A 1109056-nucleotide genomic window follows, 5' to 3' on the forward strand; every position below is an offset into this window, starting at 1 on the left:
AAAGTCTGCTTTTCTGAAGTCCAGGGTCCGTATTCTGCTGCTCTCCTTTCTTCCTTGTGTCAGGATCTTGAACTCAACCAGCTCATGGTCACTGCCTCCCAGGTTCTGCATGAGCGTTATGGCAGTTTCACTATATTGGTTTAACTTCACACCCTAGCTAATAGTGGTATAACTTTTCTGTGTAGAAAAGCCCTCTGAAGGAGAGGGAGGATCACTGACCTGCATAATTTACTGAGTGATGTTTCACTATGGTGCCCAATCCAAATAAACCAAGCACAAGGTGCCTAATGGAGCTCAAAGAACATGCACAATCATAATTTGAACACCTGCACAATCTACTGGGAGCAGCAACTCACAGAAGCAGAGCTTATTTTGCGGGTAAAGGTGGAAGAGTACCACCCCAATCTGATCCCTGCTGAGCTTTCATTCCTAGGTCCTCTTGGATAGGATTCAGGAACATTATCAGAGCAGTGTCAGGGAATCCTGTACTGGTGCTGCCTGGGCTATACCTGCTCTGGGAATAAACAGATTTCAGTCTCTGAGGATGTCAGCCTTTCTTGAGCACATTAGAAAAAGAGCAGCCCAATGCAAACACATCTCCATTGGAATAGAGGGAACTAAAACAAGCAGTGCATGGCGCCAGTGACTGAAATACAATGGCATTGGGAGAGATCCCCCCACCCTACATACTTGGAATATTTGTCCACTTAATTTATTCCTGACCCCCAAACCCCAGACAGTCTGACCTCCTCTTCTTTGTTATCCTTTCTTGTACAACTCTCTTTATGGAGAGTGCAATACTTCAAGAGCAGTGAGAGTTAACCTATTCTGACTGTTGGGGGGGGGGGGACGATGGATGGGAGGGGTTGGCTGAAATTAATGTTGTTTGGTTAGTGCTATTTTTACTTTTGGTTGCAGTCTTGCTTTATGTCCGGAGAAGAAAAGTTCTTATCTCGCTTCTCCCCTTCAGTCCCATATTCTGATTAGAAACATGAAAAAACCACAAACACAAGAGTTATTTGTTAGAAGAGGAGTTGCTATCAAGGAACAAGGGCTGCTTCTTTGTGTGGTTGGCTGGTGCAAGGCTTGCCTTCCAGCTTTTGGAAAATATCTTTAACTTAATCACATTCACATGACAAACCCTAAATTAAAAAAAAAAGAAACCCATGAGTAATGCAGAAAGGAGAGAAGCGAAAGAGAGGAGAAGTCTGAGAGCAGCGGATCGCTTCACAGGCAGCGCGGAGCTGTCAGAGAGCGAGAGGGGAGGGTACAGCCTTTGCAGAGACGAGATCGGGGGCAGTTTAACCCCATCCGATCTCCGGGCTGGCGAGAAGAGACAGAGAGAGAGGAAGGTCCAGTAACCAGGCAAGGGCTGCGGATCGCAACGAAAGCTCAGGACTTCCCTCCTGGCGTCACTCAGTGCTGAGGCGTGTTGGCTTCGCAGGAAGCAGGTTTTCCTCCCCTGGCTTTGCAAAGCCCCCTTTTCCGTGGAGCCTCATGCACTCTGCAGAGCAGCAGCCCAGGCGGCAGGATGGCTCCCCGGGAGAGAGGCGCTAAGGTGCTGGCCCCCCTCCTGCTGCTGCTCGCCCTCCTCGGCAGCCCCGGCGCCGGCCTGGAGGTGCAGCACAAGTTCCTCTCGCCCACCTTGACCAACAACTTCGCCCTGGATGGGCTGGGCAGCAAGATCTACCTGGCGGCTGTCAACAGGCTCTACCAGCTCTCCGGCCCCAACCTGACGCAGGAGGTGGAGGAGCAGGTGGGCCCGGTGCTGGATAACCCCCTGTGCCACGCGCCCCAGCTGCCCCAGGCCTCCTGCGAGCACCCCAAGGTGCTGACCGACAACTACAACAAGATCCTGCAGCCGGACCCGGAGCAGGGCATCGTGGTGGTGTGCGGCTCCATCTACCAGGGCTTCTGCCAGCTGCGCAGCATGGCCAACATCTCCGCCGTGGCCGTGAGCTTCCCGCCGGGCGGGGCCGGGGCCGGGGCCGGCGGCGGGGGGGACCCGGTGACCGTCTTCCCCAGCATGCTCAACATCGCGGCCAACCACCCCAACGCCTCCACCGTGGGGCTGGTGCTGCGGCCCGGCGGGCCGGCGGGTGGCGGGCGGCCGGACACGCGGCTGCTGGTGGGGGCGACCTACACGGGCTTCGGCAGCCCCTTTTTCCCGCGCAACCAGAGCCTGGAGGACCATCGCTTCGAGAACACGCCCGAGATCGCCATCCGCGCCCTCAACGCCCGCGGCGACCTGGCCAAGCTCTTCACCTTCGACCTCAACCCCTCGGACGACAACATCTTCAAGATCAAGCAGGGGGCCAAGGCCCGCCACAAGCTCAGCTTCGTGCGGGCCTTCCTGCACCCCGCCCCCCCGCCGCGGGGCGCCGCCGCCGCCGCCTACGCCTACCTGGCCCTCAACAGCGAGGCCAACGCCGGCGACAAGGAGAGCCACTCGCACAGCCTGCTGGCCCGCATCTGCCTGGCCGAGCCCGGCCGCAACGCCAGCGCCGGCGAGACCAAGAAGCTGACCGAGTCCTACATCCAGGTGGGGCTGCAGTGCGGGGCCGGGGGCGGCGACGGCTTCACCCGCCTGGTCTCCGTCTTCCCGGCCACCGCCGCCCTGCAGCTGGGACCCCCGGCGGCGCCGCCGCCGCCGCCCCAGGAGCTGCTCTTCGGGGTCTTCGAGAGAGCCGCCCCGCCGGGGGCCCGCCAGCACTCGGCGCTCTGCGCCTTCCGCTTCGCCGACATCGAGCAGAGGATCCGGCAGGCCAGGCACTCGTGCTTCGTGGAGCCGGACGCCGGGCTGGTGACCGTGCTGGACAGCGTGGTGCAGGGCACCGGGCCGGCCTGCGAGAAGAGGAACATCCAGGTAAGGCTGCGGCTCGGGAGGGGGGACTCCCCTCAGTGGGGAACCCCCCACCCCCAGTGATGCTGCAGGGAGCTTTCAGGGTGGGGGGGGATCTCTGGTGGGATGGAGATGCCCCTCTAATGTTGTGGCTGGTCGGGTGGGACTAGAGGGAGTCCAGGAGAGCAGAGTTCCAGCCGTAGGGGAACCACTGAGAAAAGTTCCTAAGGTGCCCCAGATGCTGCTGCTGCAGCTCAGTTTCCTTGGACCTGGGACACAACCTCCTGGAGCGAGAGAAACTGGAAGGTTCCCTGGCAGGGCTGCTGTGCAGGGAGCAGGTTTGCCCCCATGGAGGACCAGAGTGCAGAGTTGGGAACCCCGCACTGGGGAGAACCCTAACCCTGATAAAGTGCAGCTCAGGGGAGCAGATTTTGAAGTGGAGAGCACAGTAACCACCTGTTGGGGGAGAAATGTCAGGTAATCTCTGTGATACTGCACTTCGGTGGAACCAAAGAAGTAGATTTTACATTAGAGAAACCACCTGCTGGGAGAAACCTGGCTGTTTAGTAGGTGAGAGACTGTAAGGCAACTTAGAGCTCTGCAGGACAGGGCTCAGCACACCCCAGAAAGACTGTGTGGTGAGTCCCTTCTGGTATCAAGCACTACATGGAGTGGAATGCTTGGCTGGGGCTGGAGTGTCCATGGTCCCAAAGTTCTTACTCAGGCAAAACTCCATTAAAGTTAATGTAAGGACTTTAGGATTGGGTCTCAAGTTTGGATTAATAATAACCATGGACCTTCATGACTAGCTGGGTAAGCGATAACAATCCCCTAGGCTGAAGGGGTTGAGAATCTAAGGATCATGGAAGTTAGAGTTGGAAAAGATGTATTAGTTTGTCTCTCAGGATTGTTCTTGTCAGTCTATTCTCCAGTGCTTTGTCTGGTCCAGTTTTAAACATCTCAAGTGATACGGTTTTCACACCACTGTGTATCTGACAGAAGCCTCCTTGGCATAAATGCCAATTAGAGATGGGATTCAGTCAGAAGCTTGGATTTGAGAAGCACTGGACTTTGGGATGGTGGTGGTTGGAATCAGAACCAAGAGCCAGATCTGAATGAAGATCAAAATCAGTTGCAAAGCTCCACTGATTTCAGTGGTGCAGATCAGGCTCTGTTTCTTTAATGGTCTATCCCAAACCCCAGCACCCGAAACCCCATCAGACCTTGGGTTTGTGTGGTGGGTGAGGAGAGGGTGTCAGCAGCCAAACCCAGATCTCTCTCCAAGGCTTGCAGTTGAATAAGCCAAAAATCTGCCTGGGACTGACGTGGGTGTCGGAATTTGTATGTGTATTCTGCACTCCCAGGACCATCTCTGCACAAATCCATCTCATAGCCTTCTCTGATGAGTGATTCTGGTTTACTTATACTAGACAGTATTTAGGAGGTTGGGGAAAACATGCTGAGCACAGTAAGCTCCTTTTTTTCACAAGGATTAATATTCATGCAGTACCCATGTATAAATTTAGGTTCATTGTGAAAGTCAATTGGATTCCTACTTGGTTTACTATGAAGTCAAACATGCAGTGGTTTTCACACACATATATAACCGCCCCCTCTTTTATCAAGGAGTGTCTTTATTCCCACGTCCCCTGTTCCCAGTGAACCAGTGGTGACTCACAGACTTTATTTTTCTCTTTCCTTTCGGTTGTTGCTCTCTGTACAGACGCGGAGGGAAGGCAGTGTGTTTGGTTGTAACTGTTCTCTTCCCACGTCCCTCTGTGTATTCCTGCAGCAGGACAGTGCAGTATGTGTACAGTGCATGGAGAGGGGACACAGGCTGCATTGTTTCATTGCATTTAGGGTGCAAGTTTGCCATTGTCACAATTTGTTACCAAGTGGACATAAATGTTAATAGAGACAAGGTGGGAGGGTATCTTTTATTGGACCAACTTCTGATGAAAGAAGAGACAAGCTTTTCAGCTTCACAGAGCTCTTCTTCGGGGTTGGAAATTAACACCCCTGTCCACTTTATTTTAAGTGGTTTCTCGCAACATGTGTTTACCCCGTATGCTTAACAATCTGTCCCACCTTGTAGTTAGCTTTTTACCTCTTCGAGTTCTGAAGGTGAGCTCTGTGAAGCGTGAAAGTGTGTCTCTCCCATCAACAAAAGTTGTTCCATTAAAAGATGTTACCTCACCTGCCGTGTCTCTCTCATATCCTGGGACCAACATAACAACAACAACACTGAAATATAAATTTTAATGCCAGATAAAGATGCCTATATCCCCCTTTAGTAAAAGTCACAAACTATTAAACAATGGTGCTGCTTTAGCACTATATCTTTTTTTCTTCCTCTGGAAAAGAGGCACAACTCGGCTCCATCAAAGATTATAAAAATGTCTGTTTGATTTCACTGGCAAGACAGAGCACTTGGGTTTGGGCTTCCGTGCTTTACAGTGGCAATGATAGAAAGTATCAGAGGGGTAGCCGTGTTAGTCTGGATCTGTAAAAGCAGCAAAGAGTCTTGTGGCACCTTATAGACTCATGCATCCGACGAAGTGGGCATTCACCCACGGAAGCTCATGCTCCCAAACATCTGTTAGTCTATAAGGTGCCACAAGACTCTTTGCTGCTTTTAACGATAGAAAGGTTTCCTATGGTAACCAGTGTGTCTGGCAACGGCAGCCCCACACTATGTTAAAATAGCTAGCCTTAATGGAATAGTTCACAGATCGGCTTTAGGGAAATTGAATTGTTTTCCTCTGTGGCAAAGTACTAGCTGCCAGACGTCAGGAAATCTGGTAACCATTGTGGCTTTTAAGTTAATGCCACAAAAAGACTCAGTGCATTAAATCGTGTGGGTCCAGTCCTGAGGCAGTCTCAGCTCCCAGTGAAGTCAGTGGGAGTTGAGGGCCCAACTTTCAGAGTTGCTGAACACACCTCCACTTTTGATGATTTCAGCTGATGTGCTGGGTGCTCAGCATCCCTTACAATCAGGCCCTCAGCACTTTGCAGGGGCACGCCCAGAGTAATCGCTGCAGGATTAGGCACTGTGGCTGAGATTCTCCAAGTGTACTAGGGAGTTAGGTGCCCAGCTTCCATTGAAACTCAGTGACAACAAGGCACCTAACTTCCTCAGCCTCCTTTGAAAATACCAGCCTGTGTGAATAGTGTAGGTTTTTCTAACTTACAGTCACTTGGGGGCAACAATTAACAACAATGAATAAGCCATCATCAGCACTTAAAATATCTAGTCTTTTTCTTCTGTAAAGCACTTTATAGATATTAATACCTCCTCTCGATGCTCTGTAAGGCAATTGTTTAAGTATATTTATTGCTATTCATAGCGTGGGGGAACTGAAGCAGAGATGATGAGACCTGCCCTAGTCTGCAGATGGAGTCAGTGTCAGAGCAAGGATGAAAACTAGGGTTTATAGTGTAAAGCAAGTGACTTCTCTGTAGGGACTGACAAGATCAATCCTTTTTTTTTATAATTAATTTTTGTATGGATTCAATGATTGCAGAAATGAATGCTGTATTCAGGATCTTATCTATACACAGCGAAAATAGGAAGATTGTCATTTCTATAATGAAAGCATATGAAGAATGGGTGTGTCATTAGAAGTGTGGTTAAACAATGATGTATGTGGCATTGAGGGGTGGGTGCCACAAGGTTCTGAGTCCCCTCTGCTTCCATTGAAGTCAGTGGGAGTTGAATGCACTCAGCACCTTACAGGATCAAGCTCTTAGAAAATGTATATTTACACAAGGGGAGCAGTGTAAATTAGTGATTATTATAGCATAGGGATGGGAGTCAGGAGAACCAGCTTCTAATCCTGACTCTGACTTTCTATATATCCTTGAGCAAGTCGCTTCCCTGTGCCTCAGTAAATTGATCTATAAAATGATCTTCCTGTAGTTACTGAGCCTACCTCATTGGGTGTTAAGGATTATGGTTGTGAAGGTGCTTTGTGTTCCATGCATGGAAGGTTCAGCAATACATAAATGCAACATACTATTAACATTTCTTCCTGCTTAATATTTGTTCATTTCCCATTCACTTGAAGTGCGAATCTCTAGAAACGTTGACCTAGTCAGCTGGAAGCCTTCTTACCTGCCATTTAGTTGGAAGACGAGCTTTTCAATTTCCCCCCCTTTTTCTTAATCATTAGAATTGCCAACAAGTTAACAAGCTGCTTTTATTTCCAACTCCCAGAGCAACTGTATCAAGATGAGGATTGTAATATAATGTTTCTTTGCACTGAAAAAAAATCTAACACCAATTTCCACCTTCGAGACAATGAAATATTCTAATACATTTTACGTCCCAGCCCTGGGAACACAGCAGGAAAATATATTACAGCAGCAGCTGGCATGGTGTTTTAGCTAAGGGTCTATCCATGTTTCTATTATAAGCTCCACTTTTCAGCAGTTAGTGGGTTCCCAGGTTTTGTTGGTGTTTTTCTCCCCCCCACATATAACTCAAATGAGTTAAAGTATTTTTTTTTTAAAAGTGGTTCTGTAGATTAGGGTGGTTTTTTAAAAAAAAATCAGTCTGAAAAAATATGAAATGACTGGCTGATTCATTCCAAACACAGGTTAGGCTAAAGAGATTCTATATTATAGAACATGTAATGAGTAGCGTTATGGGGGCTGTTGTTTGGAAAGAAATCAAGGGACCCATCCTGCAACCCTTACTCATATGACTAATCCTTTTGAAGTCAGTGGGACTCATGCAGGTAAAGACTGCTTGTGTGAGAAGTGGATTGCATGATCAGGACCTTAGTCTGTACATTCTTTTGGGGCAGGGACTGTGCTTGTCTGTAAAGCACCATGCACACCTGTAGTGCTGTAAAAATAATAATGAATAAATAATATACGTTTGGGGGACAGATGTATTGCCCAGAGAGAAAAATAGACAGGTCTAGTGTGGGTAGGTGTTGCTTATGCTTCCTCCACAGAGTACCTCAAACCTTACTAGCAGATTTTTGGTTATTTGTTATTAATATGTTATTTATGTTTTGACTGTGTGCTCCCTGCTGTACAATGCATTGAGGCCTTTATTCAGCAGAGTGCTTTTCTTTAAGCCCCTGAATAGTTCCATTGACTTATTAAGCACAAGTTTAAGTGCTCTGCTGAATTGGGGTCTAAATGGCCAGACAAAATGCCTATGCAGATTCTCTAGATAAGCAGAGGAAGATTATCAGAGTGTTGCTATTATGTGTTTTGTTAATGAAAGGTTCTGTAAAAGCACTTATGAAACAGGTGGGTTAAGACTGGTAGGTTTAGTGGAAAGCATGTGTGTTAAGGTGGGATTTTGGAACAGAGAGAAAGTGGTTGTTTTTTGCACCAAAGGCTAGTGGGAAGTTCCAGGTTTGCCTCTTCTGAGTAGAGACTATAACAAGGGGGGAAGGATAGCTCAGTGGTTTGAACATTGGCCTGCTAAACCCAGGGTTGTGAGCTCAATCCTTGAGGGAGCCAACTGGGGTAAAAATCTGTCTGGGGATTGGCCCTGCTTTGAGCAGGGGGTTGGACTAGATGACCTCCTGAGGTCCCTTCCAACCCTGATATTCTATAACTTGTCTCAGACTGTGTGCTGTTTTTGTGTCAGGGACAATAACTGTCCCCTATGAAGTGTATTTTCATCACATGTAACCTCAACAGGATTTGAATCCATGTCTCCAAAGATGATTATGATGATGAATATATGTGCTCTCTTGAGTGGATACCTTCCAGGGTGGAGTGCTGTCAGAGCTTAGTACACACAGTTAAGTGTAAATGGGTCTATTGCTATATGGGATCAGATTCTGATCTCAGATACACTGGTGTTAAACCCAAGAAACCCCAGTGGATTTACTCCATATTTACACCATTGTAACAGGTCAAATTCTGGACTCTTAAGTTTGATGCACCCTTAAGCCTCATGCCATGTGCCTGGTATGCCTTTTAATTTCCTTTTTGAAAGATAATTAATTAAGGACCCAATCCTCCACTGTGCTGAGTACTTGTAATTCCACATGGATTTGAGTTGAGGGCACTCAGTAATTCCCAGGAGATGCTCTGCACCTTAGATGATCAAACCCAAAAAAGGAAATTAATGCCATGATATTCTGTTGTGGTGTGGCCACTTGACACCACACAAGGGTCAGGTTGGCCTTAAAGCTGGTTTAATTGGCCTGCTGAGAATTGCCCTAGTACAATAGTTCTCAAACTTTTGTACTGGTTACCCATTTCACATAGCAGGCCTTTGAGTGTGACCCCTCCTTATAAATTAAAAACACATTTTTATATATTTAACACCATTATAAATGCTGGAGACAAAGCAGGGTTTGGGGTGGAGGCTGACAGCTTGCAACCCCCCCATGTAATAGCCTCATAACCTCCTGAGGGGTCCCAACCCCCAGTTTGAGAACTGCTGCCCTAGTATAAGGGGAATCATCCAGAAGTGTACAGCCAATGTATGGGCTCTTATGTCACTCTCTATCTGTGATCCTGTCATAGCAGGGGGCAGGAGGTATGGCTGGGATACCTGGGTCCCACATTCATTCCTGGTTTTGTTTCAAGCCCAAAGGGCTGGAAGGAGGAGTAGTGGGAGGTCTGGCAGCACCCCCTGAATTGAAGTGGTTTCCATCATATACAGGGTTTACAGTTTGGTTCAATGGCTCTCAGCACCCCCAATATAAAAAGTGTTGTAATGCCACCGTTCAAGCCCCTGGGGGCTGTTTGCAGCAAGAGGAAATAGAGCAGCCTGGAGGCTGCTCTAATTCAGTCCTCCTCACAGCAGTAGCAGGATCAGGGGAGTGCAAATGTGAACATTAAGCCATCTTTGTGCACCCATTTGTATTCTGCATGCTGCAGTCATCACTAAGGATCTGTCCCTAAACCATGAGGAGAAATAACTGTTAAAATAAAATTTAATATCTAATGCACATACAGAACAAGGGAATGGAGATTGAAACACCAATCTAAACCCAGTTCTGTTGTGGGGACCTCCAGGGATTTCTGATTTACTGTATTTTACATCCTGAAATACTTAGGCATAGTGGCATGTGATAATAATGGAGTTTCAGCATTAACTCTGAATTTTCTGGCTCTTGTGGCTTTATGTCAGACTCTGCATGTTAGCTGAACAGTATATTTTGTGGTTTAATGATCAGATAGCCATCAATGAGTTTTATGATAATGAGTTGTTAAATAAAATGTACTGCTTGGGTGAATTGTATAAACCATTTCACTATGTGTATATGTGGGTTTGGAAATGGTGTCTAAAACCAGTAAGAAAATGTTCCAAAACTAAAACTTGTATCCACATGGGAGTATGACAAAGCATCTACTTACTGACCAAACATACTGTAGCGTCTCAGTAGGACTGGGTTTTAAAGGAGGTTTGTTACTTTAAAGTACTAGTTTATACTAATTCAGAAACTCCAAACATGAAAATAAATCTCCTCTAACCTTACATCTATTCAAACAAATCCAGAGGACTAGCCACAAAAAGGAAACTGCAAATTTACACTTAATTTATACATTAAAAATAAAGCAAAAGTTCCTGTAATACATTTTAGTTTTATATAATCTGATGCTTTTGGAGGTTGCTAGCACTATCTGAAGCTGCAAAATATGGCAGTGTTCCAAAACTGCAGGATGTCATATCACATTAATCTTTTTTTCTTACTTTGATTATGAATATTGTTTTACAGAGAAAATAAAAGTCAGTGGAGCTCTGTGCTTGTGTAGATCTGATTGTAAGATCAGGACTTAGCTGTCCAGATCAAAGCCCTGGCTCCAATCTGCATTGTTCTTTGGAGAAGTTCAGACTTGAATCCAGATCTGAATGCAATGTCCTGGACCCATCTCTACTAAACAATAGGCAGTTAGAGTGAAACACATCTATGCAATTTCAAGACATATGCAATGATGAAAAACCTGTAAAAAAGCTATGTGAAATTCACTGATCATATCTAAAAGGGGTTCATGTTGCTTGGGTTCTTACCAGCTGGTCTCAAACCGCCCAAGAATGCCTCTTGTGCCCACACCTGCTTTAAGTTTCAAGTCCAAATGAACCCCAGATTGCAATGGGAAATTCAGTCTAAGTCAGTGAGGTTCACCTGGCTTCACACCAAAACCAGAAATTTTGCCTGATTAAGAGCTTGTCAACATGGTGGATTCACAGGGTAGTTAGCACAAAATAGCTAGGGTTTAAATTTAAAGCTATTCTGCACTAACTCCCCATGCGGACACTCTTATTCTGCATTAAGAGTGCCTTTTTGTGGATTAGGTTAATCCACTTCCAGCTCTCTTAGGGACTTTTTAAAATCCTACTAGGCATCAGTCCAGGTCTTTAGGTGCCTAAATACCTATGCTGTTCTGGCCCAATAGCTTGTTGGAAAGGGTTATCAGAGACTTTAAAGCATAAAGCCTTGGCTGAGCTAATTTAATGCCAACATTGAACAAGCAAGCACAAGAGAGGCATGAAAACAGTTAATTAAAAATACCTGGGACCCATCACACTTACCTACTGCTACATGCTCCCAGGTAATAGTATAGTCAATATTATTGATAGCATGTGGTTACAAGTAATGGCTCAGACCTTTAGAATGGCACACATGGATAATTTGCTCACACATTGTGTGAACAAATGAGCAGTCTGACATGTCATTTGTGCATGCAGTTACTGCATTAAGGATAGTATCAAACAATAGTAAAAGTTCTTGACAATGAGAAAAGAAAATGTTCAGCAGAAAAGAGCACATGGCTAATGCCTGTATACTTTATTCCCTATGGGTCTTTGAAATGGTTTTTGTAGAAGGGAGTGGAAGAACAGTAATTAACATTGCATTTCTGTAGCTCTGTCTACCCATAAGTCAAGGTGCAGTTAACAAACATTCACAAATTAAGTCTCACAGCACCCACCTGAGTGGGTAAGAATTAATACCCTCATTTTACAGGTGGGGAATCTGAGGCTCTGAAAGGTAAAGTGACCAGCCCATTGTCACAAAGTGAGTGAGTGGCAGAGTCAGGAATAGAACCCAAGAGTCCTTACTGCTCAGTCATTTGTTCTACCACTAGACAACGCCTGTATAGCAAGCAAATCCAGGATGCACGAGCAAAGTGTCAGGAGGGGAAGTTAGCCATGAAGTTAGCAGTAGAGTTGCTAATTTGCAAGTGTCATCTGCTTTGCTGTCCCCCCCCCCCTGTTTCTAGGTTGGTAGAGTAATGATTGCAGCTCCCTGTTTTCATTACAAGTTGGGAAGTAACAGCTTAGAGCAAGTGGAGGAGGCAGCAGACTGGCTGAAATCCCTCACTAAGGGAGGCCCTAGAATTTATTGACATTTTTCAGCAGAAAGAACAGTATTAATATCCAGCAGCTGTATAACAGTTCTGCTGGCAGCCCCCATTCTGACAGGGTGAGGTTGAGCAGAATCTCTGGAGTGCCTGCTTTAGAAGAGGCTGATCTCAGGCTGAATCTAGATGAGGCTGTTTTAGATGTGACAAGCCGATCAGAAAGGCTGATAGTGCTGTTCCTGATAATCGTGCCTCATTACTCTTGTTCTGTCCTTAATAATGCTCAGTTGGGGGAATATGCGATCATTTCTCACGCAAATCTCTGTCTACAATGGAGCCCAGAGGCACAGAGCACTGTAGGAGCTGTGAATAATCAGGCCACCTTTTCTTGAAACACAGTGGGCCAGCAATGGCCAGAAGTTCAATGACAGTCGTGAGTGGTTTGAACAGGAATGAAGCTGCCATTTCCAGCTTTCTTTCCTGCCTCCCAACATTTTTATAATGTACTGTTTGTCAGGAGAAGGGGAAATAGAGTAATTACACACAGACATAGTCCCCTAAGCTTTACAGATGTAGTGTGGCAAATTCACACCTGCTGGATCTCCATTGAACTTAATGGAGATGCACGAGGCATGAGGCTGGCCCAGGATGTCTATCATGGCACCTGTGCTCCTCTCACATGTTAAAAAAAAATCAAAACAACCTCCCCATGGCTGCTGCAGATCTGGTGTTTGAGAATAACCCACTCTGGATCATGGAGTTTTCAGCAGTGCAACAGGGACTGGGGCTGTGGCAAGGGATAAAGATGGAAAACAGGGATACCCATGAAAACCTGTGCCAAATGCCACTGATACCTGGTGAGCTGCACAGAGGGCCTCTCCCCCATTCTCCTCTTACCCCACTCTGAGCAATGGTATTAGTGGCAGTGCTGTCACTGGGCCCTGTGCTTTGGTTGTGCTCTTTGGCCCATCTGATCAGGGTTACAGAGTGTGGAAGGGCTGTTAACCTTCCTCTCTCTTACATGGATATTGGGTCACAGAGAGGGGGGAACATGCTCCATAAAACAGCCTTTCCCTGAGTCCTCCCCGGGTCTCTGCCTCCTTGTTTTTCAGTGGGGTGCGTTAGGCGTACAGAGCTTCTCTAGGGAACAAGGACAGAGTTATGGAGCAAATGGGGAATAGTCTGCACATTCTTACATCTTTTCCATATCCAGGCCTTTTTTCCAGTATTGTTGCTCTGTGCACTACACAGGGAAGGGGATTATAGGGTCCATGTGATTTATTATTAATCACACATGTTATTCCAATAGCTACTTAATATACTTCCAGAAACTTAGCCCGTGCACTGATAAACACATCAAGACTCTCCATGAGTTGAAAGGGTACTGTATTTTAGAGGTGGGCCAAAGAAGCATGATCAGCTCAGATTTAGGCTACAAATCCAGGTTCAGATTTAAGCCCTAGCAAGTCTTGAATTATATGCCACCAAAATCTCACCAGCTATTGTTATGGCAGCGTGGGCCAAAGTGCAGAACAGTTATTCTTGAATGGTGGAAATCACGCACTATGAGTCCAGTTGTTCGATCGAAAGTGCCAACATCTTGGGCCAGAATTGCTCAAGAATAGCTATTCTTACAAGATTTCAGAGGCATATGAATTGGAACTAGAACTGGAGAATAAGCCTGTTTTGGTTCTATTGGGTAGGAGGGATAGCTCAGTGGTTTGAGCATTAAACTGCTAAGCCTAGGGTTGTGAGCTCAATCCTTGAGGGAGTCATTTAGGGATCTGGGGCAAAAACCTGTCTGGGGATGGTCTTACTTTGAGCAGGGGTTAGACTAGATGACCTTCTGAGATCCCTTCTAGCCTTGATATTCTATGATTCCCTTGAATAACAAGAAGGTGTGTGTTTGGGTGTGTCCAATCCCAGCATTAGGCAGTTTTGTTTCTGGGTTGGAACCAAAACAGGTGGCTTCTCCAATTCTAATTCCAATTCATATGAAGCAGCTCCTGGAAACAGCGGCCTGTCCCCCCACCAGAGGTGGGGCTGCGCTGCCCCATCCACAGGCACTGCCCCCACAGCTCCCATTGGCCACAGTTCCTGGCCAATGGGAGATGCAGAGCTGGCGCTTGGGGCGGGGGCAGTGTGAGGAGCCCCCTGGCTACTCCTGCTTCCAGGAGTTGTGCAGAGCTGCTGCATGCGTGGAGCGAAGCAAGGCATGCCCCTGACCCCGCTCCCCAGTTGGAGCACCGGAGCGGGGAAAGCTCCCAACCCTGCTCCTCGGTGGGAGCTCGAGGGCCAGATTAAAAGTCCAACAGGCTGGATGCGGCCCGTGGGCCGTAGTTTGCCTGCCCCTAATCTAGATAATGTTTTCGCAAACAGATGTCAGAGGTTAAATGGCGGTAGCTTTTGGTTAGATCCCAGCTAACTGGGAGAAGCATCCCCATTTAAAGAACAACTGATGTAGACAACTTTTTTTTAATAATTATTTTTTTCCTGTGGTTTGAATCAAGTTCTTCCCACTGGGTTGCAACAAATGAAAGGGAGGGAAAGTTGGGCCATGTTTGCTACTAGATATAGTCCCTTCTCGAGTTTCTGAACTGCAGCAAGTCACTCTTATGCAGTATGTTAACAAGATCTGCACTGAAATAATTGCTCTCTGTTAAAACTCTCATTGCTGTTAAGTTTGAAAGTTTTGGGGAGAATCTGAAAGTTAACATTACCTCCTATGCATCTCATGATGCTAATTTGTTTTTATTTTAATTGTGGTTTGGTACCACTACAACACCCAGTGGATTTTAATATATTTACTAGATCTTTCCAGACACTCTTGGAAACATCTGTTTCCACAAAACTTAGAGACGGCAGGGCAAAATGTGTACTGAGAAAGTAGAGAAAAAAAGCACTTTACATCATCATGACTTGGTAAAATAGATCGCCAACTGCTGAATCCAGTGAGGTCAGTGATTTTTCCTTGATTTGGATTTATATAACTACAGAGCTAATCAGCCTTGTTACGCCTGACAGTCTGGAGAATGTCATTTGTCTTGTACAGATGTCTTCTGTAAGAGGAAAAGGAAGAGTAATGTAGTGGATTGAGGGCAGGCCTAGGAGCTATGTATTCTTGAGTTCTAATCCTGGTGACTTTTCTTATTCACTGTGGCCCTAGTTAAGCCATTTAATCTCTCTGTCTGAGTTTTCTCAATATTTAACATGGGGCTAATATCACCTACCTTAGAGGTGTGTTAAGATAGAGGTGTTAGGACCGAGTCAATGGGAGTTTCCCCAAAGTAAGTTAAGTAGGGTTTGGCCTTTAAAGTGCAGGGTTTGACCTTTTGAGCGCTTTCAGTTAGACTCTACCAAGTGACTTTATAGAAGAGGCATAATCGGATTTCATGTTTCTTGTCTCAGTGATTTACATACCAAGTGTGTGCGCAACTGTATGATGGGGTAACTTGTGATGATATGGGACAGGGCTCAACAGGGCTCACTTCCAGTTTGTGTCTTATGTTCTTAAAAGCGCATGCTTCAAAGTTTCAGCCAGCCACCTGCAGAGATCAGGAAGAGAGTGGCCCTCCCCCAGTGTATTCTGTTTTTTGTTGTTGTGGGATGGCCATGGCTGAAGATGGGATGTTGGAGAGGGAGGACTAGAGCTCTGAGGTGGCACTGAGTAGTTTCTGTCTCAGATGCTTGGCTGGTTCTTGCTCACATAGTCAGGGTCTAACTGATTGTCATATGTTGAGTTGGGAAGGAATTTCCCCCCAGGTTGGATTAGTAATGACCTTGGTATGGGAGTTGCCTTTCTCTGTAGCATGTGAGTGTGGTTCGCTTGCCAGGATTATCTGGGTATATCACACTTAATCATTTCCCTGCCATTGTGGGGGCCTCAGTTGGGCACTAGTACACCTTGGTCCCTCCTATTCTCTGCCAGTAGCAGTCTAGTCTCCTGTTGGCTGTAATACTTTGGTTGAATTTCGGCTGTTGGGTTTAGTGTGTGGGTGTGGGGTGCTGTTTGTGACCTATATACAGGAGGTCAGGCTAGATGTTCTGGTGGTCTCTTCTGACCTTAAACTCTGTGACTCAGTTAGCAAGTAAAAGAATTGTAGGGATAAAGTGAGAAAGACCAAAAGCCATGTAGAGTTGGACCTTGCAAAGGGAATTAAAACTAATAGTAAAAGGTTCTATAGCCATATAAATAAGAAGAAAACAAAGAAAGAAGAAGTGGGACCACTAAACACTGAGGATGGAGTGGAGGTTAAGGATAATTTAGGCATGGCCCAATATCTAAACAAATACTTTGCCTCAGTCTTTAATGAGGCTAATGAGGATCTTAGGGATAATGGTAGGATGACAAATGGGAATGAGGATATGGAGGTAGATATTACCACATCCGAGGTAGAAGCTAAACTCGAACAGATTAATGGGACGAAATCGGAGGGCCCAGATAATCTTCATCCAAGAATATTAAAGGAACTGGCACGTGAAATTGCAAGCCCATTAGCAAGAATTTTTAATGAATCAGTAAACTCAGGGGTTGTACCATACGACTGGAGAATTGCTAACATAGTTCCAGTTTTTAAAAAAGGGGAAAAAAGTGATCTGCATAACTATAGGCCTGTTAGTTTAACATCTGTAGTATGCAAGGTCTTGGAAAAAATTTTGAAGGAGAAAGTAGTTAAGGACATTGAGGTCAATGGTAATGGGACAAAATACAACGTGGTTTTACAAAAGGTAGATTGTGCCAAACCAACCTGATCTCCTTCTTTGAGAAGGTAACAGATTTTTTAGACAAAGGAAATGCAGTGGATCTAATTTACCTCGATTTTAGTAAGGCATTTGATACGGTTCCACATGGGGAATTATTAGTTAAATTGGAAAAGATGGGGATCGATATGAAAATTGAGAAGTCGATAAGGAACTGGTTAAAGGGGAGACTACAACGGGTCATACTGAAAGGTGAACTGTCAGGCTGGAAGGAGGTTACTGGTGGAGTTCCTCAGGGATCGGTTTTGGGTTCTGGGAAAAGTGCAAGGTCATGCATTTAGGGATTAATAACAAGAATTTTGGTTATAAATTGGGGACACATCAGTTGTAAGTAACAGAGGAGGAGAAGGACCTTGGAGTATTGGTTGATCACAGGATGACTATGAGCTGCCAATGTGATATGGCCATTAAAAAAGCTAATGCGATTTTAGGATGCATTAGGCAAGGTATTTCCAGTAAAGATAAGGAGGTGTTAGTGCTGTTATACAAGGCACTGGTGAGACCTCATCTGGAATACTGTGTGCAGTTCTGGTCTCCCATGTTTAAGAAGGATCAATTCAAACTGAGAAGGGCTACTAGGATGATCCGAGGAATGCAAAACCTGTCTTATGAAAGGAGACTGAAAGAGCTTGGCTTGTTTAGCCTAACCAAAAGAAGGCTGAGGGGAGGTATGGTTGCTCGTTATAAATATATCAGAGGGATAAATATCAGGGAGGGAGAGGAATTATTTAAGCTTAGTACCAATGTGGACACAAGAACAAATGGATATAAACTGGACACTAGGAAGTTTAGACTTGAAATTAGACGAAGGTTTCTAACCATTAGAGGAGTGAAGTTCTGGAACAGCCTTCCGAGTGGAGTAGTGGGGGCAAAAGACATATCTGGCTTCAAGATTAAGCTTGATAAATTTATGGAGGGGATGGTATGATGGGATAGCCTAATTTTGGCAATTAATTGATCTTTGATTATTAGCAGGTAAATAGACCCAATGGTCTGTGATGGGATGTTAGATGGGGTGGGATCTGAGTTGCTACAGAGAATTCTTTCCTGGATGCTGGCTAGTGAGTCTTGCCCACATGCTCAGGGTTTAACTGATCGCCATATTTGGGGTCGGGAAGGAATTTTCCTCCAGGGAAGATTGGCAGAGGCCCTGGAGGTTTTTCACCTTCCTCTGCAGCATGGGGCATGGGTCACTTGCTGGAGAATTCTTTGCCCCTTGAGGTCTTTAAACCACTATTTGAGGACTTCAGTAACTCAGACATAGGTTAGGAGTTTGTTACAGGAGTGGGTGGGTGAGATTCTGTGGCCTGCGTTGTGCAGGAGGTCAGACTAGATGACCATAATGGTCCCTTCTGACCTTAAGTCTATGAATCTATGAATTTTTTCCCCTATCAGACCTGAAAACTCCCCTGGGATCTGAAAGTAAAGCTGAGTGGTTTCCTTCTTGGACATCAACACCCGTAGTAAAAGTTCTGCACAGCTAACTATGTCCTCAGTGACACCTGTGCAGTACAGTTGTCTTCAGTTGGTTTGCACCGGGGGAACTATTGGAATTCAATAAAGAAAAAGGACTAGAATGCTGCTCGTTCTCCATAACTTTGTTGTTCTACAGGGCTGATAAGTAAAATGCCTCTTTGTTACTAGACTAAGCAGATTTGACTAAGCATGTGCAAAGAATGGCTCTGTTAAGTAAGAAGGTGCTATTTGTTAATGGCCATTTTTCAGAGCAGACCCACACTGAAATGCTTCCAAAGCACTTTGAAGATGTGAAGTGCTAAGTATTAGTAATAGTGTATTAAGAAAATAACCTCTGAAGATTGAGGAGCCAAATTTATTGTCACTCCACAATTCCTGCCTCTGGGAAGGAGTTAGAATATTTTGAAATCTGTTGCCAAAGCCAAAGCTAAACATAAATGAGAAACACAGCTTGAGTGGTGCAAGGGGGACTCTCCTGAGGAAACAGCAGCTAACAAAATATAGTCTGAACAGATCAGACGTCTTATTCCAAACAATTTCAAGAAGGACATTTTAGTATAGCTTTCAAAACTAGTGTGAATACCCTTGGAATGAGGCACTCTTGGACTGATATATTCTCTGCTCCCAGGAGAACACAGGCAGAAGAACAGCATTTCCAAGAGGGGTGATTTTTAAAGGACATACAGGATCTCATTGCTTAAATATACACTATTTTGGCTAGGATGGTCCCTTTGGAGCCTGTTATTCTTTAGTCCTTCATCTTGCCCATTCTTCAGGGATTTGATTGTATAATCTAGACGTATTAAATTTAACACAGGATGAAGACTAACATAATAAGCTTGACCACTCTTCCTAGCAGCATGAAGGATGTGGAGTTTCTGTAAAGGGCAGGCATTTTAAAATTTTTTCCAGCATTAATAACTTCACTACTTCATTACATATAGATGACGTCCATTCCCCCAGCTCCTTTGCAACATAAAACACCTGCCCTGACAACACCCTTGGACCTTAGCAGTATTCAGAGAGGGGGGAACTCGTGTAATGTTGCAGTTGCAGTCCAGGTTTGAGTGGGGGAGTAGGGGGGCATATGAGTTTCATGGTAACGCGGGGAGAGAGCTGTGCAGAACAGGTCCCATAAGACTCTCAAATTAACATTCACCTCTCTTTACGTTTAGTCTTTGGATCATGTTTTTCTCCTTCAAGGGAAATAATGAAAGACCTTTCTTTTAAAGAAACAGAAATTCAGATAAATGGTGGTCATGTGCTAACACAGAGCTTCTGTGCTAGCGCCATACTCAGGCCTACTTTGAACACTGTCTTTAGAAATTCAGGCACCTACACGGTCAGAGCTTGTCGCTGGGTTTTAACCACATGACTCCCCTTGACTTTAAGAGCAGCTGCTTTGCTAAAATCCTCCAGAACTGGTGGAAGTATCTGGGTTAGCGTGCATCCCTGTTAAGATAACTCTAGAGTCACCTATAAAGTGTTTGAGACTTGTGCGATTGATGGGTAGTTGGGATTCTAACCAATTCCCATGAGAAAAGATGGTGGAGGAGACTGTTTTGCATTAGAGAAATAATGTAAGGTTGGTGGTGTGAAAGGCTTTGTTCTTTCTTCCTTCTCAGGCATCAATAGGCCTCCACATGCCTTTATGTTTTAAATACAAATCGCCTTTAATAGAAAGGCCTCCTGGTTGGTGGATTTCTGCAACCTTGGTACTTTATTCATTTAAGCTATTGCAGTTTGGGTGATTCCTGTGCCCTAACCCTACTGTGCCAGCTATTGGACATTTTGGGTGGTTTTCATATAATCGTTGCACTTGTTTCCATTGTCTCACTGCACTCTCCAGTTCAACTCATGTACTATAACATCTTGAATAAGACTTGATGGGATCTGCCATTTTCCACTGTGCCACCGAAGAGATTACGGACATTTTCTGTCCCAGCTTTGGGTTCCCTCCTAGATGAAATCAGTATTTTGGAAAGTAGGAGATAAAATCATTCCCTGTTTTAGAACAGTCAATAGACAGTATCTAGAGGTCTCTACTCACTGAAAACTTTTGGCCTCATGGGATCGAGCATTCTCCTGGTTCTCCAGAGTTAGTCTGAGTGCCAAATTCAGACACTTAGGGTATGTCTGTCTACACAGCAAAGAAAAACTCCCAACTCAGGCTTGCAGAGCTGGGGTGGTGGGGCTGTTTCATTGCTGGGTACACTTCTGGGCTTGGGTTGGAGCCCGTGCTGGGACCCTCCCGCCCCGCAGGGTCTCAGAGCCCAGGCTCCAGCCCAAGCCCAGAAATTTACACAGCAGTGAAACAGCCCTGCAGCCCAAGTCTGCTGGCATGGGCCAGCCAGGCATTTTTCTTTGCTGTGTAGACATACCCTAAGGGTGGATGCAGCTGTTACTGAAGTCAACAAAGTTGCAGCTGCTTAATCTGGTGTGAAATTGGCTATGAGAGATATTTAGAGATTGCCCTTGATTTTTCTCTACTTAGAAATCTTGCTTCCAGGATATCTTGTTGGTTTAGGGGAGTGAATGGGCTCTGGTCATGAGTGCAGGTTCTGGCCCTGAATCCTAGTTCAATGCATGGCAATTTGTCTAAGGTATGTATCTGGCCTCCATTGCCATAGTGTCCGAGCACCTCCCAGTCTTTATCGTTATAACACCCTAGTGAGGTAAGGGAGTGCCATTATCCCCATTTTATGAATGGTAAATAGAGGCACAGAGAGGCTGAGTGACTTGCCCAGAGTCACAAAGGAAGTGTGTGGTAGAATAGGGAATTGAACCCAGGTCTCCTGAATCCCAGCCTAACCAGTGGACCACCTTTCCTCACCTGGTGAGGCAATTTAGATGTCATTTTCACCCAGTGCATTCCCTGATTACTTTTGAGGCACCCTCATAGTTTGCTATGAGTGCTGAGCAATAAAGACAGCCTATTAGTTTTGGCAACTTTATTAATTATTCTTCAAACAAACAGTTCTTAAGCATTGTTTCTTTTGTCAGCAAATACCGAAAGTCTATAAATGGCAAAACTACCGACTAGATGTGGGTATCCCAGAGCTGATCACAAAAGGCCTTCTGCAATCTTGCCTCTTTTATTGTCCAAAGAGTCATCATTCACTACTAAAATACTTTGATTGGAAAAAATGATTGCTGGTGACTTATTCAACTCTAGAATGTTTTGCATCTCTCTACAAAATACCTAACTGCGATTGCTGCTGCTCACTCTAAGCTTTGCTCTCTGTTTGCTCGGCTTACTTAAATCTAAGGTCCATATCCTGAAATCCTCCCTCAGTTTTAGTCAGGCAACCTCCCATCAAAACCATTAAGAAAGAACTTCAGGGTTTGACCTAAAATGAATGTGAGTCAAAAGAGGGAAAGAAGGGTTTATCAGTGGAGAAGAAGCTCTCAAGAAAAAGAAAACTGAAGAGAAGAGAAAGAAAGAAATCCTAAGCTTGAGAAGCTCTATGGAAACTGAAGGGTCCGTTTTCAGCATCAGGATTACATGAGTCCGTTACGGCAGATGGAAAGAGTTGGTGAACTGATGTAGTGGTTATTCTTCCCTTTCAACTGATGCTTCTATTCTGCTTGATGTCACTGGCGTTGGTACAGTGAATGCTCATTTGTAAACAAAATGATGAGTCATCAGGGTCTGACAGAGGAAATCTGTTAATGATTTTTCATGAGCAATTACATCCATTCAGTGAGCCATTAGCTCTCCTGACTTGGGTCTGGAAACTCCCAATTTAAATGAGTGACTGTGGCACTCTTGCTTCTCAGTAGGGAGTCCTGCTGAGTCCAGGTTTTATTCGAAGTGTGTGTGTGTGTGGGGGGGGGGGGGAACCCTGTTTGTTTTACATACAGAGGTGGCCAGCTGAGGACACTGGTGTTTTCTGTATTAAAAATGTCTAGAATTTCACTGAAAAAACTCACAGACCCAGTGATGTTCCTGGCAAAGCTGGTCATTGTTCCATTCCTTGGTCCTGTTCTGTCCTCTTTGCACTGCTCCAGTTGTGCAGAAATGGCCAAAACTCTGGCTTACGCGGCCAAGCAGGGGTTGATTCTCTTTCCATAGTGGAATCCCAGGGGTTAAAGCGGGCACAGCTGGCTTTATGCTACCAACCCCCCAACATTCAGGGTCATTACCAGCCAGCATGAGTTTATTGGTTTAGCCCCCAGCTGCCTCTGGGACTGGTGGGGCAGAAAAAAAGTAGTCTAATTTCACCTCTGCTCCCTTCTCAAGTCTTAGCCAAGCTGTGTGCCGGACACTCCGAAGGCGGTGGGCCATTCATTTTAGCACAAGCACAGCTGGCACAAAAAGATAAATCCCATCAGTCTAAAAAAGATGTGGCAGTATTTGATGCTTTGGATTTATGTGTTCAAAACGCCACATCATAAGCCATTGTGAAACAAAATGCTGGAGGCTATGGGCCCAATTCTGACTTCACCGTCATCTGTATTAAACAGGAGTCACTCTGCTGAAGACAGTAGAGTTACACACTAGTGTAAAACCTGTGTATAGGAGATTAGAATCAGACCTAAAAAGTCCATTAAGATTCCTGAGATCAGAGTCAGACCTAAATCTATTAAGATGTAAGTGCTGGAGACAAAACTGTTTAAAACAAGCCAATTACGGATATGAAGCATGGAGTGACTACTCCCAAAATCTCTCTCTGGATCCAACTGTGGGTATTTTTTTTTTTTAGGTTTTAAACCACCTGTCTTTCAATCTGCCAACTTTCCAGCAGTCGGCTTTGCAGCAATTTAGCAAATGTGGCTTTAGACCATTCATTAATTGGATGTTATGGCATTTTTTTGGATCAATGTTTAACTAGAATTAACCCCTTGTTCTCCATCTGGAACAACTATGAGATGATAAAAATTGAGGACAGTTCCCTTTATTGGGAAGAATGAGTATTGGCAAGGGTCTTTTCCTTGGGGATTTATAGCAGAAGGATCTACAGTACTTAGCAGAATGGTTTTAACCAGGGTAGAAATCAGCAATTGAGATTTCATGTGGTTTCATTTACATTCCCTCCTGCTTCCCTAGAGCTACTGACCTATCCCCTACAGCTCTTTCAGTATTAAAACTTGCATCCTAGAAGCATTGTTTCATGTTTCTCTGAACAGTAACTGCATAGACTTGAGCCGAGATCAGTTGTTTTAAAAGGCATGAAATAAACACAAATGTTTATTAAAATGATCCTAACAGCTTCTCATAGGCAGTCTCATTTATTATTTGGACACTGAGTTGCAACGTTGGATCAGATCTCAGTTGGTGTAAATTGGCATAACTCCATTGACATCAATGGAATTATGCTGATTTTTTTTACACCAGCCAAGGATCTGGCTCACTGGTAGGCGTGCAGACACCCCCTCACACACACACAAAAAAGACTATGATGATTGAAAAGTGACCCATGGGGAGGAAGTGATCCAGCTGGAATTGACAGTGGACAGTTATTTATTATTGATTGATTATTTGTATTATGGGAGTACCCTAGGGACCCCAATCATAGTCCAGCACCAAACTGTGCTAGGTGCTGTATGAACATACACACAGAAAGACAGTCCCAGGCCCAAGGAGCTTACAATTCAAGCATTTGTCTACACTTTCAGCTGGGGTGTAATTCCCAGCTCGAGGAGACGTACTCATGCGAGCTCTCATTGAACTAGCGCACTAAAAATAGAGCATAGCTGCAGCGGCAAGAAGAGCTAGCTGCCCACAATACATACCTGTTTGAGATGCTAGGTGAGTTCTAAGGCAGCTAGCCCCTCCCGCTGCTAGCATTGCTGGGCTATTTTAATCATGTTAGCTTGATAAGAGGTAGTACAGTCTGTCTCTTGGAGCTGGGAATCACAGCCCCAGCTCAAAGTGTAGACATATTCTTAGTAAATAGTGTGAACTGGGCATAAGTTCCATTTAACATCCTTTTAGAGGAAATTTGTTGTTCTTGTGAAAGAGTGGGGGTTGGTTATTTTCTGTTCACCGATTCTTGGAGAAATTCAGTTTTTTTATCAGCGGTTTTCAGCCTGAGCTGGAATCAACGTCATAAATGCATCAAATGGTTGAGAGGGCATGATGACTTGTCCCCAGATTTTTCAGACCAAAACTGGTGGGATGTTACACCAGCTTTCTGATAATGCTTCCTTGTGCTGCAGCGCTACAATCAGAGTGGCTGGTTAGGTTGCCATAGCCTACACATAAAACTTAGGTCGACCCTTCACTAAGGCTGTGAAAAATTCGTCCCACTGAAAGATGTAGTTAAGATGATCTAATCCCCTGTGTAGTCACCGCTAGGTTGACGGAAGAATTTTCCATTGACCTAGCTACAGCCTCTCCAGGGGGTGGGTTTACTACAGCAACGGAAAACCTTCTTCCATCAAGGTCGCAAGTGTCTGCACTACAGCGCTACAGCTGTGCCATCGTAGCGCTTGTAGTGTAGACGCACCCTGAGCAGTAGAGTCCTCTTCTGAGGATTACATTTTCATCCAGGCGTCCTAAAAGCCTGATTTCTGACAGCTCAGGTTGCAACACTCCAGCAGATAAACGCTTGATTGTGTGTAAAAAATGCTAGCCTTACTGAGAGCCCTCCATAATGAATAGACTGCTCCTGGGAAGAACTCTGTGGCTGGGTCTGGGTTTGCTGTAAACAGAGGAGAGCTTGTGTTTTTTGTTTTTGTAATGTGGCTGACTCTGCCCGCAAGTATCTCTCATTTTGCCCATTTTGCTGTAGTATCTACAACTCCTAGAAGAAGAGTATTTCCCTGGAGTGTATTTTTTAGCTTGAATTCATAGTCCTCTGTTCTCCCTAGACGAGTCCCAAATTATTTGGAATGTTCTGTCTGCATATCATAGCTCTTCCTGAGTTATACCTAAACGTTAATAAAAGCTAATGGTTTACATTAAGAAAGGCCAGAGATAAAGCGAGGGCCCTTTTATCACACAATTAATGGCCTGAAAATGTCGGTTGTGTAGGGACAACTGCCAAATATTGAGCCTCTGAAGATGATTGTAAGTCCCACAAATCAACAAGTTGGAGCGGATTATCTGATGTTAGCTGTGTCATTTTCCCAGGACTCCAGGCATGTTAGAAGCCAGCAGTTTAATCCACTCTGATAAGATGCATGAGGGAGTTAGACACTGTGTCCACTTACTGTTCCACTATAATGCTTTCAGAGGCAAAGGAAGAAGAAGCTTTGCTAAAGCAGAAGCATGCAGCCTGGTTTTGATTCATAAACCCTGGCATTTCAAGTTGCACAAGAACTATTTTTAAGGTCACAAACACAGGAAACAAAAATTAGTACATTTCATGGGTTTCCTGAGTGTTGCCTCACCAATCCTCTTCCTCCCTCTGTTTCCAGCAGACTTCCTTCCGAAGCTGACATCCTGCAATCTAGCTTCTCATTCAGAGCTCTTGGGGATGAAATAGTTGTGATGGAAACTTTGGTAAATCATTTTTCAGTTCATGGCCGATTTTAAGGCTGAGATAAAGAAGAACTGAATTTATGACATATAATAGCTTGTAGTTTTAGATGAGTTAGGATTTTAAATCTTTTATCTTTCTTTTTGAGATCATACTCAAGAGCTAATCTAACTAAACCTCCTCTTAAACTTTATTAAGGACTTAAGTCAATTTGTACCATTTGTGAATAATAGTGAAAATACCTATTGTAAAAGTCCTGCTGGAGAGAATGTATGTGTGTTGTACCTCTGTCCTCAACTGGATGGAAACAGAGCTGCTTAGCTGGGCATGTATCATAGGTCCCATACTGTTAACTGATAGTGGAGATTTTCCTTTAGTTCAAGTAGCAGAGTGCTGTATTTTGGAGCTGAAGGATCCAAGTTCTATCCATACTACTTCTGTGAATTTCTGAGTGGCCCTGGTGTGTAGCAGAGACAGTGATGAAATACAAATGGTCACAGATTTTGTTATGATAGGTAAAAAATAAAATATTGAAGATATTTTGAAACAAATTCTGTGTTCAGGGCCCCTACCCTCTAGTCACTCTTGTATAACTGAGAGTAGAATTTGGCCCATGCTGTACCTAAAATCACTTTTATCCCTGTATTCATGACTTAAGTTGTTTGCATGAGTGTGATTCAAGTAACTAAAGTGATATTTCAGTGCATGCTGAGAAGGATGTAACTTGAACACTTCCAGTTTACCATAAAATAACAAAGCTAAAATACATCTTGGTTCTGCACTTTACAGACTGAAAAACAGAAGGGATGACCCCACCCTAGAATCCAAGTGAGGGGAACACTTCCTGTCCTTGATGGCTTCCCTTTGGAGGAGATGATGTAATCTGAAGAAAGGTGTTTTAGGGAGGAAGGATGTGTGCAAATCCAAATAAACTTCTGTCCATATTAGAATGGCCACATCCTGTTTACCATTAACCATTTGGCAACTATCTTAGCTCAGCAACTTACGATTTACAAAGATGTAGACACAGAAGAGAAAGGACCTTCCACTCTGCTCTGCAATGTGCAAGAGGAAAGACTGAAATCCTTCTAATTGGGAGTGGGTGATCTTTGCAAGAATAGAGATACCTATGATATTAGTGGACTGCTTGTCTGAAGAGGTGTGTGTCCGACTCCTTCTGGGACCTTGGTCAAATCACTTAATTGCTCGGTGCCTCAGTTTCCTCATCTGTAAAATGAGGATTACCACACTTCTGTGTAATGAGCTCTGGGTAGTTAATATTTGTAAAGAGCTTTGAGGATGAAAAATCTAAGGATAATTACTATCACTATGACAAATACATGTATGTGATCAGATATATTTTGGTAAAAGTTTGACTGAACATAGAAGGGACTGTTAAATAGGAAAAATGAATGGCTTGTCATATTCTCTGCATATTAAAGGGAATTGTGTTGTCTAGTTTCAGGGAGAAATATAAACACTTTTTAGGAGATTGGGCTGAGATTGTTTTTAACAGAACCTAATGGTGTAGAAATGCAAAATACATTCAGCAAAATCATTCATATTTGCAGCACTTCATCCCTTCGGCTTGGTTGCTCACAAACTGCACCATAACTCTGAGTATATGTTGCCCCCTTTTTGGCACATGCTCCAGCAGAAAAGTTTTTCAGATCAGGCTTTGTTACTTCCTGTCTGATGTGACCAACAAAGCTAGTGAACCCGTGGTGTCTGCCAGTGGGGGAGGGAGAACCAAGTATCATGTTGGTTTTCTTGGACAAAATTTAGTCTGTAGCCTGTGGCCATAAACTTGTGTTTGAACAGCAATGTGGAGATGAATGCTAGAAAATGTTTGCAAGCCTTTTACTCTGGACAGCGAATTAAGATTTCCCTGGATTATTCAAGAAGGGAATATTCTCCTGTGAGTGACATGTGCATAGACAAGACTGTAGGTCTTTGCCATAGAATTGCTAAAAGTATCTCTAAGCAAGAGTCTGCTCTGCAATCATGAGGTGCAACTGCAGAAGCTGGAGCTGACATACCTGAGCTAGCTGTAATCTAGCTAGCTGGGGTCTTGAAGCAGTGAAGCAACAGCGGGCTGTACAGACTTGACTCGAACCGTGGATAATTACTCACAGCCTAGCCCACACGGGAGCTAATACTGCTGCAGCTTCACTGCTCTGGTACCCGAGCCAACAAGATTATGTCTACACGAGCTGCAATCACAGTGTAGACATACCCTAAGATTATGGCAGCGATGACAACAACTGTGCAGGTGACACGTCTGCTTGGGATTCCTGACCTGGCACTGGGAATGACCAAAGAACAGGCTGCTACCGAGTCCCTAGAGAATCCATTCCAGCCTAGTGGGTGCTGTGCTACCTATACCCTACTGCACAGCTATACATGGGAAGCACTAGATCTGTGACTGTAGATTCCAGCTGTGTAGCAGTGGGTGTAGGAGCTGTAGCGGTTACTGCAGGTCTGAAGCAGCTGCCACAGAGGGCACTTTTGCCTCTCCCTTCCCTAGAGAGAGTATTCCTTCCCTCCCTAGCGCCACATAGGTTGTCAACCCTCCAGGATTGTCCTGGAGTCTCCAGGACTTAAAGATTAATCTTTAATTAAAGGTTATGTCATGTGATGAAACCTCCAGGAATACATCCAACCAAAATTGGCAACCCTAGCTCCACAGAGACCCCAGCCCACACAGCCTAGTTACTCAGCATGATAGGCTCAGGATTTGGCCGCTAGCATCTAGAGATGGGCCCAGAAGCAAAGCAGGATTGGGAATTTGAATAACTCCAAAGTTGGGGAGTGACCAGACCCAGGGATCTGGTTTGGACCCATTTCTGTTAATAAAGCCAAAGGAACTAATCTACAGTAAAGATACACTCTTCAGGCAGGAATGTTCCTAAGCAGGCTGATTGTCAACATTTGCTATGTGGCACAAGCAGCTCCTTACACTGGCAATAAGGATTTCGTAATAAAATAATGGTAATAACCTGTCAAAGCAGCAAAGTGTAATGCACTTGTAAAGTTGCTTTTTTCTTTCACCCAGCATATTGCGCCTATTGAGGTTCATGTGTGTATAGAGTTCCATTCAGATCTGAGACCCCGATAGACAGCACTGAATGAGAGGCAGTTTGTTAGGCCCAAAACAGTATGCTAATAAGAGAGAGGCATCTTCAGACTCCTGCATTTGGTCTGTTTAAATCAATACCACCCGGTGTTATTCTGAAGGAGTTGTTTGCATTTAGGCCTCAGTTCAGTAAGGTAGTTAAACACATGTCCAGCTTTAAATGTGTAAGTAACCCTATTGAAGTCAATGGGACTGTTCCCAAGCTTAAAGTTAGCCACGTGCTTAAGTACCTTGCAGAATTGGGACCTTGATTTCTTCTTCTTTTAGGCTACTGTAACAGCTGGAGGTCACCCCCATACATATCTGCACTCTCCTGCTGTTGTTAGGGTGTCATATGTAGCCACATACCAGTGAGCGGCAGAGGTGGCATTTCAATAGCTTCTTGCGTCAAGATGAGCAATGGAAATAACACCACAGATGACATTATAATGGCTGTAGAAACATACCATTCATTCAAAAGGCTTTAGGTGCAGCCAGGGCATTGCATAAAAGCCTCTGTGCGGGAGTCTTCAGGTAAATTTTTAACAGCGTTGCTGTTGTGACATTTGAATACTGTCAAATCCATCCACATTGTCAGGGAAGAAATGGTAAGGAGAATCACTCAGGAGTCAGAGGGAAAAAGGCCATAAATCTTGGACATGTGTTGGAGGAACCAGGCAATCTGTACAAGCCCTGCCAGGTCTCCAAATACTGGTACTGTGTGGCAGAGAAGGAGCCTCTGAGGGCAACGTTAGTGAAGCTGGGGGAATTTGGCTGTGTTGGCTTGCTCTACAGATGGGTCCAGGTGGCCAAATTCCAATTAGGCAAAAACAAAACCATATATGGAGCCAATTGTTCCCTGCCTTTGCTCATCTTATTGTTATTTGAGTGTAAAGCACTAACAACTCAGAATGGGAGCATTCCACACTCACTTTGCACAGCTGTAATCAGTGACACAAGGTGCAAAACAAGGAAAAATCAGGCCCAGTTTTAGTTTCCAATTAATCTGAACCACCAAATTTTTGTCTTGTGGAGAAGGGCAACTTAAAGTCCCTGGTTTTGGTCCATCTCTGGTTTGCACAGATCTGGTCTTAACCTATTGCAGATTCAGCCCCTTGACCTTTACTCCACTCGAGTGTTGCTTTTAGTGTAAGCTTCAACCAGACCTGAAAGGTCAAAGTGAAACTCCATTGAAAATGCCACCCTTGTCAGTTGAAACCACAGTTCAGTGTGGTTTCTGCATGGAGCTATAATGAGGGGATTCCCAGACTCCGAACTCGAGGGAGCTGGCCTGATGCTAGACTTGGGTGTTGGGCCCTTGCTTGCCAAAAGTTTTGTAATCCTGGCAGCTGAGGTTTTGTAGCAAAAGCTGTAACATGGGCAAGTCTCTCCTGCTTTAGGGATGTCCAACTCAAAGCTTTAGGCAAGGGTGGGGAAGTGTGGGCTGTGTAGGTGACCAGACAGCAAGAGTGAAAAATCGGGATGGGGTTGGGGAGTAATAGGAGCCTATATAAGAAAAAGACGCAAAAATTGGGACTGTCCCTATAAAATTGGGACATCTGGTCACCCTAGGGCTGTGTTTCACAAAGTGTCATGAAGAGGTGGAATTCCCTCCTGCCTTAGGCTAGTTGTGGTGGGCCGTGCACCCAAGTCACTGACTCACCGCTCTCCAATTATCAAACCCTGTGTATGGTGCTGGCCACCTCACCCCAGCATGGTTTTGGGCATCAGGAAGGACTACATTGTGGCTGCTCATGTCCACGTGCACAATGGCAGAGGGAAAGTGCAGGGGAGTCATTTCCCAATCCTTTGCAAACCCATGAGGTGTAGCCAACTCTTGTGTTATTTCTGGTTTTACTGAAAGCCCCAGCTCCTGGTGTCATGCTATGTTGGGTGAATCATAGCTACTTTTTTAAAAAAATTGAAAGTTTCTACCCATTGTGGTTGTGGAGAAAAAGTTAAAAACATTAATCCACAAAGGCTTTTGAACCAGGAGGTAAATATAATGACCCAAATTTATTATTTTTAAGTCAGTCTCATGATTTTTTTAGAGATTGACTCAGGGGCGGCTCTAGACATTTCGCTGCCCCAAGCAGGGCGGCATGCCGCGGGAGGCCCTCTGCTGGTCGCCGGTCCCGCGGCTCCAGTGGACCTCCCGCGGGCATGCCTGCAGATGCTCCACCAAAGCCGCGCGGGACCAGCAGACCCTCTGCAGGCACGCCTGCGGGAGGTCCACCAGAGCCGCCCGCCGCCCTCCCAGCGACCGTCAGAGCGCCCCCTGCAGCATGCCGCCCCAAGCATGCGCTTGGCGTACTGGGGTCTGGAGCCGCCCCTGGATTGACTCATGGTTTTGGAATGCTTGGGTCTGGCAATATTCCGCTTGCAAGGGGCAGCTAGTTCTTGGATTACCTGAGCTTGGGGATGGCAGGCAAGGCAGCGTGAGGCAATCCGTGCCCCAGAGGGGACATGGCCGAGGGGCAAGAAGCATGGCTAGTGGCCTGGCCATCCCTTTCTGCAACTGTACACACCTGTGCTGTCAGCGCAGGAGGCAGGGGCATGCTTTGTGCCCTTTGAGAGGATTTAGCAGCTCCTGTGTGTTCTCCCCAGGGTCCCTGGTGCAGTTCCACCTGCCTCACCACATAGGTGCTGACTCCATGGGTGCACCAGGGCTGGAGCACCCATGGGGAAAAATTAGTGGGTGCTCTGCACCCACCGGCAGCCAAGCTCCCCTCCCCCATCCTGCCCCACCTCCTCTGCCTACCTCCCAGTGTTTCCCACCTGGCTGCCACCAAACAGCTGTTTGGCACGGTTAGCACGCTCTGAGGGGTGGGAGGAGCGGGAACATGGCGTGCTCAGGGGAAGAGACGGGGTGGAGATTTGGGGAGGAATTGAAATATTGGCAGGGAGGGGGCGGAGTTGGGCTGGGGATTTTGGGGAAGGAGTTGGAATGGGGGCGGGGAAGAGGTGTGACGGGGCAGGGCCTCATGGAAGGAGTGGAGTGAGGGTGGGACCAGGGACAGAGTAGGGGTCGAGCACCCATGTGAAAGAGGGGAAGTCGGCGCCTATGCAGTCCCTCCCTCTGCCACTAACCAGGCCATGCACCCTGTCCCCAAACCTCATTCTAGCCATAAAGTCATATTGCCTGGAGCCATTCAGAGGGATAGAGAGCAATGGGGATCCATCAGTGACAAGGAACCCAGTCTCTGACCTGGATTGTCTCAGATCCCTCTGTGACCCAGCCTGTCCTCCAGTTCATTGCGTGCTCCTTCAGCACTGCTTCACTGCCAGCCGCCCCCGCCGCCCCACTCAGTATCCCTGAGCCAAGAAGTTCCAGCGCTGATTCCTCTCCTTGCAGGGCTTTTTGCCACGTTGTGGTTAGGCAGCGTGTGGGGGTTGATGAGAAGTAGCTGAGTTGTATAAGACTCTTAAACTACGTGGATGGATTTCCCACACACACAGTTTAAAGCAGCAAGTCTCTCTGGCCTATGGGACAGCAAAACAAAGAGGATCTATAAAGATCATAGAGGATAACAAGCTTTGCAGACAGAGTGCAAGGGAAGTGAATTTTTTGTAAAAGTATTTTTCAATCTAACTATTGTCAGCTGCTTGTCCTCTCTGCACTCAGACGAAGGAGGATGCTAGAAAATTCCTTGCCCAGGGCTCTAGTATCCCCTTGGGCTGCTGTAGGGCCACCAGGAACCCTTAAGAATTAAAATCTTCACTCCCTCTGCTCTGATCTAATTCTGTCATTCCAGTGTCCTGCGGCCTATCTGTGCCACTGTAGCCTTGGTCCTGATTCAGCTTCTGACACCCGTACTGACAATGAGCAGCACCTTACTCCACAGATAGTCCCATAGAAGTCAGTGGGCCATTCATGGAATGATGTACTATTAAACATGATTAGGGGTATCAGAATCCAGCCCATTAAAATCAGTGTAAACTTTGCCCTTGACTTCAGTAGGAGCAGGATTGGGCCCTGAGTTTACAGCCCTCAGTCTCAGCAAAGTTTGCTCATATGAAAATGCTATTCAGGGTCACTCTGTTTAAAAACAATCATGGCTACCCTTTCATTTTAAAGAAAAAGAGAAAGAATTGCAATTGCTTGCCAGCTCTCTTCAGGTCTGAATGATTCAATACATTCCACAGTGGCAAACCCCAGGGTTCAACAATGCCTAACCTGGAGTTACAAATGAGTATAGATGCTCAAGCCCTAAATTAACAAACTTTGGGTCTGGTAACTTGAGTTCTGCTAACCCCGGGCTTACATTGTAGTGTAAACATACCCTCAGGAACAAATCCTGTGAGCTGCAGGAGGGATGTGAGAGGTCTCAAAGGCCATGGAACTAGGGTGACCAGAAAGCAAGTGTGAAAAATCGGGACGGGGTGGGGGGTAATAGGATCCTATACAAGAAAAATACCCAAAAATCGGGACTGTCCCTATAAAATCGGGACATCTGGTCACCCTACATGGAACTGACATCCCAATCATGCAGAGGCTGGACAGGGAACTCTGCTCTCCTGAGTACCATGGGGCTCTCTCCACATTATTACCACAGGGGATTGCATAGTAGGTTCAGGAATAGGGCTCTGGCAAGTGGATGTAGGGAATGCAGAGGCCTTAGACACTTGTGGAGACCTGAAGCTGTAGTGGTGATCTCCAAGCGACTCTGTTGGGGCCCTGCAGTATGGGCAGAAGGATTCTCTTCCCTCAGCTCCTATGAAGCCCTGTAGCACAAAGCTCTCTTTCTTGAGCCTGTGCAGTGGTCGCGATTTGGCCCCCAGCGAGCAGATCTAATGAGTAAGAAGGTGCCACTATTACAGCCATTTTCTCAATTGTGACTACTCACTAATATTTCCTATTTATTACCCAATGGTAAGGCAGAGAAGCCTCAATGGGTTGTTTTGTTCAAAGGGTATATTCTCAGTGAGAAGTATTTTATTTTGTTGCCGCGCTTTGACATTAATGTTTCTTTTCAGCTTCAGCCAGAGCAATTAGACTGCGGAGCAGCCCATCTCCAACACCCTTTGGCCATCCTGCAACCCATAAAGGCAACACCAGTGTTCAGATACCAGGGCCTCACTTCAGTGGCCGTTTCCAGTGTCAATAATTACACCGTTGTGTTTCTGGGCACAGCGAATGGAAGACTCATGAAGGTAAAATTAGCATGTTACTAGAGAGATAAGAATGAAGCACTGAAGGGAGTTGATGGTTCAGGGATGGGTGGTGGGGTTTGGAGCCTTTCACCTCTCGCACCATTGGTTTGTATAGTACTCAGGATGGCAGTAACTGAAAGCTTTTTCTGTACCACCTCACAGTATATAGTTCTCCAGGCCTCCCAAAATAAGCAGGGGTGGGTTGGCTCATTTCTTGGATGGGTGACTAGCAGGTTGCTCCTAGATGCAACAGGAAGTGGTTTTAATGATTCACCCCACATAACAGTATGGGGCAGTGTGCTACTGGAAGTGTCTTCTTTCAGATGAGGCATAAAACAGAGTTTTTGACCTCTTGTGGTCATTAAATATCTCATGACATTTTTCATAAGAATAGGGTTGTTACTACTTGTGTCCTGGTTAAATGCCAACTTGAACTTGCACGCTGCCTACCTAAATTCCCCTGTCAATTTCAGCTGGATACATTTGCTTCCCATCCTGCAAATGTTATGTCACATCACTGTGCGCGGTTAACTAGCTGATATATTCCACCCTAGAGCTGGCTGCAGGGAAATTGGAAGATTCAGGTAATGTGGGCAAATGGTGATCCCTGGGTGAAAGGCACTAGAAAAGTGTTGTTATTGTTGATCATCTCAGAACTGTTTGGTGGCCTGTGTGAAATAAGTTGTCAGTCCCAGTCCAGTTTGCAGTAGAGAGGTGTCCATCTCGCCATCACATGGCACCTTTGTTGGCAGCCTCAGCAGAGAGAGAGGACTACTGGACCCTGAGAAGTGGCCCTTCCCATGCAGGGCTGAGGCACGTTAACATGGCAATGTGAAGGAAGTGTGCACTGGTGCTGCCCACGCTATAACTGCACTGAGAATAAAGAGTTCAGTCATACGGACTTTCAGTACAGCCCACTTATCCATTACTTATTCACAGTAATAGAAAAAAAATATCATTTGACAAGCTCTCTCTGAGCACATTTCATTCTGCAATAAAGAAGTAACTGGATGTTACTTTAATCTATACAATGATATACCTTGCCTGGTAATTGGTATCTGTTAATCAGTATTTAAGGCTACAATGTGATTGTGTTGTATCTACCGTAATATACTGTTGAAACAAAAGACTGCAGTTGAAATGTTATTTTACAGCATTTTTTATTAGCAGTGTCCTAACAAATTCTTCCCTTGATTTCATGGTTTTTAAAAGCTCCTTATAGACTGAAGAATCACTGAGTGATCATTCCCCAATGCTAAACTCTGAAGCAGGTGTGAATCCATGCATATAATATTGTGTCTCTGTTGAAACAATGCACTAAAGGCAATGTAGGGCAATGTACTCGCCTCAGTCAAGAGCCAAGGTGCAGGGCCAAGGTTTCAATAACCTCAGTGCTTAGAGTTTGCCAAGGGAAGGTTTAGCTTCCAGCCAATCGCAGCAGTTCACTGAAGTCCCTGCCTCAGTAAGCCCATAGAGTAGAAAAAGACCATCTAGGAGAGACATGGCTGGAATCTGCTTTATCTCAGCCTGGAGCTAATAGTATATAATTTGGAATATTGGATCAAAATACTTGGAGAAGAGAAAATGAATCCAATTTCTCTCATTGCTTCCAAGTGCTCCTGGCAGAAAAGTGGGAAGGATCTCAGAGAAGCTCTCTGGTTTCATTTTTGCCTAGAGGGGGAGGTAATCCAACAGGGTGGTAGGCAATTGACATCATAGCCAGGTGCATAGGGCCAAGGGTGAAAACACATCCCACATGCAGCTCCCGTTCACACAGTATTAACAGTTCTGCTTCCATTATCGTTTCAGAGAAAGCAGCCTTATCTGTTGAATGTCCATTAGAGAGAGGCTCCTGACTACCCTTGACTGGGATAATTTGCTCAGATAGCTATAATTTAATTCTGCAACACAGCTGCGTAACCAGAAGCCTTTTTACCTTCAGGGCTCTTTGTTACTTGGCATGGTGTACAGAATACTTTGTGTGGGTTATAATTCAGATCTTTGCTGTCCAAGAAAAGATGGCAGGGGGGCAGATGTAGTGTTGGACCAGCTCCCCCAGCAACGATGATGGCTGCCAGTCACATGGGGAATCAAACACACTGCAGGATGGCATATCATAGGGACCATTATCTGTGCCACAATCAAGAGAGTTGTTACTGGAAAAATAATGCTTTCAAAGCTGCTAAGCTTACAGTGTAGTGTAAAAGCATGGTGGAGCCTAGCACCCTCCCTGGGGATACAGGGATTTTCTGCTGAGTCATCCTGATGTCAGGTGCTGGAACCCAGTACACAGATGCAGAGGTATTTTTGCTGAATTACTCAGAAGTTAGACCAGGTTAGGTCTAGTCAGCTCCAGTCCAAAAGCATAAGAGCTCCCCATGGCTGTATCTACACTATACTTTTCCCTAAAAATTTCCCTCTATTGCCAACACCGGCATAGCTGCAATAGGGGAAGCTCTAGACTAGGTAGCTAGTCTGCTGTCCATCAGCATTATTCTCACCATGTCACCCAGCCCTGCTCTGAGGGTTACACGATGGTAACACTGTTTGCAGCCTTGTCTGTACTGGGTCTCCTGCCAATGCTTCCATTGGTGGAGCTACACCAGTGCGTAGCATTGGTGGGAATTTTTTAAGGGCAAAAAGGCTAATGTAGCGAGGCCTGTGAGGCATCACAGAAAGAGATATCTTGTGAAGAAAAAGCCAAGCTTGTAGGTAGGGGCAGGGGGGAAATTAGCTGGAAGAGAGGAAGGATGGTGTTGTGGTTAAGGCACCACAACTGGGAGTCAGGAGATCTGGGTTAAGTTCCTATCTGTAGACTTCTAGTGTGACTTCAGGAAGTCATTGATCTTTCTCGACCCCATGTGTAAAATGGAGATGAGAATATTTCTTCTCTTCCATGTTTCTTATCTATTTAGTTAGTAGCTTGCAATGTATATGTACAATGTCTAGCAGAATGGGGCTTCAACCGGAGTTGGGCCTCTGAATGCTGCTGTCATACAAATAACACTTTTCTGAGCATAACTGATTCGATAAAGATTTGGAAATAAAATAATTTTCCAATAGGATGATGATGATAATGATAACAATGAATTTGCCTGTATATGTCTGAAGACCTAATTTTGATTTTATTTATGCTGGTTTAAATCAGGAGTGACTCCATTGAGATGATCTGAATTAGACTGACATAACACCAGTGTGAGATTGGAATTAGGTCCTGTAAGTCATTGCGGTGGCAGGATCTTCACCCTTTCATGGCAGAAAAAGGGAGTTCCATGCAGCTTGCTAAGTAGGAGTCTTTGGCCTGAGACATTAAAAATGGAGATCATGTCACCAACCAATATTTCACTTCCCCTCACAAGTGTTCTGTGTTCCAGGCAGATTTGCTTCCCTCCACCCCATTGGTGGCTGCATTTCAGTGGTGCTGTGTTTATGCAGCTTATGAAGCACTTTGAGATTAAAGCTGATGTGACAATATAAGGCATTATTAGTTACCATTTTACTTCTGAGTTTATAAAAAGAGTGAGAAAAACATCTCCCCCATAACAATGTTTGATCTCAACAAAAGGTTCTTTCTCATTATAGATTAATCTGAACAGTGCCACGAAGATTATTAGCAGGAAGTCAGTTTCAGTGGCTTATGGGGAATCTGTTCATCCCATCATGCAGTTTGATCCTTCTGATTCCAGCTACCTCTACCTCATGACTTCCTATCAGGTAGGACTTGTGTTCTCCATACATTTGGCAAAGTGCATTCATATGATATTTACAATCAGCATTGGCTTAAGGAACAGAGAGGAGCAGAAATATTCTTTTAATACCAGTAATGAACAGACTTGTAAAGGTTAGGAATCACTCCAAAATTTAGATCAAACCTTTTCAGAACCATCCATACCTTTTGGGTCTATAGCTGGGCTGGAAGTCACATAGGAACAAACTTCTTTGCAAGATTTCTGGTACCATTTCCTTCTGGCCAGGCTAGAATTATTGTGAGAATAGCCTTTTGTCTAAAGTTTTGGTACGGGCACTTCTGAACAGAACTTGGAAATGCAGAGGGACATGAAAACTAGAGGTAGGTCCTAGCCTCAAAGTTCAGATCCAAATGTCACCAAATTTGGGGGTATTTGGATCTGGAGGTTTGCATTGACCCATTACTGAGACCAGATCCAGCTGCAAAGTTTAGTTCTGGATCTGAACTTCCCCAAGTTTCAGGGGGTTGGATGCATGATTCATGTCAGCTTCACTCTTAGTGAAAATGAATAAAAAGTTACCCAAACTTTTTCAAACCTCATAATGATTATTTGGAGTTTGGGGCCAGGGTTCAGGTTGATTCCTGTTATCTGAACTGGTTCACCCATCTCTATGCAACTAAAGGTGAAAGCTACAGTGAAACATGCCTTAAGCAATTACCTACAGGGCTGGCAAAAATAAGTAGACGTTGGTCTTTATCTGAAAGCTGGATAACTTTGTACTAGAAATTTTGGGGATACTTTTAAAGGGTCACTCAAGAAAATGGTTTGCCTGTTGGAGCTGGTCGTCAGGGTAGGTTTCACTGTACCTAAAAATTCACACACCTCATCTCATAGGAGGGCACTATCCAGCATGGAAGGCTCTCTCTTTGGAGAGGCCTGAAAATTCCATAGCAGGAAGAAACAAATGGTGTCTCCTTGCCTTCTATTAAGTGAACAACTGAGGAGGAATAGAGTTCAGTTCTTGCTCCAAGCTGTAGTGGTCTGTCCTGAATTACCTTTTAATTTGTTGAAACAGACACACAATCACTAATTTTATATGTTGTATTTATACTTTCCAGCTGTAATTCCCTGCAGACTGGCCATTATCATTTCACATAACTCTCCCAGGATGCCTGTCTAGCTAATATCTCAGACCTTTTAAACACCTCACAAACACTTTGGAGCACAAAAAGATACCTGCTGTGAACTTTATCCTGGGCTGTCTAAAACCCCGTGTGCAGTACTTCAGATCAGATAGCTTGGCCCTTTCCGTTAAATTAGGCCAGATCAGTTCCTTTTGCCAATGGAATTTACATCTTGGGAATCTTGACAAGCATGTGTGGAAGCTGTGCACAGCATGTGTTTGAGGATGAGGATAAGGAGAGGAGAAACTGGCCCAGATGACTGGTTGTTTGAGATGCTGAGTACCTTTTGGGAAGTAAGGGCTCTCAGCACCTTGCATTGTCAGACTCTAAATTATCAAGTTCCACGCAGTCTTATTTTCCAAGTGTTTAAAAATCTAGGAAAGAAAGCATACAAATGACTGCATTCTCCCCTTCCAAGTGGTTCTTACAGAGCAAGTCACCAGAGGTACTGCTGACCTACTTGCTCTTCCAGGAATCATATTTCCCTACACGTGAATGATTTTGTACTGCTAGGTAACTTCTGGTCCCTTCATAAGTAGACAAACGTTGTTCACCCCCTTGTAGAAGGGCTCTGGCAAGTATGAAATCTTGAGATACTCACACTTATCATGACCCAAGTAATGTGTGGTGAAATGGTGACAAAAACTGGTCCCATCTAAACCATCAAAGGGGTTTTATATTTTAGTAATGTTGCTGTCCCCCATCTTGCAGTTATGCCGAAGATGCTGGCTAACAAGAAACAGAGACATATAGTTTTCTGTTTGCACCTAGTGCTCCCATTACGCACAGAACCATAAATTGGAGTAATGGAAAAGTCTAGCCCTGCCAAGGCAGGATTGTTCCCTCTTAGTACATATCCTAATACATTATCTAGTCTATTATTCAAAGTGTTTCACCATGTGTGGGTCTCATCAGTACCTCATTAGTGTCAGCTAGAGGTTTCCTTTCCGTTGTCAAGAAGTGCACACACACCAGAGAGTTTGGGTTTTTTTGTGGCATCTGAAAATGTTTGGATACCTTGGGAATGATAGTGACTTTGGGTTTTGCTTGTTGCACAGATGACCCGTGTGAAGGTGGCTGCCTGTGACCAGTATACAACATGTACAGAGTGCCTGGCTGCAGCTGATGCTTACTGTGGATGGTGTACAATGGAGACCAGGTAGAACTTCTTGTATCTTCTCCTGGGTGATTGTCTTTAGTCTTCTTCCTCAGAGTTTCAGCAGATTGATGGTTTGCTGCACAGCCTTGCTATCTGACAACCTTTGCCTGATCTTTCCCAGTTTTTACCAAATACAGGGCAATCCTTTTAAAGATGTTTCAACCAAGTCTCCAGCTGTGAGAGTGTACTTTTTTGCTTACACTTAATTGCATCTGCATTTTTATGACTACAGCTAATTGTGAATGCAAAGAAGAGGTGTTAGTCATCTAATCAATGAATAAATAAATTTGTTAGTCTCTAAGGTGCCACAAGGACTCCTCGTTGTTTTTGCTGATACAGACTAACACGGTTACCATTCTGAAACCAATCACTTGACTGTGAGTGCAAATGGCTAGTAAGAAAGCTTAGTCCCATCATTGGCAGCTGCAGTTACCTGTGAACACAATTCAACGCATACCCAGAAATCAGGCCGCAAAATTAGACTCTGTCTTCCCAAATTAGGTCCAGGATTTTTGACCAAACACACATGTACAGCTATTTCTCTCTTGTTCTGCACTCAGTCATTGTGGTCTAATCTCTCTCCATCACATACACATATATCCCATTGATGCTAACAGGAGTGGTGTGCTGATATCGTGATAACTGTACCCATTAACTATAGTAGTAGCACAATAGGCTGATACACAGAAGTTGGAGAGATGGGAGGAAGTCTCCAGATTTCTACAGGACCTTCTTCGTAATTGTCACAACAGTTTTATCAATATTTTGATAGGCATCCCACCATAAGTTGTGCCTCTGTTTGTTTCAGGTGTTCTCTGCAGCACGAGTGTGTTAATTCCACTGAGCCAAATTTCTGGACAAGTGCGAGTGAGGGAGTGCAGCAGTGTCCTTCAATGACAATCATGCCATCGGAAATTAATATTGACAATGACAGCAAGGTACACCTAATGTGGATCCAGGTTAATAAAGTGCTGTAGGCCACAGGTCACCATCTGTTCTTGGTGTCCACAGATGTCATTGCTCTAGCTAGAATAATGGTTCCAAACATTTTGGGGGCAGTAATACCAGTTTGCCAGACTCCCACCTCATATGTTCCAGCTGGTACCAGCTGATGTCCACTGCTTCCCATTCAGTGGTGAGACTGGTCATTGGAGCAGCCCAAGCCCCATTGTGTATTACAGAGCTGTGGCAAAATTTTCAAAAGCACAGAAGTCCCATTTTCAAAAGGAGTCTAAGTCTCATTGAAAATCAATAGGGCTTGGGCTCCGAAATGCCTTTATGTCACTTTTGAAAATGGGACTTAGTCTCCTAAGTCACTTGAATGCTTTTGAAAATTTTACCCATTAAAAAAATAGGAAAAACAATTTTGAAAAAATAAAATAAAATTTTGAAGTTGTTCCCTTTCCTGGGGTTCTAAATTAACTCATCTGTTTTTCGTGACATTTTTTATAATTTTTTTAACCAACATTTATATCAAAATCAACTATTTTTTAAATTTGTATCAAAATGGTTTCTTTACCAAAAACCAAGTTTCTGGTAAATGAAAAAATTTGCTAAACTTTTTGATAATGTAATCGGTTTTATGGGAAAAGTTTTGGTTTGGGGGAAAAGGGAATTTTTCAACCAAAAAAAATCTTTTTCATCTAAAAGACTTTGATCAGCTCCAATGTGTTGGAATGAGCTACTGAATGGGAAGCAGGCAGCAAAATGGACCAGTGCCCAGCACAGGTGGGAGAGGGAACCCAGCGTACCAATCCCTAAAACCTCAAACACCACATCTGGTACTGCTTCTCAGTGGCTGGAAACAGCTGGGTTACAGGGTCACTGACTATGTACTTAGTTTTCATCACAGTGTTGAATCAGCAGCAAACCTGTATTTTAATTAAGTTTAGAGATCGGTGTGAGGCTCAGAGTTTGGCTGCATCTCCAAACTTCCCCAGAGCTCAGGGGAGATGTTCAGTTCAGGGTCTGGGTCTGGCAGAACTGGGACCCACAGTCCTAGCCACAAAGCCACAGAAAACTCTCATTTGGCTTTTTTGAAGCAGAGGCTTGGGGTCAAATGATCTGCTGGCAAAACCCTATTGACTGTGCCGTGGAGTCACAACTGCAGAGAACTTAGCCATTGGGGTTTTATTTTAAGATCATGTACAAAAGAAAAGCCAGTACCTCAAAACCTTCAATTCCTGCAGCTGCTTAGGCAAAAAGTTTCACAACAAAAAATAAACCACCAAAAATGCATTTGGAGGAGTGCAGAGCTATATTTTCTCCATCAATCACCACTAGCCCTTCAACCGAAATGGCCCTTTTAATATACACTTCAGTAAGTTAGAGCAGCTACCCTGCCCACTTTCCTAGAGTTCCTGAGGGGCTCCTCTCTCCCAGGCGGGGTGGAGGGCATCAGGAACACATGGACTCCTTATTGGGGCAGAAGGGTCTTCTCACTATGGGCCTATAACACAGCTAGTCATCGGCCTGAAGGTTTGGCTATAGACTAGAATTTCCCCAAAGTTCAAGAATTTCAGATCCAGAGTTGGTTTGCCCCACTCTCCTCTTGTTGTTTCATGGGCATAATCCCACCCTGGTGGTATTTGAAGTTCCACAAGGAGCTGCTGCTGCAAAGGGAAGTGGTGTGCTCCAAAACAAGGCGGGGATAGAACCAGTAAGGTGCTTAGGTAGGAGTGGGCTAGGTGGCACATTCCAGATGGAAAGGAGCAGGTCAGATTTGTGTAGTGGGGCTCTTATGTTGGCTTTGTCTTTGGACGACCATCTGAATAAAGCACATGGCTAGGTCTGAGTGTCAAACTATAAACATACCCTATATATTTACTTATGGAAACAATGGAACTCTGCAGTGACAAAGGTGTATTACTGTAGCAATTTCTTGTACACCATGTGACGCATATGACAAAATAAATACACTTCTACCCCTATATAGCGCTGTCCTCGGTAGCCAAAAAATCTTACTGCATTATAGGTGAAACCGTGTTATATCGAACTTGCTTTGATCCTCCGGAGTGTGCAGCCCCTCCCCCCGAGCACTGCTTTACCGTGTTATATCCGAATTCATGTTATAGCGGGTCGCGTTATATCGGGGTAGAGGTGTATTGAAAAAATCAGCTGTCAGTGGACATTTTTGCTGAACTGATTAGTCTATATGCTTCACTCACCTTGTCCAACTCTGTAAATCACTTTCTATGGCAATAATTGAACTTTTTGTCCAAATTTAAGGCCATGATAATCCAAATAAATGGGAACATCCCGAGCCTCAGTGGAATGGAGATGTCTTGTGATTATGGAAATAATATCTACACTGTCGCCAAAGTCCCTGGAAATGATGTAAACTATTTTATTTATTGTAATTTTCTTCCAAGAGAGAAATATCCCATGTTCCCACCCAATCAAGGTATGTAATGGAAAATGGGCTCAACTTACATTCCAAAACTTCTTTTATGGAATTAATTTTCTTAATTGTTGTATTGATTTTGGGGTTAAAGGTCATTTTTTGCAAATAATACTATTTATAGAAAGCATTGGAAAAAAGGAAAGCTGAGCAGCTTCTCTAGTATATGAAATGTCACATTATAATCACTGCTGGAAGTTCCTGAAATCTTTTTACCATCCTAACATGAGTTGTCAATCAGTATTTTCAAATCCATCTATTGTTACTGGTGGAATTGAAAAACCAGTTCAGGTATGTAACTTACTGGGTTTTGCTCATGTTGCCTAGTTAAAATTTGTTTTTTAATTTTCTTTTAATGAGTACAGAAATCTACAAGTTTAAGCTCTTTATAAATAATAGCATTATTGGTATTTCTAAACATTACTATTTTACTTTCCTTTCAAAAATACATTTCAGAAAAAAAATCCAAAAGAAAAAGTGAAGTGTGGTCTGAGACAGCTCAGGAATGCTAATACCATCTGCATGCTGCTCTTTCCAAAATACTGAGACTGAAATCTTCAAACCTGCCCACTAACTTTGGATGCCTCCAAAATTGGATGCTCAGCATGAGATACTTGGGACCTGACATTCATAGACACTGCACGTTTGCAGTCCCACTTGAAGTCAGAGGAGATGGGCGCTCAATGCCTTTGGAAATCAGGCCCAGATTGTTTCATGCTGGTTACCCAAACAGTGAGGCATCCAGAATCTGTAGCCAATTTTGAAAATTTCAACCTAAACATTCTAGACTTCAGGGTGGAATTTTCACAGGTCTTCACCATTGGTCTAACTGCTCCACTGAAGTTGATGGAGGTTTATTCATTGACTTCAGTGGGAGCAGAGTTAGGCCAACATTCTGAGCACTTTTGAAATTCCCACTCATATTAGGCAGTTTTAAAAGATGTCATTGATGTTCTCCCCAGTTGTAGGAAGAATGGTAGCGATTGAACGGCTTTGTATTGTTGTTTATGGTAATGTCCAAGCCAATTTCTGGAAGCCTATCTTGATTTTTATGCACTTCTTGGAAGAGGCTTTGACTCTCATCCCAGGGGTGTTTATCATAAGATTTCAAAAAATTAAGCAATTAAGCAAACAGTAGGAGAAATGTAGTTTACAAATGTTGGTAGCCAAAAATGGGACTTTTCACCATTCTCTGTTGGTTTGTCCACACTGAGAAAATTAATGAGGTTTTAAAACATATTGACTAATCGGATTTAATTAACATATTTAAAAATACCACTTAGGACCTAGTGTAGATAAAGATACTAATTTAACTTTGGGGGCAAGGGGTTTAAAGTTAGGGGGACTAAATAAGGAGAAACATATGAACTCTGTGAGGCAACCCAGAGGAAACCCCAGAGAAAAAATTTCAGCAGCTGGGATATTGTTTACTCAGAAGTTTGTCTTGCCCTCTAAGATTGAGCAAAAAATAGAAACTCTCTTGTGATCCAATCTTCTTTGGCTTGCTTGTTTCAGACCATGTGATTGTTCAAACTGCAATACGGGTCAACGGGAAAAATATTGTCTGGGCCAATTTCACCATCTATGATTGCAAAAGAACTGGAAATATTTACCCCAAAACAGCGTAAGTGATCTCACCTTCCATAAATTACAGCAGCCAAAGCAGTTTGGGGGGAGGTCAGAGTTGGGGGAGAAGGCAGGGTGTTGAGACACTGCAGAGCAAGCTACTATTTGTCACTTCAGAACCTGGTGCTTGAAACTCCCAAATCTTTGTGCCAGGGGAACAGATGTAAATTGAGCAATTCAAAATGGTGTATATGCATCATCTGAGGGTGCTTTCTTGTGGGGTTAACTGAGCCGGAAAAGCCCTCCCTGCCAGCGGGACGTTTGAGTCCTGGGCAGGATTTGGCAGGACTGAGGATGATGATTGCCAGGGATTTATACAGGAAGGTCCTAGCAGCCTCTCAAGCCATCTGGACATTTTGATGGAGCCTGGCTTATCTTTTTCTTTAAAAAAAAAAAAACATGAACAATATTTTTATTTGAAAGTTTTTTGTGTTAACCCTTGGGGTGCTGGCTAATCTCCAACTCTTTAGCACTCGCATGCTAATCTGTGTGTGCATCGAATGTATCTAGTCAGTCTACTGCATTTAATCTAATCTATAGTATTGATAGAGAATCCATCACCATAGTATCAGGGGACCTTGGAAGCATCATACCTTGGGGACTGGACAGTTTCCAAGGTTTTAGTGGAGGTATCTAAAGGCTGCTGTGCCAAGGAGAGGGAGGGTTTCTGGCTGCAGGGAAGTGAGGACAGATCTGTACGCATGCCTTCAGATTCCCAAATGCCCTGTCATCATCCCACCCCCACATCCCCCAGAAACAAGCCCATCATCTCGTGGCTGACCTCATGATATATTCCACCACCAGTTTCTGACTACTTCCTCAAGCTAGAAACCAGCAGGGTATGAGGGGGAATCACAGCAGGAGGTGAGACCTGGGGTGCAGACAAACTGGCCTGGAGCCCAGAGCAGCCCTGTGCAGTGATATGGACCAGCAGCATGTGGCTGTGGGCTGCTGGATGGGGCAGGGCTACAGTGGTTCTGGGAGAGTCCAAAAGAGGACTAAGAAAGCCAGAGGAACCTCATTGGAGAGAGAGGAGGGAGTTAGGAGCAGGGAGCCAGACAGCTGTCAGGCTAGAGGGAGATGAAAGGATTGAAGAGAAGCCAGGTATACTTGGCTCCCAACTCTCTGCTGAAAGCCTTCAGGCTGGGTACATTTGTCTTCTGATTCTAAGGGTTAAACAACAGAAACAGTCAGACAAATAATCCATGCATTTGACACGCTGAGTCCCATCCCGTATATTTCCAGAACTGCTTGGGAATAGCTATGTATCTCTCATTGGATATAATGAGATTGTGATGCTGGTTTCAACCCATGGAACTCTATGCACATTTACAGGATATAATGATGTGACCCAATGACCCAGTCAGTGCAGGATTCCACAGCCTCTACACAAAGCCGTTGAAAAAGCCACCAGAAAAGTTAGCGTCACCTGATTTAATGGGAAAATTTACAGGGTCTAAAAGACATATTTTAAAAAATGGGAGAGGAGCTCAAATACTCACTGGCTGCCTCACGTCATTCTGTGGTCTGGAAGCTTTGACTGTGTGAGCCAGGGTGAACTGACACCTTTATCTGCTTGTGGAGAGGTCATTCCCCACAAAGGGCCAGCCTGATGCAGAATCAGGGCGACAGCCTCAAGAGCTTTTGGGACTCAGCCTAGCCCTGACAATAATAGGAGGGATAGAATGACCAGAGCCTTCTCTGAATGGATTTGTCCTAGGGACCATAAAATAGAGAACACAGAGTCTACAGGTATGTGAAGAACTATAACCTGACCCTGACGTTGGGCTCTGAGGAGGGGGCTGAAATCGGCATGACCTTTAAAAATTAAGTGCACCTGCTTTTTATGCATTTCAGATGTACCAGCTGCCTCTCGACCAAATGGAAGTGTTATTGGTGCACTAAGAAATACATGTGTGTCTCCAATTACTCTGATTGTGAGGACTCACTAAAGATGAATGTAAGGCACATGGGGCTTTGTTATTTTGTAGATTTTGTAAGTTGGCTGCATTATTGTTATTATATTCTGTCTTTTCCTGGAGGAATTTCCTGTGTTGACCAGATGCCATTGGGTTTAGAATACTTTACTGAATATATATGGGGTCACCTATGGGGCTGGGACTCAGGAGACAGAGGCTCTGTTCCTGGCTCTGTCACTGACTTGCTGTGTGGCCTTCAGAAAGTCTCTTCTTCACTCTGTGCATCAGTTTCCCCAATGAAGATAATGTTCCTGCACTTTTTAAAGAGCGTTGAGATTTTGAAATAAAAAGCTGTGTGTTAGTGCACAGGAGTAATGGCTTTCTAGACACTAGAAAGCTCACAGGTTCTGAAAATGCTTCTGTCTGGATTGGTGATGGGATACAGAGCCTGTCACCATTTGAATCTCTCTCCAATTAGTAGCAAGAATACTTAGCATTTATGCAGCACTGATTAACACCCCTGTGAGGTAGGTAAGTAAGTATTCTTGCCCTCTCTTCACAGATGTGGAAACTGATGCTAAGATTGGTGAAGTGACTTACCCAAGAGCATGCAGAGAGCTGGTAGCAGAGCCAGCGTTAGAACCAAGCAGTTGCTAGTTCCCATATGTGTGCTTGATCACATGGCGTCTCCAGGTAGTGACTGAAAGTGGTTACAGTGAAAGGCTATTCAGTGAGCTGTGCAAAGTGGTTCTGTCGTCTCAATCAGTAGACAAGTGTCAACGTTACATAACCTGTTGGCCCCAACTAGCACTTATGTTAGCAACTTCAGCAGAAGGCATAAAAAATTGTGTTGAGATGGAGTCTAGTCTGCCCTCTCCATTCTTAAAGTGGTCCCTCTATTGAGGAGGAAGCATTGTGGGGGAAACTGACACTGAGCTGTACCTGTTCTACAGCTAAAAAGAGGACTTCAGTTTCCTGGGTTGTCAGTCCAACACCTTTCGTCAGTTTATCTCTGGTTTTCTTGTCGTTGACACAGCTGTGTGTGTCTGTGTATCTTGTAACAGAGTAAAGAATTGTTCCTGTGTGGGATTCTTCCAATGTACATGTTCAGCTTTCCTGGTTATTTCAGCAGGCTTTGTCCCTGGGTTCTTTATTACCATTCAAACTGGAGCAATGCCTTGATTTCCACGCACCTTGGGATGCCTGGATTTAAGCAATAAAATAAATCTAGCAATACCTTACAATTCATTTAGCTTTTACTAGGCTGTTGTGGTACATTAATGAAATGGCAGCTAACTTACTAGAGCGCCACTGGTGAGTGCAGAAAATCGCCTTTATCCAAATTACAGCTCCTAATAACACAGAAACTTGGCATAGTCAAGCTTTTGAAATTTAAACTAAAGCTAATTTAAATAAAATTGGCCTTTAGCAATCAATTTATTGGACCTCGAAGCCAAGCTTTTACATTTTAAATTGAATATTTCTTTGGTGCTAGCACTCGGAGCCTCTTTCGGGCTCATTCAGACAGAGATTCCCCTTGCTTGTTACCTTTATACAAGGACCTTGGCCATATATTAGACTTTCCATTCTCTCTTCCAGACTTGACCTCAGAGATCTAATTGCTTTCCATTCATGCCCCTTCATACCCTGCCTCCTTTTGTGGAAATCTCTGGAACTCATGTAATTCATTAAAGAAGGAAGGCAGATATGACCGATACATTGCAACTTTTTATCCTATACAGTTCTTTCCATATGAAAACAGTATGAAAGGCTTCATGCATCTGTTGAGTCACAGACAGTCAAATCGTTCTTTGAGAATAATATTCATTGCAGATTTAACCTTCTTCTCTGCTTGTGACTCATCTGTGAACATTTTCCAAATCTCTTAGCATTTTGTAATTGTTAAATGAACAGTATAAATCTGTAGCCCCTGCTTTGTTCATGAATCATTCACTTTGGGCCAGATTTTTAAAAGTTCTCAGCACCTAACATGCTGAGCTCTTTTGAAAATCTGACCCTTTGACTCTTTGCTATTCTGTGTGTGGGACTAGTCACTAAATCACATGATGTTGTTACTGCTGTTTGAATGAGTAGAGTCCTGAAAATCTGCAGATATTCAGTTTATATCCCCAGACCATTTTTGCAGATTGTGGATTGGATGCAGATACAAATTTTGTATCCATGCAGGGCTCTACGGATGAGAGAAGCTTTCTAAAAAGGAAAATAAATAAATGTAAACAGTGACTTAGGCCATGTCTACACTATCACTTATGTTGGCAAAATTTATGTCGCTCAGGGATGTGAAAAAAACATACCCCTGACAGACATAAGTTTCTCTGGTATAAGTGGTAGTATGCACAGCGCTAAGTTGGCGGGAGAGCTTCTCTCACTGACATAGCTACTGCCGCTTATTGGGGGTGGTTTAATTATGTCAACGGGAGAGTACTCTCCCATCAGCATAGAGCGGCTACATGCAGTGGCGTAGCCAGGTTTTAAGTGTAGGGGGAGCAAACATAAAAAAGGCGCCCCTTGGCCATGCCCCCTTGGCTCCTCCTCTGGCCACGCCCCCCTTGGCTCCTCCCATTTCCCCCCCAGATTAACCCCAGGGCCGGCTCAGGACTCTTGCGGGCTTCCCGGGGGTGCAGATACCCCCCTCCGTCCCCGGGAGAGTCTCTCCTGCCCAGTGCACTCTGCAGGTGTCCCCTGCCAGGCTGTGCTGCCCGGCCCCACCCGCAGGGTCCCGTCCCCCCCACCCGAGGCTCCAGGCTCCTGCACCGTGCCAGGGCCCCCCATCCAGACAGCACAGCTTGCGCCTCTGCCCTGCGGGCCCGGCCCCGGGGAGCCCCTTGCCCAGACCCCCCAGTGCAAGGCACCAGACCCCCCGCTCACCTTCCGCCTTGTGCCGCCGCCTGTCCCCGGCCTGCTCCCGGCGCTCGGTGCACTCCACGCGGGGCATAATGGCCGAGGAGCCAGCCCCCTTGCTCTTCCAGCCACGCCTGCCCCCCCTCCCCCATGGCTCCTCCGGCCGTGCTGCCACTTTTTGAAAACGTGCTGAGGGGAAGTGGCTGCTTCCCCTGAACCCCACTAGCTACGCTAGTGGCTACATGAGAGATCTTACAGCGGCACAGCTGCATCAGTACAGCTGTGCCACTGGAAGGTCTCTAGTGTAGACCCAAGTTCCCTGTAAGCTGCGCAGCAGCCTATTTAGCACCACGCAGGTTCTCAGGGAATCCTCCTGGGGACCTCCTGCGGCCAGGGGAGGGGCGCCCCTTGCCTAGCCCCAACCTAGCCTGGCCCCCTACCTGCCGCTGCTGGGGAGCTCCTCCTGCAGTCCAGACCTGCCACGGCCCAGATGCCCCAGCCACAGCCGGGGCACCGCAACTGGGGCACCGCAGCCCGGCCCCAGCGAGGTCAGCGCAACCCAGCGCAGCCCCATCCGCAGCCAGGTGGCCAGCCTGGACCCAGTCGTGGCCGGGACAGCCCGGCCTCATGCCGCCCCTCCTCCAGCCCAAACCCAGCCCTGGCCTGGACCTACCGGGACCAGGGGAGGGGTGCCTACCTTGTGGCACCAGCCCTGGAGCTGCTGCAGCAGGGAGAGGCGCATCTCCCCACCAGTCAAGGTGCTGCTGCAGGGAGAGAGATCTGGGAGGAGTCCCTGAGCCCCTCATCCCTGGTCCCACCCCAGAGCCTGGACCCCCAGCCGGAGCCCTCACACCCCCGCATCCCAACCCTCAGCCCCAGCCCTGGGCCCCCTCCCACACTCCGAGCCCCTCAGCCCCACCCCTACCACATGAATTTTGTTATGTGCACCAATATGAAAGTCATGTGTCACACATCACCTCTATATTGGTGCACATAACAAAATTCATTCCACACATAGGTGGGAAAAATTAGAGGGAACACTGGTGTAGACATAGCCTTATTCTTGCTCCTGTGCCACTAGGTAAGTGTATCATGTCCCCCTTTAGTGGCTGGTCTACAAAGATGATAAGAGTCTTCTACTGCTACCAGTAGGGCCAGTGCTGAAGGCACTGTGTTCTTTTCCTACTGGTGATCAATGGTGAAATTCATTGCACTATGCATATGAACAAAAACCTCTCAGTCAAGGGCATTCAAGCAGCTGGCACAATTGGGCTCTTGATATATGCATCAAATGAATTCAGCTCCCCAAGCCAGCTGATACTCCACTTTTCTTTAAAAAAATATATATTAAGCACCTTTTTTCAACAATAACTAGGTTGAATTTAAAAATAAACAGGCCAAAACACTCCAGGGAACAATCCTGCACTGACAGGGAGGGGTTGACAGCATTTATCCCAACAAAGTCTTTTCCATGGCTAATGTCTGTGAGTCGGATCTTGATGCTCTTGTTCGGTTTTTAACCCCTGAGAGTTTTGCCTGTGTAAGGACTGTAAATTAGTCTCAGTCACTGCTGTGATGGATACCTTAGAAATAACAGAGCCAGGCAGCCTGTGATTCTAAAATTAACCCTCAGTGAGGGATCCATGGCACATCTCTCCACCCAATAAGAGATGCAAGTCACTTCCAAAATAACGAACCATTACATTGTGTTCATAATCTTGCCTGCATTAGCGCTAGGGTGACCAGACAGCAAGTGTGAAAAATCGGGACAGGGGGTGTGGGGTAATAGGTCCCTATATAAGAAAAAGACTCAAAAATCAGGAGTGTCCCTATAAAATCGGGACATCTGGTCACCCTAGTTAGCACACAGTCATATACACTGTCCCACAGAATATATCCTGGGCGTACAGTGAATGACAATCTTCTATGGTCACAAAAGGAATCCAGAGATAAGCTAAATTGGGTTAGTATTCATCCTGAGCCGATCCCTCATTCACAGGCAAATTCTCTTCTGTGGGCCACATTCCACTCCAGTGTAAATCCAGAATCATTCTGTTGGCTTCAGTGGACTTACTTCTCCAGATTCACACTGCCTTGCTGGGAATGAGAGAAGAATCCAGCCCTGTATCTCCACAAAGCCTGAATTGTACATCCCTGAATGCACAGGGGAGGGAAACTCAAAGCCCCAGCCTCATGCTCCCCCCTCCCATTTCCTCCAGGGGAAAAAATCATTCACAGAGCATGTTACACCTACTGCCTGATCGTTTTGATTTTGCTTCTCTAGGGAAAGTATAGCAGTCTCAGTGACCCCTTGCCCACAGCCTCACCTCACAGCTTTTCAGCCTCTAGAATCCTTGGACTATCAAAGGAACAAACTGCCTGAACCACTGAGGATTAAAGTAATCAGATGAGCTCAATGAGACAGATCCTGAGGTCCTTACACAGGCAAAACTCCCTCTGGAGTCAATGGGAGATTTGCCTCAGTAGGGACAGAATAAAAGCTGGGTAAGAACCCTGAGGATTTGTCTCCAGATTTGGATGCATCTGAGAATCACTGAGTCTCTTGAGTTCACAGCTGTTACTTACTGAAAAATTTAGAGCAAGTCTTTGAATGATGCTTCAGGGATATGAATTTACTTTTAATTAAGGGACAAATCATCAAAAAAAAAAGTGTGTGCCAGTGTGTACCCACATTTGAGTGCACAATTACACATGAATATCAGGCTATTGCATGCACATAAATGCCATTTTGCACACACAGTTGCCTGATTTGTGTGCCTAGTTGCAGTAATTGTGTGTGCAAATGAAGACATACACTGTGCTTGCAAGCTATGCCCTCTTTTTTTCAATTATATGGGCCCTTTTCATTGGCTCACAAGGCTGATTAATCATGGAGAATGTAAGAAGCTTTGCCCAGTGGTGAGAGCGAGGGATTAGAATTTAAACCTCCTGGGAGCTGTACCTTCCTCTGACACTGGTTTGCTGTGTGACCTTGGGCAAGTCACTTACTTTTTTCCTTTGTGATTCAGTTTCCCCACCTGGAAAATGAAAATAATAATAGTACCTACCAATGAGACTTATTTCCTTTTTGTAAAACTCCTTGACATCCTCAGATGGTAGGTGCTGTATAAATGCGTAACAATAATTTAAAAGATTTATGAAAGGTAAAATTTTCAGAAGCACCTAAATCTGATTTTCAAAAATGACTTAGGCACTTAGAGCCAGATATTTAAAGGTATTTGGGCACCTAACATTCTAGATAGGTGTCTAGTAGGATTTTCAAAAGCACCTACCTCCAATTTTAATACCTTTTAAAATCTGCCCTGAGGAGCCTACATTTCACTGAAAGTCAGTCAGACATAGGCTCCTAAGTCTCTTAGGTGCTATTGAAAATGTTATCCCAAGTGGAAAAGATACATCCATCTCTGATCTCCTTATTGGTGCTGAATATTCCAGGTACGTTCAGGTAAAATGCATCTGCTGTGCTGCTGAATGTACCAGGTACCCGGACATACTCCTGAATGTACCAGTGTAGACCCTAATATCCCATTGATTTCACTGGCCTGGCAGTGGATGACAGTAGTAGTGCAGAGAAGATGATTGAAAATCAGCAACCAACAGATTAGTCCTTAATGTTTTTAATAATCATCATGTATTTGTACACAGGATATTTCTACTTAAATCCAAAGGAAATTCCTGGGAAAGAAGGATTTAAAAAAAAAAAACCCATAGCATTAGTGGATTGACTTTTTTCTAAGAAATCACTGCACGGAACCTGCAGCTTTGCTGACAAATGTAGAATTGCACTGAAACTAGGGTACCATATTTGAACTTTCAAAAAAGAGGACACTCCATGGGTGGGAGCGTAGCCCCGCCCCATCCACTCCCTCCCACTTCCTGCCCTCTGACTGCCCCCCACAGAACCCCCAACCCATCCAACCCCTCCTGCTCCTTTTCCCCTGATCATCCCCTCCGGGACCCCTGTCCCTAACTGCCCCCCGGGACCCCACCCCATCTAAGCCTCCCTTTTCCTTGTCTCTGACTGCCCCCTCCTGAGGACCCCACCCTAACTGCCCCCTTAGAACCCCACCCCTACCTGTCCCCTGACTGTCCCGACTCCAATCCACACCCCTGTCCCCTGACAGCCCCCCCCCCAGGAGCCCCTGACCCATCCAACCCCCCTGCTCCCTGTCCCCTGACTGCCCCAACCCCTCCACACCCCTGCCCCCTGACAGGCCTCCTCCAGAACTCCCGACCCATCCAACCCCCCTTGCTCCCTGTCCCCTGACTGCCACTCGGGACCCCCTGCCCCTTCTCCAACCTCCCAGCCCCCTTACCATGCTGCTTAGCCCAACGTGTCTGGCTCCACGCGGAGCCAGACACGCTGCTGCAGACATGCTCCAGCGCTCCTCCGCGGAGCGCACAGCCCCGCCCCCCGAGCGCTGCTGGCGCGGTGCCCTGAGGTTGCAGGGTAGGGGGGGAGCAGGGGAGGGGCTCTGGCTGCTGGAGGCCCCGATGCAAGTGGCTCAATCCGGCCTGGCCGCTCTGTCAGCCGCGCTGCACTCTGCACTGGGAGGGAAATCCCGGACCTTTTTAGATTTTTACGAAGTCCTCCCGGACGGCTATTTAAAACCCCCAAATCTGGACATGTCCGGGATAATCCAGACGTATGATAACCCTAACTGAAACTTGTTCATTGACATGACAGTAGTTGCTTCTTGACGCAAGGAGAGCAGGCATTAGTTTGCAGAGAAGTGATAATTTTGTTTTCTGTGGCTTGGGATGAATTTGAAGCTGAATAGCAGTGGTGGCTCTGCCAAACCACATCCAGAAAGAAATTGGTCATCTTTTTTATTTTTTCCTTTTGATTGATATTTTGGGAACAGACTCCCTTTGAGTCCTTATGTCTATTCGTCTCCTGCCTCCACAAGGCCTCACGTTTGTTCCCATCCAGTACTTCACTTGCTCAGAAAGGGAGAGCAGGAAATCACTCTTATGTGTTGCTTTTCAACAGCCTTGCAGGCTCATGAGCCACTGATTGGAAAGTATTGTTAAGAGATGCCAATGCCAGAACCTCTGACATTTTGGTGCATCAGATAAAATGGGACCCAGATCCAAACCATATCTGGGTTTGCTTTTGCTTTTTTCAAAACCAAACCCCTTTTTCACAAGCTGATGTCTAGTTGGCCATGATGAGTGAGCAGGGGATGAAGGCAGAGAATTCCTGAGGTGACATTATACAGGACGAGAAGATCAGGACGAGAAGCTTGAATTTGATGAAGTGGAGGAGAGGAAGCCAGTGGAGGAATCTAAAGAGAGTGGAACAACATGGTCAGAAGGGTACGCAGGGTAAATCGTTGTCCTAAACGGTAGGGAACAAAACAAAGACACTTGTCTGACTATCATTATAGTTATTAATTATTTATTTATTAATCACTAATTTCTAGATTAAGGTACAAAATTATCGTGATGGACCTGGAACTCACTGAGGTTTGTTAAGACACTTGAAGATTTCACCAAGTCTTTCCCACACTCTGGCTTCCGCCACGCTTTTATTGTATCAAAACCAAAGGAGCTGAGGAAGTGTTATCCTATCTGACATGGGTAACTGCATGGAGACTAGAACTAGGCCTGCAGCAAGCTCACATCTGAATCCTTAGTTCCCCAGAGTTCAAGTAGATTTAGATCTTCTGCCCAGTTCAGGCACATCTCTAATTCTGCCCCCCTGGAATTGCTGTTAACTAGGGGACTCACGTTCCCATTGATTTTAATAGAATTTCTTGCAGAGCAAGGCACTGTTCAGGCCTGAGAATGACGCCCTCAGAACTGCAACCTGTGCAGAAATAATTAAAATCAGCGGTTCTCAAACTGTGGGTTGAGACCCCAGAGTGGGTCGCAGCCCCATTTTAATGGGGCCGCCAGGACTGGTGTTAGGCTTGCTTCAGCTTGGGGCTGAAGCCAAAGTCCAAGCCCCACTGCGTAGGGCTGAAGCCGAAGCCAGGGCTTCTGTCCTGGGCGGCGGCGCTCAGGCTTTGGCTTCAGTCCTGGTTGGCAGGGCTCAGGTTACAAACCATCCTCCCCGGCCCAGGGCTGAAGCCCTCAAGCTCTGGCTTTGGCCCCACTGCCCCTGGGTTGTATAGTAATTTTTGTTGTCAGAAGGGTGTCATGGTACAATGAAGTTTGAAAAACCCTGAATTAAACATTTACAAATCTTTCCACATTATGTAAAAACCAAGCACCTGTGGCATCGCTGCTGAGAAGAAAATGTCACATCAGCTCCACACAGGAGCATTTTAAAAATTCAGGCCCTTCTCCCTGATCCAGCCACGAATGAGCTAATCAGCTGGAAAGTTCCCTTTCCAGTCATTGTTGAACAGCAGGAGAAGGGACTGCGGGACAACGAGTTAATCAGCCCTGTGAGAGTATTTATCTGGCAAGCCAAGCTGGTTGCTGTGACATGCAAGGACACACAAGACCATAGGAGCTTTCACATAAATTTTCAGTCCCCGGCTGCATTTGCTTTAACTCTTTTCACTCAAGGAGTCTATGGACTGAAATCTCCCTCAAACTCCTTTCTTTGTTGTTTTTACTTCTCTCCCCCTCCCATGCGTCTCTCTCTGTTATTTAATCTTCATGATGAGGCAGCACTGACTGTGCTTGGTTAAGATCAGTGTCCTGATAAGAACTGAAACAGGGTTTTCACAGTCAAACAAACACTTTAAGATAATTCATTGACCCTGAAGCCATTCTTAAAAGAGCCAGGAGAGGCACTTTAAGTGCTAAGAGTTCCCAGTGCACAGAGAGCTTCCAGAAATATGAAAATGTTCAGCTGTGTGTCTTAGTGTTATACAGCCTGATTCTCATTTCACAGTGGTGTAAATCAGGAATATCTCCACTGAAGTCTGTGGAGTTACACTGGAGTAAAACTACGGTAAGTGAGAAGAGAATCATGCCCTTTGTTATAATTTATTCTGCATATCAGATCAAATATTCTGCTGTCATTTACCCCAATGACTCCACTGTCAAAGGCATTACTCTGGATGTCCCCTGGGGTAACGGAGAGAAGAATCTGGCCTAGTTTGTTGCTGCTGTTTGCAGTGCAGTTTACATCTGAAAGAACAGGATGGGTTTGTCATAAAGATCTGGGCTTAGAATCAGACCAATTTCTGAGCCATCACACCCAAGTGAGAAGAAAAGTGGGGGATGACACAGAATGGGTGTCTTTTAAAAATCATTTTTCAGTTTCACTTGGATCTTTAAATTCAGCGATTCTGCTTTGGCTGCTCCTTCTCTAATGCCTCTTACAACCTTCTATAGCCCCCCACCCTCATTCACACACGCACACACACACTCTCACACTGTCTCTCTCACGTGCACACACACCTCTGAAATGCCTGTGTGCAGAAGAGACCACTGTAAAGTGAAATCTCTGCAGGGGCTTAAAGAAATGTGCACCGCAATTTACAAGACACTTTGCTTTCTGCTGACAAGAGGGGGTCTTGCAGGAAGCTTTGCCATTGTTCATTGCAGTGTGTCTTTTGAGTGTCCCTCTGGCACTTTCCTCTAGCACTTAAGTGACTATAATAATGGGACTGTAGTTAGAGCCCCAGAGTGGCCCCTGTGAGAGCATATGGTTTTGCTTTTGATTTACAAACAATTTTTTTACTGTGCAAAGTGAAGAGTCCCAGATTGACAGCTGTGTCACGGGGAGACTGAAGTCCTCTATATAACCGCTGAACAGGTACTGAAGGTGAAGCAGCCCTGCAAGATGAGGCGAGAAAGTTGTTCAGTTTTCATTCCCATTTGGTCTTAGACTGAGACCGCCAGCAAGGGTGCCAGTTAGTGCTGACAGTGGTGGGGACAGCTGTCTGATGGGAACTGGACTGAGGCGACCATCTTGTTGCTATCACACAGCCATCAGATGGTATTGATTTTTGGTCACCACCTTCTTAGGGTGGACTTAAACTGGTGACCCAGAGGTAAAAGGTTAGGGTCACATTCCCAGTTCTAGGAGCCATGCAGTCTCCCTGACATCATGGGGTCAGCTTGTGTTTTCACTTCGTTTAGTAGGCTTCAGGCTGACTTTAAGGTATGACTGAAGGGGACTTTTTCATGACTTTTCAGTGTTTCCTTCTGTCTCTGTGTGATAAGAAGGCTCAACATGTTCTCAGCAAAGTTTCCCATTAACCTTTCTTTGTTTTCTTGTCTTCTAAATTGCAGAGCACCACTGATTGTCCACGGATTGTACCTGCCTCGCTAGAACCGATGCCCACAGGGGCTTCTCAGGACATCATGATCTCACTGGCTAATGCTGCTTTCTCCAAGGTAATTGAATTTGTAGGCAAAGCAAAAAGGTTCAAATGAGCTAACCAAGTGATCCTATTGTGGCACATAACAAGTCCAAGAGCCAGACTACTGGATTCTGCTGAGGGAGTGCCACCCTCTGCCCATACAGGAGTGAAGTCCCAGATCCTCAAAGGTATTTAGGCACCTAACGCCCATTAACATCTAATCTTAAGCAGTTTACCCATTTCCACCTTCATTAAATGCAGAGATAGCTGTACTAGCAGAGGACATTCATGAAAAGTAGCCACCTGGGTGGGTGGGTTGAAATAGAAAAAGCAAAGGGAAAATTCAGCTTGCATATGGACGTTCTCTAGGGACCTATTATAGTTAATGCCAGACCTTTCATGGCATGCGTGCAGTATGTGGATTTATGCACATTGTAAAATATCCTCTAGAACAAAATGTTTGGGGGAAATAAAATTCACACTTTTGGTGGATATGTTTTCCATGTTCCATCCTGTGAGCATGCAGGTGCCTGGCTCTCACAAGGGAATGCTCCCCAAGCAGTGTGCTGGGCAATCCTCGGGGCCTTGCTTCTGGAAAAGAAAGAAACACTGTTAAAAGGGAAAGCTAGCATGAAGACCAAGTTAAGTCCAGAAATATAAGCAGAAAGCCCCGCACTAACCAGACCGACACAGAAATGTATTTTAACTTTACTTTAAAAGAATGATGTCCCTTTCTGTGAAATGCTTTGGCGTGTAGGTGGTTGCATGGGGCAAATGCAAATCATAGCAGTGGCCACAGAGTGATGCATTCTAGGATGTGTTTTAGAAGCCAGGAAGGGACAGAGGAAATAACGGAGGGGTGGGGAAATATAATAAATGCTGGTATTTATGGAATACTGTCTTGTGTTGTTTTGGGTCAGGTTCTCAAACCTTCATGTGCAATTGTGGGCCTAATTCATCTACACAGTTACCACAAAAGCAGATGCCAAATGGGGAAATGTGCACACCAATGACCACTTATCTTGTCTTTTATTCAGCGTGATGAGCAGATCTTGGGCATGTCTTCAGGCGTAAAGGGCTTGGGCAGAAGGCAAGCAGGATCAGGCTGTAGGGCTGTGATGTTAACAAAGCTTTGGGAAAACCTTGTTCTGTACATTACACCAGCAAAGAAAACTGTTCTCTGCTGTAACTTGGTTGCAGTTTCCTGTCTAAGGTCTTGCATTTGTAAATAAGGATGTGCCCCTGTATTGTCAGCAAAATGGGAGAAAATCCGGCTTCCTCTGTGGAGCCACAAGGTGGCTAAAGAGGAAGACATAGCACATGTAACCTGATCAGCAGTGGAGTAAACAGGAAGGTTACTGAGGCACCTCAATTCCCAGAGGGCAGCCCAGACGACTACCTTGCAGTTTGATTTCCTCACTCCTCCAGTCTGCAAAATCCTCCTGGAGCAGCAGAGCAAGATTAGTTCTGCTGCATTTCTCAGGAGAAACTCAGTAACTCATGATCATTCCCAGCACAGAGGGGATCCAGGAAGCGAGATCCATTGCTGCTGCTATTGAGACTGCTAATGTGTTAACGAAAGAGGGAGAGGGCATGGATCGGTTTAAAGAGCATATGTTACAGCAGGGGTTGGCAACCTTTCAGAAGTGGTGTTCCGAGTCTTTATTTATTCACTCTAATTTAAGGTTTCGCATGCCAGTAATACATTTTAACGTTTTTAGAAGGTCTCTTTCTATAAGTCTATAATATATAACTAAACTGTTGTATGTAAAGTAAATAAGGTTTTTAAAATGTTTAAGAAGCTTCATTTAAAATTAAATTAAAATGCAGAGCCCCCTGGACTGGTGGCCAGGACCCAGGCAGTGTGAGTGCCACTGAAAATCAACTTGTGTGCTGCCTTTGGCACACGTGCCATAGGTTGCCTATCCCTGCATTACAGATTGGTGTAATGATTAACAGTGAAAGGATTTCAGCCTCGCTCTTGCTGCCGCACGTGTGATGTGTGAGTCAGTTGGCTCCTGCCATGAATCAGGAGCTTCTTTCACGTTTCAGGCTGTTATATCAAATCTGTGCGGTGATTTTTAGGGTATATTTAGTGCTCATTAAAAGTGCTGCACTGAGCCTCGGAGACAGGATTTATTCACACAGGATGTGTACACTAGGAAGACCGGGAGCAGAATTTGGTCTCTGCTGTTATTAGTAACATAGTGTAGGGAAATTTATTTTTGAAAAATACTGTGTGCCAGATCCTTAACTATACCATAGCTCTGCTCAGCACAGTTGACACTAGGGCAGGGATTCTCAAACAGGGGTCGCAGGAGCTGCTGGAAGCGGTGGAGACCGAGGGACGTACTGGCCGCCGCTTCCAGCAACTCCCATTGGCCCGGAGCAGCGATCTGCGGCCAGTGGGAGCCGCGATCGGCTGGACCTGCGAACGGGGCAGGTAAACACACCGGCCCGGCCCGCCAGGGGCTTTCCCTACAGAAGCAGCGACCCCTGTTTGAGAAACCCTGCACTAGGGGGACAAAAGTGGCTTTAAGCCCAGATGACTGGCCACATTACAGTTCATCTTAACCAAGACAGCTAGAGACCAGTTTGGCTCTTGCTGTTACTTAGAGCAGCCTCAGAGCAACTCTAAATTCCACCCTTATAAAAGCCCCCTACAAGTCACTGTGCTGGCTGAGGATCTCCAGGGTACTATACACTTTGGATATGCCACCTCCCACCCCTACTCAAGCCGTGGATTCCCTCACTCCAAGGGAAATCTTCAGTTGTCCTGCCAGAGCAGCTTTCCTGTAGCAGACAGGGGCCAGGATCTGTCCCTTGTGTGATTTTTAACATGGTGGCGATTAAGCGGTTACTCCCTTTGCTATTTATGACTAACCAGGGTTAATCAGGATCTGTAATCCCCAAATTCAAACCCTTGGGTCCTATTCCAATCTCTGACTAAGTTATCCCATTGGTAACTCCACTGATCTATAGAGTTACTTCTGATGTTCACAGAAGAAAGAGGTCAGAATCAAGCCCTGCAGCTCCATTCATCTCTGATTCTGGTGGAAAAAATAGAAAAGTATATTGCTGCAAAAGCTCTCTCCTCTCTTCTCTTGCTTTTAGGATACTGTTTTGGAATGTCATTTTGGAACTGACAGGACGTTTGAAGCCAGATGGGTGAATACCTCCACCATTCAGTGCAGCAGTGTCCTGGTAAGTATCTGGGCAGAGGGTCTGCAAGGCAGTCTGGGTTTTGTTCCAAACAGGGGCATTTGGATAGGGCCCATCTCATCCCTCCAGCTCCCTAACATACAACAAATAAAACACTCCCACCCTCTCCCTCCCGCCTGCAAACAATGCGGAACTGGAAAGGAAACAAAGCGGCTTTTAGCATTGCCAGAAAGATGCCCAGAGTGCTCTTTGCATATGCTGATAGCTGGGGAGAGCATTCCAGAGTCACAGGCACTCTGCTTCCTGTCTTCTCTGCCTTATCCCATGGGACTGTCTAGCAGCTCTCACCCCACCCAGTCTCAGCATTAGTACATTAGTTCCCAGCATGTCCCAATACACTTCACTGGCCTCGTTTAGAGAGTTCCTATTACAGGGTTCATCTAATCCTGTTGCTTCTAATCTGCCCATAGGCAATGCTCAGTATTGCAGGAAAGAGCATTCTGTCACTTGGAGCTCAATCTTGCAAGGTGCTGAATCCCCTCAACTCCTGTTGGTGTCAGTGTGAGATGAGGACCCTCAACATCTTGCAGAATTGAGCCTTTACAAGGCCTAATCATGCCGCCACTGCAGTCCATGGCAAAAATCCCCTTAGCATCAGTGGGAGCAGGCTTCTGCCCTGTATCCGCTGAACATATGTCAGAGATTTGTGGAGAGACTGTATCAGCTATGGGGATGGTGGGGAATTTATAATAACCGTGAAGAAAAAGATGCTGTAGCTGTCGCCTGAAGAATAATCCCTTATTTACATACATTGATCTCAGTATCCGTTAGTAATGTCTCCAAAATATTCAAGTTCCCGTAGTGTCGCTGTAGAGTTAGGTGCTACCCCTGCAGAACAGGGTTCTGACAGAAACATTTAAAAAAAAAGGTTGAGGGAAAACTTTTCCCTTAGTCATATATTTTGGTGGAACATTTTAAAATATGTAGACAGGGCAGACTGCTACATTTTCTTGCTCATTTCCACATAGAGATCAGCAGATACAGGCCCCTGGGTTAAATAATACCTCCATAATGGATGGTTCTGCTTTTGCTGAGGTCTCCGTGAAAATAATTAAGGAGGACAGAAAAAATACCCCTCCTTTCCTTTTTCCCTGCTTCTTTCATTCTGAGAAACAATGCTATAAAGTATATGAGCACTGTTATAATGAAGGATGTTAGTTATCGTGTGTGTGTGTGTGCGTGTGTGTGCGTGTGTGTGCGTGTGTGTGCGTAGGGGGTAATCTGCTATTTTAGTAAATTTCATTAGAACATGTTCATTTCTTTCTTCATGCAGCTCCACACATCAGAAAAAAGCCATATCTTCCCGGTAAACCTTCAGCTGAAGGATAAGCCAGACAGATTCATTGACAGTCCACAGATGATGACAGGTTTGGGCTGAAGATATTTTTCACTCTGCTTTAATTTGGTTAGGTTAAAGGCTCCTAGAAAACTAACAAAACACTAGAGTCATGAGAGAGAGAGTGTTCTAAGTATCAGATGCATGCACACAACTCACACAAACCTTATACACACAGCTTAACATACACGAGCATGTGTGCACACAGACCACATGTCAGATACATTTACACCCCCCAGACAAACATGCATACAAAGCCGTAGACATAAATCTTGCACACAGACACAAGATCACCCTCAGGCTAACACCCCAGTTTAGACTGCTTGCTTGTCAGCAGTGTATAGAACAGAACATTCTGAAATAATAGATCTCAACAGAAAATGTGAAGTGTCTCCCAGGGTCAGTGAAGGAATTTAGCTCAAAGGAGATAAGCATAGATAGGGGAGGGCCCTTGCAGAAGCTTTTATGGGAACTGGGATCAACATTTAATGCATTTTAAAAATTCACTTTTAAAAAAATCTTGAGAAGGAATAGAATGTATAAACATAATTCCCCCAGGCCCACGCTGCATCTCTGGGAAAAATACAAGGGTTCTTTGAAAAGCTCCTTGCTGCATCAGCAAACTAAACAAGGAGCAAAGAAGTAAGATTAAAAGCGCACCCAAAGCAGTGGGGGAGTAGTGGAGCCCTACTGTAGCAGCTTGTCTACTTGGTGGTGTAATGTGCGCCACAGGGGTCTGGTTTCTAAAGTGCACTAACATGTTGCACATTAATTGGTCCATGTAGACCCTGCTGGTGTGCACTAAAAGTTCCCTAGAGAGCTTTAGTGTAGCACTGAAACAGGATTATGTTAAACACACTAAGGAGCTTTTAGCATGTACCTGCAGGGTCTACATGGGCCAATTAATGCACAGCCTGGTTAGTGCGTTTTAGAAATCACACGTCCCCCAGCAGTGTGCATTACCCCATATGTAGACAGGCCCCTAGATTAGTGCAGAACAAGCTCAGTAGACTGGCCTACCAAGCCTTAATGTTCACATGCTGACCGCCTCTTCTGTCCTGCGTCTCTGCCTTTGCCATGCTTTGAACTCTCCAGCTAAACCTGCATGTAGCATCTATGAGGCAAGTTCTTCTCTCACTTACACCAGCTTTACATCATTGTGACTCCAATGACTTCATTAGAGTTACTTCTAATTTACATTGGTGTGAGAGGAGAATCAGGCCATTAGCATGAGCTATAGTGAGAAGATCCAGACTAGGCTGAGAAACACTGAAGCACATCTATTATAAGCCCAGACAGACAGGTTTCCTGGTAGGGTATGGCAGGGTGGAAGGAGGCATCTTGCAAGGGAATCAGGCAGTGGGGAAAACATTGAGTGAGAGGTTCCCAGGGGCAGAGAAGTACTGCTGGAGGGGATCAGGATGAAGGCACTTTGATTTCTTGATCTAATCTAGGTGGTGAGTAGCAGAGGGAAAGGGGCACTGGGATGGGGTCACTTCTCTTCATAATAGAGGATACTTGAGTCTCAAGATAAGTTGGGATCAGAAAAGACAGAGAGGGGAACACCTGTAGCCTCTTAAATCACAGAGTCCATCAAAGAGCAATGTGACCGCAGTAGGAAGCAGGGCGGACTGACCTGGGAACGTGGTCTAGTTTTACTGGGGCTGTCTGCATGGGGGATGGGAGAGCAGGGGATGACTTTAGGCGAGGGACAGGACCTGAGCCTGTAACCTGAGCCAGGAATGGGGGTGGGGAGAGTCAACACCTTTGCCCAGGAAGCTGGATAAAGGAAGAGAGACTGCAGGAGAGGTTTTTAGTTTCAGTTTTGGGCTGTCTGGGAAGAGGCAGGGAACCCCAAGTCTGGGGTCTAAGATCCTTGCCCCCCAGAGGAACCTGACTGAGGGGTCCTGGTTGTACCTACAAGCCCTGCTTGGGATGTGTCACTGTTGTCTAATAAACCTTCTGTTTTACTGGCTGGCTGAGAGTCACGGTGAATAGCAGGAAGTGGGGGTTGCAGGGCCTGGACTCCTCCACACTCCGTGACAAGCATTGAATCCACACCCATAGTTGCATGGAGGAGTGGTTAGTTTATGTGGCCGAAGTTTGGATTCAAGATTGCATAACTTGAATCAACCTCTCTACCAACTTCTCTGGTTCCACTCTACCTTGGTCAGATTGTACATTTGAAAATGTATGGGCCAGTTATACAACAGTATAACTCCTCTATTGGCCTAAGTCAAGCTACTTTTGATTTTCCCCACTCTCGCTGGTTTTCCCTACCTTGCTTTATCGGTCTTTATTCTAAACCATGTTTCAGTCTCCAAAAATATCAAAGCACATGTAAGCCCATTACCTTAGTATTAATAGTACCCAGTGTAACACACTAAGTCAGGGAGCAATTCTTGCATGGAAAATAGGAGATTTTCATGCATAATTGTGAAGACTCAATACCCTAAGCTTAGGTGGATTATTGCATTAGGTGGGGAGCTGGGAAAGGGCATTGGACCCCAGACAAAAAATTGACAACAATTTGATTAAGTGGTTAGAACAGGGAGATAAGATTCTTAGATTCTCTTCTTGTCTCACCTCTGACTTGCTCTGTGATTTTAGGCAGGTTACAGGGGCCAATGTTTTAAAAAAAGTTCATACATTTTAGAGATCTCCATTTCAGGGTGTTCAGTATGAGACAGCCAAGGTCTGATTTGGCGACATGCTGAGCATACACAATTCCAGCTGAAGTCAGAAGAGCTATGCATGCCCCTGGAACCAGGCCCTACCTCTTTCAAGTAGGGTGCTGCAAAGCAGAGGAACTCAAAATCAGTGGGCACTTTTGAAAATGTAGCCTTTTGGTGCCTCAGTTTCCCCTTCTGTAAAGGGGTGATGGATCTGCATATGAAGGCTTGGGGGGATTTGTTAATTGTGTGAAAAAGTTCTTTGAGACTCCCCCGGTGAACAGTGCAAGAGAAATGCCATTCCTGAGTATGATTATTTCTGTGTTTTACACATTCCTGCAAACATGTGTGGGTTTGAGGGAATGGGGAAGTGAAAATAATGTTTCCTGAACATGTCTAACTGTTGATTCACATTTCAACAACTAAGGGCCTGAGGGTTGAGAAGGTTATGTAACCCAGGCATCAGGTAATAAAGAGGTGAAAGCACTGTAGGAAAATCATTAGGAAGCAGAGACAAGCAGACCTAATGGGAGCAGAGAGTCAAGAGAGCTCATAGTTGCTAAAGGGAAGGAAGGGGAGTGTAAACATTGTACAGAGCATTGTAACTATTAGATTTTTGTCACAGAAAATGGAAGCAATATGATTGCTTTGCAGCAGGATGGAGTCAGCTGTGCCGAGCTGCTTCCCATGTGGATACTGAGAATTAGAAAAATGTAATAGAAACTGACAAAAGGGTTGTTTTTTTAATGCTAAATCATATTGTAGTGGGAATGAGTGCCCAGTACTTCTGGGAAATCCTTAGGATCGCAGCCAAGACCCCTTCAGCTTGCTCTATGTGCAAACCGTCCTCCTTGCCTGTTGGATTTCATATGCTCTATGGCTTAATATAGATATTTGGTTTGGTGTTTGATTGTATAAAGCTAAGCACAGTCATGAAAGACCCAGGCTTGGGAACTCACACTCTCTTTTGTCTCCTGTGGTTTAGTGGAGGTCTATAACTGTGCCACTGGAAGCACAGACTGTTCTCAGTGCCTGGGGAGAGAGGACATGGGGCACCGATGCATCTGGAGTGAGAGCAGCTCCATTTGCAGACTAAACACTGAATCCCCACAGATCCCAGTCATTTGTGCTGCTCCGGAGATTAGGAAGGTAAGACTTGAATGCAGCAGAGAGCGCATTCTGTTGGTCAGCATCACTCCATATAATATAACAAACAACACAGTCCTGAGTTTCAAAACCAAGGAGAGGGTCACAGGTGTAGCATCTACTACCAGTCATTCAGTCAGGACAACTGAGAAATCCTCTTTTATCCTTGGTGCAAGACTGGCACCATTCTGTTCACCAATTTGTTATGCTGCCCATTCACCTGAAAACTCCAGACTCGCTGCAGATGATATCTAGGTACGATAGGATCCAATCGGGTTCACTCTAGTGGGAAAAACAGAGCTTGTCAGCTCTCCAAGGCCATGTGTTGTTTTGGGGAGATGGGAAAATCAAATGGATTCATGCTGAGTGATTTTTCAGAATCAATCAGAAGATTCATTAGCTAGGAATAGACATTAGAATGGGTACAGATAAAATAATAACCTGCACCCAAAACTCCATCCAGACATGCCCGGAAGCTATAGTGAGGTTCACAGTGTCTCAGTGAACTTTATGTCAGTGTGTTTTAGAGATGGTCCAAAGTCTAGATCTGGATCCCAACTTTCCCACTGTCCTGGGATGTTCTGGAATCCTGGGTTTTGATTAGAGATAGGGGACTAGCCACCAGCTTCCACTCCAGATGCAGAGTCCCAGAGAAGAGTGTGTATTCGGGAAATACCAGGATCAACTTCATGGGAATGGGCAAAAATCTGGAGAGCAAAGATCCTATGAAAAACAGCTAATGAATCCACCAAAGCAGGGATGAGCATACAGCTATCCACTCAGAGGCTGAGTGCTGTAACATTGTGTGTATGTATTTTGTGTTTCCCGTAGCCAATTCCATCTTGTCACTCTCACATGCCCAACAGTGGGAAGGGAATGTTCTCTGATGAGCCTCCCCCCGCCTGCATATAAAATATTATCAGCTCCTTGCCAAAAAAATAATGGAAGCAAACCACAAGAATTCAGGTTTCAGGATGTCACAGGATTGTGATGCTATTTCCTTAGCAGACACTGGGCATTGAATCTAAATCCTCCATCAGAGAAACATGCCAGCTTTGCGGTAGTGTTTACAGAGTCATCCTCAGGAGAAGGAGAACAACTGTATAGGGAAGGGGCACCGAGCATAGTAGTGGAACATTATCAGCTGTAACCAGCTTGGCGGAAGAAGGAGCCTCCGTTCTTGACCTTCCACCCCCTGGCTTACGTCATGTTGTGTTGGCAGCAGCTACAGTGAATGGCAAGCTGCAACCTCTCCAGATACACTCTGAGAAAGGCTGATGTTACTAGGCAGCTTTTGCTGGCTTTATTTGTTGATAAGTTTGCTAAATGTAAAGGGCCTTTTCTAAGGGCAGCATATTTAACTAGACCAGATAAATAACGAAATCAAACAGCCAAGTGGCCCACTGCAAAACAGTAACATAGCAAATCTCCCATGGATATGCAGTAAAATGGCATGATAGCCTGGAGCATTTGCGCTGTTTGCAATGGTCCCATCCCAACTAAGCAGGGTGTAATATTCAGATGCGACAAAGTAACAAAGTAATTCAGTAGGAGGCAGCCTGCTCTCTGACTCATTCAAGGGATCAGTGCCCCAGCACGATATTAGGGGAGGAGTACTTGTGCCCTGGCAAATGTTCAACTCGTTATTTATTTGTTTGTTTATTTATTGAGCTTAGAGGCCTCCATTCAAAGGTCAGAACCCCATTGTGCTAGGCACTGTCCACACACATAATGAAGAGATGGTCCTTGCCCCAAAGAACTAACAGTCTCAGAAGATTCTGCTGCTCCACTCTGTCTTCTAAATCGTTGTGCAGAGTTGCTGTGTTTCTCTCCAGAGGTGGCTGTATGTTCAATGGCAGATGCAGCAATCTCTGTGCCCACAGAGGGCACCAGAGTCACCCAAGAATTGTAAGGCCTTTTTGTTGACAAAGCTCCTGCAGGAAGAGCAAGCCAAGAGGTGCCTCTCATGCTCCTATGCATGTGAAGCTGGAGCATGAGAGGCAGGACAGAATCAGATTAAACGGAGTGTATGCACACGCATATATACACACACAGAGGAACTAGACATTACTTGGGAATCAAATCAAAAAGGTTTTTCTGCAGTTCTGTTTTAATCCATTCCCCTTTTCCTTTGTCTCCTTGGCAGATTGAGCCCCTGAGCGGGCCCCTGGAAGGAGGAACTCTGCTCACAATAAGAGGAAGGAACCTGGGCCGTAGGTTCAGTGATGTTGTTAATGCTGTCAAGATAGGGAGCGTGAGATGTGCACCACTCTGGGACAGATACATGGTCTCTGAGGCGTGAGTAACTCAGGCTGAGCCACTGAAAAGCAGGAGACTGTGCTTAAGGATTGTTTATTTTTTCCCTTTTTCGGTTAGCCAATCCCCCCCCCCGGCCCTTGTGATGGGGAAATGGCTGGCCGGGTGACATTGATAGTAACCCATTCAGTTATGCATGCATGCACCCACTGGGGACTGATAGTTACCAGCATTGAGCTGCTTTTCAACCTAATGAGACAAATTTGGTGGGGGTCTCAGTTTTGCTTCTCGGTGTCTACATGACACACAACCCCACCCGTACAATAGGCACTAACTGGCCACTCCTTAGTAGTCTCCATCAAAGACTGAATGGGCCAAGGAGACTCCCAGAGAAGGGCTGAGTCCCCTTGGTGGGACAATGTGGGGGACGTGTGCATAGCTGCTGCCTGTGGAGAACCTGTTCAGAGACTGAATGTAGAACTTTGCTCCTCCGAGCTGTCAAACCTTTCACCTTCATTACGCGTCACATCAGTACTGTCTCACTTCATTATTTTCTAGCCTTCCCCATTATCACTTCCAGACAGGCTTGAGAGGAAAGCTGAGGTGATTGTCTCCAGCCTCCTTGGGAGTGAGAACCTCCACAAAAGCCTCAAAACCCCCCTTCCCCCAGCCAGTTTCCCACAGAGATGGTTATATTAGACTATGAACCAAGGTCAGACAGTCCAGAATGCCCATGCTCTGAGGCAGAGTCTCCTGGCACCAACAACTCCATGCCTGCTTGACAAAGAATTAGATTTTGCCCCTCATGCTGGAATAGCTAGACCCTGCTAGTAAGAAGCTCAGCCCATGCTCTGCTATGCAGCTGAAAGCGAGAGCAGGTACTGGCTAAATAACAGTGTCTTCTAGGGATCCCTGTACAAGGCCACATATATCTGTGAGACCAGTATTGTTTGTTGAGCCTTTGGCTGTGTCTCCACTGAGCTTTTCCTTGAAATATCCCTCTGCAGAACTATTGTGGGGGCAGCGCAGTGGCAGCTGCAGTGTAAACAGCATGCAGATATTCTTTGCCAGTGTTGCTTTACCCTCCTCAAAGCACCTGTAGACAATGTGGTGGTAAAAATGCAGGTGGCTGGTCTGTGCTAGCACTGCCACCATTACTAGGCCCACTGGAGCTGCATATAATGCAATGATGGCGGATTGCAAGGGAAAGCTCAGTCTTACTTAGCTCTGCTCTTGCTCTGTTCTGACTTTGTGCCTCCTCTCTTTTTCCATCTCTCTCTCTTCTGCAGGATTGTATGCCAGACTGGAGAAGCTCCCTTTATATTTTCCGATGTAGTGACAGTTAACGTGAGCAGGGAAGGGAAATCAAAGGAGCGATACTCCTATGTGGTAAGTTGCCACCATTCATTGAGCCCAAATTCATCTCTGGTGAAACTCTGATGCTCCACTGGCTTACATGAAGGAAGAACCTAGCTCCTGGAGTCAGGAGCCATCAGCGATGCTTTCAGCTATTCACTTTATGAGCTTCAGTCTGGCTGACTTTAGCTCCCTGTGTCAAAACAAAATGCCAAGAAATGGCTTCTGCTTCTTTCCACTCTGAATGTTAGCCCTCACATCACCATTTCCAGCCAAGAGAGGGGCACATGTCTAGAGAAGTTTGCCAACATTCCCGTCATTCTCTGTCCATATTCTTTCCTCCTTGCTTTTAACAGCAGCCCCACAGTATCTGTACAGTACAAAGTAGATAGTTTTGGGAAACATAGGATCTCCCAGTTCTCTTCCTCAGCTTCTTCCTGGTTTCCATTTTGTTACTGTCACCATAGCCCCTGCTGTACTTCCTGCTGTGAATTTCAGATCTACACACATAGGTCAGATTGCACAGCACTTTATGCACAGGACTCATTATGTATTCCCTTCTGGAAAAAACAATGTGCCCCACAAAGGGTTTAGAAAACAAGATCCATGCCAAAAAGCATCAGATAACCCCTACAGCACAATTTAAATGGGTTCTCCCAGTTATTTAAATGAACACATGTCAAATAAATCCAAGACCGAAAGTAAGAACTGCAGCAGTTTTGCATCAGGGGCTCTTGTTGAGGCAGTGTGGATGTGTGTTTTGAATTAGGAGACTGTTGATAATTGTATATTCAATTATTTGACCACCCTTTGGTTCATTTATGAAATATATTCAAGAGACCAAATAACCAATGTCAGTATCGTTTATTGCTAAAAGCCAATAATAATGTAGTACAGGAAAAAGGTTCAGTACGATACCAGTCTCTGGGAAGCTGACTTTCGTAGCTTTGTTACTTTCACCTTACACAGATAATGTGCTCCCAAAGTTGTATCCCTAAGGCAGTCTTTTTTTTTTACTCAAAAGGTACTGTGTGCGTCATCTGAAATTAGATTTAACCAGCTTTCTATCTTGTTTTGCTGGGACCATAGTGTTTCCCTTATCTCTGTTCTGAACACATGCATTCCAGGTACCAAGGAGCATGAAGACACCTAGGTTTTTACCAGGATAGAACAACATATCTAGTCCTTTTCCTTTGGGACATTCCAGAACTGGCCTAGGAGAGTAACTTTACCTGTTGCTATGGCAAAACACCCATATGTCCTGATCCTGACATTTTCCCCATCTACTTAAGCCTAAGCCTTCTTCCACTAATGCGAGGAGTTATGGGATATTTGACACTGGTGAACAGAATTGTTTGAGAGTATAATACATTCAGTTAAGATAACTTCCCAACCCTTACATTAATACTAAGCCTAACATATGTGTTGGGTAACAAGCCCTGGGTTCTAATCTCAGATTAGTGATTTGCTATGTGTAGGGCCCTACCAAATTCACAGCCATGAAAAATGCGTCATGGACTGTGAAATCTGGTCTTTTGTGTGCTTTTAACCTATACTATACAGATTTCACGGGGAGACCAGCGTTTCTCAGATTGGCGGTCCTGACCCAAAAGGGAGTTACAGGAGGGTCACAAGGTTATTTTAGGGGGTCACAGTATTGCCACTCTTACCACTGCTCTGCCTTCAGAGCTGGGCGACCGACTGGAGAGCAGTGGCTATTGGCCAGGTGCCCAGCTCTGAAAGGCAGCGCCCTGCCAGCAGCAGTACAGAAGTAAGGGTAGCAAAACCATACCATGGCATCTTTACTTCTGTGGTGCTGCCTGCAGAGCTGGGCAGCCGGAGAGTAGCACCTGCTGACTGAGGGCCCAGCTCTGCAGGCAGAAGCACAGAAGTAAAGATGGTAATATCATATCATGCTATCCAGGGCCATCCCTAGCCATTTTGGTGCCCTACGCAGCCCCCCTGCCAGTTGCGGGGGGGCCCTCCATGGGAGGGCAGAAGCAGGCTTGGTGTTTCTCAAGACCTCTTTTGGTTAACATTGTACAGTAGCCCATGGAGATGCTCATCCTTCTCTAGTGGTCTGAAAGAGACCAGTGCTTCTGTTACCTTTCCAACCAAGGCCTGGTCTACACTAGGACTTTAATTCGAATTTAGCAGCGTTAATTCGAATTAACCGCGCACCCGTCCACACCAGGAAGCCATTTAATTCGACCTAGAGGGCTCTTTAGTTCGAATTCGGTACTCCACCCCGACAAGGGGAGTAGCGCTAAATTCGACATGGCTATGTCGAATTAGGCTAGGTGTGGATGCAAATCGAACTTAGTAGCTCCGGGAGCTATCCCACACTGCACCACTGTGTTGACGCTCTGGACAGCAGTCCAAGCTCAGATGTTCTGATCAGCCATACAGGAAAAGCCCTGGGAAAATTTGAATTCCTTTTCCTGTCTGGCCAGTTCGAATCTCATTTCCTGTGTGGACGTCGTGGCGAGCTCAGCAGCACTGGCAACGATGCAGAGCTCTCCAGCAGAGGAGTCCAGGGAATCTCAGAGTAGAAAGAGGGCCCCAGCATGGACTGACCGGGAAGTCTTGGATCTGATCGCTGTGTGGGGCGATGAGTCTGTGCTTTCGGAGCTGCGCTCCAAAAAACGGAATGCAAAGACCTACGAGAAGGTCTCCAAAGCCATGGCACTCAGAGGATACAGCCGGGATGCAATGCAGTGCCGCGTGAAAATCAAGGACCAAAAAAGGCTACCAAAAAATCAAAGCGGCAAACGGACGCTCCGGAGCCCAGCCCCAGACATGCCGCTTCTACGAGGCACTGCATGCCATTCTCGGTGGGTCTGCCACCACTGCCCCACCAGTGACCGTGGACTCTGAGGATGGGATAGTGTCGACGGGCAGTTTCTCAGCGATGTTCGCCGATGGGGAAGATGAGGAAGGGTTTGTGGAGGACGAGGCAGGCGACAGCGCTTACAATACTGCTTTCCCCGACTGCCCGGATCTCTTCATCACCCTCACAGAGATCCCCTACCAACCCTCCCCGGCCGTTAACCCGGACTCCGAATCAGGGGAAGGATCAGTCGGTAAGTTCTATAAACATGTAAACATTTATTTTTTAAAAAACAGGAATAAAAACTATATGAAAAGAAGGTCAATGCATATAGGGATCGAACAGAAATCCTCTTGGGACAGTTCCACGAAGCTCTCGTAGAGGTACTCGAAAAGCCTCCACAGGAGGTTCCTGGGGAGAGGTGCCTTATTGGGTGCTCCGTGGAAGCACACTCTTCCGCGCCAGGCCATCCTGAGGTACAGTGGGAGCATTGCCTCGACCAGCATGGCAGCATAGGGCCCTGGTCTGTGCAGGGATTCACGCAGCATGCGCTCTCTGTCTCTCCTAGTGACCCGCCTCAGGGTGATCTCGCTCCGCGACTGCTGCATCTAATTAGGGGAATTACTGTAATGTTACTATTGTGAATGCTTGACTTTTCCTTTGCATAAAAATGACCGTCGTTTAACAGCCACGTGTTGGAGGCTGCAGAGGAAAAGCATACAGGGATCTTTCCCGGGGACGGCCGCGAGGGGCTGGAACAGGGTCAGACTTTATGCTTTCCAGATTGCCTGCAGCAGGAGGGCACTGCTATCCATTAACTGTTAAGCAGCCTAAAGTTTACGGCTTACCAGGCCTGGCTGCTACACAGATTCTGCTGTCCTGCCCCGCTTGTCCGATCTCCAGTGCAAGACCCCAGGCAATGAAAGCGAATGCCGAAAATTTGAACTTGTCCTGAGAGCACATGAGATAGGTGCCCTGTATGGTCTTGTTCACAGAAACTGAGTAGACTGTGTTCACTGTTCGCAAACATGTATCTTTGCAAGGAAATCACTTCCTTTTTCCCATCACATAGCTGCTGCTCTTTCCCGAACTGCCCCGGCATCCCCCTCACAGAGGCTGGCGCACATTAGGTGGCGAAAGAAAAAGACTCGGGACGAGATGTTCGCTGAACTGATGGCCTGCTCCAGAGCCGAGGCGGCCCAGCAGAACCAGTGGAGGGAGACCCTCTCTCAGCAGCAGCGCTCACACAGCGAACGGGAGGACAGGTGGTGCCAGGAAGACCAGCAGGTGACTCAAACGCTGCTTGGACTAATGAGGGAGCAAACGGACACGCTCCGGCGCCTTGTGGATGTTCTGCAGGACCGCAGGCAGGAGCAGAGAGCCCCCCTGAACTGTATCTGCAACCGCCCTCCCCCGCCACAAAGTCCTGTCCCCCCCTCACCCAAAATCACAAGAAGGAGGGGCGCTAGGGGCCGTGAAAACTGTCACTCCACCCCAGCAGAGCGCTCATGTACCAAACAGCTCTCATTCCCTAAAGTATGAGAATTGCTTCCCTTCCTGGCTCACCCGATCCAAAATCCCAGTTTCATCCCCCAACTGTGTAGTTGAGTATTAAAAATAGTTTGCTGTTCATTGCTGTTTCCGTCATGTTTCTTTGCAGAAGACTTTGTGTGAAGGGGAGATAGGGGTTTGTTAATTGCATAGGACAGCCACCATTACCAGGGTACAGACATGGGGGCAGGATCAACAGCAGGTCACACACAGAGTGCAGTCACTAGGCACCCGGGTCACTGTGGGAGGTGTCTGCTGCCCCAGGTCAGTCTGGGAGGTGTCTGCTGCCCCAGGGTCCGAGCGCCTGGCATCCACAAATGGCAAGGCAGGCTGCCCGTACCATGCCCTTCCACCCTAGCCATGAACCTCTCCGACGCCCTGAGCCCCAGCCAGAGCCATCATCCCCCTACACCTACTCACCCTTCCCACACACCCCTCACCCCTTCCTGCAAACCCACCCCTTCCTGCACACCCTCCTGTAACCGTCCTCCCCCCAGAGACCGCTGTAGGAGCAGGAGCCTGTCAGTCCTCGAGTGTAGAAGCGGTCCCAGGGTCACTACCTTTGAGAGCAGTAGCTCAACGATTGCGTGGGCTACTTGCATCACAGCAACCCCCACGGTAGATTTGCCCACGCCAAAGTGGTTCGCTACTGACCGGTAGCTGTCTGGCGTGGCAAGTTTCCAGAGGGCTATGGCCACTCGCTTCTGCACAGTTAGGGCTGCTCGCATCCGGGTGTCCTGGCGCTTCAGGGCAGGGGCCAGCAAGTCACACAGTTCAAGGAAAGTGCCCTTACGCATCCTGAAGTTTCGCAGCCACTGTGATTCATCCCAGACCTGCAGCACTATGCGGTCCCACCAGTCCGTGCTTGTTTCCCGGGCCCAGACTCGCTGTCCCATAGCATGAACGTGACCCATTGCCACCATGATCTCCGCGGCGCGGGATCCCGTGCTTTGTGAGAGGTCTGTGCCACTCTGACACTTCATCTCCTCACCGTGCTGCCGGAGCCTCCTCGCCCGATTTCTCAGCAGCTGACTGTGGAAGAGGTGGACGATAAGGTGCGAGGAGTTGACAACGGCCATAAGTGCAGCGATGATCACAGCGGGCTCCATGCTCGCAGTGCTGTGGCGTCCGCGCTGTCACTGACCAGAAAAGTGCGGTAACAGATTTCCCGCCGGCGCTTTCAGGGAGAGAGGGCGGGAGTGACGGTTGAATGACGACAGTTACCCAAAACCACCCTCGACACATTTTTCCCCCAGCAGGCATTGGGGGCTCTACCCAGCATTCCAATGGGAAGCGGGGACTGCGGGAACTGTGGGATAGCTGCCCAGAATGCACCGCTTCCAATGTCGCCGCTTGCCCCGTTAGTGTGGACTCACAAAGTCGAATTAGTGTCCTTAGTGTGGATACACAAATTCAAATTCATAAGGTCGAATCCACAAATTCGACCTAAGTTAAATCGAACTACTCTTGTAGTGTAGACATACCCTAAGTCTCAGGTCAAACCCATTAGTGAGTAGCCCAATGCAGTTTAGGACAAGCCCACTGGACTGATTCAAGTACCAAGTACATGCTACTTTACTATAATTCTTTGGGTTTGTGCTGTGGGTTTGATTGTCTTGAAAAACACCTGCTATACATCACACAGGTTAGCTGACAACTACACCTGCACGCAACTAACCTTTAAAAATCTGGGCCTAAGTGCTTGCCTGTGAGGGCACATAACTAAGGACTCACCAAATTCATGGTCCGTTTTGGTCAATTTCACAGTCATGGGATTTTTAAAATAGTAAATTTCAAGATGTCATCTATTTAAATCTGAAATTTTATATAATTGTCCCAGCTTCTAGAGGCCTGAAATAAGATGTCACCTGTCATTACTTCCATCAAGTTGATTTTGGTTCCCCTCCAGCTCAGTGGAAGTTCACTGGGATCCTAGTGTCAGTAGATTCAGGTTCTGGTAGGTGTTAGATTTTTCACATCCAAAATGTCCCACAAGGGCAAAGCTAGCTGGGTTAGAGACATATTCATGTGATATCATAAGGGTAGTGCAGGCTTCAAATGCTGGTAAGATCCAGTTGCTTTTCCTGCAGAGTTTGAGATTTCTAGAGAATCATGAGTCTCCAGGATGTGTCTGTTGTAATCCAGAAAATTAGACCTCACAGCACATCGGCTGTGTTGGTGACACAGAGGTGAAAGAGAGTAAGGATTGGAGGCAGATGTGCTCTTTTTTTTTTTAAATTGTTTTTGGTGTATGTGGGGAAGACATCTTGGGAAACATCTGCAAAAGCGACACCAACGAAAGAAAGAAAATCAACTGCCAGCCCCTTGAGCTGGAACCCTGCATTCATGAGAGCCCTACATTCCTAGCCACTGACCAGCCTTGTGTCTACGGGCCACACCGCTAGGCAGAGAAAACAGGAGGAGCCATTTTTCTGTTCCTCTCACAGGAAGGAGGCTGTCTCATCATCAGTTGCTTCCCTCAGCCTGGGCTAGGAAATGGAACAAAACATGTGGAGACTGAAATCCCGGGGTCAGTACCGGAATGTATGTAAATAAAAGATTGGGTTAAATAATGTCCTACAAGGTGTAGGGTATTATAGCTGAAACAGCAACCATGTTCCACCCCAGAGGTAGCTGCATTGCAGAGCTGAGTGATTTAATTCCTCTTTGTCAGTTCTGCTCTCACATATGCTAGGGTGAATATGGAGTGTAAAACAGATCTCACCATGTAAAACTGGCCTAGGTGAGATCTGAATGCCAGAACTGCTAGTGATCTACCTGACAATGTCTGACTCTCAGAAAATCCTTTGTAAGAAGCTAAAATGGCTTCCAGAGGGATTGTTCTGTTCTGGGGGTTTCAAAGTCATACTCAGGAATGCATAAAAGAGGGGGAATTCATCTCTACTGTAACTCCATTGCACCAGAGATAAATTTGGCCCTTCAATTGTGCCAGGGCATTCCAGCCAGATCTCTGTGAGTAGAGTTGAACTTTCAAGAGTTACTGTGGAAAGTAACAATGCTACCAGCTGGTGATCAAGCTGCAAGTGACAGACCCCAGCTAATGGGGTGAGATTGGGCTGAGAGCTTGAGGGTCTTGGTGGGCACAAATAATCCTTTATATTTTGTATTATATATTTTAATATATGAGGGAGGGGCCCCATGCATGGGTCGGCTGCCTAAAGGCTTTGATCCATTTAAATTAACAAAATAAATACTGTAGAAATGGAAGACAATCAGAAACCCCAGGGGAAATGGCTATAGAGGAATACAATCCATCCCAGTGTGTGACAAGGTCAAGAAGAACTTGTAATATAGCAGGACGGTATGGCTGGAATTGACAGGAAAAGACATTAGTACCATGGGACAGTAAGCGGTTTAACAATATTTGCTGCTGTCAGCTTGCATGTATTTTTCTCAGCAATATACAACGACTGTAGTAGGGCTGAGGTCTCCACAGTATCGTATGTGCTCTGCAACCCTGCACATCTGGTTCCTCAAGGATGTTGTAGCTCTTTTACAGGGAGCCACAGAATGCTCTGTAAAAGGATTTAAAACTTATTTTTCATGCCATGTGTACTGTTCATACCAGGGCAGGGAAGCTACCCAGTGAACTTGCCTTTGGAACTTTATTTGGGAGCCACATGGCATCCATTGGGTTCTCAGAATTTTATTGGGCACCAAAGCCTTGAACCTTGAATCTCAGTAAAATTTCCAAGGGGCTGCAAATATGAATAATGCACTTGTTAATTTCAGTAGCTTCCAATGGGGAGAGAGGAAGGCAGAGGGAAACACTGAGGGGCAAACCAACTCAGTAGCGTCCCTGCTAGGAGCTGTCACCCCTGGAGATCTGGCTTTCAATCCTGCCTCAGGGAAATGAATTTGATGTTTGATTATCCAGACCCGAATGGATGCATGCCCAGATCACAAAACCGCCATACAACACGGCTTTATAGGTAGCCTCCCACTCAGGTGGGAGTTGGACCGAGGGAGATGTTTTCCTTATTGATTGGACACACGCCATTACATTCAGATCTGGATCCACATAGTCCCAAGGTTCAAGGGGATTTGAATTCAGGGTTCTGGTTTGGGCCCATGTGTGGTTTTTAGATTAGGACTTAGGTATATCTGTAGATTGGAGGCCTTGGAGGGTGGCTCCGCTCTTCAATTCAGATAGGTGTAAGTAGCCTGTGTTATTTGGTCTCTCCCTTTGTTTGGAAAATGAGCCAGATAGATCTCTCGCTCTCTGGTGGTGTTACAGCACTGGCACCATCTGACACTAAAATGGAACTTGTGTCCAGATTACCACATTAGGGGGTTATTGGGGTTAGGAAACTGCTGAAAAATCTCACCTTTCTTTCCCCTTTCTTTTTCTAGCTCCCTGCGGTGCAGTCCGTTGAGCCAGGGGCTGGCCCTAAAGCCGGAGGCACCAAAGTAACCATCAGAGGGAGTAATCTCAGCGTAGGATCTGATCTCCGCGTCCTGGTCAATAGCACTAAACAGTGCACAGACCTCACGTAAGTGCTGTCTGGAGATGACCTGTGTTACTGTGTTATTGGACTGGCACTCAGGACTTGCTGTAGATGCACCAGTGAGCAGGAGTCTAAGAGCCTCAGCTAGTAGGAAGGATCATATTGTTATAGCAATTGATAAGAGAGTTGGCGTTTAGAGGGAGTCCATTGAGCACTGCTGCCAGCTGGCATGATGGCTTACAGCCAAGGAGCCAATGACACCTTCCTAAAAGTAGCATCCAGATTTATCCACTGAGCTGCCCCCTCCTCCATCCCAATTGTCATGAGCAGCCTTGTGCTTTGCCAGTGTGGTAACATTGAGTAGTCATGTGGCCACTTGACTTAAGGATGTAGTGAGTTTCTCCTTTAGGACAAATGCAGGAAGCTAAGAGTCATAGTTATTACTGAGGTGCAGTGGCTGCATTCCAGCAGTGGCAGAGGTGATATGTACAGTTGGTAAAGTACTCTGGGTCCTATGTAGTCTTGTGGTTATACACACAGCCCTAGGAGTTAGGTGGTCCTGCTTCTAGTTCCAGCTCTGTCAGATACTTGCAATGGGGTGTTGGTCAAGCTGCCTAGGCTAAAAATTTTTTTAAAGTGGCCAATAATTTTAAATGTACTTATTTAAAACACATTCTGTATATAGTTTAACCCCAGATGAAATAAATTTAGCCATTCTTTTCACGCACCCTTGTTGAGTAATCATGTGTCTTGTTACAGTGTCCACTGCCTGTCCTTTGCCATCCCCACCCCACCGTTTTCTTGTCTCTGTGTTGCATCTTGTCATTTCAATTGTAAGCTTCTCAGGGCAAGGACCTTATGCTATTTATTGTTCTGCAAGGCACACTATTTGATGCTGTAAAAAATAACAATGTCGGGTACCTCTGTTTTGGGGTACCCACTTGGGAGCACCAAGGTGTCTCATGTCAGGTTGCCAAAAGAGGAGACACCCCAAATCAACTGCCAGTTTTTAGATCTTTGGCCTTAATCTGTCTGTGCCGCAGTTTCCTCACCTGCGAAATGCTGATGATAGTACCTCTCCCATGGGAATGGGAATTATGAGACAAGATCCATTGTTGTTGGTTGGTGCTTTGAGATCCTCCAGTGGAAAGCATCTAGAGTGCAAAGTATTTCCACTGTTAAAGGCACTCTCAAAAAACAAAGCCATTGTTGGAGGTGTGGCGAAGCTACATGGCTTTGTGCTGCTTGCTGCACCCGAATGCCAAACCTGAGGCTGTTCACCTCACTGCCAACATTGGGGCTGTGGGAATATGTCTCTGCTGCCTCATGTCATGCACTCTTTGTTCAGCAGTTGTGCTCTGCAGCTGGCTATGTCTTTCTCTTTCCAGTCGAACTGCTACCACCATCACATGCACCATGCCGGCCGTGGAGCTCACTATGGCTGTGCGACTCTGCGTCCAGTTTGAGAACAAGTCTTGCATCAATGATAACATCACATTCAAGTATGAGAGAAACCCGACTATAACAGATATCAACCCAACAAGGAGTCAGATCAGGTGAGATCCCTGCACTGGTGGAGAAGGCAGAGTCTCTAGGGACCCTACCCTTCCTGTGTGGTCATTGAAATGTGTTGTTTATTTTGCTGAATGCAAATGTGAATGTAGTACTCATCAAAGTGAAGAGCTAGCAGGACTGGAACAACAGAGGTGCTGCAGATCTGAGTGAGGGTGCATAGACACAGCTGTTTGACCCTGAGATTGAAGTGGGGGTGCTGCTGGTCACAACTGAGGTGCACAGCTGAACAGTGACCTCAGGGGAAGAATGTCTGAGGATGTTACAGGTCAGGACTGAGGTGCTTTGGCAGAGCAGTGTGGTGTCCCCAGGGTTGGAATACCAGGAGCTATCACAGCTCAGGACTGCAGTGCATTGGCAGAGCTACGTTGAGGAGTTGTGCAGACACCTGCTGTCTGTGGGCCTAGTTCTAGCGAGTGTCTCTGAAATTCACACAGAAAATGGAAGAAAAGCATTGACTGTCATCCTTAGTAACTTTACTACCTGTCTTCCTCTACATTGTGTAGGTGCCCTATGGAAGTTCAAGTGGGGGCCGACATCTATACGGCAATAAAACACCCATGGCTGGCTCAGGCTGCGGGGCTATAAATGGGAGTGTAGATGTTTGGGCTCAGGCTGGAGCCTGGGCTCTGGTACCCCGCGGAGAGTGGGGAGGGTCCCAGCCCCCTGGGCTGCAGCCCAAACATCTACACTCCAATTTTATAGCCAACAGCCTGAGCCCTGCAAGCCCAAATCAGCTGACATGGGCCAGCCACGGGTGTTTTATTGCAATGCAGACATACCCTCTGAGTCTTAGGATTCTGACTGGCAATAACACTGCAGGCCATCAGCTGAGATTTGTAATTTTGTGTTTAAATGGTTCCTAATGCCACCACTTTACACTTTAAAGCATGTTACTTTGGTTTTATTTGTCTCCCCGGAGCCTCTAGACTTCCTGTTGCTTTTGGATTTCTCTGTGAAATCCCAACTCACTTAGCAGTAGAATCTGAAAATGCAGAGCCTGAGTCTGACCACAGAAATCTGAGAATCCAGCACCTGAGCCTCCTCTCCAAAATGCCATGAAAGCAACACCCTCAGAAAATAAATGCAAGCTACTAAGACTACAACAGTCCGATGCTATCTACAGCCTGCCTAGCAGAGACATGACTCAGATCACAAGTTCAATACCAAGGGTACAGGATGTGTGAGAATGCGCATCAGTGACACACCCAATCCTCAGCTTCTCACGTGGAGTTTTATCAGTCTCAAGACTGGTGAATGGCAATAGCTGTATCCAGTGATGAGCTGCCAAAATATTAACAACAGGTTCCCTCCTCCTCACCTCAGGAGGGGGTCATGCCCCCCCCTCGGGGGGTCATGCCCCATCCAACCCCCCATGTTCCTTGACACCCCCCCCGGGTTCCCCTGACCCATCCCCCACCCTTCCCTGTCCCCTGACTGCCCCCTGCCACCCCATCCAACCCCTCCTCTCATTCTTGATGGCCCCCCGGGACTCCTGCCCCATCCAACCACCCCTTCTCTCTGTCCCTGACTGCCCCCCATCACCTTATCCAACCCCTGCTCCTTCCTGACTGCCCCCCGGGACCCTTGCCCCCATTCAATCCCCCTGTTCCCTGCCCTCTGACCGCCCCGACCCCTATCCATCCCCCCACAACCCACCGAACACTCCCTCCCTGCTCCCTGCTCCCTTACCACACTGCCTGTCCCCTGACTCCCCCCTCCCCCCGCGCTTACCTGCCTGCTCCTTGTTTCAGGCTTCCCGCGAACGTCTGATTCGCAGGAAGCAGGGGAGGGGGAGGAGAAGGAGGACGGAGCGTTCAGGGGAGAGGGGGAGGTGAGCTGGGGCCTGGGGCCGGGTGGACAGTTGCCCGAGCCTTTGTTAAATTTAGAAGCTTCTTTAGAATCGGTTGTCCTGGAACAGCCGGTTCTAAAAAGGCTTCTAAATTTAACAACCGGTTCCTGTGAACCGGTGCGAACCGGCTGGAGCTCACCACTGGCTGTATCTAAACACAGAGTGACAGCTACAAAATGTAGAGGCTCACATCCAAAAAGGAGCCCACCAGGGCATTTCTCATTCAATTGGAAACTGTTTTTTAAACTTCCTTTGGTTTCCAAATAATAGAATGTTGGAAACTTGATGGAAGTTGTTTTCTCCTGGTGCGTACACACCACTCTGTTAATGCAGAGCTACTCACAAGGGTTGGGCTGTGCATAGTGGTTTGTTTTGTGGGGTTACTTGTGAATATTGTTCACACTGATTCGTTATTGTAGGGTTACTTGTGAATTCTCTCAATACTAATATGTTGCTGTAGATGTGATCATGAAGTACCAGTAACTCAGCAAATAGTTAGATCTAATTTGGTTTATGGCGTATGATGAGGAGTAAAGTTGTTTTAAAAGGCCGTAGATCCCAAACAATTACACAGACCTGGCAAGAGCTTAACAGGGACAATAAACATGTGTAACAACAATATACTACGATCTATAGCAGTTTTAAGGGCTTAAGAAGGCCCTGACTATAAGGGCACTAGACCCAAGGCACTGAATATATTGAGCCTGTTGGAGATTAGGGGATAAATCACTACCCTCCCCTGACTTCCCAGACTAGTTACTTGATATCACCATGTTATTAAAGCAAATAGAACATGAAATGGGGGAAATGAAAAGCCACATGCAGGGCAAAGCCTGGGTGCAATTGCTGTTCAACTGAAGTCACGAGCCACTCCTCCCTCGCTCCCAGTGAGGCGTGTGCCTCAGCAATCTCATTATTCTCTTTAATTGCTTGCACATTGACAGCGCCTCATGCCACAGGCAGCAGGTCCAAAACACAAACGAATTGTCACAGGTTTTTTTCCCTAAATTAAAAAAAACCGGTTTGAAAAATGCAGAATGGGCATTAATGGGCTGCTTGGCCCACCCAGGACTTAGCCTTTCTTTGCTGAGCTAAAAAAAAGAAGAGTAAATCCTAATTCATCTAAGTATTGAGCTAGTTATGTGTTAACCCTTACATTACTGATCCCTGGGTAACCTGCTCTGCTGTAATCAATACATGTCCATTACTGAAACAAAATGCAATTCCCTGAATATTCAGCAGCAGCACAGGTGCATTTTTCCTGCCTATATCTGGTTAGTCCGGCAGCATATATGTTGTCAGTGATACGTGCACTCCCTTTCTCACCTCTTTCTTATTTTCCCAGTGGAGGCAGGATCATCACTCTGGAAGGACACGGATTTTTGATGGTTCAGAATGTGTCGATGGTGGTTCACAGCATCGGGAAAGAACAAACAGTAAGCGTCCTGTGTTAATGTAGCACAAAGACACTGAACCAGGTTGTCTGCCTGGTGACTGGGGACGTTCTGAATAATAATCTACCATCTATAAAAGCCAGGGACCTGGTCTGTAACCCTCGCTGATGGGGCTGTAATTGGGATGAATGTTATGTTCCTTAGCTCAGAAGAACGACAGACCTAAGTTATGCCCATGCACTGTAATTATTCTTATTAATGTTTACAGTGCCATCAAGGTGCCTGGTGCTAAATAGTGTCCGGCTGTTGGCGCACACGGTTGCCTGTCAATCAATGACTAAATGAAGCTATCCTATCCGAGGTAGCTGCAGCGGCTTGAGGGCTCTGGGCCTCTCAAGACATTTGCTGACACATGACTGAGACTTAGGTTTATCCATTTTTGATGCGCATGCTCTTTCCTGCTTTCAGAACTGTAAGGTTCACACCGACACTATGATTACCTGCCCCTCTCCAGCTGCCTCCAACCTCACTGTGGGGAGCAAGCCAGCGCCGGTGGACTTCTACATCAATGGACACCTCTACATGGACGACAGGCTGGCTCCCGATGAGTACATGTACCCTGAGGAGGCCCAGCACACCAGCAAGTTCGGCCTGGAGTACTATGCCGACCCCCAGTTCTTCACAGCCAAGAAGGAGAAATGGATCAAGCACCATCCTGGGGAACCCCTGACTCTGGTTATACATGTAAGAGACTAACACAGGGCATCCTGGATTCTTGGCAATAAGACTTTACACTAGGATGTCACCATTTTCTCACTGTGAGGTTCTTCAGTGGGTAGGGTGCCTAGATACCATAGCGGGTGATAAGTGCCTTATAAATGCAATAGAGGGAAGGTATGAGGGGTGAAAGGAGGGATGGGTGTAGGTAGGGGCTAAGGGGAAAGAACTCACAGAGGAGTGGACAGCTCATTCCCAAAGGTAATGCTAAGTTCTGATGAGCCTGCAGTCTCCTGCTGAACAGATTAGGGTGTTGGAGTATGTAGTTTGACCAAGTGATGCTGTAGGGGGATGAATTATGATACCTTAGTACTGTATTTGAAGGATGTAGCAGCAAGGAGGGAGATAAAGCACTGGATATGGTTGGAACAGACCAAGTGATCAGAGTCTTTTCCATATCTAATGTCAATGATTGTGGAGTTTGGTTCTTGTAGAAATGGGCTCTGAATTCGTCTTTGATGGCTACTGTGTTAAATTAACAAGGAAGGCCGGGCAAACGAAGACTGAGTGGTTTGGACAATGTACAAGTTTAAAAGCCCTTGTTTGTTGTAGAATGTCCTCACTGAGTGAAACATACTTCAGAAATACTCTCTGCCTCTCGCTAATCTAATGCAGCCATCCACAAGCTATCTAGGACCACCCACTCCATTTCTCTCCCTCCCCATATAGTCTCTCTGATATGTATTTGCCATGCACAACCAGGGCAGATCAACTACAGTATTTTCCAGGCTTTGTCAGGGCGTTTGTCCATTCCATGTGCACTGAGAGACAACGAGGGACTGGAAACAGGAAAATGAGGACTGGGCGGAGGTTGGATTTCCCATGGAATGTTGGAAAAATGGAAGATGTCAGTGGGAGGGCTTTCCCAGGGCTGACTGGTGGCAGGAGGTACAGGAAGTTTACTAGGGCTTCCACAAAGAAGCCATTGCAAATGGGCCTGGCGCTCTGGGGACTGACTAATTCACTTTGTTGTCCTGGTTTTGTTTTTGTAATTAGAAAGAGCCTGACAACCTAAGTCTGGAAAACGATGAGTACCAAGTTAAAATTGGCCTAATTTCCTGTGAGATACAGATTGTTTCAGACAAAGTCATTCACTGCTCAGTCAACGAGTCACTGAGCACATCGGAAAGACAGCTGCCCGTGACGGTGAGTGCCACAAGCCAGGATGGTCTGAGCTTGCAGGACGAGAGCGCTCAGTGTGTTGAACTTAATATACCAGGGAACCCTCATGTTAGCCTCAGGATTCCCTTAGCACTCACTGAAGCACTAAGTGAACACAACGCTGGGAACAATTCTGCAATAGCTGAAGAGGGGTGCACTAGATGAATGGAGAGGTCTTTTCCACCTCTCCTCTCTGTGGGTGAAATACTGACCAGTGCTGAGCACCAGCACCTTCCATGGGAGTTACTGGGGCTGAGCACCTCTCAGGATTTGGCCTAATGATTCTGTGACATCTAAAGCCTGGAGAAGGCAGCCATTTCCCTGCAGGTTCTGGGGTGCTGACAGCCAAATGATGGCACTTGGTCCCGGTGGGTTCATTTGAGAACTGGCTGTTTTCACTATAAGCTGTAGAGGGAAGTCCCACAATTCCAGCAATGAGTGTAAAATCCCACTGTCACCTGAGCCTTCTCCACTAAAAGGTTTTTCTTTGAATGGCTCATGTGAAATGAGTTTAATGGTTCCCAGCCCAGTTACTAGTCATCAGGCCCCCTTGTTATCAGTGTCAGCAGACGAGCAAGGATTGAATGGGAATACAGACCTGAATGCCCCTCGCAGTCCTGTAGTGGCAGAGGAGTGCAGTGGAGGGGTCAGCGCTGGGAAACTCACATTGCCATTGCCCATCTGCAGCTGCTCTGCAGATAAAAAGAGGAATTCAGTCGTCCCCAGGGCCATCGATCTGGCATCTTTCCCCAGCACTAGATCGTCTCACTGGCCCGTCTCGGTCTGATGGAACTCTAGGGACAGGATCCAAGGCCGTTCTGATGTCAAAGCAGCTCTCGACTGTTCTTGGGAGGGTTTGCATTTGTGGCTTTACTATTGTTCCTTACTCCTTTTTTCCAGAGGGCATCCCTAATTGTCTGCCTCTGCCTTCAGCTTTCACTTCATTTATAGCCCTTGGCTCCTCAGGGGTGAGATTAAAGCTGTTCACAGTTGGAAACAATGTCTCCACCTGTCTCAACCGCCTGAGAACTTGTAGCCTCCATCCCAGCTGATTCTTTTTCCAGTAAATGTGTTCATAATAAATTTGCAGGGACTTGTGGCTTAGGGGGTAGGAAGAGCACAGAGGGTTTTGAAGAATGTGTGGCCTGATGTTCCCCAGAAACAGAGTACTTCAGAAGAAACCCCACTGCTTCTGTGGGGGGAGGCTCCTTATTCATTGCTTATGGCCTTTTTGCTTGACGTTCTACGCAAAATCAAAACAAACAAATGCAGAAGTAGCAGAACCCAGGATTTCCTAAGCCATTGTCAATGAAAACAGGGAAATTCTTTTATTTTTAGTGGGAACTGAAAAACAGAAAATTCTTATTTTAGAAAAAACCTGGTCTTGTGATACACATCTTGCTAGCTTTGGTTTCAACAGCAAGCTTTCTGTTTAATGCCTTGGAGGTGCCCAGAATGTAGCTCGGGGTAGGCAACCTATGGCACACGTGCCGAAGGCGGCACGCGAGCTGATTTTCAGTGGCACTCACACTGCCCGGGTCCTGGCCACCAGTCCAGGGGACTCTGCATTTTAATTTAATTTTAAATGAAGCTTCTTAAACATTTTAAAAACCTTATTTACTTTGCATACAACACTAGTTTAGTTATATATTATAGACTTATAGAAAGAGACCTTCTAAAAATGTTAAAATGTATTACTGGCACACGAAACCTTAAATTAGAGTGAATAAATGAAGACTCGGCACACCACTTCCAAAAGGTTGCCGACCCCTGATGTAGATAAACAAGGGGATGATACATGTTACTAAAGTCACAGCTGGTTATTAGCGGTGTACCTGCAGTAGAGGTGCAACTAGATACTGGGGCAAATCCTTCCATGTGGATGGCTAAATATGAGTTTCATACCAGCTGTCTAAACGGTAAGACTTGCATTCATAATTAGTTGTGAGTGCAGCTGTTTCTGCACAAAGGAAGGCTGCCCTTTAAAATTGTGGCTCAGTATGGGTGAAATTCTCCTGATCCTGATGATGACCCTTCACTGCAAGTCTCCCATAAAGTCAATGGACGTTCTGCCCACGTAGGGAGAGCAGCATGTCAGAGATGTTGCTCTGACAGCAGAATTGTACTCTACACCCCCGCTCTGTGGTAAAGTAAGGAAACCACAATTTAACCCTGATTCAAATGCACTCTGGCCAATCTATAAAATGGATTTTTAATAGATCTGTACAAAAAATCCAAAAGGCCTTAAGGGGCCTTCAAACACATTTTAGTTCACTGCAGAATCATTTAAACCCTGAAACTGGTATTTCTGCTCCTGGCAATAATGCAAATTTGGGCCAGGTTGGCTAGAATAAAAAATCCAGAATGTAAAATGCAGATTTATCTTTCCTCATTAGAACTTTTTTAGACAAAACCTCAATACAGTGTGTATTGCTTTATAGTGGCTGTCTGATGAACACCCTCAATAGATGCATAAAGCCTGTAAAGAGGGGTGTGCGTATGTGTGTGTTTGGACATACCTATGTGCTCAGGGAATCTCTGCCTTCTGTAAAACAAAATTTCTAATATAAGCAATAAAGCCAGCTCTAGAGTCCCTTCCTTGCCAGCTACAACAGGGCTATCATGTTACTCAAGAACATTTTACACCACCAGGGTACTAGTAAAATTCCTGCCATCGAAAACTACTGATTTTTGACATTGAAATAAATCTCATCTAAAAACCTACCTGGTGGCACATTGGATTAAACAGGTGTATAGATAAGAGGGTTAAATTCACTCAAGACAGGACTAAGTCATAACTTGACCATCAGTGACAAGTGTTTGTCTGACCTGTTCTTAAAAACCTCCAATGATGGAGATTCCACAACCTCCCTAGGTAATTTGTTCCAGTGCTTACTACCCTGACAGTAAGATTTTTGTAATGTCCAACCTAACCCTCCCTTACTGCAATTTAAGCCCATTGCTTCTTGTCCTAGTCTCAGAGATTAAGAAGAACAATTTTTCACCCTCCTCCTTGTTAACAACCTTTTATTTACTTGAAAACTGTTATCACGTCCCTCCTCAGTTTTCTCCAGACTAAACAAACCCAGTTTTTTCAATCTTCCTCGCAGATTATGTTTTCTAGACTTTTAATCATTTTTGTTTCTCTCTTCTATACTTTCTCCAGTTTATCCACATCTTTCCTGAAGTGTGGCTCCCAGAACTGGACACAGTACTCCAGTTGAGGCCTTAGCAGCAGGGCCGGCTTTAGGAAGTGTGGGGCCCAATTCGAACATTTTCGGCAGAGCCCCGGCAGGGATGACTAAAATTAAAAAACATGTAAAAAAAAGCCTTTCATTTCTTAGCAACCGGTTCTCTATAAAAAGTTCTGATTTAAGGGATGTGCCAGAGTATGTATTCTTTGTACCACTAGGGTTACCATACATTGGTATTTTCCCAGGAGGAATTTTTAAAATTTAAATTTTAAAAATTCCCCCTGGACAGAACCAAAATGCCTGACATGTCTGAGAAAATACAGATGTATGTTAACCCTACCTAAAGTTCTTCTTTAAAAAGATGGGTCTGAACTAGAAATGAGCTCCATTTCACATGTGTGGATCCTGCCACTCCCTGGGGGTGTGCTAGGGTAACCAGATGTCCCGATTTTATAAGGACAGTCCCGATTTTTGGGTCTTTTTCTTATATAGGATCCTATTACCCCCCACCCCCTGTCCCAATTTTTCACACTTGCTGTCTGGTCACTCTAAGGTGTGCACATGTGTGGGTCCCAGCTGCTCCCTGCCCCCCTCATTGAAGCAGGTGTGCAGGGTTACTGCCCTGGGAACTGCAGGGCACCAGTGGACATGGGGCTGGCTGGAGGTAGGGTCTGGCTGCAGACAGGGTAAGCGGGGCAGGGCTGGCTGGAGACGGGGGTGTGGGGTGGACTGGCTGGCTTCAGGCCAGGCCGCAGTGATGTGTGGCATGGGTTGGCAGGGCTGGAGACAGAGGAGTGTGGGACTGGCTGGTTTCAGGCAGGGGGGGTGCGGCAGGGGTTGGCTGGAGACAGGGCAGGGGGTGTGGCAGGGGCTGGCTGAGGGCAGGGGGTACAGGGCTGGCTGCAGGCAGCAGCAGGACAGTGGGAGCGGGGCTGGTGCAGGCAGGGCAGGGGGTGCAGGGTTGGTGCGGGCAGGGCACAGGGTGCAGGGCTGGTGCAGGCAGGGGGAGCGGCAGGGGCTGGCTGCGGGCAGGGCAGGGGGTGCAGGGCCAGTTGCAGGCAGGGCAGAGGGTGCGGGGCTGGTGCGGGCAGGGGTGCAGCAGGGGCTGGCTGTGGGCAGGGGGTGCGGGTACAGAAGGGGCACAGCCCACCCTGTATGGTAAGTGCCCCCTCCTCCACCCTCCCCCACTGGGGTAGCAGAAGCAGCCCGGGGCTCGGGGGCTATTTAAAGGGCCCGGGGCTCCCCTGCTTCTACTGCGCCGGCCCTTTAAATAGCTGAGGGAGCCCTGGGGAAGCAGCGGGGTTCCGGCGGCTATTTAAAGGACCGGGATGGCAGAGGCAGGTGGAGTCCTGGCTCTTTAAATAGCCCCCAGAGCCCCCCGCTATCCCAGAGCTCTGGGAGCTATTTAAACAGCCCGGAACTCCCCTGCTTCTACCGCCCCAGCCCTTTAAATAGCCATGGGAACCCTGGACAAGCGGCGGGGTTCCTGGGGCTATTTAAAGGGCCAGGGCGGTAGAAGCAAGGGGAGCCCAGGACTTTTTAAATAGCCCCCAGATCCCTGCAGCCCTACCCCAGGGCTCCCGCAGTGGGGCTCTGGTGGCAATCTGCTGGGAGCCCCAGGCCCTTTAAATTGCCCCTGGGGAAGCCGGGCCACCCCAGTACGGCGCACCGGCTCTTGCCAGTACGCCATACCGGGGCTTGGGCGCGGGACCCGATTCAGGGGAATCAGTGCAATCACCCTAAAGCCGGCCCTGCTTATCAGTGCGGAGTAAAGGGGAAGAATTACTTCTCATGTCTTTACATCACTCCTGCTGATAGATCACAGAATTATGCTTGTTTTTTTGCAACAGTGTTACACTGTTGACTCATACATTTAGGTTGCGATCCACTGTGACCCCCAGATCCCTTTCTGCAGTACTCCTTTGTAGGCACTCATTTCCAATTTTGTATGTGTGCAATTGATTGTTCCTTGTGGAGTACTTTACATTTGTGCTTATTGAATTTCATCCGATTTATTTCAGACCATTTCTCCATATGGGTTTGTTCAGTGGATCTTCTTAAGATCACTGCACCCCGCCCTCTTCAAGCTCACTTTGTTTTTTGCTGGAGTTTCCTTCTTCTCCTTCATTTGGAGAAGTGAAACTCAGTTTCCAGAAGTGAAACCATGGTATGAGCCTAAGTTTCCTTTCTTGTAAAGATGCTAATTTTCCCTTTTACCCCATAAACATTAATGAGTTAAACCCCACAATCCCTCATGAGGTCAGTGTTTGGCCTCCCCATTATACAAGTGGGGAAACTGAGGCACATGGGGATTGCCCATGGTGTCACGGGAAGTGTGACATATGACCCAGCAGTAGAACCAGTGTCTCCTGACTCCCTGTCCTGTGCCACAACCACAAGACAATCAGCCCCCTCTTAGTACTATGATTAGTTATTTTAATTTTATTTTTGTCTCAGTATCTTTCAATTCTCCTTACTCTTCTCTCACTAACTGGCAGCAGTTCTGCATTCACAGCAGGTCTGGGTGGAAAGTACAGTGGAACTGGGTTAAGAATTGTACCTATTTGACTGGAAGTTCTTCAGGGCAGGACTGCCTTTTATTTTGCACTTAGCACAATGCAGCTTTGACTCTGATTCAAGCCTGTAGGGCGGCACTATTACAATATAAATGATAACTGATGAGGATGTTGGGTGTTGGCCTCATGAGCAGAAGGCTCTTTAATAAGGCTGGTCTGTTGTGTAGGTTTCACTGTATAAAGTGAATGGATTTGTGCGTCTTAGCCCCCTGGACCTCTGCTGGACAGAACCTATCAAATTTGTATAAAACCTAATGGAGCTTCTCCCTGACTACACTGCATGGTGGTCACTGTCTCTGGAATCCACATGAGTTTTACACCTGATATTGCCTGGTAACCAACAGCCTCAGCATAACATGTCTGTGTCATTGCGAGTTGGCCAAACAGAGGCAGGGGGGCCGAGTCTGCTGTACGTCATGCCCATTTACACCAGTGTAACTCCAGTGACACCACTGACGTTACTCCTGTTTTACACTGATGTATGTGGGAGAAGAATCAGGCCTGTTAGGTCACACCCTTTCCACACACAGAGCACCTGCAGGCCTGGCCATGAAGAGCAGCTCCTGGGCCCTGACATTGGACCCACACATGAGGACAAAAGACGTCTGAGCCAGCAAATTGCCGGTTCTGTTCTTTTGCTGTGATTTTTTGCCCTCTGTAGCAAGTTCCTGTTGATCTCCTAGTTGCTTGTTAACTTACTGGGTGACTTTTTTTCCTTTGTATTCTTCTCTAGATCCAGGTTGGAAAATTCAACCAGACGATTGCTATGCTGCACCTTGGGGGAGGCGAGACAGCGATCATAGTCTCTATAGTCATCTGCAGTGTCCTGCTGCTTCTGTCTGTCGTAGGTAAGGGAATGGAACATCCCTGAGCCACATTGATCCCTTCAGCTCTGTGGCATTGCCTGTACTCATGGAAGTTCAGATGATTTACACTCCCAACTTTATTTTATATGAGGATGGGTCCCACCCCAAGCCCCACATCCAAAAACTCTGAGCTTTGGGGCTGTTTAAAGTCTGAACCCAGATCCAAATTTAGTAAATTTACAACCGGCCAGGACTGAGCCTTGAATCCAAACTCCCCTGAATTGTGAAGTGTCCACAAGCTGGATCTAGAGTTCAGTTTTGTAGTCTGAGCCCTTCTTTAATTTTAAAGCCCCTTTCTCTGTTACACAAATTCTTCACAAAGTTAAATAAAATATAATAACCGAGGGAAGGAAAAAATCAAGAGAGGTAGAACTCAGTCAAGGAGACCCTACTAACCATAGTAAAGGATGCATATCCGGAGCAGACACAACAAAGTCTACCAGCCTGGACATCATTCTTGTTGCAAGTTTTTAAAACAGATCTGTGTCATCTGGCTAGTTCATCTTTACATCACATGCCAAGAATGACTGCAGCAAGAAAAACATTGGGTCACTGAAAATGAAGTGTTTCCAATAAGGATTTCATTTATATTTAATAGCCGTTATTATATACTTTATTTATTAAATAATCTACTAATCATTGGAAACATATTTCTGGAGGCATAAGAGCGCTGAAGGACACACACGTTACAAAACAGGTGTTAAACCTCTTCACACATTTTCATTAATCAGATGGAATTTATTAACATACAGTAAGTCTGGTAATGTATGTAATGTGCAGGCCTAAATTTAATATGATAGTCGTTGAGTGATCATTTAATTCCAGCTGGTTTGACTTATTTATAGATAATCAGCAGCTGCCTGATCAGATGTGTATTTATTTCATAGTTGTTAAACCAAAAAATGAATATTGTTTTTTCTCTGTGTAGATGTACTTTCACAGTGTGTGTTCTGCTGACCTAAACTCCTCTGTCTTCCCAGTTTCAATTTCCTACAGTATTCTTCTTCACTTCTGGGCCTAACCTTCTAAGCTTTTCTTCCCCAGGCTTGTTTGTGTTCTGCACTAAGAGCCGCAGGGCGGAGCGCTACTGGCAGAAAACCTTGCTCCAAATGGAGGAGATGGAGTCCCAGATCCGAGAGGAAATCCGCAAAGGTCGGTAACTGCCTCTGGGGAAGGAGGAGGAGATGGGGGCGGGAGTCAGGAGGCAAAAGAGCTCTGCTCCTGGAATTTCCACATTTATTTGTCTTTTGCTACAAAACTGAAATTGGATTTGTAGGAACCCAGCAGGAGTGTGTACAAGGAAAGGAGCTCCCTTCACCTTATACTCACATGCACAAAGATAGGGATGCCCATCCCATTGAGTGATCTGATTGAAACAGCCTCTCTTAGTGCTTTATAATAGTGTTAAAAGCACAGGAGCTACAATCTGAATTCTGTAGCTTCCTTTCTATCGCCTGAGCTGTGTGGGACTTGTGAGCAAGGTGTACATCTCAATGGGAGGAAGCATGGCCTAGTAGTTGAAGCACAGACCTGGGAGTCAGGAGATGTAGATCTAGAGTTCTCAGCTCTGCCACAGTCTTGCTGTGTGGCCTTTGGCAAGTCACTTAATCTCTGTGCCATCCGTTTCTCTAGCTGTAAAGTGGGGATAATGATATGTATGAGATCACATTAATGTTTATAAAATGCTTTATGAGCCTCCAGTGCATGGAGCTACAGAAATGCCGCATGCTGCTGCTTGGAGAAACAGTGGACAAGAGCTTCAGGTGCCTTCACTTACAGTCTTCTCAGTCTGTGACTCTCCATAGAATACGTTGGAACCCTTGTGCTATAGACCAAACCCTGCAGAGCCTGTGTTTTGGAGGTAGTGGGAGTCTTGCCTGAGTAAGAACTGCAGGGTTTGGTGCATAATGCAGACAGCTAAGCCCCATATACAGTTCATTGGCTCCTAGGGAAAGGGGTATGAGGAGGCAGAGTTGATGAGTATATTGGATGCAAATACCAGGCTTGTCACTCAGCTGCCCTGGCTGTTAGATTATTTCAGCCCTTTCAGTTTGTGGGTCTCTTTGGATCAGGTTTTGCTGAGCTTCAGACTGACATGACAGACCTGACCAAGGAGTTAAACCGCAGCCAGGGGATCCCGTTCCTGGAGTACAAGCACTTTGTGACACGGACATTCTTCCCCAAAGTAAGACAATCCCACATTTCATACACACCTAATCGCTCAAATTCCTTCTCAACTAAATCATGGCTCTGCCTTCTCCCAGTAAAGGCTTACAGTACAACACAGTTATTCAGCTGCTATCATTTATTTCAGCCTTAATTATCATAAAAACCATAGCCACAGCACCTCGGGCTATGAAATAGGGTCAGGCCTTGTCAGTACTTGGATGGGAGCCTCCGACGAAGTGGGTATTCACCCACGAAAGCTCATGCTCCAATACGTCTGTTAGTCTATAAGGTGCCACAGGACTCTTTGCCGCTTTTACAGATCCAGACTAACACGGTTACCCCTCTGATACTCGCTTTGGTGAGACACTCCCCTCTGAGCCAATACTGAACCAGTGCACCAGCATGGTGTAACTGGGTGCCACCGTGCTGCTGCAGGTGCTGTCTCTCAGATGAGAAGCAAAACCAGAGTCTTCCTTAGCTGTGCGGTTTGAGACACCCCTACTGGTTCCAGTTGCACCCAGTGATGAGCTGCCAAAATCATAACAACCAGTTCCCTCCTCACCCCAGGAGGGATCATGACCCCCCCCCCTGGACTCCTGCCCCATCCAACCCCCCCGTTCCTTGACACCTCCCCCCCACCCAGGGACCCCTGCCCCATCCAACCACCCCTTCTCTCTGTCCCCTGACAGCCCCTGGAACCCTTGCCCCTGACTGCCTCCCACTGCCCCATCCAACCCCTGATTCTTTCTAACTGCCCCACCAGGACCCTTGCCCCTATTCAATCCCCCTGTTCCCTGCCCTCTGACCCCCCAAACCCCTATCCAACCCCCCACCCCCGAACTCCCCTGCCCTCTCTCCAACACCCCCTCCCTGCCCCCTTACTGCGCTGCCTGGCACTACAGTCCGGCCGCAGCTGGAGCAGGGAGCCCGGGGATGCGGGGCCGGGGCAGGAGTCACGCGGCTGGAGCCCGGAGCCGATGGATGTGGCGGGAGCTGGACGGCCGGAGCCAGGTAGCTGGCCGGCCGGAGTAGGGCAGCCGGGAAGTGACGCGGGGCCGGGCGGCGGGGGACGCGGGGCTGGGGGATGCAGGGACGCGGGGCCGGGGGACGTGGGGATGCGGGGCCGGCGGCGGGGGATGCGGGGCGGGCAGGCGGCGGCGGGGACACGGGATGCGGGCCAGAGCCGGGTGGCCGGGGAGGAACGGGGGGCCGGGGCCGGAGCCGGGCGGCCAGGGACGCGGGGCCGGAGCCGGGCGGCCAGGGACGCGGGGCCGGGGAGGGACGCGGCCAGAGCAGGGCGGTCGGAGACGCAGGGCCGGGGAGGGAAGCGGCTGGGGACGGGGCGGGCCGGGTGGTCGGAGAGGGACGCGGGGCCGGGGAGGGATGCGGCCGGGGACGCGGTGGCGGGGAGGGACGCCGCCGGGCCGGGCGGTGGGAGATGCGGGGCGGGGAGGGACAAGGCCGGGCGCACGGCCCTCCGGCTCCTCCTACCTCAGCTCTGTCTTCCTGTTCCTGAGCGGGAAGCCTGCATGCTTCTCAGCCCTCCCAGGCTTCCCCCGCGAACAGCTGATTCGCGGGAAGCAGGGGGGGAGGAGAAGAAGGGAGGAGCATTCATGGGAGGAGGTGGAGGCAGAGCTGAGGTAAGGTGGGGCCGCAGCAGAGAGCGCTTGTTAAATTTAAATGCCCTTTTAGAACCGGTTGTCCCACGCGGGACAACCGGTTCTAAAAGGGCTTCTAAATTTAACAACCGGTTCGCGCGAACCGGCTGCAGCTCACCACTGGTTGCACCCCACTGTGCCAGGTGGGACTAATGGAGCCCAGGCGTGATTCCACTCCCAGGGGAAGAGACTCAGGTGGTGTCCCACTATCATTCCGCCTGGGCAGGGTCCTCCAGAGGATGTGGACAACTTGTTTCACTGAGATGCCCCTCTGGGCACAAGCAGATAGTGCTCACTGGCCATAAAATTCCCTTGGCACTTTTTCACAGGTACAAAAACAATATCCTCACTGGCCCAGTGCCAGTCTGCGTATCTAAATTCCCCCCCTCCAGTTTCACACCAGACGCGATGCAATCCTTCCAGTCATCAGCTGCTGTGGAGTGTTGCTGTGCACTGTTAAGTAGCTGCCATATTTCACCCCAGAAATAATTACATTTCAGTGACAGAGAGTGAAATGATGACTTTTGTTTGCAAAGGGTTTTGTAGCCAATTACTGTTCATGTTTCTAAGATGTCCACTCCTGGGTGTATCTGGGCACTACACTCTTTAGGATGTAGGCTGCTATGTAAGATAAGAATGTAAGATATTTCAGTATATTTCCATTCTGCTTCAAAAGTTACATATGTTTAAACACTCCATAGTGCTCTATCTGGACTTATTCCCACGTAATTCTTTCTCTACCAAGATTCTGTATATGTCATATTAGTCTGTTCATATTCTCCTTATTGTAACAATCTTGTTCTGCTAAGACATCTGCCTACCCATGACTTTTGTGATGTCTGTTTAAAGGCTCTATTAAAACATACCAAAGTGTTCCTTCCTTATGGGTGGCCTCACATCCTGATGACATTACTGTTCATGTCTCAAACACTGGTGCCCTTTCTGAGTGTGGTGAAGAATCCGATCTTGCTTAAGCGTTTCTCTGCATGGCTCTGTTTTATTGCAGTGTTCCTCGCTCTATGAGGAGCGTTACGTTCTGCCTTCCCAGCAGCTCAACTCACAGGTCGGGTGTCAGGTCCAAGAAACTCATCCCTTGCTGTCAGGAGAATGGAAAGTGAGTAACAACTGCTATTAACTGTCACTAACAATAGTCTTAATCAAAGCTAGTGAATAACAAATTTTTCGGTCTGCTGGTGATTCCAGAAAAGGGGGGGGAGAGGGCGAGAATTTCTTTTTTTTTTTAATTTTCAGCTAATAGAAAAGTCAAGAAAAAATTCATTTTGGGTCAAACAAAAAGTTTTTCTCAACTCAAAATGAAACATTTTGTTTTGATTTTGAGCTTTTGCTTTTTATAATTTAAAAAAAATAAAGTTAAAGGAAATTTTTAAACAAACTGTCATTTTGAATACAAAATCTAAATATTTTGTTTTGTAAATGTCAAACCAAAATGTTTAAAATTTTCCAGAATTTGATTTTCATTGTTTTTCCGACCTAAACAATTCTGCGAAATCCACTCAAATTCATCAAATGTTTTGGTGTCACCAAATTTGCATTTTTTGCCTCCCAAAAAGTTTCAGTTGAAAAATTTCACTCAGTTCGGGCTAATGTCCTTTTTTGTGATACTTAAAAAGATGTTTGTGTACACCAAACAGCCAGAAAAACAAGGCGTGTCAGATGATCAACTTTTGCTGATGATAGGAGACAAGAGCTGTTGAACTTCTGCTCCATGGCTGCAGAATCACAGCTGACAAGATCATCCCTAGGCTTTCCTAGTTGGAGGTTTGCCATATTTTCCCAACGTCAATCTACAATCTCTTTGCAAATGAGTTTGAGAGCGACTCCTGCAGGCCCAGATTGTAAGTGCAGTTGCTGCACGTTTCTCCACAGTCAATTCTTATCTGGATAAGAAACATACATCAGATGGGGCTCAGGGAGAGGGAACTCCAGCCTAGTGTTTTTACACTTGCCAGGCACATCAAAGTGTGTCAGATAAGATGAAGGTTGATAAAGCAATGAACTGTGGCTTTCTCACCCAAATCCCCACTTTTTCTTTAGATTCCTGAAAATTGCAGGCCCAACATGGAAGAAGGAATTGCGTTATTCTCCACCCTGCTCAACAACAAGCACTTCCTCATCATATTCGTCCATGCGCTCGAGCAGCAGAAGGACTTTGCTGTTAGAGACAGGTAAGAACTTCCTGGGGCAAGGGCAGCATTGAAAGCGTCATTGACAGCCAGCCCTGGAGACTGAAGTCCTGTGTGTACCCACAGAGCTACAGCAGCACCTGCCTAACCCTAACCCAGAAGAAACACTTCCAGGCTCAAAGGGAAGTTCAGGCTCCACGGTGTCCCTGGCTTATCTGCTGCAACTACCAGAGAGGGTGCCAGTTAGTGGCAGTTTTGGGATATGGACACCTGTCCTACTAGGAACTTAACAGAGATCTATGAACACATTTCACATAGGCCACTGCGCACAGTTTTTTGCCGCTGCTGACCTAGGTTATACAGCCTGGGAGATGAAAGGTTCTGTAGCCTGTTGCCAAACCCAAAACCATCTGGTCTCTGTAGTACACCAAAGTTACAAACTGACCAGTCAGCCATATACCTCATTTGGAACCAGAAGTACACAATCAGGCAACAGCAGAGTCTAAAAAAAGAAAAGCAAATACAGTACAGTCCTGTATTAAACATAAACAACTAAAAACATAAAGGGAAAGCACCATTTTTCTTCTGCATAGTAAAGTTTCAAAGCTGTATTAAGTCAATGTTCAGCTGTAAACTTTTGAAAGAACAACTATTACATTTTGGGCAGAGTTATGAAATTTCAGAGTTACAAACAACCTCCATTCCCGAGGAGTTCGTAACTCTGAAGTTCTACTGTAAAACTGCACCGTTATACAGGGGAGCGCCAAAAAGTACAGTGGTTAGTTTAGTCTTGTATGATTTGCTTCTCATACCACTAAAGAGTGGCATGATCCAACATGAGAACCAGTAGCACTGAAAGAGTTTGAAACTTCAATGCACTTGAGAGGTGTCATGAACAAGATCTGGTATATTGCCATGGCCTTGAATTCTTTTGATGCCAATTGACTGTATTGTCTTGTAAAATCAAACCTAGGATCATTTATAACTCTTCTTTCAGGTGTAACTTGGCCTCCTTGCTCACTATTGCGTTACATGGAAAACTGGAGTACTACACCAGCATCATGAAGGACCTGTTGGTGGATCTCATAGATGCTTCAGCTTCCAAAAACCCTAAGCTTATGCTGAGGAGGACTGAATCTGTGGTGGAAAAGATGCTCACCAACTGGATGTCCATCTGCATGTACAGCTTTCTCAGAGTAAGAGAAATAAGTATGGATGCTGTTCTGGCTATGAATAGCCCACCTGAGTGTAATATGGGAGACATAGGTCAGCTGGTGATCAAAGTGTCTACAAGTTTGGTTAAACCAAGTCATTGAGATGACTTCTTATAGCCTAGTCACTTGCAGTGGGTGAACCTCAATAGACTCCAAGGTTCAGTTTGAACAGGCAGCCAAAAGTTCCACTGTTTTTCTACTTTTATCTGTGTCTCTGGGCTGGGAATCTCATGAGATCAAATTTTACCTTGAGCTTTCTGGTATGGCTTAGTTTTTCAGGGCCACAATCACCAGTGGAACAGTTTTTTTCACCATACATTGGGAAGGTGTGGAGCAGAGTCATGAGGGAATAATTTTTTTTTAAAAAGCTAGTTTGCCAAAATGGTTTGAGTTTTTGACAGAAGTTCTAGTCAATTCTTATTTTCTTTGAGCCAGTTTGCATGGCCCCATCAATCACTCTTTGATGGTTCAGTGCCGCTCCGTTTTGAATGCAAGGGCACAGAGTACTGAGGAGAAGTCTGTAACACATGAGGAGAAATATTGTTGAGTTGCTTGTTGATATTCTTAAGCCCAAAGTGTATTTGCCATTCTGAATCTGTCAATCAGAGCCTGTCCTGAGAGGCAGGAGAGGCTGGAGACTTGGATTTCCATCCCTGAAAGCGTTCTTCTCTTCCTGTTGTTAAGGATCTACCCATTGTAATATAAAAAGAACATAACTTCAATATCAGAACACACCAATGGTCCCTGTGCTCCATGTTCTGTCTTCAACACTTGCCAATTCCTGATGCTTCAGCAGTAGGATTTTCAGAAGAACTGAGCAATAACCTAACTCTGATCACATGGAAGTAAATGGGACTTTGACTTCAGTGGGAGTAGAGTTAGGCCAATAACTAAGGGTTTTTGAAAAGCACCTCCCAGATTTCCTCCAGTTGTATAGTAATTATAATTACTGTGTTCACCATGGGATCAGTACTATAATATGCCCATGTGTACCATAATTTCTTTCAGTCCTAGCTGATGATCATGTTATGTCCTGAAGCTAGGGTTGCCAACCCTCCAGGATTGTCCTGGAGTCTCCAGGAATTAAAGATTAATCTTTAATTAAAGATTATGTCATGTCATGAAACCTCCAGGAATACATCCAACCTAAATTGGCACCCTACCTGAAGCCTGAGGATTGATAATCTGCATAATTGCAATCAGAAAAAGTACTGGAATGAATAGGGATGGCAGTGCATCAAGATGAGATTATTCCCCTGAAAATCTCTTCTGGTAGCCCAAGAAGTGCTCTTTAGCCAAGACCATGGGAACATTAGTGACTCCCAACTAGAGAGGCACCAAAGATGAGAAGGTTAGATTCAGCTCCAGATCTGAACTTCACCAAAATTCCAGGTGTTTGGCTCTGAGATTTCAGTCGAGAGTTATTCAGATTTCATAATATTGATAATTGAGGCCATTGTCATTCCTTGTTCATTTCCAAGAGGCTTCAACCCAAACTGCAAATTTGCTGGACTAATTTTTCAACAGTCCAATTTTTGCATCCACAGAAGAAACATAGCCTTCTGCATACACACTGCATCTGTCCATGCAAATTGGCTCGATGGCTAAATACTGGATTTCCATATACAAATGCTGCCTGCATGAACAAGTCAGGGATTTTGACCACACAAACTTTAGCCATGAAAATTTGTACCTGCAATTTTGTAGTTTGCTTTTGAAAACTTGTCCTAGATAGTTTTCTAACATAGTTCAGTATATGTAAAATATATTGTTGATGATCTCACGTACTTGAATGTAAATCAGAAGTTACTCTACTGAAGTCAATGAAGTTACACTGGTGTCATACTGGTGATTCAGACCCATAGTGTAGTTACCTATATTTTGAGTATCATCATCAATTGTGTATTATTTTAAATTAGAGAGGCTCAAGGCACAGAATCCAAAGCTGTATCTGGACCAGATTTCAGGGGTTGTTGAGATATAGGTCCCGTATATATATTACCTACTAGCCACTAGGAAATAATTTAGAACAGCTCTTTCATTTGCTGAATTTTGGCCTCTTTTTCCATTCACAAAATCCCTGTGAACAGATTGCTCATTTCTCAGATTTATTTGCCATTCAATGTTATTTAATGACTTTTTCCCCATATTTCTTTACGCTATAGCTTGCTATTCATAATTCAAGCTCATGCTTAGTTGGGGTTGGTCAAATAAATCAGATGGTATTGTTTCTGATCGCTGATGGATAAGCTGTTAGCTGATCCATTGGGTTATTGTTGTGAATATCCACAGGAAGCAAATCCAACCTGTGCTCAGGCTATTAAAACTCAATGGTACAAATGTTTTCAAAAAGTGAACACTAAAGGAGCAGAAAAAAGACCAATATGAATTTGTTTAAAATGCCAAACGAGTTTGAAAGACATACCCAGGATGTGAAATACACCTCTGCCCCGATATAATGCAACCCAATATAACACAAATTTGGATATAACATGGTAAAGCAGTGCTCCGGGCAGATGGGGCTGCACACTCCGGTGGATCAAAGCAAGTTCGATATAATGTGGTTTCACCTATAACACGATAAGATTTTTGGCTCCCAAGGACAGCGTTATATCGAGGTAGAGGTGTATATCACAAATTTAAGGAAATTCGGACTATACCTGTGGTTGATGATGGAAGTCCAAGAATTGTAAAGTACAAACATTTAGGTTTTTGGTTTTGTGCATATAGTTAAACTATATGCAAAAAATTACTGATCTCTCCTTTTGGAGAGTGAAGGCCACATGTGAGACTAAGAAAATGTGCCGGTGTCTGATACAACCCAGAGCAACTGCCCAATTTCTTCTGGAAATGGACATTGTGCAAGACAGTTTTCTCAGAAAAAAGCTGAGTTTTATCATATGGGACTTGGGTCTTGGATGGCTTACAAAGGAAATTAAAAGTGCTTGCAGTTCTTAAGTGGCTTGTAAGTTCCTGTGTGTCCGGTACAAATGGTGAGAGAGCTACCAATCGACACCCGTACGAATTGAGACTACTGATCACACCTTCTGCTCATCAAATTGGACTGGAAGCTTATCTCGAAGATAGGGCTTGGTCCACGGATCCAGCTCTTTGTAATAGGAGAGAGAGCCACAGATTGTGATTCATAGATGTTAATATAAAACATGAAGCTGGCTTGTAAATGATTTGTTCCTTCCATCTGCACCCTGGCTTTATCCCAATACAGAGGAAGATAAAAGACAGATGTTATCAGTAGACACTTATACTGAATGAGGACTTTGATAATGCTATAATTGTGTGGCGCTCTGGGGAGAAGACCTGACCTGGTGGAGTTTGGGGAAAACCTGCAGATAGCAAGAAACTGAAGAGTGAGCTGCTTTGGCTGAAATGGGATGGTACCACCTCATCTGCCCAATAGCAGGGCTGCCTGGGCGGGGCGGGGAGGGAAGTGGGGCAATTCTGTAGTATTGCAACTTTTTTTTATGGAAGGAGCCCCCGAAATTGCTTTGCCCCAGGCCCTCTGAATCCTCTGGGCGGCCCTGCCGAATAGCCATCCTTTAGCTGCAATATAGCTCTTGGCTATTGGGCAGATGAAGAGGAAGAAAGGCTAGCAAGCCACTGATGCTGTCCAGTCCCTTTACATGTACTATTTAACAATATAAATGTGAAGGATAGCTTCCATTGTCTTCAGCTGAATTTGTGGATGCTCAGCACATCTGAAAAACGGGCAAACCATCTAAGTAGTTATCACAGTTGCTGTACATTTTGTCTGTCTGGTGATTAACACCTAAGTGTGACATCTCATTAAATATGTGGCCCCTCCAGCCACACAGTACCCTTACCCCACACTGTGGCAGCAACTCTGAAGAGCACCTAGTGACCCACCAGCACAACTTTCTGCAACATCTCGGTGTCTTAGCCAAGTACTAATCTAGCTTGAACCTACGAAATCTGACAGGGTCACCACCTTACTAGGCTGAATACTGCAGGCCATGTTTTAAGAATACTGTACTAGAGGTTTGGTCTAGTCTCAGCTATAACAACAATCAATACCTTGGCCAAGAAGATTTTCAAAGTGCTGAGTGATTGTAGGTGCCTCCATTTTTGAATGCCCGACTTGAGATACCTTAAAGGGAGGGCACTCAGCACTTACTGAAAATCAGGCAGCTTTAAGGTGTCTCAAGTTGGGTGTCCAGAATCACTAGTCACTTTTGGGGAGCTTGGCCCTTAAAGTACTCACAAATACAGTACTTTCAAATGCTGCTTATTTAACTTTTCTTTTGAAGCCTCAGATATAACAGCCCACTTGACCACTGAAAAACAGATATCCATGCCCTAGGACACTTACAAAAAATAAACCTGTTTTGTGCCCTTCTCTCAATCACGGGGACTTTGGCATTTAAGAAAGAGAAGGTGGTGCTGTGCTAGACGCTTTTTTCCATCTGCATCATGCAGTCTTGAGGCTGGCTTGCGGTGTCTGTATGTTGGCGGTTCGGACGTTCCGTGCACTAGCAGAAGCTATTCTTTCTTTAAAGGGTTTAATTCCTTGGTACCAGTTTGTTCAGTACCAAAGTTTGGGCCTACTTGAGAGAACTGACTTCCAGCATGAAAAGATGAAAAGTGTTGCGTGTGCTTCATGACGCAAAAGGCTCTGTGATGAGAAGTAGACTGACCCTTTTGGTTTTCACTCCTTTGGGACAGGCTAACATAATTCACTTGTGGCTTTGTTCCACCACTTGATCTATGTGGTGTGCCTGAAGCTATGAAAATAAAAGCTATTGTTCTACTTTTCACCACAGATTGTTTTCCTCTTTCTGAAAAATAAACATTTGTGGTTACAGTGCAACACAGCTTTGTTCTACAGTGTCTTTCTAATCATCTCCCTCCCAGAATGCTTTGCAGTGGGAGACAGAAGTTAGGAGACAGTCAAAGGAAAACAGTGTGTTTCCTGCAGAGATGTGAAAAGAGAGAAGAGATGGGGAGATCTAGGGAGTCCATTCTAGGTGGCAGGAGTTCCAGAGGAGAATGCTCCCACCAGAGCTGGCTCCAGCTTTTTTGCCACTCCGAGCAGCAAAGAGGAAAAAAAAAAAAGCTGCGATCAGCGGCACTTCGGTGGCTGCTCTACAGCACAGCTTCATTCTTCGGCGGCCAGTCCTTCCCTCCGAGAGGGACTGAGGGACCCGCCGCCGAAATGCCACTGAAGAGCTGGACGTGCCGCCCCTTCTCCTTGGCCGCCTCAAGCAACGGTTTGCTGCACTGGTGCCTGGAGCTGGCCTGGCTCCCATACCAGCCTTGGCCTGATTGTGGCAAAGGACAGAGAGGAACCCAGAGCCACACAAGTAGACTGTGTAGGGCAGGAATAAAGGAGAGTCTCAGGATCAAATCCTGGCATAACTGAATGCAGATCTTCTGAAGTCAGGTGAATTTACACCAATGCTGTTTTGGCCCAAAGTCTGAGATTTAAATTACCAGTGATAGACAGACACCTCCACTGTGCACCTAATGTCTGTGAAACAAATGTGCTTCCCTTTACACAGCTGGTCTTTGGTAAAGAAATTTACCAGCCCCCTTGTAGCACTGGGCCATGAGACTTATGTGACGATGGGTCTGTTTTTAGTTCCTGAATTATCCCCATTAATCACAATGTCTATTTGAAACAGCTGCTATAAAAGGCCCCTTACACTGTACAGCGGAAAAATTCCAACTGCTTGTATTTTCCCTCGTAAGTTAACATTACACGGTTTAAACATTTGTTTTATATTAATGTTCTGCCGAACAGCCCATCCATTTGAGTTGCAGCAAAGAAAGGTTTGAGAAGTTGTCTGCAAATGGAGAAGAGATCCTTACAAAATTAAGAATGACCATAATCACCAGTAGCCTAAATTTAAGGCAGCACCTCTGTAGTGAGTGGAGTTGTTATTATGATAAGGGGGAATTCGCCTTGGTAGATTCGGGACATATGATGGCAAAATCACAGGAGGTTTGGAGTTTGGATGAAGGTCAGAGAAGTATCTAGAAGTTTGGATGTGTATGGAAAGCTTATCCAAATGATCTGAACTGACTGCAGAACTGAGCTGGAGATCTAGGTGAAATTATCCATGTCAGTACTGCATACTTATGACTATACAGGAAATATGAAAGAAGATCCTTTCCCGGGTGTTATTTCAGCACTTTGCTGTCTAGTCCCTGACAGACCCAGGAAGTGTGGAGAGGATGTGAAAATGAAAGTTAATGGCACAGTAATTAGCTAGAGATGGACCTGGAATAAAATGTTCAGATCTGGGTCCCAATCCCAATTTCCCCAAAACCTGTGGGGATGGATGGATCTGGGTTTTGGTTCTTTCCATGAGGCAGATAGGGAGTCAGTACAAAAGTGGAAATCCAAAACAGTATGGGGTGTCTTTGGATCTGGGGTGGGGTTTGGGGTCCATCTCTAACATCCAGTATCCGCTGTCCTCATATGGCAAGCACTCGTTTAGCCTGAAACTTTGGTGGGAACTTCCTAGTACTAGGCACTTGGAATAAACAGGAGTTTTCCATTGTTCTGCTCAAGCATTTTGGAAATGTCTGTAATATGTTCCCAGGAGGACATCTGTAATGACACATCAGCTCATTAATGCGGGAGTAACATCTGAATCCCGTCTGTGCTCTGAATCTTATTTTTTTTCCAAGTCACTTTTGCAATCCAGGCATATAAAAACTAAGCCCCATGCATCATGCATGGAACAGTTCAAATGATGCCAGCCTTTACTATGCTTTCTATTACTGTAAAGTTATTTTGGTGCCCAAGGTAATTTTAAGAGCCCATAACACTGCAGTCAGAAATTTTTTTAAAAAGTCTAATTAAAATACATTCCTAACTGGGGGAGGAGGGGAGAATGTGCTTTTTGAAAACAAATCTATTTTTTCTCCTGAATCAACACTGATCTTTGCTAGTTCAATTTCTTCCCCCAAAAGTAGCTGAGTCCAACGGCGGTTTTTGACTCATTTCCAAACTGGTTTCCCAGCAATAGTCCAGATTTCCAAGTTAGCCATTTTATCTTGAGTGCCTGCCTGCCAGCCTCCTTTTCCCATCTTTGAAATTTTCTGTCTGATTAATGTTTTTGCAGATTTCCACAACAGCCCATGGTTTCTGGATTTTAAAGCTTAAGAGCCAATCACAGTAATAGAATCTAACAGGCTGAGCATTGTGGTTTATTTTCTGTGTTATTACTCTTGGGTGTTAGACCATGATCCTTTATGCTACAGCAGAATCTGATATACCCATTTCAATTTCTTGGACCATTCTCCCTCCATGGTATGTTCATGTACACAAAAATTTGCCACATGATCAGCTTCACTCAACACGCTATAGTAGGTTGGAACCAAGTAGTAAATAGCTAATCTACCAGCAGAACTCTCACACAATAAGCTTTTGCTGGCTTTGGAGGCAGCTTTATGACTAAGGTGTAATTTAACTCTAGCTGAGATTTTTGAAGAGTCTGAGAAGTGGAAGCAAGATATGCAGTCATGATATGTGGACAGAGATGAGCCTTGAACCAGATCGAACCACCTGTCCTAAACTTTGGCCGGAGAGGAGGGTTTGAATCTGAATCAGGATCTAGATGCAGCTTTCATGACTGGCCCTTCTTTCTGTAACAGGATGAATCTAAATCCAGGATTCAAGCACCTTCCAAACTTTCAGGGGATGGAGTTCAAATCCCAGATCTGAACTGAGCACCTGTGACCCTTCCCCATAAATACATGATCACATGCTGTGTAAAACAGCGAAAGTCCTGATTCATAATAGCAATGCCGGCTTTCGGAGCACTGAATGCAATGAGGTTAATTTATAGGCCCCCCCCAACTCTAAATCACATAATGATGCAGGCAGATGACATTTGCATGTTCCTGTCAAAACACTCTCTCAGCGTTAATGTCATCCTCTTGCATGACGGCTATGAATTCTCCTTTCACCAAAGTCATCTCCATGCCTTCTCATTTTCACATCTCTAGTCAAGCCCTGCAACTTTTCCCAATCCTTAAAATCACAACCAGTTCCTCCTAAACACCTTTCCCAGTGCACAGCCGTGCATTCCTGCATGTGCCTTTGGGATGACTAGCATGTTACCCCATTCAAAAGGAATGTTACAGAAAGTTGTTAAACTTCCACAGCAGCCCCAAGTAAACTTTCCAGCTTCATTAGAAATGTCACCCTTGGAAAATTAAAGATATGCACCATGGCACAGATGGTGTGTGCCCACCTACACCCATATTGTAGTGTCGTATCATCAACTGCACTGAACGCAGCAGAATCAGAACTGACATCAAACTAATTGCTTTAGCAATTATAAGGCATTTGGAATAGAAGACTCACCAAGTTTTAATTAAGAAGCAGATTGAACAGGCTCTAGCATCTCATGGTTCAGAAATGTCAGAATAATCAGATATCAGTTGTCTTGGGTAGAGTTTCAGATGGCAGGGTTGTGCATATATGTATGTCTGTGCCTGCATGTGTATATGTGATGCTCAGAAAAATATAAGTGCAATAATTTACACTTGCTTCATTTGGAAGAACACACACATGAACATTAGGGTGGATGGGATGTACTCCAGCACTGAAAATTTTTTAAAGGAAATAGATAATAATTCTCTAGGGCATCTGTGTAGCTGGAGTGACTGGATCAGAAATGTTGCTGTAAATAGGTTTAGATGAACTGGATTGAGACTAGCAGGAAGCTATTGCTATTTGTTGTTAGGATAGTACTATAATGAACAGGGCTCCATTGTGGTAGGGACTGTACGAATGCATAGTGAAAGTGAGTCCCTGCCCCACAGAGCTTATATTTGTGCTCAATGTGCTATATTATACACTATCTATTTTGTCAATATATTTTAAACCATATAAACACTGCATTCTAGTTATGAGACATAAAGCCATGTCCCATTTGTGGTAATTCATGATCCTGCAACACTTTTTGTAGGAGTTAGTCAGCCTGATTTGGGGTATCACATCCTGCCTCTCTAAAATTCCCTCCATGTGACCTCAGCTGGGTGTGACATCCTTCTTCACTTCCTGTCCTAAACTGATGCATTGTGTATTGTTGCCAGGTACTGTTACTGTGAAGTGCTGAATGCCTTCAGCTCCCAAGAATTCAGTGGGAGTTGAGGGCACTGAGCTCTTTCCAGGGATTTCTCAGCACGTGGCATGGATCAGTCCCTTAAACAGCAGGCACTTCCAACTCCAGAGGTGTCTGGGACCTTGCAGGATGAAATCACTATATTACCTGGTGCATCTGTGCAGACCTTGTCTTAAAGGACCATGTAGTTTGAAGGATTTAATTTAATTGATTCCTGGTTACCCACTTCCTTTCCTTTTCTTTCCCCAGGAGACAGTCGGAGAGCCCTTCTTCCTGTTGCTCTGTGCTATCAAACAGCAGATCAACAAGGGTTCCATTGATGCCATCACGGGAAAAGCCAGGTATACTCTCAATGAAGAATGGCTGCTGAGAGAGAACATTGAGGCAAAGCCAAGGGTAAGTGAGTCTTGAACCCCTCACGTAATGCCATGTCAGGATTCTGCAAAAGCCTAAAAGGCAATTTAAAAATGTTTGCCCAAGAAAACTGTAGAGGCTGATGTTTAAAAAGAGATAGCTGTGCAACTGTACTCGCAAAGTATGTGTGTAATGTTGCACCTTCGCTTGCATGTGTCATTCCTTTGATCGCACAGTCAGATCAGATTATTGGGCATGTAAATGATTCACCCTCCTCTGCAAATGCTGTTACCCAGTTTGCACATGTAATTGTGATAATCGTGCATGTTAGACATGCAGTGGTGTAGGCACTTTTCATGTGCAGTGGTGACAAAGCAGGCATGCAACAACCTAGAAAAGGAACATATTGAACCTGGCTCTTGCAGAGTCCATCTGATTGGCCCAGATCGGGGGTGATGCTAAATAGATAGATATTGTTCTCTGGCAGTCAGAGGGTTAAAGAACAAAGAGTGTCTCCTCTTTACAGTTTCTGGCAGGTCAGTGACTTCAGTGCCAATGAGAAGTTGCTAGCTATAAAGTTGCAGGTCTGGTGTGAAGGCTTTTGTACAGGATGTTATAGGAATCCTGCTGAAAAGTAATCCTGTAAAATGCCTCTCAGGAATAAGTCAGACAAAAATGTATATTCAAAGAGACTTTGTTACCACCAGTCTGACAGAGAATGCAATAGACAGGCCTATCCAGAGCCTGGCCCAAATTCTGCGTTTGATATCAGTGGGGGAAACCTAGAGCAGCTCCACTAAAATCAGTGAGGCCACTCCAGATGTACACCAGTGTGACTGAGAGCAGGTTTTGACCCTATATCCTTAGCTGCATCTCTGCAGATTACTTTTTCAATTGACCTGTAATTCCCTGCGCAGACTCAGGAGGATTAGCAGCAGGACTCTAGCTATTAACTTTCTCAGCAGAGATGGTAACTTCATGAGTTTGAGTGGGGGAGTGTTGCTGACCCTTTGCTTGCAAGTAACAGAAATAAGCCAGAGCAAGGTAGGCAGCTGGAAGCAGAGTGAGTCCTGGATTAGTTCAGACTCACGGCCAAGCCCCCAAAAGCTGGTTTGAAATCTGGCTGCACATTTCACCTTGGAAAAAACCGACCTGTCGTTAGATGCTAGGGGCAAATTTTTCCCTTTGACTCTGCCTGTGTATGCACGTATACCATGCTCTTTGCCACGCATTCTCGGTGTGTGTGCTTCCATTGACACATTAGGCGGGGACTTGCAAAGGAGCCAAAAGAAGTTGGGCACCTAACTCCATTGGGTTCCTGTGAAAATTCCAGCTGTAATTCTCAGGCGTGATTTTAAGTGGCCTGCCATTAACAGAGACACAAAAACAACACCCATAACAGTGCAGGTGCAAAATGGGGGGCGATGCCGAAGCTCGTTTGGAATCAAGCTGGTGGTGTTAGGGGGTGAGAGAGAGGCTGGAGCAATTTTGAATTGGAATACTGGATCAGCCCAGCTTGTGTTGGGAGGAGCGATGTGATTGGACACCCAGAATGTGAGCCTCCTTTGCTCTTCCTTTGACTTCATTGGCAGCTTCACCACGGGGGAGAACAGGATACGCTCCACACTGTCCTGTTCTCCCCGAAGATAGCCGTCACTTTGCTGTCCTGTGACTGGCTGGTTTTCACGATGTCCTGCACAATGGGCCAATTTACCCCTTCCATAAGGTAGCACAGCTTCATCGACTCCCATGTCACTGCCCCCACTTACCCCAGTACTAAACTTGGCCCAACGGCTGATACAACAAAACCTTTATGCAACTGAGGGAGTCCATTCATAGCATTGCAGGAAGTCACAACAATGGGCACTGACTGTCTCCCTTGTCACCAGTCTCAGCAGGACGTGAATGGCCATGGAGACTGAACAGCCCTCTCACCCTTAGAGGTGGTCCCTGTGGGGCAGGGCTAAGGCCCTTTAGCAGGGCAGAGTGGGGGAAGCTTGCACTGTTGCTCCTCATGCACCCCTGGCTCTGTGAATAAACAGGGGCCCTCAGTCTCCAGGGCTGTAAATCAGCATCTTTCACCAGCACTGAGCCTCAGACAGAGATTCCGTTCAGTGGGATTTGTAGCAGCACGATGTATGGAATGTACCAATAAAAACCGTACGTGCCCTGCAACCTCTCGGTGCCCTTGGGAATCAACAGCCCATTATGGATCATCCCCATCCATTACAGATCACCCCAACCCTAACTCTGCCTCTCCCCACAGAACCTCAACGTGTCCTTCCAAGGCTGCGGCATGGACTCCCTGAGTGTTCGGGTCATGGACACAGATACTCTAAGTCAAGTGAAAGAGAAGATCCTTGAAGCTTTTTGCAAGAATGTCCCGTACTCCCAGTGGCCAAGAGTAGAAGATGTTGACCTTGGTAAAGACTCTTTTCCCTTGAGAAATGCCAGTCCTTATTTTAAGGGTGAAGGAGCTCACTGTGTACAGGGTGGTGCCCACTGTCAGGGAGAGCAGCTGTCAGCTCTTGGCATCGGCATTGGCCGGTTGGGTGGATAGAGAGGGGTCATACCCAGAGGAAGTAGAGTCTGTTCCGGGGGAACAGTGATCCCTGGGAATGAGTCATAGGGCCAAATTCCAGTTGGTTTGACTGTTGTGTGAAGTGCTGTACATTAGGACAGGAGAAGCTGGTGTTATGTACACAGCAAGTGGACAGGAGAAAAGCCTAGGACATTGGAGAGGTACTTTAACTTGCACCTTCTTAAACCCTGCCCTCCTCTCTTCTGGCCCCTGTGTGTATTGCTCAGCCCAGCATGGGCTGTCTTACTCTCAGTTGCGGACACTTGTAGCTGCATACTAATGGGTAACATTCATCACCTTGCCAGCACTAGTCTGGGCATAGACTCAGACATTTCCTTTATCTACCTAGGGCAGGGTTTCTCAAACAGGAGTCACCGCTTCTGTAGGGAAAGCCCCTGGCAGGCAGGTTTGTTTACCTGCCCAGTCCGCAGGTCCAGCCAATTGTGGCTCCCACTGGCTGCAGATCGCTGCTCCAGGCCAATGGGGCCATTCCAGCAGCTCCCATTGGCCCGGAGCAGTGATCCGCGGCCAGTGGGAGCCGCAATCGGCCAGACCTGCGGACGGGGCAGGTAAACACACCGGCCCAGCCCGCCAGGGGCTTTCCCTACAGAAGCGGCAACCCCTGTTTGAGAAACCCTGACCTATGGGCCATCTCTTTTTCCAGGGAGCCAGGTGTGATCCAGCCCCTAACAATGAAAGGGAAAGTTAGGAAACAGCTGTGTCCTGTTCAGCTCTTTGTCAGTAGTTGGCCAAGGTGTTGCCTGGCCCTGCTCCCCATCCCAATTGTCTTGGATTGGTGAGTGTGGCCATGGGTGACGTACTAGGCAAGTGCACTCAGGGAAAAATGGAGACAATTACGTGGCCATTGGAATTCAATGTCACAGGTAGCCACGAAGGGGTGACATTCACCATGGCCAAAGCCTCGCTAAGCAATGCCCATGCAGAAGGCAAGATGTGCACCAAGTAGCACTCCTGCCCCTCACTCTGCTCAGCACTAGCTGGTGCCCCGGTACATGTCTCCTGGTAATCCTGCAGAAGAGCAGGAACACTTTGCTTTTTCTCCGCTGGCTGATGCACACTGGCATTTGGGGCCCGGTATCTGGTCAAATGAAGCCCAGGCACAGCAATCCCCGCTCTCTGCCCACACCACACAGCCCTCCCTCTTGTGCGCTGTGCGGAGTGGGTCAGATTACTGTGTGGAGTGGAGAATTTATGCCGGATGGGGACTGACAGGGCTGCACACTTGCAGTGTCTCTGAGCACCTGGTGAGATGGTCAGAACCCTCTGCACCTCCCTCAGTCCAGTTGGGCTCAGCCCCAGTTCACCTTCCTGCCCTAAGCCAGGAAATTGCACTTCCCGCTTCTTGAGTTAATCCTGAAATCTTTCCTCTCGCAGGCCTGTGAGAAGCAGCTGTGTTCCAGTCACATGGCACAGCAGAGCCCCCAGCACCTCCAAGCACCTGTTCTCTACATTGAATGTGGCATCTAAGCACACATTGCTCCAAGCCAAGGTACACGTGCCCTGCTCAGGCTGACTTTGCATTAACTCCCTTGTCTCTATTTAGAATGGTTTGCCACAAGCACTGACAGCTACGTCCTGCGGGACCTCGATGACACTTCAGTGATGGAGGATGGCAGAAAGAAGCTCAACACTTTAGCCCACTACAAGGTAAAACTGCAAGTGCTCACAGAGGGACTTCCCTTCCAGCCAGCCAGTCTGTCCTCAGGGACATTCCCTTTCCAAGGAGGATTAACAGAGACAAGCAGGAAGGTTGCCATAGCTCCATGAGAGCTTCCGGGGAACAGACATCTGCCCTGGCAAGAAACTCATTAATATTGCAACACATTGAGATTAATTAAATGCTCTTCATGCAAAACAAGTTATTACTGACAACATAAAAGGCTCCTATTCCCAATGGCCACCATCCATGCTGATTAACATCATAGCACTCCCGTTCCCTGCTCCCACTGAAATCTATGATAGAGTTGCCATTGACTGTCCTGAGAGCAGGCTCTGGCCCACAAATGGGAGCTCTTTGTTTTTGTAACAGGGCGTTCCACTTAAAGTGACACTGTCAAGGAGCTGAAGCCTAAAATGTAGGTTACATGTGATTTCACCAAAAATTGATCTGAACGGAGGTGTTTTCTTGGCTCTTTTTACTTTTAAAACTAAATGAAAACTGGAGGTTTTTATTGGATTCTTGATGTCCACATACCCCTGGAATGCTGGAAGCACAGTCCACTCTGCACTGCAGCACAGTGCATGGAAAACCAAAAGTGAAACATTATGATCACTGTTACTGAGCTAGTACCTCCAAGCACCATTCAGGGACCACGGCCCCGTTGTGCTAGGTGCTGCACAAAAACAGAAAAAAAAGACCGTCCCTGCCCTGAAAAGCTGACCATCTAAATTTGGTGGCATTCTTCCTTGGGAGCGAAAGCATCTAAATGTGAAAAGCCATTTTCTTTTCTTTTGAATAATCTGATGTGTTGTTACTTTAATACATAAATGTGAGGTGTCCATCACCATGGTGTCTAGAACCATTTATCTATCTTAGATACTTATATGGCCTCCAGTACCTTAGTATTGGAGCACATCACTGTCTTTAAGGTGTTTATTCAGTGAAGAAGGGACACACTGTTGTACCCATTTTACAGATAGGACATTGAGGCACAGAGAGGCCAAGTGATTTGCCCACAGTCACAGGAAGTCTGTGGCAGAGCAGAGAATGGGACCCAAGTCCCAGATTACCACACTAACCATTGGACCATCCTTTCTCTCTTTATTTAGAAATAACAATAGTTCCCCCACCAGAGGAGCTTGCACTAAGCACACACACACACAAACGCACACACACACACAGAGCATTTCATTTCTTGCTTGGCATCAGTCAAATCCAGATAGTGTATTTCTTCACGCTCCTAGCGAAGGCCAGTCTCCCATCCGTCTTCTTAGCCTGGAGAAAGAGATGAAGTGTGGGCCTTGCCCTGAAAGTGGCAAGGCACCTGTGTCATTAGTCACTAGGGCCCAGATGCTCAAAGGTATTTAGGTGCCTAACTCCCGTTGATGTCACTGAAATATTGGGAGTTAGGCACCTAAATCTGGGGCTAACGTCAGAGCATTTTATTCCATGAGGTGTGGTTGTCATCTTGAGCGTGGCAGTTTATGTTTGCTGCTCAAACACAGCTGCATCACCAGTACAAGGCTGCCCCAGCTACAGAGCTACCTCGCTCAATTGTAATCCCAAGTATTCCTTGACATCCCTTACCTTTGTTCTTCTCGTCCTCCTCAGATTCCTGAAGGTGCCTCTCTGGCAATGAGTTTATCAGATAAGAAGGACACCACGCTAAGTCGAGGTAATTTGCTTTTCTCTCTCTTTCACGGTGATGGCGCAGGTGACCTTTGTTTTTAGAGATGGGAAGCGGAATCAGGGTTAGCTCTGAGGAGGTGCAAAGAGCCTGCAGACTGCACATTTCAGACCTCTCGCTGAACAGATGAGTGTGGGGTTAACCTTTTCATGGCTAGCTAGAATGTTGTGATTCCCATCATTCCTGGAGCACCATCCACGGAAATGCATCAAGCATTCACCCAGTGATGATAATCAGCTTCAGCCTATGACACACCTCCTCTCTGCCTGGGAATGCTGTAGACACATGGGCAGCCCCCATCAGTACACAGGGCAGATCTTTCTGAGATGCCTGCAGCCCCAGTGCTGGATGCCCTCAGTTTCAGCTTCATCTGTCTCTTTTCTGTGGTGCTGCACAGCATGGCAGGCTATCGAGCTGTGAGCCTCTCTGGGACCCAGAGCCAGAAGTAAAACTCGATGGGAGTAAAAACTGAGGATTTGGCCCCACAGTCATAGTGTGATGTCAGCTTTGCAGGGCAGGGTGGCCTGGCTACTTCTAAGTGAGCCTGTGACAATGGAATAGATCATTGTATCCTTTGGAAGCTATCAGAGCTCCAACAGGATCTCCAATTGTTCTTCTTCGAGTGCTTTCTTATGTCGATTCCATTGTGGGTGTGCACGCACCCACGTGCTCAGCTGTCGAAGACTTTTGCCTCAGCGCTACCTGTAGGGCCGGCTGTGGCGCCCTCTGGAGTGCCGAGCTCATGGCACAGTATATCAGGATCTCCAGTTGTTTTTCCAGCTGGTGCTCTTTACCCAATGGGGCTTATGATTAAACTGTGTCCTACATTCAGTGAAGAGGCATTCATGGCACTGTGGCAAATATATATAGAATGAGCAATCAGCTCTTGCCCCCTCCTTTCCATTGGATTCTTTACTACTGAGATACAACAAGCCCCAAATGTCTTCGACTGGTCACAGAACGCTTATGCTACAGGAACTTGTGTGGCTGAATCCTGCCATTTATATATGAACGGTGCAGCACCCGCAGCCAGAATTGATGGCTAGACAAAGAGACAGCAAGACAGAGCAGAGACACTTAGTGCTCTATTGACTGCAGTGCATGACATTCTCTGTGTGGCGGCCAACAGTCTGAAAAAGAAAAAAAAAAAAGGAATCCAAAGAGCTGGGAGCAGTGTTGCTGCAGTATTTTGGCAGAGCTGGGGGGCGGGGGGAGCCAGGACCGGAGACTGCCGGGAATATAATACGTTGGTCATCAGGCTCGACAGCATGAGGTCATCTCCATCAGTGTTGCTGAATAGGCCCATTTGTCACGCTTTGTACTTGAATGGCTGCTGTTTAGTGTTGTGACAGCGCAGCTCCCAGTTTCTGCTGAATGCTTCACATCAGGCACAGGGGTGAAGAGCTTTTACTTGGATGAGTGGTGTACAAGTAGTAGATCAAGGTTTTGTGGTCAATCCTCATGTGTCACTCTGACATTCTGAGATGAAGCTTCCAAACTTTTCATTCCTACACTAAGGATTTTAGAGGTCACTTGTAAAAAGGAAAATCAATTGATTTTGTGTCCTTTTGTGTTAAGCCCCTTTTTAATCTGTTTATACAGCACCTAGCACAATGGAGTCCTGGTCCATGACTGGAGCTCCTGGGCACTATGTTAATACAAATAATAATAATAATAATTATTATTATTATTATTATTATTATTGAAATTTGTGGGTGGAGGAGAGGGGAGGGTTCTGATTTCTTTCTTTTTTAACCTTAATCAACTGGATTATCAAGTCTCCTCCTGTGTTTGCTCAAGTACTGTGTAGAAAATGGGGCCGGGATCTATCTATCCCTCAGTTTGAAGGTGTTTGAATCTTTCACAAAGAAACTTTTTCTTCCAGATGTTTGTTGGAGGTTTGCATTGAATAGGTGTTTACAAAAACAAAACAGACAAGGAGGAGTTTTAAACTCTCTAATCAAAGATCCCTTCCCCTTTCAATTACGCAGGGTCAGTCTCTTTTAATGTCAGCATTCATCTACTTCTCAAGTGCTGCATAGAGTCATCCGGCAAAGGCAGGGTAGAAAAGAATTTCATATGAAGAAAAAATCAAACATAAAGTTTAAAGGCTGCCAATTTTTTTAGGCCTTCACACGTGCTAAAGAAGAAAAAATGGCACAGCTCCAATGTCATTTGCCTTTGAGATCACTTTTAAGCCACAAGAATGTTGAAGATCATTGCACTGCTTTGATGGAGGAGGAGGGTTGCGTTGGATGGAGCGGAGGGTGGAGGGAAAGTGTTGCACTGCCATGCAAAAGCAAGTTTAAAGAGCAGCTGAAGCAGCTGAAACACCTACCCTCCCTCTCCCTCACAGAGATGCTACCACTAAGAGTGACACACTCACAGAATAAATGGAGTAGATTCAGGCTGGTTCCCCAATCAAATGTGCCTTTGCAGAAATGTATGTCTTGCTGGGTCTTTCCCTGTAGCTATTGATCATCAGAGTCTGAAAGCAGAAATCTTTGCCTGCAAACAAACAGTTACAGCAGCTTTTGGCCGCCAGTTTTAGTCAGCATATAGAAATCAGTTTCCTTTCTGAGATTGGGTGATAAGAGACTTCCGGAAATCTGAGTCAAACAGTATGTTGTCCAGGAATGATAAATGCTGAAGTACAGCCCAGACAAGGCCAAACATAACTAGTGATCAGAGTGCAGGACTGGAACTTGGCAACTCACGAGTTCTAATCCTGGCTCTGACATGGTCTTCAGGCAAGTCACTGTGCCTCTCTGCCTCAGTTTCCCCATCTGTCAAATGGGTTAAATACCAACTTCACAGAAGGGCTGTCAGGATTAGCTAAAGTGCCTTGTACAGGAATCACTAAGTGTTGTCCTTGCTGCGCCTTCCCCCAAACACAGCACCCATACCCAAACTTTTCCATTATCTGATTCTGTATGAAGTTGTCTGCGTCACAACATAGCAAACTAAGCTGTTCTGTTTTTCTTTATTTTTTTCCAGTGAAGGATTTGGATACCGAAAAATACTTTCATTTAGTAAGTATCCCGTTCCAAAAGCAATCAAGGCTAATGACTCTCCCACTGTGTGTGGCCAAGGCTGTTTTCCTTGGGGGGTTACTTCACCCATCTCCCACCTCCTCCCCCTTTCCTTTGTAGGAAATGTCTATTTGGGAACTGGACCCTCTCACCAGGAAATTGCCTGAGAAAGGAGGTACTGATAACTTAAGGAAAAGGCAATCAGTGCACACAAATCCCAACAACAACTTCCCTGGAGCCCTGTCTTGTGGCTGGGAAAAGAATTACTTAGCTAGAGGAGTGTAGTGGGTGGGAAGGAGGCCTGGCCAGATGGAATTTGCAATGTACAATTGTTACGGAATGAACCTGCCTTGCAGCAATGTATTAATGTGCACTCAAAGGGCAGTAATGCTGTGCGGAGTTTTTTTGTCAAAGGCAAAGCTAGGAATGCTTTCCATATGTACAGTAAATGCAGGCGGATGCATTTGTCACCCAGCTAGCTTGTTGGCTGGTGATCAGACCTGCCCAGGGGGTTGGCTGACCCCCTGTGGTTACTGTGTTGTTTGTGTAAGAAGGTAATACTTGAACATATGGTATGTTTGGCAGAGAGCATTCAGTTTTTATCTTAATCTTGATCATAGTCTCAAACATATTTCACCTTTTTGATGGCTGCCAACTAACAGATACAGGAAGAGCAAAACCCTGCTAGTCGGGGATGTTTCAAAAAATGGAGTGCACTGCAAGCCTATCAACTTAATCTTTACAAGGAAGTCGTTTCTGCCATACAGAAGGATTCCAACCTTTTTATTCTGTTGCTCAGTCATGAATTGTTATAGCAAGAGATCTTCATCTGGCCTAAATCAGCATAGCTCCACTGATGTCGATGGAGCTGTTCCGATTGACACCAGCTAAAGATCTGGCCCAAAGAGTTAAATTCCAAAGTAGGGGTAGGTAAGTTCCAATGGTATGAAACTCGATGGGAGAGGAGAATCATACTCAATGTGACTATATTATTATGATATTCCTGGTAACCTCTCCCCCCCGCACGGTATTTCTGCTTTTGGACCCATGTCATTTCCATGTACGTGATGGAAGAGGAGAGAATCCTCTTTCAGCATTGATTATGTTAATGTAACCTAGCTCCGTGGGGCTGAAACACTATGGCTTTGGCTACACTTGCATTTCAAAGCGCTGCCGCGGCAGCGCTTTGAAGCGCTAAGTGTAGTCAAAGCGCCAGCGCTGGGAGAAAACTCTCCCAGTGCTGTCCATACTCCACCTCCCTGTGGGGAATAACGGACAGCGCTGGGAGCGCGGCTCCCAGCGCTGGGGCTTTGACTACACTGGCGCTTTGTAGCGCCGCAATTTGCAGCGCTGCAGAGGGTGTGTTTTCACACCCTGCTGCAGCGCTGCAAATTTGTAAGTGTAGCCAAGCCCTAAGTGTGATAGTGGCAGAGGAACCCCTTTACACTGCACTCAGTGAGATGCTGGCTCCCCATGGTACCTCCCCTTCAGAGAGACCAACAGCGGGGGCGAGAGGCTACATATAGGACAGTCTTACCAGCATGGAACATAAAACCGGTGCTGCAATGGAAACAGAGCAGAGATCTGTGGCCTGCTCTAGCTGCCCGTTACCATTAGCGAGTTCAGAACAACAGCATGGACTGAGCAAGAAACTAGGAAAGAGATGCCTTTTTCCTAATCCTAGCTTTGCCACTGAAGCCTTGGGCAAGTCACTTAATAAATAAATAGTATTACTCACCCATCTCAGTGGGGTAGTGAGGATTTACGAGTTCATGTTTGGACAGCACTCTGAAAGTCTGAAGTGATGTATTGTTAAAAGTTATAAAGGGGAAAGGGGCATTTCGAGCATCAGGAAATATTTTAGGAACTTCACATCTTTCCAAATAAAAAATATGTGCTCAAATAAAAAATATTAGAGCACTGCAGGAGAAGAGAGAGAGGGTGGAAGTGCACATAGAAAATAATAAGAAGAGGTTCATCAGTGACATGCTAGGGCACTGCCGGGGCATTAATTCAATGATCTGAACAATGGAACATTTAGATTTTGGGGTTTTTTTTAAAGGTAGCAAGGGTTTGTTAACAAATCAAACAATGTTTTTGTGCTTTTTCCACATTTCAAGGCAAGCTGCATTTTCTGTGTAAGCCTGGCCTTGTGTTGCTGATATCCCAAATTACAGCAGCACTGGGAGAATTCAAGAAGTGACACAGAGCAAAAACTTAAATGAAATTGATCGGTTCATTTTTGTTGGCCAAGTTAAGAGAAATAGAACAAAAGGCACAAATAGCAAAAAGTCAGTTTGAGCTTTAAGTTTCTTTCAGTTTTAACTAATCTAATTGTGTGTTTAGCAGCATAGATAATGTTTTATTTAATATATAAATGGTGTATTGGTAACATCCCTTTTTACTCAGTAAAAAGATGTCCCGAAGGCAGGAATCATGAGCATATATTTTTTATATTGACTCAGGTTCTTCCAACTGATGAACTGATTGAACATAAGAAGTCCCATAGACAGAGCCATAGGAAAAAAGTCCTACCTGAGATCTACTTGACCAGGTTACTGTCTACAAAGGTAAGAGAAGCTGGGGCAGTGTGAGAATTTTGTTTATGGGAAATAGGATTTCTGTTGGTAGCTCTGTCATAAAATGTGACTTGTTATTTTTAAGCAAGGTTACATTATGCCCTGAGTAGAGATGGGTGCTGTAGCATCCCTCACTGTAGAGAAGAGATGGGACTCTGCCATACTGAATATAAGGAGGCTGAGGCTGCTGGACATAAGCAGACCCTATAGTTTTCTCTGACTTTCTAGCTGGTAATTTGCCTAATGAAGCCACATGTTACCTTCCTGTGGCCTGGCCTATACACTTAGGAAAGGGATTCAGACTACAACAGAGGCTCAAGACCCAAAATTAAGATTTGGGCACAGACTTTCTCAAAGTTTGGGGATGTTCAGATCAGAGGAGGGGGAAGAGCATTGGATCAATCTGCATTCGGTTTGGAACTTCCCTACACTCCAAGGGTGTTTGGATCCAGGGCTTGGGCTCAAGCCCATCTTTAATCCCAGTGTGATGTATAGCTGGACCAGAGATCATAAGAATGGCCAACAGTCTCTAGTTTTCTATTTACTGTGCAGAACAATCACAGATGTGCTCTGAGATCCCAGCAGTAAGAAAAAGCAACCTCTATGCCAAAAGAAATTAAATCCAAACTGGAGCTAATTATATCACCAGGCACAAAACTAACCTTTCTCTCTCCCGTTTTGCATCCCCCTCCTCCCCCGATTTACTAAACTGGCAGCAAAGTCTCTTCCACTTGTGAAGAGCAAATCCAATCCCCTTAGAATAGTACCTTAGTTTTAGTTGTTGCTGCTTCACCTTGGCCAATGCTATGTGCGCTTGTCCCGTAGGGAACACTGCAGAAGTTCCTGGATGACCTGTTCAAAGCCATTCTCTGTATGCGAGAGGACAAGCCGCCTGTGGCTATCAAGTATTTCTTTGACTTTCTGGAGGAGCAAGCGGAGAAAAGAGGGATCTCTGACCCTGACACTTTGCACATTTGGAAAACCAACAGGTTTGGAAGATGCAACCCATTATTTCTATCCTTTCCAGCTCACAGGACAAGTAGATGCAAAGCCAAAGTGCCTTGAAATAATCATTAGAGTGATAATGCAGAGAGCTAGTAATGAATACAGGATTTAGAGTGCTTGGTGGGGCAGAGAAGTGGGGCAGGGGCAGAAACGGAGAGCTGAGGGGTACAACGAAGGGACAGAGGGAAAAGGGGCAGAAAGGGGGACAGGAAAGCAGAGGGGCAAGTGAGGACAGAGCGCTAGCAATATTGTCAACCTCAGGTATTCAGAAATCCTGAGTCTGGCTCACAAAAAGTCATGAGATTGTCTTAAAAATCACAAGATTTTTGAAGAAATATATTTGGGTTCTGTTCGTTTGCCTTCTGTCTTTTGAACCTTTCGGGGGTCACATTTTCCAGCTTCTCTCTGCAGCCACGAAGGCTGGAAAGTTTCTGGTTTTTTAATGACTGCTGAGATTTTGGCATTTTTACATGACTCCAGGAGCTGGCATTTCAAGAACACCATATAGTGGGAGACAGATGATAAAAGTGGCAAGAGTTGGCAGCACGGAGCAAGAAGAAAAGCAGAGAGCTGGAGCCAGAGTACTAGGGAAGACCATAGAACACAGAAATGAGGAATGAGCCAGAGGGCCGAGGCAGAGATAGGGAAGAAACTTGAAGGAGGTTCAGCCATCTTAACAGAAAAGGAGCAGAGAGAACTAGGGGGAAAGGGGAGGGAGCGCTTGAAGGAGCGGCTCAGCACCTCTCAGATGAGAGGGGCAGCTGGCCCTGAAGTTGCCGCAATGGGACCAGCTGTTCCAACCCCAACCCATGGAAATTAAGAACATACTTTGGGAGGGAAGATCAGTGGGTATGCAAATTAGCATAATTGTTTGGTTTAGGATATGGAACTTTTATCTCCAGGTTTTTGATGTGCCAATAGATAGGGCTGCTAATGGGCTGCAGAGCTTCTCCCTCCTTGGCCTCTGGTTCTAATCCAGTCCAAGTTGGTTGTGAGCCAGAGTTGTTACCATCAGACGCTCGGAGTTCTGGTTGGTGGTCTCAGTACAATGCCTCGTGGGCAGGCCTCTCCATCCCCATTGGCACTTGAGCTGGCAGCCTCAGGAGCAAAGCCAAGGAACACGTGAGCCACAGAACTGGTCCATCTAGGCCGGGGAGGAGCAGGTGAAGAGAAGTTTGCACTGCTTCTGTCTGTGCTGTAGCCATTTTGTGGCAAGTTGTGTTTGCAAGGCAATCTCACCAGTACAGAAATAGCTGCCACAAAAGTGTTCCAAACATCTGTGCTAGGAAAACAGGGTGAAAGCGACAAAAAAGAGCAAGACAGCAATGGCCGTCTGGGCTCATGCCCTTAGAGAGAGAGAAAACGTATTGGAGGTCAGACACAAGGGATGTTTCCCAGGACTATGCCCACCCATCAAGCCCTAGTTACATTCTGACACTGGGATGGATGGACAGGGCTCAGCACCACTTGTAGGAAGTTAGTTCTAAATTTACAGGCAAAAACACAGAGATCTTTCATGGACGATGCAAGGCTCAATGAATTACTCAAAGTGTAATGCAGCAATCATACCTAGGTAGGGATACTCATGCATACCCCATGCCTGATCCTCACACTGCATCCTAGGGGAAACACCCCATCGTCTGTGAAACAAATGCCTGTCCCTTCTAGCCAGGGTGAGGCAGGGCAAGGGATGGTAACAACAATTAAATAATAACCTTATCTCCATATTTTTCCCTTTTCTTTTTTTCTTGTGTTTTTTCTCCTCCGTCATCCCTTCTGCTTTTTTCTTTCTTATTCTCAAATCACTCCGGAGTGATCTGGGAATGACGAAGTTCATCCAGTCTGTTTCTGATGCTTTCCCGTGCAGCCTACCTCTGAGGTTTTGGGTCAACATTCTGAAGAATCCTCAGTTTGTCTTTGACATCGACAAGACTGACCATATAGACGCCTGTCTCTCTGTCATAGCCCAGGCCTTCATCGATGCCTGTTCCATCTCCGACCTACAGCTGGGCAAGGTAGAGATCTGCAGCTCCCACTAAGATGGACCTTTCCCTTCACCCCACTCTCTGCTCAGGGTTGGCCTTACAAGAATTGAGATTGGGTGATGGGAGTGCATGGTTGTAGGCATGCTGGAATGATAGGCAACATGGGAGCCAGAGTCTGGGAAGTTAAGGAAATTGAGGCCTAAATGGTGAATGGATTATTCTGGGACCTTCATCAGTAGACCAGGTGGTGGGCTGCCCTGTGTATTGTCCCTGTCGCAGCCCCTCCCACCCCCCCACCTCCCAAGAGACACAGCTATGTTGGCAAAAGCCCTGGTGGACACGGAATTATACAGACCAACACAAAAGTCCTTTTGGCAATATTGCCTATTCCAAACTGGTAGAAGCTATACTGACAAAATCAGTATAAACTGGTCTCCACTAGCAGAGTTTGCTGGTATAGTCCTTTTTCTAGTGTAGACAAGGCTTTAGTGAACTAAGCACAAGACTGGGAGCCAGAAACTACTGCAAACTCATCTAAGCACCTCCTCCACAAGTATTTAGACACCTAACTCCCACTGAAATCAATAGATGTTAAGCACCTAAATAACTTGAGATTTTGGCCCTTGGTCCTAAATTTTCGAGGTGTGTGTGCATGGGCAGTGGGTGAAGGGGGCTGGGGGAGGCTAAGCCTTCCCAAACCTCCATTAATACTCCCTGCTGCAGCCCCGGGGCTGGGCCATGGCAGGACTCTGAGCTCTTCTGGGTGGCGCAGGCTCAGGGGCTCAGTCCTGGCCAGCCGGGGCTCCTCCGGACTGCTCCGGGTGCTGGCAGGCCAGCCCAGGCTCGAGGCTGCTCCTGTGCTCCAGGGGCCGGCCGGGGTTTGGGACAGCACTGGTGGGCCAGCCAGCAAGAGCCTGGGGGCAGAGCATCAGGCAGAAGAGGCAGAGCAGGGGGCTCACCTCCCCAAACTGAGGGTGCATATGCCACATGTGTGTGGTCCTTTTTGCACACACCTCTGACCATGCAATATCAGGGTTGGGTACAAACAGAGCTGTGCACACAGAATGAACCCTGACTTGCATGCGTGCATCGGGCATAGCTCACAGGCAAGTGGCAGTTCACTTGCATTTTTGAGAGTTTAGGTTTTAACCACTCAGGTTTCCTATCTGTGAAATAGGGCTAATAATATTAACCTACCTCAGGAATTAAAGGGTTACCAAATCCACTGATATAAAGCTCTTTGGAAATATCAAGTGCTAGATAAGTACTGTTAGTAGGAGGCTCTCATCCTGCCCCTAGCACATATTCCAATATTTATAAAGCAAGATCTCTGTGTTGCTCAGCCCAACAGCATGAGGTATCGTTTGGCCTGTATAGAAAAGTCCTGTGGAATCAAACAGTTATGAAACCTTACAGGGGCCTATCGAAAATACTCTGAAAACATGACAGAGAGAGAGAGATTATTTATTTATGCCCCAAGCCTGAAAAACAGTTACACATGTGCTTTATTGTACACACGAGCGGGGCATTGACTTCTGTTTTAAGCACATATGTAATTGTTTGCAGGATCAGGGTCTTATTTATTTTTATGATGATAGGAGCCAGAAATCAGGATCAGCTCCCATTGTGCTAAGAGCATTACAAACATATACAAAGACACAGTCCCTGCCCTAAAGAGCATCCAGTCCTTTTAATAGGTCATTTGATTTCTAGCAGGGCTATCATAGGGTATTCTGGTCTCTAGGCAGGTCAACCACACCTACAGAAAAGCGATCATTCTTTATTAAGTTCTGGTGGTGTTTCCAGAAGGGATCATTTTCAGTGTTGTAATACTAAAAGCTACATGTCCCGGTTTGTTCAGGTGAGCAGTGCTCTGATTATGTAACTCTACAACTGCATGTGGCTAAGCAAGCGTGAGTGTTTTTGCCTTCAGAGACTTTGCCAAGATCAGGTGGCGGATCTAGGCGCCATCAGTTCACATAGGATTAATCAGTGTAGTTCTACCCTAACTATTTTGAATATGCCCATCACCCTATTATTTAGGCATCTGATTCTACTCAGTCAATGATTTTACTTTGCTGTAACACCATTGACTTCAGTGAAGTTACTCTTGATTTGAGGGAGGTCAGAATCAGGCCCAAGCATCTAGCTCCCTCTTGGGATTTTATGTTGCTGAGGCTACCCTTGGCACTTTACCACAGATAAATGTTAGTATTTCAGAACAGTTATTGGTCTTTATGGGCCTAATCCTGCAGCTCTTTATCCGACAAACAGTCTAATTGAAATCATGGAAGTAAGGACTCAAGGAACAGACTGTAAATACACAGCAGTCTAGAAAGTATGGGCCTGGGTCTCCTCTCACTGCTATCTGTTTTACCCCCATGTAACTCACATCATCCTCAAACGCCGTAGCTCAAGCAGCTAGAAGGAAGAGAGGTTGTGTGTGTTTTATTGTCCTCCCTTTGGCTCCACTGAGTTTGGTGTTGACATCTGAAACTTCCTGACATAAATACGTTTTATGCATGAGTGCTGTAAATCATGTCCTCATGGTGCAGTATGTGACGCAGAGCACACCCTGTGGGGGGCTGGGTGTCGGAGCAGAGCATTCCACCTAAATTAAAAGCATCAGGAAGTCTTTACTGGGAGAGATTTAATACTGGAGGAAGATCTAATGAGTGCTTGATTTTTGTTTGTTTGGGTTTTGAACATTTTTAAGTCTGTTACGAAACACCTATAATTTATCCTTGTCAAACTGTCGATTAGAGAAGAGGGGGTCAGCTGGGGTCAGACAGCAGATGGAAATGTTTTCAGAAACACAATAGCATAAGAAAGGAATCGTTGAGTAATGTGGGAAGAATAAATCTCCCGCATAAAAGTAAAGTGGCCTGTATATACAGTATGTCACCAGCCTTACACTGATGTAATTGCACTGCCTTCAGTGGCGTTACTCCCAGTTTAAATTGGTATGAGATTAGAATCAGATCACATATATCTGTATTCCTTGTATGTAATAAACTGTAACATGCAGTCCCTGTGCCAACACACAATTTATAATACATATGCATACAGAAACTGAGAAATAACTAAGAGGAAGTTTGGTTCCCTGCGCTTTGTAAAGGAAATGTTATAAACAGGCTATATAAATATGCAGGGCATTGCACAAACGCAGTCTGTGGGGTTGAAACCACTCAGACCCTACAGCTGATGCTGAATGCTGCTGCCCATTTAGTAAGGATATGTCTCCACTTTGTTGGCAGTATAAGTTCCACCTCAAGGGAACATGCCTGCACTAGCTAGTACCCTAAAAACAGAAGTGCTGCCACAGCAGCATAAGAGTTGGAAAGGACCAGCGGCCCTAAGCGTTATCCCATGGGAGATGCTAGGGATGTATGTGGGATGGGTAGCCTCTCCCACCACAGCAGCTACACTGCCATTATGCACCACCAGAGCTAGCAGAGTTATGTCTCCTCAAGCTGGAAATTACACCTCCAGAAAAAGTGTAGACATACCCTTACTAGTGCTAGCCACACCCCGTATTGCAACGGTGCCCTAAAGGCTTCCCTGACTTCCTGGTTATGGCCCGGTGCATTTCAAGGTGCTGATATCAACCTTGAAGGCCTTACCTGGTTTTCTAGCTGAAGGACCCATCCCCTCCCTGTGTAGCTGCAACATTTGGGGTCAGCTGGTGTGCTCTTGCTAGCAGTCCCTGGACTTGTGTGTCTGGGGGCTGGGACAGGCTAGTCTCAGTACAGCGTCATTCAGTCTAGAACTTGCTCCCTTCCTTGTCCCAACAGACAGTCTGTTGACCTGCAGGGCACAGTGTAAAGGTAATAAGCCCAGGGCATTCCCAGGGTAACGTTATTGAAAGGAATGGCACTACCTGGAGGATCAATTTGATCCCACCAGTTTGCTCGGACTTTTGCCTGAGTGGGTGCTGGTGGGGCTATACCATCCCTGATAGCTGGGCAGGGAGAATGAGATGATTAATGTCCCACTTGGACAAAACAAAGTGAATTTGGTATTTTCCCTTTATTAATTTACATGCACTCGATCAGACACAATGTGAGCTGGACACATTGTTTTAGACAACTAAAAATAAATCAAACCTCTATTGAAAAAGAATCTAAGGCCAATATGTCAACATGCAAAGCCCAGTCCCTCCCACCAACATGACATAAAGAACTTGATTTTTAAACAGTCTGCGTGCCCAAAATGAATGTGTAAACTTGAGCAACACCTCATCATGTATGTACCCAGTACCCTGATTTACATGCAGTCTTAGCAGTTGTATGTGCACATTAGTCATGCAATAGTGCACACATTTTGTGCATCTTACTGGTTAAACCCAGAACCCAAAAGTTTAGCTTTTTCCTTAGCACAGTTGAAGTTCTTGTTTTAAAAACTTTGTATTAGCCTTCCAATGTGAAGCCCGGATGATCAGGGAATAAGCCATGAGCCTTGGAGCCAATGAGGTATCCATCTCTCTCTCTCTCTCTAGGACTCACCTACCAATAAACTACTGTATGCCAAGGAGATTCCAGAGTATAGGAAAATAGTGCAGCGCTATTACAAACAGATCCACGACATGCCGCCTCTCAGTGAGCAGGAAATGAATGCACATCTCGCAGAGGAGTCACGGGTAAGAAATCCGCAAAGCCACAGTAGCTTTAAAGGGAGTCCACTCATACACCCACTGGTGTCTGCTGGAGTCGGAGCAGCCCCACAGAATCTGTTGTGGGACTGTGGTGTTCTCCACGCTGCTGAGCATGCCTTTTCTGGCTGCCGTAATGGTTACAAGATTGGTGGGTAACCTATGGGAACAGCAGGCAGGGATCAGCTGTCTGCAGTACAGGACATTGGGTAGCGCAGCACAGGGCACTGACGTTGAGCATCATACATGCTAATGCTGAAGGAGGAACAGAAAAGTACAAATCATTTCTCCTCGCTCTATATAAACTTACAGCGACATCCACTAACTCCACTTTCTCTGGCTCCAACCTTCAAATTGTCAGGCATTGGCCCTGTTTATTTGCCCTAAAGAGGAGCCTGGTAGGAATGAGCGATGTGCTGCTGTGAAGACAGAAGAATTCTGATGAACCAACAGGCAGTTGACTCTGAAGCTAAGGTCCTCTCTAGCACATCAGGGTGAACCAGCGCTTTCCTGCACTGAGAGTGAACAGACTTGGGTTCTGCGCCCAGGTCTACCAGTGTCTTTGTTTGTGATTTCACTGCTAAGAGCTTCAGTTTCCCCCTCTATAAAATGAGGATAATAGAGCTGGTCTGCGAACAGTAATTCCAGTTTGCAGAGGATTTGGAATGAAAACAAAATTTTGATGTTCTCCATGAAACAAAAAAAAATTGATTTGGAAAACTGAAACATTCCATTTAGATTTGTTTTTAACAAAACTCTGCCTGGCAGGCTGCCAAGGCGCTGGGAGCCAGGTCTCCCATGGCTCTGAGGCCAGCTGGCTACCCAAGCACCCTGCTCTTTGGAGTTAGAAGCCAAGGGAGCCAGCTTCCCAAAGAGTCTAGAAGCCCCGAGATCCCCAATTCTGAGGCAATCTGCCTGATGAGCTACTGGGAAGCTGAGCTAGGAAACTAGGCATGTTTCAAAACCTGCCTGACAGTCAGGTTTTCTGCCTGGGTTCCATCGGCGCTTCATCAAAATAGAACCATCTCCACAAAAGCATTTCAGTTAACGAATCTGCAAATTCCAATGAAAGATATTTTGTCAGAAGTTTCCCAACCAGCTCTTTCTGACCCACCTCTGTGATGTGCTTGGAGATTGTGGATGGGTTGACACGCGGCTGGCATGCCCTCTCGTGGCTGGACAGGCATAGCGTCTTTTTCCTCCCTAGCGCTTCTGCCAACAGATACTCAGCTCTCACTGTGAGCTGTCTCGTCTCACAATTCAGCCCTCTGGCCAGGTCACCATTAAGTTCCACCCTTTCCAGGATAACAAGAAGTCCAACCAGGGTCTAAACCTTTCATCTGGTCTTTGGCCCTTGAATGTGCGTCGCACCATCTCTACAGCCCTTCACTCAGGGTTTTCAGTCATCCTTCGCCCCTTCTCAGGGGCCTCATACCAAGTGCCTGTGACTGGTGGGGAAACCCAGTCCAGGGACCCTATAGCCCTATAAGCCAAAGTCTGCTCCACCAGCCTCCTTGCTGCTGTCTCCCTGGACCTCTTCCTACTATAGCCTTTTTTTCCCCCAAGCTTTCTCCCCAGCCCCTTTGCAGGCTCTAATAGTGCCAGTGTCTCTCAGGGCTCGCTCCCTGGGGATCAGGTTCCTGCGCTTGGCTGTGTTCCCAATCCACTGCAGCCCTCGCATCAGAGCTTTCTGTAGCATTAAACTCCCCAGGCCTCCATGGCCACAAGTTTTATCCCTGCTAAGCTGCTTCAGGATCACCGCCTGCTCTTGGGTTTGGCCTCTCCCTGGTGGAGCCAGTTCTTCCCCTTTACCTCCGGGCCCAGCTATCCAGGAGGGGCACCCAACACCATCAGAACTGCTACAGCCAATTGCTGCATTCTGCTCTCTGCCACCAAAAGAGTGACTGCAGTGTTCTTCCTTCACTCCCTGCAGACCCCTTCTGCCCTCGACTTGCTGCCTTTATAGAGCCACCCAGCTCCTCCCCAGCTGGCTTCAGCTTTAATGAGTCCTGGCCCACCCTTCACATGCAACCAGGTGGATTAATTGGGATATACACCTCAGGCTGGGTTATACACCCCATCACAGAGATCTACAGGTGAATGGTGCCGTATAGGATTATTAAAATGGTACAAAATTCATCCCTAACATAAACAAATGCCACTCCCACTGTAATCTATGGAGGTGGGCCCTGTTTGTGCCAGGAATAAATTTTGTCCTTTGCCTCTGAAGTCACTAAACAAGTATAACATATATCTTGAATAACGTAGATGGGAACAAGAGTCCAAGCATTTCGATCCAGTGTTAACTTACAGCAAATCAGATCTAAGCCTTTTATTACTCCAGTTGCTTTCTGTTGAATGGACTGGATTCCTGCATTTGGATTAATATTCCTCCCCTGTTTGTTTTATCTTTTATGAAGAAATATCGGAATGAGTTTAACACCAATGTGGCCATGGCTGAAATATACAAATATGCCAAAAGATACCGCACTCAGGTAAGCAGCTTCATTTGTCTGGAGGTGAAGTCAGTACTCAGCATTCCAGGTACCTGTGGGGAAATATCTGATGTCCTTTTATATGCAGCATTGGTGTAGCCATGTCAGTCTCAGGATATTAGAGTGACAGGGTGAGTGAGGTAATGGCTTTTATTGGACCAACTTCTGTTGGTGAGAGAGACAAGCTTCCAAGCTTCACAGAGCTTTTCTTCAGGTCTGGGAAAGGTACTCAGAGTGTCACAGCTAAATGTAAGGTGGAACAGATTGCTCAGCATAAGTAAACACATATTTCAAGGGACTATTCAAGGTGAAGTGGCACATTAATACCCCTCCAGATGTAGGGGGGGACAGAAACGGGAGGGGTGGGCGAGATAGTGGCGGGGGAGGTGTTAATGGGTTATAAATTGTTTTGATAAGCCATAAATCCAATGTCTCTATTCAGTCCATGATTTTTCGTGTCTAACAGAGTTATGCTTTAAACTTAAATTCATAACTTTGCTAGATTCTAAAAATCATGGACCGAATAGAGCCACTGGAATACAACAATCCCAGACCTGAAGAAGAGCTCTGTGTAAGCTCAAATGCTTGTCTCTTTCACCGACAGACGTTAGTTCAATAAAAGATATGACCTTCCTTACCTTGTCTCTCTGATGTCCTTTTGTGATGTCAGTCCTCAGTCCCACTGAAAAGAGTCCGAACAAGGAAGAGACTGTTCTTCGTTACTGATGGAATGGCCTTAGCTGAGGAGCTAGGATGTCCATATCTGTCTGGTGTCTCTCTCTCTCTGTCTCCACTCAATCCTCTCTCTCTCCTTCCTGTAAAGTCAGTCACAGATTTTTTAAAATCTAGGTGCATTTTCAACCCTTTTGTTAGATCACCAGAGAATTCAGAACAGATCTCAATTTACAAGTCATTCTCCCTTCTTCTGGCCTGACGTTTGCTCTTGCAAGTGTTTGTGGATACAAATGAGAGCATGTAGGTGAGTCCTTGTTGCACCCGCAAATCAGATAGCCGGATGTCTATGTGCCTTCACTTGCACCCACAGTTAATTGTCCCCACAAATCTGTGGGTGTGGAAAAGGAGGCCTTTAACGAGCAGTCCTAATGCAGTCCTATTTGTTTTATAGTGAGCTGGCCGAGCTCTGAGGTGGCAGCCTGCACACGTGCACACACTCTCTCTCTCTCTCTCTCTCTCTCTCCAATCCCTTGGCTGCTTGGAAAACCAGTAATCTATTCTCATCTGTTTGGCAAGGATGGAAAGTGAAATGTAGCCTGGATTAGTCAGCAATCTGTGGCTCCAAAAATGCTTAACAAAAGGCCAGGGGGAGGGATGCTGAAAAAATCCAGTAACAGGGCAAATAACCCCCTCCTCCACACCTCGTCAGGACACTAGACCCAGATGGGTCATCCTGTCCCCACACGACTTGTTTGGAACACAGAAAGGGCAAGGCTGGCACATGTTGCATTAATCGCTTCACTGCTCTTGCTCCTACAGATAGTGAATGCCCTGGACTCCAACCCCACCACGAGACGCACGCAGCTGCAACACAAGTTTGAGCAAGTGATCGCGCTCATGGAGGACAATATTTATGAGTGCTGCAGTGAGGCCTAGGGGGTGCTCTGGACCGAACCAGCTCCTGGAAGTGACCTTCTCTGTAGTGCACTGTCCACTAGGGAACATGCCTTTAAACAAAATATATACATGTAGATCTATATTTGATTGTGGCTCTTACGGTTACTGTGTCACCACATTGTTGGTGGGCACGGCTATTGATGAGATGAGCCAGCAAGGGATGAGAAGCCACCAAACAACGTTTCAAATCACTTCAAATCCCTTTTGTTGATCTGCACTGCGTGGTGTCCATAATTTATTTGCTCTTTCAAGCCAGAACTAGAGACGTGCCACTTTCTATTTTCCTTTAACCTGCGTGTGAGCAGCCATCATCTCCCTACATTCCTGCTTCCAGAGAGACGCCTTGCGGACTAGAGCCCACGCTAGGCAAGCGATAATGATGGATGCAAAGCAGCGGGGAAGCCTCAGGGAGTGATGACTGGAGAGTTCAAAGGCTATTGGAGCAGCAGCAGAACTTCCTTAACTATACCCCTCTTCTGTATGTTTTAAATACCAGGGAATCTGTTTACTGTACACTATCTGCTGCATTAGATGTTTTTTGTGCCTTTTATTTTTGTACTGTATGTGTAAACATAACCACTCCTTCTGCAACTTGTGCCAGGTGGGGAACTCATGGACTAGACAGTGAGATTGCTTCCGAAGTAGTCAAGACATGCGAAAGCACTTTACCCCTAATGGAAATGGTAATTATCTAGCTGGAAGGAGTGTATTGTCCATTTGACAATGTCAGAGAGGAACAAATCAGGGCAGCTGTTCCCACTTCCCCAAGTTTCCCAGATGTTTGTGCACACACTGAACTGGAGCTGACAAATATCCCCTAAATAGCCACGTTTCATCCAGCTGGTCACAGGAATAATTTTACCTAAAAGTAAAAGGAAAAGACATGTTAGGAGTCCAAGGGCAACGTTTCCTTCCCTTTATACCACCTTCCCTGTCTTCCAGCATGCACAACCCACAGTTGAATTCTTCTCAGTGTAAATCTGGAGTAATGCCAGTGCATTTAACTTGTTATTTAGTATCTACACTGGTGGAACAGTACAGAATTGACCAAAGCTGTGCTCCCAATGGCAGGTAGTCCCTCTGAACATCTTTTGGAGCTCACACGGTACTCTGCAGCTGCGAGTTATACTCATGGGACTGGTGAAAATGTAGGATGTTGTGATGGAAATAAACTAAATCAAGGCCAGTATTATGGGTCTGTTCCTAAAACAGCTTCTGGGCTTGCTGTGTCTGGCATGCTGATGGCCACAGCTATTGACTTAAAATGAATAGAAGGTTATTGCTGTATCAGCCCAAACAGCATCAAAGAAAATGTAGTGTGACTCCAAATGCTTTTTACAGAATTAGCCTATCTAGCAATCCCTGCAAGCTGGAATGACTCCAACTATTTTAGGCTATTGCGGGACACAGTCTGCCCTCAGTTAAGCCAGTGTAAATGGAGAGTAACTCCATTTAAGTCACTCCAAGTCAATGGAGTTACATGCCTGTAAAGCTGGAGTAACTGCTGTGACTTGGAGCAACTTTGCTACGTTGCCTCTGGATTTACACTGGTATAACAGAGAAAAACGTCACCCAAACGGCACTCTCGCCAGTTCCTTTATGCTGCTTGCAGAAGGGCAGCGCCTTAGAATACAAGCGCTCTTGCTTCCTTGTTGCCCACCGGTGAAGGACCACAATACAATTCCATGGCTCCCTTTTAGAGATGGAGCCTTCGCTTGCTGCACATACCAGAAGCCGCACATGAATGCAAAAAAAAGCCAAACTGCCCATGAACTCCAAATCCAGTTTGGCCCCGAACTTTCATACTACCAAAAATACAAAAAAAGCTACTACCTCACCCAAGGCAGGGTTTAAAGGGGACTCTCTCTAATGCACAGGGCTGCCATCTGAGCACTTGGCTAAGAATCAACCTGGCAGTGAGCAACTTTGGTTCAACCAAAAAAAAAAAAATTCCCCTGGATAGCTCATTGCCAGGGCCTCTGTCACAAATGTTTTAGAAATGCCTTGAGCATAGACTAGTTCTATGGGGATTTGGAGCAGCACAGCTGATTTTATATTCTATAGATTTTAAAAATTACACACTTTATTGGGGGAGGGGAGAGGGGAAAGAAAAGCTTAACCAGAACTGCAGAAACGTACATACACTGTGGAAGTCTAACTGTAGTTGCTGAATAAGTGGCTTCAGCCTAGCAATGTTACAAATGTAGCTGGGCTACATTTTATTTTGAAAGAGATTTTTAAAAAAATTTAATTTTTCTTCTTTAAAAACTGTGAACAGCTGCCAGATACACACAGGGCCAATGCGGGGAAGCTGAAGGTGAGACGTGTCAGAGCATAGGGCAGGGGGTGTGACGAAGGGGTGCAAGGGGATGGTCCCATGAGATGGTGATCCCTGTGTTGAAACACTGGGAAGGTAACAGGCTAATTAGTGTGAGGCTATGGATCTGCTCCAGGTGCTGTGGTTGGCAAGCATGCCTTATGGCCTACGCTTATTTAATCTTTTTTTCCAAAGCAAAAAAAAAAAAAAAGAAAAGAAACATGCTCTTTGCTTCAGCCCTTTGGAAGCAACAGAGCTTGAGGGTTGGCTGTATTGTCTTGAACCCTGATCCTTTGTAATATATTTTTAACTTTGTCATGTATTTGTCAGTGTGGTTCTCTTACCTGCTATTTGGTGGAATCTTTGAAAACTTATCTTTGTAATAAAACATGGTGATCAACCGTGTGGGAAAGTTTTTGGCCAACAGCATTTGGGGAAAAAATCTGCACAGCAGATATACCGTAGCCGTTGCCTTGCTGCATGGCTGATTTCAGCCCCAGGTTTCTCCTACACTTTCATGGAGGAATTTATTTGCACACTGGTTGAGTGAAGAGTGGTGTCACATACAGTACTACAACATCAAGCCGTGGCTCAGAGGTAGAATCTCTCACTGTAGTTTTTTTAAGCTAAGGTGCTCAGACATCCCACTATTATCAGGACTGGTCCACTATTAGTGGCTATATTTTATATATGCAACTGTATATATATGCCAGGATGGGGGGAAAGTTGTCCTGATTTTTCACATTTCCCGTCTGGTCACCTTATTTTAAGCTTCCAACAGTGAGAAAGATGGCTGCATTCTACTGCACAGGGCTGACTACTTTCATCATATCTGCAGATTTATATGATGGCTAAGTTTAGCTACATCCATTTATAAACACTACTGGGTGCTCAGCTCCCATGCTACTATGAAATCTCATGCAAACATAAAAAGGTGATGAGCCCCTCCATCATGCATTTCCTGTCCGCTAGGGCCAGCCCCCACACCAGCGGGGATCTCTACCCAAGAGTCTGCCACCTGAGTTAGGCACCCCCACAGTCCCCACATACAGCATGGAGGAGAGCTAGGTGCCTAAGGCAGGACACCTCAAGCACCCAGGCTGGGTGGGGAGATGATTAAGGTAGCCCAGAGTGAAATGCAGAAGAACAAAGAGGAGCTTAGACCTAGATCCTTAAAAGGTAATCACCACCTAGAGCCTGCACCTTTGAACCCCTTCTGTGCCCCAACCCCCTGCCCCAGCATGAGCCCCCTCCCACCCTCCAAATCCCTCAGTCCCAGCCCAGAGCATCCTCCTGCACCCCAAATCCCTGGCCTCACTCCACAGCCCCTCACCCCTCCCACATCCCAACCCCCAGGCCAACTGGTGAAAATGAGCATGCGCATGAGGGTGAGGACAGCAAGTGACAAAAGGAGAGGGGGGAAATGGAGTGAGTGAGGGCAGGGCACGTTCTGTTTTGTGTAAGTAGAAAATTGGCAACCCTAGCGGCAGCTGCCCGATGAAAGTAAAGTAGGATGTGCCCCGGCTGGGTAAGGGCTGTAGCAGGTGATGACCCAGCACCTCCCTGCCTCTCCCACTCACAGTAACTAGACTTTGGGTGTCCAGGCAGTAGATCCAACCAAACACCGTAAGGTCCCCTTGTCAACTAGACTTCCCAGTCAAAAACCAGGCATCTGGCCACCCTAGAAATGCCTTTGGCCACTAGTGACTAGCTAGGTTTACAGCGACAAAGAGTCCTGCGGCACCTTGTATCATTATCTCTAGACTGATTCTTGCCTGCATATTTATACCTGCCTCTGGAAACTTCCACCACATGCGTCTGACGAAGTGGGTATTCGCCCATGAAAGCTTATGCTCCAATACTTCTGTTAGTCTATAAGGTGCCACAGGACTCTGTCGCTTTTTACAAATCCAGACTAACATGGCTACCCCTCTGATACTTAGCTAGGTTTAGTGCCTTCAGCAGGGGTCAGGCCCCAGGACAAGGGGCTGAGGTGGAGAAATCAAGGCACAGTGAGTGAGTGGCCAGGGTGGGTAAATCAGGGCAGTCCCTGGAGCGAAGGCCTGGGGAGGGGAAATTGAGGTACAGCGGGGTCAAGGGGCATAGCAAGGGGCTGGGGAAATCAAGGCACAGTAGGGGAGGTCAGTCCCTGGAGAGAGGGGCCAGTGGGGGAGGGAAATCAGGTCTCTCTCTCTCTCTCCAGTTACTGCAGGTAACTGGACTTTTAGCATCTGGTCAGCTGCACATTCCAGTCAGAAACCAGACACCTGGAAACCCTGCTTCCTCTGGGTCCTTTCTGCTCTAGTCATTGATAAGCAACCCGACACTAGAACCTGCTCCACTTGCACTGGGAGCAACAGCGAAGGAGTTAAGGGTACCACAGGCAGGTGGCAGAAGCAGAGCCCATTTGGCTTCTGTTGTTTTGGTGGCTGGCCTGCTCCACTAGGAAAGGCTGGAGTGTCTCATTCACTAGGCTCAGGCCCCACACCCCCAGGCACGAGGAAGGAGATTGGGGGCTGTTCTACCTCTGTGGTGTGACACTGAGAAGCACTAACTACAGGTTTAAGCACAGCAGAGGGTAAGGAAGAGCAGTGGCTGTCATTACTACTATGGAGTTTCCCCACAGAGAATACAATCCAATTAAGGATTTGTCCACACACCATTGCATCAATTGGAAGGGGTGGGAGAAATAAGTTCTCAACTCCCTTGAGCCCTGTAGCAGGACAAACAGGAGTTATTCTGCCTGAAGGTGGGAGCCATATGGGGCACTGACCAGGGCCACCCAGAGGATTCTGGGGGCCTGGGGTCTTCAGCGGCGGGGGGCCTTTCCGTTCCCGGACCACCGCCGAAGTGCCCCAAAGACCCGTGGCGGGCCCCCCGCCGCCGAATTACTGCCGAAACGGGACCTGCCACCAAAGTGCAGCCCAGTCTTCGGCAGTAATTCAGGGGCGGGGGGCCCCCACCGCGGGTCTTCGGGGCACTTCGGCGGTGGGTCCCTGAACGGAAGGGCCCCCCGCCACCGAATTACCGCCGAAGACCGAGCTGAACTTCGGCGGCGGGTCCCGCTTCGGCGGTAATTCGCCAGTAGGGGGTCCTTCCGCCCCAGAGCGGAAGGACCCCCCGCCGGCGAAGACTGGGAGCGTAAGAAGCGCCTGGGCCCAGCCCCGCAAGAGTTTTCTGGGCCCCCCAGAGCTAGTGAAGGACCCCGCTCCAGGGGCCCCAAAAAACTCTCATCGGGGCCCCTGTGGGGCCCGGGGCAAATTGCCCCCTTGCCCCCCCCCTCCCTCTGGGCAGCCCTGGCACTGACTAGGTCAATGAGTCTATCCAAAGCCCCTGTGTGTGGGGGGCGGGGGAGGGAAATGCCAGGTGCACAGCTAGATCCACCCCACCACTGTGACCCATCTAACCATCACCAGCTTCGACACTCTTCATCTGTGCCTGTTGCACCAGTGTGCGTAGAGGGCCTAGGACATCTGTAGCTACCTGGTGCTATTCCTATTAGAAATTACAAGCCACACAGTGCCAGCATCCAGTGGTGGCCTTGCTAAGAAGGGCACCACACACACAGCAGTGCCAGAGTTCAGACCTTCTAGCAAGTGGGATTTTTAGCAAGTGCTAGCTTGCAAGTCCTTAGCCGCCAATTAAATCCTAGTTTTTCTGCCCTAATCATAGCACTAGACCACAGAAGTTTGGAGGCTGAATGTCACTACAGTTGTGATTGATGGCTTGGGCCCTTTCCTCAAGTTCATATAACTAATGCAGCCCAGCAACCTATGCGTTCATGAGGGCTGGACACCCAACACCAGCTGGAGCCAAAGGGCATGTTTGCAGGACCTGGCTGCAGTTTCCATTATGGAAATCCAGCCCTGAATGTATTTTGTTCATTAGCTCTATGCTATTCTCCCCACCCCACCCCCAGCCTGGACTGCTGCCACACTAGCAGTTTGCTCCCTTTCACCCAACTGGCATTTATCACTGTCCTGATTATGAGGCTGGAATCCACCACAGCTGGGCTCAAGCTCAGGTTTCAACCTAGCTGGGTTTGCAGGGGGTGGGAGGGAAGAGGCAGAAGGAATTGATGCTTCGCAGTTTCCAGGGTTATGACAGGATGGGTCAAGATGACCTGCCAGGTCCTTAACCCAGGCAGGAGGAACATGACTCCAGTAACAGGGTTTAGTTATTAGGATGCAGTAACTTTATTGAAAAAAAAAAGACACAAAAGATTAAAATCAGTTAGCTTAGTTCACCAGAGATTAAAAGAGATGTTAACAGCAGTGACTGGAGCACACTTCAGAATATAGTTTAAAAACATTGTTGGGGCCCCATCTGGAACTGGGAGACAGAGCTGCCATGTTCCTCAGGCTGGGGACGGCCATTTTGCACACATGCCCCATCCCCCACCCAAGCAGTTGTCCCTTCAGGACAGGGAAGCCCTAGTTTGCTTTCTTGCCAAGCTTGCTGCCGGTTTTAGAGGCTTTACCTTCTCCTGCATCCTTCTCTTTGCCAAGCAGAGAGCCTGTGGCTGCCTCGGGCTTCTTCCCCTTGCCTTTCACAGGGCCCTTTGCCTCAGGCTTCCCTTTGGCAGTGGTTTTCTTTGTCCCACCAGCGGCCTTTGCTTTGGCCGGCTCATTTTCACCTTTAGCCACCTTTGCTTTTGCAGCCCCCATGGCTCCAGGAGCTGCCCCCTTGGCTTTGGAAGTGCTGATCTTGTCTTCATGCTCTGCCTCTGCTTTGGAAGCACCATCTGCTTCGGAGGCCGGCTTCCCTTTGGAGGCGGCTTTCTTGGTCCCAACCGCCCTGGCTTGAGGTGCCTGTTTCGTACTTGGTTTCTTGTCACCTTTCACAACGTTTCGAGCATCACTGGGTGTCTTCAGCTTAGCAGGAGCTTTGGGCTGGGCCTATGAGAGAGGAGGATGAATGTCACCGTAATAGCATGTACTAGGTCACCCACAAGCCTGTGGCTAAGTTAGTTTATTATTCTTATAGACAGCAGCTTTGAATTCAGAAGCGTGGCCTGTATTCTGCATGGCAAGACGTGTTTTAGAAACAGCCGATCAAGCAGGGCCGATTTCCTTCTCAGCCTGAACAGAGTTAACGCTTCAGGACTCTGGAACGGGAAGCGGTTTCCTTTCCAACATTCCCCACAGAGTCAGGCAAGTTCCTTAAAACAGCAGCATACAAGAGTGGCAGCGCCTAAAGCCAGTCACAAGCAAAGCGCTCACAGAGCTGAGCAAGGTAGACAGATGGAATCCTTCGTTTGGCAACCAATACTTACATTATTGGATTTTGCCTTGGGTTTCTTGCTCACAGGTTTTGGTTTCTCCTCCTTCGCATCTGTTGAGAAGACGGGAAAGAAACGACATGGGTGAGTCAGTTACTTATGTTTACAAGATTGTAAATTCCGTAGGAGGACGATATTTAAGGGTTTCTGGATCTGCCTGGCCTAAGCTTCCAAGCAAAGCTCAGGTATTATTAGTGCAGACCTAGAAGTGCCCCTGCTAATTTAATAGGAAAAATGCCTCGTATGGGATCAACGCAGTTATGATATATACCAGGTAGCAAATAGCACCTACAAAAGCAACCGCCCTGACTCCACCTTGATGATAGCTAGAGCAAGCTGCACCATTGATTTAGGGTCAGATTTTTAAGGAGGAGTTTAGGTACCTAACAAGCACCATTGATTTTTCAAAGCTCAGGCACTGCTGCCCAACCCCCACCCCAGTGGGTAAATGCCCCAGGCACTTAAGTTTCTGCTGATCTGAATTTCCAAAGCAGCCTAGTTGCAGCACAGCCAATGAGATGCTTGGAGCCCTTGCTTAAACCAAAGCACTAGAGTCCCTGAAGAGTGAGCTCAACCTGGGCACAGGAATGCCTATATCGCCAGCCGGTCCCAATCCTGTGGCTGTGCTCTGAGCATGCCTAAGAGCAGTCAGACCCCACAGCAGCAGGGCTGCAGGCAGGCCAATAGGATGGGGGCAGCACAGCACCTACACAGAGACAGCTGGGGGCACAGGGAAAGAGAGGAAGAGTGAGCAGTACGGAGCGTTTCAGCGGCTAGGGCATGGGCAACTTAAGCAGCTGACCAGGTGTCGGTGTCTCACCCAGGAGAGGAAAGCACCACTCTCTGGGCCATCAGGCCAGCGCACCGTGTCAGCCACTTGGGCACCCAAGCCCCTCTCCTCAGCATTTCATTCCTGGCTAATTTAGGCAGCTCCGCCAGCTCTGAGAAATCCATTTCTCGGGCACTTAAGGCCCAGATCCATAAAAGGCACTTTGAAGTCAATGGGCTTTAACTATCACCACATGTTCTTTAGGAAGACTAGGGTGACAGACTCTCCTAACTCAAACCAACTAGGCAGCAGGCTTCTGGGCGTAACGTGTTGCTCAGCTGAGCGACGCATAAATCCAGCCATGTTCTCAGAATTGGCCACTGATTCTAGGTGCCAACTTGGATCCCAATATTTCCAAAATAACAAGCCCCCTTTGAAGTCAGTGGCTGCTACAGATGTTCTGCCCTTCTATAAGATCAGGTCCATCACAGACACACAGAATACATGGCTAATTTTCAAAGTAAGGCCGTCTTTCCACCACTGCTTCCTGCAATCAGCCGTTTGGATTCTAGCTTATATACTTCAAGTTGGTCAGTCAAGTTCACGGCTGTAGAGGGACTCCTGAACCCCTCTCCCTGAGCATGGACATTTGTCTTCTTGGGTGGCATTAAAATTCACAGATCTGACATCCTTGCACACAGCTGACATCTCAGCAGGCAATGTTAGTTTAGGGGAAGAAGAAGCTGCTGCCCTTACCTTTACTTTCTGCTTTTTTGTCAGCGGTCACTTTGGCTTTGGGTTTCCGTGCCACCTTCTTTTCTGATTTAGGAGCCTTTTCTCCAGCTGGATCCATCTTCCTAGAGTTTTTTTTAAGCTTGGGCTTTTCTGATGCTAGCTAGGAGTACAAGAACAGATCAGTGAAACTGCTCTGCTCCAGCACATGCATTGAGGCTTGCTACCGAGCAACTTAGTACACTCAGTAGTGCTATACCCAGGGCCAAACAAGAACAGAAGCTTGTCTGCAGACATTAGAAGTGTTGATTGAATTAGAGGCAGGTGGCTTACACGAGCCTTTCCCTTTGGCTGTAAGGATTTGTGTAGCATCCTCTCATGATGTCGTGTTACGGAGGACTTGCAGCCAAGGCTGGAGAGTGGTTGGGGATGGAAGTCACTTCCTATTGTCCCATTCACCCAGCTGCATTGTAACACCTAGTTGTCCCAGGCCATCCCAGAATCCAAGTCAGGGAAGGAATCAATATTTTCAGGGTAGAGATACCACATCCACCTTTAGCCAACAAGCAGCTCCTTTACTGAAGAGTGAGTGCTCTGTAATTAGTACTGTGTTCTCCCACTCAGAGATGACGGCACCTGGTCACAACCCTGCCTGTCCATTTAAACAAACAAAAACAACATTCCCTAGCCCAGAGTTGTCACCCATCCAGCCGCCTCTTTGAAATACTGCTGTAGAGGGCATTTGGGGCACATCCCACAATGCAAAGTGTGCTGCCACCCAGTTATCTGTAGGACAGCCCTGGCCCATACAATTGCTATCCCGTTGCCTAAAGCTACAGGTTCTTTAGCAGAAAATTTCCACTGAAGGTTGTCTTTGTAGAAAGCCAATTCACTCACCTTGAATCTTCCAGTTGCCCCTAATGCCAAAGAGTTCTGGGGTCTAATCAGGTAGCCATGGTCAAGACCTTTAGTCAGGGCCTTCTTCAGCAGGTATTTTAGCCTTATTGGGTCAACAGCTGGGTACTTGGCAAGGATGTAGCGCTTGATGGCTATTACAGAAGTGCCCTTTTTCTCATTTTGGGCCTTCAGAGCTTCAATCACCATGCTTAGGGTTGGCGGGTGGTTAGCTCTAGTCTTATGGTCAAAGATCCCGGATATTCTGGCCATTCTTGTTACTTCAGCTGAAAAGTAAATTGAAGAGGTTGTTTACTTGTAACCAAAGCACCAACATGAATCTCCCTTTTAACTCACCGTAGTTATCAGGAAAGCTAAAGTGAATTCGCAGGTGGCGAACGGACAAACCAGTTTTTAATATTAGCATCTACAAAGTCCAGCATCCCATTGTGCTAGGCGCTGTGCAAACACACAGAGTATGTCTACACTGTAGTTGGAGGTGGGATTTGCAGTTTGGCAAGACATACTTGTGTTAGCTTTAAGCTAGCAAAATGTGGCTAAAAATAGCTGCAAGGACATGGTGGCGCAGGTGTCAGCATGAGCTAGTAGTGCAGGTAACTTCCAGAGTTCCAGGCAGCTGTATGCATGACGCTGCCATGTCATCACTAGTATTTCCAGCAAGCTTGTTAGATGAAAACTTGCACCCGTATGCCTACAGGAGCTGCAGATCACACCTCCTACTGTAGTGTAGGCAGACACCTCGTGAGACACGCCCCAGAAGCTGACAGGCTAAATAGACAAAGGAAGTTACATTTTACAGGTGGTTACAGAGTGATCTAGGGTCACACAAAAAAAAACTAGGGGCAAGCTAGGAAGAGAACACAAGAGTCCCCAGTCCAAGGTCTAACCACACAGGTATTCTGCTGCCTATCAGAAGGCACCATTAGTCAGTGGCGCTGCTATGGGTACCCCCATGGCCCCACAGTATGCCAACATTTTTATGTTGGACTTAGAACAATGCTTCTTCAGCTCTTGTCCCCTAGCGACCCTCCTCTACTTGTGCTACATTAAGGACATCATCATATGGACCCACAGGAAGGAGGCCCTTGAAGAATTCCACCTGGATTTCAACATTTTACACCCCACCATCATCCTCAGCCTGGACCAGTCCACACAAGAGATCCACTTCCTGGACACTACAGTGCAAATAAGTGAGGCCACATAACCACCACCCTAAACCAGAAACCTACTGACCACTATACTTACCTACACGCCTCCAGTTTCCATCCAGGAGGCATCACACGCTCCATTATCTACAGCCAAGCCCTAAGATACAACCGAATTTGCTCCAATCCCTCAGACAGAGACAAACACCTACAAGATCTTTATCAAGCATTCTTAAAACTACAATACCCACCTGGGGAAGTGAGGAAACAGACTGATAGAGCAAGACAGGTACCCAGAAGTCACCTACTACAGGACAGGCCCAACAAGGAAAACAACAGAACACCACTGGCCATCACAGACAGCCCCCAGCTAAAACTTCTCCAGTGCATTATCAACAATCTACAACCTATTCTGGAAAACAATCCCTCACTCTCAGACCTTGGGAGACAGGCCAGTCCTCACTTACAGACAACCCCCCACTCCACCCACCCTGAAACAAATACTCATCAGCAACTACATACCACACCACAGAAACACCAACCCAGGAAACAATCCCTGTAGCAAACCTTACTTTGCTTACTTGGTACCCAGATCTACTCTAGCAACACCATCAGAGGACCCAACCACATCATCAAGGGCTCATTCACCTGCATGTCTACTAATGTTATATATGCCATCATGTGCCAGCAATGCCCCTCTGCCATGTATATTGGTCAAACCGGACAATCCCTACATAAAAGAATAAATGGACACAAATCGGACATCAGGAATGTTCACCTACAAAAGCCAGTAAGTGAACACTTCAATCTCCCTGGACATTCTATAACAGATTTAAAAGTAACTATTCTTGAACAAAAAAACCTTCAGAAACAGACTTCAAAGAGAAACAGCAGAATTAAGCTTCATTTGCAAATTTAACATCATTAATTTGGGCTTGAATAGGGACTGGGAGTGGCTGGCTCATTACAAAAGCAGCTTTGCCTCTCCTGGAATTGACACCTCTTCATCTATTATTGGGAGTGGACCACATCCACCCTGACTGAATTGGCCCTGTCAACACTGGTTCTCCACTTGTGAGGTAACTCCCTTCTCTCATTATATATTGCCTGCATCTGTAATTTTAACTCCATGCATTTGAAGAAGTGGGTTTTTTACCCACAAAAGCTTATGCCCAAATAAATCTGCTAGTCTTTAAGGTGCCACCGGCCTCCTCGTTGTTTTTGTGGATACAGACTAACACGGCTACCTCCTGCTGCCTTAGTAATGTTATTTATTAGAGCAGCATGAAGATGCTAAAGAGCCTCTTGCACGCTAGCCAGACTCCAGGAAGTTTAGACCTTTTCTCTCTTAAGCCCTCTAAGCTCCATACACACCAGCTTCTCCACAGACTGCCCTAAGCAGAGCCCAGAGCTTTTCATCAAGCCAAAAGAGTTCAGGGGGTTAAGTAAGTTCCTTTAAATAAACCAAGAGAAGCCAAGTTCAGCCCCTTCCCAGACAGGCTACAGTTTAGTAAGAAAATAAGAGTGACACAGATTGATACCCAAGAGGATTCACTTGTACCGAAGGGGATCAGAACTTTGACGTCACATTCAGTGGAGACAAAAAAAAAAATAAAGAAGGAAGAGGCATACAAATTCAGTGTTTGGTTAAGTGTCTTTCTTTACCTGGCTTGAGGTCCATTGCAAGAAGCTCAAATACTGACACTAAACTTTAAAACAAACAAACCCCACCAACAAAACTTTATCTTAAAAGAGGCCTAGCAAGGCTGGCTGCAAAGCAGGCTTTATTGACAGGTTCATCTCACTTTCCTGCTAATTCCTCTGATTAGCATCTTAATTGAGAGGGCTGCAGTTGGCAGCTGCTAATTATTCTTGTTCAAATCCCAATGCCAATGAGATTAGGAACAGGTGGCAGAGTGCTGAGTTTAGTTTGCCAACTCTTTGCAACAGGCTGGTGGGTGCTGGGGAGAATATTCAGGGGGAGGATTCCACAAATGAGAGAGGTTCTTGTGAGTTAGTCTAACAATTGCTTTCAATTTACAGATTAAAGTAGCAGCCCCTCATTTGGGAAATGTAATTTACGAGTGAAACCATGCACTGTGTCAGCTCATGTGCTGAAGTGGCAGTAGACGGTGGGATGTGGGTGGTGCATCACTGATTTTAACGGAATGGACCATCCCAGTTGTTCAGAGCATACGGGTGATGGGAATACATACATGGCTGGACATACTGAGCCCATGTTCTTTGTGCACTTACACCTTACAGGGACAGGTGAGGGTTGCCAACTTTCTAATCGCACAAACCCGAACACCCTTGCCCCACTCCTTCTCCGAGGCCCCAGCCCACTCACTCCATCCCCCCTCCCTCCGTCACTCACCCTCCCCCACCCTCACTCACTTGCTCATTTGCACTGCCTGGTGGGGGTCTCTTTTCACCCGGGTGTTCCGATTGAAAACTAGACACTTGGCAACCCACCTGGCATTGCGTGACCGAGTCAGCCAGCAAAATCAAGGAAATGGAGCATGAGCAACGGATTGTTTGTGAAAAGGCTTCCCTAGGCTGGATGAAGCCACAGAGTCGAGCACCAAGATTCATTGCACGTTCCCGGTGGTCTGTGTTCTCATCCTGCTTTAGGGCACAAGGGACCTGAGCCTGCTGAGTAACATTTCCTACCACTAACTTCAGCAGTCTGCTGGGCACCTCACAGGAGACACTCAGCCCCACACAGGATTAGTCCCCATATGAGCTTGCTAGCCTCATTGTAATGCATTTTGGCAAGCTATGTGCTCCAGGACCTTGGATTGGAACAGCAAGGGATGCTGGAGGTCAGGGCAGAGGTACACTGGCAGGATTATGAGAGAAACCCTTCACTGGGCTGGCCTAGTCTTTAACTGGCTCAAGCTAGCGCTCTTCAGCCCCTCATTTTCATAAGCACTAACTTCACTCATCAGTTTATAAAGGAAAAACAAAGAGGTTCCATAAGTCAAAGAGGGAAAAAGAAAAGAGTCTTTGTTCACTAATGATGGATGGAGCAAATGATTCTTCCAAGCTAGCATTTGCAGGTGTTTGAAAAGGAGCCAGGGTCTGCTCCCTAGAGGACTCACCTGCTGCACAGTGAGCAGAATAATGGCTTCATCCCTCACTTGGGTCTTTCTGCCAAAATGAAAGAATAAGCTCTGCTCGTCCACAATAACAAAGTCAGATGTTAATATCTGAGCTGTTCTGATGCCTACAACAATTTGCTCTAATTCTCTTCCACTGGGTGTTTCTAGCTCTCTTCCCTCTGCCTGAGCTAATTCTGCAGCCGAATGATGGGGGAACTGTGCTGTAGGAGGTACTTACTGTCTTGTCAATGAGATATAAAACTGATCATTTGTGGTCACTAAAGAACCCTTGGTGGTTTTTGGGGTTTTTTTTGGTAAGGGTTCTGGGCTTTAATTCCAGTGTCCTGGCCAAATTCAAATTGGGTCATTACATTCTCCCTACACATATTCCCCTCCCCTCCACCCCAGTTTCTGTGCTTCTTCACTTTCTGGTTTAAATTGTTATGCAGTGTTGCTGTTAGCTGTTAAATAGACTCGGTGTTTCACACTAGAGATGGCTGCATTTCTGGGATTGATAAAAATATTCTTACATAATCCTTTGGGAGTTTTTACAGGAATGGTTGTAAGGCTTTAGCAAAGTGCTTTTACAAGCAGTAACTAGCTAAGTTTTATTTGACAGAACTGTTGATACATGATGTAATTAGATACCCTTGCTATAGCGCCTAAGAACTTGCAAAAATCTGTCTGGAAATATCTTATTTTTAAAGTCTGCAAAGAATTAGTAAAAGCAGAAAACAGTTGAGCTGATGTAATCAAAAGTAATTGAGTTAGATCCCGGCCTTCGCTCCAGCAGCCAGAAACCAGCAGATGCGGCCCCTTCAATTAATCATAGTTCAGAATCTTTTGTTCAGAACACAGGTATAATTCTGAAGAAATGTAGGCTGGAGAGAATCAGGGTGACCATCTTCAACCACCATCGGGAGCAGGTGTCCTGGGTTCTGCTTCAGACCAGCTTGGAATGAGGATGGCGGAACTACTCTCTCCATGGCAGTGAAGGAGACTGACAAGAGGGCCATTCAGCTAGTATTACAGTAGTATATGAGCTCACATATCAAAACTGGAATTGAACATTGCTGGGCAGCAGCCGTTTGCATTTCATTACTCACCGGGATAAAGCCTGAAGCCCCACTCTCTGGAAGGAAGGTGTAAGAACTGCAGGATTAATGCCAGGGCCTACTCACTACTGCCTGCTATGCAAGCGTGCTCATTTTACTGTTACCCCCTGGCGCCTGCCTGCCTCACCCAGTCACAAGCCTAGGTTATCACCTAGCACTGGGAATGTGTGACCTTTCCATGAGTGCATGACAGCCACCATGGTGGCTGGGCTGAGCGTGAACCGGGGAATCTCCAGAACCAAAGCAATGAGCTACAGCTTGAGCTTAAAGAGCCAAGATGCTCTCTTGGTGGAGCTGCAGCAGAGTTGTATCCTCTGCAGATTGGGCACAGAGGAGGCCCTGGCAGACTCACTAACCAGTGGGTTGCATGTGTACAGCCCCTAGTGCAATGGGGTAGCACTAGAAAAACAACAAATAATAAACTCTCATGCTCACCCATCACCATAGTCAGGGGCGGCTCTAGCGTTTTGGCCGCCCCAAGCAGTCATGCGCGGGAGGCGCCCCGGAGCCGCGGGAGCAGCGGACCTCCCGCGGGCATGACTGCGGAGGGTCCGCTGGTCCCGCGTGGCTCGGCTGTACCCCCCGCGGCTGCGGACGGTTCGCGGACGCGGCGGCTCCACTTGAGCTGCCACAGTCATGCCTGCGGGAGGTCCAGCCGAGCCGCGGGACGAGCGCCCCCTCCGCAGTCATGCCTGCGGCAGGTCCGGTCGTCTCGGGGCTCCGCTGGACCTCCCGCAGGCATGACTGCGGCAGGTCCGCCAGCCCAGCCTGCCGCCCCCCCTCGGCGGCAGGGGACGCCCCCTAGATTTGGCCGCCCTAGGCACCAGCTTGTTTTGCTGGTGCCTAGAGCCGCCCATGACCATAGTGTCAGTGTCTTACAAGGCCTGGCGTAACAAAAGAGCAATGTCTCTCTCTTCCTCCCCCCTTCATTTGGATGAGTTAATTCTTTTGTTTTGAATGGATTAGAGTCATTATTTTAGATTCCAGGACAGCAGCATTCAATCAAGTCCAACAGGAGTTTTTGTCAGGGCAGGAATTATGTGACTATATCAGGATTTGATGGAGGACCTTTCACTGCGCAGCCTCTCTCGCGCGCGCTCTCCACCGTCATTGGAGAGCTGTGTGACCATGCTCAGGACGTTCGGTGGCGGGAAAGTGTGCAGAGAGTTAGTGCCTCTCGTACAGGTCACAGTGTTTGAAAAGGGAAAACATTTCAACCAGGGGCGGCTCTAGGCATTTTGCACGGCAGGCAGGCTGCCTTCGGCGGCTTGCCTGCGGAGGGTCCGCTGGTCCCGCGGCTTCGACGTGCCTGCGGGAGGTCCTCCGAAGCCACGGGACCAGCGGACCCTCCGCAGGCAAGCCGCCGAAGGCAGCCTTCCCTCCCGCAGCTTGCTGCCCCAAGCATGCGCTTGGCGTGCTGGGGCCTGGAGCCACCCCTGATTTCAACAGAATGCTCAACCGCTTCTCCCAGCTGGGATTTCAGCATGAATAGTGCTTTGTTCTCAAAACCCTGGGTTCACCACAGCTCCCAGTATAGGCAGAGGCATTTCAATAAATCAAAGATGCACCTAAAGGAGGCATTAGATAACTTAGTTGCTGATACCATCTCCCCTTCAGATCACTGAGCACTTTAAACCTTTCACATCTGGTCACTGATTTAAACCTGTGCTAGAGCAGGAATTTCCAGCTGATGTCTCGTGGAGGCCTATATAACAAAGAAGTGATGGTCTCAGTCAAATTCCTGTTGTCCACATCACAAAATCACCACCCTCACAACTGGAAGTGTCATCAACAGAGAGGCCTGTAATTGCATGAACTATGGTGATTGAATTGCTCTGTTACCCCTGCCAGCCGTCCTTCCAGATCAGTGCCAGGGCTCATATAGAGAGAAGGCTGCACTGCTGTGCCCAGGTGGTTCCATGGATAAACAAGGTGGTGAGCTGGCTACCTGATGCTGTTGCTAACTTCACTCTGATTGGAGGAATAAACTATTAACCTGAGAATTAGGGCAATATCATCTCTGTATTTGCTAGTGTGTCAAAATATTTCTCTCACTATGAGCAAAAGAAACGAAACTCTCCAGTTAACATTGGAGCAGAACCACTTTATGAAATCAGAAAAGCAGAGTCCCAGAAGAAAAAGGTGTGCTTAGAGCTGGTTGGGAAATTATTTAAAAAAAAATTATCAAAAATTTTTATCAAAAAATCCTGATTCATGGAAGCCAAAACTTCCCTCAGGAAAGGGTCAGCTTAGATTAAAAAATGTTTGTTGGAAACTCCTGGTTCAACATTTTTTAAACAAAAATGTCCAATTTCCTGGTTTGAAATCGCTTACTAGTAACAAATTTTAAATGGTCAAAATGGAAACAAAATGCTTTGAAATTATCAAATGAAATATTTCAATTGTCCCAAAACTGCATTTTTCTTCAATTTTCAGTTCAGAAAATGTTTGAGAGTTTGACTTTTTTGGGATAGGAAAATTGTTCGAAATCTCAAAAAGGTTCTAGGTGTGATGTGTTTAATCAGACACTAAAACAACTCAGAGTAACAAACCCCTCCCCCACCCCACACACTTGGATATATCAGCAGCCACATCACTATGTCAAAACTGCAATGGTTTATTGTCAGCCATCCTAAGCTCTTCCATTATTCCTGTAGAGGAAAGTATAACTGGACAACTGAAAAAAAAACAAACCCTTCCTTTTCTTTCCTATCAAAAAAATATTTCAGATTCTGAGCATATGAATGAGCCTTCAACCTAACCACTGAATGATTCATGAACCTTTGATCTTCAGATTTCACTGAATATGTAGAAGTATCAATTAAAAATAAATAATGAGAGACTTGTACTTGCAAATTGCTCTTTATTAAAGGTTTAACTTGCATAGTTTCTATAGACCTTCTCTATCAGATCTTGCAAAGCTGCACAGAATTAGAAATCGGAGAGGATAATACTGTACAAGAATAGTTTCAAATGTTGATAACAGAAGGGCGAGAAAAACATCTTATTTGTATAACTGAGCTAAAAATAAAAATAAAGAACATTGGTACAATTGCATTATGCCATCTTTTAGCGCTTTAAACATATGTTGAAGTCTCTGGGCCATATGCTCCCATGGCTTGCTTGCTGTGAACTGAAGAAAAGCGGAGCAATTTGCCACCAATCAATCCTCAAAAAGCACAAGCGTTGGCCAAAACCTATTACTTGGTGTGTGCCAAATCAAATTACAGCTGAAAATTGGTAGGTGAACCACAGGAGAACCATAAAGAGCTCAAACTATAGGGGTGTGGTCTATGGACATGTAGGAGGAGTCAGGAGGAAGCCAAATGACTATATATATTACCATGGAAATATAACGTCACATGCTACGGAAAAGACACTGCAAATCAGCTGTTGCCTACGATTCAAATCCTATCCCTTGTGCACAGCATAGCTAACTGGTTGTGTGCAGGGGAGTTTGGTGGGGGCAAGGGAAAGACCAGAATCCTCCCCAAGATTACTCTAGAGATGCTACTAATGGTCAACTCTTACCACACTGTAAACCCTTAAATGTCACTGGCACTAGGGTTGCTACCTTTCTAACTGCTGGTAACCAGACCCCTGAGGCCCTGTCCCCTTCTCCACTTCTTCCCCCAGCCCCCAACCCCATCTCCGCCTCTTCCCCCCAAGACCCCCACTCCTGCTCTGCCTGTTCCCCCCAAAGCCCTGGCCCTGTCGTTCGCTCCTCCCACCCCCTCACTGGATCATCTCCACCTCCCTCTTCTTCCCTCCCCTCATCTCCCCCAGCTGGGCTCCGTCAGCTCTAAGGCTGGGATGGGAGCTGCTGCAGCCTGAAAAGGAGCCTCCTGGAGGTAGGAGATGGCCCCAGCTGAGCAGGGGCTGGTGTGGGTTAATGACCTGGTGCCTCCCCATGCCTTGCAGTAACCAGATTTGTGGTGTCTGGCCAGACACTGCCTGGTCTCCTTTTTGACTGGACTTTCCAGTCAAAAACTGGGCACCTGGCAAGTCTAAATGGCACCCGGACACAGAAGCCAAAAATCAGATTGTCCAGGTAAAACCCGGAGAGGTGGCAACCCTAGCTACTGCTCACTAGGTTTCATGCACCCCCACTGATCCCAGCTTTGTAACACGGATGTACCTCATCCCTCGCTAGATTGCTGTGTCTTGGCTCTTTACGGTGGACTTCCTAACCATGGCCCCTGTGGTTCACATCCAGAACAGATGCCATGGTAGGGATGAATCCACAAGGCTGCGGCCTCACTAATCTTTTCCATTCGTCCCTCTGTATGAAGCTAAGGATCATGACCCAGATACTTGGTCGGTGTAAATTGGGATAATGCTATACAAGTCAATGGATATACGCACATGTACACCGGCTGACTGAGAAACTAGCCCTTTGTACTTAATTACAAAAAATATGTACAACCTTGTCAAATGATTTCTATTGTCAGAACTGAAAAGTCCATTCTGCTGGGTTAACTGTGAATCACATGCAGGCGGTGGTGATGGTGGACATGACTACATGCATGCAAATGGGACTTGCGCATCCTTGCTGACAAGGCATGCCAGCTCTGAGATCAACGGCTTCCATGAGGAATCTATGCAGGAGAAACCTGGCTGGTGGAGACTGAAGAAGTCTCTGTCTTGGTGCCAGCAGAAGCGTCGTCATCAGCCAGCAGGTTCTTTCCACAGCAAATGGTGGTGATCATGCAGTTACGGAACTAGAGAAGAAAACAAGGTCGGCAGAGGTAACCAGCCGATGCAGGCAGAGTGACAACTGCCAGCCAACCCTACACATTGTGAATACCCTTACATTAAATAGGTCAGTAATGCACCTGGAGGGATTTCTGACTAACACAATGAAGGAGGAAATTCAGGGAACTATGGCTAATGAAGATGCTCCCTTGTAAAAGTCTGCACACCTTGGGAACAATCTAACTCCCACTGAAGTCAATGGAAAGACTCTCACTATCTTCAGTGGGACTTGCATTGGATCCCTTAGCTGAGCAATCCTATTGAAGTGAATGGGGCTTCTCATCTGAGTGAGGCAAGCATGGGTTGACCCTTGAGAGATCACAATTTAGTCAATTCACATATTTAGTCAATATCTGACTAAAATAATAAAAAATGCTAAAAAAAGAGGGGGGGGGGGTTACCAAAGCTCATGTTTTGCAGTATAAGATGATCACACCAGGGATCTGGAAGGAATTTCTGCTTCTGATGTAGCATTGTACAGAGGGCCAAGTGCATTTTGGGGAGGTTTTTGTGGACTAAGTTGCCCTAAAGAACCAGGTGCTGCTCGTTGTTGGAGGTAGAATACTAGACTTGCTACATTAATGGTTTATTCGCTCTGTCAAATCTTATGTTCCTAACCCTTTCCCACTTCCTAAAACTAGCTACAACTTCTATTCAGGATTACCTTAACCTTACTGAGTATTCTTATTATTGGCTCTGTTAGACTAGTGCATCTCTACTGAATCAAAATGTTTGCACCATTGTAACTGAGATCAGAATACAGTCCTAGATATTTAACAAAATCAATGCATTGATCATTTCAAAGAGACGGTCCTGATGACTTCCAGTAGCGTTCAGTGGATTTAGGTAATACTAAAGGACAGCAAGACAATTATTCAATGTCCCTTTTTATTACAGAAACAAACTTGCCTTGAAAAAGCCCAATTCGTGCCACAGTGAGCAAAAAAGAGCTTTAAAAATATGATCTAGGTGCTATAACTCTGTAAACTATTAAGAAATTAAATAAAACAAAGAACAAGATGAGGGATTTGCCACTTACCTGTCTGTTCATTACAATGTAAATCACTGGGTTGTAGATAGCAGAGCTCTTGGCGAAGAAAGCTGGGATAGTCATGAAGACAGGGCCAAAGTCAGATCCCTGGTGGGTGAAAATGTAGAAAGCCACGCTGGCATAGGGGACCCAGCAAATGAGGAATGAAATAACCATGATGATGACCATGCGAGTAACTTCTCTCTCGGCTTTCTGGGTGGTGGCAGATTCCTGTTGCTGAGCTGCAGCCTAAAGAGATAAGACCATTGAAATGACGATGGTGCGGCGGGGGATATATTGGGCACTCCTGAGGGAATTCTGCACCAAAAAAATAAAAATTCTACACACAATATTTTAAAATTCTGCATATTTTGTCAATACATAAATATGGAGGCTTCAGCATGGCAGTAGGGAGCACAGGCCACTGGCTGCCTGGAGGTAGAAGATCACTCTGCAGCCCTCATTGGGGCACAGACTTGGTGGTGAGGCTGCACCTGACCCTCACACAGCACAAGGGCTGGGCCTGCCCCTCCACGCCGGGTGCACCACAATAGTAAGGGAGAGGGATAGAGTCTCACATGCATGCCCAGCCTTGGCCCCTGATCCCAGTGTGAGTCGGCAGACTCAGCCCGGCAGGATCCAAGTGTGGAGGGGCTTAGTGTGGGGGGATCCAGGTGTGGGGTGAGAGGGTTCTGTGTGGGGCAATCTGAGTGTAGGCAGCTCAGTGAGGGGTCTGGATGCACAGGGTCTCACTAGGGGTTCTGGGTGCAAGGGCAATGGGACTCTGCAGAGGAGTCCAGGTGAAGGTGGCTGGGGCTCAGCGGGGTGGGGGTCTGGGTGTTGGGGGATGGGGCTTGGGAGGGGGGGTCTAGGTGTGGGAGTTCAGCAGGTGGGTCTGGATGCTGGAGGAGTGGGGCTTGGTGGGGTGGAAGTCTGGGTTCCCCGTGGCTTGGGCTCAGTGGAGTGGGGGGGCTGGGTGCAGATGCAGGGGTCCAGATGCAGGGAAGAGGGGGGGGATGGGAGTTTGGGGGGGTCCAGATGCACAGGGAGCTGGGCAGACAGGTGAGCAGCTCCCCATACAGTGATCCCCCCCTGCTTCTGAGGACCGATGGGGGCAGGAAGCAGGGGGAGGGTCCAGAGCTCCGACAGCCTGTTGAGGTTTCTGGGAGTGGGTCTGACCCAGCCCCAGCCCTAGCCCTGGCTGCTTCTTGCAGGGGGAGAAGTAGGAAGTTCTGTCCTTCCTCACCCCCAGCCCATGCAGAACTAGCAGCTGAGCCCGGTGCAGGGTAAGAGCACCCTCACCCCCCTACAGTGATTTCTCTCTCCACTGGCTGCTCCAGGAGCCCAAAATGATGCATCCATGCTGCTGGGGAGGGGCGTGTGACTGCTCTTGAGGCTTCTGTTTGCTTCCCCATCGTTTTCTATGGGGAAACAAAGAAATCTGCGGGGGACATGAATTCTGCACGCGTAGTGCAGAATTCCCCCAGAAGTAACTGGGGGACATGCTGAAACTGACTGTCCAGAGAGTTTGTGAAGGCTTTAGGGGTGGGATGAGCTAGAAACATCAAATTCACATCACCCTAGCTCCCCAAATGTCAGGGCTGATTGGCTCTGGGGTTATGGTTCATTCCACCACAGGAATCGAGCCAGCTGTGGAGTTCAGATCTGGATCTGAAGTCTCCCAGCATCTGGGGTAGGGGAGAATAGGCTTCAGATGCAGGTTTTTGGTCATCTCTAACAGGTCTACCTACCTCTTTAACAGTGCAGACCAGGCGCCCGTAACAGAAGGAAATGATGATCAGTGGAATGAGGAAGTGAACCACAAACATGTAGATGACAAAAGATTCATTGTGGACCTCAGGTTTCAGAGTGTAATAATCAATTCCACATGAGCACTGCAAACCCTCTGGGATGTACCTGCAGTTAAACCAATGAGATTAGTGTCTGCTCTTGAGCTGGTGAATGAGGTTGCTTTACTTGGAATGCTGCTAGAGAAATATGTAAAACACCTCATTAACTGCTGCTAACACCATGCTAGCTGGGGTATCATTTCAGAAAATGTTCAATCCATACCTAGACCATCCAAACAGTGGAGGAGCAGCACAGGCCAGGGCCATGACCCAGGTGAAAATGATACCCATGAAGGCATGGGTCTCACTAAATCGGAAGTTGCTCATGGGCTTGCAGACAACCACATATCTTTCAATGGCCAAGACTACTAGGGACCACAGAGCTATTTCACCTGTAAAAGAGAGAGAAAGAGAGAGACACACACACATAGACCGTTACCAACAACAGAAGAAAAAGAAAACACGTAGCCATGTAAATGAGTCCTTTTAATAGATTCTAAGACTAGAAGGGACCATTGTGATCATCTAATCTGACCTCCTGCCTAGCATAGGCCATAGAATGTCTCCAAAATAATTCCTAAAGCTGGTGACTGAGGTTGGATTAATTTTTACGTTATGATTTCCACTGCAGTCTCTAAATGGCAAAGAAATCTAGGTAAGGTTTCAAGGAATGTTAATGTCACACATCTGAATTAAAATATAGTAAGGAATGCACAAGTATCTTATTCTACAACTGATCATTGTACCCATCATTTTGCTAGTGTTTTGTGCCCTACTGCATCATCCTATCACATGGATGAGTTCAATCTCTCCTCTCCATATTTGTATCTCTACTTAAAAATCCATGAGCCAGATTCCAAGAGGTAATGAGCACTGATTTCCCACTGATTTCCACCCACTGCTCAGTACTTCTCAAGATCAGAAGCTCGGTTAGTAAGGGCATTTTAAAGGTGACCTATACAGGAAGGGAAATTGGGCATGTGCCCTTTTTGCCTTCTTTATATGGATAAAGAAGGCTAGAAAGGTTGTTGTCACAACAGCAGTATTTCTTTTTCCTGCTTGTTTATTTTGTCATAAATTTAGGTCTACACATTAAGACTGTATGGTGGCTGGGGAACTAATGAAATGACCTCACAAGACAGATATCTGAAAACTGAATTGAACTGAGAGGGGAAGGGTTTTTTAGTCCCGCAGTTTAGCCTAAAGCCTGATTGATATTGGAAGAAAGGATGACTTTGTTAAAGGCTAAATAACCCGGCCTCTTCAATGAGAGTGTAAGAGTTCACAACAGACATGAGCTGAGAGTCTCAGAAAGTCCTCAGGCAACACCAGGGAAAAGCAGATTTGTTATTTCTAAGGTTAAAAGAACAAGGCAAAAAGGATACAAACCGAACATTTTAAAATCTGTTGCAGGTCACTTGTCAATCCTACACTCTACATTTTTCAGGATACTCAATAGCTGGGCTTCCCCCAAAGTGCTAAAAGAAGGCAGAAAATAATGATGCTTTATTTCTTCTCCCCCATTTATTTCCTGCCTTGAAATATCACAACTTTAACTTAGCCCAAATTGCAACGTAATTTCTCTATTCCAGTTGCCTTTTAGGGTGCACATCGAGACAATCTGATCTCTCTCTTTCCTAAAATCTTGGGGGAAACCCAAAAGAAGGAGATTTTAAAAATGCCTCTTGGTTATTTACACCAAATACCACCCTTGAATGGAAGCCAGAAAGAGAGGAAGACCGCGAATAACGTGGAAACGAATAGGTCTGAATGACATCAAGCACCTCATCATGAAATGGGAAGATGTGGAGAGAAAGGCAGTTGAAAGGCAGGGATGGCAAATGTGGGTAGGCCAATGTGCAGCAAAGCACAGAATGGACTATGGTCTAAAGTAAAGATTGGTTATTTATACATGTAGAAAACTTACCACCCAGTGTAGCAAAGAAACCTTCAATGTAGCAGCCTGTTGTCCCAAATATAAAATAACCATTCATTGAGGTGTACATGGTGGTGGTGAATCCTCCAAAGACCATGAAGAGGTTAGCAAAGGCCAGGTTCAAAAGGATGTAGTTGAGGGGTGTCCGGAGTTTCTTGTGTTGGATGGTGACATACAGAGTCAGGAAGTTGACAGGGAAGCCAAGGAGAATCAGCAGAAACATGTAAGCAGACAGTGCAGAGAACTTCCATGGGTCAGCGAGGTAGTACTGAGGATACTCAAATGGATTCCGTACTATCCCTGTCTTGTTGGACATGGGCACATAGAAATTTGGACCCTCTGTTCCATTCATGGTTGCAGTTCCAGAGGTATTTTTGGACTTACAAGTATGTTTTGCTTCCTTTGTGGCTCCCCTTTTGAAATTCACCTCCTTCTTAACATTTGAGCAGAAGCTGGCTATGCTATTCTCAGTTCTGTAGCTTTTATAAAGTGCCACCTTGGGTAAGCTTTTAATATCAGTGTCAGCATGATTAAGGCTTATGGCATTATTGATCATAATAATCCAAGCTAGGATTTCAACTGTTAATTGGCTTTCCCAGGAAGGTGTTATGGTGACACCTGTTTCTGGGCTGCAAAATGGTTACCAGAGAACATTGAACTCATATGGCTGGATTCACAAAAGGACTTAGGCACCTATCACTTCCATTGCCTAAATTTTAGAATGAGGCCCCACTGGGATTTCCCAAATCCCCAATCAGCTGCCACCAAACCCTAAACTCACTTGGCGCCTAAGTTTTTGCAATAAAAGTTCCCTAGGCATCAATGTTTCCACCTCTGGGCATAGGCACTGCAGATCCATGCCAAGTGTCCCGACACCTAAGCCCCAGAGCCATGCATGAATGAGGGGGGAATAGGCATTTCTCCATCTAACTCACCTGCAGGACTGGATCGAGTAAGCATGCACTGAGCTCTTCTATGGCTCAGTCCCTCGATAGGTGAGCTTACACAAGAGGGCAGAGGAAGAGCCCCTTCATGACTTTTAGTCCACTGGAGGGTACTCACCTGGTTGTGGGAGACCCCCGGTTTAAGTCCCTCCACTTGAGGGGGAAAGAAGTAATCTGCCATCTCGCAGGTGAGTGCATTCGCCACTGGGCTATGGGCTATTCTGAGGTGGAGATCTCTCAGTCTCCTGTCAAAGCTGTTCCACTGTGGATAAATAATTTTAAGAAGTCATTGGAAGAGGGGGATTGGATCCTCAATCTCCTTTGTGCTAGGCTACAGAGTCTTTCTCATGCTTGCGTGCTGTCTCTCTGGCCCAATGGGCCATTCATTATTTATCAGAAGTGGAATCTCAGTTCCCTCCCGCCGCCATCTGACTATCCCATTACCCAGTGGTTCAAGCACTCACCTAAGAAATGGTGGATCAAAGGTAATCCCTTCCCCCACTCAGGTGGGGAAGGGGGACAAACCAGGGGTGTCCCACGTCCCAGTAAGGTTGCCACGTTTTTTAAGGTAGCCGTCCTGGGAAAGCCGTAAAGAGTGCTCAGTACGCACTGCCAGATGTCCAGTTTTATAGGCTCAGGATCATCCTGGAGGTCTCAATCTCTTGTACCTCACAGGTGGCAACCCTAGAGGTGAGTAACCTAACCACTGGGCTTATAGTTATAACCCCAAGAAAGGGTTGGCAGCTGAGAATCCCAACCAGAGGGAGCCCGGATTTACGTGCCTAGCATATACCTCCAGGCTCGGTGTCTCCCATTGGCTAGCTTAAACAGAGGCCCCTAGTGTGCTGGCTTTTGTGGTCCCATTCTGAGGTGCTGTCTCTCCCCATTCCTAGTAAAGGGAGCCTAGGTGCCACACTCAGGCTTTGTGAAGCCCAGCGATTTCGTAGGTGCCTAAGAGTGTGGTGTGGCAATGCTCAGCATCACCACACCTAAGTCCCTTTGTTAATCTATCACACACACAGATATCATGTACAGACTAGAGGGAAAACCAGACAGCAAGTATAACCTCTGCTTCTGGTCCCAGCTCTGCCGCATGCTTGCTGTGTGCCCTTAACGCAATTCACTGAGGTGTACATTTTCAGAACTGATCGCTAAGATTGGGTCTCTCCATTTTTGGGTGCCCCATTTAGAGCTGTAGAGCTGATCACCAGTAGCTTGCATTGATTTCTTCTGAAAGCTGGATCCCACATGGCTAAAGCTGGGCAGCCAGAAAACAGAGGCACCCAAATAATAGGCCACTTTCATGGGCAGTAGCTGCTCTCTCCCCCTTTGCCCCATCTGTGCAATGGGGATCATTATATTTCTCTACTTCCCAGGGGCGTTGTGACGTTTAATTTGTTAATGGCTGTAGAGCACCTTTACATAGTGGTGGAATGCACTAGAGAAGGAAGAAATATAATTATCAGCAGGGGTAGGTATGTAGTAATTATTTTTGATTGTAGGCACGTCCAGTACCCGTATTGTACTTTCTTGAAGTGCTAGCACGGTGGAGGCAGGTTGCATGGATGAGCTTTGAGCCCTTTTTCCTCCTCCTCCTCCAAGGAATGTATAACTATGATGTAAAAACCACATTACGTAGGGTGGGATAGAGGCTGGGTGACTCAGGGAACTGATAATGGGATATGCAGCCTTTGAACTCTAGATCATCATCAATTGGAGCTTGGCCCAAGCCCTGTTATCATCTGAAAGCTGGTCTGTGGCCCACATGAAATGAATTGGTGGTCTCAGTACAGTTCCCAGCAGCCAGATATCTGCTCCATAACTGGCATCCCAGCTGGAGACTTGACAGCAGAGGTGTCAAGGACTGAATGAGCTAGTTGTTCTATGATGCCTACAAGCTTTAGCCTACATCAGCCACATGCCTTGTCTGCCCTAATATTGTGCCATAATGGGAGAAATGAAAAAGTGAAACATTAACACCTGTCTCTGGATCTCCTGGTGTGTCATCTTCTCAACTTCTTCTGGCAAACCTTGTCTTTATTTGCTATTTCTCCAGCACCAGTGGCAGTGCTTAGCAAATAATAATTCCCATCTCCCTCTTGCTCAGTGGGGAGGGGCACATTTGGCAGGGCCACGTAGCAACTCTCACCGAACTAATGCTAATGTTCTGTTTGCTCTGTGGAAGTCAGGGGACTTCAATCTCTCAAGCTGTCACTCAAACTTTTCTGAAGCATCAACTTACTAAATTGATAAGGCAGCAATAGATACAGGAGAATCTGCTGTTTGAAACTCCCAGATATTCCATGCTTCTCTGTTTTCCCTCTCAGTACAATGAGAATCATTTTAAAGTAATTATTTAGACTGAAAAAATCTAATTGGACATTGGTTGTTTTAAAGTCTATAGAGTCCATGGGACAGTACGTACGGGGGATGAAAATACTGAAGTTAACAGTAGAGAGAGAATCTCTTATGGAGAACGCGATTCTCTCAAGAATCACACCACCATTATTACTACTACTTAAACCCAAAAATCTATTTTTTCCTCTGCCTTTTTATTACATTTTGTTAGTGATAAACAATATAAACTTAGCACGTAACACACTCAGAGTGCTACATAAACATTCACTAACTCTCACCACTCCAGTCAGCTGGGAAAGGATCATCTCCCCAGTTTTACAGATAGGGAAGTAGAGGCTCAGAGGCCAGCTCAAGTCCCTATGGCAATTTTGGCTAGAGCGAGAATGCTGGGCAATGCTTGTGTCCCATCTAGTCTTATTGCTCCAGACCAGGCTGCTCCCACGCCTTGTTAACCTAGTATATACAGCAGGGGTAGGCAACCTATGGCATGGGTGCCAAAGGCGGCATGCAAGCTGATTTTCAGTGGCACTCACACTGCCTGGGTCCTGGCCACCAGTCCGGGGGGGCTGTGCATTTTAATTTAATTTTAAATTAAGCTTCTTAAACATTTTAAAAGCCTTATTTACTTTACATACAACAATAGTTTAGTTATATATTATAGACTTATAGAAAGAGGCCTTCTAAAAATGTTAAAATGTATTACTGGCACGCGAAACCTTAAATCAGAGTGAATAAATGAATATTCGGCACACCACTTCTGAAAGGTTGCCAATCCCTGATATACAGTTTAGTTACAGGAAAATGGAGTAAACTGACTTCCTCCTGCATCAGCCTCAAAATCTAGCCCTTACGTTAAAGAGTCAGTGGAGGGATTTTGCTCAAGTTTTATATCCAGGGGTGCGCTAACATTTGCTCTCAGGAGACCATGCATGGAAAACTTCAGTCCCAGAGGGGAATGTCCCGTGGTCATAAATCTTTGGAAACAGATGTGTTAACTATTTACGCTAAATAATCTGTTCCACCTTGTATTTAGCTGACACTTTCCCCAGACCTGAATCATAGAATATCACGGTTGGAAGGGACCTCCGGAGGTCATCTAGTCCAACCCCCTGCTCAAAGCAGGACCAATTCCCAACTAAATCATCCCAGCCAGGACTTTGTCAAGCCTGACCTTAAAAAGTTTTTCCTAATATCCAACCTAAACCTCCCCCACTGCGACTTGAGACCATTACTCCTTGTTCTGTCATCTGGTACCACTGAGAACAGTCTAGATCCATCCTCCTTGGAACCCCCTTTCAGGTAGTTGAAAGCAGCTATCAAATCCCCTCCCATTCTTCTCTTCTGCAGACTAAACAATCCCAGTTCCCTCAGCCTCGCCTCAGAAGTCACATGCTCCAGCCCCCAATCATTTTTGTTGCCCTCCACTGGACTCTTTCCCATTTTTCCACATCCTTCTTGTAGTGTGGGGCCCAAAACTGGACACAGTGCTCCAGATGAGGCCTCACCAATGTCAAATAGAGGGGAAATGATCACGTCCCTCGATCTGCTGGCAATGCTTCTACTTATACAGCCCAAAATGCCATTAGCCTTCTTAGCAACAAGGGCACACTGTTGACTCATATCCAGCTTCTCGCCCACTGTAACCCCTAGGTCTGCTTCCTAGCCATTCAGTCCCTAGTCTATAACAGTGAATGGGATTCTTCCGTCCTAAGTGCAGGATTCTGCACTTGTCCTTGCTGAACCTCATCAGGTTTCTTTTGGCCCAATCCTTAATTTGTCTAGGTCCCTCTGTATCCTATCCCTACCCTCCAGTGTATCTACCACTCCTCCCAGTTTAGTGTCATCTGCGAACTTGCTGAGAGTGCATTCCACGCCATCCTCCTGAAGAAGAGCTCTGTGTAGCTTGAAAGCTTGTCTCTTTCACCAACAGAAGTTTGTCCAAGAAAAGATATTACCCCACCCAGCTTGTCACTGAAAACAGTGTCATGCCGTCATGGGAACTGGAATGCCTCACAATATCAGAGGAAGACTAGGCTGTATAGAATATAGTATTTACACTAGGGAAATGGGCACTTGTGACATTTGTATAGAAGAGGAGACAGTCTTTCTGCACACTTATATGCAAATACCATACTCTGAACTAAAGTACCATGTCCTCTCTAATAGATTACCCATTCCAAAACTCCACCTCTATTAACTTTTTTTGTTACCAAAGCTACTTTCAAGTTGTATTGCAGTTATCTAAGCACCAACGTAGTTGTTAGCACATATGCCTGGGCATAGAGTAGGATTAAAGGTTTATCCTTCCAGATATTCAAATTTGTCACATTAAGCTTTGATGCAGTAAGCCATTGCTGATATTGCAACTGCTGTCCACAGCTTAGAGCCTGAAGCGCGTCACAGATAGAGAAGGCAAGTAGGAGTAGGGTAAAAGAACAAGCCTAGGACAAGTTTCAGAAAGTGGTCTATGCTGCTATCCCCACCAGGTCTAGTGAAGGGTAAGTGGCTGAGGGGACGCAGAGCTGGAAAGGTCATTTTTGGTGCCATCTTGTAAGCTGATGATTCTATTTTAAGAGTTTTATTCTACCATGATGTTATTGTCAGAAGATGCTGAAGTTACATAAGAACAGCTTCAATGTCACAGGGCAAATTGGGACTACTACAGGACTTTAAAAATTCAGAATACATTGGGCCTAACATTTATTTACACATCATGACTTACTTTTATACAGCATCTTTTCTCGGGAAAGCACCAAAAGCGCTTTTCAAATGTAAAATGCATCTATGGTCAGAGAAGTGGGTCTGTAAAAAACGGAAACCTCTGTACTCAATATATTTTGCCTGTCTGTCATTACAAATCATAGCTATTTATTTTTACTGCTTTTCACTCCTGCTGGCTTTGCAAAGCCAACACAATTATGGGAGAACTAGCTAGATTCTAATTCTGGCTCCTGTATCAAACAGAACTGTTTATTAGTTCCAACTGCAGTCTTCATTGCATACAGTAATTTATGAGTAAGAAAGCAAGAGTGGAACTTTTAGATCAGTATGTTTACAAAGCTGGTAGACAGAACAGCATATTTTTTGAAGTGTCAAACAAAATTAGATCCAGAATCACTGAGAGATATGGAAGGCCACTGAAGCTATTATTTTTTTTTACAGTCACTTTTTAGAGCAATTTAAAGTACACATAGGAATCATTTCAATCACCACTGAAATTCAGCTGGTAGCTGTTTAACAGCATGCAGAAACACTGTCCAATAGTTTAGGAGAGTAAGCAAAGATGAATATCATATTCCTTTGAAAACACACGGAAACTTGTGGTAGGCATGATTTTAATAAACATGCATGCTGTGTGCATACTCTTACTTGTTATCTACATTTGACTAAAAATAATGAAGAAACCTGTCACTTCTAGGTCACTAGCTCAAATTCAGCCCAAGTGGTTACCTACCCATAGTTGTTAACAGCTAACTGCTTGTTCAGTGGCCTATTCCAAAGTCCAACTATTAGTTTAGTGCAGTATTCACATAATGAAAAATCATCACTTCAGTTAGCATCCTATAGGTCAGTATTAGCAGGCAAGCAAAGGACTGAATAGCAATGCAAGATGAACTATTTTCTCTCCTGCTAGAATTGCTCCCCACAGGTGAGGGTTGAAACATAGTTGTGGAGAAAGATTGCACAGCAACTACTCTTAGGGCACATCTTCACTGCAGAGTTAACTCAGGTGATCAGCACCTGGGTTAGCTTAGCCCAGATGTGAGCAAGCACACTGCGAAGCCATGTCTGAGTTATTGGTCCACCCTGGTGCACACACCTGTATGAGGCTCTAGGACTTCTGGGGTCATATCATATAGTTCTTAGTGCTACAATAAATTGTGCTGCTCTATGATTCTTTCCCGGTGGATTGTGGGAGAACTTGTCTGTCCCTCTGGGCACAAAAGGGAAACTATAGAACGGCACTGGAGACCTATCAGTACCTGATTGGTTTAGCCTATGCACTCCCTGAAAAGTGGGGTGATTACCAGCCTGAGTGTAAAATGCGCTCGGGCTATATCCTAGGATAGGCCAGCTTGCCTGAATTACAAACAGCACCATACTCGGGCCCAAGGTTGTGTGTTCAAATGGGAGCCGGGTTAGGAGCAACACCTAAGCAAGAGCCAGAGTTAATTTTGCAGCGAAGACAAGCCTATAATGTACCAGTTCTGTGGATAAATAGAGGCCAGCCTTTACCTTCCATGCCTGCCAAGTTGGCACGTTTCATGAACCCTCCAATATATTAATTACACCTGATAAATTGGTGGCTTATTTTTTCACTAGGAAAAAAGCTGTTTTTAATACACGTGGCTAACACAAACTAAAATCCTAGTAGACACGGTGACTTGTTTTGACATGTGTTAGCTAGTCTGTGTCAAACCTGGTGGGGAAGTTAGGGTTTACCTTGATCTGTTAACACACATTAAAACTACAACTTGCTTTGTCCACACTAAGGTTTTAATCATGTATTCATTAACGTGTGAGCGCTCCTAACTATAATGCTATTCCCTGCCAAAATGATATAAAAGGTATATTCCCACTGGGAAATTCCATTTCAGAGAAAGGCTACAGCAAACACTCTAAAGAAAATAGAACACTGATGCAAAAACTTCCCCTTTTTATTTCGAGTTCTGTCAACAACCAAGTACATATTAATGACCAAATTCAGTCCTGGCACAAAGAGGGGCAAAATCAATGAGGTCAACTGAATTATCTCAAGGCTGAATCTCATCCTAAAATGTTCCTATCGAATCTGTGGCACACTGGTAGGTTGCCATGATAAACATAGGACACTTGAAAGTAAAAGCGGAATGTTCCTTAAAAATATATATGTACATTTTTTTCCCATTTGGCTCTGTGGTTATATACAAAACAAAGAGCAATAAATAGAAATTCTGTAATTACATTGCTCATAAAAATAAAATTTTGTTTGGATAGGACACATGTGACATTTAACGGTTTCTCTTTTTCCACTGCTTATGAAACATACAGAGAGTGAGAAAATATATGTAACAACATAACCAAGCTGTTAAGAAAGCTTCATTAGTCTACAATGCATTTCACTGTGATAGCAGAAAGATCTCTTGGATAGATCTTTTTCACTGGTTTGACTCATCAATTCTTCTCCGACAGTATGGACAACAGTTATGCTGGAGCACTAGGAGCTCATAGTCCTCCGAATGAAACATCTGTGAATTAGGAACAGATTTAGGCATGTCTATTACACTGTTACTGGCTCACATCTAGGAAAAGGAAACTGAAATGGAATGGTTTTGCTAGGGCTCAGAATATCTGATGCTACTGTTACAACAGAGTTAATGTTTCCACAATAACAAGTTATTTAAAGCTGTTTGTAACAGCTCTAATTTGGAATATAAGAGCAAATATTTCATTAAATAAGCATAGAGGCTATGGAAGTCAGTTCACCCAACCAGTGAAACCCAACTGCTCTGTGAGAAAGGAGGGTGGACTTTAGGATGCTTTCTCTGCTACCACATAACCAAAAATAACCAAACTATTGAATATTTTGAAAAAATATACCTGTGGTGAGGGAAACGACAATGAAAAAAAATTTTTTTTACTTGCTGCATGCCCCCACTAAACCAGGCTATAAGGTTAGAAAGGCAGAGGAAAAAATCTGTGTTTCCCTTCTTTTAGTTCACTTTAGGACTTCTTGAGTGGCTACAATTCTTGTCATCCCTGCAAAGTCCCCAAATACTTCATTCTACAATCTCAGCTTGCACTAGCTATTCTGAAGCCAGCCCTTCTGGCAAGGCCTATCATCTCTGTATGTAACACAGGGTATTTTGATCTCTTTATTTACTATTCAGGACTTCAGAGCGTACATATCGAGGATTAGAAATTAACGTATCAGGGCCATTACAATTAGTTTCTCACTAGGAACAAGTTTTTAAAGACCCCAATGAAAACGTTTTACTTATACCTGAAAGCATGTTGGACACATGGTAATGGAAGCATCTGGTAGCAAGGACCGGAAGTACTGCCACTGTAATGGCTTTGGCCAGCGTTTAATCAGGACATCCCTCCGGCTCATTGACCGGAGAACTGCACGATTCACTATCACAGGAACAAATTCTGAGCCTCCTTGCTGCAGCGTTTAAAAAAGAATGAAGCGTAACAATTTCAAAGCATTTTAAAGATGACATAAATATAAAGAGTGGAGTGTTATTACTCAGTAGAAAGCGCTAACACAGAATAGACATGGATTCTGCTCCCACTGAAGTCAATGGCAGTTTTGTCACTGTCCTCAGTGGGAGTAAGCCAGGTGTGAGCAAGGTATTTTCAATGCGCTTTACTCATTCCCATTAACACAATTCTTTATTTAAAACAAAAAAAGCCATTTACAAAAACTTCCCTGAAAATGTCTATTTTTAACTGCACCCACCCAGACCCTGAGCTGTCTAGGGGACAGTCCCCCTGCTGCTTGCTGGGAACACCAGTCTCCAGTTGGACTCACCCGTGCCCCAGCCATCTGAAACTGGGGTATAAAGAAACTCCTGGAAGGAGTCAACCAGAAACTCAAGCTGGGAGAAACAGAGCTAAAGAAGCTGAACACAGACATTATGTGCACAGATAACATCAAGGGCCCACTGCTGTCTACAGCTTTTTCTCCAGACATTCTCTCCCATGCTGACTGGCTGTTTGCTCCAGCTCTATCGAGTTTTTTTGCCGCACTCCACCTACTCTTAATACTGCTCCCTCTTCTCCTTCCCCCATTCCTCTTATCCCTCCCCTGCCCCTTTACCTCCCGTCTCTGCAATGTCTCTTCTCCCTTTCTTTGCCTCATCTCAATCTCTTCCCAATAAACGCCAATCCAAATAAATACACCTCTACCCCCGATATAACGCGACCCAATATAACACAAATTCAGATATAACGCAGTAAAGCAGTGCTCCGGGGGGAGGGAGGGTGCGCACTCCAGCGGATCAAAGCAAGTTCGATATAACATGGTTTTACCTATAACGCGGTAAGACTTTTTGGCTCCCGAGGACAGCGTTATATCAGGGTAGAGGTGTAATAAGGAAATAAAAATATTGTAGAACTAAAATGGTATTTACGGACTATCACAGTGACCATCTGCTCACATGTTATATTCTTTCCCCTGCATCTTCATCTGTCTGGTCTGTTTAGATTGCAAGCTCTTCAAGGCAGTATCTATTACTTACATTTGTAAAAACATGTAACACAATGGAGCCCTGATGTTGTTTAGGGCTCCCTAGGCACTAATATAATACAAATAATAATAGTAATACCACCACCTGGCCTTATTTAACAATCTTGGCCAGCTGATGTTCTCTGTTACATCAGTGTAAATTCAGAGTAACTATTTTTTTCAGATTTACAATATGGTAAAAGGGAACATGGACTACCTATATATGAATATCCTGCTCATTTTATATCCTGGATGTCTTGCTTTGAGGCTCTCTCTTGGGCATGTTTATATCTGTGTGTTATGTAAACCCTCTACTATGAAAAAAGTAAAGGGCTGTTCAAACTAACTTCAGAGTTTGATTTTTTAAATCATGCCACATAACTGCAGCATGCAGAAAACATAGTAATTTTTAAATCTGTTTCTGCAGTAGGTGGGTAGGCATGTCAGGAGACTATTCTTCCATTGATGATGATGAAGCCAGAGAGAAACAGTTTTCTTGAAAAAGACATTCAGATAGAATAAGTGGTTCTCCAGGTTTTTCTTTCCTGTGGACTCATCACTTTGTATGAGAAAGATGCCATTCTCCCTCAACTGCTGCTCCTAGCCTCCCAGTCACCCACTTTCCTCCATTTCTTGTGGGGGGTCTACAGAACATATTAACACTTCGTAAAGGAATCGGAGAGGCTGTGGTCTGTCAAGACCTGCTTCTGATCAGTAAACGGTGACAAAGAAGGAACTGTGGGATGCCAGCTCAAAAGGAGATGTGATAGCATGGAAAGAACAGTTGCAGGTCGAGTCACCCTGGGTTTGCTTTTTCTTCAACAATCTTCAGCCTCAAGGGCAGCAACATTTGAAAACTCAAATGATGTATCCTCACCTCAAAGCTCAATTTTGCTGTAAAGGGATCATCCTCTTCAATAATGTCTGTGTTGTCATCAAATCTCAGCGTCTGCGCTCCTAGAGAGGTTTGTTATGGAAGAAACAAGAACTCCTACAAAATCAAATCCTTTTACCCTAGCACTTGTCTTATGGCTTAGTCGTAGGGCTCTCACTCCTTGCTTCACCCAACGCCCATCATGTCAGGCAAATAGGAGTACTCAGATAAAACTGGAGTAATCCCTAGATTATATTAGTGCTGCAGAAGCAGCTTACTCTGGCCCAGGAAGACTGGAGTACCACACCTCACTAAGCAGCAATTGCTGTGGAACAGCAGAGCTTAAAACCACCAAGTTACTAGCAGTAACTAATCTACATAAACGCATGTGACCTTAGTAGTACCCTCATCCTCCATTCCCCCACCCTCCTGTAAACATCGAACACCTCACTTTGGGCAACCTATTTTAAAGCTCTCTGAGGCAAAGACCATGTTGTCTTGTGTAACTGTATTTCATCTGCTACTATCAGGCCCCAACAACAATTGGCACCATTGTGTGCCACAGCAATATAAAATTCTAGGATTCTATAAAATAAACAACAACAACGACAGGCTTCAAAGGGGGCCCAATCCAGTTCTTCCTTAGCAAGAAAGATAGAAAGCTGTGATACAAGAGGAGAATAATGGATAGCCAAATACCTCCCATCCTTTATAGAAAGTAAGAGAGAATTACAGGAAAATAAGTGAACTGTATTATTTTTAACCTAAAAATTCTTGACAAGATTATGAAACTGACTTTTCTAAAGAAATCCTTTTAAAATTACTAGGATTGGTTAATATACCTGTACTTTTTTAGTTGCTACAGCAATTGAAAAAGAAACACACAATGGAATTGTACCCACTTACGTCAGCAATGAATCTGTCCCCTAGTCATAAAAGAAGCAGATTAAAATGCAACAAAAGCATAACAGATCCAAAAAAACCCAGCAACCCACAACCAAAAACTCTGTCTTCCAAACTGCCACTCTTTCCCTAAGAAAACCAGAGAGTGTTCTGGATTGAAAGGATACCATCACTTGCCATCTCTTGCCATTTATCTTCTCTCTTCTTTAATCTTGGTGCTTCCAGATCAATAAGAGCTACAGCTTCTTCATCAGTGATCCCTTCTTCCAAATAAAACTCCACCAGATGCAATACTTCTAAAGGACACACGTGAAAAAGGAGAGAGCAGTTACCCACAAGAACTCAGAATATCTATAGCAGGCCTTGCCTAAGTCTTTTAAAGATTTACGTGTCCTCAGATCTCTACAGTGGCATTCTTCCACCTCCACACTCTCATTATTCAACTTAGTATATCATATCCAGAAAATAAAGCTTTTTAAAGGATGGATTTTGGGTTAATAAAGTGCCTCATATCTTCTTGGTGCCTCACCACAAAGTAATACATTCAATACTGCCAGAGCTGTGACATCAGAAGCAAAACAGTGGCCATTTTGCAGCAAAAAATCTCACACAGTCTTGGACACCAGAATGTGTTCTATTCAGAAAGCGACTAATTGCCTACAAAACTGGTGTTCTCATTCACCAACAAAACGCATCATCTCTGGGGTGGGATGTGGCACTAATTCAGTGCCAGCAACACTAAAGAAAAAAAATATTTCTCCAAGTGACACTACACAGGACACTCCATGCATCTGAAGAAGTGGGTTTTTTACCCACGAAAGTTTATGCCCAAACAAATCTGTTAGTCTTTAACGTGACACTGGACTCCTTGTTGTTTTTACACAGGAAATGTTAGGGTTAGCTGCATTTACTGGGCACCAACCTACTGATTAAATATTGATAATGTACAATTAACACCAACTAACTGAGCCTTTGGAGAAAGCACAGATTTATCTGCATAGAAAGTACAACCAATTTTTATTTTCCAACGCACCGTAAGATGAAGCAGAGAAGACGAAGGGCTGTCTGCAGTTAATGCACACATTCCCCAGATTATTTAGCAAGGGGTTGTTGGTGGAGCACCTATAACACAAGGGCACAAGCTCCTGAAAGACACACACACAAAGCAGCGTAATTGCAAACAGACCATTCTGAACACACAGGGTCTGATTACACACTGCACTGCTCCAGTTTTACACCAACAGAGTTCACATAGCAGCAAAAAACTGGAGTAATACAATGGTGAAATCAAGCCTTTTAACTTTTGCAAATATTTTTCCTTCTCTCAATAAAACTACAAGTTTTCCCATTAAAAATAGCAGTTTTACCATTCTTCTGTTGCAATTTTGTTTGCTTCTGCTGCAGCAGAGTCCTGGGCCACATACACATTGCCAAAAGGATGAATAAAGGTTACTGAAGCAATTCCTTTTGCTCAGTAGTTCGATCAAATTTAGGTCCTTTGATTCATGCATTTCTGTTTTTTCTAAACTGCACAATTATCGTAGGCAGCTCTATCGATTTCAATGGTCTTTCTGTGTTTATATTATTGCAGATGGCAAGATGCGTGTTCATTTGCAGTTAAGCATTTTCACAGTACAATTTGTTTTAGTGAGCACCCCATCAAAAACAGTTTTATAGAACACTGAAGTCACACTTCACCTAAGAAAAAAAGAATGTTTTAAAGCAAGATTTGAGGAAGGAAAGCCATTCAAAGGGTTGGAGAAAGGGAGCTCTAGCAGTTGGGGCAAGCACAAGTGACCTCCAACTGTAGACGGACACAGAGAAAGACCCAAGGAAACACTCTGTGGAGTAAGTGCATATGGAATTGAGGGATGGTGCAGCTTGAAGGAACAGAGTGAGCAGACAGGGAAATAGAGGGATATGAGATCAGAGAGTGAAGAAGGAACTTGTCCATACAGAGGGGTCTCATTTTCATTGGGAATGAAGAGGGAGAGAAAGTCTTGACATGGCGAATAATGGTGAGAGGATTTTGTTTCCTGCAGAAATGTAATTACCGCAAATCTGTGCAAAATCCATTTTAAGCATTTTTGTGCATATGACAAAGAAGCCTCTTGTATCAGGTCAAATACTAATAATTAAAATAATATATATCAGAACTTACTTCACTGTCATGGAATGGCTTGGATCGGATTGTCAGGCTGCCCAGCTCAATTGATTTTTGAAATCTAGCTGGGATCTGCAGTCCCTGCAACTTGTCATAGGCATGACGGGCCAATTTATATGCACCCAAAGCTTTACTCTGCTTTGCTAGTGCAAATAATGTATTGCTATAATCAAATTAAGGAACAAACATATATGTAGCATTCAGGAAAAACCACAGTTACTTTTAATCAGAGAAGTTATGCAGTCAAGCACAACAAATGTCAATACTTTAAAAGGCCTTAACTAAAGAAATCTGTTCACATAAATGTGTTTACATAAACAAAATGTGAGAGGACTGTTCAAATACCAAAGTGGATGATTTTTAGAGAGATAAGGAACTGGCCCATGGATAATGCAGTTTCAGGTAATATTCTGACCTCACCAACATTAATGCTTGTAAGAACCATCCCCCATGCCGATAATCTGAAACATCAGAATCCTGTTGGCACCATGTGGATATTTCAGATCCCATGGCACTTTTCCAGGAACTTTCTCCCATGTCTTATACCAAAATGTCTCCTCCCCTTTATTAGTGTGCACCCAGGGGGGAACAAATAAGCAGAGATGTATGGATAAAACACTGTAAATTCTAAGCACTTTGCGAGTAATAATACTATTCTACATAGTTTATAGATGAGAAAAGAGAGACACAGGGAAAGAAAAAAAAAGACTTATCCAAGGTAACAAAGCAAGCAAATGGAAGAGACAGAAGTGGAACCCAGGTGTCCTGAGTCCCACTTAACTGCCCTATCCACTGAACTGCCCTGACTCCTTTTAACTGCTATTGTCCAGTGCAGTGGGACTCCTGTGGAGTTTGTGAAGGACTTTGAAGAGATGCAGCATATCAATTTGTTAATGAACCCATGAAAAAATTGGTCTTGTACCTGGCACACAGCTACATCAGACCTGAAAATGAGAATCAGAATCTACCATTTAGAAACACACAGCTACATTAGCCTGAGGAGAATCAGAATCTATCAGTTAGAAGCAACAACATTCAGAGTTTCTCTCCCAATGCCTTTCAACCTGTGGCTACTGCACTGTCAATATTTACAGCCACACATCTTGTTTGGAGACTGGCATCGTGGAAGGCACTCCTCTTACAAAGGTGAGCAACATGTTTGATAGTTTATGATAGCCTCTTCTAATGTATGCACGTATGGCTAGATGTGCCTAAGTCTGTGATAGTTTTGAGGTGTTTATCATCATCTCAGGGATTAAAGACAGCCCCACATTTATTTTCTCTAATAGATGAATAGCATGGGAACCCCTAAAACCAGGAACTAGAGTACCCTAATAGCAAGACTATACACCACTGACTGGTGCCAGGATTCCCTTCAATTCATATAATTTTTGAATTTTGCTTTGCATTACAAGGATACACTTTAGAGATGCCCAACGGAGTCTCCTTGGTTAGACTGTGAAGTAGAAACCTGGAAATATTGAAGAGTGTTTCAGGCAAATGGAAACTGAAGGGCTCTTCCTGTGGTAAAAAGAACATTAAAAAATTTCTAAGCTAGAAAAGCAACACTTCATATCACTAAGGTTACTTCCATCATCTCTGACACTACACTGTGCTTTTCAAACAGTCACAACAATGGGAGAGATGGAGAAAAGAGAGCACTTGGATTTTGCATGCCTCTCTTGCCAAAGCTCATCTTTGCCACTGAAGAAAAAAGGAAAGGGCTTCACCCAGTAAAGGGAAAGCACTTAAAGGATAATCCAGTTCCAACCTCCTCCATAGGAGTAGTGGGCCCAGAACACAGTGGAACCAGTATGCAGATGGGGTGGTGAAGGAAAGCCTTGAAGTCCACATCCACTGTGTGCTGCAAAGCATAGTTCTGCAGAGGCTCTTTCTGAGTCACAGAAAGGTGGTTTTAGGTGTGCAATGGTGGTAGGTCCAGTACAGTGCAACACAGGGCAAAAAAAAAACCCAAACAAAACCAAAATTAGATCATTGCAGTGACACCAGCTTCCATTCAATATTTAGTTTAAAAGTAATTAATTGTTTATAATTATTCCTGAATTATTTGCAGAAAATGTGCCAACTAAACGAACAATACAACTGCTAGTGAAAATATCTTACAGTGTATCTGTGAATAGAGTGATAAACGTGATAAAGTTCTGCCAAGTGCTGGAAGTGGTGAAACTTCTGTAACATTTCAGTCTTCTGCTGTTCGTTCTCTGTGGGAGGGAAAGTCATTACACCTCTGGTCATTCTATACTAAAACATAAGAGTATTACTCAGCTAGAAAGATCACAATACAACATGGTTGCAGCGTTACCACTTCCAATAGATTAATATTCCTGACTAAGTGTGCTACAAAATATGGGTTATGTAATTTTGCCATTTTATGTGCAATTTTCTGCTTTAACATAAAGCATATTAAGATGCAGGATAGTATGGCAAGTGGTTTTAACACAGCCAGAGGTTAATGGCTTAGCTAGAGGTGGAACATATTAGCCTTCTACCACTAGAAACCTGATCCACACCTTTTGAGGTTAAAGTAAAATGAGTTTAATGTCATTCCTTTTATCCACATTAACACATTACTAAGCAATTGAACCATTTGCAGTGTTTGCACAGTGTATGAAGGGCTATAGATCAGCACTATCATGCATTAGCAAAACTGAAGTGATGCTTACACAGTGCAAGGCACTAGGCCATCAATCTCTTTTTTCCATTATCACTCATCTGCGTCTCATCTCCACTGGCTCCACCTCTCCTCCAGTGCAATTGATTTAGAAGCCAGTGCAATTGATTTAGAAGCAGAGAACTAATGAACACTAACTTTCTTCTTTAGCTGGCTAAAATAATTCATGAAGTGTCTCCCCAGTTAATCTCAGCCACATTTAAATATTAGGATAGACTACACTATAAGATCATGTTTTATTATTATTTAGCCCTCCGGTCATCATTTTATCCAAGGTGTGAGGCGCAGGAAAGGGGCTAGGGGATATATTGTGGAATTAGGAGACATGGTTGTGACTCCATTTTGATTTAAAAATGAGATTTATGTTGATTTTTTATAAGCACACAGACTAGAGAGATAGAATTACAACACGATATAATGTTGGCTTACAATACAGTGCAGTATATAAATATTAGTATCTCAGATTAGTATATAGCACAATTAATGAGCGAGCAAGAGGTTTTAATTAAGCCATCACAGTTCATTCAATGTTTATCTGCATGCATGAGCAGATAACAAATTTGAACTTGCTTGTGTTTACTTACCTTGGGCTATATCTAAACACTGCATGGAGAGCATCCAGTAATAATACGCTGCATCATTAAATCGGCTTTCTACCACAGCATTATGAGTTAGCTGTTCCAGCACTTTTACGGCCTCACTCTGTCTGCCAGCTTTGTGGAATGCTACAAAGGAGACCAAAACAAAGAAGATTTTACGGTATGATTATATCAATTAACTGAAATTATTTTCTTAAATTAATAACAGGATATTCATCAAAGCTGGAACAGGATGAAAAGGACTACACTCCTATTTTTCTATTTTTGAAAGTGGTGACACTAATGGAAAATAGAAGTATCGGCAGGTACTTTGTGGCTTTTGTATTGTGTCAGGACACAATGTAGGAAATACAACTACCACGTACATAAGTAGTGCCAGGCTAGTTGCTTTTTAAAAAAAATTTGCACAGAGGAAAATCATCACCCTGATGATCAGACATTTGTGAACAGGGGAAACTACTGAACACTGTGGGATCAAGTCAAAATTCAAGGCCTGGTCTACACCTAAAAATTAGATCGACCTAGCTGTTTAGGACTGTGAAAAATTTTACACCCTCTTTGATGTAGTTAGGTTGAAGAATTCTTCCATCAAACTAGCTACCACCTTTGTGCTGTAGCCACTAAAGTACACACATAACTTAAGGTAATATTTCAAGGCAGCACTTTTACAATGCTCAACACTGTAGTATCAAAGAATCTTGAGAGGCAGAAAAACCACAGTATATATTATTTATTAACAGGATTTCTTTACATTGGCTCCTGTGCAGAAACTGAAGTTCAGTCCTGAATTCCCACTTGGTAAATGTATATTTTACAAATACTACATGCAGATAATATTTTATGATAGAAATCCATACGAAGCAAGGGATTTCATAAGCAAGGCCGATGCTTCATCTTGTATGAACTACATACTGCCTAAATATAAAGGCCAGCCTCACCCCTTCTTTTGGTGTTTGTTCAGTGTCCAGTACATTTTGGATGCCACTTTAAAGGAAAACACTGATAATAATACAGTGTATATAGTGTATCAGATCACTTTTCAAAACACTTGCTATACTCAAGCACAGAGTGGGAAAGAAAATCCAGAATTATAACCTTTTTTATAGATGCTATTGCTTTTGTTAAGTTTGTTATACTTCCTTACCAAATAAGACCTCTCTGATAACCAGAATATAACCTCCTGTGATCAGCAAGAACACATGTATTCTCCAGTTATCTCACCCTTTAAATGGTTTGTGTTGTACAGATTGACAGTTCTCCAGGGCAGAGATTGCATCTTCAGCATTTGGAAAATGCTTAGCACATTTTGCATGCTACCAGCATATAAATCATGCTACCAGCATGTAAATCATGTACAGTCCTACCTTTTTGGGCCTCTTCAAATCTATCATTCTCTGCCAGCCACTGAGCATAAGGGACATAGACATCATCTTTAAATTCAGGATGCTTTTCACTCAAAGAAAAGGCCTAAGATACAGAATGAATTCATTAATAAAATATTGCATGGTTTAAGGTAGTTCAGAACACTGCATGAGATAAATCCTTTAGTTAAAATAAAATTTACAATACAAATATTATTTATACAGAAGTATGAAAATTCCAACCAGTGTTTTCTCCAGGAAACTCAAAACTATGCCTTTTTTTAAAAATACATATCAACATCTGTAAAGAAGCAGTTATATTTAGTAACAGTCCAGTTTCTGAACTGCAGAAACCTGTGGAAAACCTGAAAACAATCAATTATTTAGGGGATGGAGTAGGTTTCACAGCACAATACAATGTATTTATTTTTATTGAATATATTTTCTAAAAAAGCAGTATTGACATGTGCACTGAACAATCACAGACTAAGCATAAATTTTTCAAAAGCACCTATGTGACTTAAGGGTCTAAGTCCCACTGAGTGTTTCAATGGGATTTACATGCTTACATTTCTTACGGTAAAATTTTCAAAAGCACCTAACAGCCTAAATCCAGCATATACTTCATGTTAAAAATAAGCAAACCCATAACCAAAAACAAGATTGCCAGTACAAACCACGGCCCCCAATCCTGCAATGCATGTGTGTAGGCAGACCCCTATAACCAAGTGTTGTCCTAATGAAGTCAGCTGGGTTTTGCCTAAATATAAATCTGATTATAGGATCAAAAGTCCCCACCAGGAAAGTGTGAATTCACCAGACCCAGAGTATACATAGGAAATTTCACTGAAATGGCACCTTCAAATTACTAAAACAACACAGCCCAAAATAAAAATCCACATTGTGAAAGTTCAAAAGGACATCCTTTAAAAACTGGAAGTCAAATCATACTGAGGAAAACAGACAGGAGCATACACTCTGCCAAGTCAAGTGTGAAAGTTTAATTAGGCAGACCAAAAAAGAATCCGAAGAGCAACTAGCAAAAGACACAAAACTAATTGCAAACAATTTTTGTAAGTATGTCAGAACCAGGAACTCTGCCAAAAAATCAGTGGGGCCAAATTTAAGTGTTAAAGGAGCACTCAAGGAAGACAAGGCCATTTTGGAGAAGCTAAATGAATTCTTTGCATTGGTCTTCACCGCAGAGGATGAGAGATTCCCATACCTGAGCCACTCTTCTTAGCTGACAAATCTGAGGAAATGACCCAGATTGAGGTGTCAATAAAGATGGTTTTGAAACAACTGATAAAGTCAAGTCATCAGGACAAAAAAGTCATCACCCAAGATTTCTGAAGGAACTCAAATATGAAATTGCAGAATTACTACAGTAGCACCTCAGAGTTATAGACACCTCAGGGCAGCGAGGCAGCTTCCTTCCCTGGCCTGGGCAAGTTTGTGTCCCCCTCTGGCTAGGATAAAGGGGCTGGGGTGAAATAGCAGGTTCCCCTCCCAGCAGGGAGATGTGTGTTGAAAATAGTGCCCCTCCTCCTCCCAGCACTCCGGCTTACAGGAAAGCAGCACAGACCCCAGTGCTGCTCCTGCTCTGGCTGCCTTGGACTGACAGCGGGGGCACACAACTTTGCCTACTAATCTCAGTATCTTCACTTCCTAGCTGTATGTGGGTCCCTCTCACGTGGTGGAGTAGGGGTGGGACAGGCAGCCCAGATGTGCCTACCTTTAAGATGCAATACAGGCACATTACTTGCTTTCCCCTCCCCACCCCCGTTTTGGTCTCTGCTGCTGCCTGATTCGTTACTTCCAGTTTCACATGGTGTCCGGTTGATCCCTCAGTCCGTAACTCTGGTGTTTGTATCTTTGAGGTTCTACTGTAACTGTGGTACATAACCTATTGCTTAAAACAGCCTCTGTACCAAATGACTGGAGGATAGCTAATGTAACGATTTTAAAAAAACATGCCAGAGGCAATCCGGGCAATTACAGGCCAGTAAGCCTAACTTCAGTACCAGGCAAACTGGTTGAAACTACAGTAAAGAACAGAATTATCAGACACTGATGAACACAATATGTTGGGAAATTGTCAACACAGCTTTTGTAAAAGGAAATCATGCCTCACCAATCTTTTAGAATTCTTTGAGGGCCTTAACAAACATGTGGACAAGGGTAATCCAGTGAATATCGTTTACTTCAACTTTCTGAAAGCTTTTGACAATGTCCTTCACCAAAGGCTCTCAAGCAAAGTAAGCAGTCATGAGATAAAAGGGAAGGTCTTGTAGTAACTGGTCAAAAGATAGAACTAAATGGTCAGTTTTTACAATGAAGAGAGGTAAATAGCAGGGTCACGTAGGGATCTGTACTGGGACCAGTGCCGTTCAGCATACTCATAAATGATCTGGGAAAAGGGGATAAATAGTGATTTGGTAAAGCTTGCAGATTATACAAAATTACTCAAGATAGTTAAGTCCAAAGCTGACTGAGAAGAGTTACAAAGGGATCTCACAAAATTGCGTAACTGGGCACCAAAATGGCAGATGAAATTCAGTGTTGATAAGTGCAAAGCAATGCACACTGGAAAACATAATCCCAATTATACGTACAAATGATAGGGTCTGAATTAGCTGTTACCACTCAAGAAACATCATGGAGTCATTGTGGATGGTTCTCTGAAAACATCTGCTCAATGTGCAGCAGCAGTCAAACAAAACTAACCATGTGAGGAACCAATAGGAAAGGGATTGATAATAAGACAGAAAATATCATAATGCCATTATATAAATCCATAGCATGCCAAACCTTGAATATTTCATGCAGGTTGGGTCACCCCATCTCATAAAAGATATTAGAATTGGAAAAAGTACAGATAAGGGCAACAAAAACGAGTAAGGGTATGGAACAGCTTCCACATGAGGAGAGATTAAACAGACTGGGACTGTTCCTCTTAGAAAAGAGATGACTAAGGGGGGATATGACAGAGGTCTACACAATCATGAATGATGTGAAGAAAGTGAATAATAGGCAAAGAAATTAATAGGCAAGTTAAAAAACAAAACACGAGGAAGTACTTCTTTACGCAATGCACAGTCAACCTGTGGAACTCATTGCCAGGGGATGCTGGGAAGGTCAAAAGTACAACTGGGTTCAAAAAAGAATTAGATACATTTATGGAAGATAGATCCATCAATGGCTAGTAGCCGAGATGGACAGGGATACAACCCCATGCTCTAGGTGCCCCTAAGCCTCTGACTGCCAGAAGCATGGACTGGATGACAGAGGTGGATAACTCGATAATTGCCCTGTTCTGTTCATTCCCTCTGAAGCATCTGGTACTGGCCACTGTCAGAATACAGGATACTGGGTTAGCTGGACCACTGGTCTGTCCCAGTATGGCCATTCTGATGTTCTCATGTTAAAGATTTCATTATTCTCCTTGAACTGTCACGCATTTGTCTCACAATTTTGTGTCATGTAGCGCGTATCACATTTACAAAACAGACATCTATGCTTAAATATTAGTCAAATACCCACAGAGACCCTTATCAGTAGGGAAGTATTAGTCTCATCCTGATTTTACAGATGAAAAAAGAGTGAAGCACAAAGGATTTAAGCCCTACATTTTCAAGAGTGGTGAATAATTTTTGGTGCCGATCTTGATATTTATAGCCTGATTTTCAAAGGCACTGAGCACCCACAACTCCAGCTGAAGCCAATGGTGGGTACTCGACAGCTCTGAAAATCAGGCCAAAAGAATCTCAGACAGGACACCCAGAAGTAGGGACCACTTTTGATAATCCAAGTCCAAGTGATTTGCTCAAGATCAGGTTGAAAGTCTGTGGAAGAGCATGGAAGAGAACCCAGTGTCCCGACTCATAGACATTAAGGTCAGAAGGGACCATTACGATCATCTAGTCTGACCTCCTGCACAATGCAGGCCACAGAAGCTCACCCACCCACTCCTGTAACAAACCCCTAACCTAAGTCTGAGTTACTGAATTCCTCAAATCGTGGTTTAAAGACCTCGAGGTGCAGATAATCCTCCAGCAAGTGACCCTTGCCCCACACTGCTTGTCTAGTGTCCCAATTCCTTGTCCTGTGCTTTAACCACACCACAATTTTCATTACTGAAACACTAGTGAAGAATTATTTTAAAGTAAGATTTTTAACTGTGCTTATTTAGATTATGAAAGAGTTAAAAAGAGTGGAAGGAAACCCTGTGGCTGATGATGTATGAAACTAATGTTTTCATAGCTCACTCTCCTAAAAATACCACATTAGTGTATTTTACAATGTAGCTTACCAAAATACTGAGTAAGCTGTATATAAACCTTTAAGACCAGATGCATTCAGAGGCAATATGAAATAGCAATTCTAAACATCTAAGTTTAGATATCAGAGTATTCTTACTTCTTCCCAACGCTGAGTTTCCACATGGAGATGTACCAGGGCCTTTAGGTCACCTATCTTCATGTAGGTTTCTGCTGCATAACCATGGTTGTCAAGTCTCTTAAAATAGTAGGCACATTTTGACAAAGGTTCACGCTCAGCTTTATCCAGTTTCCGAGCTATATCAATTAACCTAGAGACAGCAAAAGAAATGCAGTTGCTGTAGTAGCAGCAGCATTTTTCAATCTGCATACTTATTACATTGAAAAAAATTGAAATATTTCAATAGGTTATCATTTAAAAGTTACTATATTGATGACATTATACTATGAACTTATTGGGAAGTATTCAATGGGTGTTCAAAAGGCTTTGCAAACACAAGACCAATTCCTTACTCCTGTGAATAATGACTTCAATTGGACTAGACTACTCCATCACGCAGTCATATGAATAGGGGTTGTGGAACCAGGTCCTATACAAACCTCACTCAACATCCAAATCAGTATCCAATCAATATTACCCCCATTTTACAGATGGATAAACAGAGAAACAGGAAGGTTAAGTGCCTTGTCCAAGATCACAAAGCAAGTCAGCAGCAGAGCTAGGACTAGAACCCAGAGGTGAAATCCTGGCCCCATTGAAGTCAACGGGATTTTTGCCACTGACTTCGAAAGGAGGCAAGATTTTACCCCAGGAGTTGTGAGTCCTAGATTATTATCCCTTCATAGTTTAAAATAAAAGAAAGAGGCAAGTTCACATGAGTAGTTGTGCGCTACTGTGAAGGTTATTCTGAAGAGACCCAGGATGTGCACGTTTGGGAACAGTCTCATCTCACAGATAAATCCTTGCATATCCCTGCACTGTTTTATCCACTCTTTTTGTAATGTATCCATGTACTTACCCTCTATACCCAAATAACTTTTCTAACATAATGGAAGTTCATCTACTATAACTATAGGATAGGTAAAAAGAACAGGAATACTTGTGGCACCTTAGAGACTAACAAATTTATGTGAGCATAAGCTTTCGTGGGCTATAGCCCACTTCATCGATGGGGGAGCCGCGGCCATCGATCCCGCGCCATGAGGACGGGAGGTAAGTCGAAATAAGATACGCAACTTCAGCTACAAAAATAGCGTAACTGAAGTTGACATATCTTACATTAAGCCCCTCCCCAGTGTAGACCAGCCCTAAGATTCTGCAGAATGCACTAAGCTTCACATTAGACACTGTGATCTGTATCTCTGAGACAGAGCCAAAACATACATATCAACCCAGCCATGGTCTCCACTGATTTCTATGGCCTTCATATGTTCGCCTGCAGAAATGTACATCTCCACTGCTGCTTTTGGTTCATTGATATTCTTGGCCCAGTCTGCTTGTTTTGTGATTAGCATCTTAGTGTCTTTGGGATCTCCAGACCCAAGGAAATCCTAAGGAAGTGCAACAGATAACATTCTGGATTAAGCTTTCTGTAGCAAACATTGTGTTATGGTCCTAATTCTAAAGCATGTTAAGCAAAAATAACTTGGTATGGAAAAAACAAAGTTTAACACAACTTTGCCTCCTCAGCTAAAAATCACAGTACACAGAGCGCTAGGCACATATGTGAAGGCAGGAATGATTAATCATTAATTAATGCACTTGAGATTGTATAAAACAAGTGAAGATACATCTCTAGTCCCAATCTGATTCAAATCAGAGAAGATGGGACACCCTGGGAAGACCAAAGGAAGGATTATATAGAACAGTAACTCTGTTCAGAGGTACTATATATACACCCATTTGCTTTCATGGAAAGTTCTCTCACTCTGCTGACCAACCTTCCTCACTGAAGGAGACGTAAAATTTGATTTTTGCCTGTTCTTCAGGAACCTGCCAGAGAGACTCAAAAAGTAGTAGTATTGCTCTCAAAACAGTTCAGTCAGATCAAATCCAAGAGTTCACAAAGTCTCCTTTGCTGGCCATGAAGGCATACTTTAATTCTGTTGGATTAGTAATGGCATATCTTCTTAATCACAGGTGCTTAGCCTCGGGATGACCAGTCACAAAGCCATCAGAGGTTGGAATCTTCTCTTCAACAAATATAATTGATAATCTTGCAATGACATATAATATTTTAATGATGACCTTTTACAAGGACAGCATTTCAACTGCTCATAAATTAGTTGGGACTCTGAAATACTGGTCTAGTTGAATCTCTTACATAATAATGCAAATGCCATCTCTAGATACTACAAATAGATACTATGATGATGACCACTCTAGAAATACTTATGATTGATTGACAAATCTCCTCTGCTAGGAATAAAGTCCAGGCACCAGGACCCTTTACAACAACATTTGTTGAAATTAATGTGCCACATAAAGCATACCTGAACATTGCAAGACAGATTAAGGCAACTTCTGGTTGTTAACAAAACAGGCTACTGTATATTACAACAGCCCTCTAGTAATCATAAATATCACTTGAGATGTAAAAAAATTAAGAGAATGTAGGTGGGCAAGGAAGGGGGAGAAAAGACAAAAAACAATCCTCTGGCAGATCCTGAGGCAATGGAAAATCTGAACCACCAAAGGAGAACTTTACCAGAGTCAGAAGACCAACTAAGTTTCTTTCCTGAGCAAGCCATCCAAAAGGGGCAGAATTATGATTTTTATATAATATTTTTGCATGTGGAACATAGGCCAGTAAGATTTTGCACAAATTGATTCTGCTGAAGATAAAGAGCAACAAAGATCACTTGATCTCGTTTGAACATTAAAAAGCCAAAGCACAGAAAAGAGTGAAACAATATTTTGTCCTGTGTATTTTGAGTTCTAGCTCAGATCACTGAACTATATTAGAAACATAAAGTTCAGTTTCCTGAGCTGAAGTTAATTATTTGTGAATTTTCAGTAATTTGTAATCTGACATTCTGATGAAATGCTTATAGCCACATTTTCAAAAGTTTTCCTGAATTCCACCCATAGTACTGGTTTTCTAGCTGTAGCCAATCAGTGTCATTTCCAGTCATAAGGAGCCAGACCCTACAAATGCTTAATAATGGCAGGCATAAAAATCACATTTCCATGGATGGCAAGCAAGGAAGTTCTCCATTCAGAGCCCTCGTCTTTGTACCATCATCTATGGGTTTTCTTCATATGCTGTTAAGTACATTTATTTTCCTCAACGTGGAATTACTCCTGATAGGAGGGACAAGACTTTTTATTCTATACTAGTTAAGTGGCCAAGAATCAAAAAGATTCATAGGAGCAGTGATGGGAAACTTTTAGTCTATGAATTAGATTTATGTTTCTGAAGAGCCAAAACTCTGCAGCCAAAAATAGTGACAGTCAGACTTCCATGAGCAAAGCCCTACACAGTTTTTTAGTGCAGACTCCACAACCTGTTACAAAGAAAAAAATTTTCCATGAGCTTCATATAGTTTGTGTGTGTCATAGTAAAGTCTTTGTCCTGTGGTGTATAGAATGAGGCTGTGATGAGTGACGAATGAGACTAAACAGTGTACTCATTCTCAGGGATTTGATAAGAAAATACTATATAAAACTTGAAAGCCTAATAATGCTTTCTTATCACCACATAAAAATGCCACTTTTTTCAAACTGTGTACAATTTATTTCTGTATGGGAATGCAATTTAAAAAACATGCAAAAACCAGATTTAATCTCAGAAAGCAAATCTTCGGGTAAACAAAGATGAACTAGATTAGTACACTGCGCCCTTTGCAAAACATGTTAGAGAAAAACAACCATAAAGAGCTACACATTAACTCAAGATCAAACTGGAAGGAAAAAAAGATTTAAAAGAATTTTCTTAAAGTACAAAGATGTATTAGTGACAGGTAGATTCATTAATTTTTGCATGTAACAAGTTTTCTTAAAAGGAGAAAACTAAGGATAAAGGGCTCTTTCCAGTAAAGTAACATGAAAGAAGGCAAGAGATATAAAAATTAACTCTAGGCCTTAACTATATAATTTTCTATTTATCATTCCATCCAATCATATGGGGAAAAACCCACTCATGGTAACATCCAGGGGATGACACAAAATCACCCACTGAAAAACTAAAACAGCTTCATGGCAGCATATTGGAGAAAATACAGAACACAACACTGCTGCATCTGCAGATTCCATTTTAGAAAGGGGTCATGATGTACAGAGTTTTTATAAAGGAGAGGCCCATCTTTTTCACTTGTAAACCAAACAAATTTGATCTGTGGCAATAAACATGGACCCCCACACTTAAGTTTTTACACAATGCTTTTCAGAGTAGAACCATACTTTGTAAATGTTTATAGTTGCATTAGCATTACGTTAATATTTCTGTATTTAAATACTCAGTTGAAAACATTCATTACCTTTGCATAATCAAACATGCGTAAATCAGTGTACATATCAAGAGCGAGGCTCTCATGTCCACTCTTTCTGTATAGTTTAGCTGCCTCATGGAATTTTCCCTGGTAGGCATAAACATCTGCTAGAAATAGCTCATTGTTACTCTCTCCACGCTTCTTCCTCTCCTGGAAAAAATTAGGACAGGAAATATTCTAGATAGCTACAGGCAGGACACAGGTTGGAAATAGCCACTGAAAAGTTAAACTATTAGGCTGACTATTTTAACTATTAATAAAGATACAGTAATTAGGTCTCACCTAGATTTCTGGTTAATTCTTTACAATTAACAGATTAAATCCCAACGTAGTTAAAATTAAGGACAAACAAAATAAAATGGAAGGAAAAAACATGATGGAAACTAATTTTTACAGATTTCATATAGAAGTTCAAAATACTGCTATTCTTTTTTTTTTTAAATGAGTATTTGATAGAATCCACCATTTTCTCTAGTGGAAATTTACTAAATCAACTCAAAACAAAATCTAGCCAAACTAGCAATATATGCTCAGAAAAGGCACAACAATGAACAAACAATGGTACTGTAGGTCATAAACTGCCTCACAAAGTATGACAACCTGCCAGTGAATCAGAAATGCCCAGTAATACAGTGTGCCCATCATACATAAAAGCCCATTACCAGACACAGATATGTTCAATAACTTTGGAAACAGCTGCATATATTGTCCTGCCAATTAAAATGTTAATTCAGCAAAGCATTTAAGCCTATGTTTAAATCCATACAAAACCATGAAGAAATTTCTGGAGGTCAATAACTGTCTGCTTACATTTTAGAATATATTCAATATTTGTTCATCAAGTATTATAATTGGAAACAATAAAAAGTAGTATTTTCTATTCCTTAAAATGAAGGCTCACTTTCTGTATTGCTAGTGGATTATCACAGCAAGTACCATAAAAATGCCAATTTAAAAAAAAATTTAATACTTCATGCTTTGCATCAGGCCTACCCAAGCACATTTAATTGATACGTGACATTGGGCATAACATACAAGCTGGCTGAAATCCTATTACCTAAGAGACAAAGACAAGAAAATTTCAACTAAGAATTTCAAAGTCAACGCACAGTATAATCTAAAAAAAAAAAAACCCAACCCTCCAACAGTTTGAAAAAAATATAAATTTAACCACAAATGTATCCAATGAAACAGATTCAAGCTGAGAGATGAGAGTTGTTATAATTGATTGCCTCCTATCACAAAACATGTGTCCAGCTACCAGACAAAAATAACTGGCTTGTATACTATGGATCATAAGCGTTGGGGGTTAGGTAGTTAGGTGGGTGGGTGAATGGCTGGGTGTACACTACTAGAATACAAATAACATCTACATTTTATTATACCTACTCTAGGTATCTCAACTGCCTTTAAATACAATGACCATAGCAACACTGCACACAAGTTTCACCATTCAAAAGTTATTTTGATTCAGAAGAAAGGTTGGCTAGAACACCTTGGTTATCTTTAACTCTTCAATGTCTTATTTTATCTCTCATTTCTGCAGAAACAGATGGGGGATTTATGTGTATTTAGGTCATTTAAAACAAATGCTCCACTTATAAACCTTTTATCCTTCGGCAAATTGCCTCTCCCTATGCTCATGGAGTCACATGTAAGGTACACAGCATTCAGTGGGGGCAATTTTCAGTGCAGTGCACAAGACTTTATTCACACAATTTCCTTTATGCATATTATATGGATAAATCCCATTACAGTGATGAAACTGTACCTCAGTACAGTATATCCAAAAACAGGCTGTATGGATACACTAGATAGTGAATCAAATTGTGATCCTTTAATTGGAAGTCATAACATAGTTAATGCAATTCCCTTAAATGGCTTTCAGAATTTTTTATGGGTCCAAGGAAAGGTATGTAGTTTTCTATTTTGTCCATTTCTCTTTATCCATTCACCTGAACCCATTTTTTTTAAATCATGCCAATTCAAGTTAAAGCATGCCTACTTTTTACATAAAACTAGTTAATACCTATGTCCCCAAATTTTGAACAAAATTAAGCTGCATTCTGTAATATACGTTTCACATAACACAAGTTGTGGGGCAAATTTATACCACTCTGAAAATTTAGGGTGTGGGCATCTAGATTTATAAAATTATAATCCAGACACTCAGCTGGGGATCTGGCCTCCATTGACTTCAACGGAGATAAGCCAATTTACTTCTGCTGAGGATTTAGCCCTTGGAAATGTACATTAGTCTGTTTTGTATAACATATAAGAACATGACTTCCGTAATAAGATACATTATAGGGGGCAAAATCCTTCATCCTGTTGTATAAATTCAATCCAGCACTGCCAAAGCAGATACAACCAACATCTTTAAAGATCACAGTTATTAACTATGCTGATATTTATTTGACTGGTGTTGAAAGTTTCGTTTATACAATTTGGGTTAAAGGAATAATCCATCAAAGGAGTTTTTACACATTAAGTCTTTCGGAATTCAGATCCTTCAGAATTCTTCAGCGAGCTTGCCAGGTTTGGAGTTTGGCACTTGCATTACCTAATGTCCCCAGTCAGACAGAGGAATGTGTCACTGGTGTGAGGAATGCTTCATATTAATGCGCTCAGTTAGCCCCTTACTAACCTGTAATGGAGTCCCCATAAACTACAAGCAAGAGTAAGCAGTGATGCAGCATACAGAACTATTTCTATGAAGCAGGGCTGCCCCGTGAGCCCTGGCCCGGCAGTGGTCCATGTCTTCAGCCAGCATTTTGGCAGCAGGGAGGCCCTTCAGTGCTGCCAAAGACGCAGAGCAACTGAAGGGCCCCCTGCTGCTGAAGACCTGGTCCGCCGCTGGGTGAGTACAAGCACCGCAGCTCCCCCGCTTTGCCCTAGGCCCCCTGAATCCTCTGGGCAGCCCTGCTATGAAGGAACCATGTCAAGCAGACTAAAAGGTAAGCCTATGTTTATTTAAAAGGGAAGGATTGCTAATCAAATAAATACAAAACTGCAATGCTGCAATACTTTGGATAGGATCAGGAACAGCATCTATAGAAAGGAAAGAGGATGGAGGTGGCCAGAAAGTGTTTCCACTTCTCCCATGGATTCAGAAAAAATTAGGGTTCCTAGTGCGGCACTTCATCCTGTATGCCAATCATGGGGATTACGATAAACGTTTAACTGGCACTCTGATGGAAAAAGGACAGCTCTGCAATGCTGGAAGAGGGGATTATATTCTTCTACAAGGGGCATGCACCTCAATTAATATTTGCATGAGAAATTCCCTTTATGTCATTTCAGTGTAGACCTGTACACTTTGTATCATCATAATATCCAAGAGGAAAGTCAGAATATTGCAGAGATTCTTTTATGTATGTCTATATACATAGTTATCGTACAACTGAATTATATCAAGTAGTAGGGGGATGAAGGTGGCCTAGTGGTTGATCACAGCATGGAAGTCAGGAATCCTAAATTCTATTTCCAGTCGTCACTGACATGTCATGTGACCCTGAGCAAGTCATTTTACCCCTCTCTGTCAGTTTTCCCATCTGCAAAAGAGAGAGAATAATAATTACCTGCCTCCAGCAGGTGGTGTATGGTTTAATTAACTCATGCTTCTAAAGTGCCTTGAACAGTGCTGCAGCAGTCTACAGTAGTACACCAGTTATTAATTGGATATAGAAGTTTTCTCTGATTTTTCTTAAGAAGTTTTCAATATTCTCATATAGTTCACTTTCCTTGTCATATTTTTTCAACAAGTTTCAGTCATATGATTGGGAATTTGACTTAACACCTTAAGTCAGCATTTTTCATACATCCATCATTCCTTTAATAATCAGGAATACTGATTGTACAGAAAATCTTTCCAAAAGTAGCTTACTTAAGCTTAATTTATGTTTTTACATTTTATATTATATTTAACATTCTTTGTTTTACCTCAATGCTGCTGATCAGTTCTAGATACCGAAGATCTCGTACTCTGGTAAATGCCTGTTAAAGGAAAAAGAAAAGAAAAAAGTAGCCACTTTATTGGCCAGTAAGTTAACCGATTTTGTGTTTTATATAAATCAAGTTGTGGAAATAACATCAGAATAGACAACCAAACAATATATTTATCTTTGTGTATATTGGGCAGACTGAAAACATGTCTTACTTTCTGTTTGTTTTAGTGCCTACCTAATGGAGCTCTGACCATGATTGGGGACCCTGGGCACAACAATAAACAACAACAGGGTACTATCCAACCGTTTATTATTTAAAAGAAAGAGCACAGAAGGAGGCCAGCGGGCATATGCAGGTCAGTCCCCTCAAAGGACACAAACCACCAACTAAAATGTTGAACAGTTATATTCTATTTTAGGACTTTTCACTTTAATAGTTAGCATGCCACACTTTTAAGGAAAATAAGGAAAACTGTTCTGCTCATATGCTACAAGGCAGAACACAAGTAAGTGACAATGCTGATCAAGTATTCTACATATGCTTAAAGTTTTTATATCAACGACCATTTATTGGATCATTCTCAAAATTCAGTATGAAAGTAGAACAAACATATTACAATGCAGAGAGAGAAAAGAAAGTTAGGACAGGATAAGATAAAAGTACTGTGACACAGTGTAATATCCTTTGCCAATTAAGATAAATGTGCAAACCAAAGTCGCCGAGTGCCAAAGTCACCTATGGTTACAGCAGTTTAGCACTTACTTTTGACATACAATAAAACCCAGAAATTAAACTCTTTGGATGTTGGGATGTTCCAGACCTCTAACCAATTAAATGCTTAGGAGGAATACATATTCTGCTTACTCAAGATCAGATGAGGAAGAACAAGTCTTTAATGTCAAATTTTCTATAAACTGCCTTTGTTCAGGTTAATCAGCTCTAATTAAAAAGCGTGGTCTACACTGGGGGGAGAGGGGAAGGAGGGAGGAATCAATCTAAGTTATGCAACATCAGCTACGTGAATAATGTAGCTGAAGTCGATGTACTTGGATCTACTTATTGCGGTGTCTTCACTGCAGTAAGTTGATTGCTGACGCTCCCTCATTGACTCTGCCTGCGCCTCTCGCTCCAGTGGAGTACCGGAATCGATGAGGAGCGCTCAGCGGTCGATTTATCGCGTCTTCACTAGACGCGATAATTGACCCCTGCCGGATCGATCAGTCCGGAGGTAAGTGTAGGCATGCCCTAAGAAGATGACAGTCCTCACCTTCCACGGAGGCACTGAAAACATCTTCATTTTAAGAACTATTTGCATAAAATCATCTATAAAGTTGCACAGAAAAAGTATAGTCCAATGCCTCCATTTATCAGAAAATGAAAAATAAAAACGTTTAGCTTCCTATGAAATCTTGTGTCATTATGTAAAGGATGCCTATGTATTTTTTAAATAATTTTGTGTTTCATATTATATTGATGACACTATATTTCTTTTGACCCTTTTGTTTCACAGATGGTGGTACAAAGACTTTACTCCAAGGAAAACATGTACTCCAGCATCTCCCATTCCAGAGGCCGTTCCCAAACAGGGCTAGTCTAGCAGGAAGAAAGAAAATATGTGACAATGTCACACTATCTGCAAAGAACTGAGTGATAAAGAAAGTACAGTCTCCACTTTCAAAGTGACATGCTCTAAACAGGAGGGAGACAAAAGAATAGGAATATTAGCAGCAGAGCATTACAGGACAAAAACTAGGAGACAACAGATACATTTCAGCTAAGTGATTCTTTGCTGCCACCTAGTGAAAAATATAATACAACACTAAATCCTGATTCCTTTTTCTTGTTGAAATATTTATCCTAATTTATTGGAGTCATTGCGGATAGCTCTCTGAAGATGTCCACACAGTGTGCAGAGGCGGGCAAAAAAGCAAACAGGATGTTAGGAATCATTAAAAAGGGGATAGAGAATAAGGCTGAGAATATATTATTGCCCTTATATAAATCCATGGTACGCCCACATCTTGAATACTGCATATAGTGTGGTCTCCTCATCTCAAAAAAGATATACTGGCACTAGAAAAGGTTCAGAAAAGGGCAACTAAAATGATTAGGGGGTTGGAATGGGTCCCATATGAGGAGAGATTAAAGAGGCTAGGACTCTTCAGCTTGGAAAAGAGGAGACTAAGGGGGGATATGATAGAGGTATATAAAATCATGAGTGATGTGGAGAAAGTGGATAAGGAAAAGTTATTTTCTTATTCCCATAATACAAGAACTAGGGGTCACCAAATGAAATTAATAGGCAGCAGGATTAAAAACAAATACAAGGAAGTTCTTCTTCACGCAGCGCACAGTCAACTTGTGGAACTCCTTACCTGAGGAGGTTGTGAAGGCTAGGACTATAACAGTGTTTAAAAGAGAACTGGATAAATTCATGGTGGTTAAGTCCATAAATGGCTATTAGCCAGGATGGGTAAGGAATGGTGTGCCTAGCCTCTGTTTGCCAGAGGATGGAGATGGATGGCAAACAGGAGAGAGATCACTTTAATCGTTGCCTGTTAGGTTCACTCCCTCTGGGGCATCTGGCATTGGCCACTGTTGGTAGATAGGATACTGGGCTAGATGGACCTTTGGTCTGACCCGGTACGGCTGTTCTTATGTTCTTATTAAACTAATTTCTAGAGTTGAAATGGAATTTTTTTTTAAAGTTTTTCTTTATGAGTTTAAATAGCCAAAAATATAAAATCAATTTCTCTTTAGTGTAGGCATTATCTATTCTGCATGTTTTTGACAAGAAAAATTAAGCATCATAGTTTGGCTTTCATGATGTGCATAAGATCTTGAGTTGATACTTCATATTTAAAAAAATAGAAAAAGTATGTTAGATACATGAACTAGAGCTCCTGGTGATATAATAGAAAGGTTAAATATGAAGAGGTTACAATGTATGTATACTACTTTTCACTTCAATCATGTGTTAATACGAAATTTCAAAATTCCTGTTGCATAAAGAAATAAATGCTTTACCTTTTTAGCAGTTTCAAACTCTAGACCTTCTAAGGCCTCCATAGCCAGCTCTTTCCAGTCAGTGTCAGTTACTCCTAAACAAGCAATCTGATAGGCTTCTTTGAACATTTTCCGTTCCAGGTATTGATACATAGGAGCAGACTGAGGATTTCCATTAAGAAACATTTATCAAAAGCAAAATATTGAGATATATTAGTGAATGTATTTAGTGCATAAATCTGCTCTTTCCAACCCCAGCAGTTACAAACCCACTATGTAACCAATCTACTTTCTGAATAATAAACAAGAGTGTACAAGGTATGATAGGTTTGACAATACAGTAATTTATTCTGTGAATTCAGTCATCCCGCTCCAACATAAGTACAATACAGAATAGGATAATTGAATTCCAAACCCTTTTGTCCTGAAGGCACTGTTTGCTAGGGTCTGAGATTCTACCAATTCAGTACAAGTATTGATGTAGTGCATTCCTTACTCATCCACAACTCCAAATGATGCTGATGATAGTTTTGGGTACATAAGAAATGCAGAATAATGTCCAGTACTTACACTGATTCTCACATTTTTTGGTTTTGTGTTAATTTTTAAACCATTGTTAAGTAGATGAAAACATGAAAAAAGCAGACTGAATTTCTAGTGTCCACGGGCAAATCAGTTATACCTCACTAACTATATTAATACTTCCATTGTTTGTGGTCCTTCTCATAATGCAGGGAGGATCGCTCATCTGATTGACATAGAATCTACAAATATATTACAAACTGGATACACCTATAGCTTAGAACATTTTATACCACTTAAATATTGCCTAAACATATCCAAAAGAAGCAACAGCAGGTAATTAATAAGAGGGTACATGGCATGGGTAGAACATGGACATTTGAAAAATAACATGAAAAAATGTGGGGGGGGGGGGCGGGGAAGATGTGCAGAAACTGTAGGCAAAATAAGTTTGTACAGAACCACATTGTCATTGTGGTTCAGTGCTTTTAAATTTAATGGATTTGTAAACAAAATGGGGGGACGACTATGATAATACGAGAGCGCACTTCAGCAAAAGAGAAGGAAAAACTCAGACACTTAAAGCTAATGAGTCCAACAGTTTTAAACTTTGCACAGCTCACACAAAAGGAACTAGACAGTGTTGACAGATCTCAATATACTATGAGTTTAGATTACATTGATTTTGGTAATATGAAGCAGACAAGTTTCAGAAACATTCTTTCATTTTTTTATACCATATTGTTCAGAAAACACAAAACATGGGTTAGTTAGATTAAAAATTACCTGAGGAACTTCAACAGCTGACATAGAAAAAACATGAAGACAGAAAATCTTGGAGCCATTGTATCCCACAACAAAGCCTTGAAGTTTTTGCTGATGGACAGGAAAGTTACTAGCTTTGATGTTGAGGTAACCCCCTCCGGAAAAGCAAAGCATATCCTCACACTGTGTATTCCAAGCCACGCTATTAGCATTGGGTTCCTAATGAGCATATTTATGGGTGATTAAATTACTGAGCAACAAAATTAGATCTTTTCCCCTAAGCAATACATGGCCCTCAGCTAGGACAACTGATTATGTTATAAACTGTATAAATGTATGTATTTTTTTACACTAATTCTTTATGTTTAGGAATATACTGGTACTTAAACGTTACAAATATTGCCACATTTTCACAGCACTTGCTTTATGCTTATTAAATTACAATAATTTTGTCTAATATGTTTTTTATTTATCTTGCTCATCACCTTTACTAATACATTAAATTAAAATCCTTCCACAAATGGACACTGGTTCCCAGCTATCAGAATAATTTAATCTTTAGTTCTGCTTTCTGACACAAAAAGAATCTTATAGGTCCTGTCTTAATAATACTTCATGCTTTCTATCCAAGGATCTACCTGAAAATACTTTACTAACATTAATGAATTAAGCCTCATAGAGGGACTATGTTAAATTCCCTATGAGGGAAGTATTATCCCTTTATATTGGGCAAAACTGAGGCACAAAGTGATTTAGGATCTAATTCTACTCCCACTGAAATCAACAGCAAGACCCCCTCTGACTTCAATAATTCAAAGGGAACATTATCTAGACCCAAGTGACTTGCTAAAGATCACATAGCAAATGCATGGACGAGGTGGGTAAAAAACACAAATCTCCTGGCTCCCATCCCCTTCCCTACCCATCAGACAACACTCTCTGTAGGGGGCATAATGTATTAATATCTACAACATTCCACGGTTGATCTATTTATATTTGTATAAATTATTATGAATGTTATCTATATGTAAGAAACAAAAATCATATTCTGAGTCCCTAGCAAGTTTCTCTCTTTTTTACAAACATTTAAAGGTTTTGATTTCTTACCTGGAACAGCAGCTCTTTGGTGTGAATATCATATACTAGGCAGGTGTCATTTTCATCTACCACTGCCAATTTGTTTCGGGATGCGCTCATATCCAGACAGCGCACAGCTGTGGATTGCTTCAATAGGACAATTGCGAAAAGATTGTCTACAAATATCTTCAGAATCTGGACACATTTGAAGTCAAAGTTAGTCAGTCAAAGTTGCAGTTACCAAAATTAGCAATAGAATAGTGGATATTAACTCTGCTGTTGAAAACAGAACTGTGATTACATATTATGAAGAAGAAATATTAATTTAATATATGTAAGAACTAAAGCAGCTTGAAAATGCTTTCAAAGGCTTATACCCTTGCTTCTTTACATTAGCTTGCAAGCTAGCATACTGTAAAAAAATATATGAGACAACCTAGATTCTGTGTCTTTCTACTTGTAAAACAGTTACATTAATGCACTTATACTATGGTGATGAGCATAAATATAAATAGAACAAAGACTACATAGGGCAACAACCTAAATATTTAAATACTTGCTGTGCTGCACCCTCTTTGTAACCTCTGCTGTATGTAACTCCAGAACTACAAAGAAACTGTCACTTGTGTTGTATGACAGTCTACAGTCTAGATACCAGTTTCCCCATTAACTAACTCAGATATGATATTATTCCATTTTTTAATAACTGTAATTTACTAACATTAGAACACATACAGTACTATATAAACATTCATTAATGATAATTAAGGCTAAGATTTTGTCTCAGATATTTTTAGTAAAAGTCACAGACAGGTCATGGGCAATAAAGAAAAATTAATGGAAGCTCGTGACCTGTCAAAGACTTTTACTAAAAATATCCATGATAAAATGGGGAGCTCAGCTGCGGGGTCCCCCCACTGCCCACAATTTCCAGGGTTCCCTCTCGAGCTCTGGGGTCTCCCTGCTGCCCACAGCATCCAGGAGCTGCGGGGGGGGAGGGGGGCACTGCTCAGGGTGGCTGGGAGCTCCAGGGTACCCCACTGCCCATGGTGGCAGTGATCTAAGGGGTATCCCCACTGGGTGGTGGGAGTACCCTGCAGCTCCTGGACGCTGTGGGCAGCAGAGGGACCCTGCAGCTCCCGGCCGCCAGGGGTGAATTCACAGAGGTTGCGGAAGTCACAGAATCCATGACTTCCGCAACCTCTGTGAAAAAAGCATAGCCTCAGTGATAATACAATTGTGTATTTTAGGCAATTAAACTACTGAACAGCCTTCAATAGATGATGTTAACATTTTTACTGTATCAATTTCTGCCAGATTCTTTCTCCTTCCCTAAATCTGGTATTCAGAAGGTGGGATGTAAAGTTTTGGTAATATAAGGGTTTGGATAGCATAAAACTTTATGTGTGGTTTGTACGCAAACTAAAGCCAAATATTCTACTTACACTGCTCCATTTCTTTTAAATATAATCATTATTTTAAAACAAATATTAAGACTGATGGAAGTTCATTGACTTTCAAAAGTGTGACAGGGGATCCCATTAAACAGATAAATAGTGGGACACCAATATTTACCACTCTCATATTCTTCTGCTTGTCCTGAGGCCCAACAGCAGCTACTAACTACTTTTCAGGAAAGCTCTTAAGTCACAATGCCATCTGCCAGGCAATTTTACTATTGCATGGTCACATGGCTATCCCATTAATTTTCTACTGTATTAAGTGGAAACCCATCAAATGGGTACTCTGCAAGGAAGTATTAAATGTATGCTTAATTTACAAAGAAACTAAGCACCTTTAAATACAAATATCTTCTGTATTGTTCTCTGCATTGGATATGGTTTCAGTGTAGAAAATTATGCACAAACTTGTCTGACAGTGATCGTCATAAAATAGCTATATGACAAATGACAAAGGTCCATTTCTTATTGTGGGAGTCAGCTGTAGCGGGGTTGTCAGCGAACTGTAGAGAGCCATTTTCTGTATATACACTTCTCTTGAGGTCCACCTATGAAGCACAGGCAATGGGGAGCAATGTTTTTGTCTTCCAGGATAACCTACAAGTGAGCAGCTAAAGAGAAAGAATGTGAGCCCACAGGCAAGAGATACAAATAGATGAGTTTTTTTGATTCAGGATTAGGCTCAGCCCATGGAATTCAGGTTATAAAAGTCTTTGCTGCTTCTGTGGTCAGCCCTATGTATTTCTGTTCTCCTCAAAACAGTAAAACAGATTTTGCTCTGTACTTAAAAAGAGGTAAATCAGTCATAAAGCATCACCTGGCCGTTCTTCAGACCTACTAAGAGGCCTTCTCTTCCTGAAGGGCCTCCAATTACTTTAATGTAACGAATGAGAGACTCCATCAGCCACTCCCGCTCTTTAACACCATTAAATGAGAGGCACTGTAGTCTTTTCTCCTAAAAAATAAACAATTCTGTGATGTACAATAAACTACATATTGGTAAACAGAAAATCATGCCACTTTAGTGAAATGTGTTCATATCTATCCAGATATGCCCATCTACATATATGTACATAGAAAACAAAAGACTGCGAGATACATGTCACATCAATCTAGCAGATAATATATACTTTTAAAGATTTCTGATGGTATCAAGCAGAATATCAAAAACCCCTTTTCTAGCACCTTTCAACCCAAAAGATCCCACAGCACTTTATAAACAGATACGCAAACTACATACAGAGATCATTTCACTAAAACACAGCCATCAGTGAAATGAGACAAAGCAGCTGTTTAACTGGTTTGAGATTACATTACAGTACACATTCAATTGTATAACTGTATTACAGCTTTTTCAGTATGCTAATCTTATTCTGCAATTCCTTTCACACGTGTACCCTTCTCTTACTTATCAAGACTATGTTTAACTTTCAAGTACGTACCTGGCATAAGATAATGTGATCTGAACATACAACCAGCAAGTTGCATTCAAATTTCTTTGCTATCTTTTCCTTCACACGGTAGTGCATGTCTGAGGAGTCATCTGAATATAATTCATAAATCAGGATTTTCTCTGGCAGCTGGATTGCTAATCTGTTTTTGTAGATGGCAATTTTCTTTACAAGCTCTCTGCATTTTATTCTAACTGAAAAGAAAGAAAATAAGAAAACATAGTAAGGTGCAGGGTGAAACTGAAATAATGTTAAACCATTATTACAATTACAAAACATTTCTACATCGAACAATCAACTCTACTGGAATAGAGTCTGTGGCTCCACGTCAAGTATAGGCTACCCATACATGCTACTGGTTAGCAGTAGGTCACAAGTTACTACCATTCATTACTTATGAATGATGTACTATGATGCATGTTTCAATGTCTCTTCCCTCTTAGAAAACTGGGTGATAATATTTAAAGAAAAATGTGCTTAGAAAATGTTAGCACAAGTCTTCGATGCTGTTAATAAGAACCACCTTTACAAATATAATGGACTATACAGAATCTCACAATTTCAGATAGAGATAGAGAGACTTTATTTTAATAGCTCTTCCCTCTCCTAATGACCTTTCAAATCCCCACTTCTTCCATTAAGTTCTTCCGTTCTGATCCTCAAGAGATATTTTCTCTACTTCATGTTTGCATTTTCACCCCATGAATTGTATGCCTCAACCTTACCATCAGTGTTTATCAAAGACAGGAAATTCCACGAGACAGGGAGCATACATTTGAACATGCTAACAGCTATGAATAAAAATAATAATGAAAATGAAGCTAAGATTTCAATGTAAGAGTGACACTACCTTTTTGCTCAGTAATTAGGTGCTGGACAATAACATCAGTCATGCTGTCTCTGTAAGCATAACGATCTTTATAGAGTCCATGGACTGTACTGAAAATCAGCTGATAAAAGGAAATTGTTCCATCCTGGCATCCTATTGCCTGAACATAAGGAGAAAGATCTCAAAAACTCATACAATCACCTTCATGTGTCAACCAATGATAACCTATAAGCAACTACCAAAAACACGCATAAAAATTAGGGCTGTAGATTAATCACAGTTAACTCATGCGATTAACTCAAAAAATTAATCGTGATTAATCGCAGTTTTAATCACACTGTTAAATAACAGAATACTAATTGAAATTTATTAAATATTTTTCGATGTTTTGCTACATTTTCAAATATATTGATTTCAATTACAACACAGAATACAAGGTGTACAGTGGTCACTTTATATTATTTTTATTACAAATATTTGTACTGTAAAAATGATAAACAAAAGAAAAAAATTTCAATTCACCTCATACAAGTACTGTAATGCAATCGTGAAAGTGCAACTTACAAATGTAGATTTTTTTTTGTTACATAGCTGCGCTCAAAAAAACAAAACAATGTAAATCTTTAGAGCGTACAAGTCGACTCAGTCCTATTTCTTGCTAAGCCAATTGCTAAAAAAACAAGTTTGTTTACATTTACGGGCAATAATGCTGTCCTCTTCTTATTTACAATGTCACCTGAAAGTGAGAACGGGCATTCACATGGCACTTTTGTAGCTGGCACTGCAAGGTATTTATGTGACAGATATGCTAAACATTCATATGCCCCTTCATGCTTCAGCCACCACTCCAGAGGACATGCTTCCATGCTGATAACACTCGTTAAAAAAATAACACATTAATTAAATTTGTGACTGAACTCCTTGGGGGAGAATTGTATGTCTCCTGCTGTGTTTTACCCGCATTATCCCATATATTTCATGTTATAGCAGTCTCGGATGATGATCCGGCACATGTTGTTCATTTTAAGAACACTTTCACTGAAGATTTGACAAAATGCAAAGATGAAGGTACTAATGTGAGATTTCTAAAGATAGCTACAGCACTCGATCCAAGGTTTAAGAATCTGAAGTGTAATGGGACAATTGAAAAATACTATTTCTTTTGTTTTTTACAGTGCAAATATTTGTAATAAAAAATAAAGTGAGCACTGTACACTTTGTATTCTGCGTTGTAATTGAAATCAATATATTTGAAAATGTAGAAAACATCCAAAAATATTTAAATAAATGGTACTCAATTATTAACACTGTGATTAATTGTGATTAAATCACGATTAATTTTTTTAATTGCTTGACAGACCTAATAAAAATGCATGACATTTAAATGAACACTAAATCCCTTACGTTACATTCTCCAAAATAGCATACCAACTTTAGCCCTGATCCTGCTCACACTGTATTCAATGGCAAAACTCCCATCAACTTTAATGATCCAGGATGAGGCCATATAAGATCATGGATAAGGCTAAGTTTTTATTATGGATGTTTTTACTAAAATTCACAGCACAGGTCACAGGCAATAATGAAAAATTCACAGAAACCCGTGACCTGTCCTTGACTTTTACTAAAAATACCCAATGACAAAATGGGTAATCTGGGGAGAGACTAGGAGCTCCAGCGGTCTCCTCCACTGGCAGCTTCAAGCTGTGGGAGTCCCCCCGCCTCCTGTGGGGGCCAGGAACTCCAGGGATCCCTCCTGCCACCACTGGTGGATGGGAGCAGTGGGGATCCCCCCTACCAAGGGGTCCCCCCTGCTGCCCATGCCAGCCGGAAGCGGCGGATCCCCTTGCTGCCCGCAGTGGCCAGGAGTGGGTGGAGATCCCCTCTATCGCTGGGTCCCCCACTGCCTCCCGCAGCCGTAGCGGGGATTCCCCCATGCCCCTAGGTCCTCCCTGATGCCTGCAGTGGCTGGGAGCAGCAGGGATCCCCCCTGCCGCCAGCGGGGAGCAGTGGATCCTCACTGCTGCACGCAGGGGTGGGAAGCACCGTGGTCCCTCTTGATGCCCTCGGCAGCCGGGAGCAGCGGGGATTCCCCCTACCCCTGGTCCTCCCTGCTGCCTGCAGGGGCGGGGAGTGTGTGGGGGGGTGCCCCTTGCCACCCGCAAAGGCTGGGAGCAGCAGGGGTCCCCTGTCGCTTATGGCAGCCCAGAGTGGCCGTGGGGAGCTGTGGGGCTCCCCTGCCTCCACCTACAGCTCCCAGACGGCACTGGCTGGAGTCACAGAGGTCTTTGGAAGTCACAGATTCCGGGACTCCCATGATCTCCATGACTAAATCAAAGCCTTAATCATGGACACTTACTTTTTTTTTTTTAAATCACCACTCTTGGCCTACTGATTTCAAAAGGAGTTCTGCCACTGACAGATTATAGTATATATTGCCCAAAATGGTAACACGCACATTCTCCACAAGGCTCTTTAGTAGAAATTCTGAACCAGACAGCCTACTTGCACATCTACTTTCACTCATCCTATTGCATAGCCTCTACAGTCACCCTATGTCATATATATCATCAAAATTATTTTTAAATAAATCAACTACCATTTAAAAAATAAAATGTAGTAAATGCCTTACGTAGGCCAGTAAGCTTTATCCCCATTTATCACCTTCTTGTAGCTCAGGATACATTTCTCTATGACTATTTTTAACTTCAATGGGAGTTGAATGTGCTTACTCAGCAACATCTAAAAATTAGGCCACTTGTATTTAGCTGCCTGATTTGGGTGCCTACATTTAAATATCCAAGTTTGAAAATTGTGGCCCTACCAAAGGTATCTAAGATCTAAGAGAAAAGCAATAAAATGTTCCCTCTTACCACATAATTGGAGTCTGGTTTAACTTTACATGTCCACACCCAGCTACTCTGATCCCCTATAGTACCGAGACGTACTCCATCCTTCGTGTAGAGAGAGACTTGCTTATCTGAGCCTCCCATTAATATATATTCTCCTTTGGAAAAATAGCTAACGCAGCAGGGGTCAAAATTCAGCACTCTGTCCTTCCCAATCTACAAGACAAAATACAGAGGTCAAAGAAAAGGGTCATTTCATGTTTTCTGAGTCATGAAAAGTAGTTGAAAACGAGCAAGAGGATCTCCCCAGTGTACAAGGATCCTCAGGTGCCAAGTTCTATCATACAGGCTCCTATGATACCACTATCCCTTCAGCTAACGGCAAAGACCTTCCTACACCCAGCAACAGCTGACAGTTGTAACAGCCCTCAGAAGCTACTCTAAGTTGCATCTGAGAACCAGCCTAGCCCAACACAGGTCTGCTCAGAATCAGGGTGATTTAAAAAACATGAATGAGTCTCCTTCTCATGAACTGTGCCAAGGACTCCACAGCTGCAGCTCAGGATCTGGGCCAGTAAACTGTCACAAACAGGGCTGTCCTTACCCATACGCAAAGTACGCAGCTGCATAGGGCACCAAGAAATTTCCAAATTTCCTGGTGCCCTGCGCAGCTGCGTGCTGCTCCAGCCCCTGCTTCAGCTCTTCCCCAGGGCCCCCACCCTGCCCCTTCCCTGCCCCAGCCTTGCCTGTTCCCGCTCCTGCTCCACCCCAGTCCTGCCTCCACGCCCCTGAGGACTGCAGCATGGACTGGCCTGCACTCACTGGCGGCAGGAAGTGCAGACCTGGCCCCAGCCCCGCCGCCGGTGAGTGGTTCCCCACTCCCCCCCAAGCCAGCCCCGCTCCTCCTTCCCCACGGAGGGCCTGGGGACAGCCCCTGCGCTCCCTCCCCGCAGAGGCCTGGGCCCCCGCCCACACACACTGTGTGGGGGGGAGTTTGGGGGCTGCATAGGGCCCCAGAATAGCTAGGGACGGCTCTGGTCACAAAAGTCTGCAAAACTAAAAGAAGTAACAGGAAGTGTCTCTGTTGGGTTGGAAGACACTGGAGCAGGAAAAGAGGATGGTCAAAAGCAGCCAAACAAAAAGCTTTGAGCAGTATACAAGACACAATGTATATACAGAATATGATCAAAAATATTCAGCTACTCCTGAGGGTAAATACGAATGCACTTTCCAAAGCATTAAACTTCAACTTACCTGTTTGCCACTGAGCTGAAAAAAGGAAAGCCTTTGACCCCAGTCTGCTACAGCCAAAATGTCATTGTGTTCATCTCTAACATGTAGAAGAAACAGGCAATTAAGACATGTGGTGCACTGCAGTGATTTCTGTACAAAACTAATAAAAGCTACTGACAAAAAATAAGTACGATGTCAGACTACATTTAGCAAGTAATGATTTTTTTTAAAAGGGCACAAAAATTGAAAGAAAAGCAAACATATGCATCCTAACTAGAATATTAATGAACTTTTGCAGCCAGAGAACAGAAAGCTGGGGAGGGGCAGGGGAAGGGAGTCCACTATTTCCTCCCCACACATCACTATGCCATGGACTGTTTGCCTCCAAAGACTTAATACATCACTTCATATACTTCCACTGCAGTTACGATCAGCCAAGGCTGATTAGCTAAGAGTCCCTGGACTTAAAGATCTGCGGCCATATTCTGATCTCAGCTTCAGTGGTGTAAATTCAAAGTCAATGTGCCTGAGTGGAGATGCACCTGATCTACATAAATATAATCAAGAATAAAATGTTGTCCTTGGAAGCTGGTAGCAGAGCATTCTCTGAGAAGGGCCTCAACTCTGGAATTTGGTAGTATACTCTAATACATAGAGCCCTAGACTCAAACTCAGGAAACCTGGGCTCTATTCCCATCTCTGCAGCAGGCCTGCTGGGTGTCCTTGGGCAAATCACTTCTCTGTGCCCTAGTTTCCCCATCTGTAAAATGAGGGTGATACTCCTTTGTAAAGTCCTTTGAGATCTACTTATGAACAGTACTATATAAAACAGCTAGCTATTATTACTACTGCTGGTCCAGGGGTACGTCCAGACCACCCACCGTATCGGCAGGTAGCGATCGATTTTTCGGGGATCGATATATCGCGTCTCATACACTATGAGTTTTTATAATCTGTAAAATGTGTTCAACAATCTGAAGATATTGCTGCACAAGCCTGACACTCGGGGGAAAAAAAAAGAAATCAGTCTCATAAAAGCTCCTGGTCAGTATTACTACTGTTGCAATTGGCAATCTCATCAGAATCTCTGGGCTCTAGAGACTGAGATATCTTCTCATTCCTAGAGGTGTTTCCTTCAGGTAAGGGCTGAAGTTCATTGGTAGAAGACAGAGAGGAGAAATAAATAATTACATATATAAATTGGGACATAAATGTAGATGTCTATTTTGTCTGTAGAACAGTACATTTTATTCCCTTGAAGTTACACTCACGAGCTGGTGTCCCTAGGGCTCTCCTCTTCCTCACGTTCTTCTTCTTCTGTCTCACTACCCTGACTACTGCACGTGCTGGACTTCAAAACTGGTATTTCCTCTAAATAGTTGTGGACTGACTCCTCCTCTTCCTCACTTGCTCTATGATTCCAGAAATTCTCCCACCTACTGTAATATTAATTGTTCATTCACATTCCCTATAACTACAGTGAAACTATCATTTCAAAATTTATTATTCTAAGATAAACTTCACTGCACAAAAATACACAAACGAAAAACCACACCATCTTTCCTGGCATCCAAGCTGATTTTGCATCCAGTTTTTCCATTTATCAAAAGAGACAAAGTACAATTGCTACATATAGCCACCAAAGAGATGCACCCACCATTAGTGTGTTCCAGCATCTCAAAACAGTGCAACTCTATAATTAAAAAAACCAGCCTGGTAGGAGGCAGCTGATGTCTAGAAAGAGGTGTAGCTTACCCCACAGGAATCTCCGTTTATCCCAGATACAAATCTCAGGGAGATGGGGCACTTGATCTTAAAAAACTCAAGTTGCCAATTATCCATCTCTTAGTCAAATGCATTCCATTTTGGACTGTAGATAGCAGTGAGAAAACCAAAGGTGGAAAGAGAAAAATCTAAACCAACAAAGTCTGTGAAAGCCCTCTTGGGTCAGTCACAGAGCAATAGAAGCCTCAAGAGATGGGGCAAAGCTTTCTTTAAGCCAAAGTAACATATGTGGATTTTGATGTGTCGTTGAGGGACTACTATAACAAAGGCAAAGTGAAGGAAGAGGAGGATTGGGAGAAAAAATGGACCTAACCCTCATCTCATTTACACCAGTCTAAATCCAGAGTAACTCCATTTTCTTCTATGGGGTAATTCCAGATTTTTACAGATGTGAAAAGCTGGTCACTAGTGAAGAGCCTGAGGACTCTGAGGGCTTGTCTACACTACCGGCCGGATCGACGGCCAGCAATCGATCCAGTGGGGGTCGACTTACGTCTAGTATAGATGCAATAAATCGACTGCCGATCGCTTTAGCATCGACTCTGGTACTCCACCTCAACGAGAAGCGCAAGGGGAATCGACGGGAGAGCATCTCCCGTTGACACACAGTTCTAATGACCGCAGTGTCTTCACTGTGGTAATTAGATCTAAGTACATCGACTTCAGCTATGTTAATCACGTAGCTGAAGTTGCGTAACTTAGATCGAGCCCACCCCATAGTGTAGACCAGCTGTAAGTAAAGTGGAGAAGAAACCCACTTAAGGAAGAAGGATAATGGCCTGGCCATGCTATGATGTCAGGAATCAATAAACAAGGATTATCTGTTCAGCACAAAAGGGATGGACGTAAGAGGTTTACCTTGATGGATTCCAGCAAATTGACCATACTGGAGATAAAGAGCTGCCTGGACGTTCTATTTTGACTTTCTCTTCACCATTTTTATTCCTTATGCTGACAATGCCATTGAACATCCCCAAAGCAAGGTATTGGCCATCATTTGTCCAGCTGATGATAAAATAAACAAAATGAAAAAGCAGCACGACATAGAGACACATTCTAAACTATCATCCGCTGGTTCAGTATACTGTACTTTTAGTAGTTTCCTCTAAGTAAGGAGAAAGAATACTGGAAATTAGCCATTTACCCTGCAGCACTGTACAGTCACATTCATATTTATAGCAGGAACATGCAACCTAGGGAGAAACTCTTTGTTATACCTAAGTGAAAAATAAGTGCAAGAATAAAGAGAACAAAATAGATACAATCTGCAAACACATGATGGAAAAATCACATCTACACTATGTGTGAAGATTGTGTGTCCACATACCACACCACTGTATAATCTTCATTCAGAATAGTGATCACATAGAAGAGACAAGAGTGATGTTTAGCATACACAGCACTGGACTGGAACTCAGGAGACCTGTGTCCTACTCCCAGCTCCACTACTGGCCTGCTACATGACCTTAAGCAAGTCACTTCACCGCTCTGTGTCTCAGTTTCCCCACCAATAAAATTGAAATAATGATACCTCCTTTGTAAAGTGCTTTGAGAGCTACTGATGAAAAGCACTACACAAGCACTAGGTGTTAGTTTATTATTTCCCCTGACTTTACCAGTTGAGTATATCTTCCCCACCCCCAATCAAATACATCACTTCCTTAAAACTGACAGTGCAGCTGCCCCTGCATGTAGAACAGTTTACCTGTTTGCCAATTGCCCTCCTTCTACTCTTTCAAATGTTTCCTTAAAACACATTATCATCAATCCTTCCTATCTCTTTCTCCTCACCTTCCCTTACTTGAATTGTAGTGCAGCATTTCTCAAACTGAGGTCCATGGACCCCGCAGATAAACTCCTCCCCTTCCCTCCCAACGCCTCCTGCATGCTAAAACTCCGGCAGTGCAGCAGGGCTAAGGCAGGCTCCCTGCCGCTCCCGGAAGCGGCCAGCACATTCCTGCAGCCCCTACGAGTGGGAGCAGGGAGTCTCCACCTGCTGCCCCTGGCCCGAGCGCCGACTCCACAGCTCCCATTGGTCGGGAACTATGGCCAATGGGAGCTGCAGGGGCAGTGCCTGCAGGCAGGGGCTGTGCGTGGAGACCCTTTGCCCGCCCCCGCCTAGGAGCCGCTGCCAGAGGGATGTGCCAGTCACTTTTGGGAGCCGCCAGAGTTAACCACCACCTGGACAAAGCCCATACAACTCACCCGCTCCTGCATTCCAACCCCCTGCCCAAACCCAGAGCCTGCACCCAAACGCCCTCCAAGAGCCTGCACCCCAACCCCCTGCCTGGTGAAAGTGAGTGAGGGTGGGGGAGAGCAAGCGATGGAGGGAGTGGGGATGGAATGAGCAGGAGGCGGGGCCTCAGACAAGGGGCAGGGCCTCAGAAAAGTGGGCGGGACAAGGGCTGAACAGGGGGTCCGAGGGTCCCCAGAAAATTTTAAATCAAAATGGAGGTCCTCAGGTTGCTAAAGTTTGAGAACTGCTGCTGTAGTGCATGGTCTTGTCTGAGACGGCAAGCTTTTGGAGGAGATATATCTTAAACCATGTGTATATTTATAAATTTTCATGCTTTACAGTGCTCTATAATATTACTCCTGAGGGAATTATGTGCCAAAAATTAATAAAAGTCTGTGCCAAAAAATATTAATTCTGCCCACAATATTTTAAAATTCTGCAAAATTTTGTCAATAAATAATTGTGAAGGCTCCAGCATGGAAGTGGGGAGCACAGGAAACTGGCTGCATGGAGCTGAGAGATCACCCTGCCACACCTCCAATCCCCAGGACACGAACTCGGCGGTGAGGCTACGCCCAACCCTGACACAGCGCAAGGAATGGGCCTGCCCCAGAAACACCCCCGGGGCCCTGCCCCACCATGCCAGGCACACCAGGTGTGGATAGGCAGGCTCAGCTCGGCAGGTCCAAGTCCAGACAGTTTTAGCATGGGGGGGATCCAGGCATGGGGTGAGAGGGCCCTGTGTGGGGCAATATGGGTGCAGGTGGCTCAGTGGGGGATCCAGATGCATGGGGATTTGGATAAACAGTGGCTTGTTGGGGAGTTCCATGTGCAGGGACAATGGGATTCTGCAGGGGGGTCCAGGTGAAGGTGGGCTGGGGTTCAGCAGGGCGGATACCAGTGCAGCTGGTTGGAGCTCAGTGGGGTGGGGGTCCGAGTGCAGGGGGCTCATCACGGTTGGGGTTACAGTGCAGAGAGATCAGCAGGGGCTGGTCTGGGTGCAGAATGGGGGTCTGGATTCGGGGGGATTCTGGAGGCAGGGGATGAGGCTCGCAGGGTGGGCTCAGTGGGAGGGTACTCCATGTGAGGGTCTGGGTATGCGGGAGCATTTCCTGTACACTGATCCCTCCCGCCAGCGGCTGAGGAGCAATGGGGGCAGGAAGCGGGGGGAAAGGAGGTGGTGCAGAGCTTCCTGCAGCCAGGGGAGATTTCTGGGGGTGGGTCTGACCCAGCCCGGCCTGGCCCTGGCTGCTCCTTGAAGATGAAGTACCGTCCTTCCCCACCCCCAGCCAAGCCCAGCCAGCACTAGCAGCTGAGCCCGGCACAGGGTAGGAGCCACTAGCTGGGGCTCCTACTCCTTCCCACCCACAGCGATTTGCCTCTTTGCTGGTTGCTCTGGGTGCCCAAAATGATATGACCGCGCTGCTGGGGAGGGACGCATGGCTGCTCTCGCGGCTTCCCTTTGCTTCCCCGTCAGAAAGTCATTTTTCTGTGGGGAAGCAAAGAAATCTGCAGGGGACATGAATTCTGTGTGCATGCAGTGGCACAGAATTCCCTTAGGAGTATGTATAAGTGTTTTTGTATTATTACTATTACCGTATTAATAGAAAGTTAGCTTATAAGCATCAAATATCATGACTGGGCTTTATTATCTGATTGCCCTACACACCACAAAAAAGTCTAATTTTTATATATACCTTTTACCTGAGGATCACAAAGTACTTTACAAATATTAGTAAGTCTCAGCAACACCTCCAGGAGGTTATTACTGTATCAATGGATAAAGAAAGGAACAGAAAGGTTAACTGACTTGCTCAAGATCACACTGCTTATCATTGCAAGTCAGAAACAATACAATTAAAAAAAAAAGAATACTGCACTCACATACGGGGAAGAGGATGAGAGAAAGAAAAAAACAGTATGTAACAGATGCTGCTTATTGCACCAGTGGAAGGTGCTCAGATACTATAGTGATGAGGATGGCGTGATATAGGAACCTTTGGTTCTGTTGTAATCTGTTCTATAAGTCCCAGTTCATGCCCCGTCATGGCTTCTGCATACATTTAATTACATATACTTTTCTCTTTACTGTCATATTTTTATTCATAAAGGAAAAATGCCAATCTGAATGACACGTCTAGTGCTTAAAACTTACCTACAGCAGGTGATTTTACTGCTTGATTTATGTTTGGAGACTGACTTCTGCTCAGGAGACCACAAGCCTTAAAAAACAAAAACCCAAGAAACTGACTAAGTTCTTCATCATTACAAGCAGCATTTAGATTAGAAAGAAAAAGGTGGTTGATTTTAAAGGGGCCAGGCTTTTACTCAGTGTTGGGAAGGGTCAGTGTTTTGAATAGGTGCTGTTTATTCATATATAGAAGGAGTGGGGTGTACACATCTAAATATAACAACTATAATGAAATATTTCTTAAAGTGGGGCAAAAAAAATAGTACTATTGAAAAATCATATCACCATAAGATAACACATTTTAAGGCACTGGAGTACATAACCCTTTTCCAACTGAGGGGGAGTGATTTTAAAAGTAAAATATTAAATTATGCTAAACAAGGTATTTTCTAAATTTTCATCTGTATACTCCATAGTGGAGGAGTATCATTTTATATCTCCATTTTTTCATCACAGAAAAGAAAAAACTGTACCTATACATTACTGGCTTAATAATGTTTAATTCTCTCATTTTAATAATGTTTACTGGCTCAATGAAAAACATCAGAGGAAGAAGACATACCAAAATCACTGGAGGAGCAGGATGCCAGTTGGTGAGTAACAGGATTGTATGAAACACACTGTATAGAATCATTATGCCTAGAACAAAATAATCATCACATTTCAAACAAATCTTTTGTTTTAAATGACACATTTTCTATCTTTTATAAGAAGATATCTTAAAGCCAAGCTTAGAGGACAAATACTGCATAAAAACAGATCAAGTTAACATGTAATTAAACTAAGTTAAAAATAAACTTTTTTTAAATTAAGCAGTCTCTAAATGGAGGCTTCATCAGATTTCATCAAGAACTGGCTGCATTGGTATGAGGGCATAGGTGGATATTGGTTTGGGAAGCACTGTGAAAGAAATAAATGTTATTAACTAAATTTTTTCCATAATATGTATGCATGCATCTCTCTCAATAACTTCAACAAGAATCATGTAAACTTATCAAAAAGCAGAATTAGGATTTGAAGATGTAAGATACTAGCAATTACATATCTATATTTCTTAATGATTTGTGGAAGACTGGTATTAATCCAATGAAAAACACCAAGAGAATGCCGTATGCACACAAATAAAGCAGGTCAGAAAAAGATGAAACTTTTTGGTGGAGGCAAGTACTAGCAACCACCTTTGGATTGGGCTTCAAACTAGAACTATTCTAATTTGGCTTATTTTACAAGACCAGGCTCAAGTCTTGGACATACAGTACACATAACTCCTGTTGAGACAAAGACAGAATATAGCTCCCAAAACTCTCCTGACACTCCTCTGCTCTTCTTGAACTCCTGCACCCTCTTAACACAGTGAGAGAGGCTCTCTGGTGCTCCTTCAGCCCTGCAATGTCTTCTCAAGAGTAACACCAATGCTTTATCTAGCCCTCCCACTACTCCCTTATTCTCTTAACTCCTTTCCTAACCTTTCTATATCTTGACTGCTCTCCTCCATTATTTCTCCTCTCTCTACTAACTTCTTCGCTGACCCTAGTTCACATTCCTTCAACTCTCCTAGCATCTCTCACTTATATTAACAGCAGAAGTCCATAACCAAAATAATGTATTTAAAGGAAGCAGTGAAGTGAATGGGTTCACTTACGTGTATTTCAGAATGCCTTCTAACTTTGAAGTCCAAATTATTACACTTTTGTCAGCAGAGCCAGATGCAAAACGCTTGCCTAGGAATTAATAACAACATTTTAAAACAAAACACCTGTTTACAAAACACCCAAAATTATCATGTTTACTCCAAAAACACTCATTTTAGCAAAATAGAAAACAGGAAGTACTTTGTAGATGTCTGAGCTCTACAGGATCAAGTAAGTATGGGTCCAGCCCTGCTACTGACTCCATATGGTTGCACTTCTGCACCCACATGAAGTACCACTGACTTCAATGGAATGCTGTACAGGTAGACCTCTGCTTTCACACAGAGCCCCACTAAAGTTCATGGGGTGCATGGGTATCTATTTGTAGTATCAACTGCAGGATTGGGGCTTATGTTTGTAATATCCAGAGAACAGTACTTTCTTCTGCAGCTAATATTTGTAAAGTGCTTTGAGACCCTGAGACAAAAGGCAGTATTTAAATGCAAAGTATTATTATTAAAACTACCTTAACATTCCTAATTTTAAATTTACAACAAGAAAGGAATGAGGCCAATTACCATGCTTTCTACTACAAACTAACACAAACAAGGACGCTAAGAAACCCAGAGGTGTCACCTACCATCTTTAGCATAAGCCACACAGTACACTGTGTCCTTGTGCCCTTTCAAGGGCTGAATTAAGGTTCCATCAGATGTATCATACACCTGTATCAATAAAAGGAAAACGTAAAGACCACAATCCTTCAACAAGCGCTACAGGAACTAGAATAATTAGAACTAAACAAGATTTGAGGCAAAATAATTGTTTGTATACTTTGCTTTTTGACAATACTTTGTACATAGTCAATGTCACTATTTCTCATGGATGGATAGTTAGTTAGTTTCCCCTGTTTAAGTCCACACAGCAAAAGGAGACTTTTTTTTTTTTTTTAAAAGGAAAATGTAATTATATGAAAAAATTTGGCAGGGAGATTTTTGAAACAGGTGTAGTACCTGAAACTACTTTTAACTTGTCTTTTAAAAATGACTACAGTTTAAAAGGATACCATCAATTTAAAATACTAGAACATACTTGCTTCTTTCTGTGCACGGAGAAGCAGGCATTACATTTAAGGACAATAGAGGTTACTCAATCATTTATACGAAAATCATTCAATTCATATGCTGTTTTCAGACACCCACTTGGCCTGCTTGTTTCAAAACAATCCCATTCCCTCCCTATATCAAAAACTATCTTTTTAAACCGAAGAAAAGGTCACATGAAAGAGCCCCCATTAAAGAGAGTAGTAAGAAATTTTAAAAGACTCCAAAAATATTGCTATAGTTTATATAATGTTCCATAGCTATATTTTGGGGTCTTTTAAAATATATATTATTATTCTCAGATTCAGGTGGTATGGTGTGGAAAGGAGTAAACAATCTCCTACCAGCAATCGGTTTCCTGCTGCAATTATCAGCTGAGTTCCATCAGGTTTAAAGGCAAGATCATATATACTGGACAATGAGACAAAAAGGGAAAATTAAGGACAGAACACTAAATATTACAATACCCAGAAAACATATTTTCTATTTCCAACATTGTTTAAATGCCATAAAAAAGGAGTCAAGATTTAATTTAATAGAATTTATTACACACCTCAGAACATATCTAACTTTGGGGAAAATTCCAGAAGCCAAACAGCTTTACGATGCTTTCCCCACGTGCAATAAGATGTTCTCCAAACCAGACCACCATCCTGCATTTGGCTTTGTCCAGGCACAGAAGTATGCTTACACAGATCCAACTGCAGGACCAGGCCACTAACTTGCAACTGCACCCTTGCAGACAGACCCTTGTGACCATGCATATGCAGTTGCAAGAGCAGGGCCATGGGTGGATGAAAATTTAAAAAAATAGGAAAAACCTTGCATTATTCAGACATTATTATTGACATTATATTACCTATAGTTTATGAGAACCAACTATATACAAGCTATAGTATGCATTTTGACGGTTATATGGATAATAAAAACAGATTCTTGTTCAATGACATGAAGAAACAATCAAAATAGAAAGGTGGCACCATATTTAATCTTGCTGTCACTTAGTGTTGGGAGGGGTAGGGACTGGAGAGGTGGAATAAATGGTCTGTATTCATTCCTCAGTAAAGTTTTCCTGAGATATACAGTTGGTTTCCAGGAGGACAATCCTATCATAGCACAGTTCAGTAGAACACAATGATACAGAACACCAAAAGTTGCCAATATACAATAAAATAGTATTGGCTGGGGGTGGGAGGGCATTTTCTCCCAAAGCACTTCCTATCACTTGTATATACAGCACTGGAGAAATTAACCACTTATTTGTTTAGCAAAGCCTCCACAGGGAGGGTAAAGGGTTAAGTCTGGTCAAGCACATCAGAAGTACTCTTAGAAAAAAAGTGTAGAGTGATCTTTAACATGCACACAGAGCAAAGAGAACCATAGTTTGGAAAATCACCCACAGAGTAAACTACCTGGAATTCTATGCATCTATTTTCTTTAAATGAAGGACTAAAGTTGCATCCTCCCACCCTTCACATCCCTACCACTCAGGAACCCCCAACTCAGGATTCTGGGAACTCTGTATATTCCATATTTAATGCTTAATTTACTAAACCATCCCCATTGGACTCATATTTGATGCTTCTCCCATTGACATTAGTAGCCATGGTTATAAACCACAGGCTTCTGCTCTCCTGGCCCCAATAAGAACCCATGAGACCTTACCAGTTCATACAGACAGTGAGGTTTTAAATTGGTAAGAAAATTACTATTAAATAAAAACGGACTGACAAAGATGCAACATTCCTGATCAGATTATCAGCATGCCCATACTGCAGTGACCCTCACCCCAAACTCTCCCCTGGGGCAAATCAAAAGATGAGTCCCTGCCATCCCCCCTCACTAGACCATGAGCTCCCCAAGGCAGGGACCACATCTTTCCATTTGCCCCATAAAGTGCCCAATGTGCTTTGGGATGCTGTGAAAATAACAAACATAAGCCATACTCAGCCTCTTACCATTGCTCGGCCTTATCCCTCCAGGTCAGTGCGGCCCTCATCCCTCCCTCTCCTACTAACACTCCCTCCCTCACTGCCTGCCCTGCCCAGCACCCTCACCCTCACCGCCTGCCCTTCCCCCACTGCCTGCCCTGCCCAGCACCCCCACCACCTGCCCTCCCCCTTCTCCCCAGCACCCCTCCCTCACCACCTGCCCTGCCCCCAGCACCCCTTCCCCCACCGCCTGCCTCCCTCCCTCACCGCCTGCCCTGCCCCAGCACCCCTCCCCACCGCCTGCCCTACCCCCAGCACCCCTTCCCCACCGCCTGCCTCCTCCCTCCCCGCCTGCCCTGCCCCAGCACCCCTTCCCCACCGCCTGCCCTACCCCCAGCACCCCTTCCCCACCGCCTGCCCTACCCCCAGCACCCCTTCCCCACCGCCTGCCCTACCCCAGCACCCCTTCCCCACCGGCTGCCTCCTCCCTCCTCCCCGCCTGCCCTACCCCAGCACCCCTTCCCCCACCGCCTGCCCTGCCCTCAGCACCTTCCCTCACCGCCTGCCCTGCCTCCCTCACCGCCTGCCCTGTCCCTTCGTCCCAGCGCCCCTCCCCGCAGCGCCGCCTGCCCTGCCCCCGGCACCAGTCCCTCACCGCCTGCCCTGTCCCCGATACCGCTTCTTCCCCTCACCCTGCCCTGCCCGCGTGTGCCCGTGTCACTGCCTCCCTCTCTCAGCCCCCTCTGCTGTCTCGCGGCACCGCTGGCGCTGCCCTGGCTGCTGTTTGTTTATTTACACAAGATTAACGCACCTCCAACCTCCCCAGGCAACGCGCATGCGCACTAACCCCAAAGCCCTTTGCTTGGAATCAACCGGCAGGACGCGAGGAGATGGGAAAGGAAAGGATAGAAACGCAAACGTTGAATCACGAATGCGCATGCGCCACGAACGCCGCGTCCCATGGGCACTGCGCTTGCGCGAGGGGGAAAGTACTGCGCAAGCGCGAAGCTCCCTACGGGACTGTGCTTGGAATACGCATACGCAAGAGGCGGGACTGTTCTCGCGGGAGAACCTCTGCGCGCGCTTGAGGGGATTGTATACTGGCGAGAAACTGAGGGTGTGTGCTAGGTATGCGCATGCGCCTGCGCAGTGTGGGAAGGAACGGCGTACACCCTCACGTGATATGGGAGGTGCTTCAGAATGGCGGCTCCGGAAGTACGGGGGCAAGAGGAGGGCAGGTAAAGTTAAGTTACTATAGCAACAAGAGGCCCGGAGGCCTTTCAGAAGGGCTAGGCCGCGGTCTGTTCCCTCAGATTGGTCCTTCTCCGTTACGTGGGGTCCTGCAGCATGGGGCGGGAATGCCACACGGTGGTGACGTCACTGGGCATGGTGCGGTCTGTCGGTCGCACTGGGCGCTGTTTAGTTCCTTGCCAGCTTGGCTCTTGGGATGTTGTGTGCTGGCCGCAAAGCCTCTACCCAGCGAGTGGCACTGACAGCTGGAACTAGAACTGCTCCGCTGTGTGTCGTACGCTCTAGGGTGCTGCACTCTGGGAGATTCTCATTTAGCTTGAATGGCGGGACCTGGAACAGGAGGTTCTGAGTTATATCCCTGCTACCACTGATGAGCACTGGGCTGGAGTTCAGCTGGCTGAGGGCCCTGGGCGAGGACTGGAACAGGTATAAGGTTCTGAGACGTACTGCTGTGGAGTCATTTTCTGATATGTTGCACTGATTTAGCAATCATAACACTTAAGTGGCCTCAGACATATAAACAACTTTATGATTAAACTGAGATACAGATTCACAAAAGCAGCTTCATTATTCCCCCTCTGGGGTGGGTGAACCTCCTCAGTCTTTTCAAAGCTCAGTCACTGTCCTTGCACAAGGCTCCACTTGGGCACTCCCCAGTTAAGTGGTTTGAGGAGTTAGTGTTGAGCATGTCAGGCACTCCTTCCCCCTCAGCCCATATGAGAAGAACACATGTTTGCTATCTGACTATATTAATGTATAGGGTTGTCAACTCTTAGATATAGAAAACTGGTCATTGGCCACCCCTGCCCCCTCAGCAAAAAGCTGCTAGACTCTAGCAGCTAATTATTACTAATATGTTTTAGAGAACAATTTTACACAAATTGTGGTTTTTATCATTTTCCTTACCTTATCCTAACATGGTGCCACATTCCAGAAAATTGGGGTTGTGAATTGTAGAGCACTCTAACATGTCCCTCCCCCCTTCCCCACACATTAAACTGGCAAGGCAGTACAGTAAAAAATCAGCCAGGGCAGTTCAAAACCTGCCAAGTGGCAGCCCTAGTAATGTATATGTTATGATATGTTACTTATGTATGTGGGCTCTAATTAAAGAATATGAAAAATGCACTTGGAAGCTTACTTTTAAAGGCTAACATCCTACTGTGGTTTGTTTATGGCACAAAATTATATACCAGGGATTGGCAACCTTTGGCACTCAGCCCGTCAGGAAAAGCCACTGGCAGGCTGAGACGGGTTGTTTACCTGGAGCGTCCGCAGGTTCAGCCGATCGCAGCTCCCACCGGCCGCGGTTCGCCGTCCCCAGCCAATGGGGGCTGCGGGAAGCAGCGGGGCAGAGGGATGTGCTGGCCGCCACTTCCAGCAGCCCCCATTGGCCGGGGACGGCAAACTGTGGCCAGCAGGAGCCGCAATCGGCCGAACCTGCGGACACTTCAGGTAAACAACCAGGCCCGGCCTGCCACCAGCTTTCCCTGACAGGCCACGTGCCAAAGGCTGCCGATCCCTGTTATATACAATGCAAAGTCACACATTTATATGCCAGACTATGATCCTCTGTATGGTTATTGCTGAAATACAAGACAAAGCACTCCTCATGTTAACTTGAAGTCCAATATGTAAAACATAGTATAGATGGCAAATATTTTTGTTCCACATGGGAGAGAGGCTGATCATGCTGTTTCCATAGCTCTCCCAGCATCTACTGTCCCAGTGAACAAGAGGCAAGGTCTCACACATAACGGTGCACAAATATTTGCAACAGGCCAGCTAATACCTTCATATTTTCAGTTAATATTTTTTCTCAAAATCTCTGCAGGTCTTGAAATATTGTAGTTATGAATAGTTCCAGACAGATCTATTTCTATCATTTTATTTTACATTTACTTTCAGTGACAAAAGTGACATGCAAATTGGAAAGAAAACAAAAGAAGAGGGGAAAGAATTAGTGACGGAGACAAGAGAATATTTTGGTCTACAGATTGAAGGTACTGAGACCATAGCAGAAAACACACTCCAGTGCAAAGAAGATGCAGCTGCTGTGTCAGAAGTGGTTTCTAGATGTCTCAAAAACATTCCAGAAGGATGGGAGAAGATCACAAAGCAACGACAATCAGGCAAAACTGCAGGGAAATATGATGTTTATTTCATCAGGTAATATTTGATGCAACTCTTGAAATTAAATCTGTATAGTAAGTAAAAGCAGTGTATGTCACAGACTTATTCTACTGGTTGCTTAGTGGAGAGTAAGTGTTACAGAGCCTAAGATTCAAGTGTCCTTGTTCTCTTCCAGTCCTCACACAGATTTAGTCTGGGACTGATCCAAAACCCACTGAAGTCCATAGACTCCTGTTGATTTCAGGAGCCTTTGAATCTGACTTAGGGCAAGTCATTTAATTTCTTGGTACTTCATACTAATAATATGGAAATCTGTAAATAAAAAATATTTACATGCCTCATAAGGGTAGCATGAGGCTGTAAAATACTTTAATATACTTAAATGAAAGTATAAAGTATTATTACTTGCAAATTAGTTCTTTGTATGAAGATTTTTGATCAAATATTAATAGAAGGCTTGTCTAAAAGATACTTATTCAGCCTTTTTTTTAAAAATCGAGCTAGATTATTTTTTGGAAAATGCAAGTAACATTTTTGGCTGATTTTTTTTTTTTCAGAAATATAAGTTTTGTTCGTTTTGTTTTAAGAGCAAGGAATGAAAACTATAACCACTGATCATTTAACTTTCTTTCATTTCATAGTCCTCAAGGAGCAAAGTTAAGATCCAGACGTGCACTTGTGGCGTATTTTAGTAAAAATGGAGAGACTGTTCTTAAACCAGAAGATTTTGACTTTACTGCTCCTGTTCAGAACAAAACTCGATCAAGAGCCAAAGGATTTGGTGCAGAAGCTGTGGGACCAAGATTACAGAATAAAGAATGTAACAGTAAAGTGCTGGATCTTAGTGTGCAAAGTAATAAAGAAGAACTTAAAGTTTTGGAATTGCAGACCAGTAATGAACAGCTAGAAAACATTTCCATCCATCTGCAGGGCAGGGAGGACTTGGTCATTAAAGACATTAAGCCAAAGGACTGTTGCATAAAGCCCAAAGAAAAAAGAGCAGTTGGAAGAAGGGCTCAAGTTAAGAAAGCTAGAAAGGGCTCAGAAAAGAGGAATCCAGATCACAGCCAAAATAAAAGGCAGAGAAAAGCATCATGTAATAATCAAGAGGCTGAGGGCAGCCAAATCAAAAAATTCCGGCAAAAGAAAGATGTTTGTGTTTCTGATAGAGGCAGAATAGACAATCAGAACCCCACAGATATTGGAAAAGCAAACCCACTTTCAAAGGATGACATGATGACTTCAGGATCACAATCTGAGATGCTTCTTGAACCAGTAACTGCTCTCTCAGAAACAGAGTCAAGAACCATGGGACAGTTAGGATATGCAGAGAAGAGTTCTGATGATGCAGCTGCTACGAAATCTGACAAGAACATTGCAGAAAGAGAAGGATCGAGTGTGTTTGTGAATGAGAAGGATAGGGTGCATTCGGGTAACCAGGATTTCAAACCTGGCACTGAAACAGACATTAGCATTTCACAGCCTTGTGACAAGAAAAGCTTTACATCAGTGAAAATTCTGCAAGGTATATACATTTCAGAGCAGAGCACTGTTCTAAAATTACAAAAAAAGAATGTTTGTTTCAGGCCTGCCTACTTCAAGACAGGGTATGGTTAGAACTTTCTAAATCTCCTTGCCTTGAGTCTGTCAAATCTGTTTATCATATTTACCATACAGAGCATCAGATATTATAGTAGCTAAGTGCTATGAACCAACCAGCTCAAGCCAAGGAAGTGGATTTATTCACAATTAGAAATCACACCATCACTTTCTCTGATTTAATGTAGCAATGATCACTACTCTCCATATGTCAATTAACTTCTTAAGTTACTGCAAAAGTGACCAGGTTTTGATTCAAGAAATACAACTAACCTTGTTTAACTTCATTCTGAGGTTAGTATAATAGTTCATTGATTCTGCCCTCAGTTATACCTGTGCAGCATCCATTGACTCACTGAGATATGATTACTTTTGTTAAGGGTTTGTCATTTGAAGATTTTTTTTTTTTAGCAGATGCTGAAATATTGATAGATATCAGAGTGGAACTAATTCTTATTTACATACAGGTATTTTTTTTCTTTTTAGAAGACTATGTCCCAAGAACACAAGTAGAGAGAAGGAAAACCAGTCCATATTTTTCTAGTAAATACAGTAAAGAAGGTATAGTATTCTCTATGGGAAAGAAAACTGTGTTTTGGGGGGATTGAAAGACTTAAGAGATTAGTAATGGGGTGTGGAGCCTTTCACTTTTTATGAGGGTGAGTATGGCTTGGGCAGACCTTTGTCCTGGCAATTCTGCACCCACAGAAATACAGGAGCAAATTACGGCAGCCCACGGGGCTAGTCTAATCTGTGCCGGGGCCCCACTGGCCCCTGCAGTGTCATAACACAGGAGTAATAAACTCTCTACCCTCCCTCTGTGCGCTAGTAGGAGCATGGAGATGAGTCTGCTCCAATGTCTCTTAAAAGAATGGGAGAGGGAGAAATCAACCTTTTACTGCTCAGTAAAGTTTTGCATATTATCTTTGTGTGTGTAGCTCCAAGCCCACCAAGAAGGAAGGCCTTCAGGAAATGGACTCCTCCTCGGTCTCCATTTAATTTGGTCCAAGAAACGCTCTTCCATGATCCGTGGAAGCTCCTCATCGCAACCATATTTCTCAATAAGACCTCAGGTAAATAGGTATACGATATGATATGAAGCTTAACCTCTACATACCAGTTTCATGGTCTGTGAGTTGCATCAGCTTATGTAAATGCTGAATTTGGATCTGATGTGGCTGTTAGGGATTGTTGTTGTTAAAAGATCAGGGCCTTAGCTACTAAGTTTTTCATTACAATATTGAAAGGATTAAATAAACTATAACTATCTAAGATATATTAGTATAAACAACTTTAAATAATTTGCATCTTCCTCATCAACAACATTCAGAATGTACACTTCGGATAGTCACACAGAGGAAGTTACTGTACAGCCTTTCTGTTCACAACGTATTATCTCTGCCTAGGTAAGATGGCAATACCTGTGCTCTGGGAGTTTCTGGAGAAATATCCTTCCCCTGAGGTAGCAAGAACTGCAGACTGGAAAGAAATGTCAGAGTTGCTTAAACCTCTTGGCCTCTATGAACTCAGAGCGAAGACCATTATCAAATTTTCAGGTAGTTTCTTGAATGTCTAGAATGATCTAAACTGATGTCAGTTAAGAAAGTGGCATTATAAACCCCAGCTCTGTGATTTTCCTTCAGTGTTCCAAAGATAGAACAATGGAGGAGCAGGCCCTGGTTTGAGATGACTATCAGAGTTAAAAACCTCATTAGTATCAACAAGGTTGATTGTTTTGCAATGAGAGACTACAGTATTTTCTGTATTTTAATGTTTAAAATAAAAACATTACTGTGTAGATTTTGCTCTGTAGTCATTTAAAGCTGCCTTGCCCAGTGAGATTTGTTTAGAAATAATTCCCTTTTCAGCTGTTACTAATGTAATACATTTAGTTAAAATTGTAGAGTTTAAAAGACTAAACTGGGGATTTGGATGTTTTAATGTAAAAATCAGGATTTTTCCAGTTCTGCAGTGAGTACCAGTGTTTTCTTGTAATATTTTCTGTGGCGCATTTCTCTACATGTTAGTTTGGGGTTATATTCTCTAGATGAGTATCTGACCAAGCAATGGAGGTATCCTATTGAGCTGCATGGGATTGGAAAGTATGGCAATGATTCATACAGAATCTTCTGTGTCAATGAATGGAAGGAGGTAAGTGATGATGTCATTCTCTAAGGGCCAGATCCAACACTCATGGAACGCATTGGGGTCCACTGACTTTGTTAGACCTTGGATCAAGCCCTATATAATCATGTGGATTAAAAATAAAATGGAGTAGAAATAATCTGTCAACTTTAATTAAGAAGCGTTCATGGACTGTAGTGTTTATGGGCCTGATCCTGCAAGTCCATATTGATGTGAATAGCCCCAAGAGCTAGTCCTACAATTGTGCCTGGGTGTGCAAGGAGGCACCTAAAGGCTAGCGACAGTTGTCTCAGTTCAGGGCAACTGCACCTGTATTACCCCTCAGTGGTCCAGCAAGAGCACCCACTACTCAGGCTTCCAGCTTCCCAGCCATTGCCTGTCTTGGATGGAGACCTGCGTGTCTCTCTCTTCTGACCAGAGTATTTCCAGGCTGCACAGTTCCCTGCCTTTCACTGTGTTATTGCCAGCAGAGGCAGGCTGCCCAAGCACGCCTGCTTGCTTCTTCTTCAGAGACTGATAACAGAGAGTTTGTCAGTAGTTGTAAGTTACCACACGGTTCTATGCAAGCTTATTTTTTTTCTTAAACTAAAAGTACTATAGAGAAAACATTAAAGACCATACAAGAACCTACATGCACGTTAATAGGCTTATCACAGATCATGCCAACACTAACATGGGTTCTGGCTAGAGCAGACCTTCCAAACCCCGTCAAAAGGATTTCTTTGTGATCAGGTTCGTCACAGCTTCAGCTCAAAGAGCACACGATCATGTAGGGCCTTAATAGGCCAAGTCCTTCCACTCCTCTGAGGATTGGGGCCCTTCACAGACTAGAGAGCCTGTCCTTCTGCTGAATCAGAAAGACGGCTGTGAGCCAGTTTATAAACAGGATATTTATCTAGAAACACTTTGTCTGTTTCATCCATGGAAAATCAAGTTTGATTAGTATATGCATACTTCTCCCAGGGGAGTCAGGACTGGATTTATACCTTACGCACCCCTAGGCACAGCATCTTCAGCGCCCCCCTGCCTACAGCTGACCTTTCTGTTGCACACAGTTTTAGAGAGGTACGGCTCCCCTAGAACGCCAGTGCCCCTAGCTACATGCCTACTGTGCCTAACTGGAAGTTCAGCCCTGTGGGGAGTAGCTTCCAAGGGCTGATAATGAAGGAAATACATTAGCATCTTCCTCCTACTACAGAAGGTACATACATTTTAATTTGTAATGGAGTCCAAAAGGTATTAAGTCTTATTCAGTAAAGTTTAGCTTAATTCCGTAAGGTTTATCCAGGATATTACAGGATGTTGTCAGTCTGACACAACAATCATCCCCTTTAATTTCCTTTAACGTTTCTTGGATCAGCTGTGAGATTTCTCTTCCCCATCTTCGTAATGGTAGTGGTCTTTGTGATGTGTCAGGGTACCCCGTTTTATTTGTCTGCAAGAGCATAGCATCTGCTCTGACTTGCCTCTCCTCCCTCTACTGCAACCCAAAATCCTCACTAGGCTCTTCTCTTGTTTACAGATTGTTGAAACAGCAGCTGTACTTCACTTGCCTTCTCAGTTGATGCAAGTGATGTTTCATGCCTGATCAGTACTTCTTCCCGCATTTCAGGAGCATGCACGTTTAGGTCTTTTTTTTGTATCAGCATGCTGTAATAACCCTAAACTATAAAGTAGGCTCCAAGCTGGGGGTGGAGATATTCCAGCCAGTTATTTCAGTACTGCAAGAGTTTTTTTTTTATAGAAGACATTTTTATTAAAAATATTAGTTCTAATGCCTTCCTTCTCTTTCAGGTACATCCACAAGATCACAAGTTAAATACATACCAAGCATGGCTCTGGGAAAACCATGAAAAAATGAGTCTTAATTGAAAAATGCAGATGTTTTTATATAGCTTCACTTTTTGGTACTTACCACCTCGTTCTTGTCTATATGTACACATGAAATGGAAACATCCTATATTCTCTTTACACATTTGTAGTTCTGATCATTGAGTGCTTAATTCCAATACTTGATCGTGTTTAACATGTTTTCGAACCCACATAATCATTGTAATTAAAAGCTGATAAACACTGATATTTTAAAATAAATTTTAAATAAGTTATTTTAATAGTTGGCCATTCCTCAGTGCTGCAAACACTAAAGTGATATCATCATACTTTCACCTAACTAATACCATGCTACCTTACCATAGAAATCCAAGTGTTATCAATTGTTTCTTTTGCCACTTAAGTATTGCTTCTGACCTTCTATCTAGTGATGGGATAGAAACATCCAACTCCCTTTGTTTGACTCCTTGTGAGTAATCAAGTCAAATGATCCCAGAAGAGAAGAGGGCAGGTCCTTGGAACTCAAACTCCCATTGCTAACTTTGCAAGCTAAGGGCCTGATCCTGTTGAAGCTACTAGTTTAGGATCTAATCCAGAGGTGGGCAAACTTTTTGGCCCAAGGACCACATCTGGGAATAGAAATTGTATGGTGGGCCATGAATGCTCACAAAATTGGGGTTGGGGGAAGGAGGGGTGAGGGCTCGGGGTGAGGGCTCAGGGTGGGGCCAGAATAAGGAGTTTAGGGTGCAGGAGGGAGTTCTGGGCTGGTGCAGGAAGGGGTGCAGGCTCTGGGGTGGGGCTGAGGATGAGGGGTTTGAGGTGCAGGAGGGTGCTCCAGGCTGGGATCGAGGGGTTTGGAGGGCAGGAGGGGGATCAGGGCTGGGGCAGGGGGTTGGGATGCGGGGAGAGGCTTGGGGTGCAAACTCCAGGCAGCACTTACCCTAAGTGGCTCCCAGAAGCAGCGGCCATGTCCCCACTCCGGCTTTTAGGTGGAGCTGCGGCCAGGCGGCTCTGTGCGCTGCCCCATCCACAGGCACCACCCTTGCAGTTATATTCCCAAGAAAATGTCCCACATGGCAGAAATGATGTACACTTGACTACAAGGAATCCATGGAGAATCATGGGCTGGAAATTCAGTAGTAATGAGTGGATGAAGTGCTCCCTCAGACCCAGGGATGGGAATTTGGCCATTCTCATTGCTGTGTATTTGATCAAATGTTTCTTTGCACCATACAGTGTAGTTTTTTAATAAAGTGAAAAACAGAAAAAGTTCCTGGCCAATTGGAGCTGCGGGGGTGGTGCTTGGGGCGGAGGCAGCATGCAGAGCGGAGCCCCCTGGCTGCCCCTACACCAGTGGCTCTCAAACTTTTGTACTGATGACCCCTCTCACATAGCAAGCCTCTGAGTGCGACCCCCCCTTATAAATTAAAAACACTTGTTTATCTATTTAACACCGTTATAAATGCTGGAGGCAAAGCAGGGTTTGGGGTGGAGGTTGACAGCTCGTGACCCCCCATGTAATAACCTCACAACCCCCTGAGGGGTCCTGACCCCCAGTTTGAGAACCTCCGCCCTACACAGAGGAGCAGGGCCATGCTGCTTCTTCCAGGAGCAGAGTGGAGTGGCCCCTGATCCTGCTCCCTGGCTGGAGCACCGGAGCAGGGCAAGTGCCAGATCCCGCTCCCCAGCAGGAGCTTGAGGGCCAGCTTAAAATGGTTGGTGGGCTGGATCTGGCCCACAGGCCATAGTTTGCCCACCCCTCATCTAATACAATGTTCACTGGAGTTAAAGGAAAGACTTCAATGGATTTTGGATCAGTTCACTTCTGCTTTACTACTGAATAACCTCATTGACTGTAACAGGACTATTCATGGAAGTATGCACTAGGCTTGGTGTTATGTTTGCCAGATCAGACCCTAACTTGCTAACTTTTAAAGAGCTTCCTGCAGCTGACTTGTGACTATTACAAGTTTGTATTCATGCTGAGCAGGACTTTGACACCTGTGCATTCTTACAGCCCTGCTAACTACTCTTCCTTTGATAATTTTTTTGTTTTTACTGCTCACTAGTGATTAACTCTCTAGACTAGTTTTCAGCATTTCTTGCTACCATCCAGGTAGTGCCTTTCTTTTAGCATACTGTGGGCCTGATCCTGCAGAAATCTGAGCACTATCTAACTCCCGCTGAAGTCAAACTTCACAAAATCAGGTCCAGAACAAGACTTCGGTGAGGCCCAACCTAGTGGGGTATTGGTTAATGAGCCTTATTTTTCAATAAGATTTTTTTAACACCTGAGCTGCTGTAAAATCCTTATTTCTGAATTCATATTTGCCATATTTAAAGGAGTCAAACAGGTCCTAAAGAAGCATCTATAATTACAAAAGCATGTAAACAACATGTAAAGGTTGGTGCAAGGACCGGGTTCAAGCTCTGCATTTGAATCTAATGCATAATGCCTTTACCCTGTGAAGCACCTAATGAACTATACATACAGTGCAGCTTTAATCTATGCATCTCAAACTGGGTGTGTATTTTGACCCATTTTACAGATGGAAAGAATGAGATGGAGATTGGTTAATGTTCTGACTTTCAAAGGTGCTGGACACATGCAGCTCCCACTGACTTCAGTGGGAGTTGAGATGCTCAGCACATCAGAAAATCAAACCCTTAATGATTTACCCAAGGCCATAGCATGATTCCTTAATGTACAACAGAATGGAATCCTCTTTCTCCTGGCTCCTGGTCCCCTGCTTTAACCACCTCTCTAGACTTCCACATCTGTTGCATACTTGGTAATTGTTTTATTTAGTAGTTTTTGCAATATCTGAGTGTTTGTACCTTCCTATAATATGACGGTACAATGTCAAGAAAAGCAGGATTAATATTTAAGTAGGGGATATTTTAAGAATATAATATGAAAAATGTGGGGCTCTTTTAAAGGTTACAACTAACTTTTTAAAACAACATAGCAATAAAATATACTTTTCTATTCAAAGGGATTCTGGTGCCCAAATGTTCTGGAGATGGGGACCTTAAAAATCTGACTAACAGAGCCCAGCAATACATACAATAAAATTATAGTAGTTATTTGGTCCATAAAGTTAGCAGATTTTAGCATCAGTTGAGAGGCCTTACCCAGGCAAGAATGAATCACCCATTCAGACTTGGTCATTAAATTAACATGTGCTGAAGATTTGGTTTTCCCCTTCACTAAAAGAGCACAGTATGAAGTGAAAACAACGGTTTGCAAGGGCAGGGACTGCCCCCTCCTCTTTGGCTGCCGTGGGGGCTTGGTGGAGAAGCGATGCATTATAGATATGAATAAAATGCCAGATCCCTCTGCTGGGAAAAGCCTTTGACTTTGTGCTCCTCGGTCATTATAAACAAGGCCCACAAACATCTACATGCAGACAGCCGGACTGCTCGGCCGCGAGACCTGGAGTCTGATGGCCGGGCTGGGGCTGGGGCGATCCTCAGGGGGGGCTCTAAAGGGGCCCCTCTGTGCCATGCCCCGGGCAGGGAGCGTAGCAGCCGGGATGCCCCAGGCAGGGGTCCCCTCTCCATGGCCACGGCTGAGCGGAGGGTTCCCAGCCAGCGGAGTCCCTCCGCCCTGCCCCGGGCACCGGCTGCTCCCGGCCAGCTCAGGGGCCGGGGAGATGGGCGCGTGGCCGACCAGCCAGTGTGTGACTCGCCGCCCACACAACAGCCAGGCCGACTCCGCCTCAGCCAATCAGGAGCCAGGACGCGGGGCCGTTGCTATGGTCTCCAAACAGCAACACTTCCCAGGCTCTGCACCTGCGAAAATGCAAGTGGGAGAAGCCGGGGCGGGTGCCTGCCCCCGCCTCGCGTCCCGTGCCCCCGCGAGGGGCAGCCGCAGCGCCTCGAGCTCCGGGGCAGCCTCGCGGGGGCCCCTGAGCTCCCCGCCCCCGGGCCGGCGCGGCGGAGCTGGGTGCAGACTTGGCCAGCCTGGGCCGGGAGCAGCCAGGTAGGACAGGGCTCTGGAAGTCTCCGCTGCTTTGCAGCTGCATGGGGAGGCGAAGGTGCCAGCCCCACGCCTATTAGCTGCCCCTTCTCGCTAAGAACGGGTCTGCTTTGGCTTGACTCTGCTGAGATTGTTTAGCTTGAGACGCTGGGTCTGCTGGCTACAGCAGGGACCTTAGCAGCTGTCACTCACTCCAGCCTCAGCATAGTAATGCCTGCTCTCCACTCAAGCGTTTTAAAAAATTCCGGCATCATCTTGAGGTTGTCAGCTTGGCATTAGGAACACCAAACTGGCCGGTCTGGTTCTTGACGGAGCGGCTAAATATTTTATAAAATGGAGCAAATTTCATTTTGCAGGAAACGCAAGACGGATGCTACCACTTACACTTGTTCTAAAGCAATATGAAGCACTAGAAAATTAGCATGATAACCTGAGCCTCTTCCAGGGTTGTGATGGCATGCCCTATACTTTGTGAATACTAACAGACACAAATGAGGACTAGAGAGATCCCAGAGTTCTGGAGCCTGTTGTGTGATGAATTATTGTGTTTTTTACTGTCTTTTACTGGACCAAAACTAAAGAATAATACAAGACCAGCCCATTTATAACTTCATATGGACACTCCTCCCCAACCACTCTTGTGATGAAATACTTATAATACCAAGCTTTCACACTGCATTTTTCATTCATAGATCTCAAAGTGCTTTACAAGTAGTTCAGTATCATTATCCCCATTTTACAGGTATCACCCAGCAGGTCAGTGGCAGAGCCAAGAATTGAACCCAAGTCTCCTGAGTCCCTGTCCAGTACTCTGAAAGGGGACATGTCACAATTAATTTATTATATTTTATTATAAAGGAGGCCTGCACTGTCTGCACAGTAGTGCCCATCTAGCTTCGTTTTTATTGTATCATGCATTATTTCATTTTAGCTTTGGAAGGTCATATCTGATTTCAGCTCATTGTCATTTTTTTAAGGACCCCACAAATATTTTGAAGCAAAATTTCGAAGCAAAATTAACACAATTGAGTTTGACACACTGAATTTTGAAACAATTTATCTGGTTTTAGTTAAGGGGACACCATGACTGGGGAAGATTTGCTCAAAGACACTACCAGCGTCAAGCCGGAACTGGTTTTACAGCACTGTTTTAAACAATACAAACTCAGAGATTTGTATCCAAAGTTTTTCTTTAAAGTGAAACCAAGTAAATTTGGACCACCCAAATCCAGACGTCGCATTATTATCGCACCTCCAATGGTAAGACCGGCTTCTGATGGTTCAAAACCCATTCAGACCACTGCCATCAATGAAAAGGAGGAAGCTACGGCCTGGCAAGTGACCCCTGAGGTAGAAAGCTGTCCCCACACTCCGGAAGAACCTTCAGAAGCAAGAGATGATCTACTAAAGCTGGAAGCTTGGATAACGGAAAGGAGAAAGCTCTGCTCTCAATTGGATAGCCTTGTGGATGTTGAAAAATGGCTACGTCAAAAACTTTGCACCACTGAGCAAGAAGATAGAGTCCTGGAAAACTTACAAAAATGCAGAGCAGTGAGGAAGGCTGAAAGGAAGTTAGCTGCGACCAGAAATCTTGAAGTAAGTGTATGCCTCATTCCTCTGCCATTTGAATTACTGCACTGCAGCACTTGGAAGTCACACCTCACTATTACACTGATCATTTGAATTTCACAACTGTAGCTAAACAGAGGGAGAGTCAGGTAAGTTTTCTTTCTATGGGTGCTAGTATCAGTCATGTATCCTTGCAGATACTCATCAGTAAAATTACAGAAAGTGAGATAATTATACAACCAACCTATTCAGATTGTTCCCCTGAAGATAGTTACTCTACTTCTGCATATGAAGAGGTAACTCAGCCAGGCTGCACTGGAGGAGTTTCTCTGAAATTCTACCTTTTGGGGCAGCAGCTGCACTCTCCCGGAATTAGCTGAATATTCCATCCCTTAAAGCTGCAGATTGACAGGGCACAGAGCAGTCCATCTGAAAGTTCCTCTGTGTACTAACTCCCTGCTCCCTTGATGCTGGGCCCTGGCAATGCAGCTTTTGCAGTAACTATAGGGAAAACCCTGTGGTGAAAGACCCTGCAGGCTGGTGCTGCTGAATTCCTCCCCAATACAACCTCTGGGCATCCAGGAAGTTCAGAGCTGTCTATTGCTGGCCCTCCCATCCAGTCCCTACCTCTCCCATCAGCACTGCCTGCACTATGCATAGTCCTCATGGAGTGATTGGGCGGTGTAAATGTGGAACAGTGCTGCAGAAGCAGCACTTCCGTCTTATGGGTCTCCAGGAAAAGCCTCCTGGATTCCAGTTCCCGCTGACCATGGAGGCAGAGGGGATTATATGGCCTCTGGTCAGGGTGAGGAAAGACTGAATCCAAACTAAGGTCATCTTGAGGGGTATGGAACATGCCAGGGCCAGGTCTTTTACTGGTGTAAATCAATATAACTCCATTAATGTCAATGGAGCTGTACCCATTTATACCAGCTGATGCTCCATCACTTTACAGTCTTCACACTTCTATGTCCTGAGTCAGGAAACCTGATTGAATTTCTCATTAGGATGAAACTGATCTCATGATTATTCTTCAATCTCTTCCAGAACCTGCTGCCAAAGCACGACCTGCCTCCTCAAAGAAGAGTCATCCCCCTTATCAACGCTCCCTATCCCCAGTCCCTCATCACACTGCATAACCTTCTGCACAAACAAAAGCTCAAGATGGTGGACTTATTCAGGAAGGCGGATAAGGACAAGAAGCAATTCATGAGATCAGACTTCATTAAAGTTATCAAGGGGGTATGCAGAAAACAGGTTAAGAATATAAGGCTGAAATTCTCCCCTACTTCTGGCGGTGTAACTCCCCTGAAGCCAATGATAAGGGCTGATCTCACAACAACAGGTCCTCCTTTCACCGTGGTTACACTGATTTTAGAAATGATCTATGGGGAATTAATCTTCAGAGATTTTACTCCACAACTTGTGAAAATCTGTAGGGAGAAGGGAAAGAGAATTTAGCTGCATATTTAGAAGACCCAAGAGATAGAGTGAATCCCAGCTGAGGACGAAACCCACAGTCACATTGTCCAAAAGAAACTCATAGGCCAATTCGGATTCTGCCCCGTGTGCAGATCTGCTGTTGGTTTCCATAACAGTGATGATATAGCTTCCTTCAGTCTGAGGGAGCTCAAGATGCTTTACAGACCATTAATTAGCCTCAAAACCCAAGCTGTAGGTAGCGGTGTGTGAATGGAGAAGCAATGTGGTCCTGTGGGGAGGGCACTGGACTGGACTCCAGACACCTAACTTCTATTCCTGGCTGTCTTGCGGGCCTTCTGTGTGACTTGAGTAAGTCACTTCACCTCTTTGTACCTCAATTTCTTCTACCCTTGTCTGTGGACTGTCGTTTACAATTTATGTGTACGGTGCCTATCACAACACAACCTTGATCTCAGTTGGTGCCATTAGCTGTTACTCTAATATGTCTAGTAACAACAACAGATGGGGAAACTGAAGGCCAAGGATGCAAAGTGATTTACCCAAGGCCACCCAGCCTTTCAGTGGCAAAGCTGAGAATAGTATCCATGGATCTTAATTCCCAGAGGTAATGGGCTTAATCTGCAGCAAGGGAGATTCAGGTTTGATATTAGAGGAAAAAAATCTAACTTTAAGGATAGTTAATGTCTGGAATAGAGTTCAAGAGAGGTTGCAGAACTCCATCATTGGAAAGTCAGGGATGGTCTAGGTTTATATGGTCCTGCCACAGCACAGGGAGTGGGACTTCATAACTTCTCGAGATCCCTTCAGCCCTACATTTCTATGATTCTGTGATTCTCCAGCCACCAGGCGACACCATCTTTCAATACCATGGTAGTAGTGCACATGGAGCAACTTCAGAACTGGTCCCTAAGGCTTTATGGCAGCCTTCAATCTTCTTATGATCACATTTGAAATTTTTTCTTTTTACAGGCCAAAGTCCCTATCAGTGACAATGACCTGGAAGATGTGATCATCTTCCTTACTTCTTCAAAACGTGGGAATTTTATAACCAGTGACGATCTGGTTGAATGTCAAAATATATGGCTGGATACAATGAGAGATCAGACAAAACAACCTGGGGAGGCAAAAAGAGGTAAGAAAAAGGAACCTGCGGTAGGAAAATGATCTTCATTCTTAGGAGCATGGGAATCGCCACGCTAGGTCCAACCCCAGGTCCATTTAGTACAACATCCTGTCTCCGACAATGAGCAGCACCAGATGCTTCACATGAAGTGTAAGATGCCCGCAGTAGCAGATGTGGGATAACCTGCCCCCCACATTAGGTCTCATCCTGCTCATTAATAGAGAATTGTTTAAACCCTAAGTTTAATAATATCCCTTCCAGAATTTGGTTGACATTCTTGGCCCCCTCCAGCCAGATGGCTGAAAACTAGAACCTTTGACACAAATGCCCTTCCACTCAAACTCTGGAGATTTGGATAAAATGGACCCAAGATTCAAGCCACCCCTGATTTTGCAAAACCAAAACCCAACCTCCTTGGCTCATCTCTACGTGAAACCTTGTCCGTGTACACGTGTTACCTTATGCTACAGTCTCACCAGTCAAGAGGTGAAAGGAGACCTGCCTAGAAGTGCTGAGAAATACGTAGCACTTTACAGCTTCAAAATGCCCTGCAAACATTAACTTCTTCCTCAGAGCAATTAATTGATATTTCTAAAATGCTTATAGAGCCTCAGAGGAAAGACACTAGAGAAAGCCACAGTATTATTAAAGTATTAGGATTAAAAACAAATATCCCACTGGGGTAAGCATCATTATTTGTATTGTACAGCTGAGTAAACTGAGGCACAGAGAGGTTAAGTGACTTGCTCAAGGCCCAATTGTAAGTCAGTGTTGGAGCTGGGAACAGAACTCAGGGTGCCTCACACCAAGTCCTGTGCTCAGATGTTTCCTACGGACACTTATTTGGAGGGTTACAATTTAGTTCTCCCCCAATTCAGGCCTCTCTCTATCACTGTTGTTGGGAAACAAAGACCTGATTCTGAAGGAATGTGAGAGAAGGCAGCATTTGCCAAGTACTTCCAAGTTGAGCTTCCATTTAGGAAAATGAAATCAGACACCCGACCACACCACTCTCCAGCTCTGCCGGGTGTCATTAAAGGGCTCCCCTTATTTTAAGTCCTCATAATATGATCCTCCCTCCCTTTTCTTACACGCTTTGAAATGGTTAATGCTGTTGACATTTAAAGCATCATCCTTGGCTTCTGAGCGAGCAGCTATTGAACCAAACAAGGCAGCACATGCAGCAGAGCTATTGTTTCAAGCTCCCTGTTACTTCAGGCAGACACCACTGCCTTGGTTATGTTCGGGTCACATTTTGATGGTGAAACCGTAACAGCGAGAGACTTTCTTTTTTTCAACAGAAAGTTGCAAGTCAGAGTCTGGAGAATAATGGAGAGTCCTTGCCACCCTCTGCCCCCCCCCCCAAAAAGTTGGTTCTGGTCTCTCCACTCCCTCTGCCCCCATCTAGTCCTCCTTGCAGTGGGCACTTTGGGAAACACTGCTGTATGATCAACGTTACCTAATATCAAACAAATTCTCTCTCAAATAAAGGTGGGAGGTAAAATAGTCCAGCGGCAAGATAGGGAATCAGAGGGTCTGGATTTTGGCCCTGGCAGAGATTTACTTGTAAAAGTCAGTCTGCCGCTCTGTATCTCAGTTTCCCCATGTATAAAATGTGGATAATGACACATCCTCTTTTGTAAAGCTCTGTGAATCAAGTGTGATCATTAGTAAAGGGGGTGGAGGGAGGAGGGTCAACATAAACCCAGGAACTCTTTAGTTACTTTCAAGACTTTTCAATAAAGCGCTTTAAGGAATCATTTCAAACTGGAGGTGGGTTAAGCTGTAAAATGCGGGTCTGGCTACAAATCTGGATCCAAAGCTCGAGGCTGTTGGTATCCAGAGTTCTGGTCTACGCCTGTTGCTAACTCAAATTTGCACAGAAAACAAAGCCCCTTGTTCATTCTTTCATGAGTTCTGATCAGTTCAGAAGTTGATTTTCTGCTACATGCTAAGATAATGTCTTTGTTTCTTGTGATTCTACAGCATGTCCCCGATTTCACACCCGAAAAGCTGTTTCTAAAACTGTTAGTCGTCCAGCATCTGCTGCTGGCAAAACCAAAGAGACACAGCCACTTGCTCCTAGTGAACCTGGAGCAAAGTTAACACTGTTAGAAGTTCCCCCTTTCAACACCGAACCGGATCACAGACCTCTAAGCTATGAGGAAATGGAGGAAATTGGGAAGAGATGCAGAGAGAGGAAACGATGGGAGAAGGTATTGCATATCTGCAGAGAAATTATTCATTTACTTATGCTTTGCATTTCAGGCCTTCCCATGTGTGTGACAGATTGAGGATGAAATAGCAGTTTAGAAAAACCAAACCAAAACAAGGGCTTTTAATGAGAATATTATTGATTAGTAATCTTTTGCCTTTCTGTATATAGCACTTTCTATCTGACACTCTCTCTTTATAAGCAATTAATTTTGCCTCCAGCACTCTGAGTTATAGGTATTTTATTCCCTTCCTTACAGAGGGGTGAAGAGAGGCACAGCTAAATGTAAGTGGTTTACATACCCCAGAATGAAAAGTCCATCAGGGTCATCTTTTCTACTCCATCTGCTCACAAAAACAGGATTAATCCCTATGGGATATCTTCAAGCACTTTGTCCTGTCTTGTTTTCTATATATCACAATGAGTCAGCAGCAGAGTTGGGAATAGAACTCAGGAGTTCTGTCTCCCACCACTCTGTGCTCTAACCACTAGGTAGCACTGCTGCTGGGAGAGGTTCTTTTAAAAAAAAAAATCAGGATGCATTGGTCCAGCTATTTGCATCTTCTGAAACTAACAATCTCACCTCCCAGGGTTTGATGAATCTCCATTGCACACATTGTAATGGAAATTAACGCTAAAGACATTCCAAGAGCAAAGGGAACAAAACTATAAGGCTCAGTTTTTTCAAAAGATCTCTGAAAAAAACAACTACTGTGTTTTCTAGTGCAAACTCTTGTGCAATTCACTGCTGTGTAGACAACTAAGGCACCACTCAAAATGGGGCTTATGCGGGATATGAGTGTGCACGGGCCTTGTACTGGCCCTCCACACAAGATGGATTTCATCCACAAACCGGTGCGTGTGCTCATGAAAACACAGTTACCCATTTTGCATGCACAGAATTCCATTTGTACACACAAACAGTGCCTTCTGAGCCACATTCATCCCTGGCGTAACGTCACTGAGGTGAGTGGAATTACACCAGGGATTCATTTAGCCCTTTGGCCATGAAAATGTTCTATCCAGCTACACTAATGGGGGCCTGCCCTTTACTTGCAGGCCAAGGTCAATCCAATACAATGGCTGGAACGCTGTCGACTGGTGAGATCTGGAAACAAGGCCATTGATGAACACTGCTTGCCATCTACAATGGAGAGTGAAATGGGGGAAATAATTGATCAGCATCGAAGGACCTGCTACATGGTCTATCTGCAGTGTCTCAAATTATGCAAAGAATATAACATTCCACTTACCGAAAAGGTCCTGGAAAAAGGTAAAGCAAAACCTTGGGCTTGGTGTAAATGTGCTACCTCAGAACAATTCAGGCTAAGCTTTGCCCCCTGGCCCAAATGCATGGCTCTTATTTTAGCATTTCCTATGGGTGGGAAACAGATGCTAAGTAGATGGGTGAAGAATGAGGTGTATTTGTAGTTCCGTGTATAGCAACAGGATTGGTCTAGCAGTGGATGCTGCTGGTTAGGATTAAAATACATTGAGAGTGCTAGGGAAGGATTGGAATAGCAAGCGGTGCTCCAAATCAGGATTGAGGCTCCTGGGGTAGAGCAGTGTTAGGTGATTTCAGCTCAGCATAGCAAGAGATACTGCAGGTGAAGACAAGAGATGGACTGGCACATGTGGGATGGAGCAGGACTGGAATAGCAGGAGTGCTGCGGGTCAGGATTGAAGAGCATTGGGAGAGCTCTGTAGATTAAGCTTGCACAGAGTTTGCCTGCACTACGCCAGACTCAAACCATTTCTGTTAGTCCCTCACTTCCCTGAGCTCATAATCCATTCAAAACGTTTAGCAGGTCATGTGCCAATTAGTTATTACTGCTTTGTTTTTATTGCGTTCTTTGCTGACAGCCCTGCTGTACCCAGGAGACAAAATAATCAAAGAAGGAGCATATGTGCGGAAGATCAGACAGCCGGGGGGTCCCTATACAACAACGGATGGGAGTCACCATCAAAGACGACTGCTTTTAAGCAGACAAGGATTAAGAAATGCATTAAAAAGGGACGCCAAAAATGGGTTTGTTCAAAGAGTTTCTACTGTAGTGGACCACTTAGTGGGCTATAAACCTATAGTGACTTATCTCCAAGCAGCAGCATGGCCTAATGGCTGAAACACTAGGCTGGAAGTCAGGAGACCAGGGTTCTTTTCCAATTTCTGCCACTGATCTGCTGTGTGACCTTGAGCAAATCACTTCACTTTTCTGTTCCTTTGTTTCTCCTCTTGCCCTTCGTCTATTTAGAGTGCAAGGTCTTTGCGGCAGAGACATTGTTAAATGCTAACACAATGGTGCCCCAGTCTTAGTTTAATAATAATTAAAATGGTATAACATCAGTAGGCAGGCTTCAGGCTTTTTTTTTTTTTTAAGGCAAGCAGGCAAAAGTGTTTTGGTGGGGGGTGGGAATTTTCCTCCACTAGCTCAAGTGTCTCTTCCAGGGCATGTGTACACTATAGCAGACGACCATGTTTGCTTTAGGTGTGGAGCATACAGTTTCCAGTGCTGGTCCTATATTCCAGTGTCCATGAGACACAAGGGAAAGTCACAGTATGCCCAATTCTCCTGTTACTGTCACTGGTTTGACAACAGTGTAACTCAGAGTAACTCCACTGAGGTCAACTATTTACGTGGATGTAAGTAAGAGAAGAATCAGTTCCAATGAGTGGAAATGTTCCTGCTGCCATCTTGTGATTCATTCCTCTTTGCCCAAACCCCATTTTGCTGGCCCTTTTGACGAGACATGATACAGCATCCAATATGGTGTGTATCTGTATTGGGATGAAATACATTCGGGGGCAGCCTCTGATAAGATCATGACAGTGAATGACCCAGATTCTCCTCTCAGTTACACTGACACTGTTGCAGTGGTGTCAATGTGTGTTGTCATCTGTACAAAGGGGCTAGTGCTACTTACCCACCTACCTCATGGGGCATTGGGAGGATTGCTTCATTGATGTCGTACAGTACCTTGAACTTACCAAGTGCTATACAGCTATTAAGTATTCTTATGTACCATGATGATGGTGAAAACCTGAATGGAACATCTAGTACATGTACAATTACTTATTCAGCATCTTTCCTCACTGCATTATTATTTATGTAGCTCCACGGATACACCTGATAATTTACAGACATGTAGAAAGACAAGGGAATTTTCCCCAATGAGCTTCCAGTCTGTTGGTTGAGATCTCTACCAAAAAGTGTATTCATAGTTTGAAATGATTCCTGTTTGATCTTCCTTGCTAGAACGCATGGTACAGGGATTAAGGGGCGACTACATGGAAAGCAGAAGGAATACAGAGGCAGCTGGATGTCATTTGAGGATTATGAACGGTTAACAAGGTCTGTGCAGAGAACGGTTTACTCTATATACAGTAGCGAAGCAGAGGCAACCAATGGCTAAGGTGGCTTCAAGAACACTCTTCCCCAACAACCAGTCAGACACAGCTTTATTCAGAAGCTACTGGAGTTCTGAAGCCTTGTCAGTATGGGGGAGTTTTACTAGTTAGACTGATACAGTTTTACAGAGTAGGTATACTGGTATAACCTCATATGTAGATACACTTGTACCAGAATATGGGTGGCCATACGGTGGGTTATAAATACATATAATTTAATATAATTTTGCCAGCATTTGTACTGTGGTCATGGGTGGCCAGTGACTCAGACAGTGGGGGGAGGCTAGTCCCCTCTCCCTCCTCTTCTTCCCCCCTTCCCCACAGGAACCCAGAGCACCCCCAGCGCTGGGTCACTGGAGTGCTGGGCGGCACGGCCGCAGCGCCCCCAGCCTCTGGGGTGGCACGGTCCGAGCGCTAGGTGGTCAGCGTGGCCCCAGCGCCAGCTGCCCCAAGTCCCCACGGCAGGCCGTTCAGAGCCAGGGCAGAGCGCCAGGAACTGCAGGAGGGGGGGCTGAGGATGGAGCGCGGCCATGGCCACGCCAGGATGTTTGGGGAGGCACAGCCTCCCCCAGCCTATGATACCTGCCGCCTATGACTGTGGTTTCATTTCAGTATGTGGCTCTCTGCCACTTTCTATCCTGAGCTGTTCTGCCATGTTCCTGTTAAACAGCTGCCACATTCCACCCCACAATTGGCTGCATTTCAGTGATGGCTAAAGAAATCCTTGGACAATGAATATAATTAATTGAGCATTTTGGTTTCTTTAAGTGAAAGGCATTATATAAATGTGTTACTGATTATTTAGCTCATATTTTTCAGACGTCTGCACACGAAGTGGTCCAATCTGGACTACAAGTCTCACGACAATAACTTCTGGCCAGGTCACCTTCTGGACAAGCTGCGTATTTACCTCCCACAGATAGCGCCTAATCAGGAGCATGCCCTGTTCAGCTATGTTCAGCCAACACCACCTGTCTATCCTGGCGTCTACAACCCACACCGCAGCTGGCCAATCAGTGACCAGGGATACGTGACCTATGGAAATACTGAGACTCAAAAGTATTGATGTTGTCTGGGACAGTAATGCTATGCATAATGAAAGCTTTGTGATCCCTCAGTCACCTCCGTGGACTTAGGCCACCATCATAAGCAAAATAAAGCTATCAAAGTACGCATTCCCAAAGTTATGGGGGACTTGACAGAGCAGTTGACTTCTAGATTGGCAAGTTTCTGTTCCTTGTGACTCATAACACAAGTCCTGGGGACATTCAATGAAACTGAAAGGTGGCAAATTCAAAACTGATAATATTAGACTGTGGAACTCGTCACCATAAGACATTGTTGAGGCTGAGAATTTAGAAAGATTCAAAAAGGGATGGAGCATTCATAAAATAACAAGAATATCTAGACTTATAATAGTTAATGCTAATAAAAATTCTGGGAGAGATATTAACCTCATATTTCAGGACAAAAAAAAACTAACTATTAAGGATCAGGATAAAACCTAATTTGGGGGTCAGATTATTCCACATCCATCTATTGTAGAGTTTCTTGCACTTTCCACTGAAGCGTCTGGTGGTAGCCACTGTCCAAGACAGGATTTAAAAGTTTATTAGAAAATGTTTAAGAATAGATGATACAGAGAGTTTGAAACGTCAGTTATTGGTCATTGGGGGTGACATGCAGAGTATAGGGGGATGCTAGTATTTTGGTATTGGATAGCACATAACATATACAGTCTGCAATGTCCCCAATGCTGGGGGGAGGGATAGCTCAGTGGTTTGAGCATTAGCCTGCTAAATCCAGGGTTGTGAGTTCAATCCTTGAGGAGACCACTTAGGGATCTGGGGCAAAAATTGGTCCTGCCTAATGAAGGCAGGGGGCTGGACTTGATGACCTTTCAAGGTCCCTTCCAGTTCTAGGAGATTGGTATATCTCCAATTTAAAAAAAAAAATAAAAAATCCAGGGTATACGGTGGGTGAGTTCAAGATACAGTCAGCAAGCCGTGAGGATACATCACTCATACAACAGTTAAAGACAGTCATGGGTATAAATAAGCAGGCCGGGTAATGGGGATAGGATGACCCTCACATGGCAGAGTTCAGTTCAGTTGGTTCAGGACTCAGGGGATAAAGTCCAACAGGGGAGGTTTACAGGTCTGTTCTCCCTTGTGGGTGCATGAAGTCACGCCGGCTCACTCTTGGTATTGACGGTGGCCTACTACACTCAGATCTGACTGAAGCTGGCAATTCCTCTGTTCCTGTGATTCAAATCCAGCTCTTTGGTGACCTGTGTAAAATGCACTTGGCAAGTCTCAGTCTAGTTTCTACCAGCAGATAGAGCCAAGTCACAAAAACCGCCATCACAACTAGCCGCACTTACTGGCAGCCTTGGGATGGAAGAGTGAGTGGGCCATGATGGTGACTAAACTAACTTGTCACACTCGTAGAAATCAGAGTCAAGGCACATGGGTGTGGGAGGGCAGGGGAAACTTGCTCTCCTGCTGCCCACGCTGTACCTGTTCAGAAGGATTTTGATTTCCATGATAAAAATGTCTTGATGGACCAACACTTGAAACCTGCCAATTCTCACACAGCCTGGGGACACTAGACTATGAGAGAAGGAACACTGGTTGTTGGGACACTGGTCTGATCCCTGCCCCTTTGACCAGCATGATGGGATCTTTGACTGCCACCTGCTCAGCCAGAGACGGGGGTAGTGACCCCAATTTAACAGGCTGATGAAAGATTTAAATATAGATATAAATAAATAAATGTACCTTTATCCTCCCCTGCCAAAAAAAAAAAAGGCAAATCTCATAGAGAAGGGAGGTTCTGACACAGAGTTTTCATACTATACGGAATGCAGGTTTTAGCTATTCATTTTGAATTGTATTCTCTTTCTTCAAAACACAGTACCGTACATGTAGCAGTCAAATGGAATTTATGGAGATCTCTCAGTAACATGGAACTGTCTGGTTAAATTGTATACAGCATAGCTAAATAACCATAATCCAGGCATAAAGATCTTTCCTTGAAAATATTTATGAACAGGCTAGTTAGTAAATAGAAAAACTGAATGTTATGCACCTCACAGTACTGTGAATAGCTGGTGCCAATCAGAAAAGTGTAGTTACAAAAATGCCTCAAAAAAATAAAAATCAAGTTTGGTTTTTACATTAAGTTGTGGCTTTATTCATAAAATACAATGTACATGATGGATTTTAAAAAAAAAAATCTGCTCTAGGAATTACCTTGGGGAAGCTCACTGGCCTATGCTGTGTAAGAGGTCAGAGTAGATGATCACAATGGCCCCTTCTGGCCTTTGAACATATGAAACAATAAATGGCTTTATTCAAATTGTTAAATCACTAGTCACATTGGAAACTTTCAGAGTTTACAATTCTAACGGTGACGTCTGCTGAGCAGGCTGAACGAACCTACTTCATTGCTTAGCGACCCAAGTGAAATTCAAGAGAATGCGCCAGCATGTGTTAATACTGATCAGGCTTGAGTGGAACGTTAACTGATGATTAACAGCACGGCTGGGGAGATGTGCGACCAGGAGCAAATGACCAGCGGTGTGCTGCTATTTTAACAGAAAATTACAAAGTATAACATCCCAAGAGATCCCAGAGTACTTTGCAGGCATCATCTGCTACTATTGAAATACACCAGGAAGCAGGTTGGTGTGGTAGTCTTTACAATTTCTCAGTCTGTGCTTCTCTAATAACCCCTGCTCCACACAGAGCTTAAAGCCATAATTAAGGCCCCCCCTTATGCAGATACTTAACTTTAAGTGCATGAGTAGTCCCATTCACTTCCAGGAGTCTACTCAGGAGTTTAAAGTTAAAACAGTTACATAGGTGCTTGCAAGACTGGAATCTAGAACTAGAATATCCCTACGGGAATGGCTAGAGATAGGATCTCACAAAAATATGATAGAAGCCTCAAACAAGCTTAGCAAAGGTATAAATGGGATTCTGAAAGAAAAGGTATAAACAGATAAAATATGTTCCTAAAGACTTGATATACCATTGAAAGCTTTAAGAACATTCTAGTCCCAGGGTTCTCTAAAAGTACATCCACTCAATAGAGCCCCACTTGAGTCCCTGCTTAGAATCCATTGACTCATTTCATTTTATGGTTCAGCCCTATGGGGGTAGATACCTAGACCTCCCAGGTGCATCCTATAAGAAAAGAGGCAGCAAACAACCTCCCTGTGGACTTAATCCCAGCCATATAGGCTAATCTCACACTAAAGTAAAATTATTAGAAAAATACCAATTTATTCCTTTACTGGTAACCTATAGTGACTGTCAAATTCTCCCAAAGCCTAGAATGCAGTTACTGTACCTAGATTTGGTTAAATCCATAGGGCAAAGAACTAGTCTTGTGATAAGTGCCAGGTGGTTTCTAATTACCAGGGCAGCCAAAACTTCCCAGATTAGTTTTACATCCTAGCAAAAAATATCACTAATTGCATGATCCAACTGGATCCAGTTGCAGGAGGACTGAAACCAAAGTGAAACGCAGAAAATTAAACATTGCGTAAAGGATGAGCTTTGAGAAAAACACTAACAGTTTGCTTCCTGTGATAAAAAAAGCAAAAAGTTGACAACACTAGCAAGAAACAGACATTTAAGAAATATTTGATCTGGAAACGTCCCTAAAAAATTAAGAAAAATCCTTAATATTATTAGAAAATACATTGTAAAGAGTTTATATAGGTATATTTATCAATATTACATTATTATAAAAATATTGATTTTTGTAAAGCAACATTTTATGCAACCAACAATTAATATTTGAAGCTTTGTTACCTGACAATTTCCCATGAAGACGCAGGAAAAAAAAGTGTTAATAAAATGAAAAAAGTAAATAAATTAATACAGCCAAAACCTCAGTAATCTGTCCTTGGGTGCCATGTGGCATCAACGCTGCAGTATCCGAAACCTGCCACTAGATGGCCCTCAGGCAGTGGTATCAGTGCTGGCGGAAGTAGCTTCATTCTCGCTCCTCTGGCTGTTGCCTATGCCGTTGACGGAAGTTGCTTGGGATAGGTCCTGGCAGATTATAGTTGCTATTATGGTAGAAAAACTACGAGTCATCTTAAAATCTGTTATTCTCTTAAATAAATACTCTCCGGTCTTCATCTAACCATCGTAGTTACTAGGGTTAGGAGGCTGGTTCAGAGTCCCCCTTTCTGGGTCCTGATCAGGGATCTGGCCTGCCAGGACCTGCAGGAGTTACCTCATCAGCCCGCGCGCTCGCCCGCTCTCTCTCTCTCTCTCAGCGGCGCTGCCTCTCAGGGTGGCCGCCATTAGGAAGTGGTAAGTGCCGCGCCGGTCCGGATCTGTCGCCATCGGTGCCCGGGCACCCGCCAGCCTGGCCCTGCAGTCTCCGAAGGCCCGTTGGCGGCTCCCTCCGTTAGCGCTCCGGGGTATTTCCCGGCGGGGGCGAGGGATGGTGGCCGCGGCGCCGGGGGGTCGCCTGGCGGCCGAGCCGGATTCGGGAGCGGGCTCCGGGGCAGGGGCGTGAGGCGAGCTTGGGGATGTGGTGGGCCGCCCCGGGAGGGGCGAGTTCTGGGCTCCCCGACTGAAGGGGGAGTCGTTCCCCGGCCCTGGGGGAGCAGGAGACGCCCGGGGCCCCAGCGCTGGGTGACCGGAGCTTTCTTCCTCCTCCCTCCCCGCTCTGGGCTCCCCGCGGGGCCGGCGGCGGGGGCGTCTCCGAATGGTGGGGGCGCTGCGGCTGCGGCTTGGGGAAACGGGGCCTTGTCCCCCATCCCTGCAGGGGCCGTGCGCCTGGACACCCAGCAGCAGAGAACTGCTTGGGGGGGGGGAGAGGAGCGTGATCGCAGGGAGCCTACTAGGGTCCCCCAAATGCCCTTCTCCCACTGAGCGGTAATTGACTCACACGAGTGATCGCGCGGACGTCGCTATCTAATCTCTTTATGCTACTGTGCTGGACATCCTAGTATATGAGCGTCGTTCACCTCTAGTCAACCAAGATCGCACTGGAAATCCCAGTTTAAAGCGGTTGCATAAGCCACTGTGTTGGCCAGTGGAAGTGGGAGCCTTGCTGTAGGTAAGGGAAAGGCCTTGAGGGTTAATGCTAGAGGGAGTTATTGCATTGCACAGGGGAAACCAAAAAGTTCTTTAATGGAGACACAACTCAAATTGAAATAGCATCTGCTGAGGCTTTACTGGAGAGATTTAGCCGGGAAGAGGGGCAAGATTATAGTTAATTTTCTAGTTTCTATGGACTGGAAACTAGTACATGTTGCAAGGGTGGCTTTTTAGACTCAGCAGTTTAGGCACAAACTGGAAGGAGTCCAGCAACAACCACAGAACTGGGAGGATGGGTGGGATCATTTGGGAATTAAGCTCCTAAAAACATCTTGTGCAAGTTCTTTGATACAACTTGCAAAGACATTTTATTCCCAAATAATTTTGACTCGTGTGGGCAAAATGGGACCTCCCCGGGACCGCCTCTGGAGAGCTTTCAGTACTCTTCCAGCTTCGGAAGCAGGAGGGAGAACTACTGCAGAGGAATACCCATTCCATTACTAGCTTTGGAAGTGGCTAGTTAATGGAAGGCAATCTGCTACAGGTTTGAGAGAGAGAACTTATTGCCATCTTGTTCTGTGTCCTTTCTTATCCGTGTTTTATCTATCTTAGACACCATGCCTGCCCTCAGACCCCTGGTGAAACCTAAGATCGTCAAGAAGAGAACCAAGAAGTTCATCCGCCATCAGTCAGATCGCTATGTCAAGATCAAGGTATGCGTCCCTCTGAACCCCCAAAAAAAAAACTTTTTGGAAAGGTGTCTAAATCTTAAAGCCTGAGAAGTGACTATATATTTAGGAGCTATTATGAGGTACAACATAAAAAGTCCCTTTAATTATCAAGAATCAGAAATGTGGATTTTCTGTAATAACACTATGGTAGAGGTTCCTTGCAGATGTGCTTGTAATGTTGGAGGGTGTGAGAAATGTTTGATTGAAAAAGACCATGTTCACCCTGAATCTTTGGATTTATTTTTCATGATTGTGCAATTGTATTCTTAAAACTTGCTTGCATTTCCCTAGCGCAACTGGCGTAAACCAAGAGGTATTGATAACAGAGCTCGCAGGAGGTTCAAGGGCCAAATCTTGATGCCCAACATTGGTTATGGTAGCAATAGAAAGACGAAACACATGCTGCCCACAGGATTCAAAAAGTTTCTGGTCCACAATGTCAAAGAACTTGAGGTGCTGATGATGAGTAACAAGTAAGTTGGGAAAGATCTCTTTAAAACTCACTCAAAATGTTTGTCTTACCCCAACCCTGGTATTCTGTGATGCAGGTTTATACTTCGGTTCTGTTGTAATCTTGTGATCAAAATCAAGGTTTTCAAGGGGCGGGGAGAGATCGAGTGAAATGGTTAGAAGCTGCTAGATTTTAAGCCTGAGTGAGATGCTCTGTTCTCTTTCTCCTGCCTTTGCCTCTTGCTGGAGCTGCTCCCTCTTGTTGCCCATCTATACCATGCTTTGTGCCCAGGAAGTACCATCCCATACATAGCTCAGTGGTTTGAGCATTGGCCTGCTAAACCCAGGATTGAGAGTTCAATCCTTGAGGAGGCCACTTAGGGATCTGGGGCAAAAATTGGTCCTGCTAGTGAAAGCAGGGGGCTGGACTCGACCTTTCGAGGTCCCTTCCAGTTCTAGGAGATTGGTATAGCTCCAATTATTACCTTTTATCATTCAGTGCCTTAGCTCATTGGGGCCTCAATCATGTTTGGAGGCCGTTGGGCACTACTGACATGTGCATAAGAGGATGAACATGCAGTCCTGCTTGTCGAAGTATTCAGCTCCTTGACATCTCTAAGTGGAACCTTCCTGGAGCAGAATGGGGGAGGGGATGAACTGAAACTAGCCCTAGCCCGCAACTGCTCTAACCACTCTTGTACAGCATTCCTAGCCCTCGGCAATATCAGCTTGCTGACCAGCCTGTACCCACTAGCTCCAAACCAAGCCATGGTTTCTTGCTGTTCCTGTAATACCGTGGTTTTTTTGGGAACAACAAAGGACTGTAAGATGTGACCATAAAGGATTTTGGGAATTGGGGTCAAGAAACAAGGTTGTATTTGAGTTTTGGGGTCCGAGGTGGAGAGAGCTTGAGAACACCTGGCTTAAAAGAACAGTATCTTGGCTGTGCCTGCCTTCCTGTTTCCCCTTCAGTTCTGTCCTCTTCCTGGGACGGTAAATGTTCTATTTAAGTACAGTGCATCATCATCTTCAGCCTTTAGGAGAAATCACTTTATGATCAAACATTCAAAGGGTAGAAGTAATTTTGAACTTTGATTAAACAAACCCTAAACTTTGCTTTGTATAGGCTTTTGTAGATTGATCTTATTCTTGTGATACAGGCTTCCTGAGTAACTACATTATCGAACCATAAAAATGTAGGGCGGAAGGGTCCTGGAGAAGTCCTGTAGTCCTCATTAACTCTAATGCTGAGCAGGACCAAGTATAACTAGGCCTTTCCTGACTGGTTTGTCTAATCTGTTCTTTAAAACCTCCAGTGATGGGGATTCCACAACCTCCCTTAACTTAAGTATCATGATTGGTCTTAATATCACACTAAATTCAGGGTCTGATTTGGCAGTGTGCTGAATACCTCCATGTCTACAAACTGCTGCTGCAGCAGCATCCTAGAAAATAGTACTAGGTAGATGGATTTGCTTTCATCAACTTGACATTTCGGTGCTATAAGGACAAGGTGGAAACACAGTAATGATTTAGGAATAATGTGTTGATTGCATTTTTCTTAATACAGTATTTGCTAAAAAATGCACATGCAGAAGATCATAGGCATATGTAGTAAATAGAGGCTTTATAAAATGTCAGACCATTCTTTAAACGGTAACCTTTTATCCTTGTAAATGCATCTGACTTGTGTATTGCAGGAAACATATTTGGTCCCTGGTATACTTTGAATTGCATTTTCTAACTATGTATTACATTTTGCTGTAACTAAACTGAGCCCCACAAGGAAACTGAGTTGGAACTATCAGTGGTAGGGCTTGAGTCACTACTGACATGAGTAGATGCAACCTGGCTGTTTTCATTGGATCTGCGCTGCCTTATTCCAGCAGTAACTCGATCTGAGGATGTTACAGAGATAATGCAGAGAAGTGGGATCAGGAGGGGAAAATGCAGTTGGCATTTCAAGAAGAGAATAGCAGACAGTTCAGTAGCAGGGTAGGGGAGTGTGTTGCTACTTGGGAGCAGGAAGCTGGTACTAATATTTTGTGATCTGACACACTGTCCTACTACAAGAGTTAATCTTCTACAGCAGTGGGCAGATGAGAAATGGAGAAAGGAAATGAAGTGCAAGTGGAATATTTGTGAGATGTAGATTTTGCTAAAATACCAGATTAAAACTTAAACTGATCTTTCAACTAACATGGTGTGGTCAAAATTTAGATTTAATGTTTACATTCAAACTTAAGCCTATTTAGTCCCAGTTATAAATAGTCTAGAAGAAAGTTGCAGAGGAGTTTTTTTGCACTAGGCACTATGTGTACACTTTAATAACCTGTTTATTTCTAACTGCTTAAATCATGAATTCTCAGCGGACAACAGCTAATACTATATTTGGTTCAAGTATTTATTTTAACTTTCTTGCAAGAATACTTTTAACTGCTTGCTTGTTCTTTTCCTACACAATGCATGCACACTTAGCTCAATATTTCCATTCCTGTGCTGCTTAAAAGGGGGGAGATTCCCCCCCCCAGGCTGTGAATTGAATATTGGCCTGCTTTATGCTGCTGAAATGCTGATTATGTATCCATATTCATATTTTAATAGGTCTTATTGTGCAGAGATTGCTCACAATGTTTCCTCCAAGAACCGCAAGGTAATTGTGGAACGAGCAGCTCAGCTTGCTATCAAGATCACCAATCCAAATGCCAGACTGCGCAGTGAGGAAAACGAATAAATGGGCTCCTCCTTTGTGTAACTGTATTTAATAAAATACAAAAAAGCCACAATGTGATGGTGTGTGTGGAATGGTTATATTAAGTCTTCATCAGACCAGACCTCAATGAAGATTTCATCTCCCTATGAAATACTAGTGGAAAAAGTGAGACTAAAGGCAGACTGAACACTTCAGTTTTCCTTCTGTGCTGTTCTTAAAGGTGGAGGGAAGGAACTGCAGTATTGCTTTGGTGTGAAGTTATACTAGGAAAACGAAGGCTAGTTGAGTACCAGTGCAAGTCTTCAGGTCCTTATTTCATGCATAAGTGTAGAAAGCTTATTGAATTCAAAATGAGGCCTCTAAGGGGCTACTATAGTAAATACTGTTACACTTTGTCTAGAACATTTCTAAACTGCCTGTTCACTTCCTGTTCCATGGGGCGGGGGGAGAGAAACTATAGCATGTTTGAATGTAAAGACTTAGGATAGGAAGCTGAAAGGGGAATGGGAGTACAGCACCCCTTGAATTGCCCCACTGCTACTTCTGTTAAGGAGCACTAATTCCAGGAAGTAGAGTAGTACACCATGCTGCATGGTTAAGATTAGTATAAATCTTCCTGACTGGGACACTTGCCCATTATCTTAGCAAGTTCTTGTAGTTAAGTGTAGGGTGTTTTTTTGTTTTTAAAGTCCATGATGCTGCAACTCAATACTGTATATAGATGACTTGCATGAATTAGCAGGTACTGTTCTGCTAGTAGTTAATACCTAATGCTTTAGAGCAAAGGAAAGATTCTGTGCTATAACTGGGGGAGGGGATACCTGGACCTGAAGCTTGCAGTGTTGGAGCATAGCATAGGGAATGCAATCTCGGGAGAATTAGTAGAAAAGGAATAAATTTAAGTCTTCTGAAATATCACATGAGTACATCTCCCTACAGTAGTTTAAGGGGCAGGGACTAGGAGCAGCATAGTTGAAATGCTGTGTTTAACCAAATGTTTTACTTCTATTAAATATTGGAGCAGATACAGCTTCAAAAATACATCTTTATTTTCCTAGGATGCCACTCATACCAAGTGGAAAGGTCTCTCACTCTGCACTATAAACAGGACAGTTAAAATGTTTCACACTAACTGCTCAGTCAAAAACAGGAAGCAACCTGCAGTGAAAGATTACAAATCCATGTCTGCAAGAAGGGTTATGGCTTCATTCTCTGGTTTGCCATTACTCCATCTGTCATTCCTGTTACAGAATTTTCCCTGTGCAGGGCAGGATTTGAGCAAGACAACTAATGACACTATGTTCTTGTATGGTGTGCAAAAGAGCTCATTTACATTCATGCAACTTAGTAGTTGCCTTATACTATTTTACTAGATATGTGATACCAGAATACTGAAGGCAGGTCTCTTCTGCAGCCATATGCTGTATTTCTTTAGTTCTAATGACTACAGTTTGGAATACATCAATGCTTTGGTATCTGACAGTCACAACCAAGAGTCTAGTTACCCAGTGGAACACTGCTGGCAACTTAATACAGGAAAAGACTGCTGTATATATAAAAAGATTAAAGAAATACTTTTTGTGGAAAATTAAAATTACAATTAAACAGATGCCATTCTATTGTGGAAGACACTTGGTTACTTTGTACGGTCAAACTTCTTCAGAATGAAAAATCAAGAGTGAGCTTTATTTGCCTTTTGCTGCCATAAAAATTACCAGAATAGCAATCAAATTGTGAATTTAGCTACACTGAAAAGCAGTAAAGCTTGAAAGATAAATTCTGCTCAAATGCAGTTTATAGTAAACATTAGCTAATATCTTACTGTGGGGTGTCAATTTTGAAAACAGCTGTGGTACTGCCACTTAACTGGTTCTGAGTTTCAGGACATTTGCTCTTAATTTTTAAACCAGTGTAGTCTAGTGAAAAGGATAAAGACCTTCTGCAGACAAGTTATTTTGGATAGAAATACATGTGTAATGGCAAAAATGAAAACTAAGTTGCCTTTAAACTACTGTCCTTATTCAAAATGGTAGTGCTAGAAATGCTACAAAGGTGGGAAACTTCCAAGAGACAGTTTCTATTTTTCAGTAATGAATTGTAATAGTAAATTCAGATGGCCTCACTTAAGCCCTTTAATAACATGCTGAATAATTTAATATACTTGTTTTTCACTCCCTCTGCAGCACACAGCCTTTTTAACCTTAGTCTCATTGCCAACTTATTTAATCAGAAGTCTGACTCGTGTAGCTGAACTAGCTGTCATTTTCTTAAACAGCATAAACTTTTTTTGAAGCTGAGGCTAGCTTTGAGACATTCTTCTGCCTGCCTATGCAGCATCTGTTTCACTTATACATGTTGTGGGAGGAGGAGGGGGATAGGAGAAGGATACAGAGGACTTTAATTCATGTCCATTGATTCTGTGGTAGGTAACGAAGCTGAATCCTTCTGAATGCTTTCATAGAGTGAAGCCATTTCAGGATTGGCTCTGATTTGAGAAGAAAATTCAGCCATCACTGGACTTTTCTCTACTTCAGGGATGGTTAGTAGAGCAGCTACCGCCCTCATCGCTGACCGTTTCAGTTCATCCTGCTTTTCAAATTCCTGTTTCACTGAACCAGCTTTTACCTAAAAAAACAAAACACGGTCCTTAAATGGGATCTGGAAAACGATGAACATACACACAGTTGAAGTGGGAGGGAGTCAGAGAGGTGGGATATTTTCTAACTGGAGAGGAATTTATGGTGACTTTTCAAAAGCAATCCACGTGGACCTAACTGATTCAGAGAGAGCAGAATTAAACACACTGAGCATTGTTGAAAATGCCCACAGTAGTTGTACTTTATCATTATGATTATGAACAAGCTAAATTATGTACATGTATTCACAAAAGGCTATTTCTGCCTTGATACCTACACACATCTCCATTAGCAAGTGCTACATAGATACATCCGTTTAAGTTACACATCTAAAATAATAAATTCAATACAATACACCTGACCAAACTAATCAACAAAACTAAATTTCCTATTGGCAGCCAAGGTATTCATGACCTCAATTATAATTGCTCCACCTATATGTGAAGTTAATACTATTACATGAAATCTAGCAGCTGTGGTTACTTTTTCATGGCTTGGTTTTAATGTCTCTTCACCATAAAAGTCTAGAATTAGGTAAAAATGGCAACTAAACATCACCCTGCTATATGCATGCTGAATACTTTCCTGAAAATAAATTTGCTTTGTATTAAGTGTTTTTTTACACCTGCAAAGCCAACACAGCTATGGGAGAGGGAGCTGGATTCTATTGTGGCTTGCACATCAGCAGAGCTGTTTTAGTTCCTATTATAGAATGTGTGTTACTGGTTGCAACGTGCAAGCTGACTTTGCAGGGATGGCAGTTTGAAAACCCATCCTTTTATTTAGTAATTGAGCAAGTCTGATACAGAAATATTTCAAAGCCATAAACATGGAACATCACATTTTTATAGTCATTTTTTCAGAGCAGAACAACAACTGAAGTCTCAAAACTCAAGTGATCTTGAGTGCTATTTACTGCAAGTATGGAAATAAGCCAACTATGATTTAAGTAGGTTGAGTTTAACCTCTAGACCACAGCACCATTTATTACTTTAAATATTTTCTGCAAAGGTCTAGTTTTTAAGAACTTGTGACAAAAATTCCATTCCATAACAAATATTTTAGCTATTGTAGGCCCCAAATTGGCTCATTTTCAGCAAGTTCTGACAAATTGTCTAAGGCACCAGACCTTTCAGAAACATTTAATTTTTGTTTTATTACAAATGTGAAATTCTTGCTTTCACCAGGGATTAAGACCCAGCCTGCAGTCCCAAAGCAGTGGTGCTTGTAGGCTTTCCGGATCTTGGAAAGTCTCTATTGCACAGAGAAGCATAGTACTGACTTTTTTCCAAAATCGCAGACACTCAACTGAAGCTTTCCTTTAATCTTACCTTAGTAGAACAGGTTGCCCGCAGGGGTTCAATCAGTCGCTCTAGCCTTTGTAGAACAGCATTAGGACACAGCGTGGAGAGTCGAGCCAGCATGATGAAAGTCAACATCTAAAAATTTTTTTTTTTTTAAAAAGGCTGATTTAAAATACTCTCAGATCCCCCTCGAACCCAAAACCCTTCTATCAAGTCCCCATGCACTCTACTGCAACAATTTCAGACAAATCACCGCATCACATTGCATTGTTCTCTGTTGGATGGTTTTCTCTGCACTCATAAAAGGGTATGTCTTTTAGACAGGGGCGGCTCCAGGCACCAGCGCACCAAGTGCGTACCTGGGGCGGCAAGCCATGGGGGGTGACAGTCAGGCTGCCTTTGGCGGCATGCCTGCAAGAGGTCCACCGGTCCCGCAGTTTTGGCGGCAGGTATATCGAAGGCGTGTTGCCAGCGGACCTCCTGCAGGCATGCCACCAAATCCGCGTTACCAGCGGACCCCCTGCCAAAAGCCGCCTAACTGCTGTGCTTGGGGCGGCAAAATACATAGAGCCGTCCCTACTTTTAGACAAAAGAAAGGCTTAGATTCTAGAAAATAAGTATGCATCAAATTCCAAAGCATTACAGAATACACATGGCCCTTCTGAGTATTTAAAAACAGAAGCCAAATCCTGCAGCCCTTAAGACTTCTCTCATGCAAAATCTTGACGTCAGTGGGTATTTTGCCCCACTGAGTACTACAGGATCTGGCCCTCAGCGGAAGTCAGATTTGAAGGGGGCCAGAGGGACAAGATGATAGTACTTTTACAAGATGCCAGTGATAGTAAATTGAGCGTAGACCAGCCCTAAAAGGATTGAAAACTGTTTAGTTTTACCATATGAACATCTGATGTGGACAGAGCTGAACCAATACACAAGCATTTACATAAGCAGAGATTATTTCTAAAAAGCTGTACTAGTATGAACACTTTATTCTAGTGCAATTGCATCCACACAAAAGTCATAGATTTCAAAGCTAGACGGGACCACTGCGATCATCTAACTCCGACCTCCTGTATAGCCTAGGCCATGGAACTTCCCCAGAATAATTCCTAAAATGTATCTTTTAGAAAAAAAACAAACATACAATTTTGATTTAAAATGGTCAGTGATAGAGAATCCACTACAACCCTTCGTAAATTGTTCCAGTAGTTACTCTCATAGTTAAAAATTTATGCCTTATTTCCAATCTGAATTTGTCTAGCTTCAAATTTCAGCCACTGGATCGCATTGTACCTTTCTCTTCTAGATTGAAGAGCCCATTATCAAATATTTTTTCCTTATGTAGGTACTTATAGGCTGTAATCAAGTCACCCATTAACACTCTCTTTGTTAAACTAAATAGATTGAACTCCTTGTGTCTGTATCACTATAGGCAGGTTTTCTAATCTTTTAATCATGCTCATGGCTCTTCTCTGAACCCTGTCCAATTTTTCAGCATCCTTCTTGAATCGTGGGCACCAGAACAGAACACGGTATTTCAGCAGCAGGTCACACCGGTGACAAATACAGAGATAAAACAACCTCTCTACTCCTACTCAAGATTCCTGTTTATGTGTCCAAGGATCACATTAGCTTTTTTAGCAACAGCTTCACACTGGCAGCTCATGTTCAGCTGATTATCCACCATGATCCCCAAATCTTTTACAGAGTCGCTGCTTCCCAGGATAGGGTCTCCCACCCTATAAGTAAGGCCCATATTCTTTGTTGTTTACTTGTGTCTAGTTTACCAAGGAACCAAGATCACTCTGAATCAGTGAGCTATCCTCTTCATTATTTACTGCTCCCCCGAATGTCATCTGCAAACTTCATCAGTGATGATTTTATGTTTTCTCTCAGGTCACTGATAAAAGTGTTACATAGAGTAGGGCCAAGAACAGACCCCTCTGGAACCTCCTACTGGAACCACACCCACTCGCCAATTCCCTGTTTACAGTAATATTTTGAGACCTAGCAGTTAGCCAGCTTTTAGTCCATTTAACATGAGCCATGTTAATTTTATATTGGTACAGTTTTTTAATCAAAATGTAATGCAGTACCAAGTCAAATGCCTTACAGATGCTAATTACCTTTATCAACTAAACTTGTAATCTCACTTAAAAAAAAAAGGTATCAAGTTAGTTCTGTTTTCCAGTAATTCATGTTGATTGACATTACATTTTATTACTTTCCTTTAATTCTTTATTGAGTTCTGTATCAGCTGCTCCATTTTCTTGCCTAGGATTGATGTCCAAGGCTTATTGAAAATCAACATTACCATCCCGTGAGCTCCACAGCCAGCTCTTTAAAACTCTTGGATACAAGTTATCTGGGCCTGCTGATTTCAAAATGTCTGACTTAAGAAGCTGCTGTTTAACATCCTCCAGAGATACTAGAGGAAGGGAAAGAGTGTCACCATCATCATATGATGAGACAATCTGGTTTTTTCCTCAGATACAGAACAGAAATATTTATTAAACACTTCTGCCTTTTCTGCATTATTACTGATAACTATCATTTCCATCCAGTAATGGATCAGTACTATTGTCAGAATTATTTTTGTTCCTCATATACTTAAAATACTCTCTCTTATTGTCCTTAACTCTGCTGGCAATAGATTTCTCCTGCCCCTTTGCTTCCCTTATACATTTTCTACAATTCCTAGCTTCTGATTTATATGCATTACTATCAAATTCCTCTTTCTTCCATTTGTTATATAATATATTTCACAGCTGCTTTTACTTCTCCTCTAAATCAGATCAAGTTTTTAAACCAATATGGCCTTCTTCCTTGACTGTGGCATATCACACCTTTCAGAGCCATTGTTTCAGGTTTTGCAAACTGATGCAGACATCAGTACATCAGTTGCACGTGGGTTATGTTTTCAAGGCCAGCACAGCAACTGTAACAGCTAGTAACTTTTTTTTTTTTAAATAAGAGGAAGCCTAAATACTAGAGAACAAGAAGACAGCATGAAAAGGGTGCCGGGCGCTGCACTGCCACACATCGGCGCAATCTGAGCCCTGGCCTTCACTGTAGTAAATAAGATCAAAACCAGTTACTTCCACTACTCTTGAACAGATAAGGAGAGGAAGTTACCCTAATGTCATAATGATCCTTAAGTCCATCCTCCACATGGTTCAAGTATTCATAGATGTCCAGTCGGTCAAGGCAGCTTTCCAACAGTGAATACATGCACTCAAAGGCAGCTTTCCTCACATCAAGGCCATCATCCACTGTGTGCTTGAACGGTCCCATTTCTACCTTAAAAGGAAAGAATGATACACCTGGTCACTATCGGTGAGGAAGGCTCCCTACTGCCACATTTGGGCTACCAAGTTAATGCCTACTAGGTGTTCTTCTCCCACCCACCTGAGCCCCAAGGGTTCCACCCAACTATTTGCTCATGAGAGCATCACAGGATATGCCTGTCAATTCCATGTTGACCAAGACATTGACATACAGAACTCATGAAGCAGCGGCACTAGTCTACGTACCTCCCGTATCAGTTCCCTTCTGATCTTAGTTTCATTGTATAAGTGGGGTAGGACAGTGTTTAGCATGTCTCGGATTAAAGAAGGCTTATTGTGAGCAGCAGAATTAAACATGGCTAAAGCAACACGTCGAACATTCAAGTCAGGATCCTGAAGAGTCTTTAAGAAGTCACCTGCAGGACAATTGCATAACATTTGTTTGACAGCATTAAATGCAATGTTTTAGTAGTTCTTCAAGATCTATCTACTGCTGATCCTCAGAGTAACACATGATATTTGAAGGAGCCAGGATATGAAGAAATCTTATACACAATTATTAAAAATAATTCTAGAGGCAAAGCTTATACATCGTCATGCATTTAGATCTATTTTCCCTTCCTTTTTCTGGGATAGGATTTAAACTATTTGAGGCAACAGGCTACATCAGGGGTATAGAAATACCAATGTGATGCTAGCCACCAGTGACTTCATCTGAGAGTCCAAGTAGAAGCCTTAGGTTTTTGTAGAGGAAGTTTCTTTTCAATGCTCAGCCTAGATGTCTCTGAAGCAGAGTTTTTGCAGTTTCTCTTTGATAGCTCTGAGATTCAGAGACATGGGTGTCCAACCTAAGAAATATTTTACAAGACACTTGTCTGTGAAGCCAGAATCACAGGGGTTTCATTTTCCACTAAATTCATAGTTTCCATTCACGAGTGACACGCATACCTGAAGGAGGAAGGCCAGAACATATACTAACACTCACTCTGCAACCGCAGCATGGAACTCTAGATCTTTTTCGTCTACATTTCTCAGGGGTTAAATTAGTCTCAAATCAATTTGAAAAATATCTTACTCGCAATACAAAATAGGGCAGTGGTAGGGCCATTGATAGTGTACCAGACCTCATGTGCAGAGCTCACAAGATTTCTGTAGGAATTGAAACTCACCTATGCAACCTTTAAGAAGTAAGTCAATAGGCTGTGGCTGATCTGAAATTGTGAATTTGATTGCAGTTACTACAGTACTTCGTGCATGCGGGGAACCTGCAACAAAGAGGGAACATAACAAAAAAATGTGTGTACATATTTTTCGATGTTTTTCTACATTTTCAAATATATTGATTTCAATAGTACAGCGTAGACAGTGCTCACTTTATATTGTTATTTTTTATTACAAATATTCACACTGTAAAAATGGCAAACAAGAAATAGTATTTTTTCAATTCACCTCAAACAAGTACTGTAGTGCAATTTACAGGTGTAGATTTTTTTGTTATATAACTGCACTCAAAAACAAAACAATGTAAAGCTTTAGAGCCTACAAGTCCACTCAGTCCTACTTCTTGTTCAGCCAATTGCTAAGACAAACAAGTTTGTTTACATTTACGGGCGATAATGCTGCTCTCCTCTTATTTACAATGTCACCTGAAAGTGAGAACAGGAGTTTGAATGGCACTTTTGTAACTGACATTGCAAGGTATTTACGTGCCAGATATGCTAAACTTTCATATCCCCCTTCATGCTTCAGCCACCATTCCAGAGGACATTTCCATACTGATGATGCTTGTTAAAAAAAATGATGCATTAATTACATTTGTGGCTGAGCTCCTTGGGGGAGAATTGTATGTCTCTTACTCTGTTTTACCCGCATTCTCCCATATATTTCATGTTATAGCAGTCTCTGATGATGACTCAGCATGTTGTTTGTTTTAAGAACACTTTCACTGCAGATTTGACAAAACGCAAAGAAGGTACCAATGTGAGATTTCTAAAGATAGCTACAGCACTTGATCCAAGGTTTAAGAATCTGAAGTGCCTTCCAAAATCTGAGAGGGAAAAGGTATGGAGCGTGCTTTCAGAAGTCTTAAGAGAGCAAAACTCTGATGCGGAAACTACAGAACTTGAACCACCAAAAAAGAAAATCAACCTTCTGCTGGTTGCATCTGACTCAGATGATGAGAATGAACATGCGTCGGTCTGCGCTGCTTTGGATGGTTATCGAGCAGAACCCATTATCAGCATGGAGGCATGTCCTCTGGAATGGTGATTGAAGCATGAAGGGACATATGAATCTTTAGTGCATCTGGCACATAAATATCTTGCAATGCCGGATACAACAATGCCATGCGAATGCATGTTCTCATTTCAGGTGATATTGTAAACAAGAAGCAGGAAGCATTCTCTCCTTCCCATTACCTGATGACAGCTGCTTTTTCAGCCTGGGCAGCAGCTGGGACGGATTCACTAGGGCCAGTTTCCCCAAGCATTCGGCAACTACATTTCGTGTCCCCTCCTCTGTGCACTCGCAATGGTTGAAAAGCAGAGCCCAAATATCTTCCACATAAGGTTTGAGGCCATCTGCTGGGGAGGAGCTGATGACTTCTTTTAGAGAATGGAGTAGCAAGTATTGTCTCTTGGGCTGGCTTCCAATTTCCTTCAGCATAAAGGGAAGATATTCCTTAAGATTTCCAGCACTGATGTTCCCCAGAGCATAGGAAGCTGCTGATTTCACCTCTTCGCTGGGAGAAGCAAATGCTTCCAGTATTACTGTTTTGAGCTCCTTCTGAGCACTTAGGTTCATGGTGCGACCCATCTCTGCCAGCGAAAGGAAGGCTAGCATTTTAACAGCAGCACTGGACTTGGGGTTCTTCACATCTTGAATAAACTGGCTCGCTACCCTGGTGGCTTCTTTTGGACATGCTGATGAAAGGGCTGCCACACACTTTGCTACAGAGTAATAGGCTTGTTTATGTAAAGTCACAGATGCCCCACCAGGACTTGAGTATATGGGGCTCGTTAGCTGTTTCATCAGCTCTGTATAACCCATGTTGGCTGTCTTTGTTATAACCAAAGCTTGAAAGAAGTCTATTATGGCATTCAGTGCTCCTCCTTGTAGCAAAGGGGAGTGGACAAGCTGAAAGAGTTCACAAAGAACTGAACCACTTATCTTGGATAAGGAAGATGGATAAACCTTAGCTAAGGTAGTAAGGAACACGATAGCCACCTGAGAAACATGCAAATCATTCTCACTAATTAAAGCAGGAAGCTCTGTCAGCACAGACTCAACCATAGCAGGCTTGAGGCTATCACTGTAGTTCTTAATTAATATGTCCAGAGCTGTCAGAGTGCTCAGTTTCAAGGCACGTTGATTCTTTCTCAAGAAGGAAGCTAGAATGGGGAATCCTTCCCCTAGAATAGGCCTTAAGTCTATCTTCAGTGGAGAACTAGCAATTAAGGTTAATGCTTTGACGGTTGTTAGTCTGGTTATTTCATTTTTCAGCCTTTCTAGAAAAATCTTCAAGGTTGGTGGGAGATCACCACTTAAATGGTCTCCAAGATTGCAGACGATCTGTCCCATGCAAGAGATAGCCCGTTCTTTCACCTCCTGATCAATATCAGCAGCTTTCAGTCTCTTTAGAGTACCAGAAAAAAGGTCTTTCACATAGGGCTTGGCATCAAATGCACAAGATTTGTCCAAGGGCCGAATAACTTTCACAAGTTGCTGAGTGACCAGCAAAGCTTCTGATGTGATCTTATAAAAGGGGTCTCCAATACAGGTCACAACTGGAGGTAGCAGTGCCTTAATATGGGGATGAAACACTTCTGGTTGGTGCTTGCAGAGAAGAACATGAAGGAAAGACAATGTATCAATCCTCATGTTAGAGGAGCTGGATTTATCAGCCAAGGAGAAAATAATACCTGTTCAGGGGAGACATTAACATATATTATCTTATTTCTTCAAATGATTTCACAAAGATTAAAAAACAAATTCTAAAACAGTTGGATACAAATCCAAATAGTTTCCTTTGCTCCACCCCACTGAGACCATGTCTACACTAGGAGTGCTTCCCCAATACATGAATCCCAATATACTATATTGACAAAGCACTACTATTGTGGACACAGTTATACCAACAAAGCTATACTTTGTATCAGTATAGTAAAGCCACCCCTAACAAGAAAAAACAATCTATACAGGTAGAAACATAGCTATGTCAGTAAGGGATTATACCTCATCACACCCCTGACCAACAGAGCTCTGCTGGGAAAAGCTCCTAGTGTAGACATAACTTGATACACATGCATTCTCACAGTAGCTGTTTATGTTTTCAGCTAAGTGACAAGTCAGAATATAGCCAGTCCACATGGCTGCACTGGAGAGCTACAAAAGTATTTTACAAGCACTTTAACTGGATAGCTATAAAACCACCTGTCAGTATTTGTAGGGTGATCTGGGGAGGAATTATTTAGTGTAGTACACAGGGTTATAACTAGAAGTAATAAGATTAAATTAAGAAAAAGGAAAAATCTAGGCTGAACACCAGGAACTCCTGCCATTGAGACATATCGAGCTGTGGAAAATCTCAAAGAAAGGAGTGGAAACAACTGCTTGGTTTTTGCAAAATTAGACTGGACAAAAACGTTAGAAAAAATGTACTTTAGAGAATAATCCTGCATTGGCGCAGAGAGAGAGAGAGACTGACTGGATGCACTAATGGGTCTTTTCCATATCTAACTTCTGTGATATAGTCTGAAAATTGTTTTTCAGATGAGCGATCAGTAAGGTATTTCCAAGAGTCCCATTTACCACCCCCAACGCAATTTATTGTTCATATTTTCTGTTGTCTCGTGTAAACATACAGGAATTGAAGGTCATGGGATGATCAGGGCCAGGGGGTATTGAAAAGGCAGTTTCCCTAAACATTTACAGTAAGGACAAGCCCAAGGTCTTGGTAGGACCTCAATGTTATGAGTATTTCAACATTCTTGGATGTTCACCCTTCACTAATTTACAAGGAGGGAAAGTTGGGTGAAAAAACTTGGGGGGTTTAATTTGCAGGCCCACAATAAACATTTTAAAAACGTTTCATGAGATTAAAAGAAATAGAAAATGTCACCGCTATGGCCCCAATCCTGAGCTCAAAGTCAACTGACTCCAGTTTCAGCAGGAGCAGACCCTGTACCTTTTTAGTGTTTATAAATATCCAGAAATTAAAAAAAAAATAAAAAAAGGCAGGAAAGAGAAACATGTCATTTAGAAACCTTATAGCACTGAAAGTGGAACCTTTAAACGGAGACAACCGCTCCCTACCATCTCCCAGCCAACAAACCGGTTTTACCAGGCATTAACGCCGGGATGTGATCTGCCAGGCAGCCAGGAAGAACATTGGCCAGTTCTGTAAGGAGACTGAAGCACCCTTGCCTCGATTTGATGCTTTTCTCTTTGAGCTGCTTGTGCAAGGCCTTGATTATGTTTGGAACCTGCAGTTTTAGAAAGCAAGAAGAAAAACAAAAAAAGCCTCATAGGTAACCAGGGCCTTTTTGACACAGAGCTATGCTAGCAAAGCAGTTTATCCAGCTTAGCTACACACATTAATAATTCAGTGTGAGAAGAGAGAGTGATCAAAAATGAATATGTTCAATGGTTTAGTAAAGGGAGACTCTGGAGAGTAAATTAGACACTGACTGACTAAGTGAATGAGAAAGAGAGAGTGGAATGAAGGGGTGGCTATTTAAACTCTTCTATTCATATATTTTAATTTTTTTCTTTTTAATTCTATGAAAATATTTTAAGGCAAAGCTTCTCCTCTAGTGCCACAACCTCAAAACACAGCAGAATTGCTCAGTGATCAGCTTGGATGCTTCTTTAACAAGGAGATGGAAGTGAAACTGACCAGTCAAGTTTCAACAGTCTGAGTTGAACAAAGGGCAAAATTAAACAAACTGGTGAAAAGTAGGCTAGAAGTTAGATATTAATCCTGAAAGAAATGTAAGGACCTGATCCTGCAATTAGATCTGAACAAGTGGATCTCTGCAGAGCTCCAGCAAAGCCCACCCCCACAGAACCAATTACAGGACGAGGTATATTAGCCACACAGATATTTTCTTTTTTAAATATTGAATTTATTTACATCAGTTACATTAAATGGGCAGAAAACTACATTTTGGAAAGGATATAAATCCCTCTGCTTCAGGGTAAAAGACAACCGCTAACTGATGTGGGCTAGCAAGAGGTTTTTTCATGAGCACCTTATTCCCTAATAACTGACAACAGTATTTCTTTCATCTTCCTCTGAAGCACCTGGGACTGGTCACTATAGGAGACAGGATACTGGCTAGATGGAGCCCTGGTCTGGTCTGGGGATTCCTACATTACTAAAATATGTTGACAGTACCCCCATTAGCGTATTTCAGAATTTAAAAAATTGGTTAAAAAAAAATACACCATGGCTTCTAACTTTTTAGTTCAATTAACTGTGAAGTATGTACCCTGCATAGTTACAAGAACACAAGCATACAAAGATATTATGAAACACTAGCTAATGGCTCCTGTAATGATCAGAGCCCAATACAGTGTTAATGCTCTGCCACACCTATACATTGTATCCGAAATTTATCTGACTTCTAATGGCCTAAATCTGATATGTTTGTGCAGTAATTTATTCAATGAGTTCCTGAACAATGACACGTCTGCTTAACTGGAGCAATTGCCACAACAGCCGATGGATTTTACACAATGACTGAGGTGGTACACTAGTGTCTGCAAACCCCTTCGCAGCACTGTGCAGATATGACTGATTATCCCACTCAGTGGCCCTGGGTTCACTTCAGGACACTCTTTTGGTTTATTGTCGCTGCTACAGGAGTCAAACAATTATAAACATGCCACCATGCTACAGCTATGGCTAATTTTAAAAGTACACATTTCAAGAGTTAACAACATTCTTCCAGCGCATTTTCTTCCTGTGAGCTACCAACAGTCAGGGTGATCACTAAGGGAGTGGCCACACGATGATTAGCTTAGTGTTAACCATCCTGCTGAAACACAGGTGAAATGGCTGTTGGTACAATAGTTCGAGCATGGCTTCCTTGTCCGGCATGGATTGATATTTTTCTGAGAATCATAGGGTGGGAGTGGTGGAGGTGGGTCAATCAGATAGCTCTCCTAGCACGGATCACACGAGGGAAAGGTCCCTGTCTACAATGGTCAAGGAAACTGTCGCCGAGCTTGCTAGCATCAGCCATTTAAACATTGTGGGCCTATCTACACTATGAAATTAACCAAGTTTAGCAACTGTTAAGAAGCTGACATCATGGGGTTCGAAGGTGCTATAATTCTGGGCTGGGTGGCCAGAGCCAAACTGTAGAACCATGCGGACAGTTAAAAATGGTTTCAGCACATTGAGTTTTTTGTTTGGTGTTTGGTCTAAAAATCTGGTTACACCAAGATTTGCCCCCTCCTCCAAGATCTCGTCTACTCCAGTTTTTTTTTTTAACTGAGAAACTACTCTTGATGAGGCTTTAGCATTTTGATCACAATGTTTTCTAGACCTGCTCTGAATCATTACACCAACTCCACTTGCACACCCACTCTTACTGTCACCTGGGGAGCTGCACTAGAGGGAGATTTCTCAAAAATAGTTAATGAAGACACAGGGGTGGCTCTAGACATTTCGCCACCCCAAGCACAGTGGCATGCCGCAGGGGGCGCTATGCCGGTCGCCAGTCCCGCGGCTCCGGTGGACCTCCAGCAGGCGTGCTGGTCCCACGGCGGGTCCGCTGGTCCCGCGGCTCCACCGAAGCCATGGGACCAGCAGACCCTCCGCAGGCATGCCTGCGGGAGGTCCACCGGAGCTGTGGGACCAGCGGACCCTCCGCAGGCATGCCGCCGAAAGCAGCCTGCCTGCCGCCCTCCCGGCGACCGGCAGAGCACCCCCCCGCGGCATGCCGCCCCAAGCACACGCTTGGCGTGCTGGGGCCTGGAGCCGCCCCAGTGAAGACACAGCCCTGTTGTAAAATGGATCTTTCATTCATGCTTAAGTATAATTCCAGATAACTCAATTGTTTTAAAAAGTCTCACCCTGTTGGCACTGGCCAGATAGTGTCTGAAACCAGTTTAGCTGGAACTGTGCTTGAACCGAATTCAACACCCAGCTACTAGCATGATTTCAACTGCATCCTACAGCAGATGCTACAGACAGAACTGGGTTACATTAGGTATAACCAGGATGTGAAATGTTCATGGTTACAGCTTGTGTGCGTGATTCCACACACTAAACACAGATGTATTTTTCCTGGTGCAACCCTATGAGCCTGTCCCCTCCTACCATCCTGCACAATATGAGCCCATTCTGGGTAAACCTAGGCAGATATCCCATTCTGCCCCTGTTTCTGGCACAACGAACAGAGGATTGTCAATATTTTTACATGGCATAATGCACTTTGGGATGTTCTCCCACACAATGACCTGAGAGATAAGAGGATTGGCTAACCCTTTTATGCAGACACAGTTAGGCCATCCGATCTACACAACAAGACCATCACACCAGAACTCAGTTACAGTTTGAAAATTGTGTTACAGTTCTGTCTGTGGTAGAGTTCCTCCACATGGCTGGAAAACACATTAACCGTTCCATGTGTAGACACAGATTATGTGACGTCAACAATTTTACAACCTTACTGAAAATCTGGAGTGGACACAGGACCTGAAAACAACAGATCTTCTGAAATATGTCTATAAATCCAAGAATCAAACAAGCAGGGGGGAAAGCTTTCCATCTTCCTTATACTACTCTTACTAAGAGACAAGATCCTTCTGGTAGCCATGTTCCCTGGCTGAGCTATTGCACACATTTGTTGATGACAAGTCTTCCAGTTCTTTTCACTACTATTCAACTTAATCTGGCCTACCTCTTTCTCACTCACCTGGTTCTGAAGCATGGTGAGGGGTATCTCTTCCTTGCCTCCTGCATCTGAAGCATGTAGCCAGCTCTGTATGGGCTGTGTTTGCTTCAGCAAAGAGATATAAGCACAGAAGATGTCGGCTTTGACATTCTCCTCTCTTTCCTTGAATCTGCCAATCAAAACCGGGGATAGAGTCTTGTAGAAATCCTGAAGGAGGTCGTGCCGGGTACTGACAATGGCTTCCAGGCACTTAGCTGCAGACCTGCGAACTTTCCAGCTAATGTCATCGTCATCGCTGTACTCGTCGTCACTCTCTGGAAACAGTGAGTGGGGAAAAACACACCACATTACAAGAGAAACACAAGTAGAGAATCACCACATGCCCCCGACTTTCCCCTCTCACAGGTCGTTTCTCCTCCTATTGAACTCAAAAGTGAACACGAGATAAACAGATGCCAATAATTAACATGTTTCTAGGAAAAATCAGATTTGGGTTATTCTGGACAATTTCCAGTGTCAGTCATCAGAACCCAGTGCATTATAATGGCTCATATGTGTCACCACTGCCCTGTGGTGAATAAAATGTTTGACTGATTCCCTATGTATCGGATCCCATGGACCTCTAGTGCCTGAAGGTCACCCTGTTAACTACAGCTACTGGAGAGTCCACTTTAGCTCATGTTGTAAGGGCTTGTGTTTTGAAGGGGGGATAAGATCTCAAGTTCCATTTATTTTAAGGCCAGAAGTAACCATTAGGGCAATCCATTATGAGGCATAATACAGGTCACAGAACTTCACAATTTCTGCATTTTACCCCATGACTTGTGGATGAGCAGGAGAATCTCTTTTAGAAAGGCATCCAATCTCGAAAAGGTATCACATCCCGGCGGATGCTGTTCCAATGGTTAACTCCCCTCACCGTTAAACATTTGTGCCTTACTTTCCATTTGAATTATTCTAGCTCTACTCTGAGTCATGATCAGGGGCGGCTCCAGGCACCAGCACACCAAGCGCGTGCTTGGGGCGGCAAGCCACGGGGGGCGCTCTGCCAGTCGCTGCGAGGGCAGCAGGCAGGTTGCCTTCAGCGGCATGCCTGCGGAGGGTCTGCTGGTCCTGCGGCTTCAGCGGACCTCCTGCAGGCTGCCGCCGAAGCCGCGGGACCGGGGACTTCCCGCAGGCAAGCCGCCAAAGGCAGCCTGCCTGCTGTGTTTGGGGCGGCAAAATACCTAGAGCCGCCCCTGGTCATGACACCCTGTGCAGCGACAGAACTGGCACATTGTGGAACTCATTCAATATCTGAAACGTATTAAGTGCACAACTGATGCGACCTGGGCCTAGAGCATGAAACTTGTTCTCTCCACATGCCCACCTCAATCTATCCCTAACCCCACTCCTTTAAAAAGAAGCTACTGAGAAAGACCTGGATCAGAGGTGGTGGCAGTTGTAACCAATGTCAGCCTGAAGGTAGCAAGGCCTTTTTTATTTTTTGGATTATATTTAGTTTCACTATTTTACACTGCTCTGTTTGGGTACGAGTTTGGTACGCAGTGCCTCAGCAGGATGTATTCAAAATCTGTATATTGGCTACTAGGAGTTCCCCTCTTCACACATGACAGAGCTGCTAGCACTAAACAATCCCTACAGGCAGGAATACAGACACGCAGCTGCATTAAAGTCACCAGTTCCAGCAGATAAATAAAAGACCATCAGGGGAGGGTCCAAGAGCCCCAGGAAATGTCTACAAAGCAACTGGGAGGATGCTTCCCAGCTCAGGTAGGAAGATGTGCACTATTCTGCTTGAGCTAGCACCGAAAAATTGCAGTGTGGCTGCAGCAACGTAAGTGGTACCTGAGGCTGGTCACCTGAATACAATCCCACCTGACCTGCCTGAGCTGCTGCCTATGCCACCTCTGTCACACTGCTATTTTTAGCACACAAGCAGAGGTAGCACTGTCTGTCTATCCATGCTGGGAAGTACCCTCTCAGCTGCTGTGTAGACACAGAGTTGATGCCTGCCAGCTTGCAGTATGCATATAAAATAGCCTTACTCAAATGCAGGAAATGGAAGTCTGAGCATCATTTAGCAGACTGCAACCAACACTGGCATTTTGGGGGGATTGTTTTGAATTTGGGCAATGACAGCAGCAGAGCAGCAGCTAATCAAGATACACCAGTGCTAGGGCTGGTGAACTGTGGGCATTCTGTGCCAGACACCTGCATTCACTGACAACAGCAGAGGCAGTATCTCTTCAGTCTTGCTCTCTGCCAGGCTAGTTTATGGTGTCAATTCTAGCAAATGCCATCCTTCCATGAAAAGAGATGCCAGTGACACGTGGATCAGGAAAGACACAACAATAAAGTCCCAGGTTTGGAAATCATTATAATTACAGCACTGAGAGAACTGTACACTAGTTTGGGTCAATGCAGACATTGTGAGGAAGAAGGTAATGCCATATAGTGTGAGTGGGGAGGGGAGAACTGGACCCCTTGGATACTATGTCAGCAGTTCTACTAAGCATAGTCATCCTCACAAGCAGGCACCTTGCTCTTCATCCTCCCCATTTTCAGTTTCCATCATTTCCTCCTCTTCCTCCTCCTCCTCCTCATTGTCATAGTTGTAATTTGGGTCATAAGTAATGTACTTCAGGCACAATCCCATCACACTAGGGATGTGAGGGCCTATTTCCTTTGGACACCTAGCAAGACAAAAACAAAGCCTAAGATTAACTGGAAATAAATAATTTTTATATCAATCAGCATAATTCATCCCACAAGATCCCAAAGTGTTTGACACAACTATACACACGTATTACTGAAATGCATTCAACAGTAAAATTTCCCTTTCGCCATAGTGCAAGAAGCAGGGTCATGTACCCACGTGAGACTCCAAGAAGTGAACTTCAGACTCTCATTCTCCACTACCTGGGATTCTCCCTTTAAAACAAAAAACAACAACAAAAATGCCCCCCACAAGTTCAGTCCCCCCTCTCCTCCTTAGGCAGCTCTCTAACTCTTCTCCTCAAGGCCAACCATCTCATCAGAATTAGTGTATGAAGACTGCTGCACAGCAGTCCCTTCTCAAGAGCACCATTCCCACTTCCCACCCCTTCTACAGACATCAAAAGTCTGAGCCAACTCCTTCCCAGTCACCTGAAGGACTCAAATGTCCTCCAAGAACCGGCAGTAAGTGAAGTTCAGTCAGAGTGGGTATTAAACAGCCACTTACGATACCTGTATCATTTACAAATATCATTGTAGACTCCTGGGTAAGAACCTATTCTCTCACATATTTGGTAAATACCTCATACATTCAACAAGCTAGATGAATAGCCCAACTTTGTAGGGATGGATTTTGTTCCTGGACTGATATTGTATCTCTGTCTTTCCCACAATAATGCATTTAGGAAAATATTCCACTCAGCTTAGTTTTTCCTCAGACCCCTTTGCACCTGCACTTCCCAGAGAAGGACAATGAAACAGAAATAAAGCACAGATTACTCGAGGGCACACACCTTCTCACAAAAGACTCGAAGGCCTGAAAGCAGTATTCCCTCAGCTCATCATCCTCCACGTTACAGTACCGAACAACTAATGGGATGATCTTCTCCAGATATTCTCCTGCAAGAGACAAAGTAAACAGCAAGGGAAATTGCTCCCCCCTTGTGCGGACTGGTAAAGTGAGAGCCTAGTTACCAGCCAATCAGTTCCAGTGCCTGGCAGAGGATTCTTTACCTGGATCTCACTGGTTATGCATCGTGAACGGCCTGCCAAACAATTTCAACAGAAGAACCACCCTGTTTTCATACAAAAGGTTTTATGGAGAGACAGAGATGATCTAATGGTCTGAGGAACTCCGGGAGTGTAATCCCAGATCAGATAATGCCTCTGGCAAGTCACTCAAATACTCTGTGCCTCCATTTCGTCATGTGTAAAATGAGGTTAATAATGCTGAGCTTCCAAAAAGGGGCGTTGTGAGGATTAATTAATTAGTGTTTTGAAGTACTGCAAGATCTTGAAATGAAAGATCCTATAGAAGCACAGCCAAGCACTGAGATCCAGTGTGCCTTCCCCTTAGGTCTGGGTGGAGATCTGAGAACCAGAAGCGGGAACCCTGCAAAGAATTGCAGAGTGCTAACTACTAGCACACCAGAAAACCAAATAGGTATATTTCTTTTTATATCTAAAAAAGGAGCAGCTTTAAAATGTAACATGCGTGCGTGTGTCTTTGTAGATATCATTCCAAGCTACTGGACCTACCTGTGCGGTGCCCAGCCTGCCTGCTGATACCCGCGATACACTGAATGTACGTTCTTGTGGTAGAAGTAGACTCATTCCTCTTCAGTTCAGCTAGCAAGTGCTCCATGAGTTCTGAGAAGATATTCCCATTGCAAGTCAAAACCAGATAGCCTAGAGCAATGATGGCTCTCTTACGCACAGCCAATCTGGGGCTTGTGAGCTGAGGAAGGAGGCAGTTCAGGATGGAGGAATGAAAAGTGTAAAGCATCCCCCCTAACCTGCAATGACAGAGGCAACACACACACACAAGGAATTAGATCTTCAGCATGAAGGCTCTCTTAGCTGGTATAACTGAAATGCAAAAAAAGAAAGCTACATAAATGAGGACAAGCACATTTCTAGCAAAAACAGTGTGTGTTCTAGATTAAATCTAAAGTTGCTCTGGCTAAGACAGGGAGTGACCATTTTTCCCCTGTCCCTGAAACAAGAGTTTGATTTTGACAACATGCCTTTGCATGGCCTAGTTTTTTTGGTGATAAAATTCTGACTGCAGCTGATAAGTTTACCCACTGTGCTGTCATTCTGAGTTATGCTTGCGTTATGTAATAAGAGAAACCGCTAGCCAAAAAAAGTGTGTGTGACCAAGTCATACATGCCAAAATACATTTTTCCTTCTTTCTGCCCTTCCCTTCCCACCTCACCAGGAGTTCCTTATGTTCCTGCAATGCTACCAGTATCCTTCCAAGTTTGGAAAGATACGTACGTACATTCTCTTAGCTCAGCTGGGTAATCAGACCTGCCCAGACACTTCCCAACTGGCACCAATCCCAATCCTTTAATGTTTTAGTCCTCAAAGTAGCACAAAAATCACAAACAAACACACTATGCAGCCCCCTGCCACACATAGCTGCTTGGAGGAAATCCTTTCATACCTGCTCAACATATCTGACAGGATGTCAAGAGCCTCTAACTGCACAGATACATCCTCTTGTTTCCCAATGGCTCCAGTTAGCTGGGCCGTGATCTTTTTGCACACATTGGCTGTCATGGTGGAACCTAAGAACAGAGATGACCTTTGGTCAACTTTTTGTTTTCAAATCCACTTTTTCCTCCCTGATATTCAGAGGTTATAATGCACAGCAGCATACATGTGGACTTGTCCACAGCAGGTGGCTAAGTTACTATGGGCCATAATGGTCTCTCCCAGTCAAAAATCACCAAAGGAAAGCAAAGGGAGTGGAATTGTCAACTAATGCTACCCTTGTGGGGAAGAGAGGAAAGAGACTGGGATGTTGGAAAAGGCTGCTTCTCCCTGGTGATGCCTGGGCTCCTCCATTTCCTAGTAACATGGCTGCCTGAAAAGCAATGCTCCCATTGGTTCCTCTGCCCAGGCAATACCAGGACCTCCCTGAGGTGGGTGCAGGCCCAGAACAGAAGTAAATGCTGCTAGGAACATCATTAACTTCTGCATCAAGAGGAACGTGCTACAGGCAGACCTACTTCCTGGCTCCAATTTTTCCAACCCCAATCACCTCCCCACCTCAATCCAACACCGGAGCACCAAGGTCCACATGGAGTGGGGTCAGAAGTGAAAGAAGCAAGCAATGAAGTCTCCCCTCCTCCCTCTTCTGCCCCCACACATGGAGTACTAGGCCCAACTCTTGGGAAGAAGGCTCAGGTGATCTATTCCCAGTTACATCTCTACCCCGATAGAGCACGACCTGATATAACACGAATTCAGATATAACGCAGTCAAGCAACGGGGAGCCCCAGGCCCTTTAAAGCGCCACCTGAGCCCCGCTGCTTTACTGCGTTATACCCAAATTCACGTGGCGCCCCAGGCCCTTTAAATCACCGCCCGAGCCCCGCTGCCAGAGCTCTGGTGGTGATTTAAAGGACCTGGGGTTCTGGCCACTGCAGAGAGCCCCACGCCCTTTAAATCCCCACCCAAGCCCCGCTGCCAGAGATCCAACAGTGATTTAAAGGGACCAGGGCTCCCCACAGCAGCTGGAGCACTGGGCCCTTCAAATCCCTGCCGGGGCTCTGGCATTGATTTAAAGGGCCAGAGGCTCCAGCTGCTGCGCAGTGCCCCGGGCCCTTTAAATCCCTGCCCGAGCCCCGCTGCCAGAGATCTGGCCATGATTTAAAGGGTCCAGGGCTCCCCGCAGCAGTTGGCGCACCGGGCCCTTTAAATCAATGCCGGGGAAACCGGTCCAGTCCGGCACAGCATACCAGACCAAACCCAATATAACGCAGTCTCACCTATAAGGCGGTGAGATTTTTTGGCTCCCGAGGACTGCGCTATATCGGGGTAGAGGTGTACTACAACAGGACTATTTCAGTTCATGTGACATACACCAATGAAAGGTCTCTAAAACGATGGCTCTCAAGTATTTAAAATGTAGCAGAGTTTGTAAACAGAGCTTGAAAGCTATCTGCATGAAAAATAATTCCAGCGAGTACAACTGCCAGCTCAAAGTCAAAGATAGTAATGCTGCCTTGGGGAAGGAGGGGAAGTTGTCAGATGCATGAGAGATGGCATCAAAGCACAGAAATGGCTGAAGAGACAGCGCAAATCTCCGTGCACTTAAGAGATATATTATTGAAGAACTACTATTGTGTTTACTGGAAACCCAGCTCAATACATTGTTTTGTCCCATGGCTGTAGAAACTGGGCAAAAGAGGCAGCCTGGAGAGGCTGTCAATAGTAAAAAGACACAGGCAGCGAAACACTGTACATGGAGGTAGTGAATGTATCTGTGCTGCTAAAATCCAGAAGACATTAGATTCACCATTTGTGGAAACCAGACAGGGAGCAGCCCTGCTAGATTTCAGTATAGTCTCTCTCAATGATGGCCCCAAGCAACAACATTTGAATCCAGGGTTTATGATTTCAGGCTATTATGCAGATAGGGGTCATTTGCAAACGTTAGAAGATGAAGGTTCAGATTTCAAGCACCCCCATTTTGCGGGTGATCAGATCTAGGGTTTTGTTTCAAGTCCTATCTTTAATCATCAATTTTATTACCATCTTCAACTCTTTATTCATTACATAGTAATGGTGGGCACAGGGCTAAGGAATTACAAAAACAGCACTGGGCAGGGGGAGAGGGAATCCCATCAAACTCCAGGTTCTGAATTCTGCTTCCTAAAGGCTGTAGTAGATTTTACTGTATTTCAGGGAGGAATTTTACCTGTAGATGCTGGAGGCAGCTCTGAGATGACCGTTTTCAGACCAATGCTGGAGATATCCCGAAGTTGTTCCTTGTCTGATAACATGTTTGTACACAGAGAGTCCACAATAGTTTCTACCTGATATTCTTTCACTTTGCTGACCAAAGGGCCCAAACTACAGAAGGAAAAAAGAAGACAGACCAAATGTGAAGAATGCCATTCTCTAGAAACTACACTTCATGTCAAAAGGAAGGATGATCTGGTTGGTCTTGGATTTCAGATGTAGTCCTTCAGAATTCTTTAAGATAAAGGGGGCATCAGATCTATTGTTGCAAACACTGCCATCATTACTGAAACATGTTTAAAATCCAAAACTGATGTCAGATGGTCTGTCAGAAATCTATACTCATCATACTTTGTATTCCTAGCTAGTTAGCACATCAGATAGCGTCTGATCCTAAGCCCACTGAAGTCAATGGAATCATAAAAGATTAGGACTGGAAGAGATCTCAGGAGGTCAGCCAGTCCAACCCCCTGATCAAAGCAGTACCAACACCAACTAAATCACTAGAGACTCACTGAAGTCATTATCAGATCCATAGTGGAGAACATCAGTTAGTCTATTGGAAATATGGAGGGGGACGCCAAGTTATTTATACCAAATAAGATTTTCTTAATTGAATGTGCAGTTTACTAGCTAATAGACTGAATTATGACCAGGCAGCCATGTTAGTTCTTTTAACACCAAAATCTATAGTCATGTTTTAAAAGGTGCCAAAACTGACCAGTCTAAAAATAACATTAACATTTCCATGTGTAATTTACCTCCTGTTGCCCACTGCTATGCAGGCTGAGAACTCTGCCTCTGTACAGTGTAAGAACGAGAGTTGATTAACCAAATCCAGTATTAAATTTCCTCTCTTATGTCGGTAACATGAGATTTTCTCTAATGAATCCACTATTCAAAATTACATGTGCAATAACTGTCAGTAGGGTGTTTATAAGCAGTTAGTTGCAAATATTTTATATTCAAAGTTTGAGCTGTGTTAGTTAGTTTTGATTAGACAAGTAACGTCTCAGTTCTCTAGTCAGATGAATGTAACTCTTCAAATCAGGTTTCAAGTTTCTGAATTCAAAATTCATTCATCTTCCATGAATATTTTATACAATGTCATGGCAATTAGTTGTTTCCACAAACATTCCACTTACAAATTTGGTTGCTAGAACATTCAGGAAATACAAACACAAAGGAATGCAAACACAGGCAAAGAAAATTCAATTTTTTATTGAAATGAACATATTTTCTGTGAATGTTTAGCCCAACTCTAACAGTAATAATACATTGTACTTTTATAGCTTAAGTGATTTGCTCAAGCTCACACAAATCAGCAGCAGCATCAACAACAGAAACCCTGAACCCTGTGCCTTAACTGCATTCTTCCACCTTCCACAGGTCTCACTGGGAAAGTAACTCTCAGAGCATCTTGCTTACAGAGAAACACCGTGAGCCAGATTCTGCAGGCGTTATTTGGGGAATGGCTTCAATCGGAGTTTGGCCTGAATACTGGCTAAACTATCAAGTTCTCCAACTATTTTCTACTATTTCCTGTGGGCTGACCCTGCCACATCACACAGTATGGGGACTTAATCCATAACATGCCCCTTTGTGTAACCTGTTTATCAATTAAGAAATCTGTGGTATATGAAAGATGATGTCATACTGTTTTCTGTGTATGCATCTTTAAATGTGAAGGAGTCTCCCAGTCTGATGCAGGAACAGCAACTGCCATTTTGAATTCCATTTTAGATGCAGAATGTTAGAGGGAGTCACTGTGTTTGTTTGTGCTCACCATCTTCCATGTAGAGACTAGACTTGGTCTCTTTCCTCTGTTATAAAGTAAGGCATCCAATCTAATACGTATGATACGCAACGTATCTTGTGCTTTCCATATAGAAAACTTAATAGAATTTAGCAGCTGGCGGGTGGAGGGAGCCATCTTGCTCAGCAGGGTTCTAAAGAAATGCTGCCAAGCTGTTATTCCAAGGTAAAAATACATAGATGACCAGCCCAAAGATTTAACACTCAGCAATAGTATTTTCTCAATTGGCTACAAACATAACTATGTGCACATGGTGACAGAAAGAGGATTCCTTTGCCACAATTTTTGCTACTGTCGATAATACCTGTAAGACAAACTCAGTTTTCAAGAATGCTAATGCTTCATATAAACTGGGACTGGAATTTTAGGCTTAGTATCCTGTATTGTATTATGGTAAAACCGTATGATTGCTGTTTCCTTGGGACTCTTATCAAAGCCAGTCGTCTATCTAACTCATGAAGAAAGAATGCCAATTGTTCCGGACAGTCCAAAACCCTGTGCAGCACCATGTGGCCTCCATCAACATATCCCAACTTACTAAAGTTTGAGATACACAATCTGAGCCAGATCTGGTTCCCACTGAAGCAAAAGCAACATTCCCTTTGATTTTAAAGGCAACTGAATGGGACCCTTAGATTAAGAATTCTTCATGTAAACAATTTGACTATTAAGAATTTTTATATTAGAAAGTGTCACTGTTATGTATTTTGTTACAATATTTATGACTGTCCATAGCTGATAAAATCCCCTGAAAGCCTAAAAACAAAAAGTATCTTTACCTACAGTGTTTTATCCTTGTTTATTTGGCAAACCTTGTATTTTTCCTTGTTGTGATGCTAACTGTGCAGAATCTATATGAACCTACATTTATTTCCTTTTTGGTGTATCAGAACCATGACAGAGTGGGGCATAGACCTGCTGACAGAATTTAGCATTTATTAAAGTTAACACTGTCAGCTCACATGTAACCTGGTTTTTGGTAGGAACTTTTTTTTTTTTTTTAATTCTGTGATCAAGGCAAAAATAGATATTTAAAATCTAAATGATTCTTCTGAAGTACAAAAGTTTGAAAACTAATATAAGCATTAAGCACTAATGTAAGCCTTTTTTCTCCATGAATCTCAAAGTACCTGTTATCCCTATTTTACATATAGCGAAACCAAGTCACAGAAGTTAAGTGATTTGCCTGGATCAAAGAAAGAGTTATGGACGATCCAGGAATAGACGAGAGGTCTCCTGAATCCCAGTCCTGTGCCCAATATAGACCACACAGATCAGATGTTGGGCCTAACCAGACTGTCAGCATCCTAAGGAATCTCTTGTTAAAGATACTGACCATGTGATCATAGAATCCTAGAATCGTAGGACTGGAAGTGACTTTGAGCGGTCTTCTAGTCCAGTCCCCTGTCCTCCAGGCAGGACTAAGTATTATCTAGACCAGTGGCTCTCAACTTTTCCAGATGACTGTACCCCTTTCAGGAGTCTGATCTGTCTTGTGTACCCCAAGTTTCACCTCACTTAAAAACTTGGGCTTCAGCCCCACGTGGCAGGCTCAGGCTTTGCCTTTCTGCCCTGGGCACCAGCGAGTCTAACACTGGCGACCCCATTAAAATGAACTTGCCCACAAGTTTGAGGGAACTGATGATATAGTATATAGAAAAGTATGAACAAGTCATTGTCTGTATGAAAATTTAGTTTGAACTGACTTTGCTAGTGATTTTTATGTAATCTAGGCAAATATCTAGATGAGCTGATGTACTCCATGGAAGACCTCTGCCTACCCCTGGTTGAGAATCACTGTTCTAGACCATCCCTGACAGGTGTTTGTCTAACCTACTCTTTAAAATCTCCAGTGACAGATTCCACAACTTCCTTAAGCAATTTATTCCAGGGCTTAACTACCCTGACAGGAAGTTTTTCCTAATGTCCAACCTAAACTGCCCTTGCTGCAATTTAAGCCCATTGTGTCTTGTCCTATTTTCAGAGATTAATGAGAACGATTTTTCTCCCTCCTCCAGGTTAGCAAACTTTTATGTACTTGAAAACTGTTATGTTCCCCATCAGTCTTCTCTTCCCCAGACTAAACAAACCCAGTTTTTTCAATTGTCCTTTATAGGTCATGTTTTCTACAGCTTTAATCATTTTTGTTGCTCTTCTCTAGACTTTCTCCAATTTGTCTACATCTTTCCTGAAATGTGTCACCCAGTACTGGACACAATACTCCAGGTGAGGCCTAATCAGTGCAGAGTAGAGTGGAAGAATTACTTCTTGTGTCTTGTTTACAACACTCCTGCTAATTACTGGTTCTCAAACTTTTGTACTGGTGACCCCTTTCACATAGCAAGCCTCTGAGTGTGACCCCCCTTATAAATTAAAAACACTTTAAAAATATATTTAACACCATTATAAATGCTCGAGGCAAAGCGGGGTTTGGGGGGAGGCTGACAGCTCGCGACCCCCCATGTAATAACCTCACGACCCCCTAAGGGGTCCCAAACCCCAGTTTGAGAAGCCCTGTGCTAATACATCCCAGAATGTTTTCTTTTTTTGCAACAGTGTTACATTGTTGACTCATATTTAACTTGTGATCCACTGTGACCCCCAGACCCTTTTCTGCAGTACTCCGACCTAGGAAGTCATTTAATCCTATCCTCCAAAGCACTTGCAACCCCTCCAAGCTTGGTATCGTTCACAAACTATTTTTTGATCTGGACCCCTCTCTGAAGAAATAAAATTTTAAGGATGCAAGTTTAGATATGGCAAAATCTACAATATAAGCCTTTCAATAGTTTCACCTACTGTTCCTACAAAACTATTATATATGCATCCCTACAATTCACCCCTTTCCACACATCTCTCACCATAACTAGAGACTGTCTCTGCCTTGTATCGGACAGCAAGTATTCATAAGAAAGATTCAAGGAAGCCAGGGCCAGATTAACCTTTTGTGGGCCTGGCATCAAACATATTTGTGGGCCCCCATGGAGGAAATGGAGCATGGCGCAGGGAGGTCAGTCCCCAGACCAAGGGGCCAGCCAGGGGCACGGTAGGGGCAGCCCCGCTCTGCTCCGCCCAGCCCAGTGAGAGGGCACTATTCACAAACAGGCAGTTGCCAGACCCACAGTGGCCCTGTGATGCCAGCATGTCCCTTCCCCTCAGGGAGTGGGCCCATGCCACGCCACAGAGCTCCCTGCCCAACACCTCCACCCCTCAACTCCCTATGACCAGGCCCCCCCCAGACCCGCTATGCCCAGTGCCCCTCCAGACCTTCCCCAGAAATGCACAGCGCCCTGCACGACACCACCCCTGCCCAGGACTCCCCTGCCCACAGCCCCACCACAACTGCCCAATACCCCACACTCCCTATTGCCCCCAATACACACATCTTCCCTGCCCCCTCACAGCCCAGCACACGCACCCACCCAAACTCCCCAGAGACCCACTCCCCCATGCCCTACCTCCCGGCTGCACTCACCAGCTCTGCTGGGAGGTGACTGTGTCTGGTGGGCTGAGCCGGCAGCGCAGCCAGGGCTAGTCCGGGGGCCGGGAATCGCTCTGTCCCTTCAGGAGTGGTGCGATCAGCCAGGCCAAGGCCTGCCCCGGCTGGGCTCCCTCAAGACGCACTTGCCTGGAGGGGCCCAGACAAGCTCCCCACATCCCCCAGGCTGAGACTGGCCAGGCTTCTGCACCAGTCCCAGGCGGCTCAGCTCTGGGGAGACAGGCAGGGCCCCTCAGGCCTGGAGCCAGAGGTGCACTGGGGTCCTGCCAGGGGGCAGAGAGGATCAGGGGGGTGGGGCCAGGGGGCATAGAGGAGCCCTCGGCCAGCCAGCGGGCAGGCCACGAGGAGCAAGTGGTGGGCGGGGGGAGGAGCGGGGTCTCGGGACGCAGTGCAACCGGAGCAGGCCGGGGCCCCTTCTGAGCATGGGCCTGGCTCCATGCAGCCACCGGCGCCATTGTAAACCTGGCACTGTGGAAGCTATAAGACACCGTATACCTAGGGCTCTATTCTAAAGAATTTTCTGGATTATTTGACAGTTTCATTGCTGCTAACATGCATGTTACCCCATACAGAGGCTCTTACCACTTGACAGCCAAGTTCTGCACCTCCCCGTTTTTATCCTCAAGCAATTTTAAAAGCATTTTCACAACTTTCTTCTCACTGTCTTCATCCAGCTTTATGGAATCCTTCTGCAGTTCCATCATCAGGTCATTGGTGGCCATAAATCTGAAACAAGGAACATCAACAATAGGTTGACTGGTATGTAAACACAGATACATTTCACAGCACAGAGATCAGTGTGGAGGATAAAATTTAGTATTCACATGGCACAAATATGGAAAGCACTTAAACACTAACTAATTAATCCTCACAACCCTCCTGTGAGTTAGTTAAGAAAGTAGTCCCCTCCTCCCCCACCCCGGTTTGGACAAGTGGGGGAACTCAGGCAGAAGGAATTGGTGGCAAAGAATTCAGCTAGTTCAGAACTAAGTGAGCCAAGACACAGGAGAATTTTAAGTTATTCTCTCCCCTCAAACCTACTCTGAAACATGACTCTATAAAAATGGTATCGTGGCATTTCACATGTACTTTGTTTCAATGATTTCAGATCGAATGGTCTCAGGTTACTAGAACAAAATGTGTTTTCTAATTGCCAGTCCTGCAAAAATCAGCTTGGGGTCTGAAAATCCAGATAGGTTTTTTCTAGCTTACTCATCATTACTAGTCAGGGTCGGCTTTAGGAACTGTAGGGCCCGATTTGAATACCCGGCAGCAGTCCGGGTCTTTGGCAGCACTTTGGCAGTGGGGGGAGTGTCCTTCCCTCGCTCGCTTCAGGTCTTCCGTGGACCCCCCGCCACCAAAACGCCGCCAAAGACCCAGAGCGAGGGAAGGACCTCCCCGCCACCGAAGTGCCACTGAAGACCCAGAACGCCACCAGGTGAGCAAGAAAAATTAAAAAGGGGCCTAAGGTGCGGGGCCTCTTAGATGTGGGTGCAGGGTCCGATTCCGGGGAATCGGTCTAAAGCCGGCCCTGTAACTAGTAATAAAACTTCTGACAGGCAGATTCTGCCTTCAGTTACTCTGAGGCACAATTATAAAACTGAGGTCAGAACGTGGTTCAACAACTATACCTTTGCTAACAATTCTGTTGATAATGCACAAGAGAAAATAAAATCTAGCTCACTCTCTTGCAAAGTTGACGGAGTAAAAACTTATTTTAATCACTCAAACAAGCAGATAGTATGTGGATTACACAGAGAGAAAATCTGTTGAGAAAGGAAGTGCCACTTTTACATAATCACTCCTCAGACTAGAAGTGCACTTTAAAGTTATCTAGGTTAGTGTTTCTCAACCTTTTTGATACCAGGGACCAGCTCGCTGCCTTCCTAAACTATGTCAGGGAGATCTCAGGAACTGGCGCCGCATGGACCGGTCATTGAGAAATACTGATCTAGGCTATATTTAAACTTCTATTGTTCAGTCTAGTCACTCTGTTTGTTTATATCCTTCTGGAGTTTCTTGTATTCTTCAAAAATCTGAATGGTTGTATCATCAGCAAATTTAACCTCCTATCTTGTTTACTTCCTCCTTAGAGGCCTTTTCTCTACTGGGAAAATGTGTTTTTCTGCACCAGTGTAGCCCCACAATGCTACTAATATTAAAAGCTATACTGTAGTCAGGATGTAGGCACTTTTACCATCCCGGGTTATGAGATACAAGGCACAAGGCACACTACCTATGCTACAGCTTCTACTGTTGCTTGCACTAGTGCAAGAGAGACATTTTTCCAGGATACCTGTAGCCCAAATCATCAATATCTACATCACAGTTCCCAATATTGATCCTTCTCATATCCCACTTGTGAGAAGCAGCCATTCATGATGACTCTATTCCTTATTGCCACCAGCCATTTAGATTTGTTTAACAAAACTAACATTCAGCTAGATGAATGACTTTCAAATGCACATCTTTTCACAAACGATACCAAATATTTGGCCTCCAGTTTCAGAAAATCCTTAGAATTGCAGCTCTCTATTAGTGAGTGTAATTTTATAATACAGATAAATATCCAAAAGGGAGTAAATGGAAATAACTCTCTCTCATTTCACAAGCTGCTTAAGCTACATTTTAAAATCAATCTTCTGATCAGCACGTTCAGCATTTAAAAATCCTACCGCAATAGTTTTGCTATGTCTGTGTGTGAGACTGTGCTTGAGTAGCAAAATAACTACATCTGGGATAAGAGATGGCTGGACTCATATCACCAGCCAGAAATTGAACATGAGAGAATTAGAGGAATTACTGATCTACAATTTAAACAATATTTGACTTAATTTTTGAATAAGCAAGGACTATTTAGCTCCATTTTAAATTGGAAGTCTGCACAAAGCTGGAAAACACATGTAAAGATCCCGAATAAGAGCTAATGAAGCTGCTCTATCATCAGCTTCATTAGGAAAAAAAAAATCTATTTTGTCATCAAAAACAGATATCTTCTAGAAGTTATACTGCTGTAAACAAAAACAGCAATATACTATTTTATAGGTACTCTTTTATAAACTACCTCAAACCTTCCTATCTGGCATAAACATTACCCATCCTGGCTTTGGGCAGGGGTACAGTTTGCAAAACTGCAATAGAGTAAAATCTTTCATAGTGAATCAGCAAATTTTTTAAACACGCCTATTACGTTTTATTTATAGAGCACCTTTAATAGCACTGACTCCAAAGTCTAACAAGGTTTATTTGCCTTTCCAGAAACATATATACCCAAAAGAATAAAAGCAGTAGAGCATCTTGGTTCATTTAGAGAAGTATTTTAGCAGAAACAAAATATTTCCTCAACATGCCAATATAGTTTAAAAATAAAGGATTTGAGCACAGCAAATACCTGTAATATTGTATTCATACCCTTGGGTACATGTGCTAAACTTTACTAAAACTTCATAAAACATTTTTCAAAGGCAAAATACTGCACACAAAACATGACAAAAACATGACCAATAAAATTAAAGTACTCCTTAAAGAGGTATTTCAAAATCCAACTGCATGCATGGATGGTAAGATGATACATACACAGGACAATTATCACTTAATTTATAGGACCTCTAATTAAAATAAAATCATTTAAAAAATCTGAATAAGCTACTAGTAATATTTTAGGATCAAATTCTATTTTAAGATCTGCTCTCTGATACTTTAGAACAAATCCCACTGATGTCAACAGAAGTCACTTAGGGCATAGTTTTGGCCCTGAGATTATTAAAATAGAAGTTGTTTTAATTTGCTTATCTCATTATTAAACTATTTGTTCAGTTTGGGCATTTCTCTCTTTTTGGACAATTAAAAGAGACAACTGCATGTTTCCTTCTAGTCAGTTTCACTTAGGGTTCTCTAGCACAATGCTGCAATGTTTAAGTTGCAGATGCATATTTACAAAAATATTAAATTCTGTTTTTTCTATGAACATTAAAAAAAAATCTCTATTTTGGGCCGCTAACTACCTGATAATAGTATCAGAGGGATAGCTGTGTCAGTTTGGATCTGTAAAAAGATCACCCATGAAAGCTTATGCTCCTCACGAAAGCTCATGCTAAAATAAATTTGTTAGTCTTTAAGGTGCCACAAGTACTCCTATTCTTTTTCCAATACATCTGTTAGTCTATAACAGGGGTAGGCAACCTATGGCACGCATGCCGAAGGCAGCACGCGAGCTGACTTCGAGTGGCACTCACACTGGCCCGGGTCCTGGCCACTGGTCCAGGGGGCTCTGCATTTTAATTTAATTTTAAATGACGCTTCTTAAACATTTTATAAACCTTATTTACTTTACATACAACAATAGTTTAGTTATATATTTTAGACTTATAGAAAGAGATCTTCTAAAAATGTTAAAATGTATTACTGGCACATGAAACCTTAAATTAGAGTGACTAAATGGACACTCAGCACACCACTTCTGAAAGGTTGCCGACCTCTGGTCTATAAGGTGCCACAGAACTCTTTGTTGCTTTTTACCTGATAATAGTGACCCTTAGTTCCTCTTTAACAAGTTAGTATCTCTTACCCTTTTACTTAATCATTTATTCAGGCCAATAGAAACTACATGTATTACTCCATATCAACTTTCCCCTTCACTTTCGGGGCTTATGACTGATGCTTCACCTACACTATTACTTTATTTGAACTCCAAGTGGGTTTGTTCACCCCCCTCCAAACACATACAAATAAACCAGCCATGAGGGACCACCACCATCCAACTTCTTTTAAAAGACCTCATATGCCTTTTTATTTTTCTTGAACAGCACAGAAAACACAGCAGATATTTTCCCAGATAATAGCAGCTGATTAGGATTTTTCTCCCCTAGCTGCTGCTGTCCAGTGCCTCTCAGACCTCGTTTCTGGCGGGGGGGGGGGGGAGGAGGGGAGAAGAAAGTACTATAAAATAAGAGCAAAACCTCTAACCACTTGTAAGATAAACTAAAAAAAAAAAAAAACGTAGCTTGCTTCCCTATCACCAACCATGGAGCCCTTAGTTTGGGCATTCATGTGTTTACTAATCAATACCGGAACATGCAGCAGATTCCTCACCCTTTGGGGGGCGGCGGGTTGCACTGATTGCAGCTGACCCTTAAGGAATTTTGCAATTGGCATCTCCTCTTTTTTAGGGTTTTGTACTAGCTGCAATTAATAAAACAACCCCTCTCTACTCTAGGAGGGTTGAGCTAGTTGCAGTCAACAAGATCTCTCCCTTGTATGGTTTTGCATATAAACACCTTTCTACCCCTAACTAGTGTGTTGCGAGTAACAAGATCTCCCCCTCTTAAAGGTTTGCAATTAACATGTCCCCCAAACTAATCTCAAACAGCAGCTGGGATCCTACCTAAAATCTTTGTCAGTGGATGTCATCTTCTCCAGGAGGTTAGAGATGTGATAGGACACGTTAGTCATCTTGCCCTGCAGCTCCTGGAAGGGGCTCCCCTTACTATAGCCTGGATTGTTTTAGGGGGTGTTGAAGTTTCGTGCTGCCCTGAGTCGGGGTGCTGCTTGCTGGAGATCTGCATGGAGAATATGGCGACAGAAGGGACACAGTGAGGCGGGGGGGAGTTTCCTCTCTACCCCCCCTCCTTAGAAGTCGCTGGAAAAGCTGAGCCCCTGCACTGTAATCATGGGATATAAATAGTCTGGAGCCCAGGCTGCTGAGTTAAGGGCGCCACCTGCTGACAGTTATTTGTAGCCTCTCAAATTACAGCAGGGAGCGGAAAAGGGAGAAGGTGCAGAAGCAGCTGCTCTCTCTCTCTCTCTCTCTCTCTCTCATATCCCCCCCCCTCTTTTTCTGCATTCCCTCTCCCAACGCTACCGATTTCCAAGCTAGCTATTGATAGGTGAACAGAAGCATTCTCCTTTATGGTTCACATTCTCCTGCTGGCATTCCTGTTTCATTCATGGCATCCATAATCTTGAGTTTGGTGAAATGATGGTTGCTCTACTGTGCTGAAGTGTGACACTCTACATGCGGTTTTATGTGCTATTATCACTAAATGAACAGGGCTGCCTCAGAAAACAGAAGGATTCTGTCTACCCCACCACCTTGGTCTACAGCAAAGAAGAGGCAAGAAAAACTGAAAAATGTACATGATGGTTTAATATGTCCCTTTGTAATCTACTGGTCCATGTGTATTACACAGCCCCCTCGGTGCCCAATTTGCAGAGGATATGAGTCTGCTACAATCCACAGAACCTGGCTCTTTAGCTCAAGCAGTGGCAGCTTTTGCATTTAGCTCTGGAGGTCCTAGTGGTTGGCCATGCTGGTGGCTGTCACACTAGCAAAATATTATAATCTATTAAAGTTTTCATAAGGAGATTGGTATCAGAGGGGTAGCCGTGTTAGTCTGGATCTGTAAAAGCAGCAAAGAGTCCTGTGGCACCTTATAGACTAACAGACGTATTGTAGCATGAGCTTTCGTGGGTGAATACCCACTTCGTCGGATGCTGCTTTTACATAAGGAGATTGTTTCTTTATTATATTCTATAATCACTTAGCGGTCCCAGCATGCTACTCACTTTACTTACACTAAGACCGATCTGGCCCCAAAGAATTCTATAAAGACAACACAGTCAAGGATGGAAAGAAATATTAGTATTTCCATTTTACAGATGTGGAATTGAAGCACAAAATTACTTAGCCAAAGTTACAAGGGAAGTCTATGGCAAACATGGGAATTAAACCCATCAGGTCCCAGGCCTTATCCACAAACCGTCTATGATGAAGTAGGATTGTTCTTAATGTTTCCTCTGCATACTGTGTGGGTGCCTCAGTTTCCCCTAGGCATTTCTTAAGTGGGGGTGAGAGTGTTGCAGCACAAAGGGCCAGTGTGCATAAATGACCAGCACTCTGTTTCCTGGCAACTAATGGCTGGGGCCCTTCCCCCAGCAAGGAGACAGCTAAAGGTGTCGGAGAACAAAGGAATCAGGTGACCTCCTGGCCCGGGAAAGGAACAAAGCCCAGAGAGGAGGGGCTGGAGGGTGAGTCAGTTTGGGGCTGGCTGGGGATGGGAAGTGAGCGCAGACGGGGTTGTCTGGCTTGCAGGGGCAGCTCTAGCCATTTCGTCGCCCCAAGCAGGGCGGCACGCCGCGGGGGGTGCTCTGCCGGTTGCCGGTCCTGCAGCTCCGGTGGACCTCCCACAGACGTGCCTGCGGATGCTCTACCGAAGCCGCGGGACCAGCGGACCCTCCGCAGGCACGTCTGCGGGAGGTCCACCGGAGCCGCCTGCCGCCCTCCCGGCGACCGGCAGAGCGCCCCTCGCGGCATGCCGCCCCAAGCACGTGCTTGGCGTGCTGGGGCCTGGGAGCCGCCCCTGCTGGCTTGCTGCTCCCCCTCCTCCCGAATGGACCTGGCTGAGGGGTCCCATTCTCTGTACCTACAAGCTCTGCTTTAGACTGTATTCCTGTTATCTAATAAACCTCTGTTTTACTGGCTGGCTGAGAGTCACATCTGACTGCGAAGTGAGAGTGCATGCAGGAACCTCCGGCTTCCCCAGGACCCCACCTGGGCAGACTCGCTGTGGGAAGCACACGGAGGGGCAAAGGATGCTGAATGCTCCAAGGTCAGACCCAGGAAGGTGAAGCCGTGTGAGCTTATTGCCCTGAGGACAGTCTGCTCCAAGGGAGAGGAGGCTCCCCAAAGTCCTGACTGGCTTTGTGGGGAGCAGTTCCAGAGCATCGCCCGGGGACTCTGTGACACCATCCTTCCTTCTTTCAGGCCCAGCAACAAATAAATAATTTTAAAACAGCATTAACAACCTCAGACAAGCTTTAGAGCTTTATAAATGCTAATGCTATAAATGTTAAAGCCTCGTGTCGGGTCATTTTAGGCCCAAATGTAGGTTTTCTTTACAAACAAAAATTCCAATAAAAACTTTTGTCTTCATTTCATGAAAATGTTAAAAGCTTTTAGTTTGGATTTAAACCTTGGACAAGCCCAAACACTGTGTTATTGCATGAGAACCAGAAAGAGAAACCTACAAGTAGTATTCATTGTCCAAACTGAGTGAAATGCAAAAAGTAAATAAAATTAATGTTGGAAAAAAAGTTAGTTTAAAATGCTTGTCTTAGAATCTCAGGTGTTGTTAGTAGCTTCGACAAAGCTATCTGTGTTTTTTTTAAGTCTACATGCTAATTAAATTATTGTTTATTTGTATTGTGATAATGCCTAGGGATTCTAGTTATGGACCAGGGCCTCACCTGTGCTAGGCATTGTACAAACACACAAAAAACACAACAGACTCAGGTTCACTTTTCCAATCTGTTGTTTTGCTGGTCTCAGAGCACTGCAGAGACAGTGACCTTAGCTCTGGGGATGCATGGGTGGGAGTACATGATGAAAAGATTGCCTTTGCAAAGCACAGTCAGGTGGCCTTGATGCACTGTACAAGGAGCAAGAGGCTCAGTTCCTCTAATTCCCTCCTAACAGATCTTCACTAGTAAGCTGTCCAGAATGCAGAAGCACTGCTTTCAGCAATCTACAATCATGTTACACTTGCCCTGCAGTCTTCAGGTTGGGTGTCTGTACAGTTGAAGGTTAATGTAAATAGGTCTTTGGGGCTTTTAAAGCTCATGGGGTACAATATTAGCTCTTAGATAGCATTTTTCATCTGAAGATCCACAAGCACTTTACAAAGGAAAACAAGTATAATTCTCAACACTTTACAGATGGAGAAATTGAGACAGAGAAACATTAAATTACTTACCCAGATTCTCCAAATTGATTAGTGTGAATGCCTGGATTAGAAATGCCTAACTCCCAGTCCATGGACCTCTCCATGGGGAGAACAAGTGACAGAGGGAGGGGGGAATGGCGTGAGTGGAGGGTGGGGCCTTGGAGAAGGAGCAGAGCAGGGCAGGGGCAGGGGCAGGGGCAGGGCCTTGGGGGAGGGGCAGGGCAAAGGTGTTCACTTCTGTGCGAGTAGAAAGTTGGTAACCCTATTGGAGAGGCTAGTGGATGCTGGCCAAAGTTTAGAAATATTTAGAGCTGGGGTTTTGGTTCAGCTAATTATAAAGATATTTTTGGAGTTAGATGTGAACTTCCAATAAGTTTTGATTTCAGTTGAGAAGTTTTGGCCTATTATATATTATTTCTCCCTTCTTATTATTGCAGTGCTCTGAGCCCTTTGGGAGTAAGGATCAGGATTAAAAATTTGGTTATTATTGCATGACAAATCTGTGACCATCTAAGGTTTCACATTTTCAATTATTCTGCACAAATGGTCACAGAAATCCCAATTATTGATTGGTTTGAGATACAAAAGGGTAAAAGTCTGTCTTAGGGACCAGCAGACTTTAGGTTTATTTAGAATCCAGGAGACTTTTCCTCCCATAAGCTCTGAGCTCTGTGTGGCTGCATGGAAGCTCATTGCAGGATTGGGGCCTTACAGGTAGCAATTTTGAGAAGCTAACCTTTTAGATGCTAACTGTGGTGTCCTAACAACTGGAAGAAACTTTCAACAGTTATTTTAAAAATTGGGAGTTAAGGGTCTGGTTATAGTCATGGCTCTCAACCAGTAGTATTAGAGAATAGGGTGACCAGGTGTCCAGTTTTCGATCAGAACACCCGGTTCAAAAAGGATCCTGATGGCTCCGGTCAGCACCGCTGACCAGGCTGAGGACTGTTTGTTGGCAGCTCCACACAGGGGGCTGGCAGGCTCCCTGCTAGCCTCCATGCCACGTGGCTCCTGGGAAACAGCCAGCATGTTCCCCTTCCAGCTGCTATATGTAGAGGGAGACAGGAAGCACTGCATGCTGCCTCCGCCTCAAGCACCACCCCTACAGTTCCAATTGGTCAGGAACCACAGCCAGTGGGAGTTGTGGGGGTGGCACCTGCAGACAGGGCAGCACACAGAACTGTCTGGCTGTGCCTCTGTGTAGGAGCTGGAGGGGGGACATGCCAACTTCTTTTGAGAGCTGCTTGAGATATAGGTTGCCTAGAGCCTGCACCCCAACCTCCTGCCCCAGCCCTGATCCCCCCTTCTGCCCTCCAACCCCCTCAATCCCAGTCTGGAGCACCCTCCTGCACCCCAACCCCCTCATCCCCAGAGCCCACCCCATACCCCAACCCTGACCCTCTCCCCCCCTCCAAACCCCTCCGGCCCACCCTGGAGCACCCTCCTGCACCCCAAACCCTCATCCCCAGCCCCACCCCAAAGCTCACCCCCCCAGCTGGAGCCCTCACCCCCCCACCCCAACCCTCTGTCCTATCCCAGAACCCTCTCTCACATCCTGAACCCCTAATTTCTGGCCCCACCTCAGAACTCTCACCCCCAGCCTATACCTCCTCCCACGCCCCAATCCCCTGCCTCAGCCCAGAGACCCCTCCCATACCCCAAACCCCTCAACTCCATCCCCCAGCCCAGAGCCCCCTCCATCACCCCAAACCCATCATCCCTGGCCCCACTCCAAAGCCCTCACCCCCTCTTTCATTCCAGTCCCCCAGAGCCAGCCCAGTGAAAATAAATAAGTGACTGAGGGTGGGGAGAACAAGTGACAGAGGGTGGGGGGAATGGTGTGAGTGGAGGGTGGGGCCTTGGAGAAGGAGCAGGGCAGGGGCAGGGCCTTGGGGGAGGGGCAGGGCAAAGGTGTTCACTTCTGTGGGAGTAGAAAGTTGGTAACCCTATTGGAGAGGCTAGTGGATGTTGGCCAAAGTTTAGAAATATTTAGAGCTGGGGTTTTGGTTCAGCTAATTATAAAGATGTTTTTAGCCAGATGTGAACTTCCAATAAGTTTTGAGGCTGTTTCAGTTGAGATTTTGGCCTATCTCAAAGAGTATGGCTGGGCCCTGTTAATTCCTGCCAACTCTAACCCACTGGTGCTGCTCTCTCAAAGACATCGAGTTAATGGGAACAGGGCGGCAAAACAAGCAGTTTAGAGTTTGCCCACACGTGAAGTTGTTCCTGATTAACTGTTCTATGGTTCAGCTAAACAGGAACGAGGCATTTTTATTGCAGACTCAGTGTCCACACCTGGAGTTAATCAGGAACAATTCCCTGACAGGGGCGGCTCTAGACATTTCGCTGCCCCCAAGCAGGGCGGCATGCCGCGGGGGGCGCTCTGCCAGTCGCCGGTCCCATGGCTCCGGTGGACCTCCCGCAGCTCCACTGAAGCCACGCGGGACCAGCGGGCCCTCTGCAGGCACGCCTGCGGGAGGTCCACCGGAGCCGCCTGCCGCCCTCCCGGCGACCAGCAGAGTGCCCCCTGTGGCATGCCGCCCCAAGCACGCACTTGGCGTGCTGGGGTCTGGAGCCGCCCCTGGTACCTGTCCTAGGATTGTCTGGTTTTTGGCTCCTGTGTCTGGGTAACATAGTAGGCAAGCCCTTAATCTGGGTAAAGGGACAGCTGCCTGGTCCGTTTGAAAGGAGAAATGGGAACTCTAGCAGGACATGCTATTTGGCCCCCTGGGAAGTTTTGGGTCACTGCGAGGGATGTTTTAGGAATTAGATCCCCCCTCCCTTTGTCTCATTAACTTCATACTGGAGAGTGAATACTCCCCCCAGGCTAGAGAACTGGCGCTAGAGGAGCTAAGCCTGCCTGGGGGCGGCACTGGGCTGGGCAGCAGCACAGGTTTGAGCGAAGCAGGGCCTGAGGGGCGGCAGTGGGTGAGGAAGCCGAGCCCGCAGGGGTGAGTGACCGCACTGAGCGGGACGTGGGCGGGGAGCTGGGCCTGAGCGGCAGGCGGAACCTTTGCGTGACGGGAAGAAGAGCCTGGGGCTCGTGTTCCCGACCGGGACGGCTTCATCGCCGGACCGGGAGCTGCCACGTCTGAGACCCGCCGGCAGCAGCCGCAGGAACCCGGCCCGGCCCGGCGCCAGAGCAGCGTTAGTGCCGCTGCCGCCATGGTAAGGTTCCGGCGAGCGGCTGATTTCCACCGGGAGGGAGACAGGGCCCCAGGGGGTTGGGACTCTCCCCGCATCCGCGCGCGGCGGCAGATCCATCCCGGGCCCCCCGGGCTTCCCACGGGCCCTTCTCGCCGCATCCCAGGAGGGGGTTTGTCCCCCGCACCCCCAGGCCAGTGGCGGCGGGGGGGGTCTCGCCGCTTTCACCTTGGCCCGAAGTGAGGGCGGGCCCCTCATCTCCTCGTCTGTCGTAGGCTCGCGAGCTCCCACCTGCAGGCCCCTGGCCGGGTGATGTGTCCATGCCCCAGCAGCCCCTTGCTCCAGTTCAGTAGTTCCCCGGCCCCCTTACGCCCCTGTTTACCCTGTTGTGTGATTGGTAGCAAATAAAAAGAAAATCGAGGGAGTAGCCTGTAGGATCGAGAAGATAAAATAAATCCTTTATTTGAAGAGGAAGCAGAAGCGTAGCCCCAGCGGCTGCTGCTCTTGGCTGTTCCACAATCTGCAGGGCCTCTCTAGAAGATACATAAGCTTTAACAGCCATATTGAGCCTTGTCTTTGACATGTGGTAGATGCCTGTTATATACCTAAGGCTTGATCTGCATTATCAAGTTGTGTTGATATAACCATGTCACTCAGGGGTGTGGAAAATCCACATCTCTGAGGGATTGTCTACACTGCACAGTTGTCGCCAAAACTTGTCTTTCGTGGGTACTTAAAAAAGCTCCCCCCGGGAAAGACAAAAGTTTTGCCGACGCAAGTGGCAATGTGAATGCAGCTTTGTTGGCAGGAGCGCTCTCCTGCCGACAAAGCTTATGCTGCTCGTGGGGCTGGAAATATTTTGTTGGCAAAAGTGCGTTCACACATGCTGACTTTTAGCTATAAGGCTGTGTTGACATACCCTTGTCGCTAAAAGCTGCACAGTGTAGACAAGCCCTGAGTGACGTAGTCATACCGACCTAACCCCCAGTGTAGACAGCCCTGTGCCGACAGGAGAGCTTCTCCCATTGACATAGCTACTGCCTTTCACTTAGGTGGATTAACTACGCCAACAGTAACAGCTTGCCTGTTGGCATAGTCATGTCTTCACTGAAACGCTACAGCTGCACTGATGCAGCACTGTAAGTGTAGACATGCCCTTATATAGCATTTTACACTCCAGGGACGTTTGGTATCATTAACCCTGTTTCACAGACTGGAGAACTGTATTTTACAGGTGAGGTACAGAGAGGTGAAGTGACTTATTTGTGGCCTGTTTGTCTGAACTGGAGTAAAAACTCTGGATCTTCTGCCCCTTATTTTAGCTGATACCTAGTGGTCTTGTTGCCTTCTTACAAAGGGACTGTTAGCAAGATGCAGAATAGATGCAAAAAGGCTGACCCTGCCAACCAAACAGGACTCCCTGGTATTCTGAAGTGAGCAGTGCCAGGTGAATGAAGTCAGAATGTGGGGAAGTCCTGCATTCTGAATGTCTGGTGAGGGTATCCTCTTGTCCTTCATCCCCAAAAAGTTACTAGGGGGACTGAACAGTTCAAGGGATTGATGGGTAGAATCCTTTACTTCCGCATTGCTACAGCATGTCCAGTCTGGCTAAGGAGCTGAAATCGCTAGGAGCTGATGGCTGTACAGGCCATGGCTGTGAAATGAGTTTGGTTTCAGTTTGGTTTCCAAACTCTTGCCATTGTGATACACTTGTTGACAGCCTCAGCAAAGACTAGTCAGGGAGATCAAGCTGTCCCTCCTCTAGACGTGGTTCTTCCAGGACAGAGGCAAAAATATTGGTAGGGTAATGTGGGGAAGCTTGACTTGCCAGAGCCTGGGCTTTATCGCTTTCATAAATAAAAGAGAGGACTTCATTCTCGAGGGCCGAGTCAGTGCTAAATTCACACTTACAAAAAACCAGAGCAGAGCATGCCTATTTGTACTTTCTGCGCTTTAACTACAACATTTGCAAAGATAAACTAAGATTGACTTGAGGCAAAGTTCTTACTGAATGGAAATGGGTTGTATCCTTAGTGAAGTATAGGTGAAAACATCTTACCTAGGTATTTTAATATAAAAGCACCCTGGTTCAACTAGGTTAGTTTCTGTATCCAAGTTGGCAGTTGCACTAAATATAAATTATTTTTCCCCCCCAGGTGTCAGTAATTAACACTGTGGATACCTCTCATGAGGACATGATTGTAAGTATTTTATTTTTTTTTAAATAAAAGCTGAGGATTTTTCTTCAGTAAAGCAAAACTGTTTTGATTTTTTCTAAGTGTAGTAGTGGGGAAAATGCTGCTCCCAGTTACCTGTGCCATCCCAGTGACTTCAATGAGGTTATCTTTATGGCACTTCTTAGTGACAGCTTGAGTGAGTGAGTAGTACACACAGGGAGGTAAGGGGATGTGTTACAGCTTTGGCTGGAAGAAAGCAAAAGACAGTCTGGAAAACGGTTAAGCCTGTTTCATATGTTGATAACTAGGGAAGTTGAGGAAGGAGAAACAATTTACAGCTCTCATTGTGTGTAGGCCAGGGTTTCTCAAACAGGGGTCGCCGCTTCTGAAGGGAAAGCCCCTGGCAGGCTGGGCTGGTTTACCTGCCCGTTCCGCAGGTCCGGCCGATCGTAGCTCTGGGCCAATGGGAGTTGCTGGAAGTGGCGGCCAGTATGTCCCTTGGCCTGCACCGCTTCCAGCAGCTCCCATTGGCCCGGAGCAGCGATCCGTGGCCAGTGGGAGCTGCAATTGGCGGACCTGCGGATGGGGCAGGTAAACACACCAGCCCAGCCCGCCAGGGGCTTTCCCTACAGAAGCGGCGACCCCTGTTTGAGAAACCCTGATGTAAGCCGTTGCTTAGAGAACTCAGAAGAATGAAATTGAGGAAGATTAATGTGTGCATGCATACTTGGATAAGGAATATAATAGCACTTTAGAATATGAGTCTTCTACCCAAAAGATTAGGGCCTTCCCTCAATAACTCTGCACTTCTTTGGTGTCATTCGGATCTCAAAATGACTTACATTGATTAATGCAGCCTCTGAGTACACAGGTGAGGTAGGTCAGGTTTTTTTTTATTTTACAAAGGGAAGTTGAAATAAAGAAAATTAAATAACTTGCCCAGGGCTACAGAGACAGTGGCAGAGATTGGAACCCCAGAATACCAACTTCCTGTCTCTTGCTCTAACTACTAGACACTACTACTTTTTCCTGTAGTGGAGTGATATACCCACGTCAGAGAGAAGAGTAAAATACTTTTAATATCTATATTTTTAGCTAACTTTTTTTGTGTTTAGTGCAAGAAAATATCTCTGGGGAATGAAATGATTTATGTGAACAAGATAATTTATAAGCTGTCTAACCTTTTTATCCTACTGCTCTAATTTGGTAAACAGTTCACAATTGTTACAGCTACTTTTAAACATAAAATCCATAATATTTATTAATGCAGCAGGAATATGCAGATATTAATGGGAATCTCCATTATCTTCCAGCATGATGCTCAGATGGATTATTATGGTACTCGATTAGCAACCTGCTCCTCTGACAGATCTGTAAAAATCTTTGATGTAAGGAATGGAGGGCAGATCCTCATAGCTGACCTGAGAGGGTGAGTAAGTGAAATGAAAAAGAATCTCATGTAACTTATCAATGGATTATTGGCATGGCATTGTTTGGTGGGATGATATTGGAATTATTATTATTTATGCAGAATATTATCAGGACACTAATGAACCATAAATTCCTTTATTAAATCAAAAGACTATTCCTACAGTTGCTCCAAACATGCCTAAAAAGTGTAAATAATAAGCAATTTACCACATCCAAACAGTAACAAAACATTTATAAGTGTTTGATCAAAATTCTTACAAATGGGCTAAACCTGGTGGGACTTAGACACATATTGGTTGGCTCTAGCATGGTCAGGCAGGTATTAGTAATGAACCGTTTGAGTTTACTTTTTATACCCTTTAACAAACAAGAGGTGTCATTGCCAATTACTGACTTCAGCTAAAAACCAGTTTAAGACAGTTCACCCTTATTTCCAGTCTAAATCCAGCTACGATTTACAGCCTTTCCTGTCTACCTCTTCCCCCTCCTTTTTGCAGTTTTTTGTTTTGTTTTTCTTCTTTGCACCTGGGTTCACACAGGCCCTAATTTTTGAAATAACATGGCATGTGGGGTGAGAAGATCTGTGTTGGCTTTTTTAAAGACAGATTCTATTTGTCTTATTGCAGAAAACCCTCTCAGACATCCTCTGCACTTCATTGCTTCTGGCCTTTCTTTCAAGCTCTTTCTTTTACTTGCTAGTTAGGCCTTTCTTTACAACACATTTCTTTAACCAAGCTTAAGCTTGGTTAAATTTTCTAATTTTATATTTATTCTACAGGTGAGGTTTTTAAAAAAAAATGATGTGCATAATAATTCATACCTGCACTATGAACTGTGCACTATAAATTCCTCCTGGGAAGTAGTTACTCTGGCTGGCTGTCTTTAAACTTTCCTTGTATTACTGTGAGTGGAGAAATAACTTGAAACCTTGACATCTCTGGTATTCTAGAAATAAATATGCGCTCTTAGTAGCTAGTGTGTGAATGAATATTTGGGTTTTTATCTTAACCAGCGCATCCAAGTTGCACCCTTCATTGCTCTCCTACTTTTATGTTGACACTACAGAGGTGTCTGGTGGTCATTACTTATGAAAAAAATTTGCTTTGCAATTTGTCTTCTGTGAAACAGGCAAGATTGAAAGGGGTTTCTCCCCTTCAAATGCCATGCTTTCCTTATCTCTCCCAACTAATGTTGTTTGTTATAGCCACGAAGGTCCTGTGTGGCAAGTTGCCTGGGCTCACCCCATGTATGGAAATATTCTGGCCTCGTGTTCCTATGACAGGAAAGTTATTGTCTGGAAGGAAGAAAATGGCACTTGGGAAAAGACATATGAATACACTGGGCATGACTCCTCGGGTACGTGGAGTGTTCTAACCGTGTAAATGGGCAGAGGGGATCAAGTGGTATCTTAATTAATCTTTTTGTTCACCTGTCATATAACAATGTGTATGTTCTTTGACAGTCTTGGGTGTTGGAAGGTGACTGGGGTTTAAAATTTTAACATTTTTATTAAATAAGGGGGGTGGGGGGGGAAGGACCATTTCATAAAATACCATCTTAAACTGGCAGAGAGAAGAGTTGTACAATATAGTACTTCCTTCCCTATGTGGCCAATCTCTGGCTTGATAGTTCATTATATATAACATGAACATCATACGAATGGCATTGTGTGCTGTGTGAGATGTCAGGCAACAATGGATCCCTAACTGAACAAGCTTACAGGCAGCTCATGCTAGATGGGTATAATACAGCACATGCTCGATGGGTATAATACAGCACACTACAAACAGAATGGTATATGGTCACTATAGCAGGAATGCTTTCAGAGGAGGTGGGGTTGGTTTACAGTGCAGTTTTTTATAGAGGCTGTTCTGTGAGAGTGGCAGGCCTTTCTCGATCATCGGTCTCCCTTTTTTAAAAAAAACCCCAGACCCTGGGGGTTGCTGTGCTCAGCTTCCTGAGGAAGAGTGGAAAAGATATAGGTGCCCCATCTTGCTGCTTCATGCGTTGTCAGTTTAGTTAGAGTAAGGACTGCAGTATCGGGTCTTTGTTGTGTACCTCTCTGGGCCAACTGAGCTGCTGTTGGATAACACGAGGTACTTGCTTCTTAAGCTGAGCCTGACTTGAAGCCTACACTAAAGGTTTAAGATTCCAGCTCATTAACAGAATATGACTGTAGACTTACAAAAACTACAAATAATGCATTTTGTGGTGTTGGGGGCGGTTTGGGCTGAAGAGGTCTCTATGCACACATCCATCACCTCCCTCAAGGGATCCTCACAAGAAGTTTGTGGCCAGGGGTCACACTAGTTGTTGTGTGCTGTTCAGAATCTCTCAAGTACTCTTGTCTGCCAATGCTGAACACGCAGTCTCTGCCTCACTCCCATTCCTGGTAGGAAGGAACAGGGTTTTGGAACCTGAAGACCATAATTATGCACAGTAGTATGCTCCCATTAAGTACTCACCTGGCACAAACAAATATGGTTTAAAGCAAAATAGCTGTTCTGTTTTCCTCTGAATCTGATGTTGATGCCTAAAACGCAGCTCCTGGCTCTGTTCTGGGGTCTCAGCTGTCATAGAAGAAACTCAGGATTTTAAACTATTCTTAAAAAATCCCTGCAGCATTTTTATCTTCAATAAGGACCCTTAAGCTGATTAAAAAAGGAACTTACTTCTTCTTAGTGCCTTACCCTTGGCTTCCAAAGTGTCATACCAGTCAGTCACCTGATAGTAAACCAATTTTCAATGTTTCTGACAGTGAATTCCGTCTGCTGGGCACCACATGACTATGGCTTGATCCTGGCCTGCGGGAGCTCTGATGGGGCCATTTCATTGTTGAGCTACACAGGCGATGGGCAGTGGGAAATCAAAAAGATCAGCAATGCGCATACTGTAAGTGGTATTTCTATAGCTCCATGAACATGCATGTTGCTCTATAGGCACACTATTGCTGCCCCAAAGGGCTTACAGTCTAAGTCAAGACCGAGAACAGCGAAGTGACACCCACTTGGTGAGGGGAGGAGGTTTCCCAAGATGAAACATGGCAGAGTCTTTGTTAAAAGTAAAATATATGCAGGAAGCTATCGTACATTGTGGACAGTAAAATAAAGTAGAAATGAGATATGATTGCAGTGCCAGCTCTGCCCAGTGACTTCAAATGTTGCCTTTAACAATAGTAATTCAAAGCTGCAGCACTGTTTTACCTTAGTAAAAACAGACGGTGGTTTATCTAGCCACTTGCATGTGAAAGGTGTAGTTTTGTCCAATAAACCTCCCCCGTGTGCCGCCCCCCCGGCCATTCCTGGCCTTCTCAGTAACTGTTGTGTTGAGATTAGACCGTAGCTGGTCTGCTTGCTCATCAGATTTTAATACAGCATTGTGTAGGAAACTTAGATTCAGAAGTCATCCCTGGATGTCTGCTCCCCTGGAGCAGTATGGAAGGTAGAGATGATATCTCTTGTAACTCCAGCATTTTTAATTTTAAAGGGTAAGAAATCTAACAGTAAATTCTCTTCTTGCACAGATCGGCTGTAATGCTGTTAGCTGGGCCCCTGCAGTTGTACCAGGAAGCCTTATTGACCAGCCATCTGGCCAAAAACCAAATTACATCAAAAGATTTGCATCGGGTGGCTGTGACAACCTCATCAAGATTTGGAAGTAAGTATCCCCACTGTCTGAATTAGAGACTTTGTTTCTTTCCTCTTCCTGTAAAAGGGAACAGTTTCTTTGCTGATCCCCCAAATATGCCATTGTTGGTATCTCAATATTTTAAGCAATTCCATGTTGTCTTCCATGCTTTAAAAGCTTTCATCTTAACAGTTCCATAACTTTTTTGCATCCTATTGCATTATTATGGTGGTCAATACTCAACACAATCCTGCTTCACTTTATATAGTGAGAAGCAGATGTACTTTGGACTTATTTTTCACTGGCTGTGACCGAAGTTGTTGGAATATAATTCCAACTCTGTTGAGCCAAGAGGTGAACAGACCATGGAAACTGAATGCTCTTTTTGTCCCTAGAGCAACTGTCCCTTCAAGTCAGGCCTGTGTTACACTGAGGGGGGAGAAGAAAGGGATGTTTATGTTGCCAGCATTATGGATAAATCAGACACCCTCTCAGGAGTACTGAATGCATTATAAAATTCCACCTTCCAAAATGGGAGATGGAAGGCAGAAACAGAGAAGTTGGGGATGTTGCTGCTGCTCCTTTCTTTGCATGAATATGTCTTACAATCCCTTCAGAGAGGAAGATGCCCAGTGGAAGGAAGAACAGAAGCTGGAGGCTCACAGTGACTGGGTCCGAGATGTAGCCTGGGCTCCCTCCATAGGTTTGCCAACAAGTACCATTGCCAGCTGTTCACAGGTAAGACTCTCATCTGTGAGAAACATGCTGGCTCTGACAATGCCACCCACTTCAGGATTGCTGTGCTGTATGAAAGGTAATCAAGTAGGAGAGAGAATATAGCTTTTTCATCTCTAACCAGTCGTCATGCCAATCCATTGTTCTAGAATGTTGTGCCCCATCTGTACTTAGCTGTCCTAGGTTTCCACTACTTCCCTTAAGAAATTTTTACGGAGTTTGAGCTCAGATGCTTAACGGACATATTTGACAAGAGTGAAGGAGTAGATCAGTGCAGCAAAGACAGCCATTTGATAGAGTAAGGAAAAAGGGGGTACAGGAGTTCCATCAGGAAGTGTGGTTCTAAGCTGAAAAGCTCTTAATGACTTGGGATCAAACTTGCCCATTTCACAAATAAAAATATTTTCCCCCAAATTGTTAGCCCTGCAAACAACCTGAGATTTGAGAGTCCAGTCCTCCTTTCAGGTTCCTATATCCTCAGCAATAATAAAGATTTTCCAAATGGTATTTATTGAACAGTTCCATTGCTGCATGTGCCAGAGAAGAACGAGCTTGCTTTGTAAGACTGGCAGAATGAAAAGTAACAAGAATGTATTTATGGCAGAAAATTCAGCTGATGTGACCCAGAATGCTCAGAGAGCAGATCTCTTGAGGAGGAATATGTCAATAGCTCCTCTTTAATGTTTCTGCATTTTTCATTTACACCTCTTAAAAAAACCAAACCTGTCCAGAACTGTTGTCGTCATGGTGTTTTTAAACAAATGCACATAAAGTGACTTTTTTTTCCTCCAGATTATGTTATAGCTGCTTTTTGAAGTGAGCAGAGTGCAGCTATAAAGCCCAGATAATCTTGTTTCAGTATTGTGATGTGCCACCATTGGTTCTACAGACTTGTTTTGCTTTTTCCCAGGATGGCAGAGTGTTCATCTGGACATGCGACGATGCGTCTGGAAATTCATGGTCACCAAAATTGCTGCACAAGTTCAATGATGTAGTCTGGCATGTTAGCTGGTCTATTACTGCAAACATTCTTGCTGTGTCAGGAGGAGACAATAAAGTGAGTGCTGTGGCTTGAGCTTTGCGTGTGGCTCTTAGTAGAGCTAACTGATGGAGCACAATGCTAACTTAAGCTCTGAACTGTTAGGTGCTTTATCCAAATTTTCAGTTGAGCCATATCAAGAAAGAGACTTCTGGTGTAGTCTCCAGTCCAGCATTAAGGGCTTTTTTCATTCTTGTCTCTGGTGGATGTACAAGCCAGTGCTCTTAACAAAATACTTTAAAGCCAGTTGAAAATAAGATTCTCTTTTGTTCAGTGAAAGAGTTAAACACCTGATTTTTAAAACACTAGAAAGCTAAATTTTTTTGGAGTACACCTCTACCCTGATATAACACGAATTCGGATATAACGCGGTAAAGCAGTGCTTGTGGGGGCAGGGCTGCGCACTCCAGCGGATCAAAGCAAGTTCGATGTAACATGGTTTCACCTATAATGCAGTCCAGATTCTGCTGGTCAGTTTACCAGCTACCCTCACCTAACTGAGATGATCAGCAGTAGCATCACAGAGAGGACCATCTTGATCTGGGAATTCAGTCTCTTGTATTAGGTTTCATTTTTCACATTACCAGTCACATGTGAATCTAAGTGAGGTGTTTTAAGTCTTTCTTCTGATCTTGGAACCTTCTTATCCTAAGTATTCTAGTACTACCTATTTATTGTACATTACCTTTCCTGTTCTCTTCATCAGAAAGGCCAAACTCCTGTTCAACTACTTAGCACTGCAGTTTGTCAATCCTTTCTGGGGTATGGAAATGCAGCATACCATGGGATGCAGTATAATTAGAATTGGGGTCCAGTATTGTTTGATGGCAGGTGGAATAAGACTTGTATGTATAACTTCAGTTAGTGTCTTATATAGGATATTAACATACCATCCCTTCCTTGTGCAGTTATAACTGTCAGAACTTATGAATTAGGATGTCAGTTACTGTCTGGGTTGAGAGCATTATGAAGAACCTTTTATCGTTAGGCACAATCAAGTGGCTAATTATGGAGCCATATCAAGAGGTGCCCAGAATCAGCAATATGCAGAGGCGTTTTTAAAAAGTGTACAAAAGGAACAGTGGTGGGGAAAGACCATGTGGTGTATAGTGAACTCCAAAAGACGGGAGTGGAAGAGTACTGGTATTTTACTAAGGCTAATACTTCTCCTTCTTGATCTGTTTTCAGGTCACTTTGTGGAAGGAATCAGTAGACGGACTATGGGTGTGCATCAGCGATGTCAATAAGGGCCAAGGAGCAGTGTCTGCTATTACAGAGGGTCAGCAGAATGAACAGTGACAGATGGATTTAATAACACACTAGTTGCAACGCAAGGAGATTAATCACTTAAAATGATTTATATGACCCTTCTAGATATAAGAAAATTTGATGAACACCCTGTAACCATTTATGGTAAAAGCTACAAACACAGTATTGATCATCAGCCTTAATGTCAGTTTTCTGAAATTGAAGATGAACTATACAGGAAAATACTGTGTCCTGTGCTGTTCCTTTCTGATGCGTATTCAGAACCTCCCTTCCCCTGCTTGAGCAGGGTCTGACTTGCTCTTTTGGCTGTAGGACTTTGGCTGACTAAACTGAGGACATGACAGATAAGTCCTGAAACTTGAGCTGTGGCTCTCCTGGTGGAAAGGAGCCTCTGACCAAGGCCCAATATCTCCTTCTTCAGAGGAGGCTAGGAAAGCTTTCAGCTTGAGCTGTGCTCTCACCACTCAAGTACTGTAAAGACTTGCCAGAGTCCTTCACGAAAAGAGAATCAGATCCTGATCTCTAGTGAAAACAACTTGGGGGTAAGATGAAGGACAGCACAGAGACTACCTTCATATGCAAAGGAGCAGTGAAGTGTACAAAGGTGTTGCTTTATAATTTGCCTTTAAATTAGGCTGAAAGCTCTTATTTAAAAATTTCCCAAATCTTCAAAGCTATTAATTTTAAACTATTTCTCTTTTAGACACTTTTGTGTATTGTACCTCAGGTGTTTTTTTGGTTTAAATAAAAATGGAATAAAGTCCTATTGGTTACAACCCTGGTGTTCTGTGTGAACTCCTGAGAAATAATATGTAGCTCTCATATTCGGCAAATCTCCAAGCTCTTTACAAAGGTCAGTAGTATTATCACCATTTTATAAATAGGGAAATAGAGGCACAAGGAGGGGAAGTGACCTGCCCAAGGTCACCCAGCAGGCCAGTGGCAGAACAAGAAATAGAACCCAGCTTGCCTGAGTCAGTGCTCTTTTGACTAGGCCACACAGCCTTTCTTTTGCAGTGTTTTTACCATGAGTGTCTATCCAGTGTCCAGTTAGCCATTCCCCACTACTATCCCTCCCTTTTACTGCCAAAAAAACTCAGATTTGTGACCAGCAGTAACATCAGATGGCTGCTGGAGACCCTTCCTGATGTGCCTGAGGGCATCTGCTGTACTATTAATAACTGGGGGACTGAGGCAGTTCTAATAAAACCCTGAGCAAGGAAATAGAATAAAACTTGTTCTCTTGGCACACTCTAGTGCAGCTATCAGCAGTGGGTGTCTCGCCCTGCTAGTATTACCTTCTCTGGTCTTCACTTGATGTAATGTGGGTTGTCGGGGGAGAAAGCAGTAAGAAGAAAACTAAAGTTTGCTCACCTAGCTTTGGTTAAAGCCCTAACCACTAGCTGACTTTCCTGGAGTGAAATATATTTTAGCACCACACAAGTTTCGTTTATGAATATTTTCAGATGAAAGTTGAGAGCAGTTTTCATACCCTTTCTCCATCAGCAAGAGGTGCTGCACTGGGTCTTTGAGCTGTATTTCTGCTTACAGCAGTTATCGCCCTCCTTTCTTTGCTACTCCTTCCCAATTGCACTGAAAAGACATGGCAGAGAGGGACTTCACACAGTACATAGCTGCACTGGGCTGTGTAACATTCCTTTTTATGTTTAGCTGCACTGTTGGCATATGCAAAGAGGAGAAACTGAGTTATCTAAGATCAATATTTGCTGGGACATTACAGATAAAGTCTTTTTAGAAACACTATAGCAAAGGAGTATTTCCATTTTTAAACCAACACTGACTTAATACCCAAAGCTGATTGGAATGATATTTTTCCCGTACATGATTTTAAAATACCTTCTTCCTTTTTATGGTTGTCTGGTTCTCGGCAAAAACACATGCACTCAGTGTCTGTGCCTCACTCCTCAGGTGTTCAAATGGATGGGTGTTTTTAGAAAGCAAACCTTTTTATTCCATAGCCATCACTTTAGATCCTCTACCATCAATCTTTCCCCACCAGGCTTCTCACCTGCCTATTGCAAAAGCATTTTAACCTCTCTTTACCCAAGCCCCTTACCTAATTAGTAAGTTATTCAGGACCCTTGCCATGGAAGCTGGCTTCTTACCCAATTAGAAGTGAAAATGTACTCAACTATAAAGCTACCACTTGCAAAGTCTCAAACTATTATTTGTGCTGTGCCTACCACACAAAACCTTCATGGTCCTGAATCATCCAAAGCAGAGAGTTAGGAACCTCTTCTCCCAAAGAGCTCACAGGTACAAGCACAGAATGAAAGACCATGCCAGGGCAGCTCTGATTTTCAAAACCAGGTTTAGAAATGAAAACAAGTTTGTCTTAGTTAATCTTACCCTAATGGGACTTAACAGGCAAGGTGCTTTCTGAGGGAGCTGGGGCCCAGACTGTTTATAGTTTTAAAGGTTACTAGTTCTTGAATTGCAAGCACAGGCATTATGTCCCCAAATCCAAGTGTTAAGATTGTGGTTAAACTTACGAATTGTAGATAAAATTAAGCACATGTGTAAGTACTTTGCTTGAATTGGAATTTATGGACCAGATCCTCAAAGATATTTAGGCACCTAACTCCTATTCTTAAATATCGGAAGATCTGTGACTGTATGCCAGGGTGATCAAACTTACTGACCATCTGAGCTGCACATCATAATCTTCAGAAGTTCAAAAGCCGCAAGACAGGCACAACCTGCCGACTGGGGCACAGGACTTCACTCTGACACCCCCCCCCCATGGGGCTAAAACTGAGACCCCCCCTCTCTGCAAGGCAGAAGCCCCTAGTCTCAGCACTTTGTTGCAGGGCAGAAGCCCCAAGCTCCCCTGCCAGTCTGGTAGATGGAGAATTGGGGGCATGGGGGGTGTGTGCCTCAGGAAGCACATTAACTGTAAAAGAGCTGCACATGGCTCATGAGCTGTGGTTTGGCCACACTGGCTATATGCTTACAGCTTCTTATCACATTATCTTTAACAATACAGTTACATATAGGTGGTTCCAGTTAGAAATGATCAAAAAATGAGGTTGTCAATTTTTTTTCCCCTAAGACAAATGTCATGATAAAGTTTATCTATGGAAGACTTCACAACAAAATTAAAAAATCCAAAATATGAAAATCAAAATGTTTGAAAACAAATAAATGAAATTAAGAACATCAATTACTTTATTTTTTACCCTTACCCCTCACTTTCTCACCTGCAGCAGAATGTGAAAAGGACATATTACAATGAGTTTTGTGCCCTTTATTTATGATGGCCTGAAAGTTTGTTTTTGTTTTATATTAAAACCATTACTCATTTTACATGTTATTTGCTGGTGAATTAATGTGGTGACTATTACAAGCAAAACCTAAGCATCTGAGATAAGAGGTTTTTAACCAGTCTGTTTAAACTTTTAAAGTTTTAGCACCCTATTTATCTCCAGCTACTGCCAAAACACTTGAGAGAAAAGGTCTCTCTTTGAACATAGGAATTAAGAACATTAAAACTGCCATAGCGGGTCAGACCAATCGCCACCTAACTCAGTAATGTTTCTGACAGTGGCCAATACCAGAACTTCGGGGAGTGTATAGAACAGGGAAACTGGAGCGATCCACCCATCTTCCCCTCCTAGCTTCTGGCAGTCAGAGGTTTAGAGACACCCTATGCATGGGGTTGCATCCCTGACCATCTGGGATAATAGCCCCTGATGGACTATCCTCTATGAACTTTTCTAGTTCTTTTTGGAACCCTGTTATACTTTTAGCCATCACAACATCCCATGACAATGAGTTTCACAGATGGAAGATTGTGTGAAAAAGTATTTCCTCATTTGTATTAAACCTGGTGCCTATTAATTTCATCGAAAACCCTAGTTATTGTATTATGGGAAGGATAAACAGTTCTCTTTCTACACCATTCATGATTTTACCTACCTCTACAATATCTCCCTATCTCATCTCTTTTCTAAGCAGAGCAGCCCTAATCTTTTTACTCTCTCTTCCTAGGGAAGCCATTCCATACCCTGATCACCTTTGTTCTCGTTCTCTGAACCTTTTCCAGTTCCACTATATCTTTTGTGAAAGGGGGGGACTAGAACTGGACACAGTATTGAAGGTATGGGGACACCATGGATTTATACAGTGGCATGATGATATTTTCTGCCTTATTTTCTATCCCTTTCCTCATAGTTCCTAACACTGTTAGTGTTTTTGTCCAGGGCTGTGCATTTAGTTCGTTTTCATAGAATGATCCACTGACACTCCAAGATTTCTTTCTTGAGTACTAACAGCTAAATTAGAACCTGTAATTGGGGAAAAATAATCCCTACTTTATACAATGTGCATTACTTTGCATTTATCAATTTTGAATTTCATAATTCATGTAAAAAGAATAGGAGTACTTCTTTTTGCTGATACAGACTAACACGGCTGCTACTCTGAAACCAATAATCCATGTAGTTGCCCAGTCACCCAGTTTTGTGATATTGCTGTGTAACTCTTAGTTAAGTTGAAAGCTGATGACAATTTTGAATAATTTTGTATCATCTGCAATTTTGTCACTTCATTGTTCATTCCCTGTCTGAGCTGTTTCCATTGGGAAAACTATTTATTCCTACCCTTTCTTTCCTGTTTTTAACCAGTTACCGAGCTATAAGAGGACCTCCTCTCTTATCCCATGACTACCTGGTTTCCTTAAGAGCCTTTAGTAAGGGACCTTGGCAAAGGCTTTCTGAAAACCCACCAGGGATCAGAATAGCAGTCTACCTAGTCCAGTATCCTATCTCTGACAGGCACCAGAACCCTCCAGAAGGCATCTGGGGAATAATCTACCCCCTAAACAGGAGTCACCTTGATTGCTAGAGGTTAGATATTGGCTGAAGCATGAGGTTTAATATCACTTTAAAATTTTTTTGTCACTAATTATGACAACTCTGCCAATTCTTTATCCATATAAATATCCAATCCCTTTATTGAATCTAATTAAATTCTTTACTGTAATGTCAGAGTTCCAGATTAATTACATATGTAAAAAAGTATTTCCTTTTAGTGGTTTTGAATATCCCACTTTAAATTTAATTGAATGTCCTCTAGTTCTTGTGTTAGGAGATAGAACTACAGCTCCAGCTCTGTAGTCTCTAAACCATATGCTTTTATCATGTCTCATTCATCTCCTTTCTCCAGGAGAAACAATCCCAGTCTTTCCAATTTCTCTTCATGTGAGAGGTTTTTCCCAGCCTTGGATTACTATTCCTCCTCTCTAAATCCCCCTCCAGTTTTGCAAAAGTGATAGAGAAACACACTTGCACCCCAGCTACTGAGGGCTGAAAGCCCCTCCCAAGTTTGAGCCCTCCAACAAAACAAAGCAAGGCAACATCTGATAAGGTAGAACATAGGCAAAGAACTCTAAGGGGGAAATTTAAAAAAAGGAAACAAAAAACATACGCCTCCCAATTTCATTTTCCATTATAGGTCACAAACATAGCTTCTCTATATCTTAGATACACTCCTTTGAACTATACCAGTCCAACTATGCATAAAAGTATTCTTAGGAGAATAAAAAACAACTATTTAATCTTTAAGTAAATGGAAAAGTCTCTAAATTAGGCTCTTATCTTCTTTAAAGAGTCACTACAATACCCTGCAGAAAATCTAACACAGCAACAGATCTATGCATTATTTTCACTGGATGTTGATTTTGTCACAATGACATGAGCAGAGCAAGTTTCCAAGGAATTCCAAATACATGTTGGATTGCATTTGAAAAGGTGTTTTAGCACAAAACAAATACTCCAGGCACTATATAAATGCTTAACACCAGCCATATGATAAACAAGAAATCTCAGGTAGGTAACCTTTGAGACTGCCTTTTTTGTTTTCCTACACACATCCTCTCTCCTGTCCCCTCTCCTTCAGGTTTATATTTTTTTACTTGTGGAGGGAAATAAGGTAAGTTTCATACAATTGTATTTCTTATTAAAGTAATAAACTCACCTATAAAAGCTGGATCTCCATAAGGCGACCAACTACCTCATATACATCTACCTTTACTAAACATTACAAATTTATCTGAAAGTTCATGAAAAATTGGGGGTTGAATCTGGACTCAAGGAAATAAAAAGTGTCACTAAAAAGCATATTATGTTTTCCTATCTTTATTAAGTTTTCAGGTTTGATATAGTCTATGCTCAAGACACTCATGTTTCTCAGAAGCACTATGCTGGGAATTCTCCTTATCTGCATTCTCTGGACAGAGACTACTATGGCTGGATCCAGTTTTTTAAGCCCTGAATATCAAAACACACAGGTAAAATTAGGTATATTTTACTCTGCTTCCCTAACTACTTCTTGAGACAAAATATTTTTTTATATTCAGAAAAACTTAACAGACTGCCTCAACTTAAGAAGGTACAAGTTCTGCCAGAGAAGAGGTTTATCCCAATTCCTAGATGAATAACGTAAACCAAAAGGGCTGCATCCACAGTAGGAAAATTAGGACCCACAATTCTGTAGTGGTGGCAACAAAGGGGGATGATGTACAGGACTTTGAGGACTTTACCACTGCTTACAGCGAGGTCAGAAAACAGCGTAGACAAAAAAAACCCTGTCTACACTACCGCTCCCACCTAATGAAGCTGCCCATATGGTGAATTATGGGCTCTAATTTTCTTATTGTAGACAAGACCTAATTGTTTGTCTATGGATAGAGTATTTACACTTTGTTTTGGTTACTTTCCAGCAACGAAAGGATCCAAAAAAGCATACAAAGTTAAACCGCCGGGCTGCAGACGGATTTTTGGATGCAGATGCAAGGCAGGCAGAAGGAGACAACAATGAAATAGAGATTAAGGTTTGTATTTTACAGTCAATCTAATATGAGTTTTTAAGAGGGTTTGTTTTGTATATGCCCACATAATACAAAATGTAATAGATTGTGATACACAGAGGTGGTACAAATCAAAACTATATGGATATCTGATTTGAGAAGCAGTTAGAAAATTCACTTGAAAATGGTAACCATAGTTAATCTTTAAAAAAAATCTAAAGCAGTTTAAAATTTATTGCAATTGGTAAAACTGCAACCTCCTACTGAAGATTTACACCCATTTCAAATTACATGTGCAATAACATTTCACTTTGTAGATTTCCTTCAGTAATCTCATACTTTGCTGTACTGTTTTATTTACAATAGCTATACACAGGGTAATTCCTGTTCCTCCTGTATATAGTTATTTCAACCACAAGTCAAGTGGGTGCTTAGCGGGAAAAAGTTTTCCTCATTTTCAAGAGAGCTCAGCTAACACTGTTCCCATCAATGTAATCAGTCTGCAAAGCCTGTTCACCCAATAGCAGAAAAGAACTAAACTCTCTTTAAGGAAACTGTCAACTGAGGTCTTCTGGTTTGGTGTTTTCATTAGCTTAATGTTCCCTTTGAAATTGGTGTCAAGATAACAGAAGAGCAGTACCAGGAGTATGGACAAGTTCTGGAGAAGATCCTAGAGGACATTCTTGCAGAAGACACTAAAGGTACTTCTCCCTCCCACATCCCAACTCCTCTGTGCGGGACAGGCGGGTGGAGAAGAGTGTTCCAGCAAAAGTTCTGAAAAAAAAAAAGGTTATATCTATAATATATATATAAAACAGGCCAAGAAAGAAGAGAGCCACTTTGGGTGTTCAACATGACACTCTGTAAAGGGACCTGATTTTCAGGTTAGGCAAATAGGATCCCTCAGTGTTTTATTTGAGAATCCAAAAATAGAAGCACCTAACATCATGGATTACTTTTGAAAATCTCAGCATTTTTTCTGCCTCCCACAAGCCAACACCTTCATCTCTCTGGCAGTGAAAGACCAAAACAAAAATGGATAAAAATCAATGATTAAAAAAAATCAGATTTTATTTAAATCATTTTTTTTATAAAATGCTTTTTGTGGAAAAACCTATCTAAAGATAGTTTTAACATATATCTTTGAGCTATAATGTCTCATGATGGAATAGGGATTATAAATTCTAATTCTATAGTATGAGACAATATATTAATGTAATGTTTAAGAACAGTTTTGTAAATGAGTTCCAATAGTTCATGGATTAGGGACCCACAGGCTTCTGTATAGATTATTTAGGTTAATCTTTCTAGCTACCCAATGGGACTCAGTGCTCAGTCTAGAAGATATTATCAGAGATGCTTAGTTTTGCCGTTCTCAAACTGTGGATTTGTCGCTCCAGAGATAACATGCTTGTTAATAGCAAAAATGTTTTTAAATAAATAATATATAGAGGTGAGAAATAACAGACCTCAACTCTGTCCCTCTGCAAATTTGTGTACACAGAGTCAATCCCTTACCTCTCTCTAAGTGCAAAGTTTCAAAAAGTTTGACAAATAGAAGATTGTTGGGGGTGGAATTGATCTGGACAAGAAGTAGTTTGGAGATAAATCTGAGAAGCGAGGGACATACACATATTTTGTTAATATTATGTTTGCTATTGAAGAAAAAAATCCTGGATATTTAACATTGTTGTTTTAGTTAAATAAAACAATTTAAATGTCTGTCTAGTGATGTTCTCCTCCTAATACAGCGTAGCAAGAAAATCCTCCAAATACTAATAATTTACCTGTTGAAATGGAGATAGTTCACCTCCCAATGAGTTCATAAATATCTGCCTCAAATTACCTTTGGTAAAAGAAATAACCAGGCAACCATTCATTTTCTGATATAGCTATAAAACTAAATCTGAAAAGTTTTCAAAATAAATCATTATTTAAAAATGTATAGTGTGTAACCTTCTAAAAATGAAACCTATATCTCTCTCTGAGTTGTGAAGAATATGTATTAAGGTTATAACAACCAACAAGAATGCACTTGTATGTAGTAAACCATGATTAAATCTAGTCTTCCTGACTAGTGATTTAAATCAAATCCACCCTGACCAAAACTATGCATTAGCAGTGAAAAGCAAACAAAACTCATTTTAGATGCCACAGATACTATTTTGCGGTCTCTCCATTCCACTGTACCAAGACCAAGTGTCTTATCCTCACCTTCAACGCCCTGGTGCTTCTCTCTGCTCTTCTATTGTGTTGGCCCTTCACCCTCTCCCAGCAATGCCAGTTTTGATCGTCTGATTGTCCATTTCCTCTACAAATTTCTTTGTGCTTTTTTCTGCATGGCTCCTTAAGCTTGAACGGATGGATCTGCATGGCCACTTGAGGTATGTCCAGACTACCCGCCGAATCGGCGGGTAGCGATCGATTTTGCGGGGATCGATATATCGCGTCTCATCTAGACGCGATATACCGATCCCTGAACGCGCTCCCGTCGACTCCGGAACTCCACCGGAGCGAGTGGCGGTAGCGGAGTCGACGGGGGAGCCGCGGACGTCGATCCCGAGCGGTGAGGACAGGAGGTAAGTCGGGATAAGATACTTCGACTTCAGCTACGGTATTCCCGTAGCTGAAGTTGCATATCTTACCTCGACACTGCCCCCCAGTGTGGACCAGGCCTTATTCTGTCCTCCTTCTAGTATCTTCTCAAGCCTCACTTCTTCCAAGTCTCTTAAAAGAAGTCAGTCACTATAATTATCTAATAGCAGCAAGTATGCATAGAACTGTGTGTATGTCTCCCTCTCCCCCACTTTTCACATGCTGCTTAGTAACACATACAATAAACTTTTTTTTGACAGGGACTACATCAACAGGACTTTGATCTTGGTTGGGCCTCTGGGAACTACTCTAATGTAAATATTAAAAACTAATGGAAAAATTAACACATGAATTACACACCCAGCAAAACAGACCGAGGACAAATAGATACTTAAATTTCTGGTGACCTTTTATTCAATACTCAGTACATTCACCTGCAAAAATCCAGCACACCTAATTTTTTCTTGGAATATTAACATTTTTAGATGACTGGTCTGTTAAATGAGTAATCAGAGATTTCACCAAATAAAATCTCTAGAAACTACAATGCAAGATGTTATGAATCTCACTCTGTAATATGGTAATATGTTAGAGAGATCTGATCACTGTATTCTTGAATGTCAATAACATCAACTGTTCTGAAATTTACATGGCAAGGTTTGTAAACCTGTTAATAATACTTAAATAATTAAAAAGTAAAACAAAAAAAGGAAAAATTAAAATCTCTACCCTCTTCCCTTTCAGAAACCCAAAATTGGCACGAGTTGAAACATGAAGATGTTACAAACTGATTAGAGTACAACAAAGTTCCACTCATGGGCTTGGATTGCTTTAAATCTTACTTTACATTGTGCAACAGATGATAATAGCATGCGTTAAAAGACAATGTATGAAGTTGAACAGTTCAGTTTTTAAAAATGACATTTTGTTGTGTAACATATCTTTTGATGAAGTTGCAAGTAGTATATGTATGGTAGACAGATAGCAGCAAGCAAGGTCAAACACACTGACATCTAAATTGTTTTCTTACCTTTCGAAACTATGTGACTGAAGCTACCTGTTCTAAAAAAGGTGAGGGAAAAACTGTGTTAATTTACCATATGCTTCTTGCAGCAGAAAATAAAGCTAGTGTTGAAACCGCAGTCATTTGTTAACTGATTCTATATACATGTGGCACTAGATGCAAATTTCAGTCTCCATTATACACCTATGTATATGATAAAGGGATGTGTATATGAAGTCATCTTTTAATAGCTGAGTTCATTACATAAGGCATAAGTTGACAATTACAAAGGGCCCTAACCGGCTCCCACTGAAGTTATTGAAATTAACTGCAAAATTCTCATTTAACACAATATTGTCTCCTTAGTAGTCCTAAAGAGGAAGGGGAGCAGCAAATTATACCCTTTAGAACATGAAAGCTCTTAAACTGTTGCTTTGTCAAAAAGATTAGTAAATTCACATGAGGAGGCAGTGATCCATAAGGGGGGCTGTGGTATAGCCAAACCTACTGAGATATACACTTATGTAATGGAAATACTGGACAGCTTCACATTCAAATCTTTAACTCTGATTTAAGACAGGCTATGTGCACTTGCAATAATATTTGGAGTAATAATTTTAGAAAATTATGCATTTCAAAACCTTTGTGCAGAACATGAGGCCACAACACCTGCTTGATACTAGCACACAGATGTGGACAATGTACGAAGTGGAAAGGTGTAACTGAACACTTTCACAGTGTCATTTATTAGTTTGGAGGGGTTGCCCGATTGATAAATAGAAGAGTCCCAATCTAATAATCTAGGTTTTACAGATAACTAAAATCAATCTACAAAATATTAGCACAGTTCTGTATAAACCAAACAAGAATTTAACAGTACCTCTTTCTCAGAGATGTTTATTTACAAATAAGCTTTAAAAAAGTTTCAACTGTAGTTTCAAGGTACATTAAAAGTAACCTATATTACAGAAAAATTAAGTCATTGTCTTTTGTCAAATTCCCCTCTGAACACTTAAAACTGGCCAGAAGTAGTTTAAAATTAGACTTACTTTTACTTCTTTTATTTTGAGATGTATATTCACCAAAGCGCTTTGCATTTCTGTTACACAGGTATTTTTCTTCATGATAACACAGTTGGGCCACAACCCCATATAAAAACATTCAGGATGGATTTCCACATTCAATTGCATACTACAGGATCCATCAAAAGTGGGATCAGTGGGCTTCTATGTTCATACTCCATTTCAGTTCTCTTAAAACCTCACTGTAGCCAAAAAAACTGATGTCTTTTTGAGGCTATTCAACACTGGTAATTTTAACATTTTGCTGAAAAAATTTAAAAGCTTATTTAGCACCTACATGCACTTGTCCAAAGAAAGGCACTTGTACACAAACAACACTCAACAATTTTGGGTATGTTTTCATTCTGTGGCATGAGGAACTCTGTGCATATTTATGCATCAAATTCTCTGCTCTGATATATACTCTTTTCCGTACAGCCTCAGCAATTAGGTGCTTTAAGAAGCCAAGATCATTATCCACCTTTTGGGCTCTAACTACACCTAAGTAATCCATATCTGCTCAATAATTATAGGCTGTTCACTCTTGAACAGGCTCATACAAATAAAGCTGAATAAAATCCCATAATATTTCCCACAGCAGATCTTCGTCTCCACAAGAAAAACCATTTACCCAACAAAGACCTCAACACCCTTTCTTGTGGCACGCCAGAGGGAGACAATGGGCCAGTAGAGAATTAAAAGGAGATGCAAGGGATATAGATTAAAAGGAATGTGTAACTCTTTTGGGAGGAGTGGGGATGGCAAGTCATGAGTACTTAACACTAACCATCATCTCCAAGTTGGATTGCAGCATAACATTTTGGGGCCACAGAAGACATAATATAGATGTCACTTGAAAGGTTTTTCACCATTTCACAGTAGCTTTCCTGACCTTGTTTTTCTTCACATTTGCTAGCACCATCCTATAGATCGTACACGTGATTGGTGTTCTGCCTTAGAACAGCCAAGGTACGGGAGAGTGGCAGGTCCTTCAGACGGGCAATCTCTCTCACTGTGTGCAGGGCTAATCCTGGGTGAGAGTACTGGCATATGCTTTTGGGAACCTGCACAAACATTAATGAAAGGGAAGAGTTAAGAATGGTGCAGGTCATTTCCTCCTATTCTGTAGTGTACAGAACTAGTCAGGAGTTAATCACTTCAAGCCTCTAAATATGGTCACTGATATTTTTCAGAAAGTGTCTTTCAACAATGCTATTTGATGTTCCCAGTGTTTCCTCCATCCCAGAGCTCTTTTTAAGGGCAGCAGCCAGCAAACAAACTACACAACGGAGGAGGGAAACTATTGGCCAGAGACACTGGAGTAAACATCTCTCCATTCACACAAAGCAGAAAGAAACTCAGTTTTTAAAGTCCTGTATGTAGAGAATTAAGTATGTTGACTGCAGATGAACAAAGGGATGAGTTGGCCATGCTAAGATCTGAACCTGTGGTTCTAAACAATTTATAATTTCAAATCTGAGGCTTAGATCACTGCTACTTTATAAAGGGAACACCTTACCAGACATACCATATTAGAACTTGCTTCCAGAGCCACGTGCTTTCTGAATATTTGAAGCAAAACACAGGCCTATGAATGCAATATTCTATTCCAGGGGTCAGCAACCTTCGGCACGTGGCCCATCAGGGTAATCCGCTGGCAGACCGCGACACGTTTACATTGACCATCCGCAGGCACCGTCCCCCGCACTCCCAGTGGCCGCAGTTTGTCATTCCCAGCCAATGGGAGCTTCAGGAAGCAGCGGCCAGCATGTCCCTGCAGCCCTCGCCGTTTCCTGCAGCTCCCATTGGCCGGGAACAACAAACCGCGGCCAGTTGGAGCTGCGGGGAGCCGTGCTTGCGGACAGTCAATGTAAACAAAATGTCTCGCGGCCTGCCAGCGAATTACCCTGATGGGCCGCATGCCGAAGGTTCCCAACCCCTGTTCTAATCCATTCCTTCTTGCAGATATCCTATCACACTTCTGATAGAGCAACATTAATAGCATGGGCAGAAAAGAATGTTTTGAGTATTTTTATAAGCATACTTACCTGCCTAGGGAGGAAATAGGGAGCATCCGTTTCTACAATTATTCTGTTCAAAGGAATTTTTCTTATCGTCTCTCTGGCTTCAAAGGCAGATGAGTAAGTCAGCAGTGCAGTGAATCCCACAGAAAGGTTTGGGAAATGCTCTAGCAATGGCTCTATGACATCGTAACTACCAGTAAAGCAATGCCTAAAGGTAAACAGAAAACTTTGGTCATTCTCCAAGGTAACAGTTTTGCAAATTTTTAATAGGAGACAGACTAAGGGGATAAGAATTCAAGGAATCCAGTTTTCTTGGATTAGCCCAATCCTGTCTAAAGTTTCAGTATTTAATGGAGACTGACTCAAAACCAAAGGGGTCAGAAAGGGTGGGATTATTGTAAAAAAGACAGGGGAAAGACTGCAAGGATTGGGGTAGGCAGCACAGCAGTCAAAGCAACAAACAGGAGGTAGATGATACTTAACATGGTTGCTGCCACAAGGTAGAATTCTTCCCAACAATTTAGAATAAAAACATCTGTTTAGATTGTTCATTTAGTTCTGTGTAGTGCGCAATGTGTGCCTACAGATCAAGCATCATCTGGGGACTTTGAATCACATTAAAACGCAATTTAGATATTCCCAGCATTACAATTCTGGTTTCATTCATGATTTTGTGAGGTCTGACCTCATCAAAAAAGCCAGAAAAGTTTTAACAGAAGAGAAGTCTGATCTGTTTCAAATGGATGCCATCTATTTAAATAAATTACTTGTTTCTGAAGACGTTTTATTTAACTGTAACAATAGTAACACCTAAAATTACTAGAACCAAAGATGGTTAGAGAAAATGGTTTCCTTCCGCCTGGATTTATCTGTGTTTAACCAGTTCAATGGTTTCCCCTTTATAGTCAGTTTCCTCTTTTTGGGTAGATCTCATACACAGTGGTAAGGAGAGGAAACAGATTTTAAAATTATAATTTAAAAAAAAAAGGATAAGAAAGTGTGATTGTAAGAGTCACAAGTTTGCAAGTAGAATCAGGGATAGGTGCAATAGCCAACAGTACTTTTACCTCTATTTTCAAATTGACAATGCCCATTCCAGACACTAAATGTCCCTTTCCGAATAAGTCAAATTCACAGCTTCAGAACAAGACACAGTTATATCAGAACAACTTCTGCTGTATCATTTCCTGTCCATCCCTAAGGCATCCTAATAATTCTTTTAAGAAGCCACAAAACATTACTTCTGCAATAAAGCTTCCATAATTTTAAGCATTGATGATCCAGCTACCTCCCTATTTCTTTTTCAATTAAAGCATCACCTGGTCTGAACAGTTTCATATATTTCCTGGTTTGTTATTTTACTAATGTAGGTATAATTTCTGATTTAATTATATGATCTCCAGCAATGAATGACAGAATTTAATTTAGCAAATACAGCTACCTGTGTATCTTGTAGTCTTTAGGCACAAACTTTTTCATGATCCCCAGCAGATCATCATCAGCCTCTCTGCAGTGTATTACCAAGGGTTTCCTTAAGGACACAGCTAGTTGCAGTTGCTTTTCAAATACCTGAATAAAGGTAAAATAAGAAATGAACACTGCCTTAATTTCCACTAGAATTGTTCTAGAAACAAAGGGAATATAATGGGGTGATAGTGAGTGGGGGGTGGAAAACTCCATCCCCTAATTTATGCCAATTTCCTGTAAATCCATTCACTTTTTCAGATGAATTGTTACAGATGACAACCAGGCACTATGGTGATTGGTGCATTAGCTTTCTACACCAATAAATGTATTCATTTCAGTTTTAGTTACTTGGATCAAACTATCACACACCCATACGTTTATAAAGTCATATTTTGAAGCACTTTCCAAAATGTGAATAGATTTTTTTATTTAACAAATGGTGCAGATTTTTCCTAAGTTAAAAAGGAAGTATGGGACAAAGCTGGAAGTAGAGCTAGTTCTCCTTCCTTTCAGTGTTGTCCATGATGCTTCCCTACAATACTGTACAGTGCTTTTGGCCAGCTATCCAGGTATTTGTATTATGCTCATCACTGCCATATCAGAACTCCTGCATTCTAAATATACATTTCAGAGGCTGCAAGAAAAAATAACTAGAATACACATTTAATAAGCTTTGTAACTGGCCAACATCTCATTTATTTATCCAATGTCTCCAATTCAAATTTGGAAAACTGTTAGCAGGGAAGACACAGTACAAGTATTTGATGAATGATTTACATCTTTATCTGAAATGGTCTAATTCACACATCACCCTCAGGGTCCTCTCCTATCCCAAAATGAATATAAAGGTTGTAGAATGCTGAAGTATGTTGTATACAGAGAAAAGGAAAAGTTTAGAATCCATAAGTAGACCTGAAATAAAAGTTCCAACTAGTACCATAAAAGTAGAAGCTCAGCTCCTTACCTTGTGTTGCTTGGAGATATCAGTAGAGCATTTATAAGAGTAGTCTAGACCCATCTCTCCAAATGCAATAGCTTTCGGGTGCCTCAGTGCCTGTAAGAGATCTCTTTCATGGAGGTCTGTGTAGTAACGTGCAAAATGTGGATGACAGCCAAATGCTCCCCAAACCATTTCTTCTTTTAACAAATCCTCCCACAAGAAGTCCTTTAAGGTCCGAGGATCACAGAAGTCAGCTATACAACCTTGAAATTCTTTCGGAAAGGAGCTATTGTAAACTTTTCTAAACTTTGCAAATGTACCCCTGAAAGACATCTTGGAATATAGCATGTCCAGGTGGCAATGGGTATCAATGAAACCCTCCTGTAAATGTTTAGGGAGTTTAATAGTTGCTTCCTGGTTTACATATTCAGAAGTAAAAGAATCAGACATCCGTGCTCTAGAGATAATGGGAGCATACGATTCTGCTTCCTTGCTAGATATTTTGCATTTCTCCTCAGAGACCAGGGAAGACTCAAAGGAATGTGATCTCCAATGTCCACCTTCAACTGCAGACTCTAGATCTTTCGATGTATTGGAAGGAGTGCATGCTGCAAATTCTACAGAAATATCACAAAGATGACTGCTACTTGAGCCACCTAAATAAGTAGTATCCTCACTGGGGTTTGAAAATGAACGATTAGGTGGTTTTGGACTACTTGTACAGCACTTTGCAAAGTCACCCCATGGGCGATTGTAGAGATGAGCAGGGTACATTACATAATCAGTTATAACTGGTGAAGTCTCCAAAATAACTGACCTATTGTGATGTGGAACTGAATCCTCCTGGGAGAACCTAGCTAAAGATTCTACATCATCCACATCAGACCAATCACTTCCCACGGAGGGATCCTTTTCCAGCGCATCTCGCTCTTGGAACTGCAAGTCAAATGGAAAACAAAATATACAACCGAAACAATCTTAACTTTGTGAACAGTAAACTGTAGGTGTGTCAGAGTAAGATGTTCCACTATGTATCCTGTTTATTATTTACCAAAACCAGAGCTGTTCCAGTAAGCACATGAAAACCTCAGACTGAACTAATATACAGGGTTGCTGTCTGAACAAATGAATTACTGACATGAGACTAAGGCCTTGTCTACACTTAAAAGCTTTGCTGCTTTAACTACGCTCATATAGTTAAGTGGTAAAACCCCCTTAGCGTGGACCCAATTATACTGGTATTGCTTATTTTTGTTTAGCAAAATGAAATAAACTTTACTAATATCACTGTGTCTACACTGAAGGCTTTACCAGCATAATGTTAAGTATATTAAAAAATAGCAGTCACACCCCCAACTGACAGTTATCTTGGTAAAACTAACTATAGAGTAGGCCTAAAAGGAATCCTTCAGATGTCAAGCTCAGAATATGTGGTAAGGCAAGGAAAACTGCTAAGAGAGGGGCTAGGTAAGTATAAGGACAGAGATCTGTACTAACTGTAGCTCACAGACATCAGAGCTGTAAAAGATTACGTCATCTGGACAGGATGAACAGGCTATTGTAGGATTTTCCCCTACAGAAATTTATACCTGAAATTTGACCTACATGAAATTGTCGTTCTTTTCTCAGGCAATCCAGGATGACCTAACAGATCACCTCCATCTCTAACATCTATGATTTGGTTTCTTTTATAAAGAAGGAAAGACTGGAAGGAGAATCCGATTGGACTACAGAATTGTATGGTAATCACAAAGAAAAATGTATTTATTTAGATGTATACAACAAGTGCCTATCTTATTCTCTAGATCGGGGTAGTCAAATATTTTTTGTCAAGGTCCAAATTTCCTGGTCAAGGTACACTGAAGGTCTGGATTCCAGAGAAACATTTTTCACACTGCAAGTGCCCCTGTTCAAAGAACACAAACAGTGCTGTGTAATATACACAGGGCTTATTGCAGGGGCAGTCAATAGGCAGACCGACCACATGTCAAATACAGACCGCCAGAGGTTTTTGACCAGATCATGAAATTCTGTGGGATCCATGGGCAGTTAGTGCGGGGGAGAGGAGGCCTAGCGTGGGTAGAGTGACTGGCCACGTGCTGGCAGGCTTGGGGGAGCTGGTGCCCCGTGCTGACAGGTAACTCAGGTTTGCAGGTGTTCCCCTGCCCTCCCTAAATGGAGCCCTGGCAGGTGCCTGGGGCTGGTAGTAGGAGCCCTGAGTCCCAGTGCACCTGGCAGGGCTCCATTTAGGGAGGGGTGCCCCCCCAGTTATGAGTCAGCCCCAAACAACAGCTCCCCCAAGCCTGCCAGCATTCAGCCAGTCCATAGACACCCCCTTGCACTAACCCTCAGAGTTTTGTGGTCTGGTCAAAAGCCTCTGGTGGTCTGGATTTGGCCCACAGTCTGCCTATTGACTACCTGGTCTCTAGATACACACATTTTACTTTTCAATGTAAAATTGAGCAGTAGATTTTTCATCCCACTCCAATAATGAATGTACAGATTGTCACTAGCACATATAAACCTAACCCACCTCCACAGAAATCTCACTAATAAAAACCCTCGGACCCTCAGCCTACTACCTGGGACAGAAAGTGAGCCTCAAAGTTCCTTAAAAGGTTAATAACCCAGGTTCAAAAGTGGATTCCCAAAGTCTCTCCCATCACAGAAAGCTGTACGTTAAGATTTCAGAAGTGACTACAAGAAACAATATTTCATTCTAATTTACTATAGTCAAAATATACACAAATAACAATAGTTAGCTCTTCTATAGTGCTTTTCATCCGTAGATCTCAAAATGTTTTACAAAAGGAGACAAGTATCATTATCCCAATTTTATAGATGAGGAAATGGAGGCTCAGAGAGGTAAAGCAATTTGCTAGAAATCACCCAAATCTGGCACTAGCCAGCTGGGAATAGAAAGCAAGTCTTCTGAGTCCCAGTCCATCCACTAGGGAATACTGATTCCCCGTCAGAAAAAGAATTTAACAAATCCCATTCTTCTCTGATTTCTACAGAGATCCGTCTCATATAGCACCCAACTGGCACATATCAGTAGTAGTATCCCTTATGCACCCTACAGAACAAAAAGGATGCTAATCTGATTTATATTAATCATTCAAAAGAACGCATTTTTATTGTATCCTTAAATATTTTTTGAAGGGAAGGGGTACAGCAGTGCCTAAATAATGTAGGGAAGATTTTCAACCACAGCCTCTGAAGAATCCACAAATTAAGTTAATAAGTTATGATTATTAAGAATGTTGCAGCTAATATATTACTTCTCTATTTAAGTTAATTAGCTCTTCTTATTCTAAGGGACTGAACACAAAGATAAAGGGCAACAATATTAATCTGCAGCTACAACAGGACTTGCATCTTCAGAGGTAATATCATATAAGTTATGTAAGATATAATGCTGTAAAACTAACACTGCATAGACAGGGATGTGTTGCTTTCTATAGTCATTTTGGGATTATTATCCAGGTGTGAAACAAGAGACACATTGCTATCACCATTCTGTGTTCAAAGCTACTATATTTCAGTGTTTAGCTATACTGAATCCCATTTTCCTTAAAAAAATAGTGATATTAAAATGCTTCACATTAAGACTTTGTTTGTAAAATTGAAAGTGATATATTCTACACATTAAAAAAATAGATCCTTCAAAATTAGCAGCTAGTATTTAGTGTTCCTAAATACATATTCTTTATATGTAGGGAAAAATAGAGGGCTGCCATTGAATTTTACTCAAATGACATCAAGATCTAGTAGAGAAATCTATGAGATTTTTCCCCAATATTGGGCCCTTGCTTTGTATTGTGAGAGTTTCAAATTTGGTCAGAAATACAAAGAACTTTGGTTTGTTCATTTAAAGTTTTAACTAGTAAAATTCCAAATACCGTATATTCATAAGCCAAATTTTTTTTAGTAAAAAAGGAAAGCTCGAGAGAAGGGGGTCAGCTTATGAACGGATATAGAGAGGGAGAAGTGGGACACAGCCCCTCCCCCCAAAAGAGGCAGCACAGCCAGAAGGGTGTGTCTGCTTCTGGCCACAGTGCTCTCTCTCCAGCCTCTGAAGCAACTGCAGCCCCCCCAGAGCAGGCTGCGGCCCTTTCGCCCGGCCCAGCCCGCTGGAACATGCTGTGGCCACGCTGCCTAGTCTGGCCCACCAGAGCAAGCTGCGGCTGCACTGTCCAGCCTGCTGGAGCAGCTCCAGCCAGGCCAAAGACATTCTCCCCTGGCCCTCCCCAGACACGGTGGGAAGGGTTGGGATGGGGAGAGTGTGGGGTAATGTGGGGGCTGGTCACAGGGGTTACTCCCCGGACTCCCAGCTTCTCCCCCCCAAAAAATTTCTCCACCAATTGCTGTCCCAGCCCGTCAGGGTAAGCAGCTGGCTTGCCGGGACACTGTTTACTTAGGTTTACCTCCATGCCTGCGGACAAGAGGTAAACAAACCATCTCGGCCTGCCAGCAGCTTATCCTGATGGCCCGAGAGCCAAAGTCTGCTGACCCCTGAATTATAGGGTCGGCTTATGAACAGGTCATAAACATTTTCCATTTTTACTTATCTTGGGGGGAGGGAGAGCGGAGGTTGGCTTATAAACGAACCGGCTTATGATCGAGTATATATAGTATGTTTTGATATGTCCTATTCAAGGAACACTACTTCATGGCCTCTCACACACACTTACCTCATAATCTTCTTCTGAACTCGAATTGTGTTCGTCCACAAATACAAGCTTTGGAGAGGGTCCTGAAATATCTAGCCTTTGGTAATCCACATACTGTTCTTTGGGATTACTCTGTCCAGTGCTAACTGAACTAGCACAAGCATTGTTTTCATCTACTGAAGTTTTCTTTCTGTCTGAATCTAGCTGAGGTCGCTGATCATCTTCACGCCCTGAAACTGCACAGATACTTCTTGAGTTGCCATCTGATTTGCAAGGCTCTTTACTATGACAGGGGCTTTGATCTTGATCTCCATTTGATGTAGATGCCTCCTTTCTGACCTTTTTCCCTAATGATTTCCCAAATGCATCCTGGAGAGCTTTAAGGTATATTACTGTGGATCCCTGATCCTTCATTCTCTTCTTCCTATGATCCCCAGTCTGTTCTTCTGAGACACCTTTACCTTCAGTCCTTGGTGTGAGGTTACAGCCTGCACCACCCTTGGATTTATAAAGCTATATTAAAAAGGAAACAGCATTACATAGGTGCTCATAAGTACTAAACATTTTACTAATCAGAAAGCATGTATGCTTTGTTGGGGGCGGGGAGAATAGAGGGGTAAGAATCCCTCTCAAGCAGAGAGGGCAGAGATGGGCAGCCTAAAGAATTTTACAGCACCACCCACAAAGACAAAGTCTCAGCATGTGCTGGAGTATGGTCACACCTCTTATGAAAAGGGTGGCCAGAATCTGCTTCGTTTTCTGCAAAGTAAATGCCACCCTTGGGCTTCTGGCAAGTTGCCAATCCAGCTACAATTCGAGAAAAAGTGGAAACCCTGCAAATAGGGGATCATTTCTCACCACTGGGGGCTGCTGTATTGTCTGCATTGTTCCAGAGGACTTCACTCTTATCCCTTGTGGTAAAATAACTGTCTTCAGTGCCTTACAGTAGTGCCACAGGAGGTGTCTTTAGACTAGTCAGCACAAGAGAGGCCATATTAGGATACTGTTTGGAACAGCTTGGTCCCATTCCAAGCAGGAACTATATTCTCCCCACTCAAAACAAGCCACAGGAGTTTTTGCCTATTAAAAGAATAAACTTTTCAAATAATATTAAGAGAATCAGGCATGCTGCAACCTAAATTATATTGTGATTTGCACAGCTAGATCAACTCTCTTTGGCCTAGACTTTGCTAATATAAAAACAAATCCAGTATGTTAAGCTTCAAAAGCCAGTCTCTGTAAACATGGATCAAAGCATATTAATGAAAATAAATTATAGGATTTTGCTTCTTGAGGTCAAATGAAGGTCTAAAGGATTTTTCACCAAAGGCGTTTTACTACTTTAGAAATTCCGATTGTGTCTCTCTCATTTTTCCTGAAATTCTCTACAGATAACTAAATAATTAATTGGGTTATAATATTAAAAATATAAAAAGTGAAACCCGATAGAGAACCAAAATGATTTTTATTCAGGCCATTTAAAACTCTAGGATTTTGTTTGGCTTTGTTAACTCCTATATTGAATACAAAAGCTTAAAAAACAGCTGGAAAAGAGAGCTGTTAAAGATTTGACATTCTAACCCTTTGGCTAAAGGTCAAGAAAGCTCCTAATGTACTTTTCTGAAGCATCGACCTTCACTGTGAGAGACAGGAAGACAAGATTTGAAAGAACTTCCAGGGGAGATATTGAAAAGTTTACACAGTTCTAAATTAAACTAACAGGAAACATGTGACAGTTGTACAAAATGAATTAATAGTGAAAGGCAAAGAGAAAATAAATCGGGCACTCTGATTAATCCATTTTACAATACAAGGGAACAAGGACAGTGGAAGTGAGTTTACCTTAAAAATAAAACTTTATGCCGTGCGTACATGCGCTTTAAACAATGTAACTCACTGCCACAAGTTATCACTGAGGCCAAAAATTTAGTAGGATCAAGGATTAGACATCAATATGGGCAATCAAAACATGTAGCTACATTAAAATAAAAAACATGGATAGAAAATCTTCATGCTTCAAGGCACAAATAACCACTAACTAGGGTTAAACTAGAAACTTCATTGATGGACAAGTTACTAGATTTTTTGCACCTTTCTTCGTGCATCTAGTACTGGCCACAGTTGGAGACAGGCTACCAAATAAAATTAGCCACTTGTCTGATTTTGTATGGCAATTACTACGGTCCTGATATTTCCAAGGTAAAACAGGCTAAAATTCTTTCTCCCTCACCCCATCCTGCCAAAACAAACCAACTTTTCAGACCTTTTTTATACATCAAGAAACAACAAAGATAGCACAAACCTATTTTCTCCCTTTGCAGGTTACACACACATTCACACTCTCTTTTATCAGGGCTCTGTACAAGAGGCCAGAAAAATTAAGCCAGTTGTCTAAAACTTGCCTGTGCAACAGGATGAACCGTTAACTTTCACTCTTCACTGACCTTTGCTTCAGAGCAAAAACAAGGAGGAGTACTTGTGGCACCTGAGAGACTAACAAATGTATTTGGGCATAAGCTTTTGTGGGTTAAAACCCAGTACTCCTCATTGTTTTTGCTGATACAGACTAACACGGCTACCACTCTGAAACCTGCTTCAGAGCACTACATTAAATGACGCACACTTTTGCAAGGACAGTGAGCACTATTATAGGACAAGTGAAGATTCTTGGAGTGTGATGCCAGCCCTCAGCAAAACAAGAGTAATGTTTTTAAAAAGTGCCTGGCAGGCCAAGTTAAAACACTGCCACTGCACTGTTACTTTCTTCAACTCCTTCTAAAATGTAGCCCCAAAAAACCCATCTTCCTCTCAATCTGGAATCTGTACCTGTACATTTTTAAAAAAGTTTGCAATAGAAAAAGGCCCCCTCGGGTAGTTAGCTGCACAAAGGGGGCAAACACATACTTCCTTCATAGAGCACCAAAACATTCAAGGCTTTGTCAAGCTCCTCCTGTTTTCGGTCAACTCTTGCCTCTAGTTTGCAGCCTTTTCTGTTTATCACATACCTCCCGGTTCAAGGATTTCCGGGGCATGGAGACCATGTCTGCCTTGGAAATGTCCCAGCCAGGATGTTTCCTGAGCAGGGTTCTCCTGGGAAGGGAAGAGCCGCTACCCCTCTCGTCCAGGCTGCTGCTGCTCCCATCTGCTGCATCTGGGGAGGAGCCTCGTGCCGAGAGCGCGGCCCTGGGTGTCTCGCCGGCAGAAAGCCCTTGGCAAACGGGCTGTGGGGAAAGCCAGCTCCGCGCCCGCCCGCCCGCCGCGGGCTGCCCAGCGCTCCCGGCCTCTGCCGAGTGCGCGGGGCAGCCGGTGGCGGAGCCGGGGCGGGAGGACGGACATGGCGGCCCTTCCAGGGCGCATTTGCGGTACTTGGCTGGGGAGCCGCCTGACCAGCTGTCCCAGGCGCGCTTCGCCCTGCGGCGCCTGGCGGGCTCCATCGGGGCTCGGCACCTGGGCGGCAGAGAGAGCAGCCGTTAGCCCAGCTCCGCGAGGGCGGCCGAGGGGAGGGGGAGGGGCGGGGGGCGAGCCCGCAGCAGGGGCAGCACAGACCGAGCGACCACCCCCACAAGCGCCGCAGCGCTCCCCGGGCAGCCCGCTCCAGAGGCCACAGCGGCTGAGGGAGCCACGCTGGCCGGGCCGGGGTCAGGCCGCTCGGGATATGCGCCCGGCGGGGGTCTAGGCTGTGGGCCGTGCCTGGAAGGGACCAGCAGGGGCGCCCCCCTCCTCTCCACCCGCCCCCCTGCCATCTCCGCGAGCCCAGCCCCGCCCCTACCGCCCGCTGGAGCCCTAGCGCGCGCGCCCGCCCTGACGTTATTATCACCTAGGGAGGGGCGGGTCTGTTATCGGCTGGCCCCGCCCCTCCGCTCGGGGACGGTCAGGCTGGGTCAGCGCGGGAGAGCTAGTGGCGGGAACGAGGCTCTCGCGGGGTGGTGCGTTGGTGGCCCCTCCGGGCGGGGGGAAGAGCCTCGGGCTTCAACCTGCACCGTGCGCACAGAGTCGGCGGGGAGCTCCCCTCTGTGCTGTGCGGCAGGGCAGTGGGGGTTGAGCGTGCCCGGCCGAGTGGGCTCGAGCTGTGCGTGTCTCAAAAAGAGGTGGTCCCTCCCCAGCCCTGCCCCGGACACCTGGTGCTAACAGTCCCAGAGAGCGAGCGTGGCTCAGAATGTTCCCAGTAGGGTGACCAGATGTCCCAATTTTATAGGGACAGTCCCAATTTTGGGGTCTTTTTTCTTATATAGGCTCCTATTACCCCGTCCTGATTTTTCACACTTGCTGTCTGGTCACCCTAGTTTCCCGGGTGGGTTTTGCAAGATCCTCTGAGGCCTTTTGTGCACTTTCCTGTTGAATAATAAATAAACATGTGGCTTTTAAAAACCGTTCAGTGGGAAAGGAGCTACTGGATTACCTATGCCAAGGCTCAGTGACAAAAGCTATGGGAAAAGCACTGCACAGCAGGCGCCAGGGCACAGCCCGCCTTTCAGAATTCCTCCCTGGATTGGATGTCCCAAATGCGCTTTTTTGGTTTGGAGCAAAAATTTCCATTGCCAGTTACATCTGACAAGATTTTCCAACCAGCTGTGTGTAGGAGTGAATGGGCAGGGAGCAGTATATGAAAAACCCTGAATTCCATAAAGATTATCAAAGAATGGCAAAATTTAGAAGCAATATATCATTTACGGGCAATTTTTTTCCCCTTAAAGGAACTATAGTTATTTTCTCTCCTTAAAAATGCACTATTTAAGGATAGATCCTGAAATCCTTAAGCAGGCAAAATTCCTTTTTACTTTAATGGGAATTTTACATGTGTACTCTCTGCAGTACTGTGTCCTAAATGTTTAGTTTGCTAATAGGCACCAGTAGACTATTTTGCTTAATAATGGTTGACATATTTCAGCTTCATGTTTGTTTTGGTTTTCTGTGTATTCTCACTTTAGTGTAAGGCCCTATAATGTGTTTCAATTTCTTACTTTAGGGAATTTGTTACTAGTTACTAAAATAAATGATGGTGTTTGTATAATGCAAAGTGGGGCCAGGAAAGGATAAATTTGACTCTTAGAAAATGTCAGCTTGTATAATATACACTCCCTTTCACCACTGCCGAATAAAAAAAGAGCTAATTTTATAAGATGCATGTTTTGTGACACTAAAGTTTCACTTTAAGATGCAAAATGTTTGTATACAGAGGGCAGATAAAATAGCCTACGAGACCAAAAAAAATGCATGAGTCTAGAACAATCATTAGTAGCTTTGGAAAGCTGGACAGTAATAAGATTATATACACCTCTACCCTGCTATAACGTGACCCGCTATCACACGGATTTGCATATAGTGCGGTAGCATCAGGGCTCTGGTGGCACTTTAAAGGGTCCAGGGCTCCAGCTGCTGCGGGGAGCCCATGGCCCTTTAAATCACCACTGGAGCCCTGCCGTTGCTACCCCAGGGCTGCGGCAGCGGGGCTCACCAGCAATTTAAAGGCCCCGGGCTCCCCGCAGCGGCTGGAGCCCTGCTGTTGCTATCCTGGGGCTGCGGCAGCGGGGCTCACCAGTGATTTAAAGGGCCTGGGGCTTCCTGTGGCCGGAGCCCCGGGCTCTTTAAATCACCGCTGCAGCCCTGCCACCGCTATCCTGATATAACAGCGTTTCACCTATAACACGGTAGGGATTTAAAGTAATGCTACTTCAACTGGACATCTACATTTACTTTCAGCTTTATATTATACTGACAAGTGACTGAAATTAGCCTAATATGTCCATGAATTTTTAACCTCATCACCAGTCATTAGCGTAGAACAGTGGTTCTCAACCAGGGGTATGTGTTCCCCTGGGGTACGCAGAGGTCTTTCAGGGGGCACATCAACACAGCTCTAGACAGTTGCCTAGTTTTACAACAGGCTACATAAAAAGCACTAGCAAAGTCAGTACAAACTAAAATGTCATACAGACAAAAGGAGAAAGTAAGCAATTTTTCAGTATTAGTGTGCTGTGACACTGTATTTTCATGTCTGATTTTGTAAAGCAAGTAATTTTTAAGTGAGGTGAAACTTGGAGGGATGCCAGACTCCTGAAAGGGGTACAGTAGTCTGGAAAGGTTGAGAACCACTGGCATAGAATAATGCTCAATCCCCAGTGTTCCATTCAGTTGCAGCCTTGTAATGTCCTTAGCTACATGACATTAATTCCGAAATCATCACTTATTTTCCATTTCTACTCTGTGTCCTGCCTGTGACATTCACCATGAAGGAGCAATTGTGTCAAAAATTAGTACATTTCATAGTCTCTCTTTCCTTTCAATTTGGACTACAACTCTATATGCATACAGCACACTGAGGGACACATAGCTAAGCTGTGAGAAGTAAATATAATTTATAAACTAAATAAAGTAATTATGGTATGTCCTAAGACAGAGCCAAGATTGATACAGAGTGAAACATTGATATAGAGTGAAATCTCTCTTAAGTGACTGCTCAAAGGACCAACAGAAATCAATTGCTTAGCAGAGGGGGCCTTCTAAGGAGGATGGCTTAAGTATTGTTTGCCTACCACCTAGCAAAATGAAACCCTGATCTACGACTGGGGCCCCACCAAACAAATAATAATAATTGCACTCTGTACAGGTAGGGATACTTTGAGCTGCTCTCTGAAGACAGGAAGTTACCAAAATAGGTAGTTTGGAACAATTTTTGCTGTCCTATAGATCTTGTAAAGGCAAGACTTACAGAAAGGGCATTTTCCCCCAAGTTTATTCAAAAATATATTCAAAATATATTAATTTTATTAAAATTCCAGTGTACATTACACTAAGCAAGTTACATAAAGAGGCAATCAATGTATACCCCAATGTATAAAACAATAGGTTTATACATCCAGGTTACATTACTTCAGAGCAGTTAGTGAATATCTTAAAATAAAACAGACAATTATTTATAAAAACTAATGCCCACATCATTTAGTTTTTTCTTTGTATTTTTAAACCAGTAATATAAATTCAATACCAGAAAAATCTAGACAATATATTTATGGGTACTAGTAATTTGATTATCTAGGCACTTATAGCCAGGAACTTCTATCAGTTACTAGTGTAGGTCTCTACCTGAGGAACTGGTTTAAGATTGTGACTTTCAAATGATAAGTTAAATTTATTATACTTATTTGCTTCTGGTAGTGCCCACAGTGTGCTAGGCACTGTACAAATAGAAAGCACGGTCCTTGCTCCGCAAAACGTAAGCCCTGATACTCCATTGGGTAATGGGTCTAAATTAGATGTCACCACTCAAGAAAGCGGTCTTGGAGTCACTCAGAATGTTGGGAATCACTAAGAAAGGGATAATAAGACACAAAATAGATTGCCTCTGTATAAATCCATGGTACACCCACATCTTGAATACTGCTTGCAGATGTGGTCGCTCCATCTCAAAAAAGATATATTGGAAAAAGTTTGAAAAGAGCAACAAAAATTATTAGCAGTATGGAATGGCTTCTATATGAGGAGAGATTAATAAAACTGGGACTTTTCAGCTTGGAAAAGAGATGACGAAGGAGGGATATATGATTTAAGTCTATAAAATCATGACTGGCATGGAGAAAGTAAATAAGGAAGTGTTATTTACTCAAGAACTAGGGGTCACCAACTGAAATTAAGAGGCAGCAGGTTTAAAACAAACTGAAGTATTTTTTCACACAACGCAAAGTCAGTCTATGGAACTCTTTGCCAGAGGATGTTGTGAAGGCCAAGACTATAACAGGGTTCAAAAAAGGAACTAGATAAGTTCACGGAGGATAGATCCATCAATGGCAATTAGCCGGATGGGCAGGGATGGTGTCCCTGGCCTCTGCCAGAAACTGAGAATGGGCAACAGTGGATGGATCACTTGATGATCAGATTACCTATTCTGTTCGTGCCCTCAGGGGCACCAGGCATTGGCCACTGTCAGAAGACAGGATACTGGGCTAGATGGACCTTTGGTCTCACCCAGTATGGCCACTCTGATGTTCTTAATGTGTGGATGGACTGCTGTGCCTGAATGGACACTCACTTAAATCTGCTACCAATGCAAGAATGAGGCCTTGCACAATAAAAAGACCAAAGAAAACATACACACCACCTTAGGCAGCTGAAAAGTAGTGGACTGGGGCAGATCATGCAAGTTGACGGTTGGCCTTGCCACACTTTGGTAAGGCAGTATTTGGACAAGGGCAATTAAAAAAAAAAAAAAAAGATATACAGTCTACCACAGTTCCTCCTACCATTGTCAGTTGGCTAGTTTCTTGTAGAAGTCTTCATAGAACTAGGTCCTCAGGAGGGACTTGAATGTGGAGACCTTATCGTACATCTAAGAAAATTACACCTTTCCATAATTCCAAAGGGAAGAATCACATACCAGGCCCAATCCTGCATTCCTTGCTTGCTCAAATTGTAATGGGAGTTTTCCCCAAGTATATATTAGAAGCATCAGGCCCAGAAATAGCAGTTACGCACAGCAGAAAGCTGAGCTATACAGTTCTGAAGGTCCTTTTTCCCCCTATTATAAAGTTTTATCTCCTTATGCTGGATTAAAGGACTCTGTTACAAGGTAAAGAAAAAAGGAATAAAAATGTAAATCATGTTCTTGAGGTTTCCTCTTGAAAATAAATAGGCGTAGCATCCATGCCTTCTATTATAATTTCTAGCTTTTTTCCTCTTCAAAGTGATCACAAACACTGGGCCTAATTCTGAAGCTCTTGATCAAGTGAGCAGGCACACTGAAATCAGCTACTTCACTAGGACTACTCACGTGAGTAAAGGCTTCAAGATCCTGCCCTTTAACTAATTAATCTTTAGCTGATTGTTTTAATCATTGCCTCAGGCCCTTTACAAATCCAAACTCAGTAGTTGCATAAAAAATTAAATAGGTTTTAAATTAAAATATTGAATTATATCAAAATCCAAAATATACATTTACAACAAAAGTTACAGTATGAAACAAGTAACCACATTAATAGCACTTATATAGCATTTTACAAACGTTAGTTAATTCTCAAAACTGCTTAGTGAGGTATTAACCCTATTTTTCAAATGAGAAAATTGAGGCACAGAGAGATTAAATGACGTTCTCAAGGCTACAGAGGGAGTCAGTGTACACCATCTCTCAGTGTACCTGTTTGATACTACATATTCATATATGTACAGTTCCAGAGTGTTCCATCATTGAGATGTAAAATTGTCCAAACATCTGTTTTCAGTGCAATGCAGCTGGAGATGGAATCATACAGAATTCAGAAGAGAACTTTCCTTAAGAAACAAAAACCCACCACATCATCTAGGATATGGAGTGCAATGGAGAATGTGGAATACGATTATATGAAACTAGGTACATTTTTATTTACTTTGTTTTGAAAAAATGAAAATAGTTCCCACTGATCACCCTGTGTATGCTAGATGCAATGGATATTACAGAGTACTGCCAACTAGTATGTAATGAATGCCTGCTGTACATTGTGCAGGATCCTAATTTTTCGTAAAAGAAATATACTGTACACAAATGCTTTATGAAGTGCAGTGCAAAACAGAGCTTGCCCTAAGCCAATTCAGGCAATTGTCTCGGTTTGCCAATTTTTAATTTTTTTCAGCACAGTAAGGCAAGGAGAAAGATGACGATGCTAATTTTTCTGATAATAAAAGTTGCATTCTGCTTTAATCCACACTGTAACAGACATTCTCTTGGAATCACCTGAGATGTGGCTATTCTTTTTCTCCAAAGAGAGTTAACATGTCTGTTGAAAACATACTACTTAACCTTACATGAAGTGTGTGGTTTAGCTTTTACCATTTTGCCACCAGAAAAAGATTCCCAATTTCTTCTTCCAAGATGCCACTGCTGATAATTCAGTCATATCTGAGATTCAAAGAGTTCAGAGCTGTTTAACTTTTGTTCCTCATATAGTAAAATATTTTCCATAAGCTTCTTTTTTTTATCATTGATCTTTATTTCCCAAGAGGTTTCTTTGGCTAATCCTGCAGGGGGGAAAAAAGACCCAAATATTTAGCAAAAATCCATCTCTGGCTAACACACTGATATTACATATAATTTGGGAGAGGAGAAACAATTCTAAATCATTTAAATTTGACTTCTAACAAGAAATTACATTGAAAAACTAGATAATTTTAATTGCCTCTATAAATTAATTGGTAACATCATAACCAAGGAGACAAAATATGCTGAAATGTATAAAAGGAAGGTTTTTCAAAGACTGTAGGTGTGATCTATCAGTCTGTCTAGGCATTTATATTTTGCCTATCACTATGATAGCTGAGCACCTTATATAAATACTGTGGTCGTGGTAACAGGATTGGAGACATTGTGTCATGATAATTTAATGGTCACATATTGAATTATCAGCCTCTCACTCCCAAAAAATACCTAGATTTACCTTGTGAAGAACATGAAGGGTCAAAGTTTGCATTGGTTGAAGAAACCATTCTTTCTGCAGGAGATAACATTTCCAAAGTCTTTTTATTTTCACTGGATGCCACATTTTTTTCTTGGAAGCCACCAGTACATATTTCAGCATTTCTCCCGGAATGAGAGGATGTGGCATTTTCTGGATCAGTACAGCTACTGCTAGGTGGGCCATATGCAGAACCCTCCTCAGGATCCCATACAAAACTACTCGATTCATCCGATTCACAAGGGACCCGTGACATCTGTCCATTGTACATTTCAGGTGGCATGACTCTTAGTAAAGGTGGGGATGAATTTACACACTTCAGAGGCCTTGCTGTTGCACTGTCCTCATTGCTATCACCTGAAGAACCATAATTGTGACTAGCTGTCTCGTCATCTGTTTCTTCTGGGGTATTAATGGAGAATCCAGAAAAAGTGCTGCCTTCAAGAAGGCTGTGATCTCTTATTTTATGTTCAGCCATTTCCATCATTTCATGCACCTGTTCAGAACAACAACATTTGGTAAGCAGTTAGTCAGTGCCCATGTCGTCCTTCTTGGTGGACATTAAAAAAAATAACAAAATCACATTTGGGTGCTGTGGCTTAGACCTTGGTTCTAAGACTAGTAGGGCATACAACACTTACCTCTGCTATGTCAGGATTCTTTTTCCGCAGACAAAGGCAGATGGCAGTGGCAAAGTGAACAGCAATTTCTGATGGCAAGTGTCCCACCTTCCTGTCTAGATATTTACAGCATATTTCCTTGGCAGCAAGATTTTCAAAGGTTTTGTGCTTGGAGCATGAACTTGCTTTTGCTGTTTGAATTTCATCAGCAATTACATCTTTCTGTTCAAGAGGAAGAGATACACTGGTGAAGATGAAAATGATTTGTCAAAGGAAAGTATTCATTCCTATCCAACCCTTTAAGAACTTAAGAGACTCCCTGAGTACTTGCCATACCCTGTGTAATGTGCTGGCTAGTGTATGCATACTAGTGCTCCCTAGTGACTGGCTTACAAAAGATAAAAGCCAGAGGAAATTCTCCTTTAGCTCGAATGGTAGAAATCTGTGTTTTAACAGCAGAGAGTCTGATATTCTGTGCTTCATGAGGTCTGTATGCATGCAGGCAATGCTTCATTATACCAGGCTCCAGCAGTTCCAGGCAGGCCTCTCAATATTATCAGGCCAGTGACAAAAAAAATCAGTGCAATGTACAATATCCTAAGTGTGTTAATTAGCTTTTCTAAACATCTATCAGCAAATCAGAAACCTCTTGTCCCTGCTAATGAACTTATCACTGAGACTTGTCATCTCCTTCACTTTTGGAATCTATTAGAAAGCTGCTGAAGCATTTAGCAAGGATTGAATGAAAAGGCGAGGGTTCACTTCCTTCCCCTCTTACTCTATGTTTCAGGGGCATGACAGCACAAAAGGAAAGTACCACATGTGCAAGGGAATACACAAGGTCTGTTTTTATTCACACAAAAAGCATTCATTTTGTCACAACTGGATGAACCTGGCCCAAATTTATTTTGAGTTTGTTAAAGTAATTTCCACAACTCCAAGTACATATTCAGTGATGTGTCTGTGTACAAAATACTGGTGAATACACCTAGCCATAAATACAGTACATTAGCCCATTATGATTCACCTTCTACTTACGTTTCACTATTCAGTGCACATCTTCCTGGTTCAAGAATATGAATAGTCACAATTTCAAAACAGCTGCTGCCTCTAAATATGTGGGTATCTAAACACTAGTGATGTTGCAGCAGCTCATACACAATCAGGAGCAATATTAAAACTGGAGCATTCATTCTGCTCTTATTGAGGTCAGCTGGAGTTTTGCCACTGACTTCTATGGAACCAAGGTTTGGCCTCTACACAACTCTTTAGGAGTTATAAATTTGACAGTATTACTCCTGCAGGAATTCTGTGCTAAAAAAAATTAAAAATTCTGCCCACAATATTTTAAAATTCTGCATATTTTGTCAAAACAACACAATATAACCACTCCAGTCTCAATTATTTTGGTAATTTATTTCAAAATACCTGTCAACAAGTATGTCAACAACACACACAATAACAAAAAAGATTCCCCTGGAGTACAGAGTTAAAGAAACCCCTATGACAAACCAGTTCCAGTTGTGCGGTGCTGGAGAGGGCTGCGTGGGGCCCCCAGAGCCCAGACATCCACATTCCCCCCTCCCCGAGCCCAGCTGTGGGGCACCCCCAGCTCAGACACCCACACCCCCTTCCCCAGTGCCCAGCCATGGGGATACCCCGGAGCACAGACACTCGCACTCCCCTCCTCCCAGAGCCCAGCCATGGGGCACCCTCCAGCCCAGACACCAGCACACCCCTCCCCATAGAGCCCAGCTGCGGGGCACCTACAGAGCCCAGATACCCACACACAAAGAACTCTCTCTGTCTGCAGAATCATCCTGTTGCTCCCAGGATTCCCAGCTGGGGAGGCTGAGGCTCCCCGGACCCTCCCCCACTCCCTCCCCCCTTAAATCAGAACTTTTTAGGGAACTGGTTGTTAAGATTTTGGCAGCTCATCACTGCCCACACACCCTTCCCCCAGACCCTAACTATGGGGCACCCCAAGAGCCCAGACACCTGCACCCCCTGAGCCTTTAGAGATACCCCCACACACAGCTTCTTTACTGTCCTGCCAGGGGACATAGTGTGGTGCGGCCCTGCCCTTCCTCACCCTTTGCCAGAGCTGGGTCTCCTGGGATCTCTCCCATCCCCAGGATAATGAGATTAAGCTGGGTACCCAGAGCATGCAGAGCCTCCATCCCCGCCAGGCTGAGTGTTTTGCTCACTGCGAATTGGGCTCTGCAGAGTCCATCAGCCCCTAGTGGCGGTCAGAAGCTCTGCAGCCCCAATTCTGTGGGAGAAACATGGAATTCTGCGCAAATTCTGCGTTGTGCAGTGGTGCAGAATTCCCCCAGGAGTACAGCATGCAACAACTCTGTATTTGGTTTTGCATTCAAACTAATTTCATTATAGTAGCACTGTTTGCAAGGGTTACACTAGGCCAGTGTTGTTTATTTTGCTTCTCCCTTACCAGATAAATAGGGGTTCTTCCTTCATCCATTGCCTTAGTGCCCGTCAGCATCTCTGCTAAAACCTAGAGAACATTTTTATAGGTAAGACAATTTATCTAGATGGCTTCTTCTAAAAAAATTGGACATTGTAACAAAAGGAATATTTACCCCTTAGAGCATTTTAAGCTATTTTTCCTACATTCTTAGACAAGATAGGCACAAACCAACACTCTAGATCTGAATAACCTTTGAGAGACTTTGGAACCAGGTACAGATCCAAATCCAAATTTTGTGGCTTGGCCCTATCTTTATATATTACACTGTAGGGGCTGTAGAAGGTCATTCTGTTCTATAGGGTTCACTGAATAGATGTAACAATAACCTATATAAAAATGAAAATTTAAAGTATAACTTGAATTTTAAAAAATGATGTTGTAGGCCATCATATTTATTCTCTCTCAGTGACTTTTATACCATGCTTGCTGAGTTTTCAAATCAAAAGATGATTTTTCCAAAGTCCAATATTGCAAATTGAACAAGGGAACTGAGAACTAAATTATGGTTTTTCTGCTTCTTCCACCATAAGCAGTAATAAAGATTTTGCAGCTACAATGTAGTGATAATTTTGTAGATGTTGCATAAAGCAGAGTATAATCCAGATCACTCTAACCCACATTGTATTGGATTTGGAGGATGAACAGGATTAAAAACGTGTTTGCAACATTCAGTGAAGTCAGCACATATGACTTGTACACACAGACAAAACTGGAATCTTTACTGAATACGGGGGTAACATGTTCACATATCCGTTTTTCTGACTATAAGCACCTGACAATACTATATGGTACTTAATTGATCATAACCAAACTTTTGAGATTATATGTCATACTCTGACCTTGAATGTGTGTGGATGGCTCTCTAACAAGATACAATGCACTACCTAAACCTATATTCATCATGGATTACTTCAACAGGGTTTCCCCCTCTCCTTTCACATGTGTTGATATGAAGGAGTATCAACTGGTTTCTTGGGAGACAAAGTAGGAGGAATACCCTTGGGAAGATCAGGGATCCAGACCAAGGATCACAGGACTTGGGTACACCACAAGCTGGGAAGCTTTTTCTGATGATGTTAAACTTTTTTTTGTTCCTATTTATAAACACTAAACTCTGCAGAAAAGATCTTGTAGACTGCAACTGGGTTTTTCCCAATAGCCATTCCATCGAATTATGTGATCCAAATGGGAGTCGCATGTATACGTTTCAGGGCAGAATTTGGCTTTCTTGCATTGGTTATTATTGAATGGATATTAAATGTCCAGCTGATCTGAGTGTCTTATGTTTGAAAAACTTGATCAGATATATGAGAAATAACTATGTGCACAGAATATAACCCAATATCTACAAACTGTAATAGCAAAGGTTTAAAAAGAAAGAAAGAAAGAAAGAAAGACCACTTACTATTCCACAACCAAAGATGTCAATTTTTTGTGTTAGCTGTCCATGCCTGACAAAATCTTCTGGCAGATAAGTGAGGGAAGCTTGTAAAACTTTGGTTTTCATCATAGCATAGTCTGATTTTTTTTCTACAGAATATAGTCGGAGACCTGAATGTCCAAGTTTTGGTGTGAAATTTTCATCCAGCAAAACATTGGAGCTGCATGAAGTAAGGCAAATACCAATAGTGATCAATCTATTCACACCTGAATGCAGAGTCTTATGGTAATATGTGATTTTAGAAAGTACATTTAAGAGCTTCTTTATGCAAATTCTCTTTTAGATTCTTGTATGTTGAAAGGGATAGTGAATAGAGGTATAAATCAAGCTTTAGTAAAGCTATCATAGACCAGAATTTTTTTTTTTTTAAATAAAGTTAGACAATAGCAGTGTTTTCCTCCCATCTAATCTAATTCTACATTTTTTTGTTGTATACATTTTATTGTTTGTTAGCAAATATATAGGGTCATATTCATTCCTGGTCTAAGTTCCTCAAAAACCATGGGTCATCAGGGATTAATTTGGTCCATTTGATTTTTAGTTAAACAATTTTACGGACTATAGGGAACTCCTCTGTTGAAGAAACCTGAAATTGTTGTTTTTTTTTCCTCATTCTCTGGAAAGATCACAGTGTGTCAGGCAAATCCTGAGTTATTTTCTCAGCATTTACTCAGTCCAAATTCTGCGACCACAGTGGACTCCAAATGACCTCAAAATGAGTTTTGCCTCACCAGAACTGAGTAAGGAACTCAGGACATGACTCCATGATATAAAACAAAGCAAAAAGACCAGCATTTCTGTAATTTAAAACCTTTCTGCCATCACAAAGAACAGGAGCACTCTGCTTTCCAGCTGCATGTGAATACAAAAAGCATTGCCTGACAAAATTGGAAATGCATTTTTTCTGATTATTACAGGAAAAGCATATATTAGTCACAGGTTATACCATGAAAGGCCACATGCTGTAGGGCACAAACAAATGCACATTTTGACCTAATAGATTAATAGATTCTTAAGCCAGAAGGAACCATTGCGATCAAGCCTGACCTCCTGGATAACACAGGCTGATGGACTTCCCTGAATTAATTCCTGTTTGTACTAAAGCATATCTTAGAAAAACATCCAATCTTAATTTAAATATTGCCTGTGATGAGACTCAACACAACCCTTGGTAAGCGTTTCCAGTTAATTACCCTCACTGTTAAAAAAGTGCACTCTATTTTCCGTGTGAAAGTTTCTAGCTTCAACTTCCAGCCATTGAATCTCACTATATCGTTGTCTGCTAGACTGAAGAGCCCATTATCAAATTTCTGTCCCCTAAGTAGGTACTTACAGACTGATCTAGTCACCCCTTAGATCTTTTTCATCTGGAATTCTAGGATTCTATGAACACCAGTGGGAGAAGAACATTGGAGAGTGGAGTTAAATAGATGGTTGAGCACAATGAGGAGCTTATGGTAGTCTGAGGAAAAATCAGCTGTCTTTGAACTTGTATTCCTAAACCCTGATCAAACTTGGAAACACAAAGGTTAAAAAGAACTAACAGAATGTGTATTTTAAGGCAAAGCTGTAAACATTATTTTGTATAAGAGTAAAGCCGGGTCTATGCACAAATTTAATATTAATTTAAGTATGTCAGATAGGGATAAGGGCTTTTGTTTTGTTCTGTTTTAAATCAAAATAGCCAAATCAGTATAACCCTTGTGGGGTTACAGTTACAGCAGTAACAAAGTGCCTTATACTGATACAACTTATTCCCGTTCCCATATAGGAGTAGTTGTACCAGTATAAACACCTTTATAGTGATATAACTGCATGCACACTAGAGGGGTGGACGGTGGTACCACTTTAACTCTATAGTTAAGGTGGTACAACTTTCATGTACAGAACAGCCCTAAGACTTTTTCAGGGAACAAACAACTTTCAGCAAGATAGATGTGGATGAGAGCATGAGGCAGCAGTTACACAGTACCCTTCTTCGGATGCAAAAGAAGAAAGAAGAAAAAGTGAAGAAGGATAAAAGCTGCTGCTGCAAAACTACTGTTAGTCTATAATATATGCCACACATTTGCTGCTTCTACAGAACCAGACTAACACGGCTACCCCTCTGATACTTTCCAATACTGGAATGTTATGGGGAATATTTGAAATTTGACATATGGGGGGAAATGGAAGGGAATGTGCTCAAAAAACCACTTCAGAAGAATATACTTTTACCACATTAAAAAAAAAAAAAAGAAAAAGATGTAAATGAAATGTGGAGGGGAGACATCTAAAAGAGCAAGAGATAACAGGAGCAGATGTGTATGGGGAATGATTCCTAGCTCATATGCAGACTGGAAGACTTTCAGACATTTCTGTTTTTTGAAATTCTGGAAAACACAGTTGAATGACAGAGAGTTGCAGATATGTCGATAAGCCAGCAACCCTACCTCTTGACATTCCCATGCAGAATCCCAAAGTTATGGAGATACTGTATGGCTCGGATAAGTCCTATAGAAATTGTGATGCGTTTCTCCCATGTTAATGGCATGGAACCAACCTGGAAGAAAAGGAGGAAGAGGGTTGGTATGTTTTTCTTTTTATGGAAAGAAGCATAAAACAGTGTTAGTTTTACAAGCAAGAGCTTCTCCTTCCCTCACTGTAGGCATTGGCAAAACACTCACTAACCTAACTGGAAGCAAGATGGGGTAAACAAATCTCATGCTTCAGGGCAGAAACCACTTATTTGGGGGTCAGAAAGGAATCCTTCCACCCTCCGCATATAGCACTGCATACTCGGCGTGGTGCATTACATGATGACGGTACAGGTGAGGCAGAGATCACTTTCCACTGGAACACATGGTACTGGCCACTGCTGGAGGCAGGACACTCATCGAATCTGGTTCAGTAAATCCTATGTTCCTATTGAAGAATTCACAAGGGTCCTTTCCATTGCCCTGCTAGTTCCCCTGCACAGTGCTCGAACAATGAATTTGAGCATCTCATAAGCTGTTCCCCCTAAAGCAGCTGACTTCATACTGTATTTGAACACTGGACTCTGACACAACCAAACACTGTACAGTAACTCCTCACTTAATGTCCTCCCACTTAACGTTTTGAAGTTACGTTGCTGCTCCATTAGGGAACATACTCATTTAAAGTTGTGCAATGCTCCCTTATAACGTCGTTTGGCTGACTTTACATGGGAGCATTGCACAAGTTACTCTTCTCCACCTCCTCCCCCTCCTTTCCTCCCTCCCAGCACTTCCCCCGCTGCCAAACAGCTGTTTGGCAGCGCTTAGGACTTTCTGGGAGGGAGGGAGGGAGGGAGGGAGTGGGGAAGCTTCCCTCCCCCCAGCAGGCAGGTCCACCCGGAATGCAAGGACTTTAGGGGCTGCAGGGCCCTGGGTTAAGGTGGCTCCGGGGCCCTGGCCTGCATCTCTAAAGCCCCCTTCGGAATGCGGCCCTGTGAGCACGGGCCGGAGGACTCAGGAGGAGCAGGGGCAGCCGCGCAGCCAGCGGCTGGAGAGAAGCAGTGCTTTCCCCTTCAAAGCCAGCTGGAGAGAAGCGGCGCTTTGAAGGGAAAAGTGCCACTTCTCTCCGGCTGCTGGCTGCCCCTGCTCCTCCTGAGTCCTCTGGCCCGTGCTCGCAGGGCCGCATTCCAAAAGGGGCTTTAGAGATGCAGGCCAGGGCCCTGGGGCCCCCTTAGCCCAGGGCCTTGCAGCCCCTAAAGCCCCTGCGTTCCGGGTGGCCCTGCCTGCCCCCGGGGGAGGAGGGAGAAGGAAGGGCAGCTTCCAGAATCGCGGCTCCCAGAATCGTGGCCATGGGGGCAGTGCCGCACTGTGCAGAGCCACCTATACCCCCCCTGCACCAAACAGGAGCTGCCCCAGGTAAGTGCTCTGCACCTTCTGCCTGACCCAGCCCTGAGCGCCTTCCCGCACCCCCACCCTGAGTGCCCTCCCACACCCTAACTCCCTCCCAGTCCCTGCACCCCCAGCTCTGAGCCCCAGGGATAAGCCAGGGGCACCTCCCCACCACAGTACAGTACTGTACAGTATATAATGCCTTTTGTCTGCCCCCCCCCCCCGCCCCAAATTTCCTTGGAACCTAACCCCCCGCATTTACATTAAATCTTATGGGAAAATTGGATTTGTTTAACATCGTTTCACTTAAAGTTGCATTTTCAGGAACATACAATGTTAAGTGAGGAGTTACTGTAGTTGATTTTACAATGACATATTGCCAAATCTAATGCATAAAGTGCTGTATAGCTGCACATTTTTACAGCTTTCTTTTTCTTAAGACAGAAGCTGCATGGCAGAAACTCTCAGTAAAGATGGCCTGCCTCGTGGCAGAAAACAGATTTATTTGTATGTAAAAAGACTTGCAGCCTTTCCAATACTTGTGAGTGATGTATGTTCATGCTCCTTTTTTCTTCTGCTAATGATTCACATGGTGGGGGAGGAAAGGAAAAAAGAGAAGCTACCCTTCCTGTGGGAAAGGTAAAGAAGAGATACTCTCCGCCTTAGTATTGGCAAGGATGTGTTGAATTCTCCTAGAAAATGTGAATATAGATCTTTCCCAAATTGCAGGAATATTACATAAGACCCAAAGAACATAGCAAAATTTTTCAAAGAGATACAAATGATTTTCATACAGTACTTTGATAGGACCCAAAACCTCTGCTTACTTGACACTGTAGTCTGTTTTCAAGTGATCCATTATCCATGTAGGGGTATATCAGACAGTGATATCCACTTTCTAGCGAGAAACCCACTAGTTGTAAAATGTTAATGTGACAACACCTGAAGCCAAATATCAACAAATATTAGCAAGTAAAATAAAAATAAACAGAAACAATTTAAAATTCCAGTGCTGGATCAAACTGACAACATATAGACTAGACTGTGTACTGACTCCTCTCCTTGGGAGCACAGCGGCACAGCAGAATTACAATTGTTGCACATCAAGGCTAACAATGCAGCAGAGAGGAAGTGGGGCTATAGTGCCATCCCCTTCCACACTAAGTAGAGGGGATGCTCAGCTGCAGAAAGGAGCTGCCCTGGACCTGCTTAAGGAATGGCACTGTGGCTCCACTCCCCCAGCAAATAGGTGAACTTTGGAGGCAATGGAGGCATGCTGCTTCCCAGAGCTCCTGCTGGGTCAGTACAGATCCACACCATCCTCAATACAGTGCAGTGTCTACAGGGCAAAATTTAGCCCTTAACACAGATCAAATTATTTCTTGTTATTTTGTAAAACATCTATTAATCCCCAAACAGACTGTGACCAGAACCAATTTCCAAACAGCTACTTACCGAAAGCAAATCTGTACTTCTGTATGAAAGAATCTTCGTGTTGAATTCTGGCTTGTACATTCCATCTGTGAAAAACACCACAAAAATGCACTAAAATCAACTGTCACAGGCACTGACTTCATTAAAACTAGAACCAAAACATTTTTTATATGTAGAATAGCAAATAAATAACTAAAGGCTTTATCCTGCTAACAATTATGCATGCAGGTAACTACTCACATTAGTAGTCCCATTGAAGTCAATAGGACTACTCATGTGGATAAAAGTTCTCATGCATAAATGTTTGTGGGATCTTGCTTTAAACTAGACATCATTTACCCTCCTAAAAATACCAGAGTGCAGAATTTCTGATTACTAGTCTGTGGTGTATTAAATTATAACTGTTAATGTTTAGGGGGAGGTTAAATGATTCCCTTTCAAACATAAATGAAGAAAAGGAGGAAGGGTAGGTACTTGCCTCTTTGAGCCTTTTAATGACGTATACTGCATTGTGTCTCTGACCTTTGTAGACCTCAGCAAAAATACCTTCATTAATTCGGTTCTCCTCACTGAAACCATTGGTAGCATTTATCACTTCCCCCTGGGTCCACAAAAGGCTCCCACTAGGGAGATCAGCAATCGATTCCTGCTGAGGAGTGGAAGAACCACAGGGCTAGAAATAAATTAAAAAAAAAGTTTATCTCCCTGGAACAACGGATTTCTCTCTTTGCTAGGGACTTTAAGGGCCTTTTAAACACAGCCAAGTCATAGGACCCAGTTACCACACAGGTCCAAGGCCAATTACTAGTGAGGATAGGCTCTGAGAAAACTAGTCCTGTATTTCTAACATAGGCAAAACTCCCTTTGTCTTCTAGGACTCCAGGATGTGAGTCCTATATGGATATCCCCTGAATTAGAAAATTCACATGCAAGATTCCTTTCAGCCCTGTCGGTGATGTGTTGACATCCCTACTGAGTTCATTTTCTACTCCACAATTTATTTTCCACAATAGCAAAATAAACCAGGGTTGTGTGAAATTGTGACTGCTCTTCTACACGATCAGTACCTACGTTTTTCACAATTCAGTTTTGGTAGTTTTGCTGTTGTGAGAAATTTTGCACAATGGGAGATTTTGCATTGAACACAGTTGAAAATGTGAATTTTGTTGTAGGCACAGACTTTGCTTGTAAAAGAGGTTTAGTTTGGATTGAAATGTTGCCCATTTTGGGGACAAATTTCACTCCTTTGCCTCAAAAATGGGTCCTTCTTCACTGAAAAATATCCTATTTCCAAGTGAAACATTCTTAAACTTTTTGTGAATTTTTTTGTGAAAGGGCAGTTTTAGAGTTTACAAAGATATGTAAATAAGCTCAGCTATGGAGTGTTTTCAGTTACATTGCTAAAGTTTCACCCAGCTATAAAATAAACATTTTAACCATCTACTTTGGCTTGTTCTCAATAAATAGCTTAGCAAGTTGGATTTTTTAAAATGATCAGATGTTTATTTAAAGAATTAATAGCATCAGGAGTGACACTAAAGGTATGTCTACACTGCGATAAAAGATCTGTGGCACAGCTGTGCCTGGCCTGTGTCAGCTGACTCGGGCTCGTGGGGCTATAAAATTGCAGCATAGACGTTGGGGCTCGGGCTGGAACCTGGGCTCTGGGACCCTCAGCACACATAGGATCTCCGAGCCTGAGTGTTTACACTGCAGTTTTATAGCTCCACAGCTCAAGCCCAGTCAACTGACCCCACCCAGCCGCAGGTCTTCTATTGCAGTATAGACATACCAAAAGTCAAGTTACAAGAACCATCAATCCTCATGCTTCAGGGCATAAATTGATCATCAGCTGGATCAAGAAGAAATATTCTCCATGTTATACATTAAATATTGTAGTTAGGTGCTTGATAGGAGCTTTACACCTACTTCTGAAGCATCTGGCATTGACTGCAAAATTATTTTGTTCTTCCAGTCCAGTATCGGTTCCAGTTTGGCAATTCCTGTGTCTGTTTTTTACTGAATGAATGGCTCCATTTGATATTATAAGTCCCAATATGTACGAAGGAAGAAATAGCTTAAATATTAGTGTGCAGCTCCCACACCCCATGCCTGATAAATCTGTTCAACATACAAAGATGCAAAACACTAACTCCCCAGCAAGGAGCTTTGGAACCATTGTATTTATGTACAGCAGTCTCCTCCTCTGGTTGGAACACTTGTATCATGTTATATTGGACATTACCAGTGAGGTTTAAAGGTTTAAAATGGAACGTGCTTCAAAATTTTTAGAATCTAGTGGGAAATATTGATTAAAGTGTAAACTCTAAATAAAAAAAAAAAAGAGTCCCCAAATTAACCACACTTAGGAACTTTTCTTAAACTTCTAAAAATAAATATCCCACCCTTACTTCCATGTCTGGTGTGATCACAGCACAATACAATGTGAAAAGCACACTTTACTGAGCTGCATCAGAATTCTCTCATAATCAGTTGCCATCCAGATTCGTTTCCCATACCTGACTTTGTAATATGCAATAGAATTAATAAGCATAGTTCTTCTCAGAGGTTGAAGTCAGCAGAGTCAGCACAAGTTCTTCAAACAATACTTGTGTAAGTGAGATCCAAATTAGGCACCATGTTTTCAAGAGATATACAGTTTATGCAGGTAGAAGGATGCACACAAATTCCTTTTAATTAAAGGAACACAGAATGGCATGAAAGGCAATTTTCACGGTCATCAGAAAATTGGGGTTTAAACTATGAGGTTTACCTTCACACTCGATGAACAAGGAGGATTTGATTGTAGGGAGTGCATAAGGTCCTCTGGGGGAGGTAGTGGATAGGGGAGTGAGTCTGAGATTCCTCCAGAAACTGGATCTGAAAATGACATTAACAGCGATGGGGAAATGAATTATTTTTGTGATACTAAAAGTATGACTAGTTCAGTTTCTGTGATTGTTTTCTCAAGTCCCCTAAACCAGTTGACAGCCTGTCAGGACTAGGCACATTGTTCTTCTAGCTCACCCTAACAGGGTGGGACTCTTTAGTTCTAGCTCAGGGATATAAAATGTTCAGTCTTTTGAAGACAAGAGAGAGAGGGAGAAAGTGGACGTCTTGCCAGGAAAACATCAGGAACAGACAGCTCAGGAGGAAGTTCAGAGCATTGTTACATAAGCAGGAATAAAGGCAAACCACAGGAAAGGGTGAGTTTGCATCATAATACAGTGTGTCTATGCTGTGTTGGGAGTGCGAATCGTCCCAATCTACACATTCATTCTACCATTAAAACAAATATATCTCATGTTATTTTACTTACTAGGTGCTGCTAACACATGCAAATGTGGTAAGTCTGGTGATGGTCCAATCTCATTTTCTTTGGCTTTATTTTTGTTTTCTGTGGGATAACAGGGTATGTTCTCCTGTTTAGGTGACTCTAATGGCACTCTGGCAGGATTAGTAATATTAGAGACTGATACCCCTGCAAAACAAACAAGAAAAAAAAAACCAAACCATACAGCCACACTGAGAAAATGAGCTCTTAATCTGAGACAAAATGTCCTAAAAATGACTTAGTACATTATCATTAAAAATGCTTAGTCAGAGTGTAACATGTTTTTATTTAGTTAATTTAATTTAAATATAAGAACAGTCATAGTGGGTCACACCAATGGTCCATCTAGCCCAGTAGCCTGTCTTTCAACACTTGCCAATTCCGACACTTGCTTTGGAGGGAATGAACAAAACAGGCAATCATCAAGTGATCAGTGCCCTGTCATCCACTTTTGGCCATCAGAGGCTATGAAAATCCAGACCATAGGGTTGCATCCCTGACCATCTTGGCTAATAGATGTTGATAGACCTATTCGTCATGAACTTATCTAATTCTTTTTTGAACCCTGTCATAGTTCTGGCCTTCACAACATCCCCTGGCAATGAGTTCCACAAGTTGATTGTACATTGTGAGAAGAAGTATTTCCTTTTGTTTTTTTTAAACCTGCTGCCTATTAATTTCATTGGGTGACCCCTGGTCCTTGTGTTATGTGAAGGAGTAAATAACACTACCTTACTCACTTTCTTCACACCGTTCACTATTTTATAACCCTCTATCATATCCCCCCTTAGTCATTTCTTTTCCAAACTGAAAGGTTCCAGTCTATTTAATCTCTCCTCCTATGGAAGCTGTTCCACACCCTTAATCATTTTTGTTGCCCTTCTTTGTACCTTTTCGAGTTCTAATATATCTTTTTTTGAGACAGTGACAAGAACTGCACGCAGTATTCAAGGTGTGAGCGTACCATGGATTTATATTGTGTCATTCTGATATTATCTGTCTTATCTATCACTTTTCTAATGGTTCCTAACATTCTGTGAGCCTTTTTGACTGCCTCTGCACATTGAATAGATGTTTTCAAAGAACTGTTCACAAAGACTTCAAGATCTCTGTCTTGAGTGGTAACAGCTAATTTAGAACCCATCATTTTGTGTGTATAGTTGGAATTATGTTTTCCAGTGTGCATTACTTTGCATTTGTCCACATGATTTAGACTTAATAAGTATTACTGAGGATGAATAAAAAGTGATTTTTGAAACAACAGTATTTCATAGTCATCACCATGCATAACTTGGTCCTTAAAAAGATAAGTTAGCAATAATAATATATTGCTCTTATCATTCATCCAAGGATCTCAAAACACATTAGGTACATTAGTTAAACCTCACAGCACCCCTGTGAGATAGTAGTGTATTGTTATAGCTATTTTATGGATGGGTAAACTGAGGCACAGAATTTCAGTGACATGCCCAAAAAATCACACAGCCAGTCAGTAGCAAAGGTAGGAACAAAACCAAGGAATCCACGCACTAACTTTTGCATCTCTTTATATGTCCCTTGTGGAATAAGTCCTATAGAACATACTAGAAAATGATTACTTTTTTGTAGTCTTTTCAAATCATTGTATAGATTTGAATAGAGAATTATGCTCCAGTTTTAGAATTCCATAAGATAGTTCATAACCTGAAGAGAAAGAGTCTAATTCTTTATTAAATTTCATAGGATCTGAGAATAATTTCTACAGACCACTGTTGGTTTCCTCCTATTAAATATTGTGAGACTTTTCTGGTAAGATGCAGGGGTAAATCATCATCTTGATCAGGGCCGGCTCCAGACCCCAGTGCGCCAAGCGCGCACTTGGGGCGGCGTGCCGCAGGAGGGCGGCAGGCAGCTCCGGTGGACCTCCTGCAGACATGCCTGCAGACGGTCCGCTTGTCCCGCGGCTCCGGTGGAGCATCCGCAGGCATCCCTGCGGGAGGTCCACCGGAGCCGCGGGACCAGCGGACCCTCCGCAGGCACGTCTGCAGGAGGTCCACCGGAGCCGCGGGACCGGTGACCGCCAGAGCGCCCCCCCCCCCGCGGCGTGCCGCCCTGCGTGGAGCTGCGCAATTCCTAGAGCCGCCCCTGATCTTGAGGTACAGAGAGAGACTATGCCATACCCATAGTAATTATTATTTGGGGTGGATCACCCCCTCACATCACAAAAAATGTATGTGCAAAGAAACCCTCTCAGGGTTTTTATGAACAATGTGTAAAACAATAGTAATGCTTTGCTCTTATACAGCTTTCTTCCCAACATGTTTTACAAAAGAAGATCAGTGTCATTTTCCCCACTTTATGACTGGGGAAAACTGAGGCAGAGAAAGGTGAAGTGGTGTGCCCAAGGTCACACAGCAAGTCAGCGGCAATGCCAGGAAGAGGGTCCTCGTCTTCTCCCCCCAACTCCAAGACATTACTCTACTGGATTACACCTACCTCTTCATTGATATTCTTTTTTAAATGAGAAACTAAGATTAAACAAGTGTCTTCACAAACCACATTGAAGGGGAAACAACCCCATTAGATGATATTGGGGTAACAGACTGAACATGAAATGATTTAATATTTACTCTGGCAAAAGATCCAGGGTAAAAATTTCAAGGGCACCTAAGCAATCTAGGTGCTGAAGTCCCATTGGTTGTCAATGAGCGATCAGCTCTTAAATGCCCAAGAGGCTGATCCAAAGCCCAGTGAAGTCACTGGAAATACTCCCATTAACTTCAGTGGGGTTTGGATCAGGTTCTAAGTCACTTTTGAAAATAAGACAGTCTCTTAAGTCATTTAGGGCTCTTGAAAATTTTACCTCTGAGGGCCAAATTCTGCTCTTACATTGTCATATATCGAGAGTCACTGGATTTATTCTAGATTAACCTGTGAAACTGAAAGAACTTGGCCCCAAATTTCAAAAGGTACGAAAATCCTGCTCTCATTAAAGTCACTTGTTTTTGGTGAAAGCAATAGTAGGACCACAATCCTTTATTGCCAATTATTTATTTCACTTTGTCCTGTGAATGTATCACAAAGGCTTAGAGAATTATTGTGTATCTCAGCAGTTCCTTATTGTTGTGAAGTGATCGCATGGAACATCAAACTCATATATCACCAATGAAACACGTACCACGGCATGGTATATCTGACTTGCCTTGAGAGGGTGTTATGTGTTAGGTTATTCCTAGTTTAGGTCACACTTTTTAAAAAAAACAACAGTGCTCTAGACCAGGGTGTCATCTTGTGATATTTTTCATCTCATTCCATTTCCAAAATACGCACTTCAGGTGAAAACAGGAAATCACAGCTGGCTAACACATAGCAGAAGTAGACAAGTTGGTCAGCAAGAAAAAAAAAAAAAGAAACCCAAACTCAACCGGAAAGTGTGTGGTTTCGAAGCCAGTATGAACGTAAAGGCTGAGCTAATTTATACAGAACTCAGGATGCAAGAAAGGATTGTCTATATGTTTGTGGTTCTTAGGTGACTTGTTGATCCTGTGGTATAATTCTCACTGTGTGCCCAAGAAGACTAAGGGCATACCTACACTGCCCTGCAGCTTGGAATAAGGGGTTGTAAACAGCAGCATGCACTCATGTGTTGCAATATAACTCTCCTGGGGGGACACTGCTGGTGTGAACTTAAAGATCCCAAGTTTTCATCGTGCAGGGTAGCCATGCCCTGAGGTTTAAATCCCACAGCAGACATCCATGAACACTTATTTCTTTTACCTTTACGTTTATAGCAACAGGTTAGAGTGGGTATATTATCCTTTTCAGAGTAGCAGCCGTGTTAGTCTGTATCCGCAAAAAGAACAGGAGTACTTGTGGCACCTTAGAGACTAACAAATTTATCTGGGCATAAGCTTTCGTGGGCTACAGCCCACTTCATCAGATGCATAGAATGGAACATATATAGTAAGAAGCCCTCAGATTCTTCTAACTTACAAAAAAAAACCACCTGAATTGGGGAACACCTTTGCTCACTGCACCAACAGATCCTGCACTAAGTACAGGTTGGATGAAACTGGGAATCAGGCCTCAAAGAGCAAAACATGGAGTACTGTTAAGAGTACATTAGATGCAGACAAGTTATCAGCGTACAGAAATTTGAAGGACAAAAGCATCCTCAAGGGAAAGAAGGCATTACTTTATACAATTAAATAAGGCATATGTAGGAGCAATGGGATGGAATTAAGGTAAGAAAAGAAGGGGAAAATTTAGGCTAGCAGGAAAAGCTTTCTGACAATGGGGTGTATTAGAGTGTGAAAGGTTTTCCCAGGGAAGTAGCTGGAAACTCATTGCATGGGAGATTTAAAACTACAATGGACAATGCACCTGGAAATGCCCTGCCTGGACTAATGATTTTTGGGTCAATATGGCATCTTGCACCGATTTTACTAAATATGAAAATTATTTTCTTTTTTATAAAAAACCTGGAAGCACCAATATGAGATTTATTTTACCACACTATTATAATAGGTTATTTTATCTTAAAGATGGTTTATATCAGCAGTACAAACCAGCCTTCTTTTTAATTTTGAAGTCAGATAATATATTTGCGTTTTACTTAGTAGTGGCTGTATCTGAAACAACTAGGAAACAGGATGTTTCATTTATAATTTCATACTTCTTCATAAGTATGAAAACCAAAGGCCCAGCACATCAGTGGAAGTAGGATGTGGCCCTAGAGTTCTGCAGAACTAGGCAGATTCACTTTAGAGGCACATCTTTGGTTTTAATCTGCCTGGCTCTTGCCCTAAGTTTTTCTTCACTTCCAGATTTGAATGAAACCAAGCACTCAGTCTGAATGTCAGACTAATCTATTGTTTCCTCTGGCACTGTCAGAACCACATGAAACCGTAAGTTTTATGGGGTTTCAATGTGACACCAGGAATTAGGAACCAGAAAAAAAAATTCTGTATTTCTCTAGTTAAAATTGACAATCCCTGCTCACCAACAGAAGTTGGTCCAATAAAAGATTACCTCACCTTGTCTGTAATATCCTGGAACTGACACGGCTACTACACTGCATAATCCCTGCATCATGAGGTTAGGGTGGGGTTTTTTTTCTTTACTGCTCTTTCAACTAACTGAAAAGCTCTAAAATTAGAACTGCTTTCCCCATTGACACTGGTTTTCTGAGGGCCTTTTTTGAATGTTGTAACTTCCTCTATACCCAGCAAACACGCTACCACTGAAGCTACAGAAATGACGTAACCATAAGAGTCCAGGGGAGTCATTGTTCCTGACATTCAGAAATGGCATTTCAGTAGAGCAGAAAACAGGCCTGACGGAGTTCTAATCCTTTTGGTAACAATCTGCCACTAACTTCTGATATCAGTTTTTGGGGCCCAATTCTGATCTCTCCAAGGCAAGTCACGAATAACTCCATGAAGTAACTGGTTATACAGTGGTGTTAGTTAGATCAGAATCAGACCCTTTGAGTTTTATAAACTGTTTGCCCACTAAAATAGTAGCACATTATCCTCTGTCATGTCTGCTTGAGGAGTCTCCGCTGAATAAAGTACTCAGGCACAAAACATAGATATTGAGGGCAAGAGCTTCAAAGCTTTTCTTTTCTTTGGCATGCAGCTGAAAAGCAAAGCCATCCATGTTTCTGCTCACAGCTGAACACATTTTGGAAATCCCAATATGAGGTAATAACATGAACCAATCTTACTACTGCACACTGGGGAGGGTGGGGGAGGAGAAAGAGATTAGGGCCCAATCCTGCAGTCCCTCAAAGCAAGGGGGAGTTTTGCCATTAACTGCAGTGTAGGAGTAGGCGATAAGATATCCAAGTAAAATTAACTGTATGACCAATTGGGCACCATAATGTAGTTCTGCAATTCTATACATTTGAATTATAATGGACATTGGTCAAAACTGAATATTGATCAAGCCACAATATCATTTAAAAACTGACCGCTAAATATTGACGAAGCCACAGATTACCCTGGGGATTTGTCCTCTCACCCCTCTTCTGAATCCTCCCTTTCCCATCATATTTTTTTCAGCATTAACCCTCTTCTTCTCTCAGACCCCTCCTTCTCTCCTTCTTCCCCCATCATTTATTACACCAGGGGTCAGCAACCTTTCAGAAGTGGTGTGCCGAGTCTTCATTTATTCACTCTAATTTAAGGTTTCGCGTGCCAGTAATACATTTTAATGTTTTAGAAGGTCTCTTTCTATAAGTCTATAATATATAACTAAACTATTGTTGTATGTAAAGTAAATAAGGCTTTTAAAATGTTTAAAAAGCTTCATTTAAAATTAAATTAAAATGCAGAGCCCCCCAGACCAGTGGCCAGGACCCAGGCAGTGTGAGTGCCACTGAAAATCAGCTCGCGTGCTGCCTTTGGCACCCATGCCATAGGTTGCCTACCCCTGCATTACACCATTTTCTTTGGTGATTATGGCAGAACAGCGATGATCCTGAACCACAAGGTTCAATTCTGGATTCCAAGCTTGCCGCCTCCCCCCAAAAATGTATGTCTCCTCACATCTTGGATTTTGGGCTGACCTATTATCATTTGTGAAATTTGGCTCTCAAGCTAGGCATGAATTCCATCCACCTGAATTCAGATTGGGGTATTAGCCCCAACCCAACTCTAGGGCAGGACGGCAATGTATTTAATTACTTCTTTAGCAACTGTTCTTTTTAAGGGCTTGGATACACTTGCAAGTTACAGAGCAATAAAGGAGCCCCGGGCGCATTAGCTCACTCCCCGTCCACACTGGCAAGGCAGGTAGAGCACTCTGACTCCATGGCGACAGCGCTGCTGGTTCTCCACCTTGGCAAGAGGAATAACGTTTGCTGTGACTTGGCTACAACACCCGGGTGTCCGTGTGAACGAGGTGTTGCATTACTGTGCTCTGATCAGCCTCCGGAAACGTCCCATAATCCCCTTAAGTCAAGTGGCCACTCTTGTCATTGTTTTGAACTCCTGCAGGAATGCGGAAATGCCCTTTCAAAGCTCCGTTTCTGACAGCCGGCATGCAAGCCGTTACTGGGAATGCTGTGTGTGAGAGAGAGAGGTGGGAGGAGGGAGAGGTCTGCTGCTGTCTGAACTTACAAGACAGCATGCTGACATGCTCTCAACCCCCCAAAAACCCACTCTCTCTTCCCGCACATACACAACACACTCCCTGTCACATTCCACCCCACCCCTCCCATTTTAAAAGCATGTTGCAGTCACTTGTATGCTGGGATAGCTGCAGTGGTGAGCTGGAGCCGGTCTGCGGGAACTGGTTGTTAAATTTAGACGCCCTTTTAGAACCGGTTGTCCTGCGCGGGACAACTGGTTCTAAAAGGGCTTCTAAATTTAACAACCAGTAAGTTGAAGTGACCCAGGAGCGTAGCTAGCGGCCGCTCCCCCTGAGCACATTATCCAGAAGTGGCGCTGTGGGTGCTCCAGCTCCCTGCCCCGGCTCCAGCTCACCTCCACTCCTCCTCCTCCCCTGAAGGCTCCTCCCTGGGCCTGAGCACAAAGCCACCACTTGCTTCTCAGGTTTCCCGCGCGAACAGCCGTCATTGTCAAGTTGCAAGGCAGCAGACAGTACAGTATGGCTGGTAACCGTCTTTGCTAACTTGCAAAGGCAAGGGGATGCTGCTGTGTTAGCAACATCCAGTAGACATACAGTGACAGTGAAAAAAGGCTGAATGGGCTCCATGGTTGCCGTGCTATGGCATCTGCCCGGGCAATCCAGGGAAAAGGGCACAAAATGATTGTCTGCCGTTGCTTTCACGGAGGGAGGACTGAGTGATGACATTTACCCAGAATCACCCGCGACACTGTTTTTGCCCCATCATGCACTGGGATCTCAACCCAGAATTCCAATGGGCAGGGGAGACTGCAGGAACTATGGGATAGCTATGGGATAGCTCCCCACACTGCAACGCTCCGGAAATAGGATGCTAGCCTCGGTACATGGACGCACACTGCCGAATTAATGTGCTTAGTGTGGCCATGTGCACTCGACTTTATACAATCTGTTTCCAAAAACCGGTTTCTGTAAAATCGGAATAATCCCGTAGTGTAGACATACCCAAAGACAGAGGCAGAAGCAGGGTATGATGAGGAAAGCTACTCACATCAGAAGAGATTGAAGTCAGATAGGATGGAGCTGTACCTAATAAGAGAGCTGGATCCTTAGGATTTTGCTGCATGTTACAGAAAATGCTGTAACATGCATACATACAAGAAGAACGATCATTATCCAGAAAGAATGTGGTTGGTGTCACTATGTAGCTGAGATTATTATGTTTTCTGCGTACTTCAGGAATCAGCTGTTGCTGGAGACAATTGCCATATGGAAGGCTGTTTCTCCATTACCTTATATCTTGTGTAGTCATCGATTGGAATTTCATTTGGTCCTTGCTGAGACAAAGCTTTCCTCGACTAGTGGAAGTTTTGCCTGAGTAAGGGCTGAGTTGTTTTTGAGTAAAAACAGAATCTCAAGATTCCACCCAGGATCCCTTTCCATTTTCAAATACTAGAGCAGTTTTAACTAACAAGAGAAATCTACCATGCAGCATCTGGGTTTGCTGTGTAGTTGCTCTGAAGATTCCTGTAGCTGGGTTTCAGTCTTTGAGCCTTGTAGTCTGTAAACTACAGTGCAATGATATTACATAAAGGAGTTCCTCCTGCGCTGAGTGAGTAGGAGTCACACTGAGGTCATCCAGCTGTTTACTGAAGGCTTTGCTGGAGGTTGCCAGATATCTCTACCCTGGGGCAAAAGTGATGTCATCATCTCAGGTGTTAATAAAATCCATTTCCTTAAAATCTCTGAATGCCACTTTTGAAAGCCTGGTAAAGATTAAATTCCCCTGCCACAGAAAAGACATAACACCTAGCTGAGTAATAGACTTTTCCTGGAAAAGATAAAAATCAGGTTGCAAATTGCTGTTCCTTGAATGTAATTAAAGAAAGTACGAAGAGGTTTGTGTGTCCAGTTCCAAACTGCTTTCTCCAAAGGAAAGAATGCAGCTGATTTTCTCTATGAAATCATTACAGAATGGTATACATAACAGGATAACTCAGAAATGCCATGAGCACTCTGCACTGAGCAAGCACAAGAACAAAGGTGGATCCAGGATTCCTTTGTAGGGAGGAGGTGGAGTACAGTGTTTTAATGGCTGCTTCTAATTAGAGTTCAAAGTGTGACTGTGTGAAAAGTGACTTTAAAAACACTATTGTGGGATTCCACATTTATTGTCCCAGTGACTTCCAAATCAAATTTGCTTCATTTAGAAAAAATTCTTCTTTACTTATATATCAGCTAGAACTGCCAACTTAGGCTGTGGCTACACTTAGCACTTCAAAGCGCTGCCGCGGCAGCGCTTTGAAGCGCTAAGTGTAGTCAAAGCACCAGCGCTGGGAGAAAGCTCTCCCAGCGCTGTCCGTACTCCACCTCCCTGTACAATTTGGGGCAAGTCACTTAACTTCCCTGTGCCTCGGTTTCCCCATCTCTAAAACAGGGATAGTTCCTTACATGGACGCTATGGGTATGAGCTGGTTAATATCTATCTGTAAAGGTCTCCTCAATGTGTAGTCAAAAGAAAAAAAACAAAAAACCATAACTTGGGTACATAAGGTATTGAAAGGAATTGGATTATTTTATAATGCCTTTTTATAAGTCAATGCTTTGTTCAAATGCTAGGCACCCTGTATCTAAAGTGATATAGCAGAAACAGAGGCTGTTCACAGAGGGTGATAACAATTATTAGAGACCTGGGAAAACCTTCATACGGAGACACAGAAAAGACTAGGACTATTTAGTTGAGAGAAGGTGCTAAAAGGAGACATACTGTAATAGAGGTAGACAAAATACTGAGTGGAATAGGAAAGATAAACCAGAAATTCCTATTAGCCCTTACTCACAAAGGCACCAGCTTCTAATTTCCCCCGGGGGTGCTCAGCCTCAGGCCCCACCCCCAAGCCACCCCTTTCCCCAAGCCTCCACCCCACCTCTTCCCGTACCCACTCCACCCATTTCCCAAGGCCCACTCCCATCCCTTTTCCGCCTCTTTCCACCCCCTCCCCCAAATGCATCACGTCCACACTCCTCCCCTGCCCTCCCAGTGCCTCCTGCACATGGTAGGACAACTGATCTGCAGGAGGTGCTGGGAGGAGTTGATTGGCAGGGCCGCCAACAGAAGGGAGTGGGGGTGTGTGGGAGGGGAGTTTTGCTGCCAGTGGGTGCTAAGCACCTGCTAATTTTTTTCTGTGGATGTTCCAGCCCTGGAGCACACACTGAGTCAGCACCTATGCTTACTCAAAATACAAAAGCAAGGGTATGCAATGAAAATTAAAGGCAGCGGATTTAAAACTGACCAATGGCAACATTCTTCTACACTACATATCATTAGCCAGTAGAACTGAATGATACATGATTTCACCAAGGCCCACAGCTTACTAGAATTAGAACAGACACCATTACATTTATTTTTAATTCTCTCAGATGTGCTAGAGCAGGGGTGGGCAAGCTTTTTGGGCCGAGGGCTACACTGGGGTTGCAAAACTGTATGGAGGGTCAGGTAGGGAAGTCTGTGCCTCCCCAAACAGCCTGTCCCCTATCTGCCCCCTCCCACATCCCGCCCCCTGGTTGCCCCCCTCAGAATCCCCGACCCATCCAACCCCCCCTGCCACTCCTTGTCCCCTGACTGCCCCTAAACGCCCCCCAGGGACCTCTAACTGCCCCTAACCACCCCCCAGGAACCCCACCCCTAGCCAACCCCTGCTCCCAGTCCCCTGACTGCCCCAACCCCTATCCACATACACCCCGATAGGCCCCCGGTACTCCCATGCCTATCTAACCCCTGCCCTCCATTCCCTATCCCCTGATTGCTGCCCCACCCCCCCGAACCGTCACCCCATCCAACCGCCCCCTGCTCCCTGTCCCCTGACTGCCCCCTGGGATCCCATGCCCCCTTACCATGCCGGAGCCAGCCATGCTGCCTGGCAGGGATGGTGGGCCAGAGTGCTGGTGGCGTGGCGCACTGAGGCTGCCGTGGAGGGGGGACAGCAAGGGAAGGGCCAGGGCTAGCCTCCCCAGCCGGGAGCTCAGAGGCCGGGCCGGATGGTCCCACAGACCGTTGTTTGCCCACCTCTGTGCTAGAGACATAAATTCTTGTGCTTCAGAGTATTAGCCAACCGATCTGGGCAGATTGCTTTCTACATCGAGGTTCTTGCATCTTCCTATGAGTCATCTCATACTGATCACTGTTAGAAATAGGATATTGAACTAGAGGGACCAATGAGCTGCTCTGGTATGGCACTTCCTATGTTATTGCTTAATATTATTTGTGAGGGTGGAAAATTAATGAAGTTGGAATTTTAGAATGAGGTTTCCAGTGAGAGGTTTTCTTAACTAAAAAGAGGGTTTATTTTGCTAGGGTTTACGTTGCCTAATATAAATACAATAAGTTCCTCTCAGGGAGAGGGATCATCTACTCACAGTCCAGAATCACTTGTGCTGCTCGGTAGAGCTGCAGTGCTTGGAGAAGTTCCAGTAACTGTTGGACTGTTGCTAGCCTCACTCCCCACCACCACATGAGCTCTCTCGTTATGCTGATTCCCGTCTTCTCCATGCACTTGATTTTCCGCAGCTCTGTCTGATCAGTTATCACATAGGAGGCTAAAGGTAAAGAAGGGATATTTCTCTTATAAAAAGTGGAACAAACAAACACAAGCAGGGGAAGTCCACGCCTATTGCATATGGTTATTTAGTTTACATTTGCACAATTGAAAAAATAGGTACACAATAAATTAGGAATAAAGGAGATCATAATGCGAGTCTCAAGAAAAATTGGTTCCCTGGAGTAAGAGGTGTCAAATGTTTTGTAAAAATAGAAACATTTCTTTAAATTTTTAGAGACTCGCAAAACCAAATTAGCAAAATTCCTTGCACTTTTCTCCACATTTTCCATGTGACTTCCAGTGCCCCTGATATTTTACACCAAAGTGAGACCAAATTAAATTCCTGGTGTGGTGCCACTGAAATTGATGGGCTAAATTCAGCAGTGAGTCTGTGGCCCTACGCACACTAGGAAACATCACTGTTTCAATATTCAGTTTAGTTGAACCAAAGCTATATTACAGTTTAGTGGCAAGTGTAGACAAGGACAAACCATAGTTAGTGAAGGGTCAGCTAAACCTACTGGAAAAATGGTGCAGTTTTCTAGTGTACAGAAGGCCTAAGTGAGGCTAGAAGGAATCTAAAGGTCTGTCTACACTACAGCTGGCACACCTACGGCACTACAGCTGTGTCACTGTAAGTGCCATAGTAGACACTTTGTACATTGATGGAAGGGGTTTGTCTGTTGATGTAGTTAATCCACATCTCCGAGAGGTGGTAGGTAGATTGATAGAAGATATTCTTCCCAGCCCTGAGCAACATAACTAGGTAGATCTAATTTTTAGTATAGACCAGGCCTAACATTACTATAATTTAGGCCATCTCTATATCCTGGTCTACAATTAAACTTTAGATCAACCTAGCTATCTCTCTCAGGGGTATGAAAAATTCACACCTAACCGTTGGTGTAGATGCAGCTAGGTTGATGGAAAAATTCTTCCATCAGCTTCACTACAACTGCTTGGGGAGGTGGTTGGAAAAACCTGTTCTGTTGCTGTAGGAAGCATCTACACTATAGGCATGGCAGCTGTATCGCTATGGTTCCCATAGTGTAGACATGCCCTACACTACAAATGTGTTGCTGATATAACTAGAATGGCAGAGCCTCGTAGTGCAAACAGTTTATGTCAACAGAAGGTGTTTGTCAGCACAGTAACACTGTCTCCCCAAGTGACATTAGCTATGCCCACAGAAGCACTTTTCTGTTGGTGTAGCTGCATCTATACTGGGGGAGCGTTTCTGGCATAGTTATGGGTATGTCTACACTACAAAATTATGTCGACCTAAGTTACTCTGGCATATACCCGCTGCAGTAATTAAATCATTTTCGCATGTCCACACTATGATCCTTGTGTCAGCGATGCGCCTCCTCACCAGGAGCGCTTGTACTGATTGTAGTGTCAGTGTGGGGCATTGTGAGACAGCTTCTGAAAGCCAGTAACAGTCAATGTAAACAACACAGTGTCTACATGACACTGCAGTGACCTACCTACATCAAACACTGACTCTACGCCTCTCCTGGAGGTGGAGTTATTAAGTTGGCATAGTGAAGCAGTTACATCAGTGGGAGCAAAATTTTAGTGTAGACACTTACATAGTTAGGTTGACATAAGCTGTCACCAGTGCAGCTATGCTGTTTTGTGGTCATCAGTGGCTGCAGCTGGGGCAAATCCCCAGTGTACATAATGCTTTAGACTCCCTTACACTTGGTAAATTAGTGTCAGGGAGTTTAAATTTCTCTGCTTACACATTTCCTATTAATTTGGCCCAATGGAGTTACAGCTGGGATGGAATTTAGTTCATGATCTTCTATTACTACACTATTTGTCCTTTCTCCACAGTCTGCTATTGTTCACTGTGTTTCTCTAATTTAGACTCCAAGCTGCAGGGACCTGTTCTTCTTTAACCTTCAGACTCTTGGGGTCTGGGATAAACGATTTTCTCTTTCAATACAAAATGTGGATTTGGGGGACAGAAACAAATGTTGGATCATTTGAAATGTGAATATCCAGGAACTGGATAATCCGGGCATGCCCATCTCTCCAAGGGTCCATGCACTGAATAAAAAAAATTAAGTAGAGAAAATGTCATAAGAATAGTAAGGAAAGTGCTTATTTTATATCTTTTGATTTCACTTAGGAGTGAAAAGCCAAGTAGCAAAGGAATCAGGTCAGGGTTATTCGAATCTGGAGTTTTGATTCAGGTCCATCTCTACCGTTGGAAAATCAATGTATTCAGAGATAAGTTTAGCATACAAACAAGGTGGATAAACAAAAAAGAAGAAACAGGGCAAAGAAACGGGAATCATAAAATCTCCAAACCAAGGTGGGACTGATGGGATTAGAGCAGGCGTTCTCAAACTGGGGGTGGTGAGGTTATTACCTGGGGGTTATGAGGTTATTACAAGGGGGTTGTGAGCTGTCAGCCCTGCGCATGGTGGGGCTCTGGTTAACATTAAATATAAAAAAAAGTGGTTTTAATTTATAAGGGGGGGTTGCCCTCAGGGGTTTGCTGTGTGAAAGGGGTCCCAATACAAAAAGTTTGAGAACCACTGGATTAGAGAACGGAATCAATAGTGTAGAAAACAATGGTAGTGGTGTGGCAAGCGAGGCGAAGGGTGGGAAGCCTGTCAGGGAATGTGGGAGCTGGGAGCCTGGTTGGGGTGGAGGAGCAAGGAGGGACTGCCAAAAAAAAAAATCACACTATATATCCAAAGTATTTCTGTGCTTATCTGAATATAATGGAGGTTTAGTCACCACTAAGTTATTTACAGCTTGATCCCGCTAATGGCTCCACGCAGGTGAAGCCCGGAGCCCCACACGCACCCATACAGCATCTGGTCTTTAGAGAGCACCAAAAAGTGCCTGTGTGTCAGGAATCCCCCTGTGTGACTGGAGCCTGAGCCCATCTTAGAAAGTAGAGAGTTCACTGCCGGGGCTTGTCTCCATCCACCTGCCCTTGCTCCTGTCACCTGCCCGGCTACACAGCCCCCTGCCTGAGCCGCTCCTTGTCAGCAAACCCTCCAGCCCTTCCCCTCTCAGCGCGGCCGTGAATCAGGGCTCGCCGGCGCTGTCCTCCCCGCAGCGCAGCGCAGCGCCCCGCTCTCACCGAAGCGCATCCAGTCGTAGTCGTTCAGACAGTCCATCTTGTGGCAGAAATCCTCCAGCACGCAGGCGGGCAGGGCGTGGATGTACGCGGGCGGCGCGGAGCTCCGCGGGGCAGGCTGGGGCTGGGGCTGGGCCATTCCTTCGCAGTCACTCGCTGCGCCCCCCGGCTTCGCTCCCTGGCCCGTCCGCGGCACGCGGCGTGTGCACGACTCGCTCTCTGGCACCTCGCCGCGCGCAGGTACCGCCTCTCATCCCACACGCCTCAGAGGCGTCCTCTTCTCCGGGGGCGGCCATTGGCGGCCTGTCCCCCTATCAGCAGCGACCTCTGGCCCCCAGGCGGATGTGTACCGCGACTGGCCTCTCTCAGTCTCACAGCCCCTTCCTGCTCGGGTGACATCGCCCGCACTGCCCTCAAGCGTGAAGCCGGTTTTTCCTCCCTAGGGTGGGTGGCAGCTGCTCCAGCCGCCTTGCTAAGTTATGAGTGTGAGCAAAGGCAGCTTCCGGGAAAGTTACACAGCCCAGGGATTTCCCTAGACCACTCCTGAATTTCCCCAACACCCCCTCCCAGTTACCTGCAGTGTTGCCAATTTAGTTGGTGGTTGAAATTTGAAACATTAATACACACTTCAGAAGCATATACAGTATATGAGAAAATACTTGTACCTGAAAGAAAGCAGAATGGGTTTGAAAAGTATGAACAAAGACTAGCTTCCTCATATAGCTGTTATTTATGACAACGTCAGCACATTTGTTTTGGTTATATTGGCCTACCTAATAATTTCTAATTATTGATAAGCAAGGTCTGAATGAGCTTTCCCCTGACAGCTAGTGATGAGCCAGGGGTGGGTGGAAAGGCTTCAGGACCAGACTGTTTACAGGAACACATCTACTCTGCCTACTATCCAGCAGACAGAGCTGTGCTACCCAAGTGATCAGTTTTGGCTGGTGTTGGGTACAAATCACTTAAGTAGTAAATGTGGGGGTTATGAAATGTTGTTATCCTTGTATGAGTAAAGGGCCTCAGAACTGTACTTAGTCTGAATGAGGGGGTCTCCCTCAGTGCTTAATTTATGCTAGGACTTGCCAGGGCTGAGCTCCCGCACCTTCAGACTCGGAAGTTCATAGCTCTGGGACCTCTGGGCTTGTCACATCAGTTATGAAAGTAACAGACTTGCTTGAACCCTGGCACCTCTTTTGTTACAAATTAAGCACTGGTCATCCTCAACTGAACTGCACTCCCTAAGCGGGAGGTTTGGATGCCACATATCCTAGTGAAAAGAGAGAGGGTGGGACACAGGTGTTTTGCCTGGTGGTTTGGGATCTGCCTAAGAGTCACAGGCACTATTTGACCTGCCCCTCTCTCCTGTTTAGAGAGAGCTGATTAGGCTTCATAAGTGACCAGTAGAGCTGAAATCACTGATAATCAGGTCTAACCTGCTGTGGGACAGTGTTTCTGTAGAAGAGACAGACCAGCCTGGTCTAGCAACGAGGTTCACCCACTGACAGCAGGGTGGAACCGCGTGAGACCAACTCGCAGAGGTCACAGTGGCAGGTGGCAGCAGAAGGTGACAGTGCAGGGCCATTGGGGACGGAGCTGTAGAGTGAACGGTGGCATGACAAACAACAGCGGCCAGAGCATTGGACTATGTTTTAGTGATTTTACTACAGAATGTTAGATTTGTGACTGGGAAACTTATATAAATACGTTTCCTAGTAGGCCAAGATTTTAAAAATGCATTATTTGCCAAGGTCTTTATCTCACATCATCGCTATCTCAAGAGGTCATTATCTTGAGGAGTTTCTGTACTAAACTTTTTTATTATAATTATTTTTATGTAAGAACAGCCATATTTGGTCAGACCAAAGGTCCATCTATCCCAGGATCCTGTCTTCCAATAGTGGTTATTCCAGGTGCTTCAGAGGGAATGAACAGTACAGGGAATCATCGAGTGATCCATCCCCTGTCGTTCACTCCCAGCTTCTGGCGAACAGAGGCTAGGGACACTCAGAGCATGGTGTTGCATCCCTGCCCATCCTGGCTAATAACCATTGATGGACCTAACCTCTATGACCTTGTCTAGTTCTTTCTGAACCCTGTTATAATTTCGTCCTTCACAACATCTCTGGCAAAAAGTTCTGCTGGTGACTGTGCATTGTGTGAAGAAATATTTCCTTTTCTTTGTTTTAAACTTACTGCCTATTAATTTAATTGATTGGTTCTTGTGTTAAGTTAAGGGGTAAATTACACTTCCTTATTCATGTTCTCCACACCAGTCAAGATTTTATAAGCCTCCATCATATCCCCTCTTAGTCGTCTCTTTTCCAAGCTGAAAAGTCCCAGTCTTTTTAATCTCTCCTCATAGGGAAACTGTTCCATACCCCTAATGATTTTCGTTGCCCTTTTCTGTACCTTTTCCAATTCCAATATACACCTCTACCCCACTATAACGCGACCCGATATAACACAGGTTCACATATAGTGCAGTAGCAGCAGGGCTCTGGCAGCTGCGGCAGCAGGGCTCAGGCAGTGCTTTAAAGGGTCCGGGGCTCCAGCTGCTGCGGGGAGCCCCGGGCCCTTTAATTCCCGCTGGAGCCCTGCTGCTGCTACCCTGGGGCTGTGGCAGCGGGGCTTGCCAGCAATTTAAATGCTTGTAAATTGAACCCCAAACAGATGGCTGCTTGTGAATTTGATTGAGCTACAAAACTTCTCTGGAAGACATAGTGGAGTACAAGCTTTGCTCAGCAAAAAGTGTAACCCTAATCTCTCCTATACACACTGCAGAGGCCATCTACTCCAGCTAGCGCTAATACAAGCTGCAGAATCTTAAAAAGATATTAAAAAGCCACAAATTTAATGGCTTTTTTATACTCTTTTTTTTCAGCAAGAGTCCAAAAGGACTGAACGTCTTGAAAACAAATAGAAGAAACACTGGGACTGAAGTTCAAATTAGTCCAACCTGGGAAAACTTGCTGGCTTTCTCATGAGCGATTCTTGGCTGTTGTCTTAAAATTACTGCAACTATTATTACTGGCTTTGGAAAATATCCACCAAGATAGGACAGATCTAAGTAGTGAGGCTGGTGGATTACTTTTGTTACCAAGTTCAGAGAAGACTATCGTCATTCTCTCTCTTGTAAGTCTACTATTTAAACAATGTCATCCAAGCATCTGCTACAACAGTAGTAGATCTTTATCCAGCAATAGAAGCTACCCTTGGATCAGTCAGAGATTTCCATTGAAAATGTACTGGAAGAAGCAAAGACTTCAGTCCAGAAGTTGACTAATGAAGGTACTTATATTGACTCCTTAGTGAAGAGGACAAGAAGTGCTTGTTAAGCCAGCTGAAAAAGTACACAGACTTGATTCTTACAAATCTACAATAGCGATTTCTGGATTCTATTCCATGTAGCTATCTCCACGTAGCTTTTACAGATGCCTGTCTTATAAAACACCTGCAGTTGAGTGGAGTGAGACACTACCAGCAGGGGCGGCTCTAGCTTTTTTGCTGCCCCAGACACGGCAGGCAGGCTGCCTTCGGCCACCAAATTGCCATTGAATCCGCGGGACCGGCAGACCTCCCGCAGGCAAGCCGCAGAAGGCTGCCTGACTGCCGCCCTCGCAGGGACCAGCAGGGCACCCGCTGCGGCTTGCCACCCCAGGCACACACTTGGAGCGCTGGTACCTGGAGCTGCCGCTGACTACGAGCAATAGCGCTGCTATGTGACCAGGACAGAATAGATAATTTTGAACACAGAGTGGAATATCATAGAACGAACGAATGAAGATTTTACTTCAACTTCTTTCTCATCACTAGTGGTTCAACCCAATCTTTGTGCTATGTATCTTGGGATGAAAGAAGTGGGAATTCATCTCTTGCTACTCCCAGTCACAACAGGTACAGTTGAGCATACTTTTTCCTCATTGAATAGAATTGTGTGTTCTGAAAGAAGTTGCCTTCTGCCTGATCATGAGCATATCATGAAGGGCTGGAAGTAATGGACACACAAGAAGACACCAAAGAGTGCAAAATTACAACAAGAAACCAAGACGGATGTAGATATAGTGCTTTGTAGTAAGCTTGAGTAGCCAACTTTAATTTTTGTGATGATTTTAAAACATGAATTAAATCTAATAAAATGGTCATAAAACATTTGTCAGTTTTTACTATGGTGCCATACTGCCAACCTTTGCATTCAAGGTCTCAACTCTCATCGGCCCTCACCCTCTCTGAATATTCTAACACACACACCCCAATTTAAATTCCTGGCAAAAACACTGATTCAGCCCCCTTCTGGTCAAAGGACAGAGACAGTGACCTATAACTTAGGTTGACCTAAGTACCTCACCCAGAGACGTGGTTAAGCCAACCTAAGCCCCTGTATAGACACTGCTAGGTTGATGGAAGAATTATGTCAGCCTAGCTACCATCTCTCCTTTTTACTACTGCCACAGAAAAGCCTCTTCTGTCGCTTTAGTGAAAGTGTCAACAGCCCCCTCAGCGTGGCCTTGTAGTGGAATTGCACCTGCTTACGCCAACTCAGAATCTGGCCAGTGTGTACCGGGATTGGTATAGATGACCCATTTGTTCATTAGTATAATTGGTACTAGGACCGATTTGGGATCTAGTCTCCACTGCACTGTTCAAACACTTAGTAGGAGACAGTCCCATAATGACACTCAACAAGTCAGAAACAAAAAAAGGAACAGGTTTATAACATACAGTTAAAGTGATAGTACCTAATTCTGATGTAGTATTTTTTCATCTGTAGCTCTCAAAGTCTTCCCTATCCCTCTAAAATAGGGAAGTGTTACTAACCCCTTTCTGAGCGGGGATTTGAGACACAGAAAGACTAAGGGCAGATCTACACTTAAACCAGCTGCATCAGCGCTGCAGCATCTTGCGCTTCAGTGAAGACACTACTACGCTGACAGGAGAGCTTCTCCTGTTGGCATAGTTCATCCTCCTCTGCAAGAGGCAGTAGCTATGTTGATGGGAAAAGCCCTCCCATCCACATAGTGCTGTCTATACTGGGGGTTAGGTCAGTATAACTGCGTCACTCAAGATTGTGTGGATTTTTCACAGCCCTGAGCAATGTAGTTTTACCAATGTAAGTTTATAGTTCAGGGCCGCCCGGGGGGGCAAGTGGGGCAATTTGCCCCAGGCCCCGCAGGGCCCCCATGAGAGTTTTTTGGGGCCCCTGAAGTGGGGTCCTTCACTCACTCCGGGGGCCCTGGAAAGCTCTCGCGGGGCCCGGGCCCCCGGAGCTTCTTCCGCTCCAGGTCTTCGATGGCAATTCGGTGGTGGGGGGTCCTTCCACCCCGGGACCCGCCGCCGAAGACCCCTGAATCCTCTGGGCGACCCTGTTATAGTTTCGATGTGGTCTGAGTGTTTGCTTGAGACCATACAGCAAGTCTGTGGCAGTACAGGAAATTTAACTGCATCTTATGGGTGCTAGGCAAGGACCCTAACATTGGACCATCATTCCTCTCAAATTCATAGCTTTATTTTAAAAATTACATTTAACCCACACCTGTGAGATATACTTTTTCTAGACATTTTAATTCTTCTCTTCTATATGTTTTATATTTAACCTGCCTTTTGCATTGTGTTATCACTAATTAGGTTTTTAATAATTATTTTTAATGTTAACCTTATTAAACAATTTTATATTTTAAAATACTTTTTCACTGAACCCTTTGCCTTATTCCAATTATTTAAAAAGATACATAGCCCTTGACTTTTGTTGTACTTTTTCAATTATTTTAACACTTTCATTTTTGTATTTAGCTTGTACAATCCTGCAAAATGATCCACATGGGCAGATCCTTACACCTGCATAGACTCATTCCATCCACTTGAAACAGCTTGAAATGTATGTAAATTATTCTTAACTTTTTCCTTTTTCTGTTATTTTATTTATATCTAACCCTATGATTTTTCTATTTAATTTAAAATATTATTATAAGTCTTGGCATATTTTAAGTTTACCTGTCTCTTATCATATACATATACTTTAAGTTATGTTACAGTGTTGCCAGCTCTCACAATTTTACATGTCTTGCCATTTTTGATGGTTTTCTTACAGCTTCAGCCATTGGAGTAATGAGAATCTGAGTTTCCTTAAAACAAATTAAAATTACTAGCCCTCATGGATTCAGAGAAAAGCTGGAAAATGTGACCTGAGTGTCACCTGAAGGTTAAAAAACCAGAAGACAGGACAAAGAATCCCAAATGTATCATAATTTAAAGTATCATGATTTTTAAGGTAATCTTGTGATTTATGGGGGCCTGACGCTTGATTTTTTAACAGTTGGAGGTTTAGTAATACCGATGTTATGACAATAATTCAGTAAGTTCCCCTAGCCATTCAACCATTTACCCATACTTCCCCATCACCCCTCCTGCCTGCTCCCCTCTGCCCTGCATGGGAGAAAAGGGGGCCTTTTAAAGATCATTGCCTGGGAGGTGGGAGAGAGAAGCTACTATCCCAAGTGGTTGACTGGAGGCAGGGAAGTAGAAACCCTTGTTTTCCGTATCGTCTCTGTCATGACACTTTCCCTGGCAGGCACTGGGCAATAGAAGCCAGGAATGAGAGATCTGTGGGCTCATTGCCTCATTGGGCAACTGAGGGGAAAAAATGGAAGAAACTTTTGCCCACCAATGAAATGCAGCCACCTTTATGATGGAATTTGGCATCCAGGGGTTTTGACAGGGTAACTGAAGAATCACTTTTCAAACTGAAACTATATACTTTCCTATATATTTTGTGGCCATATTTGATAACTCTTCCTGTTAAATAATGGCGTATTATCTAGGATTCCATATTTCTGTGTGCTCCTCTCAATCCCTTGGACAGTTACTGCAGGTGATTTAGTAGGAATAATTGTCATTTCTATAATAATAGGAGATATACCTATCTCCTAGAACTGGAAGGGACCTCAAAAGGTCATTGAGTCCAGCCCCCTGCCTTCACTAGCAGGACCAAGTACTGATTTTTGCCCCAGCTCCCTAAGTGGCCCTCTCAAAGATTGAATTCACAACCCTGGCTTTAGCAGGCCAATGCACAAACCACTGAGCTATCCTGCATCAAAATCTCCTGGGTCAAAATCCCTTAACTGATACAGGCATCATTTTACCCAACACTGCCACCTCTTGAGAAGGGGAGATGTGACAGCTGTGTACCAGCACACACCAAACACTGAACACGACAGATTAGGTAAGGTTATCAAATTGGGACTACCAAATTAGGAAATTAAAAATACACAAATGAATAAATAAAAGAATGTAAACGTTTCCTTGAAACATATTGTAAAATCCATCACTAGAATAAGATCGATCATCATAACTATCATTAAAGTATCATTGTTATAATAATTTAAACCATAGCAAGGAGGTTTATCTCCAAGTGGGTGGGAACTTGGCAGGTCAGCTCTAGGGCAGAAAATGTGGGAGAATAGTACAATTGAAAAAGCAGGGGACTTTCAGGAGGCAGAATGTAATTTTCTGAGTTGGAATTTGGCAGGGACAACAGGACTAACATCCGGTTCAAGGGATGTTCTTTGCTGTTGAGTCTTAGGGGGCCATTTGTTTGCATGACACTTTTTTCAAACCCAATCACCCCTGCCGGTAAAGAAAAGCCTAGTAACAGAACTCCTTGTCTTTCAATCTCTCAACCTTTCAAATTACAATGTATTCCCCTTGATTCCATACCAAATCGAACCAAACTGATATACAGTGTATGACAGACTGCTGGGCTATTTTATCACCAGGATAAAACTACTGCATATTATTTCTTTATCCTCTGTTAAAAATAAATTTGGTGCTCATGAAAATTGCCCACTGACAGGCCCACAGGCTAGTCTGCGGTTCCACAAGAAGAGGGCAGCATGGTGAGCAGGGGACAGGGAACTGCAGCCAGTTGGAGCTGCCGATCGGTCAAACCTGCGGACGCTACAGATAAACAAACCTTCCCGGCCCACCAGCGGCTTTCCCTGACAGGCCACATGCCAAAGGTTGCCGATCCCTGATATAAACCATGAGTTTAGCTGAAAAATTAAATCATACTGATGTGAGGAATTGTTATGAAATACTGCTCTTGCAATTCCAGTGGCAGATAAATATGAAGTCCTTTCTGATGTCAGGATGTTTCTGGGCCACGAAAAATTAGATACACTCAAAAAATACACTCTCTGAATTGCTGCGCTGAAGATATGGTGAGCATGTGATAAGCTTCAATGACAATATTAGCATTCAATTTTTATGACTAGATCAGGCAATGGATAGTATTAAATATACTGAAAGACATTTTTCATGTATATTATAGTGATAGTATCACACAGACCTGCCCTTACATTCATACTGTGAATAGCTCCAAAATGACATTGCCACATGACTCAAGAATCAGTAAATATAGATTTATAAATTAATATCTGATACATTTATATCTGCTTCTCATTTTGAAGAGGAACTGGTCAACATTTTTTAAAAACTGATGTAACAGAAAAAATATTACCAATGCTTTGGCAACAGGAAAATGAGGTTACATCAGCTGAATAGACGGGAGCTGAAAGTAGGTCAGGGCTTAACAAATCCACATGACGAGAAGAAAGAACAAACAATTGTGGAGAACAAGGGACAGAATATAGTGTGTGGTTAAGACACCAGCCTGGGACTCAGGTGCTCTGGGTTCAGTTCCTGCCATAACCTCCTTGAGAGTTTAGGCAAATAATTTAATCTCTTCTGTGAAATGAGAGTAAGAATGACTTTCTTTGTCTATATATGTAATAAGCTCTTCAGGGCAGAAAGTGTTTTTTACTCTATGTACGTACAGTTGTTGAGCCAAAGGGGAGGGCTCAGATACATTCAATGAAGCCACACCAGGTGCATAAGTATAACCGGTTTTATTGCCAAGCTATAATAAGCTTCCCAGCCTTCACGCGTTACTAAATACGTGCTTTCCAGCAACTACGCAAGCAAGCATCAATGCTTATGCTCCTTCTGCTACGGACAGTCCCGGACCCTCCAGCCTTGTCCTTGAGGGCTCGTAGCAGGCGCTGCTCCAGTGTGGGCAATTCCTGGGCACCCACAAGACCTAGGTCCACAGGTGAGACTGTTCCTCTAATGCAATCCTCATAGCTGTTTTTATCACCATCTCCTTCAAAGGAGGGGCATATTCACCCACTAGCAGGCTTTGGCAGAAGACACTGCTGCTCTATTCCCACACAACACTCTCCGGCCTTCCTTATCTCTTTACTTGTTTATTCAGCTGAGTGGCTGAAAGCCAGTTCAGTACTAGCTGCTCTGGAACTATGCTTGTAACAACAGCCCAAGGTAACTTGTGGTCAGCCCCAACAACAGTGTCTAAAACAGTCAGACCCTAATCTTGGTTGTGTTTTCTCGATGCTACTATAATACAAATAATAAAATAACCCTCAGAGACCCACTGATGTGTTGAATAAACCACTTTTCCCAAAAAACATGGGAAGAATAAGGGCAACTCTACAGTACAGCACTACATCAGTGCAGCCTGCGCTGCTGAAGTGTGTCTGGTGAAGACATGCTATACCAACGGGAGAGCGCTCTTCTGTTGGAACGATTACTCCACATTATCAAGAAGCAGAAGCTATGTCGGCAGGAGAGCCTCTCCCACCGACATAGCGCTAGTGTGGACAGCGTAAAACTTGCATCTCTTGGAGGGTGTGTTTTTTTCACACCCGAGTGATGTAAGTTATATCAAGTTAGGCAGTAGTGTAAACTTGCCCTCAGTGCATTAGGAATGAAAGAAATGGCAGATAGTGGATTCATTTAGGTGTGGACAGGATACATAAGCCCTTCAACTTGGATGTGGAAGAGCCTTAGGAGTATTTATGGACTTTGCAAGGTATTAAGTACACTCAACGCCCACTGGCTTCGCTGACAGTGCTTGGCAGTTTGCACAATCAGATGCAAAATGGGGTGCAAGCACGGTATAAAATTCAATTCTAATCTGTATTTGGGCAAAACTCCCACTGATTTAAAGTACATTTTATGTGTGGTTCCATGGTTTGTTTGCTTGTCACTATGCTTCCCTCCAGATTTTTGTTTTTTAAAGCTAAAGCAAAAATTCTCCTTGCAGGTACAGTGTGGATCAGGGCCAGCTGGAATTTTCCCTGAACAGCCAAGAACAGAGTATCAAACTTTACATATTCTGTTCTGGTATTTTTCCTAAACAGCTAAGCTGGCCCTGATCCACGGTGAAACATGTCTTAAAATTAAGACAAGAAACCTGCAAAAATCAATTGCCTAGCGGAATCAACACTAATTAAAAGTTTAATTAAGTTGCCTTGGTATCTTATCGATACACCTCTACCCTGTTATAACGCTGTCCTCAGGAGCCAAAAAATCTTACCGCGTTATAGGTGAAACCGCATTATATCAAACTTGCTTTGATCTGCTGGAATGCTGCTTTACCGCGTTATATCCGAATTCATGTTATATCAGGTCGCATTATATCGGGGTAGAGGTGTACTTCTAAAAGGTCACCCAAGACAGAGCATTGGGCTCCTAAGTGTGTATTTTCTGGTAAGTTGCTGCTTCTGGGGCAGATGCACCACTCTGCTCTGCTGCTTTACACCACTCCAGCAGACCAGTGAATCTGGCCCTTTAATTATGATCAGTCCTCTGCAAAGTATTACTGAATGTTTATAACTTGAAAATATAAACTTTTCATAAATTTAAAAGCAGCTAGTCACAGACTGATTGAGTAATTTTAACACAAACTTTAATAATCCTGATAATCACAAGAGTATATAAAATCTATGTAATTTAGAACCATATTATACAGAATGCTTAGTAGTAACCCAAAAAAGCATGTTCAAACCTAAGATCTAGTAGTTATTAGAAAAACAGTCAGTTCAAAATAGGCTGGTTTTTTAAGTGGATTATAATACATTTATTGGACAAATATAGAATAACAAAAGAACAACACTGATAAAAGGAGTCTGTCCCAGTGTTTGTAGAACTGAGCCTTAAAAGTACGTAATTTGCCATACTTTAAACAAAAAAAAAAGGAAGTTTTAGGGCCTGGACAAATTACTAAGTGTCCGAATCTGAATCCAATCTACATAGCCTTGTCTACATCAGACTTTTTTTTTTAGTATTTCCCATTGTTACTACTACTAGTGGAGCAGCAATGAAAGGTAGCAAGAGTGGAGTACTAGTGTAGGCAAGGCACTGGCGTTTTACCACAACTATGTTAGAGGGTGGTTTTAAATGGTGGAAACTGCTGGCACCTTGTCTACACTAGAGCTCCCAACATTGGAGCTTCATCATTAGTAGCAACAGAGGGAAATTTTAGGGGGAAAAGTTTAGCATAGACACAGCCTATGGAAGGGGTTAGTTACATTTTGTAAATTGGTGACTTTGTTTCAGTAGTTTTGCAAAGTGTACATTTGTGGTTGGTTAAAAATACCTCCAGGGGTTCCTTCTAGTATGCAAGAATATATGGCTAAAAAGGTAGTTGATAAACATACACAAGAAAACTATGTAAAAAATAAAACCCAATATCAAGTTAATATGTATTTACATTTTCTGGCACAGAACAAAACTCAGTTAATTCACAATGTTTTAAGAAAAAATAAACTAATATTTACAAAAATGGAAAAGACACTTAAATATTTACACTATGGCTTCTTACTCATTTAGTTTCACAGCAGTTTTCCTAGAATGTATATATTTTGTTTCATTAGAAATAAATGTGCAAGATTAAACAATGGCAAAATATTATGCGAAGATCTGCTTCTCATCTTGCATAGTACTTACACCTTTGATGGATTCCTGCATATATGTTATTTGCATTGTTGTTGTAGCCATGTTGGTCCCAGGTTTTGAGAGTGACAAAGTAGGTGAGGTAATATTTTTTATTGGATCAAATTCTGTTGGTGGAACGTGGAAGCGATGAGCTTTTGAGCTGCACAGAACTTTTCCTCAGGTCTCAAGGAGGTAACCAGAGTGCCTGAGCTAAATACAAGGTGGGACAGATTGTTTAGCATAAGGGGTTCATACATACTATAGCAGACCACTTAAAATGAAGTGGGCAATTAGCAAGCAGTAAGGTGCATTACAAATTGTTGTAATGAGCCATAAAACCAGTCTCTGTTAAGTCCAGGGTTTTTAGTATCCAATGGAATTATGAATTGAAGTTCCAAGGCTCATCTTTTGAAGGTGTTGTGCAGGTTTCCTTTGAGGATGAGGTTTGAGAGGTCAGATATGGAGTGATTGCTTTGGGAAAAAGTGTTGGTTCATGGGTGATATGGTGTTGTTGTCTTTTATCATTTTCTCTGTGAGAGTTAATTCAGAGCACAGTGATTGTCTGGTTTCACCCACCTAGTTATTGCTGGGGTACTTGATATACTAGATGAGGAACACCACATGTTGTGATAAGCATGTCTATGACTTTTGGATCTTAAAAGGTGTGTTACAGGGAGATACTGATTATTGTAGCAGTGGCGTTAGGTCTGCAGGTTTTGCATCTGTTGTTGGGACAGGGCCTTGTGCTGCTTTGAGTTGGCATGTCCTGGTCTGTTTCCTCTTCTGGCCTTCAAACAACCCTCCAACCTTGCCAACTCATCAGAAGCAATCTCCCCACACACCAGGATACATTAACTCAAAGTGATGCACAGAGGTCCTACACATAAGTTAATAAAAAGGTCCAGCAACAAGAAAGGGAAAAACATCCAGCCAGTGACCTTTTAAAGTGTTTTAACCTAGAAATATTGTTAAACCCTACGTGCTAGATTCTGATAACCCTGATGCAGATACACAAATGCAGGGAGAAGGGGCAGAAAACTCCTTATGCCCATACACACAGACTTTCCATTGATTTTAGTGGGCTTTGGATCAGGTTCTCTAAGAGCAAGATGGGGCAGGCTATCCCATCCACAAGATTCCACACCCATACAGGTGCAATATTGGAATTTGACCCAGGGAGCAAATTTAGTCCTTGTGTAAGGAGGTCAAAATCCCCTGAAGCCAATGGAGTTATACACACTTATACAAGTGCTGTGTTTGGCTCCTGATCATTCAGCTAATTCAAATTCATCCTTGGTGTGGCATCCTTTCTAATGATAAGGAAATTGTCTGTATTTATACCCTCCAAAAGAGAATGATCATGGGCAAGCCAGTGTTCTCTCTCTATATCAGAAACACCTTTTGTTACATGTGTTCTGAAACAGACAAAGAGCAAGATTCTGTTCTTAGTTCCACCATACCAGGCCACTGATGTCAATAGCATTGCATAGATTTAATTGCATGCAGAATTGAGTCTACTATGTTTAAACTGAAACATCATAAACTTGGTATATGTTACATACTATTTGATCTCTTGAATCTGGCTCTTGCCATCCTAAAACATTTTATATATTGAAACCAAATGAGAGCAGGCACCTTTCAGAGCATGAAATCCTGACACCTACTCAGCTCTTGAAATGTGTTTCAATGTGGTTAACATCACTTACACACAGTAGTTTCCCAGTGGAGTTTTCTTCCCCACTTAAGAGTCTGGAATGAATGATGTTCATTTTAAATCAGGGACACCATTCCTTATCATTTAACTTCTTTCAACAGACAGCCGTTGAAGATCCTTCCTAATGTCAGGATGATCTTCCAGATCTTCATATAATGACCGAACAATATCCAATCTCCTGTAGTCCACTGGTTTTACCAGACTGCGAATAACCTGAAGACACCTCTCTTTCAGACTGAACACTGCAAAGAGAGAGAGAAGATTAATATTTATGTAATATGACACTTGGAGCTTCTCCAGTACTCTCCAGCCAAATATGTCAAAAGTATCTCACAGATATTCATGAATTTAGCCTGCAATACTTCTGTGAGATAGGTATTACTTTTCCCAAAATGGAGAGAAATGAGGCCCAGTGAGGTTAGGTATATCACAGAGTCACTGGCAGAGAGAAGCAGAACTCAGATCTTCTGACTAGCAGTTATGTACCCTACCCAGTGGATCATGAAATATATCACAAGATACATTAGAAATGCAGAGAGCAGGGAGGCTTAAATAATGTCAAAACCCTGTAAATAACTGCACTCAAGAGAAATCAATGATGTTGCTTTAGAAATCCCTTGTTTTCAATTTTTGATATAAAGTTTTTATTAATTGCTTGAATATCTGATTCATTCACACCCTCCCTTGTACTAAAGTAGATAAGGTCTCTGATCTTAGCTCATCAATTTCCCCTTAAATTCTAGCAGATTGAACTCTCTTTATAATTGTACCTGGAAGTGTGATATTTGCAAATATGGGCTGGCCATTCACATTGCGAGTAGGCACAAACAGCTCTGTCTGATTGACAAGAAGTCCATCATCTGTTTCTGCATCTCTGAACAGCCAAAGATGTTCTATAACAAAACAGAGATTAAATATAACAAAGGAGCTATATTTTAATTGTTTTTAATGTTATCTTTCAATTGTATATAAATATGAGGAAGGTAATTTATTTTAAAATGAAATTGAGCTCTGGAATTAGTAACTGTTTCAAATTCTTCTTGTGGCTGGTGTGCTTGCCAGAGGATTTCAAATAGATGTCTGAACTGATGTCCACTGGGGATTTCCCAGGAGTGAATACTGTTGCCAGTTCCTTTTATACATACTTAGCCATGGACCCTTTGGACATCAAAACAGTGGCCACGAGACAGGCAGGGTGGGCAATACCTGCTGTTTTGAATCTGATACTTTATTGGCATCCATTGCTATAAATCCATCCAAGGTTCACCTTTGCACATCAGTTTCATCCCCCTGCTTCAATAAACCCCCGCGTCTGTCCCCACCCTGAGGGGGCATGCGCCCCCTGTTCGTCCCCACCATGGCGGGCATGCATCCCCCCACCCATGGTAGTTGCACCCCCCCCCGCCCATCCCCACCCTGGTGGGCACGCACCCCCTGTCCATCCCCACACTGGTAGGTCCAACCCATGCCCATCCCCACCCTGGCAAGTGTGCATCCCCCACCCAAGTAGGTGCACCCCGTGCCCATCCCCACTGTGGTAACCGTGCACCCCGTCGCCCATCCCCACCCTGGCAGCCGTGCACCCCCACCTGTCCCCATCTAGGTAGCTGTGCACCTCCCCACCCATCCCCACGCTGGCAGGTGTGAGTGCACCCCTCCCCTGGCAGATGTGCACCGCCCGCCCCCACCGAGGTAGCTGTACATCCTCCGGCCGGTGCCCGGCTGCAGGACCGGGTAGGGCTGTGGCTGGCCCTCGAAGTCCAGCCAGATGGGGATGACCACCCGGGGGCTCCGATTACAAAAGATCACGTGAACGAGCTCCCGGGTGTTCAGAGAGCGCAGGACCCGACCCCTCTGTTCCGCCGCCAGCTCCTGCGGCATCTCCGAGCCGACGCGCCAACCCGCACTGACCCGGGGATGCGACGAGGCCTACGGGGGCCTTTCTGCCCATGCGCGGCAGGACACTGACGCCATTACTCTGTGGGGAAGTGTTTGGGAGGAAAACCGCCTCCAACCCGCATGCGCGGCCTATCGGCCATTGCTCTGTGGCGATTGCGGGCACTTGTGCTCTCGCTTTACTGCGCCTGCGCCGCCTGGGGAGGGTGGGGGGTGTGTGTGTGTGGGGAAGTGTAGTCAGCTGCTCCGCGGCCTGTCTAGCTACGGGGCGGGGGGGCGCTGCCATTTGTGAGGCGTAGTTTGAGAGTGTCATGTGGGCGGGGAGGGTGTTACTGTGTCCCTCAGGGATGGGGCGGCGGGCTCCGGGGGAAACGAGCAGGGGCCAGGGGCTGAGGCGGATCAGACAGTAGCACATTATCTGATCCTCCCCAGCTCGAGGATGGGAGGCTCAGGGAGGGGGTGGCTGTGTCAGCCTCAGCTAGGGTGACCAGGTGTCCTGATTTTATAGGGACAGTCCTGATATTTGGGGCTTTTTCTTATATAGGCTCCTATTACTCCCCCACCCCGTCCGGATTTTTCACACTTGCTGTCTGGTCACCCTATTCTCAGCATTTCTATCTTCCCCTTGGCTGCTAATGTGTTAGGCTGAGGGGTGGGTGATGGGTGTGCTCCACCTAGCGTTGCACTGGCCCCAAGCTGGTTCCAGATTCCATTTGGGGGGGAGGGCTGGTTGTGAGCCAAAAAGCCCTGTGCAATTTGGGTTTTGCGTACTATAGAGTTGCCCCTTTCTCTGTGGTCTCCCTAAGCCACCAAAAGTTAGGGTGCTTTTGCAAAGCTGGGTGACCCTAGGTGTAATTTAAATGTTCATTTTGTGGGTGTTCAGCTACTGAGTGTTTGTGGATGTAGTAGCTGGATGTGTCTTTTGCAAGGTTTTAAAAAACTAGGGCTTAATTTCATTGTGAGACTCCTGTTATGATTCTATACTTGTTTCTTTGGATCATTAGGTTTGACTAGTGCTATGAAACTGACCACTTACAATAGAATTGTAACAGTAGCATGTCCCCTATAGTCTGCTAAAAAGCAACACTGTTGTATGCAGTGTTCTTGTAGCCCTGTTGGTCTCAGGATATTAGAGAAACTAGGTGGGTTAGGTAATATCTCTTATTGGCCCAACTTCTGTTGGTAAGAGAGACAAGCTTTCCCCCTACACAGAGCTCTTCAGGTCCGGGAACATGTTCCACCTTATATTTAGCTGTGGACAGTAAGAGTACCTTTCCCAGACCTGATGAAGAGCTCTGTATAAATCAAAAGCTTCTCTCTCTCACCAACTGATGTTGGTTCATTAAAAGACCCTACCATCTTGTCTTGCTAAAAAGTAACATGAACATTCAAATTGTACAGTGGAAATTTTCTTTAGCACTGTGGTGTCAACTGCAGTTTGGAAAAGCCTTGTTGAAATGATTACTAAGTATTGGAAAGGATGTATGAAATGACATTACAAATCTATGTTCGAAGAATATTATTTACATTGCAAAGTGAAACCCTTGAAAGTTAGGAAATTTAGGTTTCCGTGCAATTTTAATTGCCCCTTGTGCATCTGCATTATGGTAGCTTTTAATTACATAGTCACATAGTATTTTTTTTCCCTCAGGATCCCTGGAGTTTAGGGAGCTATTCCTTGTAGTATCAAGAAATGTCTGTGTGAGAGAGAAAACGGGGGGAGCATCATACATGCTTTTTGAATGGAAACGATAAAAATAATTGGTCTCTATAGCAGTGGTTCTCAGCCAGGGGTATGCAGAGGTCTGCCAGGGGTACATCAACTCATCTAGATATTTGCCTAGTTTTACAACAGGCTACATAAAAAGCACTAGCAAAGTCAGGACAAACTACAATTTCATACAGACAGTGAGTTATTTATACTGCTCTATATGCAGTGAAATGTAAGTACAATATTTATATTCCAATTGATTTGGAAATGAGAAAGTAAGTAATTTTTCAATACTAGTGTGATGTGACAGTTTTGTATTTTTGTGTGTGATTTTGTAAGCAAGTAGTTTTTAAGTGAAGTGAATTTGGGGTATGCAAGACAAATCAGCCTCCTGAATGGTGTACAGTAGTCTGGAAAAGTTGAGAGCCACTGCTCTAGAGAACAATCAGGCCCTCTACTTAAAGTAATATTTTAATAGTTTTACAAATAAAAATTCACTATCAAAATTATAGGACACCACCTGTTTTGATTACAGCAGAGCTCCATAAGGGAAGCACTTCTGAGAAATTCTGAATGTATATTTGTGCTTTATCGGATGAATAAGTTTTAGTAAATGTGAGGTGTCTGGGAGTGCACATGTGTGGTGTTTACTTCGGATGGGTCTATGTGTCTGATAGGTGTACATATGGTGTATGAAACAAATGGATGAAAGGATGTATATATAGGAGTGGATAGATTTGTGTAGGTGGTTATGTATAAAAATTCTATTGTGTAAGGAAGTATGTGTGGGCATGAATGAGTCAAAATACGTGTGTGTTGTAATTGATGCATGTGGTGGAAAGAAGTCTTCCAAAGTTCTATTTCCAAATGCACTGTGCTGTACTCTCCCGTGAGGGAGAGGGTCCTTCTCGGAAGGTCCATATATCACGTCCCTGTCAGCTGCATTTCCCTGGATACTAAGCTGTAACTTTCAAAGCAACAGAAACAAAACTTCTGAAGATCCTCCTTTCTCCCCTCCTTATTGGACAATGTAAATCAGAGCTTTTTAAGACCAGCTATGTCTGTTGTCTGTATGAGTTAACTGGGCAATGGAGCACGGATTAGTAACGGAAAGAGGCATGCTTTATTTCTAGCTCTCCTTCCAATCTCTCCCAGTAGATCAGTGAGGCAGGGTCTTATTAGCTACATTTGACAGTTCCCTTTGCAACGGTTATTAACTAACTTATTTCAATTTGGACCTCCCACATTTAGGATTTAGCATTTGGAAATTTGATCGCAGTTTTTATTTATTTATGAGCCTCATTCTCTCTTTTGCTATTACCTTTATTTACCGTTGGGGGAGAAGGAATATTTATTGTATTAATTTCCTTGGTGGAGGAGGCTTTGCATATTTTTGGCCTATATTTGTGTTCCCCTTCAAACCCCCCCCCCCAAATGCAGTGGCTTTTGTAGCAACTAAACTCTTAAAACTAGGTAATTTTTCAATAGGCTATTGGTGTGCATTTGTGTCTTTTATTTCCAGCAGCAAGATGTTACTAGACACAGAGACAAGGAAAGCCAGCATCCTAGCCTCACTCCAGGCTCTGGGGGAGGATTCTGCAAATGGGAGAAACAGGAGGAATCACAGAAGAAAGCTCATCTCTGGTCCAAGTCCTACTATGTGTGGCTGCCTTCCCCCAGGAAAACTTCTGCATGGATCCAGATTCACTGATAGAATCCTCCAAAGGGGAAATCTCACAGGATCACTGGCTCTGGAAAGGGTGAAACTGACAAAAGCAAAGCTGGGGAAAAAGTTCCGAATTCCTAAAGGCAAAGGAGACAGCAGATGGGCACTTTCCCAATCTCTGCAGGAGGTCATGTCCTCTGCCCAGGAAGACCAGGCATGCTTTCAGGTGAGGACGAGCAGGATATAGTCTTATATGGGACTGATTGATAGGACCAAATATAACCTTGATATAACTCTATTAACATCAATGGGCTTCCACTAGGAATAAATTTGTCCCTTTGTACTAAGGAAGCAATTTCGTATGTATGTAAGCAAAAATAGATTTTTTTGCACAAAAACTGACAGAAGATTATATTAATACAGTGGTGAAAATTGTGTGATATAAATTAAAGAGGCTTTCATGTCAGGGCATCTAATGTTGCACCTATGTAAAACTGCCAGAAGTTGATAAAAATCTGACCTTTTAACTATAGACTTAAACCATGTGGAAAACTCAGAACTAACTTCTTGTTAGAGAAATATATCCAGTATTTCACTTTTCTCTGTCTTCTGTTAAAAGGAATGGCTGCATGAAGGAGGGCTTTTTGCTTCTATCCAGTCGTCTGCTGCTGCTGTCATCACTCATTCCTCACTCAATGTAAAACTGATTCTGATCTCTCACTAATGTGACTATTGACTTTAATGGAGCTATTCCTGATTTACACTGGTGTGTATGAAAGGAGAATCTGGCCCATAATCTTCTGCTTATGACATTTCAGTTGGGAGCTGTGGGTCCGGTTATAATGTCACAGGGTGAGGAATACGCAGCAGGGGCAGGACTCAAGAAACAAATATCCTATTTCCACATAAAGTAGTAAAGAATGAGGGGAGTATGAAAAGAAAATCTAGTCCCTAGTCAAATGATTTTTGGTGTTCTTAATGAAGTATTTCAAAGTTTTATTTAACAGAGGCTGTGGTAGCAGCTGCTGTGGCTCCTCTGTAACCTTGCTGAAGTGTTTGACCAGTGGATCTATGTAGTTATGCACCTACTGGTCACTCAAAGTGCCCCTGCTGCACTGCTTTGCAGAAATCTGACACATAATAGAGCTGAACCTCCCTGCACAGTTTCTCTGTGTCCCTGCCAATTCCCCACTTCCTTGTGCAGTAGAACCATGATTGTGTTTATGACCTTTCATGCCTTTAGGAATGCAGATTTCTCCCAAAAGAAGTAGGGGATTTACAAACTAGGATAATATTTCAAGGGCAATCAGTCCTCATACATCAGGGCATAAACTGATTACAGGACTGGGGTAAAGAGGAATTTTCCTCATGGACAACATTGCTTGGTTACATGCATTATCAAGGTTTTCTCTGAAGCATCTGATATTGGTCAGAAACAGGTTGTCAGGCTATATGGGATCTTGGGCCTCTTCTGACATTGTAATTTCTAGGTTCCTATAAAAGACTTGAGAAAAGACAATGAGTCGTAGTACAGTTTTGTAGACCTGCAGTTCTGACACTTCAACTTACAGTATAACAGGAAAAATAAATGCATTTTTGCATGGAAATGTGAGTCCTTTATCTGAATGGCTTTAATAAGGAGCTTCAAGTATGAAAAGCATTCTTCAACTCTAAAATTTTTGTAATGATACTTATTGTGTAACTAACAATCACTGGAACTGGTAACAAGAGTAACTGGCTATTGGTTACTTTTTTCTTTCAGCCAAATCTTCTGTTCAGATTTCAGAAAGCTGCTAAAAGCATTGTTATGCTTTGCTTACTTTACAGAGAGCACCACCTACTGTGAGTAATGAATATTTGTTTGTAATGCATTTTATTCTATTCTACTTAGGCTTTTATATCACATCCATTACCATGGTATCCGAGCACCTTGTACTTAGTACATAAACACTTCTGTTTCAATTATACATCATGTACAATTATAGACTGAAATTTTGGATTAACTGTGGAGCAGGTAAATGAAAGTTATGTGACACCATAGAATATGGATGTGTTGCTATTTAGTTACTGTCTATGGATCTTCCAGAGCTTATTGGGTATTACCTTCATGAGTCGTCATAAACTTTTTGCATATTTGTCTGAATTTATTTTACTACATTTATATGTAAATGACCAGAATATTTACAGCTCCAAAAATTACAGCCAAGTTAGAAAAGGAGAAGTTTTTGTTTTGTATAGTGATGAGATGTCAGTTACAAAAATAACCCAGCGCCCAGTCTTTCAAACACTCACTTATGCAGGTTGGCCCATAGACAGTAACAAAACTATTGGAGGCTATGTGTATGGGTTTGCAGGCTGGGTCTAGTGTTAGAAAAGTGTTAGCCATTTGAATTGGTCATTTAAGACACAGTTAATAAGATTAATCTCCATACTTTCATACACTTGGTAATTCGTAGACCCATGCTTAGGTGTTTGGATGTGGACAAGAATTATAAGCCTTAAAATTGTCTTTAGTTAGCTGAAAGATTTTGCACTAACAAGTGTGTGTCTTTTTGGTTAGAGCCAACCTCAACTATGGGATTGAGAGAGTCAAGAGATGGAAATCCCAATTAAACCACATGGAACAGTCTAAGGAAGAGATCCTCTTTGATGTGACATTGTTCAGGGCTAAAAAACAGGTAGGGAGAGAGCAGAGTTACCACCTCTAGGTCCAAGTTATCCAGACTAAATAATTATCAATGAAGCCAACCTAATCAGTTGCATATGTACTGACACAAGGGTGATCTCAGGGTCTGTTAATTTGAATGCAATGCCTTGACAAAAACATATGGTCCTAGGGCTATTAAGAAGCTGGTTTTAGGCTAGATCACACTAGAAATGTTTGCTTTTTTTGTTAGTTGGTGAGGGGTTCGATTTCTTTACAACATTTCTATACTGGTAAAAATGTATACGTAGATGCAGTTATACTGACATAAAAGTGCTTTTGCCGGTATAGCTTATTTGGTCATGGAACTAGTATAAGCTATACGGGAAAAGCAGTTTGGGTTTTTGTTGCCAGTATAAGATGTCTGCACTAGAAGGGGTTGCCGGGTAGCTATACCAGCAAACTGTTTCTAGTGCTGAGCTGGTGCTAGTGGAGATGCAGTTATTCCAGTATAAAAGTGCTTTTGCTGGAATAGCATATTTTGCTTATACAGGCAAAACTTTCCAGTGTAGACTAGATCTTATACTTCTAATGAAAAAGGTTCAATTGCAAATTTGTTGTGAATTGTTAATCTTGCATTTGAGCTTCAGTAGTCCGTTTTACTGAGACCATAAGCAGTGTTAGGAACAGTATGGTAGAAACTAGTGTTTATGTGTAAAATCCAATGTGGCTGAATCCTCATCGGTGTTTTAATCAAATAGTTGCAATTTAATTACATTTCAGTCAATCTCTCTATTCTGGCTGGGAGCCTTGATGCAGGCACTTTATATCAACAAGTATAAAGCTGTTGTTTCATCAGTTTTATTGTACCTGCTCATTTTTTTGCCATTTACATTTTCATTCTTTTTGCATGAAACTTGGGAAATAAGTTTTCTGGCATTCCTGCTTCCATACCAGTGCTCTTTCCTACCTGCAATGTGCAGTGGCATATGAATAGCATATACAACACATGTAGATAGCACATTTGACAATTTCCTTTACTTTATGCTGAAAATCTGTTGTATGTTATAGTGAACTGTGAACCATTTGAGCTTTTCTGAGGAGGATAAAAAGATTGCTAAAAAGTGCATTTTTATGTTCGGTGTGAGGCAGATGAACAATTTTTCTTTTGGAAATTCACTTTTAAATGGCTAAAATACCATCTGAACAAATCCATAAAGGCCAGTGTCAGTTTAATTGTGTCAAATGTGCCTCATTTTTTCATGCATTTACTCCAGCCAGGTATGAAGTTATCATGATTGCACATGTAAACATGCCTTTGAGGATCTGTGCTTATGTGCCAAAACTGCCTGAAAAATCTGGTCTTGAATGTGAAGCATGGCATAGATTATTTGCAAGGTTTGTTATTTAGAATTGTGCTTCAGATTTCACAGCTGTATGGGTGAACCTAAGTATGTATGTAGTTAGTTAGTAAACCCAAGTCACATAGTATTTGTGTTTGTTTTTAATAAGCTTTTTTTCCTCCCCTTAGGGAACCATTTATGTGTCCATAATAATGCAAGCTGTAGTGTTCTCAGAGTATCTTTACTATCCAGGAAATGAATTACTCCAAGGAGATGAGATTATGTATTATTGCTGCTCTGTAAATGGCTTTTTGAAGCATTACCAAATCCCAGGGGAGGGGAAATAAAAGCTATTACAAATCCCAGAACCTGTGCTCATACCCCTGATGATGAGTCTAAAATAATTACTTGGCTTTGTAGTCACCTGCTAATTAACAGGCTATACATTTCACCTGGTTCTTCATGATTGATTCCTAGGATCATGCAGTTCCAACCATTTGCAGCCCTTGATCCAGGATTGCAACTCCTACTGTTGTCACAATTCTGAGTCCTTTTCTTCCCTCTGTGTATGCAATTCACATTGACATGAATGGGAGTTGCATACACTGATGCAATGTCTATATGCCCTTAAGCACTCCCTTTAACTTAATTGGTTGAGGCCTATAGAATGAATTAATTTGTTGAAACTGGTTGATTAAAATGAGATATTCTGCAGATAGCAGAAGAGAAGTGTGATTGACAGTGAAGTTAATGACTATCACAGTCAAGCATTAATTAAGTTTAATCAGTCTTGCGAATCTTCATTGCTCACAAACTGGTCTTGAAAATAATACTATCAAATAATGGTCCGCTGATGGATATAAAATATCCTTAATCTATCAATTTACCATTGGAGCACAACTCAGGAGACCTAGAGTCTATTCTTGGCCCTGCCACTGGCCTGCTGGGTGAAAATGGGCAAGTCACTTCACCACCTCATGCCTCAGTTGCCCAGTCTGTAAATTGGGGATACAACTACTGATCTTCTTTGTAAAGCACTTAGACACCTACTGATGAAAAGTACTATATAAGAACTGGGTATTCTTCTTCTTATTATTACCACAATACTCTAGACCTGACTGCAGTATAGCAATGTATTGATACCAAACAGCATCTATGTAGAGAGGAACCATACTGGTTGCTTTATAATATTTGACTTTCCCTTCTTGAAGTCAAGGATCTCTGAGCGTGCCATACATATTCTTCGTCAGTGTCCTCAGGAGCGAAGTGAGAAGGACATCAGCTACATATTAATCACCCTGCAGCCCGTGAAGGCCTTTGGAAATTACTCCACAATGATTCAGAAGAAGGTGGCAAAGGCTGGATGGTATTCAAGGTAATAAGGAGGATAAATCCTATGGGGGGAGAGATTGAATTGGTAAAGTCATAGTCAGCTCTGCTATACAGGCAAAACAGGTCAGTGTTTCGGGCAGCAGATCAGAGGCAGCAATAGTATGAGTTACTGTATGGGCTGACATCTAACCAGTTTGTGTAGGACAATAAACACTATAGTGCTGATGTTGAATAAAGGCAAGAAAATTCTAAACTGGTTTTATTTTTATGATAACTTGTGGTCTTGTATAGGGTCTTTACCGAGACTAATGTTCCATTGACAAGCAGCATGATTTACACTACCACAAAGATACAGAAAAGGAGGAAAAACAGCTAAAGCATTTGAAATGTAAAATTTTAAGTAAGGCTTTAATTTTAACATTTTTGTTCCCTTTCGCTATAGGTGGAGAGGGTTTTTAAAAGACCCTTCCCCATTTGATAGTCTTTTAGATGGTATCAAAGGTGGTAATAACTGTTCTTTTTGGGAGAAAAGAGACATTAGTTGAGAAGGGTTGGAGTGTTGTTATTGCTGTTATTGTTAAAGTCCAATCCGGTTTCCTAAGAAGACAAAGCAAGACACACACACAAAAGGGAAAAGAAAGGAACAACAAAAATAGGAAATGCAGCTTGTGTCTCTGGTGTTGACTTACACTTCTCACTGCTGAAACACAGCATGGTCTGATCTGCCACTCTGAGCCCTGATCTACACTGGGGGGGATCAATCTGAGTTATGCAAATTCAGCTACGTGAATAATGTAGCTGAAGTCGACATATTTAGATCGACTTACCATGGTGTCTTCACAGCGGTGAGTCGACTGCTGCCGCTCCCCCGTCGACTCTGCCTGCGCCTCTCATGGTGCTGGAGTACAGGAGTCGACAGGAGAGCGCTCGGGGGTTGATTTATCATGTCATCGGTTGCTGGCCACCCATCCGGCGGGTAGGGTAGGCATACCCTGAGACCTGGCAAACTTGTACCAGCATTGAGCTGCTTAGGGTGTTGCTTTTAGTTGCCTTTCTGGTCACAGGCTCACAACAATGTTGCAAAATATACAGTCTTCAATGGTTAAGCTAGACTCTTGTTAGACAGAAGGGGAAAAAAAAAGAGGGATAGGAAAGAGAAGAAATAAGAAATAAGAAGGAAAACACACAAGGAGTAGGGGGGCATTTTTTTTGTCTGACCCCCCAGGTAGTGCTTGGGATTCAGCCAGAGAGGTGGCAGTGTCAGATGGGTCCCTCTCTCTGGCCTGGTCTGGAAATCTCTCAGGATCAGGATGACGAAGGCCTGGGGTGTCAGAAGACAGTGGGAATGGCAGCCATGATGGTAAAGCTTGCTCCAGTATCCATTTTTTCTCCCTGCAGTCTTTCTTTAAGGACTCCAAAAGGTAATGATGGGTGGAATAGCCACCAATTTTGTCCACCAATTAGGCGTAATTTCCAACACACCAATTTTGAGTCATTGATTTTTGTTCTCAGACTTTTCTTGTTTACCAAGCATGATCTTAACACAGTCCTTTTTGTTTGAACTAATTCAAAGTCTTTCTGTCTTGCCTTTGCACCTTTTCCATTCCACATTTGTTCTTATAGGTTACTGGGCCATTTTATGAACTTTTACTCTCTTTTCACTGTTGAGCTCACAATTAGGGTAAATATGTAGGCCCAATTATTACAACAGCCCTGAATTTTTGGTATGTTCAAATCAGGATCCAAAACTGCATTCACTTTTCAAACTTGAGCTTTGATATACAAGCATTTATACTATCCAGTGTGTTTGTGTGACAGTATAGATGAAAATCTGCCCTTTTGGGGGCAGGAATTTTGAAATAAAACGTATGTTACAACTCCCAACCAGGCCTTACTTATATTAGCACTTTTCCTGCCATGGCTGCAGCTCCATCAGTGTTAGCAAAAGTGGGAATCCTAGTAATAATAATTATAGTATCTAGCTCTTATATCCATAGATCCCAAAGGAGGTTATAATCAATTTAGTGATGGGAAACTGAGTCACAGAGAAGTGAAGTGACTTATCCAAGGTCACCTAGCAGGCCAGTAGCAGAGCTGGGAATAGAATCCAGGTCTTCTGAGTCACCAGCCAGTGCTCTTTCCAGTAGACCACAGTATGTAAAACAAAATGATACGATGTGGGTCTGTGATTTAGCAATGAACTTAAGACTTTGAAGATTCAAGATGTTCAGAACAGCTTGGAACTATAGCAACACTGTTAAACTCTTTATTGTTCAGGGAATCTGTCCTTTCTAGGTATGAATCCTGCCAAGTGATGATCCAACAGGGCTACACACCACACTCCTTCTATATCTGTCTCTCAGGATCTGGTAGGTAGTAGTTTATTAAAAAAATAAGAAGTGGTATTTATTGCTGTGCCTCAGGGAGCCCAATTAAATTAAGGTTCAGTTTATTTATGTGAAGGGTGTACAGTGTTTCTTCTACTTAAGACTCTTTACAAGAGGCCTTTTGAATGTTTTACAGCATTTTAAAATGAACTTCAGTGGAGTTGGCAGATAGCGCAATAACCTTATGTAGGGGAAGCCTTGTTTTCTGACTTCAGACAGGAATTGCTGCACTGGTGGATAGAGACCTTTGATCAGCAGTGATACTAAGCTTCCTTGCCTCTTTCAAACATAGATAAGCCATCAGTATTTTGTTGTTAAAGAAAACCAAAAATCAAAGAGCTGCTGATATCAAGGGTAGCGAGTCTGGGAAATGTGTAAGTCATAGTGGATGGCTTTGCTGCAATGGGATTCCCTGACTGTGGTGGGGTGATAGATGGAACCCATATCTCTATCTTGGCACCGGAGCACCAAGGCAGTGAGTACATAAACCGAAAGGGATACTTTTAAATGGTGCTGTAAGCACTGGTGGATCACAAGGGATGTTTCACCAACATCAACATGGGATGGCTGGGAAAGGTACATGATGCTCACATCTTCAGAAACTCTGGTCTATTTCAAAAGCTGCAGCAAGGGACTTTCTTCCCAGACCAGAAAATAACCGTTGGGGATGTTGAAATGCCTATAGTTATCCTTGGGGACCCAGCCTACCCCTTAATGCCATGGCTCATGAAGCCATACACAGGCAGCCTGGACAGTAGTCAGGAGCTGTTCAACTATAGGCTGAGCAAGTGCAGAATGGTGGTAGAATGTGCATTTGGACGTTTAAAAGCGCTCTGGCGCAGTTTACTGACTCGGATAGACCTCAACAAAACCAATATTCCCAATTTTTATTACTGCTTGCTGTGCACTCCACAATATCTGTGAGAGTAAGGGGGAGACGTTTATGGCGGGGTGGGAGATTGAGGCAAATTGCCTGGCCGCTGATTACGCCCAGCTAGACACCAGGGCAGTTAGCAGAGTACAGGAGGGTGTGGTGCACATCAGAGAAGCTTTGAAAACCAGTTTGAGTGGCCAGGCTACGGTGTGAAAGTTATGTTTGTTTCTCCTTGATGAACACGCCCCGCCCCTCCACCCCGCAGTTAACTCTACTTCCCTGTAAGCTAACCACCCTCCCCTCCCCTCTTCGATCACTGCTGCAGAGGCAATAAAGTCATTGTTGCTTCACATGCATGCATTCTTTATTAATTCATCACACAAATAGGGGGATAACTGCCAAGGTGGCCCAGGAGGGGTGGAGGAGGAGGGACGTACCGGGTGAGGTGGGGGAGGAGGGAAGAACAAAGCCACACTGCACTTTAAAACTTATTGAATGCCAGCTTTCTGTTGCTTGGGCAATCCTCTGGGGTGGAGTGGTTGGGTGCCCAGAGGCCCCCCCACTGCGTTCTTGGGTGTCTGGGTGAGGAAGCTATGGAACTTGGGGAGGAGGGTGGTTGGTTACACAGGGGCTGTAGCGGCGGTCTGTGCTCCTGCGACCTTTCCTGCAACTCAACCATACACTGAAGCATATGAGTTTGTTCCTCCAGTAGCCTCAGCATTGCCTCTTGCCTTCTGTCACCAAGCTGACGTCACCTATCATCTTCAGACCGCCACTTATTATCTTCAAGCCGCCACCTGTCCTCGCGTTCATATTGTGCTTTCCTGGACTCTGACATTGATAGATAAAGAACAGATATTGTTTGAATGCCAGCAAACACCGGGACCATATGCTGTGTTATGCAATGATTCCAGACTACGTGCTACTGGCCTGGCGTGGTAAAGTGTCCTACCATGGAGGATGGAATAAGGCTGCCCTCCCCAGAAACCTTTTGCAAAGCTTTGGGAGTACATCCAGGAAAACTTTATGGAGATGTCCCTGGAGGATTTCCGCTCCATTCCCAGACACGTTAACAGACTTTTCCAGTAGCTGTACTGGCCGCGAATGCCAGTACAGCTACTGGACTGCCAGGACAGATTAATCCTTAAACACGCTTGCTTTTAAACCATATATGACATTTACAACAGTACACTCACCAGAGGTCCCTTCTCTGAAGAAGTGGGACCGCTTAAAACTTTAAACGGAGTGGAGATTAGGGATAATCTTGGAATGGCACAATATCTGAACGAATATTTTGCCTCGGTCTTTAATGAGGCTAATGAAGGGCTAAGGAATAGTGATAGAGGGACCGATGGGAATGAAGATATGGGGGTAGACATTACGGTATCTGAGGTAGAAGCCAAACTTGAACAACTTAACGGAAGTAAATCGGGGGGCCCGGATAATCTTCATCCTAGAATATTAAGGGAACTGGCGAGTGATATTGCTAGCCCGTTAGCGATAATTTTTAATAAGTCTCTAAATTCGGGGGTTGTACCGTTTGACTGGAGATTAGCTAATGTAGTTCCTATATTCAAGAAGGGGAAAAAAAGTGACCCGGGTAACTACAGGCCTGTTAGTTTAACATCTGTAGTATGCAAAGTCATGGAAAAAATCTTAAAAGAGAGAGTGGTTCCGGAGCATGAGGCCGATGGCAACTGGGATAGATTACAGCATGGATTTACGAAAGGTAGATCATGCCAAACCAACCTGATCTCCTTCTTTGAGAAAGTAACAGATTTTTTAGACAAGGGAAATGCGGTGGATCTAATATATCTGGATTTCAGTAAGGCGTTTGATACGGTACCGCATGAAGAATTACTGGTTAAATTGGAAAAGATGGGGATCGAAATGAAAATCCAGAGGTGGATAAGGAGCTGGTTAAAGGGGAGACTTCAGAGGGTAGTATTGAAGGGGGAACTGTCAGGTTGGAGGGGGGTTACCAGTGGAGTTCCTCAAGGTTCGGTTTTGGGTCCGATTTTATTTAATCTATTTATTGCTGACCTGGGAACCAAGAGTAGGAGTGGGCTGATAAAGTTTGCGGATGACACCAAGTTGGGAGGTATTGCCAATTCGGAAAAGGATCGGGATATCCTCCAGGGAGATTTGGATGACCTTGTAAACTGGAGTATTAGTAACAGGATGAAATTCAATAGTGAGAAGTGTAAGGTGATGCATTTAGGGATGACTAACAAGAATTTTAGTTATAAGCTGGGGACGCACCAGTTGGAAGTAACGGAGGAGGAGAAGGACCTAGGAGTCCTGGTTGATCGTAGGATGACTATGAGTAGGCAATGTGATGTGGCCGTTAAAAAAGCTAATGCGGTCTTGGGATGCATTAGGCGAGGTATTTCTAGTAGGGATAAGGAGGTGCTAGTCCCGTTATATAAGGCGTTGGTGAGACCTCATTTGGAGTATTGTGTGCAGTTTTGGTCTCCCATGTTTAAGAAGGATGAATTCAAACTGGAACGGGTACAAAGAAGGGCCACTAGAATGATCCGAGGAATGGAAGGCCTGTCGTATGAAAGGAGACTTGAGGAGCTCGGTTTGTTTTCCTTAACCAAAAGAAGGATAAGAGGAGATATGATTGCACTCTTTAAATATATCAGAGGGATAAAATCCAGGGAAGGAGAGGAATTATTTCAGCTCAGTGCTAATGTGGACACGAGGACAAACGGATATAAATTGTCAGTCAGGAAATTCAGGCTTGAAATTAGACGAAGGTTTCTAACCATCAGGGGAGTGCAATACTGGAACAGCCTACCGAGGGAAACAGTGGGGGCGAAGGACCTCCATGACTTTAAGATTAAGCTAGATAAGTTTATGGAGGAGATGGTATGATAGGATAACGGGCTTAGTCAATAGGTCAATTAAGTGCCACACTGGTAAATAGTACAATGGGTCAATGATATGATATAACCTTTTTCCAGAGGGTATGGCTGGAGAGTCTTGCCCGCATGCTCGGGGTTCAGCTGACTGCCATATTTGGGGTTGGGAAGGAATTTTCCTCCAGGGAAGATTGGCAGTGGCCCTGGAGGTTTTTCGCCTTCCTCCGAAGCATGGGGCAGGGGTCGCTTGCTAAAGGAGTGGGTGGATCGGCTTATGTGGCCTGCATCTAGCAGGAGGTCAGACTAGATGATCATAATGGTCCCTTCTGATCTTGAATTCTATGATTCTATGATTCTATGATTCTCCACCTCGTGGGTCCGGGAGGCAGCCTTGGGTGGGTTTGGGGGGTACTGACTCCAGGTCCAGGGTGAGAAACAGTTTCTGGCTGTCGGGGAAACCGGTTTCTCCGCTTGCTTGCTATGACCTATCTTCAACCTCCTCCTCCTCAAAACCCACATTCCTGTTGTGTGCTACTCCATTGATGGAGTCAAAGCACAGGGTGGGGTAGTTGTAGGAACACCCCCTAGAATGGCATGCGGCTCATCATAGAAGCGGCATGTCTGGGGCTCTGACCCACAGCAGTCGTTTGCCTCTCTGGTTTTTTGGTAGGATTGCCTCAGCTCCTTAAGTTTCACACAGCACTGCTGCGGGTCCCTGTTATAGCCTCTGTCCTTCATGCCCTTGGAGATTTTTTCAAATGTTTGGGCATTTTGTCTTTTGGAATGGAATTCTGATAGCACGGATGTGTCTCCCCATACAGCTATCAGTTTCCGTACCTCCCATTCGGTCCATGCTGGGGCTCTTTTGCAATTCTGGGACTCCATTATGGTCACCTTTGCTGATGAGATCTGCACTCACCTGCAGATCGCCACGCTGGCCAAACAGGAAATGAGATTCAAAAGTTCGCAGGCCTTTTCCTGTCTACCTGGCCAGTGCATCTGAGTTGAGAGCGCTGTCCAGAGCGGTCAAAATGGCGCACTCTGGAATAGCTCCCGGAGGCCAATACCGTCGAATTGCGATCACACTATCCCACAGTACCCCAAATTCGACCCGGCAAGGTCGATTTCAGCGCTAATCCCCTCGTTGGGGGAGGAGTACAGAAATCAATTTTAAGAGCCCTTTAAGTCGAAAAAAACGGCTTCGTTGTGTGGACAGGTGCAGGATTAAATCGATGTAATGCTGCTAAATTTGACCTAAACTCGTAGTGTAGACCAGGGCAGAGAGAAGGATTTAAGCTTAATCTTCAAATAGGTTTCTTTGTTTACATTTATTTTATTCTCAGTCTCTTGAAAACTTATGGCTCTGTTCCTTTGAATTCCAAACTGCAGCACAGTGAACCTGATCTTGTGAAGTGCTGAGCACCCAGGGGCTCTGTTTCTCACAAGATTTGGCCTCCTGGCAGGAAAGTTTTGCCACATTAGCTGGAATTAGGGATCCAGTAATTTGTCCTGCAGGTCTGTTCTCCTCTATTTACACATACGTTAACATTCACTAAACCTGACAGAAATTGTGGGTTTGAGTGCAGGTGCATGTGTTAATGGAAGGAGTAGAGCACTACTCATGTTTTAAACACATCTGTTTCCTCACACTGTAATGTGAGTAGTTATGCAGCATATCTTCTGCATCTAATCATAATTTGCTCACACCTAGTAGAAACAATGAAACAGACGTGTGCCTTGTGTATTTGAGAGTATTTTTTATTTATAAAAACTGTAGCTCCAAGAGGAATTTTGTATCAGATCAGTACACATCTCAGAGGATCTGAGTTTAGGCACCTGTCTCCTGGGCAACATGTTGTGCCATCTGAAACATGTTGCTACGCACTTTAGACTCTTCTCAGCTGCATATTTGGTAGTGTTCAGGAAATGCCTGTGTTACGTAAATAATTCTCTAAGCTCTTAATACCAGTCTGCACAACAGGAAATATTCCAGACCTTTTGTACCCTTCAAAAGAGTCAGAGTCTGTGTGATTATGTAAAGTTTACAAGCAAGCAGTAATACTATGTCCCTATCATATGTCATGTTTTGTAAACCTACCTTCCACTCCCTATTTTTGTTTTCTTGCAAAACATACATTTTGGATTCAAACTGCTTGAAAATATCCTGTTGAAGCTCACAACAAGCAGGATAATGATGCATATATTTTTCATACTTAAAGAGCCTCACATCACATTCACAAGAGGTCTACAAAAAATGCTTACTTGTTTGCACAATAAGCCCCTATTTGATTTACAAGTTAACAGCTAATTCCTGGTGATGTTTACCTTGTAGCGACAGTTATCAAGAGGAACAATGACAGTGGCCAAGTAAAGCCTGCCTGGTTCTTTAGCCGAGGGGATGCATTTGGGGTGAGTTACAAAACAGTGCACTAGGTGTTGAAATACATCAACAGCAAGATAGGTTTGAGTCACCCTGTTATTTTTGCAAGGTAGATAAATTGAGTTTCATGCAATTTACTGTTTGTGTCACACAGAAGAGACACAAATTGAAATCTCAAACACTTGTGGTAATTAAAAATTCCACACACTTCCCCTGAGAGCTGAGGTTTGTCCAAGTGTCCTTGGGTAACATTTCTACTTGCTAGCACTGTAGTGCTTGCATTCTGTGCACCAGTTGGCTATTATTCTGCACTCCAGCTGTGTTTCAGTGGAGGAGAGATATCTGTCTTGTGGGATATAGAGTCCTGTATAAATAAGATGACTTTTTATAATGTGTGACTTTTTATTATCTGCTGATTTATTTTCAATCCCACAAAACGTATTCTCTGTTGCCTAGTTAAATATAGACGTGGGGGAGAGAGAAGATTTGAAATTAAAGAATGATTAAAAATTGAATTGATATTTTAAAATTATACACTTTTCCTCTCCTCACTCCACCTTTTTAATTATTATTGTTCAGGATAGAGAGATTATAAATGGTGACTACTGGCAGACAACTGTTATTATTCAGGAACCAGCTGAGTTTCTCTGTATTGACCGAGAGGTAAATATTTCTTACATTTATGACAAATAAAAATGGTTAATAGTCAAACATATGTAAGAGCACTGGGCCAAATTCTGCCTGCAGTTACAGCCAGGCTACCCGTACCGAGTTGCAGCAGTGTTGTGTGGGCATAATCAAGGGTCAGAATTTGGCCGCCTTTGTTCAGAGACACTGCGGTATAAATATAATTTGATGGGCAGCCAAAAGTTCCACCACTGATGGCTGTTCTTACATATCATCCTTCAGAAATTTGTTCCATCTGCATTTGATGGATGATCAAGTTGCTACACCCCTACTATAAAACTGCCTGAGGTAAAAGTGGAGAATGCTCACCTTATGTTATATAATCAGATGCTTTACATTGGTGTTGTGTGTGTCAGATTCACGGGATCACAAAGTTGATCATGTGAATGCAAACACAATGTGAGGTCAACAAACCATGTTTATGCAGCGATGACAGAACCAATTTGGATAAAGTAAGAATTCCCTAGGTTCTTGGTTCAGAATTTAGACCCATCTTTTTTGGAGGATTGGAACAGTTTGAATGACATTTTTTTGCCATTCTTGTGCACTATTTCACTTCTGGGTTTTGGCTGGGGATGGAAGAGGCTCATGGCAAAGCCAAAACACCACCAGGGGAGTTGTTCTTAGGGTATTCCTAGCTTGACTGGAAACCAGAAGTGCTAGAAATTCCATGAGAGTCACCAGATTCTGATAGTTCAACAACTGGGAGATTCTCCCCTCCAAACCTTTTAAGATGTATAGCAGAACTACAGGTGGATATATCAATATGATGCAGAGACTTTAAACACAGTGGGCCAAATTAATCTCTGGTGTAACTGCAGTGACTTCAATGGAGTTACATCAAGGGTGACTCTGAACCAAGCACTTGCTACTTATCCACATCTGAAAATGGAGCATGAGGTAGATTAAAATAAAGTTATCTTGACTGTACATCCAATTAACTGGTCACATATGTACTTGGTTGTTTGTGTGTGTGCTGTTCTTGAGTGCAGTGGCGGTGACTGTGTGCACGTATTGGGTATGCATATACACAAGTATTTTTTTTTCTAAAAATGTAGGCCTTGATATCCATAAGCAAGCATGTAACAGGAGGCTTGAAGGGCTAGTCAGCCTAGTGCAGTGGTCCCCAAACTGTGGGATGCATCCCCCTAAGAGGTGCGGAGGAATGGGAGAGTGCGGCAGACGCTGGGCAGGCTCCCATTGGGAGGAGGGAGAAGAGAGCGCCATCCAGCCCCACTCTGCCCCCAGCCACAGCTCCACTACTGCGCCCCCTCCAGCCCCCACAGCCTTGGCACCTGACCACGGCCTGGCCATGTCGTCTTCTCCAGGCCCCAGCCCAGCCTCTCCCCCAGTCTCAGGCTCTGGCCAAAGCTCCTTTTCCAGCCCTAGTCTTGCCCTCAATCCTGGCTGCAGCTCCAGTACCAGCCCCAGCCTTGGCCCCTGGCAGCGGACCCCTTACCTCTGTCCACACTTCCCCTCCCTGGAAGCTACATCTCTGCATCTGGCTCTGGCTTGGGGGGGTGTGGACAGGGGAAAGAGAGGCACAACTGTGTAAAGTTTGGGGACCACTGGCTTAGTGGTTAGAGTGCTTAACTTCCTGCCCCCTGCTTCTGTGGTCGATGTGCCTCAGTCTTTAAGGCAAGGGTGTAGGAGAACCCAGGCCCTCCCACTCCACCAGGTCCCAGCCCAGGACCCTGTGTAAGTCAACCCCTGTGTAGGGGAGCTCCCAGAGGGGAGTCTACATCCACTGCCCTGGGCTACTTTCTACTGTTGTTCCTTCAGTTTGCGACATGGCCCTACAATCCAAGTTCCTGTGATGGCTTGTCTGTAGAATTGCCCCCTGCTGGACCTTGGGCAGCATCCTGCTGCAGTCCAAGGTTCCTCCGGGTGGGGCAGCTGTAAGTTTGGTGGGGTTGGAACCCCCACAAGGTCTCCGTGCTTCAGTCACCTGGGTTCCTTTTAGGCCGGGTGCTCGTAGGCTGCCTCCTACATCCCTTTTGGCCAGGAAGACAGTTCCTGGTGACTGCCTTGGCTGGCAGGCTAGTGATCCTTCCTTCAGGTATGGAGGCAACTAGTTCCTTCCTCTTTGCCAGTCAGCCCTGAATGGAGCCACACTCCCTCCTTCTCTCCCCACCAGCCTGGCATTGGCTGCCAGTATAACGGGCCAGGGCTAGCTGGGCCCTAAGGCTCTCTCTAACCCCTTCCATGTTGGTGGACCGTTTCTCTGCTTCAGCACAAAGCAGATAGTCATTTATTGCATATGCAGAGAATATTGGCACTGTGGTACTGGGAAAAACAGGTCCCTGCCCTGAAGAGTTTCTAATCTAAATCATAGATTTGACTGTCTAGTCTAGGTAGATGAAGGGGTCATTTTTGGATTAGAATGGTAGATAACTTCACTTTTAAAAAGTGTTTTGTTCTTCTGTCCTTGGTTGATTATTGTTGGAAAAACCTCATGGAAGACAAGAGCATTCAAGAGGGATTTGAATCCAGAGAGCAAGGCATCCGGAGTGGCATCAAAAGTGGGAAGACGGGTGGGAGGAGTGTAGGTAGTGGAAAACGCAATGTTGGACTTTGCTATAAGATGTCTCTGACTGTTGTGTTATGGTCAGTCAAGTTCAAAGTACTCATGAACTGTACTGGGAAACAGCTATAGATAATGCTGCCCATTGGATCAGTCACTGTATTGTAAATCAGAGCAGGATAGAAGGATAGTCTTGTAGTTATTGTGGTTAAGGTACTAGAGTGAGAATCAGGACATTTGGTTCTCTTCCTAGGTTTGCCACAGACTCACTCTGATGTCTTGGACAAGTCACATAAACTGGGAGATTTTCAAAGGAGCCTAAGGGAATGAAGCACCCAAATCCCAATGAACTCCAGTAGGAATTGGGTGCCAATCCCAGCCTTAATCTGCATGCTTCAGTTTCAGGATAATAACACTTCCTTACTTTGCAGGGAGGCTATGAGGATAAGTCATTAATATTTGTGAGATGCTCAGATACTGCCAGGACAAGTGCCATAGAAAATCCTACACATAAAATAAGCAGTGAATGATAATGTCACGTATAATACAGCCAAGGTACCAGGTCGTATTTCCTCGGGAGCTACAGAAATGTGTGCTTCTCAAAGGAGGGATGGGTGAGGGGAGGAAAAGCCCATAAAGGAAGAGGGGGAGCCTTCTGCAAAGGAAATGTTGGTTAAACTGTCTTCCTTCTGGGGCCCTAGTTCTGTTCCTTGTAACACTGCTGTCTACCATTCTCATCCTTTAAGTGCTTAGGGAACCACTTTAAGATAAGAGAAGAAAGAGTTTGATTAGGAATAGGCGAATGGGAGGGTTTTCTGTTTTTAAAATATTTTTTTAACTGGTTCTTTTCTTAAAGGATTTCATCAAGATTTTCCTGTCTGGTGGGAAAAAAGTGTTTGGAGATCCTGAGCAGATGCGGTTTCTGAGGTAGGATGGAAGAACTTCAGACTTTTCAATTACCACATCTGTGAATCAGCTGTGTTGTTAACTGGGGGAGGGTTCATCACCAGAAAAGTATTGTATTCCTTTTGACTGTGTTTCTCCTCTTTCACATAAGCAAGTCAATTAACTACTCTGGGTACGTCTACACTACGGGATTATTCCGAATTTACATAAACCGGTTTAGCAAAACAGATTGTATAAAATCGAGTGCGCGCGGCCACACTAAACACATTAAATCGGTGGTGTGCGTCCACGGTCCGAGGCTAGCGTCGATTTCTGGAGCGTTGCACTGTGGGTAGCTATTCCGTAGCTATCCCATAGTTCCCGCAGCCTCCCCCGTCCCTTGGAATTTCCGGGTTGAGATCCCAGTGCCTGATGGGGCAAAAATCATTGTCGCGGGTGGTTCTGGGTAAATGTCGTCAGTCACTCCTTCCTCTGGGAAAGCAACGGCAGACAAGCATTTTGCGCCTTTTTTCCCTGGATTGCCCTGGCAGACGCCATAGCATGGCAATCATGGAGCCTGTTTTGCCTTTTGTGACTGTCACCGTATGTGTACTAGCTGCCGCTGACAGAGGTGATTCAGCAGCGCTACACAGCAGCATGCATTTGCTTTTGCATGACAGCAGAGATGGTTATCAGCCATACTGTTCCATCTACCATGCCATAAATTGGCAATAAGATGATCATGGTTACCAGTCCTTTTGCACTGCACTATCTGCTGCTGTCATAAGTGCCCCTGGCTGAGATCAGCCGGGGGCGCAAAAGCCAAAATTGGGAATGACTCCCTGAGTCAATCCCTCCTTTTTGGTATCTAAAAATAGAATCAGTCCTGCCTAGAATATGGGGCAAGTGTATTAGAGCACCAGTGTATCATAGAACCAGAGAGCACAGCTGCTCTGTGTCAGATCCAGCAGAAATGATGAGCTGCTATTCACAGGGGGTGCTCCTGCAACAACCCCACCTGTTGATTCCGTTCTCAGGGGGTGCTCCTGCAACAACCCCACCTGTTGATTCCGTTCTCCCCCAGCCTTCCTGGGCTACCGTAGCAGTGTCCCCCCACTTGTGTGATGAAGTAATAAAGAATGCAGGAATAAGACACAGTGACTTGTTAGTGAGAAATGAGTGGAAGGCAGCCTCCAGCTGCTATGATAGTCCAGACAGGATATTAAGCAGTGTTGGGGAGAGGAGCCCAGCATCCCGCTGCTAGTCCAGGGACAATTTGAATCTTTTCTTTACACATGAAGGGTGGGGGCTGATGGAGCTCAGCCCCCTGTTGCTATGATGAAGACAGTTGCCAGCCATACTGCACCATCTACCAGGAAAAATCAGGAGTGTTTTACACAGGCGCCCATGGTCGACCTCACTGGATGCTAGTCAGCATGGTTACCAGTCCTTTTGCACTGCACCATGTGCCAAAAGGCTGATGATAACAGTGGATATCAGCCATATTGCACCATCAGCCACCCATGGCGGGGGGAGGGGGAGGAGCAAGGATGTTGGTGTTGACTGCTGCAGCATCACGTCTATCTGCAGCATTCAGTAAAGATAGGGTGACATGTAAAAGAGTCAAGAGAGGATTGTTTTCCCTTTCACTTCTGGGGGTGGGTGGGTGGGGGGGCGTAAATTGCCGAGCTATGCCCTGAACCACCGTGGACATTGTATTTGACCCTAGAAGCATTTGGAGCTCAGCCAAGAATGCAAATGCTTTTCGGAGACTGCAGGAACTGTGGGATTGCTTGAGTCCTCCAGTCCCCGCTCCCTCCCTCCATGAGCGTCCATTTGATTCTTTGGCTTTCCGTTACGCTTGTCACGCAGCACTGCGCTGAGTCCCTGCTATGGCGTCTGTCTGGAGAATTTTTAAAAATGATTTTGAATTTTGTCTTATGTAATGGAGCGCTGATAGAACAGATTTGCTTGCCCTTACAGCGATCGCATCCGCATGGTCCATGCTGGAGCTCTTTTTTTATTTTGATTTTTAACTGCATCGCCACCCGTGCTGATCGGAGCTCCACGCTGGGCAAACAGGAAATATTCAAAAGTTCGCGGGGCTTTTCCTGTCTACCTGGCCACTGCATCCGAGTTCAGATTGCTGTCCAGAGTGGTCAGTGGTGCACTGTGGGATACCACCCGGAGGCCAATACCATCGATCTGCGGCCACACTAACCCTAATCCGATATGGTAATTCCGATACTAGCGCTACTCCTCTCGTTAGGGAGGAGTACAGAAATCGATTTAAAGAGCCCTTTATATCGATATAAAGGGCCTCTTCGTGTGGACGGGTGTGGCGTTAAATCGGTTTTACGCTCCTTAAACCGGTTTAAACGCGTAGTGTAGACCAGGCCTCTGTCTCAGATTATCCATGTGCAGATAGGCAAAATAACTCCTCTCAAGATTGTTGTGAATCTTGCTGATTTGCCACGTTGGAGATCTTCATGTTGAAGGCATTATTAGAAGTACTATTATCTTTAGGAATAATGAATCATTTACTGTCCACTAAATGTCCTGTCTCTTTTGTTACAATGGCAAACTAACTTTCTGGCATAGTTTGAGAGTTTTTAATTTAACAATATACTGGTCTTGCTGATCCCTCCATACAGGAGTACAGTGAACTTTTAACATTACAGATGCTATTTGACTTCAATAGATGGTATGGGCCTCACAATTTCTTTCTCTGATTTGCTTAGAAGTCTGCACTATTTTAAAGGTTGGCCCATCAATCTGCTGGAAGACAATCCTGGAAAATGCATTATCTGTCACTATAGGTAAGAAAAGTTTATTCAGTGTAGAAAACCAGCATTATCCAGTGGAATTAACATTATTATAAAACATTTAGATTGTGCTGTAAGTTTCCATTGTGCTTTACAAGTGAGTACTCTGGCAGTGGGGTTATTCATAGTAGTAAGCACTATGCCCAGTAGCACATGTTTTCAGGACTGGGACCACCAAAGACATATTCCTAGACCCTAGCAACTTAGTTTGGGGCCCTGATCCTGCAGTTGGATCTGCTTTGGCCGATCTCTTTGCACCAGCAGAACTGAGATCTGCATGATGCAGGGTCAGCTGAGACAGATGTGGTTGCAGAATCGGTATCTAAATAAGGATGAACATAGAGTGCTCACTAAAAATCTCTGGCAAAACTAGAATTTATTATAATGTTAGTATTAGTCTCTCCACAGATGACTAAGACTCTCACATTTCCCAGGGTGCAATCTGGACTGTTGAACAGTTCTGTCCCCTCAGTTATCCAACCTGGGGTGCCTTTTACACTGTCGTTGTGAGAGTAAGCACTCCTGCTCTGCTCTCACACAGCTTCTAGCATGTAAATCACTCCCAGCCATACTGTATGAGTGCTATGGCCAGCCACTCTTGTATTACACTGCAGAGCAACACCAGCAAATTCCCAGTCCCAGACTTTCCCCCAGAAATGTGCGTCTTGTATTACCCAGCCTTCTCCTGGACAACACAGGCTTATATAAAGTCTGTCATTTTAATAGAAAATGATATGCACAAATCCTGTTATCTCAAATGGAGTTTCCCAAACACTTCAATCCAAGCACACTGGTCTTGATAAAACAGTGAAACAGGTTTATTAACAACAAAAAGATTGGTTTTTAAGTGATCACAAGTAATAACATAAGACCATAAGGACGGCCATACTGGGTCAGACCAAATGTCCATCAAGCCCAGTATCCTGTCCTCTGACACTGGTCAATGGCAGGTGCCCCAAAGGGAATGAACAGACAGATTATCATCAAGTGGCCCATGCCCTGTCACCCAATCCCAGCTTCTGGCAAACAGAAGCTAGGGACACCATTCCTGCCCATCCTGGCTAATAGATCCATTAATGGCTATCTTCCATAACCCTATCTAGCTCCCTTTTGAACCTCGTTATAGTACTGGCCTTCACAACACCCTCTGGCAAGGAGTTCCAGAGGTTGACAGTGCGTTGCATGAAAAAATACTTTCTTGTGTTTGTTTTAAACCTGCTACTTATTAATTTCATTTGGTGACCCCTAGTTCTTGTATTATGAGAAGGAGTGAATAACACTTCCTTATTTACTTTCTCTATACCACTCTGATTTTATAGACCTCTATCATATCCCTCCTTAGTCGCCTCTTTTCCAAGCTGAAATAATGAGAAATAAAAGTTAGAAGTGGTTACAAAGAAATAAAAGGTAAAACACAACTAGTACCTAACTTAACAAGCTAAATTATTTCAAAGCAAAAGTATGTCTCACCATGTTTTAGAAGTCTTACTGACTAAATTCTTTTCTGCCAGGATCCCTCCTCAGTCCAATAATGCTTCCTTTTTCCTTCACACATTGTCAATGCTCTGAGTAGCAATGAAGGGAGTGAGGATTTGGGGCTTCTGTTCTCCATTCTTTATACTTTTTCCTCTCCTTTGAGAATTGTCTCCAGCTGGGGTTCAGGAGACACAAAGTCTGTGAGGATGGGAACCTCCAGCTGTTTGCAAAGATATAAATTACTCGCTACACTTTTTTTCCTGCTAAAGAATGGCCGCTTAAACAGGTGATAGTCCATTTGATTTTGTTGACACCTGACTGAAGCATTGGTTAGCCTTTTGTCTCTGAGGAACTGTTTTATGACTGTTTCCCCAGATTTGGAATATGTCTTAGTAACATCATACAGCAGAATCTTATAACTTTACATACAATATTGCCCCACACATTTTACCAGGACAATAAAGGTCAGTAAATCATGAGTTTTCAGAGGATAACTTACAAGGCATAGTTTGTACAAACCATGCTGAGTACTTTGTGAAAGAGTTCAAAAGTGTTATTTTAATAAAATAGCTCATTCCTCCAAATACCTGACCCTGAAATCTCAGCCATCCTCACAGGAATGTTTGATGATGGTATCAGGCAAATTTAACAGATGGACATGGCAAAAGCAGTAGCACAAGTGATATAAAGTGAGTCATGTATTTATTCTCCAGTATGTGTGTTCACTGGACTTCTCCAGATCAGGGAAGGACTCTCCCCACTTTCAGAACAACCTAGGTTGCGGGGAGACTTTCTGGCCTACAAGAAGTAACTCAGTTCATCATCTTTTGACTTCTTTTGTGGAGCGCTCTTAAGTCGCCATGAAGGCTAAATGACAGCTGAGCATGACAAAGCTGTAGCACTTCAGGAACAGCATCAGAGTCTGCTGACTACATTGTAGATTTGGAGTAATAAGGAAATATTTTAACATTTGCAGCTTTTGGGTAGTTCAGGATGAACATTAACAATAAACAATTAACAATAAAAAAGCTTTTCAATATCTAACGGGTCAACTGAAATAACTCCTGAAGTGTTCTCTGAGAGCCTGATCCTAAAGCAGGGATTCTCAAACTGGGGGTCAGGAGGTTATTACATGGGGGAGTCACGAGCTGTCAGCCTCCACCCCAAACCCAACTTTGCCTCCTGGATTTATAATGGTGTTAAATATATAAAAAAGTGGTTTTAATTCATAAGGGTGGGGAGGGGGTCGCACTCATAGGCTTGCTAAGTGAAAGGGGTCAGCAGTACAAAAGTTTGAGAATCAGAGTCCTAAAGCCTGTTGGAGTCAATGGAAAGACTCTCGTTGACATCAGTGAGCTCTGGATGAAATCCTGTGTTTTTACTCAGGCTGTCTCCCATTGAAGTCCACAATTGTTTTGACTGAGTATGGCCTCTAGGATTTAGACCAGTATTAACACAAATGTTTTCATGAAACAAAGCAACACAAAAATCAAACAAAACAGCTTACAATAAAATTTAACTATACTGCAGTACTGGACATCCAAACATAGCCGTGTCATGCTAGTGCGTGCTAGAGACCTGAAAAATGAAATGCATGATAATCAGATCAAACTAGCTCCCTGGATTATGATGAGTGAAATACAGAAAGTAAACAAAAGACACAAAAACAAGAAGATTTAAAAAAAATTATTTCAGCCTTACTGAAACAGGTAAGGAACTCTTTTAAAACATGACATTAAACTCAATGGACTTTTTAATGGGAATGTATGTAGTGCTCATGGAAAATAGCCTTAATTTGGACTCTTACAAGAAATCTTAGGAATCTCATGCCTTTTCTATATCTGTTGATTTCCTTCTGGTTTTTATTGTAGAAGAGGAACCGTCATTCTGAGAAACAGTAGTGTGACTGAATGGATTTACATTGTGAAAGAAGTGAGTATTTACAAAGCCAGCATGGAGCTTGGAGATTTGGGGAGGTGCTGTTGGGTGATGGTTATTTTTAAATTACCTTTCATGTACTTAAAGGGAAGTTGTTCTGTATTGAAGATTTTTAAAGATGACTCTTGCCTAAGCAACAGAGCTCCCACGAACAGAATAATGCAAGCTGAAGTTGGCAGTGAGTATGACAAAACACCCTAATGATATTCAGCAAGATTGTTAGATAAGCCATTGAATTCTCCTCTAGGCATGCTTTTAAACATTAGCAATCTGAGTTCCCATAGTAAGGATGATCTGCGTGCCATTTTTGTACCAGTATAACTATTTTTCTTAGGGGGTGCATGTGACTTTTTTTTTTTAATGAAATAGTTTTACTGGTGCAACCCCTAGTGTGGATGCAGTTGTACCAGGATAAAGCTTATTTTCTTTCCTGTCTGAGAATAAGCCATACTGGTATAACTGCATCCACATTATACCGATGTAGTTAAAGTGGTACAACTTTTGTGTGTAGACATAGCCTGCATTACCTTTGCGCTCATGCAGACTTCAGAGAAGAGGGTATATACACAATGCAGTGGTACCTGCATATAGGAGACCTGGTTCTAGCGAGTCTCGTCCTAGAGTGAAAGTTCTGAAGTGCTTCACTGCTACCCAGTGGACTTTCACTTTTCCAGTCCCGCTTGGCTAAAACTCTTGGACCTTATCTATGTTAGACTCTTTTTTCTTAGCAGAAAGCACTCTAGTGTAGGGAGGCTGCTGACATTTTAGTCAGTGTTGTCTTGACTTGCTCTGAGAGGCAGGTTTTGCTCCATTTTAGAATCCTGGCCTAAACCCCGACACAGCACCACCTAAAACCCTAGGTGACATTTTCCTGGGGATTAGCCATTGTCCTAACAGCTAATAAGCTCCACAGCCATTGCAAGTTAAAGCAGCATTATGGTGACTCTGATTTACACTGGGGGCCAATTCAGCCCCAGCATTGCAGGAGGTGGAAAGCTGCTGATTGTGAGCTTGGGACAGCTAGAATCATCTATATATATTTACATTAACTGTAAATAAATAGTTTAAAAACCAAAGAAGATTAAAATGCAGATTTTGTACATATATATTCTAATGAAATAAGTAAATTTTTTCTTGCTGTGTTTTTAATCAGTTCACAAATCTTTGTTGACAAGCAGGACAGAGACTCCTGTGATCATTGCCATAGACACCCTGCTGCAGGGATCTGTGTTTGTGAGTATTCCATACTGAAAGAAAAATGCCTGCCTTCTTGGCTGCCATTAAAAAATGCATGTGACTCAGCTTACACTCACTCGTGTCCTTTTGTCCATTCATGGTTTACAGCATTCACAATGTGCTGCCACAGATTCACTGCTCCGGTACTCAAGATAACAAAATTAAAGCTAGCTTAGGTATGTCTAGTGAGCTGCAATCACAGAGATATATCCTCTGAATCATCCTTATCAGTCTTTCAAAATGTTAGGAAATCTTGTTGTTACTTTATTTTATCTCTGCTCCTTCTGAGCTGGGACATTTGCAAATAGGATTTAAGTTTATAGAATATGGTTCTAGTCAAGGCGCATTTTCTTTTAAGTAATTTTTAACAAAGGCCTGTCTACTCTAAATATATCTGACTCAGGGGTTGTGGTTACAACATATTTGTTCCCTGACCATGTTACAACATGGTTAAAATTTATTTTGTGGATGGTACTGTGCCTCTGTAATTGAACTAGAACTTTGGACAGTCCAAGATTATAGTTGTGTAGATGGTGTCAAAGTAATGGCAAAAAAAATTTCCCTTGAATTATTTCTCCAACTATATACGTGTGACATAATTGCAATTCAATTCTTATTCAAGACAGTACTGTTAAAACATTTAAAACTGAGCTTGACAAAACACTACCAATTGTAGGGAACAATCTTTCACTGGTTAGGAGCAGATTCGGTAACATACTAGATATCTGATTTCTGTGTTTCTAAGATTTATTATGTTAAGCTGGTGGCAGCTTCCCCTGTTCATTCAGACATGTGTGTTCTAGTGAAATGCACTTCTATATGACATTTCTGTATGCACCATACTGCAGAGGTGACACAAGCTCCCACCAGGTTAGACAACTGTATCATGTCTTGGAGGATAGATGATCCTAAGGGATAAAATCCTGGCCCCACTGAAGTCAATGACAAAACTCCCATTGACTTGATTGGGACCTGAATTTCACCCGATGCATTTATTAATATATTGGCACCCTCTGGCCAAAGCCCCCTGGACTCCTAATACAATATAATAAATAAAATACTGTTACAAACAAAAAGACAACATGGCCCACCAGTAATCAGGATGAACTGCAGCAATGGTAGGAGAATTTGAGTGGACAGATTGTAATGAGCATGGCTTGTGCTGAAAGTGGCAAGGGACAAGAGGCCGGGATTGTGGGTTTTATCAAGTCTGGCTCATTTCAATTTCCTTACCTTTAAGGGACTGTTAGACTTTTTTTTTGAGGATCAGCCAAATTTGTGTGTAGTTAGCAATGGAGCTGAGTGTCTTAAGATCTCAAAGAAGTTTTACCTGCATCATGCCTCCAAAGATCTTCTGCAGAGGCTACGAAAAAAAGTAAGTACACATTTATTTGTTTTTATGACTACCCATCTTTGCTAAATTAGATTAGTTCTCCATACCTTGTACTGTTTTCACAACTGCACGTGTTGTGGGATAATGTTAGGCATTAAAACCATGAATGTGCTTTCAAAAAATCTGAGAGGGTAGAAAGAAGTAATTCAGAACATAGCAGTAGTTACTTGATTTAACAGTCTTCGAATGAGCATCGCAGCAAAGAAACAGCCAATCAACATTATCATAAACCACAAGTTAAATTTACTCCTCAGGAGGTATCCTCATCACCCCGCCCCCATCCTTTGACCCCTTTATGCTGCGTAAGAGGAACCCTAAAAGCTCTGCTTCAAGCTGGGGAAGGATTGCCCTCCACAGGCACTGTGGTAGTCAGCATAAGGCTGCCTCCTGAGGACCCCCTCACTATTCCTGCTGGCTTAGAGGCCCACAGCACTAACCACTACAGAGATTCTGGGCAGCACTGGGGAATGCCAGAACCTAGACAGGCCTCATGTTGCAGCCTAGGATCCAGAGGGTCCACCTACCATAACCTCCTCTCCCATGAGCAGCGGATCCGTGAGTTCTGGGAGTCTTAGCGACACAGCACAGAGTGTCACTTCCAAAGCCTTGATTTAGAAGCACACAGTGTTTAGTAGCATTTTCAACAGTAGGGTGAAGATGGCGTTCTGGGCGCCGCATTTCAAGAAGGATGTGGAGAAATTGGAGAGGGTCCAGAGAAGAGCAACAAGAATGATTAAAGGGCTAGAGAACATGACCTATGAAGGAAGGCTGAAAGAATTGGGTTTGTTTAGTTTGGAAAAGGGAAGACTGAGAGGGGACATGATAGCAGTTTTCAGGTATTTAAAAGATGTCATAAGGAGGAGGGAGAAAACTTGTTCACCTTAGCCTCTAAGGATAGAACAAGAAGCAATGGGCTTAAACTGCAGCAAGGGAGGTTTAGGTTGGACATTAGGAAAAAGATCCTGGCAGGGTGGTTAAACACTGGAATAAATTGCCTAGGGAGGTTGTGGAAGCTCCATCTCTGGAGATATTTAAGAGTAGGTTAGATAAATGTCTATCGGGGATGGTCTACAGTATTTGGTCCTGCCATGAGGGCAGGGGACTGGACTCGATGACCTCTCAAGGTCCCTTCCAGTCCTAGAGTCTATGAATCTATGGCCTTGTCGAATGAGTAAGCAAAATCATGAGCTCTGGATTTTTTTTTTTGTCCCATAAAAATAAATCCAAAGGATGGGGCACTATAGAGTGTAAGGTTTCAGAGGGGTAGCCGTGTTAGTCTGTATCAGCAAAAACAACAAGGAGTCCTTGTGGCATCTTAGAGACTAACACCTTTATTTGGGCATAAGCTTTCGTGGGCTAAAACACACTTCATCAGATGCATGGAGTGAAAAATACAGTAAGCAGTGTGTGTGTGTGTGTATATATATATACATATACACTGCTTACTGTATTTTCACAGCACATGGAAAGATGGGAGTTGCCTTACCAAGTGGGGGGTCAGTGCTAATGAGTCCAATGCAATCAAGGTGGATGTTGCCCATTTCTAACAGTTGACAAGAAGGCGTGAGTATCATTAGAGGGAGAATTAGTTTTTGTAGTGACCCATCCACTCCCAGTCATTATTCAGGCCTAATTTGATGGTGTCCAGTTTGCAAATTAATTCCAGTTCTGCAGTTTCTCGTTGAAGTCTGTTTTTGAAGTTTTTTTTATTGAAGAATTGCCAAAATTGCCAAAAAGAGTGTAAGCATCTTCCATTATGTAACATGCAGTCAGGTCTGGTTTGAGTTTTCCCTTTTTAAATGAGTCTTCCACAAAGGCTGTTTTCATTTAGGAGGAAATGGAAAAGGTACCATAAACCTACCTAGTTTTTGTTATGAAAAGTGGATGGTTATTGTGACATGCCAGTATCTGGTGTTAGCCTCCTATTATTAACTTCAACAATGTTGTAACAAAAACCCATGGTTTTACCTTCTGCATGCAAGGAGCCCCATTCTGGATTTAGATTTGGGGAGAACACTGGGTGTTTGAGCTGATGGCAGTTTCCTGGTAAACATGAGCTTGTGAGAAAAGATAGCTACGTTGGACTAATTTAGAACCTGGGAATTTCCTCCCATCTTCAAGGCGTTTTGGTAGCATACAGGCTCTAATGTTACATGGACAGCAGCCCACAATTGTTTCATTTGCTCCAGGAAGCTTCTGGTAAATGACACAAGTTCTGGCAGCATTCATTCACACAGTGTTGTAACTGGCAGTTGTACCTACTTTTATGAAACCAAACTGTTGCTTGGGCAGCAGTTTGTAGCAAACCTTTAAGTTAAGAACAGGGTTTTGGCCTTATCTTTTTCTCAGTTACAGAACTCAAAATCTTAGTTATTCTTAACTACAGGAAGTTTAATTTATTCCATTTTTTTTCTGTACTAACCTGAAAAGGAAAAACTCAAAGGCTAGGCCGATTGCTATGATACAATCTTTATGCATATGATAGTTTTATCTGCTTGTGTAGCAGAACTGGGTGCAATTGACAATTTCTTTTTAAGGTGTTTTTCTTAGTATAAAATGTTGTTTTCATATAATCTATCTGCTCTATCTTAGGTATTTATATGGCGTCCCAATAGCATAGTATCAGGAAACCTCCCAATCTTTAGTATATATTACCTTTGTAATAGCCCTCTAAGGAAGGGAAGTGCTATTATGCCCCTTTTACTGATGGGGAACTGAGGCACAGAGAGGCTAAGTGACTGACCTCAGTCACACAGTAAGTCTGTGTGGTGAAGCAGGGACTGGAACCCAGGTCTCCTAACTGCAAGACTATTGCCCTAACCACTAGGTCATTCTTCCTTTCTGTAGCTACCAGGGAGGATGCTCATTATTTTTTAACTCTGTAGCCTTTAAAAAAACAAATGTGCACCTTCACTGGGAGGTGCAGCATACACAGCACCTCTGAAAATCATCCCACTTAGGCACCTGAATATGGATTCAGGAGACTCTCTGGGCACCTGATTTTGAAAATGTTCCAGCAGATGTGGTGCTCATTTAGCACTCACTGTAGCTGTTCCTTGTGTAAGTTGCATAGTCATCTGTTTTAGAAAATCAGCTAATACTTCATTATGGACTGGAAATAAGATCTAGTCAAACTGGTGTTAAACACTGACCAACTGCTCTGAGGGACTGTAAATGCATTTTTAGGTTTTTTTTTTGTTTTTGTTTAAAGGTAGATTTCTGTCCCAGTCTTTAACAGCACTTCAGTCACTCGCTCTTTTAAATCTAAGTAAGTGGCATTATAGTCTAAAGCTCAGGTTTTAAAATGCCAAGAGAAAGCATAGTCAACACACCTTTTCATTTTTCTGTGGTGGATAAACTGATTCCATGTAGTATCTTGTTTAAAACAGATCACTATCAGCTGTCTGTTAACATTAGAGATCCCATGGTACAACCTACCCCCCCCCCAATCAACCAAACCAAGACACTCCACGTACATGTGGTTCTCCACCTGGGAGGATGAGCAGACATGACAGATGTTAGTCACGTTGCTTAATGCACTACTGGAAGGTGCTCAGATATTATGGTGATGAGCACAGTATAATAATCTATATAGAATGACACCATGAGTTTGCTTCTTTGTCCTTGACCATATATCCCCTCCTGCTAGTGTAGTACAATATGATCTGCAGCATTGATTATGGGAGCAGTCAGCTGTAATCTATGATTTGTAAAAGCTTTCAGATGAAAGATGCTCTATATAAAGAGAGTATTTAAGCATCTTGAGTATGCACGGGGTTAAAATGTGCATTTTCCAAATGTAATAGCTGATATCAAAACGGCCAAAACTAGAGGTCAGTGATAGTAAAATACAAAATCTATATAGGGCTATATATATTAAAGAACTTGTAATATTTCACTGAGGAAAACTATTTCAGAGCAAAACTTTACCTTATTTATAGATCCTTCAGCATATAAATTTATAATGGAAAAATTAGGTGACAGACTATTCAATTTACATATTTGGTGAATTTTGCCTATTTGAAGTTCAAATTTCTACATCATTTTTGCTGTCGGACTAGTTCATGGCAAACATTCAAACTTGCTGGTGGTTAGCTCATTATATAACAAGTCTTGTGGGCTTGTTTTTGGTACCCTGATTGGATAACTTATGTAACTAACACCACAAATAACTGTTACAATTGAACATGCAGATTGAAATACGCATTAGTGGAATATTTAATGTTTTTCATAAGTGTTTCGACTTCTAAAGTTTGGCTTCTGACAAACAACTACAAGTCAAAGTCTCATCTGAATCTTTTGTTGAATTTAGTGAATTCATATTAATTTTTTCACTATATGCTCAATGGAAATGAATCCTTTTCATAAAGGAAGATGGGGAGGAGGTTTTCACCATGCATTGTGCCTGAGAGATTTTGATCAGGGCCTAATGTCTTTGCACAGGAACGTTCCTATCCCAGTGATGCAGAGCTAAAGGAACAGCTGCAGCAGGAGATACAATGGCAGATTTTTCGCAAAGCAGCTTTAAAGAGCACAGTTCAACAGATTGAATTGAAACGCAAACTGCTTCAACATTGCTATATGAGTAAAGGGCTTTACCCATGGTGTAAGAACTGACGTGTACACAAATTTCTGTCAACAGTGGAGCTATAAGATACCAGTGAGTACCCACTAAAGCGGCAAAAAGGTCCATCTCGATGCCAAAATCTTGTGAAAGAAGGTGGTATTAAATCAGGCCTGTAGTTTCTTCAATTTTAGGGTAGGCTACAATGGTGAAAACTCTCAGGGAACTGTCTTTCCCTGTATTTCTTAAATAGTTAAAACGCTCTTTCCTTCATGTTAACTCCATGACAGACATCATCTGTTTTTGAATGATTGGTACATGTGCTCATTGGTATCTGTACCATTCTTCTACCCAACTCCTATCAACAGGTGAAGGAGCATGAAGTAAGTTTCTTCTAGATAATTAATACACCCTGACTGGGAGTGTCATAGCAGCTGTTATCTACTGATGGTATGCACTTAAGTATGATTGATTGGATTATAAATGACACTGCTTATTTGCTGATGCTAACAATAGCATAGTTAGCCTTTTTGTACAAGGGACACCACACAAGTCTATTATTCCACCAGGGAGAGAAATCAGGAAAAAACCCTACAGGGAAGAGTCAGAATATTTGCTGCTGGAGAAAATAGTGCATGAAAAATGCAGAATTTGCTGTAGTGAAAAGCAGTAGAATACTATTTTAGACACTTAGAAGTTGAATGAAGTTGTGGAATTCTATAGTCTATGTGAACGAACAGGATGACAGCCTTGAAAAAACAGCAAAGAAGCTGATATCGTGTTGTCACCACCCTGGGTTTTATCTTTAAAATAAACCGCCTTAATTAACCTTTTCAATTGTAGGTTATTTCTTTTACTGCTAGCTGATTGTTTTATATTTTCAAACATGTCAAAATCATGCTTTAGTGTATGCAGCTTAATTGAATCAGAAGTATATTCCCACCTCCAGTTACTTGTTTACTTAAAACAAATTGATTCACTTTCATTGGCAACTGTTTTTATAATTATGTATTTAAAATATTGGAAAATGCCTGTTTTCTGTCCTTGGACTGCTTTCCTCCTCTGGTGTTAGTGTGTATATTTTCAAGAAAATATCCTCACTTGATGGTTCAGTCTAGGAGAGAAGGGATGAGTGGCACGTTACTGATTTTATTTGAATCTTCTGTTAAGAAAACTGATAAAATGCATCTTCTGCATTTGAAATATTTAAAGTTACTTTAAGCTTGTTCTTTGTTATAGCTAATGATAGCAAATAAAACCACAACAAATGCAAGCTAATCTATGTTAAGCCTTTATTATATTCAGGTAAAATCATAAAGTAAAAGCTCAGTGCAACAAGGAACTTTTGAGGAACAACAAAACATCCATGCACTGTGGCTGAACGTTACCTTGCCATGGTCACATGGGGGACACACGTGCTTCCTTGAGCAAAAGAATTATAGAGGGATAGAATACCCTTTTTATTAAAACTGTATGTTGGTGGTGCTTTATTTCCTATATGAAGAGTCTTGTCAGTAAGTATTAAGGGCTGCATGAAAGTCTACTACAGAACAAGAAATAGTGAATGAATGTAACTAAGACAGGAAAATCCTAAAGAACCCAACTCTTATCCAAAACATCTAGAACTTGAATATTTACTCTTCCACCCTTAAACATTTTCTACAGTGAAGGATGGCATGAACTCTCTGAGGAAGATGATTGACAAACTGGTAACTATCATTTTTACCCCAGTACAAGAGGGATGGCAGACTTGAGAAACCACTTACTGTACGTTTACAGTAGGGACAAAAAAATCACTTTTAAAGCTTCCATTCATCCATCTGTTACCACACTCCTCTTGAGGTGGTAGCACAGCTAAAGCATCTTCTAGTCAGCCTGTTGAATTTAAATGTATCTTTGCCATCATGTTCTAGTCTAAATCTCTCCACCCAAACACAAGAAATATGCAGTAGTATATGAAGAGTGCTACAGTATTTCACATTTTTTTTAAATTAAACAAACACTTTGCTAAGGCCCCTTTTTACATTTCTCCACCCCACCTACAGTAGGGATACATAATACGTAAACATTTACTAAATTAGCACTTAGTTGAGGTAGCAGGTGAGAACAGAGGCAGCAGTATCAAGGTACTGTAGTGCAAAGCAGAGGCCATTTCTAGCAAAACATAAATGGAGGCACTACTTTGTGTTAGTCTTCTTACATTTTGGCAATGCTATTAACTAATGAAACAGAAAGGAGACATCTCTCCATTGGAAAAAAATCCTTCCATAAAGCAACACTATTACCAAAAAACCCCTCAAACTAAAGACAACCAAGAAGACAGTCTTCAGTAGTCCTGTACATCAGCAGTTTAAGATCTTCACACACATTCTACCATTTTGCAAAGTTACCCTGCTAGTTCCCTTGTGAACATGAAAACGTACATTTAAGTGAAAAAATGCCATAAACATGGTAAAGCAGATTCATTTGCACAGGAAAGAATTGGTAATTCTTTTGGTGGATTTGCTTTTTTTCTACTTGGTTTCAAATAATAAGGTTCCAGAGTACACAGTGGAAATGATGCTTTTCAGGCTGATCCCTGGCCCAGTATTCTCTTAACAGAAATCTAAGGCATACACTCTAGCAAACAGCTTTCCAAGAAATTCAGGCAAGTGGATGCTGCTTCGTATGTTTGCTGACAGGTGGGTTACCAGTATGATCTTTTCTCTCCTGCTCTTTCCAAGGTACGTTTCAGAAGATAAACTGCGGCATGAAGTCCCCCTACGTTCACCCAGACTGTATGACCCTTTTGCCACAAGTGTCCCATTTTTGACAAGGCCTACAATGCAAAAAGGAAAAAAAAGTGAAAATTAATATAGGTGGAACTGAAGCCTATGAATAAGATTGTCTAACAGTTTCCATTATGAGCCTCTCTTCAGAGACTAATTTTTGCCAAACTTTAATCATTGGAAGCTGAAATTTTCCAGGCAATTTTCACTCTTCCTTAAATGATTTTAAAAAAACAAAGCTTCAGTGAAAATTGTTCTGTTATTTCTAAGAATGAGGTTAGGGGAAGTGGTAGCTGCACCAATGTTAAAAAAATCTGCCAAACATTTTTTAGTGCTTCCCTGCATTAGAGCAACGAGCAATTTTAGTTCTCATATTCCTAACTTAAGTGCTTGACTCTGCTACCTTAATGTTCTTATTATCATTTTGTGTGTAAGTTTATTATACTGAGAATACATACACTGATCCTTTACCTTTGGGATGTACAGGTGAAACACTTGGGATCCTGAATATATAAGTAGTTGCACTTAAATTGCTTTTCTGACCTTTTCACAGTTGAACAGTGTGCCATATGTTATGTTTTAGTAATTCATTCCCATTAGGTTTCAGTGACCCGCAAGACAGTTTTTTGAGTGGAAGGAGCAAAGGACAAATATATGAAGAGAATCAGTTAGTTTTGAAATTGGGCTGATTTTTTGAAGGGAGCTGGGAGATGTTGGGGTGTATTTTTTTTCCCCCCCAAGAGTGTCTGAAGATATTTCAGTTAGCATATGAGTGCTTTTTGTAGTAATGATTCAGATTTGACCTGAATGACATGGTGTATCAGTTTCTATACAGACAATATACTGTCAGAAGCATGACTTCTACATGTTTTTTATTAAGTTCATCCTTGTAATTTAGGTCTAATCACTTCTAAAACTTAAACAGAAGAAATCTATTCCTTAGAAAGGGAGGTGAATCTGTAAGGTAACTACTGCAGAAGAGAGTCTACCATCTAGTTTAGAAAGAACATTTTAAATTTGAGTATCAGTTCATTTTTAACACACTTTTAGGCCTGATGCATAAGTTTACTTTTCTCTGTCTGAGGGTGTTTGTAAGAATATTAAAAAAAAAAAAAATTCTAAAAGAAATGCTTAAGAACAACCTGTTTTCCTATACCTTGGCAAAACATTTCCTGTCTTGGGTAAGTAGTACAGCTCTCCCTGTCCCAGGCCTGCAGATGCGACTCATCTCCATAAGGCAAGCTGGGTAGAGATCCCAGTTCTTCTTTTTAGATCCTATCCTAGAATGAAAATTTAGACTTGGACAACTAGCAGGCTGCTGCAGAGCAGTTGAAAACAATTCATTTTCAATTAGTCTTTCTTGCATGGGTTAGTCTGATAGTTTTTCCTTTCCACCTTTACTTCCAATAAGAGAACATATTACTAATGCTCCACTGCATCAGTCAGTTTATCAAGTAATTAAGTTACCTCATAGAAAAAGCATTCAGGTGCCTTTTCCCGTAGTAAGTGGTCTAAGAGCTATAGCAACAGCAACATGGTTAAATTACAAACATCTAGCAACTACAAATGACTTGCAATCCTCTCTCCACCCCAACCACTCCTCCCAAATCTAGGTCCTTGAATTAATAAGCAGGTCTGGCTCTCAGACAAATCACTGCAATACATTAGTTGCTGCTATTTCATGGAAGTTTCCAGTACATTATTTGAATTAAAATGTGATTCTGAATGTCTTGTAACTGTACGCACTTTAATGAAATAAGGGCTTTTATCAATATTTACTGAATATATTTATTATGAGTCAAGGTATTCTATGAAACCCTCCAAAAACACAATGATATAAAAGCATTTAGAAGAGCCACCATGAAACTGGCAGAAGCTTTTATAATCTAAACCTTTAAAACTGCTACACTGATTAGTTTGAAAATTAGAAATGCTTGGATACCATGTTTCAAACTAGAGTGAATTTTCAGAATTTGTAAAGTGTTTTGACGTTGTGGAAGGCTATAAAAGTACTGACAAGAATTATGGCAGAGTCCGAGCCCCTGGAAATTCTAGCAGACCTTTAGTGGTAGTAGCAATAGGAAATGCTGCTGCATGGTTCAGTCAAATATAGTAACCTTAAAAACTATTTCAAAATGATGATTTGCACCTCTTTCCAAATGGCATGTCTGTTACAATAACATCCACAGAGCTGGTCCTCAAGGGGAGATTGCAGATATCCCACTGAATGGTATCTATGGGTATGCCCCAGGAAGTACCACTGCAAATAAAGGCATTCAATATCAGGCATGATTTATTACTTCAAAAAGGTTTTTCAAATAAAAAATACCCATGGTATTATGTCAAACAGGAATATATTAAAAACAAAATGAAATAAATCCATGAGAAAGGGATTTCTGTATGCAAACAGCTGTGCCACAAATCCACATACACTTCTTACCTTTCTTTATTCTGATTTTTCTTCAACAAAGAGCAGATATTATTTGCTGCTCTTTTCACAGCCTGTGGATTGTTATCACCTGCAATATGATAACAGCTAGGCCACTCAGTAGCCCCCTGAAAATGGAAAAAAAATTGATAAAATCTGTTATGCTGGAATTGGTGAATTAAAAAGAGCCAAAGAAACAGTAACCTACCTGTAAATGGCAGAATAAAGCAGTAACAGTCAACTTTCAGCTTCAATATTCCTTACAATATATCCATTTCATATATCATGCATTTTCAATGACTTGACAATACTCTGGGATTTAGTTGCTTCCCTCTGCAGCTTGCATGAGGAAGGTGAAGCCACTAAGGGTAAGTACATTTGTAGTTGTTTGAAAGTTGAGATCTTTGATGTTTGGCTGCTTCACTTGCTGAGTAACAGTAAGCCACCCAGCATGTAGTTGATTCATTTAAAATATACAGGATTCAGTTACGTCACTGTTTAGGCCCCTTTCCTAATTTAAATAAAGAACAAAAGAAGGATTACCTCTATTGGTATAGCCCCTGTTCCACTCATTGGATCAATTATAATGTCAGTTGGCTGAGGATCACAGAGCCTGAAGAACAGAAGAAACAATATTAAAGGAAAGTTTTAACAGATGCAAAAGTTTCTACAGACAAGGTAAACTGGAGAACTACTTAAATTCTCCAAATTATACTATTCCCACAAAGTAAGGAAATGTTAGTAACCACTTGGAAACAATGTTTAGTTAACTTTATATACAGAGACACATTAAAATATTTTGAAGGATGCCGTTAACGAAGTGTTATGAACACAGGCTATGGTCAATGCACACTTTTTTTCCCCTGGGCTGCAAAATGATAGTGATTATAAATCATTGCAAAATGTTCATGATGTTTGTTTGAACTCTGTTTGTTTATAATTAAAAAGGACTTTTCAAAAAAGAATCAAGTAGCTTAGTTTCTAGAACAACATTACATGGCAATTAAAAATAATACACTGCACTGACCTGAGCATACCATAAGCAAGGGTGGATCGAAGAGTTGTGGGTCCAAAATGTGTAATATTTCTTCTGTGAAGACTCTCTTCAGTTAATGCAATGCCCACCACTACTTCATTATTGTGAATGTTCAAGAGAACCTAGGATAAAGTTAACAACTACTATGTAGGAGTAACAGAAATTTTAAATAGTGTACTTAAATATTTACACTGTGCTTTAGTCTTACAGGATTCTTTACAAGTAGTAATGTTTATGAAGAGTTTTGAGATCTTGGAAGAAAAGTGCTATGTGAGTGTTAAAGTTCAATAATATTTTTGGGTCTGTCTAAATCTCTTTATTGTTGCACATACATAGGTTGTTTTTTTAATCCAAGATTTCAAAGCACTCAACATTAAGCTAAATGCTCCTCTGAAGTAAGTAAATAATAAAATGAGAATATGAAGCAGATATTGGGTAAGTGACTTGCCCAAGATTACCATGTATCAATGGCAAATCAACAATAAAAAACAGTTCTCCTGGTTCCCAGTATCGTATCCTAACCAGTAGGGAACACTGAGAATTGTATTCAAGGATACTGAGCCAACATAAATGCTTCATTTCAAGTCTCTCCCTCCCTCTGCCACATACAGACAAAAAATGTTCATTTAAGACTGACCCTAATTTCCAAGTCTCCAGCTTCCCATAATGAGAAACCACAAGTTGACATTAACTACGCAGTACCTGATATATTTTTTCCTGTTCAGCTGGTTCATGCACATATGATTAATAGATTCTAAGGCCTGAAAGGACTAGTGTGATCACTGCTCTCCTGCTAACACAGGCCATAGGACTTCCCTGAATTAATTCCTGTTTGAACTAGAGTAGCTCTTTTAGAAAAACATCCAATTTTGATTTTAAAATTGCCAGTGATAGAGAATACACCACAATCCTTATAAATTGGTACAATGGTTAATTACACTATTAAAAATGTACACCTTATTTCCAGTCTGAATTTATCTAGCTTCATCTTCCAGCTATTGGATCTTGTTATACCTTTGCCTGGTAGATTGAAGAGCCCGCTATCAAATTTATGTTACCTATGTGGGTGTTTATAAACTGTGATCAAGTATGATGTATCATGGTGCTAATTACAAGAGATTAAAAAATACACACAAGCCCCTTAATCTTAAAAGTTACAGAAATTAAGTTCATTTTATTCTAAGAAATCAAATTTATGTCATTGCTTCTACTATGAAAACTTTGTCCCCTGGAGCAGTAGTGTCATATAAACATATTGGCTTAAGCAAAGATACATGAAGGCTCTGAAGTAAAGCAGCAACTCATTTATAGATGTAAACATATGTGAATATTATTGAAAAATACTGGTGCATTGTACCTCAACATCAAAGTTGGTCATGTCAGCCTTCCACTGGAAGTAATCTTGCACAGCTCCACCAAAATCTCTTGCTGCATCATTTGATGTAAAACAATGTTTGTCACCTGCTCTATTGCATGTAACACGGAATTTCAGCACCTGAGCTTCTGCTTCACCTTTCTTGCAGTCGCCAGCTTGGTTTTCATTTCCAGTTATATTCAGGAATTCATCTTTGTCATCTGATTGGTCATCTGCTAGGATCATTTCCTGTGTCTTTTCTGTGTTCTGTTCAGCAGATTTCAAGCTCGGGGTATTTTGTGCAAGGTCAAGCAACTCTTTATCAGCATCTTTTTGATTTGCGCTGTCCTTTCCTCCATCATCATTCAGCTTTTCTTTGCTTGCACTACTCTGTTGATTTTGTTTTTTATGTTTTGTCTTTCTCTTCTTTAGGTTGGTATTTAACTTCCATACTTTCAAAGGGTCAGTCCAGGGCAGTTTTTTAGCCAGGTCCTCCAAATCCTTTAGAGCATCTTCCTATACAAGATCACAGGATCACCAGAATATTCAATAATGTGTTTTGGCAAATTTTATAGGCAATTTTCAAATACTCCTGGGTGACCTGGGGTAAGTCACATCCCACCCCCCGTATCTGTTTCCTCATCGGAAAAGAGAGGATAATGAGACTTACCTCCCCCTGTAAAGCACTTTGAGATTTAGTGATGAAAAGTGCTATACAAGGAATGCATATTATTATTTAAAGGACTAAGAAGTCATTATTTAAAGGACTGTCTATAGTCATTTTTGATAATGCACCTCAATCTGACTTGCAACACCCCATCTACTCCAATCCTGGACTCTGCCTGAGCAAAATATGCAATTAATATGGAATAGTGCTAGACTACGGTGTGGTTCTTTCATTTGAAAAAACATTTAAGAGGAACCTAGAAAGTATATGGCATACAAAGGAAAAACAATCCCAGCCCCCAAGACTAAACAATTTAAAATCTATTCTTATATGAAAAAAAAATCCTCATCCAGGAATTTCCTTATGAGGAATTAAATGTTTATTTTTTATTTTCATTTATTTAAAAAATAATCACACCTGTCTGAAGATCTGGGAACAGAGATAGCTTACCTTAGTTTCTTTAAACTGATAATCTGTAAACTCCTGAACAACAACAAATAAATTATCCACTGATCTTAAACGATGAACCTAAAATAAATTACAAACAATGGTAATGTTAGTAGCCATATGTAAATGCCTGTAATTAAAACTTGGTCTGGTTACATCTAGACCTAAGGTACAACAGTGCAACTATTTTGAGGCTGAATATTTGATGCTTTAATATTGTAAAAACAACATATTTCTTGTTTCTGTAATTCTTTTTCTACTACTATTGTTTGTGTGCACATAGCTCCTTTTCAGCATCACATGTGATCACCACAAAAACATAAGTTAGAACAGGGAGAAAAACTCCTTGCACTATTTCAGGTTACTTGCTTCTGACTTCATTTACTGTTGCAGAAGAAAAAAAAAATCTGAACTTAGTTCTTGAACTGTAAGTAAAGGAGGGAAGGGTTTTTAAATAATTTGTATTCAAATATATATTGGTAAATTTTAATACTAGAATGTTTTGATGATGGGAAGACAATTATTTATATTTTTAAAAAATATTTTCATGTTTAGTCACAATGGTCAAGGGAATAGAAGTAATAGGATATCTATGATATTTTAAAAAAAATCTACAAGTTGTGTAGTTCGCAGTTTAATAGAAGTCATGTTTGAGTCCAGAGGTGGCTGCATTTCAGCTGCAGATGAAATATTTGCTGACTATACAGAATTAGTAAGGGTGAAAAAGGATGTAAAGCATTATATATCATTAATTGAAGAGGATCATAACCTTAGAAATTACTCCAGCACTACTTCTGAAGAATGAACAGTCAATGGTTAGCATACATAATATTCAATCCATATACAGAAAATCACTAATTGATCATTTAGAACATGCCTGTACATCAAAGGAGAAATGTATATTTTAGGGGGGGACAGAAGGCCAGCCCAAGGATGAAGAGAAAGGAATACTAATAAACTCCTAAACTAGAAAAATTACCCAAGGAACAAAACATGCAAACCTGTGAAAGTTTCTCTACTGAAATTTCAAAATAGATTTTCCCTCGGTCCTTGCTTATTCTAGACTGTGATCCTAATTTCTCTTTCACTTCATCTGCTGCTGTCAACTCAAAGCCAGTTGGTACAGTAGCTCCAATAGTGACCACGATATCTTTCAGGTTTGAGTTGGGATCACTTTCTAAGTTTTCAGTTAAAGGATTATGGGTATCATCGAGGTTCACTTCAGCTAAGGTGTCAGAAGCCTCTTCAATATCTGACATTTTGACAGCACTTCAGACCCCGGTGCGGGTCTATTATGTACTGGACGACTGCAATGTAGTGGCAGAACTTCTGCAAAGAAAAATATAGCCTAAGCATGACATACAGGAGTCAACTTTTAATGCTACTCATCTGAGCGAGGAGGGGCTGAATAAATACCAGTGTGGATTAACCAGATGTCAAACCATATGTATTTTGAGCCTGGACTGAGCTAAGGCCTTCACCATGCCAGGGGAACGCTCCTACCAACGGCCAGCACTCTTTGAAGCCGCTTGTTGAGGGTAATGCGGCCCGAGCAGCTGGGGGATCTCCCCGCCACCTCGCTCCCGCTTTGCCACACCCCCACCCACCCAGCGGGCTATCTGGGGAGAGGGCGGGACGCACCCCCTCCTTTCCGCCCCCGGGGCTGAGAGCAGCGCGCGGCCTGGCGGGAAGCCCCTCACAGAAACTTCACCTCAGAGACCGGGGTGGACACGGCTTCACCGAGTCCCCCGTGCCGCCCGGGCCCCTCTGCCGCCCGGCCTGTCCCGGGGGGGGGCTCCCCACTCTCCCTAGGGCCGCTCACCCCCACCCCGCTGCCAGGGGACGCTGCTCTCCTGGACCCCCCCCCCCCGGCCGAGCTGCCTGCCAAGGACGCCGCTCCGGCCGCCCCAGCGCTGGAGGGGGATACACAGACACCGGTATCCAGGCACCGCACGTCCTAGTTACCGGCGGCAACGCGCACTACCACGCACGCGGCGCGTGAGGAGCCTGCGACGCTACTTCCGGTTCCGGCCAGTCAAGCGCCCGCCAAGCACTTCCGGCTCGGTCTCCCTCTGCTTCCCCGAGGTCTCAACGTGAGTGCGTGCGACGCAGGCGCCTAGCGGCACGCTCACGCGCTGTGCTCGGTGGCGGCTTGTTGTTATGGGAACTAGGCGGCCCGCCAGGCCTGAGGGGTGTTTGCTGCTGAGCCTGCCCGGCCGGTCGGGTCAGCTCGTCTTGGAATTGCAGGGCCGCGGCAGACGTGGCCTTGGGGGCTAATGGAGTCGATTGACAGGCGCTAGAGCGGGTTCCCGAGGGAGACTTCGCCGCGCTCCGGGCCGGGCCCCTCCTAGCTCGGACCTGAGCTGGGACCCAGAAGACCCCAGGGGTTGTTGTCCTAGCTCTGCGACAGACTTGTCCGAGGGGAGACAGGACGTTGAACTCAATGGCCGTCTTTCCGGGGGAGCCAGATTTTCAGAAGTGTTGGGCACCCACAGCTTTTGTGCAAATCTTCAGTGACCCAGTGTCCCTATCAGCAAAGCATGGATAGGGGAACCCACTTGTATGTAGTGTTTGTAGATCTAGGGGTAGGGTGGCCAGATCACCACACTAAAATATCGGGACATATTGGGGTGCCATCAGCCCCACTCACAGTCCACCCCCGCTCCTCCCAGGCTCTGCCCTCCTGCTCAGCCCCCCACCCCCACTGTGCCTTTCCTCACCTGCTGGCTTGCTGCATCCCTCCTCAGTCCCCCACCCACTGCCTGCCGCTTGCCTCTTCACCCCCCTGCCCACCACTCACCCCTATGGCGCTGACTTTCCCTCTGCCGGGTGGGTGCTCATCCCTCCACCTCTTTCTGCCCCTGCACCACCCTTGCTCTGCCCCTATTCCACCCCCTTCCCCCAAGTCCTCGCCCCTGCCCTGCGTCTTTGCCTCCTCCCCTGAGCGCGCCGTGTCCCTGCTGCGCCCCCTCCCTCCTGAAAAACGCTAAGTGCCACCAAACAGCTGTTATCTGGCAGGAAGTGCGGGGGGGGGGGGGGGAGGAGCGGGGAAGCGGCGAAGCGGCACACTGTGGGGAGGGAGGGAGAAGGCGGCAAGGAGGAGGGAGATTGGCTGCAATTTTTCCCTGTGGGTGCTCCTTGGAGCACCCACAGAGTCAGTTCCTCCCTCCCTCCCGCTCGACTCCTTACCTGAATATTGGGACAAATGGCATCCCGATCATACGTTAATCAGGACACAGGACAAAGGGTTAAATATTGGGATAGTCCTGATATCTTGTCACCCTATCTAGGGATAACAGTGCTGTGCTAGTGCTAAGTAGGGTGACCAGATGTCCCGATTTTATAGGGACAGTCCCAATTTTTGGGTCTTTTTCTTATACAGGCGCCTATTACCTCCCACCCCGTCCCGATTTTTCACACTTGCTGTCTGGTCACCCTAGTGCTAAGCATTAGAAAAAGATAGGCTTTGAAGACATGTTAATAGTCAAGTCTGAGAAGGAGCTGCCAATCTGAGTGGCAACAGTTTAAGATTACCCATATCATTAAAAAAAATCTTAAATGAATATCCTGCCCCCATCAGACAAACAGGTAGGCTAAATTCCTTCCTAGTGATAGTGTCAGCCACAATAGTAGTTAGAGATAGGGAGATGGTAAACCTCCATCAGAGCCATGTGGGAATCCTGCTACTGTCAGTCACCTCAGTTATTAAATCAGTTCAGAGATGGATGAGAGGCAAGTTTCTTTCAAGATTTAGCATTATAGCAGGTTTTTACATTTTTATGAAGACAGCACATTGCTTTATTGAATATTTGTCAGATTTATAGGACTAGGTTTTAAACGATTTTTCCCCAGCACAATAGTCCTGCATGCTAATCTCTCTAGTCAATTCATTGGTCATTTATGGGGGATGGGATCCTGGCCCCAGTCTTCCAACTCAATATAAGTTAAACACACACAGCATTTTTTTAAAATAAAAAACGTACAAGTTTTTCTTATTTTTTAAAGTAAATCCAAGTGACTGCTGATCCTATTACTGAGAGTGTGTTTGGAGTAATAGTAAACTCCTTGGGGCAGAGTCCATCTCATGCTTTTGTACAATGCCTGATTCATGACTGAATCGCCTAGGTGCTACCACAATACAAATAAAGTGTGTATGTGAGCGTGTCTATCTATCTGTCTCTATAGTGTGCTGCATAATGACAATAGTCAGGTCCTAGGTGGCCTCCAATTTATTATAAGTGTAGAGGCAAGGTAGAAAGAGAACAAATAAGTAAGTTTGAGAGAATTTAACTGCATGACCAGGAGAGCGGGATCTTTTCCCATTCCAATCATTTATTGTAGAAGTCCACCTACTGCTAGCCCTCTTTTCAGTTTAATCTTATTCCTGCCTTCCTGTTTTTTGCACATCACAACTTGATATCATATGGACAAACCAGTGCTACACTATTATGTAGTACTGTGGATGCATTTCTGCCAATTATATTGCTCAATCTGCCAGGGCAGTTTGATTTATTCTGCAGAGAAACCTTGTCAAGATTTAGCCATCTGACGTTTATCTTGTTCCCCCAAACCAGTCTCTAATTAATTTAGTTGATATATTTGGCCACTTAACATTGAAATGGTTTAAGGAGATAATTTCATTTCCACTTTGTTATGATTGCAGCAAATAAATGAAACGTCACTTTTATTTTTTTAGCCCCTGCATTTGGTGACTCATATGCAAATAAACCCTTTTCAAAGCTTCGTTCATCCCCCCTTCTGCAAGGGAATGTCTCTGCAGTGCTGAATTTTGGAGAGTCATGAAGAGGGGTGAGTTCTCTTGAAAGAACTATTGGAAAGTACAGTGTTTTTTAATTTCTCATTTCCCTGGCAATCTTTATCCAACGTTTGTGGACCACTGGTGTAATATTTGACTCGAAAGTGCATGGGGTGTGTGTGTCCTTCAGTATTCACCCAGTGGCAGAGGTGCTGGCAGCCTGCAGGACAGCTGTTGTTGCTGGCTTCTTCACTATCCACCCTCTTCTTCCCATCTCCTGGGAGTAGATAGGGAAACCTTTTCCATTTGTCCTTGTTCCCATTTGGATAGAGATTTGATTCGTCTCCCTGTAATGCATTTTCTCCTCATCCCCCTCTGGCCATGTATCACTGCATGCTCAAGTGACTGATCAGCTGTTCCTATTACAGCTGTTACTGCATTGCCTGCTGTCTACAACTCTTTAGCTCAATCCATTAAAGGATGCCCCAAACCCTTGAGACTCTCAGTCTCAAGCTATATATAGAGAGAGTAGGAGACCTGGCTTCAAGAGAGCAGCTGGATCAGGACAAGGGAAGTGTGGCTCGATGGAGGACTCAGTGAAGAATTGTTGCCAGAGAATACTTGAGAAGGTCAGAATTCGGCTGACCAATAGAGGCCCCAGTATGCAACAGCTAGCACTATCCCTGCCTGCTCTGCCTCCCTCTGTGCTGCTTTGCTCCCGGAAGCAGCCGGCATGTCCCTGTGACCCCTGGGGGGGGGAGGAATTGTGTGTCTCTCTGTGGTGCCCCCACCCCGAGCGTCAACTCCACAGCTCCCGTTGTCCTGGAACTGCGGCCAATGGGAGCTCCGGGGTAGCACCTGTGGGCAGCGCTGCACGGAGACTCCCTGGTCCCCCTGCCTAGGAGCCGCTGCCAGAGGGGGGTGTGCTGGTTGCTTTGGGAGCCGCACCACCCGAGGTAAGCACTGCTCCCCTCCCTCAAACCATATCCCCAACCCCCTTGTCCCAGCCCAGAGCCCGCACCCAAACTTCCTCCCAGAGCCAGCACCCCTCCCCCCTCCCGAAATTGAAATGATAAATTATGCAGAATATTTTATGCTGCTAGAGTGCTTTCCATTCAGTATTTGAAAATGGTTTACAAATTACGCTGCCAAATTTTCAAAAGTGGCCACTGATTTTGGGTGCCCCAGCCTGAGACACTTAGAACTCGATGTTCAGAATTGCTGAATACAGGCAACACCACTTGACTTCAGGATATAATTTAAGCCAAGAGTAGTATTTGAAAACTGATTAGATGTTTATTTGGTTAATGAGAACATGCACAGTTACATTAGATAAAATCATTTTATTTTTAGAAGGGAAACCCTCATACTTTAGGGCATAAATCAGTCACTAATGGTGATTAGGAAGAAACTTTCTCTGTGGTCAGGTTATTTCATAATTGTCCACTGTGAGGTTTCTTGCACTATCCTCGGAAACATTTTGACTGGATGGACCACTGATCTGGTCTGCTATGACAATTCTTATATTCCGGTTATGCAACTGGATGAAAATAAGAGAACTGGTGAAGTAGTTGGGTTTATTCCATTTTGACTGAGGAGGATACCAAATGCAACCAAAATCTTCAATTGCAAGAAGTTCCCTCTTCTCTCCAAACCTCCAGTGTAATATAAGCATGTTAATATTTCACAGAACCCACTCAGTAAATTAGGCAATTTAGCTTTGCAGTTTGTCTTTTTGAAGCTGGCCTGGATCTTTCTTGCTTGTAAACCCCAAGTAACACATTTAATTAAGCAATAGTCAGTATTCTCTCCTGCTAGGTATAGTTTGTGTTCAGCATTATGCTACAGTTCTGTTCTAGTCACCCTAGAGAGCATCTTCCTCATTTCAGAAAATGGAAATGAGCTGGTTAGATGCCTGTACAGCTGCCAAAGACCCACATGGGTGAAACTGTGCTCTGCATGTAAACAGTGAACTAGCTATGCTCTATTCTTAAAGGCAAGTATGCAGTAGGGATGACCAGAAAATTAAGAGCATTTCATGTTCCAGATATATCACAAAATACTGTATATTATTTACATTGTGTAATAAGGAAGGAACTTTATTATCCACAGGTTACTCAAAAGTTCAGCACTACTACAGGCATCGGGCCTGATTCTGTAGTGTCCTGCACCTTATGTAGTCAGTTATGCCTGTGGAAAGTGGTTGTAGAAGTGCTACCAAATCAGAAAGACAGTGTTTGATGTTCCCTTTATATTGATGTAAATTACTTCACAAGGGGTAGGGGGCAATGAAGAATCAGGCCTATTTTTGTCAGTGGGAATTTTGCCTGTCTGTGGGTTTACTGCAGTGTGAGTGTTCGGTGTAATTAGCAATGTACCGTATAATAATAGCAACTGTTTTTTCTCATTGTTTGGTTTTGCTCCAAAACAAATTCTATTCTACTAGTATATCTCTCCTTAGCTATGTGGGCATGGTTGCTATAGCTTTCAGAGCTGTAAATTGGCCCTTTGTTGGCATTTCTGTGCAACTTGGCAATAAGGGAGATTACATTTTTTAAAAACCGTAATCTATTAAAATGTTTCCAACAATATGCAATAGCTCACACAAGACCTTACTGTAAATACATTAGCTTTTCCACCACTCCTTTTCTCCATTCCTTTCCTTAGAACAGTTTTTTAAAAATAGCTCTACATTTATGACAGAATCATTACAAGCACTGCTGTGAAAGAATCTTCTTTGATTGCCTTGGGAAATATTACCTCAAAAAGTCAATCAGCTATTTCAGTGTGATGCTTTGGACTGTAAAAGTTATATAGCGCTTGGTAAATAATTGTTTATCATGAGAGTGAAGTCCATTCATCCACCAGAGGGCAGTCTTACATGTGTAGACATTAGGTATAAACTTAATACAATAATAGAGAACTGGATCTATATGGTATCTTACAGAGCATAAGACCAATTCTCCCCTCACTTATGCTACCTCAGTTACATTGATGGAATTGCAATGGGTACAACTGAGTACAGAACTAGGATGGAAAAGGTCTCTTAACTGATATCGTCCTTTTTTTTGGCCATGGAGCAAAGAAATGTTTTATTTGTACTTGGTTTTTCAGTGTATTTGCTTTTGACTTGGATTAGATTTTAGCACATGTATGTTGGCTAACATACATGTAGACGTTTCTGACATTTGCATCCCACTGCTGGTAATCCCATTGGATTTAAAGATAGCCTCTGAGAATCCCGTATTTTCAGACAAAAACCCGCTGTCCTATTTATTTATTTCCCCCCCCCCTTTTGTTATCAGGGGTTTGGTGTTAAACTAGTACTAACCTATTTGAGTTGTGGGTTGGTGAGCAGAGCCCATCAAGAAACAAAAGGCCTGTCCCCCTCAGGTGAAGGGAGTGGGCCACAAAATCCACAAAACTACTAGTGACATGGGACAAAGAATGAAAAAAACAGGGGCAGGATGGAAGTTCCAGGGTTAAAAAAATTAAAAATCCCCAGTGATTTAGTCACGATAGTGTTAACTGGGATGCAGCCATGCTCTCTTATTTCCTGTTTTGGTCAGTGGGAGTTCCCTCCCCAGTTGTGATGTGGTTAAATAAAGCAGCAAGTTCCCAGCCTGCTGTCCTGTGAGTAGACTTATTTTTGTTGCATTGAACAGTCCATTTACAAAACGGGGGACTCATATCACGGGCCACCAGACTGTTCGTTTACTTTTGCATGGCCACCCGCAGCTCCCAGTGGCCGCGGTTTGCCATTCCTGGCCACTGAGAGCTGTGGGAAGCGGCACAGGCCGCACGTGGCCCACCACTGCTTTAAGGAGTCAAGGGTGAAAAGAGAAGAGAAATTCAGTCTTGCTAAGAGCCCAGTCTGTTATTGCTAAAGAGTATCTTCCAAAAGGACAGATCCAGCTCACCTGGCATAAAACATCTGATTCGTGTTGTGCAGCCTCTCCTGGATAAACTACTTAACTGCAGCCCAGTAGTGACGAACATGGTGGAAAAGATTAAAAAACAAACACACCTAGATCATGCTTCCTAACTGTCAGAGTGGTTAAGCACTGGAATAAATTGCCTAGGGAGGTTGTGGAATCTCCATCATCGGGGATTTTTAAGAGCAGGTTGGACAAACATCTGTCAGGGATGGTCTAAATAATACTTAGTTCTGCCTTGAGTGCAGGGGACTGGACTAGATGACCTCTTGAGGTCCCTTTCAGTTCTATGATTCTATGCTCTGTTTTTTGGGTAAATACAGGACTTCTGTTTCCAGGATTGTCATCCATCCTGGTTCTGGGGCCTCCTGGGGACATCAGTCGGTGGCCCTGCCATGGAGTCATGAGCACAGATGTGTGGCTGGCATGGTTTCTGGATTCCCCCTGTGCCTGCCCATCCTGTACCTAGAGGGAACCCTTGATGCAGGTTGCCCACCACTGATCTAAACCATCCCTGACAGGTGTTTGTCTAACCTGCTCTTAAAAATCTCCAGTGATGGAGATTCCACAACCTAGATATGCTTTCTAATGCCCTCATGAGAAAATAACAGATGGAGTCTTCATAAGAACATAAGAATGGCCATACTGGGTCAGACCAAAGGTCCATCCAGCCCAGTATCCTGTCTACCAACAGTGATCATTGCCAGGTGTCCCAGAGGGAGTGAACCTAACAGGTAATGATCAAGTGATCTCTCTCCTGCCATCCATCTCCACCCTCTGACAAACGGAGGCTAGGGACATCCTGGCTAATAGCCATTAATGTACTTAACCTCCATGAATTTATCTAGTTCTCTTTTAAACCCTGTTATAGTCCTAGCCTTCACAACCTCCTCAGGCAAGGAGTTCCACAGGTTGACTGTGCGCTGTGTGAGGAAGAACTTCCTTTTATTTGTTTTAAACCTGCTGCCTATTAATTTCATTTGGTGGCCCCTAGTTCTTATATTATGGGAACAAGTAAATAACTTTTCCTTATTCGCTTTCTCCACACCACTCATGATTTTATATATCTCTATCATGTCCCCGCTTAGTCTCCTCTTTTCCAAGCTGAAAAGTCCTAGCCTCTTTAATCTCTCCTCATATGGGACTGTTCCAAACCCCTAATCATTTTAGTTGCCGTTCTCTGAACCTTTTCTAATGCCAGTATATCTTTTTTTATATGAGGAGACCACATCTGTACGCAGTATTCGAGATGTGGGCGTACCATGATTTATATAAGGGCAATAAAATATTCTCCGTCTTCCCACTACCCTAAAATGAGGGTCCCGCTTTGGAACTTGGTTTAAGGAAGAAAAGATAGTCTTGTGATTGGGTGGTCCTGAAAGTAGTATATTGGAGCTCTACTCACAGCTCTGTTACTGACTTGTTGCATGTCCTTGGTGAAGTAATTTAATGGTATTTGGCAAATGATTAAAAACAATTGGTCTTGTGACCGTTTGGGTTTCTTTAGTATGGATAAAGAAGACCTGAAACATTTTTGTTTGTTTTGACCTTTTTTTTTTCTTTAACGTGAAAAATATCAGGGATATTCTGGGCTTCTCTAGTTTTGATGACACATTATATGTGTCAAAAGATCATCTAATCTCACACTTTAATTGAAGGGATTGGGGTGATGAATCTTTTAAAAGACATCATTTCTCCAAACTGTTAGTCATTAACCTTAAATAGATTTTTAAAAACAAGCAAACAAAAAACAAAGAATGTTAAATACTGTAGTCTGACTAAACATTTCTTCCCCTCTCAGTGGATCTGCTTTCACTCTTTTGACTCCTGTGATGTCATCATTTCACTACTTCACCGGTCATCATAGGGTCTTCCAGGGTAGACATGACCGAATTTCTAAAGTAAAAAGCGAGCAGAAAAGGTCCCATTGTTGGCTTTGGAACAATGTGAATATAATGTGCTATGTTGTGACAAGATGGACTGTAATAAACCAAATATTAGCAAAAAATGTTGGACTGTGCAATTGCTTTTAGTATAGATTGTAACTGTTTGATCCAAATGACTGTGTATTTGCAAACCAATGTGAATCAAACAGATTGCATGAACAGCTTTCTCTCTGTGCCAATGGTGAGGGGGCTGGCAGAGCTCAATATACTCTTGGAGCAGCTTTACACTGTAGTGCCAACACTCTGGTATGTCAGAGTAAACTCACTTCAACAAAGAAAGCATTGGACTGTACAGCAGGCAGGCTTATTATCAGGGATGTCTAGAACTTATGCCTGTGTGATGTTCCCCTAGTGTTATCAGGACCAGTGATCTGCTAGGTCACTCCAGTCCTTGACCCTGGGAGCCAGCCTTACCCTGCTCTGCTGTGAGAACCCCCACTCCTGGGCTGTTCACGTACAGCCTATGGCATATAAACTGCTCCCAGCTACTTGCAACCAAAAGACACTAGCCAATATCTCCAGTCCCAGACACCCTAGGAACCTCCGTCTTGCAGTGTCCAGTTATGCCTGCTGGATGCTGCAAGCTTATATGAGTTCATCAATTTAACAAAGAAATTGATATGTACCAGGCTTGTTATCCTACGAGGAGTCTTTGACATGCTTCAAACCAAACACAATGCTTCAGGTAGAATAATCAAATTTATTAACTACAAAGATAAATTTTAAGTGATTATAAGTCAAAGCATAACAGGTCAGATCTGTCAAATGAAATAAAAGCAAAATGCATTCTAAGCTGATCTTAACACTTTCAATGCCCTTACAAACTTAGATGTTTCTCACTACTGTCTGGTTGCTCTTCAGTCAGACTCTCCCCTTTGATCAGCACTTCAGTCGCTTGGTGTGGTGTCTATAGATGTAGGTGGAAGAGAGAGGAAGAGCATGGCAAACATCTCTTCCTTTTATCAATGTTCTTTCTTCCCTCTTGGCTTTGCCCCGCCCCCTTCAGTGTCAGGTGAGCATTACCTCATCACAGTTCCAAACTGACCAAAGGAAGGGGGGTGACTCACTCAAGAGTCCAACAGATCCTTTTGTTGCTGCCTAGGCCAGGGTCCTTTGTTTCTGTGAGGCTGGGCTGGGTTTGTCCCTGATGAGGTGTGAACTGCCTCTCTGCTTTTGGAGAGTTTTTGCCTGGGCTTATTTTAAGCCATGAAGACACGTAACTATATACATGAAATTATAACATTACTGTAACAACAATTACTATAACAATGCTCAGTGCATCATGAGCCTTCTGAAGATACCCAACATGACAAACTTTGCAGTGGATACCACACAATCATTTTACAAGGATAAACATGGGGGTGCTGGGTGTTCTCCCGAGGTACAGAGCATCACAGCCTGTTTCTGGCATTCCAGTGAATCTAGTAGTTAGCGTACAGGCCTGGGAGTCAGGACTCCTGAGTTTTAGTCACAGTCTTGCCAATGACTCACTGTATGACCTTGGTTAAATTACTTGGCTTCAGCTTCCCCCACTCTGCAATGAGAATAATAAATTTAGCTCCCTCATAGAGAATGAATTAGCTATTTTTAAAGCGCTTTGAGATGTTGAATGAAAGGTGCTGGATAAACACATAATATTATTTTGTTATTTAGAAACAGATTAGAAGAGGAATTAATTTGGGATGACTGACAAACATAAGGGTTACCTTACTGCAGAGAGTAAATAGAATTAGGAGACCAAATAACTCATAGCAATCCTGACAAATCCCTGTTTGAATCAAAGAAGAGGTAGGAACTGAAGCTGTTAGCTACGTAAGCAAGGAGTAATACTGAGCACTTTAAAGTAAGAAATTGTTGCCATAACAACAAATTACTACTAGCACTGTTTCTTAAAATATGACAATGATTTTTCTGTCCTTCCCCACCCCCGAGAGAATTGCACACAAACAACAGCCACTATCAGAGCACCTCCTGAAAAGTAACATGTATGGCAAGTGATGCAGAACAATGCACAGAGTGTTTCTGGATAGTCAATATGTAGGTTAAGGAGAAAATGGAATAAAAAGTTCATATGAAAGGATTGAAAAGACAAAATCTAAAAATATCACAGTGATCAAACCATTCAGCAGTGCATTGTATACAGCTCTGTGCTGGGAAGCTAGTCATTATCATCTATTGTGGTTATAGAAAAACTCTGCTTATAGGCCCTAGTTCAACAAGGAACCTAAGCACATGCATAGCTTTAAGCATTTGAGTAATCCCATTGAAATGATTAAAGTTATTCAAGGGCCTTGCTTAATCTGTGCCATAGGGAAGTGGAAAGAACATCTCAGGCCTGGTCTACACTGGGCGGGGGGCGGGGAGGGGAGATCTAAGTTACGCAACTTCAGCTACGTGAATAATGTAGCCTGTTCCCGCTCCCCCATCAACTCTGCCTGCGCCTCTCACGGTGCTGGAGTACAGGAGTCAATGGGAGAGCGCTTGGGGATCGATTCATCGTATCTAGACTAGACGCGATAAATCGATCCCTGAATCAATCCCCGCTGGCTCGATCGCTGCCCGCCAGTAGTTCAGTGAGTTTCAGTGGAATTAATATTCTCACTTATACCAGTGAAACTCTACTGGAGCCGATGGGGCCACCTGGGATTATAGAGCAGAATCTGGCCTTTCAAGGTGCATTAAATCTTCAGATTGAGGAAGAATGTGATGTTTCTAATATTAAAGCTGGGTAAAAATATTAAAAATAATTTCACAAATATTTGGATTTTTACAATAATTTCCTTTGACTGCGTTTGTGCCCCTTTAGGCTTTGCTTTCTCTTTATGTAGTTGATTAAGCTTTACAAGCAAACCTGTGTACAGAAAGCAAATTTCAAAAGCAAGTACATGAGGAAGCCAAAATTGGAATTTGTATACTGATAGTTTGAGCTCCTCCAGTTGAGGAACAGAAACAATACCATGTGATTTATCTGACCAGTCATAACTAACCAACAGAGCTCACATTTTGAATATTCACAAGCAATCCAGAAAGTAAAATTTTTAAAAAGAGAATTGTCAAATAAGGAATAAATTAAAGGAAACTGCAATCTGTTCATAGATGTTTAGCAAGCAGGAAAAGAGACATGTTTGTCCAAAATCATGGTCCATTATTAGCTTAGGGCTTGACTACACGCAAAATTGCATCAGTTTAATGAAAAGTGTGATGTAAAATAGATTCAGTGGTGCAAATGACTGTGTGGTCACTCTTCCATTGATACAAATCTGGCATATGCTGATTTAGGTTAAGTTAATTGGGAACAGGTTTAAGGTCTGTCTAGCCCAGTAACTTGTCTCTGACACTGGTCAGAACCATGATGCTGCAACTTCTGTATGTAGACAAGGCTACAAAGTTTTGTAAAGAGACTGACATAATTGAAAACTTCTTTTTATTGTTTGTGAACAGATTTGCTTTTTTCACAGTGATTTCTGCCTCCATATATTTTACTGGATCCTTGTAGTTGCATTCTTCAATGCCCTGGTGTGGCAGGAGATGCCTAATGGAGTTTAGATAGCATGGATACAGCCATTGGAGTCATTTAAATTTTTGGGTTTTTTTTCAGATAAACTAAAGTAACATGGGTTTTGGCTGAAAAGCACCTTCCCTGTTCAGGCAGCAGGTTCAGGTGGAGGATATTCTCCACGTGGCAGCTCCCTGATGAAATAGCCTACGTACTTATTAAGAGATGAAATCAGGTTTCCTCTTGTAAATTGAAAAATTGAGCCCTCATCGCGCATTGAGAGCTTTGCTCATGCCAAGTTCATTGCAGGTTAGGGTCCATGACCACAAAACCAGGGTTGAGTTCAGGTATAAACGGCACAGTTCAGCTCAGAATAACTGTGATGTGTAGTATAAATTCCACACAGTGCTTGGTGTTACAGGGCTTAAAACCCTCCGGGCTAGGGACATGATTTTCTCTCTTGTTCTCAGCTGCCAAGCTAGTAGGCATATTCTTCCAGATGAGGCTAATTAGAGATTGCTCCATGATGCCTCTTTATTCTGCATGTGTTCTAATCTGTTATGAACTGTCCCTTAGTTAAGCATTGTTGTACTGGCCCTCCCAGGCAGATGATTCCCATTCTTAACTCCTATTTAAAAAAATACATCAGTATTCTATTCTAAGTAATGGTCCCAAATGGTCTAGCTTGTAGTTGCATTATTGCAGTATTTTGGGAGATTAGAATAATAGAATCATAGTAATGTAGGGCTGGAAGGGACCTCTGTAAGTCATCTAGTCCGGTCCCCACCCGGTGCTAAGACAGGATTGTTATCATAGTTATATTTTATAAGAGAATGTGCTCCTGGTTAGACTTGAGGAAATGGCGCTAGATTGTAGGATCTGGTTCTGGGTTTTCTTTCTCTCTGGTTCCCCCCGATCGGGTATGGATTCAACAGTTTTCAGGCCAGCCCAATCAGCAGAGGGCTGCAAAGCATGGGGCTCCTGTGGGCTACTTGTGTGGAAACCTGGCCCTTACAAAGAGCTAAACGCAATCAGTGCACCGTGAAACTGCATAACTTCCTAAGCAAGCCTTAGGGAACCAGAGCCTCCAACATTCTTAAAACATTCAAAGCCAGCATGGAAAATGCAGCGAGTTGGGGGAACTGGAGAAAGTGGCATCCAGGCTAAATCTCCCTAAGAAATCCCCTCAACACTCCATTTTTTATGCACAGTACACAATTTAAGAGGTGATGACACTAACAGAATTTGTGCGGAGCCCTTTAATATAGCTATAATTTAGGATTATTTTGCTAGATAATAACTGCTGTTTGCATGCGGCTAATGGCATGAGAAGATGCCAGATTTCTTTATATTTTCCTCTAGCCTACTGTAAATACACTGGTTGCTCAATTACTGCCATATTAGCTAGCACAGAGATACTCATTTATAGCAGAGCAACATAATAGCTGCAGTAGCCGATGAACTGTTTGGGCAGCTTGAGGCCTGGTGAGCAGTCATTTAAACTGGTGTGCACAGAGGCAGTCCCACATTGTTCAGTAAGCTAAAGAACATAGTGTCTGTGAGAGGAGTGTGTTATACTCCCACTGCTGAACTGTTCAAGTTACAGAGCATAGCCAATGTCAGATGGGCTTTTCTGACATCCCCACAGGGTAGAGGCTAATGTCACAGCCCTAGCATCTGTTGTCTCTAAAGACAAGAGCAGGGTGTTTTTTTGTATTCTGCCTGGAGTCCATAATGCCTATCAGTATAAGTCACTGGAGTCTGGGAGGCAGAGCGCTACTTGTTGCTCAGTTAAGTATTTGGGCAGCAGCAGCAGCAACCACCATCTTTACATTTTATTAGTATTCACAAGCATCTCAGGATTTTTAATAATGGTCAACTTTAAAGACTCCAAATTCCAGGAGACAGAGTGGCTCAGAAATTGGTAATTTGGAAGCTGGGGCCTTCTCTTTATAGCTCACCCATTCAAATCTGACCCATATCAATAGAGACTGAAGGTCATTCATTACTATCTAAAAGCTGATCACCTAAGTGATGAAAGTTCAGTGGCTTCAGTCCAGTTCCTAGTGGACAAAGTGTCCTCCACCTCAGTAGAACCAATCCACCTTGGCTAGAATTGTCCCCATCCCCCCATCCTTTTTGGCAGAGGATTTCAGTCTCTAGGATGCTGATCTAGCAGCTTTCTCATGCATTCAGTTGCCTTGCAGGAGATAGAAGGGAGCTCTCACTTATAAAACATGCTAAACTGTTTTTTTCTATTCCAGTTGATTAATATGGCTCTCCAACTTCATACAGTAGTAATCAGTGCCTCCCATTTTAACCTTGCATATAGGTTCTCAATCTGGAGCTCATGCCTGCCAGGAGAGATGAGAACAGGTCCAGAGGGATGATTTCAATGGTAATTGCAGTAGCTGCTGAGCAGCTCTTACAGTTGTGCACCATCCCCTAAATGGGTATTATTTATTTAAGGCCAGAGCCAATGCGTATTAAAAACAATGAGTTGTCCACCCTCCTTTCTTTCTCTGCGGAGCCTGCAGCTCAGTGGTTCTCAAAAGTTTCCGTACTGTGACTGATGTTACAACAGAAAAAGCAGCAAAGAGTCCTGTGGCACCTTATAGACTAACAGACGTATTGGAGCATGAGCTTTCGTGGGTGAATACCCACTTCGTCGGACTCGGATGCATGTACATCATCCACGAAAGCTTATGCTCCAATACGTCTGTTAGTCTATAAGGTGCCACAGGACTCTTTGCTGCTTTTTCTGTTGTAACATCAGTCACAGTACGGAAACTTTTGAGAACCACTGAGCTGCAGGCTCCGCAGAGCTAGTAGCCCTTTACTATGCATTTCAGACACACACTGTCTCCACACAGTAAGAAAAATCTCCAATAATTTCAATATCCTTTCAGATTAATAGGAATGTTCTGCCAGAGAACAAAAGCAGAACAGTTTTTTGAGTCAGGCACATGCTGATTCTTGGAGGCAAATTGTGAGAGGTGAGAACTACTTAGACGTCTCAGGATCATTCTTCAGTATTTTCCAAGGTTGCGACTATATTTATAAAGCTGGAGAAGGGAACTAAAAGGATAGCCCCCATCATTACATTAAGGAGTTAAACATTTAATTCCTGGCTTGTCAGGTCTGCTTGAGTTTTAGGGAGGGTAGTCTAGTGCTTAAAGTATGGGACTGGGAATAGAGTTAGGACTCTTGAGTGATAGTCCTAACTACCACTGAGTCACTGTGTGGCCCTAGTAAATCACTTCTCTGTGCCTTGTGTAACATCCCATGAAACGGCTATAATACTACATGCCCTCCTCACTGGGGTGCTGGGCACTGATGTTGCTGTTACTGAAGCATTGGGGATCTTTAGAGAAAAGATGCTAAACAAAGGCCTGAGAGGTGCTGAACTCCTGAGAAGTGCATTGATTTCAATGGAAATTGTAGGTGGTCAGCACATTTTAGGATTTAGCCTTGTACATTATTTATTTAAGGCCCAATCCAGTACCTATTAAAATCAATGGTTTGGGCCCTTATTTTTTACTCTTCAGCTTGCATCAACAGAAAGTCACTTAGAGTAGCTTTCAGGGGCAGCACATATGATGGTATTGGACATAATGGTAGATGCCAACCCCCTTTTGTCATATACTTGGGTTGTGGAGGAAGGAAGGACAAAAGTATGTGTTCATTTTTCAGTCTGTATCCACATTTCCAAGGGAAAAGGTAGAAACGACCCGTGCCTGCTGATAGTGGGGGGGCAGCTGGCTTCAGCAGTGTTACTGAGCATGCTCAGTTCATGTGACTGAGCATGCTCAGTACAAACCAAGCAGCAAACCTGCATGGCCCCACCCACGTATAACCTCTGGCAAGGTTTTCTCTTTCTCTAGGTCCCAAGGCATTTCTTTTCTAAAGAAACATTTCCAAGATTTAAATTAAGTGCACATGTTATCCAAAAAGTGACTGATTTTTTAAAAATGTAGCTTTCAAACTGTAGCCTCCCCTCTTGATAAAGAGACCCCATTAATACTTCAAGTGACACTGTCTTGTTTAGTGTCCGGGTTTTGTTTTACTACACCTCAGTTTCTGGGTTTGACAACAGAAGGACTGAAAACATGAAATACTTATCAATCCTCAGCTCTCAGACCCTATAGCACAGTCCCAGATACAGCTGTTGTGTTTCACTCCAGAGGTGTTTTCATTTCAGTAGTGAGTGAAGAAATCTCTCTGAAATAATCAATGATACTTTGTACTTCTATCACGCCTTTCATTCAAAGACCTCAAAGTACTCTACAGATATTACATATCACAACACCATGTGAAACTAGACAATCACTACACTCTTGAATTAACTCACATAGAAAAATGATAAAAGACAAAACACCTTACCACCCATGATCAAACTCTGTCACAAAATGACCACTCTTGGTCCTTGTCGTCAAAGGAAACTTCCACAACACCTTCAAAAACGATCCTGGGAGCTTAAATTAATAACTCTACTAGACACTAAAAATTGTGGACTCAACAGAGACACTGGTTTCATGTCTCATTACGCTAATCTGTAACCCACTAACTCTTCTTTGTCCTATGACTACAGTGGTGTTAATTGCCCACTTCATTTTGAATGTTTTATGTATTAACTCTTTAAGCTTAACAATCGGAGCCACTTTGTATTTAGCTATGACTCTTTGATTACCTTTCCCAGATCTGAGGAACAGTCTGTGGAGCTTGAAAGCTTGTCTCTTTTACAAGCAGAAGTTGGTCCAATAAAAGTTATTACCTCACCCACGTTGTCTCTCTCATATCCTGGGACCTACACAGCTACAACAACAGTGCAAACAACACCCTGCGATGCAGGTGAGCTGAGCCAACTCAATGCAGCTCAACCTTCAGCTCCAGGTCACTGGGGCTCTCTTTACCCCATCAGAGACAGGTTGAAGTGTTAGTGATAAGTTTTACCACTGATGCTCCCATGCCAGCTGCCGTGGGAAGTTACTTGAGTTGCTTGGAGAAAAATACACTCATCAGTTCTAGACACATTCATGCTTGCTCCCACTTGATGGAACTAAAACATTCCCTGACTTGGCAGGGCAGAACTGTCTGAGACAGGATGTTCAGAGGTCATATACTAAATCTTGGGACCAACTGAGTGGCTTTTCATGAGGCTTCACATTGGCTAGAACTGTCCCTGAAGTTAAGGAATAATTTCACCCACTGCTGGAATGCTGCCATCACTTGGGTGGAATCATCACACAGCAATACTTTGTAATAGTATAGGATAGATAGTGAAAATGTGAAATGTCATGGAAATTTAAATAGGTAGAAAGTAGTGCTCTAAGTTAGAATGTAGCCGGAACACTGTTATCACCCCTGCCCATATATAAAGTGCAAGACCAGATTAATAACCCATCCAAAAGATGGCAACTCAAGCAGCATAGCACCTGGTATCACATTGTTGTACTGATTCAATGCTAACACAAAGAGAAGGGTGCAGTCTTCTAAATCACTACCACATGTATTAGATAGCTTGTAAAGTGCCTTGAGGTCCTTTGCAATGTATAAATTTAAGCTGTTTATTATCTGAATCACAGTTTGATTCCTTTCAAATCTATCCTGAATGGCTGGCTTCCTCCAACTCAGTGCAGAACGAGACCTTTTTTGTTTTTGAAAAGTCACAAAGATATAACATACTGCAGCTGTCTCTCTATTTTCTCATGCCAAAGTGTCCTACGGTAGAATGGAGTCGAGTTATTTCCTGGGGGTGGTGGAAAAAATTATTTTTGAATCAAAATTCATAAATAACTAAAACATTTTCCCCACCTCATTGTATTGCAGACATGAAGAAAATCACACATTCTAGGTCAGAATTGTCATCTTCCTACATTCTGCATATTGAGCTGTAATATTTATTTGTAAACCAATGAGCTAAATTCATCCCTGGCATGACTACATTGGTTTTATCTCTGAGATTAATGTGGGCCCATAAATTATCTGTATGGGCTCATTATACTAATCAAAATCATAAGAGACTTAAAAAATACTAGTCTCTCTTGTCTGGATACATCTCTCTCCACACTCAGAAAGTATTCTGCCTCTCGTGAGTGATCCTCGGATCCATGTCAAGAGTTAGATGAGCTTACTATTAATGAAAGTTGAAGGATAGCAGACCACCAATGAAGTCCTGTACGCAGGACTTGTATATGGACAGGAAATTACTGCATTATGTGCAGGACTGTTACAATACATGCCAACAAAATTAATAACCATATAATGCTGTGGGTTATTAAAAGTGAATTCCCAAGGTGTTCTAGAGTGATATAGGTTTCAGGGAAACTATAGTTCCATTCAGCAGTTAGATTGCAAAGAGGAAGTATGGTTGAAAGGCTGTAGTAACGCACAGTTGCTGTTAGCCAGAAGTCAGATTTAATGATGAATGAACAAGAGACCACTATTTTTTTACATCTCTTATGATCTGGAATGAATGAATAATGTGCAAAGCCAAATTCTTAAAAATGTGTTCAGGAAAAGGGTTGCCTGTGGGGTTTACTTTGTCTAATACAGATCCCGAGCAGTCTCTTTTATTTTGTCAAATGGATCTTGGGTCACAGAGGAAGGATTGTCCAGAGGTTAGGGTGGTAGTCTGGGACTCAGGAGTCCTAGTTCAGTTCCCTGCTCTGTCACCCACTTCCTGTGTGACCTTACACAAGTCACTTGGGGTGAACTTTGGAAAAGCTCCCAAATGACTTAGGAGCTGAAGTCCCATTTTATGAGTTGAATATGTCTCTCAGGTCACTTACCCTTAGTTTCTCTGTACTGCAGTTTCCCATCTTTACAATGAGGATATCCATACTACCCTACCTTACAGGCTGTTATGAGGATAAATACTTTAAAGATGGTGAGATATTCAGATACAGTGCTATCATCATGGGGGGCTATAGAAATAACTTCTGGAAAGCCAAAGCAGGCATGTGCAACAGTGCTTGTGAGTTTGAGCTCTGAGTAACCTAGAGCCACCAGACACCCCAATAAAATGTAATGGGCCAGCGAAGACCACCCATTGCTGGCATGTAAAGGAAACCAGCTGCAAGCCTCTGCTGCAAGTATTGATGATATCCACATGTTCTGCCTTTCTATACAGTCTGAGGCTAAGGGTGAATCATTAGCACCTCTTTGTTACAACAATTGAAATAGAGCCTTTACAGTTTTTCATATTTTTATGGGAACTTAGTGCTCTCAAAAGGCACTATATTGGAAGATAGTGGGGACTGGACTCCTTCTCCCACCCCCAGAACAGGTACAGCATGAGCTGTGGGCTGTGGCACTACAAGATTTCTTTAGACTGTCTTACCAAAGTATCTCTACCCTGTCCTGGAGTTTGAGAATGTGGTCCAGTCCCCACTGATTTTCAGCCCATGGCTTTTCACTGAGATGGCCAACAGAAGCACTGAATGTAGTGGAAGTTGTGGTGATGTAGCCCCTTGTTCACTGGGAACTGAACTGAGACCCACCCACTCATTGCACATACCAAACTGCTGTCACGTAATAATTATTTAGCTTCAATCATTCATAATTAATGACCTGAGATGGACTGAAACCTGATCACTAACAGGTAAAAGGCACAGTCGGATGAATTCAGCCTTGGCATAAGCAGGTGCAGCTCCTATTGGTTTCAGTGAAAGTTATACTCATGCTAAAGCTGAATTTGCCTCGATCCGTCTTGAGCCATCCAATCTTCCTGCTCATAAAATGCTAACCAAGGCTGGACTGGAACTAGAACTGAGATCTGAACTCCACTTCTCCCCCTAAACTTAGGGTAAGTTGGAATCTGGATATAAATTTCACAGCTTAGACCCATCTCTGCTTTTTATACTCTTTTTCTGGTGTCCTCCACTCCTTTTTTCAGACAGTCATTCCTTCAATATATTGCTTGCCTCTGTTTTCTTGAATCACATATTTGTATTTATTTATATTGTGGTAGTATGGAGAGGCTCCAACCAAGATCAGCATCTCTTTGTGCCTGGACATACATTTGGTAAGAGACAAAAAAGCATATTGTCTAAACAGACAAACCAATTATTTGTTCTTTCTTCCTTTTTTGAGTTAGTCCTGAAGTCCCTGACTGTGGACAGACATTGGTGTCTAAATGGATTCTTGCCATGTGACACTGGTGAAGGGTAGGTGCCATTGTTTTCCTCCTGTGCATAATTAAAAATCTCATTTTATGTTGAAAAGTTGTGTGGGGTGTGTGGTTTTTTTTTTGTTTTTGGCTTTTGAAATACTTCTGAATATTCCCTGATGCCCTCCTGACTTATCAAGATTTCTCAAGGCAAATTTTAATCTCTTTATATTGTGCCCTGAATGAATAGAGCAGCTGTCTGGGGCCGCCTACATTGTTCTTAATGTGACAGGTTTATGGACAGAAAACAAACTAGATATTGAAAAAGCATTGTGAAACGTACTGTAGGAAGCAAGATGAAAAAGGGTGGTGAATAGACAAACTCACACAGGTAATTTTCAACCTTCGATTTCTATAGTTCTACTTAGGGTAGGTCCATACTTACCCGCCGGGTCGATGCGGAGAGTTCGACTTCTCGGAGTTCGAACTATCGCGTCTAATCTAGACGCGACAGTTCGAACTCCAAACGCGCTCCCGTCGACTCCGGAACTCCACCACCGCGAACGGCGGTGGCGGAGTCGACGGGGGAGCCGCGGAGTTCGATCCCGCGGCATCTGGACAGGTAGGAAATTCGAACTAAGGTAGCGTAGCTGAAGTCGCGTACCTTAGTTCGACCCCCCCCCCCCCGGTAGTGTAGACCAGGCCTTAGCTTCGAACATATGCAAAGCAGCAGATTTGGATTTATTTACATACAGTGCTCTCTGATGATGAGCATATGTTCTACAAGTGTTTTTTGGCCTCTGTCACAGACAACCAAGGGATCTGTAGAATCTTACTGACGAGCTGAGCGGTGTCAAGATAAACCTTTTTATTGGGAACAGCAGCTATGTACAGAAATGAGGTAACAAAAAACTTTCTACTACCGTATGTAGCTGCAGCCTGCGACTGCCCTGTGCTGTGCTCCTTTGGTTCTGTCCCTGGGAGGAAGTGTCTCACAGGAAACCAAGGACTGTATAAAAAGTGTACAGGAAGTGTGGCATCTCTACACTTCCTGTAGGACTTAATCTGTAGCACTGGAATCTTCAGATACAAAGATGTACGGTTGCAAGACCTCTGCTTGACAAACCCCTTTGGGCATGTCTACACTGCTTCTGGGAGTGAGCCTCCCAACTCAGGTCCACAGATTTGTGCTCATGGGGCTTGCACTAGGACTCTAAAAATACCTATGTAAATATTGTGGCTCAGGCTGGAGCTCAGGCTCTGAAGTATGGGGGAGGCTTAGGAGTCCAAGCTCCAGCCCAAACCACAGCATCAAAGCACTGCCTACATCGCTATTTTTAAGAGCAGTAGTGTGAGCCCTGCTAGCATGAGTTTTGCTCCCAAATGCAGTGTAGATTTGCCCTGTTTAGAGGCACAGACAAGGAACATTCTTTAAGATTTGGAGGAACCTCAGATTTCCCCATTTCTCACTTAGCCAGACCTGAACTGAGGAGAAAACACTTCTAAGGGAAATGGAAGAAACTGCTATAGGAATGGAAGGCAAACCTCTCTCACTTGCAGAAGGCACTTCAAGAACAGAAACAGACTTGAGTGATGGTCTTGGGTATGATGCAATAGCTATTACTAGACCTTCTCTACAAAAGCCCATGTCAAACATTGATACCATTCTGATTCCCAACAATCTTTTCTTTCTTTCCACTGTGGTGAAGCCTGTATATTTTCCCTCCATAAATCTGTCATCTGAAGAAGGATCTAAGCTGCCCTGGTCTTCTGTTTTATTGGATTAGTGCACAAAGGGGATAGACATTAGAGGCACTTTGAGGGTGGTAGCTTGATTTCCACAGCTACCAAGACCATCATGGAGGACTTGCAACTGTAGGCCTCTGAAGACTTATTTTCAGAGGGTAATATAAAGGGGAGGTTGTCTGTGACTTCATATTTCTTCCTGCCTAAGTCGTGTGTGACGTCTCGCAGGGCTGCCTTCTGGCTCCAGTTCGTTTTTTAATATTTATATTTTAACAGCTTGAAGCCATTAAATAGGTGATGTGAGCTGGGCTTTTCATTGTTTCAAAACAACACCTACATTTGCTTGTCATTTACGTCAGAACCTGGCAGCAGTCTCCTTGTCAAACTGCCTAACAGAGACTTTCTGCTAGCTTGCTGGAAAATATACTATGCCTTAATCCAGGGGTTCTCAAACTGGGGGTTGGGACCCTTCAGGGGGTTGTGAGGTTATTACATGGCGGTGGCAAACTGTCAGCCTCCATCCCAAACCCCGCTTTGCCTCCAGCATTTATAATGGTGTTAAATATATAAAAAATATTTTTAATTTATTGCACTCAGAGGCTTGCTACGTGAAAGGGGTCACCAGTACGAAAGTTTGAGAACAATCAGACTAAAACTGAAAGGGTGGTACAGAGCAGGCTGTAGGGACTGAGGATCTCCAGCTTGCATTTTGACAGACTAGTTTATTTAGCTAGTGATTTTCTTGAGAACCTTAGTGACATTGAGAACTAGAGCAGGTTGGGAATTTTTTGACAAAACTTTTTGTCGAAAAATGTCAATTAAAACCAATTTTTTTCATGGAAACATATCAGCATTGCAGAATAACCAATAGCCTAACGGTTAGGGCATTCACCTAGGATGTGGTCAGAAGCATGGACTCCTGGGTCTCCTACATCCCAGATGCATCCCTAACCCAGGGATCAGCATCCTTTGGCACACGGCCTGTCAGGGAAAGCCACTGGTGGGCCGGGATGGTTTGTTTACCTGCAGCAGCCGCAGGTTCGGCCAGTCACAGCTCCCACTGGCCGCAGTTCACCATTCCAGGCTAATGGAGGCTGCAAGAAGCGGCATGGGCTGAGGGACCAAGGTCGCCGAGTGTGGGTTCGGGCCCCGGTGAAAATTTTTTTCGGGCCTCCCAGCAAGGGCGGACTGGCTAAACAGGGCTGACGAAGCCAGGGAAGCCGGGCCCCGGGCCCCCTTATGGACCGCCGGCCCCTGGTAATTTGTACCAGCTTCCCCCCCTCTCGTTGGGCCTGTGAGGGATGTGCTGGCTGTCACTTCCCACAGCCCTCATTGGCCTGAAATGGCAAACCGTGGCCAGTGGGAGTTGCGATCGGCAAAACCTGCGGACGCTGCAGGAAACAAACCATTCCAGCCCGCCAGCAGCTTTCCCTGATGGGCCACGTGCCAAAGGTTGCCAATCCCGGACTTAACCACTAGTTATTCTGAGATGCGGGTTCTCATATTTTTTCAGATACCATTTCAAAAACATTTGGAGTTTTTTTCAGGCTTTTGGTGAGGCTGTGAATTTCTATAACTAATCCAGAGTTGATTAATGGTTGATTTTTAGAATGGTCCAGTCCATAGAATAGACCAGATGATGCCCCAGGCAAGGAGTGTCTTTGGTGCCCCACTTCCGTTTGTTAAACTTTTTAATACCTTATTTTTTATTGCATTTGTACCCCATTACATGTCTTTGATATATGATTTGCATACATGATTTCTCCCTGTCATATTCAACAGTAAATTTGCATGCTAGGAGCTGTATTAATTCATGCCATATATAAGCAAATAAAATATTAGTTTTCTCTAAGCTCATAGAAACCTTTTTAATTTTATGAATAACTGAAATGTACTAACGTCAATCAATTGAACTGTGCACCAACATTGGGTGGACTAGTATTAAATAGTGTTACAGTAGGTGACAGTCTTAGCATGTTAACCCTAGTCCTTTAGTGCAAAAGGTCGCTTTTCTTGCCTTTGCCCTCACAAAACTGAAGCACAGCATCAGAGAGCTCCAAAAACTGACTAATGGCATTTTCAAGCAATAAAATAGCAAGCAATGTCAGTCTCTCATCAGCCATCATTGATTGAAGATCTGTTTTAATGAGCCTGAGCTTCGAAAAGCTGTGCTCACTTCCAGCAACTGTGACCAGCAGCATGAGCAGAATCCTCAAAGCTATCTACCCATTAGAAAAAGTGTCCTTCAGCTTTGCATCATGAATGAATTGGAGAACTTGGAGTGGAGAGTGCTTCCCATGTTGCAAAATGTGACGGATGTTGTCTAACTTGACATAGAGGTCTTTATAATCGAAGTCCAAATATTCCCCATGCGTCAGCATCCAGTGAAGGTCTGTACAATTGTTCAAGAATCCGCTGGCAGCTTACTAAGGTCATACAACACTCTTTCCCCCCCAAGGTCTTTTCATGGTGCTTCATTTGTCCAAACCTTTCTTCGATGGACACATGAGCAGTGTCAATGAGCAAGCAAAAAACCCTCCTGCTTGAATTTTTCTTCTGAGTTTCCCATCACCTCATCTCTGCCCTCATAACCAAACTGTTTTTTCTTCCGATGAATACAAGTTTCCTTGAAGACAGGCTTAACTCCTAAGTTTTCCGTCATTTCTTTGGCAGTAATGATGACATCTTCAAATCCATTGTCTCTGTAGGACACAATGAAATCAAGGCAGCTTCTCAACAAAGTAGTAGTGGTAACAATGTCCATTGACTGAGTTTGTAATGCCTTGCTTACAACATTTACGTGGAACAGGATATCGTGCCAAACCACAACTGAGACCAGAAATTTGAAGTTAGTGATCTAGTTTGTCAGCTTTGCGCCTTGTGTCAGATTCCAGCCTCAGCTTTACTTGATTGTACCAGTTCCATCAGGGCGTTGTAAACCTCAGTCACTTGGTACCTCACTGGCCTTATATTGTCAATGAGGCTCTCCTAGCGAGTGTCACTAGCAGCTTCATGGTCAGATTTGTAACATTGTCTGTGAGGCTCTTCCATTTGATAGTTGATGCTGAAAACAGGACATATATCCTTTGCAGTACTCCAAAGAGACATACTGAATCTAAAGAAGATGACGCTGCATCCGACACAACCAGGTTGAGCAAATGGCAACCACAAAGCACAAAGAAAGCTCTTGGATTCAGCACAAAGATTCTTGCTTGGATGCCACTGTTTTTTCCCTTCATGTTCACACAGTTGTTGTAGCCTTGGCTGTGGCAGTCCTGAAGCTTTATTTTATTCTCATTCAAAATGTTCATAAACAATTCTGTTCTGTTAGACCTTTTCCAGTAGAGTCATCCACAGACCAGAAATAGATAAAGTGTTCCTTTACTTGGATACAGCCACCTTTGTCATCAACAAATCTTACTGTAAATGACATCTTTTCACTGTGACTAATATCGAGAGTGCAGTCTATTATTACAGTGTAGTACTTTGCTTTGCTGAGCCACATCAATATGTTATCAAGCACCTTCCTTGTCATAAGGTCAATCAATTCATTTTTAATTGTTTTGCTGCAATAATGGTCCACAGCTTCTTTATGAACTATTTGACGCACATGCTCACGCATGCCATCATCGTGTTTCCCAAGGAGCTCCACCAAATTGAGGAAATTACTGTTATGTTCAGCAAACAACTTATTTGATGAGCTCTGGAAAGCCAAATTATTCTTTGCAAGGAAGAGGGTAACTGAGATCAGACACTCAAGCACATTCCTCCAAGGCTGGGTTTCTTCATTAACAATGCGCTGGTTTTCTGTGTTTGTGCATTTATTCTGCTTGAGCCTGGACTTGGTTGATCTCCATCCATTTGGAGTAGGCTGTAAAATGGCCAGATGCTTCTGTAGGGAAAGTCCCTGGCGGGCCGGGCCGGTGCATTTACCTGTCCCTTCCGCAGGTCTGGCTGATCACGGCCCCCACTGGCCACAGATCACTGCTCCGGGCCAATGGGAGCGGCTGGAAGCGGCGGCCAGTACGTCCCTTGGCCCGTGCCGCTTCCAGCAGCTCCCATTGGCCCGGAGCAGCGATCTGCGGCCAGTGGGAGCTGCGATCAGCCGGACCTGCGGATGGGGCAGGTAAACGCACCAGCCCGGCCCACCAGGGACTTTCCCTTCAGAAGCAGCGATACAGTGGTTGGCAACCTGCGGCCCACGGGCTGCACGCAACCTGTCAGGGTAATCCGCTGGCGGGCCGTGAAACAGTTTGTTTACATACATGGCTGCCCGCAGCTCCTAGTGGAATCTGTGACCTTCATGAAAGACTCGCAGCCTTATTTATAACAACATCCCTGACATGCTGCTCACCCTAAACTACTGACATGTACTCTTAACCTGAACTTCATCCTAACCTAGTATTTGTCTGGGAACAGGTCCCAGGCCTCTGGGATCTCCTGGCTATTGAGCCTGTGTTTTCATTTGCTGACCTCTTCCATTCTCTTTGTAGTGGACCAAGTCCCTCTAATGTGTCATCTCCAAGCCAGGATACAGTGTCGAATCAGAGATGGTAATGTAACAGTAATGCTATTTGCAAATGTTACATGTATTATCGGTTCAGTGCAGATGCATCACTGAGACATGGGTAGTGAGCAAATGGCAAAATAGAGGTTGTTTATACCTGTTGAGTTCAAATACTGCATTCTGATTGGTTGACCCATATAACAATGATATATTGCACAAGCATTAAGTGTTGTTGCTATAAAGCTCCATAGCAACAACAAATCTGTCTGTGTATGTCACCAGAAGATAGTGCTGTCCATTGACTAGAATAAAAGACCACTGCTGTCAACTAATTAGATTAAAAAATCTTACCTGTATAAAATAAAGCACAGATGGGTGAGTTTCTTAGGCACATGGGTGGCCTGATAGCCTGGAACTCTATCAAGTGGTTGCTATTGTTCCTGTTCCTCCTCCTCCATTGGCCTAGCATGGCTTGCCTCTATTTTTCCCATCCATTATTTTATAGGGGTGGCTGCCTGGCAGACTTGGGACCCCCTGTAACCACTCTATCCATCTCTCTGAGCCTGCTAGGGCGAGAGCTGGCTGGAATGCCTGGCCGTCCTTCCCAAGGTGAAGGTCATTATGGTGGAACCAACACCTCTTCTGACTGTGGACAGGACTGCAGGTTTTGTGACCAGCATGAAGACCAGTTGGTGGTCTCTAGCACTTTCTCTGCTTTTCCCAGAACCCTTCCCAGGAAAACTGGTCTGGAAACTTCAAAATTTCATTTTAAAAGAAATGTTTAGTGAAATACTTTTTCCATTTCTTGACCAGCTCCACTTCTCTGCCTCAAGGTGCCACTTACCAGGTGGGCTCAGGGAAAAGAAATAACATTTGTAGCAAAGTATGACTGTATATGTAATGGTTGGGCATGAGGGAGGTGGTTTTTAAAACCCTTTGCAGGTGGATCCCCTCATTACAGGAATTGCTAAAGATCCCATCTGTGGATGAAGACGGGAATGTAACCGGGCTCAGCTGGAGAACTGATTGACTAGAAAGAACTCTAGGCTCATGGGTTTGTTTGGCAGGATGTGGAGACCAGATTCCTCCTATAACAAGGACAAGGAGATTTGGTAAGAAGCCCTTTTGCCTTGGTTTGCTGAACTCTGGCTTTGCCATTTTAGACCAGCTTTCCAATCCCAATATTAGTGCCAGTTTATTATTTGTATCTTGGAGCCCAATCCTGCTTCCATTGAAGTCAGTGGCAAAACTGATTTCAGATCATAGCAGGATGAGACCCTTTTTACATTTATTTACTTATTTTTATTTCATGTTTCCCCATCCCCAGTACTGAAATCACTGCTCACATCCATCTCCAGTGGTACTTGAATAAATCCTCTGCTGTGATCTGCATCACCAACGTGCCTTTAAAAACAAGCCAAGCGAACAGCACTAATGTATGCCCTGTCACTCTCGCCTGCTTTGATTCTCTCTCCCTCTGGAGTAACAGCAAACTTGCCAGGCATCCAGATTTTATTTGAATATACACAGCTGAAAACCAAAGTCTGACTTTTTTTTTTTACACTGGAAAAACAAGCATTACAAAAACATTTTCATTGCAAAATGAGTTGCAAAAGAAAATCAGTGGCTATTTCTTAGGTTACATGGGAGCCCTTTCTCTCTGTGTAGTGGGCTGAATGAAGCTCCTAGATGAGAATAATCCAGAATTTGAGGAGAATTTAGATTTGGATCTAAACTTTGAATTTCAGTTCCATTTCTAGTTATAAGATGACTCACATTGAATATTAATCGAATATAATGGAGCATTTTCAAAAGAGGTGGGTCTGAACTTCTGCACACTCGGGGGAAGTTCTGATCAGGATCCAAACCATACAGCTTGGGGCCTGCTTCGAGTATCCATAGCTATAGGACTTGTAAGTGGCCTGCCTCTTGTTTCTCTCTGTAGAGTGCAAAGGATATTTATTGAGCAAGAACCTTTTCTGTAATATTGTTTACATCCAGCCAAGAAGCGTGGTGAGCCTAACAGCTGTCCACAGGTACTTTATCTACGTGTTGGCATAATCAACAAGCTGAGGAGTAGAGAGAAGGCAGATGTGACTAATACACACAGTTGCTTCCCCAAATGAGTTGACACTCCCCCCACTCTCCAGAGATAGGTTTGGTGAGTGCACGTTCAGTGGTATACAGTGCCTAGAAACCCAAAGGCAGTTTAACTAAAGTTCAGTCCATTTGCTGCTAAAATTGCCTAGACTAGACCATGGCTATCATGACTTCCCTTCACGTTACAATGAAACAAGCTGCTTTTGTGGCCTTTAAATGCAGTATGAAAGTCCCCACCTATAAGCCAGGGGATGTTTTGTACACCCTACCCTTGCAATGCTGATCAGAACTGAGCACATCACTAAATGGCTTACACAGCTTGCCCGTATCTGTGGGAGATAAAAGTTCCTTTTTCACCTCTGGACATTCCAATCAAAACTGTAGAACGTTCTCTGACTGGCTCTGTCCTGCGCTGACTGGCTGTTTGCTGCAACCTTCCCCCTCCCTCTCCAGTCTCCACCTCTTCCCTCCACACCTGTCCCTCTTTCCCTCTTCTGCCCTGCCCCCTTTGTGACAGGGCAATTTCCTTCAATATCCTGGACAGACCTTCCTGAATTAAATCAAACCCAATTGAATTAAGGTCAAGCATATTAGGAGTTAATTATACTAAAAATGCAAACGATTCTGTATTATTGTGGGATTGAATGTCTCCAGGTGGAAAGTGTTTTGAGCTTCAAAGGATAGTTAAGAGGGTTTCCCAGGAAGTCTCTAAGGAGAGGTTATGCAAGATCTGAGCCTTTTGAGGCTTTGCCCTGAGGAAGGGACCTTTGTCTGATCACCTACTATGTGAGGACAAATCAAAGACCCAAGCTGTATAGAGGAGTGGCTCACAGATTTATGGGTGTGCTTGTTCTGAGCAAAGGAAGTTATGAACTTGTAACCACAGAAAAACCCTGTCTGGGGTTTGAAGGACTGTTCACCTGTCAGAGCACTTGTTAGAGGTGGGGTGATCTCTGGTAAACTTGTTAGCATGCATGGAAGTTCTTTTGTTGTTTTCTCTCTGCTTTTACCTTAATAATATATGTGCTTGCTTAGAAAGATCTGTGGGGTAATTTAATTGTGGAGAATTATGCTGTTTATAGCCTCTGAGGAAGGCTATAAACATTCCCCAGTCTGCATTGCTGGGGAATTCGTGGTGTAGGCAGGAGACTGTGCAGCGTGGAAATACTCTGATCAGGACGGGGTAAGATGCATCTCTCCACGCAAGATAGGTGATGACTGGGAGCTGGAAGGCGAAAGTGGGCACCCTTGCTGGGCCATGGAGGGGGAATTCAGGAGCCATTGCCCTGAACTGTGACAACCCTCTTCCCCCTCCCCTTCTTCTTTCCAGTTAGCAGATCCCCTCCTACATAAACTGCTCCCTCCCCCACGAAAAACTGAAAACAACAGTGGGGCTAACATGACATTTGCTACCATCACTCTGTTCACTCTGCTTCTGTGTTCTACCCCTTCTCCCACCCAGTGTGTGTCCTGTCTCTTCACATTGTGAGCTCTTTGGGGCAGGGACTGTTTACTGCTCTGTTTGCACAGCACTTAGCACAACGACTGGGGCGCCTAGATGCGACAACAATACAAATATGACTCTCAGTCGTTAGTCAAGAGGCTGTTAGCTTAGTCAGATCCTTACTGCATCACTCAAAACTTCCTTTCCTCCTCTCTCAAATCTCCATAGCAGGAAAAAACGAGTGGGTGGGTTAAGTGCGTTTCTAAAGGCTGAATTCAGATAAATGCTAGTGGTAGGAAGAGGGGCAGCACTCTTTTCTCAATAGAAAAGTGAATGCGATGTGCTGGTGAGCACTTCCAGGCGGCTATGTTCTGAGTTTCATTCCAGCGTGGAACGCTATATAGATCAGTTTGGATGTGCAGTGGTAGCAGCATGTTTCACATTTAACTAAGTGGAACCAAATGGAACTATCTCTGAGCCAGCACGATGCCTTCCAGGAGAGGACTGCAGCCAAACCCAGACTTCAGGAACATGCACAATAAAACGTACCCTGATGTTTACATGTTATGAAGCCTTCATCTTCTAATGGTGACAAAGGATTGTCTGTACTGCCTCCTCCCCACACCCCTGTCTGCTTTAAGCCCTCTGTAAGTACACTGACCTGAGAATAGGGAAGTTTGAGAGTATGGAGTGCTGTCACATCCCCCCAGGTACAAATGCATTAGCGGCCTCTCAAGTAAAGGAAACCAAGCGACCTCTGCTCAAATGAGACTGACTTATTCCTTGAGAAACTGATTTCTGTTTATTTTACATCTAGCTCTTTACCATTCTCTTATCTATTTGATTATAAAGCACTTTATGCTGGTGGGTTAAAATAGTCACCCCCATCTTATAGACAGGGAAACTTAGATACTCAGAGGTGAAGTGATTTGCCTAAATTTGCAAAGCCATGGGAAAGCTGAGACTAGAACTGGAATCTCCTGAGTCTAAATCTAGTGAGATCCTCCCCCTGGACTTCGCTGCCTCACTTCTCCTTTCTGAGAGTCCGGTGTGACAGAACATTACCAGTGGCTGGATGATTAGCAGCCCAGTTGCCATCAAACAGAGCTTGCAGTTAAGACCAGTTGACCCTGCACAGGTACTTCAGAGGCTGCAGAGAGCTATTCCCATCCCACAGCCAGCACACAAGTGTCAGGGGCAGCAATGGTTTGGCTCAAATCACTGGGGAGCATACTAGGGGGAGGCAGATAGTACTGATGGCAATTAGCTTGGAGTGTGTGTGTGTGTTTCTGGGTGGAATGAGAGCAGGGTCATGGTCCTTCCCCTCTCAAGCCAGCTGGGCAGCCCTACCGGAGTGCTGGCTATACCCTTTTAAAAGGACATAACAAGATCTGTCCCTCAGCATCTTATCCTCCTTCTCCTGGAGGCCTCCAGGTATCATTGCTCATGTGGAGCTCCTCCTCCTACTCCCCAGTGTGCCTCCACTTCTGTAGTGGCATAATTTGGCCCTTCACATCTAGTGACTTTCATGCAGTGGAGTGCAAAGCCACCTCTGTATAATAAAACTATTGTGCTCTATAGAGAAAGTGCTCAAGCCAGAGCCACTCTTCAACATCCTCTCCGTATTGAGTGAAGGTGGAGCACGTGTGCTAATGCAGTTGCTCAAAGGGAAAAATAATACTTTAAAACAAACTACACTGTACAGGGGCGGCTCCAGGCACCAGCATGCCAAGCTCGTGTCTGGGGCGGCAAGCCACGAGGGGTGCTCTGCCGGTCACTGCGAGGGCGGCAGGCAGGTTGCCTTCGGCAGCATGCCTGCGGAGGATCTGCTGGTCCCATGGCTTCGACAGACCTCCCGAAGGTGTGCTGCTGAATCTGCGGGACCGGGGACCTCCCGCAGGCCGCTGAAGGCAGCCTGCCTGCCGTACTTGGGGCGGCAAAATACCTAGAACCGCCCCTGACACTGTACACGTGTGTGTGTTAAATGTTACAGCCTGCTCAAGTAGACCTGCATGTGAGCAAGGGCAGAATCAGACCATTAACTTGACAATGAAGGGAAGCAAAAGCTTCTGTTTGTCTCTTTACCACTTTAAGAATGTTGCTCTAGTGGAGGGTAATCATAGTAATGGAAACTAAGCATGGAGTCTTGCTTGTGCCCCAGTTACTGCTGTTCAGATTGCAGTCTCTAGCTGTTTGGTTAATGCATTAACCATCACTTGTCGTGCACTTCTGAATCCTAAATCTGATTCACTCTTTTGTGGCTCTTGGCCGTTGTTGTGTGGCTCTTGGCCGTTGTTGTGTGCTGGCCCTCACGGCTGGTGTATAATGTTTGTTGCTTAGATTACAAAAAGGACTGTAAATAAAATGCAACAAAACCAGAGTTAAATTATATTCCTTACATTTGGTGCTTCCAACTTTGCCTACTGTAGGAGGAAGGTTTTTTCAGCACTGCTTTTCTCCAGGATTACTTTGCCAGAAAATAGGGATTTCCAGACTGGATCACACCCAAGGTCCATCAAGTCCGGTATCCTGTCTCCAGCAGTGGCCAGCACCAGATGCTTCAGAAAAAAGTGCAAAAAATAAATAAATTCCTAATTACTTGTAATTAGAGCCCGGTTTAAGTCCTGAAGCATAAGTTTTAATATCCCTGTAATCGGTTGAGCCGGGGCTCGACCCTCCTGAGGGCAGGAGGGGAGCCACACCGACTCACCCCACGTCTTCTGTGAAACCGTCTGAACAATAGTAAACAGTGTTTAATCAATGAGCTCAAGCCCTTTGTGGCAGGGCTAAGCCGTAAACAGTACAATAGGCTCAGGCCCTTGGGTGCAGGGGCTGAGCAGCAAGCAGTACAATAGGCTCAGGCCCTTGGTGGCAGGGGCTGAGCAGTAAACAGTACAATAGGCTCAGGCTCTTTGGAGCAGGGGCTGAGCAGCAGGCAGTACAACAGGCTCAGGCCCTCTGGAGCAGGGGCTGAGCAGTGAACTAACAGTAGGCGTATAGGCCCAGGTCCTTACACCTGGGTGAGGGGGAAAACTGCCACCCGTGAAGGGGGTGGCAGGGGGGACACAGGCCCACCCACTCCACTGTGTCCCAGCCCGGGGCCCTAACAGCGGCTATCACTGCCACTGGTCAGTGGGGTCCTGACCGCAACACACTGACATCGGGACCTCTGCGTCTGTAGCCTGACAGGGGTCGGCTACCCCCGGGCTACTTCCACTTTCCCCCTCAGGGCTTACCTCGTCCGGGGCGCCCGCTCCAGGCCAGTCAACCTTCATAGGCTCCTCCAGCCCAGGGCTTGGTGGCAGGTCCGGCAGCTCCTCCGGGAAGTCCGGCCAGGCGTGCTCAGGCGGCTCCTCCGGGTAACAGCAGGGACGGGGAAGCTCCGGCGGCTCCTCTTCGTAGTGGGCGCGGGGGAGTTCCAGCGGCTCCTCCGGGTACTGGTCACGGGGAAGCTCCGGTGGCTCTTCGTCGTACCGGGCGCGAGGAAGCTCCGGCCAGTCAGGGCAGCTGCCTCGGGCCCTGGAGGGTTCCCAGTCAGGAACTCCCGCCGGCACGTCTGCTCCCGGCGGTGGCTGGGCTCTGACTGAGCTTTGGCGGCCGGCTTTTCTACTTCCTGTCCCGCCCCGTGACTTCCGGGGGGCGGGGACTGGTGGTGGTGGCTCCGCCCACTTGGGTGTCTGGGAGGGAGCTCCCTCTGCTGAGCAGGAGGGGAGCCACACCGACTCACTACAATCCCCAACATTTGTTAGCATCAATTATTATAACTCTGGGTATTCTTGTTATCCGTAGAAATGTCCAATCCCTTTTGGAATCTTGCTGAGTTTTTACCCTCAATGGACCTTTTGTGGCACAGTGAGTTCCACAGTCTAATTAGATGTTAAGGGAAAAATATTATATCACTGTCGAATTCGTCATCTTTCAATTTCATTGAACGTCCCTTTTTCTTCTTCTATTATAAGATAGAGAGAACAGAAGCTCCTCATTTCCTTTCTCTAGTCCAATCATTAATTTTATATACTTTTATCGTGTTCCCTGTAGCAGGGTGGTCACTCGCTCCTGCCTGGAAGGGCTTAAAACTGCCCTGGAGAGGGCTGGGGTAGGGGGAAAAGCTGGGCTGATTGGGGAAACAGCTTCAGCTGTAGCCAACCCCCAGACAGACCCAGCTGGCACTATAAAGGCCAGGGAAGCCAGGAGCAGGGAGACTCTCTCTCTGCCTTTGGAGAGGGAGGGACCCATTGGCATGGAATGGCAAACCGCGGCCAGTGGGAGCTGCGATTGGCCAAACCTGCGGACGCTGCAGATAAACAAACCGTCCCAGCCCACCAGCGGCTTTCTCTGATGGGCCGCATGCCAAAGGTTGCCGATTCCCTGCAATAAAGTCTTATAGACACCTTATAGAATTTTCTAGGATGGTGTTAAAATCTGTAGGGTTTTAGAGTATTTTCCAAATAACTCTGTTAATTTAATCCCTATTAAAGTCTGTAGGACTTTTCTCTAAGGACAGGAATCCTGATTCATAGTCCCTGGCTCTACCACTTAGGGCACTTCCCCCCGACCCCTGGTTTCAGACTCTCATCTCTAGGACCAGGATCCAGTACACAAAGTGATGAAATGTCTGTGCCTTGACCTGTTTCCTTCTCTAAAGGAAGTCGTAATAAGCACCTGTGAATAAAACTGCACATAGAAGTTGTTGTTTGAGATCTCTGATCATAGTTAATTATTTCCAACTCATCATTAGTCATTTCTATGGTAGGAAAAGGCAAATGTCTCTGATGCAGTTAAAATGTACAACTACAACACCTGGGGTGCTTTGTGTATTTAGGATTAATAAATAGCGATTACTGTATACAATGATGTGGGAACCATTCACTGAACATGTGGAAACGGAGGGCCTGATCCTCAGCTGGTGCATCTTGATTGTCAGCACATCAATTGGCTACTTCAGCTCCTTATACATGTTCAGTCACCTCATACTACTGAGTCATTACAATCAATAGAATAATTATATTCAAATTAGCTGTAAAGGAAGAGTGGTGATATTTTTAGTTACTTCTGATGTCACAGTAGCTCCATTTAAGAGTGACCTGAGGTTGTCAATAGCCTATATAGTCATATCAATCAGTTACAATTGTTAATAGCTTTGCTTAACTATAACATGATTTCTTCATGTGTGGCCTATGCACAAGACTTCAATTTGTAATTATATGGAAAATTTGCAGTGATTGCATTATTCTGTTAAGATAATTTCCAACAAAGAAAAGACTGACAGATGCTAAACTTCTTAAAGGATCCAGGTTTTAATTAATTTAAACTAATTGATTTACTTGTAAATTCTCAGAGAATTAATTTTGTTCTTGAAGAGTCAGTGCTTTAAGTTGAGGGAAGATTTGTTCTAAATTTTTATACATAAAGGAGGTTGAATCCCTGCTTTAAGTGCAAAATGGAACTCATGTTTATTTATGGCATTGCAACCACAGCCTCCGTGATATGAAATCAAAAAGTATACACAAAGCATACAAGTGACTGTAACTATAACTCACATTGACAGAAAGCTGGTTTTGCTGAGATTCATGGGGAAAGCGAGTTTCAATGCAAAAAGCTTCTTACTTTTTATCATGATCTACATAACTTATGTAGAACTGCAAGATAATAGGATATAGCATTTACAGTCTAATATCTATCCAAAATGCATATATGGAATGTAGTGGAATATATCATTAAAAATATGGAATACACTTTTTTAAAAAGCCAAGCTGATGAGCTATGTACATTTACTAACAAATTGTGTTGACACTAAAAGCACCAGAGCCCACACATCAGATTAGTTTAGGAAGCTGGATTCCAAATTGCAAAACCTTCTGAAAAAGAGCCATTGAACTTGTTTTAACTAGAATGGCACAAATGTATAAAAAAGAAGAACATTGCTGTGAATAGGGTTGCCAATTTTGGTTGGACATATTCCTGGAGGCTTCATCACATGCCATAATCTTTAATTAAAGATTATTCTTTAATTCCTGGAGACTCTAGGATAATCCTGGAGGGTTGGCAAAACTAGCTGTGAAAACAGCACCAAGGAATGTCTGAAATGACTTGCATGGGAAATGCATCATGAATAACTGTCCAAAGGATCCAGTTGTCTTACTGTTTTGAGATCTCTGGATGAAAACCTCTGTATCAGTGCAAAGAATTATTATTGAGTAAATTATGGGGGAGCTATGAACGATATTATGGATCAGATGTGAAGTTGCCCCAAGTTTTTGCATGTGGGGAGGGAGGAATTTGGATTTGGGTGTACAAGCCAAATATTTTGTGCCTGCAAAACTGAGATTTAGAGTGGGCAAAAATTGGTTACCCAAACTAGTGCATCCACAAACACTGAGAGTGAAATTCTGAGCATTCAAATTCAAATTTGAAAGTTTCTCTCTGTATATTTAGGAATCCACCAAGTTTCCTTCCCAATTCCAGATCGCATAAAAAGGGAAATGAGGGACATTGCTAAGTTTGAGACTGTTACTGGAGAGAAAAGGCTAGTAAAACCCATCTTGAGTCATTTAAATTCGGTTGGGAAAAACACAATGGGGAACAATCCTGACCAAGGGAATATGTTATATGATATGATGAGTGGGAATGGAGAAAAAGGGTCAGATTTCATGAGAGACAGAGTTAGGTATGACACAAAGGCACAAAGGAAAGCAAGCAGAGGCCAAACTATATATATAAAAAAAGCTATCTCTGCCATGCCACTCAGCATATTTAATAACCACTGCTAACACCTGGCTGTTGTATATCACTTTTCATCAGCCGATCTCATTGTTTTACAAAGGAGGTCAGTATCATTAGCCCCATTTTACAGATAGCTGATGAATAATTAATGATATAAGAAAAGATAATTTCCCTACAACTCTGCCTGCTTGTTACTTTACTTATTACTAATGAAACAAGTCAGATGACACATCTCTGATTTCTCTGATTCTGTGTTTCACTCCACCTCTACCTCCCCCATAATCTTTTTATTATAATCCATCTAACTGCAATATCAATCTCATTCTTGTGGGGTTTTTTTAAAATCTGATCATTTTATTCTCCCAATTCACATTTTACATTAGCCGTGTTAGATTCGCTGCTGTGTAAACTCTGGCTTGACAAAGAGACAATTTAAAAAACAAACAAGCATTGCCGCCTTGCTTATCTCCTCTTGAGTGCTTGATAGTAAACTGAAAAGAGTGGATGTCTGAACAAATTGCATCCAGAAGTTACCATTCCGTCTCCCTGCAAAATAAATAAATAAATAAATAAATACATGATGTCCCATAGGCCAGCTGGATCACATGACCAATGTCTGCAGGCCAGATGAGAGCTGCTTATAGGGCCCAGCTGGAAAGCTTTCTGAGAAAAATTTGTGACCCCCCCCACCCCCACATTCCCTCTCAGTTGTGCTTATTTTAAGATTCTGGCAACTAATGCCTGAATCTGCTGCCAGATTGTGCACATGTGCCCTGCCACTTGACTCTTTTCCCAGTCAGAGCAACCCTTTTGTCAATCCTATTTGATTATATTTTTTATCAGGTAAGTGCCTGTCTACGTGGTAGGACTCTCTCTCCTTGTAAGTGCTGTAGAAGAGAGAATTGTGTGCAGATATGTCTAAAAATGGCAATGTGCAAAAGGTGGTGTTTACACTGATTATTTTACTAAATGCAACATTTCCTTAGATAGTGAAATGTACAGGAGTCAGGTAAGTCACGGACAGGTATGTGTGTGTGTTACACACTGATCTGAAGATCAGTGTATCTTCTCCCTTCAGGCAGGTACACGCAGTCACTCATAACCCACAAATACAGTCACATATCCTAAATCTACCCTTTACCCCCCAGTTCAGTGAGCACAGAGGAAGTCATTAATAAATGAGATGAAGACTCAGAAACTTGGGCCTAGATCCTCATAGGTATCTAGGCTCCTAACTTCCATTGAAATCCATGGAAATACCCCTGGGCCTTGATGACTAAGATGAAAACTTTTAGTTTGAGGTTTGACCTGTGGCCACAAAGCAACAGTTGATGACATTTAATTTTTTTCATGGCCGCAGACTTGGATGCAAACTTTTAGCACATACAGGCTATCTACGAACACTTCAGGGTTGTGGCTCACTGCTGCTTACTGAGTCTGAACCATGTTTGTTGGAAAAGATCTATGAACTACTTAGCACACTTTGGTGCATTTAAAAATACCATATTTTAAACAACGGGGAAAACTCAAATTGTATTTACCAATATGACCACTAACCTCTGAACCAGGCCAGTGGGTTAGCAATGAAATTCAACCATGAGAAATCTAGGGGCCATTTGAACTAATGCCATTTCTGACATTAAATAAATTAGATGTGAAGCCATTTTGAACTGACATTAGAAGGGGTTGTATAACTCTACCGGTAGCTGTTTTTAGAACCGAGGCCTGGACTACATTTAAAATTTAAGTCGACCTAGTTACACCACTCAGGGATGTGAAAAAAAATCACACCCTGAGCACTGTAGTTAAGCTGACCTCAAGTTTGGTGTAGACCCAGCTAGGTGAACAGAAGAATTCTTCTGTTACTTTAGCTCAGGGAGGTGGAATCCCTACATCAATGGAGAAACCTCTTTCATTGCTGTAGGAAGCATCTACACTATGGCACTACGGGGTGAAGCTACAGCGCTGAAGCTTTGCTGTTTCAGTGCTCATAGTGTAGCCATAGCCTGTTTCAAGGTTTAAATTCACGCCCTTGTTCATTCTCTCCCAATGAATGCATAATTGTTAGAAGCAGATTTTTGTCATCCGATACTGATCGTTTGAATTTTTACAGTCTTCACAGTAAGTCCTGGCTTGACAGTCTTGGTCACTGACAATCTCTTATTAATCCCTCTGCAAAGACATCTAGCATTCTCGCTTCCCAGCTCTGCCCTACCACTAGGCCTCGTGCAATTTCCTTTAGGTGCAAGATGGTAATTCAGCCTTAGTCATAACATACTAAGGCCTTGGCTGCGCTCTGATCAGACTGTCAGCAAGGGTGCTTGCTTGCTATGCTTATGACTTGAGCTCTGCAAATCTGTGAATATCCACGGACCATGTCTGCAGATCGCGGATTGGATGCGGATACAAATTTTGTATGTGTGCCGGGCTCTACTTATGACTTGTTCTGTGGAGATTGGTGATCTTGGTGTAAATTCCAAACGTTTTCACACTGGTCAATGATCTGCCATCACATTGTGACAGTTTTCATTCACTACTCACGTGGATCTAGAGTTGGACTAGTGACCCAAAAGCTTTTGTATCTTATACTGTATCCCCAGAGCCACCCTTCACCTGCTGTTTTTTGTCTAGGTAGCTGCTTACACTTCTAATCATGTTTAATGGAGGATTTTTCTATACTTGGCAGAGTTGAGACGTTTCTCTCCTAGATGCTAATGAAGAGGCATGACTCATTATCTTTCCATCATCATGTAATTTAATGGAAGAGGAAGGACTAACTTTCAAGGGAATGATCCTGTATCTCATAGATGAACAGTCTCCCTCTAACATATTAAACAGTATCATAACCATACAGGGAACAAAATTGCTAGTTTGTTTTAATACCCAAGGATTTTCTGAAGATTAAAGAATTAATATTTGTGAAGCAACTTGAGATCCTTGGATGCATTAATTATCATTAGTGCAAGTATTGAATGAATTCGTTAGAAGGAAAAAAATCTGACAATGTAGCTTTTTTTTAAAAAAAAAAGCAAGAATTATATTTGATTTTTTTGTTGTAATTTTATTGATCTTGTTTTCCACTCATTGATGCAGCACTTAGTGGTCCACTCATGAAATGTCTTAGAATAAAACTATATATTCCCATTTTGTAGTTCTCTTTCAACATTTGATTTAATTGTATTTTTGTAATTAAAAAAAATAATAACCTAGACTAGACAACAATTTTAAAACTGTCCATAGAGAGAAAGCCCAGGCAAGTCAAAATTTAACAAACAGTAATAGGAGAGACCATATTTTCACCACCTAAAGCCAACTGTGACTACCTCTTTTCCTGTTCAGCAGCTCTTTTCCAGGTGAAACTGTTCTGAGCGGGCTGTATATCTGATTCAGATATCCCACCATGCTCCACTTGCTTAAAAGCATAGTAATAACTTCTCACTTTGACCACTTGGAAGAAGTGTTCAAGTAATCATGTCACTCTTTGATGGTAACAGAAGGTTTTCTTTATCCATTTTTTAGGAAAGAAAATAGGGGGGAAGATGACAAACTAGTAGTGATAGAAATCTGGAGAAAGTTTTTACTCATACAAGGTAAGTGGTTTGATATTAAATGTTACCAAACGGAATTAAAACAAGTATGTCCCATGGTTGTTTCGTGTCATGGTCTATACTATTATGTTAACCACTTTTCCAAGACTATGATAAATTTTGTACATAGTATGCCTTGTGAGATATCATTTGAAAACTCATAATCTGCCGAACATTATTGTCCTTGTAAAGTCAAGTGTTCTATCTCTTACTTAAGCAGCTATTCTCCAGCAAAGGGAAGGTGTGAATGAGAAATTTACATTTCATCACAGGGGTGGTACAACCATCGTGTCCACAAGAGACTACTTGTCGCATATACCCCAGCTAAGGTAATCCTCAAAGAGAGGAGAGTGATATAAGAATGAGACAGTGGCCTCCAACTGGCCTCTCTCCTCCTCCCATCTCTCTGCTCATGACATCAATGAATACCTGAAGGACACTGAATAAAGGGGGAAGGGTCACAGGCTGAAAGGAGACCCAGCCTGTGAAATGTACTGCACGGTGTGCTAAGACAAAACTTTTTGCTTTTAAGTTCATTTAGCTTGTTAAATTAGGTATTAACTTGTGTTTTACCCTTTTATTTTCTTTTGTAACCAATCCTGACTTTTATGCATCATCACTTGTAATCACTTAAGTTTATTAACTACGGAAAGATAGATGTTTATCTTATTGTTTTATCTTAACCAGTGTGTTTGGATTGGAGGGCATGCGGATACTCCATTTGGGATAACAAAGGCTGGTCCATTATCATTTTCCTTTGATGAAATGATGGACGTTCTATGTGCTTGTACTGTTCAGAAGGGTACTGAGCAGCACCAGACTGTGATGGGTGCCTGCCCCACATTGGGCTCTAAGGGGTTAATAGACCCCTAGGGACGCTGTGCAGGAGGCAGCCAATCAGAGAAGGGCTGAAGGGAGCAGCCAAGCAGGCCTATATATAAAAGGAGCTGCAGGGCAGAGGAGGGAAGTTCTCTGCTGGGATCCCAGGGAGGAAGGGCTGTGCCTCTGGAGGGCTGAGAGAACTGCCAGCACCCTGGACAGAGCAGTGCTGCTAGCAGGGACCGGGGGAGCAAGAGACAGCTCCTGGCTGGCTGCTGGGGTTTGCAGGCTGAGGCCCTGAGGTAAGGGCAAAGAGGATGCTGGGGCCACAAGGAAGTGGCCAGACAATTCACTGCAGTTGCCACTAAGGGAAATGGCTGCAAACAGCGGACTGCAGGTCCTCTGGAAGGGAGGAACACTCTGCGTGGCACAGCTGGAGGGCTGTGTTGCTGAAGCGGATGCTGTGGTCCTTGGAGAGATGTGGGTCCTAGAGCAGGAGTGATGGCAGTGAGACACCACCTGAATAGGGCACTGAGCTAATTCCCAAGACAGCCAACAGGAGGCACCACAGTAGCCATTACACAGATGCACGTTGTTAGGGGAAGAAAGCTGAGAGTAAGAATTTTCAGGTGTCGGTCTGTGTGTAATTAATGAGTGAGTGGTCAGAGTGCTCATGTCTTTAGCTGGGAGTGAATTTGCATGCTAAAGGCTGTGTGAACAGGAAAGAAGTTGATGATCTGACAACAAAGCAGTGTAAAAGCCACCCCAGTCTAGAAAATTAAGGGGACACAGCTGTTCAATGGTCCACCTTGTACCCTGGGTAATGTCACATACAGGTTCTTAGAGAACCCCTTCCCCAAGGAGGAAAAAGAGCTAGAGCCTATTCCAGGAACTTCACTTGTAGAGATTTAAAAAAACAACAAAAATAATGTCATAAGTTTATGAATGCTAGAGCCACAGCTTAATGGGCCCGTAAATTAGCTCTCACCTTTATTTTCTCCCACAAAATTAAGGAAGGAGAGTGTACCTGGTTTCTCCAGCTTCAGTGTCCTATCTTCCTTCCTGGGCTCTGTAGCTTTCTTCCTGAAGATTTAACTGCAGTCACAAGCATCTCCTTCAACAATGTACCCACCCAGCTTTGCTTTTTTCACCAGCTGCATTAAATATTAATGTTGCATGACCTCTTAAGATTTATACTGCATTCATTTAGCAATCGGAAGAGTCACTCTATTTGCTTTGTGCCTTGTAGCTGCAGACTAGTTTTTCAGGGCTTGGGAGATATTCTTCCACTAATTCTTGGATCTCTTCTGTGGTCAGCTTGCTCTGGAACCTTCCCATTTGGCATATTCATCATACTTCTGTTTCTCTGCTGCTCGGTGAATTGCAACCTGTTGTCGGTTTCCAATGGGGTGTTCTCCTGACTGTTTTGAGTGGAATTGTTGTACAACTAATGATCATGAACCAAACCAAGGTGGGTTTTTAGACACCAAAAATCCAAAATATGAGATTTCATACCTGACTACAGCACAAGCTCCAGCTGCATCCAACATGACTAACTTGAGAAAGTAAAATTTGAGACAAATCCTAGAATGGAGCATAACTTTCCTCTGAACACTGAATCACCTTCCCTGACTTTCCAGCATTTGAATGACAGATGTGGGTGGAAAGCAGAAATGATTCAATCTCAGTTCTAGCCTTTCTCCCAGTGGCAGGAGATCTATTGCAGGGACTCTGCTTCCAGAAGCAGGGCTAAGAAGAGCAGTGAGAGCTCATCAGTTCTAGTACTGTTGTCACAGTAAAATGCACATAATCTGTCCTCTGAATATAGTTTGGAGCTGAAGGTTAACAAGGGGCAATATCAGAAATTAAAGGAACACATTCAACTTGAAATCTAGTTAGCTTTAGGCCTGGTCTACACTATGGGGTTAGGTTGAATTTAGCCGCGTTAGGTTGATTTAAAAATGACTGCATCCACACAACCAACCCCATTCCGTCAGCCTAAAGGGTTCTTAAAATTGACTTCTGTACTCCTCCCCAACAAGGGGAGTAGCACTAAAATCGACTTTTCTGGGTCGAATTTGCAGATGCAAATCGATGGTATTGGCCTCCGCAAGCTATTCCAGAGTGCTCCATTGTGACCACTCTGGACAGCACTTTGAACTCCAATGTACTAGCCAGGTACACAGGAAAAGCCCTGGGAACTTTTGAATTTCATTTCCTGTTTGTTCAGTGTGGCGAACTCAGCAGCACTCAGCAGCACAGGTGACCAGGCAGTCCCCCCAGAATCGTAGAGCGTAGAATGTTTCTACGTTCCCCCATAATCTCCATCCCTGAGGTTATCGCAGATTAGAAGGTGAAAAAAATGCACTCGTGATGACATGTTTTCCGAGCTCATGCAGTCCACCCGCACTGATAGGGCACAGCTTAATGCATGGAGGCATTCAGTGGCACAGGTCAGGAAAGAATTAAATGAGCGCGAAGAGCGGAGGCAGGATGCGATGCTGAGGCTAATGGGGGAGCAAATGGACATGATGAAACATCTGTCGGGGGAGAAAAAAGACATGATGAAGTGTCTGTTGGAGCTGCAGGAAAGCCAACAAGAGCACAGAGCCCCACTGCATCCATTGTATAACCGCTTACCCTCCTCCCCATGTTCCATAGCCTCCTCACCCAGATGCCCAAGAATGCGGGGGGGGGAGGGGAAGGAGGGAGGCTCCGGGCACCCAGCCACTCCACTCCGGAGGATGGCCCAAGCAACAGAAGGCTGTCATTCAAACAGTTTGATTTTTAGTGTGGCTGCCTTGTCCATTATCTCATCAGTTTTTTAATTAATAAAGAAAGAATGCATGGTTTCAAAACAATAGTTTCTTTATTTCGAAGGGGGGAGGGTGATTGGCTTCCAGGGAATTCAAATCAATAAAGAGGGCAGGTTTGCATCAAGGAGAAACACACAGAACTGTCACACCGACACCTGGCCAGTCATGAAACTGGTTTTCAAAGCCTCTCTGATGTGCAGCGCGACAACTTGTGCTCTTCTAATCGCCCTGGTGTCTGGCTGTTCAAAAATTGGCAGCCAGGCGATTTGCCTCAACCTCCCACCCTGCCATAAATGTCTCCCTCTTACTCTCACAGATATTATGGAGCACACAGCAAGCAATAATAACAATGGGAATATTGGTTGCACTGAGGTCTAATCTAGTCAACAAACAGCGCCAGTGAGCTTTTAAACGTCCAAAGGCACATTCTACCATCGTTCTGCACTTGCTCAGCCTATAGTTGAACTGCTCCTTACTACTGTCCAGGCTTCATGAACAGATCATCCGAGCAGGAGAGCAGAGTTGCAGTGGAAGCGGTGAACGAGGACCATTAGCAGTCCTACTGCACCATCTGCTGCCAGTAGCACCCAGGAGGACCAGAATGGATCCCCCAAGCTCATCGCTGGGGAACAGGAGAGCAGAGTTGCAGCAGAAGCGGTTGAGCTGTACGCCATGCCCTGGAGGTTGCTAGGAGCCGGGCAGGGAAGATGTTCCCAGAACCCCCGGCCAAGCTACATGTCTGACGAGGACGGTTAGCAGTCCTACTGCACCGTCTACTGCGAAGGCAAGGAGCTGCTGCTGTGTAGCAATGCCAGCTGCTGCATGTGCTTCTGTGTCGAATGCTTGGAGGTCCAGGTAGGGCAAGGTACCTCGGCCAAGGCAAAAGAGCAAGAGCCTTCGAGCTGTTACATGTGTCAACCACAGAAGTGCCTTGGGGTGTTACAGCGCAGACCAGACTGGAATGTACAGCTGCAAGACTTCTTCACCAGGGACAAAGGCAGGGGCGGCTCTAGGTATTTTGCCGCCCCAAGCACGGCAGGCAGGCTGCCTTCGGCGGCTTGCCTGCGGGAGGTCCCTGGTCCTGTGGATTCGGCGGCACGCCTGCGGGAGGTCCGCCGAAGCCGCGGGACCAGCGGACCCTCCGCAGGCATGCCACCGAAGGCAACCTGCCTGCCACCCTCGCGGCGACCGGCAGAGCACCCCCCATGGCTTGCTGCCCCAGGCACACGCTTGGCGTGCTGGTGCTTGGAGCCGCCCCTGGACAAAGGACGGGAATATGATGCACCTAAAAAGGCCAGCATATTTCCCAGAGTCACTACCCTTGATAACAGAACATCAATGATTGCACTGGCTACTTGGATCACAGCAGCCCCACAGTAGACTTGCCCACAACAGCACCAGTGACGGTGAGCTGAGTGGGCTCCATGATTGCCGTGGTATGGCGCCTGCAAGGGTAACCCAGGAAAAAAGGTGCAAAATGATTGTCTGCCATTGCTGTCACAGAGAGAGGGGCGACTGACAACATGTACCCAAAACCACCCCTGACAATGTTTTTGCCCCATCAGGCATTGGGAGCTTAACCCAGAATTCCAATGGGCGGCAGAGACTGCGGGAACTGTGGGATAGCTACCCACAGTGCACCGCTCTATAAATCGATGCTAGCCTCAGTAGTGAGGATGCACTCTGCCAACTTAATGTGCTTAGTGTGGACATATGCAATTGACTGTAAAATTGATTTCTAAAAATCGACTTCTATAAAATCAACCTAATTTCATAGTGTAGACATACCCTTAGAAACCAAAAGTGGTTCCAGGTTCCCCATCTGCTCTTGAGCCTCCTTACCAAAGACATTTACAATCACATTTTTTTCTATCTCTTTTTTTAAATGCTTGTGTCTGTCTCCTGTTACTGTACAATACATTCACAAAAGCAGGGGAAACTGACTTACAAGGAAAACAATGAAATTGACTATTGCAAAATGCTGTCAAATGCACAAGATAAACAAGCTGGAAGAAATATTTTTTTTCCCCCTCTAATCACTCAATATACTCTTCCAGCTTGACTGTGAACCACTGATAACTACTCTCTGGGAATGGTTTTCCAACCAGTTATGCACCTACCTTATAGTAGCTCCATCTAGGTTGTATTTCCCTAGTTTGTTTATGAGAAGGTCACGCATGACAGTATCAAAAGTCTTACTAAAGTCAAGATACACCACATCTATTGCTTCCCTCTATCCACAAGCCTTGTCACCCTGTCTAAGAAAGCTATTAGCTTAGTATGACACTACTTTTTCTTGACAAATCCATGCTGACTGTTACTTATCACCTTATTATCTTCTAAGTGTCTGTCTGCAAACTGATTGCTTAATTATTTGCTCATTATCTTTCCAGGTACTGAAGTTAAGCTGATGGGTCTGTAACTGTCTCCGCCTCTCCCTCGTCCCCCTTGTTCCAAGCTGTTTAGGGCTAGATAGCTAAACTCAGTTGCTGCAAATCCTACCAACACAGTAGCATGTATATTGAAAACCCCACCAATCCTACCAAAACACTGCACTATACACATGCTCACCTTATACCTGTCTTGATTCACAATAAGAATGTGTAACAAATGCAGCTGAGAGGAAACCAACCCCACGTGACAGATGTTAGTCATGTCCCTTAATGCAGTACTGGGAGAGACTCATACTACAGTAACAAGGTGGTGTCTTGTTTAGGACAGAACTGGACTGCTGGCCTTAATCAGGATACTGTCAAACTCAAAGCCCTAGAGAAGCCAGAAGTGACCAGCCGTTTCCTGGTGCCGTGAAATGAAAGGTGTGACTTGCATCGCCTGTATAGTTTCATGTGGCTGAGGTTTTTCGACATCAAGGCTGTGTTTGTTAAAATGCATAACATTCACCTGAGCAGGTGCCTCTTCCAACCTGTTCCCAAACACTGTCCACCCTGTAGTGCAGGGATCTCAAACTCAAATCACCACAGGGGCCACATGAGGACTAATACATTGGCCCGAGGGCCGCATCACTGAAACCTGTTCATACAATGATACAAAAGTATAATCAAAAATGAAACAAAAGAAGAGTAATATAGTATGCTATTAAAAGTCAATGTATTAACTTTTTAAAAACTGTAATGCGAAGAGGGGTTTTTAATAAAATATAAACACCTGTAGCTATTCCTTATATGGTCAGTAACAGTGATGATGATCTATACTAACAGTCTAGCAACATAGCTGTAATGGCAGGAACTTTTTAAAGTAACTGTTTATATAAAATATGTTGCCACTTTTAACAAACGTTCTTCCCAACTACACTCAGCAAAGACTCATACATGCTGAACTTCACACCTCAGACGGCTCATCTAGTCCATGAGGCCCCACCCCTGCCTTGCCTCTTCCCACCCCTTCCCTGCCCCCAGTCCAACCCCTTTCCCAAATCCCCTCCCCGGCCCTGCCTCTTCTCCGCCTCCTCCCCTGAGCGCTCTGCATCCCTGCTCCTCCCCCCTCCCTCCTGGAAAGTCCTAAGCGCTGCCAAACAGCTGTTTGGCGGCAGGAAGCGCTGGGAGGTAGGCGGAGGAGTGGGGACACGGCGCACTTGGGGGCGGGATTGAGGAGGGGGACGGGAAGTTAGGGGAGCTTGGTTGCTGGGGGAGTCAGTGTCTATGGCGGGCCGCAGGAAATAACTCTGCAGGCCGGCTGCGTGTTTGAGACCCCTGCTGTAGTGTCTAAAGGCACTGGGGTTTGGCTCTGTGAACAAAAAAATAACAATACAATAACAAAATGCATCTCAAGCCTTCTCCTCAGGCTTGGCTGCTCAAGGGTTCCTCTCTTAGGGCTGCTCACACCCTACACCTTCTCTAGAAAGCCACTCCCCTTCCCTTTTAATTGGGGCGGGGGGAAACAGGCCAGCTACCTCAGGTATCAAGAGAATCCACCTAACCCTTTCCCAGCTGGATGAACATCTGTGCATAGGATGGGGTGTTCCATGCAAACACTGGCAGCCTGTTACATATTTTTATTGTGAATCATGACAGATATAAGGTGAGTGGGAAGTCATGGCTGCACAGCCCAAGAAACATGGAAAAAGCAGTAACAGAAGGCTCCTGAAAATGCTTCCAACAATATTGAAAGCCTACATGGATGCCTTATGTACCAAAACAAAACCCCATACTCTGCAACATTTATTACCTTTTGGCTATATTAAAAAGCAAGCCTTGCCTTTAGTTCCAGCTGACCAGTTCCTGACTGGCAAGCTAATTGCAGCAACCAGTACATGCATAGCAATATTTTTGGTGAAGTGAGCTGCTTTCTCTGTAGTGAGAGCAAAGCAGGACTTCCTAGAAGAACATGGAAGCCTGCGAAGAATATTGGGCCAGATGCTTGGCTGATGTGAATGGGTGCATTGACTTCATCAGAGCTGCTCTGATTTATACTAGCTGAAGACCTGACCCATTGTGCTTAGTCCTGTGGCTTTCTTCCTTTTGGGGAGAAAAATATGAAATTAAAAATCATCTTTGGAGGCAAGGCTGAGGAAGGGTTTGAATTACAAATAGATCAGTTAGGGAAGTTTTCAGGGCCTCAGACTCTGCTGGATTTGACTGTCCCTAGTGGGTGAAATTCATTTCACCCACACATGGAACAACAGTCAGACTCAATGCAGCAAATAGGTGTACCCACAGCCAAGACCCAGGACTGCATTTACCCCCTTTGTGACCCACTACATCAGCCTACAAGTATAGCCACAGCCCTCTCCGCATCACTTGAGGATCCCATAGACCTTCCCTACATCACTTCATAGTGTTGCCCTTCCCACCGAGCTTTGCAGGGCCAGTTCAGAGACTGCTGGTGGTACCCTGCATGGCAATTCTCACACCACTCCAGCCTACACCACCAGGCTTACGTTATTTGGAGGGCCTTGCACCTCTGGGTGAATTCCACCTGTACAGAGCATGTGATGCTGTGGTATAAAGCTTTTAGCAGTGTGAGGTTTGGGACACTCACATTACATTCCAAAGGTGAAACCACAAGTGAGACATGCAAGCTGAGTGCCGCCAGTAAATCTTATGGAGCTCACCACACCATACCACCTGTTTCTGTTCAGTTTGATATGAAAATGATTTCAGAAAGGATGGAGACAATTTTCACAAAGATTCCTTGGTACTATTTTTCATATCCCTCCCACCACATAATGCCAAGTGTTTAACTATACAGGCTTTGGCAAGAGAGGAAAATTATAATGAGGTCTGTGCTTGGGTGGCTAGCCGGTGCCACCGCAATGTCCACATTGCTATTTTTAGAGCTCTAGCTCCAGCAGAGCTAATGCACATCTGTCTACCCGGGCTGAGAGGTCTGCTTCCAGCTGCAGTGGAGACATATCGGGAGAGTGTTCCCGTGTGCTTAGGGGGAGAGGGGCCACTGTCCCTCCTCTTCAACAGCTGCAGCATGTACTGTCCTTTGCAAGTGACTAGTCACCCTGCTCAGTTAGATGGTTATAGTGGGCAACCACTCACTCAGAGCCCAATATTTCTGTGTCTGCAAACACTTTGGGATGAAAGATAACCAAGCATGAGTTATTTTACTATCGTAGACCTCTCTCTGGCAGGCCTGTCAGGGAACGCATTCTTTGCTCTGGGTGCCAAACTAAATACAGAGTTTAAATGGCCAGTTTTTCCTAGCAGCCGTGGTGTCACAGCCATTTCCTCTTCATTTTAAGTTGTAAAACCTTGTGGTTTTAAAATAAAAACAAAAAGAAGTTGCTGGCTGTTGCTTGGATACCTTGTCAACCCCCAGCTATTTATCTCACATCTCTGCAGCATTGGCAAAGGTGGGATATACATTGTCACATACCATATGATATTGTGAGCAAATGGCCATGTAATGTAACGATCTCAGATTTTTTAACCTCCTTGGTAGTTCAGTGTGTAATGTGTAAAAGGTGTTTATATTACTGGAGGTTTTGCCTAAGTACAGAGGGCCCTAGTATTTGGGGCACAGTTCAGTAGAATCTATCTTGGGGTTTTCTGAAGAGACTAAGCAAATGTCTATGCTACAGTGACACAGCTCTGGCACTGCAGCTGTTCAGCTGTAGTGCCATAGTAGAGACGCTGCCACCTCTCTGAGAGGAGCTAGCTAGGTCGACGGCAGAATTCTTCCATCAGCCTTGCTGCGTTTACAGTGGGGGTTAGATCAACCTAAGTGTGGCACTCGGGGCACAACATTTTTCACAGCGCTGAGCAAGTAGCTAGGTTGATCTAATTTTTAAGAAGCCTGAATCATCTCTCACTAATAATGATTTCACATTGCTGCAACTTGCATGACTTCAGTGGAGCTATATCTAAACAGAGAGAGAGGAATTTTTTCAGCTGAAACTCTTTTTTTGATGCAGAGTGCAGATTCAGCAGCACCAAAATGGTTCACAAATTTGTTTAACTGTTCATGTAGGGATCCCCCTTCCCTCAGTAAAAAAAATTAAAGTGTTTTGGTTTGAAACAATTTTTTGTTTCAAAATTTTGTTTAATTTTTAAAAAATCCAAAAACATTGGTCAAAATAAAAATATTTCATTCGATCTGAACTGAAATCTTTTTCAAATCACCAACAATTTTTGTTTTCAGTTCAATCCAAAACTTTTTTTAAAATTTTTTTAAATTGTCAATGAATCACATGGTCTGTTATCTACACAGCTCTACTCTCAGTCTGTATACAGAAAATGCACTGGTTTTAACTAAATGAGTTTCTACGTTGAGCTTGTTAAATCTGTGCAACCCTTGTGTATGGGCACTGGGTTTAAGACTGTCTTATATTGATTTAGCTTAATTCTGTAACAAAGTGATATTCGTCTCCAAGCCAATTTAAGCGACTCAGTGTGGCATGTGACACTGGACTGGGAATCTGAAGTTCTGGGTTCTATTCCTGACTCTGCCACTGAGCTGCTGTGTGACCTCAAGCAAGTCACTTTGCCTCTTTAAACTGCTATATCCACTTCCACTTTCTGTCTGTCTGGCCTGCTTTGTTTGTGATTTCTTCCTGACAGGGACTGTCTTTCAGTGTGTGTTGGTAGAGTGTGTATCAGAAGGGGGCCCTGATCTCAGTTGGTGCTGCTATGAACTATCATAATAATAAGGCACATCAGGAAAGCAGCATGTGGAAGTTTGCATTGCTGCCGCCTGTGCTGTTCTTGCTCAGTAGACGAAGGACATCCGCCTCCAAGTTTGTCCGTTCACCATTTTCACAAGAATTGTCATGCAACCCTCACAAAATGTCGCCTTCTCAACCCAGTGGCATTGGACCTGATTCCTTGTTGCACTACAGCTTGTGTTGCCATTTACACTAGTGCAAAGTGGGTGTAGAAATGCTGCCATTATCACTGCATAACATTTTACACCCTCTTTATCCTAGTGTGAGCAACTACACAAGTGACAGGGCAATAGAGAATTGGGCCCACTGTTTTCAGGCACAACTTGGGCCAGGTCCTCAGCTGGCGTCAATTAGCATAGCTACAGTCAAACGAGCTAATTGAATCTGGCCCTTTGTCTTAAAAGCCAGTGTTTTGTGATGACTTCTCAATTTAACGAATGCTAGTCACTTGGGCTATATCTTCACTGATAAAAAGGTGTGGGTTTTATACGGTGATAGCTAATTCGAGTTAGCGATCTTGCTGTGAAATCCTAATGAAGACAAGGCACAGGTGGTTTTTTATTTTGATGTAGTCAAAGGTCAAGGTCAACACTCCCCCCTCCACCTGGGGTTTATTGTTGTGAGCTATGTTGAGGTTAAATAACACTCGTTTCCGCTAGGATTTCACAGTAAGAACTCCAGTTAACTATCCATCTCAATGTAAAAACACTTCTGATTTTTTTGCAGTGAAGATGTAGCCTTGATTTCAAATAGAGAAGGCTACATTTTGGAAACTATACGTCAGGGATAGGCAACCTATGGCATGCGTGCCGAAGACAGCACGTGAGCTGATTTTCAGTGGCACTCACATTGCCTGGGTCCTGGCCACGGTCCGGGGGGCTCTGCATTTTAATTTAATTTTAAAAGAAGCTTCTTAAACATTTTAAAAACCTTATTTACTTTATATACAACAATAGTTTAGTTATATATTATAGACTTATAGAAAGAGACCTTCTAAAAACGTTAAAATGTATTACTGGCATGCGAAACCTTAAATTAGAGTGAATAAATGAAGACTTGGCACACCACTTCTGAAAGGTTGCCAACCCCTGCTCTACGTAAATGGAGACTTTTTTTCCTGTTAGAAGCACTGGGAGCCCTTCTGTGCCTTAGGAACACACCGTCTGTTGTTGTTTTTATATAGTGAGTTATTTTTAAATTCCAGGGATTTTTATTTTGGGGGGGGGGAGGGGATCTAGGGGAAAAAGTAGCATCACTTTTATGAAGGAATTTTCAAAATTGCTCGTTTCCTTTCTAACTGCTCCCGCTAGAGTCACTGATTCAATGGGAACAGACTTAGTCTAACACTGAGCACTTTTGAAAATACCATTTGGTATGGGAGGTGATAATGACTCTTTAACAGTGAGTCAGCGGCAAAGCTGGAATGAGAATTGCAGAATTTCTGATCCCAGTCCCATGCTCAGATCATGGGGGTATTAGTCAGCTGACTGTGATGTCTCATTTGTCTATATAGCAGCTTTATGTAGATTGTAAACTCCTTAGAGATCAGGGATCTGGCTGATGTACATTTGTTAAGCACCCATTTGGTGCTACAGAAATAATCAATAATCAAGTTTGAAATCCCCATGCTCCTGGACCCAGATGTTTGAATCCCAGCTGGGATGACTTGGCCTCAGGGGCGGCTCTAGGATTTGCGGCGCCCCAAGCAGGGCGGCACGCCGCGGGGGGCGCTCTGGCGGTCGCCGGTCCCGTGGCTCCGGTGGACCTCCCGCAGGCACGCCTGCGGATGCTCCACCGGAGCCGCGGGACCAGCGGACCCTCCGCAGGCATGCCTGCGGGAGGTCCACCAGAGCCGCCTGCCGCCCTCCCGCGGGACGCCGCCCCAAGCGCGCGCTTGGCGCGCTGGGGTCTGGAGCCGGCCCTGCTTGGCCTTTCATTCTTTCAAGGTGGATAAACTGAGTACCATGCAGTTTACTTTGTGAGCTTGACCTTTCATCTTAGGCCTTCAAAACCAGGATCCTGTCTCTCTCTTCCATGGACACTAAAGTGCATGGCCCTTTTTGTAGGAGCAGGATTTTGGCCTAATGTTGTTTGCCCAAACATGCCTTCCCCACACTGTGTGCTGTGAAACATCTTTTGTCCTCCTCCCCAGAGCCAATTGTATCTATAAAAATGTAAGTGATTTCAGAGGAGAGGCCCTAAATAAGTGTGAAATTATTAAAGCATGTACTGCTATCAACATGGAAGGATTTTCTTTTCTGTACCAAGCCCAAGTGGGAAAAGTTTACTTGATCCTGAACACCGCAATGCTGGCATGCTAGAAATGCACAGGCAGATTCCAGTGCCAACCAGAACTAGGGCAGCTCTTTAAAAAACAACAACAACTTTTTAGCTAGATAGTTACCAAGCAGTTACATGACACCTTCAATACACTAGAGCACATCCTTAGCTGGTGTAAATCAATGTAGCTCTACTGAAAATGTTGATTGAGCTATGTTGATTGACATCATCTAAGGATCTGGCATCCTCTATGTAAATGAGGTGCGAGTACATTTCTATCTGTTTAGAAAAAATATATAATGCATTTCAGATGACTGTTGGAACAGATCTTCAGGGACATAAATAATAGCGCTGATTCTCAGCCTCACTTCACATTTGACTGAGTTGCAAAAGCAGCTCAGTCAGTTGACACATGGCAAATATTATAAAAAAAAGAGAGAGAAAAAGAAAAGATGCCATGGGTCTAGGGTGTAACTGAACAACAGCAGTGCTGCTATTTTTGATGGAAATCATTGAGTCTTTCTGATATGAATCCCACGCAGTTGCACATCTTGAGCAAACACAATGTTCCATCTTTGCACAATTCAGATCTGCAACTAAAAGGACTCGATTGAAATAATATCGTTGGCAGTGCTACCAGTAAAAGGCCCTGCCTCTCTGTGAGTCTCAATGTTGTGAAAAGCTTCCTTAGTTTATAGATAAAATACCTTGTACACAACACTGTGTCTTTAATCTGGGGTTCTGCCAGCCGCTGGTAAGCATGTCACTCACATTGCAGCAAAAATCTTCCTTTAGCTGGGTTGGAACAAAAGCCTAAAATAGTGTTCCAAAAAAGTGTGTGTGGGGGGAAGACAGTGATAACAATTAAACTGGATTCGCTGTGTGTACAAATTCTCAAACCAGAAGTGGGCTGTTGCAGGGAATAATGGGAGCAAAAGAGAGCACAACTTTCCTTTTTCATTTCTTCTGGACTGCCTCCAAGTAATCTCTACGTCACTGGTGTTCACAGCCATATCACCACGGTCATATGTCTAACACTGCTGCTGTATAGCAGAGTTTGACTTACATGCTCCATTTGAAGGGGGAAATTAGCTTTCTTAGAGCAACGACTGAAAACCTCTGCTTGATTTTTGTATAATAGATCAGTCCACAGCATTTGTCATGTGCTAATACAACAGAGCCACAGCAGTGGTGTTTTGTAGCATATATTGCAACCTATCACTAGAGAGGGATGCCGAACTTGTACCTGCCATAGTTTAATTTTGGAGTTGGCTGGGGGCTTGCTTTTTCCAGCCAGGTTCAACACTTGTGGATTTGAGGGAACATGTTAGGCCTTGATGAAAATTTTCCCAGTGCATGCTGGGGCTGGTCCAGAGCTGACTGAAATCTGCAAGAAGATCCAAAGAATTCATTGGGCTCTCCATCCAACCCCTAAAGCTGGCCTAAAAAAGAGACTGAACTTGTCATTGTAAGACTCCACTGTTACTGTCACTGAAAGAACGTTATGCTACATGGTTTGGTGCTGCCTGGTAGTTGTGATTCTGGATTCTCCTTGGCCTTTTACTCTATTCCCTCCCACGATTGCCCTTATATATTTTTTCCAATCCACTTTTGCAGATGCTGACCCAGAATGATGAAGGGTGCGGATAGGGAACAGGCTTTCCCAAAGATGACACAGATTCTGCTTTATAGATCAATTCTTCGTCAACCACTGTCATTGCTCAAATGATGCATTTAATAATAAACAGTCCTGGGGTGTGACCACGTTTCCTTCATGCTTTTCCATTGGTTCTGGGTGGCAATTTCTGTCTATAATCTGCCTGCATTTTGTTTTTGGAAGCAGCTGCCTTATTTAGTCACAAGAACAACTTTAATTCTTTGTAGTTATAAAGAAAACCTGCGGATAGACAATATTGAGGGTCTAGGTCTATTAAGGGTCTCTCTCTTTCCTGTACTTGCCATGTTGTGCCAGAGTAGGTGTGATACTTCAGTGGTAGCTGGATTTGCTTGTTTGGATGAATATATAAATGTAAAAGTAACACTATTATTTATTATTATGGACTAAGGGTGTAGCTAGTGAATTTGAAGTTTTGCATTAAAATCTTTGCCATTACTTAGAACAATTTCCCACCTCCTCTAAATTCTGCACAATTTGACAGACTACATATTTTTGCCTTGAAAACATTTGAAACTCCATATTTTTGGATGCCTTTTCCTAAAAATGGATCTGGCTTTCTCCAAAAAGGGGCCCATTTCCAAGTAGAAAAATTTGCAAAATATGGTAGATTGGGCTCATATGAGAATTTATAGTGAAATGCAAAATCAACGGCCTGGTATACACCTATGTTACTCCAGTTTCATACTGGTGTAACTCCACTGAGGCCAACAGTCACTCCAGTTGTACACTGATGTAACAGGTGTGTACCAGGCCCTGTATTAGTTTAGTTTTGCATTTCACTACAAAATCCCATATGAGTGATCAATCAGACCTGCACTGGTTGGCTGTTTGCTCCAGCCTCTTCCTCCCTTTACCTCGCAGTCTCTTAATCCCGACCTCACTCCACACCTGCCCCCCATCCTCTTCTCCCAGCCCTGTTCCCCTCCCCACTCTTCCCTTCAATATTCCCTTTCCCTTCACTTCTTTCCATTTAGCTGATCCCCCCGCCCCCCGACTAATTCCATCTCTATAATCATGGAATGAACATGACATTTTTTGCTGCCATCACATTCTTCACTCCACTTGGGTGTTCTACCCGTTCCCCTACCTTGTGTCTGTCTTGTCTGTTTACATGTAAGTTCTCTGGGGCAGGGACTGACTGCTACTCTGTGTCTGTACTGTTCCTAGCAGAGTGGGACCTCAGTCTTGGTTGGCCCTTAGGCACTGCTATAATAAACATGATTAACAAGAATTTAAAGCGTTTTCATCTTTCACTGCTATTTTTTTGCCCTCCTCTATTTGTAAAAATATACATGACACCGTCTGGTTTGTCCAGAGGGCCAGCTTTGCCATACATGCCAATCAGGCAATCGTCTAAGCCCTTGTGGTAGAGAATATTTTGGATAACGAAACATTTAACAATTGGGTTTTTTTTGGTTTTTTTGCAACAGAGGGCCTTTGGGATCAAGACACTTCCTAGTTTGCCTATGTAACAACCTTTTCTGTGAGCCCTGAATGGACAGTATATTTGCTGGTTTAGACTGGGCCTGCAGTAACACAAGTTGGAGTTGTGTGAGATAATCACTACTTCACATTTAGCTGAGCTAGTGAAGAAACTGATGCCTGGAAAATTAAACAGTGAGGCAATAATGCTGGGGTGCAGCTTAAAAGTGTTGCAATTTTATTATTATGGCAATCTAATCACATGGAATCCACAGTATGAAACATTAATGAATAACTCAGCAATTTCAAGCCTTTCCTTTCTCAGTCCTCAAAAGCTTATTCCTCCAGGTAGGCTACCTACTGTGCTGGTCAAATTTCATGTGCTATAATCAACCCAGTGCTTAGATCTGTAGCAGCAGAAGCATGGTGGTCAGATTCTCTGTTTCCCTGTACCTTGTTTAGTAATTTCCGTCAGTGCAAAGGGGGTGTCCTACGCTCCTTATCTGGTAGTGTTTTACATGCACTTTGCACACTGATGTTAATGAGGATGTAAAATGCAGAGCAAGGGATAATCAGGCCCTTTGTGTGCAAAACACTCACACAGTCGTTGATCTGATATGAAACCAGTTTTGATTATTTAGCTTGAGCTGTTTTATAAGCTATACTTGTGTGTGCAACAATTTCCTGCTATACGCATGCCCAGTACCCCTCCATGTACCCCTACCAGTTTGCCAAATGATTTTGGATACTTCTAGCCTCCATCTGTGCAGATTTCTAACAGCAAGTGTGTTTGTGAAAGAACCCCACTTGTACATATGTCTTGTCACCTTCAAACCTAGCAGTGTTTGCCATGATCAAATGCAGTGTGCAACAGTTGGCTGAAATGTGGAACATCTTTGTTCAGTTGTGTCCAATTCTGCAATTGACAGATTATAATGGTTAGTAATGATAAAGCCTCTTGTTAAGGATGGTTCTTCTCACTGTTTGAATTAAATATACTATTTAAACCCCTCCCCACTCTCCCAAAAAAACAAATTTGATCGTGGCCATCAAAAAGAACCCTCACATGGAGCATCAGGAGGGTTTAAACCAGGGGTAGACAACCTATGGCATGCTTGCTGAAGGCGGCACGTGAGCTGATTTTCAGTGGCATTCACACTGCCCGGGTCCTGGCCACCAGTCCAGGGGGCTCTGCATTTTAATTTAATTTTAAATGAAGCTTCTTAAACATTTAAAAAAAACTTATTTACTTTACATACAACAAGAGTTTAGTTATAGATTATAGACTTCTAGAAAGAGACCTTCTAAAAATGTGTTACTGGCACACGAGACCTTAAATTAGAGTGAATAAATGAAGACTCGGCACACCATGTCTGAAAGATTGCTGACCCCTGGTTTAAACTCTGAGCCTTCATATCAACAAAAGAAACCTGTAGAGTTAAAGGAGTAACTATTATAATCTATGTGGACCAGCCACTAGGGGGGGATGTGGCACACGCTTTGCCAGTGGACTTCTCAACTGGTAGGCAGCAGCAAAACGTTGGGGATTGGGACTCCACTCTGGGTTCTGTTCCTGGCTCTGGGGAACAGACAGAATAGCCCTTCACCTAGATCTGGCATCTTTGTTCTGAAAGGCAACGTGTCTGGGTCTTGAATCTTACCTATCAGGTTGGACCCAGGGTCTACCAGAAGTCACCTTGTGCTGCCTCTCAGGGATCTTATTTGTAATGGGAGTGCTATGGTAGTTGCCTGCCTCTCGATATTTAACGTTAATGGATTTAAGCACACAACCTCCATGCTGCTGTGAAAATCTCCATCCTACTTTCCAGGAGAGATTTGAGAGTGGTGAGGGACGGTGCTTGGTCATTGCTGACTGGGAGACTGTTCAGGTGCAGAAACAACATGGAAGAAAGTGCAGAGACAAAGGAGCAGTCCGGAATGAAGCTTGGGTGAAGCCCAGGGAGAGGTTGGGGGCGTAGGAAGAAGTAAGGCTGCAGGTGTTATTTATACAGTATGTACCTGTCTAATTTTAGTGGTGTGAGTAAAAATGTGCTTATCCCACTTCCTCAAGGGGCTGTGGGGCAGGGGTGTGTGACACTGAAATGTCTGTCAGGCTCCTTTGATCCCATTTTTCCCCTTCACTAGATCCTAGTTTAACCTAGTCACTCTGTCCCACCGCCCTCCACCCCCAGTGTCACAAATTTGCTGCAATGAGCAGTGCACAGAACTGTGAGAAAAACAGTCTCTTTTACTTTAGCAGAGGCAAAGAACAAAGGAGGGGGGAAAATCCTAAGTGACCAGCCACTCCAAAGAGCAGTGAACATCTGCCCCTGCCTGTTGTAGGGACTCTGAAGGGTAAGGAGAGGGGTGTGTGTGAAAGGGAGGGATGGCTTCCAAGACAGACCTATTTCACGGGGGGTGGGGAGAGAAAAGTTTCCACTTTGTGTTTCAGGAAATGACATTGTCGTGCTGGAATTTACAATTAAGTTGTGAATGTGGCTGAAGCCTCTGGATTTTGCCATGAGAAGGCTCCTTTCACTGGCTTCATTTGGCTCTAATGAGCAAACTAAATTCTTATTGAAAAGCATGTCTTCCATTCGGCCCCCTTTTCTTCTTCAGCTGCTGTCACTCCAAAGAAGACCCCCGCGTGTAGCTTCCCTTCAGTTTGTGTGCGTCTCTTTGGCAGAACCGAGCAAAGGGTATGTGGTGGCCTACTAAAACGAATCGCTGAGCCCCTGGAACAATAGAGCTTTGTGCGATTAAAAACACTGAAGTCACAGTTTCCCAGGCTTTTTTTTTTTGTACTTTCCTCTCCCTTGCCTGGAGATGCCTAGCAATGAGGGGAGCAGGGGGGTGGATTGCAAGGACTTACTGGTAGACAAAAGGGACAGAGGCCTTCCAAGGGATTCAGAGGCCATCCTGAGGTCTCCAACCAGATTGCACTACGTTCCCCGCCCCCAACAGCTGGGTTTGGTTGCAGGTGCTTGAAAGTCATCAGGCTGAAATGTACCAGAATGGGTAATTTCATCAAAAGATGAAAACCAGGGCGAAAGCAGGTTTCATTTGACAACTTGGAAAGCTTTCTAGGAACATGTGGCTTTTATAAAAGCAGGAAAGATTACTAGAATGCACACAGTTGATTCTGGGCCATTGCAAGGACTAGTGATGCAGTGCATTTTGGGTCTCTTCTGTTGAGATGTTCAATGCTTCCCGCAGCATGGGGTGCACTCCCTAATTCCCACAGGAGTCAATGGGATCTGAGGACCCCTGGCACCTTGCCAGAATCAGACCCAGTTTCTAAGTCTCCTCAATGCTTTTTCTATAGATATTATTTGGCATTAAATGTTTAGGGTGGTTCAGGGGGCTTAGAACTAGGAGTACTGGGCCAAAATGAAGGGAAGAAAAATGTAAACTGGATCCCAGGAAACTTCCTGCTGGTGGAGATCTGTTCAATTGTGAAAGTCTCACAAGTAAAGGAGTGGAAGCCCCATCACTTGAGGTATTTAGAAGAGAGGAGACACAGAATTGGAGAACAGACTGTTGGAAAGAGCCCTGCACTGGCCAAGAATGGACAAGAGGTAGCAGGTCTTTATCATCGCTAATTTCTATGCAATGTAGGTAAATGAGAACAAACACAATTGTGAAAATGTGTGAATAGGGTAACAAATCTGTGGCTACTGAGTAGCTCATTATTGTCCCTTTGCTGCAAGCCACAGGAGTTTGGAGCTTTGCGGTGGCAACAGGCCTGCTTCCAAAGCCCTGGCCCTTGTCACTTGAGTGTAAGGAGGATTGCAACAGTGTAATGTCAGAGAAGCATTTGAGTAGTTTTGAGTCTCTCCTGTGGAAGAGGCCAGTAGCACACATGACATACTTGCCAGCTCACTACAGTAATAATAATAGGATACATCCTTAAGTTCTTACCCTGTGCTTATGCAGACCAAGCTCCCATTGAAATTCATGGGAATTGAGCCTGAGTAAAGACCAGAATATGTAAGACCGAGTCATAGTTGCCACTTGTAGATCTTAAAGCACTTAAATATGATTAGTACCATTATCCCCATTTTCCAGTCAGGGAAACTGAGACAGGACGGTTAAGTGACTTGCCCACACTTGTGCTGCAAAGCACTGGCTTTGGACCCAAGTCAGGAAAGCACGGTACGTCCCACTGACATTTTAAAGATTTTCTCTGACTTCAGTAGGACTTAAGCACATGCTTCAAAGTTAAGCACACGCTGTCCTGAATAGGGATGCTTTCCCGAATTAGGGCCAGAATCCTCTGGCTCCCACTCCCATGCTATCGCCCCGGCCCATCCTGCTGCATCTTCATTGCATGTAAAGAAAGCTGGAGGAGAATGTCCCTTTGTTTATAGGATGTCCAGTGCAAAACAATCCTCATTTGCATATGCAGATATGTCCCTGACTGCAAGGTGGAGACTGCCTGGGGATGTAAACAGGAATCAAGGGACAGGAGCACCTTGCTGGATCAGGCTCACTATCTACATATACAAAACAGAATTGCTTATCAATATCTGATAGATAATGGAACATCCTCCTACACACAGTGAGAGTTGAGGGTGCTTAGCAGCTTGCAGGAATAGGCCACCTCTTACATCAGATTATTTAGTTCTGTAATATATATTCCATAGATAATAGAATTTTCTCCTATACAAACTGGGAATTAAGGGTATTCAGTTCTTTTCATGATTCGCTTCATACTTTGCAGGATTGGGATCAACGTCTGCAGTCGATATTGCCACATCTGATCAATAGCCCATAAATAGTCATTCAGAAACCATTAAAATGACCTGGTTAAAAGAACAGTGAGCTCCTCCTACTCTAGTGCAAGTTTTTTTTTGTCTGTTGCTACAGCAACTATGTACTAAGAACAAAGATGACAGCAAGATATTAAATTTTGCAGCAATTCAATTTTCTACTGATTTCTTTGTCTTCAGTAACTGAATCCTACTCCACTAATTGTGTTAGATTTCAGACAGAAATATGTGGCATGAGTTCTGTGTTGCTTTCTCCTCCTCCCTTTAGAAACCAGTTACATGAAATTGCCTTCTTAAATGTCTATAATTGCCCATTGGATCTAAGTAACTTGGATGGCTTCTATCGGGGTATCACATATTTTTAACCCAAACTGATTATTATGTGCTAGAAACCAATTTCCTTTAGTATTCTTTAAATAGAAACAAACACTTTCTGAACATTTCAGTCTGTGCCAATAGTACAAAAGCAAAATCATTGTAATGGAAGATCCCGTTAGATTATGAGCCAGTAAACATATTTCATAAAGGAATACTGGCTTGGGGTACCGGTTTTGTCTTTCTGCTCTGTTGGATTTTACAGACCATGTCATCAGAGGGCTATCATAACTCATGTCTGCCAGACTTGCCGGTTCATCTGTTTTGCACATGCAAATGTAACAGACTGTGGCTGCATACAGACTGTCAGTGCAGTACATGATAGGGACTCACCAAACCTGGAAGGTTCACAATGAATGCCACAGATCTCTACTACTTGAGCTAAAGGAGAACTCCTACGTGTAGGCGACTGTTAAAGTTCAGCCACTAGAGGGAGACATGTTCGCACCTTAACAATGAGTATTGCATGAACACCGTATATCTGTATGCCTCTACGGTCATTGCACATTCAGCGGCTGAGCTGTACGTACCATTGCACTCATTATGGACCACTTTCTACTGACTTTGATAGGAGCAGGATTAGCTGCTTTGCCACTCATGCACATGCAAAATGGATGTGCCCATACATTTCTTGGGGTGGCAGAGGCCCGTTGAGAAAATGCCCTCTGAGTGATGAGGGGAAGCTACCTTGGCAGGATGAGGCATACAATACTTACATTTCTGGGGCTCCACTTCTCAGCGTATGCTTACAATCTTCTCCACCTGCTGGTCTGATATGAATCCCCCCTCATACACACCCATGCCTTGGAAGATGAATCCTGCTCGCTTGGTGACAAATACCGTGATCTAATTCCTTTCTCCCCTTAACTGATAAAATCCTCTCTGCTCTCCCACCCACCAGTGACCAAGCATTTCACTTCATCCTTCCCATTGGGTGAGCAGCTCTCCCCAACTCCACTGTGCAGGTCTAAGGAGTCCAGGGGAGGCTACTGCACATCTTACCGAGTGCATGGCTGTGCATGTCCTAGAGGTAGGCTGGTACCTCAGAGAATTTTTCCAGGTTGAAGAAGGATTTTCAGCACTGGAAAAATAATGCAGTAACTTGATATGTTTCTCCTAGACCTGAGGCCCAGCAGAATTATTAGATATCGTGCTGCAATAGGAGCATCTACCAGTGCAAATAGCAGTGGTATTTCTCATAAAGCTTAGGGCACAACAACCTTTGCTTTTCTGTTTCCTTTGTTTAAGTCTCTCAAGGTGTTTGGAGTGTGCAAGAAAGCTGACCAGGTGGCATGGTTCTGCCACAAGACAGCCTTCTCAGGTCAGATTTACAATGGCTACTGACAGCAAAAGGCATGCCAACTGCTCTCAAATTATAAAGCCCTCACAGAACTGTCACAGCAGCTACTGAAAAGGAGGAGGCGATGTCAACAGGAAAACAAGAGCAGATGAGAAATAAATACCCAACCTTTAAGTCTTCAGATGGGTTGAAATTAAGGTAAATAATACCAGAAGAGTCACTATATCTTTCTCCAACTCCAAGGTTGGATAAAGCAAGCCAAACAAACGCACCCCTAGACCCCGAAGGAAGCACTCGGTTGGGGCACTTTTTGAACAGATCATCTTTTCTGGTGAGATTTTCCCTACAATAAAGCCACAAGAAAAATCAGTGAAGAAATATGATTCAGTGGGTGCAGAGACAAGTTATGGAGAGATTGGATGGTAGACTGTATGAGCTGGATGGGACTAAATAATGATTTTATGTATTTAATGTATAAATGTGCTCATCTTTGTGCCTTGTGGGCGTACAGAATATAAAAAAAGGCCTTGATGTATAAAACATAGAAGGGAAGATGAGAGCAGATTTGCCTTAGATGCACCCTTCTTGGGAAGGTACAAACTTGTGCTTTAATGGATGCCCTGGAGTGGGTCCCATTGCTGGGGACCTTCCACTAACACACCCTTCCTTGAGTCCTCAAGAGCAAACAGCTAGGGGCCACCAGTAAAAGCATCTAAGCCATTTTAAAGGTGAAAAGTGGAGAGAGGCGGGCTTCTGAGGTAGCCAGGACCAAACCACTTATGTCTTTATAGGTGCAAACCCACACCTTGAATCGAATGGGAAGGCAGAACAGTATGTGGAGCACAGGCATCATACTCATGCTAGGCCTCTCTGCTAAGCAGGTGGACCACTGCATTCTGGATTAGCAGCATCTTCAGAGAGTCCTTCCTCAGACAGAACTCATTGCTAAAGTCCATCTATGTGGGGACAAAGGAATGGATGGCTGGAGACATCCACAGATCAGCCAGGACAGGCTACCACCTCCTAGCTAACAGGAGACACCACGGAAGTCTGGAGATAAAGACACTGCAAGGATCCAAAAGCATTCTCAGACTGCTGTCCTCTTTCATGACAACTGCACACTCTTCAGTGGCTGGTGGGTCAGATTCATAACTTCAACAATGTCTCTTAATTCCCGTTATGTTGGAGTGTTTGTTTATGTACTTAAAGTTACCTGACAGGATTATAAAGGCAGTACGTGGGCTCTGAGGAGCTATTGTTTCTAAATACAGTTCAGATTAAGACTATCAGTTTGGACTGCTCAAAATCCTTATGGTCTGCAAATAGTCCATCCATGACTTACAATTGTAATGATAAAGAGCATGTGAAATTGATGAAAGTAAAGGACTGACTGCATCGCCAGAAACAGAGACAAGGCTGGCAGGTGTTGGATAGTCTTCCCCAATACTGCTAACATGCCCCTCATTGCCCTGATTTTAGATTATAAGTAATAAGTCTATGGTGACATGCCTGGGGATACTAGTTATCAGCTAAACCACAAACATACAGCATAGAGAAAACAACTTGAGGCATTTGTATTGAAAACATGGATTTTTAATCAGCTGAGCTGAAAGACTATCTGCATTGTCTAGGTTCCACTGGTGCCTAGATACCATAATAATGGGTGCATTATAAAGGCCTAAAATAGATTAGCTGTCACTAGTAGTGGGCTTGTAGCCTTTTTATAGGCTGTTAGCTGCTAGAAAGAGACCATTACAAACACTTGAGCAGATCTGATGTGCTACCAAAGAGAGTGCAGTGGTGTATACACATGTGTAAGCCAGTATATCATCCTTTTCTCATTAATTCAGTGCTGGCCTCCATAGAACAGAGGCTGCCAATTGTGCTAGTAAACCACATGGTGGTTTTGTCTGGAATCCTGCCCACTTGGATCAAACTTACCAAAGTCTTTTAACTTGTGACCTAAGCAAGCTTTGAACTATGTTGTGCTGCAAGCCTAATGCACGGCCACTACCTCCTGGCCTTGAGTTTAACCATCTTGAGGAAAAGAGTGTCATTGCAAACATTCTTGCTCCTAAGGCAAAATGCAGTGTTTTCAAGGTAGATATAGAAGTAAGTTTTTCCTGCGGGGATGTTATAAGGCCGTGGAGATAAGAACCCCAGCTTGGGGCAGACTGTAAACTCATCCCCTGGCAGAGAAAACAGCCAAAGCTAACTGAAATCTCCTTACCAAAGCAAGGCAAAATACTGAGGAGCAGACCTTGTCCTTAGATGCTGATGGCCTGTGTTCTACCCAGGATCTGATAGCTGGGAAATGAACAGATATAACATGCCTGCAGACCTAATAAACAGCACCTTTGCAACCTCACTGCAAGGCAAGCAGCAGCTTGTTTTGCTTTGTGATGCTCCCTCTGGCCCATGTCGGAGTGAGGTTCGGGGCCTCCTAAGTTAATCCTAACCAGTCTCAGACGGGAGCTAAGTTGGCCACAATGGGAAGAATAGAGGATAAGGGTGAAGAAATATGCCAGCTTTGAGGCCCCAGAAGTCTTTCCCTCAACCCACTTCATAGAACAGGGGTGGGCAAAATTTTTGCCCCGAGGGTCACATTTGAGAATAGAAATTGTATGGCAGGCCACGAATGCTCACAAAATTGGGGTTGGGGTGCAGAAGGGGGTGAGGGCTCTGGTTGGGGGTATGGGCTCTGGGGTAGGGCCAGAAATGAGGAGTTCAGGGTGCGGGAGGGGGCTCTGGGCTGGGGCAGGGGATTGGTGTGCGGGAAGGGTTGCAGGCTCCAGCTGGGGGTGCAGGCTCTAGGGTGGGGCTGGAGATGAGTTTGGGGTGCAGAAAGGTGCTCTGGGCTGGGATTGAGGAGTTTGGAGAGGGAGGAGGATCAGGGCTGAGGCAGGGTGTTGGGGCATGGGGAGAGGCTCAGGGGATGCAGGCTCCGAGCAGCGCTTACCTCAAAGCGGCTCCCGGAAGCAGCGGCATGTCATTTCTTCGGCTCCTACACAGAGGCTTGGCCAGGCGGCTCTGCATGCTGCCCCGTCCACAGGCACCGCCCCTGCAGCTCCCATTGGAGTGCGTAGGAGCCATAGCAGGACCATGCCACGGCTTCTGGGCCATAGTTTGTCCACCCTGTCATAGAATAGTAGAGTTTTTTGCCTTCTATCTGAAAAGTGGAAAGGTAGATTCCTCCAGCCAGTGCACTTCCAAATGGCTGAGTTTGAGAGTTGGAAATATTTTAAAATCTGTGTTTGTATCTTTACTGGAAATATGAGCCCTGGCTCCCCACCCATTCTGGAATTTTTAGACACAGTGAAGTACTCCCGGTGAGATCCTAGTTTGGAATGTAAAAAAGAGCCCTTGCTGTTTGGATCAAGATGGGTTACTACATGATAGGAGCTGTAGTCTCCACAAGCTGCACCTCTCTTAAAGATGAGCCTTGAAATTTACTCCATTGAATTATGTGTATCCCTTGGGCTCCTCTCAAACTGCAAATCCAGCCCATGAACGGGCAAAGTTTGGGTGTTCGGAAATCAGCCTAGAAATGAGTAAAACCGAAGGGGACTGAAGACCTGAATGGATCTGCTGGGAAAGGGTAAAGGTCCCCTGTCAAGACACAAACTGTGTAACTCACTGGGCCGAATTCTGCCCTCACCTCTGTGTGACTCCACGGAAATCAGTGAAGTTGCACTAGTATAAGTTGCTAACTCTGGTGACGCTGAGTTGAGGTTCTCGAAGGTAGGAGTATTTTGAAAAGCTCCTTAATGTAGAGAAGGCTTTAGAGTGAAGTGGAGTCAATATCCCAGATCGCTTCGGGGGAGTTCAGCTTCACGCTGCTTATGAGGAAAGTCCCCTCTTCAGTCTGACACTGCTCTCTCCCATGCTTACGTCAGCATGATCCAGTGTCCAATACTTATAATGCAGCAATTATCGCCTCCCAAATAAGTAGTAAGTGCTGCACTCAAAGGGGTGTGTCACCTCCCGCCCCCTCTAGTGTTCTGGCTGGATTAGAACTGGGAGAAGGAATCCTAAAGTCTTGTCTACTCTGGGATTTTAGCCACTAGTGCAAATTCCTAGTTTAGCCATGATTTTCACTGGGTGAGTTTACCTTGAGTGAGGTCTTGCTGCAGCTGCTATCAGAGGAGAGAAGAAAAATTTAGTCTGTTTTCTCTGTATTGGATCTCGACTCCATTCCCCCAGCTTCCAATGTCCCCAGAAACAGCAGAGGGGTGAGGAGAGACCTAACAACCACAGCACTTTGCAGTTATATAGAACTTTTCATCTAAGCATCTCAAGTAGTTTAAGAAACCTTAATTAAGCCTCTTAACATGTCTGTGAGGCAGGCAAATATTATCATCTGCATTTTGCAGATAGGGAACCTAAAGCACAGAGAGATTAAGAGCTTGTCTGTGCTTTGGGTTGTGTTTTTTGTTTTGCACAAATGTAGCTACACTGACATAGCTGCACTAGTGCAAACCCTTGTAAATTTACTGCACCAGAATAAAATGGTGTGCGGGAAGGGGTGCAGGCTCCAGCTGGGGGTGCAGGCTCTAGGGTGGGGCTGGAGATGAGGAGTTTGGGGTGCAGAAAGGTGCTCTGGGCTGGGATTGAGGAGTTTGGAGAGCGGGAGGAGGATCAGGGCTGAGGCAGGGTGTTGGGGCATGGGGAGAGGCTCAGGGGATGCAGGCTCCGAGCAGCGCTTACCTCAAAGCGGCTCCCGGAAGCAGCGGCATGTCCCTTCTTCGGCTCCTACACAGAGGCGTGGCCAGGCGGCTCTGCATGCTGCCCCGTCCACAGGCACCGCCCCTGCAGCTCCCATTGGAGGGAGGGATAGCTCAGTGGTTTGAGCATTGGCCTGCTAAACCCAGGGTTGTGAGTTCAATCCTTGAGGAGGCCACTTAGGGATCTGGGGCAAAAATTGGTCCTGCTAGTGAAGGCAGGGGGCTGGACTCAATGACCTTTCAAGGTCCCTTCCAGTTCTAGGAGATTGGTATATCTCCAGTTATTACCTAAAAAGGCATGGAGATATAGCTGTGTCTGTGTAAATTGTTAAAAGTCTGCCATCTACTAGCACAAAAGAATATTTAACATTGTTCATAAATTTGTAGAACCAATAAAGTTGTTGTTATGCACTGCAGCTGGCTTCTGTATTACACATCTTGTACCAGCATACTTTTTACACTGGTGCAGTGTGTCTAAAGGAGGAGATTTCACCAGTACAAAAATCCCCAGTGTAGACAAGCCCTTTGGGCTAGATTCTGAATCCCTTACTGACACTGAGCAGCACCTTTCTCTACATATGACCCTACTGAAGTTAAGTGCTATTCTGCATGTGTAAAGGAATCAGAATCTGGCTGTTAGTGATTTACCTCAGGTCACACAACAAGTCAGTGGCAGAACCCAGATCTCCTGACTCCCAGCCCAGGGTAGGGTGACCAGATGTCCCAATTTTATAGGGACAGTCCCGATTTTTGGGTCTTGTATAGGCTCCTATTACCCCCCCACCCACCCCCTGTCCTGATTTTTCACACTTGCTGTCTGGTCACCCTAGTCCAGGGCTGCAGTAGAACAGTGCCGTACAATGGGTGAAGGTAACTTCAAGATGGCTGGCAAAGGCTGGAAAGCACATCAAAGATAGAGATTAAAAAACCGAAGCCAGCCCAAGAGTAGAACAGTGAAGTTCCTAGCTTGAGAGACTACTAGGAGAGAGGGAGAGCAAAGAAGATTAGGGGTCACCTAGCGTGAACTGTCATATTCTGAGACTGAGAGTGATAACCAGCAGCAATGCTACTAGCTGTTAATATTTGCATAAAGATGTGAAGAGATTTCACAAATAGTTTAATGTCTGTGTCAGCTGAGGCTTGACATGACCATCAAGCATGCCTCTGGGCCTGCCCTACAAGCCCAGTCAGTGCAGGAGTTGGCATGACTGGAGGGTTGACCTGGCGTGTGTGCACGCGCGTCTACATGCATACAAACAGCATCTGCATGCTGTTCTGAGGCAATAGCATATATGTTAAGCAAATCATGAAATACTTACAGTCTGAAGTCATAAACAAAGAGCGCAAGACAGCTACTGCCTAAGGAATTTTCCTTAATTTAGGAATTGCTTTGAGCAAACATTATCTCTGCTTCCTGAACACAAGCAAGGCTACTGCCCTGGAAGTAATCTGTATTAGCCTTACTGGAGTGACCACGTTGCCATAGTTACGGTTGGTTTCTGTATACCTAAAGCTTTAAGTATTTATTATAATTAAATGTTTTTCTCCCACCACACCCCTCATTTGAAAATTCTCTATGAGATGCGACATGAATTGTAATCCTCTTTCTCATCTCCCACCCCCTTTTTATTGTTTTGTGGAATCTCTGCCTATCTTAGACGCTGATATATTTAGCCAAGATCACTGATTCATGCAGAGATTTGTTCTTCAGATGTTGCTGCTGCTTTATTTTTAGTGATGTCTGAATAACAGCCAATCTTGACTAGATTATATAACCTTAACTTCACTTTGTTTTTATTTTGTTTTATTTTGATACGATCAAAGATGCTGACTATTCTCAGATATTTAACTTTGCACAGAGAGAGGATCTTACCTGTTTCAACTAATCTGTCAAGGCAATCAAAATCTGGGCTGTGACACAGCTTGGTATCTGGGGAATTTGACACTCATTCTCACAACCTTAATGAATGTTGAAATGAAAAGCAGCTGCCTTTAGAACTTGTATATTTATATTTGATTATATTCTGGAAATGTAACAAATGCCCTTGGAATGAATCTGTTTTAAAATGGCTTTTGCTGCTTTTTTTTATTCTAATTGGAGTAAAATGAGTTAATTTGTAAGTTTGTTCTGGACTTTCTAAAAACATCCATAGTCATCTGATTGGATTTTTATTTATTTATTAGGGCTGTCAATCACAGTTAACTTACGCTATTAACTCAAAAAAAATTAACCCCGATAAAAAAAAAACTAATCGCAATTAATCGCATTTATAACAATAGAATACCAACTGAAATGTATTAAATATTTTTGGATGTTTTTCTACATTTTCAATGTTGATTTCAATTACAACACAGAATACAAAGTGCATTTATATATTATTTTTTATATATATATACGCACTGTAAAAATGATAAACAAAAGAAATAGTATTTTTCAGTTCACCTCATACAAGTACTGAAGTGCGATGTCTTTATCATGAAAGCGTAACTTACAAATGCAGATTATTTTAGTTACATAACTGCACTCAAAAACAAAACAGTGTAAAACTTTAGAGCCTAAAAGTCCTCTCAGTCCTACTTCTTATTCTGCAAATCGCTAAGACAAACAAGTTTGTTTACATTGACTGGAGATACTGCTGCCTGCTTCTTATTTACAATGTCACCTGAAAGTGAGAACAGACATTCGTGTGGCACTTTTGTAGCTGGTGTTGCAAGGTATTTACATGCCAGATATGCTAAACATTCATATGCCCCTTCAGACTTCAGCCACCATTCCAGAGGACATGCTTTTATGCTAATTAAAAAATAATGCATCAATAAAATTTGTGACTGTGCTCCTTGGGGGGAGAATTGTATGTCTCCTGCTGTGTTTTAACTGCATTCTGCATCTATTTCATGTTATAGCAGTCTCAGATGATGACCCAGAACATGTTCATTTTAAGAACACTTTCACAGCAGATTTGACAGAATGCATAGAAGTCTTAAAAGAGCAACACACTGATGCAGAAACTACAGAACCCAAACCACCAAAAAAGAAAATCAACCTTCTGCTGGTGGCATCTAGCTGACTCAGATAATGAAAATGAACATGTGTCAGTCCGCACTCCTTTGGATCATTATCAAGCAGAACCCATCATCAGCGTGGATGCATGTCCTCTGGAATGATGGTTGAAGCATGAAGGGACATATGAATCTTTAGGGCATCTGGCACGTAAATATCTTGCGACGCCGGGTAGGCTACAACAGTGCCATGTGAATGTCTGTTCTCACTTTAAGGTGACATTGTAAACAAGAAGCAGGCAGCATTATCTCCTGCAAATTGTAACCAACCTTGTTTGTCTGAGTGATTGGCTGACCCAGAAGTAGGACTGAGTGGACTTGTAGGCTCTAAAGTTTTATATTTTTATTTTGGAATGCAGTTTTTTCTACATAATTCTACATTTGTAAGTTCAACTTTCATGATAAAGAGATTGCACCACAGAACTTGCATGAAGTGAATTGAAAATTTCTTTTTTGTTTTTTTACAGTGCAAATATTTGTTTTTTAAAATATTTTTTTAATCATGCAATTAATCGTGATTAATTGTTTTAATCACTTGACAGCCCTATTATCTATACATTCATGCAATTCCTTTTGTCTCCATATGTCCAGCTGCTTATGGCATCTTGACTGATGACTCAAAGTGGTAGCACAATGTAGTCACATATTTTAAAATGGTTATATGTACAGAATGCATAAGGACACAGTGGGATTTAAAGATTTTATCAGCCTGACTTGGATGATCATGTTGCTGACTCATGCCAAAACCATGGATGAATTAAGCAGGTCATCCCACATGAGCGCCAAAGAGCTATATCACACCACACCATTATGTATTTGATGCCACATATATTACAGAAAAACTATGTTACACGTTTCAGAGAGTTCCTAAGTTATTTCTACTAGAACTATTTTTTGTATCCCTCCACCTTGTGCTCCAGTCTCCATTAGTACCACAGTGGCCTGGGACCAAGGAAGGCTTTGGTTCTATTCCTGGCTTTGCTACAGGCTTGCTAGCTGACCTTGTGCAAGTCACTGCTCTGTGCCTCAGTTTCCTCTTTTTACAAATGGGGTTACTGATATTGCCCTCCTTTGTAAAGCGCTTTGAGATCTACTGATGAAAAGAGAAGTATTATTATTATATGTATTACAGTAGAATCTAGAGTGGGGATCTGAGAGTGGTACTCTGCTCTGCCAGGCACTGTACATACACACAGTCAAAGTCTTTGTGATGATGAGTTTACAATCTAAATTGACAAGCCAGACAATCTCTGGGAGAAAGGAAGTATTCCTTGTCCAGAAGGGGAATTGAGGCACAAAGAGCTCCTGGCTCCACTGAAGTCAATGGGAGTTTTGCCATTGACCTAACTGGGCGAGGATTTTACCCAGAGTCTGACTTTCACAAAGCATCACAGGAAGCCTGTAAGGCAAGGAATTGAACCCACCTTTCCCTGAGTGTCTCCCCAGTGCCTTAATGACAGGGCCTTCCTTCCTCTCAAGCCCTGAGTTATGGATACTTCTCCTTGCAATGTGGTCTCATCAGTTTATTCGGGTGCTTCAGTTGGTTGGTGAGCAGTAACTTTCTTGCATTGCTGATATTCTTGAATTCAGCCTTTTGTTCTGATGCTGGAGAGGGAGCCTTTCTGTGCCATCACTTTTCACTCTACGCACTTCCCCTACAAACAAAAAATGTGATCTGGACCAGACAAGAATTCACAGGCAGAGTCGCTGGCAGATTCCACAACATCCAAGCTATAAGAAACAGCTGCAAGGTTGGTTGGATGAGTTGCTAAGTGCTCATTATTAGCTCTGCTTTCTCACTGGAGTAGTTCTGCCAGATATTGAATTGTTATATAGAGCAGAATTTACTCTACCCCCCCCGTTGCTCCTGACGCTGCAACTAAATGCCACAAATGAGCAACACATCAGAGAAGGGTCTGCAGAGATTCCTAACAACTGACTGGTATTTTTCTGCGCTAAAGGGGTTGAGGTAATATCTTTTATTGGACCAACTTCTGTTGGTGAGAGAGACAAGCTTGAAAGCTTATCTCTCTCGCCAACAGAAGCTGGTTCAATAAAACATATTACTTCACCTACCTTGTCTCTCTAATATCCTGGGAGCGACATGGCTACAGCACTGCATACTGTAATGGAAGATAATGTATTTCTCTGAACATTTTGTTTTGTTGGCAGCAGATGGGATAGCCCCTATGTATTGCTTTGTGTGTTCCTTACCTCAGCACTTGCATGGCCCAGCCAGGGGATTCCAGCACCTAAGCAACTGCTCTGGTTGGAAACGGGAAGGCAATTTCATGTCCAGCTAGTTCCCTGTGTGCTCTCTGCCGCACAGTCTCTGTCTACCAATGACAAGTCTGGGTTGATTTCTGTTGCCTCTGTCTGTGCTGCCTGCAAGCTCCTTCAAAAAGACTTTTGGGATAGTAATTCCCTTGTTTTGTATCAGTGAAAGGCTCAGGCATTCAACTTTCCTGTTAACCTTTAGGTCAGGGGTTCTCAAACTGGGGGTCAGGACCCCTCAGGGGGTCACGTGGTTATTACATGGGGGGTCACGAGTTGTCAGCCTCCACCCCAAAGCCCGCTTTGCCTCCAGCATTTATAATAGTGTTAAATATATAAAAGAGGGTTGGTATGTGAAAGGGGTCACCAGTACAAAAGTCTGAGAACCCCTGCTTTAGGCAGAGCTGAGATGTAAAACAAGCAGTCTGGTAACTGCTTAGCAAAAGTTTAAAGTATGATCTACCTGGAGGTTTTTAAAAGGTATCTAAGCACTGAGCAGCGGGATGCAGAAAGCTCAAATTAGCTCCTCCCAATGAGCACTGAATATTTGCCCATACCTATCCCCTCTCCTACACACACTGGACATCTGTTAGCTGGGAGGGCCAAGGTTTTGGTCAGCCTATCAGTCCCTCATTATGAAACCAGTGGAAAGCTCATGAGAAGTTTGTAAATTCCCACGCTCAGTTGGAACATGGGAGCCGTACAATACTCTGTGCAGAACTCCAAGCTTGTGGTGATGCCAGATTGCCAGGTTAGTCCTGGTCGCTTACGTGTTAACTGGTGATTTATTATGACCAGCACAATGCTCGAGAGAGCCCTGTTTTCTTATTTCTTTAACTACAGTATCTTGCCACTCTTTTTTTACTCCACAATTGCGTCTGTCCACAGTAGAATCAACTTTGCCTTTCCACCTTCTGTCTTTCCCCCAGTTCTTTGCCTATCTGCAGCATACCACCACATTTGAACTTACTGATGGAGTCCACTCTACAACCCCCCCCATCTCTCTCCATGTCCCCATGCTATGCTATCTCATTTAACCATCACTCTCCACTCTAGCTCCATTTACCATAATGAACCATCATCTAGCTCCTTAATTATTGGCATCATCCCCCCCATTTCCACCCCCTCCCTACAGTTGTCACATTACTCACCAAAAAGTCCCCCTTGACATAAGCATCCTCAGCAACTACAGCCCCATATTCAGCTTGCAATTTCTAAGCAAATTGCTGGAGACAGAATAATCTCTCCAACCATCTCCATTTCCACAGTATGCTTGACTCATTCTTATCTGCTTTCTGCATTGCTGTGAGACTTACTCAGTGATGCGAGCTTAGTGATAGTTGATTTATTGAAAGAAGTCAGTTGCCTTTTCCAATTTGCTGAAGGCCTTGGAGTTGCTCAGACCAACGTAAATTTTGTGTTGAAGTCTCTTTAGCAAATGATAATACAAACCATGAAAAACAGAGAGAGGCAAGACCACCACACTTCCTGCCTTGCATGTCACAGAATATTTACAGTCAGCAACAGACACTTTAGAGTAGGCACATCCTTTTGGCTTCGCCACACAAATATATGGCTAGTAGTCCACAGAGTATCCTCATTAGTCTCAGTTCCATGCATGACACTACTTTTCCTTCTATCCTCTGTCACCTTGAACACTTCGTTGGTGTCTCTGGATCCCTTCTTCTCTGATTTACTCATAACTTGTTAACTGTTCTCTCTGTCTCTGGTGCCTGTTGCACCTGGGTCTCTCAATTGCTCCTCTCTTGAGAGACCTAGAGCTATTCTCAACCCCTTTCCTTCTACATCTACCTCCCCCCAACTGAATGCATCATTTCACAGCACCCAACTCTCTCCTTCAAATCCTCCCCATTCCAGACTCTGACCCACCAGCTCTCTCTGTGCATAAGTGCCTGGCTCCATCTGAACTGGCATGTCACAAGGACTTTCTTTGTTTACCCTCAGGTATGTCTAGCTGTCCTATAACACTTCTCATCTCAGACCTCCCTTTCACCTCTCTGGTCTGTAATCATGGAGGCCTCTCAACCCTATGCTCTCCTTTGCACCTTGGAGTGCTACACTCTGCAACTCTGTCATAACATGGCTTCCTTTGCACGCGCTTTGCTGAATCACTCATTCATGCAGCTGTCACTTGGCTCCTTGATTGCTGCCATTCCCTGCTTGGTGACCTCTCAAAGCCACCTATCTCTCCAACTCCTGACTGCTCAGGACAGCAGCACAGCTTCTCCATCACGGCAGACCCATTCTCAGAGACTACAGCTGGCTCTCTATCCACTTCTGTATCTGCTACAAAAGTGCTCTCATCAGCCTCGAGGCCATTCGGACTGACACCCTCTTCTATCTTATGATCACTTCACCCTCTGCCAACCTGACCTTATCTTCTGACTTCTCTGTTCCCTCATTCCCTCTTCTTTGTTAGCCTCAGTTCCCTGGCTGCTGCTGCACCAGCTATCTGAAATTATTCATTGTCTTCCCTCTGCCTTGCAAAAGACCCAATCTTGCAAGGCTGAAGTCAGAGGGAGTTTGTGGGTGCTTAACCTCTTACAGTCTGAGGCTCTAATTCCCTACTCTCCATAGAAAATCACCTCCACCCAAGGCCCCATCTCATTTCACTATCAGTCTTCATTTTGGCTCCTCTTAGGACTGCTCAAAAGTCACCTCTCTGATGTTGTCCACTAGAGCTGGCTGAGTAATTTGCAATGAGTAACTTACTCAGTGTTTAGCCTCTTTTTCTGCTTGCAGAATATCTGTGAATCGATCACAGTTTCCTTCAGTGCATTCTACAGAGAATCCAATTAAGGGATCAACTATGAAGAGTCAAAATTTGAGCTCAGTTGGGATTGGGCATAAAAACCACCTCTTCCCAACCCCCCACATTGTGCTATCTCATTTCATCATCCCTCTCCACGCTAGCTCTGTTTGTCGCAACCATCACGAACAGTTCCGCCAGCACAAATATTTGCATGTATGACTTTAAAAATGTGCTGTCAGTGAATGTGTTTTTTTTTGTTTGTTTTTCGGCAACCCAGGGATGCTAATTGTCTATATTATCTGACTGGAAAATGGGAGAAAAAAGCCTGAAAAGAAACTGTTCCCTCCAATATAAAATAGCATTTTTACACAAATCTATTTCATTGTGTATATGAAATATGAATTAAACATTTTAAAGTATAGGTATGTATTTCAAATCATCTTCTGCTGGAATCAGTGGGGAAAAAAAACAATAGAAGAAGGACCAGTCCTTTAGGGTATGTCTACACTATGAAATTAGGTTGAATTTATAGAAGTCTTTTTTTAGAAATTGTTTTTATACAGTCGATTGTGTGTGTCCCCACACAAAATGCTCTAAGTGCATTAAGTCGGTGGACTGCATCCACAGTACCGAGGCTAGCATCGACTTCTGGAGCATTGCACTGTGGGTAGCTGTGGGGTAGCTATCCCACAGTTCCCGCAGTCTCCGCCACCCACTGGAATTCTGGGTTGAGATCCCAATGCCTGATGGGTCAAAAACAGTGTCGCGGGTGGTTCTGGGTACATGTCGTCAGGCCCTCCTCTTCGTCCCTCCTTTCCTCCCTTCCTCCCTCCATGAAAGCAACAGCAGACAATTGTTTTGTGCCTTTTTTCTTGGGTTACCTGTGCAGATGCCATACCATGGCAAGCATGGAGCCCGCTCAGCTCACCATCACCGTACATCTCCTGGGTGCTGGCAGAGGTGGTACTGCATTGCTACGCAGCAGCTCATTGCCTTTTGGCAGCAGACGGTGCATTACGATTGGTAGCCATCATCATCATACTCCGGGGTGCTCTTTTAGCTGACCTCGGTGAGGTCGGTCAGGGTGCCTGGGCAGACATGGGAGTGACTCAGCCAGGTCATTCCCCAGTCGTACTGCACTGTCTTCTGGCGAGCACCCAGGAGATGATGATGGCTAGCAGTTGTACTGCACCATCTGCTGCCAGCCTAAGATGTGTAAGATAGATGGAGTGGATCAAAACAAGAAATAGACCAGATTTGTTTTGTATTCATTTGCTCCCCTGCTCCCTCCTTGAAATCAACGGCCTACTAAACCCAGGGTTTTCAGTTCAATCCTTGAGGGGGCCATTCTGTGTGACAGTTGTTTGTGTTTCTCCTTGATGCAAAGCCACCCCCTTTGTTGATTTTAATTCCCTATAAACCATGTAATCAGTCGCCCCTCCCTCCATCAGAACAATGGCAGACAATTGTCTCACGCCTTTTTTCAGCGCAGATGCCATAGCACTGGGAACATGGAGCCCGCTCAGATCACCGCGGCAATTATGAGCACTGTAAACACCACCTGCATTATCCAGCAGGATATGCAGAACCAGAACCTGCCAAAGCAAAACCAGGCAAGGAGGTAATGGCAGCGCGGTGACGAGAGTGATGAGGACATAGACATGGACATAGACTTCTCACAAAGTACGGGCCCCAGCAATGTGCACATCATGGTGTTAATGGGGCAGGTTCATGCCATGGAACGCTGATTCTGGGCCTGGGAAACAAGCACAGACTAATGGGACCGCATAGTGTTGCAGGTCTGGGACGATTCCCAGTGACTGTGAAACTTTTGCATGTGTAAGGGCACTTTCATGGAACTTTGTGACTTGCTTTCCCTGCCCTGAAGCACCAGAATACCAAGATGAGAGCAGTCCTCACAGTTGAGAAGCGAGTGGCGATAGCCCTGTGTAAGCTTGCAATGCTAGACAGCTACCGGTCAGTTGGGCATGAATTTGGACTGGGCAAATCTACTGTAGGGGCTGCTGTGATCCAAGTAGTCAACCCAATCAAAGAGCTTCTGGTATCAAGGGTAGTGAGTCTGGGAAATGTGCAGGCCATAGTGGATGGCTTTGCTGCAATGGGATTCCCTAACTGTGGTGGGGCGATAGACAGAACCCATATCCCTATCTTGGCACTGGAGCACCAAGGCAGCGAGTACATAAACCGAAAGGGGTACTTTTCAATGGTGCTGAAAGCATTGGTGGATCACAAGGGACGTTTCACCAACATCAACCTGGGATGGCTGGGAAAGATACATGGCACTCGTGTCTTCAGGAACTCTGGTCTGTTTCAAAAGCTGCAGGAAGGGACTTTCTTCCCAGACCAGAAAATAACCGTTGGGGATGTTGAAATGCCTATAGTTATCCTTGGGGACCCAGCCTACCCCTTAATGCCATGGCTCATGAAGCCATACACAGGCAGCCTGGACAGTAATCAAGAGCTGTTCAACTATAGGCTGAGCAAGTGCAGAATGGTGGTAGAATGTGCATTTGGACGTTTAAAAGCACGCTGGCGCAGTTTACTGACTCGGCTAGACCTCAGCAAAACCAGTATTGCCATTGTTATTACTGCTTGCTGTGTGCTCCACAATATCTGAGAGAGTAAGGGGGGGATACGTTTATGGTGGGGTGGGAGGTTGAGGCAAATCACCTGGCCACTGATTATGCGCAGCCAGACACCAGGGCAGTTAGAAGAGTACAGGAGGGTGTGGTGCACATCAGAGAAGCTTTGAAAACCAGTTTCATGACTGGCCAGGCTACGGTGTGAAAGTTCTGTTTGTTTCTCCTTGATGGCCTCCTGCCCCCCTTCTTGGTTCGCTCCATTTCCCTGTAAGCTAACCACCCTCCCCTCCCCCCTTCGATCACTGCTTGCAGATGCAATAAAGTCATTGTTGCATCACATTCATGCATTCTTTATTAATTCATCAAACAAATAGAGGGATAACTGCCAAGGTAGCCCGGGAGGGGTGGGGGAGGATGGAAGCACTGGGTGGGGTGGGGGAGGAGGGAAGGACAAGGCCATACTGCACTTTAAAACTTAAAATCTTTAAAACTTATTGAATGCTCGCTTTCTGTTGCTTGGGCAATCCTCTGGGGTGAAGTGGCTGGGTGGCTGGAGCCCCCCCCCCGAGTTCTTGGGTGTCTGGGTGAGGCGGCTATGGAACTTGGGGAGGAGGGTTACACAGGGGCTATAGCAGCGGTCTGTGCTCCTGCGGCCTTTCCTGCAACTCAACCATACGCTGGAGCATATGAGTTTGATGCTCCAATAGCCTGAGCATTCCTGCCTTCTGTCAGCAAGCTGATGCCACCTATAATCTTCAGCCCGCCACCTCTCCTCGCGTTCATATTGTGCTTTCCTGCACTCTGACATTGTCTGCCTCCACGCATTCTGCTGTGCTCTGTCAGTGTGGGAGGACAGCATGAGCTCAGAGAACATTTCATCCTGAGTGCGTTTGTTTCACCTTCTAATCTTCACTAGCCTCTGGGAAGGAGAAACATATGCAATTGGTGGAAGAAAAAAAAAGGGAAAGGGGTGGTTAAAAAGACATTTTATAGAGCAATGGGTACACTCTTTCACAGTAAACCTCATTGTTAACATTGCATAGCACGTGCTTTCGTTACAAGGTCACATTTTGATGGCTTCATCCCTCCCCCCACAATGTGGCTAACAGTGGGGATGATTTCTGTTCAGCCACAGGCAAACAACCTAGCAGGAACCACCTCTGAATGCCCCCATAATAAAATTCCCCTATTTCAACCAGGTGACCTGGAATGATATCACTCTCATGAGGATAACACAGAAATAAAGAACGGATGTTGTTTGAATGCCAGCAAACACTGGGACCATACGCTGCAATGCTTTGTTCTGCAGTGATTCCCAACTATGTGCTGCTGGCCTGGTGTGGTAAAGTGTCCTACCATGGAAGATGGAATAAGGCTGCTCTCCCCAGAAACCTTTTGCAAAGGCTTTGGGAGTACATCCAGGAGAGCTTTATGGAGATGTCCCTGCTCCATCCCCAGACACATTAACAGACTTTTCCAGTAGCTGTACTGGCCATGGCTGCCAGGGCAAATTAATCTTTAAACACACTCACTTTTAAACCATGTCTAATATTTACAAAGGCACACTCACCAGAGGTCCCTTCTCTGCCTGGTGGGTCCGGGAGTTACTGGCTCCAGGTCCAGGGTGAGAAACAGATCCTGGTTGTTGGGGAAACTAGTTTCTCTGCTTCCTTGCTGTGAGCTATCTTCCTCGTCCCCAAAACCCGCTTCCGTGTTGCGTCCTACTCCATTGACAGAGTCAAAGCACAGGGTTGGGGTACCGGTGGCTGCAGCCCCTAGAATGCCATGCAGTTCATCATAGAAGTGCCATGTTTAGGGCTGTGACCTGGAGTGGCCATTTGCCTCTCTGGTTTTTTGGTAGGCTTGCCTGAGCTCCTTAATTTTCATGTGGCACTGCTGCGAGTCCCTGTTATAGCCTCTGTCCTTCATGCCCTTGGAGACTTTTTCAATTGTTTTGGCATTTTGTTTACTGGAATGGAGTTCAGCTAGCATGGATTAATCTCCCCATACAGCGAGCAGATCTCGTACCTCCTGTTCAGTCCATGCTGGAGCTCTTTTGCGATTCTGGGGCTCCATGGTAACCTCTACTGATAAGCTCTGCATGGTCACCTGTGCTGATCAGCTTGCCATGCTGGCCAAACAGGAAATGAAATTCAAATGTTCATGGGCCTTTTCCTGTCTACCTGGCCAGTGCATCTGAGTTGAGAGTGCTGTCCAGAGCAGTCACAATGGAGCATGCTGGGATAGCTACCAGAGGCCAATACCATCAAATTGCATCCACAGTACCCCAAATTCGACCTGGCAAGGCCGATTTCAGCGCTAATCCCCTCGTCAGAGGTGGAGTAAAGAAATCAATTTAAAGAGCCCTTCAAGTGAAAAAAAGGGGCTCTGTCATGTAGATGGGTCCAGGGTTAAATCGAGGTAATGCTGCTAAATTCGACCTAAAATCGTAGTGTAGACCAGGCCTTAATTAGTTAGGCCTTAGTTTCTCTCCTGTGTATTTCCTCACCAGTCACCTGTAGAGTTAATGCCCTGATCCTATAATGATCCCTGCAATGGACCCTTGAGCCCATGTAGTGCCCTGCTGATTGGCTAGACAATCAGGAGCAGGGCTCTGCCTATGCAAAGCTCATTATGGGATTGGAGCCTAAATCTGTAAAATGGTTTTGCTTATTTCTGGATTCTATTTGCTTTGGATGGTAGGCTAGTGAATTCTACTTTGGTTTATTGTGAGTTTCACTTTCTGGACATAACTCCCAGCACAAGCTCTGGGTTACAAACACTGCAGGGGAATGTTTAATGCCAAACAAGCAACTATTTTCATTGGTATGTTTTTTAAAAAAAGCACAGAAACAGTTTATTGACATTAGGTTTTGTGAAACCCTACATTTAGAGTCAGTCTTGACCAAAAGTATATTCTTTTACATCACACATTTACCAAACTTTATTTTCCCAAATTACACTTATTGCATCAAATGACACAAATCAATATGGCAAAGGACAATTATTATTGATGAATTAATAGAAATTGTGACAATGCATTGTAAAGTGACAAATCTGTAATTTAGGTTAGTGATGCTATGTCATGATTTTCAATGTAAAGAGGGATGGTACTGTCTAGGCAAGGCAGTGAGCTTTTGAGACAGAGCTGAACTGAAACTCAGGAACTCCTGAGTTCTAATTGCAGCACTGCAAAATGTAATGTATAATTTTTTCAGAGCTATGGTGACTTACCTTGCCTGTAAGGCCTGGAACATTCTGGGTATGGGGGTTCAGAAGAGATTGTTGGGTGGAAGTTTTTGCAACTGGGGCTGAATGGTGTGTGAATGTGAGTGAGCTGTTGCTGCATGTTGCCTGTACATTTTTTTAAATTCTGCTAACTTGATTCATTTTTATTGTTGTGTCCCAACAAATTCATTGGGCCTGTTTCTCCCCTTGCACAACTGTAACTTGATAAAGGTAAATGGAATTACACTGGTGTAAGGGGAAGGTGATTCAGGTCCATTGTAGTTTATTTAAGGCATGAGTGGGATATTGGGTTCCGGAGAGACAATGCCAACAAACACCTCTGTGGACTTGAGCAAGGCATGTAACATTGATGCTTCTGTTCCTGTGTTGCAGAATTTCATGATTTTATCACCAGTCTCACAATATTTATAAAGTTTTTCATAAAGTGCCAACTCCTGGAGTCATGTGATTATATGAGCGCCTCAGCTTCTTTTAGTCTACATGATGGTGGAGAAAAGCTTGACAATATCATTACCAAATAGTTTAAAAACCCAAAGATACACAAACAGATGGTGATGCTGTATGGAATATGGGAGACTGTGATGGTCCACGCCCCCTTGGCACAGGGCAGCATGGCCTATCAGTCACAGTCTATAAAGCAGCCCTTTGGCACAGGGCAGCAGGGCCTAGTGGCCAGAGTCTATAGCATTGGGGCACCCCTTATGGGGTGTGGCAGCCCCAGTAGGGGGGCACAGACCCACCTGACTCCACCAGGCCCCAACCCAGGGCTCTAACAGTGGCATAGCAGCTTGCCACTGACTCAGCAGGGGGTCCTACTGAAACATGCTGAGTTTCCCCAGTGAGAGATACCACTCCGTCACCCTCTCTGGGTCACTTCCTACCAAAGTCTGTGTTGGGGTTTCCCATGAGATATCAAGGCCTCTGTGTTTGACTGGGCCAGTCATCTCCAAGGGTTCCTCCAGTCACTAGGGTGCAGATAGGCCATGGACAGCTTCAATCCCCAGTGCAGTCAGGGGCTGTGGCTGGCCCACCACAGGCACTTCCCAGGCAGGTCCTTCCCCTGCAGCTTCCAGCCCAGAATGAGCTGGGCTCCCTACTTTTATACTACTAGAGCACTTGGAGCATGCCCAGTCTTGCCAGGGAGGCGGGACTTCCGCTGTCAATAACATGGGCTTAACCCTGTCTAGGCTAATGTGGGGTAGGTAGATCCCATCACAGAGACACTTTACGATATTCTTGATACCAATATTATAAAACTTCAAGGAATCCTACCAGATATGCTATGTAAGGTATCTTTGAAAATGTTATGATTTGCCAAGTATGATGATCTTGTTTATGGGTTTGTTATCACCTTTATATTGTGAGTTATGGATATGTATGGTATATCTGTATTTCCAAACTTGTGCTGTGTTTCTGGGTGACACCCCCAGACTGATTGACATCAGCATTGCCTAGCCTGTTCAATGGCCCATCAAAGGTCATCAGCTGTAAAATGAACCTATTGAAAGAAGCCAAGGAAGATACCTGATGAGTCAGCAAGACATGTAGGGGCATGCCTTTGAACAGAACTCTAAGGCCCTATCTACACTGGCAAGTTTCTGCACAGTAAAGCAGCTTTGAGCACTGTAACTCCCGAGGTGTACACACTGCCAAGCCACTTAATAAGCAGAAACTGCACAGTTGCAGCACTTTAAAAAAACCACCTTGATGAGAGGCATAGAGCTTTCTGCACTGGGGCTACAGAGCTGTGGTGCCAGTGTAGACACTGTGGTTGATTACAGTGCTGCAATTGGCCTCCAGGAGGTGTCCCACAATGCCTGTTCTCGCCTCTCTGGTCATCAGTTTGAACTCTACTGCCCTGCCATCAGGTGACCAACCATCACCCTCCACCCCTTAAATTACTTTGGAATTTTGAAAGTCCCCTTTCTCTTTGCTTGGTGATGCGTGCAGTGGTCTCAGCACATCTTTCCAGGTGGTCATGCCTGTTCCACGCACCAGGCGATCCCCCGCTTGGATCAATGCCGAGCTGCTGGACCTCATCAGCATTTGGGGAGAGGATGCTGTCCAGTCCCAGCTATGCTACAGCCGTAGGAATTATGAAACTTATGGACAGATTTCACGATCCATGACAGAAAGGGGCCATGTCCGGGACACATTGCAGTGTAGGGTCACTGTGGATACTTCAGAGTGGACTGAGCCAGGAGGAGGAAATCTTGGACAAGGATGTGAATGGAAGGCAGAGGGGGAGGGGGACCCAGAGGCAGAGGATGACTCAGAGGTCAGAGATGCATGCAGCCAAGAGCTCTTTTCTACCCTGGAGGAGGCTCGCCAGTCACAGCTACTGGAGCTTGGTGAAGTGCAAACAGGAGAGGAGGCCCCTGGTAAGTGGATTGGATTTTGGGATTGCTGAAGTGAGTTGTTGGGGGCAGGAGGGTTGCAGAAAGCAGGATTGTCTCCCACGGCATGCCTAGTCTGAGCGGCAGAAGAGGCTGTTGACTGACTCTCTCACTTCATGAGAATCTCCCTCAGAGATCTCCAGGAAACTCTCGTGGAGATACTGGGCAATCTGCTGCCGCAGGTTTTTCAGCAGAGCTGCTTTGTTTCCTGCCCCATTAACGGTAACTTTCCCACACTACTGTGCTGTCATGGGGAGGGGGACACCATTGCTGCACACAGGCTAGCTGCATAGGCGCCAGGGTGGAAGCCGCAGGCTTGGAGAAGACCATCCCTTGATTCCCTGCTCACCCTCAGCAGCGAGATATCTTCCATAATGATCACCTCCTGTGGAAAATGTGGGGACAAGAATGATTATCAGCCTCCCCGACAGTGCTGGCTGTCCCCAAGAGCCATGTCCCCAGTGTACAGCAGGGTCCTGGAACAGTGATTTCACCTGCCCCTGCAGCTACTCACCATTTTGGGGGTCTTGTGGCTCACGTGCGCTTGCCTGGGGTCAGCCAGTTAGTGACAGGTGTGTGAGTACTGGCTGTGTTTTTAATCACTGAATCAGTGTTCTGTGTGTTGCAAACAATACTGCCTCTGTAAAATGTTGCGTTTAAACTTCAGAGATGGCCTTGGGAGCCCAGCCTCCCTCTTTGTTATTGGTGGCTGAACGGCTGCACAGAATTAGAAAGCGTCCAAGAAGAACTAAGGAGGACTTTATGTATGAGGTTATGATGCACTCCGCTGCTGAGAAACAGGAATTTAAAGAGTGGTGGGACAGCGAGAAGAGGAATCGAAAGGAGAACGCGGCACACCAGAATGGAGCCACGGAGTGGCTTTAAAAAGCTATGGAGCGTCAAGCAGACACGCTGCAGGTGATACTAGCTCTGCAAACTGAGCAGTTCTGCACCCGCCCTCCTCTGCAGCCGCTGTCGCAAAACTCTTTCCCATGCTCCCCCCAGACATGGGCAACACACTCTTATCAATCTCCTGGCTCCAGTCTATACCTACGGCATTCCAGTCTGCCCCCCTCACAGTCCAGCACTGTGGACTCCTACTACCCACTGCATTCAACACCCATCCCTCTGCAGTTTGGACCTGCTGAAGTACAGTACCCATTGCACTGTACTCCAAAGGAGAAGGTTGGATATGATCCCTGGACATACACAAATCTTTAGCCATCCCGGGACCCCACCTCCTCCTGGGACCTTCCCTTTCCCAATCCCCCTCACTGCTGATGGGTTTTTTTGTTTGACTCTCTCCCCCCGGTTGTTGTTTTTTAATAAAATAATTGTGTTGGTTTGAAAGCAATCTTTATTCTATGAATTGAAGGCAAAAAGAGCCCTGAAAGCAACATAAAATTATGTTAAACCCACATATTGCATCGTCTACACCAAACACCTCCTAGCATTACAAGCACTGCAATCCCGAGCATAGCAAAAAATATTAGTGCTTTCAGCCTCAAGGCATCCCTGATCCTTATGGCCCCATGCTGCGCCCCTCTAATAGCCCTGATCTCTGGTTGTTCAAACTCAGCCTCCAGGCGCTGAACCTCTGCGGTCCAGTCCAGAGCGAAGCTTTCACTCTTCCCTTCACAAATATTATGGAGCATACAACACATGGCTATAAGCATAGGAGTATTGTTATCGGGTAGGTCCAGCTTCCACAGAGGCAGCACCAGCGAGCCTTTAAACAGCGAAAAATACACCCAACAGTCATTCTGCACTTGCTCAGCCTGTTGTTGAATCACTCCTTGCTGGTATCAAGTTGCCCCGTGTATGGCTTCATAAGCCATGGCATTAAGGGGTAGGCGGGGTCTCCCAGGATCACAATGGGCTTTTTGACTTCCCTACGGTGATCTTCTGGTCAGGGAAGAAAGTCCCTGCTTGCAGCTTCCTGAACAGGCCAGTGTTCCGAAAGACGCATGCGTCATGCACCTTTCTGGACCAGCCTGCGTTAATATCTGTGAAACGCCCATGGTGATCCACAAGCGCCTGGAGAACCATTGAGAAATACCCCTTGTGATTAATGTACTTGGTGATTAGTTGGTCTGGTGTCAGAATTGGAATATACGTGCCATCTACTGCCCCTCCACACTTAGGGAAGCTAATTTGTGCAAAGCCATCTACAATGTCACACACGTTGCCCAGAATCATGGTCTTTCAGAGCAGGATGTGATTAATGGCCCTGCAGACTTCCATCAACATGAGTCCAATGGTTGACTTTCCCACTATGAACTGGTTAGCTACCGACCAGTAGCAGTCTGGAGTAGCCAGCTTCCACAGTGCAATTGCCACGCGCTTCTCCAACGGCAGGGCAGCTCTCATTCTTGTGTCCTTGCGCTGCAGGACTGGGGCAAGCTCATCACACAGTCCCATGAATGTGGCTTTCTTAATCAGAAAGTTCTGCAGCCACTGCTCATCATCCCAGATGTGCATGATGATGTGATCCCACCACTCAGTGCTTGTTTCCTGAGCCCAAAAGTGGCGTTCCACTGTGGTCAGCGCCTCTGCGAATGCCACGTTGGGCACCATGTTGGGGACTCCTGCCCTAAGGCTTTTCCATGCCACGTGCTGTGCAGCTTGTGTTTGGGACAAAGGAAGTACAAGCTGCATGCATAGGTGGCAACTTTCTCTGGCACCAGTGGGTGCCCACGCCCCCCTCTTTCCACCCCTCGGCCCTGCCCTGACTCCACCTCATCCCCTCCCATGGCCCCGCCCCCATTCCAACCCCATCCCCAAAGTCCCCGCCCACGGAGTTGGCGCCTATGGCTGCATGGCAAAAGAATATAAAAGTCAGCTGCATCTTCTCCATTTTGTCTTCATTCCTGCTTCTTACCTCTGGAGTAAATTTTCTGCAAATGAAGCTCGTAACACAGGACTGAAGATCCATCCAAGCTGCGGATGTATTCCAGAGGGACTTCCAAGCCAGCAACTCCCCAGTACTGCTAAGAACCTGATATATGGACTTTGAAGTCTCTGTATGTATCTGAGTGCTTTATCGTTTAACAACTCTTTTCTTGTTCTTTCTTTTTCCTTATAATAGACCTTTAGTTTTAGACACTAAAGCATTGGCTGGCAGTGTGGTATTTTGGGTAAGATCCAAACTAATATTTACCTGGTCGTAGCTGACCTTTCGGGGTCAGGAGAACATTTAGTATATATAAGCAGACTTTTTAAATAACTTCTCACTGTACTGGGCCTAGGTGCTGATTGGGAGCCAGAGAACTGGAATGCAATAAATGGGGCTGTGTGATTTCTTTTTTCAGCTTCTCAATAACCAGTGTGTGGGATCAGAAGCACAATTTGTAACTGGTTGGTGAGTTTAACTTCAGTGTTAACCACCAGTTTTGGGAGTATCTGCTCTCCCTTTGCAGCCTGCCCTGACCATGGCATTTTCATTGAGGGCTGCCCCAGGCAGACCCCAAACTTATTATTTTTAAAATGTCATGATATTGAAGCCAGTCTAAACATTTTGAATGCTTGGGGTTGGCAATACTGAAGTTTTTCATTTGTAATATGGGGACAGTAATACTCACCAATGTCACAGGGTATTAGTTAATGTAAGCATTAATTAATGAATATTTGCAAAGTACTTTGAATAGGCAAAATGCTTGGTAAGAGCCATGTATTAAGTTAGCAAACACCACATTAAAATTAGGGATGTAAAATGTTAACCGGTAAGCAGTAGTCTTACTGGTTAACCGGCCTTAAGTGTTAACCCCAGGCCGGTGGGCCGGCTGACCCCAGCGGTCCCATGCCGCTTGGCTGGAGTGGACCCAGCTGTGCCGGCTGGATGGGCCCCAGCTGCCTAATCAGTTAACTATTTAAACGAAATATTTGTTAATCGTTTAAATGGTTAACTTTTAAAACAGTGTTTACATCCCTAATTAAAAAGTTCTGTGTGTTGGAGAAGCCCACTGGGGAAAGAGCAATCAACAGAATTATTAGGAACAAGCCAATGCCTATTTACCATTGTTTTTGGAGAGCTCTTTAAGCCTTTGATGTTGGGCTCTTTTACATCGAGCCATGAATTTCCTTGCTTAGATGGGCTTTTATGAGGCAACGTTATTTTCTTGCTCTCTTTGGTTTTGAACACTCAGTATAATCTCTGTGTGCACAAGACAGGGGGTGGGGCGGTTGAATTATAAATATGACTATTTGTGTATATAAACGGATCCTATAGAGAGGGACACATTAGAAATGCATAGCCTGATATTGTCTGGATCAGTAATATTGCACTCTGCGTTCTATATAGGCTTTGACAGTATATACTCTACCTGCTTATTAGGAGGTTGCTATTTGGGGTTGGGAGGGAAATGTGTAGGAGGACTGGAGTGTTTCTTTTGGTTAGTCATAAGAGTGAGCAAGGACTCCCAAGTCTTATTCTTAACTCACTGTTTGACCTTTAGCTAATTACTGAGGCCTGATCCTGCCGTCACCTCAGTCTAGGCAAACTCTTGCACCCCCTTGAAGCCATAGGTATAGTTTGGGGGGGTAAGTTGCCCCCCAAACAGCAAGCCTTGGGCAGGCATTGAATTTGGTCCCCAGCTGTAGCCCCACTGGCTTGGCTGGAGATGCCTCCCTGCCCATAGAAATCAAAGGGCACCTATGCTTGAAGCCCTATTGACTTCAAGGATGTAAGGTTCTGCCTGTGCATAGGGGCATTTCGCGGGGTTTTATACCTCACTTTACCCAGCTCCAAAAGGGGTACCCTGTTCTTCACTCCCAGAGGACGATATGAAGTTTAATTAACAAATGGCTGCACACGCAAAGCACCGCTTAATCAGCGGCTCTCCAGGCACTGCCACTGATTTTTACAACAACAAAAAAAATCCTTTTAGGAGGCTAATTTGGAGATAAACCATCCTGGAGTCAATACTCCAATCAAGGCAAAAATCTCTGTGTGTTATCTATCCGATCTCTGCTTGCTGCTCAGCTCTTCCCTTCTCTGTGCCAACAGCACTGAACTGAGCGAGCAGAGGAGACGGTGCCCAGCGCTGTTTCCCAGGACAAACTCGTGCCTCTCCCCCCTGCAGAGCGGTTCCGTTCAGCGGAGCTAAGTGCTTCTTTTACACCTTTTTGCAGCCCGGATTATTGCCGCCGCCGGCTCTTGCGGTGCGTGATGCTCCCCTGTAGGCTACAATGTGTCAGTTGTTATAAAATCTGGGGGGAGGAGCCGGGCTGCGTGACGCGGGGAGAGCTCGATTCAAGCCCGCAGTCAAAGCAGGGCTCTGCACAAGCTCCCGGGGACGGAGCAAATGCGTTTCCAGCAGGCAAACTTCTCTCGCTGGGGTTTTTAATCCTCTCGGTTAATCAGACGCGCTGAGGGGTGGGGGTGTGAGGCAGCGAAATGCGAGCCCCTTTTGCAACCTGACCTTCTTGGATTAAAGCCAGGGCTTTCCTTGCCTGCGCTGGGTTTGACTACATGCTGCGAAGGAGGAGTCCTTGCGTGTGTGTGTTGTCGGGCTAGGCGGTTGCTAAATTGTGATTAATATTTAAAAAAAAATCTCTCTGAAGATTTGGGTGCAGCTGAGATTCCCCCACTCCCACCTTTTTAGTATTGTTTCCACAAGGGCAAGCTCCCAAGCTTCCTTTCTGGTGCTGCAGCCCCTTTGGTTGTTGCAAATGAAGGGAATTCTTTTTGCAAAGGGAGAGAAGGAGGGTTTTTTATCTTTGCAGCAAAGTGAAACAGGCACGCTTGAAAAGCTGCGAAACTGACTCACTGTGATCAAATAGAGCGGAGCAGACCGGGGGGACTTAAAAAAAAAAAGAGAGAGAGCGAGAGAAAGGATCCTGGGATCTTTTAGATCTTTCAAAAGATGTCATCTCAAACTAAGTTCAAGAAAGACAAAGAGATCATAGCAGAATATGAAACTCAAGTAAAAGGTTAGTGCACGCTTTACCTTTTGAGTCCCCCCCCCGCCCTTCTCCCCTTCTGTTTCTCATTGTCAAATCTTATTATGCATCAATAATCTTATTGTGAAAATCCTGGATAAGCAGCCCAAGACCGGGTTGTTTTATTTTCTGCCTTTGGCCGTACAGAGAGAACGAGCGGTTTGGTGTGTGGATTATACGATGGATGGGTAGTAAAAGCTGCATTGCAGTTGTATGAAAGCTATATGGTTGGCTTTAGGAGTGTCAGTTTTAGTAAGATCCATACTTCCTCTTCTTGGTGGTGATAAGTCATTCTAAAGCCATTTTGATAAATTTCACCTTCCTCAGATAAAGTAAAGTCTTTTTTTTCTATGTGGCTATGAATATGTATGCCTCAATCTGTTTGTTGTAGTCATAAAGCAATTGACATTTAGTATGCATTATGTAGGCAAGGATGTATACCTCCCCCGTACAGCATTTCCACAGACATTCAGCATATTCGTATTAACAAATATTGAGGTATAAGAATACTATCTATTCCATGCAGTAATATTTAGGATATATCTTAATGCTACTAAAACCAAAGACGTTTAAATGTAGGACTGGCACTCCATCCTTAGCTCCCAGGTCTCACAATATATGCCTAGGCATAGCGGTAGAACATATGTTGCACACACCCTCTGCTGTGAAACCTCTGCAATAATAGGGTGGGTTCTGCATGGAATTTCTGGCATCAATGTATGTATTTATTCCTAATTCAGTAGCTCAGAGCTACTGAACAGTTTGTCTTTCCGCCCTTCTTTTAAAAAAGTATTTAAAAAAAAAACAATTCTCATTGAGAAATTAAGGCCCAGTGTATGGGTGACCTTTTAATCTGCGGATTATTACACGATAGATTGTGCTGTCTGGTGTGGAACCAATATCAATGTCTACTTATGGCTTTCTTTAATCTGTGGATTATTGACAGGATAACTCAAAGAACTGTTACGATCTGTTGTGTTTGCATGCCCTTGCCATGTGCTGATAGGTACCAATTCTGTGGACTGTAGATAGAAATAAAATCCCTGGGAAACTTTGGATGCAAAGTTGATAGTGAGCAATTGCTACATATTAAAATGGAATAGTCACTTTCATTTCTTTTTTTTTTAATTATTATTTAAAGTGATAACTTTCCCATGAAATTAACAGTTGAGACCCAGATCCTGCAAACAGTTAATTCATGTTCTTAAATTTATGTGCATGAGCATTCCTTTTGAGTTCAAGGGGGCTAACTTGCATGCATAGAGTTAAACACACATGCAAGTGTTTTGCAGGATCAGGATCTTAAAGGGTAAATGAGATTATTGTATTTTTGTAAGTAAATAAATAAAGTGTACCTTATTTGTTTGCATTCTGGTAATGTAGGCCCTGATCCTGCAAATACTTTTGCAAATGACTTTATGCCTATATGTAGTTCCATTTAATTCAATGGACTACTTGTGGACATAACAATTGTTAGTAAATGTTTTGCAGGATCAGGTCCCTGAAGGCAGACTGTTCTGTTTCTAAATTTTTACAGATAAAATGCAATAATAAAAAAAATTTCCTTAGCTGAGACCACTGAATGCCAAATTTCAGGCGCTGAGCTAATTTTTATTACAGCTGGATTTATAATGGAAAAGTTGGCATCTTCTAGTCTAACGACAGTACAAATGGCTCCAGTGTAGTGAAAGGAGGGGTGGGTGGCTCTGTGTGCGTGTGTGCGCATAATTGCACATGAATAATGCGTGTGTTTATGTATGGTTTTATTCTGATTATTAAAAACATGATTTTTAATACAGGGCCTCATAATTGTGCTATTAATTGTTCTGGATAGCCTGTAATTCTGTTAGAGAACTCCTTAATTTTGTTCATAGTACCATCATTATTATAATCTGTCACTTGGATTATTTTTGTTGATGGCAAAAAAACTCTTGCACTTGCAATTTTAAACTATTCATTGTTAATGTGTTTCCATTTAAAGAAAACCCAGAATATATAAATGTGAGATTATATGGAACAGCTCCCATGACCCTATCATAATTTTTTGTTATATAGAAATTCCATATTTTGCTGTTTCTAAATCTCTGGTTAAAGGAGAACACACACCCACACCCACCCTTAAAAAATGTAAAACAGTGTGAAATGTGTAAGTGAGGGAAGACTTGTGAACACTAACTTTCTTTGATTCTCACTAAGGGTCAATTAGCTTGTGTCAGTTTCCTCCTGAATTCAGCCACATCTCCCTCCCCAGATACATCATTTTAAATTGAACTGCTGCTTGGATGGCTCAAACCAGTGCCAGATGGGAGGATTTTGAGGAGGGGGTTGTCAGTTGATTTTGTGCCATTGTTTACTCTCTTTTGCATTTCAGCCTTTTGTAGGCAGTTTTGAAGAATGATGTAACAGTCACAACATGTACTGCTTGGTGCCAATTACCTTTCTCCTCATGTATAATTTGGGCAAATTGATGTTATTGCACCCTGCAGTTAAGCAGATAAAATACTCTTAGCCTATGAAATCTGTCTGTTTTTAAAGGGGAGGGAGGGATTTGCTTTTATTCCTAAAGACTGACCCCTGCTTATACAGTGTATTTAAAGATGGATTGGGCCAGATGTGGACCTTACTTCTGCCCCTACACCGCTGACATCACTGGGGCTGTGAGAGGGTGACTGAAGATGGGGTAATGGCTTACTCTTTCCAACAAGTTTTTCCATGAATATCCTTATACCCTTTAGTGGTGTATGACTAGGTTCAAAATATTAATTTGCCATGATTGTTCATTGTCTGACTTCAACAAAATGGAAATGTTGAAGCTGCAGGCTCGTTGGCACTGGGGTTGTACTCATGGAACGTATTCTCCTTTGATGCCCTGTTTCATCAGAGCAACCGGGACTTGGACCAGGCCGCTTTTCTGGGTGGCAGCAACAAAGAATGGAGGCTCATTTTTGCCCATCAAGTTGGGATAGTTTTCTTGAGGTTATTTAATTCTTACGGTGCCTTTTGTATTTACAGAAAAGTCTGTTTTATGAACAACCACCGGATCGATCCTTTAATCTGAATGTATGTTAATTTATGCATTGCTGAAGGCTGCAAACAGTGAGGAGAGAGGATTTGTTTAGGATGATGCCAAGGCATGTGACTAGAACTAACAAGATGAAATTAGGAAAAGGGGAATGTACACAGTGGGTCTGGTTCACCGCTGCCCCACTGCAGGTTTATGCTGGCATGACTCCTGTGAAATCAGTGGTGTTACCTCTGTATAAAACTGGGGCTAGGATGACCAAATCAGGACCAGAATTTTGTATCAGCAGAAACTTCCTAGCAGATGCGTTTTGGCTGGTGAGTAGTTTCCACAGGCAGTGGTGGGAGCTCCCCTGTTTGAGACATTTAAAAAAAATGGGCAAAACACTAGAAAGTATACTGTAGGGAATAATTGTGCACTGATGGCTTTCCCCACCCCAGCAGGATGGATGTTCTCAACTTTGGGGGTCATGACCTCCTCTCCTTCCTCCCTTCCCCAGTGTCAGGGGGTTGGGGTCACTCTACCCTTCGCATGTTGCTAAATGATCAAACTAGGGGTACAATCCTGGCTTAACTGAAATCAGTGGCAGAACTCCTGATAAATGCATTGTGGCCAGGACTTCTCCAAGATGATCAGAACAGTCTCATTTGGCCTCTAGAATCTGTGAAATGGGAGAGGATCCAGTATGGGAAAAGCTGGGAACTACTGGAATAGATAAACCAGTCAGTCTCTTTCTCTTAACCGCTTTGGTTCCATGAACAGAATGGCTAATTGCATTGAATGGCAGTGCTCACAAGGCTGAGCTTTAAAATGAAGCCGACATTTAAGAGGAAAAATTATGGTTGGGCAGGAATGTTTATTTAATTGTCTTTGATCATGTTTCATAACTGTGCACCCAAATGGTGGTGTAGTTTATAGCTCCAGATGTTGAGCACCACTGTGCAGAATACAGAAAGGCTTGTATAGGGAAGCCTGAGTTCCTCCTTCAAGGGAGGGCATGTTCTGTGAATATCATGCACCTCCTACACGAACAGAACAGAGTGAGGTGCTTTGGATTCCGGCAAATGGTTCTGTAATGTGCAGGATTTATCAATGTACATCTATGGTGCAAATGAGTTCCTTCACTAGAGCCATGATGGAAGCCTTACAACATCTGTTTTCTCTCTTTCTCCTCCTTCCCCTTTGTGATGTTGAGATCTGTAACCAAACTTCCCCCATGTCTCAGTGTGTTGGTTCAGGCCTATCTATATCTGACACATAATCTTTGCAGTTAATCAAATTTGGCTCTCCTCCAAACTGCACTACCCCATTGAAGGCAATGGGCTGCATGGATGTAAGCTTGAGGAGAACAGGCCTTCTGTTTTTCCTTCCAGCTAGCCTAAGTCTTGTCTACAAAATCTTCAACAAATGACTAAAATGGAGAAAACTAGTAAGAGAAAGAGACTAATGGAAACAAAATTCTGGCATTGGAACAGCTGGCACATGACAATAACAGGAGAAAATTGAAGAAGCATGTCTCATTATGGAGAAGAGGCCTGAATGCTGAACGCAGGGCTACAAAGTGTTCCAAAAGGCTAAATCAAAAAAGGGGGAGAGAGCAGAAAAAAATCACACATTTATTTCCAGAGAAGAATTTTCACCTGGGGAGAGAGAAGGAGTTTGCTGTAGTGGTATGCTAAAATTCCACCTCCCAAGAAAAGATCCATGATCCATGCACGGAGGATGATTACTGGCACATATTACATCCGTTTATTATAGAGGAAGTTACTGAAACTTGTGATACAATTGTGACCGAAATTATGGCTATATTAAGTGGTAGTTTTCTCATCCAGTGTGTCAGAGGCCAGAATGGAGAGAACCTAATTCCCACCTCTTTAACCCATTAACAAGATGGGGATAACTAGGCTAGAAACAGCAGGCCCTCTTGGTGAAGAGACCACCATGTGATTATATATGGTATCTCAAAAATCAAAACTGTTTACTTCCAAAAGCAAAACCCAGACAGGTCATTGCATGTTGCATATGTGTTAATGTGCATGGATGTTGCTGCTAACAGAGCAGTCACTTTAGTAGGCTAGGTGCATATCACGGAAGCTGCCTTTAGCTGAGATGAGAAAAAGGGCTAAGATTTAAACACTAAAATTGACTTGGTGGGGAAAATGTGATATAAACATCACAACACAATCAATCAGGGAAGAGCTAGGTGCAATAAAGAAAAACAAAAATGCTTACTAGGGAAAAAATCACCAGCACACTGGAAGTGATAGAGGTTGGAGAAACGCAATGAATTTTAACAGTAACCCTAGCTAGCGATAGTAGAAACAATGCAGATGAAAGCCAAACCGTACTTCCAGTGAGGTTACTAGGGAATTTTGCCATTGATTTCAATGAGAGTGGGTTCAAATCCAAAGCTTTCTAAGGTGGGCAGTTAGTTGAAGAGGAACTGAAAGCATAAAAGAGCAGAATAGGTGTGGAAGTGACGCAAGATGTAAACTAACCGGAAAGAGCTCAGAGAAGAGGGACAAATGGTTAGTGTGCTGGCTGGATTGATTTGAGGAAAGTTTAAAAGAGCTGAGTGCCAACTAAAGGGAGCGTGGGGGGATGTGAGCATCTTTCTAACTAGAAGGGTAATAAAGCTCAGAAATAAGCTTCCTCCCCTCCCCCAACAGGGGTTGTGAAATCCCTCATCAGAGGTTTTTAACAACAGGTTGGACATCAAGGATGGTCTAGGTTTACTTGGTTCTTCCGCAGTCAGGGGCCTGCACCTGATGACTTCTCCAGGTCCCTTCCAGCCTTTCATGTCTATGATCCTGTCTACAAATACCTGAAGGGTAATAAACACAGAGGATGGAGAAGAATTATTTAATGGAGTTTGAGATGGGTTGACTGTGGATAATGGGAGGAAACAAAGGAAAAAGGGCATTTAGGCTGAATATCAGGAAACTTTTCATGGCAGGGAGATTTCAATTGGCCAAAGCCCCACTGCTTGTGCCATTTAAAAAGTAGACTGGACAGAGCACTAGATAATATAATGTACTGTGTGTGTGGCCTGATGAACTGAGCTCTGCCTCAACTTTGGTCTTGAGCAATTTGCTTGCAGTGAAAATCAGCTCTGCCCAGTATCCAAACAAGGAATATGCATCACTTATGTCCCATTTGAGGGCTGAAATGGGATTGAAGTGGTGTGTAGTTGTTGGATGCAGGGGTGATTTTTTTCACCCTCTAACCAATTTCTCTGTCTCTCTCTCATGGGGATAATTATATTTACTTACCTCATTGTGGAAAGGGGGTGGTTGTGAAAATTAGTCAATGCTTGTAGCACACTGTTGAAGATATAAGGTAGTTATTTACATATACCGATAGGTATGTTGGTAGTAGCAGCATTATTACTGGGAGTGATGCAGGGGGTTAGGACTAGGTGACCTAAAAGCACTTTTCCATCAGTAATGTCTATGCAGTTGGATAAAATGGGCTCTCTTGTTTGGGGTGTCTCACCTCTCTTGTTTTCTGTGCTTGAAGAGGCATAATCTATAGTGCTTTCAATATGCTGATGAAACTCAGCTTTGTCCATATCTTGACAGATTCAGGAGAAGCGGTGGGGTCCTTTACCTAGTGCCATCTGAAGACTGGAGCATGGATGAGAGTGAGCTGTCAGTAGCTCGATCCAGATAAAATGATGTGATGCTGTTAGGTTGGGAGAATACAAAGATGCAGCAGACAGAGATTACATTGACCCCCATGACTGATGGTGTGTGCCTGCTGTGTATTGCCAAGGTTCATAATTTGTGTGTCTAGTTAGACAGCTGCTGCTGAACAATAAAGTAGCAGTTGTGGCAATTGTGGAACACTTCCATCTGCACTTGGCTGGAAAGGTTTGGGCTCTTCCCTTCAGATGCAGATCTCACTACTGTTGTCCATATTTTTTACACTTCAAGATTAGACACCGCAATGAAGTTGCATCTTAGTCTTTTTGGCAGGTGAAACCATCTGGATGAGAGGAATGTCTAGCAAGAGCATGACACCATGCTCACTGATCTGCACTGCTTGCCATTTGACTTCTGGCTAGAACTTAAGATGTTGGTTTTGATCTGAAAAGCCTAAATGGCCTGGAACTCACCCTACCTGAGTGACCACCTCTCTCCATGTGCCCCAGCTATAATCCACAGAGACACTCCAGCTAGAACTCCCTCCATATACAAGAGAGGGGTCTGCATGTTCACCATCAGGTGCTCTCATGAGGGCCACTTGACTAGGGAATATACTCCCAGCTGGTTCAAAATAAGCAGACTTTGTTGAGCTATTAGAGAGTAAGGGAGGGTAGAGAAAATAGGAAAGGGTCTGTGGCTGAATGGGGTATTGGTTTGTTTGTGATTGCTTGGTTCCCACTGGGTATCATTAAGGAGGGGGTGAGGCAGATTTGGAAGCTCTGTTACAATGTATGTGATCATCAGTGATGGCAGGGCACATAGAGCTGCAGATAGGTGCTCTTTTCTTTTAGAAATAAAGAAATGAATTCTGTTTGTCTGCCCTTTGTCAGGCCATCTGTCCTTTGGCTGTCCCTAATGCTCTGTCTGCTGTCAGGACCTTTCTCTCACCTCTCTGGAACACTCCTCACTACTGCCAGGCCTTTCTCTCCTTGTGTCCTCTGCTGTCAGTTAATGGGTCTGAGGCCCTTACTTTTTGCATTCTGCTGCTGCTCTACATCCTTTTTCAGTTGCCAGAATGTGAGATGGGCCTAGAAACAGCACCCGGAAGGTTCTGTTGTGTATCCATCAAACAAGTCTGAAGAATACCATTTCAGGATGCAAGCTTTCTTCTTCGCATTTCCCAGATTTTTCAGAGGCAAGAATGGATGCATTAAAAATAAATGCCAATAAAGCTGTAGGTGCATATTTATTACAGCCACGTTAAAGCTACTTCTACAATACAGGAGATCCTCCGATGCACAGTTTAAAATGAGCATTTACAGACATAAAATTTTAATTGGTCTGTCTGGCCAGAAAGATAAATAAATGTCTCTTCAGCCTCATTACTGTCAAATGAATGATTTGTTGTTTTAAATGTGGCAAAACTAACTACTTTTAATTATGTAGATGCAAAAGTGGATGATTCAGTGTTATAAATATTAGAATAATAGGGTTGGAAGGGACCTCAGGAGGTCATCTAGTCCAACCCCCTGCTCAAAGCAGGACCAATCCCAGTTTTTTACCCCAGTTCCCCAAATGGCCCCCTCAAGGATTGACCTCACAACCCTGGGTTTAGCAGGCCAATGCTCAAACCACTGAGCTATCCCTCCCCTATCTTGCAGGGAATTAGGCATCCTGGTGATAGCGCTGTTTAATTTGAAACTGCTTGTTGGGACTTCTGCTAACCCTGGCAAAATACAGGTCAGCAGTACCCTGTTGATCACTATTGAAGCCGAGACCCCAACAATGCTCTTTCATCTCCTTGTTCTGCTGTCTGTCTGGCAGCTGAAGAGAATCCTCCATGACTCATGGGTATGGGAGATCTTCTTTCACTGTTGGCACTGGCTCCATTGTGGAAGAATTGCTTGGGGCTCATCTCTTGTGCATTGAGGGCTCTTAACAATTACTATATGAATTGTTGGTAAAACCATCATTTTAGTGGCATTAGCACATGAAAGTAATTTCTGCGTGAAGAGGGCCTGCAGAATCCAGGGCTGACAAGAACCAAAGCATCCTTTTAATTTTCACTGGAGCACTGCACTTACATTTACACTGTAGCAGCTAATCCCTTCTCACCGGTCCCACTTTGCTCAGGAAATGTAGGAGAGTATTTCTATATAAAAAGATTCTCAGTGTCAGCAGCCATAGTGGAGAAATGGCAGGTTGCCATAAAGCCAGCACCTGCTCAGAAGACCAGCTGGGTGGTTGTTCCAGGCCTAAATTCATCCAGCCAAATTCCGGCATGTTAATGTGTATGGATACCACCATCCTATTGCCAAACCTGACTGGGGATCATAGATACTGCGGTTGCCATTTTAGTGGTTTGTAAACTAAAGTGAAATGAGAAGGGCCAACAATTGTCTGCCTGGATGGAACCAAGAGATCTCACGTGATGGGCTTCTCTGATGTGACTGAAAGAACATTTACTCCCTCATATAAGCTGGTGGGAACTCTTTTTTTTTATTTATTGGACCAAATTCTGCTCTTAGCTACACATATGCAATTCCCATTGATTTAACTGCAGCGTGTTGCAAATTTTGCTGTAAAATCTAAGGGCCAAATGCTCAACTGGCATATAGGACCCTTCGACTTCAAGAGAGCTTTGCTGATGCATACTGAGACCCAGGCCCTGAGTCTGGCGTGAGAGCAGACTTTGTGTACCCGATCCATGTTGTGAGGCCTGGCATTCATACATCAAAATGGACAAACAGTGTCTCCTTTTCAGTTCATTCTTTTTCTTGTGGGGTGTGGATTATTATTTTTTTTAATCTGGGTCTGATGACTTGGTCCAGGCACATGGGTTTTGCATGAGAGAAAAATCTACACACTGAGAGGGCTGTGTGTGCAGAACAAAGCACTGCTCAGGAGGCTGAGAGAGAGTGGTGCACTTCTGTGATCATAATAAAGATTAATTGGTGCTCTCTAATGGAAACAAATTGAATCTATCATAGATTCTTCCTGTTAAACTAACATCCAGAACACTTGTGCATGAAGGCCAGGATAGTTCAACTAAATCAGCAAGTTCTTGGAAACAATTGACAATCAGAAGCCATTTATGTTTATCTTCAGGATAGCGGCTAAATGGACAGCCAGTGAAGTACCCTTGGAGCGGGCTTCTTTCATTTAGCAATTGGGAGGAGTTGGACAGGGCAGCTGGCATCCTACAGAAAGCAACTGGAAATGTAGTGTGTGTGCGCTCATGCGGGTGTTTGCAGGAGAGTAGGCTTTGGGAACAAAGCTGTGCATGTTTCGCTCTTGTTGCCAACAGGGTCCTGTTTGCACATGGGCATGGAGTGTTTGTCTGAGAACCATGTTATTCGGTTGTCTTGGAAAACCACCGGTCTACACCTGTGGTCTGCAGACCCCTGGGGGTCTGCACACTCTGTCAGATTTCCAAAGGGGTCTGCACCTCCACTCAAAATTTTTTAGGGGTTTGCAAATGAGAAAAGGTTAAAAACCACAGTGGTAGGCTTAACTGAGGCATGCTCTAAAGCTCCCCTGCACAGCAACTCTTATTTGGCCAGGACACCCTGGGTTATAGGCAAGATAATGTCTTCGCCACAGTTCAGTTTGCCTGTGTGTGATGGGATCAAGCCCCGATTCAGCCATGACTAGCATAGTTATAAAAGTTTGGTCCTGTGCTCACAAGGAGGACATAAAGAAGATTATAACACGGCCCAGTCACTACCATGTTATACATGGTAACGAGTAAATCTTGCTAAGCCATCATGGCTGAGACTTCAAAAAATGGGAGCCTAAAGTTAGTCTCCTTAAGGCTGCATTTAGGCTTTTGGCTAAGAGACCTGATTCTTCAAGAGTGCAAAGCACTTCACTGGGAGCTGCTGAGTGCCAGGCTGTACCAGATTTCCAAAAGGTTGCGATTTAATTTATTTGTGGAAAAAATTTGCTGTCTTTTAAAATACCTCCTGCCTATAACACGTATTTCTTTAGTTCTTTCCATTCCCGGATCTCCAGACACTTTACAACCAATAAAGAATTAAGCTTCCCATATTGCTGTAAGGTAGGGAAGTGTTACCTTCATTTTTAAAGATGAAGAAACTGAGGCACAGAAACAGGTTAAGTGGCTTGCCTGGGGGCACACAATGAGTCTGCTACAGAGCTGAGAATAGAGCCCAGCTCTCCTGACTCCCAGTCCTGTGCCTCAGCCTGTGCTGCTTCTCCCTGTGACTTGCAGTGCATTTGTGCTGGTTGGCTCTGTGTGCGCCATATTTGAGGTAACGATGCTCTTCAGCCTGTGATGAAAGAGAGAGAAACCAAAGCCCCACAGAGGTTTAAAATGGAAGGCCACCAAATTCAAAGCCCATTAGTGTAACCTGACCAGCCAGAGTAATGGCAGAGGCAGCATTTGAACAGAACTATACTTTAATCCCTTGGGTTCATATAGAAGCATTTGGTTAAGACTGAAGCAGCTACCTCTCCTGAGGGAGTGCCTGCACTTTAGATAAAAAGGATGCCGACTCAGCGGTCTCTCCTTCTCAACCCTTCCTTCCCCATTGAGCTGTTAGAGCAACGGAAGGTCTCCATTTCCATATTCCTTAGCCCCTGCTGCGTAGCTGTGAGGCAGATTTTTATTTTTCCCCCTGAGACTCAAAAAAAGGCCAGGATTTTGTTTTTCCTTCAGGTAAAAATCCAAGTGCTCCTATTTACTTCAATGTGCAGTTTAAATCACCGCAAGCATTTCTCTCTCTCTCCTTTAAACTTGGACTTGAAGGTTTTACTCTTCTCTAGGTTGAGAAGCTGAGGGACTGTAGTTAGGAGAGCCACACCGCAAATATATAACCAGTGTAATCTGTGTATAGACAAGCATTGATCTCTGTGAGGCTCTGAGCTGGCCTGAAATACAGCAGGTCCAGTTCTCCCCCTGTGTTGTTTTCAGTGGGAGTAACTTGGATCCTGGCCCAAAAAATGCAGGTTACCGCTTGTGATACCAGGGAAACCAACCCAATTTCCCCCTCTGATGCTTGGGCAGGAGAGGGAGGCTACAGTGCTCTAGGTTCTGTTTCCCACCCTTTGCAGTACTGGGATTCTGATCTGACCTTTCCTTCTCTTTCCCCCAACCCCCCCTTTCCCAGAGCTTGGGCCGGGCATGTCACAAGACCAGTCCGAATGAGATTTGATCTTCCTGAAAACAGATTCTGTTTACAAAGTTCTGGTTTTCCAGATCTGGGAGGGTTTCACTGGCTTGCTAGTTGTTCTAAACCTGCCTACCCATTGTGTATATGCTGTGTGAGGTGGCAGAAGACTGAAGCAGAAGTGTCTGGGGAAGTCTGTTCCCTTTGAGGCATTGCAGGGATAAACCCCTGATTACAGGGGTAGTAACTCCCATCTTGCAGTCATGTATTTTCTGCTGGGAAGGTTGGAAAAAGAAGAGCAAATACCCAGACTTAATTTTTTCTTTTTCTTTTTCAAAATCCCATTCCATGTATGCTTTGGGCTTTGCCCTAGTATTCTTGCAGCCTACTTATGCTTGGTTCACTTGTGGTGGCGAATAGAAGGATGTGGGTGGGGTGAGGCAGGGATGTGTAGTGCATATGGGTTTGGATGTTGGTTGGATCATTCTCTTAAGCTGATTATTCGTCTTGTGACTGGTTCTACCCAGCTGGCGTCAGTAGTGATGGGTAAAGCGGGAACAGTCCACTTCAGGGCAAGGGCATGTGAGAGACGTGTTAAGTCTGAGAGAAGTGTGGCTTTCAGGGTGTAGGATCAGATCTCCCTGCCCACTGGTCTGAGTCAAGATTTTTTTTCTCACCAGGATGAATTTCCATCTTATCTGCTAAATTAATCAATATAAAATACTGAATCCAGTCTGAACTGATCTGAACAGCATTGTGGCTGTGGAGATGAGGGAGGAGGCTACTAATATGGTGTTTCTCTAGCTGGGTTTTGCTCCAGTTTGCTGAGGAAGGTCGGGTGTGTAGTATTTAGTTTGATTTATAATAAAAATCCCAAGGTCCCTATGCCTCCTGCTCCCTATTCACTTTGATGGAAATGAGGGAGGTGTGTGTGGGGGATTTGTTTCTCATCACCTGTGAGCTGGGCCCTTGCTGCAGGGGGCTGGAGAAGACCAGCCAGGAGCATTTGGGCCATTATTCGTGAGGTTTGTTAACTCTGTCACGTGGGGAGCTGCCCTCATGGGAAGGGTGGTTAAGCCCTTTCTGAAATACTATGATTTGATGCTAACAGCCTCTGTCTGTTCAGTCTCTGGTGCCAGGAAGTGCTGCGGCCCCTTGGGGCGGAGAGCTCAGTGTGCGCTGCTCTTGCTGTACCTCCAGGTACCTCCCCTGCAGCTCGCATTGACCGCGATTCTCCATTCCTGGCCAATGGGAGCTGCGGGGGGCGGTACCTGGAGGCAAGGGCAACGTAGGGACATGGTGCCGGCCGCTTCTGAGAGTGGTGCGGGGCCCATGGGGGCAATCCCGTAGGCCAGATCCCAAGCCCTGCGGGGCCAGATCCAGCTCGTGGGCAGCAGTTTGCCCACCCCTGCTTTAGGGGATAGGCAAAGGGAAAGAAAGTGTCCACGCTAACCTTTTATTGGACTGGTACCAGTGACTGTGGTGCTCTGACTCACCCGTGGAGCCTTGTAGGAATGAATGGAGAAGCCCTTCACCGGGTGTATATCTTCCCCTCTGACAGGGTCTAGTTTCCCTATGACTTCTTGCAGATGTTTAATGTGTGTGTTCAGCAGATGGGGGAGACAGAAGCACTTCGGCATGCAGTATCATCATGAGTATATGGCTAAGCCACTGATCCTCAGCTTCTTTTCTCTTAAACCCATATGTTATAGTCCCTTTTGGTTTCCTGGTCTCAGGCAGAGGCACTGTCTGGATCAGGAGGACAGTGGCTTAGGTTCAGTCTGGGTAAGACAGAAGTGTTGCTAATAAGCAGGAGACAGCCCCTAGAGGAAACCTGCTCAGGCTCTGGCACACCAGCAATTAAAGTTGCAATGTTCAGATTTTGCTGGTGCAGTTCAGTGGTTCAGTCTCTGGCTCACTTTGGCTCCATCAATGCTCCTGGGTTCTCAGGCAGAGTCTCTAGCTAATGTTGCCGTTTCTACGTTAGGCTGCAAAGAGACTGCAACTGTTTTACTTTTATTTGAAGCCTCTCTCACGGCACTGACCCACACCTTCTGTATGTTCTCGGCTAGATAACTGTAGTGTGCTCTGCTTGGAGCTATTCTTGGAAAAAAGTTGAAGCTTCATATAGAGTGGAATGGAGCAGCTTCTCCCTTGAGTCAACCCAAGTGTTATGAATGGATCCCACTAGTGCCCATTGCTCCTGCACTTCCTTCTTGTTTAGTCGGAGCACAGGGCACAGTGTTGGCTATGATCTATCCAGCCAAAATAGCCTAAGCCCCAGCTGTCCGAGGGCTCAACACACCTCGTATATGCCCTCTTGCTGCAGGTATGATCAGCTAGGTGGCTCTTGCAGCAGGTTCCTGGCTCTGCAGCACTGGTAGCAGGTTGTCCTCAGCAGAAGCCGCATTGCTCACATTGGTTGTCTTCAGGAACCGGGGTTTGGAAGCCTCAGGGAGCAGCACCTCGACCAGACCTTTCATGGTCTGGAACTCACTGCTCCAGCAGGCTGCTATGTGAACGTTTGTAAATCTTGTTTTCTGTCTACCTCTTTAATTGCTGCCAGGTGCCTGGGTGCTGAGGCAGTGGGCACCATTCATCAATCTTTTAAATAAATTCCTCTTGTAACGTTTATCCAAGGGCTGTCGCTAGTCCTGGTTCCAGGTGAAGAATTTTTAGGGCCTATAAGAGTCCAACACCAAATACTCTTACTGTGTTGAACTGATATTTATAGGCTCCTGCAAGGGATAATATTTTAAGTGCTATGTGCACGGTTTTCAGCATTTGTCAAGAGCAGAAGTTACTCTCCCATTCCCTTGGCCCATTGAAGAGGAAAAAGAGGGGAAAAAAAACACGCGAGCTGTTAATTTCCCCCCCCACCCCACCCCTTGCCTGAATTTGGCTTTGTCTCAGTAGCTGTTTGTTAAACTCGCCTCTCGAATTGCATTACCAAGCTTTTTAGAGGCATTTGTACTCCTGACATGTGGCCAATGACTGAGCAGTTCAAATAAGTAACACATGGCTTCAGTTCAGAGCTAAAGAAAGAAGTTGTTACATGTTGGATTCGTGTTGCAAACTGCCAGACTCTAGTAAATATGGCATACAGTAATTTCCCCTTTCTTAGGGCCTGGCTGACTTTTTTAAATCCTGAATTCTGATTTAATTCTGCCGTGCTTTGGGTTAGCCACCAGCAAAATCATCCTGTTTGAAGATGAGTATTTCTTACTAAGCATTATTGTGCTGGCTCCCTCCCACCGCCGTTGCACCCCATAAATTATTTTATTGGCATGTATCATGCCACAAACCAGGAAGGAAATGGAAATGAGTAAAACTTGGTAATCTAAGGAATATTAGTAGTAGCAATATCTCCTATTTATTACTTCCTTAAGGATTCCAAAGTGCTTTGCAAACTATGGGTCGCATTGGCAGTCCAGACTTAACTGGGACTCCCTTTTTTTGCACTTGCTGTGTTGCAGGCGAAAATTTGCGCCTGCACTTATTTATGGGTGCAATTTAAGTCATTCAGATATGTGCTGGTGTCCCTCTGCCCTCACCTCTGAAATGCAGCTGCCTCTGGGGTGGAGAGTAATAACTGTTTAACAGCACTTTCTAACACTACTGTGTAGTCTAGACAGGAAATGAAGAAGAATATTGTAGTTAAATAAAATGACAGGAGTAATTTACATAGTTAAATTCCAATCTGGGGATTACATTTTATCTAGTACAATGAGGCTAACATGCCTCCTGTGACGCTGCAACCCATATTCTTCATACAGTCGCTCCTCACTTAACGTCCTCCCGCTTAACGTTGTTTTGAAGTTATGTTGCTGCTCCATTAGGGAACATGCTCATTTAAAGTTGTGCGATGCTCTCTTATAACATTGTTTGGCTGCCTGCTCTGTCTACTGCTTGTAAGAGTCTGTGGAAGAGCAGCGACTTTACAAGGGAGCATTGCACAAGTTCCTCTTCTCCGCCTCCTCCCCCTCCCAGCGCTCCCCCTGCTGTCAAGCAGCTGTTTGACGGCGCTTAGGACTTTCTGGGAGGGAGGAGGAGGAGCAAGCACAGGGCATGTTCTGGAGAGTAGGTGGAGTCGGGGTGGGAAGAGGTGGGCCTGGAGTGGAGCAGGGCGGGAAGAAGTGAACCTGGAGCATCCCGCAGCAAAGTCGGTGCCTGTTCTTCTTCTTCTTCGCAGCAGCAGCTTCCCCAGAGGTGCTTCCTAGCATCCTTGCCTGCAGCGGGCTGTGCCTGTGTGGGGTAAGCCAGGAGCACTTCCCAACCACAATACAGTACAGTATATAATGCCGTTTGTCTGCCGCCCAAAATTTTTCCTTGGAACCTAACCCCCCGCATTTACATTAAATCTTATGGGGAAATTGGATTCGTTTAACATCGTTTCACTTAAAGTTGTATTTTTCAGGAACATAACTACAACATTAAGTGAGGAGTTACTGTATTATAGCATAATTATGATGTATTTTATGCAATGCAGGTTGTGTAAGATGTCATTGGAAAAGTTATGATTTGCTGAATATGATTATCCTATTTGTATACATGTATCATTTTTGTGTCTGAAGTTATAAATACTGACTATTTGTACTTCAGATGTAGTTACACCTGGGTAATGCCTGCTAGACAAGATGCTTTCAGTCTAGATAGCTGGTTGGGAAGGGCCTATTCAGGGAAATTAGGGAAAACAGTAGTCCTTAGTAGAAGCTTATCTCCCACCTGAGAACATTTCAGACAGCCTGTAAGTAATTGCTGCTAAGACTCTACAAGGATTTGTGACCAGACCACATGATTCTGGACACCATCTTGGGATGTCAGTATTTTTCCACAAAACAGATCTAGTAACCAAGCTTTGAAACAAAGGGTTCCTGCCATATACTAAAGCTATATAAGCCAGGGAGTGACATTATCCGTGGTTGTTCACTCCCCACACAAGAAGACTCCGGAAAACATCTGAGGAACGAAGACTGAACTGGGAGAAGTGCTGGACCCATGCTAAAGGAATTTCTAGCCTGTGTATGGAGACCTGAGAAACCCAAGCTGTAAAACTAATGCAGCTTGTGCCTTTAAGAATCTACAAGTCTGCCTGTACCATCAGTTAGGGTGAGAATCTGCTAGTTCATATCCAATCTATCTAGTATGTTAAGATTAGTTTGTGTTTTTGTTTATTTGCTCGATAATCTGCTTTGATCTGTTTGCTATCCCTGATTTATTAACTACAAAAGATAGATTTAAAATTTATTTTTTGTTTTAATCTAAACCAGTGAGTTTAGAATGAAGTGTGTGGGGAGTCTTAGCTCAGAGGGGATTTTACATATTCCTCACCACATTTGAGGGCGGTGCATGTGGGGTGAATGCTGAGCGTACACTGTACAGTTCCGTGTGCAGCTCAAGACAGTATAATTTTGGGTTTATGTTCCAGAGGGGGTGTGTGCCTGAGGAGCTGAGAGTTGCATTGGCTTTAGCCTTTCTACTGTTGGTTCGTGCAGTGGCTAGTCAGAGAACCTGCATGTAGCTGCGTGAATGCTGGTGGAAGCGTAAGTCCAGGAGCGTGTCGCAGCAGCACAGTGTGTGAGAGAGCCCAGGCTGGGCTCAGTTGTACCCCAGTTCCAGGTAGCACCCCGAAAGGAACTCACATGGGTAGCTATGATGGAAGTGTAATAGATCTTTAATTGCCAGAAGCAGTCAGAACCTTGGTTTTACAATTTATCTTAAACATGGTATCTCCAGCAGTTCAGCAGCTCTCCACCACCATGCTGGGGAATATCTGGCCTCTGGTTTTATATACATGGCAGTCACTATATTGTCCAAGTATTTATCAGTATTCATCAACAAGAGAAAGGGGTAGCAAAAAGACTTACAGATAATTATAATGGATACGTTCTATGATGGGGAGAAAGCCTGACTCGAATCATTCCTCTCCTTTGAGAATTAAAGGGATGGAAGGATCTGTAGTGTGAGAATTCCATTGCAGTAATAGTGTGTTTAATGCAGTGGCTCTCAACCTTTCCTCTTTCAGGGGTCTGATTTGTCTTACGTACCCCCAAGTTATACATCACTTAAACGACTTGCTTACAAAATCAGACGTAAAAATACAGAAGTGTCACAGCACATTATTACCGAAAAATTGCTGACTTTTTCTTATTTTTACCATACAGTTATGAAATAAATCAATTGGGAATGTACAATATTGTACTTACTTACAAAGCAGTGTAAACAAGTCATTATCTATGTGAAATTTTAGTTTGTCCTGACTTCGCTAGTGCTTTTTATGTAGCCTGTTGTAAAACTAGGCAAATATCTAGATGAGTTGATGTACCCCCTGGAAGACCTCTGCGTACCCCCTGGAGTACACGTACCCCCTGATTGAGAGCCACTGTGTTAATGTATCAGAAGTGAATATAAGAAAATATGAGATCAAGGAGTCAGGAGAAAAACTTCCTGAGAGACTGGCTTTGAAAATTCTTTGCTTGTTGTATTTTAATAAAAGGCTGTTGTAGAACTATTTTAACGTGACCTGCCTCCTAAAATTATAGCAGTTAATAGCTGTTTGCAATGTTACTGTAGCTGTGTTGGTCCCAGGATATATGAGAGACAAGGTGGGTGAGGTAATATCTTTTATTGGATCAACTTCTGTTGGTGAGAGAGACAAGCTTTCGAGCTTACACAGAGCTCTTCTTCATGTCTTGGTTAATGACAAAACTGTCATTAGCTGTATTAAAGCATTCGCTCCCACAACTAAGGAGTCCAAGCCAGAATTTAGGCAAAATCTTATGTGAAAATATTAAGTAGCACAGACTTCTCAAGCCTGGGAGCTATGAGAGATCTGTAGGGTCTATTTGTGACCAGCAGCCTCAATAAATAATTTTTTTTAATAGCCACCATCCCTACAATAGCCATGAAGGAGGAGTTTACTCTCCCTGCCTGGTTTCACCTCTTTTTGAGGAGGAGGAGCTGTCATGCATGTGGTGAGGATTTTCAGTCACAAATGGCAGCCTTCTCCACAAAGCAGCTCTGCATGGGTTTGCTCTGCACTGTAGAATAATGAAGGCCCATGAAAGCTGTACAAGTTTGGCAGACCTACCTAGCTTGAAGGGGGCAGTCTACCTATGGGAGCTGCACTTCAGAAGAAAAAAATATTCCTCCATAAAACCATTATTAAGCTCTAGCAGAATACCAAAGTATTAGAATGGCTACTTTTGAATGAGCTTTGATCTTAAAATAATGGTTTGATCGCATGGTGCTTTCAGTGACTCCCCACCGCCATTCCTCCTTTTGGAATCCAGGAAAGAATAATGCAGATTATTTAAACCCCAGTTTCAGGCTAAAACTGATCATGTGTGAAATTGTTAAAGTTGCTACATGGTCACAAGGGCAACGTGGGCCAGTGGCTAGGGCATTAGACCTGGAGTCTTGACAGAGTTACTTTGCTGCTCTGTGCCTTTATTTCTCCATCTATATTATCTCCAGGCATAAATAGTATGCTATAAAGACAAAAGATGGCCTTATAGCTAAGTCTGTGGACTCGACTCACGTGATCTGGGCTCAGTTACTGATTCTGTCACAGACACTGTGCTTGGGCACATCCAGTTCCCTGTGCGCAAAATAGAGAGAATACTTACTTTCTTTGTCCTGTCTATTTGGATTGTAAGCACTTTGGGGCAGGGATTGTTTTAGGATGTCAGCTTCTGACACTATGGGCTGCTGAGTGTGGTTGGGGTCTCTAGGTGCTACCACTGCAGTAAGGTAGGCATTATTAGATATGTGCCCAGCTCATACATTTTAAGATGTTATTTTGGTTACTGCCCTGCACAGCAAAGTAAACTGAGATAGTCAGGTAGGATAGCCTAATGTCGTCATTTTAGTGATAACTTCCCTGGATAATTCTTAAGTGCACCTATTTTAAAAAAAAATCTTGTTAACTACTGGAATAAGAGCTGTGTCAACTAACAGACCAGCATTCGGAAGAGAGAGATGGAGTTCCCTCCTTGGCCTCCCCCAAAGCAGTAATGTTCAGCACCTCTTGGGTCTAATATAAACTAATCAGTTCAGTCTTTATTCAACAGACATTTGGGGTTGGTTGAGCAGGGAAACTAAACTGCTTTGTCCACTTCTCTCCCATAGCAAGGTTGGCTGCACAAGTCTAGCTAGGGGTGAATTCCATGGAGCAAGGTATGAACTGCAGTTAGGAGAGAGACTGGCTAAACAGTGGCCTTCCTTTTCCTGGTGTCATCTATGAGAATCCTGAAGAAAATTTTTCATTGATTCGTGTTGTTTGTTTCAGTAACCAGCCAGATGTTTGGGGCTATAATCAGTTTCTTGGCTAGAGCCTAGAATGTGTTTCTGCCGTTGTTTTGTGTAGGCATACTGGTGTGTTGTAGAGATGGTCTTTGGTCCTGGACCCTAGACTGTGACTGCTTTGTTGTTACAGGGTTGCTTGTGATTTCTAGGTTACTGGCATTATTATTATTTATTTTATTTATTTACATGGGGAGAAAAAAGACCATTGTGCTTCTAGCAAATTGATTGCTTAATCAAGGCTGTAGAGCATCAGGAATGGATCTTTACTTTTCAGAGATGGCCATTGTTGTGGTCTCATTTGAAGTTGATGGGAATATTGTCTTTTGTCCGCAATGGGAACAGGATTTAGCCCTTGCTTTATGAGAAAACTGGCATATATAGTGATACAAAATGCATGCATTGCTACAGACAAACATGGAAAGTGTCTCAAAGTTCTAGAGATAAATAAAGCTAAGATCTGCCACATCTCCTGTGTGTGGTTTTTGGCTTGACAAGTCTGAATATGTTATATATGATTTGTTTTGTATTGTGGTAGAGCTGAGAGGCCTCAGTCGTGGATTGGGGCTCATTATGCTAAATGCTGTACCAACATAACAAGAAGACAGTCCCTGTTTCAAAGTACTTACAGAACAGTACTAATGATTTTATGGATGAACTGAGCTAACCCTGGGAAGAAGCATGTGTTCAAATGACCATTTGGCACTCTATGGAAATTTAACTCAGGGCTGATGCCATAATTTAATCAGACATTGATTATAGAAAACTCCATTATAAAGTGTTAAAGACTCACGAACACACTATTGGCCCAATAGTTTGGAGCTTTTGCAAACATAAAAGCTTTAGAAGATAGTTTTAAGATTTGCCGTCATAAAGAGAAGGTTAATGATTATTTGAGAAGAACCCAATGAGGTCTCACTCAAGGTAAAACTACCTAATTTTTGAAACTTTAAAAATACAGATCTGATCTGGAAACAAAAACTACCTTCATCCTGCAGAATTGCCAGAGATATAGCATAGGATTGATTAGAAAATGGTGATGAGAGAAAGATCTTATGCAGGAGAGAACTGTTTGGGTGTGTGGGCTGTAGTATGTCATGAGATGCATCACGGCCTCTTGGATAGAGTGCTGGACAGGGACTCAAGACACTTGGGTTCTGTTTCTGGTTCCACCACTGGGTGACCCTGGGCAAATCACTTTGCCTCTCTGTGCCTCCATTTCTCCATCTGTGAAATGGAGATGATACTGACTTATTTTGTAAAGAGAGAGAGATTCACTAATGAAAAGTGTTATACAAGTGCTAGGTGGAATTATTATTGCTATAGTGAGAAGCTACGTTTACTCCATCAGTTACAAATGGAGGATGTACACCCCACCAAAAACAGAGAATGGATTTCACTCCATTTGTTAAGCCACTTTGGGCCATATTCTGCTCTCAGTTTCACTAGAAATCAGTTATTCCAGATTTATGCCATTACAACAGAGAGCAGAATTTGGCCTTTAAGCACATTGGAAGTAGAGTGAGGAAGAAGTTCTGTTGTACAATTGTGAACAATTTTGTCTCTGATCGCCTTGTATGATATTGACCTCCCTTGGAAGGAGACAGCCTGGTTAATAAAGAAAGACCTGTTGGGTATTCTAGGAGAAGGATGCTTTCGGCAGTCAGGAAGTGGGACCCTCTGTGGCTCTTCATGAGGGTGTGTTGAATCTTCCTGAGTCAGAGCATTGTAAGGGATGGTTGAGGCGGGGAACTCTCACCCTGGCCAAAAGATTTGAGAGTTTTTGTTCAAGAATTTGTTTCAAATGATGACTAATGCAACAAATTCTTTAAAGGCTTAATCCAACTCATTGAAGTCAGTGAATGAAGTCAGTGAATGGTATATCCGTGAATGATGGGTCAGGCCCAAATGAACACATGCCAGGATCTCTGTAATATGCAATGCAAAGACCTAGAAGATGGAGTTCTCAGTGCTGCCATGTTTGTTTTTGTGTTGTGTTTTGTTTCCATATTGCAGGGACTGAAATAGCACTGCCCCAGCTGACCTGAGACAAGTGTCTCTGGGGCAGGCAATCCATGGAATGCAGGAAACGCCTTTTAGGAAGCCTGACTATAGCTCTTTCTCTAATATAAACAATGCTAGAGTATGCTACAGGTAATGGACCAAAATGCTGCTGTAATGGTATTGGGTGCAATAGTGAGATGGATTATTATTGCAGAACATTATTCTGCTTCGTTTTTTTAATAAGGGTTCAGCTCTACACAGTATTGGTTTGACGATCTTGTTGAGTTTTTAGTTGTAATTATGCTTCAGGGCATGAGATGATTTTGACAGAGGTCAGGAAGGAATTTTCGAATCCCTTCCCCTCCCCCAGGTACAGCATTGCAAATTTGGCTAGGTGCGTTATAATTTCTTCTCTTTTTGTCTAAACCCTCACATCTCGCCTGCAGAGAGAACACTAGATTAAATAACACTGCACATCTATAAACTTTCCATCAAAAGATCTTCAAAGTGTTTTTAAAATGTTGTCAAGCTTCATTTGTTAACTCCCCTCAGACAGTGTTATTACCCCAATTCCACTGATGGGGAAACTGTGGCCCAGAGAGGTGAAATGACTTAGGGCAGTTCTACACTAGAAATTTGCACTGATGCAGTGGCACCGCTGTAGTATATCTGAAGATGCTCTAAACCAATGGGGGATAGCTCGCCAGTCATCTTAATAACTCTACCACCACAGTAGGCGGTAGCTGTGTTGGCGGCAGAAAGTCTCCCGTTGACATAACACTGTGTACACTGATGCTTATGTCGGAATAACTTTGTCGCTCAGGGGTATGGATTATTCACAACCTGAGGGAGGATGCTTTTGTCATCCCTCCCTGTGCACTGGTAGTTTGCTTTGCTAATCTTGCATACTGTATTTGCCATAGAAATTGGGTGTTGTGTCCACTGCATTATCCTCCTTTGAATTTTCTCCTTAAAGTCCACTCTTGCCATGAGGCCTGCAAAACCCTCTCTATGGTTAAGCAGCAATCCCCACACAACAGTTTTCTGTTACACTCTTCCTAACATTTCCACTCCTATCTTGTGCTCCCCCTGCCTGTTGTCCCAAACAACTGTGTGCTCTAATGCTCAATTTAGATTGCAAGATTGTTTTGCGCAGGGCCCCAATGTTATATGTTTGTACGGCCTGTAGTACAAGGGGACTCTGATCACCACAATGTAAATAATAAATAGTTTTCCACTCCAGAGCTTCCCTATGGCTCCAGGATGGAGAGGCAGGAATTAGAGGTTATGTGGTGTTGGAACAAGAATGACTGGGAAAGTCTAGGTTACTTAACATTACCCTACAGAAGTATGATGCAGGGCTGAAGAGAAGCTCTGCGTAAGCTTAAAAATGTGCCCCTCTCACCAACAAAAGTTGGACCAGTAAAAGATATTCCCTCACCCGCCTTGTCTCTCTCCAGCACTATGGAGTTTAGCATAGCTGGCAGTGTTTGAATGGGGCCGAGTTGCCATGGACACCAGATCACTTCACACCTATGGGGCACAGAGCTGCCTGTCGGAGCTGGGGCTGTGTTTATTTCCACCAGATATTGGTTGATGAAAAGAAGAAATTAGTGGATAAGACGGTAAATTAGGGTTGAGAGCATGAGAGAGAGCAGTGGGGAGGAGGGGCTCGCTTCTCGGTTGCAAATGCAATATACAGTGAGTGACCTGGAATGTACATGCAAAGATGCAAATACATTTAGATTACAGTTCCTCAGCATGCAATTCTTAAAATATTAAGGGCCTGGTCTCTCAAGACCTGCATGTGAGGAACTCTGTTTGTAACGGCTGAAAGTTGTGCATATGGAGGATTTGCAGAGTGGGGCCTTAACTTCTTTTACCAGCCACTCTTTAATTTGCCTTTCACTCTATTCAGTGGCTGTTCTGTAGGGGCACACAAGAAAATGGGGATAATTCCACCTCCTAGGCAGAACTAATTAACACATGTAAAGAACTCGGAGGTCCTTGGTTGAAAAGTAGCTACTTTAATGGGGCAAGAACAGGCGGATATAAAGTGGATGGGAGTTTTGCCGTTCAATTGAATGGATGCAAGATCAGGCGCTCTACATGCATAGGATCATGATTATTATAATTATATTTTGCTGCTTCTTCAGAGTCAGAGCTAAAAATCCCTGACAAATGGCTTCCATGAGTAATTTCAAAAACTGAAAACAAAACAGCAATGAAGGAAACCACAAGAATGAGTTTGACCAAATCATGTATTGAGTGAAATGAAAAACATGCTTTCGTTTGGAAGGTTCTCAAAAGCACTTTTTGTTTCTTTCAAGCCTCCCTGTCTGGGAGTATTTGGAGTGATTCACATTTTTTTTTAAAAGCCATTTTCCAGAGCAGTGATCCTATGTGCTTGACCTACTCTTGCTAAAATCCCTAAAGAAACAATAAGCAAACATAATGTAAGTGAAAATGTCACATTATAAACTCCTGAAAGTGAAACCATAACAAAAGGAGTATTTATGTAGTCATCGGTCTTGTCGGATGGTAGGTTTAGTTTCTCAGTTGGAGAAAGAATAGTCTTTCATGTAAGAGGTAAATTCCAAATTGAGAGTGACTAAGGAACAGAGGAGAAGGACACATTGTGTGCATTTCCTTCTTACTTCTTACTCATTCTTGTACATTTTGTTGAGGCATCTTTTTAGGAAGCAGAATTGCCTTGGAAAAAGCAGCATATTCAGTTACTAACCAAAACCAACAACAACAGAAATACATTCAGATAATGTTGTAGCATGATGATCTCTTTGTCAGATGTGAGAGAAATGTGTAACAGATGGTTTCTCTCTTTCCCAGGACATGGAAGAAAAGGGGATCGTTTTGCAGGTCACAAAGCCAGAAAATAACTACTTTAGGATTTTAAAAAAAATTCTTAAAAGTTAAAATATTCATGAACCTTTCTTGGAGACTACTTAGCACAAATATGGAGAGTAAAACCATTGATCTGCAGCATTTCATTTCCAGACCTAAGCACGCTCACAGTCCTCTCTGAAGATATAATCCAGACATTCTGACAGACTTGTGGAAAACATCCTCTTCTGTTAGTTTGGCACGGAGATAATTATGTCCAAATAGCTATGAATCTTATGGCTTCAGATCTACTGTGTGCTGCATTTTCAACCACATCACCGCTCCTTCTACTCTGTCTAGTGCTGGCATAGAAAGCAGTGGTAGGCTGCCCCATGTCACAGGAGGCCTTGATGTCAGGTGATGTGGGTTGGACAGACTGGGAGTCAGAACTCTCTGTTCCATGCTTGACTGCTGACTTTTGTGTTGTGCTTTGGGCGAGTCACTTCATCTTTCTGTGTTTATAGTGGGTTTATTTATTTATTTTCCCCCTCCCCCCCACTTGATGTTTCTCACTGAAATTCTGGAGGTGCTTAGGGAGCTTCTAGGTAACTTTTTAGACCAGGGATCTCAAACTCAAATCACCATTGATTGAGGGCTGCATCACCGACACCTTTTTCATACAAAGATACAAAGGCCCCCCCCACTCCACCCCTTCCATGAGGCCCCACCCCGCTTCTTACTACCCCTTCCCTGCCCCCATTCCAACCCCTTCCCCAAATTCCCACCCTGGCTCTGCCTCCTCCCCTGAGCGAGCTGCGTCCCCGCTCCACCTCCCTTGCTCCTGGAAAGTCCTAAGCTGTTTGGTGGCGGGAAGCGCTGGGAGGTAGGAGGAGAAGCGGGGACAGGGCCTGCTCGGTGGGGCGGAGGCGGGGGGGGGGGTGAGGGGAGCTGTGGCAGGCCGCAGGAAATGTAGCCCGTGGGCCGCGCGTTTGAGACCCTTGTTTTAGACTATATCCTCCTTGGCTGGTAGAAGCAGTTGTGGGAGACGCTGGCTTTCTTACTGGAGAAAATCAACTTTGCCCACAGGGAAGGGGAAGAGACAGCAGCATCGTAGTCCGAAATTTTATGAAACCAATAGACGGTATGTGCTGTACTGTGATTTTAAGGCTGTGTCTAAAATGCTACAGTGCTCAGCTGGTTTCCTGTAACAGACGCTTCAGTGTGGACACTCACTAGAGCAACGCGGCTGCAGTTAAGCCTCCTCCCCAAGAGGTGGTCGCTAGGTCGACAGAAGAATCCTTCCGTTGATGTAGTGCTGTCTGCAGAAGGGGTTAGGTTGGCTTAACTACGTCTCTCAGGGATGTGGATTTTTCACCCCCCTGAGAGATGTAGCTATGCGGAAGTAAGCTTTCAGGGTAGACCAGCTGTTAGTGTGTCTAATGTGAATGCAGAATAATGTTGTCTGACTTTATTTTTGGAATGTCTGCGGCAAAACCACGAATGACCGGGTAGTAAGAAAAAGAGAACTCCCTGCCAGATACATGGGGAGTAAATAAGTAATATGTCGTTATCAATGTGCTGGGCTGTTTTTTCTGAGTGCTAGAGACAGATGTACAGTATGTAACTTACAGAAAAGAAAGCAGAAGGGCATATGTGCAAATTGGATGGCTGATGGGAAACGATTGATAATGGGATGTAGAACTGTTCAGTCATGGGGGGGCCTCCTTAGGTCCACCTGAGAATGCATGATAGTCCACTGATTGCATATCCTTGGTAACGCTCCTTCCCCACTGTGCAACCTCCTTATAAAACCCAGTCAGAGTTGCACATTGTGGTGGCCCTGTTAGCCTTTTAATTGTTGTTTGTTATCTTGGAGGCTGCTTGTTCTAAAACCAATTAGAACCTGACAAAACTGATCCATCTTATTAGTAAATATACCCATATGGTTGTAGATTGCCTGGCAATGCCAGAATAATATTGGATGAACATCCGTAGCGACTAATGAGTTATTCAGGAGTTACCAGCTGGCAACATCTCCCCTTTCATAGCTGTTTGCTACCTGCTGTGTGTGTTGGGGGCAGAGGGAATCCAGGCTTTCAGTAATTAACTCTGTAAAAGTAGCAGAGAGGTAACCAACATATTAGAATTTTGACTCTATCTCAGCCATGGAAGTGTGTCTGCAGTATGGTCAGAAGGATGCCTTATGATAGAATTTATTAATCCATTTACTAAAGAGTCATTCCACTTGGTGTTGAAACCAGACACTTCAGAAATCATCATTAGAGACCAAGCTACCCAGTCTGTTTTAAGGCTTGAGATGGGTTGCTGAAATGTATTAGTAGTTGGCTTAAAAGGAGTGAGAGAGCGCATAACAACGTAGAATTGTCGGGGAGGGATTGGATTCAGAAATCATTCTGCCACTTCTTTAATTGGTTTCTGCTTCCCTTTTTCTTTCGACTTTGGACACGTAAACGCCAAACTTCTTTTGGTTTTCAGTTGTTTAAATAGCTCCTTTAACTCAGGTTGCAGGTTTTGAAGGGAAGTTGCAATTCCTGGTTTTCAAGTGGAGTTTCAGATAATTGAGGTAGTTCTGTATTTTTTTACCTTGAAGCCACAATCCCCTGGTAGAAATACTATGTGAGGAATAGGCAAGAGGAGCGGATGAACTTCTAAGGAATAAAGCTCATGTTTGCCTGAAAGTGTCCTCGGTAGTCAATATGAAGGATGAAAAACGCCCACCCAAAAATATAACAGTGACACGGATCAAGGAAGTTACAGCTCCAAATTCATCACAATCTGTGGGCAAAATTATCTCAAACTAAAACTGTTTCCAACGTTTTCCATGAGTATTCACCTGTTCTTTGAAAAAGGCCACAAAGATTATGAATTGGTACTAATTTCACCCCTCAGGCCAGCAATTCAAAGCTGAATACAGTAGACTAATAGAAGCATTACACTAAAAAATCTATTCTTTGTCGTCTGTGTTTATTATCCACAAAGATTTGAAAATCCAAGTTCATACAAATAGATGTGTTATGAAAGAACACAGGAGGATTGGGCCCTAAATACACTAAATGTAAATAAGTATGGATGGATTTTGATATACAATTGAAGGTGGTCGAATGAATCGCTGTGAATAATTTTATATGACAAGTTTGGCCCTAGTTTCTTCTTGATTTATCTAGGAAGAAGCTTTGTTTGGCTTTTCGTGTGTGTGTGTGTTTGTTTGTTTATGGTACGAATTTATAAATTATCATGCAAACAGTTGATGCCAAAATATTTGCTGTAACCTGTACATTTGACGACTATTTACTCAGGATATGTGAGTGGTCACCTAAGCCACATGATCCTATTTTTGCTTCCTGATCAAATGAATGAAAATTTATAAACCAGGAGAACAAATAGCGAATACTGCTGTTTGCATATGAACATCGGTATCTATCTAGGCTTTTATATATTTTCCCATCACCGTAGTAACTGAACACCTCAGATACAGTGATGAATTTATTCTCGCAACACCCTTGTGGGGTAGGGAAATGTTATCAGAGGAGTGAAGTTCTGGAACAGCCTTCCAAGGGGAGCAGTGGGGGCAAAAGACATATCTGGCTTCAAGACTAAGTATGATAAACTTATGGAGGGGATGGTATGATGGGATATCAATTAATTGCCAAAATTAGGCTCTTTGGCTACTAGCAGTAAATATGCCCAATGTCCTGTGATGGGATGTTAGATGGGGTGGGATCTGAGTTACTACAGAGAATTCTTTCCTGGGTGTCTGGCTGGTGAGTCTTGCCCACATGCTCAGGGTTTAGCTGATCGCCATATTTGGGCTCGGGAAGGAGTTTTCTTCCAGGGCAGATTGGCAGAGGCCGTGGGTTTGTTTTGCCTTCCTCTGCAGCATGGGGCAGGGGTCACTTGCTGGAGGATTCTCTGCACCTTGAAGTCTTTAAACCATGATTTGAGGACTTCAGTGGCGCAGACATAGGTCAGGGTTTGTTGCGGTAGTGGGTGGGTGACATTTTGCGGCCTGCCTTGTGCAGGAGGTCAGACTAGACAATCATATTGGTCCCTTCTGACCTTAAGGTCTATGACTCTCTATTTACGTATGGGGAATCAAGACTCCGAGATTAAGGGCCTGAGCACCTGCAACTCTCGTTGACCTCAGTCAGAGCTGTCCCTTGGATAGGATGAATTGGGGCGACTGCTCCGGGCCCCACGCTTTGCGGGGGGGGCCCTGCATGCCAGTGCGATTTGCTGGCACAGTCAGTCCCAGAAGAGACTAATCCGTTACTTCTGCCCTGGGCCCTGGACCTCCCTAGGGATGGCCCTGACCTCAGTCATAGCTATTCAGAGCTTGTGAAAATTGGGTGAGGAGTTCTGATAGCTCCCTTTTGAGTTCACCTGGAATTAACTGAAATTAAGGCCTTAAGTGATTTAGCCACATAGGAAATAAGTGGCAGTGCCAGGAATTGAACCCAAATCTTCAGTCCCCTCTTCATCTCTTCAGAGTCCCAGTCTCTTATCCAGAGAATAGCAAATAAAAAGCCATTCCTCAGATATTTAGGTAAACAAAAGTCTGTTTGACCAAAAACTCTCTAAAAGGAACCCAGACAAGGTTGCCCTGGCAAGTTGTTCAGAACTTGTACGTCCGAATGCTGTTTTGCTATAATAGTAGTAGTGAATTTCCTGGTTTCTTGTAGTTTAGATCAGACTCTTAGTATCATGTTAACTTGAATCAACTTTGTGACGACATACTTTTCGTATTTGTTTGTTACAAATATATTAAAAGTAAGTTTTTTGTTTTTTTGTTTCTTCTCTGTTGTTCTTTCTAACCTAGCAGTATTTTTATTGCGGAGAAACGCAGACTTGGAGCTGTCTAAAAAATGCATTTTAAGCAAGTGACAGCATACTATTTTATATTAATACAGAATGAAAATATACATAGGTTGCAATTTAACAAAAATTGGCAGCTCAATCTGAAATTGTTAACAGCAAGAAAGGCAGGTACGGTGGATGCTAACAAACCCGTCTAGCTATTTATAACTGCAAAATAACAAGACAGAAACAGATCTTGGCTTATCTCTAATGCATAGATTGCAAAGTCAGAAGGGACCACTGTGATAATCTAGTCGGACCTCCTATATAACACAGGCCATAGAATTCCCCCAAAATAGTTCCTAATCTTGATTTTAAAATGGTCTGTGATGGAGAAGCCACCATGACCCTTAATAAGTTGTTCCAGTGGTTAACTACTCGGGTTTTTTTTTTTTTTTTTAAAGAAGCCTTATTTCCAGTCTGAATTTGTCTAGCTTCAACTTTCAGCCATTGGATGATGATTACTGTTCTCTTCTAGATTGAAGAGCCCATTAGTACCTACTTGTTCCCTAGGTAGGTACTTATAGACTGTAATAATTTTACCCCTTAACCTTCTCTTTAAGCTTTTTAGGGTGAGCTCTTTGAGTCTGCCAATATAAGGTATGTTTTCAATCCCTTTTAATCATTCTTGTGGCTCTTCTCTGAACCATCTTCAATTTATCAGCATCCTACTTGAATTGTGAGCACCAGAACTGAACACAGTATTCCAGCAGTAGTCACACTAGTGCCAAATACAGAGATAAAATAACCCCTCTACTCCTACTGAAGATTCCCCTGTTTATGCATCCAAGGATCGTATTAGCCCTTTTGGTCACTGCATTGCACTTGAAGCTCACATTCATCTGATTATCCACCAAAACTACATCCTTTGTCTTCATTATTTACCACTCCTCCAATTTTTGTATAATCTGCCGACTTTATCAGTGATGACTTGGTTTTCTTCTAGGTTATTGATAAGTATTGTAGGGCCAAAAACTGATCCCTGCAGGACTCCATTAGAAATACACCACCTTGATGATGATTCTCTGTTTAGAGTTACACTTTGAGACTTATAAGTTAGCCAGGTTTTAATCCATTTAATAACTCAGGCATGCAGTATCTCTCAAATGTAAACTATCCTGAGCGTTCCCAGCTGTAAAATAATGACTTATTTTGCATTTCTTCTCCATTACAAAGCAACAACGAGTCTAAAGGGGATATTTACCATTGGGGGCTAATTAAGATTAAGGAAAAGCCATGAAATCTGGGCTTCCATCCGTTTCTCAATGATTGATTACCTTGCTTTGATTTAAATCACTTCACTCTTGGAAATTAGCATTTTTGTTGATATTTGCCATTCATTTTAAACTAGGAAAAAAATTCACTTTATTGAGCTACTAAAAATGAGATTCAAGTCTTATATTTTAGGGTTGAGAGTTATTTCTGTTCTTCTGTTCTGAACAGAGAATCATACATCCATGACTGTTTTTCCTTTTTAAAAGAATTATTAAAACAATAAATGTCATTCACACAAGCGTGTTGTATAATAGAAGCTACGTAACTGGGCATAATTTGTGAGAGAGAGGATTCAGTTTCATTGACTATTTTCATATAAAAAAATCTTTCAATACTTATGTAACACAGTCAAGGTAAAACTGATCTATTAAAATTGTTCCCTTACCTGTAACTAGTAATAACAGCTTTTGATTATGTTTACTTGTCTCATTCTGTAAATGGGAATGAAATTGCCAAAGAGACTGGACAATTTCTATTTTGTTTTTTAGTCAGTTGCACTGTCGGTTGAAATGCAGTAGAAGACTGGTCCTTTAATTTCAGTAGGCATTGGGAGTCTTTCCATTGACTTCAGAGGCTTTGAATCAGCCCTTAGTATGATACAGTGTTGTTTAGATTTCCATCACTTCATTGTTGTTTTTATTAGCATTTATTTTTTGTATTATCATAACACCTAGGAGCCCCAGTTATGGACCAGAACCCCATTGTGCTATGCTCTCTACAAACAGAACAAAAAGACAGCCCCTGCCCCAAACATCAGTAAGTGTAAGACTAGTGATAGCAGAAGGACCGAGACAGATGGGATAATGCTAGTGCAAGGAAACAATGAGACAACTTCCATGGGGGAGGGATGGCTCAGTGGTTTGAGCATTGGCCTGCTAAACCTAGGGTTGTGAGTTCAGTCCTTGAGGGGGCCACCTAGGGATCTGGGGTAAAAATCAGTACTTGGTCCTGCTAGTGAAGGCAGGGGGCTGGACTTGATGACCTTTCAAGGTCCCTTCCAGTTCTAGGAGATTGGTATATCTCCAATTATTACCTTAGGGAAATGTTTAAATGTAATCCCTTCCCCTTTTCACAGAAATAAAATAAAAACTATGACAATATTTCTTTTCAAACTAGGCTTTGTTTGGGGGCAAAAAAACTTTTTTTTTTTTTAACAAAACCAATATTTTGCCCTAAAACTCCTTTACAGTTTTCCTTTAAAAATAAGATAAAAAAAAAAAGGTTTCCAATATTTTCTTTCATGCATTTTGTCTCCCTTGGTTTATCTGTCCCTAGCCTGTTGCCTTCCACTGCTTCAGAATGTTACTTAATTAGTTCCCTAAAGGCCATGAGATGTGATTTGCCCAAAAAGGAAAAGAGCACAAGGCCATCAAAATGAGTGCAGAGAAAAGTCTTGAGTGGTATTTTCTTTGTGTTGTATTAATGTATGAATAAGGGGTTTTTACCTACACGTTTTCTAAAATGAAAAATACGACTCTGGAGATGTTTGTTTTTTTATTTCACTAGAATTATCCAGCGATGTAGCTTATTTGCAAATATCTATTTTACTTGCAGCTTTCGAAGGAGCCCATTTGCTGGTGTAATCATGTAGACTAGCAGAGTAGTACAGACTTTTTAGCCATGCAGGTGCAGAATTTGTAGTTGCAAGGCACTCAGGGGTAGTCTACCCTGGCAACGCTAAACTGCGGCAGCGTTTTAACGTGCCTTGTGTGGGTGTGGCGCATCGCTGGGAGAGAGCTCCCCGGTGCTCTTAAAAAGCCCCACCTCAATGAGAGGCATTGCTCCTAGCGCTGGGGCACTGTCTACACTGGTGCTTTACAGCGCTGCAACTTGCTGCGCTCCGGGGGGTGTTTTTTCACACCCCTGAGCAAAAAAGTTGCAGCGCTATTAATTGCCAGTGTAGCCAAGCCCTCAGATATCATGGTGAGTGAGGAAAGAGACCCCCATAGAGAATAGAGTATATCCTATTTCCAAAATGGAGTGGATTATTGGCTCTTTGTTTCATGCTCCCTTGTATCCCCCTAATACAGTCTGTGTTTTTGGTGTCCCATTTTGTTTCATTGGAAGAGTCACAGTAAACTGTTGCCACCAGTTCAGTGCAGTTGGTGCAAAGAAAACAGACAAGCACAGTATTGTATTGGGCTGATAGTTTGGCTAGCTGACAAAGTAAACACTCAGGTTGGCTCCAGGGAGATTGAACCCTGCCAGGCCTAGATGAGTTGGTATCTTTTATTTCAAAACCGCTCATCCATTCTTTATTCCTCTGCCCGTTACCTCATATATTTCAAAACACTGGCAAACTAACCACTTTCCCTTCAGTGGGCCCATTTGTTATATGAATTATTATTATAATATGAAGTCACGAGAGCACCAAAGACTAAAAAACTGCAATTTCTGCAGGCATACAGTTAGGCTTTGTCTACACTGGCAGCTGACAACTTTTGTTTTTCGGGGTGTGGTTTTTTTTTTTTTTAATACCTCTGAATGACAAAAGTTTTGCCAACGAAAAGCGCTGGAGAGCTCTCTCCTGCTGACAAACAGCGGCTACAGTGCACCCCTTTTCGTGGCACGGTTGTAGCGGCACTGCCATGTCGCTAAAAGCTCCGTAGTGTAGACAAAGCCTTAGACTTACGCCAGTGGGGGACAGAGCTGATACCAGCCAAACCTATTGTTCTTTTGCAAGCCACATTGGTGTCAATATTTGCATGCATTAATTGGCAGAGTAGCCATCCTTTGCAACACTGTTACTTAAATTAAAACACTATGAAATTTATTTAAAAAATAAAAATCCTGAAGGATACCGTAAATCTTCCATCACACTCATTATTGCCTGTTGAATAAAGAAGGGAAGTTCGAGTTCTTATTCTGTGCATGATGAGTGGGTTTAATTGTGATGGATGGTGGGTGATGCATTCAGAATGCATCATTCATCGTGGTACGCAAATGGGAAAAATAGGAATGCCTTGGCTCATCCATGTGTGCATTTATCATATTATTTACAGCAGTGGCCATTAATTACACCGGCTGTTTTGCTTTATGTGCTGTGGATGAAATATCGTATGGCCTCTGCAACGAGAAATTGCATAATAAATAGAACCTAGTGGCTCTAAGGATAGGCCTGAGCCTAAGGGAAAATGCAGATTGGGGAGACAGCTAGACACTCAAGTGAAAATCTGCTACAGAAAACGCATTCATTTTTTCTAGAGTCCAGTTATATCCAAAGGTGATTTAGTGTAAAAGTTCCATTTCACTTGGGATTTCTCCCTCCTAAGTAGCTGAAGTGTTGGACTATGGACCAAAGCTGGCTCTAATGTGCGCTGCTGTAGGTTTTGAAGTTGCATGAGGTACTCCAGACAGAGATAAGAATTTGATCTCCTGGGTTTAGTCAAGGGGACGAGGGTTGTCTGACTTCCCCTTTCTACGCTACCTTAAGATTTTTCTGAAGTCCAAGGCCTTTATAATGCATTTCTTCCTGATCCAATGACATCCCCATTCACTTTAAGAGCAATATTGGGGGAAGTTGTGGAGCTCCACATCACAGCAATGAAACATTGCTCACTCCATAGTTTTGTTGTCAAAACATGATGACTCCCACCCTAGGAAAGACTCCCATTGACTTCAGTGGCCATTGGCTCAAACCCTATGTTTGTATTCAGGCATTCCTATTACAAGAAGAATGCAGGAATCTCTGTCACAAGTCATCTATGTGAGTGCTAATATCCTTGTTCTCTCTTGAGAGAGAGCATGTTTTATAGAGTTACAAAGTAATCCCTCCAGTCCAGAAGACATTGGGTTCAACTTTTTTTTTTTTAACTAGTTATCAAATAAAATGTGTGAATGAATATCCTGGCTACGTTGTGGCTAATCCAGGCTGACTCAGACCTTATCACGAGCCAAACATACATTGGCAAAAGCAGTTCTGCAGCCCAAGTATTCTGTTTTCAGGAGCTGCCACTGAGATTGAAGCCCAATAGTGGATGAGAGAGTGATGTTACACCCCATATTCTTTATGGAAATATGCTTATGATATGAATATGGCATAACTGAGATAAATTTTATGCAAGATGAGTCTTGTATAATCAGAAAGGTTATAATTTACTGAAAGTGATTATCCAATTTGTATACATGTATCATTTCTGTATCTAAAGTTAGGAATATTGACTATGTACCAATTACAACTGTGTGTGTATTTGAGACACACCCACCATACAACAGGCCATCAGCCTTGATGGGCCATTAGGAAGAAACAATAAGACTTTGAAGATTCTAATCTCTCTCCTTCCTGAGAGGGGTCCTGGGACGTAGTTGTGACACTGGTACCACCTGACCTAGTAAACACCTGACCTAGTAAACACCATCTTGGCCTTCTAGGAATTTTCCACTAAAAAGAGGGAGAGGTCAAGACTGGGAAACAAAAGATTCCCGCCTTATGTAAATCTTATTTAAGGCTGGCGAGTAAGGCAAAGAGGACTCTTCTTCATTGTCTTCCTGCCCAAGAAGAAAGACTGCTGAGAGTACCTGAAGAGACAAAGGAACTGAGCGGTGGGAAAGGCAAGGGCTGAGTCCTGACTAAGACAGGAGTCTAGTCTGTAAAGAGAGAGAACTGGAACTCTAAGCTACAGAAACTCTGCAACTTGCCTAAAACAACATTTAGGGTGAGAAATGATTTCATGAAATCAGTCTTAAGCTTAAGCTTGGTATGCATGTTTTGTTTTGTTTGCTTAGTAATTTGCCTTGTTCTGTTTGCTATAATCACTTAAAATCTGTCCTTTATAGTTAATAAGCTTGTTTTTGTTTATTATTAAATCCAGTTTGTGCAATTTCTAATGGGGGGGCAGAAGTTGTGCATATCTTCCTCCACATTGAGGGAGGGCGGCAAATTTATGAGCTTACGTTGTATCGATTTCTCTACAGCGCAAGACAATATTATTTTGGATGTACTTTCCAGATGGGAGCTGCACTTGAGTGCTGGGGGATTTCCTAGCTGTCTTGTCATAGAGAGCTGTTTGCAGACTCTGTGTGATTCTACAATACCTGTGTGTGTGCGTGCGCGGCCGGAGAGCCTAAGTCAGGAAAACAGGGAGAGGGAGCCCAGGCTAGTGGAGCAGGCAGGCTCAGTGAAATCCCAGTATATCAGGTGGCATCCCAGAAAGGGGGTCGAACCCATCACTGAGAGTTTGTCATCTTCTTACGGGAGGCTCTATTAGGTTGGTATGGAAGCATGAGGGCTCCAGAAGTAAGGGAAGACCTGGGCCTTGTTTCATTTCTTGTCATTTGGAGGAGGAGGATTGTGTGAGTGTGAGAAACTAAGCTATGGGAGCATTTAGCCATGAACAAACTAATTCACATTTGATTAAAAATTTTGGAATCAAACTTGAATTGGACGATCGTCAAAAATGCATCCTCCTCCTAGTTCCATTACATGCTAAACATGTAAAAGAGCATTAATAAAATAATAATGTGCTGGACTCAGATTGAACTAAAATATACTTCACATAATGCACTAATGTCTTCTCTGTTATGATGCCAGGATGTCTAACATGGTCCTGAAGAGGTAGCAAATGCAGTTCTAGTAGGGTTATAATTTTTTTTTCCAAAGAGAGATCTCCAGATTTGTGGTTTGAATGAGTATCTTATTACTTGCTGAGCTTCCCTCTATTGCTAAGAAGGCACTTAAATTTTTTTCATCGTGTTCCATTTAATCTGATTAATGTACTGCAAGTCCCTCTAAACAGTGTTGTGTGATGCTATTCAGCTTAATAAAACTTAATGGAAATTATAATGCAAATGCTTACTTACGGCCAAATGCTCTGCTCTGCTTGATCCGCAATGTAATCCAGCTGATAATTGGAGTGGTGTGTGTAGTTTAGTGTTTAGCAGAAGAGGGTTGCATATTTGGGGCTATACTGTGTCTCAGTGTACACATCCATGTAGGGGAGTAAGAACCTGTCTTTCACCACTTAGTGAGCTACCTGGATCTTGGTCATTGGTGCATAAGAGTAAGGGTGTGGTGTCCCAGTGTGTCTCTCAGAAGTGCATTTCACATACCACCTTTTGTATGCTGTATTGCTGTAGCCATGTTGGTCCCAGAATATTAGCGAGACAAGGATGGGTGAGGCAATGTCTTTTATTGGACTGACATACAAGCTTTCGAGCTTACACAGAGCTCTTCTATAATGCCATCCCTGGGGCAGACAGGGCTGTGCCTGAAGCCACTGGGTGGCCCTCAGAAAAGTTGGTGCAGTGGAGTGTTCATGTTTCAAAATGACATTCCCATGTTTTCTGGGTAGAACTAAACAGAAGACTCTGATTTTCATGTACCATATTTTTACCAGAGGTGTGTCCAGCAATTTTTTTCTTTTAGAGGCATGAATGACTCCCTTCACCAGGATGTGTTGAGTATAAGGAACTGATATGTTTGTTTGTATTTGGGAACTCAGTCTGCAAGTGTTAACTGGGAAATTACCAAAAAGGTGGGTGGAATGGCACAAATGTGAATATAGTGGGGAAAAAAGTGTTACAGGTTTCGTTTCACAGAATTCCCCTCCCCTTCGGTTTCATCTTCCCCTTTTCCTCAAGCCTGGGCTTCATCCTGTACATTTTATTCATGAGTGTAAGTCATTGTCATCACTCCCATAACCGCATTGGTCGTTTTTTTTTTCTCATCAGTGATGGTGCCCCATCAACCAATTGTCTCTACCCCTGATGATTGTATGTCAGTGTTGAATCTCTGCGAAGTCCATTCCTGTTTACTCCTTTATGTTGTGAATCCATCTCTTCTTCTGTCTACCTCTAATTCTCTTCCCCTGTTCTGTGCTTTGGAGGATGATCTTGGATAGGCCAGATGATCTTGTTACATATCTGTATCACTTCAGCTTGCGCTTCTCCACAGTCGTCAGGAGGTCTTCATGTGACCCAGCACTACTTATGACTAATCACACTGATTTCTACAAGACTACTTGAGTCAGTCAGGATTAGTCACAGAACAGCTGCAGGATTGGGGCCTTATTATTTAAATGATTAAATACTTAATAAAGTGCTATAATTTTTCATGGCCCTGTGCAGACAGTTAAAGAGCCATTCTTTGCCGATGCCAACTATGTACCGTAAACAAAGGCAAGGCCTGACTGTCATCACCCTTACTCACAACGAGTAGCGCCATACTCTGCACGTAGCCCCTGGGACCTGGAACACAGCTCTCCCCCTTTTTCCTTTGTCAGTGTACTGCAGATGTCCTCTTCATAGAGAGCATGTCAAGAACAGGACCTATTAGTCTAGTCGAACGTAGCATTTTGTCCTATTTGCATTTATTATTATGTGCTAATTATTCATAGAGATAATTACCCTTTACCAATTCACATTAATTTAGATTGCTTTTGAAAAGCAATCAAGGGGAGTAGTGAGCGATCATACATCAAAGTGATTCAAGATATGGCACAAAAGAAATCAGATACACTTTTATGCAACAAACCATGTAAAATAACCACCAGCTCTTTTGCCAAAGCTGTAATTACTTGAACTCAATTTGATGGTTGACACTCAAGTCCATCTGTCAAATGTGTTCCCATCTTACAGCCCTTTAATGACACTCATCTTACTTATGTATCTTTTTTAAATGAGGAGAAATGTCTCGCTTGAGCAAGTGGTTATGAAAATAGGTACAATGAAATGACCATTTAAAAAGCTAGCTGTATATTCCTGGACAAACATGTTTAAGTTCTGAATTGCCTTATTTATCCTAGAGCCACTGGAATTAAGAAATACACCACCATTCTTGATCTTGGAATGATGGGTGGCTGGTATGAAGCAGGAACCAAATGAACTTTGAAAACTATTTATGATTTAATTTTTTAAATTTATTTTAGTGATGAAAGAGACCAGTCTTTCTGTTGTCCCAGAAAGGAGGGCAGAGCCTATCTAGAACTAAATAACCGCCCCCTCAATCAAGGGAGGAGCCACAAGATTAGGGCTCAACTAATTCTATGGCAGAAATTAAAAAAAAAAAAAAAAAGGAAACACGGGTGTGCAGGTTGACACTGATTGCAACCCCATGAAGTAATTTGGGGGGCCATTGTATTAAATTTGATTGGTTTCTGTATGATTGTGCTCTGCTCCATGTGGGAGGGTTACCACAGCTCCTACAAGAACTAAAAACAGTAGGAGGTGATTAAGGTGGTTCACAGATACTAAAGAACTCTAGAGAGATGCTACCCCCTGGACTGGTTCACACATACTGGTTCAAGTTGAGTTTTCCAGTGACTAGGACATGAAGAAAGGGGTGTTGGGTATAAAAGGGTGAGCTTGAAATCACCTTTTTGATCCAGCAAAGAGAGACAACCTTTTGTCCAAGGGAAGCCCCAACCCTTTTGAAGGGTTGGAAAGACTTTTTGGCCTACTAGGGTCCCATAAATCTGAGGGATGACTCCTGGTGTATTTAGTGTGCGTTTATATCTGTGTTTTATGGTTTCTCTTTAGGCTTTTACCTTCGGCATGAAGATGCTTGGTTACAAAGAGTTGTGCAATAAGTTGTAAGTGCTGACAATACACTGTTCATAGCTATCTGAGAGAAAGCAAAGCACAGGTGCTGGGAATATCACCATATATATCAGGGAGCTGTGCCACTTTAAACCCTTCTCAGGAGGGAGAGAGATGAGGGTCTGTACCCAAGAGACATGATGGCTGGGAGCTGGAAACCTTAAGTTCGTGACCTCAAGGGATAATGTAGGTACATACGATACAGATGCAGTTATCCTGGAACTGACACACAGCTCATAGGTTTAAAATGAGGGAACTGGATGGGAACACCAAGCAGAAATCTCTGGACAGCACCCACTGTTCTGCAAAGGAATCCAAGGAGTCAGCGGACCCTGCCCAGATATGTGAGACAAGTAAGGCCCCTGTCGAATTTCCTCCTCCTGCACTGATTTATGACTCTCTTGGCCAGCGCCGGAGGAGGTTGATGAGGCGGTCCCATGACTTTGTGGGGATACAGTTGAGGAATGCATAATGAAAGATACCAGATCAACAGCTGCAGCTTCCTTTGGAGGGACAAACAATGGTGAGGTTTCCATGGTCCAGACAGTCCTTGGATTCTGAGAGACTGCCAACAAGGGTATTAATTACTGCCAGTGATATGGACACCTGTCCACTGGGAACTGGATTGTGACCACAGAATGCTGTTGACATAGGATACCAAACAGCCATCCGATGGTAACAATTTTAGGTTGCTATCATCTATGCTGGGATTGAACTAGCAAAATAAAGGTGAAAAGCTCTATGTCACATGAATCATACAGTCCCCTAAATTAATATATAGTAATGCTGAGCTGAAGTGGATTAGAGGGGGTGGATGATGAGCTGAAAGGCAAATGCAATGAGATGAAAGCAAAAAAGCCTCAGAACCCCAGGAAAAGGGCAGTGATGGAATCAGACAAGCTTTTATGATTAAGTCAAAGAACAGAGAGAGCGATAAAGGAATTTTGGTACAGTCTTAATGCTGCAATGGCCATGCACACATCAGAAGGGAGGAAAAGACACGCTTGTATTGTTCAAGCACACAATACATTTAAGAAGCCAAGAGCTTCTGTTTTAAACCCAGTGAGATAAATATCCTCAATTTTTTGCATGAGTTACAAATTACCTTTCTGAAAGATTTCTATCAATGTTTGGTGAAGGACAATCATATCTGGAAATATCGACCAATGTCTGCTATTGACAGAAAGCACAAATCAACTTTTATTGTGAGTATTTGAGAAGACAGATGGCTCTTGTACATAATGTAAATGCCCAAGTCAGACCAGATACAGTTTCCTGATTAATTTTGCTGGAGTTGATGATGAGATTCCGGTAACTGAAAATAAAGTTCCCATTATCAAGTGAATGTGAGTGTGTTGGTTAAACATTTTACATGCAGGGAATCCTTCGATTCAGTGTTACTTTGATTAGTCGCAGATAATGTGGTGTGTCAGTAGATACAGAGTGGATATGTTGCTCAAATTGGTTCAGTGTACTGTGCTGCAAATCATTAATATGCTGTAATATTGTAACACATTCCACATTAATTCCTGGCTGCTAAATAGATAATCCTGCTAAGTTTAATTGTGCAGTACTTCCTATTTGCATGTGACAGAAGAAAGATGAAGTTGAGAAAGAGCTTTCTGAAGCTGTGCATTATACCAGGAAACGTGCTTCTTATTCACCCGTCATAGACTTAAAAAAAAAAAATCAAATTACTATTGAATGCTTATTCCCTTTCTCCTAACAATCCTGCCACTAATGAAGGTTCGTAAACATGAACAAAATTGCACATGCACATGAGGTGCAATCATAGCATGTGTTCCAGTTTTGTTGGTATAGCACCTAATATTAAAATCTACAGAACAGAATGGGGAGACCTCAATTTCCTACAATAATTCACAACTCTAAAAATGCTATAAATTTTAAACTGTTTAAATGGTGTAGAGAGACAACGGGAGAGAGGAATTATCTTTTATTGGACCAACTTCTGTTGGTGAAAGAGACAAGCTTAGCTCTTCTTCTGGGAAAGGTATTCAGAGTGTCACAGCTAAATACGAGCTGGAATAGATTGTTTAGCATAAGTAGATAACTTGACTGGTCACTTGAAATGTGTGTTAAGTGACCAGTTAACACTTGTCATGGGGGGGACGGGGACAGGGCGCGGGGAGAGACACAACCGAAGTCACGCTCAGAGAGTAGAACCAATGGGAACCTGAGTGGAGGAATTTATAAATAAGAGTGGGAGCCAATCTGAAGGACTCAGAGGTGAAACAGTGCAAGGACCAGAAGAGTCTTCTATGATGATTATGTTCAAGGGACTCTGCCAGTTCTGCTGGCTCTAGGTTGCAGGCTCCCTCACCCCACTGGAGAGGAGGAGGACTAGAATTGTGGCTAGCTGTGCAAATTGCGGACTGCCCTTGCAGAGACTCGAAGGGAGTTTGAAGGAGACTGTGTGACAGCTACTTGTTCCCAGACCTCAAGACCTATCTACACCCCCCCCCCCCAGCAAAACTGGAACACATGCTATGATTGCACCTCACATACATGTGCAATTTTGTTCATGTTTACAAAACCTTAGCTATTGTGTCGCTCCTCTCAGAAATTTAACTCTGTATAATATATTTGTATCTCAAAGTCCTGAAAAGACTCAGCTTTGGTCTGTATCACAGCAGAAAAGTGGACTGAGGTACTGGAAAGGGAAAGAGATACTATGCCTGATGTTAACACATTGCCTTCTCCAAACCCGTTACATTAGCATCTGACATCTTGCAAACCACTAGACCAGAGTCTAAGGCTTTGTGTCGTCTGGAAGCGGGATAATCAAAGTGCTTTCATAGGGAATGAAGCATCTGATTTCTAACTAGCCATTTTCAAAATAGCAGCTACTAATATCAAGTTGGAACTGAAGTAGAATATCACAAGATGGTCATCAGTGTGGTGAGTTTTCAAGATTTTCTATGTCTTAATGTGCCCTACCTAAAGACAAGGGGCCTCTTCCCACAAAATGTGAGTGCTCTCAACCCTCCCTTAACTTCCTTTTGGAGCTGAGGCCTCTTGTCACATGGCAGCATCAGGCCGAAAGGTTGCATGGCATAGGAGAGCTGGGACTCCCATCCTTTTCATTGATTCATGAGACATAGGGCTTTTTAAACCTGTCACTGGTGCTTGTCTAGAAGTCTTTTGGCACTGGTCCAGGGTTGAATGTATTGTAGTTAGTCCCAGACTGTCAGACCAGTGTACTTTTCAGTCTGCTTTAGTACTGTATTACTATCCATATGTGAACAAGACTAGCAGTGAGCCTTCTGAACTCTTTCCTTTTGGATTTCCATGGTAGCCATAGGTGAGGAGCCATTTCTTATTCTGAGGGTATTCATAGAAATGTATGGCACGAGAAAATACACGGAAACCCATTGTTTGTTCATCACGCCACTGATTTGACAAAGACACAGCAGGGAAAGCAGTTATGCGTATCAGCTGGAGACAGGATCAGAATAAAGCATCAGTAAAAACAGATCATGAAGAGCCACCAAACATTTGATCAACTGGCATAACTTGCTGACAGGACTGGGTGGCCCAAAGAACCAGGGCCATAGTAACAAGAACTTGCAAATTAACATTTATTTCAGGTACTGTAGCTGTCACTGTTAAATATGCAGAGTAGGAGCTGAGATGTCAGCATCTCATTACATGAAGTGTGATGGAGATTGACAGAATGTGCAGGGCTCCAACTGGCAATGACCAGTGACAGAATTCAAGAAGAGAGTCTCACCTCCACCTTTAATAATGTGAGAAGGGATCGCTCCCTTTGTGGGGCCTATAGGCATAATGATGAAAAGTTTTTGGGTTTTACCAGGTGGTAACAGCAGGGAGATAGATATAACCATAATATAAAGTACCTAGTTTGAGAGAAAATTCAAAGTGATCCGGAGAAATGGTCTGAAATCGATAGGGTGAAATTCAATAAGGACAAATGCAAAGTACTACACTTAGGAAAGAATATCAGTTAAACAAATACAAATGGGAAACGATTGCATAGGAAAGAGTAGTGCAGAAAAGGATCTGGAAGTTATAGTAGATCAAACTAAAATGTGAGTCAACAGTGTAATACTTTTTTGCAAAAAAAACCCCCACCAAAACGTGAATATCATTCTGAGGTGTATTAGCAGGAGTGTTATAAGCAAGAAGTAATTCTTCCACTCTACTCAACATTGATAAGGTCTCAATGAAGTGTTGTGTTCAGTTTTGGGCACCACAATTTGAGAGAGATGTGGACAAATTGGAGAAAGTCCAGAGGAGAGCAAAAAAAAATGATTTGTGTTCTCAAAAACGTGACCTATGAGGAAAAAGTGAAAAAACTCAGTTTGTTTAGTCTGGAGAAGAGAAGACAGAGCGGGGACATATCAGTCTTCAGGTACGTAAAAGGTTGCTATAAAGTGTTCCCCTTTTCCACTGAGGACAGGATGAGAAATGAGCTTAAATTGCAGCAAGGGAGATTTAAGTTAGACATTAGGAATAACATCCTAACTATAAGGGTAGTTAAGCACTGGAACAAATTACCGAGGGAGGTTGTGGAATCTCCATTATTGGAGGTTTTTAATAACAGGTTAGACAAGCTGTTTAGATAATACTTAGTCCTACCTCAGTGCAGGGGACTGGACTAGATGACCTACTGAGGTCCCTTCCAGTCCTACATTTCTATGATTAACAAAGACAAGTTTAAAATTTAAAGTTCAGTGGGTTTAAAGGGGCAGATGACTGCTGCCAAGGAGGAAATCTACAAGATTTACAGCAAATATTGGCCATCAACCACTGACTACCCTGATCTAGAATGCCTGATCAAAGCCCAACTCTGAGTGTATCAAAACTTTTTTGATATTGGGGTATTAGACTTTGTGCTTGTTTGGAGTTAGGATTTCCATTCTTGCACCCCAGTGATCCCCTGGCATCGGGGAGCAAGAATGCATGCAGGGGCTGAGTTCTGGAAACAAATGCAAACTGGAGTTCTCTTAACTTTGCATGTACCCTCTTGGTGCACATTGTGGGGGAAACTGGCAGGAAGATGTGTTGTGGTTAAACAGACAGACCTCACTCTCCTCTTCACAGTCTTCAGAAGGCTGCTCCTTCCAGACACTAACCTGATAGGTGCTTTTTAGCCTCAGAAATATGCACTTGCTGTTAATATCAAGGGGATCTCAACTCCCAGTGAGGCTGGAGGGTGCTTGGGATCTAGGCGGCAGCAATTTATTTATGAAACACTCCCACAAAAGCATGGGGGAAGAGTGGTGGAGAGTGGTGAGCCACACAAAGGTCTCAAAGCAGCAGACTGAGGTCAGTGATGTTTTTTGTAATATATTTACTGAATAATCATACAAACCACAGGAGAAATATGGGGGTGGAGAGAGGAGAGTACGTTCCCTGCGTTGGGAATTTATGAATTGTTTAGTGCCAGGGAATAGGTTGTTTAAAGGTAGAGAGGAAGTTTCTTTGGTTTGTGTGCTAAAGCTAAATCATTGCTGACAGGGATGCTGACCTGAATTTCAAACAGACCTAGGCCTGTAGAGTAGGTAGCTCTAAAGAGGCCCGTATGTGGCATGTAATACAGAGATGAGAATACAGAAGGGAGAGGCTAAAGTGGCCAAATTCAGAGTTTACACACTTAGCATTTTAGTTTGTTTGGATCCAGAGTTTTTTGGCTTGCTCCTTATAAAGACGGTCATGGGAACCATTTGTGAAATTCCCAATAGGGTTTGTATTTCGAATGCCCCCAAAATTCAGTGGTGATGAGATTTAGGACTTTGGTTCAGGCCTGTCTTGAGTATACAGTATTGATGTTTCAGGTTTCAGATTTTGAATGCCGTTGAGGTGAATTCAGGCAATGCAATTATGGAATTAAGTGAGGAAAGTTCATGGAGCAAAGCAGGAAAATGATGATGGTATGAGGCACCTTGAGGATACACAGTTCCATAAGCAGCGCTCACCCAGTGGGAAAAATCAGTGATCAGTCTCCCAAAGACAGAGATTAAAGATGATACTGGGAGAGTTGCCTTGAGAAGAGGGACTGAGCCTTTTGTAATTCTGCTTACTGGAATAAATGATAATGGAGAGGCAACCAGTGAGACACACAAAGTAGCTCAGACTTCAAGTCAAAGAGAAGAGTTGTGAAATGTGGTCTTTGGGGAAGTTTCTACTTGTTGGTAGAAGTGAAGCATTCACACAGAGGATCTTGGGGTGACCTTGGCCAGTCAGTATCAGTCAGAAGCTTTAAGATTAATAAAAATGTGGAGGAGGAGGAGGATGATTGATTTCTAGGGGACACGTGATTAGTATAGAAAAGATGGGCTGTATTTCTCTTTTTTACAAAAAAGAGTAAGATTTTCAGACTAGAAAAAAATGGCTTAGAGGCATAGAGATATGCAAACAACTGTCCATATAAATAACTAGCACTGGTGGAATATGAAATTAAAAAACACTGATTAATTTGCTATGAATAGTGCTGAGCTTGGCTTACCATTATTCACTAGCTCCTATTCCTGGGTATTTGACAACCAGCAGCTATTCATAAAATGTTTGTGAATCCCACAGTTTCTTGAACCTTAACACATAAATGATTATAGCTCAACAGAATCTGGCACAACTGGAGGATTCATATTAATATTATATTGATTATCTAGAAACAAAGACAAAATGCCTACAGAGTAATTTGATTTATTTTTCACACTTAATGTCTTCTCCATGTTTGCTGTCTCCTGCCCCACGCGGTGGAGGAAAAGATGAATTTTCTTGTGGACTGCAGTTAGCATATCTCCTTCTTAATTCTGTGGGATAGAAACACGGGACCAGATTCTCTGCTAGGGAGTGGGCAGGGAGGAGAGTATTAAAAACATGTAGTTCCCCAAATTCTTTTTGCCATCCCCTGCACAGGTTCTGCTCTAACAGATGCTAGCTGGAAAGTGCCCCAAGGAGCAGTCTGCTATTTGAGAATAGCTGGACTGCACAATCTCCGTGCCCAGCACACTCTGCTACACCAGTGGTGGTGTGAAAGCTGGCTACCCTGGTTCTACACCAGCTGAGGTGTCTCCCCCCCCACCCCATAATAGTGAAATTTTCAGCTGGGGAGATTCAGACAGTTTTCTGGCTCCCTTGTACTGCTAGAGTGGCAGAAAGGGGATGGATCACAAGGGAGAATCTGGCTCCTGAAATGCAAAAGGAAAGTGCAATGTCTCCAAGACAAGTGTTGGCAGCATACGCTATGTAAAGAGGTTGCTTAATGAGAGTCACATGTTTGAATGATAAACATGGTATTTTTAGAAGCAAAGAAATGTGGTTGAACCAGGAACATGGGTTTTTAAATAGGTGAGGGACAATGCTGAGTCAACAGAGAGAAGAGATATAAATATTGTGGTTGATGCAGTAGGTATAGCTTGGATAGCAATTAAAGGCATTGGAGGAAGTAGGGTGATTCTTGGATGGCATGAAAGACCTCCAGAGCATTTTGAAAAGATATGAAGAAACTCCTTTTCAGAGGCCCAGAACCGACAATAACAGGGACATTACCAAGATATAAATCATGTAGTTAAACAGGGGTTTTCCACACTTATGATAACTTACTAGAACAATGAAACTGTGGGCGAATCACATTTACTTGCTCTTCACTCAGCCTGGTCAGTTTCACTTGCTGGTTCCAGTGCAATAATACGATATTGTTGTGAATAGGCTTCTAACATTGCAGGGGAATGTGCTGAATAATAATAAACCCCAGGTTTTAATGGATTTTTAAAACACAAAATTCAATGACAACATTTCTATTTTATATTAATTTTTAATCTAAATGCTGAGGCTAACAGACACGAGGGTATGTCTGCACTGCAGCTGGGAGTGTGTTTGAACAGGGAGCTTGAGATAGTGTGCTAATGGTAGCAGTGTAATGGGGGGTAAAATGGGTGCCAGCTCCCGAGTATGTACTCAATGGGTCTGGGTGGATTTGTCCTCAGACGGCAAGCTGATCTTGCTACTCCGGCTGGCTACACTGCTATTTGCAGCGAGCTTGCTTGAGCAGATCTAGTGCATCTGTCTACCCGAGCTGGGAAGCACACCCCAGCTGCAATGTAGACATATCCTGAGAGGGAGCCAGAATGTGCCCTCAGTTATAGCCATGTTACCTCAGTGTTCATCAAGTCTCTCTCAGCTATTGACTGGAAAGACAATAAACAGCTGATAAGGAAGGTGACAGGTTTCCAAGTCACTGCTGAATTGTAGAGGATCCTGTAGGCCTGTTGCTGTTGTGAATCTAATCCAGGGGCGGGCAAACTTTCTGGCCTGAGGGCCGCATTGGGTTTTGTAAATTTGTATGGCGGGCCGGTTAGGGGAGGGGGTTGTGGCCCGGCCTCCACCTCCTATCCGCCGCCCTGGGACTCCTGCCCCATCCAACCCCCCCGTTCTCTGATGGTCCCCCCCAGGACCCTGCCCCATCCAACCCCCCTGTTCTCTGATGGTCCCCCCCAGGACCCTGCCCCATCCAACCCCTGTTCTCTGATGGTCCCCCCCAGGACCCTGCCCCATTTGCTGCCCCATCCAACCCCACCATTCTCTGATGGTCCCCCCCAGGACCCTGCCCCATTTGCTGCCCCATCCAACCCCCCTGTTCCCTGACAGCCCCCATGAGCCCCCTGCTGCCCCATCAACCCCCTGTCCCCTGACTGCCCCTGGACCCCCGCTGCCACATCCAACCCCCCCTTCCTGACTGCCCCCAGGGGACCCCTATCCACACCCCTCCCCTAACCACCACCCCAACTTTCCTACCCTCTATCCAACCCCCTTGCTCCATGCCCCCCACTCCCTGCCCCCTTACCGCACTGCCTGGAGCACCGGTGGCTGGCGGCACTACAGCCACGCCACCGCCACCATGCAGCACAGAGACCGGGTTGGGCTGGGCTCTGCAGCTGTGCTGCCCGAGGAGCTCACAGTCCCACCGCCCAGAGCATTGTGCCGGTGGCGGAGCGAGCGAGCTGAGGCTGCAGAAGAGGGGGAAGTGTGGGGGAGGGGCCAGGGCTAGCCTCCTGGGCCAGGAGCTCGGGGGCCAGGCAGGACAGTTCCACAGGCCGGATGTGACCGGCGGGCTATAGTTTGCCCGCCTCTGATCTAATCTGAAGAAACAGACCAGAATTTGGATCACTTCACTATTTTCAATGAGTGGATAATGCTAAATGAGATTGATGTGGGAGAACACTCTACACTGGAATACATGGGATATCCTGCTTCATTAGCTCTGACTTGCTCGTCAGGGCAGCACTGCGTGCAACTGTAAGCAACAGAAGAGTTTGACATTAGGAAGTCGGGCTTGCTTGAAGAGAATGCAGAGGGGATACTGAACACTGAGGGATGTTGCAAAGAGCCGAAAAACTTGAAATCCATCCTGGCTTAAACCAAAAGAGAAAAAGGACACGCAGTTTAATGGCACTTGATTCTGCAACCTTGTGTTTCTTGAACAGAGAGAGTCAGTGAGGCTACTCATGTGAGCAAGGGTTGCAGGACGGAGCATTACATCCGTAACTTGTGTCACGGCCACAAGTGTACTAATCCCAGATCCTCAAAGGGTACTTAGGTACCGAATTCCCATTTATTTGAATGAGAGCTAGATACCTGAACACCTTTGAGTATCTGGGCCCTAGATACCCAGTGCCCCAATCACGGGTGAAGTGGCTAGTAGTCTGCTGTGGTGCAGACACTACAGCCAGACCAGCAGTGAAAAGGATAAATAGGGCTGTGAAAAGCAGTAAGCAGGAGGTTTAAACAAAAAAACAAAAATGGAAGCACTTAGGGAGAGGACTGGGAGATGCATGAGCAGCAAAACAAGGTGGCATATTGAAACTGAGATAACTGGGAATAGTTCAACAAGCCGTTTCCACCCCTCTTTGCAGCAAAGAAGAAGGCAAAGGAAGGCGCTAACTGCTCCTTTGTAAAAATGGGAGTGGGAAGTTGGAGGCTGTGGATAAGGAATGATCGAATTGTGATACATTTTGCAGCTGTCTTTATAGAAGTCAGAGAGCTGCCTTAAGGGATAGCTCATATTTCCTGCTGTAGTTGGGGGAAGGCATATGAAAGCAGAAATGGTTTCGAAAGAATTACTTAAAGCAGGCAAAGCACCAGGTCCAGACAGCAATAGGTCTTGGAGTTCTTACTGAGATTAGGACGGCAGTGATTGTAATTACGGATATAAATATTGTTTTAAAAGTTAATCATTTAAATAAAATATTTGTAATTGTTTAAATGGTTAACCTATTAAAGGGCCAGCGGGGCCGATAAGGCCGGCAAGGCCAGGGCCGGGGTTGCTGGGGTTGGTGGGCTGGCCGGCCCAGGGGTTAACGGTTAAGGTGGGTTGACCGATAAGAGGTTAACATTTTACATCCGTAATTGTAATGTTAACTGATTATTCTTGGGAGGTCTATCCCCTAGGTGAGGCTACTGGAAAGCACAGGTAATATATATGCAGACTTGTCTCCTCCCCTCCTCCTTCCTCCTGTACTGAAACTTCATTTCTAGGAGCTTGCTGTCTTCTGAAGGCCCCTGCCATTTTGTGCTCAGTTCCTGTTATAGTAGAGTGCTCCTATGAAAACTTGAGTTTTATTCTTTTTGTCATTTGTTGTTTTTCCCTAAATCTAAAATCAGTCATTCAGTATCTGGCTTATTTTTGTGCATGGTAATGCATACCAGCAAATGGTGCAGGCAAGGCAGGCTAGCTTGATGCAATCACGTTAACAATGCTGGCCTTGTACTTAAGGCACAGAACTGGGAGTCAGGAGATTTGGGTTTCCTTCCTGTGTCTTCCACAGAATTTCCCTTTGACCATGGAAAAGTCACTAATGGCCTGATTTTTTAAAAAAGTTTTAACAGCATCAAATACATGTGTATTTGCGAGTGTCTACAGTACATAAAATGTGTGTGTGGCCAGTTGGAGTGTGCTGTTGCTGTGACTGATGATTGCATCTGTAAGTACAGTATCTGATTTATGCATGTGGTCATGGTAAAGCCTGATTTGTGTTTCTGTGTGTGTATATATACTTTTTGTGCTGACATCTGCATGTTAACTTTTTGAAAACTAAGACCTCTGTGCCTCAGTATCCCCACCTGTAACATGGGGACAAGAGCATCTTCCTCAGAAGGATGTTGTGAGGCTTAACTAATGTCTGTAAAGCACTTTGAGCTCCTTGGATGGAATAGTAATGAATGTAGTGTTTTTTGTGTGGAGCTGAGCACATGCTAAAAACAAGAACCTAAGCAAAGACATCTGGTGGAAGGGATACTGGAGAGTGGACTCATGGACTGCTGTAAGCTGGTGGCGCTCTGGGAAGTTGTGACGGCAATTGGGGAAATAAAAGAAAAATAGCATTTGATAATTGTCCTCATTAAAGATTATCTAGGTGAACAGATAAGGAATGTAGGGTGTCCTGTCTGTCTGAAAGAAAGCTTATTGATACAATCATTCTCTTTCCTCTCCTAGAAATCTACAGCCCTATCTTATTAATAAGGATACAATTCTGCGACTTTAATGAATCTCCATGACTTTTTTGGCTTCAGCCCCCACTGCAGCACTGGAGCTGTCAGTCCTGGTGGATGTGGCAGGGGTTGGGGCTTCAGTCCCTCCCGATGTGTGTGGGGCTTCCACTGAAACTGTGTTCAGACTCAAGGCAAGAATTGGAATGTTTATATGGTGGCTCATATATATATATATATATATATATATATATATATATATATATATATATATATATATATATATATATATATATATATTGTAATGGAACTTCATTAATTCCTTGACCCTTGTTGTATTGCTGTAGTGCTTAGACGTTCAATCAAATTGAGGCCCCTTTGTCTAGGCACGGTACAGATAATTAGTAAATGACAGTCCCTTTGAAATCAAAGAATTCAGGGATGAAGAGGTTAATCGAGTAATTCTGATCTACAGTTTGTGCAGAAGTTTTCAAAAGTGATCATGAAATTCAGGTTTAATGCTATTTTCAACACTCAAAGTATCATAGGCTATGATAGACAAAAGGAAGTGGGTTTTCTTTTTAAAGCAATAGTTTAACAAGATGAATAGTACCTGGTCCATCCTGTCTTCCTCACTGAGTGATACCAAAGCCTGATAACAATAAACGGAAGTGACAAAGTACCCTGAGATAAAGTATAAGCAAGTTGAATGCAATAAAATAATTAAGAGCCTGACTTTAGAGGTGCCGAACACTGCTGTTCCTGGTTACTGCACCTGGAGCTGGGGGTGCTGAACACTTTGGCAAGCTGAGCTCTTCATGCCTTCTAAAGATATAAACTATATGCAGCACCTTTTCCGAGTGGCCTCAGCCCAACCCTTGAATTTGTACACCCAATTACAGCTAGATGCGGAACTGACTTACAACCGCAAATCTGAGTGTTTTTCATAGAATCATAGAATATCAGGGTTGGAAGGGACCTCAGGAGGTCATCTAGTCCAACCTCCTCCTCAAAGCAGGACCAATCCCCAACTAAATCATCCAAGCCAGGGCTTTGTCAAACCTGACCTTAAAAACCTCTAAGGAAGGAGATTCCACCACATCCCTAGGTTACCCATTCCAGTGCTTTACCACCCTCCTAGTGAAAAAGCTTTTTCCTAATATCCAACCTAAACCTCCCCTGTCATCTGGTACCACTGAGAATAGTCTAGATCCATCCTCTTTGGAACCCCCTTTCAGGTAGTTGAAAGCTGCTATCAAATCCCCCCCCCCCTTCATTCTTCTCTTCTGCAGACTAAACAATCCCAGTTCCCTCAGCCTTTCCTCATAAGTCATGTGCTCCAGCCCCCTAATCATTTTTGTTGCCCTCTGCTGGACTCTTTCTAATTTTTCCACATCCTTCTTGTAGTGTAGGGCCCAAAACTGGACAGAGTACTCCAGATGAGGCCTCACCAGTGTCGAATAGAGGGGAATGATCACGTCCCTCTATCTGCTGGCAATGCCCCTACTTATACAACCCAAAATGCTGTTAGCCTTCTTGGCAACAAGGGCACTGTTGACTCATATCCAGCTTCTCATCCACTGTAACCCCTAGGTCCTTTTCTGCAGAACTATTTCCTAGCCATTCGGTCCCTCGTCTGTAAGAGTGAATGGGATTCTTCCATCCTAAGTGCAGGACTCTACACTTGTCCTTGTTGAACCTCATCAGGTTTCTTTTGGCCCAATCCTCTAATTTGTCTAGGTCCCTCTGTATCCTGTCCCTGCCCTCCAGCATATCTACCACTCCTCCCAGTTTAGTGTCATCTGCAAACTTGCTGAGAGTGCAGTCCACGCCATCCTCCAAATCATTAATGAAGATATTGAACAAAACCGGCCACAGGACCGACCCTTGGGGCACTCCGCTTTTAACCGGCTGCCAACTAGACATGGAGTCATTGATCACTACCTGTTGAGCCCAACAATCTAGCCAGCTTTCTATCCACCTTATAGTCCATTCATCCAGCCCATACTTCTTTAACTTGCTGGCAAGAATACTGTGGGACACCATATCAAAAGCTTTGCTAAAGTCAAGGAATAACACGTTCACTGCTTTACCCTCATCCACAAACCCAGTTATCTCCTCATAGAAGGCAATTAGGTTAGTCGGGCATGACTTGCCCTTGGTGAATCCATGCTGACTGTTCCTGATCACTTTCCTCTCCTCTAAGTGCTTCAGAATTGATTCCTTGAAGACCTGCTCCATGATTTTTCTAGGGACTGAGGTGAGGCTGACGGGCCTTTAGTTCCCCAGATCCTCCTTCTTCCCTTTTTAAAAGATGGGCACTACATTAGCCTTTTTCCAGTCATCCGGGACCTCCCCCATTCGCCATGAGTTTTCAAAGATAATGGCCAATGGCTCTGCAATCACATCCGCCAACTCCTTTAGCACCCTCGGATGCAGTGCATTCGGCCCCATGGACTTGTGCTCGTCCAGTTTTTCTAAATAGTCTCGAACCACTTCTTTCTCCACAGAGGGCTGGTCACCTCTTCCCCATACTGTGCTGCCAAGTGCAGCAGTCTGAGAGCTGACCATGTTCATGAAGACAGAGGCAAAAAAAGCATTGAGTACATTAGCTTTTTCCACATCCTCTGTCACTAGGTTGCCTCCCCCATTCAGGCCCACACTTGCCTTGACTTTCTTCTTGTTGCTAACATACCTGAAGAAACCCTTTTTGTTACTCTTAACATCTCTTGCTAGCTGCAACTCCGAGTGTGATTTGGCCTTCCTGATTTCACTCCTGCATGCCTGAGCAATATTTTTATACTCCTCCTGGGATGCATAACATTCCTTGCTGAAAAACATGTGGCTTTGGTGATTTGGGGTGTGGAAATTTAGAGACTGCTTTTTGGAAAAAAATTTACACTAGATCATGTATCAGTATCTTTATATACTGCATATGTATTGATTTGTGTATTTGTATAAAGTGTGTGTGTGTTTCTAGTGTAATGACAGACACATAACTTGGGGCCAAATTAAGACCTAGTGTAAGCAGGTGTAACTCCACTGAAGTCTGTGGAGAATTCTGTGACCTGTAGAATGGTAGCACAGCCTTTACTGCTGAGAGCTTTCTGTTTAGCCAAGCCTGTAATAACAGTAAGTAAATTGGTACAGATCAAGTGCACTTGCTGCTGACTCATTCCTGTGATTGGCTGCCCTCACACCTTGGTAACATTTGATGTAGTCCCACCTATTAACAGTGTTTGTTATTTTTGGGGTGGACTTCTAGCACTTCCCTTTACTTTGGGTGCTTGTTTGATAGAGTCATAATTTAAAAAAAGAATTAGATTGTGTATTGCAAAGAGGGCCACGTTCAGACTTGGATCCAGATTTCAGACATGCCCAGATTCAGGGGTGGAGTGGGGATCTGTAGTTTTTGCTTGGCCCACTTCTCCTGTGGGCTGCAGATCGGTATAATCGATAACTCGCTTCATTCCAACCTGCTCCGTGTTTGGTCAGTCAGTTTCTATTGTTTTATTCTATGATAGACCTCCAGCAGTGAAATTAGCGCCAAGGTACGTGTGATTGTCTCCCAAATAAGTACATTATTAATCTTGGGAGAATTGGATTTTTATTGGTAATAGTTGATAACTATCGATTAAATTGTGTACATACCAACCGACGAAAAAATATTTTAGTCGACAATAAATGAATTTTATACATCGGCAAAGAAAGAAAAATGCTGCATGAGAAGTTACTACCATTTGATTTAAGATTCTTTGCTTTATATATTTTGACATGTGATGTTGACAGTGTGTTTTTAATGGTTATAAAGCTTTTATCAAGCAATTACTGTCTGGCTCCTCCCCTAGGTTCCTGCAACGGTGATAATTTAAACTGCAAAAACTTGAAAAAATGCTTAAAAAGTAACATAAATATTATCAATAGAATATATAAAAATCAAATTCTGCCGAGCCAATTCCTAATCAGACTGTCCTTGACCTCATCCTATTCCTTCTCTGGCCCCTTCCTATGTTGCAGCTTCCTCCTTTTGTTCTCATCTTAACAAAAGGGTTGGGGTAACATTTTCAGATGTGCCTAAATCACACTTTCTAAAGGTACTTAGGTGCCTAAGTCTCAGTGAAAGCCAGTGGTAGAGCGGGCCAGAAAATGGAATTCTCACTCCCTGGGAATTTTTGAAATTAGAAAAAAAAAAATCATAACTTGGAAATAGAACAAAAAATTCAATTCCTGGAGAATGGGAATTCCAAAAACTTATTTAGTCAAAATGACCTTTCACTTTGGTCTTTTAAAAATGTTTTCAAGGCTTCCTGGGAAGCCTTGGAAACCAAGGAGCTGAGAGCGTGAGACACAGGTTTTCCAGGCTCCCAGCTCATTGGGCGCAACCCAGCCAGGCTGCCGAGGAGCTGGACAGGTGAACTGGCAGGGAGCTGGACAGGTTTCCATTGGAATTTTTGCCTGGTTTCCTTTGGAATTTCAATAAAATGGTCTCTGTCCCCATGGAATGTTTTCACTTTTGAGTCGGTGTTTTCCAATCAGCTCTAGTCACTGGGGTTTAGGCTCCTAAGCGCCTCAATTTTACCCATGGTCCTGTAAGATGCTGAGTGCCTCCTCTGTCATCAATAGAAGTTGCGAGTGATCATCTCTTTGTAGGACTGGGCCCTTAGACTGTAAGCTCTTCTGGACAGAGGATCTGGTAGGCAAAGGAGTTTTTGCCATTGTTTAAATGTCAGCAAGCATGGGGCTGTAAGCTAAAGAACAAGATGTTGGAGGAAGCTTTTATGAATGTGGTGGTGTCGCATTATGGGACAGAGAGGTAAAAATAGGAGGCACATGAATGTTTGCTTATGAAGTAGTGTAGAATTTGTGTAATATGCAGCTTCTTTTCCATTATGCTCCCAGTGAGCATCATTAGTAAATATGTCTATTTTGTTCTTCCTCTTAAGAGTTATGAGGTACAAGTGTCTTTCGAGGCATTGTAGCCATCTAGGAAATATTGTTCTAGAAGTGTTTTCACCAAATTCAAGAATAGCTGGAAAGTGCAGCTTTCTAACTGCATCATTAATCTGAGTAGTTAAGTGAAACCGGAGGACAATTGAAGAGATTGAAAACCATTAAGCAGTGCAAGCCTCTGAATTAGAAATAAATAAATAACCCAAGTGTGTGGTTGTCTCCCTTTTCTGTGTGGAAAAAGCAGGACGACTTCCATAGGTCTTAATTTTAATTGGAAGTGCAGTCACACCTAATGGCACTGACACTTTATTCCATTTTATACAGAAATCTGTTTTATATAGAAAGCTGTTCAGTGGCGTTTAGGATTTTCTGGGAAGGACGGGGAGGAGTGGAGATGAGGGGCTTCCCCGCTCCTGCCCCTCCCTCCCAGCACTTCGCGCTTAGGACTTTGGGGGGAGGAGGGATGTGGCGTGCTCTGGAGAGGAGGTGGAATGGGGGTGGGAAGAGGTGGGCCTGGAGTGGAGCGGGGACTGGAAGAGGTGGGCCTGGAGCATTCCCGGCAAAATCCGAGCCTGTTCTCCGGGGAAGCTGCTGCTGCTGCTACAAAGGTGCTTCCTAGCATCCTTGCCTGCAGCGGGCTGTGCCTGTGTGGGGTAAGCCAGGGGCACTTCCCAACCACAATACTGTACAGTATACCGTATAATGCCTTTTGTCTGCCCCCCCCCAAATGTCCTTGGAACCTAACCCCCGCCATTTACATTAAATCTTATGGGACAATTGGATTCGTTTAACATTGTTTCTCTTTAAGTTGCATTTTTTCAGGAACATAACTACAACGTTAAGTGAGGAGTTACTGTACACAAGTGACTGGAGAGTCTCCTTCAGCTGAAGTAGTAGGACCTTTGTGTTCTTGGTGAACTTCCTTGTCATTAATGGAGAGAGAACTCGGGAAGACTGTGGTGCCATGGGATGGCTGTGCGGACTAGCTAATGGCCAGGAAGTTCACATGGCCAAGGAATCATTACAATATGCAAGTGTTTATGAAGCACTGTTGCTGTATGACTATATAGATCTGTTGTATTGGCTTAAAAAGCTAGCAGAATTCTCCCCCCCCCCCCAAGAAAATTAAGTGTTGAAACATCATTTGACAGAATGAGGAAACAAAGACTGATCTGCTATCACTGATAATGCCTCTGCTATAAGGAAGGGGACTAGTGGAAGTGGGCACAGTTAGCTTCACCCCCATTTCTTCATGTTATTGCTGTCCTGGTTGCCTCTAAGTCACATGAGGATCTGTTCTCCTCGACACTTGTGCATAGCTCCTGTTAGTGTTGGTAGACATTGCATATGCAAATAAGAGGAGTGTGCTCTTTGTTTCTATAAAAGAAAATAGAAGAAAAACAAGCATGGAACAAACGTCATTTTATCAGGAAAGAAAAATCTAACAATACTTAGTGCTTATGTAGCATCTTCCGGGCAAAACTTGGAAAGTGGTGTACAGATAGCAAGCTTCAGAACCCCACTAGTGGGCAGAAATTATTAATATCCATTTTATATAGGGGAGGAAACTAAGGCACTATGAGATGTTTGGTGGCCTACAATGAGTCAGTGGTAGAGTTGGGAATAGAGCCCAGCAGACATGACTTCCTCCCTGATCTATCCATGGACCACATTCTCAACAAGCTTTTTCCAGTTGCAACACAAAGTACCTGTGTGTGTGTGTATGTGTACATAAAAATAGTATACTCTACCTAGAAGTATGTAGTCTTAAACCATCTTAATGTGGCCTAGCACGTCACCAGCAATTAAACTTGAGAGAGTTACATTGATAAATTGCAGGTTCAATGAATTATGAGTGGAGAAAATCCTCTTTTGATTAAGATCAGAGTTTTCTGCTGGTACTTTTTCCCTATTGCTCTGGAAGATGGATTATCAACAGAGACTCTTTTAACTCGAGATAATTCCTGTTCTTTTGTTTTTTGTTTTCCCCTTTTTAACCAACTGGCTTGGTGCCCACTAATAAATAAAGCAAGGTCTCTTGGGCGGTTTTGTGCTTTACATTGTTTGTGTTACTTCCTTTTAAAAAAGAGAGAAGGAAATAATTTCATGGCAGAGGACAGTATCAACTTTATGTAACTGAACCAAAGGGAGAGATTATCTATCTATTGTGTGTGTATAGCAGCTGCACAACAAAATGAGCCCAATGAGCTGCATATTATTGGCCTCATGTTAACCTAACTGCAGCCTGGATGTCATCGGTATCTGTAGCAGATGATAGATTCATGATGAAATTGTTAAGAATGTGGTTCAGATACTATGTGTCAGGAAAAGCTCTTCTGAGCCCATCTCTCCACACCTGTTGCACTCTCTCTATTATGCATTCTTTACATTCCAAATGGTTATACTTGTTCCCTGCTGCAACATGGTCTAACATGGCTTTTTCACCTAAAACCATCATGCATGAAACCAGATAAGAACAACAAACCAGCACATGAGACAGAGGCACCTAAACTTGGCCCAGTTGAGGATTGAATTGCCTGAAGGGAATCACTATCGGACAGATTGTGACCAGCCTAATATTTAATATTCTGGTGCAACTTGCAGAGGACAATTTTGTCTTCATCCAAATGATCTGACTGGTTGGATCAAGATAGTGTCAATCTGTCATCTGTTGGAATCGGTAGACTTGGTTGGCTGAACCTCTGTTTTAAAGGCTGCTTTTTGGAGCTCTGTGGGCTGTATTTGGCCTATTTGGCTGTTCTTTGGATTCTCCTGAAACAAGAGGTTGGCCAGAACCATAACCACATGTGTCAGTTCTCTCATTTTTCACATGACCCTAAGTGTAAGAAGCCCAACCTAGAAGAGGCAAAGATCAGAATCCTTTATGATCAAGTCAATTGAAATCTTATTGACTGTAGATGGCAATTCTAGTACTTCAGCAATGAGCACCCTAGATATAACCTGAAAGTTTGAATACTTTGGGACCCAGCTCCAAGCTGAATTCACATTCTACTTATACTCTCCTTTGCCAGAGTCAGTTGTTCAGATAGCTGGAAGATGGATTTGTAAACATGCTACAATCATCACGAGAAAGGAATGCCCAGGTCAGGCTCATTCTTATTTCAGAAAAGCTATGAGAGGTGAAATTACTCCTTGTCTCTGTGCTTCTCTTCTCTAGTTTCCATGCTAGGCTGGACTCAAGAGCTTGTGTCTCCTGATTATGTGGAGACGGAAAGTTATTTTCTTTTGTAGAAGCTCACCAGTATCTTTTTTTTCCCCTTGCCTTCTGTTCCTGACGTTACGTTCTTTTCTGCAGAAGAAATGGTAAGGGGCAGGCAGGCACAGCGCTGGCGTTAGGATGATTTCCTCTGAGAAGCTAGGGGAAAAACCATTGATGCTACAGTATTCCTGCTCTTGGGGAGTATATAGGAAAACATAAAGGACTATTGCTGATCATGACAGTATACTGAACATGCTTTACATTTCCCGTCAATATGTTTAGTCTTGATAGTACAGAAGATGCACAGTGGGGTTAATTAACCAACAGGACATGAGAGGGAGAGTATTTCTAGGTGATTAGGGCATGCTTCAGATGAAGTACAATAATCCCCTGGAAATGCACAGGCCATTTTGGTTTGGGGGTATAATTTTTCTTAAGTGGGTCACTCGACACCATCTATAGCTTTCCCTCTGCTTCTGTCTGTGTTCAGCAGTTGTGTTTCCAGATCATTTGAGTTAACTCTTGCCAGATAGGAGTGCCTGTTACCTTCACTTCTAATTTGTTTATACACTGGAGTCTCCGTTGCAAAAATTTCAGGCAGTCATTTCACACTGAAGATGTTTTAATCTTATTTATTTGTGGAGAAAATACATGCTGTGACCTTTACAGCACTCCCACAACTCCTATGTAGCTGAAATCAATAATAAGATCCCATTGAAAATGGCTTTTTTTTTTATGACTCTGACACAGGGCTAACTAAGGCAGTGCCTAGGATCATGGGAGAGCTGGAGTGAATGTCAAAGTGCAATTCTTTTGGATGAGGGGGAAGAGATTAAAAAGGGGAAGCTATTGGCTCTATTTTCAAAGGTACTGTCCTACCAGTCTAGTTATATACTTGTATTAACGCCGGGCACCATGACTGAAATGTGTCAAGCTAACATTTTACTTGTTGGCGTCTAGTTAGCTGTCGTCCATTCTTGGCATCTGTTTTGGATTGTTCCTTGTCCCTTGAGTACACACTTTGGAACTCGGAATCCCAGATCCAAAGGCCAGTGGAGCCAAATGCAGTATGTTAAGTCAGAAATGCACGTGTCTCCTTATGATCCTTCATAGGGCACTGGTGCTTGAAAATTTTAAATGGGGAAGACTTTTTTGAACCCCCTGGGAGAAAATGTAACTATCCTTATGTTCAGAATTAGAGGTGACCCAATGTGCAAAGCATTCATTGCTTGTCACAGGCTCAGAAATTATTTTTTATTATTTATAATTTTTATTTTTTTAAATGCAACAAATATACCAATTCATCATAACACAGAAATGATCTGTCTTGATGTGCACTCTGCTTTGTGTTTATAAGAAACACATATTCAGTGAATGCATACCTATGGGGAGGTGTTCGTATGTTTACAAGTTCATTCATAGAATCATAGAATATCAGGGTTGGAAGGGACCTCAGGAGGTCATCTAGTCCAACTGCTGCTCAAAGCAAGACCAGTCCCCAACTAAATCATCCCAGCCAGGGCTTTGACAAGCCTGACCTTAAAAACCTCTAAGGAAGGAGATTCCACCATCTCCCTAGGTAACCCATTCCAGTGCTTCACCACCCTCCTAGTGAAAAAGTTTGTCCTAATATCCAACCTAAACCTCCCCCACTGCAACTTGAGACCATTGCTCCTTGTTCTGTCATCTGGTACCACTGAGAACAGTCTAGATCCATCCTCTTTGGAACCCCCTTTCAGGTAGTTGAAAGCAGCTATCAAATCCCCCCTCATTCCTCTCTTCTGCAGACTAAACAATCCCAGTTCCCTCAGCCTCTCCTCATTAGGGGGCTGGAGCACACGACTTATCATTTTTGTTGCCCTCTGCTGGACTCTTTCTAATTTTTCCACATCTTTCTTGTAGTGTGGGGTCCAAAACTGAAAAAAAAATTCTCTCTTACAATGGGAAGTATTGGGCAACCTTACATATAGATGGTGGTACCAGCTCCACCTACATTATGAACAGCTGTGGGTTTGTGTGCATGTGGCGGAGTGGTAAATATTAAAGGATACAAAATAACAAATTCCTAAGCATTCTTTTGGCTGAGAATCTGGAATAGGTCAACATTCTCCAAGGGTTAATTATATAGTTGAAAAATTTACTGTCACAGGCAACCTTTCTCATCCTCTTTTTCTGCACCATCTTTCTCAACTTTCCTCTCACTTGGAATGCACGTTTAGTTTCCCTGCTTTTATCTCCCTTGTGTGCAATCCATTGTAGTTGGCTCAGCCTCTGTAATTGGATCTTCATATCAACATGATGCTATTATTCCAGGCATTGTTTTATTGTCTTTATTATGTTGCAGTTTTCTCTCTCGCTCTCTGTCTCTTTCTCTCACTGTTTTGGTTTATTGTCTGTAATTGTTTTTCTTTAAACCTACTAAACCTCTGCCCCTCAGAATAAAAGCAGCTTGTATGCTGCCAGACTGGCTATGGCCACTGTAAGCATATGATGTGCAGGCTCTATGCACAACTCAGTACTTTCTGAAAACCTACTGAATGAGGTTGCTGTGAATTGCAGGTCAGCTCCCTGTGGTGCTTTTTAAGCATCCAAGAATCCCGATAACGACTAGCTAAATCTGTTGGGCCAGATCCTCAACTATGCCGAACCTTGTGAGAGGGGCTGGTCCTAAGCTGTTTCAGATGTAGCTCATCTAGAACCAGAATATAGTCCTCGTTTGGTTCATAGGCGCCAACTTTCCCTGGCGCCGGTGGGTGCTTGCGCCCCTCTGGGCCTGGCCCTGCCCTGACTCCATCCTTTTTCCCTGCCCCCATTCCAACTCCTTCCCCAAAGTCCCCGCCCCAACTCTGCCCCCTCCCTTCCCCCCTTGGACCCCTTCCCCAAATTCCAGCCCTGCCTCTTCCCCGAGCGGGGACATTCTCCCTCCTCCCCCGTCTCTCCCAGCGCTTGCCGCACGAATCAGCTGTTTCATGGTGCAAGCACTGGGAGCCAGGGGGGAAAAAGCTGGCAAGCGGTGCGCCCAGGGGAGGAGGCGGAGGAAGAATGGAGGTGGAAGTGAGCTGGGGTGAGGGGGCGGGGAGCTGCCGGTGGGTGTTAAGCACCCACCAATTTTTCCCCGTGGGTGCTCCAGCCCCATAGCACCCACTGAGTCGGTGCCTATGATTTGGTTCTAAATCTGACCCAGAATGAAAATGTCAGAGGCATGTTTAGATCCAGAGCTTTGAACCTGATCTTCCTCTCCCCTACTGTGCCAAATGTGAAAGGATTTGAATCCATGGTTCTGTTTTTATTCATCTTTAATAGTAATGCTTTGTGTTTCTATAGAGCCCATCATCTTTGGTTCTCAAAGTGCTACACCAACAAATACTTGTAATTCCCTCTTCTGATCATGCACAGGCAGACTGCGGAGGCGTGGGTGATGGGGAGCAGCATTAGTAGCAACTCCTATAGCCTGAGATTTAGTGGTGGGATATCTGACATGGCCTGGAAAACAGCCTAAGTGAGGTAAATCTCATTAGATCAAGTCGCTGAAGGGATATAGGATGCATCTGTTTTGTAGGAGTCCATAGTTTGAAAGTCAGGTTCCACTTGCTCATGCTGTAGCTCAGCAGGGTACTGCAAGATGTTCATAGATTTTTGTGACGCCCATCTCACTTTCAGGCCAAAGACAGTCCTGCATCCTACCGCTTTCTTTCCCATACATGCTCCCATGAAACCAACCAACTTTGCATTGTTCAGAGCAGCAGAACCAAAGAGTGAGAGGAACACTATTGTAGAGACCAAACAAGGATGTTTGGTAATGGGATTCGCGCCTCCAAAGAGCAACACATTGGATGGGAAGGCAGGGTGCTGCGGGCTTTCGAAAGTGAGTCCATCTGCCCTTCAAAATCTAGTTACTTTGCATTTAGCTAGCAGTGGCAGGTGGTGTGAGTGCCACAGTTTAACATTTCTCTGTGCCTACTTTCTTTAAAGAACCACTTCCCCATATTGGTTTGTGCTCTTAGAAATAAGGGAGTTCAGGAAGTTAGGCAACAGCAGATTTAGCAGTTGCCTAACTCACTGGTTTATAGATTAAGATTTGAATTTGTCTAATCTATCCATTTGTAAGGCACCCTTCATTCTAGTACCCAGATACTATGTGTCATGAGCAGAGATTAACAATAATGAAGGGTTACTGTCTACTAGAAAACTCACTTCCACTGGCTGTGACACTGATTCAGTGTTCTTGGGCAAGTCACCTAATCTCTGTGTTCTAGTTCACCCATCTGTAAAATGGTCATGATGACACTTCCTTCCCTGAGAGGGGTGTCGAGACTTATGTCACTAGCACTTATGATGTCTGTTGAGATGCTTGCTGAAAGTATCTAGAGGTGTCCAATGTTTCAGTATTGGCTGCAATACTTTAATCTGTAGGCCAGAAGACAGTTAATGTGGGAGGCCTTACTTACATGGATGGATTCATAGATTCACGGATTTATAGATTTTAGAAGGCGCCATTAGATAATCTGACCCTCCCTGTATAACCCCAGGAGTAGAATTTCACCCACTTACCCCTGTATTGAGCCCAGTCATTTGTGTTTATGTGGATGCATGAAGTTCACACTAGTAACCTCATTCTGAAGCCTCTGTTCTTTTTAATGAACTGTAAAATCCACATCAGGATTCCAGAACGTAAGGTGTTTGAATGAACCACTTAACAGGCTTCTGCTTGATTCCATTTTAGTGACTCAGGGCGTGACTCACATTCTCAAACAGCAGTTTTTTTTCCTCTAAGTACAAATAAATTCTCTTTTGGGTTTTAATAGCCCCTGAAACACTGAGAAGAAGTTACGTCATTTCAGAGCATTCACTGTATAAAAGGCTTTCTCTTTCCAGTCATAACAGAAAGACAGTTCCCTTGAACTCAACACGCTGTGTTTTTCACACTGGAAGGAGTGGGCAGATATGCCTTTGGAACTATTGCAGCCCACAAAGTTTGTAGCTCATGGGAGCAGCCAGAATATCAGTTTTGTCTGGTGGAAAAAAAGACCATCAGTTTTTTGTGAAGTTTCCTTTTGTTGTTCTTAAATCTTAAACGTGACAACAAACATATTAAAAAGAGAGCACTGTGTAGGCCTACTGTGTTAACCATTGCCAGTGAAATCTTTGCAACTTCTTTGTATCTGTGATTGTTTCACAAAACAAAATAGAGGAAAAACTAATAAACCCAAATGTTCTGTTTTTCCATCCCTCGGACATCCCATCCCAGCTCCCTCCACCCCCCATGAAGAAAGAAGCCAATCCCCCAGTGTAACATTTTTGCTGAGTACCTGACTTTCTCTGGAAAATAGGGTCTCCCTTGTCCCACGCTTGGTACTGCAGATTCTGTTTCTCCTTCCGTTAGTTATGCAGGCCCAGGCAATATTGCAAGAGCAGATGGGGAGCCCTTTTTAAACTGCCCCAATGAGATCTAAGACCTAGCATGCTGTGTAGGTGGATGGTCCAACTCTCCATGAGTAGAGTTAGCATTGGCTTTGGTGTTCTCTTCCTCGCTTCAGCAAGACTGCAGCCTGGTCCATGTTGATTAACATCTTTCTCTTCCATTAGCGCCATCCATTTTCTAGTTGTTCAGATGCTCCCTCCATGAGCTCAGTCACCCCTGGATTGAGGCACAAACAACTCTCGGACAACTACTAAACCACCGCATCCTCCACGGGTGCTTTGGTTTGATACGTGATTGGTCCAAGCCAGTCTGCAAAGTGTTTCTCCACTTTTTGCTGCTTATGTCCTTTTGTTTGTGCAGTTGTTGAGCTGTGCTGATGTGTTGCCATTCTTACTAAATCAGCCCTCTTTAACTGCTTAAACCATTTAAAACATTAGGCACTCTGTTTCTTAATGCTTACTGAAGGGTTTGCTTACAGCTACTTTGCCAGTATGAGACCTGCTTAAAAAATAATTAGGACAGATGCATCCTGACAGAAATTCTAACTCTGGTACGCCAGGCACCGGCACAGATTACAATCCAAGATTGCCAATTACTTGTAGGGGATTTTAAAGAGCGTCTAGGTGCTGGAGACTTGGATCCAATTCTTCCCCTGGAACTGACAACGTAGTGTTCCTACCTGTTCTGCAAGATTATGAAAAACTTTGTCATGTTGCCATATTTTTCCTCTGGCTAACTCTGTCCTCCATCCTAAAATTACAGTTTCCATTGTGTCTATATGGGCCCATAACATTGATGTCAGTCTGTCGCAGAGTGAATAAGAATGACTTCTCTTGCCCGTGCTCATACAAAATGCTTGATATATTTTTTTTTAAAAATTAAATTAGCAGAGTCTGTTTCCAATCTCTGGTGTAACTGCACTGTAGTTCATGGAATTACACCTAGGATGAATTTAGCCCGTTTTAGTCTTTGGGGAAGCTGGTACTGGATATCCGTTGAGTGTGGCTGGTGGTAGAAAATTAGAAGGAATGTTAGAGCTAACACCACCTCAGCTTGCTTCATTTCCCTCCAGACCTATTGATACTTCATGTGTGTCATACTTCAGTAACTTGCTGTTACTAAGATAGGATATACTTAGTTCTCAGTGAATGGTTGTGCTCTGGCAGGGTAGGAAACTATCCCCAGGCACTTTTCGCAATAGTAGGGGTGTTTGCCTGGGGTCACGATCAGGCTCTAATTTGGGTATCTCTGTTCTGACACCTTACATTGTTACTATAATATCAGTTAGACATGGTCTTCCATTTTAGTTCCAGCTCGGAACTGTTGTGTAATAGAGGAACCAGTTCTTTGCTGGCATAACTCCACTGACTTCTAGGGGACTGTGCAAGCAGAGAACTTACTTCATAGGGTCTATGCTGTGTTGCACAGCTAAAATGCTCCATTGCAGCGGTGTTGCTATTCTTCCTTATCAAGTTGTCTCTGTCTGTATATATGAGGGGGAGAAAATTATTATAACCTAATAATAGAGATTGCAAAGTTTTGCAAAGCACTTCAAAATCATTTGGGATAAGAGAGCCTACTGTATGAGGATCAGATGATACTATCAATAATAAATGAAGTCCTATAGTACTTAGGCATTGGCCCGGTGGTATTTTGATAGTAGCTGCAATCTTCTTCCTCTTCTGTAGAGATCAGGCTTCTTGCTTTAAGAAATCACTGAGCAACTAACTCCGTGTGATTGCGCCATCCTGGGCTTTTTCTTGGCAGAGACTCTCCGTTACTGAACGGGTAGTCCTGTGGTTTTCTGGAGAGAGAGGTTTCCTCGTGGAGCGTTAGCTAATAGCACTAGGATGGTTTTGTTTATTTAACACCTGGACCTGAATTTTGTTTTGAAAGATGGGAAAAGTGGAACTAGTGAATTCTCATTTATTTTACCAGCTGTCATGTTTCTGCCTCTGAGTTTTCTCTTCTTCAGGGTTGGTGTGTCAACTGATTATTGCTGGGGGTGAGTGAATGGATCTGATGCGATTGCATGTGATGATGTATCAGTGGGGTTGAGAGAGCAGCTAATGGAAAGAAGGCATTTGCAGCCCCAGGAGCCTCTGTAGTTCATGGCTTCACTCCTTAGGATGGTAAAGAGAGTGCCATAGAAAACCAGGATGGGTCCCATTCTGTCTCTTGGTGAACATAAGGGTCCAGCAGTGTTCTCATTGCATGAGTTTCGTTGCAAGAATTGAGCCATGTAGTGGGAGGAGGTGTGTCCTAGATATCACCATTTTGACTAGAGTTGGTCAGGTTTTTTTTGCGGTGGACAAGTTGGGGGAGGGAGGAGGGGAGACTGTCATAAAGGAGGATCAGGGAAAGGAATCTGAGAGGTGAAAATAAAAATTGCATAATTTCTGAGATGAGCCTCCAAGAGGCAGTGACCATTGCATATTTCTCAGCTTTCACCAGTTACCTGCAAGGCTCATAATATTTCCAGTACTGAACATGCCTGATTATGTTTTTTCATTCACTCTCTAGAAAAACAAACATGTCTCGACTGACCTGAATGAGCATTGGGTTTTCTCACTGTGTTTTGAATAAGATGCTTCATATCCCAAGACTTTGTTCTCGCTTTAGAGCTTGTGGTTTTTTTTTTTTTTTTAACTTTTTGGAATGGTTCATTCCCTGCATCAGGCAGATGATTTCCAGCAGCAGGCTAAATATCTTTGATGGAAATTAGTACACTGTTGGGCAAGGTTACAAGAGCAGGTATCTCTTACTGCATGTGTGAGATGCAAAACTAGAAGCTAAGCTGAGCATAGGTGGAGTGCATGGCTCAGAATCATAGAATCTCAGGGTTGGAAGGGACTTCAGGAGGTCATTTAGTCCAACCCCCTGAGTTGGTAATGTGATCACCACTTGGTCATCAATTTTTTAATTTGATCCCAGATCAGTAGTAACTAGAGATGAAAGATACCAGTGGAGGCCAGCTGCCAAATTTTGGTCTGGCTTAGAGTTTTGATTCTGAAAAGTTCCCTCTCAATTCTGGCATATTCAGATCCACTGTTCTGGTCTGGGCTCATTTCAAGTAATGACCCAAAGTCACTGCTGCTATATCTGCCAGCAGAATGATAGCCTGATTGAAATGAGTTCATGGGTCTCAGTCCATCTCCTAATGGACACGTCTACCTCACAAAAAAATCCATTGCAACTGGCCTCTTAGTTTACGATGTCAGTAGAGAGGACAAGGATTATAAGCTCTCTGGGATACAGGTGGACTCCTCATACTGAGTTTGAAGATGATGGGCTGAAGCTTGAACTGTTTGTCTGTGCTGTAGCTGTTCTTTAGAGAATAGACTTTGGTCTCTGGGATTGTCAGCATTCTGAGTGTGGCTTTCCAGCGCCTTGCATATAGTGTTGTTGCTTACACCTGCATAGTTCTGCTCTGGCAGTGTTTTAAGGGTGGGACATTCCAGAGAGTCTAAGGGAGTTTGGCACCCAGTTTCCACTGAAATTCCATGTGATTTTGAAGCCTAATGTCCTTAGGCTCCTTTGAAAATCTTAGCATCAACCCACTTTGTACTCCATGTTGCACAGGTGTTCGAAGCTACTTGAGGTACAAGGAAGGGGAGAAAGAGGCCCTTTGGTTACTTATAGACCTTTTTCCCCCTTCAAGCCCAGGGATATTTCTTGATCCTGCATGAAAAGGGAATTTGTGATGCCTTGTGTGCACTTTTCTAAAAGAATCCTGCTCTCTTCTGAACTCTGGTCTTCATCTTTTAAGTATGGCCTGAGGGTTTAAGATCCACATGGACACGCTTGAAACAGCACATTTTGTACGAACTGTTGCTGCATTAAAAGAGGTTTTAGCTTAATTGCTTTCTAGCTTTCCTGCAGACATCTCTGTTTGAGGCCCAGCAAAGGAAGCTTTTGAGGTCTGTTTGGTGAACTTTATGCAGCTGTCTTTGTGCTGTCTCCCTTTAAAGTTCTTAACGTGGAACAGAGAACCCTTTAGAAATCAAAGAAATGGAAAAATGTAAATGATTCCTTTTAAAGTGCAGTACCCATCACTGGGCCCAACCAAGCCTTAGCCGCAAGAGCCTCACAGAGGACATTTGCTATCTTGTTTGTTTTTGGGCAATGGTGGCTGCACGGTTCTTGGGTTTCATAACCCACTTCTGATTTGGCTCTTTAAGAGAAGCTAAGGTGACTCGTTGTGCCCTATCTGCAGTCATAGATCTGCTGCTCACCTGTCTCTTGTACTACCTCCCCGTGGACCAAATCCTGAGGTTTTGCCTCAGTTTTCTACTTTGGTTGGTTGATCTCCTTAGTCCGAAATGTTTTTTGTGCTGTTTAGTTTTAAATGACTACAGTGGTGGCACTTCAGCCACGCCGCGATATGGGACAGTGGGCCAGGGGGTCAGGTTTTTTGAGTGAAATTCAGATGAATGAAGCTGTGTAGTTCCACTGCCTAAATTTAGCCCCCAAAACCCTGGTTGGTTCCAGGAGCAACTAATGTGGTAAGCCACAGTCTGAAAATGAGGGTCAGCCACATTTTCAAAATATCCCTGGCACAGACCTGAATCAATAGCTAGTGACAGGATGGCGGTCACACATACACACCCGTTTCGGAACAAGAGAGGCAGAGAAAATCTATTTCTCTTGTTCTTTGTTTTGTTGGGATAGAATGAGAAACTGCACTGACCCCTAGGCAGTCTGAATTGTTTCAAGTAGCATCTGGGAAAGCTGAATTTAATTCAGTTATTAAATAGCATAAAAAGTTTGAATTCTCTGGTGAATACATCACTTTGTGAAAACAGGTTCTTTACTGTTGCTGCACATATTTTTGTTGGCCAGTAAGAATCCCTGGATTTGGGTCTGCTCTAAATTCATCCCAAGACTGGCTCTGTGCCTATTGGCCACATCACCTCATGAGCTGCCCGCTGTATCATTTTCATTAGAGCTGAAATCCTCACATAGATTCCATGTATTTTCCTTAGTCTTTCGGTTTTGATGTTGGTTTTCCTTTTTAGTTAGTTCTCCGCTGCTTGTATACAGCCTCCTTTCATTAAACACATGTGCATGCCCTAATATATGTGTGTAAAAAGTAGATAAATATGCTGGTCTAAATACATTCCTACTATAAATCCAATGATCCAGATTCTAATTTGAGGAACACCACTGTAAATTTGGCACAACTCTGAAGTCAGTCGAGTTACTCTGGATTCACCTTGTGTCACTGATACTAGAATCCTGTGCAGTGAATTTGCAGCAGGGATGAATTTGGCCAGATGTATTTTCACAGTATGAACTGATAGACGCTGGTGACTCTTAAGAAATATTAACTGTGCAATTAAAATTAAAACACTAGAGACTCTCCTCTGAAAGGATGGTCTCTAATGCATAGGAGGAACAGTGAATGGTCCAGGTGGGAGCCCAGATCCTGGTCATAGCTGGAGTCATGTTCCTTGAGTTAGTTTCTTTGTTTTTTAAGTGTGCCTATTAACCATTTCCTTACTCCAAACATTTACAGGCTGTAATTCACTAATGAACAAAAGTCAACAATTGTGTTTTCTATGTCATTGTGCTTTTGTCCTAATTTTGGTTTTAATTTCCTCTTCTCACCAACATTGCTGTTCTGGTCCCTACTCAGCTTGTTCTTGTATTTTGGGCATTGGCTTTCTTTCTTGCATCTAGTGTATTTTCTGCTGTCGTTCTAGCTGCACTCCTATAGCAGTGGTCTCCAAACTTTTTTGATCGCACCCCATCAGTAAAATTTTTTGAGCACGCACCTCTGCTCCCGGCCAAACTGTTGAAGCGCCAAAAAAAAAAAAAGGCTGCTCGGACACCCAGCTGAACTGCCGAGGGGGGGGCGGGAGGGCGGTGCTGCTCCAGCAGTGCTCCTCCTGCCGCACACCCCAAAGAATCCTCTTGTGCACCCCACTTTGGAGACCACTGCTCTATAGCTCATGCAACGTTCTGCTCTCTGGCGGGGCAGAAACATGCATCTTCTGTTGATAGCTTTCGTTAGCCTATTAACAATGGGCCACTTGAATAACATTGACTGTTTCTGTTCTATGTACCCCATGTTGCTAGCAACTATGTTAGTTCTGTGACCATCCGAGAAAGCAGGAGTCCCAAGCTTGCACCTGAACCTGTGTCTCCTGTGTGCTACTGGAGCAAGCTCCAGTTAGAACGTCAGGTGGGGCAATTATTGCGACATCTCACGCATTGTTCTTTATCAGCATGGCGGCGAACATTTTGCAGCAACACTAACCTTTCACTACTCACAGCCACTTTGTAAACCTGTGGGCAGCTTTCCAGTTCTGTTCTGCAGGAATCAGATGTCTTGGCGGCTGCTTGTTTTCACAGTTGCAAGCCCGCGCGTGCACACACACTCACACTCTAACTACATTACAGTCTGGCTTTTTAGGCTCACTTTTTGTCCCAGAGTTTTATTGCAAATTCCTGAGTCATTTGTGGCTAAGCTACACATTCATTATTGTGAAGAAAGGACCTTCCCTCAGTGAAAATTGTTCCATCTGGTTAACATAGAGTCTTGACCTCTGCTTTGAGGTATGAAGGGCTTGGTCTTTCCATATCATGCCCGAAAACTTCTGACTGAAGTGCAGTTAGAGAGGTTGGAACAGAAGGAAGAGGCCTTTTTGCAGCAAAAGCAAACCTGCTTTGAAAGAGAGACAATATTTTCCAAATGGACAGCTGAAATTTGGCCTCTGAGGATGATTAGCTCTGGAGGTGTTAGGCAGATAGTTCCAATATTGGGCATGTCCTACTGAGGAATCCATGGATCCTGGCCCCCTGCTCTCCTTGTACCCCTGCTCTGCAGCACCCTGACCCGAGGTTCAGGGAGCTTTAATCTGCTCCTTGACAGCCAATCCACCTCTGCTATGGCCATCGGGAAGTGGTTGCAGTAGTGCATCAGGATCAAGGCTACAAATGATGGAGCTCAGAGTGGGGTGAGCACACTGCAGCTCAGCTGGTTAATGCCCTTGTATGATTTCATTCCAGTCAGAGCTCCATTCTTGCAAGCTGCCTAAGGGATTGAGAGGCTCAATTTCCATTAAACTAATGGAAATTCAGCATCCAAATCCCTTAGGAAGCTTAGAAAATCTGAACAAAAGAACCTGTTATAGTCAAAGAAGTGAGTCGCATTAGTTAAAAGGTTATTTTCTGCATAGGTGGCAGAATCCATATGTAACGTGAATGGCCCAGTGGAAAGGCTCTGAACTGGAAGTCAGGAGTTCGAGTTCTTGGCTTTGCCACTGGCTCACTTTGGACAAGTGACTTTAACGTCTCTGTGCCTCAGTTGCCCCATATGTGAAATAAGTATAATGATAGTTTATTCTCCTTTGGAAAGCATCTTGAGATTTTCTCTATAGAAGTGCTAAGTATAATTAGTCTTCTAAAATATGGGATTCAGGGCACGGTGGAAATATTACCTTTTAGATGATGTACCCATTTAAGTGCTAATATGGGTGAGATTTTTGGAAATCAGAACGAAGTTGTGTGGGAGGAAATCTTAATAGGAGTGTATGCATACTCCAGATGTCTACTTTTTTCAGTCTTCCTAACTTCACCCTACTTTTTTTGTTTTTGTGTCCTTTCACTTTCAAGAGTTCCTTTTGATCTGTATACACTCTTTCTTCTCCCACCTTTTTCTTTGCTACTTTGTCTTTGCATGTGTATCAGAGTGGGTTTGCTTTAAATCATGATTTAAATCACTAGTCAGGAAGACTGGATTTAATCATGTATTTCTACATAAAAGTTCATTCGTGTTGGGTGGTATAACCTTAATACATATTCTTCACAACTCAGAGATAGATGTAGGGTTCCTTTTTAGAAGGTACACACTATACATTTTTAAAGTGATTTAAAAATCACTGCTGCCATTATAGGTTTTCCCTTCTAGTGAGAGAATGGTATGATAGATCTCAAATAGCGAAGGCTACACTCAGAAAGACCTCAAGACTTCTGGAATATGCTGCTCAAACAGTTTCATTTTTGTTTCTACTGCCTGTCCCTCCCTCCTCACATGTATCTCTAGACTTCTTCTCCTTGTCCAGATCTATTCTGTGCCCAACAATCTTCTATTCATTGAACTTTTTGAAACTTTTCACTTTTAGAGAGAGGTGAGATATTAACTCTGTGTACACAAATTTGCAGAGGGACAATAGAGTTGAGGTCTGTTATTTCTCACCTCTATATATTTATTTTAAAACATTTTTGCTGTTAACAAGCATGTTATCTCTGGAGACACAAATCCACAGTTTGAGAACTGCAAAACAGAGCATCTCTGATGTATCTTCTAGACTGAGCTCTGAGTCCCATTGGATAGATAGAAAGATTAACCTAAATAATCTATACAGAAGCCCCTGGAACCCCATAAGATTGGATCCGTAATCCATGAACTATTGGAACTCATTTACAAAACTTTTCTTAAACATTACATGAACATATTGTCTCATACTATGGAATTAGAATTTATAATCCCTATTCTGTGTTGAGCTATCTTTAAGCTATAATGTAGCTTAATTAAAACGATCTTTTAGATAGGTTTTTCCCCTCAAAAACATTTTATCCAAAAAATCCGATTTAAATAAAAATCCAATTTTTTTATTTATTTAAAATCATTGATTTTTGTTCACCCTGATGTGTATAGAATATAATTGGGGTGACCAGATAGAAAGTGTGAAAAATTGGGACAAGAGTGGGGGGCAGTAGGTGCCAATATAAGAAAAAGCCCCAAATATTGGGACTGGCCCTATAAAATCAGGACATCTGGTCACCCTAAATATAATACTCTTAATAAATATAACATACATAAAAAACACAGTAGATAAACTGCTAATTAAAGACACCAAACTAGAGATGGGCCAGAAACTCTAGATTTGAACATTCCCAAACTTTGGGGATGTTCAAGTCCAAACTAGCCCATAGATTTCAACTTCGTGGCTGACCAAGAGCTACCTAGTCTGAAGGGCTTCCCTCTGAATAACTTATGTTGTTTAAAAAAAATGAAACATTTTCCTGTAGGACAAATAGAAACATAAGGATCCAGGGTTGTATCTGTTAATTGACTGAATTGTGTGACTTGTGACTTGTGACTTTGTGATTTTGGCTCATACTCCACCTCAGACTATTGCCAGCCTTTCTCTATATCTTTATGAAGCATACGGAACCAGCTCCTTTGCTTATCTCTGTAGAACACAGAAATTCCTAAAGTTATTAGATGTGGAGGTTTGAAATGACTAAACTCTGCCTAATTTTTTCTCTTTCTTTCCCTCTTTTCTAAAATACCGGACACCTTGCCAACTTCTTGAGAAAACAGTATAATCAAAGCACTGAATTTCATTAGGGGTTGGCATTTAGAAACTCAGAAAGAGCTGCTGACACCCCATGGAAAATTTTGCAATGTATTAGCTTAAGGAACAGTTCTGCTTATATGCATCTTTGGGTATTTTTCCTTCCCTGGCCTTTTTTCCCCTCATTCATAATTATTAAGAATGTTTATATGGAAACTGGACTATTGGTTTCTTGAGAAATCATTTCCTTCTGCCAATTTTCGTCACTACCTGATATCATAATCTTCTTTTTCTGACAGCATAATTGTAACCATGACAGCTAATTGTGATGTCACAGATGGAAGATGTAGATGACTTTTTGGTTTCTGGCATTTGTCCCCAGTAACAAGCAAAGCAGGAAAAGATGCAGAGAGATTCTGTGACACATCAACAGAAATGTTTCTAGACCAGTCAGTGAGGCCCAGTAGATAGTGACTCTGGAGTGTGATTTTAGGAGACTAGGGTGGTTTGCCCACCATTGCCTTGGACCTGACATACCATTTCTCTGTTTCCCATCCGATGCCATGTCTGTTTGGATTGTAATCAGTTTGTACAGCCCGTAGCTTAATAAGCTCTATTTTCAGTTGGAGCTTGTAGGTGCTGCTGTGGTACAATGACAAAGAGTGGATGTTTTGGGATGTTTTCCATGATGTATCAGTGAGCATTTCGATAGATATAATATTCAATATCCTAGAAGATTGAATTAAATACTTAAAATATCATATCTTCCTATTTTAAAAACAACGATACAAAACTTGACATAAAACCAACTAAAACCATGGCCACAGCAACTGCACATTCATGCAAAACACCATCCTGGACCCTTCCATTTTAAGACAGTGGGAGTCTTGTATTTGCTCACTATAAGCCTGATCCAATGAAGAGTTCTGTTCCCAGCTCTGCCAGCTCCTAAGTCTGTTGACCTTGCGTTAACTACCAGATCACATGAACAGCTTGCGGCCCTTCCTAAGGACTACAGCTAGTAACCAGGACACGAGGGTCCTACTCCTTGCTGACTCTGCTTGCACTTCAAGTCTCTCAGCCTCAGCTTCTCCATTTGTGAGAGGAGGGTAATAACATTGCCTTACTTCCCAGGGGTATTGTGACACTTCAGTTAAAGTTTGTAGAGTGGGTTGAGATCCCTAGATTAAAGGTACAAATGAATTACTCAGTATTTCTATATTGTGAGAGGTATTATCTTGTCTCATATCTTTCAGAGTCTCTTTTCTTATCATGTTAAACTTTCCTTATTCTTATATGGAACTGTTAGTCACAAGGAAAAGTCAGGTTTTTCTCCTGGAAGCTGGTCTGGCTTTGTCCTTGGTCTCAAAAAGGAAAACCACAGTATCTCACATAACATGTTACATCATAATGAAATTCATATGGAAAAGCCACTGTGTTTTTGTTTTGTTGTACTTGTAAAACAGAGGAGAAACCACAGTTGAGGAGGGACTGCCTTGGTCTGTTTTTTTTTTTTGGTCTGGAGTCTCCTGTTTTGATATATCAGTTCTCTGTGATGGGCTTTCACTTTCCATCACACATGTATGTGTGTGGGAGTTTTTCTTTACATTTAACATCATTGCAAAACACCATCACCTTTGCTGTCAGCCAGTCTTTATCCATGGGCCGTTTGGTTTTGAGATGACACTGGACTGGAGTTAAGAATACACAACACTTTCCTCACTGCCCTCCTTCTGGAGGGAGGTAAACAGACCTTCCTGCCATGGTGAACTTGTGTCTGATCTTGGAAGTGCCTCCTGGAATCAGACTTCAGATTTTTTGAGACAGGCTAGGAAAGCTGGGTGCCATGCATCAGTTGAAATGCTCATTAGTCATCTGGATAAATCCTTTTCAGCATGTGTAAGTGCAGATACCTCCAGACATAAACTGAGAGTCTGTCAATGGGAAAATTATCCCACCTTACTGTTCTGCCAGTAGTGGGTCTTGTAGTTGGGATTACAAGATGAATCTAGAACCAACAAAAGTCCCCTTGAAATGGACACAGCCCTCTGTATATTTAACTGGTTCTCCAAACCATGGTTTGCAAACCACTGATGAAAATCATAGGCGCCAACTCCGTGGGTGCTCTGGGGCTGGAGCACCCACGGGGAAAAATTGGTGGGTGCCCTGTACCCACTGGCAGCTCCCCCACACCCCAGCTTGCCTCTGCTCTGCCTCCTCCCCTGAGCACACCGCATCCCTGCTTCTCCCCCTAGCTCCCAGCACTTGCTGCCGCAAAACAGCTGTTTTGTGTGGCAAGTGCTGGGAGGGAGTGGGGAGGAGCGAGAATGCGGTGTGCTTGGGGAAGAGGTGAGGCTAGGGTGGGGATTTGGGGAAGGAGTCCAATAGGTGCAGGAAGGGGGCGGAGTTGGAGCAGGCACTTTGGGGAAGGGGTTAGAATGGGGGTGGGGCAGGGGTGGAGTCGGGGCAGAGGAGGGGTCGAGCATCTACCGGCGCTGGGAAAATTTGGTGCCTATGGATAAAATAGTAGAATTGCTAACTAGAAAAGCCCTATAAGGGCCTCCAGTCTGTCTCTTCTCAGTGGAGAAATATTCCCTGCAGTATGGTCTCAAGTGCTTTGTCCAGGTCACTTCTAATGACTCCAGCATTTCGCTGCCTCCACTGGTGTCTCTCTCCGCCTCGTTTTCCAAAGGGCTACATCAAAGGGATGCTCAGTTTTCAGACCTATTCAGCCCTTAGCACCTTTGCTGAGACTGACAACAAGGGGGCCATTTGTGCCTTCCGGGATGTGGACATCTCTCCACTAACAGGACTGAGACCCACCAACTCATTTCACATAGGCCAACAAAGAATGATCAGTCTTGATATTCTTACTAACGAGGCTCTGTCTGTCTGATTGGGCACATAGCCTGATGGCAATGATTGTGCTTTATTTTTTTTTATCAGACTCCTTTTATCCCCCTAAAGGGATTGTGTTAGGCCAGCTGACGCGGAGATGTGAATGAGCACACTACCAGCTTTAATGAACGCCCAGCAAAGAACCGCAGCATCGGAAGCCACCCACCCCTCGCAGCATGCACTGACTGGGGCAAAACCTGGCGAGGTTCTTCAGGGGCTGGTTCTGCTTTCGATGTTACTGTGTCCTGGTGCTTTGCACAGACTTGCATTATCCTGAGGAAAGCAAACTCAGTGGGCCAAATTCTGGCTTCAGCTATTACACCTGTATCTCCAATATTTTCTTCATGCCCCTGATAGGGCAGCTGTCAGTCACTTTTGGCTGAAGTTTACTTAACTTAGACCTATATGTTCTGACACTTGAACCAGAACCCCACTGCTCCATAGGCAGCATCTCCACCTGCTGGACTGGTAAGAACTGGGGTAAGCTTATCTCAGCTGGAAGGCTCTTCTTGTATATCTTACTGACTTTTTTCCTGGTGCAAGACCTTGTTGATGACCCTGAACTCTGCTGAGACTTTCAATCCAGCTTTACCAGTTTTCTCGGGAGGTGGGGACTAGTATTTGTGTATGTGTGTATTTTTACTGGCTTGGTAAATACCTTCTGGAGCCATTTATGAGGCTGAAATTACATGAGATTTGTTTGTTTGTTTGTTTTTTAAAAAGATCTTTCATTCTTTGAAGGGGGAGATACCACCAGATCTGAGTCAAAAACCAATCCCTACCTTCCTCATGCTCCTTAGGTAAGCAGCTGGATTCTTCTCAGAATCGCATCCCCTGAGGTTTGCCCATCAAAGGTATTTCTCTTCTCCATTCTTGCTCTCTGCTATTCAGCAAGAACCATGCATTGCACAAGAGTCCGAGCGAAAGAGAGAGTGCATTCATCCTTGTGGTCAGTATTCCCCAGTGCAAGAGAACTTGTTTCACAGTTGGCCCTACCAGTGTTTATTGTTCCAGTGTGGTGTGAAGACAGAGCTCACTTGCCCTCAAATGGCTGTCTGATGACAACTTGAGCACCCCTGAGGACTAAGGATATTATCCCTCTTCATCACTGGTCTCGCTGGGGTACAGTACAGGTTTCCACTCTTCCTATTTGATCAGGAGACCTCTCCCAGATTATTAGTTAACATCCTCACACAAATGCACCATTTCTACACAGCTTACTTACCCCTTACTTACACAGCACTCAAACCCTATTGGTCTGAACCTCTCACAGCTTCACCCTATTTGTATTGCAGGTGAAGGGCAAAGGTCACCAACTGAATCTTGGTCCTTGCAAATGTAACTCACAGTTGACTTTGCGGGGGACCCCATAATGGTTTGTTGGAGAGGGGGAAAATTTTCAGCATAAAAAACTTCCTTTTTGTTTTCCTTGCTTGCGTTACACTAGGCATCCCCTGGTGGTGCAGAATAATCCTGCTCCAGCCTACTTGCATTGCCATCTATCATCAGCGATGCTGTTTCAGTGTCCACAAATCAGATGCTGAGCTGATATTGTCATTTTGTTTAAGAAGATATTTTATAAAACTGTTTCTCATGGGGGGGGACTCCCCTTGCACTCTGGTTTGAAATCCTCAGTTTGAATGCAAGAAATCCTCAGTTTGAAGGCCAGATCTGATGGTCTTTGGCGTCTTCAAAACATGGAAATTATGATGATTTTCCAGGGTCCGCTGATATTGGCAGCCTTCACCGTGGGCTCAGCCAAAGCCTTATTCCTGGAGCAACCCCATAAGATGGGGAAGAAAAGTGCAGACACTTGTCCTTCTAACATGCTCCTTGCGCCATTCCCTTTGGAGCAGTGCATTTCCAGTGACATGAGACATAACTCCTAACATGCTAGGAGCAGCATGCACCCTGGGAGGCCACCAGATATGGTGTACTTCAGAGAAGCTCACAAATGCAGGATATGCAGCCACCTTACTGGAGCGCTATTGTATTGGATGTACACGTATATCTGTAGGGTGCTGAAAGTGAAGCAGAGCTGAATGGGAAATTAGAAGTTGAGACTCCAGGTTCTAATCCTGCTTCTGCAGCTGACTTGTCATGTGACCTTGGGTAAGACACTTGGTTTCTTTGTGTCTCATTTCAGAGGGTATTATGAAGATGAATTGATTTGTAAGGTGTGTTGAGATCCTCTCATGGAAGGTGCCACACAAGCACGAGTATTTGTATTATTTTTTTTATTATAATAAAGGGTTAATGTCAAGTTTATTCTTGAACAGAAAGAGATGGGCCTGACTTACTGGGAGGGCCTTCGGTCAAGGCACTGAGACTCTCTCTATTGAAGTACATAGCTAGGAACGTTATTGATCATGGACAGGATTTTCAGAAGCATTGACTGTTGCCCTAACTTGTTCTCATTGGCTTTAATAGGAGCAAAGTTAGGCCTGAACAGGAATATTTTTGGGCCTCCCCTACACAATACATAATAAAAAGTGATTAGGGGCCCCCTTGAGCTGCTCGAGACCCTAAAGCAATTGCTTAGTTTGCTTATGCCTAGCGCTGGCTCTGCTGAGTGCTTTTGAAAATCCCACCTTGCCTCTGCGTTTCAAGTATCCTCGCAGAACTGACCACACTCCCAAAGTCCTGTCCCATCATGCACTGGGCTCAGTGTAAAACCTTGGATGGTTATTTAAGAAGCCGCTCATTTGGTCAGAAGACCCTGTCAGGAGCCTGGATGGTGCCCAAGCATCACAGATATGGAGGAGTATAGAGGAGGAATGTTGGACCCACTGCTTCATTTTGCTTAAAATTTCCTCCTCCCTAGTGTTTTCCCACTTCCCTCCCATAGATGCTAGCTTCCTCTTGGCCCAGGGGTGCTCAACCCCCTGCTCCGTCCCCACCTGCCCCAGCCCTGCCCCAGGCCCCACCCGTACCTCATCCTTCTCCCAAGTCCACACCCTGCCTCTTCTTGCCCAGTTCTGCCCCCTCCCCGGGCGTGTCCCCTCCCCGCTCCTTCCCCTCCCTCCCAGAGCCTTTTGCATGCTGGGAAACAGCTGATTGTAGCAGGCAGGAGGAGGAGGAGAGCTGGCTGCCTGTGGAGTATCTATGGAGTTGGTGCCCATTTTCCCTCCTCCCATAAGTCTGTGCTGCCCTCTGTGTCATTTTCAGCTTGGCCTCCAGTTTACAAGACCTCCATTGTCTTGTAAACCTGTGAATCTCCCCGACCCCTACCCTCTCTCCTTTCACTTCAGTGCTATAAATCTAAAGGGTTACGTAGAAACACCTGGCTCAGCATTTCTAAAGCAAATAAATGAGAACTGTCTTCATAGAAAGCATATTTCCCTCCTCCCCCTTCTATGAAATGTTAAGTTTTCAGCCCTCCAGGGAAGAGGCACTCCAAGCTGATAAACATTCCTAGAAAAAAAATCAGGAACCAATCCTTCTGAAATGTGTGGACTTCCAGTGAGTGGTGAGATGGCTCTCAAGTGGCAGGGATTTAAGATGATCATGGTTTAAAATGTATTCCTGCACCAGACAAGCATACTATAGATCTTCCCTGTCCCATCTGGTTTGACACAGGATTAGCATCTGGAATTCTGGAGCATAGCTCAGCCCTGTTTGCTACACAGGAAAAGAGCAGGGCTGAGGTAGAGCTGTGCAGAAAGCACCTTGCCATGCGGTATTTGTCTTGGCTTTGAAATGTTTCCTCTGTATCTCTTCTTCTACTGAATTATTTACACCACCTTTGGCTGCAGGATATACTTGCAGAAGTACTGGGACAAATCCATACCTTAAGTAAGTGCTGTGTCTGCTTACACCAGAACTAATTTGATCTGTGGGGTTGCTTGGGAAAAGGTCAATGCCTTGAAATTTTCAGTATGTATCCTAGTAGAGGAAAAAAGTCTTCCTGACTGCATCAGTGTTTTATTTTTAAAATTGAACAGTGTGTGCAATGGAATAACTTAAGAACAATTGCTGAATTTTGTGTAGGTCGTACACATAAACGCACTGGATACATTTGCCCTGGCAAATCTCATGTATGTATAGCTTTCCATACACTTGGAACTGTGTTAGCAATTGCTTTTTGTCTTTAGCTGTTCACTGGAGCCATGAATGATAAAAGGAAACCTTTTGCTCTAGCTGGGAAGATATTTGCTACTCTACTACACACCGTTTCTAGTGCGAAGGAATTTCCCTTTACTAAAATAACAATGTTGCTTTAAATGAACAGTAACATGGGGATTTCCATATATTGGATCTAACTGGATAATATGTAAAGTAGATTTATTAGAAACAGGCTATATATCTGTATGATATCTAGAGGAAATGACGGGTCCATGTGTGCTGTTAATCCTCCCAAAGCAATGGCTTTCTAGTAGGTCGGTGTGAAAGGGTGAATAGAGTTAGTCTAAAAATGTTGATGAAAAATTTCAGCAAAATTGTTGAGTGTCATGGGAGAGAGGGGACAAAGAATACATTTTCACTCCAAAACTCACATTTTAGACCAGGCCTGCACAACTCTTAAAGCGGCGAGGGCCACATTCCTCCAAAGAAAAAGGGCCGAGGGCTGAAACCTCCCGGCCCCGCAGAAACACCCCACCCCAGGGCTGTCCAGCCCTGCAGAAACAAACCCTCCTTCCCCAGCGCCGCCCCACCAAAACAGCTGTGGGCCAAAAAGGAAGGTTAGGGGTGGGGAGGTGATACTTTATTTTAAATCAACCGGGGGCTCCCAGCTGAAGAGGTGGCTGGGAGCCCTCAGGGTCAAATTAAAGGGCTCGGGGCTCTGGCGGCTGGGGGAACCCATCAGGGTTGGCTCTAGGTTTTTTGCTGCCCCAAGCAAAAAAAAAATTTGGCTGCCCCCTGTCCCAGCCCTGGGCTCCCCCCTGTACCCCCCTGCCCCAATCCTGGGCTCTCCCCCCACTGACCCGCACCCCCTGCCGTCCCAGCGCTGGGCTTCCCCCTTTCCCCCCCACCAGTGCCCTCCCCATACTCTGCTGCTGCCCCAGCCCTGGGCTCCCCCCCACCAGTGCCTCCCCCCCCCACATACCTCCTGCCTCCCCAGCCCTGGGTCACTGGTAATGCTCCCAGGGCAGGTCATTCAGCAGGAATTTTGGATGTGCACAAAACACAGACAGGATTGGTTCCCATATGGTTACAGAGCTGCAGTAAAGTGGAACAATTTTCAGCTTGTGTGATTGGAGGATATCTGGATGCATATTATAAGACTGTCCTCCATAAATGAGGAAAAGTTGAGGTGCCTTTATTATTCTTCCGTTCCACTCTTTCTTTCTATGGGGAATTTGCCAGTGCAATATCACTGTCTTCCTTAAACAAACAAAAAGGCAATGGCTGTTGAAAATAGCAATTCCAGTGCTAATAAGCATTTCTTGCTCAATTTTATCCTGCTTTTTCTACAGCAAGTTACAGTGGATCAGTATATTTGATTTGGGAGAAATGAAGTAACAGCTGCCCAAACTGAGCTTGAGCCCTCCTGAATTTTGAGGTGTTCAAATTTGGAAGGCAGGTGCTGGGGGGGTGGGCTGTGGGCTCCACGGGGGAGCATGGCAGCAATGTGTCTGGAGCTGCATGGAGCCAGACACGCTGGTCTGAGTGGCACGGTAAGTGGGCTGAGGGTTGGAGAAGGGCTAGGGAGTTCCAGGGGGCAGTCAAGGGACAGGGAGCAGGGGTGGTTGGATGGGGCAGAGGTTCAGGGGGGCAGTCAGGGGACAGGCAGCAGTTGGATAGGCATGGGAGTCCCAGGGGTTTATCAGGGGACAGGTAGGGGGTGGGGTCCTGGGGGAAAGTTGGGGGGGGGTCTCAGGAGAGGGCAGTTGGGGACAAGGAGAAGGGAGGCTTAGATAGGGGCTGGGGTCCCAAGGGGCAGTTGGAGCAGGGATCTTGGGAGGGAGCAATCGGGGGACAAGGAAAAGCAGCATTTAGATAGGCGGTGGGGGTCCTGGGGGCAGTTCGGGCAGAGGTCTGGGGAGGGGGCAAACAGCAGCCGTATGCCGGGATTCAAACGGCTCTGGGCTGCTCGCAGCGGTGGGGAGCCCTGAGCCCTTTAAATCCCAGCCGCGGCTGGGAATCTCTGCGGGCAGCCCAGAGCCCTCTGACTCCCGGCCGCAGCTGGGATTTAAAGGGCTCTGGGCTCCCCGCGGCTGGGGGCAGCCCAGAGCCCTCTGACTCCCGGCCGCGGCCGGGATTCAAAGGGCTCTGGGCTGCCCGCAGAGCGCCGTGTGCGGGGGATTTAGAATCCCCTCGCGGGCCGCACAATGAGGCTCCGCGGGCCGCATGTTGTGCATGCCTGTTTTAGACCAACTATAGAAATTCAAAATTTTGAGACATAAAAAAGAAACATTTTGACTTTTTTCCAGTCAGCTCTAGTGAAAACATTTTTGTCACTTAAGTCCACATTATTCCCCAACTCAGAAAAGGAAAATATGCTGAAGTTTCAGCAAAATGGCTGTTTTCGCACTGCAAACCTGCAAAATTAGAAATTCCATCTATTTTAATGCACCTCACTAATGGGCAAGCTATGACGTGTAGTGCGGTTGGGGTGTGGGAGAGGATTTTCCCCATCCCTCCCACAAGTGATTAGCTATGCCCTGAAGCTCATGAGTCTTTGTCCTTGGTATCTTGGCGCTGCGCAAGTGAAAATGACAACGTTATTAATACTCCTTATCCTTTGCTCGAATCCTGATTAACCTGTTGCTCTTGCTGTGGTGAGTTGCTGAGTTGGGGAGGCTGATTTATATGCTTCATTTGAAAGAACAGAGAGAGAGCATTTTCTTAGCTTTATATTTGACATGGCGCTACAAGGAGCTGGGAAAAACCCACCATGGGAACCCAAACAATGTTTATCTTGTTGTTAGTTTTGAAGCTGAAGTGGCACAGCTGGTAAGAAATGCTCTTTTCTGTTTGCAAGCTCTCTCCCATCTCCTTCAAAATAATAAATTGGAAGGTGTCTTCCCAAAAGAAGATCTCATTCATTTAGGGTGAACCTCACCTCTCTGCAGCGGGCCCTCATGAGAACCACCACGTCCTCCTACAGATCTCGACTTCGGCCTTGTGTTAAGGAGTTGAGTGGTGAGCAGACCCTGCACAGGGGGGAATTTTCCCTCTAGTGCAGTAACACGGTTTGGAGACTAGACCAGATGGACCATTAGTGTGCTCTGGCATGGTAACGCCTCTGTTTTCCCCTTCTCTCTCTAGCTGCATCCTACCCCAACCCCCCACCAGATTTGCTCAGTGGCCTGGAGGGGAGTGGTAAGGGAAGCTGATCACTAATGAGAGGCAAGAGGCCTCCATTTATTGTGGCTTCTCCAAGCCACTGTGGAGTTGAATTGATCTTATAGGCTTCTTGGTCCTCCAGTTTCCAGAGAGAGCTAGGTTTTGTAGGGGCAACTTAACAAGCAGAGGGACTTCTGGATAGGAGCTCATTCTCTAGTTCTCTGCTTGAGCACTTGGAGACTGGTATGTGTCTCTGGTAGCTATGGTGTGACATGAAAGTGTGAGCGCTGCCAAGTCGAGAGAGCCCTCCCCGCTCGTGTTGCATGATGAAAGATATCTACAGCTGCTCCTCCATCAGGAGGAGCGGCACCAATAGCTCTCTGATGGACATCTCATTTGAGCCTTTCAGACTAGAAGTTACTTATAATAACCCAAAGCTTTGACATATTGGGACAGATAAAGATACGGTGTAGAAAGGAGAAAATAAAGGCTTCGTGGAGATGCTGCTGCCCATGTCTCAGTTTTCATATGTTGGCCAAGTTTCCCTCCCACAGTTACCAGAGCCCCAGCCTGTGGAGTTTAAAGCTAGAGGCCACAATGTGGGGAATAGGATGGGGAAAGGCTAAATTCACACTTCTTCATATAAAACATTTAAAAAAAGCCATTATAAACTCAATTTATACGCACACTTTATCTGTAAACTCCCAAGATAGACATGGCATGGCACTAATACAACAGGTGCAGCTTAATCTAGGAACCTCTTAATGGAAGAATCCTGATGGAAAGAACAAGAATAAATGTTGTCCGATAAGAAAGGAAATATTATACCCCCATCGTATGCCTGATATATGCCCACCTACACCAAAATGCATATATGTATGTAAGTGTGGGGACACTTGCTTGATGCTGGAAATGCAGGTAGTAGACAGTAGTTTTGACTGATTTATTTATTTCAACAGATGAGCTAGGTCTCAATGGAGGCTCATGAAGAAGAAAATATGTAGATAACTGGGGAGAGGAAAGGAGGGAGAAACATAAACTGAGTGTGGTAGTTAGACTATTACAGTTGAGTTGTTGCCAAAGTAAGCTGCCGAGTGCAATAAACTTCTGTCCAGCTGATGAATTACTGGAGAGGCAAAGTGAGGGGAAGGGAAGGAATCTGCAAAGGTTCGAGATTCCCCTCCCCAGGTTGTGGTGGTTGCTGCTATTGCCAGAGCTGTCTGGGTGGTTGGTTATTTTAGGTAATGCAACAGTGGGATTATAGAATGGGTTCTATGGCCGCAGGTGATTCTGAGCATCCATTGTTCCAAAACTGGCCTGTGATTTAATGAGCCCAAGTAGAGCCACTTTGCTTACATTGTGTGTCTCATTGTTTACATTGGAATTAATTTTGAAAGGAAGTGAAGTGGAGGATTTCTTTTACTTGTGTCTTTTGTAATAGAACCTTTTAAAGTGGTGAAATGACTAAACAGGAGCTGAAGGGAGGGCTCTATAATGAGGGGAAATGCTTGGGTCCTAGAGCTGGAGCTCTCTGTCACTTGTACTTTAGAGTCTTGGCGGTGTGCAGCTCTCAATGCATGTATGAGAAGAGGGACACAGGAGATCATGGGCTAGATTTTGATCTCCGTGCCAGGTGTAAATCAAGAGTAACTTGGATTTGCACTGCAGTCACTCAGATTAGAATCTGGTCCATAGTCTAGGAACCATATTTTCCTCTGTAGCCAAAGCTTTATATGGGAACAAAGTAATACCATGGTAAAGAAAGGCTGCCAGGTTGGTATCTCTTCTGAGATGGATGGTCAGATGTGCTTCTTCAGTGGTTGAGAGGAGTTACCAGGCTACAGAGTCCAAAAAGGCATTTCACGAACATCTTTATAATAAAAATTCTGGTGGTATTTCCTAACTATGTCCCAAATAGTGCAGAAACACTGTTGTAAACGTCTATGTTTAGGCCATTACTGTAGGATACTGATAGCGCAGAATGTTTTTTGTGAGTTAAATAGAAACCTAACCTCCCCTCTAAAAAGGGGCAGGGTTACTTGCGATCTGAATCTGCACAGAGATGAAGGATAAATAAGCAGAGTGGAATGGCTGGGTTTTCAAAAGGATCTGGGTTAGCAGTGAAATGAAGCTGGCATTTGCTTAACCCCGATTCTTCTGAGGTACTGGTCTGTATTTCCAAACCACACAACTATGAGTTTCTTCTCAGGGGCGCTGTTGCAAGGCTTATCCATACCCTGCCTGTGACTTAATCCTGTCCCTGTACTTTTATGAACAGTAAACTGGAAAAAGAAATGGCAAAGGGATTTTCAGGAGGAAAAACTGGCCCAGAGCAGGATCAAATTTAATGAATTTCCATTTCAGTTCCATTTGAAGTATTGACAAATTGAGATCCTGCCTGAGAGCCGGGGAAGTGATTTAAGAACCTCTAAAGGCTCAATGGAGATAAGAAGCTAAAAATGTGGCTGCTGCTTTGAACTTTCTTTGGTTTTGTAATCAGGCTGGAGAAGAGGCCCTCTCTCGAGATTCTCTGATTATGGCTAGTTAAAACTAGGAGGTAAAGAAATGCATGAGAAGAGGCTGGGGACCAGAAGCAAAAGGTATCTGAAATGTTTTCCGAATTGAGAGAGGTTTTGGTTTCTAGGTTCTGACACGAGATTTGGGTTGATCTGGTTTTTGTTTGCTTGTTTTAAGAGCCCTGTTGGAACTGTAATTCTGAATACAGGCTAACAGTGCATTAGACGGATTTCAGAATAATCTTTGGAGGGAAGTGGCACAAACATTTGAAAATGGAGAGAGACAGCACTAGAAAATACGTTGCTGGGAACCATCCTGCATTGAATGATGGGTGGATTGCCAGCTGGAAGTCACTGAAAAAGCAAAGATTTAAGAGGTCAGCAAAGAACCTCCCCAAAAAACTCAATCATCTGATCCTTGATTATATATTGCCTATTTGCAGTAGGATTCAGTTTTCCTTTTTTTGAGTACAGCTTGCCAGTGGTATATCTGAGGTGAGTTATTAGTTCTAATGTTATCTTCAGAACAGGGTAGACCCAGGACATATGTTAAAGGAAACCTGCGCTATTGCCAAGGGTCCAGCCATTCTGAAGATCAGTAGAAAACTTTGGTCTCCGGGGCTGGCAATCCAGCTACTTCACAAGCACTAAATTTATTTAAAACCCCCACAAGTTCTCCACGCCCGTCACCAAAAGCAGTAAACGTTATTGCTTGTGCAGGTCTCTGAATCTTTCATTCTTCCCTGGGTACCTGCAGCACTGAGTATATCCATTTCTGTGCTCATTTGAAAACAACACAACCATCTCTTAGCTCTAGGAAAAGAAGACAGAAAAAATATTCAGTAATCAGAGCACCAGCTGGAAATTTAGTATTTATGAATTCTGATCTCTTCCAGTTTAACTGCAGAGACCCTTCAGGGACTGTGCAGCAAATCTGTGAATATTAACCTACCATTGAAATTGATCATGGCAGAATTTACTGCTGTGGCCCGTAGATAGCAGGGTGAGGGATTACCTCTTCTGGGCTCCCATTCATTCTCATACCCACTCTTTAAACCCTGCCTCTGACCCGTCAACCTTCTCTTAAGGGATGAATTGAGAGAGGCACCTGACTGTTTTCTTAAATGCCAGGGGTGTGAGACTTGCTCTGTTGGCTGAATGCAGGGGAGCTCAAGTTTCTGTTATGAGGCTCGGCTCATAGGGACAAAAGTAGCTTCCCATAATTACTTGTGGTCTTTTCATTTCCGAGTGGCTCTCTTCAAGGCTGATTTTTCATGCCGAATGAATTGGTTTAAAGAAGTATCAGGCAGCTGGTATGTGGTAGCGGGTGAGAGGACGGGGCTAGCTCTCAAATTTCCACCCCTTTGTCAGTGGCTGTGACCTCAGCTGTAATCCTGTTAACTGAGATTCCATTTGAAGGACGCTGAGCTGGACCAGGTGTGTGAGCAGAGATGCTGGGCGGGTGTTCAGTAAAGTGTGAACTGCAGTAGGAGGCACTATAGAGATTCAGTTCTATCTAGTAGCGGAGAGAGGAGTAGAGCGGTGTGAAATGCTCCCACAGAGGCTCGGATCTGCCCAGACTGAGCCTGGAGCTGGAGGTGTTCACTAACCCAGCCCCTGCTCCCCAGTGTCTGGCAAGCACTCTCTCCAAGCAGGTGAAAGATAGTGAACCTCCCTCCTCCACCCAGCTGGCCTCCCTGTCACTCCCAGAACCAACTCATTGCCCTGACGCCTCTCCGCAGGCCTCCCTGGAGACATCTAGTGTAGTAAAGGAGGGGCCCACAGTCTTGCTGAGGCAGGCAGGGGTGCTGGAACAATTTGTACAGTGGGGATGCTGAGAGCCATTGAACCAGACTGTAAGCCCTGTATGTCAAGCCAGGGGGTGAGGCAGCACCCTTAGTTCCAGCACCAATGAAGGCAGGAGATGGCAATGGCTGGTGGAATAGGAAGGGGCTGGCTGCATGGGAGATTTTGTCAGCAGAGCCTGGAAACAGAGAGTGCGCCCACATGCCAAAGGGCACGGGGCCAGACTGTGCTTAGGGAGCAGGCTTCATGACCCGAAGGGATGCTGCAGCGTGCACACTCTGGGCAGCCTTCAGTCAGAGGGCTGGGATTGCAGAGCCCCTGTCCCCCTAGAGCCGGCTGCCCCCCTACTGCAGCTAGTGCCTGCACAGCACAGTCTGGCCCTGAGCAATGTATTCCATTGAAAGAGATGCTCTCGGGCCCATTCCATTGTTATCTGTATTGCTGTAGCGCTCCGAGCTCCCAGACTTGGGGCTCCATGATGCTGGGCTCTGCACCAACACAGAGTTAAAAAAAAAACCCACCTTGTCCTGACGTGTTTACAGCTTAAACATATTTTTCTGGGCAAACATCCTCTGGATCCTGGGAAAAAACAAAAATCTCCCAACTCTTCTGAAGTGAGAGCTCAGCAAGATGGGCTGGAGACGGTGACTCTTTTCTTGTTGAAACCAGGCAGCAGCCACCACCAGTGGATTCTCAACAGGACTGTTGTGCCCATCCAGGCGGCAATGCTGGAGTCACGTGCAATCACCATCCAGTTAGCGGTGCCTGGACTGCGTGTTCGTCATCCAGATGGCGTGAGCAGTTTTGTGCAGCTGGAGATGGGAGGGCTTAGACTGAAAAATCATGGTGGGTCTTGCAATACAACTCAACTCTGAAATCCCAGGAGAAAAGGGTACCCTGGTATGCACCGAGGTGGGGGGAGAGAGGTGGAGGTGGAGGGGGAGGGAGGACATAGCTTCTGGCCTTCCCTTGTTTCAATCTCTTTCATCTTTGAACATCCCAGGGAAGAGTCTTGTGCCGGGATCAGGGGGTGGGGAAATTAGCCTGGGAGAGGAGTAATTCCCAAATCTGAGCTGCCAGGTTATCTGCATGCAGAACCATTGAAACGGGCAGGAAATTGGAGGAGCAAGACACACACTCCATTTATTCTCCCCCCCCCCCCCACATTCTTGGGCACTTCTGTGTCTGATTCTCCGTGGGAGCTGTGTGAACGCCACTGGATTGAAAGGAAACCTGAGGAAGGAGGAGGTGTCTGAACGCTTTCATCCCATCCCCGTTGCTAGAGAAACCCCTTCTTTTGTCTGTGTATGCTTACAACAGCTGCCTCATTCAGAAGCTGGCTCTTCTCACGGAGCTGTGGATTGTGTGGTGCTGACATGGGGGAAGGAGGGGGAAGTGGAAACCAACTAAAAATACAATTGCAATTGAAAGGACTGTATTTTACCCATCTTGGTTAGGAAGATTTGGGGATGTGTCATGTTTGTGGGGTGGGTGAGGCCTAGCTCCAGGCCAGCAGTAATGCATGTTGCCTATCTGGGGTGATACTTTAGGTGTGTCTACGCTGCTGTTAAATACACGGAGCTGTCCTGTGTCAGCTGACTTGGGCTCACGGGGCTGAAAAATTGCAGTGTAGATATTCAGACATGGGCTGGAGCCTGAGCTCTGGGACCCTACAAAGGGGAAGGGTCCTGGAGCCTGGGCTCCAGCCTGAGCCTGAACGTCTAGGCTGCAGTTTTACAGTCCCGTGAGCCGAGTCAGCCGACGTGGGCCAGCAGCGAGCGGTTCATTGCTGTGTAGACGGACCCAGAGAGTCCCCTCTTGTAGATTTTTTTTTTTCAGTGGAGAATTTAACAAAAATAGGCATCAGGTTTTACTTTAATGCCTTTGGCTGTATCCTTCGTAGACAAGTGCCCTCTCTTTATACTTTTATACTCACTATCCTACATTTGACTGTTGTGGTCTTTCACATTTCAGCTAATACTTTTTTCCCCCGTCTCTTCAGTATCAAAGCAGAATCTTCTCTGAGTAGAGAAAGTTTGCACTGGGACTTAAACACTGTTCTCAGTTTCCCCTGTACACTGATTTGGTTTTACTTAATAAGCATGTCCTAATCTTGTCCTGTGGCAGTGGCACACGTAGCTTGCACGTACATTTTGCAGCAAGACTGTTTGTTTCATTTGAGGCAAAATTCTGGGCTCCTTGCTCAGGCATAATTCCGCTTAGAAATGTTGCTTAATTAAGACCTGTGAGATTTGGAACTTAATGCTGTTTGTATATAAGCAGTTCTGTGGGTCATGGGGATGGTATGTAGGAAAAAATCCCTTTTAACCTAACCTCGTATCTGGGGTGAGATGATTCCCCCAGAGGGCCACACATTTTCTGCTGGTCGCTTAAAGGGCCAATTTTGAGCCTCTTTCATATATACATCCGACGAAGTGGGTATTCACCCACGAAAGCTCGTGCTCCAATACGTCTGTTAGTCTATAAGGTGCCACAGGACTCTTTGCTGCTTTCTTATACTGGTGAGACATCCCCCCCCCTTTCCTCCTGGGATTTCAGGCCAAAGGGGTGTGGTTTTCAATTGAGTTAGCTCAGTCGAATTAGTTTGTATATTAGCATAGGCTATCACTTAAAGCCCCTCATTGCTGGCTGTATTGTAGCATAAGCCGGCACAGCTTCAGATGCATTAGCCTGCATCTTAACTGGGCTGTTCAATTGTCTTTTTCCTCGCAAAACACACCCTTTTTGCTTGTTAAGACAGAGCCTAAGTGATTTCTCCCCAGTGTGAGTCAGAGGCTCAGTCTGGCCCAAAGTTTGGGAGCGTTTGCTAGCTCTAACAGAGAAATGGGGGAGGGGGGGAAGAAAGTGAAAAGAAAACAAATGGTGAGCTCGAGACTCCCCTGGGGGCAGAGTGGGAAGCCAGAGAGGAGGGGTGGGGAGGAGGTGCTTTGTCTGAATTTGAGGCAAGTGAACCTGTCAATACATTGCCAATAGCAATCAATGTTTGTTTTTATTTGTTTATTTTTTTAAATCTCCGGCTGGTGAAGATTGCTGGATTGACAGCCAGGGGAGTAGAGTTCTATTTATCTGCAGAACAGGTACTGCATGAGCAGTGACTGTGCAGATTTCCTCCATGCTGCAAGCCTCTACCCTACTCTGGAGTGATTCTTCCCAAGAGCATGTTAACTGCTTCACTGCAGTGGGCCAGAGTGGGACGATTTTTTTAAGTGCCAACCTTCCTGACATGTCAGAGGGGACCATCTCAATTACATGGGGCAATAGCACGCAAGTTGTGTTTTACTGAGAGATGGTGCTGAAGCAGAACCTTGCGTCTGAACTTTGGGGTTATTCTAGAATTGGCTTCAAACTTTGTCTGGCCCCTTATCTCTAATGGACTCAATCAAAATCCTGGCCAGGCACGATTTGTCCTAGTCAGGTTTGTCCTTTACGAAGGACTTCATCACCAAAGTTTTATAGCAGATGTGTTGTTTCAGTGTAGGTAATCCCATTCTGCCTCTGCAGTTCCCTAGGTCTGTTGGTGCAGTCTTGGCTAGGGAATGGCGCAAGTAAAGCAGTCTTAAATGAAATAAGTTCTAGTCCTGAACTGTTGCCCAAAATTTAAAGCAAGCTTGAATCTAAATTTTCTTTGTCTTGAAAAAGTTGGGGGTAACTCCCTTAGGACCATAGTTGTTTTTTTTTTCTCTTGCACATCTCTGCACTTCTTTTCTTAGTCCAGTCAGAGATCGGAAGCCCTGAACATCTCTAGAGAGTCTGTTCTTATGCAGCATTCATCTCAGTTGTCCAGACTCTAGAGGTTCAAACTGAAGATCCAGATTCTAGGTGTTTAACTAAATGTGCCTCTCTGAGTATATCCTACAAACTGCAATAAGCATGGAATTAAAGCGGTCTCCTTAGGGTTTAACTGCAGTTGAGGTTTGACCTTGCATAGTTGAAGATAGAGCTCAGCTGTAACCATCAGATTTCAGAGAGAAGTTAGGTTCTGTGACACTGATTTTTAGAAGTGCTGAACATCCCCCATCTTCAGTTGAAGTCAGTGGGAGCTGCAGACGCACAGTGCTTCTGAAAATCAGGCCCTCGATCTATCAGATATTTTTTCCCCTGAAATCGTTCAGCCACTCTGTGCAACAGGTTTCTCTCAGTTGGCATCTGCCACTGCCTACAGCAGCTAGCATTGCAAAGCTCATTATCTTAATAGAAAATATATTCTAAGTGACTGTAAATCATCTTGTTGCATTCTAGGAGGAACTTAATGTTATAAAAGGCAGTAATGAAAGGGATCACTTTCCATGTTTAGCTTTTGGTGGTTAGCTAGAGAACCTTAGTGGTGTGCTACAAGTCTACAGTGTGAAATTTATAGCATGTTCTGACTTTTATGCTTGCAATATAATGAGAAATAATCATTAATGCCCAAATATGCCATATCTGCACTATCTGGCTCCTGCTGATTCAACACTTTTTTGAAAAAGGATCTCAAGTTATTTTTTCATACCTTTTTAAAAATCAATTTAAAAATACTGAGATTCATTTATAAATCCTTGGAAGCTTGAATGTAAAATATACATTTCCAGTCTCTTTACCAGCCTCAGAAAATGCATTTTACCACTTTATTATTGTACGCTGGTGGAGCTACTCATACTTTGTTGCTGTAGGATTGCCCATCAGTGTTTAGGGGGTGCATACTGGCTGCTTATTGTAGGGTTGCTCATCAACGTTGGGCTATGCAGGCTGGTGTTGTCATAGGTCGTGTGTGCCGAGCAGTTGGCATTGATGCCTTGCATAATAATCAATATAACTGAAATGTTTGCTCTAGAAACAATACGTAAAGCATTACGAGGTATCTGAAGATTAATGTAGATAAACTCTTTGGCCTATCCATCATCTTCGCTGTCCCAGGGTACAGATAAGAATAGAGAGATTTCAGGGGATTGGAGCTTCTGCTTCTCCAACTCTGCACTTTGGGCATGAGGTCCTACCAGGGATTGGGGATCTCAGGCCCCATTGCCCCGCTAAATCCCTGTTCTGAAGGGATAGGCTCCCTTTTGGGGTACAGGGAGTCTCAAGAACCTAGCTTTACTCAGACCTTGGGAGGGGGGAGGGGAAACACAGCTGATCTTTGGTTAATCAATGCGATTGCTGTATCGGGTTGTGGTGATCGCAGTTTGGCTGTAATACATGAGCTTTTGGCTCTAAAAGGTTCAGGGCTGGGGAATCTGAGGAGTTGATATGGGGGAAAACAAAATGCTGGTTGTAAAAGTGCCAAGGGCATCTATGCCATGGCCTTACCATGGCCTATTAGTCATTTTGTGTCCTTGTCAGTTTCCCATTAGTGACAGCCTCCCCATTCTCTTGTCTAGCACTTCAGCTACAAGAGCTATGTTCATCTGCAGTACTACAAGAATGCTATACTCTTTGGGTTCATGCTCTGCTGGCCCTACTCCAGTCCCTGACTCTTTGTACCTTCATAAGCCAGTGGCTTCTGTGCTCTCTGTTCTCTCCAGATAAAGAGATGGGATGTGAATAGCAGACATCCCTTTGATGGGACATTTTGCCACAAACCTGTAGTGCTCATTGAAGCCACCATGGAATCTTCTCCTCCCTGTGGGTTGACATACACACAACACACACACACATGCAGAGTAGTAACCCACTCGTAAACCACCACTTAAAAACCACTTTCTTTTTCTCTAGCTACCCTTAAATTAAGACCTTCGCTAAAGACAGGAAGGCCTTATAGTGTTTAAAATAACATGCTTTTAAAATAGCATTGCTTCTCAGGACTGCAATGAGTTTGAGGAAAGACTCTGGTAAAACAACAGGGCTGCAGACTCCAGATATTTTTAATTTAATGGTTTCAACAATTCACTGTCGGTGGTGACCAATAATTGATGGCCCCTGGGACTGACATTCTCTCAAAATGGGTGCTGCAGTGCAAGCTTTTTCCACATCTCCCAGCCAACGGGCCTTGACTTGGAGGATCCACCTCTGAGTCAGTTCATTCTCCATGCCCCGTTGGGCCTCAGCTTCTTTGGTGCTAACTGCAGGCTCAGCAGAGAACTTCTAGCCAATCCTACCTGCCTCTGGACAGTGGAAGCAAAAGTGGAAAATCTACTGTGTGTGAACCACTCATATATTGTAGATATAACCTCTTTCTCCCTGCCCCCCCCCCCACCTCCCCTGAGGTCCCATTCACTTCAGTGTCTGCCAAGCACCTCTGAAAATTAGGTCAGTTCTAATATGCTCAGGTACCATAGTGATGAGAGTGACATAAAAATGTAGATAGATAAATACATGGAGTTTTCTCTGGCGTGGACACTCATCTATTATGAATTGGACTGGGTCCAACACTGCATTTTACAAAAGTAAGTGGCTGGATGATATCTGCTTTCAAAGCCTCCTGATCTAGATTGGATTCCGAGTGATGATGGAGAGATGAAAGAATCTGTGGCCCGTTAAGATGCCCCTGAACGAGCCACTTTCCTCAATATCAGAGAGTTGGCTGTTTTCGAAAACACTAGTTCTGTAATCTATCTCAAATGTTATTTCTCTGCGTCAGTTTGCCAGGGCAGTCCTTTCCCTGCCTGTTGTTCCATGCTGCTCCTGCCATCTCAGTACAAAATACCGAGGGATAATTGCTTCTGCTCTCTCTGCCTCCGCATTTAAAGTAATAACAAAACTGCTTATGGAGGAAAGTACTTTGTTTGGTTTTGTTTATTGAAAGGGGCAGCAAATCTATAAAGCCTATTGTCCAATGCAGTTCAAGGAAACATGAAGTAGAGAGGGCTTTGCCTTGTTTGTTTGCAGAATGTCTCATTTTGTTCTCCAGTTGGTTCTGTTGCATGACTTAATGATAAAACTAGTCCTGTGAGTTAAATTATGCAGTAACTTTAACCAAATAGAACTGAAAACTTGACCAGATCAAAATGTTTGTTTTTGTTTGCTTCCTGCTTTTGGCAAATGCCTGCCAAGCCTCATACAATACAGTAGTTTTTGGTTTGTCAAAGTCTATTAGTGTAGCTTTAAATTTCAAATTATACCAGCAATTCTGTGTATAAGGCGGTTTCTACATAAATCTGTGGCATTTATGGTAACGTTCACATGGTAAGTGTTTGATAGAAGCCAGAGCTAGGGAGTTCTATTAGCAACAGCAGTTGGGAAGTTGTTGGGGCCACAACGTTGTTTTATGCGTCTCTCCATGAACTTTCCAGGTAGACTTTGAATGGAAGGCCCTCCCAGTTTCCTGTGTGTTGAGTCTGCCCCTTATTCAAGCCCTTTCTAAAGACCCACCTCTTTCATGAGGCAAACACACCCAATATCTGAAAATCAGTTCAATCTGTTAAATTATGTGAGACCAAGCTAATAAATTCTTTGATGGGACTCCTTCCTTTGGGGTTTCCTTGTCTTTCTTTCTGTCTTCCAGATTTTGGGGGCAGAAACTGCCTCCTATTTGTGTAGCATTAGGAATATAATTGGCATGAGATCGTTAATAAATAGTAATAATAAAAAGTGTAATAGTCTCCCAGTAACTGATGAAACTCACACTATAGCTGTCCAGAAGACACCGCTGCTAATGGTGGGGCTTTGTTTTCTTAATCTTTGCTGACTGCTGGGCCAGATCCTCATCTGCTATAATTTGGAAGAACTCCACTGATTTCCAGAAAGGAATGTCGATTTACACAAGCTCAGGATCTGGTCTTTTTGTGTTCTAAGTCGAGCAGCAGGTTATTAGAAAGCTGGAATAAGGTTAAATTGGAGTGGGAGGAAATTGGGAATTTGGAACGAGCCTCTCCAGCAGCAAATGGCTGTTACTCCATCACAAGGACATCTGGCTGTTTGCTCCAGTGTGTGAGCGTGAGGGAGAACGCATGCCCTCCTGAACTCTCCTGCAGGTTCCCTAGGCAGCAGGAACTGAGCGAAGAAGCCTTCTCTGCTTGGCTGGATCTTTTTGTTATCTGAAAAGGCTACTTAAGAGCCACTAGCTCATTTTTAATTGAAAGGAGGGTGAGTGTTTAAAGGCAGCAGGAAAGTAGCTATGGCAGCAGGAAAGTAACAACGAAGGCCCCTGCAGAGGCTGTGTTTGAGTGAATGAGTGACATGCAGAAACCTCTGGAGCACTAAATGATGTCTCCCCCCTCCCCCGTGTTTATTGCCTCGATCTTCAGCATTATGGGTACCACTAACCCTCAGTTTTGTTTTCTACAGCAAACTTTTTCCTGTTCAGAATGCTCCAGCAGCTCTAGGGGTCACTGGCTGTGCCCATTAATTGTGTGGCTGCTCGGAGCTGACTGCCTTTTGGGTCACAATTAGCTGGCTGAGATACTGACCTTTGCCTCTGTGTACTTGGATGGAACTGACCTGGGTGAACTTCTAGAAGGAACCTAGAAAATGCCAAAGTGACACATCATTAGAGTAGGGGAAATGAAGGTGCTTCTGTTGATTGAGGTTGAAACCGTGCTTGTCCGTGATGCGGATGACTAAGTGGTAGAGGCAAGGAGCTCCCTCTCCTTGCTGGGGCACAGTGGCAGTCTGTATGTTCCCTTTAGGGTGACCAGATGTCCCGATTTTATAGGGACAGTCCCGATTTTTGGGTCTCTTTCTTATATAGGCTCCTATTACCCTCCACCCCGTCCCAATTTTTCACATTTGCTGTCTGGTCACCCTAGTTCCCTTCAGACACCACTTGTGTGGGCAGAGGAGGAGAGGCAAGGCAAAGAAGAGGTGGGCCCATGGCCTCACTCTGCTCCCTTCCAGCACTGGCCAGCAGAGATTCCTGGGTGTGCGGGTGGCCATGTGCTGAACCTGTGATGGAGGTACCAGTGGGTGTATCATGATGGGTGGAACTGGAGTCAGAGGGAGTGTTGTTGACGGGAACAGGGAATGTGGGGAGTTAGGCTGGAAGCAGCTCAGCCACATGGACAGAGCAGTGCATAGATGACTGGTGCTTCCCCATGCTTGGGGGGGGGGAGCACAATCAAAAGGGGAGGACAAGTGATGGAGTCTCCCCCTGCCCCGTGACAGAGCCCCTCTCCCTCCCTGCCCCTGGCAGGCCAGTATGGGGGAGGGGCACTTGACCCTGCATTCCCCCCCATGCTTTGCCTCTGGACCAGTGCACAGGCCTTAATAAAGTTCCATGTGTTCAACTTGCATTCAGCTTCACTCTTTGCCAGTGAGACAGTGGGCACCTGGGAGGTTCAGTAAGGATTTCATAGAGCCACACCACTCCCAACACAGGCCGGTGGCCCCCTGTCACAGGTCAAACCCAATCTGTTAACTCAGCTTACTTTGTGGGGGATAGTAAAAGCTAACGACGTCCCAGAGACTTTGCTCTATTCTCTGTGTTAGTCTGAACTGCAATGAAGGAGCTCTGTGAGGATTAAGGAGAAATCCTGGTGCCACACAGAAAGATCAAATAAACTACAGATGCCCAAACCGCCAAAGAAATAAGAAAAGGTGAGAAAGAGAACAGATGAGAGACGCACCATCAAAACCATTCATATGTCAAGGCACTGCTCCTGTTGTTAAGGACTGGTGCAGCAGCCACCTTGGGTTGTAATCCTCTGTGTTAGGGCAGCCTGGAAGGCAAAATTGGAGATAATGTTAAAATAATCTACCACGCTTGCTCAGCAAAGCAGGGATCTGTTCAGAAAACCCAGTCTGTTGACATCAGCAGGAACGGGAATGTAAAATCCATATGGGATGTAATGTAATCACCATTGACCTTATGTGGGAAGGCAACTGTTGTCAGCAGGGGAATGCAAAGACTTAAAAAATATCTTCTGAAACTGGTATTTTTTGTACCTTTGCAAAGATACCAGTGGTGTTTTTGAAGGGGGCGTTATTCTGAGGCAATTACTCTCTGCCTCCCTCTGCTCTAGTGAATGCCATTGTTAATCCTTGAAAATGTGTAATATACAAAATGCTTGGCTTCAAAAGCAGCTGGGTAGAATAGGAGCACAATAAGATGCCAGAAGTGCCATAGCTAAGGAAGGTATGTATGCTCTTTCAGGCTATGATCTAGTCAGATTACAATAATTTATAAGGCTTTGGTCTTGTCATTGTTTGTATAGGAGGCCTCCAAGAGATAAAACCCAAGAAGCTGGGGACAGTGGTCAATTAGTAGGTGGTCTCTTCTCACTGAAACCATAAGGAAGCAAGGCCCCAGCATTTCTAACCATCAGAGGAGTGAAGTTCTGGAATAGCCTTCCAAGGGGAGCAGTGGGGGCAAAAAACCTAACTGGCTTCAAGACTGAGCTTGATAAGTTTATGGAGGGGATGGTATGACGGGTTGGGAGGGCTCTGAGTTACTACAGAGAATTCTTGCCCAGGTATCTGCCTGGTGGGTCTTGCCCACATGCTTCGGGACTGATTTCCATATTTAGTGTTGGGAAGGAATCCCCCCCTGCATCAGATTGGCAGAGACCATGGGTTTTTTTCTCCTTCCTCTGCAGCATGGTGCATAGGTCACTTGCAGGTTTAAACTAGTGTAAATGGTGAATTCTCTAACTTGAAGTCTTTAAACCAGTGGTCCCCGAACTGTGGGGCACACCCCACTAGGGGATGTGGAGGAAGGTTTGGGAGGGGGTGTGAGGTGGGGAGGGAGCACACCCCAGCCCAGCTCTGTTCCGCCCCTGCTCCCAGCTGTAGTCCTGGTGCCTGGCCCTGTGTCCGCCCCCAGCCTCAGCCCTCAACCGCGGCTGTTGGCCCCGGCTGCGACTCGGCCCCTGCCCTGCCCCCAGCTGCGGCCCCACCCTTGGTCCCCTTACCCCTTTACACGTGCCCCCTGGAGCCATGGCCCTGGCTCTTGAGGAGTAGGTGCAAACAGGAATAAGGAGGGGCGTGACCCTGAAAAATTTGGGGACCACTGCTTTATGCCATGATTTGAGGACTTCAGTAACTCTGCCAGAGGTTAGGGGTCTATTACAGGAGCGAGTGGGTGAGGTTCGCAATATGTAGGAGGTCCGACCTAGCTGATCATGATGGTCTCTTCTGACCTTAAAGTCTGTGAATCTATGAGCATGATGTAAGGGATACTGAGGTACAATTTTTTTAATGAGATTAAAACTGACGTGCTGGTTACTTATGGTAATTAAAAATCTCATGACTTCCCCCCCCGACAAGTTGAGACTTTAGCCTACTAGGGTGGTGTCCTGGGCCAGCTTTCAGTTATGGTTACTAAATTCTGCCTACCAAAATTTCTGCTGCAGTTCCAATAGAGCAGTGGTTCTCAACCAGCGGTCCGGGGCTAGGGTGACCAAATAGCAAGGGTGAAAAATCGAGATGGGGTGAGGGGTAATTGGCACCTATATAAGACAAAGTTCCAAATATCGGGAATGTCCCTATAAAATTGGGACATCTGGTCACCCTATCTGGGGCACCCTGGGGGGCCATAAGCTGGTTTCAGGGGGTCCGCCAAGCAGAGCTGACATTAAACTTCCTAGGACCCAAGGCAGAAACCACCCATGTGGTCATTAAAGATCCATGCCACCCCGAGTTGAAGCTGAAGCCTGAGCAACTTAGCTTCCTGAGGCCCCCTGTGGCGTGGGGCCCCGGGCAATTGCCCTGCTTGCTAAGGCCAGCGCTGGCTTTTAGATGCAGAAAAACAGTTGTTATGGCACAACTGGGCCTAGAAGTTTTTATAGCATGTTGGGATGGGGGACGGGAGAGGAGGGAGGGCTCCGAAAGAAAAAGGTTGAGAACCCCTGCAGTAGAGTATGGTATTTCTCATTTACAAAACCAGTTGTGGAGAGTTGCTGTGCTTCTACGTTAAGCTTCTGTGTTCCATTCCAGAGATGGCTCCATTGCAGTGGTGGGTAAAAATGGTGTGTGTGTGTGTGTGTGTGTGTGTGTGTGTGTGTACACGTACACGGACTGTGGCATAGGCAGATATTTGCCCTGGACTCCTTCATAATGAAAGATGAGGTAGAAAGGAGTTGCTTGCTAGCATTAAGACCAAAACACTCTGATACTGATTGTTCTGAGATCTCCTTTTCGATCAGCATTTTGTTTGCTTTTTTTTCATACTTTAGTAGCCATTAGTTTTTTTTTATTTTTGTTACAAATCAGGTGTCTGTGGCATAGCTGATGTGCTAAATGAGCTCCCCTTCATCTAGTACAGTGGCTGGCCCTCAACCTTTCCAGGGTGCTCTACCCCTTTAAGGTGGCTGATTTGTCTTGTGTAGCCCAAGTTTCACCTCACTTAAAAACTACTTGCTTACAAAAATGTCTCAGCACACTAGTACTGAAAAATTGCCGACTTTCTCATTTTTACCATATAATTTTCAAATAAATAATTTGGAATATAAATATTGTATTTCCATTTCAGTGGATAGTATATAGAGCAATATAAACAAGTCATTGTCTGTATGAAATTTTAGTTTTGTACTGACTTTGCTAGTGCTTTTTATGTAGCCTGTTGTAAAACTAGGCAGATATCTAGATGAGATGATGTACCCCTTGGAAGACCTCTGCGTACCTTCTGGTTCAGAACCACTGATCTAGTAGATCTTTAGCAAAACAAAGACAAGAAATAGACCTTAGACTAACAGGCGTTTGGTTTTGCAGCATGTGAGCTTTGAGGTGTGATGAAGAGAAGTTGAAAGTGGGTATCATTGCGCGAGCTCATGCATAGTCTATAATAGTGCCACAGGATTCTTTGTTGCTTTTACAGATCCAGACTAACACGGCTACCCCTCTGATAGTAGATCTTTGTGCATTCTGCAGCTGAGACATGAGCTGGTATTTTCAATTTGTGTAGGCAGCAGATGCACTAGGTAAGTCACGAGGGCGTCTGTCTGGCTAAGCAGCCTCTCCCTGACTGAGGTGGGAGCTATGCAGAGCTCATCTCAATTGCAAGCCACTGTTTGCCGCTGATCCTAGAAACTCTTTGCTTTACCGATCCTTGTTTGTAGCATTATTGTGTTTTACATCAGATGTAGGTCAGATGTGAGCTAGGATGAGAAGCGGGGGTAGCACAGGCAATGCATGCAGAGCTAGCTCCATCAGGACACCTTTCAGGAATTGGAAATGGTGGTGGTATTTGAATAAATGAAGTGTACTGAATAGGTTTGAGGTATAGACATGTTACAATGGATGTACTGTTCTGTTGGCCTCTCATCAAGGTCAGTGCTGTATAAGGAAGAACTGTAGCAGTAATGAGCCATTTCAGTCTGAGTTTTGATTGGGCACATTATGGATACAGCAGCCAGCTGTCAAATGCTGAACTGAGTCTAGATCTGAATTTTTCCCAAAGTTCAGGGATTGTTCACATCTAGGGGTTGGTTTTTTTGAACTCCTCCCTACCTATTTTCTTTTCCTTGCTGCTCAGATATACTAAATTTTATTACAATTAGTTATGACACCAGGGAGATTCTTCATGCAAAAGATGCAAAGAGCAATTTTCTGATGAAGCAAGATCAGCACAGCTCCTATTGGCTTGGGCAGGTGGAAGCTTGACCTGCCCTTGTGCAGCATGTAATAGACCTGCCCTGCATGGACCATGAAGTTTTGCATTCCAGTCTCGGTTGCAGTAATATGCAGGATACATGCATGCAGTGAGCTCAGCTACCAGGAAGAGTCTGCTCTAGGGTCTGGCTAGCAGTTGGGTGTGTTGGGTGCCAGAAGCAGAGGGGAAAGTTCTTTTGGAGTAATCCATTTAATTAAAAAAAAAAAGAGAGAGAGAGAGGCAGGAGTCTAAAGCAGGTGGCTGGCTACTCCTTCCAAAGCCTGCAATGGATCACACTTGCCCTCCTAAGGATGGTGCTATGAAGAGGGCATGGTATAATGAATGGACCAAAGTGAAAGTTGTTTTAAGAAAACCATTTAGAATCTACACCATTGACTGCTACAGAAGAAATCTCCAGTCCTGTAACTGTGAACCAGCAACTTAAAATGGTTTCATGTAGAGTACATGTGATTGGTCTGCATTAATGAGCTTGCTCTTCTGCTTAGCACAAGGAGGATCCCACGTAAGCTGCCTGATTAACTTTGGGGTTACTTTTCTTTTTTCACTGTGTTCACTGTTTTTCAGGATCTTTTGCTTTTTCAGTGACTGTTGCTCAGCCCGCAGCCTCCAGTTCCATTATTGCAGACATTATGTTAGCTGATAATGAGATTTCTGCAGGTGTCCTTCTTCCTGTACATTCTTTGCAGCTTTTGCAGTTCACCTGCCAGGCGCTTAAGAAAGTTCACACTTTTGAGATCTTTGCAATCTAAAGGGTATTATTGAAAAAGATCAAACTTTATTTCTGGTTATTGTAATGGCCATTTTAGTCTCCTCAATGATGTTTTACTGGGGCTCTCAAGAATGTTGATGGCTTGAAAATTGCCCATAAAGCCGTGAACAGAAAGTTCACCTCTCAGCAGTACACAGCATATTTGGGAATCTTTTTTTTCTCCTGAATTTCTGACTGCTCTTTGCAGTATTGTTGTTTAATAATATATCTATTCAGGATCCAATAGCGGCAATTCCAAGTGAGAATTTCCATTCACAGTGAAACTTTTTTCTGCTTTCACTTAGAAGTTGTTTTCTTAGTGATGACCTACATCCAGTGTTTTACTGTATCTCCTGCTGTTCTCACACATACAGAACCCTCCTTTATATTTGCCATTGGAGCTGTCCTCAGCCAGTCCTACCTGTCCAAGGTTAGATTAAAAAAAAATGCACGTATGCACTGTGTGTGTCATGTCTACCTCACATGGTTAGTCCACCTAGAGACAGGAACTGGTAGCAGCAGCGCTCTCAAGTGGTAGAGGCACACGACTTCAGTGCTGGAGACCATAGGTTTAAACTGTGCTGATGAGCAAGATGTGGAGAAACAAATAGTTCTGAAACCAATAAAATAAAAACGGTTATCTAATCTAAAGTCGCCTGCCACTTTCTCAATGATATTTGCCCTAGGTCCTTGTTACTGAGAGTCAGAGGATAATGTAAGTGGAAATAGTACTGGGAATTACACTAATGAGAGATAGTAAGACTTGTTACTGTTGATGTCAAGGAGATTATTGGACGATAGGTCAACAGAGTCAGGAAAGAAACTCTGTCACCCCAGATACCCGTAGACAGTCTCAAAATCGAAGGGTCGAAAGAGTAAGATAGGAAGGACTTAAATCTGTCGTTAATTACACCTTCCAGTTGCAGGAAATTGATCACGTAGGCAGGGATCTCAAACTCAAATCACCGAGGGCCACGTGAGGACTAGTATATTGGCCGGAGGGCCACATCACGGACACCTTTTCATATAAAGGTACAAAAGCCCCCCCCAACTCCACTGTCCCCAGCCCCGCCCCCATTCAACACCTTCCCCAAAGTCCCCACCCCAGGTCCTCCCCCTCCCTGCCCCTATTCCAACCCCTTCCTCAAATCCTTGCCCCTGTCCCGCCTCTTCTGCGCCGCCGCCTCCCCGCTCCTCCCCCCTCCCTCCTGGAAAGCACTAAGCTGTTTGGTGGTGGGAAGCGCCTGGAGGTAGGCAGAGGAGCGGGGACACAGTACGCTGGGGGGCAGAGCTTGGCAGCCGCATGAAATAACTCTGGGTGGGGGAGGGTAAGAGCTTGGTGGGCCGCAGGAAATAAGGCCGCATGTTTGAGACCCCTGACCAGGGCCGGCTCCAGGCACCAGCTCAGCAAGCAGGTGCTTGGGGTGGCCAAGGGGAAGGGGGCGGCACGTCGGGCTCTTCGGCGGCGGGTCCCTCGGTCCCTCTCGGTCATGCCACCGAATTGCCGCCAAAGAAGAAAGCGGCGTGGTGCAGCTGCCGCCAATTGCGATGGTGGCCCCCCCCTCGCCACTTGGGGCGGCAAAAACCCTGGAGCCGGCCCTGCCCCTGACATAGGCTTTGTCCAGATGATCCCAGTTGATAGTGGTTGTAATGGAATGCTAAGCTGTTATACTACTTAGTCACTAGGTGGCGCTATGTAAAATAACTGATTTAAACACACCTCAGCCATACTTGGCAGAGCGTTAAAGGATCTTGTGATGAACACATCTGGTGTATATAAGCAAGCTCGGTAGCCAGTCCATATCTGACACAGAGGAACATGACATGGAGTCCGGAGTAAACGAAGAACAGCAACAGAAGGAAAACAGCAAAAGAAGTTGCAAACAGAAGGAACAAATCAACAAAGGTTGCAGGATCTCACCGGCATGCCACTTTTCAGTGCCCCAGAGAACTTCAGCTTTGACAAACCTTCAGAATGAAGAGACTGGAAACAATATTTTGCAAGATTTCACATTGCTACCAAGCTGCACAAAGACACTGGAGATATACAGGTATCATCTTCCACTTATGCTATGGGGAAGCTAGCAGAGTATGTTCTTAAATCCTTTGACTTTACTGAAGACAGGCACAAAGATGACTCTGTGATGTATACGTTATATCTCAGAGAAATGTAGTTGATACAAGAGTACGTTTCCAACAGAAGAATTCAAGAACCAGGGGAAAATGTTGCATGTTTTATATGAGCTCTGCAGACATTGGCTGGAAACTTATATTGTCGTTTTTTGAATTCCCCCAAATCACAGAAACAGGCTGGTTATTAGGTTAACAGATTAAAAACATTTCACAGCAGCTAGCTGAAACTAAAGCTAAAAACGGATTCTTGAGTGTTAAGTCATTATCAAAAACCCCTGAGGCATGGCGAGAGAACTGCCAGTCTAAGAGGGACAAATTCCAACCTACATGCACAAGGTGTGGAAGGAATCGTATCCCAAGAAATGATGCATATCCAGCCATAGGCGCAAGGTGTAATACATGCATGAGATATAGATGTTTTGCAGTTGTTTGCCATACCAAAGCAGTCAGGGAGTTGACTCATATTGTGAACAGTGGACCACAGTTCACTGCAGCAGAATTTAAATTCCAAATGAAATATAACTGATCATATTAATAGCAGCCCCTATTATCTACAAGCAAATGGAGAGGCCAAGAGAACTGTACAGACAGCCTTAAAAAAAAAAAAAAAGTCCTGCAGCAGGAAGATCCATTCCTCGCTCTTCTGAGTTACAGATCAACACCAATAGCGTCTACTAAATATAGTGTGGCACAACTGCGGAAGGGAAGGAAACTCAGAATTACTGTTCCAACTCTGGGGAAAAAACCTGTTTCCAAAGTGGCCAGACATGAAGAGAGTCACCAGATCAGATAAAAAAAGACAAGAGCTTATGAACACTTTTAGAACAGATGCCACCCAGAGAACTGCCTGGTCTAGAAGCTGGTGTCCATGTTCATGTCAAATTGGATGGAGAAAAAGGATGGACAACTCCAGCTGTTGTGAACAAAAAGCATCCAAAGCATATGTGATTAAGACTGACAGTGGAGAGTTCAACAGAAGCAATCAACATCTACAGTTTGTTCCTCAGAGAGCAGTCAACAGGGCAAATGTGGAACAAGAAGACGATTCAAGGATTCCAAACCAACCACAGCCAGTCGTTGCAACTAATGGACAGCCAGATGACCAAGTTTGTGTGTTTAGGTCATGTCATTTGAAAATCAGTACGATTCAGACACATTTAACAGACTGATACGTACTGAACTTCAAAGACAATGTGATAGTGTAAGTATTGTAAAGGACAGGAATGTAGAACTTAAAGCAGGGTTTCTCAAACAAGGGTCGCCGCTTCTGTAGGGAAAGCCCCTGGTGGGCCGGGCTGGTTTGTTTACCTGCCCGTCCGCGGGTCTGGCCAATCGCGACTCCCACTGGCTGCGGATTACTGCTCCGGGCCAATGGGAGTTGCTGGAAGCAGTGGCCAATACGTCCCTCGGTCCATGCCGCTTCCAGCAGCTCCCATTGGCCCGTAGCAATGATCTGCGGCCAGTGAGAGCCACAGTCGGCCGGACCTGTGGACGGGGCAGGTAAACACACCGGCCTGGCCCGCCAGGGGCTTTCCCTACAGAAGTGGTGACCCCTGTTTGAGAAACCCTGACTTAAAGGGAGAGATGTAATGGAATGCTAAACTGCATAATACTATTCAACCACTAGGTGGCATTGTGTATAAAAGCCTTTATTTAAATGAACGTCAGCCATACCTGACAGAGCATTGAAGGATCTTATGAACACATTTGGTATGTATAAGCAAGCTCTGTGCCCAGTCCATATCTGGTACAGGAACATGACAGCAGTTATGCCTATTAATGTCTGGGTTGGGTGTTGGATCCCCACAGACGTTTCTCAGAAAATGAGAGGCTGCAGGATTGAAACAAATATTGTTTCCACCAGCATTTTTCCAGCCAGCCAGAGCACGAGATAGAACATTCCTTCCCTACTCCAGCAGAAACCTGAGAAATGGAAATATGTGAACAGAAATTAGAAAAGCTGCTGTGGACCTTCTCAAATGAACCAGCCTAAGTCAAACAAATGGGCTGTGGCATGTACTGCAGGTGCGTCAGTAGCTGTATGTGCACATCTGTCAAAACAGCTGTTTCAATTTGTAATTTCTAGCTAGCCAGTGAGCAGCAACTTAAAAAAAAATAGAGCAGGTTCCCAGCAACTATGTACAGAAATAGAGAATGTAGGTGTTCCTGGAGATTGTTACTAATTCGCCATAAGAGGCCACAGGCGTAAGCAAGAGATGGAGGGATCCAGTCAGCAAAGCACTAAAGAGCTACATTTTGGGCCATATCCTGCCACTTTCTGCAGGACACTGGGTACCTTTAACTCCCATTGAAATCAGTGGAAGGACAGGATGCTGACCCTATCATAGGAGGTACTCAGTTTGTGGCATTGGGACACCAAGAGCAGATATTTTAAAAAAAAAATCCCCACTGCCGGCCACAAAGGTTTCCTTGTATTAATCTCTCCTTTGTGTGAAAGGTGGTGATGGCCTTGCTAAGGATGCACTGGAGCTTGCAAAATGAAGTTTACTGGAACTGGTTGGAAATTTTTCATTAGAAGAATTTTCCAACAGGAAATACCCTTTTTCACACACAATTGAAAAAAATTGCTGAAAACCTTTGATTTTTTTCCATTGGGAAAATTAAAATGACTGTTCCCCAGCTTCCTGCAGAAGGCTCTTGCCAGGTTTGCTTTAGGCCTGGGCGGAGTGGTAGATACGCTGGAGGGTAGGAATAGGATACAGAGGGACTAGACAAATTAGAGGATTGGGCCAAAAGAAATCTAATCTGAGGTTCAACAAGGACAAGTGCAAAGTCCTGCACTTAGGATGGAAGAATCCCATGCACTGCTACAGACTAGGGACCGAATAGCTAGGAAGCAGTTCTGCAGAAAAGGACCTAGAGGTTACAGTGGACGAAAACCTGGATATTAATCCTGATATTCTATGATTCTTACAGGCAGGCATGAGGGAAGCTAAACATTTCCATTTTAGTTCTACCAAAATACAATTTTTCTGGAAATCCCTTCCACTTTGTGGTGTTCGTGCTGGCAGAACAAAAAGCCCCAAATTTACGTTATACGTGCCAAAGCATTTGAACTCCAGAAGCATCCCAGAATATTGATCTTCCTTTGCTGTCTTGCCAACGTGCCGCTTTGCTGATAATGAAGCCTGTGAGATGTGCTGTTGAAATGAAATTTCAGGCCAGTCAGTTCAATGAGCCTTGATGCAGCACTTTTCCCAATAACGACAAATTGCATTTCTGCCCCCTTTGTGTGCGTGTGGGTGTTCAGATTCGCTTAGCATAGTGCATAGGCTGGGATTTGTGATACCCGTGTGACTTGGGCTGTTGTCATGATGGAATGTAATATGTCCTGTGTTGTGGATGAATGGGGCAAGTTGACTCCTGGTGTTGCGGATGCAACTCCACTGACATCAAAAGAGTAAACGTGCAAAAAGAAATCGGGCTAGATTCTCTGCTGGTATAAATCAGCCTAACTCTGATTTTATTTGCTCTGCAGCGATTAGATATCAGCTGAAGATCTGGGCTACGACATTTTTAAAAAATCCACGTTTTTCTCACTAACGTTAAGAATAAATAGCTCTGTAATGAGTTGGGCATTATTATTTATACTGCAGTAGCACCAGAGGCAGTCAGAATCAGGGCCCATTGTACTGTACAATTGTTGCTGCCTGAGCAGTTTACAGACTAAGGGTTGAATCACCCCTCGGCCTGCACGATGCTCAGGGGCTTAAGGAGGAATAAGAAGCCGGTGATCTGGGAATAATAGGGAATGTGTGGATCCTTGGCTCCATCCCCAAATGCACTGGGCTGCATAGGTTAGCCATTGCAGAGGGGTTGGTTTGTAAATTTCTAGCCCTCTGGAGTAAGGGGAGAACTTAGCTAATACAAAGGGAAAGGGATAGGAGTGGTGACTGTAGTTGTTTTGTGCTGGTATTAGGCCAGCTGCATTTTATTGCACCCTTTAGAGCAATGGAGGAGCAGGAAGGGAATTGTGGTTCCCTGAGTCATAATGCCTTCCCGAAGATGCCCCTGCCATGCCGTCCCTTACTATGAGCTGTGTCCTTTTGTCACAATCTACACCCGAGAATGACAATGTAAGAGATAAGAATTCCAGCTCAGTACATAGGATATGGAGGATACAGGCTTACTGCTGTACTTGGCTATTAGCTTTTTGCAATATACAATATGCAGACGCATCCTATTGAACTTGGATGCAGGCAGCTAAATTGATTGAGTTTTAAAAAAATCTCTACACATCTCAGTAAAAATAAATTATGTATTTTAAAAATGTCCTCAGTATTTTTAAAATTTCTGCAGATGGCTTGACTAAAATGGTTCTAGGTTGTCTCCTGCATCGTGTAGGACATTTTCTTCACACCATTCCTACTGGAGAAATTACAGGACTAGATTTTTGAAGGTTTAGGCACATGCAGTTGTCTGTGTACATTTGTGAATACCTGATATGAGCACACAGATCGGATATCTGCACATGCAGATGCTAGATAAAGTGCCCAGCTGGCCCTGTGCATATGCATACTTGGCTACAGGCCTGTATGTCTGAGGTACACGCAGTTGCGTAAGTCTAGCTTTGAAATTCTGGCCTCTTAGGATGTCTGCACTGCAGCTGGAAGCAAGCTCCCAGCCTGGGTCGGGCAGGCTTGTAGTCGGGTGGCTAGCCTGTGCTGCCACCCATGCCATGCAACATCCACATTAATTTTAGCACACAAGCTTGTGCCGAGTTAGCAAGTGTCTGTCAGCCCGGCCTGGGAGGCATGTGCCCAGTTGCAGTGTAGACGTACCTTTAGGGAACAGTCTTGACTCCCACGAGACAGGGAGCAGATGAAACATTTTCATCTTTAGCTTCCGATTCCAACTTCCTTTTTTAGGTGCCTCCATTGTGCAGCTGCCTCCTTTAGAAGTCTCCGTGGCTGGCTCTAATTGTCACTCTTAAGAAATGTTCCTTACTGTCTAGTATGATTCTCTCCCCCCCGCCACTTCAAGCTCTTTCTATTTTCTCCTTCAAGGGCTCTTCCCTCCCTCCAGGCAGCAAGCATAGTTGCAGTCTCTGAAAGAAAGAACAACCACTTCCTGCTTATAGCCTTCCCAGACTTTTCACCCCTTTAAAGAACCATTAACAAAAATCCTTGGCTATAAACCTTTCAAACATTTTAGCAGCAATTGGGAAGGTTTGTTTTCCTCATACCCACACCCAGTGCCACAGGTGCCATAATGCTTGTCTTGCACTGAGAGGTAAATTGTCTAATAGGTTGAGTGAGCCATATTTTCCCTATGCCAATTCTGCTTGCTTAGCTTCCAAGAATCAGTCCTGCTTAAGAGATTTCCAGCCTCAGTTACATTATGTAAGAGGCTAAGAAGTGGGAGTTGGAAAAAATGCAATTGATCTTTCATAGCACAAGATAAAAGTCTTGTCAAAAGGAAAATGGTAAAAGGAAACAGTACTTCTCCAGCATATAAAAAGGAGATACATCATGTAAAACAGACTTTGCAGATAGTTCTCATTTGCCGAAGAGGATACATTACTTAATATGGCTGGTGTTATCAGCACAGATAGAACTAGATCAGTGTCAGGATGAAAGCACAGATTTATCTAATTCTTAAAGAATATTAATTCATGTAGGATATAATAGGTGTTAAAATACCATCATGACAGGTGTGGCAGAGATGCATTAAAAACAGAATTCATTCTCTCTTTCTCTTTCTCACCCTCACCCCTCCCACCCCATTTCTGTTTAATACATTGTATATCAGTCACTTGGGTCCTGAAGACTCACATGATCACATCACTGCAAATCATCATTAAGCTAATCGTTTTCACAGGGTTCTATGAGTGCAAATTTGGAGGGCCTGAAAGTACTCCAGGATCTTCTCCCCTCCGCTTCCTTCTCAGCCAAAACACAATGTACAATCCATTTGAAATGCTAATTGACCCAACGGTTATATTGGGGAAATGAACGAAAATAAGGACTTTGCGTTTGGAGGAGAGCATCGTTCTGTTTTTGGCCTCCTATTGTAGTAGCCTTTAAGAAGTCAACATTTGTCAATAGGTATCAGTGTTATTTCCTATACTAAGAATATGAAAGTACTAGGAATATTACAAAAATAGCGGTACAGTTTTTGTGTTATCTAAGACAACTGGATGGCTTTTAAAGTCAGCCACTTATATACTTGCAGTACTGTATATTCTACAAGGAATAAGGTTCCATATGAGACTACTGGGTCAAAATCTGAAGTCCTTGGTTAGGGCCCAATCCAGTGCCAATGGAAGTCAATGGAAAGGCTCCCGTTGACTTCAGTGGGCTTTGGATTGGGTGTTGAGCCCTTTAATGGGAGTTTTACTCTAGTAGGGGAAAGTAAGGACTGCAAGGCTTGGGGCAAAGCAAGTGAAGACAAGTCTTATGTAGGGCCTGTTGCGTTTTGCTTGTGTAATGCTTCTTTCTCTCTCCTCTTTTTTGTGCATGTTCAGAAATCCGTACCCAGTTGGTGGAACAGTTCAAATGTCTGGAACAACAATCCGAATCCCGGTTGCAGCTCCTGCAGGACCTCCAGGAGTTCTTCCGCAGAAAGGCTGAGATAGAGCTGGAGTACTCCAGGAGTCTGGAGAAACTGGCAGAACGATTTTCTTCTAAGATCCGCAGCTCCAGAGAACATCATCAATTCAAGTAAGCAAGGACTTCCAGGAGCACGTGGATGCTCCAGAGCCTGAATCAATAACTAACCTTTGGTTGCGGCTGCAAAGTCTAAATGTTGACTAAAATTAATACTGATTGTGCTGCAGTGGCATTGTTTTGTGTTTTCAGCATGGAAGGGCCATGAACTTGCTGCGCCAGTTAGTTTATTTTAACTGGTTTCTCCAAACAGTAACATAAAAATGTGAACCTTGATCTTTCTCCATCCCCTTACCCCCCCCCCCCAAAAGAGCATAAACTCAGTCTCCATTTTCTGTGTCTTGACTTCAGTTAGTGCCAATAATGTCAAGTACATTTTATAGGACCTGATTTGTATATGCACTCAAGTCATTATTGGTTAGAGTGCTTTAAATTGCATTTGGAGATATTTGCAGACTCAAAATTGTAGGCAACTTCTGAAATTTGAGTTCATTAAAGTATTTGTATTTTTAAAATAATATTTGTATATTACACACACGCATGAATGCACACACACAGTGTGCTGAAGCTAGGCAAATTCATCTTGGAAATAAGGTACACAGTTTGAACAGTAATTAACCAGTGGAACAACTTACCAAGAGATGTGGTGGATTCTGCTTCACTTGAAATCTTTTTAAAATTAAAAGCGGATGTCTTTCTAAAAATATGCTTTAACCGAACCAGAAGATATGGACTCAATGCAACAGGAAGTATTGGGTGAAAGTTAAAGCCTGTGTTATACAGGGGCCAGACTAGATTATCATAATAGTTCTGTCTGGCCTTAGAATGTATAAATACATGTACGTTTTCACAAGCAGCTTGTGAACTCTCAGCCCACATTCTAAACCTTGGTTGCAAAAAACTTCAGGCAGAGTTTGAGTCTGGGGAGACTATTTCTTGGGTGAAGCTATTTAGTCTGTAATATTACTGACTAGCCAGTACCATCATTCCAGGGCTCCATTTAAAAATGTGGTTGTGATTGGAAGAATGACTCCCTGTAAAATGGGACTTCCCAACTTTTTCTTTTCTCATTGACTCAGCAAATTCAGTTTTGCTGAAGATCTTTGGTTGGGCACCACAAAAGAGATTGCCCCAAATATGCACGTACTCCTGACCTGGTCTCATGTTTTCCCTCCAGCAGTATTTCCGGTGTTCTTTATGATGATTAGCTCACTCTGGCTGCCTGTCTTAGCTTGGATGTCTCGCTTGGCAGAACATGAGTGATGCTGCGTAGTGTATGCCACTTTCTAATGTGTGCCTTCCAGGTTCTGAACTCTAAGTGAACTGCATATAAATGTGTGCAGTATGAGAGAAGGATATTCATGCTGTGTACTTCCAATGCAATTCTGCAGCTGAAATTCCTTTCCTTTCTCTCCCCTGGCCGTAACGTTTGTCTCTGTTTCTTTTCTGACGGCCACAGCTATGAAATATCTTTCCCAAAATGATGCCAGTGTCATTCCATTCATAGGCCAAGGACAATCAGCGTGGTGTAGCTCCCATCCTAGGGACTTGGGGCTCTACCTGTATGATACACTTTAACCTTTCTAATTCCTAGCCCCTTACAAACCCTTTCTTTTCTCCAGCCTCATGTTTCTTCCATTACAGCATGAGAAGTTGCTGCTTCTGCAGCTAAATTACTAAATCCTATTTACTCCATATTACTAAATCGTATTTAATCTATTTACTCTGACTCTCTAGGGAACAGGCTTTCACTGTTTTATGCACATGTCATAGATTGATAGATTCAAATGTACAATCCCACTGGTTTGCTTGGTGGCTTTGCTGACATTGCTGTGCCCTATACAAGGATACCTGTCCCAGCAGTGGGAGGAGTTCGTGAGCACTGGCTACAGCAATGTGCTCGTGCTCTGTGAACTGGCGGAAATGGTGTTTTGTTATATGTGCATCTCCTCCTGGCTAGTGCCCTAACTGGAGCCCTGGGCAAGCTGTTCATTTGCCCACAGGGAGTGTGGGTGTTGCATTTATTATGCTGGGATGATGCCCTGTAAGGTTCAAGCTATGGGGGTGATAATACTTATTCACCTTTGTAAAGTGCCTAGTAATGAGCTTCCGATGGCCACCCTTCGATGGTCGGCATGTACCCGAAGTTAGCACACATCAGGATGTGATAACATGCTTCAATTAGTGTGTCTGGGTGGAGCTAATGGGATGGGCTCATATACAGCAGTGGTCACCAACTGGTCGATCACAATTGACTGGTCGATCCTGGAGACTGTCCCAGTCAATTGCGATCTCCGGCCGCTAAAAGTCTTGGCAGTGCAGCAAGGCTACTGCTAAGGCAGGCTCCCTGCCTGCCTACCTGCGCTGGAACCATGCTGCTCCCGGAAGTGGCCCGCATGCCCTGGGGAGTGAGTGGGCAGGGGTCTCTGTGTGCTGCAAGCATGGCCTCCGCAGCTCCCATTGGCCGGGAATGGGGAACTGTGGCCAATGGGAGCTGCGGGGGTGGTGTCTGCAGAGAGGGCAGCACGCGGAGCCACGTGTTGGCCCCTTCCGGGAGTGGTGTGGGGCTGGAGCAGGCAGGGAGCCTGCCTTAGCCTTGTTTCAGTGCTGCCCGGGAGCCGCCCGAGGTAAGTGCCGCCCAGCGGGAGCCCCCACCCCAGCCCTGACCTCCCTCTGAGCCAGCACCCCAGGCCCCATCCTGCGCCCCAACCCACTGCCCCAGCCTGGAGCCCCCTCCTGCACCCAAACTCCCTCCCAGAGCTTCCAGCCCCAGCCCCCTCCCACACTCCAAACCCCTAGGCCCCAGCCCAGAGCCCACACCCGCTCCCAAACCCCAACTCCTTGCCCCAGACTGGTGAAAGTGAGTGGGGGTGGGGGAGAGGGAGCAACAGGGGGGTGGTGGTGGTGGAGTGAGAGGGGCAGGGCTTCAGGGAAGGGGGTGGGGCCTCAGGGAAGGGGCGGGGTAGATCCTGGATTGCACTTACATTCAGAAAGTGAACTTGTGCATAAAAAGTTGGAGACCACGGCTATACAGTGACATGCATGAACTGCATCATGACATCTTGGGGTGGGATGTTATTGCAGTCAATGGAGGGAGAGTGGGTGCAGTCACACTAAAGCCTAGCAAGGCTCTGGGGCTAGATTGTGCTTCATTCTGTATACAAAGTAGTGTATAGCTGCACCACCCCAAGAGGACTGAGAGCCCAGGGCATTAGTTGTGCCCCAGAGAGGCATAATTCCTTCCGTACTATTGCCTTTCTTCCCAGGGGTGGTAATTTGCTGCTGGTTCTGACTAGCCGACTAGTCCCGCTCCACACCATCTCAGCTGTGCGGATCAATGCGTTCTGGGATGGAGCCCAAGTTCCTTCCATTCCCCACCCCTTTCCCTCCGCTCCCTGCTTATGGCTGTGCAGGTGGAGCAGCCTCAGGCATGCAACCCCTGCTTTCCCCACCATGCCTGCAGCAGAGGTGTGGGAAGGCTGAACAGGGCATGGGAGAGCAGCTTGTTCTCCACTTGTACTTCAGTGCAGCTGTACGGGGCGGACTATGGTCTAGTCCTCAATAATGACGACTATTGTGGTGTTGCTATTATGCATTTGTTATGTCTCCTTATTGACTGATGTATTTATCACCCTCACGTTATCACACACAAGTCCTTTGTTGCCAGCTCAGAGCATAGGTTGCTTCTTCCAGAAGCAACGCCGTTAACACTCCGCTGATCAAGCAGTTGGAAAGTGTGGTGCATCAGTGATGCAATCAATAGCTCCCCCCCCTCAATTAGACACGTGAACATACACACGTCTGAGACTGTCCTCCAATTAAGAGTGTAACAGGAGGCAGTTCCAGGTCTCTGAGCTGCTACGCAGTGTACTTTCAATGAGCAAGAACCACATGATAGGTGACACAGTCATATTTAACCTTTGACAAAGGAGGCTCTAAAATCTGCCTGTATCTAAAATGTCCTTAATAGAAATCCTGTTACTGTCCATGTGAGCTGGTCATGGAGTCCCATAGGGTAGAGTGATCTGTTCATTATGGCTAAGGCTACGATTAGGTCACAGATATTTTTAGTAAAAGTCAGGGACAGGTCTCGGGCAATAAACAAAAAATCACGGAAGCCGTGACCTGTCCCTGACTTTTACTGTAAACATCCCTGACAAAGTGGGGGGGGAGGAGGGTCTTCCATACCCCCCCCCCCCACGCAGCGGCTGGGAGCTGCAAGGGACCCCATTGCCCAGTGGCTGTGAGGGGTCTCCCTGCTGCCCTGCAGGGCTGGGAGATGCAGGGGAGTTGCGTGGGGGGAGAGGGATGCCAGAGGCAGAGTCTGGGGAGCTGCGGTGGGCCCCCAGCCTGTCCGCGGCCACTGAGCAGCTTCGGCGTTCATTATCGGCGGCAGGGAGCTGTGGGGTCCCTCTGCCACTGGCAGCGGTGGCTGGGAACTGCGGGGGAGGGGCCCCCGGCTGCTCGCGATGGCTGAGCCACTGCAGGGAGGACCTGGGAAGCGGAAGCTGGGCTGGTGCGGGGTCCTGCCCTTGTCAGCAGCGACTGGTCAGCTGTGGGGCCCCCAGTGTCACTGAGGTTGCAGAAAGTTACGGATTCTGTGACTTCTGCAACTTCTGTGATATAATCTTCGCCTTAGTTACAACCCCATGTGTGGGCTAAGCAGCGAGAAGTCTCCACAGCAGCTTGCGTGCTATTTTTTTGAGGTTGGGAAGGGAAGGAGAAATGATTGGGGTTTGAATATGTAATCAGCTAGATCATTTTTGCCTTGAAGGAATGTCCTTTTATATTGCCATGGTGAAATATTCATGCAAAAGCCCATGTAATGATTCTTTCTTTCAAGAATAAGCCCTAGGCATTAGAATATAGAGTCACCCTTAACTGTCAGCCCCATCCCAGGAGCCAACTGCCAATGGAGGTTTTCCCTTGAGACACTGAAATATGCTTGGGACAAATCTGGACAAAGGGCCAGATCCAGCCCTGCTGTAAGAAGGTCTGATAGAGTAACAGTTTGCGGTAGCATGAACTAGTTACCTTCATTGACTTCTGTGCCATTGGGCCCACTGATAGCAGGGCTGGATTCAGCCTGTATCTCTGGATTTTCATCCATCATGTCACTTTCATTCTTTCTATCCCTGATGTTGTTTTATCTTATCCCTCAGTTCTCTCCACTCCATCCATCCACAGAACTGTTCTAATCCACAGTGTTTAATTCCAGTCACCCTCCAGAATTGCAATAGTTTATGCGACCACAAACCACTATACCACAAACCATTTCTTCATTAGAAGGAATGGCTAGAGGTCACACCAGATTTACCTGTCCTGAGATCTTGTGGTGGGAGCTAATTCTATCCTGTTGTTGTTGTTGTTGTTTGTTGTGCTTCAGGCAGGACTGTGAACTGTCTCTCTGAGCAGAAGAACCACATCCCTTTGTATCAGAGGGGTAGCCATGTTAGTCTGTATCCACAAAAACAACGAGGAGTCCAGTGGCACTTTAAAGACCAACGGATTTATTTGGGCCTAAGCTTTCGTGGGTAAAAAACCACTTCTTTAGATGCATCTGACATAGAGTAAGGGTCTGATGCATCTGAAGAAGTGGCTTTTTACCCATCAGACCCTTACTCTATGTCAGATGCATCTAAAGAAGTGGTTTTTTACCCACGAAAGCTTAGGCCCAAATAAATCCGTTGGTCTTTAAAGTGCCACCGGACTCCTTGTTGTTTTTTCACATCCTTTTGTTTTATTCTATACGAGGGTTTGTCTCAAAGAACTGTGCAGTAGATCTCTTCCTCCAGGAGAGGAGGGGGGTGTCCTGTAGCGGTGGTTGAAAAACTTACAACAGATCTGTTTTCCATTGGAAAATGCAGTCTTATCAAAATTGATGTTTCATGGGAACTTATTGATATCAAGGAATTTTTGACGGGAAAGTTTTCAAATGATTTGCTTTAACTTTACCATTTTGAAAAATGTAACCATGTTTTCTTTAATTTCATTTTGACTTGTATTAAATATTTTACATTTATATGTAGCATTTAATATGGATTATTTTAGATTAGAGTGAAAATGTTTGGTGTTTCCAGTCTGTCGTAGATTTTGAGATATCAGCTTTTGGTTCTGATTTGGAATGAAAATGAATTTCCGGATGTTAGAATTTCCCACAAGACAGACACACTCTGTTTTTTGACTATCTGTTGTTGAGCTTTGGGTCTCAAGTCTCTGGGCAAACATGGATACTATCTACAGCTGGACACCCCATGGCAGGACCAGGTACTGATGTGCCTGCCCCAGAGGCATCGTGTGGCTCCAAGTGAGAGTTAATCTTTCATCATCTTAGAGGGTCCAATCCAACACCCATTGAAATGGATGGAAGTCTCTCCATTGACTGCAGTGGGAGTTGGTTTAGGTTGATAGTAACTCTTAACTATCAACTGGCATATTCACATTATGCAGAAATGTTTCCTATATGTGTTAACACCTGATTTTAAGCACTGTAGCAAGCAAGTTTGCTCCAACAACACTCTAGAGTTGGAAGTCGAGTCTGACAGACTGCATGACCCATGGGATCTTTTCTGAAATTAAGTAGGCTTAATGGAAATAAGTGAAACAAACAAGAAAACTACCCCCTCCACATATAGCATTCCACAGTTTGCCACAGTCACAGTCAGTCTGTTACTCTGCCCTCCACCTCCAGTCTTCTTCTGAAGCATCAGGTTTGGGCAGGATGCTGGACTTGATAGAGTAAGGATCTGGTCCAATATTGCGTATCTTGCGTTGCTTGGTGTTATTGCTGGGAAGAAATAGAACAGGTCCAGAGGCTGTGCGAGAGAACCCAAATGAAAGTCGGAAACCAAAGTTTTTAGAAATCGGAGCAGAACTCTGGCTGTGTGTAGAACATCACAAAAATGAATAGCTAAAAGTAGACCTCCGTCCCATGTGTGCACATAATGGCTCTGAATCCTTCAGAGTGATCTCAGTTGTTACTGCTGTTAAAGCAGCTCATTGCGGGTTCATTAGTTTTGGCAGCCAGATGGAGGCAGGAGTAGCATCTGGCGGATGGACTGAGCAAGCCCTGGAACATACTGTGAGCGTCTAATTATTAGTAAGTTCCAAGCAAGTGCAGCTGGAGGGTGCCCATAACCCTATGTTAATATAACTGCAAGGCTAAAATGGGAGCAGGCTAGGGGAAAGATTCATCTTGGCCCTTTAAATGACATTTGGTTCGTTATTCCATATAAAGAACAGAGTCCTAGAAATTTAGAGATGGAAAATTCCTTTTTAGATCCCATATAGTCACTTTGCCGCTCCGTGCCTTGCTTTACTTCTCTCTGAAATGGGTATAATGTATCACCTTTCTCACAGGGTTGTAACAAGGCTTCATTCATTAATAAGATTTATATTAATAACTTTACATCAGGTCTCCAAACACTTTACAAGGAGGTGAGAATCATTATCTCCATTTTACAGATGGGGAAACTGAGGCACAGAGCAGGGACTGACATGACTTGCCATGGTCACCCAGTGGCAAAGGTGAGATTAGAACCCTGGTCTCCTGACTCCTGTGTGTTCTCCACTAAACTACACTACCTCCCCTATTATATATAATTATATGTATTAAGGCACTGTGTAGAGTTCTGGCACTCTTTTTAAAAATGCTCCCATCCTGTGGTATTTGTTTTTTGTTTAGGTTTGGTTTTTTTCTGCTATAGTACCTAGTTTTTCAGTGGGAATTTTCCTGCAGGACAGGAGTAATGTTCAAGTGTTAAGGCCAGTATAATCTTTTTTTTTTTTTTTTTTTTTAACAGAGACGACTTACTCATAAGACTGTTTAAAATGTCTTTTTAATAGGTTAGGTCTTGGTGAAAACATCCTGCCCTCAGTGCTTGCATAGTAAACTAATTAATGGGAACAGCATGCTCAGCTCAAAGGTGATATATGGCCCTGAGTGAGATGATGGAGGTGGCCACTTTCAAAGCTGTGTCTTAGGGCGATTTGAAGGCTGATTGAAACTGGAAATGTTAACTGGAATTGGAGGAGGGGAGCTACATAGTGGGATCAGAACAGCTCTTTTTGTGATTTTTTTTTTTTTTTTTGCAGTCTGCTAACCCTTCATCTTTCTGTCGCTCGATGGAGACGGAGTCCAGTTTCCAGGGCTTAAATCAGAGCAGAGTCCAGTAAATATTTTCAAACCTGCAGGAGCCCCAGCGCACTCCAAGGGGCTGAAGCCCTGACCTCTGGTGCTCTGGGAAATAGTCTATGAGAATTTAAGCCCTGCCAGTTTCCATGAGTGCTCCGAGGCTTAGCCATCCTGTCAGTGCTGCAGTCTGCGCTGAATAGTGCCAGGGCTGGCAGTTTGGCCAGACATATTGGGTAAAAGGTTTCTTCTTGTGCTCTTTGAAAAATGCAAGCGGGATCCCACGCAGCTGGAATCCAATAAAAAAAAAATACTGTAGGGGGTAAGGCTTGGTGCCAGAACAGTCAGTGTGACTGAGCTGGTGGAAAACTGGTGCAGAAATCTTGGGGTGCAAGTTTAGCTGCTCCTCCCACTCCGGAGAGCGGTGGCAGCTTCATTCCACTAGTGGTGAGTAGAGAGCTGGTTCTGCCGGAGAAATGTTGGGAGCATAATCAGATTGTCCAGAGCATGCCTTGATTCAGTGCACCAACCCTGCAGCTTCCACAGGTGGGGCTGCTATTGAACCTGGGTAGAAATGAAGCCTGAAAGAGGGCAAGCACCTTGGGCTGAATTCCCATCTTCTCTTTCCCCTCAGGACACCCTTAGCTCTCTGCGTCATCTTCAGTGAATGCGAACCGCAAATAATGTAACTGCTGCGTGGAGTTTGCAGCTTTGCTTTTCCAGGCCAAAATAAAAAATAGACTTTACAACATGATATTTTTTTCCACTGAAATTGCTGGAATTACAAGAATGGAAGGACCTTCATTCTCGCAACTTGAGGGATGCAATGCACTTGGTGGTTTCCCTTGGCACCCTTGTCCAGAGCATCAGAGGGACTTCTTTGTTTTGTAAGGTGAAATGGACAGAACATAATGAGCTATGGGAGGCTATTGCCACCACTTGCAGTAGATTTGGCAAGAAAGTTGTCTTGGATGCTCAATTTACCGTTATAATTGGAGGGAATAAAATCCATTAATCATTACCGTGGAAGTGTAGAAGAACAGGCTAGAGCAGTGGTTCTCAAAGCTGGTCCGCCGCTTGTTCAGGGAAAGCCCCTGGCGGGCCGGGCCGGTTTGTTTACCTGCCGTGTCCACAGGTTCGGCCGATCGCGGCTCCCACTGGCCGCAGTTCGTCGCTCCAGGCCAATGGGGGCTGCGGGAAGCAGCGCGGGCCGAGGGATGTGCTGGCCGCCGCTTCCAGCAGCTCTCATTGGCCTGGAGCGGTGAACTGCGGCCAGTGGGAGCTACGATCAGCCGAACCTGCGAATGCAGCAGGTAAACAAACCGGCCCGGCCCGCCAGGGGCTTTCCCTGAACAAGCGGTGGACCGGCTTTGAGAACCACTGGGCTAGAGCATGTACCATCCATCTCCAACAATATAACTAAGAAAACAACAAGAAGCAGCGCCATCATGGTAATACCGAGTGACTGGAAAAGAAGATCAGAGTGCAGTGCAGAGTCAGACTCCTTGGCCCGTCTGAATGTGAGGAGTCTCTGACTGAAAATAAGTGCTTTTTATTTAAAAAAAAGCAAACCTTGGAAATTTTATAAATCTGAGCTGATTATTCAACCTATTGTGTCTGTGATGGAAACTCAGAGAATTGCTAATGGCAAACTTGAAGGAGAATCTAGGACTAGAAGAGCAATGAAGGTTCCAGAGGAAAAATGGAAAATTGTCTTAACAAACGAAGCTATTTATGAGCATAATGCATTTTCTATCCACCTTAGTGTTTCCCCCGTCCACTTTTCCTAGTTTTGTTCCTTTCCAACCTAGAGAGCCCAATCCATAGGTGCTCCTCTTCTGCTCACCTCCTTGGACCTGCTGTTGGGGAGGGCAGGTTTGCTCTGCTGTAAGTTCTGCACTGCTTTGTGTGGCTAACTTGCTGTTCTAAAATTGAGACCCCATCCGAGAATAGCTTTTTAAAATATTGCATGTGTATGCAAAGTGATGGACTGTGTGTTGGACAATACATTGCTGGAACGTCCCCCCTCTATTTTTGGCACAAACTTGCTGTTAAAATTGTCATTAATCATGACGTTTTTAATAGCCAAGTGGAGCGTGAGGTTCAGAGAAGATTTAGACACAGAAATTATAAGTCTGCCTCGCTGACTGACTGAAATTTTGCCAAGTTGGTGCGTGGGGGGGAAAAAGAGCTGAATGCCAAATGTATGTAGTTAGAAACCCTCCCACCACACTGACTGGTGTCTGCTTCCTAGACAACTAGAGATACCAGACTAGGCAGGCACCAGTTCACCATGACACTCCTAGGGGTCATTATCAGAATTCTCCTGTTATGAGAATTATGTTGTATTGGTTACGAACACTAATGAAATACATTCAGCTTTACTGTTACATCCGGCACGCTGCTATGACTTGCACCTTTTGCTGTATATATAGAGGCTGCACTGTGTTACTGAAGTGTAATTCTCCCCTTGCAGGCCACACATTTTGTTTTAAAGGCCTGAATATCATTACAACACTGGTCCCCAAACTGTGGGGTGTGCCCCCCTAGTGGGGCATGGCAGGGCCCGGGTCAGTCACCACGGGGGGAGGAAAGGGAGCACCTCCCAGCCCTGCTCCGGCCCCGCTCCGAGCCACTGCCCCTACTCACAGTCCGGCTCACGGCCTCAGCCACTAGCCAAGGCTCCGCTGCTGGGATGGACCCCGGCCATGACTCTGTTCCTGGTCCCAGACTCGCCTCCAGCTGGCCCCAGCTCAGGGGAGGGAGGGGCACAGACTGGGGTAAGGGGGACGCGACCCTGAAGAGTTTGGGGACTACTGCATTACGAAGTGATGTAAGTCTAATGCACAGAATGACTAGTCTGAACTCTGGGATGGACCCTCGTCTGTTTCTCAGTAGGTGTACCCTGATGGAGGGGAAGGGAAGAAACTACTGGCTGTATAAAACATCTAAGCACAACCTTGTCTCTGGGGTCAATGATCAGAAAAGCTCCATTCCATGGAAAATGCTTTTGTTTTGCTGGCTTCAGGCAACTGTGGGAGGATGGTAAACAAGGACAAAGCTCTGAGTGAAGCTTAGAGAATCTGAGTTGCTCAGCTTGTAGAGATACTTAACTGAAAAGTAAGTGTGTGTGTGTGTGTGTGTGTGTGTGTGTGTGTGAGATAAAATAATAGAGGTTTGGAGTTCCTGCATTGGTAAAGATATTTAAGTCAACAGCTCCTTTCCTGCATTATCCTTTCATAAACATGTGGGGTTGAGCCCTAAAGTCCTTACTGGTCCTTAGCAATATTGTCCACACCAAGCATTTAAAAGCCATCAATTGGGCCTCCCAAAAACATGAGATTTGCTTTCAAATTATGAGATTAAAAAAATAATGTTGGGTTCTTTCTGTCTTGTGATTTGTGTCTTCTGGATGTACCTTGGACACCTTTTCAGGCTTTTCTCCACAACCATCATGGCTAGAACATTTTTAATGAAAGCTGAGATTCTCAGAGTCACCTGCATCCAGGAGCTGGGGCCTTAAGAAAAATGCTAAATATTGTGGGACTTGCAATGAAATCATGAGTTGGCAACACTGGCTTGGATACTGAAACAATACTTCAAACATCACTCCTAGTTCTAAACGTGCACTTTTTTCTTGTTTATTTGTACAGTGCCTAGCACTGTGGAGCTTTGATCCCAGATTGGGGTCATGTAGTGCTCCTGTAATGCACATAATTAATAATATAAATTGATGCAAAAATGTGACAGGTGGCCCCAATACAAACATTTTCTTGCAAAAACAAAAGGTTCTCATCACTAGAGTATGCTAGAGTATGGACACCCCCTGATGGGGGAGTATAGTACACTAGGCACTTTCTGCCCCCAGTTTCCTCCTCCCCAGGGTTTTCAGTATCTCCCAGGGGTTCACGTTGCTCAGCACTTTAGCTGGGTTATGCTCAAAGTTCCATTCCCTTTCAGGTTAACAAAAGTCCAAACAAACCACTTCAGCCCTCAGCTCCATTTCTCAACTTGGAAGTCGGCAGGCAAGTCACTCTGCTGTTCTCCTGCGTTCAGCCCTCTGGCTTTGGCTGTCTGGCTTGGGGAGGTCAGTTGGCAAACCCCTGTACTGCTCTCCTGCCTTCATCCTTTCCCCAAGAACCTCCTCTGAGCGCCTTCAGGGATCTCCTCCCAGCTCCGACTCTCCCTGATCCTTTGTATCCGCAGATGCTGCCCTGACCTGTCGCTTGGGCAAACTGGGAACATACCTGATGGACCTGTTTCAGTCCTCTACAAGTGTGTACATTCGAATAGTGTCATCGAATAACAGCTGAGAGAGAGAAGTTCAGCGACTCCCAAATTTTATTGGTGTCAGTCTTAAAAATTTGACGTGTAGTTAATTAATTGATGGATCATCAAGCTCACATGCCACAGCTTGAGAGCCCCCCATGAAGTCTATCTCTCTGCCAATACAGTGTTCCTAAAAGCATATAATCTGGTATTCCCGCATTGTATTTCTTATTTTTCATTCGATTTTTAGATGCACATGTTGGGGGTTGACAGCTCTCTTCGCGCTTGCTGAGATTGCTTAGTGGCAAACACTTGATCTCATACTCTACTGTTCATTCTGATTTTCTCTCCTTTGAAAAGCAGTGGTTCTCTGGAACTGCCCTTGTCTGGCTTCTAGGATTTGGGAACTTTCTGCTTTGCACTGTTGCAGTTTGTGTTCCAATGCCGTGTACAGCCACAGACTTGAGGAGATTATGGATGTTGGTAGCGCGAGATGTGATGACCAGCTATATGTGATCTCCATATCTGAGGTTTCACATTCATTTAGCTCTGGGTATAATAAATGCATCCAACAAAGTAATACTTTTATGGATATTTGTTATGAGACCTTTCATTTCATTCTAATCAGCCATGCACAGCAGGAACAGCTTGAATCCAGAACACATGCTATGAATGGCAATCAAATAGTTAATCAAACACTGCACTGGGTTTAGTGAAGGTGACAAGGCTGAGTTAAGACCTGTTTTGTTAGGCAGATGGGATAGTAGAAGATTTACTCAGCGGAAGATGACTGTATCAGTATCGTTGATAGTATCCACTTGTGAATTAAACTCCTCTTTGAATTGTTCATGTTTCTCCAGGAAGGATCAGCACCTCCTTTCCCCAGTGAATTGCTGGTATCTAGTTTTGACCCAGACTCGGCGAGAGAGCAGAGACCATGCTACCCTGAATGACATCTTCATGAACAATGTCATTGTCCGCCTCTCGCAGATCAGCGAAGACGTCATCAGGCTCTTTAAGAAGGTAAGCAAAGCAATGGACAGTTTTTATTAAGGAGCCATCCTTAGTTTTTCAACTGCCTATGAGATTGTGCACAAACTAGAGATCCATTGAAGATGGGAGAGTGATAGTTTGAACCTGCTTTAGATTTTGGGATTGAGATCAGCTGTGAAGTGGGGATAGTAATAGTGAGGATAGCAATAGTCACTGTGGTAAAGCAATCTGAAATTTGTACATGAAAAGTGCAAAGCTCTTCATATTAGAAATAGTGTGGATGTGGGAACTGTTTAAAAAAAAAATCTTGCTTTTGCAGGAGCTAAAGAAACCTGCAGTGAAATTTCAGCCCTATTGAAGTCAATGGGAGTTCTGCCATTGACTTGAGAGACCAGGGCTGCATCTCTTAGAGATACTTTCCAGAAACAAGAAGTGGAGGACTCTGGGAATTGAGACTCCCCAGTTCTCTTTCTAAATTCCTGGCCAAAATTTTCCTTAGTGCGTCGACTGAACCAATCCCAGATACAAATGCATGCACGCTGGACCTGTCTGATGGATGGCCTTCTGCAGAGCTTATGATCAGGGCACAAGTGTAGTGTCTCTTTTTTCACACTGGCTGGCTGGCTATTTGCATGTGAGTGAATAGGACCAGTTCCTTGCCTATAAAGTCTTCTCTCGCTTTAACAGAGCTGAACTGTATTGACATTGCTCCAATCTCGATTTGGTTTGGGCTGGGTTTGAGGTTTCAGGCTAGTTCTAGCGTCAAGGTTAGGATTCAGGTTCAAATATTTGGATTTGACATTTCCAAAATGTCAAGCTGGCCTTATAAGATTCCAGCCCAACAATAATCTCATGGGATCAGATGGTCTTGTGAGCTTTCTGACCATCCTGAATGGTGGGAATCTGGTAGGATGAGAAATTATCATTAAACTTCTGCTGCCATGGACCAAAATCCCATGAAAACTGACCATTCTTATGATATTTCAGCCATATCTGTGTCTAAAATGTAACACTTCTGATTTTTGGATCTGACCTAGAACTGAAACCATAAAGTCAAGTTTGATTCTGGTGGCCTGAAATTGAACATCCGTCCCCTTTTTCTGCCCCATAACTGCCTTGAAGGGGCTTGGATTCAAGGGTCCAGTTTTTGCCTAATTCAGAATTAAGCAGGACTAAAAAGAAACTATTTAAATTTTACTTCTAAAAATTTCCCTTCTCCCCAGTTGGTCCCAGTGTGTATCGTTGGATGGAATCTCTCATTTTAAATCACAGTAGCACATGTCTGTGCTTGAATGGTGGCTAAACAAGGGCCTAGTGTTTAAAATATTTTAATCTTTTACCTGGCCAAGGTGGTAAAATATTTTGTTGACTAGACAATGTTCCATTTTTTTGCCTTTATTTAAACTTAATGGTACAAGTACACCTCTACCCCGCTATAACGCGACCCGATTAAACACGGGTTCGCATATAGCGCGGTAGCAGCGAGGCTCCGGCGGTGCTTTAAAGGTTCCGGGGCCCTTTAAATCACCCCTGGAGCCCTGCCGCCGCTACCCCGGGGCTGCAGCAGTGGGGCTCCGCTGGCAATTTAAAGGGCCTGGGGCTCCCCGCAACCGGAGCCCCGGCCTCTTTAAATCACCGCTGCAGCCCTGCCACCGCTACCCCCATATAACGACGTTTCACCTATAACGCGGTAGGGATTTTTGGCTCCCCACGACCGCATTATATCGGGGTAGAGGTGTACGTACTTTGTGTAGAAATGGTTCCTCTCTGTATCTCCTTTCCCCACTCTCCAGCCCTTTTGCCGACAGAAATAAAGTAGCATTGACTCCATCTGTAGCCTGGCAAAGCCAGCACCTGCTTTTTATCAGAAGGAAGCTTCACAATTGACTTGTGGGGTTGTGTGATTTCACTTGCATTTGTCCCTGGAGGTTTAAATCACAGTAGGACTCACATGTCCCAAGAAATAATGACCAGCTAAATCACTGAAAAGGCTTATTTTGTGTTGTCATTTGCCATTAACGTATATCGGGAGGCTGACACTTTAGAGGATAAGCATTATGCTTTAACCCCCTGTGTACCGATTCAGACAGAAGCTTTAGAACTGAGTTGTTGTGGGTTTTCACTTTTATCAGTGTTTTGATGAGGTACACCTCTACCCCAATATAACGCTGTCCTCAGGAGCCAAAAAATCTTACCCCGTTATAGGTGAAATCTCGTTATATTGAACTTGCTTTGATCCGCCAGAGCACGCAGCCCCGCCCCTCCGGAGCGCTGCTTTACCGCGTTATATTTGAATTCATGTTATATCGGGTCACGTTATATTGGGGTAGAGGTGTAGTTTAGGCACCAATGAATTGGAGTATCCCAGAAATGGAAAATACCTATTAGATCATCCAATCAAGCCCTGCAACCAACATGATTGTTCCCTAAAACTTATTTTCCCATGTTTTGTCCAGTGTGACTTTGAATATCTCAACTGATGGCACTTCCAGTCCTTATCCTGGGAAGAACATGTCATAACCTATATTAATAGATGAGTGTCATGCAAATAGGCCAGCACCAGAAGGGTTAAAGGCATCCCTAATTGTTGCTCAGCTGTTTAGTTTTGCTGTAGATTGCTCTTTGGTGATAAATTATGATAACATTTGTTTCCAAGATATCACTTTGCATTCCCCCAGTCGAGGATTTATTAATAGATTGTGACACACTGGGTGCATAGAGGAACTGGAAGGTTTTGTGACTTCTCCCATTACAAATGTATATTGAGCTCTCATTATGTAAATATAAACTATTGCAGTAAAGAGAGGGATGTATAATTGGTGAGCTATCAGGACATGCATAATTGAGTTGCATTTGATCAGCACACTGGTAATTTGCCAACAAAGGTCCTGAGAGGTGCTGAGTTCCTTAACCGCCTACTGACTTCGGTTTAGCTCCTGTCAGGATGATCAGCCAGTAAACTCTGGCTTAGTATTTTGTTGTTCTCCACTGAAGATCTTTACCCTTCCAATGGTAGATAGGTTTCTGCATGGCTAGTCCAAGGGGCGGCCCACTGGCTTACCCGAGCCTGAGGGAAATGAGAAATTTGGAGAGACTGAGCTGGTGTTTAAAAGTGTTGGAGTAGGCAGGGGATTTAGGAGAGCCAACAAAGCGCTCAGTTTCACTCCCAAGTTGGTAAAAAGGCTCACAATTGCCTCAGCTGTCACACGGGGGCGGGGAGAGGGAAGTGTAACTTACACTTTTGGAACCTCAGGTAAGGTTTGGATTCTGAATTTGGGGCTAAGATTTGAGTTAATTTTTACTTTTGTCTGAACCGCTTTGTCTTTTCCTAATAAAAATGATTTAATAAAGGCTCATGGGGAGGGAGGTGCAGAATCAGTGTTAATATCCAATACGTCCTTTATCAGGGGACTATATCCTGCCCTTGCATTGGGCCCACTCTTAGAAGCCTCTTTCATCTCTCCCTACTCTGATCCAACGATGCCTCTTGTTGTCATTTCCTCCAAAGATGGTTTCTGATTTCACTGCACATCTCTGAACTCTGGAGTCTCCTAGAGAAGTTTAATATCTTGGTTTCTTATATTTATGGCACAGCTTGTTCTCCTGCTCTGCAGTGGAGCCAGTTTCATTCTAACCTTTCTTGCTTGCCGTGATGATGTCAGGGAGATGGATAATTTGAACCCAGTGAGGATCCATAGATTCTCTAGGACTGAGAATGGAGTTGACTCTTTGGTTCTGGAAGATGGCCTCTCAGTGCATTGCCATACAATAACCATCACCCTAGTTGTTGATAACAATTCTGTTAGGCATGTCTCTCTCCCATTTCCTCCTGGAACACTGACTGAAAGCACTGGCAGCTTTGTTAGCCTTGAACGATGAGGAAAACCTCTTTGAAATCATTCCCTTTCCCAAACCTTAATCCCCCTTTCTGCTTGCGTGTGTGTGGTGTGTTTTCTTTCTTTTCCTCCTTACTAGGAATTATGAACCCAGAAAAAAAAACCCAGATGCAAGCTGCTCTCCTCAGGGAGCTGGGTTATAGTGTTGGTTATATAAATCTGTTTGGAGCTCCAGGGACAAGGATGATTCCAAGCATCTTGGCTTTTGATAAGACTTGATGAGGCAGAAAATAATGAGCTTTTCTGCAGCTGGGCTCTGCACCCCCTTGTCACTGGGCATTTTAGTGAGAGCCAAGGCAGACCAATAGGGCCAGATTTTAAGTTGGTGGAAGTCGACATATCTCCATTGAATTCAGTGGAACTAAAGCAATTGTATGTCAACAAGGTATGTCAGTTTATACCAGCTGGCAGTTTAGCTCAACATGTCCAAATAAGAGAAGAGTCTCTTGTTTTTAGGGAAGCAGCAGAAATTATTTATCAAAATATTTTTATCTTAAAGAGAAGTCCTATTTCCTGGAAAGCCATTGTTGTTACTACAGTGGCTCCCAATAAGCAAAAATCCCATTAGCATTCTACAGTAATGGCCTGACATTATAGCTTACAGGGAGAAAGGAAAATTGGAAAAGAGTAAAGAAATTAAAACAAAAGAAAAAAAGGAAACGAGGAAAGGTTTAAAGAAAACCAACCAACTTCAATTCAAAGAGAAAATGGTTAAAGGTTAAAGAGACCAAAATTGAAGTGTTGATGGAGGATTAAGGACCAGAAAAGGGACAGGAGTTAAAGGTGAAAAAAATACAGCACACAAAATGCAAAGTGTGTGTGTGTGTGTGTGTGTTAAAAGGATAGTCTTGTATTGCATCCTTCCTGCCCCCAGTTTGTATGTTGTCTACTTAGACGATAAGCTTTTGGAGGCAATCCTCAGTCTTCTTACATGCCTGTAAAATGTCACATACCCATAGTGCTAATTATTATTTTTCAATAACCTTTTGGAAATAGTTGCAGCCTTTTCCCTCAAGCTTTCTAGAAAAATTCAACTCGAGGCAGACCTCAGTCATGGCAAATTTGAGCCCAAATGGTTGAAGTTTGCCAGAGTTATTTGCCATTGAAAAGCTGGGATTAACATGGAAAGTGTTAGGCAACCTGTGCAATAGGCATCACCTGTAATATAGTACTTTGGGCTGTTACTGTAGGATAATGGGAGTGTCAGTTTCCTTTGGAGAAATACCAGGTGGAGAGAATTACTTTCATCTGTAAATAGAGCCTGTTGTGAGCTATGTTGTGGTGGAAGCACCATAATTATTTCTCCCCCCACCACCTCATGTTCATTGGCTTCAGATGACATTGCATCATTCTATTGTGACACTGGCATCACTACTCAATGTGGCACAGTCATTTGGGATGGTGTAAAATGGCTGCAGTGTATTCTCTTTGCAAAGAAAAGGGTGGTAATCCCAACATGATAGATGTGCGAGAAGGTCTAATGAGCACGATTGATCTCTATAGTAGATGGCACAGGTTTAACCCAGCTATAATCCAACCGCTGTATTTGGATTTTATCGCAGCAATTAAATGAATTATGCACCCTCCTTCACTCGGCAATGCATTAGAATCTAGCGTGGAACCTTCTGCTACAATCTTGATTGTCAATTACAGTGCCTCCTAGCGACCCATTTGAGTTGATTCAGGGGCAGGAATGACTCAATGTTAGATGACTCTCTTATCCATGACCACTTTGCCTTCCTTTGATGGGCCTAGTAATCAAAAGCCATGGCACTTGTTATAATCTTCACAATTGTTTACTGCAATCTTAAAACCCAAGCTTGAAGCCTTTCATTAGTTACTCTAAGGCTGGGTAGTGTTGTACTGATGACTTTTATGGTGAAGGAAAAGCCCGGAGGGATATTAAATGTGTCTTGGGATCTTTATAAAAAGACCTAGTAATGATATCGCTTTTCTTGTTGCACTGGTCTGTTAGTTACAGTGAGAAAGGGCAATTGTTCTCTAGTGGATGTGTTTTCTTGTTAGGTAAAAATCCATCAGTCCTCCAAAACACAGTAATAAATTTCACTGGAATGGTTTACAGTCCGGCACACTGCCCGCTGAATAGAGCCAGTCGAAAATTTCACAAAGGAAAATTTTTCCATTAGAAAATACTGATTTGTCAAAATCAACACATTCCTGATATTTTTTGACTTTTCCTCCCAATTTGGGATAATTTCCCTCCCCCCAGAAGTTGACATTTTTCATATTGGGAATATTTTGTTTTCTAGCCAGCTCTGGTGCTGACCACTGGGATTGTGTATTCCGCTCCAAACAGAAACATGAATACTTACAATACAAATATCCCAGCACCACTACTAGGACTGTGACAAGTGCCTTTTGGACACATGGGCGAGACATTTCATAAGTGGCCTCTGATCAGGGCCGGCTCCAGGCACCAGCTTATCAAGCAGGGGCTTGGGGCGGCAACTCCGGAGCGGGGCGGCACTTTAAGGTATTCGGTGGCAATTCGGCGGAGGGTCCCTCACTCCTCCTTGGAGTGAAGGACCTCCCACTGAATTGCCGCAGATCACGATCGCGGCTTTTTTTTTTTTTTGGCTGCTTGGGGTGGCAAAACCCCTGGAGCTGGCCCTGCCTCTGATTATGAGTCTCCATTTTTGGATCTCCAACTGTGAAACACAAAGTGTTTTTATTTTTTTCCTGTTACTTGTGCCACTAGTTCTACTTCTGTCTGACAACCAAAATATTTCCCTGTTTAAAAAAAAAAAAAAAAAAAAAAAAAATCGCAAGCATGGGCAATGTCAGATTAAAACCGAACCAAAAACTGGAACTCTTTTGTGTCCAGTGCTTCTTTTAAAAGCTTAGAGGCTGCTGTTTTCCTACCCAGAGGTGGCTATATTTCAGCTTGTACATGACTTTGGGATCTGATTGTATAAATTCAGTTTTTATTGATGGGTGGTTTCCAAAAGGTTTTAGTTCAGGTCATAAAGTGGTAGGAATTAGAGATGGAGAAAAAACCTTTTGGGTCATCGAATCTATTCCCTGGTTAATAAAGGTTTGTGCCCTGCAGTATATTTTCTAGTTCATTGTCAATCGTTGTCACTGGGAAGCTATTCTGCAGTCCCCAAAATGGCTTTATCTGAACTTTTTAGGAGATGCAAACCTGAGCTGGATTCTTTATCAGGTTTCTGATACTTCCTTCTTTGACTGAAGCAGAAAATACCACGAGACAGCCCCATCTCTCTGTATTTCAGTGCATCTGGTCCATGATGGAAGCTGGAGGAGCATGTAGTGAAAATGGAAAAATAATAGGGTGTGGAGGGAAAATGTTAGCTGAACATTTCAGCACCTTCAGAACAGATGGCTGTGCCTGTTCTAGAAACGGGCCAGGGTTTGAAGAGCTCTGATCTGCTTTGTTCATTTTTAATCATCATCTTTGGGGGGTCTGAGCATCATCATGTGGTTTAAGTGTAGGGGAGTCAGCACTCCTGCGATCTAATGGTGACTCGGAGAATGACCATCAGTGACCAGGGGAAGTCAGTTAACCTCTCTGCATCTGCTTCCCCGCCACTCATATGACAACAATGGTGATTACCTCATATATGGGATGCAAGAGTCAACTTATTAATGTGTAGAATACTCTCGTATGGTAAGAGCCATCAGGCCAAATCATCCACTTGACCTGGAGACAAGCTATAAACTAAACGAGTCCTTGTCTGGGAAGTATGCAGTCTCCGTGGCATCATCCCTCCTTCCCCGGGTCCACTGGAATGTTTCTTGGGGAGGTTGGGCTTCATGCATGGAGTCTGTTGTTTTTTTTTCCTCATCCTCCTCCCTGCCCCCACACATGCAGTCCAGAGTGAGATGATCATTTAAGTGTGCTCCCTGTGCACTGTGGCCCTCCCTAAAGGAGTGTTCCAGGGGAATGGCCAATGGGAAACTCTGCAGAGCCGTGGGGGGAGTGCAAGGCGGAGATGTCCTCAAGCATTGTAGAGGCACATGGCCTCTGTTCAGCCATCCCTGTCCTCTAGCTTATCTGTACTTGCAGAGATGAACTCCCCGCCTACTCCATGAAGGAGGCTAACCCCACCTTTGAGGTAAAAAGAGAGAGGAGACTCTGCTAAGGGAATATTCCCAGAGTTCCCAGGATTCTACTCATGCTTGTTCCACACAGGAGATGATCAGGGCCGTTATTAGTATTACTGGTAGCCTCTTAGTTTATTGCCTTCCTAAGAACGGTTATTGAAGATGATCCAATTTGATCTCCTGTCCGTACACACTGGTGTCCCCACTTCAGCCTCAGCACATTGTTTTGGTAGGTGCCAATGGTGGTTGCTGACCTAAGAGGGAGAAGCGCTATAGGTGAAGACCCCCAGAAGGGGTTCTGTTCTCCCTCCCCAGCTTCTCTTAGTCACCCCCGATGCAAGGGAAGGAAATAAATGTGCTGTTTGTTTTTATTAGGATAGAACATAGGAAAAAAATATGTAACAGACACACACATTGCTGTGCTTGAAATAATAATCTTATTCCCTGAGATGAGATTTAATTATTTGCTGTGACAGTGAAGTGAATTTGGTTATGGTGTGTACTGCAATGTTTTGGATGGAAACCTAATGACGATGTGGTGTCTGCAAATAAGGAAGTGCCTTTTTTTTTTTTTTTTTTTTTTTTTAAATTTAAATGCTCACTCTCTGTGTTGTCAAGGAGGCCGCACTGCATCTTTCTGTGCCTTTTTTTTTCTTTTTCTTTTTTCCCTTGCAGCAGCATTGATTTTAATAAGGGCTCCTAAACTGAACCCATCTCTTGCTCTCTTCAAATAACTGCTTTCTAATAGGAATGGAAGGCATAAATCAGGTAGCTAAATTAAAGGTTGGATTTTTGCAGATGGTGCCGGCGAATTGGAACACACTGCCTGACATTTTGACTTTGTCTCCTCATAAATATATTGGTGTAATTTTTCTCTTGTTTAGAAGAGAAGGGCAAACTCTGAAGAGATTTGAGTGTCCTTTGGCTTCTTGCCTAGCTGCATTTGGGAAAGGATCCAACAGTGTGAACTGGTGAGCTGTGGTCTTTGAGATTCTGGTCCCTTGACCCCAACCACTCAGAACAGCAGGGCTCTCCAGGCAGTGGAGAACTGCTAAACAGCACTAGGCTACCCACTCTGGGGGTGGGTTTGTGGGTGGTTGAGGAAAAGGGGCCTGTTAGGCATCTAGGGGGCATGACAGCACGGTTCAAAGTAGAGCAATCCCAAGGGCTGTTCTAACTCATAACAGGACTGCTCTGGTTCCCAGCAACCTCCAGAATCTAGAAAGTGCAAATGAAGTGCTTCCAACTGAGCCAATTTTTAAATGTGCTGCACACCTGCAGCTCCATTTATTTCTGTGGAATTTGTGGGTAAGCAGCACTTCTGAAAATCAGGCCACTTATATTTAGCTGGATTCAAGAGCCTAATTTTAGGTACCCAGGTTTGAAAATGATGGCTTCGCTGGCTTGCCCGCAGTCATGCAGGAAGTCGGAGGCAGAAGCAGGAACCGAATCCAGAAATTTAGAATCTTGTTTCAGTGTCTTAACCACAAGACCACCCTTCTCCATTTAGTTTGGGAGGGGTTTGGTTCAGGGGTTTTGGCTTGGCAGCTGCAAAAGATAGAAGTCAGCTATGCAGTTCAGACCTCCATCTGAACTCCTTCAAACTCAGAGTATTTGGAGCTTGAATTTTGGGTTAGGCCTTTCACTGGTGTTGGAAAGGCTAAATAGTCGAAATACTGGGTGTTTGGGTTGAACTATGAGTGAAAGAAACCTTTGGCCTGGTCTACGCGTGGGGGGCGGGGAATCGATCTAAGTTACACAACTTCAGCTATGTGAATAACATAGCTGAAGTCGACATACTTAGATCGACTTAGTGTGGTGTCTTCACTGCAGTGAGTCGACTACTGCCACTCCCCTGTCAACTCTGCCTGCGCCTCTCGCGGCGGTGGAGTACAGGAGTCAACAGGAGAGCGCTCGGGGATCCATTTATTGCGTCTAGACTAGATGCGATAAATCAACCCCTGTTGGATCAATCGCTGCCCACCGATCCGGCGAGTAGTGTAGACATACCCTTTGTTACCTCCATGTTAATGGAAGGTACTGCTAAGACTAGCTAGAGATTTTTCACTGCCTCAATTTGGGGGCCCAATTTGAAACACCCTAAAGGAGCCTGATTCTCAGAAGGCAGGAGGTACTTAGCTCCTTCTGAAAATCCAATGCACCCCAAATTCCTAGTCACTTTTGAAAATTGTATTTTATTCTTATCTGAAATAACAGGCTGCAATTTATCTCCGAATGATAATTGGCCATCTTCTCAGGTGCACCCTGCATACTAAAGTAATCTAAGCTTAAACTTCTTGGATGTGCGTAGGTTATCCACGCAGCTTTAATTACAGGTCTCCTGTCTGATTGGGCTTCCTTGGTTAAAGTCATCCAACCAACAGGCCCAGGAGATGTTGCTCATACTAAACTGCATGCACAAAAATATATTGAGTTGCCTGAGGAAGTCTAAAAGTGCCCGCTTAGTGTTTTGGGGGTCTATACTTATTTTAAACCTGTCTTCAAATTATAATGAATGTGCCAAGGCCAAAAAGAGTCCACAGAGAGAATCTGGGTGTAATTACAAGGGAAACAGGATAGTGGATGCACATGTGCAGTAACATCCAACCGCTGGATTTTTTAAGTAGGATTTGACTTTGTTTGCAGCCAAGAATAAATGACCAACAGTTCCCTAAGAAATGCCCTTTCCTGTGAAATATTATATTCATGTTGTGGGAGCAGGGAGGCTATATCATGATTAAAATCTGCATCTCCTTGCCAAAATAATAATAATAAAAAAATTGATATTGGGATTTCAGCTTCAGGGGAGAAAAGGATGCCACGGAAAATACCCATGAAACTTTACACTGACAATAGACTGTCCTCCCTAAGCTTTCTAAGGCCCTGCCAGTGCTGGAGTGGAAACAGAGGCCTTCATGATGTGGCATTGAAGTGGTTACTTTTGTAGTGTAGTGCCTCATTTGAGAAGTATTTTGACTGATTTTCATACAGACATTGATCCACCCAAAGTGAAATGAAGGAAAGGCAGTAGGGCTACTTCATCCATTCCAGTACTAGATGTGATCCTGTTAGCTTCTACAAGCTAAGCAGGATTGCATGGGATCACTAACTGACTGGGGGATTTCCCACAGTCACCTACGACAGATACCCCAGCACATGGTTAGTGACTCTGCAGGTTGCACTCTGCCTGCTAAATTGGTACTGAAGCGAAAACCCTGCAATGGTGTCTGGGAGTGCTCTGCTGCTAGGCATGCTGGCTTTCCTGACCATTTGAGCTCATTAAAGGTGAGATGGCATTTTTTACAATTGTTAACCTCAGTATCCTGGTGAAATTCCCATATTGACATTTATATGCTTCCAATCTCAATTCTCAATGTACTTTCAGCTGTATGCATTATTCTTCACGTATGCAGTTGTTGCTTGTGCTGCTAAGCCACCCTATTTCTCCCCAGAGTTGGCTGCATTTGTGTGGTGGATTAAGTGATACCTGTATATTAGTTTAGTTTAGATTACAGAATGTGATGCCTCAGAATGAAAAGTGCTAGGTAAACATAGATATAAAATGCTATTGCAGCCATCCACGGGACCCAACTGCCTTTCTACCTTCCTGTCTCCTAACATTGGACAGAATCCCCAAAATGAGAAACAAGAAAAATGTTAGACCCACAGAGTTCGGTGTTGAGTGGAATGAGTTATGTTAGCAAAATAATATTTTTCTATGAACTCAGTTTCATGACTGTGGATTCAGAATGCAAAGAAATTATTCCAAGGCCCTGACTCTGTGAGGTGCTGATTGCCTCCTGCTGGAATGGGAATACCCTCAGCTCCTCCTGAACACAGAGGGAGCTGGGGCAACTCGCAACTTTGCAGGGTCAGAGACGTTTATGAGAAATTTTTTCATCCGACTGTATAGACATCTATATTGTGCTCATCACCATGGTGTCTGAAACCTGGTTTGGGTGATACAGGGGCGAATGTAACTCTGGAATGAGGAGTGCAATAATTGAGAGGTGCAACATGGATGTATAGGTCTGTACAGTGTTGTTGTTGTTCACATCTACATTTATGGATTTTATTTGAATAAGGATTTTTATAAAATACGTGGAAATGGAAGTCTTGGTTAATTAGCCCATTGCTAATATTCTAGATGCAGGGAAAGCAGAAAACATCTGTATTTTGGTTTTCAAGTTTATAAATGTGAAAAACAGAGTCCCAAAGTGGATTGGCAGCCTACTTGATGGTATCATTTCAGTTTCTGAAGCAGGAAGGATATTAGACAGGATTTGTAGAAGTGTTGCAAATAAAGCCCCGGGGGCATTCCCCACCGTGGGGGAATTTCATTTCTAAAATATATACGTAATTAAAATCTACGCATTTGGTTGGTGCTAGAGCAGAGCAAGGATTGGAAAATCTTGTCTAGGAAGCAGTGGAAGCAACAGAGGGCAAATCTGGGTGGAGGCATAATGTATTTTAAAAAGGCATTGCCAGAAACCTGTTGTGCTGCCAAAATCTACCCGCTCCTCTGTAAACTGAGAAAAGGAAAGGGAAAAACCCTGCAAGCACGAAAGTAATGTGAAAAATGCAGCTAGATAGCAGTGGCATTTATAAGTTGCTATGTTTTGTTCTCTGTGGGATGGGTGTGAAGGCATCTGCTAGGGATTAGCAGGATTCACTTGGACGCAAGTGATGAAGGGGTTTGGAACAAATGCATCTCATTACACGATGTTTCAGACCTTATTTGTGGTTTTTTAAAAAAAAAAACAACAAAACAGATGAACTCCCCTACCCCAGATATTTGGCATCCCTCCAGTGTGGAACGCCCTCGCTGCTTCAATCTGCAGAACCACCACCCAGCCCCATTTAACCCGCCCACTCCAAAAACTCACCTCTTCCATTATGCCCGTAATCAGTGAGTTTTAAGAGTCATCATCTTCCTGAATTTTAACAGCATGTTTGTAATGCTGTAACATTAATCCCTTCCCCCTTCTCTGATATCTGTCTTCTGTTGCCCATCACCATGTTATCTGAGCCCCAACCTTCTGTTCATCACCTTCCCCTGCCCACAGCAGCACAGCAAAAAGCATCCAGAGCTCACCTGCTGACGAGCAGGGCTGAAAACCATTAAATATTATGTCATGTAAGCACAGCACCGTGCAAGGTCGCACAACTTGTTCATTTATTTCCCCCCCGCCAAGTGTGCTGACCTTTGTAAGAAAAAGTAAATATTGTGAACATAACAGAATCTCAATTTACCTTTCAATGTTTTTTGTCCTAGAGTAAAGAAATTGGTCTACAGATGCATGAAGAACTCTTGAAGGTCACCAATGAGCTATACACAGTAAGTAATGTGTTCTTCCTACTCTTCTTTAGCTGTGTAGTGAGGATTCCCTTATTCAGAAACAGAGTCAATGTAATTGGTTATGTACAGTGTGAAACATGGTTCCTTTTGGAGGCTCTCTCCATCCCTGTTACACTTACTGCCTTTTTAGGTTTTTTTAGTTGTTGGAAATATTTGCGTTTTAATTGGGCTTGACTAGGGCAGAGAAAAACTTACCAGATGTCCTAATCCTACGGTGGAGAGCTTTTAAAAGTCATGGATTTAAGACCATATTATAGATTACATGATCTGATTCTTGCAGTTAAGTGGAGTGGAGGCCCTTCAGGCTGCTTTGGGTTAGATGCAATAGGATCTTTACCCATTGCTGTAACATTCACACCTGCTGGGGCTTTCCTGATGCTGTCTTTACTCCTGTTTTCTGTAGTCACTTTTAGACATCATCAGTGACTACAATTTGAGCTAGGTTCTGATGGCTCAGGGGAGTCACTCTGACTTGGCACTGTTTAAGTCCCATTGTATCTGGCTCTTCTGTGAGTTCTGCTGCCTGCCCATGTCGCACATAGATTCATAGACTTAAGGTCAGAAGGGACCATTATGGTCATCTAGTCTGACCTCCTGCACAATGCAGGCCACAGAATCTCACCCACCCACCCACTCCTGGAACAAACCCCTAACCTATGTCTGAGTTATTGAAGTCCTCAAATTGTGGTTTAAAGGCCTCAAGGTGCAGAGAATCCTCCAGCAAGTGACCCGTGCCCCATGCTGCAGAGGAAGCGATGGCTTAATCTGGCCTTCAGCGGGTATATTTGGTATCACTTTTTTCCTGTAAGTGCTGTTCTTTCTGATTTAATTCAACGGTGAAAGTTTCCTCACAGATCTCATCTTCCTAGTTCTAAATGAAACCATGACCCTGTTACCTGAGTCATTACTCCCAAAGTAGGCTTTCATGAGAGAGGCAGTAGAAGTCCTTGTATTGCTCCTGATCCTTGGCCATCAGGAATTGGTTTTTCATTTCTGTTTGATTTTAAGGATTGGTGATGTATTCTAGGAAGCAATAGAGCATCCATTTTACCTAGGAAAAGTCAGGCAATCTAGCTGAGCCCCTCAACCCTATCCTTTCCCTGGATATAAATTGCTCCATAGCAGGTTTATTCCTACCAACAAGATGGATAATCATGTTGTACCGTCACGTTAATAAACTGGCCTAAACAATAGACCATGAACTTTTTTCTTTGAAATTTCTGCTAAAAACTTTAACTATGAATAGCTAGTTTCTTCATTAAACAGGTTTGTGTCTGCACAGGCTGCTGTAGGATTGAGTTGCTCTGTGGGTTACTATGTGGGTGGGTGATCAGGAAAGATTAAAAGGGCCAGATTTGGGAGTGAGTTCATGTCTGGATGTCAAAGGTCCATTAGTGGCAGTAGGAGATTAAGATTAAGATTAACCTCAGAAACAGTGTGATATATTCAAGATGAGGGTGGAGCAGACATTTGGATCAATCTATTCAAAGCCCAGATATAGGATAAAGACACAAAATGAAGGACACAACACCGTGAATTCAGTCTAAGGCCTGGTCTACACTAGGGGGCGGGGTCGATGTAGGATACGCAACTTCAGCTACGTGAATAGCGTAGCTGAAGTTGAAGTATCTTATTCTGACTTACTTCCTGTCCTCACGGCGCGGGATCGACGGCTGCGGCTCCCCTTGTCAACTCCGCTACCGCCACTCGCTCTGGTGGAGTTCCGGAGTCGACGGGAGCGCATTCAGGGATCGATATATCGTGTCTAGATCGATCCCCGATAAACTGATCGCTATCCACCGATCCGGCGGGTAGTGTAGACATACCCCAAGTCTCAAAAGTCTGTCAGGGTCAGAAATGAATGCAACTCTGTAAGAAAAATGTGGAGTAAAATCCTGGCCCCATAATCAATGGCAAAATTGTCAATGTCTTCAGTGAGATTTCACCCATGATGCTTTTCTGCTCCCACATTCTGACCTGGGTGTGCTTAAATGAAATAAAAAGGCAGAAATCTATGGAGAATGAGAACCACGTTGCTTTGAGTTTATCTACCTATAATGACAGCCAACTATCTGTGTTAGCCTGTTAGAAATGCGTGGCCTGGAAGAGGCATGCTCTTTACAGAAATTACAATGAAACGGGTTCAAGAACTGAACCTTACTAGGCAGCCTGGTGTCTTAAGAGATCATCCCAAATATACAGGGTACAAATCATACTACCTTGGTTAAGCAACTGGCTTGTGTCATCCCTTGGGTGATGGTTTACAATGTTGTAGCATATTTTGCTTGTAGGATGATCCAGCGTGGTAGTATTGCTCTGTGACTTGCCACCATACCATGATTGAAATGGTGTTGTTGTATTCTCAGGCCTTGGCAATGTCTTGTAATGAATCAAGGAACTGCACATATAATTAAACAATATTCGACAGCTAAATCACCGTTGTGTAGAATTGGGGATACAATTTGGAACCATTGGCTCCAAAATCAGTCTTCTCCCTCTTATGCTAATGGAGGTCTGTCTTAGTTGGCAGTAATAGTAAATCATTTATCCTCTCTGTTGGCCAGCCACTAGGTGTTAACATTACAAAACACACTGACCTAGCGCACAGCATGCAGTGTACAGGGCTATATCAGCGTTACAGTATTGCATTTCTTTATTGGAATAATGTTCATCAAGTGGACTGATTTCCCTGCATGTTTTTCAGCTATGCGTGATAAAAGAGGAAGTTGTGAGAGTCCCATGCTTTCTTGTGCCCTCGCTAGGACCCTGATGGGGATTGTGTGAGGAGAACTGTACACAGCATGTGGCAACTTTTGCACCGTTTACCTTGCATCTCAGGGCTTTGCTACCCACAAACTGGAGCTAAAATAACTAAATCTACTTTAATTCACACCTTTCATTATTTTGATGTAAACCTGTGTGTATCGACTCTTAGAGTATGTGTACCCTAGAGATGGAATGTGTCAATTCTAGCTTGAGAAGACATACCCATGCTAGCTCTCTTCAGGTTACCATGCTAAAAATAGAAGTGTAGCTGTGGTGGCTCAAGTGGTGGGAGGGGCTAGCTGCCCTGAGTACATACCTATGATCTCAGATGGGATTGTACTCTGGGCAGCTGTCCTTTCCCACAGCAACTATCATTCTGTTTTTAGTGCAGTAGCTCGATCAGAGCTAGTGAAGGTAGGTCTCCTCAAGCTGGAGTGTACACGTCCTGGCTATACTACAGACAAACCCTTATTTTGGAATGAGTGCCCTATTCATTTAAATAAGTCCGTAAAAATAAAAAAACTTAAGTTACATCAAAATTTCATGCTGAAATAAGAGCATCCATACACAGTCTTGCACCAAATTAATTAAGGACACAGATAGCTGCAAAGTGAAGTTTCAACTTGTTTAATAGAGCTAATGTTTTCTCGAGGCGCAATGTAATTACTTGTTTTGCATGTGACAGTGTTTGTCTCACATAGTACACAAACCAGCACCCAGTTAGAGGCAGTGTACTGAAAATTGCCAAAGCACCATGATGTATAATTAACCTGGGGAATTCACTGCTGCAAGATATTATTGAAAAGACATTTTAAAAACTGATTGCATACTTGATATGAATTAGAATAAGATCTAGAGCTATATTAAATTAGTCGAAAAATTATACGAGCCATCAGCCCTTGTACTTCAGATTAAAGCTGGTTGCCATTTGCAGCCGGGAAATGTCCTCCTGCAATTATGTGCAGTGCAGGTGGTTATCCCTTCCTCTGTAGCATTTGGCTTTGGCTGTTTTCAGACAGGATACTGGCCTGCATGGACTTTTTTGGTCTATTGCAGCAGGACAGTTCATATGGTCTTCAAATAACATTAGGGTAATATCACCACCTTAGAGTGGGACAGAGATAAATTCCAGCCTAGATTAGAGGTATGTCCCCTATTGGACCTGATGCTGCACCTTTAACCTCAGTAACAGTTGTGTTATTGACTCCACTGGGAGCAGGATTTTGGCCTTTGGCCCTCATTCAGCAGAGCACTTAAGCCCATGCTTAACTCCATCTTTGTTCAGCAAAGTGCTTATCATATGTTTAAGTGCTTTGCTGAATCGGAGCCTTAATGAGGAACTATTTAGAAGCATAAAGCACTCTGGCTAAAGGCAGCAAGCAGCGCCATTTAGAACTAGTAATTTTGACTGTGGCCTTTATCTAGAACATGATATTAATATTGCAAAATGCAACTTGTGTCGTTAAATAACTAATGAACATATTTTCCTCCTTCCATTGTAGCTAATTAACTTATTTGCAAAAAGATCCCAGGGACACAGCTCTGGCAGCTTTTCTTTATGACACAATAGCTTAAGACAGGGACAACATGACTTTGTTCCAAGTGCTGTCCAGAAGGCGTGAGAGGATTGCAGATTGGGGAGTAGATTGCTATAGGCAGATGTCCTCCAGAATTAAGAGAGCACTTAAAATAAATAGTTGTTCCTTTCAGCTTGGGAATTTTAAAGACCAAGTCATTCCTAGCTGTATTAAGTGGCATCAGATGAGAGATAATGAAGGCTGTGGTCTGTACATCAGACTGTCCAAGGCAGTGGTGTCAGTGACACAAACTTCATCAGTTTGGAAAGAATAAATGGTATAAAATTATTCTTTTGTGCTGTTTTTGGAGATTTTCAGAGGCGGTGCAAACTGGACATGGAACATTCATTTGAAAAGCACTGTGCTGTATGTACTCTCCTAGCAATCATTTGTATTCTTGCCGCTCAGGAGTGGGAGATGATATGCAAATCGGAATAAGCAGAGCTGATCCTGCAGTGAAGTTCCAGTCCTGTAGCCCCTGTTCTCCTCCAATCCTGTCTGCGCATCAGGCTCAAGTGGGAGTAAAACATGGTGGGGAAGGAAGATGTTTAAGGAAAATAATTATGATAATTAGCAAACATGACCGTGAAAAGGGTGTAAAGTGACTAGGCTGCGGTGGGAGTAGGTTATGCTCTGTGATAAGGCATTTTCCTTTTTAAATCAGTCTTTCTTGCACAACAAACGTGAGGTCTGAACTAAAGCCCATTCAAGTCAATAGAGTCTAGCTGACCACAGCAGTCTTTGGATCAAGCCCATGCTTGAGCACCATAGTAGGTACAGAAGCTCAAACACAGGTGACAAATAGTCATGCTGAAAGTTGCTGTTTGGGCACAACAGGTCCAATGAACACTTCACAACCTGGGGACAAAACCCTGGTTCTATTTAAAATACTGACTGGGCCAGGGTTTCGCTGTCAGACCTTCTTGTTACACTAGCTCAATGCAATTGTGCGTGTTTGGGTCTCTGGAAATGCCTGGGAGCCCTCTCTTGTTATAGCCAGATATTGCCCGAAGTGCAGCCATTCCATTCAGCTTTTCCTCTGTGTTTTCAACAAAAAGAAGCAGGGTTGGGGCAGGGTGGCAGAGGAGGGGTTGTTCTTCCCCATTGGTGTATGTAGCATAGGAGGTGTCTGGTTGGTTTGTTTTCTGTGATTTTCTTTAGGAAAACTGCAGTTGCAAACACATATGGAAAGTTATGGGCTTTGTGAAATAACCCAGGACAGGGCAGAAATGGGACTCAAACCTGCCCTCACTCTTCTTTCCATTCTTCTTAAATTATAAATCCGAGATGGCATGTTTCTGGGGGATTGGATAAGGCATTTGAAGCTCATTTAGAGGCTATGTTTATGCTTGGCTGGGAAAAAGATCTTATGTTTCCAGCCAAACCTCTTCCAAGCAAAACACTAGGTTCTTTTTGACAGCCACAGCTGTGGAAAATGCTGGGTGTTTTCTTCACAGGGGCTTGTGCAAACTTCCTTTTTATTCTGCTTTTGCTTTCTGTGGATGCACACTCCTTGCAATTCACTCTTTTGCCCCCGCCACCCTCCCCGGCAATGATGGTTTCTTGTAGCTTCCCTCCAAAAACGTAACTTGGCCCAGGTTTGTTCCAAACCCAGTCAGCAGCGTACCTGACTCAGGTAGTGGGTTTGTTACAGGCAAGCTGGGACTTGGCCAAGCTCACGCAGCGAGTCAGTGACAGAGCTAGGAATTGAGCGTAGAGGTGAAATGCTGATCTTACTGACAGTGGGAGTTCTCCTGACTCCAAGGCCTGGGGCTGAATCCCAGGACCATCGTTTTCCCCAAAACGTAGGAAACATTTTTATGCCTCTGCTGACAACTCAGCTGACATTTAAAAGGAACCTTTTGCCCATGTTAGAACTCAGTTCAGAGGACGTCATTTTGGTTGAATTATATTTGCTTTTAATTGAGTCAGGAGGATCGGTTTGCCGGCAGTTATTGATTATTACTTGACTTATCACTTGTTCAGACAAAAGTTCTCTTCCCCCCACCTCCTCCAGGTATTCTTCTTTCTGCCCATGTAAAAGATTGTTATCCTTTGACATTAGAGATTTGTATTGCAAAGAGTTAGTGTTATCTTGGACGGGGAGTATAAAAGGGGCTTTGGTTTGGAGAAAAGGCTCATTTAAAGAGTTGTCTATAGCCATTATGGAGAGCATGAAAGCTGATTTATTTTGTTGTAATAATTATGTTGGGCCAGTTGCCACTTACGTGGTTTATTGCTGTCTATGGGGCAAGAAGATTCTGAGAGCATAGACTCATGGAACCTGATTGTTCTGTGTGGCCGGGCTGCAAGGGAATGGAAGGCTATAAATAGGGCCCTACTAAATTCACGGCCATGAAAAAAAATCTGGTCTCCCCACCGCTCTCCAGCTTCCCAGCTCTGAAGGCAGCGCTGCCACCAGCAGCAGCGCAGAAATAAGGGTAGCAGTACCACAACCCCCCCAAACTCCTCTTTGGGTCAGGATCCCTGCAATTACAACACCGTGAGATTTCAGATTTAAATAGCAGAAATCATGAAATTTATGATTTTTAAAATCCTCTGGCTGTGAAGTTGACTAAAATTGACTGTGAATTTGGTAGGGCCCTAGCTATAGGTGTACTACCTCCTGGCTTGCCTCCAATGGTCCCCAAGGTAATAGCAAGTATTGTTGCCCCAAGTTCCCATTGGTATGGGGCGGATGTTGCGTATTGCTATGTGGGAACCAGTGTGAGGTAAGAGACCATCACTAGTTTGCTGTAAGGATCCTCACAAGGTTCTTGTGGGATGGAGACAATGCCATGGGGTAGTTGTCACCTCCCTACCCTTCCACACCTCCAGAGCCTGGGCCTCTTGGAGCACCCCTAGAGGAACTTCAGCCATATTGCATGGGAAGGGGGGCCCATTCTTTGGCACTCCACCTACCCTGATCTATAGCCTCCATTTAGTTGCTAGTGTGTTATGGAGCAGTGAAATATGCCCTGTTATATCTTTGTGCGGTTAGGAAGCTAGAACAGTACATTGCCAATGAAAAGCAAATGCCATGTTTACTCTGCAGTCTCACAGAAGTGTGCTGGTTGGGAGTGTCAAAAGCAAAGCCCAAAGCCACGGCAAATCTCAAAGGCCAGAAAGATGAAATCTAGCACATGTCCTTTAGGGTTTGGTTTGGATTCCAGCAGCCATCTGAAGAGCCAGTTATATAACAAGGTGTGCTTTAGGCCAGAGCTGTCCCTCCACTCCGGTTTTAGCCAGGGATACAGGGTCATTGCTCTCTGGAAAATCAGTGGCTCAGAAAGAAAGTCCTTGTAAGCTTATTTTCTTTAACATTGCCTGAAGGGATATGGGTGGGGATAAACTGTCTGTGCTAATCTGCAGGAATATCAGGCTGTAGTTCAGTATCCCCCAACGATTCCTCTTTCCATCCCCATCCCCGAGACAGACAATTATAGAGGGCTCTCTAATCACAGACAAGGGCGGGTGAGCTACATTCAGTCATTTTCTCCTTCCTAGGGCTTCTCTCTCACTCTATTGCCTTGTTCAAAGGATGCTAAAAAAAAAAAATGCTTAGCACAAAAAATTTAGTAGATCAACTTGAGCAGTGTGGGCCATTTCCTAAGCTGGAGTAAATCAGCGCGGCTCTGTTGATGTCAGTTGTGCTACATTAATTTACATCAGCTGAGGATCTGGCCCTGTGTTCGTGTGGGCCAATTAAAAGCATGGGGAGCTAAAGTACTGCCTAGCCTGACAAGAACCTCAGGGAAACACTGGGATAAATGCCCAGAAAGGGGGACACCATCAAAAAGCAGAAATTAGTGTGGGATCAAAGACCTAGATTTCAAAATGCCTAGTGATTTTAGGTGCCCAACTTGAGATGCCTTTAAAGGGACCTGATTTTCTGAAAACCAGGCCCTCTGTGTCCAAACTCTGCACCCCAAGTCACTAGTAAAAATTGTGGCCAGCATCTTTGCTGAGGTAGATATCCTGGGCAACGTTCAGACCTCATTGGAGTCAATGATCGTCTTGCCATTGACTTCAGTGGGGCTAGGATTTCAAACCTTGAGTCCAGCTGCTTTATGGAAAGCTTAACAGGGGGAAAGGGAGAGACTGCAGGGACTGGGTGGGAGAGCGGTGAATGTGGCTGTGAAGGGAGGGCCACGTCTGGTCATGAGGGGGTGGCTGAGAGGCAGCCAGCGCTCTCCGTTTACAGATTCAGAGAAAAAAGGAGCTGGCCTGCAAAAACGCAACCCTTGTATTCGTGTTACAGATCCCCCTTGCTGGCTCCTTACCTTACAGGAAAAGTCGGGTAGAATGTAATTGAAAATGAAAAGTTTTTTTTTTAACCAGCCTGTAGAATTTAACACAGAATGATCTTCCAGCGGCGGTTCACAAACTCCTCAACACAAACCCATCCCCTTGTCACCTCCATTCCTTCTGATCCAGCTTCTCTCCAGTGCACCCGATTTACCAAGGGTCCCCCTTACTTTTAGACTTACATGTGCTGATAGCCCTTGCAGACTGGTGTCCTCTGGCTGTCTACCAATTACGGGTGTGAAGATGCTGAGTCAAGGGGAAGCTTAATTCGTGTTAATGGTGGGAATGTCTCCCCATGTCACATGTGATCCTGTTAGGTGCTGAATGCTTTTCTGAGAGCAGCTGAGCCCCTCAGGTTATGTCTACACTGCATCTGGGAGTGAGCCTGCCAGCCTGGGTCCAGAGACTCCCATTAGCGCACTAAAAATAGTATTGTAGACATTGCAGCTCAAGGTAGGTCCATACTTACCGCGCGGGTCGACGCGGTGAGTTCGACTTCTCGGAGTTCGAACTATCGCATCTAATCAAGACGTGATAGTTCGAACTCCCCGCGCGCTCCGGTCGACTCCGGAACTCCACCACCGCGAACGGCGGTGGCGGAGTCGACCTTGGAGCCGCGGAGTTCGACCCCGCCGCGTCTGGACGGGTAAGTCAGTCGAACTAAGGTAGTTCGACTTCAGCTACGCTATTCGCGTAGCTGAAGTCGCGTACCTTAGTTCGACACCCTCCCCCTCCCCCCGTAGTGTAGACCAGACCTCAGAGTGGCGCTCATGCGCTCAAGTCGGGGGTGGGGTGGGGCTGGGCCAGGCCTGAGAGCCCAAGCTGCAACGTCAAAGCAATGTCTACACGGCTATTTTTAATGCACCAGCGTGAGCCCCTTTAGCACAAGTCTGTGGACCCAGGCTGGGAGGCTGGTTCCCAGATGCAGTTTAGACCTTCCCCAAGTTCCATTGGAGCCAATGGGATGTGAGGTTTCGCACCTCCCGGAATTGAGCCCTTGGCTCTCCCTTCTCTGATAGTTTGGTTGCATCCTATATTTTATTGCCAAGATCATACTGTAATTCTGGTGCTTCGTAGGCGGAGAGCTTTGCTGGCCTGTCTTCAGTTTGGAGGGTTTGGTGCCGTTGCAGCATTGGGTTTGAGGTGCAGAAAGGGAGAGGTGTCTGGATCTTTGCCTTTGCACCTGGGGGCTGTGGGCCTGCTCTCCATCCTTGTGTTAGGAGGTGCTCAGAGCTCCTTTAAGTCCCATTTTAAAACCTTACTTCTCAAAGCCATCAGCATGGCAGAATGAGTCTGGTCTTTGTATCTAGTGTTCTGTTAGCTGCTTGCTCACTGTGGTAAATGTCATCATCCGTGCATGGGTCCCTGAGAGGTCAGATTGGTTCTGAATAACGCCCTTTGAGGAGGGCTTTAGAAAAATCCTTAAACCTTTAGAAAGTGGCATCAGCGTGGGTCTGTTTGTCCGTCTGTCTCCCCGGCGCTCTGGGGCTGGCAGGAGCTCCTCGCTCCTGTTCCACCTAGGGAGCTGCTCACTCAGAAGCGGGTGAGGAGAAAGGGGATAGCTCCATAGCACTGCCCCAAGGGGAGCAATGTAAAGGCTGGGGTAAAGCACACACCCACATGTAAAGGAAGCGATTGTGCTGGCGTGAGGCACAATCTTCCCCAGCGCTGCTCCTGGGGCCATGTAGTTCCACACGGCGCCCTGCGCAGGGCAGTGGCATAACAGCCAGAATCTGGCCCTTCATGAGTAGCCGTATTTCACAGCCCCATTGACAGCAGCGTCCAGCCCGTTAACATGTAATTCTGCTCTGCAGAGATAAATCCAGCATCTCGGGCCTTGTCAAGGCCATGTAAAATAAAACATCTGAGTCCTAGAGCGAGCTGATGCAGGGACAGTGCGACTGAAGGCATAAAGAGACAGGAGCAGATGGGTTTTTCTTGCCAACACTATTAAAATGATCACACTGTGCCCTCTGAGCTTTTTATTTTTAAAAATGTGATTGTCGAAGTGAAACAGCTGTAGATGTTTTCCTTGGGGGACACAAACACCATGCGACTCTAGTTCCTAGTGGGATGGGCGTCCATGTCAAATCCACCATTGCATTTGATGCCAGATAAGGCACCAATTGGAATGGGCATTGGAGATCAAACTCTGTTTCACTCTGATGCAGCACCTCTCCACATTGGCAGAGTGGTGGAGGGTTACGTTTGCCTCTGCTCAAGCTGCACCTGTTTCCATGGCTAGAGAATTTGAGCCTGGTTCTCAGTTACTCGGTTCCTGCACTTGGGAAGAGGAGGGTTGGGGCCCAGGTGGTATCAAGCTACCTTTGTGCTCCCCGTATCCTGGGGCCATGCAAGGGCCTGCCTGCCCGCAGCTCAGAGCTGCTGTAAGCTATGTCCTGTTTCCCTGTGGCTCTGGATAGCAGAGAAGCTGGAGTGCAGTGCTCTCTGGCCATGCTCTAACGCTGCGGGATAGGGGCAGGGATGGTGTAGAGTTCTGGCCTGGCTCTGGAGATGTTCTGTTTAAGTCTCACCCCTTTAAGGGGTGGTATCAAACAGCCTTAGCATAAGTGAGAATCCGGCCCATGGTCTCTAGGGCTCTCCAGCCTGCACTGTGCACAAACACTAACACACAGTGTAGGAGACTCATTACTGTCTGTCTCTTCAGGTGATGAAAACCTACCACATGTACCACGCGGAAAGCATCAGCGCTGAGAGCAAGCTGAAGGAAGCAGAGAAGCAGGAGGAAAAGCAGTTCAACAAGTCTGGGGACATCAGTGTCAACCTGCTGCGGCACGAGGACAGGCCTCAGCGCCGGAGCTCCGTCAAGAAGATTGAGAAGATGAAGGAGAAGGTAGGTGGGAGGAATAATGAGCCTCCTGCATGGCTGACCGCTTGATTGCTGATGGACGCAGTAGTGGATGCCAGCTACATGTGTACTGGGCTAGGTGTGCAGACAAAAATCTCCCTGTGGCACAGGTTTCAGCTCCAGCATTCACCACGGTCGTGCAACCCTTTCTGCGGCCTTTGAAGAGATCCGGGAGGAAGTCTCCTGCTAGTTCAATGCTTGTGTATAGTTCAGCAAAGAGCAGTCTGGGGATGCTATAAAAAGTCTCTTTATTGCTTATTAGTAATGGCGATGTGCCAAAGTCAGTAGGCAGCAAGGGATGGATTCAAAGTCAGGCTGCGACCTTTTAGCAGAAAACGGGGTCTGGGGAACATCATGCAGCACACATCCACAGAGAGGATGAAATACGCAGTTAGGGTCTGATATGGCCAACCGTTAAATATTGCACAGTGCCTCAGCATGGAGGGAGAGTTGAAAAGGGCAGTTGAAAGGGCCTCCAAAAAGCAACGGCTTTGAAAACAAACACAACAAAAAAGGTTGAGGCAGCCAGCACAAACTAGAGCAAATGAAATGCTTATACAGGAGCTAGTCAGACTGTGGCCAGTGGGTCCAACTGATATTTTTAATCACACACAATCTAGGATCTGAGAGATTTTGCTGACTGCTGAGGGAGGGAGCGTAGCAGTAAATCTAGACTGCCATGGTAATGCTCCGTCAAGTGGACAGAGAGGGCATCGTGCAGGGGAGGGTTATGATCAGCTTGCAGACTGTATTTCACTGCTTCGTTTTTCATCTCCCAAATCTGTTCTTGTAACAATGAACAATAGATATCCCAGGATTCATTAAATCAGAGACTTGAAGAAGAGGCTCACATACTCTTTCCACTGGTCCGTGAGCTAATGGGGCAGCATTCTGATGGGACTCTGAAGAAAAATGCAGCCCTTACTACTGGCAGAACCCATTACCTCTTTCTTCTCCAGGCCGCCAAAAACCTTGCATTCTGCAGACTCACAGGAACTCCAAATATTGTCATTCGGGCACTTTTTCTGATTTTCTTTTTTTGTGAAAATGAAAAGTAGCCTCCCTGGCCAGGAAACCATTAGTTAGATGTGTGTTTACTCAGCTGTGTATGTTGCACTGGAATATAAGATAGCAGAAAGCTCCTTGCAAGGGTCAGTCATTCTTGTTTAACTTCTTGATTGGAGACCATCCTGAACAAATGCTCTGAACTTGTAGGGGTTTGAATTCTGGATCCCCTTCTGAATTTTGCAGCTTGAGCCTTTGGGCCAGATTCCAGGGCCAGATGCAACTGTATAAATCTGGAGTGATTCCAGATATACATCAGTGAGTAGAATTTGGCCCTCTAATCTTGACTGATGCCATATCTTCCATGCATGTGCAGATAAGAGAACTGTGCTCTGAATGCATTGTGTACATTCAAGTTGAATGCACTTGCTTGCTGTTGAATGTATCAGGTATGTTCAGATGGATTCACTTGTTGTACTGGTAAAGGTATATGCTGCATCCTACCAACGGGGTGTTAATACGTGAGACCAGCGCAGCAGTGCGCTGTGGAAGACTTGTAGCAAGAGGAAATGTGAACCTCCTGGATAACTTATTTGTGCTTTTTCATTCTATTTTGCTTTTTCAGAGGCAAGCCAAATATTCTGAAAACAAGCTGAAGTGCACTAAAGCCAGGAACGATTATCTGCTGAACCTGGCAGCCACAAATGCAGCCGTCAGTAAATACTACATCCACGATGTCTCTGACCTCATTGATGTAAGTGATCCTTCTCTTCGAATGCATCCGCCCCTCTTCCTGTTGGCAAGTAAGCAGCCGAGTATAGACACTGATCCTGCAGCTCACCCTGGTGTGCGCTGTGGTAATAAAGGGGAGTTGGTTGGCATTTTGAACTCTGGCTAACCTGTAGGTCTTTTGCAAACATTACAGTTTTTTTCTCAGCGCTCCCCACCACATTATACAAGGGTAGTGACAGAAGCCCAGTAGTCATTATATGGGAGTTGGCCTTCAATATATTTCATGGAGGCCACATGAAAGCAAAGTCATTGATTCATTTTTATTCAACATTTAAACCTCCCTCCTCAACAGTTGACAAAATATAGATTTTTTTTTTTGGTAACTATCAATACATATAAATGAGAGCAGGGCACGAGTCAGTCCTCCAAGATGCAAACACCACAAATTTAGATGTTTGGATTTGGAGCCAGGTCTGAACTTAGTGGTCCAGGGCTATCTCTAAGATAAATCTACCAAGTACATATTATTTTAACGCTCACGGCATCTTTTACTTCATCACACAAGAATCTCAAGATTTTGGCTTCAGTGTGCCATGGTTATGGCTTCAGTAGAAATTTCCAGAGAAATATTTGTGTCTGGATTGGCATCTTCCTATAGCCTGTGGTGGTGGCCTCATATAAGATGGCTACAGTACACTATCACATGTATATGGAGGTTTACAAGGGCATAAACGGTTACAGTGGAATTCACCTCAGTGCAAGAGGGCCTTGAAAAGATACTGTGCATCACATATAAACTTTTTAATAAGGAGCTTAAGTGATGGATAGAGTCTTACATGGACCTTTTGAGGTGGGCTGAATTTCACCCCTAATGCAGGAATATGACATGGTTGAATATGTTTGTATAAAAAGTTTTAGCATAAAACTGGGCAAACTTTTATTTAAAACAGAAGTGAGTACTGAGATTGTCTGCTGAATTTCTTCATCCCGTGTTACAGACTAGATGGCCATAGTGGTCTCATCTGGCCTATCTAAGAATCTGTATTTAAAATGGATGAAAGAGAAACCTCTTGAAAATTAGAGATCTCAAATGGTTCTTTATTATGGAAGTTAGACATTGAAAAACCTAATTGTCCTCACTAAATCCATAGCACAATATCCATTGATTTCAGTGAGAGCAGGTTTGGGCCGTGTGTCCCTGCCCTACCAGTTCAGCATTGTTACCCATTATAGGCCGCAAACACCTATGGTTGGGCCCAGATCCCAATTCAGAAAAGTGCTTGAGTAGGTGCTTGAGTCTTATGCTTTCCTGAACTGAAGTCCTAGTGCTTGCAGTTGTGAATAGCCCCACTGCAGTCATTACTCATGGATGCAAGCCCAGTAGTAAGGATCAGACCTTATGTATTTGCTTGTGTTTCATGCTGTGTACTTTAAAGTGATTCAAGAAATGGGACTTCCGTCACTTCCTTTGGGAGGTAATATCACAACTTCATAGTTCTTACCATAAGGAATTTCCTCCTGCTAGTCAGTTTTAACTTGCTTAAATTGCAGCAATGGTCATATAAATAACACTGATCTATCTGTGTGTGCTGAATATTTGTCCTGGTTTAAATGTCACTAAAATGCATTATTTAAAAAACCATGGGCGTGTTAATCTCTCTTAATGAATCTATAGATCATATTTATTGGTTTAGTTAGTAATTTAAAGGGACATTTGAGGTAAGACCTACAGGAATTTCAAGATCTTACTTTGATAGAAATGTTATTGGGTACAATTTTCGAAGCGCTTTTTCCTCTTGCTTATGTTTATTCATATTAAAAACAAACAAACAAAAATCCCTTGCCAATGGAAACAGACGAACAAAAGGATATGAAGCTGCCTTACTGATTTGCCCTTTGGGTTTTTTTGTTTTTGTTTTTAATGAGAGTGACTTTTTTGTTTTCCTGGAGAGTTGCTGAATTCCAGTTTAGCTCTCGTTGTTTTTATGTTGTTCCTCCCCAGTTTATTTCCTTGCTGACACTTCCATTGGAGTTAGCAGATGTCTTTTCTTCCTCACTCCAGGAATCCCTTCAGGGGACTATAACTAAAGCATCTTTGACTCTGTACAACTATATGCGCCTAATTATATATTCTGATTGCCAAAAAAAAAATTATTGTTAAGGATGCATGAGCTGTTCATGGGTGTCCTAATTTCAAATCCCCCAGGAGAAGAGCAGTTTATTTGAACAGGCTTTTGTACAAATCCAGTGTGTTTCACAGGAGCACTGGAGGGGAGATTTCCGTACACCCCAGAATAAAGGGATCCCATTCACTGCACCACACAATAAGGGCAGTGAAAAGAAAGAGATTTTTCATGCTTGTCCAGTACTAGCAACAGCAGGACTTTCAACCCCATGTGTGTAACTGATACAAGAAAAAACTGGGTGCTGTGTGTTATTGTTACAGTTACAGATTTGTATCATCTGGATTTCTATTGGTATCTCAATCTATAGTTGGTAAAGTGCGTGCGCGCGCACATACACACACACACTCTTAAATGTAGCCACTTATGGGGTGGAGATCTGCTGTTATTTAACAGCATGGGGCTGTGCTGCACAACTGCGTTGTATAAGAAAAGTGAAATGCTCTCAGTGTAGAGAGCCAGCACAAAGCCTGTGCACCCTAATTTGAAGGGCATACCTGGAGCTTGAGTGGTGCATTGCCTTTAGGCCTGGCCTCTCTGCAGGGGTGAGTTTTGCCTGAAGAGAGGAAGAATACCATGTTGAAGTGAGAATTAAATCTGAGCAAAGGGCCTAAGAGCAGACTGACATTCTTGAAAGGGCTTAGGCTTGATGTGTTGCAGTTATGATTATACTTCCAGCTGCTCCACCCAGCATCACCAAGAGTGATGATTAATGATGTAAAGGGTTTTCTCTCTAGAACATAATAGGGGTTATAGAAGGGCTCCTACTGGCAGTTCATATCCAGCACAAATTGCCATTTAGAGTTTTATGACTTGTACACATGTCTGAACCATCAGATCACTGGAGCTGAAATTTAGCAGCATCTTAAAAAATAAATAAAATTCTGGATGGGTAAATGTCATCCATTAGGCCCAACCTTTACATTTCTCATGTTATCAGCACCAAAGCAGAATCACAACTATAATGTCGGCTAAAGAGTTGTCTCCATTTTGGTGAGATACAGGGTCTCAGCTGCTTGGTGAAAGTGGAGTTCTTTCGGAGTATTGGATTGTAATGAGGAAATTAAAACTTGATCAGAGTAGTCATGAATTAGCACACATGACTGTCCCTTGTTTTGCCTCAAGTGGGTTTTGCTCCATCCTTCCTGATGGGGGTAGGGATTTACAACATACAGAAAGGCATGTTGTTAGACTTTCATTTAAAGAGTGTCCTTGTGCAAATTCCTCAAAAGAAGCATGGATGTATTTTAGGACTCCTGGGTTCTTTTTTTGGTTCTGTTACTGATTCCTTGCATGATCTGGATTAACCTCTGATGGTAAAATGTGGATAACGTTATTGATGCACCTTTGCTGGGGTTTGTGGGAAGCATTTGGCGGTAGTCAGATGAAATATGTCATAGGACTTAGGAGGTGGTAATATGTGGAAATACAAGTGCTTATGTCCTTGCTGGATCTCCTCTGTATCCTGCTGAAACGGCATCTAGATATTAAAGTGATGGGTGTGTTTGTCATATCTAAGACAGACAGCTAGATAGATAGGTAAAGAGGCAGTATTCTTAACAACCTGCCATTCAGAAAAATGAGGACATCAGGCAGTTTAATGTCGCACTCTATTGCCGAGTTGTATGGGCACTTGAAAACTTAGCTGATGGCATTGCCATTTGTCACACGGTCAAATAATGCCTAGTCAAGCAGGGAAACAGAGATGCCAGTCAAAGTTATAGTGCTAAAAGTCCTCAAGCAAAGCAATTTGTTTCCATCAAAGCAAAATGTTTGATGTTGCCAATATGTCAAGAGAGCACAAGCCCGAAAAAGAAGAAAAATAAAAGACCCTCTATCTGGGGCACAGGAACAGGAAAACAGTTTCTTTCCCTTCCTATGGCAAGAGTTTAAAAGCAGCATGTGGAAGATGTAGGATGAGGAGCTATTGCTGAGTCTCAGGCCTGTCATCGGAGAAATTAGAGTAGTGGTCTCCCTCCTTAACGCAGGACTAAGGTCTAGTGGTTAGAGCGGCAGATGGCTAGCATTAGGACTCCTGGGTTTTATTCTCAAATTTGTAACGGATTCATTCTGTGACTTTGAACAAGTCACCCAGAGCTTGATTTTGCAACATGGCCTTTCATTTTGCAGGGCCAAATCATTGCACCCCAATTAATTGTGTGCACTGGTGGTAGCATAGGCTAACTACCAAATGGTGCCCTGAATCAGGAAGTTAAATATGTAGGCCACAAATTTATAAGTGTAGGCTAGGTGCCTAAATCCACATATAGGCTCCTAACTAAAAACGAGCCTGAGGTTCAGAGGTGCTGAAGTCACCAGGAGATAGATGCTCAGTTCCTCTGAAAATCAGCCCATTTTTATTTAGTCACCCAGGGTAAGCATTTACAGCCAAAATTGCCATAATTTCTACCCATCGTTGATTGCTTGGGCATAACTGTGCCTACAAAATCAGAAGCCAGGTCCCTCTATCTCACTGGGCTTTATTTCCCCCATGTTTATATGGGGATATTATCTCCCAGACGGCAGATCTTCATCTGGTTTAATCAGTCTGACTCTATTGACTTTACTGGAGAGGCCCCCAGTTGCACAAGCTGAGGCTCTATCAGGGAGCATATTTGTCCCCTAATCCCTCTATTTTTCTGTGGTTGGCATTGTTCTTTCCAAATACTGTGACACCCTGTTGTACCTCTGCCCACAGCTTCAAGAGATCTTCCTGGCTTTCCCCTCTTCCCAGGAATCTCACAAATAAATCACTGCTTCCAGGTTGAGTCAGAAACATACAAATGATGGGAAAAGAGAAGAGGCAAATCATAGCGGCCTAGGTTCTGATCTCAGGGTATATCAAGAATTACTTGGATTTACACCAGTGAAGCTGAGATCAGAATTGGATCCAACTTGATTTTTCTTCTCCTGTATTTTTTTTTCATTTGAAGGAAGTGACACTTGGCATCGGCATTTTATTTCCCTTATGAAAAGGCCTTTCAGCTCCTCTGAGTCCCAGCACCCCACTTAGCTTGCTGGCCTGTATCTCGGGCACTCTGTCAAATGTCAGACATCCTGATGGCAGACTGAGAACCAGGCATGGTTGGTCATGGGTACTGTAAGCGAAGTGCAGCTTTAAGAGAGCCGTCACACATAGCTTTTCTGTAACTCAAAAGTAGCCCTCTCTGAGTTGCAGGTGCCTTCACTTCAGCTTGATATACTGCATGTATCCAACTAAGAGATCTCATTGCTTCAGGGGGTTTCAAATAAAGTCAACAGCATAGCAAGAAAAAGAATAAACAGCGTCTATCACGGGGAATTAGACTTTCTCAAAAGACTCAGTGCAGTTCTTGACAGCCTTTACTTCCCAGCCTGCTGTGTCCGTATTATTCAGTTTCCCGCTGAGGAGGCAATTCTGCAGTGCCACTGGCAATCCCAGCACCTGATCCAGTCACTTCCTCTGCCACTGGGGGTGGGGGAGGAAATTTTTTTTTTTTCTGAGAAAGAAAAATGAAGACTTGGCCAGGCGGTACTAGAGAGAAACCTTCCTCTCCACTCCAGTCACTGAATGCCAGTTTAGGGATCTGTTCTGAGGAAATATATACACTGCGGGACTGTACAACTATGAGTATTCATTCATAATGAAAAAAGTAAACAGTAAGGCATGTATCCTGCATCATTCTATACACACAATGAATGGTTGTGAAGGACTTTTCTTTTTGAAGAAAAAAAGCTAGTCTCTACATTCAGATCATGTTTTGAAGCTTATCTAACCAAAGTAGCAGTGGGTGCCAGAGTTTGCAGAGAGCCTGAAACAATAGCCCTGAAGTATGAAGTGCCCATTCATTTCAGAGGGCACTAGTTCAGATGGTAAGGGTGAAACTTTAAATGACAACATTAACTATTTTGCTATAAGAAAGGTGAAGAAGGATCATATTATGAAAGTCCACCGCAACATTTCCCAAGGTGTGGGGTGAGCCCTTGTAATGTGCAAAGGATTATCCAGGAGTAGAAGATGGGGTACAGAAGATGTAAACATTTAACAACAAGTCGTGTAACAACACGTGGTTGCACTACAGAGGTGTGCAGTTGGTTTCATTTTCCCCAAGGTGGGCTCTTCCCCGAAAAGTTTTGGGAATTATTGGACTCAAAGTATTTTCCCTGATAGGTATTTTCTGTGATAGGGTTATCTGGACATAGCTTTTGTGAAGGTTTGATCGGGTAACATAGAATAGTCTAGCATTTGAATTAGATACAGTGACATAGGCAAGTACAGATTTGAATAATTGGCCATAATAGTCAGTTAGGTAAATTAGTACCTTTATGAATAATAATCTGTAGGTTTAGGCGGAATTCTGCCCTTAGTTACACCTTTGGAGCCTCGCTGGACCAAATTCACCCCTGGTTTAAGTGTACAACCAGGGTTTGGCCCCTTGTGTTCAGTGAGGCTGCAGGGATGTTAAGAGGGCAGGATTAGGCCCTTTGGCATTTAAATAATGAAGCTCTAACATCTGAAACAAATCCTGTATGATAAATAATCCTATGGATCATAGGGCTGGATTCTGCCACGTGTGCTCATGTTGACTGGTACCTTACTCTGTGAGTATCCTCTTGGAATCAGTGGGTCCATTTGTGGGGCAAATTACTTACTACTCAGCTGAGGAAGGGTGGCGGAATTGGATCCATAGATATTAGAGATGGAAAATGTCTGTAGATCCCCTGGATTATTCCTCAGCCAATTAATTGTTCTCTACAGAAAAATCTTCAGGGCTGGAAGTCCAAGTTTCAGTAATTCACTTGATAGGATCCCTGCCTGTTCCCTTGGAAAACTGTACCACAGTCTAATAATTTCTCCCTATTTTCTTTCCAAGAGAGCAAAGAGGTGCTTCCTTCGTATGTCAACACAGTGGTCCTTGGAGGTTTAAAGGTTCCGAACACTGATAAGGTCATAATAATCCCTTAGCTGCATGCACAGCACCTTCCTGTTAGTTAAAATGGAGCCTACTGACTGCTCTGTGCTGACCACAGAAGCTGATGTTTTGTTTGTGGCCATGGGGATTATCCAACCCTTACTTTGGTTGGGATGATCTCTTTTGCTGTGGGGTGGCTTAAGCTATTCCAAGCCGTGGCTTTAAATTGATGGCTTCTTGCTAGGTATTTCTTGAACACTATCAGATGGGGAAGTTTGTGGCTGAGCTGTTTAACTCCTATTCTAGGCTCTGGCTACCAAGGCTAAGCTGGGCATGCAGAACTGGGAGGAAATACTCAAGAAAGATAAAATGTATTAGCAGAGAAGCTTTGTGACCTTAAAAATGTTCGTGTGTTCCCTGTGACAGGGCTGTTCTTGAAATGTGGTGCTTTTGTACAATTGTTCTCTCTCCCCTCCCCCTTTGTCCTGATTCACATGACCAGACATTTGTATAGAGTATTACTTTGTGGGGATGGTGACAGAGAGTAAGTTCAAGAGACCCTCAGATACTGCAGCAGTGAGGGTCATATAAGGACCTAAACAAATAGGTCTCGGTCTCTCTCTCTCTCTCTCTCTCTCTGCAAGTCTTTCCTAAATTCTAATAAAACCATCTCTTGTGAGTTTTAAATTTCCAAAGGAAAAGAACAGGTAGCTTCATATGCATCATCATGGAATGCTGCATTGGTTATAGGGTTCTACTAGTAGGAATAGAATCTATGCTCCAACGCAGATCCCAGGACGAAGATGTGAGAGCTGAGGACAAAGCGTTCCTAGTGGAAGCCGTACTCTTTGCGAAGCCGTACTCTTTGAGAAGGCTTTTCCACCGTAAGTAATACTCACAATAAGAACAGCCTCCTCTATTCCCAAACATTTATCAACCAGAAAAACCCTATTCTAAGCATTTTTTACCCCAAAAAGGGAAGTGTGCCAGAGACTCCATGAAGTCCTCTACTTGATTTTACTTGGAATATGCTCAGATACCATGGTGATGGGCAGCAGCATAAAACCCATGGACAGATGGAGGTGGGGCCAGTTACTTGGATTTATTTGATCCAACTGAGAGCAGAATCCAACGTAAGACCTTTAAATAGAACTCAGGACCGTCTAGTTCCAGCCTGGGCTTAATCCAGTACTTTCTCTGGCACCATTTTCTCTTTCTTTAGCTTTCTCAAAATTCACAGATGTGAGTTTTCAATCAAGAGCCTCTTTTTAATGTTTTCCTAACACTCCGAGGGTATGCAATTTGTTCCTGTCCAAGGGTCCAGCAAAAGACCTGTGCACCACTTAGGTCCCGCATAAGCCCTGTAGATGGCGTGAAGGCCTTGAGCTGGTCCAGTTTCCACGCCCAGAGAAAGCAATTTTGCATTAAATTTGGCCAAACAATGTTGAAATCGTATGAACTTGGGGCAATTTCACAGAAATTTTGTGAATTCAGATCTTTTGAAGGAGAAATAGAATCTATTCTAAATACGCTGCCCAGTTCGCTTCCTGTCCATGCAGGGAAGTGCAGAGCTCTGTTGTGATACACTGCAGCATTTTGCTCTGAGAAGTTACAAACGAGCCAGTTTGGTAGGTGGTGCTGATGCCGATAATCATGCCTAGCTGTTTTCTGTAGCACTTTTCATCAGCAGAGCTCTAGGCGCTTTTACAGAGGAGGTAAGTAGTAGTATCCCCATTTTAGATGGGGAGACTGAGGAACAGAGAGGGGATGTTCCTTGCCCAAGGCCACCGTGGGGCTGTGAACATTGACTGGGGCCTCCGTGCACTGCTGACAAATTAACAGTAACTACTTGTGTGTCAAAGTGCTTTCAGTTCCCATTGCATGTCAAGCCAATGCTCTTAATAATGAGAAGATGGTTTTGACCTGTGTCCAGAGCATATTAATAAATTAGTTAGAAATAAAACAAATGCAGACCTCTTCATTTTTGCAAGCTCTTGTTTAATAATGTGGCCAAAGTGCACATATTTTCTTTTGCCAAAGTTGGCACCTTTGTAAATGATTTCTTCCTTCCTTGGAAAGTTCATACACTGGTCCTATTTTCCAATTCTTTTGCGTTTGTGCTGGTTCAGAAAAATCATGGAGCCTGTAAACCATTATTGTATGAAGACCATGAGGGAGATTTTGCTTCATAGCCCTTGTTACTTTTGCATGAAGAGGGGTGGTAGTTTCCCTCAGAACCAAAATGCCTATTCTCGACAATTTATAGTCCATCCCCCAGTAGAACTGAATGGACAGCACCGAATTCACCAAATCCATTCAAGGAATAATCCACCAATGAATTCAACTTTAAAAAAAAAAAAAGAGAGAGAAAGAAAAAGCTAAGAAAACCTGCATATATTGGAGATTGCTGCAGAGACTTTAGGGAAAAGAATAAAATCTAGGTTAAAATCCCTCAGAGAAGAACTACTCTAGAGACCACAGAGTTAATTAACTGTAGCTGGATTTCAAAAAGGGATGGGTAGTTTTAAGGCAAATAATATTTGTTATGTAAGATAAAGTTATTCAATTCATGCCGTAAAGCATTAATTCGATGACTGCAGGGCTCAGGAAAGATCGCTTCCCCTATTCCCTGCCCCTCCCACATCACTGCACATGTGGCTCGGAGCACAATAGGTAATTTTTAACATATCCTTTGAAGTATCAGGTATTGGCTACTGCCTCAGGCACAACCCAGTAGTTCCTATGGGGAAGAGAATACTGGCATTAATTGGAGTCCATAGTTCCAGTCCCAGTGACTTTTTAGAGGGTGGTAAGGTCAGGTCCTACATCTGAGGTGAAAACCTTACACACTGAGTTCTGGAAAAAAAGGCGATAGCTTAGTGTTCTGTGTCTACATTATCTTGCATCACAACACAGGCGTTCCGATTCCTAGCTTCAAATAAGAAAATTCCTCAAGTCCCCAGTTAACATGTTATGACAATGTAAATTATTCCATGGAAGTAATAGGGGTGGTTTTGATGTGAGTCAGAAACATGGGCAGTCTCCTAGAGAATCCATAAGTGGATCAGGACCGTGGGGTGTGCCTGGGGCTGCACCAGGATATACTGAAATCTGAACTACCTTGCCACAGGCAGCCATCCCATTACAGTGCAAATGTGATGTTCCAGACCATCCTGAAGGTCTGGAACATAGACTGAAGCTAAAATAGCCAAGCCCTTGGCAGATACCTCCTGGGAATGCTCCCATGCTTGGACAGTCACCAACTTCTAAATTTTTGTTCTGCAGCGCATAGCCTTTGCCTCATGCCATAGAGCTATCTAGACTGAGATACCTTGCTGCTGTATCGCAGTCAGACATCTTGACGTGTCACCATGTGGTGAAGTTGTATGGGCCCCAAAGGGTTTTCAGGATGCTTTCAGTGTCCTGTCAGGCTAGCTGGCAAGAGGCAGGAACAACCCACTGAAACTGGAATCCAGAAAATTGGGAAGAGAGGTGACCGGTTGCTAAGGCACAGTGAGCATACTTCTAAAGACCAGTCCAGTTTCAAAGAGATTCCTTATTTAAAGTTGGGATCTGGTAAAAATCTCTAGAACTGGGATAGACTTTGGGATTGTGTCCATTTGTAATTAAATTACAGCAGATGTTCATAGCACTCTGAAGAACCTGTTCATTCTCAGGCAGATGGAAGAGCAGAACAATTTACCGTTATTTTTGGTCTCTGAGAAAATCGCCTTCGCTACTTCCTGGAGGAAACATTTTGCCTCCTCACTACTGAAGTGGCTCACAAAGGTTTATCTTGGTTTAAAGGCAGTTTCATCTAGTGGATTGACATGAAGTGGGGAGCTAGTAAGCCTTAAATTTAATGCTGGCGTTGCCTGCAGACTCGTGGTGTGTGGGCGAGTTGCTAACCTTTCTCCCTCAGTTTTCTCATAAGTGTTCAGGTATCGAAGCGACAGGTACCTTAGAAGTACCTTGGCTGGATAGAGCTGAAAATATTGGGCTAATCAGCATTGCAAACACTTTGGGATATAGAGAGGTTAGTGTCTCTCCATCTCTTTGAAAAGTATAAAGACCTGTATACATGGTAAGTATTATTATCCACATCAAAATACCATGATGGCTGGTTCTCTACAAATAGCTAGCAATGGGGAATAATTTTCATCTGTGAGGGAGGACTGTGTTGTTTACTATGCCTCCTCGCTTCCTTTCTGAGGACATATCTATGGCAGCTAACCAGTATCTCTTCAATCCTATCAGTATATTATAACTTCCCACGCTGGCAAACCCACCCTTCGATCACGTACTGCAGTGAGCAGAGCAGCTTGCTTGTTGTGGTCAGACATTTTGACCGCATTTATCCCAATTGGGCTGGAATATCCTGTGCAATATGTTTATTTTGATGTCCCCTCTCCATTCAGGAAAAACACAAGCATTGGCTATAGAAATGTTACTAGTCTGTCTTCTGTATTTCTTATAGATCAACACAATTATTCCTTAAAAACTATTTTTTGTAACATTAATACTTTCCATTCTATGTCACCATCCATCGAAGGATCTCAAGCAATGGCATACATTTATTACAAGTGTTTGCGGAGCACCAGTGCCTACAGGTTACAAAGGGAGGTTGTGTTATCCCTCGGAGGCTTTTAATAGGGGTTTGTCTAACCTGTTATTAGGGATGACCTCTAGGTATATCTGGTCCTTTCTCAGCCTGGGGGGGTGGACTAGATGACTTCCAGCTCTGTGTTTCTATGACGCTATCATTGTGATAGCACAGTGCAAGTATTAACTTTACAAACATTACAGTAAGCCATATTACAGCCATGTTAGGTATTTTAGACCTATTTTACAGATAGTGAATCTGAGGCACAGATGGTTCAGTGATTTGTCCAAGGTTACACAGTAAATCATTGCCATAGATGGGAATAGAACCAAGGAGTCCTGCCTCCCTCCCCAAATGGAAAAATCCCATAGAATTTAATAATGAATACTAACCTTTCTATGGGTTTTTTTTTAGTCATCCCATAGACTTCTATCCCTGCTTCAAAAAGCCTATAGAAAGAATCACCTTTTCTTTTAAATTCTGTAGGTTTTTAGGGTTATTTATCTAGTACCCTATAACATTGCTGTAGAACCCTTTAGTTGCTATCGGTATTAAATGCTATAGGGCACTTCCATGCAGGCCGCTCGCCTGCCTTAACTACTAAGCCACTCTCCTTCCCTATTGTGAGCAAAAGGACGAGTTCATTCTGCTGGGAGCAATTTGTTTGATAGCGTGAGTACAACTATTTGTAATATGTTCAAATATAAGAAGAGGAAAACGGAGCAACTGAGCTTTGCAGAGAGATCTGCCTGTGCCATAAAGTAGAGCAGTTCCTCTGTGTGCCGGTGAAGAATATTGTAAGGTCATTGATTATTAACAAAGCAGTTCAGGCTCAAATATTTGCTGTCAGCTGAAAGTTGGTTTTATTCTTAAAATTCTGCTCCCTCTTTTGTTCTGTTGGCGCAACTTGTGTGCCTGTGCCGTGACCAGTGGGACTAATTCTTCTGAAGTTAGGGGCCAGCCAACCGCATAAAACCATGTTCACATTAATTGTGACCATCTGGCCATTTGTGTCACAATGGGAGCTGAGTTCTTTTGAAAACCTGTCCCTAGTTTTGGTGCCCAAGTGAAGAAGGCTGAGGAAGGATGGCCCCGTGAATAGGGTGCTAGTCTAGGACTTATGAGACCCGAGTGCAGTCCCCTGCCCCATCACCAGTTTCCTGTGAGACACCTAAAGCGATACCTATCACTGTACTGCCGCATGGGCTATGCGGCATGTGGATTGCAGAGTGCATCAGAATGCCTTGTGTGGCTGTTGCTGGTGTGAGCTAAAAGGTACCTTGCTCATATTACCATAGAGCTCTTTGTCAGACAGGACTGCATTAACTGTACCTTTTAGTTCAGGCCAGCAACATCCACACAGGGCAGTTACATTGCAACCTTTTGGTGTGATCTGCATACTCCCATAGTCTGTGCTGCAGTGAAACCTAGATAGGCCCTTAATCTCTCTCTGCCTCAGTTCCCCTCTGTGAAATGGGGATAGTAGCACTTCCCTACCTCACAGGGATGTTGTCAGGATAAGTAAAGATTCTGAGGTGCTTAAATACTACGGTAATTGGTGCTATAAATAGATAGAAGTGGGAGCTGAGCTCTTTTCAAACTTTGGTCCCAATCATGTGAGCAGAGCACTGGAAAATCTGCCCCTGAGCTCTTCTGAAAACCTAAGTTTATTGTATAACATTTTGAAATACACAAAAGCCTGAGAGTTTATCAGAGAATCATGGAAATTAGAAATGGGTGATCTAACAATTCTTCCCTACCTATCTCTCAGCCAAATGCAGGATTGTTCTCTCCAGTGCAGCAGTGGGACAATTCTTGGTTCATTTTAGTATCTATGCAGCTTTAATGACAGGGAAGGGGTTTTGGTTAGAATTGGGGTGGAACTGGGAGTTGGGACTTCATAGCTCTGTTCCTGCCTCTGTTGGTGATTTACTCTTTGACTCTGACCAAGTCACTTAACTTCCTGTGCCTCAGTTGACCTCTGTTTAAAAAAGCTAATATTTCCCTACTTCACAAGGGTGTTGTGAAGCTTAATTAGTTAATATATTAAGACTTGGAGTTCCTCAGGTGAAAGGCACTATAGAAATGCTAAGAATTCTTATTAGAATTTGTGGTTCTGATTTGCTTTCTGTCAAAGGGAAGAGTGGATTTAGAAAATGCCGTTCCTTCTGATGCTGGGAGAAGGAGTCTGAAGTCTTTTTTTTTTTTTTTTTTTTTTTTAAATTTGTGTGTCTCTTTGAAGGTTTTTTTCTTTCTTTTCTGGGCACCAGAGTGTGAAGCATCAGGCAGGGTGCTAATCAGCAGAGACTGAAGGAGCTGTAAAAATGTTGTTAGTAAGGCAGCCGCCCTAGTTGTCAGTAGCAGCAGACTTATTGGTATTACAGTAACTGCTGGTTCAGTATGAATTCAGCATTAAAAATGAGGTGAAACAGCATTATGGAGAACTACGGGGTGTGTCTGAATTGTGAGGTTTTCAGAAGCACTCTGCACTGCCTTAACCCTTCTTCCACTAAAGCCAGTGGTTCTCAGTGATTTCCATGGCAGCAGCTAGGCCGACACTGGATTCTTTGGGAAATGCCACCCTTAGACAGACACAGATATTTTGGTTTTGTGTCTTTTTTTTGACCTGCTAATTGGTGCTGTAATTGTTGGGGATCCACAGTAGCACAGATTTGTAGACCTCTTCAGCACAGACTTTTGGGATCCTTTTGGAAGCATGAGGCTGATTCTGAAGTAGGACAGCATTCTTCTGTCAAGTCAACGCATGGATCATGGCTCCCCCATTCTGCTCTTCCCATGTGTGCAGAAATCTCATTAACAAGAATGGCATCCGCCTGCATCTAAAATGAGCAGATCATAGAGTCAAGATTCCCCTGTTGATCTGAGAAGAGAATTTTGCCTTTATTCCCCTCCTGCTTGGAATTTTATTGTGGCATTCTGAAATCCTGGTACTGTGACATTAGTCTCAAAAGGGCTTCCTTCTGGAGGCGGTACTTCCTGTAACTGACTGGCTGTTCACATACTTGAATATCAGAGAAGTACATTGATCTCATGAAAGCTGAAAGGCAATGGGTAGATTATGTTAATACTCTACTCAACTTCCACCCACAGTCCCAGAGTAGCTGGCTATTTGTTCTAAAATTGTCAGTGGTGAAAGAGTTAACAATATTGACATTTTGGGTTACCATCACTAGGCTTCAGTGTTAACGTCCAATGTTATGAATGGGAGCCTTTCCTACTTCTTTAGGGAATATTCTTTCAGTCTCTTTGCAGACTCAGGAAGGCACAGTGCATCAGTTCACCATCATATTTTTTCTTCAACTGTAAAGGCTGGAAGCTTATTTTAAGGAAAGCTTGAATTCTGCTCATGGGGCCTTCAAAGAAGTGTCAACATGGCTGACTGCTGGCAGTCTGACTTATTTAAATTAAGCCAGGTCAGGATAAAGGGTGCACTATGACCATATCATTCATGTCCCAAACTGGCTACTGCACATGTGGCAAGCCTGGGTCAGGGTAGGCTGAGTATGCTCGCATATCAGTGAGCAGGAGTCAGCCCGTCGTGTTTTTGCTCCCACTTTTAGCACACAGTGACATAAAAACATCTCTGTGTGACTTAATCTGAACTGAGGGACGTCTCTTCACATCAGTGGATAGGACGAGATGTCGTCTTTGGCTGGAGTTGCTTGTGGCAGTAACTGAGTTTTAATGTTTCACTTTGAGTTTAGTGATGGTAACATTTTGATGCAGAATTCTGGTTGTTTTTTAACATGACTTAATTCTTTTTTTCTCCCTTCAGTGTATTTCTCAGAAAGGTGATGGCAGGTCTGGAAACTGGAGTCCTCCGTGTATCCATAGAACAGTCTATTTTGGATTAATTTTGATTAGATTAACAAGGCCAAATTCTTTCTGTCTTTCTTAATCTTGTTTTTTGGGCTACACTGATCACCATGGTATCTGGTTTCAACAGTTAACACTAGGAGGACTGAATTTGGCCTACTTATATTAAATTAGGTCCTGATCCCTTGTACCCACACCAAATCCCATTGAAGTCAAGCAGTGCAATGGCTGGATCCAGGGCTTAGAATGTAAACTCCTTGGCTCAAGGGCTGTCTCCTTCTATGTGCGATAAGCACCTCACACATCTTTAGTGATAAAGAAGTAACAAATACTGTTAACAGGTGCAGCATAACTGACATTAATATGAACCTTTCACTTTAAGGTGGCAGGTTGTATGATGAGCTTGAAGACCTGAACTCAGCCGACCCACTCCATTTCACATAGGTTACTTAATAGCTATCAAACTGTAAAGAATCTCGGTCATTTTAGAGTTGAGTGAATAACTGATTTTTTTGATTCAGTGGCTGATATGAAAAGTTAAAATAAAAAAAAAATTGGGTTTGTTTCAAACCCAAACAGATTTTTTGTTGTTGTTGTAATTCTTAACTAAACGAAAAACTGGAAAATTTAGTTTGAATGGAACAACAGGTTTCAAATGTTGATTCATAATGACATTTCAACAAATCTCTAAATGAACCATTTTGACATTTCGTTCTGAAATATCTACTGATTCCCGCCCCCACCCCCAATCAGTTTTTTCAGCCAAAACCGTTTGCAGAATTTGACTATATATATAGGGGTGTGTGTGTGTGTGTGTGTATGTATGTATGTATGTATGTATGTATGTGTATATGTGTATATATATATATAAAAATAAAATTCACCAACCTCTAGTCATTATTGACTTGGTTCCAACTCTAGTCATGACCAAGTGGTTGTTTAATATTAATGATCTAATTTGAGACCATGTTGGTAGCCAATGTAACCCAGTTTGAAAATGCAATAGAAGCAATGTTGAAATAGTGTGGAGTTTTATTTTTCAGGAGTGGGTTTAATCCACTGAGAATTTTAGAAATGGTTTAATTATATCAGGCACGTAAGTTGTCCTGATAGATTGTCCAGCTTTCTAGCTTTTCTCAGTTACAGCTAGAACAGCGATAAACTTCGTCTACTGTTGTTTTGTTCGTATGTCAGCAAAACTTCTTAACCTCTATAATTCATAATTTGTAATGTTAATTGTATTTTGACAGCTTTTATATAATATAAGGATAATTCAGTAGCAGTCATTAGTTAGATGCCGTATGAAACAAAAGATGGGTCAGCAATTCTTTGTCCTCGTTTCTAGAGGGAGGGCATTATTTTAGGCATATCACAGTATGCATGTGTTGGGGACAGGTGAATGTGAAGTTCCTCACATGGGGTAAAGCCTGGCGTGGTATAAGCTCCCCAACAGTGCCAGTGCCCCTTTATCCTGAACTCCAACCCCTCTTCTCTCTCAAAGAGCCTCAAAGAGCTCTTCTCATGCACCTTCATCTTTTTACCCACAATACCTTCTGTTTCAGACTTGCCCTCCACAGGCCTGTTAAAGTGTCATTGTCATCAGGGCTGAGACATCTTCTGACTGTCCAGTCCAGCACAGTCCCCTCGCAGCTCTGCTAATGCAACTCAGTGCTGATGTGTAACAATCTCACCGTTTCCAGTCTTCTTTTCTCTCTCTGCACACAGCTATACCTGCATTTTGGCTGAGATCCAAAACTGGAATGTCCCTTCGCTCCCCATCTTTGCCAGTGCACCTCTGCCCTGATCCACAGCATCCAGGTTCTTCAAGACTTGGTCCCCTTTCAAGTAGAGTCTGCCAACCAAGCCCAAATTACATAGTGGTTTTGCGGCATAGCCAAAACTCCCTTTAGGGAGTGGGAGGAGACCATAAAAGTCATTTTTACTAGGTGGTGACTGGCCATTCTTTGCAGCGACTCCAATGCTGTTGATGCATCATACAAACAAGACTCGATTATATTGAAAACAGGGCTTTTTTCATATACAGTATTTTGACAGCAATTAGCTTTCAGTTCTATCCTTTTCCCCAAGGAGGAATGATCACTTATGCATGAGAAACTGTTCCCTTTTGAGTAAGAGAGAGGGGGATAATGGAAGCATCTTCATTGCTGTGATGAAAGAGTTCGATAACAGGGAGTGTTTGAATGCCAGCTTACTTTAACGTCTGTCTCTGCTAGCTAATTTTGATGAATGCATTTCTGTGCTTAGAAGGGGCTTGTGGAAAGGTGCAGTAAATTGACTGAGGAGGGAGGAATAAGCTAGGCAGTCAGTGAACAAGGGGTACACATCTTGGAAACCCATGACCTGTTCCTCCCTGGCTACTATCCTGTGAAATCTGATCAGTTAGCAGAGTTGGGCCTGGTCAGAATTTGGCCCAGGAAATTGCAGGGTGTGGCAGGAATGGGCATTGGTGAGGAACTAGCTGAGCCAGCACTTGCTCAACATCCCAGCATGGCTGTAGAGGGTGCTGTGACTTTTGGAGATGCTTCCCTTCAGCTGAGCCATGTCACTCTTGGCACGACGTAGGGTATGTCTGCCTTGCAGCTGGGTGGTGTGATCCTCAGCTAGAGGAGACATACCTGCGCTAGCTCTAATAGAGCCAGGGCACTACAAATTAAGCAGAGTTGCAGCTGTGTAAATGGCAGGAGGGGCTAGCCACCCCAAGTATGTACCTGTCTGAGAGTCTAGGCACTTGCCAGCTGGCCCCGCCCACCGCTTGCACTGCTGCGGCTACTCTCTTTTTTTTTTTTTTTGCATGCTGGCTCATTCAGCGCTAGAGGGGTATGTCTCCTTGAGCTGGAATTTACTCCTCCAGCTTGAAATGGCCACTGTCCAGTGAGGGTAATTGGTAGTATTTCCTTTAATTCCCCCAGCGTCTTTGAGTGCGTACTGTATGCTTCACGTCCTACTGCTGTCTGTTGCTGGTGTATGTTATTAAACAGCTGATGTGTTCTACTCTGGAAGTGGCTACATTTCATTGGCTGACAAAATGATTCCTGTGCCCATACATGGTGCTCTGAGGCCCTGCGGCGTGAAGGGGATATTTAAATGTGAGAATTCTTTACTCATGTTACTCAGTCTGTGAACGTGACCTTTCTTCAATAATTCTCCCCCTCCCTCAGTGTTGTGATCTGGGATTCCATGCCAGCCTAGCTCGGACATTCAGGACATACCTGTCTGCTGAATATAACCTAGAAACCTCACGCCATGAGGGCCTGGACATCATTGAGAACGCGGTGGACAACCTGGACGCACGGAGTGACAAGCATACAGTCATGGACATGTGCAACCAGGTCTTCTGCCCTCCGCTGAAGTTTGAATTCCAGCCTCACATGGGGGATGAGGTACTGGACCTGTAGAAAACAGCATCAGCAATTTGGCATAGCCTGAGCTGTCCTAGTTTCCTCTCTCCCTAGTCTGTGATCTTTAACCTCTTTCCCATCCTATTGCCACTGTGCTTCTGTTCATGCTGCTTTCCTTTTTCAACTCTTTTCAACTGCTATGTGATAAATGCTTTTCTTAGGCCCAGATACAGGGCATTGCCAGTTAGAGATGGGGTGGGCTACCCAACCTCCCAGAAAGAGACGAGCTTGGGGCGGGGGAGAGAATCATATAATTGCTTAAAGTATTCCTATTTGTCCAGTGAATGTTTCAGTCTCTGGTTTTGTTACTACCATCAGGTATGTCAGGTGAGCGCCCAACAGCCTGTGCAGACGGAGTTGCTCATGCGATATCACCAGCTGCAGTCTAGACTTGCCACTCTCAAGATAGAGAATGAGGAGGTGAGAGCAATAACTGGCTTTGATCATTATTCCGGTGGACTATGCTAATGACCTTCAGCATTTTGTGCTAGAGCTTTTAGTCGGTTGGAATCGTCTACGATGCTGAGACTTCTGGTGGCTTTTCTGAAGACTCCCACTGACTTCAGTGGACATTGGATCAAGCCCAGTACATAAGAGCTGCTTGATGGCCAATTACTGTGGCCAAAATATGTCATTCTCCCAGTTTGTTTCACAACTACTGTGCTCCCCATTTCTGCAGGTACGAAAAACTCTGGATGCCACTATGCAGACCTTGCAGGACATGCTGACGGTGGAAGATTTTGATGTTTCAGATGCCTTCCAGCATAGTCGCTCCACTGAGTCAGTCAAATCAGCCGCTTCAGAGACCTACATGAGTAAAATAAACATTGCCAAGAGGAGAGCCAACCAACAGGAAACTGAAATGTTCTATTTTACGGTGAGTCTCGTCTCAAGCTATCTAGGCTACGCAGCATTAATTGGTTGGGTTGAGTCCCATTTGAAATGCTTGTTAGTGAACAGAAAAAGCCAGTTTGGTCTGTTTAAATATTTGTCTTGTGTTTGTTTGAAATTGAAATGTGTGCTTCTTGGCTGTAGGGAAATGCGCAGGGAACAATCATGCAGCCTGGTGTTACTTTAAAAAAGCAACAACTTTAAAAGCTAGACATGAAAGGAGACTTAAAGAAATGAGCTGGGAGACTCAATAATGGGCAATAAAGCCTTCCACTCCAGTTTGCTGATCGGAAACCACCCCAGTTTCTTAGTGTTACCACCTCAGGGTCTATGTGAGATGAGTTTGATGGTCTCTGTTCAATTCCCATAAGATGTCACTCTGCAGAACTGTCAGTCCAGCCCACCTACCCTCAGCAAAAACCGACAGGCATGGCTAAATCTCCACTTTGAGAATTCTCTCCTATTGTTCTGTGGAGGGTATGGGATTAGCTCCCTCTGGCCGCGTAGAACAGGCCTCTCAATGGGTTCCCAAATCCCAGGGGGTCCACATACATCCTGGGGAGTCAATAGGAGGCCAAGGCCATCCATGTGGGGAGCCAATGCCTCTCCTTTAACTCTTGGACTTCAGTGTTGCCTTTGCCCAAGAGCCACAGCCTGGCATCTGCCCTGGGGACAAATTTAAGGGTAATCTCCACCATGGAAAGATGGCTGTAGGAAGATACCCATAACCTGGGGCTGTAGCATCTTTCTGCAGCAAGCTCTATAAGTTGGGTATAGAAGTGACATTCATTCTGGCCTGCCCATCTTTCCACTGTGCAGATCCCAGGGTCTGTAGAACAGGCTCCTTATTATTTCTATTTCAAGTATTATAAGAGATGTCTTCAAGAGAAGTGTCCCCTGTTCTCAACAAGGCACATGTTATTGAAGGTTGTTGGTAACATGACATGGCTTGTAGTGTCCCATGAGACATTCACGTCTGCAGTAGGGCTTACAGCTTCTCTGTGATTATTTTTGTATGGTTCCCATTCAGAGAGTTAGTTGCAATTTTGTTTGTAAGAAGATGTTTGTTTTTTTTAAGGCATTTTGCAAAAGTTCTCTCTCTCTCTTTCATTTTCTGTCCCTTTCTCCCCCACTCCTGAGATGTATAAAGTTATTGGCCTCCAAGGCATTATTGGGTATGAGGCGGTCTCTAAATAAAATAGAAATGTTATGCATTGAATGAGACTAGCTGCTTAGCATAAGTATCTGATCTCCCGAGCCAGGAAGATCTCATGCACTGGGAATTCTCCCTTCCTTATCGCTGTTTGCACAAAGGCAGAGCCCTGTCTCTGGAAGGAAAAGCTCATTGCTTATTGGGGCCATTCCCAGAAGCCTGACAAAAGCAGGCTTTCTTTGAACTGTTTTCTTTGGGGTTCCTTGTGTTCCAAAGCCCTGACCTCAAGCACATGGCACAACACAAAGAATTCTGGGCTAATAAGATCAACAGTACTGCTGTTTGAATAGTGAAAGAGCAAATTTTAACCTATCCTTGGTTCACTTTTGTGTATGTAACTGAAGTCTGGTTTATTAGAGCCTAACAGACTCTCTTGCTGAATCCCTTTACAGCAATCCCACAGGCAAAAATGTATATCAGTTAGAAAACATTTTCACCAAGAGTCCTTACTCATGTTGTATTTGTGTTTGTGGGTTTTTTTTCCAGAAATTTAAAGAGTATTTGAATGGCAGTAACCTTATCACCAAGCTCCAGGCTAAACATGACTTACTGAAGCAGACTCTTGGAGAAGGTGAGTCCTAGGGTAAGGTCCAGAGAGAAACCTTGCATCTCACATCAAGATTTCAAACCAGACCTTGAACTTTTCAAATCTCACCTGCTACTTTCCATTCCCTGGGTGAATGCTAGCCTCTACAATGAGTTGCTTCTGCTAAGATTAACGGAAGACATGCAAAAATATTCTAGACCCAATCACCTTTATTTGTGACCGAGAGTAGACTGTGAATTCAAAATGTAAATGTTAGGCTGCATTATTGCTGCTTGCACTGCCACTGGGCCCCTGCAAGGATTTAGTCCAGAATTATAGCTATACCCAATCACGCTTTCTCCAGCAGCAGCCAAGGGGTTAACTGCACAAACCCAAACCCAATGGAAGCGATTTTAACAGGGATGCTGTTTACTTCACTGCTTTCATTGGCAATTAAAGGGTCATTTTTCAAATATGTTAGGCTTCCAGATTAGGTTTTGTACATTAAACATTTTTACAAGCACTGATATGAATTGAAATGCTTGCAGAAATATAATTTTAAATTAAATTCCCTGGCGCTGGAGATCCAAAGCCAGCTGCAGCAGCAGCTCTGTGCTAAGCATGGAGACTTGGCAGTGAACCTGACTGGAAACACATAGTGGTTAACCTTCTGTTCTAGTTTCACTTTCCAAGCAAGTGAAATGAAGAAAACCAAACAGGACACATGGTGAAAAGTAATTGGATATTTAAAACCCTTTCACTTTTAATAATCAGGGAGTTGTGACGGTGGTACAGTAAAGAAATTTAAGAACATTTATATGATTTTTTTTTAATCCTTGACAATGTCCTGAGTCTGTGAAGTGCTGAGCACCTCCAACTCTCATTGAGGTCTGCAACTGTTAACGACAGGTGCTGACATCAAGTTGAGGTGTGCTGAGGTCCCAGCACCTTCCCTTATGGGAAATCCTACAGATTTCTGTACGTTTGTGGATCATCCCGTGGAACAGAATAAAAAGAGACTTTTAACCCTGCCCTAGAATTCTATAAGATGGTTTAGAAAATCTCTAGACAGGATCTTTATTCTTCAGTCAGTTCAGTAGATCTTTTAGTAGGAACCTCTATTAAATTCACTAGGACTAGGATAACCTGGGGTAATGTGCATTCCTGATGGGTCTGTATTATTGAATTACAAATGATTTCACCGCAGTTAATATCTTAGACAGACTAATTTCAGTTAATGTATAAATTCAATTTCTTTAATTGTAGGGGCCTGGTCTTAGTGAAAGATTCCATTGGAAGGAAATATAGCCTCCTGAGAAGCCAGTTGGGGTTTCCCAGGAGCACTAATGATATTGTTCAAAAAGGAAGACTTCATTAGTTTTATAAAGCTTCTGAGCTTTAGAACACAAGGGGACCCCTCATTTCTGATTGGCAGAGGAGATGCTCATGACCCGCGCATGCCTTCTGTGTACATTCATGTTCACGTGACTACATAAGGTCACTGGGAACTTGAAGGGTATCTGCAGGCTGAACAGTAGAGTATTTCAGCTACCCAAGCAATAGATCTGAACTTAGTCCATGCACTGTGTAAACTGCAGATTCATCCCTTCCCTGGGGCGTGGCTTTACTTACAAAACAATGAGACCCTGTAATGGTCAGCTCACACCTTGTCCCTATCCCCAGTCTTGGCTGCTGCTACAGTTCCTCCTTCAGGACTGATCCAATCCTGCCAGACAGCCATTTCCACCTGCTTTTATGCAGATAGAGTCACCTGTCTCAGTGAGTTGGGGAAAACCCACTTAACTCTTTCTCACCTACCTAAAGAGCAGGGTGTTTCATCTACCTGCTAACGCAAGAGGGTGTTTCAGGCAAACATTGTTGACCTCTTACAAACCTCTTATACCACCTTGGATTTTTGGTCTACAGTCTGAACCTCCACTCTCTGTGTAGGGGTCTCTGTCATCCCTTAGCCACAGTTTCGTTAGGTTTAAGGTTGTGGTTGAGGAAAGATCTTAAAGCACATGCCTAAGTCTGTCCCTATCCAGGATAAGGCTTAAGCACATGCTTTAAGTTAAGTAGCTGCGTAAGTGCTGTCTTGAATAGAGACACTTTTCCTCATTGATACCTAACCCAGGGATTTTTAGCTCTATGGGAACAGTAAATATTTTTTGTGTATTCTGCCCAGTTTGCAGAAGACCGAGATGCTTTATAGCCCTGGATAGTTGTTCCACAATGGGAGAGAGGATACTTTAAAAATAAGTTTTTAAAGGATCAGCTGTCTCCAGTCTCATTTTAGTACTACAATAAGCGTGCTGCTGATCTTAATGTAATAAAAATGAATTCGCTTCTGTTGTCTTTTGTCCCAAACATATTTTCTCCTCCAAGTTTTTTTTGCTTTAGAACCTACTTTTCCCTTAGATCCTGTGATTTATTGCATGCAGTGTCCCTTAAACAGCACTGCATCTGAAGAATAAAATTTTAACATAAGAAAACTGTCATAGTGGACTCCTAGGGCTCTATGAAAATACTTTCCTCTCCTAGAATTCTCAGTACCCTGGATAGCCCACTAACACTGCAGTAGCAGAACAATAGCAGTCTGTTCTACATTCTTATTGGGGTAGTCCCATATTTCAAATGAACTTGGGTATGGATCTCATCAGATTTAGTCAATCACTGCACATTGCCAGGCAGAGCTCCCAGCAGCTGTTTCCAAATTCAGGCTTTGATATTTTGGAGGAGGGAGGGGTAGGTGGAGTAAAGGGGGAGGGATAGCTCAGTGGTTTGAGCATTGGCCTGCTAAACCCAGGGTTGTGAGCTCAATCCTTGAGGGGGCCATTTAGGGATCAGGGGGAACTGTCAGGGATAGTACTTGGTTCTGCTAGGGAAGGCAGGGACTGGACTCAATGACCTTTCAAGGTCACTTCTAATTCTATGAGATAGGTATATCTCCATATATTGTTGTAAAGCGTTAGTAGAAATCTGACCCATCTGGGCTCTTCCCATAGATCAGATCTTAATGCAGAGAACAGGCCTATCTCCTTGATAGTACTAAGATGATATCATAAATCAGTGGGTAAAATGATTGGACTCCTGATGATGCATTGCTAATCATTGTTCCCATAACTGGAAAAACTATGGCAGTGCTTAGAAGAGAGAACTATAGTTAAGGTTGCAAAGAGTCAGTTTAAACTTCATTTTTGTTCCCTAAGAGCTGTGTGAAAAAAGCCACAGGTGTGTCACAAAATTTCACGTGAAAATGTTGAGCATTTCATTGCAAGCTCTCAGGTGATTCCAACGTTTAGACTTTCTGCAAAAAATCCACTAAATGGCCATTTTCACACTGGATATTTAAAATGGCACATTTCAATGTGACCTGATTTTTATCTGAAGGAAATTTGGCATTTTCAAAACACTGTATTTTTTGCTCAAAAGTAGGAAATTATTTGCTGCAGGGACCTTAACTTTTGCATTTCCTGACTCTCCTTGATTTTATTGTACCACTTTAGTGTCACATATCATAGGGTGTAATATTTTTAGAGGAAAACCAGTGAGATTTATCAACAGCTTTTCTACTGGGGGAGAAGGCGAGGTTGGAGTAAAAAATCCCATAGAGGTGGCAGGTCTGGGAAAGGATGGCTGAATGGCCAGCTGTCCAGCAGAAGGGAGGTGGAGAGGAAGGCTTTTTCATGATGTTGAGTTTTAGACATATCTAGAAAGAGATGTGAGAGAGAGAGTCATGTGAGTCTGCACAGTGCAGGAGAGGTTCAGGTGGGAAAAGAGAGTTTTGTGAGTTGTAAGTGTAACTCCCTGGTGAGTGTGTGTTACCGGTCCCTCTCTGCATCCAATCTGTCGGGGATATGAGTCTGTTACAGCCCCAGCTACAGAGCCTAGACTTGTTAGCTCAAGCTGTAGCAGCTCATACTTTTATCTGTGGAGGTCCCCACTTCAGTTACAGGCTTGATGGCCAAGATGGTGTTTGAACTTGTGTGATTGAACAGTGTCGCTCAGGACTGTGTGTAGATGGCAGCGAGGAGTCAGCTGAGGTCTGATCCCTGGCGACGTTGTAACAGGGATGTGAACTTGAACGTTTCCTTTTATGTGCCATACAAAATAAAGAGGAAATCAGCGATCCAGGCCTTCGCGGAAAGGCACAAACAGCATGCGAAATTAGTTTACAATTTATCTGTGGAATGACATCATTTTTATAAGTTTAATAGATCTTATCAGTGATATGCTGCCATTTATATAAAATCTGAACACTATAAATACATGAAGGGAATAAGAATATTGACAGCCAGAATAGAGTCTGCTTGGATATGATTAGATGGTTTTTTTATCTCTTAGGAAAAGCTGAGCTACTGAATACTCCACTGTATTAAGATGCTATTAGTGGCCCTCCATGAGGCAGTGGGATAATCTCAGCTCACTCCCCAGGGGCAACAGTCCTTATCACAATACTGCTTTCCTATTTGGTTTGGTATGATAATCAGACACAAGGGTCAGTTCCTCGGCTGGTGTAAATCAGCATCGCTGCACTGGTAGCAATGGACCTGCACTGATTTACACCAGCTGAGGACCTGGTTGGTTTTTATGAGAGGCAAAAAGACACACAATACTATCTCTGGGATCAATCCTGCAAATAAACCATTAACATCAGTGGATGGTGAGGGGATTCCCTCGCTCACAGGTTGGGGACCGTGGCTTGTAAAACGTCTTTCAGTGGAGAAGTTGTTAGTGGGGTAACATAGCAACAAGCTAGAAATCTTCTGTACCATACAGGACCTTCAGGCATATTCAGTTTCTCACCTGTCACAAGCAATTAACTGACTGTGTGTGTGTGTGTGTGTGTGTAAACAGCCCACGTCCTTGGCACTGATGTGAAAACGAGATGGAAATTCATGTGCAATTTTTCTTTCTAGGTGAAAGAGCTGAATGTGGCACAACCAGGTAAGAAGGGTTTCGTCTGCTTTACCCGCTTGGGGAGGGGGCTGACTCACTTTTTCTGAGGGACCAAGACCCAAGGGAAGACATGGCTTGATGTGTTGTTTATTGGCACAGCACACTGGGTTTACAATCCTCCAGCTGCCCTGTGCTGGGCTTTGCCGTGCAACAGGGGAGAGGCTGAAACCCAGCTCCCCACATCAGTGGCCTGCTCCTCTGCTGCATTGTCTAAGTGGATTAATTAGAATGATGACAAACAGGCCCTTGTTTTGCTGCAGTGTAATTTCCAGCTGACTAGCTCTGAAGTGCCTGGAAGTGCTGTGTCAGCACGGTGCATTGCAGTGTTTCGATAAACGTATCTGAAGTTGTGCTGTATTCATAGCCAGCTTTAGGACTGCACAACACATGGGTGTCAACCCTCCCAACCCAGTCTCCAGCCCCTCCCCGTCCACCCACGGTTCAAGCAAGGGCAGGACGTCCTGCATGGGACTCCAGGTGATGCTGGGGTGACCACATCACCTGGATCCAGCCCTTTTAACAGGCGGTACGGAAAATGCTGGTGCACCCCACAACTTTCCATCCAAATGAAGCAATTGATGGAGCGGAGAGTACATGTAGGAGGGAGGGGCCTTTTCCATTGCATTTTCCGAATGCTCAGTACACAAAGCCATTGAGCTTAGCTTTAGCAGCTTGCTATGAATTTGTAGGATTTATAACAATAGGATGTGGGTCAGTGGAGCTGCCAAACCCCTCCCCACAGCTTGTAGAAACCCCTCGGTTATCTTTTTATAGCCCTGTTTCAGTTTTTCATAAAGTTTTCAATACCAGCAGAAACGTTTGATCTTATAAATGCTGAAACATGCTGGCTGCTGTGCCTGCATTTCCAGACAGAAAAACAGCCCCACTAGCGTTCTATGGAGCTCTCCCTTCAGCAAGCTATTCCGGGTGCCTTGGCGCTTTCCAGCTGGCTGGAAATGGAGGCATCCTGCCGGAGTCAACATGCCTTAGAACGTCAGCAAGGCTGAGAACAGACCAGGATTCTAAACAGAGGTGGCTGGGGCCAATCACATGAGAACACAGAGGTTCCCTTCTCCCCTGGGCAGGAATAACCCATGGCGGGGACTGGAAGCTCTGTGAATTTGAGGAATTCTTACATCAGAGTTATCTGCTGTGTAAGAGGTACATAGCTCAACTTTCCAGTCTGCATATCTCCCAAGATCCAATGGAGGCAAGAGGCATCTGCTTAACTGCCTGCTCACCCGCTCATTGCAGGTCCTGGATAGCTGATTCTGCAAGAGACATGCTTCCAGGTCCTTCCCGGATTCTTCTAAGACTACCAGCTATCCCAGGAGCCTCTGATTACCTGTCCTAGTTGGAGCCATAGTTGGCTGATCGCAGACAGAGCGATAAAGCCAATTATTGTGTACAGCATTGTCTCTAATGATGCCATGTTCCAGCCCAGATGAGATTTTATTTCAGTGGTAGCAAAACAGACTGCAAGGCACTTTGTGATCATTTGGATGAAAAGGTGCTTTGGTAAAGGACTGATTGATTGGTGAAGGGACACCAGAGTAACTAAAGGAAGACCAAAAACTGTACCTAAACTTTGCTCTTCAGGAGCTTCCTTATCTGGGGCGGAAGCGACTGGGACAGTATCTCAGGCCAAAATAATCAGGGGAATGAATAACTAAGACTCATGAGTGAGGGATGACAACACAGCACTCTCCTGCTTTTGTTGTTTTTTGTCCCTGAATTAGCTTGTGCATCACATAAACAAACAAAAGAGAAGAATCTCCTCCTCCTGAGGCAGCACTATAAGCACTGTCAGAATGGCCTTCCCACTAAATCCAGCTGGAGGCCAGAATGCCACAATCTTTTTCCTTCAGGGCCTCACCCAGCTAGAGGAAATTATAGAGCAACAAACATCCTCGGTCTCTGTGGTTTATATCACAGTCATCTAACTGAGAATTGGATGGGCTCTTCGCTTCACTGTAATGATTTCTGCTCCTGAATTGTCAGCTGAAGGAATGGCTATAAGCTTCAAAAATGCCTGGAGTCAAATTGTTTCTTTTAATTAAAGGCACCTGATTTATGTGGATCATGACTCTGTCACCTTTAACGTCTAGAGGTGTTTGTAAATTGTTCTTGTTGGTTCAGCTCAGCTCTTTAGTACTTTTGCAGGAAGGCTCTTTGCACTGATTTTAGCCAGACTCATTAAAATCCCCTCCTGTGATGTTTTACAATACAAACATCCATAACATTTTGTGGCGGTGAGGATGAAGGTAGAGTGGAATCATGACAGTAGGACTTCATGCCATTTTTCTCCTGCAAGGTCTAGATATTTGAGTTCTGTAGACTTGAATTTTAGAAGATATTAGTCACATTCTGAATAATGTCAATAAGAACCAACTGGCTAAATCTCCACCCAATGCACTGAAATAATCCTCCTATGCTTTCATGGGCTACATGTCCAGGGGTGTTGAGCGCAATCTCCAGTGAAGTCAGATGGGGCTGCAGGAGCTCATTGCCTCTGAAAATCAGGTGCAAACACAAGCAGCTCATAGGGCAGAAGCTAGCATCATTTGCCAGCCATTCCAGCTTCAAGGCAGGGGGCCCAACTCCGCTCCTACGTAAGTGTATTGTCTTTGTGGAGTTGCTCGTAATTGCCCTGGTGTAAGTGAATGGGGCGCTTCCTGGGACTTGGGGGACCCTGGGGCCTGTTGTAAGTTCTCTGCTCTGTGACTTGGGTGAGTCACTTTTATGTGCCTCTGTTTCCTCTCTCACCCTTAGTCTATTTTTGACTAGTAAGTTTTCAGGTCAGGGACTGTCTCTTATCAATGTTTGACCAGTGCCTGGAATAATGGGTGCTGCTCTCTGTTGGGGCCTGTAAGCACTACTCTGATTCCAGCAGTAATAGTAAGTGAGAGACCAGAATCAGGCCCAAGAGTTGCTTCACTTCAGATTCCTCCTTCATAGACCTGCCCCTTAGGATGCGCTGACACTTCCCTGCTGTCTGTCAGATGCTCCCTTTACTTGACCATTGTGGACTTGAACTACTTTTTGTGATTTATTTTTAAAAAATCTCACTGTTTAGAAAAACCCACTGGGAATTTGAAACCAAAGGAATTCATTGTGACAAAGACAGAGCCCTAAATATGGTGGGTTTGGGTTTTTTACCATTTTTTCCCCACCATTCCACACTCAGTTTGGTTTGTTGCCAACGGGTTGTTATAGAGGCTGAGTTGTGCACTTCAGCTTGTTACTGCTCTATTGTGCATGAGTGCTGGCCTCTGCAGGGTTGCATGGGGTGGCTGGGGGCTGTCCTGACTTCTAAAATTTAAAAACTACATTGAAGCATCAGTTTTGAAGGAAACAAAGTGACAAAACCCAGGAACTTTGACCTGCATTTTTTTCTTACAGCTATTTGCAGATTTTGGGCCTAAGTTCAGCAGCCTAGACAATGTCCCTGTGAATAGCTGTAATTGTAATCTTACAAGTAAAAGTTAGCTGCGGGGTCTTTGGCGGTGCCACCACTTTCCTCCTAATTGCTGAGTCCCAACACTAGTATGAGATCTGTTTGGGAATAAACAGTTTTTTGCCCCGAGTGTCTTCGGTAGGTTAGCATTGGTGGAATTGGGGTCTGCCAGTCAATGGATTGAACTTTTCAGCCGCTCTGAGAGCTCTGTCAGGAGGACAGTGTGATGAACCGGCGTAAGTGGCAGGAAAAAGTTAAAAACCTAGCAAAGGGCCAACACTGGCCTTTACTTCTGTAAAAATGTCACCCCTGCTTCTAGCCCAAATACCAAGCAGGGACTGTGATACATGTTCTTGTCTTGGAGAGTGAAAAACAAACCACAGCTTATCAGAGGTAATAGACAAGATCTTGACCAGAAATACTAAGCAGCTGTATTATTATCTGGCATGGAGGTGACAGGTTCTGTGTGTGGCAGGAGAAGAAGATTGCTAATAGTCCATCATTTATTAAGATCCTGGCTAGTCACCCCAGTGCACAGCTTTTAATTTCCTGAGAGGGGTGTGTCTTATGATGGACCACTAGTAGCTTGTCAGAGTTGTGCATTGTGCCTCGTAGCAACATCCTGTTAGAGTTGTCTAATTGCAGCTACTCTGCTGGTGATCATATCCTGTGGCATTGCTGGACAACTTTGGGAGATCATGGAGGGTAATGGGCTGCGCTGACCAGGCGTTAGGTGATGTACAGGCAGTGGGAAGACAGTCCCTGCCTCCAACAGCTTGCACTGCAAGGCCCCGAGTTTGCAATGAGCTGCCCACAGAGAGGCTCTCCCCCGCATGCTTCCCTGGGGTTCATCACAGGATTGAGGCCTAAACCGTACATCCCAGGTCTGTCAGCACACACAAGGATTTCCCCCTCCAGGTGCTTAGCCAGGGCTTTGAAATAAGCGAGAATCTGCCCTAGAAAACCCATGTGAGGTTTTACGCTGAGCCCTGGCCCTGGCCCAGGACATCGAGATATAGTCAGTGCTGTGTGGATTCCCAAACAATGTGGGCATAATCGGTAAAGCTCAGTGACTTGATTTAAGTAACTCTCAGTAAGTGGGGATGCAGCATCAAGCTTGGTAGGAAGATGCCAGCGGGGGGAACAGATACAGCATCTGTTTGGAGCCAATGCACTAGTCCTCACAGAGGGTTCCCACCTCCTCCCGCCTGCCCACCAATCCGCCATAGCCGTTGAGATCTTTCCCTGTCAATGTATTTATGTTGGTGTTTTGATTTTTTTTTTTGTTCCATTTCTCCCAGGCCCCCATGTCTTCCCCCTAAACCACAGAAAATGAGGAGACCTAGGCCTCTCTCAGTCTATAATCATAAACTCTTTAACGGCAATATGGAAACGTTCATTAAGGTACTTGCTGGCTGACAGTGAGAGTCTATGAACGCTATGAATGTAATGGTGGTTTTTCTATCCTAATTGCTAACTCATTTCCTCTTTTGGACCTGGTCCTTCCTATCCACTGTGCACACTGTTAACATGGCTAGTATGCTCTCTGCCTCAGTGAAGATTTCCTTCCATATCTGTTCTCACCCACGGTGCATTCATTACATTACTTGTCACGGTACTGTCCACACCAACTGGGAGGGATGAGATAATGGTAATGACCCTTGTGGAACAGTGTGGAGTCACCATGTCATTCTTGCCTGTCAGCAGGTTAATTGCAATGTGCCATATCTTATCACAACAGGCGTAGCTGTGTTGGCTTTCTAAGTTGCTGTTATATGAACACCCTGGAAGTAAACAGCATTACTCTCACCTGTCATAGAAAGAGACTTGCAGAAGATCAAGCAGCAAAAAATAAAGAAAATCCCCAAAGATCCTGGTGTTCCACTGATGGGGTCCTTTGTGTCTGGAGAAGGAAAGATAGCACTATATATATATATATATATATAAAATATATTGTGCTAACACGTAGACTTTTATTTTTGAGAGGAGTGTCGAGCAGGGGTGAAGCGACCTCACAAGAAAATACTGTCCTTCGAAGAGGATTCCCTGAGCAAAGTCTGATTAGAAACTTTAAAAAGAAATCAGAACATTTTATCTCCTGTTTTCATGGCTACAGGAGAGGATAAAATGATTCATAAACTCTCACAAATGGCCTCCCTGTTGTAGGGAATGTTAGCAAAGCAGACTTCTGCTGAAATGTTTTGTTTAGAGGGGGCTGAGTGGGAGGATTACATATTCTATGCTTTTCTTAACACCCCCCTACCCCCCCCCAAAAAAAGTCAATTAGAGTCAATGCAAATGTGGATAGGTGCTGATGCCCTCCAGTCAAATCCAGCGCTGGCAGAGCGGATGAGCCTCCTCTTGTAAGGTGTTTTACTCTAACACAGGCTGGGGAATGGAAGAACAGCTCAAATAGAAGTCATGGGCTTGTGTCACCATAGACCCTGAGTCCGCAGTCCACCCTTATTTGGCAAAGCATTTAAGCTGGTGCTTAATTCCAGTCATGTGCTTAAATGCTTTGTGAACGGGGGGCTGTAGAAAACAAAAGCTATAAGCAGTACATGGGAGAAGAATGTCAATGTTTCCCTTTTATTACTCTTCCATTACAGGAGCAACGGTTTCTCAAAGAGCCCTAGCGGCTTTGGCTCAGTGGCCTGTGACACTCTTTTTGGAAAGATCTAACTTGCTCTGGCAGTGCACAGGGTGCATCTTGGATAACTTTTTGGATCAGATTGTTTTAAATTACAGTGGTATCAGTCCAGACTAATTTGGTTGATACCAGTGAAACTAGGAGCAGAATGTGACCCTTCATTATGCATATAACTCAGAATCCATGTGGCCCATTCAGTCCGAATAAAGTGCATAGTATAAGAATAATGGTACAGATCTTTGAAAGTCTTTCCCCTGTATTCCCCAAGGGTTAATCTAATTGCCTAACTACTGATCCTCCAAAGTCTAATCCTGCAATACATTCTGTTTGTGAAGGGATGAGAGCTCCTTTGCTGCAGACTTTTCAGCTGAGACTGGGAAGAGCATGAGAGAAAATATGGTAGTGAACAGCCCTGAGAAAAGCCTGGATTAGACGAGCTAATGGGCCTTTTCCATCCCTGTTTTAGATTATTCTATTCTGCTATTTTAGTGCAGCCATAAACCTAAAGGCAGTGCTTTTAAATGGGGAAGTGCATTGTCACAAATCATATACAGTCCAGACATACAAAGCTATTAATCTTTTAATACTTATAATCTTTCCATTCGTAAATTGATTTTTAAAAGGGCAATATTGATTAAAGGTCCAGCCTGTTAAATATTGTTCTGGAGTAATTAGCTGCACTGAAAACCTATCTGAAAGGACTAGTGTCCTAGAATAATGAGGAGAGTCCTGTAGGAAACCATTGTTCACGTATTTAGAATCCTAGGGATTTCTGCACCAGATCAGACCCACAGTCCATCTAGTCCTGAATCTTGTGCCCAACAAAGGCTGGTACCAGATGTGTCTGCATTAAACCCCCTGTAATGGACAATTATGGAAGTTCCTAGCTAACCCAGGGCAGTTAGTGGTTAATGGACACCTTGAACGCAAGGGTTTTCTGTTCCCAAGAATTCTCTGGTCCCTTCTTTTGAGAAGCTGGGGCACCACACTTCCCTCTGAACATCTGTGGGATGTGGGTAAAAAATAGAAGCCCACTTTGAGTACAGTGATGGGTGGGAGGGACTGGGCAGTTCAGTAGCAGGAAGGCAGGAGGAGGAGGAATGGCACAAATCTGGCAAGAGGCTTCTGAATTCTCGTCAATCACTGAGGCTCAGACACTGCATACTAAGCAGCTTTTGGGGGTGAGGGTGGGGGGGAGTTGGGGGCTTGACCTGGATCTTTCTAAGCTGCCATTGCATTTGAGCTTTCATGGCCTCCGGAAGAGATGCTTACTTGAACTGATCTTATTCTTGCTTAATCTTTTCTTTTTTTCCTGCTCTGCTGCTTTTTTATGTTATCAGAGGAAGAAGGAATGCTCGAACAAGGAACCAGGTATTTACTAGAGGGCCTCCTTTCCGAAACCAAACAAAATGGATGTGAGGGATGCATTTGTATCCCTCCTGTAAAAATGTCCACTTCAAAGCCCAAGCCACCTGCAGACCTCCCTCGGTCTATTGGGGGCCCTCTGAGAAGTGGCTTAAATATGAGAACAAAAGCCAAAATTCATTCTAGCATGAGGCCCCCATTTAAGTCCATAGTTAATGCATTTCACACTTTTTTTTGTCACTTCTGTGACAATGGCCTTTTTTTTTTTTTTTAGGCTAAAATATTCTTTAAATTCTGTAACTAGAAGCCTGTTTCATCAGACAGGAACAAGGCTATAATGCAAGGCTTGATCTGGCTTATAATTACGTCTTTCAAACGGAGTAGCCGTGATCCAGTTTCATTTGTCCCTTACATTTTGTTTTTCAGTCAACCATATAAGGAGAATAAGCTTTTCACACACATTAATAGAGGCCTTTTCCACGAATAATTGACTTCACACAAGTGTACTCAGCATTGTTTGATGGCTTGATGTTTTTAGCACCTCCTTTTCTTGCTTATTCTCTTACTAAACTCAATGGCGCTGATCTTCAAACCTGAGTTTTTGCAATCTTTATTTGAATAAGCTTCCAATACGTTGTTGTCAACAAGCTAATAAGCTCTTCATTCTTTATTAAATTTAATATATTTTTTTTTAGGATTCAGGACAGGCTATCCCACTTGTAGTTGAAAGCTGCATCCGATACATCAATTTATATGGTAAGCTAATTCCTCATTTGCTGATAGCTACAATGGAAGCTGTTGTGTAAAAGAAATAATGTATTAATGATGAAAGATAATAGAGGAGCCAGCTGCCTTGACCAATTGTATGGATGTGAGTTATAATGATATAAACCATGATGTAATATTGTATACATGACAAATATATGGGCCCTGTATGCGCTTACTTGGGGTTAAATTGTTCACTTGGACCCTGATCCAATGGGAGCCGGTTGTGGTATTTGATCTAGGGGGGTTGGAATAGAAAAGACAAAAGCAGAAATAAAATCTCAGTTGGTATCCCCCATCTCTCCCTTTCTTGCACAAAGAGGCAGATCTAGCCCATGTAGAGCTTATCAGTTTCTTTAGCAGCAAAAACAAAAACCAGTGGAGACTCCTCAGGGGATGCTCTGCCTGGCATGTTTCAAGTCAGACACAGTGCAGTCTGTATAAGTCACTGCACGCTGGCTCTGGGCTGCCCTTTACCTGTCAGTTTTGCCTCTCGTCTTTCAGATCGCACCTGCCCCCACTTCAAATTCTTTTTTCATTGCAAGTGTTTGTGTTACTAGGGAAAGTTGCGGTTGAGAGGAGCCTGTGGGGCTGTTTTCTGTTTGAGATTTTGACAAGCCAGGGCAGGAAGATTTAACATCAGCTCTTAATGGCCATGTCTGTATAATGCTGTGTGTTGCTCAGTGTGGAAAATACAGACTTCTGCTGTGTTTCTTTCTACGGATGAAGTGTAGGTTTTCTGGAGCATGAGAGGTGGTTCTGACTTTTTTTAATGTATTTATTAATTTGGGGGTAATGGGTGGGTCCATTGCTTTTACTTTCCCCGGGGATTGTTCTTTACCAGAGTCTGTGGAGTTTGGCATATTAACCCCCATCAGATCCCAGCAAAACAGGAGAACAAAACAACTGAAATTCCAAATTTTGATGTTGGTTTCAATGCACTGGAACAAATCAATCAATCAATCTCTCTCTCTCTCCCTCCCCCTTCCTTCCTTCCTTCTTTCCAGGTCTTCAGCAACAGGGTATCTTTAGAGTTCCCGGGTCTCAGGTTGAAGTCAATGACATCAAGAATTCATTTGAAAGAGGTGAGTGAGTAGCCTGTGGAGCTGCCAAGGAATGTAGATGCGGCTAAGAGTGTGATTTCTGGGACCACTCCTCCTATCCATCAAGGAGACCAAGATTTAAGGGTGGATTTTTAAGATACCTAACTCCCTTAAGGGCTTTAGAAAATCACACCCTAATGGCCTTTAGACAGCGTACCATTTCCTGGATAACAGAAAATGGGCATGATGAAGACCTCTTCTTGCCCCTCTGTGCTTGCTAGGGCCAATACAAAATTGTGCACATTAGCTACCCTTTATCACTCTTATACATGTGAAGTTTGTCAGTCTTCTTCCTAAAGGCTCATCTTAACTCATAATACAGGGAGTAAATGTTAAATTGACCTCCAGATGACTTAGTTTATTAAAAATTAATAACAATGAGCCTCTGCCTGGTAAAAAGCACCCAGACATATAAGGGTTGCGGGATTGAGCCTTCTATTTATATAAACATTGCTCTGGGTGAAATTGTATGGCTGATGTTAGACAGGAGGTCAGAGTAGATGGTCATAATGAGCCCTTCTGGCCTTAGAATCTGTGACTCCATAAATACTTTAAAATAGCTGTTGGTGGTTGGGAAAGGTTGTGAGCACATGACCACCATTGAAGGTTCCAGCCGCAGTTTTCCAAGCCAACTAGGGGATTTGGATGCCAATTACTATTCATTTTAATAGGAACTGGGCATCCAAATCCCTTAGGCAGCTTTGAAAATCTCCGCCTCCAGACTTATCCCCATACAATGCACTTGTTGAGCTGGCCAATACTATTTCATTGATTTCAATGTAACATAGGTGAGCTGGGACATGATTGTGTCATCCAGCAGGTCCCATCTTTTGAGGCTGTCCCGTACAACTGCGTCATCCTTCCTTGAGTTATCTGACACGCTGAATGCAAAAGATGTATTGGGCTGAAAGCTATGAAAAAGAACCTAATAATACTGCTAACCTTCAGGAATGTTTTAAAACCCTCACTGTGACAATTACCCACATCCCCTTGATTACCATAGGCTGGGCTATGCCTCGGAATGGTGCTGCTTAACACTATATCTTATTAAGCCATTGACGTGTTGGGAAACTGCATAGTGTTACCATTGCATGTGTTGCTTTTTTATCAATGCAAAGCTTTTGGTTTTCCAATTCTGGTTAGCTGAGTGGTGCTTGCTGCCTAATTCAGCTAGGAAGGAATGCTGAAAATAAATCTTTTGTGTGTTCAGGTGAAGACCCTCTCGCTGACGATCAAAATGAACGTGATATTAATTCGGTTGCTGGGGTCTTAAAGCTGTATTTCCGAGGACTGGAAAACCCACTCTTTCCTAAGGAAAGGTTTCAAGATTTGATATCTACTATAAGTAAGTACCAACAATGAGACATACGTAGGTTCCTTAGATTTTGCAGCTACAAGACAGTGTCCTCCCAACAGAGAAGCAGTGGTAGATAAGCCCGTCAGTACAGATAAGCATCAAAACCTCATCCGAATGTCTTCTGTCTGCAAAATTGGGCTCAAATGGTGAGAAGAACCTCAAGAGATCAGTCTTTCTCATGGTATTTCACCATTTGCATTTCATGTCCCAAACAAATCTGGAAAGTGCTGAGGGATGTGAACAGTCGGGTGGGGTTGTTTCAGGTACCTTGAACCTTACAAAGTTTGGGTTTGAATTTCAGGGTGAAGGTTCAGGTTGATTCTTATTATTTTCAAAACGTTCCACCCTGCTCTTCTCAAACTAATGGAGCTGGGGAAAAAACCTCAGACTTAATTATATTTCTCTCAATACCTCCTGGTTGAAGTGAGTATGTCTTGCCAAGAGATGGATGCTCTTAGTGCTCTTGAGGGAAAGGGGAACTGGTGGGATGAATCTGCAGTTTTAGAAATAACAGCGGAGTGTGATGTGCATTTTTGCATAAAATGCTTTCTCTTAGTTTTATTTTGCAAAAGAAATATCCAGAATCTATAGACTTCAGCCCTAGTCACAAAGCACCTGTCAAAATATGTGACTAGTTCTAATAGGACTATTCACTTGCTTAATGATAAGCACATGTTTAAGTGCTTTGCTTAATCAGGGCCTTTACTGCTCATGTCTAACCTCTTCCTTCAATGTTAGTGTTCAAAAATGCTAAGGATTCAGCAGAACCTGAAGAAACGGGTTATATCTAGGGGAGGGTGACATTCAAATTGGCCTATTTCTACTAAGATGTGCCTACGGTATGCACATTTTCCCAGCAATGTAGGTTTGTGTCAGTAGGCTTAGGAAATTCATTGTTGTCATATTTTTTTTATGTATAAAATGGCCATTCCTGTCAAAATGTTACATACAGCAAAGTCTGTGAGGCAGAGGGTATGTGTGTGCAAGCACCCCACACGATGGAAGCGATTTCCACGGACTGTTTCACAAAATGAAAACGCTGAATTTTGCACGGTTCTAGCGTGCATGCCATTGACACAGGCTGCCTCTTACAAAGACAGTTGCAAGCAAGGCTGCAACAGGCTTGATCCAGCCCCCACTGAAGTCCATAGGCATGAATGGGCATTGGATTTGTCCCCAGGTCCCAATTCAAAAAGGTAGGTAAGAATATGCTTAACCTTAGACACACAAATATTCCCATAGGAGCCAATGTGACTACTTATGTTCTTAAAGTTAGGCATGCACTTTAGTACCTTGCTGAATTGGGGCCAGTTAGCACAATTATAAGAGTCTTTGGGAGTGATTCCTAGCACACGTCAGGGGTTCCTTTTCTTAGTGTTTCCTCTTCTTTTCGTCTTCCTTATCCCCCTATTTTTTTAAAAAAATCTCTATATAGCTTTTCTTCTCCTCTTTCCTAACTTTCTTTTACATCAAGTGCTGCTGATGATACGTTTATAATAAATGTCTTCCTTTTTTCTGTCCAATAAATGTGTGCTATATAATATGTCTCTCAACCTAAATAGGTCGGGAAAATGTCTACATCTGAAAACCACTCAAAAACAAAATGCTGTAAAATGAGCAAGCCTTGTACTTACTGTTCTGGCCCACGAGCTTACTAAGGCAGAAAGGTTGACTCAGCCAAGAAGTCTCTCTGGACTCTCTACTGCAGTAAAACAGAAAGCTTGTTTGATTTCCCTTGGCTCACGCTAAAGCATTCTGAGTGACTTTCTGCAGCAGGTGGCATTGCACATGTCATAGGGCCTTTGAATGCCCCGGAAGGTTGCAGTGCCATATAACTCACTGTTTATGTGATATGAGAGCATCTTCCTTCCTTAACAAATGAGAGGCTGCCTGTCACTTTTGCTCAGCTGGGAGCTGAAAGTTTACATGGAAATCTTTCTCAAATGCACATGCCAAAGAAATGGATAGAAAAGGAATTCTGATTCTAGAGGTTCACAATTCACTGCCCTGCCCCAGTTATAAAGTGATGCAGTTATGATTACATCCATTAAAACCTCTCTGTTGAACCTCTGGTTGAAATATTTTTTATAAATGGACGCTTCGAAATTTGCCAAGAGAGTTTTGTTCCATTGGGTTTCAATACAGATCATTCGTCATTGTCTTGTTTGGATTAAAAAAATCTTTTATTTTTACTTTTTCTAAAATTTAATTTAAATCACCCCCATCCTTAAGCAAAACAACGAAAACTGACCACCGCAAATGATGATAAAGAATAAAACAATATTTTCTTCAAAGAATGGAAAACTTGGAGAAAATCAAAATGTTTTCTGCAGTATTTCCATGTTTGAAATATGGCCAATAGTCACAGAAAAGTGTTTGAACAAAAAATATTGACCAGCTTTTGTGTTTCAGAGTGATAAGCAAACTTCAGCACGGTTCACAGTTTGACTAAGCACCCAATTCATTTCGGGTACATCTACCGAGCCAATGGCAATGAGCCTCCCAGCTTGGATCAACAGACTCGAGCTCACGGAGCTTGCACTACTGTGCTCAAATTAGCGGTGTAGATTGTTGCGGCTTGGGCTGTTTTTAGAGTGCTGGCACAAACCCTGCTAACCTGAGTGTTGTCCTGAGCTGGGAGGGCTCGCTGCTGTGGCTGTGTAAGACATACCCCTAGAGTAGAAATCTCTCTTAGATCCAGCTGGGATAGGGAATTTCCTAGGAGTGCCTGTTCTCAGAAAAACTCTGGTCTTTATTGCTTCTGTTTGGATCAGAAATGGCCTGGAAGTCACTTTGCCTGTAACGCTTTAGATAGAACCTGGGACAGAAGAGGTAACCAATAAAAAAAAGAAAGCTGGGGGTGGGGAGGATGGGATAAGATAACTGAGTAAAGGCTCTGCTCAGGTTCAGTCTAGTTCTCTGGTTGGGCCATGGAAAAGTGCTTTAGCTGCAGTGAAGGTTCAGGGAATAGTGGAGGTCACATATGAACCAGTGTGCTCATCTGCATTCTCAGCATTGTGCCCACACTACGTCCCTGAAGTCACACTTCATAAAAAAATAGGTCAGCTTCTAATACAGTATGTTGGCTTTAATGGTGTGTATAGAGGGATAAATCCTGTCCTGAATTAGCGTACTCAGGCAAAACTCTTATTTAAAGTCAATGGCAGTTTGACGTGAGTAAAAACAGAGCAAGGAATGAGTGAAAGACTAAGGGCATGTCTACACTTGAAATGCTACTGCAGCACCACCGCACCTGTTCAGTGTGGACACTACGTACGCCGATGGGAGGAGTTCTCAAGCTAGTGTAGATAGTCCACTTCCCCAAGAGGCGATAGCTAGGTCAACAGATCTAATGTTGACCTAGGGCTGTCTACACTGGACGTTGGGTCAGTTTAACTACGGCACTCAGGGATGAGATTTTTTCACACCCCTTAGGTGATACAGCTAAACCAACTTAATTTTCTAGTATACACCAAGCTTAAGTAAGGGCCTCAGGATTAGGCCCATAAAGCAGTAAAGAAAATTAAAACAGAAGTAGGATAGGAAAGCTGAAAAACTGCTCTGTTTTCAAGTCCCTGTATTGACTAAATCCTTTGGGAAATACAGTAGCAGTTTAGAGATCAAATGTATAAATACTGGTAATAAAGATGTAGCCATGGAAATAGCTCCTGTTTCAATTAGATACAGAATTTAATGCATGCGCTGAATTTCTCCATGCACATTCTACATTTACAGGCATAAATGGGCATTTGTACACACAGAGCTGCACAATTTTGGTAGGCATGTTTCTATGGTTGGTTGTTAGTGTCAAATTATAAATCAGTTCTGTCGGGATACAAAGGTTTTTTTTCCCCCTTACATGTCAGGCTATTAGAGCTGGATAAAAGTCCATGCTTTACTATATTGTTTAGCCACTAGAGCCCTTCAGGCAAGTGCCTGACCATAAAACTCTACCATGTATTCTTGTGTTCCAGAAATGGAGAACCCTGCAGAAAGAGTGCACCAGATCCAGCAAATCATCATTACTCTGCCCCGAGCTGTCATTGTTGTCATGAGATACCTCTTTGCTTTCCTCAATCAGTGAGTCTGTTTTATCTGGTTCTTATTTAACTCAGCTGCTAGCTCCCCTCCTTTCCAGCGGCCTCCCTTTTCTTGTCAAGTCAAATGCTGACAGGCACTTTGGTTGTTAGTATTTTGCTATCTGCTCTGGCTTAATGTCTTTCCTCGGCATGACTGCATGAACGCTCTGTAGGGCTGGGTTTTGGAGCCAACATTAGACAGGTCAGAACTTCACCTGTGGGTTGCTTGTGTTTGCAGCTTGTCACAGTACAGTGATGAGAACATGATGGATCCCTACAACCTGGCCATCTGCTTTGGACCAACTTTGATGCACATTCCAGACGGGCAGGATCCGGTGTCCTGCCAAGCCCATGTAAATGAGGTCATCAAAACCATCATCATAAATCACGAGGGCATCTTCCCCAACCACAGAGAGCTGGAAGGACCTGTGTACGAGAAATGCATGACTGGAGGGGAAGAGTATTGGTAAGAAGTCGGTGATTGAAATAAGCAACTTTAGTATTCTAAACAGGGCCAGACTTCTCTCCCTAGCTTCATCTTTTTCCATCGTAAGCCAAGAGTGAGTCTGTGACACTGCAGGGCTACTAGTTGGTGCCTGATGAACAAGGGGTTAACTTCGTTCACATAGTTCAGGGAAATGGCTTATAAAAGCAGCTCTTTAAGAGATTGGGATGGGCAGAATGCCCTTGGGAAGTCTGGGCCAAGCATTCAGCCTTCCAGGTCTGGGGTAAACCCCAGGTGGGAATTCATTCCGTTTTGTCAGTGTTACTACTTCCTGTTATAAACATCATGGATCTGATTCTCAGCTGGTGTAAATTTGATGTAAATTGGAACAACTGACTGAGGGGGGAGGGATAGGTCAGTGGTTTGAGCATTGGCCTGCTAAACCCAGGGTTGTGAGTTCAATCCTTGAAGGGGCCACTTAGGGATCTGGGCCAAAAATTGGTCCTGCTAGTGAAGGCAGGGGGCTGGACTCGATGACCTTTCAAGGTCCCTTCCAGTTCTAGGAGATTGATTGGTAATTTCACTGGAAGGACATTGGTTTACATGAGCTGAGGATCTGGCTTTATCCCTGCTACCACATCCTTATCTTTGTTACAAATGCAGTAGAACCCCTGTTTGAAATCTCATTGGGGACTGAGGAGTTCATAAAATCACTAACTTCATGAAATAGAACATCTCAGAATTACAGGCGGTGCAATGCATAAGTTGCAGAATGGTGCACTGCAGCATTTTCTTCTTGTCCTTCAAACCACTGCAAAGCAACTTCCAGTGTATTGACGGCTTTGGGCTGTGGAGGGATGTCGACTTGTTCTTCATCAACATCACTTCCCACACCCTCATTGAGAAAATGGTTTGTGGAACTGGTCATTTGTACGTTTGGGGGTTCTAAAATCGAGGTTCTGCTGTAACACTGTAGATTAGTAAAACAAAGAGACTTTTACAAATCTGCTTTGCTTTTCTGTAGCAGCTTGGTTATGTTTTGCATTTCTCTCAGCTTCACTAGTGACAATGGACTAGTCTGCTTATGGTCAATTTCCCTTTCCAGTCCTCCCGCATTAGTTCAGTGCCGCAAAGCATTACGAAAGCTTCAGGACAACGGTTGGGTTTTTTTCTAAAAATGTATTAGCGTTTATGCTAAACAAAAATTCTCTAAGACTTCATGGAAGGTTGTTAATACAGAAGCTGAATTTTAGGTCAGTTGTTGTGACCAAATTTCTCCTGAATTGGGAATTTTGATCGAAGTCCCATAGTTCTCAGTTGTTACGCATACAAAAGTTCCATTGACTCAAGATTATGGAGTCAGTGTTTGGCTTGGGACCCATCTCGCTAGATGTCTTGTTTGGTCCTTCTCTTGTGAATGTTAAAAAGAAACACTTGCTTCAATGGGAGTTTTCACTTCAGAGTTCTGCTTATCAGAAATGGGGAATGGGCAAGATTTACTGCACAGGTCGTTTCTGCTGCAGAAATAGCCCCTTTAATAATCACAGTTGAGAGGAAACTATAAGACATAACCCCATGCTCAAACAAGGATCTCAATAATCGATACTCAGGAATTTTGGGCGTGCTTGAAATCCAAACCTGGATTCAGATCTGAATTTTTACAGTGAGTCAGTGTCTTTATAATGGGCTCAACCAAAATTCCAGATCAAAATCCCTGAAGTTCAAGGTGTTTAAAGCTTTCATTCATCCTGTGATTTGCACCTGCTGTCACCATGAATGCCTGTACAATGAGTGTGTGAAATGATACCACTGGACCAAGTGGGTGAATGGAGAATTTGTTTTGCCCCTGCTTTGCACAGATGTAAGTGATGACACGAGGTGCAGGACAGTGGAGATTCAGGCCCTGTATCTGAAGTTCATAGAATGAGAGTCTCTGGTTCTGAGAGCAAGTTCAGAGATGTACCATGATTTTAAAACAATCTAAGGGTGAAATCCTGGCCCCTTTGACGTCAAAGGCACAACTCACATGGACTTCAGTGGCATCAGGATTTTGCCCCAAGAACTTGTTTTACTGTGTAATCTGCAAGTAGAATCTAATTCTTCTCTTTTAAACTACATTTGTATCTTTTTTTTTTTCTTTTTTTTTCTTCAACTGTTCAATGTTAGCGACAGCCCCCACAGCGAACCGGGCACCATTGATGAAGTGGACCATGACAACGGCACAGAGCCGCACACCAGCGACGACGGTGAGTGTAGACATAAACAGCGGAAAATTGAGTCTGAGTAGGAAGAGCCAGGGGAACATGTGTGCAGGAAAGCAATGTGTATTTTGCTCCTAATCAAATTAGCTCGGACTACCATATGGCTGTTTAGGGGGGAAGACGTTGCAATGTGTCTGACAGTGCATGTGCATATTAATGACCACTCCTTTAGAGGGATCTAATCAACATAGACCCCCCCCGGGGGGGAAGGTGGGGGTTACAGGAAGCCACAGGCTACATTTCAGTCTCATTCTGTGGTATTGAGAGCTTTAAAACAATGCGTCCAGAACTGCCCCTTATACTCCCGTTAATCCCGACAGTGAGCTCTTTTCTTTTTCATTTGGAATTGAGGGGACCAGGCTGGCTTGTGGTCCCGGCTTTTACAATATGTCACCAGCTGATGGATAGGTGGGGAGAGGGGGAGTAGAGCAAGAGACGTGCTGTGTGAAAGTGACCGACAAGTGCAGCCTAGGGCAGCGGGGATGGCCTGTTGTGTTTGGGACCCCCTTCCTGTTCACCTCCACGTTCTTGTGCATACCACAGGAAGAGTAATGAATTTCAAGGGACCGATCCAAAGCCGCCTGGAATCAATGGGAGTCTTTCAATTGGCGTCAGCGGGCTGTGGGTCACACCCACCCGGTGGCCCTACGCTGAGCAGAAACCTTAGCCAAAATGGTGCCGTTTTCATTCAAAACATCTGCTCCCTCTGTTTATTCACAGTCAGGTCTGCTTTCCTTAGTGACATGAATAAAGCTGAACTTCGTCTGACTCCTTTCAGACCTATGGAGCTGAGGCAGCAATGATGGGAGGTGCTGGATTCTGTTCTGGCAACAGGCTTGTTAACTAAATTCTGCATGTGGGGCCTAGTTATGCCCTCAGCAAAATCGCTACAATCAGCGGAGATTGCGATGAGGGCAGAACCTTTCGTTTCTAGTTGTGATGCACAAACCAGAGAAAGCCCAGTTTGCTTTCCATATCCAGGTTGCATTTGCAGCTGTGGCTTTTTGGAAAAGTGATTGTAAACTGAACAAGTTTGTTTTGGGATTATTGAGCGATGATAAAGCCAGAATCCCAGGTGCCTTTTTAATTGAGTTACTCTGCAGAGTGAAGGTGCACTTTAAAATCTGCCTGATGCACTGCTATGCACACCTGTTGTCTCCTTTCTTTATTGCCATTGTTTCCATTGATTTCTTCTACTGCTGCAAAACCCCCCAATGCCTTTCTGACACTTGATGTGGAAATGGCAGAAGTGGCCCTAATTGGTGGTCTGTAAAAAGGTGGCACAAGGGGTGGGAAGGAGATGATAATTCAGATGATTGAAAATGGGTCTTTAACGAAAAATGCACTCTACGTTTTTCAGTGTTAGCAGCAAGCTGGAGCTAACGTGACTCAAAGGTGAAGGAGAGCAAGCTGCCATTTAGCCAATTTTATGCTTGGATGGTCACATTAATAGTTCTGATTGGAGTTTCCGGGTGATTAACTGTGATGCAAGTGTGGAGAAGAAGAGCGGCTTTATTTTATGAATTTACATGCTCTGTCTCTCACTTTACCCCCGTGCACACTCCCTGCTGAGAAGCTCAATATTTTATCAGGGCTCTGAAAGCTCCTCTGATAGCCTCTCCTATTATGTTTCTCCAGTCAGCTTCCTCCATTGATCTGCCTCCCCTCCCGTAATAGCCCCAAATGTCACATCATTTGTACCGAGTGAAAATATGTATCTTAGGGTGACCGATCTAGCACAAAGGAACATCTCAGACAATGGTGCACTGTGTCACAAGAGAGAGAAGATCGGGGAGTTTGTCAATATCTTGCAGATTCCCCCCTCCATAGCACTGCCCGCCTCATTCATACTTTGTTTCTAAGCAGAAGGGTAGGTCTGATCCTGATTACCAGCAGGTGCTGAGCCTGCAATTCAAAGAGGCAGCAGATGGAATGAAGGAAGTTTCCATAGTCTAATGAGAATGGGGCAGATATGAAAGATCAAGGTTAATTTGCCCTATTTAGCTTTGCTGCTGCCCCTGTCGATCCCCATTTTTCTGCATTGCAGGTGGGGCTTGAAAACAAGAGGCAGCTGTCTGGGAAAACCGAGCTACATAAACTGTTCTCTTGCTGGCACCCACAGATGGCCTTGATAGTGGGCAGAGTGGTGCACACCGCTGCCTAAATCCAATAATTTGCATTTAACGTGAATCTGATAAACTGTGCAGTCTAGCACGCTCACAATCCTGAGGGAGGCGTCGTCTCTGCCTTGCTATTGCAAAACCAGCTTTTCAGGAGAAGTTGCTGCTCTGATTTTTCAAGTGCTCAGCATCCACAATTGGAACCAGATTTTCAAAAGAGCGCTGCTACTTGTCAGGCACCTAAATAAAAGATGGCTTTTCAAAAGTGCTCGGCACCCAGCCCCTCCCATTGAGACACTCTGGGCCAGATTTTCAAAATCGCTCAGTGCGCTGACTGCCGCACGTTTTGGAAACCTGGCCACTTAATTTTGGTGCTGTAATGGCAGCTGAGCTCTTTTGAAAATCTGGCCTGTAGATGCTGATTCTGAAATATCTGATGAATGGCAGCGCTCAGATTGGAAGGGGTGGGGTGTGGCAGAGTAGTGTGGGAGTCTAGAGAAGTGATTTGATGATGGATGATGGGTATCAGCATAGCTCAGGTTTTGTACTCTCTGTCCTGATGGGAATCCTCCGGGAGTATTTGCTACCGTTAATAATTCAGACCAAACTGCCTCCAGAATAAAGAAAAAGGGGGGAAATCTAATCTGAAGCAGCAAAGAATCCTGTGGCACCTTATAGACTAACAGACGTTTTGCAGCATGAGCTTTCATGGGTGAATACCCACTTCTTCGGATGCAAGTAGTGGAAATTTCCAGGGGCAGGTATATATATGCAAGCAAGAAGCAAGCTAGAGATAACAAGGTTAGTTCAATCAGGGAGGATGAGGCCCTGTTCTAGCAGCTGAGGTGTGAAAACCAAGGGAGGAGAAACTGGTTCTGTAGTTGGCAAGCCATTCACAGTCTTTGCTGAAGCAGTAGCCAAGCGGTGATTTGATCCCAGGATGTGGGTGAAATTTACAATGTCCCCCAACTAGGAAGAACCGGAATCCATAACCAAAAAAAATGACTTTATAAATATGGGTGGCCATGAATAAATATGGTGGTACAGCTGGGAATATCACTTACATGCAATGAAATTTTAATTACTTCCCATTTGCTTTGTAGCTTTTCTTGGTCTTGTCTGGGAAACCAATGAGAATTTAGCAATCCTAGAAGGATGAATGGTACTTAGTAAAGTGTTGTCAGGAAGCATGGAGAGTAGTATCAAAGTCTTGTGGGTGAGAGGCATCTGATGGGGCTCAGGTGATTTCTGAGGAGAGCGTGCCTATATTTGCTTTGTTTTCTCTCTCTCTTTCAGAAGTGGAACAGATTGAAGCAATAGCGAAGTTTGACTACAGTGGCCGGTCCCTGCGAGAGCTCTCCTTTAAGAAAGGAGCCTCGCTCCTCTTGTACCATCGTGCATCGGAGGACTGGTGGGAAGGGCGCCATAACGGTGTGGATGGTCTCATACCACATCAGTACATAGTTGTACAAGACATGTGAGTGGGCAGTTCAAGTGGGGCAAGAATGTCAAAATTGTGTCTACAGTTAGGCTTCTGTAGCCTTATTTAGCCACCTAAATGAATGGCCTGATTTCTCAAAAGTGCTGTGCACTTCACTGATAGCTTGTGGGCTGCCTACACGTCTCTGATTTCCAAGCTGTTTTGTGAAAGAAACGAAGGCCTGTTGACTTCAGTGTGAGCCATTGGGTCTGCACACACTCTTGAAAATCTGCCCATTTATTTAAGTGCCTAAAATATGGGCGTAGGTGATGCAGGTGAGCGGGTGTCAAGCTTATACAGATGGTGAAACTGAGGCAGAGGGGTCTAGTGTTGGAGCCAGAATTAGATCTCAGGAATTCCTGGATCCTGGTCCTGTGCTCTAACCATTAATCCAGGCCTCTTAAGCAAGAAAATTGTAATCTTCACTCATTGGATGAACTGTAGTGGGTTTTTTTTTTCTCCCCTTAATTTGTGTTGGGAGTTTGGTGCAAAATTTTCAGAAACATCTCATTCCCATTTTTAAAAGTGACTCTGGCATTTAGGAGCCCAAGTCTCATTGAAAGTCAGTGAGCGACTCCTAAGTGCCCAAGTCACTTTTGCAAATGGGACTTGGGAGGCTCGTAAGTCACTTGGCAACTTTTTAAAATGTCCTTTTATTTGTTTTAAAAATTCTTCCCATCTTTGATTGCAAATAAATTTTCTCTTCTTACCTTTGTTCTTTGCTTGAGTGGCAATTATTAATCTACTGCATGTCTCTTTCAGCACTGTATTATTGAATACATACATGAAAGAGCTGAGCCAGCAATATAGGCAGACAATTTCTGACATGTACTGTTGCATTATTTTGGATCCAATAATTCTTTGAACAATAAATTAGAGCACTTTTTTTTCATTAGGTGAACTGTTAACCAGACAGTATTGGGGGCTAATTTATCTGCACAGCATAATAAATACAAATCAGGATATGTAACCATGTACATGGTGGAGCTGACTTTTACAATTAAATCTGCTCCCAGCATAGATATGCTCTGTGGGGTTTGACATGGGATGAAGCCTGAAAAAAATCCTAGTAAATATTTACAGTATTTTTGTCCATCAACTGACATTTATTTTTTGCTGTAAAGACTGAAACAAATCTGCATGTGGACACCTTTGCAGGGCATTTCCTCTCCAAAAGATAAGATGGGCAGGATTTGCAAGGATGGGCTCCTTAGGGGCCTTTATCAGAAACTTGGAGCTCAGTCCTGGCGGGTGCTGGGTTCCTTTTGCAATGTGACTGCAGTGGGAGTTGAAGATTCTCAGCACTTTGCAGCATCGGGCCCTAGAGGACAGCCAGGGTGCTTATTTCTCCCAGGAGTGCTTGGCAGTCCCTCGGGTGCACAGGCCTTTCTGCAACTTACACAGCCTTCATCACGCTCTTTGGTTTTAATGACACCCTCCCACTCCCCCACTTTCAAGTGATGATTAAACGTTAAACTAAAAACAGTCCAATTCTGAACCTTGTTCCAGCCCCTTTGCACCACTCCTGTCAGATTCTCTGAGCTGGGAATTCCCCTGGTGCACAGGTGTTACCTGCGCAGCATAGAGCAGGTGCAGGCATTTTTTTGCCAGCCCCTCCTTGGATACCCTGGCACAGGGATATGTCAGAGGCAAGAGGATGCGGGCATGCTCCAGTTATTGAGACCACAGAGTGGCTATAGGCATCTGAGGAAAAAGCCACAATGACTGTTCTAACTTACATCGGGGGTGGGCTCTGGATACAGGAGGTGTTTAGATGACACTGTAGTTAAAGTGCTAGCAGCCATTGTACAGTAGAACAGTGGAGCTGGGTGGGAAATTTTAGGGAAGCAGTTAATGCAGACACCGCAGGCATGTTACATACAGAGCTCCCCTGGTGGCAGAGGAAACAAAAGAGCATTTGTGGTTTGCCTGTCCCCAAGCCTGTTGAAGTCTTTCCACCAGCTTAATGGACTTTGGATCAAGCCATAAACGGTCAGTGACTATCAGATATTTCAGAGGGACACAGAACATCCAGGGACCTTGTCCCAAGCTCCAAGTTTTAGCCTTCCACTGCACCCTCAGCTGCTGATGGCCAAAGATGTGAAAGACCTGGGGCCTCTGCTCATGTCACGTTACCAGCTGAGGCTTTCAGGAGGGGTTTGGCTTTCTTACCATGAAGCACTCTTCTGCCTACCAGAGCAATTAGGCTGCCTGTCCGCTCCCCAACACTGCTCCCTAGTTTCATAAGTAACTCGTGTGAAGATATTTTTGGTCTCCTTGCCAAGTTTCTAGCTGGTCACGTGAACCTTTCTCCTGTTACTGGCTCAGACGCTGCTTCTCGTTCAAGAATACAACAGCACCTAAGCAATTAGTAAAGCTCCAAGAGGTTTGAAACACATCAGTCATTGGCTCCATAAAAGAACAAAGTTGAGCAGTCCAGACTCATTTAGATCCTCAGCAGATGTAACTTGGCCCTGCACCATTGACTTGTGTCTTTGAGGCTTACGCTGCATTTAGATGGCCATTAATCCAAGGATCCAAGTGCCCCTGACAGACATTCACTCATTCTGTCTCACCATGCCCCTGTAGAATAGGTACTGTCCCTAGGATTGCATTATAAACGGGTAAATTGAAGCACAGGGAGGTTTGTAGAGATAGACCTGAGCCACGAAGCTTAGAGTCAAACTTTCCCTAATTTCAGGGGAGTTTGGGTCTTGGGCTCAGGTTCAGCTCACTGTTAATTTTGGATCTGGTTTGAGGGTGTTCAGGCCAAGATTTCGGCTGGGGCCGCTTCTAGTTTAGGGACTTGCCCCAGGTGACACAATGAATCAGTGGCAGATCCAAGACTAGGACTCATGAGTTGTGATTCCCGACCTCCTTTTCTTCCACTAGTCCCCAGTCTCTCCTTGTTGGGTGCTAATGAATGTTGTTTCCCCCCCCGGTTCGAGTGGATGCATAAGGATTCCAAAGGTATGAAAATGCTAAGAGGCCACACTCTTCTTTCATGTGTGAGGCACTCAGTTATCTGCCTGCCTGATATGGAGTTTCATTTTTCATAGGGATGATGCATTCTCCGACAGTTTGAGTCAGAAGGCAGACAGCGAGGCAAGCAGTGGACCCTTGCTGGATGATAAAGCTTCATCAAAGAATGACATCCAGTCTCCGACAGATCATATTCCAGACTATGGATTTGGGGGAGTAATGGGCCGGTAGGGCAATTGATCCACTTTGGTATGAAAGCACGGGTGGCCTTGTACTGTGAAAGACAAAATCGATTGTGAGACACCATTTAGGGCAGGATAATTAGAATGTCACGATTCAGTGAGAACCAGAGAACAACTTGTACCATTTATGCCACATTTAAACTAGAAGGGAGCCAAATAGATCCATCAATTGAAACAGCCTCCAAAATATTATGGTTGCCACTTCTTGGCACACTCCAAAATTTGTAGCACTCCTGTTGGCTGGGTTTTCTCATGGTGAAAGATCTGTGTTTTGACTTGATATGGACTTTCAGAGCTCATCCACTGGGGATTTCGCAGCATGCAATAAAATCTGAAATGCCAGATAATGATCTAATTCAATTGCCTTTCAATGAATTCTTTGCAGAGTAAGGTTGAGATCCGATGGCGCAGCCATCCCTCGTCGTCGGAGTGGAGGGGACACCCATAGCCCCCCAAGAGGGATGGGTCCTGGTATAGACACTCCTCCTCGAGCAGCAGCATGTCCTAGCAGCCCCCACAAAATACCACTCAACAGAGGCAGGATTGAGAGCCCTGAGAAGCGCAGGATGGCCACGTTTGGCAGCGCTGGCAGCATCAATTATCCAGACAGGAAGGCCTTGTCTGATGGCCACCCACTGAGATCGACCTCTGGGTCTACTCGGCACAGTAGTCTTGGAGATCAGAAATCTCTGGAAGCAGAAGCACTTGCGGAGGTAAGAGGGCTGTGAGATGGCTCTGTGCTGTGGAGACTGGAGATACAGTACAGAGTGCCTTCCATCTCAAAGCCCTTTACGATTACCTAGAGGAATCTCTTCACCAACCACTGAATTGCAGCCACCTGTGGGATGAAATGTGGTGGTTGTTCATGGACAGGACAGGAAGTAAAGAGGAATACTGTCTCTATTTAGAACTCCAGGGGGGATTTAAAGAGACAGAACATAGTTACCCCAATAAGAATTTGGTTGAGATCCCTGCTAACATCCCTGCTTTTGGAAAACACACCTTAGGTTTGTTAGTAACCATATGTGGCCAGGATCTCCCATTTTCTGTCTAATTCAAAAAATGTTCTCTCCAGTGACACAGTGCCCCCTAGCAGTATGTTACACGGTGGGTTCAGTATAGATTAATTACTGCTTCATAATATACCAGCAACGCATCCTGAAGTACTCTTAATTTTTAACGGATGCCTCTCATCCAAGTACCAGCCAGGCTACACGTAGCCCGGGAGACCTGTTGAAATCAGAAGCTAAGGTCCTTCAGCTGCAGACCCAACTCACAACACTGGCAACTCTACCTCACAGAATTCATACCAGAGTCAGGGCACAAAATTACAAGGTGCTTTGGGGTCTGTCGTGGGCCACTGATACACAGATGCATACAAGATCAGAGAGTGTTATTTGTGATCCAAACATCATAACAGAGGCCCTGATGCCGCCTTCCACTTCGTGTAGCTATTGACTCCTGTGAAAGTAGGCGTAAAACTGCCATTCTCCACTGAGAGTAGAGAATCCGGAGTTTACCTCTGCTTTACACACGTGTCAGTGATGGCACACAATGCAAGGCAGTGGAATGTCAGGCACATTGTGCCTTTGGATTCGAGGAAGTTGGCATGCTGGGCAGTCTTTCAGAAGAATTGGCTGGTGTGAATGGGGGAACATTTTCTTTCTCTGGACTCTGCCTCCTCCCTCTGTGCAGGTTGGTGATTGAGCTGCTCAGAGATTTTATGTAGCTGTTTGGTTTTGAGGTAGCGCTTCTTGAGCTTTTCACACCTCAGTCTCTTCTGTGGGGGAGTGTTGTTCCTTTGTTGCTCATTGTTACTATGGCACTTTTGCTACACCAAGCCTAAGTCATGTGTCTGCTTTATTTTTAAAGGTATATGCCATACTTTTGTTCTCAATAATGGATTTTGTTGTAAATACCATTATTCCAGACCTGCTTTTTCTCAGGAAAATAGGGACTCTTTTTGTATTCCAGGCAGCTGGTCCAGTTCACCATTCAAAGCAGTGAACCATGTAAAACGTTATTATCCCACGTATGCCAGGGAGAGCTCTTTGTTCGATGCTTCACAAATCACTACCATGAGAACTGGCCCTTTCCCACCTGAGCCTATTATTCCCAATGTAGGAAGAAATGCCAGCGGCGAGAGCATAACCTCTCTAGCCTGCGGTAGCTTAAGTGAAAAGCAGAGCCTTCCACGTAAATGCTCTGGAGTCTGACTCAGCTGTGCCTTGTGCCACCTTTGCACTCCCCAGAGCCCACTTCAGCCTCTGGAGTAAGTTAGAGCAGTTCAGGGCTGCTCTCTCCTACCAGCATTTTCCCACTGAGGTCACATCGGCATGTGCTGGTGTATTTTCAGCCTGGCAATATTTCTAGTTGTTTGTTTGCTGGTCCTGGCAAACTAAAAAGTCCAGTATATTTAAAGAATTGTTAGTCTTATTTCCTCTTCCACCACTGGATTTTGTTTGTTTACTTCCTGCATTGCTGTTTGTTTGCACTGGGCAACCAATCTGCCTCTGTCAGTTTCACACTCTGCTTTTCATGCACTAGCTCATGGTAGTGGCACCCGACTTGCAAACACTGCTGGGGGGCAAGATATATCGCAACTAAGAACAGGCCAAAATATAAATGGTTTTCTGAGTCTTTTTTTTAAATCTGGGCCAGATCCTCAACTGATATAAATCAGTAATTCCAACAAAATCAATGGAGCAATGTCAGTTTACACCAGCTTAGGATCTGGCCCTGTGAAAATATTGCTAATTTTGTAAATCTTTTATATTTAACAAAACCTAGCTGCGTCCCAACTTGGCTGATAGTGACCTTTTGATTCCCTCTTGGTGATGATAATACTTGGAACACTATCCAAAGATCACAAAACACTTTACAAACATTAGATAATTAAGACTTACCACACATCTGTAAAAGTAGATACTGCAAGGGATATGTCTCCCATCAGTGAAATGCAGCCATCTCTAGAGTAGAGCTTGGTAGCTGCTGAGAGACACAACAACGCTATATGATAACTTAGGTCAGAGAATGGAGAACAATGTTGTATCAAACAAACTGCATAGGGGAAGTAGGCAAAAATTAATTCCCCCACTTGGAATTTCACTTGATTCTGAGGGTTAACTTTACATGGTATTATGGGGTGTTTAGGACTTGCTGCCTTTTGAAATCATTGCCAGAACTCCCATTGATGTCAAAGATGCAGGATTTCAAAGATGCATGGTGCCTACCTGTGGTTGGGACCTGGGTTTTACATCTTCTTTCAGAGCCAGCTCCTTCTGTAGAGGCCAGCTCATGAGAGGTAGTGAGCACCAGCAACTCATGTCAGTGCAGTTGCAGAAGCTCAGCAGTTCTCAGGATTTAAGGGCATATGGCCATAGGGAGGCAGAAAACAACTGCACTGATGCTGAGATGGGTAAAGCTCCACTGGATGGCAGAGTGAAGTGCGGGAAATGCTAAAATGCAGGGATGCTGATGACACTTTTGCTTATCGCATTGACAGGACATTGAGAAGACCATGAGCACCGCTCTGAATGAGCTGCGTGAGCTCGAGAGACAGAACACTGTGAAGCAGGCCCCTGATGTTGTCCTTGATACCCTGGAGCCAATGAAGACTCCTCAGGGGGGCTCTGTCAACTCAGAACCTGCCAGCCCACTTCACACCATCATGATCCGAGACCCTGATGCCGCCATGAGACGCAGCAGTAGCTCCACCACTGAAATGATGACTACTTTTAAACCAGCCCTCTCAGCCCGGCTTGCTGGGGCTCAGCTTAGGCCTCCACCCATGAGACCCGTCAGACCGGTGGTTCAACACCGATCAAGCAGTAGTAGCAGTTCAGGAATGGGCAGTCCTGCAGTGACGCCTACAGAGAAGATTTACCCCAATAGCTCCTCGGATAAATCAGGCACCATGTAGCTCTGCAGCAAGGGATTCTTAGTTGAGGGGCGAAAAAAAGTCAATATCTGGATATTTTTTGGGTGGAAATTGCAACTCTGCAGTCTCGTTCTTTAAAAGGAAAAGAAGGAAAAATTACACCCTGAAGAAAACTTCAGTAGGGAAGCCAGTGCATAGGCCTGAGGCCTAATGATTCCATTATAGATACACACATCCATGCAGAAACATTTTACCAAGATTGCAGTAAAACTGTATGGCAGAATAAGATGGCTGTCCTGCGTATTGTCACTGGAGAATATATAATCTGTGTAGAAGTATATATAAAGTGTACAAAGTTCAATACTTTTTTTTTTTTTTTTTTTTTAGATTTACCTCAGAAACTTGCCCTGAAATTTCCTCTCTAGAATTGTTTGGTTGATTTTAATTTTTTTGAGAATACTTGTGTGTGCGTGTGCGTGTGTGGAGCAACTGAGCATCAAGCAATACAAGATCAATCCTGGAATTTCTATTCTGCAGTAGTTGGCATTTAAAAAGAAGAGAAGATATGCTGTTTTTTGCTCAACTGTTGGCCTACAGAGAAGAAATTGAAATACATCTAGTGACCATTCTCAGCAAGCTGGGTGGATTTCTTTTTCTTTGCATTCAGTCCTAAGATTTCTTCGTTTCACCTCTGAATCTTGCGGCTGTTACCTAGCCAGTAGGTTGTACAGAATATGATACGGCCAAATGAAACATTTTATTCCTTTAGTTCATATATAGGGATAAAGTGTATAAATATCTACTCCACGACCATAGCACAGTGTTAGGTGTGTACAAAAAGAAACCACAAAACTTGGGTTGTTTTGAAGATTTTCAAACCAACAAGGACTAGTAAGAGACCTGTGGTAAAAAATAAATAGGCTAACTTATAAAGTATTGAAATGTTTCATTTCCCCTTCTCCCCTGGCCTTTTATTAACTGACATCTTAACAAATTGGGACTAAACAGGCAAGGAGGCTTTGAAAAGATAACATTCCTTTATTTAAAGTTGCACATCAGTACACGGGGGTCTTGATTCAGATTGTCTTCGTGCATGAAAAGCATGAGCCATATTTGACCATATCAGACGCATAACTGATCTGATGGGGTGATATTTTGCACTTTCTGTACTGTACTATATAATACAGAAGTTTGAGTTTATGCAAAAGAAGTTATATTTTATTTTTCCTCTGAACATTTAACCTAGAGAAAAATATGCAGAAAGAACTAGGGGTTGCATGATACTTTTTGTCTGATAACTAAGTCTCTTCTCTAATTACTGAATACAAGACACTCCATGTTTCTTTTTTCATTTTTGGTTTACTTCTTGACCAGCTTTTCACAGAGTTGACCTGTGGTTTAATTTTGTTTTTTTCCATACAATCATGTCATCTGAACATGAAACAGGTCTTGATGAGTCTCATTCAAACTCCGCACAGATGCTGTACTAGCATTTTTCACACCTTAATTCCTTTCCCTTAATCTGATTTTTGCTGCAGTAGCTGTCGTTGAGCAAAATGAGTGAACAAACTTTGCGGCCTTGTTGGGAGTTAAGATTAACATTCAGCTTCTTTCAGCATCCCATGGCATGTTTTTTAAGTTCTTTTGCTTTTCTATCCGACACCTCAGAGCCACCACCGAACGCAGAATCCTTCACATCTCCAGATGAACAATCCAATATTTCTGTCAGAGAATGTACATATGGAAAAGACCAATGGGGTGATCTAGCCCTTTTGAATCTTATCATGTTAGCACCTCTCATTTGGGAATCCAATCCATAACTTACCCATGCACATAAAACAATTGGAAGCCTATGATCTGTGCAAGGTAACATTTACTTGACTGGATATAGAGGAATCTTAACACAAATCCAATGGAACTGATTAGGTGTTCGTTCTTATTCTGTGTCCAGTGCACAAGCATGTTTCACTTCCACATATCCTCTCCTCTTAACTGTCTCTTGCCTGTTCTAGTCTGTTATATATTGCTGTACTTGCTTAAATGCTGGAAAGTAACTGTTAAAATGTAAACTGTAAAAAGAAAATAGGTTAAAATTAGATGAAAGCCAATGCCACTCACCAAATCTTTGCACTTAGTAGATAGCTCAATGTAAAAACTAATAAAATAAGAACAAAAACACAAACCTAACCTTTCAGTGTACAGTGTGTGTGTGGGGGAAAGTACTGTATGTAGTGATTCTATTGTTCCTCAATATAGTATTATAAGAGGAAATGGTGTTTACGTACTTGTCTATTAACATTGTTGACATTTGTAATTACCACAATTACTTCATATTGATGATGATTTTTCATCACGATTTCCCCTCCCCCTTTCCTAACCCTGAGGTCATTGCCTTTGTCATTATGGGCAGCAGATGTTCAAACGGTCTGTCAGTCTGTTCTAGTAATGAACCAGCAAATGTGCTTTTAGGGGCAGTGAAAAAGCCCCTATTTGGCACAATTGTTGTATAATCATTGCCAGTAATTTTTTCCACTTAGTTCCTGGAGAACACTCACTTTGGTAGTCTGACTTTTTTTATATATATATTTTCAACAATGACTTAATAGCAAAACCATCTTTATTTCCCGCCCCCCCCCCCACTTTAAAAGATATGGTACAAATTCCAGTGTCTTTTGCATTAAATTATTGCCTTTTATTTTTGCTTTTTTTTAATGCTTGTTTTCTTATCTTTAAGTGCCTTTTGAGCACCAGAACAAATGCTTGGAATTAATGTACTTGGAGCTGTATACAGATCATGATTTCTTATGTACCGTTATGTTGTGCTGTGGGTGTATTGCTTTTCAAGTCCTTTAAAAAAGACATTTTATTAAATTTAAAGAAAAAATTATGCCTTTTTAATATTGCAGTCAAATTGCAGTTTGGGGCAACTACTGTAAATTAAAAAAATATGTATTTTTCTGTAGTTCAGCACAGCACAAAATTAAACCACTTGCGTTGTGCTGTACAAGCATCATAACTGGAACCTACTCATAAGTTTTGAGTAACTTAATCTTGATTATTTTTACTTCTATAGACTGTAGCCTTCAATATGATCTCAGTTCTGTTCACTTAAGGATACTGTGAAATTTAGAGTTTACAAATTGGTCAAAGCAGCAGCTGGAAGTGCTCGCCTGGAAGGATCATTTTCTCTTGTTTCAAGTGAAAACTGTTCCACCCATTTGATTATAATATGGAGACATCAACAGAGAGCCCAAGACTCTATGATGGGCCAGGAAAGGGCCCTCTTTAAGGAGAAGTTGATTCTCTGCTGTGCAGAGAAAATTCAAAAGTCTCAAATCAGCTCTCTGTTGCTCTGAGTCTTTGCCTCCTCCACAAAATAACCTGCTTTTGCTCTATCAAAACTACTTCTGTTAACTCCCAGAAGTAGGTAGTCACCAGTGTAGCCATTCCTTTGGCCTGTCTCCCCAGTGGCTCAGTGAAGCAGTCTTTCTGTTGACCCATTAATGCATTTAACGGTGCCGACTTTAAAGCAATTGCACCCACGCTGATATTAGTTCTGTATAGATGCTCCTAAGTGACCATTGTAGTTGTGCCAGTCCCTTTAATGATAATGACAGTGCACTTTTCTTCCTTAGACTGAAGTATACCTGATAGATTCTTTTTGTAAATCCTGGATCGTATTATTTACTAGCAGTGTTGCAGTTTTCACAGTATGTCAGTAGACCTCCTGATTCTGATCTGCTTCTGAGTGGCTGTTTTTTGTTTATGCCAGAAAACCTTAGAAACTGCCTTGTATAATGATTGTTGTCCCTCCTATGGATATTGTCTCTGTAATGTATGATAAAATGCCATTCGGTTAGAATGTCTGACTGGATCCTCTGTCATGTATGCTGATGATGCCATGTAGATCAAGCTACTGGTTGGATGTGGACTCATCCTGTTGAATAAAACTGCTTAACTTTTCTCAAATATTAGTCATGATTTCAAAACACCTGGAATATAAACACTGTGCTTGGGGAAATGACTATCCTCGGGGCATATATGACTTACTAGGCATTTATTTGATACATTAGTAACAAACAACAAGGATGTTACAGTAGTGTCCAAAGACCTCAGTGAGGACTGGGCCCGTGTGCTGAGCCTGCACAAAATCCAAGATGGGCAATGAGTTTGAAATCTTTGAAGACAACCGACTTATAAAGCTGGGAGGGAAAACACAAAAATAAATACAACTTTTATGTACAAATATACTTTTTGCTTTTCATTTTCACCCTTCCCTTTCCGACCTGATGACAGGTTTCTTCATAGCAGAAGTAAGCCTTGAGAAGGGATTTAAAGGAGCAGAGGGTATGGTCTTGCTATGAATTATTGTGTGCGCATGGTGTATATTAATTTACAGTGTATTCATTATTACATTCAAGAGGCTCTGTTTCTTTAGGGGTATCGTTCTTGTTAGCCATTTGGTTCAGAACAATTGATAGCCCAGTACCATGTCTTCAGGTTTGATTGTATTACACTGAACCCGAACACCATTCAGGGTGGGTTGAGCTCATGGACTAGGAATACAGAAGAGGGTTTGCTATCTCTATGGTAGGAAAATAAATGAGAGGCTGGTGCGTGAATTGTTTGTGTTGCGAGGAGAAGGAAAGACTAGAACTGAAAACTGCTGCCACTTTACTGTGTTTGGCAGCAAAGATGAGCCCAGCTGGCTAAATTAACTCAGAGTCCTACTGAGCAGGCGGATAGCAGCCAGTGTGTAAGCCAGGCGCTTGTACTGATGGAATGTCATCGCTGCAGTAGCATGGAACGTTGGCCAGGAATATTGTATCAAACTGCACTGTTGTGAATACCGTTGAACAGGGCTGTTTGGGGCTAGACCTAAGTAATGGCTAACGAGCCACTGGTGACTAGCCAGTCATCAGTACAGGAACAGACTGTGGGACTGTCCCAGTCAGCACATGGGGCAACAATTAATTTTCTACTTGTATTTAAAATTAAAGGTCTGTTCCTCCCAGATAGAATTCAACTGATGTCAGTGATTGAGGCCTAAAATGTTTAAAGTGGCATTTTTATCTGGCAAGACTAGCTGTTGAAAGAGATGAAACAGCCTCCTTTAGTCCATGGCATGTGGGTAAAATGCGAAGAGAAGAAACATTTGTGCCAGAATCTCAGCTGGTGTAAACTGGCATATCTCCACTGATGTGAACGAAGCTCTGCTGATTTATATCCGCTACGGATCTGTCCTAACTAAGCTATTGTGGGTACTTCTAAAACTGCATTTAACATTTGTTATATCCAACATAAATGGCCTGGTTCTCCTCTCGCTTAGTTAATGTAAGTCAGGAGTTCACTGTACTGAAGCCCATAGAATTAATCTGGCATTAGAACCAAAAATCTGTTTGTTAAAATGCTCTTCCTCCCCCTCCAGGCTGAGAAAGAGAATTTACCATGAATAGGGCTGTTCTGCACGTCTGCCACATCTTTCCTTCCCAAACCATTTAAAAACTAAAAGTGAAACTCCCACTGAAATGCAGCCATTTCTGGGGAGGAACATGGCAGCTGTTTGAAGTACACAGTAACATGACACTTAGTTATGCCAGTAAGTGATGGGAAATATGACATCCATTTGAAACCGCAGGGGAAGTTGAGATAGGTAGAATGGAACTAACTCAACTGGCACCCAGGCAAGTGGAACCAATGCCTCTACTCTTAATTATAATTAATGGAAATTTTGCAATTTAGGCAAAAGAAAATAAGCATAAAAAGGAGCTCCCCGCCCCCAGCAAGAAACCAAAGACTGAGGTATCGATCCCTAGATGAAGTTCCTGTTCCCGCTCAAGCATCCCATAATGCTGTGGCCATTCTGCAGCAACAGAAGATACGGATGTGGTTTCTTTCTAAGTGGTGTTAACATCACTCTGAGTTGGCCTATAGAGGGTGCTAGACAGAGCAACACGTTGTTCTTGTTCAGATGGGCTATATTTGCTTAGGTGCTGGCAGCCTGCCGCTTTATGCAAACGGAAGGTCCTGAACAGCAAAGTAAAGTATAATGCAAGCTCAGGATTTATGTCTTAACATGTTTTATACTATTAATTATCTTGACACCTCATGCTTAGATTTCCAGTTTAATATGTACTTTTTGTTCCTCTGTATTAAGCCACAGTAAATACAAGGATTATCCCACAAGGACCGGAGACCCTGGGCTAGCAACTGATGAGCACGTTCGTGCAATTACTAAATCTGCTTTTCTGATACCTTGGAAATCTTGCCAGACTGAACTTCCTTTCCAAATTTCCCAGAGGCTGAAGTTCATCACCCACTGGAATTCTCTTTGAATCCCACTGCTCCCAACTTTTTTGTTTTCACACATCTGTTATGTCCCTTCATACATCTCTGCACTGTTTACAGTTCAAGATTGTCCAGTACATTTTTTGTCAATAAGTAGATCTCAAAAGATTAGGAGCTTGGTTCTTTTCAGCCCTGATGCACTTCGTGGTGTCGTCTGCAGGGTGCACGCAATGTGAAGGCAAAACCATGGTACCTTGATAGTGTTTTATGCCCATTTTTCAAGGCCATCTACACCTGTGCAAAGTGCATAGCAGGGATGAATTGGATTTAAAGTCTTGCTTTGAGCCTCCTCCACAAAGTTGGGATGTGGATCTGAATGTTTCCCAAGTTTTGTTGCAGGCCAAGCTTCAATAGATTCCCAAATGATTTCTTCTAAGAGGCAGGAGGAGTCGGCTGTTCCAGGATGAGTCCCACTTTTTGCTCTTGAAAGCTGTTGAGTACAGTGCGCTGCCTGAAGGGCGCTATGTAAATACAATGATGGATCTCTAAACATAGACCAAGGTAAAAATTTCAGAAATGTCCAAGGGTCAAATTTTCAAAGGTATTTAGGTACCTAAAGATGCAGAAGGTGCCTAGTGGGATTTTCAGAACTGCCTAGGTGCCTAACTCCTAATGAAATCAGTGAGAATTAGACATCAGGTGCCCAGTGAGAGTTACAGACATGCCTATCTGCATCTTTAGGCACCTAAATACCTTTGAAAATCTGTGACTTCTGAAAATGGGACTTAGCCTCCTATGCCGCTTAGGTCCTTTTGAAAATTCTGTTGCCAGTTTACATAAGAAAGTAGCACTAATGTAACAAAATTGGTTTAGAAACCCAGACTTGGTGGGATTCTTGTCTAGCAGTGAGACAGTAATTCAGCCTGCAGCCCCATTCAATTCTTGGATCCTGCAGAAACTGCCAACAGAGGGGACTAGTTTGTGCCATTTGATTGTTAGCGTTATTACAGTAGCACCTAGAGGCCACAACAGAGATCAAGATCTTTGTGCTAGGTGCTGTACATACACATAGTAAGAGTCATGCCATACCCCAATGACCAGCTCACAATCTCCATAGCCAAGACACACAAACGATGGGGAAGGAAATAGAACAGAGAGGTGAAGTGAAGGTCACCTAGCAGGTCAGGAATAGAACGCAGGTCTCCTGACTCCAGTCCTGCACGCTATCTGCTCGACCTCTTGTGATGTGCACACCCATCTAAGATGTTTAGCACATTAACATTAGCTTGTGCAGATTAATATTTCTCATGAAATGCAGAGAGCTGCTTTGTCAGGAAGTATTTGAAGAGCAGACTGATTTTTCTTTAGAAAGATGATTAGATTTTATTTTTTTTTAATGTAGGCCATGTCTACACTATGGGGACTATAGCAGTATAGCTATGGCACTGTAGCAATGCTGGCATAACCCCATAGTGCAGATGCCGCTTACAACAAAGGAAAGGGGTTTTTCTGGTTGCTGTAAGAACTCCACCTCCCCAGGTGATGGTAGTTAGGTCAATGGAAGCATTCTTCTGTTAACCTAGCTGCCTCTACCCTGGGGTCGTTAGGTCGGCATAGCTACGGCACTTGGGGGTTTGGATTTTTCACACAGGTGAGCCCTGTTGCTATGTCGACCTACATGGCAAGGCCTGGCCTACATTTACACTGGTATCCTCTTTGAGGTACCTGGCTGCTGGGGTTTTTGTCACTTTTCAAGCCCAAGCTTCCAACATGTATCGTCTGGATGAGCAGCCTCAGCTCAGCCATGGTTGCCCTCCCGCGTACTGGCTGTGTCTTGTGTTCTCTATGTGGCCCTGTCTGCGGCTCAGAATGACCTTCAGAGGGCACAGACGTTCCACCGTGCTCCCTGCCATTCCGCTCTTTCTACTGTGTCCCTGTGGCGCTGGGTCTGCCCTCTCTGCCACAAATTACTAACTGTACCTTCCTCCCTGCCTCGTGATTAATCACTTTTGGCACCTCCATGCAGATTCTACAGCAGATACACCCCCTTCGGATTTCTCTCTCTGCCGCCTTCACCTCCCCTGCTCCCTGCCTATTGCCTGCAGTGCCAGATCTGTCTCCCCTACAGCTATTTCCCTCTCTTCTCTCATCCTCACAAAAACTGCTGCCCCTCCTCACCTTAATCACTTAATCCTCTCTGGCTCCTTCTTGCTTATTATCTCTCTTGGGTCCTTCCAGTAACTGCCTTTCATTATCTCTTTTTTGGCAGTCTAGTCTCCTGTTGACATCTTCCTTTCCAGCATGTCTCCTTGGAAAAAACCTTGTCCCTTGTCAAGGCATTAAAGGCCTGAAGGGATCACCAGATCACCTAATCTGACCTCCTGTATATCACAGGCCACAGACGCTGCCCAGCACACATGCACGAAATTAGCTCAAAGTACTACAGTCCACAGGAACCTAGGCTATGTGCCACAGGCAGAGAACAGAAGGGACTGAGGAGCGCCGATGCCTGAGGCCCCTGCAGTATCCGGGACATGATTGAGACACATCCTGCTAAGTGACCATGCTGCAGACGAAGGGAAAAACACCCCAAGGTCACTGCTGATCTGACTGGGGTGGGGGAAAATTGAAGCAACGTTGTGCTTCTGCTCTAAGTCTTAAAAAACAAACAAACAAACAAAAAATTTATTTAAGCATGAGCTCACTTCTTCGGATGCTGTAGCTCGCTCATGCTTAAATAACAGACTAACACGGCTGCTACTCTGAAACCTGCTCTAAGTCTGTGGCCTGAGTTGGACGCAGACTTACAGGTGTGGGGCTGTGCGAAGGTGTAACTCCTAGCACATGGTGACTAATGTATGGTGAGTAATTTATTGGAGGAATTTAACCTTTTTGACTCTTCACAAGTTGTCCGTGCACAGGCCATTATTTATCACCTCTGCTGATTTATTGAAGCTTATTTGCCATATAATTGCTAGGTCCAGTTCTTTGACCTATAGCTCGTACGCTGGCAGGTCCTGGTGACTGCTGGCCCTGCTAAAGCTTCAGTTTCTGAACCCCATAGTTTGTGGCTGAACAACAGTCTGTCATATCCCTTGTAGTAGATAAGAAACAGAAATCAGTGACTATAAAGAGGATTTCTTATTGAGGTTGCTGCACACACAGACAGACCCTGTGGTTCTCTCTGGCTTTACGGTGCCCAGATAGCTAATGCAGCCTGTACTGCCCACTGTCACCATACGAATGACCCTCATATGTCCTAGACTAGATAAACAGTCCGAGAAAGACCTGCCAACTCTGCTCACTGTCAATGACTAATCAGAATGAAGATGCTGTTTTCTCATTTGACTCTGTTTTTTGACAGTCTCGGTGGAGCTCAAGGGACCGTTATCTCTAAGAAATTCATGGTACATCTTTGTTATAGCTGCACTCTCACCCTGCTGGGAAACATACAGTGCTCCGGATCCAAGAACACAGCATGTGTCTGCAATGCAGAGAGATGCCTCAACCCATCAAACAAAAGCAAATGTCGAAATGGGCTTAAACAAAGATTATTTAGTGCGCTATCTGGTGCAAATAGGACCAAAGAGATTATTTTTAAAAAAAGAAAGAGGATCTCAAATGGAAGATACAACATAAAAACCCATTCAACACCCTGTAAAAGCTGCAGATTCTAATCAGGAGCTAAAAACCTTTTGGGATTGGCTAGTTACTTGGTGTTAAGGGATTAACTCAAGCCTTCTAAGTGGATATTAAAGCCATAATGAGCACAGGAGGATATCGTACATTGCTGCTGCACTAAGTTCTGAGCTCTTTTTTGTGTTCATTTCTGTTGTCAGTTTGTGAACTCTCCCCCATTGCCTGTACGGGCTGTGATAAGGGGCCAAACCCCTTGTATGCTGACTGGATTTAAAATGCCATTGTTTGTCTCTTAAGTGCTTGCAGCTTGCTCCGGTTTGTGTCGAAATCAGCTGTGGCCAAGCAGGCGGAAAGGGCACCAGATATACTGGAGATACAGCATCAAGTTTGGATATGTTTTCAGGCATGCCCCCTCTTCTATTCTGGCCATTGTAAGCTTCCCTTGGACTTGTGGAGAGCGAGTTCTACTCTGTCCTTACTCAGAGAAGGAAGGGAGTAGGCTGCCCCTGGGCCTTGTTTTTACAGCCTTGGCCATTCTGGGGCCTGAAGTTTCCATGATAAGGGTGCACAACCATCTAACACCCTGATTGCACTATAGGTCAGGCAGTGGGGCACCTGTGTTTTATTTTCACCTGCCATTACTTGCAGGCCTAAAGTTGTGGGTGCAGGAAAGGAAGTCCAGATTTAAGGCCTCCTTCCCAAGCAGTCCTATGGCTTTCAGGATGGAAGTAGTACATACATGTATGTGTACAACTATTAAAAGCCAAAGTGGGAGTGGACACCTTTTCCTCCCACCATGTGCAGAGACCTGGGATCAAGGAGATTCCAGCCTCTGAACTTGTTTAAGAAGGATGAATTCAAACTGGAACAGGTACAGAGAAGGGCTACTAGGATGATCCGAGGAATGGAAAACCTGCCTTATGAAAGGAGACTGAAAGAGCTTGGCTTGTTTAGCCTAACCAAAAGAAGGCTGAGGGGAGATATGGTTGCTCTCTATACATATAACAGAGGGATAAATATCAGGGAGGGAGAGGAATTATTTAAGCAGTACCAATGTGGACACAAGAACAAATGGATATAAACTGGACACTAGCAGACAATCGTTTCGTGACATTTTTTTTCTGGGTTACCCATGCAGACGCCATACCATGGCAAGCATGGAGCCTGCTCAGCTCACCATCACCACTGCTGTTGCATCAGAGAAGCTTTGAAAACCAGTTTTAGGACTGGCCAGGTTTCGGTGTGACAGTTGTGTGTGTTTCTCCTTGATGCAAACCCATCCCCTTTGTTGATTTTAATTCCCTGTAAGCCAACCACCCTCCCCACTTTGAAATAAAGTAACTATTGTTTTGAAACCATGCATTCTTTCTTTATTAATTAAAAAAAATGAGATAACGGACAAGGTAGCCCGTGTGGGGTGGGGGAGGAGGGAAGGACAAGGCCACGTTGCTTATTGTAGCCACACTAAAAATCAAACTGTTTGAATGACAGCCTTCTGTTGCTTTGGCCATCCTCTGGAGTGGAGTGGCTGGGTGCCTAGAGCCTCCCCTCCATGTGTTCTTGGGCATCTGGGTGAGGAGGCTATGGAACATGGGGAGGAGGGTAGGCGGTTATACAGTGGGGGGGTCTGTGCTCTTGTTGGCTTTCCTGCAGCTCCAACAGATGCTTCATCATGTCACTTTGCTCCCCCATTAGCCTCAGCATTGCGTCCTGCCTCCACTCTTCGTGATCACTTAATTCTTTCCTGGCCTCTGCCACTGAATGCCTCCATGCATTAAGCTGTGCCCTATCAGTGCGGGAGGACTGCATGAGCTCGAAAAACATGTCATCACGAGTGCGTTTTTTTTCACCTTCTAATCTGCGATAACCTCAGGGACGGAGACAATAGAGGGAGCGTAGAAACATTCTATGCTCTACAATTTTGGGGGGACTTCATGGTCATCTGTGCTGCCGAGTTTGCCACACTGACCAAACAGGAAATGAAATTCAAAAGTTCCCGGGGCTTTTCCTGTGTACCTGGCTAATGCATCGGAGTTCAAAGTGCTGTCCAGAGGTCACAATGGAGCACTCTGGGTAGCTCCCAGAGGCCAATACTGTTGATTTGCGTCTGCACTACCCCAAATTCGACCCAGCAAAGTTGATTTTAGTGCTAATCCCCTCCCTGGGGAGGAGTACAGAAGTCGATTTTAAGAGCTCTTTAGGTTGACGGAACGGGGTTGGTTGTGTGGATGCATTCATTTTTAAGTTGACCTAACATGGCTAAATTCGACCTAACCCCGAAGTGTAGACCAGGCCTAAATGCTTTAGTTTCCATCTCTGTAAAATGGGGATATTTACTTATCCTTCTTTGTGAAACTCTTTTGAGAACAAAGGATGAAAAGTGCTATATAAGCACCAGGTATTTTATTAAAAAGAACAGGAGTACATGTGGCACCTTAGAGACTAACAAATTTATTTCAGCACGAGCTTTCGTGAGCTACAGCTCACTTCTTCGGATGCATAGAATGGAACACACAGACAGGAGATATTTATACATACAGAGAACATGAAAAGGTGGAAGTATGCATACCAACAGGAAGAGTCTAATCAATTGAGATGAGCTATCATCAGCTGGAGCAAAAAAAATCTTTTGAAGTGATAATTGAGATGACCCATAGAAGGTGTGAGGAGAACTTAACATAGGGAAATAGATTCAATTAGTGTAATGACCCATCCATTCCCAGTCCCTGTTTAGGCCTGAGTTAATTGTGTCTAATTTGCATATTAATTCAAGTTCAGCAGTCTCTCTTTGGAATCTGTTTTTGAAGTTTTCTTTTTGCGGATACAGACTAACACGGCTGCTACTCTGAAACCAGGTATTTTATTGTTCCTTACATTTCATTACTGTTTGTGGTGCATTACCCTAGTAAAATGAGAAGACTTGGAATTTCCTTGTGCTTACAAAATTGGCTTGTTTTATTTATAACAGCTCCTTGAAAATCTACTGGAACCAGAACAAATACCTGGAAGAAACTGACTTTGCAGGTGGCATCTGTTAACACAGGGGTGGGCAGCCTATGGCACGTGTGCCGAAGGCGGCACTCAAGCTGATTTTCAGTGGCACTCACATTGCCTGGGTCCTGGCCACCAGTCCAGGGGACTCTGCATTTTAATTTAATTTTAAGTGAAGCTTCTTAAACATTTGAAAACCCTTATTTACTTTACATACAATAGGTTAGTTATATATTATAGACTTATAGAAAGAGACCTTCTATAAATGTTAAAATGTATTACCGGCACGAGAAACCTTAAATTAGAGTGAATAAATGAAAACTTGGCCCACCACTTCTGAAAGGTTGCTGACCCCTGTGTTAACAGTTGGGGTGTCAAGAAAATGCAGATGAAAGCGAGCAAAACTGATGAAACTGCAAAGACTGCTCATACAGTTAAGTGCTTGGTACTCCTTAGGAGGAAGAAGGGTTGGGATTTGAACCTGTATGTCTAAGGTATGCCAAACTTGGAGCCAAATTTGCCTCTCTCATCGCATTAGTGCCACCCCCAATGACTGCTCATGTGCAAGACACTGCAGTAATGATGCAAAAGCTAAGAACATGAAGTTCAGCTAGGACTGTGAAAAAAGAGCTAGTTGTTTTCAAAAAACTTTAGTGCAAAACAACATTCACACTTTGGTTCCAGGCCATTTTGTTGTCCCAAACTCTTGCTTTTAATTATGATCTCAAATTAGCAGTTTCATTTTTTCCAAGCGAATGCCGATTTTGTTAGAAGAGTCAGGAGGATCTTTCTCTGTGTGTGTGTGTGTGGGGGGGGGGACACTGTGGTATACCCCAGCCATTGGACTCTTCTTTCAAAGGAACTGAAACCATTTACAGAGATAAGTCAGGGCCTTCTGGCCTGGACCCCAGGTGCCATCCTTCCCCCTAGAGACCTGCCAGGCACAGTGGGCCTACAGCCTTCTTTCCCGCCTTCCACATGGAGGCAGTGATGTCGATGTCTTTTTGAGAAGACATTCCAGTGAGAGATTCTCTACACTAGAGGTTCTCAAACAGGGGCACGTGTACCCCCGGGGGTACGCAGAGGTCTTCCAAGGGCTACTCATCTCATCTAGATCAGTCTTTCTTAACCTAATGGTTGTGACCCCTGTTGGAGTCATGGGACAGTTTTAGGGGCGTTGTAAGTGCAGGGCTGGCATTAGGCAGCAGCAAGCAGGGCAGTTGCCCAGGGCCCCACACCACAGACAGCCCCACGAAGCTAATTTACATGCTTCAGCCCCGGGTGGCGGAGCTTGGGCTTCAGACAAGGCTCACAAGTGAAATACTGGCTTAAGTATCATACTGAAATATAAATACAGTATTTATATTCCAATCAATTTATTTTATAATTATATGGTAAAAATGAGCAAGTAAGCAAATTCAGTAACAGTGTGCTGTGATGCTTTATCTTTGTCTGATTTTATAAGCAAGTAGTTTTTAAATGAGGTGAAAGTTGGAGTACGTATTCCTGAAAGGGGTACAGTCATCTGGAAAGGTTGAGAACACTGCTCTACACCCTGTGACTCATGTTTCTTTCTATAACGGAGTAATCAGGGGAACAGTAAAGGGATGATGGAACTACTTTGGCTGAGCTCTGCATAAAGACGGTCAAAGCTAGCAAACGGGTTTTGCATGGAAAGATCAGAGAACATGAGGAAACGCCTAAAGGAGACATGAAGAACAATGATGAGAGTATTCAAGGCCAGTGTCAAGTTCATCCCAGGGTATCTGTCCATCTAGTCCCGTCATTGAAGGATTTAGATCAATGGAGTTTACCCATAGAATAAATATGGCCCCATTAGTCCGCAGAATACTACTGAGCCAGAGCTAATGCAGGCCTCTTGAGATCTGTCTGGTGCCAACCTGAACAAACAGAGTGCTGGCAGATGCCGCAGAGTCACTCCACATTATTCTTTCCCTCCCTGTAAGATGCACAGTGTCTGGACTATTACAGAATCAAAGAAATATGGGGCTGGATCCACACTGAGGGGGACCCATACTGAGGCAGGACTCAATATAACTAGACCATCCCTGACAGGTTTGTCTAACCTGTTATTAAAAACCTGCAATGATGGGGACTCTATGGAAGCCTATCCAGTCCTTAACTATCCTTAGATATGAAAAAAACTTTCTAACTATAACCTAAATCTCCCTTGCTGCAGATTAAACCAATTACTTCTTGTCCTACCTTTAGTGGACATGGAGAACAATTGATCATGGTCCTCTTTATAAGAGCCTGTCACATGGGTCTATTACTCACCACTGTGGCGCCTCCTTGTGGCCCAGTGTGGGGATTAGCTCACAACCAGTCTGACCCTCTTTCCTTTGGTTTCTCACCCTGTGGTCTCATTCTCTCTCTCTCTCTCGAGGTTACTCCCTCCTCATCACTCAGGGTGATTCATCTTCATGGCTTGGTCCTCCAGCCAGGTCCCTATAGTCTTCCCTTTCCAGGCTATCAAAGTCCCATTGACCAACCATCCAAGGCCATCTTCTGCTCTGCTGCCTAGTCTGTGCCACTTTCATAGTAGCTGGTAGTGGAACCCAGGCCTGCCCACTGCTCTGGGTTCTAGCCCAGGGACCTATGCGCAGCAACTCGGGGTGCTGCAAGGGGGGAGGTCCCAAGGGGCCATGGCCGATCCACTTTGTCACTATAGGCCTAGCCCCTGCCTCTCCTCTTCCCCCCACCACAGTCCCATTCCCCCAGCCAGGCTGGAAGCGGGAGCCAAGCCTGGGGTAAGAGAGGCATGGGCAGCTGTGGGAAGCCACTGACCCTTCACCTGCCCAGGGTGGGGGCAGAATAAGGTTGCCAATTTTAGTTGGATGTATTCCTAGAGGTTTCATCCCATGACATAATCTTTAATTAAAGATTAATCTTTAATTCCTGGAGACTCCAGGCCAGTCCTGGAGGGTTGTCAATCCCAGGCCAGAGAGCAGCCCCCAGCCTGTGTCCACACCCCTCAAGCCCTCTGCCCACAGCTGACAGAGGGTCTGCAGCTCCCCACAGCTGTTCAGGCAGCTTTTACCATGGCCCAGCTAGGGCTCTGGGCAAGAGACATGGACCCTCCACCTGCCCAGGGTGCGGGGACTGCTCTCCGGCCTCCTCGCCCTGGGCAAGTGTGTGTGTGGGGGGATCTGGGCTTCTTGGCTCAAGCTTGGCTTGGGGGCAAAGCCTTGGAGGGTAAGAGGAGGAGCAGGACCTCATAACCCCCCCCCCCCCATTAGGAAGAATCCATCACCCCTGCAAGCAACCACAGTCTGCCCTGTCCTACACCTCATGCTATTTCCCTGGGCTGATCACCTCTGTTGGGCTCCTCCTCCACCTTCCTCTAGGTGCACCCTTCCCTCAGGGCCAGGTTCCCAGGGCGTCTATTCTTCCCTTGGTTTCCTCCTTTCCTTCTCTCAGCCCAGGGAGTGCCCGCAGGCCTTCTCTGCTGCGGCTCCCTTTCTGCTGCAAACATCCTGACTTCCTACCTTAGTCAGCTACTCCCCTGGCTGGGCTTTATCAGCAATTTAAAGCTTACCAGCCCTGCCTCTCCCCCAGGGGAACCTGTCACAAGGTTAACTGGCCCTTTCTCTCTATTCAGGCCAGGCAGCTGGTAACATATCTAAAGACTGTTATCAGGTCCGCTCGCCTCAACCAGTCTTCTTTTCTCAAGACTAAATATACCCAGGTTTTATTAACTTTTCCTCATAGGTCAAGTTTTCTAAGCTTTTTATCATTTTTGTTGCTCTTGCCTGGACTTGCTCCAATTTTCCACATTTTTCTTAAAGTGTCTTGGATAGCTGTAAATTGTAGCCTGATGCAATTTAAAACTGATCAGCCCTTGCAGTGCCTTGTGTACAGCAGCAGCAGCAGAGCTCTGTTCTAAACCAGAGGTTCTCAGCCAAGGGTACACAGAGGTCTCCAAGGGGAGACTCAACTCTTCTAGATCAGTGTTTCTCAACCTGATGGTTGTGATCCCCATGGGGGTCATAGGATGGTTTTGGGGGGGGTCGTAAGTGTAAGGCTGGCATTAGGGGGTGACAAGCAGGGCATCTGCCCAGGCCCCACACCACAGGGGGCCTCACGAAGCTAAGTTACATGCTTCAGCCCCGGGCAGCAGGGCTGGGGCTTCAGACAAGGCTCACAAGTGAAAAACGGGCTCAAGTATCACACTGCAATGTAAGTACAAAATTTATATTCCAGTCACTTTCTTTTATAATTCTGTGGTAAAAATGAGAAAATCGGCAATGTTTCAGTACTAGTGTGGCTGTAACACTTTTGTCTTTTTGTCTGATTTTATAAGCAAGCAGTTTTTAAATGAGGTGAAAGTTGGGGGTATGCAAGACAAATCAGACTCCTGAAAGCGGTACAGTAATCTGGAAAGGTTGAGAACCTCTGTTCTAAACAATGTCTAAAGCGTGTTTCTTTCAGATGATTTTTTTTTATTAAAATCTGTCAACTCATATGCACACCCCCGGCTCAGTAATGCAGTGTACACAGAGATAACCCACTCCCCCCAACTCTGTGTTGCTCTATACACAACACACATCCCTAAGCCATGGCTGCTCACTTTGGGTTTTGAGTCTTGCTGTGCATTTCATATTTTGTCCTCCCTCACAGTAGAAACAATTTCTTATTATGCCAGTATTGATGTTGTTGTTTTTGTACCACCCCAGATGCTTTGTGGGCAGAGAGGAGGTACTTTATTAATAACATTAATGCTATTAAAAACAATGAGGAGACCTTGTGTCACCTTGGAGACTAACAAATGTATTTGGGCATAAGCTTTCGTGGGCTAAAATCTACTTCATCAGATGCATGGAGTCATCCCATCTTTTCATATGCTGTGTATTTATACCTCCCTAGTATATTCTCCACTCCATGCATCTGATGAAGTGGGTTTTAGCCCACGAAAGCTTATGCCCAAATAAATTTCTTAGTCTTCAAGGTGCCACAAGGACTCCTCATTGTTTTTGCTGATACAGACTAACACAGCTACCCCTCTGAAACCTGTCATAAATTTTAACAACACTCCAACAGTATTGCCTGGTTCTCTGCTCTCATATGCTGCAGAATTACTTCTTGAGTAGAAAAATTTCTTCAACTAAGTGGCCGTTGTGCATGGAACTTGCATTGACTACAATGGAGTCTGGCTTGATAAGGATTGGGGCCCAACTGAAGAGCTGGGCCAAGTTTATGCAAATCTGATCCCAGATTCACTCAAAGGGTTTGAGAACTTAAATGAGGCCTTCAGTTCTCCTGTTCTGAGTTTTGCACTAGCAACTTTTGCTCTTCTTAAAATACATTATCCAGTGTTCTTACATAGCGTATTGCACACTATTTACGTTGCATGGTATCCTGGAGGTGTGGGCTGTGACTCTAGAATTAAATAAGGCCACTATCTAGAGAACAGAGGAAACATTTCTATAACTTATGGATTGTCCTGTTCTTAAACTCTTTGTCCTCACTGAAGCATGGCTCCAAAGAGAGATGAGCTTAACTGATGAGTGGAAATTAATATGTAATTTAATCCCATCTTGGTGTATTCTTAATTCAGTTTTTGTTGTAACTCTTCCTGATTGATTTCCATTTTGCTGACTCTGCCTCCTATGCGAGCTCTCGCACACGAAGTTATAGCCCTCGTCAGCAATCTCTGAGTGGCAGAGACAAGGGAGGGGGGAAACCCCAGGAAAATGAAAAGATCCCTCACTGTCCCCCTAGAGAGTTGACATAAAGAACATTCATTGGTGAACAGGTAGATAATGGGAAGTCCATTCATAAAATTCTCCCTCGAGTTGTATTCTTGCTATGGCTTTTTGGCTTTCCTGGTCAATCTCATTGTCTAATTTGCATGCCTTAAAGCTATTGTATCTCTACCATGATTGTTAGGTTTAATTTTATGAAGAGTGGAATATTTAGCTCTCCAATTACTTCATTTCTGGAAAGAGTCTCAGCTTACTTCTTTACTTTCTGATATAATCAATATCAGATTAAATTGGACAAATGCTTCCTAAAAATAGACGCTGCCTCCTTGTCAGATATTCATAAGCACTTATTTATGGAACTGTACTGTGTTCTGCTGCAGTATGTGTCTTGCAGCAATGTAGCTTTTTTTAGCAATCCAAATACCTAGGGCTGCATATCTAGTATTCATTTAATTTCACATATACTGACATAGGAAAGTGCACTATTGCTAGCAGCAATTGCAAATCAGTTTGTGTCTGTGGCTTGCACAGCAAATCAGCAGAAGGTGAGGTGCTGCCATCTTGTGGGTATCTAATACTAATGCAGGTGCTGTGTTGTGTTTCTACAAATTAGTGATACCACAGACGGTACTTTATTATCTCCCTGTGCAAACTGAACATTACTGTTCTTTCTAGAGGAGAATGTATGTCTGGGAAGGGGCTGTGAGTAGGCCACCTGGTCCCATGAAGGGAATAGGGCTGGGAGAGAGCCACATTGGTCTGGAGAAGAAAGTTGCTGGTGGGCTGGAAGGAGGTTTCTGCATAGGGGTGAGTCCAGCAGTCTGAGTTGATCTGAGACCTATTAACCTGTTAATAACTGGGAGGGAAGGGAGGGAAAAGTACACAAACTGGACTTGGCATTCATCATTCAAGTGCAGAGGGCTACTTCCCTTTTCTGCTAAGACTGAGGGCTTTGGAGTGAACCTATTTTCCAAAGTCTATACAGTAAATCTTTAGTAACGTATGTATTTATATACAATGTGTGCTCTCTGGTCCGACGGCTCTGACTGCAGGATCAGGCCCTATCGTTGTATTTTTCTGCAGTGTCACAAAGACCCTTAATGGATCTCAAAACGAAACTCTTCAGAACTGACAAACGCTCTAGCTGCCTCCAGTGTTTCATTTTCTGCCCTTAATAATAACAAAAAAAACCCAAACACTTTTGTGTTTGGTGAGAGTTGGGGCTCTAGTTAATTGTTTCTAGCTGGTGTTTATATAAACAGTGACATAACTCAATAAACAGCTTCAGAGGGCACTTCAGATTCAAAGGGGATGAGGGATTGTGGTTGGCAGTTTATTCAGGGGCTATATTATGTTCTTTCCATTGGCCTGGCTTCCTGCCACTACTTTGTGGCTTTTTGGGGAACTGCAGTAAATGAGAGGGTTCTCTTATTTCACTGAAGATCCACAGGATTCCCTATGCTGGCTCTGCTGGCTCAGCCCTGCCTCCTCTAAGCAAAATGTCTTGCTTACCAGGTTGGATTTCCACACTGACAACTCGTGCGCCTCCAAAACCCATTGCACGGCCAGCATGTGAGCATGTGCTTGGGTAATGTTTATTGTTGAACCAGAGGAGGGCTGGAATATGGAACAACCTTCCAAAGGGTCCAGTCCTGCTCTCTTTGTTGACAATGGCAAAGCTACCCTCTGTTGGAATGAGAACGGGATTAGGCCCCAAATTGGTAACACAACTCTGTAGTGTGAAGGCATTTAAGAGGGCGATGGAGTAAGGTTGGGGGAAAGGAAAAAAGTAGAGGGAAAATGTCGCTGGATTTCTATCCATCCTGTAACTGGACAGTGACAGAATCTCCAGTTCATCTGGAGGTTTATGACCTCATGATGCAGTGCTGTGATGAAAAGATACAATCAGGTAGATGTCACGACATAATATTTTCTAGACAACTGCAAAGTGTTGGCAGCTTTATCCTGACAGGTCAGTGGTTCCCAGACTTTTTGCCCCAAGACTCCTTTGGCATCTGACTATAAGTCCTGAACCCCTTTCATTCCCAGTACTACTGGGATGTACCCACTAGAACATTTGATGGCATCCTCCACTCGGCCAAAGTTCCAGAATACTGTTCAGGCTCTGGCTCAAGGGATGGACCCTCCAAATAACCCATGGCAAACAGCCAGGGGTCTTGGAACCCCACACTGGGAACCACCACTCGAGTTCATAGACAACAAGAACGCTGTGGTGGGCTATGGCATAAACGTCTCTCAGTCCTTATGTTCCTATCACAGAGTGACTTGGCCAAACACTTAAGTTGTCTTAAGAGAAGTGGGAAGCTGTAACTTTACTGTGATTGTAGTAAATCCCATATTCCTACACAGCAGGTCATTTGTGGTGCTGATTTGAATTACATTATAGGATACAGAACTGGCTAGAATGTAGGCGCATCGCTTGCTGCCCTCTACTGGAGAGAATTAGAAAGAGCTGTATATCATAGGCCCTGCATTGCTAAAGGCTAAGGCTACATTTTAGTCATGGGCATTTGTAGTAAAGTCATGGACAGGTCATGGGAAGTGAAGAAAAATTCACAGCCCGTGACCTGTCTATGACTTTCACTATATACCCCTAACTAAAGCTTGAGGGGTGGTGGTGGTCTGGGGGCACTGTGGGTGCTGGGGTGGTGGCCCGGGACCCCTGTCACCACTCTGTGGGGAGGGGTGTGTGGCCGGTACCCCCCGCTGGTGCTGTGGGGGGCGCGTTGCTGGTGCTGGGGGACGAGGGGGGATTGGCAGGGCTCGCAGGCTCCCTACTGGGCTCCGCGTGTCCCTGTAGTTCCAGCCAGGGGGCTCCAACTGCTGTTCCCCCCACAAGAGCTGGCTCCCATTGGCCAGGAACCGCAGCCAACAGGAGCTGTGGGGGTGGGGCCTGCAGGCTCAGGCAGCGTGCTGAGTCCCCTGGCCCCGCCTATGCCAGTGGGAGCTGGGGAGCCCCCCACCCCAAGGTAAGTGCCCTCTCACACCTCCTACCCCCCGATCCTAGCCCTGAGCCCCCTCCCACACATCTAAACTGCTGCTGCTGGCCCAGGGGCTGCCTGAGCCAGCACCGGCTGCTGCAAAGGTCATGGAGGTCACGGAAAGTCATGGAATCCATGACTTCTGTGACCTCCGTGACAGACACGTAGCCTTACTAAAGGCACAGAGAAATTCCTGTTTTGCTCATGTGCTAAGGCTCTATGCTTTTTGACACAGGAAGCCCTGAGTTCTGGTGCTGTGACGTTCTGAGTCACCACCGTGTGTAGTGAAGTGTCAGCAGTTAAGTCCATGTGGTTCTCTGTGCAGACCCTCTAGGACCCAAAAGGAAGTCTCTGTAGTCATGGTTACCCCACGTCCCAATTTCCTTAACAAGAGAGGCAACATCTGCTGTGGAAGGGTTCAAGAGTTTTATGATCCAACTACATAATCAGTCTGGCTAAGATAAAGCTGATCACACCTTATACATTATGAATTATTTGTCTTGCAGTAGCACATAGAAGCTGTGAATGGGGAGAAAAGGATCTTATAAATGGGACAAGGTGACTGGCTGCTCTATTTTGTTCTTTAAAACAGAAAGGCGGCTAGTCATTAGTAAGGACAGGATAGTTCATAACAATTCTCTCTCAAATCCCCCTGACGTATGCACACTGAAGTAGCAAGTTTGGTAAGATTATTAGGGTAAATGTGCTGAATTTTCTAAAACCAGGTTAGTAAAACCTGTTAGTAATAGCAACGTTTCTAGGACCTTCTTGCATGCACAACTGGTGTTTATGATTAGAGCTGCTACCCATTTTGGCCTGGTCTACATTAGAAAATTTTCTCTCAGAAACCCATTAATAGAAACCCATTTTGCCAACCCCAAGCATTCAAAAATCATGAATCAAGCACAAAATAATAATAATGAAATTGGATTAAAAATCATGAGATTATAAAACAAAACAAATGTTGAGTCCTTTTATAGACTGTGTGGTGCTGAGAATTTAGGGTGCACCCAATGTGAAATGAAAGCTGAAATTCTCAAGTGATCATCTGATTCCAGCAGCTGGTGCTTTAAGACAAACACCAAATGTTGCAAGGTAAGTGGCAAGTTGATGATACCTCCTGGACCCATACGGATTTTGGGTTTAGGTTCGTCTTGAGGAAATGAACACAAGCCTGGATACACCAGGCTGGGCAGCAGTTTGCTTGCACCTGGTGGCTAAACACAGGGCACAGGCTCAGCCGCAGCCTGCCATAGAATACTACAGGAGGCAAAACCCCCTGCAGTCTCACTCTATTGCATCCACTAGAGAACGACATGTCCCAGAAGCCCCTGCAACATCCACAACCCTATAAAGGGGCTGTTGAATGAGCAGACCTTGTGGGATTGAAAGTGGCCATGCTGTTTGAGAGGGCAGCGGTGTGCCTGCCAAAGGACAAGAAGTGGGTTATCTTCCACCATCCACTTTACCAGGGGGTCAGCCAGGGCCCCGCCGCATGGCTCACTGCTGGACGGGTGCAGGACTCCCAAGAGAGCCTGGGTTGCCTCCCTGCACCAGGGTGGTTGAATTTCTTCAAGATAACTAGACCAAGCCTTCTGCTGGCCCTCCTTGGGCCAAGCCAGTGTGATAGGAATACACAGCACCAGCACTGCCAAGCCAAAGGGTTCAAATATTCTGAGTCAGGCCAGTCAAAACGAGCTTTTAAAAATAATAAATATGGGTTCTTTTTTTTTCTCCCTTCTGGTTCCTCAGCGATTAGAATACATTTGGATCACATTTTTTCCTCCAACAAGCAGATATTCTTGTAATTTTTTGAGTCGTGTCCTTGTCTCTTTTGCCAGCAGATGGCAACAAACACAAGTTTATTGGAGCTTATTGTGTATAGAATTTAAAAAGAAAAGTCCCTCCCATCTCCAAATATTCTATAGAGCTCCATAAAGATTCTATTAAGAGCAAACGCTCTATGGAGACTTTACAGAATCTCCTTCATCCAAATGTAGAGTCACCCAATTAAGATACAGAATATTTTTCTCTTTAATTTTGAGGGGTGCTCTACATTCTTTCTTTATTGTTTTCTATTTATTGATGATCTCAGTTACATAAACTGGTCCATTTAATCTAGTTTCCTTCTAGATTAGCCTGGCATTGGTTAGAACCCAGATGCTTCAGGTGCTGTAATAGGTGCAAATAATTGAGTTATGGAGTAATTTGTGTACAGGGAAGTTCAAAACTTCATAAGTTTCTGCCTAGCTGCTGGCTGGGTTATGCCTAGGTTCATGACAGTTTACATCCCTCATCCTTTTTAATGCACCTGTGGATATTTTCTATCACGTTAAATATGTAATTCTGAGTGTTTCTTAGGTAATACATTCTGTACCTTTTCTCTGAATAATGTTTTGTTTTTACAGAAAAAAAAAAAAAGGGATGTTGTCTTAAAATAACATCTGATGTATAAGGCCCTCACAGGATCAAACAAATGAACTCTAAAGCATTCAGACCAGTTTCTAAATTAAGGGCGGGCAGGTTCAAAATCAGGTGCGTGCTGTGTTGCATGTATATCATGAAATGCTGATATCTAACACATGGACAAACACCTGGTGCTAATACATAGATCAGGCATTTGCACATGCCAGTCAGGCACCTAATCTGTGCATGCATGTTGGATATTTGTACATATAAGTCAAGTGCATGAATTTATGCACATAGTTGTTTAACTGAAAATTAGGACCTAAATCATTTTCTGACAACAGGACTGGTTCCTTAAGCAGAAGCTGCAATAAATGCTAACTTTAAAAAAAATTCATTCATTTTTCAGCAATGTTCTCCATTTCTCCCTCATTCTACAGGTCAAATGCAATACTTGCACTTAAATGAACATTCCACTCTGCTGCAAATTACCATATGTACAGATTTTCCTTCAACTGAGGTAAGGAAAAATTTGCATTGACATATATAGACAATTTCCAGTCTGACATATATCAGATTAGTACTAGGATACTAGTGGGTTACATATTGGCTAATAAAGTCCGTACATTCCTCAGAAAACATGCAATCCACTTCCGCACTATGGAACTCCAGTATTAGATGGGTATAATGGGATGGAGGACTAGGATCATGGGAAAATTGATATAGGGAAACTGAGGCAGAGAGAAGTGAAGTAACTTGCTCAAGATCACACAGCAGGTCGGTGCCAGAGCAGGGAGTTAAACTGAGATCTCCTGACTTCTGTGCAATACCCTATCCACTGCATCATGAGCATGAAGGTTAATATAGTCAGCATAAGAGGTTTCACCCTCTCCTGTCTTAGTCTGATCCCCAGTCACTTCCAGCCTCAGTATTGTTCGTGCTTGCTAAAATGGATTCCTAGGCCAGAAGAGCCAAAAATGAGTACGCCAAAGGCTATTGTTGCATTACTTTCCTTTTCCCAGAGCAAGATATTAGTACTTACTGATCCTGCAGGAATGGGCTGTTATAAACAAAAATACACAGAGGAAATTGGCACAAGGAAATTGTAATATTTTTATCTATTACTTGGCTTTCCCCATGGATTTTCAAAACTAGAAATGACAAAGTTATATTGAAGATTAATAACAATGATACAGTGGTTGCCATTAAAAAGACAATATTTACCCAGAGTTACCACTGCAATGTGTAACAAAGCGCTGAGCCTGGGGGATCTTGTCCCAGTGCACATGTTATGGCCCTTAGGAGCCTGGGAGCTGTGGTTGGTCACGTGCCTATCCCTAGATATGTGCTCTATAGGAAAAAGCTTCCTGTCTCTTAGGCAAGGGAACAGAAAGGAGACACGCTGGGTCAGGGATGGGGCTGTCTGCACCTGTCCTGAAGAAGTCATAAGAGGGAGCAGGAGCTGGCTAGGGGGGGAGCCTCAGTTGGGGAGGGCTGCAAAGCCCTCGGAAGAAGAGCGGCAAGGTTTGTTGAGCACGGGAGACGCAGGCTAAGTCAGAATCCTGAGGGGTAGTGAAACGGTCTGAATTACTTTGTTTTGATTGGATCTTTGCTTCTAAGTTAATAAAGACAAGCCCTGAGAAAAGGACCCGGAGTTGTGGTGGTGTTTGAAGCATGATTTCCTGTTTCCCACTGGTGGAAAGTTTACAGGGTATTTCCCTAGATTTAGAAAGAGAAATAACTGTGCTGTCTCAGATACCTTGCACAGCAGCTTGGGCTGATTCTAGGGGTGGCCACTGCACTTTGCACTTTGCACTTTTTAACGCCTCACACTGGAGAATCTCAAAGCATTTTACCAACAAACTCCCTGATTGAAAATGGGACCAATGCAAAACAATGGATCTGAAACCTCCATGTTTGGTTTGAGGAGGGGTGGGGTGTGCTGATAAAGTGGGACCAGGCTGCTCCGAATTAGGTTTTGCAAAATAAAACCATAGCTGACAGAGTCTAATTCTTCACATCTTGTCTCCCTGAGGACTCCTTACTTGTGTAAGAATTTAAGGGGCAGGATCCCAAACTGCTCTGGTCCATCTCCACCCGTGACTCTGCTCAGAGGTGGAGGGTCACATGCTCAGCTATGGAGTTCACAGCCTGGGTCTGGAGGGGGGAGTGCAAGGAGATAGAAAGCTCACCTTTGTGCTCCCCACATGTGATGCTGCCAAGCTGTGTGTAGGGCTGGTCCCTGGGTGTAAGTCAGAGCAGCCTAATGGCTGAGAAGGACAAGGAATGGCGGATGGGGCCATAACCACTTTCCTCTGGCGATGTCCCCCTACACTCATTGAGGTGTGGAGGGCCAGTGCATTACTACCTCCACACCACTAGGGGGTTCCTTACGCTGACTGCTCCTCTTTGAGGCTGGATATGCAGGTTCTAGCCCTAGAATCCAGTGGTGGTGCAATGCAAAGAGACTGTGTCTTCAGGATGCGGCCCCCAATCAGTTTTGTTGACATTGCTGTTTAAAGATCAAACCCTTTGAAAAATGGTTAAGCTGGAAAAAAGGCAGTTTTCACATGGGTATCATGGGTCACATCCTGATGTAATACAATAACCCTTTGATTTTTCTTTGCTTTCGCCATATTATTTATTTCAGAAAAATGGGAAACAATTGGGCACGTTCTAGCTCTTTCAAACTCTATCCAGAGTGGCAGGAGGAAGACACGCTGGCCCCACCTCAGTGTAAACCAGACTATGCTGATGTTCGATTAGTTGAAAGGAATGTTTCTTTCCACACTCTGGAGCCCCATCGGAAGGTTAAATTAGTGCTATCAACGATTTATTTTAAAGATTAGTAAAGATGAGTGTCCAAGGTCAGGGAGAGTATTTGGATTTGGCCCCCCCCACCCCGGATTTGTGATTGCATGAGAGAAGCACTAAGAGATATGGCAGGGGACATGGGACTGCATGTTTATTGTTTTGTTCCTTACTGTTTAATGCTTCCTTTCATAATTTGATTTTTCCCTGGAAAAAGTCATAGTTGTTATGGACAATAGTATAGCACTAGGGCTGCCAGAGCTAAGGAGTTAACACAGCTTATCTTTCCCAAAGGAAAACAGATTTTTCTAGACAAAAGTATGGCCCTGCTCCAATTCCTTTTGTGGCATTGTCTTTATTTTAATCTGATTAACCTTTGTTCTTTTTTAATAAATAAATTATTTTTCTGTCTCCCACAAATGTTGACCTTTATCTCCATTGCTGAAAAGAGAGAAAAAGAAATTTGAGCTGCTTTTTTGTCGAAATCTGTCTTTGGGGGAACTGGGGTAATTCTGTAAACACGGGAATACAAACTAAATAGAGTATAAAGACAAAAGTTTTACAGTGGAAGACGAAACAAAAATATGGACGGTAACGTTGAATAAAATAGAGAAGAACAAAAATACAGAATGCCTCTCTGGACTGCTGGAAATGTATAAGTGTCATGGATAACAGTGCATAAAAATACCAGGCCAGATCCAGTGGAGCTATTCTGATTTATATATGCTGAGGATCTGGCCCATGGACATTCAGGCCTTTATCTTAAGGCCCTCAGTGGCCTGGGCCCAGCATATCTAAAAGAACCTAAGGCTCCAGGATGAAGACCATAGTCACAAATTCTGCACCTCTTGCACAATGGAACTTTTAAAGCAGGGTTTCTCAAACAGGGGTTGCCGCTTCTGTAGGAAAAGCCCCTGGTGGGCCGAGGCAGTGCTTTTACCTGCCCCATCCACAGGTCCGGCTGATCACGGCTCCCACTGGCCGCGGATTGCTGCTCCGGGCCAATGGGAGTTGCTTCCGCCCCCACCGCTTCCAGCAACTCCCGTTGGCCCGGAGCACCGATCTGCGGCCAGTGGGAGCTGTGATCGGCCGGACCTGCAGACAGGGCAGGTAAACACACCGGCCCAGCCCGCCAGGGGCTTTCCCTACAGAAGCGGCGACCCCTGTTTGAGAAACCCTGCTTTAAAACTTTATTTTTATATAAAATATAAGCATATAATGAAATATATATAAATACATTCACGAAGTGGAAATAGCGTATACATAATAAAGTAAAATGTTCATTATTTGCAAAACCTGAAATACCTTCCCCCCGCTCCCCGCCAGTAAAGGTCATGCAAGGCATTAATTATGAAAGTGACTAAATAGATCAATAAGTGAGAAATAGTCTACAAGTATAATGCTGCTTTCTACCATAAGGGTAAAGCTCATCTGGGCAGGAGACAGGGCTTTCTCAGGGGCTTGTTAGATATTGTGGAATGAACTCTGAAGCTAAGGACCATCACAAAAGTTCTTGCTGCAAGATGCACTTCTCCAACCTGCCTTCTCTAATATAAGCACAGAGCAGTGAATCATAGGCGCTGACTTTCCAAAGTGCCGGAGGGTGCTTGACCCTCAGATCTGCCCCAGGTCCCACTCCCGCCCACATCTTTCTGCCCCATTTCACCCATCCCCCCAGCGTGCAGCACCCTCACTCCTCCCCTTCTCTTCCAAAGCCTCCTGTGTGCTGCAAAACAGCTGATCACGGCAAGCAGGGGGCGCGGGGAACCAGGGGAGGCACTGATCAGCGAGGCTGCCAGCAGGCGGTGAATACTGGGGGACAGGGAGGGAGCTGATAGAGGGCCTGCCAGTGGGTGCTCAGCACCCACCATTTTTTTTCCCGTGGGTGCTCCAGCCCCAGAGAACCCACCGAGTCAGCGCCTATGCAGTGAATACATTTTTAAAAGCCACCCCAAAACCAAAATGCATTGGTGTACACACACATCTCCTCCAGAGGATAGGATGAGAGAGAGAATGAATCACATATGACAGATATTAGTCACATTGCTTAATGCCCTACTGGAAGATGACCAGATACTACAATGCTGCGGGTGGTATTAGAGCCTATTAGAAGCAAATACTCTGTTCACGTTCTGATGATGTAAAAAGGTTCTATCAAATGAAAGAAAATGAACAAGAAGGACCCGAGAACTCTGATTCTGGCTTCAGAATGTAGAACACAGCAAGTCACTTGACTCTTCTACAGTGGCCAAGGTATTTGTCCATCATAATTAACCAAAGTGTAAGCGGTATAATAAACTTCTGCAGTGAAGGTGTATGGATGTGATTCTGATCTCAGCCTAATCTGGATTCTGACAGTTCTCTTGATGCCATCCAGCAGAGAAAAGCAAATTCCAGGACAATGCTACTGCTGCATTGTTGGTTTGCTTGTTGATTGAATGAAAAGCCATTCTTTAGTTGTTTCACCTGTGAAGCCCTGAGAGCTTTAACCACAGATGAGACTTTCTATATGTGTGGAAGCTTGTCTCTGGAAATCCCTACTATAGTTTCAGATCATGTTTCAAAATCTGAAGCCAGTGAAGTCACTAGAGGAGTACCAGTAATAAAGAATACTTTGCTTTTCTAGGACCATATCCTTCAGTCATTGCTTTGGATTGAAGTTGATGGCAATTTTGCATGAATAAAGGCTGCAAGATTTTAGCTGAGGATCTCAAAGCACTTTAGAAATATGAATCAAGTGGCATAGGTCGGTATTATCTACAATATACAGCGGTAGCACTTAAGGCTCTCCATTACGCTAAGCACTGTACATACATATGGTAAATGACTGTCTCTGGCCCACAGGGCTCATGAGAATAGGAGACTGAAGCACATAGAGGTTAAGTGACTTGCCCAAAGCCACACGGTTAGTTAGTGGCAGAGCCATGAACAGAACCTAATTTAAATTCTGAAATTGAATGTGTCCTCTTATGTAAAAGAACAGTGCTGATTCAGGAAAATCCCAGTGCAGAGACAGCACATAGGAAGGTCAATTGACAAATCTTTGTCACATATGCACTACACACAACTTAAAATAATGTTGGAGCTTTAGATCAGAGCACTCTACTGTGAAATAAACTGTATATTGTTAGGGTAATACTGATGTGTATTGTAAAATTGTCCTCATTGCATAGGGATGGTCCAAGGCAATTTTAATTGTCTCTTATTTGCTTTGGCCGATGGTGAATTCCCCTAGATGAGCTATCCTACATGTCCATCCTTCTTACAGCCCAATCCTTGAAGAATAATAGAGAGGGAAAGAGAAATTAATTACTGCATAGCTGTGAAAAAGGAGAAATCCGATCTCTTCATTTGAGATTGGAAAATAGATATTGGGGACTGATTCATCTCTCACACCAGTATAATGCATTAAATTCAGTGGAGTCACTCCTGGTTTAAACCAGTGTAAAAAGGGATAATGAGGGCCAAAGATGTGCTGAGATGGAGAGATACAGACAAGCTGTCTCAGTTGCTGGGAGCTACAGAAGGAAGGCTCATCCAGAAGTGAGACCGTGTGAAGGAGCAATTTCTATTAGAAATGATGGACAATTCATCTGTGGATTGCTTTCAGTTGTTCCCCCTTTTTCTTTTCTTGCAAATGCTTTGGGAAAGGACAAACCCTCCATTTTAACACTAAATACCATCTACAACTCTGTAGGCGTCCCTGGTGTTGTTATACAGGGTTTTCAGAACCCAAAGCAGTGGTAACTTAATTGTGTCCCTCTCCAGGAAGTATCAGGAATAAATCAGTGGGGACACAGCTCCTCTGTCTGATAAATGATTAATACAAACAAGAGCGCTTTTACCTAAAACTACTCTTTATTAGGTCTCAAGTGCGCACACACATATACTGTAGCAGTAGGTTCAGAGCATCCCAAACATTTATATTTACCAAAGTCTGAGATGGTTTTGAAGAATCAGCAGCCAGCCTTCCGCGGCCCTGTTCCATCCAGCTGCTGGGGAGTTTAGACAGTCAGATCCTTGCCCAAAGAAAAACTTCCTAGGACTGCTCCAAATAAATCATTGTTCCTAATCTTTTATAGCTAACTTAAACAAAGCTCATAACTCTGTGACTCCAAGTGGGTCACCATAGTAACCCCTGGTGGGTCACCAATTCTCCTAATTTCAGCAAACTGCTCATTGTCTCTTATCAAAACATTTCTAGTCATAATAAAATGTATATGTCAGAGGCACGTAAAACTAAGGTTGGCTGTCCCAAACATTCCTTCTATTTTGATGGCAGATTAACTCCCTGTCCTATCCTCTAGTTCTGATTACCAGAACTGCAAACCTACAGCTGCACGGCCTTGCATCTCAGGGCCTAAGATTACTCCTAGCTATGTGGTATTTGGTTTTCAGCTATCAGTAGCTGAACACACAGGATGGCTGACTGCAGTGTTTTACATTCTAGGTTCACACGCAGGAATGTCGAATTCGGGGATTACAGTGTCTTTGTTTATTCTACTACCTCATTCATTATCAGCTATGAGGTTAAAGAAAGATATTTGTCCTTTGCACAGACCTGTGAATTACACTTTGAGTATTTGTCAGGCCCTCTCTAGCACCGGTTCATGCATTTTGGAGTGAAGTATCAACCTGTATGTAAATCCAGAGCATGATGATTTGCATGGCAATTTGAATTTACAAGCTCACTTCAGTTTCTTTATGCAAATCAATGGAAAGGAAGATTGATGCAATTTGCATAACCTGAATTGTGCTTTGGCTGCCAAGATATAAAAGAGCAAACATTAATATTTGTTTCACTATTCTAGATGCTCATTAGTATAACATATCTGTTGCTTTCTGCCAAGAACACTCATCTTTTCTGAAGAACAAAGGCTACACGTGTAAGTCATAGTAAGGCCAGGAAGGAGCGAATGTTGGGATGAATTCCTCAGCTGAGATTTGGCATTCAAATCAAATGTTCAGAGAGTCTCTGTTGCATCACTTTGGTGATCACGATGAATAATTAGTTAGTCTTTCATCCTCTGATTCAAGGAGATGAACTGCAACATCTTGGTGCCTTCATTTATTATTCTTATCGGGGTGAATTAAAGGGGATCTTTGGAACTGAGCCCAGCAGCAGGATGCCCCTGCTATTTCTCTGCTATCTCTGAGCCTTGTATCTGTCCTTTAGCTGCCCTAACCCAGCTCAGTATTGAGCCTGGATCTGCCCTTACTCTGCCACTGATGATTATTCCCAATAGATGCCTAGGTACTACAGTTGTGAGGGCATTACAAATGGCTAAAATTGATAGTTGTTAGACACTCAGCAAACTTTACCCTGTACAGACTGCAGAGGAGATACAATCCAGGCTGAAGAGGCAGCAGGGCAGAAAGCACAAAGATGAACGAGGAAGAAATATGGAGTTGTTGGAGTGAAGTAGGGCTATAAATCAGTTCTCATCCAAGGATCTGAAACCGTTTTACAAACAAGTCCCAATGAAGCATCACAATACCACTGCAGCAATACATTTTACAGGTAGGTAAACTGAGGCACAGGGAAGTTAATAGATTTATGTAAAATTTCTGGGTGAGATAGTGGCAATGCAGGGAAGAACTCAGGAATTCTTGCTCTGTCACCTGCTTTAATCACTTAGATCATAGTGTTCTGCCCTCCAAACAGTTGGTTTTTGCATTTTCATAATTTACAGAATACATTTCTAGATGAATTAACAATAGCTCTGATTTTTCTGAAACCAATCAGACTTTAGCATGTGGTCTGGGTCCTTTGGCACAATGAGCAGAATCTTTCTGCATTGGTCTTCAAAGCCCTACTGCTGAATTAGCAATGTGAAGAATTTGACAGTGTAAAAGTAAGAGGACCTGAGTTTCTAAACAGCCTGCCTGCAGATGCCACTATTAAATGTGTAAATTAGAAAACTGTGAATGTACATGGCTAGGGGTGTGTGTGTGTGTGTGTGTGCATAGTTACCTAATTAGTATACAGAATCCAGGTAACTTTATGTACCAATCAGGTACTCATTTGCATGTGGGCAGTTTAGAAAGCAAAACACTTAAACCTTTGATTTAAATATTCACCCGGAAATTTCCTCTTCTGGCTGTAAAATCAGGAGCAATTTACAATGTCTGACAAGGGGCTGCTCCTGTGTTGGTGGGCTGTGTGTTAATACTGCCACTTTTCTGCAAGGTGCCTGCTGCTGTCAGTAGGAGCAGAACGTGCCAGCTGTCCGTGCCAGCTTCATTTTCAAATACGTGGCCTAGTTGACCTCATTGGCAGTGAGAAATCTCATTCAGCACATCCGGAACACTGCTCTCTGCAAAATGCATGCAGATTGGGTCAGCAAACTAGATCAGATCAACAACAGGGTAGAGAAAAGCCAACAGGAAACCCAGGTCTTCTGTGGGGTTAAGAGTGATTTGGAAAGGCCTTTTAAAGCCATCTGTTCCAGGGGAAAGATCTGTGGAAGAGGACATGCATCTCTCCCTGTCACAGGCTTGTTCTCAATTTACAGTTCTACAAAAGAATGTGAGGTCTAGGGATCATTGCAGGGACCTGATCTGAGGAGGGGAGAGTGATAGCAAAAGGCTAATGAGATGTAGTGGGCCTTATGTAGGCTCAGTGAGGGAACTGAAATGTGTCAACAGTTCTTAGTTTATTCTGTTAAATTTTAATTCAAATTAGGTATCAGAGGGGTAGCTGTGTTAGTCTGGATCTGTAAAAGCAGCAAAGAGTCTTGTGGCACCTTATAGACTAACAGACGTTTTGGAGCATGAGCTTTCGTGGATACCCACTTCGTGCATCCGATGAAGTGGGTATTCACCCACGAAAGCTCATGCTCCAAAACGTCTGTTAGTCTATAAGGTGCCACAAGACTCTTTGCTGCTTAATTAAAATTAGGTGTATCATTGTACAGGAATATGGATTTTACAGTAATGGCTTTCTCAAGCGTTGCTCCTGATTTGAGATCAGCCAAAATTCCTGTTCTGAGATGCATTGGAAAAAGATAGTAAAAATATCTGAAGGAACCAAATCTTGAAGAGACAAAGCTACCAGCTTCCATTATTTACCTAGTGGCTTGCATGGTATTATGGTCGTCATTGCAGAATCATCAAGTCAATCAGCTGGAGACACATACTGGTTGTTGGGATGCCAGGGAAGAGTGAAGCTTGTGGAGCAGCAGTGCTGTGAGTACCCTTGGATCATTGTTGGTACTGTCAAAGATGAGGAGTCAGCTTTACCATCCTGCTCAAAGAGTTTCTACTTCTCGGGGTGGTTGGAGGAGAGAGAGAGTTTGTCAAGGTGGATCCAAGATACCTGGTTTGTGCAGCCTTGTCACAAAGATTTCCCTGCTTGAGAGACATTGCTTATGAAGAGCTCAGTGCTCCTGGTTGGAGAAGTGAACAGAAGGCAGAGGTGGAAATGAAGTTGAAGCAGACATAATCCCTTGTGAAATGCCAAGGAGAACCATGGTTACGATGTTTGCTGTGTGTATGTATTGCAATTAAGATCATGCTGAAATACCTATATCAAAAGAACACGGATGCCTTCAACCTTTGCTGGCTGTAAGAGGCTGAAATTCCGTGTATTTTGCATAGTCTCAGTTGTTCTTTGAGATAATACTTAGCCTCCATAAAGGGATTTTAATTGTTGGAGTGCTTTCTGCAGTTATTAACAAAACGATCCTCACTCCTTATAATCACCATTTTACAAATGGGTAAACTGAGCTGCAGTGAGATAGAGCTAATCCCCCAAACCACCCAGTGAGTCAATGGTGGAATGAGACACGGGCTCAGAGTTCCTAAACTCCAGTTTTGTATTCATTTAGTTAAATCATAATAGGACTCCACACTAAATGAACAGTACGGTCTAACAAGTCACTGCTACTGTAAGCACAGTAGGGTTGCCAATTTTGGCTGGCTGAATTCCTGGAGGTTTCATCACATAATATAATCTTTAATTAAAGATTAATCTTTAATTCATGGAGACTCCAGGATAATCCTGGAGGGTTGACAACCCTAAAGCTCAGCCTAGCACAGCTCTTACAGGCCTCAGCACTTTAAAGCTGGGAATTCTTGGGGAAAGAAATCTGAAAGGGATGTAGCTTGCAGCTGCTGTTCCAACAGCGGCTCATCAGAAAGACACAGGTGTATTATGATGTGCCATCCGAGAGGAAGAGCCCAGTATTCGGCATATTGGATGGCTTAAAATAATAGCATCCATGGGACAGAATCGGAGAAGCAGTGCCTGTGACTTACTCTGAAAGAAGCCATCAACAGGAGATCGCAGTGTATTTCTCATCTGCTTTTCCAATAGACTGGTTCATCACAGTTATCTAAAGGAGGCAGTGAGTAGGAGTATTACTCCAGTTAAACCAGCTTAGATGATGGCGGAGCTCAAGGCCACATTTGTTCGTCTGCTTCAGTGCTGACCACTTGCAATGTGAACATTTTACTTTTGTTTTTATATTTTATAAGTCTTTTGTTTGTTTTTAAATAGGATCTCAGTGAAATTCACCCCCTTGTGACAGGAAATTCCCTGCAGACATGTGGAATTTTAAGTTTCCAGAATTGATAATGATGAATCAGGGCCAAGTTTTTCCCTAGCAGGGGCTTGATTCTCCTGCAGGTTATGAGTATTTCTCATCAAACTGCAAGGGAATAACCCCTAGCCTGTGGGGAGACCATCCTGATTCTAGTGCAAGTCACACAGTTATATGTGCCCTTATCGGTATGTCTTCACTAGGAAAAAGGTGTGTTCTCAACTCCAATTATTTAACGTGAGGTAAAATCTGAATGAAGATAAGGCAGTTTATAGTTTTCACATGTCATGGTAGCAGGTCATAGTAAACTGTAAGTTCCCTCATAGTCTTTAACTTCATCTGCTAACTCCTGTGAAAAACTACAAACTGCCTGTCTTCCCTCAGATTTTGTTCCTTAACTCAACTTAAGAACACACCTATTTTCCTTGTGAAGACTGGGCCTATGTGGTCTAGTGGAAGTGTTAAGCTAGTGTGAGTGGAGGAGTAGCTGATTTATGTCTTGTTTGATGCTGGGTTTCTATGCAATCCTGAACTACAGCAGTAATTGCACATTTCTCAGGCAAATGTAGTTCCTCCAACAGGAATATTCATTTTTCACTGTGCCCTTCTCTTCCCCTCTCTGGGAGTCTGAGAGAAACTACAAGCTGCTACAGAGAACAACCTGTCTATGATGGTGTGTGTGTGTGTGTGTGTGTGTGTGTGTGTATACACACACACACACACACACCCACCATCATAGACAGGTTGTTCTCTAACGGGCAGTTTTTGTAGAATAATAAAGTGGCTAGCACGGGACCTGACATTTCTAAGGAATTCCAAAGTAGAAATGAAGTTGAACTATTTTATATGAGTTCAGATGAAATACAGAAGCTAGGTGCAAAGCAAGAGTCTAGCCAAAATGAACACAGATGTGCTAAGCACCCTTCATTAAAAAATCTTGACGCTTTTGGTTAAGCACCAGCTAAAGACATTTTGTATTGCTCCTGGATTTCCAAATTCCACAGAGGCTGGCTGATTCTAATAACGTGTAACCGTAAAGAGCAAAAGCCTTGAACACAAGATTATTACAGTCTTGCTTTATACAGCTCAGTGTAAACTCTTAGAGGTCTTAATAGCTAACATTGGGTTAAGAAAGTAGCAGAGATCACATAAGCCTTATCTGAAATTTAAGACAAAACATAATTGTGTAATGGAAAAACACATTGCTTTGGACACTTCCATGTATTTTGCAATATATTTTCTTAGGTGCCTGGGTCTCTGGAATGTGATCAGAAGTTACCACGATTTTCATCTTCACTCCCCCACGCTGCCTTGAACAGTTTGGGATATAATCATTCAAGCTCTTTTCCTGTAGATTCTGTTTAACTGAGGTGCAAGGGACATGGTTTCAGAGAGAGCCAGGAGAAATGCATTTTATTTAAACGAAAACAAGGGCCTAGCATACAGCATAGAAACCATCCATGTCTCCCTAGTCCAAACACCAACTGCTTAGTCATGGGGGGAGAGGAGGGATTGTGCCCACATGCACCAGGGCTGAATTGGTCCCAGAGCTTCAGTTTAATGGGATTGGCAGTTCTGATTAAATGCATTATTTTCAAAGAGGAAACAAGCAAAGAAGATGTAAAGTTCATGGTAAAGAACAGCAAGACTGCCTCTAAATTTTTTTTTCCCTCACACTGGATTCTAAATCTCATAAATATGACACTTATTCCAGATCAAACTTTCAGATACTCATATTTCCCAAGGCCCTGAAATGTGTTGTTTTCAGTAAGATGATTAATAACAAATGGCCTTTGTCAGTGAAATGCTGATGGTAATTTGTAAATGGAAGGAATCTAAGTGCAATGTTTTTGCTTTTTAAATTGGGTCACTCCAGCTGAAGCAGTCCAGCCCACTGTAAAATACATACGTATCATCTTCCCTGAAATATTATATTTACTCAGAAGTTCGTGGTGACCACATTACTGTTAAGTGGTAAAGTGAAAATGAGCCAGGGATAAAATGCGTTCTGCCCAGATAAGCAGGGATAAATCTAGCATTTAATTGAAGCAGATGCTGCAGTGTTTGGTTTATAATGGACCACCCCAGTTTTCAGACAATATGGACTCTGGAGGTAATTTTTATTGATTTTTTAAAGTGTTTTTTGTTTTCATCTCTTCAACGAGTAGTTCCTTACTAATGAAAGTATTACTTGCTCAGGTAAAAGTGACATAAATGCAGATGAGTTATGACTTGTCCTTCCATCTGCAGTGAGGATAAAACTAGGAGAAAACACACACTCTCTCTCTCTCTCTCTCTCTCTCTCTCTCTCTCCTACTTAAGGCACAGGACTGAAAGTCAAGAGACTTGATTCTGTCATTGGCTTCTCGTGTGACCTTGTGCAAGTCACTTTGAGCCCAAACAAGTGACAGCTCAGCGGTTTGAGCATTGCCCTACTAAACCCAGGGTTGTGAGATCAATCTTTGAGGGGCCATTTATGGCAAAAATCTGTCTGGGGATTGGTCCTGCTTTGAGCAGGGGTTGGACTAGATGACCTCCTGAGGTCCCTTCCAACCCTGATATTCTAAGAAAACCCACTACTGACCTTAATGGTGAAGAATCAGGCCCTTAGTTTATCTGTACCTTAGTTCCCCACAACTGCAAAATGCAAGTAACTATACTTCCTCACTGGCAGGGGCGGCTCCAGGCGCCAGCACGCCAAGCTCATGCTTGGGGCGGCAAAATGCCTAGAGCTGCCCCTGCTCACTGGAATACATTGAGGCTAAATTCATCAATGTTAATCATTCTGAGCTCCAGAGATGGAAAGTGCTTTTCAAATTTAAATGACATACAGTAATTGCCTAAAGTTACCCCACGGAATACTGCAGGGTATCTGTATAAATTAGGTTAGAAAATGTCTAGGGGTAACTCCTTCCCAGTACAAGCCTGTTCAAAGAATATTATAACAATGTTCAAATATGATAAGGGAACATGTGATATTACCTTCATAGTTTGTAGGACACTGTGCTCTTTAAACGAGTGATGCTATACAATCACCAGTCAGGAAAGAGCAGCTATGACATCTTTCCGGCATTGGAAATGGAACTGTTATGTGATTTCCCTTTTATTCTTCTCCTGTATAATTCTCCTGTTTGCTTGTGCCCCCTCCCACTTTGTGCTCACTTTGTCATCATTTCTGTCCTGTGATTTCCCTTATTGATTGAAGGGAATGGAATGGAAAACAAGGCTGAGTTGCATGTGAGAGTATTCATGACAAACTCATCTTAAGTTTATGTATGTAGGAATATTCATGCCAGAAAAAATTGTAGCCCCATCCAGTCAGTGCTCAGAAATGGTATCATGTCTAGCTGAGCAAAACAATATCGTCTTTGTCTGATCACTTATGGATTTTCCCTGTGGCCCGAGTAATTAGCCATTTACTAATTAGCCATTAGTCCAGGCCTTGGTTGTTTCTGTTAGAATGAAAAATCAGGGATACAAGTGAAGTATATTCTTGGTGTAATCTCGTTTATTTACAAAAACGTACACGAAGTCCTGTCTCCCTGAACACAGTAGAAAGAAATATATGTTGTTCTTCGAGTGATTGCTCATGTGTATTCCGCAGTAGGTGTGCGTGCTTGCCACGTGCACCGGTGCCGGAAGGTTTTCCATTAGCAGTTCCCGTACGGGGGGAGCACCGCTGCGACCCCTGGAGTGGCGCCTGTATATCGCACTATAAGGGGAGCTGCACACTCCCCCGACTCTCCGTTCCTTCTTGCCGCCAGTGAAGGTAGTCGGAACTTCATGCTCCAACCTTGCTGCAGCTTCTCTAGTTAGCCTTAGTGGTACAGTCCTTCCAATAGTTAAATAGTTTTCTCCAGTTAGTCGGCTGGGCTCGGGGCATGCCCCATGCCCCAGGCATCAAGTTGTGTGACTCCCGTCGCAGTTCTATGCCAAGGAGCAACCCACACACTCGGTGTCTCCGTTACTTGGGTGAGACCCACGTAAGTGAGCGCTGTAGGATCTGCAGATCATTCTAGCCCGGACTAAGAAGGAGAAGGACATTAGGCTTTGCGCTCTCCTAATGGAATCAGTGCTGGCCCCGGCACTGGCACATCGAACGGACTCGGCGCCTGGCACCGCATCTTCGGTACGGAGTGAAGTCTCCTCCACTAGCCAGCACCGCTCCCCCTCCAAAAAGCAAGGGAAGACTCAGCGGTGCCAAGACAAAGATAGGGATGAGGCCGGACCCAAGGTGGGCAGCCCACGATCCCCCTTGGGACCCTGACTCGCGTTGAGCGGAGCAGCCTGGTCTCGTCCGCACGTGCCTCCCCTGTGGTGAGGATGCCGTCGACTCCAGAGGCTGCACAGGGTTCTTAAACCTCCCGGTACCCAGGGCGCCGCCTGAGATGGGCCCCCGGTCTCAAGGGAAACCACCTCTGGGAGCACAACAGCCCTCCCCAACGTGGCACAGTCCCCGCTCCGAGGACCACTCACCACCTTGCTCGACTCGGTCTTCCCTCAGCTCGTGCCAGCCCTCTACCCTGCTCAGGTTGACTGGCTTGCTGCCCATGAAGGAGCCTCGGGGCTCCTGCACGCCCCACAACCGGGGACGCAGGCACCAGGATAAGTGGCGCCGACGCTCCTCCTTGCACTGCAGCTACTGGAGTCGATCCTGACGCCACTGATGTAGACGCTCAGATTCGAGTTCCCACTCCGCCAGATATCGCTCTCAGAACTCCTCTTGAGATTCACCGGCACCAAAGCATCATAGCTCCAGCCGCCGGGGCGAGTACAGGAGCAGCACCTTGGACGGGTACCGATCCTCGTCGTCGAGGTCCTGGTCATGCAGACGGCACATTCGCGGACACCGTCGCTCTTGCTGCTCCTATGATACCGTGTGGTCGACGGCGACTTCTGCATCGGCACCCAGCCACCTGTCTCCAAGTTGGACGGCTCAGCAAGAACAAACGGTGCCGCCTGGCATCCAAGTCGGCCAGTGGCACGGAACACCGTGGCAAGGGCAATGGTGTCAATGGGCACCATGGCCGCAGATGCCCGCCCAAGCGAGATCCCACTTGGTGGCTGGAGCGTCTCAGGTTCCCTTGACCTTCCCTCCTTGACAGAGGGAGAAATCAACGGGTCCTGAGCCGATGGCACCGCGCCTGGACTCTGACCTGGAGATCGACCCTCTGGTACAACCTGATGCCCTAGGCTCCATGCCAGTCCCCTCGCCAGCATTGGAGGATGCCACAGCGGCACCACTGCCCATTCCACAGGAGGACTTCAGGGCTCACCAAGAGCTCCTCAAGCGGGTTGTGTCCAATCTCCAGCTCCAGGCTGAGGAGATGGAGGAGCCGTCGGACTCTCTTTTTAATGTGCCGTCATCCTCGGCACCGAGCTGGGTGGCCCTACCTCTCCACCAAGCCAACATCTTGACTACACTGTGGCAAACCCCAGCTTCCTTGGCCCCCATCGCCAGGAAAGTGGACAGGAAATACTTCGTGCCCCCAAGGGCCACGAATACCTGTATTCCCACCCGGCACCTAACTCCCTGGTGGTGGAGTCAGTGAACCACCGGGAACGTCACAGTCAGCCTGCACCCGCCCCCAAGGACAAAGATGAGGAAACTACAGACCTGATAATTAGGCTGGAGCTATTGAGAAAACAAAGCATGGGAGTGACCGCAAAAGGGATTTCCACAGGGGTGGTTATTTTACGCAATTGCCACATTCAACATGCAGGTCAGGTGTATTGTCACTACTACAGCTGCTAGTTTCAATTGCAGAACATTCAGGTATAACCCAATTTCCTGAGCTTACATTGCTGTTACTGATTTGGAGATGCTAGACTGTTGGTTGATTATTTATTTTTTTAAAATGCTCTTCTTTTCACCTCTAAATGTCTCCTCTTTGGGCCACGGCCATTTCTTTCTGGTATGTCTTGAGTACTTTGTACATCTCATTTTTGTGTGCGTGACCTTTTTAATGGGAATGACTAACAGGTTGAAACTAGGCACTACATCGTGGAATTCGAAATGCTGAATGAGATGGCTGCTTTTCTGTCACCTGTGTGGTCTGTAGCTATGAAACTGAGATGCCTCTTGTTTTCTGTGTGCTCTACTTAAAAGCCTCTAAGAACTCTTCCTGGGAGATGAGGAGCCATTTTGTTGTTCATCCTATTACAGAGGAGATGTATTTGCTGTACTTTCTCATGGAGACTCTGGTCTTGTTGTATTCCTTAATCTAAAAGAAGTCACTTTAGAGTGAAAGTATGGGTTCTGTTCCTTCTGTCTAGAAACATAGCATGTAAAATAATATAGCACCCATTGTCACCAGCAACCCAAATTGTTTATAATCGCATCTGACTGGCTTTAATCATCTTTCATTTAACTGCATCACAATGTGAATGGAAAAATACAGCAGTCCGACAAAATTAGTCAAGCTTAGATAATAAGACTCTGTAAAAAGTTGGGACAACAATGAGCAGTTATTACTTCTGCAGACTGATCCTAAAAGAGAGCTAATAATTAGCTTTCTTTGGGAAGTAGGAAGTTTCACCATATGTCTTACCTCTTCAGTCCATTTGTCTCATACCTCTCACTGTATTTATTTAATCAATAAGGCTTGCATAACTTCCCACAGTCTTGATGTGACCTGTGGTATCACTAGCTTGGTTTATTTTCATTATTGCTCTCAAATTGCATTGTTTTCTGCTATGAGAACAGAGGGAAAAAATCTGTCTCTTTCATCTTCTGGAGCATCTGTGTTCTTGATCTTTTGTTAATTAATCTGAGTACATGATTATAGCAGTTGGCTTCCATCTGTTTCAACCACAAATCAGATTTTTTTCTCCTACTTTCGGATGCCCATTACCATAGTGTCTGTGCATTTCATAAACACTAATGAATTTATCCTCCCTTTTGAGTTAGGTAAATATTATTATTTCTATTTTGCAGACAGGAGGGTAAATGCCTTGCACAAGATTATGAATTCAGACTGATGATAAGAAAGCAGTAAACCTAGATCATCTTCTGCCTACTCCTGTGTTTTAACCACAAGACTGTCTGTCCATCCATCCTTCAAGAACTATATAGTTTGTTGCTGTTGACGGCAATTACTTAAACTAAGTGTATTTCACAAGCTGTCTTATATGCTGTCATCACAGGATCATAGAAAAGTAGGGCTGGAAGGGATGCTGAGAGGTCACCCTGTCCCATCTCCCCCTGGTGAAGTAAGACCTAGTATACCTGTAAAATCCCCAACAGGTGTTTGTCTTCTTTACTCTGTTTTCTTATGTTTCATATTTACAGCTTGATCTTACTTCTTGTCTGTGTTATGCAGGAGGTCATACTAGATGGTCAAAATGATCCCTTTTGGCCTTTTTAAAATCCACTAAATCAATGGGACTGTTGTCACTGACTTCAGTGAAAGCAGGTTTGGGCCCATAGTGACCCATGCCCTTAAAAAGCTCCAACGTTACAGTTCTTTTTTCCTGATTTTCTTTCAGATTTGCAGTTGAAGATGTTATTGTAAAGTGTGATCTCTCATTAATGTGGAATACTTCATCTGAACTGCTATAGCATCTTCTTCCAAATAGAAGAATGTAATGTTCTTCAGAAGAATCGAGTAGAGCTGGTTGGAAACTGTGTGGCTCCCATCTCCTGCTTCCCCACAGAGAACTGAGAGTATTGGCAACAAATCAAAATATTTTGATTCTAAAATGCTGCCTTGTCTCTCATGGGAATTGTAGTTCAGGTGACTCATGCTTTCATTCTCCTGTATAGGCTGGGCTCCCTGTTTGGATTACATTTCTTATGAAGCACTATGGTCTGCCCTCTTGGAGAGGGGTGTGGCTGCAGTGCATCATGGGACATGAAGTCCAGCTATATACAGAGGAGAACGGGAGCGTTAGACACCCAAACTACAACTCCCATGAGGCACTGCAGTAGGATTTCAGATTGTTAAAAGAGTTTTTGTTTTTTTGTTTTTAGGCATTCAGCTTTCCAGAGAAAAATTAAAAATTTCTGTGGAAAATAGGTTACTTTTAATGGAAAAATTCAGTTATTTGAAATCCCAATTTTCCATCAAAAACAGTTTGACAAAAAAATTTAAGCTAGTAGCCAGTCCTACTAGGCAGTCAGATTCTTTTATTAACTTTACAATTGCTCAGCTCAGGTTCTTGAAAAGATCTACTTCACAATGGGAATGCTCTAAGATTTAACATAAATATACATGGCCACTCCCTTACACTGGTACCTTGACTTGCAAAGAATGTTATACTTTCAATTAAAAATAGTTTCATAGCTCTTGAAACTAATGACCTTTTGGATGGTTATCGAAGGAGAAAAGTACTATTTTGCAGCTAACCTTTAACTTTTATTTAGTTGTAAATGTAACGAATTTTCCAGGACTAGTAATCATTCACTTAATAGAATCTAAAAATACATCTAAGTGACACCTGCGAGTTATACTGCCCTTAGCTCAAAACCAAAAACGGGGGCAGAAATGGAAAATAAACAGCAGCAGCAGCATTTAAGCAGGTGATTGTATAACATCAGATTTACAGCAGAGCAAAGTATTTGTAAATGCCACTCTCTGAATGAACTACTCAAAATGAATAATAAATCTGCATGCTTTTATAAAATGCTTTTCATCTAAAGACCTCAAAGCACTTGCTAGAAAGTTAGATAAACATTCTTCTTTTTTATAATGGTGGAAAATGAAGCATGAAGAGGTAAAATGAGCTGCTCAAATCATACAATAAGTTAATGGCAGAGTAGGGCATAGAATCCAGGTTTCCTGACTCCCTGTACTGCACTCTAAGCAGGTGTTCATGCTATTGCTCCCGTACATAATCAAAATGGCCTAAAATAGCAGATGTATCTGCTTCCTAGTGATGCTCATCATCTGTGATGGTGCGGTTCTGGCGGGACCCAACTGAGAGTGCCAAATCAGGACCAATTGCTCAAACAGGGCAGTCACAGCCCTAGGCTGGGGTTTTTCCACCTCTAAGGCAAACCAAACCAGCCAGACAAAAGTCTCACCCCACTGGCTAACCACAAGTCACACGAGCAATTTCCTTAGACACTCCAGTCTCCCAGTATCACCACCAGTGCACTCGTCCTGGGGATGAATGATTATGAAAATCAACACCCCAATAAAAGAAAAAAGGTTCTCTCGATCCCAAAGGACCAAGCCCCAGACCCAGGTCAATATACACATCAGATCTTACCCACAAATCACACTGTTGCCAGTCCTTTAGAATCTAAAATCTAAAGGTTTATTTACAAAGGGAAAAAAGGTAGAGATGAGAGGTAGAATTGGTTAAATGAAATCAATTACATACAGTAATGGCAAAGTTCTTAGTTCAGGCTTGCAGCAGTGATGGCATAAACTGCAGGTTCAAGTTAAGTCTCTGGAACATCCCCCGCTGGGATGGGTCATTCAGTCCTTTGTGCAGAGCTTCAGTTTGTAGCAAAGTCCCTCCAGAGGTCAGAAGCAGGATTGAAGACCAGATGGAGATGATGCATCAGCCTTATATAGGCTTTTCCAGGTGTAAGAATCTCTTTGTTCTCACTGTGGAAAATTACAGCAAAATGGAGTCTGCAGTCACATGGACAAGTCTCTGCATACTTTGCTGAGTCACAATGCGTGTCTGCCTTCTCTCCATGGGTCAATTGTGTAGCTGATGGTCCTTAATGGGCCATCAAGCCAGCTAGGCAGGGCTAACACCAGCTTGTCTGGGATATTTCCCAGAAGCAGAGCATAATACAAAATACAGACAGTACAGAGCCAATACTTATAACTTCAACTACAAAATGATACACAGACATACAGACAGCATAATCATAACCAGCAACCCAGAACCTGGTCTTAGACACCTTATATGACCCCCTTTACTTAAGATTTGGTGCCACTACAGGACCTTGGTTGCAACCCATGTTCTATATGGTCCCAATTTATATCAATAACGTCACATCATCCCATTGCTATCAGTTGCAAAACTACCCATTGGCTATGAAGCTCACATTGTCCTCATACTGTAAACACTGCCAGAAAAAGAAGGGATCCCAAAGATGTGATGTGTTGTGCCAGGTCTCATTTTGCAGTCAGTTGGCCCAACCATGCATGTCTCAGCACTTCATACCTCTCCGCCACCGAGTCAGAAACACCCCGATACATGGCAAATAGCGGAAAGTCATCAGTGTGTGATGACTCTGGCAACTGATGCTCCATTAAAGTCTGACACAAAAGGGCTGAAACTGTGACTGTAAACCCTCCTGTCTCCCTTGGCTAATCCTGATCAAAGAAGGTGGTTATAAATCTAAGAGCTGCCTTGCAGCCCCTGAGCAAACAGTTTCCCCTTACAATATGTTTTTATCACAGTGTGATCCCATTTTTGTGTAAGGGGTAAAAGACGGCAATGGAGCACATTATGGCAAAAGAAGCGACCTGGACCCTGATTCTCAGCGAGTCCATTCCTGCAGAGAATGGGCCAGGGGAGAGGAGGGAGCATTTCTATAAAAGCAGGGTGTCAAGTCCCCATTCACAAATTCTGAGGGGCTGTGGTGGATTAGTGTGACTGTGTATTTCCCTTAAACAAACAGTGTGTGTGTTATCACCTTCTGCTTTAGCCTGCCTTGGTGGTGTTAATAAAGCTGCTGTCAACTGATATGTTTGCTGTCGTGATAAGGACTCTCATTAATCGTACCATTCTTGCTTGTGCCTGGATAGCTTCCATCATAGCCCATTTAATGCATTTTTTCAGTGCATTCTATCTGTGGCGCATTTAATTTCCACCGCCATCCAGCAGCTGCTGCCTCTGTAAGGACATTAGTCTGGGCTTATTTATGTTCTTGCGTAGAAGACATGCAGCGGATTAAGAGATCTTTCACTGAGCATATAGTGGAAGCACATGTATTTTGTTGACAGTCCCTAAAAGCATGGGGGAAAGGAATCACAAAATGAGACTGACCTTTGTGAATTGTCAAAACATTTTTTTAAAAGCTTGATGAGCTCTACTGGGTTTGCCTGCTGACAGTCGGGGGGGGGGAGGCCCAGCCCGCGCTGCTGAGCTGCTGAGCCCAGGGGGGGGGGGACTGCCAGCAGTGGTGACTGGGCAGCTCAGGGGTTGCCACCGCTGCCAGGGGCTGGTCAGTTGTAGAGGGTCCCCTGACACCCTAGCTAACAGGAGAATGGTTGTAATTCACTTAGCACCAATCTGGCAAAGATGGGGGATGTTTTATTTGAGCTTTTTCTGCATGGACTCTTCTCCCCTACTCATATCCAGAATATAACAAGGACAGTATCTCTCTCTCCTCCCTGTGGTGTCGCTTTCTTATAGTTGTCTGACAGAGGCATACAAAGGCAGTGGCAGGTGGTTATTGTTGCAGGACTCCACTTTGTTTGTCTTCACCATTGTTACTTGGGCCTTCTATGTCAATGGTGGCATCTCCTCTGCTTCTTTGCCTTTCAGTTTCTGTCTGTTCTTGGGTCCTGCCTCTGCAGTGGTCTGAGGCTCCAGGAAAGCTTCAGCCATGTTCTTGGCCATTGCTGTGAGGGACCTGTTCAGGTGGGTTTGTTTGTCTGTTGTTTGCACTGGGGGAGTTAATGCTGTAGGTGAGATCCTCCGTGGCACCCCTCTTCTTTCAGCCTGTTGTTGAAGTCAAACCGTCTTGTTCTCCAGTTTCTCTAGGAACGTATAGAATTACCCTTCTTCCCCACAGTACCACCTCTCTAATCTGGCGCCACACCAGTTTTACTCATCACCTTCATCATTGCCTTCATTGTGAAGGAAAACAGGGCATTACATTGATGAGACAGGGAATGCCTGGAGTTGTGACAAGAAAGCTGAATTTCTCGGCTACAGCTCTTCCTTCTTAACTATAGTTAAGGCTATGATTTTGTCATGGATATTTTTAGTAAAAGTCAGGGACAGGTCCTGGCCAATAAAAAAAATTATGGAAGCCGTGACCTGTCCCTGACTTTTACTAAAAACATCTTTGACAAAATGGGGAGGGAGGAAGGTTTAGTACCCTTCCCCCTCTCCCACCTCCCCACCCCCCACAGTGGCTGGGAGCTACAAGGGAGCCCTGCAGGGCTGTGGGGGTGCGGAACCTGCCAGCGGCGGTATCTAGGGCGCTCCGGGGTCCCTCTTCTGCTGCTGCCTGTGGCTGGGAGCTGCGGGGGACGGGGAGGAGGCCCCAGCTGCTCGCAGCTGCTGAGCCACTGTAGGGGCGGGGACTCCTGCCAGTGGCGGTGACTGGGCAGCTCAGGGGTTGCCACCGCTGCCAGGGGCTGGTCAGTTGTAGAGGGTCCCCTGACACCTGAGGAGGCTGGGCTGCTGCGGGGTTCCCCCTTGCCAGCAGCAGCTGGTCAGCTGCAGGGCCCCCCAATGTCATGGAAGTCGCAGGAAGTCACGGATTCCTTGACTTCCGCAACCTCCATGACATAATCTTAACCTTCACCATAGTTCCTCATGTGGTTCGTTGAGCCACCCCAAAGAGCAGCTACGTCTCTTCGTTACCTATCGAGGGATCTGCCCTGTGCCCGTTCCATTGCTGACCCAACAGAGCGCACTGGTACTGCGGGCATTCACTCTGCACCAGATGTCTGCCTCCCTGCCCATGTGCTCTGTTCCTTGCTGCTGCGTGATGCCTCACTGAGGGCCTGATCGATTTTGAGTGACTACATGTCTAGTATGACCGCAAGACTGGCTCTCTCAGAAACCCCGCAGACTCTGAAGGGTTCAATATGCTGATCAGGATTCCGAGACTGTGTCTTGGGGCCCACTTGTGATTCAAAACATTTGTCAGTGCTCTCTGTTTAGTTTATGCTGCTGAGCAGCAATGCTTCCTCCATATTCATTCACAAATCAGACAGATTCCCATGTGACTCTAAGCCAGCCAGCCTGAAGCTATTAGAATGACCTTTAATGTCAGCAATAAAACATCCACTCCTTGAAGGACATGAAAAAGAAATTAATGGATGTGGCAGCAATTTGAAAAAGTCATAGATTCTTAAAATGCACATCAGTCTTCACTGGAAACATATGACTGGATCACTAAGATTGCACTGTCACTATCATTTATTGCTTGCTGGCTATGACAGATCAGGATCGGAATAGGGCACAATTACTTTGATACAAAATATTGCAGCCTATGCCTGCAGCCAGGGGTTGGCATTAGTGATTCAGTACGTGGCACTTTTCCCACAGAAAGTTTCTGCTAGAATCACAATGCCCTAGCATGAGGCAGGGTGCTAATCCTGTGCCGTGGTTAGGTGAAGTCTTTTAGGAGAGAGATAAAACCTAAATCCTGACCACTTGTGCTCATTAAAGTTCTCTGTAACACATTCCAAAGGAATAGCCAAGTTTTCCTGGCCAAATTCCTACTTGGGAGTTAATTCTATCCTAACGTCCAAAATTTCCCAGGCAGTTTCTTTTCTTTTTCCTTTAAAAAAAATTCTTTTTATTTTTCATTAACATTTGTGAACTTCAAAAATATAATCTGTCATATGACTGAGATGTTTGTCCTTAATAACCATAATTTATAAATTTGCATTCCCATGCAAGTATAATCTATAATAAATTCCACACAGATATTCTACTAATTCTACTTTATTTAACCTACAAGGAATCAAGAGGATCTCAGGTCTCTGGAGAGTGACAACACAAGAACCAGCATAGAAGGTCCAGGGTTCAAAAGTGCCGATGTCCCATTTTCAAAAGAGACTCAGGGTATGTCTACATAGATTCAGAGATTCTAGGACTGGAAGGGACCTCGAGAGGTCATTGAGTCCAGTCCCCTGCCCTCATGGCAGGACCAAATACTGTCTAGACCATCCCTGATAGACATTTATCTAACTTACTCTTAAATATCTCCAGAGATGGAGATTCCACAACCTCCTTAGGCAACTGGGAGGTATAATTTCCAGCTCATTCACTCTGCTTGAGCTAGTGCTAAATGTGGCCATGGTGATACAGGCAGCAGCTTGGGCTAGAGGTGCACTGAGCATATTCACCGGATTGGACACCAAAGGCAAGATAGGTGGGGGAGTGCCTAGTTTGTGAATCCCCAGGGCTTGGATGTGAGCTAAGCACTTGAGTTTTCAGGGTTTAAACAGCTTTGCACATATCCAGCTGCTGAAACTGAGGTTCCTAGGGACTTAGGCATCTGCAGGGCTAGGTGACAGCTGTGCAGGTGTTCTGTGAATGCCAGTGATAATGTAAATGTTGGACTTGGGTGCCTAACGTGGCAGGCACATACCTTCACCTTGTGATATCCACCCTAAATCCATTGACTTTCAGTGTGATTTGGCTTCTAAGGGTAAGTCTACACTGCAGTGTAAACCCAGGGATTGAACTAAGTCTCAAGCCTAATCTCCCTTCTGCCTATATGCAAATCATGCTAACCCAGGGCTTGGATGCTGGGTTCCAGGACCTCCTGGGGTGGAGGGTATCTGAGTCTGAGTCAAGATGGGACCCAGTGTTCAAGCCCTATTGCTTTGCAGCTCCACTGGACTCGTGTTCTGGGAGTCCACTATAAGTATCCCAGAATCTCTCTGGCTGACTTTCTTTGCCCTCTGGATAAGCAAGTTTGGTGTACAGTCGAGTTTTCCCACAGTGCACCACAAACCACAGTGCACCACAGGGCAAGAGCATTCACAGTTTGGAAGCATGACTGAATGGCTTTTGAAAATGTGACTTGTCCAAGAGATCTAGGAGCCCACTTTTGAAAACTTTTCCTCTAGTCTATAGTCCATAGCATATATTGTCCAACTACAAACAGTTACTCTGACTTCTGCTCAGGGCCGGCTCTAGCGTTTTTGCCGCCCCAAGCAGCAAAAAACCAAACAAACGGTGCCTTCGTGATCGGTGGCAGCTCTACCACCACTTCTTCTACAGCAGCAATTCAGCGGCAGGTCCTTCGCTCCGAGAGGGAGTGAGGCCCCGCCACCGAATTGCTGCACGTGCCGCCCTCTCTTCATTGGCTGCCCCAGGCGCTTGCTTGCTACGCTGGTGTCTGAAGCCGACCTTGCTTCTGCTCAAGGGATCTTGGGTACAGCAGTCAGTTTCACTTCCTTTATTAAACTCTTGTGTAATGTTGCCAAAACTGTTAAACAGATGCTGCCTTCCAGCTGGTGACAGGTCAATTGATGCTTGAGTGAACAGTGGAGAGTGTAATTTTTTCAGCCCTTAGTTGCAATCACAGTATAAGTGCGTATACCCAAGTACATGCAATTCTGCAATATTTACACAGGCTGAATGATGCTGTAGTCCCAGAAGCCTGACAAGACCTGTTTTTTAGTGTATATATAGATTTTTACCTTTTTTATTTAACTAGGAGGGAAATGCATTTTTTTTATTTTTGATGGGAAGTTTGTTATTTGATGCTATGCACATGAGCCAAGCTATGCATGTGCTTAAGTGTCTGTAGGATCATAGAATTTAACTGTAATTTTCTACCTAGTTTAAATGGAAAAATACATTCATCTGTACAGACTAAATAAGAGTTGGCAAGGTCAGGACCCAACATTGCAGTGAGTCTGTCAGTGACTGCATCATTATTGTGGACCTCATTCCATGCACCCGTATTCGCCGTATATTATTTGTATTTGCAGTCAGGATGGGAGCCCATTGGAGTAGGTGCTGTACGAACACAGAATGAAAGACTCCAGACTACTTACTATCTAAATTTAAGTCAAGATGCAACAAGGGGTTTTAACAAACAGCCAATAGGAGGGAAGTAAAGGAGGAGGCAGGGCTGCCCAGAGGATTCAGGTGGCCTGAGGCAAAGCAATTTTGGGGGCCCCTTCCATTAAAAAAAAGTTGGAATACTATAGAATACTATATTCTCGTGGGGGCCCCTCCGGGGCTGGGGCCTGGGGCAAATTGCCCCCACTTGCCCGCCCTGGGAGGAGGGTAACAGTGAATGATAATACCATGTGGTGAGACAGGTGCTCCACTTGATGATTTCTAATTCATTTACCAGGACTTCTAAAAACGTCCACCTTGTTCTATGCTTTTCTATCTGTTTGTTTAAACTCTACCAGTTTGTTTATACCTCTGCTTTCTTCCTTGTGGAGATAGTTCCCTGTGGACTGCAGTGGGATGAAACTTGAATAAATCCCTGATTCTGCAACTGGCCCTTCATGGGTGGATCCGTACACGTGCAGGGAGCTTGGTTTGATTTCAGGGGGACTCTGTATGGGCATGGGAGCCATCCTTATAGAGCCAATTACAGGATTAGGGCCTAAATGTTCGTAGGACTGGTCAAGCAGTGTGTCTGAGTCCAAATCATCCGTAGACACTTCTGATAATCCGAATGGTTTCTTAAACATTTAGTTACTTCTGTATATGGCTTTTTGGCCCTTTGTGGACCGTGAGAGGTATGTCAATGGAATATCTTCAGTGTTAAATATGGAAAAATGTATCAATTTGCTTCCTGGATTTGGGGCTTTGTTCACCAAGGGGTGGTAATGCTTAAAGTTTTGGTTTCTAAATATGGATTTGATTTGGATTTCCTTTGACAATTTTTAATTTGTCTAATAAATACTTATAAATTATTAAAAACCTATAATAGGTTTAAAACTTCTTACATTTCAAATAATGTTTTTCATTAATTTGACATGTTAAAAATGCAACAAGTTAAATGCAACTTTTTAGACTGAATATGTTACAGGCTGATAATGATGGCATTTTTTTATGAGATCTGGTCAATATTTCTAAACCCTTATGAGTAGCAACTATAACACATGATATTACTAACCAATTGTTTTGTAATTTCTCTCTCTTCCACTTCTTCTTTTGTTTTTGATTAACAATAATTGATTTGATCCTGGGCCAAACTCTCATTGAAGTCAGTTAAGTTTGGCTTGAGTAGTGGGATCAGGCCCTATGTCATTGTGCATGGTGCAGCAATGGAATTTCTCCTGTTGTATACCTCCCTGCCCCATTGCCCAGAGATTTGCAGCAGCTATCTATCCATCAGCTTCAGGTAGACATTTCTTTCTTGGGTGCACATTCATAGCACTCCTTCAGCCTGTTGTAGGGGGTGCTGGAAACTGACAGTGTTCTATCCTAGATCTCTGCCAAACTCTGTATTAATATTTATTATTTTTCCACTTCCCAAAAGAACATGAGGCACGTTATAGAAACACATACAAAGACATGACTCCTGCCCTCAAAAGTTGAGAGGAATCCCAGAATGGCACAATGTGATGGTGACAAACCTATCAAAAAGAGATACATTCAACCACAACTTACTGGGCTTGATGCAGAAATCACTGGGCAAAATCCTGTGGCCTGTGCTATACAAGAGATAGGGTTGCCCTGGCGCCTCCAGTCGGTGGCACAGTGCGGGGTCCAGGGCTAAGGCGGCAGGCTCCCTACCTCTGCGTGGCTCCTGGAAGCGGCCACCAGGTCCTTGCTGCCCCCAGACATGTGCTGCCCCTGCCCCTAGGGCCGGCTCTCCAGCTCCCATTGGCCAGGAACCGTGACCAATGGGAGCTGCGTGGGTCGTGCCTGCGGGCATGAGGGCAGCGTGTGGAGCCTCCCTTGCTTCCCAAGTCCCTAGGGGCTGCAGTGACCTGGCAGCCCCTTCCTGGGAGCTGCGGTAAGCGCTGCCGGGACCCTTCACACCCTCCCACAACCCAACACTCTCCCCTAGCCCTGAGCCCCCTCCTGCATCCCAAACTCCTCATCCCCGGCCGCACCCCTGAGCTCACAGCCCCAACTGGAGCCCAAACCCCCTCCTGCACTCTTAACCCCTCAGCCCCAGCCTGCACCCCAAACCCCTCATTCTGGCCCTACCTCAGAGCCTGCACCTGAAGCCAGAGTCCTAACCTCCCCCCGCCCTGCACCCAACCCCCTGCCCCAGCCCAGTGAAAGTGAGTGGGGGTGGGGGAGAGCGAGTGATGGAGCGAGTGGGGGTGGGGTCTTGTAGAAGGGGCAGGGGCGTGGCCTTGGGGGAGGGGCAGGGGTGTTTGGTTTTGTGCAATTAGAAAGTTGGCATTCCTAACAAGAGGGTCAGACTAGATGATCATAATGCTCCCTTATCCATTAAACCACAAAGGGTGGGGAAAGGGGTGGCAAGGACAGGGTATGAGTAATAATAGGATCATGTGGTTACTTAATTAGCCAAAATGCTGTAGGACCTAAAATCAGACCAGTCGCTGGAATGTGATATGCAGGTCAGTGGGGAGCCAATGGTCAGACCTGGTCTGATGGATGGTAAGGAAGGTGATTTTGGCAGTAGTGTTTTGGACACAATAACAGGTGGCAATGTGGATATCAAGAAGACGGGAGAATGGGAAGTTGTGGTAGTCAAGACAGAAGAGAATATGAAAAAGGGTGATTAAGCTGTTGGGACAGATAGGAAGGGATGGTTGTTAAATAGGTCTAAATTTTTGTAATGGGGGTGGGGGTCGGGGAGGTTTGGGTGAAACATAGCCAGTTTTGTGTCTTGCTGCCAATCTGAAACTCCAGCTCGATTTGTCAATGAAACTTGTGACCCTCTTGGTAAGCGTGTGCTGAGTTTTGAGCAGAGTTGGGATGACTCATGAACTGTGGTGGAAGCCACGTGTAAACACTGGAGATACGTGAATAATTGATTTTTTTGGTTTGATGGCTGACCTGGAAAAAATCTGAAGGAAAAATTGAGTTTATTTCAAACCAAGACTAATTTTTTTCCTGTTTTTTCTCACCAGAACAAAAAATCCAAATTATGTTTGGGTCGAAGAAAACCTTGTGAATGTCAATTTGAAATGACTTCTCTGAGGTGTCTGTTTTTTTGGATGGGGGAGGGGGCAAGGTGGGGCATTTCAGTTGAAAGAATTCACTGAATTTGCTAACTGCATTTTTCAGCTAATTTGCTATTTTGCCAGGTCTAGTAAACAGGTGGGTTTCCTGTGGAACCCAAGCGGAGCCAAACCCAGCTGTGTGCTGAGAGTGCCTCGGGTGCTGGGAGGCTCATTCAAGTCCCCAAACCCAAACATGGCAATTCAAAACTCACCAAAAATTTTGCAAACTAAATTCTGAGGTTTGAGCAGCTCTGCTCCCTCCCTTCCTATGGGCTGAGAGTGCTGCTTCAGTTAATTAACTCACCAACTATACCATGCAGTAATGTGGCAGGAAGAGATCCTTCAAGTAAAGCTGTTATCTTTCAATGAAATGACTGAGAGGACACAGGATTGCATTGTTGGCAGATGTGTACTGAACAATCAGAAAATGCTGAAGAAATCCCAGGAGTGAGAGAAGGAGTCATCTTAAAAAAAAAAACTTAGATAAATCAAACCATTTGCTAATGCATGATTAATGACTTTTCCTCTCTTGGTGACAAAGGTTCAAGGGAAATATAAATGTATTTCCTGTAATAAGAACTACATTGGTCATAGCTTCTTTGGGGACAAACCCTCTTGTATTCAACAGTCCATTACCTGGCAGGCTTTACTGATAGAACTGTGTTTTCACTCGGTTGATATCAACACATTTCATAATCCGTTGTCCTCACAAGTGGCTAGGCACTGTTTAGCAGTGGTGTGTTCTCCTGCCAAAGTTAAGCTAACTGGGACAGTTCTTGAAGCAAAACTCCTTTGATTTATAGTGTTGACGCTTTTGAACTAGCTTGGCAGATAGGCTCAAACCCAGCCGTTGAGTAGCCATGCTGGGGAGATGCATGGGGAAAGGGATGAAGCTATTCTGTAGCTGATGCATCAGCCCTGCAGTGACCCCTAATTTATCTCCCTGCTGGAAGGACAGAACATTCCACGCAACAGTGGGTGCTCCTGTTGTGATCCTACCTGACAGAAGCCATTAAATACCCCATCACCTTGGGGTATGTGTACTCTTAACAGACCTCCAGATGACCTCTAAATTTAATGTTGCCTTTTCCAAAGGTATGTAAGCATTCAACCCTTCCCTCCTCCTTTATGTGATTGTTTCTTTAATCCATTGCATGAACCTTCCTGCATTAATCCTCTCCATGCTCTTCAAACACAACATTAATGTAGTCATCGGCTCAATAATGGCATTTGCTATCAAAATAATGTCCCTGGACTGCTTGCCTTACTCACATGGCTAAGCCCATTTTCTGTCAAAGTCACAATGAGATTAATTGCATTAATCATGTGAGTAGGGCCAAATTTTGTTTGCCTAAATACCTAATTAATCAGCTGACCAAGTCAGCGTTAAACTCTTTGCTATGCCAGAAGGATATAGCGATTAGCTAGCATGACCATGTGTCCTGCGTGCTATTACTGTAGATGACTTTGAGAATACTTTCATGTACTGGAGAAAATAGGGTTTTCATGGCAACTATACCAGAAACCAGCACATGGGACATCTAGAAGGCCACCAGTATAACAAAAGCAAAAATCCTACCGGTGGGAGGATTGGGATCTAAGACACAATGCTGTGGAAGCAACTACTGAGATACAAAGATAATAATATGTGGCAAGTTGGTCTATCCAAAATATTGTTTTCTTTTTAATAAAACTTTTCACTCCAGGCCAGTGTCTGCTTTAAAGCGGGATTTTATTTGACTTGGACAGTGAGTCATCTCACAACAATAAAGATGTAATTATTTTGAAGATATGCTTCAGCAATGCAGTACTGGTCTCCAGTGTTCTCTTCCTCAGCCAATTTTAATATGGTTAAATAAAGATGACGTAAAGGTAAAGCCCATATCATTGTTTTAAAATTTGATTGGCAGTTCCATGTGCATGCATCATTCAGCTAAGAGAAAATGAGATGTCTGGGAGTTCGGTGAGAGACTGACCATATTCCAGGAGAGCAAAGCACTTGTAAACTGGAACAATAAAACCTTGCCTGACATATGCTGCTGATTCTAAATGAATGATATTGTATAATTTATTACGGGGATTTCATTTTTTTAATTTCAAGGATGGATGTCTGCAATTTTCTGGAAAATATTGTTAGTTTCCCCTTTGGAAACTAGAAGGGAGTGACTTAAAGAAGAGGCATCTAAGGCAACACTGCAACCTTATATGATCTGGAGCTAGTCTCTCATTCATACTAGTATTGCTGTCTGAGCTCTTCCTTCTGAGCCCTTTATTTACTTGTTTACTTTTTAGCTTCTTGGCTCTTTTTCGCCATTGGGCAGTGCATGCTGGCCTGGTTTAGTTTGTTTTCATCCAATGTGTGAAGCGAGCAGGCGCTTGCAGGAGCTGAACTTCCTGCAGTCTTTTCCGAGAGTCCCGGCACTTCTCTTGGGATGGGAAAAACAGGTAAAGGTTTTTCCCTGGATTGTTTAATCAAGGGAAAGAATGATGATGGAGAGGGAGTGTGTGTGAGAGAGGTGAAATAGAAAGGCAGAGAGGCAGCTTAGAACAACAGAGAGAACAAGTCATTTGAGGGGCTGTGCCCAAAACAGCACATACTCTAAGTCAATGATCAAGAAATAGGTTGTTGCGTCCTCTTGAAGCTCTTTCTGCAATGGATAGTGTCCGTGTTCTTTCTTATGTTGTAGTATGTCTCATACCAAGAGGGCAGAGCTCCTCCTGGCCATCTGCAGAATGAGATGTCTTAAGATACAAGCCCACAGGGCCTGTTTCTCAAGATGTTTGTTTCTGCTGGCCACCTTACACCTCTCCTGCCTGGCTCCATTGCTTGCAGGAGCAGCAGTGGTGGTAGGTGGATTGTCCTGCAGCTGCTGGCTGTGTGGAGGGAGAGGTTGGTCAGGTGTAAAATGGCTCCCTTTTGCTGGTGTGGTTAATTGGAGAATGGGTTCCCTTTGGTTCTTGTGATAGGCGGGTCTCCCCTAATTGCTGGTTGTCTTTCCCAAGGCTGTTGGGGGAGTTGGGGGGAGTGCAGATCTCCTTTAGCTTTACAAGTAACACACTGACCGTGTCAGAGGGTGTTGTGTCTCCTTCGGTGACTGATCTAGGCAGGGTAACAGCCTGCTTCAGTTGGATTTAGCCCTGCTAGCTCAAGCACTAGAAGGCTGTGCTTTGAAGCTTGAAGCCTGGAATTTAATCCATGTTGACTCAGTGGGTCATTAATATAACTTTTTAATATTAGCTCTAAAATTCCGTGTTTATTCTACACTGGATTATTTTACTATTATATAAGAGGGTTTTTATCTGTTTTTTTGCTTTAGAATCTATTGATTGAAGAGAGAATTAAAAAAATCTTACGTGTTTCTCAGTTTGCTGGACTTTTGGAGGTTTCATTTGGGTCAAAATGCTAGTCCCTCTGGTGCTCTGAATGATTACACTGACCAAAAGCAGTGCTTAGTACTTTCAGTGTGTGACATTGCACTCCATAACGTTTTATGGAAATATGCCTATGAGTGTGAATAGGATGTAACTGGAATATGCTTTATGCAAAAGGTCTCTTGTAAGGTCTCATTACAAAGCTTATGATCTACCGAGTGTGTTCATTCCATTTGTTTGCATGCATTATTTCTATATCTGGGGTTAGGAGAATAAGATATCAACTTGTATTACTGATGTAAACACATTAAGTGGAAGCCATTAGGGTGCTTCAAACTCAATGACCTGTAAATGGCTCTGTTTACTTGCAAACCTTCCTGGGTATGTGGGGGCCAGCCCTAGAAGAATGGAGGCTGGGGTCTCACAGGACATGTGAACATGTCACCTGATACTGGAATCCATCTTAGAAGGCGGATTCCATTTAGAAGGAGGGGGGAGGACCCAGAGAGACAAAAGGTTCCCACCTTGTGCCAAAGCTATAAAAGGGGTTGGAACAGAACAAAGGGGTGGCCAGTCATGAGAAAAACCCTAGTTTCCACTTAAGAGGTCTGCTGAAACTAACAAGGACTGTACCAGGAGAAAGGATTGGGCCCAGACTAGGATGGAGTCTAGTATGCGAAAGGTATCAGAGGGGTAGCCGTGTTAGTCTGGATCTGTAAAAAGCAACAAAGAGTCCCGTGGCACCTTATAGACTAACAGATGTATTGGAGCATAAGCTTTCATGGGTAAATACCCACATGCGTCTGACAAAGTGGGTATTCACCCACGAAAGCTTATGCTCCAATACATCTGTTACAAGGTGCCATGGGGATCTTTGTTCCAATAAGCTTCTTTCACAGACTAAAAAGTAACATCTCTGAGGGTGAGATTTTACCTGTAATCAGTTTCGTAATGTATTAGGCTTAGACCTGCGTGTTTTTGCTTTATTTTCCTTGGTGACTGACTTTGTTCTGTCTGTTATTACTTGAAACCACTTAAATCCTACTTTTTATACTTAATGAAATCACTTTTGTTTATTAATTAACCCAGAGTAAGTGATTAATACCTGGGGGAGCTGTGTATATCTCTCAATTAGTCTTACAGAGGGTGGACAATTTATGAGTTTACCCTGTATAAGCTTTATACAGAGTAAAATGGATTTATTTGGGGTATGGATCCCATTGGGGACTGGGTGTCTGGGTGCTGGAGATAGGTGACCTGCTAAGCTGTTTTTGGTTAGTCTGCAGCTTTGGGGGCATGGACCAGACCTGAGTCTGTGTTGCAGCAGGCTAGCGTGTCTGGCTCAACGAGGCAGGGTCTGGAGTGCCAAGCTGGCGGGGAAAACGGGCTCAGAGGTAATTTCAGCACATCAGGTGACACTCCCAAGGGGGTCTCTGTGTCTGAACCTGTCACACACAGTGTTTACATTTTCGAAGTGCTGTACAAACACTAACTAATTAAACCAACCACACATGCAGTAATTCTACCTCTGCACGTACCAAGGCTTCATTCTTTCAACTGTAAAGCTGCACATTTAGTTCAGCTGGCCAGAAGACTGTCCCAACTCAGTCATCTTCTGGACTTTTTGCTAGAAGAGAGCAATTTTAAAAAATCTCAATGGGCTTTCATCAGATTAACAAGACAGAATTGTGATATAGCCTGTTGTATTCCGGGTTGCTTAAATAAATAAATTGAACTCCCTTCCTGCTGCAGAGAGGTTCAAGATCTAAGACTGAAGTCATGCCGTTGCATTGTTTCTGGACTGAACACATCAGTTGCTGGATCTCAGTTAGTTGCTCAAAGGAGGTTGAGAAAATTAGGCCTTAATGTTACCACTAGCTGAAAGGAAGAAATATCAGAAACAGCTGCTAGTGTCAAAGGAATCCTAGTTTTTCATCTTTATTTTCATCACTGGACTGTGTTGTAGCCAATGAGAATTAATGAAGATGGGTTTATGATGCACATGGAAATGATTCTTCCAGCTATAAGACAGGTCCATAAAAGAGAAAACATTGTTCTTCATTTTTATAGAACAAAGATTTGAAAGAGCACATTAATAATCATAATTAAAAAAAATGATGGAAGAGATTCTGTGGTAAAAGCATTTCACATAAACTAAAGCACAGTTTAAAAAAATTTGAGATATACCAATCTCCTAGAACTGGAAGGGACCCTGAAAGGTCATTGAGTCCAGCCCCCTGCCTTCACTAGCAGGACCAAGTTCTCATTTTGCCCCAGATTCCTAAGTGGCCCCCTTAAGGATTAAACTCACAACCCTGAGTTTAGCAGGCCACTGCTCAAACCACTGAGCTATCCCTGCCCCCTTGCTAATATTAAGATAGACTAACTTGCATTTATATAGTGCCTTTTATCCAGACCAGCCCCACAGCATGTTAAAGACCGTTCTAGAAATTGCATAGATTTAATAATTTTCACCCACCACTGAAATTCAGCCACTTCCAGAGTAAAACGTGGCAGCTGTTTAACAGTGCAGGAATGTTACACAACAGTTTAGGGCAGGAAGCAAAGAATAGCAATAGCAGTTGAAACTAAGAGGGAATTTAGGTTGGTAGAGAGTGGGAATTTGGTCAGAGCACCAAGGTAAACAGACAAAAAGATCCAGGGATCTAAATGAATGCAAATTGTTGGGGCTTACATTTTGCACACCATGAAAAGATGACACTTACAAACACTTTGTGTGCCCCGAACCCTGATTAGCATGCGTGATCTGATGAGATGAGTAATGAGGTGGTACTTTCTCTAAATGTTGCATTGCCACTGTGGGAAATCTATAGTCAGGGGCAGCTTTGCTATTTCTCTCTCTCAGGCCAGAGCAGACCATTGCAATTATGTTATGAAGATAATTTTGTGTGGTTCAGCGTGGAGGTACATGCACACTGCTCCATCCTTAAGAAATCTACAGAGCAGCATTGACTTGAAGTCTTAGTAGAGGCTTTGGTTTCCTTTGTGTAGGCCAGAAGAAGCATGATGGTATGGGCATATTAATGTAATCAGGTTTGGGATTATGCTGTTAGGGCGAAGTGGCACATACAGTCTTGTGTGGGTCCTTTGCATGGGGGTGAATTTCAGTCTTGAAGTAACAGAGTAGGTCCTCAAGAAAGCTGCCTTTGGGAGAATGTGAAATACATTTAGCAAAACCTGCCTGAAACTTTATAATTGAGATCTTTTTCTAAGAAACAGTTGAAATTCATTCTGGTGAAGATTAAAAGGCAGCAGAGGCTATTGTGAGTATACAAGGAAGTAAAAATAAACCACTAGCAGTAAGAAGCTGTTTTCCAAATAATAAATTAAAGCAGTAAAGTGAATGCAATTTAGGAGATTTGAAAACTTATCAAAACAAGCAGAGGTAAGTTAAGAAAGATCATTTGATTTGCCAGAAGAAATACATTAATATGTGGCAGATGGCAAAAACATTTCAAATCTTAAGAAGCACTTTCCCTAGTTTTGTGTGTGTGTGTGTGTGTACACACAGAGCAATCCAATAGGTTCTTATGGAGCAAATGAATACAGTGCATTGGTCTGCCAGAGACAAGACTCCTAGGTTTGCTTGGAAAAGCTTGCTGAATTTCTGCCTGTTAGGTTTAGGCTGAAAATCAGATCTGAGCTGCCAATATTTGTACATTTAATAAATATTCAACCTATTTAAAAGAAGGGCCAAATTCTTCTCTCTGTTATACGTGCATGGCTCCCATTAAAGTTAATGGAACTTGTGTGCATGTTTCCAAGGATAACATTTGACCCTAGAAATCTAATCTAGAGATGAATGGCAAGAAACGGTGAATGCAGGCTACCACTTCATCCTTACTTAAACTCATAATCCAGATAATTGCAAGGTCTTCTAATAATTTCCTTTCATACTTCACTGTACTGTACAGGGCACAATGCCTATAGACACATGGGACTAAATGAAACTCTGGTGTAAGTGGCAATTACACCCACTCACCCAAGGGCTGAATTCATCCCAGTGTGAGCTGGTGAGCTAAAGTCGTGTATCTTCATAGGAACATAGGATTTCTTCATGTGGGAGCAGAACATCCATCTATCAAAACTAGCACTGGAAATCTCAAGATTTCAAACTTCTCAAGTTCAGGAGTGTTTGGATCTGCAGGTTAAATCCAGCTCATTATCCAGTACAGATGGGAATCATTTGCAAACCTCAGCTCTGGATGTGGGTTCAGGTTCCAAACAGCTCTAAAGCTTGGGGGTAGTTAGAGCTGAGATTTTAGTCTGATCCATCTCTTTCCAGGCATACCTCTGGCAATGGGCAGGGCCTGACTAATATTTTTAACATACTGTTTTATAAACATAATTTATTTTCCTTTTACATAAAATAGGGTGGAACCCAAGGAAATGTACATTGAAAAAACTCTTCCACTGACTTTCAGCACAATGCAAATCTTAGGAGAAATAGTTGTTCGGAAGTCAGTGGGATCTTCAAATAATCTCTATCAAAATCTCTTCGCTTGCATCTGAAGAAGTGGGTATTCACCCACGAAAGCTCATGCTGCAGAACGTCTGTTAGTCTATAAGGTGCCACAGGATTCTTTGTTGCTTTTACAGATCCAGACTAACACGGCTACCCCTCTGATATCAAAATCTCTGCTATCCATATTGCTGCCAGCCTGTATTCATGAGCATTGCTGCTGTAATACTCATGAAACCCATGTTGTAAGTAGCGGTGGCACATCTGTACATGCTCAGAAGCTCATTTTCAAATGTAAACAATTGTAGGTAGATAAGCATGGGATGGGCTTTTTGGTGAGGAATGAACATACCACATACAGCTGGTTACTGAAAAAGCAGCCAACAGCCTCCTGTGAGTGAATTTAGTGTTGACAAGAGATATTGGACTGGCAACCCTGGAAGCTGAGGCCCTTTCCTCCCGGAAAAGGCACAGCACAGACAATAGCAATGTAGAGTTCCTCCCGGGACCCCCACCAGTGCGCCACCAGACTCTATCTGCAGAGGCTGAGAGGGTGATTCAGTCTGCATGGCACATTCAGTCCTCAGATTCTCTGCTGAGACTGCTAACAAAGGGTGCTGTAGTTAGCAGTGGTTGTGGTGATAAGTTTTGTGCTGTGGATGCCGGTCCCTGGGAACCAGACTGAAGATATTGGCTCATTTCACACAGGCCAGCTGATGTGATTGGTTCACTTTAAACCAAACTCTGTTAAGATCAGGGCATGATGTAAAACTTGATTACATCATTAAAAAGGCATTCATTGAATTTTGGATCAGGTAAAAAATGGTGATAATAGGGAGGGAGGTTACGCTATTTTAAACAAAAAGGCTGGAGTATTCAATACATCGTAGCTACAGCAACAGATAGAAATACTCAGGCCTGTAGGGAAAAAATGGTTCTCTAATTAGTAATACCCCTGATTAAAGCTGCCAAGCTCTTCACAAAGTTCTTCACTTAACAGAAGGGACAATCTCAGATAAAGACCCTGCTTTGAACACCTGCTTAGTCTTTTCACTTCCTTTGTTTATGCCATTTGTTTCTGGCATTGGCAGACAGTCCAATTCAAAAGAGGGGAAGGAAGAAATGAACAACGTTTATGTTAAAACAATAATGATGTTATGCCCATATGACAATAGAGCTTTTTGAGATTATCAGTTAAGAGCTGGTTTTGCATACAAATAAAATGCCTCCGTCTGGTTTTGTTTAATGCTATATGAAGTGCACAACAAAACTTGGAACTGCCTCAGACCTCAGTGACAATGCACTCATCCGCTTGGTGTAAGTGGAATCTATTAGCTGGTAAACAATTCTCTGATTAGTCAATGACAAAACACATTTTAAGTCTGGGTTGGTTTATTACTGAAAATCTTGGGAGAAGTCTCTTGATAGAACTTCTAGCCAAGTCCCATGATTGCAATAGGCATAGGATAATCACAGCAAAGCGAGATGTAAAGCACCACTTTCCCAGTGGAAATGTTACTGCTATAAGAAATTATACATTCTTATTCATTCATCTAGATTTAAAATAGGAGCTCTTTTTGCCTTTCTTGGTGGAAGTTCCTCAATGACAGCTCGGGAATTTTGCCTACCCATTGCAAATGGAGTTTCTCCTTGAGATGAAGCAATGCCATCTTGAACTGTGATACTCTTAAAACTCACTCATAAAGCAGGGTTCATCGGGGTCAGTTCTTGGACAGGTAGTCCTAAGGAACATTTGAGTATTCGAGGAAGTAGTGCTGATGAAGTGGCACTCTCCCCTCTGAGTCAATATTAAATCCATATCCCAATATGGAGCTATGAGGTGCAGTATTGCTGGAGGTGCCATCTTGAACATAAAATGTAAAACTTGCTGCCTGATTACTTGTGGCCATTAAGGAGCACAGGAAATAGTGTTAACACAACAGACAATTTGTTGATTTGGATTCATTTCCATGCAATAATATCAAGGCCAAGAGCTTACTATGATTCAAAAAGGAGTAAACGTTTATATGGACAATGAGAGCAATCCTCAAGTACAAGATACACCTCTACCTGTGAGTTTACTGTATCCCCTACCCTGCCACCCTACAGTAAACTCACAGGTAGAGGTGTATCTTGTACTTGAGGATTGCTCTCATTGTCCAGGTGTAGGAAAGGGCACTAGATAAAGCAATACAAATATGCAGTGCAGCTGAAACAATAAGGATGCAAGGAAGGTTGTTACATACAGAAGAGGAGGGGGCTGCTCATGACATACAAAGAAGAGACTAGACAAGTGGAGGAGCAGAACCCACCACTGCCAGGAGTGTGATGGTCAGGAGAAGCAGGATACTGGTTAAATGGCTAGTTGTGGTCGACATGGGATGCAGAATAGTTCTCATCCTTACCCAGTCTATTGGAGAAGATAAGGAATATTTGTAACTATTTGAATGTTGCAAATCATTTCTAAAAAGTAAATCTAAATTTTATGACCCTGTTTGTGCATGCAGACAAGGCAAAATCAAAATTATGGCTCAGATCCTCAAATGTATTAAAATCAATGGGAGTTAGGCACCTAAATACGTAGGAGGATCTGGATGTGCTAAAGCTTATGTCAAAAACCTCATCTTTGTTTATATGGAAATGAAAAAGACTAGCAAATATGGGGGTGAAATGCCAGGAAAAGGAAGATGCACTACACCAGTAAAACATCAGTATGACTCCTCTTGGAGGTATCCAAAAGAGGTTTGCACAAAAAGACTGAACCACCAGAATGGGTTAAGTGTTGAGAATGAAACAGAATATCGCAAATTTCTTACTTATTTAGGTCACACAAATCTTAAGTGAGTCAGAAAAAGGAGCACTTTGAATTTCAGTATAAGTGGTGATCAGAAATAGCCATGCTTGTGACTGCTGAGTTTTATGAAAGTGTATACTTCAGCAGAATTTACGATAAACAAAATTAGAGGTAAATTCAACATGTAGTACGTTTAGAGGAGTTATAGGTTGTTCAGATTCCCATGTAGGTATTACTGTGTTCTTGAACTGTACTACATTTTTTCCTGTTTTATGAATACTTTACAGCTGCCAATATGCTTATGGAGGACACTGAGTGTGCATCTAATGAAGAGCTAGACAGCTGATTAGGAAAAGTTAAGGCCTACTGGAAAGGTTGATTTGAAAGTGGATGAGAACAAACAGGATTCGAGAGCTATAAATAATTCAGATTGTACTGGAGAGTTCAGGGAATATAACTTGTGGAAGCCAGTAAATAAAAAAGCGAGAACAAGTTTTTCTTCGACAAACTATTGACAATGGAACCCATCTGCCACAGCAGTCCACAAATTTAAAGTCGGCTGGAGAGAGAATATTATTGCGCTACCAGTATGAATCCTTGCCAGTTTAATTTGAGGTGAATTGGCAAAATTTTGTATCATAATTGAATCATATGGTGTAATGAGTCTAATATTTTAATATATCTATCAAATCCAGGGTGCCTTAGAAAATTACAAGAAACATCAATTACCTTTTCCTTCCTTCACTCATGGAAACCTCTTATTTATAGTGGTCAAGTCCTGATGGTTGCCCTAGAGAGAGCGCTATTGGGGAGAATCTCTGCACAGTAATCTTGGAAGTGTCTTTCTAAACAGGAGAGTGTTGCAATGTGTTCTAACAGCTTGGTCAGGACCCAAGCTTGGTCTATGTCAGAAGCAAGTTCCACATCTGTTGGCCCCCACTCTGCCCCTAGTGAGTTTGAATCTGGGTTGCATATTCATTTATTATCAGAATAGCTTTAAAAGTATTGGTTAGGACTTTATGGACCCTGAACTTTAATTGGAAGGGAATGTAACGTGCAGAGTATTACATTGATGTGTTCATGTCAATCTTCCCAACCTCTAAAGCGAGCTACTGCATGTTTTATTAACTGTAGCTTCCAGGTGATTTTCAGCACCAGCCCCACAAAGCGCGTATTGCAACAGTCTCTAGTTCAGAGGTGGCAGATGCGTGGATCACATAATTGATTCTGTATCTGGGGATTCAAGAGTAGTTACCTGGCTAGCTGAGGGAGAACAAATCCATTTATAACCACTGCTGCTGTGAGATGTTCAGTTAGAAACATAGAAGACAGGAAGGACCAAACAGGTTTTGTGTGAGCATTTCCAGTGACCTCTTAGCCAGGGTTATCATGTGACCTGTATAGGCCTTCTCAGGAGGCATTCCTCTTGAGATAACATACACACAAGCTGTGAATTCCTATGGGAACAATGCTAATTGGATTACACTTTATATTAAAGTTTCATTTATACATGATTTATAATGATTAGTAGAAGTTATAAATGTGAAGCTGACATGAATATTGTGTGTCCTAGATAGTTACAAGTCCATCAGTAGAAGGTATTATAGATCTTCTAAGCATCCTATTCATAGAATCATAGAATTCAAGATCAGAAGGGACCATTATGATCATCTAGTCTGACCTCCTGCAAGATGCAGGCCACATAAGCCGATCCACCCACTCCTTAAGCAAGCGACCCCTGCCCCCATGCTGGAGGAGAGGCGAAAAACCTCCAGGGCCACTGCCAATCTACCCTGGAGGAAAATTCCTTCCCGACCCCAAATATGGCGGTCAGCTGAACCCCGAGCATGCGGGCAAGACTCTCCAGCCATACCCTCTGGAAAAAGGCTAACAATATCCTATCATTGACCCATTGTACTAATTACCAGTGTGGCACTTAATTGACCTATTGACTAAACCCGTTATCCTATCATACTATCTCCTCCATAAACTTATCTAGCTTAATCTTAAAGTCATGGAGGTCCTTACTTCCACTGTTTCTTCGGAAGGCTGTTCCAGAATTGCACTCCTCTGATGGTTAGAAACCTTCGTCTAATTTCAAGCCTAAATTTCCTGACTGACAATTTATATCCGTTTGTCCTCGTGTCCACATTAGCACTGAGCTGAAATAATTCCTCTCCTTCCCTGGTATTTATCCCTCTGATATATTTAAAGAGTGCAATCATATCTCCTCTTATCCTTCTTTTGGTTAAGGAAAACAAACCGAGCTCCTCAAGTCTCCTTTCATACGACAGGCTTTCCATTCCTCGGATCATTCTAGTGGCCCTTCTTTGTACCCGTTCCAGTTTGAGTCTCTCTACTAATCTGTAGCAATTGGTTAACCATCGATTTAATCATTTATTGACCCTTGAGAAACTATTTATAAATGGATCCCTAATATAAAAAAGTGTGATCACAAATTGTTTGTACCAGATTGTGGCTGGACCAGTATGGGTGTGCAGAATGGGGAAGAGCTACAGTCGCAGAGCACAAGGGACTCCTCTCCTAACCAGGACTGTAGAAGGGAGGAGTTGGGAGAGTCACGGTTCTGCCATGGATGGAAGCCAGTGTAGGGGAGAGCACATGATGCACATTTCCAAGGGCTAGAGGAGTTGTGCACTCCACAGATTAGCCTATAATAAATGAATAGATATCCATTGCCCCTAATAAACGAATAGATACCCATGTGTGTTTATTGAAACTAAAACACATGCATCGATCTCAGCAGTCTGCCAGCCAAGAACAGATACAATCAAATGCTCTCTGGGAGCATTTTTCAAATGAAATCCAATCTAAGGGCAAAAATTGTTCTGACAGTTAAGGGACTATATGAAGAAGATGAGAGCAGGAACTGGATTTGCTCCACGTATGCTCTATTTTTTCACCATTGATCGAACTAAATATAGTATCAGCTGTGGGAAAACTTAATTCAGATGCTGCACACGCTCAACTGGCTAAAGGAGTGGACTGATTCTAGACATGAAATGAGTAACTGATTTCATTGTTTCAAAAATGTTGTCTAACCTGGATTCCCCTCATCCCCTTTCAGATAATTTAAAGAAAGGAAACTGTCAGCAGAATCAATGTGCAGAGGCCACTTATATTAATTCTTCAGTAAGGTTTAGCAACCCCAGGAGCATGGCATTTGCAGAGGGTGTAAGATGCCTGACTCTTCAGATGCCACAAACCGTGCTAGGAATATAGGATAGGCCAACATATATGCACAGTATATGCTGCAGGTAGAGAATACACAGAGGTGAGAGCAAGCAGATCAGTGACTGCAAGGTGATATTGGAGAGGAAGTCAGTAAGGGTGGGAGATGGCATTAATTCCTGTTTGGCTTCAACATCCTTTCAGTGAGTCCTTCACCTCTCCAGTCCTGTGTTCCATGGGTGTCCCACAGACCTCTGTCCTTAGTCTGTTCCTCTTCTTCCTCTGCACCCTTCTTCTCTGCAGCCTCCTCTAGTCTCATGACTAACTGGCCATCTCTATGCTGATCACTCCCAGATGCACCCCTCCACTTCTGATCTTTCCCCTGCCATCCCATCCTGCCCTGTCTCTGACATCGCCTCCTGGGTGACTCACCATCAGCTTAAAATTAACATGGCCAAAACCCGACTCATCATCTTCTTTCCCTCTGCTTTCTCTCTCACTGTTGACCACACCATGATTTCCTCCAACTCAGCCCCAAGACCTGTTCACCTCTTGCCCTTGACCAACATATAAAGGTCATGTGCAAATCTTGCTGCTGCTTTCTCTAGATTATCTCTGAGATCTGGTCTATTCTGTCTGTTCACACCGCTAAAATTTACATCTAGATCTTCATCATCCACTGACTTGCTTACTGCAGTTTCCTTCTCTTGGTTCTATTGGAGACACACCTTATTACCGAGGTCTTTTCAAAATGCCACTGCTGAGATCAGTTCCTGGCTCACCAATGTGACCATGTCACCCCTACTCTTTCAGTCCCTGCAGTGGCCCCTCTTTTTTCCCCCCCCATCAAATTCAAACTTCTTGTCTTTTAGGGCTTTTTGCAGTTTGGCCCCTCCTTTCCTAACCACTCCTGTATCATAGAATCATAGGAATGGAAGGAACCTCGAGAGGTCATTTAGTCCAGTCACCTGCACTCATAGCAGGTGTGGTAGCTTGCTGTGTTGTCTCCCACCAGCCTGCATTGCTCCTTCGTCCACTTTTACAAGCATCTTTGAGGGGTGGGGAGAGAGTGTTTTTTGCCATACCTTCTCTAAAGTAGCCCATCGGCCCACTGCCCTCTCCTTCAAATCCCTCAAGACCTGAAGCTATCATGATGCCTATGGAAAAACTCAGGGCCACCCAGAGGATTCAGGGGGCCTGGGGCAAAGCGCGGGAGCTGCGATGCTTGTACTCATCCGGCAGTCTGCGTCTTTGGCGGCATTTCGGTGGTGGGGGCCCTTCAGTCGCTCCGTGTCTTTGGCAGCACTGAAGGGCCCTCCGCTGCCGAAATGCCACCAAAGACCCAGACCGCCGCCGGGCCAGGGCTCGCAGGGCCCCTGAGGGGCTCGGGGCCTGGGGCAAATTGCCCCTCTTGCCCCTCCCCCGGGCGGCCCTGGAAAAACTACCAGCTGATAATGCCTTAGAGCCAGTAGGGACTCCTGATATTTATCTTATAATTTATTTACAAGAAAAATATTTTTCTCTAAAGCATCTGGCTGTGCGTGCACATACCTGACCAATGTAAAAATGGCTTTACATTAGCGTTTCCCTCATCAGACCCTTCAAGCCTGTCTTTTACTCTATTTAGACTAGGTAGCACAAAGGGATCCTGATCCCGACTGGGGACTCTCGGTGCTTCTGTAATCATCATCATCATCATCGTGGTTTAAGATTGAGCTATTTCAGAAGATCCTCAGCTGGTGTAATTTGGTGGAGTGCTGTTGTCTCTAATGCTTCAATGCAGTTATGCCCACTAACATCAACTGAGGATATTGCCCCAGATGTGTCCTGATTTTCTCTTTGGTTCAGTATATACTGCTATAGCTGAACAACCGGCTCCCACTTGCTCATTCCTAGGCCTATGTCAGGAGTGATATAATGCTAAATCAGAGAGGGGACTGAGGATAAAGCTTCCTAGAACTTTGAGTGGGGTTTGGATCCAGGGGTCCAGCTGGAGACCATCTCTGTGTTAAATATAGAAAAGCTAGAAGCAGCACCTTGGTTTGCAGCTGCTGTGGTTTCCTTAATTTACCTCCATATGGGACGGTGCAGCATATGAGGTATGCAATGCCTATTGTTCGGAGACCCTCTGACAGTACTCCCTATGTATGCAGTGTCTATGCACACTAGCTGATAACAAATACTCCAAATGTCAGTGCCTGTGTGAAGGCCCTTGGAATCCAATAATCAGCATCAGCTCTGACCCTATAAAATTAGAAATGTATTGCCGCTCACTCTGGCACAATGGAAATAAAGCTATAAGGGTAATATTAAACACTAAAAGGACAGATGTGCTTGAGAACAAAACATTAGGTTAAAGGGTAAAATAAATGAAAAAACACATTTTTTGTGTGAATCATGGAGGACAGAAGCTTCCTAAAAGTGGGGGTCCACCGGTGCCCAAACTGTGGCCCCACCCTCACCTGCTCCTCTCTGCCCCCTCACCCTGTCGCTTGCCCTTATGGCCAGTAAAAAGTGCGAGGGGGGGGTATAGCCCTTCAACTTTTAAAAGTGATGGGCCCATGGCTCTCTGACCCCCCCGCTGTTCTGGCGCCCCTGGTGTAAATCCTGCCTTTTTAATCCTATACAATAAAATCCTGCACAATAAAAACAATGGGTCAAGTGCCAATGTCTCTACAGAGTTTTTCTTTTTAGCCATTATTCAGATGACTCCCATCGACTTTGATGGGAATTTTGCCGGGTTAAGGCCCTCAGGATTTGCTCTCTAATTTCCTATAAACATAGTTCAATATGGAAAGTGTCAGGCAGCCTTAAGTATAGATGGCACTACCTGCACTGCCTATAATGCAACGAAAACTGTCAAGGGAACAGCAACAATCGGCTGCCCACAATAGGTTGGTCTCTATCTAAAGGGCAAAGAATGCTGTAGTGGGGACTTTGGGGACACTTTACACTTCTCACCTCAGACAAGGGGCTGAGTCTTAGTGGTAGATTTTGGTGCGGGTTTCCCTGTACATAAACATTATAACATTCCATCTTACACAGGGTCATTTTTGGAAATATTGATTGTCAGACCAAAGTTCTTTCCCCAAAGTGACTCCAGCATAATATTTCAGTGGTCTAGTGGTAGACTTAAACATGAATATATTTCATTTAAATTTGGCCTTTTCTTTGACTCTCATCACATTAATGAGTGTATTTTTGCAGCAACTTGATGATATAGTTGAATATCATTAGCTCCATTTTACAGATGGGGAACAGAGGCACACAGGGAGATTAAATAATTTGAGCAAAGTCACACGGGATGTTTGTGGCAGAACTAGGAATAGAAACCAAGATCTCCTGAGTCCCAGTCCAGTGCCTTTTCCAGAGGATCATTCTTCCTTTCTTTTGGCTTTAGATCCTTAAGTTCCTTAAATCCTCATATCTGTGCACCAACTTTTCCCCCATATTTATTTCTTCTTTTCATATTGATTCTCCCTTCTCAGCACCAGAGCCTGGGGACAGATTGAGTTGCCAGACTATTGGCTAATCGTATCTTGTATTGTTTGTTTTTGTGGTATTAATAGCCAAAACATAGATGCACTTTTAACCTGTTTTGAATTGTTGTGTGGAGTGAAATTCTATCCAGTTCTTAGCCTAGTTGTTTAGCAAAAGATACAGAGTAATTCCTAAATAGCTGGATCGTGAAATCAATACAATGTGTAATATTTTTGGGTAGGGACATTCAAAAGGAGCTGGAAAGGTTGAATATCCTAGATGAAAATCTTAGAATTACAATACAGAGCCTATTTCAAAAGGCAAAAACGCTACCAAAATTCAAATTAGGGCCAGATTCCAATAACTCTACTCACCCTGAGTATCACCTCATGCCTCAAACAGTCCCACTAAAATCCTGGCAGAAAAAAAAAAAGGATAAATTGAGCAGTCAGGAAGCTGCATATTAATTGTTGCTTCAGTTTCCTACTTGATTTCAATAATTTATGTGAGAAGCTTGTACCATAGGTATCTGGAAATATTTTTACGAATTTACCTAGGAGTCAACACGTGCTTTTCCCTTGTGATGCTTTGAATCAACAGCAGAAAAACAGCACTTTTATATTTGTTTATAAATTATCAGCTGTCCGGGGCCTGGTCTATACTTAAAATTTAGGTCGCCATAGGTACGGCATGGAGGGGTGTGACATCCACACCCCCTGAGCGCTGTAACTTTGCTGAGTTAACCCCTGTTGTAGATGCACCTATATTGACAGAAGAATGCATCTGTTGACCTTAACTGCCATTGCTCAGAGAGGTGCCATTTCTACACAGATGGAAAAACCCCTTTTGTTGCTGTCATAACCCTACAGCTCTGATCTACGTTGCTGTTGTCCCCATACTGTAGACGTGGTCTAGAGTGCTCCGGGTTTCTGAAGCTTTCTTCTTTAACTAAGGTTGGGTCAGCACTATGGAGACTTTACCAGCCTAGGTAGGTTGACACAGCAATGCCGGCATAAACCCATTGTGTAGACACAGTCTACACCAATGCAAAGGTTTTTTCCATTAGTATAGGAAAACCACGGTCCCAGATGAAGTTAGTTACATTGACTGAAGCATTCTTCCATCAATTTAGCTGTGTCTGCACTAGAGGTTAGGTCAGCATATCTGTGTCGGGTGGGGTGTGGTTTTTCACACTCCGGACTGAGGTAGCTCTGTTGACCTAACTTTTAAGAGTAGATCAAGTCTTAGGGCAGATCTACACTACCCGCCAGATTGGCAGGTAACGATCAATCTATCAGGGGTCAATTTATCATGTCTAGTCTAGACACTATAAATCGATCCCCTAGTGCTCTCCCGTCAACTTTGGTACTCCACCGCCACAAGAGGTACAAGCGGAGTCGACCGGGGAGCAGCAGCAGTTGACTCAGCACCATGAAGACGCCACGGTAAATCAACCTAAATACGTTGACTTCAGCTATGCCAGGGATCAGCAACCTTTGGCACGTGGCCCACCAGGGTAAGCCCCATGGCGGGCCAGGCCAGTTTGTTTACCTGCTGCATCTGCAGGTTTGGCTGATCATGGCTCCCACTGGCTGTAGTTTGCTGCTCCACGTCAATAGGGGCTGCAGGAAGCTGCGCGGGCCGAGGGATATGCTGACCGCAGCTTCTCGCAGCCCCCATTGGCCTGGAGCAGAGAACCGTGGCTAGTGGGAGCCGTGATCAGACGAACCTGTGGATGCTGCAGGTAAACAAAATGGCCCGGCCCTCCAGGGGGCTTACCCTGGCGGGCCGCAGGCCAAAGGTTGCCAATCCCTGAGCTACGCTATTCTCGTAGCTGAAGTTGTGTATCTTAGGTTGATCCCTTCCACCCCACCAGGGCTTAGACAGTTAATCTCATAAACCTTTTATGCATCATTAGGGTTTCCTGTTTGGCTGGAGAGGTATTATCTGAATGAGAGAGCAAAGAGTCAGGGCTCCAAGAACTAAACCGTACTGCATGCTTGATAAGATGGTTGTTGGTGCAGAGGAGGACTCTCTGCAAGAGAAGTGTTTGATAGGTAGCAAGACAGACACATGTCCATAACTATGGAGGCTCTCCACATAAGGATAGAGTTCTCCGTTGTGTAGAAGGCTGTGGTAGTGTTAAGGAGAAAAAGGAATAAGAGAGAACTTTAGATCAGCAGAAAGCAGCAGGTCATTCCATAGAGGGCAACGGTTTCTATTATATGGCTATGGGAAAGCCAGACTGAGTTTGGGATTTAGTCAAAAATATTATTGTGAGAAAGGAGATTGAACAAACAGGAGACAGAGGTACATTTTTTCAGTTTTACTGATAATCCTTTCTGATCTACAAGGTAAATGTCATATTGTTCTGTTTGTTTTATGTAATCCTCATCAGGCTGAGCTGATGAAATGCATTGCTACTTTCTGAATTCTGAAGATTATTTTCTAAACTCTTTTTCAGATTAGCAAAGCTATGAAAACAGACAGAAAACACATGGCTTGCTGACAGCATGCTAATAAAAAATCAGTCTATTTACAGGCTTTGTAATTCTCAGACCTCTCTTGTGACACAAAATGGGCCCATCAGATGTGTCCTGTCCTCCAAGAAAAATCATGATGGAAACATAAATCTGTCTGCAATAAAATACTTTTTTCCACTGCTAACTTCATCTATTCTTTTTCCATTTGATGCAATTAATATCCTCTATCCTACATTTTCCTTTCTGCAGCTAGAGTTTTGCTAAAGGAAACACAACATTTTGAAAATGCTGTGCTTCAAATGAAGTTTCAGAAGTAAATAACAGACAGTTATTTCAATCATTCTAAAAGTATGATTATCAGCAACATTTTGACAGTAGGCTACGGTTAATATGTTTTATGGTGTACGGCCTGTTTGTAATTACTAACTCCTATTCATAAACAGTGTTTTCAATTGTAGAGATTAACAATGGAAGGAAACTTCATAAGAAACCATAAATCTCATAGCGTTGTATTAACCTGACAAAACTCAATGAATTAACAGTGTTTTCTGGAAGTGGTAATGGTGTTTGGAACAATTCTCTGGTTCTCATTAAAGTACCCTGAAGTACAGGACACACATACATTTCAAGTTTTCTAATCTCTAACTGCTGACCTTCATACATCTACTATTACTTAGCTGCATGGTTCAAATTATGGCACTCTAGTGCTGGTTGTAGATCCAAGCATTAAAAAAAAAGCAGATTGAACACTTTTTGGAATGCCTTTGCATAGACAAGTTTTTCATGAAATGGAACCCAAGGATTGAGAATGCTGCCTCTTCTTTGTGTTTATATGGGGAAAACAAAATGTCGTCAGGCCTTGCTAGGAAAGAGAAACTTGATTTCCAAGAAGTCTGTGAAATGAAAAGGCAGTCATTTAGAATAGACAGCCAGCATAATGGCTAATGGTCCCAATGAAAAAGCATAATTCTCTTACCAATATTGTTCCTTCACACAACATCTAGGCAAGCTCCAGTAGTGGGTTGATTAACTATCAGATGTTCCACACAGCAGAAGGTGTCTGCCAGCCACTCTGGTTGTGGGCTGGCTGGCCATTTTCCACATATAAATAATGAATTTTTCAGTCAGTCAGAATTTATTCACAACTAAAGGCATGTAAATTACCCACCCTGACAGAACCTGGGCTGCTCAAAATGTGACCTCTTTACATTTAGTTGTGAACCGAAAAATGGGGCCTGCTCCACAAAACGTTGCCGTTTTGGCTTTAATTTTTGTGCTTGAAAATTGGCTCTTTTTCCAGTGGGGAAAAATCAGCCCATTCGCTTCAGAAACTGGAGTCCAGCATTTGAATGTGCGCGTATTCTCAGAGTGCAAATAGCCATGTCACTGAAAAGCTAAATCAGGGGGGTCAGCGTTGTTCAACGTGAAACCGCAAAACATATTTATGCAGAATATTGGGCAAAGCTTTTCAAGAGTTCTGCAATAGTCTATTCAGATCTCTGTTTTACTTAAGCTAGGGTGACCAAATGTCCCGATTTTATGGGGACAGTCTTGATATTTGGGGCTTTTTCTTATATAAGTGCTTATTACTCCCCACCCCATCCTGATTTTTCACATTTATCTGGTCACCCTAACTGAAGCTGAGGACGGAGAGGTGTTCGGGCTGTAACAGCCCATGGCATACTATAGATCCAATGGTTAAATTACTTATCCAGTCCTCTAAAGTAATTGTGTCAAACAGACAGGATACCCTTCTTCACTTTCTATTGTAAAGAGTTGGGTTCTTGAGAGCTGTTTACACAGTTGCTCTGTTTCAACCCAGAGATGGCTGCATTTCAGAGCTGGATGAAGGATGGTTCCCAAATAAAGTTCATATAGCACTTTACATTTGGCAAGGAAGCCACTATGTAAATGTAAGTTACCATCTAGCTGCAACATAGGAGTTATGTGCATCTTCCTTCAGTATAACCAATGCATGAGTTGCAATTGCTGCATGTGGGAGGCCACCATCATGTTGAGCATGTCAAAGAGCTATAAAGGGAGGGCATGTCGTCTATGAATAGCGCACTGGCCTGTGAGTCAGGAGACTAAGGTTCAATTCTGCTCTGCTGCTGATTTACTAGGAGCCTTTGGGCAAGTCACTTTGCTGCCTCGTGCCTCAGTTTCCTCCTTTGTAAAGTGCTATGAGCTCTACAGAGGAAAAGCAATATAGAAGATCCAGATATTATATTATTCATAATGCCACCATTCTCATCCACTGGAATTCATTCACGGTTTAAAGGTGCTCCTCAGAATTGAGAGAGCACTATTCTCCATCCCTGTTTTACAGAAAGGATGACTGGAACACAATCAAAGAGGCTTACCCAAGTTCACACACAGCAGAGAGTCAGCAGGAGTATTCAGCGAAGGTCTCCGATCCACGGCTGCCCCTATCGCTTTAAAAAATGTTAATGCAAGTGAAAAGTCCCAGACTTCCAGGTACAGTGTAAAACTGGGAGAGACCACGTAGCATGTTGCTTATTTTATTTCCCTTTTAAATGGTTTCTACTGGGTTATGCAACAGGTCTATCTGTCTTGTCATTTTAACTTTGGATGTAAGCCCTCCTTTCATAGCTAATGGAAAGCACCTGCTCGGGGGTATTTGCTGCTGTTGAGATTTGGATTGTTTCACTGGTGTACTGCTAACTATGTTTGTTGCTAAGTGGTTACTCGAGTAACAGACAACGTTGGCACCAGACTGGGCGAGGGAACAGATGATCCTGAAGGGCATCTGGGACTAGCCAGTTCCCATCTGCATTTTAAAAGCCAGTTGGGATTTAGTGTTAGAGAAGCAGTGGTTGGGGCCAAGGCTGCTGTTCATCCTGGCATCCAGAAGATGCATAAGGGGGTAGGGAGGGGATGTCTCTCTGTGTATAAGGCTAGTCAATAGTTTAGTCGTTTTCAAAATAACTAATGGACAATAAACAGGGGCGGCTCTACAAGTAAAGCAGCTGGAGCGCGCCGCGCCAGCGTGCGCGCGCCGCCCGCGCGGTCCGCGGGTCCCCGTCCCCGGCAGGGGAGGGGGCGGCGTGGAGGGCTCGCCGGGGCATGCGGGGCGGCCGGCGGCACCCGAGAGCCCCGGACAGCGACAGCCCGCCTCGCCGCGCTCGGAGCTCAAACCGAGCCGCGGGAAGACGGGACGCCGCCGTCATGCGCGGCGCGGGTCCGCGCTCGTCGGCTCCGCTGGACCTGCCGGGCGCATGCGCGCGAGAGCACCGAGCAGCAAACGCCCCCCCAGGATGCCGCCCCAAGCGGGCGCTTGGCCCGCTGGTGCCTAGAGCCGCCCCTGACAATAAAAGTCTGATGCCTGATTCTGTTCTTGACACAAATCTGGCAAGAGAAAGTGTGACATAAATCCATTTCCAAGACATAGTTCTAAGGAAGATGAAATGTAGCCCGTGTTAACGTTGTAGTGGCAAAGATAGGAAATAGGATGCTGGTGGCTTGCTTGGAGTCAGGCCTGTTGGGAGCAATGCATTTAAATTCACTGACAAATCTCTCTTCTTTAAGGTCTGTACACAGTGGACAGGCAGTGAGAAGACTTTTAGCAACAGGATGAGCAATGGGAATGGAAGTGCTTGAAAAGACATTACAAACTTTGAAAGCAGAGAATGGGGCTCAGGATAGGGAACAGCCGATTAAACCTTGGGAGCTGCTGCCTTCATTTGCATTCTGGAGCAAAATTACACCTACTTTTCTTGGTATGGACTTTGCAGTTGTCTCAGTCTATATAAACATGGGCAGGTCATGTGTGCCTGCTTTGCTCCTATTAGGTAGGTCAGCTTGGGATAAGGACTGATGGTTTTTAGACAGTTCGAAACAAATCTGTTCAAAATATTAAAAGCAGTTAAAAAAGACCTTTTCAAAACTAAGATTTATCATCTAATTTTTCTTTTAGATGGAGCAAGTTAACACATAGTGTGGTTTTAACAATTTAAAGTTCAGGTTCATGAAGCTAAAGACAAAACACAGATTGATACTTCTATGTAGACAAGTAGCAGGGTTAAGTGGGAAACATGCTTTTTGATACTAGGCAGACTCTCTTTTCTAAAACGCTAAAGGAAAGTGATTTACAATATTAAGATTCTTATGATTACAAGGCAATAAGAAATCTTCAGAACTGGAAGTCTAGAGGGGGAGGACAATGGGTGGAGTCATTGGTGAGTAGAGAGAGGGGCATGGCTAGTGACTGGGGAATAAATTGCTAAAGAGAGGCTGAGTAATTTGAATTATGAACTGTTGTGGGGGATTCACTTGCTAGAATCTAGAAACTTCTGAAAGGTGGGCAGGGTATTTGATAACATCCTTCTAAATCAAACTAATCTTCACAGCCTTCTCAGTTTTTAATTCCCTTCCTCCTTCCTCTCATTTTAACAGTACATTTGAAAGGTGCGTATCAAACTGCAAACAGATGCTCAGTGATTACCGAACATCACTGCATGAACTTATCTGACTCCACATGCCTAGAGTTGAACAAAGTGGTAGGAAACAAGTGACTGAATGAATAAAAATAGATAGTTCATCTAAGGTAGCATGTCAACCTTGTCAGGAAGTGTTACATTGCTAGATAGCATTTTTGCTCATTTCAAGTTGAGAATGTTTTTAGACCATTTAGATTATTTTTGACAAAACTTCATAATGGGCTAGATGTTGAAATAGCATATAAATCGGTAAAAACGTATGATAGTGGAGTGGTAATGAAACCTTAGTTAAGATATCTAAATTTACGGGCAACGATGTAGAAGATGTTCTGTCTCTTGCTCTTCACACATTAAAAATAATACAAAGAAACCACCTGGGCACAGCTGGATCCCGATAATTGTCTTTACTAAATATACACAAATGCACGAGGCCTAGCTACATACAGACTGCTCTAGCTGGTTTTTGTTGGCTTCCAAAACATGGAACACAGTGAGTTTCACTAGAGGGCTCACAAACAATTTAAAGGGATGTCCTCCCATTTCTATACACTACACTAGGCTTAATTAACTGTGTCCCAGTCTGCTTTCTAACATTAAGGGCAGGATTTTCAAAGGTGCTTAAGGGAGGTAGGTGCCCAACTCTCACTGCAAGTTCATATTTGTAAATGTTTAAACATGATGTGGGGAGAACAGAGGTTGGGGACACACACATCCAAGGGTGGATGGAATAAACAGTGATGCAAGAGGATGGGCATGTCTGAGTGGGCAGGGACTTATTATTTCTAGGAAGGACTGAGCTTGCAATTATTGTAAATTTCACTGTATTTTAAATGTCAGATTATAAACATCAAAAATATCCAGATGAAATGAAACACATTCAAACTACACTAGATGAAAACCAGAGTATTCAATGTTAACTCTTCCCCTTACTCATCTACTTTATACCCAGGGTGAAATCCTGGCCCCATTAAAGCCAACGGTAAAACTCCTATTGACTGCAACGAGGTCATGAGTTCACCCATAGTGCCTGTGCATTGCAATGGAGATCATGGTATGTGTCAGCTTGATATTATACAGGAAGGGGAAGTCAGGTGGCAGTCTTATCTTTGGATTTTCTTACCATTTTCCATTTAATTTAGGCTTCTAGCTTGATATTCATTCAATAATGTTAAATGTAATTGGATCATATTCTTTGCTAACTGGGCATCTAGATATATATTGTTCTAGCTCAATTGTTCTCCACCTGCAGCCTGTGGGCCGCTTGCGGCCCAGTCAACACAGAGCTCTGGCCCATGTGACATCTTCAAGGCCATACAGGTAGTATTAGATGCGGCCCATACACCACATTGTGGGCCACATATGCGGCCCGAAATAGGAAATAGGTTGAGAACCACTGGTTCTAGCTAGTCTGACCTATCACCAGGGTTAAGTAATCATAGAGCAGGTCAAAAGATGCATTTCCTTTTTCTTAATGTTTTTCAAGGTTAATTTGAGGTAAAGAGTCAAATTCATGCCTAGTCAACTCCATTGACTAAATTATTGAAGGATTAAAGTCTTAAGAGTTTTCCTTTGTTTTTCACTTTGGTTAGAACCTAAGAATATGATAACCTAGAAGAAACAGGGTTTTTTTTTTTTTTTTTAAATCATTCGGAGTATACCTTATAATCAGGGCCGGCTCCAGCGTTTTTGCTGCCCCAAACGGCCAAAAAACAAACAAACAAAAACAAAAACCCGTGATCGGCAGCACTTTGACGGCAGGTCCTTCCCCCCGAGAGAGAAAGAGGGACCCGCCGCCGAAGAGCTGGACGTGCCTCCCCTTTCTATTGGCTGCCCCAAGCACCTGCTTGCTGCGCTGGTGCCTGGAGCAGACCCTGCTTATAATTGGGGTTTACAGCGTGTGTGTAGATGGATGGAACATTTCTACTACCTCTCCTGAGTCTTTTACATTCTCGAACTTTATTTAGTTTGTCTTTGAATTTTATTCTGTCTAATAAAAATTTTGTAAACACAGAAGTCTCAAATATGCTTCTTCAGTCTATGCAGAGTTCAAGGAATTTATGAGCAATGTCTGGACTATTTAACTAAAACTGTAAAATGCAATTATTGAAAACAGACATTTCACCCCACTGACTTTCATGGGGCTACATCAGTGGAGAACTTAACCCAGCGTCTCAGCTTTAAAATAGATCATTGTCAAATTAACTTTCTCCCAGTGTGTTAGCTCTTAGTTTTACATTTCAGATCCTCCACTATTTGGTTTATTTGATTCCTAGTCTGTCCTCTATATTAAGCTATTCTGATCACGTGGTGATGACATGGAGTGGAGACAAGGTAATCCTGACAGTAAAATAGTCTGTCAGCATAAACACAACAATTCAAAAAATTTGAGTCGTTTTCCCAAAGCGGACAACAGCCTGGAAGCAGTATGCTATAAGCTGATGAAAACAACATTTAACTAAAAAATGGGACAACAATTGCAGCTCAGTTGTGGAGGGGAAAATATTACCATTGTATGAAATTGTGCGTCTTTGTGTACATTTTTGGGGGGCAGGGACATTTTGTTCTGTGCTTATACAGCACCTTGTGCAGTGTGGTCCTGGCCCATGATTGGGGCACCTAGGTTCTACTGCACTACAAGTAAGTGTGTGTGTGTGTGTGTGAGATGAGACAATAACCCATAAATAACTTTGCTTGACAAGTCAGCCTCTTTTCTGTTCACATGGTATTGGTCAGCAGAGTGCAGTTTCATCACATTTTTTCATTATTTGAATTGATTTGACTAATTTTTGTAGATTAAAAACAAACCCAAAACAAAACAAAAATCCTCTATGGTCATTAACAGTTTGCCCTGTGTTTCCACTACTATTAATAAAAATTTGATCTGTATCATTTAGTTGAAAGTGGTTATATATGTCACATATCATGGGTTCTGTTTCCTGTCTGGATCAATACATTTCTATACACCCCAGTCCTGCGTCAAGAATTCAGAGGCTCTTAGCTAGGGGAACCCAAAGAAGGCTTATGGCCGTGATTGGGTGGAGGGTTTAATGAAGACACTGGGGCTTTGCGCCTCTTGGAGAGAGCAGGTAGGCAAGATTAGGGAATTTTAGAAAAATGTAAACCTCTTCCTTTCTGGGTCTTGTAGCACCGTGAGGCTCTGGGCTGAGATTGCCAATGTGGCTTAGGGGATTTAGATGCACAATTCCCATTGAAATTAATTGCAGTTGAGTCTAAATCCTCCGGGTGGCTTTGCAAATTTCAGCCTGTATCCTGACTGGGACCTCTGGGTGCTCCTGCAATATACAGTAAATAATCACTGGAAAATGGGTCCACAAAACTGGGGTTTAGAACAAAATAAAATGTCCTTTTTGAGCCTCCAAAGTTTTGTTACCTAAAATTGTGAGATGTTTAACACATGTGTTTGCTAAAACTATATGCAATATTTCAGTCATCTCTTTTGTTGCATCTTTTGTATTCTGCTTGATATAATCTAAACAACATTCTGTGACTGGAATAGAACTCTCTGAAAGAATAATATTTACACAGTGTAAAGTATAAATTGTTACACAGTGGAACTCCTTAGACTAAATGTCCATTGAAGGAATTGGACTACTAACTAACCCTATGGTTCTGGCACTTATTTATATCTCAGAGGGAGTGTAAATCTACTGATAAATGCAAGGGACTGATATTTGAATGTTTGGATCCTATTCCTGATTCTGCTACTGTTTTAATACTATATATATTGCACTACAGTTTTAAATGGTGACAGGTTTCAGTAGTAGCTGTGTTAGTCTGTATCAGCAAAACAAAAAAAAAACTACCCCTCCAAAAAAACAAACAAACAACAACCAAGGAGTCCTTGTGGCGCCTCGTGTTTTTGGTTTTTTTTACATGTTTAAAGCACATTAATCATCCTCATACTCCTGTGAGGTCGGAAAATATTACTGACCATGTTTTACCCATAGAGAAACTGAGACCCAGAGAAAATTACCCCAAACCACTCAGCAAGTAAATACCTAGCTCCTAGTCTTAATTCTGCCACTGACTTTCTATGTAACCTTGGGCAAATCACTTAGCCTGCCAGTGCCTCAGTTCCACCATCTGTAAAATGAGTCTAATAGTACTTACCACAGAAGTGTTGTGGCCATAAAGATGTTTGCACAGTGCTAGGAGATCAGATATAAAAGAGCTACATCCAGATAAGTGCAAAGTAATTTACTAATTTTGTTTACTCTCATCTTTCCATCTTGAGGATGCAGTATTTTAAAGAAATTACAAACTTGAAAGCACAGCAGGTGAGTAATCAAAAGCCCATAAGGCATTCAGCAGCGATCAGCATGCTCGACTAGCAGTACGTTCCATTTCTAGATGTCACTTGTGTATCTGCAGGGTATCTAGTGTCATAGAAGTACATTAGCGTGTTCTCTAGTGACTGGGACGGTTCTGTTTAAAGTTATAGGACGGGAGGGAGAACAGATGTTTTTACTATAAATCACTTTTTATCTGTTTACAGGTGCTGAGCTTTTATAAGTTTACATGGGGCTGATTTTGTCTTTTAATGTTTCATTTATAGCTCATTCAAAATAGAAATCCTAGTCTTTGCTTGAAAGTCCAAGAACCAAGAGGTCAGACTAGATGATCATAATGGTCCCTTCTGACCTTAAGTCTATGAGTATGAGTCTGAGAGCCCAGAGCCACAAGCTGTGCATCAGACATCCTATCATGCAAAAGAAGGAAGCCTCAGGGCCCCTGTCACCCTGCGAGAGGTCTGATTTACTCAGAGATTTTGAAGATCAAGGATTTCCATAGATCTGAAAGTCTTGAATCTTGATTTCTCAACTGAGTCTGGAGCCCGAGAAGATACATGCAAATAGAGCACAGTAAGCTGACCATACAGAGGAAGGATAAAGCATCTATAATTGACAGATTGAAATAGACAGAGTGGGTTATTCTCCCTTGCTCAGAGACTGATCCTGGAAGGTGATGAGAAACATTCTTTCCCACTGACTCAATAAGATTTGAAGGTGCTTGACATCTTTCAGGAAGTGCTTAGATCCTTGCTGGATTGGGCCCTCAGTTTTCCTGTATAGACAGTGCTGCTTCACAGGTCTCCACTGCCATTTACACTCCTCTCATTGGAAGTTCTACCAGAGACAGACTGAAGCCTCCTAGATAGGTAGCTGTATAATAGCATCATATCTCCCCTCCTTTCAGCCAGACCAGCCTTCTGAGGCCTGTCCTGCTTCCCACACTGAGCACCTCTTGTGAGCTGCAAGGTACCAATAACTTCCCCCTACAGCTTGGGCCCCAACAGATAATAAACACTAGAGATGAAATTCTGGGCCCATGAAGTCAATGTCAAAACTCCCATTGCCTTCAAAGGGCCTTGATTTCACCCTACATCTATACAAAATGTAGCTCACTCTTTATAATATAGTGACTGATTACACTGAAGTTATGCTTGTTGATTACTCTAATCACTCCTACACTGATAAAATTGGAAGGTTAACTACATGACACAGAGTACTTACAGTGCAAATACAAGGTAGTTAATGGACCAGAATGCTGAAAATACGCCAATTAAGTATGAATCCAAAGGGGATAGTGGTGAGTAATTCTGTAACATTAAACTTCATGTTATATGAATTGGTTGTAATTATCAAAGCGTAACCACAATCACTGTATTATAAATGTAACCCAAATATACATAGTTTCCCTTGGAGAACTTTTCATATATATTTATATAACTCTTATTTTCTTCTCAATTAACTCCAGTGATATGAGATATTAGGCCTTTTAGAATGCGTCTCTGTAAAGATCGAATTAATTTACATGTATGAAAAGAAGCTAGATAAAAACAGGAAGGTGTCTATTTAAAACCATTTATAGTTATGATCAGGTTCTCCTTGGCATAACCCCGAGAAGACCATGGGGTTAGAATAGAATTGAATTTGGCCTCCTGTTTACAGCAACTTCAGAACATGCAGCCCCTCATTGTAAGCCTTGAAAACAAAAGGAATAAATCTCAGGTCTTTCACTGTTAAGTATGTGGCCAGACCACCAGCAGATTTCAATAGAGCTCTGTTGATTTACTCTAGCAGAGGATGTTGCCCATGACTTTTAAAGGGTTTTCTCTATTTTCTTCACCTTCATTGCACACAGTTCAGCAGCAATGAACTCTTATGTTTATACTGGACCATAAAAGCATCTTCTTCAAGCTGAGTTTTAGGAAGAGGGTGAAATAAGTGCAGCACTGTAAAAGAGTATTGTAATGACTGATAAAACCCAGTATAACTGCATGCTTTCTATTACTAGGCTTTTGGATTCTTTTTTTCGGGTATCAGTATTTAGGGATTTTCTGCTGGACAGGGGCGTCTGAGTGTCTCTGGGGCACCCTAATAGTTAAAGGTGTTCAGTGAAGTTTGTGCTACAATGTAACATGGGATTGATCTATGCAAGGGGGAAGTTGTAGGTGGTGAGCACTTCTTAAACAAATGTCTGACAAAGGAGGCTGTCCTCAGCGTGGCTCTAGAGTCAATACGATAATAAACCAAGACTCCCCAAGACTGTCCCTTTGTCATGAATAATGGTGCAAGTCCCTTCCTGCTATATGGGCCAGATTCACTCTGGCGTCCAGGGTAGTTGTCCTGGAGTAGGGTCGGGATTTGCCTCATTGGGAGAGCAGCTGGTGTGACCGTCCCTGCCCCTCCTATGGCCTGTGGAGAAGTATTGACCTTTCCCCATACAGTTTGTGGGCTGTACTGACCAGACACACAGCTGCATTGGCAGTCCTTGAGGAGTGTTTTGTCTTAGAGTAAATATAGGTCTATTCCCGAAAGGATTACGTTAACTCCCCAAGGGAGTTGCATACAAACTAGAGGTAGTCAAAAAACTATTCAAAATGAGTTTTTGATTTTAAAAAATGGCTTTTTATTTTTTTGAAATTTCCGTGGGAAGTGTCCATTTTCAACAAAACATTTGAGGCCAAAATGTTTTGGCTTTTCAGCAACCAAAAACTGAAGAATTTTGGATAAAACTTTCATGGGTTTTCAGCCAAAAACCCACAAAGAAAAGCGAAGAACAATGTTGACAGAAACAAAAAGATTTTTTCTTTTTTGTTAATTTTGCATGAGAACAAAAACCACTTCCTGACCTCGTCTGAAACATTGCTGGCCCCTCTGCTACTACCTTCAGCCTTGGGAAGGCACAGGCATGAAAACACAGACTCTTCTCCACAGACACCTAAGCAAACAGGTTCCATGGTGGACAGCTGCCTGACTGTAATAGGAGCTGAGTCTGCTCAGCACCTTGCTGAAAGATCAATTCTGTAAGAGGCAGGGCAAGGGCACAGGATGTTTTCTTAAAGTACCACTGGGCCATGCTAAGTAAAATTTTAATTAAAATTGTGTTTTAATATTTGCCAGTATTTGTACTGAGAATCTAACTCTTATTTGAACTTTTCTTGAATAAACCTTTTCATATTAGTCCTTTAGCACATAAAGCAAAATGGGTAAATGGTGTTCCTCATTGTGCACGCTTTGTCCTCAATACAGTTCAGAACTAACTCTTGGTTTTTAGAATTGAATAAGTGCACGTGTAAGTCTAAGTTTTAATGAACAGTTCTGAAGTTTTCTTTCTTATTAAAAGTTGTTTTTTTCCAGTTCATAGCTTAAAAACCAAACCAGATCCCTCCAACAACCCTTAAAAACCCCTTTGAAAGTGAACTATTATGTTTTGTATTATTTGTAATGTTGGAGATGATTAGCTTACGTTTAAATGTAAATGTTCTGTTTCAAAGTGCACTTCGTCTGAGGATCTCAAGGCACTTATGAGCTAAACATTAATAAATGTTATCCCCATTTTACAGATGGGGATACTGAGGCAGAGAGGCTGAGTGATGCCCAAAAGCCTAATTCCTTCTCTGACTTCAAGTGCGCATCCTGTCTCACAATGTCTTTTCTTATAAAACCATTTTCTAAAGATGGATCTGAATCCAGGTCCTTATTTTTCTAATACTTTCTTCACATTCATGAAGCATAAATTCACATGCAAATAGTTGAAAAACAAACAGACAAAGTGACTTTAAATAATGTATTCTAACTGGTGTTCAGCAACTTTCTAAAGGAGCACTGAAAAATGTTTTCCCCTTTTGTCTATAATTCTTTCTTAAAAGATTGACAGTTCTGAGCTTACAGTTTGTCATTTTTTAAAACACTTTTATTTTCTAAGGAGCACAGGCTACCAAGGGAATTAATCTCTTGCTTTTTTTCTCTCAGAAGCACCACCATTAATCTAAAATACATGTGAGAATTGTGCTAGGAACAGCAGTGGATGGTTAACTAGTGCTCCTTCTGCTGGTTGGTTGGTTACCTTTGCTGTATCAAAACAAAAATACATCAGGGACATGCATGATCAGTGATTATTTAATTTAATAAGTTCTTGAAGACAGGATGATTTTTTTTTAAATCAGACACAGCACTTTAGAAACCAGAGGACATCTGGAATCAGTTAATATCACTTTAAAACTAGTGCCTTGCATGGTGTCAAGTTTCGAGGTAGCCGTGTTAGTCTGTATCCACAAAAACATTGTTTTAAAACTCGGTCATATTTTAGGGTCTGAAAATACTTGCTGGTGCTGGTTTGATTATGTAATTGATTTAGAAATTTACCAAACCTGTTGTGAATAATAAGATAATTGAAATGCAAATTAAAGCAGGCCGAAGAGAACTATGTAAGGTGTTGCAGACAGAGAGAGTTGGGAATTTTGGGGCAAACTTTTTAGTTGCATCTCTCAAATGTTTGTGGTTAGGAAAACCGTTTTCAGCCCAGCAGTAGTTGGAGAAACTTACTTAGCATAATGCACACACAAATATGTTTGTTTATATACTCCAAGATCAACAATAAGTGCTTTGAGTTTTTCTATATTTCTCATCTAAGCCAATGTCACTTAAAAATGGATGGGTTACTCCTGGAATTAAGAATATCCATAAGAAGAATCAAATTTTAGGTAGGTTAAATTCTAGCCTCTGTGGGATATTGACTGTGTCCAGTACTTAGCACTTTGTGGGAACCTCGGTAGTATGAAAAAATAATAGCAAAATGCCAAGTGTGGGGGAGTATGCAGGAGTCCTGAATCGTAAGTCCCAGTCTTGTAAACAAATCTGCACTGTAGTCTGTTTTATTTAAAGCCGAATTTTAGGCTGCCTGATGTTTTTTCCATGTAGAACAGAGTATGAGTAATACCAGGATATAATGAAAGCCTTGCTTGTCAGTTTCTTATTAGAATACTTTGTGCTTATGTGGCATGTTTAATGTGATAGAACTCTAAGGGTGTTTGCCCAGATCAAAGGCTACGCTGTGGCATTAAGTCACTGGTCCCCTTTGGGGGCCATGCTGAGCTATCCCACCTGAGCAGGAGCTCCAGCTGGGAAGAGTTGTGATTCAGAAGGCACAATCTTTGCAGGGAGTGGAGGTGCTGCACCATCTCAACGGATAGTGTACTGTCGTCTCTATCTCTGCACCTGGCCAGCACCATGCACTGGTACAGAGATGGCTTTGCACCTCCATGCAACACTCGAGTGGACTGCACCTTTGGGGATATAGGAAGGGACCAGTTTCTGTCTTGCCCAAAGTACAAGGATTATGATTGCCCCTAGTTCTTGTGGAGGGATGTAAGGGGGAAGGGCTCATTTCCATTTCCCCCCGCACACACAATTCCCTTCCCCTTCACCTATGCAAGGGCTAACCCTACTCTGGCCCTAATTAACTCACTTCCTCTCATTATTTCAGTAACTGGTGCTGTCCCTATTTTACAAATGGGAAAGTCAGGACTTGGAGAGGTTACATGGTCCTGTTAATGACAGAACTGGAACCCAGGACTTCTGACTCTGTCCTTTGCTCTAATCACAATACTACACTCTTGGTTTTAGATAGCTTGCTAAAGCAGCAGTTAATGCTTTAAAATGGGACAAAATATGCAAAAACATGTTTCAAGTCACCAGGAGTGGCGAGAGTCTTCTCTAAGATAAGGTAAACAAAGAACATGGGGCCTTGAAATATGCCTTAATTAGCAGTAGGAGACACATCAGTGCCCTGACAGGATGCAGGCAGATGGCAGCTAAGGGGCAGGGAGAAGGGAATGGGTGAAAGCTGGAGTACAAACTGAATAACAATCAGGCTCACTGGAGAAGCAGGGAGAAAGAGCTCCTCAAGGGATTGTGGAGGCAATCGGGGGAAGCATGAATGAACGCTTCTGATTATGCTCTTAAGGCTCTCCAGACAGGAAGTCCACAGTGCGCTGCAAGGTCTTGTAGATGAAATCACTTTGTTCTTAATTGAGTTAACACCAGGAGGTGCTTCAGGCGCCACACACCTGCCAAAAAAGACGTTTATCTGGAGGAGCGGTTAACTGTGGAGACGTAACAGGGAACAGAAGGCTTCTGAAACAATGCCCTACTTGAGGGGAAAGCTGTCATGGTGACTAGGGAATCTTCTCCGTTGGAGACTGTATTGCCACTCTTCTATGCTGCTGCTGGTGGGGCGCCGCCTTCAGAGCTGGGCACCTGGCCACCAGCCACCACTCTCCAGCCACCAGCCTCTGCTCTCTGGCCACCCAGCTCTAAGGGCAGTGCAGAAATAAGGGTGGCAATACCGCAGCCCCCCTAAAATAGCCTTGCAACCCCCCTGCAACTCCCTTTTGAGTCAGAACCCCCAATTTGAGAAACGTTGATCTCGCCCACAAAATCTGTATAGGAGAGGGCATTTTTCATGGCTGTGAATTTGGTAGGGCCCTACCTATGGTTTATATTACTATATATTTCATAAGTCCTGCTACGTGTGTCTGGTGCATAAGTGGAATTAGAAGAAAGGTGATGACTTATCTAGTCCTTCGGTATGTTTAACTGCTCACTGGCTGCCCTCACCAATCTGCAAAATAAAATAGCTCACCCAGAACCCACTCCAGATCCAGCTGACTTGATGTGCTTTGCCTTTCATGAACTTTAACCAGGAAAAGGTTATTGAATCTAGCTACGTATCTTGTTAGTTTATATGTCTCTCATCACCATAATAATGGAGTGCTCCTGGGCTGATGGCGTTTACAGGGCTTTTCCTTTAAACCACAGGTGAACTCCTACCCACTAATCCTCACCTTCTATCTTATGCTTTGTCTTCTTTCTCTGTCTTTTCACAAAAGTTGTAAGCCTGGTTTCTCTTCCTGTTCCTGATCATTAATGGAGATTTTTGCTGGTGATAGGTTTGGCCAAGGTATTAAGCATCAGGAGGTAAATAATAGGGAGGATACCAAGCTGTGGTCTGAAGTTGGTAAAAGAGCTTCTATTAAGGGCAGGCAGCTTCACAGTGCCAGCTAAAAGCCTGTGAAACTGAGTCATTTGGAACGTTGGAGAGGGGGCTCTGAATGTGCACAAGAACAGCCATGTTGGGTCAGACTAGTAGACCATGTAGCTCAGTGTCCTGTCTTCTGACAATGGACAGTGGCAAACACTTCAGAGGGAATGAACAGAACAGGGCAATTGTGCATGATCCCTTCCCTGTTGTCCAGTCCCAGCTTCTGGCAATTGGAGGTTTAGGGACACCCGGAGCATGGGGTTGCATCCCTGACTGTTTTGGCTAATAGCCATTGCTGGACCTATCCTCCATTAAATTACCTAGTTATACTTTTGGCCTTCACAACATCCCATGGCAACGAGTTCTACAGGTTGATTGTGTGTTGCATAAAGCAGTACTTCCTTATGTTTATTTTAAATCTGCTGCCTATTAATTTCATTGGGTGACCCCTAGTTCTTGTGTTACTTGAAGGGGTAAATAACACTTCCCTATTCATTTACTTTGCACCATTCACAATTTTATAGACCTCTGTCATATCCCCCCTTAGTTATCTCTTTTCTAATTTGAACAGTCCCAGTCTTTTTAATCTCTCCCCCTATGGAATCTGTTCCATACCCCTAATCATTTTTGTTTTCCTTCTTGGTATCTTTTCCAGTTCTAATATATCTTCTTTGAAATGGGGTGACCAGCACTGCACACGGTATTCAAGGTGTGGATTTATACAGTGGCATTATGATCTTTACTGTCTTATTATCTATCCTGTTCCTGCTGGTTCCTAACATTCTGTTAGCTTTTTTGACTGCTGCTGCACATGGAGTGGGGGAAGGTTCCAGTCAGTTCCATAGTAGTTCCACTATTGCCAAGTCCAAGCCATCAAGAATCAGGAGATTGGCTTAAAAGTCACGAGATTAAAAAGAACTCCCCAATTTTATATATTCTAGCAGAAAAAAGCAAAGCAGCAAGGCTCTTATAGACTAGTTTGTTAGTTTTGTTTTTGCATGATGAGCTGATTTGGTCCAAGCTCTCACTCTTGCATTGTGCAAGAAGTTGCATTCACACACACAGAAGCCATGCTAAAAACATCTGTTAGTCTATAAGGTGCCACAAGATTCTTTGCCAATTTTATATATTTATTTGCCTTCTGGTGTTTGAGCCTTTAGGGTATCTAAAGGTGACATTTACAAACTTTCCCCTGGAATCAGAAAGATTAGAAACTCACTTCTAGTTTTTTCAAATGAAAGCTGAAATTCCCATGTATTCACATGACTCCAGGAATAGGGTGGGGGTCTCTGGATCCTGGATCCTAACCTCAGGTGCATGGCTACTACGTTGTTATCGTTATTTTCACTGGAGTGACACAGCTGTACTTGAGCAGTAGGGGGGATACAGTGATAATTTGTTCAAGTGCACACGGTATCTGTGCCTTCCTTGGACCTTCATCTCCTCCAGATGTGGTCTTAAATAAAATTCTAGCAAATCCAAACAGCAATGTGGAAATCATTAATACTTAAGGACCTTTTCCAACAACCTCTGCTTGAACCCAACATTAAAACAATAGATCAAATCTGAGAGTTTATGGCAAATGCAGGGGACATTACCTTTCTAGTGAGAGATGACACAGCCTTCAACCTCTAATAGTCAGGAGAGGGAATTTGCATTTAACTATTCATCCACAAATGGTAAAATTTCCCTTAGCTAATAGGTGATGTTTTTCTTATTTCATGATCACTAGGAAGGTTTTAAGTGGCTGATATACAGGTTCTCTTTACATAGGTCCTTATGCCGTTCTCCAATCTGGAAATCCTGTGTCTTGGATCCAAATGCAGCTTGATTTTCAGCATTTAAAGTTGTCTGGATAGCACGTAATAAAAAGCAGCTTTCACTTAGTACCTCACAAGAAGATTAAAAGATAAACTAGTAGAGACAAGAAAGCTAATTAACTTGCTATTTTTATAAAAATTCCAAAAACAGAGTGGCAGATTGCTAGGAGATATCCATCCATCCATCCTTCCACCCACAAACTGGAGTACGTTATGCTAAACGTTTACTAAGCATGAAGGCTGCATATATGTTGATTTTTGTCCTTTAAGGTCATCATTCTCTTCAGATTACAATATGCAGAAAAAGTGAACGAAAGAAAATGGAAAGGGAACCATTAACATGCCAATGTAGATGAGTAAAAGGGAACAAACCAAACAGCATAGGCTTTAGAGATTATGATCAAAATACTCCAGCAGACCGATTCTGTCCCCTCTTCTCTAGCTTCTATCTGCCACTCAAGTGAGATGTACAGGGATCATTAATAGATGACAGTCGTCCGGGAGACAATTACTCCAGTGCAGAAACATCCAAAGGCTGCCTGAGTGACCCTATGTTGATCTCCTTGCAAGGTCTGGCATAGCAAGTGGATGGATGGAAGGAAGGGAGTAGGGCAGATCAGGGGAGGGTCTGTAGCATGTGGTACTACTGGGACTCTGGTCTGCACTACATCCCAGAATGGGCTGCTGTAAGTTAGTACCCCTGGAACTTCTCTAACACTCCCCCAGAATGGCCACTGGGGCAGTGCTTACAGCAGCCTCACACTCAGAGTGCAAAGCCACTTTTACATCCATCCATCCTCTCCATCCCACCTACCTGGGCTGTGTCTCATACCTGTTCCTCCCGGATAGACAGCATGGACCAGGAGCCCCCGCCTGTGACACCGTGTTAATATTACAGTACACGTTAATAAACTGCAGCTGTATTGTAATTCAAAAAATATGGTCATCCCTTTTGGGGGAGCCTTCGCAGTTCCAGGGCTTCATTTACTAAGCAACAGCTGGTCATTTATATAAACATCTGATGTTGACTCATGGAAAACTTTCCATATTGTTCTGTCCTGCCATATTCCCCCCCTTGCGTAAGGGGAGTTCCGGACGGGGTAGTGACTCATGTGCCAACCCCCTCTCTCCCTCTCTGCTGCCAGCGAAATGGGTGTGGCTGAAGTTTCCTTATAATTCAGTGATCCCCAGGTGCTGTATTGGCCCTTTGCAGCTGTTGGCAGCTGGTGTCACTTAGAACAGCCTGCAGGCTGCTCTTCGTTACACTAGGGGAGCACCACCTTCGTCCCTGCTCTTGAGCTATGCTGCACAGTTCTGGCCTTCACTGAGGACCTGGGCTTGTGTGTAAAGAGAGTTCTGAACAAGATATACAATAGTTTCTAATTCGTGGCGATATGTTACAAGTGTATAGCACCACATCCTGGAAGGTGTCCGATGTGCTTAATAAATAGTGAAATAAGCCTCACAACAATGCCAGGAGGACGATATGTAATATCTGTATCATGATTGGTGGAACTGGAGTCACAGGACCAATGTTCCCTGTTGGGACTGTTGTTGCTGGGACATGAGTGGAAGTGGAAATGCCAAAAGTTAGGAAGCAGCTCGGCCACATGGACGGAGGAGTTCACAGGGTTTAATAAAGATTCATGTTCAGCTTAGCTGCATTCAGCTGCACTCCTTGCAAAAGGAACATGGTGGCAGCATCTGAGCTGCGAGTTCTCTGCAGTCCAGCAGCTGGCGGTGTGAGCCATGAGACTTGCACTGAAGCCCCCAGGAGCCCTGGATTTTGCAAACAGAAACCGAGCCTAGCAGTGGACTTAGTGAATTGGGCAGTTTGAGCTGGACACAGACCCGGCCATGCAGGAGGATGACAATAGCAGGAAAATAAAACGGTTACTTTACCTTTTGGGGGAACAAGGCAGAGAGGTCTGCAGCACTCTGATGCTCACCACTGCCTCAAGCCACACAGTCATCCTAGGAGCTGCCCCTGGAGACCTGTTGGGCGATACAGGTTTTTCACTAGAGACCAACCCAAAGGGCAGGGAATAGACCCCCATGTTACAGCCGATCTGCTACATGCAATCTGGGTACTTCACAGACTCTCTAATTCGGGACTGAATAGTCTGTGTGACCCTTGGGGTCACCACCTGCAGGAGCAGCTGTTCTGGGAAGGTGATTCACAGTAGACAGGTACTTAGACATTGAATGTGCAGCCGAAGCCTCAAGAGAGAGGATGAAAACCCTCAGAAGCACCACATCCCCAGAAGTACATACAGTGAGACAACAGCAAAGGAGAGCAGGCAGACCAGCTTTCATACCCACAGTGAGTTGTATTTGCTGTGGGAGGAGTGCCCCACACTCAGGCAGTATTGCATGGAACGTGGCAGTTGAACCATTTTAGCAGCAAGGGTAAGAGCCGAAGGTCCCAGAAAGAGTCAGTCAGAGTTGGACAAGGCGGGGATAGCACATCAGACAGCAGGGATGACATCATGACTCTTTCCCTGAGTCGAAGAGCATACCAGATTCGAGCTGTCAGGACAGGAAAGCAACAAGGGACAATACCAACCTCCCTGTAGGCAATGTTAATAGGGAAAATACCAAGGAGTCCTTGTGGCACCTTAGAGACTAACAAATTTATTTGGGCATAAGCTTTCGTGGGCTAGAACCCACTTCATCAGATGTATGAAGTGAAAAAATACAGGAGCAGGTATAAATACATGGAAGGCTGGGGGTTGCTTTACTAAATGTTAGGTCATTCTAAGAGAGAAATCAATTAATGGCAGGATACCAAGGGAGGAAAAATAACTTTTGAAGTGGTAAGAGAGTGGCCCATTACAAGCAGTTGACAACAAAGTGTGAGTAACAGCAGGGAGAAATTAGTATTAGGGAAATTAGGTTTAGGTTTCGGAATGACCCAACCACTCCCAGTCTTTATTCAGGCCTAATCTGATGGTATCTAGTTTGCAAATGAATTCCAGTTCTGCAGATTCACGTTGGAGTCTGTTTTTGAAGTTTTTTGTTGAAGAATTGCCACGCTGAGGTCTGTTATTGAGTGACCAGAGAGACTGAAGTGTTCTCCTACTGGTTTTTGAATGTTATGATTCCTGATGTCAGATTTGTGTCCATTTATTCTTTTGCATAGAGACTGTCCAGTTTGGCCAATGTACATGGCAGAGGGGCATTGCTGGCACATGATGGCACATATCACATTGGTTAGTCTCTAAGGGTGCCACAAGGACTCCTCGTTTTTTTTTTTCCTGATACAGACTAACATGGCTATCGCTGAAACCTGTTAATAGGGAAACGCTCTGTGTGATTTCTTGGGTTAATTGGACTTGAATACATCCATTACAAAGAGCAAGCACAACCCAATAATATACAATGGGAGCATAATGCATCCCATAGGAAAATGTGATCTCCTCATAACTAACCTGGAAAATAATAGAATGTGCCAGGTGCAGTTTGTGATGGTGGATGGTAAGCACCCTGGCTGTTCCTTGGGGAATACAGCCATACAAGCCACGGATCTAATGAGAGTGCAACGCCAGATTTTTATAGCTGAAGTGCAAGAAGCAAAACGGGGAGTCCCATGGACAATGCAGACCATTTTAAAATCCTGTGGGGATGTTTTCAAAGGTGATGGGTGCCTTGAAGGAGAGCTGGGACTGGAAGTAGACCCTGCTGTGGAATCTGTGTGCTTCCCACAAAGGAAAATTCCAGTGGCACTATGTAATCTAGTACACAAGAAGCTTGAAAATCTGTGGCACAGGGGTGTCATAGCAGCTGTGGAGGACAGTACAGCCTGGGTAAGCAGCTTGGTGGTGGCAAATAAGCTGTCAGGCAAATTACAAATAGCGTAGACCCAAAGGCACTGAGCTGGGCATTGAAAAGACGCCACTATCCACTGCTCACAATTGATGACACCTTGCCAGAACTTGCCAAAGCCAGAATCTTTACAGTTTGTGATTTGAGGAATGGGTTTTGGCACTTAAGCCTGGATAAAGAGTCCAGCATGCGGACAACCTTTGCAACACTATTTGGTCTCTACAGGTGGCTGCACATGCCAATGGGCATAAACCGACCACTGGAGATGTTCCAGAGAATACACAGCCAAGCACTGGGGTAAAAATAACTGCAAGTGATATCCTTATTTCAGGGAAAAGGAGCAATGACTCAGAAACTAAACAAGAGCGTGACAGAAAACTAATAGCTTTTCTACAGCAATGCAGGAACAAGAACATAAAACTCATCCCAGAAAATATGTGACTCAACCAGTGTGAGGTGATGTTTGCTGGCTATCTGCTCATGGCAGAGGGACTGAAAGCAGATCCCAACATGGTCAAGTCAGTCAGAGATACGCCAGCTCCAGTAGATGTGAAAGGGGTACAGCACTTCACTACATTTTCTGTCTCTGTTCTGTCCACACCTGGCTGTAGTAGTGGAACCCAAACATCAGCTCACAAGGCAGGATGACACACAAGCATTTGACACACTGGCACAAATGATAATGGATGCCCCTGTCTTGAACTACCACCAGCCAGGAGAGCCGTGGACACTCCAGTGTGATGCTTTGGAGAAACAATCAGGAGTTGCTCTTCTGCGGGAGCAGTCAGTCACTTATGCCAGCAGTGCCCTGTCAGAGACTGAACAGGGATGCACCCAAATAGAAAAAGAGCCTCTGGCCATGGTATTTGGAGTGGAATGATTCCACCAGTACACCCATGGCCACCTAGTAATAGTGCAATCAGACCTCAAACCTTTACACAGTCATGGCAAAGTCCCTTCTTAATGCTCCAAAGATATTGCAGCACATGTTGATGTGCCTCCAGTGCTACCTGGTAGAGATCAGATATTGTCCAGGACGATTACTGGTGTTAGCTGACACGCTGAGCAGGGCATATATACCCAGCATCAGTGAGGCGGGGGCAGGGGATCAGGACATAGAGCAGCATGTTCATAGGTTCTATCTCCCAGTTTCAACAGCGAAGCTGATGGGAATTAAAGAGGCTGCGGGAAAGGGCATCCAGCTACAGGCAGTCAAGAGAGCAGGGTGGCCAGATGACAAAAGCCAAGGACCAGTAGGAGCAGAACCATGTTTCAAATGAAAGATGATCTGAGTGTGCAGGATGGAATCATGTTTCAGTGACTGAAAGCTATTGTTCCCACCACATTATGCAAGGATGGTTTGCAAAAAATACATGCCCCACAGCTGGGCATTGACAGCTGTATGTGGGTGTGAGGGTGTGGCTACTGGCCAGGACCAAATATACAACTCCTCTCCTTGATAGAAGAGTGTCTCAGGTGTTGGTCATGTGATAACGCCATCAGAAAGAGACTTTGTTAGCACACGAGCTGCCAACCTGCCCCTGGGAAAAGGTGGGAGTGGATTCTTTACCTTCAAAAAATAGCAGAACTTGGTTACAATGGTCAACTGGGAGGTTTTTTTTGAGAAATTGATGCCTTGCCTGATACAAGAAGCAAGTGAGTGATTGTCAAACGGAAGGCCCACACTGCAAGATAGGGCATTCTGGACACTGTATTCGCTGCCAGTGAACACAATTTGCTTTGGAAGAATTCAAACAATTTGTATGCAAATTAAAGTTTGACTACCACCCCTCCTTAGCGTACCCATAGAGTAATGGTAACATGGAACTAGCTGTCAAAACAGCTAAAAGATTATTGTACAAGACTCTTCTTGTTCAAAACCCTTTTTAGCAGTTTTGGCACCCAGGAATACCAAAACAGTCCAGCAACAGGCACTGATGCGACAAAGGACCAAAACCCAGCTGCTAATGAGGGGAGACTGTTTAAAAGGGGACTGGATAAATTCATGGTGGCTAGGTCCATAAATGGCTATTAGCCAGGATGGGTAAGAATGGTGTCCTTAGCCTCTGTTCGTCAGAGGATGGAGATGGATGGCAGGAGAGAGATCACTTGATCATCGCCTGTTAGGTTCACTCCCTCTGGGGCACCTGGCATTGGCCACTGTCGGTAGACAGATACTGGGCTAGATGGACCTTTGGTCTGACCCGGTACGGCCTTTCTTATGTTCTTATGAGACTTGTTCAGTCAGAAGGGTGGAGACACCACGGAGAGGAGATGGCCAGCAATCAGAGAAAGCAGGCACCAGAGTATGAGAGGTCAGCCAAGGACCAGCCTTGGAGAGAGGCACTTCTGTGATGATCCTGCCATTAGAGACACCAGAAGGAGTGGACTCAAGAAGTTGTGTGGGTTGCAGTGGCAACCAGGTCATATGAAATGACTATGCAAGAGGGACAAGTGATTCTATTTATGAGGCAGCAGCAGACACAACACCCAGAGGGACCCTACAGCTATAGAGTGATCATCACAGAATGCAGACACACAGAACCATCTGGAGGCAAACCCTACAGGGAAACGGAGACTCCACAGAGAGATGCTTTGCTAGACTTGATGACAGGCAGACAGAGACAGATCACTGCTGGTGTGGTCACCTGTTGAGGCTATGTAACCAGTTGAGTCTGTGGTAAAGACAAGACTCCAACGCAGGTACGTGCTAGCAACCAGGGGCGGCTCTAGGCACCAGCAAAACAAGCTGGTGCCTAGGGTGGCAAAATGTAGGGGGCCGCCGGGGAGGGCGGGAGGCTGGGCCGGCGGACCTGCCGCCGTCATGGCTGCGGCAGGTTGACCGGAGCCCGGGATGAGTGGACCTGCCGCAGGCAGGACTGTGGAGGGGGCGCTCGTCCCGCGGCTCGGCTGGACCTCCCGCAGGCATGACTGCGGCAGGTCAACCGGAGCCGCGGGACCACGGCACCCGCCGCAGTCATGCCTGCGGTAGGTCCACTCCTCCCGGGCTCCGGTCGACCTGCTGCAGCGGGAGCTCAACCGGAGCCGCGGAAGAGGGGACCCGCCGCAGGACCGGGGAAGGGCAGCGTGATTTGTAGAGCCGCCCCTGCTAGCAACCTCTGGCCAAAGAGACATAGGGTAGGTCTCTGGGCATCAATTTGTGCTGCTAGGGGAAAAACTGTCCGACTGTGCATGCAGCATGCACACATCTAATTTGAATGAATATGAGCAACACATCTTGAAGAACGACAGTTACAAGAAGGTGAGTAACCGTTTTATTTCTGGCTCAGTTGGGTAAATGGCAAAAGAACCAATGTTTCATATCATGTTGATCCATAATAAAGCACGCTGTTTAAATGCTACTGTGGTCAAATAATCTCAATGGATAAAATTCAAAGTGTTGCCTTTTGAAAAAATTGTTTCCAGATGACTTAAGCTTTGTCTTAATTCCACAATCCATCTCCAAGAAGAAATGATTGTGACTAGAGGTTAGCATGTATTTAATTTCAAAGCTTCAAAGAAATAAAAACATTTTACTCTTGCCTTTTTTCTGTCGATCTCTAGGAGATGTACAAAGTTAGGCTTTCTCCCTGTTTACACATGGGGTAACTGAGGGACAGAAATGACATAACTCATCTAAGGTCTCTCAGGAAGTCAGTGGCAGAGTTGTGAATTGGATCTTCCCGGTCCAAGTTTCCTACTCCCACACTTAGACAATACTGCATCTCGTATCCCAAAAACAACATAGAAAATGTCGGCGCCTGGTATAAATGGCTCCAGTGGAGTCAATGGAGATATGTTGATTTACAGCAGCTGAGAAGCTGGTCTGGGTCTTTTGCCCAAAAATGTATGAGATGTGTGCTGAGCAAATATTTGCCATAATGCTGGACGAAGACTCCTTGCCTTTTTAGTACTGTGAACAGAAGTTCATTGAAATTGGAGGAGGGAAAGCAGCCATCTCTTCCCCTCCAGTGTGTTGCCACAGGCTGACAGTGTTCTGTGCCCCTTGTTTGCTCCCTCTTAGGTTTCCCATCAATTTTGCATTGAACATGTATCAAACCTTGTTGAATGCACTTTGGATCCCCGTCTCAAGATGTCCTATGGTCAAGCTAATAAAAGGCCTTTACTATTGGGGCCAAATGATTCCCAGCCATGAATTTATAGATCTTTGCTCCTTGCACCCACAGTAGGATAGAATATATAGGATATAAAACCTTTTGTTTCAGGGCATAAGCCAACCACTAACGTAAGCTAGTCAGGATTTTTCTGTCAGGATGATCTTGCAACAGAAAATGCAGTTTCTTCAAAATTGACATGTTACATGGGAAAATTTTGATTTTTGCAGAAATGTTTTGAGTTTTCTGTTGGTAAAACTAAAACAAAATATTTCATTTTGAATCGATTCAACATTAAATTTCATTTTCCTGACATTGGTGCATTGTCTCATGTGAGTGTAGCCTTCATTCTTTCCTAGAGGCTGGGTTCCCTGGTTGGAGTACATCCCAATAAAGTCACCCTTCTGTCTTAGTGGAGTGGTGCATAATGAGAGTCATATGGCTGTGGGTGCATCATGGGAGATGTAGTCCAGCCAGGGAGCCTGATCCACTGGAGAGAATGGGGGTATCAGGCACCTGAACCACAAATCCCATGAGACAGTGTGCAACAATAGGGAGATGAAGTTTAATATTGAACTGACTGAAATGAAACATTTTTTGGCCAGATCAAGAAGCCAAAATTCAATATTTTGATTTGTGAATATTGAAATCTTTCCTTTAGATTTAAAATGTTGAAATGTTTATGTAGTTCCAAATTGCAACTTTCCAGAACTTACTGTTCTGTCATTTTTATTTATATATTTAAATATTTCAACTTTTCATGCTGATTTCAGGAGGAAAACAGATGTTTAAATATCAGAACGTCCAGCAGGATGGAAATTCTTACTTTGCTCAGCTCAGCTCTAGTCCTGGGAAGAAAGTTCTTCTGTGGGTGGGATTGTCCGTTATTGTCCATAACAGAGATTTTTACATCTTCTTCTACTGGCTGCTGTTGGACAGGATACTGGACTAGATGGACTATGGGTCTTTTCTGTTATGGCATGTCCTGTGTTCCTCTGAGGGGGGGCTTTGTGTGCGCACACGTGTGTGGTGTAAATGTCACAAGACCTTTTTGAGTATTCCCATGATAAATACAGTTATCCTACAATTATAACGAAATGTAAGGGGTTTGTTTCCAGGTGAAACATAAACTAGACTGATAGGGTCAGATCCTGAGGTGATTACTTAAGCAAGCTCCAACTGACTGCTGGGACCTGAGGCTGGGACCCCTCAACATTTACATTCAGAGAATATGGAAATGTCACTAAACCAGATCTCTGGGGATTGCCCACAGAGCACAGATCTCCTCCCAGACTTACAGGGCAGCCTGCTGTTGAGTATCCTGTACTTATTCTCTGCGGAGCTGTCCTTGAATTAAGCAGGGGGATTCCATCTGTGGAACGAATGTAGACCATAGCACAGAGATACTCAGTATGCATCAGAGGGAATAGCATTAACTCTCATTTGCAAAACTGTCATGCTAAAATGCTGAAAATCACTTAAGTCATTTCTTGTAGAAAGTGCCCATAAAATTATATATATAGCGCCAGGCTGTGCAGAGTCTAATATTATCTTTCATAAAAAGAGACAGATTCCAAATAATTAGCATTTTAAATGGCAAATCAAGGACATCAGAGATGACAAGCAGCAAATAATTGGATTATCCTGGCTCTTAATGTGGGAAGAAACCAGGCCCACATGTAATCTGTTTCATTTTGAACTGCATTCTGATCCTTATGTCCAATTAATTTTTTAAAAGAACATATCCCTTGTTCAGAATCATTGCAGATATATAATCCTCCTGCAGGGTGAAATCTTGGCCCCACTGATGTCAATGGGAATTTTTCTATTGACGTTAGTGAGTCTAGGATTTCAACCCCAGTGCCCCTTTTCCTCTGAATTTTACTAGCTATCCCAGAAATGCATATGACATAATATGCTGTATACAGTGTTATTGTAGCCGTGTCAGTCCCAGGATATGAGAGACACAAGGTGGGCGAGGGAATATCTTTTATTGGACCAACTTCTGTTGGTGAGAGATGAGATGGATGGCAGGGGAGAGATCACTTGATCATTACCTGTTAGGTTTACTCCCTCTGGGACACCTGGCATTGGTCACTGTCAGTAGACAGGATACTGGGCTGGATGGACCTTTGGTCTGACCCAGTATGGCCATTCTTATGAGAGAGACAAGCTTTTGGGCTTGCCCAAAGCTCTTTGTCAGATCTGGGAAACATACTTAAGAGTGTCACAGCTAAATGCAAAGTGGAACCAGTTATTCAGCACAAGTAGCTGCCTTCCCGTCTCCCGTTCCTTCCCTCCCTATCACTGGAGAGGTGTTAACGGGCCACTTCACCTTGAATGGCCCTTTGAAATATATGTTAACTACTTATGCTAAACAATCTGTTCCACCTTACAGTTAACTGTGACACTAAGGATTCCAGCGCTGGTGCTGCAGCGCTGGCATCAAGTGTGGCCACACACCAGTGCTGTGATTGGCCTCCAGGGTATAAGGTGTATCCCAGAATGCTTTTATAAATTACTCTCTCTGTTTTGCTATGCAGCCTCTCTTTGTTTTGTTGTGAACGAGCTCCGTGCGGCGCTCCGTTGCCATTGCAGTTGCCGCTTATCTAAAAAACAAACAGATCTCCTGTTTGCTGTGATCATCTGTACCTGGCTGTAAACAATCAAATGAGATTGCAGGCAGGGAGGGAATGAAACAGCGGGGAGTCGTGTTGGCTGCAGGCTGTTTGCAATTAAGAGTTAAGACTAAGGGGTTGGAAACATGTTCTGATTTTTCAAGTCAGGAAGCTAAACACACAGTGTTGGCTCCAAAAATCCCCTCTCTTTCCCCCCCGCTCCCTGTCACACTAGACCCCACTCCACCCCCGTCTTTTGAAAAGCACGTTGCGGCCACTTGAATGCTGGGATAGCTGCCCATAATGCATCACTCCCAGCAGCGCTGCTAATGCTGCAAATGTGGCCACACACCAGCGCTGGTAGCTGTGAGTGTGGCCACACACCAGCGCTGCTCCTACACAGCTGGATGACCAGCACTGCAAACTACCAGCGCTGCAAACCGTAAGTGTAGCCATACCCTGAGTACCTTTCCCAGACTTGTGTGAGCTCGAAAGCTTCTCTCGCTCACCAACAGAAGTTGGTTCAATAAAAGATATTCCCTCTCCCACCTTGTCTTTGACAGAATATATCCATTGGGGTTGGGGGAGTGGTGTCAATGTGGTTAGCAATGGGGATTCGTCTATTAGAGCAGTGTACTAAATATTCCGCCACCTCTGTCCTCCTTCAAATCCCTCCTTAAAACTCTTCTTTGCCATCAGGCCTATAAAAATATCTTGACAATGGCTGGGCAGTTGGTGTGCTGAGACCACTGCCTGGCATGCTGATCAGTATTGTTTCCATATGCTCCCCTCATCTGTCCATCCCTACCCACTGTCTCTCGTTTTATACTTGCATTGTAAACTCTTTGGGGCAGGGACTCTTTGCTGTTCTCTGTTTTACAGTGCCCAACACAATGGGGTCCTGGTCCATTACTGGGGCTTTCTAGGGGATACGGTAATATAACTAATAATAGTTCAGGGGCTGCTGTGAAGGGAGCTTGTAAAGCAATTCCTTTCAATTGCATCTGCTGTTTCAAATAATTCTGAGTAGGGAGAAAAGGCTCAGATAGGAGGAAAGGAACATGTACAATTCCCTAGAAAGGATAAAGAGAGAAGAGAGGCAACAGCTAGCCAGTCAACCAGGCTGGAATAAAGGTACCGAAGTCCAGTGTTGTGTTGGTATGTTTGGGTTTCCCTTTAATTTAGCAAAAGTACATTTCTGATCTAGTAGTGCCAAAGTGATTAAACCCAGCAGCCAGAAAAGGCTAGATGTGGCACCGAGGGCTGAAATATCAGTCAGCCACGGCCTTTATTAATACCAGAGTGATTTAGTGCAGTAGTTCTTGATGGATAATGTTATGCTTTGTGTGCTCTGTCTGTACACCGCAGTCTATTTATCGCTAGTGCACCCACAGTTGTAGGTGGACATAGAGCATCACAACATGCCTGATAAATGACCCAGAGCGCCATTTTTGGAACTGGAGGTCACAAATACATTCTGGCTCAGCAAAACTTATACCAGAATAAGCAATTGCCAGCGCATGTAATCTAGGGTTGGGAGTAGCTGATCAAATGTAGCTCAGTGACAGGAGAGCACACAGTGGTTCTGCTATGTATGTAGTAGTCAGAAATAGGGGGACTCTCATAGAATGAGGTATAAAAACCACCCAGACAGGTAGCAATGCCTTAGCTATAACAGGGGTGGGCAAACTTTTTGGCCTGAGGGCCACATCGGGTTTCAGAAATTGTATGGAACAGCCAGGCGTGGCCCGGCCCCCGGCCCCTATCCAACTCCCCCTGCTTCTCGCCCCTGGTGGCCCCCCAGGACTCCTGCCCTATCTAACACCCTCTTGTTCCCTGATGGCCCCCCCAGACCTCTGTCCCATCCACCCTCCCTGTCCCTTGACCACCCCCAGGCCTCCCGCACCTGACTGCCCCCTGCCGCCCCATCCAACCCCCCTCTGTTTCCTGACTGCCCCCCTGGGAACCCTGTCCCATCAAACCACCCCTTCCCCTGACCGCCCCCAGATCCCTTGCCCCTAACTGCCCCCCACTGCCCCATCCAACCTCTCCTTCCTGACTGCCCCCCCCCGGATCGCTGCCCCATCCAACCACTCCTTCTCTTTGTCCCCGACCGCCCCCAGCCACCCAATCCAGCCCCTCCTCTCATTCCTTACTGCACCCCCCCAGGACTGCTGTCCCATCCAACCACCACTTCTCTCTGACCGCCTGTGGAACCCAGTCTCCCATTCAACCCCCCTGTTCCCCGGCCTCTGACCGCCCCGACCCCTATCCACACTCCCGACCCCTGACCACCCCCTGAACTCTCCTGCCCTCTATCCAACTCCCCTCCCCTGCTCCATACCCACTTACCACACTGCCTGGAGCACCAGTGGCTGGCAGCGCGGCTGCACCATGACAGGCAGCTGTGCCGCACAGCTGGAGCCAGCCACGCAGCACAGAGCACCGGGTCAGGCCGGGCTCTGCAGCTGCACTACCCCAGGAGCTCACAGCCCCGCCACCCAGAGCATTGCGCCCACGGCACAGTGAGCTGAGGCTGCGGGGGAGGGAAAACAGCGGTGGAGGGGCAACAGCAGGGGAGGGGCCGGGGGCTAGCCTCCCTCGCCAGGAGCTCAGGGGCTGGGGAGAACGGTCCCACGGGCTGGATGTGGCCTGCGGGCCGTAGTTTGCCCACCTCTTAGCTATAAGATAGAGGTGAGGGGATATCCAGGAGAGTAGTGATTACCTAGCCATAAGCAAAGGTTGGTGGTATGAAAAGGGAATGTTGTTAGTTTTACTCCTTTTACTATTGCTTCTGATTAAAGTAAGATTATGAACGTACAAACATGATGCATAGACCTCAGAACGTTTGTCTGGCCAGTTCAGTTTGGATAAGTTGCCAAAAATTTACAAGCTCATCCACACTTCTTGGGCCTGGCAAACGGGGCTAAAAATCTTAGCATGTTCTCAGGAGATTTACAAACCCCACACTGAGCAAAGGCAGAAGGGAGAGGAGAGTCTTCCCTGCCTATCGGCAACCAGGCTGACCACATCCTACACAGCTACCAGAACCACCAATCATGGCGGCACATATCCACAGCTGGGACCAATGAGGAGGCAGAAAGGCTGGAAATAGCAGAGGGGCAATAGCCCCATGCCAAGCTGCTGCTAAGATCTTGATGGGGAGAGAAATGAAGACTGAACGTTCTGGAGTTTAAGGGCTGATTGACTCATCTCAGGTTAATAGACTAGGCTAATTTGAGATGAATAGAGACCAGTTAGGAGAAGCTGGGATGTCTAGAGGAAGCTGGGATACTTCTAGAGCAGTTAATGTGGCCACTCCTGTTTGGTGACAGGCTAGAAGTCCCAGAAGAATAGCTTTTTGGTTGGTATTTCAGTGTTTCTTGTCCCAGCCAGAACCAGGAAATGCAGAGATGTAGTGAAAGTGAAAATTGCAGGAGGAAAAAATATACTTGTTCAAACCAGAGAAAAGATTGTACTCTGGGTTGGTTTAAGTTTTGAGTGAAGATTTAAGAGTTATTTTATGCTGACTAATCCAACCTTCGTAGTGCCATATCCTTGTGCACGTAACAAACCATGTGAGGTGAGTTCCGTATTGACCAATAGCAGTGAATGTTCTGGTCTGGAAAATGGAGAGGTTCTTACCTAAACCAGATTCAGCTACTTCTCACAACTTGGCCAACACACCTCAGTCCTGACTTGTCACCTCATCCCCTGATATTCCAGTATACAGAACCTGATTACAACCTCTTACTCCAGTGTCACTTCTCCCTATAAGAAATCAGCCAATTCATGATGGCTAGATGGAGAAGCAAATAGGAAAAGCTGATTGTTACTTTGTCTGTATATAATAATGAAAAATGTACTTAGAAAATAAATCAAGCATACATGCATTTATGTTTATTACCCCTTTCATATGTTACTTGTCTTTTAAGACTGTAAACTCTTTAAGGCAGGGACCATTTCTTTATTTGTTCAGCACCAAGCACAATGGGATCTCTGTCTGGATCAAGGCCTCTAGGCACCACCACAGAACAAACCTCAAATAATAATTTCCATACACAGACATGAAAGGAAAGTTAACACTGGAAAGTGAAGCACTCAAAAGACGGGGAATGACAACGTTAAGCTAGTGGCATGAGCAATCATCCTGCCATCTTTGGTGTATGGATTGTGATTTAGGGGTTGATTCCACGACTGTTTCTCTAAACATGCTTTTTTTTTTTTCCCCTCAGCAAAACCACCTGAACTGATTTTGTTAAACCTGTGCAAAAATAAATAAATTGCTCCCAGGCTGAGAACACACCCTCCAAATTTTGGCCCAAAAGGAAAAAGATGGACAAATTTACAAGCAATTGAAAATGTTCCCTTAGAAGGGAAACAATTCTGCAGCCTTAACCGTAGGTTTCGCTATGTGCTTTGCTTCGCATCATGCACAAGCTTTACCCAGTATAATTCTGGTGATTTAAGAGGGGTTACTAATGAGATCAGAACCAGGCCCTAGGAAGCTGCCATTTGTGCTGAAGTGACAGTTTCATAACAACACCTACTAGGGAGCAAGACCAAGATCAGCAAAGACATTTTTATATGCAGTCAAATGACTAGGATTTGAACTCCCGTCTTTCAAGGCACAAAAGTGTTGCATTAATCTACTGCTGTCTATCCGATATTTGATCAGATCCATGTAGATCAGGCTTTGTTTGTTATGAAATGCACAGTGTGGTTTCCCCTACTGTGTCTCTCTCATGCACTGCAGTTACATAGAAAGATTAAATATTGTTCCTGGCAGTTTCAGAAAAGGTCTCTTAAATGCTAACTCCAACCCCATTTCCAATCTAAGTTTCCATACTGCTGGGTAGAGTAGTATGATTTTTCACTGGTTTATATTGGCCTAAAGTCACTGAAGTATATTTTTTTTAAAAGATGGGATTTTGTTTGCATTTTCAAGGCAATATTTTTTTCATGAAATTACTAGATCTTCAGGAACCCTTGGCACAGAGAAATAGTGGCAATGAGTGAGCTGAAAAATAAATCATTCTGTGTTCAGCTGTATCCCAGGGTGACCTCCTGTGAAAAAAGTTTCAACTAATATTTCAGCACAAGGGGCTGTAAACATTCTTAAAGATGAAAGGGTATTAGCATTTCCCTGTTGAAATTAAGGACCTGAAAATTGATTGTATTACACTTGGTGCACTGCTGCACATCAGCCTGGTATACCTCAAGAAAATAATAGTAGATGAAGGGAATTTTCATTATAACGGAGGCTTTTGGCCAACAAGAATGACATTTAGAAGAAAACACTGTTAAATACAGCTTTCCTCACCTTTTAATAATGCTTTGCACTCATACAGCCCCTTCCATGTTCGGCTCTCAAAGCATTTTGTAAAAGTTAATTAATTAAGCCTCACAACACCCTGAGAAGTAGGCAAGTATTATACAGTCTTCACTATATAGAGGTAGAAACTGGGGTACAAACAGGATAAGGATGAATTTTTCAAAAGTTCCTAAGTGATTTAGGAACCTACATCCCATTTTCAAAAGTCGAGTCCAGATCTTCAAAGGTGTTGATTTAAATGGGAGTTAGGTGCCTAAATACCTTTGAGGCTCAGGGCCTTGGGAGCCTGGGTCTCATTGAATGTCAGTGGGATGTAGTCTCCTAAAGCACTTAGGCACTTTTGAAAATGTTGCCCTGACTGTCTTGCCCATAGTCACATAGTGAGTTAGTGATAGAGCCAAAACCAGAACCCACATCTCCTGACTTCTTATCTTGTCCATGAAATACAAGGCCATCTTTCAAAAACAGGAGAGCATGACTATGGATCTGCTACTGTTTTGCATTCCATAGTATTGGGCCTTCTGTATTTTTCATTCCACTTTCACTGCCAATTGAGTCTAAAGTATCTTTGTTCACAGCAGCATTAATGTAGCTGTCAAAGTAGATTAAATAAAGACATAAAAGATAAATCCAGGCTTTGAATGGGAAGGTACCATTTTTCTAATGAAAGTTTCTTTCAAATGGAAGGTCGTTTCTATGGCTGTTAAGTGCCATCATCTAAATTGACCTGAATCCTATAAAAAACAGTGCTGCCTTTGAATTGTCACTGTTTTAGCTCTAAAACCGCTGCAGGCTTCACTCTCTTCATTAAAGTGAAGTTAATAGTATATCGCGGAGAGCATGATTTAACTAATAAAGCAGTCTGAAGTTTCCTTAGATGACAGGGATTCGGTCAGATGAAATACAGGCAAATTTTACAGTGTGCTTCAGTGGACTGGCCTTATTTGTAAGGCCCCTAAGATGCTGGAGAAAAGAATCAGGTCAGGGGTTACCTACTTGTCTGAGCCTACTGCAGGTGGGAGGATCAGGCTGGGTGGTGAGAATTTCCTCTTCATTTAGGCCTTGTCTACACTACAAGACTATTTCGAATCTACTTAAGTCGAATTTGTGGATTCGACCTTATGAAGTCGAATTTGTGTATCCACACTAAATACACTAATTCGAACTTCTGAGTCCACATTAACGGGGCCGGCGTCGACTTTCGAAGCGGTGCACTGTGGGAAGCTATCCCACAGTTCCTGCAGTCCCCGCTGCCCATTGGAATGCTGGGTAGAGCTCGCAATGCCTGCTGGGGGAAAAAATGTGTCGAGGGCGGTTTTGGGATACTGTCGTCATTGAACCGTCAATCACGCTCTCCCTCCCTGAAAGCGCCGGCGGGAAATCTGTTCGCGCCCTTCTCTGGTCGGTTACAGCGTGGACGCCACAGCACTGTGAGCATGGAGCCCGCTGCGATCATCGCTGCACTTATGGCCGTTGTCAACTCCTCGCACCTTATCGTCCACCTCTTCCACAGTCAGATGCTGAGAAATCGGGCGAGGAGGCTCCGGCAGCACGGTGAGGAGAGTGGCGCAGGCCTCTCACAAAGCAGGGTACGCCGCGCCGTGGAGATCATGGTGGCAATGGGTCAAGTTCATGGTGTGGAACGGCGATTCTGGGCCCGGGAAACAAGCACGGACTGGTGGGACCGCATAGTGCTGCAGGTCTGGGATGAAACAGAGTGGCTGCGAAACTTCAGGATGCGTAAGGGCACTTTCCTTGAACTGTGTGACTTGCTGTCCCCTGCCCTGAAGCGCCAGGACACACGGATGCGAGCAGCCCTGAGTGTGCAGAAGCGAGTGGCCATAGCCCTCTGGAAACTTGCCACGCCAGACAGCTACCGGTCAGTAGCGAACCACTTTGGCGTGGGCAAATCTACCGTGGGGGTTGCTGTGATTCAAGTAGCCCACGCAATCGTTGAGCAACTGCTCTCAAAGGTAGTGACTCTCGGAAACGTCCAGGTCATCATAGATGGCTTCGCCGCGATGGGATTCCCAAACTGCGGTGGGGCTATAGATGGGACTCACATCCCCGGCCAGCGAGTACATTAACCGAAAGGGCTACTTTTCAATGGTGCTGCAAGCACTGGTGGACCATAGGGGACGTTTTACCAACATCTTCGTCGGGTGGGCGGGCAAGGTTCATGACGCGCGTGTGTTCAGGAACTCTGGTCTCTTCAAACGCCTCCAGGCAGGTACTTTCTTCCCAGACCACAAAATAACGGTTGGGGATGTGCAAATGCCTACAGTGATCCTCGGGGACCCGGCCTACCCGCTAATGCCCTGGCTCATGAAGCCCTATACAGGCGCCTTGGACAGTGAGAAGGAACTCTTCAACTACCGGCTGAACAAGTGCAGAATGGTCGTGGAGTGTGCTTTCGGACATCTCAAGGGGAGATGGCGGAGCTTACTGACTCGCTTGGACATCAGCGAAAAGAATATCCCCGTAGTTATTGCTGCTTGCTGTGTGCTCCACAATCTCTGTGAGAGCAAGGGCGAGACCTTTTTGGCCGGATGGGAGGTTGAGGCAAATCGCCTGGCTGCTGTTTACGATCAGCCAGACACCCGTGCCGAGAGAATATCCCAGCGGGAAGCGCTGTGCATCCGGGAGGCTTTGAAAGCTACTTTCCTCGCAGAGCAGGGTAACCTGTGACTGTCCACTTGATTTTAAGAGAGCCTGATCATGGGCCTGTGTCTGTATGTGTCGAGTTAGATCTGAGTTCACAAACCCGGTTCTCCAAGTTTCCCCCACTTCCAAAGCACGTTTTAAAACTAATGAAATGTAACAGTAATTAATAATAAATCTTTTGTTGACTTTGCATTTCTGTTCCTGGGTTGAAACATGGAAGCATACTGTGCTGGGTTCGGTGTGCACTGATGTACAGACCGCTTGTCCAATACAGGACGGACAGCCTCCTGCTCCTACATAGGTCTGTGGGGTGGGGGACGGTTTACAGTGATTGTGCATGTAGGGGTGGGTTTGCAGGAATGGGTGGGTTTGCAGGAAGGGGCGAGGGGTGCCGTCTTTGGATAGGGGTTTGCATGATGGCTGTGGGCTGTGTGTTTGGGCGTTGGAAGGGGTGAGGGGTGTGGGGGACGGGTGAGTATCTGTCCCTGGATGAGGGCTCTTTTTGGGGCTCAGGGCAGCGGAGAGGCTAGTGGCTACGGTCGAAGTGCATGGTAAGGGAAGCCTGCCTTTACATTCGGGGATGGCAGGCGCCAGGACCCTGGACAAGCATACACATCAACGAATGACCCGGGGCAGCATACACCACACAGACTGACCCTGGTGCCTAGTGACTGCAGTCTGTGTGTGCCCTGCAGTTGACCCTGCCCCCAAGTCTGTACCCTGGTAATGTGGGCTATGCACTGCAATTAAAAATCCCCCCCCCCCACAGAAAGTCTTCTGACACGAGAAACGTGACGGAAACAGAGTAACAGCAAACCGCTTTTAATAATGTTATACACAGTGGGGGGTTGAAACTTGGATTTGGGACTGGGTGATCCTGTAAGGGAAGAACTTCTACAAATTTAGAGCGCGAGAGGTGTCTTGTACATTAGCGCTCTGCTGCGGTGCAGTGACAGTTCTCACGGCCCCTACCGCCCCTCCTTCTTGCAACTTTGGGTGAGGGGGGGACAGGACTTCTTGGCGTTGGAGGGCGGTTGCAGATGCAGTGCAGGGGGGCTCTCTCCTCCTGCCTGCGGTCCTGCAGAACATCTACAAGGCGCCGGAGCGTGTCCGTTTGCTCCCTCATTAGACCAAGCAGCGTTTGAGTCACCTGCTGGTCTTCCTGCCACCACCTATCCTCCCGTTCGATGTGTGTGCGATGCTGCTGACACAGGGTCTCCCTCCACTGTCTCTGCTCTGCCGCCTCAGCTGTGGAGCAGGCCATCAGTTCCGCGAACATGTCGTCCCTAGTCTTTTTCTTTCGCCGCCTAATGTTAGCCAGCCTCTGCAAGGTGGATGACGGGGCAGTCCGGGAAAGAGCCGAAGCTGTGTGATGGGAAAAAGTAAGTGATTTCCTTGAACAGATACATGTTTGCGAACAGTGAACACAGTCTAGTCAGTTTCTGTGAACAAGACCATACAGGGCACCTAGTCTCACGAGATCTCAGGCCAAGTTCGAGATTTCGGAATACGCTTTCAGTGGTTGCGGTCTTGCACAGGAGAGACGCCAAGCGGGGAGGGACAGCTGAATCCGTCTAGCAGCCAGTCCTGCTAAGCCTTACAGTAGAGTCTGCTTAACAGTTAATGGATAGCTGTGCCCTCCCGCTAAAGGCAATCTGGAAAGCATAAAGTCTGAGCCTTTTCCAGCCCCTCCCGGCAGTGCACGGGAAAGATCACTGTATGCTTTTCCTCTGTGGCCTCCAACACGTGGCTGTTAAGCGAGGGTCATTCTTATGCAAAGTAAAAGTCTACCATTCACAATAGTAACAGTACACTAATTGCCCTAATTAGATGCAGCACTTCCAGAACGACATTACCCTGAGGCGTGTCACTCGGAGTCAGAGAGAGCGGATGCTAAGAGAAGCCCTGCACAGACCAGGACCATATGCTGCCATGCTTCTGGAGGCGATGATTCCCCTTTACATTAGGATGGCCTGGCACGGAAGAGTGTGCTTCCACGGAGCACCCAATAAGGCACCTCTCCCCAGGAACCTCCTGCGGAGGCTTTTCGAGCTGCTCTCTGAGAGCTTTTTTGAACTGTCCCAAGAGGATTATTGCTCTATTCCTATATGCGTGGACCTACTTCTTGTATAGTTTGAGATTTAAAATTTTTTATATAGTATTTCTATTTTTTATATACCTGTTTTTTAAAAAATAAATGTTTCCCTGTTTGTAGCACTTACCGCCTGATCCTTCCCCTGATTCTGAGTCCGGGTTAACGGGCGGGGACGGTTGGTAGGGGATCTCTGTGAGGGTGATGAAGAGATCCTGGCTGTCAGGGAAAGCGGGAGTGGGTTCGCTGTCGCCTGCGCCGTCCTCCAAAGACCATTCCTCATCTTCCCCATCGGCGAACATCGAGGAGGAACTGTCCCGGTACACTATTCCGTCCTCGGAGTCCACCGTCACTGGTGGGGCAGTGGTGGCAGACCCACCTAGAATGGCATGCAGTGCCTCGTAGAAGCGGCATGTCTGGGACTTGGCTCCGGAGCGTCCGTTTGCCGCTCTGACTTTTTGATACCCTTGTCTTAGGTCCTTGACTTTCACGCGGCACTGCATCGCATCCCGGCTGTATCCTTTGTCTTTCATGGCTTTCGAGACCTTCTCGAAGGTCTTTGCATTCCGCTTGCTGGAGCGCAGCTCCGAGAGCACAGACTCCTCGCCCCACACAGCGATCAGATCCATGACTTCCCGGTCAGTCCATGCTGGGGACCTCTTTCTATTCTGGGATTGCCCGGACTCCTCTGCTGGAGAGCTCTGCATCGTTGCAGGTGCTGCGGAGCTCGCCCCGATGTCCAACCAGGACGTCAGATTCAAAGTGCCCAGACAGGAAAATGAATTCAAGTTTTCCCGGGTCATTTCCTGTGTGGCTGGCCAGAGAATCCAAGGTCGGACTGCTGTCCAGAGAGTCAACAGAGTGGTGCAGTGTGGGATAGCTCCCAGAGCTACTAAGTTCGATTAGCATCCACACCAAGCCTAATTCGAGCTAGCCGTGTCGAATTTAGCGTTACTCCACCTGTCGGGGTGGAGTACCAAATTCGAACTAAAGAGCCCTCTAGTTCGAATTAAATGGCTTCCTGGTGTGGACGGTTGAGCGGTTAGTTCGAAATAACGCTGCTAAATTCGACTTAAAGTCCAAGTGTAGACCAGGCCTTAGTCTCACTGTCAGTGGGGGACATGTGGGTACCTTATGAGGTTGCTTGGGATAGTGAGGTCCTCAAAAGCCCAAGCTTATTTTAGTAATGTAGCATCTTCTAGTAAGTGTCATGATCAGAAACCAGATATTGAAAAGACAGTTTGGTCGATGGCTTTGGTTCCTGGGATAGTGGGTGGAACAGTATGATACTTACGACGTCAGAAAATATTCCTTATCAGGGGGAATGTGATTATCCTTTGGGATGAACGCTAGAGTTAATTGAAAACATACTTTTGTGTGTTGGATTTTGAGGGGTGGCTGTTTGTTCCCTATCACTTGGAGACTGTTGTGAGTTCAACTCTTTTGGTGGATCACATTTGTTTTCATTTTGTGGTTTCTAATAACGTGCCAAACCATTTCTTGATATTCAGCTACATGGAGTAGAAAGCACTGTCTTGTTTCAGGCTATTTTATACCTGGTGAAAGGTCCCTTGATGAGATGTAAACATCTGTTTTGTTTAGTAAAATGATTAAATAACCAGTTATGCCTCAAGGAGAACAATGCATATGTTTTGCATTGCTTTGTGTAGCAATCTGCCACCAGGTCAGAAATGGATAATAACACAAATGGATGTGAGACTCTTGCATCCGAAGAAGTGGGTATTCACCCACAAAAGCTCATGCTGCAAAACGTCTGTTAGTCTATAAGGTGCCACAGGATTCTTTGCTGCTTCTACAGAACCAGACTAACACGGCTACCCCTCTGATACTTGCCAATCAATGTGTAGCCCTACCCGGGGCAGATCTAATCTTCCAGAATACAAGAGGTTCGGTTTCTTTGTCTAGTTAATCATAATCATATAGTGTCATAGAATTGCATGCCTAAAAACTGCTCCCATCCCATCCCATCAGAAATCCCAGTAGCAAATGGGATGCATGTAGCAAAGGGAGCAGGTGGAGAACAAGCATTAAAGGTCTCTGAGAGGCTCATAGATTAGCTCTTCAGACAATTTATGGGTTGCTCTACATATGAGTGCCACTGACTGCAATCATAGACTCTCTGCTGCTTCTGACCCTGGCTTTCCAGATACAGCAATGTGGGGGGTAGGGTGAGGAGTGAGGATAGTTTTAAGCCTGGAGGTTGGGATGGAGACTCCACTCTGCCAGTGATGCCAGCCTTCATCACCCACTTGTTAAATTAATCAAGTACCTTTATTCTTTCCCCATTATGCCCTTCATGTGTGAGGAGAGCACCTCATAAACATCCCCAAAGCCATCTCATTGTCCTCCTTCCACTCCCTCCTTAAAGTCTCCTTTGATGTGATGTCTGCAAAGAACTTGACAATGGATAGACTGTTGGTGTGCAGAGAGCTATCATGCTGACCAATATTATCTCATTGTTGCCTTGTACTCCCCTGTCTGTGTCCATCTGTTGTCTCTTGTCTTAGATTGTAAGCTTTCTTGGCGTCTGGGCCATCTTTTTGCTCTATGTTTGTACACAGAACCTGGGGTTGGGGTGGGAGAGTTTGAAGAATCAAGTGGAACTGGGAGTGGTTTTGAACTAATGGGAGGGTTGGGTGGGAAGAGTTCTGAGCTGTGTGGAAGTGGGTAGGAAGGTTCTTCGCCTAGGAGGTGGAAGTTTTGAGTTAAGGTAAAGCAAATTTTCTGAGTCTGAGGGATAGAAAAGGGGTGGAGGGTTGAGTCTGGAGGGGAGAAGGTTTCTGAGCAGGAGTGGGCTGGGTTGGAATGAAAGCGATAAGGGGAACTGGGGAGTTCTGAGCATTGAGGAAGATGGGTTAGATGAGGAGGGTTGAGTGGGAATATGAGTGGAAGAGGGTGAGGGAGGGGATGAATTGATGGTGTGTGAGAATAAGGCATAGAGGGGAAATAAGAAGCTAAACTATATCGCTGGGATTGGGGAGAGAAGGTCTAGGAGCAAACAGTGACAGGATCACAGGGTGATAAATAGCTTCCACAGACCCTGCCTTTTACTAAAATATGTCCCAGTTTTTTTATTCTGAAAGAGGGAGAAAGGTGGCCCATTCCTCCCCACTTCCTCACCCCTTCACTTGTCCCCCACCAAAACCCTTCTCCATGGTCCTTCCACCACGTGTGTCCTAGCTTCTCATTTTGAAAATCTAGTCAGCCTGCAGGGGAAGGGTGGGGCTGGATCCCTTGGAGCTGAGGTAACCACTTGGGCCCATACTTTCATAAATTTTGGGTGCCTCATTTTTGGGTGCCGAGCCTGAGGAACTTTAAAAAGGTCTGATTTTCACAGGGCAGGCACTTTGCATTTTCTGAAAATCAGGCTCCTTGATGGTGTCTCAAGTTGGGTGCTTTGGTTTTTGGGTTCCCAAAACCACTCACCACTTTCAAAAATATTGGACTTGAGTGATGTTTGTGTACCTGGTGGGCAAAACACAGCTCCACTACTGTTGAGGCACCCAATGTGCCCACTTCAGAGGAAGCTGCTGCATTCCATCAGCACTAAGACTGCAGTGTGGAACAGTGAGAGTGGTAATGTTCCCAGCTCAGTGCATTGTGATGGGAGTGGAACCGGAGCAGCAGGGATGGTGGCAGTGCCACTGCTGTGAAGGATGAAATGACTTTCCTATTATTTAACTCTGTTTCCAGAGGTTTAATATCTCAGCCGTCACAAATCATTTTGGACTGAGACTCAGATGGGAACTTCTCCCTCTGCCAAAATGAGGAGTCTTGAGATGGAAAATAAATAATGTACCTAATCTCCAACATGCCAGCAGGCTGTTGAGAAAATGATGTCTTATCAGGCAGCGTCCGAACAAATGGACAAACTTATATCTAGGAAGACTTACTTTATCAGCATGATAGGAGTGCAGAGTGCATCAGGCGCTAGCGTCAGTGCCCAATTTCATGGCTACCTTACTCAAGCATCTCTGTCCATCTGTCCATCAGCTTGGTAAAGATATTCATTATTTTTTAAAAACTTACAAAACTGTTATAATAATGGTAAGGATTTGGTTTAACCGCCAAAACTGGGAGAACTGGAGTCAATTCTACTTCACCCTTAATCCATTGCATTTGTATCTACCATGGGTATAAAACATACCGTGTTAGTCCCAGCAATACTTAGGCTCAGTGGGGTCAGATATAGATGGAGTGGAAGTCTCCTATTACCTAAAGAAGGCCCAGATTAAATAGTGTTTCCTACTGAAAAACCTGTCCTGGGATTTCCTAATGATTTATATATTATCCTCTCACTCTTCAACATTATTTAAATGCTGCAGCACCAGGACTTGGGCAGCTAAAATATTGCTCTGCATTTTTTAACTGCATTTTTGAGGTAAGGGGGAGCTGGGAGCAGGATGTGGCTGGCCTTTCCCTCTCCATAGAGCAGTGAGGATAACAAATGGGCTGCTTTCATTGCTGGCTGTACAGAAATGCGGCTTGAAGATTGTCCTTATTCCCAGCAGCTAAAGGAGTTTCTAGGTTCAGCTTTCACATCCTCAGGTCACCCAGAACTAAAATCGGTGCTGCAGTAGAATTAGGGAAGGGTGATGTGCTTTCACATGTCTTCTCCTGTGGAGAGACAAATATCACCGGGGAAATCCAGGCCCCATTGAATTCTATGGGAATCTTGTCATTGACATCATTGGAACAGGGATTTCACACAACATGTTAAAGCCTCCCTATACTAGATATCTTTCCAAGGGGGAAATAAAAGATCTTGTGGCACTTTCACATTTCTTTGGATGCTTTAGTCTGCATCATGGTCCGTGTTCCCTCTATCCATTAAGGATCTTATCTAAAGTCCATTGAAGCCAATGGAAAATCTCTCATTTATTTCATGGGGTTTGGATAAAGTCCTAAGCTTTGACACAGTCTGGAAGGGACTGTTGTAACTGGTGTCTTTCTGCTATTCGTATGGTATAAACTTACCTGCCAGACTGTTGCTCTCCTCGCCACGCTGCATGGCCTTTCTATGCACCATCAAATTCAGTTCCATTTCTCATCTTTCAGGGCACCTCAAATAGCTGGTATCTCCAGAAGCATGAGGAAAGGTCCCACGGGAGCAAAGCAATGTCAAGCACAGCTCCTGGCTAATGAGACTCTAGGATTGTTGTTCTGAGATTCAGTTGAGGCTTGGAGTGTTTGTTTTACTTCTGGCCTAGAGCAGATTGGCTGTTCTGACTCATTCACTGCTTACAATGTCCAATCACCATTTCTTGCCAAAGGCCCCACCACAAAACCCAGTATAAACTGATGCTTCTAAGGGCAGAGATCATCCAAGCTTTTGGTAGCCAGAGGAGGACTGAATTCCTACAGTTGCTGCCATTCTCCAGACAAAGATTTTATTATTTAGCTTTATTTATTATTAAATTATGGTTACGTAGGTAGCCAATTTATGACAGCCTCTGCTAGTGCGAGAGGTCAGACTAGATGATCATAATGGTCCTTTTTGGCTTTAGCATCTATGGTGCTTTACAGATACAAATTAAAGCATGTTCCCTGGCCTGAAGATCTTAAAATCTGCTTATGGCAAGATACAAGATAATAACAGAATTGAGGGTGGTGTTGAGGATACCAAGGAGAAACAGGAGGGATTACCAGAAGATGTGCCTTTTATAATGGAATGGGAGGAGAAGAACACTTGGTGGATAAGGAAAGAAATTGTTATAAGCATAGAAGATGGAGTGAGGTACACTGCTGAAAGTGGGAATGGGCACAGCAGAGGAGGCAGCGGGAAGTGCCATGTGCTTCTTTGCCAGATATGGACTGGCCACAGAGCTTACTAGATGCGTTCATCCTAAGATCCTTTAATGCTCCGCCAGGTATGGCTGAGATTCGTTGAAATAAGGTACATTATACACAGTGCCACCTAGTGGCTGAACAATATAATATAGTTTAGCATTCCATTACAAGAAGTAAGAGCAGAAATGAAGGCAAGGTTATATAGATTTGGATAGATGAGGAGCTTGAGTTTGATGCAGTACAAGACTGGAAGCTAGTTGTAAGATTCGAAGAGACAGGTGACATATTTCAAGCAGGGGAGAGACAAATGACTTGATCAGCTTTGTTTGGAAGATAGCTAATGTAATGCCAATATTTAAAAAGGGCTCTAGAGGTGATCCCGGCAATTACAGACTGGTAAGTCTAACGTCAGTACCGGGAAAATTAGTTGAAACAATAGTAAAGAATAAAATTGTCAGACACATAGAAGAACATAAATTGTTGGGCAAAAATCAACATGGTTTCTGTAAAGGGAAATCATGTCTTACTAATCTATTAGAGTTCTTTGAAGGGGTCAACAAACATGTGGACAAGGGGGATCCAGTGGACATAGTGTACTTAGATTTCCAGAAAGCCTTTGACAAGGTCCCTCACCAAAGGCTCCTACGTAAATTAAGTTGTCATTGGATAAGAGGGAAGATCCTTTCATGGATTGAGAACTGGTTAAAAGACCGGGAACAAAGGATAGGAATAAATGATACATTCCCCAGAATGGAGAGTGTTAATTAGTGTTGTTCCCCAAGGGTCAGTCCTAGGACCAATCCTATTCAACTTATTCAATAATGATCTGGAGATAGGGGTAAACAATGAAGTGGCAAAGTTTGCAGATGATACTAAACGGCTCAAGATAGTTAAGACCAAAGCAGACTGTGAAGAACTTCAAAAAGATCTCACAAAACTGACTGGGCAACAAAATGGCAAATGAAATTTAATGTGGATAAATGAAAGTAATGCACATTAGAAAAAATGACCCCAACTATACATACAATATGATGGGGGCTAATTTAGCTACAACTAATCAGGAGAGAGATCTTGGCATCATCGTGGATAGTTCTCTGAAGATGTCCGCACAGTGTGCAGCGGCAGTCAAAAAAGCAAACAGGATGTAAGAATAATTAAAAAAGGGATTCAGAATAAGACGGAGCATATCTTATTGCTCTTATATAAATCCATGGTACGCTCACTTCTTGAATACTGTGTACAGATATGGTCTCATCTCAAAAAAGCTATACTGGCATGTCACAGGGTCCACCCTCTTGTGCCTGTGCCCGGTGTTGGCTGGTTAAATAAATAGTCCTCATGCCTTCTTCAGTGCTTCACCCTTGTGTCTTTATTTACAGTGCAACAATGCAACCCCACTTTCCACCCAGGGCCAGCTCTACCATTTTTGCCGCCCCCAAACCGAACCGCGGTCAGTGGAAGCTGCAATCAGCTGAACCTGCTGACGTGGCAGGTAAACAAAATGGCCCGGCCCACCAGGGTGCTTACCCTGGTGAGCCGCGTGCCAGAGGTTGCTGACCCCTGTGATAGAGGTATATAAAATCATGAGCGGTGTGGAGAAAATGAATAAGGAAAAGTTATTTACTTGTTCCCATAATATAAGAACTAGGGGTCACCAAATGAAATTAATGGGCAGCAGGTTTAAAACAAATAAAAGGAAGTTCTTCTTCGCACAGCGCACAATCAACCTGTGGAACTCCTTGCCTGAGGAGGTTGTGAAGGCTAGAACTATAACAGGGTTTAAAGGAGAACTAGATAAATTCATGGAGGTTAAGTCCATTAATGGCTATTAGCCAGGATGGGTAAGGAATGGTGTCCCTAGCCTCTGTTTGTCAGAAGGTGGAGATGGATGGCAGGAGAGAGATCACTTGATCATTACCTATTAGGTTCACTCCCTCTGGGGCACTTGGCATTGGCCACTGTCGGCAGACAGGATGCTGGGCTGGATGAACCCTTGCACTGACCTAGTATGGCCATTCTTATGTTCAGGTTAGATCGAAGAGGCAGTGAGAAAGAAGGTAGCAGGAATCCAGATGAGCTGATGGAATAATAAAAAATGCCGTGCTGTTCTTTTAATGTGGCTCTACAATGAATTCAGCCTTAAGAGGTTTCTTTATCTCAGACTGTCCATTGAAGCCTTGCTAATTTTCTTTTTTTTCTACATAAAAAATAAAATAAATCCAAATCACAGCACTGTATTTTTCAGCAGTGAAAATGACCTTATCATAAACACATTTATTTTGAGTAGCTCATTTAAGGAAGGGTAATATTTTTATTTATAGTAGCCAAGAAGTCTACTTATCTAATGGGCAGATCCTACTCCCACTGAAGTTATTGGAAAAACTTCAGAGGCAACAGGATTGGGACCTTCAGTAGACATGTTGATTTGTCCATATCATGTTTCTTTCAAAATTGTATCACAAATGTCTGCTTCCCTCCCTTGATTTCCCGAGGCTAGCTAGATTAGGTCAGTCAGAACTCATTGCCTGGTCTAGTTCAATGAATACTAAAAGTAGGCAAATTTATCATTGCATCTTTATTTAATCTGCTTTGGCTTTCAAAGGAAAGGCAGGGTGTAGTTAAAAGAAGCTTTGATAAAGCGTGGGCTCATATTTCTTACACGGGCAAAATGATTGAATTCTTTGGGAGTTTGGCCTGTTAGGAGTATGGATTGATGATGATCAAATTACACAGCATTCTCTCTTAGCAGCTGATCTTTAAAATCATATTTCCAGCACTTTTAAGGGGTCATGGCAAGACCCTCCTGGGATTTACTCAACAATTTTCTCTAATTATTTCTCACTACTTTCTCCTAGAATTATCATCTCCTTTTGGAGAGAAGGAAATATAAATCAGGTTAAGTCCACATTGAGGTGGAATAAATAAAATATAATATCATACCCCATTTCTTGCTCTTGGTTGCATGCCACATCATCACATATAATCATAACTAAAAGGGCACAAAATAGTATTATAACTAACAGGTAATAAAATAATCTTTTATTTGCAGTCATAAATGAATAAAGCTCAAGCTGGATTTTCCCAAGACTAGAAGACAAAGAAAGGGCTGTTGGTGTAAAAGGATGAACTTGAGCTGATGCAGCAAATGGATAGGACCTTCTGTCCAAGCGAGGGGACCCCACCCTTGAGGAAAGGTTGGACAGACTTTGGCCTGAGGACTGCATAAGACTGATGGGTGACTCCTGGTATGTTTAGTGTTTGTTTAAATTGGTTTATTGTTTTTGTTATGTTTTCTCCATAACACTTTTACCTTAAGAATAAATGTGCTTGCTTAGAAGGAGCTGTGTGGTAACTTGTGACTACTGGCAATATTTTGTGTTTGTGAAGGATAAAGAACTCCAAATTTTCATTGAAACAGATTCACTTTTGGCTTAGCTGCGTAAATTCATTTAAATGTGACACTTGCTTACTTGCTGTAGCCTTTTATTAATAAAAGTGTTTCTATTTAGCAGGATCTTTTATTCTAATGTAAGCATGCCTTTCTTTCATGCCAAGTTCAACTAAAATATGAAATAATTGAATGGAACACTCAGTGGGGAGTGAAGCCTGTCTTTACCGTATCTGGCAAACCAGATTTCCTGGATCAAGAATGGGTCATGATATATACCCTGGCAATCCTCCTGCTTTCATTGGGGTTGTGTGGGTGTAAAATGGCCCCATAAATTCAGCTAGATGTTGTGAGGTGCTGCTAACTGACTGGCACTCAGCACTGCAGGGTGACTGACAAAATCTGTTTGGTGAAAGAAAGACAGGCAAGTATCCAAAAAGCCATAATTTCACTGAAGTGAAAATTCCTTGAGGCAGAAACATTAAAACCCCTCAATGTCTTGTTTCTCTGCAGAGGCTATGAATGGAAACTGTAGGATAATCAGGTTTTGGTTAAATTGGTTTGACTCATGCAGTTATTTCTCTAATGAGACATTTAGGATCATGTATCAGAGTAAGTCTGGGAAGGAAATGAAGGATGAAAATAGTCTTCACATTCATGCTTCTTATAACACTCTGTGTCAAAAATTGCATACACTGGTGGAGGTCCTTGTTTACCTCCAAAACTATCTGTGAAGAATTAGCTGTTGAATATGGGTGTAGAACTATACAGTTATATGTGTCATAGGATCATAGCAGTTAGCAATGGAAAAGGTCTCTTGTAAAGCCGTTTAGTCCCCAATGGAAGATGTTAGCTAGTAAATGCTGTTATGTGATAATTTTAAAGAATTACAAAAGACTTGCTTTTGCTGCCTTGATTCATGCTTTATTCATTCCCATTCACTATGCAAGTAGTCCCATTAATTTAGAATTGGCTTAGTTTGAGTGAGGTTGGCAGAATAGAGCCTAATGCATCACTTTCTTCCAACACTGAACCAGGATTTATTAGAATGAGAAAAATAGTCTGAAACTTAAAACTGCTCTGTCTCTTTCATTTGCTTCGTTATAGCGCTTCTGTCTAGAATCTTCCCCATATCCTTCTTGTCTGGCTTCCTGGTAGAAATTTAAAGAAACAAAACACATAGCCTCACAGATACCACAGTGAATTTTAATCTGTAATTCCAGCCCAATTTTCTAAAATGTAATCTCTTGTCTTCTAACCTAAAAAAAAAAAAGTTGCTCACCATGAATTGGAAATTGTTTTGCCATGATTTCCTTTCCCCACTTTGCCCTTCTAAAACCTGAATTATATGAGAAATACATTGCAATCAGACCCATGTTGTAAAATAAATATCTTTTCTCTTTGAATGTGGCACTGGCTGCTGATAATGCTGCAGATGCCTCTATAAGATTACATTTTACTGAAGAAGTATGGAACTACAGTATAACTAATCTGGTCCGTATTTTAAAATGCATCCATATACCTACAGCAGTTGGTATGAAATGAGGCATTTGTATTCAAACCCAATGTTTTCTTGGGATTCAGTGAGTGACATTGACAACCAGGTTATATTTATTGATTTTTTTTTTTTTACAGTTTACAATATCAATTGCTTACAGAGCTTTGCAAGTAGGAACAATGCGGAATGTAAATCACAGATACTTCCTATCCAAAACCTGTTTTTTTTTTTTAAATAGTCAGGAGATATTTCGATAGTTGTGGACTCATAGATTTATAGACTTTAAAGTGCTGAAGGGACCCTCATGATCATCTAGTCTGCCTTTGCACATTGCAGGCCACAGAACCCATCCACTCCTGCAGTAGGCCTATAACCTCTGGCTGAGTTACTGAAGTCCTCAAATTTTCATTTGAAGATTACAAGTAACAGAGAATCCACCATTTACTCTAGTTCAAAGCAGCAAATGACACCTGCCCCATGTTGCAGAAGAAGGAGAACCATCCCCTACCCCCAGGGACTCTGCCAATCTGACCTGGAGGGAAAATCCTTCCTGACCCCAAATATGGTGATCAGTTACACCTTGAGCATGTGGGTGACACCTACCAGCCAGACACCTGGGAAAGCTTCTCTGTAGTAACTCAGAGCCCACCCAATCTAATGTCTCATCTCTGGCAACTGGAGATATTTGCTAATAGCAGTCATGCACCGGCCATATGCCATTGTAGGCAACTTTCATATCTCCTTTTAAGACTGAGCGTGATAAGTTTATGGAGAAGTTAGGTTTTTGCCCCCACTGCTCCCCTTGGGAGGCTGTTCCAAAACTTTACGCCTCTGATGGTTAGAAACCTTTATCTTATGTCAAGTTTAACCTTACTGATGGCCAGTTTATAGCCATTTGTTCTTGTGACAGCATTAGCCTTAACATAAATATCTCCTCTCCCTCCCTGGGATTTATCTCTCTGATGTATTTATAGAGAGCAATCGCATCTTCCCTCAGACTTCATTTTGTTAGGCTAAGCTCCTTAAGTCTCCTGTTATAAGGTAGGCTCTCCATTCCTGATAATCCTAGTAGCCCTTTTCTGCACATGTTCCAGTTTGAATTCATCTTTCTTAAACATGGGAGACCAGAATTGCACACACTATTCCGGATGATGTTTTGCCAGTGCTTTGTATAATGGCAATAACACTTCCATATCTCTACTGGAAATATCTTGCCTGATGCATCCTAGAATTGTATTAGCCATTTTCACAGCCACATCACATTGGCAGCTCATAATCAACCTGTGATTGACCATGGTCACTTCTAACTGATATGTCCTCAGCTTATAGCAAAAATTCTTGTTGTTAGTCCCAAAGTGCAAAATCATCCCATCATAAATCATCATAAATTTCATCCTATTTTTATTACTCTAGTTTCCAAGGTCATCCAAATTCTCTTGTATGATATTCCGGTCCTCCTCGGTATTGGCAATACCTCCCAGCTATGTGTCATCTGCAAATTTTATTAGTACACTCCAACTTTTTGTGCCAAGGTCATTAATGAAAATATTAAGGAACTCCACTAGTAACCTCTCTCCAGCCTGAGAGTTCACCTTTCAGCATGACCCATTCTAATCTCCCCTTTAACTAGTTCCTTACTCACCTTTCAGTTCTTGTATTCATCCCCATCTCCTCCAGTTTAACTAATAATTTCCCATGTGGCACTGCATCAAATGCTTTACTGAAATCCAGATAGATATAGACCTACTGCGTTTTCTTTGTCTAGAAAATCAGTTATCGGATTATATTTACTGATTGGCCATGGTTCTGGGTTATCCACAGTTGTCTGACTCTGGTGACCCTCTTAGACAGGTCATGGAGAGATGAGAATTGCTCCATGGGGCCTTATCCTACAAGGGCTCAGTGCATAGAACTCTCATGGGTCACAAGGGGAGCGCTGCACAGGGAGACGTACAGCACTGAGCTCCGAGAAACTAATGGTGAAAAACATGCACTGTATTTTAAAAGACAATATTTCTAAGTCTGTTTTGGACTGGGCTCTGAGTAAACTACCAATCTCTTGTTTGGTCCTAAATAACAAATCAATCTGTCAGGTAAACCCCTCAGGGGTACAAAGCTATAGTCAGGCAAATCATACAGTATCCCTTGTCTGGGTTTGTGCATAACAGGGACATATCTATCACTGGAGGCAATTCATAAGCAGGGTGATGGATTTATTTCTTCCCCTTCCTGTTTCTCTTCTGGGTAGCTATCTGTGACAGTAGAGGTTTCTGCTGCCTTGTCTGCAGGATTTCCACTCCCAAATGCAACACACAAATTAAGCGCTTAGAACAAAATCATTAGCCACTGTTCAGTCACAATGAAGAAAGTGATAGATTATTTTAGTGATGCTGAGACAGCACAAGGAGCTTTGAGGGACTCACAAAGCCCTGGCATGAAATTCAGATGTCACTCTGGTTTTCGTCCTTTTTATCCCTAACTTTTTATGCCTTCTGCTCCTGTATTTTCACTCATTCAACAGATGCAATGCACATAAAACACCAATTTATCTCATTCTAGAAAGCAATGGTTCTCAAGCTATGACATATGGACCACAGAGAGCTGGTTGGTCACATGGTCTTAACGCCTCCTCCTTGTTTCCAGCTGCTAAATCACAGTGAAAGATGGTGGAAAATATATTAGTGCTTTCCTAATATTGCTATTCTCAGTATTGCTTTTCCATGTAAATAGTTGCACTAATTGTCACAGGGATGTTATGCACAAGGGCGTTTTAACTGTCATGACAGGGAGCACAGCACCATAGTTGCTCCCTGCATCCAAGTGTGGAAGGTAATTCTGGGACAGAGCCAGGGGAGCAGCCATGGGCACAACTTCCATCATTCCTGTGGCTGACATGGTGGCTATGAAGTGACTTCATTTCTGTTCCATCACAGGTGCTGGAACTAAGGGGTGCTGCTGCACCCCCTGGCTTGAAGTGGTTCCATCATATCCAGGGTTTACAATTTGGTTCAATGACTCTCAGCACCCCCACTACAAATTGTTCCAGACCCCCTGTGTTCCATATTCTGGGAGAGAGAGTCCCCACTGCCCTAGCCCTGGTGCTTTGGGCTGAAAGGCATGACACAGTTGTGAAATAATTACTCCCAGCCTTTTAAAGGTTAATCCCATTTTCAGATATATATGAAAAGCTTGCACATGTAAAATCTCTTTGATGGCATTTGGACCAACAAAGTTACATCTTGTTCACTTAGGCTCCTTTGAAAATCTCAGCTGTGGGGTAAAATTTTCAAAAGTGCTTAAGTCTTAGCCATTTTTGAAAATGGAACTTGAAAATTGTACCTATTATCTATGATAACATAATGTATACTTTCTGTGCCAGACTCCAGTAACTGAAACTGATTTATGGAGCATTTCCTCCCCCTACATTCATTTAACCTGCCTTCTTTCCACCTCTTGCATGAACACATCTTTCATGACAGAATATTATTAAAGTTTGGGGAAGAGATGACAATCTAGAATATAGATGAGAATGATCACTAGAGGAGGGTATTTAATGAACTACCAGTAGATAACTCAACTGGGAGAACCTCTGCTGCAATCATCTGTTCTGTACATATGTTTTTAATATGGGAGGAGCACTATTAACAATGCAAAGAAGAACCTTTAGTTAATTTAATTCAGAATAGTAGAATTTGGGGATTTTTTTGGATGTTTCTCGATAGTAGCCTTTCTGCAGACTCTATTCATATAAATTATTCTAATTTACATTCTCACAAAATGACACATACTTCTGAAGTAAGAATAATTTAATTCATAAAGAAACTGGGTGAATTGCTTGGTTTATTGGTGGATCTATTTTCACTGCAAGAGCACCTTTAAAAAGGTCACCTACACCACATCTTTTATTGTTTTGCATCTCCCATGATGCCTATCTTTTCAAAATGTTTTTATTTATATAAATGTAGCACTTCTAATAGGAGCTGTACTGACATCGCTGGAGACTAAAGTCCTCTATTGATAGATCAGCTATGTCTGATCTACATCCATGTAACAGGGGTCAGAATGTAGTCTGAGCAGTGACAGCACAAGCTTCTCCACCTCAATCCCAGTGTACAACAACCACTCCAAGGGGTAAGTGCATGGTCAGCTCTTGTCCTCTCTATAGTATCCATCCATCCAAAACAGACATAAGAAAACAATAGTTTGTTGCAAAGGTTTGAAAACTCAAAATCAGAAACGATTTAGAAGATTATACCAGAAGACACGAATTGCCTTTGTAAGTACCAAGCTCTATGGGTCCAATTGTGGTTGGATGATTGTTTAAAAAAAATTAACATGGGCAAACAAAGTATTTTTCTGGTCATGGAAATGGCTGACCCATTTTTGCTAAAACTGTCCAAAAAAATTCAGCCTGAGGCAGGCCCCCGGCATGGAAAACAGTTAGTTTGGCAAAGTTATAAGTGACTGAAAACAGTTTCTTATAATGTAAAGTTTTAGGAAACTAATTACAGGCATTGCCACTAGCTCCACCTGTAAGTGGAGTGAATTGTACTTGCCAAGTAATGAGCCCATGGTGTTAGGCTTCCCAAAAGGCTGTTCCTTGTGAAACACAGGGGCAGTAAGGATGTCAGACTGCCTGTATTATCTGGCTTCAACCTGTCCCTGCTTGCAGCGGAACATAACAAGGAAACAGACAAATTTCAGGACCATCCTTAACCACAAGCAACTACTTGGGTCCTCCTGTCCCCAGAAAGGATAAGCCCGGGATGTTAACACACTGTTCCCACCCCCATCCCAAGTCTGAGCAAAGTAAAAGACTTAAAGCTATATAGAGAATGAGATGGCTCATGGAGCAGTGTAGCAGGGTGGTTACCCGCTCCTGCCCTGAGGGGTTTAAAAAGCAGCCCTGGAGAGGGCTGCAGCTTGAAAAGCCTGGGCTGATTGGGGGAAAGTAGGCTCAGCTGGAGCCATGCCCCAATCGGGCCCAGCTGGCCCCTATAAGAGGCACGGAGCCAGGAGCCCAGGGACTCAGTCTCTGTCTGTAGAGGGAGATGGGCCTGGTTGCAGGGAGCTAGAGACAGGGTACCTGAGTAGAGCAGGGCTGGGCAAAGGCTGGGGAGCTCCAGCCTGGAAAGCCCCAGGCTGCGGCCTAGCAGAAGGCCAATGGATACTGGGGGTTGCAGAGGGCAGCCCAGCAAAGGCAGCAGGTCCAAACCCAACCTTGCCAGTGATGAGTAGGCTGATACTGCAGTCTGCCCCAGGGTGTGGGGCTAGACAATGACTGGCAGTAGCCATATACTGAGGCGAGGTGGGGATAGAGGGTGTGGGTTCCCCGGGGAGGGGAGACCCTAAGACTGAGGGGTTACTGCCAGGGGGCAGCACCCCAGGAAAAAGGGCAGTGGGGTCCAGGGAGGGACACGGGGGCCAGAGGACAGGTGGATCACCAGCCTGCAGAGTGCGCTCCAGTGCTGGAAGAGCCAATTCCCGGAACAGACCAGCAAGAGGCGTTGCAGGGGGTGAGTCCGCTCCTCTTCAAGCAGGAAATCTAGCAAGGTGTTGTTCTAAAATAGTACAATAGGTGTGATTGCTTGCCTTTCAGTGAGAGGTTGTGTGGAATGCAGTGAAGATAAACAAGTTTAAACACCTTTATTCGTGTTTGTGGGATTACAAGTGACTCACTTCAGACCATCTATTAGACTTGTTGAAGGTTTGATTCAAATCACTTGATGTGCTTCTTATCAGAGCCCAGCGTGTGAACAATTCAGTGCTTAAAATCACATTATTACCAAAAATGTCAGGTTGACAGAACATCCAGCACTCCAAGCCACAAAACCTGAGGCTCAGGCATGAGGATCTAAGTGCCCAGCCAGCCTCTCGGGGAGCAGCCTTCAGTAGGCTGCGGACTTCACATTGCCCCAGGTTCTAATGCAGCAGGCCTCAGTGGATTACAGATGCCTGCAGGTTCTCATGGAGCAGCCCCTTGATGGACTGGAGATGCCCATCTCTGCTCTCAGTAGACTGCAGATGATCTTCTTAGAGTTTTGCTTGGCGATCGTGCAGGGCCTTGCTTGCTTTTCTTTCCTCTCCTTCTCCCTACAACTCAAGGAGCAGCTGTAGGCGTGGCACCCATCCCCACATATCCTATCTGAGTCCAGTTTCTTCTGCCAGTTGGCCCTGAGTGGTCCCGAGGTCACAGGGTGGAGTCTGCCTGGAGGTGTGAGGGATCCAGGATGAGGCCAGCTAGAGGATATTCTGATTCAGTGTATCTCTCAGATAGCCTGTGACAGCAAAGCTTCTACAGAGCCCAAGATGGAACTTAAAGCTGTTGGTAACCTTGGTAAGGGGGACTATGGTGCCACTCAAGACCTGCCCTCCTTTGCGGGTACTGCCAGCTCCAGACAAAGCAACAGGAATGACCAGGGGGCTGAAGGGATTAATTTAGGCAGAAAGTTCAGCCCAGCTATGGAATGACGACGACGGGACGTGAGAACTAACTATAGACTCCAGAAGGGTGTAAACAGCAAGGAGAGGAAAGGGGATTAGTTAGTGTGATGTAAGGAGAAGTGGGTGAAGTTAAGGACAATTTGATTCTATGGGCAAGGCTGGGGCAGAAGGAAGGGATGTTACAGGGAAATAAGGGGAACAAACCCAGAGAATCCCATCGCTGTCCATGCAGTGCCAGCCAAACCCAGACCCACATCTGCTGCCAGTCTCTTCCCAGGGAAGAGACGCATCTCCAGCACAGTTTCCTGTTTGATGAGTTTATTTTTTAAGCACTTGGATAATAGTGCTTGCAGAATCCCTGCTATCCACTCCCTGCCCCTACTGCTCTGTAGCAAGGATCCAAAACATGGTTTCTGGGACACAACACAGTTTACAAGCATGTTTGGCTCTAGGTGTGCTTGAAAACTGTTACCAGCCCAAGTGTGGACAGGTTATAAACCCCAGGAGAATACTGCACGGTGGCCAATCCACACCTGCTCGGTGGCATCTGCTCCATGGCTGAGAACACCCAAGCTTCCTGGTGGCCTCCCGACTCGCAAAGGTGAATTCCTCCCATGCCCCAACAGCCCCATCCCACAGTAGCGGTCTCCCTGTTCACCCTGTGGCCTCCTGCCCCTCGGCTGCATGTGTTTCACCATCCTGGTGGCCTCACTGACTCCTCATCACCCCACCAATCTGTGGTGGGAAGCACCAATTCATGGGTGGCCTGGCCACCCAGTGTTGGGGTGGGGTCTACCCATCCAGTGGCCCAGGTGAGCCTTTGTGGCATGCTTCCTACACCCTGATAAGGGAAGTTAAAAAACAGACAAGAAACCTGACTGTGAAGCAGGGAGTTACAGGCAGTTTTATGGGATTCTTTATCTATAAAGAATCCCATGTAACCCCTGTAATTTAAACACATTGCATTTTGGTAAGATGATCTCCAGGGATTTTAACTGTCGCCCCTAAAAGTGCCCTGCCTGCTAATTACTTCCAAATTTCAATGTAAAAATATGGGCATCTAATGGGTAGGAAAAAAAAACTGTCCAGGGCAAACCACACCCTTTGCCAGCAGGAGTCTATCTTTTTTATCAAATAGACCTGAGCTGTAAAGTTTAGGTACAGATTCAGCTTCCTCAAAGTTTAGGGTGTTTGGATCTCACGTTTTGATTTGGACCCATCTCTCCCATCAACACTTATATAAATGTAAGGAAGCCAACAAAGGAGATTAAAATTCATTGCAGCCCCAAATCCTGATAGTGCCATCTGCTATGGACCCAACCCCTAGTGCCCCTGGCACAACCCTCGTACTCCCAGCCCTGCTCCTGACACACCCTCTACACTGGAGTTTGAAAGATAGGTAAATATGTCAGCTGTATGCTGTGCTGGTCTCAGGGGACTCCCCACCTCCCACAAGCCAGATGCATTGCATTGACGGCCCCTTTACACTGCCTGAGCGACATACTGGGGCCAGGGTGAAGAATAGAATCAGCCCCGGCAATGATGCTACATTATAAGGGCTATGGGGATAATTTGGCCAGACTGCCTAGGAAGATGGATGCTCTTTGGAATCTGCTATGAAGAGATTATTTTGATATGATGAACAAAGTCGCAGAAGAAAGCAGCTTCTCAGTTGCTTGGCTGGGTGCTTTAAACATGGAAATATTTGGAATTCAGTCTTAACAGCAGCTTATATGGCAACAGCTCCAGGAGTCTCAACAAGAATTTGGAATATACCGTCTGCCCTTTGATGTTGATTAGCATACCAAAAAGAGCTCCAGATGTGTTCCCATGGCAATGGAACCATTGTGTCATTCTTGGGTGGAATAATTTAATTACAAATCAATGGCTTATGTCATATGGTGTATGAACTCGGAGGAAGATAGTCACAATGTGGGAGAGAGAGCCAAAGGACAGAAATTTAAAAAACAAACCATAGGAAATTGAGATGAATTTGTCAGAGCTGAAGAAGAAAGTGAAAACGTTAACTGGAGGAAATATTAATAATGGGCAGTTAGATTGCCATGAAAATTATCCTCTAAGCTCTCACTACAGATCAGTGAGTCTCTGCAAGTAATTAGTTTCTTCTCAGATATATAAATTCATAGAGTCATACATTTTAAGCCCAGAAGGGACCATTATGATAATCTAATCTGACTTCCTACATAACATAGGTCACAAATTTTCTTAAATAAATAATTATTTGAATATTGGTCCACAGAGCTTGACTTTTTCATCTTACCCAAAATCACCCCACTGTGTGTCAGGGAGAAAATCTCCTGAAGTTATGCTATTGTAAGGCTTGTGTGAGGAATCTGCACAGTTTTCAGCTAAAAGCATAACCAGTTTAAGTGGAGAGCAGCTGCTGAACTCTGAACAACTAGTGTACACTGCTTTAAAGCTATGGGCTTGACTAGTCAAATAGTGGGACACTGTTTTATTTCAGACTAAATACAACGCAAATAAATTACATCTCTGTGTGAGCAATGAACAGCTCTAGTACAAATTTAATTATAGTAAACTATTTTACTATTTACTATTTTATGATACTTGTGGGTTTAATAGCACGATGATTAAGACCAGGCATCTGTTTGGAGTCAAATGGTCTGTAACAATAATTGCAATGAAGCACATAAAGAACATTTTGTCCGTCGGGCTGCAAGGTCAGACTCCAAACTGGTGGCACACTTAGCAAAATTTTCACCTTTGTGATACCATTACAGGGTATTGCGTAGGAGCAATTGCAAAGGAGCTGCCTTCTGTGGATCTCCAGTAAGTAAAGATGATTTATTATGTTGTTTGGGTAGGGTGACCAGACAGCAAGTGTGGAAAAATTGGGACAAGGGGTAGGGGGTAATAGGAGCCTATATAAGGAAAAAGCCCCAAATATCAGCACTGTCCCTATATTATCAGGACATCTGGTCACCCTAAGTTTGGATGGAAGCTAGTGTGACCTTGATATAGGACACTGGATGAGAGATATGTGTTTGAGAGGCAAACTTGGGTTGCTCCAAAATGGTGATAACAGCTTCCTTACCATTCAGAAAAGGAGAACCCAGGAAAAGCATTGAGGAGTTACATTGCTACAGGCACAAGAAGGTGAATTTTCATCGTGTCAAACTTTGTCTTGTATTACCATATTTTCCGGCGTATAAGGCGACTGGGCGTATAAGACGACCCCCTAATTTTACAGTTAAAACATAGGTTTTGGCTGTATAAGACTACTCGCCGTATAAGACTACCCCCCCTTCCGAGGGTGGGAGCCCAGAGCCTTTTAAATCCCAGCCGCGGCCGGGAATCAGAGGGCTCTGGGCTGCCCCCTGCAGCGGGGAGCCCAGAGCCTTTTAAATCTCAGCCGCGGCGGGGAGTCAGAGCCTTTTAAATCCCAGCCGCGGCGGGGAGTCAGAGGGCTCTGGGCTGTCTGAAACCGCGGGGAGCCCAGAGCCTTTTAAATCCCAGCTGCGGCCGGGAATCAGAGGGCTCTGGGCTGCCCGCTGCGGCGGGGAGCCCAGAGCCTTTTAAATCCCAGCCGCGGCGGGGAATCAGAGGGCTCTGGGCTGCCCGCTGTTTATACCCGGCGTATAAGACAACCCCCGATTTTTGGGGGTTGTTTTTTAGTATAAAAAGTCATCTTATACGCCGGAAAATACGGTATTAATGTTCAGCTAAGGCAGCTGGAGGAGGGAGGTCCACCAGACAGTCCTTTCATCCTGCGGGGTTTTACAAGACAGCTTAGACATTGCATTCTGAGTGCTGTGAAGTCTTGCTCTGTCCTAGGGAGTAGTACATTCCGATCATGTAGCTGTTATCCAAAAGGACAATGTGTTTCCAAGGTCGTTAGTTTACTAAACTACAGGAAGCTGGCTGGTGACAGCATGAGCCTCAGCAAGTGTAGTCAGAGCTGGTAAAGAAGTTTTCTATTTGATGAGCTGTTCTATTTTGCCATAATTACCGCTTACCAACAGACACCATAATGAAGGTTACATTTATGTCTCGGAGGTCATGGAAGTCACAGAATCAGTGACTTCCATTGATCTCCATGATATTTTCTGCCCTGGGGCTGGAGCTCCCAGCTGGTCTCCCTCCACAGCTCCCAGTACCTGCCCTCCTGGGGGGACCCTGCAGCTGCCCAGCCACGGCAGGTGGACCCCCTGCAGCTGCCTAGCCATGCAGGCAGTGGGAGAACCCCTTGCACCTGCCTCGCCACAGGGGACTACTCGCAGCTGCCCAGCAAGTGCCGGGCAGCGGGAGAACCTCTTGCAGCTGCTTAGCCGCGGCGGGGGGGAGGAGGCACCGCCCAAACTCCCAGCCGCCTTGGCCAGTGGGGACCCTGGAGCTCCCATTCACTGCAGGTGGTGGGGAACCCCCTGGAGCTCCCTGCTGCCGCGGGTGGCAGTGCCCCCTAGAACTGCTCAGCCCCTGTGTGTGTGGGGGGGGGAATCCCGGAGCTCCTACTCATTGCATTGGCAGGAGCCCCCAGAGCTCCAGCAGCGGTGGGTGCTGAACCCACCTCACCATTTTGTCAGGGGTATTTTTAGTGAAAGTCAGGGAGAGGTCGTGAGCTTCTCTTAATTTTGTTTATTGCCCACGACCTGTACATAACTTTTACTAAAAATATCCATGACAAAAACTTAGCCTTTAGTCATAATTATTTCCTATTTCATAGATCCCAAGGCCAGCAAGGGCCACTGTGATCAGCTAGTTTGACTCCTGTATAACACAGGCCATAGAACTTCCCCCAAATAATTTATTTTGAACTAGAGCTTATGTTTTAAAAAGACTTCCAGTGTTCCCCACGTAGTTACTTATAATGCAGACTATGATCAAGCCATCCCTAACCTTCTCTTCATTGAAGAGCTCCTTGAGTCTCTCTCGATAAGGCCTGTTTTCTAATCCTTTAATCATTCTCGTGGCTCTTCTCTGAACCTTCCCCAATTTATTAACATCCCTTTTGAATTGTGGATATCACAGAACTGGACACAGTATTCCAGCAGTGGTCACATCAGTGCCAAATACAGAGGTCAATATCCTCTCTGCTCCTGCTCAAGATTCTCCTGTTTATGCATCCAAGCATTGCATTAGCCCCCTTTGACCACGGCATTGTCCTGGGAGCTCATGTTCATCCGCAGGCAATGATTTTATGTTCTCATCCAGGTTACTGATAAAAATGTTAAATAGCATAGGGCCAAGAACCGATCCCTGCAGGACCCCACTAGAAACATACTCACTCAATGATGATTCCCTGTTTACTATTATATTTTGAGTGCTATCAGTTAGCCGGTTTTTAATCCACTGAATGTGCACTGTGTTAATTTTGTATCATTCTACTTTTTAATCAAAATGTCATACATTACCAAGTCAAATGCCTTACAGAAGTCAAGTATATTACATCCTCTCTATTACCTTTATCAGTCAAACTTGTAATCTCACAAACAGATGTAACTTGCATCACTGTATTGCACTTCCGGAAGGGGTCCAGCTAGCTATGGTGAGGAAGGTGGTGTAAGAACTATATAGAATAGAGAGCTAACATTTTGCAGTTAGAAATCAGTGTGTGGTTCCTATTGTCAAATACTAACTTTTTAATGTGCACTTTGTGAGTGATATATTCAAGTGTCTAAGCACTCATGGGACTCAAGCTCCTAAGTCACTTAGATACTTTTGAAAATTTCACCCTATATTACTTAGCCAGCATCTAACAATTGAGCTTTCCCCCCCAGAACATCAGAAAATCCACTGGAACCTCTTGACTCACTTCAGAGGCACTCAGGCATGATCTGCTGCCATCTGAGATGCTTACGTCCAGCCAAAGGAGCTGGATATCTATAATGGGTTTTGTAACACTCCCCCACCCCCTTCTGGCAGTCAGAAAGACAGACCTGAGCCACCTTATGTGATAGCAGTTGTGGGTGTAATGCACATAGCCATGGCAACCCATCACAGTAATATGCATGTAGACACAGGAGGTTGTTTCCATGGCACAGGACTTCTGTATGCTCCTCCAGATAAATTTTAAATAGAAAATAGAATTTACTGGGGTGAGAGGCAGTAAGCTAATTGCAAAAGTCAAGAGGGAGACCATCCTTCCAGACCTTGTGGACACAGAGTGTCGGAACATTTTTAAATGAACATATCTCTGAAGATGCAGGTGGAGTCTCTTACACCCACTGAGAGCGATTATACAAACATTGGCTTCTGATCATCCATTGCTAATGTAAACTATTTAGTATCAGAACTAGTATTGCATGTAGTGAATGGAAGTTTATAACCTCAATATAAATTATAGCTCTGTTCCATGTACACTCATTCTGAGACTGGATCACCTATAGACGTCTATAATATTTCCATGAGCAGAATGAGTGTACAATAATTCCACTCACTGGTTTAGTGCTGACATCTTTCTTATCTCTCTCTCCAGCCTCCTGTCTATCTCTTTCTATCATGTCTAGCCACAGTATTTGTACCACACTCATCATGATATCAGAGTGTGTGCTAATAAAAATATTATTATTAATAATAATAAAACAATGAATTCACTGTTGGGATTTATGGTTTTATTGACTTTACTGGTGCAGCACTAGGTTTTACCTTGTAGAGATTATTTTTAAACATACTATAGTGGAGATTCTATAAGTTTCAGTGTGATAGAACCCAACTTCTGTCAGGTCAATTCAGTGTTTTAATGAGAGGTGCTGTGGCAAATGGATCCTTGGTTCAATGCCATTAAAATAATTTGAGTTAGACCAAATATGGATTTGGCTTCTTGTTTTAGTCAGCTGTGTGTGTGGGCGGGGAGGACAACTATACACTAAACTGGATTTAACCCGCTGGGAGAATGCCCCATCTGTTTTTTCTGAGCTCCTTGACATATCTGAGACTCAAACTAGGACCCTAGTCAACAGGTAGTGTCTGTACAAAACAGTGAATCCAGCTACTGGCAAGATCTAGCTAGTTAAGACTTTCCTCCAAATGGCCCATATATTAGATGGAATTGCTGTGGAGAAGGAAAGATAAGACACAGCAAAGGCAAGAATTCCTACTCCCTCCTTTCTTAGGGTACGTCTACACTACGGGACTATTCCGAATTTGCATAAACCGGTTTTGTAAAACAGATTTTATAAAATCGAGTGCGCGCGGCCACACTAAACACATTAAATCGGTGGTGTGCGTCCATGGTCCGAGGATAGCGTCGATTTCTGGAGCGTTGCACTGTGGGTAGCTATCCCGTAGCTATCCCATAGTTCCCGCAGCCTCCCCCGCCCCTTGGCATTTCCGGGTTGAGATCCCAGTGCCTGATGGGGCAATAATCATTGTCGCGGGTGGTTCTGGGTAAATGTCGTCAGTCACTCCTTCCTCTGGGAAAGCAACGGCAGACAAGCATTTCGCGGCTTTTTTCCCTGGATTGCCCTGGCAGATGCCATAGCATGGCAATCATGGAGCCTGTTTTGCTTTTTGTGACTGTCACCGTATGTGTACTAGATGCCGCTGACAGAGGCGATTCAGCAGCGCTACACAGCAGCATGCTTTTGCTTTTGCATGATAGCAGAGATGGTTATCAGCCATACTGTACCATCTACCATACCATAAATTGGTAATAAGATGGGCATGGCTACCAGTCCTTTTGCACTGTTCCATTTGCTGCTGTCATAAGTGCCCCTGGCTGAGATCAGCCAGGGGCGCAAAAGCCAAAATTGGGAATGACTCCCTGAGTCAATCCCTCCTTTTTGGTATCTAAAAATAGAATCAGTCCTGCCTGGAATATGGGCAAGTGTACTAGATAACCGCTGTATCAGAGAACCAGAGAGCACAGCTGCTCTGTGTCAGATCCTGCAGAAATTATGAGCTGTATGCTATTCACAGGGGGTGCTCCTGCAACAACCCCACCTGTTGATTCCGTTCTTCCCTCAGCCTTCCTGGGCTACCGTAGCATTGTCCCCCCACTTCTGTGATGAAGTAATAAAGAATGCAGGAATAGACACAGTGACTTGTTAGTGAGATATGAGTGGAAGGCAGCCTCCAGCTGCTATGATAGTCCAGACAGGACAGTAAGGAGTGTGTAGGAGAGGAGCCCAGCATCTCTCTGCTAGTTCAGGGGCACTTGAATCTTTTCTTTACACATGAAGGGTGGGGGCTGATGGAGCTCAGCCCCCTGTTGCTATGACGACGATGGTTATCAGCCATACTGTACCATCTACCAGGAAAAATTAGGACCAGGCGACCTTGATCGACCGGTCCCAAGCAAGTTGGTATGGTTACCAGTCCTTTTGCACTGCCCCATGTGCCAATAGGCTGATGATGAGGACTGGTACCAGTCGTATTGTACCATCAGCCAGCCATAGCGTGGGGGGAGCAAGGATGTTGGTGTTGAGTGCTGCACCATCGCGTCTATCTGCAGCATTCAGTAAAGATAGGGTGACATGTAAAAGAGTCAGAGGATTGTTTTCCCTTTCGCTTCTGGGGGTGTGTGTGGGGGGTGAGTAGATTGCCAAGCTATGCCCTGACCCACCGCGGACACTGTGTTTGACCCTAGAAGCATTTGGAGCTCAGCCAAGAATGCAAATACTTTTCGGAGGCTGCAGGAACTGTGGGATAGCTTCAGTCCTCCAGTCCATGAGCGTCCATTTGATTCTTTGGCTTTCCGTTACGCTTGTCATGCTGCAGTGCGCTGAGTCCCTGCTATGGCGTCTGTCTGGAGATTTTTAAAAAAGGATTCTGAATTTCATCTTCTGTAACGGAGCGCTGATAGAACGGATTTGCCTGCCCTTACAGCGATCACATCCGCATGGTCCGTGCTGGAGCTCTTTTTTTATTTTGATTTCGGACTGCATCGCCACCCGTGCTGATCGGAGCTCCACGCTGGGCAAACAGGAAATATTCAAAAGTTCGCGGGGCTTTTCCTGTCTACCTGACCACTGCATCCGAGTTCAGATTGCGGTCCAGAGCGGTCACTGGTGCACTGTGGGATAGCTCCCGGAGGCCAATGCCGTCGATCAGCGTCCACACTAACCCTAATCCGATATGTTAATACTGATACTAGCGTTACTCCTCTCGTCAGGGAGGAGTACAGAAACCAGTTTAAAGAGCCATTAAAATCGATATAAGGTGCCTCCTAGTGTGGACGGTTGTGGCGTTAAATCGGTTTTACGCTCCTAAAACCGGTTTAAACGCCTAGTGTAGACCAGGCTTTAGTCATTGTGAACAACGCTGCCATCCCCCTGTCACTCAAAGCCATAATCTGGATGTTAACTTTGACATGGCCCTCTCTCTAGAGCCTCACATTCAGGACATATCTAAATCTTTCCACCTCTTCCTAAACGACATCTATAAAATCTGGCCTTTTGTCTGACAATTAAACTTCCATCCATGTCATCCTCATCTTACGCCTCGACAATTGCAACTTCTTTTCCTCTCCAACCTTGACAAAGCCCATCTTGCTCCATTTCCATCCATCCTGAATGCTGCTGCAAGATTCTCTACCATCTCTTTATGATGTATTTGCACAGTATCTACTCCAATGGGGTCTGATCCATGACTGGGGCTGCAAAGCATTTCCTTCTTCCAGATAATAAATAAGAAAAAGGAGGAGCAAAAGAAAATGGCATTGGGTGGTGTAAAAGTGTGGCACCGTACCCTCAACAGCTGTCAGAACCTGTAGGAAGATGCTAATTGAGCCATGCTGACTCACTGTTGCAAAATGCAGCTTGTTGCCTCCACCATGGTGAGGAGAGAGTAGCCTTCTGATCAGGAGGAGTTAGAATCTGGGGCTGAGAAGTTCTCAGGAAGGAAAAGTAGTCTAGTTCCCTCCCAGGAGAAGTGCTGTGGCTGGAATGTATGTTGTGTTACTTGGAATTACCTTGGGCTAGACCTGCAAAGGAAACTTAGGCTTAGCATTGCAACACCTAAATTCAGGCGCCCTTCTACCTAGTGGAATTCAAGCCCAAGTTAGGTGCCCAGGCTCCCTTCACAATGCACAGGAAGAATTAGGAGCCTAAGAAAAAGATTCACAGAAGCCAGCAAGCTGAGCAGGGAACTGCCTAAGGTAGACAGTAGAAAATGCCAAGGGGAATTCTCTGGGCTGTGGACCATCTCCTGAAGTTAGGTGCATAAGCTAGGTCATCCCTTTCTTGCAAAAAATCAAGTGGTCCTCTTATATCCTATGTCCCACAGGTTAGAATACTCTCTTAGGATGTAGGAAGTGCAGGTTCAAGCCCCCACTCTGTCTGATTCAGAACAGGGATTTAACTGCAGGTCTCCTACCTCCCAGATGAGTCCTTTAATCCTTGGGTGTTCTGGGTTGGATCCCTCTCAGTCTCACCTGTTGAAGTTGTTTGGCCCACTGAATATTTGTAGGCCTGATTCTGGTTTAACATTGGCATAACTCCACTGATTCATGGAATCATTCCTAATTTCAGTTGGTGCAATAATCTGGTCACTATGTCTTCTCCAGTTACCCTGATGAATCCAGCAAACACTGGATTTATTTATTAAGATATTATCAAACAAAGAGACAAATGGCTTTATCTCCTAGGCCTAAAGCAGCAGAGAAAAAGGCATTTGTCCATGCGTCAAACTTTGAACGAAATGCCAGTGTAATATCCCACCAGTTTATCTGTAAATTTTAAACTTATTCTGTGTAACAATACTAATGCAAATATTGCAATAGCAAAGTATATGTTGCTGAAGGACCCATATTACTGCATTTATACCACAAGAGACCTGTAAACACCAAAAGCCAAAATAAACAAACAAATAAATCTGCAAGTTGTCATGCCAATTGGATCCTGATAACAAGGCACTGAGGAAAGGGCAAGAAAGGAAAGTAATGAAGCTGGAGGGGGGGAAGTCTTTAAGGGGGAAAGGAAGATGAAGAAACAAAAAAAATAGTAGTGAGTGTTAGATGAGAAGGTGATGATCATAAAGGGTCATGATCATGGGGGGATGGGTGATTAAGAGGTGAGCAGGCTCTGGTTTTGATCTGAAATCATAGGCATGAAAATTACACTAATTTTGCATATCTGAATGCCAACTTGGTGCCACTTACATATACTTGTTTTCTGAACAATTTGTCTGGGGCCAAATTCTGTGCTCACGTATGTTGGTGTAAATCTGGAGTAACTCCACTGACTTCACTCTTTTGTGTAAGCATTCACTTGTGTAAGTAAGAGGAGATTAAAGTCCCAGAGGAGATTGAGAGTTAATGTGTATTTTACATGGTCATTTATGTCACTGGTGATCTAGGTCCTGAGACTTTTTGGGATTTTGCACCTGCTTATGCCAAGACTCACTTGGCCCTGATTTACTCCATGCAAACAGCCTGAGTGCTTAAAGTTGAAGAAATGCCATGCAGAGAAAATGAATAATAGCTTTATACAAACAGTTTCATTGGCTTAGATTCTGTTTCCACATTCAGTGTGACAGTTGCTAAAAATATCAGTCACTATGGAAATCAAATTAAACTGGAAATGATAAACAAAGTCAATTTAAAATGGTGTTTTGGGAGTAGTTTTACACATTGTTAGACATAACTCCCAAACTTGTAGAACTATACATTTTTTATATTGATCATGAACTGGAGGTGTTGAAATTTTGGGTATGAACAACTATTTGAGCAAAAATTATTGTATAAGATTTTTAAAGTTCCTATGTTGGTATTTAATTAGACTTAATTAGAAAATGAAAATTGAATAATACATTCTGATTATAATAAAAATAACTTAATAGTACTTTATAAGGCTTTAAGCACTATCCAACCATTAACTAATTAATCCCCATGACACCCTTGAGGAGGAGGTAGGTAAGTATTATCATCTCAGTTTTACAACTAAGGACAAGTTCAATTACTTGCTCAAGGTCAAAAATGAGATTCAGTGACTTAGATGAAATATTAAACTCATAAGTGCCTGACACCTAGTCACAACTTTCTCTTATAGATTACATTCATTTTACTCCATGCTCTCCACTCATGTGGAGTGAAAATGGTACCAGAAATACAGAGAGAGAGAAAAAAAGATTTTAAAATTGTTAAATTTATAATTATTGTATTAAAGCATGTAGGACATGGATAATAATTTGTTATGCAGAAGAGAATGACAAATAATGTTTTCACATTATTTAGGTAGCATCTTCTACCTGCTACTCTCAAAGTACTTTACAAACATTAGAGGGGTAGCCATGTTAGTCTGTATCCACAAAAACAACGAGGAGTCCGGTGGCACTTTAGAGACTAACAGATTTATTTGGGCATAAGTTTTGTGGGTAAAAACCCCACTTCTTCAGCTGCATGGAGACCGGGTTTTTTACCCACGAAAGCTTATGCCCAAATAAATCTGTTAGTCTCTAAGGTGCCACCAGACTCCTTGTTGTTTTTACAAACATTATTAGTACATTAAGCTCTATATCACCTCTAACAAGTAATTTACTCTCTTTTTTTTCAGATAGGTAAAATGAGGCACAAAGAGATTGTGACTTACTCAAGTTGGTGGCAGAACAGACAATAGCCCCCAAGTGTCTTGTATCCTAGGTCCTTGCTCTGATCTCTTGACATACTCACTCCCATGAACAGAGGACGATTCAGAGAAAGAGGATTTTACAAATGAGGGGGTGGAATTTAAACAAATTAAGAAGGTGAACAGAAAGCAGGAAGGGCTCATTGACTCATGGTTTAAATTGAATCAGAGCATCTATTTTCACATTCTTGTTCTAATTTATCAACATTACACAGGACCTAACTTATTTTGGTTTGAGAACATTGGCTATCAGTAAAGTTACAGCCTAAATTGCTCTTTGGAGGACAGAAAAAGAGTAATCTTTTATAGTCAATCAAGGGCAAAAGCTGGTTACTCTGTTATGACTTTTTGGGGTCCACCCACACCAGCGAGTGGTTGCCACCACGTGCTCAGTAACTTTTCGGTAGCTTGGTGCCGTGCGACTATGGTTCAGATCTCTGACACCAGTCGCCAGCCCACAAGCATAAGGTCTCACCCTGGGTCTCACCAGCCAAGTGCAGGGTGACACCAACAGTCCTTCTAGTCCTGAGTTTCCCCAAATATGTCCTCCTTAACTATCAGACATGCTGACTTTTCCCCTCTGGTTCATCACGCCTGAGAGCATGAACCCAGCCCCCTAGATATCAGCTTACTTTGGCTTACACAGTCCACATGGTTTGCATACCAGAGACCTGCTTGCAGTGAAAATAATCAAAATTTGGTTAATAGAAAAAAACCAGAAATTCAAAGATGAAATAGTAAGGAAAAGCAAACATTACAACTTACACAAAAAATAAACACAAAGATGCAACCTCAGGCTTTACACTTTCTTATTGCAAAGGGGATTTTATCTAATATGAGTTACCTATTTCCTTAAAACCGTTTTGCATCATATCCCCTAGTAGGTTAATTAAATAACAAATTAGACCCAAGTTTATAGAAGGATCCAACTGAAAACCTCAGGGATCAACGAAATCCTCACACCCAAATCTAGGTATTTATATAGCGCTCGTCACTGTAGTGTCTGAGCTCCCAGTTTATTCTGGTTTGTTTTTCATCTCCTTTCTCTGAAGCATCAGAGAATGGCCAGGGCTGGAGATGGGACATTGGATGGGGAGGACCAGGGCTGTGAGGTGATGCCAAGCATTCTCTCTCTCTAGTACTTGGCTGCTTGGTTCTTGCTCACGTGCTCAGGGTCTAACTGATTGCCATTTATGGGTGAAGAAGGAATTTCCCCCCCAGGTCAATCTGGCAGTGACCTTGGGGGATTTTTGCTTTCCTCTGCAGCGTGTGGGTGTGGATCATTTCCCTGCCATTGCAGTTGCGTTGGGCACCGGTGCACCATGGTCCCTCCTATTCTCTGGCTGTGGCACATATAGTCTAGTCTCCTATAATACTTTGTATAATTTCAGTTTAATGCGTGGGTGGTGGTGGAACCCAGGTCAGATTAGATGAGCCGGTGGTCCCTTCTAGACTTAAATTCTGTGACTCTAAAAGTCATCAGTGATCTCCAGCTTCTTCTCCTCAGGCAAAATTATGGACAAACTAATGCAGTGATTCTCAAATTGGAGCCACCTCTTGTGTAGAGAGCCCCTGGCAGGCCGGGCTGGTTTGTTTACCTTCCAGGTCCGCAGGTTCGGCTGATTGCAGCTCTCACTGGCCGCGGTTCGCTGCTCCAGGCCAATGGGGGCTGCGGGAAGCGGTGGCCAGCAAATCCCAAATGCAGGAGGTCAGACTAGATGATCATAATGGTCCCTTCTGACCTTGAAGTCTGAGTCTAAAAGCTATGTAGAGGTTGAGTAGAATCTAGAAGTCGCTGTTGTAGATTTTTAAGAATCAAGTCTGTGTACTTTTTCAGTTGTCTTATCAAACATGTCTTGTCCTCTTCACTTAAGGATTCAATATAAATGCCTTCGTTAGTCAACTTCTGGACTGAAGTCTTTGCTTCTTCCAGTACTTTTTCAATGGATAGCATTCTGATTGATCTAAAACGTAGCTTCTATTGCTGGACAAAGATCTACTACTGTTGTAGCAGATGCCTGGATGGCATTGTTTTATGACCCAAGTGTTTTCAACAGTAGACTTACAAGAGAGAGAATGGCAATAGTCTTCTCTGAATGTAGTAGCAAAAGTAATCCACCAGCCTCACTACTTAGATCCATCCAATCTTGGTAAATACTTTCCAAAGCCAGTAATAATGGCTGGAGTAATTTTAAGACAACAGCCAACAATTGCTCATGAGAAAGCCAGAGGGTTTTCCCAGGTTGGACTAATTTGAACTTCAGTCCCAGTGTATCTTCTATATTTTCCAAGATATTCAGTCATTTTGGACTCTTGCTGAAAAAAAAGAATATAATGAAGACATTAAATTTATAGCTTTTAAAATGTCTTTTGAAAAGTCTGCAGCTCATACTAGTGCTAGTTGGAGTAGATGGCCTCTGCAGTGTGTATAGAAAAGATTAGGGTTACGCTTTTCTCTGAGCAAAGCTTGTACTCCACCATGTCTTCCAGAAAAGTTTGCAGCTCCATCAAATACACAAGCAGCCATCTGTTTGGGGTCCAATTGACAAGCATTTAACTCTTCTAAGACTGGGTTGTCACAGATGCAGCCGATGTGTCTTCTATAACTTGAACATCAAGAAATGCATCTACTGGCCTACCACTGACATCAAGATAACATACACAATGACTTAATACTTGATGCCCATTTGCATTGGTGCATTCATCAGCGACGTATGCAAGTTTTTTTGAATGTGGTGAGAGAGTTCTTCACTTTTTCAACTGTTGAGTCTTTCACTGTTGCACCACATGCTTCTAGCCAGTCAGTTGAGTTTCTTGCAGAAAGACAGTGAACATTTGCTGGTCTTGTTTAGAACCAGTGTTCAACTTCAGGATGAACATTGGCCTCCAGTTTGTGGTATCTCTTGCTTAAATAGAAAGTATGATGCCACAGCCCTGTTTGTTCGCATGAATTGTGTTGTGTGGCCAGGATTCTTAACAGCCTCATTAACACTCGCTGGTGTCGTCCTTAGTCAGTGGAGACTCAGAGTTCAGAGGTGCTTTCACGTGAGTTCACCTCCCAGGTGGGGGGCAAGAAGGCACCTTGCTTGTTCCTCCAGCTGCTCACTGTTCACTCCGGCCACTGTTGTTCATTGTGCCACCATTCAATCCATTGCTCTGTTGCCAGTGGCTCTGCACCATCACCTTCTGCTGCCACTGTGACCTCTGTGAGTTGGTCTCTTGAGGTTTCACCCAGCTCTCTATGATTTCACTAAGCTCTCAGTCCGGGAACCTCACTGCTAGTGCAGACTGGGTCATCTCTTCTACAGAAACACTGTCCCACAGCAGGTCTAAGCACTTAGGCCTGATTATCAGTGATTTCAGCTGTCGTGGTCACTTAACAAAACAAAAGACTATCTGTAGAGCCTAATCACCTCTGTCTTTAAACAGTGGAGTGGGGCAGGTCAAATAGCACTTGTGACTCAGGCAGACTATCAAGCAAAACACCTGTCCCCATCCTCTCTCTTGATGCCCTCAATCAGCACAGGCTAAGTACAGTTCTACAGCCCTTTACTCATACAATAAGAATAACATTTCATTACCCTCCTCGTTCAAGGGATTTGTAACCCAACCCCAGCCAAAATCTATTACTTGGGCAATACAGCTCTGTTTGCTGGATACCTATGTAGATTAGGTGTGAATGCAAATACACTCTGGTCCTGAACCCTTTCACCCCAGCTCATCAGGAGCTGTCAGGGAGAGCTCATTTAGACTTTGCTTACAAATAATAAGTTGAAATTATTAGGTTGGCCAACATCACCAAAATGAATACACTGACCTTGTCATAAAAAACAACAGCTGTCTAAGGAAGCCAGTCTATGTTCATACTTTTCAAATCTATTATACTTTTTCAGATGCATGTATTTTATCATACACTTTAAACGTGTGTATTAATGTTTCAATTTCAATTTAACTGTCCAAACAATCACTAAATAGGCAACACTACATGTAACCAGTTCACAAAACTAAGGGGTGTTGGTGAAATTCAGGGGGGGGGGGTCTAGGGAAATCCCTGAGGGGAGGGTCCCATTGTGCCTGCTGGCCCCTGTATTTTAAACGGCCCTGGCAGTGTCTCTGTGAGAGGGAGGCTGACGCGCTGTAGCAGAAGGAATCGCCCTTCTCCTAGAGGGACGCGCCTTCCCCCTCAATGACTGGTCCCACCCTGGCCGGGCCTAGCCACAGCCCTGGCAGGGGAGCAGCGCGCAGCCGCCGCACAAACTACATCTCCCAGCAACCTCCGGGGCGGGGCCGGAAGTAGGCGCGCGCCGGTTGCTGTGCCGGGAGCTGAGCGCGGGTGATTTGGGGCCGGCTGCGCGCGGGCCGGGAGCTGGCCCTGCCTGTGGCGGGCACCATGGCGCTGGCCGAGCCGCGCTGGCCGGAGAACCTCTCCTTGCTGAAAGTAAGTGGGAGGGAGGCTCCTCGGGGCTGCGCTGGGGGTAGCTCCCTGGAGCCGCGGCTCCCAGCTGTCGGGGCTTGTACCGAGCCTCCCCATGGCAACGGGGGGTACCGGCCCAGGGCAGGACCTGGGGGAGAGTCTCTCAGGGGGAGCGGATGTGGGGGGAGCCCATTGGTGCTTACTGGGGGTGGTAATAGACTCGTGGTCCAAAGATCCTTATAGGTAAGAGAGGGGTCCTCACAATCCTTAAGCAAGAGAGTGGTTCTCCAGCGCTGGCATTTTGATTCATGGGGGCTCCCAAGAGTGACCGTGGGGATACTGAAGTATCAGAGGATTGCAGCTGGCCTTATAGTGGGATTTACCTTCCCCCTCCAAAAAAAAAAAACTTTTAGGTGGCAGAACAGGCCTTTTGCTTTCGACAAGACTCATGCCCCATTTTTGCTAGGGAGGAAGCTGGATGGGGAGAGTTTGTCAGGAGGAGTGTCAAATAATAATGAATTACTAGCAGCGCTCCCATTTGGGAAGGGTCTTCTGCAAGAACTGCCATTCCCTTCCCCCTTTTCACCCTTGAGCTCTAGGAGAGGTGCCAAAGATTAAATGTACACACTGGAACTGATTTTGGAAGCTGTTCTCAGTTCAGTTTGTTTACTGAATTTGTGTTCAAGCTGCTACTGAATAGCAATGTGACAGTTTGTGTTTGTTGCCATTTAGTGTAACAGCTCTTGACATAAAACAACTGTTAAACTTGTCCCCAAGAGATGTGAGGGATTTTTGTTTTTCATCTATGGGGTTTAGGAAACTGGTGGACAAGAATTTCTGAGAGTGAAAGCATGTAGACATTTCTTATATCATACATATAGTCAGATGAAGAGTTTTTGAAGGGTGCCTTCGAATGACCTTAACTTTATTTTTCCCATTTCAGGCCGTGGATGATTTGTTGCGTTGTGGGATATGCTTTGATTACTTTAATATTGCAATGATCATACCACAGTGTTCACATAACTGTAAGTATAGGAGTCTTTTTGTGGGTGTGTGTATGTATCCCTTACTTGTGCCCGATTCTCATTCCATCCTGCCATCTCATCTGTTAGATGTTAGGGTACGTCAACACAGCAGTGTAAGCCCAGGCTTGAGCCTAACCCACCAATTATGTTAACCTAGGGCTTGAACCTATGATCTCAGCATCCTGCAGGGCTGGAGGTTCAAGGCCCTTGTTAAGCTGACACCTAGATAATGGCATAGAGAGTACACTTATAACATTTGCGGCTGATGGCAAGTTTGGGAGGGGCGTCAAGTGCTTCGGAGGATAGGATTAAAATTCAAAATGATCTGGACAAGCTGGAGAAATGGCCTGAAGAAAATAGGATGAAATTCAATAAGGACAAATGCAAAGTACACCACTTAGGAAGGAACCATCAATTGGACACATACAAAATGGGAAATGACTGCCTAGGATGGAGTACTGTGGAAAGGGATCTGGGGGTCATAGTGGATCGCAAGCTAAATGTGAGTCAACAGCGTAATAGTGTTGCAAAAAAAGCAAATATCGTTTTCGGATGTATTAGCAGGAGTGTTGTAAGCAAGACACAAGAAGTAATTCTTCTGCTCTACTCCGCGCTGATTAGGCCTCAACTGATGTATTGTGTCCAGTTCTAGGCACCACGTTTCAGGAAAGATGTGGACAAATTGGAGAAAGTCCAGAGATGAACAAAAAATGATAATGGTCTAGAAAAATGACCCATGAGGGAAGATTGGGAAAAAAATTGCGTTAATTTAGTCTGGAGAAGAGAAACTGAGGGGTGATATGATAACAGTTTTCAGGTACATAAGAGGTTGTTACAAGGAGGAGGGAGGTAAATTGTTGTCTTTAATCTTTGAGGATAGAACAAGAAGCAATGGTCTTAAATTGCAGCAAGGGTGGTTTAGTTGGACATTAGGAAAAACTTCCTAACTGTCAGGTTGGTTAAGCACTGGAATAAATTGCCTATGGAGGTTGTAGAATCACTGTCATTGGAGATTTTTAAGGTCAGGTTAGACAAACACCTGTCAGGAATGGTGTAGATAATACTTAGTCCTGTTTCATTTTAATAGTTTGTCAGCCCTGGATACGGATGTCGTAATTATCCTCAGAACAGGAGCATTTGGGCATTTTCCTGCCAGTGCGACTCAGCCTAGAGGTGGAGAGCCCCTTTCTCAAACTAGATGGTAGTTCAGTATAAAGCCTTCTCAAACTACCTTCTAAAGGAGCTCATTGTGCAGTTTATGTGCTCATGTGCCCCTTATGGGCACCTGAGTCCCATCAGTAACACCATCAGAGTTAGGAAACAGAGTGGGCAGTAGAGCTTTCGCATTTTGCAACACATTTGTAGGGCTAGAGCCTCAATGCTGGTTTGGTGGGGAGGAGAGGTACTAGGCACTTTGGAACAGGGTTACTTTGACTCGGGTCTGTGCACTGCAGTGTGGACGCCAGAGTTCTAAGTTTGAGCACGGGTCAGAAAATCCTTAACCTAAGGTTAAAATGCCGTATAGACGTGCAAGCCCAGCATTCTCTGACACAGTTCAGCTGACTCGAGTCCCACTAACCCTGGGCTTTCATTGCTGGTTAGACATGCTCTTAGTGTTTGTGTGCAGATAGATGAACCTTTTAACTTCCTTTGCTTTTTACTACAAGCTTATGCGTATTCTAGGTTAGTAGAGGTCATATGAAAGAGCTGCCACTTGTACTCAGCGGTTACGGTGAGCAGTTGCAGAACTTGATTCTGTAGCCATGCTCTGAACAGGAGTTCTATTCACTTGAATTAACAGGAGTTCTACATGTGGAGTGACTGCAGAATCGGGCCCTATGTGAGTGAACCCCTTGTGTGGTACATCAACAGATGGAGGCTAAAGTTATGCAGATTCCTGCCCACCCACCTGCCTTATAGAACATTGCCTAGAGCTGTATGAAATTTTCCATGCATCTCTCCACTCTGTCCCAGGAAATACAGGGACAACTGTTAAATGGGACCCGAAACCCTGACTCCAATGAAGCCTCACTGGCATGGAGCCCAAGGGGGTGCAAATCAAGGCCAGAGCTAAAGCTGAGGAATAGAAGCTTAGGTCAGGTCTACACTATGTCAGGGATTGATGCTCTGAGATCGATCCACCGGCGCTCGCTTTAGCGGGTCTAGTAAAGACCTGCCAAATCGACTGCAGATCGTGTACGAGAAGAGTAAAGTAAGTCAACAGGAGATTTTCTCCTGTCAACCCCATGGTAACTTGACCTAAGGTGCGTCGACTCCAGCTATATTATTCACGTAACTGGAGTTGCATAGCGTAGGTCGACTTACTGCGGTAGTGTAAACATAATCTTAATGTGCATGATCCTGGCCTTTTGTGATTTCCCCCAGGATCTATCAGGGTTGGGGGATGGTCCTGTGGTTTTTACTGCAGGGAGCTAGCTCCTTCCTGCACCCTGTTCTCATGGCATGCTGTAGAGAGTTAGTGCAGAGGTTTCCTCATAAAAATTCCTCTCTGGTGGTGTTTCACATGGAAAGTTATGATCTGGTCATTTATTATTTACTAGAGTGCAGTGTAGAACTTATAAGTTCTTGATGGGATTTTTTTTTAAAAATGTATAGCCCTTTTAAACAGGTGCAAGGAGGGGGTGGCCCAGATTCCCTCCCCCAACCTTTGACCACAGCTGGGCGGCGTAACAGCGGAGTCCCTACTCTGCTGGCATAGCAGAGGGAAGGCAAGGTCAAATTTGAGTGCTGTTGTGACTCCATGTGCCAGGTTGCAATGCCACTCACATTTGGGGCAGTTTGGCAGGCAACTTGCCGCCCGCAGCAAAATTCTAGTGTCCTTGCTTCTAAATCAGAACTTGCAGATGGTGCCTCGTACTAGATGGTTCAGTGGTAACCACTGCCTTTAGTGAGCAAAGACCACCATCTTTCATCTATACATCCTAGCCCACACTTTCACAAATGCAGGTTGTAAATTGGGCAGTCATTTTTTGAGAGGTTTGTTGGGAAACAACCACTGTTTTGTTGAGGATGCAGATGTCTGTTGTAGGGACTAGTGCATTTAAATGCCATTGTTTTTGTTACAAAGAGTATATCTGTCAACTCACTGCTGAAGTGTCTTTCAGAATAATACATTAGCAAAACCCAGAGTCAGGAGTAGGGCTCAAAGATGTCTTGTAGATGGGATTATAGGTGGAGCTCGTAGTGCTGCCTCTAGTTAAGATTACCTGTCATCTCCCATTATAAGATCCTGTTTTCAGTTGATTATGATTTTGCCAAATATTAACTGTCTTGGCTGAAATTTTCCATGCTGGGTGTCTGCCTCAGGCTGAATTTGCTGGCAAGTTTCAGCAAAAAAGTACTTTAGCTATTTCTAAGCATGAGATTAGGAAAAAATACATTGTTTTGCTCATGTTTAAAAAAAAATTACAGTTGGTTTGTTGAGAAGCTATGTAGCTTTGGCGCAAGGGCTTGAAATTTGACAAGGGTGTTGCCCTGGTGGTGCCTTTTGCTGGTTGTGCCAAAAAATTTACATGCTGGGCCAATTCAGATACCTCTGAAAATCTGTTTGCACCTAGTCTGTAGAGACTTGGTGGAGTTTGACAGCTAAATTCTTGGAAGATTACATCTCTACTGAGCATACCCTAGGATTGCAGGGGCCAAGCAGGACTTTCCCTGCAATTGCTGTTTCTGGGTGCTATGGGTTGCTCTGGCGCTGGGCACCAGGGAGACTCTTCAGTGATGTCAATGCTGCTGGTATTGATATGCTACACAGGGATCGGCAACCTTTTGGCATGTGGCCCAGCAGGGAAATCCGCTGGTGGGCCTGTATGGTTTGTTTACCTGCAGCATTTGCAGGTTTGGCCGATCGCAGCTCCCACTGGCCATGGTTTGCCATTCCAGGTCAATGGGGGCTGCGGGAAGTGGCGGCCAGCAGATCGCTTGGCCCATGCCACTTCCTGCAGCCCTGGATTGACCGAATCTGCAGACGCTGCAGGTAAACAAACTGTCCTGGCCCCCCATCAGATTTCCTGGATGGGCCATGTGCCAAAGATTGCCGATCCCTGTGCTAGCATATGCACAATGGGGCTGAGTTAAGTTTGTGCAGGCATCCTTAATTCTGGCATTTCCCAATTTTTGAGTGATTGGTTTTGTAACCCTAATGTTCCTTTCACATTGTATTAGGGCTTCTCTATACTTATGACTAAATTGGCACTGCTGCGATCGATTTAGCAATGTCGATTTAGTGGGTCTGGTGAAGTCAAGCTAAGTCAATGGCAGAGCGCTCTCCTGATGAAATCTATACTCCATCTCCCCCAGAGACTGGAAGTAAGTTGGCAGGAGAGTGTCTCCCGTCAAAATAGTGTGGTGTAGGTACTGCTCTAAGTCAACCTAAGTTACTTCGACTTCAGTTACTTAACTTGCGTAACTGAAGTAGCATAACTTAGGTTGTCTTACAGCTTCAGTGTAGACTAGCCCTTAGGAAGGTATATTGCAGAAGCAGTTTCACATAGGTGTTCTTGTGATTATTGCAGACAGAGAGGTGCAGGAAACTTAATTGGAACAATAAGAAAGTACATGCTAAAATTAAATAATTGTTTTATTGCTTGATGTGTTCTTCCAGCTGTTATTAGACAGCTGCATGCCCAAAGCAATCTGTGAATAACTTGGGATGCAGAGTGTGATGCTTCTGACAGATTTTTCCTTAAAAATAGATTTGTTTCAAGAAGAAATGCAATTACAATATTATTGGAAAGTTTAATCAACTCTACTTAGGAGTAATGAAAGCCATGTCTATAAGTTAAACCTAGGACGGAACATTTACTTGACAGTAGATGAGTGGGGAATAAAAATCTATCAGCAGAGAACTTAATCAAATCTATTAATTTACATAACAGTAACACAGAGCACTCATATGCTTATGGAGCTTTACATTCTCAAAGCACTTAAAAACACTCCTGTGAGGGAGGTCTTTTCTCCATTTAGTAAAATGGAGATATTGAGGCAGAGAAGCGAAGTGCCTTTCCCATATCCACACACTGAGTCATTGTCAAAGCTGGGACTGGAACTCAGAAATTCCTAGGCCCTTCATACTCCTTTAGTCCAAAGAAGCCCTTCTGGAAGGCTCAATTCTGCAAGATGCTAAGCATCCTCAACTCCCACTGAAATAAACCTTCAACTTCGGTTGAGGGTGCTCAGCACGTTGCAGGATTAAGCCCTTACCCCGTTTAATCATTTCTTAGCAGGAGAATAAAAATAATGGCTAATGGAAGGCTCTCTGAAGTTAATGGGAGTTAGTGAATTGACTTGAGCGAGCTTTGGAAAAGGCCCTAAAAGATAGGAGCATGGAACCTGTGTTAAATCTTCCCCCTGACTTTACTCCATATACTGGATGGGATTTGAATTTTGTGGTTCTAGAAAGTGTAGTTATTTCAAACTTGAAGGTTAGCTCAGTAAACCATGATATTTTAACAATAAAAGTTGATGTTGCTTTGGGGTATATTTGCTAAATATTTTTTTTAAATGGACACAGACTGAGATCAAATGCTGAAATATGCTGGTAAAGGTTCCATTAAAATAGAATAGTGTTCTTTATTGAATGTTTCGGTTTTTACGTATGACTATAATTACTTTAGTTCACATTTTGCTAGATGAAAAAAATATATATATAGTTACTCAACAATGTGTTTTAAAAAAAACAAAAAAACTAGCAGTCCTTGTGGCACCTTAGAGACTAACTCATTTTTTTGGCCCTAAGCTTTGGGCTAGAACCCATTTCATCAGATGCATGAAGTGAAAAATACAGGACCAAGTATAAATACATGAAAGGATGGGGGTTGCTTTACCAAGTGTGAGGTCAGTCTAACGAGATAAATCAGTTGACAGCAGGATACCAAGTGTAACTTTTGAAGTGGTAAGAGAGTGGCCCATTACAGACAGTTGACAAGAAGGTATGAGTAATAGTAGGGAGAAATTAGTATTGGGGAAAATTAGGTTTAGATTTTGTAATAACCCAACCACTCCCTGTCTTTATTCAGGTCTAATCTGATGGTAACCAGTTTGCAAATTAATTCCAGTTCTGCAGCTTCACATTGGAGTCTGTTTCTGAAGTTTTTTTTGTTGAAGAATTGCCACTTTTAGGTCTGTTATTGAGTGACCAGAGAGACTGAAGTGTTTGTTTTTGACTGTTATGATTCCTGATGTCAGATTTGTGTCCATTTATTCTTCTGCATAGAGACAGAGGCACTGCCAATGTACACGGCAGCGGGGTATTTATACCTGCTCCTGTATTTTTCACTTCATGCATCTGGTGAAGTGGGTTCTAGCCCACGAAAGCTTATGCCCAAATAAATTTGTTAGTTTCTAAGGTGACACAAGGACACCTTGTTTTTTTTGCTGATTCAGACTCACACGGCTGCCCCTCTGAAATCTGTCAACAATGTGTATTCATCTTAGCTTAGTACACTCTGATTATATGGTATGTAATTTGTTTTTTTTCAGATTGTTCCCTTTGTATACGCAAATTTCTGTCTTATAAAACTCAGTGTCCAACATGTTGTGTGGTAAGTGTTTTTGTTTTGTTTTTCTTTTTTCTTCTATATTGTTTTGGGTAAATCTTTAGTATTAAGACTTTTTTTTCCCCCTCTTTGGGTCTAATCAGATATGTAATTGTAAGATATATATAGAACTGCTTCTTATATTGTTCACCTCTGCGGGTATTTTCAAATGAGAGAGCCTCAAATTGAGCACCTAAAATCCATATCTAGGCAGCTAAGTGTCATGATTTTTTTCAGAGGTCCTGAATATTCATTGAAGTCATTGCAATCTTTGGCACCTAAATAAGTGGTCTAATACAAATTTAGGCACTTGTAGGCACCTGAGTTTGAAAAAGTTGCATTTATTTCCCAAAGGGACAATTAATTTTCATCAATCTTTGATCATTGCATGGTTCACGTTACTGGTCTTTTAAAGAGACACTGCCAGGTTGAATTTGATCCAGAATTTAGGATTAGTAAAAATAGACTTTTACAGAACCTATAACCAATAGAAATGGCTTTTGATTGATTTCCCTCCCCCCATATTTTAAATTGAGGAGTACATGTTATTTTGGGGTGGCTGGTGATGGAATGTTTAGATTGAGTAAACTCAGAAGTGATTTTTCTGATTCCCTCCCCCCCCATGAGAGCATTTTCTAACATTCTAGTTCTAATTAATTAAGTCTTGTTGATGCTGCTGGGACACTTTGCATAGTGGAGATTAAGTGTATTCCTATGTATCTATTGTGTAGAATAAGTAGTTTAATATATTTTCTACTCATATTGTAAAATGAGTTCCATACAACACATCAGATGTGTAGTGCAGCCACTTCTGGGGTGGAGGATGGCAGTATACTATAGAGCAGAGGCGTGGTAGACGTTGGCCATGTATACTGGGGTAAATCTCTTCTCTTCTGAAAAACACTGTGAGGACCAACAATACCCATGCCATGCAGTACAGGCAGATCTTTCTTATTAAGATCTTATCTGAAAGACTTTCACTTAATAAAGGGCATGGAGGACCATTTGTCTTAGACCAGGCATCGGCAACCTACGGCACGCGTGCCAAACATGGCACACGAGCCGATTTTGAGTGGCACAAAATCCTGGCTCCCAGCCCCACTCAGCCCCCCGCCCACCGTTCTCCTCTGCGGGGGCAGGAGGCAGAAGCTTGGTCCTGTGGCAGCCAAGCTTCCCCCCCGCCCCCCGCTTCTTCCCCCAGCGTGCTGCTTTCCTGCCCCTCCTCTTCTCCGTCCCTGCACCGATCAGCTGATGCCCCTTGCGAGGGGGATGGGGAAGAGCGGCAGCATGCAGGCAGCTCCGTAGAGGAGGCAGAGAGCGGTAGGGATGGGGCCTTGGGGAAGGGGGTGGAACAGGCCATATCCCTTCCAGCCCCCTGCCATGAGCCACTGAGGGCTGGGAGCACCGCTACTTGCCGAGCACCCCAGCCCTCTGCCTTGACCCCCCCACACCTTCCAGCCCTCTGCTCTGACCCCTGAACCTCCCCCCCACACCCAGTCTTCTGCCCTACACCCTCCACACCCCCCAGCTCTCTGCCCTGACCCCTGAACTTCTTCACACACCCAGACCTCTGCCCTGAACCCCTCCCCTCCTCAGGTCTGGGGTCCTGGCCGCAGGCCCCACTCAGCCTGCTGCCGGCTTAGGTGAACTGAACCCCAGGCTGGCAGCGTAAGATCAACATTTTAATTTAATTTTAAATGAAGCTTCTTAAACATTTTGAAAACCTTGTTTGCTTTACATACAACAATAGCTTAGTTATATAATATAGACTTATAGAAAGAGACCTTCTAAAAATGTTAAAATGTATTACCGGCACACGAAACCTTAAATTAGAGTGAATAAATGAAGACTCAGCACACCACTTCTGAAAGATTGCCGACCCCTGTCTTAGACTTTAAGATAGGATTTGCCTTTAAGCCTGTTGGGTTTTGCTGGATGTTTTTAAATGGTAGGCTGCTTAAACACAACAAACAATGTTTCAAAAGTACTGGCAAAATATAGGTAATTTTCATTACATATTCCTAAAGCATGAGTCTGTTCAAGGCAAGAATTCAGAAAGGTCTATTTGTAATATATTGTCAGTCTTTTGATGTTTAAAAAAGTGCAGACTTTTCAGTATATATTTCTGAACTGCACATTTTATATCCATCCTTCTACCTTTTTAGAAATCCCATTGATTGATATGAGTAAGAGCAAAGGAAGCTCTGGAATGGTAACACAGGAGGACAATTAAAATAGAGAGGAAGGTTCTTTTAAAAGAATGATATGTATGCAGAAAACTACCCCATAATCTGTATCTTTTATTCCATCATTATTCAAACAGACATTTTCCTTTGTTTACTCCTTCTTGCTTAATGTTTGCATCTCATCCTTAGGAGCCTACTTTTGTCTTCCAAAATGACTGGAGCTTGGGTACAATAAAGCACTGTTGGAGACTAGTATTAATGGGGTTGGTCTTAGAACAAAGTATTATTTTTATCTATACTTCTGGGTATTACCTAACATTTTCGAGACTCACTTATTTCAGGGTCTTAGATGGTTTTCAGTAGAAGATATTTGAACTTCATTTTTATGCAACTTTGTTGACAACAATTTTGAGGGGAGAGGGTTGTATGGGTGGTGTCCGAAACACACATCTGAGAAGTAAATTATGTTTGCTTGAACACTGTCTGTTTACTTCTGTTCTTTTGTAGGCAGTCACGGAACCTGACCTGAAAAATAACCGGATATTAGATGAGCTGGTAAAAAACTTTAATTCTGCAAGGTACAACAGAATTTTTCAAATATTACGTATGTTTCCATGGTTAGAAATATAGACATCACTTGACTCCTTTAGCTAAGCCTGCATGCCATAGTGTGTTTGTGTTTTGAGTTAAAAACCCAGGCCCGTGTGTCATAATGCAACCAAAGAGAATAAACTACTGAAAATTTTCATATCCGTATCTCATATAGTAGATTAATCGATTAATGGGTGTATGTGGGGAGATTAACGTTTAATTTGTAACCTAAATGCCACAAGGATTGACTAATTTAGGGAAAAAGGCCTGATTGTAAGGTGCATTTTGCATACTTAGTTATAGATGAAGTCTATAAATATGGGCAGAAGATGTCTCTAATGTTTTTTTATTACAGGTTTTTATAAGGAACCCATCATTGTGATAGCTGTGCACATAATCTGGCCTTAAAAAAGGCGGGGGGGAAGACGTGTTTAGCTTTTTCATTTTTTCAAATTACATAGTTTCATTCTATTCAACCAAATAGACCACCATTCTGACTTGAGGACAGATGACCATTTTGAGAACTTGTTCACAGTTTAGGAAAAAATACTCCCGGGCTGTGTGATAATCTTTGTGAAAGATACTAGGTGCTGGAATGTGATTGAGTTTACATTGTGTGCATCAACACAAATAAAGATACATTTACGTCTACTTTTTTGTACTTGGATTCTTTGCACTTGCCTGATCCAATATCTACTAAAGTCTGTGGGAGCCTTTGCGTGGATTTCAGTAGGCTTTGGACCTGGCCCTTTGCACTTTGTGGTGGTGCCCTCTATACAAGTAGGTAAGATAGTTGGTAGCAGTATTACAGCTGCTTTATGGTGCTTCAAAGATGTTTGTAATTAATTTTATACTCAAGTTTACTCTGACCTAGGGTTACCAGATAGCAACTGTGAAAAAATGTAATGGGAGTGGGGGGTAATAGGCACCTATATAAGAAAATGTCCCAAAAAACGGGACTGTCCCTTTTGAAAATGGGACATCTGGTCACCCTACTCTGACCTGTGACCTCCATCCTAGTCAGGTTTGCTTGAAGCCGATAGCAGTACTGTAATTACTGGAAGTGAAAACTGCTAATTGTATCCTCCACATATTGCGTTGGACAATAACAAATTGAGTGTTGGGTATGCCTGGAATTTCAATTAAATAGTAAGATCTGCAAACAGACATACTTTGTAGCATATACTATACTAGAAAAGCTCCTCTGTTTATGTAAATGAATGGTCTTTAGCAGAAAATGATTGTAAGAAAGTCATAACTGCAGTAGAAATGCTAAAATAGATATGTTGTGTGCTAGTTACAGTATAAAGTGTGTTACTGTGATTCTAAAATAATTATCTATAAAATTGTAAACATGACAAGCCTATGAAAAGCTGAGAGTGAAGTCCATTTTCCTGTTGGAGGCTGTACTAGTCTTTAACTACTAAGGTAAATTCAGTGGAATAAACAGAATACTATTTCAGACTCTTTTGGAACCTTTAATAAATGAGTTAATCCTTCTCATGATTTATAATGCAATTGAACCTCAGACTTTTCCTAACAGCTAGTGATCTGCTCAATGAAAGAGGAGAAAGCCAAAGCCATAAATAACCATGCAACACTGAGATTCCTCACAACCAGCCATTAACAAAGAAAATGTAATAGAGAACGTGGCAGTGAGGCAGAGCAGGTTCTGGAAAATTTCCTGTAACTCACTAGTCCTGCTGCTGTTGGCCAGCCAAGGTACTCTGCCACCTTGGAAGGCTTTTAAGCTCTTATTGCTACTGATTTCCCATAAGACCCTTCAGAGTCATAGACTCACATTAGGAGCCAGCGTACAGGGACAAGGTGAAAAGCAGTGTCAGAGTGCACAAAGTACTTCCTCCGTGAAAGAGATGTTGCCAAATCCATTTTAGGATTATAGTGACTGTTTTATTAAAACGTGCTGATGAAAGTTGGACAACTTCTTTGCCAGTTGTGAGAATGAACTGTGTTAGCATTGATCTGCTTGTCTTCCAGTTCCTAAATGTAATTTCTTTAGTGAACTGAACTTCTGACCTCTCTGTACAGTGTAAACTGTTCTTTTAAATACATTACTAACTTTCATATATGAGGCCTTAAGCCTCTAGTTACTTTTTTTAACCTCAACAAAACAGGTTAACTTTATTAATAGGCTAATATACATATACCCATTTCCTTTTAAGATAAGAACAATTGCACTGGGGAAAGGGATTGAATACTGAGATTTGTACAGGGCAGTACTCTGATGGGTTTTCTCTGTAATAGTAATGCGTTTCTTAAATGTATGGAGTTAATTTTGGCCATGGAGACTTACATCATTGCTGTGTTTCTTAAAGAAATGAGGAAACACAGGTGAACCACAGAAAAGGTTGCAGTGATACACATTCAAAAGGGCTTGTATTCCAGTCTAGAAAATCCTAAAACCTGGAACCAGCTTAGAAAAGTCCCTTTCATAGGTGAAAGGCAACTGTAAAAAAAATTATTTTGGAGAAGACTTCAATGATGTTGCGGATATTCTGTGGAAGCAGATGTGTTTTTGAACAGAAACAGAAGGCTTCTGAAGCAGAGATGATATAATGGAAATCACGAGAGAGCTATTTGTTAGATACCTGAGACAATAATGGGAGGAAAGAAAGGTCTACCATGCCAAGAGAAGGAGGAGATGGACTGGGAAGACCTACGTTGCCACATCCTATGGCAGCAGCTGCTTTACATACTTACGGGGCTTAATGAAGTTCCAGCTTGCATTAGGGATGCCTATGAAGGGCACATAACCTCACTGAATTTAAGTTTTATTTCTTTCACTCATTCTTGTGGGGGAATTTGTGATCCAGAGACGAATTGGAAGGTCTACTCCTAGAGTTAGTGAGATTATTCTGACACGGTGAGGGTGGGAAAAGAGAAAATACACCTTTGCGACAGTATTGTATTACAAATACCCATAATTTAAAGAAAAGTATTTGAACAATACTTTTTAGCCATGGATTAAAAATAAACAACACTTTTATAACATGTCTGGGTGAATTTTTTTTTTTTTAAACAGAAAAGGAGTTAATTTCAATCCGGCTGCAGATTTTTGATTTAAAAAGGCTTGTAGAAAAGTACTAGTTTTGTGTGAGAAATTTTAAAAAAAAAAGTTTCCCCAAATTTCCCATGAACATTTCTTTTATGATACACTGAAAAACAAAATTTTTTACCGAAATCATAACTTATTTTTGGTTTCAAGGTTTTCATAGGAAACAAAATAGAAAATGTCAACAATAATGAACATTTTCAGTGAAATCTTCTTTTGGTTGAAAAAATGTTTTGACAAATATTTTGACCAGGTCTAACGATTATTCATTCAGAAGATAATTCTCACATGGACTTAAGGGGCAGAATAAATGTAAAGTTGTCCAGGGAGACTAAAATCTGAATTTTTCTAGTTAGTTGATAGATTGGTAGGAATATTGTGCTTTCACTTGGATGTTGTCTACCTTATTTCTTGTTTTGCTCTTGGTTCGCCTTAGGGATTTATTTTGTAGCACTGAATAGTGGGAACAGCAAAAGAAGCACAGGTTGGTGTAGAATTTACCACAGAGTTGATGCATTTGTCTGTGTGAGATTTCTTGTGCTAACAAAAGGATAATGGGGAGACTTATAAAAGGAGTAAGATAGCAAGTGATTGTTTTTGTTCTTTGCTCCTCTTTTTAATTATGCTTAGTTATAGGAAGCAAATATGGCTATGGGCTATTGGTGGTTTTTTTTTTTGTTTTTTTTTTAAAGCTGACCCCTGCTTGAAAGTCAATGAGGAGTTTGGATTCATAAATGATGGCAGGATATATTGTTCATTTTGTGTGTCTGTCTCCTGAGGAAGGTCCATGGATGCAATTAGATTTAATTGAATTTTTAAAAAAAGATTTTAAATTGCACCATTCCAATAGTTGAGCTTGCACTTTTTCCTCTAGTGACAAATGGATTTTTTTTTTATTAGGATTTAATTTTTCAGGGAACAAGCAGTGCTGACTTGGATCCATTATGATATTGAATCCTAAACCTTAATTTGTTTTGATTGCTTTCATGAATCAATATAAATCTTACAGTTCACAGTGGTTTAATAGTCTTTGCCCTTCTGACTTGAAATTTCTCAACATAGAGCTGGATCGGTAGACCTAAAACAGTAGTCTCCTCTACTAACCTGGGAAGCATGTAAAACAGCCTTGAAAAAAACATTTCAGGGGGGGAAAAGGAGTACTTATAGTGCATCAATACTGAATACTGTTCCTTACTGACCTTTGTGGTTACTGTGAATTCCCATAATCACTTTCTAATATGAATATTTTTCTGTGATGACTGTCAGGTTGCAGGAAGTGTCTTGAGGCATAGAATAGGAATATGCATCATAAAATATTTTAATTGAAATTGGAAAGGTGACCTCAAATGCATTGTATTAGTGCAAGTACTGAATTTTGAGCCAATGTTATATTTGGAAGATTATGTACGGGCTTGTTTACATGGTCCACTAGTGCATGCCAAAGAGATTCTAGTGTGAAACAGGACTATATCTGTGTGCACTAGAGAACTTTTAATGTGTGCCAGCAGGGTCTACATTGGCCAATTAGTGTCATGCTAGTGTACACTAGAATTTACACCCCTCCAGTGCAGATTAATGCACTGTGTAGACAATTCCTCAGTAATACTTTCCTTTGCAAGTCTCTGCAGTAGAATTGCATCAGATTCATTAAAGGGATAAGTGTATTGTTTTCCATTTTTCCAGTTTTATGAATAATTTGTGCTCTATCTTCTTTCTATTGTATGTACACAGAAGGACAGCTATAGTTGACTATTCCTAAGCTCTTTTCTGGACGTCTTTTGAGACTCTTGTTATTTTCCAATTTACCTTTTTAAGCAGAAGTTTTCCAGCCTCATATTCATATATATATTTTGAAAGTATGTGCAGAAGTATTTAGCTGTTTCCTGAGGACAAGAAGGGTGAGGGTGGGGAAATATGCCAGGCCCATTTTGTACTCACTCATGTGGTGCTAAGACTTCCTGGGATATATCCATGATTCATAGAACTTCAGGCAGCTGAACTGCTGTATGAACTCTTCCTAGTGAATTATGGGAGAACTTGTCTGTCTTTCTGGGCACACAGAGTAGAAGGGGGTTTCGTGGAAAGGTATTGGAAGACTAGCAGCACTGAAGTGGTTGCGTTTATACTACAGAGTGGCCATATTAGCAGCTGACAAGTTGTGCTGGGCTATGCCGCTGTGTGGGCCAGCCAATTCAAGCAAAAAGCACCACAGTCATGAGTTAAGGGGTTTTGTGTGTGGATGGGACTGAATTAAGGGTAACAGTGGATTTATTACTCAAGTTAACTTGGCAATGAAGACGAGCCCTTACTGTGCTTAGGATAGACAATGGCTTAAAAGGAGAGTAGCCTCCCTTCATGGAAATACAATGGCTAGAGAACACAGGAACAACTGGTCTCAGATACACTGCAATAACTACTGGTAGTTGATTTTTGGACACCCAATGAGTGTTTGGAGGGCAGTAGGGAAACAAAGGGTGAGGGTGTTTCCCCAGTCCCCTCCATGTGTGGGTAGATTGCTGAAGGAGCCTAAGTGCTATGATCAGGCCATAGAAAAGCCTAGTTGGAGCTTTGTGTGAAATGATGATGATGATGTTGGGCTGTAATGGCTGGTGAAAAACACAGTGTTCTTACTGTGTAGAACTGTGATTGTTTCTCTCGCCCCCATGTGGTTTAATGTGTGGAAAAGATAGTTATTTAACCTTGATGTGTGGAAAGGGATGTGCATATAGCTTTAAGGGGCTGGGGACTGATTGGCTCTGTCCTGATGTGTAAAGAGCAGTGTCGTTAAGCTGTGCACATGTTTAGTGCTAGCTGTGGACAGGGCAGTTCATCAGAGAGGAAACAAAATGGGTGCCTTGGAGGCCTTCTGAATAAAGTATGAGAAGCATATGGCAAAGCAGTTGTGGTTCCTCAGGGCAGTGGCGTTCTTAAGCTAGAAATCTGTTCTGTTAGTGGGGAGTCTTGCTCAGTTTTAATGTGGTGGTGTTGTGTATAATCCTGGCCAAAAAAAGCTCTCTCAGCTGATGCGTGCAAGAACAGAAACCACCTTGTTTGCTTCAAGACTACCAGTCTCTCCTGTATGTTACTCTCAGGCATGCAAGAGAATGAATGCATCACTGGGATACACAGTTTATATTTACATATTTTTGAGACTGGGCTTACAGTTCTGTAAATAATCCCTTCATCAGTTTTATGTGATCTTGAAATCACATGCAGGAGCTAGGAGACTGCTTGTGAGGTGACTGCAGTTGTAAAAATGAAAGTATCTGCAGTAGTCATTCGTTTATGGCCTGACATGGCAGTTCCTCTGCAGCCAAGGGTGACCCAAGAGGGAATATTGCCTGCATGTGGACTGTGCTCATCCAGCTCTTAAAGGCCCCATTTTATAATACACAGGACCGGTTTCTGACCTGCAGTGGCTTGTGCAAGACACCCTTTCCTACTCCCTCCCGCCCCCGACCCCCAACAAAGAAAACCTCTCTCAAGTGCCTGACTTTCAAATGTGCCAAGCACCTGCAGCTTATATTGATTTCAGTTAGAGCCCAGGTGCTCAGCATTTTTAGGCCTTAAATAAATAAATATTGTGTGTGCCACAACATTCAAATATTTCTCTTAAACAGGCCTTTAGGAAAGGAAAATGCTAATGTTGCAAGCACATTTTGGAAAATGGTGAATAAAAGCTTATGCTCCAAGGTCAGAGTGTGCATGAGCATGGAAAGGAATAACCATAATAACTCTAAAAAGTCTTAGAAGAATTTGCAGGATCAGGGCCTATTTGTACTTAACTTCAAGCCCATGTGTGTTTGCAGGATGGGGGACCTAATAAGGTTGATGTGGGCCTCTGAATGTTTGCGAACTGCCCACTGTGTGCTGTGACTCCTGCCCCACCAGGTGGATGTAGAGGGCTCTGAATTGGTATAGTTCCATAGCACAGGTGTATGAGAAGGATTCTGAGGGCTTGTCTTCATTACCACACTATATCAGTGCTGCTGCAGTGTATCTGGTGAAGACACGCTACATAATTACTCCATCTCGACAACAGGCAGAAGCTATGTTGTCAGGAGAGCGTCTCCGCCGACATAGTGTGGTGTAGACACCACTTTAAGTCAATATAATTTATGTCTCTCAGGGGGGTGGTTTTTCACATTCCTGAGAGGCGTAAGTTACATTGACTTAAGCAGTAGCGTAGATAAGCCCTAAGAAGCTGCTTTGGGTGGGGAATCTTTTTGGGGACTGCATCCCATAGAACTGTGTTCCACATGATCTTCCTGCAACTGACTGGAGGAGAGGGAGTTTTGGGGGGAGGGGCAGGCTACATGCCAATTCACTGGACATTTTTTGGGGCAAGGGAGTGCCCCCCTTTGGGGGCAATTGCAGCCCTGAGGATACTTTTGTGGCTGAAGAACAGCCTTTCCCCAGCCTTCTTGGATTTCACCAGCTCAAAGCCTGGTTATTTGGACCATGCTTTAGGGACAAAATTTACCACTCTTTGAATGAGGCTTGAAAACGAATTGTGGATCTTGGAGGGTAAAATGGGCTGCTGTTGATGCTGCCCTTATGTGTTAACAGTGCAGAGCTGCATCATTGGCAGTAAGAACAGTGGTTTCCAAACTAATCAGAAATATAAACTTGGGTTGATGTGGTTTAAAAAAAGCTCATCTGCCTTAGAGCTTGTCTTCACTACAACAATTAGCTGGAGTTAGTACTGTAAAGTTACTTCACTTGAGCTCTTCTAGCTCAAGAGAGAGCAGCCAACTGAGAAACAACACTCAAGTCACACAGAGTGATTTGATGAGTAGTTGGTGGGTGGTTGTAATTCAACCTGCTGCATCCCTAGTCCATTATTAGTGAGAGCATAAGCTGCTCTGGAGCTTCAGCCTATGCCTCCCGATAGGCCAGTCAGCTTGAACTTCAGGCACCACTTAACTTGAGCGATAGATTCGTGTGTGGACAGGAATTGAGTTGGGGCAAAACGTGAGTTATACGTTGAGCTAGGAAGAGAGTGAAGACAAGCCCTTATTCTATAATAGCAATCAGCTGGGTGAAGGTGATCAGTCAATTTGTGTATCACATAAACAGAAAATTTATTTGGTCTGAACTGAAAATGATCATTGTTCTTTATGTATGTGGTAAAGAAAGAACTGCCTCCCCCACTCCAATGGTGATGGTCGTGTTTTCTAGTCAAGAATACTTGTTATCCAGGAGAGGATATAAAACCTCCTCTCCCCTCCCCCTATCTTCCCCATATAGGTAATTGCCATTTGAAAGCGCTGTAATTTTTTATATAGATGTACACTTGCAGGAGAATTTGTATGTGTGGGTTATAAATACCATGCCATACATTTATAGCGGTCCCATGTAATTGTTCTTTAGGAGGCTTAACCCGTTTTCCTCTCCTGAATTCTTATTTGGAAGCAGTGAGTTCTCACCCACTTCTCTTTATTTGCTCTCTCATTGTTACGGTGCAAGTACAGCCCATCACCCTAGGGGTGGGGCAAAGGCATGGTAGCCCAGTGGTAAAGTCAATATGGCTGCCTTCAGCCTCAGGGCTGCATGGTTCAATGGCTGGTGTCAGTAGGATTCCCCCTGGGCTGCGGGGAAGTGCGGCCCAAGGGGCAGAGTCAGTAGGAGGGGGTTTGCTGGGCCGCCCCCCAAAGTGGGTGGCTGGGGTAGGGGGACCCAGGCCCTCCCTGCTTCACTGGGTTCCAGTTCAGGGCCCTGGTAGTGGCAAATGGTTTCACCACTAAGTCAGCACGAATTCTGCCCACAATACGCTGACTGCTGCAGGGACACTGGCTAGTTCCTCCCTGGGCTACCGCCTACCGTGACTCCTGTAGTTGAAGTCGGGGTGTCTTTGGAGTCTTCCTAGGCGTCTGCAGGTACCTGGGCACCTGCCTGGGTTTCAGAATCTCCTGCTCCCATGGTCTGGGATGCTGGCTGCTCGTTGGCTGGAGACAGCAAGGTGCATCCTTCCTCCTCAGCGGTCAGCCCAGACTGAGCTAGGCTGTTCCCTTTTGTACTGCAGCAGCAGTTGGAGCATGCCCAGCAGGGTTGAGGGGACATGGCTTCCGCTGCTCAGAGTGCTGCCTTAACCCCTTCTGCTCCAGTGTGGGGCAAGTACACCCCATCGCACTCATAAACACTTGGGCAAGGGAAATGTGCTTATGATCATTGGGATCCAGGATCTCCTGATATAAGAAGGAACTTGTGTACTTTTGCTATATGATTTAGTTTGGTTTTGCTTTTATTTACCTCGTGCATCTTAGATGGTGCTCTGTACAAGTTTTCCCAGGTATTGTGTGACATTATTAAACCCATGCCTACTGCCATTGGGCACCTAGACAGGGCAAGCTGTTTACATGGAACCATAGGTATATATGCCAATTTACAGACAAAAGAGAAATTCAGTGCCCTAAAGAATTTATAATCTAAATTAGACATAACACAGGAAGATGGCAATAAACAAAGAGTAGGAGGGATGCAGACGTAAGGGTTAAAACAGTGAAAGGCTGAGATGCTGATTATTTACAGATCTTGTTGGCTCCTCTTTATACCTTTAAAACTAAAGACCATACACATTCTCAAACTTATTAAAATTAAACTTGTTAAAATTATAAAACATATATATAGATAATTTAGCTGAGGGTAAAAGTCGTTCTTAATTTATAGTTATATACACTTTGCATTGTTTGCAATTTCAAATGTGATCTTACTGTGTCAAACCAGTACTTACCACTTGAATCAGTTTCTAGGTGAAATTTACAAATCTGGGTGTGACAGAAAGTGAGTTATGTGAAAACAAAGAGAGGCTGCATAGCAAAACAGAGAGATTTATTTGGGCATAAAAGCATTCTGGGATACATCCTTATACCCTGGAGGCCAATCACAGCGCTGGTGTGTGGCCACACTTGATGACCAGCGCTGCAGCACCAGCGCTGGAATCCTTATTCCCCATGCCGAGTGAGGTGTATGATTCAGGGCTTTGGATCCGGCCTGCAGGATTGCCACCCCCGTGGTGCCACAGGCCCCACACTGTTCTTGGAAGCAGCCGGCACCACATCCCTGGGGAACAGGGTGTGTGTGTGTGCGTGCGTGCGGGCAGAGGGCTCCATGCGCTGCCCTCGCCTGCGGGCACCACCCCCCGCAGCTCCCCTTGGCTGGGAATGGGGAACCGTGGGCAATGACAGCTTTGGGGGAGGTACCCACAGATGAAGGCAGCACATGGAGCCCTATGCCCTCCCCTCCCCCCAGGGGTTGCAGAGACGTGCTGGCCACTTCTGGGAGTGGCGCGGTGTCAGGACAGGCAGGGAGCCTGCTTTAGCCCTGCTGTGTGCTGCTGCCACGCTGCAGCTGCTCCAGGTAAGTGGCGCTGGACCGGAGCCCGCACTCATAACCCCTCCTGCACCCCAACACCCTGCCCTGAGCCCCCTGCTGCACCCTGAACCCCTTCTGCAGCTGAAACCCCTGCCACACCCCTCCTGCACTCCAACCCCCTGCTGCTCCCCTCCTCCACCTCAACCCCCTGCCTTGAGTCACCTCCCGCACTCTGCACCCCCTACGTCACCCCAACCCCTTGCCCTGTGCCCCTTCCTGCATACCGCACCCCCTCCCACACCCTGCACTCCCTCCTGCATCCCAACCCTCTGCCCCAGCCCTACATTCATGGGCCTGCATGCAATTTCCCCACCCAGATGTGACCCTCGGGCCAAAAAGTTTGCCCACCCCAGGTTTGGAGGGACAAATGAAACTGCAGTATAATCCTAGTTGTCAAAACCACTTGGAGCAACTATTGTCAGAACCACTAGGGATAATTTGAAGTTGGGATAACTGGGATTCAATAGACGGGAAGAGAAGGTGGTGGCAGTTAATAATAAAGAAAGCTTCAAGTACAGTAGTGTTGGTTCAGGTAAATATTTTGTATTTACAGCCAAACATACTAGTGACTTTTCATTAGATTTTGGCATTGTGTTCAGCATGCTGTTTGGTTCATCACACACAAAATATAGCCACTAGATGTCACCACACAGCTAAATGTAGCTGTGGTATGTTGTCAAAAAAACATTTGACTCAGAAAAATCCCATTGTGTGACTTTTGTCTCCTTTCTGGAATTTAGTAACAGCATTTTGATTCTCCCACAAAATAAGTGTAGACTGACCTGATCCATTTGTGTTTTGGTAGACAAGTTAAAATATAGTAGTCATAGCATGGATGTCTGAATTGTAAAGGTGTAAAGTTCTTTCTATTGTGTGTAGTCCAAAGTTTGGTTACCGATGTCTTTTTAAAAAGTCTGTTTTCAGTCTTCATTATCTAACGCAACATGAGAGAGAACTCCGAGAATATAATTGATTGTTGTTCACAGTTCAGTTTGGGTAATTGATGTAATTTTGTGAGAATCTTGCAAGTTAATTTTGAAGAATATTTTTTTTTAATCCAGTACGATTTGTGAAGTGGTGTTAGTATTTCAGTAGAGCAAAAGAGTTTATACAAGCTTCTTTTTCTGTCTTCCTTAAGAAAATGTGTTTCTCTTAGACAGGTTTTATAGTTAATATAGAATTTTAGCCCATTTTATTGATAGAGAAACTAGGTTTTTGTATTTATTTTTTAGAAGCAATTTGTGTTCTTCCCCCCAACCCCAATCATTGTCCCTTGCATTGATGCCTACTTTATACCAGAACACATTTTTAGGATGGGAGCTGGAGTTAACAAAAACTGCATACAGGATAGCTGTCTATACATTAGTATCTCTTTAGTTGTATTTATGTAGGATTGTGGACCTATTGTTTTAGCCACTGAACACTGAGATACAAGATGATCCCTTCCCAGTAGAGTTTATAATCTTAGTAAGATGAGACACTACAAGCTGTAGGCAGGTATATTGATCTTTATATTTATATTTTACTCTTTTCCTAATATTTATCACTCTAAAGTTTGGTGAGTCGGTAAGCTGATCAGAAGAGTGAATTTAGTTCAGACATCTGTCAACCGTGGACTTGAACCTCTCCAAACTGTAAAGAAATATAATTCTGTCTCAATTATTTTTTTAAATAGTAAACCACATTATTTTGTTGAGGGAATGTGACATCTATGACATGAAACAATAAGCTGAAAAGATAGGAGAAATAGATTCAGCTCTATCGTGTAAGAAAACTGAGTTATGGGCCACTAGGTAATCTTCTAGATATTTCACCAATAAGAACATATTAGAAGTTTTTTATCATCAGCAATAACATGCAAGAGCTGATTTGTGTTACAAAGCCAAATGATTATCTTTTCTGATCTGTTTTATGTTATCTGAACTGCACGTAGTTTAGTTTGCTGAAGTGAAGAGAATGGTACCTGCTCGATTTCTGTACAAAAGAACAATTTGAAAAGACTGTTTGCTGACTGTGATTACGTGTTTATGGTCGATTTTGAAGAAATGTGCATTTTATGTGCCAGTAAGACAAACACCTTGCCCTGACCTTCTTTTCTTGCCCCCTCATTCTGCTCACCTCCTCCCCGAAAATTGTGCCGTTGGCAAGACACACTAATGGAGTGAATTGTGCCTAAATATTTATGGATAATAAGTGTCTAATTTCTTTGCATCTTTGGTGTAGGATGTAGCAGTCCACCATATGATAAATCTTCTAAAATTTCAGCATATTACTCTTAATTTGAAGATTACTGTACAGTGATCTGCACCTGTCTTGTCCTGTTCTCCCATATATGAATTATAATGTTCTTTTGTTGATGCCTAAGACTTTAAATGGATATACTGTCTCATAGTTTTCTGATCTTTTAGGATGAAATTAACCCCCCCTGTAAGCTTCTAACAAGGAGTATAAAGTGAATCATAAAGACACTGCACAAGATGAATTTCACTCTTTATGTTCAGAACCAGCTAGTTCTTATTTTTCCTGAATTTAGTCCTTGACAACAGTAGCTAGAGTTTTCTGTTATTGCATGTCTGTCATGGAATAACAATCCTTTCACCCGTAGAAACTTACAGACCACATCTGTTTGAGAGCAGACAGCAAAACATTTGTTGTTGCCACAGTTAATTGCTCTTGACTCTCGTTTGTGCTGTAGAAGTTCACCGTGCCTTGGGACTATTGTAAATGTGAATTTGCCAGTGTAAGGTTGAATTTTGTAATGCATAAAAATCAGAATGAGAGCTCTTGGTTCTCTGTTTCTTAAATAGTTGTTGCAATTATACCAATGGTACATGGGCTAACAGGTTCAGTGTGAGTGGTAACTGTGGTCCTTACATTAATTTAAGGACCACATTAATTTAAGAGCGATTGACTAGTAGTATTGCAGATTCACCTGGTGGCAGAAGTATGGATTTAAAAAAAACAACCAACCAAAGGATCTTGTGCAGTTGCTGCACCTTAAACAACTAATAAAAATAGTCTAACTAGTTTGTTTAGTATAAGAATGTCTTGAATTGGACATTGTTACTTGTTCTTTCTTTAATGGGAACTTTCTGTTGAGTGGACAGTCATAATCTTTACCAAGGAGGAGAAATCCTCAGGTAATGCAGAGGATAAATACAGAGAGGAGACTGTGCTAGTACAAATGGTGTAATGACATTCACAGGTGCAGCTGCAGCGCAGCAGGCCACAGGCCAGCAGCTTGCAGCCAGCCAGCGCTGGTGGTGCAGGCTGTGCGTGGGTGGCCAGTGCATGTGCAGCGCTGGTGGCTGTTGGCCAGTTGCACAATTGTGCAGCTATCCCAGCATTCAAGTGGGGGGGGAGTGTGGTGGGGGTGTAAGAGGGAGGGGGGGGGGGGAGAAGGGGAGTGGGGGGGGGAAGGGTGTTGGGGGAGACGGGGGAAAAAAAATAGCTTAACTTCAATGTGAAAAATCTCACACTCTGCATATCACAATCAGAACTGCTGCAAACTCCCACCTGCAACTCACTCTCCCCTGCTGTTCACTCCCCTGACCTTTTACTCTCAGGTACAGATGATCACACATACAGGAGCTCTGTTTGTTTTTCCAGCTACAAGAGCTCTTTTTGTCCGGGAGGGAGCTCAACACAACAAAGAAAAGAAGCAGAGCAAACAGAAAACAAAGAGAGCAAAACAAAAAGAATAGAGAGGGGATAGCCTTATGGACTGAGGCCAATCCACCTGGGCCCCTGTGCGCCACCTGGTGGCCTGCCAGCCAGCCAGCTGGCAGCGCTGACTCCCCGACACCAGCAGCGCCAGCCAGCGGTGAGCCAGCAGTGCTTGCAGCGCTGGTGCAGCGCTGGTGTGCGCTGCAGAGGTGTGCGCTTACTGGCAGCGCTGCAGCGCTCGCTGCCGCCAGCCCAGCAGCGCCCAGTCCCACCATACACAGCAGTAGCAGACAGGTTTAGTCAGCAGAGCAGGCAAAACAGGAGTACTTGTGGCAAGTTAAAGACTAAAAAAAAAAAAAAAAAAAAAATATGAGCTGTGAGAGCTTTTTGAGCTACAGCTCACTTCTTGGACACAGGACAATACACACACACACACAGAGAGAACACATAGGGAGAGGATACATACAAGGAACAAGAAAAAATCAATTGAGATGAGCTCTATCAAGCAGGAGAGAAAAAATTTTTGGAGGAAGTAAAAAAGATAGAAGGTATAAAGAAGTGTGTGAATAGATATAGTAGGAGAGAGATACATGTAAGAAATGATTTAACCATTCCATTCCCAGTCTTTGTTTAAGTCTAATTTTATCTAATTGTTTTGCTAATTAAAGTTCAGCAGAGTCTTTTTGTTTTTTTTTTTTTTTTTTTTTTTTTTTTGTTTTCTCCTTTTCTTTTGTCTCTTCTCTGAGTGAGAGAGGTTGTTCTCTGTGTAGTCCACTAGTTTTTTTGTGTTATGATGAGTGACACACCATCATAGATCACATCAGATCCGCCATCCATCAGCCACACCACACCTGCTACTCCACTATATATGATACATGATATATGCCCAGTGCTGCCATGTGCATACAGCCATTAACATTGACCAAACAAGAACAAAAAAAAACAAAACTGAAAATGGACACAAATACATCATAAAACATAAAAAAAAAAAACCAAAGAACCTAACACTTCCTCCAACTCACTGACAGAGACTTTTGCAAACAAAAAACAAAAAAAAAAAAAAAAAAAAAAAAAGAAAAAAGGAAAAACTGAACTCGAATTAATATACAAATTTTAGATAATCTTAAAAACAAAGACTGGGAATGGTTTGGGTGTTACACATATTGAATCTATTTTCTATGTTTAGTTGTTCTCCTCACACCTTCTATTGGCCATCTTAATTATCTTGTGTTTTCATTTTCATTCATCAAAAAAGTGAGAGCTGTAGCTCACGAAAGCTCATGCTACAATAAATTTGTTAGTCTTTAAGGTGCCACAAGTACTCCTGTTCTTTTTACAGTTTCTTGAGTTACTGATGCAGAATGCCAGTACTCATAGGCTTATATTTGTCACTTGAAAATACTAATCCTGCAACTTCAAGTAAGAATAATAATTAAAAAAAAAAACCTGATACCTCTGTTCCCTTCCATTTAAAGGATTGGAACAGTTGTATGCTGTTTACTTTGATATAATGTAACATATTGCCAGCCAGTTTGATACATTTAAAATGTAACCTGCTTGCCTTCCTCTTGTTTTTGCAAAAAACCCAACCCAAACAATCTTTTCCCTTCCAGACTTAAAACCATTTCCCCCCTTTATTTTTATAATAAATTATGGTGCATTTGTGTTGTCTCTAGTGATATTCTTCTCCTTTTATCCTTTTATCTTTCTTTCCTACCTCATATTCTCTACTTATTCCATGGCACCCTAAAAATATCTGTTGCATTCAAAGTTTTTTCTCTCCCTGCAGCAGCACTTGGGTTGGGGGAGAGGCGCCTCGCCCTGCTGCAGCAGCCCTGGGGCTGGGGCCGAGAGAGAGGCGCCTCACCCCGCAGCAGCCCTGCATGCCCCAAACTCCCCTATCACCACCCCTCACCTCAACCCACTGCCCCCACCTATTCTCCACCTCATCCCACTCTGATCTTCCAGGCCCACCTGTGGCCACCCCTCTGAGTGCAGTGTGCACATCTGTGCGGCTTTCCTAATTAAGTGTGCTGCCCTTTGTGGCTTCCTGTGGCCTTCCTTCAGTTTTTCAGGTAGTTGCAAAATAGATACCTTTATCCACTACTCTGTATTTCTTTAGCCTCAATTGATGAGTTATTGTCTACAAGTAGCACCAGTGGCTGCCACTGCTACTGTTCAAAGCTTTCCCAATCTTAAAACAGAATGAAATTCACCTGATTCTTGTTAGTTTCACTGTTGCCTTTAGGGGGTGTAATATTTATATTGCCTCTCTCTAAGAAGTGCCGCACAAAAACAAGCAGCTCTGAGATGGTGGTAGGGGCCAATGAGACCCTTCATATAACGTAAGACAGCCCTGTGGACTACCGTAGCCTGTTCGCAACTTCCTATGGTCAGAGTGCCACCCAGAATTTCAGCAGTACTGTGTGTTGTGGACACACCCTGTAACATGTCCCTCAGCCTCCTGTGCTGGGGATTGAAGTGCGGTGGCCTCATTGGGCAATATAAGCTCCTTGTGCAAATCTGTCAGGAAGAAGTTTCCCAAGGCCAGCTCTGGAACGCTAATGAACATCTTAATTTTCTTCAGCAGCACAAAAGGCCTATAGTAGCAAGGAGGGTCTTTCCCAGGGTTCTTTAGCAGTTTTCACTTAAGCGTTTTTGCTGTTCTTTAGCTTCACAGATATCTGAGCTGCCACAGAGGCACTAGCTCTGTCTGTAGATTTAGGAAGGTAGCACTGTGGTTACACTTGATTAACGTTTAGTAAGTTCTCTTTGCTGGAAGAGCTGGATGCTGCTTCTTTGTAATGAATTCTTTGATTCTTCTGAACCCTTGAATGAGAGTGCTTCCTATTTTACATGAGGAGATGGATTTATCAAGCTGTGCCTTGTTAACAGGTAGGGGAATGACAAAGAATTGGAACTAGAGCTTAGGAAGCTTCCCTACTTCCTAGGGGGGGAGGGATAGCTCAGTGGTTTGAGCATTGGCCTGCAAAACCCAGGGTTGTGAATTCAACCCTTGAGGGGGCCACTTAGGGATCTGGGGCAAAATCAGTACTTGGTCCTGCTAGTGAAGGCAGGGGGCTGGACTCAATGACCCTTCAGGGTCCCTTCCAGTTCTAGGAGATAGGTATATCTCCATTATTATTATTATTTTTTACTCTTTTTACTCCCTGCTTTTTTTCCAAAGAAGGGTAGAGGGAAGGCTATCAGAGGGACACAATAATAATATTATGTTTATCTAATTATATGTTTACCTTTTGGATATTTCTAGGCAGCAACTGTTCAAGTTTGTCTTGGATTCACCACCAGTTTCTCCTTCAACAAACTATACCAAATATTCTACTGGCAAAGGTCATGCTGTGGGTTCCATGGTTGGTTCAGCTTTAAAACAAGACAAACAACTTATTGACCATTTCTTGATAAAGGAAAACACTCAGACCCCTAAAAGGACATCTGTAGCTGCTGAGGTGGAATATAAAGGTTGCAACAATGAACAAGAAACAGATAATATATGTTGTAGTTCTGCAGAGACTCACGATGTGGTCAGTGAAGGGATGGCAGCCACAAGTCCCGAAGGCATGAGAAATCCTGAGAAACCCTCTACATCTGTAATGAAAGTAGTTACAAAAGGTGAGTTGCCTATGTTGTCTTTCTCATTCCATGCTTCGGTTTGCTGTATTCACCAAAATCTTCTACCTTGTTTGTTGCCAATATCAGATATACACTGCCTGCCTTAATTATTTTTTTATTAATTAATTAAAATGCTTAATTAATCTTTCTGTATTACTTTGAGATGAAAGGTACAAATATTTACATTCTGCTATGTTTAACTGGGATGTGCTTCATCCAGAGGGCTGCATTATTGGGACATCTTTGGGTTTGTCTACACTGCAAGTAAAAACCCATGGCTGGTCCATGCCAGCTGACTTGGGCTTGTGGGGCTTGGGCTAAGGGGCTGCTTAATTTCAGTCTAGTTGTTCAGGCTTGGACAAGAGTCTGGCTCTAGGGCCTCTTGAGGTGAGAGGGCCTCAGAGCTCAGGCTGCAGCCAGAGCCCAAATATTTATACCACAGTTAAACAACCCATTAATCTGAGCCCCATGAACCCAAGGCAGCTGGCACAGGACAGCTGTGGTGTCTAACTGAAGTGTAGACATACCCTTTGAGGGTACTGAACGGTATTGGCGTCTGCTGCTTAATCAGGATGATGTTGCATTAAAAACATACTTCATGGGGGCACTTGGGCCAGCACCAAATGATTAAAATGTAATTCAACTCTAAGAAAGTTATTAGTAAAAACAAAGGTTTTTTTTTTTTTTTAAGGCACTTTAGGATTACATAGCAAACTTCCTCAGTTACAAATGATTGTTTTTCTTAAGATGTTTGCTGTCTAATCACTATGTTCTTTCTGGCTCTCACATCCTTGCTCATCCTGACCCAAGTGAAGTGTATTAAAGGTGTAGTTATAATGGAGTTGAGGGATACACATATAGGTACATTGTTTATTTGCAGTTGCATTTTAGTTAACAATTCTGTTGATATGCTGTCCAGAAAAAGAGAATACTTCAGCCTGCTGTAGGTCTGTGTCCTCTGTAGTGCTAAGAAAAGCACAAATTAGTATTTTCAATATTCAGAATAAATGAAATTTGCTAAAATAAAACAGTGGAATCTTCTTAATTTTGACATCCCTGTGGTACCTTATTGTCCTGATTAAAGAACAAAATGGAAATAAATATATTGTGCAAGTGTAAAAATGTGACTATTATCGCATCTTTATTTCTTCTTTAAATCTCTATTTGACAATTTATTAGTAAAGCTACAATTTAGTCTCAGGTAATTTTAGTAAAAGTCATGGACAGGTCACGGGCAGTGACCTGTCTATGACTTTTATTAAAAAACACCCTTAACTAAATCATAGGTGCTGGGAGAGAGGGGGCTGCTGCCTTGCACGACTGCTCTGGCGGTTGCTGCTTCTCCTTGGGGCTGGGGAGTGGCCCAGTGCCCTGCCGCTGCTGCCAACGCTCCTCCAGTCAAGGAATCCGTGACTTCTGGGACCTCCATGAAAGACTCGCATACTTAGTTACTAGTAGACTAGAGCTCACAAGTCTGTACCTATTCATCAGCTTGCTAAACACCACTTACATATGCACTTCTGGTCAGAAAGTGGCTATGTAAAAATATTATCCACATACCCAGATGATCTGCTACTTGATATTGTGCATCATATTTGCTCGCTGAAAACAACTGTAAGGTCTTTCTGTATAGTATACTCCTCATTTGATCTTTGGTAAATGAAGATTTCAGGGTTACCATTTTTATGATTAACAGCTAAACCAGCATTCATTACATAAATTATTCCAACAAATCTGATCTAGTTGGCCAAACAATACTAGAAAGATTCTCTTGCCAGCACCTGCTGAGTCTAAAGTTATTACAAAGGAGAATATTATTTCTGATGCCATGTTGGGAGTTGAACCATAAATTTCAGATACAATAATAGGCTGTGTAGAGTTGTTTGTTTGTTGTACTTCTGTCTTGGCTAAGGTATTTCTGATTTGAAATACTGATTCAGGAGCCAGTTGGCACTACAAAAGTGTGATCATACAATTATCTTTGAGTTTCACAAGGTTTTTGTAAATGGTGTTAGTCGAAGTCTCAGCATCAAATTTCTTTACAAGAAACAGTATTACAGGGACATCAAGAATTTAATTTTCTTGTTTAAAACCTACCCTTTTTGTATTAGCACAGTGGTGATGATGATTGAAGAATCTCACTCTCAAATTATGCCTTAAAAATTACTGAGTAGAGGGGTTTTATACAAAGTGATTGATCACATAAGGGCAAGCATATTAAAAGAATAAAAGGTTTTTGTGACATCTTTGCAGATCTCAATGTTCCTTTTTACAAATACATGCTTGGGGGAACATAAATACATGAAGAGTTCATTTAAGATGATCTCTTCTGTAGGTGGAGGAGGGAGCATGTCTTACCTGCAGAGCAGGAGATTTTGGGTCAGTTCTCGGTTATGCTGTAAAACCATGGCTAAGTCACATAACCTCTCTCTCCCTCGGTTACCCATACAAAAAATGAGGTTAATACTTGTCTTTGTTGCAGGGCTCCTGTAAGGCACAGTTTTAATTAATGAATATATGAAAGTAGTCCTTTTGAAATCCTTGGATTAAGGAAATGCTACATGAGTATGAAGTATTAGCATATCTTATTATTCATCAGAATTTAAGAACAGTTTCCTTACTGGGAGTTGAAATAATTCAAACTACGTAAACTCACAGTAATGCACAATTACAGTGGCATAGAAGCCCAAATATTGTTACCCCTATATTTGCAGTGTTCATTAGCTAGTACCTCATAGCAAACATATGAAACATTTAAGCTGTGACAGGGTAGAAGATGCCGCTCAAAATATTGAAAAAGGTAGGAATCAATGTTTTAGAAATGGAAATGATTACCTTTTTAGTATTTGTCTGGGTGGATGTGACAAATTTCTAAAAAGAAAAACTAGATTTTTTTTTTTAATAATTGGAGATATACCAACCTCCTACAACTGGAAGGGACCTTGAAAGGTCATTGAGTCTAGCCCCCTTCCTTTACTAGCAGGACCAATTTTTGCCCCAGATCCCTAAGTGGCCTCCTCAAGGATTGAACTCACAACCCTGGGTTTAGCAGGCCAATGCTCAAACCACTGAGCTATCCCTCCCTCCACCAATTCTGTGTTTGACTCTCTGTAAATGACTATTGTATTTTTCATATGAAAATATTTGGCTTTGCTGTAAGTAATAAACAAGCTTTTAAAAATCCATCAAGTTGCCCTTTATTTTATTTTCAGTGGATTGTCCTGTGTGTGGGGTTGCTATTCCAGAGCAGTATATAAACAGACACCTAGATTGTTGTCTGACGAGAGATGAGAAGAAAGACAGTCTCAGAAGGTAAGAAACTTAAATTTAAGAACTTGTATGTGAATTTGACCAGTTGCTGCTACTGTTATAATAGTGAACTGTCTTGCTTCTCTGTTACGTTGAAGTTGCTATGTAAATAACGACGGTGATGATTTCCTTCTCTCAGCATGATACATTCGGTGCCAACCTTATTTCTTTTCTTGTAATTGAGTCAAAGTTTTATAATGGTAGGAAATTTGGTTAAATTGTATAGGTTTTATGGTGAGTATAGTCTTGTATGTTAGTGTCTCTTTAATTCTGTTCATTGAAATTCTATCTAGATGGGTTTTCTCTTCATTTTTTCAGTGATGAGAAGGGGCCCTTGCTTCAAATTTTCCTCTTTAAAGCTCTGATATTGAGCCAAAAAGCAGGTGTTCCCAAGCTCTCAAGTTAAAAAGTAAAATGTACAATCTCCCGCTGTTAAGGGAGGGGTCTCAGTTGGATTGGGCACAGCTTGCTCTTTAAGGCCCTGATACTGCAAAGACTTGTGCACATGCTTTCCTTTATGCATGCATCCCAGGGCCAGTGTTCTGTTAGAGGTACTGTCCTAATGATGTCCCTCTTCTGCCCTATTCACATCAGTGATGTGGAGTCTTCTCCCTCATTGTTGTCAATTATCTAAATTGAGCAGGAATATTATCTTCCACTGCTACAGATCATTGAGCCGTGCAGAAATTTCGCTGTATGCATCCTTTACATTCTACTTGTATTTCCAGAGTCCTCTGACCCGTCTCCACTCTCCCTCTTGCTGAGTCCAGTGCTGTGACAGTTTTCCAACCATAGAATGCTAGGTATGGCTCCCTCCAGAGACATTTTCAAACAGTGCCTTATTTTTGCTAGAGGACAATACAAGTGCTTCCTCCTCGTCCAATTTCTGAGCACTATTTCTAGACCTTGCTGTTCCAGGATCGAACCCTGGATCTCTGACACATGCTGTTTTGCCAGCACTGAAAGTGATTTTATGTCTGCTTTATTCAGTGCAGGTTTAAACTTGTGTTCTGCATTCTCAGGCCTGGTCTACACTACGCGTTTAAACCGGTTTTAGGCGCGTAAAACCGATTTAACGCCACAACCGTCCACACTAAGAGGCCCTTTATATCGGTATAAAGGGCTCTTTAAACCGGTTTCTGTACTCCTCCCTAACGAGAGGAGTAGGGCTAATATCGGTATTAACATATCGGATTGGGGTTAGTGTGGCCGCAGATCGACGGTATTGGCCTCCGGGCGGTATCCCACAATGCACCACTGACCGCTCTGGACAGCAATCTGAACTCGGATGCAGTGGCCAGGTAGACAGGAAAAGCCCCGCGAACTTTTGAATATTTCCTGTTTGCCCAGCGTGGAGCTCCGATCAGCACGGGTGGTGATGCAGTTAAAAATCAAAATAAAGAAAGAGCTCCCGCATGGACCATGCGGACGTGATCGCTGTAAGGGCAGGCAAATCTGTTCTATCAGCGCTCCGTTACAGAAGACGAAATTCAAAATCATTTTTTAAATATCTCCAGACAGACGCCATAGCAGGGACTCAGCGCACTGCTGCGTGGCAAGCGTAATGGAAAGCCAAATAATCAAATGGACGCTCATGGACTGGAGGACTCAAGCTATCCCACAGTTCCTGCAGTCTCTGAAAAGCATTTGCATTCTTGGCTGAGCTCCAAATGCTTCTAGGGTCAAAAACAGTGTCCGCGGTGGGTCAGGGCATAGCTAGACAATTTACGCACCCCCCCACCCACCCCCAGAAGTGAAAGGGAAAACAATCCTCTCTTGACTCTTTTACATGTCACCCTATCTTTACTGAATGCTGCAGATAGACGCGATGGTGCAGCACTCAACACCAACATCCTTGCTCCCCCCACGCTATGGATGGCTGATGGTACAAAAAGATGGAAATCCGTCCTCATCATCAGCCTATTGGCACATGGGGCAGTGCAAAAGGACTGGTAACCATGATGACCAGCATCTGTTAGGTCAATCAAGGGCGCCTGGTCCTAATTTTTCCTGGTAGATGGTACAATATGGCTGATAACCATCATCATCATAGCAACAGGGGGCTGAGCTTCATCAGCCCCCACCCTTCATGTGTAAAGAAAAGATTCAATTGCCCCTGGACTAGCAGCAGGATGCTGGGCTCCTCTCCTCCACACTCCTTAATGTCCTATGTGGACTATCATAGCAACTGGAGGCTGCCTTCCACTCATTTCTCACTAACAAGTATTCCTGCATTCTTTATTACTTCATCACACAAGTGGGGGGACAATGCTATGGTAGCCCAGGAATGCTGGGGAAGAATGGAATGAACAGGTGGGGTTGTTGCAGGAGCACCCCCTGTGAATAGCATACAGCTCATAATCTATGCAGGATCTGACACAGAGCAGCTGTGCTCTCTGGTTCTCTGATACAGTGGTTCTCTAGTACACTTGCCCATATTCTAGGCAGGACTGATTCTATTTTTAGATACCAAAAAGGAGGGATTGACTCAGGAGTCATTCCCAATTTTAACTTTAGCCCCTGGCTAAGAGCAGCCAGGGGCACTTATGACAGCAGCAAATGGAACAGTGCAAAGGACTGGTAGCCATGCCCATCTTATTACCAATTTATGGTATGGTAGATGGTACAATATGGCTGATAACCATCTCTGCTATCAAGCAAAAGAAAAAGCATGCAGCTGTGTAGCACTGCTGAATCGCCTCTGTGAGCGGCATCTAGTACACATACGGTGACAGTCACAAAAGGCGAAACAGGCTCCATGATTGCCATGCTATGGCATCTTCCAGGGCAATCCAGGGAAAAAAAGGCATGAAATGCTTGTCTGCCGTTGCTTTCCCAGCGGAAGGAGTGACTGACGACATTTACCCAGAACCACCCGCGACAATGATTTTTGCCGCATCAGGCACTGGGATCTCAACCCGGAAATTCAAAGGGGTGGGGGGAGGCTGCGGGAACTATGGGATAGCTACGGAATAGCTACCCACAGTGCAATGCTCCAGAAATCGACGCTAGCCTCGGACCGTGGACGCACACCACTGATTTAATGTGTTTAGTGTGGCTGCGCACACTCGATTTTATACAATCTGTTTTGTTAAACCGGTTTATGTAAATTCGGAATAATCCCGTAGTGTAGACGTACCCTCATGCTCACTACAACAAAATCTACAAGCTGAAGTGTTTGCAAGTGAATAATGGCATCAAAATGTTAGAATTGAGTTGAAAGACTTTGTGCTCTATTCTGCTGCTCAGTGAGATTGTTGTCACTGTTTTCTCGTGCCTTCTTTGACAAATGAGAAAATGGGCTAAATTTTCATTGTTTGCTTAGATCCAAGATTTTAAATACAGAACTCTTGTAGTTTTCAAGAGAACAGCTAATTGTGTGTTTTTAGTGTGTCCGTTGCCATCAAGAAGACAATGACAGACAATTGTAACCAGTCTTATTGCCACTGGAATGTACTGTGCAGCTCCAAACAGGTGCTAATCTTACTATTTTGACAGGTTGTTGACCTTTAGTTAATTCTTTTTTAGTTGCAGTTGTTAAGGGCTCATGGCATGTGCATGATTGAAACACACTGTGCCTTTAGAATATAAATAATTTAATTTTTTTGTATAATATGATTTATTTTCATCTAGACTTCTCAGAGTTTAAAAGAGTATCCAAGAAGGTATTTGTCATGCGGGATTACTTACTGTGGAATTAAGCGTGACCTTGGAAATATTTTTATTTTTTGCAATAACACTTTAGATTTCTGTAGCACTTGGTATGTTTTTAGTTCCTCTATGAGGAATTTGCTCCGTTTCTGCTTTGTCTTAAATTAAGGGCATATTGAATGCTGTATTAAGAAGTGACATTTCAGTGAGAGTAGTTATTTAGTTCCAAATTGCACACAGGATATCGATAATTATAGGTAAGCATGGCTTTAGAAATTTACAATTTTTTTTAAACAAAACATCCGTAGAGCTCTGAAATTCTGGTGGAATAGCTGGCATTATCATGCAGCCCTTTGCTCTCCTCTCCCCCCATTCTTAGTCCACTAGGTCATGTAACCTGTTCATTACAATAGGTGTTAAATCTTTTCAAAGTTCTGCAAAAGTTTAATTCAACGAAAAGTTTGTTTCCCAATAGAATCTTAAACATCTCTTTTCTTGAAAGCAATTGGGAGGAAATGCATCTTTTTGCGAAATGTACTACAGTGATTACAAGAGATTAAAGTAATTAGGGATGTCATGAAAACCTGTTTTGTAGTAATTTTTAAATTTATTTTCAGTATTATGAGCTAAAATTGCTTGGAAAATGCACTTTTTTCAAATGAAAAGTAAACTATCTTTTACTCTAGAGGTAGAAAGCTGTTACATAATGTATAATGTAGAGAGCCATAGTAAAATTTCTGCTTCAGAAAAACAGTTACAGATGTTTTTCTATCTTCTTGTATCACTAGCACAAGATTATTTATTTAAATTGAAGATTAGCTAGGAATTAATATGGGTCACTAGCCAAATCTAATCAGCTCAGATACAAATTTAACCATTAAGGTAACCTGAGCATACATTTGCAGTTTTATGCATTCTCTGTCTCCAAGACTGAGTAGAGCGAATGTTACGCTCATTCAAAAATGTAAATGTTACACTGAGCCTTCCGTTTTCTATTATTTCCTGTAATTAAGCCATTTCCCCTGTGCTAAAGCAGAATGGATGTCTTCTCATTCTTATTTCACACTAAGCAATGTCAGGAAGTGGAGTTCTTTGTAGGAAGTAATTAATTGGGAGAGCACTATTCATTTTCTTAATATAATTTATCAGGTGCCATCTACAAATTTGCTTTAAGGATGGTTATTTGACGTTTTTTTCCTTGGGGTATATCTTTCAGGAAACTGGAAAGTTTTCTAACACAAATCTACGTTGTGACCTTTAAAATCTCAATAACTATGCAATTAAGGCACAGCCAGTATTTGGATGGAAAATCTAGGAGCTGAATTCCCTCTAAGTCCATGCTGAACCTAGGCCTCAGGGTAGCAGCTGATATGAATTTGAAATCTTCACCCATTATAGCTATTAAAGACCCCATGGTGCTTGTTACAAGAGATGGAGATGTTCACACCAAATTCCTGAGCAAATTTATACTAGAGTAATTGCATTCTGTATATTTAAAATCCCCCCTAGCTTTAGATGGGTAAGGTGTTCTCACTTCATAGGAATGTTACTGTAGGTACTGCATTGCACCCTAGAGGTAGCAACATTTCAATGGTGGGTCATATGATTCTTATAAGCATTACATGTAAAGTGCTTTGAGATCCTTCTGGATGAAAAGCACTATAGAATTATAAGTTATTGCTTGGTTTCCTGCTATACAAGACAGAATGTCTTGGTTTTTCATTGGTTTAGTTTTTCTCCTGCAGTTCTGGTCACAAAAGGAAGTCCCTGCCTAAAGTCGTTTACAACTTACTTTCTGACCGTGATTTGAAGAGGAAGCTAAAGGAACATGGGCTGTCTATCCAAGGAACCAGGCAACAGCTCATTAAAAGACATCAAGAATTTGTGCATATGCATAATGCTCAATGTGATTCTTTAAATCCCAAATCAGGTAGGATGGCAAAGCTATAATATTTTCTTCTAGAGTTCCTAATACATTTTATGAAATTATTTCTCTTTTTCTCTATCCTGTGAGAAACTGAATTAGCTCTCAGAATAGGAGCAAGACAGTTTGGAGCCTTGTGGGAGAACATGGAGATTAAGAGAATTTGCATTAATCATAACATGTGACCTATGAAGCTAAAATGGCAAAATTAGTTGACACACATACTGGGAGAGCATCCAGCACAACAATGTGTAACTTAACTTTATAAAAAAAAACAACCCTCCTTTTCCACTGTGATAAAATTCTCTGACACTTCCTGGTTTGCTCAATGAATTCCAAAATGTTTTGTGGCACTACTGATACTGCATGTGAATAATGATGTTGGGGTGTCTCCAGTTTAAATTCTTTGGGTCATCAGTATCAAGCTAGGAAATATCAGAGGATTTTAAGAATGCCAGGGGAATTTCTGTGTTAAATTTCTCCTTATCTTGTTCAGTGCGGCATTCTGTATATATAGTTGGGTTTATCTTCAATTTTAGTCTTATAAAGAGGAGATGATGTGGAGTGTGTGAAATTAATGAGTAAGAAAGTGCATTGCTATGGAGATTCCCCCCCCATCAATATAGATATGTGGCTTTGCTGCAGTATAATTAACTAACTGTAACCATAGATCTCTCTAAACAGTTTCCTTTGCTTTGTTGGGAAATGGAACTCGTTCTAACATCTAATGAAATTACAGGGTAAATATTCTTTAAGCTACAAATCACTGTTTGTCTGGTGTGGGTTGCATTCTCCTTAGCTAGTGCCATCTGTGGGACATGAATGAAATGCAGCCAAGCCTTCCAACCTCTATAAGGGCATGTTGGCTCTCTTGGATTTCTTCTGGCTTTATAGGCAACATGACCTTTGTTGTTTCTGAGTAGTGCATGTGAGTCAGAGGGAAGCAACTGTATCTGTTACATATACAGAACAATTGGCACCCTGGTATAGAAAGAATTTAGTGTAGTTCAAACCCCAAAGATAACTCAAAAAAAATCTCTTGATATAATTTATAAAAAGTATGTCTTTTGTCTTTTTCCAAGACTGACTGACTGCTGTCACACATTTAATTTCTGTTTTTATTATTATTCTTGTACAATTGAATCTACTTAATTATATATTATTTGTGTTACTGTAGTGCCTAGGGTCTGATGTGCTGTACAAAGAAAAATAAAAAAGATAGTTCCTGCCCCAAACAGCTCATAATCTAAAGTTTATAAGGGGGGCAGTGGCACCCCAGCCCCCAGCTGTTTTGTGACTGGCTTCTCAGTCCTGAAAATGTTTTTACCTGAAACTATTAATCTAATATGTGTCATATTCATGAATAATTTCAATGCCCTGAAAAATGCATTTTTTGATCAATTTACTTTTCAGTTTGCCCAAAATCACACAGGTATTCTGTGGCAGAGCCAGGAATGGAGCCCATATTCCATGATTGATCTGTGCGTTAATTACCAGATCATCCATCCTTGCTGTGAAAATGAAAACACAGTTACTTGCCCCATATATAGAAAGTGAGGAAGCAAAAAACTATTGGTATACTTTTCCTATAGAGAAGAATGACATTATCCTAAAGCGTGGGTTTTCAGCATGTGGAATTGTGAATGAGAATCGAAGGGTGGGGAGTGGGGGATCATGACCATCAAGACTTTCCCATATTGCTTTATTGTATCCTGCCTTGTTCTGGTAGGGATGGTAAAGGCCAAGAAACATTTCCTTAATTGAATTAAAGCTTGTTTTATGCTAATCCTTTAGGATTGTCCCAAATCTATAGTGCAGAAATGACTGATGGCTAATTTATAATCTTATCTATTAGAAAGGTCTGCCTTTTAAACAGTGAATACCTGTATCCCTTACCACCTAAATACCTGGAAAAAATGTTGAACTCCAACCTAAGTTCTCATGCAGAGATATAATGTGCACCAGAATGAAAACAGATGTAAAACTCTATGCAGCAATATGTTTGTTACATTTGTGAATGAGCCCAGATTGCAGAGTTGGAATATTCTGACAGTGGGACAGTCAGAAAACCAGAAATAATTTTTACATTTTTTAAAAATAAAACAAATAGTGGTAAAATCATTATGCCTTGTTCTGTCTCATTGTGGAAACACGGTTATGAGCACTATTGAGCATGGGGAAACAAAATATTATATCAAAGAATACAACTTAATTGATCTGATATGACTTTTACATATCTCCATAAATGTGCATAGCAATTTCCAGTAGCTAAGTGAGTATAACTAAATGCAGAGAATGAAATGTAAGCCTTGAAGAACTTGCTTGCACTCTGAAAATAGCAATAGATACAACATAGTAATTTGAAACAACATGGTTGGGGCTACAGTGATGGTGCTGCATGATTCTGATGGATTTTCAGATGCTTTTAGTAGAACAGGGAAAGTTTGCACACAACAGGGAGACTGTTCTAAGATGAATGGGCTGCCTGGAAGAAGGAGGGCATGGATGGGAAAGGATAAAGGAGATCTGGGAGTAACTTAGGTGGGGTAGGGAGCAGGCAGAGATAAAGACATGGGGTTGGAGTTAAAATTTCTGAAAATGAGGAAAAATAACGAGGAATTCTTGTGGCACCTTAGAGACTAACAAATTTATTTGGGCATTTTGTTAGTCTCTAAGGTGCCACAAGGACTCCCCGTTGTTTTTGCTGATACAGACTAACACGGCTACCACTCTGAAACCTGAAAGTGAGGAGAAGCTTGAACATGTTGTAGAATTAAAAAGGGAAGCCAGTACAATGATTGGAGACAGGTTGATATGGTTAGAGATGAATGATGTTGACAGCTGTTTAATCACCGTAGTAGCTTAAATGGAAGAGAGGCTGCTTTTTTATTGCTGCGTTTTAGAATTGATTTATAATGGCTATCAGTGTAGTTTAAACCAGCTTTAATTTAACCACCAAATTTAACAATGGTGATAGTGGGTTACAAGTCATGGTGAGTTGTGGCCACTCACAGCAATACTGAATTTGGCCTAATATCTTGTCTTGCTGACTGTCAGTTCAGGGCAACACAACATATAGCAAAACTTCCTATTTTCATGCATACTTTAAATTCAGACTAAAGACAGAAAATGCATCAATGATTATAGAACAAGTAGGATCTGATTCTCCTCAGTACTGGGGTAGCAGTGGAGTTACTCTGATTGTACCCTTGTCCTGGTGTAAGAAAGAGGAGAATCAGTACAGTTTAACTTCGTCTTGTAAAATACAGGGGTTAGCAATTGTGGGTGAATGTAGGGGGATCTAGGAAATCTGTAAATACGTATTATATGAGAATTGCATTCTCCCTGCCTTCTTTCAAAAACATTTCCCCTCCATCCCTTCCCACAAATAAAATTCAAAGAACCCTTTTGTAACTAAGAACGTTAAACCTACCGGAAAATGTTAAAAGTGAGATTGTGGTCAGAAGACTTTTCTCAGATACATAGTACCTTCTTAATTAACAGGTCTGCTCCCGTGTATATTTCAAGTCACATCTGCTTGCTTTTCCGACAAAAATGAATTCCTCCTACTTTTTACTTCTGCTAGCACAGCATAGCCTATAAAGATATTGGAGAGTGTGACTGGATTGTAGTCTGGCTTGGGCATCATGAAAGAGAATCTTTCAGTTCCAGTAGCAGAATATTTTACTGGTGAAGGTGTGTGTGCCAGAAAGAAAACAGCTTGACTTTAAATCCCAGGATAAGTCTGCAGGGCTGGCAGATAGTTTAAGGAAAAAAATAATAAATTGAGCAAGCTAAAATCTTGGAATCCCACAATGCTCTTTTTTTCAGACTATAAGCACCTTTCATGTAATTTGTTTTCCATTACTGCATATGCTGGGAGCAGAATTTAAATACTCAGGACAAAGATGTACACTAAAATAAATTTGTTAGTCTCTAAGGTGCCACAAGTACTCCTGTTCTTTTTGCGGATACAGATTAACACGGCTGCTACTCTGAAACTAAAATAATATGATTCTCAATATACTGCACAAAATTATCAGCTCTTTGTTAGAGAAGCAGAGATCTAAAGTAATGAGAGAGAAAATAATTTGTGAATGATGTTGATGAGTGCTAAAGAAAGTGCCCACAAAAACTAAGGCTTTGTCTACACAAACATTTAGTTTGCCACACTAGTCTGCTGCAGACTAAGTGTTCTTGTGGACCCTGCTGAGGTGCATTAACAGTTGGTTAACACACTTTGATCTAGTCCTCTTTGAAATTAAGTAACCGTTAATGCACTCAGCAGAGTCCACAGGGACAGTTAGTTAGCAGCAGGTAGGTGTGTATGTGTGTTTTTAGACCCCAGCATGCTGCAGACTAGTTGTTCGGGTAGACAAGCCCTAGAAGAATGGAAGACAGTCAGCTTTCATTTCAAATACATAAACAAAAATGGTAAGTGAAAAACAGGAAGGAAAAGTCTTTTGTACGTTGCTGTGTGGGAACAGATTCTCAGTAGACAGTAATGTGCTTAGGAGAGAGGAGCAGACTATGGTGGTGAAGAGGTTATAAATTGGTTTTGTTTACAAAACAACAAATGTGAAGGTGAAGATCCTTTGTCTGTCTTCTATAAATCCATAACAGAATTATGGCTCTTTATTTAACTGTGCATATATATTATTTTTTGTGTAATGTACTTCCAGCAAGCAAAGTTTAAAAAAAGCAATTTTGAATTGCTTCTGAATAATTATTTTAAGGGACTGTGAAATAACTTTCTAGTAATATGATATTGTACAAAGAAATAGTAATACCTTTTACTCAAAAGAAGAAAGTGAGTTTGTATATTCCTGAGCCACATATACCATATTTTACATATTAAGAGACAGCTTTGCCTTCAGTTTAAGATTACTGTTATGTATACATACCAAAATGCAAACAGTTTTTAAGGGAAAGTAGATAAATATACATATACACATAATAATTCCTAGTCACTGATATGTACTCTAGTACAAAGTAGCCTATTAAAAAGCATATGCTTTTTCCTCCTGAACAGCTATACTAGATTACTCAGCATGTTTATCAGGAAATCATGAGCCATAGCAGGTTTCTATCTTTTGTGTGTAGTCACTAATTTTTTAATCTTGGTTACCTAGTGAGGATCTCTCTATGTATATATATATTTTGTAGAATTAAAGATCACCATTCATTTGTTGCTACCAGCGACATATGGCTTATATGGTAGCAACAAATGAATGGTGATCTTTAATTCTACAAAATGCTGGTTAGTGGTCCTACAGAAGGAATACACGGGTTAGATTTGGGAGCAGTAGTTGTTGTTTAATATTTATATTGCCATAATTGCCTAGAGGCCCAAAGCAGAATTGGCACACCAGTGTAGTAAGGCATTGTATGATACATGCCCTGAATAGTTTACAAAATGTGTGTTACTTAAGAACATTTGTACTTGGGTTTTCTATATATTATTCATATTTTAAAGCGCTCTCTTCCCTATGCTATTAATCATAGGGCAGGTCTACACTAAGGGCGGGGGTCGAACTAGGGTACGCAAGTTCAGCTACGTGAATAGCGTAGTTGAACTCGAAGTACCCTAGTTCGAACTACTCACCCGTCCAGACGCCGCGGGATCGAAGTCCGTGGCTCCAAGGTCGACTCCGCCACCGCCGTTTGCAGTGGTGGAGTACCGGAGTCGACCGGAGCGCGCGGTGAGTTCGAACTATCGCGTCTAGATTAGACGCGATAGTTCGAACTCCGAGAAGTCGAACTCACCGCGTCGACCCGGCAGGTAAGTGTAGACTAGCCCATAGAGGAAAATCTTTTATATGTATAATCTTTTTAGATGTAATGCTTACAATAGCTTTAGATATGGGTAGTGGGTTAGCCTTTGTGTTTAGAACCCCCATGTAATGAAGAGGAGTACTTGTGGCACCTTAGAGACTAACATTTATTTGGCCCATGAAAGTTTATGCTCAAATAAATTTGTTAGTCTCTAAGGTGCCACAAGTACTCCTGTTCTTTTTGCGGATACAGACTAACATGGCTGCTACTCTGAAACATGTAACAAATGTAATTTCAGTCTGTAAAATGAAAACAAATACCATACCCCAGTAGAACCTCACTGGTGACTGGGAAATCCTTTGCATACTACTGATTTTTCCATATTCAGTTTTTAGTCCTGCAAAGGGATCCACCAACATGTTTTGATATGCCTGAACAGAGATCTATGGAATTCAGGGAAGATCCTGCCTATTAAAGTAGATGAGACTCTGTATGGGGGCTGGATTAGCATTAGGGCATTTAGAGAGTAGGTCATGAGCGAAACAATTCTACAAGTTCCCTTGAAGGATCAAGGCTGAATAGAATGTTGGGAAGAGATGTAAGTGCAGAAGGTTATGGCCTTCTCTTAAACTGTGAAGTTAGGATTTTAAATTTCCCCCTTTATGGGTCCTATTTATGTTCTGTTTATCATCTTAGAGGGCAGATCTGTTAGTTACTAGGGGAGGAAGAACAGGAAAAGCAAAGTATAAGCTCCTGAGAGAGAGGGAGGTGAGCATGTTGGGAAACTCATGTGCTGGAAATATTCATTTTCTCCTTAAATTTCACACATGTCCACCAGTATTTTCAAACAGGATCATGTTGTGTGTATGCACCTCATGGTTTTGTGCATGCATGTTTTAAAATAGTGTATAAAACACATGCAATAGTTATTTTATGGTTTGCAATTATGCTCACGCTTCAATTAACTAAACAAATTTTCAAATGTAGATTCGTTCAATTAAAGAAATATAGATGCTTTCTTATAACTTATTTACTAAAGGAAGAAAACTAAATTTTCAAGTGTCTTACCATGTGAGTGCTTTCACTTGTTGTACAGTATGCTTATGTGGTAAGCTGCTAGCGTTATAGTTTGTTTTAAAAGTAGGCAAACTGAGGGCTAGTCTACACTGGCAATGTTAAAGCGCCGCCGTGGCGGCGGGAGAGCTCTCTCAGCACTTTAAAAAAACCCGATCTCCCCGAGGGGCGTAGCTACCAGCACTGGGAGCACGGCTCTCAGCACTGGTGCACTGTCTGCACTGGCGCTTTGCAGCGCTGAAACTTGCTGCGCTCAGTGGGGTGTTTTTTCACACCCCTGAGCAAGAAAGTTGCAGCATTGTAAAGTGCCAGTGTAGATGAGCCCTTAGGCTTGGTCTACACTACAGTTATGTCGACATAAGGCATCTTAAGTTGACCTAATTATGTCAGTGTCTACACTAGAATTCTGCTTCTGCTGATATAAGTGGCCTGCTACACAGACATCGTAATTCTACCTCTATGAGAAGCGTAGCGCTTATGTTGGTGTAGCTATGGTGATGCAGTGTCCCTGTAGACACTGCATTACTTACATCAGCTGTTTACTGTCAGCAACAGGGCTCACAGCTGGAGTTGTGAAATTGACAAGAATGTCTATTTCCAGTAGGTTCCCTGCGGTGAAATTAAGCTTTGTGTGGGGCTCACAGCTGGCCCCGCTCATCCCAGCTGTCAACCTAGCATGGGGCTCACAGCAGGAACTCTGCCCCCACTCATACTCCTGGGTTACAGCCTGAGCTGTGAGCCTGGCACAGGGCTCAGTTTCTACTCCTGGGGGAATTCTGCGTTACTGCAGGTGTACAGAATTCGCAGATTTCTTTTCTTCCCCACCGAAAAATGACTTTCTGATGTGGAAGCAATGGGAAGCCACAAGAGTGGTCATGTGCCCCTCCCCAGCCGTACAGGCACGTGGTTTCAGGCACCCAGAGTGGCCCGTGGAGAAGTAAATCACTGCGGCGGTGTTGGGGGCGTCTGCCCGGTGCTGGGTCAGACACCCACCTCGCCCAGCCCCCGTGCATCTGGACCCCGTGCATCACTCATTGCTACCAGAAACCTCCTCCTACCCTGTGCTGGGCTCAGCTGCTAGTCCTGACTGGGCTGGGGGTGGAGGAGGAGTGCACCTCTCCTGCATGGAGTGGCCAGGGCCAGCCAGAGCCACCCAGAAACTTCCCCCGCTTTCTGCCCCTCAGCCATGGGGAAGAGGGGTAACTATATGGGGAGCTGCTCCCCCATCTACCCAAGCTCTGGGCATCCAGATGCCCCTAGACTATCCCCACAGAGCCACACACACTCAAACCCCCACCCCGATGAGTCCTACCCCCTATGTACCTGGACCCTTCCCACACCCAACCCCCCCCAATGAACCCCATCTCTCCACACCCAGACCCCCTCCCCGCCACTAGCCCTAACCACCTTTCCTGGACCCCCCTGCAGAGTCCCATTGCCCCTGCACCTGGAACCCTCCCAATGAGCTCCTGTGCATCCAATCTCCTCCCCCCGCACCTGGACCCTCCCCCTCAAACCCCCATACACAGATTGCCTCACACCTGGATTCCCCACACTAAGCATGTCCACACTTGAGATCTGCCAGGCTCCAGATGTGAGCCTTGTGCAGCTGTCAGTGCCACACAATGCCCCACTTCAGTCAATGTCAGCGCTTCTAGTGAGGACAGGCTCCACCAGCAGAAGGAGGGTAGTGTGGAAAAAAACAGCTGATTGAATTACTGCGGTTGCCGTAGAGGCACCTAAATTAAGTTGACCTAATTTTGTAGTTTAGACAAGTCCTTTGACACGGAGAGGTTATGTCACTTGCATAAGATCACACAATGAGTCAGAAATGAAAACAGAATCCTGAAGCCCTGATTCTTCTTCTGTAACCAGTAGACTATACTGTATTTGAGAATATAATTACCAGTATTCTAATAAACATGGTAATTTTTATTCAGTGTATAGTGTAAAAAATGTACTCTTGTGTCTGAATAATGTTAAACAGCAAAAGGTTCTAGGTAGGCTTGGCAGAATTCAACGTTTCTATAATTTTGATGGATAATATCAATATATATGTTTAAGGGTTTTTTAAAGATTTTTTTAATTAATATTAATTTTTCACAATTGCACAAAATTATGGGTTAAGCATTTTTTCTATTTAAATGTTTACAGTTTCAGGAAACTATGAGGCGGGTCAAAATTATTTAATGACAGAAGATCTTGAAATTGAAAAAGTTAAGGTTTTAAAACATACAGTGTCAACATATGTCAAAATATACAAAGTAAATATTATTTAATCAACAAATCAGACCTGTTTTTACTATTCATTCACTGGTTCTTTTTTTAACAAGCCTAATTCAAAATCCAAGTAAAAAATAGCTGGATTTTGACTCTGATAAATTTTCAGGCAGCATTTCTTTTCTTTGCCTATCTATAAAGTTTGATTATCATCTATGGAAATATTTTTTCATTGGTCTGTGTGCATATGGTGAAATTGATATTTTCTGACACCTATCTATTAAAAATCTAATCCTTCCAAGCCTAGTTTTAGGCCAGTAATTTCATAAACAGGAGCCTAAAGTTAGGCATCCAGGTTGAAACTGTGCTTTTCAAAATTAGGTCACTTATTTGGGTGTCTGTAAGGAATTTGAAGTCTAACTTTAGGCTCCTGATTTTGAAAATCTTGACCTTACTTCCCAGTTAATAATACATTCTCAGGATTATATAATTTAGTATTTGATGTGTGCACCAAAATATATGGGTACCTCACAGAAACAAGTACAGATAGGGCTCTTTACAGAACAGTAATTGAGAGAACTCAGTTTGACATATCCAGCACTTCTGGTGGTTTTTCATTTTGTTCCTTATTTTACCAAATTATTGACTAAGAGTAAAATTATTTTAAAGCATGTAAATGATTTAAGAGCTGAAGTCCCACTGGCTTTCAATTAAATATAAGCATATAAATTGCTAAATCCATTTTTAAAATGGGACTTATAAACTTCATCTTAACTTTAAAACTGAGTTTGAATACAACAAGCTTCCTTAATTATGGAGGCTCAGTAGCGACTCCATCTTTAAGGTGTATGAGATTTGTCCTTACATTAGGATTAAAACTCCCAATTGACAATTTCATTATTGAATTTCAGTCTCCAGATTTAACATAACTCTTCAGAGGACAATTGTATTTACTATAATAGTTTTTACTAAATTTTTTTTTAAAGAAACATTAAAAATTTCCCTCCTTGAATTGACAGAAAATGGTGGCAGGTGGAAGAAGGATGCAGTTATGTAAGGTTTAGACAGTTCAGAGAGGACAAGCAGGAGCACAGGAGTGGAGGGAAGCGTTCATGGAAGTGGGGTTTTTACTGGTGTAGGGCTTGTTTTGGCAAGAACAACATAAAAAGAAACCAGTTCTGATGAGGCTTCGGTAGCATGTTTACACAAGACCCACTAAACGTAGGTGCTGCCGTACACGCAGTTCTGTATTACAGTTCCAGGGTTCTGGGCATTACTCTATTCTAAGGGTGATTTTTTTTCACATATAGATTCCCATAGTAGTAATGAATATTTCCACAGCGTACTTTAAGTAGCAGCCCATAAATGATGCAGTGCTGCCTTTACCAAGTTTTGACTCAATGTGCTTCTTACAAAGCTGGAATATTAAATCCCAGGAAGCATTAATTCATCCTCAACTATAGCAAAGCTGCTGGGGCCATTATGAAGTAAGGATAGCTGAATTGCTGAAAGAGTATGTGAGCCAAATTCTTGGATTTTGGCGTAATCCAGATTCTTTCCAATTTTTATTCCTATATAATTTAAGATTTTTTTTATTCTCTGTCCAAACCCTAAACACTTAATTGTCTCATGAAAGTATTTGTTTTTATAAATGCACATAGTTTTCTGGTGGCTCTGCAGATATACTTAGGCATAGAGATAAATTAGTAATTTAAATGGCACAATAAATTACACACAGTACTGCATAGCTCTAGTTATGTCTAGAGTATTAATGAGCCAACTTGTGCCTAATCATAATCTTTAGATGTGCCTGGTTTAATTCTTATGGTAATGTGTGATCTTTCTTTGGACTATGGGTTTTGGAATGACAGCCACAGGCAGTTTTGTTTTGCATTTGGGATGTAGTCCTTGGAGCTAAAAAGAATATAAACAGCATATTTCATAATTTAATCTCTTTTTCATTTAAATATGTGCTATAAAATGGAGACTTTGTACAAATATATCCATCTATATATCATAGAAAATCTAATATGTTGGTACAACATCCAATGAAAATCTTATATATAGTGGGGGAGAGAGAGATTGGAAATTAATCTCTTACTTTCTCCCAGTATGAAATTCATGGTCTGGGACTGGCTAGGAGCCATCTGAAAGCAAGCACTGTAACCTTCCTCAAGGCAGCTCTGAGAGCCCATAGCTCTTGACCTTGTGTTCTGTTCCTGAGTCTTGTGCACAGACTACCAATATTACTGAACTATTGCAAATTATGGTTTTGCAATGTTAACAAATGTCCACTAGCCTACTGGGATAAGCCTATTCTATTTTGTTTTCACTTGTGACTCAAATTTGAATTTCAGACAGTGTGTCCTGAGGTGAAAGATTAATGCAGGTAGCCCTGAATGTCATTTAGCTCTAGGACAGTTCTTTTCAATGCTGTTTTATTCTTTATCTTAACAGCCATATTGTGGTTCTGTCATTTATAATGCTTGTTGATATTAACAGTTGCAGAAATAGTGAAAGAGCTTGAAAACAACGAGAAAACTCGGACTCAACTTGAATTTAGTAAAGCTGGTGAAAATGTAAGTTTATTATCTCTGTACCAAAAGAGTTATGGAATGGGACATGAAGCATTTTTACATATTACTTCATTAAAGGAATTGCTGGTTCCTTTCAGTGTGCTAAAATATTCAACTGGAAAACCATTTATATCTGGAGCTAAATCCTACCCAACTCAGTCCTTCAGAGCAGGGAGAGGGAATCATGGTGATGGTGGTACTTCTAACAGGAGAGCGCTGTTGTTGGTACATGGCAGGATGGCTTGGGGGAGGGAAAGGGGGAGCAGAATGCATGGTGCCAAGACGCTACAACCGTTAGTAGCATATTCAAGATATTTGTGTGGGTGTATTTTAAATAACTAGTGTAAAACAACTTACGGTTAAAATATCCTAGTACTGAGGCTTCTATGGTCGAACCACCGACCTTGAGCATTTTATGATTGTAATAAAAATACCGAGGGGTTTTTATAAAGGGAGAGAAAGATACTGACCTGGCCTTGAACCAATCAGAAGACTGGAGGGAGGCCTTAAGGAAGGTCTATTTTTGTTCTGTTCACTCCCCTTACCAGCTTGGCATTCTCCTGCTGCTCCTGTGAAAGTAGAGCAAAGAGGCACTTTATAAACAGACCAGGTATATATTAAATGTTAACGGTAGGGCTGATCAGAGATGGTGGGAAAGAGCTGGACAAATGATCTCCTCCCACATAGGGTTGACATAGTGTCTAAAGAGTGGGGGTAAAAAGGAATATTTTCAAAGGTAAGTTTCCTTCACGTTCTGACATTAAAGCTTGTGTTTTTAAAATGTGACACTATCCTCATTTTCTTCAAATGAACATTTTGTATCACTTTGCAGAGCATGACATTTACAAAGGACCAGACAGAAAAGGAAATAGATGAGATTCACACCGATTATCGTAAGTAATACGACTTTCACATTTTGCGTTTTAAAAACTCCTGTTCTTTGCTGTAGGCATATGTGCAAATATAAAAATAGCCTCTCTGTGCCTCCATCCCCCATCTGTTTAAAAAAATGAGAACCATAATATTTCTGTCTTTACAAGGGTGTTGTGAGGCATTAATATACAGTCGATATTGTGAAGCACTCAGATAGTGTAGGTGGAGGCTAAATATCTTAGGCAGAGCATGATCTTCCTCCCTCACCGAAGAAGATAATTAACTAATGCATCCAGTACAGTTTCTGGACCATACGCAGGCCTAAACCCAAGCTGACAGGGCTCAAGAATTCTTGAAGTTGAAGGATTCCGTTGCCGTTGTTTCAGTACTACATTCCCAATAGCCTACTTCAAAAAGGAAAGATTCAGTATGCAGTAATTACAGTTTGTCCCCAGGAGCAGTTGGTGTGTTGAAAAATCTTTTCTTTGAGACCCTGGCACCTAAATAAAGGGTAAGTTTTTAACAATGAGGGTTATTAACCATTGGAACAATTTACCAAGGGTCCTGTTGGATTCTCCTTCACTGGCCATTTTAAAATCAAGATTGAATGTTTTTTCCAAAAGAGATGTTCAAGGAATTTTTGGGGGGAAGTTTTTATGGCCTATATTACACAGGAGGTCAGACTAGATCATCACAATGGTCCCTTCTGGCCTGGGAATCTATGAACCTGTCCTTCCAGAAGGGAAATGTTCAATTCCATTAATAAGACCAATTACTCATTAGATTTTCCAAGCAAGAGGATGGGTTTTCTTGCTATTAAAAATGTATTATGTAGTGTGCATTTTATTCCTTTTATGATCTGATCCTGCAAAGTTCTTAGCATCTCCTAAGAGAGGGAATTAGGAGCTCTTGGTACCACTTGGGATGCACCCTTATTGACTGGGTAGCATTCTTGCATTCAGATTGCCAGACCTGCATCCTTTTTCCAATAACTTGCTGCGGAAATTGCATTCTGTATATTGATTTCCCTGTGTGGCAAATTGCCGGCACTATTATGACGGGTCTCGCGCTGTCTCTTCTTTGGGGGCGGGGGGTTCAGGGCACCATTTCTTGCCCCTGGATTGGAATTTTAACTGCCCCACTAGTGTCCTAGAGGAGGGGAGTGGAGAGGGAGGGACCTGGGCCCGCCCTCTACTCCAGATCCCAGCCAAGGGGCCCTGAGGATCGTGGTGAACCACTTGAACTGACAATTCCTTCTCCTGGGCTACTTCCCTCTCCTGCCTTTCAGCTTGTGGGGGGCTTCCTGCCCTCCCTCTGCACAAGCCAGGTGCCCCTTACCTAGGGTCTAGGACTTCTTAGCCCACCGCAGCACTTCTCCAGACTGTCCTCTGCTTCCCTTCAAACTGTTCTCTGCTCCAACACCAATCCTTTCCGCTCCAACTCCCACACTGTCTGACTGAAGCTGGGGTTTTTTTTATCAAGTGACTGGCTTCAGGTGCTCTAATTGGTGTCAGGTGCTTTAGTTAATCTATGGCAAACTTTCTTCCCCTTACAGGGAATAAGGCTCCCTTCTAACCCTCTCCTGCTGCCCTCTGGCCATGCTGTATCACACCTGTTACTCATTGTATATTTGTTGGGTTATATGTCTATAAGTAGAACATTCACGATCCTTAGCTCTTGAATTTTAATTTTGTTGTTCTTGGATTTTTGTCTCTCCTATCTACCCCAGTCATTTCACTTCATTGGCAGTCTGCTTGGAAACTCAAGCTGTCTCAACAGTGAGCCATATCCCACCAATACAACTTTCAACATTTTACAGGAGCATTAAATTTTAATGCCTCCCATTTTAAGCATGAAGTAGCAGTGCCATGAAGGGATAGTTTTGTCCTGGTTATATTTAAGGATCCATTTAAAACTGTAATGTGGCCATATTTTCTGTTTCTACCTATTTTTCCTCCAATGCCTTAGGGCCAAACTAATCCCTAGAGTAATACAACTCTGCATTTACTAGATACAATTCTGATGACATTTGTAAGGTTGCAACCACTTATGCCAAGCCTGAATTTGGGCTTGAATTGTAGGCAAACCTTCTACTGTTTTACTTTTAATAGTTTTATTTCAGATATAAATAAGTGTATCTCTGCATACACATTGTTGTTGGTTTTAGATCTTAAGCAGTTTCATTTAAGTCAAAGCAATTCATTAATAATAGTTCTGCTTCCATGCAAAAATCTCTACTAATACAATTCAGGGGAACAGAAATGCAGAAATTTTGATTGTTAAGCTTAATAGTATCTAAAAGGCATGCTTTCCTAATTCTGACAAGTGTCTAGTAGCTCTTTAAGGGACTGATCCAAAATCCATTTAAGTCATGTGTTTGAACAAAGGATCATGGGCTGCTGAGGACAAGTCTCAAAATGTATTCAGACTTAGACTCCAATCCTGCAAAGATAGAGGACATTTCAGAATTTAAAAGACTTTCAGTAGGTATGTTTTGTCTATAATATGGAGGGGCTTCAGGGTTTTAATATATAGCATGGAACACTTTTGTCCTTTTAATTTAGCACATTTGCCTCCAAAGGTTCAAAATTCATAGTTGAATTCATGTTCATTCTTTGGCTTCCTGCTGGCATGAGTTCCATAACATGCTAAAATATTCCATATGCGGTATTATTTCTTTTGTTGTATTCTTCAGTATGAAACTTGCAACGAGGTGGTATTTCCTTCAACAACCTCTTTAAAAGGCTCAAAGTAGCCAGAAGCAAGTCCCATTTTCTTCTGTTGAGTACAGTTTGCCATACTTTTGGCAAATGGTGAAGTACGCAATTCCCTCTTCAGGTGTATGTGAAGTGTTTTAGAATGACAAATGAATATTTTTTGTCTAAGTAATCTGAATGGGTGTTTGTATGCCTGCTGCTAAAGGCCACTTGAGCAGCTACGAGAATCTGTACCTTTAAAAATAAAAATGTTAAAGGTGATTCTTTGAGTGTGTGTCAGACGGGATCCCACTGTAAACGTGCCTGCGTCTTATGTACACAACCTCAGAATCTTTTGAATAGCTGTGTCTATTGGGGCGGCACATTCTCAGCAAATTCTCCATTTGCCACTCCTCCTCGCCCCCCAGAAACTGAGGGACATGAGGCTCAAGCTGCACTTCTTGCCCTGCCATGAGTAGGGGCACAGCAAGCCCAACTGCCCTCTCCATGCGAAGACTCATCTTTTTCTCCTAGCGAGGCAGTTGCACCAACCCTAACCCACCTCTGGAAGACTTTAGAGCATTCCAGGAACTTCTAACAAGACAGCAGACACCTTGGAAATTGAGATGATAGTAATCCAAGAGAATATATACAAGCTGTTCAACATCTTGAGCTCCTCAGTGCCCACAAAGATTGCCCTGCTGGTTAATAAGGGCAAGTTGGAGACTGCGAAGGATCACTGGCACATGCTGGCCTCACTTCTTCTGACTTAGAAGCAAGTGCAGAAACATTACCAAGTCGCGCCTAAGGGCTTTGAACAGTTCTTCTCACATCCCACACCAGGATTTCCAGTCCTTTCAGTGATTCAAGGGAGAAAACAAAACAAAGATCAACTAACGGCACCCCAAAGAATAAGGGTCTCAAGAAGCTGGATCTTTTGGGATGGAAATAAGGCCTACTCGGCCTCCCTGCAAGTTAGAACCACTCATTATCAAGCTCTGTTTTGCAAAATTAGAGCTTCCTGATATTGGAATGGGTGACCCTCTTCCTGTTGAGGCTCCCACAAGACTGCCCTTAGGAACTCAAAGATCCCATCAAAGAAGGGCAAATAGTAGCCAGAACATTGCACTTCAGCCTGATTCCCATAGGCAGCAGGATTGAAGAGATGGTTGTGAGCCACACTGAAACCAAGTCCCTATAGCCAATCTTCAGAAGTTGCCTCATCCCTTTCCATAGGTCAGGGATCACAGCTGACAAATGGGTGATAGACATAGTTACTTATGGCTACCCCAGCCAATTCTTCTCTTTACTCCCTACCTATCCTCTTCACTGTCTCTCTTTGGGGAATCTCTTCACAAGAGCCAGTTGCAAAAATAAATAAATAAATAAAACAAAGTAGCCTCAGTGCTCTGTCTAGGAGCCATAGAAAAAGTTTTGTGGGATTACAGGCGCAGATATTTCTACTCCTGATATTTCCACATTCTGAAGAAGAAAGGAGGAGAGGTCTTTGTCCTATCCTAGACCTGAGGAGACTGAATACATACATATGCTGCCTCCGCTTCAGAATGGTAACATTTGCCTCATCATTCCAGCTTCTCAGACTCATGACTGGTTTGTGACTGCTGACTTTCAGGATATGTACTTCCTGCTTTTTGGATTCTCTACCTCATCAAGCAACTTCACAAAGTACCTTGCTATGGTGGCAGCACTCTTAAGAAGGAGAGGCATCCACACTATCTGTATTTGGTTGACTGATCGATCAGAGGCAAATCCGATCACAAAACTCTGGCAAATCTAACTTACACCTGTGACAGATGAGAGATCTTGGAAGTGTAAGGAATTAAAAGGACTGTATTTAAAGTACCAGATGGGCATGGATGTTTAGGACAATGTGTTAAGTGGGTTTTTGGGGGCATACCTAATGCAAATTCCAAAACCCAGTTACTAAAAAACCTAGCTTTTTGAACCTGCACCTTGTGGATACTGGTGATTACTTGTTCCCGGATACTGGATTTTAAAGGTCCTAGCTATATAAAGAATCAACTGAACTTTCCAGTTGGGGTTTGGTACCTGACCTAAAAACTGACATGAGCTTGTAACCCAGGGGAGGAAAAATCCTATTTCTGGGGTCTGAAATACTGGGGTTGGAGTTAAAGGTGACCTCTGGTAATCTTTTACTATGCATGTAGATTATTATTTTTGTTTTCTCTTTAATGCTTTTGCATTAAGAATTAAATGCCCCTTGCTTTATGAAGGCTGGTTGGTAACTGGTATATGCTGTTGTAGATCCTGGAGAAAGAGTTAACCACAGGTATTGGACCCTGGTTAGAACTGGTGGAAAAACAGTGAAGTGCAGAGAGACTGCAAGCCTAAATCCACAGTCTGAAGGGAGAGAGACACGGGTCTCTGCCCCAAGAGAGAGGACATCTGGGAAGCCTAAAACCTTAAGTGGGTGCTCTCAAGGAAGACCAGGAGAGTGTGTGAGGGGGTGAGGGGTGTCAGAGGTGCTGTTAACTCTGAAATTGTGGCAATAATCTTTCTCTGTTTACCCAACTGGTCCTCCTGGTGAACTATGAGAAATTGTCTTTCTTTCCATTCCCAATGATAGAATTCATAGGAGCCAGGGTAGAGTTCAAAACAGCGAGAGTGTACTTACCTCAGGACAGGTTTATCTCACTAAGGTAATTAATAAACAGGATGATAGCATGTCCTATTATGATGTTATGGACCTGATTACATTATTAGGCTGCGTATCAGTGGGTACATCTGTGACAGCACTTGACAGACTTCACTTGAGGCCTCTACAACTTTGACTCAGGTCCATCTACTCTCTCACCAGGCATAGGCTGAGCAAGAGAGTAATAATTCTGGCTTTTGTCCTCAAGGCACTGACCTGGTGGCTACACCTCAACAGTGTCCAGGAAGGAGTACCACTCAAAACCCCATCCCTTTCTAGAGCTTTGCTTATGGATGTGTCTGGAGCAGGCTGGGGGAGTAGGGGGGGAGTTTGGTCGGCCTGGGTGCCCTACTGCAGGCACAAGGGGACATGGTCCCTAGAAGACAGGAGATTATATATAAATGCCCTGGAACTGATATCCTTTATACTGGTGTGTATGGTGTTCCTCCCAGTCTTAGGGCCCTGACAGATACTGTCTGATCACACACTAGTGATGTCCCACATAAACAAGAATGGGGCCAGCCCTCCTTCCCTTGCTCAGTGAAGAGGCAATTGAGCAATGGAATTGCTACTGCCTACACGGTATAGCCACGATAGCCCTGCATCCTCTGGGATCGAGCAACAACTTGGCAGATTTCCTAAGTAGAGAAACTGCTGCCAACTAGAAGTGGTCACTACTGAAGTCTGTCCAGTTGATATTCAACCAATGGGGGAAATCTGATGATAACCTGATCACTTCTGAGGGGAGCACCAAATGTCCCAACCTCTGTTCCAGAGGGGGCATAAACCTTCCTTTTGCACTAGAATCAAGGAAGTTTTTTTGCTTTCCCACCAATCCTACTGATAATCCAAGGTGATTGCCAAACCCAGAGACCAGGCCAAGTGCATTCTTATATCTCCCTATGGGCCAAGATGTTCTGGCTGATGGACCTGCTCAGAATATTCTTGAAACCCCCCGAATCAGGCTATTGAACTGTCGACACCTGCTATTGCAAGATCATGGTCACGTGTTCCATCCAGACCCAATGATGCTATAGTTGCTAATCTGGATGCTGGCTGGCTGAGTACTGTCGGAAGAGACTGCTCTTTGCTCCTTTGTAATATAAGGCAGGAAGCTATCCACAAGAAAAGCATCTTCCTCTAGATGAAAGCTCCAGTTTGGCCTACATCTAGTGCAGTCCCTAATACCGAAGAGTCTGGATTTGTAGTTGAAGCACCTGTACTCTGTTCAATCATAGTCTGTCTAGTGGTAATATTGGCATATCATCCTTTGACACAGTTGTCAGTCTTCTTTTATCCAATGATATCCAAGTGTCATAAGGGCCTAATGCGTACATATCCAATGGTTGCCAAATCTACTCTGGCATCATCCTGCTTAAGTTTGTATGAAGCCTTCCTTTGAGCCCCTCTTGGAGAGCTCCATTCACCATTTTACCCTTGGAATGGTCTTTCTTGTGGCCATCACCATGGCCATAAGAGTAAATGAGCTTAAGGCATTCATAATGGAATGGCCATATACTGTGTGCCATAAAGACAAGGTGACGTGCAAGGTATTCTTAAGGTGCTTTCTCAGTTCCACATAAACCAATCTATTGCCTTGTCCTGAGGTCTTACCAAAACTGCATTCCATGCATGGGGAGAAGAAGCAACACACCCTGGATGTTTCCAGAGCTCTCCAATGTTACACCGACAGGATTAAATCTTTTTCAGACTGTCACCGCATCTATTTGTGACTACAGCTGGTCAGTCCAAATGCCAGGCTGTTCCTTCACAGACTGTCTAATGGATAATTCAGTGTACCTTACTGTGCTTTCCGCTGCCAGATGTGCTGCCCCCACTGACTATCAAGTCTCACTCAACATCCTTGGCCTGTCTCTGTAACATGCTGATATCTGAAGTTTACAAAGCTGCTACATGGAGCAATCTGCTCATATTTGTCAAATATAATGCCCTGGCCTTGACTGGTAGGTCCAATGCCAGAACTGGAAGAGCGGTAGTCCTCTCTAATTGACTGATGCAGCTGATACTCCTCTTTCCTATTATCTTGAAGAGGATACTGCTTGCCAGTCACACTAGAATCCACACTGACCCATTCTCAAAGAAGAGAAAACAGTTGCCAATTGTACAGTCACAGTGGTTCTTCAAGATGTTGTCGTCAGTGTGAGTTCTGTGGCTCATCTTCTGCTCCCAATTTAGGAGTCTTCAGCTAACATGACCTTCAAGTCATGAGAGAACTCAATGAAAGTTGTGGTTGTTCTGCAGTTTGTCCTTGCACAAGAGCATGAGGAGACATAAGGCAAGCTGTGGCCTCACCGGACTCTACTATTCAAGAGAGTCTTGGCTCATGGGCATGAGATTAATGTGCACCTACAGCAAGATCCATAGTCCAGTACAATATCTTGAATTACTGGAGGGTAAGTAACCATTCTTTGCTTTCTTTAATAACACACGTCTTGCTGCTGTTCCCCTTGAATTCAATGACAGAAGGATAGGGCCTTTTTTTATTGAATTTGGAGCTGGGCTTAGCTCTTTGCAGGATCCAGATCCTGTTTTTTTTTTTCTGTAGATTTTCTTTCATTTGTACAAAAAAGTTCATTTTCTACTGTAGCTTTTTGTTAATCTTTTTGTTTGCCTTGTGATTCAGAGAGAGAGGTTTAGTGATTGATAGTGTTTTTTTTTTAATGTTTGTAATTGCATTTGCAGTTGTATTATCAAAATACCCACAATTCTTAAAAACATGTGCCTGGTGTAATTTTAGAGACTGCAAACCAGTGGTTTATATTGTGGCTTGTTTTCCAGGACATCACTTGTGTGATTTAAATGCTATGTAGCTGCACCACAAACTAAAAGGATACTGACAGATGTGGAAAAAATGTAAAGAGCCAGAAAAACATGTTAACCAATATTTATTGCTTTAATACAGGCATTTTATATGCTAACTTTTTGATTGAAAAGAATTGTTCATGGTGTGTTTCTTTTCTGCCATCTGCAGCAAAAGGAAGGGTGTCAAATGTACAAGATAAGGAAATACGCCATTTTAAAATCTTTTTTCCCTTCAGTGGGAGGATAAGCTAGGTCAAGTCAATATCACAGAACTTGAATTTGTAGTTAAATAAATAATTATTATTTAAATGTGCATGGCTCTTTACAGAGCACTTAATAGACAGCATCCTTGCATTGAGTTTAATTTCTGTCTAAATGAGTCAACTCCATCCACCACTGTGGTGTGTGAATCTCTCAGATCTGATGTATAGGACAAATTCTGATGGAAGATGATGTAGAGGCATCCTTGGTAAGAAGAGTAATATTGAAAGCGTTGGCAGAAGAAATGAGGTGGAAGGAGCTTTTTGTATGGATCATAGGAGGCACTTCCAAGAATATTTGTCTCTAGATGGGGGGGAAAAAAAAGAATCAAACTTCCATAGGTTTTATTTGTTTATTGAACCTAAGATCTTTGCCAAGGCACCTCTGGTTTCTGTGAACAGATCACAGTGTGCTGATAATTCTTTAGCAGAGGGATATTCATAGAGGGATATTCAGATGAGACTTTTTGTTGAGTTATATCTATTGATTTTGATGATTTCATGAAAATCTGTTTTGTTAATTCAGTTTCTACGCATCTTCTAACTTCCCTTTTTCTACCTGATTCAGTATTTGCATGCCAGAAAAAGCTGGAACTTTGGAGGTCAGGGGAATGTACTCCTCCTGGCTGCTGTGAAGAGCTACGGAGCTCTATTTCCTCTTTATGGTGGCTGAAAGACTATGATAACCGATGAGTGAATAGGAGAGGAAAGGGTGACTGGAAGGGAAAGAGAATGTGAGTGGGACTAAGTTCTTGAGGAGGAGAAAGAGTATGAAGAGGGACAGCAGTGAGTGGGAATGGGAAGGGAGACTGGGCATTTGGCAGTGACACAGAGGAGAGGAGTGGGAGTAGAAGGGAGCTGGGGCCAGAAACACCAACGGGGGCCTCTTCCAATATCTTACAGGGTGGGCGGAGGGGTAGGTGAAGGTGGGGCGTGGGGTGATAGAGGGAAGTGCTGCTATTCTTCTTTTTCACAGTGTGCATGCAAGAGGTTTTATAGTAAACAGAGAGATGGAGGCTGAATTTCCAGAGGGGAAAAATCAAGGCTTGGAAGAGTAATACTTCTGTGTCAACTGGGCCAAAAGTTTGATTTCTCAATTGCACCTTGGTTTCAATACCAGAAATTGGCTTTCCTAAGCACTGATGTTATAGGACTGAATTCGAAATGTATATTAGATTCCCAGTCTACTACCATGGACTTTGTTGGGTGGACAAGTCCAAACTGCTTGTTACTTCCATTGCAAAACGTAATGAACTAGGTCCAGAGGTAAGCCAATGGAGCTATGCTGATTTACACCAGCTGAGGAGCTGACCCTTAGATGCCATTTATTTCTTCTGAGGGTTCAAATTAGATTTTCCTGCTATGTGGTTAGGATAGGATCTGCCTCCTCAGTCGTCTCCACAATACGTGCATTCAGGGCAGCATATGAATGGCTTTTACAAAGAAGCAGCATTAAACACTGTTCTAGTCTACCGTAAAGCATAAATATTAATCTGGATATAGGAGGAATTGTTTCATTGCACCAATATTCAGTAGCTGTATAATGTACGTCTGTACAGTACCCCATATATACTACTATTCTGAGTAATGATTTGCTTACAGATCATACACCTATGTTACCAACAGACTTCTGCTATAATAAATAGTGACAGAAGAGAAACATTATTGTTTCTCAGAATCCCCTCTGGTAAATGAAGTATTGGAAAATATTTCAGTTTCTTTGATTTTGGGATAGTCATCAAGTCATTTAACTTGTACATCTGTTCATATTTTATTTTCTCGGTGATTTGGCTGTCTGAAATCTCTGTGGACTGGCTTTTTGGGTATATTTATGTGGAGTCCTGGAGAATGTTGAGATTATTATTATTTTTGTGTGTGTGTCAGTAAAAACAGATCTTTGTCGTATGAAAATTTTCAGAAATATATTGGGATCAGGGCTTATTTAATTCAAAACAAAACAATGGAAAACAAATGGCTGCTTCCTCCACCAGATTAGATAGTCCAAATATTAATTATTCTGAAAGGCCAAAAAAGAGTAATCTATTTTTCAAGACAACTCTATATTTTGGGATTTTTCAATGGAAAGAAATTTGTAGCCTAACTCTGCCCTTAGATTGCAATTAATCTAAAACGAACTACAGGCATGAATACATTTTCATGGCTTTCCTTACTCCTGTAATTACAGTCAAATAACTAATCTTTTGTAAATGTCATTTTAAAAAAAAATAAATGGGTATGTTTTCACCCTATAGGTAGTGTGTAATCTACATAATCTGCTGTCTGAGCAAACTTCTCATTTTGCCAGCCTTTTAGTAAGAGAATTTTGAGTATCCAGATAATAAGCATTGCTTTGTCTGACTACCAGAAGCTGATCATAAACATACTAAATCATCAAAAATGCAATGAGTACATAACTAAAGAGCAGCATTGAATTGTGATTAGGAATGTTCTGAATCACTGAGGTATCATAAATAAAAAACACAGCTGTGTATTAAAATTTCCTTTATTGAAAAAATTGTCACCATCTTGGAACAGAGACTTTTTTCTTCAAACATGAAATAACAGATGTAGTCATAAAATTTAACTCTCTGTAGTAATAGTTATTAAATTGTGATTCTATTTGACAAAAGATCTATTGCCTATAAAAGCCATTTGGCAAAGTTGCTCAAAAAACAGTGTGCATGGATTTTGAATTACAACTGGAAGTTATATTAGTGCAGAATGAAGATTACTATTCTATGCATAGCATTTTTAACATTGATTTATAGAATGTATCTATAGCCTTTTGACCATGATTTTGCCTAAATCAATGTGCAGATATCTGTTTCACTGTCCCTTTCCAGAGACATTCATATAGGGGGGGTAAGGAAAATTATGCAAAGTCTGAACTTTTCTTTATTTAATCTTTCTGTTTCCATTGAGTCTAGAAACTGAAGTGGAATCCTGGGAGGTTGACAACAATGGCACCCAGATAAGACAGTGATGGGTAGGGTGTCTTGGTATTGAAAAAGTTTGAGGATAGCCAGCCTAGAACAATACTTTTCTAAGCAATCAATGCTTCCTTTTATATAACATGAAGGCTATGTTTTCTGGGGAGCTGAATTAATTAATTAAGGCTGCATAGGCATTCTGGCATTTCATAACTTTTGAATATTTGATTTTGCAACTGTAATAATGTTAGTGTTGGTGCAATTTTAAAAAAAACTAGGCATCTGCTCTTTGTGATACTTAAGACCATCTTTCTGAATTCACATTTTCATTCAGAAAAAGGTAGCAGTTGGCTATTCAAAGCTAGTGCTTTATTTTACAGAAATATTGATGTAATTCTGTTGTAATTTGTAGTGGCAGTCCTCACCTGTGTTAGATTGGGGGAGGTGAGGTGAGAAGTGAAATTAGCAAATACAAAATTCGAAGACGATTAGTGGAGCTTTCTCATTATTTCGGTTACCTGGAAGCCATGATTTTGTCTCTGTGTCTGTATGTGTGCGTGTGCAGAAAAGGCAGTTCTGCAAGCTCTGTGCACATCTGCAGCGAAGAGAGAACAGTGATGTGTGGCCTTAAGTTCCCCTTTAGGGTGTTTTTAGCCTTTCCTAGTGGCACAAAATGCCTTGACATTTGTTTTTTATTTCTTTTCTTACAAGAAAAACAGATTTCCAAATTGTGGTCTGGATCAGCAGTGGTTCACTGAGAGTTGTCTGGCATCTCTCTCTGTTAAGTTTTGAAAGGCCCCCTGTAATATATAATATAAGAGTGTCTGAGTTATGTTGATTGTCCTGAGGACTGAATACTCTATGCACGGAACAGGGCGGAGCAGCAGTGCAAATTTTTCCTACACAGTGATCTACCTCTTTCCCCTGGAAGTAGAAGGGACCATTGCTAGGAGTGAGAGGCAGTCCAGTCTCCATGACCATTCTTTACTCTCTGTCAGGTAGTGCCAGCCATGGTGGTTGTGATGGGTTGGATCACAGAAACCCTCCTGGGAGCTGCCAACTGATGTGCCAGGACTACCTCTGCTCCTGTTTTCCCTGCCAGCTCAGGACTCCAGCACCCGGTTTAGCTGAGCCAGACACTCCCATCTGCTTCAGCACAGACCCAGGGTCTGAATTACCTGCCCCAAAGCTACAGGTTTACCTGAAAACAGCTCACAGAAGTGTGCTTGTCTTTAGTACTCAGATGCCCAACTTCCAATGGGGTCTAAAAACCCAAATAAATTAGTTTTACCGTGTATAAAGCTTATACAGAGATATGCATGGCTGTTTGCTCCCCTCAGATATTAATACATACTCTGGGTCAATTAATAAGTAAAACGTGATTTTATTAAATACAGAAAGTAGGATTTACATGGTTCCAAGTAGTAACAGACAGAACAAAGTAAGTCACCAAGCAAAATAAAATAAAACACGCAAATCTATGTCTAATCAAACTGAATACAGATAATCTCTCCCTCAGAGATGTTTCAGTAAATTTTTTCTCAGACTGGACACCTTCCAGGCCCGGGCACAATTCTTTCCCCTGGTACAGCTCTTGTCCCAGCTTAGGTGGTAGCTAGGGGATTCTTCATCATGGCTCTTCCCTCCCTTTGTTCTCTTCCACCCCTTTATATATCTCTTGCATGAGGTGGGAATCCTTTTGTCCCTCTTTGAGTTCCCACCTCCTCCTCCTCAATGGAAAGACACCAGGTTAAAGATGGATTCCAGTTCAGGTGACATGATCACATGTCACTGCAAGACTTCATAACGCACTTGCCAGCACACACGAAGACTTACAGGTAAAAAACAGCCATTTGCAGACAGTGATCCTAGTTAATGGGAGTCATCAAGATTCCAAACCACCATTAATGGCCCACACTTTACATAATTACAAGAGGCCCTCAGAGTTGTATTTCATATTTCTAGTTTCAGATACAAGAGTGGTACATTTATACAAATAGGATGATCACAGTAGATTATAAGCTTTTTAATGATACCTTTCAAGAGACCTTTTGTATGAAGCATATCTCAGTTACATTATATTCACTTATTAAATTTTTATAAAACCATATAGACTGCACAAAGTCACAGTGGTGGTTTGGAATGTAGATAGCTTTCCACCATGTAATGGACTGAAATCTCTAGTACCTTCTGCATAGGCCTCTGAACAGATCAGTTGTGATTATTTTCATTAACTATTGTCCCACTGTGAATTAGGACAAATAACAGAGGTGAAAAGCTTGTTATCCCCTTACTAATCAATTCACTGAGCCACCTGGACACTAATGAGCAATGAGTACTCCAGCAAATCCCAAGGAAACTAGAATTCTTCAACAGCATTATCTAATATTATGGCAAGAATAACTAAATTATTTAGCAGATTTTTTAAAAAATTGGCAGATGATGGTATAAGGGAAAAACAAACACTATTTAATTCCAATGTGCTTGCACACTTAACCTGGCTTTTGAACGAACAGATGTTTTTGTTCTATAGCACATCTTGCTTTAAAAAAAAAAAAAGTTTAAAATGAATTTTAGCAAAATGCAAACGGACTAGTAACATTTCTTTTTGCATGTTCTCTTGATCTACCTTGCATGTGTGACGCTGTTTTATGGACAACATTTTTGTAAACGTTAAAAAATAATAATAATAAAAAATAAAAAAACAAAACCCCCCAACTTTCCATCTTCTTAAAGTGGGGGAAAAATCCTGAGTCTCTTATTTAGATTTTTGACCTTTTAAAAAATAAAAAATAAAAAATCTTTCACATAATTCTATACCTAGTAGTTGATGATGTAAAATAACTGTCTAAAGTAACCAGAATAACTGGTGGAAATTATTTTTGAATACAGAAAGATATGTGGTTCCAGAGGTTTTAACCAAGTTGATTTAAAAAAAAAACCCAACAAATTAACTAGAGAGATACTGACATCCTTGTTCCTCTTAAATTAATGGCAAAACTCCCACTGACTTCAGTGAGCACTTTTCATAATTGAGCCTTTAAATAGAACACTGAAAATGTTGCAACAGTGAGTCAGTTGGTGATTTTTTGTAAATGGAGAAATGTTTTCATTATTATGCATTTGTGTTTCTGTTCATGTCCTTTTCACTCTCCCCTGGCATACTCATGGTGCTGCCTGTTCTCTGAGCAATTTCTTTTTTCATAGAGGAGTGTAATTTTGTTTTTCAGGGAATAAACATAAAGGTGAATTTCAGCTTTTAGTGGATCAGGTAAATAACCGATGGAAGAAAACTGGTAAAAGGAAAATCGAGAGCTTACAAGAGAGAGAAGCACCCACTGCTGAAGAACAGACTATGGACATAGGTGAGTAATGTTTAATACATCTGAAAATAAAAATAATTCTTGGGTTTCCCTAAGACATGATGATGCACGCATACCCCAAAGCCACCAATTAAACAGCGTCAACTACCCAGTGGTCATGTAGGTCATGATTTAACAAGGTAAATATTTACATGCTTAAGGTTAAGCATGTGAGTAGCCCAGTCTGTAGGAACAACATCCAGAATAGATATTCTGTCTTTTACTACCTGCAGTGACAAAAAAATACCCATAGGTCCTGTTAGTTCTCTCACTATAAGATTGTTCAATCTCATTTGTTTTATGATATTGCTTGTTGTGGCAATGTGGGTATACCTTTGGTCATGCTTTGGAGATGATCTAGGAGGGTACTTCCAAGTCTAAGCCTTGTGGAATTTAAACATGTGATGCTTACAGAATTTCAACTAAATAGTTCCACTGACCAAAGTTGGATACATGTTGTTGGCTGCTACCTCAGGAAACTTGGCAGTTTACTTTATCAGCCATTTAAATCCCTGCTTTTCTCACGGTAACAGCATTGGTGCTTTGGCCTGTCAATGGCTCGTGACCTATCTCCTCTGACAGCTTTCATGAATAAAAATAAATGGAAATACCATTTTAACACCTGAACTTTATGCTTATCATTTCATACAGAGCTTGATGCAGTAAATAATAATCTTTATTTGAACCATTACAATTTTAGAAATCTTGGGGGCAAAGTTTATCTTTTTCAACTTGTTCCATAAATGATATCTCTTTTACATTTTGCCTCTCCCTCTGAAATCTTATTAGATGAAGGGATCCCAGACTCTGAAATATTAATTTCTAGCTATGCTCTGTTATAAACCTAGGTCTCATCATGATGTATAAGGATTGTATATATCTTTCATTCAGCCTTTGTATTTGTATTTTTTCAATTGTGGGCTTTATGGACAAGCTAAACTAAAATAAGTCATACATAGTTTTTCCAAAAGCTTGCTCATACCCCCTTAAAAAAATACTTCCATCACATTTTCAGCTACATTAGTGTATTAAATCTTCAACCCACAACACAGAGGATTCTGCTGTATTGTACTTGCATCATTGCCTCATATGCTTATCCCAGCAAGTTTGCATCATTTGGTGTTCTTTGATTTTGCTTGGTGCAAGTGATCGCAAAAGACACGTGCAAAATATTCATTATACTTCATGTGCTCAGCACGTTCCGTAGTCTTTGAAATTTCAATGAATGTTTGTTTTTTTTCTGACTGTTCTTTCATCCATAAATCTTGTGTCTGCTTGGCAACTCTTAAAAAAACAAATAAAAACAAAAAAAAAACCACCAAAAAAGTGTTTCTCAGTGTCTTCAATTAAAGGTAATTTTCTCTGTCAACCTGCAAATTTTAATAGGTGAGAGAGAAAAGAACAGTGCACTAGTGAACTCCTATGTGAAAGATTCACTAATGAGAATAGAAACATTCATGTGAGTTTTTTTTCCTAGTTCTTCACAAAAGTGGATATGTATTGGTATGTACTTTGTTGGCTCTTCATTTAGTACTCCCATTGACTTCTACTTTTTAGTGTTTGTCACTATATCACGGTAACTACACTTCTGACCCTATCCATGGTCTGCTCAAGGAATGTCCTCTCAGGTTTGTAGTTATCACCTCTCTCTGGGCAGGGACCTGTGTCCCTCTCCCTCATGGCCACGGGTTTAGGATACAGCTTCCCTGTAATTTACTGTGTTTATCCCAGTAACTCTGACTAAGAATCCAGTTCTTGCACATTGCTTTCTCTCCAAGGGCTGTGACCAGTGTACACCACTGAGTATGAGTAATCAAACAGCTCTTTCAAGGCAGAGTACATTTATTTAAGCACAGAACCGTACAAAGAAATCATATAAAACAACAAAAGGTCTAAACACACACAAAACATACCAGAAGTCCCCCATCAGTTCTACGTAGACCATAGCAGGTTTCAGTTCTTCCAGCCCTTCCGCAGGGTTTAGTGTGGTCCCCTCCAGACAAACGGTCATGTCCATTTATTGAATCAAAATCAAGCTCTCTTTGTCAATTCTAGCTGACAGGTTCTTTCTTTGTCTCTTGCGTCTCTCGAACTTAACCTGAACCAATGTGGTTCTGAAAACCACTCGAGGGGATGGTACTTCTCTGAAGCTGTTTTACAGTTCTAGGGACTGCAGTAATTACCCCTTTCTCCCTCAAGTTTGTAGAGGAGCTGTGGTTAACGTGCCCTTTCCCCTCTGCCCCCTTTCCATGGAGCAGAATACAATGCCTACAATGATACATATAGTATTTATAAAGTTAGTACAGTGGTCCCCAAAAATTCTGCATGTGGATGCAATATCTGTCAGTGGGCAGGTTATATTTAATGAGCTTTGCAAATCTTCCTAATTCCTACCATGTTTTTGATGATGCTTGAATCATTGTTCTCTTACTGCATCTGAGGAAAGATGATCAAAACTATCTCACTTGCTCTTGACCGGCTTTGTGTCTTAAATTTCTAATCTTCATAATATTTTTGTATTCTTTAAATATTTGTTCGATTCGGTTTTTGACTAAGGCCATGTATAAAAAGAGTTTTTTTTAATTTTGGATGTCATCTTTTGGGGGATTATATACAGACCTAATAGATCTTTCCCATTTTTAATCCATTAATTTCAATTGAGTTATGCTGATTTATGCTAACTGACCATCTAACTCACTGAATTCTGCAGTGCATTCGCAACTGACAAGATGAATCCTCTTGATATTTTATTTTAAGGCAAGGGAAACTGCCTAAAACGAAATGCCTCAAAGCCTTTATCCACACTGTAGCTACAAAAGTATTTGGCATTTTGTCAAGATCAGTTCTGCAGTGCTAGACAAAGTCATGGTTGACAGTCATTCTTGAAATTTTTTCTTCTAAGTGATTATGGTTTACATCTCCTGTATTTGCAGGACACTTGTTATTGCAAATTACCATAGTAGGGACTAATGCTTAGCAGGTTTTGAGTATTGTTTCTAAGCATGGTTTTAATATGGGCATAACTACGTTGGAAAATGAGTATAGACAAGGTATAAAAACAATTTAGTTTCTTTATAATATTTTCTAGGGAATAACGGACATCTCTGTCCCTCTGGAATGGCAAAGGGAATCACTTGGGGGTAACTACTGATAAAAACATTTGTCAAATATAAAATAATAGAATGGTTTTAGAATAGTATTTCCTAGACATGCTTCCTTAACTTAAAAAAACCAAAAAAGTCAGTATATTGACTTTTCTGTCTTTCCAGGGGCATTGGCAAATCATCAGCTTAGTTTTATTTACAGCCACCTTATTACCGTGAGCTGTCAAACTTCCAAGTTATAAAACTGTGGCCTGTAATGATATAAAGTTAATTTATACTGGGCACCAGGAAACAAAGTTGCCACATTTTGAGTATTTGCTAATTTTAAAAATATAGTGTCAGTTCCTGTGATTGGAGACAACTGCACATACACAGCCCTAGCAATTTCTCTTACCCTCGCTTAAAATAGATATTGGACAAATGTTGCTGTTATCTCTGGTTCATGGTGGGTGTTTACTATGGTGGGGAAAAATTATGCAGTTTATTGAAACAGTGATAGAAGTCTTGCACAGGTAGTCAAAGGAGGGGAGGAAATATATTTAAAATATGATTTAAATTTGTTTTTGGCTTTTCTAAGCTAGAGAATAACAAACAGAAAAAGACGTAAAAGGGAAACAAAACTATCTACCAGGAATTAATCTCTGTCTTGTATTATTTCTGCCAGGAGAACAGAGTATTAAAAAACAATGCACTGACCAGACCTTTGTAACAGATCAGTTACCTAAAGCCGAAATACCTGATTCTGACACAAGCAAATCCTATAATTTGGCTGAGGGCTCAGAATCTCTTTCTCCTCCATTCTCAGAGTCATCAGGATCAGCAAGGAGGTTAGTGGCATACCGATTTATATTGATCTTTTCTTCCTTATGTATCTCATGATAGCCCTGACTACAAAGATGGGAAGACCTGTGATAGCAGCAAAATACTGCCTTTCCCTGTGTTTTTATTTCAGCTTCTTGGCAATCAGTCCCTTTTTGTATCTTTAAATTGGGGGATCAATTAATTACAAGTAATGTAACAAACTTGTGCATTTTCAAATAGTTATATATTTTTGAGAAGAGACTCCTTTGTTTTTATTGACAATGAATTACTTTTCTAACGTGAAACCAGTTTTGCTGACAAGTCCTTTCCATTATTTGATGTTTAGTGCCCGTTTAGGATGTTTTCTGTCTAAGAATTAATATGCCATCCATTCCTATGTCAGAGCTGTGCGTCTTTCTAGTTTAGTTTTTGATGTCTCTATGATCTTATAGAACTATCTGGGGGTGTCTGTTAAGTAATCATGTATAAACTTCAATATACTGTCTGGCCAGGTTGCTTTTGTAAGTGAAGACATGCTTTCAAAGGAAATAGTTATATTGGCAATTTAATTTTAATGTATAGCAGACATTTTAAATGCACCTTTTTATCTCACCTTTTTATCTGAGTTTCTCAAAGTACCATGCAAACAATTTTCCCTCCATGTTAAGTAGGGAAATATCATATCTGTTTTACAGATAAACTCTGAGCCTTATAGTTTCTTTAAGTGGCTTGCCCATGGTTGCTCAAGAAGTCGTCTGTGGAAACATTGGTAAAAAATTCAGTTGGCATGGCTTTCAAAGGTGCTATGCACTCTCAAGTTCTCTTGAAGTCAATGGAAGCTGAGAATTAGACCACACAGCTCCTAACCCTCACAAGACCATGCTGCTTTCCCATATTACTGCCATCTAGAAATAACGCAACTGTGTATGGACAATAGAGGTTTTTAAAAAACTAATCCAGTGATATAAAATATCTGGTACAATGGAGAATTAGCAAGTTTACAGAATGACGTGAATTGTGACTAAAAACAAAAACCCTCAACACAAACATGGAGAATAAAAGTAAGATTGTTTGTCTTACCCTTTTAGGCAATGAGACATTCAGTCACTTAAGGAACAATGTAGTGAGGGATATGGACACAGTAGGTTTTCCAAGGGATGATAAGCAATTTAATGATGGAAAAGAAAATTGAAGTCAAACATTTTAATTCATGCAAGGGGAATTAAATTCTTTGCCTTACTGTGTAAAAAGGAGAATATGGGATAGATGCTAGCAACAGAACATGTTTCCCAGAAGAGGAGGAAGAAATATTGGGGGAAATAGAGTTCCTTCCATAAAAGGTGATTTTTAAAAAAATTGTGCTGTTTGTTAAATGACTAGTCAGATGGGATCCATATGAAAAGACTCTAGGGCAGTGATACTCAGACCTCAGTGATTCAGGAGACAAATTAGTGATCAGCATTACCCTAAAGAACCACAGTAGTGTGAATTCATTGTTTCATTTACTATTTTCATAGTAAGCTTAAGCTTGTTTCTCTCACCAGCAGAAGTTGGTCCAATAAAAGATATTACCTCAGTCTCCTTGTGTCTCTCTAACGTCCTGGGACCAACACACCTGATAGACAGATCTGTTCTAGAACAATACGAATGAACTGTAAATCACTGAACAGAGCCTCTGAATTGTGGGTTTCCCTTGTGAATGAAAGTAATTTAAAAAAATTGCTCATTACCTCTGTTTGGCTGTCTCAGTACATCTTTATATGAAAAAAGTGCAATTAAAACAATTATATAAAGTGGCCTTCTCTGAAGCGCCCCGCAGATAGTTATGAAGTTCTGACGTTATAAGGAACATTCCTATAAACCTGTAGCTTAATATGGTCTAGGAGCATCTTGAAGCTGTTGCTTTAAACTTATTTTTCTTTATTACTTTATTGAAAGAAACCCATTAAGCATTTTCAGAGCTTTGTTAAAATGAATCATGAATGCTGGAGACTTGTATTCACAATTCGTGTATCTGGAGATGCTAGTGAGAGTAAAAGGGTCATTTTCATATCTTGCTAAGTATGCTGTTACATGTTGCTTTAATTTTTTATCAGCGATACATATGAGACAATGACTGTAATTATATCTTTGACTTCCTATTAGCAAAACAATTTGTACAATAGTTTAGCTGGATCTGACATTATGCAGACTCAGTGAAGGGAATACTTTATCTTTCCCGCACCACTTGCAGACTAAAGACAACTGAGATGAATTGAAAGGATTCATTTTTGCCTTTGGATAAGCTGTTGCACATTGCCACATAGCTTTTAAATTAGCTTTTGTACTTGCATGCCCAGGATCAGTAGCCTATTTTGTAAGTTATACAGTGATGCATCCTAAGGGAGGATCAAGCTTTGACCTTTCTTTTACATTTTTTACATTCTCAGTGAAAGCCTTGCTTTGGGTAAATAATGAGCGTGACTTTTAATTGTACCATTTGTCTTTTGTTTCTTCTTCTTGTCATCAGAGATTTTGTTGCCACTGGCACTGGCTGAGGGGTAGTCCCTCCCATTCCATCTGCTAGTAGGAACCTCTTACTTCTCTGACCTACAAATGATCCAGCTCCACTGTTTTTCCTCTCACCAGCTTTTTCTCTCGCCTTTGCTGCTGGAGTCAGCCCTGCTTTATTGGCATTTTTGTGTGTGTTATTTGTTTTGGCTTCATCTGTCTCCTTCTTTCCTGAAGCCTTGTGTTTCAAACCTGAAGCCTAGTCTAACCCTGGGGGACAAAGGGTTTTGGGTAAATGTGTGGCAGCATGAACCCCACAGGTTCAGTTTGTGTACAGTTTGCAAATTGGAAGTCTGTTCACAAGGGTTGGTGGTGGTTCAATTCTATGAAGTTCATGTTGAGGGTCAGGTTTTACAAGCACACATCTCAAAGGGGGATCCCTTGCCCTGAACATTACTGCTATTATAACTGCCCCCAGGACTTATTGTTTTAATTCTGCAAAGTAGATAGAAGGGAAATCAGACTAATGAATGGAAGAAATAGTGCCTAATTCTCATCTGTTTTATTCATTTTATTTTCTTGATTTCAAGCTAACTGTTTGGCATTAACATCCCCAGCAAATCTGGAATTTTAATCTTTTTAGAATGAAAAGGCTTTTCTTGCGAGGCAGGAATAGCATGTAGTGGCTCATGAATTTTCTTTACCATACATTTCTGTTTTATTGCAAGTTTGGTGTTAAGATATGCCCTAGGCCTTATGGCCCTCTCCTGCAGCCTTTTATGTCAGTGTGGACTTTACTTCATGTAGGAATTTTAGGATCTTGCCTTCAGTGAAGTTACTTTCCTGTTTACATTTTACGCGTGCTTTCACACCTTAACTGGAAACACGGCTGCGTTGTTCTTGTTCGTTGCTTAAAAGTACTGAAAATTCAGCAGCAAACAACAAACAAAAATTAAATTTCAGTTCTTCTTTAACTTTATTTAATTAAAGAAAATATTGAAAATAAGGAATTGTAGAATGTGTAGTAGCAAAAACTAGGGTTGGACAACAGTTTGTTGTGTTTGTCTTTTGTTCATGTGTAGTGGGCTGTTACAGCGAGTCCCTGGTATATGTCAGGGTTGCGTTCCTGAAAAGGGCGATGGATGCTGAAACGATGGACACCAGGGAATTTTTCCCCGTCAGAAATAATGGCCCATCCTGCTTCTTCCTGCCCCCCCTCCACCCTCGCCCTGTCTCTTCCCACCCAGTTCTGCCCACTCCTCTGAGTGCGCCCCGTCTCCACTCCTCCACCTCTGTCCCAGAGTCTCCTGGCCGCCAGGGGAAGCACCCAAAGAAAAGCCACACAAAAGGTGAAGTGATGGATACGTGGATCGGGACCGACGGGAAACGGAACACGTTCCCCAATTGATGAGCAACGGACACGCGAAACGACAGATAAGGGAGAGACGTATACCGGAGACCCCCTGTATGCAGTATGCTCTTTGGGTGAATTCTGACCATAATATGGTCTAGTTATATCAGGTACCTAAACCTTTTAGAACAAGGATGGGCAAACTTTTTGGCCCGAGGGCCACATTGGGGGCGGAAATTGCATGCAGGGTTGGGGCAGGGGGTTGGGCTGTGGGAGGGGGTGCAGTGTGCAGGAAGGGACTCAGGGCAAGGGGTTGGGGCAGAGGAGGGGTATGCGGTGTGGCAAGGGGCTCCAGGGCAGGGAGTTGGAGTGTAGGGTGCAGGAGGGGTTTGGGTTCCGGCTTGGCACTGCTGACCTGGAGTGGCTCTGAGGTGGCAGTGGCATGCACTGGGGCAAGGGCAGGGTGCCCTAGCCCTGTGCTGCGCCACTCCCGCACCATGTCCCTGCAGCTCCTGGGGGAGGAGGGGTAGAGGGCTCTGTGCGCTGCCCTTGCCTGTGGGTACCTCCCCCGAAGCTCCCATTGGCCGCAGTTCCCTGTTCCCGGCCAATGGGAGCTTCGGGGGAGGTACCCACAGGCAAGGGCAGCGCATGGAGCCCTCTGCCCCCCCGCACCCTCCCAGGGGCCGCAGGGATGTGGTGTCGGCTGCTTCTGGGAGTGGCGCGTGGTGTAGAGTGCCACAGGGTTGGCAAACCCACAGTTTACCCACCCCTGTTTTAGAAAGTGTTGGCCCACCTGCCAAGCTGAAGTAGTGATTATTGTAAGTTCAATTATAAGTCTGTTCTGCTATCTTTCTGCTCTAATTGCATAGGGTCTAGTTTTGTCACCCTTACTCATGCTGAGTAATACCTTACTTCACAAATAGTCCCTCTGTAGTCATTGAGGCTCCCCACAAGATGAAGCACTATTAAAGTAGCTCATGTTGACTGGCATGTAGGTAGCCATGCATTGTCGAATATCCAGTAAAATTGCCATCTGTACTTGAAATGTGAATGGAGTAGCTGATCTGACCGTGCGTGCATGCACAAAAATCTGAGCTGGCAAAGTATTGCACGATTTGTTGGAAGAGGCCTTTACAATTTTATTTGCATATTGGGCAGTATGCCCACTCTGCACCCCGTTGTGTCCCCTGTGGCAGTGGCTCTGCCTCTGTTTCCCACTTAGTCCCAACAATAATTCTGCGACAGACCTGCGTCCTCTCAGGGAGGACCTGTCAGGTAGCAGCATCTAGTGAAGTCCAAAAAGCATGAAACGAAAAGGTCTTCTGCCCATCCTGGTCTGCCCTGCTGTCTCAGAGTGCTGACCCTGCAGGGCTTCTTCTCTGAAGTCCTTTCCCCTCAGTCTGGTCATCTCCAGGCTGTCTTCCTGGGGGTTAGTCTTTTCCAGGGCTTGCCACAAGAGCCCCCTTTTGGGCCAATCACAGAGTTAAGCTCCCTCCTGCAGATATCCTCCTCAACTGAGCAGTCCTAGCCCTTTCATGGAACTCACCCTGCTCTTCCCCAGATGAGTATAATGATTGCATTGATCAGCTTGTAGGGAAGTGAGGTGGTAGCTGATCTGTCACAGGCTGGGCTGAGACCAACATCTCTTAAAGGGCCAGCCCCCTATGACAGCATATCTTTCATATTTTCAATTTGTTTAGCATAAACTATATGCAGATGATCTTAGTCTGTAGCCTTTATCCTCACATACATATATGTAGTCAGCACTTTAGTTCAAGCTTTGTTTGTGACCCTTCACTTCTTTTGTTGGTTTGATTTTTGGAGACACACAGTAAAAAATCATGATAAATAAAACCACACGAGAATGTGAAATGTGTAGAAGATTTGGAGGGGAGCTAGGGGGAGGAATTTGGCATTCTTGAAAACTTTTTTCAATGTAAATTTGCAGAATAGTTGAGGAACAGATGTTTCGTTCACTGTCTATAGAAGATTGTTAATCCCTAAGAATGATGCTTATGTAAAACTGTTTTTGTCAATAATTTATGCAGGTGTGATTTGTAATGCTGATTAGTAAGATCATTGTAGCTCAGAGTAAAGTATGAAGCCTTCTCTGGAGAATTGTAAGATAATTCTTTATGCCTACACTTAAAAACCAAACAAGTTTTCTATAAACAAATGGCTGGGAATGAATAGATTGCAATCATTCTTGCCTCTCAAATGAAATGTGCTGCCTTCTGTTCACTCTTAGAACTTCTGTTAACCTATGTTTAGGGAAATAATTTAGTCAACTGACCTGCCTTTGTTTGGATAACTGAACCTACATGTATTCAAATGTTCTTGTCAAGAAAAGTACATCTTATTTTACTTTTTTACTTTTAAAAATCCAAAATGGAATTACACTTTAGCTTATGTAGCTTGACAGGTTAATGGAAAAATGAAGCTATGTTTTTTAATCCAAGAAATTTTAGTATTTGCAGATTAATAGAGGAGATATTAACGACATAGACCTATTAAAAATCAGAATAATGTTGATTACTGTCATTTTTAATCTCATTTAGTTTATCAGTTCTTATTATTTCCTATTGTCCGTTCTGATAATTATCCTTGTTGGATCTTTTCATGCCTTCTAAGATCATAGAGATGATTTGCAGATAAGTAGCTATTTCAAAACCAAAACCTCTTTGGAGTATATAACATTCCACATATAGTAACAATGGTTGAAGATAATCAAAATAGAGAAAACTCACCAGTTTAAATGGCTGCCATGAAAGTTTAACCCCATTTTCTATGTATATTAACGTTAAAAATAGTTTAATGTAAACTGTGCATGTGTTTAATTGCTTTACTGTACTTGTACGCTCAACAGTGTTTTTAATGAGTGCCCAATTAGACAACTTTTTTAAAAAATGCACTAGCTACTGTATGTAAATCCATTTACAGACAGCTTTATTAACATGGTCTGTTTATAGAGTGGGTACCTTCTGTTAAAGTCACTGTGTAGCGAAGACAAATTTAATCTACTTTTATTGTGCTATTTTTTATAATAGACAAAATGTATTCAAAAATAAAATAAATTGTACAAGCATTTCAGCGTAAGAATTTAAACGGGAATATTATCTACGTTGTTTTGACTTTTTACCCTTTTCAGAAAGTGCTTTGCAAAATTGCTTTGTCCATTTGTTTGTTTCTTGTTCCTCAAACATTGAGCATTTCCCAAACTTTACAGGGTTGATAGGAAAAGTGTATTAAATTTTAAATTGAAATTGGCATAGAATGGTTGAGTACCTGATGTCAAGTATCAGAGGGTAGCTGTGTTAGTCTGTATCCACAAAAACAATGAAGAGTATCTGACGAAGTGGAGCAGAGAGTCCTGTGGCACCTTATAAAGAACATAACATAAGAGAGGCCGTACCGGGTCAGACCAAAGGTCCATCTAGCCCAGTATCTGTCTACCGACAGTGGCCAATGCCAAGTGCCCCTGAGGGAGTGAACCTAACAGGCAATGATCAAGTGATCTCTCTCCTGCCATCCATCTCCATCCTCTGACGAACAGAGGCTAGGGACACCATTCTTACCCATCCTGGCTAATAGCCATTTATGGACTTAGCCACCATGAATTTATCCAGTCCCCTTTTAAACATTGTTATAGTCCTAGCCTTCACAACCTCCTCAGGTAAGGAGTTCCACAAGTTGACTGTGCGCTGCGTGAAGAAGAACTTCCTTTTATTTGTTTTAAACCTGCTGCCTATTAATTTCATTTGGTGACCCCTAGTTCTTGTATTATGGGAATAAGTAAATAACTTTTCCTTATCCACTTTCTCAACATCACTCATGATTTTATATACCTCTATCATGTCCCCCCTTAGTCTCCTCTTTTCCAAACTGAAGAGTCCTAGCCTCTTTAATCTTTCCTCATATGGGACCCTCTCTAAACCCCTAATCATTTTAGTTGCTCTTTTCTGAACCTTTTCTAGTGCTAGAATATCTTTTTTGAGGTGAGGAGACCACATCTGTACACAGTATTCGAGATGTGGGCGTACCATGGATTTATATAAGGGCAATAATATATTCTCAGTCTTATTCTCTATCCCCTTTTTAATGATTCCTAACATCCTGTTTGCTTTTTTGACCGCCTCTGCACACTGCGTGAACATCTTCAGAGAACTATCCACGATAACTCCAAGATCTTTTTCCTGACTCGTTGTAGCTAAATTAGCCCCCATCATGTTGTATGTATAGTTGGGGTTATTTTTTCCAATGTGCATTACTTTACATTTATCCACATTAAATTTCATTTGCCATTTTGTTGCCCAATCACTTAGTTTTGTGAGATCTTTTTGAAGTTCTTCACAATCTGCTTTGGTCTTAACTATCTTGAGTAGTTTAGTGTCATCTGCAAACTTTGCCACCTCACTGTTTACCCCTTTCTCCAGATCATTTATGAATAAATTGAATAGGATTGGTCCTAGGACTGACCCTTGGGGAACACCACTAGTTACCCCTCTCCATTCTGAGAATTTACCATTAATTCCTACCCTTTGTTCCCTGTCCTTTAACCAGTTCTCAATCCATGAAAGGACCTTTCCTTTTATCCCATGACAGCTTAATTTACGTAAGAGCCTTTGGTGAGGGACCTTGTCAAAGGCTTTCTGGAAATCTAAGTACACTATGTCCACGGATCCCCTTGTCCACATGTTTGTTGACCCTTCAAAGAACTCTAATAGATTAGTAAGACACGATTTCCCTTTACAGAAACCATGTTGACTATTGCTCAAGAGTTTGTTTTTCTATGTGTCTGACAATTTTATTCTTTACTATTGTTTCAACTAATTTGCCCAGTACCGACATTAGACTTACCGGTCTGTAATTGCCAGGATCACCCCTAGAGCCCTTTTTAAATATTGGTGTTACATTAGCTAACTTCCAGTCATTGGGTACCGAAGCCGATTTAAAGGACAGGTTACAAACCTTGGTTAATAGTTCCGCAACTTCACATTTGAGTTCTTTCAGAACTCTTGGGTGAATGCCATCTGGTCCCGGTGACTTGTTAATGTTGAGTTTATCAATTAATTCCAAAACCTCCTCTAGTGACACTTCAATCTGTGACAGTTCCTCAGATTTGTCACCTACAAAAGCCAGCTCAGGTTTGGGAATCTCCCTAACATCCTCAGCCGTGAAGACTGAAGCAAAGAATCCATTTAGTTTCTCCACAATGACTTTATCATCTTTAAGCGCTCCTTTTGTATTTTCATCGTCAAGGGGCCCCACTGGTTGTTTAGCAGGCTTCCTGCTTCTGATGTACTTAAAAAACATTTTGTTATTACCTTTGGAGTTTTTGGCTAGCCGTTCTTCAAACTCCTCTTTGGCTTTTCTTATTACACTCTTGCACTTAAGTTGGCAGTGTTTGTGCTCCTTTCTATTTGCCTCACTGGGATTTGACTTCCACTTTTTAAAGGAAGTCTTTTTATCTCTCACTGCTTCTTTTACATGGTTGTTAAGCCATGGTGGCTCTTTTTTAGTTCTTTTACTGTTTTTCTTAATTTGGGGTATACATTGAAGTTGGGCCTCTATTATGGTGTCTTTAAAAAGGGCCCACGGAACTTGCAGGGATTTCACTTTAGTCACTGTACCTTTTAACTTTTGTCTAACTAACCCCCTCATTTTTGTATAGTTCCCCCTTTTGAAATTAAAGGCCACAGTGTTGGGCAGTTGAGATGTTCTTCCCACCACAGGGATGTTGAATGCTGTTGTATTATGGTCACTATTTCCAAGCGGTCCTGCTATAGTTACCTCTTGGACCAGCTCCTGCGCTCCACTCAGGATTAAATCTAGAGTCGCCTCTCCCCTTGTGGGTTCCCGTACCAGCTGCTCCATGAAGCAGTCATTTAAAGTATCGAGAAATTTTATCTCTGCATTTCGTCCTGAAGTGAAATGTTCCCAGTCAATATGGGGATAATTGAAATCCCCCACTATTATACTACTAACAGACGTATTAGAGCATGAGCTTTCATGGATGAACACCCACTTCGTCGGATGCATGGATGTGGGTTTTTTACCCACGAAAGCTTATGCCCAAATAAAACTGTTAGCCTTTAAGGTGCCACTGGACTACTCGTTGTTTTTGTGAGTACCTGATATTTCAAGACCTCCTTTTTCTCTCCTGCCAAACCATTTTCTGTATTCCTCTTTCTGCATTAAGTTTTAAATAGAGAGACAGGGTGAGTGATGTAATATCTTTTATTGGAACAACTTCTTCAGCTCTGGGAAATGTATTCTAAGCGTTACACTAAAGATGGAACAAATTGTTTAGCATAAGTAGTCAACATATTCCAAGGTTAAGTTGCACATTAACACCCCTGCAATCACAGGACAAAAAAGGGGACATTAGCAGGTTACAGATTGTTGTAATAAACCATCAATAGTGTCTTTCTAAGACCTTGATTTTTAGTGTCTAATAAAGTTATGAATTTGCAGCTTCCAGGCTCATCCTTTGCGGTGTTGTGCAGATTTCCTTTGAGGAAGAGGATTGAGAGGTCAGATATGGAGTGATCGTTTTGTGAAAAGTGTTTTCCCAAATATGGCGTGTTTGTACTTTTTTCTGTGTGAGGTTATTCGAAAGCATAATGATGGTCTAGTACGGGGGTAGGCAACCTATGGCACGCGTGCCGAAGGTGGCACGCAAGCTGATTTTCAGCGACACTCACACTGCCTGGGTCATGGCCACCGGTTGGGGCGGCTCTGCATTTTAATTTAATTTTAAATGAAGCTTCTTAAACATTTTAAAAACCTTATTTAATTTACATACAACAATAGTTTAGTTATATATTATAGACTTATAGAAAGAGACCTTCTAAAAATGTTAATGTATTACTGACACCTGAAACCTTAAATTGAGTGAATAAATGAAGACTCAGCACACCACTTCTGAAAGGTTGCCGACCCCTGGTCTAGTATCATGCACGTTGTTGTTGAGGCATTTAGTGCACTGGATGAGGTACACCATATGTTGTGATAGGCATGTATAGGACCCTGTATCTTGAAAGGTGTGTTGTAGGGAGTATTTGTCATTGTAACAGTGGACATATGTTAGCAGGTTTTGCGTTTGTTTTTCTGGCAGGGTCTGGTGCTGCTTTGAGTTGTTGGGCCCTGGTGTGTGGGGACTTTGCTTTTGATGATGAGCATGGTGAGGCTGAGGTGTGGTGTTTGAAGGCCAGAAGAGGAGGTTCTGAAAATATTTCTTTTGCAGTGTGGTCCCTGTTGAGTATGGGTTTTAGTTGTTTAATGATATCCCAAATGGGTTCTAGCATGGGGTTGTAAGTAACAACTAGGGTAGTGCAGTCAGAAGGCTTTTTTCTGTATTGAAGCAGGTTTCCTTGGGGTATTTGGGTAGCCCATTCCATGATGCGATCTACTTCGCTGGTGGAATGTCCTTGTTTGTTTGGTAAAAGCAGTTTCCTGTGGCTGGGGGTATGTGATGATTTCTTGTTTCAGATGGTCCCTTCTGGAATATGTGAGGTGTAAGAGATGATTCCTCAGTTTTTCTGAAGTTCTTCTGCAGAGCTGCTCAGCACATTTGAAGTTGTATATTTGAAGTTTTAAATGTATAAACTTCAGTACTTGCTATAAGAAAGTCTTGTAAATGATATTAGCGTTGCTGTTACTAATAATCTAAATGTACTTTACAGTCCCAATCTGGTGGGGTCTATGGATGCATTATGCCTTAGCCAAAGAGAGTGGTTTTTGTCCCTCCCTTTTATGGGAACTAAATTTACTCTTTTAAGTGCAAAAACACAATGAAAAATATCCATAAATTCTTGAACTGTACCCATAATCTCACAGATGTGAACAGCAGGAGGTATCCATTGTAATTATCTGGACCTTCTTTACAAAAATAAATGTTTAGTAGTTGTCAGTGATTTACTCTTTGATCCAGCTCCATGTTGAGTTATCTCAAAGTAACTAGAGGTTCCAAAGAACTGTTTTTTTTTTCCAGAAATCTTTTCTGCTTTTCCTCATTTTTCCTGCTTTGGGGATATTCCTTGTTTGTTTTTTTAATTCAGGTTATTGTGCTACTTAAAATCATGAACCTTAACAATTGGGTATTGCAGTGGTTCAAAACGATCTTAAAAAATTTGGCCAAGTTGTATGTTAAAGCAATACACACAAATTCAGGCAACTAGGCAGTGTCTGGAATGCCCTTGAGTACCACACATTGTAATTTCTTCGTCTTTTCAGCAGACATGGAGCAAGACTGATGCTAACAAAAAAGGTTTAAACAAAGTGCATAAATGACTGCAGATACGTGCAAGGCAACTGCCCATTGCCAGCAGTGCATTCCTCTCTCCAAACTGCACTTTGTTTGAAAAGCTACCAAATATGTTTTTCTGAGAGAGCCACAAAGATTGTACAGATGACCACTTTCCCTTGCAAGAAAACACACATCATAAATTTTGGTGATTTTAAAACAACTCCCTCTCTCCCATCTCCCCTGACTAAGCAAGTGGAGACTGTTAGGAAAATATCGCAGCCAAAGATGCAAAAAGCAGCCATCTCACTTGGGCTCCCTTCGCCCTTGCTCTTCCTCTCAGTCACTCTGAGAGATAATCTAAAACAGAAATACTAGTACTAAACCCAAGCCTGTCTGTTCTTTTTGCCCCTTGAGGAGTCTAATGCTGCAGCTGTGTTTTCAGCCTACCCTTGGTTTTAGGTCTGAACCTACAGAGTTCTTGCACCTCAGGAGACTGCTTTTTGTGCCAATCTATCTTAGGTCAGTGTCTGGAGCAGTTTCTCAATTTGCTTTGCTGCCTTTTGCTTGCTCCTTACAGTGGTGGACCTTAAGTAAATGGGAGCTAGTTTGAACATTTAGACTCAAGCCTGATTATGAGTTAGCACCTAGCAGTGTCACCCCAGGAGGAGCATCAATAAGGAATTGTCACTGTTCCTCTCTTGCTCCCTTTTCGGGGTGAGGCATACTCCCCACACTTGTGGTTTGCCCTGACTACCTGCTAGCAATGAGGAACTTTGGATTACTCTCTTCCCTATATCCAGAACAGCAATACATTCAGCCCTCATCCAGCTGTGCGGGTGAAGAGTATGGACACTCCTCCTGCTCAGTTGCATCCAGGCTAGCGATGGTCTAGCCCAGGGGTGGGCAAACATTTAGGCTCGAGGGCCACATCTGGGTATGGTAATTGTATGGCAAGCCACGAATGCTCACAAAATTGGGGGTTGGGGTGCGTGAGGGGGTGAGGGCTCTGGCTGGGGGTGCAGGCTCTGGGGTGAGGCCAGAAATGAGGAGTTAAAGGTGTGGGAGGGGCTCTTTGCTGGGGCAGGGTGTTGGGGGTGGTGAGGGCTCCAGCTGTGGGTGCGGGCTCTGGGGTAGGGCTGGGGATGAGGGGTTTGAGGTGCAGGAAGGTGCTCTGGGCTGGGACCAAGGGGTTCGGAGGGTGGGAGGGGGATCAGGGCTGGGGCAGGGGGTTGGGCCGCAGGAGGAGGTATGGGGTGCAGGCTCCGGGTGGCGCTTACCTTAAGCAGTTCCCGGAAGCAGTGGCATGTCCCCCCTCCGTCTCCTGCATGGCACTGGCCAGGCGGCTCTGGGCCTGGCCAATGGGAGATGTAAGGGCAGCACTTGGGGATGGAGGCAGCGTGCGGAGCCCTCTGGCTGCCCCTACGTGTAGGAGCCGGGAGGGGAGGGACATGCCACTGCTTCTGGGCGCCATGCGGAGTCACAACATGCATGGAACAGGAAAGCCCCTGACCCCGCTCCCCAACTGGAGCTTGAGGGCCGGATTAAAACATCTGATGGGTCAGATGCAGCCTGTGGGCCGTAGTTTGCCCACCCCTGATCTAGCCCTAAATAAATATTTACATTTGGGCAGCTTCAGTGTTTGTAGTACTCAAGGTATTTCCTATAGTAAATATTGGGAAGGAGCACCTGGATTCATTTTAGGGAAAACAGGCATTTTTTTGAATAGTCACCTCTGTATTTACTGTTGCATATACTGTCAGCTTAACTGGATGCCCCAAAGGTTTATTTTTAAAGTCAAAAAGGCTATTGACATTCGAAGTCTTATTTACCAGAATATGTGCATTGCATTAGATTCAACATAGTGTAGCATTTTCTGTTTGATACCCGGGATTTTGGTAGGTACTATGTTAGGAAAACTGTGCTAGACCATGGTTTATACCTCTTGTTACCGTTTATTCATGCTTCATATGAATTAAAAAACAACTCTTAATCACATTTGAAGGAAGATGCAAGGCAAGATTCTTTATACCCCTATGTCCTTCGGTGTAAGGTGGTGGTAATGTATGGTGGAATGTAGTAGTATGGTAATGTAGTTAGCATAAAATTAAAGTATCCCGTCTCATTCTTGAAACTATAGGGTTAATATACACCTCTACCCCGATATTACACGGTAAAGCAGCGCTCCCGGGGGGGTGGGGCTGCGCACTCCGGCGGATCAAATCAATTTTGATATAACGCGGTTTCACCTATAAAGCGGTAAGATTTTTTTGGCTCCTGAGGACAGTGTTATTTCGAGGTAGAGGTGTATAATCAGATAAGAATAAATGGAGCAGGTCTTTAAGAAAAAAGAATAATTTAGTTCTTTGATTTAAATATCATTGCATATTTTGTGCAAGACCATGATTTTTGTGAGTATTGCATTTTTTTTTTGATATCAGGATATCATCTGGCAATAGTCAATGGAGTACATTTCAAAGTCCAAACCTGCATGTTAAATATTTATAGGAGAGTAATAAAGAGAGAGGGATTTTTGAGCAAAAGACCCTTAAAGTTTAAAAGAATGTATGGTTTCTGCCTTTTTTTTGTAATGAAGCACTGTACTCTAGGTAATTTAATTACTCCTATATTGTTATGTTCATAAAAATGTGTTTTTAACTAAATGATTAATACTAGTCCTTGAATTTTTTTCTTTTAATATGACCATGGTGTATCAGTGATAGAAATTGGTACATTATTAGTTTAACTAGAACTGATCTGCTGATATACTAGATATGTATACTCATGTTTTTAATTGAGGAAATGAGAGTAAAGGTAACTTGATATATGTCCAGAGATTTTTAATAAAGTACGTAACTATGGAGTATGACAGAAATCCAAACATGTTCAGTCTTTTCTTTCATCAATTGCTAAACCCACCCAAAGAACAAAATATAAAATGCCAGATGAACAAAACTACAAAAATGCATGAGTTTTAAAGGATAATTTTTCCAACAGCATTAATTGAAGTCATGTATATAGCTTTCATGAACTGCTGTGTTCTGTATAAGTAGGTATGGTACAGTAACTCCTCGCTTAGTGTTGTAGTTATGTTCCTGAAAAATGCTACTTGAAGCAAAACAATGTTAAGTGAATCCAATTTCCCCATAAGAATTAATGTAAATGGGGGGTGGGGTTAGGTTCCAGGGAAATTTTTTTTGCCTGATAAGACTATATTTTTTGAGGTGATGGAGTCAGAGGGTGGAAGAGGATGGGATATTTCCCAGAGAATGCCTTACTGCTAAATGATGAACTAGCACTTGGCTGAGCCCTCAAAGGTTAACACGTTGTTAATGTAGCCTCACACTCACACAAGAGAACAGGAATGGAGGGAGGGGAGACAGAGTGTGTGAGAGAGACATGCACCATGTGTGAGAGGGAGGGGGAGAGAGAGACAGACTCGTATTGCCCCTTTAAGTATGCTGACCACACTCTAAATGCGAGTTGAGACAGCAGCTGCTGCCAGGAGGCTCCTTCTGTCCTGAGCCCTGTTCTGTGTCCGCTTTGCTCTGTGGAGATGGGTTTCAGGAATGGGGAGCAGGAGCGGGGGGAGGTGGATACCCTGACATTAGCACCACTCTTCTCCCCCCCCCCCCCCCTGCACAGCGAGCAGGAGGCTCCTGGGAGCAGCTCCAAGGCAGAAGGCAGGAGCTTACAAACAAACAAAAAGCTACTCTATAAAATCTCTCGATGTGAGGGAGGCACCCATTAATGGTGACAGCAGTTGCACTTGTGTGTTAATGGAACATCAGATACTTCTGTATCTAATGTTTGCTGGAGTGGCTAACCAATAGGCTAAGCTATTAAGGTTTGTAATGAAATATGACAACTTCAGTGAGATTTTCAAATTAAGAGGGTGAATAGACTTAGAGACAGATCTTCAGTTCATATAAATCAGTGGTTTTCAACCTCTGGTCCGCGAGCCCCTGGTGTCCACAGACTATATCTAAGATTCCCAAAGGGGCCCGCACCTCCATTTGAAATTTTTTAGGGGTCCACAAATGGAAAAATGTTGAAAACCAATGGTATAAATCAATGCAGCTTCATTGGAGTCAGTGTAGCAGGACCAATTTAAAGTTCTGAGCTTCTGATCCCTGATAGTAAGGCCTCATCCAAAGCCCATTAAAGTCAGTTGGAGTCTTGGCATTACCTTTTTGTGCTTTAGATGAGGCTCCAATGTACAGATTTAGCAAAGCACTTAAGCATGTGCTGAAGTACTTTGCTGAACTGGGGCTTTTGTCTGCCAACTTAAGAAGCAGATATAGGGAGTGTAGGAGGCCCCTTTTCATTTAGAAAACATGACATTTACCAGATACCAACAGTTCTACTAACCTCTAAACAAAATGTCTGGTCAAAGGGACACTTGGGTTTAAAAAAAAAAAAAGATATGATCGAGTCTCTTGCTGAATTGGACAGATGAGCTACAGTCACTTATTGTAGATCCTGCGATGAGATCAAGGACCAATTTTGGACCTGCAGCCCTGTCCACAAGTGCCACAGGTGAAAAGAATTGTAGATGAATGTACACTGCTTTTAGCTTTTATACCTTGCACATCTCTCCTTGATTGCAGCAGTCTATGCACTCTCGAAGTCTTCCAGTCCAAAATACAGAGGCCTTGTTATGAACTAGGAGCTCCCAGGTGTTGAGGTCAACATTGCAAGATTGCAGGTTTATCTTCAGAATAATGTCTTTGTATTGATTTCTTGGCCTGCTCCTAAAATAAGTTCCGGTCTGCAATTCTCCATAGAAGACAGCCTTTGGTATTTTATTGTTGGACATGCAGACTGCATCAGCGCACCATCTCAGCTGTGCTCTCACTATAAAAGTGTCACCGCTTATGATGTTTCAGCACTCAAGAACCTCAGTGTTTGGAATCAAATCGTGCTATTTAATACCCATTAACTATCACAGATATTGTATGTTCAATTAATCCAAGTATTTTATGTGGCATTGATAAATAGTCCATGTATCTCAGCCATAGAGGAGTGTGGTATGACAACAACATGGTAACATCAATTTTTGTTTGCAGTTCTGACACCGTGTTTGTTTCAAACACAATGCTGAAGTTTTCTGAAGGCACCTCTGGCTGCCCCAATGCATTTCATAATGTTGTCATCAGTCATTGCATTATGTGAAACAAAACTGTATAGGTAGCAAAATTTGCCAGTGAGCTTGAATGGTACATCATCGATGGATGCACCTGGAGTAGTTGCAGTACTTCTCAGTTGAAGCTGGACCATGACTTTTGTCATCTTTGAGTTGATAGTTAATCAGTAGGAAAGATAGTCAGACAGATTTAACAGCTTTTATCTCTTTTGCTGTAAACCCTTGACAGATTTTTATGTTCCTCTTCCACATACTGTTCTATATGGAGACGTCATTGGGAGAGTGGATCCCAGTGAGGAGATGACAGTACAGCTATGTGAAACCAGTTGTGTATCTGCTCTATAAATCAAGTTTATATCTTTCCCCAGAGGTCAATCATGTTTCATTTGTAGAATAATTAACTTTTAACTGACTTGAGGCATAAGCCACTGAGTTCTGTATCTGCTCCCAAATGTATTCTAGAAGTTCAGTCTTCCAGCTGTCAAAAATGTTTTACTATCCTTGTGTTGTGATGACAGTGCACTAGCTTTGTCATTTTTAAAAACAGGCATGATAAAAGAAGGCATTTAGTTGGCAAAATTTGTGCCATGTGAGTATTTAATATTGGTGCAAAGCTTGTACATAAGTGCTAGGTATTTATTATTAATTATGTAGCTATTAATTATTGGGTAATTTACTTTGCCAATTAAAGAATGAAAAACAGAGAGATAATCCCTACTCCATATTTTGGACTCTATTTACCACTTAAAATTGCTCTTATTAATCATGTTCATTATGGCAGTGCCAATGGGCCAGCCAAGTACAGGATCCTTTTGTGCTATATACTAGAAGTAGAGAGTATCGGGGGTAGCCTTGTTAGTCTGTATCCACAAAACCCACAAGGAGTCCGGTGGCACCTTAAAGACTAACAGATTTATTTGGGCATAAGCTTTTGTGAGTAAAAAAGTCACTTCTTCAGATGAGAAAAAAGATGCATCTGAAGAAGTGAGGTTTTTTACCCACGAAAGCTTATGCACAAATAAATCTGTTAGTCTTTAAGGTGCCACCGGACTCCTTGTTGGTTTTGTAGAATTAGAGACGCTCAGATCTTACTGTTTAAATAGACAAGACAGACTAAATATAGGGGCGTGAACAATGTATTGGTAGCCAATATTTGTTCCACAACCTTATTTCCATTTTCTTTTGTTGAAATCATAGTGGGATTATGTTCAGAAGTGATCAGCTAGATGGTAATGTAGTGGTAATGTGATTAGAAGGCAACATGGTAGAGGTTTGAAGAGTATTTTGGAAATAAAGAATTTGTAGCCTTTAGTCTCAACATGTGAAATACTCAACAGTCCAGCCACCTCTGCTGCTGTTCTGTTTTCCTGGAAATAAACTTTCTATCAATGAAAATTAATGTTATTTTGAAATAAGAACAATGTTTCTGTGTCCTTTATATTAAAAATGTTCGCTTTTTAATCAGCTATTGATTTTCTATCATGTCATAACCTTTGTTTAAAGCAATAATGCACTTCACAACATCAATAATAGTAGATACGCAGAAACCTGTTGTTTGGCCGTGTGCCTCACTGTGCACCCAAAATCTGTGAGCATTCATTATGTCTGGTTTCAGAGGGGTAGCCTACTGTCCGGTAGACGTGGTAGGTATGCAGGTGAACATGTATTACTGATGGTAGGGCTAATGTGATATATGCCCCTCTGCCATGTACATTGGCCAAACCGGACAGTCTCTATGCAAAAGATTAAATGTACACAAATCAGACATTAAGAATTTTAACATTCAAAAACCAGTAAGAGAGCCCTTCAGTCTCCCTTGACACTCAATAACAGACTTAAAAGTGGCCATTCTTCAACAACAAAACTTCAAAAACAGACTTCAGTGAGAAACTGCAGAACTGGAATTAATTTGCAAACTTGACACCATCAAATTAGGCCTGAATAAAGACTGGAAGTGGCTGGGTCACTACAAAAAGTAATTTTCCATCTGTTGATACACCTTCTTGTCAACTGTTGGGAATGGGCAACATCCACCCTGATTGAATTGGCCTCGTTAGCATTGACATCCCACTTGGTAAGGCAACTCCCATCTTTTCATGTGATGCAATATATATACCTGCCTACTGTATTTTTCTCTCCATGCATCTGATGAAGTGGGTTTTAGCCCACAAACGCTTATGATCAAATACATTTGTTAGTCTCTAAGGTAGGGTGACCAGACGTCCCGATTTTATCGGGACTGTCCCAATATTTGCTTGTTTGTCCCACGTCCCGACCAGTGTTTGGTCGGGACACTGGACAAACAAGCAATTTTCCCCTCCGCTCTGGCTCACAGACGGAGCCCGGAAGGGCTCTCACTTCCCCCCCACCCCAACTCCGACCCCTCCTTCCCCCATTGGATCCCTCCCCAAATCCCCGACCTGACCCCGCCTCTTCCCCAACCACAGGGCATTCCTCCTCCCTCCCAGGTTTGCACATGGGCCGGGGCCGGGAGCGCAGCGTGGAGGCTGCTCCAACCCTGCAGCCCCCAGGGCAGCGTGGTGGGTCCAGGGGCAGTGCAGAGCAGGCAGGGCCCAGGCAGGGGGCGGAGACATGCGTGGGAAGGACACACTCCTGCTGGGAGGGGCTGGCCCAGCTGCCTGGTTCGCCCCCTATCCGGGTGGGTCCCTGAGCTCCCGGCAGCCAGAGAGGGGCTGCCTGGGGCTGCGGGGCGGAGCGGAGCAGCCTCTACTGCGGGGCCGGTGCGACGGATCCCGGAAGCGGCTGGGCCGGGAGCTGCAGAGGGGCCCAGAGAGCGGCTCGCCTGCACAGCGAGCGGATGGGGAGAGCTTGGGGTGTATCGGGGGTCAGAGCTGAGAGTTGGGTGGAAGCGGGGCTGTGCCACTGCCACCTGGCAGTGGGGGGTGTGTGTGTGGTGCTCCGGCTTTTTTTTTTTCCCTCCCTCCCCTCAGCGTCTTGATATTTCATTTTTGTCATCTGGTCACCCTACTCTAAGGTGCCACAAGGACGACTCCAGGTTTTTTTTCTTTTTCTTTAGTTATGTCTGCATCTCATTACGCTTCAGCTCACCCATATAGGATGTGGGCTGGTTATCACTTAAACCAGTGCACAGCTGCAGTAGCTCCACTGAAGTCAACAGTGTAGCATTGTTTTAAGATTAGCGTTTATATAGTATTCTCCTGTTTATCTGAATTCCCTTTGTCCGAAAATCCTAATTATCCAGATTCACAGTGTGTCCCTCATGTACCCCTGTATTAATCACCAGCTAATTATCTGCTAAGCACCTGTAGTGCTAATCAACTTAAAAAAACATTGAATTCTAACAGGTGCAAAGAGGCTACTTAAGGTGTTATTAGTGGGTTTATCTGAACATCCGGTTATCCAAAAGTTTTGAGTGTCCACAAGGCCATTCAGATAAATGGGAGTGTACTGTATATCAAATCCATTCCAACTAAGGGCTTGGCTACACTTACAAATTTGCAGCGCTGCAGCAGGGTGTGAAAACACACCCTCTCCAGCGCTGCAAATTGCGGTGCTGCAAAGCGCCAGTGTGGTCAAAGCCCCAGCGCTGGGAGCGTGGCTCCCAGTGCTGTACGTTATTCCCCACAGGGAGGTGGAGTACGGACAGCGCTGGGAGAGCTCTCTCCCAGCGCTGGCGCTTTGACTACACTTAGTGCTTCAAAGCGCTGCCGCGGCAACGCTTTGAAGTGCTAAGTGTAGCCACAGCCTAAGTGCTTTCTTAATTATTGGTTGCTGCAGCCTTCCAGGGCTAATTCTGCCTTGGTCAGAGGAGGCATCTCAAAAATAACATGGGATATTTTTTTCCAGGGTGTGCAGTCAGACGGTGGTCCCTTCCGTGACAACAGAATTCACTCTCATTAGAGCACTAGGCAGGCCTGCTACTCCATTCTTAATGAGCTCTGTTGTGTCTGGACATTTACGACATTTAAGATTCCACATACCCAGAGTGATCTGAGGTCCTTAAATTACCTATGCATAGTGAAGTGACTATATACTTTAGTTAACTTTCTCAGATTAGTTGAATTTGCACAGAGACAGAAAATGTGTGAGATAATATCCCAGGCTTTCTACAATAACACTGCAGGCACATTTGCATAAAAAGTCTCACTGTTCTATAGCACTTAATCTGATTTTGGTAGTTTATTTCTCCTCTGAAATCCTAATCCTTTTAGTGATTTCACAATTATCTCTACGGCAACTAATTGTAATCTTTGCAATCAAGGATTGTACTTTCATCTGGGTAATAAGAAGGAAGAAGAAGAGAACTGGTAATGGATGAACAGATCCTAATTTTATGTACACGTCTCTTGCCTTTAATTGTAATTTTTAAAAGGAAAGTTGGAAAACGATATACATGTTTGATTCAAGCACTGACTGGGACAGTGTTGCCTAGTATATTAAGCATTGCACTGGGATTTAGGAACTTCTGACACTGATTCCCAGCCACATATACAGGCCGCACACTGACACAGTCATTCTTAAATTATTTTTTTAAAATATGGCACTCTGTCTCATTAAGATTCCTCCTGGTGCTGTGTGGAGTGTAAGAGGTTGTAGAAGGTAGCAGGAGAGCTGACTTAGATTAGGTGCACTGGGAAACTTGGAGAGGGTGGGAAACTGAGCAAGAGGAGGTGTTGGAGCAGCAGTTGGCAGGCAGGAGGAAATATAAGGTAGATTATTTGTTTGTCCAGAAGGAGCAGATGCAGTAGCAATATGAATGTTGGGAATGAAGGAATCAGTTGGAGATTGGAAAGACGAGGTTCAGATGGGAGTCATTAGGTGGTAAAATTTGTGATGCTCCACAAAAGCAGCACGTTTTTGCTCCACCAGTGACCATGATGTGATTAAATTGTTCATAAGAAACTCTGACATTTATCATCTGTTAGTTTGAACAGGGATTTTTTTTCATTTTTCTCTTATTTGTGCTTAAATTATTCATACCTTTTCATGTTTTTGATCCAATATATTAAAATTATTTTTTTAAAAAAAGCTTTTCTCTTTAATGACGTTACACGCTTTTAGTGCTTGGAGAGTTTGTTCACCATAACATGAACAGGTTCCCTACACTTGAAAAAATCCTGTGAAATGATTGTGAGAGGTGGACAAGGAGTGGAGTTAAGCCAAAATGAGTGCTAAGTACATTGGTTTATTGTTTGGAAACTGGAAATTCAATATGATTAGGATTTTTACACTTAATTTGTCGTTCTTCAACAGAGGTGATACATTTTGTAAAGAAATTGACATTCTGCTGTTCTGCTATCAAAGGTTTGACAGAAAAATTGACAGGAAAATATTTATCCTTGAAAAGAAACTCGACACAATCTCTTTATATTAAAATCTGCCTAGTCAAACTGTTCATGCATGATGGACACTGTAAACAGACAAGGATTACTATTCTCATCTCCTTCAGACTCGTTAATCTTGTGGCTGTCATGTTTAACTGCCTCCATGGTGGTGCTCACATAATACATTTGAGTCTTTATTTCATTGATGCTAACCTAATTGACAACTAAAGGGCCAGTTTCTCTATGCTAATATGCACCCCTCCCCCTTGTACTACTTGATTGGTGCAAAGAGGAGGGAAAGCAGTTGTATCTGGCCAGCTGAGAATTCCACCAACATGACTGATTCTTCCTCCCTGCTCACACTCTGAGCTCTGGTTCAGGAAGTGAGAAGGGGAAGTGGCCAGAACATACTGCATTCTGGCTATGCTCAGCAGGTGTGTGGTCCTTTAGCCTCACTAACCTATGCTGGAGCCTCGATCAGCTAAGAATCACCCTGAGAATCGGGGAGCTATAAGAAATTCCATGAGAATGAATTTATTATTGAAAGTCCAGTTCTGGATAATTGTCAAGGATTGCATATATAGTCTAAAAGGTTTTTTTATATTATCCTTTCAGCTCCAGTTCAGATATTTTGAGAGATCTGCAAGAAGTTGAGATGGTTTCAGAGTCATCAGATAAGTGAGTACAGTACATGGATGAATGAGGTAATTGGTTGAGACTGTTGTAGGCCATTTAATTGTTTCCTCTGCATAAATAAAAAGGCTTGGTTTAAATAAACACGTAACAGAAAACTTGTAGTTAAGGCTGCCACGATGAAGTTAGAAATGTTGGAAGATCATGCATCACAAATTTTACAAATCAAGCACACTTTATTTCAAGTATTCATTTTGGATTTCTTTTGTGTGGAGGGAGAAGCCCCCGCTCCTCTGCATTTAAAAGCTCACCGTTTTTTAGAACAGAAAATAACTTTTTAATTATTTGCGTTACGGTAGTGTCTAGTGGTCCCATCTGAGATCAGGCTTAATTGCACTAGGCATTGTATAAATATATAGTGAGAAATGGCCCATGCCCCAAAAGCTTACAGTGTAAATGGATCAGGACACACAAAGGGTGGGAGGGGAAATAGAGGCACAGAGTGATAGATGGTTTTGCCCAAGATCACACAAGAGTGGCAGAGCTAGAAATAGAACCAAGGTGTTCAGAGTCCTAGTCCGGTGCCCTATCTCCAGTAAATTTCTAAAATCCTCAGAAGAGGAAACCGAAATCAAGATTTGGAAGGATTCTGCAACAATACTGCAGTTGGTCATGTGAGACTGAGACTTTTTTTTTAAGTCATACGATTGGACTAGTTAGTACTTCTGAAAAATCCAGTATGCCCAGAGGACTGAACTAATTTTGCATGTAAGGTCCCTCTGCTGGTGCTGGAATCCCTGCTTGAATATCATACTAGCTGCAGTAGTTGGGCATAAGAGGGTGATATTAGAGGAATCATATCCGACTTAATGGTGAAGTAATTTTTTTAAGAAAGTCCTTAGAATAGTTTATTGGGGAAATTATCCCAAGAACATGTTTGTTCAGTAGATTGATGCAGCTCTTCATAAACCTCATAGTCCATAACTGAAATGAAATTTGGAACTCTTTAATGAGTAAATAATATACACACTTTTAAGTATGGTAATGTACTGGATAATAACAGTTTATAATGGAAACACTGACAAGGCCTTGATTATAATGGTGCCAGAAATCAATGGGAATGTTAATCAGTAGAAATGTATCAAATAAGTAATCATTAGAAGTTTAGTGTAGAACAGCCCTGGGTTAGAAGAGAAATGAGCAATGTTTAGAAGAAGAACGTTCATAAGCATAATTTCTGACAGCACCTAAAAGTGATTTACTGAGACTAGCATAAAATATTCAGTTGTACATATTTTCCAGTGCTGTAGTCTGCATTGTAACATTTTCCTCATGATTTTCCTCTGCTGCTGTTTCCATTGTCTAGAACAGTGTTTCTCAAACTGGAGTCCATGGAGGGCACTCCAAGGGATCCGCCGGCCCTGTTGATCAACTCCTCCCCTTTCCTCCCAGCGCGTCCTGCATGCCAGGGAACAGCTGTTCAGCAGTGTGCAGGAGGCTCTGGAAGGGAGGGGGAGGAGCGGGGATGGGGTGCGTTTGGGGGAGGGGACAGAATCATGCCTGGGGCCCCTGGCCCTGCTGATGAACCCCTCACCCTACCTCCCAGTGCCTCCTGCATGCAGGGGAAGAGCTGTTCAGCAGCATGCAGGAGGCGCTGGGAGGGAGGGGGAAGAGCATGGACAGGGCGCGCTTGGGGGAGGTGGCAGAAAGAGGTGGGGAAGAGGTGGGTCAGGGGTGGAGCCTTGCGGGAAGGGGTGGAGTAGGGGCAGGGCCTGTGGCTGAGTGGTCGGCTTGGGGGTCCATGAAAATTTCAAAATCAAAACGGTGGTCCTCGGGTTGCGAAAGTTTGAAAACATTAGCCCAGAAGGCGAGCAGCCGTAGCTGCCTTTTAATTAATTTAATTTAAATTAAAAAATTTAATTTAATAATATTAATTTAATTTTGCAGCAGGTAGAACTCCTAATAGTTAGGGTATGCTCATGCGTGAATGCTTGACTTCTTCCTCAAACACCCTCTTCCTGAAAAGACACATGCGAGTATCATTGTATGATCGGTATACAGGTGTTGGCAACCTAATAAGGGATGCAAATTCCTTCAAATGAGTTATAACACTTGGATCATAACATACTATCGACCGTGAAATGACAGAGAGTTGGTTACTGGTCCCCTTTGCTTATCTACAGTTATTTTGAATGTTGTGTGAATGTAAATCTAAGAGATCCTGTTCTTGAAGTTTATTGGGGCAGCAGTTTATTTTAGGATTGGGCTTGAAGGGGATAGGATAGATTGTACCTTTTTATTCTGTCAAGTGAAGTTGAAAATGGGATGAAAATAACTTAAGGCTAAAATATGAAATATTGTATGTATTATTTTTCCCAAACCTAGCAGAAATGTGTATATATTTATCTTGCATCTGTTCTTTAGACAATTGGAATGTCCATAAAGACTTATCTGGGACATTTATCACTTCCCTGAAAATGTCACTTTCTTGGTTCAATTCAGGTAACATTGCTGCAAGGTACTGAAAAAGTGTTGCTGGGTTTGTTTCCTTCCAGATACTAATAACTGGTTTCAAAGGCAACTATTAGGCTGAAAAAGTAACAAATAAAAGTGGCTAAGGAACAGATTTATACTGCTAAGAAGCTACAAAAAGAAGCAGATTTATACTGCTAAGAAGCCATTTTTTCTTTGCAGTTCTTCTGGTTAATGAGGGGAGAGAGATATATAAATATTCCATCTTGATGGGTAGTTAGGAAGCGACCTATATCTCTCTTTTGTCTCCCATTTTTGATCAGCATATAAATCAGGGTACATGTTTACATATTTGCTTTTTTTTTTTTTTCCCTCGAGGAGGAGGAAGGGCAAATGTGGCGAGAACGCCTCTCCCTCCCCCGCACCACCGTGATGCACCTTTGCAGAACAGATCCATACTCTTGTAAATGTTTCTACAAAATGATACATCCAGATCAACACACTGCATTTTGGTCCACCATATAAAACGGATTTCTTATTGACTGAAACTTGCTTAGTCAAAAAATGACTAGAGTGCATGGTTTCAAATATGAATTAGCAGAGAGGTTATTGCAGATGACAAATATAATAATCATCTGACAATATCAAATGAAAGAAGGAAATTGAAAAGGTCTTTAGATTTGTCCTAAATTATTATGTTTGAAGGATGACATTTGACCTCCACTGCTCGGAATATTTCCTATTGGGTTACAATTTCTTAAAAGAGAAATCATCATAGATATATTTTATGTCCACTGAAAGCATATTACAAATTAGATGAAATTTATAAAAGCAAACCAAAAAAGCACATCAGGGTATATATTTGCATTTCCTATGCTGCTGACTTCACACATTATCCATAATGAACTGGGAGCTTGTTATAAGCTAGATGTATTCAGTTCAAATGTAGTTTCCAGATTTTAGAAAATGCATCTTTATCAATTTGCTTAATCCATAATATCCCATAATATTAAAGAAACGACGTCAGCTAACAGTTTCTGACACAATGGAACTGGATGTTGCTGTCATTGAAATGAGTGGCAAAATTTCCATTGGCTTGAAATGGGAGCAGGATCAAAGAAAAGGGGGAGCCCAGTTGCTAGAGGGATCTACTGTATCAGCAGCTGCAGAGTGGTCCCTCTGCTTGGAGGAGGAGAAGGAATCCTTCTCCCTTAGATGCCCAGAATCTGCCCAGAGCACAGCCCGCTTGCTGAGGGCTGCAAGATTCAGACAGGATTTGGTCCTGTATAGTAGAGGTGTCTCATTATATGCTCCCAAGAAGGATAGACTGGTTTCTTGCTTCTCAGACCACAGCTGGAGTCTTCCACAGTGATCATGTGGAGTAATGTGGCCATATGCATGAATCAAGCAAACTGCAGCAATGTATATATCTTTCATTCCTTTATACAATATTTTTATCACTTCTCATCAGCTAGATGGATATCTTCCTTTTTTCCATTTTTTTAAGCTTGTGGCTTAATAGTACCACCTTATATCACAGAATACAGTATATTTATTTTCAGTATTTTACTGTAAGACTTAATTGCAGCCCTGTTTTTTGTTGAGTGAAGTACTAGTATTTGATCCGTGCTTTCCATGTGAGGATATTTCAGTGTACATTCTGGGAATTTTTTTATTTATCCATAACTTGCCAAAGTTGCAGCTTATTTATGGATCCTATTGTAACATTTTTTTTCTATCTGGTTCCACATTTAGAACCCATTTTTTAAATATTTTGGCAGTTGAAAATAATTTTCTTAGTGGAAACAATGCATTGATTATTTTTCTTGATTATTTAGTATTATCCAGTCTATCATTGCCATGTATTTTGAGAATGTCATGCAAAGGAATTCTCCCAGTGGAGGGACTCTTATTTTCCCAACATCATCATTATCCTCTGAGTCATAGATGGAAGGCCACCATTTTTAAACTGGAAGGCCACCATTTTTAAACTACCAGGCAATGACATGCAGCTAGTTTTCCCAGTGACGACAGAATAAAAATCCTATGCTCCCTTTTGTGCCACTGAAACTGTGATCCAGAGAGTACCAATGATTGATTCGGTTTGAGCAGAAATCCAAAGGTTAAGGGAGTGGAACCATTAGCTTCTTTGTGGGTTTGCAGACCATGTTCTGTAGTGGAAGAGAGAGTTGAAACGTGCAGAGTTTCTGTTCTCCTATGCAGAATATTTCTGCACAGCAGTGTGGGAAATTAATATTAGCAGGATGACTTGTTCATAGAAAAATCATTTCTTGCCCTTGGTAATTTTCTAAACCAGAGAATCTAGTCAAACATTTGGTTTGTATAAGCAAAACTATAATAATATGTGGACAGGTTGATTTGTGCACAAGAATCTAGAGCAGAAAGTAAACTACAACTTTGATTATGCTTCATGTTCTTCAGGATAATTATAGAACATTATTTATGCTTTAGTAAGTGGACACTGAGCTGTACAATAGGTAAACTGTATCAAACAAGAGCCTTAGCCTGAAGAGTTTATTATGTAAAATCACAAACAGGTACATTGTGGAACAGTCAGAATGGCATGTGTGTGGAACTGAGTTTATTTAAAATTAGTCAAGCCAGATACAGACCATTGTTATCACATACTTTTCTATAAATATTTGCAAGAGGGGGATACTATGTCAAATGGTAGATGGATAGGCCACGGATTTTGGCTGTATGTTTTATAACTTCACTTAATATATCTATATATATAGATATGTTAGTGAAGAAGACATTAGTAACATTCTCAGGGTACAGTCTGGACTGCTGAACTCAATTCTCCAATCTGGGATGCCTATTACACTGCTTCGCTGTGAGAGCAACCACTGGCCTTGCTCACACACTTCCTCTAGCATGTAAATTACTCCCAGCTGAGTTATATGAGTAGTTCTAGCCAGCCACTCCTGAATTGTTCTGGGGTGGCACCAACAAATACCCAGTCCCAGACTTTTTCCTAGAAATATACGTCTTGTACTTCCTAGCTCTTTCATTCTGTGTAGTGCAAGCTCATAAAAAGTCTTGTCATTTCATTAATAGAAAATGATATTCACAAACCCTGTTATCTCAAATGGGGAGTTTCAAAATTCTTCAATCCAAACACACTGGTTTAGATCAAATGAAACAAGTTTATTAAGTACAGAAAGATAGATTTAAGGTGATTTCAAGTAATGAGACACAAAAGTCAGAATTGGTTACAAAGAAATAAAAGGTAAAATGCAAACTAATATCTAACTTAACAAGCTAAGTGAATTTAAAGCAAAAGGTTTCTCTCCCCATATGCTTACAGCAGTCTGGCTGGATTCCTTCAGCCAGGACCACTTCCCAAGTTAAATGATGCTTCCTTTGTCTTTCAAACATTGTTGATGCTGTGAGGTGGTTTGTGTCTTCTGTTCCTCATTTTTGCATCTTTTTCTTCTCTTTGAGAATCATCTCCTGCTGGGGTTCAGGCAGCTGCCAGTCTGTTTACACGGTAACCTTCAACTGCTCTATTGCCAAAATGTAAATTTCTCGCTCACACCCTTTTTCCTGCCAAAAAATGTCCACTTACCCAGGTGATAGTCCGTTTGATTTTGTTGACACCTGGCTGAGGTGTCTGTTGGTCTTTTGTCTCTGAGGAACTGGTTTGGGCTGTCTTAGTAACATCAGACCGTAGACTATTTACATGCAATGTTGCCACAGTATTTTATCAGGACAATAATGATCAGCAAATTATGAGTTTTCAAATGATACCTCACAAAGCAGATTTTGTACAAAATTTATCAGTCTTGTAAAAGTTGTGAATATAGAGGTGTGACACTGCTCCCCATATTCTTCACAGTGATATTATTCTGATATAATTATGACATAATTATAATGTATTTTATGCAAGATAAGTCATGTGAGGTGTCATTGGAAAAGTTATGATTAGCTGAATATGATTATCTTATTTGTATACATGTGTCATTTTTGTATCTGAAGTTATGAATATTGACTGTGTATCTGTTTCTCAAATGTAGTTACACCTGGGTAACGCCCACTAGACAAGATGGGTCTAGATAGTGGGTGGGCAATGGGCCAGTAAGAAAAAACAATAGGGCTTAGAAGAAACTTATCTCCCTCCTGTGAATGCTCCAAACATCCTGTGAGTTATGGCTGCTATGACTTTACAAGGACATGTCATGAGACCACATGTCTCTAGACTCCACCTTGGGATGTCAGTATTTTTCCACAGACTGGTCTGGGGACCTAGCTTTGGGAACAAAGGGTTTCTGTCATATGCAAAATCTATATAAGGGAGGGGGAGTAACAACATCTGGGGTTCTTCGCCACTCACACAGAAACACCTGAAGAACAAAGACTGAACTGGGGGAAGTGCTGGACCCAAGCTAAAGGAGTTTTTAGCCTGTGAATGAAACACCTGGGGATTCCAAGCTGTAAAGCAAGTGCAGCTTGCCTCTTAAGAATCTGCAGCCTGCTTGTATCATCTCTTAGGATGAGAATCTGCCTTTCCTTGCCAAACTATTTAGTGTATTAAGTTTAGTTTGCGGTTTTTGTTTATTTGCTAGGTAATCTGCTTTGATCTGTTTACTATCACTTAAAATGTATCTTTCATAGTTAATAAACTTGTTTTTGCTTTATCTAAGCCAGTGAGTTGGACTGAGGTGTGTAGGAATCATAACTCAGGGGCAGAAGGCTGTTGCATATTCCTCTACACATTGAGGAAGGGGGCAATTTTATGAGCTTACGCCGTACAGTTCCCTGTGCAGTGCAAGACAGTATAATTTTGGGTTTATACTCCAGAGGGGGTGCATAGCTGGGAGTAGCCTTTCCATGCAGGGGCTGGTCAGAGAGCCTGCTTATAACTAGCTGGGTGTGTCCCTACCTATATGCATGTTTGTGAAAGTGTAGGCTGGAGGGCTCTGTAGCTTATCACAGCAGTACAGTGTGAGAGGGAGCCCCGGCTGGTGGGTCAAGGGGCTCATTGCTACCCCAGTTCCAGGTGGCACCCCGGGGGGAACCCGTCATAAGGGGTACAGTCTGTCATAGTGGTGAATAGTCTCCTACTTTGGAAGAAGTCAAGCAGTAAAGCTAGAATAGTAAAATGTAAAATATCTGCATAGAATGAGATTTCACGTTTATTCTGTGACTTGAGTAATCTGTTCTTGCAAGGATAGTCATACGCTGCTAAGACAAAAATAGATCCAACTGGCAGCTGCACTTTGTAACATGATACAACTGGCGCAGCAGATAGTTTTGATCAGTGTTTCTTAGCCATACACTATACTATAGTTTAGTCACTCTTTAAAAGCCAACATTTGTGAAATATATTGTCATTTTGTATCTAGAGTGTACTAAACAGAAAAATCTAATAAGTATAGGAAGAAGGCTTTTCAACATATGGTACAAAAATAAAAGTTAATACTGAACTTTTATATAAATTTTGCCTTTTTTTCCGGCACTTAGATCAACTTTTGAAAGGTAAAGAATGGTTAAAGTGATACTCTTCTGCTTTCTTGAAGGTATCTTTGGATATCAGTGGGCTAGCCTACTGAGGTGGGCTTTAAACTAGGTTTAATGTATGAGACAAAAGCCCACAGGTAAGTCCAAAACAGAAAGTTTGGAATCTGGGGGGAAACAGGCAGTCACAGCAGGGACAAAGGAGAGACAAGAGGGGAAACCTAATGAACATCTTAGATGTCTGTTTACTAATGCAAGAAATGTGGGGAATATACAACTGAAAACACTGGTGAATAATCATAATTATGATATAATGGGCATCACAGAAACGTGGTGGGATAATTCATGTGATTGGAATATTTGTATACAAGTGTACAGTTTGTTCAGGAAGGACAAGCAGGGGGAAAAGGGGAGGAAGTGTTGCCTTGTATATCAAAGATGCATACGCTTGCACTGATTGAGGTAGAAGTGGGAGGCAGACCTGTTGAAAGTCTCTGGATAAAAGGGGTAAAAAAAACAAACAAACAGGGTGATGTCTTGGTAGATGTCTACCATAGACCACCTAACCAGAAAGGAGAGGTGGATGAGGCTTTTTTTTTTTAAACAACTGACAAAATCATCCAAAACACAGGACTTAGTGGTGATAGGGGATTCCAACTACCCAGACGTGTTTTGGGAAAATAATACAACAGGGCATAGATTATCCAATACGTTTTTGGAATGAAGATGGAGAAAGCAACTAAGGGAGAGGCGATTCTAGATTTGATTCTGACAATCTAGTTCTGGAGGAACTGGTTGAGAATTTGTAGGTGAAAGGCACCTTCGGAGAAAGTGATCATGAAATGATAGAGTTCATGATTTGAAGGAATGGTAGGAGGGAAAACAGCAGAATAAGGACAGTGGACTTCAAGAAGGCAAACTTTTGCAAACTCCTAGAATTGGTAGGTCAGATCCCATGGGAAGCAAGTCTGAAGGGGAAAAAGGGTTCAGGAGAGTTGGTGTTTTTTCAAAGAAACGTTATTAAGGGCACAAGAGCAGACTATCCCAATGCATAGGAAAGATAGGAAGTATGGTAAGAGACCACCCTGGCTTAACCAGGAGATCTTCAACAACCTAAAACTCAAAAAAGAGTAATATAAAAAGTGGAAACTAGGTCAAATTATGGAGGATGAATATAACCCCCCCCACACACACACAAGCATGTAGGGACAAAATTGAATGGCCAAGGCAAAAAATAAGATTAATCTAGCTAGAGATATAAAGGGTAACAAGAAAACATTTTACAAATACAGATGAGAAGCCAGAGGAAGATCAAGGATAAGTAGGCCCATTACTCACTGAAGGAAGGACAATCACAGAAAACACAGCATTGGCCAAAGTGTTAGATGCCTCTTTTGTTTCAATTTTCAACCTATAAAGTTAGCAGTGATTGGATAACTAACATAGTGAACATCAGTATAAATGGGGTAGGATCTGAGGCTAAAGCAAGAAAAGAACAAGTTAGGTGTCTTCAAGATGGTAGGGCCTGAAGAAATCTATGGGGGATAGCTCAGTGGTTTGAGCACTGGCCTGCTAAACCCAGGGTTGTGAGCTTAATCCATGAGGGGGCCATTTAGGGAACTGGGGTAAAAATCTGTCTGGGGAATTGGTCCTGTTTTGAGCAGGGGGTTGGACTAGATGACCATCTGAGGTCCCTTCCAACCCTAATCTTCTATGATTCTAAATGCATCCTGGAATACTTAAGGAGCTAGCTGAAGAGATCTCTGAGCCATTCATAATTATCGTGGAGAACTTGTAAAGAATCAGAGAGATCCAGAGGGTTGGAAAAGTGCACATATAGTACCTGTCTGTAGAAAGGGGAATAAAGACAACACAGGGAATTATAGGCCAGTCATCTTATCTTTGGTACCTGGAAAGATACTGGACCAAATAACCAATCAATTTGTAAGCACCTAGAAGAAAATAAAGGGATGACCAACAATCAACATGGATTTGTCAAGAACAAATAATGTCAAACCAACCTAATATGCTTCTTTGATAGGTAACAAGCCTTGTGGATAGGGCATAAATAGTAGATGTGATATACCCCAACTTTACTAAGGGCACGTCTTCACTGGCAATGTTAAAGCACTGCCACGGGAACGCTTTAATTGGCTTGTGTAGTCGCGGCGTTGCACTGAGAGAGAGCTCTCTCAGCGCTCTTAAAAAAAAACAACAAAAACCAAACACCTCCACAAGGGGAATAACACGCTGGTGCACTGTCTACACTGGCACTTTAAAGCGCTGAAACTTGCAGCGCTCAGGGGTGTGTTTTTTCACAACCCTGAGTGAGAAAGTTACAGCACTATAAAGTGCCAGTGTAGAAAAGCACTAAGGCTTTTGATACTGTCACACATGAACAAACTAGAGAAATATAGCCTAGACAAGCCGTGAGGTGAGTGAACAACTGGGAAAAGCTAGAGTAGTTATCAGTGGTTCATAGTGAAGGTGGAAGGGCATATTGAGTCGGGTCCTGTAGGGATCTGTTCTGGATCCAGCTCTATTTAATATCTTCATAAAGTATTTGGATAATGGCATAGAGAGGACACTCTTAAAGTTTGTGGATGATATCAAGCTAGGAGGGGTTGCAAACACTTTGAGGGCAGGAATAGAACTCAAAATGATCTGGAGAAATGGTCTGAAATAAGTTGGATGAAATTCAGTAAATGCAAAGAACTACACTTAGGAAGAAATAATCAATTACACAAATACAAAATGGTAAATGACTACCTAAGCAGGAGTACTACAGGAAAGGATCTGGAGGTTGTAGTAGAACACAAACTAATGTAATACTTTTGTAAAAAAAGTTAACATCGTTTTGGTATGTATTAGCAGGAGTGTTGTAAGCATGCCATGAGATGTAATTCTTCGACTCTGCTCATCACTGATGAGGCCTCAACTGGAGTATTGTGTCCAGTTCTGAGCACCACACCTTGGGAAGGATGTGGATAAATTGGAGAATGTCCAGAGAAGAGCAACAAAAATGATTAAAGGTCTAGAAAATGTTGACCTACAAGGAAAGACTGAAAAAACTGTTTGTTTAGTCTGGAGAAGAGAAGATGGGGGAGGGGTGGGCGGCACAGTAATATATGTAAACCAGGGGTAGGCAACCTATGGCACAGGTGCCGAAGGCGGCACACAAGCTGATTTTTCAGTGGCACTCACACTGCCTGGGTCCTGGCCACAGGTCCTGGGGGCTCTGCATTTTAAATTAATTTCAAATGAATCTTCTTAAACATTTTAAAAGCCTTATTTACTTTACATACAACAATAGTTTAGTTATATATTATAGACTTATAGAAAGAGACCTTCTAAAAATGTTAAAATGTATTACTGGCAGGTGAAACCTTAAATTAGAGTGACTAAATGAGGACTCGGCACAGCACGTCTGAAAGGTTGCCGACCCCTGATGTAAACAGTTGTTATAAATTGTTTTCCGTAACCACTGCGGATAATAAGTAATTGGCTTAGATTGCAACAAGGGAGATTTAGGTTGTTACATATTAGGAAAAAATGTCCTAACTGTAAGGATAGTTAAGCAGTGGAACAAATTACCTAGGGAGGTTGTGGACTGTCCATCACTGGAGATTTTTGAGAACAGGTTAGACAAACACCCACTAGAGGTGGTCTAGATAATAGTTAGTCCTGCCTCAGTGCAGGTGACTGGACTGGATGACCTCTCAAGGCCCCTTCCAGTCCTACATTTCTAGGATTCTGCGATCAGACCCAAAATGCAGGTTTTATGATGGGAGGAAATTTTTTAAAATATCTATCTGAATAGCAATGTTTACCCACTTAGTATTTGCAAATCCAACATTACAGTATTGTGCTAGAGCATGAGAACCTACAGAGTAAAACTGACTAGGAACCTTATCTACCTTATTTATTGGTAACATAGGTACAATAAAGATTTTTTTATCCAAAAAACCACAAAACCTGCAGCTTTAACTTGACAGTCCCCTTTTAAACACCAGCTTTTAAAAATACTTATTACTCTGAAGCCACATTTCCTTTCTATGAAGAGGAGGCTAATAAATATTACTACCCATACAATGTTACGTTGTAAGGGACAGCTGACGTTCATTGTTATGGTCTTTAAAGCAGGATGATATTTTTAACCTTAATAGAGAAATGATTATTCCTCAGCTAAATGACCATTCTTTCTGTCAAGTCTGATTCAGAACATTTAATGATCCTCTAACCTTTTATTTAATGGTTTTTTTTGTTTTCACCCTAATGATTTTTATTCTGTTGGGAATTAAGGCTTTCTTTGGGACTGAATGGATTACAATGAATATGTCAACTAGCTGCTCTGTGTTGAGTAGTAAAAGGATAGCTCAGTAATTTTATTTGCCTAGGGTGGTGGTGGTGCGGCAGAATGTATTTCTATGAATGGGAAATCAGCTTTGGATACTTCTCCACAGATCGCTTTTTCAATGCACTCCTTTCAGTCTCCACTCAGAGCTGGAACAATCAGCTAGGATTCTTTTGTTGAACTCCTGAAGCCAGATAACAGAGGCCTTGGCTACACTGGCACTTTACAGCGCTGCAACTTTCTCGCTCAGGTGTAAACAGTGCCCCAGCGCTGTAAACTAATCCCCTCGGGGAGGTGGAGTACCTGCAGGGCTGGGAGAGCTCTCTCCCAGCGCTGGCGCTGCGACCACGCTCACACTTCAAAGCGCTGCCGCAGGAGCGCTCCTACGGTAGCGCTGTACAGCTGCAAGTGTAGCCATACCCAGAGTGCTTTCAATGGGGAGTCCTTGACTTTGTGGCAGGATATACCACAGACCAGTATGGCAGCCTTTAGAGTATGATGCTGATGCCTTGTAACGTATCCTTTTCTTTTCAGGGTTAGTGGATACGAGAGAATTTGAGGGTATCTGAGGGTAAAAGGTGGAGAGTGGCAGAAAAGGGTCTTTCTTTTGATCATTTGATGGCAATAGTTTTGTTTTTAGTGTTTGACAGTACACCTAGTATGAGGGTGACACTTATGTTTCAAATTTTCAAAATGAATATAGGGTCCTCTGAAAGACAATCTATACACTTCTGCTCACAGGTAGCTAATCTGGTTATTCCTTGCCCTAGGTAGACCAAGAAAGAGCATAATTGAGACTGTAGTTTTTGGATTTTAATTGAATTCTAGACCTTTTATTTTCCAGTAACTTAAAGTTGTCTGATCTTACCAACTTCTCCAGTTGCATTACCTTTGTTCAGACACAACAGTTTGAAAGTGAAAGAGTTCCAAACCTTACTTCCAAATCAGTATTGTCAGTTTTATTGATTGCAACAGGATGATTTGTTGTACATATTAATTTAAGTGGTAGAGCTAATAAAGGATAATTTAGTATTCATATGCTGCAGTTAATAAATTGCCTAGTCTCATAAAGCTTTTAATGAGCACCATAGAGATGTTACATTAATCTTCTGGAGTCCCCCTTTATTTGCACTAATCAGTGTACATTAACATACACCATTTAAAAGTTAATATTGAAGCAGTAAATCCAAATATTAGTTTTTATTTATTGCACTTAATAGTTATTAATGAAAAGTGTGGAAATGGGCAGCTTAGTAACATCTTATTCCTTTTTACTGGCCTTTTGGCCACTTCTTTTAACCTAAATCTTGGGCTCATTCCTGAAATGAGGAATTTTTATGTTCCCTTTGCTTTCAGAAAGGTTTTTTTGTTTTATTTTATTGCTTCTCTCATCCTCTGGAGAAGTAACAAATCAAGCTGCTACCTTTTCAAATATGCCGAGGAGGCTTGCAAACAAAGAAATCGGTGGGAGGTGCTGGGAGTGGGGTGGGGGAGCTGATGTGGGGGCGCTGCTGATGTATTACTGTGGCTGTTTGGCAATATACATTGGTAAATTCTGGCTCCTTCTCAGGCTCAGGTTGGCCACCCCTGATGTAAGGGATAAGGTTAGGGCCTAAAAATTCAGATAAGCCTGAAATTTGCAAGACTTCATAAAACATTTGTTGTTATGCTGATATTAGAACTTCATTTGAAAGTAGCTTTATTACAAAATAAAATCTAGGCACCCAGCTGCATAGTGCCTGAGACAGGAAGTTCCATCCACCACCCACAGAGCTGTGAAATTAACTTTCACACCCAAGGGTTGCCTTGACTTCAGTAAAGATGTGTTAAGTCATGTCAGCCATAATCAAAGGGGATGGATATAGACTTCAGGGGGTGCACCTATGATCACTCTTCAAGTAGACCTTCATTCACTTGCCTCCTGGCTTTCGGAGGACTACTTGTGATCACAAAGAATACAATCTGGTGTGGACAATCACTCAAAGAAGGAAATACTGTTACTTACCCAACACTAATGGTAGTTCTTCAAGATGTGCTGTCCACACAGATTCCATGTCCTATCCTCCATCCATGCTCATCAGAATCCTATACCTGGGATTTTTATTGGCAAAGGAACTGAGCATGGATGGAGGAAGCCTTGTCCCTTATATCCCCCACTACAGGAAATGAGAATGTGTGAGGGCACAGAGAATGTGTGAATAGCCCCAATGGACACTGCTATTGAAAAGAATCCAATCTTGTATGTGTAGGGCACATGGGCACCAGGAGTGGAATCTGTGTGGATAATACATCTCAAAGAACTGCAGTAAACTGTAGGGTAAGTAACTGTATCTTCTAATGCTGGCAGTGATAGAACAATTTAATATACACCTCTACCCCAATATAACGTGACCCAATATAACACGAATTCGGATATAACCCTGTAAAGCAGTGCTCCAGGGGGACGGGGCTGCGCATTCAGGCGGATCAAAGCAAGTTCAATATACCGCAGTTTCACCTATAACGCGGTAAGATTTTTTTGGCTCCCGAGGACAGCATTAGTTTGGGGTAGAGGTGTACTTAGAATAACTATTACAAGCCTTGGCATGCATATCACAAATGGAAAGCATAGTGCAATAAAAATAGATGCTTAGAATGAACAACTTCTTACAAACTTGCTCAGCACCCTTATGGTTCACTTACACATAGCAACTGTTTTTTAAATGAAAAAATGTACTTGTGGTTTGTAGAATGCTTTATGCAAAGTGCTAATAATAAAACACCTCAGATGAATAGTTGTTAAATTAATAACAATCTTACATTTATTTCTATATCTTTATTGTCAAAACTTTGTTTTGAATAATGTAACAAGATTTTTTTTTAATGATAAAGCTGTGCAGATCCATTGCAAATGGTCTTTTGGAGATAAGTCAATCAATGATGGGTTTATTAGAGTTGAAGATATCACCAGTTTTACATTTAAATGATGTAATGGAGTTGTTATAATAAAGTACCATTATCAAATCAATGCCTGCTTGACAAAAAAGATCTGTTATCTAGGTTTAAATCTGTTTTTACTCGGTGACCTTGAATATGATTTAACTTTTTTTAAACGATAAATTTTAGTATTCATGAAAGTGGGCGACAGGTATATATCAACATTTTACCTTGTAAACTCTTTTTAAATCAGTGCACTCCATTACTGATTTAGGCTCTGATCCTACAAATACTTCTGCATGTGTGTAACTTTACATACTGTGAATATCTTCGTTGATTTTTAATGTGACTACTCACAGTGCATAAAGTTAGGATATGCTTAAGTCTGTGCAGGAGCAGGACTTTGTCACTCCTAAGTCTGGCCTTGCTTCAGGAAAGCACTGAAGGATGTGCTTAGCTCCCATTGACTTCAAATGCACGTGTGCGTCAGTACTATCCTGAAATAGGGATGTTCTGAACTGGGGCCTGTAATCTCACAAAAACTGTCATTTGTGTGCTGGTCTCTGAGTATAAATGTGCCCTGAACCCTTCCAAACTTGGTGAAATTGTTCCTATATCGAAACTCTTTGAACCTATGGTGACAGAGGTTAGAGGCTAGTGCATTAACCTACTGTGCCACCTACAGTAGCCCTCGGATAAAAATTGAGCATAAATTAATAAGCTAATTGAATTTTGCAGACATGTACCTTGTCAAACTTATGTTGACATTCAGAATTAAAATAATTTGATTTTTAGAGCTGTATTAGATGCTGAAACTTTGTCTCCGAATGCTGTTTGATAATAGTGAAATGCTACAATAGCTCAGTGTGTTTCTACCTTTTTTTGTTCAAAGTGAATATAAATGGATTTCTTCACAAGCACAGTTTAAAGAATCTGCTGTTTCCATCTCTATCCATTTAATAGGCAGTAAAGAGTTTGTGAAGCTAATAGCACTTTTAATATAGGATCAAAATAGAAAAATACTTTTTATAAAGAGCCATCACACAATTAGATTTTTGGGTTTCTGCAACATGTGCTTTCAGTTTAAAGACAGCATGAACACTACTTTGTACCGTGTAATAGATACAGTAAACAGTTTATATTGAGTTTTTTATTTCTAATACGTTGAAGAGCTCATCAATCTAGTGTTTCACATTTTGTGGCGTGCATACTATAAATGTCCTATCCTAATGAATTCTATACTACTGGCAAATTATCCAATTTCTCCTCTGGCAATGAAGCAGTGTGATGATTTGGGGGATCTGTCTATACAATTTATAAATTCAGGTTGATACTATAAAATTGTTACTGAGAAGATGGTTCTATCATTGAATGTCTCTGTGTAAATGTGGTATCCACCAGGGGCTAGCGGGGGGGCTGTATCGTGTCTCTGCCAGACCAGTGACAATGTTCATTAGAATTTAATGATTGGACAATACGTATGCTGAAGAGGTTGCCTGAGTGGAGAAACTATTTTTTTCCAACTTCCCTCAACAAGGGCTGGGGGCTTGGAAAGTGGAAAGTTACCAGCAGCAGAATAAAGGCATCAAGGTAGTGATGGTAGCCTTTAAAATGGACTCACAGGGGAAATTTCGAGAGAGATGGGAGATTTTTGGCAGGAGAGAAGAAAAAGCATGTTCCAGCCAAGGTCAATGACAGCTGAGGGAGATGGTTCCATGTTTCAGAACACAAGCCATGTACTGCAGAATAATGACCTTGGATGGCTCCAGGTGACTTTGACCCCGACCCAAAGAACACTCTGAAGTGATGAGGAAACTGAAACAGGGAAATACATGTAAAGTTTTTTATTTTTATATTGATCTGTGTATTTCTTAAAGAGCAATGTTGATAGAATTCTGAACAGTGTCTGTGCATTTCATACGTTACAGCTACCATGTGCATCCTTCGAGAGAGAAACCAGAAGGCTCACACTTGGTGCTTGAATTCTGGGAGAGGGTGTGTTTAAGCTATGTGGGAAGTCTGGCTGAGTCAGCACTGGTTCTAGGGGCTGGACAGAGGGTTTTGTGTATGGAACTCATAGGAGGCAGTGCTAGATAGAACTGCACCCTGAGAGCGTGTCCAGAGCCCCACAGAGAGCGGCAGTGCCCAGTTCAGAGCCTTAAAACACACAGGATCCAATGGCTGGATTCCCTCAGTGGTCTGGTGAGTGGTCAGGAGGGGAACGCGCAATAGGAGTTGTGACAGGCAGGACATTTGGATTAGTGACCTTTTATTTTGAGTGTATTTGCATTGTTTACAAATCAGTGAGATGCTTGTCACCTTGATCTGGGTATTTGGTATTGTGGGATCACAAAATCTCAAATACTGGTTTTAAATTTTAGTTTCCTGACTGACTTAAAACATTACTCCTGAATGCTTGGCTCTTAAGTAATTTGATTTTTGAAAGGTTTCATGAATATAATGAATGTTTAATGATTATGAATCGAGATGTTTTGCAGTGACTGAACTTAAGTGTTCAGCATGTGAGTGGTGGTGCAAATTCCAAGGCAGCTGTGCGTATACATCTCAGTACCTGACTTTGTAACATTCTCAACAGTTCTAGTACTGCATCTTGCCATGGGATGGTGGTTTTTTGATATGAACAAATATCCACTAGGGATTAGATCGATGCCACTGTTTTTTGTGATTGTAATCTAATTACAAGCCTGATTCTAAATAAGCTTCTATGACACCAGAGCCCCACATTTTGGTCCTGATCCTGCAAACCCTAACTCAAGTGAACAGCTCCACTGAAGACAAAGACCATGTGAGTGAAGGTTTGCCGAGTGGGCCCTTGGGTTGTTTTTAATTGCTATTGGCTGGGGGAAAAAGTTTGTGTAACACATCTGTTCTGGTTCAGTAATGATTATAAAGTTTCAGTGTTAGTCAGAAAGTCACATGCCTGTGCATGTTAAGCGTGGGCTTGGCTTACTTCTGTGAAACCCGATAACTCAGTGGTTTGAGTATTGGCCTGCTAAACCCAGGGTGATGAGTTCAATCCTTGAGGGGGCCATTTGGATTTAGTTGGGGATTGGTCTTTCTTTGAGCAGGGGGTTGGACTAGATGACTTCCAGGTCCTTTCCAACCCTGATATTCTATGATTGTATGTTGCTTAATCTCTTTCTATGATCATATGTGTAAAGTTAAGCATATGCTTAAGTGCACTTCCTACATCGAGGCCTCATGCTGTTGCTCTCTTTTTATATACAGAAGGACTTTGGTTTGGTCTTTGTTTACTTCAGCGTTTCATTACTGTGCTAATTGATTGCCTTTCATCTGTAATGATCACCACGTAGTTTGCTGAATTAAGTTTCATTTTAAAAGTATAATACAGTTAAAATTTTAAAAGGTAAACCTCCTTAACTATGTGATTAATAATGCTTCAAAAATGAAGAGAAAAGTAAATGAACAGCACAATTAGGCTTAGCTTTTTAGGTCTTTACATTTTAAACTAACTTTTCACTATTTTTGCTGTTTAACATTTCTTTGAACAAAGAAAATAAACTTAGTGGGTTTAATTTTTGTTTCTAGGGAATTTCACTGGTTCTCATGCATAAATTAAATTCTGTTATATTTGGGTTGAAAATATTGTAAGGGATGTTTGCTTCTAAAATGAAATTACAGTTTCAATAAAAGAGGCTTGTTTGGGGCTCTGGTTTTGTAAAATCTTTAAAAAAAATTTCTTTTATAAACTCTACATTTTGAACAAAACTTGATTTGATAGTGAACATTTATATCATAGCTTAATATTTTACAAACGTTTTGTTAAAATACTCTATTGGGGTATTTCTGCAAAGTAAATATAAATTGTATACTGCTTCTGACAACAAAAGCAATATTAAGTCAATTTTTAAGTGTGGCTTTTTAATAAACAAAATTTGTTTTTAAGTAGTCTAACACTAGATGAAAGAAATTACTTTTTGGATGACTTTAGAAAAATCAATTTTAAATTGTCTTAAACATACGGGGATAGAGGCAGCGTTATATGAAATGTTCATTCATATTGAAATAGAACTGGTATTCCTAAAACTTCTTGAAATCCAAGTACACGTAAATTGTTTTCCAATGAATTTTTCGGAAGAGATAAAAAAACACTAGAGAGGGAGCAGGGTTTTACTTTATGCACTAAGCTGAAGGGATATTTGGTGGGGAATAATTTATAATGTCCTTCAGATTTAAATAGATAATTAAGCTCAAGTTTTTATTAAACAAAACAAAAGGAAGCTGGCATGAGAGCAGAGAGTTGTATGTTTTGAATTTATGTAATGCTTGGGTAGCCAGTCTCTCCACATTTGTGGAATGCAAATTCATTACAGATTGATGCACTTGGCCTACAATTTTCCTAGGGACTGTTTCTGCTTCTTGCTGACATACCGTGCTCCCTTAAACCAATGACTCTGCTTGCTACTCAGTCTAGTGCTTATTGCATATCCCTAAACAGCTATATTTGCGCTTCTCATGGTGTATTCCCTTCCTCCTAACTGTTTATACATTTCAGCAAATAGATGACTACATGCTTGACTACGTCATGGAATGGCTACTGTTACAGTTTTGAGGGCCGTATGTTGGAACACTTTTCTTTTTTGGGCCACGGTATATAAAGCATCCTAGAGAGCGGAAAATAACAAAGTTAGACTCATCTTAGACAATGAAAACTAATAATACTGTGTGTGCATTTCAGATTCAGTGGGAGGAAGCTGGGAACGAGTAAAATTGAAAGAGACTTGGGTGTGATAGTGAAGAGTATATTAGACAAGAGTATGTATACTGAAAAGCAAAATTATTTTGGCCATCTGTGCTGCCATACTGCTTGGCAGAGGCATTCTGTAATGGATTAGGGAGGCAATAATCAGTGTCTAATCAGTTCTGGTATGATCTGGAATATTGAATTGATTTCTGGAGTCCTCATTACTAGAGAGATGTTAAGAAATCAGAGGGATATCAGAAGGGAGCAACAAAAATTATCAAGGGACTACAGCAAGTATTAATGAAGTTAATTTGCCACAATAATTGCCTGGCTAAGCAGTGACTAAATGTCTACAAAAACTTTAAAGATATAAATGTTATGGAGGGAGAGAGATTATTTTGGGTAGTGCAAGAGCAGGGTTTTGATAGAAATAGTGAGGTAAATATTAGAAAATACTTCACACCAGCGTGATCCATCTGCTTGAGCTGAGGAAATGACACTTCAATCTAGACCCAGCAAAGTACTAATAAATGTACTTCAGGAAACAATCCTGCATTGGAAGGACAATTATTCCCAAACTTTCCTATGATGCAGATCACCTCCTAATAGAAAGTGTTTCCTGGAAAATCTCCTCTGCCCGTCATGACTGCATAAAACACCACCTCTCGTTTACAATCAAATAACATCCTGTGGCAACTACGGCAATTGGTTATAGGAAAAGTAACATTAAGAAAGTATTTAATGTATGTAATATAATTAGTATCTGGAAAAAAGGATGTGAAACCAGCATCATGTGACCACCAGCAAGTGCTCTGAATACCATCCAGGGTCCATATAATTAGAGGTTGACTAATGCACTAAAGCATGAAGGTTTATATCCCTTTCCTTTGGATGCATGTCACGTGCACTGAATGTTTCTATGACTGAAACTGGTTAATTTGCAAGAATCTGGTAAATAGATACCAAAAGAAACCACTCTGGCGTATTTTGTATTATGAATAAGTTGAAAATAGCTCTGATGCTGATGTTTCAAAAATGACATTTTTGGAATTTGGCAAACTTATAAAAGAGCTGCAGCAACCTAGATGTGTTACGAATACTTTCATAAGTTGGCTTATGTGTTTCAGTTCAACGTGGAATTGCCTTTAGCAATGTGTTACAGTAATGAGATATTTCACGCTATACAACCACACCACTTGCATTGAATTTAAATGATGCAGGACTGTGAGGCCATAGCAGAGAAGGGGATGGGTGTATGTAATGTGTGTGTGTGTGTGTGTGTGTGTGTGTGTGTGTATATATATAGTTAATATTTTATTTCATTAATTTTTAAAGGTACCAATTTTTTTTTCTGGATTAAAGCTAATATGTTGTCTTCCACTAACATGCTGAGGATCAAAAGCAGCCAGAATTGGATTTTGGGCAAGACTGGAAGAGGGAAACAGTAGCCACTGTTTTGATTCCCTCACTTCCCCCATGCATGCAGAAATCAAATTCTCAAAGTTCTTAGGTTTGCAGCTTCATGAGCCAGGAAGGGCTTGGATGGGATCAGGTACATTCTGTTGTTTGCTTCATTCTCTGGATAACCGAGTGGGATTTAATCAAGCTGTGATGCTTTTTTGAGATGCTCAGGACTCTGAGTCACCTTATTATCCCCACTGCCTACAGCAAGAGGAAGCTTTGCTTGTGCTTATCTGGCTGTCAGCTTCCACCACTTCTTCATGCAAACACTCTCCTCTGGGCAATGCTAACCCTTACCATACCTTGCAGGTTAACAATACGTGCACCCCAATCTCTGGGTTCCCTTGAAGCATTCCCCTGCAGTGTCCAGCCTTTAGCCATTGGACATTCTCAGAAACTGTCCCCAAAGGAACAGTGCACACACCAGCTTGTTTAGGTCAGCTGAGGATCAGGTCCAGTCAGGGCTGGCTCCAGGGTTTTTGTCGTCCGAAGAAGCGGGGGGGAGGAGGGGGCGCGATCCTGATCCTGATCAGCTCTACCGCCATCACTTCAGTCTTCGGTGGCAATTTGGTGGCTGGCCCTTTGCTCCGAGAGGGACCGAGGGAGTTGCCGCTGAAGAGCCGGACGTGCTGCCCCTCTCTGCTGGCTGCTCCAAGCACCTGCTTGCTGGGCTGGTGCCTGGAGCCAGCCCTAGGTCCAGTTACATAACAGGGATCCATTTTCCTGTGGGCGTTCAGGGGTTCTTAGGGTCACATAAACCCAGCAAAGGAGCATTGTAAATCCTGAACATTCTAGTGTTCGCCTTAATGTTCAGGGACATAGTCAGTGACTTTGCAGGGGTTTCATGCAGGTGCTGGGGCCCTTCTGCTCTCATTTCAATGCAGGGCTGGGCTCTGAAATACGAGTTGCTCCAGTCAAACTCCACTTGTTGGAGGTGGTTATATTGGCACTTCAGACTTTTCCATTTTTACTTTCAGTTGCAAAGTCCCAGTTTAGCTAGCTGGATTATTTTTCCTGGACAAATTTTGGCAAATGGTAAAAACAGACTGTATTTTTGTGGAGAATTCTGGTATTGTAATAGCTATGGACTGGTGAACATTATATCACTCATGTCATCACTACATGGGATTCCAAGCTGTTAGTCTGAGGGCTTGTCTACATTACCAGCTAGATCACGGGCAGCGATCGATCCAGCGGGGGTCGATTTATCGCGTCTAGCCTAGATGCAATAACTCAACCGCCGAGCACTCTCCCGTCAACTCCGGTACTCCACCAGGGGGAGAGGCACAGGTGGCATCGATGGGGGAGCGTCAGCTGTCGACTTACCACAGTGAAGACGCTGTGATAAGTAGATCTAAGTACGTTGACTTCAGCTATGTTATTCACGTAGCTGAAGTTGTGTAACTTAGATCAACTCCCCCCGCCCCAGTGTAGACCAGGCCTGAGAGAGGCAATTTAACTGCCTAATTTAAATGCACCCAAATTCTACTCAATTTTAATTAACTCTGTGAATAAGGAAAAAAACCCTATTTCTTTGATTTCTGGTGATGGAAAATCCATTGGTCGTAAGTATGAAGATCCTCTGGCAAATGGTGTCTGTCTCAAGAAAACTCCCCAAAAGTTCCTTTTTTAATAGGGAGCTATGGCAAATAAATATCACTTGTAACTTCTCTCAAGCTCTTTATTGCCAGGAAGAGTTCCATTTTAAGTAGACCTCTTTCAATAACTTACCTATACTGCTTTGTCAACATTAGCCGTGATACCGGAGGGTTACCTTTCAAAATAAAAATGAAGAGAATTTTACTCTTTTTCTTCAGAAACACTGAAGGGAGCAACTGTATTATTCTTCCAATATTTTGTTACACCAAGAATGTACCTGATGGTTGTGATTTCAATAAGCAATAAACATTTTATTTCAGCTGCAGCAGAGCCTTGTAAAGCAAGAATGTCAGCTAACTGACCTGGAAAACAGAGTCCATCCAGTTTATGGTTTTAAATAACTTTTCTAAAACATATCTCCATAGCTGACATCCTGCTTCAGTGGAATTTTCCTTTGTAAACTATACACACATATCTTGTACTGCAGATTAAAGATGAACATCGTGCTTCAGTCTCAGTTCTATAATCTTTTTCTTTATTTGTGAGCCATAGGAAATTTTTACTGATGCCAACAGGCTAGAGATCTTTTTTGGGGGGTTGGGGAGGGAGGTTAACTGGTAGTTAAAATAAGGGAATTTAACTTGTACTGTGGTTAGAGCCCCAAAATGATGCAGCTAACATCAAAACATGGCATATGAGAAGTTATTTATTGTAAAATCAAATCCATGTATTTTTGTAAAAAAATATTTAATAAAAGGCAGAATATAAAATATTCCCCTTGCTGTGCACCCATTCTTTTATCAAGATGTTTTTTGGGGGCGGGGAGAAAGATGGTCAGGTGGTGGTGACTAGACAGTTTCTCCCCCAAAAGCGTGGGGGACACTTTCTCATAAAAGCCACTCACTTTCTCTTTAAATAAAAGAACAGGAGTACTTGTGGCGCCTTAGAGACTAACACATTTATTTGAGCAGAAGCTTTCTCTCTGTGTAGCCTTCTCCCTCTAGCATACCCAGGGCAGCAGCCAAATTTTTGTTGGTTTTACTGGCTACAGCCAGTGAGAAAATGAGCCAGGAATGGGATTAGAGCAAGGAAATCAACATCAACCGGAAGCAACAAGATTTAGCATAGGTGTTCCAACTCCGTGACACTGTCTGAATACACATTGACGGGTGTGGATGTGTGGGAGGAACTGAGCAGATTGGTCTTTCATCACCAATTTAAACACACATGTGCACATGGTCATTTTATTAGGTAGGAATTTTACAATATTAGAGTAAGAAGAATGTAGCCCTTTTTCACAAGGAAAATTAGTTGCTTAGGAAGCTAGAAGGCAAAGTTTCAGAGACTGTCTTGCTGAGACATCAGTATTTTGGGGTGCATCATTTAAATGGCAGGCAGATTGGGCATTTACGCCTCATTTAGTGACATACTGTCTCCACAGGAGGTTAGGACATCTTGTCAATGTATTTAAAAAATTAGAGAACAGTTTTAGAGACCCAGGAAAGTATTATTTCAAGGATTAATCTGGCTGCGGTTTAGTCTTTTTTTATTAATTCTGCATGATCCAGCCTGTCACTTTTATGTTCTGTCTGTGTACCCAAGAGAATTGATACTTTGCATGAAACATGACATTGGCATCCTGGAAAGTCGCTTACTGAACTGAAGTCTTAAGCTGTCAATTCACTGAAATGTTTTTGAAGAGCAGCCACTCCACATTTTAACAGTTTATGGTGTCCTCTTTACTCCACGACAATAAATGTTCATACTCTCTGGCTGGCTGGGCTTTGCCCCCTTAGGTGCAGAAGAGACATTCTGTACTGACAACTGTTCTTTTTGGTTGATGCTATTTGTAGAGAGGAACCTGATACCAAGAGCTCTGTTTTCCACCTTATTTTCACGAACCAGTGGCAATGAAGCAGACAAAATAAGTTAAAGCAGTATTGTGTTTTATTCTCCCAAAGAATATAGAGGAAGGGTGTGCGCCAGGTGCTTATAATTCTTAGTAGAAATATTCAGTTTTTAATTACATTTAGAACCAATTACAAAATGCATTTTCTTTTCTATTTTCTTTCACAGCAGCTTTCCAGATCTGATAGCTAGCAAACGAAAATCACGTCGCCCCAAAACACCAGAAAGTGGTCAAGTACTTCCCAGGAGTAAGCGGCGGAAGAATTAGCAATAGGGTCACCCTACTTCTAACCCTATGCAGTTGACTGGATGCTGTACGACGTTTCCATACAGACTCCTTATTTTTTCCAGCATATTTGGAGCATTTAAGAATTTAAAGCACTGAAATTATGTGTATTCATTTCATTTTAACTGTCTTGAAATAACGGATTTACTTTCTGCTTTGCATCAAATGTGTTTGCTTACAATACCACAGGCCATTTCACTTTAAGAATGGACATACAGTATCAGTATCTTTCTGTAAACATTTAACTCTTCTGCCCATATTTTTAGCATGCCAGATATAGTGTATTGTGGGGAAAATGGTTTTTATCATTTAGAACCAAATTTTGACACCTTTTCTCATATTGAAGAGAAGTTTGCTCCACAAGTAGCCCTCTTGATATAAGTGTGACTAGTTGTGGCACAAGGTGTTGCTTAATGGACAAGACTGGCACCTTATAAAGGACAGCGCGTTATTGCACTGCTTCAGGAGTAGAGCACGGACCAAACTGGGATTGTCTCAGTTGAATCCCTACTTTCCCCTTGCTGAAAATGGGGAAGCAGGCTTTGCTAGTTCATTTCCTTGCACTGCTTACTTCCACTCTGCTGACTCCGTTGGCTGACTGGTGCACTGTGAGGGGCAGCGACACCAGACTGACTCCCTATCTACTAGTGTAGGAGAGAGCATGTAGCTGTCTGATGCTGACTCCTCTGTACTGGGTGGTTGGGGATACATAGGCCAGCTCACAGCTGGGACCAGTGTGAATAAGGATTTCCGAATCTATCCCTTAACCACTGCATAAATAGATAAACAACAGAGGCCTGCATTTAAAATGTCTACATTTCTTAGGAATTACTGTAAAATGTTCAACATGCCACCAGGAAACAAACCATACTGAAGAATAATATAAATCCAGTGACCTTTTGTATTGTTAGCGTTTTATCTTAACTGTATGTGGCAGTTTGGCTCTGTTTGCATTGGTATTAACCAAAATCCTTGCCTTTTTTAAATCATAAGGCAGATGATACAGCAGGGGGATTAGTACATTTGGTCGCTTTGGAATAATTTGATTTTGCAGGTGGTAGAAATATTTCATATTTCAAACCATTTCAGTCCCAAAGCAATATGCTGTGTGAGAATGTACATTTGTAAGGTTATTCTTATTCCTTAGTAATCTTTCATTATTGCAATTTAACCATTAAGTTGAAATTGGAGATTCGATGGTTCTCAGACTTTAATTATTCTAGCTGTGAAATAAATATTAAAATGTATATGCACATATTTTTAATAAAGTTAGGAGTTTTCCTAGTTGAAAGTACGAATGCAGAGGAAACACGTCCTCCATTAATTTAAAAATGATCAAATTTTGTCTTAGAAAGCAAAGTCTGCACTGGTCATGACTTGTCTTTGTGTTTTGTGTGACACACAAAATCCAAAAACTGGTTAAGGTGGAGGGTTCTGTGAATTTATATTTTAAAATACAGTTTTGAGGTCTGAGATTACACATGCTTCTACTGGGCAAATTGCTTACTATCGGGGTATTCCCATTCAGCCCATGGTATTAAACAATATACCTGGTCTAATGGGCATATCTTCAGCTAGGGCAAACTGTCATAGCACAGACAAGAAATAAGAGATTGGATGTTAAAATTTTCAATTAAAGCAATCCATTTGGGAGAAGGTAGCTATTAACTCCATTTATTAGGTCATTGTATTGTGGTTCATGGCAATTAACAGAAGCAGGATGTAAATTCCACACAATTATATAGAGAAAGATGTAACATTTTTTTATATCCATCACATCTCTTGACTTAAATAGAGCTATGACAGCTTATACTGACTGAGGATGTCCTCAGTGGATTTGCAGACCACGTCCTTGGTTTTTTTTATAGCCCTATTTTTACAACATCTTGGGGTTAGTAAGATACTTTTAAAAAAAAATCAATATGATTTTACTCACTGCTAGGCATGGACAACTGCATCAAGGAAAATTTAACCAATACTAGCACATACATGGAATTTAACCGCAGAGACAAGTATGAATAAAATTTTATTCACAACAACATCTGGGCCTTTGCATTGCTTGTTAATCTGCCACTAATTGTGCTAACAGGAGGCTCTGAATCTGATGCAATGTCAAGGAGTATTATAGCTCAGTTGAAGTAGTGAATATCTTTAGTTTGTTAACGTTGGTACAAAAGGCAACTGTTTAAGATTATAGAATTGCCAACTTGTTTTCAAAGTTGTGCATTTCCAAAGATAAACATGAGAGGATGTAAACGAAAAAAAAATCCCTTTATTCAAACCACTGTATCTTGGTGGAGTTGGATCTGTTCGATTTCCTGTTCATGGCGTGTGCTCCTTGTGCTCCGGATAGCACTAGTACATGAGGTTATTTCTGTACACTCTGCAGCCAGTTTTGGAAGCAGTCACCCTGAAACAGTGAAATGTTTAAAACATAATATTTTGTGAAAGTTAAATACATGGCAAAATTCAGGATATTCTAGGAAAATCATGTGAATGATTGAAGGCTGTGTTCCAGAGATCAGCCTGTTCCCTGAGCATCAAAATGACCCTATGTCTTATACATACATGGTGGAAAATCAGAAATCATTAAACTAGAGTGATGTCATTGCAAGCAATACAGTAAGATAGATATATAAAATAATTAAAAGAAGAAATCTGCTGGTTCGTGTTTTTATGTTTTCCAATTTGTTTTCACTGTTAATTGTTTTATTTTTTTTATTTTGTGATACTGTCTGCTAATGTCTCTTTCTAATAAAAATCTACAAATGCTTCTGTTGTGAGACCCATTTATTTCTTCTCTCTCCGTTGTAAGACTTTATGGGTACTTAATTTCCCTTTCTTGCCTGCATCTGTCAGGTCTCTAGTCATTTAACATTTTGATTTTGCCCTTTTTATATGTTTGCAGCAATGTTGGTGACCACCGCTAATTTAATTATTATTGACTTTATGCTGGAGAAAACACTGACAAAGACAGACATGAAGTAGCCACATGGGGCATTGAGAGGTGGTTTTAAATTCTTTTAGGAAATCATGAAAGAATTACACTGAGCATTAAATAAAGGCAAGAATCTGTAGTCACGTAACAAAGTTAACTCCTTGGCCTCAGCTTATTTGCTACCATGCCCCTATAGATCATTTTGGTTATAGATCTGACCAAAGCAGCAATGTTTGCTGTAGCATTGTAGCAGTGTTGGTCCCAGGATATTTAGAAAGACAAGGTAGGTGAGGTAATATCGTTTATTGGACCAACCGAGACTTGAGGAGGAGCTCTGTGTAGCTTGAAAGCTTTTATCTTTCACCAACAGAAGTTGCTCCAAAATTTGTCCTCACCCATCTTGTCTCCCCAAAGCAGCAGTGGAATTAGAGGGTATCCATTATTACTGGATCCTATTTCCAAAGTAAGATCACATTCCAGTCCTAATTGAAACTGAAGTACATGTAGATGCTATGACTTAGACTATGTCGACCTACGCTACGCAACTCCAGCTACGTGAATAACTTACTGCATTACCGTGGGGTCTACACTGTTGGGGGTTGACGGGACAAAATCTCCCATCAACTTATCTTACTCTTCTCGTCAGGGTAGAGTACAGGGGTCCACTGGAGAGCGATCTGCAGTCGATTTGGTAGGTCTTTGCTAGAACCACTAAATCGACCGGTGGATCGATCTCAGAGCGTCAATCCCGGCTGCAGTGTAGACCTGCCCTTAGGGAACAAAATGATAAAGTTCATGCTTACCAGATTCTCTTTAGTTTGTTTTCATTCTGGGAGCCAGTTATTATTGTATGATTAACTATCAGTGGTGTTATATAACATTTATAGCAATGTTAGTTGCATTCTTGCCTGCTGGTAAGTGCAGCATTCTCTCATCTACATTGTATATCTTTCAGAATGGTTTAACATTGGGTGGTATGGGTCCATATGTTCCCCTGTTGTGCCAAAAGAACACAGGGGAACAAGCTAGTGTAAAACAATGAGGGAAGGAGTTAGCACATTCTCTCCAGCCCCCTTTCCAACAACCCAGAATATGCACTGGACCCTCTTCTCCCCCCCGTCTTTTGTCTTTTAAGCAGTCTGATACAGTAATGGCCCCATAGATTGTGTGTGATTTTTAAAAGCTCTGAGCATTGGCCTAATGCTACTGCCAGTAAAGTCAACTGGAGTTTTAATATTGACTTTAGTGGCAGCTGCATTAGGCTAGTGTTCTGTGCGTTTGAAAAACCAACCCTACATCTTCCAATGGAGTGTTTCTGGTGATTATTGTAATTCACTACAATAGTTCACGAATGGGAGCAGGGAAATCCTTGAGTATCAGGTGGGTCCCAACTTCTATTGGTCCCTGGGTAGGACAAGGCAGAGAGCAGTAAGATTTTAATACATTTTCTGGAACACATTAAACTTACGTTTGCCTGTAATAAAATGCAATTTAACTGTAATTTCAATTTCAATTAATTTAATTCAAATTTCACTTTCCATCCCTTTAACTATTCTATTGGTCAAAGTGAATTATTTATGACCAGTGCTGAAACTTAACATCCCTACCACTAAGAAACGCACACAACTTTCTAGAGTGGGCAGTGTTAAATCAGTTAAATTCAGTTACAAATGAAACACAATATCATCCATAAACTCAGTGACATTAACTTCTAGGACATGGAAAAGAAGCAAATCTCAGGGAGCGTTGCAAAGGTTCTGTCAGGTCTGAAGTTTTTGTCTTTGACTTTTATCATCTGAGTGACTCAATAGGGATCATGAAAGAAAGCGAGCAATTTCTGATCTCCATGGTGAACCTACTGGCCAGCAGGATAAAGCAATCTATTTGTGTCTGAATCCAGCTTGTCCCAAGTCCCTTGTTTGCCATTGGATCTGAAATTTTTAGCCTTACTTTCCCTTTCATAAAACACCTTCCAGTTATGAAGATCATGATTATAATATGGATGAAATTCCAATTTTCTAACTCTGAAAACTCTGGAATTTCCTTGCCATCATTTTTCCTCATAGACTTTAACATCAGAAGGGATCATTATGATCATCTAGTCTGACCTCCTGCACAACGCAGGCCACAGAATCTCACCCACCCACTCCTGTAACAAACCCCTAATGTATGTCTGAGTTACTGAAGTCCTCAATTCGTGGTTTAAAGACCTCAAGGTGCAGAGAATCCTCCAGCAAGTGACCTGTGCCCCACACTGCAGAGGAAGGCGAAAAAGCTCCAGGGCCTCTGCCAATCTTCCCTGGAGGAAAATTCTTTCCTGACCCCAAATATGGCGATCAGTTAAACCCTGAGCATGTGGGCAAGACTCACCAGCCAGACACCCAGGAAAGAATTCTCTGTAGTAACTTAGATCCCACCCCATCTAACATCCCATCACAGACCATTGGGCCTATTTACCTGCTAATAATCAAAGATCAATTAATTGCCAAAATTAGGCTATCCCATCATACCATCCCCTCCATAAACTTATCAAGCTTAGTCTTGAAGCCAGATATGTCTTTTGCCCCACTACTCCCCTTGGAAGGCTGTTCCAGAACTTCACTCCTCTAATGGTTAGAAACCTTCATCTAATTTCAAGTCCAAACTTCCTAGTGTCCAGTTTATATCCATTTGTTCTTGTGTCCACATTGGTACTAAGCTTAAATAATTCCTCTCCCTCCCTGGTATTTATCCCTGTGATATATTTGAAGAGAGCAATCATATTTCCCCTCAGCCTTCTTTTGATTAGGCTAAACAAGCCAAGCTCTGAGTCTCCTTTCATAAGACAGGTTTTCCATTCCTCAGATCATCCTAATAGCCCTTCTCTGTACCTGTTCCAGTTTGAATTCATCCTTCTTAAACATGGGAGACCAGAACTGCACAGATGAGGTCTCACCTGTGCCTTGTACTTGTACTAACACCTCCTTATCTTTAGCGGAAATACCTCGCCTGATGCATCCTAAAACCGCCTTAGCTTTTTTCACAGCCATATCACACTGGCGGCTCATCGTCATCCTGTGATCAACCGATACTCCGAGGTCCTTCTCCTCCTCTGTTACTTCCAACTGATGTGTCCCCAGCTTATAACAATAATTCTTGTTATTAATCCCTAAATGCATGACCTTGCACTTTTCACTATTAAATTTCATCCTATTACTATTACTCCAGTTTACAAGGTCATCCAGATCTTCCTGTATGATATCCCAATCCTTCTCTGTGTTAGCAATACCTCCCTGCTTTGTGTCATCCGCAAACTTTATTAGCCCATTCCCACTTTTTGTGCCAAGGTCAGTAATAAAAAGATTAAATAAGATTGGTCCCAAAACCGATCCCTGAGGAACTCCACTAATAACGTCCTTCCAGCCTGACAGTTCACCTTTCAGTATGACCCGTTGTTGTCTCCCCTTTAACCAGTTCCTTATCCACCTTTCAAATTTCATATTGATCCTCATCTTTTCCAACCTCATCCCAAGCCCACTGAAATTAATGGGAATCCTCCTAAATCAGTACTCCATATGTTTTGGATCAGACCAATAAAGAGTCATACAATCTACGTATATCCTACAGAGCGTTGATGCGTGATTGGTCATTTGATGGACAGGTTGCTTCCCAATGTGATGAGGTGGAATTCAATGTATTCCCCAGTGTATTCATAATTGCTGCAATAAGGTCTGCTCCTTTCTCGTCATCAGAGATCCCATCAACCTAATGTTTATAATCTCATCTTTCCAGGGTACTCGTTTGGCTTTCCATCATCATATGATGTTGCAGGGTGTTGGTTAGGACAGCACAGGCCCATTAAGAATTGTTTTGGTTTTTTAGTTTTATGCCGAAAACTCATAAAATGCACATTAGATTGCAATTTTACCCTGATAATAGCTTAATCTTGGTGAACACCTTCCAATTTTTTTTTATATCCAAACTATATCCTTCAGTGGATGTGGAAATGAAAGCTAGCCGCAACTCTTGGCTTTTAGAAAGTTAAGTCTAAGTTAATTTTTGGCTTTGGAGGGATAACCTTATCTTTCTATGAACTGTTACCATAGGCACAGTAACCAGAAAATAGAATTAGAGGGACTGTCTGACTCTGGGAATTGGTAATGGGATATATGGTGTAGGTTCTTAGAAACCTAAAATCATTCCGGTCTGATGGCTTGGGTTATCTATGTGAATTCCATGCAAGTCCCAATGGATATTCTTGTCGACAATCTAGGTAGAGAAGTCAAGCATTGACGGGACATGGAAACTATGTCATCATTCCAGGGGTTATCTCCTCCATGTGAGGGCTGAGGCACACTGCTGTGGCAGTGTAGGTGGAAGCGTGTACCTCTAGTCATATTGGCTATGCTTGTGATTGTGGCATCTTTCACAGTATTTCATTTATGCACCCGCCCCCCCCACCATAGAACTAAAAGCAGCATGTCACAGTCATCTGCCATCTTGACTCACACATGACACATTCCCTCTTTATACACACTCATGCATCCTTTTATGGATAAACTAGAGTAGGAAACAACCCACCTTTTTCCGTTGCAACATGCTTTTTTGGGTGATCCTGTTATAGCAGTCTCAGATGATGACCCAGTACATGTTTGTTCTAAGGATAGGTGTAGCACTCGAACCAAAGTTTAAGAATCTGAAGTGCCTTCCAAAATTGAGAGGGACTAGGTGTGGAGCGTGCTTTCAGATGTCTTAAAAGAGCAACATTCCGATGCGGAAACTACAGAACCCGAACCAACAAAAAAGAAAATCAATTCATTTTAAAAGCTGCCTCCACATCCTCTGCGTTATCTAGAGAACATCCAGTGAGGCCTACTGTAACTACACCAATCTAAATAGATCCTTCATTAAGATATCCAATAGCAAATGGAAGAAAATTAAGCAAAATTCTTACACCCATTGTATAATATTACAGTGACGCTGCCATAATATGGTCTTGGTGCAGTATAAAAATAGTTTAAAGAAAATGCTAAAATAATTGGTAAACCATTGTGATGCCAGAGCCACTTTCCAAAGTTTAGCTTTTTTTTTTTTAACTGCTGTGATAGAGTGTGCATTGTATCGTACAGGTACTAGTCAAAAAATATCGACTGGTAGGGTGTAAAACTCATTTGTTAGTACGTTTACTGGTGAATCCATATGTTGGGAGATGTTAGAATGTAGTGTTTGGTTCCCAGAAAGCCTCTACTACTGTCAGGAAGTGAGTTTTTCAAAGCATAGTTTAAGCTGCATGATTTAGAATGCTTAGGACCACATTCTTCTACACATCTTAGGGTATGTCTACACTGCAATTAAAAGCCTACGGCTGGCCCATGCCAGTGGACTGGGGCTCACGGGTCTTGGACTAAGGGACTGTTTAATTGCAGTATAGACTTTTGGGCTTGGGCTGGAGCCTGGGCTCTAGGACCTTGCGAGGTGGGAGGGTCCCAGAGCCAGAGCCTGAACATCTACACCGCAATTAAACAGCCCCATAGTGCAAGCCCAAGTCAGCTGGCAGGGACCAGCTGTGGGTGTCTAACTGCAGTGTAGACATAGCCTTACTGATTGAAAGGAGACCTTTTCATTCACCTATTGGAAAAAAAGTCCCAGTAGCTTTTTCACTGGAATTCCTTGTAACAATTTTTCATCATTACTAAAACAACCCTGAAGCCCTGCCTCCCTCATGCTAATTTGGAAGGTATTTTGGAAGAAGATCCTATACAGTGTGTTAGAAAGAAGATCCTTCTTCAAAAACATTCTCAAAGCATGACCTGTCAGAGAAAACTCTGGTGGTTTTTGGTGACTAAATACTACAGCATTCAAAGAAAACATTGCAGAGTACAGAGGGAGAACATCTGTTATAAGTGTTGTGCACAAAAGTGATTACTGCTTAAATGAAATGAATAATTAAATAGTCTGTACAATGAAGAGATTTTCACTAAGGTCATGTCTAGACAAGGAAAATAGCTAATGTTTAAGAACATGGTAGCTAACATGTTTTCACCTATATATATTAGCTAGTGTTTTTGAAAACTAGTATAGTCAGTTGGGTCCCTTTAAAACATATTAGCTGGTCAGCACCTGGAGACAGCCTACAGCCTTAATGCCATTGTTGGGTGACCATAAGTAGTTGTCAATGCTAAGTAATTGGTTTAGAAAGAGAAAGCTACTGTATATTGTTTGAATATCTTAACTTCTTTCCATTGAAGTTGCCTTTGCGTGTTGTGTTGGAATGCTGGCAATACCATCTGTATATGAGGGATTTGTGGTAAGTATGGAAAAGGCTTTATTCCTGATGTCCTGAAAACAATGAATCTCTCCTCATGCTATGTGGGAAAGTTCTTCCAGCTTGTCTGGAGCTGTGTGTGCAATGTATTTCCAACCACCGGTATGATAAATATGACATACACACACAACTGAGACAGTGCTCTTAATCTGTTGATGCTGTCTAAACCTATTCATCTTGCTTTGGAGGTATTTCAGATGCTGCACTTATAAAATAAATGCACAGATAGAAATGTTGTGGTGCATTTTTGGTAATTGACTCATTGTGTGGATTTGAGGATGGAGATGCTACTTAGTTAATGTATCAGGTTTAGATGTATTGTCATCAATGTTATGTATTAAATTCTTTACAAACACAAGTTATATTACTCTGAAACTGGGACAGAGTTATATAAGACTATCTTAATGGAACTGAAACAATACTGTCTTTTTGGGAGAGAATAGTAAAGGATCAGAGTTATGATCTATGTGTAATACTCTCACATAATTTAATAATGGCTAAGACTAGGGATAGCATGATGGCTTACCATTGGCTGTTGCATAGAGGTTGCTAAATTCCTAGATTCCTGTCATTAGGAACAGCAATCTTTGAAATAATGTTTTTGACCGATAGGTGGATTTTTGGACTCCTAATTTTTGCTGCCAAAAGTGTTGTTAGTCTTCATATCTCTCCCATCAAACATACATTATGAAAAGCACATTTTAGGCAGGAGAAAATAACTTCCAAAACTCTGCTCACTTTTGGCGTAACAAAATGATTTTCTAATGTGTATGCAGTGTCCTATTTAGAAGCTTTTGGGAACTTCTTTGCTCATTGATAGGAAAGATTTTTCAGCTCACTGCCATGAATCATGTAGAGTTTCCACTTACAGCTCATGGAGTTGCGAACAGGTATTTCTCGTTAGCTCTTTGTCTAATCTATTTAAAATAGACAATATAATCTTTCAGTTGATGCTAGAGCCCAAAACATTACCAAGAAGAGTTTGTCTGATTTCTGACACCACTGAGCGATGGTGAATTTTGTTGACTAAGTACCCCAAATGGATGTGATTGTTGTTTTCAAGACACTCCTAGATTTAATATATAGCATGGTTGCAGCTTCTGTGAAAAGTCAGTAATGTCCTCAGCATGCCATGACACGCTCTGTGTGGGATGGGTAATGATGCAGGAGTAGGGAAGGGATGGTCTGGACTGGGATTCATGAGATTTGGGATTAATTCCAATCCAGGCTTCCTATATGACCTTGAGTAAATCTCATAATCTATCCTGTGCTTCAGTTCCTCATTTGTAAAATGGGGATAATACCTCCCTATCCGCAGGGCCGGCTCTGGCTTTTTTGCCACCCTAAGCAAAAAAAAGCCTGCAGGGCGGCTGGAGCCAGGGTGGAAACTTTCGGCTAGTGGGACTCCCTGTGCTGCAGACGTGCCCTGGGCAGTGGAGTGCGCGCCCTGGCTAGCAGGGGGGAGGGGGAGGGAGCGGAGGGGAGAGAGAGAAGGGGGGCGGCCAGGGCTTCGTTCAGCCAGGGCGCTCACCACTCGGCTCCTCCTGCCCAGAGGCCTGCCGGGAGGGCTCCGCGCCGCTCCGGTCAGAGTGGAGGAAAGGACACGGGCTGCCAGGCTTGCTGCACACCTGGCACCAGCTGGGCAGACGGAGCGTGCAGCCGGCTCCCAGAAGGGCGCTCCCCTCCTCTGTGCTGCCGCCCCCTACAGGGCAGCCAGAGCGGTGAACAAAAAAAAAAAAGGGCGTCCATGCCGCCCTAGGATTGGACGGAATGCCACCCCTTAGAATCTGCCGCCTCAAGCACGAGCTTGCTTGGCTGGTGCCGGGAGCCGGCCCTGCCTACCCGGCAGGAGCAATTTGAGGATAAAATTCATTTATAATGACTGAGAAGTGCTCAGATACTACAGGGATAAGGCCATAAAAGCTCCGACGAAGTGGGCATTCACCCACGAAAGCTCATGCTGCAAAACGTCTGTTAGTCTATAAGGTGCCACAGGATTCTTTGCTGCTTTTATATAACCATAAAAGAATTTTTTTTCCTGTTTACATAGATAGCATTCTCCACCCTAATCTATTCACAGGGATGGATTGTCCTAGAAAAAGTTTTGTTATTGAAAGCACTTAAATGTTTGTAAGCATGTTTCTCCGGCAAAAGCGTTCACATCTAAACTGCTGTGATGCCAAGATTTATCAATGTAATTGTCAGATGCCAAAGATTTATCATCAAAAAAATTCAAATGCCAAACTTCTATTGCTGAAGATATTAAATGTTGAAACCTAGAGCGGATAATAATGTATCAGTGACACAGACTGCTAACAACTTTGATTTCATTTTTTTCAATGAACCCTTTACAAGAGATTTTGTGGAGGCTTCTGAAAGTTTTAAAGTGCAGAAAGCAAGTTATAGAGGTTTTAATAAATATAAATTTTCAAGTTATAGGAAAAGACAAAGAAAAGGTGAGATGATAATCAAAATTCTCCTAGCAGAAGAGTTTTCTTTAAAGCTTTATTATTAAAATATGGTGTGACCAATTTACTGTAAATAGTCCAAAAACAAAACAAAAAAACAACAACCCCAAAACAAAAAAACCCTTCTAAATCACTAGAATCATCACACATGAAAATGGAGGCCCAAAGTAATTTTCTGTTCCAAGTTGATGGTTGAAAATAGGGCTTGTTTTCTATGTGCACAAGAATTTTCAGTGCCAAATCTTCCCTTTCTATGCAGGGAGGCAGTGCACCATGGAAGTCCCATGGCTGTAGTGCATCCATGGCAGATGAAGTCCACCTGTGGAGCCTCTAAAGGAATTTAGGAGAATGAGGCACCCAAACTACAACTCCCACAAGGCACCACAGTGGCATGTCTAAATCTAAATATTTTGTGCTTTGGCCAAAATATTTTGTTTTTAGGCTTTATGGCTTTTTAATTAAAAACCAATTTTTTTCATGAACAATCAGACACTTTTCTCACACACAAATTTTGTTAGGCAAAACCCCAATTTTACATCCAAAAAATAGTTTCAGTGGAAATTTTTCCACCAGCCTAACGAGGAGCACAGTCCAGCTGACTGGAGATATTGACCCATCTACTGCACAATGTGGCAGTCAGAACACAGATAATAAAGAATTTTATAATGATATGAGTGAAGGGAATAATTGCACCACAAATTCTGAGATCCATAGCAATGTCATGGAGCAATAGAAATACATCTATAAAAATGAAAAGAGGCACATTCATGGCAACTAATTTCAGACGGGAAATAAATCTTAAGGACAGATATGCTGTTGAGGACATGTGGCTATTACAACCTGATGAGTTTACTGAGTTAACACTGAATCACTTGTGCTGTTAATCACAGAGATAAGGAAGTAACTATTTTTCAAATTTTGATTTTTAGATGTAATTTCATTTAATAACGCCTAAGACTGAATGTTAACGAGGAGTTGTGTGCTAGTCAAATTTCTATTTTAATAGAAAATCAATCAGTACTTCATGAATATGGAGTGGTTCTCCTATCTACTTATGTGATCATTCTCTGTGAATATTGAAATTTGACCTTTTTCACTGTGCTATTATTTCATCTATCTACTTCTGAATTTTAACCACTGGCGACATGTGCAGACAATAGCTGATTATAATCCTAAGAGCAGCAAAATATGGCTACCCACAAACATTGCAAGATAAATGTTTCTTTCATTCATAGGTAAGCATGTTTCCTTAACAAGGGAGGGGATCCTGTTTGCTATAAGTCAGTGTCATTTTCTGGGAAATAAAACAAAATCTACCCTTAAGGAAGAAAGGATGAAATGTCTAGGGTGACCAGATGTTAAGGGGAAAATATCAGGACCATCACAGGGAGGGGCGTTTTTTGTTGTTGTTGTTGTTGTTTTTACACTCACCCGTCCAGGAGTTCGGCAGCAATTCAGCAGAGAGCCCTTCAGTCGCGGATGGTCTTCGGCGGTATTTCGGCAGGGGGTAATAAACCTTGCTGCCAAAGACAGAAGCACCCGCCGCTGAAATACCGCCGAAGACCGTCTGCGACTGAAGGACTCTCCGCCGAATTGCCGCCGAAGACCAAGAAACAAAATATCAGGACAAATGGCATCCTGACCATACTGTGGTCAGGACGTGGGACAAACTCCTCAAAATCGGGACAGTCCCAATTTTATCGGGATGTCTGGTCACCCTAGAAATATCCTTTGAACTCAGTGGGACTAGCAGGTTTCTTGGCGTTTCTTGGGATGAAGTCCAAAGGGAGAACAAATTAAAACAAAAGAGCTGTGAAAAATAGAGAAAAGGGAAAATAATTATATTAAGGACCCAATTCTGAATCCAATGGAGGCAGATCAGGCCTGAAGCATATTAAGATAATATAGGTCAAGATATTTTTATTCAGCGCTTAGTACAACGGGGTCCTGGTCCATAATTGAGGATAATGGCAGCAGGCCTGGGTGCTTCACATGTATAGTTCTTTAATTATATTGCATTCCCCTTGAAAGCTGTGTTAGTTGTTTTGGCTCTAATATTTCAAGAGTCCAGATTAATTTGAATTGCTTTGTTTGACAAGTGTTATCCCAGCAGGCCCTGATAATGGACCACACTTGATCTGCGTAGACCCCTAAAACGCACTTAAAAGATGCTTCAAAAGTTTCCTTTTGTTCTCTGTTGCTAATCCAGGGAGTTTATTTCTGATTGAGATGATTTAGGTTGTGAAACAGGAAATGAGAGAGTTTTTAAAAGGAAATATGGTCAAAATATTGCTTTAAATGGAACAGTGTAAAGAGTAATTCATATTTATCTCAATTATCGTGAAATGCAAGCCTCAAAGATGTGCAACTCTGCAGTCTCTTCGAATAAATTTACATCACATATTCCCTGCATTTTAAGGGGCAAAGCAGTTTGCAGTCCCTAACGTTCTTCTAGGCACCCTGTGTACAATCAGCAGTGCCCAGAGCTGATCTAAAATTAAGTGTCATCAAATTTTTTCCGAACTTGCTATATTTTTCAAGGAGTGCCAGCATGATTAGGGCTCCTTGGGAAAATGCCTAGTTGCAAATGAGCAAATTCTGTGGATTTTTTCTTTAATCACTATTTTAATATTTTGTGCATGCACTGGGAGAATGTTGGTCAGAGCACTTAAAAATGTAAATAAGCAGGTTTTTGTGTTTGCAAGGAGCAGACTACAGAATAGCTGGATCAGTTTCAGTAGTTGCTAGAGATGTTGGACTCCAAGTGAAGCAACTCTGTGCAAATGCTGCTTTTCAAAATCTCTGTTGTATCATCCTTACATCATTCATATATGGTGCTTGTGGATTGGTTAATAAATCCTATTACCAGCCAACAGAGTGCTTTTTAAAGTAGTAATTGCAAGGAACTGGGAGTTAGAATGCCTGTTTTGTGTCAAGCTCTGTCAGTGATCTGCTGTCTACAGCTCATCAAAAGATGGAGAAATGTCAAGTTTTCAGTAAAAAATCAAAATCCAAAACTTCACCCCAAAACCATAGCCGTTTGATTCTGAAATGCCACCGGATGCTTCATGGGCGTTGTAGTTAGGATGCTTCGTGCTTCCCTGATCCTCTGTAGGTTGGGGTCCCTAGTCAGACTAACTCTTTCATCATTCACCTCTGTTGTTTCGCCTCTTGTAGAGGGGAGTCTGTTCATTGTGGAAATCACATGGCCACAATTCATCCTGGGAGATGAAGTCTAGCTGTGGAATCTGGCCCACAGAGAGAAAATGGGAACAGGAGGCACCTGAACTACAACACCCAAGAGGCACTGTGGCATATTTTCAGTATTGAAATATTTCAGTTTTCAAGCATTCCATTTTTTGATGAATAATCAAAATTTTTGGTGAAAAAAGTCCTCTTTAAATGAAAATTTTAGTTTAGTCCAAAACACAATTTTACGTAGGAAAACAGTTTCAAAAGAACATTTTCAACCATTCCTAGCTACATGAGATTGGATAAGTCACTAAACTTTTCATTATTTCAGTTTCTGCTACCAGAGACAGGCTTAAATAGTACTATTGACCTTCTTCAGAGGTGTGGAGTCATAATGTATGCTTTGAAATTTCCTTAGAAACCATAAAGACCTATTTATTTGAGAACATTTGTAAAAGTGCCCTTGAAATCTGCAGGATTCTGTAGAAATCTCTAGGCAGCACTGCTAGCAGGATTGCATTGCCAAACCAGGGCCTCCATTTGCCCGGTACTTCCTAGAGCTGGCCAGAGGAGGACTATTCCATTTCATAACTTTTGACCATTCGAAATTTGTTTTTGTTCCACATGGGAATGGGAAAAAACCTCACAAACAACCCTTCAGACTTTTTCATGAAACGGAATTGTGGTGAAACATCTGTTTTCAGATCTAAAAGGTCAGGTTTTCGATTTGGTTCCATCTCTCTCGAGTGCAAAGTTACCACAGAGTTGACCCTGAGCCTCAGAAACTTTCCCATTGAAAGTGATACATCTCCATAAAGCAACATATTTTGACGAATATACATTTTGTTGAAAATATTGTGGTCAGCTCCAGTGCTTAGCTTTAAAATCATTCTGGTTTTAAATTAGATAGCTAGAGAAGGCGGCCTGCCAGCAGTTGCAGTATCCCCTAGATATTCCAATTTATCAAGTGTTGGAAAGTACAACAATACCGAGATAACTTTATTTAACTATTTAAGGCAATTCTGAAAAGTTTTCAAGGCTGACTAATACACATGTGCCTCGACACATTACTGAAAATGAGAGCCATGTAAGTACCTAGATAGATGACAGATGGTACTAGCTCTTCTGATGCATGGGAATATGTGACATAAAGAGGTACCAGGACAATTTTTGAAACCATTCTAATTAACTGATACAGTCTATTATGGTAATAGAACGTCATGTTGTGTGGGCTCCTTTCTGTCCTTGGAGCATGCCAGATTGTGTCATTTGACTTACTCCACAATTTACCAACTAATTATGAGCATCATCTAATGATATTCTAAAGTCATACTTTATGGGCTAGGGACAGTTGTAATAACCAGGCCTGCAAATTTACCCTAAATGTGAGCTCAATTTTAAGAAGTGAGTGAAAGTTCATAAAATGTCACAATAACCTATAACTACAAATGTTAATGGGAAAAGGTGCAAAAGGCAGACAGACTGAATGAATCCAAACAAAAAAGGCCTCTTGATATAAATCAAGGGCTGTGTTAAAAACATGCCTGATAAACAAGAGAAGCGTGAGACTGGAAATCAGTGGACCAAAATTGATGTGTTGAAAATTAGGCCTAATTAGTGGGCAAAATAATGAGGGGATGGGCTATTCCACCCATCACTCACCTTTTTGAGTCCTTAAATCAAATACTTTTTTTGGGGTAGACACAAAAACAAACAACCAAACATGCTGGCTGCTTGAAAGATGGGAGAATAGGAAGAAGCAAGCTCATCGTCATGAGCACCACCCACACCATCTCCTGGGACCCCAGGATGCATTGTGACACCACTGGGCCCCCCTTGTCCTGAACCCAACAGATGTCGTGAGAGGCCAGAGAAAGAGGGACCCAGATGACATCACCACCATCACCGGGTTTGGCTAAATCCCAAATACCCTCTGAGTGGGATGTGAGACTTTGTCACCCTTTTCTCCCCCTGTGTTTCATTTTCCTTCCCCACCTTATTTTTTCCCTTTCCAGTTCCTTTCCCTTTGCCTTCTGTTTAAAAAGAGTGTGGTTTAGCACCACTGCTGTAAGCCTGTGATCCGAAAGAGGCAGCTAAAAGCAGTGCCCTAAACAGCTTGAAGCTGGTACAAGTTTGCCAGGTCTTGGAGTGGCTGGTATTAGTATGTGCTGTGCCTGTGGTTTTCCAGCAGTGAGAGTCAACACCAGAGACAGAAGCTACAATTTCTTCCTTTGCTGTTCTTTTCTCTCCCCTCGTGTGTTTGCTTTGTTTTGTCTTTTAGGAAATGGGACCAGTCTTTAACAACAGTAGTAGCAAAGACAGTGTTACCCAGGGTTCTTTCAACCCAGGGCTCTTGGTAACTTTTACCCTGTGCGAGGCGGTGTCGGGAAATAAATCAGGGGAGACACGGCCGTCCGACCGATCGATGGCTGGCACAAACAGGACAACACAAAAGTGCTTTTGCTTAAAGCTAAATTGTACTTAGTCTCAAGCACTTACACACGTCTGCGACAGGTTAGTAAAACACCCTCAACCCTCGATAATTACTGGAGCTGAGTGTGGCCTTTGAGTGGCACCGGGACAGGCTTCTGCTGATCAAACTTCCGTCTGCCAGTGGGGACCCCAAGATGTACCCAGAGGGAGCGTCCCTGAAGAGCCCCTTCTGAGGAGTCCAGTTATCTCAAACTTCTCCCCCTTATTTATACATTAGTAACACTATGATATAGCCCTTAAAGAAAACTGGTTAAGCAGGCAGTTTTTAAAGATCAAGCAAGAGATTTCCTTATAGTCATCAATTTACCAGATATGATTTCCCCCCGGCCCCCACCCCCGAGTGTCCATGCCTTGGGGCCTTGACAAACCTTCCCCGGGGCACATATGACACACTTCCTGTTTTTCTAAAATACTGTATTTTCCGGCGTATAAGGTGACTGGGCGTATAAGACGACCCCCTAATTTTACAGTTAAAACATAGGTTTTGGCCTATACTCGCCGTATAAGACGACCCCCCCCTTCCGAGGGGGGGAGCCCAGAGCCTTTTAAATCCCAGCCGCGGCTGGGAATCAGAGGGCTCTGGGCTGCCCGCTGCGGCGGGGAACCCAGAGCCTTTTAAATCCCAGCCGCGGCCGGGAATCGCCCCCTGCGGCGGGGAACCCAGAGCCTTTTAAATCCCAGCCGCGGCCGGGAGTCAGAGGGCTCTGGGCTGCCCGCTGCGGCGGGGAGCCCAGAGCCTTTTAAATCCCAGCTGCGGCCGGGAGTCAGAGGGCTCTGGGCTGCCCGCTGCGGCGGGGAGCCCAGAGCCTTTTAAATCCCAGCCGCGGCCGGGAATCAGAGGGCTCTGGGCTGCCCGCTGTTTATACCCGGCGTATAAGACGACCCCCGATTTTTGGGGGTTGTTTTTTAGTATAGAAAGTCGTCTTATATGCTGGAAAATACGGTACATGGATCAGCAATTTCAACATTCTTAGCAGGAAGATCAAGCTGCCCTGTCTTTGGCACCCAAAACCCTCGCCCCTCCTGCCTTGGTTACACTGAGGCCACAGCATGACCAATTTATGGCCTGCTGACTTGTCTACTTTTAGCAATAAGCAAGAGTGGTTCAGTACAGCCTGCTAATTTAACTACTATTAGCAATAAGCAAGAGTGGTTTTAGGCACTTTACTGGTTGGCCAAAATCTCCCCGTACAAGAGCTCCAGCTCATCTCAACTACTGTCTCTTTTCCCTGCAAAGGCCAGGTTTTACCATCTAAAACATTGCCAAATAGGGGAGGTTTCCTTCTAAAAACTCTCTCCAGCTAAGGAGAAAAGAAACAAAGGTTGCTGGTAAAATAAAAGCCTTACTTAATACTTTATATGTCAGATGCTTTAATTGTTTTTCCTTCTTTTCTGTATCATTAATAAAAGGTTAAAAAGATTTTTAATGGAGTGTTTGGCATAGTACTAAGGTCCATGTATACCAAATCCTGAACCTTGCTTAAAACTCTTTAATGTTGGGTAGTGACAGGGTCATGTTAACACCTTTGTGTCTTTGGGCCTATTTCTTCCATCAAACAAATACAACAGGAGTTTAGAGACATTCCCAATTGTATTCTTACTGATACTCCCACATGTATACTAATGGACACCACTGAAAACTATACACACTAAATGGATTTGAAGTCATCCAAGTGTACTGAGAGGATGTGTAATTCACATTCAGTGTTCTACATGAAGGGCAGATGCATTCCCACAGAGTCTTGCTAAGACATTTGGACTGTTTCTATTAAACACGATGATTGAGTTGGGCCAAAATTCATCATTGGTGTGACTCAATGGAACTGAATCAGGGATTAATTTAGCTTGACAATTTTCTTTTTGTTAAAGTAATTTTCATTATCGTGTGGCGGTTCCTTGGGCCATGCCTAGATTATCCTTAACTTCCACTCCATCCTCAGTGTTTAGCGGTCCCACTTCTTCTTTCTTTGTTTTCTTCTTATTTATATGGCTATAGAACCTTTTACTATTGGTTTTAATTCCCTTTGCAAGATCGAACTCTACATGGCTTTTGGCCTTTCTCACTTTATCCCTACATGTTCTGACCTCAATAAGGTAGCTTTCCTTGCTGATCACTCCCATCTTCCACTCCTTGTAGGCTTTCTGCTTTTTCTTAATCACCTCTCTGAGATGCTTGCTCATCCAGCTTGGTCTACAACTCCTGCCTATGAATTTTTTCCCCTTTCTTGGGATGCTGGCTTCTGATAGTTTCTGCAACTTTGATTTGAAATAATTCCAGGCCTCCTCCACCTTTAGATCTCCAAGTTCTTCAGTCCAATCCTCTTTCCTAACTAATTTCCTTAATTTTTTTTTAAAGTTAGCCCTTTTGAAATAAAAAAACCCCTAGTCACAGATCTATTTTTGTTTATCCTTCCATTTAGTTTAAACTTAAACATGAACTCTAGAAATAAAAGAAAATATTTCACTTTCCCTGGCATTTTTTTATGGTGCCATGAGTGGACTAGGAAGCCCCACATATTGAATGTAATGGAGATATCTGCAATCATAAGGGATCTCCATTAAAAATAATGTTGCCCATGAAAATGATAGTAGAGTGGAACATGCTGTTACAGTAGCTTTCCACCTTGTTCTTTAACTGCTGGGATCATTTGTAGCTGAAAACATACTTCCCAAAAGGTATTTTTGCATTATTTAATACTCAGTATGATTTCTGATTAGAACTGAGCAAACAATTCACAATTAGAGCTGATTGGAAATTTTTGTCAGAAGAATTTTCCATAAAAAAAGCTGCTCAGACAGAACAGATTTTTTGCAAAAACATACAGATTTTGACTAAATTTTCCATGAAAACAAATATTTTCTAAATGCTTTTTTCCCCCATTTTGGAAAAAATTCTAAATGAAATTTTCATTTCAGTTTTTTAATTTTTATATTATTTTTTCACTATTTCACAACATCAGTAGTCACAATAGAGCATAACATCATCATATCAGAAAAACAGGATCCCTGCATATTCTCAGAAAGAGCATGATAGAACATGACTTATAGCCCAAGTACATGTAATTAAATATGAGAGTGAAATCTGAGAGGAAACACACAGAAAATGATTTGTAGGTTTTGCCCAGCTCAACTCTGCTATTGCTTTGCATTAGTAATTTATTAGCATCTTCAATTACAAACACATCACATGTTAATATATGTACAGTGGGAATGGGAGAACCACATCAGTGAAAATGTTAATGTTTGCACAGAGCCTTTATTCTGGAATTCAGTTTGGGAATCCCCAAACAATCCAGTTATATTAATTTCTTTTAAATGTTCTCTTGCACTTCCTAGTGTAGGCTATTACAGTAAATAAAATACCTGTAGCTCATGAAAGAGGCTTAGTCTATTTCAGACTTGGCTCAAAGCAGGAATCCCTAGAAATCTAGACAGAGACAGAGAAATGCTATTCATGAATGCTACAGACTAGGGACCGAATGGCTGGGCAGCAGTTCTGCAGAAAAGGACCTAGGGGTTACGGTGGACGAAAAGCTGAATATGAGTCAACAGTGTGCCCTTGTTGCCAAGAAGGCTAATGGCATTTTGGGTTGTATAAGTAGGGGCATTTCCAGCAGACCGAGGGAAGTGATCATTCCCCTCTATTCAGCACTGGTGAGGCCTCATCTGGAGTACTGTGTCCAGTTTTGGGCCCCACACTACAAGAAGGATGTGGATAAATTGGAGAGAGTCCAGCGGAGGGCAACAAAAATGATTAGGGGGCTGGAACACATGACTTATGAGGAGAGGCTGAGGGAACTGGGATTGTTTAGCCTGCAGAAGAGAAGAATGAGGGGGGATTTGATAGCTGCTTTCAACTACCTGAAAGGGGGTTCCAAAGAGGATGGATCTAGACTGTTCTCAGTGGTAGAAGATGACAGAACAAGGAGTACTGGTCTCAAGTTGCAGAGGGGGAGGTTTAGGTTGGATATTAGGAAAAACTTTTTCACTAGTAGGGTGGTGAAGAACTGGAATGGGTTACCTAGGGAGGTGGTGGAATCTCCTTCCTTAGAGGTTTTTAAGGTCAGGCTTGACAAAGCCCTGGCTGGGATGATTTAGTTGGGTTTGGTCCTGCTTTGAGCAGGGGGTTGGACTAGATGACCTCCTGAGGTCTCTTCCAGCCCTGAGATTCTATGATTCTATGATGATTAAAACCAAAGGCTTTTGGAAACAACAGCCACATTTCTGGATGTTTATCTGAATGGCACCTTTTCAAGTTTGTCCATCACCAAAATGACTATTCAGAGAGTCCCTTTCAAATGTCTGAGGGGTATCATCAAATAAAGCTGGAGCTGGAAACATTTCTGATGCAGTTTTATGTTCTGTTTGGTGAAATGTGACAACTTCAAGATGTTGAAGAGCACTTAGTTATAATACCATAATTTTTTGAAAGTTCAAAGGATCCTAGTGAGTCTTGTACTGAAATGAAAACAGTTGTTTGAATCATCTTTTTTATTATCTTAGAATTAATTATTTTGGGCCAAATATATCCTTCTAATGGGTGAGAAGTATGCCCAGTTGTACACTGAGATGCCATATGTGGAACTGATGGATATTTTACTCTAATGCTTTGTGAGATTATTATTGTGGATATAAAACCCAGTAAATGTTTTGCATCCCACATTGTGAAATTATCCAAGTATTAGACTATGGCACGCATTTTGCTGATCATGGGCCCAATCTTGCAAAGACTTGTGCACATGCTTAACTTTATGTTTTGTGAGTAGTCCCTTTGAAGTCAATGGGACTATTTACAATTGTTATAAAGGTACGTGTGTCTTTCTAGGATCGGGACCTATGGGCATAAAAATGTGCCGGAAGCTGGCATGAGTACCATTATGGTAATTATATGGGCAAATTAGAAAGATCTGGGCCTGTGTATTTTTTTCATAAAGAAAGATCCCTTTCCCATTAAAGCCTATTCAGCAGCTCCTATTCACTGCCGTGCAACAGAGAATAATGGTAGAAATCATCTGCTACAGACCTTGCATCTGGAGCTAGAGGTTTGTCAATAAGAACTGCTCTGATCCCAGGAGAATGTATGTATGTATTTATTGCTTTTTCTATATTAATTTTATTTAATGATTTTAAATATAAAATAATGCTCTGGTCCTCCGCTCGATGGGAGCTGCAGGTGCTCCACAATCATACAGTGGACCTGATTCTTATTTTGCAGGGACTGAGGGCTAGGCAGTGGCAGCTGAGCTGGCCCTCTGATCACTGCAACTCCAGTGAGTTGCCCCAGGGCACACCTCACTATGGGAATAGTGCCCACTTGATAGATTGGGCTGGGCGGGAGAGCGTGACAAGGCTAATTAATGAATTAGCCCAGATGGTACAGAAGGCACAGGAAGGAAGCCCAAAAGAGAGAGTGAGGCAGAACCATGAGAGAGCCCTTCCTTCCTTGGCTCTGGAGCTGAGGGCTCCCTGGTATGGTTGAGATGAGGGTGCACAGTCTGTAAAGGTGATAGAAAAGACCACTGTAAATAAACTGCATGAAGTGTGTTACCAGCAGAAGATCTTTGAGCTCTTTGTGGACTAGACTGTAGACAGAAGCGAGACAGCCTGGCCATGCTTCATATGTCAGTTCATCATTATTGCACCGCAGTGTGAGATCTGATCTGGTACTGCACTGGGCAACTCAGTGGATGGAACACTGGACCAGGACTCAGGAGAGCTTAGTTCTGTTCTGGGCTCTTCCATGGGCCTATTGTTTGTGACCCTGGGCAAGTCCTTTCACCTCTCTGTAAAATGCGGATACTGATACTTAACTTCTTTATAAGAAGCCATGAGATCTAGGGATGAAAAAGCTCTACAGAAGTCCAAAGGGCATGTCTAACAGGGAGCTCTTCTGGAACAGCTCTTCCTGATTAACTCCATGGGTACAAGAGTTCCCATCTCTGTGAGATCAGAAAAATCTATTTATCCGGATCCTTTTAGGTTTGCAGCTTGTGCCGAGATTAAATTATTTTGTGATCGGAGAAGTGGGCTGCATTTTGTTATCTCCAAAGTCAAAACTGCATAAGTATACAGAATTATTATTTTTTTGCCACTGCAGTAGATGTTATGGATTTTATGCATCCATCAAAGCATAACTTTCCCTGAGTTAAATCTGCTCCTGTGTACATAGATGGAAGATTTAAATGGATGAATTCACTCATCTTCTATCTGCCAGGGTATATGTGTGCTCCTGTAGTAGTGTTGTTTTTTTTTTTTAAAGAGATTGGATAATAGACCAGAGGTCCATTTGCATGAACATTTCGTCCAATCTCTCTGCAGCAAGCTCTTCTAATTCCCAAATCTGTATGGGTAGGTGGAAGATTAAAAGTCTTGCCATGTTCAGTTAACTTCTACTGCTTTCTGTCAGTCTTCACTGGATAGGCTGCCACCGTAGGAAATTAATACAAAGTGAAATGGCCACAAAGCTAGGGCTGAATTGACATCTTTCGCCTTAATGCAGAGCAGAGCTCCTCAGGGGGGCATGGGGTGAGGTGCTTGATCTTGTGGTTGAGTAGCTGCAGGTCTGGCTCTTGTGGTGCTGGCATCTGAACAGGATTTGTTTGTTCCTTCCTTTCATCAACATCTGTCCGTCTATATTATAGTTAGTATGTAAAGCTAAAGTTCCTTGGAGTTAACACATCTAAAAAACCAGTTCCACGAAGAGATTCAGAATCTTCCAGGAAATGTCCATTTTAGAGCGGAACAAGTACTATATCTGCAAATAAGAATAAGCTTGCATAAGTGAAAGAAAATAAACCCTTTCAGTGGATAAAGAAAGTAATATGAGATGCCAGCAGCATGGCTGACGTCGAAACAACATAAAATTTGCTAGCGGTTGGCCTAAAGCAATACCACAAGATTGCAGAGAGTGATCTGAGGGGAAGATTTAAACTCACCAGACAAATTGCAGGGTGGAAGCTGCGGATTGCTTTAAAAATCCAGGGGAAAGCTAACAAATATGCTGTGCATTCATATAGCATGTGTTTGTGTTTGTGCGTCTAAATATACAAGAGCGTACGTGATGGTGTGGGGATGTGAGGTAAGGCTTTATTGACATGCGTTTGGCTCCTGGGTGGAACAGGGAGTTTTGCAAATGATCCCAAATGAGTGCTTGATCATGTAGTGTGAATCACGAAGGGCAGCCGTATATACTGTCGGAATATAAATCCTACTAGGTCCATTTTAGTATCCTTCCAGCTGTATAGCCAGGATCTTAGTTGCCCCAAGTCCAAAAGTACAGAACTCAGAGGGAAACATTAAAGCCTCTAAAACAGAGGTGGGCAAACTACAGCCTGTGGGACCCTCCTGCCCAGCCCCTGAGCACCTGCCCTGGGAGACTAGCCCCCGGCCCCTCCTCTGCAGCCTCAGCTCGCTCTGCTGCCAGCGCAATGCTCTGGGTGGCAGGGCTGTGAGCTTCTGGGGCAGTGCAGCTGCAGAGCCCGGCCTGACCCAGTCTCTGTGCTGCGCGGTGGCGATGGCAGAGCTGGCTCCAGCCAGGTGGCGTGGCTGTAGCGCTGCCAGACACTGGTGCTCCAGGCAGCGCAGTAAGGGGGCAGGGAGCAGGGGGGGTTGGATAGAGGGCAGGGGAGGGGTGGTGGTCAGGGGCCGGGGGTGTGGATAAAGATCAGGGTGGTCAGAGGGTGGGGAACAGGGGGGTTGAATGGGGGCAGGGGTCCCGGGGGGGGGCAGTCAGGAATGAGAGGAGGGGTTGGATGGGGTTGCGGGGGGCAGTCAGGGGCAGGGGTTTGGGGGTGGTCAGGGAGAAGAGCTGGTTGGATGGGGTAGGGGCCCTGGGGAGGGTCAGTCAGGAATGAGAGGAGGGATTGGATCGGGTGGCGGGGGGCAGTCAGGAGCGGGGGTTCTGGGGAGCTGTCAGGGGACAGGGAATGGGGGGATTGGATGGAGCAGGAGTCCTGGGGGGGACATCAGGGGGTCGGATAGGGGCCAGGCCAGGCCTGGTTGTTTGGGGAGGCACAGCCTCCGCTAACCGGCCCTCCATACAATTTTGGAAACCCCATGTGGCCCTCAGGCCAAAAAGTTTGCCCACCCCTCCTCTAAAATCACCTGAAATAGCTCTTCAAAATGTCATGGCTTTAAAGTCTCCTTTCTCAGGATTCCAGCGTTAGACTCAAGGGTTGGGTCACGCTGGGAATCTTCCCTCTCCAGCGGTATAATTGGCTGATTTCTCACACTGCAGGGTCGTGAGGTGTCAGACTTTGCATTGATGATGTTTTTATAGAGAGAAAAGTCTGTCATTGTGGCATAACTAGGTCTTGCGTGGGCTAGGCCTTAGGTAGAACCGTCGGCCTGACTTTGGGGGCAGGAGGCAACATCTCTCTGGTATGGTAGGCACATTGCAATAGCCAAGGCTGGGATATTTCTCTCCCTCAGTTAGGATCGGGTAGCAGAAGAGAAGGACCCTGTGCCACTGAAGTGTGCACAGAGCCACCCAGTGCCTTGGGGCTAGGGTGCATTGTGCCAACCCTGCCCTCAGAACAGAGTGAAGGATATGGCACAGCTGTGGATTAACCATGGGGAAGGAAGAATTTCCCACTTTGTTTGCCTAAAATCTGGATTTTTTTTCAGAAGCTTCCCCCCACTTCATAAGTTCCATTTGTTTGATTAATCACTGAGACCAGGTATTTAATACTCCAACAGCCCGCTTTGGGGCTTGATTCAAAACTCAATGAAATCCGTGGGAGTCTTTCTGTTGAATTCAGTAGGCTTTGGTTCAGGTCCCTGGGGCCTGATTTCAGAAATGGATTGAGCCCACGTGGTTCCAGCTGAAGTTAATGGGGTGACAGATGCTTAACATCTCTGAGCCTTAGGCCCTTAGAATCTATTGCTGCTGCAGTCTTTGGGGTAGTTGTTAATCCCCTGCTCATACTTAGTTTCACAACAGTACAACATGCAAAGAAATGCCAGGTGAAACCGCACTGGCACACAGGTACTGCAGTGATGAGGGCCATATGAATACCCAGGTAGAGCTGGATGACAATAAGTTCTGAGACTCTTTTCTTGTTTTGCAATGTGCTTTTCAACCCCTAGATTATCTGCTGTCCCACGCACAGCACACTGTGGCTAGCATTGCACTTCTGAGCTAGGAAAAATGAGCTGTTTGAATTTTCATGAACCATTTTGGTTCCTTCAGCTGGATGAACACATGGGTTCAAAGGAAGTTTTGTGTGGAATTGGCAGATGTTTTTATTACTTTTCCCTGCTAAATATCATCCCCACCCTCTCCGATTTCTCATTTCCTTTAGTGCCTGTGAAGGCAACACTGCTTCAAGGCAAGCAGCCTTCTTGTCTCCCAAGACGATAAGCAAAGTTGTCGTAAACAGCAGTTGTTCGTTATGTTGGTGTAATAACAACAGCTTTAAAAACCAGTTTTTCAAAACAAGGATTCAGTGTCAAATGATCCCACCTTTGGGCTTTTGTCCTATGTGCTGCTGCCACCACAGTGCAGGACCCAGGGGTTTGTAACCTCGGTTGTGCCGGGACTCAATAAAAACTGGCAACAGTTGGGCCCAGTTCTGGAAGTGGTGAACATCCACTGCTGGCAATAGAAAATGATGGCACTGGGCAGCTCTCAGGGCCCATTGTTTCTGTGCTTCTGCTTTATTTACTTTGCTGTGGGAGCTTGTGTCCTCTAAATATAGGTTCTTCCTCGCCGTACTGCACCTGGGAACCAGTGATGCAGGCTGGGTGAACTGGGCTGGGTGGGGAACAAGAGGGTTTTCAACATCTTTTTAATTTTGGGCCACTTTCTAGCTCCCGCTCAAGACGTGACTATATACTATTCCCTAGTGCTCTGGCTGCTAAAAGCAGCGCTGGTCTCATCCGAAGCTTCAGTGCTACTTCTACAGCTGAGGACGATGCTAGACAGCAGTAAAGTCCTTCTCTCCTGCAGGAAAGCATCTCCCAAAGATGGTCTAAGGAATGAGAGAATGGGGTCTATAATGACCCTGAGTCTTGTAATGGCAATGGCAGTCATAAAGAGAGACCTTTTGTGGAGTCCACTGTCACACTAGTGTCTTGTTTTGCAGAGCAGATGATAATTGCTGAGAGTCTTTTAATGGATAAAGAACTATCTGATTTGCATTTTCATCTACTTGAGCTTCGATCATAGATTAAAGTCAGCATGTTACTACCCAAAGCCAACTTCTGAAATATATTACTTCTCTGATAACTAGGTTTTGGAGAAGATTGAAAATGAGCCTCAAAGAAGAAATCTTGGACAAAATATGCTTCTGCCCATATTGAAAAACCAACCAACCACTAAAACCTCTTAAATGAAGATAATATCAAAGAATATTCCTGGCACGTGATTCTACATATTGAAAAGATTTGTCTAGGGCATTAAGGAGGGGGTGGAGTAGATATCACTGCTATATGCCACAGCAAGCTACAAGACTGTATGACTGAGAATTTACAGTAGACTCCGATTGACCAGACCCAGTATATGCTTGCAAACAATACAAAGTGTAATGAACACATCCCTTCCTAATGCAATATACAAAGAGGCACTGGATCTCAACATGCTGTATTTTAAATGTTGACATTGCATTTCCTGTCACATTGGGTTTCACTGTGGACTCTCTGGCTTCCTTTCTATGATGCACAGAGAGGTAACCAGCAAAACTCTGGAGAGCTTTGGGCACTGGAAATGGTATGTGCTATTTTTTTTTTAGTGTTTGTTTGTACTGGTTTTCAGTGCACAGGGTATTGTACAGACCTTTCTCCTCTTTAATTTTCCATTGCATTTACATCCCAGGAATCAAAGCTTGTGATCCCTTCCCCCTACATGACTGATGCTGAATGTTCCAGGTACTCCCATCAGATAGAATGCACGTGCTCTGCTGCAAACGTTCCAGGTCCAGCAGGTAGAAAATCCTTGGTGAAAACATTCTCCAGGTATCTGTTGAGCTGCTGTACACTCAGGTTGAAGGCAGCTGCTAATTCTTCTAAATGTACCTAGTATGTCCAATTAGAATACACCCTTGCAAATTGAAACTGAGTGGCACTACCAAATAGATGGGTAGACTAAATTTATCTGCAGATACATTTAAACAAAGTATTTGAAAGTTAGTTGTTCCTTAGTTTCTCTGGTAGGATCTGAGTTTAGGGCTATGAGCCTGGTGAATGTTGCTTGCAGGTACTCTGCAAAGGAACAGGCTGTTTGTACATACTCTACAAGAGCTGAGGACATCCCCTCTGAAGCATATGAGGAACAGTGCTTTGCACGAAGCATGACTAGCACAGATTCCAAAGTCTGGATCTTGGCAAGAACCCTAACTCTACCCCTACCCCTCAATTCTGCATTTTTAAGGACTTCAAGTGATCAAACATCCTTTTGCTCCCTTCCTCCCTCTTAGCATTGCTTCAGATCACTAGTCATGCCAGCCAACTCACATTCACTGTGACTGCTCTGGCTCTGCTGTGATATTAATTTGTTGTTATGACTCATTTTATAAGTTATGGCATAAAGGATCCTTGGCTGGGTTTATCACCACACATTGCTTTCATATTTAGAACTAAAGCAAACACAATAACTCTGCCACCTTTAGGAAGGGTTGTACAATTTTGTGAGCCTAAGTAGGAAAGGGAGCATGGGACTAAAGTCAGAATTTATTCAGAAAACATAAGTTCTAGCTTTGGAACACAATTTTATAGGCCAGATCTCCAGCTGGCATAAACTGATGTAGCACCATTGGCTTCAATGGAGCTGTTCTGATTCATCCCAGCTGAAGATCTTGCCACAAATATTTGAGGTCTGATTTTCACTGAGCTCTGGGGAGAACTTGAGCTCCAGGCCACTGATTTCCAATGTTTTTTATTTTCCTGGTTATCTGAGAAAAAGAGCAAGAGTAACTTTCTTTAAAGACTCTGATTCAGATTCTGGAACCCTTGAGAGTGGTATTTTGGATTATTATTGTCAATGGACCCAGTCCTCAGAAGGTGCTATTATAAACCATTGGGGGTTGAAACCACTCAGCACCTATGTTAGCGTTCCATCCATATTCCAAATCCTTTAGTCTGTTCTCACAGAAGCCTTCAATGAAGTCAATCAGCCAAATCCAAAGAGGTGCTGCGGGCTTGCAACTCACCCTGAAGTTAACTGAGTTGCAAGAGCTCAGCACCTCCTGGGATTTGGCTTATTGACTTTAATGAAGGCTTCTGTGAGTAAGGACTGCAAGATTTGCAGATGGAAAGTGTGCAATTCCACCACCTCATTTTAGAGCTCCCTCCAGCTGAGTTCCTAGAGGTCACTGGCAGATATTAAAGCTGCCTTCCCTCCCATGACAAGCCAAAAGCTGGATCTCTTCTCATGAGGAAAGGGCTTTGCTAAGGGGGAAAGGTGAACTTTACAGCTTTCCTGAAACTGGCCCAATAAGTCTCAGGCCAATTATAACAACATCTTCTTTCTGGCCTTGACCAATGCAGTCTTGCACCACTCATACCTATTCAGAATGCTGCTCTAGTGGTAATTTTTCTGACCTGTCGGTCTGACCGCGTCGCTCCTCTCTTTGCATTCCTCCACTGCCTTCTCTTTCTTTATCACATCAAACATAAGCTACTTGTCTTCAAGGCCTTTCACAGCCAATCCCCAGCCTACCTCTCTTTCGCTGTTGAGAGGTCAATTCCCACTTCCGACAGGCCCATGATGCCAGCCTCCATCACCCACTTGTTACATTTTCAAGCATGCACTTTTATGCTTTCTCCCATGCTGCCCACCACACTTGGGAGAAGCTCCCTGTAAACATCTACAAAACTAACTCATTCTCCCCCTTCAAATCGCTGCTTTGCAGTGAAACCGACATGAAACTTGACAGACTGCTGTCATGCAGACCAATATTCTCTTCTTGTTTCTTTGTACTCTCCTGCATGTCTGTGCTCATTTGGTGTGACTTTTCTTATAGTTAGAGCAAAAGGACAATGAGGTCCTGATCCATCACTAGTGCTCCTACATGCTATGGTAATATAAATAAGAATTATAATGGGGGAGCTGTTGCACTCTACCAGCATTCATGGGACAAAATGATTTAATTAAGTACCAGACATTCAGCATAATGAAAACATCAGTGGAAGAGAGGGTTGGCAGAGGAACTCTCTCCATTGCTTTAAAAATGCCCCATTTGGCTTTGTCTCTGCATTAGCAAAATGGCACCGTTGTCTTGGTGCCAGTGACATTTCTTTAATAAGGCATTTTATGTCTCCTTTTGTGACCACCAGAAAGCATGTGCAGAACTTGGTACACACTTTGGTTTAGCAACGCCTGTTGGAATTCTGATGAATTTCCCTTGACTTATTTTGTTTAACACCTTTAACATGTATCTAAGGACTTTTGCAATGTTCACACCAGCAGCATAGTGGTGCACCTACTAGCTGATAACAGAGCAGCTTTACAGAAAGAAAAATATAATGAGGATAAAAGCATTTTGCAGTAAATCAGTATTTGAAATAACCAAGGGAACTGGCAGTGCTGCTTTCATTCCTGTGCAGGAGAAGGTGCACCATGGATAACCCACTCAGGCCTTATTTTGAGGGCATCCAGGGGACTTTTTTGCGTACATAGACCTTGTGCTGAGCCTGCACGTAGTTCAGCTATGCACGGAGGTATATACACAAGCCAAACTCTGCAAATAAATGGGGACTGAGTCATGGAAGCTTAAATATTAACAGCAGGCTTTTAACCTCTGAGTATGCCAATTAACATCAGTTGTGGGGGTGTTTGTGATGTGAACAGCTGTCCATTGAGAATTGGACTAAGACCCACTAAATCTGATTCTCATTAAAGAAAATGCCATAACTGCATGTGTATAAATGAAGCCATTATCTGAAATGTTAATCAAGACACATTAAAATTTTAAAAGCATAATCCCTCACTGGCTGACATCAGGGAACCCACCATCTTTCCCAGTTGGTGACATTCAAGTTTTCAAGAATAGTTGTAAGCCATGAGAATCAGGTTATTTAAACATGGAGGAAACCATCTGGATTTACCCATGAATGTGAGGGATGTAGTCATATTGGGCCTGGTTCTCTTTTGCCTTGCACCTGGGCAAAATGGGTGTAAATTGTTATAAAATCATATGGTTGCATTTTATGTCCATTTTGCGCTCACTGTGTAGTCTAAATGGCTACCCAAGGTGCAGCGGAAAATTAGAACTATTGCGCACAACGTCTATTTTTCTCATTGATATCTCATGAATTTTCCTTCAACATAATTGAGAGTTGGGTAACACTTCATCAAAGGCCTGATTGATTACAGTGGTATCTTAGCCAGGTTAGGCTCACAAGATGGGACCCTACACAGGGTGACCTGAGTCTGTCTTCTATGCTCCGCTACAGCAACAACCAAATGACAAACAAAATGACTGACTGTCCTTAGGTCCAGTGGAGGCTCTCAGTTGGGCTTTTCTCCATTGAGAGTCCAGGAATCTGGAATGCTCTCATACTGAGTATTCACTGGAATAAATCTATGGCATTCTTCTGAGCACAGCTAAAGATTGTTTTTAAAAAAATTCCTTTCCACGCTCTGATGCTTACTGCAGTGTTGGTGTTGTGTTAGTGGGTGCTATTTGGACAAATTATCAGTTTGTGATTGATTTCAGATTTTTGTTAAGGTTCCTAGATGCCTTGGTTGTATATTAAAATGCATTATCATCATTAATAATCAGAGACCAAGACCATAACAAGGTTCAAAAAAGAACTAGATAAATTCATGGAGGATAGGTCCATCAATGGCTATGAGCCAGGATAGGCAGGGATGGTGTCCCTAGCCTCTGTTTGCCAGAAGCTGGGAATGAGTGACAGGGGATGGATCACTTGATGATTACCTGTTCTGTTCATTCCCTCTGGGGCACCTGGCATTGGCCACTGTCAGAAGACAGGATACTGGGCTAGATGGATCTTTGGTCTGATCCAGTAGGGCCATTCTTACGTTCTTATGTAATCTTTGTTCATTGTTGTCTCTGACCTGTTCTGGGGGTTGAGATGGATTCATGTTTTATATCTTTATTATTTATAGGGGCAGCTAGTCTGTACTCCAGCAGCCCCCATTGGCCCGGATCAGCAATCTGCGGCTAGTGGGAGCCACGATCGGCCGGACCTTAGGACGGGGCAGATAACACACCTACCTGGCCCGCCCAGGGGCTTTCCCTACAGAAGCAGCAACCCTGTTTGAGAAACCTTGCCCTAAAAGCACAACCACCAGTTTGTCACCATGAGAGGCCCTGGTTTTATTCCAGCTGAAATCAGTAGCAAAATTCCCATTGATTTCTATGAGAGCTGCATCAGGCTCTTGATCTTTATGGTAGACATTTGGTAAATTTGAAATAGCTTATTCCAAACCTTTTGATAAATAAATGACAGTTACAAATTGCTCTTATTTCTGTTTTTGGTAACTAACCACCGGGTGGTAGGGGTGGCTCATTACTGTTTGATGCTAGAGATGGGCAATCAAGAACTCATAACATTGTCATTAAGTGGTTTACTGCTGTTTTAATCCCTTTTGCTAAACTCCTGTTCTGTCTCTGACTTCGTCTGTTCTAGCCCACTGAGACGGCTGCCTAGGCAGTGACTTTGACAAAATCTCCTGAAAGCCTAGTGGTGGATTGTTGGATATGATATTGATAAACATTATACAACTGACGGACGTTAGCTGCAAGAATTAGCGCTTTCAAATAATGGATCTTATTTTGAGATCTGGTATTGAGAAATGCTACAATGGTAGCTAGTTAGAGATGAGGGTATCTCTTGAATTTAGAGGAACAGGCCAGAATTCTTGTTTGATCTAAAGTAACTTGATTGACATCAGTGGAGCTATGCAGATTTACACCAGCTAATGATCTGATCTAAATATGGTTTAAATGAATGGTTGGTTCAGTAGCCACATCTGCACTAATTTAACTTTGGAAAAAAGCCAGGAAGTGTATTGATTGAGGGGAATTGGAGTAATAAAGAAATCAATGATCTTGCTCAGAATAAATGTTTCCATGTCATAGTGCCACCCGCACTGCAGATGATGATAATCTATTAAATAGAAAAATAAATATGAAATGTGAAAGTCCCTTCCCTTATTCCACCCCCAGTAATAAATATCCTGTTAGTTTTTTTAAAGGAAAGTTTTTGGGACTCTGTGATGGGGTGTATTAAGCCCTGAGGCTTCCTGCTGAAAGCCTTGTGGTCCTACCACACCCCATCCCAGAAAGAGCAGAAGAGGAGAGTCCTCCAACCTGCCTAGAGCGGCTGAGTGGGATGCAACCAATCAGAAAGAGACTGCATGGAAAGCATTTAATCAGGGCCCAGCAGGCATGAATAAAGGGAGCTGCGGGGCCAGAAAGAATTCAGTTTGCTGGCAGGGACTGGAGGAGCAAGAAAGGTGCTCCTGGCTGGCTGCTGGGACTTGAAAAAGGTAAGGACTGCAGGGAAGTGGCCCAGGGAAATGAAGTTCGTTAGATGGATGTGGCATGTGGCTGCTACTTAGAGGGTCCCTGGGTTGTGGCCTAGGTTCCCCTTAGTCCCTGGGGAAGAGGCCAAGCCCTGAGAAAGGGCACTGAAACAGGCCCAGGGAAGGGGCTGACTGTTGGACTTTGATACACCCAGGAAGGGGGTTGAACTGAGACTGACTCAGCAGGTGAGCTGGGGACCATGAACTGAGTTCAAGAGGAGTGGCTCAGCTGGAGAGTTGGGGTCCCTGAGGACTCCAGGGAAGGCAAAGAGTCACCAGGGAAGAAACCGAGGGGGCGCTTCTCCACAGAGCAGGAACCTTTGCAAACTAGCCAGACTCCAACTGAGGGTACCGTGATGAGCCCTGATGGACATACTGGCTGAGGACTAAGCCCAGGGTGAGCTACTGTGGTGGGCCCTGTTGGACTAGTAAAGGATTGAACCTGGGGAGAGCTGCAGGTCAGTACTGAGAGCTTCGAGATAGGCCCGGTTGGGCTGTATACTCTGGAAGGGGTTTGTTTGTTTCTCACATGGACTGTGTGTAACTTGGCTGGAGGGCGGAGTCATCAAAGACCCACCCGACAAACACAGCAGCCAAGAGGGGGCACTGTGACAGGAAAAAAACTGCAGGTATGCACACGACCAGGGGGTTCTGGCGTGAAGTGAGTGCGCCCTGTTACCGGCTCCGTCAACAGTGAGTCTGTTTTGAAAAAAAGTGACTGTTTTTGGTTTTTAATTGTTGTTTGGAAGATCTCATTTTATGCAAACCAGAGCTTGCTTTGAATGGCTTTGACAGGCTTAACAGTCTAAACATGCCATTCCTGCTTGAAAAATGCCTCTTGACATATTTAATATCATAGGTCTATCACACTTTTGGGGATTATAAAATAATAATTGATAATAAGTATTACTATATATGAAAGGGACACTGTCAAGTCAAATTTAGTTCAGGTGTTATAAAAATTAAACGTTTACTGCCGCAGGATGTCTACAGGCATAGACTAGAATTCCTCACAGCAGGTCTGGGGCGTTTGCCCTGGAGACAGTCTGTCTGTCTCCTGAAAAAATGCAAAGAAATGGAAAATAAAAAGTGATTTAATCATAATCTTGGCTCTATAAGTAACCTTTCCTCACAGTGCTTTACAAATCTTGGGTCAAGTTCAGCTCTTGCATAAGAAGTACAACTCATTTTGACTACAGCCCTTCTACCTGCAAATGAAATGCAGCCTCTTCTTGGGTGCAAATTGGCAGCTATTCAATAGCTTGCATCATTGCTATGTTACAGTTTGATGGGAAGTGAAGTTGAACCCTATACAGTTGAAACGACAAATGGAATTTAGTTTGGCAGACTGCAATTACCCAAGCTGGAATTTGGCAAGGACACCAGGGTTAACTCTTGCATAAAGTGCTGCAGGAACTTCAAAGATAACTGCAGTATGTCAGAACATAGGCATCGACTCTGTGGGTGCTCCGGGGATGGAGCACCCATGGGGAAACATTAGTGGATGCTCTGCACTCACTGGCAGCCAGGCTCCCCTCCCGCTCACCGCACCTCCTCCTCCCCTGAGCGCGCCACATTCCCACTCCTCCGCCTACTTCCCAGCACTTCCCAGTCGGCCGCTTAGCAAGCTCCTGGGGGTGGGGGAGGAGTGGGAATGTGGCGCGCTCAGCGGAGAAGGTGGGGAAGAGGCGGGGCCGGGGCGGGAATTTGGGGAAGGAGTTTGAATAAGAGCAGGGAGGGGGCGGAGTTGGGGCGGGGACTTTGGGGAAAGGGGCGGGGCAGGGGTGTGGCCTCGTGGAAGGTGTGGAACGGGGGCAGGACCAGGGACAGTGGTGGGTCGAGCACCCAGGGGAAAGAGGGGAAGTCGGCACCTACGTGTCAGAACCCCTTTTTACGTCTCATCCAGAAATACAGAGAACTAACGCTGCAGAAAGAAACAATACGGAATGTAATGTAAACATCCAAAAGCTGGAACAAAAGTGTCTGAAAAGACAGTACAGCTGAGACTATACATTCAAATGGGACAAATGAAGTGAAGCAAAATGAAGCTGGGTGAAAAAAACAAATAAATGGACAAGTGAAAGTTGACTAAAACTGAAAGGCCTGAAAAGCCAGAAAGAAACTCAGTCCGAGAACTAAAGACAGCTGAGGCCTACATGACAGCTGCACAGCTACAGTGCTGCAGCTGTGCTGCTGAAGCATATATTCTTCCTACGTCGACAGATGGGTTTGTTCTGTTGGTCTGGTTAATCCACCTTCCCAAGAGGGGGCAGCTAGATTGAAGGAAGAATTAGGATGACATAACTATGGCGCTCAGGGCACAAAATTTTTCACAGCTCTAACTGATGTAGCCAGGCCAATGTCATTTTTAAGTGTCACCCAGGGCTGTGAAGACTCACCTTGCAGGCTTTCAAAAGACAATAGAGCAGTTCCTCAGCTGGTGTCAGTGTCACTCTGGTGACTTCAATGGGGCTCTGTTGATTATCGCCAGGTGAAGATCAGGGTTCCTTAAATAGGTTCATTATTTCTTTACACATGAGACCCAAGGTCAATCTATTTACTTAGGTTGGGTTTCTAAACTGATATAGTGAATATCATACAAAAACTGTGTGCCCAAATCCCCAAAAAGGAGAGCTGTGGAATTCTAAGTTTATTCCACATGTGGGATAAGAGTAGATGGGGACATTTTAAAAACAGTTCTAGTATGTTGTAATCCTTTCTTCAGGCATTTCTGTGCATCTCAAGCTTTGCATGTTTGTATGAATGGTACATAACCACTTCTTCTATATCCACTTTTCAGTTACCTACATAGAGGTGCAAAGAGTACAAGAGCCCCTGGGCAGTTGCTCTTTTCAATTTTTTATGCATTGTGAGCGAACATAATCAAAGCTCCAGGAAGTTTGGTTTTCAGATGTATTCTCCATCTTGTGTTACATTTCAGTTAGAATAAACAAACAAAACTTGACTTGAACACATATAGCAGAGACTCATTAGGCCTTTGGCTTGCTATTCTGGTCTGGGAAGTGGTTGGCATCTTGGCTCTGAAGAGACGGATTCGCGTGGGAATCAGCTCATAAAATGGACCAAACATTTTTTTTATCTCAGGCCCTAAGTATTGCACCTTGTGAACCTGATCCTGCAAGGTTCTGAGCATTCCTGAGAGTGCTCTCAGCTCCCATGGATCTCCTGGGAGGGACTCAGCAGCCTACAGAACTATGTCATAAAGTTGATATTTGTTCTGATTACTGCAGGGGGGTTAAAATCAGAAGTGCCAGCTGTGGAGCCTTATACAAGAGGAGCTATGGTAAATGCAAGCTTTCCTCCAGTGTCCTCTGTCAATTTTTTTTCAACACTGGCCAGGCAGCTGAGCCACAGACTGAGAAGGTGTTCACGTTCTAAGGCAGAATTTACCCCTTAGCCCCAGCATGATCATATTTTCAAAATAACAAATCAAGACACTTGTTAGCAGCGTATTTTAGGGTTTGTATAACACTCAAGTGCCCTGAGTCCTGACTTCATTGTCTGGTCTGGAAAAGAGCCACCTAGACTATTGCAAAGTAGATTAAAGAAAGGTTGCGATCTGCTTCTTCTCCTTGGCCCCGTCTATCCCTCGCTTTCCTCCTCTGTAGGGTTCTGGCAAGGTAGCAGGCCTGAATTTGAAGTGAAGTGGTCCAGCCGGGAGGGCACCGGTCAAGTTAGGAGTAGGGCAATGCGAATAACTGCCTCTTTGGTTCCTGGGCATGTCCAAAATAAAATGAAATAAATGAAAATAGTTTTGGGTCAACCCAAAATGAAAATGTTTTTAAAATTTTGGTGAACCCCTCAAAAAAGTTTCAGTTCAGGTTCACTGGTACCATTTTGGCGGCCCTGAAACAAAATGCTTCATTTAGAGTTTGAGGTGATAAAATGAAGGGGAAATTCTGAAATGAAACATTTTTCGAAAAGGAAATGTCAAAATATTCAGTCTTGAAAATGCCAGAATGAACCATTTTGATAGTTCCATTTTTTTCCCCAAGCAAAACAATTAGTGGAAATTGAGCCAAATTTGCAAAATGTTTTGACCAGCACAAATCCTGCATTTTTCAGTGAAAAAAGGTTTTGAGAAATAAATAAATTTATTAAATTGCTTAGCTATAGTCAGGTGTCTCCTGTCTCTGCCACTGACCTGATGTGTGACCTTGGACAAGTCACTTTGCCTCTCTCAACCTGTTTTGCCTCCCATTCTTTGACTGTTTTGTCTATTTAGACTCTGTTTGCAATGGCGCCTGTCTCTCACTGTGGCATTGTACAGCACCTACCACTCTGGGCTAAAAAGTGCTACTCCAATATGAAGAGGAAGACGCAGCAGTCAGAGACCACGATGTACCCGCCTCTGCTTCCAGTGACTTGCAGTGCCATAGCAGGGGTTTTGCACTGCCTAGAGAGGGTCTTTGGCTCATCGGACTCTTATTGGAGAGTGATGAACTTTGACCTCAAGTCGTGGCTGGTGAGGAATGGGAATGGGAGTGAAGCAGGAATGCACAAAACACCTGCTATTGGTGCAGCCGTATGTCTTACAAATGTAGGTAACTTGGTTATTGCAACTCGTGTCTTTCAGCAGTCGGATCCTTTGTTGGAACAAAGGTTATCGGCATTACATGGCCCTTTTTACAGATCGCTCCACCTCAAAGGGCTGGTTGTCGCTGGAGAGGCTGCTCTGAGCAGATGGCTCACTGCCGATTTCATGCTTTGAGCTGCGATTCCGTCTGCAAAGGTCAGCTTCCTGGAAAGCGCTCCGTCTGTGTCAGCCTCCTCCGAGCATTGCACACGCTCACAGGCAGAGGTCTGCTCGGGCCTAATTTTAAAGCTGGACCCAGACATGAACCGACCCAAGAGTGCTGAGTTGTTTTCAGACCCGACCAAACCTGACACCTTCCCCCGAACCTGTGTCAGCACTACTGCCTTGTCCTTGGGGCTTGGCCAGCCGGGGGGCCTTCCCACATCCTGTGCCCGGGATCCATCTCTGGCCGCTTCCTGCTGGCATGGCAACAGCTGCATATCCTGCTCCTGCTGGCTGCTGCACTGTGTGCGCTGCGGGGTGAGAGGTGCTGCAACCCCGTGGGCAGGAGGCGGTGATCAGAACCAACCAGACCTGACCCAAGCCTGAGCGCCTGGGTTGTTTTCAGACCTGACCCGAACTTGACACTTGTTGTTAGGTCCCATTGGGTTCCGGGTGGCTTATAAGGCTCTAAATACAGGCACAGTGTTGTGCTCAGAAGGCGTTGCTTTGTTTCCCAGTTCCTAATTCTGAACTGTGCCTGGTTTAGCTCTTCACTCACAATAACTAGTAGACTTGCTGTGATATATTAGGGAAATGGTACTTTATTCTCTTTGTATTAAATTGGCTTCATACACCCACTACCTCCAAAGGAGCATAAAAATGGTTATATTAGATCAGTCCCAAGGTCCATCTAGTTCAGGCACTGAAAAATCTACAAAAGGGAAAATCGATATAAGATACTACAGCACTGAATAGCGTGATAGTAGATATATGAAGTATATATCTAATATCACCGGCCTCACGGGCTCACGCACATGCTCGCTGTCGGGCCGCCCATATCGGCGCCACCGCTCGTTCGAGTGGGTCGAAGCGTCGAGGGCGAGCGATATCGATCGTCATATCGTCGCGATGCGATATATATCGATATCCCTGAAAATCGATCGCTACCCGCCGATACGGCGGGTAGTGTAGACGTAGCCTCAGTCACCTGCCTCTGATAGTGGCCAGTATCCTGGATTCTTCACAAAAAAGATACAGGACCCCAAAGTATGCAGATGTGGGATAATCTGGCCCTTATGCAGGTCCCATCTTGATCTCTACTAGTCCTTTCCCTTCATTTTTGTATTATAAAAGTCCAAAATCTGGTTGGGTGCCTAAATTCTTATGAAAGGGGAAAGGATAAATAAAATGCATGGCTTTAAGTTAAAAACAGGAACTGTATTTGGCATGTCATGTCACACAGTAAAGCTGTGTGTGTGTGTGTGTGTGTGTGTGTATGTGTATGGGAGGGCTACTGTTTTTTGATGCAAACGCGATGAAGCTTAGAGCAAGCAATTTTGCTGTTAAAGGAAAATGTTTCACCTGCACAAGCTCAAAGCTCCAGTTCAAATTGCTGTCTGTGTGGTAGATTTGCTCTTTCCAGGAGAATTTAATTGCACCTAAGGAAAATGTCAACATCTGTGTTAGCAGGATCCTGGGATATTAAACACTGTGTGATGAAATATAGTGGCTGGGGGAAAACATCAGCTGCTTGGCCAGCGGTCATCATTCATCATTAGCTTTCATTTGGTAACACTGTGGCCTCAGGATACGTCATCAAATTTGTCTGTGGGGCTCCCAGCAAGACAGAAATAGCCTGCTAGAGCTGGTCTGCCATTGTGAAGTTCCTGACCAATTCATTTTGGTTCCTTGCCCTTGAGTTCTCTCTCTTTCCATTCTGATTTTTTTGGCTACAAAGTGCCACTCCGCTCCCCTCCCCTCTTCCAAAGGGAAAAAGGTAGAGGACATTTTAGATTCTGATGATCAGCTCTGTGTTTAATCTGACCAGAGTGGTACTTTTCATCAGTGGCTCTCAATGTACTTCAAAAAGGTCGATAAATATCATTAACTCATTTTTCTAGATGGGACATCTAAAGAACTGAGGAAATAAGCAACTTGTCCAAGATCAAACAGTGGGTTATTGGGGATGAATCCCAGATCACCTAATGCATAAATCCTGGGATTTATGTACTGCACCATGTTGCCTTGGACAATGGCCTGCATCCTGCAGTTCTCTGGAGCATGCACAATGGTGTACGTGTGCCTGTTGCAGGTAGTGCTGAGTGCTAGGTGTAGTCCTTCACGCTGGGCAGCAATAATTCTGAAGCTTGTTGCAGGTCCACTCTTTTACTCTCAAGAGCTTCAGGTTAAAAAAAGCAAAAGTTGTGAATAGGCCTGTCTGAGTTCCCGTGGGTTGAAGTGTGCTCCTCAGTGCGCAGAAGAAACACCTAGCTATTAGCTTCTGTCTTTGACCTTACCGCTGCTACAGGGCAAGGAGTAATTTGGTGTGCATGCAGCAACATATTCATTAATGCAGAGTTGTGTTCTCTTGCACTTCTGTTCTGCTCTGTATTTTTCACCTTGTTCTTATATAAGCTCCTATCTTGTTCCTTTGCCCAGGTGACAGCGAGGAGCTTCGTTTATGGTGCTAAATGAAACATCATAAAGTTTGTAAATAGGAAAATCCCTTCTATGATTTTTTTTCTCATTGCAGCATAACCCTGCACATGAATTAGAAGAGAACTGCTAGGACTCAAGGTGAATCTTCCTATGTAAATACTTAAGTACCTCATTAAAAGTCAGTGAATTCCATTTCTTTTCTACATCGCCCTGGGAGATAGGTATTGACAATGATGGAGTGACCATTAAAGCTCTCTGCAAACCTGGCATTAAGATGAATATGTAAACACGGGCATGTTACCTCTGAATTAAGCATGAAAATCATTCAGCCTTGCAATTAGTGGATTTCAATATGCACTGGGCATCAACCTTATCTCCCTTAAGCGGTTAGAAAAAGCCAATTATAGACTAAGGTATATTAGGGCACTTGGATTCTCCAGGCACTAATTGTGACTTTTGTCCCCTGAAAACCCTACCTGCCTGCAGGGGAACAATGAATGTTTATTAAGATTTGTTTTTTTGTTTTGTGTTTGGTTAGGGAAGGGGGTTAAACCTAGTGGTTTGGGGATGCTTAATCAGCTGTTAATTTGGTATGGCAGCAGTTTGTTTTGGCTACATATGTAGGCTAATCTAGCCTTTTGAATCCTGATCAGCCTCTTGGAATCTGATCTTGCCTAGGCATTTATATCAATAAAAAATTATAATAGGAAAACATCAAAGGGGCTGTAATTATTCCCATGCCACAGCTTCCTAAGACTGGTGTAACTTTATTTTTCTTCATGTTCCAGAAAAATTGTAGACAGTATGGGATATGTTGAATATTCTAGAGATACTCAACCACAGAAACCTTATCTGCACTAGGGAAAATTTTTCTACTGTACTAAAACCAGTTTGGCTCTACTGGTGTCAGCAACGCAGTGAGTAGAGATCGTTTGCTGGCAGCCTATGGCATAGCCCCTCCACTAGGGATCCCAACACTCCTAAAATCAGTGGGGGTGAACCCATGCTAGCAATGGTTAGAAATTGTTTCCATGTCCCTATTGTCATGGCCAGATAAGGAATCTTGTATGCTCTGTATGAGGTCTTTCTCTGCCATGTTTCTTGTGAAACTCCCAAGTTTCCTCATCCTTGCTAAATACATCAGTTCTTTTTTCTTTACTATAGATACAACAACCATTTGAGTCCCTCTCTTCTTGAGTCCCCTTTAGCTACCAACATTTGGAGAAACTTTGGTTCCCAGAAAGGAAAATAGTCGTCATTTGCTAGTCATAATCAAAATCAATTTGACGATCAATTTACAATCTCTAGTAGGAGACTGTGATGTATGTTGTTCCTAAATCCCTAGTCAAAGTAGCCCTTATAAAATGTGGAGGATTTATGTAGTGTGAGTTCGGACCTGTACTAGTCTAAACAAACGCAGTTGTCTCACAGCAATGTGTTGGGTCTAAGCACATAGTTACCAAAAGTGAAACTGTATTTCATTGTATTATTATAGGAGTGTTTCCCAGAAGACTAAATGCACTTATCTGTGCACTAATGTTAAGTAGGCAACTCATACCTACTGGCTGAACAACATTTTGAATACAGGTCTGAATACCTGCATACTTCCTGTGGAGATCCCATGTAAAGACTGGTGTTATCAGAGAGCTTGTAGTGATATTAAATGTAAGAAATGAGTTGGCTAAGATGCTAAGACATGTTGTACCCATCCATGAGATCATCTTTAATATCTGAAGTAATCAGTAGATAAGGGGAGATTGCTCTTTGGTTCGATTCTTCAGACTATAAATTATTTAATCCTCCATTGCCATTGGAATGTGCTACTGGAACTGGCTCGAAATTCAAGTCAAATTTTAATTAAACTCCACAGCCTTTTGATGCAGAGAGCACTTCAGTTGTCGGGCTCATCTGCTAATCAGTGGTAGGAGTGGTTCCAGTGGAGCATCTGTAACCCAGAATTATAGCAGCTACGTCAATACAGTTTTGCATGTTGTTGAATAAACTGTTTTAAAGTTTTCTTAGATGGTATGGTGGATGGATGAACCTAGAGGGGCTGTGTTGACCTCCTTCTGTCTCAAAGTGTTACTCTATGCTACACGGAGCATCTTCATTAGTAGAATTCTCAAATCAGTGAAATCTGTATTCTTAGTTGCCTTGCAATTTGGTATAACCCTAACCAAGGTTTGTAGGAGATGATAATTCTGTGGCAGTAATAAACATTGATGATATCTAGACCAGCTATAATCATTACATTTGGCCATCCTCCTTGACTTCATTTTGTTTGGGCTAGAGACACTATTTAGCCCTCATTATTGGTTATTGCTAATAATAGTACGGCGCACTAACTGCATATAGCACTTTGAAAACCAAAAGTATCTTGTAACCATTTATCTTTCAATATACCTGTCTGTTCTGTTCCATACAGCTTCTCGCACCATGTCGATCACTATGGTAGCTGAGTGTTTTCAAGGTAGCTGAGTGCTTTGTGAGATACTATAAAAATATTTTCTAGAATGAGACAGAGCGTTCGGTGACTTGACCAAAGTTACTGAAAGGAGTGAGTGTCAGAGCCTGGATAAGAACCCTGTAGTCTTTGGCTCTGTGCTTGTATCACCAGACTAAGCCAGACTTGAAAAGAACCAAAGGTGGGCAGATGGGGAGGAAATGAGATGAAAAAATGTGGCAGGAAAAAGACTGATTAGAAGGAAACAGAGAGACTAGTGGAAAGAGAATATTAGATAGCTTCTTTCAGAGAAATACTGACAAGTCGATCATTAAATGCAGCAAAGGGATTGTTGAGATTATCTCCGTTGGCAAAGGGCTTGCTCATAATTCACATTCTTATTGCCAGTTTTCTCTCCTGAGCTTCCACTGTGTGAGGGGTAAACCCAAGTGTGTTCTTAATTCGGGTTGGCTAACAGCTGTTCGCGAACTGAGTTAAAATAGCTGTGAAGATGCAGCAACTCAGCTTTTAATGCAGGTTAGCGGCTTGAGTTCAACCCCAGGCTCCTCTGTGGGCTTTAAGTGAAGCTGCTAACCCAGATTAAAAGCTGACTTGCTGGCCTTCACTGCTATTTTAACCCAAGTTAGCTAATGTGGGATAGCTAACCTGAGTTAAGAACACACCTTCCTCCCCTTCCATCCCCCCCCCCCCATGTTGACATAGTCTATGATGTGCTCTCAGTGTGTCTGAGATATTGCAACCTGACATCATTCGTTTGAACAGCAGCTGGACTGCTTCTCTTGAGAGTAACTCACTCCTTAGGGAGGCAGCTACATTTTTATTCTCTCCATCCACAACAGATAACTCCATTTAGACCTTCAGGGAGCTTTATGGAAAGCCGATTTCTTGCCTCTCTTCTCCTTTGCTTAGACAAAGAGTGTTCGGAATTACAATTGGGCTCTTTTACAAATACTTGGTAGAGTCAGTGTGCTTAGAAATAGCTAATAGGAACTCAGGACCTGCCCCCCCCCCCACAGTTTAATTGCTTCCACATAGCCATGGCTCATGGCAATGCTGTTTGCCACGATACACCCTATATAGCACTACTTTGTAAGCAAGCACTTTCTGCTTAAGAACAGAGGACAAAGTGAGGGTCTGAAATGAGCAGGGCAGAAATAAATGTTCTGTAGTGATACAGCACGTTCGCTGGGCTTTATCCCGCATAGTGCAGACACGGAGTGTGGCTCACATAAGCAAAAAGTCCTGAGCAGAGAGCAAGGACCACAGGGAATCCCATCCTGCCTTAATGAGAGCTGAGACTGGGCGACTACTGTATGTCTGCCTAATAACAGCAATAAGCTCAAGGAAGGGAGCCTGTAGCCAAGCAGCTCATCTGCACGTTGAGGATAGCACGTAAGTCAATGGGTCTTCATTTGCCACCCCCGACCTGATTAATTTTTACCTTGAGCTTTTGAGAGTAGGGGAGTAAACATGCAAGAGGTATCAGACTTAGTACAGCCTGGTGCTAAGACCCTTATCCTTTCTTGCACTGATGCATAGACCTTGCTCAAAGCTGCAATGCAGTGCAACAGCCTCGCACTTCCTGGTGTACATTTGGTAAGGACTGGCAGGATGCAAGTCACTGTAGAAAAAAAAATCACAGTAACAAAGTGGATCCTAATGATCCACACACAGTTGCTTTATCTACTTATTTGAATTAGTAGAATTCCCACCACCATTGGAAGAAGGCTGCAAAAATACAGAGAAAAGCAACCCAAATGCCTTGTGTTGTGTGGGTAGGAATTATGAATCAAGATTAGTAGTGTTGCCTAGCACAGACATAACCATTTATATTTGCAAAGTGCTGTAAAAATGATAATCAGTTATTAGCTGTAGAAGTTCTATATAGTTTAAATAAAAATGGTTCTGGAGATTGTCTTTTGGGAGTAGATCTATTTAAAAAAAAAACAAAAAAAAAAAAACAAGGGGGTCCTGTACTGAAGATACATGTGTATAAGCAAATCAGCCCAAATTTCTTTGCATCAAAAGTGGTTGTACTATAGACTAATCTGTCAACATGACCCAAGAAAATGATTTATGTAGAGTCAGGGCACTTCAAGTTAGGGTGACCAGACAGCAAGTGTGAAAAATCGGGACAGGGGGTGGGGGGTTATAGGAGACTATTTTAGGAAAAAGACCCCAAAATCGGGACTGTCCCTATAAAATCGGGACATCTAGTCACCCTACTTCAAGTGGAATCAGGGAAACCTTGTTGGAAAACATATTCACTTAGGTGTATGCTGTGAATTATATTATCAAGATTCCTTGTGGCACCTTAGAGACTAACACATTTATTTGAGCATAAGCTTTCGTGGGCTACAGCCCACTTCTTTGAAGAAGCTGTAGCCCACGAAAGCTTATGCTCAGATAAATGTGTTAGTCTCTAAGATGTCACAAGTCCTCCTGTTCTTTTTGCGGATACAGACTAACACAGATGCTACTCTGAAACCTGTCAGTATCAAGATTAAAGGTGACATGTTTCTTCTGCATATATATGGACAAATAGAGACGGACCTTGGTATTCTTTTCTGACTCTCAGTATTGCAGTATTTCTAAGGTTATCACCACCTCCCATTCCCCCATTTGGTGACTGATGGCTATTAGAAAATCCAAAACACTGGGGGGGAAGAGCAAAGGAAGGTAACATGAATAAAATTATCAATAATAATAGAAGAGTGGATTACATACTAGGCATTCCTCAGTTCCACCAGTTAAAGTGCCTCACTTTGGTATCTGTTTTCCATGTATTTGTTCATGTTGACATGGCAGCACATATCCTATAGGAATTTATAATCTTAGCAATGATAAAGCCACCTTCCTCTTTCCCTTTACAGTGATTGTAATTTACTAAATAAATGAAAAGCTTCTATTTGATTGGGGTGGGATTCGTTACTTCAGAACTCTTGCGGGATTGGGGGATAGAACAGCGGGGTTGCTGGGTATCTCACCTTCTGTCTTTAACTCTCACAATGACACTAAATTTCTCTGTATTCCTCTCATTTGGAACAGCAAACTAACTCCATCCTTGACTTTCCCCTTGACTCTTCTAATCTTGAGAACCATCTTGTCCTGGGCAGAGAATTCCTTTGAGGATGAAGTGTTAATTAAATGGGCCTTCTCACAGCAGCCTTATCACTCTGAACCTCAGCATGAGTGACACGCTGGGACTTCTGCACGGTGTGAAGCCTTCTGTCTTTGGCTTAGGGGATGCTGTTGGCAGCATTGCCCAGCAGATGTTCAGACCCTGAGCTGCAAGAAACTGCCTTACAGTTAGTAAGCGACTGTATCAAAAGAAATCAGCATTTTGGAACAAATGGCTAATGACTGTGCTTTCTTGCTCTGTGCCTGTGCAAAGGAAAACAGCAGCAGCGGGGATAGATAACTCAGGGACAGAAAACCCCAGTTCCTTCAACTTCTGCGACTGCAGGTGCAACACGTTTTGCTCTGTGCAAGGTGAAAGGGTTTAGGGAGTGTGTTTAGGGGGCCCTCATTCTCTCTTTTTCTTTCCCCTGCTTCCACCCCTCCAGTAGGGTGAGGGATTTTAGGGGCAGGGCATGACCACCGGTTGCTTTATCCAGGCAGATGGGTGAATCCACTGCAGGAGAAGGGTGGCTGTCTGCAGTGATGGGAGGCGTGGTACTGAGTTGCAGGCTGAAATTTTCTAAGTAGAGGCCCAGAGTAGCTCTACAAGCAAGGTGTAGGATTGCTTTTCCTCATAAAACTCCTCTGCTCACAGCCTGGTTACTCACTGGATGTACTGGTGTAGGGATTTGGCTCTACAGAAGGAAGAAAGAGGAGAGCTGTAAAGAGGCTAGTTTGTATTTTTGACTTCGGGTTTACACTTCAAAGTGAAGATTTCTGCAGGTAGTTACTAAGGATGCCTCCGCAACGGCAAACCCACCATCCCTGAACGTGTCTTGCCACAGAACGGCTTCTTTTCTCCTGCAGGTTTTATTAGATTTCTGCATCTGGCCACATTACCTGAGGTTTGCAGCATGTGAAGCCTCTTTGTTTGTCCGGTTGATTTAGAACCTGCCTCTCATGGCCTGTAGGACTAGAGCAGGAGTGGCCAACCTGAGCCTCAGAAGGAGCCAGAATTTACCAATGTACATTGCCAAAGAGCCACAGTAATACGTCAGCAGCCCCCCATCAACTACCCCCACTCCCAGTGCCTCCCACCCACTGGCAGATCCCAGCACCTCCCGCTCCCTCCCCGCACCTTCCAATCAGCTGTTTCGTGGCATGCAGGAGGCTTTGGGAGGGGGGGAGGAGCGAGGGCATGGCAGGCTCAAGCGAGGGGGTGGGAAGGGATGAAGTGGGGGCAGGGCCTGGGGCAGAGCCAGGGGTTGAACAGTGAACACTCCCCAGCACATTGGAAAATTGACGTCTGTCGCTCTAGCCCCAGAGTCGATGCCTATACAAGGAGCCGCATATTAACTTCTGAAGAGCTGCACGTGGCTCCGGAGTGGACTAGAAGAATGGTGCAGAGTTCAGCATTAACTCGTATTCAACATGTCCTCTAACTTAGTAGGCACGTATTTTCCAGAGGCTTCTTGTAAATGTGTTGCATTTCTATCTATTATGGATCTGATAAGTGTGTAGAATAAATGGAGTAATCACAATACTCTCACAACGCTTTTTATCAAAGAAGTGCTGTACCAATGCTAATTAATCCAATTAACTAGGGTTAATTATTAACCCTATTTTACAGATAGGGAAACTGAGGCAGAGCAGTTACAAAATTTCTTCTAGACCAGAGAGGTAATGTAGTGACAGAGCTTTGTTAACATCTCTGGAGACCAGTAGGAGCACATCTCTATATAATTATGATTATGCAATACTTATAGCCAACATTCATGTCACAATGACAATACACAATATGTAGTATTCTAAACTGAAGAAAATATAGAAATGCTTTGCTTTTCTATTCAGCCGTCCAAACATGGCTCTTAAAGTTCTTTGCAAACATTTATGAGTTAGAGCTCTCTATGCCCTTGAATGGTTGGGAAATATTATTACCCTCATCTTCTGAGGTTCTGAGCATCTGGCTCCCATTAAATCAGACCATTTAATGAGGTATCTAAACAGGAATTTGGATGCTTAAATTTAGGCACCCAACTTTCTAAATCTTGGCCTAAGTGACTTACATGGACAGTCCAAGGCAGGAATAATTAGGCAACCCCTGACCCCCCGGTCATGTGTCTTAAGCACAATCATCCTTCCTCCCCTCTAAGCAACCATGTAATTGAAAACAGCTGTTCATATAATTCAAGACTGTGGTAAAGTGGTCATCATGGGGTAAGAGGTTTACCAGAGTACTAGTGGACAGAGCCGTGTTCTAACCCTCCCTTACTTGCTGTTTTGTTAGGGTGAGTTTTCCCCCACTCAGTTTGCTATGATGCAGTTAAATAAAGCAGCTAGTTTCCCATTCTGCAGTCCTGTGAAGAAAGTGTTATTTCTGTTGCACCAAACGGGCCATTTACAATAAAGAACATAACTCCTTCCTTATGTTCTGCTGCATTGAAAACCACAAGTGATTTATTACCAACACCCTCTTGATGGAATTTCTGGGCTTGCTTCAGCTGATTTTCTGGGGACACATGCCACTGTGATGCTGGCAGACCAGGTGCCAGCTCATGCCTAGGTCCCCATGTGTCATTTGAACACTGATAAATATAGTGCTGGAATCAGTCGGGATCACCTGTGTATTAGTATTAGTGTTAGACTTTTTTGAATGCTTGTGAGTTGCGCATGTATTAATATCATAACATCTATATCCCATATTGTAAGGTAATATTTGAGCGGTTATATTGTGAACTTCTGTGACTGTAAATCACCGACAGGAGAGAGACATTAATTAGTGTGAAGGGCTGATCTCCAACAGAAGATGTTATGCCCTTCCCAATAGGAAAGGTCCTTTGACACCAGATGGAGTATTGTGGGGTGTTAAAGAAGACAAAAAGGGTTTGTTTGTTCTGCTGTCCCCTGCCACTTGCCTGTGAAGATGAGTCACGCAAGTGAATTTCTCCCATCAGCTGAGTTTGCAGATCAGAGCACACGGCAGGAGAGGGATAAAAACCCCAAACAAAAGGAACTTGGGATCTCTATGCTGCTTGGACTTGAAGGGTCATTGCAGGTAAGGATTAAGGCTAAACTGTGTGTGTGATGCTTACACAGCTTGGACTGTGCTACAAGTAGAGCTATTTGTTTTCTACTTTCATGATCACTAAGTTCACTTCCATGTTCTTGTAAGACCCATGCCCAGAGGAAATGAAGAACAGAACTCTGTTCCCGCTGTTAGGAAGAAGTGAAAAAGCCAGCTCAACCAGCTTTGTTTATATCTTGTTTACTCACAATTTCACTTTCTAAGTTTGGTTGTTTTGGTTGGTATCTGCTTAAGTTTTGATGGTAAAGTAGATAATAATTATTCTCACTGTCTAATGAAAGGGCACAAGCACTGTGCAGGATTTGCCTTGGTGAGGGGTCACCATGGGTGGATTAGAAGTGGCATTTATGTGGGTAATGAAGCTTGGATCCAGCGGAAAGAGGGAGACAGAAAGTACTCTGTTCTGCAGACCCATTCTTGTCCTGGAGTTCTCAATCTGGAGGAATCTGAGGGAGGAGGTGCCAGTAGCGATATAGTTTTCTTCAAGACCAAACCAGCAGTATCAGTAAAGCAGCAATGACTCCTTGGAGAGGCCTGACTGGACTGGCAGTGGAGGAGAGATGACTGCACATAGACTGGATTAGCTCAGTAATGAAATAGCAGAGCTGAATTCCTGGTGAAGATCAACCGATCTGTCCGTGGTGGAGTTTGCGCTGATTTCACAGTGCCCTGATCCATGAGCTAGTGCAAGCAGAGTTGAACCACTGAACTGCACATCGGAGCGGATGGCTGCATCCCACAGTGGCTGAGACCTGGCTGAGCAGTTATCTCAGGGCCAGAGCAGACCAGCAGAGGAGAATCTCTCCTTGATGCCACGTGGATACCACTCAGCGTGACTTGACCTGTGAGTGGGGTTTTTGGTGGGTGGGGTTTCTGGTGACACAAGCTTCTCCATCAGCTCAGTGTTTATTGCTGCAGACAGGGAAGGATTGATCAAACCCCTAATGTGTTAATTTTGGATTGCTCCAGTTCGAATATGAATATATATTTAGATAGGGAATTTTCATGTTTCCTTTGCCTGTGTTCCCCTCTTTCCCCAAATAAAAGTTTTCTTGTGTCCCATGGTCCCAAAGGACTTCAGGCTTGTGAGTGGGACCAGGAAAGTGTAATTTCATTTCCCAGAGACAGAAATAGAAGCACAGCTCTGGGTGGGGGCTTACGTCATTTTATTTATTTTCAAGAGGTAGTCCTAGAAACTTTGCCCCCTACCCGGGTTGTGGTCTTTGGCAGCAGAAGGATGATGTTTTTGAAAAGAAGAAGTGGGGAAAAAACATTTCCAGTGATCATCTAATTTAGGAAAACCAAAACAGGTTGGTTGGACTAAGAAGCTCCCTGCTACAGAGAACATCAAGGGCCAACATCCTCTTTTTACCGCTTATAAGGTTTCCTTCTATTCTCTTCCACCCTCTTTTGTGCTAATCATCATAATCATGGCAATCTAGCCATACAACACAATGGGACCCTGCAAATAGAGGGCTGTGCTTTGCTGTAGCTGACTCTGCATGAAGGGGAAATGGCATGCAGGGATGTTTGTAAACCACATCAGCAAAATTTTCAGCATGGCTGGCAGACTCATTTTCATTCCTTCCCCTCCAAAATAATGCAGGGGCAAGTTTATTAGAGGAATATGGTTTTGAGTCATAGTTCACCTGACTGCGGGTAGAATTTTTGGGAGGCGGTGTGTTCTAATGCATAGACCACTTGTCTGGGACTCAGGAGATATGGGTTCTATTACTGGCTCTGCTGCTAAATGGCCTTGGGTAAGTCAGTGCCTCGCTTAGTGACTCAGTTTCCTCATCTGTAAAATGGGGATAAGGATACCTCCTTCCTTTGCCAAGTGCTTTGAGTGTTTGGATAACAAGGACTATAAAAGAGCTAGGTGTTATTTATTAATTTAAAAACAACTCCTTTGGTTCTTCCCCAGCATACGCTTAAACCCATTAGCTAAGCTCACTGGGACCCTGGCATTTGCTGATTTCCCCACCTCCAACCTCTTTAGTATACTTCAATGAGCTCATCTGTCTCTATCAGTGCAATGGTTATTCCTCTGAGGAGTGGCTATTCTGCTATCCTTTCAACAGTGAATGCCACATCAGAGTCTTCTAAGAGAAACGGTGGACGTCCCAGTGCTTGAGCCGTTGAAATCTCAGCCAAACAAAAGGCTTTCAAATATATGGTAAGATTTTCAATGAGCTTCATTGCTCAGCACCCACAATCAAGGTTAGATCTTCAAAAGTAGAGCAGGTAGACGTGTTTCGAAGGACATTATTTGTTTGTTTATTTGGCAAAAAAATTTGCCTTTTCTCAAAGTAATGTTTTGGGTGAAAAATTGTTGATGTTATCAAAATGTTTCATTTTTTCAGAACATTTCCTCTGGCAGTTTTACTGGGCCACACAGAGCCTGGCATTGTATAAGTGAAATAATTCAGAGATTTATTGGCTGCATCCCGACGGTCTGGGTATCTGCACAGTCTGACTCCACACCACTAAAGTATCAATCCAAGCCTGAATGAAGTCTTATGTAAAATCTGTTCTTTAGCATGTGGGTTTCATTTTGTTCGTGGCAAAGCCATAATCAAGAACACAGCGGGGAACTTTCCAATTACCTGTTTTCTCCTCTCTTGTTTAAATAGCTAGTCAATTAAAGAGTTTGGGGAAGGACAGAATGTCGATACTGTACATGTGGCAGCTGGTGTAGCTTCAATACATCATTTTAGTAAGAGAAGCTTTAAAACCATGTTGCCAACATTTTCCGCTCTATTCGCAGTTAGTTAGGCCTAGAGAGCTCACCTTCAGATCTCCTGTTTGGTTTATAGATTAGGATTTTCACAGCTCACATCTTGTCCTGAGGAGTTTGTTTCAGATTTCCATTTCCCCAGATACCTTTAACAATTTAACTGTAAGAATTTCTCAGATTTTTATAAAATAATGTCCAGTGAATCCCTTTCCCAAGGGGTTTCACGAGGGGCTAGATCTGCTGTTGCCTTCCTAGTGCTCTTTCTGTTTCATGTAGTTCTTGACTTGCATTTGGTAACTTGGAATCTTGATTGTCAAGATGACCACCATGTGTGCAAGTAAGGAAAAGAAGGAAGCCTATGAGCAGGAAAGGATGGTGGGGACTGTGCAGGAGGAAGGAAGTTTGAAGAAGAAGAGGATTGTGAAAGAGGGAAGCATGGGGGAGCTTTAGCAAGATGGGTCTGGGAATGTTTGGGATGAACAGTGTTTGGGGTGGATGTACTGCCAGGCTTGGGAGAGGTCTGGAGTTCAGTGGAATGAGAATAATCTATCCAGGGCTTCCTCATTGGCCTTATCCATCTCTGGACTTATTTTCAGAGAAGGATCTATACAGTTTACGCTGCATTTTCCAACAAGATCACTTCCGCATGGCCAGCAAAGTGACTGAGGCTCAGGCCTTAAGGATTTATGCAAATGAAATAGGTTTTATCCCAAAAGCCCATGTTAAATTTCTTGATGTGCCCTTGAATTCTTTCGGTTACAGATGGGCTGGCAGCCCATTGAATTATTGGCTGTGGTGTGAATGCAGCTGTGGCATTGGGGAAGTTTATCAATACACACATACTCAGGAGGGTAGCAAGACGGTTTAGGAAAGATCTGCCCCACGCTGCAGCAGCGTATACTCAGCAGGTATGTCTAACTTCCAGCTCAGGCAGCCATACCCATGCTAGCGCCAGTTGAGCTAGGGAGCTAAAAGCAGAAGCGTAGCTGTGGTGACATAAGTGGTCGGATGGGCTAGTCCATGTGTACAAACCTATCCGAAGTCCTAGGTGCAGAGCTGAGCTGGCAAGCCCCCTCTATCACTCAGGAATTGTTCACTATCTTGTAGGATTGGTCCCAAATATGACATGTGACTCTCCTGCCAGTGTCACTCACATGTGGTATTTGCTCTCTGATTCTGTCCCCCTGGATGAGAGAGAGAATGAACCACATGTAACTAGAGCTGCGGGACATGTTTTTTGGACTAATTGTTTATTTGATAAAAAATGCAGCTTGGGTCAACCTAAAACTATTCATGAAATTGACATGATTACGTTTAACCATTCATAAAATGGCCAGAAGAGGAGGAGGAGGTGGTGGTAGTGGTGCTGCTGCTTCCTTGTCCCCCATAATCCCCAGTGATTACAGCACTCACTTGGGATGAAGCAAATTGAGGTTCATTTCTCCACTCTAGGATAGACCCAACAGAGACTTTTTTTTGAGTCCCTGAAAATTCTGAAAAATTTCAGATTCCGTTTGACCCAAACCAGATTCTTTTTGCAATTATTCGGGACAGCCACCAAACCACTAGGTCCACACGTGACAGCTGTTCGTCACATTGCTTAGTGCACGACACAAAGGTGCTCTGGTACTATCGTGAGGTGGTCGGTGTAAGAACCTATGGAGAATGGAACAGAATGGGGGAAACGTTTATAAGAGTAGCTGTGAAGCAGTTCAGCCTGCCCGCTGCTGTTCCCATCCACTGCTGCCCCTCACTCTGCCGCCACACTGTAGCTCCCCCTCAGTGCATTATGAGCCGAAAGGAAGTGAATAGGACATTCCCTACTTCTCAACTCCCAAGGAGCACTCTTTGCCCTGATGCATAAGCAAGGCCTTCTGTTGTTTTTCTCTCGCTGCTCCACCTCAGAGCACTCCTTGGCTGGCTCTTCATAAACCCAGTGGGCACATTGCTGAGATGCTGCTTTTGAAGGCATTCCGTTTCTACCAGTTGCTTCTAGCTGATTGCAGATATGGGGACAAATCTGATGCTTTAGGGGCAGGAACTGGCTGCCTTATCTGTGTCATTATGTTCTCCTGTTTGAATATATATTGCCAGCTCTCTACCACGGATAGCAGCTTCTGTGTCGGCTTTAAAGATTATTTGTTCCTATAGTGCCATGCGGTGAATTGTGTAATGGCATACAAGCTCTGTAGTCCCTTGATAGGATTGGCTTCCCAGTCACAGTAAACTCACTTTTTTGCTTCATCACTCTGTAGGCGAACAGCAAGCCAATACCTCTCAGCCTTCATGATTTCTGTTTGAGACTGACCAGAGCAAAACAAGGTAGAAGGGGACCTCTGAGAGAGCCCATGCAGTGTGTGTGCCTTCAGCAGTCTTCATGGAGCTGACTGCAAAACGGCAGCTGCCTCCAGCCAAACAGCTAACCTCTAGTAATATAAAATTGCAGTGTATGAAATAAAATCATAAGGGTTACATAGCTATAGATGCTACAGTCAGCCATTATAGAAGGGTAGCATGGCAAGGCTTGGTACTTAGCAATCCTGTCTCTAAGCTGAGAAGACTATCAGTTCATGTCCTACTCTAGGACTTGGTACAGAAACTTAAGGCACCGTAGTTGAGCTCTTACAATGCAGAAAATTTGATACTTATTCCTACTGTTTAGTGTCTATCTTTTAGCTAGTTCAGGGGTAGTCAACCTATGGCACGAGTGCCGAAGGCGGCACGCAAGCTGATTTTCAGTGGCACTCACACTGCCTGGGTCCTGGCCACTGTCCAGGGGGCTCTGCATTTTAATTTAATTTTAAATGATGCTTCTTAAACATTTTTAAAACCTTATTTACTTTACATACAGCAATAGTTTAGTTATATATTATAGACTTATAGAAAGAGACCTTCTAAAAACATTAAAATGTATTACTGGCACGCGAAACCTTAAATTAAAGTGAATAAATGAAGACTTGGCACACCACTTCTGAAAGGTTGCCGACCCCTGAGCTAGTTTCTAGTCTATCCCATGAGTAGAAGTGATGCTGAGTCACATCGACCAAGCTACTGAGGTTAGAACTTTCACTATTCATTGAGCTAGTCACAGGGTATTTCTCCGCATTCAATTTTTAATTAGCGCCCTTCAAGTTTCCATTCTCCTAAGAAGCATCTACTTATGAGTATGATGCCTGGGCATCTTTTAGGCTGAGCTGATCAGTCTGTTTCTGGTGGGTGTTCTTTACATGAAAGAATTTCTCATCTCTGAGGTTTGAGATTTAGCTGTCTTTCAGATGAGGGAAGTTCAGAGAAGTATCTAACTGAGCTCCCAACCATTTTCTGTTTACCCATCACCACTAATGATCACAGATTTTCAGTATATAGGAGGCAGCAGAGAAAATGAGGCATTTAAGGAAGCATGGTCTGGTGGTTAGAACAAAGGATTAGGAAGCTGGTATCATGGATTCTATTCCTTTCTCTGACACTGTCTCACAGTGTGACATTTGAAAAGTCATTTCCTGTCTCCGGGATGGATTCTGCACAACCTCACCACATTCCTGCACAACCTCGGGTGTGTAGTAGGGATGCATTCTTGACCTGGCACTGGTCTGTTGAGCCATCCACTGGATATTAGGACTTGCTGCTCCACATGCCAGAACCAGGGTTGGTCAAGAAGTGTTTGCTGATCATACCACCTTACTTATGGGGAAGTCAGAGAATTTCAGCCCCCAACTTCAAGGTCTCCAAGAGGTCTCCTGTACTATGGGTTTGAATATCTCATGGCAGAAGACCAAGGTCCAGAATTTTGGAGCTGGGCCACCAGAGCCCCCAGTGCAGGTAGGATCAAGTACCATGAAGAGTGTTGATGAGTTCATCTACCTAAGCTGCAAGCAGAGTTCAAATAATCATAGCAAACCAGATGTCTTGCCTCTTCCTACATGAAGTCCAGGTCTTGCCTATGGATGCAAAAATGTCTTTGCACTGAGACAAAGTTCAGGATCTATCAAATTGCCATATGGACCAGAAACCTGAACCCTCCTACAGGCAGACTTGGAAAACCTAGAGGCATTCCACATGCACAGTCAACACCAACTCCTGAGCATAAAGTGGCTTGACTTTGAGCAAAATGTCACAATCTTGCAAAGATGTCACCTCCCTTCAGTTGCTCATTATGTCCAAAAGCAGGATGGACAAAAGCACCCCAGCAAACCATGTTCTCACACTCTCCATTAATGCATGAAGGGGTGCATGCCCTGATCCTACTTGGCACTGCCTGTGGGGCCACCTCAGAGATTCATGGATTCATAGGACTGAATCCGATCTCAGAACTTCGCTGCACAATGCCTGGTGTGATGCAATCACCTGTGGTCACTCTGGCTGCTGCAATGGTTCTTAGACGCTGTGTGTGTGTGTGTGTATGTGTGTGTTCCCTTTGCTTGGCCTGTACACTGGAAAAGCTTCTATGCCTTGTAGGGAGAGAATTCACTCAGCACTGCATAAAGCCACCCTAAGAGGATCTATGGAAGGTTCTTTATAAGCTCTGATGTGGGGTGTACTGAGGGCAGGGCTCAAAGAACAGGGAAAAAACATGCACATAGCACTTCAGGGCATTCCTGATACCCATCCAGACACCCACCTAGCGAGGCTGTAACTTGGCCATCCTGTGTTGTTTAAATTATGTCAGGGGCTGATCTGGCTTCCTGAGTAGCTCAGAATCCAGGAGATGTAAAGCCACCTTAGCCCCCATTCTGCTTGGTCTGAGAGTTCTGTGCTGCACCTCTTGGAGGTACAGCACAGAATTTCACCCTCCGTGCCTAGTGTCCTCATCTATGAAATGCAAATACTTAACCAGCTTTTCAGAATGCTTTGAGATCCTGGAATGAAAAGTATCTATCTAAGCATTTATTACTGAAACAATTTACCAAGAGTCTGTTATGTTACTGTCATTTGGTGCATCAATCTGGCATTTTGCATGTCTTGTAACTTTGGTACAAGCACATGATTCAAATGCTCTTTCATTGTGTTTTTGATGGTCATGATTCTTGCTTTTATCCCAGAGAAGCACTGCCTTTTGGACACCTGGCTACATAGGTAGCTGAACTCTGAACATTGCAACAACCTTGAGAAGAGTCCTGTCAACCTGGTTCCTGGATTTGTAGTCCAGAGGGGCTATATTTACATCGAAAGTTAAAAATATTGGATTTTCTTTGTTGTTCAGTCTGGGGCAAAGCTAAGTAGTTGGCCTTGTGCCCTCTGATTGGTGGTGATCAGAGCCTGAGTAGATTTTGCCAATCGGAGTTGCCCCATTTCGCTGGGGACTCGGTGAATATGGGGCAAATGCATTGCATATTATCATACCTGCCATTCAAAGTGGTTCCAGACCTGCGAAGAGCTGAGCAACCTTGGCTCCCAGGAGTTGCATGGCATCTGATAGGATGTACCCATGGCCAATGGGTAACAACTCTTCCAGAGAAGGAAGATTCCCCCTTCGAGAGCTCCTCCCTACTGTATAACATGCCTTGTACATTCAACTGTACAAATCAGGCCTTGAATTTTCAGGTGCCAGCATGTTATGAATGATTTTTTTAATGAAAACTCAAACATTATAATGCCGACAGACATCATGAAACAAGCTCTCGAGCCTTTTGTTTTAGAAAATAAATTATATTCCAAAGGCTTTTTCCTCCTTTCAGTGGCAAATACATCAGATTGCTAATGTTTGGCAATGTTCGGTCCCAGAAATGAATTTGCATGAAAAGATGAAGTTAGGGTATCCATTTTCTAACATCTCTGATCGGGAGGCGTCTACTTGGTTATGGAGAATTAAAATGTAGTTGAAAACAAGCTCAAGAGCCAGGCTAATGCCGGAATTGGAGCATTAAGATGATAAAGTGATTACTCAGTGTAATAGAATAGAGACAGGAACAACTATACAACATTAAATACAGACATAAATCAATGTGCTTTGTGGGTATGCTCACTAGGTTCATTTTTCACATTGCATATTAGTAAAATCACAGTTCAAAGCCCCAAATATTGCTGTCTTTATTGGAGATGAAGATTGTGCATTAATTTGGCTCATCTGCTACGAGCCGCCTCGCTCATATCTACGCAGCACTGCATTCAAAAAGCACTTTGGGGTCTTAATGGATGTGCGTTCTAATAATTATTATGAAATTACTCCTCTAGTAGAGTTAGGTGGCTCCTCATATTTAACGAGTCTGCACTAGCTTCAGATGTCTTGTGAAAGCTTGAGATTGATAGATGTCACCTCCTCCCATGCATAATGGCTTAAAATATAGTGGAAAAATATCTAAGACATTCAGAATTCATGTTTTAAGCATGACTGAAACACGTGGTGTGTGTTGGAGTGAGAGAGAAGCCACATTTAAAATGGGACACTGGGGGCTGACTATTCTGTGCCATAAGTGAGCTTAATGAGCACAGAGAAGTAGAAGCCCTGGTACGTTTACTAAGATTTAGTAAGCCAGGTTTTTTTTCCCTAATGGGCAGTGAGTCAAAGCCAGAGCAATTTACATGAATAAATGAGTCTGATGTTTCCAAGTATCAGGAACATTAACATGATAAAATTGGGGCTTGATCTTCATCCCTTACTGTGGTTTCCTGTGTGGCCCCGGAATGGATCAACAGAACCTTAAATCAGTGCTAACCGTGTTGCTGAAGGTTTCTCCCAGGGAGTGGAAATGTCAGCTGAGGTAGAGCTGCAGTCAGTTTTACACCACACCAAACCCTCTCTGGCATAGGGGCTGTGTTGGGGGCAGGTAAGAGGTAGGGCACAGCTAGATAGCTGATACTTTGGCAGCACAACAGTCCCCGTGGGATTGTTTCAACAGCAGAATCTAGAGCACCCCTTAGGCTGTTATGAATAACACTGGGCTGTTTAAGTTTTCAGCAGCTCAAGGTGACTTAGTGCCATTTTCCCTTATCCCCACTCCTCAGCTCTGCTGACAAAGGCTTAGAAAAAGGCTGCGTGGTTTTGCTGGCTGATGTAAAATGAGTTGATGGGCCTCATTCCAGTTTCTAAGATAGTTTTTGTAATAAAAATGCTATCACCCCATTATCTCCTGCTGGCAGTGTCTGCCTTATTGGCAAGCCCAGCAGGACACCAATGAATCAGTGAGAATAGAGAGTAGCTTACCTATTCGTTCCTAGAGACAATTCCTCTAGAACACGTTTGGAGCTGACTGGTGAGCTCCATTCCGTCATGACTGAGTCAATATGTAATTTGAGAAATAATTAGGGTAGCAAGAAAGAACCGCCTGCCCCCCAGCTAAAAAGTGTCAGGTATCCCTTGGAACAAACAAATAATAAAGAAAAGCAAAGACAGCTCTTATAAGTGCTCATCTAGGGCCAGATGTGATACCCTTACTCTCACTGAGATTTGAGAAGTATCCTTCCTCATGAATAGCCCATTGATTTCAGTGGGACTACTTGAGAAGAGCTACTACCCAGCATGAGGAAGAGTATTAGAATCTGTTTTTGCAAGTGACGTTACTTGGCTTCAAAATGGTGTGCCTTGTTTTCTCATTTGTACCAGTATAACTGCTCTGACTTCAGTGGAGTTACTCCTGATTGACACTCACATGTCTTGCTTCTATAAGGCATGTTGCAAATTCTTTCTCATGGCCCTTTAACCACAAATGGATTTAGGTCCTACCTGGGGTCCTATGTCCTAGTGCAATGACCTTCCATCAGCTGCCTGCAACTTCTTGCCCTTTGTCATCTATAATCTTTACACACCTGCCTCAGGCTTACCTTAAATTATTTCCTTTTTCTCCCATGGTGGTTTTATCCATCTGCAGGAAGAAAAATCCTTTCATGCCATAATTAATTTAGCCATGCAGTGGCCCAGCAGGCCATTAAAACAAAATGAGCAAATATAAACAAAACACAAAAACAAATCCCCAGGCCCCTAGATTGGTGCCAGGTGAGAAGAAAGGAGATATTGTTCTGGGAGTAGTGGGACAGGAATAACAGAAATAATGCATGATGGGGCAAACAATTTGTACTTCTTCCCATAACAACATCAGGGTCGTTGAAATGCAGCTTCCGGAGATTTGTATAAAAGTCTTAGAGGGAATTTCTGTTAGAGTCTTCGTCAAAAGGCAAAGGTATCTCATTGGAAGCAACAGGAAATGCCATGATGAGCTCGTTTCTGTACCTTTTGTGAGGTTCCATTTGGACAACAGGTCCTCAGTGAGAGAACCATTCATCCCAAGAAAGTAGGTTATATTCTAAAGCCATCCGATATGGGGATCATACAATGTAGTAGATGTACTCTGTATGATTAAAAGACTGATGAGGGTTGCTGGGTATCATTCTAATCTTGTTTTTGGCCTCTATAGATGTTAGTGTTTTGAAAGAAATAATCAGGAATTCACTTTTATTTTGCCATAGTTAGCTATTTTTCCAACAGGGAGAAAAGTGTGTTTGCAGTTGAATGGATGGATTGAAGTTGTTATAGGTTTTTCTAATAAAGGGTCTCTTTTTGAAATGGAACCTCATTGACTATCAAATTCTTGTCTTTGTTTTGATGTTCTACTAAAACATCCCCTCAGCTGAACAATGGAACCTTAAACCAGTGCTATACAATAGCAGTCATATTTCATGGTTGGTTCAGGGTTGAACAGGCTGAAAATGGTTTAATTTCCTCAAATTTTCAGAAAATCAGTGTAGGGTAAGGTGGATTGAAAATTTCTATCAAAAAATTTTTTGACAGAAAATTGGGGGTTTGACTAAATAAAAATGTTAAAGGAAATGTACGCTTTCCTCAAAAAAAATTTGACTTGTAACTGGAAACCCAAGAATTTTCAAGTGGCCAAAAATTCAATTTTTGGTGGTTTACATTCTTTTAAACCAAAAGTCAACATATTCGGGGGAGGGGGGGGAACCCCTCTGATGAGATCTAATAGGCCTCAGTATAAATCAAATCCTAACACAACTTTGATTTGAGGCTGAATTGCAATCTGAAAACTAGGTGTCTTTTCACATCATCGGTATCTGAGGCCAGGTTCTGGGAGACTTCAGTCAGGATTTTGCTTTGTCCAGTCCCACAGCATCTTACCTTGCCACTTGCCATCCAGGAGTGAGCTGACCCCTGTTCTCAGACAGACACCAGATCAGGATCCCATTTCAACCAGTTGGTAAGATACCTTCTTAAATGCTTGTGGTGCTGACATATTTATGAGGAAATATTCATTCTGTAACAGAGGAATTTGTCTCATTGTTCCAATGTCTTCATATATTTTTAGCTGTCATTAGTGCTGCTTTAATTCCAGTTTGTAGAGGAAGGTCCAGATATCAGTTCTGTGTTGTTTAATGCACAGAGGTACCGGGATTGCCATGAATCCTACCCTATTATCTCTTTTATAGCACTGAGTATTTTCTCCCAAATTTCATAGATAATTTCATGCTACTAGCTGCATTTCTGCACCTCTAGCATACTCTTTTTCTAATGCAGACAGAAAGGAGTCAGAATAGCAGAAAACACACTAGAATAGAATGCTCTGACCTGATAAAGGGAGTTCAGCTGGGGTGGGTGATACCCCTCAGAGCAGTCTTTGGAATTTGGAATATGCATTGGTTTAAAAGGTACTTGATTTTCATGTTAGGCTAATATTACTCAGAATATAGAATCACTTTAAAGCTAGTAAAAACAGTGGCTGCATCAGGTTTGTTTTTTGACTGCCTATAAATGTTGGAAGGTCCAAAGATCAGATTCTAACATGTTAAAGTCAATTGTAAAACTCCCACTGACCTCAGTGATGCAGGAGCAAGCCCTAAGGTTTTGGCATGTTAGAATGCAACATATGTTAGCAACATAAAGGTGTAATTTTAAAATTAGTCCAAAAAAAGGCACTCTGGGTGAAAACTTTGCCCCCCTGAAGTCAATGGGAGTTTTGCTTCAATGGGGCCAGGATTTCACCCTTCATCACCCCAGTACAATACATTGTGGTAGCTAAAGACCATTCCAGTATCTTGAGCCTAACAGGAATGGCCTTCTAGTCGGAGTGTGAACAAGGACTGCCTGAGAGAGTAGTATTGCATGACCTAGCACACTATCAATAATAGTGGGTTTCTTTTGATAGGAGAATGTATGATCAAATCTATGTTGCTTTATCCCTCAGTGTTTTGAATATTTACTGTGCTTTACAAATGCTTAAGAATTTATCCTGATTATACTTGATTGAATGATATTCCGAGTACTTTGAAAAACATAGGATAAGACGTGGGGCCCATTCCTGCTCCCACTGGAGCTAATGGCAAAGCTCCCATTAATCTAGGAAGGATCAGGATTGAGCCCATGGTCCCAGCTCAGGAGATTTGACTTTTGAACATGGCATAGGGTTTGGTGAGATTGTTGCAGGAGGGATCTGATTAGGAATGATTCGTAGAAAAATGAATGTAGAGGATGAGAGAAGGCATTTGCTGCCTAATGGTCTGGGCAAGCCACATCTCCTGTAAGATCTGTAAAGAAGGGGAACTTAGTCCAGATGGGAACTCTGTTACTCTTACCTGAGAATTTTATGCACATTATGGAGCTACATCTATAGGTGTAAAGAATGAGAGACTTTTGGCTACTGCACTAAATGTGCATGACATGGAAGGAAGGCTGCAAATAGGACTGGGAAAGATGACCAATTAAAAGCCATGTTAAATTCCAAGGGTCTGATGAAAATCAATGGAGTTGCACTAGGATCAGATCAGAGCTGGGCTCTTTGTGTCCCTGGTCTGGAAAGTGCCTTTTCAAAGCTCTATTCCCAGAAATCATTTTTTGTTGGCCTTTTGCGTTATTGCTTCACTCTCTTGGGAAGGAAGAAGACTGCAAGGCTGTCGTTAAGATTTCATACAACCTTGAGAGCGTGGTCTGGGGAGTGGTAACATTTTTGGAATGAAGAACTTCTGTTGTAGCAGCAACAACAAGAGAAGCAGCTGCATGGGGGCAAGGAGATTATCACAAGTTATTGCACATTCTGATATTACCAAGTCGCTCTTCATTTTGGAATCTTGGCACGACGATATCGTTTAGTTCTGCCACTTGTAGGATCATTCTTAATTAGTTAGAGAGAGCTTTTGAAGTTAATTTCACTTACAGCCTAATTAAATCATGAAGACTGGGAAAACAAGCAAAAAAACCCCACCCACACAATAATGTAATCTAGTCCAGGAGGCAGCATGCTGCAGTAGTTGGGGCAGTGGGCATGGAGTCAGGAGACTTGAGTTCTGTTCCCATCTTTGCCTTTGAATCTGGCCCTTGGTCACATCACTTCACCTGTCTGTGTCTATGTTTCCTCATCTGTGAAGGGCTTCCCCTCCTTTGTGTAGTGCTTTGAGATCTAAGAATAAAAAGTGGTATGGAACTGCTTGGTGGTATGTTATTTTCATGTTATAGTAGGCTTCCGCTTTGTTCCTTGAGTTTCTCAAAGAGCGCATCACTTGTTCTGATTGAGTTGTTTCTTTCATAATAAAGTGTCTGGCGGTATATGTATTTCTTAAGAAATGTAATTTGAGTGTGCATGGTTTTGAACAATATTCCATTTTTAAAAATTATTCTGCTGCTGTGACTTTTTTCCTAAATAGCTCTGTCACTCAGACCAATAACAACACCGTGGAGGCGAAATCACATCACACAAGGCTCACCTGATAATAATAACATTTTCACTCTTCACTGGATTCTTTCTTTTTAGAGTTAAGTGCGGTTGCATGGCTAGACACATTCACAACCTTCCTAGGGTTGGTTGAGATTGCATATTTTCATTCTTTAAACTTCCCTTTACACCTCTGATGATATTTTCTAAAACTCTAGGCTAAACATCTTGTTGGTCTAACTGAATCTCTTGGCAGGGTGCTACCCTATGTATACAAGGGTGTTCGCATTTAGTTCCTCTTTTGTGCATGTGTGGTCATTCTGGAACACAGATGTTTCACATACAGTGTGCAGCATGGCCAACAAGCTATAGGACTGGCTTCTTAATGTTCTTGCTCTGTGATTGGCTGCTCACTCTGGTTCATAAATTCACTGGGCAATATTCTTCCTGAGGGTAGAAAAATCCAGTGAAATTTGGCCTAGCAGCATGGAAGTGGGAAAGCATGGAGCTCTCCCTCCTTGGAACCCATCTGCTGGAACTCAGCCTTTTGGGTTTTGGGGGGTCATGACCAACATAAGAAATGGTAGAATGGGGCTCAGCCACTTACCATGCCTTGGGGCTTTCTGACCAGATATGTAGTTGGGTAACAATGCTCTTTAAAGAGCATTAATTCCCCTGTGTCCTCTCCACAAAGTCTACTCTGTAGCCACAAGGGGAGGGTGCAGCAGGAAGGTGGTGAAGCAGGGTGGCTATGTGAGAACATATGTAGATCTCATGAGTTCTGCTGCTTTGAGCTCTGGTGGGCCAATAAGTTGGACATTTTGCAAGTTGAAACTTGACTTCCTATATGGGAAAAGTCAGCCAAGGGGAGAATACGGCCTGTTACCATATACACAATGTACTGATCCATAATGGGGATGGACATTTTGTCATCTTTATTATCCCATTTCCATCTTCACTGCAGTTGTGAACCTCACTTTCTGATACATTTACGTGCTTTTACTAAGCAATCAGCCAATTAATGTTTTTAATTTTTCACTCCATTGGCTCAGGGTCAAGTCCTGGATTGAGCACAGGGTTCTTCTCTTAACTATACAAACTAGATTCAGGGATAAAAATTCAAAACACTCAGCTGTTCTCTTGGGATGGTAGGGATCTTTCCTGAAAGCAGCAATGAAACAAAAGCAATATCCTTCCAGAGGGAAGTGGATTAGCTGTAGATACAAAAATTCCACAAAAGGAAATACGTCCCCTCCCTTCTCTGACCTGACTAAAACATTCCGAGGTGATCAAATTATATAGTGGGGAGGGATAGCTCAGTGGTTTGAGCATTGGCCTGTTAAACCTAGGGTTGTGAGTTCAATCCTTGAGGGGGGCCACTTAAGGATCTGGGGCAAAAATTGGTCCTGTTAGTGAAGGCACAGGGCTGGACTTGATGACCTTTCAAGGTCCCTTCCAGTTCTAGGAGATTGGTATATCTCCTATTACCACCTTTATATAGGCTTCAGTCAGCCCCAAGTAAAAATGCCAATGGACCTACTGATTTGAGTAGATTGTAACATATGATAAAATACATCAGGATTTTAAACTGAAATCCAGGATACAAACCAAACACTCACCAAAAAAAATCAACGAATTATCAGTACCAATATTCAGAAATCTGCATTATATATTGATCAAAACAGTTAACGAACCTGATCTGTCAACCACCAGGAGAAAAGAAAAACCTACATAAAGCAACCACAGCAAGCAAATTCCTCATGAAGAAAATGTGATCAATGCAATAAGGATGTCATGGAGGCCGAGCCATTTTACGCCATCTGTTGTTGCTTTTGACATTAAAGGAGAGGGAGGATGGTTCAGTGGCTGGGGACTTGAGAAACCAGAGATTTCCTGGGCAAATCACTTAGGCTTGAGAGGATATGGGCCTTAATCTCTGTGCAAATGCAGTAATAGTACTTCCACCTCACAAGTGTGTGGAGAGGACAAATACCTTAAAGATCGTGAGATGCTCAGATACCATGGTGCTGGTGGCCATCTAAGTACCTTAAATAGCTAAAAGGGCCATGGTTATAATGTGTCACAGCTTAGAGCAGGTGTCTTGGGGATGTATGGAAAAGTGGTGGAAAGCCTGATTTGTGCCTTTAGGTGTGCTAAATGCTGCTCCAGTGCCCCGGAGAATCAGGCAAGTCTTTGACTTCTGATAAATATTATAGTAAAGATACATTATGGAATTAATTTAATCAGTTCCCTCTGATAGGAGGGTAGAATTTAGTCTTGACAAGAAAACTCTTGTAACCGAACATTAAGATTTCTGCTACATCTCTGCCTACAAGGATAGTCTGCAGATGCTAGATGCAAAGCTGCATGGCTGAGGGTTAATATTTATTTGAATTTTGATTTACTACCATTGCCGGTAGATTTCTGTGCAATTACAGTCCTCTAAAATGTTATAAATACCCCATTTCTTCCAAAATGATGCCTGGACCAAGTCCTGCAGTCTTTACAAAACGCCTGCTCAAGCAAAAAAATTCCCTATTGTAGTAAAGAATGACAGCAGCCAATGGGCATTTTTGTGTCAGTAATGGCTGGTTTGTTCGTACTCTGTTGTGTAATGGTAATGCCCTTTTGGAAGGTGGGCTGCACATCAGTTGTATAAAGGAAGCATTGAACTCTGAGGAGTATCACGTGTAGGAGGCAGATTAAGCCAAAAGGGAAATTTTTGATGCTGGCATCATAATGAAACATTCATGCTGAGCACAGTGTCACTATCAGATTAGCCACCCCTTTGCTTGCTAATCACCATGCAGCACTGCCAATGGGGTAATCACTCAATTCATTTTAGCACCATTGGAATTTACAGATATTTGACCCAAGCCTGTCCCTTGACTGTACCTGCAATCATGACACATGCAAGGTGTACCATTAATTACGCATTTCGCCATGCAAGTAAGAAATGTTTCTAATTAAGTTTCTAATCAGTCTGATCCCTTCTAACCTTTCAAAGCTGGCACATAATTCTGGCTTTTGCTTACCTTCCTTTAGAATGTTTGAGCCACAGTGAGGAGAAAAAGTAACAAAGAATGTAAAATTATTGTTTATTATTTGTATTCCTGAAACAGCTAGGAACCCTAATCATGGCCCAGGACCACACTGTGCTAGGTGCTGTACAAAGACAGTTCCTGCCCAAAAAGTTTACATTATACTCATTGGTCCATATTGTATTAGTTCCATAATAAAATTCTTTTTTTGTTGTGATGGAAATGGTTCTGTCAAACAAACCCAGCTTCCAATTTTGGAGCTGCTTTTCCTACCGTACAACTTGCTTGACACTAAAACCCTTTAAGATGCCCACATCACTCATAGATGTAAAAACAAAACACCTTTCTGGCACTCCGGATGGGAATTCTGTCCATTTGCACAAGGAGTCAAATTCTCAAAAGTGCCTAAGTGATTTAGCAGTGACCTGGACACTAAATCCTATTGACTTTCAGTGAGATTAAGGCTCCTAATCACCTAAGTCTCTTTTGAAAATGGGCCTTACATTCTGAAGTCACCCACGCCCTTTTGAAAATTTTACCCAAGGTATTTTTCATAACAGAAATGCACATTTTTTTCCCCCAATAAAGTACGTCGGTTTTCCTTTAGAGTGGAGTTATACCCAGGATAGTCACTAATGACCATAAATTATCCTCTGATGCCTGTTGTCACAGTTCAGGGCTCGCTGCACCTTTAACCAAGTGCACCTGCTTGGTGTGAAAGGCTCTGCAGCCTCACCCCTTTCAGGGTGGAATCCCACGATTCTCCAACCCTCAGATCAGGTCCTGGTGGACAGTTCTCTGTAAAGCAGGGGTTCCCAAACTTTTGTACTGGTGACCCCTTTCACATAGCAAGCCTCTGAGTGCGACCCCCCTTATAAATTAAAGCACTTTTAAATATATTTTACAGCATTATAAATGCGGGAGGCAAAACAGGGTTTGGGGTGGAGGTTGACAGCTCGCAACCCCCCATGTAATAACTTCGCGACCCCCTGAGGGGTCCCGACCCCCAGTTTGAGAACCCCTTCTGTAAAGTAACTGATTTCTCAGCAGGCCTGATGAGGTTTGAGCCTGCAAATCTTCCTTTTGGGAGCTGTGATCAGTAGGTGAACAAAACAAAGCGTTTAATCTCACCAATAAAAACAAAACACAAGAGTGAAGGGTTTTTAACACAGCAAGCAGTCAACATGCATGTCCATCTTACCTATAGCTTAGTTAGGCCTTGCTTATCCAGACACCCTCACACTGTCAGAGACTGGGGTTTAATCTGCTTTCTCCCAGGCTCGCTCTCTCGCTCTTCAAGGGCGGCAGGGGCAGACATTTTATTAGACCCGTTTTATTATTTTTGTCTGCCTTGGTTCTCTTGAACCTGGTGAAACCGGTTTATGTGGCCCCCCCGGGAGTTGGGAATAGACTTCAAAGCAGCTGGTTCGCTGCGGCTTGAATTTGCAAATAGTTTCGGTTGACTCCAAACTGCATTTTTTGGCAAATAAACTATTTGTCCAAAAAATGTCACCCATCTCTAGTGGCAACAGAGTCCTAACATGGGAGCTAACTCCAGCATTGTTTATTGTAAGTGAAGACATCTAGCAACAGTGGCGTTGCGATAGTTTGCACCAGTTGAGGATCTGCCCCAGAGACTGACTCTCCGGGAGGCTCCAGCTAGCTCAGAAAGGAAGTCAGTGCAGTGCAGAGCATAACAGGGGAAAATACACTCATCTGGGTTTCTGTCAGAACTACATTTTGCATCACACATTGATCGAAATTTAAAGATTTTTTTCAGCAGTAACAATTAATTGGACCATTCAAATAGTGAGCTGGATGAATTTACCAGATATAACCACTTAATCATGGCTCTGATCCCAGTGAAAATGAGCATGCAAAGTACTGCTGTTTGTGCTGGCAGTGGTTTTAAACCAAAGGTGTGAAATTGCCAGACTGGGGTCGTAGACCCATTGAGATCGGCCGATGGAAGGTGAAGAGTGACTGCAAAGTAATGCCATTACTTCGGCGGCAATTTGGCAGAGAGTCCTTCGGTCGCAGACGGTCTTCGGTGGTATTTCAGAGGCAGGTGCTTTTGTCTTTGGCAGCAAGGTTTATTACCCGCCGCTGAAATACCACCGAAGACCGTCCGTGACTGAAGGACTCTCCGCCGAATTGCCGCCGAAGACCAGGAAACAAAATATTGGGACAAATGGCGTCCCGACCGTACTCTGGTCGGGACGTGGGACAAACTCCTCAAAATCGGGACAGTCCCGATATGTCTGGTCACCCTAGTTAATGGCGCAGTGGAAAGCACCTGGAGGTTCCAGGGCCTTTACACTAAGACCCCTCGTCTGCTAGAGAGCAGCATTATGGGGCTTTAAAGTGTGCAAGGGATCTTAGTGTAAATGAGAATCTCTAGCCATAGTTAAATAGAAACCGCTTGGATCTGAACAGGAGTGTCAGGAGCCTAGATCTAACCTTGATCGCTTTCCTTCAGAGGTGCTGCTATGTAGTGAGAGAGTTTTGTCACGTTGTTCGCCATTTGGATACATTCGCTAAATCCCTTCAGGGAGGGGGTTATAGCACATTTATTTCCAAGCGTCAAGAAAGGAAACTTGGCAATTTCATGCAGCTGCCTCTGTGACTTTGATGCTCTGGTTTTCCCTGAGGTATCTGTGTTATCCACCATCACTGTTTAAGCCCCTAGTTTCTTTGTTTCATGGCTGACTGGGCATTCTGCATCCGCGTAGCGGTATAAAACCATTGTCAGGAGAATGTGTACAGTGCAGGTTATTTCTTGTATGTCTGTTTGCATTTGGTGATCTTAATTAATTAATGAGCTGGCTGGTTTATCTTTACTTCTGTAATGGATGACAAATTACAGCTTGGTTTTCTGCTTCGCTGGTCTGTTCTGCCTTTGCTTGTTTTGTCTTGGTTTTCACCTATGACAGAAACATTATCTATCTGCTTGATTATTTTACAAGCAAGGTGTCAGATTCATCTCTGGTATAATCCCACTGAAGTCAGCAATGAATCTGATTGACCCAATGGCTTTTCTCTTTACATAAAAAAAAAAATTGTATACAACTAGAGTTTGACTACTCTCCATCGCCTTGAATCTTGTGTCATTGTTTACATCTGCACAAAGTGAATGTAAAATAATCACTATAAATGGGATTTGACTCCCACTTTGGATTCACTTTACGTAGATGTAAATGACCACCATGAGGTGCAAAGCACCGAGAAGCAGGCCCCTTGCTGGATTTTTTTATTATTATGCCTACACTTTATATCTTAGATTCCATTTTTTTGGATAATTGACATACCTGAGAACAAATAATTTGAGGTTTTATGAAGGACAGTATGGTTGAGAGATTACTATTACGTGGCACAGTCTGTTTCAAGGAGAACAGATACTGGACCAGATTCTTAGCTGGTGTAAATCGGCCTGGCTTCACTGAAGTCAAAAGGGCTATCCTGATTTATACCATCTCAGCTCTAGCCCATTGTCATTGTGATACTTTGAATAATGCTTGCCTAGTGTCAACAATTCTTTTTTGTCTAGATGTGTTTGAGAAGTAGAGTTATATTTTGAGATTCCCTTTCCTTCTAAAACTGTGATTCAGACTTCTATGTTTTTAAATTTTTTCCAATTGCCTGGATGAAATGTCTCTTCAAATCTAATAATCTCCCTTGGCAGGATATGCAGTGGAATTTTTCCACTTTGACAAATCCAGTCTAATTTGGTTAAATGAAGGTCAGCTTTAAAACAGAGAGTGACCCAGGTATATGAAAATGTAAGTAGGGAGAGATCAGGACATACAGTCCCATGAAGCGGGGAGAAACTGTTAACAGCTGTAACTTAAAGCATTGTACAGCAGCATGCAACTCCACCAGAGCGGTCCTTTGGGGCCATCTGCCTGTCCCAAGTCAGGGTAAAGGAGGAGGGTTGGGCGTGGGGCTAGCAACCCCACCCCGTAAAAAAAAAATCAACTTGCTACAGAAACGCCAACAATAGAGATAACAGAGACTTTTATCCTGGAAAAAGAAGGGTCTTCAATTCGAAGACGCATGACGCTGGGTGGTGAAAGCCGCGAGGAAGCCACTAAGCCGATCACCCTTCTTGCAACCAGGAGGATTACCATCGGCACATGGAACGTGAGGACCATGTATGAGTCAGGAAAGACGGCGCAGGTTGCAGTAGAGATGAGGAGTAACAACCTGACCCTACTAAGTATTAGCGAGACAAGATGGACACAAGCTGGACAGAGGACCCGTCAACCCCCAGCAGAGGAAGAAATTAGAAGGAGAAGGTGGGGCTGGATAGGACACACACTACGCAAGCAGCCAACCAACATCACTAGACAGGCATTGCGGTGGAACCCCCAAGGCAAGCGGAAAAGAGGCCGTCCAAGAAACACCTGGCGACGCGACCTTCAGGCTGATAGCACAAAAATGGGCTATACCTGGAACCAGCTAGAACAAATGGCCCAGGATAGAGGACTCTGGAGATCTGTGGTTGGCGGCCCATACTCCGACTGGGGTGACGGGCATGAGTGAGAGTGAGTGAGTGACAGCAGCATGCACATCTTTTAATCTAATCTCACCCATTACAGGATTTTCAGATCTGTTTCAGTTGAGTGATTGTTCTCAGCTTCTTATTTATATAAGTGATTTAGCACAAAAAACAAACAAACAACTCCCCCCAAACAACCAGCCCCTCCCTCCCAAAATACAAAGAAAACCCAGATCAAACTTCTGTAGTTTCTCGGGAGCAGGACAGAATTATTTCTGATGAGAGAAGTAACCACATCAAAAATATCCTGTTGGGCTGCTAAGTATTTAATGAAAAGAGAATCATTAAAAAGCAGAAGGTTTAAACACAAATGCTTAAAGTGTCTTGCCAAGATCAAGCCCTTAAGAGTGCACGAGGGAGAGATCAAAGAGAGAAAATTTTCTTATTTTGTAATGTGAAATAATGTAATAAAAAGACTCAGGAATGGTGGGGTGAGGGGACTGATACAAGACAAATGAGTTATGAAGGCAAAGTGTACTGCAAAGTGTACTCCATTTACTTCTCAAAGAGAGAGACTCAGTAATTCACCATGGAAGGATATTTAGGGAGTATTTTGTGTTGGGATGTGGAGGACAATCTATTTTGTTGTCTTTTGATCTACTTTGACCCCAGTGAAGAGAGATGAGTCTGTTGCAGCCCTAACTGGAGAGATTTAGTTCTGTAGTAATTCCCACTTTTAGCTCGGTAGGGCAGTGGCTCAATACCCATTATGCTGGCGAAGATGGTAACTGCAACACCTGCCTAGCACCTCAGTTTTTGGACTGGCGCATTTACAAATCCAAAAAAATTATTAAAATAAAAGAGAGAGGCTATGCCAATATTAGATCTGCCAGGGTGCTCAAATAAGAAGGAAATACAGGCTGTTGAGTGTAAGAAATGGGAGCCTAACAAAAAAAAAATAAATTCTGAAGCCATTCCCCATCCCAGAAGTAGAAATGTTACATAAACATACCAATTCCTCTACCCAAAAAGATCTTCCCACGTAATTAACTTTGTAAGTTACATGGACTGTGCAGGCAGACGAGGGTGGGGATTAAACATTTGGCTTGGAGACAGACATGTCAGTAATTTCCAGCATTCGAGTCTAAAAACAGATTAAATGAAAAATAACGAAAAGTGTCTAGAGAACAGAGAGAGAGAAGGCACTGATTTGCAAGCGCACCTCTTCAGTTCCATGCTTCTTATTGTGTGGCTTGTAGTGCAAATGGATCTTAACAGAGATCTTAGGTTCTGGTTGTGTAATTACATCCCTGTAATTATACACGTTCCAAACCATATTTATCTACTGCTCCATTTAATTAATAATTACTCATTTCAAAGCACCTTTAAAAACAACAATATTTCTCTCTGATTCACTGATGTCTCATGTTACCACTTTTTCAATTATCTATTACCTCCTGCTGAATAGTTTTGTTATCAGAAGATAATTCTACCACCTAGTTGTCTGTAAATATTTAAATATTAAATTCCAGGTTTGAATCATTTACAATTAGCAGGGAATTGGACAAGTTTAGAGACTTGATTGAAGAGGATGACAGTAGATCTTATTGTGCTGTGTTAATTTAAGATGAACTTATGTTATTTTGCTTGATGTTCCTTTGTTCTCCACTCCTATTTGTGATTGCTGATATGCATATTCCTTTTAGGGGACTGACTTCATATCTTCTTACTGTCAATGTACGTATCACGCTAGCCCACGGATGCTTTTATCTCTAAAAATGTTCCCACCTAGAGCGTTCATTTGGATGACTTTTCCCATTGTTTAGTGCTTGCTGCAATCACATATTATCCCACCAATAGTATCCAAAGGGGACGATAGCTTTGATTAAGACTGAGCAGTGCATGCTGGGATCTGTAGTTTCTGCGGGCCACATTACCTAATTAAAATAAACATAGCCATCTTATGCTGCATTTTCTGGAAAGTCACTAGTGCAGCCTTCAAATGGGCAAAGTCTAGCGCCTACTGATTTAACCAAATAGTAAGACAAATATGGTGTGTAAAATGTGTATGTAAATTGTGTGAAGCAAAAAAAAATTATTTACAAAATTTAGGAAAAATTGCCATGTCTTTTAGAAAAATCAATTTACAGATGTTTGCAAGATTCTTTTAAACCTGGACATTCCAGTACATTGTGTGTGTATGAGCCCATGTGTGCTGTTTTTTACATTGCGTGTTACACGTTTGTTGGTGTAGGTTATAAATGTAGAGATGTGGGATCCATAAATTGGACTCCATTGATTAATGTATTCAGACCAATGTCATGGAAAAGTGAATCAGATGTATCTTGCTCAGTATATATGTGGTCTCAGCTTGTTTGAGTGCTATGGAAACTACTTTCTAAAGAACTTCCTGAAGGGACTGAGTATCATACCTCTAGATTGCTCCACGAAGGTATGTAGAGTAAATATGATCATGATGACCAATGCACATTAAGCTATTTAGCCCTAATTCTTAGCCAATTTAAGGTTACCTGATCATCAACTGCTCACCATTGCAAAAACCAACCATAAAGAAATCAGCCCAGTGTCTGCATGCGTGGTTACAGCCTGGAACCTTCCATCATGCCTTACGCCATTGACCATAGGAAACTGGCTGTGGGAATATCTGTGAGTGAGTGTGTTCCCAGGTCAGGTTAACCTCAGGGTAGGTATGTAGGCAGGCAATGTGATCTCACTGTATTTATTTTGGTGGTTGTTACTTGCTGTTGATGAATGACCATGCTGGGCAAGTGAAATAAATATGATGAAGTTATATTAAAGCACAAAAAAAATAAGAGGGCAAAGCCATTAAAAATCCCCTGGGAGCGTGAAACTGAAATCGGTTCTTGTAGCACAAAATCATTCTCCCCTCCCTCACATCATGTTCACAGACGGGTTTGTTATTATAGGGTTGCTCATAGGTGCTAGGCTGAATAACACATGATAGAACATGGCACGGGCTTGCACACTGGTGACCTGATCCAAAACCTATTAAAGTCCATGGACATTTCTTTCATTGATTTCAAGGGGCTCTGGCTGAGGCCCAGTGATGGGCAGCACTGGAGCGAGACAGGCTGCTATGTACCCTGGGGAGCTGAGCAGTCTGTTTTGCCTGCCCTCCAGACAGGCAGCTGGCAAACTAAACAATTCCCTTTCTTCCCGCCATGGCATTTTTCTGTCCTTTCCCTTCTTGTGAAAAACGTGGAGATTTGGGGTTTTCATTGACACTGTTTGCAGAAGGAAAATCCTGTTGGTGCACAGCTCAGCTCCTGAGCACTGTAGGGCTCTTGACGCGATCGCTGATGTTCCATGCCGGGGGCTAATTCCTGATGCCCTTTTTCGGGTATTCCTATTGAAAGCAATGGAGCTTCACTTTATTAAAGATGTCAGGATTTAGCCCTCAGTCTTCTGCATACCTGAAATCCAGTGAAGTGATCCAGATCCTCATCTGCTGTAAATAAGTGCAACTTCATTGACTTGAGTGGAGCTATGCTAATTTACAGCAGCTGAAGTTCTGGCCCTTGGAATCTCATCCATAGGTCTGTATTTGCTGGCATTTGGTTAGAAACCCAGAAGTGTGTTTTTAACACAGTGTGGGAGTTTTTAGCGGCATGACTCCCATTGACTTTAATGGTAGCCAGATGGCTAAAACTCCACGCAATGCTTGGAAAATGTATCTCTTGGGTATTGACCTAATGCCAGGAAATGCAGAGTTATGGCCAACACTCCACATATAGAAGGCCAGTGGATGTTGTTTAGGCTTCTGCAATGGCATCGTCAGGAGGCAAAACCATGTGAGTTAAGGATGATGTTTCAGATTTCAAATGGAATAGGATTTCTTTGAAGGAAGTCTTTTGAATCATGTAAAGCTATAAAACCGGTAAGGAGTCCGGTGGCACCTTAAAGATTAACAGATTTATTTAGGCACAAGCTTTCATGGGTAAAACCCCCCACTTCTTATTCACCTGATGTGAAAAAGTCTGAACTTCTCAAAGGCAGACGTTCAAAGTTAAAGCGAAGTTTCCCTGGATAAGAAAATAAATACTAATTTTCAAAAAGTTCTTGATATATGAAACTTGCTTGTCCATGTCTTTTTTCAGTTAAGAAATACTTGTTCCTATATTCAACCCAATCTGCCCTTCCTCTTTTATCTGTTTGCAAGCCAATGAGATTCTTCCTAATCTGTTTTTTCCAAAGCAGATGCTCCAATGATATATTTTCAAAAACAAAATCTGCTATTCCAACATAAAATCTATGCCCAATATGAATGAACAACCCTACAATAATGAGCTAGTATGTGTGTTGATAGAAAGAAAATCTTTGCTATGGAAATGGATTTACGTTTTATTCTTCCAGGATGTTATTTGGTTATTCTGTACCAAGAATATTGTCTATGAAATATGGGAAATTGGGCATCTACCTGGGGGCAGGTGATCCCATAATGTTATTACCAATACTTTTTAACCCATATCTTTTAAAATATATTTTAAATCTTTTAATACTTAAGCTCAATAGTGTTACTGCTTAGCTGAAAACGGAATGTAGGTTTATGCGATAATTTAAAATAAATATTTTGAACCAAATACTTCTATGTATTACTTATGTTACCAGGAATCCCTTAGCATAAATGCAATACATTTTTGCCAAATACATACTTATCTGTATAACAACCAGTGTATCTTCTGTAAAGTATATCAGGTAGGTAGGTAGTTAGATCTCCTTTCTATCTATGCACTTTGGGGCAGGGAGTCTTTGTGTTATGTGTTTGTGCCAGGTGCTGTACAATAGGGTATGTGACTGTGGCTCCTAGGTGCTACGATAATACAAATAAAAATAAGTCATATCTACCATTTGACACATAACAGCCATATAGACTTCTAGCAACAATAGCTAAATATTGATGAGTTTCTCTATAATTATTCTTTTTGCAGGGCCTTATTAAAAGCCCACTGAAGTCAGCTGGAGCTTGTCCATTTACTTGAATGGCCTTTGATTCAGCTCTATGAATTATTTTCATGGGGAGGTGTGTGCATTGGAGTGTGTGTGTGTGGACATATATTCCAATGTGGATGCTTAGCTTTTTGCAGACTCGCTGCAAAGGGAGGGATGTCGGGGTTAGGAAAAGATTCCAAGATAAAATAATTTCCCATGGAAAGCCAGCCAGAAAAAACATTTTGGCTTTCTGATGTCCTAGGTTGCAACCTCTGCTACTGCACATATACATATAAGGGAGCACATATACAACTATGGTTCCATCTATAAAGGAACTTGACTTGAAGTGCTAACTTTGCCAGGCCTGTTGTATCATGGGGACTACAAAATTGGGATTCAAGATGGTTATTAGAAAAAAAGATCGATTTAAGATCCAGCACTGAATTAAAATGGAATTAAATTTAGTTTTTTACTATTCTAAAATATGTCTTTGAAATAAAAATGTTTCCAACTTAATCAGAGAATTTTTAAAGCTGGAAGGAGCCCAAGATGAGTCATAAAATCCATTTATTCTGGCAAGATTCTTTTCTTAAAAATCTATTTTTTTAAAAGATTGAGTATCACTTGAGGTAAATAGGAGGATTGCCTGAGTAAGGACTGCAAGACTGGGATGTCCGTTGCAGGATTGGAATTGCACTTGCTTATGCCAGGCCAAAATTTGATTCAAGGTCCTAGGCAGAAAAGAGCACAATCAAACATCACTTTTGACTCAGTCTGTTAACAGTTAAATGTTGTTCAATGAGATGAGATGCCGTAAAGGGTGGGTGAGGATTTTTGTTATTTGCAGCAATGTCTTTTTCAGCAGAGAAAATAGAAAAAAAGCCACAATTAGATCATCCTTTAACTGTGTAGACTCTGCAATTCAGCAACTGTGACAATGCCAGAATCTAATAGCCAGTCTTAGCCGCAAATGCACTTGTTTCTTGGTAAATTTCAGTCTGCATGGACCCAATCTCTTGTATGATTAATTCTGAGCACTCACAATCTAGTTCTATCTACAAGTACCCAAGTCATTTTGACTGAGCTGATTTTTAATGAAACCTGCGTTACATTTCATACTCCATAACTCATGCCATAACTTTGATGTCCTAGCCGAACAGAATCAGCTGATGAAACTTTATATCTGCTTCTCAAGCATGTATGACGGTCCCTAATTTAAAAATCCCCAGAACTTGGATTCTTTTTAAATATTAACCAACGAACCCAAATCAAATCCGTTTGTTCTTCTATACCACGCATAACGTGGGACTGAGCAAATATGATTAAAAATAGCGTTTGGATTTCACCCAGCTCCAATTGTATTGTATTTACAGTTCAGGAGGGTAAACTCGCTAACAGATTCAATACCACCAGAAATAGTAGCTAAATGTGTTTTTCATGCACACCATGTAACAGGATCCTTTCCTTCGTGCCATTCCCTTTACTGTAGCTGGTCTCTGTTTCTGGCGTCAAGATTATTGGCGGAGTGGTGAAGGGCTGATGCCTTGACATGTGCCAGCTCAGTCTCCGAACAAGAAGAAATCCTATTAAATGAATTGTCTGTATGCTCTTGGTTTACATATTTCCCTCCCATCTTCATTTACTCAAAGCTAACGTTTATAGGCCCCCAGTGCAATTAATTATGATGGCAGCTGGCATTTATGGAGCGAGTTTATTTTGATTGAATTTAGTGGCTGTTAGAGTTGATTGGGAATTTTCCTTTGAAACAAAACTTAAAACTAAAAATGGGGGGCAGGGAGGGAGGGAAATCACAAAAATGTCTGTGATTTCCTGCTTCTTTATGCAACACGACGAAATCGCACACAGAAACAGCTTGTTAGATATACAGCACATACACATGCTAGACCTAGTTCCTTACATACTGCAGCTCCGACGTTTTCTGGTTATTTATAAAACCAGGGTGAGTGCCACTAGCAGATACTACCCTCTTCCAGCCCCCATTTTCTGGTCATTATTCAACTGCTACTTAAAGGTGCTGGATCAAGAGCAACAGCGGTGGTGTTTTCTCATGAACTGGTCTGAGGCAAACAAATAATTCACAGCTGGGTCACAGCTTTGGGATCTCTACAGACCTGCCTTGATTTTTCACATGATAAGAGTGAATATCTGGGGAAATGTCAGAAATGCAGAATCTGCCGGATTAGCATCCCCCAGCAGAATGATGGAAGCGCCATTACTTGGGACTTTTAAAACTGGGCTGGATAAAATGCTAAAAAATATGCTAGAGGAAACCATCCTGCATTGACTGGATGACTTGATGGGGCTTTTCCATCTTCTAATCTGAAGCACAGTATTTGTTATTAAAACAAAAGGTACAGAACTCTTTTTTTGCTTAAATAAATGCTTTCCCTCATTATACATCAGTCTGTGTTATTGACGTAAGACTAATTAATTGACACCTTTCCTAGAGGTGGAAAGGGGAAAAAATGTCCCTCAAATCCTGATCAGAAGGGACCATTGTGATCATCTAGTCTGATCTCTTGTATAGTGCAGGCCACAGAACCTCACCCACCCACTCCTGTAATAGACCCCTATCCCCTGGCTGACTTACTGAAGTCCTCAAATCATGATTTAAAGACTTCAAGTTACAGAGAATCTACTATTTACATGAGTTTAAATAGGGCAAGTGACCCATGCCCCACGCTGCCGAGGAAGGCGAACCCCTCCCTCCCACCCCAGAGTCTCTGTCAATCTGACCTGGGGGAAATTCCTTCCTGACCCCAACTATGGTGATCAGTTAGACCCTGAGCAGGTGGGAAAGACCCACCAGCCAGACACATGGGTTAGAATTCTCTGTAGTAACTCAGAGCCCTCCCTATTTAGTGACTCCTTGGCACAGCCAAGTGACCATGAAGCCACCTTAAACAGTCAGCTGAGGAGTCAGTGGGAGTGGTGGGAATCCCTTGGTGGCACTACTCACCCATTACAGATCCTGGCCAGGGAGTGTGACCAGGTGAAAGGGGGAAATCACAGTTGTGCAGACTATAGCTGTCAGCAACAATGCCCATCTCAGAGTTTAACAACAGAAGTCCTAGTACTGAATGTGACTTGTGCCTCCGTAAATTACAGGCCATGCACAATCTCTGTTATCTTTAAACTCTGAGCATCAAAAAGCATCTCTGTGCTCTGGCAATCCGTGGCTACTAAACAGGGTCTGATCCCAGGGCTGAGCTGCTGCAAAGGTTGGGATAAAACTACCTTCACACCACTTAGCAATGGATCCTGTGCCAAGTAGATCTTGGACGACTCTGAGAATTGGGAGCTTTGCATCCTCTTCCTGTTGGAAGGGGTGCACTGTGTTCTTGCTACTACCGAGAAGCGGAAAAGGGAAAAATAAACTTTCTCCTATTAATGCCAAGACTTGATGATGAGCGAACCTCCCATGTCTGGAAGCACAGTTGAGTAATAAGCACACAAAAGCTTAGATGCTGATTCAAACCATCTGAAACTTTTAGGGTCTGCAAAAAGCCTGGGATTTGCTGTAACTCTTGTGAGATGAGACTGCGGGGACCTACTTCTAGCTGGGTTGGAATGAGATCAGAATTCCTGGATGTATTTTGATACTTCCTGCTGAGCTAGTCTGGCTACCAATGCCCAGCAACAGAGAATTCCTTTGGCAAAGGGGAAATCTGCTTAGTGCAGGACGACTCCTCTACACGCAGGTGTAGGGGACATGCTAGAATCACGTGAGCACAGGGAGGGGCTCCATGATGCCAGTCCTCTATTGGCATAGGATCCATTAAGTGCAATGTACAGCTATAAGTTGTATTTTGGTTGAGGCTGGCCCTGGGAACCAGGGATCTGCAATCAACCCTTAACGGACCTCCTCACCCTCCTCTCTCAGCCAGGAGACAATCTTGATTGGTCTCCCCAGGCTGCAGAGCTGACTGGCTAAGAGGGCAAGTGACCTATTAAGGGTGCTGGGAAAGGGCAATAACCCAAATACCAACTCTGAATTTGGCTCCATGTGCATGCGGACGCCTGCCCTCATGTAGAGCTTCCCCCAAGTCAGTCCAAACCGCTGAGCTGGCTGGGGCTAGGGAAAAAGGTTAGACAATGTCATTCTCAAGCAGTGACGATGTTAAGGGCAAGGAGTCTGACTATGAAATATGAGTACGCCCCACCCTCCCCCCCCATCACACGAGGAATAAACCGTGCTGTGTTCTCAGCCCAGGGTTGAAGCTTTGCTCAGTGTTGGAGGTTTGAAAGCAGTGGAGGCGCACGGGTTGACCACGCACAGGAAGGAAGTAATTCTGCGTTGGTGGCACATGGTGTTGACAGGAACCTGGTTTACAGATCATGATAGTGCTACAGAGATTTCTCTTTTATTTTCATGCCTGAACTGTCACTGCTTGTTAAATCGAATGCAGTTATCCCCAGACTGCTCTGGCTCAAATGGGGTTATCGGATGATGTACAGAAGAGGTGAACCTCACATAATTAGGGATTTAACAGGTTCAAAAAACCCAGTGAGTACAAAGTAGCCATGAGACAGGCTCAGGTAGCAGAAATTCCACTGCGAAAAAGTTTGAGTGGTAGCCTGCTGATGTTAGCCCACCTTAACTGATTATTCTCATTAGAGTTAGTATGGCAACACCCATTTTTTCATGTCCTCTGTGTGTATATATCTACCTACTGTATTTTCCACTACATAAATCTGATGAAGTGGATTTTAGCCCACGAAAGCTTATGCTCAAATAAATGTGTTAGTCTCTAAGGTGGCACAAGTACTCCTGTTCTTTTTACTGTGAAAAAGATAATTACTGTCTGAACAGGGCTAACCGGAGGCATTGCCAAAATCCCTAGCCCTGAACATACTGAAAAGACACACATGGAGGGAGAAACACGCAATCCAGGTGCTAGCTTGGGTGCTGGCTGGATCTAATAAGCAGCAGTGCTTCATTCCATCCTGAAACTTTCCTGTATTACTGCTCTGAGATTAGATTCATGTCAGACTTTCCAGCAAGGGGATACTTTATTTGTTTTGACATTTATAAATAATGTGTGGCCATCACAGCCTCTGAGAGATAGTGTCTTCCAATGGATAGGACACCGGACTGGGCCTCAGCAGACCTGGGTTTTGTTCCTGGCGCTGCCACTATCTTGCTATGTGATCGTAGGGAAGTCACAGCCCTTCTCTGTGCCTCGGTTTCCCCTCCCACCTTTATGTCTTATATACTTAGAGAATAAGCTACTCAGGACAAGGACTCTCTCTTGCTATTGCTTTGTACAGTATCTAGCACAAAGAGCCATGGCTGTTAGGAGCATAGGAATTACCCAGTCTGGGGGTCCATCTGGTACAGTATCCTGTGTCCAGGGCTCTGGCCAGTACCAGCTGCTTCAGAGTCAGAAATCACTGAGTGGATAATTATGGACTAATCTGCCCACTGAAGCAGTTTCTTCCTTTCCCCTGTTAGCTAGAGGTGAAGTTGGTTTCTTTTTGTTTTATGTGCCTCTACTCTTTGTGGAATCTTCTTTAACATATTCCTTGCATAGGCTCTGACTCCGGGGGTGCTCCGGGGCTGGAGCACCCATGGACAAAAAATAGTTGGTGCTCAGTACCCACCAGCGGCCCCACTGATCTGCTCCTCCCCCTCCCCCCAGCACCTCCTGGTGATCAGCTGTTCAGCAGCATGCAGGAGGTGCTGGGTGCGGGGAGAGGGAGGACCGGGGGCAGGAAGAGATGGAGCAAAACAGGGTGGGAAGAGGCAGGGTGCGGTGGGGGTGGAGTCTGGGATGGAGCAGGGGGTCGAGCACCCCCAGGGAAATGAGAAAGTTGGCACCTCTAATTCCTTGTGTGAGCTCCCCATCTGGTTCCCTTTATGAATCTTCCCAGTTGTTGTTGTCTAATTCCAGCCCATCAGCTGACTGCAGTTTGGATTTATATAAGTGTTCTTAGATTTTGTACTAGGGAGGCCTGAGCTCATTACCTCTGTGATCAGCGCATTAACTTTTATTGGCTTGTAGATAACATCCGTCACTTGGTCACTTAATGACTTTTAAACACAGTTTTGTCTTCGAGCTGGTCCCTCCATTAATCTCAGCTGCTTACATGTGTATATCCTGGAGAATCCCAAAGCATGTTTGTGGGGGCCAGACCCTAATCTCAGGTACCTGGATGTAAATCTTGAGTGTCTCTATTGCCTCCATTATCATGGGGGCGGGAGGGGGGGTACTCAGCATCAGATGCTGGTCCTGTGTATCTATATATCAATTTATCTCACTTATATGATCCTCATCACCATAGAATCTGGGCTCCTAGTGTATAGTCCCTTCCATGACCTACATCCCATCACCAGCCAATGACTGCCAGCATTCTATATCATGCAATAATGCTAATGCAGCAAAACATGTGATGAAACCCTGGACCCACTGAAGTCAATGACAAAGGTCCCATTGACTTCAAGATTTCATCCAGTGTCACTTCTTCTTTGCAAAACTCTCCTGAAAAAGGAAGAACAGTGGAAAAAAGCATTGGGCGTGGTTCTCACAACACTCTCGTCCATGATGCCAGAGAGCTTATTGCATAAAGAGGAAGAACATAAGGGAAAAGCATGCCAAAGAAATAGCCCACTTAGAATTTCTACATCTCTCATGGACTTAAAGGCCCCCAAAATATTTTTTTTATACGATAACTACAAAATGTTTATTCCAGGTGCATTCTAAATAGAAATCGCCATGTTTTTATCAGGAAAAAGCAATCCCGTGGAATGAGTATTCCGTGTAATGAACAGTGCTTGGAGGGAAGAGGCTGTAGAAGTTAAAAGAAATGAGTGTCTAGATGAGTTTAGCAAGAAACTTTGACCAAGTGTCATTAACATTCACTTTGAGCCAAAGAACATCTTAGGTAGCTTTTACAAACTCCAGATCAGCAAAGGGAGTGAGGTTCCTGCATATCTTGGAGGATTTGGGCCTAAGGGACTGATTTTTAAAGATATTTAGGTGCCTAAAGATCTAGTGGGAGTTTCAAAAGCACCTGGGTAGTTAAATATCTTTAAAAATCTGGCCCTAATTTGCTGGAGGAAAAAACCCTCCATTCTGTGAAATATTCATACTGGGACAGAAGCTAGCAGTGGTGATGCCAGCAGACATTCAAAAAGAAAGTGTTCTTTCTTATTTTGTAGCAGCAAGTTATTAATCTAAAAGTCTTGCTTGAAAGGGTTCCAGTTTTTGATTTTTTTAATGTATTGTCAAATAGTCCACGCCTGAGTTCCATGTTTAAACTTGGTCTCTACCTCTTGTGGTTGCAGATCAGAGTAAATGAAAGAGACTCACAAACAGCCCATCTGGGAGCTGAACTGCAATCTGCTTCTAAACCAACTCTAAATCCCCCAGAGCTGGAGTGTACCCTCTAGCCCCATATTCAGTAAACAGTGTAGTTATGAAATGCATGTTTCATTAGTGTTTGACATTCGTTTATGTTGTCTGATTATCAACACAAAAGAGAATAATTAATCTGCAGCTCCAGCCTATGGTAACAGATGGGGTGCTTCTCAAAGGTTTCACCACAACCCTAATTTTTTACCTTAAGAAAACAACATCGCTTCACTTCCAGTTTTCCCCATATGCTTTTCACTGTTGCCAGCTATCCGGAGCAGTTCTGATGCCCAGTTAACAAAGACAGCCAGAGACAGAAACAAGAGTAAAGCAACAAAAACATTCAAGGCATCATTTGAAACAAACAGTTTAAAGCAGATAAATAAATAAAGTTACACACTGCAGCTGACTTGTGTTTAACCTGTAGCGTTATTTTTTGGGGCAACTCTGTTGCATGGATGCGATTTACATATCTGTAAAAGGAGGAGAACATGATTTACCTATGTCACAGGGGTGCTGCTTTGAGGATCAATCAATCCAGGGCTCTGTATAACAGGGAAAATGTTACGGCCAATGTTATTCATTATTTTAGTCAATCATTTACTTAAAACTGTTTTTACCCACTTATTTGGAAGACGGTGTGCCCAGGTATAATACATTCTGATGTGTTCCCCTGTGCTAAACAATTAAACACACCTGGGGGCACCGGGGAGTGGAAAATAATAAAATATTTCCCCGAGGAAATAACCTTATTTTGTAACAGATTAAAATGTAGCACAAGACAGAGCAACTATAACTAAAGAGGGAAATGTTAACATTTCCTTTAATGCCTTTGTTACCCCCATTGTAAATCCAGACTAACACCCTGAGCAGCTACTCCAGATTTATGCCAGTGTAACTGACGTCAGCATCCAGTTCCTAATTCTTTAAGCAATTCTTTAGACGAGCAGGTGAAGCAGCGGCCTCTTTCGCCACCTACGGGATAGAACTATAAATGCAGCAATTGTACAGTATGTAGATACCCCAGCAGCAGCATATTTTATCCATGATGAGTGACTCCTGAAGGACCGACTCCAGTCTCCTTTCCTCCTCCTCCGCTTCCCTGCTTTCTCACCTCCTGGATTCATTTGAGAGCAAAGTTGTAGAGCAGCCAGGCAGTCTCACAGTGGGGGATTCTCACCTGAACTCTTCTGAGCATGCAACTCCTCGGTCTTGTGTTTTAAGCAGAAAACAGCAACTTCAAGAAGGAAAGCTGGGAGCTGCCAAAGGAGGGAGCGGACGAAGGTAAGAAAGCACCTTTTTATTTTGATCTGTTACGTTATCAGTATTTTTGATTGGTCTACGTCCCCAGCTCTGCCTTGGGGCTTTTTCAGATGAAGATGGAAAAACTCACTGCAAGTGGGAGAGGGAAATCCAATGATTCCGTGTCCTACCCTCCTGGCTGGTTGTTGCTGTGAAGTGAATGAGGGGGAAATGACTGAGAGGTTCTTGAAATGTAGATTTCAGTAGGAAAAAAGCAATGCCCTGGGAAGGCCCTGCGGTGATTCTGAAGGGGATGGGGAGGGAGAGACATTGCTACTGAGATGGGACAGTGACGTTGGTTTGCTGTAATGCTCCCTCCCTTGCTTTGTTTCTGTTTGAGGGGGACACGCCAAGTGCCTTCGGAGGGGATGAGGTGGATTTGGATGCTAGGACTGTCTCTGCCTCAGGAGGACTGAGACTGGCTCCCCTTGGCTCATCCAGAAGGAAGAGAGGACAAGCTCCCAGGCCAGCGGTCACCACTACTGAAACCAACAGAGAGGGAAAGGAATCAAAACTTGGGAAGAGAAGAGAAAAGAAACAGGGGGAAGGGGAGTTCCAGAGGCGGGAGAGAAGAGCTGAAAACCATTAGGTCTCCTGCAAGGGGAGGCTGTAAAGGGGAGACACTGCACGGGAGACCCCCACCGAAACCCTTGTTGGTGCAAAGTGCTGCATGGGACGGGGCTGGCCATGGAGAAGTTGTCCCTGGAAGGGAACGACCTGTGGACTATCAACGGCTCACTGATCAACTCCAGCCTGAGCCTTGAGAACCGGACTTATGGGGTCAACAGCACCACTGATCCCCTGAAGAGGAATGAGGACATGGCCAAGGTGGAGGTGACGGTGCTCTGCCTCATCCTCTTCCTCGCTCTGACGGGCAACCTGTGCGTGCTGCTGGCCATCCGCACCACCCGGCACAAGCACTCCCGCATGTATTATTTCATGAAGCACCTGAGCATCGCTGACCTAGTGGTGGCCATTTTCCAGGTTCTGCCCCAACTCATCTGGGACATCACCTTCAGGTTCTATGGGCCGGATTTCCTCTGCCGGCTGGTCAAGTACCTGCAGGTGGTGGGGATGTTTGCTTCCACCTACATGCTCCTGCTGATGTCCCTCGACCGGTGCCTGGCCATCTGTCAGCCTCTGAGGTCATTGCACAGGAGGTCTGACCGGGTATCTGTCCTCCTCACCTGGCTGCTATGCCTGCTGGTCAGCATCCCCCAGATCCACATATTTTCCCTTCGGGACGTGGGCAATGGGGTGTATGACTGCTGGGCAGATTTCATCCAGCCCTGGGGAGCCAAAGCATATATCACCTGGATAACCCTGACTGTTTACATTATCCCTGTGCTGATGCTGAGCGTCTGCTATGGCTTGATCAGTTTCAAAATCTGGCAGAACGTGAAGCTAAAAACGGCCCATGAGAACAACGCGAACCTGTCCTGCAGCGGTGCGGCCCTCTCCAGGGTCAGCAGCATCAAGCTAATTTCTAAAGCCAAGATCCGGACAGTCAAAATGACCTTCATCATAGTCTTAGCTTTCGTAGTGTGCTGGACTCCTTTTTTCTTTGTGCAGATGTGGTCCGTGTGGGACAAGAATGCTCCCAAGGAAGGTAAAGTTCTCCCTCGTTTCATATATAGAAAATATATATTTGCATGTAATAGTTAGTGTTGGTGACTAATAATTAACACATCAGTTGGCTGCAAAACAACCATTCCAGATGTGATCGGGGTGGTAGAGAGATTTCAGTCTGAATCGAGGCTCATTAGGGTGCTGAAAGGAGAGAGACTGATGACTTGCATCTGATCCAAGGCATGCAGTTCTGACACTTCATTGGAGTCTCTCCTGGTTTTCTGGAGGCTAAGGAACCAAAATCAGCTCCTCTGGGTCTTGAACTGAAACCTGGACCTGGAAAACAGTTTCCCTCCCTGTTTGCCAAGGCAATTCTCATTTGCACACAATGTGCACTTCCCTCTTTTGTCTGTCAGCACGGCATAGCTATAGCAGCTTGAGCATGTCTGCTGAAATGGCACCCTGCAGGGTTGGGTGTGTCAGGGAGCCAGGCTGGGGACCTGGGGAGCCCTCCTGGTTAGGCACGTGGAACTTTTCTGGGGAAATTTCGTTTAGCTGAAGCGGAAGCATTTTGAGGAGATGCATTGGTTTGGATGATGTTTTTAGCAAGGAGACAGAGAGAGACTCTCTCGCACTTTATGGCCTGGTGATTAGGGCACTAATCAGAGACTCAGGTTCCAGTCTCAGCATCACCTGATTGATAATGATCTGAAAACTTCTGCTCTGAATCAGGCAGATGAGGGACTTGAAAATAGGTCTGCCACACCTTAGGCCAGGGCCTTAACCACCATTCTACCCCCTTCCTAAACAGGAAAGCTGCGGTTTCAGTGCAAAGCCGGATGTTCCAACCCAAATCTGTTTTTGCAAACAAAAAATTTGAGAGGTTTGGTTGTCATTCCAATGTGGAACAAATGTACAAACCTCGGAATTTGCTGCAAAACAGAATATTCGTCCCCGGCTCACCTGTACTGGGCATCTTCTTCGTAGTGTAAATTCAAGGTCATCTACAGGAGTCAAGCTTCATTAATAATAATGCCTAGAGATGGCTTCCCCATTAATTTCTGCCGTGCTTTGCAGGCATATACTTCCGAGTGCTGGGTTTTTAAAAATATCAGGTACTGGCCATGAATAATGTTCAATGTATCAACAGCACAGAGCATCGACTCTCTGTGGCAGGGGAATTGGGGGTGAGAGACTCTGAAACCAGCTGATTTGATATCTCATTCTCACATTCCCCAGCATCTTCTCTTCCCTTTCAATGCCCCTTTCTTCTCTCTCCTCTCCTCTCCTCTCTGTTCTTTTTTGCTTTCCTTCCTCCTTTTCTTCCCTCCGCTCCTTTTCTCTCTTCTCTCCATTCTCTACACGCACTGCGATGCTCTTTGATGCTGGCTGGAAGTAGCACGTTTCCCTTAATGTTCCAGTGATTTATTAGTTAGTTGGAACGAAAACATTTTGGAAAGGGGCGAAGTGCCATTTTTCATTCAGGAATGCTGCAGTAGCTAAGGCTGATAACAGGCAGTAAAATCCATTACAACCCCCTATTTTCCCAGTACTTTCGAAAGCACTTTCCCCTTCAGGCTGACGCTTTCTATTCTCACTCTGTGCTCTGAATCGGAGTCGGAAAGTTTGAGGAAAATCCTTTCAGTCCTTTTTTGAGGTAGGGGAGAGGGAAAGAAATATATCTTGGGAACGGCAGTTTTTAAACAGATCAACAGAAACTTGGCCCAGCCAGAGGCCTCACTGAGGGCTAGCACCTTTGCTTGGTTTGGGGGTGTAAAATAAACATGATGGAAAAATAACTGCTAAGTGGACACACTAAGGCTACTGGAGACAGCCTGTTCCTCAGCAGCTGACTTCACAGCTGCCTGTAGGGCAATGCAGCTCCTGCCTTCACACAAGATGCTCCTCTCCCTCCTTTGGGCAAGCTCCTTTCAATGATAAATTACTTTGCATAAAAGCTGAACCCCCCCCGTGGGAGATTTTTACATGTCCCCAGTAAATCTGAAACAGGGGCTGTGCCTCAATGTATGTATCTGCAGTTCTTTAGTCTTCTCTCTACTCTCCTTGTTGCTGGTGCAGGGATTATCCCATGGGAACTTTGTCCTGGCCAGCTGCTCACCACATTTGTCTTGGTTGTTCACACTGGTAATTGCATCTGCTTTATAGATGTCTAGGGAGATAAGAAGGGTCCTTATTTTAAACATCTGCTAAGAAGGGCTTGCTAATGATGCCCTCGCAAACATAACTCTCTGTCGCGCAGTTGAGCTCCCTTTCAGAACAGGATAGAATTGTAGATTGGGACTCAAATTCAGAACCGATGATTGCTTTCCGGGCCTGCATGTTTGTGCCACACGTTCTCATTTACTCTGTCAAATGATCGGTACTGTGGTGCTTTACCTAAGGAGAAGCAGACTTTGAAGGCAGAGCATGTTAATAACTCATCGGGCGTGGGAGCCAGGTGTTTTGTCTACAGCAAAGGATGTTATTTTAGCAAGAGTATCCAGTATATAATAAAAAGAACAGGAGTACTTGTGGCACCTTAGAGACTAACAAATTTATTTCAGCATGAGCTTTCATGAGCTACAGCTCACTTCTTCGGATGCATAGAATGGAACACACAGACAGGAGATATTTATACATACTGGTTTTTGAATGTTATGATTCCTGATGTCAGATTTGTGTCCATTTATTCTTTTGCATAGAGACTGTCCGGTTTGGCCAATGTACATGGCAGAGGGGCATTGCTGACACATGATGGCATCTATCACGTTGGTAGATGTGCAGGTGAACGAGTCCCTGATGGCGTGGCTGATGTGATTAGGTCCTATGATGGTGTCACTTGAATAGATATGTGGACAGAGTTGGCATCAGGCTTTGTTGCAAGGATAGGTTCCTGGGTTAGTGTTTATGTTGTATGGTGTGTGGTTGCTGGTATTTGCTTCAGGTTGGGAGGCTGTCTGTAAGCGAGGACTGGCCTGTCTCCCAAGATCTGTGAGAGTGAGGGATCATCTTTAATCTACAACCTATCCTTAAAGATGATCTGACATCAGGAATCATAACATTCAAAAACCAGTGGGAGAACACTTCAACCTCTCTAACCACTCAGTGACAGACTTGAAGGTGGCAATTTTGCAACAAAAAAACTTCAAAAAGAGAGACTGCTGAACTCAAATTAATATGCAAATTAGATACAATTAACTTGGGTTTAAACAGAGACTGGGAATGGTTGGGTCATTACACTAATTTAATCTATTTCCCTATGTTAAGTTCTCCTCACACCTTCTATGGGTCATCTCAATTATCACTTCAAAAGATTTTTTTTGCTCCAGCTGATGATAGCTCATCTCAATTGATTAGACTCTTCCTGTTGGTATGCATACTTCCACCGTTCCATGTTCTCTGTATGTATAAATATCTCCTGTCTGTGTGTTCCATTCTATGCATCCGAAGAAGTGAGCTGTAGCTCACGAAAGCTCATGCTGAAATAAATTTGTTAGTCTCTAAGGTGCCACAAGTACTCCTGTTCTTTTTGCGGATACAAACTAACACGGCTGCTACTCTGAAACCTGTCAGTATATAATAGGATCTAATGGCACAGGAGGAAAACCTCTTGTGAGTTATATTAGGAACAGTGAATGGTGGTAACACTTAACAGTGTCAATAGTGTGTATTGAACCTTTGACTTCCTTTTCCAAAGTGCACGTTTCCACCACTTGAGCTAAAGGACTAACTAATTCCCTTAGCTAGCAGCAGTAGTAGGCTCTTAGCCTTGATGAGGGGCAGTAACTCAAGGGGGACACAGCACCCAGCACACACAACTGATTTTTTACTAGCAGTCTGGGATCCTATAACCCTTTGAACCCAGTGGATATAACGTTTCCACCACTAAGCAAGCACCCTGCCTCGCTTTTCACTCTGCTTTCTCCCTTAAACAAAACAAGACCCCTGTGAACTCTCTGCCAAGTCCCAGCAGTTGAAACAGCACTGCTGGGTGGGTAGAGTGCCTCATGCTTGCAGCCTACTTTGTTGCAGTGCTGGTGCCGTCTCTCTATAGAGAACTTCTGGGGTACTTCTTAGCCACTAGTCTTGGCTCCTGATTCATGCCCCTTCCCCCTGCTCCTGCTGCTTCTAAATCAGATAAAGCAGTTTGGAAAGTCAGCAAAGGGGAATGGTGGGGGGCATAGCAGGAGCGGAAAGTAGAGGTAAGGCTTTCACCGGGTGATGGTGGTGGGGTGAGACAGGCTCAGCAAACCCAACACATGCTCACCTCCAACTGATTCAAAAAATCTACCTGCTCCCTCGCCTAGTGCCCACTAGTGGTTTCCCCCAGGTCCTTGGAAATTACCCAGATTCTAGCTCAGGGATCGGCAACCTTTGGCACGCGGCCCATCAGGGAAATCCGCTGGCAGGCCGGGATGTTTGTTTACCTTCAGTGTCCCCAGGTTCGGCTGCTCACAGCTCCCACTGGTGCAGTTCACCGTCCCAGGCCAATGGGAACTGCGGGAAGTGGCAGCCAGCATGTCCCTTGGCCCGTGCTGCTCCTTGCAGCCCCCATTGGCCTGGAATGGCGAGCCATGGCCAGTGGGAGCTGTGATCGGCCGAACCTGCGGATGCTGCAAGTAAACAAACCATCCCAGCCGGCCAGCGGATTTCCTTGACCGGCTGCATGCCAAAGGCTCCCGATCCCTGTTCTAGCTGATATCTCTTTGAGAATGAATTAGGCTCCAAAGGGTTCAGTGTCTGTTTTGCCATATGTTTTGCCTCTGCAGGTTTGTGTGGGTGTGCACTGTTTTCTGGATTTCTGTTTCTTTGCACAAAGGAGTGTATCTCGTTGGAAGGAAGGATTCAAGAGATGTGTGCAAAGAGGTGTAACAATCAATCGAAATGTAACTGCACTGTGTGCCATTGCGCAATGTCCCTGGGTTTCTTGGGCATAATAGTAAAAGAAAGGGAATGAGTCACAAATAGCTGGCATGGTTTACATGATGTGCACAAATTGCAGAAGTCAACAAACAGCAAACAAAGCCCTCTGCTTGAACACACAATTATTAGGGGGCCAGATGTTTGGGAGGAAGGAAACATGTTTTCAAAGGCTGCATGATGCGCTGTTTCTTAATGAACAAAATGTTTATCAGCCACCATGTGGAAAGCCATCATCATGGGATCTGGAACAGGCCACAAACAAATGAATAGCAAATGGTTTTCCAAATTAGTCCTAAATTGTCCCCCTGCAAATTGATTCCAGGGCTCCAGAACCTGCCGTGTTCGAAAAGTCTGTCTGAGAAATTATCAAACAGATAATGAGTTATTGGTCTTGGAAGAGGAAAAAATCCTCAGCTGCTTCTCTGAGTGTGTTTGCACCGTATCTAAACAGTGAGGGAGTATGCAATGTTACCCTAAATTGATGTAAGCTAGTCACTGTCACCTTCTAGTGTTTCCCCTTAATGCCTCTCTATGGACGCGGAAGCGTACTTTTAATTTTGTCATGGAAGCAAAACATTTCTGTGTCATATTTGCATGATGCTGAAACCTATTGCGATGAGCAGGCTGCCTCGTATGGAGTTATATTGCCACCTGTAGGACGTGACCAGATTACTTTGTTTAGAAACTTGTCCAGTGGATATGTTAATTGCATGTTCTTGATAAATAAGATCCAGCTATAATGCACAGGGTCAAAATCTCTGCCTTTGTACTCCAGAGGAAAATTGGAGAACCTTTTCCTCTAAAATCAGATTTTCCTTTTAGGTATTTAGCCTAGGTTTACATAGCAGTTCTCCTATGTAAACCTAGGCTAAATACTTTATCAATTATTATTATTATTAATAATTATTTGTGTTGCGTTAGCACCTTGGAGCCCCAGTCCTGAACCAGGACACCATTGTGCTAGGCATTATATAAACACAGAAAAAAGAGAGAGTGCCCGCCCCAAGGAGTTTACAGTCTAAGGCAAGAGTTTAGAATTTTCTTTTACTTTTCAGGGGTCTCTATCGCTAACTCAGCTGACTTCCCTTTACACTGAATTAAACAAACAGCACTCTTCCCTCCAGCACCTTGCTGATAATTTGACAGCGTAAATAGGAATGAGTGACCCCAGTATCAAAGCAATCTGTTTGGCTCCTCTGCAACTACTGTGTGTGCTATGCTTTACTGCGTGTACTATGCTTTGCATTGTGTCTTATTGCATTCGTCATGGGGCTTAAAAGAGGCCTGAGCCTGCGTCACTTGAACAGACCCAACTCCCTATGATGTGGAAGTTTGGAGCGTGTAAGGAATGAAAGACTGGGCCCTCAAGAAAGAATTTAAAAGGTCCTTTGCTAGTTTACTACATTACTAATTTGGGATCTGATCTTGCAAACTTTTAGGTACATGAAACACGATCCACACATGAGGAATCCTATTGACTTCATTTTAAAAAAGAAGTGAAATAAGGATGTTCTCGAAATACACCCCCCCACCTCCCCACACACGTACATACATCTGTTGCCTGACTCATATTATTTACTAACTTTACAGCACGGGAACATGCGCTCCCCTCCTTGCTATATTTTTCTGTGATTTGCATTACCTAGTGTTACGACACCCCGCTCCACTCAGACCGCAGCTTCGAGTCCTTTTTCATGGTTGCATCTTCCTCCTGGGAATCCCACTGGCTAGAAATATTTTTCAGGGAATTTCCAAAAGCAGTTATATGTATGTTTAAAATATTCATCCATTTTAATCTCTTGTGTTCACACCAGATAGTGTAATTTTTAAACGTTTCATCGGCTTGTGTGATGTGTCCTACGTCTTAACCTATGTTTAAATGGAGCTGTAGTAAAAAGTAAGCAAACACTTCAACATCTGAGCAACTTGATACTCCAGAAACGTGTCACCATTTCAGGGGGCGTTAGATCTTGGGGGATTAGCCTGGCCCTTTTCAGAGAGAGAGAATTGGCCCAGCTGGGAAAACATTAATTTCCCCACTGTTCAGGGAGGAGATCTGGGTATGAGAGATTTGATCTAGGTCCAACACAGTTCTTCTTGCTCCAGGCCCTTAAGAAAATGCCTGTTTCATGCCACTTGCCTCCTTATATGATGGGCCAGGGTTTTGTGTTGTACCTGAAAGACAGGACCCATAGCAGCGGCTTCGTGCCCTCACCCATGCTGCTGATTGCTCAACATCATTCTCAGTTGCGGGAGCACTGGGTCAGCTGTGAGTGAGAGAGAACAAGGCAACTACAGACCCACCAACATTTCTTGCCATACATGCAGATCTGTCATCTAAGTACTGGCTAGGCCCAGCCCCACTTAGCTTGGGAGAGCTACTAAGTTAATTGAAATAAGCAATGGAATAGATCCATAGAGATCTCATCCACTCGCTGACTAGACTGTACCCTACAGTTAGTAATCATAATGAATACCTACTTCTTACATAGCACTTTTCATCAGTAGATCTCAAAGTGGTTTACAAAGGAGGCAAATATCATAATCCTCATTTTATAGATGGGGAAACCGAGGCATGGAGCGGTGAAGTGACTTGCCCAAGGTCACTTAGCAGTCCAGTAGCAGAGCTGGACCCAGGTCTCCTGAGTCTCAATGCTGTGCTCTATTGACTGGACGATTAAAACTTCCCAATTCTCCTTTGTCTATTTCAGTTTGAAGTGTGAGCACTGTCCCAGCTCAGACAGCTGCCGTCAGTCCATTGTGGAGAACTTTTTCCTACATTGCCCAGAACAAACAATTCATAACACTTTGGAATTTTGCAGCCATTTTCATGACGCGAACATTTTCTGTTCTGGCAGCAGATGTTGCCTTTTGTTGATGCTGGAATCGGTCTGGGTAAATGTATGTTGGTGTTATACCACGGCAGATCAGAACAGACAGCATGTGGATCAGTGTATGTCAGGGGTCGGCAACCTTTCGGGAGTGCTGTGCCGAGTCTTCATTTATTCACGCTAATTTAAGGTTTCGCATGCCAGTCATACATTTTAACATTTTAGAAGGTCTCTTTCTATAAGTCTATAATATATAACTAAACTATTGTTTTATGTAAAGTAAATAAGGTTTTTAAAATGTTTAAGAATTTTCATTTAAAATTAAATTAAAATGCAGAGCCCCCGGGACTGGTGGCCAGGACCCAGGTAGTGTGAGTGCTGCTGAAAATCCTTCTGAAAGCGCATTTGTAGCTTAGGTCTCCTGATATTCATTTGCCAGAGGGACCTTTTTATCACTTAGTCTATTCATTCATTTATAAGAGATTCACAGCTCTCTCAATACCTACTATGCAGAGCTGGTCAACATTTTTTTTACGATACATTTTTTGTTGTTGTTAAAAAACGGGGTTGCTATGGTGATGAAATTTCTTGCCAAAAATGTCATGGCTGACAAACCTTTTCGTTGTTGGATTAAAATTTGAAACAAAATATTTTGAACATTTTTCCCGCCAAATTTTCTTTCGTTTAGAATGGTGAGAAATGTTCCCATTTCCCCCCTACTTCCAGTAACCAACAGGAAAAAGAAAGTTTTCCCTCCACTCCTCCCTTTGTATTACTTTTTTCCTCAAAGAAAGGGGGGGAATAAAAAAGTGAGAAATGGGGATAAAGGAACCAAAAATTCAATATGAAAATTTTCATTTAAAATGTCCTGTGGCACCTTATAGACTAACAGACATGGATGCTGATCAGGTGGTTCCTCAGTTTCTTTGACAGAGTATGGCATAATCTCTCACTGTGGTCTGTGTAGTATGTAGATAGCAGTGGATTTTTCACCTTCAGTCCATTTGGTATGATGTCCATCCGCTTGCATTTGGAAAGGAAGACGATATCTGTCTGTACTTGTGCAAGTTTCTTCATGAGGTTGATGGATTTCCACTCCATACGGCTAAATGCAGTGCCTTGCATGGTGTCAAGTATCAGAGGGGTAGCTGTGTTAGTCTGGATCTGTAAAAGCAGCAAAGAGTCCTGTGGCACCTTCTAGACTAACAGACGAGAATGTTAGTCTATAAGGTGCCACAGGACTCTTTGCTGCTTTTACAGATCCAGACTAACACGGCTACCCCTCTGATACTTCATTTAAAATATTTTCCATGGAGAAATGGAAAAAACTTGTGAAAACTTTGGAATGAAACCAAACCTCCTCGGTTTTCAACAGCTTTTTGAGAACACATCTCCCCAAAACTTTTGACCAGCTCTACTATTGGGAGTGGAAGGTGCTCAGGTCCTCACAGTATTAGGCCCCCCTCTTTAGCTAGTTTTTTTCTTAAAATCTCCATTTCTGTTTGGTGTTTCCTTTACAAAAAGTGGAGCCTGCCCCAACCTTGTTGCTAATCTAGGACAAAAGCCAGGGAGTGAATGAGCAAGGAGACTGAATTACTGTGCAGTCCCATATTCAGGCCCTGGGCTGGGCAGTAGATTTCATCCCTCATGCACATGCGCGTCATCTGCTTGGGCTTTGTTGATCTTATCCAAGGACTTCCACTGACTTCACTTCACTGGGCATTGGATGAGACCCCATAAGGGTTAAATGACTTTCAGCCACAGTAGGGTCTCATCTTTCTCAAGGTAAATCCCACAGGGATGTAGCTTCCTTGCAGATCCAGTGTCACCCAGATCAATCTATAGCTATGTCCTGAAGACTGTCTGGCTGGCTGCTCAGTGACCAGGAGCACTCCTCCCCTTCCCCTGAAGTCCCATCCTCATCCTGCCTCTTACCCAAGACCCCGCCCCCCCTTGCTCTATGTCCCTGTCCTCCGTCACTCACCTTTAAGGCAGGTAAAAAATGGTGGGGCCATGGCCTGCTGACCCACCCTGTTCTGGCGCTCCGTCTGCGACTGGTGATTTTATTGATCCCTGACCATGTAGCAGCATTCCTTGGTAAACATGCTTTGTAAGTCATGCTGAGGAAGACTGAAGAGTGGTGTATTGACATTTTTACTCTCATCATCATCGTCAGCTGCTCCATATTAAGTGGCAGGGCAAGATCAGCAATGAGGATATTCGTAGCCGAACCCACTGACTGCCTCCATTGGCACTGATTCGGTTTCAGTGGCTTTCTTGGTATGGGCATATAATTAGGATGGAAGACCAACGAATTATGCAAGCAACTGTAGATAACTAATAGCAACATGCCTATGCGTGAACCCCATTTAAAAAATAATTGTCAAAGCGTTCTCTCCCCCTCACCTTCCCTGCCCTGCCCCAAAACTGCACTCTTGAACTGGCAGACTTCACTCAGCTTGTGTTTTCAATGTGCAAACCGCACCTATGGGGTGGAAAACCATGTATTCTGTGTGCTTGCAATACTGACAATCAGTCAGATGCATATAGGTCTGGTACAATGCCATCTGCATCCACTTCCCCTCCTCCCCCCTGCCCCGATTTAACTGTTCATTGAAGAAGCGTGGTTATGCAATTAGATGTCATTACATAAAGTTGAAATAACCATAATTTCCAATGGAAAAGTTTTGAGTATGAAAATGTTCAATTAAATGTCAAAGAAAAAGGACAGATTCTTCCCACTCTAAAAGAGACTCGCTCTAATTAGGTGGCTTGAATGTGAGCAAATGCTGTCTATGGATGGCCTTGATGATCTAGAAATGCAATCTAGGCCTTTTCAGGCTACAGCCTGAACACACAAAATGACTGGTAATTTCTATTTTGGCTAGTAGGGAAAAAGATAGGTAGAAGGATGGAAAAGCAAGGAAGCGGCTATCTCTTTGATATGACAACTTCTTTAGAGCTTATTCACTTCCTAATCAGACAATGGCAAGTGGGTATCAGGCTGCTGAGTAGTGGGGTATCTCAGCTTTTCAGCATAACACAAAATAAGGACCAAGAAATTCACTGAGATGGGGAAAAATGGCTTCTACCCTGGGGAAGACTTAAAAACAATGTGTCTTAAACATAAATTGATTTATTTTCCCCATATTTTTTCACAATTTCTTTTTTGCCACTTGCAGCAATCGAGCTATTTTTGCTCAAAGGGACATAGTTTGTTCTGCACTGGACTATGGAAGAGTTTGGGGGGAAATTCCATTGGTTTGTCATAGTAGCATTAAATCAGCGAGACCTGGGCCCACAAATTTGTGTGTTGATCAACTGGTGACATGGGAATCAGGCCAGGATGTTGGGGAGGATGTAGGTGGATTCTGGGATCAGGATCTCCAAAAGCCACTAGGAGGGTGGTGAAGCACTGGAATGGGTTACCTAGGGAGGTGGTGGAATCTCCATCCTTGGAGGTTTTTAAGGTCAGGCTTGACAAAGCCTTGGCTGGGATGATTTAGTTGGGTTTGGTCCTGCTTTGAGCAGGGGGTTGGACTAGATGACCTCCTGAGATCCCTTCCAACCCTAATATTCTATGATTCTATGAAAAGCCACAATTTCTTCTCATTGGACGTGCCCAGGTTTTCTTGCCAATGCCTAAAGATCACTGAATGGCACTTTCACGTTGTTTTCCTGCTATGCTTTCTACCTTGCAGCATCCCCATTTATCATCGCCATGCTCCTAGCAAGTTTAAACAGCTGTTGCAACCCGTGGATCTACATGCTTTTCACGGGCCATCTCTTCCACGACCTTATACACCGGTTCCTCTGCTGCTCCACACACTATTTAAAAGCCAGGCAAGGATGTGACCTGAGCGTCAGCAAAAAAAGCAACTCCTCCACATTTGTCCTGAGTTGCAAGAGCTCGAGTCAGAAGAGCGTCATTCAGCCTTCCACAGCCTGAGAACTGCCCCAGCGCTCCATGGACTGCATTACTACTTCACTTTGACCATCTTTAATACGTATTTGTAAAAAAGCTGTGATTCAGAATATGGTGGGGAGGGATTTATATATGTGTGTGTATATATATATATATATGTGTGTGTGTGTATGTGTGTTGAATTCTTTATTTAACTGAGGCAGGAATAAGAAAAGAACTGCTGTAGTCAAAAGCACAGTTCGGAATGGATAGCTTAATGGAGTTCAATTCAACGGACCAGATCCTGAATCCTTTACTCGTTCAAATCAATGGAGGTTTTGCATAACGACTGAATAATAACTGAGGGACTTGTCCTGAAAGCTGAGTAGACTTACTGAAGCTGATGAGCCAAATTCTAACCTGGTGTAAGTGACTTTAAGGAGTTGCACCACAGGGATGACACTGAGTAAAAGCAACCTGGGCTGTCCTGACTCAAGTAAGAAAGTATTACTCATGGAAACAGTTTCACTGATTTCTGTTTGGCTCCAGGTTTGTTTAAGGCCTTCAAATATGTCCTTATTCAGCAATAATGCTCCATTGGCATCAAGCGAGTTTTGACTGAGTAAGTTTCAGGATCAGGGCCAAAATCCTATGTATGCACATGATTAACTTGAAGCACGTGAGTAAGTCCCATTGGCTTCAGAGGGACCATGCACGTGGTTCAGTTTAAGGATGTGCATAAATGCCTATGAGATCAGGGTGCTGGTACAGTAACATGTATGCTGATTGTGTTCAAAAGCTTTAGTTAAGGAAAATACTTGGGGTGAACTTCTGGCTCCATTAAAGTCAATGACAAAACTTCAGCGGGGGCCAGGCTTTCACTTTCTGGTTTATGAAGTATTATACCAGTACAATTTTCTTGCCATGTAATTCACGCAATCTTGGTTATGGCAGGGAGTATTTGTTAAAAGATTGGGGTTTTTTTTGTAAATTAAATTTTATAAATTCAACTTGAAGAAAAGAGGGGAGCAGTGGGGGGGGGGAAGCATATGAAGGAAACCTGGTTGGAAAAAAATGCTTCATGCACAAAATACAAGTATATCTAGATTGTATGGAATGCTTTTGTTTCTAGACTAACACACCAAACATTTATGACCTGTACAACATTGTATTATGTAAACATAAAGCTAGCACCACTGTGGTACCGCTTTGGAAAAATGCAAATAGTTAGGGCACGATCCTGTTCCCAGTGAAGTCAGTGTGAATTTCCCCACTGAATTCAATGGCAGCAAGATGAGGCCATGCCGGGCTCAGGGGGAAACTCTTTGCTCATGTTCATCGTCCTTTCTCACACAAGTAGTTCCAAAATCAATGGGACACCATGCATGAGTTATGACTGCACATGAAGGAGGGGCTGAGGGATTTGATTGTATTTTTGCAATGGCTATAAATACTGCATATTTATCAATTTTGCTGTTTCATTATCAACCGATCCATTTTCAGCTTTTAGTTCTACAGATTTTGTTTTGGTCTTCAGGCCGTTTTTTAAAATAGTGGCTTGGGACTGACTTTTAAGCATCGTGTCACTCATTGGTTCAACTTGGAGCTTAAATCCCAGCTTGTTCTCATGCACTAAAGCAGTGGAACAGTGGAGTTCTGCACTTTCTCCATCCTCTATCCATTTAAACTCAAGGAAAATGAGAAATGTGTAGATTTTCCCCTTTCTGCACTCCCCAAGGAAAGGACTGTACTTTTATTTTAATGATTTAATCGTGATCATGGAAAAAAATCTACAGCTAGAAATACAGGATCTCATTCATCACTGTTTACTCTTGTTTTATGCTAGTCGTCTCCACTGATTTCAGTAGAGTCAGGCCTGTTGAGAGTAACTTGGGACCCTGGTACATCATGTGTGCTGCTCCCTGCTCCCATTTCACCTCAGTTACAGATGCTTTAGGGGCCCCCTCAGCTGGGGGCCCGGGTGCATTTGTCTCTCTTCCCCTCCATCAGCCCTGAGTGGAGTTCCGGTGGTGTAAAGCAGAAGTAGCAAAGGTGACAGTAGGCCGGTCCGGCGTACCGGTAAGAAGTGGCTGGCGGTACCGGCTTGTACGCAGCTGACGTTAAAGCGCTTTAACATCGTTGCCCCTTCCCCGCCCCACCCATCGGCAGCCCTGCCAGTAGGGATCCTCCCGGCAGGACCGCGGCTGACAGGGCAGGGAGGGAGGGGGGCAAAAGGGGCAGCTGCCACGGGGCCAGTGATTTAAAAGGGCCTGGGGCCCCGGCTGCCACCACTGCTACCACAGCAGTGGCTGGAGCCCCGGGCCTTTTAAATCACAGCTGAAGCCCCGGGAAGCGGAGGCCAGGCAGTGCAGATGGGCTGGCTGGGGGAGGCTGACCCATAGCCCTGCCCCTTCTGCCCAAGGCCCTACCCCTTTGCAGGGCCCAGACCCAGGTCCCCGTACCGGTAAGTGCTGAATGTTACTTTCACCCCAGCATAGCTGTGACTCAGTCCGACAGCTGAGCCCCAGGCTAGTCCTGCAATCTTAGCATGCACACAACTCCAGTGGGACGATGTCCAATCTTGCATTGTTCTATCACGCACAACTCCCACCGCGTCGAAGCGTGCACGGCCTGACAGAGTGGGATTCTGATTTAGTTCATTGCAAGATTTCAAAGCACATATTTCCTATTCAGACTAGAGGAAGGACAAACCCCAAACCCGAAATCGAATCTTTCCCAAATGTTTGGAAAATTCAGAACCTTATTTATAAAATAGGCCCAATCAAAATCCTAAATCCCACCCACACATGCCCTCATGTCTCAGGATTATTTAGATTGAGCTTTTTGGCTTGGACCTGTCTCTACAAATTGCCCATGATGCTGCCTTTTTGTAGACAACATAGTAGACCTGATTCTCCTCTGGGCCCCATTTGCATCTGGGCAAATTGGGTGTTAATACAACAGCCCAGGGGTCGGCAACCTTTCGGAAGTGGTGTGCCGAGTTTTCATTTATTCACTCTGATTTAAGGTTTGTCGTGCCAGTCATACATTTGAACGTTTTTAGAAGGTATCTTTCTATAAGTCTATAATATACTGGTATAACTAAACTATTGTTGTATGTAAAGTAAATAAGATTTTTAAAATGTTTAAGAAGCTTAATTTAAAATTAAATTAAAATGCAGAGCCCCCTGGACCGGTGGCCAGGACCTGGGCAGTGTGAGTCCCACTGAAAATCAGCTCACATGCCACCTTCAGCACACATGCCATAGGTTGCCTACCCCTGCATTAGCCAATTATGGTCATAAATTGAGGACCGACCTAGAGACTGAGCCAGGTGGTGCTCCAGATGCAAGGAGGGTAGGGCCCTTTAGGATTGATTGATGATGAAAGTGGGTGTTAAACACTATTGTTTTGCTCTGACAAAGTTTTAGTGCCACTTTGCTCAGGTGTAAGTGACTCCATAATGTGCCAGCCAGTGGAGAATCCAGGGCCATTGCTGTTTCCTTGTGTTATTCCTACCATCCATTGTACATTCCAGATCTTCCTGGAACTGATTACTGTGCACTGCATTATATTCCACAATGTGCTGGAAATAGAGGGCCAGCACATACCCTTCTTCCTCAACCCTTACTTGGGCAAAACTCCCATTGACGTCAATGAACTTCAGTTTTGCCTGAATAAGGACTTAGAATTTTGTTCACTGAGCTTGATCATGCTGTTATTAAAGCCCAATCCTGCACTTTCTTCTTACCATCACCCAGTCAGGTAGTTTAATCAGTTTGTCCTGCAACTGCATCAGCATTCTGTATATTAAGGGAAGTGAATGATGAGCTTCTTTGCAGAAATGGTTTACAACCAGAAAGCTCAGTAAATTGTTTTTGAGACATGATCACCGATTATAATTTAAACTTAGGGAACAACAAATCACAATAATAAAAAATAAAGTCCCCCCGTCCCAATCTACCTATTTTTTAACCTTTATTATTTAGGACAGGTCATGATCCTGGATACAATCCTACGGCATTGTCAGCCACTTTGCTGCACTGTCTAGGCTATTGGTATTGTGTGTGCATGCAGGGGAAGAACAGCCATCACTGAGCCACTCCTTCTCCTCCTCCAGTGCATGGTGAGTGTGATGGGTGGGCAGAGATGTGAAGTGGGTGGCATCAAGGCTCTGGCACTTCCTCCCCACCAAGTACTACGCAGCACAGCTGAACTAGCATGGACAGGTGTGTGAACTGTAGGGTGACCAGATGTCCCGATTTTATAGGGACAGTCCTGATTTTTGGGTCGTTTTCTTATATAGGCTCATATTACCCCCCACCCCCTGTCCTGATTTTTCACATTTGCTGTCTGGTCACTGTACTAGGAAAAGGTCTGATGCCACTTCCTCCACCGAGCAAAAGGGAAGCAGGGAAGCTTCTGGGATGATGCAACTACGCAGTACTAATTGGATTGCGAGGTGCCAGCAAGCCCATTGGAAGGATTTCACTAAAACACTGCACGGCAGAATCCCTGACCCAAAGCACTTATAACCTAAGATGCAGATGAATGGGTTGGCAGCCCAGGAGAAATGCCCTTTATCATCCAGACCCGCTGCTCTGAAAGGGCTAACTTTAGAACATTGAAAAGATGAAACAAGATACCTTACACAAAAGAAAAATGAATAAATGCATTGCATTAACACATTCAAAAGGCACATGAGCTCAGATACAACGCTGTAAAGGCTGCACACGTACTAATAGCCTAAGACTACAGCTGGGAAGAGTTGTGTGTGTAGCTTTTTGAGTTGTGTGTGTAATCAATAGAACAAAAAGCACACAAAACCCCTCACATCACCTTTCATTATAACTTTTATTACAGTGAAAAACTAAAAATATTGCTCATAACCATATGATGTTCTTTGGGTATCAGGTCATAAGAGGCAAAGAACAAAGAATCAATTTAGAGTGTTTCTTTAAGGATTAACTTGCTCTCAAAAACAATGGACACACCCTATTCCAATGCAACTTCTCAAGCAATTCTGTCATCTTTTGTGTTTTCATGTTTTGCACCTGCAATATATGCACCAATTATAGCATTTTGACTGCTACCTACCTGGCTGTGCCCTAAAAATCAGATAGCTGGTTGCCTGATCGCCATCATTTCTGCCTGCGCTGGCTGCACAATTAGAAGTGAGGCTGAAGTTTCTTTAAAAATGTGTCCCACAGGGAATAGCTTGGAGCATACTCACATGTCTGCCTAGACCAGCAATACAGCTGTTTGGCTCATCTATGTCTAAGAGTTTACCTTATTCTTTTTTCAATCACCACATTCTTTTTTTCTTTATTAGTCCTTTTAAAACATTAGTGTGTTTAGTGCCATTACTTTGCAATAATGAAAGCACAAATCCCTGACGTCATTGGAGTAGTGCCAGTAGAGAATTTGGCTCCTAGTAGTCATTGGCGGCGCACCATTAATTTCAGTGGGAATTAGGCATCTAAATACCTTTTGAGGATTTGAGACCTAGTACTTATGGGAAACCAGTGCACTGAACTGAGTAAAAAGGACCATTAACTCTACCAGGAAAAAATAGCTGAAATGTGAGCTAGCTCAGGCACTGATTTAACAAGGCACTTAAGCATGTTTAAAGTTAAGCATGTGCTTAAATGCCTTGCTTGATCGTAATGGAATTACTCACGTTTTACATCCAGAATAATCTTCCTAGGGAATTGATGGGTTCCTCACTGTGAGATTCATTAAAAACGAGCTGGACAAATTTCCTGAGAATACAGAGTAGGAAATACCTTTGCATTTGACTGAATGCCCTTTTGTAATCCCTAATTTTTATGGGCCAAAACCCCTCTGACCTGAAATGTGCAACTTCCATTGAAAACAAAGGGTCTCATTCGCCTCTTGCTTACACAGAGGTAAATCTGAACTAACTGCATTAAATACACTCAGGTGACTCGTGTTAAACGTTGCATGAGCAAATTAGGCCCAATGAGCTAAAATCCATTCTTGTTTACACCAGTACAATGCCCCTGATGTTAATGCAGCAAAGAATCCTGTGGCACCTTATAGACTGACTGACGTTTTGCAGCATGAGCTTTCGTGGGTGAATACCCACTTCTTCGGATGCAAGATTCTTTGCTGCTTTTACAGATCCAGACTAACACGGCTACCCCTCTGATACCTGATGTTAATGGGGGGGGGGGCACAAGTCTAGCTAATTCTTGCTCCGGTGTAAAGACAGCTGTAACTACAGGGAACATAGAAACATGGCAACAGGACTGATTAGCTATGACTAAACGCAGTTAGGGAGGTAAATGAATTCTCCAGTTGATCATGCGATCTAATAAGAAAATAACATAACCCCCACCCCCACCTCCTCAACAAATAAGCCAAAACCTTTTATGAAAGCCAGCCTGGTCATTATTGAAGTAAATTAGTCAAATATGTTTGCAGTCATTGAGGTAAATATTCAGATGTGGTAGGGAGGCCCAGTTGTCCGGTTTGTAAGTGTAATTTGGGTCTGAGAAAAAAAATTGGGCCAAATGTCTGCAGTTTTTGTGCCTGCCCTTGAATCCTGGATCCTGATTTATTCCCACAGTTAGTTAAGGAGTCCAAATGCCATGATATGCACTTGCAGCCACAAAACAACAGACACAAATTGCACCCCCTGAAAAAGCATGTTGAACTGTCAAAAATGTACCCAATAAGGTTACCTGGATTTAAAAGCTTTGCTTAAATGGAAACACACATGGAAACAAAACTTTGTCATTTACATCATCAAGCCATACACTTTTGGCATATTGCGAATTAAAACAAAAGCGTTTACAACAGCCACTATTTGCAGCAATAATAATTATTACAGACCTGTGCTTCCTGGTACTATTTTGAGCTAATGGCTAACTAAACAGACAATTATGCATTGTACCCAAATGTACTTTAGCTTTCTCACACCCTTATTTGTTACTTAATAAATGCATGTATTAATCTAAGGTTGTGGTCCATGAAATAATTACAGAGGAAGTTCTGTTCTCCTTTACATTAGATTGAATGTGTAGTAACTGCATAGGCGTCATTGGAGTTATTCCCTGGTTATGCCAATGTAACTGAGCGAAGAATATGGTGCACAGTCTTTCAGGAAAACTTTGAAAGTGTGATTGTTGGGTGAGTGATTGTTTCTGCTAGTTTTCTCCGCCAATCGCTCTAGATTTCCTTGCGTAGGGCAACTTTGATGCTGCTAAAGATCTTCCCCAGGGCCTCACACAGTGGGTCACAGAAGGTGTGGATGCAGAGGGAGTAAATTCTGCTGACACACTGGATTTCGATCACATAGCTTTTGATGCAAGGCACTACTGCCCAGATATGGCAAAAGGAGATTAAAGCAAAGAGGAAGCCCCAGATGACTGCCAGAGGGATTCCCAACACAACCGAAAGCAGCCGGTAGCACCAGTACTTGCTGACCGTGAAGGTGGTGTAGCTGGTTTTCCATACTCCATCAAAACTGTATGTACCTGCTGGCTCAGCAATGACATCTTCAAAATCCACCTGGAATGCAGACAAGATAGAGGGGTGGGTTAGGGGGGTGCCACTCACACAGAATTCAAGCAGGGTAGGTAATTATCATCCAATTGGAGAACAGTGCTCACAATCACTCTTCTGTTTATTGGCCAGCTGAGATCTGTCATACGTAGGCATGCCCCTATTCTACTAGTGACGATTCCGAAGAACTGGAGAAAATAGAGGGTACAGTGAAGGAAATTAGGTATATGATATCAGACTCTGTACCCCTTCCAAAATAAAGGGCCGAAGCCAAGAACCAGTGGAAAATGGGTCCTGTGTGGAAGGTGAAAGTGTCTGCCCTACTCTCCATTCACTTCTCATCAGCTGGCTTTGGTGCAGCTGGGCCACAGTAACTGCCGTTGTCCGAAAGGTCTTCTCCACACTTGAGTTTGGGGGCCAAAATTAGCTGCAAAGTGTTGAGCCCTTCGCCAGTTCTTCGCCAAATCACCGTCTGTTTTTCTTATATCATAAGGCACAAATATATGGTCAGACGTAACAGGTTCCACAACTGGGTTGCCTCTGAGCATGCCTGTTATGGGGCACAAAACATTTTTACCCCCTACGCTGAGGCAGGAGCTACCCCTAAATCATGGTTTAATTTTGATGATAATGTTTTTACCATTAGCTAAAGTATGATTGGTGTGAGCAGGTAGTCCCCGCACTTTAAACTGTTGAATACCGCTACTACAAAATACAACAATTAGATTGATTTGGGTGTCAGGAAGGAAACGTGAAGGCAGTTATATAATGAAGAGCATGCAAGAACAAAAACACTGGTGTCTGAAAATACATTTACTGCTCTTGGGATGCTTCCTTTTCATATATGATTTAATATCTGAGTAATGAAAATGCATACCACAGTGGTTTGATCTGTGCAATGAAAAAAAAAACATAAGGATGCAGCTAAACCTTATCCAGGTACATTCTAAGATATTGCACCTGTTGAAATGAGTGGGGACCCAACCAGATCAGACTTGTGGTGAGATTTCCCCTACATCCTGCTTCTCCTTGAGTCTGAAATACCACTAGAGCAGCTGTTTAGTGAGGTCTACACTTCTGATTCTGATCCTGCATGGAGACAATGCAGCTTGTGGTGCTGTTCTTGGGAAGGATAATACTGCCCCAGGAAATATCAGAACTAAAAACAGGAGGCACGCGGAGATGCTGGCTCAGAGAGAGGTAGGAGTGAATACTGGGGAGCAAGTTGTATCTTCCTGATCCAACCCTAACACCACTTAGAGCTACTGCTGGGCAGTTCTAAGTAGCAGCCCTGATATCAGGCCCTACACAGACTCTATAACAATGGAGGATTGGTGGAATGGAGCTCCACTCCACCATGACCCCTTTCCAGCCCCACTCTTCCCTCCCCTCTATGTCGGGATGATGGTGGGCCCAGATGCTGCAGAGAGTTACCCCATGCCAAGGGGGAATTCTCATTTGCAGCTGGATAATGGCTCTTTTTCATTGAGCTGCACAAAGGGGCTGTAACACACACGAGTCTGAGCCAGAGAGTTGAGGTGCTTTATGTGGAAAATCATTGCCTTTATTAATCTAGCTCTTGGTGCTTAGATACCTTGATTATGCGGGCATTAGAAACAGACAGAGAAACACAAAGCTCCCCACTGGAAGAGGAAGATACATAAAGACTAAATTAAATTAAAAACAATATTCACGGACATGCGCCAGTCTACAGCATTGGTTGCCTCACAAATCCCGAAGACAAGGGCCCTCAGCTGGGGAAGCTCTTCAGTTGGTCATAAGGGGTCAATGCTAGGCATGTTTTTTCAGTATCTCGTGCAGTCTGAATTGCTGCCAGGCAACACATAGTGACTCAGGAAGGTGGGTTCCAAACATGCAGGTCTTTGTCCCCATGACGCTTTGTCACCTCCACCACAATGCTCGCAGGTCTGTCACCTTGAGCACCCGGGGCAGAAAATGTGCTGTGAAACTGTTTACTCTTGAAATAACACACACTGCCTATTCCTACCTTTTTGAGCCTTCAAGGGCATTGGCGGGCTTGCTGCTAAGAGGTGGATTGCACTCATAAAATGCCCACAAACTTGATTTATTATTATTATTTTTAAATATTCAGAGCTCAATTAATCAGCTTTACACACTCTGAGGGAGGTAGATCCACTTTCCTCTCCACATCTCCCAGGGACATTGCTGCTACCCGGCAGAACTTTGAGGCGGGGTTTCTTTTAATTACAGATCTGCTTAGTTAAGATACATCTGCGAGAAAGCAGGAGCTGACGCATTTCTTGTGGGTAATGTAGTCATCAGCTGCATTTATCACTGTAGCATTGACAAAAAATATGAATCATGGATGATAAACACAGGTTAAAAGGCATTTGTCATTTTATTATGAAACCATTATAAATTGTGCTTGCTGACTCTCCACATTAAAAAAACCTCTGGGCATGATTGATCATTAGAGAATGGTTTTCTGCTTGACCTAGGCTCTGATTCAATAAGGAGTTTAAGGACATGCTTAACTTTAAGTACAGGAGTAGTCCTATTGAAGTGGAGGAGTGATATCCTGGCTCCGAAGTCAACAGGACACCAGGGGAGCCAGAACTGCATCCAAAATACTTAAGTGCATGCCTGATTTTGAAGCCAGAAAGTACTTCAGCATGTGCCTAACTTTAAGCACATAAAGAGTCCTTTTGACTTCCTAGTGAGGAGCCCCTTTTTCAAAGAAGGGTGCTCCTGGTCCTAATTCTTCAGGGAGTGGAGTGCCCTTAACAACCCCCCATTTGTTCTGTTCTGGTGCAGACAGGCTCGGGGAGCACAGATAAGGTTCCATTGGCGGTAATTGTTGTATTACCGATGACCTAGAAGTGCCCCACATAGTCAATAATACTTGGAGGGAGAGTGAGCCCTACAACAGGAACTCTAGCCGTCTTCCAGTACACACCTGAGGTCAACTGGCTCTAACAGGAGTTGAAGGCACTGAGCACCTTGCTGGAGATTCAGTTTGGATCTTAGGTGCATAGAATACATATTTATATGAGCATCTAACTGCTGCCTTGAGTGTCCTAATAGGGCCTTGGGTCCCCTAACTTAGGGATGCTGTTAGTTGACCTTTTCTACTTGTTAGGAAACTGCATGGCAGCCAATAATATGCATTTCCCTTATTCTTCTGAAAGTGACAGCCGCAAAGCCTAAGGGCATTGACAAAGAGCTGTGATCAACTCCTCCAAGCTGGCAACTTTGCTTAACGCAAGCAAGGGACACAGATTCAGCCAGCACAGTAAGGCCTTGGAGATTTGTAAATGGAAATCCACCTGGACCTGAAGGAAGCATGTGACTCAGCATGACTTCTTCCCCAGTCTCTCCCACTCCCTGTATATACCTCAAAGCTGCCGATCCTCTTGCGCTTCAGTGGTGTCTGGGAGCCAGAGGGAGAATGCAGGAACCACACTTTCCCACACTCCACAGGATTGGGACCTAAACAACCGCATTTTGCTACCTTCAGGGCCATGTAGCAAGCAGCGGCATAGGGCTTCAGTTTCTGAAGATGGAATCTTAACATACAAGTAATTGTGTTAGATCTGTAGAAGCACAGATATTTCAGCCACAAGGCTGCTTTTAATCTCACTTCAGTCTAATACCATCTTCCTCCTGGAAATTTCAAAGCGATTCCTCGATGTAATTCTGATAAAATCCTATCGTTCCATCTGTAGCAACTATACACCTTTTCATTCTCTCTTTTTCATTTAGGTATGGAGACACAGCCAAAGTATATACCAGTCTGGCCTATGTTTATCTCCCTATATAATCAAAAATAGCCCTACTCCATATGTACATTGGTATAGCTGAGTGTAGTATCTGGACCAATGTATTTACTGGTACTAACAAAACAGATAGTGATGTGCAGAGAGATACAAGAATGCATGCTTGGTGGGGAACATATGCAGGATATAACACCACTACCCAGCTGTCCCAATCCCATTTTGCCCTGCTCACTGAATGTCCAGCTACAGCACGCTAGCTGTTGCACTTGGTGGCCGATCAGTGAGCCTCCCACTTTGAATACTAACCTGGCCTTTGTATCACCTGTTTTCTATGGTGGCTCTTTTTCTAAATGCAGAAACCAAAGCTCACGTTCCAAGACCTCCTCTATTGACTTTAAGAAGAGGTTCAATCCACACTCATTTATCTCGTCTGAATGCCTGTGATGCTTTAAGGAAAAAGAATAATTTAACAGAGCCTTTTCAATCTTCTCGCCTACCCTTCTGGGGCCAAATTCACCCTAAGAGGATAGAGTTGCACCAAGCTCACACGCTTCAATGGTCAAAGTTAGAGACAACGCCCTTTTGAGGTTCAGTCTAGTATTCCTTGCTTGGTGTCTCTGTTAATCAGGGCATGTCGGTGTTAGGGAGAAACAATTCTGTTCTAAATAAGGCTGTGACACTGTGAACACATTCAGCTGCCCCATCATCTCCCATGCTGCTCCGAACAGGGACAACTTGCAGAGACAATCAGTGTCATGAATTTTGGCAGAGGTTTTTTTTTTTAAAGGTTCACTTTAATTCTTTAGCGTGACCTGGGCGTGAGGCTCTGTTTTATATTTGACTTCCTGCTCCCCAAGACTAATGGGAAAATGTCAGTCAATTGGCAAGCTACAGTCACGGCCGTTGGAGTGAGTATGTTCAAAGAATTAAATAAGCACATTCATCAGAGATGGGAAAGCCACATGAAATCACCTAGTCAGTGTATGCATTGTCCTGGCAATGCAGGATTTCCCCCTACAGCACATTTTCAAACTACTGACCTCGATAATCTCTCTTCCTTTGGCATATTGTCCAGCTACACACTATATTTAGTGAGTTAAACATACTATAGAATTTGACCCTGATACAAAAGCAAACTACCAATAGATTTATTGCACTGAAATGCAGAGATGCTTATAAAAATCAAAGGTGCTCAGAAAATGTACCTTTATAACATCTTCATTAATGTGCTTTGGATCTCTGTTCACCAGGTCTATTTCCTTCGTGTGCTGGTCCTTTATTATTATCCTCTCCTCAAGGCCAGTTTGCTCTTCTGCCATAGTGTCTCGCTAGAATGGCACAAGTCAATTTAAAAAAAGTCCCAGAACCCTTGCTCTGCTGGCAAAATACCTCGAAAGAAAGTTGTGCATTCAGTATCTCAAGCTTTGTGCTCTTCTTTACTTAGCAAACCCCACCCTGGATACCAGAGAACAGCTGCCTCGCTATAGCTTCAAGACCCTCTGTGAAATCTGCCTGTGGCAAACCTCCAAGCTAAAATTAATAGTGTAGCTCACACTGAGGCCTGAAAGCATTCCTTAAAGGGGCACTGGACTCATCTATGCTTTCACACCATAGAGCGATCTTTTCAAAGGAGTTGGCCTGGATGATTCATAGAGAGACGGAAGAAGGGTAATTTTAAAGAGAAAATGTTGCAAAATATATTATTGGCGGCTTTAATGGGACTGCACTCTAGGGGGGGTGTTAGTTCAGAGTATAGACCAGAGAACTTCAGGGGCTCTGCAGGGGTGCATGCTGGAATAGGAACTTAGCATCCATTTCCAGAGTGCAGTAAGATCACACTCTTCTGGTTCAGCTCCACTGGCCACTGCAGAGCGGGCTTGGACTGTCCGACTCCCACGTGCACAGTCTAACGCTGGTGGCTGTGCTAGACTAATGCAGTGTCAGGACTGCAGAGGGCGGGGATAGGAAGTAGGCTTGTGCCTCCTTGGACACCTGTGTCAGGCCAGCCACAATCTGGACCATGGCATCACTCATTCATCCTTCGGAGTGCCCGGTGGCAGAACGTAAGCCCACCAAGAAATGTACACGCGACATTATGGGCCAGATAGTGGCTTGTGTTTGACTAGGTGTGGAGCCTGCTCCCTGAGAATAACTCTTGGGTCTCACGGCGCCCCACAAAAGGGTAAGGAAAGTGAGGTAGGCTGAAGGCCCTGCATCCTACACACTAGCTAACTGGCCGGGTGACAACGAGGGAGGGGAGAAACGCATACAATCTGCTCCTATGGGATTGTGTAGCAAGCATGCGCTCCTCTGTATGGTGGAGCACAATGTTTCCCTGTGCTACCGGGAGGCAGCATGATACACCCCACTGCTCCCACTGAAGCTTTGCAGCTTTGCACTCGCTCCAACACAGGTCATCACTAACTGCCAACAGCAGGCAGCACCATGATGAACTATGCTCCGTGCAATCCCAGTATCAGTAAGGGTTGTATTTTACACATCCTTCCAGCACCCCATTACCAAAGGAGAAAGCAACAAAAATGATACATAGATCAGAGAGCAAGACCATATGAGAGGCTGAGGCAAATAGAGTTATTTGGAGCCTGTAAAAGAAGTGACTCAGGGGAGGCAGATCATGGTCTATAAATATCTCCAAAGAAGCCATATTGTCACGGAACAGCCGAACAAATCCCCAGAGTCCTTTTACAAGGCAGCCAAAAATATATAGTCTCGGGGAAGGAACTTGGAGGCTTCTAGCTTTTTCATGTAAAGAAAATTTCAAACAAACAGAAATAATCAACATCACAAATCAAGAAGGGCACATACTCAGGGATATTTGTCTCCTTAGAAAGTTAGGCAAAGAGCCATCATAACTATATTAATTAGGATCCTTCGAACACTTATTGCAGTTAAATATCTATCTACTATCTCTTTCCAGTGCTTTGTAGGTTCTAGTGACTAAGTTAACACATTTATTCTAAACGTAGTGTAAAAAAATTCCAGTATGAAAAAAATATGTTTACATACATCTTAATTTGAATTAATTACACAGACTATCTGGACAATAACTAATCATTATTTTCTCCTACCATAGACATGTAGGGATTGGAAGGACCTTGCTAGATCATCTAGGCTAGTCCTCCGCATTGTGCTATCATGTGGTATTGTGGAATAAACAACTAAACAAGAGTTATTTTTAAGTTTTAGATTTTCACTAACAGGGGGTTGCCAAGATTACCTACATTAGCCACTGCATAAATAGCAGATTCCCACAAGAAAGCTGCTGTCTGATCTAGTGGAGTTAGATAAGACAAACACGGTCTGTTCACAAACAGTGTGTTGTGACATAAATCAACAATCAAAATGGGCCAAATTCAAATAATCTACAGTGAAAAGCAAATGAATGATTCACACTGTGAGAGGCTGGTACAGTAAGGCAAATAGCAATGGCTAGCATCTAAAGAAGGACGGGCCTGATTCTCCCCTGCTTTGTACCTCGTGTAACCATTACAACGGAGCGAAGAGGGAGCAAAATGAGTGTAAGCAGTCCTACAAAACTCAAGGAGTCACACATGAAGATGTCTTCCGACCCTTCTGAGCAGTCTGTGTTACTAGGGATTCATTTGCCAGTTTCATTGGCTGGACTGGTGAATGGATTCAGCAAAGGATTTGTGGAATTTGCAGTGTAGTAATGTTTTCATTTACATGGATTAATAGATTTATAGTTGAGACCTGTTCAGTTTATTTTTCACACAAATGAAGCTAAGATCACAGCTAAATACAGAAAAGGAACCTATTAGTATGTCATAATTCTATTCTCTATGGTAGGCAACGGTGGCCATGTTGGATGGGTGTGTCTATCTAATGAAAGAATTTTCTTCCCTCAGCTGAGACAAGCCGTGTTGCAAGATGATGCTAAAGCCGTAACACTAGTGCAAATGTGAGATTTCACACATTCTGTGACTTCTCCAAGAGGCAACACTTCAGTCAAAGGTATTTGTGTCTCTCTCTCTCTCTCTGTGTGTACATAGACGTTTGTGTCTGCATGTTGTGTGTGTGAAGGGAGATTTGGGATGTGGTGGAGGTTTGGAAGGGGTGTTTTCAGTAGGTCCACAAAGAGTGAGAAATGGCAGGTGAAGGGAGGAAACTATTAATGGCAAAAGTTTACAGTCACTGTCCTAACGTGCCTATGTATAATTGGATATGACTAGTCTAGTTACCTACAGACTTGGTTTTGGTCTCACTCAGATTGTACACCAGTCTGACTCCACTGACTTCATTTACAGAAATGCAGACTCACAAGTGTGGCAGGACCTGATTTGCAGAAGTGCTGAGCATCTATAGCTACAGCTGAAGTCAGTAGGTGCTCTGCACCTCTGAAAAATCAGACTCTGCCTGCTGTGCATTTCAGCTGATTATCCCTAGCATGATCTGAGAAAGTGCTGGTAGCAGGTTATGCAATCACTTCCCCTTATAACTTTCTGAAACCTTCATGTGTTGGACTCTTTCTTACAATGGACACTGAGCAGAGATCGTTAGCTACTGCACAAGCAGCAGATTCCCACAACAAAGCTGCTGTCTGTCTGGCCTATTATAATCCAGTGGAGTTAGATAAACCAAACGCAGTCTGTACATAGTGTGTTGTGACATAAATCAATGATCAAAATAGACCAAATTCAAATAGTCTGCAGTGAAAAGTACAGCTTTAATTCAGCCAGCTGGTTCTGCTGAGCTCATAGACATATAGGTTGGGGTGCTTTCCAACATCAGCTCCCTTGGGCCTGTGATTTAGTACTGGACAATGTGTTCCGGTTTTATGGACTCTTTCCTTTACAAGCATCTTGCTGGTAAAAAGTTCCTTCCAGGTCAAAAATCTGCCATGCAGAGAGAGTCTGATTTAGAGCCTATTATGAGGAGACTGCATAATGAAAGCGGTAGGAAAAAGGGAAGATCTATGACTCATTAGAGGAAAGATCATTGCCTAGAGACACAAACAACTACCAAATAAGCGTTGGTGATTTATAGCGAAGATTTTATTATGTAAGCAATACACCACTAATGAGCCACTTGGAATGGGGCTAAAAATCACAACAGCAAAAAAAATACATTCCCGTCAGCTTCAGCACCCCCAACTCAGTGCCTCTGCTGCTTTCGTCAACAACAGTCTTTGATGTTTGAGGTTATCAGCGCTGAGGTATTTTCTGTACAAACCCTTTCTCCTTAACTACCTCTTTAAAGCAGTTCGTATAATGAAGCACTAAAACCGGATTTCATTCTCTCTTTCATTGGCTGAAACGTGACAGGCCTCTTGTAACCATGTCTCCTAGGAGGGCACCTTTTGTACTGTTAGGGACCTGACGGAATTCCAACCACCTTCTGCTGGCTTGAATTCTAGAGTGCACCGTACTGGTTTTCATATTGAAGTCAATGGAATCACCCAAGGAAAAAGGTATCTTCAGCGTGTTTAAAGGGATCACCATCAGGTCATATGTGATGGCCGCCATCTTGGCTAACACACGTGGGATTGAACCAGGGACCTCCAGAGCTAAAAGCATGAGTTGCTATGGCGTGAGTTAAAGAGCCTCCATCCCCTAGCTGGGGGCTGTAACAAACTCAAACCATCTGAGGATTGGCACAGAGGCAGACTGTAATCCACACTGGTCAGGGAGTTTTATGGAAATAATCCCCCCCACCCCAGTTCCCTCCCCAATTCAGGCCCAAATTCAGCAAGGTATACAAATACACCATCCTAGTGTCTTCAGTGCTCATGTGCTTAATCAAGTGTTTAAAGTCAAACATGTAACTTGGTAACTTACTGGATCAGGGCCCAGAGAAGATTGTTGATGAACAGGAAGAACTCCTCCTGTGTTTATTCACAGGCAATGCTACAACCAATAAACAAAGAGTACTGGCAGGTCCTGATTTAATAAATCAAATCCAGCTTGGGTATAACTCTATTTGAGTCCTTCTTAGTTAATGCTGGGTTTGCTTGTTTACTTTCTGCAGCATTAAAGCTAGGCCTGCCCACCATGAAGTTAAATAGCACTGAAACAAATCCTCATGCTCTTCAAGAAAGGAGCGATGACCACATCCAGAATGGAGCCCCCACATGGCCTGGAGACCGGGCGTATGAATTAGGAGTGTTTTAACAATATTTGCAATTTTTTTTTTGAGACAAGGGTCCTGTGAGTAAAAGCAGCATTAATCCGTAGTTATGCCTATTGTGGTTTGTTCTCTGCATTTCAGGAAGTTCAAGGGTTTTGATGTAAGTTAAGGATTAGCTAGTATGGGGGGCAGTGGCCTCCTCAGAGGGCAACCTCGGGCTACAGAAAGAGTAAATCTCAGTGATGTTTTCCTTGCAGAGATTTCTCTCCAATTATTCCATCGTAGTGTCGGGTTTGACACTGTGACCCAGCAACCTCTTGGTGCCCGCTGGCAGAGGATGGAGGGATGCATAAGAGTTGGAGGGCCCCCCTGGGTCTGGTAGCTACATACTAGTTTGCCGGAGAATGTCATGTAAGGGCTCTACTGAAAGCCGGGGTCACACTGATCACCATAATTATTGGGAAATGTGTGTGTATAGATAACATGTTCCTTTGGGAACAGCAGCTCTGGTGATTCTGCGAGTGTGCTGTGGAGCTGGATGTCTACACTCCAGGGAGATGCTTGGACGACCCAAGGGTTGGCATGTGCCCAGGGACGACTTTAAGCCAATTCACCTGATTCCCCGGAATTGGGCCCCGTGCCGAAGAGGGCCCCATGCCCACGCCTAAGGGGGTCCTGCTCCGGGGGTTTTCGGTGGCATTTTGGCAGCAGGGGGGTCCGCTCCGGGGGTCTTCGGCAGCATTTCGGCAGCGGGGGGGGGGGGTGGTCCTTCGGTGCCATGGAAAACCCGGAGTGGACCCCCTACCGCCGAAGTGCTGCCGAAGCCCGGACCGCCGCCGAGTATTCCAGTCGGGCCCTGCAGGTCATAAAGCCGGCCCTGCATGTGCCTATCACTAACCTGCAGAGGTACAGCGGAGCTTGTGTGGGCTGAGAGGGGAGGGCTTGTCTGCCTGTGGCTGGTGGAGTCAGGATGCCGACACCTGCCAGGCACAGACAAGGCTTGTCCATGTTAAGGGCAGTTGGTAGGAAGGTGCCTCAGGTACCCAGGGAGTACCTCTGGGAAATGACACAACCACCTGACCTATCTTTCTCTCCCCCCCTCCCCGATCTGGGCAGGGGTAGTAACCTCCAAGAAGTCCTGGGATCTTATGAATCCTAGGCAGGTATATAGGGGATCCTAGAGTGAAAGGCTCCACAACTCTACACCAGTTCCGGCTGTCTGGAGCGTAGGGTGACCAGATGTTCTGATTTTATAGGGACAGTCCTGATTTTTGGGTCTTTTTCTTATATAGGCTCCTATTCCCCCCCCCCCCCACACACACACACCCTGTCCTGATTTTTCACATTTGCTGTCTGGTCACCCTACTGGAGCTCCACCCTCTGTTCCCTGGAAGCCCCCCAGGACCACCCTCTGCATTCAAGATCCCCACCTGAGTGGGAGAAAAGTGCAGAAAAGTGATGCAGCCACAGACCATATTTCCTCTGTAGGGGGGGGGGGGGGAGTGGAAAAATGATGAACTTCACACCCAGTACACACCCACTGTGCTTGAATGGATCATCAGACCTGTGGAGCACCCGCCATGCCATCTGAGAACAGGGAGATGGCGCTGTGGAGATGGTTGACCCTTTTTTCCATGTGGGAGTGGGAGATACATACAGGAAGGCTTCCGTTTGCAGGCAGATCTTGGGGGAATGATCAGGCTCACTGCTGCTTCCTTTGAACTGCTAGCCAAGATAGGACTTGTCAGTTCTGTATTAAGCGACCATTTGTTAACATACCAAATATGTACAAAGCTCAGGAGAGTAAAGAGGCTTCCAGAGACCAAAGCAACAGGAAGGAGGAGCGAGATGACCCTACATCTCCAAAGTTGGGATACTGCACGTAAGTTTCTGTCTTTACCACAGGCTTCCTTCTGCAACCTGAGGCAAATTCATTAGCCGATGCAAGCTGGGCCTCCATTTGTGTTTGATGCCCGTGATGAACTGTGCCCTCCTCCCTCCTCCCCCCTCAGTTCTTTGGCTGCAATGAACTGCCAACAAAATGTCCAAATGAAGCATGGGCACAGAACTGTGGGTGCCATGCATTAAGGGTACAAAATCATGGATGCAAAAACAGATATTATGAATTAGATACACAATCGGTTGCTGAAATGCAACCATGTCTGGGAGAGAAGGAAGCAGCTTTTAAATTGTGTAAATCCGTGCTACCCAGGACAGATCCAAAGGAAACTATTTTTGCCTTGCTCGGGGGTTGGGGGACACACTTCCCAGTGCAATCAGTCATTTCACTCCAGAGCCCTAGCAGTGGAGTCGATCGTTGAAAATGTATGAGCAACATAAATCTCATGGAAGAGCAATGCTTGTCTGGCAGGGGTCCAGAGAACGGGCGGTGAAATTAGGAAACGCAGCTGTTCCGAGCAATACTGTCTTCTGACAGACGGAGAAGGGGGTGATCTGGGATATTTTCCCCCACTAGCAATCCTGTCTTTGACACTGTGCAATGATAATGTTAAGGTCCCTGCTCTGTGTTTTACCAGCAGTACATGCACTAGGAGGTGGGGGAGAGGGGAAAGAAGGCAGAGGGCTGGTCTGAAGATGCTCCAGCCCACTAGCAGACCCAGCAGGTATTCTAGCTGACTGGGCCAGAATGCCTTTAGGAGCAATGGGGACGTGCGAATGCCAGAGCAGAGGCTGTAACATAGTTTGAAAGGGTGCAGCACGCACCCTCCCCTACTTTGGCTGTTCCCTGCTCCCACGCTGCTCTCTCTAGGATGTCTAATGGTGGTAGTCAGTCACTGTCTTTATGCCCCAGGAGACTTAATCCCCCCCCCCTCCCCGCCGCCATTCACACACAGACACAAAGAACTCTCGTTGATTTGAGAGGAAGGGGAAGTTACTCAGATAGTTTTGTGATAAAGGCAATGGCCTGGGAGCAGGAAGGTCTGAGTGAGATTCCTGGCTCTGCCACAGACTCCAGGTGTGACCTTGGGCAAGTCACTGTCTCTCTGTGCCTCAGTTCCCCATCTGTAGCGAGGAGATAATAAAATGTCCTTCCCTAACAGGGCGGGGTGAGGATAAATCTGCTAGTGTTTATGAGCACCTCAGATTCTATGTAGTGGGGGGGGGGGGGTCTTATAAATACTTCTGGGCCCTAGGGGTGGACGGGCTAATATTGGTGCTTCCTATGCCACATAAGGTGGGAGCTAGAAGAGCTCCTGGCAGAATTCCTTAAGGTCAACCGTAATCTAGAGCTGAATGTCTTTCTCCTTTGTCCCTACCCTCCTGGTTGCCAAAATCCAAACCCACTTGCCTCACATTCCTGAGCACCAAAAGCACCAGCTTTCCCAGCTGGCCAAAACTTCAGCTACCCGCCCCCCACCCTCCGGCCCACCAACTTCCACAATGGTTATTCATTGTCCATACAAAAATCTGCAGCACACTGAGCAATGAAAATTGGGGGGGAGGGGAAGGTGTGAGAGGGGTGGATACTCTATTGAATTTGATAGCAAAATAAATAAAAGACCATGGAAGCTGTAGTGTACTGGACTTGCCTGGCTTGGGAGACCATAATGGACGGGGATGCTTGGGGACAGACAGCTGTATAAGCCTAAAGGTCCTGCTATTTAACTTAGGTCTGATGTACAGCACAGGACTTGTGCATGCTAGATGGAAGGCTACACGTGGGTCTATGCGGTATGTCTCTACCACCTTCTACATATTACACTGTTACATTGCATTTTATAGTGTATAGCTCTGCTACATGTGTTATTCATACCTACTTTCTGTGTTGTGTGCTACAGTCTCGGGTCATTAAAATCCCCCCTGCCCTGCCATGTGGAATAACACTGATTTCCTATAAAAAAATGATGACCCTGATCCTTAGCTTCCTTTTCAACTCCACCACAAAAAAAGCTGGGAAAGTGCTAGAAAGGAGCAGCTGAGGATGCCTGCATCAGAGGGGAATCCTCTGGTGGTACATAAGTGGTGTAACCAACTCCTATCCCTCGCCACCCTGAACGATGGGCATGTTGGGGGCAAGATGGGGTCAATCCAAGGGCAGGGCTGAGCACATTGTGCTCTGACAGTTCCTCAGTGGGGGAAGATAGAGCACCCTGAGACTGCTCTATGTTACACTGAGGGCTGTTTTGGCTTAGAACTATCTTCCCTCCCCCTCAGCCCACCTGTAGAATAGGTGGGACTTTGAATCCAGGTCTGTAGGGCAATTTTTCTTAAAAAAAAAAAAGAAATTAAACATAAAAAAATCCCCAACTCATTAATTATCGCTACACACCTTGGACATTTTTCTCTACTTGTTCTCTTCAGTCTCCCAACCCCTAAGAAAATGCTGACTGAAAGGCAGGAAAAGTCGCAGGTAACCCAAAAGAGACTGAAGTGAAGGAGACCAATCGACTCCCCCATCCTATGAATCAGTCCCTCGTGGAAACCAATCCGTCCTTCCGAAGAACTACTTCCAGTTATTCATTTCAATCAATAACGCCACCTCCCCCTGCCTGACATTTCAGGGAGAGAAATCACTCCTCCAAAAGGCCAGTCTCAGCCCAGATGTTGGGTCATTTTCTCCACTTCATTCATCTGCTAGCCTGACTGATTAGAATGAATAACTCTACGCTATTCTCTTTGCGAGAGAGACCTGGGCTCTGTCTTTACTTGTTTCTGGGTATTTCTAGCTCTTTTCTTTCAGCATTCTCTGGGGTTGGGGTGTGGATGCCTGCGGGTGTAGAAATAGGAGCTAATTTCAACTCCCATCTCTGCTGGTGATATTTATGGATCACTTCTGAGATGCTGACACACAGAACAAACAGCAACGAGTAGGCCACATGAGTGAAAGACACCCGAGACCCTGGAATTACCATTGCACTTTTTCCTCAGGGAAATAACACCATTTTGTCCGGGGTATAAAGACTGGGATGCTCCATGAGTTTATAACTACAAATGCTGCGGAATGGGCTGTCTAATTAAACCATAAAGGTCAGGAGAAGAGCTGGGAGAGCTCCATTTATTCAGATTTAACTTTCCTGGTATAATAATTCAGATTATATTTGGTTCCGTTTCATGGCTTTGGAACACTCTTATGTAGATTTATGCCTTTTAGGGTAAATTGGGAAGGCCTTGGATGCAATGAAACTGGTGTGTTTCTGCCAGGCAGCAAGTCTGCACCACTAACTGCCAGAGGACGGTGTTCTATGGAGGCTCTTTCCACCCTGACTGAGGGATGTTTAGAAAGCAGGGAAGGAGCCAGGGCCAATGGTGGTTTAACGATGCAGATTTGTCACCATCATGGGTAGGGTACTCAACAGTTACAAGGGCTACTGCAACCCCGAGGCTGGAATAGTAGTTGTGAAGCAGCTCCACTGCTGCCTCTTGACCTACGGGGGAGGAACCAAGACTCCTCCTGATTGCCTTGGACCTCCCCTGCTCATGGGCTTTTTGCAAAGGGTTTGCATTAGAGAGCGGCCCATTCTTCACAACAACAGGATAGGCCTTCACTACGAACCAAAGGTGCATGCCTCACACATTTCAAGGCACACGTTTACAAAGGTTGTTAGAAAGTGTTTCAACTTCATGCCCTTTGGGGGCTTATAGAAATATATTTGACCTGGTGCCTTAAATGGTTCAGAACAACAGGCAATGTCAAAGGAATTGTCCCAAAGGAAAGTAAATAATGAGTCCGAAAATAATGGAATTATTAAGGGTGCTCATTGGCCTCACTGCTGGACTGACATGCACAAACCCATTCCCTACTTAATGTTTCTACTCCAAAGTGGAAGCTATGAAATAATTGCCTAGTTTGGACTCTCAGAGTTGGATACTGTGACCATTAGATCCTTCCCCCTGTATTGCTGGGAATACAGGACACTACAGCTAAGATTTTCAAAGGCACCTAAGAGAACGAGGGGCTCAGCTAATGCTGAAACTCAATAGGAGATGGGTGCCTCAGTTGTTTAGGTTCCTTTGAAAATCCCTGCCCAAAAATCTATTGATAGTTAAACTCTCTACTAGTACTATCTAGCATTCATCTCATGAACTAGAACCCCTGATTACATTCCTAATTCCAGCCAGGCAGCGGGGATCCCATTTGTAAACACATCATCAGCTCCCTCAATTGTTCCACGGGATAGGTCTATTTACAACCTAAGCCTAGAGGGCTCCTGTTTCCTTAGATCTAGCAAGGGAAGTATATTGCTCTAGATTAGAGAAGAAATAAACAGACAGAAATAAACCAAACCTGCAGAAAATCAAAGCTCATGAGCAACCAAAGAGGCCTGGGCCACAGAGGGTAATAAAGAGAAAAGGAATTTGGGGAGCTGAAAAGCTTTGACATTGAGTTATCCTATAACAGCCTGGGATGTGTTATGAGTGGGAAAGGGAAACCAGGCAGAAAAGTAATGCTTATAAATTAGGACCTCATGTTAAAGTGACAAAACACCCAGTGTTAAGGGGTGCAAAGGAGTTGCACCTGGGCTGAATATGCCCTGCTTTTGGAACTGCTAAATCTGAAAACTCAACCAGGAATCTGCAGACAAAGCTGGATTCTGCCTTTGTCTTTCTCACTGGATTGAGAGACTGTCCCTTTGGAGTGTAGCTGACAATTTTGTTCACGCCGCATGAGGCACAATGGAGTTCAGCTAGCTTTTCCATACCATTTGTCAAACTAGCTGTAAAAGGTAGTAAAAACCTAATTATGCCATTCAAGCCAGCAAATCGGGTTTAAAGACACATGGGGAACAGATGTGCCAAGTTAGAAGTTTCCATTGTTACGCAATGTTCTAGCAACACATTTTAAGTATGCTTCAGGGAATTACACCTGCTTGAAAGTTACAAAGGAAATTTTAGGAATTGATCTCCCCCATTTACCTACCACAAATATTTTATTTTCTAGCTTTAGGGCCCCTGTTCTCCACCAGAGGAACCGTATCTTCAGAAATCTCATCTTGATCACAAACCTTTTCTTGTCCATCTTCAAGGTCTGTCTGGACTTTCTCTTCTCTCAGCATGGCTGCATCTATTAATCTGGAAGAGAAGTCCAACCATACGACAATGCTTTGTTAATATCTGATCACTCGGATGAGACGGCTAATGCCCATAGGACTGAGACTCTTAGCTGGCACCAAATTTTCCTACTGAAGGAATGTTTGCAAGAAGGTACAGCAAGCAAAGCACTGTAGCAATGGCCGTGGAAACCAAATTGCCCTGACTCACAATATTCTTTTATGAAAGGCCTGGGGTCTTTACAGCCTTGTATTTCTCAGGTTGAATTCAAGGAGCCCTCAAGTGCTAATGAAGACTGAAGCTGCTCAGAGTACTAGGGCATTAACACCATTACCGTTTCAGACAGAGCTGGAAAATGTACGTTGCAAACAAAAAGCTCAAAGAGAAACTCTGTTGTATTTAATATCAACTAAAATTTTAAATTCATAGTGGAGGAGGTACAAAAACGTCTATTTATTATTAAAGTTAAGTCTTTTCCTTAGCAGTTTTGAATTTAAAGAAGTTTGGGACTTGAGAGAAAGGGGAAGCCTTTGAAAAAATCAAACCCATGCCCTAGTGGCAAAACCCACTCATCACTAAGAAAGGAATAGATAATAAGACAGAAAAATATCATATTGCCGCTATATAAATCCATGATACGCCCACTTCTTGAATATTGCGTGTAGTTCGTGTCACCCTGTCTCAAAAAAGATATATTGGAATTGGAAAAAGTTCAGAAAAGGGCAACAAAAATGATTAGGGATATGGAATGGCTGCCGTATGAAGAGAGATTAATAAGACTGGGACTTTTCAGCTTGGAAAAGAGATGACTAAGGGGGGATATGATCAGGAGTGGTGCCACGGTTTTTGCCGCCCTAGGCGGCAGCTCCTCCTCTGAGCATTCGGCGGCGGGGGTCCTTCCACTCCGCGTCTTCAGGGCACTTCAGTGGTGAGTCCCGGAGCGAGTGAAGACCCGGCCACAAATTTCCGCCGTGGATATGATAGAGATCTATAAAATCATGACTGGTGTTATTTACTCCTTCCCATAACACAAGAACTAGGGGTCACCAAATGAAATCAATAGGCAGCAGGTTTAAAACAAACAAAAGGGAGTATTTTTTCACATAACGCACAGTCAACCTGTGGAACTCCTTGCCTGAAGATGTTGTGAAGGCCAAGACTATAACAGGGCTCAAAAAAGAACTAGATAAATTAACGGAGGATAGGTCCATCAATGGCTATTATCCGGGATGGGCAGGGATGGTGTCCCTAGCCTCTGTTTTCCAGAAGCTGGGAATGGGCGACAGGGGATGGATCACTTGATGATTACCTGTTCCGTTCATTCCCTTTGGGGCACCTGGCATTGGCCACTGTTGAAGACAGGATACTGGGCTAGATGGACCTTTGGTCTGACCGCATATCGCCGTTCTTATGTTCTCTTTGCATTTATGGAAATGTTTATGTTGGGAGAGGAGATTAAATAAGACCCTCTTTACAGAGAAATGCCTTACAGATGCTGATGTTCCATTGATGGCAATTGTTTAGGACAAACGTTATAATGTTTTTTCCAATCAGGTGAGTTTTGGGGAGAGTAATGAGAGGTGTATAATAGGAACCTAGACTATGTTAGAGGACATGCTAGTCTTTATTCAGATTTGAGCCCATCACTGCAGAACAGGAAAGAAGAGTTTTGGGCTGTGAGATGAGAGTGGATGGATGAAGGCACAGCAGTTGTACCTCACCTAAGAAAAACTCTTTCATGCCTAGTTCTGCAATGGGATCTGCCAGCATGGATTTTTGTACTACTTCAGGGTTGGATAGATTTCCTGCTTAATAGAAAAACAAAAACAGGACAATATTAATATTACAGCTGAATCCGAGCACAAGCAGGCTGTGGACTAGCATGAAAGCACAGACTACTGTGGGAAGATTCAGGACGGTGCACAGGGAGACGGTCTCAGGAAAGCCTGTCTGAATTTCAGACTCAGCTGAGGGTGCTCAGCTCCTTGACCAATCTGGCCCCAGGCACTCAGAAATGCAGGCCACCAAAACTGCAGTCTGCTTTTGAAAATGTGGACCTAAAGCACTCAAATGAGGTATTTACCCATCTCTGTGATGTGCCATGGGATTCTACAGAGGCACAAGCACTATGTAGTTGAAACCTCATACCAAAAGTTCCACCTCTCCAGTTAATACTGGTTTGTGTGATTTTGTTTTATTAATTATCTACTGTTGTATTAGCTCAGACTGACAGTACTGTGAAGTGGGGCGGTAAACCCTGATAAACAGCTGCTGGAACTGGCAGCTCTTTCCTATAAAAACGAGAGAAGTTAGGCAGATGAATAGCATGTACATAGAGTTATTGCTGAGACAATATTAGGTTAAAGATAACCCACAATATTGTATAGTCCCTAGTTGTTATTATCATTAAATGTTATTTGTTTAATGGGGACAATGAACTGGGTGCTGTATAAAACACAAATACAACCTTGTTTCCTATTATTATTTGCACTGTTCCCACAAGACACTAACCAGGGTTATAAGTAAGAGTGCCACATGTTTACTGCTTTCTTTTAAATCTCACTACTGTTGCTGCTAAAGCCAAAAAATTGAACAAATAACTATGCCCTTTATCATCAAAAAATTAGACACGAAAGAAGAGGGTATGATTAAAGGCAGGAACTTTTCTGAAATCATCTGACATCCTGCGGCAAAGTTTCACGGTCATCTGTATTTCATGGGTCATATTCAGCTCTGGTGTGACTTCTGCAGTGCTTAAATCGTAAACATTCAGTTTCAGCCACATACAGCTGGATTAAATTATTAATAACTACAAAAAATTCAGTCAGGATCAAAATCCTTGCCTGTAACAGAAAGTGAAATGTGAATTCAAAGCAGTAGCATGGGGGAGCGCAAGTGTTTATTTAATACCCTCTAGGTTGCTGGTTCTTTTCTACCAATATGCTTAGTCCTGATTAGTATTTGCTCTGTATGGCAGCACTACGGGTTGTTTATATAATCCAAGTAGTGGTTACAGGCCACACTTTTTCTAGCTACTTAAGTGAAACAACATAATAACTAGTCTTAGTTGGAATATTAATTATATAAGCCAGGGCTGATTAGCTGATTGTTTCATTTACAAGGCCAAAAATCCCAGCTGCATTTTTATCAAGCCAGAATGGGATGCGTATTGATTCACACACAAATCTTTGAACATTATTTGCTCACCAAGAGGGCATCTAGCAAAGATGACATTATTTTAGCAACGTTAGATGAAGATTGTAGAATTTTTCATTAAGCAGCAGTGCACAAGTCTGCCACACGGTGGTGCCAAATTAACTTTAAAAGGCTACTTTAACATAAATCAAGTTTTTTGAAAAATCACAGCAAGTCTCTGGCCCGATGAAAGCATAAAACGGAAGTTTTGGAGCAGAGCTTTTTAGCTTGAATTTATATCTGTCTTCAGCCCAGTCTTATTCCCCCCTTTATGTATATATTTCTCTCTTGAATTTCACTTCATAATATAGACTCACTTGGCTTTTCCTTATTAAGAATGAGACTTTTGTTGATTTACCACCAATGACTTTACCAATCGGATAGTAATTAAACTAGATTAAACCAGTTTGTATGCTGCTGGTCAGAAAACTATTGTCAATGTGTTGCTATCAGCTCTTATTTATCTTGGTGGGGGGAGGTTTAGCTAGTTTTTATTCATTCATGCCCTATTGCCAAAATGCAGCAACATAAGAAATAATTTATTATTATGATTTATTTATTTAATAATAATAATTAATAATAATTTCTCCCCAAGAGACGAAAACACACACACACACACAAGCTGCAGGAAAGTGGTTACAAGCATCACGGTAATCAAATGTTCACTAAAGATCGGCCAAGAAGCAATCTGCTTAATCTCCAGCAAGGGAGATTTAGGTTAGATATTTGGAAACAAATTGGTAACTAGAAGCATAGTTAAATATTGGAATGGGCTTCCAAGGGAGGTTGTGAAATCCCCAACACTGGAGGTTTTTAAGAACAGGCTGGACAAACACCTGTCAGGGAAGGTCACGCCTCAGTGCAGAAGGCTGGACTTGAGTTCCCTGCCAGGTCTACATTTCTCTAATTCTACCAGGAGTCAGGACAACGAAATAAATTATCACCAGTGTGCAGCAGACTCTGTTCACTCCTAAAACAAGTACCATTTTATACCAAGCTGCAATCAGAGAAACAGAAGAGAAGGCCATTTTATTATGCTTAATAGCCGAGTCAGGCTGATAAAAGAGCAAGCCATAAAAGCCCTGCAGCACAGGAGCAGAGCAGGAAAGCGAACACTTTAATGCATTTTTTTCCCTTTTGAGGTAGTTGTAAACGCAACTGTACATCTATGTGGTTTGGAAATGTGGCCCTGGATGTCAGTTTTAAGCTGGGAGGAACAGTGGTTAAAGGAGACTGAAAAGGGGGTGCTCTCATAACACCACCATAGGGTATGGGGAGCTGTGGGGAGCTCATCCAAGCCAGGGAATGGGGAAAGCGTTCTTTATACTTTTAGCATCACCAGCCAAGGAGAAAAGGGAGCCCTGCTTTTAACAGCAGGGCTGTATTCTCCCCTGCCTCCCTTTATTTTAACCCCTGATGGGGAGGCTTTCGAGGAATGGAGGTCACACCGATTGAGTAGGACGGCATGGTGGGGCTTTGTGGGAAGAAATGTTGAGTCATAGTCAGTATCTCGATATGATCCAGAATGAGAGCTTTTGGGGGTAGAGAGTGCGGGGAGACTGAGGGAAGAAACACCGCTTACTACAAGTATCAGAGGGGTAGCCGTGTTAGTCTGGATCTGTAAAAGCAGCAAAGAGTCCTGTGGCACCTTATAGACTAACAGACGTATTGGAGCATGAGCTTTCGTGGGTGAATACCCACTTCGTCGGATGCATGTATTCACCCATGAAAGCTCATGCTCCAATACATCTGTTAGTCTATAAGGTGCCACAAGACTCTTTACTGCTACCACTTACTACAGTTGAACATGGTGTCAATATATCTGCTCCAGCTCGGGGCCAGTCATGGTGCTTTATTTTGACTCGGAACAAGAGAGTGAAAACTTGGGGAGTTCTGTTTGTGATCCACCTTCTATGCTGTCTTTTGGCCCTTAATTAGAATTAATTTTAACAACTGGAGCTTCATGCCAGAGACCCACTCCCTGGTGGGATCAGGATTCAGAGCTCTGGAGCAGGCCAGACTGTTGAATGTACAGAATCTCAGGACACCAGAGGAAGGAACAACTGAAGGTATGTCTACACTATCCACCGGATCGGCGGGCAGTGATCGATCCAGTGGGGGTCAATTTATCGCGTCTAATCTAGTCTAGACGTGATAAATCAATCCCTGAGCGGCTCCTGTCGACTCCTGTATTCCACCGCCACAGGCGGAGTCAACGGGGGAGCCTTCAGTTATTCCCATAGCTGAAGTGTAGACCAGGCCTGAGTGATCTTTATTTGCGTACTATACTAGTCTTTTTAACTTTTCCTCTAATGCCCCCTAATGGCCTACCTACACATGGCTCCAGGCAGCCACAACTACATAGCATTACGCAGCAGACTGGAACAGATCCTAAACAGCTGTTTACCTGCATTTGAGCACATTGTCTTTCTCACTTTGCTTCCCCCCACCATGATCAAATGTGTATCTCCTCAGTATGCAGACAGGTGCTCCTGTCTCTTACAGGCAGCCCAGGAGGTAGAGATGATGCTTTCATTTATCCCAAAGTGCCCGACACTGCGATTCTATCGGTTACATTTACAGAGCAGTGCCTGTCTTGCAATTCAAAGGTATGAAACTTTCCTGTGTTGTTTAACTTTGCAAATGTTGGCAGTAGCTGCAATGTGGAAATGCTACACACACGTAGCGATTCCAAAGTCCCTCTTTACAATAAGCTCCCCCTGATGGCAACATTTTCATAAAGAGCTCTTAACAACTGGGATAAACCAGGGCCAAGGGACAAAGATTTATTTTGTTACATTCCAGTTCCATTCTATGGCATAATTTGCCTCAACTGCAAAAAAATCAGTTATGTTCCTTTTAAGATTCTAGGGTTAAATCAAATTTTGCTCTCAAGTTATACCAGTATATTTATTATTTGTATTATCATAGCACCTAGAAGGCCCTAATAACCTCTACCAGTTTGGGGACCTATTGTGCTGTACAGACATGGTAAAAGACAACTCCCTAGTCTCTGCCCCAAATAGTTTGCAATCTTATTTTAAGATAAGAGATAATAGGCCAAACCCACACATGAATGGGCTGGAGTATATGGAGGGAGGACAGGTTCACTGTAACATCCACAAGTAGCTTCATAGACTAGCTGTGTGCACAGCTTATACCTAGCGATTTTGTTGCTGGGGCTTGAGACTGGGGGTCCCCTTCACTAACCCCCAGGGGGACTCTCACCTGTGTTAATGGAGACAAATGAGCAGATCATTAGAGATAGTTTCAGCTCTCCACCTGCCGACCCATTATCAGCATTCTGCAGGCATCATGGTCAAAGTAAGTTTTATAGAGGGATCTGAAGAGGAACAGGGTTGTGGTTTCAAACTTTGTTGAGGAGGCTGTTGGCTGCATAAGGAATGTATTGGGAGATTGCATGAACATGATATGGGAGAAGTGGTCAAGTGATCATGGCTGGAATAGCTAAAGGATTAATGGGGCAGGTAGCAACAGGGTAACAAGCCTTGTGGATGGGGGAAGTGGTAGATGTGGTATAGCTTGCATGGCTTCCTCAAACAAACTAGGGAAATACAACCTTGATGGGTGCATAACTGGTTGGAAAACCATTCCCAGAGAATAGTTATCAGTGGTTCACAGTCAAGCTGGAAGGGCATATCAAGTGAGGTCCTGCAGGGATCAGTTCTGGGTCCGGTTCTGTTCAATATCTTCATCAATGATTTAGATAATGGCATATAGAGTACACTGGAGCAGTTAGAATTATGGAGACATGAAACAATAGCTATGTCTGTGCTGTGTGACTCCTGGGAGGTGCAGCACAGATTCTGGTCTACTACAGTGATGGACACTAAACAGCACCATAGACATAGATAGACACAGATACAGTAGCACGAAAAGAAACCAAGGTCTTCATCTACCCCAAAGATTGTTTGTACCATCTGACCCAGCCAGACTGTATTGCCAGAGAAAATTCTGCATCTCTCCAGAGAAATATTGCCTGCCCCCATCAAACAGAGCTACAGTGGAGTGTCCTAAATCCATGAATGTAGTGTGATATCTTGATCCCTAAAGTCTTTGAAACACAGAAACAAAGAGTACGGTTTTAAACAGCAGAAACAACAACAGCAAGACCACGTGTTTTATTCTTTTCCATACAGAATGAGGTTGACAGGAACAAATTGGCTTCTGATTTGTGCTTCAGTTCACTTTGCTATTTCTTTCTATTTTTTAAAATAAAATATATTAATTACATTTCGTTTAGGCGTTCAGCATACAAGTACATGTCCAATTCCATCACAGAGTTATTCCATTTTTTGTTGGTGTGCCTTCTTTTCTTTGACTTTTACTCTGTTGCCAACATAAAATAAATTGCAGCCATTATCCCCATGTCATGCTGTATTTATAGACATACTTGATTCTTTAGCAATGCAGTTGTACTGCTTTGCTTACGGAGCTGCTCTATGGAGTTCTTGAGTTAGGCTAGAAGTGGAAATCAGTTGGGTATTTGCATTTACATTTGCAAAAGGGAATATGTGTGATGGGCTTACGTGGCCTCATCCGTCAAAACAAGAGAAATGTTTTGCAAACTAGACATCATTTGCATTGCTCCACTCTGTGTGAATAAGCAGGTCCAGCACATTTTTGAACAGGTTACAAGGCACGTCACCGCATTCAGGAATACAAAGGCCAACAAAACTGTCTCATATCCAGTAGCTAATTCTCTTTCCTTCAGAAAGCGTCATGCCTATGTGCTCTATTTTTAAAAGCTTTTAGCTGTGGTTGTCTTGTTAAGGGAGGACCTGCAGCTGAGTTCTTCTGTAGATAAAGGATGAAATCCTGGCTCCAATATTGTAAGCGAATAAATTATTCCATAATAATTCAAGATACAGTTTTGGAACCCTAGAGTTCCTTAAAAGCAAAGTCATTTTGTTATTGATATGGCCCCCATCATCACAGAATTTGAGAGCCTTAGAAACATTAATGAAGTTATCCTCACAACAACCCTGAGAAGTAGGGAACTGTTAGCTCCATGTAGATAGCTGGTGTGCTAAGATCACTTCCGATCATGCTGAACAACACTGTCCTTTTGTTTCCTTTTATTCTTCTGTTGGTACATCTGTATCCATCTGCTGTCTCTTGGCTTAGACCTAGATTGTAAGGCCGTTGTGGCAGGGCCTGTCTTTGTGTTTTGTGTTTGTACAGCACATAGCATGACGGGGTCCTGGTCCACAACTGGAGTTCTTAGGTGCTACAATCATATGACAAATAAATAATATCCCAGGTCACACAGGAAGGCTGTGGAAGAGCCTGGAGTTGAACCCACCTCTCGAGGCCCAGTCTAAGTCCGCCCTTCTAGTGAATCACTTGACACTCTTTTATGGCAGAAGCAAAGCTAGTGGAGAGGTTGTAGAATCAGTGTTACTGTCACTCAATGGCAGCCCAACCAGGTTGTCCTGGCAGAGCTCCTGTTCCACAAGCCCTGATATCTGCAGCGGTATCTGTTCTAGTTATCACTGACAGCCACGCTATATTCTCCTGCTCAGTCAGAGCGCCATTCGTTTGTTATGGTGGATGCTGGATTAACTCTAGCTTATTCCCCACCACTCCAGGTGGCAGGTTCCATCCTAAATGGTGACCAAAACCCTTCCCTTTAAAGGGACATTGTCCCAATGTGCTCTTTCCAACACATTCCATTTTCAATTGAAGATCCTTCCCATTCGGAATCGTTGGACATTGTAGGCTCCAGAATTATTTCCTGTTCTATTTATGGTTCTGCTCTGATTTATATTGCAGGATGAAATCTAATTATATTTGATTCTTTATTATTTTTCCTCTATGTGCATTTTTCTTGCTATTCTAAGAGCAGCCATGTGTGCTGGAGCATGAGGTCCAGTGAGATACATGTGCTTCCCTAGTGCTGGAGGCACTCAGTTTATGGCTTTTTTCCTTCAAATGCACCCATGTTTAGCATAATTGGATAGTTACTTAATGGTAAGAAATGGTTGGTTATAAATCATGGTTACTTAATGGTAATAAAAGGATGGTTATAAATCTTATAAAGCATTACTAATGACATAGCTTATTATTTGTATGTCACTTTCAAAAAAATACCACTTCCCCCACATTTAAAAATAAAAATTGCTGAGTGCCCTGTGCTGCTATGTGTTAGTGAAGTTCCTCTCTTCGCCAGCAGGCCATGTGAAGGTTGGTCATGTGAAAGACCAAGTGAAAGGGAGAAGACAACAATACAAATTAATCCAACTTCCCTCCTCAAATCCGGATATGCTGCTCAATGACAATGAACATCTCTTTTGGAGTTTCATTTCTTCTTTTAAAAATCAACAGCTAGCACGCACTCGTGCTGTACGAAATGGCGGCTGCATAGCACCCAGGAAATAGCTGCATTTTAACAGTTGGTGAGTGATACCGTGTACAATTTTTTACCTCCGTTGCACTTCCCTAAGTCAGCAGGGATTCACCCAAACAGGAAGTTGGCAGATATTTGCAGTGAGGCCTGTCCCTCCCTTAGGAATTCTACTAGAAGAGGCTGCCTGCGAGATAATGAGCCAGTGCATTTCACAGACAATTTAGCCATTGCCCTTCCTGGCTAGTGTCTTGCAGTTTGGAGTGGAGCAGCCTGGGTTATCGAGTAAAGCCTGCAGAAGCCAATATAACTCAATATTGAATCAACAGGTAGATTTAGATTATTACTGTTGCAACAGAACACAGCCTAATGACAGTACTCAGGATGACAGGAACAAAACTATAAAGGCCAGCGAACAAGATGCACCCATAAATATCCATATGCTACGTAAAAGAAGATGCCTAAGGAGAAATCTTAGATTGTGGTGGGTTGAAAGAGTATGAATTTAATAGCAAAGCAGCATGTAACCTGATTGTTAGGGGGACTCAGTTATGATACTGATTTGTATTACAGTATCATCTAGAGTTCAGGGCCCCATTGTGCTAATCACTGTACATACACATGCTGAGAGACCAAGCCTGCCCCACAGAGCTTAAAGACTGAAGAGACAAGCCAAAGAATGGGAGAGGAAGTACACTTAACCCCATAGAAATAGGGAATTCATGCATGGTGAGGTTAAGTCACTTGACCAAGTTCACACAGGAAGTCCATGGTAAATCTGGAAATCTTGTGTCCAGAGCATTCCTTCCTCTGAAATCCAAAACCTTTAATTT

General features: G+C 43.5%; 19 protein-coding genes, 1 long non-coding RNA gene and 1 other non-coding gene across 70 annotated transcripts; 12 read left to right on the plus strand and 9 right to left on the minus strand.

Moving 5' to 3' along the window:
- The first annotated feature begins 962 nt into the window (after positions 1-962).
- On the plus strand, positions 963-134356 carry PLXND1 (plexin D1). The gene is made up of 36 exons (XM_039480790.1): positions 963-2866; positions 33884-34060; positions 37643-37774; positions 39992-40092; positions 40901-41030; positions 43321-43495; positions 45008-45116; positions 46976-47078; positions 58120-58224; positions 61305-61394; positions 62686-62779; positions 66406-66569; positions 68713-68864; positions 70112-70211; positions 78934-79073; positions 80417-80584; positions 83798-83888; positions 84315-84590; positions 85620-85769; positions 92288-92402; positions 93465-93572; positions 94493-94605; positions 97254-97361; positions 98303-98433; positions 99389-99587; positions 108974-109120; positions 111345-111501; positions 113224-113327; positions 114952-115015; positions 118025-118059; positions 120525-120629; positions 121464-121627; positions 123511-123658; positions 128127-128267; positions 130700-130774; positions 132269-134356. The coding sequence occupies exons 1-36, from the start codon at positions 1532-1534 to the stop codon at positions 132383-132385; spliced, it is 5823 nt and encodes a 1940-aa protein (XP_039336724.1). The 5' UTR covers positions 963-1531; the 3' UTR covers positions 132386-134356.
- Positions 134357-138895: 4539 nt separating this feature from the next.
- Positions 138896-145384, minus strand: LOC120368965 (protein B4). Its single transcript, XM_039481781.1, has 5 exons — positions 145231-145384; positions 142403-142686; positions 141530-141668; positions 139999-140057; positions 138896-139621 (listed from the first exon to the last, which is right to left on the minus strand). Exons 1-5 carry the CDS (start codon positions 145244-145246, stop codon positions 139157-139159), a joined length of 963 nt encoding a protein of 320 aa, XP_039337715.1. The 5' UTR covers positions 145247-145384; the 3' UTR covers positions 138896-139156.
- A 6067-nt stretch (positions 145385-151451) lies between these two features.
- On the minus strand, positions 151452-157797 carry RHO (rhodopsin). Its single transcript, XM_039547817.1, has 5 exons — positions 157347-157797; positions 155643-155811; positions 155321-155486; positions 153579-153818; positions 151452-152505 (listed from the first exon to the last, which is right to left on the minus strand). Exons 1-5 carry the CDS (start codon positions 157705-157707, stop codon positions 152383-152385), a joined length of 1059 nt encoding a protein of 352 aa, XP_039403751.1. The 5' UTR covers positions 157708-157797; the 3' UTR covers positions 151452-152382.
- Positions 157798-165294: 7497 nt separating this feature from the next.
- IFT122 (intraflagellar transport 122) lies at positions 165295-214189 on the minus strand. 5 transcript variants are annotated; one of them, XM_039547888.1, is made up of 30 exons: positions 214099-214189; positions 211665-211731; positions 210858-210942; positions 210229-210307; positions 209149-209225; positions 208551-208617; positions 205018-205164; positions 203646-203813; positions 202396-202471; positions 201166-201357; positions 198314-198452; positions 197455-197657; positions 196830-196967; positions 194583-194747; positions 193497-193694; positions 192210-192350; positions 189177-189230; positions 185223-185384; positions 182128-182294; positions 180883-181054; positions 176467-176569; positions 175088-175228; positions 173936-174033; positions 173232-173332; positions 171809-171974; positions 170681-170792; positions 169815-169943; positions 168748-168827; positions 166641-166805; positions 165295-165885 (listed from the first exon to the last, which is right to left on the minus strand). In XM_039547888.1, the coding sequence occupies exons 7-30, from the start codon at positions 205128-205130 to the stop codon at positions 165796-165798; spliced, it is 3273 nt and encodes a 1090-aa protein (XP_039403822.1). In that variant the 5' UTR covers positions 205131-205164; positions 208551-208617; positions 209149-209225; positions 210229-210307; positions 210858-210942; positions 211665-211731; positions 214099-214189; the 3' UTR covers positions 165295-165795. The 5 variants fall into 5 exon arrangements, 4 of the variants coding, with proteins under 4 accessions (XP_039403822.1, XP_039403824.1, XP_039403825.1 ...); XM_039547890.1 differs by lacking the exon at positions 214099-214189 and adding an exon at positions 213279-213357; XM_039547891.1 differs by lacking the exon at positions 203646-203813 and having other exon boundaries at positions 214099-214182.
- A 36-nt stretch (positions 214190-214225) lies between these two features.
- Positions 214226-222474, plus strand: MBD4 (methyl-CpG binding domain 4, DNA glycosylase). 3 transcript variants are annotated; one of them, XM_039547894.1, is made up of 8 exons: positions 214226-214489; positions 216411-216671; positions 217277-218160; positions 218721-218795; positions 219173-219307; positions 219641-219790; positions 220282-220385; positions 222174-222474. In XM_039547894.1, exons 1-8 carry the CDS (start codon positions 214452-214454, stop codon positions 222249-222251), a joined length of 1725 nt encoding a protein of 574 aa, XP_039403828.1. In that variant the 5' UTR covers positions 214226-214451; the 3' UTR covers positions 222252-222474. The 3 variants fall into 3 exon arrangements, with proteins under 3 accessions (XP_039403828.1, XP_039403829.1, XP_039403827.1); XM_039547893.1 differs by lacking the exon at positions 214226-214489 and adding an exon at positions 214564-214928 and having other exon boundaries at positions 222174-222473; XM_039547895.1 differs by lacking the exons at positions 214226-214489; positions 219641-219790 and adding an exon at positions 214559-214928.
- Positions 222475-226000: 3526 nt separating this feature from the next.
- On the plus strand, positions 226001-237150 carry EFCAB12 (EF-hand calcium binding domain 12). 3 transcript variants are annotated; one of them, XM_039546232.1, is made up of 9 exons: positions 226001-226194; positions 226548-227787; positions 228808-229017; positions 230173-230335; positions 232313-232542; positions 233601-233814; positions 234405-234570; positions 235796-235891; positions 236767-237150. In XM_039546232.1, exons 2-9 carry the CDS (start codon positions 227275-227277, stop codon positions 237011-237013), a joined length of 1839 nt encoding a protein of 612 aa, XP_039402166.1. In that variant the 5' UTR covers positions 226001-226194; positions 226548-227274; the 3' UTR covers positions 237014-237150. The 3 variants fall into 3 exon arrangements, with proteins under 3 accessions (XP_039402166.1, XP_039402168.1, XP_039402167.1); XM_039546234.1 differs by having other exon boundaries at positions 228808-229002; XM_039546233.1 differs by having other exon boundaries at positions 227262-227787.
- A 3969-nt stretch (positions 237151-241119) lies between these two features.
- Positions 241120-245987, plus strand: RPL32 (ribosomal protein L32). Of its 2 annotated transcripts, XM_039547851.1 has the most exons (5): positions 241173-241280; positions 241925-242034; positions 242628-242728; positions 243038-243219; positions 245801-245987. In XM_039547851.1, exons 3-5 carry the CDS (start codon positions 242633-242635, stop codon positions 245928-245930), a joined length of 408 nt encoding a protein of 135 aa, XP_039403785.1. In that variant the 5' UTR covers positions 241173-241280; positions 241925-242034; positions 242628-242632; the 3' UTR covers positions 245931-245987. The 2 variants fall into 2 exon arrangements, with proteins under 2 accessions (XP_039403784.1, XP_039403785.1); XM_039547850.1 differs by lacking the exon at positions 241925-242034 and having other exon boundaries at positions 241120-241280.
- Positions 242422-242561, plus strand: LOC120369587. Its single transcript, XR_005583260.1, has one exon. It is a non-coding gene; the product is annotated as a small nucleolar RNA SNORA7 (small nucleolar RNA).
- Positions 245988-246589: 602 nt separating the features above from the next.
- Positions 246590-280500, minus strand: LOC120409552 (cullin-associated NEDD8-dissociated protein 1-like). Of its 3 annotated transcripts, XM_039547847.1 has the most exons (15): positions 280215-280499; positions 275414-275557; positions 269473-269627; positions 267211-267334; positions 266300-266556; positions 265555-265660; positions 264584-264738; positions 262064-262356; positions 258478-258619; positions 255554-257056; positions 254306-254401; positions 253383-253552; positions 252985-253149; positions 249877-249984; positions 246590-248534 (listed from the first exon to the last, which is right to left on the minus strand). In XM_039547847.1, the coding sequence occupies exons 1-15, from the start codon at positions 280280-280282 to the stop codon at positions 248307-248309; spliced, it is 3714 nt and encodes a 1237-aa protein (XP_039403781.1). In that variant the 5' UTR covers positions 280283-280499; the 3' UTR covers positions 246590-248306. The 3 variants fall into 3 exon arrangements, with proteins under 3 accessions (XP_039403781.1, XP_039403782.1, XP_039403783.1); XM_039547848.1 differs by lacking the exons at positions 267211-267334; positions 269473-269627 and having other exon boundaries at positions 280215-280500; XM_039547849.1 differs by lacking the exons at positions 267211-267334; positions 275414-275557; positions 280215-280499 and having other exon boundaries at positions 269473-269598.
- A 6024-nt stretch (positions 280501-286524) lies between these two features.
- On the plus strand, positions 286525-297749 carry SEC13 (SEC13 homolog, nuclear pore and COPII coat complex component). Its single transcript, XM_039482302.1, has 9 exons — positions 286525-286719; positions 288852-288896; positions 290186-290301; positions 291508-291659; positions 293062-293195; positions 293827-293960; positions 294548-294668; positions 295576-295722; positions 296893-297749. Exons 1-9 carry the CDS (start codon positions 286717-286719, stop codon positions 297001-297003), a joined length of 963 nt encoding a protein of 320 aa, XP_039338236.1. The 5' UTR covers positions 286525-286716; the 3' UTR covers positions 297004-297749.
- A 5332-nt stretch (positions 297750-303081) lies between these two features.
- On the plus strand, positions 303082-306750 carry GHRL (ghrelin and obestatin prepropeptide). 2 transcript variants are annotated; one of them, XM_039547395.1, is made up of 4 exons: positions 303082-303283; positions 303716-303826; positions 304395-304503; positions 306658-306750. In XM_039547395.1, exons 1-4 carry the CDS (start codon positions 303161-303163, stop codon positions 306678-306680), a joined length of 366 nt encoding a protein of 121 aa, XP_039403329.1. In that variant the 5' UTR covers positions 303082-303160; the 3' UTR covers positions 306681-306750. The 2 variants fall into 2 exon arrangements, with proteins under 2 accessions (XP_039403329.1, XP_039403330.1); XM_039547396.1 differs by having other exon boundaries at positions 304425-304503.
- A 42-nt stretch (positions 306751-306792) lies between these two features.
- On the minus strand, positions 306793-321291 carry TATDN2 (TatD DNase domain containing 2). 3 transcript variants are annotated; one of them, XM_039547365.1, is made up of 7 exons: positions 320890-321290; positions 320571-320831; positions 317587-318078; positions 312917-313828; positions 311927-312054; positions 310510-310693; positions 306793-309525 (listed from the first exon to the last, which is right to left on the minus strand). In XM_039547365.1, the coding sequence occupies exons 1-7, from the start codon at positions 320920-320922 to the stop codon at positions 309385-309387; spliced, it is 2151 nt and encodes a 716-aa protein (XP_039403299.1). In that variant the 5' UTR covers positions 320923-321290; the 3' UTR covers positions 306793-309384. The 3 variants fall into 3 exon arrangements, with proteins under 3 accessions (XP_039403299.1, XP_039403300.1, XP_039403298.1); XM_039547366.1 differs by lacking the exon at positions 320890-321290 and adding an exon at positions 318424-318536 and having other exon boundaries at positions 320571-320692; XM_039547364.1 differs by having other exon boundaries at positions 320571-321291.
- Positions 313800-407016, plus strand: LOC120409380 (cyclic nucleotide-binding domain-containing protein 2-like). 16 transcript variants are annotated; one of them, XM_039547374.1, is made up of 22 exons: positions 313800-313896; positions 314522-314634; positions 316211-316278; positions 326778-326905; positions 332628-332701; positions 361708-361792; positions 362006-362185; positions 374551-374920; positions 375314-375391; positions 376457-376536; positions 377255-377372; positions 379893-380056; positions 382291-382382; positions 388474-388550; positions 389101-389184; positions 392589-392659; positions 395359-395436; positions 398790-398850; positions 398944-399034; positions 400010-400089; positions 401333-401467; positions 405929-407016. In XM_039547374.1, exons 8-22 carry the CDS (start codon positions 374558-374560, stop codon positions 406100-406102), a joined length of 1746 nt encoding a protein of 581 aa, XP_039403308.1. In that variant the 5' UTR covers positions 313800-313896; positions 314522-314634; positions 316211-316278; positions 326778-326905; positions 332628-332701; positions 361708-361792; positions 362006-362185; positions 374551-374557; the 3' UTR covers positions 406103-407016. The 16 variants fall into 16 exon arrangements, with proteins under 16 accessions (XP_039403308.1, XP_039403309.1, XP_039403310.1 ...); XM_039547375.1 differs by having other exon boundaries at positions 314522-314629; XM_039547376.1 differs by lacking the exons at positions 313800-313896; positions 314522-314634; positions 316211-316278 and adding an exon at positions 321431-321634.
- Positions 326871-356217, minus strand: IRAK2 (interleukin 1 receptor associated kinase 2). 2 transcript variants are annotated; one of them, XM_039547367.1, is made up of 13 exons: positions 355921-356217; positions 352633-352812; positions 341131-341292; positions 340585-340691; positions 338290-338484; positions 337833-337897; positions 337205-337319; positions 334965-335074; positions 332497-332692; positions 331056-331118; positions 328625-328825; positions 327966-328479; positions 326871-327549 (listed from the first exon to the last, which is right to left on the minus strand). In XM_039547367.1, the coding sequence occupies exons 1-13, from the start codon at positions 356054-356056 to the stop codon at positions 327425-327427; spliced, it is 2169 nt and encodes a 722-aa protein (XP_039403301.1). In that variant the 5' UTR covers positions 356057-356217; the 3' UTR covers positions 326871-327424. The 2 variants fall into 2 exon arrangements, with proteins under 2 accessions (XP_039403301.1, XP_039403302.1); XM_039547368.1 differs by lacking the exon at positions 352633-352812.
- On the minus strand, positions 366824-371419 carry VHL (von Hippel-Lindau tumor suppressor). Of its 2 annotated transcripts, XR_005601274.1 has the most exons (4): positions 371110-371419; positions 370192-370314; positions 369414-369663; positions 366824-367917 (listed from the first exon to the last, which is right to left on the minus strand). XR_005601274.1 is itself a non-coding variant. In XM_039547394.1 (3 exons), the coding sequence occupies exons 1-3, from the start codon at positions 371300-371302 to the stop codon at positions 369506-369508; spliced, it is 474 nt and encodes a 157-aa protein (XP_039403328.1). In that variant the 5' UTR covers positions 371303-371419; the 3' UTR covers positions 366824-369505. The 2 variants fall into 2 exon arrangements, 1 of the variants encoding a protein (XP_039403328.1); XM_039547394.1 differs by having other exon boundaries at positions 366824-369663.
- Positions 407017-407042: 26 nt separating the features above from the next.
- THUMPD3 (THUMP domain containing 3) lies at positions 407043-416835 on the minus strand. Of its 6 annotated transcripts, XM_039547393.1 has the most exons (11): positions 416461-416601; positions 415751-416078; positions 414753-414830; positions 413639-414151; positions 412273-412403; positions 411789-411858; positions 411258-411373; positions 410967-411077; positions 409974-410097; positions 408740-408867; positions 407043-407163 (listed from the first exon to the last, which is right to left on the minus strand). In XM_039547393.1, coding segments are annotated over exons 2-11 (1530 nt in total). In that variant the 5' UTR covers positions 416009-416078; positions 416461-416601; the 3' UTR covers positions 407043-407162. The 6 variants fall into 6 exon arrangements, with proteins under 6 accessions (XP_039403327.1, XP_039403323.1, XP_039403326.1 ...); XM_039547389.1 differs by lacking the exons at positions 407043-407163; positions 416461-416601 and adding an exon at positions 416715-416835 and having other exon boundaries at positions 407328-408867; XM_039547392.1 differs by lacking the exons at positions 407043-407163; positions 416461-416601 and adding an exon at positions 416741-416820 and having other exon boundaries at positions 407328-408867.
- On the plus strand, positions 416748-716822 carry SRGAP3 (SLIT-ROBO Rho GTPase activating protein 3). 9 transcript variants are annotated; one of them, XM_039547357.1, is made up of 24 exons: positions 416748-416842; positions 419446-419558; positions 457037-457102; positions 618018-618213; positions 631420-631582; positions 644810-644872; positions 656213-656398; positions 658044-658172; positions 676845-677066; positions 677403-677504; positions 677764-677961; positions 679675-679759; positions 684634-684661; positions 689432-689534; positions 692841-692901; positions 693918-693995; positions 695224-695358; positions 699345-699450; positions 699688-699915; positions 702061-702140; positions 705572-705752; positions 708815-708964; positions 709365-709692; positions 712485-716822. In XM_039547357.1, the coding sequence occupies exons 2-24, from the start codon at positions 419549-419551 to the stop codon at positions 712899-712901; spliced, it is 3315 nt and encodes a 1104-aa protein (XP_039403291.1). In that variant the 5' UTR covers positions 416748-416842; positions 419446-419548; the 3' UTR covers positions 712902-716822. The 9 variants fall into 9 exon arrangements, 8 of the variants coding, with proteins under 8 accessions (XP_039403291.1, XP_039403293.1, XP_039403295.1 ...); XM_039547359.1 differs by lacking the exon at positions 689432-689534 and adding an exon at positions 692121-692151; XM_039547356.1 differs by lacking the exon at positions 416748-416842 and adding an exon at positions 417171-417309 and having other exon boundaries at positions 712485-712901.
- Positions 716823-733451: 16629 nt separating this feature from the next.
- Positions 733452-755921, plus strand: LOC120408899. The gene is made up of 3 exons (XR_005600998.1): positions 733452-733475; positions 737352-737431; positions 755754-755921. It is a non-coding gene; the product is annotated as an uncharacterized LOC120408899 (long non-coding RNA).
- Positions 755922-858967: 103046 nt separating this feature from the next.
- Positions 858968-978516, plus strand: RAD18 (RAD18 E3 ubiquitin protein ligase). Of its 6 annotated transcripts, none has more exons than XM_039481658.1 (14): positions 858968-859253; positions 860173-860254; positions 866756-866817; positions 869505-869575; positions 886973-887331; positions 890544-890643; positions 896037-896221; positions 907787-907863; positions 908693-908753; positions 923350-923484; positions 927250-927412; positions 950540-950602; positions 956498-956572; positions 975643-978516. In XM_039481658.1, the coding sequence occupies exons 1-14, from the start codon at positions 859206-859208 to the stop codon at positions 975740-975742; spliced, it is 1581 nt and encodes a 526-aa protein (XP_039337592.1). In that variant the 5' UTR covers positions 858968-859205; the 3' UTR covers positions 975743-978516. The 6 variants fall into 6 exon arrangements, with proteins under 6 accessions (XP_039337592.1, XP_039337596.1, XP_039337593.1 ...); XM_039481662.1 differs by lacking the exon at positions 956498-956572 and adding an exon at positions 965114-965181 and having other exon boundaries at positions 975643-975752; XM_039481659.1 differs by lacking the exon at positions 956498-956572.
- An 82438-nt stretch (positions 978517-1060954) lies between these two features.
- OXTR (oxytocin receptor) lies at positions 1060955-1075987 on the plus strand. Its single transcript, XM_039481665.1, has 3 exons — positions 1060955-1061012; positions 1061371-1062639; positions 1074055-1075987. The coding sequence occupies exons 2-3, from the start codon at positions 1061718-1061720 to the stop codon at positions 1074300-1074302; spliced, it is 1170 nt and encodes a 389-aa protein (XP_039337599.1). The 5' UTR covers positions 1060955-1061012; positions 1061371-1061717; the 3' UTR covers positions 1074303-1075987.
- Positions 1075988-1081130: 5143 nt separating this feature from the next.
- Positions 1081131-1086973, minus strand: CAV3 (caveolin 3). The gene is made up of 2 exons (XM_039546294.1): positions 1086751-1086973; positions 1081131-1081793 (listed from the first exon to the last, which is right to left on the minus strand). The coding sequence occupies exons 1-2, from the start codon at positions 1086862-1086864 to the stop codon at positions 1081452-1081454; spliced, it is 456 nt and encodes a 151-aa protein (XP_039402228.1). The 5' UTR covers positions 1086865-1086973; the 3' UTR covers positions 1081131-1081451.
- Between the last annotated feature and the right edge of the window lie 22083 nt (positions 1086974-1109056).

The sequence above is a fragment of the Mauremys reevesii genome, linkage group 7, assembly GCF_016161935.1.
Source record: "Mauremys reevesii isolate NIE-2019 linkage group 7, ASM1616193v1, whole genome shotgun sequence".
Classification (NCBI taxonomy): domain Eukaryota; kingdom Metazoa; phylum Chordata; order Testudines; family Geoemydidae; genus Mauremys; species Mauremys reevesii.

Bases quoted from the DNA above. Each gene is read 5' to 3' on its own strand.
- PLXND1 (XM_039480790.1), top strand. From the start codon at position 1,532: ATGGCTCCCCGGGAGAGAGGCGCTAAGGTGCTGGCCCCCCTCCTGCTG. The intron at 45,117-46,975 runs GTAAGTGATCTC...TATGCATTTCAG, and splicing joins AATATTTACCCCAAAACAGC to ATGTACCAGCTGCCTCTCGA. The intron at 93,573-94,492 runs GTCGGTAACTGC...TCTTTGGATCAG, and splicing joins CCGAGAGGAAATCCGCAAAG to GTTTTGCTGAGCTTCAGACT.
- LOC120368965 (XM_039481781.1), bottom strand. The intron at 141,669-142,402 runs GTGAGTGAATTG...TTGTACTCCTAG, and splicing joins GGGCAACTGGAAGATTCAAG to CTAGCATCAGAAAAGCCCAA. The intron at 139,622-139,998 runs GTAAGTATTGGT...CCTCTCTCATAG, and splicing joins CCAAGGCAAAATCCAATAAT to GCCCAGCCCAAAGCTCCTGC.
- RHO (XM_039547817.1), bottom strand. From the start codon at position 157,707: ATGAATGGAACAGAGGGTCCAAATTTCTATGTGCCCATGTCCAACAAG. The intron at 155,812-157,346 runs GTAAGTTTTCTA...TCTCTTTTACAG, and splicing joins TTTCTTTGCTACACTGGGTG to GTGAAATAGCTCTGTGGTCC. The intron at 153,819-155,320 runs GTAGGTAGACCT...TTATCTCTTTAG, and splicing joins TGGTCTGCACTGTTAAAGAG to GCTGCAGCTCAGCAACAGGA.
- IFT122 (XM_039547890.1), bottom strand. From the start codon at position 213,319: ATGAGGGCCGCACTGACCTGGAGGGATAAGGCCGAGCAATG. The intron at 205,165-208,550 runs GTAAGTTTTAAG...TTTTATCATCAG, and splicing joins AGTAAAATCACCTGCTGTAG to CTGGACAAATGATGGCCAAT. The intron at 202,472-203,645 runs GTGAGTGTAACT...TCTACATGTTAG, and splicing joins AGCCCTAGGGACACCAGCTC to AGATGAACACAATGACATTT.
- MBD4 (XM_039547893.1), top strand. From the start codon at position 214,873: ATGAGCACTGGGCTGGAGTTCAGCTGGCTGAGGGCCCTGGGCGAGGAC. The intron at 214,929-216,410 runs GTATAAGGTTCT...ATTTACTTTCAG, and splicing joins CTGGGCGAGGACTGGAACAG to TGACAAAAGTGACATGCAAA. The intron at 216,672-217,276 runs GTAATATTTGAT...TTCATTTCATAG, and splicing joins TATGATGTTTATTTCATCAG to TCCTCAAGGAGCAAAGTTAA.
- EFCAB12 (XM_039546232.1), top strand. From the start codon at position 227,275: ATGACTGGGGAAGATTTGCTCAAAGACACTACCAGCGTCAAGCCGGAA. The intron at 227,788-228,807 runs GTAAGTGTATGC...AATCTCTTCCAG, and splicing joins CTGCGACCAGAAATCTTGAA to AACCTGCTGCCAAAGCACGA. The intron at 233,815-234,404 runs GTAAAGCAAAAC...CTTTGCTGACAG, and splicing joins CGAAAAGGTCCTGGAAAAAG to CCCTGCTGTACCCAGGAGAC.
- RPL32 (XM_039547850.1), top strand. From the start codon at position 242,633: ATGCCTGCCCTCAGACCCCTGGTGAAACCTAAGATCGTCAAGAAGAGA. The intron at 242,729-243,037 runs GTATGCGTCCCT...GCATTTCCCTAG, and splicing joins ATCGCTATGTCAAGATCAAG to CGCAACTGGCGTAAACCAAG. The intron at 243,220-245,800 runs GTAAGTTGGGAA...ATATTTTAATAG, and splicing joins GTGCTGATGATGAGTAACAA to GTCTTATTGTGCAGAGATTG.
- LOC120409552 (XM_039547847.1), bottom strand. From the start codon at position 280,282: ATGACTAACGTGTCCTATCACATCTCTAACCTCCTGGAGAAGATGACA. The intron at 264,739-265,554 runs GTGTGTGCCCTC...TTGTCTTGCTAG, and splicing joins TTCGAGTCTTTTGTGAGAAG to GTGTCCAAAGGAAATAGGCC. The intron at 249,985-252,984 runs GTAACTTCCTCT...AAAAATTTTTAG, and splicing joins AGGATCATTATGACATTAGG to ATGTTGACTTTCATCATGCT.
- SEC13 (XM_039482302.1), top strand. The intron at 288,897-290,185 runs GTAAGTATTTTA...ATTATCTTCCAG, and splicing joins CCTCTCATGAGGACATGATT to CATGATGCTCAGATGGATTA. The intron at 290,302-291,507 runs GTGAGTAAGTGA...TGTTTGTTATAG, and splicing joins CTCATAGCTGACCTGAGAGG to CCACGAAGGTCCTGTGTGGC.
- GHRL (XM_039547395.1), top strand. From the start codon at position 303,161: ATGCTCAAGACACTCATGTTTCTCAGAAGCACTATGCTGGGAATTCTC. The intron at 303,284-303,715 runs GTAAAATTAGGT...GTTACTTTCCAG, and splicing joins CTGAATATCAAAACACACAG to CAACGAAAGGATCCAAAAAA. The intron at 303,827-304,394 runs GTTTGTATTTTA...TGTTTTCATTAG, and splicing joins ACAATGAAATAGAGATTAAG to CTTAATGTTCCCTTTGAAAT.
- TATDN2 (XM_039547364.1), bottom strand. From the start codon at position 320,999: ATGGAGCCCGCCAGGCGCCGCAGGGCGAAGCGCGCCTGGGACAGCTGG. The intron at 312,055-312,916 runs GTAAGGAGCTGA...ACCTTTATTCAG, and splicing joins ATATCTCCAAGCAACACAAG to GTATTTGAAAAGCAACTGCA. The intron at 309,526-310,509 runs GTAAGTATGCTT...ATGTTTGTGCAG, and splicing joins CCTATTTCCTCCCTAGGCAG to GTTCCCAAAAGCATATGCCA.
- IRAK2 (XM_039547367.1), bottom strand. From the start codon at position 356,056: ATGGCCCAGCCCCAGCCCCAGCCTGCCCCGCGGAGCTCCGCGCCGCCC. The intron at 335,075-337,204 runs GTAAGCAGAGGT...CTTTTCTTCCAG, and splicing joins AAAACAGACTACAGTGTCAA to GTTGGTTCCATGCCATTAAC. The intron at 328,826-331,055 runs GTAAGGGAGAAG...CCTCTTGAACAG, and splicing joins GAAGAACCCCTATTTATCTG to AAAGATGTAATTGCTGATGA.
- VHL (XM_039547394.1), bottom strand. From the start codon at position 371,302: ATGCCGCAGGAGCTGGCGGCGGAACAGAGGGGTCGGGTCCTGCGCTCT. The intron at 370,315-371,109 runs GTGGGGGCGGGC...GTTTTGTTATAG, and splicing joins GAGGATGTACAGCTACCTCG to AACATCTTTGGCTGTTCAGA. The intron at 369,664-370,191 runs GTACAATTATAA...CTCTCTTTGCAG, and splicing joins TGCAAATATCACACTTCCAG to TGTTCAGTCTGAAAGAGAGG.
- LOC120409380 (XM_039547370.1), top strand. From the start codon at position 374,321: ATGAGCCTCATTCTCTCTTTTGCTATTACCTTTATTTACCGTTGGGGG. The intron at 376,537-377,254 runs GTGAGTAATGAA...CTTTTTGGTTAG, and splicing joins TACAGAGAGCACCACCTACT to AGCCAACCTCAACTATGGGA. The intron at 380,057-382,290 runs GTAATAAGGAGG...TTTATTGTTCAG, and splicing joins AAGGCTGGATGGTATTCAAG to GGAATCTGTCCTTTCTAGGT.
- THUMPD3 (XM_039547389.1), bottom strand. From the start codon at position 416,008: ATGTCAGATATTGAAGAGGCTTCTGACACCTTAGCTGAAGTGAACCTC. The intron at 414,152-414,752 runs GTAAGCTATCTC...GATCTTGTATAG, and splicing joins ATCAGTTTAAAGAAACTAAG to GAAGATGCTCTAAAGGATTT. The intron at 411,859-412,272 runs GTCAGTGCAGTG...TCTGTTCTTCAG, and splicing joins CTTGCTTATGGTATGCTCAG to GCTCTGTGATCCTCAGCCAA.
- SRGAP3 (XM_039547357.1), top strand. The intron at 677,505-677,763 runs GTGAGAGCAATA...CCATTTCTGCAG, and splicing joins TCAAGATAGAGAATGAGGAG to GTACGAAAAACTCTGGATGC. The intron at 693,996-695,223 runs GTGAGTGAGTAG...TTGTGTGTTCAG, and splicing joins CAAGAATTCATTTGAAAGAG to GTGAAGACCCTCTCGCTGAC.
- RAD18 (XM_039481658.1), top strand. From the start codon at position 859,206: ATGGCGCTGGCCGAGCCGCGCTGGCCGGAGAACCTCTCCTTGCTGAAA. The intron at 950,603-956,497 runs GTGAGTACAGTA...CTTCTCTTTGAG, and splicing joins GTTTCAGAGTCATCAGATAA to AATCATCTCCTGCTGGGGTT. The intron at 956,573-975,642 runs GTAAATTTCTCG...TTTCTTTCACAG, and splicing joins AACTGCTCTATTGCCAAAAT to CAGCTTTCCAGATCTGATAG.
- OXTR (XM_039481665.1), top strand. From the start codon at position 1,061,718: ATGGAGAAGTTGTCCCTGGAAGGGAACGACCTGTGGACTATCAACGGC. The intron at 1,062,640-1,074,054 runs GTAAAGTTCTCC...TCTACCTTGCAG, and splicing joins CAAGAATGCTCCCAAGGAAG to CATCCCCATTTATCATCGCC.
- CAV3 (XM_039546294.1), bottom strand. From the start codon at position 1,086,864: ATGGCAGAAGAGCAAACTGGCCTTGAGGAGAGGATAATAATAAAGGAC. The intron at 1,081,794-1,086,750 runs GTACATTTTCTG...TCTGCATTCCAG, and splicing joins TTAATGAAGATGTTATAAAG to GTGGATTTTGAAGATGTCAT.